The 1,153,433-nt window shown below is 37.4% G+C and overlaps 1 protein-coding gene across 3 annotated transcripts; it reads right to left on the reverse strand.

Moving 5' to 3' along the window:
- Positions 1-63,150: 63,150 nt before the first annotated feature.
- Positions 63,151-734,825, reverse strand: CADM2 (cell adhesion molecule 2). Of its 3 annotated transcripts, XM_055802813.1 has the most exons (11): positions 734,252-734,825; positions 297,003-297,029; positions 250,707-250,856; positions 193,262-193,414; positions 190,646-190,783; positions 184,639-184,809; positions 164,443-164,533; positions 134,368-134,546; positions 115,020-115,139; positions 72,326-72,451; positions 63,151-70,714 (listed from the first exon to the last, which is right to left on the reverse strand). In XM_055802813.1, exons 1-11 carry the CDS (start codon positions 734,310-734,312, stop codon positions 70,596-70,598), a joined length of 1,335 nt encoding a protein of 444 aa, XP_055658788.1. In that variant the 5' UTR covers positions 734,313-734,825; the 3' UTR covers positions 63,151-70,595. The 3 variants fall into 3 exon arrangements, with proteins under 3 accessions (XP_055658788.1, XP_055658789.1, XP_055658790.1); XM_055802814.1 differs by lacking the exon at positions 297,003-297,029; XM_055802815.1 differs by lacking the exon at positions 115,020-115,139.
- Positions 734,826-1,153,433: the final 418,608 nt, after the last annotated feature.

Below are 1,153,433 nucleotides of genomic sequence, written 5' to 3' on the forward strand. Positions count from 1 at the left end.
AGAGGGCCAGATACCAAATTGCTTTAAATCTGCATAGCTCCATTGATTTCAATGGGTACATGTTCAATTTATTCCACATAGGGATTTGTCCCTTTAATTTAAACTGCTTAAGAAGCAATGTTGCAAAGGAATTTGTACTCCTTTTCTTTTTAATGATGTATGCAGGAGATTATTCCTTTTTTTAACCTTAGTTTATTACATATCATGATTCTTTTAACTCCGGTTTTTCATAGTCACATTGATAGTATGCAGGGCTGAGGACGAAAACACTGGTGGACATAAAAGTGTGGCACAGATAGAGGCGTTTTTATGAGTTTATCACCTAAAACATAAGATCTAGTCTAGACAAAAGGTTGGGGAAAAACAGGAAAGCAAAATGTAGCAATGGCATGAAACCAACATTACTATAGCTACACCTTTGGCACCCGCAGTAAAGGTACACTGATTTTTCTTATTTGTGAGGTTACAAAGATCACCTTGTTTACTTAAATGTAATTTTAAAATAATCATCTTGCATATCAAAAATTCTAAATAGTGAAGGTAAACTAAGGCTATTAATTTCTAATTCTGGTAAGAGTGACAGGTTGCAATAAAAATGGGGAGAAAACTTTGCACCTAACTCCTCTGATGCAAGGTGCCAAGGGGAGAAGCAGAGGGAGAGGTGGAAATAGAGCATCCTTAATGTTTGCTTCCCTTGCCTGGAATTTTGTTCAGTTACACTCTCTGATCAACAAATGTTTCCTCTGAATTGAAGACAACTGGTTGATGACTCCCTAACTATCAACCTGTCTGCACATGCTCAACATTTACAGTCCTACCTTGCTGTTCATGTATGTAATCTGCCAGACTTGGCACTCACACACCATGGCTTAGGCTGTAAGATATTATTCATTTTAAGTAGCAGCATAGTCTGGGTCCTTTTTATTTCTGTCCTAATTTTTCTTTTAGTCTTCAAGAGTGACTTTATCAAGGTTTCCTTTCTTTACAACCACAAGAGCTAGAAACTTATTTCAGATAAAGCTGAAATTTTTATACAGTCATGTGCCTGCAAGAGCTGGGATGTTAAGAGAAAAATGAACATGAAATATCATGACACTTGCCATTACTGCAATAAAATCATAGAGTCATTTTGGTTGGAAAAGACCTTTGAGATTATCAAGTCCAACCGTTAACCCAGCACTGCCAAGTCCATTGCTAAACCATGTCCCTAAGCACCACATCCAAGTGTTTTTTTAAACACCTCCAGGGATGGCGACTTCACCACCTTCCTGGACAGCCTGTCTCAATAATTGAGCACCCTTTTCCATGAAGAAATCTTTCCTAATAGCCAATCTAAAACTACTCTGCTGCAACCTGAGGCTGTTTCCTCTTGTTCTGTTGCTTGTTACCTGGGAGAAGAGACCTACCTACCCCTGTCCACAGTAAGAACTTAATAAGACAGTATGAATAAAATACTCTTATTTTCCCCAAAAGTAAGAATCCCCCAAGATTCAGGAAACAGGTTATTGGTCTTCTAAGTTTTACAGGCTAAAACCTTATGATAGAGAGCTTAGTGCTTTGCCCAAAACCATAGAGTCAATTAAAAAAAAAATAAAATACTCGAAACTAAAAGTCTTCAGGTTTATCACCTGCTGACTGGGAGTGAAAAAGCTGTCTCTAGCTCTAAGCGTCTTGCTTTAGACATGGAGTTGATAACCCCCAATGAAATAATATGTTACTTGGTTTAGCAGGCAAGAGTAGGCGCTGAAGATACCAAGCATTGAGAAATGGCAAGTGAGGAAATCCAAGGCTTTGTAGCAGAGACCGAGTTACTGCAATCCTGCACAGTTTTGAGGCACCTTCACTCACCTCTTCTTTCTTGTGTCAACATCACGCAGCAGGCTGCGGTGTGAAGACCTTTCAGTTAGCACCTGCTGATGCCAGTAGTCCTACATGGCACAAGCCAAGGCTGGACGTACCAGTTCTGCTGCAACTGATTATTGTGCCTCAGGCACTGTGCCTAAGTGAAAAAAAACATTCTGCTCCTGGACACTAGATGGGAGAGACAGTACCCACCTCTTCTGACCTGGGAGTTAGCTTGTGCAGAGCCACTTCTGACAGTACAGTATGTCCTTGGTCTCGTATCTCAGAGGACACTAACATTTAACACACAAGCATGTGTACTGCAGCCAGGGTTCGTGGATTTCTGAGCAGAAAGTAAAAACCTATTTTAGGCCGAAGAGCATCACCACAGTTTCCTTATGTACTTAGTACGTACAAAACAGACACAAGTTCTTGTATATTTTGCTGGTCTCAGAACCTTCTCTACATTTTAAAATACTACACAGTGAAGTTTGTTTTGACATTGGTCTCTAGTGAAAAAATTTACTGGTTATGAGTGTCTAAGACCTCTCACCTCCTCCAGATTCTGCAGTATATTTACCATTGCTCCAGAGAGGTAGTGATCGCACTTTATAAATGTGAATCATAATTCATTTAGCAAATTTTAAATAAATAAATAAACCACTGAAACACTTTAAAAAGAATGATATTTGTATTACATATTACTAAGAAATATTCATAAAACTTGTAGGGGACCAAAACAAACATCTCCTTGGAAACAACCACTGAAAAACACAGACACCAACATTAAACAGTTCCAAAGACATTAAAACAACAAGAATATTTAGAAGGACAATTGCTCAAATGATTAAAAAGGAAATGAGATAAATATCATAGAGTGGATATAGACAGAGCATAAGGAGATGAAAAGCAAGTAAGGGAATGAAAACAATAGCACAGAAATAATTCACTGTAATAGCAGAAAAACACGAAGAAGCAGCAGCAGTGAAATCTCCTTTTCCACCCTGATTCTTGTACGTAAACCACCTGACTGTAATGCTAAGATCCCACAATTCAGATCAGGAATTAAATAAATTCCTATCCTTTGACCTTCTAATTTATATGATTCTTATTAAATTCATATGATAATCGGAGTTGTTTAATATCTCATTTCTAATACACAGAACCTGGTAAATAATTTTTAATGTAGCTAATTTGGTTTTTAAAAGAAAAAACAAACAAACAAACAACCCACCCACAAATTAGATGGTTTCTTGAAAATGAGGAAAGCAGAGACCATATACAGGCTTCTCCTCTACCTAAACCAGAGATCTGGCTGTTGCATCCAGACAAGATCCTTAACTTGGAACTCATCGGATTTAAAAGAAATGTGAAAAGGAGCTACTTAAAAATGTGAGCAATAATAATCCTCACTAGCTGTGTGCAAGGACTGTCCTTTTTTATCTAAAAAGCCATTCCTAGTGTCAGTCAGACACATTGACTTCTCACAACAAACTTTGCCTTCACAAAGTCATTTCGCACCCGTTTCACCCACACCAGAGATACCTTCATCACATCAATCTTCACTCACTGCTTTGTCATAAAACCCCTGACTCACCCCTATTCATCTCACTTGTCTGACTCACTGACTAGCAGGGACTGGGAATCTTACTGTGACAAGCATATTTGATGGAAATCAAAGTGCCTTGCCTAACCCAGATGCTTTATACAGGAAAATCTCTATTATGCCAATGTTTTATGTTTTCTTTTTCAGGATGGAAGGAAGGAAGATTTACTTCGGAGACCACCTGATCTGAAACAGAACAGTGCCGTCTTTTTAAACCAATCTGTGCCTCTTCATTTTGGGCTGGATCTACCACTACTGTTTTCCAGAGCTGCTACAGAAGCAATAGTTTGCTCCTTCCAGAGCTCACCTTTTCCCTGTGGACACCTTTGTCAAACCACAGCTACGTTTACACACCACAGCATCCCCTCCATTTAAGCAGATAAACACACCATCTGAGTCACAAGACCACAGTGCCTGCTGGAGGATATATTTTGAGCCCAAATTTGAGACAAAGGAGACAAAGAGCTGTATTTGAGTTTTCATAAGGTGCTAGTCTCACTCAGGTGGACACAGTGTAACACCCAGCCTAACAAGTTCTGGAAGTTCAAGGTTTTTAGAATTTTCCATTCTAAGAAATATTTTATTTTCCTCCCAATCCAGGGAAAAATTAAATGTTGAAATTGCAGATTTTCAAGCTGTTTCACACCACTTCAAGTTGCCATCCAGCTTTCATGCTCCTACTGCCATTCACGATGTTCCTTAGCACACCCACCCATTTCTGTCCCTTCTGCCCCCTCCCCCAAATCCATCCATTCACTTCCCCCACCCACCTTCTCTCTCTTGCCAGCCAGGCTTGGTGGGGGTCGGAGCCACCACGGTCAGCAACTGCGGCTGCCCCTGAGCCTGAGTTAGGGCTCCGAGTCAAAATCAGAGTTAGAAATCTTGGTCCCAGCCTGCTGGGAACGAAGGGAAAGCTGTTCCCCCCCCCAGATGTGGGAAGACAACTAGAACAAAGAAGCCGGAGCACGAGGCAACCTATTAGAGGTACCGGCACCACAGGGAAGCAGATGTCCTATGGGCCGAACCTCAGCTGGTTGTAGCACGAAGAGAAACCAGCACAAAGAAGAGGCAGGAAGGATGAAGTAATTGCTGATCTTTACAAGCCCTATGTAAAATACCATTCATAATGGTGATGACAGTCACTTTCTGCACACAGGCACAAAGGGCTTTTTCTTCCATGGCACTCTGACAGTTTAGGCAGGAAGAGAGGGGTGGCTAGTGGAAGTAAATTGTCAGCGATCTGTCACCGAAGAGCAGATTGCTTTTCCCCTCCTGAATTTTCCCTCCTGAGTTAAGATTAGTCTCTATTGAAACCTGGGGTTCTGTTCATCACCAGCCAGCACCCACAGAGATGAAATTTCTTTATCACATCTCTCTAAATAACTAGTTGAAGCTCAAATCATTCTGACCTTAGGAAGAGGAGGAACGGTTCTTGCCAAATAATAAAGAACAAAGCATGCTGTAAAATAAAGTTCCATAACGAAAAATCATTAAACCTATTTTTCTACATGCAGGCTGCTGTAGTACAAATTAAACCCAATGCAATCACAAGAGAATTAAGGCCAATAAAATTATCGTAAATAAATTACTAGTCTTAAAACTACTTCGATTAGTCTATATTTAGCCATGTGTACAATAACAAAAATTAATCTGAGAAGAAAAGATTCAGTTACACATGAAACACTGGAGAGTATCAGGAGTTTCTGAAAGCAAAGGAAAGTCTCCTTTGTTTTATTTGACTTTGTTTTGATAATCACTTTGCTGTTTACCCAGGTATAATGTCATCTTCTTTCCAGAATACTAAGATCCATGCGGAAAACAGAAATGTCTGCTAATTATTTCCTTCTAAGAGCAAACAAGAGGATGAAATATCTTGTATAATTGAATTTGAAAAATGCCGAGAAAGTTTGTTCTCTTTACAGCCAAAGTTAAAGCAAATTATTTAGGTGAGGGCTGAAAGAGGGAGCGGGGGGAGAGGAACCCAAGTTTCCAGTTAATTTCCAGGTGCACACACATTTTGTCTTTAGTTGTCAAAAGGCAGCCTTTCCACAACAGGCTACAAGAAATAGATGAAAAAAAGCAAAGCCTCTGTCACAGGGGCTCTGCCTTTGTTCTGTATTTGTGCAATGCCCAGAACACTGAAGCTCTGGCTTCTAAGTCAGATATAAATAAACATGGAAGGAAGTAAAAGAATAAAGTGGAAAAATCAAATAGGTGGGTAACTTGAAAGATGAAATAAAACTATTTATGCTGTTTAACCCTTACTTGTCTAGCTCTTTATGCTGCCTTAGAAAAAAGCCATTTTATTACAAGTCAGCAATATTTGCAATAGCCTTCTTTACAGCACTTCAAAGATAACACCAATGGAACATTAAACACATATGTATTTCTATAGCAATCACACTCCATAACGTAATAGCTCAGTTTTTTCCCCATGGAGCATGGCCCACTTTCACACAGCGGAACCCATGAGAGCCCCAAGTTATATAGGTCAGTGTATTGAACTGCGGTAAGTATTGACAAGCAATCTTGGCGTTTGTTCTCGCTGGGTAGCGCGTAGAAGTCTTTGATAACAATTTATAGCCTCCAGAAACTCCACGTCTACTTGATCTCTAGGACAAGAATGAAAGCAGGGTGCCAGCCCACCCGGAGGAGAGGTCTGTGCTGGTCACTGACCAGATGCTGCTCCCCAGCTCATTGACCTCTACAAATACCCTGCCTGACTGGCTGGACTCTGCAGAGGTGAATCAGACCCTTTTACACGGCACAACTGGGATACACTTTTCCTCCAAAAGTTGCTGTTCTTATCCATTTCAATACAGCAACAACCACCAAAAGAATGTTGGCAATTTTCCTGAATTGGAAGACACCGATGTCTACAATAGCATTCTCTTGAAAATGATCCACCATCCATGGAAACAAGAGTTAACGAGTTTGCCTAGCTGGCTTCTTTGCAGAGGTATTTGCATGATACATAACAACATGTGTTAATTAGGTACCACGCTTAGGTATGGATCTGTGCAACCAACCAACCACAATGTATTGTAACAAAGGAGGGAAAAAGATGTTACAAATAAACTAACTAAATTTACATTCACCAGGGCATATTATGAGCTAATACATAAGAGAACAGAGAAGCAAATACTGTCCATCCACAGCAGAGTTTGTCCGACATAGTATGATCAAGGGATAGACATAAAATATATTGTATTTTTTGGATTAGCACTTTTCAATATGAGATAGTAGAAAGAATTAATGGGATAGCCATGGTCATCTGAATGTTTTGCATCACAATATCTTAAGCAAAAGTTTCAGATTTTGCTGTGCTTTAGCTGCTCTGCAAAAAAAAAAGTTAACATGAAAAAATAGACAAGAGAATGAAAGATGGCTGCATTCAGAGAGGTGTAGAGATGTTTTTGTGAAAGTATGACAGGAAAACTTCACCAAGTAATTGTACCAGTATTGCTAAGACAGGACAGAGCTACGGGGTACAAACATTGATATAGTGGTTTTACAATATGATGTCCCCTGACCGAGAAATGCATTCATGACAACATGCAGGAAAGGTGGAATGAAGAGACAGTAATATCCCTGATTTCGCCAGATAACAGGAAATCTACAGAAAGGAAAGGTTAAAATGTCACAATGGCATTTTTTTCTGCAGAGGAACCTGGCAGAGGAACTTTTGCTGTTGGTGCAACTGCTGATGTGATCTGGAAAAACTGACATGAGGTTCCAATGGAGTTATTCCCAAATCATCCATGTGCAAAGAAAGCATCTGTGTTCTGTTTTCACCAGACCAGAGTGCTAGTAAGCTAGGCGCCAAAGAAAGGAAAAGCTGTAGCATCATCATGTTGCACTGAAGACAACAAGGCTATTTCAGAAGACAGCAAGCCTGATATTAGTTCATATTATAATCAAAACAAATCAAGCATGGACAATTTGGATCACCTAACCAGGCTTTATACACACAAGAGGAAAATTTGGTGGTAGCCAGTGGTAATATGATTCTGATGTGCTGTGCTGAATGGCTACATTTGTCATTTAGTATTCAGAGTTCCCAGGCTCAAATTCTGCAATGTCCTGTGATTGCTGATTGTTTCTGTAGAAGTAGTCAACAACTTAGCTAAATAAAAAGATGATAATCCAGGAGCTTTTCAAGCTGCAGCTTGTATTCGATTTCAAGCATTTGGGATGGAAATACCAACCTGCTTGCAGCTGTTGCACTTGTTGAACAACAGAGATGAACGAAGAATTAACACTGTCACTTGTAACTGCACAGCAACAGCAGAAAAGTGAAGATGTCACAGTTCAGCATGCACAGTTACATAAATACAGCCACAAAATCTATTATATATATGCATATATAAAAAGACAGATACAAAATGTAGGTGTCTGCACTGATCCCAGATTAAAGCAAAGAGAATAAGACAATTATTTTGGCCCTATGGCTAAAGGGGAGCATAACAAATGACAATAAAATAATCTATACCAGAAAAAGAAATAGAACTAAGGAAAGAAATGAAGGTAGACACATTAGAGATGAGAGAAGGTGATTAAATCAAAAACCTACACACATATTTTAGCTTAGCAAATTCAATGAATGTCTTTGGGTTTTCTGTATTTACCAAGGCAACGCTGCTGAACATCTGAGATGAAAAGACTTCTAATTTGAGCATGGGAAGTACATTACAGGACTAAACAGTCTGACGGAAACAACAGAGGAAGCCAACAAAAATTCACCAAAATGCACACGGAGTCCTGGTAGGAGCTGCTAAATGGAGCTGGAAGCTTGATCTGATGGCTGCTGCACAAAGGCCTTAATCCACATTTATTGATGCAAGTCTTAAATTCTGAGTGGTGGAGGCTCAGATCATTTGTCTGGCTCTTTTGAAATTCACAGTGCCAGACTGTGGGCCTCTAATCAGTCAGGGAATGGCACTTTTCCCACTGAATCACTAAGCCAACAACCCGTCATCGTGTTGGGGACAGGGAGGGGCCGGTGCTGATGGAAGGCATGTATGTTTGGATTAAGAAGCCCAGCAATTTCCCCTTAAAATAGATGCATTGGCCCAAATGCTCTGGCTAAGTGCAAGTACCATTGCATTCTGCCTACCTCGATTTTCCCCATGGTTTTAATTGAAAGCTATATCGCTTACTGCCCGTCCTAAAATTTTGACTAATTCTGCCCTGCCTTGCCGGACAGCTGCTGTGTTATGGCCCAGAGGTAAGTGATGAAGTGATCCCTCTGTACCCCACAGTAGCTCTTTCACTGGGGTACAGAATGTCTTACTTAATGCTTGTAAAGCACTTGGAGATCCTTAAATGAAAGGCATAACAGCACAAAATACCATTATAATTAGCTATAAGGGCCACTGCAGAGCAATGGAAAATATTCCTTTTCCCTGCCCATCTGGGGTTTTGCACACTGCCTAAGCAGTGCTCCCATCCCCTGCCAGCTCAGAGAGCAAGAGATCAAATCTGTGCCTCTGGCATAATAGTGCAGAGTGCTAATTACAGAACTACCATAAAACATCTGCTGTAATGCATAACTATAATTCCTTGGCATGCACAAATACAGCACCTAGATGCTCAGAGCATAGTACTGTAAGCAAATCCTAGGAACCAGAGTGTAAGCAGCCCTCAGGTGGATCTCATCCCAATGAAAGGAGGCAGAAGAGCATGGAAAGGCACCAGCCCCTTGTGTGCTCCCTTCCTGCAAAGGAATTGCAGCTACAGGCTCTGCGCTCAGAGAAATGCAGGAGCAAAGCCATCAAAGCTGCCATCTATCTGCTCCCAGGGCAAGGTCGACCACCGAAACAGGAAGAATGGCTGTAAGCAACAGCATACAGGTAGGCACCTTCCTTTCACAGGCCAGGGTGGCCCAGAAATAATTGTTCACCAGATGCTGTGAAGCCTCACCCCACCATGGGAGGCTTCAGAGAGGTTATGTCTGAGAATTAGTCATCCCCATGACACCTCTCCAAGGCTTCCCATGGCCAGGCACAGCTTTCTGGTACTTCCTCGCTGTCACTGCAGAGTCGTGTATAAATTGGATGTCTTTGCCCGAAGAAAATGCTGGCATACGCAAACAGGACATTAATAATTTAAATAAAGCTTCTTTTCACAGTCATTTGGAAAGTGCTACTTCTCATTTATGCTTTGAGTCAGCAGCTACTGACTGCAGGAACCAAGAGCACTCATACACCAAATATTATGCTTTACTGTTCTTAGGACTGGAGGAATCGTAGACACTGTCCTTCCAACATGGTGCTCTGTCTTAAAGGGCTTGGGGCAGCCTCTCTAAAAACTCATTCAATATATCAGGCTTATAAACTGGATGATAAACACCATCAGGATGGAGTTTCAAGGAAAGTCATCAAATGTTCCCTCATTCCTAGCTGATGTGCATGGACATCACGGCTAGTGACACGGAAGGTGCCTGCACTCTGCACCAGGGTCACAGGGAGAAATTATCTGCTGGAAACCTTTTGTTAGTGTGAAGGTTCTTTATGCCACAGCCCTGATGTGTCAGAAAAGATGTGCTTCAGTGCCTGCAGGTAATACATATCCTAGCCTATTACATCTCTCATTTCATCAAAGAGGAAACACTTGCAGTAATCTTGGTATAATTTTAAAATATTATCACATTTTCAGCATTAAAGTAAAACTATAATAGGTACCACACCCAGACCTTGCTTTGCAAGAAAGTAAGGGACAAATGAAGCCATTAACTCCACAATAACAATTTATGTGCTAATGTAACTAGCCCTGAAGACAATCAGGCCAACATGTAAAACCAGAAAAGCACCACAGAATGGCTTTGCAGCAGTTCTGTGAGCAAGTCCTATGGAAATGCAAAAGTGCATTGAGCTGTTCTGCTAATATCTTTACAGTAAAACTGGAAATGTAGACATTTCATTTATTCATGCACAATGGTACTAGAGGAAAGGTCTAAGAAAGACTTTTCAGCCTGAAATGGATAAATGGAGATGAAACACTGCTTTTGATGCAAGGCTAATCAGAGAAACCAGTGGCTTTTGTGCTGAGTTGCTTGGATTTGTTTTGTCTGCATAGAAGCACCTTTAGAAATGTCAATATAAAAATAAGAAGCTTTCACTATGCCAAAATTCTATATCAAACAAGACTGGCACATATTATTCTAATCTCTGTGCTGGCTGTATCGTATTCATCTGAAAACTCTAACTACAGAAATTCTACCTAAAAAATGTGAGGAGCATACTAGACATGTGAACAGACCCTTACCTGCATTACACCATCAGTGTGTCTAGAGGGGAGACACTGTGGGGAAGACAGGAAAACTTCAGTAATAAGTTGAAACTATATTTATAACTCAATGAATAAACTAAAAATGAGCTTTCTGTTGTTGCTACAGTATTTATTATTTTCATTCATGTCCCTGATAGCATTTATTAAGTGAAAATAAATTTATGTTCCCTTTCTTTTTGTATGCTGCAAAATAATATTCTTAAATAGGAGACATTCATCAAAAAAGAAATAAATGTGGTTCTTCAACACATTTCTACTGTCCAAATCAGAAGTGTCTAGGAGAAATTAGGAACTATCTTGGTAACACAAGAAAGCTGTAACAGTAATGAAGGGAAGTCAGGAGCAAGCACAGAGAGAAAATAGTAAAATATAAATGCATTTTTCTGCTTTCCTGAGAGAGAATTACTGGTGCTTCCTGAACACTTCTCAGTTTGTTCTGTTGACACAAAGGTCCTTCCCTTTCATCTTTTAATATTAGATTTTGGGAGATTCAATTGACCACAGTGCTCCATTGCCTAGATCAGTCAGCAACCTAGAATGAAAGAAGTCAAGAGAAAAAAATATTTTAAAAGCTGTTGCTTCCATAAAAGACAGAGATAAAGAGATTTATTGCTTCTGTCCTCACCACTGACTCGATTCTATCGAAGACTGGATATGACGGTACATGTGTATACATGAGAAAAGCAAGCAAGAAAAAAGATCTTATCTTAGATAAGCATACGTAGAAAATGTATTTGGAAATTGTCAGTTGGGACTGTATAGATTCACAGGTATCACTGTATATCTTATTATTTTTTAAATTAATCAGTGAAATCCAGTAAGTTTTTCCAAATGAAAGAATATACAGAAGAGAAATAAGCACAGCATGTAAGATGGCTGCGTTAGAACGCAAAAAAAAAAAAAAAAAAAAGAGGAAATCATTATTTAAATCATCTCATAGGATCTCTGCTTGGTAATGTGATGTCAAACCGTTAAGGCCACGGACCATGCTTTGCTTGAGGTCTTTGGTATTCTTCCAGACACAAGGTATTTATCAAAGCCTGCAGAAACTGCATATGTGGCTTGACACTGAACCCTGTGAGCTGCTGAGTATTAAGGGAGATCAGTACATTTCTTAAAGTTACTTTTGTGAGTTTTTTATTTTCTTTACAGAATACAGAGAAAACAACTAAAATAGCATGTGTTCTAAATACAACTTTATCCGGCAAGGGAAAATGGGTAAATGGAGAGTAATTTAGGACAGGAAAAAATGGCAGGATTAACTCTTCTTAGAAAAGGAAGGATTGAGAAGAATAAAATAAAAATAGTGAATCTCATGAATGAAGCTAATGTATTCAGAGAACTGGTAGACCATAGCTTTGTAGGGAAGAGATAAGCCTAAAGATTCTGGGGAGCTAAAAATTCCTTAAAGAAATTATAACAAGGGGGCAACAGCAACCTAACCCAGTGTAAAGGAGGGACAGAAAATTTAATTAGACCCCTGTTGGAAAAATCACAAGTCAGTTGACATTGCCTTCATTTTAGAGGAAGCCACACAAGATTACTAAGGATGGGAATAAAGAGTAGCACCAGTACGCAGGGGCAATATGAAACATAGTTTACTGGTGAAGAATATAAAAAATAACAAATCACCCTAGAAGTACACAAACATGAGGCCAAAAATTAAATAAAAAGTTGACCTCCTCTTCAGAGAGAGAGGATACCCACAAAGTTGAAGTACTGCATGCCACCTTTGTTGTCAGTCTTCACGAGAAAAATGATGCACAACTGATGTCAGCAGCAAAAGGCTAGGGCAAGGAATAAATGACTCAGAGACTTACAATTTGTTTTCAGACTCCATGAGCCTGATAAATTCTCCAAAATGAAGTTTTAAACATCTGAAAGTTCTTTCACACTGATGGCTGGTTGTGAGAACCTCTGGGACATGGGTAAAACTCCAGAAAATGGGAAGAGATCAAATATAGCATGTATTTCTGACACAGAAAAGAGTTGTAGAAATTATACATCAGTCGCCTTGACCTAGTACCTAAAAAGCTATCAGCACAATCAAATAACGTTTAAGAACTAGCAAGGAAACAAGGACATCATTAATTGTGAAAAGTTTTATCAAATCTATCCAGTGTCTATTTATGGTGGGATAATGGATCTTCTGACCTTAACCCTTGTGTGATAGGGAGACCAGCAAACATCATGCACTGACTCTGCTGCTTATGAGGAAGTCATGGGCGGCAATGCAGGGAACTGAAGTCTCGAATAATACCACATATAACTTTTCCTGGGCTGTCTTCTGAGTACCTATTAGGTGTTCACTCTCAAAAATCCAAACATGCATCAGGTTTAGTCCAATGGGTACCATTTTAATTTAATACTTCCATTAGTGGTTTGGGTGATGGAACAGAACTGATCTATTTGTTAAATACAAAGGTGACACCAGCATGTGAGAGGCAGCAAGCACAATACAAGAGACTGTGAGGTAAAATCACCTTAAAATTGTCTTGCATAGTGGAGGACCTCTTTTTTTTTTTTTTTTTTTAATGGCATTCCACATAGCCAGCTAGTTAGGAAAAATAAAAAAATATGGTTGCACAAATATAGACTGAAAAGCAAGCTGGTAAAACCAGACAAATACATGGTATTACAGTGGATCACAGAAAGAACGTCAATCAACAGTGTAATTCTCTGGCAAAAAAAAAAAGGTAGACATTGAGGCAGGATTATAGACAACAGCACAAACTGTACTGCTTCTGTGTTTTTCAGCTTTCGTCCATTTTTTTGTAGTAATGGGTTCAGCTTTGGGTATTGCCCACAAAAAACATGTGCATTGCTTGCAAAGATTCCGGAAGATCTGAGGTCTAAGATACACACCCTACAAGAAAAGGCTGAACAAATTGGGGTTGCTAACTTAAACGGTCTTCAAGTACATTAAAGGCTTTTGCAGAGACAGAGAAAGACTAATTTATCCTCCATGTCCACAAAGGAAAGAACAAGAAATAACGGGCTGAAACTGCAGCCAGGGAAATCCACTTTCCATCACCAGAATTTTTTAAGAACAGGCAAGATGAGCATTTTTCTGGAAATACAAAGTTTGCCTCATCATTTTCTGCAGTGTCTTCCCTCAGGGCATCCTGAAATCCCTTTAAACCCTATAATCTATGATTTGAAGTCAGTTCCCTGCCCATTCAAAATATTTACTAAGCCACTATATTTCCTTTTGCTACCCTGAAAAAATGTGGTGGAAATATTTTTGAGAAGGTTATACTTTTTTATAACTAATCAGTATGATTGCCAGATATGAATAAGACACTAATTGCTACAAGCATGACTTAGGTCTATGGTCTGTTCATGATGAAGCTTTCTATTTCTACTGTGACTTTTTCCATCTGACAAAAAAACCACCCCAAACTTCAAAAAAAAAAAAAAAAGGAAAGAAAAGAAAAGGAATAAAAAAAACCCAAATAAGCAGTATTTTTCAAACATTGACCTTATTGGTGTCTGAACATTTTTTTTGCTCTTTACAAAGGTGAAAATATTGGGCCTTTCAACCTTTTGTAATCAAATATCTATTCTCTGTTGCAGAAAATGGTTTATAATCAACATAATTTATACTTTTTTCTTATTATTTAACTAAATCCTCCTGTGTTCCATCCTGTTGTAGTCACCCCACAGTCCTGAGTATTTCATGTGGTCACAGAAGCATTGTCCAAATGGAAGCATATTTTTTTCCTATCATTTAGGTTGAAGCAATAGCTAACTGTTCACTTTTATTTGTTTATTTATTTTTAGGTTTCTGCATATCAATAACTTAAGACCAATCCACCCTGAGCACACCACTAGTAGCTATCTAGAGATCTGGTAAACAAAACAAAATCAAATTTACAAGGAATGGAGAAAAAAGCCACACGCCATGCCAAATAGTTCGCTATATCACTTGCCACATGTCCTTGTTGGAAATTTTGCATTCATGGCTTCTAAATATTAATACTGTTTTTTATTACTAGCATACTGGTCTGTACCATTTTGTTCCCTTTCCCCTGGAGGTTGTCTCAATACACATTGGTAACATCTAAATGGGGTTTTATCCAAAATATTTCTCATAGAAAGAAGAAAAACTAAGGAGTTCTAAGAAGAACAGAGTTAGCTCTATGTTCAAGAGTGAGTGTCTTTCATACAAGAACAGATACTGTATACACATGCTTTAAATAATTATTGGATTGAAATGTTCTGGACAAACTTCTCACATGCAATTCTTTCTCAGAAGGTGAAGAGAATATATATAATCAGTCATATCAGCACAAAACTTCATCCAGTTCCCTTCTGCCCTAAAATGTTCTGTTATAACAAGATGACCTCTTTACCACAGTTCACCTATGAGTACACACCATTCTTAAAAACATATCATATTTATGTACGTGCAAAACTTTATATAGTTCTGAAAATCTCCAAAACCACTTGAACAGCAAAAAGTTCTGTTTAATCGTAACAAAATATTTTGCTCAACCCAAAAGAAATGTACTATGATGGAACTGTCAGTTATTAAAAAGCTTTGGTTTAAAGCTGGAGCACGTGCTAAAGTACTGAAAGGAAAACTAAATGCACTCTTCAGATTCACAGCTACAAATGTAGTAGATGGCAGATTCGGCAAACCTACCGGTGTCAAGCAGCTCTCAGGCAAGTGTAACAGCTGCCTTGAGCTACATAAGATGACTCCGGGATGGTGCTCATTTGCAAAACTTCTTACCCTGCCCATCACTGAGATACAGGTACTTGGGGAAGAGGTCCTGAAAATGGTGCACTTCCACACTAAGAAGGGTTTCCACTCCTAGTCCTTAGCTGAGCAGCTCTTCAGCTTGCCATTCCAGCCAAGGCTAAAGAACCATCAGGATTCGGAGGTTGCACCTCCTGCCTATCAACTCCCGCAGTGGTACTGCACTGAGGATGTCTCCATGAGAAAGTCAACTTGGCTTTTTTGATGTTACCGAGCCTCATTGCACCTCGTGGCACATGAATGTTGCTGGAATGCAAAGACATGACAAAATCAGCAGGACAGCAAAGATGCTGACAACTGGACTGGGATGAGATAATGTGAAAATTTGTGAAACCAAGTGAGTGAGATGTGGTGGAACAACACTGGCAAATGCTGACAGAAGAATGTATTTGCTGAAAGGATATGCTTACTGAAACAGTGAGTGACAGGATTGCCAAGGAGAATGAGATAGCTGGGTCACTGACCAAACAACAGGAAAGTTTCATGGATATAAGATTATGCATGACTAATGCTGAGACGGGAATGGAATTTGCTCGAGAGGAACAGCGTTAAACTAACAGGAAATTAGGGAAGACAGCAATGGCACACACCTGTTCCAGTTGCAGGCTCAGGAAAATATAAACCAGCAATTTATTACTTGTTTATATAAAAGATGAAGCCAAATAATAACCCAGAGGTACTCAGATTAAAATCAATTTGCAATGAGTTCCTAGTCTCAAGAAGCTGCAGACAAGAAGAAAGAGATGAAGATTAATCTGTCTGCTTTAAGAACGTAAAAGTATTAAACAGAAAAGGGAGATCAAGAAATATCAGACTGCAACTGAAATAGCCTACATCCATCTTTAGTATAAATGACTATTAGCTCCGACAGTGTCAGCATACACTGGCTATGGTGCGCCACCGAGTCTCACTGCCCTGTAAAGAGTCCATCAGTTGGGCTCTTCTGTTGGAGGCTTGATGTGAGGTAGAAGCAGAAGTTCTGGTTTAGCTGCAAAAATTAGGCATATAGATATATATAGAACAAGATATAGAGACAGCAAGTATGTAAAGAACCTATACTTGCTTTGAGACAGAGAAAACATATGAAATGCTTTGAGCCGGGGACCTAGAGGTGGTTTGCTTCATTAACCCTTCAATGACGGAAATGGTGGGTGATAGGAGGAAAAACGTAAGTTGAAACAGCTCAAGGAAAGATGACGAGAAATCAGAATGAAGATGAAATATGACGGAAGGTTTTAGAGGAAGGAAAAATCTTGGGAAGGAGAAGATGCAAATAGGAACTGACAGTGAGGAACTGCTTGGGATCGTAAATGAGCTCAGTGGAAAGCAGTGTGGCACTCGCTGGGCTGGAACCACTGAATTAAGGGATTACGCCCCCAGAACTCAGCATCGCAGCATCCTCCCCCAGCTCTAGATTTATTATATTGTACAGCTCCCTGCCTTTCTTAGCCTGTCCTTGTAAAAGGATTGAAGTCGATGCTGAATGGAAAATTAACCAACCCCTCTCTCGTTGTCTTTTTGTTTCTCATTAAATTAGCGAGAAAATGTAAATGTTATTTTCTCCTTCTCCGCCTCTCTCTTCACCAATTGTTGACATGTCAGGAGCTAACAGAGAGAAGATTTAATTCAGAGCTTTGTGCTCTTTCTTCAGAAGCCAGCAGCCTTCACAGGTGCTGGTGGGAACTATTCAAACGGCATCACTTTTACTTTCCACTAGTGTTGTGATCCACATCCAAAAACCACAAAGGATTTAAAATGAAAGGCAATGGGGTGCTTATGAAAGCATTTCTTTCCAGGGTTTAGTAGTATTCTATGCTAAGTTCATACAAGGGCAAACCTTTCCTAGGATAATTTTGTAAAACTCCAACATGGAATCTCTGGAAACACACAGAAAATTCACAAGGCTACAGATGGAGTTTTTTCCACATTATTGAAGAAAAACCTTGGTGAGCCCGTCTGTTTTTTCAAGGTAGTGGGAAGAAGGCAGGGAGTTTGGCTTACTCAGCCTTCAGTAGGTTTCTTTGTTTCAGATTTTTGTTACTGAGTGTTATTCTAAAAATACTGAGACTGCTCAAATACAGAAAGCAGTAGGATTTTAGTTCCAGATATTGAACAGAAAAGATGCAAGGGCAATGAATTTTGTGGAAGACAAAGACTGTGCTCAGCTTTCCTTCATCTTGTTTCTTTCTGCATTTTATCAGGTCTTTTCTCACAGAAATAAAATGTATGGACTCCACCCGTATGGCTCCTCTGTTTTAGTATATTATTGGGCCAGGAAAAAAATAAATGGCGTGAGACAGGACATTTCATTCAGCTGGCTACCTCCATTTTCACAGAGGTAAGATCATACATTTAGGCATATAATTTCAGAGCATTCTTACATCCATTTATTGTTTTAAGGAATCTAGGATTTATTCCAAGTCATTACACTCAGCCTCAGGACTGAGGTTTGTATGATTCCCTGACTCTTCCTTCTCCTTCCCCCAAAGGATCACACGCTACAAGATGTTTTAAAACAGAGGTAAAAACCTCATCTTGTCCAAAGCAAAATTCAACTCTTACAAAAAAAAAAATGCCAGATTTGATTTATTAGTGTGCAGTCTGAGACAACCACAGGGCACAGATTTCTACAGCAGCCTGGCTTTTAGCAGATAGGGAACTTGGCTCTGCTGTTGTCTCTTTTTTGCCGTGCAGAGTGCTTGAAGTAGTGCCGTACAGGCTATGGCAAATTACGCTTTTTGTTTCACGGCTTTTCAGAATTCAGCAGGAGCTTTGGTTCCCACCAATGCCTGCAAACACAGCAGATCCAGAGCCACTGCGCCCCTGCAGTGGTCCCAGCCCCACCAGGGCAAAGCATGCTGCCTTGTGATGAAGCTCATGGTCCCAAGGGAGATGCCTGACACACTGCCTTTGTGTCCCAACTCATCACTGACTGCAAAACACTTTCCTTGGCAAGACACTACCAAGAAAACCCTGTTTTTTGTTAAAACTCTGAATGTGCATTATCTGGCATAGGGATGTGGTTCTTTGCTCTGTAAGGGTGCTGAAAAATACCACCTGGAAGAGGCTAAATCCTCCTGATCCAGCTTTCCAGCAGGGAGTTTCCCAAGGAAAGGGAGCTGGGAACGTCTAGGTGCTGCTCTGGTCTTGGCACCCTCCATAGGTATGGTTCCTATCCTTGCCTAGAAACCATGTGGTCTATTCCTCTCTTCTATATTTTCCTTAAATTTATAAAATTCCCTCTAGTTCATCCCCAGAGCTCTGGAAGTTCTGCTCCTCTGATGAACCACAGATTGACATTCTGGTACCATGAAAGTCAACAGCAAGACTCTTTGGTGGCTAATTAGAATCAGCATTTAACTTTAACATTCAGTAGAGAGCAACTCTGATTTTCAGGGGTGAGGACAGCAGGGCACACAAAATCCCATGCTACAGATACTTAACATTATCTACTTATTGTACAGTTTGGCAACAAGGAAAACCTAACTCCCAGTTCCTTCTGTTTGCATTCCCTTCAGGTTTATTTAATATTTTGGTGTTTTGGGGGTTTGTGGGGTTTTTTTTTTGTTTGTTTGTTTATTTCCAGACTGCAACACTTTTTAAGCAATCCTAAGAGCTCTTGAAGAGTGATGCTCTTTATCTTTCCACAGAATTAGTATAGCACAGGTTGCCTTCCTGTGCAGCTGGAGGCAGCCACTTACAAGTGAAAGAGTGGCTCATTCTCCTCAGCCAGTCAGTTCTCAGCCAAGAATCTAACAAAGGCAAATAATTCTTGTATTTATTTGAAATGTTATTGCTCACATTACATCACATATTCACATCGCTGTATAGGACCAATTGAAGACAAACCCTACCCTAGGGAAGTTAAAAATGACGCTTTCACAGTTCTCCTCCTCCCCCCCCAAGAACTGCACACTAGTTATTACAGAAAAATACATTAAGAGCTAAATATTACAAGTGGGAGTCAGGTTGGGGAGCAATGCTCTTTCCTCTGCCCACACGTGCTTTTTCCACTTCAGGGCCCAGAACACTTACTGTCGCAATCCGAATCTCTGACCCTGTGTCTTGAAACGGATTGCATTAGGTTTCATGATTCCCCGTGGACAAATAAAGGTGAAGTCTACACCAAGCGACAGATAAATCCAATTAAACTTTTATTGACTACCCAAAAGGAATGACTAAGTGCAATCTTAACTATTTTGTAGCATGAAGCTATACTACACAAGCAAAGTGGAAGTTTCTATGCCATATATTATCAGCGAGTTAGAGCAGGTTAAAGAGAAAAGGAAAAAAAAGAAAGGAAGAGAAGCAGAAATGACAGGAAAAAGAGATAACACTACCCTTGGATTCTGTGGTGGGTGGGTCAGTCCTCTGGTGATGGGTGCACACTTGGCTCCTTGGAGTGGCACCTTTTGTAATCTAGTCCCTGCCTCCTGATTGCACCAGCTACATCCCTCAGGGGACACTTATGCTTATATATTTTTTTATATATATATATTTATATATATATATACACACACACACACACACATACTTATGTAACTCCTGATGTTCTGTGCAGGCACCATTGTGGGGGGTGGCTGCAAAGGGTCTTTTGGGGTCTTTGTGAGCCCCTTCCTCAAATAAACTCTGTGTGGTCACTGGCCATATAGGTGTGTTGTCATGCCGGACCCGTCAGAGCACAGAACTGCGCACACGCCGGCACGCCCTCCACATCCCATGTTAACCAACTTCTTGTCATTGCTCCTTGCAACAATCTTTGGGACATCAATGCATGTTATTTCTTTCAGCCCCTTACACCATCTTCTGCCACTTCCCAGTTCTGCAGGTTTGCAAAAAGTTTAAGGCATACCTCATATGTCACATACTATGTCCATGACACTTACTCCTATCTTGGGCTGGCCGTGAAGAGAAAAAAAGGGATATAGGAGGGAAACAGTGCTCGCGGGATGGACTGAGCCACTCTCGCTTCCCACCTAAGCTACCGAAGGGATGCTATGCTCAAGAGTTGGGAGGGAGGTGCAGAGAGAGCCCTTTGCCAGCAAGTGTCTGGTCCCTCTCTGCTCCCCCTCTCCCTCCACCTCTGAGTACACATACACTCATCACAGGAGCTGGTGCCTGCAGACACCCGCATTACCTCATCATTTAGTGGGAACAGGGGTAGGAAATCTGCAAGGAGCAAAAGGGAAATTCTAAGAAAAAGAAAAGGTGAAGAAGAAATTGAGGGCAGGGGAAGGACAGTAAGTGGAAAGAGCATCAAGACTTTCAAGATAAACCCAGCAGGATGGAGTGTAAGAATAAGGCTCTTTAAGACAAAGGGTGAGATTTGGAAGAAGAAAATGAGACAAGGCGTACCAACAGATCATAAAAATGTTTCAGAGAGTTGAAGGCCTTTCCTCACTCTGCCTTCCGTCCTCTCCCCCCCTCACCCTTTCTTTTTTTGTTGTTTTTGTTTAAGAAGTTATTACAGGAGGAAAGAGACAACATTTGGGAGACTGAGTAGGAACAAACTAAAGTCCATCACATAAAAAAAGGAAAATAACTAGGAAGGGCCAAAACATGTCTTTCTTAAAGATGGTAGTGAAAAATAAACTTGTGGACTGCACCAGTGGTCCAAGGCTCTTTTTACCTACTGACTGTGTATAACACATCCTACTTACTATTTAAAAGCATTCCAGCCAAAATCACTCCACTGATGCAAAGTGGTTTATGTGATAGTAGATGTTATCTGCACTAAGGTCGAACAACACTTTAACAGTAGCTAGCCAGCTGCAGTGATGCAATGGATAGGAATTTACGTGGTTGAAGCAGTGACTTGAAAATGTTGGAAGTACTATGATGGCCATCTTTATGCTTCTTTTCCTACAGGCTAAGCAGTTGCATACAGTTGCAGAAGGGGATTTTCTCTCTAATGGGGGCCGGGGGTGAAGAAAAGAAAGCAATGAACATAAAATCAGTAAGAAAAAAATAATCTGCTCTGCATTTTCAGCTCTTCTTGGTTTTGGATAAAGAGATAATAAAGTACAGTAAATAATTTCTGTATTTAAGAACATCTTTTAGTCAGATTCAGTTCTGTCTCAGGTCGTACAGTTACATAAGGGAAATCATCCTCGAGCTACCTGGCTTATCAGCATTTTTAAGAAGAGAAAAGGCTAGTTGCTGACTGTCCCCTTTGCTTTCCCCCTCCAACTCACTGATGGAAGCAGCTGAGCAAAGAAGAGTTGGAAAGAACTTTGCAATGTACTACAACAGGGTAGCAGGAAATTCTTGTCCCCTCCAAATAAGAAGGATGCGCAGTGATTCAGAGAACTGTCTAGATCACAGTGATTCCTGGACCTTCTTAGTCATACAGTGTTTGGGGTTACACCTAAAATGTAACCCTTGTTTGCTGAACATTTAGATCAATCCCATTGATACTTTCTTGAACCGAGATAGGTAGATATGCTCTTTGAGTTCTTGCATCAGGCTACTATATATAAAGAAACCCTATATATCTCAACAGGCAATGAATTTGAGATCCTTATTGAGATGCTAGAAGCAACTGTAGAGATTATTAGGTGGGCATGTACCTTTGCCTTATGTTGAAAATTTTAAGCAATTTTTTATGCTCATTTGCACAATAAGTGAAAACAAATATGAAATGCGGTAATGAGTCTCGTCTCTCTGCTAAAAGACATATTCACCCTCTTTTCCTTATTTATTCAATTTGTGATTAAGAATTCCGTCTCACATTTGTTTGTTTGTTTGTTGGTTTGTTTTTTTTTTTTCCCCTGGATGAAATTTACTACCAGTTGTATTAACAGAACATTCAGTCTTACCTGTTACCTGGTGGTATTAGGTTTTAAAAATATAATTATGGAGCTTTGGAGAGTAAACTGAGAAATTTCCTTTTAAAAACAAAAAGAAAAGAAAAATCCTGCAAATCAACAATCTACTGCAATTAGAAGTTTTAACTAGAACCAAGGTAATGAGTCTTCACAACTAGTTTGATGACTTTTTCACAATATTTTTAATATGCAGTGCAATAGCTTGCTAACACTGCATGATACTTTTAATATGAAAATGTATATTGAGATGACAGATAAAAGTGTTACATGACGTTTGCCCTTGGATTAAAGGTTCCTTATTTGTTTGCAATGACATGAGAAATGATAATGGCTACTGAAAAACTGATATTGTTTGTCATGTCACAGGTCCATTGAGATTTTCCTCTTTTCTGTGACTTCTAATACAAAGGAGACATAAAATTGCATTAAATCAAACCTTAGAGGCTTAAAATCAAATAGTTGACATAATTCTTGATAAGTCTTTAGGTGTGGGCAGAGCAAAACATAACAAGCAACAGTTTGGATCTTGTATTCAGCTTACAAACAACTTCAAGGTACAGTCCCACATAGAGTATATTAACATTTAACCTTTAAGTAATAAAGGCTTGAAGGCTTATTATTCAAAATCAGCTTGGAGAGCAAACACGGCAGTTGTCATCTTGCAAGGCAAAACTGGAAAAATTGGTACACTTAGGATTCAGGATCTCCCATTCTTAACCAGTAAAAATATATGCTTAAATTTCCATTCACCTTTCCACGCTGGGAGAGAGCACTCCAACCACATTAATGCTGACAGGAAAGATGAAAGGCTCGTAGTGTCTCACCTGGAAGACATATACACTGCAAAAGTACTGGAGTCTGGTGTTTTCTTTTGGGTAGGAATATGACAATTCAAAAGGAAACATTAGACCACTGAATATGAAGCCAAAAGGACTGAATTCATCTAAACAAAAGGGTTTATTGATGTACCTGGAAGACCCTGTGAACATCGTATCCAGTAACGCAGAGAAATGTGAGACCAGAAGTTCTTAACCCAAATTTGGAACATTGCAAACACCGCCTTAATGGCAAGTCATTCTGACTTTCTGTCTTTTTCACTTCTTGTTGCTCACTCTTTCCTTTTCTAAACATCCATGAGACACAGGGCAGACACACAGACATGAAGGTCAGTGTGCTTTGTCTCAGTTCAGGAATTGTCTCCCCTGGTTGCAAGCTTCAGGAGCTGCCCAAAGTGCTACCACGGTCCACACAGACTAATATTTTCCTAATTAATAATCCCAGACCCTCATTTAGACATTGTTTGCTTCATTATACTAGTTTAACTAAGACAACAATTTGCATGCTTTCATTTCATGCCTGCTCCTGAATGCTCCTACAGTGTAGACAGTTAGCAAGAAAGATGTATTCTGCTGTAACACCTTGAGAGAGGATTTTGGGAGAGAGTGAAGAGTGAACCTTGCTCACAGCTGCTTTTGTGGTGTCCCAGGAAGATAAGAATACAAAGTATGAAGAGCTACCAGAAGAACATTCTTCTAACTCATCTGTTGCAAGATGTGTACTAACAGTTACATGCACGCAGTGGAAGAAAAAACAAAACCAAAAAACTCACCTACAAGGTAGCCACAAATCTAAAGGAATTAGGAATTAGCTTTGCAGTTATGGAACAAAACTAAAATGTTTTGCTAACAGAACATTCATTCTCTACCAGATCTTTCCATGCATTTACAGGGGCTGGAAAATTAAAATAATTCACAAGATCCAATCTTTGTCCAGGCAAAACCTTCTTGGTGATATTCTACAGACACACACACACACAAAAAAGGAAGTATGACAGTGGACAACAGTTTGTCATCTTATTAGCATTGAGGCCTGGACCTCATAACATTTTTTTAAAATCTATTGGTGTGCAGCACTCTGTGAGGAAAGACACCATTTCCCTATTGCCATTCCATGCTCAGAATAACAAGCAAAATCTAACCATACAGCCAAGGTAATGATAGCAAGGAGTTGCCCATCAACCTCTAGGAACAGATGTTAGGGTAAAAGCAGAAAAACATTTTTGTTTTTTGCACAGCCATGGCATATAATCTTTAAAAAGAATCTATATGTCACAGTTGGATGGAGTTGGCATGAGACCCCCATCACCGGCATTTTGCTTGAAATCAGTAACACAATGCCCGTGCCGAAAGACCAACCAAGACCAACCAAGTTTCTACTAGCGATTTATAAGGAAAAAAAAAAAAAAACCACCAACAACAAACCACCAAAAAACCCCAACACACACACAAAAACCCCAACACATACACAAAGAAAGAAAGATAGATAAACTGACTATAAAGAAAAAAGGAAACATCAAAATAAAATTATTTGGCTTTTAACACTGTAAAGATCAATAATCAGACTATCATCGCTGAAGTAGGAAAAAACCCCAAACAAACCCTAACCAAAACAAACAAAAAACCCCACCAAACAAAAATCCAGGGGAAAGCATGTAACAGCACCTAACAGGGTTATTTGTATTGTTTCCTGCAAATCTTGTAATGCGGTCAGGCACAGAACTCCACAAACAAAATCCCATATATTTTAGACATACTGGAGATGGTCTGAATTTTGTGTAACACGAGCATACACACAGTAATCTGAAAAGACTCTACACAACTAGAAAAATCGTTAAGTAAAAGCCAATCTGGAAATCAATTATAGCTAAAACAATATGTACTGCAGGAAAAACAGCAACATTGTACCTGGTAACATGGTAACAATTGTACCTGGATGAAAACCCTAGGAACAGGATTTCCTTAACCCATAATTCCACAATAATAAACTTGTCAAAATATGTTTTTCCATATTCTATGTTATATTATACACTATAACGAAAAACCCCAAACACAACTCCAAATATCCAAGACAAGGTGGAAGAAGTCCTCTGTTATTTCAAATTCATTCTTAATTAAACAGACATTTTGGAGGTTCACTGTTTTTGTAATTACAATTGAGGTGGGTACTCCCAGCTTGTGTAAAAACATCTGTGCAATTACGTGTGTTCTTAGTATTCCCAAAGTTACATTCTTGGGGTTTAAAAGGTATGAAATTAAAGTCATACAGCCTGGAAAGATGAAAAAAGCCACAAAACCCCCAAACAAATACAACACAGACACACCACACACACACACACACACCAAATGCTTCATTTTGTTATTGCCTAAGTTGCGTGGGAATTATAGCACAGTTATATTCATTTGCATCTCTTAAAAATAACATTGCACGAGTTACCTCTGATTTCTTAAACAGAATGAAGAAATAAGGGGGGAAATGCCGACAAGAGGATTATGAGCATCTATTTATCAGCCTGACCTGAGATAATATCACTTTCATTTGCTCTCCTTGTTGAGAGTTGTTGGGAAGAGCCCTAGTTTGTGCCCAAGTGTCAATGACCCCTAACAGCTGTTTCAGTAACTGAGAACAGCAAGAGCACATTAACAAAGCAACCCAGTCATCTTCCCTACTGGGGATACTGATGAATGCTGATACAAAACTACTTTAGTCCCACTTCACCTGAGCAGCACAGAACAACAATACTCTACGGACTGATCTCACTCTTCTATTTCCTGAGCTCCTAATATCATTGCTATATTTTTCTGTGTTTTCCAAAAAGCAGGGATCTAACACCAGCTAAAAAAAAAAGCGGGGGGGGGGGGAGGGTGCATCAGTAACAGTGGGGAAAGAAAATTAAAGTATTACTCATCCAGACTCATGAAGGTCAGGAGGACAATTGAGGAGAAAAATCTTACTGATTGCTTGCTTGCTGTGGGGGTTTAAGTTGTGTATGTTTCATACAAGGCACAAAAATTTCCCTGCCTAATCAATAAAGCAGACACAAGTAATGGAACAGAATTCCTTTGCTCAAATATTGCCAATCTTTGTCAGAAAGGATCTCGATAGGCTCGCTTTCAGGTTCAGTTTGCTAGGACCCTTGTGCCACCCCCAGCTATTTGCTGACTTCTTGACAATATTGGGGCTGTTGCACCGACTGCTCCACTGCACCCAAGGGCTGGCTCTGCTGCTGGTATTTACAACAGGATTTGGCCTTCTGTGACAGCAGGATCCTCTTTGAAGGGTGAAGAGCTGCTGGGGACTGGCAGGATACCCCTGCCAAAGTGGGGCAGGCACACCCTGGATGATTGGGAAATCCTGACGGGGTCCAGAGGTGAAAGCATGCAGGGGGAAAGTGGCAGCAGGGAGAGGCTATGAAAGAGAGATCACTCATGTGCAAGGTTGGATTCAGGATGGACAAAGCTTGGCTGGAGCTGAAACAGCTGAGAGTTGAGCAGGGCAACAAAGAGGGAGACTACAGGTACCTTGGTAGCAAAATCGAGATGTAGGAAAATAGGAGCTTGCTGCTGAATGGGGAGTTGGCCTATATAAGAAAAAAATGGAAGAGGGCAGGGCACTTAATGCCTTCTTTGCATCAGTCTTTATTGAGGAGGTCTGCTGTGAGTCTGTGTCAGCAGGGGTAAAGAGGAACTACCAGACAGAGGAGAATCAAATCATGGGATGCTTGAGTAAACCAAGCGTATACCCATCCACAGAATAGGATAAAGCATACCAAAGCATGCTGGCATGATCACCATGAGGCCACTCTCCACCATCTTCAAAAGGCTGTACTGACTTGCATGGTCCCAAATGACTAGAAGGTGGCAAATGTTACCGCTATCTTAAAAAAACCAACCAAACAAAAAAAAAAAACCTAAAAAAAAAATCAGAACAGCAGGACTAGGATCCAGGGAACTATGAGCTACAAATGTACCCTTAAGTCAGTGGGAAATTTTTTTATTTGGCAAGTCCTTATGAAAGACACTTCTACGCATGTGAAGGACAGGAAGGTGATTGGGAACAGTCAGCACAGATTTACAAAATTGCACTTGAGCAGCATGATTACCTACTAGGATGAAACAACTGGCTCTGTGAACCATGAGACAGCAGAGAATGACATTTCAGTTTCTAAAGACTGTGTCACCTGGCAGCTAAGTTACAATGACTGGGACTGAAGGGGTCGTCTACGAGGTGGCTAGACTGGCTGGATTTTTAGGGTCAACAGTTTGAAGCCAGTCATAACTTTTGGGGTTTTTTAATATCTTAGGGTCTGATAGTGGAGCTGATAGTGCTAAATATCATCACCCGTGAGCTGGATGGCGGGGGCTCACCCCTCAAGGCAGTTTGTGGATGGCACCAGGTAACAGCAAAGGGCTGCCACCCTGACACAGCAGATAAAGGACCAGCAGGAAAACTCAGGAGGTTCAAGGAGGACAAAAGGAAACTTCCACACCTGAGACAAGATAACCCCAAGCAACAGTACAGGCTGGGGACCGATAGGCTAGAAAGTGGCTTTGCAGTGGAGGCGACTTACATCATTTACAGCACAGCAAGTGCCTCTTCCATCTACTATCAATAAAGCAGGCCTACTTCATACACCAGCTTCAACTTTTCATTCAATTTCCCAGCCTAAAAATAAGTTGCAGTAATCTGATAAAGTGTCAGAAGGAAAATGAATATCAGAAAGCAAATCTGTCATAATACAGAATAGAAGCAACTAGAGAAATATATTTCCTAGGTTTTCTTCCTCTCAAATTCTGAAGCTGATCATCTGAACCAGTCAGAATGGGGGACAAACACCCCCCCCCCCCCCCCCCCCCCCGCCCAATACCAAACACGCACAACCCAAAAAACAACAATAAAAAAGAAAATAATCTGATGACCCATGGCAACCACAGAGCTAGTGAACAAGAGGTGAACGAAAAATGTTTCAGGTTCAAAATGGTAGACATGCCAGATACTTATTTGAAAATAGGATTTTATCCTACTTTGTTCTGTTGACATCATCACTTTTATAACATCATTTCTCTTAGACAGTATATATCTGTCTTTTAGCTTTCACCTGAGAATGTTTAATCAACTTTAATATTTAAAGAAAAGAGACTGGGCTGACCAGTTTACAGTTCATAAGCTCTACTAGATTTCAGTAGACATTTTATACCCATATTGCACTGAATTTTGCATGCCAGACAGATTGAGTTCATGTTTTGTAAGTTTTCCAAAAAGCAGAACTAGCAACAAAGTGCCCAGCTTCCTGTTCAGTACATTTTTAGTAGATTTGAATTTTCAAATACAGTACATAAACAAAGGTAAAAAACCACAGATGTATTCAGCCAGAATTATTTTCACAAAACAGCAATTTATACATAGTTTCCACTGGAGGGAGGAGGGTAGGCACAGAATAAGAGAAAAGAATTACAGTCTTTCCTTATTTTGGAAAAGAGTACAGTATAAGACTTCTTAGAATTCAGCTCTACAAGATTTGAGGATATCTATGCTTGTCTTCTTGAAATGCATCTTAACAGGAAGAGAGAACAGATAAAGAGACTTGACTTGGAAGTGCTGGGAAACCACGAACAAAACAAGTGGACAAAATGCAAATCATAGGTTCTCTATTCCTGCAATTAAAAATATTAAGTGTTCCCTACAGCAAGTACCTGTGCTTTTCAATTGTTTACAAGCTAGTGATTTGAATCTTGGACACTATCTATGTTTGAATGAGTTTGTCTGCCCAGATGAAGCAGCAGAGCTCCAATAGAGCAAGAGCCAAATGAGTTTAGCACCACCAGGGACTTTGTCTCATGGTTTGACAATCAGGAAAAGATGGGGTTTCTCCTAGTTATCTTTGGAGGCTTGACCGTGCCATCCTTACAAGTACTTTTTCAGACTTGTTTGGTAACGTCACTTGCTCAAGTAGAAGCCACACAGTACAGAAGCCCACTGACATCCGTGGCCATGCACCTTGGGCATCACAGGTGCCAGCAGGGATCTCTTCTGCCTCCCTGACAGTGGCCAGCAGGCCAGGGAGCCAGGTTTTCCCATGGGCTTTGCAGGTGCCAGCAGAGGAGAGTGCAGAGGCAAGGGCTGCCAGCTTCTGTCAGGCGTGACTGACCAGCCATCCCCTTCCCTGCCTCCCCACTCTGTGGGCAGTGGCCATGTGGCATTTCACGCCCCATGGGGCATGGCAGAGGCACACTGTGGCACAGTGGTGCAGCTACAAGAGGAAGAGGTGGGAGAAGAGGGGAAGAGTAAGTTGCTTTTGCCCAGGACAGCCTCTCTACTCACCTGAGCCTGAAGCAATCCCCTGAGAACCTGGCATTCCCATTCCCAGCTCTCCTCTCATGCATGGAGACTGCTCGCTTCCTGCCAGCACCTGGGGACCACCTGGGGACATGCCAGGGTGTTCTGCTTTGAGTCCTGAGTCTCCGCACGCCAACTGCCCGGCCCAGCACAGCAAGGGCAGCCATCCCCCAGGAGCATCAGCCCAGGCGCTGCCTGCTGCAGCTTCAGCTGCTGGGGTTCGAGAGGCAGCCATCTGGCCACAGGCTGATCTTTACTGGAGCATCAGCTGTGGGATTTGGATATTTCCCCTGGGTAAATCCAGCAGGTTTCTTCCCCTTATCATAGGGGGCCTGTAGCTTCTCAGTCAGGTGCTCATATTTAACTTACCAGAGGAAAATTCTGTGGTTTTCCTTTTAGGAACAACTTATATCAAGCTGAAACTTTTAAATGCAACTCCCCACACACATTAGTCATTCTAAAGCAGGCACAGGTCTTAGAAACTTTCAGTATGACTCCTAAAGTCAGAAGTTATATGCAGGTGAAGGCAGGCTTTTCTAGCACAAAGCCATCCATCCAGTTGATGGGCAGCACTACTCTCCTCAGAAGTCCCATTCCTTTCAGTCTACTTATATTTCATTTCATATGTATTGGGCCAAGTCACATTATTTTAAGCTTCAATTACTCATGTCAATTCTTATTCACGTAGTCAAACAATCCTTTTAACAAAAGGAAGGCTTACAGTCCAGGACACACACTGAATATTTAATAATCAGGATCAACCCAAGCAAAAGCATGAAAACAGTTAAGGAAGCACTGCAGTCTCCTCACTATGCGTTCAGAACAGGAGTTAATAGAAAAGCAGCTAGAAATGCTCCCTGAGCACTGCAGTTATGAGCAAGCGCATAAGGCAGCAGAATGCCAATGCCATCAGGCAGCTGCTGCTGCAGAAGCTCCACCTGTGAAACACACCGCTCCGATCACAGGAGGTCAAGCTTTCACTAGGCGGCCGTGTCTTTGGTCAGTGTATCTCCTAGTCCTCTGAGACTCAACTGCCGAGACCCAGGTCTACACTGCCCAGGTCATGTTTACGGTATGGTACGGCATCTTGGCCACTCTTGCCTCAGGCATGTTTAGCTCCGTTTCCTTTCTTGTCTAAGGAATCAGACCGAACGCTCTCTCAGTAATAGGACTTTTGAGAGCTTGCTTTCAAACAACTAATAAAATTCAACACAAGTCTTCCAGATTTGTTTCTTTGGTACAGTATTCCCACTTCAACTCCTGCCAAAGCTTCCCTTCCCAAGGCATGCAAAAGTTTCTTCCAAACTATCTTCCTCCCGTATATTAATACAGCATCACTCCCAGGTCTGTATTTGCAGCAGGCTTTTTTTCCCACTGACCACAAGGTAATTGTATACAGATTTCCAGCCAAGCACTGTTACTAACTTAATTTTTGTTTTCTCCACTTGGGGAGTTCAGATTCACAGAGGTTATGCCATGCCTACCACATTATAATACACGCAGTACACTACAATTATTCTGCTAAAAACTAAGCAATATTAGCATATATAATCAGCAAACCCTCACATTACCATGCAGTAGAATAAGTAAACTGTGTAATCTGAGAATTATTTTTTTTGGTCTGGTTCTTTTACCCCCTAGGTGTTACAATTAATTACACCACTTTTTTTTTTTTGTTTGTTTTGCAAATACTATTATAGTTAATGATGATTAGTGTAGATAATTTTGTTAGGTTCCCATTTTCTAGCTTAGGGGTATCACTTTCATTCTAAACCGTTGATTGTTTCTTATCTAACTTTGAAAATGAGATTAGATACGTTTAAAATTATGTTTCTTATATTGTCTAACTATGTAGATTTATATGGTAATTTAAAATCTGATAAGCCATGAGTGGCATAAGACTGTAATAAAGCAATCACAGCAGTTGACACTTTGGAGAGAATTGAATTGAGTCTTGCTTCAAAAGAGTGTGACAAAAAATATGTACCACTACATGCTGGGGACCAAAGTGCTGGGGGAAACATTTAGGGCCAGAGAATCATTACTTAACTTACATGCAGTGCCCTCATTTTCTCTGCATGACTGGACAGGTGCATCTATTATGTGTTATTTCAGGAGGAAGAATAAAGGAAATTAATGGTCAAATACCAGAAGCTGCCTAGAATAAGATTGACTCGCTTAGGATTTCTGTGATGGGACTTGGATTACAGGCTTCTCCTAATGCAGTTCTCTTTATGTGCTTTTGCACGGGCATGGATGGGAGAATAATAAGGTAGGAGTGAACCCAATCCAGTGGATGCAGTTTCTTCTAGAAGAAATTCAAATTCTCCTCACAGGTGGGGCAAAGTAAAAGAAACACTTTTGCCTTCAGATTTTAAGGCAGCTTCTAAACCAAAATTGGAAATTTAATTACACATAAGAACTCTGCACAGAAATGCCCTTTTCAGCATATACAAAAGGGAACCAAGAAGTGAAATGGGTGTTTTTAGGGAAGGGTGATGCCCCTGTTAGGTGGCACGTGATTTTACAGGATGGGAAGCTGCACACTAATTTTCTTCTTAAAAGAAGTCACCTTAGTATATGTTCTTAGATGTTAACTCAGGGCTGTCATGCTGCAGCAGAAAGGTGGTAGGACAGAGGGGGCTAAAAGTAGTGGCCTGAGGAGAAAAGTCCATTTGAACTATAGCTCTTGCACAATGGAAGCACAATCTTGAAGCCTCCAAAGACTATAGCGGGGGCTGCTTTAAATACACTTGGGCAGTCCGATGATGCCAGGCCATCACCACCCCCAGATCCGCCACCCAGACACCTTCATCTCCCAGTGAAGGGCACAGAACCCTCTCCAGTCTGAGGGCTTCAGAGAAAGCTAGCTCTGATTACAAGCCCTCTTCATGAATTAGCCTATGGCACAGCCAAAGCACATCATTAGGAGGACAGACTGGTGACTGGAGAAGACGACTGCAGTCACAATGTACAGCCTTCCTGGAATACATATTAGGGGGACTTCGAAAATCTGCATTATGATAGCAGAGGGAAAGAAGGGCTGTGCCTTACATAAATTATTCAGGTTTTAGCAAGACAAAAAAGAAACACAGATACATGTCAAGCCAATGCACATTTAAGAGCAGCTGAGTCTCCATCTGAAAAACAGAGCTGTGATCTACTTGTTTTAGTTATGCAATCCATATTTTATGACCGAATTGTGATCAAACACTGTTACAACCATTGTTCTTGCAGATTTTATATCTGAATGGTAGACACTGCTGTATCATCAGACAGCTGAGTCGCAACACAAGACACATCCCTTTCCTAGCTGCGCAGCGTAATTAGCTCTTTGAAATAAAGAGGATACATGCCCTGTGTGAAAGGTGGGGGAGATCTTTTGCTCTAGAACAGGATCATCCTGAGTCAGCAAGTAGAGCTCCCACTGGAACCAAGAATAAGATTTGACTTCTGTTTTAGAAGATAATTTTATGGCATTTCCCACTCTCCTTTTCTCTCCTAAAGTCCCATGTACAAATGGAATAATTCGGAACAGGGCCTGGAAAGTGTTGCTGAACTATGGAGTTCACGTGTTCTCCATTTGCTTTAACAGAAACAAAAATTAATCAAGCATCAAGGGATAAATTAAAAAAATATTTAAAAAAAGATCAACAAAAAGAACTGTCTTTTCTATGTCTAAAAGCATTTAAATGCTTCTGTGCTGCTACCATTAGTTAACTAGAGTTCTGAGGTCTTAATGCCTCTTCTCAAAAGCAAGCACTAACACAATATTTTATCAGAGCAAACACTAACTCTTAACAGCTCAGATCTGCCAGTGAGACTGGTTGGCAAATCATCTTATTCTTGAATTCTCCTGAACACTGTGTCCTCTTAGGCTGGGCTGTTAGCACAACTGTGCTTCTGCTCCCCTAAGCAACCTCCTTGCCTTATTCTGCTTTCTTCCTTTGGCCACCTCTTGCTCTGCCTCCTACATGATCCGTCTCTCTCCAGGCAGCCCTGCTGCTCATTGGGGTGAAACTGCCTCACGCCCTCCCTCCAGAAACCATCCTGGTGACACAAAGCACTGCAGCCAGCCAAGAGCTAGCACCAGGCACACGCCTTCCACTCTAACTTCTTCCCCAAATACAAAGTAAAGAGCAAGCAAGTAAAAACAATATCCTCCCTCATAGTCTCAAATCGGTTGTGAGCAAACAAAAGATAAAAGACTTCTAGCAGAAAACCCAGAATTAGGAAGTAAATGTTACCCAGAAAGGGATAAGCCTCAACTCTTAAATCACTTAATGCCTTCCCTGAAGTCACAGATCTACTGTGGACCAGAGAAGTCAAATCTAGTCTGCTCTGAGGGATGAAGGCAAGGAGGGGCACTACAGGCAGGACTCAACTACCTATCGTGCCCTTTCATCTTTAGCAATCCTTGTTTCTCATCTGTCACATCTCTGCTATGGACTGCAGTGCCTTTAATACCAGAGATTCATGCAGGATATTTTGGTGTCAAACCCACAGTGATGAAGAGCTCTAACCATTTGTGGGAAATCTTTTCCTATCCCCCCCTCCCCGCCATCAAACTCTTAGCAGTATCAGTTAAACAAAGCTGCATAAATCCAACATAAATCAGCTAGTTTGCTGTAATTCAGGCTTGGAACTCTTTAACTTTATTGTGCTTTCATACTGCCCTTAGCCAAGCAGCAAGTAGTATCTGCTAATAAAATGGCTTTTTTTGTGAGGTGCTTGTAGAATATCTCTGCATAACCAAGAGCAAAAACAGTTGCATCCCTTCTTTTGGCAAACAATCAGCTAGGCAAGATACTTAGACTAACCAAGCAACGTATACTAATACCACATGCTCAAGAGTATTCATAATCATGCAAATATCTTTGGCCCATTGACTGAGTTTCCGCAAGTGAACAATTAGTTTCTCCTCTATAAATTTTAATAAGCATAGGGCAAACCATCTATGCTGTAGCTGTTAGCTTTCTCCTCATCTCATTATTACAGAAAAATCCATTTGGCATTTGTCAGCTTTCTCTGTGTATCTTCAGAAGAAAATTGTTCTCAGTATTCAGCAGCTTCCTTTTTTAATACATTGTCATAAACAAAAGCATGTATTCATTGCTCCTCAGATTTCTCCGTAGGACTTGAGAAGAGAAAGTTTTGCTTGGCAGTTGTCATACTTCAGGATATTTTTCATAAGCAAATCACTCACCATTCATCAGCTTTATGTGGATCTCCTAAAAAAAGGAAGTGTTTGCTCCACTTTTCATCGACACACAGATGCAAGCTCATTATAGGTCTAAGGATGAGCAACTCTAGATGCATGAACTCATAACCAATTAGCTTTACAGGGAGATCTTCTTACTTTGAAAAAAAACGATTTGTGTGAGTAGCTGGGGAAAACTTCGCTGTGGTTATTAGTTAGAGTGGGTAATTAAGACTATTAATCTTACCAACTTTTTTCTGCTAATTCACAGCAATTTACTTGGGAATAAATAACTATGATCTTTTGGACAATTCTTCCAGCCTTGAACAAGTTCATTTTCAGAAGAACAGTTAAGCATGGAAAGTACATTCTTTATAGCCAGTACAAACCACAAGTAGCAGAGGGAAACAAGCACCTCAACAGAAGTCAACTGAAGTAATTTAAACTGCACCTGCGGCAGGTCAGAAGGAACTTCTTCAGTGCCCTCACCTGCACACTTGTCCACTCATCTGATCCTAGGACAGACAAAAATGATGGGTAAAGAGGCATGAAGAGGAATTCCCAAACTTTGTTGGGGTGGGAAGGAATCTGATGCATAAATGCACTATACTACACCTTTAGGTCTGTAACTACTGCACTGGTATGAGGTTCCTGGTTACATGACACTGCCTGCCACAGAGCCCTGCTGTCAGTTTTTACAAGAGGCCCACCACTGATTTGCTGTATACATCCAAAGGACTATTGCAACACCAAAAGCAAAATTATTTTTGCTATCCGCATTTAACCAAAACTGTGCATCTGATTTTTGATGTTTTTCATAGAAGCCTTGTACCTCCTTAATGCTTAGCACCTTTCAGAGGCACACAAAGCACTATCTGTCACAGACAGCTGTTTCCTTCATACACCTTCCCAAGGGAGCCCTGAATGGGGATTTTATTAGCTACTCAAAAGGCAATAGGCCAGGTGTGGAAAGAATAAGACAGCAGACACTCACTAATTTAGAGAAACAAACAAACAAAAATTTCTGTGATAATGCAGACCTCTGAATAGAAGTTTATTGCTTCTACTGTACAAGCAGGGGGGGTGGCACAGAGAGACATGTAGCTATGGCTCTGTCATTCACTAAAAAAGGACCAGGAAATGAGTTTAGGCACCGGACCCTGACCACCCAGACTGGCTGTTTCCTGGCTGTTTTGACTCTTTCAACTATACCTTTCCATCACAGTAACCAAGTCCATCTAGAGATACAGCTCACTACAGAGGTGGTATAGTTGAGACTTCACAGGATCTGGATCCTTTTCTCTACACAGTTATTTATTTCTAACCCGAAAGGTTCCTGACAAAGGAAATCCACTCTTCTAGGCTGCCGCTAAATCTTTGATGCGATATGAGATGTTTCAAACTGAGAAAACTGCACAATCTATCTAATAATAAAGCAGTCTTGGGGACCCAGAGGAATCCCGGGTTCAAGGACCACATGAGTACAGAGTTGGTTAATCTGCTCATGCAGTCTGGACATGAACTGGTGGATGTCATACAGCCCTGGGGTGAGGGACTAGTTCCTCTTATTCAGAGCTGTAGATGTGGCATGTATGCTCATATGCCATCAGGGTGTATGGTGATTACTCACCTGTAGATACGCTCAGTGCTTTACGGACACATATTAAGCCTGAACTCCATTTCTAAGGGTTTACACTTTGAAAAGCATTTGAAGTTTGGAAATAGAATCCAAACAGCCCTGAGGCTATTTAATTTTCCTTCCAAGGTGCTGTGAATTTATACTTAGACCCCTTCTTAAAAGACCATTTTTGACCCAATGGCCCATGATGGCTTCTTCAAAGCAAGCTACAGTCTATCAGTCAACTTCTGTTCAGTTCACAGATCATTGATACAATGGAATTTAACAGCTGCTCTGGAGCTATTATAGTCTTTCATGTCAATCTGGTTGTCAAGGGTGTACAACAAATGTCAAAAATCTTCAAGAATAATTTTAATTGATATTTACTGACCATACACAAGAAGTAAGCCTTTATGCCCTAGCTTTTTCTCCAAAGGGTAAAGCCAAAATACCTTACAACCTGGGAATTAGAGCTGCCAGAACAAATTGGTCAACACAGTAAACATCAGATATATTCTTAAGCTGTAGGAGCTTAACAGCACATTTACTCAATAAATCCCTGCTCTTCATTTCACTCCTATAAAATGAAACTAGCTAAACTTCAAGAAGAAGTTAAAAAGGGAATACTTTTTATTAAGACTTCATGTCTGTTTTACTATAGGTCTGTTTTTTGCAGTCAGAACCTAAAACACTATCCTCAAAATGTCATGGATGTATGAAGACTCAAAAACTAAAAAATGTTGGGTTATGTAGAGGAACAATCTTTATAGGCAGAAAAAAATAGTTTCTGAGATCAGATATATCTGTCATTCAAAGCATGAAATATAAATACCTCTCCCAGTAACTACTTTATGGGTGTAAAACCCTTACGAGGCAAATGAAAATAAAGAAGTTGTGCTTGAAGATCTCAAATTGCAGACCTGAAATTCAGCCCTCAAATCACCTAAACTTGCAAACCCCTATATTGCATCAAAATCATACTTTTTAAACTGCCCAAACTATAATTTTGCACATGAATTAAAATATGGACAAAGCAACAAGTCCTTTGGAGAATGCCCCTTGCCGAGCAGCTGAGCAAGCTCCTCAGCTCCAAAGTAAGCAGCCACAGTTCCATACATCCTGACTGCCTCTGCAGACAGAAAACTGTCTCTCCATTCTCTTCCATGGTTTTGCAGGTCCACCTTGCCACTACCCGGGGCAAAGGCAGATCACCCAGGATTCACCTGCTACTGGTGCAGAGAAAACCAAGCACTGCAGGTGCTGGGCAGACTGGAGTGAGGGTGTTTCTGAAAAAGCCGAGGGAGTGATGTAGTCCCAAGAAAGTGTCCCAACTAACAACTGAACATCAGCCTGAAGACACTTCACACAAAGACACATATAAAGAGAGGAAAAATAAAGTCTGCAAACTCCTGCTCAACATCAAGAGGTCAGTGGTGGTTAACGAGCAGAGAAGGGCTGGAACATGAAAACATGAGACAACAGGCATCTTCCTCTTTTGGAATGGGCCATACTCAGTTTTCTCCATGTTGGTAAGAAGCATTAAGGGGAAAAAGCCCAACAAGTAATCTCCATTTTCTCTACTAAAGCAAAAAAAAAAAAAAAAAAAAAAGGAGGGGGGTGGCAGGAGAGGAGGAAGAGGGAGAGATGCATTAGACTAGCCACTAAAACATTCACAAAATAAATGCTTCTGCACCTTCCTTTCAAAAAACAAAACCAAAAAAAATCCTGCTGCTTCCCTAAAAAGTATCCAAATCACTAGGCTTTTGGCCAGGAGTTTGCTGAATCTGCAATACCTGTTGGCAAATACTGTGAGGCAAGGGGCAAAAACCACAACTAAATAGTACTCTGGCCGGTAATGCTCTTAAGGGATGAGTTTACATGCATGTGCATGCATGGGTAAGCCCATTTGTACTCTGTATTGGAGGGAGAGGAAGACAGTGGGTAATCTGTGTGTTTCAATATTTTCTCAAAAGTTCAATATGTTATATAATACATATTAAATAGCAAACAGCTTCTGACCAGGAACCTAGGTCTTTCTACTTCCAGGAAGCACTCTCCCATAGAATGACAGGGCTTTTTGATCCTGTTCCAATGGATTTTGGAGATCTGTGGGAAGGAATTCAAAAGGAAGAGTTGCTACTAAAGCAGCACTCAGGTAAAGGGTAGGCATCCATTTTTATTTCCTCAGACAGAGAATGACAATACATACTAAGTTACTAGATAGTAGGGAGTGATATCATCCACCTCCTCCCCACCTCTTCCAGTTAATGCCTGTTAAAAGTGAGAGCGGTCTCAGTCAAGAGCTGTAAACTCAACACTTTAGGAAGTGGGACTTGGTGGTTTCCATACAAATCATTACACCTGCTCCCTCAGGGGTGTATGTGGCACAGAAGGGCTGGGAGATAAGGGCTGATCACATCTTCCAAGGTTTTTATTTGCTAGTAAAAGGCAGCCCCATGTCCAGCATGCCAATTTTAAGTGGCTTTAAGATGCATAGCTGGCTCTGTGCACGCTACTTGGAAGAAGGCAATCTTGCCCATTCACCTGTCTGGGCACCCACCGCAGGGCTCTACACTATAAATTCAGAGCTGAAGAGAGCAAATTACACTTAATTTTCAGGTATATCAGTTATGTCTTCGATTTAGCCTTCAGTGTGGCAGGTTGACCCTGGCTGGACACCAGGTGCCCATCGAAGCCACTTTATCGCTCCCCCTCCACAGCTGAGGGGGGGAGAGGGAAAATAGCCAAAGGCTGATGGGTGAAGATAAGGCCAGGGAGAGCGCTCGGCAGTTACCATCGCGGGCAGCACAGACCCGACTGGGGTAAAGTTAATTTATTAAGCCAGGATAGGGTAATGAGACAAAAAAGACCAAATCTTAAAACCACCCTTCCTTCTTCCTGGGCTTAATTTAATTCCTGATTCCTCTTCCTCCTCCCCTGGAACGGCGCAGGGGCTGGGGTCAGTCCCTCACAGCTGTCCCTGCCGCCCCTGCCCCCCATGGGGAGGCTCCTCGCCCCCCTGCCCCTGCCCCAGCCCGGGGCCCTGCCAGGGCGCAGCCCCCCAGGCCCAGCCGGCCCCAGGGGGGTCCCCGCGGGGTCCCCAGCCCGGGCTCCTCTCCCCGCGGGGCCACGGGCCCTGCCAGGAGCTGCCCCAGCGCCGCTGCCCGCGGGTCACAGCCCCCTGCGGGCACCCCCTGCCCCGGGGGGGTCCTGCCCGGGCTGCGGGGGGGAGCTGCTCCCCCGGGGGCTCCATGGGCTGGGGGCACAGCCCGCCTGGCCGGGGGCTTCTCCAGGGGCTGCCGGGGGGGCTCTGCTGCGGCGCCTGGAGCCCCCCGGCCTCCTCCTGCCCCGGCCTGGGGGGCTGCGGGGCTGGGGCTCTCGCACGCTCTCAGGCCTCTCTGGCTGCTCTCGCTCTGGGTTTTGGGGTCCCCCACCTTAAACACCCCCCGAGGCGCTGCCCCCGCGGCTGCCGGGCTCGGCCTCGGCCAGCGGCGGGTCCGTCTGAGAGCCCATGGGCACCATCGGACATGGGGGCAGCTGCTGGTGTCTTCTCACAGAAGCCATCCCTGTAGCCTCCTGCTACCAAAACCTTGCCATGCAAATCCAACACATTCAGTTTCTTCATGAAGAAAACAGAAGTATTGGAAATCCAAGTAATTGCTAAGAGAAAGTACCCCTTGCAGAGAAAATTAAGATTAATTAGGTAGCTAGGCCAATTTATTAGGAGGAAACTGCAAGCTCTGTCAGCATTGCCAAGAGGAGAACTTCGTCTCAGAACAATGAGATGAATTTGAAGGAAAAGAAGAGAAAGGGAAATGTTTTCAGATTAGAAAGACCATATCCAGGAAGTCATTATGTACTCTTGACACAAAAAGAGTAACTGATAAATCAGATCTAAAATAAATTCTTAAAGCCAATGTTTTTGTAGTTCCAAGTTCTGAGTGAACTATCACTCACATTCAGGGAAAACCTGAGACAAAGTATCTAAACAGCTGTTTAGTACTAAGAAAGGATGTCAACCCACTTCAAAGTTACTTCAAATAAAATATGAGCTATTAAAAAATTAATTATGTAGGTTTCCATAAAAAGTTTCCAAAGTGTTTGTTCAAGTAGTTAGATTGCTATAGATTATTATAAGATGTTGATTAATGTTCTCCTTCCTAAGGTCAGAAGAATGGGAAGTTCTACACAAACTTTTTTTCTTTGCTATGCTGTTACATCTCTCTATCTAGGAGGCAAGAGAACACGTGTGCTTAAAAGCTTTTGACTGTTCTTCAAGCTTGTTCCTGCATGGAGAGGTTTCACCCATACCTAAACTATCTAGGCTCAAAAATAGAGATTCTTCTGAAACATAGAAATGAATGGAAGTTGACTGATCTTTTCAGTAGCAAACCACAATAAGGAACAACAGCTGAAAACCGAGTTAAAACTGTATTCACATGGCAGTGCACAGGTGGATTGAAGCACTGACTATCACCTAACTATCGGAGTAATCAGTAAGACATGTTAACAGAAATCACTCTAAGCAAGCTACAAAACATCCATTGCTTTCAATTCTATGAAATGTGGGTCTTCTAAAGAAGCCGGGCTCCCACTTTTTGGCGATAAACATTTGTCTCACTGAAAAATTAACCGGATGCTCTTGTCACATGTTTGCATCCCATTTTCCCTTAAAGGGGCGACCAGCTGGGAGGAATCCAGGGCTTGAGTGCCAGCCCTTTGTTCCACATTAGCCACTACACTCGGCAGGCAGGAAACAGCCCGGATTAAGTTATTTGTATTCCTTAGAGGTTTGCTACTGCCTGGGCTCACTCTGCAGTCCTCTAACCCCAATCAGGAACAGCTGAACAACTGAAAATAGTTCTGGCTGTTGTATGCCATTAAGATATAATGATTGCCTTATAAGCACAGAACAGCAGCACACATTTAACTTGAGCAGAAAAGCTTTGGCCTCACTTTTCATTACAGCAGTCTACCTGAAAAAGCCAGGTGGGTTTAGAGAGAGCGAGCTCTGTTGCACAGACAGAAATCCTCAATAGGACACCAAATCCTAAACTCTCATAGTTTCACGTGTCTCTGTTGCTCCTTTTTAACTCGCTCTTTACTTTCAGAGATGACAGAAAACATTTCATTAGGGTTTCATAGCACGAATCAATGCCCAAATGTATAAAACCTGGGCTGAGGGAGGCAAGGCAGCAGCAAGAATAAGTTTCTTCCTGAACAAACAGGAGAGGTCTAGGCATCACGTACTACAAAAATACAGTGAGGCAGGGTCCATGCAGCCACCTAGGACTGACTGCAGCTTGTAAAGCTGCCTTCCCAGAACCTCACCCTTCTCTTATAAGGATTCCCTGTCCAATTTAACCAGGTTGGAAATATTTCTAGCTCACTTCTGATACTTCTGTTTTCTTTATCCTTGTGGGTAACACAGCTGAGGATCATTGTAAACACAAGTAAGTGCAACTGAGGAAGAGACTTTTAAAGTAAAGAATCAAGGGAACTGCTCAGTGCTCTAATATAAGAATGTAATAAAAATATAGTTTTCTCTCTATCTTGTTATTGAATTTACAAGCCCACCCTGAGAGAATGGAAGTTTAATAAGTAAAACAAGTAAATATGGTAATTCAATGAAGTGGATGAGTAAGAATGTGCCACTTTTATGCAGTCCTGTGTTTAACTATTTTGAAAACACAGATCTAAAATTATTTCCAGAATTCATCTACTTTTTCTTTTATTCCTTTCCTCTTTAAACAGAAAATATTGAACAAATATTATTTAAACTCCAAATACATTCAGGGCAATAGCTAATTCTGTAACCAATTAAAGGAAACTCTGGGGCAGAGTAGGTTTTAGAAACCACTAACCATGAAAAATACCTTGTTAGGTTTCCCTGCAACACTTTTCAAAAGAATTTTCACGTATGTCATTAGGCTCATTATTTCTTAAACACTGCAGATATTAGCATCAGTATAATACCACTGCTCATACATCTTCCTTTTTTCTGTCTATTCCTTCTCTAAACTTGCTATACTCTTCAAAGCAAAGTTCTCATACTTAAAAAAATCCTTCTCTCTTGTCAGCAAAGCACTCTCGTTCTCTTCCTTCAAATGCCTCCATATAACCTACATTTCACCAAGATTGACAGTAGTGCTCTAAATACTGTCAGTATCACACCTTATCTTACAATTTTACTCTTATCGTGTGTATCGTATTCCTCCAAAATCAGATTCTAAATTGCTTGGAGCTTAAAGTTGCGCCTCTACTTTTCCTTATCTTGAATCATTCAAAGGACCAAGCACTTCCCACCTCAACTAGTTAATTTGTAGGAGCTATGGGACCACTTTAGGGCAGCTAGCAGAACAGCTGAGGTTACTCTACCCATGAACTAAGAGTCAGCTGAGCACATAATAATCCAGCTCCATGTTTTCCACTCCAATGGGCTACATCACTGGCATAGGACTGGTTACATGGTATTTGGAAAGTAGATCAGGGGTCAGCTTGTTTGTTTTCAGAAAGCTATCTTGTGAATCTGCTTTAATTTACTGCTGTTTTTGTAAGATAACTTTAAAAAAATCCAGTGACTTTTAATTATGAATCTTACATATACGATAATGTCCTTCAAATTATACAATAAACTGAAAAGTAAAAATGATAATTGTAAAGCCCCAACAGCAAAGGATCTAAGCATGGCAAGTGAACTGAGGCTGTGGAAAGTGAGATGCTCTGTGATAAATGGGGGGGGGGGTACATATTAACTTTATAACAGCAGAGTATGGCAAAAACTACACATTCAATGCTAAATATAAAATGGATGTGTTCAGATAAAAAAAGACAAAATTCAATCTTGATGATTAATGCAATAAAAATATTAAGCTTTTTAATAAATAAATACCTTTCTTTGGTGCTAATTAAATGAAGTTAATGGAATGTCTCCCTGTCAAAATATGAAACCCAGCTCACCCCAGGAGTCCTGACTATCTTGAAACATACATCTTTCTCTACTGCTTTTGAAGTATCAGTATATACCAGTAAGCTTTCTAATTGACAATTATTTTAAATATAGAAAGTCTTCATAAACATAAAATGAGCCAATTTAAAACCTTGATGATCTTTGTACTGAAGCGTTGAATGAGATAAAAAGGGTATCTGAAATACGGAAAGCATAGGCTTTTAGAGGAGATACCTCTAAGAAACTATTCAAAACATTTTTCCATAGTTATTTTCTATTTCAGGGACAGAAAAGCCATTTTACACTGGCTTATTGTTTCCACAAGCCAGGGTACCCCAAGGACCTTGGTCTGCTTTTGTAGCAAAATACCCACATTCAGCTGAGGCACAGTAGCACACAAAAGCAGCTTTTAAACACACTGCAGTGCTCTCGCCATTACAACATGGAGACATTCAGGGTTGTTGTAAGTGGCAACAGCCACATGGCTCCAAATATATCCTGGTGGAAGAACCACAGAGCTCTGTGGTGCATGAGTGAAGCTCCTTTTCCTTTGCCCTGCTCTTAACTAGGTGCCTCCCACCTTGGGGATTTGCAGGGAAGGGGGACTGGAGCCCTCACATCAGTGCTGCTGAGAGCTGGTGCCTCCCCCCGGGAGGACCCCAGGCCAGAGAGCTATGAGCATTGCACGACACTGAGGTCGCGTAGGTAAAATGGGACGCATGATCTGGCTTATACTTCTCATAACTTGGAAATCAGAAGAAAGAATTCATTGTTTGGCATCAAAGGAAAAATACACACTGAAGTACAAATGAAAAACTAAAAGGTCATAATTTCTTTCACTTAAAAGACACAACAGAGGCAATTAAAAAATAGAGACATATAATTGGGGCATGCTGTTGGAGAGTAGCTGGAATGCTATGCACAGCAGCAAGGAGTGCTGCCTCAAAGCAACTGGGCAGCACAAAGCACCAGCAGCTCATTGCCAGACAAGCAGAACATACACCCCCCAATTTCCAGCTCTGTGTTCAGCTCATACCCTGCTCACAGGGGAAGAGATTTAAAGCCTCAGCCCTCGAGAGCTGCAAGCTCTGAATCCCAAATCTACCCACAGCCACATTCTAACAAAGATTATCTGCCCTGTTGTGGCTAAGCATGCACCAGTATACCTTGAGTGCAAAAATACTGGGATATCTTGGAAGCTGGCTCAAAAATACAAGCTTGTTATCATTTTCCTACAGAACCCAACAGCTGTAAAGGATGCTTTAAGTAGTGTCTAAAACATGGATCGATATTTGAAGCTCGGTATGCCCTTGGGATTAGCTTGCTTTCCTGCACTCATCTGCCCTTTTTAATTATGTACTCCAAGCAAAGCTTCATTTCTACAACATGGAGGGTTCAGCTCCTTGCTGTATTGGGGAGTTATGAATCTGCAAAGCAATTTTAATAGAAATACTGTAGCATAGCATTGAGGTAAGAAAAAAGCTAATCAAACACTATATCTGAGATTAAAAGTTACTGATCCTAAAAGAGAAAGCGAGTCAAGAAAGTTACAGTTAACATTCTCTTTGATCTGTGTATGACTTCACCATTTAATTTGCTTAAGTTGAAAAAGGTGGACAAGGAAGAGAAGGTTTTATGAGGAATGGTTTCACAGCAATCCAACTTCGTTTGAGACTTCTGATAAAGCATTAACTTATACTATAAATCTGTCTCTTTCAGATACTTCCCTCCTCCCCCCCCCCCGAGTTTAACACAAAGTGAAAAAAGATATTTTATATTCATATAGCCCTTGAAGTGCCTAGATCATCATGTTGTACAGGAGATGAGTCTCACTAGAAGTGAGAACCTTTTAAATAAGATTACTAATTAAAACCTTACAACCGCAAAATTTACATTTAAAATTAGCTCTGTATTTATGACTTTTGAAACAAACAGCTAATGAATGCGAGATGAACTGATACGGAACAACAGTAACATGGACTCGACAAGACATACTGCAAACATTGTGTAATGGATCTGCATAGTACATAATGCTGTCCAGAGGATTTTCAATGACGTACCAAGGAAAAGAACAGACAGTAGCTTCACAAATAGCCTACACGTCAGAAAGATGTGGATATCTGTCTATGAAGGCACTGGGGTGACCCCATTTTATTGCTTGCACCCAAGCCTGTGCCACATAGCTTCAGGACTGGTAGAGGGGTTAGAGAATGAGACCAAGGTCCTTCCAGCTTCTCCAGCACAGCACTCCTACCCACAGACCCTGGCAACAATTACCTGTCTCACTGGTTTGCCGCTCGCCCTGAGCACACAATGAGGTTGTTTTTCTGCCCTAGAGACTGAAAAGTCACCACGGGCAGAGTGCTTGTGCTTTCTTCCGAGCAGTTTCCTTCAATGTGTCTGACTTGTTCCTCAAGGCGGGTGGGATAGATGAGGTGTCATACAGGACCTGGCCACCACGCAGCTGTGGGGCAGTCCACTGACACTGTCCCAGCACCACGTACTAACCACCCCCAGTAGATTGCAGAAGCAATAACTAACTCTGCAGCTGGGGTGCTTTGCTCTGCTTTACCATACATCCTTACAGAGGAAATCACTAACCCGATCTCAACTGTTTCTTTGAATATCATTTCTACAGCCTAATGCCAGCACAAATGTTACTATGAACATTAGGGAGGTATAATTTGATTCCCAAAGCTCCTTGATCCATTTTCCTCCTTCAGCCTTCCAGATAAAGAGTGCATCATGAGGTGTATTGTATGCAGTTTTTTCACAGGAGCCAGTAAAAGCTGATCCCATGGTCACATTAAAGGTCCCAGGGTACCTCTTGTTAGAGGAGAATAAGGGGGGATTTTTGTGCTTTCTTCAACCAAGCACTCTCCTCCCAGGGCAATGTACTAAGTACCTGCCTGCTGTCTTCCATCTAGCAGAGGGAGCGGAATGCTTTTTTGTAATGAGGGCCACTACATACATCTAAGCTATTAATTCAAAGACAAACAGGCAGTTCTTTGATGAAAAGATGTGAGTCTGTAAGGTAGAAATGGGTTAATAAATGTGAAAATGAATCTTCTAAGGATAATGTGCCAGTGTCAAGTAGCAAAACAGCTGAAGCACAGTTATGACATCTCCTCAGGACACACAATATTCTCATAAAATCTGGGCAGGGGAGAGACATTTGATGTCTGGCCCTACCATTTATATTTTTAGAAGGCTACACAACAATACTCTGACACCCCCTGAGGTATCTAATGGTTCAACAGTCCTGTACAGCTAGGTTCTGCCTTCTTTCTAAGGCACACAAATCCATAAACCTTCACTGACCTGTAGTGTCGGTATGTTCCTGCCTGCAGCCCTTTTTTTTCCGCTGTGTTAGAAAGTCTGATGAGGCCGCTTATTGAATTTCTTCCTTTCAACATCAAAGATACTAGCCATGCTTTCCAATTATTTAATAGATTCTGCTACAGTGGAGATCACCGATTCATTTTCACTAGAGATATCCAGTCATTGTAAAGAGCAATTATATATAATAACAGCCTAGCAGTTCTCAAACGTTCTTTTATCAAACACACAGTCCAGTGGTTACAGAGATGGGCAATGATCTGATATTGATAATAAAACTTAATGTCTTTGGTGTTAGTTTTACCAAAATATCAGTGGCTTTGCTCTGCAGACCCCGGCACTCAAAATGCAGCGGAACCATGCGAACTGCCTTTTGCTTTAACTGTTATATTTATTTCACAGTCATTCTTTTTAGGCCTCACAGAAAGGTGCCTCTGATTCGGGGTTTTTTTGCTGCTTGGCAGTGCTGTCTGGAGGAATGACACAGGAGACGGGAGATGCTGACTTCTGAAGCCAGTTCTGTCACCGGGCAGCCACAAGCAAGAGGTTTTGTCTCAGTCTTCCCATCTGTAAAACTTTCCCACTTAACTGAGCACAGGGGCTGAAGATCAATTTGTTAATGGCTGTGCATTAGCGCTGCGCACAGCCCTTTGAACATATAATATGTCCTAAAAATACTAACCCTTTTTGCCCTTATTCACAGATTACTTTCCAGATCTGCAGATTAAAGTATTCTTTTTTCTAAAACTTTGCCTGAAATAAAACCTCAGCGACAGCTACTTACTTTGAGCCCTGTTTCTCAATGGCTCTGAGGTGGCAAGTCCTCTACGTCAGGTAAAAACTTTTCCTAACCCTTCCTTTTACAGCTGTGATAAAACTAGAAGCAAAATTAGAATGGCAAGGTTCACAGGGCTTGCTTGACCTTGAAGTGCAAGTTGTGAAGAGTGAAATGAGAGCACTCACCTTCTCCAGACTGGTTTTGAATCCAACCAGCTGCAGCGATGAAGATAATCAGTCTTGAGCAGGTTTTATATCCCCATCGATAGAAGGCAGCGGTATGTGTGTACACGTTTCCTGCTCTAGAAAGCTATTATGTCCCACAGGTAGTTTTCATGCATTTCAAATAATCCTTATTTTAGTTAGACAACACGGCCCTCTATCTTTTATACCCTGTCCTTTCTCATCAGTGTGGTGGCACTAGATACGTTTCCCTTGGCATATTCTCTTTTTCAGCCTTAAAAATCAGATCCAGGCAGACTACAGCCATTTGTCTGCTGCGCAGGAGAAGAGCATGGTTTTGGCCGAAAAGAAATTGCGACCATCGCAGATCCTGCCCACCACACGCACATAGGCGAATCCTAGGGGCCACACACCACAAGGATGGTGCTTGTGCATGAAAAGTTTACATAGGGCATGTCAGCTGCCTAAAGCGTGTACCGTTCATTCCCTGAATCTGGGAACTGCTGGACATGTCTCCAGGATTTCCCAGACAGAAGCTTTAAGGAGACAAGCCAAATGGAAGGTGCCAAGTACACATATTGCCAGGGAATGAAGAGCAAGAGCCCTCCTGGGAAGAATGGGTGGGTGCATTTATTGTGCCACATTAGTTTAGATCTTGCACTTAGACCAGAACCCCACTCAGCCTGTGTGCCAATTAATCTGGCTTTAGCCTGAAGCAGGATGTAGTGGGTTTACACAACAAAGTTTTAGTAGCAGGGGGACTACAGGGGCAGCTTCTGTGAGAAGATCCCAGCAGCTGCCCCCATGTCTGATGGAGCCAGTGCCAGCTGGATCCAAAACAGACCCACCGCTGGGCAAGGCCAAGCCCTTCAGCAACGGTGATAGCACCTCTGGGATAGCGTATTAAGGGGGTGTGTGTGTGGGTGGGGGGGTGTGTGTGTGGGTGGGTGGGTGTGGGTGGGTGTGGGTGGGTGTGTAACATGCACCATCAGAAGAGAGGTGTGAGACTATGTGAGCACCCCAGCCCCGCAGCCCCCCAGGCCGGGGCAGGAGGAGGCCGGGGGGCTCCAGGCGCCGCAGCAGAGCCCCCCCGGCAGCCCCTGGAGAAGCCCCCGGCCAGGCGGGCTGTGCCCCCAGCCCATGGAGCCCCCGGGGGAGCAGCTCCCCCCCGCAGCCCGGGCAGGACCCCCCCGGGGCAGGGGGTGCCCGCAGGGGGCTGTGACCCGCGGGCAGCGGCGCTGGGGCAGCTCCTGGCAGGGCCCGTGGCCCCGCGGGGAGAGGAGCCCGGGCTGGGGACCCCGCGGGGACCCCCCTGGGGCCGGCTGGGCCTGGGGGGCTGCGCCCTGGCAGGGCCCCGGGCTGGGGCAGGGGCAGGGGGCGAGGAGCCTCCCCATGGGGGGCAGGGGCGGCAGGGACAGCTGTGAGGGACTGACCCCAGCCCCTGCGCCGTTCCAGGGGAGGAGGAAGAGGAATCAGGAATTAAATTAAGCCCAGGAAGAAGGAAGGGTGGTTTTAAGATTTGGTCTTTTTTGTCTCATTACCCTATCCTGGCTTAATAAATTAACTTTACCCCAGTCGGGTCTGTGCTGCCCGCGATGGTAACTGCCCAGCGCTCTCCCTGGCATTATCTTCACCCATCAGCCTTTGGGTATTTTCCCTCCCCCCTGCCCAGCTGCGGAGGGCAGTGACAGAACATCTTTGGTGGGCACCTGGTGTCCAGCCAGGGTCAGCCCACCACACAGGTCCAATCTTTCACGAAGCCAGGTAACCTGGGCACAGTGCGGGGCCTGACTCGCACCATTCTACCTCTAATGTTGGCAAGGCTATGAAGGGGATTCAAGAACATGATATGACTCTACAAACTTTGTAGAAAATTCAGTCCCACAGACAAAAGAAACTATAGGTATGACCCCCAGACACCGGTCCCCATGAGGGGGCACTAAACCGGGCCATGGCCAGGAGTTCAGGGACTCTGCCCCACTTCCAGATGAAACACTCCTAGCTGCCATTTCAGCTCCATCACCCCTGGTTTCGGCAAAGTAACTGGCCTAGTTTACCTATTACTATTGACTGCTTCAGCTCTGCCTTTTAACTGGAATTCATATCCTGCAAAAGCTAGAGCCTGCAGCTAGCAGATACAGCAAATTATTCAGTATTAACCAGCATAATCTGTGTTGGCTTTCATGGTGCCCGTTTCCCACTCCTCCCCAGTCATGCACAAGCTCTCTCTGTGGGCACGGTGGTGGGCACGTGGAGCAGCCACGGCAGCTGCGAAGGCAGCTGGGGCTGGGAAGGAATTTTGCTTGTCCACATGGTCTCTCTACTTCATATTCTAACTCCACAACCATTTATTTTTTTTCCCACGCCAGGCAGCTGTAAGGCTTTGTTAATACACCACCTGAAATCTATTTTCATCTAGCATTCAAAACATGACTGTAAATGGTTTACTGTTGTCATACTTTTAGATTACTTTAGAGGAGCACTGCCTTTCTCCTCTTCATTTTTCCTGGCAATACACACTGCTTCTCTTCCCTGTAAGGTGGAAGATGTATAGACTGCTAGTTGTCAGCGCTTGCAAGTAGCCATTTAAAAGCAGATATTTTTTGTCAGCATTTTTATTTGTGAAGCTTCTATGACAGATTTGGAAATTGAAGCCCTTGATTTATCTTCAGGCTGAAAACTAGACAGAAGCAAGGACACTGTGAGCCTTAGGAATGAAATTACAAACATGTCATTACCTCCTTTAATCTGCTCTTGTTTCTGTGAAATTGTTCCAGACAACCCCAAAAATCCATGCACTTTTACAACAAAAAGAATCCTCTTTTCAAGCTATTTTCTACCCATATTATTTGAGGCCACTCACTGTTCACTAATGTAAAAACAAAGTCTAGTAAATACACTACTAGATATATTTACTACTAGTATATACTAGTAGTATATTTACTACTAGTAAATATACTACTTTTTAACATGTGTAAAGAGCTAAGACAGCAGACCCAGCCAACATACAAAACAGTCATGCCTAAAATCTCCCCCACAGCCACTTTTTTTTTTTTTTGTTAAATCTTATTTAGCTCACAGGAGAAAACAGTTTGATAACAAGTCACGCTAGCACTCAGCTCAGGCCACATTTGGCATAACATAACATCACATCTGGCACAGTGAAACCATGACTGACAGACTCTGATCAAGATTCACATGATGGGAGTAGCAGGGGTTATTGCAAAGCAGAAGTGAGAGGCATCAGAGGAGCTATCGTGAGAAAACAGCAAAAGCCCAACTCCCCTTCACCTGCTCAAGCATTGCTATTAGCTCTTATTTTTACACTGCATTATAATCCTACACAGATTTTAGAAGAATGACTACACGTATTAGTTTGTGTAGTTACCCATGTGACAACATCCATGGATGACTGAAAAGGATCTACTGTGACGACAAAGGCTTGAATGGGGGTGCAAATGGCTGTATAAAGTATAGCTTCTTTCTTGAACCAGTCCCTAAGTTGATGTTGGCACTAGTGGTAACTCCTAAGCAAGCTGTGCCAAGTGGAAAATTGCAGCTGCCTGAGCTGGACATATAAAACTCCCTTCTTGGCAGGCTGGTGTATTTCCCACGTGAGAAGCACCCTGGTCACCCTTAAGCTATTCACACCGGTCAACCAATGCCAAGAAAATGGATGGCCTTGTGCTTTGTACATTTTGCTGAGGTGGAGAACCACTAACAGATCTCATTTTGTCTCAAAAATCAGGCAGAAAACAGTACCAACAGTGCCTTCACACCTTACATCGGTCTAAGTGTGTAAAGAAGCCACATGCTTTGGAGATCTCATTTCACTTCAGAATTGAGGGAAGGTCAGTCCACTTGGGGTAATTCACGCTCACATCTTCCAGCACCTGTGCAGCTACCACACAGCTAAAACAAAAAGCAATGCTGGGGAGGAGGAGGAATGTGTTCTTCCCCTCCTTTGCCAGGTGATCTGACTTTGCAGAAGAATGGGTTAGGTCCCTAGCTGTTAACCTCATGAGTTATTCCCATCATCATTGACCCAGTAAAGTCATAATTTTACTCTTTCAGGAGTGGCCAGTGGTGACTAACAAACCCCGAAGCAAATGTGGGTGTCTCTGCAGCTATATCACTTTACAGAAGAGCACTCGTGCCAGAACTGAGAATGCTGACACTGGGGACCATACAACCCCATTACCCTTCCTGGTAAATCTGCTGTTTGACCTGATTTCTGGAAGAGGTTCAGGTAAAAGGTTGCAGTACTGAGCCCAAATGAATAGCTGATTTATTACACTCTCAGCTAATCTGGCAAAGCTCCAGAGGAGGGTAGAAGTTCAGACGCATCCCCCTTTTGTAAGCATCTCCTGCTGTCTAATACTCTGCATCAATTTTAAATGCATCTTTTCAGTGGGCTAAGGCTGAGGATCCACGTCCTAGGCCCCCAGATCCACCCACATAGATTTGATGCAGAGCTCTGGACTCTGTTCTAACAGGTAGACACCAGAGGTTAGATACCAAAACACATAACTTTCATCTTTAAACCCCTTTACCAGTTTACCTCTGTGTTCAGATTCCTCTCTGTGACATGAAACCACTACCCACCCTTTATCACAGGCCTCTTGTGAAAATAAAAGCAGTAATCGCCAAAAAAATATGGATGCTGTGCTGAATGCAGGTTTTATATACTCACTGCCATGCTGCTCAGCTGCCGTTGTCTGTCTTTAGATGTGCTATCACAGAGAGCTGGAAGTGGGGCAAAAGCCCATTAGTCAAGAAGGCAGAGAATAAAAAGAAACTGGGGGAAAAAAAAAAAAGGGGGGGAAAAAAAAAAGAAGGAAAAAACCCACAAACCCAAACCCTAAAAATCCAGTAATGATGTAAAAGCAAAACAAAGAGGAGAGAGGTCAGGTTTTTCATGTAGAAAGCTGTAGCAAACGGCATTTGAGGAGGAGTGGGCTGCAGGCAGAGGTAAGAAATAAGCAACTGCTACTCCTCCCTTTTCCCTCCTCTCCCATACCTATGAAAGAGTCAGTGGAAAGGCCAACAGCTGAGGCCACTGATAGCCAGGTGCCAGGTAACACCATGGCAAAGGCTTTGCCTTTGCCTCCTGGTCACAGAAATCAATCAGCCAATTGAGCAAGAGATGGGCAAAGCCTGTGTGGAGGGGAGAGAGAACTGGATGCTGCCAGAGAAGAGAAATGGTGCCCAAGCTGTGAATTAACCCCCATTTAAAAATATCATTGTTATCAGTAGGTCAAGCTTCTTTTGGGAATTCAAATCTTTGATGGAATAATCAGAGAAAAAAAATCATTAATCATCAAAGACTAAGACAAACCACATTGTCCTTAGCCAATGGGGCCTCTTAATGATGTTTTCTGTTACTAGATACTTGGGCTGCTTGTTGCCTTCCCTTATAAGATCTGTCTTTACAAAAAATGTATAAATTTCTTTCGTAACTTGACCATATGAATGCAGAATTCTGGTTATAAATTGCTGTTTTCATCTTTCACTTATGGCATAAATACTTTATATTGCACAATATGCATAGTTTTGCATATTAACTATGCAGTGGCACTTTACATTGGGCACGTAATTTACCATATATATGGTATTTCATATTATTTGGGAAGAGGTAAATTTAAAACATGTTGCTACATTATCTCCATTTTGGAGGAGATCTTTTCAGATAAATACATCAGACTAATTTCAGCGCTTAGTGCTGAAATTAAATCTTTATCTGCTTTAGTGAGTGGGTTACGAGTGCAGCAGAAACATTCTCATGTCAGTGAGATGAGAATCAAGTCTGCAGTATGGAAAGATTACTTAATCTGAGATACTTTTTTTTTCCTAGAACTTGTGATTGACAGACTACCTTATTACTCTTCCTTTTTTTCTTAACTTTAAGAATATCTAATGAAATTAATCATAGCCTGGAGGAGACAGTTTGAAACCTGCTAAGAATTACATATGTCAGTGCAAGCTTTACAACTCACTTGGACTAATTTGCTACTGGCAAATATATCACTGTCATACATTTCTGTAAAGTTTGCATTTGCAATCTTTTGAACTAACCATACAAGCTGAAGCACTAATGTCTAAGAGTCTGGTAGAAGTGTTGATGCAAGGTTTCTAACTCAGTGGTAGCTCCAGTAAAATGTACTGTTATACTGCCACGTCTTCTAGTAATACTTATTGTTTAGTCCATATTAGAGACACAGACAAAGTAGGAAAACATAATCTGACTACTTCTAAATACAGCTAGGAAAAGCTAAAGTGAAAAAAATGAACTGGTCTGTACAGGAACTCATAACTGTGTGCAATCAGGTTGTACAGTAGTATCAGGCAATATCTTTATATCATTAATATTAATTAAGTCACACATTAACTTATCTTTCTTGGGTGGACAAAGAAGGTTGCGTTAGCCAGACTATCCAAACCTTTTATAAAAGCAGCAAAAGTTAGAGGAAAGTCTCCAGTAGCTTTTGCCACTTCAATACCTGTCACTACTGTCAGTTCCCTGTAAGTTACTGATTTCTATTTGAAACGGATACCAGGAACAATACCTTAGTCTCAAAACTCCTGCACGAAAGCAAAACCTTAATTACAACCTCCTGTTCTCAAGAGTCAACATATTGACACATCTGACTGTCACACAGCCCATCTATTGCCAAAGATGTTTTGCTTTACATTGCTGAAGACGGCAGTGGGCATTACAGCAGGAGACAAGCTGCCCTGTGGTGGGGACACTTCCAGTGTCAGGATTCAGAGGTACCTGCTTATTCCCAGACTAGGTACTGCAGTTCCCGCTCTGTCAGATATCTGAATTGGGATTATTAGCAAATTCAGTAGATCCTGCTGAATTCAGTTGCTTTCTACATCAGTGGTTGTCACAGACATTTGCTTCCTGATACGATCTAACGCGAGTGCAAATCTAATGGGATTTTTAATAGGTGTTAGGCCAACATATTAGTAAGAGGCAAAGGCTAATTTTTAATATGACAATCTTCAAAGTACTTTTAAAAAGTGCCTTAAGGATTACCTCCATTTCATAGGTGGAAAACATGTAATGGATACCAGACTTGCTCAAAACCCAACAAAACCTAGGTATCCTGACACTGATTTTGTTCCTGTCAGTTAAAGGGCTTTGGGGAAGAAAACACCTCCTAAAATAAGTCTTTCCCCCCACAACACATTGACAACAAAACGTATTTGCACACATAGGCAGAGAGTCAGAGACAGAAGGATTTTTCAGACGCCTAGGGTTTTGAATAAATATATTTAGAGATATCAGTATACATATCTCAAATACATTTTGAGATCAGATCAGATATAGATCTGCCATACTGCTATGGGATTTCTGGTTAACAAGAGGCACGGCACATTAGTAAATCAGGCAATCCTTGGCCTCATTCATCACAGCTCAAGTCCCATCCGAGATGCTGTTTTGCAATATGTGTTTTGCCTGTGCGAATACACTTTCTAATTCATTACAGTAGGAAGCGATAAGAAACCCAGGTACTTCCAGATTGTATTTGTGTTTTAAAAACAAACAAACAAACAAACAAACAAAAAAACACAGCAAAACTTTGCATACCATTTAAACCCTTCTTTCTTACCGGTTTTCTTGGTTTTTTTGAATATCAGATCTTTCCTAAAGAATGTTACCTGGTAAAAGTAAATTTAGAAAAGAATAGGGAACATCAAAAAGCTAAGGGATGACGTCAAGACTTTTTTAATGCTTTTATTAGTATTTTTTACCAGTTCATGGGAAAGTGACAGACCCCTGGTGGGAGAAGATATGCAAAAGGGACCTTTCACACAGGAGTCTTGCAGAGGCACTTTCAGTTTGAAGCCCGGTTCTCCACTAGGGAAATGCTGCTGTGACCCTGTACCAGCCAGATGAAGCTGTTAGATTGGTCCCATCATACAAGATTTAGCTGGTTCTTGGTGCCAGCTCTGCACCAGCAAAAGAGGGAGTTTTTCACAGCAAACTGAGCTTTAGAGTGGCTGTTGGGCCAGCAAGGAGCAAAGGGATCTGTGTTAGTCACACTGTACTGGGCTCTGCGTTCTTTAGAAATCAGTCATTTGCATTTCTTGGAACTTAGCATAGCTACTGAAAGCAGCTGTGCCCAGTGAATTTTACGAGGACATTTAATTCCCAGACCTTTCCCTGCAGGCCCACAATTCACTCACATAACAACTTCTTCTTAGTAATATCTGCTTATGGTTTTCCTCTGTCATATTTGCCAAATGTTCCTGTAGCCTATCACAAAAAAGCCCCTGCTTTCCCATGACTTCCAATAAATATATAGGCTTTCAGATAAAACAAACAAACAGATACGCAGCCCCTCTATTATTTTCAGGTTTGTTTGTTGTTTTTTTTTTCCTGGTCCAGCTGTAATTGTGTATTTTCTAACCTGAAACACAGACAATTCACTACCAGCACATGACTGTGCCAAACACGCACCCTTTCCGATATCCTCCCACTCCCAATTTCTATGCGTTAGCTTAGAAACAAGCTCTATAGCTGTCTCTGCTTCTTGGAAGAGGTCAGTGCATTAATATGCTACTGAGTTTTTCAAGGCTACACGAGGTGTGGGGCAGAGTGAGCAGGAGTGTAACACTTCATCATGCTTTCTTTTTTTTTTTTTTTTTTTTTGGACATCTCTGATGCTGCCTAATAAGAACTTTGACAAAAGAGGTCATTCACGGGGGGAAAAAAAGACAAGGAAAAAGAAAAAGAAAAACCTGAACTAAACCTTTCTTCATTCCTTGCCCCAGGATGACACTACATCCAGCCCTCTGCAAAAGCAATAATTGGGTTCTATGCTTACTTGCATCCAGATGAATCAGGAGTAATTTCACAAAGTCTAGAGAGTGAGGCTGATTTTAAACTGAGATAGGTTTGGTATAATTCAGTCTTATTTCTGTGGTTCTTTGGTTCAGCTTGTTTCATACATATGTGATGTCTGCAAAATCATTGCTGGTTATTAGAAAAAACTAAGTCAGACCATAAATTAGCTCAGTTAGGGCAGCAAGGGCTTTCCTTTATCCTCATATATAATGATCCCAGTTTCTGCAGAACACTTCATTTCCATTTGCAAGAGAACTTCATGATGTGCACAATGAACTCGGTGGCTCATGAAACTCTGACAATGGTCTTCACTCCTTTCTTTTGGTTAATTATAACAAATTTCATTGCCTTGTTATAAAGGGGATTATTTCTGGGAAGGAAATTCCTGCCTGAGGTATATAAGAAGGTGAGAGATTTCCAAGTTTTTTTCCCTTGAGCATATTAATAGTGCACCAAGGTTTAGCCTCTTTCAGTATGAATGTAACAGAGGGGGTTTAGAGTTCCTTTTAGCTATAAAGGAGTGAAAATGCCTCTGCCATTGTCAGAGAGTCACTGTTTGTCTTTCTTTTTGGCAAGCGCCCGAGTAAGTGGGTGGCAGCTGGGACAAAGGCTATGACTGCACTTGCCGTTTTTGTGTGATAGCTGAAGCACAGCGTTGGCCTGAAGCAACTGCTGCTGAGTTCCTTATGTCTCCAGTATGGTTAGGAAGGGGAGTTATGCAGTTGTAAATATTTATATCAAATATGCTCATTCCAATTGAGGCTGGTAGCATACTTTTTACCCCAAAAGAATAAGGAATGCGTTAGACAGTGTCATCATTTCCCATTAGTTATGGGGAGGGCCTCTCTTGTGGCTACAGGAACCTCAAGCAATTGCCTTCTGCTTTGTTGTCTGCTACATATTTTATGCTGAAGGTGTTGCCTGTAGGCAACCTGCTTTCTCCTGGAACTCCTGAGTTCAGTGTGTGTTTTTAGCAGTACCCTTTGATCAGTTCGAAGGCCGCCTGTGAGTGACAGTGGAAGTCCTTTCTGTCGGGAACGTGATGTGATGCCGCCTCAGTCCCAGCTCTGGGGACTTTAAGGCATATCAGCAGCACTGAGTGATGCTGTCAGTCTGCCGTCATCTTCTTTCAGGGGCCTTTTACTGTCTCTGTCTTTGCTTTGAATTTTCTTTCATTCCCTCTGTGAGCCCTCAACAGTTTCTGTCTTCTTATCCAAATCTTTAGCTTTGTCCCACTTCTTTAATTGTGAAACTCACATTCAGATTTTAATTGTGAGACTCGTGGTGCGGGGCAAGGTATTGCAGCATTTCCTCCTGCCAACACTTTTCTTTTTCACTTTTATTGTTTTTCTTGTTCTCCACCCCAACCAGCTTATATAATTCTCTTCCCTCTATTCCCAGTTCCTTACAAGAGCAGTTGTTTGTTATCTTTGTGTATTAAAGGGAAATACCATATTGTCTGGTTTTGCCCTACAGCAAGGCAGGATGACCATGATTCGTTTCCTGAATGAAAACATAGATTCAAAGCCCCAGGGGCACTGAAACAAGCCATGCTATTTCCCTCCCACTCTGAAAGAAATAAAGAATGATGTTGGCGGAGAAAAGTATGTGATTTGGTGGTCAAATAATGCTGTGATCTGGAGCTCCTGCTGACATGCACACTTTGCCAAGCTGCAGCAGAGCCAAAAAGCAGTGACACAACAAACAGCTTCCTTCCCATCCTGGGTGTAGCGGTCTGCAACTTCAGGGACTGACATTGAATCTTTCCTACTTTGGTGACTACAGCCTAATACTCAACCATGTACTGAGTACAGTGGGAAAATTCAAAATGTTTCCCCTACTCCTCTTTTTATATATTAGGACCTTCTTTAGAAAGCCTGAATATGCTTCCTGGTAAAAAAAAAACTTTCAACCAAAGTTGCTGATCAATGAGTAAACCTAGAGCTAGTTTACCTGTTCCACACAGACCATCACTGACAGTTGTGCAGTTATAAAAAAAAAAAAAACAACCAACCACATGAAAAAGAGAAAGCCGTGTCCTGAGAGGCTATGGTAGTTGTAAAACCATCAGCTTGGTGTAGCAGAGCAAGTAGAAGATATCTAGTGGGGTAAGAACGCATAGGAAAATACACAATGTGTGCTTATGTGTGTGTATGTTTCTGTGCATTTGTGCCTGCGTGTTTATGAGTTCATACAACCTGAAAAAAAGAAACCCCTAAATTATAGCCCACCGCTATATTCATACAGAACCAGAAGACCCTGCATTCATGTTTCAGTAACCTGTGACATTAAATGTGAACAGACTTATTACAGTCCCTAAACCACCCATCAGAGGAGAAGCTTATGATGTGTAAATGAGACTCTCTGTAATGACCTAGTAACCATCTTCCCTTCTACTCTGTGAAAATATGTAGCTCTCAAAAAGGTTTTTGTGTGCTGCCCAAGGGTTGCTATACAAGGGGAAGGTACTGAGTTCAGCTTTTCTGGCACGAGGCACCCAAGGAGTAGTTATGGGAAACCATACCTCCATCTTTCAGCTATCCAGTCCCATGAGATTAATCCTCTCCTACCATCAGCTGCAGGTTCCCCATGCAGACAGGAGGCTGGCTGGTCAGGTGCTCTGCAGTCATCTGCTAACTGCATGAAGAGGGCACCACTATGAATTGCATCCAGCAAATAACGTTTAGGGGTCAGTTTGCCTCTGGGTGATGCCAAAAACAAGCTCCAAACTGACACAGCAGCACTGCTACCCTACCAGCAAGGGTACTGCTACCCTTCTCTACTGCGACAGCCATGGCCATTGGTTTTTACCACCTTTAGGCAATAAATGAATTTGAAGGTGGTGGCAACAATTTATTTATGTCACCTCCCAGGCGGGCTGTAGCCGTGCAATATAGCTGACTGTGAAGAACATCCTCACGCGCCCTCAAAGGCGTGCAAAACTTGGATGCATCTTCCTAGTAACAACCAAGCTCAGCCTGCTCTCTGCAGCCTACATTGGCTTCTTACAGTTTTTGGAATTTAGTCCAAGGTTTTGAACTTTATTTTAAAGGCCAGATTTGAGCATAGCTGAAAGGCTTCCTAGAGCTCATAAATGTGGACCATCATCAATAAGTTTATTCCCCCATCACACTGAAGTTTGTACAGGGAGAATTTTCTAAAACTGCAACGTTGAATTCCACAGGAAGAAGGGACCATCACAAACTGCATTCGTTTCTTCTCTGAGTAGAAAGTGCATTTTCAATCTAAACTTTTTACATAAACATAGGGGAAATAAGAAAATAGGTAAATAAATGACAACGCTTCATTGCAGACACACTCTTCCATGGGGAGTGGATGAGAAAATAAATATGGCAGCTCTTAGTCATGTTGCTTACTGCTGTTATGGAAGGTGATCTCATACTGCATTAGTAAGTACAATAAAATGATGTACGTTTAACTGGATCTCATCATGGTATATGCACTTTTGTCTCTGAGGTTAGGATGTTAGGATTAGATGCTCCAGAAAGAATCAAAACGCACTTGGAAAACTTACAGAATTGTACAAAATATTTTCTTTGTCCTGAGACAGTGTTACAGATCTGCTAATAAGTTAGAATTAATTGACTTTATTTGATTTTATAAAATCATTTGGAATAAGAGATATATTTTAATGAAACGTGTAGTTGCACAGCAAAAGCCGCTATGAAATCCTTTGTACAGCTCTGTACCGAGGCCAGAAGAATGGGCTAGAATCATTGTTTAAAACTTAGGTAACAATTTTGGGATTTTACAGATTTCTTTGTATTTGACTAGTCTTCTGTATGTAGAAAGCGTATTGAAATGTCCGAATATAGAATTAATGGGAACTGGGGAGAGTCGACTGGAACAACTTGTAGTTACCTGCCAAGAAACCGTGAACTTTAGTAAAAGGTAATTCCGGCAGGGGGGAGATCGCGACCACCAACTCATATACCACCTACCCAAATCGTACCCCAGACCCATTTCTGAACCTATCTAACCTTTACTGCGCAGAACCGAATATGGGAGGAGAGTATGTTAATGAATTTCAGGAATTATTATGATTATGTGCAAATACTTAATGAATATGCATGGATAAGTTCTATATATGGTGTATGATTTTGAAACTTGGTGGGTGTTGATCGTGAGAGGACTCGCTCACGCACCCGGCCGTCAATAAAGAAGTGTCTGCTTATCTGCATCACATTGGTGTCGATAAGTTCTTCATTCCGAGATTTCGGTGACAACAGGGTTGGCTAATACTCTGATACCAGACTAAAAAAAGCCCTTGCAAAAGGTCTGTTTCCCATTTCAGTTACTTGACTTTCTATCTAATTTCATCTGTCAAAGTCCAAATTCTATTTTTTTTGCTTCTTCTTTTTACTTTCTTTGTATCTTATAAATTTCCAGCTCTCCAGAAGTTAAATAAACTCAAAGCCCTTAAAATGGAAAGCGCTGTCTGTTTGCCAGGTGTTGGCATCAGTGTTCTGGAGAACGTTTCTCGCTGTTCAGTAGCTCTGTGATTCTGCGGACTGGACCAGTTCCTTCTTTCACCCCTTTCAGGTGAAGCTCTAGAAGTGAATACAGACTGAAAAGAAGAGTAACAGGCTCCCTTTTGGTCCTACACCTACAGAAGGACAAACCTGCCTGCCATGCTTCTGGTATGCGCACAGCTTTGCCTCCTCTCTCCACTCCCTCCCCCTTCCATCCAGCCAGCTGGCATAACTCAGAGGATGTACTCCCCCACAATCCACCAAGCAGGGATGGTTACCATCCTTACCAGCTGACATTAGTGCTAATTTCCTGTAAGTTGCCACAGAATAAAGAAGAGGCCTCTTTCTAAAAAACCTTTCCGGCTTGCTTAAAAACACTCTCTGTCTTCTTTTCTTCCTGCATGCAGCTTGCAGAATCAATAAGGCCCTAGCCTCTCAGCCTGGAGCAGCAGAGAAGCTATTGCTACGAACTCAGCAGGAGCAAGAGCTACGGCAAGTAAGCAGCCCAGAGCTAATCAAAAGTGCCCTCCCATGGCTCAGTATGTTGCCAAGTGCTTGAAGCAGAACCAGAAGGCAATGTACTATGACTTTTCCGTCAAGCGAGGAGTCATCTTCATTATCCCCACTTGATTATCTCTGAATATCACTAATTGCACTTACCTTTACCTTACACTTACCAACGGAGCTTGGCCAAGTGTTGCTCTATAACAGTACTTTTGAAAAAGTGTGTGTATCTCCATATAGGTGCCTGATGGCTATTAAAAGGGGTAAGTAGACTCTCTTTCACATCAGTGTATAATGAGAGTCTGGTACAGTGACCGTATTCAACAAAATTATTCTCAGTATTCAATGACATTTCAAGCAGCCTTTACGGTTTAAAAGAAGTCGTGTTTGTTTCCCCTTAGAGTATTCATATTGGGAAAAAGAAAACCAAACAGAAAAAAACAATCAAACCTAACCAAACCAAACCAATTCTATTTAAATACCCAGACAAAAAGGGACTTTTGTCTTTATTGCTGCAGAGGGTGGGGAGAAGGGCAGGTATTTTGTTGGCTGTTGATGAAAGAGATCGCTTACTGGCATTTATAGATTTAGGACTCTTTTCTTTAAAAGGAATCATGTGAGGGACATACCAGGTTAGGGTGATCACTGTAAGAATCTACTATTGGCCATGGAAAGGCACAGAGCAAAGTGTGGTGATCTTTGGGGGAACTTTTGGCTGATGAAGGCAAACAGGACAGTACTCGAAGACTGATACAGCTTAAATGCAGAAAACTATAAATCCAATAGTGAATTGTATAATTTTCTGGACTGTGTTGTTTTTCTTGGGTACACTGTAGATTTCCAGCAGGCTTTGCCCGAAACCATGGGCATAGGACTTTTGAGGCTCACGTAGAAATCTGCATTGTTGCTGTATTTAAAATATATGTTACTGGACATTAAACGCTGCTTAAGGGGACATATTTTGGTTTAGTGAAAAGAAGTAAGATAAGAACAAATCTGCTGAATCTAACAGGGTTGTACATTCATCAAATGTATGCTCGGTTAAGACAATAGGAAAGCTCTGCCATCAGAGATGCGCAACTGCACTGGGATATCCTCTGCATGGAGGTACCAAACCCTATTTGTGTCTCTCTCTGTGATCGGGACTTGTTTCTTTTTCATAAACATGGACCCTTTAAGAACTTCCTCTTCCCTGTGACATTTGCCTCTCTCCCATTGAGACCAGTGGCCGCCTTGCCCTTTATAACATCAATTCAGGCATGGTAAGTGGTGCAGAAAACCTTGCATGAATTCTCTAGCTCCTTCAAGAGGGCTAAGCCACCATGTAAGTCCCAAAGGCTTAAATGCTTTCTCAGCACTCGACCTCTCCATAAGGATGAATTTCTCCTACAGTGAGGACAGCATCCAAAAGTTGTTACTTTGTCAGTCAGAAGAAAATATAAAGCAATACACAGTAAATGGTACATAAACATCAAATAAAATAAAATAATTTATAATTATCAGTAAAATACCAGTGTCTTACAGATTATTTTCTTGGATATCTGTTAAAAATCTCAGAATCAATATTTAGCGAAGTAAATGCTTATAACAATTCCACTAGAAACAGCAAAATCTGTTCAGTGAACAGTCTGTGTATACAGCCACTGGTCTAAATCAACTCCACTGCCAAGCGGGCAAGCACCAGGAAATATATTAAATGAATAGACAATTCAGAAATGTCCAACAGATAACTAAAATTGAAATTTTATTTTTTTCAATAATATTCATCAGACAATTTTCTGACAAGACTTCTCTGAAAGATGAAGTGCAAATGGGAACCCTGTAAGAATGTTTAAAGAATTGTACATGACATTTTTTAAGCGCCACTAAGTACACATTGAATACTTTGTAAGTATATAGGCATAGCAACATGCAAGTGTCATGTACCTAACATTACAATATGCATTTTGTCTGCTTAAAGTTATTAATGAGGAAATCAAATGAAGTAAATGTGTCTCATCTTCAGTGCAATATGTTTAATTCCCATGAATTTTGTTTACAGGTTAGTGGTTGTATTTCTGAACCATTCACATATATCCTTCCCAAGGCCATAAAGTGCCAGTGTACAAGCAGAGTACACTGGAGCTCCTAGGAGAATACACTTACACTGACCATGAATAGATGAAGTTGTTATAGACCCTTCACTAATTACGCCTTATTACTTATTCTAGGAAACTTCCTGCTGAACTGAAGGTTTTTTGTAGTTATAAAATATCTAGGCTAAAAGTAAAGGATGCACAAGGATTGCTTTATAATTCTGTTGGAAAAGAGCTAAATAGCAACTCAAACATGTGCATTAAGGACTTGAGCCTTGTTCTTTTGAAATCAATAGGCGTATTGTACTCAACTTTTATGGAAGCAGGACATATATGAATCCAGTAATCTATGAGTTCACTCTCTTGGCTCACTGTTTAGGCAGAAGCAGATGATTGTAGGTCATATTTGCATATTTCTATGGAAGCTATATAGGGGTATAAGCAAATCTGCTTTCACTGAAAAAGGACATGTGCAACTGCATATTTACTAACATTAATCAATATGCATAGAACGGAGAGAAGGAGGAAGTGATAAAGAATTCAGTCCAGCAATTAAAGATTTTCCTCCTCTTCATAATCAACGTGAACAGTTGATGATCATCACTATTATTTTCTTTAGAAGTTATTACATTAAAACCCCTCCTTCTGAACCTATTATGAAAACCCTTCAATGATTTCATTGTAGAATAAGACTAAGAAAATGAATATGTTTAGAAGAAAATAGCATCAGTGATTTTCAGCACTATGCATAAGGGCAGGGTAAGGCTGTCTGTAGTTTGTGCTGAAATGTGAGATCAGAGCTCACACAAGAAACACTGCTGGCATGTGCTAAAGTGCTAAAGTGCTGACCCCAACAGGCTTGGCTTTGCACCTGAAATCTTAAAAAAAAAAAAAGAAAAAAAAAAAAAAAAAGAAATGAAAATCCTTGAACTTTTCTTTAACAGGAACACAGACTGCTCCTTTTAGAGGACTTTTTTTCTCCCCTACCTCCTTTCCAATTAAGATTGCTGCTTTAGCCCAGCAGAGAATAAATGACTTTAGACACAGAACATGGAGGGCAGATCTCTAGTAAACACAGAAGCCATGAAGAATATATATATATATAGGGTTTTTTGCCATCTACTGAGAGGCTCTGGAAGCCCCTAGTACTGTAGAGTCATCATGTTGGCTCCACATCTTCTTCCATCTGGTTCTGAGTACATTAAACGTTGCTGCAGAAAATTAACATGGCTTGCCAACAAGATGATTCCTAGATGCTGGAAGAATTCCCTTAAGGGCTGCTGGAAGCGCACAAAGCTTGGAGCATCCTGAGGATGTGGAGTGATGCAGAAGTGTGCTGTTAAACCATGTTTGTACCCTTATTTCCTCCTGAGTTAAAACAAGTGCGGAGTGCTGGGTTAGATTCATCGATAGCAAGCAGGAACTGCTAGCTTTTGTTAACTCCAAGTAGACAGCTCCCATTTGCTTTAGAGTTATGAAGTCCACTGTGAAAAACCATGTAGGAAGTCCTACTCTAGATTAAGAGTTTCTACTCTGCTGACATCAAAGGCTGCTCTATCCATTTAATATTCTTTTATTGTTTGCAGTAGTCTTTCCCTGTCCCACATGCATTGACTGTTTTTAATGTAAACATGCTCTGGCAATATTATGTTTAAATAAGTAAGAGACATCAGAATATCTCAACAGTATTGGTATTGCATATTTAATTCAAAAGCTTGCATGTGCTTATAAAAGTTTCTCTCCAAACCTGCATGTCTTACTGGAAAGGTTTGTGTTTCAGTTGGATAGCACATCATTATCTAGTGCTGACTAAATATTGATGTGTTATAGCAGTTTATTTTTAAGCCGTTTGGGATGAATCCCCAGCCAGTGTAAATTGGCCCACATTTAAGGCAATAGAGTGAAGCTGATTTATACCAGCTGAGGCTGTGTCCTTATGCCTTGTTAAAAGCTTAAACTATTCCTAAATTAGTAAAGAACAGGGCAAGAATTATGAACGCAGGCAATTTTTTTTTTCTATATTTAACAGAAAAAACCCCCAGTGACCTCAAGACTAGACCAAAGATTCAGTAATATTTAAAATGTATACAAACATCTCATAGCTAGTATTTAGACTAAGAGGTAGATGTCATATTCTAGGAACAGTACAGTGTGGAATGATGCTAATGGCAGTTGCTAAATACATCCTGTTACACAGGAACAAAGGAGGGTCATAGCAATGGCAACCACAAGAAGGTTTATGCTATTCTTCTTTTGCTATTCTGTGTTATCTATCTTTTGGTGCATTCCTTCTGGAAGGGTGGGATGGAAAAGTGGCGAGAAGTAAAAAGATCAGTAATACAAAACTTCACGTTTACAAAATGTTAGCTTTATCATTAAAAGCATCCTTTGTACTTTGATGGAAGCATTTTGTACTTACAATTTAAGATTACCTGGCATTACTGAGCAAGTAGTGGAAATTCCAGGTGAGGTGATTCAGCAAAATAGGGGTCAGAAGAATGCAGCGCTCTCTCTCTCTCTCTCTTTCTCTGTTGTTCATGCTAAAAATACCGGGGCATATGGCAGCATATTTCAGCATCTTAACATACTAGGCTCCCTTGAGGACAGAAAAAAAGAGGAAACTTGTGCTGTTGAGCCAGAAATAGATTACAGAACAGTGTTGCCAGACATACAGAGTGCTGGCAGCAAAGCCATTAGTGGAGTCAGTGTCTTACTTTGCCTAAAGGTGTTTCAGTGGTATGTAATGGGCCTCAAAGAAATGGAAAGCAAAGCTAGTGAGAATGAGGAGTGGTATAAGCGTTTTTATAAATTAGTTGTCACTGCAAGTAGAGGAATTACACATATTGCATTAGGATATCCACTGCTTGTATATGTACCTTCCAGCTTTTCCTTGTGACTGTTAGGGATCATCCCCCTGCTTGAAATAATCAAAATGCATATTATAATTACACGGTTTTCCAATATCCATACACAGCAAGTACAAGATACTTACATGTAAGTACACTGTATTTACCTATATTTTTGCATAGTTTTTAGTGTGTACTTTGTGCCACTTAATAAAAAGCATTACTCGTTATTTTTGTTGTTGTTTGTTTTTCTCTGTTAGACAGCTTATTCAATTGAAGTTGAAGTAGCTGGATTTTTGGTATGTTCATCACAGATTAACCAGTTCCTAGGAGTGTAGAGATTAGACACTTGGAGGAGTCTGGGTAAGCGGTGTGGGAAGCTGCAGTGTGAACATGAAGTTTTCAATCACCTCCTTAATTAAGAAATGCAATATTAGATTTACGGTGCTAATTTAATAAACTTACCTTTAATTTTAATGGAATTGTAAAGGTAAGAACTCCATTTTCCTTTTGGTAACACTTTACAATAAGTGGCACTAAATTACACTATAACTGCTATGTTACAGGGAATTACATGTAACTACACTGTAACTGTTGAAATAGCTACTGTACATGTGCGTACATGGTAACTTCAGTGCTGTTACAATCATGAATTACATAATTACAGATGATTCTGTCCTTTCTTTTCATTGAAATAGTTATATATATATTATACTGTAATGAAAATACACAAGATGTTAACTTTCATGTCTTTTTTAGAAAAGTTGGTTTTCTTCATGTACTCCTTTACAGAGGGAGTCTCAGTGCAAGACGAACCATCCTTAAATAATGTGGAAACTTTTTAGAGTGTTTTAGCTTAAGTTCTGAGCCTCAAGTTAAACATCAGGTTCCTTACACTGTTTCTTGGTTTGTCAGATGACACTAAAAGAGTGGGATGGTGTACCCCTTGTCTTCTGATGCACCGCTTTCTTGTTCAAATCATGAGAATGTCCTTGAAGCATTAAAAAAAAACCCCAAAACCTACATCAGAAAGTTTAAAAATAATCAGCAATCGACACTGTAAACAGTACACTGGCAGAAACTAGCTACCTGGCCTTGAGAAAACTACTCTGCAAGTGCATGTGGGAGAGGATGTCACAGACATTTTAGTGAGGGCGGTTCCCATTCAGAGCCTCGATTTTACACACCTGCTGGATACCTCACACCATAATAAAAGCGGTATTTCAGAATGGGATCTTGGACAAAGAGAACGGAGGACTGGCTTTTAGCCTACTGAATGTCATTAGTGCTGAGCCATGGCTCTGCCTACAAAAAAAGAGGGATACCTTTTTACACCTAGTGTAGTAATTTAAACCCGTGAAGAGCAGACAGGCCTGCAAAGTGCTACCCAGGTAGAACGCTAGGTGTGGGGTTTTTCACACCTGCTTTGCACAGATGCAAGGGACATCACCAGGTGCAAGGTAACGGAAGATCAACTGCATTAAAAACAAGCACATGTGAGAAGTTTTAATTGAAAACCAATGAAATAACCTGTTTTAAGTGTACAAGTTGTATCTCTTGCAAAGTTTAAGTGCTGTTTCTACGCCACTGGAGAAAATGGTTTGAAATGGTTACCCCAAGGGCAATCCTGCTTTTGAAGGTCCTACCTGACCTTGGTTGGGTAATGGTTCAAGTAACAACCCTACAGTTCAAGCAAGCTGGAGTTCAGAAGAGTGAAAAAGGCATAAACACCCTGTTGGTGGAGAATTCCACTTGAGCAAGTAAGGCCCTCATCCAGGGAAGCACTTACTTTTAAGCATATGAATAGCGCCTTACAGTTCAATGGAAATCCTCTGAAGCCTGAAGCTGAGCATATGCTGAGTTGAACTGGGCCCCAGGTCTTGAAATAAAACCTTGTCATATGCCATACTCTACTGTAGCTAATGTAACTTGCTGTTGTGACAAGAACCCATATTTTTGGTATTAAACTGAATGACTTCCTTTGCCAGCCTTTTTTCACATGTGTATGTTTTGAAAGACATGAATATCTTGTAAACCTATACTAGTTTTCAATGTGTCTAGTAGCACCTACCTGGTTCTCTCAAACTACCATATTATATTAACATATTATTGCATTTTTCCACAGATGGGTATGGAGTGAACTGTAAAAACAAGCATGCAATCACATCAATGCAGACTTATTTCTTTAAAATGTCATACTGTATATGATTTATTATGTTAACACTCAACCACATCATATTATTTATGTCTGTATATTTTGAAAAAAAGTGCTGCTTTGATTGATGTCACCCTTTTTTCTTAGAAATTAACAAGATAAATGTCTCAAGAAAAACAATTAAAATACTCTAATATTGTCCTTAAAAGGATTATACTCTTCTGATAAATAATCTGACACAGCACCTTTATCTTCCATTTTACCATACTACATGATGTCATATTCCAAACTCTCCCTTCCCCACACAAAAATAAAATCCCAGGAGAAAGTCCTTTACAGCAGACCATCATGCTTTTAGGCTTCACAAGTACAGCAACCAGAGAGAAATACTCTTTTGCCAAAGGTGCAGAAGGTAGGAGCAAGAGAAGCTCCAACTAGACTAACTTGCATTCCCCATTGCAGAATTGTTTCCAAGAGCTGTTATGGCAACCTTTTTATTTCATTGGAAGAGGAAATAAGCCGAAGGGCTTACAGTGTTTTGTTGTCATATTTAAGAGCATGTGATTTTTCAGCTGTCAATTACACAAAAATTTTAGAAATAATCCAGAGACTTTCACTGTGGAGCTAAAAGCATGGCAGGAATTCTCTATCATTCACGGTGACATAAGTTTGTACCTCACAAAATGCATAGACAGGAATTTAATATAAAGAATTAGTCCATTTACTGTATACACAAAACATATATCTTTTGTTTTAACACTTCTATTTTTTTCTTTTTTTTTTCTTTTTTCTTTTTTTTGGCAAACCAACATAGAGAAGCAGCTCTGGAACTGCCAAATTAAAATTTGATAATTTTAGCAACTCAATAGTACTTTTTAAGGATAGTAATCAAATGTGGTTGTAATTTAAAACCTGAGGCTGTGCACTGGTTGTTAGCTTAAAACTACCTTTCCATATAACATTGTGCTTCCATTGTATAACAAAGAAAAAATTAACAAGAACTAGAAAAGTTTGCTGCTGAACAGTGCTAGGACATACAGACAAAAAATACTAATACATGTTATCTACTCAGAATACTGATTTGAGTCATATCTAAAGGGATATAATGGACATTAGAAAATGCTTACTTGTGACTGACTTATCTACTGCCAAAAAAGTTAAATATGTATCAAATAATGTTTAATTGAATTTATTATATGCACTATATACAGATACTAAAATGCCTTGCAGTTGTGCCCCATGAACACTTCAAATTTGAGTAGGCAGGTGAGTTCATGTGAAGCAAATAAATTATAAAAACAGAAATTACTCAGAAAGTTCTCTAATCTTTGCGATCCCAAAAAGCAATAAAAGGGCAGGACAAATTTATTTCAAATGAAGCACTATTATCTAACTTTGCAGAATCTGTATAGCTATTCAGCATGTTTTTACCATTGAAACATGGCACTGTTGTCAAGGTACCATTTAAAACATAACAAATCAAAGCAAAACAAAACAAAAAATTCAGTGGACTGAATTCAGTTTTCTTCCACCGAATCCAAGCATACAGGAAACTCTACTAAAAAGGTTTCAAATTGTGTTTCCTAGGGCATATGTTTCAAAACCAAGTTACTTTTTGAATTATAGATAGACATGTATAAAACATTCTTTGTAAACCTCTAATCTTAGACAACATTTTATGTAAGTAAATTAGGTCCTTACCTAATAGTATTTGTTATGAATATTGTTCTATGACACACTAGAAGGGACATGATAAAATAAAACTGAAAAAGAAAGCTGCGTAACATTTAAAAATGTAGAAAACTTGGATTAAGATGATGATTAACATTGTTAAGGCTGTATATTCAAGCACTGTATGTTAAGAGAGCAGTGGATATGAATTTTAGGCAATAAGAAATGTCCTGCTTTAAGCATGATACTGTAATTATAGAATGATGATGTCAACAGCTGATTGTTGGCATAAACTGGCTACTTATAGCAGGTATGCAAGTTAATAAAGATAGCAGAAGATGGCAGAAATGAATTCTGAGAAATGATAGCCAGTTTTCTCCAGCAGTCAGCCTGATAAGTAAAACTCCAAGATTCTAGCTCTGCATCTAAATGAAATACTCTTTTTTCTCCTCTGCATTGACTTGGCTGCCTTCTGCATTGATAATGGCTGTGTCGGCATCAGGTGCATCTTCAGCTCCTTTTGCTTCATTTGTTAAATATGTTCCTATAGGAATCAGTACAACAGAAAAAAAAAAAAAAAAAAAAGGAAAGATTAGGGATTTTTAACTTTACAGTGCATTACAGGAAGTACATTTCTAACAATGCTCCAATTGCTTGCTGAATAGACAAATATTTTTACACAGTTTCAGTATATATCATAAAGGTATGCTCAACTTTCTAATTTGCCTAAAAAATATTTATAGTATTAATACTGATAATGCACATACACAAATTCAAGTATATCCACAATAAATTAAGGAAATCTTCTAATAAAAACCTGCTTTATCTAACTGTAGTAATATGCAATATATTTTGCAATTATAAAATAAGTGATAAAATCTTGGTTATTTCATGGAACAGCTACCCACGGAAAATAAACCAACTCTGAACACTTAGATATTCATAAACAGCTGGGTTTTTTTAAATGGCCACTGATTATTTTGGTATTTCTATTTTTTCTTGATCATATCTATATTTTAATTTTACAGAACTGTATCATAGTCACTTCCAAGAATTAAAAAATTGAGATAGTTTTATTAACTGAACCCACTCACATGATACTATCACAGATATTTTTATGCTAAGGAGAGGAACAAAAAGAATTGTGTGCAACAGTCAATTTTCCCATTGGGAAAAGCATTATTTATGTTGCCAAAAGATGTCTAACTGTTCATTCAGGAAAGTAAAACAAAAAGGACATACTTTCACTGGCTCACAAAAAAAATAAAATTGTTTCCCCCCACACACAGTACAATCAAATAAAAAATATGTTTTTATCAGCTTATGTGTGCTAGCCATATGATTATTGTATCTAAAATGAGATTTAATGAGTTGATACCAACACTAACTTGCTCTTCAGGTTTTTCTGGTGTGTTGGGTTTTTTTGTTTTTTTTTAGCGGTTCAGGTAGGGAATCAATCAAGTTTTAACAATAGGTAGGTCTACAAGCCATTTGGAGGTCAAATCTCAATAAATTATTTTGGATTTAACTAGGTCAAAATAGGCTCATAAAGAAGCTTAGTTAGAAGTCAGTGTCACTCCATCCCTGTTATCTCTAATGGCAGGGGGGACTGAAAATGGAGTAAATTCTTAAGGTGAAATCTCTGAATAAATTAAAGCTTGGCCTAGGAAAGAACCCCTTATTCCAGTGGAATCATTGGTAAAAGAGTCACTCATCTGAAAATTCACCACTGGCTTCTAATATCACCGCTTATATACATACTTAAAGCATCAGCACAATTTATTAAAATGAAAAATCTTGTTCACTTAATATAGATACATATGCTGGTGAATTGATATACTAGCTAAAACTATGAGATTATATAATGAAGTGTCTACAGCTACGTGCCAAAACCAAGGGGCAATCTTACCTCTTAGTCTCTAAATCCCTGACTTTTGAGATGACCTTGGGCACGTGGCTAGACATCCTTTGCCTTAGCCAGTCCACTGGAAAAGTGGGTAAAATTCACAGGGACTTCACTTGCAACTAGACTGGGAACCCAGCTTTCTTGGCCAAACCATTTAGCAGGTGGGGGAAGGTGAAAGGGCACAGCACTCCCAGATGAAATTATGCCTCACTTCCAAAAGTTACTGAACTTCCACTTAATCTGTCCTACCTTTATGTCTTGCCAGGTATCGACCAAGGAGAATTATAGAACATAGTGTTACAAAGACAACTACAGCCACTATTCCTCCTATAAGAGCGTGGTCAGGTCCAGTCTGTCCAGCCAAAGCATTTGGATCTAGAGGGAGAAACAAAAAGCAAAAGTCGTCCTACACAGACAAAAATTGACAGGAAAACTCACAATACCAAGTTTTATACCAATCATCCTGAAAATAGGGCATTTCCCTCTTTAATATTCAGCATGGTTATTCCCACTTTTACTACCAGTATCTTATCAACAACATAGTGCTGCTTGTATTCCCAGATTGTTAAAGCCCTGAGGACAGCAGGGTTATGAAAAATATTACCTTATTCTTCTTTGGCAGAGGTTATTAAATGGGAAAGGTTTCTGGTTTTGTCCTCATCATTTTACAATTGAAAACCTAGCCATAGCTATTTATAGAAAGAAAAACAAGGAACTGAGAATTGGGGATCAGATAGCATCAGCAGAATAGTGTCTGCATAATACATAATTTATAGAATTGATTCTCAGTGGGTAACCCTTATATATTCTCTTCCTCTCGTTCCTGTCCTATTGCACCAGAAATAAAAAGGCAGATAAAGTGCAGCCATGCCAAGTTCCTCTGCACACGGCTGAGTCTGCATGAATTTGGTCAGATAAAGGTATCAGGCAACCTGAAAGAACATCATTCAGTCTCAAGCATCAGTTTGTGAATTCACTATGAATACTCAATTAACACCCAACGTTAGCAGGCTGTAATAGACATAATAATGTATCAGCAGGTTCATTTTACTAACTGCAGAGCGCTAGGAATACTGCTGGATTTGAAGCTTTCTGTGCTGGTCATTTGCCTGTTCTGTTGCCTGGTACTTCACAAAAGTTGCAAAGAGGCAATCATGGGAAATGGCACTGCTTAGGGGTGAGTAATTCTTTGGAGCTTTTGAACAATGAACCAGCAACCTGTGACTGTTGACTCACCTGAAATATGCAAAAGAAGGTAAAAATTCAATCTAAGGATCATGGTAAGATTTCTATTTTAATGAAAAAGCCTCTGCTATGAAGTAATAGTAATTCTCTGAAGATGCTATTAGCATGTACTGTATGTTGCAGTCAGTCTACTCTCACTGCTTCAAGGGCATTTCCCTTGTAGGAGCTGTTTATATTCTACAAATAGTTTGCAAACAACTTCTTTGCTTTGCTAAAGGGAAAGGCAGGAAAAATATTTATACAGAAAAGAGGGCAAGTCTGTAAAGATGATAGAAGGACCTCTGATAATGCCAAGGAGGTGTGATTCCATGATACCATAATTACATTCTGCTGACCAGGATCATCATATAAGAGTAAGATGTATAGATATATCTACACATATACAAGTGTACAAAACTATAATGTTATATAGATGAAATAAAAGAATTGTGTTTTCCCCTCCTTTTGTAAACTGTCAGGCATACAGAAACTACACTTTTAGGTTTGTTGGAGCACAGAGTGGCACGACCACTGTTGCAGTTCTGCTCTTAACAGTCACTGAAGCCATCAGGCATGGCTTTGTCACTTATTGCCGGCTTTCTGAGCTCCCTGTCTTTTTATTCTGGCTGCTAAGACGGAAGCTGGCCACAGCACTTCTGTGAACATGATGGCAAATACTAGGTATGGGCCTCAAAAAAGCTAGAAACACCTTATAAAGTGAGCTGTGCCTGACCCTCCTCCGTCTCCATGAACCTCCTGGCATGATGCTACTGCTGGTGGCACTACGTCGAGCACACAGAATCAGTCCAAGGGGACATTGTCTCTATTTTGGTGATTTGAAATGACCCCAAGGAGTTCTGTGCACCAGCAGCCTCACAGAGAAAAGCCAGATTGCTGAAGTCTTGCCTCCCCAAAAGCAAGAGCTTGGAGCACGCAGCCACCCCTTCCCACACTTGCAGAGGCTCCGTTTTCCAATGGGAGTAGGAAGGAGGTGACTGCTTGCTTGAGAAAATGTAAGGTGACAGCTTGCTGCAGGATTGTCAGCCTGCTTGAGCCATCTAGCAAATTCCTCCCTTTGTAGTGCCTGTAGCAATGTTGCTGTGAACCTCCTGCCTGCAGCAAAAGGCAGCACCCATCTGGGCACTAAGGAGCACCAATGTCCCCAGGAGCTGCATGTGACCTGCAGGAGATGCTCTTCCCCAACACCGGGCCAGGCGCAGCATGACCGTGTTTTCCCACTAAAAGCTAACTCCTCCTGCAGGTATTTTAAGGGATAATATACTTCCTGATGCAGAGTATAATTCAAAGAGGGGTTTGCACAGTGCTTTATTTAGAGGCATTTTTTGAAAAGCTGATTGCAGCGTACAGCCTCAACTCAATACCCAGATTTACAACGTATCTCCTCTATGAGCTTTAATAAACATCATAGATAAAAAGTCCTCATAATACACTGAGATGAGTATGCATCTGTGTTTTCATCCCTAGGTGATTTCCTCCATGTCTACTCACTCCCCCTCTGACATACCTGATGTGACTACATGAAGTGACCTAAAGCCAGCAGAAATAAAAGGTTCCCACCTATTAGTGTGGATTAATGAGATTCTACTGCTGCTATAGGTTGAAAACTTTTACTTTTAAAATTAATTTAGGTATTCATTGGAATGCAAAGGTAGTATTCCATTTCTGATGTAATCTCTTAACCTTGGTATCAAAACCAGATTATGTTCATTAGTATTGCTAGACCAGTTTGTCCAGGAAAAAAACTTGAGCGTGACCTATTACCATTATATTACCAGTGAAGAATTGATTAATTAAAAAGAAAAAAGGAAAGGAAGGAGAGGAAGGAAGAGATGGAAAAGAAGGGAGTAAAGAAAGATCCTCAAAAGTGGACAAACATTTTCTTGAGAAACAAGCATTCTTTCATCTCAGAATGAAAATCTGTACAACATAAACAATATTCTGAACAGGAAGTGCACCTCATAGAAATACTCTCCTCATATAAAAATAATGTTAGCATTAAATATAAATATGCTCTACATTATGCATACAGAGTAATGCACTATACTTTTGCCTTTCATGAAATGACCTAAGCCCCATGAGTGAATTATAGATCTGGGGCTATCTATCATCAAATAAATAATTACTATGTCAAAATGTGCCTGAACAGTATTTGAAAGATAGAAATACAGGGGTTTGGAATTTTGTATTTTAGCTATTTATACAGTGAACTTGTATAATTATCCAAGCGTTCTGGGCATTTGTATTAGAAACTCTCATTAAAGTACCTGAAAGTGCTAAGTGTGCATTTGGGCACTGACCACTCCACAGTTTGCTTTCCAAAAAACAGAACAGTATTCAGATTATTTGTTGAATCCTATTATAAGCTTCATGGGCTTTACCAGGTAAGAACTACCCTGTCACACACATAACTCCAGCAAATGAAATCTTAGGTATGCAACTGTGCAATAAATACTTATAATCCAGCTGTTTCCATTAAAAAAAAATATAGATTACTCTGTTCCTGTTTTAAATGTAGACTGTTTTTTTTACTGCATGAGCACAGCTACAGTAGTCATGGCCTGAAACAGTGAAATGAAAATTTTGTAATCAGACTAGAACTTCTTCAAAGATCAGGGGTTTTCTTCTCTTTATTTCATTCTTTGATGAGACTAAGGAAATCTTATAGCAAGATAATGACACAAAAGCTCATAATTCTCTTTTGTTTGTTTTTGTCCCCAATTTAGGAAGCCTCTTCGAAATACTGATTGCTGATGCCGTGAAGCTGCACCCATTTTGAACTTCTGGGTTTTGCCCATTACTGTTTGTTCAGAAACTTGCAGAATTAACACACTTAAAATGATAAGAAGAAAAAAATGTATCAAACATTAAGAAATGAAACACAACAGATAAATCTTAGATGCGTTTAGTAAATAGGTATGTGGTTTTTATGACCTGCTGACAAAGTTTCAGCGTAGAATATTTTTATATGAATTCACCCGTTAGTTAAGCAGAGAAATTCTGGAACAGTTTTTCATGCTTTTGCATAAAGTATATGTTAATTATTCATCTAATTTCATTTTCTTGTGCATAAGTTTCCTCCTTATTTATGCATAGTTGACTTGACTGAGCAGGCTGCAGGAAAGGGTCAGATAACCCTTCCTTGAGCAAAGGGAACAAACACATTTCTGAATGCTGAAATGGCATATTTTTGGGAATATATGCTCAAGTAGCTCCCTCTGTTGCAGAACATCGCTAACATGTATTTTTGGCTCAGATTATGAAGTTTTAAAAAAATCACTCTGAGTGTGAGAGGTACCCAGGTTTGAGGCATGCAAAATAACAATTTGTTTTGACCATTTCTGATAAAAGAAAAATAGGAAATAAAGTTCTTAATTTGTTGTAGAGCTTAAATAGCATTCACAAAATGAAGATGTATTATGCAGATGTATTATTCATAAAGTACTGTTCCTTAAGGCTGGGAAAAAACCAGGGATGTCCCACTTCTCAGAGAAGTGCACAAAACACCAGCCTACAGTCACTTTTACTGATTTAATGAATAAGGCAAGTAGAACCGCTCCAGTAAGGGAGCCTGGGGCATGGCTCCATGTTGTAATTTATGTGGAAGAAAAACCTCTTCCAGTGACTCATGCTTCTTTCCCCATATTCAGAGACCACAGGTGATAACTGTCCAACTTGCCAATACTTTGTAGATTTGCAAAAGCAATTGTTTGAAGGGCCTGGTTCAAAATCAGATTGGTAAAGCAATGAGCATTTCAGGGTGGGGAAACCCAAAAAGCACAAAAATTAAATAAATTGCTCTGCCATATTTGAAGGGTTGTTGAACTGTTGCAGATGAGGGCAGAGTGAGTATCTCTGGAGAAAATCTAGCAAGGAACGAAAGGAACCACAAATCATGAGGCATCTAAACCTGTACGACTTTTCAGTGCCCCAGCCAGAGGAGACCAAACAACTATGGGAAGCAAGTAGTTCTGGATTTTAAGTCCACCAGTGAATGTAAGTTAAATTAGAAATGTTACCCATTGAAATTTCTCAGCATTTCAAATTAATTTCCTAAGGAGGGATAGCTTGTGTGATCATGATTTCTCACTCTGTCCAAATTACTCACGGATTCATTACCACAAACTTCAAGAGACAGTATATACCTCAAGATTATTGTTTTCCTATAACTGGCCTGAGAGGACAAGTTGCTGCAAGAACTCAGACCTTATTAGATATCAGAAAACCTGTAGGAAGGATTCGTTTAGAAAAACCCTAGCAGAGACATGAGCTTCAGTCAAAATCTGTGCCCAAGAATCAAGTTTTCATTAGAGGTTTCTCGTCATTGCAAGTACTTTGCTGTCCAATATGGCACAGATCCTGCTGGAAGCTTTTCATGTGGTTAGGTGGCATTTATAACATCCGAGCCCTTCCAACCTCACCTTCTTCCCCTTTCCCCCATACTCACTCTTCCTGCTTCTCCTTGTCTCATAACGGGTCAGCGCACACTGCAGTATTTGCACAACTCCGTTAAAAAGGCAGTCAGCCATGAGGCACTATCTCATCGGAAATCAGAAAAGATTTCTCTCTACAGCTTATGGAACGAACTTGGTTTTAAAAATGTATTTAGGCTAATATAATTTGTCAGATTTAACCATAGGGTCCATATCTTTTTTTAACTGTTCCACAAATGTAACATTTGGAAAAAAATTAAAACCTAAAAAAAAAAAAAAAAAAAAAAATATACACCAACCAACCACCAAGCAAAAACCTCAATCATTTGTCTAGCAGCAGTAGGAAAAAAAAGTAAAATAAGAATTACAATATGGATAGGAGGTAGGACTGAAGTGATAGCTGACAAGGTATTTGCTTTAGGAAAAGTGGCAGTAGTGCTGTCTGTGATAAATGCTGGGAAGTAGAATTTATCCATTTTAGCATCTTAATTTGGCCACCCCTGAGTTCAATTTCCCTTGCCTGGCCTGGAGTGCTGAAACAGGTACTTTTAATCTGCCTTTGTAATATACTGCTAACCACTAAAATACACGTATGTAAAACTTGTGAAAGTATTGTTAAGGGGGAAAAGAAAGTTTCTGCACCTTCATTTAAATTGCAAAGAGTAGCTGCCCAAAGGGGCTGGTTGTGACATTCATTGAAAATGTGTTTTATTATTAACCAATTCTGATCTTAAAATATGTGACAAGCTTCTTTTTCCTTCAGTGCCTGAAGCAAAGAAGAACAAAACAGTGTACTAATATACAGCATATATAAACTGCTATTTTAATAGTAGAACATCATCAACCATAGAGAAGACAGGCAGAAAGTTTACTTGTAAACCTTCAAAAGAATTGATAGCCTTTTCTTCCCGTGTTACTGCAGTAGCGCATTTGGCCCATTTTGCCTCTAAGTGTTTTTTTTTCACAGTGCTTACTGAATTATATATACATTCCCATTAAGAAGAGCTGACATCCCAGAAGGATAGAAGTCCCACACTAATGTTTCAGCAGCTGAACCTGCAGCTCCTTTTGAAGAGTTCATGTTGTTCTCGTGAATCTAAGACTTCTTTCAGTGGAGAGAAAAACCCAAATGTCTTTTGATGTGTATTTGTATGTAGGTGGCCCTTGTCAAAGGTAAATAAAAGCATTACCCATACTTATTTATTTTGTAAATGCATTTTTTGCAATGCTAATAAGAGAGCTGTATACCTACAATGTTAAGATGAATAGTATAACTATTTTTCAGGGCCCTTAGAGCCTTGTTCCAGATTTTGTGCCTTGTGTCACTGACACAGGTTTTTTTAATGGTGGTTTTTTTCTTTTCTTTCACCCTACCCCCACCTCCCCGTAATACTGCTTTAAAAGCTCCAGTTTCCTAAGGGAACAGTTCCTCTAATTAGAGCACATAAAAGACTTTCCTTATTGACAACATTATGTTTTTGTCTGTCAATAAAATCATTAATCGCTTCAGACTTTGTCTTAAGAAAAAAAGAACTAAAATCTGCTAATTTTTGGCTTCTTCCTGTTCCCTGTAGAGGATAATTTGTTCAGGGTTTGGAGAAATACTTGCAGCCTGTCCAGCTATAACTTCTGACTGCTGTAGGGATTGAGACAACCGGCACACATGACTGTAGAATTTCCCTTTAAGTTTCTCCCTGAATGAGTTGACCGTGGGCTGCAGCAACTGGCAGGTGATGCCTTCACTCTGATTCCAGCATTTTAGGGTTTGTCTTGTGAAGTTCCAGAATGCTCAGTGCTTTCATTGCAGAAAATAAAAGAAAGCAGATTGAAGTTTGGAAAGTTCAGCCTATTAGATACTCAAAATATTATTAATAATAATAATAAAAAACCAAACAACCCAACATCAAAAAACAAAAACCCATCCCTACCTAGGAAATCCAGAAATCAAGATGCATGACCTCCTACTTTGTGAGAAAAAACACATTTCCTATTTGTCATCTTTCTTCTGACGATTATCCATCCATAAATATAAGAGGATCCCTGCTCCTCTTGGTTTTCTTCATCGAAAAAAGGACAGACCAGCTGGAGTAGGTGTGTGTGTGTGCACACAACTCCTTTTCCTGTCATCAGAAGTTAATTATCTATATAAATAATGAACCATTCTCTAATTAACACAGAGACTGGAGAAGCCAATGTACTCTTCCGCTCTCTTCCTTGTAGTACCTCATAGTTGTGGCTTTTGGTCACTTCCTACAGATTTTGGTTCGCTAGAGGGAATATGAACATGATGTGGAAGGGAGCAGCACGGGCTCAGCACTTTTCTGGGCACGGGCATCTATTGCTGCCTGCCACCACGGGGGCTGGGGCCAGGCACCCAGGTGGTCTCTGGCAGCCTTATCTGTCACATACCACAAGAAAGCAACACATCACCACAAGTACGTATCATGAACTATGGAGAGAGTGCTAGGAGAGTAATGGCTCAAAGCACATAAGAAAGTTATTCTGCTAACCTTAAGGAAGTCCCAATAGCTTAACTCTACTAGAAAGTAGTATAAATGATTCCACTGTGATTTTTTTGCCACTTTGTTTTTATGCTATCTATTACACAAACTCCCTCACAGATTGCTTCTCAGACCTGATCAGTACCACTGCAGAGCTCAAACAATAAATACTGCCTCAAGTGAGCAGTGCAAGAAAGACATGCCTTCAGCTGAGAAATGATACGAAACAAACAGAGGTTCAGTGAAATGGAGAAGAGAGAGCCAAAGCTGTTCCCAGTGGTGGAAGCTAAGGAGGAGAAGGCTTTCTCACCAGTAAAGCAGAGCCACAGACATAAAATGTCAGCTGAGAACATGAATGGTTGTATAAGGATCAGAGAGGCATGAACAGATTCACAGTCACACAAGATACATTGCACTGGGTATGTTCACGAGAGTTTTAAACCCGAGAAGGGCAGCTTTGATTTAATTGAAGAACAGCTCTAATTAAAACTTACTCTGTGATGGAAGAAAACATATTGTTCAAATGAATTCTTTACGCTTGTCATACTAATTTTTTCTTACCAAATCAGATTAGAATAATTGTAAGCCTATTATGACATCAAAACACCCCAGTAAACCAGCCACTTACAGCCAGAATCTGACACCTTATTCACGCTGAATTGCAATTTAATCTGTCGTGGGACTACTCAGTATGAGTAATTGTAACAGAATTTCCACTTTGGCAGTTAATAGCATATTTTATCTGTCAATATATCTCTAGAAGATTAGCTAGGCATACTTGCGGTTAGGGTAACTGATCCAAAAGAGGCTGTTGACTGACCCAGCTCATCTCAGAAACAAAGATGTGAGAGACATTAGCAGAGACAGTCTGTTGTAATGCACAGAGTAATAGAAAAGTAAATTATTAATAGGAAGTTGAGCACTCCTGTTAATATGTAAGGCATCTTTTATAGCTGTTTTAATTTGGGCGTAAAATCTTGTGTAAATTCTTTGGGACAATGGCATTATCCATCAGTGAAGTTTCTGTCCAAGCAATAAAACCCCTTCAATTTGTTTGAATTTTTGCCCATAGTGTAATTGAATGCTATCCATTCTTTTTGCCAACTCTGTACTAATGGAAACAACAATATTTTCCCCATTTAATAATGACATGCTTGATGGAATTCAATATCTTAACCAAATTCTCCTCTGGGAACATTAAGACTTTGTTGTTTTCAGATGCATTAAAGTTAAATACCATCCAGCTATTAGTAAGAGACTGTTTGCTTTTAATGCCATTGATTGGTAATGGATTTGCTAAGAATAAGGTTGGTCTTTGCTTTCCTAAAGGCTTTTTGTATTCACAAAAAAATAAAGCTACACAGGTTTTGGTTTATGGGCCTATTTTTTTTTATCTCAACAGCATGCATTTATTTCCAACAGGACTCATGAACTCTATTGTCAGCACCGCTAGCTGCAATATATCTGGATTCTACCAAGTGGGTCAACTCCGAACCAGTTTGCAACTGACAGATTAATTTCCTACCTTCTCTTGAGACAGCAATGAGAACTGAAAAAATCAGAGGTCCACTGTAATTACTATGTATATTTCAGATTAAATAAATGTGATAAAAGGTTCCATCTGGCTGTTGATCAAACGTGCAGTGGCAGGCTGATTTTCAGTGACATATTATAATATGTCTCTTGTAACAGTCCCTAATGCCATCCTGTAAATTACTTACATTTGGGATTACTTGACTACGGCAGACAGAAATATTACTCACTGTTTAAGTGCTGCCTACTGGGAGTATGGGAGATGCGGTCTAATCTTAAAGTTGTTAAGCAAGGCATTAAGAAATAATGGGGCCATGTTTATTTAACTAAATGCCAATTGTGCTCACGCTATTTGAAGATGGCAAACCCAATTTAATAGTAGTTTGAGCCTGTTTCTGATGCTGGAAAGCTGTAAGAAGTCTAATGTTGGGGAAACAAGTATAAGTAAGCCATATGCTGGCGCAGTTATTGAGAGGAACTTTAAAAATCAGAAAAGTCCTGCAAAATATGTCAATAGTTTGAAACTATACTCTAACTGCTGAAAAATGAAGGCCTCTCTTGGAACAGAAATTCAGAGATTCAGGACCTTTCATTTAAGAAAAATTTAAACAGCTACCCAAAAAAGAAACAATAGAAATTTCAAGGGAAAAATAGAAAATGATGCTGCCATTTCTCCATTTACTTTACAGCTCCCCTTGCAGTGGTGGTTGTGACATGTGGAGAGTCAAAATCTGCTACATTACTGAAGGTCTTTTAAAAACTTACAGTAAGAAAGAAAGGCTGGGGGAAAACGTGCGGGATATGCACAGAGCAACTAATTGTGGTGAGAAGGGCTGTTCTTTCTTATGATTTATAGCTTTTTGATGTTTACAACTCACAGAGCAACAAAAAAATTAATTCAACATTGAAAATACTAGTGCTTATTTTTTTAAAAAAAACATACTGATCTCCTTCCCAAGCCAAACCATGGATATTTCTGGTTTACTGTGCCACATATGTACTTGCTGTCGAGCACTCATTTTGCCAGGACACTGTTTAAAACAAGGTGCTGCCCAGCAAGGAGAACCTTAGCCCTTTAATTATTGCTGTAAAGCTTAGCAGAAATCCCTTGTAGCAACAGGACTCTTCAGATTTTAATAGGACAGCATCTCTGTATCTCAGTGGTTAAAACTGGTTTCCTTCTAGTCATTGGTCTGGAAAAAGTTCTTGGAAGCATTCATGACCCTGGGAAACATCTCATGGCATTTTTTTTTCTGTACAGATCTTCTGCTCATCTCATAATTGATCACTCCAACAAGTAACTTTCCAATATTTTCCCTATTCAATTCTTATTCTGTTTTAACTGCATGAGCTTTTCCATATAATCCCTTCACCCTAAATTGTCTCATTAGCCTACATCACTTGGCATCCACTCCTACTTAACTGAAGTGGTTCATTAAATGACACTTCCTCCTAAAAGGCCTCTAAAAACTTACTCATCTCTTTAGGAAACACAAAACGTGAAAGTAAAAACAACATTCCAAACAAAGCTGGAATTAACACAACTCTTCCAAATGCCACTGCTGAGCAACCTTTCTTATCTTTCTTCCCTTCCTTTCTAATAAGTCTGTTCCCTTTACATTTTAGCCATCTAAGGGACATGATGCTTCTCTCTGAAGTATTTTGTGTGCTTAAACTGATTAAAAATAAAGATGCACTCCAAAAATTCAGTTCTGATGATTATGACATTCCATTCAGTGCAGAGGCTTTTGTTGGTCAGCAAAATTTTGGTTATGACTAACTATGACTAACTCACTAACTGCTCTAATAGTATCATTCCCAAGATGAAGTTAGTGGACACTACATTCAGCTGAAAAGCAGAGATCATTTCTGAAAAGTTGAGCATATGAAGCCAAATGTGGATATTTCAAGCTTTCTGGTGTTAAAGCCCTTAATTCAGTAAAACAAGTAAGTACACAACAAATGGGACTTAAAACAAGACTAAGCGCTTTTGTTGAGTTCAAACTGGAGTGTTAGATCTCAGCTTTAGTTTAGAAGACACTGGCTACCAAAGGAGACAGAGATAAACTAAAGAAGAGGCTAGGATTCCTTTAGCTGTAAGAAGCAGTGTTCTTAGCCTTTCTTGCCCTCTGCAAATCTTTAGCAAGCTGCTCCTCCTCCTGCGGAGGTGAGATTCATGAATTCAGAGCCCACTGTGACAGTTTCTCTCTGACACCAGCATGTCTGGGTCTGGTGCCAGCAGCAGCGGCGAGCCTGCGGCGCTGGGCAGTGCATAATCAAAGAGTCCCCCTCGCTGGTAGCAGCCTCTCTTCAAAGCGCTGCTCTTGTCACTTGGACCAAGGAGGCAGCATGTGGCCTGTTCCTGCGAAATCTAGTTCAGTGCTTAAGGTGGAAGGGTTTTTTTACACTTTGCAGTCCAACATTACCATAAAAACGTATGTTTGCTCTGCCTAGTGATGACTTAGTCTGCTCAATCAACACATAAGGCCTGGATTTGGTGAGGTGTCCCTCCAGAACACCATGCTAGTGAAACCCCTTGAGAGAAAGGTTAGTTTTTTCCAAGGATAATCATGGAAAATCAGGTTTAAATGCTTGCCATGCAACAAATACCTGGGGGTGTGCTTTGGCAAAGTGTTTTCTTTATCTGTGCCTCAGTTCCCCTATAATAAACTGAGGCCCACAAACAATGTATGATCTTGACTCATAGAATGACTTACAAAACAATGAATGACTTTGAGATACCGTGGTAGTAGGAGTAAGGCAGGTACTTTGCCTGTCCCCTTACAACGTTCTATATAACAGTATTGGAAAACGTTTTAAACGGACTCACAAAAGTGAGTTTAATTTTTATTCAGCTTTTGTTGGATGTTTTTTTTGTTCTTTGAATAAAAGGAAACCAAACATATATTATTATGTGTTTGCATAATGAAGAAATTAATAGTTGGATACCTTTATTTCCAAGAGATGAGACTGAACAAGATAGCCTTACACAGCCACATTACTGAAAGCCGTTAACACCAGGTAATTGGTGAAAATAAGAATAACCAGAAATATGGGAATGAGCCAGAAATAGGATGAATCTACTTCGATGAATCTACTTCCAGATTATAGGAACAGAGAAGTATTAGGAATGTTGTTAAATGTTGAACATTGTTAAACAGGTCGACATCAACCCTTGGGTTCATAAAAACCCTTGAATTTAACAGGAAAAGTTGTTCCATTTTAATAATTTAATCATTGGAGATGTATGTCAGCTGACACAGGAAGGCAGCAGAGAATTTATGTTTAAAAAATGAACAGCTATAGTTTCCTGGCTTCAGTTTACTTTTTCATCCCAGTAATGTCTACTTTCTCACAAGTACTAATAATTTATGAATTACAATTAAACTTAGAAAATTACAGTTAGAACTTCTTCATATTTTGTTACACTAACTTCCTAAAATCTCAGGGGAGCATTTAAAGGTTAGTTCCTTTATCTGTATGTTAATCAAATGCAATAACACAGTTTTGAACTGTGAAATTACATGAAGCACACAAACGCGCATTTAGCTGTCAAGGTTTCGGTGAATAGTATTACAAGGTAATCTTACCATTTTTGTGACAACTGAGCAACAAAAGCAATCACAACAATCACAATAGACCCATAAAATGTTTCTGTTTTAATATAATATGTGTACAGGTACAGTGATTTCTCTTAATAACTTTAGTAACTGTTCAAGCACAAGAACATGTTAGATATTTCAAGGGCATTTGTGCTTTTCATTGCTGCCATAGGGTATAAGCAGTTAAATCTTCGTGGTGCTATAAACTAGTATTGTTCCAAAAGTTACCATGGCTTTGCAAATATAAGCCATAATATAATATATTTCACATGTTAAGCATGACGATCCTGGTGAATGATAGACAAAAATAAAATAAACCAGCAAATTCACAGCCTGCATACGTCAGCTAGTTAGTGGCTGCCTGCACCGATAAGACAGTAAGGGTCAACAAGGTGGTTGGGGGCTGGAGCTTATAATGTATGAGGAGATGCTGAGAGAATTACATTTTTTCAGTCTTAAGTAGAGAGAGCTAAGGGAGGAAACATTGCTATTTTCAGCTACTACATGGGAAGGAGAAGAGATGATTGAGCCAGGGTCTTATTAGAGGTGCGCAGAGATGACCGAAAATGGACAGAAGCTGGAAAATTGTAAATTCAGACTACATGTTAATAAATTCTTTTTCACCACAAGTATGGTCAAACACTGGAACAACCTATCCAGAGATACTGTGGGTTGTCCATCCTTGGACAAATGTAAAACTCACCTGAGTGAGGCCCTGAGCAACCTGATGTACAGTGACCCTGCCCTAAGCTGGCCTTGGACCAGATGATCTCCAGAGGTCCCTTACTGCTTATACTATTCTACAATTGTAGGAAATGGGTCACAAGCTGACAAAACAAAAAATGCATGGAAAAAAATAAAGAGGTTTTCCAGATTTCTGCACCTTAAAATGAACAGAATTAATAATTAATTGCAATCCAGTAGATGGATGCTAAGATTCTACAATTGCTTTAAGATGTACTGTTCTTTCTATGTTGTCTTATTGCTGCCATCACTATTATATATATATACTGTTAAAAATTCACCAGGCTCTTCAATTACTTTTCTCTACCTTCTAGTAATGGACACACTTGAATCAAGGAGCAGGAGTTCACATAAAGCCTTAGAAATTATACCACAGAAAGCAGCTGCACATTGGCAGAGGAAAACTCTGTGTGATAAAAAGGGCCTTGTCTCGCTCTAATAATTTATTTTTTCTTGAAATATTTTTTTTCTTTATCTCAAAAACAGGGTCACAGCAGCCATTCTGAAAAAATAATAATTTTGTACTAGATTATTTCAGATAATGTTTTACAAAGCATTATACATAACATGAATGTCAAAGGTCAGCAAATTGTTCCAATGGACTTTCCATCAAATTATGTTTACAATTACTGAGAGGTTAGATTTGCAAAGAAATGAGCTGACATTTCAGCATTCTGTGACAATTGCAGTATTTTCAGTCTGAGGATTTCAGTTTTATGGCCAGCTTGAGAAAACTAGTGTAATTCTGTTTTTCTCAGGTACAGCTAGGTTTATTTATAGCAAGGTCAACTCATTTGAAATCTCTTGTATCTCTTTACTCACTAGAGAAATTGTGCAAGTAAAAATCCGGCTGGTGGTGTTTCTCTGTAATAGCACCAAGTAAGAACCAGAAACCACAGAAATTGCTTCTCTGCCTGTCAGACTTGATATTCAATGCACAAAACATTCGTAGATAAAAATACACTGCAGCTTATCTCCATGTAATAACAGTGAGCACGCATCTTTCTAAGTACACTGTTGGCCCCAAACACGGTAGGGGCCCTGATGGGACTACCACACGGAAGCCCTCATCTAACAGTCTGACAACTAAATATATGGTCCAAATCTTCTCCACAAACCTGGGGAGATAAAATCCTGCTGCAAAAAGTCTGATCTGAAATTACCCTCTGCCCCCAAGTTCTGTGTGAAAACATTCTGGAGTGCCTCAGCCATCTCTCTTTTCCTCCTGCTGTCCCCAGTCCTTTCCTCTTTGGTAATTTGACTTCAAGGAGAGGAAAAATTCTCAGAAAACCTGCTAATGATATAGTAGCCCAACTATATTTAGGAGTGTGCTTCCACACAGTTTTCTGGGTCTCCTGCCTTCCACAGGTCTAGCACTGTTCTTTGTTACTTTTTCATGAAAGATGCTCATACAGCTTCAGCAAAACAGTAATTTAAAATTACTTCCCCAGTGTCACAAACGTCTACACAAATATTGTTATTGCCTTGCTATTGTGTTGTTATTACTTCCTGCTATTGCTTTGGAAATTAAGAAGTTCTCCTTGTCCCAAAAGTAGGTTCCACAAGACCAAGACCTCTTGCATTTTCTTCTATTCAATGTTCCTGTGTACTCAGGATGACAACCAAATGCACATTATAATACATTTAATACATCTTAGGTCAGATTTGAGCAACAAAGTTGTGAAGTGTGTTTACAAAGGGTGGTTTGAGCCATTCAGCAGACAGGGAGACAAATGTGTCCCTGACAAATGCATCCTTGGATAACTAATATGCTGTACGGTGCATGCCTAGAGGCAGCATTGTTTTGGCTGAGTTGATCATCTGTGTGACCTCCTGCCCCATGAAGTTGTTTTAAATTCACAAAGTGGGTGTCTCTAGCCCCGAGTTGCCTGAGGGCCCAATTGCTTTGTTTTACCTCAGGAATGTTAAATACACACTTGAAAAAACTGAATTAAATCCAAATTGCACTGGCCACAGACAATTTTATTCAAAATGCAACATGAAGAGGAGCAGAATCATTATGTTTCACTAGCCCTGTGGAAATTAACAGTGAATATTAGAATAAATACATTTCTGGCATGCATGAATGAGAATGAACCCCCCTGAAAATCCTAAGGTAATCACTACAACAAAACCACACGCCACAGCCATGATAAGCCCCTTTGCACGGTGAGACAGAAACGAAGTCAAGCACCCAGAAGCCGATAGTCATGTTATCGGAGAGGTAAGGTTTTGTGACCTTAATTTAAGAAAACACCACTTTTGAATGGAACTGGATTGGAGTATAGGTAGAGTGAACACCTGAACTATTGTATCCAAAGAACTGCTTGAAATGCCTAAGCCTGCACGGACCTCCTCCCCTACCGATGCCTGCCTAACATCATGCACCGACTGTCAGACTGCCTCTTCTTTGGCCTGGTTCTCTGTTAACTAGGTGTCCCTAGAAAGGCAAATTCCTTCTGGGCAAATAACTCAGAAGATGGATGCAGTGACACATCTCTTGTCTCATCTCCCTTTCATGCACGAGCAAGTGTATGCTGACCAGCAACGGAACGGTTTGGCCTTGGGCGTGATCAAAAGGTTCCCAGCATTCCTAACAAGACATGAACTACCTTCAGCTGCACAGCTCCTCAACATCACCTCTGGATGAACTGGAACACTGTCTTTGAATACAGCATATATGAAGGACATGGTGCCACTAACATGTTCTGTTACTTTCTGTAATGATCAGTTCGATTCCTGACTGTATGTTTAATCAGTTAAATTAATTTCTCTTTCTCTCTCCACCTTGCATCTCTTCAGAGGTGTGTACTGCTGACACAGCAGCTGTGATTTTAAAGCACGTTTACATTCAGTTGATAGGGTACGTGACTCATTAATGTTCATGAATATTCACTTTAAACAATTCCATTTTAACATGGTATGACAGGAATTTTTAGTTCAGTCAATAATTTTCTAAACTGTTAATATTTTTATGGGACCATAGAAGAAAACAGTGTATGTGAAATCTTCTTGGAAAGTTTTCTTCCAAGCACTGCTTTTTTTTACAGAATTTATTTTCTAGTTATTAAAAGAAAATCTGTAGAGGTTAAGAAGCAGAGTTAAATGTATATTACATCGTCTAGCATTGCTTAAATGTGTTCTTTGAAACATCTGGGTTTCAAGCTTTATTTACCTGTCTGGTGATAAACAAATTACTGCAAGATTTTCCTTTCCAGAAGAGATGTTTGTCATTTCACAGAACAGATGCAGAGAAAAAAAGTTGACTCGCCTTTTCCTGAAATATGCTGGAAACAAAACTTGCCCAAACAAAACAAATGCTTTGGTTTTCCATTATGTCCATGGAGAACTACACCAGCCAACACTTTAAAAAAATACTATCTTGCTGAGCTCCCCACCAGAGGCTTAACCATGAACAGTTTAACATCGTATATGCTTCATGCTTGTTTTATTTCAGTATCTAAGGATGTAGCCTTTCTCCCATCTGACTCAATGCACATTTCAGCTTTAAAATATTTTTAACAACTTAAAAATACTACTAAGTGTGGTTGGCTGATGGAGATGTTTCTCAGCCAATAAAGACTACTACACTTATTTGTGTGTAGTATGGTCAAAGTTGTGTTTCTTCTTAATATCAAGAATACAAAAAACATTCTGAAAAACACTGTACAGGTATTTATCTCATGCATATACTCATGTTGTGGCCTGCAATGTATTAACACTCAGAATCACCAAGAAGACTTCTTGAACCAGATTTATAATCTTTAATGGAAGTGCCCCAGCTGGCAACTAAGTACCGTGCAGCTGCTTGCATAGTCTCCCCTGTGCCCTCAGAGTGATGGGGAGGAGAATCCGGAAAAAGATAAAATTTGAGGGTTGAGATGAGGACTATTTAATTGAAATAAAATTTTAAAAAATATTCGTAACAACAAATGTAATGAAAAGGAGGGAGAAAGGGAGCGGAATAAAATCCAAAGGGAAGGAGGGAGAAAAACCTAAGTGATGCACAATACAATTGCTCACCACCTGCTGACCAATGCCCAGCCAGTCCCTGAGCAGTGATTGGCATGCCCTGGCCATCTTCCCCCAGTTTATGTACTGAGCATGACGTCCCATGGTATGGAATATCCCTTTGTCCAGTTTGGGTCACCTGGCCTGGCTGTGTCCCCTCCCAGTTTCTTGTGCCCCTCCAGCCCTCTCCCTGGCAGGGCCTGAGAACCTGAGAAGTCCTTGACTTAGTATAAAGATTACCCAGCAACAACTAAAAATATCCGTATGTTATCAACATTATTCCCACACCAAATCCAAAACGTAGCACTGCATCAGCTACTAAGAAGAAAATTAACTGTATCCCAGTTGAAACCAGGACAAGCATTATCTCAGAGCAGAGATAAGCTCAAGGAAGTATGCGCAGCCAAGTGGGAAAGAACAACCCTTGTGCAGGTACATTGTCAGCTGCCAAGCCCAAGCAGCAGAATTTCAGGAAGCATAATATATATAATTTCAAATTGTATATTTTAAAATAATGATAATAATAATAATAAAAAATCTTTTTTATGGAGTGGTGATTTTTTAGAGACCAGACAAGCTTTATAATCAGGTATTACAGAAATCCTTGTTTAAATTGCTGACATGTGAAGGAAAATATTTTAAAAAATAATAATTGTTTAGTCCAAAGACTCACGTAGAGAAACAAATACTGAGGGGAGCACTAGAGAAAGTCTCTCCTTTTAACTCTCAGTTCTCAGACTCTGACTTTAAATTATTCCACCTCTTCATATGCCAACAGCAATATGGATAGGATTATTTGAGGAGTAAAATACCACACAGTGTAAGAACTTCAGTGTATTGGCCTTTAAAGAAGCAACAATGTGTATGGGATCCATGACACATCGAAAGTACCAGTTGGTTAAAGAGAACAAAATGAGTTTTGTGAAACACTCCAATACAACACTTTGAAATGTCTCATATGTGCCTTTTGAGGAAACATAAAAAATGGTGGCTGTGATTGCTTTTCATAGCTGACAACAGCATTTTGATAACAGATCTTCCTTTTTGAGGTAGAACCTGTGTGAAACAAGCAGCTGTGCATCAAAACCAAAATATTCTTCCAAAGAGCTACAAGAAAGACCTAAGACATAAAAGGACTGATAGTTATAGCAGAACAAACATAATGAGCTCTGAGTGTAATTGATGGTGAGTTGAACTGTTCTTTCAAATCAAAAAATCAAACTTCATTTTCAACATATTTAGGGAGAGTTATTCTAGTGCTAACATTTTAATAGTGGTTTTACACTTAAATCGTACAGGAACCTTTTATTCCCAGAACGCCCTGAAAACTAGATGACTCATTTCAATAGGTTACGCCTCGTGAAACATTTTAAACAAACTTGAAAATCAATTACAACGAAAGAGATGTTGTGCTGGTTGTGGAAATTTTGGAAAAAGCAGAGCCATGCTCTTCTTTACAGCATTATATGCTTATTAACATCACTGATAGAAGAAATGCAATATTTTAAGAGATTTCAAATAAACAGGAGAGACTGGAGTGACGGGAAGGGAGAAAAGAATCTGTCCTGTGAACACAAAGCTCTTTCCTTCTATTTTTCCCATTTCATTCACTTATGTTCATAAATAATGTTGAATCATAGAGATGCAGGCATGCTCTCTGATTTGTGGTACTTCCTACATGACAGAATGCTATGAAATTCAGCAGAAGGAGTTCTAAAACTGTGGATGAAACCAACTAGGACCAGGAAAAAATACTGGCTACATTTGTTCTCTCTGTGTGGTAGGGATGGGGAAAAGAATGGCATATTTGCAGAGGTTCCTTGAAAGAATAATGAATTAAAATGATCATGACCTTCTTTTAGCTATTGCTGTTATTGCTAGTAGCAGGAGTATGAGTACTATTTTATTTACATATACAGTTCTCTCTGTCATTCAGGGAAGTTAGAATAATTGTTATAGACTGGTCTTCTGTTTGCCTCCTCCAAATGCTCTCTTGACACACCATTTTAAAGAAACTATGAGGCATTCTTTGAATAGTAAAAGGAATTAAGATACGTCTTTCCCTGGATTGCACTATTGCCCATTTCTATTCTTACGGCATTGAAAAACAGAAGCATACCAACAGAGAAATGACATGCATGCTTGTATATCCCCGCTTATCTTTGATTTTCTACATGAACACCACCAAAGCAGAAACCGAGATTTAGGAAATGCTCCTGTTTCCTTGGTGTGCACGGGAGTGCTGGGTCCCTTCCCCAGGCTTTGAGAGCTGCTGCCTCCTAGCAGGGAACCAGCTCTGAACCTTGCCCCATTCATCAGTCACAACAGTTAAAACCTCAATGGCACAACTGAGCTCGTGGGTTCTGCTTCATGTTTTGCATGTGTTCCTAAGTATTTAATGCTATCAAAAAGGGGATGCAGAGACATGAAATTATATCCTCTTTGAGGAGAATAAGGATGGGAATGGCTACAGCAGTGAAACTCAGTCCCTATTCAGTCAGCAAGAAACACCAACTAGCAAAACCAGACTTCAAGCCAGAATACTAGCCAATGCTATTCACTGTTGTATGATTAGCAAAAACCAGATGGGCAAACAATAGACATTTTAGGATGTTTTTCCTTTTTTTCTTTTTCTTTCCCAATTAGTTGGTTGCTTTGCTGTCACTAAATTCCTTTTGTTTTCAAAGAATCTCATTTTCTGTCCATTGAAGCAAAACTGAAGAAAAGAATTGAGAAAATGATGGGGCAACAATACAGGTAAAATCCTTGTAAATCCTACTCCAAACTACTTAATATTCTGAATCCCTTCTTCAGGGAGCTGAAAACCCTGTCGGCATAGTCTGAGTTGCACTGATGTCTGAGCAGTAAGAGTTTACTGTAGATCTTGAAGCTTGACTTGTTAAAAAAAAGGAAAGAAAGCGAGAAATTAAGATTCCTCTGTTACACTGGGGTTTCCTACAACACAAGCCTTCCTGATAAACAAATATAAACAAACAGAAATTAGAAGCATTAGAAGTAGTCACAAACTGCTGAAGGTCTCCATTTAATTAGTATTCAAACTACTAGCAAACCATCTAGCTCATTTTGATTCATTATGAAACATTACTGGTGAAACAGAAAAATAACATAATTCCTAATGATTAAGACTGCCATTATGTATATTTGTATAGGCATCAGATTCTTTTCAAGTTGCTGGGACCAAGCCAGGATTCCAGTTTTTGCCTGAAGCAGGCAAGAGACTCTGCTGAAATGAAACTTCAACATTCATATTGCAAACAAAAGTATGCCTTGAGAGTGTATGCTCAGCTCAATTGCCTGAATATACTCACAGAAGCAGAGTCTTCCCTGCATCATCTAGAGGAATTGAAGTGCTGTTACATGTTTGCTATATATTCTTTAACATTCTTCAAGCATCGTACATATTACTCCAGTTATAGGACTGTAGTAAGCTGTGGTATTGCTTTTTTTGTTCTTTAGCAAAATATATAATTAGGACATACTTAATGGATTTGCCATGAGTCAACTCTATACCTTCTTCACCCACCTATCCTAACTCCCCCAAACAATCCAACCCTGAATATTTCCTCACGTATTCAATGTAACATGCACAATATCTCATACATGGAGTTACTAGGTTAGACTCACAGGGCTTGAGCGCTGTTATTCGACAGCCGTCACTGATGTGTAGTAGCAGGAAGCCTGCTCAGGGTATGTAAAACCAGATCATTTGGATGAAAATGTCTACACAGATCGTTAACTTCTACCTGTTGACACCTCTCTAGTTGTTTCCAGTTATTCTTCTCTCCCTCATAAATGGGTGAGTATTGCCAAAGGAGAGGAAAATCCAGATGCTTTAAAATTTTCAGAGCTAAAAGTCACTGTTTCTGATTTATAACTGGATGTGCATCAACCGTGCTTTCACCTGCCTATGTGTCAGAGGGAAGAGGATAGATTGACCAAGTTATGTATCCTCTTAGCAGCTAGAGTTTCACATCCAGCACTTCAGTAAAAGCAGAAATTGAAAAGGGCATGCTAGTTAAGTGGCAAGAACCGCAGCAGCTTCACTGCTGGTCTACAGCAGGGGCACAGCTTGAGACCTAGACAGCAGCATGCCTCTCCTCGCTGTCTGTGGAAAGAACCAGAACACAGCTTCAGTTGGGTGCCAATTTCCAGTGCTTACTCTTTCAAGACAATAAGCTGTAAGAGCTCTGTTGATGCATCTCAGGTGTGAACAGCATCACCTTTGCTGCATGATCTTCCTAGGAGTGCTCATGAACATGAAAACCAGCCTGAATTTTATGCATATCACCAGAAGAAAAAAGGCCAATGAAAAGTTTCTAATTACATAGCTCTTTTCTCAAAGGAAAAAAAAGCCAAAAACCCAAAACTAAACACAAAATCCCATCATATTCAATTATTTTCTTTAACCCACTGTATAAGATCCCTATTTTTATGGCTTCATTCATGGATTTTGTAACTTCTGAATATAGAGACGTGGGGATTTTTGGCGGAAAAGATAATGCATATGCATAAATTATTCACAATGTAATTCATGCTCATATAAATCTACCCTCATTGGTACTACACTGAAATTTAGATTTGTGTAATGGTCACCAACTTACTGAGATTTCATAAGAACTGTACCAAATGTTTTATCTATATTTGCTGTGGTAAATTAACTCTGATATGGATAGCAGCATATTTACATGGTTTGTACATCAGTAAGCTTTTAACAGGATATTATACTGCTAGAAGATTTAGTTTAACTACATTGGATTAAGGTAGAGGTTTATTGCAGTAGTGATTTAGCCATCTTGCAATTTTTGGTATTTTTATCTGTGGTTATTAAATTAACATACTCAAATTTACTTTTCTTACCATTGCAACACAAATAGCCTTGTAGTCTACAGTTATCTTAGCCAATAGTCTAACAGTTATAAAGACCCATTTTGATTTAATTCTATTATGTTTAATAATAATTAAAGCTATGACTTGAGGTTGGTGCGGTTTTATTCATTTAAATGATGAGCAGTATAAGATTTATAATTCTTTTCCTGTGAAAAAAAGATCTCGGAACATAGGAATGGCTGTACTAGATTGGAAAACACCACCATCTAGTCTTAAATTTGTTTACAACCATATGAAAAATGGAATACCTAAAGTTCCTCTTGTTCACTCCCCATTTTCTGACTCCAGAGTCTAGAAACTTTCTGCATCGGTGACTGTATTCACATAATTCACTTTTTTTTGGTGTAATTCCTAATTTAATTCAACTGCTACCACCTCTCTCTCCAGCTATCTCTTTTCCAAGCCGGATAGTGCTAGTCTGTTCAATCTCTCTTAGCTCAGACACCATTTTCAAACACCAACCATCCTTCTCATATATTTTCCTTATTTCTATATCTTTTTGATTCCAGATAACCAGAAATTCATGCAGAATTTCCAATGCAGAGATGTAGTATTAAGCATGTAAGACATACCATAAGGTGCACTATTTAAGGTGCATAAACCATAGTTTTATGCAATGACACACAATTATTTCTGTTTGAGTTTCTACTCCTCTCCTGCTGGTGCTACCATTTTAGCTCCCTTTCTGTATCGTCACAGAATCCTGACTTGTTTTCAAAGAACTCGCTGCAATGATCTGGCATCGCTTCACGGAGTATTATCAGCAGCTCATGCAGACCTCACATTCGCTGTTCAGATGTGTACAGTTGAATCGGTTTTCTAGAACCAATGCATCACTTGCATTCATCACTTCTAATATTTTCATTAGATTGCTTCTGCAACTGTGCATTGTGGTTCCACAAACTGTCTCAGTTACATGTCACATGCCCATAATGGTCACGTCTTTTTGCTTAGCAGCCTTTCCCTGCTCAGAGCAATCCAGCTCTTCCTCCTCCTCTCTCTGCTTGGCAGTCACCCTTTCCCTCCCCAGCAAAAAGCAAGAGCGCTGTGGGGTCAAACGACTGTGTCAATGACACAGTAGGGCCCTATGACTTGTTTCTTGATAGTGAAATAATTAATACCACTTCAGATAACAAATGAAAGACTTTTGTACTATTCACAGTCTTGAAATATCTCAAGTTATTTTACATGTGGCTTGTGAAAATAGCACTACTGGGCAGGAGGGGTAGGGTGGGATTATTCCCTTATTATGTGAAGGAAAAATATGCATAATCACTTGTAGACTATTATAAATACTCCGACACTGAAAAATATAAAACTCTCACAATTTTATCATAAAAGAGATTTCAAAGGGTTTGTGAATTGCAAAGTAATCATGTAGTTTTGCTAAATACTCTCACTATGTAAAAGGTCTGGGAAATGGGAATGGGGACTTTACAGCATATGAGTGTATAGTTTTAATTTATTTTAAATTTCTGTCATAAAAATATAGTTATACTATTGCTGTCTAGCAGCAGTAATATTTAGCATTATCTACTATGGTACTACAGATGTTCAGATATACATTTTGAAAAGAAGTAAAAATGTGAAGTCCTGTTACTTTTTCTTTCTTTGAAGCAGGTTCTGTGGACACTTCAGACAGAAATTGGGTCTTATCTTAATATTCACACCTTATCAAAGTTGTGAAGTGTTACACAAAATAAGCAAATAGAGTAAATGCTTGGTAAGTGCATAACAATATAAATGCTTTAACTTTATCATGAAAATTATTTATCTATAATAACAGACTGAGCAGCAAGAAAAAAGAACAAACCAAGAACTTCTTTTTGTTCTACTTGTCTCAGTATGCAATGAATAAGTGGAGAAAAAAAATCAAATTAATGGAATATTTGGGCATGATTATGTCACAGTGCCTGTTACACAACCTTCCACATAAATTTTCTTAAATAAAGCTCAAAGAATGGGGTTTGGGCCTAATGTTAAAAATGGTCCTAATCTCACAAAGACATGCATTTCACTTAAAAAAAAGATACAGCTTCCCTCTCCATCATTTATCAACAGCCCTGGCTAACTGGGGAGGTCCCAGCAGACCAGAGGTTAGCCAGTGTGACGCCCACCTACAAGAAGGGCAGGAAGGAGGAACTGGGGAACTACAGGCCTGTCAGCCTGACCTCGGTGCCAGGGAAGGTTATGGAGCAGATGATCCTGAGTGCCATCATGCAGCACATGCAGGACAACCAGGGGATCAGGCCCAGCCAGCATGGGGTATGAAAGGCAGGTCCTGCTTGATGAACCTGATCTTCTTCTACAAGATGGTCCACCTAGTGGATAAGGGAAAGGCTGTGGATGTTGTCTACCTGGATCTTAGTAAAGCTTCTGACACTGTTGCTCACAGCATTCTCCTGGAGAACCTGGCTGCCCTTAGCTTGGACAGCTGTGCTCCATGCTGGGTTAAAAGCTGGCTGGGCAGCTGAGCCCAAAGAGTGGTGGAGAATGGAGTTACATCCAGCTGGCGGCCGGTCACAAGTGGTGTCCCCAGGGCTCAGTGCTGGGGCCAGTCAAATATCTTTATTGATGATCTGGACAAGGGGATGGAATGCACCCTCAGTGAGTTTGCAGACAACACCAAGTTTGGCAGTGGAGTGCTGATCTCCTTGATGGCAGGAGGCTCTGCAGAGGGATCTGGACAGGCTGGACCGATGGGCCAAGGCCAATTGGATGAGGTTGAACAAGGCTCAGTGCCGGGTCCTGCACTTGGGTCACAACCACCCCACCAGCGCTGCAGGCTGGGGCAGAGCGGCTGGGAAGCTGCCTGGTGGGAAAGGGCCTGGGGGTGCTGGCTGGCGGCCGGCTGGGCAGGAGCCAGCATGTGCCCAGGTGGCCCAGGCGGCCGACAGCATCCTGGCTGGTATCAGAAACAGTGTGGCCAGCAGGACCAGGGCAGGGACCGTCCCCCTGTGCTGGGCACTGGTGGGGCCGCACCTGGGATCCTGTGTTCAGCTTTGGGCCCCTCACTGCAGGAGGCACGTTGAGGCGCTGGAGCGTGTCCAGAGACGGGCAACGGAGCTGGGGAGGGGTCTGGAGCACAAGGCTGATGAGGAGCGGCTGAGGGAGCTGGGGGTGCTCAGCCTGGAGAGGAGCAGGCTCAGGGGGGACCTTATCGCTCTCTGCAGCTGCCTGACAGGGGCTGTAGGCGGGGGGGGGGGTGTCGGTCTCTTCTCCCAGGTAACAAGTCACAGAACAAGAGGAAACAGCCTCAGGTTATGCCTGGGGAGTTCAGATTGGATATTGGGAAACATTCCTTCAGCGAAAGGGTGGTGAAGCACCGGAACAGGCTGCCCAGGGAAGTGGTGGAATCACCATCCCTGGAGGTGTTTAAAAAACACGTAGATGTGGTGCTTAGGGACATGGTTTAGCAGTTAACTTGGCAGTGCTGGGTTAGTGGTCAGACTTGATGATCTCAAATGTCTTTTCCAACCCAAATGATTCTGTGATACTATGGTTCTACGATTCCCTGGTTCCCATTGGATTGCCCATAACACACAAAGTGTGCAGGTAAGCTTTTCCAGGATTGGGCTGGTATCTACGGCCTGATTAATGACATTTGATAAGATGTCAAGATGTCAAGAAGGTAAAAAAATCACAGATCATAGGAAAGCACTTTGATAAGTGCTGATGTTAACAACATACTGCGTGATTATGTAGTTGCAAACTAATTCAATTAACGTGTATGTTTAATGTTACATAAAACTGATGAAAAATTCTTAAGATTTCAGTCCAGGCCTTGACAAAAAGATGACATTATAAAGTTTAGACTGAGTAACACACTGCTAGATTGCAGGCCCCATTCTTTCTAATACTTTTGCCCTACTATGTATGTAAGTAGTGCTTCCAATGCAGCACAGCTCTGCTGCTGATACATCATTTTAGTTTTGATTGCTGAAAGAGTAGCACTGGGATGCAGTCAGAATTAGTTCACTTTCCTGCAACTGTTAGTGGTCATCATGTATTTTATGGCATTTATTGCCACAATGTTAAAAAAATATTTTTTTCAGTGCTGCATTTCTATGGTTTTATCTGTATTGTTATTTCACTAAGATACAGGCAATGCAAAGACAGTAATTAATGCTACTGAAATAGCAGAGGGTAAAACAGATTTTAAAATATAAGATGTTGATGGAAAGAATAAATTTACTGACAATGGTCAATTAATTAAAACTAAATAAAGAACAGGCTTTTTTGACAGAAAATTTGTCCACTTTCACGATAATCATGTCAAAAAATCCCAACAGACTTAGTGCATTCACTAAGAAATAAAACATCCACATTTTTTTTTGACCAAGATCTGAAGTTAGAAGTTAGGTTTTAGTTGATGTTCATGACTAATAAAGCTGATTTTTGGAACTTTCAGCTGACTAAGACTAACTCTGAGGACATTTGACTGCCATTTTCATTCCTTCCCTTTCCAGAAGACTTCCTTGTAGCATACTGTTAATATTGCAGTATGGCTAAAATAGCTGTACTTTTCCCACATTAGTCTTTTGAACATAGTATAAATGATCATCTTCTAACCTTTACAAAGAGAATTAAAATAGCTCTTTGAAGCATTAAATAGCCATGTATTGAAGGAATCCAGCAACATATGGGGAAACCTACAATGGTAACACTTATAATGTTTGTTTGTCTTCTTTTTTAATTATATTACATTCTTAAATAGCTCAGATGCCTTGATTATAATTTATTGGAAGTAAAGATGACCTGAATTGTCATGTGTGATATTAAATGTAAAACTTAGATCTTTTCAGGAACCTATCTCAAGTAGAGGTTTGTGATTTCTAGTGCAACATCAGGTATCTGCTGTGACCACCATGATATAAATCTTAAGGATGAATAGAGTAGAAATAGAATAGAATAGAATAGAATAGAATAGAATAGAATAGAATAGAATAGAATAGAATAGAATAGAATAGAATAGGAGTAGAACAGACAGAACAGAACGTAATAGTCAAGGTGGAAGGGACCTACAAGGATCATCTAGTCCAACTGCCTGACTGCTTCAGGGCTGCCAAATAGTTAAAGCATTCTATTAAAAGCATTGTTCAAATCCTCTTAAACAGAGACAGAGATGGGCTATCAACCACCTCACTCTTCAGGAAGCTTGTTGCAGTGTTTGATCACCCTTTCAGCAAAGAAATGTTTTCTAACATTCAAAGCTGTTCTGGAGCACCTTTGAACCATTCCCATGAGTCCTATCACTGGATCCCAGGGAGGAGACGTCCCTACCTCCTTGTCCACTTCCCCTCCTCAGGAAGCTGTGTCAGGAAAGCAATTGCTTCAGGAAGCAAGGAGATCATCCTTCAGCCCCCCTTTCTCCAAACCAGACAAACACAGAGTCCTTAGCCACTGATGATGAATTAATTCCAAATCTAAGACACTGACTGAATAGAATGTTTAATATGTTTAATATGCCTATGTTTAAATATAGGCATATCCAAAATACTTCCTCAGGTAAGCTATTTCCTTTTAAAAATCAGGTAATCAATAATAAAAGGGATATAAATAAAAGGCATGTGATAATAACAAAAAGTGTGATAGAGAAATACAAGGCTGAAATGGACAATACAGAACTTGGAGAGGTTACTATGCACAGAAAATTTTAATGAATATGAAGCCACTCATTTTCTTTCATTTCTCCATCTCTGTTTCTCCTATCGCCTTTCTCAACCATTTGTTTGGCCAATGACAGACCCATTCAATTTTAGACACTTGTGATTTAAACATTCATTTAAATTTTACTCCAGGTTCTCCCCTGAAGTTTGTGAAACCATGGAGAATTAGCAGCAGCATTCTGTAGCCATCAAGTCAAGAGAGAGAACAGTTTGAGATATGTCCATTCCTACAAACCCCTAATCAGATGATCCCCAAGGGAATGAAGACAGTGTTGTATATGATCCCTGTTTAAAGCACATGCTAGCTGTTAAGCATGTTTAATTTTCATTTGCATTGAGATAAAAAAAAATTATTCAGGCTTGCATGTGAATACAGAACTAAGCTCAAATGCTGGCATGCATCCACCATAGATTCAGAGAATTCTTCACAAAATGTTTTAATACATTAAGATTTTTAAAGTTGTTCAGACTGACTAGAAACTGGGACAGTATGAACAGGGTTAGTAGACTGTAACGCAAGACATCTCAGATATATTTTCATCAGTAATAAGAATTAAAGAAAAACCAACATACTGAAATTATTTGAGCAGCATTAACATCCAAAGCCCTAGAATCTGATCATTGTGTTGTCTTCAGAACACAGCTTAACAGTTCATCACTTTTTTAATAAAAGACACACTAGAAAATGTATTTTAGACAGACCCATGTATTGTTCTTATTATGATCATTATTTATTCAGTTATTATATACAAGTGCATGCAAGTATTGCCTATAAAAACAGAAGAAAAAGTTTCCTGCCTTTGAACTTTTCTGATGTTCTGAAATTCTCCATCACACCACAAATATACCAAGAGCAAGATGTTTCGCACTGCATAGAACCCATTTTCTTTATTATTGTGCTGAAGGCAACCACAGACTAATGTGAATTTCTCTCATGTGCGAATTAGTCCCCTGAATGTTTATTTGGTTGAGAAGAATTTAAAATTATGTAAAATTCCTACAGTTCACTCATATTTTATAATAAATATAGAGAAGCAAATTCTGCACAGGAAATAGAAACCAAAATCTTTGAATGTCATAGTAGGAATTTGCAGTAACTTCTCCCACAAAAATGATTTGGTAAGAATTAGTGGATACTACTCAAAAGCACCATGAAATAAAAAAGTGGACATTTCAATCACAGAAAAACAATTAGCACACTCCCCAACGGTCATGCTACAATACAGGGACTTATGATAATAATAACAACAAAAAAAGTCCCATAGGGACTGGGATTCTATAAAACCACTCAAATTACTTGGCACAAGGTCTTGTGGTGGAGAAGAGCCAACCTGATTGTAATAAAAGACTGATTTCTTCTTAGCATTACTAACTCCAGAAATACTGGGAACAGATGCTTCTGAGATGAACTGGAGGGACAGGGCTCTGGAATTAAGCATCCTTTAAAAACTTAAATAACCCAGGGCTGCTATTGTTTTTTAAAACACACAGCTTATCTACGGGGGGTGGGTGGGGTGGGGTGGGGAACAAAACCAGACAGACATTCTGACATGGATAGCCATGTACAATAGCAACCCAGCACTCACACTAACAAAACTGCATTGAAGGGGATAAACAAGTTCAGGATTGATGGCAGTAATTGTGCCAGAGCATCATAATGTGTGCCCAAGAATCCAATTCAGACCAGGAACAGAGCGGATTCCTGCACTGGAGACAGTAATTGAGTCAAACTTAAACCGAAACACTAAAAATGTTTGTTAGGTCTGTATTCAAAACTACATTAAAAAAAAAATAAAAAGGGAAAGGCTTTACATATTAACCTTCTATGATATTCCCATTTTCTAATGAATTAATATAGTCATTAAAGCTAGCTTCTGTCAAGTATGTCCAGGCACCTAGTCCAAAGTTAATGCTAAAAATGGATGGGGCACTCTGGATTCCTTAAAATGAAAGTTGTCTCTTCCCTGCAGGGTGCTGAATGTACTTCATGACCTGATGTGTGTACAGTACAGACTTGTTAGCCATGAGAAAAGATGTATATAAAATAAATAAATGGCCTCCTCAAACTGACAATCTTAGGGGTTTGTCAGACTTGGGGATTTTTTCCTTTTTTTTTTTTTTTGACTACCCATAACATACTCCCATAAAGATTTATATTGTGGCCTTTGTTGCCCAGGATCCTTGTCTCTTACCCTTTATGCTGTAAAAGGAAATTGTATATTAACGTAAATTGCTACTACTGATACTTCTTCCCCTTGACTGATGGTTTTCTATTACAGGCTTGCAAGAATTCAGGCTGGAAGGAAACCCAAGCATCTTGACTGAAAAGGATTTGATACATTCTTTTCAAATTCATGCTATCTAAATCACAGCAGGATGACTTGTAATCAAAGTTTTTCAAAAAGAACATAAATTTTGGGAAAAGGAAAAGGCCATTCAGCCCATTGCAAGTCATCTTGGTTAACACAGTTCCTCCAGAATACTATCTCCCTTCTTCTTTAATGACCCCAATGCCTCCAATTCCAAACTTGGCTCAGTAGGCTATTGAAAAATTGTATTTCTCTTTGAGAGAAAAGTACTTCCTTGTGTTGGTTCTGAATTTCATTTTTTCAGTCACTTCCATTTGTGCTTTCCTGTTCATTCTTTTATACTCAGCCAAACAGTGAGTCAAGTGTTACTGAATACGGTTTTCCACCCTGTATTTCTCAGAGTAGATGAGTTTGTAATTCTCTCGCTTTCTCAATTTTTACAACGAAAAAACTGAACTGGGCTGTGATTAGGTACAGCCATTTACGACACTGTACACTTCAAACGAGACTTCTCTTCTGCTTCTTTCCTCTAAGGTGTCTTTAAAGTTAATCTTTTAAAACATTGGTTTTTGGGGTTTTTTTGCCTTTTTTCACTTCAGCTTTGTTGACTCGGCTTTTCTGCACCCAATGTGATGGCCACACCGCAGGAAAATATTAGCCTTTAAAGATTTTTGATTTAAAGAAATAGAACTACAGCAGCGCTTTCTTTGTATTTCTAGTCTTAGCTGCAACATGGAAACACATTTTAACCCCACTGTCAGAAGCAGAGTGACGTCGAGACACGCACCACCACCACAGCAGGCCAGGCACCTTTAGCGTTCCGGCAGGCACACGATGTGTGCACACAAGCCAGCCTCTCCCAGTACCACAGCACCCAGTTTTCTCCATGGCTCAGTCTCTGAAGTCAACACAGAACAGACTCCCCGAATCACTAATGCGGCAAAAAAAGGGGATGGCTAGGCAATTGATTTCAATCCTTCAGAAAATGCTAAAATATTACTTTAAGAATACCCTTTTTTGTATTCACTGCCTGAATAACCTCACATGCAAAAATTAATAGGTCAGATTAAATCATGTCCAAAGTCACTCTTTGTAGATTTTGCTTTTATTTTATTGTTCTGGGGAATGCTGTAGCTTCGAGTTTTACCAAGGTCATCTTTCATCGAAAAAACTTAATATAATTAGTATCAATTCTGTATTTTGTGAGGCTTACACTGGAAGTTATTAACTGTGTTTCAAGTGGAGTGTCAGAGAAACCAAGGGCAGAGAGAGTAATCTTTTCAGCTTCAAAGGCACAGTTGATGACTTTAGTTCACTGGTTAGTGAGAAAGACGTGCATTTTTTATTAAAGGTGTTAGCAATAAATTTGAAACTATAAGCATTTTTTCCTCTCATTTTCTTTCCTTTCCTCACTTGTAGACCTTGTTGGAATCATTTCAGTCTTTTTTTAACACCCCACATGGCACTGGAATAGTTGCTTTAGTTGTCCTTGTGATTAACTGTAACGATACTTAGTTGTATACTTTTGCTTTTAGCAATGAAGCCTTTCATCAGTATCCTGACAGCAAAAAACTTAACAAAAACTGCCTTATGCAGTACTGTGAGAAAAAAAGATCTTGGACTTTGCTGGTACTATCTTTAAATGCCATAAATACCTCCCTAAATAAAATAGAACTACATTAGCCTTGTGATTTGATATAAATACAGCAACAATGAAACATATTTAACAGGAACTATGTGCCTAATATTTCTCCTTGTTATAAGAAATGCATTTCCCTTAAAACTCACCATTGAAGATCTGCTTGACAACATCTTTAAAATAAATAATTCAACCAAAAGTCTTAATAAGATCCTTAAGACCATATATTCAATTATTTCAAATACAGTCCAACAATACATTTGGAAGCATATTTACCATCTTCTTTACAATAAATGTTCACTTTTGAGAAGAAAATATGTACAGAATGAGAAGCCTTTTTACTGGAGAAAGGTTTAACAAGAACCAATGTATAGCTTAACCACAGAGAAATTTAACTGAAAAGCAAGGCTCAAGTCTATAACAAAGTGGATAGTTAATTGTCAAGGAGAAACACCAAAGGAAGTTGTGGATTTTCCATTTCCTTAGTTATTTCCTTCCTAAATTAAGTCTACTTCTGTTCCAGTGAATGCTCTTTAATAAAAAGGTTTCTGTTCTTCACTATAAATCTATGACAGTGGAATCTATCCAAGAATTTAGGCTAACTGACCCAATGGGTCCCTCTGGACTTAGCAGATCACAGATTTTATCTATGAATAACATACTAAACTACATAGACTCCCACTGACAGTTAATGAGCTTATGTATATGTAAGGTATTACATAGAAGAAAGGATATTACAGCCTGTTCTATAGAGGAAATTCTTCACATATGTGCAGGCAACAGACTGCACTAAACAGCGACACACTAAAAATAGTCTGTCTCTCTTTGGACTGGAAAATCCACATTCATCTAAACCTCAAAACTACCTGTCAGCTAGATGGGATAAACTCACGTAAACAATTTGCAAGCCAAACCACTAGTAGAACTGTAAATACTTGATCCCCAAAGTGTCTTGAAATCAGTTGAATTCTGGCTTTCAAAGCAGCAGGTATGAATAGTTAATTTTTTTGAATTATTATTTTGAAAGTCACAAGATTATTAAGCATGACTGGAGTATTCATTTAGTATGAAGACAGTATAAAAATATAGGTTTCATGTCTTGTTCACATCTGCATGTTGAAAACGACTATATATTAATAAAATGTAGGAAACGTTATGCCTGAGGTCAGACGAAAATGGTCAGCATGGTTACAGGCTTCGGCACATACTGACTTTGGTGTTACATGTGACATAGAGGTGGTGATACTGATGACTTCAGTCCTTCCCACGCACTGTTTTGAAAGGCCTGTGCTTCCTTGCTAGTTACGTGTGGAGGCTGGGCAGAAGGAGTACTAAGACCCTACAATCTGTAGCACCTGAGGGGAAATCTCAGGATAAATTCAGAGCAAAGGACTTTCTTTGCAAGCAGTAAGCACGCTTCCAGCAGAAGGGACTCTTAAGCTGGAAAATCTCTTGTACTGCTAGCTTACAATAGAGACTGTTAGACTGCATAATTCATACGCAGTAGAAACCCTACCCCCCCCCCCCCCCCCCAGTGTGATTAGAGCTCAGGTTTAGGAATGTTTGAAATCCTGACGCATTGCTGAAGCCTCTCCGGAGCTCAGCTATATAATGGAATCTTTATCAGACCATCACCCATTTGTGATACTTATCTGTACAGCGTTGCATTTTGGGTTAAGTGATAATCCATCAAGGCTGGAAATCATTGTGTACTTTTTAAGTTGCATACTTCATTACTGCAAGCTGACAGCTGGATGGATTTGTTAGCACTAGAAATATTTGTTCCAGACACAAAAAGCAGGTTCCTAATATATGATATTATGATATTTCCATTCCTTTCATGTATTCAGCATGCCTGTGTTGTAATCTATGTCTCGTTTATGATGTTCATTTACATGGCAAACTGTTCAGAGTATGAAATCTATCTTTATTTGTTCCAGAATGCAACAGCCTCATTTCACGAATAATATGACCAAATAACACACAATAATGACGACAGTCTTCATCTTGCATCACAACAGCTGTTAAGTGGAGAAAATGACAATTTTCTAAACTGCATATTTCTTTCCTTTAGCTTGTAAAAGATAAAAATTGAAAAGCCCAAAAGTGTGTATCATGGCAATCGAGGTAAGTAGCATGATGTGGGTCATGTTGCCAGAATTTTTGTGGCTAGACTGCTTCAGTGCTACGCCTGCTGACTTGACGATTACTCTTGGATTGACATTACAACTATGAAGATCCTTTTAACAGTATTTGAGAACTGGGGATTCCACACAGAAATGTTCAGTTTTCAGTTTTGTCTGCTCACAATATACATATCAGGATATTTCCAATTTTTTAGCATGTAGTGATAAACGGTTTCATATTTAGTTTCACACTGCATGAAAAAGTACTTCCTTTCATAACCACAATCCAATGCTATTTACTACCCTGTTGTCCTATTTCCTCTGAGCCACAGGTAGATACCTTCTGTGGATGCAACAATATCCAAAATTCCTAGCTTTAATTTAAAAAAAAAATAACCATAGACTATTTTCACACTATGTACAACCTCTTGCTTGCAGCTAGCATTTTCTGGCCTATGATCATCACACATGTGAGCATATACTTTTTGTCATGATTCTAATTCTCTGTGAACATAGTTAGAAATCTGTAGGATTCTAGACAGTAAAGTAAGAAATTACTTGAGTCTGGATTTTTGGTGTGTTTGTGGTTGGTTTTTTGGGGGTTTTTTTTGGTTGGTTGGTTGGTTTGTTTTTGTTTGGGTTTTTTTTTTTGTTTGGTTGCTATGGGGAGATACCTTATACCATGAGGTTAAGGCATAAGAGAAACACCTGAGGACTCCTAATTTAAATTTTTTCGTATCTATCAAATCTGTGTACATTATCCACTGCATTAATATTCTCAAAAGCCATTTTCATGATATTATAAGAAGGCTTTTCCTGGTTGTGTATCTATCAGACCTAAAAAACAAAGGGTTTTTTGAGTTAGAACAGATGCTACGGTCTCCTATCGATCTTAATTTTGTGAGCTTTGAGAATTTGCAGCATTAATTGTACCACCAAGCCCGACTAGTGGAATGAAACCCTAATTAAATGTTGCTTAGGGAAAGGAATAAATACTCTGTTTCCCCTCAAACAGACACCACGGACTACTAAGTCTCTTGAAAATACACTTGTAGATCTTCTGTTCAACACATAAGGAGCCAGAGACGGCACAAATGCATGAGGATTGGGCAGGTACACGTTAGAAGAATAATTTCTCAAGAAAAAGCTGGCAAAACAGACTTTAACATCAAAGGGTTTGGGTGTTTTTAATCTGTTTTAATGCTATTGGTTTTCTCTCTTTCCAGAAACTCTAGAAATTAGCAGGAGTGATGCATCTTAAACAGCAAGTGAAACCAAATTAGCTGTATATACTGAAGGAGTCAGAAGAAACACTGAGGAATCTACAAGAAAACAGACAGAACTTATAAAATTCACCTTCCTTGTTCATGTTGGGCAAAAGTATTCTGGATTCCCCTGTGCATGGCGTCGTTCTTGTGCATCCTGAAGGTATCACAGGAGAAGAGAGGAGCACAGAACTGCCTAATACTTTTGGTTTTTAAACTCTGGGTTCTAATTTCCTTATATTTCCATAAACATCATATTTTAATCACACTGCAACAGGTATATTTTGATATAAAAAAATCAACTGTTTGATCCTAAAACAGTAACTTTCAAATCTTGCCATCTTACTGTCTGCTCTCTGGGTACTTTGGCTCTCTGGTTTGAGTTTGTCCTTCTGCTTGCACAGACACCTAGGATTTGGCCCAAGGAGCCACCTGCCTGCCGATGAGCCGAGGCCATACATCAACACAGCTGCGGAGTTTTTCTTCCAATGTCAGAGCCCTTGGGAGCTGAGAGCACAAGGAAAAGAAGGCAGACAATGCTAGACTCCTGCATCGACCCTCTGCACCTGTTAGCTAGTAGAGGACCTTGGGAAACTGGGCACCATTTCTCTTCCTGGTCATCTCTATTTAGCCCATACGAGTGCCAAGGAATGGAAGGCCACTTTCTATTCCTGGCTTCTCAGCTGGCTGCACATGTTGGCTAGGGAAGGTTTCCCAGCTATTGCTCAGCTGTAGCTTGTGGATGTTTCACCTGGGTAACAGATAGCTTTGACCAGACAGCCCTGGAGGTTTCAAGACTAACAAAAAGAAGCTTGTAAAATAGGTTTGGGATTTTGTCATGGTCTAACTTAGGTTTAACATGATTTATTAGCACACCTTCTAAACAGCCAGGAAACAAGCAGAATGAAAAGCAAAGGTAATGAAAGAAGTAATTGTAAAATCAAGACATGGCAGTTCTTGCAAGATGGGTGCTAAAGGCTTACTTGAATGTCAGGTGGGAAAAAAATAATTTAAAGAACTGTTGGTTTGAACCTCAAATTATTTGGTCTCCTGGGAAATCTAGAAGTTGGATAAACCAGTAGGAGATCATTATAAGAGAAGGGAAGATAAGAAAGAAGAAATAAAACCCCAAAAGTTGTAATTTTCTTACATGGATTGAGTAAAACCAGACACAAATTAGATTTTGTGTTACTTTTACAGCTAAGAAGTAGTATATAAAACAACTAGCTTTTAGCATGCTGCCATACAAAATTGATTATAACATTAGACAATGGTCATTTTTTTATTAGCAGGGTTGAATGCAAGTAAGCATACGCAACTATATTTAAAATACATCTACCCTCATCTTCCTTGTCCCCCACATATTCTGCACCTTTTCCTTGCTTTATTGATTCTTTCTCTGTCAATATCTCAAAGTTCCAAGTTATATCAATCAGATTATGTGTAAGAAAAATGAAATAACAAGAACTGGTAATGCTTAACATTTTTTTTTATATGAAAAAACCTGAGGACTGCAAGTACTATCCAAGTTGTTTCTGCATTTAAACTGCCTATAATGAAACAGGTATTCTATTTTTTTCTCCACACACACCCCTGATCAAGATAAAAATGGGAGAAAAAGAAAGTAACATAGTATTTTAGCTAAGATGGTTGAAATTTATGCTATTAAATAGAAATACACTTAAATTACATTGGCAATAGTTGTCAAAATAATCAGATCCTCAAACACTTCCTTAATCCACTGTAAACTGTTCTTCTAAATTTAGCTTCACAGATCTACTTTAAGAAACCTTTCTTTTATACCAGAGCCAAAAACAATAAAAGAAAACTAGATTATAATAAAGCAGGGATTTCATTCATTCATATATAAATGTGTACATTGGCTTTTTGGTCACCGTGACTATTAAATAAACTCTTGAACTTCAAAGTGCAGCTGCCTGGGAGCAGCACCATGTCTCTGCTACATGCAATGACTTTTGGAGATGTTTTTAGGCGTTGCTATATAAAGCTTTGAATATTCTGGCACAGACATTAGACAAGTGAGTCAGCTGAGACTGAATCAACCTGATAGGTGCAATCAAATGGAATGGATCTATCCTTTGAATTTGGGATGTTCTTGCAATGTTATTTTTTTACCTATCTGGGTAATGGTTGTGAGATTTCAATCTTCAATAGTAAGTCAAAGATTCCAAGTTTTATAACCGCTTTGACTTTTTGTCATGACAAGAAAAGGATTTAAATTTAAAAAAATCACAGTGTGTGTGTGTGTGTAATTAACATAATGCCAGCCTGTGGGAGGGTTTTATGTATATTTGTGTGCTCAAGCCTTTCTCCTCTGTGAATCCAGGAACACAGAGCTGTTCTCACTCGAGGTGGATTCTCCTAGACTGTTAATCACACTCCCTTTCCACCTACACAACTATGAAGGATTGGCACAGAACCATCTAAATTAATTTCATGCTAACAAAAATTTTCTCCAAGGGAGGCATCCCTTGTTTCACTACTGGGGGCAAATCGACAATCCTCTTGTGCCTCTTCCCAGTCACAAAAGGGAACACGAGCATGGATCCATGCATAGTTTTCACAAATAACATCACATAAACCTGATAGAAAGGAAACTACTCATACAGAGCATAACTATCCTTTCTGTAGTCCTCTAGAATTGTTTCTTCTCATACATTTTATTCTCATTTTTTTGTACATTACTCATCATGCTTATTAAGCTTTAAGATACCCTTGACAAACATATAATGGGCAATACTCTTCACTGGCATCAAATTGTGTTTAGAATTTTTGAGTTAGTAGGTAATGTACCAGTAAAAGAATAATTAATTCCTAAAGGACTGAGCACAAAAGCAAGCATACATTTGAGAAAGTGAAAAGTTTGACTAAACAATATGTTTACGAATTATCATGCTGTCATCCAACTGGATCAGTAGCTTTTTTTCATGTTGTTTACTAAATGCCACGCAAATTAAGATAGAGATGGGTCCCAGTTCCAGAATTAACTGATGATGGTTTGGAGATATTTTTTTTCCTATTAATTCAGGCTTTTGGTATGGTAATGATGAGGTACGATGATCGTAGTGTAAAATGCCTTAGATTTACAGACTGTCTGGGCTCTCTATATCTTGTGTCACATTCCTGTAAATACATCTCCTGTGACTGGATGTTGAGTAACATATCCTCAAGGTGGACTACATAAAAGTCACGGAGAATAGAGGAATGTCTTGTAAAATGTATCTGATGTGATTCATAAATATCAAGTAATAATTTTAGAATAGAATTAGTGAAATACATCCAGCAAGACTATTATATCAGGTATTTGAAATCTAGTTAAAAAATATTATTAATTAGTATGGACCTCCCAATGATCTGGGACGAACTTCTGTTTATTTAAGGCATGATCAAACAAGATCTGATAAAGACAGAAAGAGAGAAATGTTGCTTTCAACTAAAAAAAAAGTTTTGAAGGTTGAAAATACATGAATAGCTTCTCAACTTTATGTTCTTATATACTCCTTCATGTCAAAAATCTTGTCAGTATAAGAAGCCAAAGTGTCGAAGGAAGATATGTTTATATGGTACTTTTTGCTCAGCCAGAAACAGATACTACTGAAAATCTGATCCTCTCCAAAATGGTTGTTGTACCATTTGTATCTCTGGTGTGTAGGTGCTCTGACAGTCTAGAGAAGGTTCAGTCTAGCATTTCAGGATGGCAGAAATCTGCCTTCACAGCATTCACTGTAAGTTTGTGAACATTATTTGTTTATGGATCCAAGAAACATAGAGGAGGAAGCGACCTAAGGAGAGCATATTGTCCATTTCCCTCTGCCATGGCAATCAAGCATTCTTAAAGAAATTAAGGCTGAAGAAAGTTGTAGAACTTCAATAGCTACATTGTGTCACTGTCTCCCGTACACTTAGAAAGTTTCCCCACTAAATGCCTTTGCTACTAATTTCCCATTGAACTTGGAAAATAACTCTTCATCAGTCATACTGATTTTTCTTTTTTGTGAAAGCAAAAGCAAACAAACTGGTGCGTTCAGCTTCCACGTAGTGCATGTATTTAGACTTCCTGTCTTTGTTCTTTGATCTATCTCTGTGGTCATCTTTCAGGGTGACATCCCTATTAGAAACAGCACTCCAGTTGTCATACATTGCAAGATAAAACACCAATTACTTCAGCCTTGTCTTAATCATTCATGAATAGGATCACTACATTTCTTTATTTCTGTATTTCACCTGATGGATTTCTAAACCATTTTGTTTTGATGAGTTTCTCACACCTTGCTAGTTACAGTTACTTTTGCATCTGGTTGTTTCTGATTTTATGCCTGGTTTCCTGTTCTTCAGCATTGGTATACTCTATGACCTATGCCTACAGTAATCTCGTTTTCACATTTTTGTGATTTTTGATTTCTTAAATAGTTAGATAGGCACTTCCATTAGTCTATTACAAGTGTCCTATTTTCCCTCTTCATGGGATAGACTGCCACTTTCCTTCAAATACCACCTTTTCAAGAAATAGTCTTTCTACACTCCTTTGTCTCTTAGATTTTCTGCCCGAGACCATATCTACCAGTTCCTCAAGGTTGAAATAGTCTTATCTTCTCATCCATTTTGCTGCATTCAATTATTTTTCTGGGAAAAGCAAGTGCTTGTATTTTAGTGATTGTCCTGTTTTCAGCTGTGATAGAGTTAACTTTCTTCTTAGTAGTTAGTACAGTGCTGTGTTTTGTCTCTTATGTAAGAACAATGTTGACTGGACACTGGTGGTTTTAGTTGTTGCTGGGTGATGTTTATACTAAACCAAGGACTTTTTGGTTTCTTGGGACCTGCCAGAGAGAGGGCGGGGGGGGGGGGGGGGGGGGCACGGGGAATTGGGAGGGGACACAGACAGGACAGGTGACCCGAACTGGCCAAAGGGATATTCCATACCATATGATGTCATGCTAGGTATATAAGCTGGGAGAAGAAGAAAGTGGGGGGTGACATCTGACATGGTGTTTGTCTTCCCAAGTAACTGTTAGGCATGCTAGCACCCTGCTTTCCTGGAGATGGCTGGACACCTGCCTGCCCATGGGAAGTGGTGAATGAATCCCTTGTTCTGCTTTGCTTGCATTCACAGCTTTTGCTTTACCTATTAAATTGTTCTTATCTCAACCCTTGAGTTTTACATTCCTTTCCAATTTTCCTCCCCATCTCTCTGGGTGAGGGGAAGTGAGCAAGCGGCTGTGTGGTGGTGCCGGCCGAAGTTAAACCACGACAGTGATTGATCACCTTCACCCAGATTTCCTTCTTTTGCTTTCTCTTAAAGCAGTCTCTATTACTGTAGCATGAAATTACGTGCATTCTCATGCATATTAGAGCTGAAGCTTAGAAGAGGGTTCTGCTTCTCCAGATCTTTCTCTTGATGCCAGGCACACAAACGGTGAAAACAAACACTTCAGAGTAAAGGAAAATGAGGTCCTAAACCACACTTAAAGAGTTAGCACAATGCCTTAATAACATTGGTACACTAAATGTACAATCACAACAGTGATATACTTTAGTCATGACCACACAACAAAAAGAAAATAATTCATTCAGGACAGCAAACACCAACATGGCACACCAAGCACTTTTTCCTTTCAGGATCTGATCCGTCAGAAAGCTGGGAAGCTTCTGCTGCTTGACCCCCAAAAGATTCTTTTATAAATACATGTTCATTCCTGTCATTCTGTCCCTTTTCAGGAAATTCCTCTTGCAAATACTCAGACCTGTGAGCACTGTTTTCATGGTCTATCCTTTTTTTCGGGATGGAAAGGACTACTATAACACTCTTTCCCTTTTTCACTAGAACAACAATATTTTTCTCACACTATAAGTAATATTAAAGCTTAAAAATGTAATCTCAGATGTGATGACAGCTTATTACACAAAGGCCACAATATTAAAATACCAGTGCCCTATGGCAGAAGTCGGGTGATCTGATACTATCACAATCTTTATACAATGGACTTGGTTTTAGGTCAGCTTATTCATGCAAGTTAGGCAGGTTACTACAACTGACTCATTCATAACAATGCTTCCAGGAAGAGAAGACTTCATAGCTCTGTCTTAACTTTCATGGAATAATTATATCTCATCATGTGAATACTTGCAGTGTGGTAAGTGAATATTATTTCCCGTCTCCTTGCACAATGAAAGCCTTCAACAACCACAGAGGAACCTTCTGCTATTTCACTCACTATGAGAGATTACTAACTACTCAGAAGATGATAATCTGCAAAACTTTACACACACATCTTTGCTATTGAACAGTTATCTGATCAGTCACTGAATACAACAGTAAAATTAAGCCTTATACTTTGCCCATAACAAAGCAAAGGATTACGAGAAACGTTTCAAAAGCTGTTAACAGACAAAAACCCAACAGGATGAGGGGCGGGGAGGGGAGAGAGAAAATTCAGCTCATTTACTCTAGTCCTGGTAAGATAAAGACACCCCTAAGACAGGAATACCTTAAAATATAAAAGACTAACAAGGTGATGTAATGCAGTGCCTCTGTTACCAAGCAAGGTTGCATCAACAGTAATTCCAATGCTGAGACGCCTATCTTGTTTTAAACATTAGCACCCAAAATAACCAGTTTTAAAAGGTCATGTTTATTTAAAAATAGCATGCTTGCATTTTACATTAAAGTTAATTTACTAACCTTAAAAAAAATAAATGCAAATGTATACAAATAATTTAAGCAACCTGTCAAAGTTCACATAACACTGCTGGAGCAATGAAAATATCCAAGGTCATACGAAATCTTTCTTAACGTGTACCATCCTGTGGTTTGTTCTATTAAAAATATATATTGAAGTGTTTGAACCCTTGCTTTAGCAATTTCTATCTTTCTTAAAAATCAAACCTGTCATTTCCTATTTAGAATGTGTTTTCCAGGCCATAACAAAGAAGCATACTGTACCTCTGGTGCTGATGGCTGTTGCCGATGTGGTTGTGCTGGTTGTTAAGGCTACAGTGGTTGTGACTGTTGCAGTGGTAAGGGAGGGGATGACAGTAGTGGGAAGCAAAGTGTTGAAAACATCTGGTGAGTGGAAAAAAAAATATAAAATAAAATCATATCATGCAAACAAAGGAGAATCATAATAGTGGTTTAATTTGTAAACACAAGTATGTAAAAAATGACTAAATTAAAACATGATTAACATAAATTATTACTGGTACAACAGAGTACCTTTAAATTCTTGACATTATATCACTCTCAATTTTTATAGTCAATCTTCGAGCATACAGAATTTAAAACACAGTTAAAATGACCAAGTTTCCACAGATCTGGAGAGTGACTGTTTAAGTGACAAGAATCTATTTCTTCACTGAGCCATTTTAAATGTCTCATATACTAGAAACCATATACGGATGAAACATGCTGTGTCAGAGTGGGAGATGAAAAAACAACACCATCATGCTAAAATAAACACACACATGTTAACGAGAAATGGCTGTATGTTAAAACACCCACTTTCAGACAGACTCAATGGAAGGAGAAAGGGGAGAAAATGCTACTAACTATAAGAGCTGCTTTTTCCGGATTGCTTTTCTTCTTCCCACACATTTGTTTAAGACACAGTTGTCTGCTAAGATCCAGAGCAGAATATATTTCAAAATCTTTACCCTAATTAGCAGGCACAGTCATCTTTCAACCTTACTACTTAAAATGTATTATTAATACATATATCAGTATTTCTCTAAAACAGCTTAGAACTAAAAATCAGAATTGTTAATAATATTATGACCTGTGTCACAATGATAATATATATTATTGTATACTAATGTTTACTAGTCAGAAAAAATGCATAGCCCTGATGATAGCATCCTACAAAACCCTTCAGCTTTTGATCAAGTGCAGGTATGTCAGGCTTAGGTGTGCCTCTGCTTCGTTGCAGAGGAACCAACAATGCCTGTTGCAAAATGCTCCAGCACAGAGTAGAACATAACCAGATGCACAGATAGAAAATACTTTGATTATACTGCCAAAAACAATAAAGACCAGTATCTTTTTGCTTATAAGGTGAATGCAGGTTTTAAAGAGCAAAGAAAAAAAAGCCCTCAAGAGAAATAGAGAAAAGCATTTCTGCAAGGACATAAAAAGCATCTGACATTTTTTCAGATTATTTATACTGCAGGTTTGAAAGGAAAGGACTAGTTGCTCAGCAGTTGATGGTGAGTAACCCATTCCATACTGATTTCAGTGAAAATATTTCTGAAGGGTGCTATTCAATGCAATAAAAGACTAAAAATCTGACCCACAATCTGTCTTCCCTTTGCTGTGGAAAGAAATGCAATTGGTCTCGGTACCATCAATTCTGACTGAAATCAATGGAAGCTGAAGTAGCTCACAGTTTTACAGTACTGGGCCCTACAGAATACATTTCAGACAAAGGGTCCTTGAGTTCAGCATTGCATAATTGCTCTCTTAAGACTTCAAATTAGCATGCTTACCTTATTTTCATACTAGATGACAGATTATTTTGTCACTTTAAAGGTCTCCTTGTCAGTTGACATCTATGAGTCACCTACAATTTTCTGTATTCCTCTGGTTTTGATAAACATCATCACTACTCTCCTGGAATCTACACCTGTGGGATTTTCCACTTTTGAAGCCCTCAGAAAATGGCATGAGATCCCTCTTTCACCTGTTGCACACTGCTATTAAATACATTTCTCAGTAAAAATATTCCCAAACCAGAAAAATTATAACAGGCTTTTAAAAAAACCCTACAGTGTAGCCACTCTAATCAGCAGGAAAAATGGTAACAACCTGGAGTGTGAGTACAACAATAATTAAACAGAACTGAGTATAACAAGCATTAGAAATAAATTAACATGTTAAAAAGATACATGTCACATGTACTGATCTATGGAATTGCTTCCCAAAAAGGGAAACTCCTTCCCTGATAAGTATCTGCTAAAAATGAAATCAAACAGAAAAACCCCACCTGCTTCATAAGGAGAGCAAAGCCTTGTTTATTAGAAAAGCTTTACAAATCAGTCTTGTAGGTAAAACCCAATTAGTGTGATTTATGGTTCCATTAATTATCTTTCTTAAATATACCATTTACTTAAGACCATGCAATAGCAAGGTAACTGCAACTGGCAAATACAGTAATAGTTTTATGACAGTGCTTTCTATTCTGCTAACAAACTGCCTGCCTATTTTACCACTTAACAGCTTAAATGAGTCATCGTCGAATTTAGAAGTTCATTGCTTTCCGGTTTCTCTTCATGGAAGTATTTCCGACATGATTTCTTATTTTAAAAGAAAAGCTACCTAGGAAACAGACTAATTAACAGAAACTAGGATATATCAGTGGTTTAATACAGATGTGATAGATTCATCTTTTCTGATTAGATCAAGAATAATGAAAACTTGTGCAGAAATTAGTTTCCTGATCAAAGTCACAAACTCTGATGCCAAACATCAAAGTGGCAGCTTGTCAAAAGCCTCAAAGGAAAACATATGTTCTCAAAATAAACGTAAATACAAGCAATAACATTGTCTTTGTTTCTTTCTTAGCAGAGTAAGGTGAAATTCACCATGCAAATGACTGCAGTTGGTCTGCTTTGCTCACCGCATTACAATTACTTGCTCTCAAAGACTACAGTGCAAGTAGGCAAAGCAGGAATCAGCAGCCTGAAGAACCCTGCACTGCCCAAGCATGAAATCGAAGTCTGTTCTGGGCTATAGAAATGCCTGGTTCATACCTGCTCAGGTTCAAGACTCTGCCCAGCAGAATCACATCTTCAACGACATCAGGGTGCAACAGGAATGTATGTGTAAAGTAACGGCATAGCTCCCACCTCTCCAGACAACACATTTTGGGGCTCTTGGACCATATCCCATCCTTAACCCCTATTTTGGACAGCCCAAATCCAGGCATAGATTAGCATTCTGAAAAACACCCAAACCCCTCATTTGAAAGTTTTAGATGTACGGGACCCCCCAGTCCTACTGAGCCTGATAGAAAGGCTCCTTACCAGTTCTTCCAAGAAGATTTATAGATGCTCGCAAAAACTTTACTTGTCGTTGCCTTGAAAATGTTTTTGTGTAAGAAAATGCAAAATATGCACTTCAGAAAAAAAAGAGAAGTACTGTTCAGTGCCCCTCATTATCCCATCAAGCATTGTGGGCATAGGAGGTAAGCAGGTTTGGTAGTTTCCAAAATCAGACAGACTACAGGTATAAACTGATACTCAGCAGCACAAGCGTCTGTTCAAGGCATATGAATCACTGTGCTTTAAAGAGGGTGTGCTTTTTCATTTGCATGCATGACAGAAAATGGAATTACAATTCGACCTGTTTCTAGTCCTGTAGGTTTTTTTGGTCATCGTTTTCACCGCAGGGCACAGCTATCTCGAGGCACACTTGATGCTACCCACAGCCCCCTCTTGGCTGCTGCTCAGAAACACACTATCAACGGGACCATGTAGATTTGTCCTTCTGAGCTCTCTGTCATGAAGGAACTTAACAGAACAGATCTGCAGACTTCTACCCCAAAAACCTGTGGCGGAGTGAAATTTAATTCCATTTTCTGGCCTTGCAATTTCTGGAGATAGTTGTACCGAACATCCAACTGAAAAAGAGGTTTTGAATATGGCTCTCATGCCACTAAATACCGAGGGATCATTATGACCGAGAGACCTTGTAAAGTGGAACTTTTTAATTCGAGTAACCATACCCAAATCAATGCACCAGATCACTATTTCAATAATACTAAGGTATTAATCCTTAGCCTCCTGTGAAGCAGAAAATAGCTATATTTTGCAGATGGGGAACCAAAGAAATAGAAAAGCCATGCTCAGAGATCTAGAAGTCAAGCAATTGTCACCACTAATTTTGAGACCTCACTCAAAATCATCAAAAATGGATGTTTTCTGACAGACAGATATGCAGTCAAAAATTCAATACTGTATTTAAGTTGGCATTCATTTCATCACCTTGCTACCTCTGAAATACAAACAATTCACAGAGAATTAATTGTTTCCATGAAAGTTGCTGGAAATGGAAAAGGCGTTAGACTTCATGCTAAGAGGAGTTACTGACTCCAGTTCCAACTCTTTTTCACGTATGTTCCCACAGGTTATACATGTAAGACCTGAATTGGTTTTTCAATGAAAGAGATGGGTTCCTAACCCCTCCCTAGTGGCACAGCAGGGGGTTGGGCTGAGCCACAAATGTTCAGCCAAGAACTTTCAGTGAGGACCAGAGGTAATGTCAGAGCTCAGTGGATGCAAAGAAAACTACGGGGAAGGTTCTAGAAAGGTGTTCTTGATGGCCACTACTGTCTGTTAGCAAGCCATTAAGCTACATGAGCACTGTCAAGATGAAGGCAGACAGAAGGTAATTTGATGGCTAATTGCGAGCGGACAGTGGAAAAAGGAGGAGCATGTAATGCTTGGCTTGGTCTGGAGGCTGCTCTGTAGCTGAGGCACAGATGTGGTCTGTTTACGAGTGGCAGAAGAGTGTTGCACAAGATCATCTCAGAACACTGTCAGGCCTTGCCTGATCAAAATTTCCTGTTCACCTCTCCTTCTTTCTTGAATTGACGCCACGTTCTTCTACTAAGGCAGAAGACATTCATCCATTTAAGTGCAGGGAGCTTGGACAATTTACTCTCACTGTCGATTTGGCCCTAAGCATTTTTATTTTCCATTTCCAAAGAAATGAGAAATGGTCCTGTTTGGTTTAGCAGGCTTATATGAAAGATAGACCTGACCTATTGAAAATATTTGACTTGTTTGGTAAAAACACGACGATATTCTGAAATGACTGAGCACAACTCAGACAACAATAGCTGCAGTTGATAAAAATGTAAAGGCTTTTGTTTCAAGCTTGACAAAGGCTGACAGAAAAATTAAAGGACAAAGTGATAATGATGGATGGCCCTTGCTGTATTTTGACTGAGAATGAAAGAAATTTTAAGTGGTAAACTGAACTGAGTGATGACCTACCTGGGAAACAATCTCACTACTCTGTGCAAAATTTAATCAGTCTGTGGTATGTAGTACTAAATAATTTAGCAAGGTTTTAAATTCAAAGGGAGCTGCATTTAGCCTTGCTCTGAGAAAACGTGATTGAACAAAAGGATCATTCAGCTTGAATATCATGTGCCAATAGCTCCTTAGCACTTAGACTGAATGATCACGAAGGCTCACGGACATGAGGTCAAGGGGTTCTTTTTACTAATTGATTCGGATTTATGAAACTCTGAAATGGCAATTATGTGCTTGACATTTTTGCTAGCAAATCAGATGTCATTGAAAAATATCCAAACCCTTTTAACAAAAGCTCCATGTAGATCTAGATCCCTAGTTAAAACCATTAAGAGACGTCTGGTGGATGTGTTCACATTGCATGACATACAGCTAAAATGGCTAGGCAGCTTAGAAAAGCAATTCACATAGACCCATGATTCTAAGACATTTCATGGGCCTGTAGATGATATTAAATGCTGGAAGATGTGAGACTGCTTATTAAAGTTTGATTAAACATAGTTTGGTTGAACAGCCAGGACAGAGGGAAAAAACTCCAAGGGTTAAGAGATGCTAGGATTTTGATCTCATTGCTCTTTTTTCCTAAGTTAGGAAATGGGAAGAACAATAGCTCTCTCTTCCTATAGAAGGTTTCATAGGTTGGTGGATTTCTGTGGGTTTTTTTTCCTATTTCAAAAGCAATAGGTTTCAGTAGCAAATGAAGGAGGACGAAGTATTACAAAAATACAGCAAAAAAGGCAATGTCTCCTGTTTTCAAAGAGCCAATCAAAAAATTGGTATCTACACATCGCTGGTCCAAATTTTATCCTTAAAAAGTTAAGACTATAACATGAAAGGACAAAGGCCATTTCAGTATTAGTACTTACTAGTGGCAGCATGGTGTCACCCCAAATCCCTTAAAAGTATGAGGACCTGGTAGCACACCACAGCACATTTTACAAGACATGCTCTTAACACAATTGTTTATGACAAAATAAAAGAATGTGATGAATACGAAAAAACAAGGTATAGTAACAAATTATTTCTGATTATGCCATCTCATACATTGAAAATTGACAAAAAAAGTTAACTACCCTTAATTGTCCTGAAACAACTTCTCTATTGAATATCTTATTTATTTATTGAGAGCAACAGTAGGACTTACAAAGACTATGAGTGTGTGAAAGGCTGATTTTACACCAGTAAACCCAGGTTTCCACCAGGACAGGTGTGCGAGCTGTCAGAAAACAAGGAGCTGTGGCTTTCAGGCAGGTGACAAGAAGCATCGGGAAGGCAGTGCTGTGGGGTCCTGAGGCAGGCGGCTGGGGAGGGGTATTTAGATAAAACCCACCTCTACCACCTTCCATGGGGACTCTTACGGGCAGAGCATGCTGAGTGGAGGAAGCTTCCACTCTTCCCTTTGAACCTCTCCCGTTGCACAGAACAGAATTTGGGAGTAGTAGGCACTGGGTCTATGTGCTTTATAATGCTCATGAGTACTTGCTAGAATTCAAAAAGTAGCAGGAAGCACACAAAAAAAGGCATTTTTCTTTTTTATTTTTTTTTTTCTTTTTTTTTCTGGCTAGAAAAATATGACCTTTCTCCACAGCACAGATGTTGCCAGAAATATGGCTTTAACACCTCGAGACTAGAGTAGTCTGTTGCACACACATTTTGGTGGAGTTGCACACACAGGGACCACAGGAAACATGAATCAAGCATTTCACAGAAAAACATCTAACATGAGCATTTAAGTATTGCACTAGTGGCTGATAACATTCAAAATGTAGGGTTTGAACTTTGAAGCCCTCAGTGTGTATTTTAGGGATCACGCTGCTCCCCACCCCACCCCACTGAATTTGTGATAAGCAAAAGCACTCTCCAGCTGCAGCTCCCTCGAAACAGAAAGAGAAGTTTGCATTGAAGGCCTTGAGATGCTGTGAGCACGCTCCTATTTCACTGTCCATCAGACTCATTATCTGTCACCAGTCTAGCCGTTTGAAAAGCTCACCATTCTTGCACTCAGTGAAGCAGAAGGATAACAGGTAACATAATGTAGTATCTCACAATACATTTACGTATTGCTGTTCAGTTTTTGGGGGGCAGATTATATGAATTGCAAGATTTCTACAGCAGAAAACAAATAGGTTGTAATGCATTATTTCTTAAATTCTAACTGCGCTAAAACCAAGTGATAAACAGAGAACATAAAAGGATAAATTTGATAAGATAGTAGCTTGACCTGGTGATTAGATACTGCAGATTATCTTAGTACAAGAAAAATCTAAATTTGCAAGTAGGCAAATTCTTTAATATTGTGGAATCTGTTTTAAAGTGCTCGAGGTTTTACTTTATTAATGGTTATTAGCAGATGTACTTTTAAGGACAAATCAAAACAAGTATTCAACAGAAAGATTAATCTTTCATGCTCTGGAGTTATATGAATACAATACATACTTCAGATCACTCCAGAAGTACTCAGTAAGACCCATTTTTTCCTAGAGTTACCATAAGTTTTGCTAGTAGTTAAATACAAGTAATTTCCCATTTAATAGCAGTAATATTAATAAAGCCTATTGTTTTAAGGGAGTCATTCTATCTTCTATAAAAGCCCATCTTTCTAATTAAAGTAGTTACAAATACTGCACTGAGCAAGTCACTGAAGCTTATGCAACTTGCCTGAAAGGAATTAAGTAAAATTTGCAGAGCATGCAGTAGGCTACGGAAAAGAATTTTGCGATTCAACATTTTAAATAAAAGGTAGAGTTTTAGAGCATTGAGACTGCAGCCTCAAATGAAGAAGTTTTACTTATAAAAAGGCATCTATACAAGCCTCGATTTTGTTCACAATTCTACATTCACACACACATATGCAGTAAGGAATGGATGTCTGCCTTGTGGTTTTGTAAGATCATGATTTAGACAGTACAGATCAAGTGTTAGGGAAAAGGAGGTAGCATTATTCCCATTTCATAGCTGGGGAAATGAACACAGAAGAATTAAGTAGAATGTCTTATATTTTACAGACTTCTGAGCCTGACGGGAGTTCAGAACAGCTCTCCCAAGTCCCATTTTAATCTTCTATTTAAAAACCCAAAACAATTAGAAACACGAAAGAAAACAAACCCGCTTAAAATTTTATTTAAAAAAGCAGTTGCCCTTATACCTGCAGTGTCAATTTCACTGCATTCAAGACAAAATGTTACTAGAAAAGGCACCAAACATCTTGTATGTATAAAGCCAGCACAATTTGCCCCAGAAGTGCAGCATTCTATCACTATTAATACGGTGTGCTAGGCCCATTGCCACTGCTTAAAAATCACATTAAGGCTGTGATGTTCATTTTTATTCTTTTTAAGTAAACAGACAAGCCATATTTCCTTGTTTCTCCAAGCCATAAAATAGGAGTATTCAAAATTAAATGAAATAAAGTACCGGCAGCTGGCCCTTGAAAACCTATATGGAAAAGCTAATGTACAATACAAATTCAGATACTAGCAGCCTTGAACAAAGATGACAGCTTTCTCAGAATGACACTTGACTCTTTCTGTGCAAAACATTTTAAGAAGCTCAGCCAGAACTCCACTAGGAAGAAGAAAGAGGCCAAGGAGAATTTTCTAAAATTTCCCTATTAAGGAGACAAGTATTGAAACTAAATGGAGGTAAACAGATTGCTGATGTCTATTTTATTATGGTTGCTACTTTCATTGCTCTGAGAAATTCAGCAAAAACCACTGAAATTGCTTAAACAACTCAAAACTCACTGCAATTATTTTAAGGTTAGTAAAAAGAGATAACAGGGAATGTTATTTATTTTAAATTACTTTATTTCAAAATAAAATCAAAGGGGTCCAAACACTAATCTGAAATGCTTTATCATAGTGGGATAGCTGTATCCCAATGAAAATCATCTTGCACAAGGTAATGGCATCTTTGCAACCTAGAGCATAGTTTATTGCACTTCTTTGCACTGCCTTTGGCTTAATTCAGACATTCTCATCACCATAGTACATCGCCTGAGAAAACAAGGCCCTATCTTTCTAGCTGTTGATCTTTTCTGCTCTGTCTTTTTTTGCTTAAAAGACTTCTATACATGTAGTTGAATTCCCTCCCTGACTTTTTGGCTTTGCATAACATAATGCTATGAATGGTGGGACACGTAATATAGTCAATACTTATTTTTATTAATATTATCCAACTTCCTTTCAGGTAGGCAGACATTTGGTTCCTTTAACTACTAAGCCATTAAATAGGACATTTCACCAATGGAATATCACAGTATTTGTTGCAAAGAATGCTTGGTCATACCTGCTAATTTATTTTAAACAAAATTATATACAAAGCCGTGCAAAAAGATTTCAGTTCCTGCTTGTGAATGATGAAAGCCATCCAGAGCTCTCCTCAATCAAGCAGCAAACTAGCACTTCAACATGTCACCCTCCTTCAACTCCTCCCTGCCTCCTACCAATCAAGGATTAGGAAACCTGCAGGAAATACAAAACACAGAAACCACAGAACGAAAACAAAATCCACTAGTGCAATGACCCACAGAAATATATGAAAAATAAAACACTTCACCAACTCCTACAGTTTTACCCTGCCAAACTTCTTTTTTCTGTCCTTCCTCTGCTCCTTTGGTTTGTTTCATTCTTCACTTGCCATGAGGATTAATATGGGTAGTTTCAGCTGAAAGGTATACCCTCCGTAGGCATGAGGTTACCAAGCAAATGCGATTTTTTAATTCAAGGGCATATCTGGGGAGTAAACACACTGTGTGGATACCAGTGAAGGAAAAGTAAAAAGTAAAGGAAATCTGTGTCAGAGTATAAAGTAGATAAAGGAAAAAAGAAATTACAACGCTAATCCTTCTGTCTTCAGGCCTTCTAACAAAAGTAATCCTGACTGAAAACTGTTTGGACTACTCACAAATGACACATCACCTTACACAATAACATGAACTCCATCAGCTGCAGCAGATATCTGGAGACCTGTTCACAGGCACCTGCTGGGTAAATTTCATCGAAAGGGGTTTGATGCTAGTGAAAGACCCACGGCCTTGTGAAAGAAGTCAGGCTGCTGTGGGAGATCCCCATACGGCACTGGCCGTTCCAGCCGACTTTATCAACTTCTGCAAATCTATATTAACACCTGCTAGCAATGGTTTCTGTGGGTTTTTGTTTTTTTTTTCTCCCTGCAACTTGAGGATGATTTTGAGATATACCCTTACTGTCCTCCTGGCTAGCTTTTGCTGTCTTGTCTCCATTCCATGGGAATCACACAGATTCACAGTAAGGCACAGCAGGACAGAGGAAGATCCATTGCAAAAAAGCCTATGGTATGATTTAGCAATAAAAACAGTGATTTTAATTACAAAGCAAAGAGAATTTTGTTATATTGGGTCAAGAATTCAAGCAGTAAGAGCTAGAAAAAATAGTTTGCAACTGCAGCCTAGGTGGAGGAGGTGCTACAGACACTTTGAGTCCCACAATAAATTCAGACTGAACCTATACTGTGAAGAAAGATGTTATGATGATTTTAGATTTTTTTTTAGGAAAATTTCAAATTTTTGTCAGTTTGGTTTGGTTTTCAGTTGGAAGAATACTGAAAACAAGGGGGGGAACCTTATTTGCTGTACATAAAATACTGTAAGAAATGTTTTATTGAGTATGTTTTCCTTTATACAATATAGAAATGCAGGCTAAGAAAAACTCCAGAAAAAGTTCACACATCATTAATCATTAAAATTACAAATAGTAAAAATAGAATAATCAGAACTAATAATTATTAACATCAAATTATGGATATTAGAAATATTAATGGTTTGAGATGAGCAAATTTCTAAGTGTCTATTCACTAAGTCTCTCTGCTCATCTTCACATGTGATCAGAGACTTAAGATATGAACTTCTCAAAGCCCTCTAAGAGGCATAATTTTTACAGAAGCTTTACCTACCCTCCCCAGACTTGGGATTCTGTTTGTAATCTCCCCAAAGCAATTATATTTATCTTCATTTGCTCAGAACCAATGATTTTTGCCACCTTCTCAAGGTTTGTAGTCTCAGTTTGAACAAAACATGGTACTGATGTATTACCAGGCTAGCATCACCAGTTGACATTTGCAGCAGTATCACTGTATAGTGTACCATTTTCCTTTCTTGAATTGAGTGTAAAACTGAGCAACCTAGTCTCAAAAGAAAGTTATAGAAGCACCATATGAGAAAGACAGAGAGAGGACACCCTTATCTGCATTCCACGTAGCACCTAATGGTGCAGGAGAGATTTCGATTTAGAAAATTACTAAGCCACTAATAATTTCTTTATGGTTGGAGTTTTGTGAATAATAAATGATCTAGATGGAAACAGAAGACCATTAGCAACTGTTAGACTATAACTTTGTCATCAGTCTCAAGTGACATTATTCTGTTAACAGTTATATTTTTTTCAAGAAGATTGCATATGATGTTCATAGACATGGTAATTTAACATTATGAGTGCTCAAACAAAAAAGCTCAATTTAAGTAAAGTTCAAGAATGTTAGAGGTATAAACAACAGCAAAGCTTGAAGCCCAGAAAAATTAGAGAGCAAGCTGTGCTACTACAGCAAATCAGTGATAATAAACTCAACAGCACTATTTTTGAAATACACATCACTTAAGACCAGTTAAAACAGTTTCTTAAGACCAGTTTCTTTTCAAAAAAGCAACAGCAACATATCTAGTATATCTAGTTCAAGAAGTACTTTATTGTAGATGCTATACCCATATACAAGCACCCAAAATTTTAACTTTCTGTAATTATTACATATGGAGGAAAAACTTCGTAATTCAAAACCAACATGCAATCTTTTTCTTTTCAGAGATCGCATAGGGAATCCAAATTAAGAACCATCACTTTAGCCAACTATATATGTACATATAAAATTAAATATTTTCAAGTACTGTGTGTTATAAAATACATTATCCAAAACTACAGATTTTTAGAAGTACAACTTCTATTCAAATAAGAATGAGCTATACATGTTAGAATATGTTGTTATAGGTTGGACCTGGAGAGAGATTTGCTGCATCAACCAGGAGAAAAAAAAAGAAAGTAAACCCAGGACAAATTTAGATTTAATTCAACTGAAATAGTCTGAATTCAATAATGTCAATGAGTACCCCAGTATGGGGAAAAAAAATAAAATCTTCCATATGTTATCTAAGAAAATAAATTTATTTTAATATTTTATTTCATCAAAACCAGCATTTTAATGTAAAAATGCAGAAGTGTCAAACAGATTCCCCAAAAGTGTTACTGTGGTTTGGAATGTTATTTTCTTGACCTTTCCACAATGATTTTGCGCTTATCTGAAAAAAAATTTTGTATGTTATTTTTCTAAAGTCACCTTAAATGAAGAAATATCAGTTCACACAGCTCAAGTATAAACCCCACTATTCAAGTATTTATCAACAAAAAGCAATTTCAAAGTAGCTGCCTTGCGAGTGTTCAGGGATAATAGCTGGACAATTCATCCATAAAATTAAGCCAACAATTCCACCATAAGTTTCTTGACAGACTTCTCATACCTGAAAATGTCAACTAAACATTATTCTTCTTTAGTCCAATAATAAAAGCTATACAATGATTTCTTAATTCATCTGATTGTGCAGCATTCATCTACATTGTGCTCTAAAGTCTGGGCCACCTCTTTTAGCACAACCAAGAGTTCTCTGGAGAAGTTAACTTTAATGTTATGGTAATGATTTAATACCTTAATGTCACCTTAGAACAGCGATGTATATACTAAATCAAAATATTTCAACATAATTTAAAGGGCTATGCTTTGCAGAATAACATGCGCATGAAATTCTCTGTGTATTTGTAATGCTACCTCTAACATAGGGTTATAATGAGTTACTTTCTTAGGTCTGCCATAGTGAAACTTCACTTCTCCAGAACTCAGCTTTTGCAAGAAAACCATCCAGCTGCTGTGGATTTCAAAAGATGTGAAGATGAAAAATGAAAAAGATCTCTTTCTTGATAAGTGACTAGACCTCTGTTTGCTTGGTTTTGTTTGTGTGTGTACGCGTGTGTGCTGTGAATGTGTGTATGCATGCATGCATAGCAGGGAAAGGGAAGAGAGAAAAAGAAAGAAAAAAAAGATGGTTTGGGGGAAGGAAGGCTTTTGAGAAGGAGAAATTATTCAAGCGCATTCTTTTATTTATTTATTTTTCAGCTGAAAGCTCAGGCTCCTCTGTCCGTGAGTTGTCTTTTGTACTTTTTAATGTTAATTTTACTCTTTATAAGATGGCAATAGGAGAGACTTTTCACCTCTGTTTTAAGGACTCAAATCTGAGATATTCTCTTTCTTTTAATTCAAACACGGAAAAAAATCTCAAAACCAAAAAGCATAGGTATTCACATGTATAGAATTTCAAATGAAGTCCTAAGCAGTCTTCTGGGCCTCATATACTTGATATGTCTTGATTGCTGTAATGGTAAGATTATTCGTTTACTAAAAACACCCTCTATTTAGCTATACATGTTCTTATTGTTCCATTACACTATGGGTCTGCTCCATTCTCTTTTCGCAAAGCCCAAGCTTTATTCACTCAAAATGTAGGATTTTCCCATAGGCAAAAAAGTCTTTTCTCTGAAATGTGTCTGTAAATGAGACATTTCAACTCGGGAACTATAAAGGAGAAAACTTCAGAAATTGTCCTGCTACCATAATGTCCAGGGTCTTAACGCCAAAACAGAGGGCAACTAGACTACTGATGAGTGTGCTGTTTCACATGGATGCTGGTTCCTTTCCTTCCCACCTCCCTCCCACCCCTCCAGTGAATACTTTTTATGTGGGTTTTTTTTTTATATACTTTTATGAGGATAAAATGTCAAAAAACAGTGCACAAGATTTATCAGAGGCTTATAATGAAAATATTTGCAAGCCATGAGATCTATTGCCTATCAGGTAAGCTCAGCTTTGAAAGAAAACAGAAAAAAATATCACCTTCTCAGTTTTATTTCAAATTTCTTTTCTACTTAGTTTTTACTTTCATTGAGTGAAAGATGTGCGCAAGTGAGTTACAGAAATAAAGGAAAGAGAGAAGGCGCCTATGAGAACATAACAATAATGCAACACAATAAAAGCGTGATAGTGGGCGAACAAACAGACAAAGATAAAGGAATCTAGAACAGATAGAGATAATGGAGTTTATTTCATTTCAGACATGTTTTGGATACCACAGACTTTCTACTAATTTGAAAAGAAACTTGTATGGAAGTAAAAGTACAGTGCTAGAATTATGGGTGGCCAGAGAAGGTGAATCTCTGTAAATGTATTTGGAGGCTGGAGGTAATAAACTGTCTGTTGCAAATTCGGCATAGTGCTGTTCCAGGTATGGAGAAGACTCTATCACAGAGATTTACTGCTAGACCAAAAAGGAAGAAAAAGGTGAAAAAGAGACCATGAAAGAAGAAGAGTGGATACAGGGGATGGGAACCCAGGAAATAAAGAGTCCAAGATCGTAATTAGTGAGAAATTGAGAGCGAGGTAGAAATACTTCAGAATCTGTTCACGGGAAGCAGCATGAAAATAAAAAAGTTACTTTAACTGCATACTTATAGCACAAACAGCAAAAGAGGTCAAATAAATTGGAAAGTTGGGAAGTGAAGAGATCAAGCAGCAGGCTTAAACAAACAAAAGAGAATACTTTTCCCTCAAAGCACATAATTCAATTCAGAAACTTGTTGCCACAGGTTATTGTGAAAACTAAGATGATAAATGTTTTGAAATGGGACTGGACAAGCAGGTGGAAGATAAATACATAATAGTCCAAATAAAGGTGCAGTGGGACCTTTGGTCTTACTCATTGTAGGAGACCTTCTGCTTGAAAGTACATTTCAAAATATTAACGAGGATGTGACTCGGTCTTTCAATTGCCTTTATTTGCAAAAAGTAGCTTGACGAAGAAAGAAATACAAAATACTTGAAAGGCTGAAGTCAAGGGAATATGCTATGCCACTTTTTATTCTCCAGAGATACTGAATTTCTGACTTAATCACCTTCGACTGTATGTGTAATTGTGACAGTAAGAACTGCCTTGACCATCCACAGCTGCTGATTCATGTTAATTTCTATATTACTTTGACATATAACTGAAAAATGACACATTATAACCATTAATATTTCAATTAATGGAATGTGTGTCTTTAGATCAGGATATTTCACCAAGGTACTGTATTTTAAATAGGTCTGCAAATTATCAAATGCTGCTGTTTCCATTAAGAAGATTTCCCAATGATGTGGACTTCTGTCACCCACTCAGTTTGATGTTGAACTAAGTCTTCGGCACTGACATCCAGAGGTTATGAACTAGTGCTATATACATAACAGCTGTGTCTTCGTTTTGATTATGATGGACCACCTCCTTTCTCCACTCTGGCTAAATCAATGCAGTTATTACCTAAGCTTTACAAGTAGAATCTATGGGTTTGGGTTGAGCATCATGAGTTTGACAGTTAGTTCTGTTTACTGATGATTAACGACTAGTATTTGGACAAAGGTAAACAAAAATTCTTAATAAATTGGACGAGAGTGAAAATTGCCTGGGGCTTATTACCAAAGAAAGAGTGTAATATATCTAGCCAAAATATGCACTTCTAAAGTACTAAGCTTGCCAATTAGAATACAGAAATGACAACAGCTACAGGCATTAAAGCTTGTGCCTTTGTTACTGCATGAGACAGATGTTTGAGCAAAGTACATGTCTTGCCTTTGTACTGCTGCCTATATACTCTGACTTTGTGCCCACCTTCCTGCTTCATGAAGTATTTTCTTGACATTTATTATTAATAATAAAAGTTAAGAAAAATTAAAGTAGCAGCTGTATTGATTCAGCAAAGCAGCATGAGCATATTTAATAGCCCATGCCTTTTACTTGATTCAAATATATTCAATTCCTCTGAAGTGTGATTTCTTTAATTATACTGCAAATCTAAAAGACTTTTTATGTTATCAGATACTAATTATATTAGACAGATTGCCATTCATCTGCCTATAGCAATATTTATTTCCACTGCCATCACTTAACATCAAAACAGTATTCCCTCATCATCATTTACAGTGGAAAAATACTACTTTTCTGTACAATTTTGTGTCTAGGTTTGTCCAGTTACAGGCATGAGACGCTCTTTGCTTGGTTTGTAAAATCAGTATTTATAAATATTTTGCTTAATCTCTAATTATGACAAACTATACCTTCCATTTTTAGGCAAGCTTCTCTGTGCTAAAGCTGCTTAAATCTCCTCTGAGTTAGGAAGATAACCAGAAACAGAGAATTAGTAGGCTGAGTCCTGCTGAGAGGGAGATTTCATAGGGGAAAAAAGGAATAGAAGCCAGATGAAACTTTTACAGACTTAATAAAGAGAAAGACAGATCTGTTGTAGTAATAGTGAAAAAAGGAAAAAACGCAGAGGAAATCACGGTATGGATAAGAAAAGCAAAGCTGTGAATCAGGTTACACGTCCCTGCCTCTGCAGAGGATACCTTCCACTGATGTCCTCTGTGCCTTCCCACACAAGCTTGCCTGGAAAAACCACATCAGCCATTCTCACTCTCTAAACCTAGGCATGTCATTATCATTCTTTCTCTCAATCACTGCAACTCCTCTGGGCTCGAGAGTTACCTAGAAAAACAGTTGTTTAACAGCTGTGGAGCTGGACTTCCAGAGGCCCCATTAAGGCTGTGGCTACTAGCACTCAGGGCACTTACACCTCACTCCTTACACAGCTGGTACGTCACTTTTCCTAGACGTTACTTCCTTGACCTGCAATTTAGAAGAATCTCTTGTGCAGAGATTCTCTCCTCATGCAGATTCCTCCCCTCTCCTCTCCCACATCTTTGCTAACGTACTTCCCCTTATGTTAAATCTGGCAGGTGCTTGTATTAGAGACCTAACATTCAAAGTAAGAAGGCATACTTATATGATAAATCAGCTCTAACAAAGGGGTAGGACAAAAGAATTACATCAATACATTAGGCACAGGGGAAGGCATGAGAAATCAAAGGATGCTCCCAGATATATTTAGGAAGATATAGAAAAAAAAAAATACATCTTCTATTAAATGGAAGAACACATCTCAGAAAATGATAAAAAGTAGGTTTGCTAGCCCCCAGAGAAAGAGAGAGGGTAAGAGAGAGAATATTGTATAATTTGGGGAGGATTTTGTTTCACTAGAGACATTCACGAATGTAATGAGCTAAAGAAGGGGTAAGACTGCTTAAATTGATCTATACAGCTGATTGTGCTACATTTGATAAAATAATTGTGTCAGTGCCTTCTGTACTTAAACTTAACGACTCTGAAAGGCAGTAAGCTGTTAAGCACTAAACGTCATCACATACTCTGTCACAGTACTCTGCTTCAGAAAGCTTGGAAGCACCTGACATTTACTTTCTCTAGTTCTAACACTGGAATTGCAGATACGCAATTAAGAAAACTCTGGTACTCATAACAGAAAAGGTCAGCAATGTGCAAGCTAAACCTGATAACATGCCTAATGTGCTGCCAAACATAACAGAATGCCTTCCTGATAATGAATGATTTTACAGACTGCCAGGAAGTTGTTGCAAGATAATCAGATCAACAGGGGGCATGCCACTATGCGAGAGACACATAGGAGATTGTGAAATATTCTTTGATAGAGGTATATTGCAAAGTCACTACCGATGGAAAAATCTACCATTATAAACAGCTATGTTTTCAGAAATAATCACAGAAATAATTTGGGCAGAAAACACAAACAGAAGTTTCAACATTTGGTAAGCACAGAAGCCATTACCTCATCAAAGGCAGTGCCCTTTGTGCCTGCTGCCAGCAACCAATACAGCACCACCTCCAGGATGTAAAAGACATTTTTTTTTTTTTTTCTTGTAGCAATCGATGTAAGTAGAGGTTAAAGGATTTAGTTTTTCTGTTTGTCTTCAATACAGAGATACTCACGTAGCAGTACAGGATCTGTATTCCTCATGCAAAGACCTCCTCCTTACTTGTGCCACTAATCCTACATAAACTAATAGTGAACTTTAAGAAAGACAAAAAGTAATCTAAGGGGTTCTTTTGATAAATGACATTCCATCCACAGTGCCAATAAACAGCTCATTACTGAAAGCTGAAAGTAGCACTTATTAGAAGTTTTCTGCCAAATACCTAAAGGCAGATTAAACCTTTAGTGAAAAATGGTTTTGAGACCTTACAAACATCAAATAAACATGTTTTTTGTTATGCCTGAATTCATCATAAGCAAATAAAATCTATATAGTTTGCATGTCTATTTACAAACTACAATTTTTATTAGATTGTTTCAGTTTCTTTTGTCATAGTTCCAAGAAGTTACATTTTTTTAAAAATCTAGAGGGAAAAAAAGTACCATCATAAACTATAGTGGTGCTTTCACCTCAACATTCACTTAGGTTAAAATTCAAATTACAGAACTCATAATCTTCCAGGAATTACCACATACATATCTGTGATAAGAGGGCATTATGTTTTGAGATTGCTAGATCCATATTGCAAAGCCATGTTAAAGACAAATGCTAACCTTGCATTATAGTTTCTCCTATATTTCATGATCAGTGTAAAAGCCAGCTATACTTTCCATGTGACGTATATTGTTGCCTAATTAATTAAGGAAAACAAATCAACTGAAATTTAATGTGAACCCTCCTATTTTTTTATTTTATTAGAAGTATCATGAAATTAGGACATGACATAGTTTTGATCATTGACTGTCATAATAGGCCGGATGATTATCAGCTAACCTTTACAAGCTGAAGTTTCTCAGTAGCAGGCTGTAACTTGTGTAAGAAAAGTATCTGATGTCCTATCTTTGGTGGCCTATAAAAACCTAAACAAAAAAACTCAAGCACCCATCTCTCTGGTATTTCCATATTTTTCTTCATATATCCTTTTGCAACCAGCTTTATCTGAACAGTGTGTGCCTGAGGCAAGTATTTATAAAACAGTTCTGACATAGTGAAGAAGATTTTTACACATGCTTACATTGCAAAAATTTTCCAACATAAGTGACTATATTTTGCTTAAACTGTATGAAGAGAGGCATGCCAATAAAAGGAAGTAAACGCACTCCCCACAGCTAGATGATAGCATCAATAAAAGTGCAATTAGAGTTCCAGCTTTTTCATCCTATTTTTTTGGTAATGATCAAAAGCAACTGATTGTGTTGTCTTGAAATGCTACGTATGCATAAAATGCATCAAAAAACTATTGAGAACACACTCACCATGTACTATCAGGACATATTCTGTGCTGTTTCGGCCAATAGGATTTTTTGCTTCACATCGGTATGTGCCATTGTCTGTTTTGTTTAGGAAACTGATGCTTAGGACCCTGCCGTTGACAACCATTCTCTCTGGATCTGGTAGCTCTCCACCGTCCTTTGTCCATAGTACTGGTTCTGGCCTGTTGGATCCAGAGCAATGCATTTAATCAGATACATGAAACACGTATATACAACATAATACATCAGAAACAGTAGCATCAGAAACTTACAAATGGTAACCTGCCATCAAAGAATATTACATGATTGTTTGAGTTACTGAATACAATGAACTGTCACTATTACAAACTCACTGTCCCAGATGGGAACTACTAAAGAAAGTGAAAAAAAAACAAGCAGGGAAAAGAAGAGAAACAGAAAAGGAAGCAGAACAATACTGGAACAGGCCAAGATCTTTCCTAAATTTAAAAAAAAAAAAAAAAAAAAAAGTTCTCGCGAGGTTTCAGAACCCACAGTTCAACAAGATGCTTGGCAAGCTAAGTGAAAACAGCTTTCCATTGGTGTGATGAGCAATATGGTCCTGTGTGGCTGACAGGCATCAGAAATCATGCAAGCAGGCTGAGGTATATGTAAGTGGTTTGTAAATGGATTCTAAAATTATTTAGGCCATTCACATTCACAAGTGCGCTTGCATGCACTGAGTGTTTTTCCTCAACCAGGCATATCAGTCTCAAAGTAGCACATCTTACACACAATCTAAATTTATTTCTGTTGCGGCACTGTGTCACAGCCCATCCCTTTTTCCACCCTTTCTGCATCCTTCCCTCAAATAATTGCTTGTTACACATGTTATCACAAACAATGAAAGATGTAACTTAAAATCCTGGATATCCTACTTTTGTGAAACCTTTCCTCTTGTGCCCCATTAACTCACATCAAACAGGCCAAAGGCAAAGCACTGACAGCGATAACCCCCTAGGCAAGTTAAGGGCACTGCAGGGAAGGGAAGCGACAGCCTTGTTCACAAACACTTTCCCACTGGCAAGTGATACCTCTTTCCTAAAGACTCCAGAAACTCCACACTTCATGAGATTTGGCTAACACACACCAGCATGTATTTTTTACTGGTATGTGGTCTTTACTTACACATAACAAGATCTATTTTCAAGTTTATGTGAGAGCAATCACCAAAAAGACTGGTCCGTGACTGGGAATGAAAAGTTGGCTACCTGAATCCTGACTCTCTCACAAGCAGAGCATCTCAGGCCCTTAGATACCAGTCACTTAAGCAAGATATATACAGCCTGGGGATCCACTGTACATTACTTGTATCTGGTAGCTTTGTGCACCACAGTCCAACTATCAATCCATTTATTTTGGGTACACTACTTAAGTCATTTCGGTCAGAAGCAATTCTGGATTTGCACACTTATTTGGCAGGAGAATGCTACATTATATTTTCCAATTGAAGTCTGCAGTAGTATGGCTAGGTAATGAAACAAAATATAAAATGCTGTTCTAACATCAGTAGATGCCAAATTACTTGCTAGTTTTACTCAAGAAATATTTAATTTCATTAATTTAAGCAGCTTTTAAAGCCTATTAAATATAGTAAGTGTTAAGAGTAAGAATTAAATCTAAATACCTAAGGAGAGACATTTTGTCAAACTGTGGCCTCCTGCAGACAAATAGTCCTAATGACTGCAATGACATGATTTTAAGTTAGGCAAGACATGTAAACAAAGCGATTTTTTCTGAAATGTACTTAATGCCACTTAATTTATATTAATTTTGTAAGTAAAAAATCTGTAACATTTTTTTCTTCAAAGATAGTAGAGATTTATACATATTTTAGTAATATTTGGATGACACCTTGTTAAATTGTTGTTGAAGTTGTTAGCTAGACTGGCTATTCTCCAAAATGATGACTTTTTCAGAAAAAACATATACTGAGGGAATAAAGATTCACATAATTTTAAACCAAGGGTTAAGAACTGTTGGTGTAATGGGCCTTACTTTACCATACCATAAATATATCTTCATACTCTTCCTGAGTGGACTTTAAAGAACTGGTATCTAAAAAACCATGCCAGACAATATACATGCTTCGTTTCTGCTTAATGTGAACAGGGAATCTAGATGTCCGTGCTGTTGCAGAAACATTGCCCTACAGAGTTCACAAGATTAAGGTGTGATTTGCTTTGATATGTTAAGGTGGATTTGTTCAATTTTCTAGGAAACTCCTCATTGTTTTCCATTTATCAGTTTATTGTGAATCTGTAATCCCAGGAGTGGAAACTCTGAAACACTTCTGCTACAATGTGCACCATTATCTTCATAAACGGCATGTTAAAGCAACTTCTGTGCAGTGGTAATTTATGGAACTTACATTTTAAATTGAAATTAGATGGCATATCCTAGGGGAAAACCCATAGGATAACAAGTAAGTATGAAATGGAGCCTTAGATATAAATTATTCAGGGACCTTTGTCACATTGTAATATACTAACTCTAGTCTTATACAGAGTGCTTAGTTGTGGCTGCAAAATGATGCTGCCACAAAATTCATGGCTTAGAGAGAGGCAGATCTACATTCTCTGGGTGTCAGGGAAGCTGCTAATTAACAGTTAACGTTAAGATATCCTGTACTGGCTTAGTGGCAGCAGCAGGGCAATTCCTGGGCAGCTGACCCACAGTCAACACACCACGGTGGCTGGCCATAGCTCTGACTCCATCTCACTGTTCTCAGGGGGGGACGGTGCCTAAAGAAGAAATTCTGTCAGAGCCACCAAATTAAATTTTGCCTGCACTGCTGAGAAGCTTTGAGATGCTCTGGTCTAAACAATTCGTTAGTTAGGCAGAAGTGAGCTAAGAACATGAGACATGCTCATGCGCCCAGGCCCGCATGCTGCTGTGGTCAGTGGCAAGGGAAGTGGCTGTTTAAGGAAAGCAAGTGAGTGTGGCCATTTCCCGCAGTCTGTTCCCCCTGTTCTCTGCCAGCATCCACAATCATTCTAACAGGGATGTTGGAGGGCATCTCTTGTTCTCTTTTGTATCTCCTTAGCATTCCGACATCTTGCTTATGAATGTCTCTAATATCTTTTTGAACCTGCTTATACTGTCTGTCAACCCAGGCTCCTGTAGCAATGAATTCTGGAAGTTCCCTACCCACTGTGCAAAAAGATATTTACTTTTATCTGTCTTACACTGACCTCCTAGCAGTGGCAATGAATATTGCAGGATATGTTAAGTAATGGTTCTGCATATTATAACCTTGTTGTAAGTTACGATAGCCTTGGACTGCATAGGCCTCTCTCCCTCTCTTTGTCTGTTTGATTTTGATACCTTCTGAGATCATTGGCAGGGGAAGAGAAAACTCATGAGAAAAAAGGGCAAAGGACTCATAAATTTAGAGCATATTGGCTATTCCTTGATAATTCCTTTAGTACCTTCATTGTCCAAAGCACAAATGCAGCTGAAGCATTGATGGGGAAGCTTCTTTCTGTGACACAAGGCATAAAGACGTGTGAATTCCCCACTGTTGATCCTATTGAAATGTGTTCATGGTTGCACACCAGACAGTGGTTCTGGCTCTTACCCAACATGTTGAAAGGGTTCTGGATTAACTGGGGCATATTTAGGTTTGATATTCTAAAACACCTGGCAAATATGTACACTCCTTATATTGCACACTTTTCTCCATTGCAAACATCTTTAATATTGCAGAATTTCAGCTTTTCATCACATACTAAGGAGTTGCCATAATGCTATCTATTACTGTGCGGACTGGAACAAACAGGGTGTCCCTGTGTCTTGCATTTGGGCTTACTTCAAGTTGAAGTGTGAAGAAGACACCAGTTTAATGCCCATTTTTCTCAGACAATCCTGAAAACATCTTTTTTTGGAGCACAATCGCTATAAAGTCAAGATTAGCACTGTGGCCACTAATGCAATTGCACATTACTGCCTTCACACATTTCATGGCACAAACAAGCTCACTGACCTGCTCTGTCTTAACAAGAGCATGCAGCCTGCTGGTACCAATGCAGTCACCCAAAGAACAAGTCTGTCCTGCCTTTTTTCCCCATCTTGGATGAGAGGTGCTTTTCTATAGCCGAGGTTTAATCCCTCCCATGCGGATGCAGTTAAGTGGAAATGAGCTGTGCTACCACTGAGACCCTTCATTGGGTTGAGAGAGGTAGCAGAGCTGAAGCACCAAGATGCTGTTTTCTTCCCCAAAACACAGCTCTGCTTCTGGCTTACCTATTCTAATTTGCTCCCAGTGTGACACCTTTTAAAACAAAAACAAACAAATTAAGCATGCTGTACTGAAGAAATTCTTTCAAAGACACAGCTCAACTGTGACAGCCCATGCTGTTTCTTTGGCTAATATGCATTGCTTTAACTGATTTGGTTTTGCACTCAGCTGCCCACAGCAGCACTATCAGGGCTGCGTTAAACTGAAAGAAGACAGAGGTACTAATCACAAGCATACTAAATATCCTTAATTATGACCAATGAGATCTCTTCTAGCCCCCCAAAATACATTTGAACTCTATGCTGTCTCTGATGAACTTCTAAATGGGCTTAGACTTTGGTACAATGTATGCTTAATCCTAGTAGAAAGGCCCAGAAGCTTTCAGTAACTGACTTGCAGAAAGGAACTGTTTTGATATAAATAAAAGATTTCGTTAACTGTCTTCATGTTAGCCACAAAACTTGACATAAAAAGCAACAGAATTTGGTAGCTTTTTTCCCATTCCAACTGAAATGGGACTGCAACGAGGATATAAAAAAACTGTTATCATGTTCTAGGATGATACATGTTTTATGTTACAGGAGTTTTCTTGCAAGGAAGTTAACACGAAATTTGTAAGTAAAGCAAAATTATTTTCTAATCTTGAGGCTAAGAAACCTTTCCTTCCAAAATAAGTCAGAGAGAAAGCTCAGGGCGAACTGGAATGTGTTGGGAAAAAAAAAATAATTCAAAACTACAGCTAGTTTTGATTAGAAAAGAACTCTTAGGCACAGACTTACCTTTTCAACAAGTAACATGGAAGTCAACAGTTAATATTTAAGTTCACATTAATCTTTTTTATATTCTAGGCATTTAAAGTTACACAGTAGTATTTTAAAACAGATGTTAATTTTACATCCCTTTCTCCATCCTGAACCAAAGGACTATGATGTTTCAGTGCTTTCATATAATCCTCTCTTCTAGTGATATCTTTATATCTAAACATTATATTTATCTTAATTTACCCTTAATTTAAAAATGATAGATCTACCGTATCACCTCTTCCTTCTGAACAAAGTGAATTTGAGCAATGCAATCCATTCTCACTTGAAAGTTCTTGGCCCTATTCATTTTTGTTGCCCTTCTCTGATTTTTGTGTACAGAAAGTTCACGTACAAAGTGTTCTTCACTGAGACCGTAGTAAACAACACTCAGATAACTTACTGGCCCATAATATTAACACAGGATAACCTTTTGATTTCCCTAAGATCACACTCAAAACGCTCCCAAAACAGCAATAAAACCAAACCCTACAGTTCTGGCTTTTTTCATACTCAGTCTCACTGAGGATATTATCACCCATCTGGGTATCTAAGCATCCTCTCAAAATTTTGTAGCCAATGTGTGTTGAGGTCTGCAGTGGGTCTGCACACAAGTTAGTTGACTTCAAAGACTCGCAGATCGAGGCGGACTGAAAAAACACTACGTCTGCATGGCTGGGTTTGGCCTTTATTGTATATACAAATTATTTATATATCTTGGACAGTGCAGGTGTTAGACCCTGATAGGTTTTTGTGTCCTTCTTCTTGCTTGCTATTTGCTGTTGCTGTAGGTGCCCGTACGCTGCAGTTCTAAGTTCAGGTTCTTCACATCCTGTTTACATACCTGACAATTTGTGGCTGTCTTAAAGGTACACGACTAAGTCTTTGAAGTCAACTAACTTGTCTGCAGACCTGCTGCAGACTCCAACAAACGTGGATAAATATAAGAAAGATGGAATAAGGATTTGTGGAACACTAACAAGACAAGTAAATTAATTATTCTGAGTATGGCCCACTTGAATAATGTCTTTTACTTCTCCAAACAGGGACACTTGTATTCTCTGAAGTCCATAATAACATAATCTAGCAGCTATGCTCAAATGAGTAATGGAAAAGGTATCACCACATCTATCAGAATATTTTTTGCTGAAATCCTGCTGCAATGTTAAAAGTCATCTAAGGGAATGATTGCTTCATTAATTTGAAACTTATAGTTTCTCTGTATTGAGAATCTGAGTTTTTAGCTCTGACAGTTAATCATCCAGTTGAAAGTTTGAATCCTGAGGGAACCTCTTGTTTATATAAAGTCTCAGTCTGATGAGTCATGTTGGGATGAGCTGGTTTGGGAGCATTTCATTTATCAAAAACATCAATATCCTCAGTCACTAGCCTTTCATAAAAGCATTGGATAGATGGTTTTTATTTTATGAGATAAGAACTTTGTGATTTTGTAGTTCTGCAAAGCTTGAGTAACCTTCACAGAGTGTTTTTCTCCCCAGAAGAATTAGTAAGGAACATCGTAAGTACCTCTTATGAAGTTCTCTTTTTTTTAAGAAGGAAGCTTTGAACATCTGAATTGACTATTATAGTTGTCTCTACTTTTCTCTTTTAAGCATCTCAGCAGACATAATGTAGCCGAAGAATATTTATGATGCTCTATACCATTGTTTTTAAAGAATTAAGAATTAAATTACCAACCTATGTTAAAAAGGACGTGGCAACAAAATAGAGATTTCTACCTTTTATATCACAAAAATCTGACAGGAATTCACAGCTATAAAGACAACAAGAACAAGAACTGTTGAAGGCAGTTGCAGTGAATTATGCCTTTTAAAAAGTTCCTTCAATGATAAAGAGGTGACAGGAATCTCAAATGCTGTTGCAGTATTCATCATTAACAGAAAAAAAGAGAACACCAAAAAAAGGGGGTGTGGGGTGGGGGGGGGGTGGAAGAAAGGAGAAAAGGGAAGAAAACGAACCAAATTAAAACCTCCCAAAACCTCTTCATTCCTTACCTTCTGTCCTGGATACAGATAAAGCCTTTCTTTTGTCCATCACGAATGCACTTGGGTGACAAGGCCTCCCTGCCTGTAGCTTGCTCTGGATAAATGAGGCAGCCCTCTCACCTTCCAATTTGCTCACTGCATTGCAGTTGCTAACCATGTTGATATGATAGACTAAATTTGCAGCCAAAAGTCCTTATCCCTCATCAGTCTGTGACAGCAACTGATTAAAGTGACTCAAGAAGAGTCTTTTCAAAGCAAAGTTATTTATTCTTTTAACGAAAGATATAAAGCATAGATTGCTAAGATGTAAAAAAGTAATTTTTCATATTCATATTTCTCCCTATCTACATGCTAATCTTTCCTTGCAACCAATTTTAAGGTTCCTTTCAGGTCAGTTAATACCTACCTTTCTTTGCCTGTAAGAACCTGACTGTTCTCTTGCTGCCATAATTCTCCTTCCTTCTGTATCTCCCTCTCGTCAGGCTGATAACCCATTTCCTTTTATCCTTTAGTATCTTTAGAGTCTAGGATGCCATTTGATGTAAGGCTTTCAGCCCTTAACACAGCTGTGTAATGCTGCTGGTCTCTGTCTGGATAGCTTTTTCCTAATTCATTACCAACTGATCAATGTTAACTTCTTTGAAACTACTTACTGCTAGTCTTTCCCTTTGCCTTTTGTGTATTTCTTGTTCCCCCCGGAGCCAAAATGTTTCCTTTATGTTAGCAATTTTCAAGAAGTCAGTATCAAACAAATATCCTGAAAAGTGCATAATCCATATCTATCTATCTATGTATCTATCTATGTATATGAAGTTTCTTTCTCAATTCCAGTATTATTCACAATGTTCCTGAAGAAGTATAAAAAACCTGCTGTGAATAATATTTTGGAGATTGGCTTTCTCATAGTCATGAGACAGATCAACAAGAGAACTTATATGAAATGAGAACATAACTTATCAGTGAATTGCATCAGAAATATCCCTTGTATTCTATTATTGTAAGCAGCAGGGAGGCTAGAGATGGACAAAAAGTTTGTCTCAAAAAACCCCTACCAACTTTGTAAGGGAGGTGCTATAAGATGTAGTCCAGAATTTCATTTAAATAAACTCAAAATCCATTGCCACATGAAGGCAGATGTGGGGGAGCCTCCTATGCTTGTTCACAAAGCACCATCCTCCCTAAGGTAAGTTTAATGCAGGAGGAAAAAGAGGGCACCAAACTGGTGTGCTTACTGCTGTGGGTGATCCACTGTCTTCCTGTGACCCACATTATAAGTGAAAAAATAGTGTAAAGAATTATAATTCATTATCAGGAATCACTGTGTATATGTTGGCCAAGCAGTGTTTTGCCAGGGTCAGTTTGGTTGTGCTAGCACTGCCAGTCCTTTAGCTTTGAAGGAAACACAAAATCAGAGAGCTGACAAATGTGCAATATGGCTGACGGGTCATTGTCAGAAAAAGCTTTGTTGTGATATTGAGCATTGCATCAAAACTGAGGTCAGCTCAGCAGATTTTCTCAATAGTGGAATACATAGAAAGCCATCACTGCAGTATGGGATAACAGTTACTTACTTAAGTGATTTCTTGTGCCCCCAATAGCAGAGCATGCAAACAGCCAACTCGGAGTAAGTGCAGCGAGACATGATATCAAACTGTGCACAGTCGGTTGCTAACACCATTTATCACCCCAAGTACCTCTAATTATTCAGAGTCAGGAAAACACTTACCTAAAAATGCATCTTATCAAAAACTGTTCTTGTTATAAAGTTTTCTAAGAAACTATTATAAATCATTAAGGTTACATGTTTTATTTTGCTAGTTTCAGCAGTGCTGCTCCTAATACTATTCATTTTTTTAAGGCTTTTATCTGAATATCTTATCTATTCTACTCTTCTCTATCAGAAGGAATCTCCTTTATTTTTCAAGAATTATTACTCACATTGTAGTGAAATTACCATTGCATGCCATAAAAATAACATGCTAACCTCTTGCAAATTTCATCTGTCTTTAAAGAATGCAGACAAACTGTTTTGCCTTACATTTTTCAGTAAGTTCTGAAGGAGACCTCTCTTAAAAGTTCCTCTATGTGGTCATAATAGACTAGAGAAAAAAAAAGTCCTTCTAAACAAGGCTGGCATCTTGCTCTGGAAGAGAAATATAATCTATTTTGTATTTCTAACTTTATTAATCCTTTCCCCTACACTTGGCTTCCCTTCTTTCCCATTAGAAGCTCCTCGGTATGAGGTTAGTCTTGACTACTACATGAGCCAGAAAGAAGGCAGTTCTTTCACTTAGAGCCCCCTGTTACTACAGCCAGCACCATTAGCAGAGGTACCAGCAAATCCTGACCTACCCTTCCATTGCAACAGACAGCTAAATTTTGTTTTAATAATGGAAGGTTTGCAGAGACACTCAGAAAGTCAGCTTTTCTAACTGATATTAATAACTTCAAATTCATATATCAATTTATTTGCTGAATTCTACCCTATAAATTGAAAAGCTTAGTTTTAGTTTCCTGATTAACGTGAGAAACCCTATTATCTTCAATTTAGATAAGAACTAGAAACCTTTTTGCAAAGTTCATAGCCTCTACAAATCACATGGATCTCCTGTAGAGTGAACAAATTCAGATTTTATGTCTTAAAGAGCTTGATTACTCTTAAATGAAAATTAACTATAAACTCCTGAACTATTGACAAAAGGTCCTAGCTGTGTGCCAGCGTGTAAAGATAGATCAGAACTGACAGGCATCTGCTGCTGCTTAAGGCTTACAGTTCATGCTGACTGTTTAAATTATCCAGCTTGTATTTTTAAAGTAATCTTTCTATTTTTTCTATCTTTTAGCAATAATAATTTCTGCAAAACATTTTTCTTTGAATATGCCATATTGAGAAACTGTTCCTAAAGGTATTGCACCACACAGTATGCTTTATTTCCCAAGTCTAGAACTTCCATGCCACAGCAGCTCAGATTATACATTAAAATGTGAAAATGCATTAAAATCCTAGCCATCCAAATCTGGTATACATTCTGGAGTGGAGCCCTTTCTGATTCATATGAACAAGGACATTATGTCCATTGATCAATGAATTACTCTGTCCACATCTGAATCAAGAATTAACCCAGCACTACCATAATGACTTGAGAGTACTGAAATGAGTAAACAGTGTGACTATATAAAAATTCTTAAGAAAGGAATATAACTTTCACTCAACGTACTTTTTGTTAGTATTTAACAACAGACTACATCCAGAATATTTTCTGCTCTTAAAGTGTAAGACTCAGAATTATATTCAAACCCACTCTGAGGATCAGTATCACTAAGAACAAAAGTCCTTTGGTTTACATGATAGTTGCCTGCTTCAGCTACCATTTTCATAGTCATGCAAAGATGTAATACTTTATATTATTCCAGTGCATAAACCATATTTTCTAATAGCAAGTTCTAAAGAAGGCAAATCTACGAAATATTCTAAATATCCAATCTTTTCTACTTAGTGTAGCTTCAGACATCTGTTTCATGATAAGCTGTAGAAAAATATTTTTAACTCTCATGGAAGTGCAAAATGTATTTCAGTTTTTATAGCTGTTTTAAGAATGGTTAATTGCTTACTGATTGCCAGTCTTATTTTGGTGCAATGAAATCTCTGAATTATTTCAGACTCCAAGTTTGTGCTTTAAAACAAGAAAATAAATCCAAATAATATTCTTCTAAGATAATCTAGCTTTACTATTTAATATATATATACAATACTTCTATTTTTATTCTGTTGATGAACAATACTCTCATGTTCAAGTTTCATCATAAGACCTCAGAAATCCTTTATTTCTTCATCCCAATTTTACTTTTAAACTAATTTATGGTGGTATTGAATATTTCCTCAAGCATACATCTGGTTCAGTTCCAAACCTGACACCATCTCTATGGGAATTCTTTTGAGTTTCATTCAAAACTATTTGCACGGTCTTCTTTTGTGTTTTGGGTTTAGTTTTTGGGTTTTTTTGGTGTTTTGGGTGTTTTTTTTTTGTTGTTGGGGTTTTTTTTGAGATCTGAACTCTTCAGTTGAATTGTGAAATTTCCTACAGTCCTTAAGTGTTTTATTGTTGTTATTATTATTGGTATCCAACCAATTTGCTAATTTCTCTAATGGAACTTATTCATCAGATTAAGTGGTAGAACTTGTGGCTAATTTTCTTCAAGATATTCAAATCTTATTGTCCTCACTAATGGATTTTTTTTCTTCTATTTTCCTCCTTTGCTATTTAAAACTGACTGCTATTTTCCTTGTGCTTACTAGGCCCTGCCAATATTTTGATATAGCCGTACTTGTGGGCTGAGCTCATAAATTCAAAACTGCATTATTTTTAAATAGTTAGACTAATATCATAGAAACACATGCAGTTTACATGAGTTGTGCATACAATGTATATACCATGTATCTAAACAATTTTTAGGAGAAGGCTGCCAGTTTTCATTCTACAGCAGCTTTCATTCACACACTGATGCAACACAACCAGTAGGGTTTTTAGGCCAGTCTTAAAAAGAAAGAAAATGAAGGGAGGGAAAAAAAGGTGTTACAGATCCGTGTCTCTTGCACAGGAGCTGTGCACTCCATCTTGCGTATACATGAATGTTCACAGTGAAAAAAGAAGAGAAGAATCTTGTGCTTATACCCTCCACCTTCTTGATACAAATGAAAATTCAAAACATTTTATGCTTTCTAAGGGGCTGTTGATTTACTTCACTCTTTTTCTTGGGCATCTGCCTCTTCTACTTCCTCTGCCAGAAATTGGGATTGCTGCAGATGTGATAATTTTAATGGGTGTTCATAGCAGAGAACAGTAAGTGCCTTCAGTCTTTATAGGGCTCATTCTCTAACCTCACCTGGTTTTCCATTTTGTTCAAACCTCTCCCACATTTGTCAGATGCTCCATCTACTTTCAAACTTTTGGTGTCTCATCTCACAGATTGGACATTTCTACTTCTATATACTTTCTCAAGTCTTCAGACATTCCTGCACCAGGCAGGCAATTACTCCTATAAATGGCAAAATTTGCTGAACTACTACTTTATTTTTGCCTTCCATCAGTTATAAATGTAGAAAAAAATATGGAGGATGGTGAAAGAGGCTTCCATATTTCACAACTTTCGAGGACAGACCATCATGTAGGAGCAAACAGTGAACTGAATAACACAGGCACACTGATGCATACCATAAACAAAAAATTTAGACTTCTCTTAAAGACACCATTAGAAGGTCAGGGAACAGGCACTGACCTCGTTTTCTTCGAATTTATTATAAAAGTGACCTGGATATTTTCATGCATCTTTTGTACTTCAAATCAAAATACCTAGTATTTTAGAACTTTTTTAGTAGCCAGCTATTTGCAACACTTCTTTTTTATATGTATTTTAAAGTCTGAGGCTCCAAACATCTTAAATTCAGAGAAAACACTATAACCTCTACAGCTTATGAACAGCGTTCAAGAAACGTGCACTTTAAAATCTTCTGTCTATAGAAAACAATGGTATGTATGGCTATACCATTCACTTTGTGTTGCCAGTTTATTTATTAATGTATATTTCTTTTAATTTTTAACCAGGGGAAAAAAAAAAAAAAAGGTCCTCCACAGAAGCGCAACATCTCTTTCAGAAAGATTCCTGAGGCTAAAAAGGAAGAAGGAGAGGTGTACATCAGTACAGCAGCAGGAAAGAAAAAAAAAAAACCATTAAAAAATCTTATCTCATAAATCTGTCTTACTTTCTGGGGAATGGAGGCCTTGCAGAAGTGACTGCCACCACCACCAGCTCACTGACACTAGCTCAAGGACATGGTACCAGGTAATATTTTGCAGGGAATATCCAAGGGTCAGCCCAGACTTGACCACAGATTATATAAAGTGTTTTCCAATTTCTGTAAAGTAGAAAAGATGCTGCTTTTGTATCAGAAATCTTGTATTGAAGGCCTGATACAGACAGATTGCACAACAAGCTGTTCAGGTGGATGCACAATGTATTATCTGCCATCCAGTCATTTAACAGCTCTCACAGGCAATGGATAAGATATCTTTAACAACATATCAATAATTAAGGGTAAGTGACAGCCTTGCTTTTAGGAGATTGTGCAAGAAAGTGAAGGGGGAGAGACCTCCTCCGTAAGGTGCATCTCCCTTACTGCGGCAGGCAGAGGGGGATGGCAGACTCGGTGAAGTTCCTGCTTCATCTAGAGAATGAAAAGTCAGCATAGCCCGAGCTTCATGCTGGTAGCCAGGTAACCTCACACAGGAAAAGCAGTGAAGTCCACTCAGGGCGCCAGTGATATTATTCCAGCCCAGGGAATGGGTAAAAGATTAAGCAGAGCAACAGTGATGCCCTGAGAGCTCCTTTTAAATTCCAGAGCTGGAAGTACTCTGGATCAGTACTGGAGCACATTGGTAATATAAGCCCTTCCCCTGTTCTGCCTGGGATCAGTGCCATATATTGATGTGCAAATTAGAAAGACAAATCCCTTTCCTTTCAGTTTTATAAGCTAAGACCTACACTCACAGATGATATCGGGGGTGGGTGGGGGTGGGGTGGGGAGCAGAAAGGAAAGGAGAAACTATATACAGATAAGAGAATATAAAGTATAATTGTCACACCTTGCTTAAATATTTTATTGCTGTTCCTAGGGGCTTTTTCCTTTCTGTCAGAATACAGCTGAGATGATAAATGGCATCCAAGAATTTCATTCACATGAAAAATCGTTGATTAAACATAGAAATCTTAATGGCCTGGTTTCACTATAATTCTAGTTCTATAGGTTTCTAATTATGTAGTCTGTGTTCAAACAGCTAAATCTTCGAGTTTCTTATGCTGCTGTTTACACCTTGTTGATTCCTTCTTAACCTTTAAGAGCTATTGAGAAATTAGTAGATTATTCTTTTTCATCAGCTGTAAGTAAAGCATGACTATAAGAACAAAGGACGATAGAAACTGCAGTGGATTAAATGGACAATATTTAAAAAAAATGTATTTCAAAGACATGCAAATGTCAGCAGTATTAAGATAATATGGTGCTCAAGTGGATGCATCAGAATGGCTGCTGAAAATTACTGGGATTAGCCAGGAACTATGCTCCTAATGTTAATGAAGTACTGCTGGGGATAGAAAAGCAGCAGCAAAGCATAATGATAGGATGTGCACACCTTAGTTACTATGCATTTCACAGAACAGAGGAAAATAACATCTTCTTAACTGGCATGTCTTCACATCCATTTATAACATGTTTCTTCATACAAGTTTACGAGTGTACTGCATCCCCAGCCAGGGCAACAAGAGCTGGGGAAAATATCGATTTATCAGAAATAACAGAAAAGCAGAAGAGCTTCACCACCACTTATTTTAAATTTTTTACATTTTCATATTACAGGAGTAAAAAATATACAATTTCTGAAACTAGCTTGGCTTACATAGGCTATGCTGAAATGCCACATAAAGATAATGGTGGAGACTGCAAGAAAGAGGGAACAGGAGGGAACTACTGCCACACGGCATTTTCAGTTCCCTTTTATTTTTTTTTCCTTAATCAACACTACATCTGTTGGTGATATCCCCACTGCCAGCTGAGACCCGAAGGGTATATCAAGTTATTAATGAGCAAAGATTATTATAATCTTTTTTTTTTTTTTTTTCCCCCCCTCTCATTTGATGAGTCAGGATTTTAGACTGTTTAGATATTTCAGGCTGAGACACCGATGGATACTCACATGCCTAACTGGTACTGTTTTCAGTAAGAGCTGTGTCCCAACACTCACAAGAAACTCTGTTATCACAACAAGCTGAGAAATCCCATCTATGAAACACCAGCTGCGTTTTTTGAGCTAAGGTCAAATGCTTGCTGGCACAAGAATCAAAGAGGAAAATGAAAAGTAGCTAATTCACTTTGCTTTTTCCATGAAGTAAACAGTCAAAAGTCTCATTCACAGTTACTTGCTTGTCCAAATATTACTTGTTTAAAATTATTCGCTGTCAATGTAAGGCACAGCCAAGGAGAAGCCTCATTAAACTAAAATTCCTTCATGCACTTGAGGTGCAGAGGCAACACCCAGAGAGCTGATGAAAGTACCAGTGCTGCAACTTGAATGACAAGCAAGGACTGTGCAAAGTCTTCAGTACCAGCCCTCATTAACCAAGGTATGCACTTCTTGACTTCCACTGCATGTAAGAACATCATGAAGTTTGGAAGAATAGCCTGTTTTCATCAGATAAGATATCTTTAATAACTAGCCATAACAATGACATTTCTAAGATCTTTAGTTGAATCATGACTCTTCTCAACAGGTAACCAAATGTTTGTTGATATTTATAAGGGTTATAGGAGCACCAAGGAATGGAAATACACCATAAAATCTTTGTACCTCAGTTACATTTTTTCGCCAGTGTCAAAGAAGGCTGATGTGAAGCACAGTGTATCAGATCATAATAAATAAGCTTCATGCTTTCATTTCATAATATAATGAAATCTTAATAACAATATATTGGGAATTTATGATTATTTATATTTCAGAGCTAAGTCCTACACTGGTCTGTGTCAATTTCTTTTACATCTAAAAATAACTTATGAAACAGTAATACAATAAAGGGAAAAAAAGAGACAAACATTATTTACTTATAGGAGTTTGCTTTTCTTCTCCCAAATGTATCATTATCTCCAGACAGAGGGGAGTGCTTTAGTTCACACAAACTTCTCTCACACAGAAAATTATTCATTAATACCTCCATGGTAATAATTTTAGCCCTGTAAAGGAGATATCCTGAAGCTCTCAATGGGATCCAGCTCCATCAGCATCTAGTCCTAGCAAGCCACAAGAGTCTACGTTCAACACTTAACAGCACAGAAACAGCTGTACTGGATCACACTAAACGTTCAGCTAGCCCAGTGCCTTATCTCCACCAGCAGGGATAAGCAGATGTCTAGGGAACAGGCCAAGCACAGATGTTGCCTCCCCAAGCACTCCTGCGACTATCTACAACTATCTCAGGCACTTCTGACAGCAAGAACATTTTTAAAATATTCTGTAGACCTTAAGGATTTTCCTTTCCCTGAATTTACGCAGTTTTCCCTTGAATTACCATGAATTTTTACCATCTGCCATATCCATTGACAACAAATTCCCAAAGTTTACCAGTCATTGTATGAAAAATGACGTCCTTGCTTTGTACCAAAACTGATTCTTAGCAGCTTAATTTACACTTAAACTTTTCTATTTGAAGAGATAATGCACCAACAATCCCTAACAACCATCTCTTTGCCATTTACAGTCCACTTAAAGTTTTAGAAACACCTGTAATATTTCCCCTCTATATCAAATAGGCCACCACAAGGCATATTTTCTGTATGTTTCAAGGAACTCTAAGACATTTCTAAGATAGGATTTTCCCCCTGGATTCCCCCCCAAAAGTTAGTTTTTAATCAGATATCTAATTCTAGTTCTTTTTAAAATTTTAAGTATTTGTGAAGCTCAGACGTCAGTTCTACAGACTTGCATACTCTGGGATCTCTCTGAAGCCCTGATGTTCCAAGTTAGCAAGGTGGTTTTAAGCACTACGTTTCCTGTCACTGTTCTTAATTCATCAATCTCATCCTTGAATTCCCTTTGAATGATGGGGTGAAACCATCTGGCCCTGCTGGCTTGTCACTGCTTGTTTTGCCCGTTTGTCCCACAACCTCCTCCACAGTCCATTTAAGAAAATCTTGCTCGTGAGCACCTCAGAAAAAAAGAGAATCATACTGTAATATACCCAGTTTCTTCCACAGTAAACATAGCTGTAACAAATTCATCTGGCTTCCTCTTATACCTTGATCCTCAGTTGATTCTAGAAATGTACTTGCACACTTCCCAATATATTTCAAGAAAGATTAACCATTACTGTCAATTCCTGTTGCTAGTTGCTCCTCAAAAAAAAGTTGGGTTTTTTTCCCTTTTACTTTTTCTGGTGGTTTGGCTTACTGTGTTTTCATATTTAATCTGCCAAAATCTAAGGATCTTCTCTTTTCTTTGGAAAACAACTTCAGATTTTTCAAGTATGGCTTCACTGTTTTTGCTGTCTTCTGTTTAGCCTCACCAATTTCTCCTTCTCAAGTGTTTCTGCTAGGTTATATGTATTGACCCTGTAGTTCTAAACTTTATTTTTCTAACATAGTCCTCAGGCTGCCTGGAAAGATTTAATTCTCTTAGCTGCCCCTTTTAGCTTCTTCTTAACAAGATTCTTCGGTTTTATGTAGTTCCCCTTTTTGATGTTGATTACCATATAATTGTCTAGACTTCTGTTTTTTGCCTCTAGGTGCAAACTGCAAGTAAATACATTTTAAAGAACAAGTTGAATGCAGACGGTGCTGAGAGCTCCCTCAGACTGTCACTCCCCAGGACAAGCTGACTCCATGTGGAGCATTCTAGAAATTGTATGTGTGAGGTAAGAAGATAGGCTAGGGTTGTTTGAGACCCATGGAAAGTAAAAAAAATAACCCCCAAACCAAAAAATCACAATTAAATAGCAATAATAAGGAGAAACACTGATCTGTCTCCCACGTACCTGCCTGCTACGGCCCTGCCAGGAGCCACGCTCTCGGTGCCTGTCAGCGGGCCCAGCCCTGTGGCGCCTGGATGTCCCGCTCCTGCTGCTGGGACATCACAGCCCACCCCGCCACTGCTTCTTACTCCTTCACACAATCTTTATAATTTCTTCTTAAAAGTGCCCAGTGCAGTATTTCTAAGTAGTAATAAAAGATCGTTGACAGCAACAAAACACGTGCGTGTGTACGGAAACCTGCAATGTCTTTTAAGAAGCAGGTCCACGCCATAACGTTCACTACAGAAACCTCGTGCCCACGCTGCCTGTGCAGCCGCCCTCAGCCAGGACCTTGCTGCCCGTCCCCGCGCTCACCCAGGTGCTGCACAGGGCCCGGGTGCGGAGGGTCTGTCAGGGGCCGGGGGCAGCCCCTGTGGGGAGCGGCCGGGGCTGCCCCGTGCCGGGCACAGCCGGTTCCAGCCGGCTCCAACGGCCCCAGCGCAGGGCACGGCTGGGCCCCGCAGCCGCCATGGCCGTGGGGAAACCTGCGTGAGGGAGGGGAAACGGGTCAGGGACAGCCCGGCCAGCCCGAGGGGTGTGTGTGGGGGTGATCCAGGAGACCGAGCAGGGGTGCCCCTGCAGCCCCGGGAGAAGGGGCCACGCTGGAGCAGTGTGAGGAGGGAGTGTCAGGGAGGAGCTGCTAGGGATGGACCACAGCCCCCATTCCCTGTCCCCAGGAGTGGGAGATAGAGGAGCTGGGAATGAAGGAGGAAAGGTGAGCCAGGGAGGAAGGTGTGGGGTGGGGGGAAGGTGTTTTCCATTGTTGTCTTTGTTTCTCTACCACCCAACTCTGTTTTAACCGGCAAGAAATTACATCAATTTTCCCCAAGCCAAGTCTGTTTTGCCCGTGACAGTAACTGGTGAGCGTCTCCCTGCCCTTATCTCAAACCACGTCCTGTTGCGGAGGGTGCATGTAAGAGCGGCTGGGTGGGCATCTGGCAGCCAGCCATGGGCCACCCAGCACAGATGGACATGTGGCAGCTCCCCTGCAGCATGGAAGAAGATGCACAGGCAACAGTTACAGGGTCCTTTACTAAACAGTAGCCATTGTTTTCTGTGTTCCAATGTATAAACACCGAATACTCTCATCTTGTTTGTATTATTTTGATAATGAATAACCTGTGCTGCTACTCTATTGTAAAAGATTGTTCCTTCAAGCCTCTGCTGTGTAATGCACAGAAGCAGGTATGCATTCAGCTCAGTGCACACATCTGTGATGAAATTTTTTATTCAGGCCCCACCAGCTAAAATCCAGCATACTCACCACTGTCAACCAGTTAGATCGTTCCCTGACTGGGTTATCCATGATTAAGAGCCCTGAGAGGTTGCTCAACCCCTTAGCTTCTTATAGCAGGTTCTTACATGAGGGAGAAGCCTGGGAACCAGCTATGGCAGCTTTTTGGCAGTTCTTATCTCCTTGAAGTTCTGCATCCTACCAGCCTGCCTCTTTTGCTCTCCTGTGCAAGACTATAAATCACAGACTCAGTCTTTCCTCAGGTCTTAACAAGTTTGGGAAACAGTTTGCAGTGGTTTTTTATTTTGCTTAAATACTAAGCCTTGAATGTGGAAATTTCATTTCAACTAGACAAACTTTAGTCTGAGAAATCTCTGAGATTTTCCTTGCAATAGAAAGACAAAGACTATCTAAAATAAACATCTAAATTGTAATTTACACTAATAATACATGGTGTTGATTTTTTTATTCTCTTACCTGTTTCCTGCCATGCCTGTCCGAACCACAATCCCACTTACCTTGTCATCTTCATTTGTTCCAGGGCTATGCCCACACACCAAAGAGCAGTGTTAAGTTTACATTTTCACACCTAAAAAGGTTGGTTGGATATTTTTCCTGCCTTTGTTTTCCAGCCCTTAGCAGGTGACATAATTGGCCGGATTAGTGCCACAAAATTCTTTGTGTGGAGAGATATCCACTTCCTTCCATCCATACGAATATCATATGTTTTGTAAATATGCCACCCGCTTGGCATATTTGTCAAAATATATGTCAGAATAGTACTCTCTCAGAGCAACCAAGAAAATCTGTATCAAGTGATTTCTCCCAGCAATAACTCTAGGGAAAGTAAAGAGCTTCTTCCAGAAAACAATGAAAAAAAGACCAATATGCATGCAACACTGGGAAATTCAGTGTCTCCCATTGCAGCGGAAAACTTCCACCTTTCAAAATACTTCTCCTGCGTTGTCCTGTAGCAAAGAGAACTCCTGCCAATAGGGACTATGAGTCTCAGTTTTGTGAGAAAAGGAAAATTGCCAACACATTTTACAGAAAATTTGTAAGCGAGCACTGGATTTACTGAATAGGTATATACTGCAAATGCAGCATGAGTACTAGTGCAGTATTAGGTAGGAACGTGGCAGGGACAGGCTTCAATGCTCAGTTAAAAAAACCCTTGCAACTCACTTGTGGCTTTGCCTTTCACATATGACAGCCATTCCAAAAGTATGCCAACAGACCTCGCTGTATTGTTATCCTCCCATACTCACCCCATTTATATCCCCTTTTTAAGTTTGCACAGAGTCTGAGAATTTTTAATTTTGGAAGGATGATCAAGCAGGTTACATTTGAGTCTGTAGATTAAACCCTTTCTTCTCATGTTCATTTTCTGCACTTCATTTGCACATTAATCGTATATGAGCCTCAGCTTTGCAATGACTGGTGAACAGGCCAATACCTACACCTCCATAGTGATTCTGTGATTTCAAAAAATCTCTGATCTGAGATCTGCACACCAAGAGCTTGAGATCACAGTAAACGTGCAGAATTATGTATAATAAATCAAGTCACAGAAACCTGTTTTGAGCGCCTTAAAAATGGGAAAAAAATAGGTAATTGTATTTTAAGAAAAATCATATCTAATAGTCCCAGTAATCTAGGGAAGTGTGAAAAGCCATTTTTTAATTGAAAATAATGAACTGAAAAAGTTAAAATAGCTGGTGAAAGGAACCAAGCAAACTATTCTCAATAGGGAAAAAACTACCAATTCCAAAATCAGTGTCCAACTTCATAAAGAGAGGTTATGTCCTCAGAAAAGGAGATGTTTTTTGAATGAAAGGACACCAAATACAAAGAAGAAAATAAATAAAAAAGAAATAATTACAAAGTCCTAATTTGGCTTTAAAGTGCCTTCCTTATGTTGTTTTTTAAATGCACACTTCTTTTCCTTTAGAAGGATGGTGTTTTACCCTGCTAGGTTACAGCATGTACATGTTGTCAGGGTACTATGTTGCTATAAATGTGGGATAAAAATGTGGATATGCAATGAGCTGGTGTTCTCCATGGCACTGCGTGTTCCAGATCACATCTGCTATACAGGGAATAAATGTTGTTTCTGTAATCGTGTAACAGAGCAGATACCATAAGGATGATTTGCACTGAAGGAGTTACACTAGCATGTCTTCTTGTGTTCTACTGCAAATGGTTGATTCAAGACTGCTGTAATTTTACCTGCACGTGTAGCTAATCTCTTACGTATAGAAACAAGCATTTAAGAGACTGGGCATCATATCCTTTCCCAATTATTTTTTTTTCTTATGTTTTAACTTCCAGTTCAGTACTCAATTAGAATTACCCATGCTGTATCTCAGTTTATCTATTACTCTATTCCATGGGCCTTTTTTCATTTTAGAATGTGTTCCCACCTAAAAGCAAGGAAAAGAATTCTTTTGAAAGGCAAACACATGCAAAATGGATTTAATGAGCACTAAAAATGCTGCATTTAGTTGTTTTTCACACTGTACTTTCTGCACCATTTTATGTGTAAACACTGCAGAAAAGGGACACTTAAAGAAGAGGAAAAGCAATTATTGAATTGAGCCTATTAGGCAATGTGATCATTTTACAGAACACTAAAGGGGAAGTTCTTAAGCACCGTGGGAGGCTTTATTGTAAAGTGTAATTTTCAGACAGGCATTAATGCTCCCATCTGTTTCTTTTTGTGTCACACTTTTTATAACACCAATTTCCTTACTCTCTGCAAAATACTGAAGAGAGGCGGAGAGGGGGGAGCATAGAAGGTCCCAGCTGCAAAAAGAAGATACAACCCTCTCAGACAGCTAGGCTGTTTAACACAAACTGAAATTTCATCTATTGAATATACATGCTGTATCTCAGCAAAAATTTTACCTGCTTCTTATGTTATCTACTACATCACACCATGACTCTACTGTGGAGGTGTAATGTCAATGAGATACTGGTGTAGGAAGTTACAAGCTGAATATTTACTTAATCCTTTAAAATAATTGGGGGTTTGGAAAGACAAACTACCTATCTGGAAAGTTTCACTAGGCAGATTTTTTCTACAATTCATATGATATTCTTTGCAAGATTTTAGAACATTTTACTGCAAATGAGCACACATTCAACACAGAATATAACAGATGCCTATTAAATCAAGGCAGGAGATATCATTAGTATGAACTCCTTCAAAATTACAATAATTTAAAAATTGGTCAACTATCCAAAGTAATTATAGCAACAATGGCAAAGTACTGGCAAACGGTGCCAAGTTTGGCTTCAACAGAGATTTGGGCTGGCATCAGTGACTATTAACTAGAATTTTTTTAAAAATTAACTGGGCATAAGAATCGGATACTGAAAAGGCTCTCTGTTATTAAGTTATGTATATTCCGATCTGCCACATTTCTGTCACGTGCTATGTGATCAGTCTGTGTTGCACATGATAAACTTTCTCTTTACCTTCCAGGCTGAAAGAGCTTGAAATGTAGTGTTTCATATTGGCAAAGCTTTCTTTATATATACACTGCTGCCTATGTGGGTGGAGAATCTGGATTCTTAACCTACAAATCTGGTTGATGATAAGACCTTTCTATGTGGTTGACAATAACCATGGGATACAGAGTGATTAACATTAGCTGACATGGATTATATGCCATCAGGTCAAGTGAACAGTAGGTTGGTTTTGAGTTAACAATCACCTACTCAAAAATAATCAGTTCCTCTTGGAGAAATGGAGGTTCACAATTCTCCAGACAGAAAAGAATATTGACAGACCCTAAATGGGATAAAGATAAAGAGATGAAAAACCGTTGTTTAAAAAAAAGGAAGAAACTTTTCAAGGAATTAGAACAAGGCAGGAGAGACAGACAGGACAGAGATACATACTGTATTTGTAGGAGACAGGCTCTATCTAATTGCCGAACAAGCCAAATTCAAAGAAAGACAACTTGGAATAGACAGAGAGCAAGGCAAAAGACAGGAATAGGAGAGCCTGAGCTATCCTGAGACCTGTTCCCCTGTGACAAGGAACACAGGGCTGAGAACTGTGAGGAGGGGTCCTTACCTTTGTACAAGTCTACACACACAGATACAATACTTTGTCCTGTACATATAAGCATTTGTTCAAGAATTTATTTACAGAATCTTGCCCAAAGCTGTGTGACATGTGTCCCTGGAAACTTAACTGTAAACTCAGAGTGCTCAGAAAGCATGAATCTGATAAAAAAGATACTTCATTTACTGACAGGTATCGGAGGTCAATGGGATCAAGGTGAAGGATGCGAGGGAGACTGCCAGTTTGTTAAATGCATAGCACTTACGACAAAATTCAAACCCATCTACCTTTCTGCTAAGAAAAAGGTTGTCCAGATCTAAACATAAAACAGTGGAACTCCAGTATCTAACTTCCTTTCTTTTTTTCTTTTCACCTACTTGATTTCAGTTTTAGGTGGTCCTTTCCAGAGAAACTTGGAAATAGACTCTTACAATACAGGTTTTCTTATGAACAAATATGTATGAAGCTTAAGGGAGAAATACTTTGGTATCACATTCATGTTTTGCTAGAGTAATATTTCATCCTGGATATGGACAAATTCACCCAATTTTCCAAATCATTAATATTTATTGATACTGCCTGAGCATCCAGCTTGGTCTGTGGATTCATTCTGCAAGGTGATTTATAAACACAGAAACATGCATGCTTTTCCAGATTCATTATGATAATTCATACAGGCGGAGTTGATACTAGCATTCCTTTCTAGGCTGCTAGGTATTCATGGCACAATCCAGATAGTATTCTGCAGTGAATAAAATTTATGCAGAAAATGAGATAATTTCTTACAGAACTTCCATGTCACCTGCTAGAAAAGCTGGGAAGTGTATCATGTCAAAGTAGGAAAGAAAGAATTGTACATGGACAAAAAGCTGGCCATTAGACTAATGATTCAGATTCTAAACCTGCCATTATGATGTAGTTTCAAAGCATTATTGGCACACTACTTACATCAAAATGGTAACAGCTGAATGTCAAGTGGGTTTCCACAATTTTCTCTGCTAGTTCTGATTTCACTCTCCAGCACAGATTTGTAGACATGCTAAGAACTCACTGTTGCAATTCAAACCAATGATGAGGTATCTTCTGAGTGTGATGCTATGTCACATCAAATACTCTTGGGAAAATGGGGACTGTGTTCAATATTAGACCTAAAATGTACGTGATCTATTTGTCAATTTTGATCTTAGAATTCTTTTTCTGCTTCAGTTCCCAGCTGTAAATTTGAGGCAATCGAATACCCTAATTGTCCTCAGGTGTGATAAAAATAAACATTTAAATATTTGCCAAGCCCTGAGATACTAGGGGGAAGAAAAATATGAACACCTGTGAAGAAATTATTTTAATTCTGTATTCTGAGGGCATGAGTCAAATAAGACTGAGTCAGACAGATCATTCATAGCTACCATTCATAATTACTATTCCACTGAAGGAGTCAGCAATCCTCTTGAAAAGCTATATCCTTCCCACAATGCCACAGTTTTCAGGGAGCAAAGTATTATGATATTTCTCACCGTATAGTGAAAATCAGGCAATCCAAATGTGTCCCTTTAGCGTTTCTCAAAATACCTTTCTTAGGTTCAGAGGCCTTTCCACTTTGAATTGGTTTGAACTAAGGTAACTGTTCAGAGGAAGGAAGAGATTTTCTACTCTTTTCTTTATAATACATTTTAGCCTTGAGCTTGTGACAAAACGATTCATGGAATAAATGTTTCTATCATTTTCTCACTACCAAACATGTGAAAACTCTTAAGAAATGACACAGGATGTGTAGATAAAGAAGACAGTGTATGCTGTTTACCTTGACTTTAGCAAGCTTTTGGTCACTGTCTCCAGTGGTATTCTTTGTATCTAGTCTGGTGTGTTACGGTTCTTCTGGATGTGTGTACTACTCAACAGGTGAAAAACGGGCTGGACCATTGATTGGGTTGAAGGGACACTGCCTGGTGAGTGGTCACAAGCAGACTTCTTCAAGAGCCTGTCCTGGGTCGTGTCCTGTTTTACTGTTTAATATCAAAGAGCAGGTTGAGGTGGTAGAATTTCTTCTCATTAAGTTGGTTGTTTACACCAAATCTCTACTGTACTGAGTATACCTGGAGGGAAGGCTACTATTCAGGGAGGCCTCCACAGGCTGGGGGAATGGGCCAACAGCTCCCTTATGTGAGGCAGGGGAATTCAGCAAGGATGGATGCAAAATCCAGCATCTAAGCTGAGAAGGACCTGGTGATCCTGCCTGACAGTAGGCTAAACATGAGCCAGTATGAGGGCCGGCTCCGCTGCTTTCAGGTGACTGAACTTTAGCTAACTCTCTTCACTAAGTTTTCTCTTATCACCTGGAGCCCTGTGAGGTCCTTCTCAAATGAAACAGTCACTCGCTGGGGTCGCCGACAGAGTGATGTTGTATATATCTCTGTTATCATTAGTATTTATTTCCATCAGCATTTGCAAAATGTTTGTCTCAACGGAGTCTTCTTTAAATAGATACTAGAAAGGACAGAACTTTCTGTGGTGATACCATACATGTAGTTTACAACAGCTTTATTGTGCAAGCTTTATTATTTGGTGTGCCCTCATTTCTGAAAGGGATCAATCAATTTTTCTGATATTAAAATGTGTATTTGGCTATACTTTATATTACTGGGTACATACAACATTAGTGTTTATTATTAATTGTGCTTTTCTCTACAGCTTTTTCATGACCTTAAGAATAAAGTTATTCTAATGAAGGATGCATACATGAGTGTTCTCCTGAAAAAAACACCCTTCCTATTTATTTCAAACAAGGCCAAATATTCACTTTACATTAGGCAACCAACTATACTATGATTCCCCTGAGCTGTATGGAAATGGAAAGATTTCTCTACAGCACACAGGAGACAGCCAACTCTCCCTGTTTCCTGTGCCCTAATTATTCCATTACATTTTTACATCCTTTCTGCTGAAATGACACTGACTTAAAAAAACCCCACATATTTCATGCATGCTTTGGTAAAAGCGCTGACTAAGAATACTAAAAAATGAATCTTTCTTTCATTATGGGGCAGTTTTTGAGTTCACTTTTGGAGCACTTTTGAGTCATGAGACTGTACTGTTAAGCCAACACAGTGTATAGAAGCTACAACTTGCAATATGAAAACACTGACTTTTAAAATCTTTTGTAAGCACAGATGACTGTAAATTATCATTTTGTTCTTTGCTTTTTATTTTTTACAGCCATCTATTTTAAAATATTCAAAATACTGTCAGGCAATACGACTTCAGAAAAATATAGACTTTGCATGTGATTTCATAAAAAGAATGTCTATGATTTCTGAAGCTCAATTAGATTTCCTTATTTGGAAAATAAACAAAGCCTAGGCAAAACTATATTATGCTAAATAAGAAAGAAATTAAAAAGAGCCACTGACACCTTACAGACATGTTGGGCAAGTTCATTAACCAAAATGTTTTAGCCTGACAACTGTCCAAGGATCTAGCCAAAAATATTGAAAAAGACAAAATAGCTCTAAGGATTGTAAAGACAAGATATTAGGTTCAATTTAGTTTGAAACTATACAACAGTATCTCCAAAAGAGGAATGCTATTGAATAGTGATGTCAGCAACAGGGTGTCCTAAGTTATGCAGAGAAATGGCTAAATACTTCTTAAACTACAATTTAAAAAAAGAAACCTGGACACCAATATTATTAAAATTGCCAGTGTGAACAAGGCAGAGACTGAGTCTTGCATAAGAAAAGACTCTGCCACAAACACACGTAGTAGAATTTTTCCAAATGAAAAGACAGGGTAAGTGTGTTCTAGCTTTAGCCTCATTCTGTTTTCCCTTTTGGGGAAAAAATTACTCTGCAGCAACTATTAAGTATCATGAATGTCACCACAGCCACAACCTGGCTTCATTCTTTCTCCATTTTCATCTCAAATGTCATTTTGAAACTTGTGAAAATTGCTCTGGGATACAAGAGAAATGTACCTATAAGGAAGTGTTCATTTACTGGTATGATTCACGGTTGCCTATAGGAAACTGGAGAGACTGTTGTAACTGTGACATGAAGTTGTCAGTGTATAGAAATTAACCCATGTTGTGTAAATGGCTATGAAGGACCATGGCTGTCTCTGAGCTCTCCATGAAGTCCACAGTTCATCACTTATCTTGTGACACTGACGCATTTGGGCTCTGTGGACCTCTCCGATTTCTCTCCCTCTACAAGCCAGAAGGTAATCATAATGTAGGTTGGGAGCATGACATTACTGTTTCTCATGCTAAGCAACTGCAAACTGCTCCCAGGAGGATGCCTATTTATTACTGGCTCTGCGCCGTGAAAGACTGACCTAATGAAGCAATACAGAGCAGCTGATGTTGGCAGTTCTTGTGGCATGGACAATTAGAGGTGAATTTATTGGCAAAATATTTGTGTCCCAAAGGCTACCACATACAGGTGCCCTGCCTTGATAATTCACTGGTGTGGAGTTTTTATTTGGCTGCCCTTTCAAAACAATATGTAAGGTTTGCATTTGAATCCATCAAGGATGCAACTGAGTTTTGTTTAAAAAAACAAACTGGTAAACACCTCAGTTGAAGCTCCATTTTAATTGATTTAACTAGTGTCTCCTAAGGGTGACATATAATGTATATCTACAATATTATGTGTACCAAACAGATTATATTGTGTATGTCAAGCAAAAACATACCACTATTATTGGGCTTTTTACTGTCTTCAGAAATGACTAAAAAACACAGGGCTCTCAAGCAAAATCTAAGATCTGAGAGGATTAATTGTCTCTTTTTTTAACAGAGTCTAATGCCTTTGGCATGTGATCAAATTGATTGCCCATTTTCAATGAAGAGTATGAAAATGTGGTTATATGATGTAGACAAAGAGCAAGATATATCTCATAGAAACTAAACACAGAATTTCATATAGATGTCTATATTTAGATATCTGTATTTGCTATCACAAATTATAAATGTAGATATCTGACTGAATTAACTGTATAAACTCCATGTAGATAGCAGAGAGAAAGTAACAGAGGTATGATCCAGTCTGGCTTTCTTCTGTAATTGTCTAATGTAGAGCAGACCAGTCATGTCATAACAGTGCCCATATCTCTCCACTCAATGCAAAGGGAAGCCCAAGGGAGAAGCTCAGATCTAAATATCTACTGTGCAGATATTTAAAGGCAGTTGAAATGATTCCCATACACTCAGAAAATGAAAAGCACCATGCCTCCTTGTGTAATACTCAGAGGCAGGTGAAACCATTGGAGGACTAGAACCCCTCTTTGGTATTATACATCCACATACCGATTACATCCGTCAAACCCTCCAGCTGTCTCACAAAACTAAAAAGAACAAAAAGAAGAAATCAACCCATAACCTCCAGATTTTCTTGTTATCTAATGACTCCAAATGTGAAGGACCAAACAGCACCCCCTCCCCAACAAACAGCAGGTAATTAAGAATATAAAACTACATAATGACTGCTTTACTTCTAATCTGTATCCCTACAGTGAATGTTAGATGAATAATGAAAATCAAGCACCTGGGGCTAGAATGCCTGTAGTCTTTATTTGCCAAAGACAGCACTTGGCATGTTGCTGTCACCTGGTAAGTCATGAGGAAAACACTGCAACAGGGAAAATCCTAAATACCACCTAGCCAACAGTGCATTCAGGGCAATCAGGGCTGACCTCTTTCCTAAAATTAAGTACTTGCACATCCTCTGCTGAATTTGAAAATAATGGGGAAACAGACTCTGTACCTCCTGATACCTAGGGGGATGCTCAAAGGCTATTAAGTAAATGGGTAATTGCTTCTTTTTCAAGTATATTATAAAAGCAAGAGATAGCTTGCAACTAATTTTTGTGAGTTACATACAGAGGTATCTATCTCAGAAACCCCTATTACTTCAGCTGTGCATAGGTACACAGAAGCCCAATTGCATTGGGCACATTTAAGACTAATTGGATGGACCCCCAGTGTTCTGGTCTCAAGCAGGGTAAAAGCATGATCTAGATGTGAGTTGCTCAGCCCAGTCAAGATTTGGATGGAGGAGTTGCTTTAAAATGATACAGGCATATAACACACAAAAAAGAAAAGTACTTATGGAGTTTAGATGATGCCAGAGTAAATTCAGAAGGGCTTTTCAAAATAGAAACTTTGGACTTCAGTGCCTGACTTGACCTAAATCTGACTTCAGGTTCCTACATTAAGCAATTCCATGAAGTCACTAAAGGTACACCAGGGAGAAATTCAGTCCTAAGTGACGTGATTTCTGGCATGTAATTTGCACCTTTTCTAGAACGAAAATATTATTGCACTATCATTTTCCAGACTGTTCTAAAGCTGTGTATCAAAACTCCATATAGCATTATATATTAATATTTTGAGCAGAAGGTCAATAGTTAAACAACTTGATTCTTATTAACTTAATATTATGCAATTGGATTTTTTATGTATCTTTATGGGTAAATATATAGCACCTCATATGAGAAGATGCTGTTTTAAAGAGTGAAGTCTATTTAGATAGTAGATTCTGTGCAAGAGTTAATCTCTCCAGATCTGCCTTTAAAAAATATTGCTATCAGAGATGTTAATTTCCCAGTAAAATGATTTATATTCTTAAAGCAGGCTACATATTTTCAAATTCTGGTAGAAACAGGCAGCCAACTTGCACATATCATTAAACTTCAAATTCCCCTGTAAATGACAGCCAAAGCATCCAGAAAGTTCAATATATTTTCCCTGAGGCTAGTTGATGTAGGAAGATTTTCATGAGACATTTTCTCTTCTATCATCAGTTCAATGATGTAAACAGTGACTGATTAAGCCTGCACTCCTTTCAGGTTGATAAACCTGACTGGAAAAAAAAAAAAAAAATCTCACAGCTGGAATCCTTCCTGAAAACTAAAATAGATAACAAAGTAAAAGACCAATCCTCTACAGACACTTAATGAAGACAGGCTTCAAGGGGTTTTCTATACCAGAGATTACTTTACACCCTAGGACGAGACAAAACCAGTAGTTTTCTGCAGCTGAAGACTGCAATCACAGCAGAATAAGGAAAATGCAAAAACATATTACTTGTTAAATCACTTACACAGGTTTTCCTTTGGATTCACAAGTCAAAATTATAGATTGTCCTTCTTCAGGCCATGAATTGGAAGAAATGATTTTAACTAAAGGTGTATCTAGAAAGAAAAAAAAATAGACATCTTGTTGATATACACAAAAAAGATTTATTATCTAAGAGTACATTCTTCTCCATTTACAAAAGACTATACCATAGATTTAATTTACACCTGGAGATGCTTTTATATGGAGCCTTGTGCAATTTTCATTGTCTACAGCATGGCAATAAAAATGACCCATGGAACTAAACCAGTAACTTTTATATCCCAAGGAAACACAGATAGAAAGCATGTGTATACTCAGAGGAAATAACTTTTTTCTTTCTGTATTCAATGCAAATACTCCATATTACTATTCCAAAATCTGATACCTAACAATAAAATAAAAAATATTGAGAATGCATAAGCAGTACTGTGTGCAATTGTTTCTTTATCTATTTATAGGTTGATGTGATGGAATGCTGCTATTAGAGGAATGAATGCAATAATATACATTTGAATAAGAACACTTTTATTGTTGCAGAAGCTTGAAACCCATAATAAGAAAGCTACAATGGGCTTTCAGATAAAATACCTTGTTACAAGCATTTCACAGGTTATTATTTCCAAAATGCAATAATGCTCCCCCTATAAAATAACATTCTCTTTTTTTAAAACAAAATTTACAAAAAGAATGTTTTAAATATCTGCAAAAAGCACTATATAAAAGTCTGCAATCTGCCCTAAAAATGTAAAAGTATTATTACTACATATTGGAATTAACTTTATAGTTTTAATTGCAAAAAAGATATACAATGTAGCTACTGTGAATTCATGCAAAATAAACATTTGCAGTAGATATTTAACTTTTAAAATTTTTTTCCAGCTGGCTTGCAAGGATACATTCTCATAATCAAAGTATTTTACATGAGTAAAATCTCCTCTTACAAGGAAAAAAAAGACCATAAAGAAAGAAACATCTTTTTCCTTAGGAAACATATTTTTCCTTAGGAAAAGGAAGAAAGAGTTCATAGTCACAGTGAGGAAAATTTTCAGACTCAATAGGAAAATACCAATTTTTGTTTCCTCCTCAGTTTCCTAACACAAAACACGCATCTTCACCTATGGCACAAGAAATCCTTTAACCTGCAAATCTAGGGTATCTAAGTTTTGCCTCATCCAATCATTAGCAGTGAGGTAGCAGTGACAACACAGATATCCTATTATCAAGCAAATGTGAAAGTACGTGACAATATGACCCTACACAATCAAATGGAAAAAATTATATACTGTAACAATATAATTTCTTACTGAGACGCTAATAGTCCTGTTGAACGCTAAATGACATATGAAAAACTGAAAAAGTCAGAAGTGTTTTTCTAAGGTTGATTTTTATTTTTTTGGCATATCATAATGTATCAACATGGCACAAGACAAGAAAAGGGGAAGGCTTAGTGCAGGCTTGTCATAATTCCACTGAAAGCATTGTCAGCATCATTTAGCTTTCAGTACAGCTGCGCTAACTGTACACCAGCAGCAAATCTGTTCCACAAGTTCCAATTTCTAAGGACCCTGCAAACTATTATGCAGGTGCCTAATCCTTTGGAGGTCGTGCTGGTGTTTCCTTCATTTTTAGCACATGCTTAAGGCACTGACCTCAAGTGCCTTAATAAATCAGGTCATCGAGTACTTCTGTGATTTCAGTGGTGCTATTGAAGATTAATAAATTACTCTCTTGACTATACATTAAACCAGAGGAAAAAATTAGTGTCAGTTAGGAATACAAGAAGAATTTAACTGAGGGAGGGAGACAACTAATGCAATGAGATCAAGAGGTTTCCAGAGAAATACGAAAAAGAGCTAAACTTTGATGGAGGTAATCATGATAGCCACAGGTTAAGAAAGAAATTAAAGGCTCACGTAGCTAGCACTACTGGTTTATATATTTCAGAAATTATCAGCATTTTATGCATTACTGTAAATGACCCATGTAAAAGAGGGGGCCTTCAGACAATTAAGCTTTGATTTGCATGGATCAATGCAATGCTGTTTCCCTCGGCTTGAAGTGCCCAATCTACTTATTTAATGCCCCAGACAGCTCTCTGTTCTCCGTGCACTTCTAAACAGAGCTTAATAACACAGAATAAGAAAGGTCTTATATTTATGTTTCACTCTTTAATGCACAATAAAGTAGTGTAGGAAAAATACTCCCTTGTGGTTTTCCTTACTAATTGACTTGTACAGTAACTGCTTGTTTCTTTAGAATAGGAAACATAGGGTTTAATTCAATATATAGTTTTTAGGGAAGCTTACAATTGACATTTTTTGTATTTTATTAATAGTCCCTTTTCAAAAACTAGTTGATATTCTATTTTGGGTGCTTCATTCTCAGTGTTATTGTTTCCACTTCATTTTTGTGCTGTACTTGATTCCTCTCTAGAATTACAGTGTACACTTAGAAGGTGAAAACTTTTAAGAGAAACTTGCCCTCCCCTTTAACGTTCACATCAGTATTTAAAATGAGATGAAATCTTTAGAATAATTGCATCAAAACGAACCTAAATATGTTATTTTAAGAAAGATAATAAACCCCTGCTGCCTGATATTTTTCCAGAACACAAAATGCTATTACAAAATACTACCTTCTGCTACGACTGTTCATTTTTGAAGAATTTGACAAGTATATATGTACTCTATCAATACTGTGAGCTTTCACCTGTCACACTCAGAAGTATTACTCATAACAACTGGAACATCACCTGATCTCCAGCAAACACCACCACTGCTAGGAAACAAAGTCTAAAGAAAGAAAAACATATAAAGAACAGTAATACAGTAAGAGGGGTTGATTTATTATCAGATATGCTCATCAGCTTGTTATAAGTAAAGCAGGTATGTCTAAAAAATCTCTACTTTTACAACCAAAACAAACAAAAGGAGTAGGATCCAGGGGTGTATTGTGAGTCAGATCTTCTGTTGGTCCTCCTCTAAAGACAGTAGAAGTATAGCAATTTACATCAGTTAAACTTACGGTACTATAACAATTTGCATCTTTTTAAGGATTTGGCCCAGTAATTTCATGGTAATAAAATACTGTAGAACAGTATTTCAAGCAGAATTCTTATGAATGACAGACTTGTCACTAAAATTTCTTTACAATACCCACAAATATACCCTTATCCTGAGCTCTAAGGACATTATGGAGAAGATACATATTTCAAAAAGAATAGGCATGTGTTAAGTCCAATCAAAACCAAAAAGAAACCCCTCCCACCTACGCAGTGGTTTCTGTGAGTGTAGGTATTAGAGCAAGCCTTCACAGTAAAACACACTGCTTTCAGTACCCAGTGACTTATTTGTTTACATGCATCTCCAACAGTGTGAGAGCTCTTTGGCCCTCTAGTAATGAGGTTCTTAAGAGCTGCAACTGACAGCACCAGCCTGAACTGAGATTCAAACATGTCTTTAGACACATAGCAAGACATCTTCTACACCTCCTATGCCAGGAATCTACTTTTTTTTTTGCTGGAAATAATAGCTTAACAGCACTTACAGACAAAAACTATGGCATGGGGTTTTTTCATATATCCTTTCCTGTTTCAGCAGACCAAAGGAAAAAGCTCCACTGAGTGACTTTATTTCATCCATCTTTCTAGGCTTTTTGTACCTCTCGTTGCACATGACCAGAGAAGCCATTTCAAAGCTTTGGGAAAATGTATCTATTTTTGATCAGGCAATATCATCTTTATTGAGCAACATACGAAAATCAGTGAATACATGTGGAAAATTGATTTCAGTTTACACTGGTAATTAATGTTATCTGATATAAGAAGAAATTCAACACTTCAGCACATGGGCTTTTTTGTTGTACTCTTAGTAATAACTAATGACCATCTTAATACCTGCGGAACTGCTTTACTGATTGATTTAATCTCTTTGAAGCCATTTCAAAATAAATATGGTTCTTAAGTCACCAGACCTTTGCTGTTAATCAGATATTCAATGCTAAAAGGGTTGGGTTTTGTGGGTTTTGGTTTTGCTTTTGTTTTTTTCCAAAATGCACTTGCTGTTTTTATATTGCTTGAAGAAAGAAAGATTTCATTATTTGGTGTATTTTATCACCAAGCCCTTATAAGGTTATATATACATATATATATATATATATAAATAATATGCAGGATTAAATGTCTTCATATAAATTTCTTCACATAAATTACCTATGTAAATTAATCACATGGAAGTTCCTGAAAGATTGCCATATGATGTTATGTTAAACTATATGTGTAAACCCTTGACAACCACAGTGTGAAAGCGGAAAATGAATTCATAAAAGTAAACAAGTTTTCTTAAGATCACAAATCAGGTCACCAAGAGAATCAGAAAATTAATTTCTACTAGCTTCTTCTTAGAGCCAAGATAGTAAAAAAGTAATTTGGCCTCTCTTCCCCATGTAACTTCAGAAGTCCTCAGTCCCCTCAGTCCTTTGCAAGCTGGATTACCAGAGCTTCTGCTGACACCTTTTTGTGGAACTCCCAGCTACTGGCTGAGTAACTAAATGACCCCTATGCATCCTGGGGCATTAACCAGCCAAAAGTGTGTGGGAATAACCAGAATTCAGAAGAAAAAACATTTCATAAGACAAAAGGGTAACATTAAGAGGAAGATATGATAGCATCGTGTTATCTTATCAAATAACCTCTCCCTAATGTACTCATCTTCAGTTAATGCAATTACAATGCTAGAAACAGAAAATAAGACCACCTCTTTCCTTGGGAAGATGTTACGGTAGATGGAGTATATAAATTATGTTGAGACTTTTAAAAATTATTGAAAGTAGTAGACTAGTCAGGAGTAGAAATATTAGTGACCTCATAGCCATTAGAATTCACACAGTGCTGGAAGTGTAATTCAAAGATCACAGAATCACAGAATGATCAGGGTTGGAAGGGACCTCTGGAGATCAGCATCACCTGCTAAAGCTGCTAAAGCAGAGCCAGAGCCTGGCAGAGCAGGCTGCACAGGATCACGTCTAGGCTGGTTTTGAATGTCTCCAGAGGAGACCCCACAGCCTCCCTGGGCAGCCTGTGCCAGGGTCTGTCACCCTCCGGGTAAAGACGTTCTTCCTCATGTTCAGATGGAGCTTCCTGGGCTGCAGTCTGTGCCCGTCGCCCCTTGTCCTGTCACTGGGCACCACTGAAAAGAGCCTGGCCCCAGCCTCCTGACACTCACGCTTGAGATGTTTGTGGACATTGATAAGATCCCCCCTCAGCCTTCTCTTCCCCAGGGTTTTTAAAGGTGTTTGTTGCATGAAGTCTGCAACTTCTACTTCTCAAAGTAAAATGGCATAACAGAAGATGTGGGTTCTAAACAATTTCAGCGACAATCTCCTGTAGTATTATCCATTCATGGTCTTGCTTGCTACACAGTGATTTTGTAAAATGTTTGGATCTTCTCTTTTTACCTGGCTACCATGTCTTTTTCATGATCAAAGCAGTCCAATAATAAATATAAAAGAAATTATTTGATGTTTAAGGAAGAGTCAGTATATAAAGTACTATTAGTCTCAACTTATAGTTTTGGGAAGGTTGATTCACATCATTCTAAGGACATGGGTGACACTGTCAAGAAGAAATCACATTTCTCTTGGCTTCCACTGCTGTCCCTTCATCAGAGAATGCATTTTTTCTGGTCTGTAGGATATTAAAAGACCTGGCACAGAAAAAAATGTCCCATTTGGTGACAGTAACATATAAGGTTCAAGATATATAAAGTGTATAGAGAAAGATTCATCTCTTGAGTTGTTGTAGTTTATGAGTCTTTGGGGTTCAAAAAAAAAAAAAAAGGTAAGGTTCTTTCCTCTCTGCATGGCACACGTCAGTGTGATATATACTGTCTAAACCTCTCTTTCTTAAAACATGAGGGATTCTGTGCTTCTTTTATTTTTCACCATGTCCCATTTAGTCTTCCAAGTTCAAACTAGTACCAAAAAACCTAGTGAAAATGGTAGAAATAAAGGGAGGTACAGCTGTTCAAACATGTTTGTTGTGAACAAAAATGTATACCTCTATACAATATAGTTTTACAACAAACATCATTAAATCCCCCTAATCATACCCTCCCATCTGATTAGTTTCCATGGAACCAAATTGTCAGGTGCCTATTTCAAAATCAGGGCAAACAGATCCTGTCTCTAATCACATTATAAATAATTGAAAACAGCTCATTAACATAATTTGACCCTAGGCCTCCACTGGAATACTTTGATTCTGATGTGTTTTTTCTCTGAAGGTGATTCTCTCTCTGTAGTTCATGTTATGAACATCTCTTCACCCTCAAAAAGAAGCTGAGTTTGTTGTAATGAAGTCTGTGATCCTTGAGGGACTTATTGTTTGAGTGTAAATTATGTTAACAGTAATAGGAAAGACACTAGTACAGGGAGGGACAAATACATCACTTGCTGGGTTTGTCAGAGGAAGCAAGTGCTACATCAGGATGTGCTACAAGTGTCATTCACAGCCCTTCTAAAAACACTGATACTGCCTTCTTATTTAATCTTTTAGAATGGTGACTAGATGGTTTTAATTACCTTTTATGACTAGAAGTTTTTGTCTATACACGATTTAAAAAGCCTTAAAAGTAGTGCTAGTAAAAAAAAAGCTTTGTTTAACAATGCAATTCTGCATTGGATGCCATAACATTAAATATGTCATTGGATCCATTCAGGGAGAGAGCTACGACTGTGTGACAGAGCAACTCTTCACACTGTGATCAGTGAGCTTACCATGAATGCCAGCTTTCACCTTCACAAACCCTAAGCAACACAAAGAACACGTCTTACTAACTACTCACCAGTTCGGAAAACACTCCCTCAAGCTCCAGGCAGCCCACAGAACAAAATCCATAGGCCCTAGCTATGGTATAGCATCCATGTCATGGCTGCCAGCTCATTTGGCAAAGGCACTGGAATGAGGCGTCTCTGCTTCTGTACGGGAAATTCAGTTGGGATTTCTAGGAATAACAGGAGGATTCTCATATACTCAGCAAGCAGGTTGTGCCTTGTTGCAAGATATGAAAATCTGCTGTGGTTGGCTGGTGAGGCTCCCCGCACTCTTCTCTTGACATAACCTGCTGAGTTATTTCTAACTAGAGTCCCAAGAGCAATGGACCATGATACTACTATCCTGCTCAGATGAACTGGTAGGTTTCTCTCACTGAGAGTTATTGTTTCATGCTGTCTGCATAGCCAGTGATTGCCACTACCCAGGAAAACTCACACATTTTCTTTTGTTACCAAAAGGGATAGACCATGTATTAGCCCCCCACCTTCCTACCGTTGCCCACTGACTGTTCCCAGATCACTGTAAATTCTGATATAATCGTTTCACTGTGTGCAGCAGCATCTCCCGCCTGGATCTACAATACTCAGGTTTACTCTGTCACTTCTAATTAATTTATTTACCCTGTTTAGTTTTTTGCACGCTAACCACCGCTACCTTTTGTACCAGAGTCCAAATCACTATGAATGATTCATTAGAACACACTTTTCTTCTTACAGGTTTAGCTAAATTATGAGCTAGCCGCAGCATGTTTTTACTTCATAGTTTTATTTTATGACCGCAAACCTTCTGAATATTGAAAAGCTTCCATAAATTTCTCTGATATTTTATTGTGGCAGTGAACAACAACAGTTCTGGTGCTATCATTTTAAAAAATGTTATAAAAATCTAACAGTCCAATAATAAAAGATTATTGCTACCTGGTAATAAATGACTGCCAGATGATAAGATTTTTAAAGCATTTCCTGAGAGACTAATTCATTTATTCTCTACCTGTTTTTGCCTGTTTTTTGAAAAGGCATGTTTGCAAAATCTATTTATGTCACAGTCTTCTACATTTTTCATCGTGCTTTTCCTCTTTTATTTCCTTGGAAGCTTTCCATCATTTCCAGATGCCAAGATAAAATAAGCAGATAACTCCAAAAATGATGGTGTATCTACTTCCCAGATTAATTAGCACTGGAGTAAGCACAGGACAGTTTAAGGTATCTTTTTTATCCCCCAGAAACCATGAGAAGATCATAATTTTAATATATAGATTACAAAAAAATTATGACAAAGCAATATATGGATTACAAAACCCCTTGAAAATTCTGTATTCCTACACAATTTTATTACTAAAAAGCATACGGGATTAAGCCTAGAACAAAAAGACTTTCAAAGTAAATTCCAAGGACAAACCACTCTAGTATGTTCAAAAATAAACAACAAATTGGATATCCCAAATGAGATCTGAAAGAAGAGAGAGGAGTACTCTAATCAGCTCTGTGAAAGTGCTCACCATTTTTAATAGCTTTTACACTTCCCAGCTGCCTGCATCCTACAGCTGTGAATCAGCATTCCCCAGAACTGGGCTCCCTTTGTAAATGACAAGTAGCACGGCTTCTGCCTGTGCCCTATTGCTTTGACTAAGCACTTGCAAAGCAAGTCTGCATTGGTAAACGCCATCAAATTACCCTGGGACATACAGCCAGTTTGATGCTCTGCTTCAGAATATAACAAATGACTCATTGCTTAAACAGATGAAAGAAAAACTCAGTATTACGTATCTGACAAGCTATTTTATTAGTAGTGTTTGTGGGTGAGACAATCTAGATCAAATGATTGTGTCAGGGCAATGGTATTTCATTTCAATAAATGTGTTCGACGATACTGTAAAATTAAGCTTTATAATATTTTCTAAATACTTAGCTTTGAGAAAAGTGAAAACTTGGTAACATATCCACATGGATATTCCTTTATCTTCTTTTCACACTCCTTCAAAAACTACTTTACAGTCAAGCAAGACCAGAAGCAGCATATGGTCCCTTTGTAATCTGAGATTCTTTGATGACTATTATGTCATCCTTTATCTCTTCTCTTTTAATTTATTTAAAACAATCTTTGTTGGAGAAAAAAGTAATAACAATTTGTACCAGGAGACTGTAAAAACACCCTCCTGGATGCAAAACAAGCCAAATGGCAATGTGGGGGAAAAGAAAGCTCGATGAATGAAATTTTCCACCCTGACACTCATAATTCAAATGCCTGAATCGAAGCACCAACTTTGCAGAAAACCATTTAGGTTACTAATTCTGTGAACACTGATTACCTGGTACTTTGTTAAAAATATTCCTAGCACCTGTTTCAACATCTCACCTGTCAGTCATACCAGGCCGCTCCAACATGATTGTTAAACTGTGAGCGTAGCACTGGATATATTGGTAGACCCTGCCAGATTAAGTGGTAGACGGAGCTGCACTGTCACCACAGCTCTTGATGTGTGCCCCTTCATGGAGATAGTTAGCACCAGTTACAGCTACTGCCCCTTACAGGGTTTTGCAGGATGGGTCACTGGTTTCTTAGTTATCCCTTAAGTCACATACACACATGAAGGATATGATTGAAAATACATTTTCTTTGGCAACTCTGTTCTGTTTCCTTCAGTGAATGCAAGTGATGAACCTTAGGTTTACAACTGTTACCTTGTTTAATTATTTCTGTCATGCCACTTCTTCAGACTAAACAATCTGTTTGATTTAATGTCTATTGCCTTACACCATGCACTCTCCAACTGATCTATCTCATTTTTGCCATGTCACCTAAGAGGAGTAAGGAAGAAAAGCAAGAGAAAAAAAAGCCTTCTGCCTAAATCACGTATGTTATCAAGAAATACCTAACTCTGAGTCAGAACATGACCTTTCACTGTAACTTTGTCTTCCGCATCCTCAGTTTCTTTTGCTTAAGGCCTTCAGTCTTCTGTTGTGTCTGATTTAAATTATCTTGAATATGGGTTGAGAATTGCAGCACATCCAAAACTGCTGAAAGAGTAAATGAAGAGCTCTGGATGCTCAGCATACCCAAATACCCCTTCAAGCCTTTCTCTGACATTTGTATCAGATACTGGACACTATAAAACTTTATATAAAAATAACTGAGCAGTAGTATCAGGGCATGAAAATTTGATTTCTTCCTTATAAATATATACCACACACTCATGAAGGGCAAACTTCTATTCCTTGGGAGGTCCTGCTAACAATCTCTGTATGTGGTTTTCTCCAAACCGTCTCACCTGCTTCCTAGTCATCAGTTCTGGCAATAAGCAGCCTCCCAAACTGTTCTATAGGGAGGGTCTGGAAGAGCTCTGCCCTCCTGTCGTTAGGCTGACTAGCTGAAGGTGACCAGAGCTGTAACTTGGGGGGTGAGCTATACAGATTCTATAATCATCACTCTCCTTCCAAGATGATTCCATTTGAAATAACACCAAGCCTAGGCTAGGCAAAACAGGAAAAGGTATTTTAAGCATATTTTCAAAGACAGCATGGATCTTATTGGATCTTAGTCATGTACCTGAAATTTTCTTGCTCTGGTTGGGGACCTCACCTGGAACTGCTCAGACAATGGACCTTCATTCAGCTACTCAGTCTTTATTGTCCTCTTAGTGCTACCCAATATAAAGTTGTTATAACACATATATTTTAAAAAATTGCTTTCTGTTTTTTCTGTAAATTCAACCTTTCACTACATATCTCTAACACGGATAATCTAACATATTCACATTATATCCATGTAGGCATTCATCTTATCAAATACAATGCAGAGAAGTGATGTTTTAAATCCCTTTGATAGTAGCTGACTGTTATTTACATGTTACTTAGGAGCTTCAAAAATCAGTCAGCCAGTCTGGGGGATACTGCTTTTGGGGTCTCTGTGATAGATTATTATTTCTGGAACCTATCTCCTTATGTAGAGAAAAGTTTATCATTTCAGGAAATCAGCTGCATTGCCTTTTTTACACTTTTATGCTAATTTTCTGGTCTTTTCAGGTAGATGAACTAACTTGTTCTCTTTCTTATGTCCACCTAAGGATATCCTCCAGCGTCTTGGCTCACTCACTGTGGGGGATTCCTATTGATGACAATGGCACGTGGCCAGTTATGAACCGAATCAACTATGTGACCTCAAAATCCTACAGTGAGCTCTGCAAGGTTCTGTGCCCAGCCTCCCCTTTGGAGAGAAAACAGTTGCTAGCCTGCCAGTGCTCATTAATTTGGAAACATCACCACACTGACCAAAGCTAGCATGTCCACATGGCCAAGCGCTCCGTGGTTCAAACATGCATTTGGAACAGGTTCAGGGATGATCTCACTGTGCTCCATTTCCCAGCGTAGCCATGCCCTCTGTCTTTACAGGCCTTTTATCCTTGGGTTGTCTCTTCCCTATGTCTAAAGGCTTACACAGCTGGAATGGAATTATGCATATACATTTACTTGCTGAACATCCTACCTTTAATATTATTAAACATTCCCTCCCAAACTTCTTTTAAAACCTTCCTGAGCCCTCAAACACACAACAAGCAAACGAAACAACCTGCCCACACTGTATTTTAGTTTCAATGCAGAATAGACAAGTCACTCTGTGGATTTTCCTACAAAGGATTTTAGCAAGAAATAAATTATATTAGATTATATTTCAGTTGTAAGCTATATTTGAACAGAAGCCACCAGATGGGAAAGGTCAGGATTGTGCATTAACCCTTTGAACTAGATACCCCCTTTGAAAGCTGAAAGTTTGGCAGTAAATGGTCCTACAAGTTTTTGAATTATTTTGCATTTAAATTATGGATTTCTTATTTTCATCCATCATTAACCTAATTGATCTCATTTAAACATGCAAATTGTGGCACTGAACTTTCATGTTCACAGATATCATTCTTTACTGTTTACAGTAACTATCCTTTGTGTTTCATTTGTTCCAAGCATTCACTAATATGAAAAGCCTAAACTAGATAATTTTACTTACTAACATGATGTTTACATAATTATTGAGCTAAATAATTAAAAAGAAGAGCTTCTTACTTACTTTTCATTCAATGTGAAGAGGTGAACATGTGCTGAAGCTGTATCTTTCAATTTGCATTCTTATTATTACTATTTTTAACTACATCTTACACCAGTAAATATGGAAATATCCCTATTTTAAGGGATACAGAATGGAAAGCTGGTCACTGAAGTATTGAAATAACATTGAGATATATTTATTGTCCACATTAACATTCACACCATGATTGACGAATAAAAAAACCCAAACAGTTCAGGTAAAACACCAGAACAGTATCTCCACATAGGTGAGTCTTGGGTGGAAACCTCAATGTGTATGAAGGGTAAACTTATCTCACAGCATAACTGGAATATCTTGAAACTTTCTCATTTTCAAGGTCACTGCAGTCCAGCAGAACATCTTCATTGGAAGAGAAAACCAGGAACACATTCAGATGACCTCTGAAGTATGGGAGCATCAGTCACAAGAGACGGTGACTCTTTCAGACTCAGGTACCCATTTAAGAAAACATCTAGCTTTTCCTCATGAGCTTTTAAGGGATTCAAACAGCTGGCAGATTTTCACTGAAGTGAAGGAAATTCCTGTTTTCTTAGGCTTACAAAGATTGCCTATGGTCAGAGAGGAAGGTTTTGTGAGAGACCAAGGATTGCCTGCCCATCGCACAGAAAACACAGCCCTCTTGCTTTTTAAGCAGGAACAAAAAGTGGCTTTAATCAGTAAGACAATCTAAATTGTTAGATGAAGGTCGGATAGAGAAACCCACCTGAAAAGCTGAGATCTAAGAACTCGAGGCCAGGCCTTCTGTTCTGTAGGAACAACGTTGCCATAGCCATGCCCAGGTGATCAAGATGCTGGGTGGTATCTTACACTAACCAGCTACTACCCTCCATTAACTCAGGATGGGAAATATACTTCATTGCTAAGGATAAAGGACACATGTCAAAAACATCCCTGCGATAGACCAGTGCTGGAGCAACACCTAGCACGCTGCTGTCTGAAGCAAAGACATTCTTACAGCACCCACAGTCCTGACAAATCAGTCAAAATTAAAAAAAAAAAAAAAAATGTTCTGGGTTTCCTTCTTGTGCCCTACTATTCATACCCAGCTTTAACAGGTATGCTTAGCAGAAGAGATAAGAGTCTGATAATGACTTTGTGACTTCCAAAAGGTTGGGTCTAGGTAGCTGTACAATACCGACAGCAGACTGTTTCCACAAAAAAAAGAACACATAGCCTAGATGTGTCTCATTCCCAGAGCTGAGTCTAAGAACTCAGAAGAATAAAGCATTAAAGCCAACAAAAACATTAAGAGTGCATCAGTTTGGAACAAAACAATTCTGTCTCCTCAAAGGGAAATTTTCTTTGCCATTTGTTATGAAGAGTATGCAGTAGGATGGACCATGCCAGAGAATATGCCACTGCATCTGTGCCATCATGTGACTCTTGAAAGAAGGCTTAAGCCTGAGATACTGGCCACCTTCCACAAGTTCTAGAGGTCTCTGAGGTATCACAGTTCCAAAACACTCGAATTACTCTAAGATAAAATGCTTATAGCAAAAGAGCAATTTGTGCTAATTTGGAAAATAGAACTGCAAAGCCCTGGATGTGCAAATCTCAAGTGAGTTCTTTGTTTTATGGCCTTAGAGAACTATCCCCTTGGAAATCCAAATCTTTTAACTGTATCAGAAGTTACATAAGAGTTGTGTGCTTAGGCTTGCCGACTACAGGTATAGTCAGATCAACATTTTCCCTCATGGCAAAGCCAAAGCAAGTTTTGGTTCTTATGGAAATCCCAGCTATTTTCACTCCTGACTCAACATACAGTCTACCTGTATTAACTTGAGTTGGCTCAGTATTTTGGGGCCCTGTTAAAAAAAAAAAAAAAAATGAAAAATTGGAAGGCTATGACACCTCATTTTCCTAGTTAGTAAAGCATCTCCTGACCCTGGGACGTATCACTTGCCAGACTGTTCATGCAAAGATTGAGGCAGTGTGTAATTATGCCAAATATTCCCAGATTTTACTTTAGCGCGTGTGTTTTAGGGTGTCACACAGCGTAATCAAGAGATGGTCAAAAGCAAATGAGAATGATCAATAATGCTGTTGACTGGTCAGAAATGAAAGATCAGGATCACTGAAGGAGACATCTTTGAACTCTCTATTTTCTTCACTTTGGAAAAACATGTTGTCTGCCTAGACAGCACAAGCTGCTTCTGAAACAGACAAATGTGCCTTTGCTCCTAAAGCATGGGTACCAGTTAAGTCCTGGGGAGTTCTGGGAGACATAACTCATGCAAAAATAAAGAAACAAACAAACAAACAAATAAATAAATTAATCCTGACGCTAAGGGAAAAAGGACAGAACTCATGCCAAAGTGCCAGAGTAAAAGAATTTTTTTTAAGCACAAAGTTGGCGCAAATAAGTAAAGCAAGTAAAAAGAAAGCAGCTCACTAAACCAAAATTAAAATCTTAAGTATTAGTTGAACAGCTTCAAGAAAACAAGTGGTCTGCCTCAGCCACACAGCTGAAAGAAAATGAATGTGTGACACATATTTTACCCACTTACAGTACAGAAGGACCATATGTAGGCAACAGGGAAAACTGTCCCTCCAGCCTCATTTTTTATCATAGCTAAGAGGTGTCCAAGTTTGTGTGCTTTTGCATGGGCATGCATCTGCCTCTTCCGAGCTACAAAAAGACAGCAAGTCTGCGGTTGAGACAGTCATCCTGAACAGCCACCTAACATATTTAAAATGTCACTAATTAATGAGAATTAAACATTAAGATTTAAGGAAGACACAAGGTTTTTTTTTCTGTAAATGCTATTCTCATATGCAACTGTAAGTCTTTTCTTCATAGACTAAGGGTCTAACAGTCAACCATGCACGACCCTTTTCTTGCCTTTATAATGTCTTGCTTCATGTAGTATTATATGAATGTATATTGTAAGAAATATTACATATAATATCTTTTATTTTCACATATTCACACACAAGTATATAGATATTAAGTTTCATATGTTTTCATATTATTTTTGTTCAGAACATGTAACTGTAGAAACTGTGTTCCAACAAAAACTTGAAACCAGCCAAGTAAAAATAATGGGCTAAATTCTCTTGGTGAGCATAAGCTAGTGCACCTCTTTGATAAAATTACTCTGCTTTACACCAGCAGAAATTCTAAACCCATCCCATTGTCAGAGCAACCTCCATTTGTTAATATATCAGAAATCACAGCAGTACGCTGTTGTTAGACACACATGCACACACATACACACCATTTTCTACATGGCTGCACAAGTGCATTGCTGATTTGCTTATCTGCAGTCTGCCGCATTTGAAGCATTTTGTTTACTTAATTCAAAATCAATAAGCTTATTTCCCGGACAATAATTCCGACATTCTCTTGGAATAGCTGCTTAATTTTAAAGTCAAGTTCAGACCTTCATTGCAAAAGAATCTAATAACCCACAAATGAAGAAACAGCCTGTTTGCACAACCACTGTTGGAACAGCCTGTAGAAGCAAGGTAGCTGATGGCTACAGAATGGTCAGACTGACAATCTGCACATCTATGTCTGCCAATATAGAATTTAATAAAAATTGCCTCTCCAGGCACTTCTTTATATAACACATATTTAGCTTATTAGTGCTGTCATTTGGGAGCGTGGTCAGCTTTTGAGCAAAATCTCACTGAATCCATTAACACGGATCACATCACAGCTGCCATTTTAGAATCGCGATGATTAGGCTTGAAGTTCAAATGATTTGATTTCACTTTAAAGCTTCAAAAGCAGCCTCTGGGGCAGCCTTATACAATTAATTTTTACTGAGGTCTGCTGGGTAATTTACTGTAGTCAGAGAATCTTCACTAAGGTAAGGTAATTGCCACTGGGTGATTTTACGGCACTCTGTTCAGTAGGAAGCAATGTGTTGGCTGGCTTCTGCTCAGGTAAGACCTGGAGGAAAGTGAAGATGCTGCTTCTGTGCAACAGCACGTGTCTGAGACATGGAGGAGGAATGAGCAGAATGCACTCACTTCCCAGATGTGGACCACAAGTTCTACTTGCCCTCAAAATGTCTTTTCAGGAGTATGCGTGAGGACTCGCAGTATACATCCTCACAAATACCGTACTGAGAAGCTTTCAAAATTGAAGTACTGCACCTGTGATTCTTTAATACAGGAACAAAGAATGCATTCTTAGTTTAGTCTGAATGCAGAAGTAAACAATGAAATGAAATATCCCTTTGAGATTTGTATTTATCATTTACAAGAAGCACTTCCTAATAATCAGTGGCAGCTAGGCTGACAAGCAAACTTCAGAGCAAAGCCACGGGGGATACAAGTCTATTTTAGGTTTCCTGTTGACAGTAAGGGTCAGGGGAAAAATAAACTCGGCAAGCAGTGTCATGCAACCACAAAACCTCTGCTGGCCAAGCAGAAACTAAATTATGGCTAAACCTTTCAGCACACCAGAAAGACCTGGGCAATTGGGCTGCACTGCAGTACACAGAGCATGACATACAGATGAGCAGGATTAAGCACAAGTGAGACGTAAAATAAATTAGTGATAAATAAAACTCAAAAGGCTGGAGGAGCTAATTATCCCACAGTCTGGAGTGGGGTACAGTATGCTTACCCCAAAAGCATCCCTATTAGTTTAATATTTGAAGCCTGCCAAATTAATCTGGAAAGCCCTGTGAAAACAAGAGCTGATCAAAAAAAAAAAAAAAAAAAGGCAGCAGAAGGACTCAGACATTATTATTGTTACATACACATATACATTTTAAAAGAAAATTTAAACTTTCTTATCTTTAAAGTTTAGTCCTCACCTTCACTTCATGCAATGTAGTACTACCGGAGAAAGCTGATTTGTTTGCTCTGTCACACTAATAAAAGGTAAGATTTGTGTAAGGGGAAGACGGAACATAGTATATTCCATATTGATATCACTGCTGATGGCATTACTGGCTTTCATTTTGTTAAGTTTACTTCCTGTTAAAGAACAAAAGCAGCTGTGTGGACTCATAAGCACCTCTACCTACATCACTCCATGGACTCATTACAAATATCTGTTTCACACAGTCTCATCGTGTAGGACAGAATTAATTTTATTCTGTCTTTCACTACGCATAAATAAAAACTTGTCATGCCAACCATTACGTTGCTTTCCTTTTTCTTTACCTCTCATCCACTGGATGCAAAAACAATCTTGTAATTCCTACTGTTCTGTTGTTTTCCTTTTCCTAGCCTGTTTTTGGGTTTGGGTTTGGTTTTTTTTTTTTGGTTTTGTTTTGATGAAGCCACAAATGTTTTGTTCATTGTCAGGGGCTACTTGCTTAAAAGAAAGATGACTTTTTTACTTTCAAGCATGATTATACAGGACAGAAATGGCTAGACAATGTATTATTGCCTTTTGTTTCCAACCTGTGATGATACACTGATAATTTGTAAGGAGCATCCATGTACCACAGATAAAACTTTTCAGATTATAGGAAGGAGTTTAAAAACCAAGTGCAGTTCTAGTGGGTGATGCCCCTTCATTGTGCATCTGTTCTCTGCCAAACTGATGCTCATCTGTGCTGTTCTGTTTGACCGTTTTAAGGTACTTTATCATTCTCCTATAGCTTCTGCTCATCTGAAATACCCCTGGGACATTCAGAACAAGCACCCTATGGAGCAATGCCATGCTACCTGGTTGTGATTTCGGAGCCTATACAGGACTTCAGATTAACAAATTCTCCTGACTTTTCTCATGGGTTCCCATAATTCATCTATTTTGTTAGCACTATATTTGAAGGGCTGTCAGGTGGCATTGAGGATATATTGGGTCAGCTCACACTGGGTCCTGTGAGCATCCCTCTCATTAATACAAATAGGATGTCTCTTACATGTTTGGAGTCTTATAGATTGATGGGAAAAAAGTTAGCACTTTCCAGTAATACCCACAATGATGGTGCACAGTACCAGGAGAAAAAAATCAGGAGGTCCAGTTCCAGTGCAGTGTACTCCATTCAGTCTTAGCTATTGTTCTAGTAAATCAGCCTTCTCCTCTTTTTTCCTTAAAGGCTTTCTACCGAACCACATCATTAGTTCCCTGAATCTCCCCTTTTTATAAAGTTTCCTTTAGAAACTTCTCCGGTATAAGACCTTTGAGTATGTTGACTGAGTTGAGTATATTGAGTATGTATGTAGGTGGTAAGGAAAAGGACAATAATTGCCAGTTCTTAGTCTTCTTCTCACGAATAAAAAAATACTGCTTTCTCCATGGTTTTAAAAGGTATCTCCACGCTCTCTTCTAAACTTGAGCTTCTTTTGGCACATTTCTCACTTATCTTTCCATATATAATGGCTCTATACTAGTGCTGGAGAGTATTAAACTGATTGGTAGAAAATGAGCAAGCAGGAATGATAGAGAATAATTAATTACTTGTGCACTGTGGCTTTTGGTAAGCTGGCAGTCTGAGGGGGAAGTAACATAAAGGACATTAGTAATTGTAAACACCCAATGAAGTTTGTCCTTGTTAGAGAAATTCAGTGAACGCACAGATGAGAGAAAGGTCATGTTCAAAACGAAGCAACAGGCATAGAGGAAGAGACACCCCACTGCTATTTAGCAAGGTAGTATCTTGCTACCTAGGGTGCAAATCAGAAGGAAACAACAAATGTTAAAGAAGCTTTATATACGAGAGCCACAAAAAAGCTTGTTTGCCTTATGATCTTTCGATGGTGGCACCAAGAAGATTCCTGCCTTTACCTTGAATCACATCACATTTCAGCCACTGTGACTTAGTTTAAACCTTGTATAGCTGTCATGTTTCTGTATCTACTGTTTCATTCAATGTGGTTCATCTCCTGTAGTGCCACCACCTTGAGCAGGGTAGCGGAAGAAGAGCAAGCAATTTGGAAGTGAAAGCATAGGCCAGCTCAGTGGCCGATGGCTGTGGGATTTCAAGTTCAAGGAAATGAAGCTGTTAAGGGTTCATGTCTCTAGTACAGATGCCATTTGAACATATTAGGGGAGGCAGGTGTTTATAGCCATTTGGTAAAGAAAGGCTTTGATGCCCCTCAGTAAAATGATGGGTAGAATGTTTCAGAAAACAGTTATTTTCAGTAGATTATTACTTGTGGATGCTAATCCACATCCTCTTCATTTGCAGACTTTTTTGCAGATGGAATTTTTAGCAATGCTGTCAGCTTCTATGCATGGAGTGCTTTTGCCATTACTGCATTTTGCATGTGCTGAGTCTCAGATGCTCAGATAGAAATATCCCTGTTTAGAAACACATTTTATATGCCAGCAGTCCTTGACATGGTATCTCAGGAGCTAGTTGCAGCAACTGGAAGCTTGTCTGCTTTATGGACAAACTTGTCTGCTTTGTAACAGGTTGATTACCCCTACCCTAGGAACAGATTCATGAAAGGTCTCTCCCCTTCACCTGGTCTGACAATATTTCGCAGATGCCTGGTTTTGTCTGCTGGCAATCAAAAGTGCAGGTGTTCTGCAGAAATCCAAATAGCTGTCCCCTTAAGAATGGTGGGTGTAATGCAAGTGATTATGAAAATGTCATCTGATGGTGAAAAAGTGTTCACCTGAGTGTCCCACAGTTTATAAGTGAAAAAAAAAAACCTGACTCAAAGGACAACATGACTTCAGAGTGTAACGTACAGATACACAGGCAGGTTCATTCAGCTTTGGAATGATGCACTGTGGAAAACATCGTTTCCAGAAATCCTGTTTGAAGAAAATAAACCAGTATATAGAAATACTGGATTATCTAGAATAATATCCTGTATAGACAAGGCCTAAAAATAAATTCTAAAGGGCTTTTTCTCCTGGACTTGTGTTATTAATAGCATTACACAGAGATTCATTAGCAAGATTCAAAGTTACTGAGGCAGGCTACTGTGAACTTTGTTTCTTCATACCCTTGTTTCAGGTTTCTAGATACTTTCAAGGAAAATTGTGAGCTACTATGATTTTGATTTTTAAGAAATCTTTCACATTGCTAGAATGACAAAGATAAAACACAAATGCATTTCCTCTCTACCATTTCTCAAAGCAAATCAGCAACTCAGATTCAGTGTTTTCACTGGTAAAGCTCTCATTAAACTTTTTAGACTTCTGTAAAAAATAAACCCCAAAAAACCAAAACCCATCAACCAACCAAATACAAACCAGAGAAGCTGGCTAATAGAAAAACATTACCCATCCATACCATACCAGAGATTTTTCTAATTTTCCCCTGATAAAAACTCTGAAACAAAACACCACTATAAAAAGAAGCATATATAACGTGTATTACTTACAGTGTATTTCTAGAACCTGCATTGCTATCTGAGGTGTAGAGTTTAGCGACTCATGATCTACTCTGCAACTTACAACTGCACCATCATCATTTCGATCTGCTAGGAAATCCAGTGTGCTGCTGACTGTGAATGTTTTACGATTTGCATCTTCTTCTTTTAAAAATTTAACATCTGAAAGAAAGAAGAAACAAACAATTTTCTCCAATATTTTTAGGAAAATTAGTCCAGCATTAGACAGCTAAATTATCTATCACACTGTTGAAAAGACACCTCTTTCATATCTGTATTGATCTCTTTAAAACAAAAGTAATTAGACTGTAGTTGTTCCTCAATTTGCTCCAATTGTCAGAGCAGGAGACATATATTGAAAAATAAAATTTTAAAATTGGTTACATGACGCTGCACTCAAGTGGAATTTTCTTTCATCATTATCTCTCATATGTTTAGGGCCAAATTTGATATAAACTTTCTCTGTAGTTTAGTAAAAAAAAAGTGTCCTCCTCCCACCCTCACTTCCCTTATGTATATAGTGTCATTAAGTATTACATTTTCCAAGTCCATGCTTATGATCTTTCATAGTAATGCAATATATGGATATTACTGAAGTCATGTGAACTAAGAGTTGTATGCATGTAGTCACATCAATCCTGTGCTTACTTTGTTCATTGATTATTTTTTTGTTTGTCCAGAATTATGGTAATTTATGATTAAACTAAACCAAAGTTTATCAAAGCTATCAATGGTTGTGAACTGTAAATAGAGCACATCATAGTATTCACTGGAATCTACAGACAAGTCCCAAGAAGACTGGAAATAAAATCACTTCAGAGACCTTCCACTCACTGCTTTATATCATGCTAAATTTGCCCTCTGCTTTTGTGCAGATTCAGTCTGCAGATTAATAAGTATTCAACTCATCTCAAGGTTCAAATTCAGAAAGTTCTGTTGTAGGACATATCTGTCAGATCAAAGCTGAAGATCCCAAAGACTGAACATTTATTTTAAAAAGTTTTAATGCATTAACTGCAATGAGGTCTTCTTACACATCATTTAGAACAGTTTTACTTGGTTCCCAACTACTTATAATGCTTATTGATTTTAATTTATTTCAGCAAAATAGTTAGCTCATTATATTGATTTGTTACAATGAAAGCCTTTGAAGACATCTATAAATACATAAACACATATACTAAATTACACTGAGATTGCATATGTCCTCTGTGTCCTAAAAAATGAAGTGAGAAGTTTCAGTTTTAAAAATTATACTAACTCCCATTAGAGAAGATGACCTAAATAAAATTTACATGAAATATAAGTTTCAGAAAGCAAGTCTTAAACGGCTTAAGCTACATCACCTTAAATTTAAAATACCTCTGAATTCAGAAAGGTACTCTTTTTTTGTTGTCTCCAGATAGACCAAGACACTACAAAGACACACATTTTCCCCTAAGAAATAATTATTTCTTGCATACAAGCATTTTCCTGCCTGTTGTTTGCTAGGCTTTAAGAGATTTCCATTTCTGACTATTAATATTTAGGGATCAGTAGGTGAGAGAAATATTGACCACGGCTAAAGTGCAGTTATTATAATCAAACAACCAATGTCTTCACTCATATTTAAAGCAAACACATGAGATTTTTTTCCCAGAGTTAGGTTTCCAAATTTAATAATAAGCACCTATATAGATAGCCTTCTGCTTATAAGAAATGTACACATTCCTTTGTTTACTGATTTCAGTAGGAGGACAGACAGCTCCCGAAAACGTCAACTTTAATTTCAGTGAGAGGTTGTGGATGCTTAATCCCTTAGAAAAACAAAAGCAGTTAATTTCCTAAACGGATGTTTAGAAGTCTTCCTCTAGACATCTATTGTTTGAAAGAGTTCAACTCTTGGAGTTAATTACCTCTGTGAAAAGGATGTGATACTATTCTATAAACTGTTGACATCCCCAGCAGAAATACTTAGCTTGTCCACTTTATCAGCTTTATCTTCTTAAAAGTTTCTTCATAGCAAAGTGAAGGTGTAATGGTAATGTATGCTAACGGAATGTAAGCCCACCTGGTTGTAAGAGCAGTGCAGATCAGGTACTGGGTGTGTTAACAGATGCTAGCGTTCCAAATATTCACCCAGGTGTTTTACAGAGCTTTTAAATATGTCCACTGTTGTCCATTACTTAATTTATTTTCTTGCTACTCCTCTCTCTCCTAAATACCCCCTGATTTTTTTTTTTAAATGATACGTTACAGAGGCACTTTGTCTGGAAATCACTATAATGAAACAGGTTGGGGGATGACTAGATAGCAAGTAGCTTTGTAGAGTAGGAACTGAGGTCTTGAGGACAAGTTGAATATTAGTCAACAGTTTGCCCTTACAGGGTTGTAAGCTAAAAAAGGGCTGCCCTGCGTTAATAATAGCATGGCCAGCAAGTCAAGACAAGTGATTCTTCTCCTCTATTCAGTACTTGCGTGGCTGCATCTAGAGTACCAGGTCCACTTCTGGGCTTTTGGGTACAAGAAAGATATTGATAAACCCGAGTAGGTTCAGCCAAGAGCCATACAGATGGTCAGTGGTGGGAGCATAAAACATACGAGGACAGCTTGAGATAGATGAGTTTGTTCAACCTGAGGAAGACTAAAACCAGATCAAACTGCTGCCTTCAAGTACTTAATGCGTGGTCATAGAGAAGAAAAAGCCAGAGTCCTGTCAGAGGCGTACAGCAAAAGTTGAGGTACAATGAACACCAGTTACACTAAGGAAAATTTCTGATTATGTATCATGAAGTATCTACATATAAAGAAAATTCTCCACAATCAGGGCTTTGAAATGCTTGAAACATCTAGCCCAGACAGACTATGGAATCCCTGTCCATGGAGATTTTTCAAAATTGGATTGGAGAAGACCTTAGCAACCTGACTTAAACTTTGAACCAAGGTTGGGCCAAATGTCAACTATGGGCCCACTTCCATCAGTCTGTCAGATAAATGCACATACAGATATGCTTGTACTAACTAATACAAGTTTATATCTCACAAGTATAGATGTTTGATAGTGAAAATAATAAATAGAAATGATAGAATGCCTAGCATTCATTGTTCATTGTCATCTATTTTTAAAAGCACACACTTTTAATTATATATATTTTTTATATATATATAAACACTGTAAGACCATTCTGCTGTTGCAAGGCAAATATAATTTCTGTTTACATTTTAAATCAAGTTCTGACATGAAATGACCTTCTTATCTAAACAAATTTAATCTTCGGTTTAGAGGTTTATCAAGACAAAATGTTTTGTGCCTCTGAGTTCTTTGTGTATGCTAAAATATACATAAACTAATTCAAAATGACTTAATCTATTGCAACAAAACAAACATATTATCTTATCTACTTTTGAAGCCCAGTTTTGTTAGGGGAAAAAATAAAATACAGTAAAAATATTCCTGAGACCTAAAAACATACTTTTTACATAGTATTGTTGACATAGTAGGTAAAAAAAAATATTGAAAAAATAGGGGTTTTTTTTCAGAAAAATTATGTATTTAGCTTCTCTGGTATTTCTGCTTTTAATAATCTTCTGGAAATGCCACCAGAATGCTAAAGTACAGATCTCTTATTTAATTTGGTGCATCTATGTGAGAGACAGAACACTAAAGCAAAAGGTATGATACCCAGTGCTTCCCATTCAGTCCCTCTCATTACTAACACTTGCTCTATCAAACAGTATTCCTTCACCAGATGATGATTCCTTTTTTGAGTAATAGCAATGGAGCTACAATTTTAGAATGGCTTTTCCCCCTTTGGTGCAACTCTGAACTCAATGCATCATTTATTCTTTCGCACCATGTATAATACACTGTAACACAATTGGATTTACTGGTGCTAGACAGACGAACTCCTAACCTTTAATGTCAGCTGCATTAGCATATAATTTCATATCTATTTTCTCAGATTTATCATTTCACCTTTTACAGTGCACAAAGCTAATGTAACTTCTGCTGATGCCACTGCAAACTGGTTAGGTTATTTTATTTCTAACCTTTCTGAAATGGCAATGTGCTCTTCAGAAGACCTAGAAAACGAAACTGAAATGAATGTGCTCAGTGCCTCCCTCTCATTTCTGTTTGGTTGTTGTTTCTTTTCCCCTTTATCTTTTTCACACATCATCTTTGTTCCTTCCCCATCTCCTTTATTTTAAAAAAATAATCCCTTGAGGAACTGTTGAGAAGAGCAAATTAGTTAAAGGGTCAAATCACCAAATTGCTTGCTGGCTTCAATTACATGTCAGCTGAAAGAAAGGCAAAGTTATTCCACCGGATTTTAAAATATAATTTTAAAAATAACATCTTTTCAGATGTGTTGCCTTGCTGTTAGACCAACTGCATCAGTGGTTCTCTTAAAGTATTGACATTGCTTAGAGTAATTTTCAATATTTACATGTCTTGAATACATATATTCATCCTCTCATCTTTTCTGGATGACAGAATCTGTGCTGTGCTATGTGTGTTAGCTGTGCTGCTAAATTCTTCTTTTTTAATTACATTTGATGAGGCACTGCTTTTCTTCCAGCAATTTCCTCAAATTTTCCAGTGGCTGAAAAGAATGGTTCTGTTTCCTCATTTTCTACCCTTGCTACAAGTGCTCAAACACATTTCAAATGACTACAGCCTAAAATTCCTGTCTCCTTCAACACTACCCTGATTTTCATCAGAAATCTAAAGACACTTCTAGAAGGGACTGGGTTCCTTGAACAGTCAACTGCAATCTCCTTTATTTACCAATTTTATATCAGAGCTCTGGTTATGTACATTGAACTGTGGTAGAGAACAGCAAAGGAAGATTAATGGATTCTGTAATTAACACTGTGATTTTGTTTGAGGCAGTTTATTGAGCTAACAACATCCACAATGTCAGACAAATATGAGACAAAGCAGATAAAAGTTGTGTTTGGGTTTTTTTGAAAAGCTACACAGAAAAGGTGGATTTTGAATGATTTATTGATTTAGTCTTATAGCAGAATGAACAGAGGTGACATGAGTAAATACCACCACCTTATGCTTTTTATTCATCTACTGTATAATGGGCATCTCAGTTGGCTGTGGAAGATGTGACTAAACCTTCCATTATAGAAAGCTTTCTCCACTCATTCACCAAAAAGGATTTTAAACTATCCCAGTATTTATGAGCATATGGACTAGAAAACTAAGTTTTAAGTAAAATACATGCAAAGTGAAACAGAAGACAGAAAAGAACCAAACAGCTTTTATATGCAACTCCTTCCTATCTCACTGCATCCTCAAAGGCAAATCCTTGTTTTGAGCTTCAATTTTAGTCACCTGATGACTTTTCAGTTACAGCAGTGTCCAGCTCCCCCAGGTCCCTGTGAAGTTCTCCTCAGCCACTTTAAAATCTATTTTCTCCCTGCTCCTCACTGCAGACTGTCAGCATCCGTGCCACAGCTGCAGGTTCCCAGTTTCCAAGCTGAGGTTCCCCTCAATTGTTACATCGCGACTCTTCCTCACTGGTGCTGGCTTTGTGGCTCCCCTATGGGAAATACAATCTCCTATCTCCTCCAGACGGTTCTGCCACAAATGGTCACTTTGAGCAGTGTAACATAAAACTGGCTATTGACCAGATCAGACATACATCATATCAGAAAGGCAAAAAGACATGACAAGGTAAAATATCTGGTGTGAGTGGTATGGCTCTGATAACAATAATCCATAAACTGTTTCTCTATGGAGCATCACAGTTGAGTTTATTATGCTGAACAGAGTTCAGATCAATTCAAAACATCAGTTTTTACCATCTGAAGAAAAAGTAAAAAGATGGTTATATGACCACTCCAGTACTGTACAATCAATTCCTTATCTCTGTACTATATCACTGATTCATGTAACGATCAAATATGAGAAACACTACAAACACTATTTATATATAAAATTGAATTCTAAATGATGTGTAGTTTTGACAACTGGATCAAATTACATAAAAGTCCTTTTAAATACCTTTAACTTCTTTGTCGTTCTTGAACCATCTAATATCAGCTGCTGGTTTACTACCAGATGTCTTGCAAGTTAGCTGCATCCTCTCTCCCTCCATAACTGGTGAGGTAAATCCAGTAATTTGTGGCTTCTCCGGAACACCTAACAAGCAAAACAAGCAAAATGTCTCTGATAGTGTCAGCTGCTGCCATGAATATACAACCAACTTAAAGTTCACTTCTTCATACGCTCTAAATTCTGGAAACACAATAATTAGTTCTTTGCCTTGTGAGTGAACCCTGTTTCCTATTGCAAATAAACTGTCAGTCTGAAGTGTAGCTGGTTCTAAAGAATTAAAGAAAACAAATTATCTAATTTTCTAAGGGAAACACTGTATTTTTAAAACTATCTTATCTGCATTTATTCGGCGTGCAGGTCTAGTCTGACTTGCTATTATAGGGTTTAAACCGGTCTTCACAGCAAGCAGGATGACAAAGTGTATTAGAAGTACAGGGGTGAAAATAAAATGTAACTGGCAACAAAAACCTGAACTGATCTAAGTTCAGAGCACATGTTTAGAGCATGAATTATGAAGATTTTAATACCAAATCCAGGGAAGAGGTCAGACTAAAATAAATATAGGAGTTACTTTATCTTCAGAGAACACATAATCAAAAGACCAATAGGTATAATCACAATTCCATTCACTATGGAGAATTCTTCAGCTAAATCCAAGTTATTTTGAGGAGGTCATACGATCATGACATACTATACATGTAATATTAAATTTGGAAATAGTTGTTTTTCAATGAACCATGGAAAATTAAAAAAAAAATAGAGAAGATAATTGGGAAAAATATGATCACTACTTGTATAAATCCATTGGACTACTGAAAACACAAGAATAACTTATTTTAAAGTGATCCTGACAACCATAATTTTAAATTCTCTGCAAATGTCATTGTTGTAACTTGCATCTGCAGCACTTTGATGTGTTCATATTTGTGGCTAGAAAAAGAGACCAGCCACAGTAATTGACCCTGTGCCCTGTATTTCACAATTTGGTTTGTTTACATCTCTTTTCCAAAATGAGAGATTATGTACATGAAACCCAAGCAGCAGTCCCTAGAACATAGTATATTTCTGTAATAAATATACTCCTCTCTTTCAGGACACAAAATGATGTCTACTATAATACCTTGACACTTAAATATTCTAATCCATAAAGAAGCAGTCGATAAAGAGGTTATTAGTACATAAAAAGATAGTTTAATTGATTGAAAGATGTACTACATTTCAATGGGAAATAACCTCTTCTCAGATAGAAAGTGGTCAAAGAGTTTACAATGTTAATTTGAAATTGAAAGTTACAAAAAAAAAATAAAAAAAAAAGACAAAAAAAAGACAGGCATCTTAAAGCTTGCAGCTTGCTTTCTGGGAAGGTTAGTAGCTGATGCTGGGAAAATTTCATGAAATGCTTCCCCAAAATGAAGGTAGAACTAAAAGAACTGTGAAAGATCAAGCTACTTTGGTTAATTAATATTGTCTAGATCTTTTTTTATCTTTGTAACATCTTTCTATGTCTTTCTGCCATTTAAAAGGTTGAACTGGTCTACTCATCTATTGTTTAGATCATGAGATGCCTCCCTACAGTAAAGACCAAAGGTAGGCAGTTGTTATTGCAGAATATTCTGCTTTGAGTGGGTGTTTTTTGTCCTTAATGGCAAACTCGTGAGGATTTTTGTAGAATAGTCTCACAGGGACTAAAAGGGAGACATATTTCATATCCTATGCAGAAAACCAATTCCCTGGCTGGATTAATGTGAATATTACTGGCACAGAGAACATCTTACATTAGTCCTATTAAATTCATCTGTCTGCCTGTCTACGTATAAAAATAAAACAAAACGAAAGAAAGAATCAAGTTCAGGGACAGAAAAAGGAGAAAAGAATAAAAATCAATCTGTAAAATCATATAACCTCTTAGGTACGCAGGTGTGTTTCAATGAACTATAGCAATTTCAGCTGATTGGGCTACTGACATTCATAGAATCATATAAAGCTTCGAGCAGAAACTTTATTTCCTGGGCATCTCTCGAAATCTATTGCTTTTCTATGTGTATCTATAACCTTTGGGGAAAACAGCAGAGCATTTAGAGGATAAAGCATAGAAGCAGCAGCAAACCCAGTGAAGATACGCACTTTATAGAGAAAAAACGAAGCAGAATGAGCCAAGAAAATGCACAGCTAAGGAAAACCAATAAAGCTCTAAAGCCCGTTTTGATTTCATGCTCTCTGATTTTCTCCCCTTTGCCCTATACAATACATTGTTAGGAGATGAACACATGCACCTTCTTCGCACTTCTGGTGCTTGGGATGTAGAGGTTATGTCCATTTTATGGAGCACTCATACGGTGGTATTTGTGTGTGCTCCCTAATTCATTATCCTGCCACAGTGCAAATAGTAAGAGGGATGTTATTTTTCAGCACAGCAGTATGAAACAATAAACTTCAGGGAAACAAGATCAGACATTTACATTTATCTTCTGCCAAGCTTTAGAAAACTTTGTTCTTATCATAATTTTCCAAAGCCTGAGAAGTTTAACACTTGCTTCTTTATGCTCAGCTCTTTATACTTACCGAGAACAGTAAGAAAAGCCTTGGAAGTCTTGACAGGCATAGTAAATAAAGAGCAGGTGTACTGCCCTTCATCCGACAGAGACACATCACTGACACTGATACTCAGTTCATGCCATGAGGCTCGGACCAACTCAATTCTGTTGTCCCTCAGAGCTGAAAAACAAAAAATCGTGTTATAAGGTAGGAAACAGGACGTTAACAAAGCATGGTATATTGTACAAGAGACTCTATGAGTAGCCTAGTAAAATCACACCCTAGAATACAGGGGTATGGACACAGTTGTCTTTATGCATAGTAGTTTGCTTTCTCTGTGGAGTAAAGTACAAGACTCCAGCAAGTTTTTGAATAGCTTACTGCCTTGTATATCAATCTAGAAACTAAGGAACTTTAGTTACCTTTGACCTTCCCCTAAAAATACTAACACTGACTTTGATTTCTGCCCCCTAGCAGCTTTGTACAGCGTCTAAAATAACTCCTTCCTAAATCCATTTTTTCTTTCATGTATTTATCAATGTGGGTGAATATTGAGAATCCCTTTTTTTCTAGTAACAAACCTTTTGCAAGTAAGAAGTCTAGCACTGCATAGCTTGCCTATAGATTTTTCTTACATCCGCTACTACTCATATTGAATGGGAACATCAGATTTCTGGAATGCTGTAAGGGTATTTCTTATCATGAATATGTTGAAAGTTCTACTTCTGCATGCATATACAATACATTTAAAGAGTTCAGGTAATTGAGTATAGTGGCTTTACTTTACTCATCTTCTATCAGAATATCCTTCCTAGCAAGATTTTCTTTGCATGAAACCACTGAGGGAAGAGGAATAGGTAGATGTACTTAAATTCAAAATGTCACTTTAGCTAATGTTTTAAACTTTTAAATATTTTAAAGGTTATATTTAGAGTAACCCACATTTTCTTCTGAAAAACAGTCAAAACATTTCCAAACATTAAATTTCTCTGTATTAAAGCTGTTTCAGGAATCTACATATATTAATCAAGTCTTTCCACAGCACAGAAATACTAGCATCATAAGTAAGTAAATGACATAATTCTCCTAAGCGAACGATAAAAAAACCCCTCTGTAACTCAGAAAGTTTTGCTGTATACCTCTAGATTCAAATCTTTAACATGACAATATTTGAATCGTCAGTAAGTCTATTTTTACAGTAAGCCTCTGAAAGCCAAAACTAAAATATAAAATATTATAATTACTGGGAGAGCTATGCTTTGATTTGTGAGAATAACCAAGGTGTTCAAGTCCCTAATGATGCTCTCACTCGCTGCTTTCTGAAGTCCCTAAAGGCTCATAGATTTGTTTCTCCTCACATTTATATCTGCCAACGATAAAAGCAAAGCTTTACCATGGTTCTTTTGCTACTATATCTACATGTTTCTGCCCCATTGCAAGGCTCTCCAAGTGTTGCCAATGCAGGAAGATTTACACTGAAATAAGTAGCTACAATGAAGATTCAGCAAAAACGTCACTTGAACTTGCTGCCTTATAAAGCTACTGTTCAGGTTTCTTTACAGTGAACTCAAGCTGAATTTGCTGGTTATTTTAGGGTAGGACAGCTAAAGCTTGACTTATTCTCTGCAGGGTCAGACAACTGAAAGGTGACAGCTTAAGCAGTCCTAACACACAAGCATGCCACAAACTGCTCCAAGGCACATCGAAGTGACTGCGATTGTGTGTAATGGACACATTCCAAACATAACCGAGACATCTGCTGGCCACCAACAGCAAGAAATAAATAATTATGTAGTATATAATATAAAATGCACATGATGATGGAAAATAGGTGCAACGTCAATGCAAAGAAGCAAGCAAAACAAAAGCCACCAAATGAAAAGCCATGTATATACCAATATGCCGACAAAACAGCCCAGAAAAACAAGCTCAAGAAAACAAAAAACACATAGAAGCAAGCTTCTACCAACCCAGAATAGCAGGCAAAGCTGATGACTGTGGCTTTACTAGCCAAAAGTCCTCACAACAGTGAAGCTGTTGCTATCTTTGAGGAAGTAGTAGATGGGGACTCAGAATTCATTTCTCAGCTTTTCAATTCTAGTCAGATGCAAACTGAGCAGACATAAGAATGGTAGTTTATTTCACATTACTGACCTTTCAAAAAAAATATTTTCAAAATGACCCAGTGCTTCTAAATGGTTTGATTACTACCACACCCATACATACAATTTAGAGAACAGCATAGGAATTACAAAAAAACCTCAGCAACCCATAATTTGAAAGTGGTGACTTTTGCCTCCTCTTAATCAGAAATTATTTTAAAAGTAATGCAGTATATCATCCTACAGCGTATTTTACTTTCTTATAATTTTCAATTGCTACTGTCTCATGATAAAAATTTATGTAGCAGTTGAAATATTTTCCTATAGATGGGACAATGTGCAGATTTTCATGCACTAAACAGAACTGCAGTTAACTCCACTAGAACACAAATTTTCCATTTAGATCCTACTTGTAGAAAAAAAAACAATTGAAATACAAACCACCTGCATCAGCTACATTCCTATTGCTCCCCTCCCTCATTTCCTCCCCTCCACACCATTTTTAACCTTTGTACAAAATAGAACCCTCAGTTCAATCAGTTTTCTGGAAAACTGGTAAAAACAACCACTGACCAAGGCCTAGGATCAGATGTTCCATGTTTCAGCCTGGAGTGAATTTTTATTGGAAGAACAGAAATAAATAGTAATGAAAATACCAACACTGAGCCTTTGAAAAAAAAAGTGCTGCAAAGAGCACCGACATATACTCCTTTGCAGGAAAGCTGTTTGTCAGAAGCATTTCTATAAGTGCTAAGTCTAAATGCAATTAATTATCTGTGCCATCAATTTCAAACCCGAGTTCCAAATCAATTCAAACTGTAAGATTTCCTGTCTAATGCAGGTTTGAGAGCAAACCAGTGAGAAAACTCTGCTATTGCATAGACAAGGCTAGCGCTTACATGGAATCTTTTTAGAATCTTACTTTCAAAGTTTATTCCTACATCTACGACTCTATCAGTATCTATATCTATTTAGAAATACACCATTTCCTCTTGCGAAATTGATGGCTGTGATGGATGCCAGAACTGGTTTATTTCTGTTTTCTGCGTCAGGTATACTTTGCTAAAAGGGTAAAGTTAGATCAGAACAAAGGTGGCTAACTGTCTAGTTCTGGCTCCCGCACCTTGGGGCAGGGGTCCTTCTGGGAGAGGATGGCTGCTCCTTCCTTGGACAGCAAATGAACAGTTGACAGCATTGGAGAAGCCAGGAGTACTTCTAGCCAGCTGGCAATCTCCAGGCATGGAGACTGAGTGGAGCAGGGGTCTTGCGTGTGGCAGAAGGTAAACCCTTGCCAAGCCTGGTTGCTGGAGCAAAGAAGCCCGTGGAGCCTGAACAGAAGCCAGCTACTGAAAGGTCTCAACTGGCAAGCAAAAGCTTGAAGGAGAAGACATACTCCTCAAGGAGCTAGTGGATGGGAAGGAGATTTATTTACAATACTCTCTATTCAATCTCTTTCATAAGACCTACGTTCTACTTGTTTAAAGAGTGATCTCATCTAGTTTATTATTCTCTATTTAACGGACATGAGCTTCAAAAGCTTTCTGTAAGCTTTTTGACCGCTCTTTCTTTGAAGTGAGAATTGCCCCAAAAACAGGAAATTTCACCACAAGGTTCAAGCCTACTCGAGGCTCTGCTATAATAGTTTAAATAAAGAACCATAAAGTGAAATGCAGAACATTCTCTCTTATTTAAGTAACAGCAAAAAACAAACAGTAGAACATGTATGGGGGCATTCTGCAAGAATCTGGGGGGACATTCTGCAAGAATTTGGAGTTTGGTACACACTAAACAGACTTTCTATATACTGAAATGTCCGTGGGTTGCTCAATACAAACAGTAGTAAATATTTCTGGCTCCCCGCAGAAGCTAACAGGAGACACCAAGCTTCTTTTTAATGTGTCTGATACTAAAATACAGCTTCTATATTGTACTCAGGTGACAGTATTTATTCCTCCACTTTTTAAGAAGGTTGTACTTATCGCTGCATTTGTATTCCATGGGTAGTTTCTGAAAACTATTTATTAGTTGCACTGCGGCAACGACTAGACAGCCCAGGTAGGGCACAGAAAAGAAAGCTTTGTCCTTAAAGACTCAGCCAGCTCCATGCTCAATGGACTTGCATGGTTTCCTAGCCTCACTCCTAACTCTCCCTGCTCTTTCAGAACCTTCTCTGGAAGTTCTTTTTTTTTTCTTTTTTTTTTAATCCCCATTTCACTTTCTTAGAAGCCCAATACACCTTTTTGGCCTCTTCCTGACCTACATTCCCGAATCATTACCTTATCAATAACTTGAAATGCCAGAATTTTTGCATGTTACAGAGATGCCAGAAAACGGCTAAAGAAGCAGAATATATATTTGACTTCTGGGAAATACACCTATGCCAAAAGAGTAATAAAGTATACCACCACTGATGTCTCCTTCCTGGATTCTTACATTGTAAGCGCTTATAAAAAAAATAAAATGCAACAAAAAATATAATTGCATAATAAATTCCAATATGCCCTAAGTACATTATTTCAGTTTTCTGTAATTCCCAGGCACATATGATGTAATTAGTTTGCAAAGTATGAAATAATTATGCATAAAATACTTGTTCCTAAGCAGACACACTTCATTTATTTTACCTGTCATTCTCTTTTTCTGCGGAAAAGATTTCCTTTCAGAATGTTTTCTGAGACAGAAACAAGTAACCTTGATAATTTGCATAGTTTAGGTTATTATGAGTAAATTTTAGTATTAATGCAGTGTTTCAGCTGCATTAATTAGCAATTGTTGAGACTGACAACCACTGCAACAAACTGGTGGTCTGGTTCACAAGCACAAAAACCTGTACTTTACTTTTTGCAAAAAATAACACAACCATCATATGTAGTCATGTAGTGAAATCTTGCAATAGGAATTATATCAAAGAGAGAAAAGAAACTTAAAAACACAGTGTCATGGAAAAAAAATTAAAATCCACGTTTCATCCTGGGCATAAAAGGCAGTTGGATTTGTTAGATGTAGTAGCCAGAGGGCAGCATCTTTAATCTAATTTCTTTAAAAATACTATATCTTAATAGTATTTTGAGTTTTATATTTGAAGAATGAGGAAGAAATAAACAACAAAACCCCCAAATCCTCCAGAGTAATTTGCAGATGTTTTGACAATACTAACTTGACATATGCTGCCACCCTGGGATTCACTCAAGAAAATTTTCTTCCTCATGTTAGAGCTGTTCCCTCTGTCTTGGGAATAATGTAACCAATAGCTGGAACCAGAAGAATTTCTGATGCTCTACAGGTTGTGCTAAAGTCCCAGAAATTTAATACTTAAGAAACTGAAAAAATCCCTCTGATCTTCAGGTTTTAACTTTCTGAATGCAGTACCGTCATCAAATGTGAATTAGTTTTCAATGAATGTATATTGTGTTTCCAGATATACTTGAATATACTTGAGAAGGCCTTTTGCTTTGTCCCTAATTAATTCAATACACCAAGATGCCCACAGGGATGATCTACAGCACTCGCTTATAGTTGTACATCAAAATCTGTCAGGCTACAGACGACCACCACAGCAAGAAAAAAAGAGACAGAAGGGTAGCAAATGGAAAAAAAACCCAAACTACTATTTTCTTCTGTGTTTAGTCTTCTAAGCCTTCATACTTCTTATCAAAACATTTAATTGTCCTTTAAAAAAATCATGTACACATTGGTTTGTTACTGTACTACCAGTTTGCCCATTTCCAACTGATATGCAGTTAGTACACTGATGCCTAACCTATCTAGTAGCTACTTGCATGGTATCTGAACTCCAAATATTTTCAAACTTTTTAATTATTTGTATGTGGAAAGAAAATCCTTTTCCTTCCTCTTTCTTTCTAGTCATGCAATTTGATTATTTTCATACAAGGAGGCATACAAGGCTAGGCAGAAGTGTGGATATTTAGTAATCACGTTTTCTATTCCTGTTTTATGTGTGTGGTGAGGCCACGTCTGCCTCACCCCATTTCCACTCACTGGAAATGTAGTCCATAGCATTGCAGCTGTGAAACTACTACCTTTGCTCTTATAACTACCTGGTCGTGATTCCAACGGAGTCCAAAGGTCAGAAAGATAGATGAACTCCTAATCAGTCTAGAGCCATGATAGATTTCAGTACTGGGACAGAAACATTGAAATTGAATCTACTTGCACAGGTAATGCTAATGTAGACAGAAAAGCTCGTGGAAATACATTAGGAGTTTCTATGCAACCTATTAGATTGGCTGATGCATGTACCGTTGGAGTCCTTTAAAGGTGACATCATTTGTAAGTAAAATTAGCGGAAGTAACAAAACCTGAAGGTCACAATACTGGGGACAGATCTTTGGCTAATTGGGTGTGGAACAGTAATCTGGCCAATTTGCAGATACATAATGATTTTTTTTCCCCCATTAGGAAGGTGATTAGTAACATAGATGAGTTCAAAGAGACATTCCAAACAGCATCTTTCACAGTTTTGTGTCACTCAGATGCTGTGGATACTTCAACTCCACTGAATTTCCCAACCCATTCATGTACTTAATAAATCCAGGTCATCACTGAGGATGATAAGTAACGTGTTTGAAATGGAAGAATGACATAACAATCCTTAGAGATTAGTTTTACTTTAATTCCAGTGCATTTCTACTTCTCTTTGAACCCTTCTAAAGTGCTTGGTAATCAAAAGGAAGAAACAATGGGGGCAACAGGAATATACTTCTTCTGTCTCTAATCATCTGGTCAGCTTCTACTTTATGCTCTGGTTTGCAATATAATAAGCAAAGACTAGACGGCTTTAGCTGAGAAATACTGCTGAAATATTTGATTAGCTTAGAGAACAACATTCAGCAGCAAGCTGCTTTCTCCTTTTTATCTTTTTCAGATTTTTTGCACATTGGATAATGCATATGTCAAGGAGTACAGCAAACTCCCTTCATTAGAAGAGGTTCTGACTGTCTCACTAACAGAGGCATCTTCTCTGTGCTCACCTTGAAAAGGCCAAAGCACTGGGGATCCAGAACCTGTCCCTACACCGTTAGCTATTACTTATCAGAGTGGGCTGTATTTAAAGAACAATCTTAGATGCTTTACGAAGAAGATCCAAACTGCAAGGTAATTTCTTCAGTGAAACAATTCACCGTTTCCTGCAGTCTGGATGGAATGAAAACAGTTTAAGGTGACTTACAATGACTTACAATCTTGAACACATCTGCCAAGTGAGGTTTCACCAACTGTTGCCAACTGACAAAAGAAGGCCAGGACGATTATATGCCCTTCATGAATGGAATAAATATGGTAAAACTTTCCTGCATACCAGATTTTCTGCACTGAGCTATATTTTCTTCCACGATAATTTTCTGTATTGCCTTCAGTTTGTCTCTTTTTCAGAGCATTCAAGAAACATGGCAATATGTAAAAAAAGAACTTGCCTTCTAGAGTGTTTATAATGCCTGCTTCTGGCATTAGAGAGGCACTGCACTTATGTTCTGCTTGCTTTTGAGAATCATAAGGATGACATTTATTCTCTGAAGGATGAGGGCTGCCTCACTTTCACATAAGAAATTTAAGTTTCAAATCTTTCCAAAACATACAGGTTTTGACCTACGAAGATGCTTTATTGTTTTATTGCATTGGGATAACGTTTAACTGTACCTCCAAAACTAAAGCAAGAACCACATTAGTCGGGATGAAATGTCATCTTACAAGGTCTGCTCATCTGGTTCCTTCTGCAATGGGGAATTACAGGATTTCCTATTATACTAATGCAACTGGACATGTGCCACAGCATGGTACCCTAGAAAAATCTTTAAAAATCATACTTCTCAAATGTGCAGCTGCAAAAATTAAAATTGCAAAATGATCTGGCAAGGTTAGAAATGGACAGAATTAAAATAAATGAGATTCAATAGATAAAAGTAATTGGTAATCTTATATACCGAGTTGGAGACTGGTATTTTGAAAGCAGTAATGCAGGACAGAAGCTCTGAGGATTAAAGAGGAAATTCTTTAACTATTATGTTCAAACGCAAAACCACTCTAAAAAGATGAATCCTGTTCTGGGTTGTACTAATCCTGGCAATTATGGTAAAAGGAAAAAATAATGCTACAATATTCCAAAACTGCATACATCATACTGTTTCATATAATGTAAATTACAGGTAGAAAGAGGCTCTCAGTTGGGAAGGTAATTTCTGAAGGTCTACCAATGAAATACTACTGCATAAGTAATACTACAAAAATGCAAATAATACAATAGAGAGCTGTAATAACAGTCCACACCTGCCTAAGAAAATACTAATACAAATTAATTTTTTTCTATAATTTTGAGGGTAATACTGAAAAAACAGTAAGTTTCAGGCTAAATGATAGTTTTTCGTAAGTGAGAAATGTAAGATAAAGACCTTATTGAAGTAGAAGGGATAGATAAATACTAATCCTCTTGCAAACTAAAACAAAGGTACGCAGATTTCTAAGTTTGCTCTTCTGTGAAGACCAGACCAGGTAATTTCTGCTCATGCTACTGATATTGATACTAATAATTGTGTTAACAGTACTTGAATGATTGCTGACCAAGGCAGATTTAAGCTTGTATAGGTATTAAAAAATGTCTAGCCGAACAGCACAGAGCTCTACCAAAACATTGTACGTATTTTAAAGAACATCAGTTACAGTGTACTCACTTTTTTTCTTTAGGAGACTGCTCTTTACAGTCATTGCTGGTGACCTTCATGCACTGGCTTTAGTCACCTTTGGGTGCAAGGAATCCTAAAGGTAGGGAACACGGAACAACTCCACCAAATTTTACACTCAGCACTACTGGAAATTCAGTTTCTCCTCAAATCTGCCCATGTGCAATATGCTTTTCATACATGTCTGCAGCTGACCATGTCTTAAGGAAGCTGTAGAACTGAATTATACCTATATTCCTCTAACCTTGTAGATGGTGACATTACAGCTCTGCTCATTCATTAGCTAAACAATGATCCCATCATACTGAAAATGCTTTTAGTGGCACAAATAAGTAACACTCACAGCAGAGTCATGTTTACGGTACTGCTTCTTATTTCTTGGAAAGTCACAGCCTTCTAATTTCTAAAGAGTGCAGTCCTGTTCAAATGTGTTATCTCAGCAGGGTTTGGAAAGACTTTCTCACTTATTAAAGAACAAAGAGAGATTGCTTTCTAAGTGAGAACAGGTATAATATGTGTCTGTTCTTTCTGCACTTCTTGATCATTCATGTAGATACATGAATTAACATCATTCTTCCTGTAGCAGATGGCTACATTGGCCAGACATGCAGTAGGAATACTCATATGTCCTAACTACATTATGAAGTCAGACTCCCTGAACTCCTGCTGCAGTTAGTGGAGCAAGATAGCTTCCTCCAGAGGCCAATTAAGAACAGGTCACTGCCCTGAAAATATTCAGAACCTGAACAAAACAGCAAAGAAATCATCAACGATTGATAAGTCTATCTGCAATCAATCTACCAATTGATTCCAGTACCAACGTAGAGTCAACCACTAATGTATATGTCAATACTGAAGATATTAGTGGTGCTAGTGATGACTCGCAGATCTCATTATCTAGGGAATTGAAATACGGAACAAAGTATCAGGAGACATCTGAGACGAGTGCAATTCCAGGGAGGATTCTCAGAAAGCTCTTTGGTGGTTTCAACATCTTTTCTGACAGAGCCCTTTAAATTTTTATGATGTCTCCCATATAGCCTAACAGCACACAATCTGCCTCTGAACTACAAGTACATAGATGCTTCCTCTTTTGTGGGATTTGTCTTAGTTTTCCAGATGCAGGTGCGCTGTGAAAGAAACTATTAGTGAGAAATGGTGATCAAAACAGATAATTAAGGGATTGGAGCATCTCTCATACAAGGAGAGGCTGAGAAATTTTGGAATTTTAGCATGAAGAAGCAGCAAATCATGAACTTAATCCAAATTCAAAAGAAAAATTTGGCAGCAGAACTTTCTAGATCTCTAATTTTCTGAGGAACCTGGTCTAACTGGACATAGTTGGAGAATAAGGTTGGACTAGGTGACCTCCAGAGGTCCTTTCCAATGTGAAACATTCTGTGATTTTTTTATTCTAGATGTTTTGGGGGTAAAGAATCTACATGTCTACATTTGTGAAAATACACTTTTTGTGCAGCTATATTCCAAGAAGGTGGTGGCTTCAGAAGTGCAGCCATACAATATTTGGAGTCCAGAGTGGTGGCCAGACATATTCATCAAGCACTACCGAATACTGTTTGGAAAAATAAAACAAATATTTGACATACAATGGCATAAATGGCATACTAAGTACTAACAGCTGCACTGAACAAAAACTCTACCATGAATTAACAGTTACTGACAGTAACAGAAGTGTAGAATCATGCTACCATTGGTAGCATTTGTCCCCAATATCTGACACTTTTGGGGCCATTCACATACACCAGATATATTTGAGTATACTAGAAGAAACCTGTCCACGCTTAACATATATGTATAGACAAAAAACAGCTGACTGCATACTGGCTTTTTCATTCAAATATTTATTGAAGGCATTTTCTTTTTTAAGAGTTGGGGAAAAATATTCCTCTGGTTGGTTGTTTCTGCAGTTGAAATTATAGCAGTAGATACAGGATTGAAGACATTAATTTGAAAAGCAAATACACAGAGTAACTACCATTTACAGCTTCATAGCTAGAGAATGCTACTTACCCTTCACACTTGCAACAGATGATTAATTATATTGGTTCTCATACTGCACTTTTCTTAACTGGTATAGTCTGAAGGTTCACTAAGAAACCACCATAACTAACCTGTCTTCAGTTTGTTACTTTTGACAGATAGATTTGTGTGCCATACAAAAGGTAGCATTGAATATTTAAAAAATGCAAGAAGTTGTTTCAATGTTGACTGATTTTTGTGGCTATTTTTAATAGACGGTAAATCACTTGAGTATTGGAGATACAGTCTAAGAAGAATTTCTGTATTTACTGTGTACTACTGAATCATACATAATGGATCAAGAGTAACTTCCAATTCTGCTTCACAAGCTGTCTGAGACATGGCATAAGCAAAGGTATTTGGCCTTCAGGACAGTGACTGTTACCGTACTCTTTCTTGGGCTTGTCGACAAAGTGCCCGTCAAAGGACATTAATTGCACATTTGGATGATAATATGTTCACAGCATCAGATGTAATAAAGAGTGCTGCAGTAACAATCTGCAACACTGGATACATGAATGTTTTTGATATCTAAGTTATAATAGCCCATTTTTTAATTATACTGTGTCCTTGATTCCTCCTTCTCTCTCTTCTCTTCACTTCAGAGCTGATCATTTAACTCCTTTTTACCTAGCATTCATCTTCTTTTCCCTATTCTCCAGGCACAAAACTTAAGACCTCTATTTTAAAAAGTTTTTAGAAAAATAAACCTGTTGTCTATACACATGAATCTCCTTTCCCATCTTACACAAGTCCTGGTAGACTCAACAGTTCTGGAAAAATTCCAGATATCAAATATACTTCCTCTGGTATACAATGATATTTTAACACTACCACTTTTGACAAAAGCAGCACTTTTTCTTCTGATTTCCGTTTTGCTTGCAAACTGTTTGCCAAGTTTGATGCTTTCCTCAGATCCTCCTCTTGCCCTTCTTTAATCAGTGTTTCCAAATTCTTCAACCAAAACTTACTAAATTAAATTGTATATTTAATTTCTTTCCCCCGTAACAGCCTTTAGTATACTCAATGTATGTTCACCTCCCAACTGACAGTATTTGTCCTGCCTCAGTGATCCCATCTTTCCTGATTTTTCACTCCTCTTACTCTTCATCTTCCTTCCTTCTTTTTCTTTGAAATCTTTCCTGACTGCACATATATGTGGGTGTCAGAAAACCTTGGAATAAGCTGTCTTTGACTTAATTTGTTCCTCCATCTAGTCTCTTCTTATCTCCATCAGTCTTTAATTGATAGAAAAACTTGTTGACATCCCTCCTAGTAACAATGCTCCCATTTTCTGTAGTAAGCAATTTTGTTTGATACATAATTTCTCTATAAGAATGAGGCCACCCAAAAGAAATTAGAAAATAAGAATGGGCTAAACCAACTGCATATGAAATATACATCTGGAATACTCATTAGTAACTCTTTAAATGGGAAGAGTACATAAAAATAATTCATTTATTTGTATTTAAAAATGTAAACCCCGAGGTACACTTTATCTTTTCTGTAACAGAAGTGCAAAAATGTAACAACTGAATTTAAATTACTTTACATTTATCAGCATCCTGAGCCATATAAGGAAGAATGTGGCCAGCAGGTCTAAGGAGATGATCCTTCCCCTCTGCTGAGCACTGGTGAGGCCACATCTGAACTCTTTTGGCCAGTTCTGGGCTCACCCAGTACAACAGAGACAGGGACATATTGGAACGAGTACAACAAAGGACCACAAAAGCGATTAAGGGACTGGAACATCTATCATATAAGGAGAAGCTGAGAGCGCTGGGACCGTTCACCCACGATGAGGTGAGATGAGGAGGCTTAGGATGTCGTCAATGTTGATAAATACCTGATGAGGGGAGTTGAGAAGATGGAGCGAGGCACTTCTCAGTAGTGTGTACTGACAGGCCAAAAGAGAATGGACACAAATTCAAATGCAGGAAATTTAACTTAAGCATAGAAAAAACTATTTTACTCTAAGGGTGGTTAGACACCTGCACAGGCTGCCCAGAGAGATTATAGAGTCTCCATCCCTGGAGATATTCAAAACCTGACTGGACACCATCTTCTGGGACAACCTGCTCTGGCTGACCCAGCAAGAGCAGGGCGGTTGGACCACATGGTCTCCAGGGGTCCCTTCTAACCTCAGCTAGCCTATGATTCTCTTGATTCATACAGGCAAAAGCTGTATCATAATACCTAAAAATAACCAACCCAAAAACAAACAAACAAAAAACCTCCAACATTTTCAAGCATTCCTCTTTTCCTTTTTGGCTTTTAAATTGCTTTCTTATAATGAACAACTGATATCCTGAATAGCACTCTGCTGAACTGTACTGAAGACAACTGCTTGAGGACTATCCATCCATAGAGACAAGTCTTTACCTGGTATTGCTAAAATGCTGACAGATTAATGTGATGCCCTCTGGAAATGAGTGCTGTTCTGAGCAGGGCCTCCCATTAACATGTCTTTTTGCAGCACAACAAATCTAAACCCCTTTGATTGCATCACTGAAAATGTGTCCAGTTAGAACAACAGAAAGGGAGAAGCTGGAGAGACGGAAGCCTGCCAGACTTCGGTGGTGAGTACGCACGGATGAGCGCTCTCATGCTCCAGGATCACGCTCTAGGTGGTTGTGATCTGTTCTCAGCTGCGTTAGCTACTTAGAGGATATCACAAGCTTCAGCTCCCCAAGAAAACTTTTGCATCAACACTGAATTACAGCATCATGGTCAGTAATAACAACAACAGAGTTATTTGGAAGCTCTGGCAGCTTACACCTTCAGGGTTACTGAAAAGCCCAATAAATTACCTCTGTACCTAGGGTTAATTTCCTCATTGAGAATGGATGTTACTGCTAGCTAGGAATTTAAAATGCTTCCTCCTCAGAACAGCAATCCCATGATGTTACCAGGATTCATCTGGAGGCAAAAAAATCTAGTTAATAAAATCCCTAGTAGACAAAAAAATTAATTCTATAATCCGGTCATTAAAGGTGCAGTTATGAAGTGTCTGTAAATGCTGACTTATTGAATATGCTTTGGAACCCTGTAGGCTTGATAGCCAAGAATCGTACTGGATTACTTTATTTCCAAGAGGTCCGTTCTAAGAGCAGGGGGGGAAATAATCAAATCATACAGCACTTAATAACCCTCAATTAAAAATCTGCATTTTTTTAAAAAAACACAATTATTTTGTAGAAAAATGCTCAGAGTTGATACTTTCTCTCAGCTTTCCTAAATTTGAAACTGTCTTTGAAGATTTAATGTTCTCTAGTTGAATCCTGGAAAGTATCACCAAACACTGATAGATTAAAACAGAATAAAAGACCCCCTCCCACCCACACACCTCCCCCCAAAAAAGGGGGAAAAAAAGCCCAGCAATCAAACAGTTGGAGCACAGAAAACGACAATCCTATCAATTTAAGAGGACCGGCAGATTTCACTTTAGAGCCAGGAGAAGAAGGGTAATCAGCACTACATGGATTAATGCTAATGCAAAGGCACTGCGAAGTTCTGTAAGAGAGCACAGGGAAGCTCCTAGTGTAAAATTTAGATCATGAGCTTTACACCAATAATTAGCATAGTCTGTGACCAGGTTGATCTCCAGGGGATGAAGACAAAATGAAATTCTCATATGCAAATTCTTCCCACAGCCATAAAACATTAAGTGGATTAAAGCCAAAAAGAGGCAACCCCCCCCCCCCCCTTTGTCTTCCTCAAGAGAACTTCAGAGGATAAAGTTCCTCGGAGATTGCTTAAATTCAGAAAAAGGGGAAGGGGGGTAAAAGACTGTGGAACTACTGAAGGATCTGGCCTTGGCGTGTCTGTCTAGATCCAAGACAGCTACAGATGAGCCTAGATGAAACATTACTGACTGTGACAGACAAAGCAGGATGGGAATGATGATTGTATTGCTCTGCAATGTGAACTGCGGTAGTCAAAGTAACGTCCTGAATTATTCTATGAATGTAGGCGCTGATCATCCATTTTAAAATTAAAGATATATTGTTCCCTGTGAAAATGAAATCAAAGACTCTGCTCTGATCTCCCCCATTATGGAACAAATCAGATAATGTAAATCAAGTATCATCTCATAAGGTGATCTCTACTGGAATAAATTTGGCAGCTGAGACAGACATGTCAAAAAGCCACTACAACAATACCCAGGAAACTCACTGGCACTCTGCACTGTTATTTGGTCTCTGATATTTCTGTCAAGTTATTGAGGAACAGTGCCTAGCTCTACTTGGGGGTGAACTTACCACATAAAACTATAGCAAACATCAGAAACATGAATTCCTGTGCCTAAGGAAAATCTTTGGGCACCGCTGAAACCCTTCAATCATGCAACAACAGGTACCTAGCTGAGTTGTTGAGCTCAAGTCTCGGATGCGCAAATACCTAACGGCAACCGCCTGAATTCTCCTGGGTCACTTACCTGTGTGGAGGATGGGGGGTAGATCCTGGGTCTGCATCAGGGCAATTCACAAAGAAGGTGCTCCTCCACTTGTTTTACCCATGAACTCACCCGCTAGACATCATCAGAGTAACTTGCTAGATCTCCTCTTGCAGGCAAACTGTGGTTCTCCAAAACCTGCCTATTCATTGTCACCCCCAAACTTCTGGTTAGAATGCCTCCTCAGAAGGGGCAGACCCAGAATTTCCAACTCACTTGCCCATCTGCATGCCATTGCTACTGGACTTTGGGGCATTTGCCATTAAAAGCCTCCTTTGAAACTGTCCTACTTTGTATGAATACGTACTATACACATATAAATACACATTAATTGAAGCAAAGACTTGAACATTATGCCCCCACGTCTCCCACCTGTTAGCTCATCTTTTTTTTTTTTTTTTTTCCCTGCTGTGAATTTTTGCAGTGGAATAGATTCAGTAAGTGAAGATGTGGGCAAAGCCTATTAAGAAAGTACAGTGGCTAGACAGGGCATTCTCTGAGAAGGTTGGGAGATCACGGGTCTTATTTCTGGTTTCTATTAGAGACTGTGGCAATTGAAAACCTTGTCCCTCCCTTATGCATCCCGCTATCAGTGATTGCTGTAACCACCTGGCTACTGGCTATGCCAAGCAGCCTCGTCTGTTTTTCCATTTGTGTCTGTTTCAGTGTGAGGAAGATCTGACCCAGTTTAAATGACATCTTTTAGAGAGAGTAGAGAATCCCAAGAAGCACTAAATACCTTCCTTTAGGCTGAAGTTGCTTGTCCAGGCTTTATTCCCCCTGATTAGGTTTTTCCTAATGTTTTGGTTACAAAACTTCTGCTTCAGCTTGTTGTCTTTGGAGAACCCCACTCTTAATTTGTCTTGATCTCTCGGTACATTTCTCAGAGAGTTTGAATACGTAATTTGAGGCAGATATTTACTATAGGTAGAAGTGCTTTTTGTGGAACCAATCTATTGTTTCCTTAATGAGGAAAAACTGGTTTTCATTAAATGGTCATGTGTGATAAAGTCACTAACAAAAGCCAAGTGTTGACTCTTCAACCTCTCACCACACCTACTTGACTGTTTTCAAAAGCCGAACACCAGGTTAGATTCTCTTTTCTGTCATCATATAACAAATGATATAAGTAAACTTAGGTACTGGGCATGAGTTATCAACATACAGTGCCAAAGTCTATACAGATTCCACAAGAGAGGCATACATAATGAACTTACCTTAACAAAACTTTTTTAAACATCTCAGTTCTTGCTACTTGTAATATTAATACTACTGATATTTGAATGTGTGAGGTATGAAGAGTTCTGTATAGACCAGAACTGACTGAGTGAGGAAGATGTTTATTTTTCTAATTTCTCTTTTGGTGTGCAGGGAAAAAGGGTGACATTTCCATGGTTGAAGTTAAAGACATCTCTCATCTGAAAAATGGATTCTGTTAACATCAACAATATACAATCTATACAGGGTATGTGTATCAACTTAGAGGAAAAAATGAGGAAAACAATCGTTAAGACAAACAGCAGACTAAACTAAACCTGACAGACTTGAGTGATGACATAATACCCTCCTACTCTGTGATGGTGACACAAAAATGCCAAAGGACACAAAGCTGTCAGTCTTGTTGTTTATCTTCTATCTAAGACTAATAAAGGGAGGTTGGTGATTGACAGAACAGACATGGGCACAGTCCTACGCATACAGTTTGCACGCTGTTTGAAAAATGTATTGATGGTTTTAGGGGTAGCTTGTTATTGCTTTTTTCTGCATTACCTTTGTGATCTTTCACAAACTTTTGATAAAACTTTTTAAAAGCTATCATTGCTTTTTTAAATTCATGATTAGTAGTTATAATTCCTAATATTGCAGTACCCTCATAACTCATTAACAGTTATCACCTTCTGAACAAGTGTCCAATTTAGTTGAAAGCAAACCTAAGTTTTGCATAACCCCTTAGGTACTATCATGGTGAATAATGGAATATTATCAAACATATCTATTTTTAGCTATCTCAGAAAACAGCCTAAATGCATCCTGCTACATCAGCTCCCAGCTACTAAAAGTGGAAAATGACACAGGTCTCTGTAGAACACAACACTGAAGCAGCACCATTTAATTTTAGCACATAAATCTTGTAAGGCAGGTAAAACTACAAAGAGAGAGAACAAGGAACAGTTTACATAGTGAAGAGTTGCTGAAAACAAGTGACTTATTTGGTTATTGCCTCAATCATTCTGTAGGAAACAACGGGTAGAAAATACTCTGAAATGAACCAAGTATCTTTCAGAGTCCTGGAGAGTAATTCAATGAAGAAGTCTGTGTTACTGAAAACACAGGAGACAGCATTTTCAAAATCTTCCCCTAAGTAAATGTGTGTGTGTGAGGATGCAATGCCAGTAAAATTCAAATTATTCTGCTTTATTAGTCAAGACTGTCATACAATTGAAGAAGGAACCCTATAGAGCCACACTGTCTTGCAATTCATTCCTTTCACTGGAGGGGTTACACAGGCCTCTGCTAGCAAGGTACATCTTTAAGACTTCCAAGAGATATCTTCTTTTCTAAAAGCAAATATACACAATAATAAGAAGGGCATTTGGATCCTGATTGACGCTTCCCCTCATACAGAAACTAACACTGAGAGGCACAATACTGAGGAGCAATATGTTTCCCACTGAGACTGGCCTGCTCCCCTGCAAAGTGCTGAATGTACTCCTGAGAAACATGCCATCTGCTTCTGCTTTGGATCCCAGTTTGTTGTTTGACCTTGTCTGGAGGCACTTTAGCTCACTGAGCCTATGATTTCTAACCCCACAAAGCAACAGTGACTTTTCCTTCCATCTAACACGCACTGTAAAGTGTTACTAGGAGAAAGGCAAGGTGCAGGAGAAAGGTGGAGATCTCGTTCCAGAGTGGACTGGAAAATATTCCTTTATTGACACAGAAATGCAAATTAGCTGTGTTTTATCAGCTCTGTTAATCTCCCAGTTACTGAGTGCTGGGGCACCAGCAGCAAGGACAGGAAGAGTCTTTGGCTGGAACAGCTGAACTGAACAAGCATACCCCTGTGCTTTTAAGCCCCCTCACGATATGTCCACGTGTTTGCTGCTGCGGCATTTGAGACGGAAGTTTCAGTTCTGATCTCCTCCCTGACACCAAACCAGTGCATCCTCCTCTCCCTTATTTCAGTGATTTCGACTGATGACAAATACATTTTTTAAGTTTCAACAAATAATTTATCTTTAAGGTCGTGCTTTGGCAGTATATTTAACACCAACCAACGTATGTGAAGGATAATTGGAAAACTCCCCTTCCTTTCAGTTAGATATGTTTTAATGAGACGTGTCAGTGTGCACCACAGTGTTACAGGCACATTATTCCAGCTCTTGAAGTTATTTTTTTTTGGCATCACATCTCGGTACCTGAATCCCCCCCCCAGCTCAGAAATGCACACCCTATCATGTCTTACCCTTTCACTAAGGTATAAAACCTGTTTAGCCAGTGGCCTCAGCAGCAGGTAAGTGTTCCTCCACCCCCTTGCCCTGCACTCCATTCACATTTCTGGTAATAACAGAGTATTTTATTGCTTTTTCAGCTGCAGGAATCTGCCAGTGTTTCAGCCATCTTGCCTTCCTTGGGGCAGGATAAGAGGAAAATATATGAATGAAATGCATGAGAGGAATAGAGTGGGATTTTATTTGCAGAAGTGCGCATGAGCTCAACTGCTTCTTCTTGTTGCAGTACCGCTGTTAGCCTTCTTAAAGAGATCTGTGCCTCTTACACGCACATCCCTAGAAATTTTATATAGAAATCATTGCATTTTAATATGAGTATCTGCCCTTATTTTGTCTGCATTTTTTGTTTGGAAATTAGGGACTTGTTGCTATTGTTAATTTTATAATAAAAATAATCTGGACAAATTTCATCTGATATATTTAAAGCAGTAACATGATACATTGACAGTCACTTAAATATACAGCCACAATACCATGTCATTACTCCTCTCTCCATGCCACACTCCATAGTGAAACCCAGCAACAATTAAATGAAAGCATTTAAACAAATTCGTCGTTTCAAGGGCAGCCTAAAAATATTAAAAGATAGCCTGAAAGCACTGTGTTCTTTACACCCTGATGTCAGCCTCCTGTCAAAGTAGCTTTATTCTGATTATAAAAGAATGTGATCTTGACTGAAATAGCAATGAAGGGAAGCACTCAGTCAGAACTGCTCAGATGCAATTCCTGCTCTAACACATCCCTTGTTGTAAACAGATTCTCAGATGACATTGGATCAGTTATGTTTCTCCCTCAAAATCTTAAGTGCTTTGCTAAAGCAACATCCCGAAGAACTTTATGATAGTAAATGGAAATCACACGCAGCTACATGCAACAACCTGAAATAAACAGTGGTACTGGGAAGAGAATAGCTCTTAATGGGACTACAAAGATGGACATTCTGCTGGCAGAGGCCGAGCCAGAGCCCATCAATGACAGTGGTAGTGCCTCTGGGATAATGTATTTAAGGGGAGAAAAAACAGGGCAACAGCAGCAGCCAGAGAGGCCTGAGAGCGTGCGAGAGCCCCAGCCCCGCAGCCCCCCAGGCCGGGGCAGGAGGAGGCCGGGGGGCTCCAGGCGCCGCAGCAGAGCCCCCCCGGCAGCCCCTGGAGAAGCCCCCGGCCAGGCGGGCTGTGCCCCCAGCCCATGGAGCCCCCGGGGGAGCAGCTCCCCCCCCGCAGCCCGGGCAGGACCCCCCCGGGGCAGGGGGTGCCCGCAGGGGGCTGTGACCCGCGGGCAGCGGCGCTGGGGCAGCTCCTGGCAGGGCCCGTGGCCCCGCGGGGAGAGGAGCCCGGGCTGGGGACCCCGCGGGGACCCCCCTGGGGCCGGCTGGGCCTGGGGGGCTGCGCCCTGGCAGGGCCCCGGGCTGGGGCAGGGGCAGGGGGCGAGGAGCCTCCCCATGGGGGGCAGGGGCGGCAGGGACAGCTGTGAGGGACTGACCCCGGCCCCGGCCCGGCCCGGCGCTGCTGGGGGGGCCGGAGGTAGAGACACCGGGAGTGGAGCTGAGCCCGGGAGGGGGGACGGGCGGGGGGGAGGGGGTTTAAGTTTTGGTGTTATTTCTCATTATCATACTCTGATTTGATTGGCAATAAATCAAACTAATTTTCCCAAGTCAGGCCTGTGTTGCCCATGACGGTAACTGCCCAGTGCTCTGCCTGGCCTTATCTTGCCCCAGAGGCCTTTCCTTACATCCCCTCCCCCCTGCCCAGCTGAGGAGGGCAGTGACAGAGCAGCTCTGGTGGGCACCTGCTGTCCAGCCAGCGTCAGCCCACCACACATCCTAGCTTTTAAATAAAAAAGAAAAATATCAACACCAGACTCAAAGTAGAAGAAAAATTCAAAGTAGAAAAATCAAAGTAGAAAAAAAAGAAAAAAGATTTGCACAGTGGTGTTGAACTTTAGCAACCCAGCTGTACCCTGTGGAGCAGCCGTCCTGTGCTCCCAGCCACAGTAGAAACATCTTGTATATGCACAGTCCCAGAGAAGTGTTTACTTCTTAGTCTGGGCATACTTGGCATGTGAAATCCCCTATATGATGAAAGAGTGGTGACTCTGAAGGGACATCACCTGAGCAGCAGTTTACTACTGTAACTTCCTTTGTTATCTGGCCAAAGCATGTACCATGTCACGATCTCCTATGGATATGCATGGAAGTGACACTCACTGCAAATGTGCAATGTCACTGAACATAGTTGAATGCCATTGTATAAGGCTGGACTAAGAAGAAAGCTAGGCTAAGCTGTATCCAGAAAGTAAGTGGGAACAGGATATAATACACAATGAACATGTGCTTCTATGTGCAAATGTACTTCTTGTTAGTCACTGCTCGAATTATGACCTTTTGGATAGTCTCAAAGTAAAGCACCACAAAGTGTGCATTATAATAAGGAACAAAAGGTGATTCTGCAGTGGACGATGTAGTACCACGGTAAGAATATCAGACCTAGCGTGCAGCTAACAGCATAGTGCAGAGGCATCTGAGACCAGACCAGCTGCATGAGCTGGGCTCAGCAGCAGTAAGGTGAGCACAGTGATATGGCTATACCACTCTGGGGAACCATGCTGGTGTTTCTGCACAGTACTTTGGTTGGCTGCATGTCTCAGTCAGTATCTCTGCCTGCTGATTGAGCCATAGATATTTTTCAAGACATCTTGATAGGTTTTTGTTTCCCTAACATAGCAATGCTGAAATTGACTGTGGGAAATTTCCAAGTTTTTCCTGTCTACTGAGTTGAACCTGATTTTACTGGCACATTGATTGCTGAAAAAAACACCCCACAAAACAGAGAATTGTTTTATTCTTGTAATTAATAAGGTGTAACCTTCATGTTAAGGAAACCTTTTATCCTTCAGATACTGCACTATGCCGTTACAAAGTGGATAATAATAATTTGTCCAGCAGGACTAGCAAGAGTGCATCAGAATTCACAGTAACGATTTACAGGGCCATTGATTGCTTAAATATTTGATCAGTCTGTATCATTCATCTATTGCAATATTTATTCTACATTTAAGTAGTTTTCCTATGCTCATTATCTCTGGAAATCATATTGGGAGTTGTAGTCCTTTGAACAAGTTCTTATAGTACAGAATAAAAAATGGGTCTTAAGTCTATAAACAGAAAGATAAACCAGAAATTATTCTCTATTTTTTATTGCAAGGTGATGTTTTTGTTAATCAGACTACCAGAATCAATGCACCATAAAAGATTGTTTGGCACAGACAATATATAACACAGATAAACTTAATTACTTTTCAAAGGGCAAAGAAAACTGTTCTGGGAAATAGCAAACAGGTTTCTTACTGACCTGACCTGAGCAGACAGAGCTGATAGCTGCTATACCATAGCTCAGACACGGTTGTATTTTACAAAACTTCAGCCAGGCATAGGCAAGTTACCTGCTGCAGGAATTCTAGAATTAGTGTTTTCACAGATGTCTTTTTACTCTGTGCTATTAGATCTGGTGGAATATTAGGATCAGTGAGAGCCCTCTATAACTGACACTAGAGATTTACAGTGAAACACTTCTTTAGTCAAGACAGCATCCATCACTATTATTCATACTGAGAGGCATCTTAATTGGCAAGAAGCCCTGCTGCAATCAATTATGAGGCAATTCCTGCCTGTGGTAGCCTTTGGTCCAAGTGCGTCACAGTCTGACTCAAAGGGATGCCTCCACTCCCCTCCTTCTCCTAACAGGAGAAGGTGGTATTTCAGCAAAGACATTCTCAAGGGCTCATAGTGGGTACCTGGTTATATCAGCACCAGGGCAGGTAGTTTTGTGCATGATTTTCTTATCCTAAGGCATAGAGGCTCACAGAGAAGCAGACATGGGCCATGTAACCGGTTTCTTGGAAATGATAGTTATGAGAACCCATGTAGCTCTTCATCTAACTGCCCAGACTGTGTTCTCTTTTGAGCCAAGAGGAAGTGAAAAACATACTGACAAGACTGTATATTTTTTACTGAGATTAGGATAAGGGCACAATATTAATGAATTGTAATCAGATTAACTGATAGACAAAGAGAATTTGCAAGATCTACCTAGTTTGTATCCAAGATGGAGACCTATGTGATGCAGATTTGCAGTGCCACTGAAGAAGACAGCGCATGCTTAGGAGAGAAAACTGATAGTAAACATGACATTATCTTCCAAACTGTAAGGCACGGTAGACAGACAATCTCTCAGATCAGTATATAAATACATAAAAACCTCTCAAGTACTTGCAGGCATACTTGAAACAACTTGTTTTCTTCAAGTTAGTTCACATTAAGTATTATTATCACTGATTTTACAAAAAAAAATATTCTCCAAAACACATCTCAGAGGTATACTAGACTATACTACTTTCATGAAATAGGAAGTTAGTGACATAAAATCCTTCATCAATTATCTTAGTGTAGTCTTGTTCTGTTACAATCCAATTTATGCTGCTCAAAATCTTCGGAGCTACTTTCTCCTTGAATAATGTCTCTGCTTCTTTTACTTCGCTCTTTGTGGCTTACACAGCATTTCAGATTTAATAAATCAAGCCCTAAAAAAATTATGATTATTTCTGTTTCAAGATTTCTTCCCACGTACTCTTCCCCTATCTTCATTCTCCCTTCCTTTCTTACGTCACTGTACTTCACAAACGTACTTTGTTTTTTAGAGTTTTACTAGTCTTTATTTTTTTAATGCTGTCTCTTTATTATATGCTACTGCTTTTATTTCTTTTGTTTTCCCTTTATCCTCTTTCACGTCTCAGTACTGTTATAGTGTGCTGAAGTACACCGTAGGAGACAAGCTACCATGCATCCTAAAGAGGACGTATGAATGTAGAGGGGGAAGGAATCAGCCCGAATCTCGGTTCAGTTCCCTTTTTTCTTTTTCCTTTTTTTTTCTTTATTAACAAGGTAATTACTCAGTTGTGCTGCCAGTATCTAATTATATTGAATATTATTTTGTTAGACTTTTCTCTTTACTAATTACAATGTGTGTAAGGTCTTTTGTACGGTTGTACCCAACACCATGATGGTTGTGGCTTACACACTTTCATAAATAAATTGTAAACTGCCATTTGAACACAATAGAGTGACAGGCATATTAAGAGATAAGATAACACGAACGGGACTAAATAGTAAATTATTCCATATGATTTCTGAGATAATCACATTAAGTATTAAAAAACATTTGAAGAATGCATAACCTGTCATATCTCAGCTCCCCTGTCTCTTTCTCCTCATACTTTCACATGCCATTTTTCTCTTTATTTCCATACTTATATTGAAAATATAAATTAATGGAAATACTCTTTAACAACCAATCAACCAGTCAGAATTTAAAGTGCATGCTTTCAGGTGTTAATCCAATTTCATCTTGCATGCCATAGGAAGGTTATGGAGCAATGGATTCAGAGCCATGCTGCCTGCACGAGACGCAGACATAGTGATGGCACAGTAATGGCCAGTCTCCTGCTCCATGTAAGACAGGGTAACTGGTAGGCCTGCACTAATGATGAATTTCCTCTTTAAGAAGCTTTAGTTATCATTACTTAAAACCCTCCTGTTTCCTAAAACCACTTAATTTTCAGAATTTGCAAAAGTCAACAATTACTTATTTGGCAACTAGAACAGGGGTAAACCATTGTGTGGCAGGTATTTCAACGAAACTTTTCAATGCTCCTGTTTTTCTCCCTCCTGTTTTTCTCCTGCCCTTCCATCCCCCTCCAAACATATTTATGTTCTAAGCTGTCCACTTCATAAACATACAAAATTTGTACACCTGGAACTGACCTCAGGTAGACATGAAAAGAAGGCTGAGTGGCAAATAATTCAGTTATGTCTGGCTGTGATTTCATATTTATATATAAAGTAGCAGGGGTTTTGTTCTGTTTTATTTAATAACACCATCTCAGAGGTACAATTCTACAATACGTATTTAGTCTAGCAAATAAAGAAAAAACCTGATTTATTAATGCATTTACATAACCATTTGTTTTATTTTTTTGAATACTTGTTCTCAATTATTACCTGTTTTTGTAATGGTAATTACTTTGTTAATGCTATGTATCTATAGTTCCGTTACAGTGCAAAATAACTGTGGGAAGTAAACTCCCAGTTCTCTCTTAACATTTTTTCCAGTCTTTTTTAAGTTACTCTCCAAATATTATGAGAATTGACAAGTTTCCCATTTCTGATTATACTTATTCTAGTAATCTAATTAGTTCTTCCTGTTCTGTGATTGTTATGCAATTATATTATGTCACAAAAACTGCACGTTCTGTTAAATTGTTTCTTCATGAAGTTTTAGCATATTAAAAACAAGACAAAAAGCATTCTCTGTAACAAAGCCATAAATAACCCCTGGCATTTATATTTTTTTATTATTATTTATAAAACTCTTATTAAAACTCGAGCCTTTCAATTTAGTGGAACACATTGAGTATATGAAAATAAAATCTTGCATCATAACACACTATCTTTGAAATGTTCTGTGCCAATCATATTAGATTGTTCTCATTGACTCAATCAGGCATAATTTAATCAGAAATAAATTAACTTCCTCTATTAGAGTAAAAATAAACTCTTGATTCATATTCATTCCCTTAAAATATTTGCTTGTATCCGCAATTGTGTAAGGATTAAGGGGCTCAGCAGGCCCTATGGTGAAGTGATGCATTTGCAGCTGATTCCTTGGTCTATGTTCCAAGGTCTGCAACACACGAGACATTACGTGTGATGATGGGTGTCTTGGCTAATGACACTGAGACTGTATGAAATGAGCAGCCGATAATCTCTCTTGCTGTAACTATATCTGTAGCTATATGCCAGTTCTTTGTTTTAGCTAACCATAGCTAAAATGAGGACCATTTTCTTAGATGCACTACACCTGTAGCCTAAGTAAGAATAGTTGTTTTCCTAAAAAAAATAAATACAAGTGAGCTTGACCACAGAATAGCCTCTGCACAGAAACAGCAGATGACCCTTTGTGGGCAACTTTCAAAATTGAATTGAATAAAATACCTGGAAATGATATCCCAAAAATAACCATCTTGAACCAGAAAGGACGTAACCTTCAGTGAAGAGAGAGATTCATTATCAATATCAAAATGTTAAATTTGTGTGGGCAAAGTCTTCAGTCTCTCCAAGCCTGTCTGGTGATGGTGTAAGTTTTTGCCTTTGCCTAGCCTCATCTTATGCCACAGTTTGCCTAAGATCATCAAAGAGAATAATTCAGTATAGCTCTTTTTTTCCTTGTGCCTAAAACTCTTAAAAGTAAGGCATCACCAGACTAACGGTATAATCCATGAGAATAAGGTGGGGTTGAGAATCAATACTTTAGTCATTGTCTGAGACGAAACATGTAGCTACCTCAGGTGATACAGAATATGGACAGAGCAATCTGCATCGGACTCCAGGATGGGCGATTACAAGCATCTATTAGGAATGAGGGACAGCCTCAGACAGGACTGAAGAAAACACTGGAAATGCAGAATACTGAATGAACTGCTGTCCTCTAAAATCCTTTTGTGAAGAAACAGCCTTGATTCATTCTGTGTCAGCAAAAACTGTCAAATGAATGACACACTGGGGCATTGAGCATTCATGCTTCACATTGCCAAATGAAAGAAGATGAAAAGGTCCATCTTGATACATTCCACTCTTTCCCTAATGGTTTATGTAATGATAAGTATTATGTATCAAGCAGATGGGAGAATTGAAAAAGAGATGACATTTGATGCATATGTTAGCATCTCCTCATTCTCTTACATGAAGTGCTCCACAAGGTGGGAAGAGAAAGAATTAATTCTTTTTGTTTTCCCTAAATACCATTTCTGTGTGAGAAATCCCCGTTTATAGAAGTACTCTAAATGAACAGCTTATTTACTGGGGAAGACCATGATGGTTGGGATCAAGAAGGTCACAGTCACTTTCACAGCTTCCCTTTAGCAAGTAATTTGGATGTTTGGTCCTTTTCTCAAAACCTTTTCTCAGCGATGGCCCAAGGCCCAGGTTGCATAACACACCACTGATGCAAAACCTTTGGGAGACTTGCTACTGTTGCCTCCCACGAGCTGTATAACCACACTGTTTTACTGCACTGAGAATTACCAAGTACGGGCATGTGACTTTTCTGTATTTATAAATGCCCTGGCTCCTATTTTTCCTATTAACAGCCTGACAAGGAAAAAAAAAATTAGTATTTGCACTCATCATTTTCTCCTTAGCCTTTATGAAAATGAGAGTAACTACTGCAGATAGGCTTCTAAAATAAATAAAAGGCATGTGCTCTTTTATACTGCTTTGTTTAGCACAGATTAGGAGAGGTTACCAGCTAAACTGTTTCTCAATTACAATTCCAGTTGGCTACCATTTAATGGTTTATTTCTCTGAGGCAATAAGAAGGCAATTTTACACAAATACTTTCTACCTCAGGTGTTCTCTCATACAGAGCCCCATTCTTATTCAACATACCCATCAATCAATATATCTGTATTTCCCTACGGAAGGTTAGTGAGAAGCGAGGGCAGTGATGTTTTACATGCATGGCATTTGGTAAATCCTTAATATCTTGCTTAGTTTAACTACTGCTGCCAAGTGCCTTACACATCCTTCGGAACAGGGCCCAGAAGCATAGCTCCTGTCTTTGTAGCTCCAGGCAGGCAGAACTGAGGCAACCGCTGTGTCCAAGGAGGAGGACCTGGATAATATCACAAGGATTGCCCATGCTCACTGAATGGAGGGGGCTAGCAGACTTCTGTTCTTGAAAATTACAGCCAAAGACATTGTGAAGAAAAAAGTGAAGAAAAAATATAAAAGGATGGGTTTTTACTTATTCTTGTGCAGGATAGAGTTCGCCAAATTTTCTTACTGATGCCAGCTATTCTAAAATTATGCTTCAAATATTTCAGACATACATTTTAGAAGGGGTTTAAAAAGGCACAACTATTGTGCTGATTTAGAATAAATTAGCAGTTGGTTTACTTGGAAAATCCTAATCCAGATTACTGCAACACATACTATGCTGTCTCATACCTCAAGGGAAGTATATATTGCCAAAACTGCACATAACTGTTCAGGGATCTCCTTGGCTGTTCGCTGATCTCCAGGCATGAGATAAGATGTAGTTTTGAGCCACACAGTTCCGACTGATACAGTGTCTCTTCCCACACAAGGCTGGGATAGGCAGAAATGCTTAAAATGGAAACGGCTCAGTGCAGAACAGACAAAAATGAAGGGAAAATGTTTTCCATGCCTGGCTTTTAATTCTGCAGTTGTTCTTGCCTTTGACCAAAACTGCTGACTTCCTGAACGTGCTGCAGCAGCCCTTCTTTGCACAGGACATGGTGCCACCTAAATTGGGCTCTTCATACTGGCAATGCTCATTTACTTGTTACTTTTCACTCTTCTGTTAATCAGCATTGTGGCAACTCTAAAAGTAGAGAAAAGGGTTAAGATATTTGCAGAGCTGTCTTTGAAAAGGAGGTAGAGGAGCACTTTTTTGCACTTTAATGCTGGATGCTTTGAGTGCTTCTTAAGAAGGTAGAACACCTGAATCTGCATATAGTCCAACTGGATTTTTTTTTTCTATAAAACTGTAACTGTACCTAAGTTTTGGATACCCAGATAGAAGAAGCACACTTAATTTCTGTACAAAGGATAAATGAGGGTGCAGACTACTAAAATAAGGGGGGACAAATAGAAAATATTCCTATTTTATCTGTATTTAGAAGGAAACATTTCCATTAATACAATGGCTGCTACTTTTTAAAGTCATAATGAGTCATGCAGTTATTGATGCATAACATAAAAATTTTTAAAGTCCTTATAAAAACTAAAGTTATTGTTCCTGAGTGTTTCCAGGGCCAGTATTTTCAGTTGAGGTACATCAGTGCCATTCATATAATGGAAAGAACGGAGTTTTGGGAAAGCCTATGGAATAGCCTTTAATTTTGATCTCAGTCAGCTGGGAAGCAGATGTTTTGAGAACTACTTAATGGCAGAGGATAAGGTCTAACCCAGCTGTGACAGTATTTCCAGGCACATCATTGCAAACAGTTACTCATGTGGATGATACCTTGTTATCACTGTAAGAGCATGAAAATGGGCACATAAACTTGAAATATTGCAGTTCTAGAAAAACCCTAAGATGATAACTGAGTCACAAGATCCTTCACAGCCCCAGGGCAATAGTCTTATGTCACTGTAGCATAGATTTGCCTGCTTCTAGTGCATATGAATCTTGAAAGTGACAACAGTCACCACATTTATGACAAAATGACTTAATAAAAGTGGAACAAACTATAAACAACATTCAGTAAAGCTACAAATTGAAATTTGACGAGTAAACTTCTCAAATATCCTTTGTGAGTTGTATTACTTTCTTTTATCTACTTTAGTAACAAATCTTAAGAAAATGGATATCAGAAGAAAAGAAAATGGTCCATTTAATTATGGAGCTTTTATTCACTTTAAAATATTAATGCATGTAAAAATATTATTCTGTTTATATGACTTATTGGAAAATTACAACAGTGACTCATTCAGCAGAGAAGAAAAGCCTTATTATCTCAAAGCTGTTGGTACAAAATGTGAATGAGTGTTCTGTAAGGGGAAACATAAGAGGCAAAGATGAAGGTTTTTTTGGAAAAAAAAAAAGAAAAAAAAAAGAAGTAACTAGTTCAGAGGGAAAAGTCCATTAACTTAAGAACATTCTGTCCCTATTTGAGCTGACAATAAAGGGAAATTAAGAATTCAAGAACTGTAATTGAAAATGAGACAGTTTTTTATAAACTAAGTTCTCAGGACCCGGGTATAAACATGTAATCCTATTGAGTTTGGTGGATACAGCTTCTCTTGCAAATACCTGATGAGCTTCTCCAAAGAATTATTTTAAAATTAGAAAATAACCATATTTTTTTGAGGTACCTGCAGGGTCACTTAGGAGTGGTCCTTTTCTATAAATGTCAACTCTTGATTTTGTAAAATGCATTAAAAATAGTGACATTATTTAAGTTACTAAAATGAATACATCATACAATGAATGAATAAATAGTATATATATTATATATATATATAAACACACAAAATATTAAAGATAATATCTAATATTACCTGTATGGTTCACTTAATAACTAGTGTTATCAATCATAGGTACTTCAAAATGGCAAGGAAACATAAAGCAACAAATGTTTTCACATTCAGATAACTGTTTTCCACAGCAGAAGAGGAAAAGATTGAGATAAAATCGTTTCTGAGCTCAGGAAAAGATTGGAACTGAGTCCTTAAGCAACACTCTGAATTCCCAATTCCAATCAAATTCCAAATTTGCAACAGTTCATCATCTATCAGTCTAGGACATGTGAAAGAGCAAACTGTTGTGTGATACCCTTTCATTTTTGTGAATGGTTGATAGAATGAGTACTGGCAGAAAGAACATCAGTAAAGAAAACAAATTCTGAATACTGCTAGTATGCATCAGAGTAGACTGCAAATATGACAATAATCTGGATATTTAAAATGTAGCTCAAGGCATAAACCTACATGAAATTGTCATTATCACGTATTTAAAAGTATTCAAATGTTACTGTCAGTCAATTTAAGAATATTGTAAAATTGAGTTAAAAAGACAGGTAAGCCTCTCCAAACCACTTAGGAAGGAAACTTCCTGTGATTAACACTTCTACAGACAGAAGCCCTTGTTACTTGCAGCTTTTACTTGTGGAGTTTAACAAGGTCACAATCTACTTATAGTAGCAGCTGCTAGGACATTTATCCTGTTAACAGTTTCTGGTTTAATTATCATTGTTATCAGAGGTAGTACTTTTCATTACGGCAGCACATAACATACAATAAGAAAAACCCACATCCAAAAACAAATACTGGAAAGGACCCATAGATCAGAATGATGTAAGTAGGTTTATCAGAAGTTTAATACACTTTTTTTTTTTTTTTTAAATAGTAGTAAATGTTGGGGATTATTTTATGCATACTGCAGTCTAGCACCTCTGACCAGCCCATGTTACTCTTCAAGCCAAAACCAGGACCACAATGCTATTTAAAGACTTGATTCATTTGAAATACCACCGGTAGAAGAGATTCCTCTGGGTCCTGCAGACACTCAGTAGAAGGACCAAATAGTGAAGCTGTTGAAGAAGAGAACTTGTTAAAAAAGCCTGCTCTACATTACATTTTCAGTGAGAACTGGCATCCTTTTCAATGACAGATACTGATAGTATCCACACTAATGTAGCAAACTTAACTAAGCATGAATGCTGCCCCTTCCTGCTTCTGGATGCCTGATGTATCCAAATCTTCTCATTTCCTTTATCTTATCCAAAGTTCTTATAAAATTCAAATCTGAAAAATTTCTTACCAGATGAAAAAAGGGCTTTGTCGATAAAAGAAAGGAATGCACAACACATGTTTGAGTTTACTGAACTGTCATCTGCTATGGACTAACTTCTAGGGATCCCATGAATGAATCCCATAAGCAGCAGCTGAAAACACCAGCTGTTTGTTTCAGCACTGAACCCCAACATCTTGGAAATCATGGTTTAATCAATTCCTGACCATAGACATAGCTACATTAAACCATATTGGACTCATCCGTGAAACACTATGAAGTACAAGCACTTACCCACTTCCTTTATAATCTGCATCCCCGAGCACACAGGTAACAGTTAACATGTACTAGTTTAGAAATATACTGTTGTGGTTTAACCCTGGCCGGCAACCCAGCCCCACGCAGCCGCTCGCTCACTCCCCCTCACCCAGAGGGATGGGAAAGAGAATCGGAAAGGGATGTAAAACTTGAGGGCTGAAATAAGAAATATTTAATAGGTAAAGCAAAAGCCACACACACAAGCAAAGCAAAGCAAGAGATTCATTCCCCACCCCCCATGGGCAGGCAGGTGTCCAGGATGTGTAATAGTTACTCAGGAAGGCAAACACCATAATGCTGAATGCCCCTCCTTCCTTCTTCCCCCAGCTTATATACTCAGCATGACACCCCTTGGTATGGAATATCCCTTTGGCCAGTTGGGGTCACCTGTCCTGGCTGCGTTCCCTCCCAATTCCCCGTGCCCCCCCAGCCCTCTCCCTGGCAGGGCCCGAGAACCTGAGAAGTCCTTGACTCAGTATGAACATCACCCAGCACCAACCAACCCCACCCGTGTGCCATCAGCATTGCTCTCACACCACATCCAAAACACAGCCCTGCTCCAGCTTCTGAGAGGAAAACTAACTATCCCAGCTGAAACCAGGACAAATATCAACAGAACTTTAAAATTTCTTTTTATTTGTTTGGGTTCTTTTTTCCTTTTAACAAGGAGCAGCACTGCAGCACTGCTGTGTGGTGAAAGTTTTAAGAACTACAAGGTGATCACACATTGCAGTCTTGAAAATCTAAACTGCAGGAACTGGCCTGAGGCTGGCAATTGCTCCTACCACAGTTTTGGCTGAATGAGCCATCATTTGACCCTAAAGCACCTGTCCAGCCTAAACATGTCAAAGAACGGTTGACAACAGCTATTTCAGCAGTATTTGCAGAGACAAGAAAACATCAAGAATCAATAGTGAAAGTAATAAAAGAGGCTAAACTTTCCATTGCAAATAAAATCCAAGAAAACTTTTCTGATCCTGTTTGTACAACAAATGTGTGTAAAGCCAAGGCTTCATAAGTGCAGAAGGAAAAATAAACTCTTCACATTATGACTGGCCAAAGTAAAAAAAAAAAAAAAAAAAAAAAAAAAAAAAAAAAAAAGGATGCCACTATAACCCCCACAGCCTTCAGGAAAATAAGCACATTTTTGTCTGTGTAAATACTTTTGCCCCTGTATTTACAGTTTCTTTGAGTATTTATCTGAAGTCACCACCCATCTCAAAAGCATGCTGGAAAAAAACTAGAAAACCAACTACTAAAACCACTTTCAAAAGCCCATTTGAACGTTACTCACTCTGTCCTTGCCTTTTATCATTAGTTAATGATTAATTGTTGGAATTGAGTGCTCAATGAAAGCTTCATACAAAAGCCTTTAGTGTTGGCCAAACAATATGAAAATTTTAGAGTTAAAAATCTAGAATTCATAAAACTAGGGTTTTAAGTTACGGTTTTATATTTCAGGGATCACATTTTAAGTGTTTGTGACAAACTTTATTTTATTTAGTTTTATCTGACCTGTGTTTTAATTGCACTGGATACTGAGGAAACAACAAAAAGTCTCCTCACAATATTTTAAAGAAATGCTTAGATTGCTATATATTTTACTGTATCAACTGTAGTTCTACATTACTTCTCAGACAAGAGAGCAGTTTGATTCCTTCTAAATCTAATTTTTTGCTGGATTCTACAATAGTAATCAATTAACAGGAGTGGAATGAAAAGACATGTCAAACAGGGCTAACTATGTCCAAGCTTATCCACCTACTGCTGCTGCAACTGGAAAAGGAGCCACAGTTGCACGGAGGCTGAAGAGAATGGTCCTCTGACATTGTCACGCTACGCTTCAGGTGCTATATACTTTCTTTCTTTATACTTGTACTCACTGCAATTACTAACTCCTATGACACATATCTATATCTTAATCTGAAGGCAGGCCTGAGCTTGCACTGCAAACCAGATTTATTGAACCGTCAAAACAACCGGCCCCAAGCACAAAGCTTTGGGCGAATCCTGGAGAGGGAAGGAAGCAGCAGTTTGCTGTCACTATGTCCCTTAGCACAGGGAGGCATATGACTGTGAGAGGGCAGGCAGCAGGCTTTGGGTTTGCCTTAGATTTTAGGAACACTCCCACATCATAATGAGTGGGGTACACTAATAAGGATGCCGACTGAGGAGTGGGTGGGTGCACCAGAATCTAGAGATACCCCAGTACTGGCTACCAAATACAGGGAACACACCAGATTTCATCTGCCTCCTGCCATACTGCACTGAGCTGCTTTGACGCAACTTGAAGATCCAGACAAATACTTGTACTCTTGAACCAACCATTCATAAAACCCTAAATATATTTTCCCAAAGTAGAACACTAGATTGAAGAATTTTGTATCAGCATGTACATCTTTCAAGTAATACAAATAAAACTCCCTAGTTCAGTGCCTTTCCACTTTTTACCCTGTTTGTTGGTGGTTTTCTGTTGTTGTTGTATGGTTGGGTTTTTTTGGAAAACACCACAAATAATCTCCCAATACAAAATATACACCTTCAGCATTCAACTACTACTTGATTTGTTTCCAACAAGCAGCAGTTAATCCAATAACGACTTTCCTTGCATATGACCTGCAAATTTCTTATTGCCTTGGGAAAATATTTTCTTACAGTTAAATCTACAGTGCCTTTGGAAAAGGGAACACTGGTCCAATATGTCTATAATTATGACAAATATCTGATATGCAAACAACTGTGACCTTTAACATACATTGCAAACTCACAGGAAGCATTGCAATTAATAACTCTATCAAACTGCTGCATTAAAATTACCACTAATTATTTACTCAGTTTCATTAACAATATAGAATTTGTGCAACACACAGCCAAAACGCCTCTGAGAAAAAGACAGCATGCTGAGTCTGGTCATGGCGCCAATAAGCCCATTTAATACAGAGGAAAAAAGTAGAAAGTAAGTGAAAAGTGCCATGACTGAGCCTGGAAAGCTTACTGATGGAAAGTGACCATATTTCAAAAAGGCTGTGATAGAGGAACTGTTATTAAACAATAGCTGTGTGGCATCAGGACACATTAGGAGCTAGCAACATGAAATTAGAATTCTGAGAAGGAACTTCAAATACTGAGTACATCGAGTTCTTTCTTGTTTGCTTCTTTTTCTTTCTTTTTCTCCTTACTCTGTTATTCATAGATTTATTGTCAATTTTTTCCTACAGCTACTTGTCAGCTAAGTCTGGAAGAACTTACACTGCTATCAAGCACCGTGGAGGTCACTCCCACACATCTGATTACCTCCTTGATTCATAGGAGTGTTGCTACACATACACTGAAAGCTACCATGAACAATACATTCATTTCTAAGACAGATGTCTGTTATAAAGTACTCTTGGACTCTGGAAGCTACGAGAAGCTAAGTAAATTTTTTGGTTATAGTATGATTTCCAGCATAGTGGTTCTACACGTTAAATATTGGGTCTTAGGAAAAGGTAGGTATTGTTCAGAATAAGCCAGCAATTTGAAACATTGGCAATAATTTTATATGTGGTGTTGCTAAGGGAAAGGCTATGATGGAAACTCATAAATTCACAAGGAAAAAACTTACTTGTAAAGTCTCATATGTGGAATAAAGAATGTATCTTTTCTGACTCTAGCTAGAAACTCTGAAAGAACCTTGATAGGGAAACAAACCAATATTATTAAATTTGCTACAGGTTATTCAATATACTACACACTTTCAACCTGAATAAAGCAAAGCAGCCTCAAAGCCCACTGCTAGGAAAATAACAATTACTACTTGCTCCAGTTGTTATACAAATACCTAAAAACACATCTTTAAGTTAGAGTCACTACACACTAACAAAGGGAATGACACCCTGCCCTCCACGGTGTAAGAAGTAAAGAAGAGACAAAAGAATGAAAATTTAGACCCTCCAAGCCACAGGCAGCATATAAAAGCTGAGAAAGTTTGATGGCCGTATTTCCCAAAGGTCTTACTTGCTAAAACAGAAACCACATCTGAAGACTGTCTCCCTAGATGTCCAAAGAGGTCAGGGCTCCCAAATATCCATCCAACCCCTACCCTCATGCTGAAAACACATACAAGCTTGTGAAAAGCCCTGAAGGTTCATTCGCTCTAGACCACAATTTTATGAGGACAGATACAAGAGCACTTGTTACTGGAAACAGACAATATAGTTTTTCTTAAAGAAATGATCAAAGCCCTTACAAGCTTTTACCTGATGGTCAAGGATCTTATCTGAGAGATTAAAAACATACATTTGGAGTCTTTTTAAATTGAAGATGGCATTGAATATTAAGTCATTAGGGTATGATTTTTTTAAAATGCTGATTTCATGTTTGAACAAGGGAAATGCTACAGAAATATGGCTAAGCATTACAATTACCTCCATTACAAGAAAAAATGGGTGAAACATGAACATCTTGCAAGGATCATATTTATTTATGAGAGAGACTGGCTACTCAGAAAACTTAAACTTTGCCTTGGATACTGGTAGGACTTAGCTGCTTTAGCTGAGGTAGCTCAGGACATGAGCAGAAGCAGAAATTTACCCATCTTGTAAGCTTTCCAGTAAAAAAAGGCACGCCCCTATCCAATTCTAGACATCTAAAATTCACTGAATGCTATTTTATGGTCTTGCTTAAATCTTTCTTAAACATTTGATTTGCTTAGGTGTCTCACCAGTACCATGGTGTTTTTGAAAACGATACTCTATTTTATTTACCAAAGGTTACATAAGAAGCTTTTGACTGAAAGAGTCGTGAATCCTAACCCAGTGCCTTAAGCATAAAATTATTTTTCTGTAATTACCACCCCCGGAGCCAGTTTCTACCCCATGATCTTACTGAGAAGTCATTCTGCTACTGAAAGCTAAAGTATTTGAAGGTGAATTAAAACAATCTCTTTTTCTTTCCTGTAGTGTTCTTTTAGATGTTCTTCTGAGTTCCTTTGAAGCCATCTATGTTTCTTTTTCATCCCTCAGTTCTTTTCCCACATATGGCTTCTGCCTCCTTTGTCTCTTTGAAATCTCCACCTTCTTCTACAGAGAGAAGCAGAGCACTGAAATTTCATCTCTTGATGTTATTCAAGGACCTTTCTGACACTCACTCAAAATCTTCGGTCCTACAGAAACCTTCAGTGAAACCATGAAAAAGTGAAGGGAGTAACAAGGAACACAGAGACTTCCAGATGATGCCAGAAGTGAGATTAAAATTACATATTTCCATTAAAACTACATCTTAACAATGGGTTAAACAGAGTTTGGAAAGAACCAAACTTCACCTATGAAGTATTGAGGCAGGAAAGCTAGAAAACGCCAAGGGTCTACTTCTAAGTCTATGCATCTGAACTTAAAGTTACTTTAGGTCCAGACTGTTTGGGTGGGAATCGGTGGTTCTCATGGAGTATCCTATCACTTCCCACAAGACATGGCCTTCCAAAAGCACCTATTATACTTAAAAAATAATGGCATGGGCATACCACTTTTACAAGCCAGCTAAGCAGTTCACTTGCACATTACCCTACTGTTGGGGCTCTTGCTGTATTGAATGATTATACTGAACTCTGAAGCAAGCGGAAAAATACTGAAGAAATAAGACGAGGTTACGGCCAGAACAGTGGGATGAAGAAAAAGGAGCAAATTGCAGATGTTTGCTCAAAACCAAGGCCAACGGGACATGATAAGAGGAGCTGGGAAACCGCAGAAAGGAGCCTACATGCCAGAACAAGCAGAAACAGAAATCTTCCCAGTAAACAATTGTTAACCAATCATATTATTATACGCTTGTAAAATAGCCAACCACATTATTGCACGCTTATAGAATGCCTTATAAAAGTCTACCTGGTTTGTACAATAAACGGATCAGATCTTGAACTCTGAGTATTTGAATCTGACTCCCGCTCGCCCGAAATGCCCGCAGCACCCTACCAAGGAAACAGACTTTTTTGTTCTGAGTTGCTTAGAAGAAATATTTGTTGCATTTAAAGTCTGCAGCAATTCTTTTTATACCAAAATTGAAGAATTCTGCTTCTGATGTACTGTAAAAAATGCACTGGAAATTGCACCATTGCAAAGCCCATTGGTGACCTTTCTATCATGCACCACAATCACTAGTGTACCCTGGTGAGGCAGGAGCACTCTCCCAGTTCTGGAGAGAGACAAGCTCGATGATCAGAGGTTCTATAACCTCTTTTAATCATCAACATCAGAATCGGTGACTCAGAGGTAAATTCAGAGGAAGACACCGTGGGGGTTTCTTTATAAAAGAACGAGCAAAATAGAGTAAGCAAAGCACAAAACTAATTAAACCTGATGCAACAAAAACTAAAGCAGTTTTGATGCAATTTATTAAGGAGAAAAAGCTGTGAAATTAACAGCAATCAAAACCTAATTAAAGTTGATGCAATAGGAGCAGCCAAAGAATGCCTGATAACATTTATTGAACCAAAGAAACATGGCTGTCAAGTTAAAAGAAATCAACCAAACTCTGTTTTTGAATAGTAACACAAAGATAATTATTCTCTGGGTGACACTTACAGAATAAGATTCAAGTCATTACCTCAAAAGACAAAAGGACTGACATGCTGTGTTAAACTGCCTGTGAATAAAAGGGTCTTAATACAGAAACTTTATAAGTAATTCCTAGGTCTTGCATGTAAACAAATATGACTCATCAATCAAAAACAATGCAGTATTATTGTTGTATCAGTTACTTCTATAAACTAATACTTGACATTTAGGAGACCATCTTGCCTAACAGGGTGCTTACAAGCCAGACTTCTGGTGTTTTCATCTTAGCTTTGAAACTCATTGCCTTAGCGCCTTGGGCAAGTAATTAACATCTAGGAGTCCATTTGTTTTAGGATTAGGATGCAAAACTCAATTCCTGATGTCAAGTAACATTTAAATTATGGCCAACTGCCAGAAATTCTTCTCTTATGGAAAGTCTTGGTGCTAAATCTTGAAGTGGGGGTGTCTGTAGTGAGTGTAAGGTGCTTGTATTTCCTGTATGTTGTTGTACATCTTTTATATCATGGTGTCAGACTTAGAAAAATAATTCAGACAAAACCAGATGTTTACAAAGGGTAGAATGAAAATGAACATAAAAGTACTATTTGTCAAACAATTCTAAAATATGTTAAAAGCTTACTGTTTAACTAAAACTCGATCTTGTAACTCCTGTAGGAAGGGTCACAGTCATGGCCCCAGTTAAGCGAATCTCATCCAAATACTCAACTTCCAGCACCTTTATTCTGGAATCATGGTTTAGAAACAATGAGGGGAATTCTTCCCAGTAAATCTTCAACAGTATCATTATCCTACTAAGTCACCATCCACAGGCACTGAACAAATAAGTATATGTTGTAAAACATGATAGCATAGCTAAGTGTAGCACAGATATCCAGCGAACTATCAGATTTGTTTTGTTATTTTAATCTTGCAAAGACAATCTCCTCAGCTGAGAAGTAAAGTTTTCCATAATTCATTTTAATACTTTTAAGTTCCACTTCCTATTCTTTTAAAAAAACCCTACCTGTCTCTGGTGTACAGTACATCAAGAAATGACTGCTGAAGCCCATTAGTCAATTCCAAAGGGCTGCAATCTGGTATTACCGACATGCCTAAGGAAGATTTCCATGTCACATTACTCCAATTTTTCATAAACCTGGCATTGTTTTTAAGCATAAAATAGTGAGTTAATCTGTTTAATGGTGTTGACTTTCTTCTTTACTGCATTCTTACCCCCAAGGAATTTTGAGCAGTGGGAGAGATCCTCATTACTCACAATTTTCAGCTTTTTTTTTTTTTTTTTTAATAAAAAAGCTCACCCTTACATGGTCAAAATTTTACTTGCAGAGACAGTTTATGTCATTAATATGGGTATTTAATGGATCATTTTCTCCTAGTCTGTTCTGAACAAAAGTTTCCTTCATTTTATCTTTTTTACAGTGAGTCAAGATTTTAAACTGCTCCTTACCTTGGGAATAAAAACTGGCATGCAGAGACCGCTTGCTTGTGTTCACTTCAGCTGAGCTCCAGCAAAGAGAGCATCTTTACGTTTGCGTATCACAGGCTTCTGCAGCCTGGTGCAGCACTTCAGTACACCTAGAATCACGGGGCCAAATTAAACTCTTACGTAAGCAAGTTAATGTTACTGAAATGGACAGGGTTGTATCTGCTACACCAGGTCATGATTTGGCCTGTTACCAACAAAATCTGTCTATTAGGCAGTTGTTAGTATGTATTTATCCTTAGGATTGGGTCTGGAGTTCAACCTGTTGTAACGTTATTTCCTGAACACAGAGAAGGTTTTCAAAGTACTCGCTATCCATGGCTTTTTCAGTTAGTTGTTCAGCAAAATGCTACTGAAACCTAAACTCCCAAGAAGTTATACCCATCCTGTTTATACCACAGTACTTCATTTGCTTTGCTCAGTTTACAAAAAATCTCAGCTTCCTTCTCCACCCTTCCCTGCTGGGTAAGAAACGAATGGGACTTACACCCCCCCCCCCCCCCCCCCCCATCTGCATGAGCTCTGCATGAGTTGACTGCCTTGATCTTCTGTCTCAGCTGCCTGGTCGATCTCTGCCTCTTTGAGTGGAGAAGAACAAAATTCTACCTGCCTTCCCCGCAGTAGCAGAATAAATTTAGATCAGTTTTTGTTTTCTGCTCCTAATGCACATGAATTTATACATATTTGATACTCACATTTTGTTTCGAACAGGTTGGAACTGCACAACAGATTCAAATATTAATGAGGGAGCATTTGGAAGGAAAGAATGTGAGTTTATCAATGGTGCAATCATAGATGCTACCATACACTAGAAATACTGGCTAAAAGTTATCTTTCTTCCAACATTTCAGATTAAATACACACACTCACAAAATTCCAGAACAAACCTGAAAAAAACTACACTGACGGTACACACCCTGCAGGAACATGACTTGAAAATACCTGCTCATTTCAAACCACCACAGAAGGGAAAACCTTTGAAGATTCTATGATCATCTTGTTGCCAGTACCACATAAATTACACCAATTCAATTTCTATTACCCTCTATTCTAGGCCTATTAAATCTTTACTAATAGGTCTCCTTCATGTCATGCCCATATAGTGAGATGCAAGGCCCTTTTTATCATAAGTTAAACAGTGGTAATGGGGGGATGGTGGTGTGACATACTGCTCTCAGACAAGGAGAGTAATTTCCACATTTTAAAATAATAAATTAATCCTTAGCACCTCTACTACATCTTGAAGGACAATTCTGATCTACTGTGCCTTGATCAGTTTGACATAAAAAAATATCTGTTTGTTGTTGGTAGTTAGAAGAAGAAATAGGAACTGGCTACAAAACAGGACTGCCTGAGTATCTTTCTTCAAAATTGTTACAAAGCACATAAAATGAATAAGGAAATTTTCTTATCACTGCCATTTGCCCTTTTCCTTTGCTAGTCTCTCCCATGTTTGAAAACATAAACATAGACGCAGGCTATTTGAGTGTCTTAGGAGAAAGGGGAAGATTCTGTCACAATTTGAAACAGGTAATCTATATTAATAGGGGAGTGATTTTTTTTCAGCAAAATGGGTTTATTACTGACTGGTGTGAAAACCATCCTCTTGGGAAGCTGCAATACGCTGATAGATTGTATACAGACCCCTTAACTTACTACATTACAAATTGACAACATCATTGCCAGCACATTTTGTTAAACACAGATGAACTGCACCTCTTAAATTCTTCAGCAGTAAGGCTGACATTTTTTGGACAGTAAATCCTCTCATTTTTGAAAAAGAAATGATAGACGCTTTAGGACACATCGATCTGGAGGATGAGTCTAAGCTCATCCAGGCTTAAAAATCTGGGAAATAGCACAAGCTGACCTGAGTTGCATTAGCTTTTCTGAATTCCTCTATAGGCTCTCAAAAGAAGCGGTTCAAACATAACATGATAGGAAAGCGTTTATGACTGTCGTCGGGAGCCTTGGCATTGTGTGTTGATGTGGCACTGCATCATCTTGTGGTGATGAACTCTGTCTCGAGAAACGGAGACAGAGCAGAAAGAAATATGTTTGGAATTAACTTTTCTTACATCACTTCAACCGGAATACAGTCAGACAGAGAATAATGTGAGTAATGAAGCAAGGACATAGTTTGCAAAACTGGGTAAAATATTTCTTTCTGCTTAGCACACTTTCGCTTATAAATGGGTAAAAGTACGTACCTCAGCGGTAACCTCAATACTCAAACCAAGCTGGATGCTGAAAGTCTAACATTAAAAAAGTGAGCTATTTTACACAAAGCACAACATATTTTATGCTACAGTTTTAATTTCCTCAGGAGTTAAGAGTAGAAGAGTTCAGCGAAAGTGCAGGGCATCCAAACAATGATACATCTTGGTTTCTTACCCTCCTATTTAGAGCACAGTTGTGACCAAGGTCTTCATTTTTAATGAGAAAGGAAATAAAGTGTTAAAGGACTTGTAAACTGTACCTTTCTTTGTCCCTACTGGTGATGCTTTCTTTCTTGAAATAAACAGAAAAAAAAAAACCTTTACGATGCCCCAGTGAAGAAGCAGCAGCCATCTTTTCTGTTTCTGTTTCTACCAGGAATGAACCCCATCAGAAAATGACACAAAAGGAATCGGAAATGACCCAGCTATACTACTGTCAAGCATTTTCACAACACGAAGTAATGCTATTTACCAACATGTTCCTTCGTCATTCTTTCCCGTCACTGCCTACATCCAGGCATTGGCAGGTGGGACCAAGCCCCCAGTGCATCTGTGATGGAGCAGGGGATGGAGCTCACAGCTCTCAAGTCCAGCGGCTTGATCGCCCCTCTGGGAGAACAGGACGTTGCTCTGATAGTAAGGAACCGCTGGCAAGGAAGAATCATTCTGAAAAACAGGTTGTTCTGGTGGCATTTTACTTCTTGGTGCCAAGGTTCATGCCTTGCTCCTATTTCCCAAGGGATTGAAAATTAGAGTTTTAGGTCAAGTCTGACAGATACGAACCTGATTCTTCAAGTGGACCTTTCCACTCTCTGACATAACACACTGTGTGAAGTAAGGTGATAAAACCAAATCCTATATTAAATTTAGTTTTCAATTTGAAGCCAGACACAAAAAAATGAACGATGTTTCATCAGTAAACTGTGCAGATGGGCTGTTGTGTTCTAAACAAAACTAGTAAAAAACGAGCATTGGCAAAAGCATATTAGTTGCTGAAAATTACACTAAATAGTGCTATGTCAATAATTATTACATATACGTCAATAATAGCAATGCCTCATTTTTTACTTTCTATTTTAAAATGAAAATTAATTGTGGTGATAGGATGGAAATGCAGTATTTTCATTTTAGCACAATTTTCCATTTTATATATATATATGAGAAGGTGAACCAAAATAAACATTTAAATTTTTAACAAAGGTTTTTGCTTATGCCAGGCAATTTCTCCTGCTCAGATCAAGTTCAGTACTTGATGCATTTTGAAAAGAAGAATATTAAATTTGTGATATTTCCTTCACAATAGCAAGTCCAGATCTCACTCCAGGTAAGTTCTGAAGCAGAATAGCTTTAAAAAAGAAGTAAGTGTCTTATTAATGCTCAACAGCTTCAGTAAAGAAGCTTGCAGATCCTGAATACACAACTATGCTTGAAAGACAAGCAAAGGCAAGATGTCTCGATGACTAAGGATGCCTGTTACAGATGGTGAGGGTACAGTAGTCTGGTACTTTTTTCCAAATATTTTCTGTTCTTCACTGTGAAGGATGTTCCCTTTTCACAGCCTTTTACAGAGGGTAATTCAGGGTGAAAGATCAGGCATGTGCCATTCACATGAAGCCTTGATATTTAGTTTGTAACGTAAATCATAGTATGACTGCTGAGGAGCAAATTTACCTGCAAAACACATAGGAAGGATCCTTAGCAGCTACAAGGAACTGGAACTCCATGAAGTTTGTCAAATGCTCTACTAAGAACTAGTGAATAGAGACTGACACAGGCATTCTAACGAGAACGCCAAGTCAGGGGGCTGAGCACCATCTAAGAGGAACATTAAGCTGCATGATTTCAAGGCTCCTACTTGCCTCAGCTCTAAAGTGATCCTTCCAGTTGGGTGCAAGAACAACTCCAGTATGAAACTGGACACTGCAACAAACAAAGAAGGAATAAGATCTCCCTTCTGTGTCTCCCCCCAGCCCCACACTAACAGATGCTCATCTGCAGGAAGACAGCCATATGAAAAAATGGACCAGGCAGCATCAAAGTCCTGTGCACTGCGAGAAGGGAAATGAGAAGCAATTTTTTTAACATTAATAAGGGCATACTGAAGCCTTCAACAGTTCTGAAAAAATGCCCATTCACAAGCCTGGCTTATCGGCACAGGGAGAAATTTCCGTATGTGTGAGGCAGTTGCTAAGAAAGCTCTGACTAATGCAGATACAAGTCTGACTTTTTAAGTTGACATTTCTGCTTTTCCAGTGGATCAGAACTGTCAGGAGAGTTGTGCAGGCAGACCAGAGGATTGCAGAGGAGAGTTATTCTGTAGCAGTCTAAGAGTTGTGGCGTAAGTGCTTTGATGGAATTAGCAATGGTGGTTTAAGAAACAGCCTCAGACACTATTCCCAGCACTGGCAATTACCATTCTCATTACAGAATCAGAACAAAGGAACAGAATCAGAAGGAAACCAGCTGCAAATTTTCCTATATGGGCAAAGAGCAAATTCCCCTCTGCTGCTGCTTTCACAATGCCTTTAAGTAACATCTGGCAGCGGGCAGGACAGACAACTGGAGACAGGAGCATTTAAAGTGTTGCTACTAGACTTGCCAAGAGCTCAGCTGTCAGAGTCCTTTAGACTTTCCTCATGCCTCTTCTGGTTTTCTCACAAGATGTGACTATGACAAACACTTATCCTTCAAAAATTGAAAAAGATAAAAAAAAGTCTTCTGGTAAGCACATCAGCAGAACATACTGTGCATCTGTAGAGCACCAAAATAGGGATTAAATTAAATTTTGCTAGGTAGTTGGAGAAAAAGGCCTTTAAAGATAGCACTTGGCATGGGTTAATCGCCTCTTTCATTAAGGAAAGGAATACATACTGAGAACATCTTTCTGCCATCTGATTAAGCAATGAGCCAATACAATTGTAAATCTTCCAGAAATTCCCCATGGTTCAACTCAACAGAGGCAACTCTTTACTTCTCAGACCCTATCTCTCATTTTCAGATAATCATTGCATTAATTGTGTACAAAAACTTTCTATCATGCTGCTAAAAGAAATGGAATGTGACTGTTCTGTGATACTCCTTAGCAATCTTTGACAATTAAGAGATTGAATTATTCATATATATTTCTAATATAATAACAATTTTGAAGTATGCTCACCACTCAATTGCTCAAAAAGTAAGTAAAGCGAAAACTATTTGATTCTACTATAAACAGTTCAACTCTTCATTTACAAATGTTTTAGTGGCTGATACAACTTATTCTGTCTGTAACTGAGATGAAAAGGATTTAAGGGTACTATATCCCCAAAATCATACGCTATGAATTGCTTGGCAAGTCATTAGAATTTTTTTCTTCCTTTGAATAAGGCAGATTTTGAATTGTATCTGCACTTATTTGTATTATTTACAAGTATTGTAAGTACTAGTTCTGTGTAATACTTACCCGCACTACAAGAAGTTTCATGCAAGTCGAGTCGGTTTCGGTATATGCATTTAATATGGTTCAATTCAGACAGTTTTTTTTCTCTCTCTGTGTTAGGCAGCACGACCATAGTATTGAAATAGATATTATGGGATTTGCACTGAGATACTTGATAATTTCATTCAAGATGGGAAAAATACAGATGACATTATTTCTAGGCTGAAAAATTGACTACGAAGTCTGAAGAATATCAGAAGGGAAAATATGACGTGTATGAAATGAAAAGGAATGCACATGTGCTAAGATTGTACGCTGCAATGCACATTTTATCAAACAAGCTTTTGTTCAGTGGCATAAACTGACCCACAACCAGATAATCTGTATGGGAAGAATGATCTAGTAAGATAGAATTGTATTTTTCCTCTAAATATCATTTTAGATAACAAGATACTCTGTTTAAGTTGGTTTTGCTTCCATTAAACATACATTTGAGCAGTCAGTGTACTTGCTTGGTTTTATGCTCTTAGGCTGCTACTGGACAATAAAGCTACAGATAGAAATAAAATAATAATGGCTTGTGACAGGTTACGTTTAAAATGTTTGATCACACTGATCAATGGGCCTTTGCTTCAAAAGCTAAGCTGAGGTTCAAGGAAGGAAAAGATAATAGTTGTTCCAGCAGTTTGTCCATATCTCACCAAACTGGAAGGCATTTGGGATGCAGCCCAAGTATTAATACAGCTGCCACATAAAAAAAAAATGCTTTTTTGTTTCTCAGGCTCCATGATAGAAAAAATACTTCTGTTAGAGCCTATACACTTAACTTAAGTCTTGGTTTTATTTTAAAATTCAGAAGCTTTATTTTACTTCTGAGACTTGTAATAATTTTATATTCTTTCAGCAGCATTCTGAAAACTTCTTAATATTTGACAAAAATAATTATCCATCAATTACTGTAGATTAGCTGTTACAGGTGTGGTTTTTAAATTTATTTATTTTTGACATCTCTTAACACTCCTTGAACTCTGTGTGCTGCTGGTTTGTTGGGTTTTTTCCTCATTTACACAACTGCCCTTTGGTTTTTGTGTTTCCTCAAGCTTCTTTTACCCAGAGTACATACCTCTGAAAGTAATCTCATTCAGGTTGATTCAGTTCTCATTTCTGTTCAATTTAAAGTTATTTTCTTTGGCTCACAGCAGACCATCACACAGACTCTCACTGAGTTATTGAGGATTTTCACCCCCTATCAAGCAGCTCATCAGCAATTACTGATCCTGCACACAGATCCTTAAAGATCCAGGACATGATGATTTGTTACACTTTCTGTGCTGAAACAATCATGAAGGGAAGTTCCTTAAACAAGTTTCTACCAGGAAGGGAGTGGGGAGATTAGCATTTCTAATAATGGTAGATCCTTCACTTCCACTGCAGAAACTGAAAATAGTCATATCTTTATGTCCAGACAATAGGAATGTGTACATTTACTGCCTTTATTTAAATCTTTGGATATCTTAAAATCCTCAGCTTCTCTGACCTTAATACTGTGATTCTCCTATAAACTAATAATCTAGCTTTGGCATTGGCTCATAACATCTGATGTTAGATGTGGTAAAATTTGTCTTTAATTTGTTTCCCACTGCCAATGGAAATTTAAACAAGGTATTCTATTTTTCATCATATAGCGGGATTTATATTCACATGATAAGGTGTGACTGTAATATGCGGGAAGTATTAAAAATTTCAGTTAGATTTGGTACTCATCTTTTACAGATTTGTTTCAGGAGATATATTATACACACTTTTAATAATTTCTTTGGGGTTAGGGTTTTTTTGTGATTTTTTTTTTTTATTAGCAGCTCTCAAGTCTAAACAAAATTAGGATTTTTCATTTCATTCCTTTGTATCACCTACTGCCAGTCAACAAGGGCTTATTTTTTTAGAGTGATTAAAAGAAAAATGGTATTCTGCTTCACTATTGTCTTTAAGAACTCCAGTCTTTCACCGTTAAGTCTTCCTGTGGCATACAGAGTGGCTGAAAACGAGCCTTTAGTATTACAGTCTCCATTTTTAGGTTAAAGGAAAGCAAATCCATGCTGCCAGTGAAAAAAGACCCAAGCTGTCTTCACCCTTGCTAAGTGTGAAAATGGAAGTGTAGGAAAGCATGCTGCAGAGACATTCACACTCAGCGTATGCCCGTTAGCTCTAACTCAGAGGGAATTTATCTCCCCTAGCCAATAAACTCTTAAGCCCTACTAGTACAACATTGCGGGGACTTGCCATCTTGGATCGCAGCTAGGTTTGGGACTTCTCTACCACATTTGACTGAGCTATGTGGAAATGCTCACACAATTTGGCAAGGCATCTTCTTCTCGGAGAAGCTGTGATTTCAGAAGGCAGAGAGCTGAATTCCACAGGTAGAACTATATTATCAAACCGGCTTCTGGGCTGGGTTTGGAATCCAGTTGTCTCAGGTCTAGTTAAAGGAGACTGGGAATTCTGTGTTATGCTGATAGAAGAGGGTTTGCCTGTTCCTCTACGATCTTCCTACATAGTAGTCACTGTCCTTCAGTCATACCCTTTGGAGTTGTTTTCCATCCACTTGGGTAAATGTCTAAAAATATATTCTTGAATCACTCTTCTGGACTACATTTCTCCTTGACCTGCTGTGTTTCTATTCCTCCGGCATCTACTGACTGATAGCTAATCTCCACATTAACCCTTCTAAAAGCAGCTGGAATGGCAGTGACTGTACCACCTGCTGTGAGTCTAGGGCTGCTGTGATTATATTGTATTCAATTTCATTTTCTGTTTCCAAGTCAGCTTTTGATTGATTATTTCCAGTATCACTAGACAGTGTGTTGCAGAACCTTAGATATTTTATGTGTTAAGCTATATCCATGTTTATGATCCATGATAAAAAGGCTTTTCTTTTCAGCTGACCTAATTTTCTTGAAGAAACCTTGTGGAAGCTGGACAGACCTGCCAGCAAAATCTTAGCTAGCTTATGTGCTAGCTCAAATGTCTCTTCATGGCACTGTGCCATACTGATATTCTCATTTTTTCAGGGGTTTCTGGTTTGCCCTTCTAAGAGTTTTGTCATCCAGGTGCATAGTCACGGCTGTACTTGTGATGTGGATTTTTTTCTTATATCTGTACGCAATATATCACATCTTTCTGTCCCGGGAATACCCGAATGTTCTGTGATTGTCTTTACCTTTTCATTATAAATATTTTTCTACTTTTATCCTAAAGCGTTATCTATTTCTTTATGATCTGATATGCCATTTCTAAATATTTGCACTTCGACTTTTTCGAATGCTGCTGTTTTCCTTTTAGAAGCATATTTTTCACCAGCCCTGCAAATATCAGCTATTCTTTGCAAAGTCAGTTCTTTACATTCTCCAAAGTTAAGTTTGCTTGGATTCAACAATCACTTATATAACAAAACATTCAGGTTCTGCTCTGTCTGGTAATTCTCTTACCCCTATGACTACTGTACTGAATACACTGTGATATAACAATCAGCACTCTTGCTTGTCACCTAGTTTCTTCTAAAAAATAACCTTCACTTTCCCTCAGGAACACTGTTCACCATGTTCCTGATTAAAAACGAAATGTCTTTTTCTGCCTACTTTCATGTTCCTTACAATGTACAATGCTGAGCTCTACTGCTCCTGGATCTACTGCTTATCATCGTGAGCGTATTCTCCCACTTGCCCTTCTCTGCACTCAAATTGTTCCTCGCAATCATTTACTCTAAGCGTTGTCTGAAAGAAAACAACAGGTTCAGAATTTAATGTACTAAGTTCATTTTCTTCAGAAACCCCAGGAACTTTTGCTTATTCACACAAACAACTAGCACAGAGAGGCCAGGTATATGAAATTCCTCTTTCCACCTATTTTTTTGATACATGCCTCCACCCTCACCCGGAATTTCTCACTCCTGAGAAGACTCTTTTCCATTTAAAACAAAAATAGCCACCAATCTTGGCAGTGTCATCACAACTGCTGCTTCACTTTATCATACCCCAATGTATCAGCTTCATTTTCTGTTTAGCTGGAGTGCTGGCAAACTTAATTTCTGCACGTACCCACACTTCTGCACACTATAATGTAAACTCCTACACTTTCTAACCATCTCTACAACATGCTCATTTACTCTCTTAATACTGCTATGAAATGAAAAAATAAATGCTGTAAGTGGGAGTACTTCTACTAATTTATTGCAATGAAATAATATTCTAATGCATTGTAATAGGTTTTTAAAAGTAATTTTCATATTCATACAGACAATAACTGTCAAGATATTAACAGACTCCTGTTCTCTTTTATCATGTCATCTTTTGTTAGATGCATGAACACAAGTATTCTGGCTTTCAAAAGCAGCAACCTTATTTTTGAAACCTTAGCTGTTAAGGATCCAGTGAGGTACCCCTTGATCTTGAAAGCTCTAAGACAGCTTCTTTTTTTCCTCTGAGTCCTAAGGAACTACTCTCCAGAATCATTTTTAAGCTCATTTCCTGCCCATGGCTGAGAAGAAAGGTGTACTGGGTCTGGCTGGGATGGAATTAATGTTTTTCATAGCCACCCATGAGGTGCTGTGTTTTGGATTCATGATGCAAACAGCGCAGCTCATGCACCAGCATACTGGGTGCTGATGAGCAGCGCTTGCACAGTGTCAAGCTCTTCTCTGCTTCTCATTGTGCACCCCTAGCAAGTGGGCTGGGGGTGGCCAAGAGGCTGGGAGGAAACACATTTAGGACAGCTGACCCCAGCTGACCAAAGGATATTCCATACCATATGGTGCTGTACTCCACAATAAAACTTGGGAGTTGTTTTCCCCAAGCGGGGATTGCTCAGAGACCGTCTGGGCATCCATCTGCTGGTGGGAGGGCGTGAGTGATTGCTTTTCCATCACTTTTTTTTTTTTTTTTTTTCTTTTTCTTTCTATTTCATTTACTTATTGAACTGTCTTAACCTCGAACCATGAGTTTTCCTTGGCTTTACCCTTCTGATTCTCCCCTCCACCTCACAGCAGGGGAGTGAGTGAGTGTAAGAACCCATTAGTAAGGAACACAATTGCAGCTGAAAGACTTAACCCAGGATACCAATCCCTCTATGTTATACCATGAGCCTCAAGGAAAGGTAAGAGCTGGCCAGACAGCTACTGATAGTCATGTGGCACAACTGTGAAATCAACATATCTGACATAACAAATTAAACTTAACTACAGTTTTGGAAAAATAATTCTGAAAGATCTTCATGGAATGCTTTTCATGGAAAGCTCTCTGTGAAAACCAGATTTCTGCTTCCTACAATTTCTTCATTAAATGCTAGAAACCTCACAAATGTTAAAAGGCATTTACAAGCTTTTGCTATAAACATCAGGGAGGGGGAAAAATAAAAAAATAAATAAATAAAAAAAAGAAAATCCTGTCCCTTTGTATACCTTCCTGCCAGCTCTTCCAACTGTAAAGTCAATTTTTGATATTTTTCTGTGTAGCTTTCTTGCATTTTTACTATTGCTCTTCATGCTACATTATAGGTTTACTACAAGGTATTATGTCAATGAAAGGGTCTATTAAACTCTAAGTAACAGTGATTCTCTAATTTATATGTGTAGCCTAGGATGGCTTTAAGCTTGGTCATCATCTACTGTCTGATACCATCTTCACTCAATTATGTAACAGGAAACAGAGCGTGTGAAGGTGGAGACATAAGTCCATTCATCATTGCTACTTGATTTCTCATTACTTAAATGCTAACACTCTCAGTCCTCCCAACAATGCAGCCTGTCTACCCCCCTGTCTGCATAACTAATCTAAAGCATGTATTTTCTACTTTCCTTTCTATTGCAAAAAAAAGAGAAACATTATTTTCTTTGCTTCTTGACTTTTATACGAACCTACTCCTTCTGTCTGAGGATTGTTTGTATACATGTATACCTACATCTTAAATTCAACCGCTTACTAGACTCATTAAATGGCCTACAGGAAGGAATTTCACCATTTCCCCTCAGTCAGAAATATTCTCAAATTATTTTTGTAGCTCACAAGTGCCTCTGCTTGTTTATGTAGGTTAGAATCTGAGGCTGATTCACCACAGAATGCTGTAAGCTGGGTTGATACTTAAATTCAATATTCAGAGTCTGGCTTCCACAAAAGAAGTCAAAGGGTTAATACAGCTAACTAGGAAGCAGTTGTATGTCTCCAGCATCAGAGACAGGATTTTATTTCCTGAAGATGCCAGCCTTTTGTATGGCAATTCTATCACCATTTAGTTTTGACAGTGTTGCAGTAAAATTAAAGATCTCTGCACTAATGAATCCTCCTAAACTGACATACGTGACACTGTAATTAAAATCCCATACCTTGTGCGCTGGGAATCTCAGTCTCCCTCTACATATCTTTATATGGAGAAAGAAAATGGTTAGGAGTTGTTTTCATGGAGTTAGTTTTCATGGAGGTGGTACAGCTTGATATGCCAAAAGTCATGACGTTTTGATTTGAGACAAAATCAAAATAAATAATAAAAAAAATCCTGTCTCTAAATTTACCCTCAAGTTCTAATGTAATAGGGCCACCCCCGAGAGGGAGCAAACGCAGCACCTTATGGCAGCTGCCTTACCCAAACATGTTTCCACAAGCTCACCTGAGGCACTGTGCCTATCGGGGATGCTCTTGGGAGCTTTGCAAGTGCAGTGCCCTCTCATCACCCCAGCCTAGTGCACCAGTATCTCTGAAAGCTTTCAAGATGATAGGGAGTTACATAAATGCCAAGTAGTCTTACATGTAAAAAATCAAAGGTCATCTAAAGAAATACATTCTGCTGCTGAGGGATGAATAATCCTGAGGTCGGAATACAATTTCTAATTTTTCAGTAAGACATGGAAGTGCTACTAGATGAAAGCATAAGGGACATGTACCCGTCTATGATGAGGATCAGGCATATGTCTCATCAAAATGTGGTGTGTCAGTTTGTGGCAAACTTACCATCATCAAAGTCAACACAGCACTTGTTTTACTATCAACAGACCTGCAATCTTCCCTGTTCAGGTGAAGAGCAGGTATTTTAACACTTGCACTTGCCTGACTGATCCAAACTGTTACGTATTTATAAACCAGGTACCGTTTCTCTCCTTTTTATACTCTGATGGCATATCTTTTTTTATTGATGAGATTAAACACCTTTGACATCAACAGCCATTGTTCAGTTGTACATGTCTCCTTTATAACTCAATATCCCGCCCCACATGTATCTATATTCCCTTCCAAAAGGGAATACGAGGACGGCTGCTACAACAAGCTAAATGAAGGTTCTTTTCAGTCTTTTCTTTATCAACCATCTCTGTGTTTCCATGTTACAGCCTTTTTGTTATACATCTGCATTCATGTTTATGACTCTCTGTGTTTATTGCCCACTTAAAATCCTTAAGAAGTTCCACCAGTGAAGATAAAATAAAATAACCTATATTAATTTAAAAATCATATCTGCCAGTTCTACATTGTTACACATTGTGCTTCTTCCAAAGGCAGCTATACAATTATAGGTACTTGGGTGCATAAAGTGATACGGAGGTTTCTATGGCAATTATTCATTTTAATTGAAAATTGTGTAAGGAAAAACTCGTTTCGTGTGCAGCATACAATTTGCATTTGTTTCCAAAGATTCTGAACTTGCTCAGGGTAAGCTGTGAATTCATATTTTCTAGGAAAACACAATCTCTAAAATTCTGTCTGGGGGGTGGAAAACCAAGGGGGGTCTTCATAAGGTTGTCAAGTGTATTGAAATTTAAGATCATTTATCCATTTATGCAACTAAACTATCTATTTTTGACTGTCAGGTAAAAATTTTGTGCTTTAAATGAAAGAGGAACAGTTAAAAATCAAATTGAAACACAACGTCCTTGAAATTACAAGGTAGAGGAACCAGAAAAAAAGAGGTACCAGAACAGAGACACAGCATGCTGAAGAAGCCAGGTCATCAACGAGACCAAATCCACAAGATCAAACATTTGTATTTTCACATACTTTAGCTACTGTGTGTTAAAATAATAATGAAGGCAAAGTTAGTTCCAGCTTTAATATATTTTGGAGTGTCAAAACAAGAATTGGAAGGAAGCAACTGTTTTACCTTGCTTAGCTAACAAAATAAAGCTATAACCTATTTTCCTATAGGAAAATAGGACTTCTTTCCTCTGCCATTCCCAGAATGAGTTAAACATTTTAGGCCTTAAAAGAAAAAAAACCAAATCAGCTACTTCAAGTGACGAGGACCTGGAAACAACCTCTGAACTGTGGTTTCATATTCACTAAATTTATAGCATTGCCTTTTCTAAAAAAAAAAACCAACACCCAACCCTCTACTCCTTTTCTATCTATATCACTGTAAGACTGTACAGGCTGGGTGCCAAAAATGTCTCAAGTTAAAAATAGTCCTTGTCATCTTCATAAGTATCAAATAAATATTAAAGTGATGGAAGGGTGAGGGAGGAAGTATACTTTACCAGCCACAGTATGTGAGGAGAAACAGAAGAATAATTTTAACAATGCAGCTTTAGCATTAGTGTACTTGGCTCATTGCATTTCCATACTTCTTTAGAATTTCTAAAACAGAAAGAGTATGACTCCTAACTTCGAAGTCAATGACTGCATCACAGGTCAGAAGAAAGCAAAATGACGCGAATGCTTTTCATAGTATGTCATTGTCCTGGTTGCAGCTGGGACAGAGTTAATTTTCTTCTCAGTAGCTGTGTTTTGGCTCTGATGTGAGAACAATGTTGACTGGACACTGATGGTTTTAGTTGCTGCTGGATGATGTTTATACTAAATCAAGGACTTTTCAGTTCCTTGGCCCTGCCAGCCAGAGGGCTGGAGTGGCACGGGGAACCGGCAGGGGATGCAACCAGGACAGGTGACCCCAACTGGCCAAAGACGTATTCCCTACCATATGACATGCTCAGTATATGAACTGGGGGAAGAAGAAGGAGGAAGGGGGGGACATTTGGCATTATGGCGTTTGTCTTCCCGAGTAACCATGACACGTGCTGGAGCCCTGCTCTCCTGGGGATGGCTGGACACCTGCCTGTGGATGGAAAGTGGTGAATGAATCCCTTGTTCTGCTTTGCTTGCTGTGTGGCTTTTGCTTTTCCTATTAAATTGTTCTTATCTCAACCCTTGAGTTTTACATCCCTTTCCGATTCCCCTCCCCATCTCTCTGGGTGAGGGGGAGTGAGCGAGTGGCTGCGTGGGGCTGGGTTGTCAGCCGGGGTTGAACCGTGACAGTCACCCATTTTGGATAAAACGGAGACTAATAACAACCCCCTTGCTGAAAGGCATGGCGCTGGGGAGTAGACGTTCCCTCCATGTGCGAAGCGACTCTTTTTTTTGTGGCACACGGCAAGTTCTGTTTTGGACAGAAAATGTTTTTGCAAGACAGGGGAATGAATTTGCTTGAGAAAGAAGTGTGGACGCGAAAGGGGTCCCACCAAGGACAATCTAGCAGCAGAGGGCTTTCCACTGCACAGACAATTTGCTCTATTTTAGGCACCTGACAGCTGTCATCTCCCTCATCTGCTGCTGCAGTTTGGACCCTGTTTTGATATGTACCTGCCTTCCCTCATTTTACTAGCTGACTCTCATAATTATTAAAATATAGAGCAATCAATAGAACGATTTCCTGATTTTTTTAATGCTTCCAGACATAGAAGAAACATACTGTCATTCCTATATGTGTCGTTCATGTAAGTACATATATAGACGATAACTTAGTGAATGGAAGGTAAAGTTAAAGGCATGCAAATTTGATTTAGCTGTAAATGTGATAACCACAGGTATCCACAGTTACTCAGCTCTGATGGCTATAAAGGCAGCGCTCCTCTTCTAATGTTCCGTTTCCTACACAGAACTTAAGCCTACACGACTGTGTACCCTACACCTGCTCAACAGTTTTCATGAATTTTCAGGGTTTGAGAAACACAGCTATTAAATAGCAATTTTCATGGTGTTGAAGGGAGAAGATCTGAAGGTTGGTTTTGGCTAACATTAAGAGACAGGTTTGAAAAGACTCTGGCTGAGGCACAGCTCTCAATAAATCAAATGTAATGGCTGGATCTAGTAGAAAGCTGCTTTTATAGCCAAATTGCATGCCTGGCTGAGAGAAGTGGGAAAGGGGTACAAAAAAAAAAAAAAAAAAGACAAAAAGTGGAAATGTGGAAGCCTTTACAGTTGTGCTTGCCATCATTTACTGAGAATACCACCAAGATATCAGGGCCATAAATATCTCTCTCCATTTTGGCTCAATAATGCAAGCATCAAAAACATGTAAAGGACATCTTTCTTACTTACAAGAACACACAGATATGCGCACAGAAAAAAATGCCAATGAAGGCTGTAACTTCATTTCCAGAAAAGGCAGAACGTTTTCCCTATTGCACTTGGATGCACTGTTTACTCCCTTCAGTATACTCGAGCCTGGAATTGTCATGCTGAATGCAAAGCTTCGCCAATGTAAGAAAGACTAAATATCTCCGATTGAAAGAATTTTTCTTGACCACACCAAGAAATTTTCCTGTCTAATAGATGCACAGTAACCCCTCTGTAAAATGAATCATCCAGTATTCCTTGAGGTCTTGGGACAAGCTGTAAGTTCAATAAAGAGTGCGGGCCTTTAAATTTACACACTTCATCTCCTCACATTTCCTGCGGGGAATACAAATGGCTTCTAAGTACTTACTATGCTGCATGCCATTCAAATTATGTTGCTTCAATTCATTACATTAAAAAGTAATACAAACTTCAATTATTCGTTGCAAAAGTACAGATTTAGCTAAAGTACACAGAAAATTCAATTCACACCAAAATGGCTACAAAGTTCAAATTAGTCTATTTGCAGTCCTCCCATGTCCTTGTCAGCATCCCTTAAAATGTCACTTATTTTATAAAAGATATAGATTTTTGTGAGTATTGATGTGCTCTATCAACAGACAAGTCCTCTCTGCCTTTAGTTTCGCAGATATTATTTACCTTTCCCAAATCACTAATGACTACAGCTAAAATAAATGGGCCCATATGAGTAAAGGTTACAGGACTAGACTTCCAGCTCAAAAGTTTGTACCTTTATAAATCTCTCCTCTTGAATTCTACATTCAAAAGGTACTTATGACTTCAAAGAAATTGCAAATCAAATGATTACACGCTACAGGAAATTAGATAAAAGAAAAAGGAACCACTTCAACACCATCAAGAGATTCTGTTCAGCTATTATATTAATAGTAAAAAAAACATATTTTGATTGCAGCTTCTGCAGGTATAAAATGATAGGTTTTAGACTCTACTTTTATTGAAGTGCATAGATCCACAAAGCATTTTCAGTCTGACAAGGCATTTTAAAATCTTGTAATCATTCAGCAAAGCATATGGACAGCACTTCTTTAATTTTACGCAGAGGAATAACTGCACTTGTTAAAATATGAGTATTGTAGAGTATGTAGCACCTTTCGGAATAAATTCAAGCAGTAGAATTCAGTCTAAAATACTGTTAAACTTCTGTACCCCTATCAACACCAAAGCTTTTGCATTTTTAAAGCCAAGTGATGATTTTGTTCTTCATAACTTTAGTTTTAATTTCTTTATGGAATCTAATGCAAACTTTATGTTAACGTTATATTATGTAAAATGTAATGCTTTTTCATTTCAGATTAAGATAAATGACTTAGAAAGTATATCCTACTGCAGTGATAATGCCCTTCTTTTTGTAAGGAGTGGACATTTTCCTTTCTTTTTTCCCCACTAATTGAACTAAAATTATAAAATCTGTGCATGGTATAATTGGAAAAAAATTGGGGCACTAAACCCAAGCATTTTTATTAGCTGTTAAGAACACCTACCACAGCAACTGCATATTGCACTAGCAACTTGAAGCAAATAGTGGGATTATATACATACATATATAAAAAATATAAATATATATATGTATACACACACACATAAAAGCAAGTCACAAGGTTTATGCACTACTTCTTCCCTTGCCTGCCTCTTCACCAACCATAAATGCTCTTCTGAGATATGTCTTCCAATTTAGCTTGCAGTAAGAATTTAACATATTATTCTTTTCCTTTAACAAAAAAATAAAATTTCATACGCAAAAAAGTACTCCAGTGACCCTCCTCCAAAATATTATCTAATAATTATAGCTGAAAACATATATTCCCAGCAGATATGTTCACATTAAGATATGAAAGGGAAATGATTTTCAACCTTTCTTTCTTAGAAGAAGTGATGCAGAACCATGAGTTCGGGAGAGGATTTACCTTTCTTGTCATCGAAGTACAGCGTCTGTTGAGCTGGATTTGACCACTGGAGGGAGGTGTTATCATTTTGATCGACCCTGCAGGTCAAATTTGCCGTTCCCCCTTCAACAACCGTGACGTTTTGTGTGAGTGGAAACTGCCCTTGGCTGCCTGGGGAGGGAGGGGAGGGATGGGGAAGGGAAGAGAGTAAGAGAGAAAAAAAAGAAAAAAAACAAAAAAAGCATTTAAGTTGAAGAACTGAATGTATCGCAGCAAGTTCCCACAGATGACAGAGCCTGAATTAAGTGTGATCTCTGGCCAAAGAAAGGTAGTACAATATATTAAAAAAAAGATTTTTTCCCCTTTTCCCCCGCCTCGCCCATAAGTTATAGTAATTGGTTCCAAAGAAATGCCTTGCAGTTTTATCTCCTTACACATACCCATACATCCAGGCTATACCACCGCACAGGGCTCACATGCTACACACCCACACAGATGTCTCAGTACAGATAATATAGTTAAATGGCTGTTGAAAACATCACTGGAAGCGTAACATAAAAAATCCACATTGGATTTTTAAAAAAGAGCAGGCCAGCCTTGACTCCCTGTTTCTTTTTACGCTTTTTTAAAGAGCTCTCAGGCACGCTGTTTTTCTTGCCAGGTTTGGAAAGTTGTTGGAGAGCAAATGTAGTGTGAATCTAATACTCGATGCATCCTCTGCGAAGGGAATATTACCTGATCTCAGATGAAAATGCAAGTGATGATGTAGTAGGTCTCTTTCATATCTGTAATTTTATCCCAGAGCATTATGAATCACATTAAATGCTTGCTGAAAGTCACTGGGAAGATTTCCAAATACATCTACACAATACAGGAGCAGTATCGCCCAGGTTCTTGAATCAGAAGCATTTCCAATGGCACAGACTAAAGCATTTATGTCTTATGAGAACGGCAACCCTCTCATCAAAAAGCATAACACATTCTGATAAATGGTATTGCAGCAGGGGAGCACAGTAAAAACATGGAAGTAATTCTTTAACATGGGTGAGGGAAGAAAAGTTCTTCAATAATGACCAAGATACATCATTATCTGGAAGATACATTAATTTATTCAAGGATACAATGCAAAAGAAAGACAATCCAATACTCTAAATCAAATATATGCTTCTTTCTTCTGCTCCTTTTATACAGGTTCTATTAATAGAAGAAGCAGTCAAGGGCAGGTAGAGCTGCTAGCATAAGAAGTAAAATGCCAAGATTGACACTCAAGTGAGATGTGCCAGAAGTGAAAAATCTCCCTACGGTCCTATGGGAGTGAAGAAGCTCATAGACTTTTCATTAGTACATCAAGAAAATTATATATACAATAGCCAGTAATTATACCAATATGGAATCACAAATCTGGCATAGAACCTTCACAGTAACACCCTGTTTCAGTGGCTCTCTTCAGAGTTGTTCCCTGCTAAGTTAAAACAAGGCATGCCTTCTATACGGAAGCCATGATGATATAGAAGTCTATTACCTAGTACAGGTTTTCAGATGACCAGGGTAAAGCATTAGTAAATAGAAGATTAACAACTGAACTTCTATTTGACCTGCTGATATTTTCAAAAATGCAATTCTAGCCAGGTTTTGATAGCTGTCCATTCTCCTATGTAAAATAATTTTGATGGCCTTAGGCCCGGTATATAAGCATCTACATCACTGAAACTGTTAGCGTTAAGGTAGTCTAATACTCTCCACTGTCTTGGTTAAAAATAAACTAATGAATAAAGGATTTCCATCAAAATGCAAATCTGAATAACTAGTATAATTTTTGTATAAATATCAACTTCCCACAGATGTCTAAAGATCAAAATTTACTATGTACTGATATTTACTATAAAAGAGTATTTACTATCAACAGGATAACAGATATAGTAAATAAAAAAATAAGGAATATTGAAAACACCATGGCTAATTTAAATGCTGCAAACAATAAATGCCAAAATTCTCATGACATCCTCTGTATCTGACACTTCATTAATCAAACCCTGCTTCTTGAAAACCACACGTTGCGAAATACTTGATGAGTGAAAAATCATAAACAAGGGTAGAAAAAAAAAGAAAACAGAAAAGATTTGTCATTTCCTTCCATTTCTCCTCCTTCAATTCTAATGTGTCAAGGAACCTCAAGATATTGCATAAATTGCTTATTGCTTAAATTAGAATTTTAAAAATCCAGAAAAATGCACACAGCCTGTTATTACTTCCACTAAATTACAGGCATCTTAGCAAAGAAATAACCTTCTAAAGTATGAGTTGTGGATAAAAGGCTATGTGGGCTACAATATTTTTTGCATACAAGAAACATAAAACAGAACCTAGTGCCAAAGAGTAGCACAGTGAAATCTGTCATTTATATTAAAGACTAGGAATAGAAGATCATTTAATAAAGAACTGCTGTAATTATTTAGGACCCTATTAACATGATGTGGCAGATCTCCCCAGATTTAACCTCTAATATCTTTTGGATATTATAGTTCTTATCAGGAAGGTGTCAGTGCATATGCAGCCTATCATTTGCTAATGATTGCCAAGTCACAGACTTGTTTGACCAGAAGAGTGGTTAGGAGTTAAACTTTTCTGATCAACCTTTGAATTCTGATCAATCATTAAATGGAAACTGTGGATGCCACGAACTGAAGGAAGTCAGAGGAACTTTCTTTTCTATGGCCTCTCCACTGTGTTCTGATGTTTTGAAAGGAAAAATTAATCTAGCATATAAAAGTGAAACCAAAGCATTCATCCTGTTTCTTAGCAATGCAGTTGCTGTGTGGATCTGGAGAACCTCATAGGAAGCTTGGAGTGGAGAAAGAGGTGGAGAGAAAACAAGCCATTAAATCTGGAAACTAGTCAAAGGGGACAGAATGGAGCCTGTGCAGAACAGAGAAAAACAGACAAAGCAAGATCAAAAGAATGGATACTGCTTACCTCTTAATGAAGACCAAAATTATTAGTAACTGACGGGAAAACTACAACAAAGAAACATTTATGAGATCTACTTTATTGTTTGTACCGGTATCTAACTTGTTACTGAAATAGGAACTTGGGGGCTGGAAGGACCAGAGAAGGTTGTAAAAGCCTCTACCAGATCGATAAACATTAGGAAAACATTAACATTGTGCCATTTAATACAGCATTATAAGTGTCACACAAGTGGTTTTGTGCCGCTAAAGGTCAAAACTGGTTCTTGGGGAGACTGACACTATTTTGTGGGAGATGCCTCACTTCTGTTACATGGGTCGGTAGCACGTGCCCAGGAAGCATGCCAGCAGAGATGCCATCCAAGGCAAGCGCTCAGTGGGATGAAGAACCCAGGCCATTGGTGACACAGACAAGGCGTCCTCAGCCACTTCTAGGTACCACGGTTGAGCTGCAGGGGTAGCATGTTCCTGCTGCAGCATGGTGACCCATGGCTGGAGACCACTGACTGAAATCCCATCATTCCCCAAAGGACTCACTTTGGAAAACCCTTACACCTAGGATAAATTATTACCATTGTAAAAAAACCCATTTGTCCTCCCAACATTGAGTACGCAGATTCTGATCCATGTGAATATTCCCATTAAATCGAGAATACTTGGTGAGGAGCCTTCAAGAATAGGGCAAGCCTAAAGGCCCTGCCAGGTTGAGGCCAGTATGTTAAAAGAAACACAGTTTTCATCATCATTTCAACAACTGGACACTACCATTGTAGTTCTCTAGTATGGATAGTTCTTAATATAGTTATTAAACTCCCATTTCTTACTTCTTCTTTAACTCTGTGACCAGAGATTGAACAAGATGACATCCTCTAACAAAACTATTCTCCCTTGACTGAAGAAGTCTAGTAATGGAAAACAGTGGCATCTTCAGTAACTTACTCCGGAGAGCAACGGTCATCATTGTTTAAACAAGAAAACAGGATTTTAGTCTTAGTCTGAATTTGTCTCAGTGTCCACTGGTCCTTATTATATCTTTTTCCCTCACTGGAAAGCCATCTATTATCAATTTTTTTTTTCTTTTGTAGACACTTAGAGACTGTGTTCATATTGCCCATTAACCTTCTCTTTGATAATCTAAATAACTTGAGCTCCTAAGTCTTTCTGTAGAAATCGTGTTTTTCTAATCCTTTAATTAGCCTGTGGCTCTTCTCTGTGCCCTCTTCAATTTGTCATCTTTCTTCTGAAACGTGGAGTCTAGACCTGGAAACCCCACTGCAGCAGTCACAGAAGGAAAAAAATACAAAGGTGACACCACTTCCCTACCAGCACTTCATGTTCTTGTTTGCATATTCTTGTTTGCACACCTAAATGAGTCCTCTTGGTCACAGGGTCAGATGGGGGCTCAGGTTTGACTGATAGATGTTCCATGATGTCAATGTTTTTTTCTCAGATACTGCTCCAAAATCAACCCCCTGTTCCAGATCTCCTCCTGTAGCTGTTAGGTGTATGTCCGTGTTTCACTGCATTGTAACATACATTCCTCCAAGTGCAGTGATCTTCATTATTTTGTATATCCACAGTCTGTGGCACCTGCAAACACCGCTGACAAAAACTATGTTACCCAGGGTGTTTCTAAAAACCAACTCTGAAAACCATCTAAACAGTACAGTACCAACCACTTTTCCCTATGCAGACAAAATGCACAGAACATGACTGTACAGGGGCGAGTTCTTATTTATCATTACGCTTTCACCCTATTTTTTCCAACAGTTCTAATCTGCTTAATTCTTGTGAGGTTGGTTTTGAATGATGATTATTACCCAAGATGTCATACTATTTCAAGTCAAAGGCTTTGCAGCCATCAGAAAGATTTTGAAGATTCTGGTTACCTTTCTCCCAGACATAACTGTATTTTAAGAAGCCATGAAAATATTGATTTATAATCAATTATGAGTATATTTTTAAAAAAAATTCCAAAGCAATTAATTCTCAATGAAGTTTTGTTTTAAAATAGAGCACGATAAAAGTTTCTGTTAAGACAGAAAATATAGCTACAAACTAATATCCATACTTCCTTTAACGTTGGTGATGGTAATCAGACATAATTCCATGAAACTAAGTGAAATCTTTTGCAAATATTTGAAGAACATTCCTAAGTCTACCACGGACTTCTCACATGACCTCAGGCAATCCATTTAATCTATGCTTTGCTAACCAATTTATGCAAAAGTAATAATGATGCTTATTCAACTTGTAGAAAGATTTGGATTAAAAATTGTATTAAAAGTTGAGCCTTTTTCAGTTTTTATATACGTTTCCACTGTTTCTCACCTGATTTCAGCCCAAACTGCTGCTGATATAGCACAGAGGAAGCTATTTATGGAGAACAGGGGCTCAAAACAGTGATAAAATGCATTTTTTCATTTGAATATATGCATGAAAATTTTTATTTCATTGCATATATTGTTCAAATCACATGTATCTTCTGGTCTAATCATATATGCTGCAAAACAACATCTATACTCATCTTTACCCTACAAATGATTGGACATAATTTCTGTTCTTCCCATCTAAACATAGCTCCCTTCTAATCATGTTAACTTAAAAATATATATAAATGTCTGTATTTGTGGAAAAAAAAATTATATTGCATGTGCAAATTTTGGACACCACCAAGAAGTATAATCAAAACAACAGCAGATTTCCAAGAACTTTAAGACGACTTTCAGATTTTAGGAGTGAATCCAAGTCTACCTAAAATTTTTTAATTTCTCAATTGGACTCACCAATATCAAAATTCTTGCGCTGTTCTTAATTTATCTTGTTTAAACCCCAAATTATGATGGCAGTAACAAAATGCACGCACAGCAATAGCAAACAATACCAGTAAAACTCCTACATGGTCACTACATGTGAGCAGAAAGGAATAAATAACACAGTATATGACTTAATATTGATTATATGTTAAATTTCAACATCCAGTGGAAGCCCTTTAAGTACTTCTTGCACTACTCATCAGTGCACTAAGCTTTTTCCAGGGACATCACCTGGAAACTCTGCACTGTGCTAGCTGAACAAACCGAGATGTATTATCCTCTGACTGGATGGCCCCTCCATTCGCAGAGCAACTCGGCAGCCCTTCTCTTCCTTGAACACAACCAGTCAGGGCACTACATGCCACTCCAGAAACCTTAGCAGGGAGTTATGCAATAGCACTAGTAATTTCATATTTCAGTTTGGAGGTATGGAAAAGATGCCCAAAATCGGTACTTGTACTAAGGGCAGATACTGATACTTGCTTTAGGAGATTCACCAGGAGAACAACTAGCATATGGGGTTACATGATGATGATGGAATAACTGGGCTTGCAATGGCCTTGAAAATATGCACTCATATGCATTCCAGGCTTTTGCTGCCTGTCAGCTTTTCAGAGAATGCAGAAAAACACATGAGGCTGCTCAATGCCAGGAATACGGGAATTATCCCTTTTTAGATGAAGAAACAGAAGGTGGGTGTGTAAGCTGTGGGGGGTGGGTAAGAAGGTAAGATGGGGCAGGGGAGAGGGGGTGAAAGTTGTACCTTTCACATTGAGTTTTAATTTGGATCAGAAAATTCCCCCCCCTCAAATGCTATTTATTAAGTATTAAAGGGCCATTTGATTTTTATAAACATCTAGAAAATGTAACACACGTAAAAAATACGTACTCTTCTGAACACAGCTTTTTAGGTAAGTTCAGTGCAATTTACATCTTACTTTACTATTAACTGGGGTGATTGACAGGTATGACTGAGATCATCAATGTGACTCAGAAGATCACCATTCTACAGCCAGGGCTACCCATCCAGCTTCCTTGATTTCTTCAGAACAGCTGGTTGGCAATGACACGTCTACCCTCCCCCAGCAGGTCAGGTCAATCAGACACATATATATCCACTACAGTATATACAGTTCTGTTCCATGATCAAACCTTGAGGAAAGTCAAACGCTTTTCTGTCTGTCTAGGAGTATACTACTAAAGAAAAAATGGGGGAAAAAACCCAAAAACAAAACCAAAGAACAACTGATGGTCCACATTACAATTCCCTTGTACCTGAAAAAGAAGTATGTTTCATTGGAAAACTCTGCAAGGTTATACAGAGATGAATTACAATAAGCGACGAAGCTATTGCAAAAAGAAGGCAGCAGCTAGGTATCACTGTCACCATGCTGTATCCCAGTCCCTCTGCTCATTTTAGGAAGCTGTGTTAGCAGAATTATTTCAACTGTTTTGACTAGATGGAGCTATAGTTAAGTACATTCAATCAGGTTGGTTTTGCGATGCTTTGTGGAGGACCAATACTGCTTTCCAGTACAATTGACAGGCTTATATCTCATTAGCCACAAGCTGTTTTCAGTCAGGAAAGGCTTTTTTTTTATTATTTTTTTCCCCACCCAGAAATCATGGCTCAACTGCTTTTACAGATTTTAAAACTGATTTTTACCTCAGTATGTGACAAGACTACAGAAAATAATCACCTTCATTTGGTCCAGTTTGGAAACATTCATCTTGTGAGTTCATCTTATGTTTATCTGTTTATGATTGGGTTTGGGGTTTTGTTATACTTTTTGCAATTAAAATGAAAGCTGTTTAATGAGTTCAACACTTCCATTTGATGCTTAGGTTGTATATTCTAATCAATTTACCAGGCTAATTATAAATGATACTTGGTGGCTGTAAGCACTTGAGAAAACATAATCCTCTGCTTCCGTCTCCGCAAAGGTCTGTTTTGGTAGGGAACAGTTATGTTATAAATTAAGTGTTTCCCAGTATCGTTGCAGAAAGCTCTGCCTACTCATGTCAGCATGTATCAGAAGGCTATAAAAATAAATGGGTGTGGAAGGAGAGGAGGGACTAGGCAAGAGATGCCAGCAGTGAGTGCGCGATTTTTTGGCCCAATCAGCTCTACCGTCTCCTGCAAGCCTGGCTGCCCAGCATCCCTAGGAGGTAAATAAAGTTTATCAGCATATGCGAGGGAAAGAATAAAGCCTACAGTTCTATTCATTCTCACACAGAACGCCTATAGCAGAAATTCTTTCTTTTCAATCTTGCATAGATAGGCAAAGCCTTTTCTTTGATACCTTTATAGCATGATGTCAGCCAAAACCAGAGCCCATAAAAAATGCAAAACTATATGAGAGGAAATAAAGAAAATAAGTCTTGAGCAAATAATTTTTCAAAGTGGTCAGATATTTTAATATTGACTTCAATAGAACCAGGCCCTAAAAGAAAAAAAAAAAAAAAACACCACACCAAACAACAGACTAAATATTTGGGTGGGGAGGCAAGCAACTTACTACTTCAAATAGCAGCTTGCATCTGTAGGGAGAATACATCAATTTTTGCCTTTTTTTTTAGCACAGGAACTAAATCATTAGAAACAAAAGCCATTATAATGAAACGTCTATATATACTGAATCATTTTCCTGACTTTCTCTCTTAATTTATATATGAAATAATGCAAACATCTCTCCAAGGGGATGAAATGTTATTAGATTGTCTTTATCTAATTTAAAGAAAAATGATATCTGAACTGCATTTCAGCAAGCATAAACTGAAGTCTGCATTATGGTGCAACTAATTTTTCTTCTAACTTTTCAATAGGAATGAATCCCCTTCTCTATTTTTTCAGCATGAATACCATATAGAAGGGTAGCGTCCTGGAAATTTTGGACAAAACTACAGTTGTTGTTGGCCTGATTATTTCATTTCTAAGAACAGTCTTAGAGAACGTGGTAAAATATTGACTACAGATTAAAGAAGATAGTTTAACTCGATACATAACTACCTGCTTTGCTTTACTCTAAAAGAAAAGATGACAATGTAGCCTGCATACTATATTCATACAACAGTTTTAAAGAAAAAAGAAATTTGCCTGAGCATAATTTAATACACAGAGAGTCTTTAACTGGCTCAGTTGGCTTTTCCTAAACTTGCTATCTTAAATGGCAATAATTTAGTCTCATATCTGGGTCGCATATATCTTTTAGATTTTAACCCCAGAGACAACATCCTGAAATTGTTTGCTCACTGAAGAAACATTGTTTAAAAAAGAAACAAACCCAAGAAAAAATAATTCTGTGCTCTAGTTACTATTACATGCTCCAGTAACAAAACCACTTGCAGAGAAAATTGGAGTTAATAAGAACACTGCAGAAACTTACGCCAGAATGACAGTTTTAGGAGGGAGAGAGAAGAAACAACTCAGAAACCAACTGCTACCCTCAAACTGTGCAATCAAGGTCGTGGGGCTTTTTTAAATGTTTAAGCAATTACTAGCATAATGCAAAGGACAAGAGCATGCCGGTACAGCCACTGATTTCAGACTATAGAATTTATGTTAGACAGCAATAATAGAGAAGTAGGAAGCCTTTGTTGCTTTCTTCACTCCCTGTGTTTCAGGTGTGTGTTTCTATAACAGCAGTGAAGTCAAGATATAATTGTTTCAGACCATATTTCAGTGAAAGAGATTGCAGATATAAATTTGAGAAAATTACATATTGAAGTACAATTATTCCATAAAGATAAACAGGAAAAAGTGTGAGAGAAACAATGGAATAAAAAGTATGTAGAAAAAGTCCTGTTTCCTAGGAACCTTGCATAAATGACTATTTTTTATGCTTTTCAGACTGTCATCATGGTATTATTTGCTTGTGAATGGAGAAGAGCACCCAGTGATTTTATTTATTTATTTATTTATTTAGAAAGGGGGGAAAGGCATTCCCCTCCACCACTCTGAATTCCTGAATGAAGTTAAAAACCCAGAAATAATTGAAGTGAACTTCATCTTACCACAGCTGTGGTAACAGAATGCTGAACTTTCTGCTTATCCTATGAGGAAATTTGGTTTAGAGCTCTGTGTCACTTTCCACTTTAAAATCCTGTGCTCAATTCTTTGTGCCTCAACAAACTTTAAAGTCCTTTTTCTCTAAACGCAGGAAGGTACCCGATTCTAACATGAAGGATAAGGAATTGGACACTTTCATTTCTTTGTGGATCTGGGCCTCCTTGTCACCACGTTTTGTTTCCTAATCTGTACAATGAGAGTACTGGCGTATTCTTACTTCACATCAGTGCTCCAGGAATAAAATTCAGAAAAAAAATTACACAGAAGCCAGATGATAGGGTAATTGAAGAAATATATAAAAAGCTGTGGTGGAGACAAATACACGTATGCACACATGGAATCTATCTCTGGCTACAAAGTTAGAATGTACCATGTACTTTCTTCTCCTCCAAACCGAAGCATTTAATCAAATTAACCAGGTACTTCTTGAAGAAAACACAACAACAACAACAACAAGTACACAACAGTCAGTCTGGAACCTCCATGGGTTTAAGTCAGTATCAGGCACTATCAGCTTCCCATCAGTTATGTACTTGGCCATTTGTGCTACTAAAAATACTTTCTGCTACATTTCTTACTTGCCTGTTGAATCTTCTCCTCTGAGTAACAAATGAAAAAAAGTTCTGGATATGCTCTTTTCAAAGAAAATTAAGATCTGGAAACAGATGACTTATCAGCCTTCTAAGGACTTATCAACAACCACACTACATAAGGTTCTTGGAGGTGTACAAGCAAGCAGTATAGTTCCAGGGCTTTGACTCTGACTTTGCATGAACATGTTCTTCTCTTTAGAGACAGGTTTAGAGACAGGTGACTTAGTGACAGAACTGAAGATAGGGCTCAAAGTTTTCCAGAAAGAATAATATTTAGGGCGTTTAAGGACAAAGTGAAATTCACATTTGGAAATGTGAAGCGTGTCAACATAAGGTAAGAACATAAGTGAACAATAAAGTTTCTAGAGTGAGTAATGAAACTAACGTAGATAAGAAATGAAACTTAGAAAATATATTTCCAATAGAAATATACATGACACTCAACCAGTCTCAACAAAAAAGTGACTTTTGCAGAGAATAGAGGAAAGCTCCTATCTTGCCCCGTGTAGACCTTCCCTCAAAAAACATCATACAGGTAAACCAGCAGCCAGTCAGCCTATACTGCTGGTGTTTGCTATGTCAGGGTTTCAGGTTTTTGTTCAGCGTCAAGAGTGTTTAATACAATCAGTTCTCCAGACTGCTGCCTTAACAGTCTGATTTGGAGACCTCAACAACTGATCACCACACAATCTGGAGGCAGCACTCTGCTTGAACATTACTTTGTGTCTTCTGATTAATTGCTGACCTACAATAAATAATCAGTTAAAAGTATAAAATACTCTGCTTTGGATATTCCTCTCTTTCACTGTGGAAAATCTCCATAGAATAAGAGTCAGACAAAGGGAATAATCAGCACTTTCAAGTAAACAATCTGACTCTACTTAAGCACACACAAATGTAAACAGTTTACCCATATGACTACAAAAGGGTGAGAAGAACTTAACATTGCTGGTCTTTCTAAGATACCTGTAACAGAGCAAGGGTTGTCCCCTCCCAGTATCTCATCAGTAAGCCAGCAATTCTGTAGTATGTGTGTTAAAAATGTTTTGACACCAGTATCATCCTGATGTGCAACAGGAAAATAAGAAAACTATCTGAGCCTCAACACCATGTAAAGACTTACATCTACATTGTTGATTTAAAAGTAAGGCATGCAGCTACACATGTTATAGATTGTCCATTCTTTATATATCTCATCAAAAAACTACCATGCACATGTTTCGCAATGATAAAATATAATTTAAAATACACTGTCAGTGTAATTGGCATACAACGCATTAATATAAATGATCTATTAGTAAGTACTTATAACTGTTCTAAAACGGAATCAATGAAATGCAATCTAAAGCACACAATTTTCACACATTTTCTGTTCTGTCTCTATGTGATAACTCACTGCAAGCCCCAGGTATTTGGCACTGTGATGGCATGACCTAGCCACTTACCCTGCACTTCAACAAGTGCAAAAAAAACCCCAACCAACCACCACCAACAAAAACATAAATCAAAAAAGAACACAAGTGTTTTGATGCACTCCAGCCTGGCACAGCACGGTTCCACTTTGGAGAAACGGTCACAAGGCCTGAATGACTATTTTGTGTGAGAGATTTTCTTTCTAGTTCTCTACACCCAAAATATCCAGAAAATGCTGATAAGCGTCCAAAGGCTTACATGTTTATCTAAATGTAATGCAAACTGCACCTGCTCTTTAAAGTGCACATTATATAAGTTCTTTTTACTTAAACAAACACAAAACCAAGAATTACTTAATATGAAACTAATGTGGGTGTGTAGATATATATTTTAATACTCTTAACAGCAACTCTTTCAGCACCTAGACAGGAAACACTGGGAAAAGTGCCCTGAAGCAACGCCCACAGGTTACAGCAGCCCACTGATCATCTTCCAAGCACGCTCCACCCAGAAAGAGTTTCACAGGAAAATAAGGGGGACAGGGAAGAATATTAAATTATCAGCCACAGTTCTGCAACAATTATAAATGGGGGAATCTAATTTTTCTCAAATAAGAAATTACTAGAAAGATTACATGGACATGTGGCTTAAAGAATTCCCTGAAAGTTGCTAATTAGAGGCTCACACAAGCACTTTTATCTTTCTATTCATTTGAAAGGTTGGTAATCAAGAGAAGCAGATGTCTCTCTCCTCTAGCAACAGGAACAGCTGAAATGCAAACAGTTTAAAAATTATAAAACTGCAGTCATTTTGAGAGACGTTCACAAGAAGATAAAGTTACTCTCCCAATCCTAGGTTAGAGGTATCAGCCTAGAACAAGGGTTCTGAAAAATGCTGCACAGGTACTTAAACTCTTTAGGATTAGTGTGACGATTCAGCCATCTAAGGTAATGCAGGCTTTGGGGTTGCTTTTTTTTGTTTGTTTGTTTGTTTGAAGGGGTTTTGCGGGGTTGGTTTTTTGGAGTTATTTTTTTGATTTTTTTTTTTTTTTTATATAGGAAGGGGAGACTGCTAGGTTGCCGCATTGTTTTTTCTAAGTTGTTCTTCCAGAATGTACTAGTCTGGATCCACTGAGAACTGCAAATATTCATATACAGAGCTTTAATATGGAGCACATCACAAATAACAGCTAATGTACCAAAGCAGTAAACGAGTCTTTTCCACAGACTTCCTAAATCTGATCCACAGGTTTTCAGTGTAATCCTATACGCTTCATTTTTTTTCTGTGAACTGAGAATTTTTGTAAGCTGTTTAGTGTTAACAACTGTCACTAACTGGTCAAACTCTGCACTGGACATTTGCAACCATTGCTGGATTCTGCATGTTAAACTCATGTTTCTTGTGTTTCCTTACAACTTGGTAGTGTCCAGCATTGTCTTAGTGAGCATCTCCCCACGGGTTGCATGTATTACCCCTTCAGTCAAGTCAGAAACTCAACTGATCTCTCAACTGATCTGCTTGCAGAACCTGTGCTGATCTCACAGATACTTCAGTAGCCTAATCATGGCCTTTCCTACAACTCCACCCTAATTAAATCTTGGCTTGAAATAGGCTGCAAATATATGAAAGTATATGACCTTAATATTGGGAGAAGGTATTTTGGAAAATAGTACATTTCTTGCAAAAAACTAATGTTTAAGGAAGACTGAACTTAATAGGAATTCAGAAATGATTGAGAAGATAATTTTGGCTAGAGGAAAAGTAGAGATGGACTGAAAAAATTAGAGATATTAGTTTTCTCTAAGTATTAACAACAAGCCATTTGTATTCAGAAAAAATCAAAGCACCTTGGTTTTCATTTTCCCAAACTAAACATTCTACTGAAAGAGAATCACATAACCAAGAAAAAATACAATTAAATCAGTAAATTGGATTAATTTTTCCCCCTCATTTTGCCACAAACTCTTTCATTTCCTTGCTCCCATCTCTGAAACATTTGAAATCTATTTGAAAGAAAACCACTCTGCCAGGCTTTCCAGCCATTGAGTCATTACAAAAGAAAGTATTATTGCATCTCTCCAGAAACAGAGTTTTCTTTCTTCACCCTTAAAATAAGACAATGGAGTTTGAAGTCCAACATGCAGGTAACCCATCTGGCAAGGACATTCTTTCTGTCTGTTTATGTTCTCTGTTCAATCACTCTTCCCATCTGAGCAGAACACAAGGCTTAATATCCTTCTACTTTTAGCTTTGTCTCATCACCTTCTGAAATCACATCCAAAACAGATGATGAAAGACAGAAGAGACAGCTATGCAAACAAGACAGCTTCAAGTAGTGCTGTTCTTTGAACATCTGTAACCCCAAGGAGGGTTCAGGAATCCCCAGTATGCACCATCACTGAACTGTTTACCCTTATTTACAAGTAACCCTGGCAAAAGCTCGCTTACTACTTTAAACTTCTGTGTCTCAAACAGAGGCTTGATTTTTTCACCATACCAAACAGCTGAACAAAAGTGAAAATGAAAACTGTTTTACGTTTGTCTAAGCAAGTGCCCACACAACAGCTTTTAAATGCATATCTTGTAAATGTTTAAAAATATGTACAGAAACAAGAGGTGTGGGGGGGGGGGGGGAACACAAAGAACAGCAATATAGTCATCAATAAACCCCCACTTTTTTTTCTGTTAATTTTACTTCTTTTTGATTTGGATAGTATATTTTAATTAGAATAGAACAGTATATCTAAACATGGGTCTTACTGCCTCTAGTTTGGAAACAAGTCTGAATGAGTATCACCTGTCATTGCTCCAGTACATCAGATAAATCCTTGCTACCTGTACTTTCTTCACTTTCACTGTTCAGTTTGCTTCAGATGGTATGTAATCCTCAAAGGTGAATGAAGAAAAAGCAAAGGTAGAAAAATCAGAGTTTCATCAGAGACACTACATGTGGTGTTACCTTTATCTGTAATTACCAGTGGTGTTCAGTGAAATACTCTAGCTGTAAATCTCCTGATTAAAAGTATCCTAGTGGTAAAAGGGAATCAGTGTCAAGCAGTTAGATACATGAGTTCTGCCAATGTAACACAATATGGACCAATTAAACAGACTTCCAAATAAAATCACTTTGATAACAAATATATTCACTGTAAAAACTGTTGTGAAGGGGTGTGCGTGTGTGTGTTACAAGGCAGTACTGTCTAAAATTTGGAAAAGCTGTGCCTGCAGATGGTTTTGATCTGAACAGGCACTCCCTTAATGACTTTGTGTTGATCAATACATAGACACATCCCAACCAACTGGGAACATTCCCTGAAGAAAGCAGTTCTGATTCTCACAGACCAAAAGCTTGAATGATTAATAAAAAGGTTTTCCTCTTGTGATCATCTGTATATTCACAAAGTTTTTGTTACTGGTCATTTCACCCACCATGTCAATATTTACCTTCTTTGATGTTTGACTCTTTTTCTAGTACAGAGGAGCTCTCTGAAACACAGCTCTGTTTAAACTGATAAAAGTTTCAATATGAAAGAACAGTTTTAAAATGGACTTAGTTCTTGATATTTTTTTTTTTACTCTCTTTCAGTTTACACAATAAAATACCAGGAATTCAGTCCAGAGCACGATCGCTTTATACAGTTCAAATAGCCCTTTATGAGCATAAGTGGCACCAAACTACAAAGAACAAAATTATGTAGCCCAGCCTACACTTGTAGGTGCCTGAAACCAGGCTTAAACTAAAGAAATGAAAGGCAGTTTACACCAAACAAGTATGTATATTCTCTTCTGTCCTCCACCCTCACTGCTTCAACACTTGCTCTTCTTCTCTGCTGTGTGTCCCGATAAAGAACGGCCAGTTCCCTTCCAACAACCACCTTCACAGGATCTGTATTTCAGAGAGATGGAGGAGGCTTCCTCTGGTACAAGCTAGAAGCCTAGAGTAAAGGGAATATTTTCTCAGGTGACTGCTCTTTGTTAAATTTCATTTGGGAATCTAGGTGCTCCTATTAGCAGGTATTAGAAGACTAGGATGGCATCCTGCTATCCCTTCATGTACCTGTTCCCTAATGAGTCTTGCACTGCCGATCTGTTGTAGTTGTGGCTCTAATTCTGTGCAATTTAGATATCCATTTATATAAAACCACGTAAGACTTTGGTGTACTTTGAAATACAACCACTTACTCTAACCGACTTTCTTTTTCGCTCCCTACGGTCTATGAAATATCTATTGCTATGGCAGTGCTGATCCGCAGCAGATCTCCCCGCTGACTTGGGCCAGCCAGCTGCTCGTGAATCTAGCAGATGTTTCAGCTGTCTAGGCCAATGGAAACCTTATGGAACCTTTTTTCCTTCAGTCTCTCCCACGAGCAAATGTTAGTACAGCAGATATCTGGATGTGTGCCACGTAGCAATAGAGACAGGAAAAAGCTGCTGTGGGTTCGCTAAGCCTGGTGCTTGTCGTGGTTTAACCCCGGCCGGCCACCAAGCCCCACGCAGCCACTGGCTCGCTCCTCCCCGGCAGGATGGGGGAGAGGATCAGAGGAGTACAAGTGAGAAAACCCCTGGGCTGAGATAAAGGCAGTTTAATAGGGAAAGTAAAACTGTGCATGTGAGCAAAGCAAAGCAAAGGATCCATTCCCCACTTGTCCAGCTACCCCCAGGAGAGCAGTGCTCCAGCATGTGTAACGGCTACTTGGGAAGACAAAATGCCACCACTCCAAACATCCCCCCCTTTCTTCTTCTTCTCCCCCTAGCTTTATATGCTGTGCATGATGCCATATGGTATGGAATAGCCCTTTGGTCAGCTGGGGTCAGCTGTCCCCGCTGTGTCCCCTCCCAAACTCTTGTGCACCCCCAGCCCACGCGCTGGTGGCGTTGAGTGAGAAGCAGAAAAGCCCTTGGTGCTGTGTGAACCCTGCTCAGCAGCAACAAAACCATCTCCATATTACCAAGACTGTTCTCAGCACAAATCCAAAACATAGCCCCATACTAATGACTGTGAAGAAAATTAACTCTATCCCAGGCATACACAGTGCTGTATACTAATTGTGGGTTTTTCCAGTCCTCTCTGAAAGGGTTATTTACAAATGCCACACTCTCCATATATAGCCAAACATTAAATCTGTTTTTTTTAAACATATCCCTAGACACTACCCTGTTGTGCTATTGAATCTTAGATTAATACACAGATATTAATTAAAAAGACAGATTCATGTGTTAGACTTCTTTTTCCCTGCCAAGACAAATTTAGAAGCACTTAAATGCAAGCTGCACGTAGCATCATGTCCCTAACAGATTGTACGGACTGTGTCAAGGAAACCGTTAAGGGGATTTAGGTACAAGACAATTTAAATTTTAAAATTTTTATTTATAATAGATTAATTAAAAGGAAATTATATGCCTGGATTCTCCAGCTGCCCTCAAAAATAGCTGTACAGAAAATAATTTTTTTATCACTTGACCTCACTTTCACAGTAGATGGAAGGAACAGTCTCTTCTTCAAAGGCTCCAAGTTTTTATTCTAGCCTGTTTCTTTTTTGATTCTGGCCTTTGGGTCCCTTTCATCTGTGAGAATGTAACATGGGGTGTGTCATTTCCAGTGGTCTAGGAATAAAAAGCTTCAACTCAAATATCATATTTTTCTGAAATTCTTGTCCTTACTGTTCTTAAGGGTAATGAGTTGGAATGACACAAGGAATCAGCAGAAAAACATTTTTCAAATTTCTTCCCTTTATGCACTCATGAAGTGTATGTTTTAGATCGAGGCAGTTGTTCATCCTGTCTCAGGAGCCAGTTAAATTCTGACTCCTCAGAAAGCACAAAAAGGGACAGGACAGGTAGACCCATGTGAAGCCAAGGGCAGAACTAGGAACTCAGCACTGACTGCTGAATTTCTGCAAAAGCAGTAAAATGTTACCATTAGCTTCAACGTCACCTGAAATCTTTGCCTCTTTTTTAACTAAAAAAGCCTACTGTATATCCAACAGGCCAACAGGATAACTCTATTCATCAATTATTAATTGATCATCAATTACTTAATTAATTTGCATATTTCTTAGAAAGTAATTCCAAATCCTGACAACAATGGGGATGTCAATGCAATAATTCAAACGTTCTGTCTTTCTTAAAATCACATTTTGGTATGTCCTCTTACACAAAGAATACCTTACGGATCTAGAATGAGATTCACAGTTTGATTTTTTTGCCTTTGATTGCAGTTAATTTATCAGCTCCATATAAACACTCTCATATTTTTACAGCTAAGCTCTACTTAAAAAATCATTAATTTCAATTAAAAAAAAAGGTCAACCTAAGGAGATACAATGACTGTATAATTGCTTTAGTATAGAAAAGTTTTAGTGAATTTTATAACATGTTGAACACAAGGGCTCTCTGCAATAACATTTTTTTTTTAAATCCACTGAAATGTAAGAAATCAGCAAGTATATTGATATGTGCATTAAAGTAATTTTCTAGATCAGTGAATCCATGTCAGTAATGGTTGACTACATTTCCTACTTGGCTGCAAGAATATTTTAGTTGAAGCCTTTTATTTTATAATTTACTGAATTATTCTAAAGGTTATTTGGTACCTAACAAAATGTTGACTTGAATGAGTTTCTTCTAGAAAAGAGAGAACAACACTTATTCTGCATATGGTTGAGAAAATGTTTGCTTCCATCAAATATTGTAGGATGGCCAAAAAATCTGATATCGCTCACATTAACATTATCTTAATTCTTGTGTTGTACATAATAAATTGATACAAATATTCTTTTTTTAAAATTATTAAATCATAGCATTATTTTCTCATGACCAAAAGGCAGGATAACATACATCTCTTCTAAGCCCACAAGGAAAATGGCTGTGGAGTGACCATATATCAGGAAAAAAAAGTGTAGTGCAGTTGAAAGTTTGCTTGCTGAATGGCAAGCATCTTTGGAATCTTGCTAGCATGGGCGTCAGTAGCTCAGATGACATATCCACACATGGTTGTTACCTGAATCTGTGCCATACTCACATGCCCATACAAAAATGAAACTAAGGTGTATTGCAATGAGAGTGAGGAAGAAAAAAAAATGATTCAGCAAGTGAGGATAAACAGCCCCTCTTTGTGGCTCATGGAGTAAGAAGCAGCAATATTCATGGAAGGAACATATGGGGCAACCACAGGTGTGCTGTTTCCTTAATCACCCTAAAGGATGAAACATTTGAAAAACTAACAAAAATGCTGTTATGCAATTAAAAAATGCAAAGAAAAGAAGAATTTCTCAGTTGCATCTATTACTGTATCGCTGTCGGGTTAGCAGCCTGGCAATCTGTGAGCCCCACAATCACATGCAACATTTATGTGATTCTTCTTGCAGTCTGTTCTGCTGAGTGTTTGCTAATTACATTAGTATTGAGTGTTGATGGGTTTTAGTCACAACAGCGGGCAAACAGAGCAGACATGAATTAAAATGCCTTAAAATATGCTACAAATTCATTTTTGAAAATGTAGGGGCATGCCCACACTCTGGAAGAAGAAAAATCTCCCACTTAGTAAAGAATTTATTACATGGCAGAGGAGAGTATCTGATAAAATAATAAAAGAAAAAAAACAACACCCTGATTTATCAGCTTCATTATAGAGATATTATTAATTTTTTTTAATCTCAACAGTTACAACAACTAGTCTAAACATGCCAATATATTTCCCCATCAGGGAAATACAAATGCCAAAGACCACATTTGCATATGAGGGAAGGGCAGGAGAGGAGAAGAGGAGACACAAGGACTAACATCTGCTGCACAGATTGAGACAACTAGCCACTTTCTGGACAGCACAGTGCATTTCTCAGGTGAAGAAATAAAAGAGCAATACACTGAAATAATCTGTTTCAGGGTGGAGTAATGCAAGTTAAATGAGAGGTTGTGAACTTCTGATTGTTAAAGTAAGTTTTTTAAAATACATTGCATACATTTAGGTCTTCAGAATGAGTATAACAATTTGAGCAACTGACCGCCACACTATGTTCTATATCTGAGTAAAATAAATCAATTTTTTCTATCTGGTCTTTAAAAAACAATCAAACATACAAACAAAAAAAAAAAACCCAAACCCAAACAACAAAACAACCTAAATAGTGGAAAATGCAATATGAAAATATCCAAATCTTGTTGCCTGCTCGCATTCAACCACGTTTTTTCTTTCTGTTTGCACAAAGCACCTCTTTCTGGGCAATCAGAACCCCTGCCTGACAGACTATGTATGAGGGGAAGGTAAAAGAACTGATCTCCCTCAAACAAGTGCATTTGTTTTGAGTATCGAGACTTCTGCATTCTCAGAACTGTGCACTTGTTTATGTACGGTGACAAAGCAAACAAGCAAGCACTTCGAACATATTGTGTTTTATTAACATGGTTGCTGCAAATTTTATACCCACACGTATCTGCGTGTTTGCTGCATTGACCCCTCTGCAGCTGTTACAGAGTGGTTAGCTTTGTTCTGAAGTAGCTAGCTAAGAATAGAAAGATTCAAAAATCATTTCATTTGGGAAGGGAAGCTGATGATGTAGCGGGGATTTTCTGTGATGAACTCATACCAGTTTAAAAAGAGCGCACGAAGTTCTGTGTCTCTGAGCACAGAGCACGTGAAACAACACAAAAAGGTGACTTTGCCCATGATTCAAATCCTTTCTCAGTCAATACTCAGCCTTAAGTAATCTGTTGCACTTAGATTTTTTCTTTCCTTTTTTTTTTTTTTCCCCCCAGTCTGTAGGTCAGTGTTCAGTGCTTTTGCTTCAAAACAGGCTGTGGGAATTAGCTAACTGCTACAGTACCAAGGCAAGGTCTCATATATGCTGTTTCTCCATTTATGATCTACAGCAAGCACAGCTACCTCCACACCATACCCTAATTTGCAGTATAACTGTCAGTTTTACTGATCTTCTTGAGCTTCCTTCAAAGAACCACAAACACAAAATCGTATCAACTAAATGATTCAGGTAAACTAAATTTTATCACCAGAGTGTATCTACCATGTCTGTCATTTGGGCCAGGCAGTTCTAGGGTAGAGATCACTGTCCTTTTCAACATTGTTATATCACTCTTTTTAAACTATCTTCAATTCAATAGTTATGTATCCCCATTTCAAGAAGATACAGCAAAATCCATAACAATATCTTTATAAACTCTTAGTAAAAGGGAGCTATTCTATAGGCTTGTACCTTTTGACATTACAAGTGCTATTTTACTCACTCTTGGATGTTGCTCCTTCTGCTCGGTGCTGAGAACAGTAAGAATGACAGTAAGGAAGACATCTTCTAGCACCACGCATTTTATAAAAAACCAGAGTGAGTTCTCCTGAGCACCATGGAACTACAGTCTGTTACATGCACTTATAAATCTTTCTTATAGCATTTGTTGGACTTTCCATTCTTCAGTTCTCCCAGAATAATATCCACTGATGAAAACAGATTTATCAACCCAGTAATGCCTATATGAGACAAAATTCAGGAGAAATGTAGCCCGTTGTAAAATCATTGACTTCTAAAAAAAACCAGGGGCATTAAAGACCATTTGATCTTCTCCATTAATTTGATCTGTAATTAAATCATGTGTAATTTAGATATTCTTCCATTTACAGGTTATACTTTGTGCCATCAAAAGCAGTTGCCTTGAAGCCTATTGTCAAGTACACTTCTCACGTACGGCAGACTGGGATCAGTAAGTCTACCTTACCCTTTCACTGGCAGAACACTCTAGAAGGTCTCTGCTGCTTTTCTCTACATGCTTATTTCCCTTGCCAAGTCCTGCTCCCTTCGCCCGGTGTATTGCTGTACTGCTTCAGCTGTCAGGCTGGCCAGACCTTGAATTAAATCTATGACATGATTTGGTTTCCACAGTCCCAGACTGGCTGGCGAACAGCTGAATCAGTGCAACCCAGGTTGTGAGAAGTGGGTAGAACTTCTCTGACATCAACTCTTAAGAGGGAAAACTGGTCTCAAATCACATTCCTGTGATTTCCTGTGTGCAAGAAAAACTTATATGCAGATACACACAGCAAATATGTGCTGAATATGCAATAGGATTATAAAAGGTGACTCAAAACATAGCTGGAGAGTTCTCTTACTTAATATTACACTAAACTCACTTACAGAAACAAATTGCAATAGCATTTCACAAAGGAAGCTTACATCTTTAAAAGAGCAAGAATAATTGGTTGGCTTTTACTTAAACATAACTCTGTCCCATGTTTTGAGCAGAACAAAACAAGGTGACTGTTATGGATTCCAAACAAGCTGCTGTTACAGTGTCTGTTCCACTGAAAGAGTCTAATGTTATTTACGCTGCTTCTGGGCAATTATTTTGAAAAAATAAATTCACTGTAGCTAGCGGATCTCATTCCCTATGCATGGAAACTTTCTTTTCTATGAGTATATACAGGTCCTCAGAAGATGACCTCTGTAAAAACAGCTCTTAATGGCTTTGCTTTGGGGCAGCAGGGAAAAAAACCCACCAAAATCCAAAACAAAACCAGACCCTGCTAATGTTTTCAGCAAGAACTGCCTATATACAGCTGTTGTAGACATGCACTGGCCCATAAAGAGAACTTTTTAATTAATCTAATCTTTACAACAGGCAGAACAACTCCATCCAAATATACCATCAAGAAAAATTTGTTTAAAATAAATGAACCTGCTCCAAGAGAGGATGAAAATAAGAAGAGAAAGCAAACAACTGAAATTATGATTTGTGATTTGCATAAATATTTCTATTTTTTATATGCAATGCCATATGGAAAAAAAATATAATCCAGTGATTCCAAGAGCTGGAGCTTCAATACAAGAGAAATAAACCACAACAAACAACATGAGACTTGTCACAGGACAGCAGGACATAACAACTCTCTTCTTCATATACAAATGAAAATGTGAAAGAATCAATCAGTACTCTGATTCTTTTGTTCCAAAAGCCACACCAAATCCAGTAAGCTGCTGCTACGACAGCAGAAAAAGCACAAAAGCTCTATGCTGTTCTATGTTTGAGAACTGGTACAAGGATACAGAAAACTCACTTGCTGTTGACTGCTCTAATTACTGTTGTTACAGACACCGTTGCTTCGGACTTCATATACAGAAGGACAACATCCCAGGGAAGAAAGAAGAAGGAAAAAAAATCAACAAAACGAGCAACCCCTCTCACCCCTCAAAGCAATATCACATTTGTTTGTATACAGGAGTTCTGTTCCAAAAGACTGGAACAAAATGTACAGCAAACCCAGCGCTCGCAGAAAGCCCTCCGGGCCTGTGCAGGGTGGCCACTCGATTCAGGTACAGCCAACGCATGGCTTCTGGGAAACGCTTCGTATGCTGCCTGTGAACAGCCCTGCACACACATACTCTGCACAAACAGCAGGTCTGTTTGGGTCTCTCCCTGCCTCTGAGGTGAGATGTGTGGCCTGGCCTTCAAGAAACGTTGATCTGCATGGACTTAAGTGAAGCTTAAGCAGAGGTTTGTGGGGTTAGGTTATTTTTTTTTTGCTGCCAAAAAAACCCCAACAAACAACAGTAGGAAGAATTGTCCAGTATGAGTAAATGCCAATACACTTATTGCAAAAGGTAGATTAAATCAAATTTTTGCTCTCAAATGACAGAAATCATATTCATCTCATTAAAGGTATCATAACACCTCAAGAGCTGTGGTGAAACAGTTCCAATGAGATGCTAAGAGACTTCCCCTCCCCTCTGTACTACAAACAACACTTGCTAGCTCTAGCAGCCAGGAAAGTTAGCCAGGAAAGTAAACTTTTTATTTGTTCTCGCTCATATGCTTACAGATAACAGCACCAAAAATATTAAAATACCAAATGGAGGTAAAAAGTAAAAGATAATTTTTCTAGCACTCATACAGCTGCCCAGTGTGGCTGTGCTATTACAGATGAGATAGAAAAGCTGTATCTATCCTCTAAGCAAGCACACTCCTAATAAGCCAGAAAAACCTTTGCTTCTGTGTGATCACCCATGGATTAATGACTGCAGAAGACATGTCAAAGAGCTGGCAAAAGAGCTAGTCCTACCTCATTCTTTATGTTGCATTCATGGTGTATATGTAGGTTTCCATTACTATCATTAACAAATCTCCAGGAAACCACATTATGTAACCCCCCCCCCCCCACCCACCCCACCCCCATTTAGAATATTAAAGTGTAAAAGCAGAAACAAAGGAGGGAATAAAATGATTTGATGCCTTGCAGACGACACTACAGAAATTGAATCTAATGCAGCGAGAGTCAAAAGGCTGGTATAGCGCGCAGAAAAAAGGAGTAACTGAATTTGAGTTCAGGCAGAGAGAATATTGAAATCATTGCTTTGGGCAGACTACCTGCAGATGGCTGAAACACTGGGAAGCTGGAGAGAAAAAGATTATGACAAGATGTCTGAACAGCAACGAGCAATTTTTAATTGGTCTTTAATATGCCTAACTTGACATGTATAAAAGAAACCTAGTTTCCAAAGGGCAGATTGTAGTATTTTCTGAAAAACTGAAAACCACTAGCAATTTCCAAAAGTTCTTGCTGAAATAGCTTGGTGTGAACAAGGCTTTTAAAAACAAAGAAAGATAACAGGTTGAATTATAATGATAACTGGAAATAAATAAAGAAAAAGAAACAGTACAGAGAAAATTGGATGAACGGGGAGAAAGGTGAAAGAACAAACTCTGTCAGAAAGTGCCGGTGTGTCAGCACTGAAACATTTCACAGAAATGCATCAATTCTGACGACATTCTGTTTAGAAAAAAATACACTTCACAGTCTTTGAAACACCAGAGAGGAAAACATTGTGAATTGTATTTTAGAAATGCATTTTAGATTGTGGGGTATTTTTTAATACTGCCTCTTATATTTGATAATGTTTAAATGCACATATTGTATAATGAATGCTAAACAAGCTAAAAGAAAACATTTAAGTTTTAGCAGACTGAAATATTTTTAAGCTTATCTTTTTTTTTTTCCCCTTTTTTACCATGAAACCTTACTGAATTTGAAAGATTAAATGTATTTTTGTCTATTATGGATTATTTTAATTTGGAGCTTTCCCACAGAACAAACCCAGGACATTTCAATGAGTCCTAACGTTCATTTATATTTGTACATGGTCTCTAGCTGCATCACAGCGCTAAAAGAAGGATTCACAGAACACAAAGTCTATCTACATTTTCTTCCTACAGGTCACAAGAAATAACAGTAAATTCTTTAAGCAGAGGTACAGAACAGACTATACAAAGGTTTCTAAACCAATTTTCATTCTACTTAAAGTTGGGTGTGGAGGGAATTGGCTAATAAAAAGTCTTACACACAAAATCCATTATAGGAAGGCTCATTTCCCCAAAAGTGGGTCAGAATCAATTTCAACCTTGTTAACAGGATGTGGAAATGGAGGCTGTTGAAACAAGCAATGCAGGAAAGATTTTAAAGTCTTTGTTTTGTACGCAACCTCTAAGTTTAACAAACAAATTTTAAGGGATCAAAGATAGCCTATTATGAAGCATAAAACTACCTCTGCTGAAAACCATAAATTATGTATGGAGTAGGCATATTTACTAGTGCTGCTAGTAATGCAGAACATCTCTGAATGAGCACTGACTGCAGAATGCCTCATGTTCTTTTATGATGAATTATGCAGAAAGTTCCAACACCACAACTATGTTAAGTTGCCAGAGTTCATGTACATGAGGGTTTGTGAGTCGTACAATAAGCAGGAGACAAAAACATCACCTTTTTCCTTTTGCTCAGGTCCAAAGTTTTGTGAAAAGTAATTGCCACTAACACAAAAATGGATATATTGGAATATGTCAGATAAAATGATTGTCTTCTCCACCTCCCTTCCATTTCTTCTTTTTCTTTCTTCCCCTCCACACCTCCCCCCCCCCGCCATCCTCTCTCCCCCCCCTCCCTCTCCCCCCCCCTTGCCTTCCTCAAGTGATGTAACTGCATAAATCTTTGAAGTACTGATTGGAGTGATACAGCAAATTCCATAAACAGAAATAGCACTTGAGAATATAACAGCCAGCAGGTATGTCAGTTGGGGTACCTCCATCATGAAGAGTTAATTTTCAAAAAAAGCATTTGCTTCTTCCAAAACAAGGATGATTTCAGAACAGGTTCATTTATATTCAAGACTCAGAAGAATCTAAAGCACTAGTGAAGTGTGGGGAATGTCTGTATGGCCCGATGAGGAGCACTACGCATCACCTCTTCCCCTCTCTAAGCCAGAAACATCCAGAAGCCATATGATACGCTCCTATTGATATCCCTAGCTTGCCTTAATGCATAGCTATGCCCTAGTTGTACTATTTCTGATTTGAGACCTAAGTCAGTTATTTCTTTCTGGTAGCCTTACCGGATTCCACAAGTTGGTGGGTGTGCAGGGATTTTTAGTAGACAGAATTGAAACCAAAGCAGAAATGCAAGTTTTCCCATCCAAATCTGGAGCACATAAGGAGACAGCAGTCTGCTGTGGAGAAATATGTGAGGGACAAAGAAGCAGTTGTCTGCCTTGTTGCAGGAGACTTGGAGCAAAAGATTAGCCTAAAACTCCCACCCATACAGTCATGGAGAGCTTGCTTGGTTACCTGACACGTGTGTGGCTAGGCCACATGTGACTGTGAGTAGCTTATCGTTTCCTAAAAGAGAATGATAAAAATCTGTAGGCAAGGTATCAGATACAGGTAAAAAAACAGTGAAATACACTTCATATGCAACTCATCTTGACACAGCACGGCAAGAAAATAAAAAGTGCTACCAAACAATGCATTTTTTCCCCAAATCCTTAAAGCAGTTCTGTTTCCAACTTTCAACAACATGAAAGTACTTTTTAGTCCTTGTACTATTTTCAGAATTCAAAGTAATTTTTATTTATTTGGACCTATACATAAGTAAAAACATATAATTTCCTTCCTCTCCCTTTTCACAGTGAACAGTGGCTTAGCACACTGCATTTTTTTCAGACTTCTCATTTAAAGCAGGTGGTTTAATTTTCAGATCTTCAGGGAAAAATATCCATATTGGGCTGAAACTTTATCTGTCTCATTTCAGCACAGAGGATTCATTTTTTTTTTCCTCTTTAAGAAAGTTATAAACCTCATCTTGAAGTCTTTGAAGATGAAATGTATTTTCCCTATGCTCCTAACTTCAGCAATGGCCTAGAGATTTAGCAGGAAACTAGGTCATTAGAGTCCCCGATACTTTCTTTGACATACCTAAATGACATCTTTTCTAGAATCCAAATGTCGTTTTTGCCCTTTATTCTTAGGAAAATAGATGTCAATCCCCACTAGAAAACACTGCAATCATTACCTTCTGATAGAAAATTTAAATCAATGGGAAATAAGTTTGAGGTGCTGCTTCTGTACAGCTGCTCTTTTAGATCACTTTTCTAGGCTTCCTGAGCTGCCCAAGCCTCTCTCAGCTGGGCAGTCTCTTCTTCTGATTAAGAATAAATCTAGAGGTATGCAAGGCAGCACCTGTTCATTTTGGAGGCCAGCACATGGAGTTCGGGATCAGAAGAATTCTGCTTCATTTCACACTGGTTTAGAGAAAAAGCAGACCTAGCATTCTAGCGAACTTTCATGCTACCATCTGACTTCACATTGTAATGCATTCAACAGCAATACAAAGCATAATGAATACATTACCATCCTGTAGATAAGTGAATAGCAATGGGTGAAACACAAAGCTCAACAGCTTTTAGGTTTAAATGGCTTATTCCAATCATAAGTGACACAATTTGAGAAAGCCTTGTCTAGCCTTTCATTGGCATCCTCCTGACACCAGCCCAGATCTCTCGCTCCTCCAGCATAGTGTTCCTCTTCTAAAAAACACCAGCTCTTCCCCACACGTTTTAAGCACGGCTTTAAATTTTACAGACTGAATGGCGTTTTGTGTTTTTCTATTATGCTCCCCCAGGATACACAATTTATGTCTAATAGAAGCTCAGATCACACACTCAAGGGAACAAAGCTGAGAGAAACAGGGAAACAATGTGTTGTAAGATAATTTGCCATGAACAGCCCAGCAAGTACCATTACAGAGACCTCTATAGCTGCAAGGCCTTAATACCTGAATGACAAAAGTGATAGACCAACACTGAAAATGGAGAAAAGAAACCACCCTAGGGGCTGGTGGGAGACCAGGGGATGGCCCACCAGGAAAAAGTCTGAAACTCAAATCAGTATAGAGGCTGTAAGATCTGAGCACTAGAAATATGGTTTTGTTTAATCAATATGTAAAATCTGTGTTAAGCATTTAATTCAAAATCCTCCCCTGCTTATTTCAGGGGTATCTCAAGTTTCTTCCTCCCATCACCCTTGACACAGGCCCTGAGTATATAAAACTGTTGTTGTTTTGTCTTGATTTGTGTAACAAGTTGCAGCCCCCAGCCCTAGAAAACTGAAACGCTGGCACACAGGCTTTGACCAGAATCTACAGAAGGGGCTCAGACAACCTCCTCTCTACTCCCATCAGCACAGGACAGGGTACTTATGAACAAGTGGACAAGACTCACACAGTCGCGTGCACTTGTCTTCTGTACAACTAAGTTCCTGCTAATGAAAAGTCCTTAAATTTGCTTCCCGTTTTAAGTTCTCTCTTAATGTTATCTATTCTATGTCCCAGGACTAAGCTACTAACCTTATAGAAACTGATACCTTCACCTCAACCCAAGAAGCTCAAGAAATGAAGCCAGTAGCTTCCCAAAGAAATATGCTTTGAGATTAGCCCACCAGATGCAAAGATCACACTGGAATTTTCAATTACCCATTTCAAGCACGGTACTGTGAAAGTGTTCAAGTACTCTGCTTTGCTAAAACCAAAACCTTTTTCCAGCTTTGATTGCAGCAAGCCCAGCTCTTATCTCACCTCTCAAGGAGAATGTAAAATAAGATTTAAGAGAAAAGCACTCCAAAGCAGCACGAAGCTCTTTGGTCAAGGAGATGTGGGGCTTCAGTACTCCCTTGGCCAAGCAGTTCAAGGGTTTCAGCTGGCCAGCTTGTGAGCATCCCATTATCACATCTGTGGGGTTTCAAACACTGGAACTTTAATGGGGTGGAAAGACTTCGGGAAATCTGTGTACTTAGAGCTTTTATTTTTTACTCTGAACTTTACACATGGAGCTATCTTCCCAAAATAACAGGTTTATTCTATCAGTGTGTAGGATATCTTTCCATACGTTGTACCTGATTCAAATATATTAATACGGGGCAAGAAGCATTATCAAGATCAATGTAGGGCCTCACTCAGCTTGGTCAACTTGGTTAACTTGGTTTTGTTGTGAATGTCTCCTCCAATAAATCTTATTATTTAAATAATATTATAATAATAATAAAATGTATCCTTATTTAAATCTTTCTGCATTTTACCTTCTACTCTAATTGCAATATAGTGGTGATCAGCTGGAAAAGAGAAATGTATGTGGAGTTTTGACTCTGGCACACCTAAGACCTAGCTACTCATGTGCCCAGTTCCATAGTGAATTCCATATTATTTTGTTATCCAGGATCTTTTAAAATATCTTTAAGTAAAACTGTAAGTATTTGTGAAATAATCTTTCTTCAGACCTAGTGACCGAATAGACATTTACCTTCCCATGCTAAGTTGTAAACAAAAGGTAAAATAGCACTTAGGGCATCTATATAGTTTTTTTTTTTCCCAATACACATCATCTGATACACATTCACCTTTCTCCTTAATAACTTTAATGTTAAATTGATGCCCACACATATTAAACAAAACAAACTAATTACATTAAAGAAACAGTAATAAAAATCCTCTCAGATCAGGTGACAGGCTGAAATCTGAAGGTATTTTTTATTTTTTCCCCCCTCTTTTTATGTTCTTCTCAGATACCCATGCATTCCTGAAATTTTACCTGTGGTCTTTTTCATCGAGAAGCGCAGACTCTTAGTGGAAACATTCTTCAAGATAATCTGGCTGCCTCTACCTTTATAGTTATAGTGATTTATTTTTTTTATCACTTGTATTTTCCTACTTTTTCCCCTTGCCATATTTTCAATTCGAATACAGAAACAAAAGAGAGAAATGAGATTCAAGCACACAGATATGTCAACAGAGAATAAACATTTTTAAATGTTTAAGAATACACAGTTTTGTAAGTATAGGGCAAATTTGACTCTTCTCAAGATAGCAAGGAGACTTAAAAATAATTTTAAAAAAAATACAACAGATTTTACATGTGCCATGGAAAACTGGAAGACTCAGAATCTGTTTTCCTAGGAATAAAAATAAGAAATTAGAAAAGAAACATCAAACTATGGAAATTCTAAGACATTAAAAGAAAATCCGGTACATGGTTAGCTATTATGTTGGACTAGAAGCCTCCAACTGTGACAAAAAGTAGTACAATAAAACTAGGAAAAAAACTGGAGAGATATTGCTGAAAATTCATTTAGCATAAGAGAGAGCACTGAAGAGATGAAAGTGACAAAAAAGCGTAGAGTTTAGAGGCATGTTTTGAGTGCTTAATTCAAGCGCCGACTTCGCAGGAAGAGCACGCTGTGGTACCTTACAGCCAGGCTATAAAGCTGCTGCTAGGTGATGGGGATTGCAATTGTCACTAACAATACCAATTTTGACAAGAAACTGCAATAAGATGTAATTTTATGAGGCATGAGTGTTTGTTGCAACAAATAGATGCCACAGCCTTGGGCTAACAAGGGAAAATGTTTGAGGGTCACTGGAGGGAGGAAAAGACTTTGATGAATTCTGTTAGTGCTGTCTGGTCGAGTACTGAGATACACCCAGCGTACGAGCTGACTTCCTTTAGTGAGCTAAGAATAAAAAAAAAAAAAACCACAAAGCCAAAAAAAAAAATAACCCACCTTAAACTAACTTAGGAATAAACTCTTTGAGAAGCACATCTTCTGAGCGTGAGGCTTCTTTATACCAGATACCGAGCAAGTTCAGATAATTTTGTGTGAATTCTGATGCCAGTTTGAAGGCACTCAAACTACTTTTTGAGCCTCTGTCGTTAATACAACACTGTTACTACCCTAATTATTATGAGGCGTTTGAAACTCCTTCTGTATTGGCCAGTTGGTCTGACTTTATTTAAAAAAAAACCCAATCAATCCCCTCAGGCTTCCCAGCCCCCCTGAGTCTTTTTTTCATGCAGATAAATTTACCAGCATTTTCTGAAGCACTGGAAGCAATGTGCAAGAAAACCTATGACCCAAAGGCACTGACAGATGCACTGGTACAAAAGCTGGCTCGGAATCAAGGAAGGCATTTATTTCTTAGATATGGTATGATAACTAAGATATTTCAGATGTTTACGCTGACTTTACCCCCAGCTTTATGTATACGGGTAAACTCTCTGACTTCAGGAGAACTACAGGCTTAACTTTAAGCACATAAGTAAATGCTTATAGGATCAAGTTTCAAATATACAATCCATACAAGTCTGATGCTTCACTTCTCTACCTAAGAAAGCTGTAAAACCTTCTTCAAATGAAATTTTCTGCACAATGTAGACAACTACAGCGCATTACAGAAAGAATTAGCTTTGCTCTAGCTGAAGAAGTTTGAAGCTGAGAATGGGAATGTATACATATATCTGAAATAAACAATGACACTCCTATTAAATGCAGTCTGTCACGGTTTAAAATTGAACTCTTTTCGTATGGAACTTGGTTTATGTTGCTGTAATGTAAATAATACTTATAACAGAGATAAACAACTTTTCCAATTTATAACACTTTCTACTGAGTAATAACAAAGTATTTGAAAAGTTATTTGATTTCCCTCTTGAAAGTATTAAACAAGATATAGCTCTCCTAAGTTTACCAAATACAGATCTTCCTTGGAACCCACAGCTGTTGCACCCAGAACCTGTTGTCCATCTCTACACCTTGCCTCCTGGGTTGTGTGGCTTCATGTAAAGGCTCAGAGCAAGGACCCTCTTTGGGACGTCACTGCCCGTGCACCACATGGGGCATCCCTGGCTATGCCAGGCATCAGGGCTGTGAGGCAGAAGAAAGTCTATCATGCTGTGCTACAGACAGGACTCGAAAAGCCCTCCCTAGAAGGTATTTGCCCAATGCCACTGTGGGCCACTTCCTTCCCACCGTGTCTCTTAATACTCTGCTCCCTGCTCCAGTTATGTGGCTTTGCCTTTTGTCAGCATTGCGTAAAATGAGAGGAGGCACAAGGGTGCACAGATCACTGCAGTCATGCAGGGTGCTAGGAAGTCACCTATAGCTCAAACCGCTGTTTGGACACCCACTCATTCACAAAACAAATTTCTGTTGAGGAATCTACATAAATCGAGGGATATATAAAAAATAATTTTAAAATAACTAAATTAAAAAAAATCATGGCCGCTACTATTGTTAACACATTAACATGACAAATATATCAAAAGATTTGGAGTTCTTACAGTGAAGACTGGCAAAATATGATTCTTTCTTGGAAAGATTAATCTGTTTAATTCCCATTTCACATGAGAGTTTAAATGCTATTCATGAGGAAAGGAAAGCACAGGCAATTCAAAAATGCATGTGCTTACAGAGAAGCAACTCGTAATGATGACCCATACATTTCTGGTCAACAAAATAGCTTGTAAAATCTGGAAAATTATATCAAAAGCACTCATGTGCTCTTGCTTTTGTTTATTTAGGGACAGTATTCTTGCCTTACTTCAAAAGGATCCAGTGGCAATCCCTATATACTCAACAGGCTGTTTTCTCATTTTTTCTATGCTTACCCTTTGAGCGCTTTTATATTTACATGTTGTTAGTAATCAACATGGTGTTAAGTATAACAATCACGATGAAAGAGAAAGAGGAAAAAAATCCTCCAAACCCAAAATCAAACCAAAAAGATATGCAAAGATTAAGAAATCTAGGTCATAGCTCTTCCTGTTCTTTGTAAAGGAAATACAGGGGAGAAGCAAGGAATATAACAAAGACAACTAACAGCAGTAAATGCCTCAAGGACTAGACAAATTAAAATTAAATTTTGAATGCTTTCACTGGAAACATAACTCTTCCTCAAAGGACAGACCTCCTCAAAACAGTTTTCTATTATTTAGGCTGAACTGCTCAACAGGAAGCATCTCAGACTAAGACATGAAGAGAGAAGATCGGGAGATTTTGTGTAAATCACCAAATGTTGGTTTAGTAGATAGAAGGAGGGCAGTAAGGACACCACAATAAATTTGGATTTATCACTGTAGCAGCCATATGAGAAATATACAGATGAGAAAAACAGCCCTAAATCTGGATTTAAAGAGCATTCACATGCAAGAGGCGTGCTGGTGAAAAGTGGTGTCTCATTCAATTAGTGAACAGATAAGAAACAAGTAAACTATTTACGCGTTAATGCAAGGAAAACAGAAGCAAAATGCAGGAACTGTAGATGAGTGCCTTCTGTTACAGAATGAAGAGAAGATGGAATAGAAACCATGTTTAGAGTACCACAAGAGCATGATTTTTTCTTGAAAGATAAAGAAAGGTGAAGTTAGCCATGTCCTAATAGGAACTGCATGAAAAAAAGAGATGGAGAAAAATTTTTGTTTGGCCTAAACTCATTTTGAAGAAGCTGGCAGATGGGATTTTATTGGGAAATATTCTAGTTCCATAACATAAGATAATGGGGAGGGGAGGGGAGAGAGAAATGAAAAGAAAAGAAAAGAAATAGAGAAGAGAAGGGAGAAGGGAAGTGAGAAGGGAAGGGAGAAAGGAGAAGGGAGAAGGGAGAGGAGAGAAGGGAGAAGGGAGAAGAGGAGAAATATATAATCATTTTAAAGGCCATCACTGATGCACTAATGAACTAGATAGTGTGACTAATAAGCATACAGGTAACAAATTATGGAATAGGATTTACGACATATGTTGCAGGTTGGAAGACTATGGAAGATACACAAAAGACATTTGTGGAATTGTATGCAAAAAGGTGCAAAAAATAGGAAATGTCCAATAAAGTCCTTTAACATATATAGTTTGGCAAAGTACAATACTGCTGGATACGTAGCACAAGAATTACTATACGTACTTTGTGTACAGAAAAAGTAACAAGCCAACTACAAAGCGAATGAAAAATGGCCAGTAGAAAATTACAATAGTAAGAAAGATGCAAAAAACCACCTATCAGGAAATTATTTTTTATGGAGTATAGCTGTAATTTAGACTAGATTAGACATAATTTGTATTTGTAAAATTCCTCTGCTTGCTGGTTTTATCACCACTAAACAGCACTACGCTTGCTAAATATCAGTTGTCTTGACTATAAAAACCTAGCTAATAAAACCACCATCAAGTCATCAGGAAGGGTAAGTGAATTTGTTCCCTGGAAATGACCAGAAAGAGGTGAAAGAAGGGATAAGAAATTCTGTTGTAGTCAACTGAGACCAGGAAATTAATACAAAGTGAACAAACATAGATCAGTCAAGTCTAATCCGACTGCTGGCAAGCAACAGAAATTTAGTAGCTTAATCTTTACTTAAATGTGTTAGAATGAAATCCCGTAAACACAGCATGTAAATTAGGCAGAAGACACCAGCATAGGAAATGTGGGAAACATGAAGAACTTGCTTATGGGAGATGGTGTCTAGGCTGGAGTTGAAAGCAAGGAGAGATCTGAGAGAAGTCACTGGTGCTTGGGCTTTTTTCAAGGAGCCTTCTTCACTCTTTCTTTTTTATATTAATAATAATTTTCTGAACAGACAGCATGAGCAAGTTAATGACCGCATCTTTATAAAGATATCATTCATACAGAAGAGGGCTGGTACGTCTCTCAGAAATTGCTGGACAACCTTTAGGACTGCAGTAATAGAAATAAGAAAAAAAGACTTGTACTAGGAGATTAATAATTGAAGCTTCAACTATATACTAGACTCGTCAGCTGAAAAAAAGTGAGCAGGAAGAAAAAACAGTTTTTAATTTATCACTGGATGACCATGGGTGACCAATATGAAGCAGCTTCAAAGAAAGCAGTCATAAGACAAGCCAGTTGAAGTAGTCCTGGTAGCAGTAGGAAGGCTTGATAGAAAAGACAGGGTGAACCCCAGGTGGAACACTGCAGACCATTTTGCTCACTTCATTCCACAGCAGCCAGTTCACACTGCGGCACGCTGGAGAAGTATAATATAGCCCAGGCCCTCTTTGAAAGAGGAAAGACTGAAAAATATCTGGCTGTTTACCAAAACAAAGACTAAGAGAAGACATGAACTAAAGATATTTTTGACATAAGAAAAAGTAATGTGAATAAGCTGATTCTAGAATTAGAAGAAGACAGCAGACACTTCCAAAGGAAGGGTTCTAGCTGAAGAGGAAAACAAACCAAAACCAAACTAAAAGAAAAAAACCTTCCAAAACCCACCCAGCCAACTGGAACCCCCAGCTTTTCAGAAGAATGACTGTACGGAGGAGGTAGTATGTGATGTCTATAAAGAGAAACTGGACTTGATGATCAAGGATATCTTTTATAGCTGCCAACGTTCCTGAATACCATGCACAATTTGCTTTTAAAAAGCAGCCAAAGGGCTAGAATACTGTACCTCAAAAAGTCAATCGATTTCACGTCCTTTGGAAAACATGTAACATTCTATAGGTAACACTGACAAGTTTACAGCTGAAATCCCTGATGCGACATCTTATTTTAAGGAATTGTCATGAAAAATAATGCTTCGCTTTTCACAGAAGCACTAAAGAATGTAAGATTTATTTTGAAAAAGCTAAAGTTATTAAAATAGTTGACACTAACCTACACAAATGACTGAATATATTTTGAAAGATATTTAGATCAAACCAAGATAGTAGCTGAATAGAGGAGAAGGAACGATAGAAGATTACAAAACAGACTCCTGTCTTAGTGGGACATGCCAGAAGGATTTTAAACAAATAAAATTAAAAAAAATGCAAAGCATGAGGGAAGGACCAGGAGAACATGCTATATTGGTTGGCAGGCAAAGTGGGTACCACAGTATAGCACATCACCTTGCAAACACTGAATCGGCAGGGGCAGAAGCTGTCTGAAAGTAAACAGAAGGGAAATGCAGGCAGAGTACATTTTGAGTGCATTTCCCTGATGCTGGAACTTGCTTCCTAGCTGGTGTCCCAGAAACCAGAAATTTGTAACCTTTCAACAGTGTTACAAAGACCTATTTTTTCTCCTGAGCTTCTGGAGAAAGAAAAAGCCAAAAATCAGAGGAATATTATCATGTCTGCTCTGGAGAAGCATTTATTTTACTAGTCTGCCTCCTGGGGAATACTTATTGTTGGAATCGGATGGGCAGTCCATTATGATACTCATTGCAAAAAATTAAATTCTGTAAGAGAAGGCCAACCATGAGAGGAAAGCCTATTCATCCTATTAATTGCTGTACATAAAATTATCTGAAAAGAATGGAGAATTATTAGCTCATTAGTTTTATACACTTGTAAATTCCTAAAATGTAAATGGACATCAATGCAGGGATTGATAGTTTCCCTTCATTTTTGAGCTGCTACTTGGGAAGCATTAGCTGACACACTTTACACTTCCAGAAAGCAGTGACAAATAAATACAGTAAGTACTATTCCCCAAAACAAATGGAAACAAATAATTCTGAAGGAAACTAAGAAATGAAACAAAGGGATCGCAGATGACAGACACCTTGAATCTACTAAGTATGGCATGAAAAGGAAAAAATTCTACCTTGAGAAACTTATGATTACGTACAATTGTTTCAAATCCAAGGACAATAAATCCTTTAAGTACTTCTCCTGATGCACCACATGCAACATGTATTATGCATGTATACAGAAATAACAATAATTATTAGAAAAAAAACATGAATAGAAAAGCCATCCATCATAAATGAAAAATGGTTGCAGTACATTCAGCAACAGTAAACAAATAAAACCTGAGCCTGTGGGAGATCAGCTGGATGTATTGTATCATGCACAGGTACTGATATAAATCAGGAGTCTATAGTCTTATCTTCGCTTACACATTCTTAACCAGTACAGTCAGGAAAGCTAGAATCTGGCAAACTGACAAGGATTTCTAATAGCAGCTGTAAGACACGTGGGGACCCACAAAGACCAGGTAGAGCCTCTGGTGCTGGCCACTGCAAAGGCCCACAGCATTTTTAGCCATTGCACACGATTCTTCTCCATTGCCCTCTTTCCAGTGTTTCCCTCCTTTCTGAAAGCTTCACTTAATTTTATTTTGAACTCCTTAATTCTCTTGCTAATTTCCCTTTAAAGGATTTTTGTCAAGTTACAGCATTTTAAAGAATTTTCCTCATATTTTATAAACACCAGAATAAACATAGAAGGTTGTCAGGTTGGCATAATGACTTTTTGTTTGTTATTAGCTCCTTGGAGAGCCCATGAACAGAATGCTGACATAACAAATAAAAGAGCCAACATTTTCAGTGGTTTTTTCTTTATTATTAAATCTTTTACCAGGTTCAGAGATATTGTATATAAGTGTTCACCACAAAAAACCCCAAACAAACAAAAATATAACAACAACCACCCCAACAAAACAACAATATTTATTTATTATAATTACAGCTTCAATAAATCAGCTTCTGGACCTGATTTCATAGAATCATGCTCCTAAAAAGGAAAATCTAAGATTTTTCACTTTCCTGGGATACTACTACTGACACAGCTACAGCAATCTGTGAAGAACAGGAACACCCTTATTCATCTGTTTAGCCTCCTGAGAGCCAGCAACAGTTTCCAAAACATAAAAGAAATAGGTTCCTACTGAAATTTGCATTTATTTGCAATGGGACAAAATAGAGCTTTGGTTCTTTCACTTGAGCTAAGAAGCTAAATAAGGGCAATATGATGTTGCAAGCTAGGTATTGTAAGAGATGAAATTCACTTTATCAGCTTAATGGAAAAGGTGTTGGGTATTCTGCAATCAGGTGAGTAGTAAGTCAAGATCTTAACTCAGAACCAACAACCTAAGGTACATAGTAAGTGAACACTGTGTACCTCCCCCCTTCTCTAATGATCCACTAGCTGTGGTGATCAATAGATGCACATGAATAATCCCATCATTGTTTCTAATCAGACCAGATTTTTTTAGGTCGTTGTGTATGAACAGCACAGGGACAAAAATCCCTACATACTCTGCTCAAGTGTCTTCCACTACCTTTGCCTTAAATCCAGTCCATAATGTAATTAAAATGTGAGGAAAACCTTGAAGTTATTAGCCCTTGAAAGAATCACACAGTTATGCACAGCATAATTACAAAGAACTTCTAGTGATCCTCTATAGAACAATGGTAGCACACACGGCAAAGTCTTAACTTCCTTTCTTCTGTCCCTACGCCCAATCCAAGAAACCAAGCAAGTATTAATATAAAGCACAAAACGTTAGCAGCGATAGTGAATCCTCAGCCATTTAAACACCACGCGTTTCACTGACCACTGACGACTAAAGTAAAACAAATTCTCTGAAGATCTGAACTCACACAGAGTTTTAAGAAGCAAATCTTGAGAAATGAGCTACTGTGAAGAATCAGTGTAAATCCTATGTTTTTTTCAAAGGAGCATTTGAGAAAAGAAAAGAAAAAAAAAACCAACCATTTTTTTTTTTTTATTATTTATTTAAAAGCACTCTCTCAATTTCCTTTGGCTATAAAAGCATAATGGAACAAAGCCAAGCCTGAAAGAAAAGCCTATGCTTTTAAAAGTGTCTATAACTATCAATAGAGAAGTAAAAATCGGTGATCATGGGTTTGCTGTAACCCATACACCAACAGCATGTTTTGTCCCATCTTTAGGTATTGCCATCAAAGCCCTTTTCTCTATCAGAATTTTGTCTCAATACAAGTTGAGGAATTTAAGTATTTGGGACAAAATGAAGCTGACAACCTACTTGAGAGCAGCAGCTCCATCCAGCTGGCAGGTATTAGGAAATCATGCCCAGCAATTCCATAACACGTATAAAACAGGTTGAACACATCTTGGATACTCACTATATCCTTTTGATTGTGCCTAAATTAAAAGTCTAGACTCTGAAGCGAAGAGTTTTGTATGGCTGAAATATGAAAATTCACTTCAGTGGGCGAGCACACAGCAATATATGTCTGTCTCATGGGTTCACAATACTTTCATATTCGAAATGCAACCCACTGCCTATGAAAATTCTTTGCAGATAGCCATAAGGGCTCAATGCTCAATACCATGACCAGATTTACAACAGTATATCCATTCAGACAGCAAATAAAGCAACTAAATTTCCAGCAGAGTTCTATTCAAGTATGGCAAGCTCTCCTAATACGCTGCTTTTGACAGTCTGGTCTCAAATACTTAACAACCAAACGAGGGCAGACAAATTGAAAAAAAGCAATCAGAATCTGTATTAACCATTGCAGAGGGAAAAGTCGCCTCTCTGAAAGTTGGGGAATAAGAACTGACAAAACGCTTTAGTCGATGATAACCGGGTCCACTTCTAAAGGGAGCATCCTCCCTAGAGTCCCTCTCCCATAACCATGTTGCACTTCACAAGAATGACAACAAACGTTATTTTACTCCATTCCAAACTCTTCTATACTGGTTATTAAACTATTTAGTCAATACATGACTGACATGTTGGCTCCGTGTAGAAGCCTCTCAAATGAAAAGGGCACGTCAACAGCAATAGCCTGCCCCTACCAATCTCTTCTCACTGGGGCTTTGTACTTTCCTTTGCTATTTCTGTGCTGCTAGAGCTACTTTATGTCATGGTGATCAACAATTTTAATGAGCATGTTACATTACTGAGACTATTAATGGTTGCTTTGTTTACATCTATTCTGGAAAACATACCAAAATAAAATGCATTCAAAGCAGCAGAGAGGACACATCGGCTTGTGTAACTGCTGTTTGCAGTGCTGCTAACATAGTCCCTCAATCTAAGAAAGGAAAAGCCAATTCATGTTTTCTCAGTCTCCTTAGTAGGTAGCACAAGTTAGGACCTTGAATGGCAGAAGGATGCTGGCTGGAACGACAACAGCGAGCATTTGGACTGTCACCGCACATTATGTGGAAATCTCAGCTGTCTCAGTATTGGAAAGATCTTACAGATACCAGGGCCAAGTATCTCCCAAACATCACTGCAAAGGGTAAAGAGCAGTCAACAACTTTGTGAAGAACTATTATCATCATTATAATTACAGCTTTCTCCCTCCAAGGATCAATTAGAGTTTGTAAGGGAAAAAAAAACCAACAGCCCACCAATATAATCTGTGAATCTTCTAAATAGACCCTCAGCACTCAGGGAACTACTTCTCCAAATTGCTTTTGACAACTGGCATATATATTATACTGAAGTAGATATATATTTATTTTTTTTTAAGTCTAATGTAATTGTATGTTTTATGCTATCTCACGGAAAACTGGAACTGAAATAATCTATGATCTTGATCAAACATGGACTTCTGCATTTAGAAGGATTTAAAAAACAAAAACAAACAACCAAACCCAACAAAACTAAATAAAATACCCAACAATTTTTTTACATTTAGAGACTAACCATTACATTGAAAATTCCACATTCTATTCACCAAATTAAAAGAAGAACTGGAGGAACACTGTAACAATTGCCTACCTAAATAAATTTCCCAAATACCTGCTCCTGTGTAAGTGTTAGCAATGTTTCATGTATGCCTTCACAGTCCTTCTGCACTCTTAATATGGGAATTTTCAAACTTATGGTTTTCTTTTTCTGTGCATTGTTGTCACAGACAAGCATCAAATCTTGTTCTTCATCACCACTTCCATCCCCATCAGAAACACCGAATATGAGAAAACTCTGGCCTTGAGTGCCATGAGAAACCACTGAGGAAAACCATGGCAGATGTAGGAATGATATCCAGACCTTTCAAAGTCACAGGTTTAGGCACTGGACATAATTTAATTAGCACAGAAAAGCACTGCATCTCAGAAGTTATGTACTGGAAGCAGTGACTTAACTACAGGGGAGGAAATACCAAACAGACAGTAAAGGAATGGTTATTAAGGCTTCACTAGCTCTGTTATTCCCCTCCAAAAGTACAATGATTTATAAATACCAAAGGTGCTTTTACTGCCTTACAATGACATATGAAAATTAGAGGGAAAAACTATACTTTGAATAAAAATATCAGCAGAATATTTTACAAAGAAGATCACCTTTTTTTTCAATAGCACTAGAAAATATCTGAAAAATTTCAATCAAGCTTCAGATCATGCTATGGTACTACAAGAGCCTTAGCAAGTTTTTTGTAATGACCTTGTATTAAAGGTGGAATCTGACAGGTTTTCATTTCCACATGTCTCAGTGGTGAAAGCTTGTAACCATAAGTAAATGTTCTTTCAAACTACTGTGAGTTATGGAGTTTCCCATGGCTTTGTATTGGATTCACACTTTCAACGTCTGTATACTTCCACGAGTTTGTATTTTTTTCCACAACGTGTGTCATATTTATGTAAATTTTACCATAAGTTATGTATCCCTCAATAAAAAAATAATAATAAAAATAAACAAACACAAAAAAACGCCCAAACAAAACAAAACAGAGCACCTCTGTTACAGTAGAGCTAATGCCTGACTGGTGTTAATAGCTGAAGAGCTCACAACTTTGTGAAGATAATGCAAAGACGACAAATAGCAGTATTTGGTCTCCTTTGTGTACATTTATTTCATCGTGTTCCTAACATGGGCAGCTGCTCTGTTACTTCTTGATTTCAGGAAAATATGGGATAGATAATACCTCAAAGGAGATATCTGCTTGGCTAGTTACATTTACGAAAGAGTCAAAAACATAGGTCTTCCACACAGGGAATACTGAGCAACACAATTTATCCTGGTTTGTCTGATTTTTCAGGCAAAGCAACGCAATGAATCAAACCTATTATTTACCAAGATGACAAACACTTATGTAGGGCAATGAAATAAACTTTATCATATGCTGTAAGAAAATCAAAGAGACAGTTGGGTAGAACATGACCATTGATGAAGATGCAGTGAATTCTTGATAAACAAATTGATTCCTCAGTAAAAGATAACATGAGTCATTGCACAACTATCCAGGCAGTAACAGTATATTTGTACAGCATTCTTCACACAATCCCTCCTGACTTAAACTTCAAATAAGCTGATACCAATTTTGTTGACATAATGAGAACAAACAAAATAAATCAAGTGAATGAAGTCCAGAGTGATCTTTGCCTCTTGGATGAGATGCATTTAGACGGTGTATCAACTGCTATGATGATTTATATTAGAGATCCAGTTGTATGCTTTAAGTAGTGTTGTTAAAGTTTAAATTTAATCTTCTGTTTCTGAAGGAAAATCAGTCTCCTCTTTTAAAAGCAAAGCATAAAAAACATACCTCTGTATTTGTAGAAGACATGACTAAAAGAAAAAAAAGCACTTTTCCATGGAATGCAAAAATAATGATGATTTCTTTAGGACACATGGGATACAAGTCAAGAAAAGAGGCATCTCAAAAATCTCCTGGATATCCAACGGGCTATAGAAAATCAACCTATCAATATCAAACTTGTGAGGCAAGTGAATTAGTGTTAAAGGCATTTACAGTACTTAAAAGTGTAGCATTATCAGAAAAAAGTTTGATGGTAACCCCTATCAATAGGACATCCCCTAGAACCCACAGAACTACAGCTTTTACAACAGTTTTGGAGAGAGAACAAAGCGCTGTGTATGTATAGACTGAGTGGACGGTACAGTAGCACTTTGTTATAAAAAACAGTGGGATCATGATATGAATGTTATTTCTCCCTGAGGAAATTAAAAATAGAATTTCATACACAGCTAAAATGGGGGAAAGAAGCATGGCAAAAATAGCTACCAATCCACCACATTTTTATGGAGATTGGATAGCACAAATCCTGCAATGTTAAGGCAGTTACATCTTCCCCTCTGCAAAGTATCTTCTTGGGACTTGGGACTCTTGGGAATTTCGCCATTTGTGATCTGTGGGCCTCAGGAGTCTTAGGAACAAGAAGGAATGTTGTACTTCCCAACAGGCAGTTAATAAAAGTTTTTTTTCTGGGGAACTTCCTTTCTCCTCCTGAAACAGCTGTTGGCCTTTTAATTTTTTTTTTAATAGGATATTATCATATTCTTCCACACAATTCCCAATACCAAAAAAAAAGACAACCCACAAAAAATCACCACCACCACCACCACCCCCCTCATCCCCAACTATCATAAATTCCAATTTCAATTTTGAAGTCAAGTGCCTAACTTCATGAGGTTAGTGGGGCAGTTCTGGAAATAACTTTTTTAATACCAGCTGACACAGACTGTATCAGAAAAGTGAAAATGTGGACCACAGAACTCCATTTCTCCACTAATTAGATTTGAATGAAGACACTTGGCCTCTCTCTTTCACCTGCTGACTAAGAATTGACACATCATTAGCAGCTATGACAGGACCACTGAGCCTGGAAACTGGTGTTAACTGCTGCCAGAAGGTAATCTGCAACAGTATTGTCACCAAAAACTCACAACAGCCCTTCTTAACCTTCTTAAGAGGTCAGAAGGTCTTCAAACCGGTGCTTTGATAGAGGAAATGCTCATTTATACAGCTCAAGTTGAACAAATCTCATCTGGTGTATTTAGGAACAGTCCTTAAAACATTCATATACCGAAACCACTCTAGTCAGTCTGAGATTTTCAGGTGACATCTTTGGTTTTTGCTTCACCATATTCAGCACTACGAATGACCATTTTTCTGTTTAATTTTTTACCCCTTACTCCTCCAAATCCTTCTGAACTAGATTTCTTGAAAATGTCGCAAGTATTATGTTCAGAACATGACTGTTCTGTGGCAGCATCTGTGGCAACCCAAGGTAGTCCAAAGCAAGAGCCTTCCTTCTATGTAAAATCCAAGTATTTGCTCTTTTAGGACACCACCAAAAATTTTCATGTACTTTCTTCTAGGCAACAGAAAGTATTAAAAAGAAATCAGAAAACTATGGTAAAATAAAGCCACGATAGCGCAAATTTAACCTGGAACTGTGGAATCTCTGACCCTTAGATACTTCAATTCGACTGGAAGGCTCTGGGCAACGAGATCTAAGTGGGTCTTACATGGTGGCTAGGTCCAGATGACCTGCAGACCAAGTGACCTTCCAAACTAAACTGATTCTAAGTGCCACAAAGTAAGGGTCAGCTAGAGAGTTCAACAGTTGCTTTACACCACTTAATATAAACACCCTCCAACAGCCTGAGAAAATGCTTAAGGGAACAGTGCTGAATGCAATGTTTGAGAACAAGGCCTCTGATATTCTGCTTATAGACGACAACGGAGACCAGCAGCAGTTTTCTCACTCTAACAAAGCACAAACAAAATTTCAAGACAGGTGGTCCAGTCCAACAGTGTATCACCCAATAACGTGACCCTCAGACCCCAGGGAAGGCATTAGCATCAACTTCACCTCACTGCAAATGACAGCACAAACACCAAACGTTCAGAAAGGAAACTTGAAGATACATAAATAGGAGCACAGATTTAAAAGTCCTGGATTTCAGGGAGATAAATCCCCAAAAAGAAACTTCTGCAGCAAAGCGTTCTCTTGGTTGTGAGTTGCTGTTTCCAGTGTTGTGTTAGACAACTGCTTGCCAGCTGTTCTTCAAAAGGAGGAACAGATCCTTCTTTACTGCTCGGACAGAGCAATGTGAAAAGCAGTAAGATGTCAGCTACTTTATGTCTTCTACCACAGGGGGTTACAAGATGGGTCCTATGCTTTTGGTAAAAGAGAACCGTTGCAGGACTGAATTCCTTGTAGATATCGGGTACGTCTGTCACAGGGCTGTTCAGCACCAAAGGAAAAGCTGATGACTTCCTGAAGTCACTGTGCAACTCAGCAAGAGAGCTCCAAAGATAATGTATAGCTACAGATTATGAGATTTCCTCTTATCACGGTGCCAAACCCTGTTTACTATATATAGTTTCAGCTGTTTATTCAATATGAATGTGCACTTCTGAATTAAGAGTGTGCTCACAGATGAGTGGGGCCCATGAGTAATTCTGACTCATAATTCCTGTGCCTCCAGGGCAGTTTCTGTGTGAATGGCAATATATGAGTACATCAAGTAATTGCTGAATACTGATGAGATTATGCTTATTTGTGCTTAAAGTTTGTTTCCGTGGATGGTTTTTTGTTTGTTGTTGTTTGGTTTTTTTTTTTAGATTTATTATGAAAGTCTTAAACTCCTGACCACTGTTACACAGCACCACAGAGGAGTATATGGCAGTACAGAAAAGAGTAAAGCAAACTTCATAGCATGCACAGACGAATATGTGAATTCATCATCTACTCCCCTCACTCAGGACATCCAATGCATGCAGTTTCTGAGAAAAAGAATTTACAAAAAGCCATGCAAGGGTTTAAAAAAACAAAACGCCACAACTTGAGCAGTATTTTAGTTATTGAATTAATTATTCTAACACATAAACACCATCAGTTGTCTGTGTTTTCTTTGATCACTATTATTGTTCCACATCTTCAAGCTAGACAATGTATATAATTGAACCTCAGGAACACTGTGAATACTGGAGTTCTTAATGTCCACACTGCATGTACCCAAGCATAAACATTTGCCTTAAAATCCTATGTTTAATTATCAAACGACTTTATCTACCGGAAATGATAGATGAATTTAGTAAAATAAAACTTTTCATGATTTTATATGAAAATATATGTTCACATATATATGCACACATATGTATATATAAACATGTATGCATACATTTATACGTATATGCAAGAAAAAATACACCCTTCAGGTTACATTTGCTACATCACTGCTTCATTGAAATTCAGGAACTGTTTTAAGGCACAACTGACCTTACATGATTAGTTCTGAAAGGTTTACTTCTTTGCCACACTGATTTGTGACAATCACCTTGCTGCTCTGAAGTCATAAATCTCTGCAGACATTATAGGATGCCTCTCTCTATATTGGCATGCTATCAGAAACAGTGATGATCATTTTATACTACTGCAAAAAGATGGGGAACGCTTAGGAGACACTTCTGTTCATTGTTCTCTGTTCAGATATTTATGACTATATCTAGAGATAAAAAAATATAAATTGCATTTACATATTTATGAGCACTTTGATGCAATATCTTCATTTCGATCAAAATGCCATCAATAACCCTACGTTACTATAATGCAAGTCAGAAATCTAACTACAATACATTTGGTTTTATCTTTTTTCCTAAGAACTTCCTAAATTAAAACTAGTAACAAAATAGAGTATGAGTAGCGATGACTGATAAACAATGAAAATAGTCTGCACTTAGGGGCAACTACAAAATGGTAAAAACCTAATCTCTTATACCATGAGACCTAAAAATATCTTTCTTCATTTTGAGAAGCAGAAAAAAACCTTGTGAGAAAATATGTGGGCTGCAGAACCATGCAATGCAAATTGAAGAGTGCAGGCAGAAACTCACCTCTAGCTTTGTTCTTTGTAGCAGCCACTGGCAGCAAGGAAAAGATTGCACAAGAAGAAGAGAACAAAGATAGATTAGACAGAAGATTGAGCAAGTTAAGAATACAGAGAAACTTTATCACTATTGATTCAAAGCTAACAAACACCATTTCTAGGATTATTTGACCTATTTATTTGAGAAACTGCAGTACTAGGAGATAGTCAGATCTATGATTCTGTCAGATGATGTGTGTTGAGAATTTAGAAAATATATCACAAAACACACTCAGAAAGCATGGCGAGAAGTGCAGAAAAATCATGGACCATTACTCACAAGTAAGTGAGAACATATGCACACAGATTTGTGAATTCTGAAACTTACAGCACAATTTGCCTTGCTTCATTCTGAAGTATATTCTGGAGTACCTAAACCTTACGTCATTCCCTTGCTCCTATCTCTTAAACCACCATTCACCTGTGAAGCTCATGCAAACAAACATCAGTTAAGCTGCTGTTACCATTATTAATAACCTATGTTATACGGTTGTTGTTTTCCTTCACTGAAGTCTGTATCTTCGGATTGTTTGTGCATTGTAACGGAGCATGCAAGGCAGAAGGAGCAGACAATACTTTAACAAGCAGTGATCAGTGTTCAGACTCAGAGAAAAAGGGACAGACACTACAGCCTTCTTGCATCTCCCGAAGCAACCGTTTAATGCTGTGAGTTCTAAAGGGATAACACGGTCACAAAAACGATAGCTTAAAATGTTCTGCTATCATCTGCCCTACTGCCAGATCAACAGAATCATTACTTTCTGTTTTCTGAGGCTTATAGATAATGTTGCTGAAATATAATATTAATCAGAACCTGAAGAGAAAATGGAATCACTGTTGTACTGTACACTGTTATATACACTGTTAGCTGTAAATTACACAGAAGATAATACCCACAAGTCTTTAAACTCTCAAGAGCACTCTGAACAGGCATTCATTTAAGATCATTTTCATAAAAAAGGTACCTCAGAAAAAAACCCCGTAATTCTTCTTCTGCTGGCCCTTCTAAGGCAGAGCTACATGAACAATTCAAAGGGAGCTAGAATTGTGACCAAAAGACAGAAGAAAAAAAAAAAAAAAAAGGAGAAAGACCAAAATCCCTTTCTGCTTTCCCTGCTTCTGTTGTTCACACCGAAAGGTTCTATGTCAGTTTTTGTTGGTTTTGTTTTTTTCACCTTACCTAGTCAGATGCCTCACCAATCGATCGCTACTTAGACAAGTAAAAAAAGCATGGCAGTAAAGGCCAAGTTGCCATACATGAAGAAATTGTTGAAATAATAAAACTTCTAACTGTATGAATGCATTAAAAAATGTCAGTTCTCTAGATTTTTCTCCTTGATTTTTTTTGTGTTTTTTTTTTTAAATTATTATTATTATTTTTTATTATTCCTTCACTGATTCCTTCTCTATTTCCAGATGTACTATTCTGCATTGTCATCATTCTCCTGGCAGTGGAAACAAAGCAAAAAAGAAAAGCAGTCCCGTGATGAATGAAATCAGCTGTACTCCATGGAAGAGCTCTGCTTTGGTGGAGGTACAACAAATCATGATGCTTCTGCAGAGCTCTTTAAATATGGGTGTTCAACAACACATATTCACCCACAAAACAGCCAGTAAATCTTACATGCAATAAAAATTGCTCCTGTAGTAAACAAAATTAATGGTGCCATTCTAATTTTGTAATAAGTGAACAGTTTCTCCTTCATGCAAATATAAGTTGATAATGAATGCGTTGAGTTCATCAGCCTGTTCATTTTCTTATGCTTCCCCTTCTTTTTCAGTCCTGAGAATTACATCTACATGAATGCATTGTCACTTTGAGCCAGAATAAACATAAGAAAGGTCTGGAGGAAACACACCCTCCCCCAGTGATTAAAAAGCAACAGGGGACTTTATAATCACATTATTCATTCAGAATAATATATATATGTGTGTGTGTATATGAAAATTAAATATGTACTTTTAATTGTTCAGAATATAAACACACAGATATATGCATATGTGAATTATATAATCTTTGTGTATGGAGATATATATATGTATATATATATATATGTATATATATATAACACACACACATGTATAGTAAAAGAATCCAACCATTCTATGATTAGACAGCTTTATTTTGAAGCATGAGCACTAGGTAGAGAATGATTACCTATCATGTATCAGTAAATAAAGAAAAGATATAAATGAGGTTGTACATTATAATTGGAAGTAGGACAGGTTACTAAGCTTGTTAGTCCAATTATAACTCTCTGCAAATCCACTAATAGAGGACTAGATGACAGTAACCTTCTTAAAAATGTCATGTTTGATACTTGTAAGTTTTTCCATTGACAGCACAGTCCAATTACAAGTCAATTCGTAAAGTTCAAACTGCACAACAGCCAAATTAGCTGAAAATGGTCTTTCAAGATATAATTCTGCCTACAGAAGGGAACTAGCTGGAGCTGTTTCCATCAATGACCCATCTTTTTGATACCTAGCATGAGGGAAAATTCCTTTTCATTGTCATCATTGAGGCCAGTGTTTCTTTTCTCAAAGGTGAAATAATTTTTCTCTTCCCTCTCTAGTCTCCTTGTCACTCTGTTGTAAAGAGAAGACAATTTTCAACCTATATCCAATATGTTTGAGATTTTTTATCCACCTCTTCTTCTTCTTAATAAATGAAAAGTCATAGGAGGAGACAAGTATAGATAAATGTTTCAAATCAGCATCATCAAGACTGAAATTTAGCAGAGGAAGGCTGATCTCTTGGTTAGAGCACCAGATATGGGATAACTTCGCTTTTTATGCCACAGAAGTCAGTTACAAAAGAATTGTGGGTTTCAACAAACAACATTACAAAGGATCTACATTTGCTTTACGTGCTCAGCAAGTCAACTGATTTCTCTGCATTTCACATAACATGTTCTCTTTTTCCCCACCTAGACTTCCTTGCTTGCTGCTTGAAGAGACAAGCTCTTCAAAAAGCTCTTCTCGAAGCAGTATACTTGTAGGATACTAATTTGAAACGTCTGTAACACAATTAGAATGGATTTGGTCTGGCCAGTAATTATTTATGGGTACAATGTAACATGAAAATGAGAATTTACTGTATTTGGCTGGCACTTACTTTACTTGGCTAAATTAACAAGCCAGTTGGGAAACTGGTAAAAAGGAAAGACAATGACTACTGGTATTTCCCCATGTTCAAGGATTTCTTTAAAAACAGAGAACACATTTACAAGGGCATTTTTCTTTCGTTACTCTGCCTTGCCTTTCTTAGGAAATTGATTTTGGATAAGGAGGCATACTACAGAAAAGTGTGAACAGTGACCTTTGCTGGAATTTAAGGAAGATTTCAAAGACCAGAGAGTAAAGACAAAGAGCGAAGAAACACCATATTCTCAAAAGTCAGGCTGAAAAGTATGACAGAGCCACTAGATTTCTAGGTAAGATTGAGAAACAAACAACAACAAAAAATATCAACAACTCTCTTCTAGTAATCCTTAGTTCTATCAAGATTAAAAAACATTTTATTTTTCTGAAGGCTCTTCTGGTCACAGCATATGAAAAAAAAAAAAAAGTTGGCTAGTAAGGAAAGGTCTGGGAGTGAGGGGATCACAGAGCAGCAAAAAGTCACGGTCAGAAATCTCGGGAGAGTCCACCCCGAGGGATCAGGAAAGGGGAGGAAAATTGTGCCAAGTCCTGAATCGTGGCAGTTAATTTTCACAGAACTTACGTTTCTAGGGCATTTTAACACCAGAAAAGCATTTCAGCTGTAGCTGTTTTGCTGAAACAATGTTTTTAAAAAAATCATTGCCTGAATGTAAAAAGCTGGATTCAAATTTCAAAAGCTCTAATACACCCTTTCTCTCAAATATCAATAATACATTGTGCTTTATTTTTCTGTGATATATCTTTCTGACTTCTTGCTTTTTATACGCCAACAATTGTTAAATTACATTCTTTGATAAATGGTGGCTCCAACTTGTTCAATATTTTCTCCACCACTCAGCTGTCTCTATGCTGTTCAATTTTGCGGACATTTTTAGACAGATTTGATATAGCATTTATTTTATTTTTCTCGTATATGTGATTTATTATTCGATTTGGGGTTTTGTCTTTTGTCTTTGGAAAAAAACATGTCCTTCCAATTACTTCAATAGCTCAATAAAGATAAAAAAGGGGGAAAAGTATTTCCCCCAGATGTCCAGCTTACCTAACCTTTTACTTCACAAAATAAGGAGAAAGAAAAAGAATAAAAGTGAAAGGTTTGAGGTCAGTGTTTTGTTCTCATTTCACCTATTACAGGTACTAAGAACACAGCTAGAGGAAAAACCAGCAAAATATCTAAATGTTATAATGACTAAATAGCTCTTTTCAAGAAAAGAAACAAGATGAAAGTCACAATTATGAAGTACATTGCATTGATTTTCTCCTGAATACAGAAACCTACAGTTCCAGGAAATCCAGAGGTCCTCTCATCTTCAGTAATACATTAAGATATCAACAATGCATATGATGGACATATTTATTCATCTGTACTTTTACTCCAGTCTTAAAAACTTTAGCAATCAAGCAATACTAAAAATTATCAGAGAAAAAACATACATTAAAAAAACCCCAAACAAACCTCCCTCCCCAACACTCCCAACATATAATGCAGATTGCCAATTCACAAAAGAAATGGAGTTATTTTTACACTACCTAAATTTGGATTATTTTTTTTTTAATTTGATGATGATGATAACTACAGCTTTTTTTTTTTTTTTTTTTTTTTTTCCCTTTTTTTCCCTTTGGATAAACCGATGTATTATCACTGGTCATTTAGGTCACCTAAATGCCAGCTCTGATTCTCTAACTGGAATTAGTTAGAGAAAGCTCCTCTGTGTGACAGAAGGCTTAGCAGGATCATGTTCTCCACAGTATAATGCAAATTATTAGGCTCTCACACGCAGAGACCCATTCAAAGCAAAGGTCCCAGTATGTACCGTAACACAGCATGCTCTACCACCGCCTTTTCAACAACAGCATTTTCCAAAAGCCACTGAAGAAGAAAGAAACCACCGCCGTCACCTGAAATTCTTGGTGGGACTTTGAGACTCCTGCATTCAGGAAGATATTGCTGCCTAGTCGTGGAGAGGCCAAAAGATGACAGAGAAACATGGGACCCTGGGAGGTTCTTTTAGATTAGGATACCATTAAAAAAACCCTAATTACACCTTCATAGCTAAATTTGTTTACTTCTGATTTTTTGACCTCTCGTTTGATTGCCTTTATTGATATGCCTTTGCATTTTGTAGTGAATATTCTTCTTTGCCCCTAAGTTCTGCACACTCTTCTCATGGAGATTTCTACAGTACTAGTTAGTAGCATTTGCAGATATAATTAGAATGCATATATTCCTAGATAAGTCTTCATCTCTTTATTTGTATAACCACTAAAGGTCTGTGCAGTCATGCATATGGAATTATATGGAGTTAAAACATGCAAACTTCTATTATTTATTATACATTTGCATCATTCTATCTATGACATAAGTTCCTAAAATGACATCAGGTAACTTCCCTCAGAAAGAGACACATTTCACTTACTAACATAATCGTTCAATCTTTGAAAAAACAAGAAGCTTTTTCATTCGTTTAATACATTTTTCCCTCAGGGTTTAGGAGAAAAAATACAAGTGAAGTGGTATGCAAAATAATATGTGATTCTGCAACGACAAAGATTTGATTCATTTCTTTTATTGCAACTATAACATTAATGGGTATAAATATGGTATGTATTTAATATGTGCTGTATACTAGGGATTACGTATATGGTTATTTGTAATAATTTTTCCTTTTGGAACATACAATGAACTGTTGAAGAAACAACTGAAAAGGGGACAAAAATGCAAATACAGAAGGCTTGTGAATAGTCCAGCTACTGCATCCTCTGGGTTTGAAGCAGCATGAGTTATGTTTGGATTTCTTTTAACAGATTGCTTAACATATTGTGAAAACCTTTGGTGACAGGGATTCCAAAAGCTGTCCAGGTAATCTGTTTTAGTGCATAGTTTTCCTCTCAATGGCAAATTGATTTCCTGACATATAACCTAACCATAATATGTAAGAAACTAGCCCAATTACTTAACCCTTCTCATACCTTTCATGAGTATAAATAACAACAGAACACATACCCCTTCAACGTAACCCTTTGCAAATTTGAAGACTTAAGATTTCTCCTGCGTGCCTAAACAATCATGTTCTTCCACTTTCTTAACATATGCTTTTCAACTTCCTTTTTACTGTCTTTCCTTTTTTTTTTTTTGCCCCATGAATTTTTTACAATTCATTTACATTGTTTTAAAATCAGGCAAGATATCCAGCTGAAGTGGCACTAGGGCAAAGTGGAATAAATACTTATGATGCCTTCCACCTAGCTCTTTGGCTGCGCACTGCAAAAGAGCAATTGCCTCTAAGAGAACAGCATCACATTGTGTTCCGCAATGATCCCTTAGTCCTCCTTTCCATATTGTTGTACACCTGCCTATTGACTATTTCACTTTCACATATTTATTTTATAATTTCTAAATATCAGGCTTCACTCCTGTCTTTAGAAGATTCTGCTGCTTTCAAGTTTCTTCCCCATCTTGAAAAATAACCCAGTCGTCTAATTCCATGAATAAATACTAACTTGGCTCTTAATCTATGAAATACAAACCTATTTCAGATATACATACTGTACCACAGTATTTTTACATATTTGATACTCTATTGAATATAACAATTCCTGACAGCAGTAGCAGATGTTCAAATGCAAGATTAACAAAGACGTAAAGGAATTCGACTGTGTTCAGCGTTTTTACATTCAGCCCATAATTAGCAAAAAAAACCAAAAAGCAACTTGTTGCTAAACAAAACCAAACTAATCCATTGTACCTCATGTCCCTCCTACACAAACACTGTAAAACCTGTAAGCAAGACAAACATACTACATAAACTAATATGCTGATTGAAATGACAAACCAGTACTATATACTACTGCATCTAGCAAATATACAAACTGACCATACATCCTGGGCAATAATAGTGGGCTCTTCCGTTACTAAATGATAAACAAAAAATCAAAACAGCAGCTGCTGTATGTTTTTTACTGTGCTCTGTGAGAAAAAAAGTAACATTTACAGAAGTTGTTTTTAAAGCAGACTTTTCTGTATACGCAGAAACTCTAGAAACTCTATTAAATTCTGTTTTACAGAAAATGTAAATGAAAGAAAATGTGGTGAAAGAGCACAGACTTCAGTGTTTTGGTTTTCCCCCAGCAATATCGCTCTACAATTCAATGTCAGGTAATGACAGAATATTTTCTGGTGTTCAGAATCTTTTCTTTCTAACCCAACAGAATACAGATTTGCAAAATAGTAATTACTGAACCCAGATAATGAGAAGCAATTCATATACTGGAATGGAAAAGCTGAAATGACTGTAAGCATCTTTCAAACTTCCTAATATGCTGCTAAAAACATTAAATATTTTAAAACTGTGACTAGATTATCACATGCAATGACTTTTATTATGCCATACTAATCACAAGGTATTGAAGAACATACAGCTTCATTCTATTTTTGAAAAGTAGACTATAAATATAGTAATTTTGTTCTCGATACTCATTATAACTGGCATGATGGAGATCAGCAGAAGCATTTTATAATCTAAACATCACTAGAGTTCAGGATTCCAGCTGTAGCTGATTCAAATTAGCAGCTGGAAACAGATAACAGTATTATTTGTGTATAGCGAAACTAGAAGATGAGTATAGTCATGCCCTAAAGGCTCCTTTTAAAGACATCCAGACAACATGATTTGCCTGTCCCAAAATGCCAACTTTATGCATGTTATACTAGAGCTGGACACATCAAGCAACACAAGTTGCAAGTAAGCAATTTCATAATTTGCTGGGATTCCATAAACATCACACAAATTTAATTTGCAAATAAATAATACAGTTTGCAAACAGGAGTAAATGCAATTTTTATATTTATTTATCAAGGTAATAGAATGTTTTAAAAAGGGTGTATAAAAGCAACTCCAAAGTAGTGGAATGATGAACTCCACGAGTCTGTAAGTGTGGTTCTGTCAGGCAGAGATACAAGTACTCAGTTCTGCCCTCAAGATCTCTTTTAACAGGTATTTCAAAACTTAAACCAAATATTTGAAAATCTTTGACATTCAATCAGCAACTCAGACAACCTATCAAAATTGTTTGTCATGCAAAATGCGCATACACACAATTGCCCAGCTTCCCTGTTTATGTCAGGTCTCCAGAACGAGTCGAAAGGAAAATGTCCTGCTTGGATACACTTAGCAAACTGCTTAGGCACAGCTTGGCTGTCATCACATACCTGACTGGGCACAATCAGCTGTAAGCAGTGAGCTTACATTTCTTCTCACATCTGCAGATCAGTGCATGTAAAACACCTGAAACTGTGCCTCGTCCATGTTGCTAAACCCAAGAGCAACCTGTGACATTCAGGTCTCATGGTAGGTTTTGGGGTTTTGTTTGTTTGTTAATATAGATGCTCTCCTACATTATTACAAACACATTTTCTGAGTCTATGATGCTTATATACATTAATTACCATTCACACTCCACAGATCTGATAACCCACAAAGCTTTATGTGTTCTCCTTTTTGAAAATAAGCCCTATACAACCACGATGAAATCAGAAACATTATAATCAAAACCAAGGACCTAGGTAGGCAGGCAAACAGCTAGAGTTCTCCTTATGTTACTTCTACATTCAACTAATTAATCTACTGCAAACCCTAAGAATGTTTTGAGAAGGCAACTGGCTTTCATCGCACGGTTACTCCTCCTTCCCTTCCCCCCTTCCCTTTTTTTTTTTTTTTTTTTATTTACTAAATATCATAGCCCATGGGATGTCTGCATAAAGTATACACCTGTATAAAAAGTATTACATCACTTCAAAAACAGACCTCCTGTATGAAATGATTTCTGAATAAGGTTAAGGTGCGTATTAAAGGCCACTGGGACAGCAATTGAAGCATGTGGAAACAAGCACATAACTTAAAGGACAGAGAATTAAAACCTTGAACAGAAAAGTAAGATTCCCACACACCACCAAAAAAAATTAATAAATTATCAATTTAGGCTTTTTTGAGATATCAGAAGGCAGACTTGGGTACCTGGCAAGACTGGTGAAACAATACCATAATAAGTGAAGTGCAGAGCTCAATCAACAGGATTTTCATAAATTTACATGGATGTCAGTAAATATGTGCTAAATCTAAACTCTTTTCCAGTTGGAGAATGGGAATTTCAGATAGTGACTTTTCAGTGATGATTTTATTCAGCCATTAAAAATTCTGCACATAATTTTCTTCACCACCACTTAAAATCACTGCAGGTGACACGTCAAGAAATACACTGGAAAGTTTAACCCTTGTCTTGACCTGACACATTATAGCCATTCCTCCTGAGACCTGGAGAGTAAGTTTCAATATTCTAGAACATGGCTCCTTTGGAAGTAGTGAGCCTTACCTTACAGAATAATTTAGAGACATTAAAATACCTTCCAAATTGAGGAACTGTATGCATTACTCCTGAAAATAGCTATTTATATGTGATGATAATTTGATGAAAATTCTATTAATTAAAAATGCATAATATTATACATATTAAAATTTGCCTTAATTTCTGAAGAGTAATGAAACCAATTTGCTCAGCAATTTTTCATTTATCAAAGCAAATTAAAAACTTTAACCTTATCTATACAGTAATCAAAATCTAAAAATGTAATTTATGTCTTTATGAGTAAAGTGGTGAAGGTGTAATAGCAAATCAATCATGGCGGTTTTTTAAGACCCCTAGAGAACAAAATAAAACTTATGCTAAAGTAGTACTAACCACACTCAAACAAGCTGGTTTCAAACACATACTTCATTATTGCTTCTTCAAAACAAGGCAGACAGACACATTGCTTTCCATATGAATTATTCATTGCATCTGCACCCAGTTTGGATGATGTGGAACTGAGGGTGAATATTTCAACATGATCATATTGCTGTTAGTGAAGTAATATCAAAAAAAGAACTCCTGCTTTTTTTTTTTAATGTGATTTACTGCCATTTTTCTACATTTTTCTGACAGTTCAAGAAACATGAGTAAAATGTAAGTAAACAATTAAGACTGCATACTATATCTAAAGTTCAAGTATTTGACCAAGAATTTATCATCTGCTATTCATAATCATATTAAAACATAAGGCTAAGTACTATCTTGTTCTTTACATCTAACTTCACAAAAAAGGACTCTGCTTCAGTGTCAGAAATAGAAAAGACTCACTGCCACTCAATTTTGTCAGCTAATATAAAATTTGATGCTTACTATTGCTGTTAGGGTGAAAGGTTGCCTTGGCAATACTTATTGAGCAAGACATATTTTTGTAGCTTGGATGAGACATTTAAATGACAGATTATTTTTACAGAGGTGCACTGTCCAAAGATAAATTTCATCCTTACTATAGATATTTTTGACCTCACACCACGTTTCATTGCATGTTTGAAATTTTACCTATCTGCATTAAATTCACAATTGACTAGTCATATTAAAAACCATTTCATTTCCTGTATGTAGTTCTAATCTCCCTGTCTGGTTTTAAATGTATACATGTGTTGCATATACAAACGAATGCAGTAAAATTTGTCAGCCATTCTACATCTTCCCCATAGTTACAAGAAACATAGCTGAAAATTCACAAACTCAAACAACTCACAATTCCAGACTTAAGAACTTACATGCACCCCTCACCCCTTTTTGTATAAAGAAATATATGCTGATCATGCTCTATTAGAATGAGACTGCAGAAACGAATATGCAGAACCTACAAGCATATGCCTGAATATTCAGAATTTGAAAACTCATAAGACAGCCATTAGGCTTTTCAGGCAGAAAAAGTAATATTAAATTCAAAATCTTAAAAAACTTAAAGAAATTAAAAAAATAGTTTTGAAGAAGCCATAATTGTTCAAATATGTTCAAATATGATACTCTTAATTGCAACTTGAGTTGCAATTTTGTTTGATCTGAGCATTAAAAACATTGCTATTCCTCCTTTAATTATAATGCCATTCTACTGAAATTGTTTGTAGGCAAGATTCATTTAAGAGTTGATCTACATTTACAGCAGCTGTCGGTAGTCCCGGCTCTCCATATCACTCTCAGGTTACTATATGCAATAATACGTCTAAAATGTTGGTATTAAAAAAGCTGGAAGCAGTGTCTGTAAGGGAATATGTAATCTGGAAGCTTTTTGCAGCAAGAAAAAACAAAGTGATTTTTAACACTGGGGACTAAGCTCATGGGCTGAGAAGCTCTGCTTAGGTGGTCAGCAATTAATGTCAGAAAATTACATTTCTATTTAAACTCCCTTCAGCTTGCATTTCATCTGCATTAGATTCAAAAGGGGTGGCTCACAATTTGCCAGTTCAAGAACATCCACAGGCTGCTGACATGAGCTGTTGACATGGTTGTCACAGCTTTGTTCTGTATCGGAGCCTTTCATTATACACCCTTCTCTCCTGGTCTTTAGTGTACGTGTTGGCATTGGTTCCAAAATAGACCAGATGCATTTCATCAACTGCTCAGTTCTGTCTATGAGTCATCAAAATAAGGACTTATTAGAGAACATCTTCATCAGGGTGTGTGTACGCAGTCACAGTATAGTCAGCATATGCACCTGGCAAGCAGACTCACTAATGACGGCACATGGTCCACTGCAGAGAAAGCACCAAATGAGTGACGCTAGAAAGGACCGAAGTGAGAAAAACAACATCCTGCAAGTTCTTCTGCTTTGGTAGAATGAAAATTAAAAGAGTGAAGCATCACAGCTTGTAGACAGCACAGGATCTTTAAAAACTGAGTCTAGGAGATGTAGCAAGTTAATAAATTGAGATGAATTAAAAAACAATAGAAGACAAAAGAAAAAGATCTTCAGAGTCAAGAAGAAAAACTAAAAACCAGGGAAATAAAAAAGATGAAATGAGAGAAAAGAGGGGGGAAAAAAAGAACAAAACAAAAAAAGCCAAGATTAAGTGGAAAGAAGGGAAGACAATTAAATTCTAAGATCCAGATCACAAAACTCAGAGAAACAAATGTATATGAAACATACTACTACAGAAATCTCAAAATTTTGAAGTCCAGTCATCTGTATTTTCAGCATTTCAAGATTGAGAAAGTATTTCTAAAGCAGTAAGAGATACAGTATACACGAAGAATGACTTAACCTCTACAGTAACTGTAAATTCATACTTAACATAGTAACACAACAAGAAAGTTTTCAACTTACTAAAAATTGCTTGTTTACTATCATTACAATGGTCTCCGCCTGTGCGCGTTCCAACACTGCCACAAAGTTGTTACATTACTCACTTTATATAAACAAACTCCCTTCTTACACGTAAGGAATAAGCAAATAAGGGTGCTTCTTGCACTTCTCAGTTCTCATGTTTCTTTTTCCCTTCACATCAGTGAAAACACTCCCAGAACTTAAAAGAATATGAATGTATAACTATTTATATATAAATTTAAGATATATATTTGTACATCTAAGATAACCATATTCTGTTATAGAAACTTACTAATTATGGTAATTATAAAATATGTAACATCACTATACAATAGATAACATCCATTATTATATTCTATGAAAAAATCTCCTATGAAAGCAATTTATGTGTGAGATATTGGTATGAATGATATACTATATAACTTATAAAAGTGTGTGTGTCCACACACACATTACTGCCTGTAAAGTGTAATGCATTTTGGTACATATGAACGATGAATGAAATCAAATTAGAGTAACATGTACAGTCAATTGAAAAATGAAAGATGAAAACACTTTCGTGGAATCCTTTTGAGAAATTTTAGAATAATATTTTTTTAGGAAATTAAAGGAACCAAGTATAGTCTGAGTGACTTTTTAAAGGAAATGTTGAAATTCTTGGAGTAATCCTCTTAATTACGACTTCTGAAGTAAAATATTATTAGGACTTCTATGATGAAAAATGTGTTACAGTAAAGAAATGCTTTGTGAACCCAGTACATTTCTGAACGGTACAACAACTGCATATTGAGTCTTTATAGTATTTTGATTCATAGTGTGAGTTTGAAAACATCCTGAAGATGTTTCATATGAAGAACATATCCCAGACAAATAACTACCCATGGTATCCCTCATTAATGCAAACCGAAATCCTCCCAGGGAGAAGAGAAGGAAAAAAAAAAAAAAGGAAAAAGACCAAAAGACCAAACACTAAAGAAGCCTGCAAGACAGATGAAGAAGTTACTATTGGGTATTTCTAACTCATTCCTTGACACCTCTGCCAACATGCATCTTCTAGACAACATTATTACACAATTACAACAAACTAAACAAGCACACAAACCCCCTTTACAGCAGAATAGTGTTTATATACAGCGTTTAGCTTGAATCATTGCTGGAAATAGAGGAAATGTTTTGAAATGTCACCTTTTTGTAGTAAAAACATTGTACAATAAAGTATTCTCAGTGAAAGAATGCAAAAAGGAAGGTGATGTTGCTATTTTTGTTTTGCCAGCGCAGCACAGCCAAAAGAGATTTGTAGTTCAGTGACGGAGCAGCAGAGCAAACTCCAGCTGTGAACATGTGCTCTGTGAGATTCAACCAGGACCCTAGCAGCTAACTGGGTAGCTCACCAAATTATACCAACATGTTCTTGCCTTGCCCACCTCTTGGAGCATGCCAAGGCAGATGGCAACAACAGAGGCATCCCCGTTCTTATCCTAGGAAACCAAACAAACATTTCAGGGCCACTCCTGAGGAGTTTGTACATGCACCTCTTTCATATTCAGTACAACTCTTGCAGTTTAGAAGTTTGCACATGCAGTCAGTCACAGCATAAATAGAAATTGGCAACACAACTATGACTACTCCTCCTTAAAAACCTCATAAGCCTTCTCTTCAAAGAGATTTATGAATAATGGGAACTAAATAATTCATGGCACTGCAGATGCCAGTCCAAATAGCCTCTTCCTTTTTAAGGTTTCAGTTTGTAGATGTGTGATCAAAAGCCTTCATCAGTCATGATAGTGGCATTTGTACTCAGTCCAAACAAACCGTATTTGCATCTGAATGTTTTTCATTGAAATGAGAGATATAATATGCAAGCCAAGTTCCAACTAAAAGGCGTTTTACGCTATTTAAATTCAGTCAAATTAAAGGCTGAATGCAACCTAAAAGGTCTACTCTCAGAACAGTAATTTGACACATCATAAATAAGACACATTTTTTGTTAAGAGTACCTCAGCACTTGTCTGAAAATTTTACACAGCATCCTAACAGTGCTGCCTCTTGAGGAATAACACGGAAAATTCCTACATATAAAGTCATGAAGCAAAGAGAAGCTTAATACACTGCCTCCAGTGCAGATTTCACTTGTACGCAGTAACATGACAGCAAGCACGTAAAAGTAGTTGCTCTGCGAAGGCAATGTTAACCCGGAAGAACTTGCTACTACATCTTTGAGCAAATACCTGCACGTCTTGTATATCAAATTATCTCCCTATATAATTAACCCTGTTTATTAGTAAAGTGAAGATCAGTCTTTGCCATGTCCATTGTCCAGCTTTACTACTATAGTTAGAAGTACCACAAGCCGTCCCTCGAAAAATAACAAAGGCAAAAAAACCAGTCCATAAAGGTCTCAATTATTAAATGTGGAAGAAGTCTCAGATATTTCACCTTGGGAAGAAAAAAAGCAGCAGGACAAATTAAAATTCTTGTTTATGCCAAGGGGAAATAAACACTACTCTCATGAATTGGGGTTAACACCAAGATTAAAAAGTCTATTAAGTGCTTAAATTACCTCTTCTTATGAACCTAAGTGTGGATAAAAAAGATAATTCTTTTTAATTATTATGGGGGTTACTGCTGTTAAACTCTTATTGTTTCCCCCTTTTTTTTTTTTTTTTTTTTTAGGAAGTCTTCCTACTGTGTTTAGCAATGACATGAGCTGGTGAAAGAAGGAAGTCAGATATTATGTAAGACCCTATAATGATGCATGTCACAGGTCAGTCTTTTCATCTGAAGTACATCTGGGCTGCTGTTCCTTTGGGTTTGTCTGGTTCTAGTTGTTTGGCTTATTTAAAACAACAATATATCAGCTTGCTTACAGAACCCCCTGATATTGTTATCTAGAATGTATTATATTGAGGTCTTAATTTTAAAGTCCTTAATTTAGTAATTAGTATATGCACCACATATGAGATACACTGTGATGATCCTATTGATGTTTATATTCAATCATATACAACTTATTTAAATATTTAGAGAATGTTTGATTTTAAGGTATCGCTGATTTTGATATGGAAAGAGTTTACATGAATAAAGGGTAATAAAAGGAGGAGGAATGTACGCTAGAAAGCAGGGCTACTCCACAGCACGAAGGTACAGACTTCTCAGGAAAACAATAGGGAATGGCTTGTGGCAGACTAGCACAACACAGCACCAACACTGTGAATGTTAATGAGTAAAGCCAAGGAATAACGCTGGAACATCATATATTGGAAGATGACACTGATGAGGGCAGATGTAGAAAAATGATTATCAACTTCAGACCCCTAGAGCAGCACGAATGAAATGACATCCTTGTGTTCTGGGAAATAAAACAGGCAACTTGGATAGAAATAAAGACAGCCTTTAATTATCTAAAAGTAAATTGGGAGCAGCCCATGATAATTCAGAAGTGGCATTATTATAGAACACAATGCAGAGTTAATTCAGAAATCAGTTTGTTCAAAAACATCAACAGCTGGGTTTAATAATAGGCACAATGAATCAGAAATGAAGAAAAGCTTGAGACAGAAGATTATTGAGCAATTCCAATCATATTATTAGATTTACAACTAAACAATAGCAAAGGACCTGTATGTTAGAATTATTTAAAGGAAAACAATAATTTGGATTGATGAGCTGCAAGAGTGTCAAAAATGAACATTTTTACAGTGCTGTTTTGACTAGTTGTGTTTCAGAGATGTTTGGTTATGCTTTCACCATGGCAAAGGTGACTTTCCCATTCCTTCATTATTTTTTAAATACAATAAATGCTGTCTTGACACCAGACCAAAGTATCATTAAAATGAAAAAAAAAAAAAAGCTTTAATGTTAAAAAAGGTTTTAATTACACCATGCTACATTCTGATACTTGTATTCATATTCAGTAAGGTCTCTTTCTGCAAGCTCTCTCACTGTTTCTATAATTCCCATGGTGTATGATTTTTAAATTCCATTACATCTGGGAAAGCACAGGAAGAACACAATCAGACTATCAGATGATTAAAGCCAGTACCACTGGAAAGCAAAAATAGTGTCTGGTTGCAAGTTTAGTTAGAATGATTGGGTATTTTATTAACAGATTTGTAAAATTGTACTTTGTACAACACATGGTCAAATTTTACATTTAAAAAGTAAATACGCAAAGAAAATACTGTAGTGCCATGTCTTGTTCTGCAGACAACAGAAATGAACACTGTTAAGTTTTTTGGGGTTTTTGGTTTGGTGTTTTAAGGGAGGAAAACAAGGCTGTGCTGTTTGGGCAAATCTCAGTAACCTGAATATGATTAATATTTTGATTGACTTTAGTAGACTATGAATCAAGCAATAATTATACCATTAGATTACTGAAAGAAAATAATAGTGATTGAGGAAAAATAAACGGAAAAAGGGAATAGGCCTAGGATGATCTGTATAATCTGATATCAACCTTGGCTAGATGGAATTGCATTTTGCAGCATCCTCTAATGCAGCAATTACCAGTAGTCACATGTATATATTATTATATATACTTATCAGGCGAGATTAATGATTGTTGCACAATGTAAATCATTGACAAAATAAACTAACCAAAAAAATTTATCAGTGAGAGTATGCACAACGAATATAAACTTTCTTCAAAGACTTGCTAACTCATATAATAAGATCCAGCAATCAGTATGCAACCAATACTGTCATAGCAAACAGCTAGCTCATGAAGTTCATCTAGTAAGAAAGAAAAAAAAAAGAAAAAGAAAAAGTATCGTAAGAACAGAGCAAGGAACTGTAAAATTCTCTGGCTCTTTGTGGGTATTATGCATGGTTCACCTGTTGTTCACATCTATATGTTGAGGATCAATACAACTAAAAGGAAATTTCCAGTAAGGTGATCACTGGCTGTCAATGCCATGATTTTACTCCCTAAACTGCCACATGCAATTTCATACTTTCACCCTAAAATTCAGTGGTGTATTGAGAAGCAGCATGTAACTTTATCAAGAATTACGTTTTTAAAAGCTGCATAGTTCATTCAAGTATAGAAAATTATTTGTTATTCTAGATCTCTGAAAGCAGTAAAGCAACTGCCACTGAGGAGTACGGGGTCATTTATAAATATACAATTATATGCAAGACAGACAGATGAAGGTCTTCTTCAAGCTTAATGTCAGAGCCAGTGCAGAGTCATCAAAAGTCCATGAAAAACTATAGTAACAATAATCCCAGGTAATTTAAAAACATGCAGTTCAGAGTACTGGAGAAAACATTAAGGACATAAAAGTGTAATAGTAATTAAGAGAATTAAATACCAGAAGACAGTCATCTTGACATGCTACATTATTTAACATTAGGCCTTTTTATACAGGAACTATAAAATTTTAGAAAGACATATAGATTTATTTAGACCATAATTACATTTTGAATTAAGTGACCATAAATCTAGAGTGAATGTTCCTGTACTCTCATGCTCATTCCTCAACCACTTGTGGTGCCCAGACCATCACCCCCCTTTTATGCCAGGATCAATACATTTTCAACTGCATGAAGAGTCAGATGAAGGGACTGATGCAGCTGAAACTAATTTCTTTGCATTGCTGTGTTTTGGATTCAGTTGTGGTTTGGACTTAAATTTATCTTTGCGGATCTAATTACAAACTACATTCCTTCACTATATATAACTATAACTGTTTTATATGTCACTGTCATAAAAAGCAATATTGCCCTTCCCTTCCATCTTTAATGTGCAAATATTATATAACATGCATTATAATTAATGTCAGGAACGTCAAACAGCTATCAGATATAATCTACACCTTGCCTCACAAATAAGAAATGAATACTAACGTAAGAAAACCAAATAAAACCACCATACAACTTGAAAATTTTGACATCTGTGAACAGGATATATTTAACAAAGCTAATTTGTAATTAGTTTGCTAAATTTCACTGAAGTTTAAAGTTGTAGCTTCAGAGGAACGTACTTCTGACAGATCATAAATTTACTATCAGTAACAGAGCTACTGAAGACAGAACATAAGATTACTAACACTTCTTATAATGTTATTCTAACATATATTTAAATTTTGACTGAAGTGGTCCAAAAGAAGGTAAGGGATTGTGGGGTATGGGAGGAGGAAGCCCACATTTTATATTAAATCAGCCAATCAATTTATCAGTTGGGAAAAAGTGTAATAAAATAATGAAAGGTATAGTAAAATTTATCCAATTTCTTTTGAACTTTATTCCCTGAATATGAAAAATCTGCTTCTATGAAATTATACTAAACTTTCAACTGCAAAAAGGAGCCACTTTTCTAAGGCAGGGTTTAATTAATTTATGGAGTTACTGCTGTGAAAACTCACTGAGACAAGTATTAAAGCTGCTTTTTAAAAGGGCTGGATAATTTTCTGATAATAAACAACAGTGGCAGGTTTGTAAGCAAAGACAGTGATGTAAGAGTAATTAAATCTATTGCTTCAAGGTATAAGTAGAATCCCTCTGCCCAAAGTACAGCATGAATATTATTAATAACATTTTCTTCATACCATAAAAGTAAACTCCTAGGTGAATTATGTCATCTGTCCCGCCTCCTAACCTGTTTGTCGCTGCCAAGGGCAGCATATGAGACTAGAGAAATCCCTGGGTTGACTTGGTCTGGCAGTCCCTACTTTTCTATGTGAGGTGCTACAATGCTATCAGAAAGGGAAAAGCAGAACTAAACCTCCCTCTTCAAATACCCTTCATCTAGTCAAACTCTAGAAGACTACACCTTCGTTAGTATTATCCACGTAATGCTAAATCATTTGCCATAAATAAAAGTGAGCATGACAAATTACTCAATAAAAGGAAATACAGACTAAACAAATTTTACATTTTCCAACTATCTTCTTGAAATTCCTGTACTGTTGCTTCTTTTTCAATAGTGTAACTGAGAAGAGAGCGGAGAAAGCACATTATGCAAAAAAGGGGTTGGAAAACATGGAAAAGGTACATTGCATACTTATGAAATACTTATTTTTAATTGCTAAAAAGAATTACAATTTTTTAAAATTTATTTGGACACTGGCAATGTAACATATGCACATTACTTCCTGCTTTAATACTTAAATACCTTCTTCTGTGACCAAACACTTCAATAAGCTAAAACATTAGAAAATGTGAATAAAAGCTATTGATCCAGCAAAATTAATAAAAGTGAGGAAAAGCGGAAGGAAGCGCATATATGTGGAAAGCCATAAAAACATGACACAAAATTTGACTGTCTTTGCCTTATCCAGATATTTAGCAGAAAACTTACAGCTTTAAGACAACACCTTTCAGAATACTTCACAGTAAGTCTATTACGAATACTGAGGAAGCCCACAAAAGTTAAGTTTATTAGTGTGCACCTATTAAATGATTGAAAGAGGACTTCGACATTTTATTAAACATATGTGATGTCAAATAGATTTGCAACCTGATCACTTTTTGGCACCTATTGTCATATATATACAACAAGAAATAAAATAGTAAATATAATTAACAACTATTTGGTAGGAGCAGTCCAGCAATGTTGCTTGAAACCAGTAAGGCATGTAAAAATAGTGTCCCACAAACAGAAAACACCTCTACGAAAGGAAATGGTGAGTCAAATAACATTAAGCCAATAAAGCAGGCAAGCTACAGGAACCTGTCATATTTCCTGATGAATGTTTTTTGTACTTTGTAATACAGTAACTGGGAGGACAGTTTGTGAAGAACTGCAGCCAAAAGACGGCTGACCCGCACCTGGAGTCCAGGCGGCCGCACTATTGATCCCTGCAGCACCGCCGCTGGTAAGGCACTCATCATTAAGGAATCAAAGCTGAAAATCCCTCACTGCTGAGGTGTCCCTGGAACTTGTCAGCGAGGCTGCTGAGAATGGGCACGCTGGTTCTGCCACTTCTTTCCTTCCAATTACTGCAAAGAGCGGTCAGGAGAAGCTAAGCCATGCTGCCTGCTGCCCCTGCTCCTTTTCAGAGCAAGGGCACGCGCTTCCTCAACCTCTTACACTCCTCGGCTCTCGCGAACAAGCGACAGCAGCAACACGGACTACAAACAGGTTGCAGAACCCCTATAACAAGAATCTGAGTAAATGCATTTTGAGTTAGATTCAATATTCTCCCATGCCCCCAGGCTTTCAGGAGTTGCCATCTGCCGCAGCATCAGTATAATGTGCCTTTCTGAGTTCCTTCGTCTGCAGTTTCTGTACTCTATGAACAGAAGTTGTATCTATATTCAGAGTTCACAGAGTAAAAATAAAATAACCAGCTTTTTTCCTGTGACAATTTTCATCTCAGTGACATAAACGAGACAGAAGTAGAAAACTAAATTGAGAGCTTTGAGAGCTTTTCTAGTTTCCTACATTTTTCACTCATGAATTAAAACCAGTTATCTGCAAAAAGAAAGAAAAAAAAATAGAAGCTCCACCTCCCTTTTACTGTTAACAGCTTTGTTTTATTAATGGTAGGCTTAGTTAAAATATATTAATAGTCATCCTATCCATTTAGGTTTAAGAGAGATCTTCAGAATTGCTAACAGAGCCATGATTTTAGAAGACAGTTTTCAACAGATACCCAGGTTCAGAACCGTGTTCACTCCATTTACCTTGACAGCAATTCATGAGCTTGGTCAAAGCCTTTTCTGTTATAACAGATGGTCATTTCATTCTAGGAATTATATATATTTTTATGCAAAAAGAAAACACACAGACATTTATTTTTATTGTCTAAATTTACTGTATCTCTAACAACAGCTTTGCAAGTGAACATGTTTTGACCAGGGTTTAGACCAGACGACCTCCAGAGGTCTATCCCAACCTAAACTATTCTATGGCTGATTAAGTTCTTGCTATAATGCAATATAATTCATAGATAGAGGTAAAATATTTTATTAAATCAGTTGGAAGGCACGGAAACAGTAACATACATTTGCCATTAAAAAAAAAAAAAAAAAAAAGACTAAGAAACAAAAGTGGATTAGTAAAGTGGGTGTAGCTCACAGTTTCTCTCTTGCCGTCCCAATGGCTGAGAGGACTGTAAAAAAAATTACCCATGTGCAGTCAGCACAGTATGGTAGCACATCCAGGCTGCTTTGTGGCTCAGCAGAAAACACTGGCATCCATCCATCTTCACCTCAGCTTTACAATCCCTGCTAAAATCTGAGCTTTATTTCTCTCTTGCAATAAATGTGATGGCAGACGTGCCAGCTTCAAGCCTGGCACCCTAGCACACAGGGCTAAGAAGTTGCTCGCTGGCTAAGGGCATTACAGATATCACTGCTGGGAGCTGTAGCCTGGTTTCCTTTAATAAACTGTACATAGACGCTATCATGGAATCCTTTGAAGAGTGAGAAGCTAGTCACCCCAGGCAATCATCACCTCAGAAAAGTCATTATCACAATCTGCTCTTGCAGCAGATGGAGAACTTTAGCCATGAGGGTACTCAAAAACTGGGACATGGTGCCAGAGAAACTGAGGAATCTCAGATTCTTGGAGAAGCTCAACAGTTGTTCAATTAAGGCCCATAGTAACCCCATCTAACCTTAACATTATGATTGCTTTGCTCATGGGGCTGATCATGTGACCTCCAGAGGACTTTTCCAGCCTACAGTTACTCCATCATTAGCTCCATAATGTATCACTAATATTACCCAAAATAATCTCATCTCCGAGTTTGCACTGCTGAACTTCAGCTTTATCTTGGTTATTTTATAAGAAATTATACACTTGGTACATTGAAGAACTAAAAGGACTTTTGATCACAGTAGAAAAAGAATGCTGTATCTCCTCATACAATTACAGTTCCAGTATTTACTAATTGCCCTGATTCTTAAATCGCCTAGAGAAAAAAACGTTAAAGCCATCCCTGATGTATATAAGGAATTAAATGTATTATTCTTGATGGAGTTAAGATTTGAATTGGCATGGAACTTCAAGGGGGTCTGGGTAAAATAGGATTTTTTCCCTCTAGTTGTAAATTAAGGATTTCTATAAGAAACCTTTACTACTGCATTACAAACTGGTTATTAGACAGATGATATAAAGTAGGAGATTGAGTAGATTAGAAAGTGATAAGAACAGCATAAGCTCATAAAGATGTAAATAGGTTCTCTACAGTTAGAATCTTAAAATTACTTAATCATTTTACATGATATTGTAAACTAGTTTATGCTAAGGGTGACTAACAGGTACCAAACAAACACTAAACCATCTGAAACCTAGTAGTTTGGTAATCCTAAACCCCAAGAAACTGTAACTGTGCCCACACCACCAAAGTTTTCCTCAGAGTACCGAAGTGTGGAAGGTGTTAAGAAGCCACTTTGGTAATGGAAGAGTCGGCTAGAAAGGTGGTCAAACTTAGCCAGGCCATTTGACTATGGTCAAACTTGGCCAGGGAAGTTCTGTAGCATACAGACGCCTGAAACAGTTACAGACCATGATATAGTAAATATCAAAGAAAACACCAAAACAGTTTACCTACCACTCCTGCTTTAACAGTAAAAACTCTATCACACTTTCACCACAGATAGTACTCTCTGCTGTTTCAAATGCTGGCTTAATCCAGTCACGCTATTTCAGATACACACCGAGACCAGCCTTCTCATTCCAGAGCAAGAGTAGCTGCAAAAATTCAGAGCACAACATTGCTTAACAGTGTTTTTTAGCCATTTGGAGGATTTTATTATATACATCATCAGATGCTTCTGTAAAATATATGATAGTGAGTACTCAATTATTATATTTTTTGGTGCTGCTGTCAATGCATTTACTAAAATTCATCAATGCACTTGATTTCCATAGTCACTTTCAAGGTGTATGGCATACAACATGTCACAAATTCTTTCCCTTATGCTCCAGTTCTGTCTAAAAATACACCCTCCTGCCACAGTAGCAATTAATGTTCTCTCTCTCTCTAATAAATAACATCCAAGTTCTGTCCTTCAGGGCTGCAAACTGTACATTGCATCATGTCACATGTTATATTACAGCTGCTAAGACTGCGTTTGTCTTTCCATGCAATAGCAACTAAAAAAAAAGTTACCGTTTTAAAGGAATTTATAGCAGTGAGTACTACCAGATCAATATTTTACATTTGAGTTTATTAAATTTCTACTAAAGATCCTATTAATCAAAAACATTTACACACTTATTCTTCCCATTTTTAGTCTGTGAAGACATGCATGGCGTTATACGAGTAAGTCAGAAAATCAAAGAAAAATATCCCTGCAAATGGTTATGGGTGGCAGTTTAACACTGGCATTGATTAAGCACCTCGAATACATTGGAACTTGACAGAAAAGTCTCCTGACCTTAGAAATCAATGCCAGATGAATCTGCTTAGATTTTTCTTCACGTACTGGGGAACTGCACTGTTGGGTGCAAAGAACTGCTCTCAGCCCTGCCATGGGGAGGGAACGCTACCATGTGCATTACAAAGCAGCTGGGTGGCCGGCACTGAGCACACCCATAGGTGCCTGCATGGTTCTGCTTTGTGCTTCTCCTGCTTCTCACGCGGCTCCATGCAGCCCAGCTCTGGCTGCTGTGGAGCAAGGTGCTGGGTTTGAGCCCTTTTAGGTCAGCTGTATGGAAAGATGGGCAAGGGGAGTGTCGTCTAATTATGCTACTCAAACTTAGTCACCTCACCGAGATGTCTGGAAAAAAAAAAAAAAAAAGAAAAAAACCCCAGGTGTCTTAATGAATGGAAAAGCAGAGGGAGCTCAGAGCATTTAGGTGATGCTTCCTCTCCAATTTGCCCTTTAGAGGAACTTGCCTCTCCCTCCATTTATTGTGGATTCTCTTAAAACTGGTGCATATGGGTAGATGACCTGGATATTTCCCTGCACATACTTTTGGTGTTGAATTAAATATATATGTATTTTAAAGGCTCTGAAGGCTCTACCATTTGATAACAATTTATAAGAAAATAGAACTTAGAAAAAAGTCTGTTTAGTATCAGTACTGCTCCCAAAAATCTGATGGCACAAAACATGCATGCACACAGCTTAAGGGGCTAGTTAAAACAGACTGCAACTTTTAAATTATCTCTAGATCAACCCCATGAGCAAAGCAATCACAATTTTAAGGTTAGATGGGATTACTATAAAGCAACAAATGGCTGGACTGTACATTGACATTTGAATGGTCACTTCCATAAGCAGCACAGCAGAGGGCAAGAGTCTAGTGTGGTTACAGACCTTACTGCCTCGAGCATTATACAAACACTGGAAGACACGTTCCTTACCCTGAGAACTGTTAAGCTGGTGGACAAGAGAACCAAGTCAGCGAGAAAGTTGCGTAGGCTCTTAGCACGTGTTACGTGGCTTTACAATAAAGGAGTGGAATACATGCCTGGGCCAATAGCAAAGGCATTTTGGAGAAAAGGAGGAGAGGATAATAGCAGAAGAATGTTACAAAGCAAAGCTGAAGAACAAAGGCAGATGGAAGAAGAACAAAAGGAAGGATAAAACAAGCAGGATAAATTAGGCTGACACTATTCTGGTAAAAGAATTATCATTTTTTAAGAAAAAAAAGACTCAACAGTATTCAGGTTCAATAGTGACAAAACAAAGGAAGAGAAAAAACCCTCCACAAAATCCTTGACTCGGGGGGGGGGCGGAAATATCTAGAAGCTCCCTTAATGCTGTAGCTATCCCTCCGCCTATGGTTATGAAAAATGTGAAACTGACTCAAGAGAGACTTAGTGTGTTGTGGTTTTTGTTGGGTTTTTTGGTTGATTTGGTTTTTTTATTTTTTTATTATTCTGGGGAGGACAAGGCTGAGGAGGGTAGAAAACAGGGGTCAGAATAACATGAAATAAATCTTCACACAGCTTTTACTTAGCTTCATAACACTGACTTCAACTCTGATAAGAGGAAGCGAGGACAGTATCAAAGCATGAAAACACCAATCACCTGTTACAATATGACCTTTTCTATGTGTTATTGCAGTGGTTTGGACATACTGTACAAATTAACTTACAGAACAGGGGTCATGATATTCTTGAAATTTCTGGGAAATTGTGTAAAAATAATGAATACAAGTGTAAGTGATGGTGATTTCCATATTTTCTAAATCAAGTTTTCAGCTGACCAGTGTGCTACAGTTTAAAACAACTATAGGTAGCACGCATTTGGTTAGTTAGGCTGCCACTGCAGAAATATCAAAAGCAACAGACACTACTTCAGGTCTCATACTAATCTGCCATTCCTTTATTGACATTCTAAGGCAGCTTTTCATGCTTTATTTTCTCCCACCCCCCTTCTTCCTGAAAGAGGAATGTTGAGTAGAAACTGAGGAAACTTCAGGAGACAAGTGTACATTCTACCTCTGTATATGTTCTGTCTTATATAAGACATTGTGTCCTGTAGGAGTGATTTAATCAGCTATTATTTTAAAAATAATATTATATTAGCTAGGAAATAATATAATAAAGCTAAGCAATAAACACCGTAAGTAAGTAGCACGCTACCAGGAGAGACTAGCAAGAACAACGTCTGGATTGACTGAGGAAGAGGCAAATGACTGACCACCATCACCTCTCCGGGAGAGGAAAGGAGAGAGGCCAGCACAGACTTCCACTGGACACACAACCACATCACCGCGTCCCAGGTGTGCTCACCAGCAGGAAAAAACAAGTCTGGAAGAAAAGTCTCTTTTTCTGCTTATTTAAAAATATTCTGTTTAAGAAATGTAGAAGTGTTTTGTTTCAATAAATTGCATTATAGATTTAATATTTTTTCTTAATCTGCAACTCATTTTATACCTCCACATAATGATTTAATTTTTAGGTTTTTTTAAGAAACGGTACGTGATTGCGTGTTACAAATAGAACTTTTCAGTTGCTCAAAATTCTAGTTTTGGAGAAAGTGAGAATGGTTTTCACCCCATGAAAGTTGCTTTTTCTACTATGATTTTTATTCTTATTTTAGCAAAAACCCTGTTTTCAGAAAGGGTTTAAACCCAGGGGAGGCGGGAACGTTTTGTCCCAGTTCAGCTAAAACTTACGGGATTTTTCTGAGATAAACCTTCACAGTTGTTTTGCTGTACTAAAAAATGTTTACATCACTGGGAAACTTTATGGAATATCCAAATAATTACTGGAAAACATGCCAACAGAGTATTAGCGAATATTACAGAGTCAAAATTAATAGTGCTGACAAGAGCACTATTTGCTATACTGGCATTGCAACTTAGGCTCAGTGGCACTCATGCAGCCTCCTGTCAGGTTATGAGGCAGAGGGAGCAAGTAGCACCTTCCTGCAAAGGTCTACCAATTGCACCCTTGGATTAGACAAAAGTCGCTAGTTTTAGGATTAGGAGTTGCTAAATATAAGCATGCCTCCTTTTTCTTGGCTGTCCTTTCCTTTACTGCACACCTAGCCCAGACGTTAAGAATATAGCCATGCATGAGTGAACCTTAAGACTTCCAAGTACCACATAATGTAATAGAAAAAAAACCAACTAACCAACCAACGGCACTCGTTCTATAAATACACAGCACCTTATATAGATTTTTAATTTAAACATTTGTTCTAAAAAAAAAAAAGGAAGCTAACAAAGGCCAGGACTATCAAACAGCTCTCCTTCTCCTTCAGCTGCTTTGTAAGGGTTTGTCAGTTTGTTATTATATACTCACTCCTCTTTAGACTCTTACTTGTATTATTTAATTTTTCTGCTAGCCTGTAGATAGCAAATATGTTGTTCAGCTTGTCTGTATATGTCCAACAGATATCCAGAGGGGAAAAAATGGTTAGAACAGGAGGCAAAGGGATATTCCTTTACTCATGCCCCAGAAAAATCTGATTCACAAAAAGCTGAAGCCAGCTATACCTCTTACAGTGGCAGCAAGTTAAAGAATGCTTTCTATTTACAAACATTATCTGTAGCATGGAGGTACAGACATTGCATGATGGAACTCTCATCGTATAGCCTTTAAAATAAGGTGTTGCACTTTGAAAAACATAATTTGATGATACTGATATTTTAATCATCCATACAGAGAAAAAAGAATAGATGCACAGGAAAAAAAACCAAAAAACACCAGTCTGTGAAACTAAAAATAACAACACCAACACCCCCATCTATCCCAATATTTCTCATTTAATTGAAGAGCATCCTCTTCAATGACTGTTTTGCAATGCATAGAAGATGGAGACATTTGAAATCTCTTCTTTATATAGAAGAGCAGATTACCACGCTTATGAAATCCATCGAACCACCCATGACTAGATCTCCAACGTATTCATTAAATATCACTATAACTTCACAGGTAGAAGCTTCTCTCACTTCACCTACAGCACTTAGCTGGCAAAGAATAAATCAAAATCTCACATAAATATGCTTGCAGTGACATTCAGTTTTCTGCTCTTCTATTAGTTTACTTCCCAGATTAATCAGCATTTGTAATGCACATCTGACATGTGAATGAACACAACATATTATAATAACACCGACCATGATTAATACTTCCTCCTGTGTACTTGCTATTAATGCAATTATTTATTAACTATATAGTTCTATGAGAAACATTTTTTCATATATGAACAGCTCCAAATTATTCCAGTATGCAGTGGCAATTATTTAATACCTGCACTTAGACAACTCATTTTTATAAGCTACTACTCAATACAAGGTGCAAAAGAAGACAAGCTGAATTTGTTAACTACACTGCTAATTTGTGAACTATAATAACAAAGATATTAGTTAACAATAAAAGAATATTCAAAGCTGTTTCTAAACTGAGGAAAACGGTACATATTCACACACATTCTCCCTGACAAATATCTACAAAACAGCTGACAAGTATAAGCAACCAGTACAAATTAAGGGCCACTCACAAAGGAACTAACAGGTTATCTACCCAGAAAAAGGAACTTATCATAGGACTAGTAATCTTCAGATGCTGAAGGTTTTGAGTTTCAAGTAAATCTTGCTTCCTTAAAACTGTATCACCTAGAGTACATCTTCACCACCCTTGAGAGAGAAAACAAGTATATATTTATATTCCAATAAATATGGGAAATTTATTATTCTCAGAATGACTACAGACAGCAATATTTATGAAACCAGCTTTTGTGCTGGACAGAATATCAAGGGCTTTTCATGGGGGTAAAAAAAAAAAAGCTTTAATTGAGTAGCTATCATCACAATAAGTACCAAATTCCATCATTTCATTATATATCATTTTCTGAAAGAGCACAGAGTTCCAATTTCAGCAGAAAAATGTAGAAACATGTTATAAAAGAGGCACATTATATAGAAGCAATGTGAAGAAAGAAAGAAAAAACACTGGCGTGCAAGAACCATCAACATTAAAACAGTAGCAGGGTTATTAGCAAAACGTAGTGTCATTCAGAGAGGCTGTAGCCCACTGCCAGGTGGAGGCCAAGAGAAGCAGCTTCCAAAGATAACAGCATGGAAACATTCCAGAAGGGAAGCGGCTGCAGGACTGTCTTCTATGTGACAGACAGATGAGCTCGCACAGCTTTAGCTGTGAGCTGAAGAAACAGTATCTTAAACAGTGCTGACGCCACCTCATCGCATGCATGAAGCCAAGAGAGAAGAGGAGGAGGAGCCAGAGCTACCATACAAAATCTAACTAACACCGAGCAAAACAGTTTGCAGTCTGTGCTGAGAAAGCACTGGCAGAAGGAGCTGAACACCACTGAAGCTAAGCCCAGAAAGAAGACACTGAAAGCAGCCTGTGCTCAAGGTATCGGACTTAACAGCTGACATAGGAGATACAGTCAGCAGCAATTCCCTGAAGAGGAGAACAAAATTTTCTGCTGTGGCATGGGACCCAGTTGTCCCACTGTGCCACAACAATAAAGCAAAGACCAAAGGACTGGCTGAGAACAAAGAATCACAGACAACTTGAGGCTGGTAAGGATCCACCAAAGTTAAAACCACTTTAAGATACTATCTAAAGCTCTCCATTTATGTGTTTGTACACTAGCTAGTAGGGCACAATATACAAAGTACTCGGGGCTGTGTCCTTAACAGAGGAAGTCCTTGAGAAGAGACAGAAAATATTAAAGGCTTATCCTCCTCAGAAAGCAAGCTGATCAAGGAAAAGAAAATTCTTTGCTGAAACTGTCACAACCTATCATGTCATACAGATGATCTGACAAGTCACATTTATATAAAAAGATGTGAACAGTTTAGCCCCTTTGTTAGAGTATTTCAAAGACAAATTTGGAGGTTTTTTGGTTTGGTGTTTTTTTTTTTTCTCCTCTCTTGCTATATTATGGTCAGCCCTACTGATACTGAATTCCAGAGCTGTCTTGCTGCACAGAATGGCTGGAGAGTTGGATCGAAAAGACACATTAGACTTTATGGCTCTCACACTAAGTCTTGCCAGATGTGCTCAGTGGAGAGCATCACAGACAGCAAAATGGGGCGCAAGAGACTATGCACCAAGTTCACATCAATCATTCTCTGCCCAGTTCTTCAGTCTAGCTCATGTCTACTGAAGTCCATGCCCAGCTGCACTGGGCGTTTCCACCAGTAGGGAGTTTGTGGGTGTCCAGTGATGATTCCACCATGCAAAATAGGGGAAACACCTGTTACCCAGATTTAAGCAGCTGTCTGGATTCTTACAGGACATTTTGGCCTTATTTCAATACCTCCTAAGACAGAATAATTTTATAGAAGTTTTTTCCATTCATTTACTCCTTTGTTCCAAACTGATTATCAGTGTTGTAAGTATGAAAAATAGTTGCTCTGCATCACTGAAAATAGGACATGAGAATTTAGACAGAAAATTTTATGGGTCTTGTGAAAGGCTGAATATTAATCAATATAATGATGACATTTATTCAAACAAATGACCATAATGCAAGGCAAATGCATTAGCCACCCTAATGAGTAAGATGAAAGACACCACCAAATGACCAAGTCAATGCTTTGTTCTTAAATATGGTTGCAGGATCGACTGTTCTCAAAGGGAAAGGGAAATGGACAGATTTTCCAGATTCTGACACTATGAACAGCTTTTACACCCAGTGTCTGAAGAATGGATGTGTGTGGTGGGTTGACCCCAACCAGCACCTAAGCCCCCATCCAGTTGCTTGCTCACTCTTCCCCAGCATGATGGGGGAGACAAAAGGAAGGGCCAAATCAGGGAAAAAACGTGAGTTGAGATAGTTTAATAAAAACAAAGAAATAAACCAGACCAAAAAAAGTCCAAATGATTCAAACACAAATGAAAAAAATCCAAACCAGAAACAAACCCAACTGGTGCAAGGGGCAATCACTGACCACCTCCCACCAGCAGACCAATGCCCAGGCACTCTCTGAGCAATGGATACCTTGGAAAAACTTCCACCACCCCCTCCCCATTTTGTTGTTGAGCATGACATATGGTATGGGATATCTCCTTGGTCAGTTAAGGTCAGCTGTTGATGGAGGGGCAGAGTGAGAAACAGAGGCAGCCTTGATGCCGTGCAAGCCCTGATCAGCAGCAGCCCCCACACCGGTGCGTTACCAACATCGTTTTGGTCACAAATCACAAAAGACACAGCGCTGCACAGGCTGCTACGAAGACAACTACCTCCATCCCAACCAGACCCAGCACAAGGTGTTAAAGACCCTATCTATATTCAAAATACAATTATTTTGTCGGCAAAAAAAAGTGAAATTAACTATGAACACCTAAAACTGATAAAATATCAGAGCCTTAGCAGTCAGGCACCAGTGAAACTTCTCAAATAAGAAAATGACAGCACGGAAATTAACAGCTTGGAAGGAGATTTCACTGGGTAAAATTTACTAAGGCAAACAGGCTATTGGAGGAGGGTATCTCTCTCTTGCAGATCAGATAGTTCCACCCCCACCATTCTGAAAGCAGAAATCACTGTGTGTATTTTCTGGAATGTTTACTACAGTAAAATTAGGGGGAACCCCAAACTTATTCTACTGGGAATGAGGTGAAAGGAAACAGTTCACAAATTGAAAATTACAAATCAAATTACTTATTGACTTCGTTCTTACCCATATAATGCAAAGAGACAGAAGATGAGAATATAATAGAGACTTAAGGTAGCCATAGTTAACTACTACACAAGTTAGTGACTACGGTATGAATCCCATACTAGTAAGAAATATGAGGTGGTGATAGCATAATTGCATAATATGTCCCTTCACATTTGAATTTAAAATATTATGTCCATGAAGTCAGAGATTAAAGATACAAGAGTCCAAGATCACTTTGTCAGTTGTCACCACGGGTGCACTTAAGTTAAAAGCCATCTGATCAATGGAAAGAGAGATGGTAACAGCCTGCTCCATGAGGACTGTTGGGCTCAGAATATGAATTATACTGTTTGCTTTGCCACTCGGTGATACCAGAAAACCAGTAAGAAGAGCTTTTTCCAATGGCAGTATCTACACTCTACGTGCAACACACCATAATACAGAAACTTCTCTTCCCCTTAAGGGCAATGACTCCTTCCAGGTATATGAAATCAGTTCTAATCTTAATAAATTCTAATCAATCTCATACTTAGGCTGCCTATTTCTTTATTCAAGATGTCACATAGTTTTGCTTCTGATTGCAGCTTCTTACTCAAGTCTTCCTAGCCTCTTATGCTAAGAGGTTCCACTATTCTCTTCTACCTTTTCTTTGACACTATTTGTGCCTACACCAGTACGCCTGTCCCTTGGCACCATCTAGCTACACAGCCCTTAAAATTTCTCCTGAAACCCAACCTTTTAAGACCTACCAAAGGATTATATAATGCCTCTTTCAGCAGCCTATACCTTTCATCCTTCTGGCCATAAACTTTTGTTGCTATTGATTTTTTTAGTACCAGGTCAGACAAAGACAGACAGACTTTTCTCCACTTGTACTTCTGGTACAGCAACAACAGCAGCAAGCCAGCACTTGTGACAGCCTGCATAGAATTTCACTGTGTATAAAATATATTACAGGTTTATAGTTAATCAAAAGGTGATATTAAATGGCTTCTGGCAAGGGTTCATTACATACAGTATATAATTGATTATTTTTTCTCCTGAAGGAGACTCTAGAATCAAAGCAGATTTTAATAATACTATAAAATCTTTGACAACTATTTGCACAGGATAAGCACAGGATTTAACAGAGATTGTAATATTACAGTATGCTATGAGTTATTTTAATTTTTCCTTAGTAAACTGACTACTGATGTAAGAGCTCAAGTCATTTGATAGTTCATTCTGTAACACATTTCTGAGAACATAATTATCATCATGACCTAAATAAGTTTGAATTCTAACAATTTTTTTCTAAAAATATTTCTACAAGGCAAATATTACAAAAAAAGAAAAAAATATTTTTGAGGGAAAAAAAGAAAAAATATTTTTGAGGGGAAAAAAAAAGAATACTGTTAACCACTGATATTCTCAGAATCCTAGTCAAGGAAATTCAAATTATAATTTGCACTGGCACTGTCATCTATGGTAGATTCCAGGAAACCCCATTACATTTCAAGAAATAAAATCCCTCTCCACCATAGCCCCAACTTGATATGGTTCTTTCTTTTAATACTGCATTAGTTCATGCTCTAACAGACTTTTGCTAATAACTCTAAGAAGTCCTGATACAAAATCATCAGATGGACTTGTTAGAGCATCTACAGAAAAGTTTGCTTTTTCTCTCTGACATCAAAATCAACAAGCATAGATTTTTCTGAGTAAGCCTGACATTCTCGCTCAGACATCCAAAACAAACTTTTCAATAAAAAGTACACTGATTGAAGATACCCTCAGGAAAGAAATATTTATGAGTGACAGGAAGCCGACTGCTGAAAACATATATTGCTCTGTATCTCTCATCTATATACAAACACCTCAGAAGCTAGAGAGAAGCTTGGGTATTAATTTTCTGTTTTTCTCTGAAAACTAACTTCTCATAGCAAGCCTAAAATAACAAGTAGCGTATCTTTTTTCTACTTGCTCTGTGGTAGTTCTGTCAGGCTTCGGCTGAGGGGGACACACTATCACCATTTGCTACTTGCCCAACCAAAGGGCATTTTTTGCATCCCTCGGTGGCCCTGTTGTTCTGATATCCAACAAATGCATCTCAGAAGCATTATGTTTATAATAAAATTCTTTGAAATGCATATTCAGAACTAAACCGAGTAAACATTTTTATTATCTGAAATTTCCGTAGCCAGGCAGAACTCTGACCAACTGAAACAGGAATATTTAGCTGTAATACTTTCAGAGTAAAATACATTTTAATGAACCCTTAGAACATGAATCACAGCTCCTTTCTTTGTTTTCCTCCTCAAAGTTGGAGAAAATAATTTTCGTTGAGCGGATCCATTTTGCCCAGCGATAGAGGAAAATGAAATTTTGGGTAGAGGAATGGGGCAAATATTCAGTCTCTCTCTTCAGTGCAGTGAGACAGCAAATCACTGCAGTTCCAGCAGTGGCTGGGGTCTCCACCCCCTACCAACGGGAACAGCACTGCCATGCTCAGGCTTGGAACCACTGGTGTTCACCAGTGGTCCGTGTGCAGAGATTGCTCTCCCTCTGTTATGTGAATGAAATTGGAAAAGGCATTTAAATTAATGTTCTGAGATATCTTAATCACACTGTGCTTATAAATTAAAAAAATTAGGGTTTTCACTGGTAGAAGAAAAAACTCAGAAATGTCCAGGTCCAGTAAGAAAAAAACCAGACATCATCAGAAAATTATGACTTAATCCAAGACAGCATTAGATTATGTAGTAATTTTCATGCTCATGACTCAAATTTAATTTGTGACTGGAGGAACAAATTACAAAACAAAACAAAACAAAACAAAAAACAACTATAAACCCCGGAAACTTGGTGACCTGACAATACGATGATGATGACCCTAAACTGCTGAAAGAGTTGGAAAGTAAAAGACGATGTTTGAGAAAGGGCAAGGTTCTTATCTTAATAAGGACAGTGCCTCAGAAACAAGTTTTGACTGTTTTATAGCAATATCTGAAAACTCACCAACATTTGCTATTAATGTATGAAGCCAAACAATTACTTTAACACCAGCAAAGCTGCCCCAGCAGCTCTGATGCAAAATTGCCTGCTGTCAAAAATCTCAAGAAAAGAACCGTTAGGCAGCTATCTTAAATGAAAAAGCATTCACAGTTCTAAAAGCAGTTTTGGAAGAACTGGGCTTATATAATGCTAGTAGTATTGGGGTGGTGGGAAATCTTTATCATAATCAAATTTGATAAAACCATCCCTGTTACCTTTTCTGACAAGTGTTTTGGACACATTAATAGAAGTTATTCAATTATGTATATATAAAAATTCAGTCACTGTCACACCTCAGAGTACTTCATGCTGACAGAAAAGAACTACGGACATTTTACATTTATTCATTATTTCAGCTTTGTCATCTAAAATTCTCACTTTTTAATATCTGAGGTATTCTAGGTGACAATGCTGAAACATTCACATTTATGAGGAAAGTCTTAGACCTGAAAAGTTATTTTTCTATAGTCTTTGTCTTTTGAACATAATAGACTTTTTACACATCTATATATACGTGTGTATACATACATACATAGATATATATGTTGCTGTAATGTAAAGGTTAGCAGTTACTAGATCTTAAGAGCTTTCAGAATAGTGAGTGATGAATTCATAGCTGGACCCTCATGGAATATTTTGTAAAAAAAGTTCTAGAAGTCATTATTATTAAGGGGTTTTATCTGAACAAAGTCCATTAAAAAGTTAAGGGGAAAACAACAGATAAAAATTATTTTTTATTTTTAATTTGCTCATTTTAAAATGAAAATATATTATATATTATACAGAATTCTGCATAAATTGACAAAGCTTTGTGAAATTTAATTTTGAAAGGTTATTTAAAACACTTTTACAGGAAAACAAACAAATTTCTTATTAGTCATAGCCATGTTATTTATAGACATCTTTTTATTACATAAGCAAGATTCTTTACAACAGTTAAAAGGGCTGTGTATAAAATATGCTGTTAATAAAAATAATTATGGAAATTTATTGGAGGACTATAACTATAAATTCAGAATAATCCTTTTTGATTCCTGAAAGAAAAACAAAAGAAAAAACCCCAACAACATACACACCCCCCCCCCCCCCCCTTTTCCCCTTATTCTACAGAAAATCTAATTACTTTCTTGACAGGACCATCATTCCTTAGACATTTATCTAGTTCTTACTTTGAAGAATGCAGGAGGCCACTGAAGAGCTTTAATTTCTGCGTCTGGAAAAGGCTAATTTGTATCTGCAGACTTCACCGAAAAAAACTCTTGGGTAACTATTCTGTCTCTCTCCTCTCCAACTTCTGTTTGTCCTTTCAAACTTGTTGAAGAACAAATTCTAGATGTTCTTAATTGCTCTGAATTAACCAACTACTACCCTTTCTGATTTTAATTCCAGATGTGCCTTTTTGCTCCAAGTTTTTGAATTCTAGCTAATCTAAATTCCAGGGTTTTTTTAACCTTATGCCCCCCCTCCTTGTTTACTAATGGCTTCAGTTCTTTCAGTGTTGTGATTTTTCTTTCAGTGACCTTTAAGCAGAGCCCCTTCACTTCACACCAGCTCTCTGCAAGATTCCTCAAGACCACTGTACTTGATGTAGGTCTCATTAACTGCATAAACCCATCCACAATGTCAACATATGATCACATAATATCTCTAAGCTGCTGCCTCACCAACCTACCTCTGTATTCTAGTTCTTTTCTACTATGTCCAAATTAAAATATCATTACCCTCTTCCTCTGGTCTTTTCTTATAGATGTCTTGCATGTAGCTCTAATATGTCTCAACTGAAGCTCTTCATTCTACATCCCCCTCTTCACCCCCCACCCACCCCAGATTTTTTTAATCTCTTTAATGACTACTACCTATAGTAATAACCACCTGCAGCTCAGCTTTCTACACTTGAATTCAATCACTATACTGATTACACCCTCTGCTAAGTACTTTACCTTGTTGGTCCACAGATGCCTTTTGCATTGCATCTCTAAAATATAGCTCTTTTCATCTTTTCATACAGAAAACAAAGAGCGTCTGCATGGCAGCATTCCTAGGTTTGGCCTAGATAAGTGCAGTTTTGCACTGCTCAAATCCATTCCAAAGGTAGCTACCACCAAAGAAAGGTTTATCAGCACAGATAAGCACCCTGCAGTACCCCACTAGCAATGGCTGTTGCAATATACATCCTCTGCATCATCACTGCTGCACAACCTAGAAATGTTTCCACCCTTTTCATTCCGAACTCCAGTACAACTATGTAAAGCCCCACGTGAGCTCATCTGTATCCATCAGTGCTTTTCTAAAGCCGTTTGAATAATTTTCTTTATTGCATAAACATAACCTTTCATTATTTCCACAGCCGTTTTGTCCTATCCCAATTCTCTGCCTCAGTGTTAAGATACCCATTCCTGAAGCTCAACCCAGGCTGCAGGCCTCCAAAGCACATTTACTGGAGATGACAAATTCTACAAATGGGCAAACCTAAAGTGTTAGTCTTCTTGAAACAGCCCCTTCAAATTCACCTTCTTCATGCTGTCAGAATCACAACAAAGGCTGTTACAGCACTGAAACTACAGCCCACTGAGCCAGCCGGGATCGTGACACCATCTTACAGCATTCTGTTTCCATGTTTCATTCTGGTTTTTTGCTTTCTAGTTAGCTTTTCTATTCTTGCAAGACATGGACCTTCTTTTACCTCTGCGTTTATAGATCAAGTAGTACAGCGCAGCCTTATCACTTATTCAGTGAATGAATAAAAAATACTAATGTAAATGAATTTGATTAAAAACCTTACTGAGATGTTGCCTTTTTAAATTCAGTAAAAGATACAGCTAATCTGGAAAACAGCAGAGCATGACTTATATTCCAGGACCACATGTTTCCAAAGAAAAGCTTTATCAAAATCCTAAATACATCTGTACCAGAAAGAGCTGGGGAGGGCAGGAAAGGGCATTATGTGAGGAGGATTTTTTAAATCAACAGTTTTCTGTAGCAATATGTTTCTTAAATATTTTCATTGAAAAGCTGTGTCTAGCTGACAATGTACTCAACCGTTAATATTTATACTCAAATGAGAACTTTTTATCACAAGAAAAATAAAGTTCTTTAAAATATGTTTTATATTCTGCTCTTTTGATTATTACACATTCAGCATCCATAAACTAGTAGTTTATTCATGAAGAGGAATAGTAATAAATTTATCAGTATGCTTATACTTGACTTAAAGCAAAGCAGACAAATTGTGCAAGAACACAAATGTCTCTTAAGGCCTCAGATTCTGAAATCATTGGATTTCATTTTGGATACAATATTGTGTATTTCTGGTAACTTTGCTGCTTCATCAAGTACTGCTCATTAAGAGACAAGCCTATGTCTAATATCAGTGATAAAGACATTATTTAAAATGCAGTAACTTAAAAGAAACAAAAATAATGCAGATTCTTAAAACATTAAAGGACAAATAGTTTCATTAGCCATTGTGAAAATACTCCTTGAAAATACATTAAGCCACAGCTTCCAGTTGGCAATGCTACCCTTTTATACGACTATATATAGAAACATAAAAACATGTCTATCTTTAGCCAAACTACTTCTCAAGTCACAGCCATTTCAAACAGCAAACATACAAAGACCGTGCAGCACGTTTACCCTTTCTGTTTGTCCTAACTCTGCAGCCTAGTGTGTCCTATACCAAATAGGACATGGCTTTGCTTTCAAAAGGTACCCTTACTGATGCTTTTCACTTTTCTGTGGATTTGCTGCTAGAATTTATAACTAGCACTTCAAGCCTTTTTTCCCCCCTCGTCCACACTGGTTTAACTTCTTTATGATGGCAGATAATTGTTTTGGCCTTAGGCAAGGAATGTGCTTTCTGCTTAGGAAGATGGCTGCGCAGCATCTTTATAAAGGAGCCAAATGAGGAAAAATGAGATAGTTGCAGAACATTACATTTCTTTATCTTATCAATTTTTGAAGAAAGACTTTTTTCTTTAGTATGGTAAGAATACTAATAAGAGGTCAAAATATAACGCTAAGCTCTTGGTATTAATGGTGATGAGTCATGATGAACCATAATTCAAAACAAACATTAATGAATACAATAGAAAGACTATGATTGAACTGACAAACTACAGAAAACAAGCATTTTTATTAAAAGAATAAAAGAAAACATAGATTAATCCAAGTACTTGAAAAACTGAGGGAAGTCTCCTCTCCTATAGAATCTATATTGGAATGACTATAATCTGAGATGTTACATCAAGAAAGAAGTTTATAACACATGTAATATGCACCTATACTTAAATGGTACTATTAATTAACAAGGACAACAAACAAGTTGAATCTTAAAGTTCTGTATCTGAACGTGTATCTGAAATGAACAGTATCCGAAATGGTAGGATCAATGATTTTTCAGCAGAAGCAAAGACGTATCGGATCATTTCCCACTTACATGTAACTAAGAGACCAGAAGCAGATGCTTAAAACCTTCTTTCACAAACGAATCTGAAAGGGAATTTTTGGAAGGCTGAGAGGTAGAGGTGGGAGGGCTCTGTACATGTCCCAGAACCGTATACATCTTTACTTTTCTTCCTGCTTCACTTTTAAGTATGATATCAGTAATTATCGGATAAGTAGGATTTTTTTTCCTGTTTAACCCACAATGAGGAAGAGAAAGTGCTGCTCACAAAGCTAACGTAGAAATACAAACTCTCTAAAAGACCTAGAGCACTAGAAAAGAATCAAAGACACTCCTTTTCATCACCTTAAGCAGTTCTATCATCACAGCTATCAATCTTTTTCCTATTTGCTCTAAAAGTCTGCACCTCCCACAGAGAGCAAATATCATTACAGGAATACGTCGGGGAAATCCCTCCGCCGATACCAAATGTTTTCATTCTGTAGTGGAAGCGCCAGAACCTAAACTTTACAATGTTATGTTACAACACATGCAGCCTTTAAATTTCCTCTATTTAGATTATTTTGATGTTCCTTTTTTTTTTGTTCCATCCACTCAATACTTCCAGCCATTAAAGTTATTAAAGAAATAAAATTATCAGTTTGAATTCACTCATAATCACAGAACTACCATAGATTTTCAAATTTATTTCCCAGTTTGTAAAAAAGTACTTATAAATACTGATGCTTAGGAAAATGTTAGTTAAACATTTGTATTATTGTCAAATGTTTTAAAAAGAGATGAGGCTATTCTTAAATCTCCTAAGTGCTAAAAAGCCTGCCTGCCCTTTGGCTAGTATGTTTTCTATGTTTTTTAAAAAGAAGATTTTAAATAAAAAAGACGGAGGCTTGATTTTACAGAGAATAAAACCTAAACCGGTTAATGTTACCACGAGCTCTTCTTCCAGCATCCTTTCTGAACCTTTTCCTGTAGAGGCAAACTCAGAAATAACACGATGGCAGCTGCTGAGGAAGAAAACATGAACTATCCTTTAGAGATTTCTGCTGGCAGCTGACTGCTTTATCTATTTCCCACTAGTGTTAAGAGTACAATTTGGCACCAAAAAACCCCAAAATTCTAAAACGTGGCTTTTCTGACTTCTCATACTTTATATTCAGTTTGGAAAATAGGATTTGTTTCCAAGAGAATTTGGGTTACAAGTTTCAGACCAATATTTAAACAAGTGTCTCTGTCTTAGCTCTTGAGAAAGAGTCAAAGACGCACAGAATTCGTACAGTTCAAAATTCAGGTATCTTCTCAATCACATACATCAGAACTATAATATGCCTAGAGTATTTTAATTAAGAAGAATTTACACAGTTCCCACTAACTCCTGAATGACTACATGGTAGCTCTAGTATTTAATAAAGGTATGCAATGAAATCCAAGTGGCTGACATATAAACCTCCAGAGACAGTACTAACCTGAGGCTGGAAGGCATCTTCTCTTCTGCTGTGGTTGAATGACCTTTTACTTGACCTACAAGCATGAATATCACTAAAGAATAGCAATGAGAAGTGCAAGTAGCCAACTCCCTACTACAGAGGTTCCCTGGACAGTAGCTGGTATAAAAGGTAATATTAAAAACAAAATTTAAGCTTTCCTTTCTGGATATCTGCATTTCCTTTTCCTAAAAATGGACAGATTTATGATCCTCTGCCTTATCACCACCACCCCCCCCCCCCCCGCTTCAGGCTTTCTCTTTTGAAGTTAGGCTTTTCTAAAACTACCGCTCAGAGAAACAAAATATTGACATGGCTGCCTGATTGCCGTGGAATTACTCCACAGAGGAGAATTCTGAATTAACATGCGACATCATTTTAGCTTTAACATTTCGTGGTTCAGTCACTAGACCTTGCAGTTTACTGCGCCTGTGAACTGCATTTGCTTCTGCCAGAAAATAACCTTCTATTTAAGGCACTTGTGGTTGGGGAAAAATTATCCTCAAACAGATTTCATTAATTCAGGCAAGAGAAAGTTAATATCCCATGACACAACTGATTTGTTTGTAGGGGTGTTAAATGCATCATTTCCCTAATAAACTAAGCCACTAGAGGAATGTGTAGAAGTTGGTGTTCCTCGCTTCAACTGATAAAAAAGCAGCAGTGTCTGCCAGGTGAACTCTGAGGAAAAGTACTGTATAGATCACACACTGATAAGCATTCATTTCTAAGAGAAGTAAATGGATTTATATACTTATCTCGATAATAGAAAGAAAACTTTCTGTTTGAACTCTTTTGAGTGCTCTCTCTTTTCTGGGATCCAGAAGCATCCCAAATACATATTCACTGATTTACTGTAATGTAATAGTGCATTTATTGTGCCCTCAAACGAAAAAGCCTATTCTACCAGTGCATTACCTGCATTACAGTTTGAGCATCCAGACACAGAACTCTCAGACCCTGCATTTCCTTGCTTGTATCACTTCAGAAATAACGGCTTTCAATGTGTTGTATGTAGTTCCCACTTATCTATTCAGTACTAAAAAGAAAACAAAAGCAGCTATCTGAATAGCACTGATATATGACACGAAGAAATCAGCTTTGAAAAAGGACAGTCTTCTGGAACGGATATAACTGATGACATTTTCAGAAAAGAATACACATTTATTTGCATACGTGCAACAAGAGACATGCCCTCTCACTTTCACATAGCCCATAATAAAACAGATTAGGGTCTGATTCCACAAAGCCTTCCATTTAAGAAATACATCCCAGCTCTCATGCCACAGATCAACTGACTTCTGAACTATCCTTACTGTTTGAGGGGTCTGAAAGTCTGCAAAGATTTCAAAGGTTCCTGATCTCCTCTTATTTGTATCTTAAATTAGTTGAGAGCTGGCTCTGTTAACCTTCTGGTATGGAAGCCCAAACATACTTGATGGAAACAAAACAAAAAAAGAACAAAAAACCCCAAACCTCCCAGGCTATATACTTCCACGTTGCTTTCCAAAACGACTGTCCTTAGTCCTTTTAATTCAAACAGCACGTTCTCATGATGGGAAGATCACAGTACTTCAGAAAGCTGAATAAATACAAGACGAAAGCTAAATATTTTTGACATGTATAGATATATTTGAAACATATCATTAAGCAAGACAATTGCCTAATAGATCACCATAAATTTTAACCCTGTCACTCAGAAAAATCTCTGCATACATCAGCAGGGGAAATATCATACTGTTTTCATCTGTCTTTTCTAGGGAAATATGGATGCAAAACCAACCTGTTGTCCTACACTTCTGCAGTCTCTTTTGTTCTCTACTGAGTAAAGAAGCAAACAAGACCCCTAGATTTTACCGAACAATAGTTGAAAACAAATCTAGTTGCTTCATCAACTCAAACACATTTTAAACAAGTATGTTTCACTGCAAATGCCTATGAAGAACAAAATTTTGTGCCCTTACATGTTCTTACATCTCCTCTCAGAGGAGTAAAGGATTTTGGTCTCAAAGAAACTGGAGACATCATTTGTAGCGAAGAATTTTGTATATAGGTAACATTGGACTTGGAAACTGTTAGGAAGCAGAGACCAGAATGGGAATATTACTTTGAAGTCAAGGGACATTTATCCATATGATTATTAAATTTCAGACTTCTGCGCCAACGTGCATGATAAAAATCTGTAAACTTTTAGGGAGCTGGACTGGAGTTGCTTACAAGTGCAACAACAGTAAGCCAGATACATAAAACACCAAGTAAAAAAATCAGAAACACCCCCACCCATTGCAGTTTAGCTGGTGCTTCACAGATGCTTCACATTGAATTTTAGCATTACTTGTGAGATGGTCAGGGTCAGCAATTTACTTCAGCCATCACCAGACATACCACTGGTGGCAGCATCAGACGTCCAACTTTAACTGCAAACAAGGAAGGCTTTCCTCAAGTGTGTCAAAATGTTCCTCAGCGTGCCTGTCTCACCCCAGAACTGAGACCCCCACAGTGATGGTATTATGTGCAGATGTGCAGGAATTCTGCAGCTGCTCAGGTGTCAGTTAGCACCCCTCACTGTTCCTGCGCAGAGGGGCATTTTAATATAATTCCGCTCAAATGTTGGGAAGATCTTTGCATCATACTGGTATTTCAGCCAAAATGCATAAGGTATTGTACAGCTGCTTCCACTGCTGAGATTGTTTGGTCAGGGAAGTACCAGAAACCTGGCTGCTCAGTGAGTTGCTTTTGGCCATTTAAAGCACTCCTGTTACAATGCCCTAATCATTCAGTCTCTCCAAAGGCTCTCAGCTTGCAGCAAGGTCCATAAAATAGTGATCAACAAGGAAGAATACAGCTATGCTTTTCATTAGGACCTTAAGCCACACAATGATATGGCAGGAGTGACCTCACCCAGGCCCAGTTTACACCGCTTAGGAGAACTCAAGACTATCAGCACAGAGCTGCCTCATGTCCTGTGGGACAAGGATCTCAATGAACATTCTCTTGTGAATTAAAGAAGACATGACAGGAAAACATTCTGCAGCAATATCCAAAGAGCCAGTTCACTTGATCTGTGGTGCAGCCAGGACAACCATAGATGCAGCATTAATTCCTAATGAACCCCTTTGATGAAGATGATGTCTATGTTCAGGTCAGTTATGGAAAGTTTTTTTATATAAAAAAAAAAAAAACCATAATACAGCGGGGAGAGGTGGAGCAAATGAAAGGAGGACAGCATGTAGGAAAGCTAAATCCAGGCTCATGAGGGGTAAGATATAGGAGGTGTCAGCATAATGGAGAATACGGTCATATGAGTTGCTGTTTCAATCCTCAAACTTGGCAAACCATGAACTTTTTCCAAAATGTAAAAATGTCATTAGATTTAAAAGAACCAGAAATTTTTACTTGTCATACTGCAAAGTAGTTAACTGAACCAAGTGATTTTGGTGTCTCATGATTGCAGGGACTGGACAGACGCTTGCGTCCACATGTTGAAATGCATTTTCTGTTAAAAGTATATATTTATACGTACTTTATAAAGATTAGCTGTGATCTTGCAGCTAGTCTTACTTTAGCTGTATTTGTCCTCCTTTCACCTAGATGACAATCAAAAGAACAAATTTCTCAACAGTACTGCAAACCAACATATATTTTGAAAGGGGTGAATTATTTAGCTTGAGTCATAACATAGTTGCCCATGAACAGTGTTTGACCGAATTGTATGATCCTCTGGGCAGCAATCCAAAATTTAATACTGCTGTGTTAACAAAGCCATAAATATTTTTCTGACGGTGTCAGGTTTAACATTCAGCATTGCTATAATTTCTGCCTTAATCTAGGAACAGTTTAAAGGATTTGTAGTCTCTAAGTATTTCATCTGTTGTAATTACAATTGTTTTAATGTGCTATGTCTTTTTCTGCGATACAGTAGGGTTCTTCTTCTCCAGAAAAAAAAAAAAAAAGAAAAAAGAAAAAAAAAAAAAAAGAAAAAAGAAAACAACCCACCACAAAAAACTCTAATATACTTTAAAGTGCAAATCAAAGCTGCTACATAAATGAAGTAAATATTAATTACAACACCCAACTGCTAAACCAGAAAAGGAAAATCAAAACTTTCAAAAACTTGTTCAGCACCATGATTATTTCAATAACCAGGGTTTATGTGACAGATTACTAAACTTCTACAACCTGTATGCTGTGTAAAAATAATGGCAATTAAACAGGAAGAAACACATCAGAACAATAAGCTTAATTGAAAGTGAGGAGATGGAAAAACCTAATTAACTTTACAAACTAGTTTTGCCTTTGTCAATTATCTTAATTGTACTAGTGAGTACAGGTTACAATCTTCACTAAAATTTGAATCACAAGAACATGTCTGAAATTGGTGAAAGAAAACCAACTTCTGAATACTTAATTATGGCAACACATAGCATGAAGCAGCATCACATACGTTGAAAAATAATGCTTCTGAGGTTAAAACCTTTTATACTTTACATGGGTACTCAACTGGGGTATCTATTGGAAAAGTGAGATATCAGTAATAATGAGTATTTTAATGCAATACTTATAAATAAGAGTTTGGAATTCCCCAAGCATTGGGTTGTTCACCTGAAAGTAATGTATTTCACAAATAATTCCCACTGAAACAACAGAACAGCCATGGGAAAGGTACAAGGGATTTGCCACGGCACTACTGTAGCAGTAGCTGCCTGCCTGAGGGTCAGTCAGAACAAACCAGACCTTTTTGCACATAAAATGTCATGGCTGCAGCTACAGCTACCGCTGCTGGTGGTAACGGTTAATTTGCTGAAGGGGGACTCAGTTTACACTGTGAAGTGTATACTGAAAACATACTATAATCCAAAAACATTGGAGGCTCTGGAAAAGAAACCTGGAATTGCCTATCCACGTAACCTCTGCCCCTGTTTCAGAGGGTTGGCAGATGTAACATAGGGATGGGACATAAGAACTGCAGCCCAATATTGAGGAAAAAGATCTCAAATCACAAAGCAGTAGTTTTTCTCCCAAGTTTAGCTCCTGACAGTACCTACAGGTTTTGTTTCCTAACACTAACCATAGAAGAGAGGCAGGTTTGTGGACAGCCCTATCCTCCAGGCCTGTGACAGATTGCCTCCTTTAAGCCAACAGATAAAAGCAACCAAGCTCTTTCCCCTCTGCCATGTTGCAGGACGTTGACCCTGGCCAGCTGCCAAACACGCACGCTGCCACTTGGTCACTCCCCTCTTCTGCGGGATGGGGAGAAAACATAAGGCAGGCAAGAAGACTCGTGGACTGAGATGACAGTTTAATAGGGAAAGCAAAAGCTGCATGTGCAAGAAAAGCAATATTCACTGCTTCCCACCGGCAGGCAGATGCCTAGGCAGGGCCTCAGTGCACATTAAGGGCTGCTTGGGCAAACAAACACCATGACCCTGAATGTCCTCCTTTCCCTGAGCCGTTACGGCTGAGCACCATATGGTATGGGATATCCCCTTGGTCAGTTAGGGTCAGCTGTCCTCGCTATGTCCCCTCCCAACCTCTTGCCCACCCCCAGCCTACCAGCCTCTGCAGGGCTAGAAAGGAGAAGGCTCTGAGTCTCTGCAAGCATGCTCAGCACCAGCCAAACACCAAGGTTATCCACACAGCTTTAGCCTCAAATGCAAAGCTCAGCACCATACAGGCTTCTGTGAGGAAAGTGAACTCTGTCCCAGCCAGACTTGGTACAAATTTAATGGAAAATGCAGTCACGACTCTCAAAACCCCAAATTATGTACAAAAGTAACCTCAACAATCATTTCTGAAGACTTTTGTGCTACAAACACCCAAGCCAAGCAACTGAGGTACCTGGAGAAAAAATATTTCAATCTCTTAATACCTTTTAGACCTTTATCACAGCCTGAAAACCTGCTGTCTGCAAAAAAAAAAAAAAAAAAAAAGAGATTCTAAAGCCTTTCTGACAATTTCCTCACCTCACCCCAAACAGCTGGCACTAGTAAACCAAAAAGAATTTACAAAATAATTCTATCAACAAGATTGAGTACAAGCACACCATGTGTGTGAACCATCTGAAAAACTGTAAGCAGTTGGAAACACAACCAGATGAAAATATAAAAATCATAACCAAAACAAAACACTCTAAATATCAAACATAATTTAAAAAAATGATTTTTTAGTCACTATTTCCTAATCTTCTCTGTTAAAGGAATATATTTCATTTTTTGACAAATGCATACTTTCATCAAATGTTGCCTGCCCCACTGCAACACTTCTGGGTCTAAATATCAAACTTCACCCTCCTTAAGTGAAAACTCTGTTCTCTCTAACTGAAATCAATCCACACCAACACAGTTACAACAGATAAATTACCTTTACATAGAAAAAAAATGTATAATTTTGTCCTCCTTATTCCTGTAAGAACATCAGCTGAAAATGATAAAGTCTGATTTTCCCCTAAGTATATGAGTTATATCAGCTTGAAGTTCCAGCTATCAGGCACCTGAATGAAGCATCGGACAGGACATCAGAGATCAGCTTAAGCCCTCCCATATCGCAGAACACATCGGCTAATCCCATTCATGGAGCTATCAGGCATCATTGCTTGTTAAGGATTCCTGCCACTGCTGTTCCACTTGAGATCAGCCTCCTTTGATAGCACAAATTAGTTGCAGGTGAGCAGTGAAAATAATTGCGCTTCAGTATGTGGCACTGCTGCACTAGAGGAGACATCCTGTGATGTCATGACAGTTCCTGCAAACTGATGGTAGGACCACGCTTCGGTCCCACGAGAGGAAAGGCTTCCCGATCAGTAGGGGTAGGAAAAGGAGACAGGGATCTAACAGCAGGTGGAACCTACAGAAGGAAAGAAATCGAGGAAGATAAGCACGGTGCAGTTCTTGAGAGCTTAAGAAAAAGTAAATAAAGCTTTTGATAAAAAATATACAACAGTTCATTTAATAGTCTATCCAAGTTTGAAAGCCCAAGAGTAATGTTTAAGGCTACTGACGTCCCCTAGAGAAAGGAAAAATTTTATGGATTAAATACTTTATCTGAAAGAGAAATAGATCAGCTGCCATAGCACAACCTTTCAGCCTCAGGCAGAAATACTCAATATATTAAATTGCTATATAAACAACCCATGTCTGAGAGTAAAGTGCCCTAAAAACTAAAGGGGGAAAAAATTCTCCATTGAAAAGAGCATCCATTTTTTTATGAAGTTTGCGGGAATATACTCTGAAATGTAGACTATGAGAGGGATCCATTTGGCTTTCATATATACAAACGCAATGATGATTCCATTTTCTTTAATTCGTGTTTCATACTTAGCATTTAAGAGCAGAACCGGACTCCCTAAATATCAGTATTTCTGCAATACTTTATACTGTAATTTTACTAGGCTTATATCTCTAGTCTTCTGTTTAATTAAACTGTACTTTTTATTTTTAAGATACTGGCATAGCAGTTCCAAAAAAATGAAGCATGTCACACTCCGTTCTGAATTTGTTTCAAACCTCTTCCTTTTCTAATAAAGCTACCTCCAAAAAGTGCAGCTTTTAAGGTACTTCAATGGGATTACAGCTGGCCTGCTAATTCTGCCATTAAATTAATTCAGAGAAGCTCTCCACTGCAGTTACTTCTGTAACAAATAAGACTCAAGTATAAAAGATGCATTAAAACGTGTCCTGGCCACAATGTAAATGCAGAGAGAACTACAGCCATCTAATCTCAAGGAGAAGACAGACAAGGAAGACTGTAGCAAACTGCATACTGGAAATACATATATATTTATTTTTGGCCCCATGCACATAAAAGTCTAACATTTTGCATTTATTTTATGTAGCTAGAGGGACATCTTATTAGACCACTTTAGATTCCAGCTATATATTTTTTTTTTCCCTCAGGAGCTCAAAGTTCAATAAGATGAAAGAACATAATAAATTACACCTGTTCCACAGAAATAAAAACATTATTTCAGGAATTAAGCAAAGGCAAATGCCATACAGCTGGTAGGTGGCAGACCTGGAAACTGAACTCCAGAACTGCCAAGATCACTCTCCTCTTTCAAATTTGCCTGTGCCTTTACAGCATATGCATGAATTAGATAACTTTATTGCAGAAACACGTATGTAACCTTCACATTTTACCAATTGTGTAATGATACTGCAGCATTTTGTGAAGGAAGAGGAGTACTGGTTCAGGTTGCCTGGGCCACATGTATCACAAACAAGTCTCACAACAGCTACTCACAGCACATTTACTTCAAAGATAAAAAGGGGTGAAGTCTTTGCTTATCCATCATCACTTTCACTGAAGTAACAGTGCCAGGGTATTGAAGTAACTAAGTAGCGCAAGCACGGATTCTCTTCCCTTGCTCCCCTAATACAGAACATTAGGCTATATGTAGAGAAGAGACATTTCCCCTCCCCCATCATTTAAACTGCATAAACTGTAATTTTAGTAAATCAAGCAAAGAGCTAATCAAGTTTTGATTTGCTAATTACTTCTCAATTTGATTAGAGCTGGCAGCTAATCATCTCTGGAAATGTAAAGTCAATCTTTCACTCACATTTGCAAATCAGGACTAGTGTACAGAAACTGGGATATTGTGCATAGGGGTTTTTTTGTTTGTTTTGGTTAGTTTTTTGTTTGTGTTTTTTTTTTTTTTCCATATTTCAGTGCTTTTAACAATAATCCTGATTTTTATTATTGTGGCAGTGCTCTCAATAAAAACTCTGTAGAATTCTATGTGGTCCTGAGAATGAACATCGATAGGAGCTGTGGTATTACTACCATTAAAGCTCAAGGGGTATCTATGCTACATTAAAAAAATACAATGCAATGTAAGAGTATAGTTTATGTAGGAAACAAAAGGTATCTGGAAAGGATGAGCACACCAACACAGAATTTCAACAACCAACATTTTTTGAATATTTTTAGAATAAATTTCTAGAAGTAGCACTACACCACATGCAGAAGATAATAGTAATATAAAAAAAAAAAATTACCTTACATAGAATAAAAAAGTTCAGCACGAATCAAGAAATTAGACTGTGTGGTTTCATTTATTTCTGAAAGCAACAGTGAAATGGGAAAGACAATGGGGTTCTGCTCTATTTTGTTTCTGTGAAGAGTCATTGACATGGAGTATCCTACCTATAGTTTTCCTCATCTGAGTTGATGAAAGTTGCCTCCTTTCTTTCTGGTTTCACAGTTCCAGACCTGCAGATCTGCACCACGATGGAGACCCACTCATGCATCGCCCGAGCTGTGGGGAAACTGAGCAAGGAGGCAGCAGTGTGAGACGACACTCCTCCAGCTCAGATGACCATGGAGGGGACGTGCCAACAGCCATTTACGCCTAATTTACTAAAAAACAGTCTTGTCTACCTCTGTACAGAAGACACTGGGACAAAAAAATAGACTCAGAAAGAACTGAAGTACGGTCCTAAATAAAGTATGGATTAAGTTAAAAAAAATAAAAACTTGAAATGGGTCGATTTTTTTGAGAAAACACATGTCAATAACAAAAATGCACTTGGAGCCTGTTAAAAACATTTTAAAAGGAGTTTTTCCTACAAAACACCTGGCTTTTTTTTTTTTTTTTTTTTTTACCATTAGTTTTCATTTAACATTTTAAAACATCTTGTATTGGTATTATAGACCTTTGAAAGATAAGCTTTTAAGAAAATATTTACTATGAATCAAAAAAATATAATTAAAATATTTCTTCAAGAGTTCATTTAATGAAAAAAATCAAATGGTGAGATTTTGTTCCAAACTTGAATGAATTTTGTACATCCTCCATGAAATAAATTATCTAGCCAGATGTATCTAGCCATCAAAAACAGGCCGTAGTAAAAAAGGCTGTAAAAAGTGTCTCTACTGTCTATAATCCTTTTGTGTATAATAATTTCCTCAAAGTTGCTGATTTAATTGAATTACTATTAACTCTTTTTCCCCAGAAAAGGCTGCCATCTCTCTATTCTGCTTTCTAGCTGAACGTTGGAACAATAGAAGAGGAAGAGGCTTGGCCGAGGAAAGTGAATACTAAAGACACTGTTTGACAGTGTCACCAATTCACTGATGTGGCAGGCTTCAATTTTTGAGTACTAACGTTGCTTTACAGTCTTTCGTTACAAAAATGACCGATTGCTCATAACTGATATTACTGTCAAAGGTTTTACAATTCATAATCGGTATATAAATTTTAGAAAAAAAAATAAAATACAGATTTAAAACTATAGCTTCATCAATATAGTATTTATATAAGTTTGACTAATGATCAAAATGTAAAAGGTTAGGAACTCTCTGTTCTTTTTAACAATTGCCATGAAATCATAGCAAGCACATCTCTACTTGCTGGTTCTTCACCTTCCCCCTGTAAAATACTTATGCATAAGACATATTCTTAATTATCTTTAACTGAATTCGGAACAAGAAACTAATAAAGGTAACTATGAAACCTTCTAAAACATGAAATGCAGACTTTGTGACATTTGATATATCCCATATTATACTCCACAGCAAAACACCAGCTATCTCCCCGCTGAACAGTGCAACCACCCTTTAAGCTCATTTCAAATACAAATGAAATGAATTAGATGATAAATATATTCCCTCTGATATAATGTTCTAGGTGTTGCCCATTAAAAATAAACACCATATTTTTACTTTTTGCACTCCATAACCTGGTAAGAGTTTCCCATCTCCAATACAGAACACAAAAACGAGAAGCTTTCCAAAACATCCTCAAAAACACAAAATAAAAGGACTGCAGAACCAATACCATAACTCCACAGAATTTTTTATTTTCCTGTTATTGCAGGCACAATCTAAACTCGGCTAGTTGTGATTTTGGCAGTTATTTCAAAAACTGGAAAGCACAGTTAGAAAATAACTTAGCTATTTTAATGGAAACCACAGGACAGAGCACTACTAATTTTTGCCAGTAATGGTCTTCACAAAATGTTGTGCCTATAAACTCATTTGTTATGATTCTGTCGATGAAACGTCCTACATTCAACCTAACTCCCAGGTCTCAACCAACTACAAATAAATGCCATTTCTCATTTAATTTATGTTTAAAGCATAACTAAAAACTTAGTGTTTACTGAAGTAAAACTTCAGTATGAAATGGATTATGCAGGGAAAGGCACACGTTCAGAGTTTGCAAAGACTTTGAAACATACAGTTGAGATGATATCTATCTAAACAGCTATTTTTCAAACATCAAGAACTTTTTAAACTAAAGGTTGTTTCTGTAAGGAATTAAAACACTACCACTCTCTTCCTTCAAAAAGCGAAACAACTCGGCAATTCAGTTTGGGTAGTAAGTGATCGAATGCCAAACACTCAGCAAAAATCTTTTGAAGACCAATGGTTCAGATCAGTCCATCTATTTGATCTCTGCAACTTTATTCGTCTTTACAAAAATGAAAGTGTTATGAAATCCAAAGACTTACAAACGCATACACACAAAACCAACCAAACAAAACCCCCAAAACAAACCACAACAAAACTGGTGACAAACCAGCAAACTGGTAATTTATATTGTTTAAGCTTTTTTTCTTGTAGAAAGGCAATACACAACAGGAAGACACTGGTTGTGTTTCTTGGGGAAACTAATTTTCCTAGCAAATTCCATTTATTTTTTGAGGAATACAGTTCTCTCTGTCTGTTCTAGCCATTGCTCTAATAACTGCCTCTGCTAGTTCACGTAACAAATCACTGGAATGATTCATATATGTAATTTAATAAAAAAATCGTAACTTAAATGAACTAAGGAACCAGGATGTTGACAAGTTTACTTTGTGAAGAACAATGAAAGTATGCTAAGGCAAGATACGAACTTCAGACCCTTTATCATGAATCATACATCAGATTTTATAGGAAAATTAGAAGTAATGAAGCCTGTTATCATTCCCTTTCCTTCAAATGAATACTCCATTTGTTAGCAATGAAATTGTAGTGAATAAAAGTTTGCTAGGGATTTAATTTTTATGCATCTGTGGTCATAAAATTCATGGTGGAATGGCTGTTAATCTTCCTATGCATATCTTTTGATACATTTTTGATAGATCTGCTGATGGCAATTTCTGGTGGTTCTGAGGTCATTTTCACTTTTTTTAAAAAAATATTTTTAACCTTCATTGCAATCTGTACTTTTTCATGTTAATCTCCCATTGATAGCTTGCATATTCTTTGAGGCAAAGTGATTTTTTTCAATTTTGCAAATAGATATTCTTGTTTCCCAATGATCGTTTATCAAAGCCACAGCTAGGTGAAAACCAATTTAGCGGTCAGACTTAAACAAAAAAACGGAAGGCTTTTATTTCAAGCCATATATTGGTAATATATAGCCAAGGCAAGTACAGAACATACAAGACACTGATATGAAACCTTTAAATTTAATCCGGAATATTTAATTTTGGCCACACAGAAGAAAAGCCATGGCAAGGAGTTACAAAAATAATTAGGAAGACATAAAGGACTATTTTATCCAACAGCAATCAAATTTATAATGATCAAGGTGTCAGATTACAGTAAGATTTGAATAGAGCTAAAGTAACACTAATACTTTTGCTAGGGATTTTTTAATTATTCTTCTTCTTCTCCCCGCCCGCCCCCCCCCCCCCCCCCCCCCCCAGCAATTTTAACAAGAAGTCACTGGTTCAGTCTAGCAGGAAATTATGAAGAATATTTTAAATACTATTACTTCAACTGAAGCAATTGTCTTCCAACAAGAATTCATCCTGATCTTGTTTACTTGTTATATAGTGTGTCAGAACATGATGCTGTGATACTGAAAGCAAGCTGAGGATCTCCTTAAACAGATCTTCACCTCCTTTACAAATTCATTTGTTCACCACACTTGTTAACATACTAAAGTAATCCAGTTCCTAGTAGCTGTATAAATTGCATGCTCATATTCATGTTAATCTTTCAAGTATCTAGCAAGACGCCTCGTGTCAAAACAATTTGATCATATAATTAACTCCTGATGAAAGATATTACTGGAAAACACCACAAATATTTTAACTTGAGGAAAATACCATGTCTTTATTTTCCATTTAAGAAACACACAAAGGTAAGTATAACCATACTACAGTAAAATAACTCCTAATTAACACGTGACAAGATATTTTGAGTTGAAACCTGCTGTATTTATGCCTCTGTATGCAAAATATGTAAACAGTCACTGACAGAAACATCACTAGAATGAAAAGTTTTCCCTATTCTGTGGTGAGTGACACTGTACTAGAAGTTATTACAGTTTCTGCTTCATTGATTTATATCTACAAGAGTGTAAAAGTTTTCAAAGAAGATAGACAGATCACCCAAGTTCCGCATCCTTGAAAACATGACAGCTAAGGCACACTCCTAAGAGAACAGAGATTCAGAATTTTTAATAGCTTTAGGAAAGTGAAGCCTGAAATTTTGTTTTTGATGGTGCTGTCCATTTAAGAAAACATACCTTTCAATTCTCATCAAAATTCTCCTAGTCATAACTCTGAAAATGTTGTCTACCTTTAAGAAAAGACACAAATACCCAACAATTGTAAGCACAGACTTCTTGTAGAATTAAAAAGTACAGTACCTATGCCTTGGTCGGTTTTACCACGTCTTACCTGTTCCTCTTATGTTTCCATATATGTTGCTTGAATTGTAGAAAATTATAGAAATTACAGAAAACAGGGAACCTAGTTTGGGGTGATCAGTCACTCCAAGAAAGAAAAGTAAGGCTTACTTGAGCAGGAAGTAGTTCTTGGACTGCAGAAAGAGCTATAAGAAACATTGTTTTCCGAACATGGACATGTATACTGATCACCTTAAATACAGGATGCATCACTGAATGGTCTAGGGTCTAATCATGGCTATCTCAGATCCTGTGACTATTTTCCTTCCCAAGCACAGATACACTTTATTTTTCATCAATTCACTTCCACAATGATTAATTCTTTAAAGAAAGGCTGGAATTTGGTTTCCTTTCCTTAAGAGAACCCAGAGAGGAAGTTAGTAGTACCTAATAATATGTTTTTCTCTTCCCCATTCTGATTCAGTAAGGATCCAAGAATAGGTTGAAATGGGATATTAGAAAGCCTGCAGGCAGAAATATAATGAATGGTTGTTTCTTCTACATTATCAACTAAAACAGAAAACAAAACACTAAGTGTTGTTCTAGTCCTTCACTTATGATCAAAATTTTCTTCTCTTAAGCTGATCTTTCTTAAGAAACAGAGGTAGGCAACGATCGTAACAAATCCCAGTAACTGATTTGTTAAAATTGCTCATGCTAAACTAATTGAATCTATTTAGAACATATATTTCAATTGCTGCCTCCACTGAGATGTGCTGGGTATAATTTTGAACATGTCCTAACTGTCCCCCTCCCTTTATCTCCTCCCAGTCTGTCAACCCACAGAAATTAATCTTAGCTGAACAACATATACATGATAGAAACAATACCTTGCTGTTTCTCATGCGCTAGAATTGATGGGAACCAGCTCACAATCAAAAGGAAGCAAGCATGTCAGGACTAAAGGACTTCTGAACTATGGAGTGTTCCTCAGGACCCCTGCCTCCCTCAGAGACCCCCTGGCTGAACCCTGCCCTCTCCCATCCCCCGTCATGTTTTTCCTTCCTCCTAGATATTTGAAGTATTGAAGGAACAGAAACTATAGGGCAGGAGGAAGAGCCTGGAAAAACATCTTGGGTGCAGTAGAGATGGAAATTTTAGACTAGTAGGAAGTATAATAATTGTAGGTCTTGAAGGTGCACTGACAGAAGCAATGTGTACATAGTTGGTTGGTGGCAGTGGGCATAAGCTAGGCTGGTACTTTTTGTGGTCAATTTTTTAGGTACTTTTTGATGCCCTTTCTTCTTTGCTTGCATTCAGGAGGAGTACACAGGTCTGGAAGACTAAGTGTCTTAAAATTATATTAATGTGCATACAATGCATGCAAACTATAAAGCACAGCATTTCTGACAGTATGTTTTGTGGCAAGAGAAAACTACTGGGATAAGTAAATAGGGATTTTTCAAGCATGTTTCAAATCAGCCAAGAGTACAAGAAGTAACGTGGCAAAAGAATAGTGGAGACTTTAGATTCTGAAAAAAGCAAAGATTTATGAGTCAATATGTATGATATTTACATTTACTGATGCAGAAGGATGATGTCTAAACAGTGACTATATAATTTTTTAATAACTGACATGTATATGTCGCATAGAGACAGAATATGTATTGTATGTATTTTTTCAGGTTGCAAACTATTCTTAGTTAGGCATCTATGTCTTTCATTATGGTATCACCAAATAACATGAAGTACATCCCAGTAGGAGGCTGAAAACTAATCTTGCTGATTCAAATCTGTACTTTTCCCAGCTGAAGTGTTCATAGAAAGGCCTTAAAAATGGACAAAAATAAAAAGTAGCTGTGGGAACAAAGATGCAAACTGGAATCTTGCTTGAACATAAGTAAGTTTCTGTCACAATCTATACTGGAAAGCCTACAGAAGACTATACTTTCCATAGAATGCAATTCAATTGCCTTTATAAAACTTACCATAAATACCAGAACCGAAGAGCACAGTGCTGTCAAAAGAACCCCATATTTTTTTTCCCTTATCAGCAACTGAAAAAAACCTGGCACATTCAACTACTGGTTTAAAAAGGGAATGGTTTCCACTGAATGATGCAAATACCACATTTTAAAAATCTGATTTTTTTTTTACTTAGAAGGTGACAGGGCACTGGAACAGGCTGCCCAGGGAACTTGCAGAATCTTTTTCTCTGTATATGTTCAAAAGCCACCTGGACACAATGCTGTACAACCTGCTTTAGCAAAGGTTTGGTCTAGATGATCTCCAGAGGTCCCTCCCCACCTTGTCCATTCTGTGATTCTGTGAACTAGAACAACATAGTTCTTTCATGCACTTTCAGTGCAAACATCAATAAACCACACAGTCATCCTGTATTTTTTTCCCCCTTCTTTAAAAATATTACCATTAACTTTTTTTCCTCACGCGCATACCCCCCCACCCCCTTAATGAAGAAGGAAACATCTTTTAGAGCAGAGTGTGGAGCATCAGGTGAGTGTCTGTCACTCAGACGCCAGCAGTGACTGTCATTCAGGAACAAAGCTAGTGATGGGACCTCAGTAAAACTAGTCTCATTTATCAGGAATGTTTTAAAGGAGAGATAAGATAGTTTCTCAGACCACCATTCAATACTTTTTTTTTTTTTTTTTTTAAACTTTACACTTGTCTTTCTCTAGCTGCTGCAAGTTATGTAATCTAGAACTACCTGGTGGCTTGATAGTCCATTATGAACAATATCATAGCAGCCTAAAGTCACAGCGTCTTTTTTTCTTCCAAATGTCTCAGAAAACAGTACATGTCTCAGGACATTTTGTTCCTCTACATCAACATAGTTTCATGTATAGCACTGGTGTTCATACATTTTCAATAAATTAACAGAAAAAGCTGCTATAACTTTGAGGCTATATAAGAAAATTATACCATTTTAAAATTATGCTCATCCCCAAATAGCCAGGCCATAATGAAAGTGCTATGATATGGCTATGAAAAAAGCATCAGGAAGGCAATTAAAGCTGGATGCACAGCATTTACTAAAAGACAAGAAGCAGAGTAAGCTGCAATGTTAATCAAAGTTAAGTTTCTCTCCCATGTATCTGAAAATTCCAAAGGCAGTCGTAAATCTACAGCTGTTAACAAATAAAGGTTTGATAATGTATCTTTGATTCCTTTAGCAACAAAAAGTGTACTAGAGTTATAAGCTGCAAGGTTTTGGTTTTTTTGTTTTTTGTTTTTTTTTTTTACTATCATCATTCCTTTAGGTAGCACTTCAACAAAAAAGCAGTGAGTCAGTCGCTGAACCACAAAAAACAAATATCAGGTTTGCTACCCATGCTACTTCTACATTATTCCTGAGGTTGTATAAATTGTTAAAATCATGACAGAGAAACGATGTACTGAGAAAACCTGAAATATATTATCACGAGAGGCTGATTTATTTGTGCTGAAAATTTGTCTAGAGCATGAAAAAAAGTTTAAAAACAATACTGGTTGGTTCATTATAACAATAACAGTACTTTTTAAAGTTCTCTTCGCAGTTCTTATCCAACAGAATTGTAAAATTTTGAAAAAATACTGACATGTTTATTGTGTCATATATAGAAGTAGCATCTGTTACTTCACAAGTATGATAAGAAAGAAATCTAGCATGCAGCAATAGTTCAGAAAATGAAACACAATCACCCTTCATGGGTGACATATTTGATGTATTCCACTGAGATTCATTTCCTTTGACGGTAAGCTAGACTGTTTAGTTCAATATTTTGAGTACCAAGTATTGTAGGCAACACCTGGGAAGACCTAGTAAAAGAGCTGCCAAGGAGACAGTAGAACTTTGAGTGCATTACACAAATTAAACACTGTGTTTATAGTAATTTGCGTTGGGTGAGTTGTTACTTTGAATTCATCTGATCTTTTCTACTCTTTCTGACTTTTTCTTCCTAATAGCTGGCATGTTACAGGCATATAATTTCTGAGAGAAAGTTTCTGGAAGAATTTTTTTCATTGAGTTTTTGAATCTTTGTTTTTCTTATAGAAATCCAAGGTCAATATTATCAAAGCAAATATATGGAAATTGAGTCTTGAAAAGACCATCAGTTTTGTCCCCTCCATTCACAGAGAAAGAAAACCAAATATAGTCAGCTTGAAATTTTCATTTTTCATTCAACAAAACTGTATTATAAATTACACATGACAGCTGAACACCCTAAAGAATCTCTCTGGGTGCATGGCAGCTGAGTTACATATTAGCCAAATATGACAGAATTAAGTGTCACTTTATATTACTTTCAATAAAACTGATGAATAGATTAAATTAAAAAAAATGCAAAATCTCTGTGAAGTTTTCATTTAAACTGACCAGAGGAGAAATGGAATACTGAGGATATCAGTCTACTCATTTTTCAATACCGTTGCTTCTAAATACTGCAAAGCATTTGAAAGTGCGTAGAAAATATAAGCTGTAATTTATTTTCCACAAGATGCATGCATGTTAATTCTATAAGAACACACTCTATGGAGTTAAAAATATGTTACCTTGTTACAGTGTCCCCTAAACAACAAATCTGTGTAATGAAAGGAAAGGAAAAATATAGCCTGATGATCACCATGGATCTTGATTTAATCAAAGAGCCTGGGGCCAAGAAAATCCTCAGTGAACAGGTGGACATTTGCAGGGTTACCTGAAGTTCATAAAAAACCATGTAGTGTAACAGAAGGAATGCAGAGGACAGCATAAAGGAAATTTTGGGGAACATTTTAGCAAAACTGTGGTGTGTTGACATTGGCTGGATGCCAGGCACCCACCAAACTGCTCTACTGCTCCCCTCCTCAGCAGAACTGGGGTCGGTGGGAGAAATTAAGGTGGAAAAAAGAACTTGTGGGTCTACATAAAGGCAGTTTAATGAAGTAATAGTATAAGCTGTGCATGCAGAAGTGAAGGAAAACAGATGTTATTCCCTACTTCCAAACAGCAGGTGATGTTCGGCCACTTCCCTGGGAGGAGGGATTCATTAGGTATAGTGGTTGCTCTGGAAGGGAAACATTGTAAATAACAAATGCCCCCCTTCGTTGTCGCTTCTCCTAGCTTTTCTATCTGAGCAGACATCACATGGTATAGAATATCCCATTAGCCACTTTGGGTCAGCTGTCCTGGCTATGTCCCCTCCCGAGATCTAGCCCACCCCCAGCCTACTGTCGAGAGGCGGGGATGCTGGAGAGACAGCCCTGGTGCTGTGCCAGTGGTGCCCAGCAGCGGCCCAAACACTGGTGTGTTACCAGCACCTTTCTAGCCACAAACACAAAAAGCACAGCACTATGAGCGCTGCTACAGGGCTCAGCCAGACCCAATACCGAAACGTAGTCCAAAAAGCTGTGAAATTTGGAGTTAAAAGTACTTAGACTGATGCAGCACTATGTATTTTACAGAATGTCATAATACGTTTTACTAAAATACGAAACAGCATACAGAATGTTCTAATTGCCCTATAGTGAAAGAAAAAGGCATAATTTGTTTTGTACTAATTTTTGTCATTGTATATTTCTTACCTTTCAACAACTTTTCCAGCAGAAATTCTTAGAGATTAACAGGCCCTCCTAAAATATTTGGAAACTTGTGTTAGCAATTATCTAGGGATAACATAAATAAAATGAAAAATCCTAGTAGAATCAGTGAAAGTTCTAAAAGCGATATGCTTCTGAAGTTCTTTGTGCGTTTTTGTGTCCTAGAAACACGTAAGCTGGTGTGAACACAAAATGTTTTAGTGGGAAAAAATGATATAACAGTAACAATAAGACTGCAAAGTGTGAAATACCTGCTTCTTATGGCATATAAGCCATTGGACTTCAGTAACAACTTCTTTCATTTCTATTCCTACAGCATAAAAAGTTCTTGGGAATATAACATTAGAGGGAGAGAAGAAGTCTTTCCAGAAAAGAGAATCTAACTGATGTAGGTAAAAACTGACACGCCAAATTTTACTTGCAACCGAGCTGTTGCCTACAACCAGTGCAAACTGTTAAGGCTAGTATGTTCCATCCATGAAGTACTATACATTTTCTACACTATCCAAGCATTTCCTATCCTGCAATGAGAAAGACTGGACAACATGTCTTACTATATACTGCTTTTAAAAGCTTAAGAGAGTGCTCTGCCCTCTTAAACATAGCTAAAGGGAGTCAGAGGTGAAATACTGCTTTGGGTCTCTCGGAAGGACAGCAGCAAACACTCATTTACCTTGTCCATTGCTTCAGGGGTTACACACATCAGCCTAACACCTGCACCATAGTCACCAGTATCATCAGAACCATTAAAGTGGTTACCTCATCTTTATCCATCACTGGAAAAAAACTGTGTTCCCAGGAGAGTTTTCATACTGAACCAAGAGGTTTTAGATTTAGACAAAGGTACTGAGAAATCCTAAATCACCTCTTAAGTACCTCTCAGATCATGTCTACTCAAATCACAGAGGTTTCAGTAAGAAATGACAGCTAAATAGATGGTGTACAAAGAAATGTCTTCCCAAGATAAGAATCTGTACTCCTTAATGTGGTATCTCCAATGATAGATAAGCAAGAATGTAAACAAATTGTTATATATATATACATATATATATATACACACATATATACACACAAGCCGAAATGTAAACATCAGTAACAGTCTGTAATATGTGAGTGCTAGAAAACCAGTCACAAAATGGGAAGATCGAACAGAGACCCAGAACGAGCTTGAACTAGCTTTGTTACATAGACCTGGTAAGGTGACTAGACAGAAGCTATTTTACACCGTTTAGATATGCAACATAATTTGTGTTGGCAGAATTGAGAGTAAGCTACGAAAAGCAGGCCGTTAGAGATACAGTCACCAAAAGCTCTTTTCAATTTTCTTCAAATAACTTCTAGATAGTATTGGTCTACTTTCCACTTGGCTGGCAACCTAGTCTTAAAAAAAAGCTTAGGAATTTTAGTCAAAGAAGGTTCTTGTATTTTAGAAGAAATAGACAGAGGTGGCAAAAGGTATCAACCAGTCTAGTATTTGGCACAGAAGAAATCACTCCTGAGATCAGCCTTTCTCTTGTGACAGACCTTGCTGCAGACTATAACCTACAATAACTATAGAATCTCATATAGAAGGTATTTATGTTTTTCCCTGTCTAAACGTGAAAAACATTTAATGCATAGTCATTGTGAAATTGCATTAAACTTATTATCAACATGCCTCTTAACATGTAAAGAGCCAGCACATTGCTAGTAAAATTTCAGCCTCTGGTGGAAAACAGACGTGTTCAATTTATTGGCAGGAAAGATTTTATGAAGAGGTACAAAGATAGGAAAGAGTAGAGAAAAAAACTCCTTTTTGACTTTGAGGTCATAAATGGTGTGTAAATTTAAGACTGTGTAACTGTAACTGTACATATGCTTATTTAGTACTCTGAACCCGAAAGTATAAAAGGGAACAACTAATTTTGATTAAAAAAAGACTCTTGATATAAGCTAGACATTGACAATAAATCCAATTATTCTGACAAGCTTTAGTAATTCAAAATTGGACCTAACAGAAATTTGATGAGTGCAGTTTAAGCACCATAGCTGAAAGAATACATAGAGGGCACAGTACCTGTAAACTGTAAGGACAATTTTAAGATATCACACCAAATGATAATGCAATGATTTTCTTTGATGCAATCTAAGTACTAATCATCCATTACAAGCAATGTACTGTTGGGTACAGTATATTTATAATGTTGTGAACAACATAAACACCAAGGTAGATTGTGGGCAATCATATTCAGACTTTGGGTTCTGGATAGGACAATTTTGCTGTACTATCTCTTGACTAGAAATGCACCACTGATTTCGGTGTTGCTCCTGTTGTATTGGAAACTTCAGTGATTAATCTGATATGGAATTGAATCCAAAAGATGTGTAAGCAACAGGCTCATAGTAACAAAGAAGACATGTTTAAGGAAGAAGCTAGAACCAGAAATTCTACTATAACAAATTTTACGCAAAATTGTGACATGTATATAGAAAAATAACACCACCACCACCACCAGCCAAAAATATGTTCAGATATACTAATTTACGGACATAAGTAAAACTAAAGAAACAAGAACCCTGGGATGATTACATACTGCTGTATATGGATGAAACTCTTCTGTTTGTCTGCAATATATATATCAAAAAAAAAAGAAAAAAGAAAAAAGAAAGAAAGAAAGAAAAAGAATGTGTTTTTTTTTTTTTATTAGAGTAAGTATGTATTCATTTTTCAGGAAGTGAGAAAGGGTCCTTCAAAAATAGAAATTACGCAAAGACCAAAAATGCATATGTGGCAAGGTAAAGGGCCCAAAATATATCAAAGTTGCTGTATTAAAAACATAGTTAGCCTGGAAAGCATACGCTCAGGCACAGCTAAGCTGTGGTGCAGAGCACTGTAAAACATGATTTTGGGTATGTTGTCTAGAGGCAGTGGTGCCATGGAGGCAAATGACTTGTACTTCCTTAAATACGGCCATCATTCATAGCCTGAAATACTAGAAGCTGAGATGTTTCTGCAGAAATTATTTGTAATAATAAAATAAATAAATAAAATAAAATAAAAAACCCATAAATGTCAACATTTGTAAAATTTCCCCACAACCGGCTACAAAATAATATTCTTGTCACAAAAAGAGTGCAAAGCTAGGACTTCCATTGTCTGATAAAATCTCCTCTTCCAAAAAGAGAACGAAAGAGCAATTTCAGGCCACTACCACCAAGATCAATTAAATAAGACAACTAAAATAAATAAAATTGGTGAATGTTACTTTACAGTTTCCAGACTAGAAAAAATAGGTACATGTCCATGGTACACACAGAGTACACTTTTTAATCAGGTAGTTGAAGTTTGGAACTAAACATACTGAAAAATAAACTAGCCTTTATTTCCAACAGGAAATTTGAATAGGCTGACACTTGACCCAGTCAAGGCAGAATTACTGAAGTGATTTGGATTTTCAGAGTAGGGGAACAAGGATTAAATCAGCTTTGAACTTTCTTTATTCTTGGCTTGCTGGCTGTCTAATATCAAAAAGCAGCAAAATATGTACAAAACCCTTTAATTCTGATAGCTTTTGACCAACACAGAGAAGACTTCTTTTTATGTAAAGTATGTGTTCTTCAAATAATACCACATAACATTATCAAATATAAAAGTAGACCCATATAGGAAGAAGCTTTCAGAAGTTCACATAGGTCAAAATGCATTACTTACAGCACAACGTTAAAGGGAAACCTGTTTTTTGTGTCTGAATCCAATGCTTGAATTCTAGACTGATCATAGGTTCCCAATATATGAAAGTCTGTGAGAATAGTTGGTCAATACTTTTCCCTGTCCTCCGATAGAGGACATGAAGAGATGGACTCGGTTTTCAGGGAAAGATTCACATTGACTACCAGGAAGGCATGAAAAAGAAATTCCCCCTAGAAAAGAACTAAAGCAATGGAAGAGATGATCTCAACCCGCTGAACAATCTGTTACCGAATGTTCTCCAAACCCACTATACAGGGTCTGTATAAGAGAACTCTGCTAAAAGCATAGCTAAGTAAACACTTAAGCCTCCTTCAACCCTTTACTTTTTTGATTCACAAAGAGTTTCAATGTTTGGAAAAAACCTCAAGTAACACCAACAGACTTACACCTAAATACCAATAATTTTTGTTATAAGAAAAATGAATGCTCATTAGCTTTCTACCTCTCTCTCTCTCTCTGTATATACATCTATCTCAGGAATAAAAGATGCATTAAACTAACTGCGTAAAATGCAGCTGGAGAATACACAAAACAGTCATTGTGCGGGTTTTACATATTTTGCAGCTTCATTTTTTTCCAAACTGATTTATCCACAGTGCATCTACATTAAGATTCCTTTTGTGTTTCTATTGCTCCATAGTGTATTTATTTCTCACCTTGTTGTTTACAGCATATGAGAAAGGCAAGGCAGGTGTTGCACGTAAGGCTGACACTCCGACAGCCATAAGCTGCTCTCTGGTCAGCAGCTGTTTTCATATGTGCACGAGGTAAAGTATTCCGATTAGAAAAGGTTTCCAGAGAGATTCAGAAGTAAATTAAAGAAGCTACCCAGCTGGTGATTTTAACAAATAGGTTAAAAATAATGAGAAAGAATAATCAGACACAGAATCTCATTGGAGGTATTTTCTGATTTTCTTAAGCAAATAAAGTATGCATTTTTAAAGCAAAATAACAGGCTAGTGTCCAGAATGAACTTAAAAAGTAATTTACTGCTTCTGTGATCTAAAACAGAACACATCATAATGCTTTTATTATGGGGTATACAGGGCTGGGGGTAGGGGAACATAACAAAACTCCAAATTTTTCTCAAATGGATGCAGATGAGGTTTCTAGAATACAAAGTATGTTCTACCAATAAATTGATATGAAATAAAAATTGTCAGAAATCTAATTAAAACAAGTCAAATGTGTAAAAATGAAAAGAAATACAAAACGTGCCCAAGCAATTCTTCACCAAATCGAACGGCAAAAAAAACAAACAATCCAAAAAAACCCCGAATAAACAAAACTGACTAGCATTCGCTATTATTTCCTGTGTAATAAAAGCATGACTTAATTTTTCATCTTGAGAATTCCTGTTGCAGTTAAATTGTGCCCTAACACACGGCACCTTATTAAGGAAAATAGTGCTGGGTCTCTAGTGGACAAGTCAAACGTGGGCCAGCAGCGCGTCCTTGCAGCAAAGGACGTTAGGCAATGCTCGGACTGGATTAGTAACAGTGCAGCCTGTTGGTTTATGGAAGCGAGACTGCTTTCCTCTCTTCAGCCTCTGAGGCCACATCTGGATATTGTTTCAGGCTCCCAGTACAGGAAAGATATTGTCACATGCGAGTGGAACCACTGGCGGTCCACAAAGTTGGTCAGGTGGCTGAAGAAGACAACATACAAGGAGATGCTGAGAGGGCTGGGGTGTTTGGGCTGTTCAGTCTGGAAAAGCAACGATCAGAGGACGCAGAGAAGATGGAGCTTGAACTCTGCTCAGGGGTGTGCAGATAGGACAAGAGGCAACGGACAAGTGGAAATGTGGGAAATTCCCTTTATATATTAGGAAAAAAAAGGGGTTAGGGCTTTTTTGTTTGCTTAAACCATGAGGGTGGTTAAATACTGCAACAGGTTACCCAAAGAGGTTGTGGGATCTCTGTCCTTGGAGATGTTAAAGAATCGACAGAACATGACCCTCAGCAACCTGACCTAATTAGACACATTTGGAGGAGGTGCTTGGACTAGATGACCTATGGTGGTTCCTTCCAACTTACATTATGACTCTACTGTGCTGCTAAGGAAATATCCAAACACAATTTTCCAGCATGCTCCAATTCATTGAGGACTTAAATATGTTTTCTTTGGTCAGCAAAACTAATTATCTTCCTACAGATTTGTGTTTCGTACTAAATCTCTTCCCTCCATCATAAAAATTCCCATATCCCTTGCATCAAACACCCACTGGACAAGAGGAACAACACATACCATGGTTAGACAGGAGCTGATTTTCTAGCTGGTATATCTATACTGACCAGAGAGCTAGCTGCTTTAAAACAGAATACAATTATTTTTTTTATTTCCACTCCCCCCACCCCAACCCCACCCTAGACAGTTACTACAATTATCTTGCCACTGCTGCTTTCATGGAATTCTGTCCACTGAATATCTTGAAGACCTCTAACCTTTTGAGAAATGCTCTTGAAGTTATCGGTTCATAAAATCCAAGTGATGGTGAAAAGACAGACAGTGCACGTAGCCTCTTAGGAAACCACGTTCAGAATTGCTGCTCGCTAATACACAAGGCAAGCAGCTTGAACTATCGCTCCACTTACTCCTTGTACTTTCTGACATCTAGTATTGACTTTGATTTAGAAGTGACCATTGTGTTTCCATACAAGAAAGAGTAAGATGTCCAAGGGTAAGATATTTCCTTACTCTTTCTTTTGCTCCTGTCAAAGGCCAGGAATAAATCCTTAGCCAACAAGATTGGTCTGGCAAAACCAAGTTAGATGAAGAAACATGAAGAGAGTATTACCAAATTGCTTTAAAAACAAACACCCATTCAAACCAGATTGTGTTAATTCACCAAGTTTAAGCAAATCATTTTTCCACAGTGCAGGCAGTGATAGTCTCCAGGATTACCGTAGAACTAAACGATTCTAAGTGAGGCAGCCGACTGCAGATCAAAATGTATAGGTATGGAGGAAATTCTGTTTTCTTTAGCATATTCATGCTACTTCATACTTCTGGTTATATTTTTCTATTTTACATGTGTACATGGTACAGTTACATGGCATTCACTGGCTGGTCAGCAGTTTACTTCAGCATTTTGAAACTGCATAAAACCATTTTTATTAGGAATTGATCTCCATCAGGAAAGAGGGATACTTTCTGAGAGAAACATAAAATATCCTTTTTGCTTTTAATGCTTGTCTTACATTCCTACTGCTTCCTCTACCGTTGGTACATTACTCCAAATTACCAATTTGAAGAAGGTAATTTATTAGGCAAATATTTGCATAAGTCCCCCACACTTCACAAGATGCTCATTTAAATTTGAGACTGCCATTTTAGACTGAGAGCTGTTCATTGAACTGGAGATTGAATCTTTCCAGACTTCTCCACTGGTCATAGAAAAGCTTTGCTTTGCTTTCCCCAGAAGAGGCAAAGAGACAGACATCGTTCATCTGGCAGCTGGTTTCCCTGTTGGTAGTATACCGTACAGACAGTTTATCATCAGGAATAATAAAAATATTTAACTTTCATATTATAAATAAAATTGCCACTTCAGGACAAGCACTCTCCGGAATGCTTTTATTTAACAAAAAGCCATAATACGAACGAAGGTAAGCACGGAAGAAAATCAAAACTAATGCAAAAGCACCAAGAGTATGTGCACCAGGAGAATCCATTAGACTTGAGCAACTGAGAATTTCCAAAAAGAAACATGAAAGAAACTGGAGACAATGAACTAGAGAAATCCTTTATTTATTACTATTTATTTATTTATTATGGGATGTGTGTGTGGATGTATGTGTGTGTGAAAACCCAGATTTAATTTTTTTCTCCTTACAAGCTTCCCTTCCCATTTTTTTGGTAAGGAAATTGAGGAGTAATCCAGGTTAAAAATTAATATTGGCTAAATTTCTGATATAGTAGCAATTTGTCAAAAAAGATTACTTGTCCAGTAACAGTTTTCACCTGCAACAGTTTTGTTTGGTTTCGATTAATCAAGTTGTGAACCTAACAATAAACTAACTCTGAACTCTGTATATGGCATTTAGTTACAGACAGCATTACTGTAGCAGAAAAAAAGAGAATTAAATCTTAAAATTCAAAACCATTTTCTGGTTTTAAAATGTATTTGGAATTATATGAATATTTGCTGGCTACTTTTGGGGTTTTTTAATTTAATTAAAAATATAATAATTTTAAAATGCTCTAGAAATGAAATTATTATCGAAAAGCGGGTAACTATTTACTGGAGGATGAAAATGCATCGATGTGTCAAAATTAAATCTTTGAAAACTGCATATTTTTGTTTTGATGTAGACCAGCATACTAATATAGGTTATTGCACCTGTTTTATCCCCCCAGTATGAGCTATTCTAATAACTTGACAGCTTAATTTCCTTTATCTTGTTGAAAAGCAACTGTGTTACGGGTTATTTGCTGAGCTTGTACTTCAGAGCATGCTCAAAATTTGTATACAGGGCCCTTATTTCTCTTGCCAGATTGCTTTTTAGTATCAAATGTACTTTTAATGCTGGTTTTATGTTTTTCAAATGTTGTAAAAGCCTGGAGAATCATCAGGGTCTTCTAATATATTCTTATTAAAATTCTTTGTAATTGTTTTGCTGTTGAAATACATTCTGCAAGTGATCCATCAATAGAGATCTGTCCAAAACAAGAAAATCTTACATTTTTTGTTTAATTTTAATTTGAACAAAACATAACTTGGGTAGTGGCTCTGGCATAGCACAGACTGAACAGAACACTAATTCTGCCGTTGTGGACGTACTGGCTTTTTAGTTTCCTTCTCATTCTGCTGCCCTCTCGAATACTCTGTCAACAAAATTAATAAGTAATTAATGTCAAGGTAGGGTAGCCTGGTGAGAGTGATCCAGAGCAGAGAAGAATCAAATGATACTATCCTTATGAGAGCCTACATCACAAAACACAAATTCATCTACTGGAACAATTGCCTAAATTATGCTTATTTTGAAGTTAATGGAATGGTACAATATACTATTCAGTGCTAAGCTCTTGCAAATGCAGTGAGACTTTACTAAATGTTTGTTTCCAGTTCTAATTGCTTGCAATTTGTTTCTCTTTTCTCTCTCTCTCTCTCTCCTTTTTTGCTTTTTATGGAGACCTATTTGAATTGGTTTTTACATCTTTCATTATATTATCATTATTACATTTGTATGCAGAACTCTACATATTATAAATGCATGTAACATAGACAAGAATACTTACACATTTTTCTATTCAGGCTACAGAAGCGTTTTGTTCAACATATCCAGCCAGTCTCTCCTGCCCTCAAGTGTAAGTAGGCAGACAGAAAAATAACTTAAGGCTTTTCCTGTGTTCATTATATGGAAGAGTCAGGTCACATCTCAACAAATTATTAGAAACTAGTTTTAATAAATAGCAGTTAAATAGAAAAAAAACCCACACAGATTATTTCTTTTTAACTATTACTTAAGAAATGGATCGAACAGTAAATATCTGATCATACAGGTTATTTCTGTTCCTAGTTATTATAATTTTACTAATTTAGAACATAGGTTCTCTAAAAGCAACGTTCACATTAGAACTGTACCACATAAAAAACAGTATCAAGAAACCTTCTAAACAGAAATTGAAATAATTTTTAACTTTGTAATTCAGCTCTTGCTAAGCAATTTGTTGTAATCTTTGTAATCCATGATGTTAAAATACACATTTACATCATTTGAAAACAGCACATACTGTCTCCTTTGCTTCTGCTGTATGCAGGGGGATATCTAAGGTCTGCAGTGATGATCGGACCATATAAATTGTCACATCTGTGCTCCTCTTACTAATGCATTCCCATTACAGAACTCATTTTTAGGATTCTGAAATGAGCCTTAAGAACTTATTGAAAGTAAAAACTCAAAAAGAAAGTAGTCTAGACCCAGTTTTTTTTGCTTATATTTTATCTTGGTACTCTGAAAAAAAAAAAAACAACAAACTTTGCTTAGTTTTTTTTATTTTGGAAAAAGGAAATGCATGCTTAAACAACGCAACCACACTCCCTAATATAACATTATTGAAAGTAATAAATAGCTAGTTTTAAGTTTTAGAAAATAGAAGTGTTCTTGGATACACGATTGAAGAACAAAGGTGGTAGCAAACCTCTGCCTCTCAAGATGCAATGTCTTCCTGTCCCTATGACTGAATATGTGTCATTCTTCTCTACTACTCTCAAGCTTCTACAGCCACAGCTTCCCGCCTTTCTATGTTTTTCATGCTGAAGTTTAAGGAGTAGAGGTAAGAGGCAAGAGGCAAAGATGAGATGAAAAAGGGATTCTGTGAGAGGAGGAGGGAAAGGGAAACATTTTGGGTTGAAATATATTCTTGGCTGTAGCATTCGGAACAAGCTTTTTTACTATTGTTCCTCTGGTTATCTACATACCATTTTTCCTTCTTTTTGGTGTTCTACTCCAATATGGACAAACGGTGTCCCCCCTAGAACTCGACTCTCAAGGGAAGACAGACAAAGAGCATCCAGGCCCACAGTTTAACATAGTAAGATGCATCTCGCAGTAGAGATAACATTGGGAACAACTCTCTGAAGAGAAAGAGTGCATTTGTTTTGTTGGGACTTGCTTGTTTTGGGTTTGGTTGGTTTTGGTTGTTTTTTTTGTTTGTTTGTTCGTTTGGTTTTTGGTTTTTTTTGTTTTGTGGGGTTTTTTTTCCCAACTAAGCATTTAAATTTGAAGTTTCTCAAACTTATATACATACACAATTAATATACACACACGATATATATATACCTATAGCCACCATTTCTAATACTGAAAAGATCAATAACTACTAATGAAGAAAATGGAAGTGATAGCTCTTCAGATCTTCAGAGCAGTGACTTAAAGTTTTCAATAAGAATACAAAGGAGTAATATGATCACATGTTTTAACATTTATTTAAAAGAAGAAAGGAGCAGGCATAACGTTATTTGAAACAGACACTTTTACGTGGTTATACCTCTGTTTAATATAATTTCCATCGGGTAAATTTTCCACATGCTGCACTAGCAGCAGTAACAGCTAGTTGGAAGCAACTCAGCATCAAGCTACTGATAGGTTGCTGCTAACAAGATGCCCAACACATGAAGTTTCTCATGTATGTTGCTAGATTTTCTCGTAATAAAGATATGCTTCTCCTGAAATCTAAAACAAGTATTAGTCAGTATGGAGTCAAAATACTGTATTTTAAAATTATTTTTCCAGAGGCATTATAGATTATGTAAAACTGTGTCTTCCACCACCTCTGCTGCAGTTCTCATTTTCTCCCTCATGAGCTGCCCAATATCTGGCAGCTCATGCCAATCCTCTGCCCTGCAGCTCAGAAAGCTGCTCTAGTTCAAAAACATAGAGAGGGCCCAACACAGTGGCTCTGGGGGAAAAAAAGGAAGGTAAATGGCGGTGCATCAGACACAGTCGTCAGTTTTTTGTATGACTTTTTTTCCCTAACCTCCATTATTCGAATAAAACATCATCATCAATTGGGCATATGAGTCTAAAAGAACATGTAGCAGAGATTTGCTGTGAGACCAGTGGAAAGGGCCAGGAAGTTAATCCAACACAAATACCAGCTCATCAAATAACATGCTGTGGGTTCTTGCTTCCTTTGTTTCACAGAATGTATCAAGTGAAGCAAAAAAAATTAAAATAACTTTTATTTTGCCATTTCAGTTCTCATCTAAAATCTCTCTCCCCCTCTCCAAACTGTTCTTACTTCAGATGCAGCTTTAATTACAGTGCAACCATTGGCACTTCTTCCATAATCACAGTACTGCTGCAGTGGTATAAACAGCCCAAATGTCAGAAGGCTTGAGAAGATTTTGGTCAACACCTGCCAAAGAACATTAGAAGCTGCAGTGGAAATTGTGCAAAACCATATTGCCTATTTGACATCCCATCTAGGTAGCTTCCAATACACTGAGCAAAATGGATTTTAAAAGAAATATATATATATATATATATGAGTTAGTATACAAATTATCTCTTTAATAATACAATACTGACTGCCAGCTTTTGTGATCTGTCTGATAGAATTGATTGATCGAATGCTGAAAAAGATAATGTATACTTTTAAGCATCAGTAAAATAAATCAGGCAATCCTTTTCTCATCAGCAACCTGTTACCTTCAGCTTTTACAACAGGAACACATGCTTCCATGAATCAGAATAGAAACCAACTAATTCAGTATGACACAAGAGTTTTTGTATAAACCAAATTCATTTTCCAAAACACTCAAGATTCACTTCCTCTAATTACTGAGAGTTCTTTTCATACCTTTAGAACTAACATATCAGCTGAAGACATTTATGTCTTACATGTAAGTGAAGGCTTCGGAATATTAGTTACACTGACACCTGAAATGAATGCTGCTTCTAACAAGACACCTGCATTTACATTTCATCTGCTCTCTAAACTTTACTTCATCAGATAGGAGCTGAAACTGACTGTACTTAGGAGATGTGAATTTATTTACCACTCAGGCTTCCTACTGATATGTTCATCTAAATTTAAACTAACTTCAGTATGGATAAGCAGGACTCATTAGTATTTTTAAAACTTCTTTGTCTAGCTTTGCTGTAGAAGACTTCTCAAACCACCCAAAAAAATCACAGTTGAGGCAAACAAATAAAAATTAGAAAAAGAAAAAAAGATTAAAAAAGAAAAGCACAAACTTAGCTAATGCTAAAGGACTTCCACTGAAGAAAAAGATATTATTAACTTTCCTGGATTTACATTTAGGGTTTTAAAAATACTACAGCAAAAGGTGGTTTTTCCTAGTAAACGATCCCCAGCCTCTCTCATTTCTGCCTGTGTATCCTCTTAACGTATTAAAAAGACATGGAAATTTTACATTAATTTGACTTCTGACTTTCACAGTAATGGCATGGAAACAGCAGCAATAGTCACAGCATTGCTCCCTGATAGCAAATATGAAATATTTGCAGATCTTGGAAGTTACTCCTTGTCAACATGTGCAATGGCCACACTAGATAGCTAGCAGCCTTCCCCTTGAAGGCTGAGAGACTGACTATCATGATCTTATCTTGATCGAGAGACTTCCAGATTGAGGGTGAGCCAGATCTCTGGCAGTTTCTGCACACTCTTTAACTGGAATAAACCCCTTTCCCTTGCCAGCAGGCACTGTGCTACACTTCTTGCAGCTGTCTTATCTATTCCAGATTATAAGAAGCCTTTTCATGAGTTAGGCAGGGTAGCAATTTGGAAGCTTTCTCAAAAGCTTGAACTTGTAGACCCTCTAAACACGGCTTAATGTTTATAAATGACACGTCTGAGTAACTCAAAGCCTCTGGAAGAAGCTTTCTGATCTTTTTGTTAGAGAGACAGTTGCTTTTTGGTGTCTGGCTACAGGAAAGTGAGCAATTGACTTCACAATCTGGAATGCCTATGAAAGGGGTTTGTAGCACAGGACAAAAGCCTCAAATATATGATTTTCTTTTAAATATGAACTCCCATTTTTTTTTTGTCACCGTTGCTTAGTTATTACCTTCAATAATACTTTAAAATAGTAGACACAACACTTCATATTAAAGCTGTCACTGAATTCAGCGTTGTACTCTGCGAACCACTGATCTTTGGGCATCTAACTTTGGATTATTTATTTATTTATTTATTTAAAAATTAATTATTTAAAAACAGGTTTTATTTGCACATTATCAACAAGAAAAAAAATAGTAAAGCAGGGCCTGGGTCAAGCCTCATTTCTGTGAGCAAATTATTACAGCTGCTGGTATTTTCCTTTGATAAAAACTAAAATGCCCTTTTCCAAGTTCAAATCAACCTTTTAGTACACAGGTCATTGGAATTGTAGGCTGGTATGAATCAATCAGCATAGTAACATCCATGCAGTGTGGTGCTGAGGTAACAAAGTCTATTTGTCTTGTTTTCGATCGACATCATGTCACTTAGGACTTTCTGGACAGGAGATAAACAAATACCTACCTTTACAGTGCCCATATAAACTCATGAGCCACCGCATCAAATGCCATCAATCTGCCACATGTCCCAGTAAGGAACCTATTCACTAACATTCTGGTCCTCTGGCTTTAAAAAAAATGAATAAAAAACTCAACAAACCTAGAACTCTTCTATTTTGCTTATTATACCATATTTTTAATTAGTATTTTATAATATCTGTGTTAGGAAAAATGCAATGATGAGTGATGATATTAATGAAAACTGAGCTCAGCAAGAAAAAATCATTAGTATTACATAACATATTATAAAGGCTTAGCCTTCATTTGCCAACTTTCAGTCAGCAGTGCGCATTAGAATTTTAGCTGGTAGTTTTGACTAGGTATCGAGAGTACGTAATTTGAAAAAGTCCCAGATAAAATAGTTTGTTCACTGCTAAAGTATTTCTTATATTTTTCAGTATGAGAGAGTATGATTTCCAGGACTCCTGTGCTCCAACCTATGTACATGAAACATTGAGTATCTTCTACCAAACTGTACTATTACTAATATTTCATAGTTTCTAACTGTTAGTGCTAGAGGCTTCGTCTATACCACATCATGCATATTTTGCTCAAATGTCTGTCATTTCTAATGCTGAATCTGCTCTTGCAAATCATCTTCCCCTTTTTCCCACCTTTGTGTGTACTGGGTACTAAATCATCTTTTTAAAAGCAATTTAGGAAATTAATTGTCACTGTTTGGTTATTTGAGAGGTATCTCTTTATTTAAGCCCTTCCTGACAGATGGTGCCTAAGCTGAACTAAACCAGTTCAGTGGCTGACCAGTTATAGTCTACACAGGAATTAAGTAATTAGAAAAACAAACAAAAGACCCTGTGGTGAGCTAGTCACAGCAATGACACAGGCTTCTGTGGTTTGCCCAGGAACAATGAGGAAGAAACAAAGGGAACAGTTTACTTTGATCATGGAAGTTCCCCTGTGTCATTTTGTGCGTTTTCTGTTTGAGTAATGGAACTGGTTCCAGCAGAATTTTGTAAACTTCATCTGTCCTTTCTTGCCTGGACAGACAGGCCTGCAGCTTACGGCCATCAATGGCACTGAAATTCTGTTTATGGCATCCTGTTTTCCATGATGCTTTCTTTACCAAAGCCATTGTTGAAAAAGAGCAAGTCTATAAAACCCAAAATTGGTGTACCATAGTCTCACTTCTTTTCCTTCTCCTTCTGTAAACTATTTGATCTAAATTTAGTATTTGGATTTGACATAGTCACTTTCAATCCAATTATTAGAGAGCAATTACAAAGTGTAGTTTACTGTTTTCTACAAAAGAAGGATAATACTTTAAAGAGGGTTCATTACACAGTGCCTAGGGTTACCTCTGAGGAGAGGACATCGAAGGCAGAAGGTAGACAGAGATTATAGAAAGAATGAGATAGCTGTGGATTGGTCTAAATGGCTACATCAGGGCTGCACTTCTGAAAGATTTACAAAAGATATACTCACCACAACAAAAGGGTCCTGTAATTGTATTCGCCAGCATTTAGCAATTTTAACTCACAATAGGATACTGTCAAAGAAAGTGGTCATATCCAATATATCGCAAGAGATATTAAAAATAAAAATCCCTTGTTTGTGTGTTTGCGTGCATACATGGATGCTTGTTAGGTTTGAGGTATTTTCAATAGAGAAAGGGAGAAAGGCACGTCATAAGCTTATAACATGCCTTCAAAATTCTACTACTTACCAAAGGGCATGACCCATTTCTCTGTATCTATTTTACTTATCTTCAGTACTCCAGGTGTCTTATCAATTGCTTTAGGCTTTCTATATCACCTGGTATACTATTCCTGGTATATTTTTTTGAAAATAAGGTTTAGATGATTTCCTCTTCTTTTTTGTAAGCTAAATCCAGAACTGCCACAGTAGTTGATGAAAATTTTTTGAATAACTAAAAATGTTCATGGAAGTAAATCTACTGACTATTTAAATGAAATGAGAAAATTAATTTTAAAGATGTTTTAAAAATACAAAATTATCTCTAGCAGATTTACTGTACCAACTATCAGAAGCTTTATAAACATGATCTAACTCTGCTTGTAGGTTTGGAGCAAGAACTGAAAGAGGAAAATAGAAGGTTAAGTTCATTAACACAGTAACATTTTTTCTGCTTTTGTTTGGCTTTTCTTGAACTGCTTCTGAATGGAAAGGTTTAAAGGTAATCCTGAGTAATTCTGCTACTTATTTACTTGAAGAACAAGCAAAATATTGCCCGTAATAGTATGACTGTCCTGTTATACATATAACTATCTCCACATAAAATTACTGAGATTATTTCTAGATACTGCATCATTCATTCTTGCCTCAGAATCAGTCTGCGCTGCAGTGTAACAAGCCACCCTAGCCCAGATTCACTTAATTAACTCCAGTGCCAATAGCCATCTCCTTTAAGCAGCACAGACTTCAGCACTGGATGAATTCAGCCCTCTTCTTGCCAGTGCAAGTCAGCCCAGTCTGAACGTTTTCTGCTATAGCTACATGAATATTTGTACTCAAATAGCTTAAGACTACAGGATGACCATACTTTAAATATCTTACGGGCACCCTTTTATTTGGTGCCCATACACATTTCTGACCTCAGCTTTCAATGAAGCTACTTCACAGCATTAAATGACTAATTAACTGCATTAAGATAAACTTCAAATCCCAAAATATTCAAGTTAGGAAATTTCAAAAAGCAACTAAAGCACTCGTATGCTTATTACATGTTTCATGGCTCACCTAACCAAGTTTCAAAATGGACTGAGACTGATGTTTGCAGACTAATGTATTCAGTAAGGCTTATACAATATTTGTATTACTCCATCTGAACAGACAACCTTCCCCTGCTACACTGTGTGTTTTTGTGCTGAAACATTAAGAGCAGTTAGGAAGTATTTCTACTTTTGTATGAATAGTTATTGTACTTATTTAAGAACAATAACCAGTACAATTTTTAAACAGCCTGCAAAATAAATGAATTATAGAAATTGGTGAATTACGAAGTACAAAGCAAAAAGTTAACTGTCAGCTTTAGGATCTCTAAATATACAGTAAGGTAGACTGGGAAATTATTGTCAATATTGAGGCTATATTAGATAGGTAAAGGAATTCAGTTTCATGAGTTCTGAAGCTTTAGCTTGCTAGAGTTTTTAAATATTAAAGTTTCTTTACACTTTAGCATGGTTTAACAGTTTTTTAAATTACTTGAGTAGTATAAAAACCCTGAAAGAACAAAAATAAAGCTACAGTGCTCCCACAAGCCCTTTATGAAACTCAGAGAGGGAGTGCATTGTTTTTAAAACAAGGAATTCTTTGGTCCCAGTCTGACTTCAACCTCAGCTTTCTGTAGCATGCTTCACTCACCATACATGCAGAATGCACTTTAATTTCATCCTTGGGTTGTACACACATATTCTTGGTATTTTTAGTAGCACTTTAAAAGTATAAAATCTATTCCCTATGCCCTCATCAATTTGAAATTACCATTTTAAGGCTGATTAAATAAGGATTAGTGCCAATGTTCCACTTATTAGTCTGTGTCTTCAGCTGGAACTGATGATGTAGTATTTGTCAATAACTAGTTCACAGCCTTAAACTCCACAAAAAGAAACCTCTGCAAGACAGTCCATCTGTCAGAAGATTTTGTAGCTGGTTCTCATGTAGAAGAAAACCATCTATTATAGGATGATACAAGATGAAAGTGGCATGTATCACAGCTGTTTGATTACTACCAGGAAGATGACTTGCATCCCCCTTACAGCCCTGTATCAGAATCCAACATTGATGGATTGAATTTCCCTTGCTTTAGCATGATGATGGATTACCTCAGCAGTATGTGTAAGAAAGGTAAAGTCTGGTCCAAAATTAGCATCAGGACTAAAACATTCTGGACTAAGTTGTGATTTCTGGCAGATCTGAATAGTCAGGAAAACATCTTGAAGACCTTTCAAAAGTCTAAAGGATGAGATTTTGTAGCAGGTTCTCATGAAGAAGAAAACCATCTATTATAGGATGATACAAGCTAAAGTGGCATGTATCACAGCTGTTTGATTACTACCAGGAAGACTACATTCTGGGAATTCTCCAAAGAGATGCAGACCCTGACTACACACCCACCTGGAAGACACGGATCAGGCAGCCGGTTCAGAAGTTGAGTGAGTTTGTCCAGCAGGTCTGAATTCAAACACGCTCTACTGTCCAGAAACCCCATTTCAATCACTTGATAGAAACAGTATGTTCCAACTAACAAAACGTCATAGTATGAACTGAGATCTAAGTTACCCTGTTGGTCTACTAAGTGAAAAACAAAAGTATCAAATCCAAGTTGTTAATTCAGTGTCACAACAGACTAAAAGAGGAACAACCAAGAAAACCTCTGATGATTTAAATCTTGGACTGAAACAACCTGTTTCACCAGAAAACTTGGCAATTATTATTGCTTCACATATAATTACCACTACTACAGTATGTTCCTTAAACTTAAACTCCATTGTGCCTGCAGCATAATTTGAAGCATTTTGAGGTTCCTGGTGCGATGGGCCTACATGAGCTGTAGCAATACAGAAAACTTTGCCTGGACTCTGTTCACATAGCACTTGCACATCACTGAGCACAACTAGTAAATTTAAAAACTTCTCTACATTATATTACATGATACTTCCTGTTGTAATTTTTCATAATATTTTGAAGGACTTATCAAGATAACTACATTATGAGGTAAGGTTCAAAGAGCAGGGAACATAAATTAAAATGATTTTAAATACCCAGATTTTATTGAAATCCCCAGCTGTACTCAGTTAAACAAATTTACCTTTCTGTCTAGAGCAGATGTATGCCTATGTTTTAATAAAAGCCTAAATTGAAAACCTTTATTTGTAATTGCTTTTAAATTTTAAGTTTCAGTTCATACAAAGCCACTGAAATGATAGGGTTGAAAAGTGTCCTATGGACAGTTTAACTTGGTGGGTGCTGGAACAGAGAGGATTGTTTTATATTAGCTGAGTTCCAGCTTCAGGTTATACTTTACTAGCATTAACATCCGAATTATTTAACAGACTTCTCTATATATAGGTGTGTGAATATGGAACTAGAGGAATTTTAGTAACAAATTCATGAACCCTCTGACTGAGGAACAATTTCATATGCAAGAGGCACTTAAGCAATTTTTAAAAGTGCAGAAGTAACATGACTTCAATAGTCATTGGGTCCCAATCTTCACCGAATCCTGAACAACCATGCTAAGGCACTAACACTATGTTGGAAATATATTTTTCACAGCTAGGGCAAGACAGCAGCAGGAGTCTCCTACAGCCAGGAGTCATCTCCATGTCTAAAAGGTAACACATTACTATGATCTGCAGGCCAGGTAACACTATGTATGAAGGAGAAATCCTAAAAGCATTATAATCCTCCTATTAATTGGTTTAATACAGATAAACATATATTGTAGAGATGGCATGGCAAAGGAAAGAAGCGTGCAATCCAGCTCACCTAATTTTAGGTGTCTTGCTCAGACAGCTAAAGACCCCCCTTTATATAGAGTCCATGGAGAAAACCCAGCATTTCTCTTTCATCCATCTGGCTGATTTTAGGCCCCTACTCAATATTGGGATGTTTGTTTCTTTCCATTGAATATGAAGGGATGGATAGTCTAGACAACTATATTAGCTGGCATACACATGACCTACAGGAGGAAGTAAGAAGTAGTACTGACAAGCGACTTGCTTTCATCCATATTACATATGCTTAAATACAACACTACTTAACTAGGCAGCACTTGACTACATACATGGTGTTTTTGATTTAACATCTAACTATATTGGTGGGACAAAAACTAAAATATGGTGGAATTTGGCACATTTAATCTAGAAATCGGTTTTTTTAACAGAAGTGTCATTGGTGAACATTTATAAAAAGGCACAATAATATAAACATTTCCTCCATCTCTTCTGCAACACCACGTAGTCTTACCACACGGTCTGCAAATTGCAGCATTCCTCAAGTTGTAAACCAATTACTGACTTAAGCACAGTATAAGACCTTTTCTGATCCAGATGCCTCTAAAAAAAATGGGTGCTACAACCTGCATGGAATATGAATACTCAGTTCTGAAGAGGGGAAATGCACTTGCTAATTGGTAGGTGTTTACTTAAACTCATATCTTCGTTTGTATCTAATCTCAGATTCAGAAGAGCTACCAAATAAAAAGGGTAGTTGCCTATATCCAGTATGCTGCTAAATGCCTTTTCAGCATTTTTAAAAGTCTGAATAGAAGAGCTAATACTTACAAATCATCTACTATCTTGCATACTCCTGTGATAGGTTATAATAGTCCTGGGCTGCTGAAGTCTCCCAAAATGCATCCAGGTATGAAAACCTGTTCTGAAAAAGCTTTAACATATCTAAGCAGCCTATGTCCCATTAAGTAGAAGGAAGAATAACGTAAGAAGTAAAAAAAAATAATGGACATTTGAACTGTTCCAATACATGATAAAGGAAAAAGGGTAATGAGGACATTACTACTGAGAAGTGACATAAATGAGTCCAAGAAAGTACTTTACCATCTATTAGGGTTTTCAAATCCAAACAGAACTTAAACTCAGTAATCATAACAAGTAGCTTTGTAAATACCAGACCTAATCAAGCCTGCTTTTCTATGCATTATGTTCTAGAACTCCAAATAACCAGACAGTATTTTTTTTTTATGCTCAGATCAGACATTTTGCACTGCTTCTCTTCCTCTGTAACAGTAGAGGTAACAGCTTCACAAATGATAGAAAAGCAAATTTCAACAAGTCAGCTGACTTGCACTTTCACTTTTTTTCCTCTTTGACTTAAGTGTCACAAGTCTTCTGGTAAAACCAACTCAGTCTGGGTACCAGGTCCAACTCTCCAATGCCGGCCTGCCACTGTGCACGTTTTTCAGGATTGTGCTGTGGAGGCATGCTTACTCCAGCTGTTTGGTGGACAGACAGGTGAAGATCAACAGATTTGCGACAGCAGCAAGAATCAGACAAAATTGTCTTTCTAGGTTCTTCTTTCCCTCCCTCTCATTTCCCTTCCTTTGGCTTAGTCAGCCATCTGGGCAAGACACACTAGACCGGCTAGATGGCACAGAGCTCTTCATGGTAGAATACCAGGTAGCTCACACCATGCTCCCTCTCCTGCCCCAGTCAGGAATCAGCTGGTTTAATTTACAGTAAAAGCAAGGTGGTTAAAGAGCAGATGCTTGTGCAAATAACATGAAGCACCTGACAAACCATAACGTTGGGGTTCTTTTTAATGTTTCCTTAGTTACAATTCTGATATGAGACGGAAAGCCAACCCTGACAAATCTGCATGTATTTCATCAAACAGGCAACAAATATCAAATTTCAGGTTTTTTTCAGCACCAGAATAAAACTTAATCAACACATTATTTAGGATAATTTTCCTAGAGAAAATTTGATATTTGAAAGGGCTCATCTTGCAGTGATATTTGTCTTATACATCGTGGAAAACAGTGACTATGCTAACATATGCTTACTGCTGAAATCAAAATGTTCTGGGCATGTTTAATGGGGCAGCCCATATTAATTTTCCAGAAACAATGTCTTAGTTAATTTGGCTACATTCATACCAGTGATAATTCTAACAAAGGAAAAGTTCACAGACACTCTCCCTGAAATTGGAAGAAGCCACAAGTGTTAAGCACTACAACAGGATTTTTCAACATGCATAGCCAGCAAAAGTTAACAGTTATTAAAGGATGGTGAATGTGAACTTAAAGTGTATCTCAATAGACATCTGATATATTAGAGGTTGAAATCTTGATTTCATCCCATAAGGATATTTTTGAAAAAGAAAAACAGAATAATTTGCTTTAAAATACATCTCGCTTACATACATTTGTACTTTAATTTCCAGAAAAGATAAAAACAAACCTTGGAACCTTATCTACACTTTCCTCACTTCTATTTGACCATTTTATTTCCGTATCTTCTTACCCTCAGAAACTAAACCAGATGCTTTCAGAATCCATCAATGCTTCATGCTTCAATAACCTTTCCAGTATTCTTCCATACATTTATTACTTTGTGTAAAAATGTTTCACTCAACTCTATTTTTCTCAACCTTTCCTAATCTGTTTTGATTCCCCCCCCCTTTTCTTTTTTCTTCCTGCAAGAATAGAGTTCATTTAACATTAGCCATCCTCCCCTAAATATATAGTTTGCTAAAATCACTTTAAAATATATTAATCTTTTTCAGTCAAAATAAGCCTCTTAATCTTTCTTCATAAAGTAAATCTTTGAAGCCTGGTAATATTTTTATTTCTTCTCTTTGTCCACTGAAGAGAAATGATCTAAGAATCAGTACTGAAAATTTAGCCCGGGATTCGGTCTGAATATTTCTTCCAAAAGTAAGAATGCTATCTTTTGAATGTGGATAATGCTCAAGAGCATGACACACATACACCCCCACACACCCAGTCACAGTGCTATGTTCTTTATATTGATTTTGCACTGTACCAGGCAGGCAGAGAGAGAAAAAAACATTGCCATTTTCTTCAAAACTGCTATAGCCCATTACCTCTCATTTAACTATGTCATAGGTATGAAAAAATTAATAAAGGATATTCAGTAAAATTGTCCCTGTATCACCCTGCCAAAAAATACTATTTTATTCTTACGGGTACCTTCATTTTCAGCACTCCTTTCAGCTTTATTTCATCTTCAAGGAAGTTTCTGTAACCCAAGTATCTTCTAAAAAAATTAAAGATTACTATTTGAAAAGTCATAATGCAATTCGGTTAATCTAGAAGCAGCTCTAACATGACACATTTCCCCTGAAGCTTTAATTTGATGACATCGAATCAGAAGTTCCAGTTGAGAAACAGTTAACAGCAAAGGAGCTGTGTTTATATGCATGTTAGTACAACAGGTCTTTGATCGTGATCAAGCCCGTGGGCACTACCACTATATAAATATTAAATTGCATCCACAAAATCACATAAACAGGCAGTTGCTAAGCAAAGTATTCAAAAAGAAGAAATGCCAGACTCAAGGCAGCCTGTAAAATCCAGGGTTTTTATATTATGATACAATTCCCAATTAAACAGTAAAATATTACCTTTCACTACCAGGACTCCTGCATATTGCAGTAAATTGATTTCTGCCATATTCCACTGATGTATTTAAGGACTTCACAAACACCAAAAATCTATTTTCAAATTCCCTTTATGGAATTACAGATTATTCTTGAATCTGTGTTACAGTCCTGTTCAAAGTCTTGGTGTCTGGCAGCCAGGTGGAGCAACTGTAGGGAAATTCACTTTAATGCAACACTCTCAAGCTAGACCTAGTCAGTACTGAAAGCCTCCTTCATGAGCCACGGCCGTCACAACTAGAAATCCTCCAAGTCAGTGCTTATAAGACACCTGCATGATTAACTGCTTCTATATGTTGATTATCTCATTTTGCCTTCATTCATTCTCTATCTCATTATTTAATTGCAATGTCATGGATGATTTGGTCTTGTTTTAAATCAAATACCAGAAAACAAAATAATTTCAAGCACAGAGCATTCAAAAAAAAGTCTTACTGCAGAGCTTTCTTGAAGTTATATACTGGATGGTGAAAAAGTACTGTATCAGTCACAACAGATATTAACAGATTCATACAAATTCAAAGCAACTCAGTTTCCAAGGATTTTGAAATGTTTTAAAGTTGTACTCAATTCACCCTTCAAGAGCCACGTATAGACACAATATACCACCCTTTTAACCAAAGTTAAAAGTTGAAAGAAGCATAAACACACACCACTAGTTCCACCACACCATATATTGTAATCAATATCACTTTAGCACTTAACTGTGCTTCAGTCATATTTCCATTTGCAATGTAGCTGTTGCTACATTGACAAAACACCAATACCAAACAAACAGGCAGTACCACCTACTGCTGTACTTCAGTTTGTTTGAGAATTTTTCTTTTTTTTTAGTATTAATTTCTAAAACAGGTTGTAACACGTGAAAGTGGTGTTACATTATGTTAACTAAACTGCTTTTATTTTCACTTTTGCTTTTATCTCACAAAGAAAAATGTACATATATGGGTACATTGCAAGAAATCAATTACTGTTGGGAACTAGCCAACAATTCTAAACTGAATGGAGGTAAATTCCATAAAGGGGATTAGATAAATGGATTTTGGGGTATTGATAGCACTTTCCCATCTGCTAATAGAGTTATGGATTCACACACTTTAAATAAATGAAAATAAATAAACAAAATAGAGTTGCTTTTCAATGCGTAATGAACTTACTGAAAAATACTTCTATCTTCCATTAGCTTAGATCTTCTCCATAATGCCTCCGGTTTTTAAACAGAATCAGAAGAATTTCAGTTGTGCGACTGAAGGTGTTATTGCTCCCAGCTATCTTGCAGAAAACTTGGAGGGACATGACTATATCAACTGAGGAGGCATCAGAAGTGGATGTGAATCTGCTTCCCAAAGCCCCATTCTTAAGGTACATTACTCTGTATTAGGCAGTATGCTCCCCTGCAGCAGTAACCCCCAGGAAACAGGTAGCTGCTAGCAGTGGATGGTGGCATTTCACATCATCACTGCTAAAGCCATCAGAATAGACAAGTTAGGATCTTCAGTCATGGTATCAACAATGACACTGAGCTATGTTAACTTCCTGTCATCAAAGAAAGCAGGGTCAGGACCTAGTGACCCTGTGCTAGACATGGAGAGTCTGGGGTCTATGCTTGGGTCAGACGATAACCTCCAACACAGCTACAGACAGGGAGCCTTACTCCAACACAGCTACAGACAGGGAGCCTTACTTGATATTTGTTTTCTTCTCTGTCCCTCAGTCTTTCTAGTTTAGATGGGTTCAAAAATAGAACAGTTATTGTTGTCAAAAACATTTGATGAAAATGTTTAGTTAAGAAAAATGAACCACGGTTAAATTGGGCAAAACTAGTAGAGTTTATGTGGTGGGGAGTTGCTCAAGGAGGCCAGAAATTGCTTCATGCCAGTCGCAGCCAGCTCCAGCACTGGCAGAAACACGCCAATGTGTCCAGCAGTGCTGGCCACAGCACCCCAGCACTCACATGTGCGAATGACAGTGGCTGCCACGGTGGCAGGAGACACATGGAAAGAGGGTTTAGAGAAAAACAAAACAAAACAAAAACATGAGTAGACATTCTGAAAGAAACTCCAGGAGACACACAGAGGGAAAACAACTTCAGTTAATGGTGATGCTTGGGGATATCTAACAGGTTCCCAGGGTACACAAGAGAACGAGAGACTCCAGAAGAGAGAAAGCGAAGGTAGATACCCAGGGGACCCTGGAGTCCTGTGTTCAGTCTGAGCACATTGTCACAGAAATCCTTATATTGACACATCCAGCTTCTCTCTCAGACCACCACCTCTCCTGCAAGGCACAGAAATCCTTTAACTTGTAAAAGTGAGCATGTGTGATTAAAGTGTTCAGGCATCATTTTCCAGAATTATTAATTGTGGTCTTAAACCACAACAGCAGCATACACCTCAAAATACATGGAAGTTCATCTTTTAGTATTGGTCAGATTATTTCTAGAGACATAGGTTTTCACTGCCATCCTCAACACAAAATGAGGAGATGTAACTGCTCCCATTTGAATTAGTTACTCTGTCTTGAAAAACACCTTTACCTGTATGGTAAATGCAGGGTTTCCATACTGAAAAGGCCTTTGCTCTGACACAATGATCATTCTGATGTCTTATGGGCTTGGGGTTTAATTCAGATACAAACATCTGGCAAGTTTCAGTTTTCTCATGACAGATCCTGCTGGTGCTGTCATGCAGCTAACATGGGTGTATTCCCTCTAGATTTCACGTTGTCTCTGGAGATCAGTGTGCTTGTATGCTTCACTGTTTAATATTATTACCTAGTGAGACTGACTATGTAGACTGAGTTTGTAGAACCAAAATGTGAATGTAATCCCTACCTGAAGCATGAACTCCCTATATACTGTATTCATTCAAAGAAAAAAGTTGTAAATTTTTCCCCCAGAAATTCTTGTATTTGAAGACCTAATTGGAAGAAACAGCATCCTTCCTAAATACTTATGGGTGACACACTAAAGAAGATTGATTTTAAACATTGCTCGGGGTTATCTCCTTTCAAACAGGAGCCAGGCCCAATGCTGTTGTGGCAGTGACTGAGTCCTAGAATCAGAGGAAAGTTTCCCATCACATCGAGGCCTGAAGGGAATAAGGAAACATTTGAGAGTCCCTGAAGAATATCCTTTACAGAAGCTGATCCCTGTATCTTATTTCTCGGAACAAACCTGCCTGAGCCCAGCTTCTGTCCCTGGGATAGGGAAATTGGGAGCAGACTCTTCTCTGTTATCACACATTCTCTGCTTCCTATGGACCACAAGTCTTGCTGTAGCACAAACTGGATACAGAATATAGGAAGTGCCAAAGAAGCCAAAATTCTCCCCTTCCTCAATTCCTGACTATGCAGACTGACACAGAGCGCAGGGGCACTGGTTTGTCTTTATCTACTTACGCTGCCTTTGAGGTATATTCCTTTTTGGGGAGGTGGTGGTGACAACAGAGGGGACAAAACAAAACAAAAAAGCAAAACCAAACAAAAAACTTGGACAAATTAAACAAGTCAAAACCCACAGCATGCATTCCCCACAATGAAGTATGTTGAGTATTTTAAGTTAAGAGGGAGAGAAAGAGGGAAGAGAGAATGGCAAGTCAAGACTGAAAAAGAAAAATGGTAGGAAGAGTATGTAAATACAAACTATTAAAAGTTCAGAAATGCAACGGGAAGGACAAAACTTAGATTTTAGCTGACAGCAGGATTGGTTCCCCAACTCCATTAGGGCTGTGAAAGTAAACCCCCTAGAACATCTGAAATAGGTCCAGCCAACCGCCAAGACAGTTTTCTGGCAGTTGAAAAAGCAGCAGATGGAGAAAGGGCAACATCTTTCAAAACTCAGGATAAGCCTCTAAAGTCAAGAAGAGTTCATAGCTGACTTGGGCAAGGCCAGGCTTACATCCTTTGTTCTGAGCTTCCTCTGCTAACTGCTCACTAAAAACAGAAAAAAGATCACTGCAAATCTTATAGAAGTGGTTTTTATCTAGATAAAGTGAGAAAATACCCTAGCAAGCAAGCTATTTCATTCAGGCATAATTTCCCAGAACATACCTGATGCATAAAATCTTGCTTAGATATTTACCTGTTTACAAGAAGTTGCTCATTATTAGAATGCATAATTTGATTAGAATAAAATTTCGTATATACCTGCCTCTGGGTGGGTCCTATGCAACTATCTCAGTTCAGATGAGCAGCACTTTCTTACAATAAATCTGATCATTCCCAGTTATAATGCTTCAGTTAACATCTTGCATCAGTCTTGAAAGGCACAAATAGATTTGTTGACGGTATAACTAAGCTAGATGTACTCCAAGAACACCTCTAAGGCTCTCCAACCTCTGGCAGGTGCTCCAGCCCACAAGACAAATGCTAACACCAAACCAAACTTTCAAAAAGGCACACAACATGGGCGTTGCATCCTCAGCACCAGCTGTTCCAATCTAGAGCTCTCTTCCTCTAATGACACAGTACCTTCTAATGCAGAGATGGCCTTTGATTTCAAAGCAATAACATGCATATATTTTTAGTGTGGTCCCTCCTACTTGGTGCTAGAGAAAAACTTTCCAATTTCCACCTCCTCATTTAAAACACGTTCCCTGTACAGCAGAGCTATTAATGTACGTGGTACTGGAAAAACAGAGACATCGACTTTGTGATCACCAAAGGAAGACCCATTTCACCAAATTAAACCAGAACATTATCCAGAAGGAACTTGCTCACAAAACTATTTCACCTTTGATTATATTAAAAAGACTGGGTTTAAATTTATATTCGGGCACTTTTCTCATAATACATTCCAGAGAATTTAATTGCTAAATGTGATGTAGGACAAGGTGTTTAAAGGCTGTACCACCAGCATGAAAAACATGAATACAAAACAAGATTATTTAAATCCATTTGGATGCAGGTTTAGGAAATTGTGGAATATCTTACATTCTGACATCCCCTCCAATTGCAGCTAAGTGACTGTTTTTACCTATTTATGCCAGTTACAACTTCAGAAAATTTTCCCCTTTTCCTCCAGAAAGATCCATTCATTACCAGCTGTTTCCCAGTGACAACATTCCTGCTCCTGAACTAATTCCTATTTAAAAAATGTTCCAACTTCTGTTGGTTGTCTGGCATCCAAAACTGACATTCTGTACTTGAGATGAGCATGAATCATTTTGTGCACATCATTATGCTAAAACCATTTTGCTGAAATTTTTAATTTTCTGAACCAGATATACTACTAAGACACATTCCATTAGTAAGTTACTAAGAAAGTCAACCTACCTGACCTGGACAGCAGTGAAAGTGATCAAACATTAATTTCTCAAGCTCACTGAGAAAACAAGGGGAGTGAATAACTGTCAAGAAAAAGCCCCACCACCACACTATAAGACTTAATGCATTGTTTGTATAAAAGAATATGAAAAAGTAAATCTGAATCTCTTGTCCTTATGCTTTGCAGCCAGTATTTGTTACATTCTCATGTATAATTTCATTAGAAAAACTACCAGATTTTTCACTGATGATCTGGATACTTCCATTTGTATTATTTTATAAACAAACCAGTGTCATTCTTCTATTATTTGCTTTGCATGCATATAAACCAGGAATGAAATAAAATTTAGTAAAAAAGTTCTCACAAGAAAGTTCTCCAGAGACCCACTGTCATCTTCTCTCCTGTCTTACCATGTATAAACCTCAAAACAAAGATATGCTTTATAATAGTCTGAGGCCAAAACAAATTTGCAGTTAGATGGACAAATACAGAAGAGATGTGGCAGACTTGACAATCATGCCTTCATTAAAAAAGCACCTGCATTTTGCTCTTTCATATGATACATGAAGAGGTGGTTACTTTCAGCTTATCATCTGACCTTTGTTGCTATAGTGTCAAGCAAAGAAAGCATTTCAGCCAGCAAGGAACCATTTAAAATTCCACTGGTTTCAGACAACACCTTGAAAACGCAGCCAGAAATTACATGCACTGTCTTCCAGTCATGGAGCTTATCTGATCTGTTTGGGAAGCATGCTTAAATAATGAATGACATTTTCATACTTACCATGAAAAAAAGAAAATCTAGATGTTGAGCAGGTTTAGGTAATTCTTGCAGAGAGTCTGTGAGTTTTCCATATACAAGAAAGTATTAACTCTACTCTAAATTGGTTTCTTTTCCTAGATCTGCCTTACTGATGCCAACATATAACCCCTCATCTCTAGAAATATTATCCATCAACTGCTTCAGTTTACAAACAGCCTAAATACTACCCTTTAGGAATGCCTGTAGCAATTGGGCAGAAGGATGCAGCACACTAATAGCCATTTGGTGTGTACATTGTTTGGCCACTGTAAATGTGGAAAACCATTGGAAAAAAACCAAAAACCACAAACAAACTTTACAGGAAATTCTAGCAGTAACAGTATTTCATCTTCCTGTAAGGTCACATTATACATTTGCTAAATCACACATGACTAAGAAAAAATAGCACTCTCCATCCAGATTGCTTAGTAAAGCATGAGTGAGAAAAAAAATATTAAAAAAATCTCTAGATCAACTCACAGCTTTGAAGAGCCTTTTGAATAATGAATACACAGACTAATCAAAATGGAAACAACTCCACAAGATGTCAAAAAATAGTTTATATACAGTCTGCAGTAAAGAGCATCTTGCTAAGCAATTTTTATTTCCCTCGTACTTCATATTCCCATTAGACTGCCAGTTAGACATCCTGGCAGATGAACAGCCATGGGTGTACACAGAATTCTGTTATTTTCCCCAGACACCCCCCCAGCTGAATGTGTTACTTTAGTAAAACACGTTTACTTTTACTAGTATGCAGTGGTATAACTGACAACCAACTGACAAGTAAGCAGCTTGTGAAGACAAAGATGCTTGCTTCAATGAACTGTGTTTCGAGGTATTTTGTGTGTGTCAAACCATGGATCTGGAGACAGAAGAAGGTAGGTACATTGCTGCTGCTTCTTTTTCCAGTAACTTCTGTCCACACAAAATCTGGCAGTATTTGAGTATTGTATTTCAGAAGAGAGTTAATATTTTTTAATGCAGACTATTGCGGCATTTTCTCTTGAATTTGAAGAGCTTTATGACTGTTAAAATAAGCATCTTGACTAAATTCCTTTGAATTCATTTATCCTTTCTCACAGGAAGAGGTTGTAAGAATCACAGGACTTCTAACAAGTCACCCAGAAGGTACACCAAAGGACATGTGTTCAGGCTCTCAAAGGACACTCCTTCCAGTTCCTGAAACACACCCGGCACTACAGAAGCAGGGAAAACACACCACTTGTCCTGTATATAAAGGCATTATTCTTCATATTTTCAGTACCTTAATATCTAGCAGTTACGGCCCTATTATTTCAATGTCTGAAATGCAGATAAAGTGTGAAGGATAGAAGACTTTTGCTAGAAGTGTTCTTTTTATTTTGTAGTTGAAGTTCTGCTGTCAAAGACAGAAATCACCATTTGTGTTTAGTAACGATGGCAACTATATTGTCACAGCTTAAAACACACCCAGAATAGCATGGCATACTCTCAGACTGTTCACTACAGAACTCTTCCCCCGAGATCTTTAATAGTCACCACTCACTTGTGTCATTTTCAGAAGCCTTAGGAAAAAATAATTAAAAAAAAATAAATAATCAGACTTCTCCATCTGCACTATGCACATTTTATAAGTGATTCCAAATTGATTAGAGTGCCCTCAGCCTCTCTCTGTTTACAAGGAGTACCATAATAGTAAACTAAGGATGGAGAAAAGCAGACTTTGAAAAGGAATGATGAAAGGGGATTCAACTTGGAAAATCCTGTGAACCAGTAATGAAGACAGCCACCTGATGGCTAACACAGACAAACTAAAGTCTCTTCTCTCCCAGATTTAGAGGCAGAGTTTGGCATAAAAATTTTCATGCTTCAGGAAAATATGAGTAACAGCACCCTGATGCAAGCCTTTGCATGTTGCCAGAGAGCAAAAATAAGTATTTAGACCAGTGAGTAGGACCCTGCTGGGGAACAGGCACTTGACCTCTAGCTGCACCTACATTGTGTCTCCATTTTGTCAGCTGACACAGAAAAGCTGGAGACGAACCACATTTCATCTTTCCCTCCACTGTCCCTTTCAGGAGTGCTGTTCCTTCCTCTTTTAAGCAAAACGGAACTAGTTTGAGCATAAGATAAGTGTTGGTTGATGGTTTTCAGAAGGGAGATATTTCGGATAAACTAATTATTTCTCCAAGGACATCAAGAAAGGGAAGCAGCAGTAGGTCCTAACCCTTCTTTGTACTAGGGTGTGTCAGGTACTGATCCCAGAACTGCCGTGTGCCAGGACTGCCTGGGGACAGCAAGAGAAGAGAGACACCATTAGCCTTTGCTGCAATGCACAGAAAACTCACTTATGCTGCCTAACATCACTAGTGTTGCAATAACATTTTGGCATCAATGTGAAAAATAATCCACTACAGTAATGCATTCTGAAAATACAGATCTGTATAAAAAATATACAAATGCATATTCAAGTGACATGTTCTGAAGTCACGGTGCCTGAAACTCCAGCCCTTCTTTGACATGTTTCTATGTAATGTTTGATCTGTTAAGATCTGTTTATTTTTTTTTTTCAAAACGAATTTTCAATTATGTTTATAAATATAAGCTGTTTAATGCAAAACCAACCACATGGTACATATTTCGTACAAAACACCGAATGTGTAAAGACATATTACAAAATACTTCCTGCTGCAAATCATGAGTACAGAAGAAAAAAATAAGCCATATCCTGTATTTTGATATTTCAGGTGAAAAAAAAAGGAAAAACAAAGCCCCAAATCATAATACAATCCTAATGTGTGAAACAGAACAGTAACAAGGACAAACATCTGTGCCAAGATTGTAGGTCAGTTCAGAGCAGCATTAAGCTAAGAAATAAATGCAGACATGAGAGTTTAACTAGAGCTCACCCCCAGGTTTTATGTGTTTCATGGCATGGGCAATTTATTTTTAGAGTGTTAATTCTCTAGAGAGAGAAAAAGACCAAACCAGAAGAGACTACCACTTACTCCAGCCATGAAGGACATTAACCTTAAGAGTTCCTGACCAGACTACAGCTTGTGGGGCTAAGTTTCCTTGAAATCTGAAGCTTGTTCTGTTTAAGAACTGATAGCAGAACAGTTCCACATGAAGGAAAGCTGAATAGATTTGTTAGTGCTGCTTGGCTGGTTTGGGTGTTTGTTTGGTCCCCATCCCCGTCCGTCGTCCGTCCCCCCCCCCCCCGCTTTTATATTTAATAACTATATTCCTATAGTGCACATAAAATCATAGCAGGATAAATCTGTTGTCCAAAAAAAACATTTTTTGATAGTTTGGCAGTGCTATAGTTATGCACAAATATAAGCATTCAGGTAGAGTTGGTGGATTTATTATTTCTTCTCCTGGTACCATGATTTCTTTCAGCATAAAAAGGCTGATTTTATTAAAAGAGGACTTCATTGTCATTCACATAACAAGCTACGCAGAATTAACAAACTCTGCTAAATCAAAAATTAAATTAATCAAAAGGGCAAAGGAATATATAGTATACAAGGTCTAATCCTACATCAGCAGCAACTGCACCTCCAGTGTCAGAGAACGCCAATCCAGAAAACAGAAGCTACGTGTTAAACCATTTACTAAAAGTACAGTGATTATTGCAGAGGTATTCAGTACTAATAGTGTCAGACAGCAATTTGTCTTCTTCACCAGTGACATTGTCGGAAATGGAAAGACAGTTTTAATTAATAAAACAGAATCTCTGGGGAGCTTGTGGAACAAATTAAAAAGATGCTTTAAAAAAAAAAAAACAACAAAAAACACCAAAAAAAACCCTCAACACATAAATGTTTCAGCACCTATTTGGCCCTACTTCCTTATGTAGCTGGCTTGGATAATTCTGCTCTTAGAGGTTTCTTTCATGCACGGTGTTTGGTCTTTTACTGGAGCCAGCAGCCATGTGATGCATGTGCCAGCTGTAAGATTCAGAGAACATAAAAACTGGAATCCTTCCTCCCCTGCTCCCCAACATTGTAAGTCTGTTGATCCTTATCGCTGGTCAAAACCAGTGATACTCAATCAAAAGTCACAGGCCAAGCAAGTCTTCTGTGATACTTCTGGATTTTTTGCTACTGTGTCTTTGTTCATGTCTTTGCAGATATGAACTCAAATTATTGTGGATAAGAATTAATCCCTTTTAGAAAGGCATGAATTTTTTGTCTTCTCTGTCACTTGAACAGTGGCAGAGCAGAATACAGCTCAAAATTTCTTTCTTCTATGGGTTATAGAGTTTTAGCTACTAAGTATTCGTCTATTACAGAGGTTGCCTGCTACTCCTGTTGAATCCTATGTTCCCCCACCAAACTGAAGTCAAATTTACAGACCTGTGATCTCCTAAAACCGGTTTAGCATAGCCTTAGGATATTGGAGGATCAAGCCATTAGAATTTATTACCACATCATCACAAGACAACACAAGAAAGCAAATTCAACTTTGTTAAGGCACACATACACAAAACCCATGAGACAGTAATGAGCTGTAACTCAGCCTCACTGTCCCTGAGGCTCATTTTGTACTGTGGGGAAATAGTCGTCCATCTATTTGGAATTCATTGAAAGATTAGGGCCAAAACACTCCACAGCCAAGACAAGGATGTTAATTCTATCCAGCTCTTATATATGACACAGACAGCAATCGTTTCTTTGGCCTTTACAAACAGGTCTGGCTGGAAAATGAAGAAAAATGATCTGGATGAAAAATGAAGAAAATTAGTTTCTGGCAACCATCTTACACTCATGAGATCTAGTTTACTTTGATAAAATTAAATTTTAAAGATCACCTCTTTCCAAAATGATGTTGTTCCTATGAAGGCAACGGACCTAGTGGGATGTCCTTGAAAGGACAAGACATATGGATAGGGGTAAAGATACATCTGTACGCTACATGAGACATTGTAAACATCTTTCAGTTTAATTATATATTTTACTGCAGATACTAAAACCAAAGATACTATGCAGAATATTAAGCCTACTGAATGAGAAGAACAATTCTATTTTAACCAATCATATGTTTTACATACTTTGTTTTGCTTTCTCCAGAAATGCTTGTAAAAACCATATTCCCCAGAAAGCTAACACCCACATATATATACATATAGCAGCTTTATCAGAGACTATATATCCTACCTGCCTAAAATTCTGACTGAACTAATTTTATTGATCTTGTACAATGAAATCTGGTGAGGTGAGACTTTCACTTCTGCCCTTCTACAATGTTTGGGCAGCAGACAAAAACGCAGAAGTAAGGAACAGTGTGCAGTGAATTACAAGAGACTACATTGCTGGTGAGAAAGCTAGATAGAGGTGATCCATCTTCCTCCCTTCCACATAGTCTACAGAAGTTTGCTGACTCCAAGCCCACGAGTACTGCACACATCCTAAACCTTTCAATAACTCAGTATGTAGCTCACAGGAAGGCCTTACTGAGGTTACTCATTAACTTGGTGTGTTCTACCCAGTCCTTTTAAAGAGTTCAGTCTGCCGCGTAAATGTACTTCTAACACAGCAATCTCAACAGGCTCCGCTCCACAAGCTGTGACAACTGCTCATTTCTATTCAAACGCTGCTTTGGCCAGATCGTGCAGCTGTTGGAAAACTCAACATAAAACAGATACCTAGATGTCGGAGCAGCAGTAGAAATTCAGATTTTCACCACTTTGGTTGCACAGTTTAAGTGGTGACCATTACAATTTATTTTCTTATCTCCCCACTGTCCCAATGACCCTTGAGCTTAGAGAAGTCATTTAAGTGGCCCCAGTCCGATAACTACCTGTAACATCTGTAAGGCTTGAAGCTTGGATGTTTTATCTCACCAACTATTAGGACATCATAAGAAAAAGAGATACAAAGATCTCCTGTTTTTCAGAAAAGCAAGCAAGCAGCCAAACCCTCAAATCATTGGCAGCAATAACGTAAGAGTTCATTGTCAGGAGAGCATTCCACGCTAAGAATCTCAGGTGGAGAAAGGTATATCCAATAATGCAAAACCACATCCCTAGCGCTGTGTACAGAAATTTCCTGCCTATTGATTTTACTGTTCCAAGGGCTGAAGGGTGGGAGACATTAAACCATCGGGACATTCACAGTCCTGGCTTTCCCTTATCTGACCTTTCCTCTTCTTTTTTTAATTATCATTATTTTTAATGCTTGGATGGAGTATTAGTAATACTGTACTCTGATGCAAAAGGAAAAACTGTGGGAAAGATTACAAACTTCTCTCCAATGACTTTTTGCATTATGCTCTTGTTGCTTTACAGCCTGGAAAGGTACTGTAAATTAATTTGACGAAATCTCTGTTGCATAATGTGGAGAGAAAAGAAAAAAATATTTTGAAACCAATCAATCAATTAATAAATAAATAAAAGACACTTACCTATGCAGTGCAATTTTGTTTCCCCTTACCCCCCAAGACTGAAATGATACACAGAGTCAGGAGGATATTATAAAGCTACATGAGTATAAGAGAGCTAGTAGTATCAACCAAATAGTCTGTATTTCTTGAATAGTGATCAAATGTATTCATGAGTAAAAGCCTTGCTTCACTGAAGTAAGTAAGATCTTATAAACTAGGTCAAAATCTATCCACATTGACACACAGCAGCAATTTTCTAAGGCTGGATATGTCAATGCCTATCTTGATTTGTAAAACTTCAGGCAACCTTCTATGCATAAAGAGGTATCAAGGTCACTGCATGAACTGCAGAGTTCTCAGGAATCGAGTGACACAAGTAATACATCCCAGCAAAAGAATTTAAAAAGTTAAGCTAATAAATTTCAGTTACGTGAATTTGCCATTTTGACTTGTGCATATGGACAATATGATACGTATATTGTTACCAGAGTATAAAACAATATGTCTTCATTAATGTTGGACCCTTAATGCTTGAGGGGAAGTACATCTGTAATAATCTGTTTATACTTATGTGTTTGTAAGGATGAACATACAAACAGGAAGTGAAAAGGGAAATTGCATCACTGTACTCCTGCTTACAGCCTAACGGGCTTGTCTCATCTCCCAGATTCTTCACTATTATTTTTCAGTACTCTCTGTTTTGCTGTATGCTTTCAATATTCTTCCTCTGCTGTTGCCTCACCTTCCTACAACCTGTCCTTCTTGTACAATAGAACGTCAGGTTATAAGAGTGTTTGTTCAGCTTCCACTTCATGTTACATCTTTGAGTGCTCAATAATTAAAAATGTTTTCTTTCTAGAAAATATGTCAAATAGGTTATAAGCAAAAAACCAGTGTGAACACCCTCCCAAACAATAACGTAGGTGGGATTCATCAGTATAAGCTTCCAGTACAAACATACACGGTAGAAGCAGAGTGTGCCTAATTTGTCCTTACTCACTAATCACCTGGAAAGAGTATAGGGTGGAGCAAGGAGAAAAAACATCAAAATGCTAAAGTCATTTACTGGCTGACATACTTTGATAAGTATATGTCCATTGCATTATTACAGAGAAAGGTCAGGAAGAATAAGAAGTGCGCAAGCTGAAAAAAAAATTCAAATTCCATTACTTCAGGCAGTATATAATAATTATGGACATTTCAATAAAGCAAAGAAAGTGGAAGCTAAAGATTTTTTTCTTTGTGGAGAAAGAAACCCCACACATTCTTCTGTAGAACTGTAATTCCAGTTTAGGCTGCTTATGCATTCATAAACTGAGAATTTTCATACAAAGTGGAATTTTAATTGCTTTAGTATTTCCTGTGTTTAAAGGTATTCCAGTACATTTAAACAGAAATTTCATAAATAAAGAATTATATGCATTAACTGAATTTATTGGATATAATTGAAAGATAATTTGATTGCTATAATTATTATTTTTTTTAACATTTCCATGATAGCCAATTTAGCATTGAATTCTCTCTGAAAGAACTTTCTGATTTAAATAGTGCACATTTTGATAATTTTAAAACAAGTACTCATTAAGGTAATTTATCTGAGATTTTAATAAAATAAAAAGGACTATATCACTTTGATTTATGTTCATAGTGTTAATTGCCAATTGCATTCTGGCCATACCTGTAATGCAAGATTCATATCTATATTCAATAGCAAGCATATCCTGTAAAGCTGCCCACTCATTTCAGGCTTCTGTTCTGCTTCTGTTCCCTGATGTTGCAGCTTGAACAGTAAAAATAAATGAAACACAACACATAAATTAAAAAAAACAACAACAAAGAAACACATAAGAATAGACAAAGGCACTATATGTTGCATTTGTAAACTGATGTGTATTTAATATTGACTTTATTAAAAAATAATGTTCTGACAGTAAACCATGCCGTATCTCCTGCAAAGTCTTTCAAAAAATGAGCAAAATGAAAGTAGAAATACTGTGCATATAGTATCATGGTGATCCTAAACCCTCATGATTCATGTAGGGTAATGCTGGACAAGACCTTATACATAATGATGACATTATGTATATGAAGCTTGATTCTTCGATTCTTCCTCCTGATCTGGTGACCACCACTTTGAAGTCTTAAAAGTTCCTTTTGGTTACAAACAGCATTGAACAGTTTCACAGCCAGCAAACAACCCTTCATTTATGGATGTAGGTGGGAAAGCAGCAAATGACACAGTGGGTAATGTAATCCTAAATTCAGTGCCAGAACTAACAACTTCAGTTTTAAAAAAAACAACACCCACATGCCCACCCCCCAGAAAAACCAAACAAAAAAACCCAACCCACAACAAAAAAACCCACCCCTTAACACATACACATGGAGCATATTCAGAAAGAACTCCTAATGCCATTTAAGCACGTGTGAGCTTTGCTACTTAGAATTGCACAGGTTTACCGTCTTCCACATAATGGTTTTATTTGGTAACTTTCCTTGTCAATCAACAGAGGCTTATTTTATGCTGTGCTTCAGCTAAATTAAGAGTTGGAGAAATGTATTCCACTCTCGTACTACTTAAAACTGTAAGCAAAGCCAGTGGAAAGAAAAATTAATTTCTCCAGGAGTTAGTTGTTCAGCAGCTGAATGGCCTATAGCTGAAATGATAGCTGTCAATTTACATGCCTGTGTTGTTGGACATAGTACCAGTTTCTTTAAAGTGATGAAACTGATTGTAACCAATTTTCAGCTCCTATCACTCATATCTGGAGCTGCACTAGTATGCTCCTGGGCACCGGAGTGTAGCAAATACCTTGAAATAGTCAGAAAGCAAAAATATTTACTGAACTTATATGAAGAATTGGTCAAGCCATTGGTAATATTTCCATGAGACTAGGCCTTCGTTTTTTATTAAAAAAAAAAAAAAAAACAACCAACTTTTAGGAGTTTATTAAAACAAACAATTATTTTTATTAACATTTAACACTATAAAATTGTAGTTGCTGCCTAATAAAAAATAAATGCTAAGATCTGTTTTAATATGTCTGCTAATTCTTCAGCATAGCAAGCAGGTAAAATGTTTGTGAATTTGTTCTGGTTTTGTTTTGTGTTTTTTTCTCTCCCCCACCATGCAAGCCAACTGAGGTCTGATTTACTTAAATACTCTGCTGTCTGTTGTGACTATCAAAATCTTGAAGTGCACTTCCAAAACATATTCAATTTCTGCATGTTCCCCCCCCCCCTTTTTTTTTTTTCTTTATACAGTTAAAGGTTACAGAAGCTGAAAAATACATCAAGAGAAACAAAAATAATTGACTTACTTATTCACTCAATATCTTGCTGAGAAAAATGCCCTAAAAGAATTACCTATCAGATTACTTTTTGTAGGTGCACAGAGTTCTGATCAGGTCTGTATCCGTAGTGTGCTAACAGTTGTACAAACACCGGTTTATACCCTGAATAGACTAAAATCTGTTGTAACAGCAATACACACCAAGTGGTCGTAAACAAGCACAGGGAATGCAGAAGACAGGTAAGTAAGCTAGTAGAAGGAAGGACAAGCAGTAACTACATATGCTTGCATAGATGATACAGTCACATTTCTTATAATCCGTTATGATTAGAGGATACTAATATGCATCACCCACCCCTGCATGGAGGTAGCAGTTATCCTGTGGTTAGTTTTGCTTATGATTGCCACACACATAAGTATGGAAGACAGAGAAAAGGATGTACAGTTGTGATATGTTTGCATGTGAAATTATACCATGGGGAAAAAAAAATATGTCTAGAATGATGGGGGGGGGAAGGGGGGTTACCAAGTCAGAAGAAAATGCTCTAAAAAGTGGTGTTAGCAACTACTGCCTGTCTGATGAGATGTGTAAGTGGGTGAACAGGCCAGAAAACTCTGGAGCCAGAGGCTACAGAAATGAGGCAAAAGGACTCAATAAAAAATATAGATGCCAAGCAGGGATGCAAAGATTGCTCCTGGGAACCAGAAAATGAGGTAGCATGTAAGGCTGAAGCAGGGGCTTGAGCATGAAGGCCAAAATTTTTTCAGGCTGTGGAGAAACCCCTGTTTAAGCAAAACTTTCAGCTGTGCTGGCAAACTGTTGCTCACCAAGACCACACCCTTTTAGACTTGGTTTCCGATCTCCTTGAAGAGTTCTGGGATAGTGTAAGCCAGTGGCTGGCAGGTATCTTGATTCAGAGTAATGCATGTGTCCCCCATATAAGCAATATCATGGCCATTACCCAGAGCTCTTTGCACAACGTGAATTATTTTTTTTAAAAAATCACTTAAAAGTAACTGTGAACTACAAGAAAAAAGGCGTAACAACATACTAACCCCATCATTAAAGATTATGCCTAATGACAAAAATCAACAAAGATATAGTTGGCACCTCCAGCAGTGACTCTGCCCAGTAGCAGTACATCCTGAGGAGCTCTTAGAGCTCTGTCTTTGCAGAAAGGGAGCACACAAAAAAAAGGTACTCCAGCTACCCAAAGCGATTGCTTTTAATGACCTACCCCACTTAGCATGAGAGAACAGACTCTGCAAGCCCTTGTACCTCTGTAATGGGGAACAGAAATACCACATGTTAACATAAGTAATTTCCACTTGGCTCCAACTCCCCGCTCAAACTTAAGAGATTGGTAATCAAGTATATTCAAGCACGTACTACAGGATTAGTACACACTTGATTTTGAAAAGGTGCTTTCCTTTCTTTACAGATACCTTAAACCAGCAATTTTAATTAACATTGCATAATTTCACAAACAAAAGACTGTAAGTGATTTGCCAAGGTTGATATAAACTTTTCAACAGTTAGAGCACTTCAAGATTTATAACCCTTAGCTTGTCACAAACTTTGCATCAAATCCAAACTCCTGAGAGTCACTTCAAAAAACAATACAGCTGTTCCTGCCCTTCTTCTCACTTTTTCCACACAGACACAGGCTTTGGCAGCACTGGCAGCCATGCCTATCTGCACATGCTGTGAATGACAGCTAGAAAGGGAGGAAAAAAGTTTATCGTCTAGAAAATTAGGTGTTTTTGGATGGGTTAGTATTTTCATTTACAAAAGATCATTTGATAGTTTACACATATCATCTGTAGAAGGGTGTTAATTAGACTAACTTTGTGGCTAAGATGAACACACAAGATCCCTGCACACATCTCTAAATATACACCAAAATTCTTAACTTGACATCTATTGCTCCTCCTCTCTTTACTTTTGTTATAAGTAACAATCACAAGTAATATGCAGCACATGCAACTGACAAGTCAACTCCTACAGTGTATAATTTATTCCTATAATAATAATTGTCTAAATCATAATTGCCAGCACTGAAACATACAGTAATGATGCCTTGTTACCTAATCAGTATACTGGAGGAATTTTTTCTGCTCTCCTGGTGACAGTGAAAAACAATGCATTTAAAACACTCTTTATTAATAAAGAGTAGTTCATTCTTTTAATTTTTCTGTGTTTAATACAGTACAAACATCAATACTGTGCACGTATAACAAACACACAAGTAACTCAAAGTACATTGAAAACACAGGTTTGGATAATTATTCTTTAACAAGTTTATTGATTGCAGTAGATAGCTTCAGCTAATTACCAGAAGAAGAAGGCCCATGGCAGAATAGAAGAAAGGATAAAAAAAAAAAAAAAAAAAAAAAAAAAAAAAAGTGCCTTAAAATTCTGCTTTCAGTGTTGCTGCATAAAAGTTTAATAGTATAAATTGCTTCAACCCACATGCATTGGTATGTCTCAGCTTAAGGAAAAAGAAATGCTTCTATCCAAGCCTTACTTTTTGCAGTCATTTCTAAAATGAAATGGAAACTTACTTCATTAATCTTGCAACAGGTGCAAAGATTGAAACCCAGCTACTACAGGTATCAGCCCCTGTGAAAATACTGTAACACTGCAGAAGAAAGATTCTTTCTTGTTCTTTGGGGAATGCTGGCCTACTTCTCAAATGTTTTGTGCAGACATTTCATTTTTTTGCTAAACCAAGGGGTCCACACTGTTTCTATTCAAACAAATAATGGATAATTTTAAGTAGGTTATTCGCAATAATATAGCACTCATTTATACAGCTATGAGTGGGACTAACATTTGGACACAGGCAGGCAAAAAAGGAAGGGAGATCTATACCCACTTTTCTTAATGTTGAAAGTAGAGACAAAATTATATGGTGATCCAGGCCTCTGTGAAGAGGGAGTAAGGACTAAGAAATGAAGAATAAAACTTTGAAGACAGCATAAACATGGACTAAGAAATATAGTGGAGAATCTTAAGGTCTGCATTTTCCTCTTATTGATGGACAGATATCTAGGCCCCCTTGGAACAGATGGCTGCATCTCAATTTTTCATCCCTGTGAACCAGGAGTTGTCAGTCTCTGATACCAACAAGTAGCAAGCAGATAGAGAGGAGAGTACTGAAGTCCAAGAAAGAAGTAGTCTAAGGGCAATCAATAGAGACCTCAGGGCCTTGGGGTGACTGGTAGGGGATTAGGAGCTCAGGCAGTGTTTTTGTTTATCCTACCAGTTGCAGGAAGCGATGGTGCGAGTAATCGGAAGATCGCACAGAACAATACCTGGCTCCAGGCCTGGTGTCACAGGCTGTTTGGGTTTTTTTGATCATGGGACAGTTTACACCGCACCAGGCCTGCTGGCAACAGATGGGGTTCAGCTGTCTCAAAGGGGAAAAAGGATTCTAGGTCAGGAGTTAGCAGGGCTCATTGATAGAGCTTTAAACTAAATTTGAACAGGGAAGAGGAAAAAAAAACCAGGCTTGCTAGAGATGAGCCTGGAGACATCATGCCAGTGCTGGAGGCGAGATGGATAGAACAACTGAAATCCATCTACACCAATGCCCAAAGGATGGGCAACAAAGAGGAGCAGCTGGAAGCCATTGTGCAGCATGAAAACTATGACATAGTCACCATCACGGAAACATGGTGAGATAACTTGCATGACTGGAGTGCTGCAATGGATGGCTACAAACTTTCGAAAAGGGACAGGCAAGGAAGAAGAGCCGGTGGGGTAGCTCTGTATGTTAGGGAATTTTGACTGTCTAAAGCTTAATGCTGGTAACAAGAAGGTCAAAAGCTTATGAGTAAGGATCATGGGGAGGGCCAACAAGGCAGATATCCTGGTGGGAGTCTATAATAGACCACCCAAGCAGGATGAAGAGGCAGATGAAATATTCTACAAGCAACTGGAAGAAGTCTCATGATCGCTAGTCCTCATTGAGGACTTCATTTTACCATGTCTGCTGGAAATAAAACACAGTGGAAACAGTCTAGGAGGTTCCTGGAGTGTGTGGAAGATGGCTTCCTGACACAGCTGGTCAGTGAGCCAGCCAGGAGAGATGGACCTGCTGGACCTGCTGTTTACAAACTGGGAAAGACTGGTGGGTGGTGTGGTGGTCAGAGGATGTCTTGGACATAGTGGCCATGGATAGAGTTTTCAATTCTTGGAGAAGTAAGGAGGGCAGCCAGCAAAAGCGCTATCTTGGACTTACAGAGGGCAGGCTTTGGCCTTTCTAGGAGATTGGTTAACAAACTCCCTTGGGAGATAGTTCTGAAGGGCAAATGAGTCCAGGAAAGGATGGACATAGTTCAAGAAGGAAATTTTAAAAGCTCAGAAACAGGCTATCCCCATGTGCCAAAAGGCAAACAACAGGGAAGGAGACGGGCCTAGCTGAACAGAGAGCTTTGGCTGGAACTAAGGGAAAAAAAGTGAATTTACCACCTTTGGAAGAAGAGACAGGCAACTCTGGAGGACTATAAGGATGTTGTTAGGTTACACAAGGAGAAAACTGGAAAAGTAAAAGCCCAGATAGAACTTAAACTGGCTGTTGTATTAAAAGATAACAAAAAAATGTTTTTACAAATACATTAGAAACAAAAGGAGGGCCAATGAGAATCTGCATGTTTTATTGGATGCAGGGGGGGAACACTGCCACAAAGGACAAGGTAAAGGCTGAAGGTACTTAATGCCTTCTTTGCCTCAGTCTTTCAACAGTCACACCAGTTAACCTCAGGGTACTCAGGCCTCTGAGATGGAAGACAGGGACAAGGAGGAGCAGAATGAAGTCCCCACAGTCCAGGAGGAAACAGTCAGTGACCCGCTGCACCACTTGGATACGCACAAGTCTATGGGGCCAGATGGGACCCACGGAAGGGTACTAAGAGAGCTGGCAGAGGAACTTGCCAAGACACTCTCCATCATTTATCAACAGTTCTGACTAACTGGGGATGTCTCAGAAGACTGGAGGTTAGCCAATGTGACACCCATCTACAAGTAGGGCAGGAGCTACAGGCTTGTCTCAGCACTGGGGAAGATTATGGAGCAGATCACCCAGAGTGCCATCAAGCGGTGCATGCAGGACAACCAGGGGATCAGGACCAGCCAGCATGGGTTTATGAAAGGCAAATCTGTTTGAAAAACCTGATCTTCTATGACAAGGAGACCCATCTAGTGGATGAGGGAAAGGCTGTGGATCATGTCTACCCTGACCTTAGTAAACTCTTTGACACTGTATCTTGAATCGTCCTCCTGGAGAAACTGCCTACTCATAGCTTGTACAGGTATAGTCTATGATGGGTGAAAAGCTGTCTGAATGGCCAAGCCCAAAGAGTGGTAGTAAACAGAGTTACATCCAGCTGGCGGCTGGTCACAAGTGGTGTCCCCAGGGCTCAGTGCTGGGGCCAGTCCTGTTTATCAATGATCCGGACAAGGGAATCAAGTGCACCCTCAGTCAGTTTGCAGATGACACTTAGTTGGAGGGGAGTGTTGATCTTCTTGAGGGCAGGAAAGCTCTGCAGAGGGATCTGGACATGCTGGAACAATGAGCTGAAGCCAAATGTACAGGATTCTACAAAGCTCAGTGCTGGGTCCTGCAGTTGGGTCACAACCACCCCACAGAGCGTTACGGGCTTGGGGCAGAGTAGCTAGAAAGCTGCCTGGCCAAAAAAGACCCGGTTGTGCATGTTGACAGTCAGCTGAATATGAGCCATCAGTGTGCCCAGGTGGCCAAGGCCAATAGCATCCTGGCCTGCATCCAAAACAGTGTGGCCAGCAAGACAAGGGAAGAGAGAGGCCCCCTTCCTCACCACTGGAGGGACCACACCTTGAATAACATGTTCAGTTTGGGGCCCTTCACTAAAAGAAAGCCACTGAGGTGCTGCAGCATGTCATAAGAAGGGTAATTAAGCTGGGGAAAGGTTTAGAGAACAAGGCTTATGAGAAGCAGCGGAGGGAACTGGGGTTGTTTAATCTGGAGAGGAGCAGGCTCAGGGGAGACCTTATTGATCTCTACAACTGCCTGAAGGAGGCTGTACAGAGGTGGGGGTTGGTCTCTTCTCCCAGGTAACAAGCAACAGGACAGAGGGAAAAGGCCTCAAGTTGTACTAGGAGAGGTATAGATTGGACATTAGGGAAAAAATAAAATGTCAAGCATTGGAACAAGCTACTGAGGGAGGGCCGTGGAATCACCATCTCTGGAGGTGTTTAAAAAATGTGTAGGTGTGGTACTTAGGGACATGGTTTAGTGATGGATTTGGCAGCCCTGCATTAATGGTTGGCCTTGACGATCTCAAAGATATTTTCCAACCTAAATGATTCTATGATTTTATGACTGCAAAAATAGCATAGCTTCCAGTGGCTTTTCATGTAGACTGAGGTCTAAGAATTACCCAGAACAAAGGGCATTTCTTTTTTTGTGTTGAGAAAGTCTTGATAGTTTTAATTTCCATTATCTGTTTTATATTTTTTCAATGCATCCAGATTTTGGCCATCCACAATATTCTAGAGCAACAACTTGTATCAGCTTCACATTGAATAATCTGAAAAAGTACTCCCTTTGGTTTTTCCTAATTTACAAATTTGCTAAATTACCTACAAATCTCCATTCAGCACCTATATATCTGTACTGTAAAACTTATTTCTAACACTATTACCTCTTTTTTTAGTACTCATGATTTTAGTAATCCTCTATTTTTGCAGTCCCCTATGTTTAATTCCTTCCTCAGTCATCTTTCATTTCCAGCCTACTTCACAGAAAAGATACTTACCAAGTACTTTTTTCCCATTCTACAGCTTCCTTACCCATATGCACATAATCCATCTAAATCTATAATTTCACTTATCTATCATTAAACCTCCAGAACATTCAGATTAGTTGCAAGAAAACCCTGAAGATGACTACCGGCTCAGCCCTTGGCCCAACATACACAAAGCATCTGTGAAAAGAAGCTAATGAACCTCTCATGAGGGGGAATACACCATTTTATACTGATCATATACAAGTAACTAAGCCTAAGGGCATAGTCCTCCCAGGTGTTTTATATCACGTTGTGCTTCGCCAAGCTGCTGTATTTCCCCTCGCCCGCTGTACTGGAATGCCTCACAGAGAAGTTGCTGATTTGCTTACAGATACTTTCTATTAACTTCAAGAGGCACATGAATTAAAATTGTAATGACCTATTGCCACTGTCTTTCTATTTCCTACCCACGTTGAGTTTTATTGAAATACATGTCCTGAAAAGGATATCACTGGACAACTAAATCTCTAACAGTGAAAGCTGTTATAGGGATTCTGTCTGGGTGTATTTGCCAAGCATGGCAGAGAATTTCCAGAGGGAGGTTTTGGCCTGTTTTGGGGAGCAAGGGGCAAGGCTCTAGGCCAGCTGAGAGTCAGCTTGAGGCAACTGAAACCACTACCTCAAAGCGCTTTCTGAAGGCTACCTTGAATATCGATTATTTCTTTCAGGCTTTCAGAGAGGGATGACCTTTTTAAGGTATCACTACCATGATTTAGCTGGTAATCTGTTAATTTAAAGTAAAGCAAAAGTAAACCTACCCCCAAAATATTTAGAACACAACAGACATATTTCTGTTTTTTCTTCCCATCTAGTGCTTTCAGAATAGGATGGGAACAACCCTAATACAACCCAGAATTCCAAATATAGAAAAACAACTCCAAAAAATTCAAACAGAGAGAAGGAAAAAATATAATCATGCGATTTAACGATGAAATCATATAAACAGTAGTAATGAATGGCAACACTGGCTTCCATTCACTAAGCTGCTGTGCAGCTCTGCAACCCAGTAAAGTTGATGCCACTGCTAGCAACAGATCAAATGCTTTGCACTAACTCTACAAGGCCTCAAGACAGGGACTTGTCAGCTTCTGTCTAGACTTGCTGTAGGCTTGCATAGAGCATTATTTTAGCAGAGTAAGCTGTAACAGCAACTGTCTAATTAACAGGTAACTGCTACCTGACCTAATTTGGCATGGCCTAGTACAATGGTGTGTGGAAACCCTACTGTTACTAGAATTTTGATGTATTTTTATAACTAATGGAAACTATTAGTGAGTTGTTATTCTGCATATAGCAAGCTCTCTATGAATCTAGCGTAAAAATGCTAGATTGCAGGCATGAAATGATAGCAGAAGCCTTCAAATTACAGATGGAAGACCCAGGACTGATGAAAAATGTTTGGTAGTCAATTACTGGTCACTAAAGGATATAATCTTGGGAGCTGGATCATAAGAGAAAAAAGAACAAGCATCCAGCATTTGTAAAACATACCATCTAGGATGTAATGTGGGACTGTAAATGAGTGGAAGAGCAAGGTGTCCAGCACATTACAACAAGATATTAAATCACCCGCAAAGGAACCCTATAGTGAGGGGGAAAGAAAGCATTTACAATATACTTGTCCCAGTAAAGGAGTTAAGATGCTGATGACTCATTTCAACCCACTCTTACATTGATTCCTGCTTGAGCACGACTGAAGATGTTGAGGTCCCAGAAAGAAACTGCAAGGTAAGTATAACATCAGAGCAAGCAGGAATATACTAGGAAGTGTATGTAACAATTATTTAATGTATCATTATTGAGACTTTCTATGTAATATCATTCTTCAACTTTATTTGTATGTAACAGAGCTCAATAATAATAATAATAACTATTTGATGAGACTGCTAAGTTTTCAGTTAGACTAACAATAAACTTGCTTTACACATAAGGTGTGGGGTTTTGGTCCATATAAACTGCAAAGACTGTAATGCTAAATTCTTTACAACAGATTGGTAGAGATAACCTTGATTTATTAGCAACAACTGCTAGCAACTTTAACAGTATCTCCCATCCTTCCAAAAGGATTGTCTATTTCCCTTTCTTCTCTACCTTTTTAATAATTTAAAGTGTCTTACAAGTATATTAAACAAATCAGAACAGTAGGAGTTTTGACCCCCTCTCCCAACCACTAAACGCTTCATTGGTCTGTACAAAGCTTTCTGCTATTAATTTTCTTTGGGCATTAGTCTCTTTGGGATGCATTTGTCTTGAAGCTGAGCCATCAGGTAAAGCAGTTTCATTTTAGCTAGAGCATCTCATATGGAACCAAATATCAGAACACTCAATGCTTCAATCCCAATGAAAAACAATGGAAAAAAAAATATCATTATAGACAAGGGATACATTCAATTGTCAGGATAGCTGTCGGCTACCACACATCTATACTATGACTAAGCTATGCAATATTCTTATTTTAATAGCATTATAGAGATGTTCTGATAAACACTGCATGTATCTAACAATCATTTAACAAATTCAAAACTAGACACAAAAGTATATTTTTATTTTTTAGCCTTGTTTATACACATTTTGCTGCTGTTATTCTGAACTTAGTCACATCTTGAGTAAGTGCAGTGAGAGATTTATGAGAACAATGCAAAATATAACTCGCTTCTGCTCATTGGGTACCCACTGCAGGGATAAACTGAAGCCATCTGTTTGTTCCTATTCCCACCATCATGAGACCACATACATACTTTATTGTTTCCTATGTACAAAAGCACAAAATTATCAGACATACTGCAGCAACAGTTTGTGCTTAGTAGAAGATCAGGCAAGCAGGCACAGAAAATCTCTATTAGAACAGGGCATGTCTGAGACCAGCACTGGAGCAAAATAAGCACTGTTGTGTAGTCTACGCCCTACCTGGCATGTGCAATGAAAAGGCCCCTCATTTTTCATCAGTGTCTTAATCTTCGCAAGTGTAATTACAGCATTCCTCAGAAATGGTAAATACAAATTATACACTGTTCTGCAAGACAAAGATAAGCTGGTTTTTTATGTTTCAACAAAAATGAATGTATGATTGGAATAAAAAGATATTTACCCCAGCTTAAATATTAGCATTATATAACAACTTTTAAAATACCTGCACTGAAATTGAATGTTTGTCAGCTCAGCATCCTCAACAATCATCTTACAAAACAATAGTGGAGACAAAAAAAAATGCTTTCCTCTTTGTTACAATACTCTTGCAAGGCTATGAAAGATCAGCCAGAAATCATTTCTACCATTTGGTTTTCCTTATAGTGTATCCTTTGGACACAGAAAATTATTTAAACTGCACCTGTGTGATATAATTTCCCATCCCACAACCAATATCTTGATAAAGTTTTCACTGTGATTTGGAAGTGTGTATTAAAGACAAATAACCAATAGCAATCTATTTACTAGATCAATTATTTTAATAATTCACCTCATATGTTCTTGGTTAATTACTGACTTCTATACTGCTGTGTAATTGAAACAATAAAGAAAAAAAATAATAAAAACCAGAGCGTCTGAAATTGCTGTGCTAGAAATTGTAAGCCTTTGTACTCCAGACAGAGCAGTCTTTTGCTTTACGGTTGTTTGGTAACAGCATGAGTTCACTATTTCAGACCCAGCTAGCAAGTGAGGAACTTCTGAATTTGAAACTCAGGAGTGTCACGCTTCCTTCCAGGTTTATTTAAATGGAGATTTGCCACAGTTTACAGTTTATAAACTAAATCCCAAGAAGTCCTACCTAATCCTCATTTTTTTCTCCTATAGCTAGCAAAACAAGTTTAAGTCGTGGTAATATGGTTACAATCTACTTGTATATACTGTTTATCACAACAAATAGCATTTATAACAATGCATGGAGCAAGAAAAATATATTTTGCTGTAGTTTTAAATGTTTATTCTTCCTGAAACAGGAAGTAATTTACTCTGCCTTGCAAAACATTTAATCCTTTTTACCATTCAGATCCAACAGGATTTAAGGATGTACAGCATCTCATGGGGCAGGACCTGAGAGCATTCCAGGAAAAACCCTATCTTAACCAGCTTTACAGCCACAGCAGGGCTCCACTTCTGGAATTATTTTATCTGTTATTTTTAGAAATAGTAATTACTCATTTTATCATACTTATTTCTAAAAACTGGCAAAGAAAACTGATAAGTGTATGAAATAGTCTAAGAAACATTAAGAGAGGGATATGATTGCTTCCTCTTAGTTTCTCATAGTGTAACACAGTAGGATTGCTTTGTACAAAGGACATAATTTCTTCACATCCCCTAGTTCAAACTGCCAGAGCTACATATACTTTATTTGGCCTTGATATACTTATTCCTTCTTACTATGCACATTAAAGGCTTTGCAAGTTTTTGGGTTTTTTTTGTTTGGTTGGTTGGGTTTTTTGGATGTAGCTACATTGGCAAGGGAAATGGGACTTTTTAAAATAACACCATCCAATTAAAAAAAAATAAAATCAATCTATCTGTAGGTTTGCTGTATTTGATAGGAACCACCTACTGTGCACCTCCTGTTTAAAACCTTTGGTACAGATGTTAGTTATCTCTGTTGTGTGTAGTTTTACACAATATTATTTTTGAATTTAGTACTTACTTTTGTATTCAGTTTTCTAAACCATAGCATTGAGTACGTTTAATTTGTCTTTATTTTCGTTCTACTAAGAAACAGGTGCTTAGTAGACACAGGCTGTTGCACAAGGAGGGGAAAGGAGGACAGTCAAATTAGTTTTAGCTCCCTTGTTGAACTGAACAACAGAAAAAAAGAACCAAGCTAAAATATGGAGAAAAATCAAAGTAAAAATCCTAGTGTAACCTCAGTAAATCAGCAGGTGCTTAATTGCTTAAAAAAAATTAGAAGGTGACAGGTTTACACTAGACTTTCCCAGCATGGCACAGAAGTTTGAAGAACACCTTGATCAAATCTCGTGTTGGGAAGGCCAGCCTTAAAAGGGAGTGTTACAGTCTGAGCAGATGCAACAGGAATACACAATCCCTACTCTTTCAAAACGTAGTTTGCTGTAGCAGATGCACACTGCTGCATCTCCATCCCAAAAAGATTATCACGTAACAGCCTGACTAGCCTGAGGCCTGGACCTTGCACCGTATCTGCTACTGGGAAGGCAGTTTGAGAGGGGTGTGTGATCGAGGAGAGTAGAAGAGATCGATCTGTCCACAACAGGATTGTGCTCTACTGTTTGTCTTAGAACACTGTACTGTGCTTGGACTAATTTATAAGAGTTAGGAATAAATATCTAGAACTAACACATTTCCAGCCATTCATTCATCAATTCCTAAACAGTTCATATGAAAAGAACTCAAGACACACTGTTCACTGTACTTGAGTTATTGCAGATTTTGAAGTAGAAATCTGCTTCTTTTGAGAAAAATCTGTTTGAGTAAGAAGACTTTTCATTCCACCTTCCTGGTGTACTTGCTCATCACATTAAAATTACTATATTTTATATAGAAAGCCAAAAACAAAGCATAAAAGATATTTACATAATACCTTACATAACAAGCTCCTTTTGAGAAATGAGAATATTAAAATTTAAAAAGTACAGTCACAGCAAGTGGTAGGCGAGCAACAAAGATAAATCAAATCCTATTTCTTGCCATGCTGTGAAAAGACGGCTGGCTTTTAATCATCATGATGTGCCATATGTAAATTCCATCAAAGAAGAAGTTTGGTAAATGTTATATTTCATAACCACAGGGAAGGAAGCTATTTATAAACATCAATTAAATGATATAATATAGTCTAAAACCATTAATAAAAAAAACCCTATTAATCTAGGTAGACATTACTCTCTTATGGAATAATTTTTGAAATATACTTTTCATATGCATATTTAACTAAGGAAATATTATATTTCTTTCTACTCAAGGTCATTCTAACCTGTGTTATAGGTTCTTTGATACAAGTAAGCAAATTGCTCCCCAAACCAATAGTGCACAAAGCACTCATAAACTGAGAATCCCTTTCTCAAAAAAAGCAAAGATTGTTTCAGTCAGCACCTATGTTTTATATGTGGTCAGAAATCTATATATGTTCATATGAAGTTTAAATGCTAATTCATGTTGTGCTTTGTCAGTCTCAGGAAACATTTGGAGATCAAAATGTCTTAAATCAGAGGTAAGTAGTGACGCCTAACACCATAAGAAATCTATTAGCAAGCCTCCGATGAAGTAAAGAAACAATAACAATTACAATACTGTTATAGTAGAATTGAATATCGCTTGCATTAGAAGACAGCAAGCTAATTTGAAAACATTAAAAATCATTATATTTCACAGAATTCTTAGGAAGGCTGCAATCATCTATGTCATAGTAAGTAAAGCTTTGGCATAAAAAAAGTTTATCTGCCCAGACTCAAGCGAGACAAGATCTTTAAGCCCTAAACACAGGACTAACACTTCTTTCACAGAAAAGAAGCTCAGATCAACAGATTTCAAACATTCTGCAGCAAAGTATGAGGTATGGCTAAAGACAGCTGGGAGAAGCCTTCTTGTAGTAATGGAACTGACAGGATGCCCCAGGGAACACAGGAGGATAGCGTACTTTACCTTTATATCTAATGAAGGTATGAAGGAAGGAATGCATTTCAGAAACAAAATTTCTAAAAGCCTACAGCAAAGCATACCCTTACAAAAATCCTAAAACAAACAGCTACCCACCCCACCCTCCAAAAATCCCCAAATGAAATTTCAAAATATTCTGTATTTCATTCATATTTTGGTTCTGCCTATACAGAAAATCAAATCTAGTTTACAGTCTCACCAGAAAATTTAGAGAACTCTGTATTTGTTTTCCATGACACATTTAAAACCAAAGGTTTTATTCTAATGAGTTTTGTGAAGGGAGAAAAAATATCTCCTTATTTTCAGCATACTCATCAATGTCTGTGTGCTTAAACTGAGACCTGTCACATTTGCCTTATGATTAGGAGAAATTTAATGCTTCACCTCTTCTTAATGTTTGGTTTTTTGTTATAACTGGTGTGTAGATTGAATGGCAGGTGACATTTCATAAGATTTAAATAAGGTAAGAAAATAATCAAATTAATATATTCCTTTTCAAAGTATAATGAGTAATTTGCATTTGAGTCTGTAAATATAAAATGAACTCACTTAACAGCACATAATGAACTGCATTTCTTACATTTTTTCTAATATATGTATATATATATATATATACACACAAACCCATAACAGAGACAGCTTTTAAAACCTTGAAGCCCTGGCTAATTTACATAGCAGTTTGGATTGAGGAAGTGATAATGCCTACCCCCTCTATGGATCACAGCATGTAAGGCTCCACACTGCAACATTCCATAGGGGACCGACGGAGTTACTTATATACCAGCTGCAAAAGCAGCCTCTCATCTGTCCTTCTAGAAAATACACTTACAATGTCAAAACAATATTGCAAGGGTAAGCTCCAGGTCTGATTCTGTAAAAGGAGTTAAGCAGATCCTTATTCACACATGGAATGCCACAAAAATCATTGAAAACCTGGTGAAGGGAACGGGATCTTATCCCTTAGACTCTCTGCAGAACTGTAGCCTTACTGAAATGTAAGGCAACCATGACACAGAGCTCCACATAGAAAAGTGAGATGGCAAATTAAAACATCTACCAGGACTGATAAGAACTGACAAAACGCTTTGCAGGCTGCATTAAAAAAAAAACACAGGAAAGTAGTACTTAATATTAAACAGTAGGTAATTCAAGGCTATGGGTTAATTTCTATTTAACAATGTTGCCAGTGTATGCAAAAATACAGTGAAACAAAATAAGCTGATTTGTTTCGTTAATAATTGAAAATATATTCGCCCACTATTGATTTACAGTCAACGGGACTCACCTGCTCTAATTTGTAACTTCTGCCTCTGTCTATAGAAGAAAGGACAGTCTTTTATTTATGAACTGAAGAGATCTAGGACTTATTAAAGATGCAACATAAAGATGGAAAATAGGAATGCTAGCATATGGTATGAATTCACATAAACACAGCAATTTCAGCCAGCTGGAGCTGAGGTATAATGCTAACTGCACAGGTTTGGCTTTGCACAAAAGAATCAAGAATTATTGGTATTTTAGTTCACATAGGTGCACAATTTATAAAAATTCAAAATTTAAGCCACAGAAAGGAAAAGAAAATGAGTAAGGAGCTATCAAGTACTACCGAAAGGCATCAATGTAAATGTAAACAAAACTTGCACGCTTTAGGCAGAGGAATAGTAGGTGTTACGTACAACTGCAGGCTACCTGCAGGAAAACCTGGACTATCACCATTACTTGTAGATCTGACAAAACAAACAAAAAAAAATCGTTATTTTCTGCACTTTATATGGTAGCAATTGCATACACAACTCCTTGTGCATACACTCTATAATAACAGGCTGCTTAAACCCAAGACCTGAGTCTATACTACAGTTCACCCTACTAATCCCCCGTTTGAAACAGTAGCAAAGCTCGCTTCCCTCCTGGTGGCAGAAGGAGTTTTAGCCTGTAGCTCCCATTTCTAAGTATACCAGGGACACCACTGGTTTAGCACTATGAAGACTCACCAAACTCACAGTATGAATATATTCTCCTTAAGGATAAGTATTTGACATCCTGTGTCAAACAAGGCAGAGGACTGGCAAACACCAAGTGACTCCTTACTCCATTCTAAAATTTGCCTGATGATACTGCACCATTACATAGACACACGGGTCAGTGCAGGAAGAAAAGACTTCAAACCCCTTATGTCAGCCTGCCATTCTTTTAGATTTGTTCAAAATTTGCTGAGATATGCTAGGGAATGCATTTGGAAGTGTAATTTGGAAGTGCTTCCCAATGTAACCACTAGTGCAAACAGATCCTCTCTCAAGAATGGTTACAGGAAATGGGACCAAAATCAGTCTCCCACACAGACCTACTTTGTAAGGGTAATTTATGGGTGTATATCTAAGCATAAATATATGTATGCATACACACACATATGTATGAGATCATTCAACAGTTAAAATAATCTTTGAAAATAGTAACTGAGGGTACTAGCGTTGAGGAATTTGCTTATCCATTTGAGCCAGCCTGCCAGTTACTGCTTGAGCTCTTACAGACGGTTTCTGCTTGGAGAGGAAGCTAAGGAAGTCTTCACTGGTACAGAAACCATTCCTATTTACAGAGAACTTATTAAAAAGTATTTCCTGATTACAACAGGAATCTTAGACTTGGTCTTGACAAAGCATGCACCTATTAGGAAATATCAATTTATACAGTTATTTTAACCTGGTTACAGTAATATCAGAGTGTTTCTGAGACACTTTGCAGGCTTCTTTTGCTAGGCCTTTTCTATTTCTTTTGAAAAAATTATATTCCTCTGTTAACATCTCCCTCTACATTTCCATACAACCTCACTATTATCTCCAAGTTGCATTTTCTACAGTGCCTATTATTTCAGCTCTCTCTTCTACAGTGAAGCTCAATTTCATTTCAGGTTTCTTTTCAGCAAGGGATGACTGGCTCTATCTTCAAGGAGGTATGAGGAATGTTTATTCTTTGCCTGTGTCTTTACTACTTCCATGCAGTTCCTACAGAACTCACAACTTTTCATGCTGCTTGCTCTCAGAGAGTTGTCCTTGAAGACTTCAAATTCCTCTCATTTTTAAGGATTGCTATTCCACACACTTGTCTCTGAAAGCCGAAATATTTCCTATTGTTATTTTAATTCCTACAAGAGATATACAGCAACTCAAGTATATCTCTATTAATCGCATGGGAAAAGACATTTGGTGCAAAGAAGTGAGAATAAACAGTAAGGACTGGGAGAAAAATAGTTACATGTCAGCACAGTGGGGATAGAAGCTACAACTCTATTAAACTCTTAATAGAAGTATTTAAATCAAAATACCCTTTTGAGTGAAATTCTGTACTAATTTATGTTGCCTTAGACATCCCTTGCCTCCTTTCTCTCATCCTACCAAGGAACCCTGGGAAACATTTCAACCTCCTGCAGTGTAGTCAGCAATCCATCCCATGACTGATTGACCCGTATCAGCACTGAAGCAGACCCTGTGGGTCAGTAGCGTACAGCAAGGGGAATGATGAGGCACTGAATCTGCGCTTGATAGGCGGACAAGAAAAAAGATAACAGACAGGATAAGGTGGATAATAGGCTCAACTTCTGTCACTTCCTCTTGTGAAGATTCTCAAATCAAAATATTGTTAAGCATTCTTTTCCATTAATTAAATGGGAGCTGAGGGGATATATAACCTGTCAAGGTCTGAAGAGCTCAACCTCCAACACTTTCTTCAACAGAAAAGTCTCACAGAGAAAATGAAGTAAACATTTTTCTTAAACAAAATCACGATTTCTTCCTCACCTCCTTCCTCACAACAACAGACATGCACACAGGGGGTGTTCAGAAGTACTACCTCTCCTGGATACTTAAAAAAGTACTTTAGACCTACAGTGAAAAACAAAGAGCCCTCAAGAAAAAACAGCATTTATTTCCATTAGAGGACTTTTCACTACAGTACTCACTTTGTTTTACTTAAGAGACGCTAAATCTACTATTATCAAGTCACATCATTTTCCCAGAGAAGAAAGTTGCTGCTTAAACTACATGCATCTATGTTTCTTTGATTGTTCACGTTCAGTTTACTTTTATCATTAACATCTGGTGCCAGCCTTAACACAGAAATAAATGCCTTAATGGATGACAGTTGAATGTTATTATAAAAGCAAAGCATTCAGTTGTATGAAAAAGGAGTTTTCGAATTGCCATGCACACTTCAGAGCAGGACAGAGTACCCAGCTTGTTATAAAATGCCACTTTTTCAGGTTACAGGTCAGTATTTGTCAAAGGCCAGGCAGGGTCTGACCAATAAAACACAGATGAGCGAATGTTTCTGCAATTTTCCATGTGTCCATGGGCACTTCATAACTGAAGAAAGAAAGTGGAAGTAACACCAGAAAAGTATAAAACTTTTTTTTTATTATTTTATTTTTATTTGTAAACCACAAGAGTTCTACTGCCAAAGCTAGGGCTTGCAATGCATTACATGCTCTTAATGTGAGTAACTGATTTCTTCAGTATTTCCAGAAATGGAAAGGTGTTTCTAAGGTCACAGATAGAAAGCAACAACAACAAACAAGTCAGGAAACCAGAATGACAAGACAGTTGACCTCTGTTAAAGCCAAACAAAGGTATTTACTAAAAACCCTCACATTATCAGCCACCTGTTGAAGTCTTCACTAATTTGAATAATGAAAAAATTACTCCAGTCAAATGTCTGATCGAAGTAAAGCTTGTTTCTATAAATAATTGTATTCAGGATACATCAGATTTTCTATTATTTTCAAGAGGAACAATTAATTAAGGTAATATATTACTTTCACTCCATTTTTATTTCAGGCTTTATTATTGCGGGGGGGTGGGGGGGGTGGGGAATGCTTTTCTAAAGGCACTTAGCCACCAGGTAATTTATGGCAAATCCCAGTAACTTAGGATCTGTAAGTTAATTTCTTCAGTTTTACGTATCTGCAAACAAGAATGACCTAAATCCTGTACAATTTCTCTGAAATTACAGCCCAGTTTTCATCTTCGTATATGTTTATCTTGTAGGTATCCATTCCTTTAAAAAATCTTGAATTATAGGTAATAATCTGAAGTGAGAAACACTGCAAGATGCAGACAGCTTCCCTGTGAACACTGCAGTTTTACAGATTCATAGCACATAAGCATCTCACTGTTATTGAATAAAATACAGTAAAGGAGCATCAGAAGAATTCTGTGTATAATTCATTTTCAGGTCAATTAAGGAGCTGTATGTCTGCCTACTGATCAGTGACTTGAAGTTCGTAATACATAACTTCATCTTAAATGCAAAGTTCAAAACATCAGCAATACTGAGTGTATAGTAAGACAAGCAATGCATCCATTCTTTATGCAGATCACTGGAAAACAAGTTGCTTCATTAGAATGGCTTGGCCATACCTAGCACTGCCACTCATTCTCTAGCTTCACTAAAGCTGAGCCAATTAACACTAAATGGGATCTGGGCCTTCCACACTGCTTACGCTACGCACGTTAGGCAGAAGCAATAACATTCAAAAAACCTACCAGGATTTTTTCTAGAAATATAAAAGTGTATAAATTGGACACAAAATAGTTTTATGATACTATATTTAATTAAGAGGCCTCACAAAGTTAAAAAAATTGTCATCTAACTAAATTTGCTACTTAAACAATGACTTTTTCCTCTCAAAAGCTTTTTAAATGAAAAGGATTAACATTCTAAGCATCACCTAATGGGACAACACCCAGTTATGTAATGTAAGTGTGTATGACACATATGACACACTTACATACAAAAACATGTGTATGACAGAACAAATTATCATGTCGTCATGTGAATATAGCTATTTAAAAGGAACATTATTATTTCAACAGATTTGAGTACTAAGGCCTCCTACTGTTCCCAAAGGCTCACTCCCTCTTTAAAGACAGCTGTAGATTTGGCAAATCCTCCAGGTTTCGGCAGAGGTTAATTTTCTACACCAAGGAAGCTAAGGAGGAAAAAAAAGAGAAGCAATAGCAAGTCTGGGGTCTCTGAGGAAAGGCAGAGAGTGTCTATGCCATGGGAAGATGAACACTCATGGGAGACTTGAGTTCTCAGAGACAGTAACTAAGAAATCAGTTAGGCACACAGGGAAGTGCTGCTGCAGAGTGGATCCAGTATCGTTTTTAGTTTGCGATGGGAAATTATGTGGTTTTTGATGATAGAAGAGCAAGGTACAGTGTGATGGGTGACTAGTAGGCTGTGTGGGTGATCCCAAGTAGACTCCCCTGCATCCACATGTTTAAACTGACCACCAATGAACAAAATCCAGAGGACAGGAGATGCCACATAAAGAGGATTGGTAATGCTAATGGTTAACAGAACATGTTGTTTTGCAGTGTTCTGCATTTCAAATAAAGTCACATATTATAGTGAAATGTCCTTCCATAATCAGAATGCACTAAAAGACAACCTGTAATTCTTTGCCTTCTTTAAGTTTGGTTATATTTCATTGCTGAATCTTCCTACAGTTAAGTGTGAAAGCCAAAGCTCTTTGCCAAAGAGAATATTACATCTAAATCTATTTAGATGCATATTCTGTCTAAATAGAGCACCTCGGGTACTGTGATGTACCTTCTTTGCACAGACTACTTGGATTCCATATGTGCTTGTGCCAACATGCTTAGAAGTAAGACAATGAAAAGGTGTGGGGCAAATAAAAGACTTTACACGTGGGCACAAATGTGGATCTAATACATCATTCAGGAGAAAACAAACCATTTGCTTTGTGGCTTTTTTTTTTTTTTTTGTTTAATGATCTATGAAATCAGTTTTTTAGAAGTGTTACAAATAACTATCCAGATAAGGTCAGGTAATGATAAAGGAAGGATCTCTGATTACAGGTTTATATACTAACCCTCTTCCAAATTTTTCTGAGTATCACAGAATATGCAATCATGTTTACTGTGAACACCTTTTAGCCTCTGAAAGTTTGCATAAATATAAAAAAGTTTACTTCGTTTCTGCCTGTTATACTAAGTTAAATCACTGAAAAAATCAAATGACAGAGGATATATTTAAGGATGTAATAGGCAAGCATTTCATGGACTCTAGGAAAAACAGTGAGGGCTACAGAAGTAAAAAGAAAACCATCTATTTTTTTAAACCTGTCTGTAAAACAGGAAATAATAATTAAGGTTGTAGACTTAAACCTGCTTTGCAAATAGAAACAAAGAATACTTAATGAAAAAAAGGTGAATAGAGGGTGGGATTATTTTGCCTTTTTTTGCACTATAATGTGTAACATTTGCAATTAGTTCCAATGTGTTTTTTTGCTTTTAAGGAATAGTTGCCAACTTCAAATTCCACCTCCCTGGTATTTCGTGTTATGCTGAGAATGAACTCTTTTTAAAAGGATTCTTTCCAAAGAGACATTAACACCATTTTGAAGAGGAGTTTTCAGCTGTGAGTATTCCTGTGACTGTTCAAGCAGGAGGACGAAGGGGAAGAAGAAGGCAAAAAAATAATATTGCATCCTTTTTACTACTACTATGGTAATAAGGCAGTCAATTAACTCACCTGATTTTCTTCTAAGAGTACAAGGATTACTAGTAGGTTTTCCTGGAGCCTGATATATTTCTGCTCAATAACTAAAATATTTAGGCAACTATTTAACAAAAATAGCAAAAAAAATTCTGGAACTAAAACTCTGGGTATGTAGACTTACATACTTAAGTATAACATTAAAAAAGTTATGTGTTGGGGTTCTCATAACATGTAATTCACTTGTTAGTTTACAGAGGTCTCTTAAAGAGCTTAAATCACTTATTTGTTTGCAACTCATTGTATTCCTCAACTCATCGTCCACATAAACATCAGTAATTATCAAGTGTACTTGGACAATAGTGCTAAAATATTTTTTGTTTTCATAGACACTTTTTTTATTATTTCACATAGCACTGCAAATCCAAAATAATTATGGGAATTTCACTGAACTTGGCATTCTCTAAATTACAATATCAATACTTACTGCTACCAAAAGTAACCCATTAAGGACTTATGAAATAATAGAACACATTCCTTTGAAGGAAATGATCTTAACCATGTACTTACATTTAGGCATGAATTTAAGCCTCATAGTTAAAAATCAAACCCATTCATTAAGTCCTCCTGCACTGCAAGTTTCATAAGAAGGCATGGTAAATATTTGGTGGCAACATGAAGAAGCCCAAGACCATGATGGGTTAGCATTACTGGAATACAGAACAACTCAAAACAAGAAATAACAAAATATCACTTTAACTGAAAAATCTTATTTTAACCTTCAGACACTCAGGAAATATTTTTTTTGGATTCTTACTGAAGTTCTAACATCTGTACTTCTGCGCAGCGCTAGGCATTCGGCATTGACTTAGTAACAGGTCAGAAGGGGACAATAAACATCAGTGCCTACAAAAGCCTTTTTGGTTTCTAATAAATCTGGAAGTGGATAAAACATAACTAGACTTTTTCTTCCGCTATGTGGTGGGTTGATCTTGGCAGGAGACCAGGCGCCCACCAAGCTGCTCTATTGCTCTCCTCCTCAGCAGAACAGGGGTGTGAAAAAATAAGATGGAAAGAAACCCTTGTGGGTCAAGGTGAAGGCAGCTTAATGAAGCAACAGCAAAAGTAATCGACTTGGAAGTGAAGGAAAACAAAAGATGTTGTTCTCAACGTCCCATCAGCAGGTGATGTTCGGCCACTTCCCTGGGAGGAGGGATTCATTAGGTATAGTGGTTGCTCTGGAAGGGAAACAGTGTAAATAACAAATGCCCCCCTTCCTTGTCCCTTCTAGCTTTTCTATCTGAGCAGACATCACATGGTATAGAATATCCCATTAGCCACTTTGGGTCAGCTGTCCTGGCTACGTCCCCTCCCAAGATCTTGCCCACCCCCAGCCTACTGGGGAGGGGAGGTGGGGGGAGTGCTGGAGAGACAGCCCTGGTGCTGTGCGAGCACTGCTCAGCAGTAGCCCAAACACTGGTGTGTTACCAGCACCTTTGTAGCTACCAACACAAAAAGCACAGCACTATGAGCGCTGCTACAGGGCTCAGCCAGGCCCAATACACACTATTGCAAAAGTACTTTGGCAAAAGAACATAAAGCATCCCATTAAAAACCCAACCAACCAACCAAACAAAAACCACAACAAATAACTCTCATTACTATTGTATAGGGAACTTGGATATCATGATTTTTAGAATGGAATAAATATCCATGGGAACAAGTTGTACTACTCAGTTACACAGAGGGAGTCAACATGGTTGAATTTATGGGAACACTATACAGTTAAATGAATGTGTGGTGTTTATGTGATTATGCCTTCTCAAACGATCTTTAACTGCAACAAAATGTGCAGGCAGAGACTTGAACATGGGCTAGCAACCACCATCACATGTACCCACATTACATATTTGGCTTTAACAATTTCATCTGACATCTGAGCCTTCATTACTAGTGTCACCTATGCAGGACAGTATTAACAACCACCTGCTTTTCAACGTAGGAGAGCTGGAACACCCTATAGTATTGTTTTCTACACTGAATTTGGTCAAAACAAGTGTGAAAAACCCCCAAACAATAACGTATCTTTTATGACTGGGTGACACCAATGGAATTATTGAACAGTCATTATCAAGAGGAACAGAGAGAACAATGATGAAAAGTTGAACGACTCAGATGAGGAAAAGTTAGTTGACTGTTCCACCAGAACTTGCTTCTTGGTTTGAAACACAATGATCTGGAAAGATTATATTTCCATTTGTTTTTTAATGCATTAAAAGCAGCTTAATTTTTAAGGTTTCTTGTTAAATAATCAAGTAAAACATTAATTTGTGTTTGATTGATACAGAAGCAGTTTTGATTTAGCTTTCTAGCTTTATTTTTCTAAAACTGTATGATTTGCAAAGTATGTTTTCTCTTTAATAATTTTCACAACAGTAGAGTAATTTTGCTAGATTTCTACTGAATGATTTGATCACTTTAGAAAAAAGCTTTGCTTCAGCTTGCTATTAATTTGTGTGTACATGCACTAAGATTTTATAGTCTGCCATTATAAACTAAAATACGAGATAATAATGTGTCCCCTGTCAAGGACATGGCACTGCTTTTGGAGAAATTTGAAGGAGTATTTTGAGTTACATTCCAGCAATCTCAGCAGTAGGTAAATCATTTCACATTGCTGCCCATCACAACATATAAAGCCACAGCATAAGTACTATACAACATATGAATTCTGTGAAAAAAAATAAAATTTCCCTTTTATATTCTAATGATATTATTTACATCAGAACTGCAGAAGATCCTGTGCTGCATAAGGCAAGGAGTAAATATTTATAAAAAATGACATAATAATTACTATGTATATTTTTGAAGGATATAAATTTTGGGTTTTTTCTCATTTTAAATGACTTTATAGAAAATTTGTAACTTTGCTTTTCTCTTACTATTTGTTCAACTACTGTAGGAAAGTTAAATTTGGAGTTTGATTTAAGAAATATGCACATAAACTATTACACAAGAATGTTAAATTTTGAAAAATAAAGAGCAAAATTATTGTTTGGAAAAAACCCCACCATTTATCACATAATGGAACAAAATTCCACAAACCTTATTTGATTGCACATGCATATTTAAGCCATGTGCATGCTTTAACAACTTAGTTTGAGATCAGTGCTTCTCTGCAACTTCCTCTTCATTCATGGCATTAGACGGTTTATAGGTTTACAGCAGAGGTGGGGAGGAGGAGGGATGGCTGGCCATGAAGGGGGATGGACGACGAAACAGTATGCTTTTAACCTGATAAATCTACTTATAGTCCTACATTTCATTTAATCCCTGCCCTGGCAAGAAAGCTCATATACTGCAGGCATTTAATTTTACTGGTGAAGTCAAGTCTTCTGTTCAATTACTTTTTCCTAGGCTAGGGATGCAGAGGGATTATCCATTATCCCTACCCATTTTTATCACAAAGAGACCATACCTCCATTCACAATAGGTACAGAGACAAAAATCCAGTTTGCCCTCTTGTAACCTCACATGTAAAAAGGCTGCATATACCATTGTAGTGTACGTGAAAACTATTTGAAAACCCAAAAACCTCTGCATTTAATTTAATAATTTACAACTCACACTTGTTACAATTTAAAAATGTCTGGAAATTGCCTTCGAAATTATGGCTAATGGATTATAATAACCATTATCAGGAATTATCAATAGTAATTCTGGTTAAGCAATATATAGCTTTATTAACACTATACTGCAATAACATGCTTATGCTTAGCTATTTCTGGAAACTGCTATGCAAGCTCTAATAATTTTAGCAGACCCAAAGAAACATATCTCTTAAGTACTTTGGTAACATCTTCCAATATAGATGTGCTGGTTTTGGCTTGGATAGAGTTAATTTTCTTCACAGTAGCTAGTAAGGGGCTACATTTTGGATTTGTTCTGGAAACAGCATTGATAATACAGGGGCGTTTTCATTACTGCTGAGCAGTACTTACAGAGTCAAGGCCTTTTCTGCTTCTCACCCCACCCCACCAGTGAGTAGCCTGGGGGTGCACAAGAAGCTGGGACGGAACAGAGTCAGGGCAGCTGACCCCAATTGACCGAAGGGATGTTCCACACCCCATGAAATGATGCTCAGCAATAAAACTAGGGGAAAGATTGGTGGGGGAGTCACTGGTTGGGAACTGGCTGGGGATCACTTGGTTGGTGGTGAACAACTGTTTGCATTTGCATCACTTGTCTCTTTTGGGTTTTATTTCTTGATTTTTGTCATTTTTGTTTTTAATTTTTTTTTTTTTTTACAATTATTAAAAAAAAAATTATCTCAAGTCATGAGTTTTCTCACTTTTACCCTTCCAAATCTCTACCCCCATCCTCCTGTGGGAGGATTGAGCGAGTGGCTCTATGGGCCTTTAGTTGCTGGCTAGAGTTAAACAATGGCAATAGGAATGGCCTTTTTTTAATGTTTTTTTAAATGACCATTATTTAATCAAAAAAGCTATACCTTACTACTTTCAATGCATAGGTACTTGATAGAGAAGCAGAGTTAATATGTGTCAAAGAAAAACCCACGTGAAGCCTGGTCTGAGCTCTCCACAGTCAAAAAAATTATAGATTTTTCTACATCTCCACAGAACACTAAGACAGATAAAATTCTCCAAAGGGGTATTGCAAACATAGTGACTTGAGACTTCTGGGTGAAGACAGAGACAGGAAAAGGAACTATTATATTGACTTAGGTAACTTCCTATGTTCTCCTTGGGTAAAACAAACATACAGAGTTATTAAAGCCAAACATTCTTTCAGTTATTTAAAAAAATAAACAGAAAAGTAACTTTAGACTGCACACTGGTTAAATAGCTGGGAATATGCAAGCAAGTATCTACAGCTACCCAAACTTTTTTGTCCGTGTTTGTATGAAAAATTTTAACAGCATTCAGCATATGCTGTCATTATGAGATTCTCTTGATTGCTGTAGCTTTGTAAAAGAAACCGTGATTTGCACACAAGTAATAGCAAGCCACTCCTTGAAAGAAGGAAATGGTACTTAAAAGAGGACTGCTTAATATGAAGAAATATGGAATGCCTGCTGTGTAAACATATTTAAGAGCATTGCATTGTACAATATTCTGGTTTGAATATTCTTGTTAGAAAAGGAGTATTTTTTACTAAAATATCCTTTGCCTACAGGAATACTTGATGGTATCACCATTATTTTTAATACTATCATGCACTTACATAAAGCAAGAAACAATGATTGTCTTTAAACGATCTCTATCTAGACCACTTGCCAGCATGCTATGCATGCAAAAATGTTACAGATTTCATTGCTGGACATTTTTCTCATTAAAACTCTTCATATGGTGTGACAGGTAAAAACACACTGACAAACTTTGGTTGTTTTGTCTAGTTCTGTTAAGATGCGTGTCCATGCAGTTTTATTAGTTCTGTTTCTTTAATTCACCTGGCACAGAAAAGGATTGGCTACTGGAGGCAGGGAGAGATGGAAGGGAGAGAAGGGAAGGGGGGCGGGGGGGGGAATAAAAAAGGAAAAAGAAAAACCACAAATTACCCTACAGTCAGAATAATTCTGTATGCCAATTTGTGGAATAAATTTAGAAACTGTTCCAACTGCCATACTTATTAAACTTAATGGAGTTCTGCACAATTTTCAGGTATCAATTATACCAGAGATACACAATCCATGGTTTCAAAACCTGCACTGCAACTTTACTATTATTCATCTGCTACAGGTAAGATGCTCCAAGATTAAAACATATAGCATATTACATTTAAAGTAAGAGCATCTGCTGGAAGTACATCGCAGAACAACAGATGTTGCTTTATCAAATAACTATCAATCTTATGCTGATCTAATGGCACTGACAAGGCATTCAAAATGCAGCTGGACAATGAAAGACACACCCATTCCAACAGTATTCATTAAAGAACCCTGGGTGATTTCTACTTTAAGTAAATAATCTTGAAATCTCTGGACACCTCACCATACCCTACCTTAAAAAAAAACAACATTTAGATTCATCACAGCATTCTGTCTAGCAGTAAAGGATTTATGCTGTTTACTAGACTTTGTGTATCTGTAGGATTTTATATTTTCCAGTATCCAACAGATACTGGGAACAAAAAAAAAATCTCAGTTGCTGAACTGAGAATACAACATTATCAAGGATAAACCAGCACTACCATTTTTTTTTTAATGTTGTATTTCAAAGATAAGATAAATCAATGAAAGAAAGACTTCTATAAATGTTCTGATTGTTTTCAAGATACTAAACACTATTCACGCTTGAAAACTACCATATCAAGGACTACATTATTAGTGAGGGGAAAAATTGTATCAATTTTAATTAATTTTTCCAGAAAATCTTAAAAAACTGTAGGTGACAGACATTCTAGTAATGCATCTTGCCTGAAACTACTGCTGACTGCTTAGCCACAAGGAACCCATTGTCATTTACTTCAATAACCAGACTGATAAATGATGTTCAATTGTCTATTCACAATACAAGACTTAGAGGAGTCATATCCATAAACCTTGACCAACAGCAAGGATGTAAAAGCAAAGCATTTTTTTAAGTTGTTCATACTCAATATTAATTTATAATAAAAGAAAAAAAGCAAGCTGGATAGAGATCTGTTTTATCTCTGAAAAAAAGCTGAGAAACACAAGATTCTTGAAATTTCTTAAGTGCTTTTGGTTTTGAGACTTAGTAGATTATAAATTGTGGCAATATAAATATTTTGAATGCTTGAGCACACTAGTCTACACAGCATTGCAAGCTGTGCCAATCCCACTCTTTAGGAAACTCTTGGCTTACATATACTATCCACAAGGAGAAGTGAGTATGGTGTAGCCCTCTGGCATACTGGTATTTCAGAATCTTTCTACCTTCATCTTTACTATTGTGAACTACCCATGGAACTCAATACTTTTTTATTATTTGCATCAAAATATATTTTCCCCTTTTTTCTTTGTTTCTTAAATCACTTCACAAAGTGACCATATTGTCTTTGTTTTACTTTGCAAACATATTGACATAAAAATACATCCAGTATGGAAACAACTAATTATATAGTTTTCACAGAAGAAAAGTAGAACATAACTTAATGACACTGTAGAATAGAACATAACTTCTTCTATTAGATTTTCAAATTTACAAAGGATGACTACCTGTCCTTTGGAAATAAAATCTGTTAATGAATCAGACAATTATTTTTTAAAAATGATAGAGAATCTTATGTATATATACATGCATACATAATTATATTCCTATTATAGGCTTCAGATATCTGAATTCTGTTACCTTGATGTAGTCTGAGTATAATGAGAAACCTGATATTCTCTTACCTAGAATACAAAAAAAAAAAAAAATAAAATTAATTCATAGTATTGCTGAAATCATGCATTTTGCAAATTCAAGAAGAACGAATGACACAAAACTAACAAGTTAGGTAGACTAGTTGTAGAATGGTCTTTAGCATCATTAGCACACAAAAGATTTGACAGCATCTTCTACCACAGCCTTGTCATTTCCTCTCCTTGAATGACTATAAAACGAATCTTTTCAGTCAAGTATGGTCAAAAGCCAAATTTTGCAACAAAAATCCCAGAGTCACGTCCATGCATGTATAGGTATGATGCAAGTGTATGAATGCACATGCATGTTCAATTTTTCTTGGAAACCATAAACTCAATGGCAAGTTTAGTACTCCTCACTCTACACAGCTGTGTGGTGGTTGTTTGGGGTTTTTGTTTTGTTTTGGGGTGGGGTGTGGTTTTTTGGGGTTTTTTTGGTTTTTTTGTTTGTTTGTTCTGTTTGTTTATTTTTTCTTTTTTTTGTCTAATGATACTACACAAATGCTTTGCTTTGGTGTCATTTTCTCATCCACTTTTTTCCCAATAGTCTGCCAACAATGACAAATGTACCATGAGATTTTGTCAGCAGTATAAAGCGTCTTGAGGCTCAAAGAATTTCTGTTTAGTATATCATCTTCTCTTTATAAAGTGTATAAGCTAGGAAATACTGATGTTTGCAAGCAATCAGCTCTTTAAACGGTACACATTCTCTTAAGCAAAGTAACTTTAATGATACCAGCAACAGAGCAATTACAAGTTACTTAACTGCCTGAGCTATGGAATATATGGATTTGGGACAATTCAAACTTTGCTCCTACAAGCTGTTCAAAACTTGTGTGGATTACTGGGGTGTAAACCAAGATAACAGAATTGTTCACTTTTCACCAGAGTTCACCTTATGAGAAAAATAAAACAAATTAATCCTTTAGTTCAGAGCTGTAGGCATAAGCCACCAGTGCTCACTGTGCTAGAATCTAAATCTTAGGGTGAGAAGGGAGGACTGGAAAATATCAACAGATTATAAAGTGCCATCATATTTATGATTTTGCAACAGCTTGTATAAAATCCTACCAAGGGTTTAACTTCTCATGAGTAAAACAGCAAGAATTAGTACATAAACAACCAGCTCAGTATGCCTTCAAGGCACAAATGCTTATAGATAATTTGAAGTACACCACTGCAATCTCGCTTCCTTCAGATCTGTTTTGGTTGGTTAGGGAAGCTACCTCTACAGTTTTCTTTCAATTCACATTGTCATTACCCCTCCATTTAAATTAACTTCACTGATGCTATGAAATCCTGTCTACCTATGACTGCCCTGCTGCTGGTAATTTTCATTTATGTTCACCTCTTTCCTTCACCATGATGTAGCATCTCTATCTACTTAAAGGTAATGTTTATGTTAACTAACATAACTTACAGTATGTTTTAACAAGCTATAACTTATTGCAGGAGGTACCTAATGCTGACCAACCACTTAGTCTGAAGACTTTTAATACTTTCCTGTCCAACAGCATATGACAGAAGTGACCTTACCTACGCTGAGAAATTATTACTACCTCTTACTCCAACATGCACTGTCATGGTTTAAGACCACGTTGAAAGTGTGGGGACTAAATAGACTCAGACATGAAAACATTTTAATCACAAATACATGTGCGGTTTTATAAATTATATGACCTCCATGCCCTACTGAAGACACAGCAGAGTCTGGGCAAAAGGTAGGTGGGTCAGCATAAAGGCTCTGGCTATGCTTGCTTTGTGCAGTCCAGGAGTAGGACTGCCAGGTCGCCTGGAAGCCTCCTTCCATTTCTCTTGGTTTGAAAATTTAGGGTTCTCCCTCATGTACACCAGGAGTATCTCATATAACCCTGAAATCTCTCCCTCATGCGTCTCCAAGAGCATCTTCCAGAGTGTCTACTTGGTATGACTCACTAGGAGCCTCTCCACACGTCTCCTGCCACTAGTGGCTGCCATGTTTTCCTCAGCATGTCTGAGCAGGTGCACTACAGACTCCACGACTGGTTGAAGTTCTGCCAGGTGATGGAGTGTGCACTCCAGTTTCACAGCCAGCTGGGACTGGCACAGGGCAGTTCACCCTCTCCCCCTGCATGGCCACCAAATTCAAGTTCCCTGTCACGCACTCTATCATTTAAATCCAGTACATTGCACTCCTTGCCTCTATGAAATATGTATTTTAAGAACTCTTTGAAAGTATATGCTTAAAAATATCTACTTTCAACATCATCACAATATTAATATACATTCATTAAATTCTGCCTTTGTCCCTGAGGCCAAATAACAGCAAATAATGATGTTCAATGTGTATATATGCTCAGACTACATGGGTTAACATCATAACAGGCTGAACATTTAGCTATTGCAAACTCCCCCCCTTGCTCCTGACCACCAGATTAGGTATCATTGCTGACACGAGCAGCACATGTTGGCAATTCCCTCACCTGACAAACTAACACAGGTTTTTGTTGCTGCCCAGATGGATTTCTCCCATTTCCATCTGTATTCTTCTACATCACCCTGGCTTTCCCCACACATCATCTTCCACAATCCATTACTGTTTGTTTGTTTTTTTTCCCGTTTGCGCTGCAGCACCATCCATCTAACCCGGCTGCGGCCACCACCACACCAACCTTCCAAATGACCCTGTTCCCGTTTGCCATCAGCACGCCCTTCTCAGATCGTACCCTCACGGCATGGGGGGTGTGTGTGTAGGCAGGGGTGGGCTGGCACATGTCTACGTGTGTAAGATGCCTCAGCAGGCCTTAGCACCCTTACCTCCCTCACTCATGGCCCCTCAAAGGGATCCACCTGCCTTCCTCCTCCTGTTCTTCTTCCGTAACTGTGTAGGGCTCCTCACCCCTGGAGAGGGAACACCCTGGGAGAAGGGAGGTCCGAGGTTCCCAGAGCCTTGACACTGAGTTGGGAGGAATTTTGTTGGTTCCCAGGTAGCACTTCTCTTCCTCCAGTTTCTGCACTCTTTCCGCCAGAACCCTGCTCTGAAGGGCACAACTCCACATTCAGACCTTCCATCCGGGCTCCAAGGAGTACTTTCGCATACCCTTTATTTCTGAGTCGACCACTTTGCTGTGTCTCCTTCACCACCCCCTCCCCAACATCTGTGCTTTGGGGCTCACCCTCACATTTGGGGCCAAACGGGCCCTGGCCTCGGCGACTGGCTCAGACTCACACTAGGAACCACCAAGGCCTGGGGCAACAGCCTTCCTGCGCGCACCCCCACCGCAGCTCCGAGCCGGGGGCCTAGCGCCCGCCCGCCATCACAGGGCAGAGCAGCGGGGTGGCTTGGCCTCCCCCCGCCCTGTTACCCTGAGGCCCTGCCACGCACACTGGCCTGGGAAAGGGCTCCTCAATCAATTAGCCCATGTTCCAACTTGATATGAAGCGATGAGGAGATTTTCTTTAGAAAAGCACCAATCCAACAAAAAGAGGCGAGGGTCCACTGCTCTCATTATTGGATCTGAACATTGGATTTCAAAGCAAAGGATTCAGTGAGGCAGTAGTGGCGGTTTCAGATCGGGGGAGGCTGGCCAAGAGCACCCAGTCGACCAGGCACCCCAGCGCTTCAGTGGTCCTTGCCCAGAATTGCCAATGTACCCAGCAAGTGCACGCTGGAGACAGTTTCTTCCAGTGACAGCAGCTGTGTTTTCTCCTTATTTAACCGTGTTATCTCCTTATTTCTTTCTCCCCACAAAAGCTGCAGTTTCTTCATGCTCTGTTTAGGTGGCCATGCACTGACCCAAAACTGCTTGGTGACATTTCCCACTCTAAACTTCAATCACTTATAAAACATTTTCTTTTTTAACTGGAACGTTTAGACAGACCTGAGTTAGTTTCTGGTAATAGCAATGCTTGAAATGGCACAACTGAGAGAGTGGGAACTCTCAGTGGGGAAAGTAAACTAGCTTTGCTGGCAGAGGAAACCAACCTTTCCTTAACCTGCTTCTGTTTATCCATTAAGGTGATCTAATAGATTTTCTCCATGAACAGCTGTGGGACAGGGGACAGGAAAGCTAACTTTTCTTCTCTCCTGCTATTGAAACCGGTAAAATAGAGCTTTCCTTAAAACCACCTTTCCTGCTCCCTCTGTCGAGCTCATAATTTGTTCGTAAACAGTAAAGGACTATAAGTATTAGGTCCCAGCATAAGTAGACACTAGGCTAGGAAAACTATTTTTGTAGATTTTCCTTCCTAATTGTTACTAGGAGGTCAGGGATGAGTTGATGGGCTGGGGCTGGGGTGGGATGGAGAAAAAAGGAAACTTTCCGAATGGTAAATGGTTTCTAGTGTTTGTTTCTATGTTTTTATTGTATAGGAAAGCTGTTTGGCCTCACCTATATAACATCCAATAAGAGTTTTATTACACTGGAATAATTATAGAACATTCTGACAAGAATATAAACCACTAGGGTTTTTTTTTAAGAAACAAAGCATTTAGATTTTAAAATGTCATCTTATTTAGAGGTTGCTAAATACTTTGAATAAGGATGTAAAAGTGCCACAATGTGAAAATAAGATAAAAAAATCAAACTTTTATTTTTTCTTCTTCTTTCATGACTGAAATAAATTTAGCAAAATTACAATGAATGTGTGAAATGGTCATTGCTGGAATACACAGATGTAATTTTCTGTCATCATACTTGGGCACACTGCACTACTAAAATACTCTTTAGGTTCATTATGTCAAATCCGCTAATGTTCATAATGATCAAGAAGCAAAGGTTTCTTAGCTCCTTCCAGACAAACTTTCCTACATGTGCAAAAATCCTGGCATTGTAGATCTTTTCAAACCACTTAACTTTATTATTGGTTAATCTACAGGATACAACAAAAATGGCTGTTTGTATCCTATGAATTCCTTATAGAATATAATTACCAGAAATGACCATGTTCCACCAAGTTTCTCAGCACACCAGCACCCTTGCAACAGCATCAAAACCTCCACGGCAATTTTAACACTAGGCTGTCTGAATCACAGCTGCCCCTGCCAGAGTCTCTGGATGCTGCTATCAGAGACCTCACCTTGCAGGGAACATCAAAGGGAACTTCCATGCTGGACTCCCATTGGGGCAAGTCACCCAAAAGTCCTGCTATTATATGTGCTGCCACAGTCCTACAGATCTCCCCTATTGGGTGCTCATACCATCTGTCTAAGACATAAAATACAAGAGCTCCAGAGAATTACTTTTTGTTGCATCCTTCTACCCTTCCTATCAAACTGCAGAATCAAAAATGTATTTGCCTTAGGATTTATGTGCATTATTCTCTTTTTATTAATGACTATCACAACTGCAGCCATCAGTACTGTCTCTTTCATGTTACGTGAGAGAAATTTTAAATTCGTGTTTGCAACAGAGAAAGAGATTCTAAGAGTGTTTATGGGGATATATTACTTAGATCTGAAATAACAAAACACCTGCAGTTTTTAGTAGCCAGGACACATTTTATAGAAAGGGGGGGAAAAAGAAAAGAAAAGGGGGAAAAAAAAGCATAAGATAGAGTATTATATCCTGTGTTTTCAGCTGGGAAACTGAGCAGCAGATGTTGGTGAGCAACAAGCAATTTAGATGTAATAATTACTAAGGAAAGTGCTTTAGTGTGGGGACAGCAAAATGGCACTGACATGCTCTGATTTGACACAGTCAAAGGGAGCAAAGAAAACAAGACGGAGGAAAAAATCTGTGTAACAGACTGAAGAAACAGGAAAAAGCATGAGGAAAGGACACCACTGCAGATTTCTATGAAGGTTTAGAGTTTATTTCAATATGATTTAAAGAGATCAGAGCTTTACAACTGAGATGTAAAATAGAAGTTAATGTTTTATGATCTACCATCCAGGAATAAACTGAGTTCAATAAATATCCAACCAGTTAGCAATCAACCACAGTGCTTATGGCATAGCTTAGTATAAATTAGCAGTCTTGAATAAACAGATACATTGTTCTTACAACCCAGTTGGGAAAATCTGTTATAAAATACTCCACAGTAATGAAAGAAAGCATCATTTTCAGTTGTGATCACTACTGATGAGTCAAACTACTATAAACCACAAGCTACTAAATTACCTTCCATTCAGACAGACACCTTATTTAAGATCTTAAAATTGATGGGTTTGTAGACTGAATGTTAGCAACGTCCTTCTTAATTTCTTACTACAGATTAATCCCTTGACCTCAAACCCCAAAGTCAAAAGAATAAATATTTACATCTTCACCACAGTTGTGCATAGAAACCTGACTTGCTCACAGTTCTCAGGCAAAACAGGCCTGCTTGAATCATATGAATCCTACTTGAGCTTGACTTTGGGTTGACTTTGAAGTTTATGAGCTGAAAAGCAGCTAAATTAAGCAGAACAAAACAAGCAAATGACAGCTAAAGAAGCATTAGACCCAAGTCTATCCATTCAATTAATTTGCAGTGTTACCCACTCTTCTGTTTAACTGCTTTGTTAAAATTTAGACAGAAATAGCATATGACTGAATCTATGCTGTGCACAATAGTAAGTTAAATATCTGAAATAAAGACAAAATAGATAAATCTGTGAAAGATGACACAGTAAAAACAAACAAAAAAATACCCACACAAACTCTTACTGTTTTAGTTTACCTTTCAATGTAAGCATTTGCTTTATACTGGCAATCTAGAATTTTCTGATTTCATAAGGAAAGAAACTAAACTAAGAGTTACAAAGAACCAGTAAAATATTCAAGAACTGTAGTAACAAGTGAATGTATAAATTAAAGAAGCCTTCAAGGATAACAAGGCAGGTGAGACTCATAGGATACTGCCAATTCTTTTGTCTAGTTATAATATCCGTTAGAATTCATCACCTCAAATAACACGTGAGTCAAATTAAGATATGAAATCAGTCCCAAACAGGATAAAGTGCTGTGCCTGTCAGGTCCAGCTGCTTCATCCTCGATTATTTCAAACAACCCCCACTTGCTTTCTCAACCTTTCAATCCCATTTTTCACTTTAAACATTGATTGAGATGTACAGTGATTGAAAAAGAACATTAATCAAAGAGTAGTATAGACACTACAGAACCCTTTTATTTTCAGACACAATTAGTTAATTAACATGAATATGTAAGTTATCAGTAGAGATTATACCTAATTTAACTGCATCTAACAGGAGAATGTGAGAACCCATTTCTCACTTTACAAAACAAGCTATAGTAAAAGCAAAAAAACAGTAAGATGAAATGTGTTCGGTAAATGTAAAGAAAATTATCATTAAGTGTTTAGGATTATGTTTATATAGAAGAGTTCAGAAGAATCCCAATCAGTCTAGAGTCCCGTAAAGCAAATATACTTTGTGGGGTTCCCCCACCCCACCCCACCCCCCTGGCCCCAAATGATTGAGCACAATGTCTATATAGAGTAATTGTAAATTTACATAGGGCAGTAGTAACTTACTGTCTACTTCTGGAGGGTGAATCTCCTCCATGTATCTGCCTTGCATCTCCCTATGGTGAGGACAAAACCGAACAAAAAAACAGCTCTTTTTTGTGCATCTGCTTTAGTAAACAGGTTCTACTTAAGTCCCCACAGAGTTCTTTATTGTTGTGTACAAAACCTTCCAGTAATCAAGCTAACTTAGTAAAAACTATCGCTTATAACTGTAAAAATATAGCTGAAGTATGTTGCTGCCTCTAGAACAACTTAGCAGACCTGGCTGCCTGTTAAGTTGATGTGACTATGTACACTGCACTTTGAACACAAAAACTAATGAGCTTGAGCTAAAGAACTTCCTACAAACCTAGCCAGGTGCTAATTTTTTCATAGGCATTCTATTTGTTCCAGGTCTGGACAGATTATAGGGACAATAAACTCTGTCTTTTGATCCAAATAGAATCCCACTCCTGTTACCTAAGTCATAGAAACACTAGAACAAATCAAAGAAAACAATGCGGAAAATTGTGTTGCATCAGCAACGTTAATCCCAAAATAGCTGACTACACATCACGTTAACTGTATTTATTTTAATTTGATCAAGGCGATTGAAGTATGCTGAGCACTTCATGAATGTAGCATTACAAAGAACATGCAATAACAAACTCCTATTTTCCACAATTTAAATTTAAGCACTGACAAAAATAATTCTTCTTTAGAAAATGATTTTTTGACAGGTTTTGAAAGCTGGGATGCAGATGTACTTATCTGTCCTCTAAAGCCAAGATAAACAACAGTACAAGCTTTTTTGCATGCATGGTTGATTTTCAAATCATGCCTTGAAAGGAACTAATAATTATATACAACTAGAAACATAGAAGAATGTCTTTAATTCACACTACTGACTGGAAAACCATTGCAAATGACTAAATCAGAAGAATAGTAAAAATATATATAAAAAACCCCAAACCCTAACACCTTTGATATATGCACCACAAAATGATTGTTTCTACTTATAGTTTGACTTCAGCTTAATTTCTCTTACTTAGAACAATACAGCATTAGTGTACTAATCAACTGTATCAACTAATCAATGCCAGTCTTGTAAGAAGTAGTACTAGAAATCATACCTAGATCTACTTTGCTTATTATTTAAACCAAACCAAACCAGCCTAAAAACCAAAACAATAAAACAAACAAAGCTGAGAATACTTTAAAACCATGTCAAGTTTTGTTTTGTTTTTTAAAATGTGGTATCAAACCAAAACATCCAATTTGTCCAAAACCACTGAGATTTTTCTCCATCCCAATCTCAAGGATTTTGTGTCCTGACAAACAGGGTTGTAGCCCTGTTTCTCAAAGCCAGAATGGTCAGAGGTAGACTCTTAACGGCAATTTGGGGTAAAAATGGAATTTATATGTTTACAGATATCACGAAGCAAAAGCCTATTTGTTAACTCTTAAGTTCTGGAGTGGGATTTCCATTATTTTCATGCTTAATTTGTAAGGTGGGCAGATCAGATAATTACAGGTTAGGATAGCTCAGATATACTGGCTAAATAATCATATATTAGGTCCTATGCCATTAATCAATTTTGAAATAATATAAGAATTGAATAGTGATAATTATTGTGTCTCACTTCTAGCATTATACAAAACTGATACCAGTTGCATTGATAAACGGTAGCTAAAAAGTCTGAATTTTATTCTACATTGCACATTATAAGTTTATTATTAATTGTAAACATGAAGGGGGAGAAGTAGGATAAAAAGAGGAAATAGGTGTGTACTAGATATAGGCCTTAAGTGAGATGCTATATCAAGGAAAAACAAACAAACAAAACCCAAAAAACAACCCAGATAGAGAAGCTGTAGTGTGCTGACCATAGGTGGCTGCCAGCCACCCACCCAGCTGCTCTTTCTCCCCTTCCTCAACAGGACACGGAAAGAAAAACACAAGTAAGCTAAATTTTTGTTTCCACGGGCAAAACAGGCTTGAATCTAGGAAAATCAATTTAACTTTTTCCAGTTAAAACGGAACTGGGTGGTAGATAAATAAAAGCAAAACCAACCGACAACTGGAACACATCCACTTCTTCATCCCCAACTCCTGCCTCTGCTGCACCTGAGCATGGAGCAAGGGTGCGGAACCCTGACTGGGTACCTCCACGGCAGCTGCTCCCTGCCGCTCCTCCCTGCTCACCCTGCCCCCCGTCTCTCCCGGGGCTGCAGGGGCACCCCTGCTCGGTCTCCTGGGTCACCCCCACCCCCTCCCCTCGGGCTGGCCGGGCTGTCCCTGACCCGTTTCCCCTCCCTCACGCAGGTTTCCCCACGGCCATGGCGGCTGCGGGGCCCAGCCGTGCCCTGCGCTGGGGCCGTTGGAGCCGGCTGGAACCGGCTGTGCCCGGCACGGGGCAGCCCCGGCCGCTCCCCACAGGGGCTGTCCCCGGCCCCTGACAGACCCTCCGCACCCGGGCCCCGTACACAGCCACAAACTGGCGTTGTAACCAGAACTGTCGAGACTGCAAAAATTCATTCTGAAAGCTGGACAACAAAGTCAGTTGTAATTTGTCCACGGGCAAATGTGGCCCATCTCAATTTCTCTGTCAGCCTCTGTGCTGAAGGTAGGTACTCAACAGTCAGTGCTGTGACTGCTCCTGTAGTATGGGAAAAAGCTAGATCTTATTATTTATAAAGCATTTTGCTTTCAATTGACTTCTTCATTTTAACTGAGTTGATTATAAAAGTACTCGTATGTGAAATTTCTATCAATAATATTAAACAGATAAAGGAAAAAGTCATACTACGGGGGACATGAGAAGTGTTTTCTTATTGACATACACAATAATTGATTAGGTTTCTCAGCTTCTGTTGCTAGAAATTCTGATGTATTCCACTTAGGATTACTAGTTAGCTTTCATTTCCTTTAAACTTTTGCCTCTGGATAAGCTCGACTATTCCCAAGAAGAAACACTGATCAAGTACATTTGTCATGCGAACAACTATAATAAGGTAATTCATCATAGTCTGTCAGAGTCTTATTCCAGGAAGGCTGCTGCATTTTTATCCTTACTTAAAAATCTGCTGTCACTCCTGCTGAAAATTTTGGTAGACACTTTGGACATGTTTAAAAGGCCTTCCAAACTGATAGTGGCACATAATTAAGTTATCAGCTATCAAAGCCTTTTTTCACTCTCTGCAATGTTTATGACACCATGAACCTTTCTGGCTGATTTAATGTGACCTGTTCAGAATGCATGATTCCTTCTTCCTTCCCTTTTCCTTTCTTAATGGTAGCCAGTGACCAATGTAATTCACTACCACAAATAAAGCTCCTCAGAAGAGTCTAATTGAGCAATTTGGTTTTCTTTCAAGGTCTGAACTCTACCACAACCCACAAACCATTCTTCAGCACCACAGAGGCAAGATAGTTACTGGAAGGCAAAGCAAGCTAGATTTTAGGTTTTCAAACATCAGAAGAATAAACTAACAATGCTGGCTCAGAGCTGTGTGTGGGTGAAGGTGGGAGTCATTACTCAGGCTATCAGTAATGCTTGATTTTTTTTTTGTATATTCTCCAGTCAAAGCTGAACACTTCTTTTTTGTGCAAGCCTGCAACTTCACCACATGTTGGGTGCAAAATTTCATGTACCTTTCCTCTATTTCCTCTTACAATACTCTGTGGATATAAATATTCTCTTAAAAACCAAAAAATGCTTTTTGTTCAGAAATAAATAGGGCATGCAGTTTTAGCACTGGTGAACAATCTCACAAATGGAAATGCACTGATGGAAAAAATACTGCGACACAAGCAGGTTGTATTTCCATCTTCTAGAATAGCATTAACAACAGCAAGGAGAAAATGAACTCAGTCTTGCAGATCTGTTGCCTCACGTACCAACACAAACGAAGCATAGTTTTAATCCTTGCACCTTGTCCATCAGCACCTTTTCTCTGTGGATTTTCAATATAGCAATTCAAGCCTAATGACAAAGTGATCTTAAAAAGCTAGAATCAATTTCCACTTCAGTCACAGCTGTCAAAAATGCATGGAGAGAAGTTAGATCTGATAAGCAAAATTAAAAGTAACATCAGTTAAATCTACCAATAGAAACATACAGTAGATTGCTAGCAATACGATGCAGTCTGTGTGTAACTGGTTTACTTACAGCATTTCATTTATGAAAGACAAAGCACAATGCCACAAGATTTATTCTGAAGCAAGGCTTCATCAAGTGTGAAAGATGGGGATTCAGCATCAGAAGATAAATGAGCACTGTTCCTAATACTGTGTGAAAAGGGAAGGAGCCCTGATAGCTCTAGGTGAAGGAAGGACCATCCTTTATGCTCACTTGACTTCTATTAATCGGTCTGGTGTAGGTCTTAGATGAAAATGACATATATTACAACTAAGAAGTCTAGCCATGCAAGAAGCCAAGTTAGTAATATTTCAGTGTGCAAAATACCCCGCCTTCCCAGCATTTTTTGTATTTGTATCATATGGAAGAGATAAAAATAATAAATAGATAAATAAATAAATAAATAAATAAATAAATAAGACAGAAACTCACTCAAAGACTCTCATGTGTTTGGAATTTACAGCTTTATAACCATGTCACTTTGAATTACAGTTTCTAAAGATTGGTCAATGAGAATATTTGAGGAACAGGTGATTAAGGGGTTAAAGTAAACATTATTTTTATGTATTTAAGAAGTATTATGCTTACTCCTTGTTCCTAGGGGTTTTTGTTATTTTGTTTTGTTGTGGGGTTTTTTGTTTTTGTTATTTACAGAAATCACACAGGCCATCATTTCTAGTTGTGGCTAAAAAGTTACAGAAATAAGATTTACATTAAGATCCTGAAGCAATTACTCATTGAAGAATGCAGCTCTCACTACTGATACTAATTTGAAATCAATATAATTAAACCAGCCAGCACTTAAACAGTTTGAGGGACAGACTTTTTACCTCAGAGTATCAGCAAAACTTACCTTTTTTTGCCCATGTACTTTACTTTGCTCAGTTTCCTTTCCATGAATAAATGCTAAAAAGTGAGAAGAACTAATAAGCCTATTGGTTAGAATTTACCTGGCTGAGGAGAACCCAGCTGAGACAGAGCTGCGCCATCAGCTAGTATGACTAGGTACTCTCCACAATTATCTTCACCACCCCTCTTCCTTTGCTCACACAGCAAGCATGGAAAAGACAGCTGCTTATGCCTGACGTATACGTTGTATAGATTACTTAAGAACAGTACTGTGACTGTCTGACTGTCCAACTCTCATGCTGTTTTCCTTCTCCACTGCCTACCTTCTCCCACCAAAAGCTCCACATTGCTTGCCCATTCTGTGGAACCAGGCTTGAAGCAAACAGATCTGTCCGACAAGTTCTAAAAGCCTTGGCTGTAAATTGCAGACCATCTGGTTTCAGCTCTTCCCCGTCCCATGACCAAATGCAGTGGCATACGTATACAGAGGTATAAATGAAAGCAGCCCCAGACTTGAGTAGTAATGGCTTAGCCCAGTATATCCATCCAAAAATGGAAAGCCTCTCATTTTCAATTCAAAGTTTTTTTGTTTGGTTAGTTTTTATTAATCTTGTTGCGCTTACCAGTCACAACTAGCCTAGATTACAGGCAGTGCTAGGAAACCGCATCAGTAATTTTGGGCAAAAATTTCAAAAGACTCAAAGAAGAGCTGCGTTTTCATATTCCACTTGAAGACAGTATCTTATTCTAATTTCTTCATATTCTGAAAATAAAATCTAGTGTCTGCTATGCTGTAAATATTTAGTTTTAGGAAAAATCTTATTACTCACATGAAATTACTGTTATACAAATTTGCCAAGACTCTAACGAAGGAAAAACTACTGGAGTACATGTAATGAGTAAGGATTGCAAAGATTCCTAATTTATGTTTTCAACTAACATTAATTTTTGGTAGTAAAGCCCATATCAATGTTACAGCACAGCCAAGCATAGTGCTTACTGCCAAGGGACCATGACAACAAATTTCAGGACACTGGATTTTAAACTGGAGGCACTTCTATCTCAAAACAATCATTCTATCCAGGGAGTTATAAAGACAGCCTAAACAATATGAGGCTATAAAATGTTTGACCTCTTTCCCACAAACCGATAAATCAGGGTGCCAAAGCAGCACAACACTATCAAACTGGTGAAACTACGAGACTGATGAGAAGGACCCCGAATACGACTGGGAAGCATTTCATTTCATATTTCCAGGGGGAATTCTCAATACCAGATAGACTGAATCCCCACTCAACATTTCTCTGTGTGTGGCCATCATTAGTTTTAATTATTTCTGACATTTTGTCTATCATACTAGATCCTTGGAGAAAAGTAATGAGTCTCCTCATGTGAAAGGTGAAAAGAACGAAGATCATATTAAGATGCCAGAAATAATTAAAACACATGATATTACTAACTATAAATGCCATAAAGGATCCCATTAAACCACTCGCAACTACCAGTGTGACTACTGAAATCTCTTCATTAGCTTTAAAAGCCAAGTAGCAGCATCTTAATTCTGGAATTTCAATTTCATTAGTCGATTGTGTATGCTTGGTCCAGATTTAACGTCAACTATTGTCAACTGTCTGATAACAATGAGTATGTCAGTAACAGACAATTAATGAGGGCTACTTACCTGAGGAGCTGACCCAGTCATTTCCTAACTGTTTCTTTTTGAGTGGTTGGGAAAGTAGTTTGTTAAAGTTATCTTTAACCTTTTCCTGAAGGTCACGTTTGTACTGTAATAAAACTTAGTCAGCTTTTTGGAAAGAATATACCAATCAGTTCAAATCAAAGGCCTTGGAAAGTACAAATTACATGTTCTCTCTTCCCAGCTTACTGGGAGGAACACTATGTGGTACTCTCCAGGAAAATTAAGCAAAGGAGTCTAATACTCTGTATTTTCTTATCTTAATAGAATTTTACAACACCAATGAATGCTTCAGAAATACTACTAAGGAGAAAAGCTAATTGCCAGAAGATTATAAATTATATTTCCATATTCAGCAAAATAAGTAGAAAATAATTTATTATTATATTCAAAACTATAAAGCAATGGGTAGAGGCAGAAGACTACAACAATAATTTAAAATACTTGTACTCTGAAGAAATAAATTGTTTTATGAAATATTAACATATCAATACATTTCATAAAAAACCACTGATACATTGAAATAGTCTATTTTCTCCCTATTTAAACACATAGTGCATTTACTAAACAATGTTGTGGATATACCCACCCACCTATATATATGAAACTGTATAAAATAAAGCAAATATCTACTCAAATTTCTACTGTATGAGCTAAATTCTCTACCTTCCATTGGCAATGTTCATAGAACACCTCTTTTCTAATGAATTAATAAAGGTGCATAAGCACACACCTCAATGTAACCCTTTGAGCAGTTCTACTGACTTCAGCAAATCAAATTGATTGCATCAGCCTTAACTGATGAGTCTGACTACTTCAGTCTTGTCCCAGACATGATAAAAGATGGACAAGAAATAAAATATTATAGCAAATATCACAGTATTTCTAGACAACAGAAACCTCAGAACCCATAGAGGCCTGAGCTCGTTCTCCATGCTCTTTTACCATCTTTTACCATTCATAAGTTTCTTATACAATACTCCTGTGGATCTTTGTGTCAGAAGAATATATCAAAGACATTAAATTGTTAAATTTCTCATGGGGCCACCAGTTATACCAGACATTATACAGTGGTGATTATATTGCCCATTTGTTATTGCCAGACTTTGTGTTAAAATCAAGTATTATTTGACATACGGTTTCATGAGTGTTTGTTAAAATGAATTAAAGTAACAGACACTAGAATACAGGCAGTAACACAATGGTGACTTCATGTGCTAATTGTGACTGTAGTTCTTTGACTGGTACCTAGCACTGCAGTATACACATTTTAAAGATCAATTATATTTCAGCTGTCAGACATCAAAGGCTACTTGTTATCAAATTTAGATGAGCAATTCAAGTGATATAAACAAACATGAAACAGTACTCCAAGATATTTTAAATCTTCTTATCTATTTTAACTTGTCAGCAGACACTTGACCAAAATGTTTAGAAGTAAAATAATCACTTAGCCAATAATGGAAGCAGCATGTAGCAATCTGTAGAGTCCATAACTATGGAAATAAAAAAATAATAATAAAAAAATACTTATTTGGAGAAATTATTCTGAAAATTCCCAGGTAGAGGGCCAGGAAATCAGTGCATAGTAATTTTACTGTCAAACAGGAAATCCACTAAAGGTTCAGGTCTGTATAAATATTTTTGACCATGGGAAAACCCAGACCATATATGTTTTTGTCAGCCAACCTCAGCAGAAGAAACAATCTCAGTAATATGTGCCCATAAGCACATATATCTGAAATTTATACTAAAAGTCATCTGTTTTCTTCCAGTAGTCTTCAGAAGCAACTAAAAAGCCACATGTAAAAAATATAAAAATAAACTGAAAGCAGGAAGGAAACAACCCATTGAATTTATCTTGTATTTTACTATCATGTCTCTTAATTCTTACAGTGCTCATCAGATATCGTTACAGTAGTCAGATTTGTTACAGTAGTCAGATTTGTTACAGTCAGTCATATGCCATGATTTTACTAAATTTCCCATTCCAGACGTTTAGTGAAACTAAATACAAATCCTTATGGACTTCACACAGACATGAACCCACCTTCTGGTTTAGCAAGCACAGTTCTTTGTTGCACTAGTATCATATTTACACAGCTCTTAAATCTAACCGTGAAGGAAGAAGGAACAGCCATTTCAAGACTAACAGGTATTGCTGTTGTTGAATAAGATATTGGTGGCATGGGATATTTATTACAACTTCTCTTATCACATACATGTGCAAAACAATTACTATTCTTATCATCTGCAGTTAATGAAATTAACATTTACCACCATAAAAGCTAGCATGTAACTTTGAACTGGCTTTAAATAATTCCTTAAAAAAAGTACTTTTTTTTTTTTTTTACTGTTTCCAACACTTGAGAACTCCATTTACCTATTAAGCTGCCCTTGCTGTGACTTCTAAAACATTCAAAAAAATAAATAATCTTCTTTCTTTCATATATCAGTATATACGTATGAAGACAAAAGCATTAGGTCTTTCCATCTTTGAAGTTACCATTAAGATGGGCAATCTTCAGAAGAAAGCAAGAATAAAAAGAAGAGCATGCAGTAATTATTACAAAGTATATCACTTTAAGACATGTAATGGTAGTTAACCACAACAGAAAGAAACCCTGCAACATAGTTTATTAAGTATGAATGAACATGCTAAGTGATTCCATAAGAAAAAAATATTAAATATCTCCTTTCTCTAGACTTTCTTCTTATAGAACATTCAGAAGTATTCTTATTGAACTGTATTTCAAGATCAGAGGGATCTTTATTCTCCTAATTGCAAACTGAGATAAAGATATTACCAGAAATTACACGCTCCTCTGTAAAGATACCGTACTCCAGAAGTTATTTTATCCAATGGTAAAAAGTTACTTTATGTTCTGTGCTCCCAACATGGGAGAGTAATGAATAGAAGAGTAACAGTGGTTCCTGAAAACAAACACTCTTATTAAAGACCTAGTTATACTGAAAATGGATTAGTGGTCAGTGGGAAAGGTGTGTCATTACTGACTCTTCGTACCAACTGTCAAGACGTAATCTAGCCGTTTTGAAGAAATAACATATAGTTGCTGCTGCAGTTATTGGAAAAGGGACTGACACTGTGTTCTGATGCTTCAATTATCCTTCTATATGCACCAAATACCACAAGGGTCTCACTTTGCTTACTAAACTGAGCATTGCTGTCCTTTCATAGCACAGAAATAAGATCACCATCTGTTTCTTTGCAAATACCTTATCGGAAGACATTGTCGTAAAAGCAAAATAAGTTCTGAGAATAAAACAGGAAAAATGTAATTAGAAGTTGTCACAATAAAAATAAATAGAAGATGAAGATGGATGATGGTGGGTGGTATGGCAGACTGTCTGGAAACATATGGCTTGATCTAAGACCCACTGAAGTTAGGAGAGGTTTCTGGTTTCCTGAAGAGCCTTCAGTTACAGACATGGACCTAAGTCACTAAGTCTGCAGAAACTGTAATCTTGTTACCAGTGCTTATGGTTTGGGTTTTTTTGGTTTTTCCTTATGGGTATGGAACTTCATTATTTAAATATTGTGACATTTCCAAATACATTGTATGTTACCATAAACTCCAATTTATAGCAAAACAAACAGCTTCAAGCTGTGCTGGATGTGGCAAATGGAAGCTGAAGGTGTCTGAGGAGTAAATGGACGCCAGCTTGTTAGCTGAGGTAAGGGGCTGAGGCAATCAACATTGAGAACTTGCATAATGAGGAGCTGGATTTCAGGGAAGGCTGAGAGGTGCAGAAGGCGGATGAGAAAAAGGGGCAGAAGCAAAGTTAATTTGTGTTTTTGACAGGGTCCAGACATATCGAGGTAACACAGGAGCTTATGATAAGAATCTGGGTTTGTGGAGGCACTGAAGGAGGATAACTAGAGCTGTTGAGTAATTAGGCAGTAGCCAGACACCTTAGAAAGATGTGGAGCTTGTTCGGACAGCAGATAATAAGGACTCATGGACAACCACCAGTACCAGATCGCCACACCGTAGGGCAAGAACATTTTCAGAGCTCTTTTAAGAAGAGAGAAAAAACAGAATGCTAACATTAGACTAATTATTATACTAACAACTATTTGTAGTGTGATTGCTGAAATGCTGGGGTAATGTTCTCCAATTATCTCTTCAAAAGGTGTTGCTGCTTCTGCTTCTTATTGCCCCCATACCACCACTTTGTATCAGTATGAGCACTCACGTGGCTGCACACATAATACCAGAGAACTTAGTCAGCTGAAAAGCAACATTTACATTCAGTTCACAATCTTGTCATGTAAATACTCACTGCAACTCAAGGGAAGTCCTTATGCAGGGCTATAGGTGCCTGAGGCAGCAACCACTTTCCATGGGGCAAGCATATAGTAAACAAGTGGGTGTGTAATAACTTAAAGAAGAGCCAACACAATCTGAAGGCATCAAGCCTCCTCTGCTATCCAATAAATCTAGCACAGACTATACCTTCCTCAGGATTGAAAGACAAGTGACCACAGATATTCACTAATTGCCATTTCGACTCAATATTATTTGCAACACAGGCTTGTAAAAAATTGTCTACTAACTAGAAAGTTACCATTATGAGATTCCTTCTCATGGTTGTAGTTTAAGGATCTATCTACAATGACCTCTACAGAAAGCTCTCTGCTTTTTTTTTTTGTATCTGCCTGGGTGTAATTCGTGGACCAAAAGTAAATGATAACTCCCATGGAGAAGAAGCAGCAGGTTTAGTAGCGCAAACTACATTTCCCCCTTAAATACTGTTCTTTTAAATACACTGCCATCATAAATATTTGGTGAAAACTTGTGTGATCTTACATGTCAGGCAACCTTCAGTATAAAAGGTGTGAGCAATTATCAGATACATGAGCCTGTTTTACTACTGCACCATTAACATTTTATCTTCTACACAGTTCTAGTCATAAGACCTTTGAAGATGTCATTATGAACTGTAGGAAAACCCAAAGCAAAACAACCTCTTTCTTTGGCTCTTGCCCAGCTAAGTCACTGCAACCCAGAAGCTTGAAGTCCAAGCTTATCAGTTTTTCACCACAGCTGAGATACGTTTTTTCCCCTTGCTTCACTTTTCAGTTGTGAACGCTACCATATGTGCAGTGTACAAACTGTATCAATAATAGGAGACAAAATAACGCCGGCACCATCATTTAGAATTCCACTCTTCTGTTCCTGTGTATTTTCAATGAAATAATTCATTGCTGGTAACATAGTACAGGCACTCCAAAGCAGCCTTAAGCAAAAGGGAGAAAACCTTCAGTTTGCTTACAAAATAAATTAGGCCTTACTTCATATATTTGTATTCTCCTTGACTTCACCTAAAAATATACTTCAGGTCTAAGCTGATGATCTCTTTAAGAGAAATGTATGTTATCTTTACCATGCGACCATTAACCACTCAGTCAACAGTGACCGGAACCCTCTTGAACTTTAGCTGTACACTGTGTCAACTGTAACAAGTTCACATAATGAAAGTGCCCTCTTGTTCTAAAAGAGCATATAGTGCTCAAAAGTCATATATAAATTTAGACACTTCACTGTCCTTGCCACTTGTCACTGTCACTGAAAAGCATCACTGCATTTGGCAACAATACTCCAGTGAATTACATCATCGTGTTCACATTTATAATTGACAAAAAAGTGAGGTAGGGCAATACAAAATACAGAGGCTAAAGCTAAATTCCTAAATCCTTATGCTGTCAACTTCTTATCAACAGGCTGACCACCTGCAGTTCTAGTTTGTTAAAATGAAACCTGATTGGCACCTCATATTCTCCTCCCCAGCCCCAACCTGAACAAATTACCAGGTCTCTAGTTACAATGCCTAATTTCAGCTACTTAAATTTTCAAGTGCTGACCAAAGCACTTTTAACATTATGAAGAGGCAGTGTGCATTATTAAATTAGTATCATGACACAGTCCTTCTCAGAATGAAGGATGTAGGAGAATTAGTGGCTACGTAATTAGAGCATGAAAGGAAGATCAAGAGAGAGGTCCCAGAATAGCAAGTTTATACAGTGCTGCAGGAAATTATTCATCCTGCTCTGGAAACAGTCTGGCCGCATTAACATGCCACTGTGCTATGCCAATAAACCTTTTGAGGCTAGACTGCCCTGAGTGTAACTGGATAATAAGTGACTCTGTTTGGGTTGGGAATCAACAAGCCTTATATCTTGCATTTCTGAACACTCTGTTCCAGAGCTGAAACAAGCAGCTTAATTCTGCTTCTGCCTGACATTAGTTCTAGTAAAGCTTTTCTGTGATCAAATCTGGTTGCATTGCTATGCCTATATCCCTGACAGGATCCATTTATTGCTAAGCTTCCTCAGTGTGAAAAGAGATCAGATGCAGTCTCTGACTTCAGGTTTTCTAGAAAAGCATACAGGAAAAAATTACCTTGGGAAAGGATTCCACGAAGATTAGTTTTTACTTTCTCACTGTATCAGAGTAAAAAAAACCCAAACAAACCAATAGTTTTTCTGGACTCTGTGTATTTGCTTACAAACCCCAGATACCTGAGCACCAAAAACCAGAGCTGCACGTTTGTAGTTTACGTTTTCTGAGCCCCAATTAAAGCAAAAGAGAGCAATTTTCACAAATTGTTATCTCTATTGCATTTAACATAGCCCTAATATGCAGATGCGGTCAAATCACATCACATTTATAAATGTGTCCTTGGTAACGCTCATTACTCTTGATTGCAGTGTAATATTTGGTTGAAATTGCTAGGCATGCTCACTCTCTTCCTGTTGTAAGATGCTGGGTTCTCTTCTAAGACAGGAGGCTCTCTTATCACCTGTAGCTGCGTCCAGCATTCTACCCTCCCCAAACTGTCAGTGTCCAGCCACTGTCAAGTAATCTGGCAATCAGTTTTGTCAAAATGCCCTTTGGCAAAATGCTAGATGATCCTTCAGCTGGTCACCAGCCTGTTTGGCAAAGCTGTTGTCTTGCTTGGCCAGCTTCTTTACTGTAGCCACTATATGCCCAGGTAGACCTATTCAGATGCAATGAATTTTTTTAATCTTTTCACTGGCCCTAACCAGTTATTGCCTATCATAAACAATGCCCAAGAAAATGGAGAATACCACTGGTAAAATGTTAACCCTTGGGGATCAGGTAAGAAGCAACAAACATATATGCATGCACATACAAAATACATAGGTAAACCAAGTTGTGGTATTTCATAGAAGTAATGCAAAAAATCTCTTTGTTTATGGGCTTTGGTTATACATAAGGATAAATATGACAAAAATCTGATACTGTTACTATGTTAAAAGAAACCCAGAAGGCTTTTTACGCCTTGGAATAAAGGAAGACATAAAACTTCTACATAAACTCTTGGGATACTATAAAAAAAGAGAGTTTTCAATTTCTGACCCTGAACACTCTCAGTAAGTATGCCCCAGTTGTGCAGCCTATAAATTTTCAAGGTTATTTAGAAAGTGGAGAACAAAAGAAGTGCTTCTCATAAGAAAACCTCCTTCGAAGCAACAACGAAGGAAGTCTTTCTTTTGGAATTCCTCCACACATTATTACCCATACAACTTTAAAAGTTAAATAGGCTAAGGCATTATATGTATCATATTTTAAAAATACATTTGTAATTCAGATTGATTAAAATCCAGTGTGCAATATTTTGGGATATAGCCATAACTTCTCCTGCAGTTTTGAAAGATGTTGCTAGATATGAGCTATGGAACCAATTAGAGCACCAGTTCAGACTGAGGAAAAATGACCGTACATAAATAAAGTACTTCTATCACGTAAAAGAAAAAGTAGGCATACCCATAAAGGCAAACTAGAACATCAACACAAAAATGAAACTGGATTTTCCAGGAAAAACGACAGCTAAATGAAATACCTGCTAACATATTGTGCAGAGGATTTTATGCTGAGCATTTCAATTATCCAACATAGGCACACCAGTAAGTAGTTTACAGATGATACACACTGCACAAAATACAACTGAGCAATCTAGTACTAGTATAAAATTGAAAATAAATATCTCTCTCAATTGCTTTCCCCCACTTTAGGGACACAATGACTCAATCCATTCAAATAATTTACCTATACAGACTCACTGCTTCTATGCAACCTTTCTGAATGAAAAAGGGAAAGTAGAAAAAAGGGGCAACAAGACTGAATCCAAATGGTTTTGTTGTTCCTCAAAAAACGACAATATGGTGCTACAGTGAACACAAGAAACAAAAATCATAAATGGTCATCCAACACTATTCAGACTGATTTTTGTATGAATATCTGTTCTTAGTTCAGTTACCAGTTAGATCACTTCCCTCAGAGTTATGAAATGTTATGCTGCACCTTTTACTTTCATCAGTGGTAGCACTCCAGCATGCTACAAAGAAAGAAGAAGCATTGATGTTCTAATCTCTCCTTTTTATTTTATTTTTTTTTTCCATTTCTAATCCTTCCTAGCTTCTTTTGAGGTACAACTTCCTTCCAGCTCACACAGAAGGCTAATGACATCAATAGATTGCTCAGGAGGGCACTTGTAATGAAATCTCTGCATAAGAATTCCAGTGCTTTTGAAATAATTCAGTATTTTTCAGGAGACAAAACCAGACTAGCTTTATCTTTCTCCTCCAATGCAACTGGGGGGACGGGACGGGACGGACACGACAACAACCAAAACACAACAACAACAAAGAAAAAACCAACACACACACACACACACCCCCGACAAACCACACACACACCCCTTTTTCTTGTGGCTTTCTGAAACATTACAAAGCAAAATCTCTTGCTTGTCTTTGTGTTGATCAATGAGAATGAAAAAGACTTGTACAAAGGTGGAAACAAGTCAAAATGCCCTTTCTGACTTGTTAATGAAATCCTTCTGATGTACAAAAGGCATTTATTCACCACCTTAATAGTCAGGCTGCAAGTAGATTTTATCTGGTTAGAGACTCATTTATTTGAATGAGAAACTAATCTCTTTTGTGGAATTCACAGAAAGGACTTGAATTTAAAAAATAAATAAAAGGAATTGTTTACCTGCACATAGTTCATAATGGCTTTGGAAATGCTACCTATGGATATTGACTACTGATTCATGAAGCATTAGCCTGGTACTTAAAAGAGTTCACACTATTAAAATATAATGAATCTATGCTCTAGACAAGCACATAAAAAAAAAACGGAGACAAAGTTAAAATTAGATCCCAAATGCACTCAGAAAATATTAACAAAACGTTATAGAAAATATTTTTAAAGGGCAGGTTTGACAGTGTATGGAAAAAGCTCCTGCATGAAGCTTTGCAAATTGCATTTAAAGGGACTGACCTGACATAAGGTTGGCAATGGATGCAACTGGAGCTTTAATTGAATAAGCTCGGACATCTGTCTCAACTGTCAATCCTGCTAACAATAAGATTGATAGATGCAAGCTAATTGCCAATTAGAGGGAGTTCTTTGAGATATAGGCTGTGAGTTTAGAAGCTGGATGAACTCACAGGGAGGAGGATGAAGTGAGTGTGCAGAAGAGAGTGCAAGATTTCTGCCTGCTTCCATACAGAGACCATGAGATCTTCTTAGACTGAATTCACAGAGTAAAGCATCACCAGCACAGTAATGAAGGTGTGAGAGAAAAACTGGATCTGTGTGACCAACTCTCTTTAAAAGAGTTTCAAGCAAATACCCAGTATGGTTTTACTTACACAGTCACTAACACCCCTTTCCTTTGGGAACACCAAGTATTTCAGCATTACGTATACGACTCTATTAGATGTCTGCCTTTCTTCCTCCCCAAATACAAAGATACTATCTAGTCCTCCTATCTTTTCCACATCCTTTTAACAGACTATTTATAATAAAAATCATTAGGATTCCTTTCGCTTCTAATATGTTTAAACTCTTTCTGGACTTGCCTTGCTGGCTGCTAGTCAACGATTGTCTTCTTTTCCCCTACCAGTTTTCTATCATTCCTAGTTTTGGATACAAAGCCTTTACAAACCATGTCCAGTTTCTTCCTAGTTTGGCAACTGATTTGTCATTTTCAAAGGCCCAGAATACTAAAAAACTGCTCTCCCTCTCCCCTATCCCTTCTCCAGATTGTGGAATTGCATCTTGGTAAACACAGAATGTGTGTTTTATACATTACAGTTATCAATACTTATTTTCTGTTTTAGCACTGCATCCCCAAGCCCTTTAGGATTCACATGTAATGGCACCATGGTATACCATAAAGACTCATCTATAATTATTTGTGGGACACAAGAGCAGGACAGTGAATTTATTTTTCTCTCTTCTCTCCAGCACTAAAAATTTGTTCTTCTCAAGGCGCATGCTGGCTTCTTTAAATACCACTTTTGTAAGTACATCTGCACAAGTAAGTACTTTGATTTGGATTCATGTGCTTGCAGAGCAAAACTGATAAAAAATGTCGTGGCTATTAGGGGCAAACATTTATTTCAGTACTTACTTACCTGTGTATTCTAGCCCTCATGCTGATGGGAAAATGCTTGTGGAGGCAATAGTTGAGGTTGTAACAACAGTTGCCAGGTTTCAGAAATAATAACTGGCAGCACAAAATGCCCAGTGTGCCACATACAGAACTCAGTGTTCTTTTTCCCAACAAACCATAAATGGTTTCTGGCGTGATGTAGTAGCCTGTTAGTAGACACTAACAGGTATGCCACACTATACTTCCCCTATTAAGCTTTCAAATAATCTATTTCTAAATCGCCTGTTACTTGGAAACATATAGTCACATAAACCACACCTAGAATAAAAAGACAGGCTTTTCTGATGGCTAATGAGGATAATATTCCACTTTGAATATTGGAGTTATGCCTTTTCCAGTACCAAATATGCCTGGGCATTTCTATGTGGCCTAGTTTCACTGCTTCTGGTAGTTCACGCAAAAAAAAATATTCTAATTCATTATGCAGTGCTTAAAGGGAAAACATCACTACGCAGGGATGGTGGTAGTGATGGTGGTGGAGCAGGCAGAGAGAAAGAACTTAGGCTTGTAGTGTTATATCTCAGTGGACAGAGAAGTTTTCACCTACCTAAAAGTCCAAGGAAGTGACCTCCAGACACTTATGTCTGCACAAAATAAATGTAATTTCTGGCACACAAATATTTTGCAGTGAAAGCTGACTGTTACTATTTTGCTGGGAATGGAAATGGCAGAGATACCTGAAGTCTCAAGGGTTAAATAATTTCTATAACAATAATGACCAAGACATTAAATGTACATGAATATTTAATTTCAGCTGTACTTTGTTCCAGTTTAATTGTCAAAACCACTTTGCTAAGAATATGGAAATAAATTATCTATACTACTCATTTATGCAACATCTTCGCCTCCAGATTTAGGACAAGGAGTTAAATCCACAAGGAAGCTAATTTAGTGTCTTGTTCTGCCAGTTCATTTTACAATGCTGAAAGAAATAGGACTAAGTATAGTTGTGGCATCATCCATTCTCCTTCCACACCCTGTTTTTACCCTAATTTTCACAGCTTTCTCATTGTCTATTGAAAATAATTCCTCCACAGTCAGTTGGCTTTCTCAACAATGCTTTTCAGTTGATCCACAAAAATCTCTGCTGTCCGACTTCAGGCTTTCAAAATATGCTTGCATTCAAAGTGCAGAAATAACTCTGGTTATTTTTCTGAAGGGTTAAAATCTGATGTGTGGAGTGTAATTCGCTTTAAACATAAAATTCTTTTAATGGCACTATTGAAAGTGCCCCTAAGTGTTCTCCAGAAGCTGTTAAGCCATTCAATGCATCCTGCAGTGTTAGAAACTCCTCGTACTCTGGCCCAATGACTGACTGCTCCATGTGGATCTTTTATCTAGACGAGCTATACAGCTATGTAAAACAGCAGTGAATGGCACATCACATTTGAAAAATATAAAATACAGTTTATTTTTATTCAGCTTTATTTTTCTGAAGAAATTTTTCTGGTGGGTTTACTTTGTCAGGACATGTAGAGTTGAAAGATATATAATGATATTACTGAAATAACTGGAAGATTAAAACCAACTTAAAAAAGCTGGACAGGTAACAACTATTGGAAACAGAACTGAAAAAAGCAAACTCAAAGCTGTGTACTACAGCCATCAGTAAAGAAAAGAGCAGAGATTTAAGTGACAGGTGAGGTGTACGTACCCACAGAGCCAAGTAAAATGCATGCCTAATAGTTGTGACTTTAGGCAAAAAGTCTTAATTCTCAAGTTACAAATCCATTTTCCAATGTTACATGCTAGAGGCCATACAGCCAAAGAGTGTTTTCACATACATTCTTGTAACTTGGCAGTATAGCTGACTGCTATAATTAAATACCTTTTTATAGTATAAATGAAACTATTCGTATGTCACTGGGAGAATTTAAACTTTGCCAAAACCTAATTATTTAAGATACATTAATTATTTTAGAGTTTCAGATGCAATGTTCTAAAAGGTTCTTACGTTTTAAAACAAAATACTGCTGCAGATGAGAACAACAACATAGCTGAATCTTTTGCCTGAAAGATTTATTGTATACAAAGCGATGATATTGTTTATGAAGGATTGAATTTTAACAAGGTGAATCAGTCACAAAAAATGGTTTTTAATAGCTGGTTTAGAATGGCGATCAACTTTGGACTAGTGACATCAAGGTACAGCGTGTAACTTAAAAGGAAGATTAAAAGTTCAGCCTCTTGCACCCTTACCCCACCACACATACCTCGTAAAGCAAAGGACATGTAGGGGAGATGCTCCCAGTTTCCTCCACTGGCATCACATTTACTTGTATTGGGTGGGGGTTGTGGAAGGAAAAGAGAGAGGGAAAAAAATTGACTGAAAAATTGGATGTTTGTTCTTTCCCCCCATGTTTGTTTTATCTAACAGGTAGTAAATGAGAGTTAAAAAGTTGTCAGAGTTAGGTACTTTTAAATGGAAGTGACATGCTGATGGCCAAACTAAAATCAAGATCACTCTGTCATATCCTTTAAAGGACTATTATAGGTGAACCCCTTTTGCATTTTAGCTAGAGCTTAAGGACTTGGAAGTTAAACCAAATTTTCCACTTATTATGTAGATCTGTGCCTCTGTTGCTCAGGGAGAAGGGAAACGGGTCCTAGGGTCTGGATCCTGGTTGTCAATACTGTTATTCAACAACACCTAAATGCAAAATAAACATACACGTTCATTGAAGCAGGGCTGGGAATCAGGACTCCTGTCCTTCCAAAGGAGCCTAATTTGCAGCAGGTCACAAAAGCAAATGCTCGCTGTTCTCCCTCTCACCCTATAAAACTTGCTGCAGACTGGTCAGGATTCAGTAGCAAAGAGCATAAAAGCCCGACCCCAGCCTTGCTTAGCTACCGAGCCTGCAGGTTCAGGTTAGGCCACACACTTGAATCTACACCCTGCTTGCAAATGCTCTTGTTCTATAATACGAAACGTAAAAATGTCCAAACATCCTCTGAAATGAGAGGTGGGATTCAAAAGCAATGAGGCTGAGGGGAAACAGAACTGCAGTCTCCCATTGAGCAGTACACATAAGAAAAAGCCTGTCCTTTTGTAGCAGTGTCTCAATATGACATTTTCCTCTTTCATATCCTTGTCCCCCTGCCCCTGAGGAACTCTCTTACCCTCTACTTTGTTATCCCCATACTGGGCTTACATCACCAACTGCTCAACAGCTGACTGCAGCAGCAACAGCATGAAACCCAAGCTAGCCCTCTAGAAAACCCGAGCCTGGGAGCTCTGTGGCTGCCCGCAAGCAAGTAAAACTGTCCCACACAGAAAAGGTTACTAACTCTTTTCCTGACTTGCAAGACAAGTCTACTCCTCCTGCTCCAGTGCTGTAGCAAGATATCTGAACCAAACAGGAGCCTTTGACCATGAACCGTAAGTCTTCAAGTTGACACTTGTGCCAGGAAGGAAGGAAAACACCAGCACCTTCTTCATCTTCCCTTTTTCCTATTCACCTCGCTTCTTTCTCATGTCCTTCTCTTCAACACACAGAAATTTCAGTGTTATCCACTGACTTGGAGGTGTATTTTATTGCTCAGCATGTTGCTTGCCTTGCATTTGACTCTATTGTTCAACCTCCCTGTTTAACTTTATGTGGCAAAGTACAGACACATTTAATCCCATAATTCTGTAATCTTAGATATGCACTTTAGCCTTGAAATCTGCTATATTCTGATTTAAGATACACCAACGCAGAATATGAGTATGTAAAAACTGAGACCAGTGTTGAAAATAATCTCATACCAGCCTGGTATCCTTCTCATCACCTGGTCCAGTGATTTCCCTTGTACATTATTCACAATCCTAAAGAAGAAATGCATTGTGCAGCAAGAACAGTAAAGTAAAAAGTGAGATCTGTGGCTACATAAAGAGGAAAAGCTGTTTCTATAAGACTAAGATGATTCACATTGTAAACCTGTCCTAATAACACATACTGTATTCTTGAAAACACAGAAACAATAGATATGAGTCATTCCTGTGCACACACAATATTTACAACTCCTTGTACAGTTCTAAATTTTAAAACACAATGTAAGTTTTTTCCAGGAATGAACAAGTAATGCTGACATCATGTGATATGTTCTCTGCAATAAAGAGAACTCTCTACCACTGTCATAAGAAAGAAGCTACAATATAAATTGCCTAAGTTCCTATTATTTTTAAACTATACCCCCTTGCAGTTCATAGCATTATATCACAAGAAAGCAGAAAGGAAAAATTTAAAAACAAAACAAAACAAATAAACCAGCCAAAGTCTCCCCAATCTAACTGACAAGGTAAAGTTTGCATGCAAAAGGAAAGGTTGTATTCGTTCATCCAACCATAAAGGCTCTTCCGACCTCTGCTGTTATCTAGACACTAAGAAATCTCCAAATGGTTTCCTCCAATAACAGCAGACAACTCATAGCAGTAAAAAATTCCTACTAAAAAAAAAAAAAAAAAAAGGCATAGACACTAAATAACTTATGCAGCCAAACTGATGGAAGAAGACAACCTCTAATCATGAACACTGATCCTGTGTATGCTGTGAATGATGATTCTCCAGCATACCACTAAGGTCTCCTGAAATAAATCTACAGTTCAATGCTCACAATTTCCAAATTTTTTTATAAATGTTTCTGACGAGGAGAAAAAAAATAAAGTAAGTTTGATCCAAGTGATGCTGGACATCTCTTTCATTAAATAAAAAAGTATGCTAGAACTATGGGGGATAAATGTTACTGCCACTAAAAGCACACAGGCACAAAGGACTCTTATTCTTCAATATTTTTTGTTACAACTGTATGTTCAACTCAAAACTTTATACAAAGATTAAGGGGTTTTTGTCTTTTTTCACAGAAACCCCCACCTTGCTTGAAAAGAAGATATTTCTCACAATAGTGACTATGAACATGCAGGTATACAAACATGAAGAAAAAAAAATAGGAGGTGTTTTGAAAAATGGTGGCTTCCTCTTTCTCTTCACACACATTTATAGCAAGAACACCACTCTGCTCCTCAGCAGATGATCTCCACCACCTTCTGCCTCCACACAGTAAGGTTAGGAAGCCTTTCCTTCTCGTGTGGCTCCCAAGCACATTCCCTATAGTAGGAAGGATGAAGGTAATGAGCCCTTTATTGACCACTGGGCTGTCCTCAGCCAGTTTCTGTAACCCCAGACCTCCTTGTTCTGTTTATAGTTTGGTCTGTAGGTACTATACGTAATAATGTAGCATGTAACGAAAGCCTTGATTTTTACTTTTCCTTGCACAGTTTCCAGCTAGAATTAACACCATTTCAGTACCACCACTACACATAACTTCTCTCCAAAAATCATAAGCATGAAGCTCAGGGAAAAAGACTTTTTTTTTTTTTTTTTTTTTTTTTTAATAACTAATGTTATAATCTAATCTGCTTCACTGTTTATGCATATACTTTCACATGCAACAATGATTGAGGCTGGGAAACAAAAAAGGTAATGCTACTGATTGCCAAGAACTGAAGTAATATGTTTCCAAAAGCAAAAAACCAAACCAGCAACAGTGGGATACAGCACATTACAAAGAGTAATGCTATGAAGAACAAAATCTAGCTTGACTGTATTTAAATGTAAGTAGCCAAATTCTCAGTAGTACATTTGGATTGAATGTCAAATAATTTCTCTGGAAATCAAAAATCTTCATCAACATGAAGCTGTTGAAGTTGTCTTTAATTTCAGTAGGCAATCTCAGTATAATTTCTTCTTGCCAGGTGACAAGAAGGAACTGCTAGCTACTCACTCGCAGACTAATTTTTATCAAGCACAGTATCCTTACAGTAAAGGCTAACAATTTTCTACATCAGCTGAGCAGAGGTTAGTTTTCATGCCCTTCTGAGTCCTACACACATTTCCTTCCCATGGTAGGTGGAGGAATTTCCAAACCTGAAAGTTATTTTGAGCAGCTTCCAGAGCCTCTCTTTGTGACACCTTCTTAAATGTGATTTCCTAATCACTATGCAGAAGATTTCACTGCCTAATTAAAGGACTGGTGCAGTGATGAAGATAAAGAATACAGAGCAGGGCTGCAAGCTAATCTACAAGCAAAACACAGGAGCTACTTGTCAAGAGTAAGGGCATATTTTATCGACAGCTGTGTCCAATAAGAATGAGTTATGCAGTGGAGGTTTAATATTAATGCATGTCAGTCGTTCCCATTACTTACTCGTTATACATACCTGGGGCATTTCCAATTCTCTCACTCTCCCTTCTTATTGTAATGTAATTAACATATTAACCCCTCTGAAAAGTCTTGTTTTTACATCATCGCAGACTTTTACAGACAGAGCTCAACAGAGCCACAGGTCACAGGAGTTACGTTTTTGGCCTGGGGTGGGTATGTAAGTCTTGGTGATGAGTGAATCTGCAGGCCAGATCACCGTTTGCACCTTTAAAATTTCATTTCCTATTATATGTCTGTTCCTATATATGTATATATGCTGAAGTATATATGTCTATTTATACCACTATTCCCCAAAAGGATATAAACAATCCGTTACAAGTCAATAATATTCTACACCAAAGACATTACTTAGTGTTTTGTAAAACTATTTTTCAAGAACGTGAGGTTACCGATTTTAACATTACCGTTATGCTTCTTTGTAGAAACATGGTTCAGCTCCCTTGAGAGCTGAACAGCCCCGGTTCAGGTCAGCCATTTCTCCTGTGGGATCCCACCCACTCAAAGCAGCACTGCCACCTCAGAACGACCGTTTATGTGCCACCCACATCACATCTGACATGGGAGCTCATAGCTGTCTTGTGAGGAAAGAGGCAATAACCATAGAAAATTAATCTTACGGCTGAAGCCAGCAGAGTTGATCCTACCTATACACTGTTATACAAAAATGTTAAACCAAATTCCTCTTCGTGGCTACTAATTTGTTGATCCTTATTTGGGGGCAATTAATTTTAGACATCTTGGACATAATCTGCAGACACAGAGCGTTCACAACAGTAACACGGACAAGGGCGATGCTGTTATCAGTGCATAAACCTCTCCACAACCATGCCCTAGGCATGGCAAACCAAAGGCCCAACCGATGCCTTTTAATTTTTGGGCTTACATTATCGTGCCTTAGTTTGCCGTATACAACTCAGGAATAATAGTAACATGGTTTGCAGTCACAGAGGTGCTTTAAAGCTGAATTTGTCAGTGGTTTAGAAATCATTAGTGCTTAGATAGATAAATGGGCATACATCTTACAATAACATTTTCTTGCAACAGGAAAGCTCAGGTCTACTTCTGCACAGTCTTCAAAGTGTTCATGCTCTCTCGCTCTTTCTGACACTTTCAAGTTTTCCAGTGGGAACAAAGCAGGCTGTCAGAACCCCAGCGCACCCCACCTCCTGGGGATTTGGCTAGCTGGGCGCCGGGCCAGCTCAGAGCATAGCTGGTAATCTGAAGATGGCTACTGTGAAAAATGTCAGAAGAAACCTCAGCCAGGGCTGCACACCCTTCCCTTGGGAGCTGCTTTTATGCTGAGCCTCTCACCCTGGATCCCTGTGTCACAGGGATCACACCTGGATCCCAGCTGCGCTGTTGCTGTGCCACAGCCCTGCTGGTGCCTGGCCAGCCCGGCCTTGGCCCTCCTGGTCCATACAGCCACAGCAGATGATCAGGACCCTTGGCTGAATGTGGCCTACCATCACCAGACCTGCCTGGCTTGCCTCGCTGCCTGCCGCAGGACGGGGCTGTGCTCGCTGAAGGCACTGCCCTGCCTGCTGTGCTGCCCCCAGCCCTGGTTCCTCCCAATCCTGGCACCACAGGGCCTGCCTGCAAGCCTCACCCAGACACTACTCACAGCCCACAACACCATGGCCACCAACAGCTCTGTTGCTGTCCCCCTCCCCATACCTAACCCACCCCAGGCTCCAAGTGACCCCGAGCCCAGTCCAGGTTTGGCAGTGGTCTCTGCTGGCAGCTGGCAGGAGGTGTTGGCAAGATCCCCACCTCAACATCACCTGGTTGGTAGTTACAAGATTATCCCCAAAACACTGTCCTTGTGGATATGAAAGCTCACCTGAAAAAAAGGTGAGAAGTAAACCCAGGTGTCCCATAGTTTCAGTATCTAACCAGGAGCCAACAGGTAAGAGGTACGTAAGAGGACATGGTTTTACCATCCCAACAGGAAAGAAGCAAGAATTGCCCTCCTTCCCTGGAAAAATAAAGACTTTACAAGTAGTCACCTTGGATGTGTTTTCTGACAATGACCCAGGAGTGGGAGAAGGCACCTGGGTTCAGACCTGACGTGTACAAGCTTCCCTCGTATGTACAAGCATCCATGGTAAAGCAGTGCAGTGCTGCACTGCTTCCCAACTGCCGTGCTGGCACCAAAGCTCTATCGGACTATGGCAGCGTCATTTAGAATCCTGCTGAAACACCTTGACTGCAAGAATTCACATGGTCTAAGCACAGTCCAGGATCTCTTGCTCCCTACAGGAGCCTGTAACAGCAATACCCGGAGGTGTCTGTGCACTGATAAGGGAATTTAACTCAGGGCTGTGCAATCTAAGCCGAGGGCAAGACACCTACAAATTAGGCATTACAATGCTAAAGAGCCAAGTATGTCTGTCCCTTTGCGGATCTAGTTGTAAGATATAACAGATGAAATACCTGGTAAAAGCACATGAGGAAATCAATAATTCTGCCTGCGTTCATTGGGAGGACTGGCCTGTGTGCTGTAAATATTACATGTAGTCACACACCGATGGGAATGGTGAAGTTGGAAGGAAATAGGGAATAGCAGCTCATTCAATACTCCACAGAAGTTAAAGGTTGTGGGGTAATACTAGTCTGTGAGCAGGTAATTAAAGACTATATTAGCGCACCTGCCTGAAAGGGACAATCAGTGTTGCATAGACAATCTTCATCCCAGCGTTTCCTAGGCTGCGAGTTCTTGCCTTGCAACCTTGAAGTAGCCTTGGCATATGTTAATTTTCATTCCTTTTAATGTCATATTATATAAACAATCCCTGTATTAAGATTGACTTCAGATATTTGTATTAAAAAAAAAGCGAAATATCCTCTTTGTTTGATTTGAAGGATACATTGTATCACCTTCCCCACTCAAAGGACACACTCTAATTAAAGACTGAATTTTTTTCAGGATTTTAACTAAATCTGTCACTTAGCTTATGAATTAAAAATAATTAAAGATAGGGTCTCATAAGAATTGTACTTCTGCGCCTGCTCACTTCTGGCTGATTCTTTTCACTAACAAATTGCTAGTTTTCCATTGTTTGTGAGCTCTGCATAATTTGGATTTTCCTTGAAATAATTAAGGCACATGGGAAAATGATGTTGTATGTAAAAATAATTTTTCCCGAGTCAGAATTTTGTCTTTCTTGGAAAGAACAGTTATTCCACTCCTTTCCACAGATGAGGAAGGCAAATGCTTGTCTACAGGCAATTTTGTCAGGGACTAGGTCCCTACCAGAAAATGACGTCCTCTGCATTTATACTAACTAGTACCTCTAAAGATATAGAAAGCCTTTTGGAAAGACAGCTGCTGTTTATTAATACTTTGTATGGTGCATATGCTACTCATGAGCAGGAATGGCTGAAGTTCCCACTTCCCAGAACCAGCCTGCTCTGGAAGACAGCTGCCACTTCATGAAGAAGTTCCATTGCAGAGCTCAGTTATTCAAAGTTTTTCATGTCGCACACACACACAAAAAGCAAGTTCTGAGTTTTACTCTGTACTTTAAATAACAAACTAGATTAATGCAATATCTGCCTTAGATACTTTCTTACCTTGTGACTAAAATCAATTGTTTCTGAATGTTTTGAGATAAATTTTAGCACATTTAACCCAGACAACCTGCTGTCCCACACACCTGCTATCAACAGGATAGCAGATTACCTTATTTCACCAGAGTGGACATTCTGATACACGTCACAAGCCTCAGCTCCTCTTGGCTGGTATTCTTTCCCTTCCAAACCTCAACCATCCCAAGTTTTTTATGGTTGAATCACTCATTAAATACTAGCATAAATTTAAAGAAATGATGGTAGGACAAGTAAAAAATATGTACGTTATCTATAGTCTCATCCCCACCCCAAGGAAAAAAAAAACCAAAACAAAACAAAAAACAACTAACACAACTAAAACAAACACACACACCTAAAAAAACCCAAAGAAACCAGAAAGAAAGGTTTAATAATGAAGAATTTAAAAAGCTAGAAAACGTATTTTTTTAGAAACCAGTTTATTAACAATATTGCACTTTTGCACTAATAGAGACAAAATGCATATATCTTCACAGGGAATTTCAAATTTGCTTAGAAAAAAAAGGGGGGGAGCATACTGGCCCCACATTAATCACAACACTCAACCTGTGCATACAAAGTAAATTTTCTTTATTTATCTGTGTGTCTATGGCTGAAATTCAGCTGTGTGCTGTTGTGCAAAACAAAAAGAGTTAATGTCAGGAAAACATGTAGAAGTACAACATAAATGCAATCTCCACTTTTCAGATATATTAATCTCAGAATTGCTTACTTTTAAAAAATATTTAAAGATTCATAACCACTTGTCGCTCCTTGTTTCCCCAGCTGACAGCAAAAATTAAATACCAATCATAATTCTTGCTCAATTTTAAAGATTAATGTGTCTGTCGTTGTGCAAAGTATGCCATTAGAAAAATGTGGAATTCTGAGTGTTTGAAAAAAATATAACACTATTCAAAAATGGAAATTATTCTTTGTCAAGTACTGCCTTAGTTTAGAAATGCAGTTGATAAAAAAGTCATCCTGTCTATATCTCCTTTCTTAACTCTCTCATAAGATGAGCTAATGGTATTTTATGGCAACTTGACTAAATTTTCCCTTTCCGCTGTTAAAACAAGGAAATGCAGTGGGGTTTAAAAAACCAAAAAAAAAACCCCAACACACAAAAACCCAAACAAAAAAAAACCAAAACCAAAACAAAAAAACCCACACACACACAAAAAAAACCCCATAAAAAAAACCAAAACAACCCAAACCCCAACAACTATTGCTTTCCTAAATCTTTATGGCCATTAGTTGATTTATTTTTAAAAAAACTAAATTTAGAAAGATTTTGCAGAATTTGTGCATATGCTTATGTATCTCCCTCCTTTTCTTAATATAATTACTTCCGACATCCTTAAAATTGCCATGCCAAAACAAGAACAAAACTTCCCGAGGCAAATGTATGATAGCTCAAAGCTCACTCTTCCTCCCGTCCCTCGACTGTCTGTCTTTATGAAATCTGAAGAAACATGATTACCTTGGAAACTTCTAGCCTTCTGTCAAATTTGATTGAAAACAGCCAATACCTTCAGATGTTTTCAGAGGGAGTCATACAAAGTCATAAACACTGAATGATCGTACAACAACTCTTTAAAATACAAAACCAAAACAAAGACTAAAAATACCAAAACAACCAAGCAAACAAAACCAGTGTTACCTTAACAAATAAAGTGGAAACTCTCTTTTCTCTGAGCTCTGTTTCAGAAGTATGAATTTAAAAAATTCTCCGTACTCCCTCAGACAGGTTCATTTCAATTCAGTTTTAATGAGCACTATGAAAAGACTATGAACAAGATTCATTTTCATAAACCAGTATGAACTTTCAACTTTTCTTCATGATGTTCTATTACTTTTTACATAAGTAATGCTATTTTAGTATATGCTTAAAAAAAAACCCAAAAAACAAACAAACAAAAAAAAACCAAACAAAAAACACAATTCTGGTTGCTTTTAAAACCAGATTACATTTAAGTAATTTTCAAATAACTTTTTTTTTTGTAAATTCATAGTTCCTTATTTCCAAATCTAAAAAAAAATTAAAAATGGATTAACTCTTGCCAAGACTAACCTTTGTTCAAATCATAGTGTTCATAAATCACAGGAACATTCCAAAATCGGCAAAGATAAATCTCGTCTTTGAAATTACTGAAAGCCTTCATTAAGCCTTAATATATGCTGTCAGTTTTAAACTAAATAATAGATGAGATTTTAACATAATCAGAAGAAAGCTGCTGGTACCTGCCTCTCTTACTGTCACAGTTAAATTGACATGGTAATTTAAAAAAAATAGCACCTTCTCTAAGTCAGTTAAAGACTGACAAGCACCCACCATTTAGAATTTTCTTCTTCACGCCGAAGTATGAACTCACTGGTACAAATGAGCAAATATCTCTTTGGCTGGTCCACTGTGGGATTAAAACTTGGGTGGCTGGTTTAAATAACGAAGTGCATCTAAAAAGGTAACACAAACACCTTTCTCTTGGAAAAAAAAAACATTATTTTGTTAAGGTAATAATTTGCTAGTATGTTATTATTTGTTATTTTGCTATTCATGGCTGCAGGGGAAAATCTATCAATTTTTATGAAATGTGCATGTGAGGATTAGACTATATACTGTGCTTAAAACCTACACTTAATATTCCACATACTATGAGGATGAGGACTGCATAATGCAGACAACTAAACAGCCAGAAACTCAGGTGATCCTCTGTATCATCTGGTATCTGAAAGGCCGGACGTAGTTTATAAGGGAAACAAAATCCTGCTAATCTGTAGCCACTGCAGTCTCAGCATACCTGCTGGTTTCAGGTGTGCTTCTCTCCTCCCCACACCCACATGCGATGAAGAATAAATCTGCTGCAGCTTCTTGACTGACGGACTGCTGTACATCACCATATGGACCCAGCCTCCCCAGAGTCCTCCGCACCGGACTGCCTGAGCATCGCCACCCACAGCACATCGTACGGGAACCCCTCACAGCCACACCGCCTAGTGCACATCTCCACAGAGATTTCACCACCTCCACAAGTGAGCTCAGCAGCTGATATCACCATGTGCCTCTGGTCTTTCCTTCTTTCCTCTCTGACACCTATTTCAAATACTGCTGGCATTGACTGAATAAAAATTCAGTGGCTGGCAGCTTCTGCATCTGTTGGCCCAAAGTCCTCCTAAACTTCTCTTATGCAACAGCTAAGAGCTTTTATCTAAAGTAGCATTGAAAAAGGCTGCCTGCATGCAAACTTAATGATGGTGAAATGAAATCAAGCTGTAAATAGTGGCAGAGAAGGTATGCCACCAATAAAAAGTTTCATTTAGAAAGTGTTGGATTTCTCTTCTGGAAGGTCACCAGGTGATGGTTTCAAAGTCTGTTTTAAGATAGTCATGTTTTGTGTCTATCAGCTGTCACTATGACAGACACATTTCACTATTTTAGCTGCAAAAGGGATTAAAATGGGATGTAATAATTTCAAGTACTTCAGAAATAGCTCACAGCTCTAGTCCCTGGATCACTTGATAAGACTAGAGAAAATATTTGAACACTCAAGGAAGGCAACAGCACTACGGATAATAAACCAGCATGACTAATAGCCCTTTTCAGCCTCTGAGATTTATTTTCTGGTTTTGTAAAACAAACCAAGAAATTTACAACTGAAAATATCTGCAAAGATTCCCACCCTTCTGGGTTGAGTCAAGCCTCCCTGGTCTATGTCTTTGGAACCTGACCAGCCCTTGAAGCCTGGAAATTCTTCCAGGTCATGCAAATGCACCAGATATCTAGACATGAAGCTATATAAAAATACTTTAAATAAAAACAAACTATACAGTGTACCTATAAAATGAAATTTATTAGTCCATTCGCCTGAGAATTTATGGGTGATGACAAACCATAGCACAGACCCATTTTTTTACCTTCCAAGGAAAATAAACAGTACTGACTAACTGAACAGGGAAAAGAGAGTTGTTATTCAAGCAGTGGGAATAAGGTGTGGATATTCTCTTATACCCAACTGCTCCATGAGCTTAAGAAGCTAAACTTACCATTAATAACAAAGATTCCTCCATGATTAGAGGGCCATGTCATTCCCTTATAGTGGGGGGGGGGGGGGGGCGGAAATAGAGTTACTAGACACTCAACTCTTCATTGACTTCATTGATTGGATAGATGGAAGCGAGTGCACTGGTGTGCATGTGTACGTCTGTGTGTTTGTATTTGTATGTATGCGTGCGCACGCACGTGTGTAACTACAGAATCCTCACATACTTTATTTGTAATATTTTTTTTTCTTAATTCCATATGTAAAGGTGAAATTGAGGCTGTTTTGCTTCTGTATGGCCTTCTTATACTGAAGACTTGATTATTGTTGTTGCTTCATGTCACATCTATCCGTGTGGCACGTACTACATATATCCAGCATGAATGTTTCATGAATATTGGGGAAGCAATTGCAACGTGAGATACAATGCATATTTCAGATGACACATGACTGATGTGTTTGGAGATCTGGGTTTATTATGTACTTGCAACATTCATCTACTACCAGAAAGCTGGTCTTTCCCCCTATTGCACTGACTACAGTCAAAGAAGGAAAACAAATGTGCATTTTGAATGTATCTGATCTTTTACTGAAACAATGAATTAATGTACTGTCATGTTTGTTTTCTACTGTCTTTCCCAATGACAGAGCACAGAGATAAAAACAACATCAAAACTCTTCTGTATTTTCTTCAAAATGTAAAAGTTTCCTTGTAAAAAATGTCTCATGCACGGCATCATTAATAGGTTTGGATTATTAAAATCTGGCTTAATGACACATTAGTTAAGTAGGACTTTACCATCAAAATCACTCTATTCTTTTATTTGATATCTGTAATTCTCTAAAGACTATCTCTCCTCTTCTATTATGTTACTTACTATCTCCACAGGATTAATAAGTCCAAATTTATAAGCAGTGACCTACATGTTAGACATCAGTTAAGACAAGAACCTGGGTATTTGTTGCCATCTCAATTCTACTGTAGGAATGGCCAATTCTGGAAGGGTAGTTTCCTTTGATTTCTCTCTTTCTTCATACCAAAACAAAAGATGTAGCAATGACATCTCCCAGCCATACACTCACAAACATGATTTTGAAGAGGCTTCATTTGATCCAATTGGGGGGAAAAAACCCAACCAAAAACCAACCAACTTTCTGGAAGCTCAAGAAATTTCACAGTTAAGAGTTTTCCTTCATTTTATTAAATGGGTTGTATAAAAACAAACAAACAAACAAACAAAAAACCCCAACCAAACTAACACAACATCTTTGTTGTAACAAACCAATACACCTCATTATTTCCTACAAATATTGCATATAACTAGAGGACTAATAATTCTTTGTCTTGCACAAACCAAGGCAGCCCTGCTGATGATTTCTTAGGTTGTTTAGAACACTTGAAAAGATAAAAATGTAGATCGGAACAGGCAGCCTGAACACTAACAGCACCGACCCACAAAGATTTCAAATATCTTTTTAAAAAAAAAGCTTCTCTTCTTTAGCTTATGAAAAATATGCCCCACTTGAGGCAAGTCCTGTAAACACTGCCACCTGGGTCTCCAGGGTAGGGTGAAGGTTGGGGGATCTGCACCGCGCACTGCTTGAGCTACGCGCCTTGCAGCTCCTCACCCACTTATACCAGTGAGAGCACGATGTCCCACTGCGTCCAGCCTGTATCTGGAGCCTACCAATCCTCACACTGGAATGCACATGGAATTGTATGGGAAGTTTGAACTGTCTCTGAGTCAATTTAACAAGCACACAAAGAAAACCGCCATCTCAAAATAGCTGTTGCTTTCAGGTAACAATTCCAGCAGGTAATGCAGCTGTTCTACAGTCCCTCCAAGGTTTCCCATTGCTCAGAGAAAATGTTACCACCTGGAGAGATGCTGACTGGTAAAACAATCTCTGGACCTTGATAACTTACGAAATGTTAAATGGAGAAATGCCAGCAGTAACTCAAAACCAAACACACTGCTCAGTCAATTGGCCAAATTGTGAAACTCCCTCATTACAGTTTCTCAATCCCACATTTCCCATTCTGTGTCACAATTGTGGGCATTTCAGCTTCTGTACCTCCATTTTCACTCCTTATTTAAAGGGTACACTTTGTAGGGCAGAAAACACTACTTTCCTCTTTCCTCCTTTCTTCCTTTTATAGATGTTGCAGTGAGAAAACCAAAAAGCATACAGTTTGCTTATAGTTCATTGTATTTATGTATTGTATTTTCAGTGTAGTAACCCTCTGAAATGAAACAATTCTGTCACAAGCAGGAATATTTCATGACCAGAGAAGTTCACACAAGCGCACACTATAAGTGCATCTCAGTTCATGTTATGCACAGATGTTGCTGAAAAAGCAAACCCACATACAGCATTCAGAGAAGTTTCTCAATCCTTCAAAAGTAGACCTAGCAAATGAATAGCATACATTGGTAAACAAAACCTGATTTCAGAAAAATTACATGATATTACTATTTGGCAGCAATTTTAGAAAAAACGGAAAGTAGGTGTTTCTTGGAACTGGTAAGCACTCCCCAACAAAACAGCTAATTGTAATTTTAAATGAGGCCACAGGTCTTAGTTAACTAAACACCTTCCTATGTGGCAGCTGCTTGTTGACTGGCTTTGGTGGACTGTTCATCACATCAAGGAGCCCATCACAATTATCGCCTTTGTTGGCGGTCTTGGCATAAGCCAACAACTGAACCGCCATCTATCCTGCCTCTGATGTGTAGCATGTTGATGACATTTGTTCATGCTGTACTTACTAGTTCAGTGGTTCAATAGTTGATTCTAATTCCCATGCTTTACTCTCCTGCAAACCTACATTCCCTTGAAAAGATATATTCTTATCTAATCTTGTCTGGCTCAATTAATCACTGCGGCTTTCGACAGCATCCCAGTCCTTGAAACTGAAAACAAGAGGTCAGCATCCACAAATTTTACTTCTTACCTCAGAAGTCAGATGTTTTTAGAAAAGACAGTGTGGAACGGCCAGCACAGCTAAATAAGAGATGTGAAGATAGTCTTCAAGAATAGACAACAATGAATCATCCGTAAGCAAAAGTGTCCTGACCACATAGACTGCATAGTGTTTTCGTAGAGATGCCGTAACACACAATGCAAACACTCACAGATAAGGGAGGGAGGAGACGAAATTAAAAAAGCTGAAACCTTCCCCTTCCCATTGTCTTAGTTCAAGAATGGAACAGAAAGAATACTGTGGGTCAGCGTAGGCGTACCAATCTGTGTAAGAGCTGGCTGATCCCTCTTCCCTGTTACTGTCAACATCACTTTAAGAACTTAAATTTTGCTTCCCTAAGTGTCAGCATTTAATCCATTACCTATACACAGTAAATACTGCATAATCATACATGTTATGTATACATACGCACATATATACTATAGAGTAGCATGTGAAGAATTGTGTTATTCCATGGTCCTGACCAACAGCCATTCATTTCAACTGAAATTCATCCTTACCTTTCACATCATCCTCCACTGAAATTGCCTACAGCAATATAATTTATGCGTAAATATAAGAATGCTAGGCCACTGTGTTCTGTTTTATAGGTGTTTCCCAGCCATCACTTTAAGGCATTTCTAATGTTCCCATCATCAGAACATCTCCAATAGTCTATGACTCTTTGAATGAAATTATGAAACATAAGAAAATACATCCTTCTGTGGTAGTTCTCAAAGTTCTCTTTCAGAAACTAGGAAGGGTTCTCAGAATATTAAAAAAAAATAAAGGAAGTAGGAATCACATGTACTTATATACATGAATTAAAGACTAGTGCTATTGATCTCGAGCCTTCACACAAATGGTAAAAATGTGGATTCCCTCTCAGCTCTCCTGCTTCTCAAACAAGGATAACAGCATTTAGACACTCAGAAACAATGTGGTGAAACAACCCTTGTCACATGTGAATGCTTGAAATATGTAAAGTGTAATGTAAGTGGCTAGTATTACTCTAGTGAGAGTCTTGATTTTCCATACAGACAGCTCTGGGGTATACTTTTGCGGTAATGGTACCACTTTAATTTACTATGATGGTTTTGGCTGTTGCTTTGTGAGTTATTTTATGTTGTTTCAAGATGCTGCATGATTAGAATACTTCAATGTATTTATAATCTTTAGATTTTTCTACATGTTAATTTGGTTAGTTACCACTCTTGGATTATTGATCATCCAAGATGGTCACAAATCAAGTGCCCTCAAAAAAACCAGCACTGCAAGAAAAAAGCAAAGACACAAACTAGGAAAGAATGAGACTATTGCCATTTCCTGATCTCAAATGTCCAACCACCAGCAACAAAAGGAAGTAAGACAGAAAAAAATAAAATCAGCCACGTTCAAATACAAATAAATTGTTTAAAATATCGTCTTGGGGAAAAAAACCCAACAAAACCTAACTGAATTAGTAAAAAAAAAAATAATTAATGAAATGGAAAATTACTAGAAGGATGAATTTATGTATTCAATGTGTGGGATCACAATTTAGTGGCAGTAGTTCTCTGACAAATAACAAAGCTCACCACTTATAAAGGGCAAAGAAGTATTTTTCAGGAGACAGAGAGCATGACTTGGATTCCCTGCTTGACCGCAATTAGGCTTTTCTTTATGTTCACTCGTTCCTCCCTCTAATCTTCCTGGGGTGCTGCCACAATCAGCCTTTTTCCCCTCTCCTCTTTTTCCTTCCATTCTCCAGGCAATTACTGCCTCTTTTTGCCTTTATCTTAGGCTTCTTTTAATACATCTCTTTTATCATACTCCCAGATTAAAAGGTGAACTGGTATTCTTGCTTACTGGGTGAAATTTTGTTGTACCCTTCCTGCCTGCCACTAGTTGAGAGCATTTTAAAAAGACCTTAACTATCTTGACTGGCTCTTTGGCACTACTGTAATCAGAAAGAGATGAAGGACTTAGCAGATTTACCACTTCTATTTGCGAGTGGGGAACTCTCCTCACTAATTTATGTCCCTGCTGGACCCAGTCATGAATTTTCCACCAGACAGTTTCCCCACCGGACCGTGCAGGGCTGGCTGTCACAACTGGGCCGAGGCACATCAGTTGTCAAAATAAAATACAGTGCTGGGTCATTCCCGACAGCTTTCCTCTCTGGTCCTTTGCCATTATGTCTATCCAGCCTCTGAGGAATTTCATCTCCCAGACTCCCACAAATCCACCAGCTCAGCTGACAGCAATAGTGGAAGTCATCAGCTCCCAAGCTCTGAGCCTGGTACAGCAGCTGGCAGAGGTGAGCATCCCAGGTCCCCAGCAGCCTCACTGGGGCAACCAGAGCCGGGAAACACTTAATTTTTACAAAAGGATTTCCTCTCCTCGGTCATGCTTTCCCCTAACTTCCCAGATTCTAAACCAATGGATTAGTGTGTGGGGGCGTTTCTTCTTTTTCTTTAAGATAGAACCTTTAAATAAAACCAAGCTGAGTGACTCTTTGGTAGTACATCCATGACAAAAAACAGAAAAGCCCAGATGGAGTAGAAGAAAACTTTCTACAATGTGAAACTTTGTACGACACCTATTTACAGCTAGAAAGGAAGTAATATCTCCTTCCCTAATCCTCCCTGCCCTACTTGATCAATAGTCAAGTCTTAGGTGCCTGAAGTCCCTTTAGTTCCTCACATATTTTAGCAAATCTGCATGGCTGTCGCATCATTACTGGAGGTTAAAATAGCAGGGTGAGCAATACAGATAACAAAATAAATCTTGTTTGAGAAATCTCTGTATTCCTTTTGTCATGCAGAATCAACTTTATCAGTCATTAATTTTGTAACCTAAGCTACTTACTACACCTGTGGGCTTTCAAATAGAACCAGAGGAGTTAGGTGTGACCTTTAAATAGCTGGGAAAAAGCTACTTGAGAGACATTTTCACTGTTGTATGATTGAGCTGCAGAGAACTTTGTGGTAGAGCTCTATGCATATAGTAAAATGGGACCTCCTAGAAGGGCATTCACTGTCAAAGCCCCTTCACTCTGAAATTGGATCCCCCTTCAGCTTCCCAGCCCGGATTTACTGAATCTCTTGTAATGATATTGGGCTGCCTTCTCTACTAGAAAACTGAAGGAGTCCTTTGAACATTAAAATAGGTGATGATATTTTGAGCAGTTTAACAAACTATTGCTTTGTGGTTTGTACAGGCAGTTGAATCCATTTTAATGATTTTACGTAAAAACAACATTAAGCACAGTAACATTTAATGTTATTCTTTCAGACTCCATAAGCAGAAACTATTTATACTGAATTAGATTACAATCGTTGAAGGTGAAGAAAGCATTTCTTTGATTGGGAACATGGTGCAATTGAGAAACAAGCCTGAAGCTACATGTTTGAAAGGAACTGAAACAAGTCCTGTTCCAAGTTTGGATTCTGGGTCTAAGATGAGATGAAGTGAGTCATTAGGGAAACAGCAGCAAAAGTTCTTGAGATGACATAATCTACCAGGTGATGTGCGAACTAGCGAACTACTTTCTAAATGCCAAGACGTGTATTACTATCTGTCCCATAGGTCCCTAAAATCTGTATGTTAGGGAAAAAAAAAAAACCCAAAACTGTTTAAGTAGCCAATTGCTTGCTGCTCATTACTTGTGAGTAAATTCTGAATCTCCCCAGCACTGAGACACAGACAGGAGCTAAATGTGTAAGCAGAAAGCAGTAACTCAAGCCAGGTGAACCCAGAAATGCTTATCCTTCTAGCCAAGCTACTGGGAGCTAAGCTACAACTGTCCCTCTAAAAAGTTAGTGTTGTGTTCTTTCTCCCCACTTCTGGAAACAACCAGCACTTAATCTGTCAATCACTCTGACATCTCTCATCTTGGGATTGGACAGCATTTGATTTCTATAGGTTAGTTGCAAATTAACTACTTGGAAACACAAAACATAAATTGGGTTAAGGAGGGTCCTCAAATATTTGTCATTTTAAGCTTTACTACTCAAGCAATGATTTTAAGGACATGGTTTAGTGGTGGACTTCACAGTTTTAGATTTATGGTTGGACATCATGATCTTAAAGGTATTTTCTAACCTAAACAGTTCTATTATTTTATTCTAAATTATTTTAGGTGCAGGTTTCAATTTGACAGCTGAAAAATTTCCTCTCTGGAAAGCTGAACAACGATACCTTCTAAAAGGCCATGATAAGTGGATACAATGATGTTACTGCTCGCTATTTCACCACAATATCCAAACGATATTTTGTCGCCTTACAGAAGAATAAATTGAATAATAACCAAAATATTAAGCAAAACAACAAAATTATAACTCTAAAACTTTTGCATTCTTAAATCTGCTTCTTGCTTAAGAAAATTACACCTCTCAGATTCTACTCTAAAATTAAAAATACCATTAAAATAATCCACATAACTCTCCATGTTCTGCAAGTACCAGTAACTTCATTCTGTTAGCTAGCTACTTTAGCAATTCTCTGCCTGCTCTAAGAGATCGATAAAAAAATTTAACTGAGAGGCTCATGACTTCAGTTGAATTTAAAATTATTTGTCTTCCCCAAAATGATCAAATAAAATGCACATAGAAACTTATATGTCTTAAATTACTAGAAGTATTTCAAAGATCTTTTGACACTTCAATATCCAATACAAGTTTACTGTCAGAAAGGTCTACCATGAAATCTAATAAACCCTTATGGATTATTCTGCAAAAGATAAAGAAATGGGAAAATCATGGTAATTTCCCTACATATGGAAAAATCAGAAGGTCTTTCTTTCATAGTGTTTTCATTATAGAAGTACATTTAAAAAGAGAAATTATAGTATTCCTTCCATTCCTTTTGTTTTGCATTGTCTGGATGACAAGTAAAGTGTGGTTAAAAAAAAATGCATTGCCTTTTTTATTCACTGTCACTAAAACTTCACCTAAACCAGCAATGATAATGCTTGCATCGCTTACAGCTGGATATTTTGTTGAAATGCAGTTACTGCTTGGCTGAAATTCAATTGTTTCTTATTTTACTGATATATTACTATTACCAAAAAAAAACCCCCTTACAAATTATTCAGTCAGTCATAACACACTTTACTACACCGTTCTTTAGTGTTTCCTCAGTAGCTCCAATTCTGTTTCATAGAGAGCCAGACAGATAAAATTTGTAAGGAACAGTTAGGTCTTGAACCAAAACAAACTCTGAAGTCAGCTGTAAGAAGGTGACTACTAAATACTGTTTCATCTGCAAAGTCCAAAGACTTGAATTAAAAATTTTGACAGGATCAAACTGAGTTTTAAAAGTTCCATTTTTATTTTTTTTCATCCTGACCTGCCTTTCCAAAGTAAAGGCTAAGCCCATCCTAATATGTTCCAGTTGATATGAAATTAAACAAGAAAAATGAAAGTAAAGGCAGTGAGGGTCCAGATTCACAAAACTGGAGAAAGATGATTTACAGTATCTCCAGGGCTGAAGAAATTAAAGTTAGAGAAAGTTCTTGAACTTGCAGGTAAAATATCATATGCAAATACCACCTCCTGCTATTTTTTTTCTTTTTACCCCCTAAAGAAGAAATATTATTTTCACACATCTTAACATGCATCACACATCTCTCTCTCACTCTCAGAATGAGAAACCTCTGGGTTTACTACTTGCACTGCACCATATTCCTCATTCCAAAAGTGCACACTGTGGGAATGACTCAGTGAGGAAGTTGTGTGGTTGCCCGTTTATAAAGGTCAAAGTTTGTGAAATCATGTGTTATTATATGATCTATGTTTATTGACAAACCATCTCTAGTTTCCCCTGATATAAGGACAAATAAAAGACAACCACAGTTCCCAGATATTCAAGCTAGTTGTAGCTTGTTTTATCAATAGTTTCCGCAATCTTTGGGTCCCTCTACATAAAACTTGCTTGTAAACATCCCTGAAGGTACATCTACGCTGAACATAAAAGATGTCTAGAAATCACACTGAGGACTGAATCATCCCTCATCATCCACACTGCTTCTTACTTTTATCCCAGAGTCTCTTGAGTGAACAAACTAGCTCTTCCCAAAGTAAAACCCCTCTCCATTTTCAGAGACTCTTTACTCCCAGGTCTGCTCTGCAGACCCAGCGTCGGTGACGTTACACACAGCTGCCCCCCATCACCCAATACAGCCCCTCAACACTATCCTGGCATCTTGTGCTTCCTCAGGCACACCCCAGCCACAGGACAGAGCGACACATACTTCCACATTCATACTACAAAATAAGTTGGTTGGTGAAAACAAGCCCGACATTTTATGCAGTTTGAACTTAAACCAAGAAAAAAACAGTTATATCTATGGACTCTGACACCATAAAGGCTGGGGAACCAGAGCAAAGTGACTTTTGATGTGGGCATGGCCAGCATGGTGCTGTACAGGGAACTCATATGAATCATTTTAAACACAGCTCTGATTGTACCATTAACCACAGGGCCTGGGGTTGCTCCTTGTCTTTTTTATGCTGCAGTCCAGACCTTCACTGGAGGGTTACCAAGAGCATAAACTATTTGAAGCTAAACCACTCTGTAAATAGTGGCTTACTCCCAAGTTTCAGGTCAAAAACTCCCAAGTTTCAGGTCAGGTTCTGACACGTCTGTTGACTCTTCATCGGCTGAGGGTTTTCCATGGACTATCCTTGCCTGGTGGGATCAGGCAACTGTATTATCCACTCAAATGACTTGACTCTAGTGGATTATTTTTTTTTTTCCCTAGTCCTCTTACCTAGTGCCCTTCCCATGTGCAAACTGAGGCAAAAGAGGGCTAGGTCACACAGTGGAAATGCAGCCAAGGAAGGTGAAAAGATTTCAGGTTTAATGAAACCAACGTTGTATATTATTTGTCATCATGGAAGGCACCACACAGCATGTGCACATGCATACCCATAAGAACACCACATTAGTATGAAGCTGGGTCTAGCTATTTTTGAAGATAAATGGTTTGAAAAAGGCACTGACTTTTGCACCAATCAGTCACCCTTCCAGCACCGGCTAAAGCAATATGAAATGTTTTCCTGTGTCTAGTTTCAGATGGTCATAAAGTCACAGATTCATCTATGTTGGAAAAGCCCTTTAAGATCATCGAGTCCAACCGTTAACCCAGGACTGCCAAGTCCACCACTAAACCATGTCCATAAGCACTGTATCTACACATCTTCTAAATGTCATCTTGTCTTCCATGGAGAGGTAAGTGCTATTTCTGGAAGTGCTTACTCATATTTACTTATTTTTCATTTTAAAATTTAATATACCCCCAGCTAGCAATCTACCAACTGCTCTAATGAATTTTAGTTAAGTAGAAGTGTAACTTTTTTTTCTTTTTTTTTTTTTTTCTTTTTTTTTTTTTTTCCCCTCAGCTAGTATGATTATATGCATTTTGGAATACAGTTGAAAAAAAAATCTTTTTCAGGATCTGTTTAGGTTGGAGAACAGAAGACTGTGAGGGGATCTTAGAAATGTTTACAAGTACATAAATATATACAAGTACCTTAAGGGCGAGTGTCAGGAGGCTGGGGCCAGGCTCTTTTCAGTGGTGCCCAGCGACAGGCCGAGGGGCAACGGGCACAGACTGCAGCCCAGGAAGCTCCATCGGAACATGAGGAAGAACATCTTTACCCTGAGGGTGACAAAGACCTGGCACAGGCTGCCCAGGGAGGCTGTGGGGTCTCCTCTGGAGACATTCAGAACCCACCTGGATGCAACTGTGCAATGTCCTTTTGGTGAACCTGCTTTAGCAGAGGTTGGACTAGGTGATCTCCAGAGATCCCTTCCCACCCTTACCACTCTGTGATTCTGTGATCTATTCTTTATATCATCACTTTTATATGATACCAACCATTTGTGACTGATTATTAGTCCTCACATTGGGTAACTAAAGCTAATATTGGAAATTCATGGAAAATGCCCATAAATTCATTAATGACATGTTATCTTAGCATTATCTTTCAGTAGAGACATGAGGGAAGGATAAACTTCAATAGATTTAATTTTAAACAGTTCTTAAGTTTGCTCTAATTGTTTAATGACAAAGAGATTTTAGAAGTAAAATGTGTGGAAATAAAGATGTCCTTAAAGATGGAAAACTCACAGAATTTCGAAGAAGAGTTCAGAGGTTGTCAATGTTGATAGCATTTAATGGAGCAGATACAAAGCAAAAGACAAAATCAATACCTAGGTGTTTTTACTTCATTACTTTGTAGTTGTCAAAGCTTTGAAGTTGTTAAATAATAACTTATAGACTAAGAATAGATGTCTATTTTGACATTTCCCTTATGCCATGTCAAGAATCTAGCTAATCACATTAAAAAAAAAAAAAACCCAAACAAAAAAAAAACCAAGCCACACCAAAAAACTACAAAATCCCCATACGATATGGAAAAGAAACTCAACCTCAGAACCACCCGATGTGAAATTTACCCTGCCTAAGCTGTCATATTGTCTTTATACAATGCCAAGGGGGAAAAAAACCAACAACAACAACAAAAACAAAACAAAACCAGACCCAAACCAAAACACACACCACAAACCAACCCACAAACTTATACTTTGTAAACCTCTTTGGAGAAAAAGCTTTCTCCCCACATAACTAGCTTTGAAACAGACACTTCAGCATATATGTACAGAACAAAAGAGAATTACTTTGAAGGCTTAAACGGCTCTAACAATAGATAGAAGATCATTCTTATAAATTCTCTTTTGAAGTGCTTCTCGGCAGCACGTCTCACCCTATCCTGTGTTTGTAAACTAGCTCTTTAGACAGTTTATAATGTAGTCATCTTTTAAAATCTCATACAAACCCACAGTTCCTCCATGGGAACCTAGAGCATTCAAAACTACGGTAGAGAGACACTGTCCCCTCCCAGGCTAAGCCTACTCCCTTTGCACTGAACTTGGTACAAGCTGTGTCCCCAGCTCCTGCAGGACTGGCAGTGGCACAGGTAAAAGGCTAACCAGTTTTATTGCATGAGGAAGCTACTGCCTCCTGACCCGGGGGCTCCGTGCTGTGGAGCGGGGTAAGTCAACCCAAAGGTATCACAACTGCTGGGAGAATTGTGTAACGTGGGAAGTGAGGGCATAATAAATCAGTACGTAAAATAACTCCTTTGCTACCTCCAGGTGAGCAGCTCTACGGCTCTGATTCATGATGCTTGCCTGATTAAGTTGCAGCAGCTGAAGAGGCTACTGCCTGCACCACCCCTCCCCAGTTTGGCAGTTAAAATAAACAGTTAGTTTGCAGGACATAATTTCTTCAATAGCTGTAGCTAAATCCTGCAGAAACTGTGAATCAGCCGTCTCAGGCACCACAACTTGTCATCTCACATATTAAAATAAACTAAAATGTCCTTTGCTTTAAGTTAATAACAGCGTGGCTCTGGTGTAGCAATGCCACCGGTTCATTGCCCCCACTCCCCAGACAGAAGCTTTCAGCAGAGGGACAGGAAGGATGGACACCTTTTCAGGATCCTTTTCAGCTGCCAATCAGGAGCAGGCACAGCTCATGACTCAGAGCTCTTACTCTGACCCAGAGGTACCTTGTCTAGTTTGGGTTAATCTACTTTGTAAATGTAGCATAGGTGTCTCACTTTAAATTCACACCCTAATTTACTCTGTATTCATCCTATTATGCAGAGATATATGAGAAAATCACATTAATTTTATATCACATTTTTTAAAAAATAGTATTTCAGTCTTGAAAATACTGTTCCTTTTAGAATTTTTATTAAATTATCATTTTATATAGGCATTCCACACAACTATCAGATAAAAGAATTACTATGATCAATAAGGTTCAACTCTGAACCATCCTGCAGAGCGAAACGAGGTTAAAACCAGCCCGCTTATTCCCTTGAAAAGGGAAGCAGGGATGGGAAAGCAAAGCAGCAAAACCTTCTTTCTGGCTTTCTATGTGCATTTAATACCGCTGCTAAAAATTTGTCACTGACAGCCATGTTATTCCTTCACATATTTCTGGAACGCTGAGAGGGACAGATTAGGCAGATTTATTTCATTTCAAGGTCACTTCTTCATTGTTCTGAACCTAAAGCAAAAGCTCAGGCTTCCAGAGTAGTGCTGTATTCTGATTATTTAGATATGTAAGGAATTGATTTTAATTTAGACAAAACAGGCAGATTTTAGGAAGATTACAACCTTATCGGGAAACCAGTCTTGATACTGGACCTGATAAGTGTAACCTGTGGTTTGTGCTCTCAGTATCAGATCTCCATGACTAGTTAGGCTAGGATGGGACTTCTTTACAGGCACTCTGCAAAGCGTTTGTCAGAAGTGGCCACACCATTTTTTTCATACTCATGCTTATGCTTTCCACAGCTTGTCTGAGCTGGAATTTCCTAAAACCCTATTACAGGGTTCTGACAGAGGTATTTAAAGCAGAATTGGCATAATTGAAATTCAATGTGAGACTGATTTTGTATTTTGGATGCCTGAATTTCATTAGGACAAGTCATTTTTCCATAACAACACGTAACTAAAAAAACCCCACTTCTAGACATTGCTGCACTGAATGTTGATTTTTTGCGTTGGTTTTTTTTTTTTTTTTCTGCTTTTAAAGTTTCAGTTTCCTTTTAGGAATTTTGTAGAAATAAAAACTGGCGACTCCAGAGAATATTTTGTCCTAAAGTAACATGTATGGATGAGATGACTTGCTGAGCAATAACTTGTTAACAACTTTCGGGTTTTAAACAAAAGTAGGAGGGGGCTTAGTTTGCATGCTGCTTGCTTTAAGAAGGTACTGTATAATCAAAACAAGATCTCCCACAGGAGAGATTCTTTAACAGCAAAGGAAGGAAAGAAGCATTACCTCAGACATCTGATATAGAGGTTATGACAAGAGGAAGAACAAAGGAACAATTCAATTCTGCTTATTCTTGATGTAGCTGTAGAAAGTGATACAAGGAATAGCAGGCAGATTAGAAACCACTGCTGCTGAAGCATCTACTTAAGCAAAAGGACAGACGTAGCTGGTATAGGAGATGACAGTTAGTTGCAAGGGATATCCTCATCCTATGCCACCCATTGTTAGATGAAGCTTAGATGAAATATCCGTTTCTCTGCTGGTACAGACAGGTCTCTATTCTGTTGCACAGTAAACAAATCTAATTTTTTCAGCTATGAAAGCTTTGATCATTGAAGCACTTTTGCAATTTCATGACTGTAGCTTCCAGAAAACACCCCAATACAAATGATAACATTTGCAATGATCTCCTGCTTCAGAGACAAGAACAGCCAATTCAGGGTCACGAATGGATAATTAAATTTCCATACTTTCTTATTTCATGCTTTATCATTAGGACCTTGTTGCCAGTTTCTGGTGCCAGTCAACAGAGAATATCAAGAGTATGTGATGATTCACTTGACCATTTAACTAACCCAGCTCCACTGTTGCCAATTAGAGTGCTGCATAAAGCTAGTTCTCAAGGGACTTACATGTTCAGGGAGTAAAGGAATATAATTACACCAAAACCGTTACACACGGGACTTGAAAAGTTCCACATTTTGGAAGTGCATGGAAAGAAGTGCCAGCAGAGCTGCTAATTTCTTATGGAAAGGAATCAACCTTGTGAGTACCTTGTTAGGCTGTCAAGCAAAAGTAAGGGAAGGATTTAAAGTCCTGAGGTGATCTATAAAATGCTTGTTCATTACAGTTATTAACTCAAATAAAATACAATTGAAACATTGTAAGCTATCTGATCTCCTGCTTTCATCATTGGCTAGTAGCCAGTTAATTACGGGGAATTAATTATGTATTAAATTATTGTTGCTGAATCCATTGGTAATTTGTATTTAGTGCAAATTTCCAAGTTTTGTAGAAGCAGAGGAGCTAGACTTCATCTTACACCATTTGGAATGTAACTGTGTAACATAGTGTATCTACATTACATGGAAAAACAGCAACTAAAGCAACTCTGGCGTAATTTCAGTGACAAACTTCAATCAGTGACAAAACTATGTTTTAACTTACCTGTTCTAGCCTAGCCTTTTATAATGCCACAAATAAAATTATTCATATGACTATTTAGAAAGAGGAATCTCTAATGATAGGTAATTTGCCATTGCAGACAAAATAACCCGAATAGGCCAGAGGCTGAACATTTTTTCAAGTAGCTGTGCCTGAGGACACTGAGCTGGAAACATTCTCCCACAACTCTCCCCCAAAAAAAGTTTTTATATATCACTTCAAAATGGAAAATATTTATAAATATGAGAGTTACTGGAAAGCTCAGTGGACACTGAAGGAGAAGGTAAGTTAGGTTTCAAGAGAATCGGCTAAACAAGGCATAAAAAGGGTTCTGTCTGCTCAGATGGCCAAGACTACAGATCTTTTCCAGGCACTTAACTCTTGTTTTGAAATGTAAGCAAACTGAACCAAAATACAATTATGTGACATAACTCAGTTCTACAAACAAGCACAGTAATTTGATTCTGGAATATTTAAACATTTCATTTGTGACTACAAATACCTAAAGAAATTGTGTCATGTGAATATTTTTAGAACTTCCAGTGACAGCACCCAACTTTTCAACTGCTCTTTTTGAACCTGCTTTTGATACAGTACAGATTTTGTCATCACTGGTATTTGTTTCTTCCTCTTCTAACATTCTGAACTACGATTCCCTACTAGCCGCAGTGCAACCCTAGTTCTGCTCCTGTCTTGCAGTTCCTCTTGTGCCACATTGTTGAGCAACCCTTCCACTTTCCCCCTGCCTGCCTCTCACCAGGCTGCTGGGCCTGCCCCTGGTCCCCTTCCTTCTCCAGCCGTAACCTCCCCTCAGCTGCGATGGAGTTGGCTGCTACCTTCAGACAAACCGTTCCCAAATGTACCTAACCAGCTCCACACAATCTGATACCTCCAGCTGTCAAGCAGAAAATGTGTATTCAGTGATGGCTTAAAGTGTAACATTATTCTGCCTCTGAAGTAAAATAGAGAATACTAACAGTCTTTCTATTTTATTTTAATGTCGTGTCTGTGTTCAAAAGCCTCATTAAGCTGTGTTGCACTTTTCCTTTGAGCAGGATGCCTGTGCAATGCTTTTTCCTAAGGGTGCAACAAAAATACACATGAATCACCTTTATTTGTGAGATTATCTGCAGGAAGTTCTTTGTACACTCTAAGTTTAGATAATAATTCATATTTCATTTTGTCAGATCTGTATTCCACCTGACAAATAGACTAACGCAAAAGTGCATTGTCTGTCTACATCATTTCATGGTCTTTTTTGTCATGCCTGTATAGCATTACAGACCCATGATCCATTTAGGACAAAAATGTTGGTGATGTATGAAGTGAAGACATCTCTAAATATTAAGAGAGTGCTCAATATGATGACAAGATTGAAGAGTGAAACAGAAGATAAGGTGAGTAGCTGACGACTCTAAGGAGACAGAGCTTGCTTTACTCGGTGCAGGTATACAGCCACTGTAGGATCAAAATAAAGCTACTTGGAAGAGAGAAGAATACGTCATGGGGAAAATAAACCAACACTTTAAATGATGCTTTTTTACCATGCCAGTACTATAAATATTATTACTATTATTAAGTGGGTGAATCCGATGTTCAGCATATTTGAGGAAATTTAAAGGAAGAGACTTAAACTCATTTGTCTTCAGTTTAAAACTAACTGCCCTTTTGTCACTTCTGCGTTAACTAGTCTCCTGCCCCCTCAAATATGGAACCAAAAGCTCATTTTACATTCTTACTACTGTGTTAATTATCTGTTGAAGTCTGTCTTTATGACCAGCAGGTGACAAAGTGCAATCACACTCATCCACAAGTATTAAGTGTCTTCCTTTCATTCTCAGTACACTAGATAAAACAACTTTCCGACAGTGGATGTTTACTTTAATTTTAAGGTAATTTTAATCTTTTATGATTCAGCTTTTTTATAGCCCCAGGTATCTTTTTAAAAGAAACCCTCCACCTCTAGCCACAGACTAATACTCTGCGAACTTTTCTGAAACTACAATTTCTGCACCAAAGCAATACAGTATGTTTATTTTCTGATTCATTGAAATAATTTTTACAAAAGAAAAAAATTAAACAGTAGCACCAGCGTGTCAAACTGTGATCATTTTTGACTCATAAAACCTACACCAAATTTCCCAAATTATCTAAAATAACATTATACATTATCCTATCTGCAACAGATATAATTTTAAAGCTTTTTTCCAAAATATACCAGGTTTCCTTTTGAAATAGAACCTTATTTCATTAATTAGGCTTCTCTGAAAGTCTGTATATTTTTGAAATTACTCATGGCTCTGTCTCTATGAGCTATCAAGTCAAAGTATGTTAAAGACTAGGGAGAATTTCCTTACTATCTCTAATGACAAAAAACTTTTATATGATGAAAAGAACAACAAAATGAGATATTTTATTGGCTAAGAAATTCTGTCATGTCCCTGTTTAGACCTCAGTCTGATTTAGAAGATGTGAAAGTCAAGCAGATTATGCTGGAGAAGACACAGACTAAAAATTAAATGATGGATTCAATATTCAGTTCTGTGTATTCCAATTACAGTATTTTCAAATGAAAAATGTGAATTCAAAGTTCAGGTTTATCACTGAGACTCTATGCGTTCATTACAAACCCAATTTCTCTACCCCTGCATCTTTGCCGCTGTATTATAAAATTTAAAGCTTTGATGATACAACCAATACATATTAAGAAGACACTACTGTAACACTTTTATTTCTTTTTATTAATAACAAATATTGGTGGAGAATACAGGCAGTATGAATGAAACTAAACTCACATGTATTAAAACTGGAAAACAAGAATGCCTGACTACAGGAAGAAAGTATTTTTTGTAGGAAATATACAGCTGAAAAAATACTTCATTTTAGTAATTTAATCTGCGCCTCTGCTTCATGAATGAAAACTAGTGTCATGTAGCTAGATCACTAAAGAAAGCATGTAAAACTGCTAGTATCTTGACATCTTTCAATGAAGTAATGGGGAAATAATTTATTTCCATAACGGGGAAATGTGTTTGTTGAAACTGTGTAAATTTTAATGGACTAGGATTTTTATGTGACAGTTCTAAATGATACTATTTGATACACCTAGTCACCAGAACAGCATGGCCTGAATATCATAATACCTATAAATTGCATTTGTATTACTTAAAGGTGTACTAAAATAGAGGTGACAAAAAGTGACTCTCAACCTGCCACTTACCAATTGAATCTCGTATTAAAATAAATAGCAATAAATACAAAGAGATAAGCTGCTTCTGTCTTCTCAAGTATAAAAGGCAAAACACGGAGTGTCCTTTCAAGCATTACTAGATTTCCCTGATGGGTCAGAGATTCATGTACCTCCTAAGCATGCAAGGGACTATGCAAACCCACCACACCGTCCTGTGGAGTCATCCTTAGAGCTGAGATGCACAGCAGATTCTAAATACCCAGCCTACTGTAAAACATAAACATAAAGAGAGAATGAGAGGGAATTATCAAGACAGAAAAAATATTAAAAATAAAAATAATGAGAACTAGAAAATGAGAGAAAGAAAGAGAGAAAGATGGACAAAGGAGGAAAATCAGGATGGAAGGAAAAAAGAACAAGGAAGAGGAAAGAGAAAGAGAACAAACAAGGGAAAGAAAGGAGAGAAAGAAAGATAAAAGAAAGTAAGAAAAGAAAGGAAGAAGGAGACAAAGAAAGAAAGAAAAGCAGGAAAGAAAAATGAAGGGATAAAAGAAAGAAAAAGATTGGGAGAGAAAAAGACAATAGTGAGAATTGAAAAATAGCATATGTATCCACAAGAATTTAATGACTACATTAGAGCTAATGAAAGCTTGCCAAGATTGGCACAAAACTAATAATATTATCTTCTTCCCAATAGTGGTAGCCACTACAAGTTAAAGGTGACAAGAACTGGAAGCCTTCCCAGAATTTAATTTTCTCAGGAAAGCACTGAGTAGATATTTCTATTAAATTCCAAAACATTGTATAAGAAAAATATAATCCCAAGTTTAAATTGCACGTCTGCATAGAATGTGCAAGGTGATTTTTTATTTTTTTTATTTTTTTATTGTTGTTAATACTGCAATACAGAAAAATAATAACAGCTTAAGCATCTGAGAAGAGACAGGTAAATCTAGCAAATCTGAGTCCAGCATTCTCTGTTTAACCTTCTAATACTTTTCCTATTTAGAGGTAAATTGTTTAAGCATGCACAGTGAGGGTAACATCTGACCAAAGGATGCAGATTCTTAATAGAAATGTGCCAAATGGCTTTTTAATAAATAAAATAGAAATCTCCTTATTATGTGATGCTACAAGAAAATAAATTACATTTTAAGTCATAACAAATCTTATCGTTTAATTGCAAGACATAATACTCTAGGACTCTGCTGAATTTATTTTACCAATTGGTTCAAATTTTAACGGGTTTAAACCACTGAAATGGTTAATGTTAACTAATTATAATTCCTCTATCTATTTATCTTTATATATTTGTCCCTGTAAGGTGCTTGTGAACTCTCAGTCAGTAACACCAAATGTGAATACACAGTATAAATACCAAGTAAAGCAAGTCACGCTTCCATTGGTAGCAATTAGGTCTGCTACGAGGCGGGTCAGTGCACCTTATCTGTGAGGTGACATGGGTGGCTTGCAGTGCTCTATTTATATGGAATCAATTATAAGTTATACGTTGTGATACAACAGAACTTAGAAGATTAAGTTCCTTAGTAATTTCCAAGTTCAAGACTATTTCTCAAAGAACAACCAAATGCCTGTGTTTGTATCAGAGGATAGGTGGGAGGAGGAATTTTTCTATGTTAAGACATAGATAGATAGCTACTAACCAATGTAAGATACTCAAGCAACCCCCCAAAAATAAGAATTTTATCATACATTAAAACTAAAAAAAGCCACAATGAAAAACCCAAAAGCCCAAAACTACTGCCCTAACAAGATTCTATGAAAAAAACATAAATGAAAACTCAATGTGCAGCCTTACAGTAGAAGTTAGTGGTTTCTGTTTTCCAAAACATATCTACTGTCTTTAACACACAAATTTACTTCCTCTTATCTCCAACAAAAATGGACTCTTTTTCAGTTAAATATATTTTCATTCACTCTCAAGAATTTTTAATTCATTGTACAATCCTAATACATAAAATAGTTGTATAAATAACCGTCTTAAATACAGTATAAAAGAGATACAAAGCCTGATGAAGTTGTGAGATTTTTTTTGGCCAACCACGATAATTATATTAGAATTTAGTATTTAGAGGTGTTATCTTTAGAAAAAAACACAAAGAAATTGCAAAGTAAGAAATTATTAATAAATACCTTAAGTCATTAGTTTTGAATTTTGCTAGTCCTCCTATCTAAGCATATCAAAACATTTCATAAATAATAATGAATTGACTCTAAACCCATCCTGTGAGCTAATTCTGTGTAATGACTACATAAACAAGTACTTTTGCTTTAATTTAGACCTTAAGGACTAGACCCTCAACAATATTTTTGAAGGATAAAATTACGTCACTTAAGAAGAGTAGTAGGTAGGGAGAGTAGACAGTGAAACAGAATTATCATGTGACAAAACAAATGAAAAAAAAATAGGGAAAAAAACCCCAAACATATGGAAATTTATTATATGTTCAATATCACGCCTATCTGCACTTATGTTCCATAAAAGATATCTATAAAGGAAAATTTGCTTTGTTTCTATAATCACACAACAGTTTACCAAGTTAAAGGCAAATAAACTTCTACTACTGAATTGAGAGAAATACTTTGGATTTTCCTGATTTCAAAAGTGTCTAAGTTTAAGCCATTAGATTAAAAGCAAGAGAGTATTTAAATATCTGCAGTTAATACAATGTATTAAAATATTTTCAACACAGGAAATACTAAATAAATGGCTTTTGGAAGCAAAAGGTAATATGATGATCACTAAATATTTTGGTTAAATAGATGTTGAGTGGTATGTATTAGTTGTCCAGAAAGAAAAGCCAAATACATCTGGAGGACATGGGGAATTAACCTTTTCAGCATCAATACAGAAAAAAATCTTTGTGATTTTCCTACATATTATAACTACTGTAGCAGAATCATGCTGTGTACTGCAAGTTGGTCTGAATTTTTAATTGCAACATATTGATAAATAGGCGAGCCAATAAAACAGTTCGTAGTTTTTCATTTTTAAAGACCAATCTGTGCCAAAAAGCACTAAAAGAGAAGCTGGCAAATTTTGTAAAGAATGCATTAATCGTTTAACAGTGTTATATACACCACACAGACTGTAAAACGGTTTCAATGACCAAGTTTTGATAAAACTACCTATTCAATTCAAATACTGGTAAATTATACAGGAAAGCTAACAAGGAAAAAAATCAGTAATTAATAGAAGTAAGTCTTGAAAGTACATCAATGTTTTTAGAGTAATACATTTTCTATATCAAAATAATCCACAGTAAATGGACAGGCTACTTCATCAAAACAAGTATACAAATGTAAATGGATAACTTGATTTTGTTTTTTTGACATGGTAAGGAAATGCCTCCCTTAAATCTTGTTTAAAAATTTGATTTCAGGCCTCATAAATGGAAATGTTGGTTTGCAAATCCACTAGGGAAGCAGATGTTTTGAGGACTGTTCTGAACAAAACATTAACAATATGGTTTACTCTAAAAAAACAACAAATGTACAATATTAATTATATACTCTTTTCCCGATATAACACACACCCCTGCATTAAGGGGAATACTGCATGTTTCTAGTTGCCATGGTTACAGAAAAGATGCTATTTGATAGCACAAATGGTTCTTTATAGTTTTATGTTCTAGAAAGTCTAAGAATTATAGGATTTCTCTTTAAACATGTACCTTTTCTGGACTTTTTGCCTTACTTTTATGCTTTATTTTTGCAAAGTATGTGTTCATGAAGAGGGCTGTGTAAATAAAATCATTAGCACAGGTACAGAGAGCACTCATTTAAAACAGTAAAAATCAGGTGTTTCAATATTTAAACTTAGAAGAGTTGATATGGAAATTATGTCTCCACCTCAGCATATACCAAAGCTAATGCTAAAACAAGGAAGAGAAAAAAAATATTCTTCCTCGCTCCATGACCCAAAGAATATAAATATAGCAAATAAATGGAAAATACTAATTTCTATATTACTGTCTTCCTAAAAAATAGATAAATCCAATTTTTTGTAATTTTAAAAGGTAAAATTAGCATAGAAATACAACCTTTAATATAAAGATATCGAAAGTTCCCATTGAAATTATTTCAATACTTAATAATCTTGCCGTTAACAATACAAAACCAGAAAAGATTGGAAAAGCTAGCGTAAATCACTTGGTGTTACACCAAAAATAGGCAAGAAAAAAAAGTGGCATTTACTGAAAAACTAAATAATGAAACCTCCTACAATATTTTATAAATTACCACCATTAAAGAAGATCCGGGACACTGGAAACATAGAATCTCTGCTACCAAGTACTATCAGGTATATATTCTGAGGACAGAAAAGAAACAGTATAGCAATGAGAATGCCAATGTTTCTGTTTTGCTGTATACCAACACTGACTTCCCAAAATACTTTTCAGAGCAGTGAGTTGTTGGATAACATAGAGCTAGAAAAAAATATATTTCCTCATTCCTTGCATACTAAATCCATTCCTTAAAACCCACAAGGGCTAGCACAAGGCTTATTGCATATATGAAATATCCCCAAATATGCTTTGCAAAGTATCTCCCTACCTTAATAAAAAGAAAGAACTTAGAGGATCAAATAACATCCTTTGAGTGTGTGGCACTTGGTTTATCATCGGGGATGGGGGAGAGGAGGAAATCACTTAAGAGTGAAATGATAAATCACTCTTAAGCAATATAAGTTGTTTTCAATGCTGACTTCTGCTGGGCAGAGAAAAGTTTTCAATTTAATTCTTTCTAATCGCTTGCCTTAGTTAATACTGTTTCCTGACCCTTTACCATCAAAAATTGGAAAAAACAAGGCATCTTGCTGCCAGTGAGTAAAACACACTGTGCACAGCAGAATACCAATTCAGCCTGCAAAGCTGGTTCCATTCCCATTTGTTGTCTTTTTCTTTTTCTGGTAAAGTACATCATTAATGAAGACTACAGAAAAGCACAGTAAATTGTTTTTCCTGTTAACCTCTTCAGCTGACTACTATGCACAGTAAGACAGACTGCAGCACTACTGGAATGCTGGAACCCAAATTACCCCACTTCCTTCAGGTCTGTTCACTTTAACAAAAAAATGTTGGGTTTTTTTATCAATACAGGTCATAATTCTGTCTAAATAATTGACAATGTAATCTACCTCATTACAGTTTACTGGGAGCCCATATAGGATTACAATTCAAAGGAAATGTACTCATTGAAGGCTTCCCACAGCTGTAACCTCTGATTAGTACTGTAACAATCTGAAGCCTAGGGTTAGGCTACAAAATTTGATTAATTTGCTTTGTTGAAGACACAATTTAAAATTCACTTTATTCAATCACTTATATTCACTTTTCCCTAATGGTTAAAACTACTGTTCATTAATTACCCAGGTAAAACTTACACATATTGCCTTAGCCTTGAAGGAGCTAATATAGCCTTCCCTTTGTTTAAAATATAGGATTGTGTTTAATTTTAAATTTACCTAATAAATCCATTTTCAAAATTCCTTAACTAGCAGCATAAATTTGAATTGCCTTCAAAAAATGGAAGTTCATTTAGTGTTATCATTCCTTGATACTTTTTTAAACAATCAAGAGCACTCCCAGGAGTATTTATCGGTTTTGAGTGGTTTTGGTGGTTTTTTTTTCCCTTAGATTGAAAAGTCGTTCTGGTTGATTTCTTCTTGAGCTGAATTCTTTCATGCTCCTCCATCAAGCGGTGGCTGTTAGTGGAGGACGCCAAAGCCTGAGCTGGGAACTGACCTGCATCAAATATATCAGCTACTCCAAGACCTGTCAAGCCATCAATGAGCCCTCCCTTGTCATACCTGACAGAGCCACAGAACAAGGTTTCCTTCCGATCATTGTCACAGCCTTTCTGCAGGCTGAAGAGAGGAGATGGACTCAGCTGGCCTCCGCTGGTCTGAGATAGCCTCTTTTTGAAAACTTCATTTCTTTAGCTACGGGAGGATTTTCTTATGACAACCCCAGGGGTTGGGGGGGCGTGCATATATGTGAAGGTAAAGACAAAGGGTGGTGGTGTGAATGGGAGACACCAACTCTAAAAGTCAGATCATAGAACTATTACCAGGCTAACAATCTACCACCCTGTTCCAGGGAAAAAAAGCCCGTAATCCACAGGTGCTTTAGGAGACATTTCTTTCCACTCTTTGCCAGACAGGTAGAATAGATGGAACAGAAGCCTCTGCCTCTCTGCCCTCCACGCCAGTGAAACACAATATACTCTGTAAACTACAGTAAAGCTCAGGAAGATCTCCTTGAGTGTAATTCCTATAAAATCGTCTCTATGGGGTTCTCCAAATAATCATTTCAACCACAGTTGTAACTCCATACTATGGGGACCTGACGTACTGATGCAAACTGAAGCCAGAGGGAATTTGTTCAGTCCAGGGCTACACATCCTTGGCACTGGTGTTCCAAAAGCCAAAGTGATAGGGGGAGTACCAGTATGTATGCTGTTGATGATAAGGATATATTCCTTCAAAATAACATAAGAATCAAGAGTAAAGGAACAGTTTATGAAAATAAGATACAAGGCTATGAAATGGCCCTGTTTATTAATCTAAAATCTACTAAGATCTGAAGACAGGCACCAGGCAGAACACTCTGCGCAAGTTTATTATTTCTCAAGAAAGCAGCATAACTAGGTTTTGTTAATATTACAGCATTAAAATTGAAGGTATTTTAAAGAAACATGAAGAACTTTTTTCTGTACTCTGTAGAATGCATATTTCATATAATTTTTACAAAAGGACAGGGGACAAATTTTCCTAAGCCTTTACATACGTAAACAATATTGCATAGTCTTGCTAATTGTCCATTTAGACTAAGTTGACTGAAGATGCCAAGCAGGGATAGAATATTAATTTTTAAAATATAAATCATCAAGGGATGAATATTCTCTGGCATTCCCTTGGGGTGTATATTCTTTGTTGGTTGTCTGTCACAGTAGCTTCCTGGGATTGGTGCTCAGAAAACCCACCGCTCTTCTATACTGCTCCAGACTTGCATATGAGCTTTCTAAATGCATATTGAAGGTGTCAGAGCCAATAATTTATTCTCGCCATTTTCCCATTCTGCATGATGAATCTATTATGTTTTCCACTCAAATATTTTCCATTTCAATAAGCAGAACTGGCCATTTATCAAAGTACTTATTCTAAAGCAATTTGGAAAAAATATTCCAGTACATAAAATAAAATAAAATCAACGCAAAGTAAAACAAAATACTTGCAAGAGAAACTTGCCCATTGAAATTCCTGCACCTGGTTATACCTTCAGAGGGAAACATTTTCCCAGAATCTCCCTGCTCAGGCAGGAAGGAGAGAAATACAGAACAACATTAATGGCTACACATAAGGCGATGTGAAAAAACTTTCTGCAGAAACATTACACTTGAAGTTTAAATAGAAAACAAAAATGCTTATTAGATGAATGGTAAATGGTGCAAAGCAGTAATTAAAGAATAAAAATTATAGCTTTCTATTATTTTTTTTCCTGTTCACTGTTATAATTATTCTCTATAGTTAGCTGGTTAATTAACTTCCTTTTTATTTGACTGCACATGATGAATGAAGAATCAACGACACTGTCAGAGGATATCAGGGCAAAGATAGTACCCAAAATAATGCACATACACATTGTCTCTCACATGGAGACATACATTTGCACCTAGACACAGGAATGCATGCATTTCTTTACACCCAAGGGAGCAGAAGGAATCATTTAATATTACTTGGCTTATTTTTAAACAAATTACAAAACTCATAATGCACATACTGTAGTATTGTTTCAAACTAGACTTAAGCCTTATTTCTCTCTTCCGAAAATAATAAAATACTAAGGAAGGACACACTAATTTCTTATTTAACGTGAAAACTTAAAATCACTAAAAGAAGAAATATCATCCTTCCAGTGAATGCCACTTCATCAATATTTTAATATAATATAAAGGAAAAAGTTGAAGGCTATTTTAATTTTACATGAGAAACAAAATGACAGTTGTAAGAAGAAAGAGAACGATGCCTCAGAAGAAAACATTTTAGGGAAATAAAAGCCCAAACTTTCATATGAATTATGCTTTCGGGAACTGAAAAAACAGATTTAGAGTAGTAATATACTACCAGTAATGGGGAGGTAATACATTACAAAGCTTTGAGGAAATAATAGCTGGATTGTAGTAGAACCCCTCGCATAGGAGACAGATATAATCGATATTTTAAATATGACTGCCTTCAAAACATTTGTCCAAACCCAATTACAGGTCATCAAAGCACTCTAATTCATGTACACCCTCTTGCAATAGGCTGATTTTCATATGTTAAAAAACTACTCTGACAGTCAGCTATCTACTTTTTGTTTATTGCTCTTGCTCAACTACAGCTAATTCAGATGATGTGTCACTTCTCATGTTAATACATACTTTTCACATGTCATAACTGCCAGGTACATTTATAATGCCATCTAGGAAACTGAAAATATTAGGTAATAGGAAAATACTATTTGGCTTATGTTTGACTTGAAAAACAATATTTTTCATGGTGTCAGTTAACGAGTGAACAACATCATTTAGTCAATATGAAAATTGACTGTGAAACTCAAACTTGTAAAGTGGATTATGACTGTTTAAAAAGCTGTATCTTCCTGGAGATATTCTTGAACTACTGTCTGACAGTGAAAGAGCACATCTTAGGACTGATCCCACTATCTGTGAATGACTAAGTCATCCCCGCTACAGGCAGCAATATTATCTGCTCATTCAATTTTTGGCATACTACTTGGTATGCCTTTCTGTCCTGATAGTACTGTTCTCCATTGTGTCTTCCTTTATCCAAATTGCTCAGTCTATAACACTTTTTATTGAGAAACGCAGACATCTAAACCTTCTTTAAATTAACTCTGTGACTACACAGAAGCGGATGTTAGAATGACATGTTAAAAGCAGTACTCATGATATAAACACACAAACCATTTAATATTCTGAGACTTAAACTGTAGAGAATTAAATAAAGGCTCTCCCTCATTAGATGACTTACATCATTAAAAAGTTTAAAATGAAAATAATAAAGAAGGAGAAGGATGAAAAAAGAGAGCCAGGCCACTGTTGTTGAGCTATCCTGAGAGTGGTTCTGTTGCCCAAACATATTTTTCCATACTCAGAGATGTCCCGTGCCCAAAGACAGGCGTCCTGTGCTGTGTGAGATACTCAGGGGTATCCTACCTGTTACACAACTGCTAATCCAGACAGCCTCAGGCTTCCCACACGTCTTGTGTCATGTCTGCTAACCCTATGCAGATCTCTTGGCTACATTAAGGCATCTTACATAGCATTAGATATCTCACTAAACAACTCAATGAAGTTTAAATAAATGATGCTAAAAGAAAGTCCTGCAACACACCCAACACACCTTTCTGGGGGACTATATAAACATTTCCCATCTACTCCTCTTTAAAATCACATTGCTTTCTATTTAAACATACTGCCTATACTTTTCTTCTTGAACTGTAAAGGTGAGTTTCTTCTTTGATTTTGACCCACAATAATATCCTTAATTGCCAATATGTTTTGCAGTGTGTGAAAACTTTTCCTAATTCAAATTAGGAATAATCTGTTGTCAAAGCATGCTTTTGGCTTGACCGAATTCTTTTTATATGCTATTTCTTACTTCCTAAATTGGTTGTCGGATGAGGATTTTTCTTTTTTCAAACAGTTGCCTTACAACAGACAACACTGGCTAGAAAATATTCATCTCAGGTTAAATTAATTCTAGTATGACATGCACAGATTCTTTAAAACAAACAAACAAACAAACAAACCACAACAACAACAACAAAAAAAAACCCCAAACAAATAAAAAACCCCACAAACCCACCCAGAAGTGAAATGAAGCCTTGTTTGCCATACATAAACAGAGAACCAAAGGACGCTGCAAATCTAATAAATTTGTCAAAGTGCCAGATCTTATCCCAATCAGGAGAGGAGTAAAAGGGAATTGCTTGCCTCTTCAGTGAGGATTTATTTCTTACTTGACTTGGTCGAAATACAGACAGGGAAGAGAACAAGATCCTGAACTGATATACATGCTTACAGCTCTACCAAAGTCAAAAGAATAAACAGACTTCAAGGCACCTGAGGATTAGCCCTCAAGAGATCAAAACTTAAAAGAGATTTTTACCCCTCAAAACCACCCAAAACTTACTACCTTTAAAATCCACTCTACTGAAGTTCCTACTCACAAGACAGATGGTGTGAATGTAGTATTACATTAAGCACTGGTTTCAAAGAAGGACTTTTTTCTTGCAGCAAGCTGTTCTGTCCCCCAGTACTGAAACAGTTACACTGAGACAAACCAATTAATCAGAAAACTCCTTTTGCTTTGGGGGTGATACCTCTCCATTCATTACTCTGCCTCATAGAACTTTACAGCTGGTTTAGAAGACATGCAAATTCTCCAATAAGACTGTACTGTAAATATATTTTTAATCTTTGTGCAAGGCTACACAGACTACATTACCAAATAAATTGTTGCTTGTATTGGGATAAAATAACTTACACCACATAAAATAATCTTTTCACAGGGAAATTTGCAAGAAGTCTGAGGATTAACAGCTGTATCATAAATTCCCAATGAAGACAGAAGTTCTACTTCTATGGCACATAAATCTGTTCATATTCACTACATTATTTCCAATGGGATATATCCATGAGTCTTGAAATGACTCTTAACCATTTTTAGTGTGGATGTTGTATAAGATTATAATAGAGTAAATTCTGAAACTATGTACAGGGGGGTTCAGTGTGTTTTATTTGTTGTTGTTTGGTTGGGTTTGGCTTTTTTTTTTGTTTTTTGTTACTTTTTTACTATTTCAGATATTTATTTTTATTATTATTGATATTTTCTTCTACTGTAGCTTCCTCTTGCCTGCTGTAATTCTTACATTTTCAGGGAAGCATACTCGCAGCTAATGATCTAAACTGAGACCAGGCTGACCAGTTCAGTGGTAGTGTAGGCAGAGGCAGGGTTTGGTGAAAAAAGCCAAAGACAAACTAATAAGCACAGCAGGAGAATGATTTCCTTAAGCCCGTATTTATTTATTTTTTTCACTTTTCCACATGATCTTGAGTTGCTGAGAGTCTAGTTGATTCCTGACCCAAATGCAGAGATCAATAATTTAAGTGATTAGATTGCTCCAGGGGAATGATTGGTTTCTTTCCCTACTGAAAGAACACCCAGGTTAGCAGATTGCTGGTCCACAGAGGACATAGCAATTCAGTTGTGGGGGCTGGAGAGGGAAAGCGTGTAGCCTATATGTACCTTTAAGATATTTTATTTGGACCTTCTCATTTCTGCCGTGCCTCAAAAAAAAATCCAACAAACGGGTGCAGATTAAAATCAGGTGGTTTAACTCCTGATAATTTGCTGTTTTCCTGTTGAACATGGTTTGGGTTTAGTTTCTTGGTTTGTTCCAGTGGGGTTTTTGTTCTTTTTCCTCTTCTCATTTTCTTTTTATGGACTTCAAGTTCTTCCATTTTTAAAATAACCTGTGTGTCTTTACTACATTATTTCCTAAAAATTGGATATGCTTTAGATGCACTCATATTTTGAGACCTGTGAAGCACAAGTACTGGCAAATGAAAAATTAAATTGTATAAGTTAAAGTTAACTATTCATATTTTGTTTGTTTAGAGAGGCTGGGAGTGGTAAATTGAACACATTGACTAGACAGCTGGTTTACCTAGAGCAGGTTGCAAAGAATCACGTTCAGATGGGTTTTGAGGAGGAGACCCCACAGCTCCCTGGGCAGCCTGTGCCAGGGTCTGGACCCTCAGGGTAAAGGCATCTTTCCTCATGTTCAGATGGAGCTTCCTGGGCTGCAGTCTGTGCCCGTTGCCCCTTGCCCTGTCGCTGGGCACCACTGAAAAGAGCCTGGCCCCAGCCTCCTGACACTCGCCCCCGAGATGTTTGTGGCCATTGGTAAGATCCCCCTCAGCCTTCTCTGCCCCGGGCTGAACAGCCCCAGCTCCCCCAGCCTTTCCTCATAAGGGAGACGGGCCAGTCCCCTCATCACCTCGGTAGCCCCCGCTGGCCCCTCTCCAGCAGCTCCCCGTCTCTCTCGACCTGGGGAGCCCAGAACCAGACACCGCACTCAACCCCCAGCCCGTGCTGGTGCCTGGGGCTGCTCCTCCCCAGGGGCAGGACCCTGCGCTGGCCTGGGCTGAACTCCATGAGGTTCCTCTCCGCCCGACGCCCCGGCCTGCCCAGGTCTCCCTGAATGGCAGCGCAGCCTCCGGGGTATCAGCCGCTCCTCCCAGCCTGTCCCACCAGCAAAGGTGCTGAGGGTGCCCTCTGCCCCTCCACCCAGGTCGCTGGTGAGTAAGTGGAACAGGACTGGAGCCAGCACTGGCCCTGGGGAACCCCGCGAGCTACAGGCCTCCAGCTGGGCTCTGCGCCGCCGGTCACAGCCCCCTCAGCTCTGCCGTTCAGCCCGTTCTCAGCCCACCTCACTGTCCCCTCAGCCCACCCGCACTGCCTGGGCTGGCCTCAGAAATAAGAGTGATTTACATTTAGCACATTATTCTTTAGCAGCCTCACGTACCCTTGAAGAATTGATAAAATAAATTTTAGATATTTTTTCCCTCGAAATGAAAACTGAAACAAAGCTGAACATTTATGATCTATAAAAACACTCCTCTGAAATTCTAGTATCTGCAGATTAGAGAAATAGGTAAGTAGACAAATAGACAAAAAATCTCTGCAAGTCTTAAAGTTGCTTCACAAAAATTCTTAGCTTATCCACATTTAATGCAACAAGAACATAGTTCACATCCTGTTTACATGAAAGTGTAAACAAAAATGGCTCATAATACATAAATATATGCACATCTCTTGATTTACAAAGAAAACACTATGGGAGAGGAAAATAATTTCAGGATAGTTCCTTGACTTCTGTTTCAGGCTTTGCATTAGAAAGTGGGAAAGTAAGACTTTCTTGACACCTTTAGCTTTTTTTTTTTTTTTTGTATTTTTATTTTGTTTCAGAGACTGACATATAATACAGAAAACAGGAAAGGGGTACATATTGATTTTGAGGGCAAAAGACTGCTTTAATTTCATTGCAAGTACCCTATGTGAAAATACAGCATTAATAATAAATGCTTTCTAAAGGCTATAAGATGTTATCGACACAATGAAACTGTGAAGATGAATCCTAACTCTACAGCAGGGCAAAAGAAAAAAAAAGAACAAAACCAAACCCCAAGCTTCTACAGAGACACGAAGCTAAGAAGGAGCAAACATTTGGAAGAGGGGAGACAAAGTAATGTTAGCATTTGATATTAAAATAAGCATCTGAATGCATAGATTTTTTTTTGTAACAGCATAAAGGCCAGATGATGTCAAAGCAGAAGAACTTACAAGGTTAAAAAAACCAGTGTCCAAAGAAGTTGGTATTATTCAGAAATTAAAACAAACTACTACTTGTTCCTTCTTAAAGACCCCAATTAAAATGAGCTAATAATTCCATCAGCTACAGTTTTCACATTGGTAAGAAAATAAAATCGCATTTTCTTCCTCAGAAATATTGCTCATTTTTTTTAATTCAAATTTCTGTAACGTTCTCTCTTATTCACAGAGATGAAACTATAGTAAGAAAAGCGTTGGGGAAAAAAAAATGGCTCTGGATTTCTTAAGATGTACAACAAATTACTAATCACTTCAGAGGAAGTGTGTTTTTCCAGTGGTTCCTCTTAAAGCCAATAAATAATATGTAAAGCAGTACTGAGAAACAGGACAAGGATGCAGATTAAGGAGAGTATGAATAAACTTACTAAATCGCTATGAAGTATCGAGCTAGTCTAGTGAGAAAAAGGGTAGTGTACTAAACATGCAGTGCCACTTAAACAGGTAGTCCTTACCTTAAAATACGTTGTCTTTATCATAAGTTGTAACAAGGCTGAAATTATGCCTCCTAACACATTTTATTACAAAATGCATTTTTCAGCATGGATACATTTTCTAGGGTGAACTCTTCTTTGGCTTAGACAAACATCCACTCAAATCTGATTTACAACTCCCTGTACTGTTGGTGAAACACAGTTTCTTCACAAAGATCGCATCTCGAGGGAATGAGATTGATAGTTTCACAAAATATATAGTGACAAAAAGATTACAGTTTTTGATCTGAGCACAGTATAGGCATAGACGTCGGGGGGTATTACTTCAAAGACTGTGTACATTTTGAAATGAATTGGGTCCTCACAATGACATCTGGTGAGATACCAGGCTTAAAGCGTACAGTCATAATTTGTTCTGACGTTGTTTCATTGCCATAGTCTGGTTCTTCATTTCATGTATTTAATAAAGAGCTGATAGTCATTTTATATCAGAGTTCAGCACTTCACTGAGAAAAATATGCTTTGGTGACCAAATAAGCAAAACATATGGAGGACAATCTTGCACAGCACAAACACAAAGACGAATCCAAAGCCATGGTGTTTCTCCATTTTTTTTCTCCTCAAACCTAATATAAAAAGTAATAGGGATCAAATAATGATTTTTTGTACCTGAAAAGGCCACCAGTTAATTTTATAGAGAGGAAATATATAACAATGAGTTTCACGTTTTCAGGATTAGCTCAGAAATCTGCAACTTTATTTCTGTGCCAAACCCTACCTCTCTTTTGACAGAACTGTCAAGGGAAGAGATGTAGTATGCTTCTTTTGGAGAGTTCAGCTGGAAATCAAGCAAATCAAACCAATCTACACTTAGTTCCTTTTTTTTTTTTTTTTTTTTTTTTAAAAATGTAGAAAGTCCTTTTTTCCCCCCTGGTTTTCATCCTTAATGGCTAAAGAAGTAATTCTTTCTCTTCAATTATTCCTCATCAGTCCTGGGCCAACATTTAATAATTCATTTATACTTCAGAGACATGCTGAGACTGCTAATTAGTTAAGAGATGGATTTTATGCATAATAACCTGATGTGTGTCTATGCCAGACAGATGTGTACAGAGTTATAATACTCACACCCTTAAAACTGTCATCTGCTCTAGCAGCTTCTGTTTAAATAGAATTAAATTTAAAAAGTGCAGAAGAAAATGAATAAAGCCTTTTCTTTTTCACAAGCTTTCCACTAAATTTGCTTCGGATTGCTTAGAAAGCCATTGATAGCAAATGGACATATTTAAAAGCATTTAAAAATTTTCAAAAGAAGGATTCATTCCAAATATATTATAAATGACATTTCTACTTAACACAGAACTAAAATGCAGTTATGTCAGATATACTCAAAATAGTTAATTTGAAATTCTTTATTCAGGAAAAAAAATGATGATGGCACTTTTTGAAGTTATTTCAAATAATAGATGATAATAGGTTATGATTTTCCTTTGGACTGGTGCAGTTTCCCTCCTGTAATTATTATACTCCTGAGTGGGCATCATCACACTGCATTGAAGAGTTAAATCACTTTCAGAGTGCACTTTTCAAATGTTCATAGCCTGCTTCATTCCATAACCAAATTCTATGGGGACTGAATGCTTCAAACACATTTTGTTCTCATGCATGCCTGTTTAGAAAGAAGAACCTCCTTCTAGCTTTCAATTAATTTTGTACTCCGATTTTCTTGTATTTTGTGTTTTAACATTAAGCCTTCTTCTGTCAAATATCCACACACCGTTTCAAGAGAAACATGCATTTTCATGTATAGCAGCTGTCTTAACTGCCAGAAAGATTAATCAGAACCAGTGCGATTGTCTCACCTTTTAAAAATATTTTAGTTTTTCTGTAAGTATGTATATCATGATTATAATGCTTTTTGAATGAACACAGTTTTTCAAACAGTCTTTTCTCTTATCTTTGTTTTCTGCACTGATAGGCATAATCAATAATTCATCAATTTGTGAATACGTAAGTATGCCTCTGGTATTCTTTTCAATGTTTTATTTTTCTGACATAATTAAATGGGATTCCTATCACACTAACTAGCATATCTGAATGCTTTCCTGCTCTCAGTTTCAAAGCACCACCTGTGTAATGTAAGGGTCTCTTTGAATGAGCTGTTAGGAGTATAATTCCAAGAAAGACCAAATGAGATTACCAAATATAAGCAGAATATTAAAGCTATTTCCTTAACACTGGCATATCAGAAGAATTTTTGTCAGCTAAGTGGAAGTTCTGAACAGAAGCATGACAAATATTTTGCAGAAATAATCAAATCCCACAAACGAAGCATTACTTCAACTTCTTCTTGGTTTAGCACAGCATGAAGAACAACCAGCTCAAAACGTCCTCAGCTAAACTACTGTGGAAAGCAAAGACAGCAAAACCCATAAAGAGTGCAATTATTGCACAGAATTACACTTCTACCCTTGAAGAAAACAAAACCAAGTCCATACATTAATTATTTCCAAAAGGCCGAGGCATGGCGTGTGCCAAGGCCAGCAGTGTGGCAGGAGTGCTGCCAGCCTAACACACAGCGAACCTGATGGCAGCTCAGCCGCCCAGCTGCCTTCCAGTGTGACAGCGACCACAAGGAGATCAATTTACAGGATTAGAAGCTTGCCATGACACAGCTGCCAGTGTGTACTCAAGACCACCATGTAGGGTGCAAGGACCCTTGCACAGCAGAGGAGAAAGCTGAACATGAGGCATCCCAAATGGCAAATGGAGTCACAACTGCTGTCCCAGGGGAGGGTGGCACACTTCACACCGCCAGCGGCACTCAGAAGATTAATAATCCTGTCTTGCTCTGAAAATCCTCTCTTGTAACAGAACAAGCCTTCAACCCCATCAGCTAGACAGTCAAAGAAAATTGTGGTGGCAATCGTGCTAATTATCATGTTCTCTTTTTATATAAAGGAAGACATTTTCTCTGATCTCCTAAACGGGGGATATGCTACTGTCACGTGGAGTCATAGTGAGAGCAACAGGACTCCAGACAGGGAGAATTGTACACCTTCACGTGATCTTGTAGGACCTAGCTTTACACACTCACACAAACCTTGATGTTAAACTTTATTTAAACTTCCCTATGTTAAGAAATGTCACAGTGAAGGAGAATCTAAACACACAATTCAAATAAAATTTAACTGAATGTTTATATTAGTCTTATTTGAATGTGTGTTAATTCACATTGTTGCAGACAGTTGGGGACGCTGAAGTGTGTACTTATGGTTTAATAAGATTTTTCTCTTTCACATTTAGAAATACTTTGGAACAGGTTTTACCTCATTAATTTTTACCTCCAAGGGCCCCCTCACAAATGAAGGAAGTTCAAGCGTTTTGGTCTCATGTCTTCTGGAAAAGGTAAAGGTATAGAATAGTATTGTATGCAGTCAGTACTGCCAACAAAACCTTCCTGTAAACCCAGTCCCTGCAGACTAATGGAGACGTCTGGGTTTCATAGCATCCTGCCTAACAGTTCCACTATAATCAGAGAAGGATGCTGGTAACTTCTGGCCTCAGAGACTGATGAAGAGACACAGTGATGAAGCAAGAGGGGAAGCAACCACAGTATGATTCAAAACTGTAAATTAATTCTGATGTCCAGGGGTCTCAGTAGTTTTTGCATTAATCTTGCAAAGAAGTTCTGGGTGAGTTAGAAAGCATTCTGCAGTGGTTTTACAAATTTCTGACCACAAAACTGCATGGTCTTTCTGAAGTTCTGCAGGCCACACGAACTAGAGCTCAGGAGAAAATGAAGGATGGATAGCAATGCTTGATTCAATTCCTCTAAGAATTCTGCAGGGTTGTTTTGTTTTGGGGTTGGTTTTTTTTGTTTTTCTTTTTAAAGAGACTATAGGCATAGAAAAAAGAAATCATGAAACACAGTCTACCCCTTTTGCAGGTTCAGTGCTGTTATGATCCACTTCTGGATGCATACCTAGCAATAACTGTTATTATTTTTAGAGGGCCTAGAAGTGCACTCGACAATCACGGCTTACACAATGAGACATGCTCTGAAAAATCTAATGTACTCTGCTAAGCTGTTGTCATGAAACAGAACTTCCCATTACTTCTTTCGACATTTGTTCCAACAGCAAATCTTGATGCTACAAGTTTTCTTCTTTGCCCCAGCACTAGATTATTGCTATTTGTTCTACCTGTTGAATTGCAGCTCTTAATGGATTCCTTTGAAATCACACAGTCAGTCAGAGGCAGCCCCTATCGCAAAAGAATTCCAAATATTTTAGCCCAGAATTTCAACTCTATCAAAGTTGACACACCTCTTCATAAAATCTAGACTTACATAAACCTTTATTTCTTGGTTTTAATCCTAAAGTTGTTACTTTGTAAACTGTTAACTTAGAAACAAGAGGATGAATACACATGTAATTAATGTAGAACAGAATGATTGCATCATTATAGAAAAAAAAACCCACAAATGAGATATTGAAAAATGGTACACATTTCTAAAATTGAATCCATGCATTAACAGGTAATTTACAAGACACTGCAATTGTATAAACATGACAACCTCTTTCTGACCTACAAAAAATCATACAACACAAGTAACCTAAAATAGCTGGTTCAACCAAGTAAGTTACTGAAATATTCTGTATTTTCTACACTTAAAGAGGATGTGATGGATTTTGTTTTGCTGAAAGCATCAACAAGAAAAAAAATGCAGTTAACATTCATGACATTAATTTCTGATATGCACTGTGAGGTGGCACTAGAACTGGAATTCAGTTGCCTAAACTGCAGGCATCTACTATCCTTTGATAAACCTATACCAGCCTGTGACAGGCCTCTCTTGCTTATGACAAAGGACTGTAGGAAGCTCTCACCCTTCCAGAGAAGCAGCTACAGTCCTGGGGCTACTGTATTTAGAACTGCAGTAGACATGCGTTTAACCAACAAATAGCACCCTAAGAAACAGAACTAAGTTATAATAACTGTATACATATACTAAGTATAGCTCAATGTCATTACAGTCTCCTTCTCAAAATGGCATTTATAAATGATGTCTAGACACTTCCCACCTGTTTAAAAGAGAAAAAAACCCCACACACCAAAAAAACCCACCAAACACAACCTGTATTCCTCTTACTATTGTTGGTTTTTTTGACCATGCTATATAACGTCAGGAAGCTATGTTTCTAAACATTTATTTTACCTTTATACTTCTACAAGAAATTTTAAAAGCATCCTCAGTGATACTAAGAACAGGATTTTAGGAAGCTATATTATATAGTAACATAATGGATATGGATATTGTATGTAATATCATTATGAATACTGAAACATAACTATTTTATAAATGTAGTCTCTGAGATAACTATGTGACTATAATGAGGCATAAAAACTTTTGGAGTAAATATGTTCTTTTGCTAGAGCTCATGGGGGTCTCACCATATGTCTATAATTCTTAAAATTAATACAATCTGCTCAGGAAGACACTGCCACCTCTTTCCAGAAAAGAACTGACAAGCACAATTTGAGAGAAAACACTATTTTCCTAAGATACATTACATTGAAAACTGTTTTCCGAGATTGAAAGCATAAGGATCAGAAAAGCTCAAAATACACAAACCCTTGTGAAGCAATTACAGAATCATTTGGGATGGAAAAGACCTTTGAGATCATCAGGTCTGACCATTAACCCAGCACTGCCAAGCCCACCACTAAACCATGTCCCTAAGCACCACATCTACGTGTTTTTTAGACACCTCCAGGGATGGTGATTCCACCACTTCCCTGGGCAGCCTGTGCAGGTGCTTCGCTGCCCTTTCACTGAAGGAATGTTTCCCAATATCCAGTCTAAACCTCCCCGGCATAACCTGAGGCTGTTTCCTCTTGTTCTGTGACTTGTTACCTGGGAGAAGAGACCGACCCCCCCCCCGCCTACAGCCCCTGTCAGGCAGCTGCAGAGAGCGATAAGTTCCCCCCTGAGCCTGCTCCTCTCCAGGCTGAGCACCCCCAGCTCCCTCAGCCGCTCCTCATCAGCCTTGTGCTCCAGACCCCTCCCCAGCTCCGTTGCCCGTCTCTGGACACGCTCCAGCGCCTCAACGTGCCTCCTGCAGTGAGGGGCCCAAAGCTGAACACAGGATCCCAGGTGCGGCCTCACCAGTGCCCAGCACAGGGGGACGGTCCCTGCCCTGGTCCTGCTGGCCACACTGTTTCTGATACCAGCCAGGATGCTGTCGGCCGCCTGGGCCACCTGGGCACATGCTGGCTCCTGCCCAGCCGGCCGCCAGCCAGCACCCCCAGGCCCTTTCCCACCAGGCAGCTTCCCAGCCGCTCTGCCCCAGCCTGCAGCGCTGGTGGGGTGGTTGTGACCCAAGTGCGGGACCCGGCACTGAGCCTTGTTCAACCTCATACAACAACTTTCCAGAAAAAGAGAATTACCTTTCCCAGGGCATGTGTGTGGGTTTTGAGAAAGGAAAGAAGCTGACCTAGAAGAACATTAAAGAGAACATGTAAAAAGATAGGACTTCATGAGATGAGAGATGCATTACTTTTAGCTGTGTTACATACCGAAGTACCCCTGTAGCCCTGGATTTTATCCCTAGAGGCTTATGTAGAAGAAGGTAGTTAAACAAGGTGTTGGAGTTTATACAGAGTGGTTTTGGTTTCCTTCTTTTTGGAGGGTTTATTTCTTAAGATATGTTTTCTCAAAAACATGTATTCTTCCTACTACATGGTACTATATTTCAAGGATTTTTTTTTTTTTTTTCAGTTAATGTATTCCTGCAGAGAGAACCACATGAGTCCTCAATCAAAATTAGATCCACTGATCATTTTCTGAATAGTACATAAGGACATATAGTCCAGGCACAGTTGGACAGGTAAAGGCAAACTGGGATTTTATTGTGAGAAATGGGTGGTTGGCACAGGTCTGAATTAGGAGGATTGCAGCATCTGGGGAAATAAAGGTTATGGACCAAAGGCAACCAAGTTACTATTGCTTCAGAAACTACCACCCATCATTGGAGTTCTCTAACTGACAGGCTACAAGATCTCATCTTGCCCCAGATATTTTTTTTTTCATTCCACAGAAACTAAACTACAATCACTCTAGTGGACATTCAGTAATTTGCAAAATTGTGGAAATTCTCATTTGCTGAAGTAGCACTTCTCCCAGGAACAATGAGAGATGATAGCACTCTTAAATACAAGTACGATTTTGATTTAAATAACAGTTGTCAGCTTGGAGTTAATACCGTATTTTGCTGACATCATCTTTGTCTAAAAACAATGAATAATATTATTAAACTAGATATTGTTTTTACAAAAATAATCAAACATTCTTCCTTTACACTTATCTTCATATGGTAAAGGCCCTTTCATTTCAAAGCTTGGTATGCTTAACAGGATTTTCTTTTAATTTTTATTTTTTAAAGCATTTTTAATGCTGAATATGGCAGAGTACATCATCTTTATTACTGAGCAAGCAAGCAAGCAAGCAATTCATTATTGCTCACAATGCAAAACTAGAATCATTATATGAAATCATTAAATAATGGAGAGTGGGAGCTAGTCCTTTTACTACACAATGCGTAGCCAAGCTCTGCAAGTCACTGCCATTGACAGCTCTGGATGATAAAACAACATACACAGATTTCATGAGAGAACGAACTTAAATTCACAGAACAAAAATCACTCCAAGACTATGGAGCAGAAAAAATATTTCCTCTAGCTCAGAAAGATCCTAAACTGCAGCACCTTAGGAATCTGAGAACACACACAGATGTGAATCTCGCTGTTTCTTCCCCTGGATCTTTTCTCTTTTCCTAAGTATCTTTTACATTTGGCTAGAAGTTTTACCAAAGCAAGTATATTTAGGATCCTGGCACATTTAGGAGTTTGGAGGGAATGTTTAGGAGCCTTTTTTGTTGGTAATATATCTTTGCATGGACTTATTTTCACTTAGGAGCATTTGACGTTTCTTCTCTTGAATAGAACAGTCTGAAATGTAAATCTCTGACAGTTATACTGAAAATCAGAATACTTAATTCTCTTTTGCTTTTAAATATTTTGGTTAGCTGCCAGACAAGCATTCCAGAAAATACACAGCAATAGGTACTACAGGTGCATAAATATTATTCATGGTCAGATAAACTGAATTTAGTTGACAAAAACCACACAGTGAAATGAAATACAATACAGACAACTAATTGATCACCATGAAAACCAGGATAGTGTTTAGGCTTTACATGAATGAACTGATCTTGGAGAATTATAGCTGTTGGTTTTAACCAATATAAATCACAATATTTATTAGCAGAGGGAAAAAAAAATTCAGGTCTGCCCTTGTTTCAGCCTCCTTGCACCCCACAGTAAAAACCCACATTATGATGAGAGATGTATTCTGCTTCAAATATTAAATCACAACCAAATAAGTGTTGACAAGCAATAAAATATGGGCAAAGCCAATAAAAATTGGCACAAACAATGGGAAGAAAAAAATCTGTGTCTAATGTGATCATGATAAACTCTTCCCCTACCATTTAGTTAATAAACAACACTTACATTAATGTATTTTATATTTTTAGATCGCTTTTTTCTTTTGATCTTTCTTCATCTCATTTTGTTCTGTTTACCATTTTATTTCCACCAAGATTCCTCATATGTACTGAGATCTTTGACCTGTTTACTGTCTTCAAAATAATTGTTTCTGCCACATAGTACTATGTCCAGTGTATGCCAAAGTTTTCTCCTGTGGCAGTGACCAGTGTCCAAGAACTCTAATGCGCCACTAAAGCTGTAACAATTTATAATAACATATATTGAAAGACATTTCTGAGTGGGTTTAGATCTTCCTTGACTCATCAGAAAACATGTAGAACACCTTCCAAGATGTCATCTTATTAAGCAGATGGAAATCTGTGTCAATACATTTGGATGTACTAAGTTATCTATAGTCTTACAAAATGATGGAAGAGCGTACTACAATAATATCTTTGCACAGAAACACATAAGTGGCTAACAAAAATCCTACTGCTAAGAAAACCAAAACAAAACTCACATGTCCTCCAGAATTTATCCTGCATTCTCGTGTCATCATATTAAACAGATGGAAATCTGTGTCAATACATTTGGATGTTCTAAGTTATCTATAGAGTCTTAAAAAATGATGGAAGAGCACAGTACAATAATATCTTTGTACAGAAACACACAACTGGCTAACAAAAACCTCACTGCTAAGAAAACCAAAACAAAACTCACATGTCCTCCAGAATTTACCCTGCATTCTTCGCTTTGTTAAATAGAAAACTGCCCAATATGAAATTTTTTCAAAGATGCCTAAGTTTTTGGTTTTGTTTTCACAGGCATTTAGTTGAGAAATTCAATCTGGAAGCGAGACCAATTTTTTTGCTCCTGAGGACAGTCAGGTAGTGAAGCATGTTGCCCAGAGAGATTTTCAGGTCTTGACTGGAGACAATCCTGAGCAACCCAGTCTGACTCAGCAGCTGACCCTGCTGGAGCAGGAAGTTGAAATGGAGATTTCTTGAGGTGCCCTCCAACCAATATTTCCTATAATTCTACAGTAAATTCATTACTGGTATAAAACATCAAAATAAGGTGTTGGTAAAGGCTTCTGAAGAACCGTGTGTTACTAAAGATTTGTAGCACTTTCCAAATACAAATTGAAGAGCCAGCATTGATTATTTCATTATAGCCACTCCCCAAACATTGTCATGCTTAAAAAATAGTTTTACTACAAAGTCTTCATCTTACACCCTGTTCTGCAGCCTCTAATCCTCAAGTGGTTCACTCGGTTCTGAAAAGTTTCTGCTTCTTAACCTGACAAAGGCAAATGCATGATATAACTAAATGAAATATGAGCATAGCCTGAGTTACTTGATTTAATTATTGCTACCAAAAAGCCTTCTTTGAATTGTAACACTTAGAAAATTAAAAAGTATTTAATTTTGAAGCAAATTTTTCATAAACCAAAAACACCATTGCAATCGATCACTGTTACTACTATCTGTGATTCAAACACATGGCAGGAACAAAACTCACAGAGCCAGTGTATTCTTTAATCAGAATCAGAATGTTGTTGACTGGTAGTTTTATACAACTACTTTTTAATGAAAAATTTGGACAATGATAGGTTCAAAAAGAGACTGAGGGGAAAATAATATTATTAAAATCCCCACTGAATAACTCTTTCTAATTGGCATTCTGCTCATCCTCTGTGCAAAGGAGAACGTTTAAAATATTTTACAGAAAAGTAAAGTTCAGCACTCTTCCAAGAGTATCCTGGGGAGAATAGTCAGAAAAATGTGAGACACTGTTTCAACACTGAAGAACGCTTCCTCTTAAAAGAGAATACATCTTACCATAAATGGCAACAATTTGATAATTATTTTGTTCGTGCACATATACAATGTATTTTTAATTGAGACATTTTCCACTTCCATTTCTGTTTACAAATTGTGAAAAAATTATTAGCTTCTGAAAACTGATGAGTCTTTTCTTTCTTCCTCCTCAATTCCATAAAAAGTGCTTGAGTCAGCTCCACGAAAACATTAGCAAAAAAACCCCAACATGATAAAATTGACTAAAAAATGTTTCTTAAGACTCCAGTCCTAAAAATGGTTTGTATAAACATCTCCCTGCCTCTCTATTGACTACCATCTTTTGGCTTTTTATGTGGGAAACAATTTATATCAATACTAGCTTATTGGGACAGAATAGCTTTCCTATTTATTCCACAGCAGGTCAGTAACCTGGTTAAACCAATGAAGAAAGTGAGTGCAAGCTCTTCTACGTTAGATGGTGGCAGGGTTTCATGAAGACTCCCTTAATAAAGCAAAGGAAGAGCAGGCTGTAATTTGTAACTTCTCACACAGCACAAAATGCACTAAAAGCACCATATATCTTGATTCAAAAGAAAGACAGTAAGGTCTCTGGCAGGGCCTTAGACCTAGTTGAAAAAGGAAAAGAAATGACAGGTGTGCTCACAAAACAGACAGAAATGAATATAAAAGGAAAGATGACATGCATCCTACAATTTACTGTCAAAGCCTTTACCAGATCAAGAAAAGAGATCATTCCAAACAAAGCCACATTATCTACATCTTTGTTTCTTGATGAAGAAAGAGAGAAGACTGTTATGTAAGTAAAATTTAAGTATCACCTAAGAACATTTCTCTTCTGAGAGTTCCAGGGTTTTCTTATATGTATCATAGAGAAGTTTCTCTCTGAACCATTATTTATAATGCCAATTGTATCAAAAGTAGCTACATATATGTACAATCAAGAAGCTGCTGGATCAACTCCCTTCAATCTCCTTTCTCAGTTAAAATTTGGTTGTATTTGGGGTTTTTTTAAGATGGTCTCTACAAGTAAGTCATAAGCAAATACAGCCTGCTAAAAATTAATCAACACAAAGTAATTTTTGACCACACTTTTATCCGTGAAGTTCACCGCTACTTGCACTGAGCATGCACTAACAATCAAATGTTACTGATGGTAATGGATACTGAAAATTCATCTCAGTTTTTTCCTTGTATGCTTCAGTTCCAGGCACAACTAATGCTGACCTTAATGAAATCCTCTTAAGATTAAGTTAGAACTTACCTAGACTAATTGTTTTCTAAGAATCTCCCAGCTACTACATAAAGTCTATTAAGTTAGATTAGAGCAGAGGTAACTTATTTAAAAAAAGCTTATATAAATACAGAGCTTAAATCCATATTATAACACGGGAATATAAAAGTTTTATGAGTTCTAAATTATAACCATATTACTAACTTTTTCTACAAAGCCTCCATTCATAAGTGAGCAAAGTTTGTAAGTCTTTTGTGTTTCATCAGTAGCAATTTATGTGGTATTTTATACTGCAGCAGTGAAAGAAAGACAGATTCTTGTGGATGTGAAATGAAACTCAGATTACAGAAGCGTTCTATTAAATAATTACCCTTATTAAGCCAGTTCACTGACAGTGACGGAATCAAGTGTTTCCAAGATACAAAAGAGAAAAGCTTTTTGAGACTTGAGAGTAATGGCCATTTTGATCTACCTGTGCTCTGGATGGTAGACTACCTGAAATATTTGATGCCTAAATGTAGTGTGAAAAATGGGTTCAAACCTTTTCTCTTCTGCTTAATGAAAAACAATTGTGAGAAATTCTAATAAAACCGTACTAATTTTTCTCGCTGATAGGTATTTCATCTGTTCTTAGTATTGTCCTGAAAACCAGGTTTCTCCTCCCACTGGAGCACCCCAAGGTTACCATTCTTGCAAAAGACAGCCTAGGACTTCTGTGAGGTCTGTGATTTATTTCCAAAAGGACTGAAAGATCTGTTTATACCCAAATGATTTTATTTTTGGAAAACATAAAATAGCCATTACATTCTGGGTGAATATGATAATCTCATCCTGTTTGCAATGCTTAATAGAGAAAATGGACACATGACTTAGCCATTCAGGGAAATCTTTTTTCAAGGAATTGGTAAACAGAGATATTACTTATGCAGAAAATTTATTAGTTTTTTTTATCCTCAGTCACTTAAACCATTTTCTTAACTTGCAAACTCCAATCATTTATTTCCCAGTTATTAATGCTTAGTAAAAAGACCCAACATTCTTTTAATTTTTAGTCGTTAGGAATCCTCAGTCCTCTTTATACCAACAAAACCCAAGAAATCATAATACCGTCCTTTTCATGCAAACTGAAAAAAGTGGCTCGGATGATCAAAGGCCTTCTATCACTTGGAAAGAAATTACTTCTGCTGTAGGTACTAGGTCCATGTCAGTAAATGTCTGCAAACAGGGGTACTCAGCAAAGTGTAACTGCAGCTTTCCCAGACTTCACATTCACCTACTGTCTAGAGGAAGATTCAGTGTAAAAATCTGAACTGTAGAGCAGCCTAGAACTAACTTGATGTAGTCATACTAGGTTTATTGGATAGCATAAAATAATACTGGAAAGGGATTAAAGTAAATGCAGAATATATCTTGGAAAAAATATTACTGGTAAAATCTCAGAAATGAAATGAAACAAAATGAAAATCAAATTGGAAATTTCTACAGGCAAAACTTACTGTTTACTTATTGTAAATAGCTCATAGTAAAACTTTATATTAGTAACATTTGTATATAATATATTTGCCTTGTATATAAAACAAGACAATTTTTTATTAATGACAAGATAAAATAGGCTTTTCTTTGATATTCTGCTCCTCCTGTATCAAAGGTAGATCACAGCAAAGGTTACTGCAAATTCTTTAAGACATACATTGCAATTTAGTCTCTCAGTTCAGATGAGCTTGGTATTACTCCTCTCCTAACAGAATGGCCATCTGATGATAACCACCTAGGTAGCATTCCAAACCTTGAAGATAACGCTTGTATTCTTTCTGATTGCATTTGTAGTGATAGATTGCAGACTATTACTGTAAGGGTACTCTTTATGTTTTATTTATATTTTATCAGTCTTTACACACTGTATCAACATATTTAAGACAACAAGTGTAATTGTCTTCTTGCTATCACAATCATGTATACCCGAACCTCTTCCTCAAAGAGAAAAAAATCCAGACAATGTCTTGGTGATGTATTTCAAAGGAGAAGCTTCCAGCTCACCTGTGACTGCAAGAGCAGCGCAGGATATGGCATTCTTGGAAGAAATGAGCCTCTGCAAATATATTATTGCCTCTTCTTAAAGCTAGTTTTACAAATACTGTAAATCTTGGAAGAAGGTGTAGATTCAAAGATGTCTGACAGCAAAAGGAAGAAAGCAGAGAACAGTGGTTTGTTTTTGTTTTTCTTCCACAAAAAAAACCATAAGACTTATATTGTCTAAGTAGAGATTAGATTATGCTTTAACAGATGTCAAGCAGAAAGTCTAACATTGCTTCTGCAGCTGGTATTTGATGTAAGAAAACACATCAGTAATGGAAAATAACTCTGCCTTATTTCTACTGTATAAAAATCATCACAAACCAGACTTAAAATGTTAACTCTCAACCCTTTAAAACTGAAGCAGCGCTCTTGCATTCGTGAGAACAAGTAAATATAAAAAACATCTTTAATAATATATAATGAAAGCAAGTGTATTTGTGTGTGTGGTTTATCCTAATACTCTATTCTGCAATAAGAAAATGTAACACTCAGTCTTTAAAGTTTACTTTTCAACGAAATTCAGATGAAAAAATATGAGAGATCACTCAATGGAACAAATCTAACTAGAAAGGCACACAACTTTAAAACAAGTTAAGAAAAAGTCCTAAAGTTTTCCATTTTAAGAAACAAATTAAAGTTGTATTTTTTTTTTCCCCCAACACCTATTAGAAATATTGTCATAATGAAAACAGGCAAGAAACATTACAATTAATCTTCATGGTTACATAGGTGCCACTTCATATACCACAAAATCCTCCACACTCATGCATCTCTTCTACTCCTTTCCCCTAACCCTCAAAGCAGCTACAGCCAGCTAGACACCAAAGTGTTACAGACAACTATGCATTATTAATGTGGTTAAATAATACATCTGTAATCGGCTTAAAATAATTAGGAAAAAGAACACAGAACAATTTCTGGAATATTATAATTACCAACCTATAAATACTTGTAAATCACCAATACTTTAAAAAGAGTTTCACCTAAAAAAATGGGATAACTATCATCAGAAAAAGGTGTTTTGTACAGAGGGGCACTGTATTCTCTGAGCTGATAGGAAAGGCCCATATCCTTTGTACCCACATTGCTGTTAAAATTCTGATGCCATTGACCCATTTCCTCTGCATACCATTACGTTCAGAAAGGTTTTGTACCCCTGACCCTTAGCTTTTGATAAGGAGCTCAGCTCATAACATTTCCTATGGCTAGTTTCAGATTTATCACCTTTTTTCTTTTGACACTACTTTAATGAAAATATCCAATAAAATCTCTTGCTTTTCCCAGCATATAATTAAGGCTCACAGGAAAGCTAGCAGTCTGAGCCTTCTTTGGACAGTAGTCATGAAAGACTACTACTTTTGGTTTTTTCTCTCAAAATAAATATGTTTTTAACAGTTAAAGGATTTGTAAGAGGTCTAAATTATCATATATACAAAGGTAAAATTATTTTTGTGATTGAGTGTTATTTTTTCATTACAAATTTTCCTTAAAAAATGAAATTGTATGAAACGCAGACAGTAACCTTACTTTACATTGAAATGGAGTTTCATTAGTAAAATAGAAAACAAACTAATTTCCAACTATTTCCATAAGTAGAATTGTACAATGCACGTTTGGCATGACACCAGTGTTTACCATCTGTTTTCCAGATACACACCTTTGCACAGTTTCATATTGGACAAACTGAATGTTGAAACATTCTGTACAGACACTGAAATGGAGGAGATGCAAGGTACACAAACACATACGTATAGAAAGAGCTCTGAACATGAAGCTCCATAAGGCACATAATTTTACAAGAAATTTTGAGCATTTTCAAAAGTACGGTCCATTGCAACAAGTTGCTAAAATTCTTTTATTCTGACTTGAAGATGTTAGATGTAGAGTTCAAGATTCTAAACTCAAAACTTCCTAAAGAAACCTTAAAATTAATTAAATTGCAGCTAAAATAAAATATCAAGTGGAAAACCAGTTATAACAGTACTAATCTATACTTCAGTTGCCCAAATTCTGAAAATGTTAGCTTAATCAGAAGGAAAGTAAGTGGTGATAACTACTTTTTCCACGCATATCCATTGATAGCCTGCCCAGTCCTACAGTACCATCGTTTTAATTATCCTCAATCAACAAGATTAGTTTACCTGTGCACCTGTCTATGTGAAATGAATATAAATATTAAAATATCACCTATGCATTTAAATCACAAAGCTCATCAACTTCTGTTGGCAAGGTGAAAGATAAAAGCCACAGAAGGTCCTTCCCAGTCTCTGTCACTAATGATAAACGGCATTAACTGCTTCTGCAGACACTAATGCTGCTATCTTGGGAACACAGGCAGCCACCATGAGAACTTTACAGCTTCACTAATCATACTCTTGTTTGTCACAGAACACCAAATAAAATCTCAACAAGAAAAGGCAATAAATATTAACAGCTATGAACAAAGGAAGGTCACATTAATATGTAGATCTTTAAATACAAGATGCTTTCTTCATTAACTAAATAACTTGTTCATTATTATAGAGTGTCAAGGGGGCGTAAGGGAGAAAATACATTTAAAAAAAAACAACACACCCTGACTGAGAGTTTTAACGTATTATCTACTCAACATTTAATATTTACAGAATAGGGATTTTTGATTGAACTAAAAGTAGAACATGGTTTTAAAATGTTAATATCACCTATTTTATAACCCATGTATGTTGTTCAGATTTTGCTTTACCCAGAAACTGATGGATGAAGTTTGGGTTTGTTCTGCATTTTCCTCCTCTCCCCCATTTCCCTACACCTCGCTCAAAAAAAAAAAAAAAAATAAATTAGATTATTTTTTTTAATTAGAAAGAGTGTTGTGGGCATATCTGGATATGTTCCTGTTTCTTTTTGATCACAGAGCCACAGTGATGTTTTCCATTGTTCTCACCTCAATAACTAGGTAAATTTAGCCTTATCATATACTGCCTAATACGTAAAAAAAAAAAAAAAAAAAAAAAAAAAAAAGAAAAAAAGGCATTGGGTAGACTTCAGCTGCTACCAGTGCCCCAGTGTCTACGATAACATATGCTTCGGTCTTGCAGTTCATCTACATCAGTAATATTTTTATTATAGGAATGCTTGGTGAAGCACTTGCATGCCCAAAGCACTCTCCCTTGTATAATGCTATACTTAACACAAATACATTGTTTACACCCATTTAGTCTAAAGGCTTTACACCTGCATTTCTTCCCCTGAGTTGCCCTAAGCCCCTGCCTATACCTTGGCAAGCTGTTCCCATCTTCCCTTCACTCTACAGCAACCACAAGTCACTCTCTGTACCAAACCCTGGGCTACAACTCCTTGTGATGTCAAGGGCTCTCTTGGGAAGTCAGAAAAATAACACCAGATTCATGTGACCATAAGCTCCACCATTATTACTGCAGAAAAGTTGCCCATGCTATTCCAGCTGCAGTTGTGAAGCGTACCTGCAAGGCCGTGTATGTAAAGCCTTTGGGGAGTGTAGGAAGAAAGCCCATAAAAAGCAACCAGAGAACATCACATCGCAGTCCTCCTTACGCAGGAACCTTCCCCTCCCTTCTGCTGTGGTACCAACCTTAGCCAAAACACCCCGTCACAACAGCCACAGCATCACTCAGCAGCACCACATTTATGCGATCTTTCTTGTACACAAGCACTGAAGATAAAATGAGATTATCAGAAGGTAGTGGCCTGTGAAGGGCACAACAGTTCTTCTGTCACGGCTCAACAACACCCTTAGATATATAACCCCAGATTCAAGTGCACGTAAGAAACTTAAACATTAACTGTATTCAAGACGTGGTTAAGATCAGAAATGGTATTTTTACTCATCACTGCAATAACGTACTAAAAAGCCAGAGTTCTTAAGACGCAAATACATTTAGGGATATAGTCAAATTGATATTCAGTTGGGTGATTCTTTCATAAGTATTACTTCACTCAGAATAAATTAAAACAATGCTATTTTTATATATTGAACTGTAAACAAGTGATCTTCTTATACGTAAAGACTTAATTTGTTTTAAAAGAATACTTAAACTTTTGAATTACTTGTTACAGACTTATTATTGGCAAGTAGGGAACACAAGCCAATCTTGTTAGTGGTAGAAATTGTTCACATGTATAAAAGTAATCACTGAAAATCAAGCATGCCCAGTCCCACCACCGCTACAGATTGCTAGTGATACGCAAAATTTCAGGGATACGCACCTGAAAAGTTAAACAGTATTTTATGTGTGAATTAGAAATAACATTATAAACTTGCAACAGAAAGTCTTCAGAAGTGTTAAGAGAAGAAGTAGCTCAAATTTATTATTATAAGACCAGGCTCATCTACAAAATAAGCTAAAAACATGTTCAGTGCATGACTTTCACATTTATTTTACCTATCCCGGGTCTAAATTCTTTCAGGCTTGAGGTCGTACTATAAGCTTTAAAACACAAACAAATGAAATATCTACTTTTGTGTAAATTATTTTAATTAACTCAAGATTTGTTTTAATAAACTTAGCTATAGTATAATGGAATGGGATGCAGGAATGAATAACATTCATTCAGTGGGCTTATTTAGATCTATCCTCAAGATTTCCACACTTCTTATATAAAAACTAGGAGAATATTAATATATCAGTTTAATCCACACCAAAAAGTTAGTTTGACCTTATTTTAATAAAAATACAGTGTAAATATTTTGTTCTGCAGTAACCAAAAGACATCAGGAGTATCCACAAAAGTCAGAGCCATTTCTTCCAAGTAAATATGTATGAACAACTAGATGCAATTTATAAAGTCAAGTATCATTAGTAAATAGAAGGTGCTTAAGGATAAGCATGTGATCAGGACAAAAAAGTATTACGCTTTCTCAGCAGTTTCTGGCATCCTGCAGAAAAGTGTCATTCAAGGATTTCCTGTGCTGGAGTTCATATCTTTCGATCTAGTTGCCTTGAATGATTTTTTTATTTTTATTTTTATTCTCTAACCCCAGTTGTTGCTTTTTTTAGCTTATGTAAAATTTTTGGCATCTACAATGTCCTGTGGCAAGTTGTTCCCCAGTACAGTGGTGTGTTGGCTTAAAGTTAGATTTCTTCTGGAGAGTTAAACTCTCAGTTCCTCTTCTATAGCCCACGCTCAGGGGAGAACCCACTGGAAAGCTGTGGGATATTCTTTAGGAGGAACATAAATTAGATATGCCAGTATCTCATGGCCATTCCCTCTTTCTTTTTTACTGGTTATAGAGCCTAAAGGGCTTATTCTTTCTGTAATACATTTATAATTTCTAAACTTGTACTCTCTAGACTGCAGGCATACTTCACAAACATATCACATACAGCATTCCCCCACCCAGTGATGGGTATTAATGGTGAAAGGTTCAAAAAAAGATAAAGCCATTCACACAGATACCCAGTTCTTTCCTGATATATTTTTAAAGCCAAATTTAAATAGAACATCCAGATCCAAAAAAGATATTTCAGACAAGACACTTTCAAACAAGACTGTTGTTTGACTTTCAAGCAAAAGACTTTTAGAACTCTTTCATCAAAAGATAAACAAACATGAGAGCTTATCAAACAGGTACAGGAGATATAACAGAAAAAGGAGGGGAAAAAACATACTTTTGACAAAACGGGAGATAAAAGTAGATAATACGAAGAAAACAGGGAACCAGATTAAAGTCACTGTCTTGAGAACTCGTTTCAATTCAGATCCATTCAGTAGAGACCTACTTCACACCAACATCATTCAGGCTTTAAGAGGAAATCACAAAAAGCTGTCATACCAAAACATGGTCATGTAATATTTGAATCCCCTAGCCTATTATTCTGTTCGGACCTAAGGCTTTCTGGGAAGCAACAGTGAAGCAATTTACTTTCACTAGTCCGACTATGAATGAAGGAAGAGTAGATCTCTGTTGTAGGAAAAAGGAGCAGAGGAAAGGACTGTGCACATGAAAGCCTCCTAAAATCAAAACTATGCCTGTTTTAAGCAAATAAAGATAGTTTTAAAATATAGGCTTAGAAAGAACTTGTCTCCCCAGGAAGGCAGCTATTAGAAGTCATAATAATGGGTGAGAATGAAAGGGGCAACTGGATGAACGGCATGCACCCCTGAGAATGGGAGGTGGATCGTTAGCAATGGCTTGTTTATGCAGGAGATCCAGGGCTCTTTCCTTGGTCAGTGAAGAGAAACCGGTTCCTCTAGGGTGTGAGCTAGAGAAATCAAGCACTTTCTCCAATTGTTCCTATAGGAAAACTCATTTCTCTTCCTTGAGGAATCTTAGAAGTTAGCAAAAATCAAAAACTCAAGGAAAGAAATTTGGAAAACTGAAGCCCAGAAATGCTATCTCTTCATGAGAAAATAAGAGTGTGACATCATTCTGTGGCATTAAAAGACAGGGTTGTTAGACAGTAATCCAAATGGATTATCCTAAGAGAGAAATACTTGAAAACCTTTTACCTATGCAATACAGTGAGGCCAAAAATTGCTCCTACATTCAACCTACATTGTTTTTTGCTCTAAAAGTCTAGAATGCTCACAGTGCAAACTCTTATCTGTATGGTCATAATGTATAAGTGGTTTCAGGTGAGCTCCTGCAAGAAGTTGTGTTAAGTACCATAAATAATATTATGGCTTCATATGAAAGGCTTGTCAGAGTTTTTGAAGAGTGATGGATCCGACTATGTCACTGATACGGATCCCCTGGGCATTATGATAGATATGGGCACTTATTTCACCACCCTTCCAAGGGACCATACCCTTCTTAATCATCTCAGGATGCAAGTACTCATTTATAGCCATTTCAAAGCTGTGTTTGTGACGCAGTGTGTGGAAATGGCCAGTGTGACAAAGACCAGTCACTTTTAACAATTACAATATCTGTTTTTATCAACCTTGCAGAGAAATATATCAGCTGGTGTACTACTGATTGGGAAGACCACGTTAGGAGTAAGACAACAACAGATTCATAAAACTAGATAGTATCTTTCAGGACTGAGTTTTGGGTAATTTTTCTTCTGATCCCCTCCCAGGGAGATCACGTGTACTCTTCCTCAAAACGTATTTACTCTGTTCTAACCAAAAATTACTTCATAGAACATATAAGCAATCACCTATTTGAGAGCAGAAGCTATGACTATCTTTGAAATTATGTCACACCCTAGTGTTTCAGTTGCCAGTGACCTGGTTCAGCAACTACCTGACACAGGTACTATGATGACGTCAAGAACTATCAGAGGGATGCTGCCAGAACGTAATACAGCTAGGTGATGGAAGAAGGTGTCACAGCAGGAGGAAGAACAAACACAGACGTAGTCAGAGGCAATTTTTCTGTGTCTGGTCAACAGGTACACTATCAATATGCCAAAAGCAAAGAAAATTTCCTGTGGGAATAAAGCAAGAATCTTCAAAAGCTCCCTCCAAGGTACCTTTGAAATCTGCAGCCAACAGACAACAGCAAAGACTTGGGAGGAAGTATATTAGGAATTTAACCTTGCAAAGTTTTCCTTATGTGTTTAATTTCAGATATAGTTCCAGTGGAGTAAACCATCTTATTCTTGTACTCTAAATTATTCATATGCATACACATGTGCAGGTTAAAGATCAGAACCTGAATCTGTAATTTCTGTTACAATGGGCCATAATTTTATCTGTTTTCAATTCAGCCTATTTCAGTTACTCCTAGATAAGTGAAGCAGTAACTTAGGAAATCACTAGTCTAGAGGATAAGAACTGTACTTGCATGTATTGCAATATAATAGAAAACAGTACTGTTCTGTTCTAGAACAGCACCGTCAATCCCTTGACACAAGCAGCTGAAACGGAGCAGTTTCTTTTCAAGAAAAGACTTTTGAAAATTATTGTACGAGGCTGCTTGAAAATTATTGTGCGAAGTTGCTTAAAAACTATATTGAAAAGTGACTCTTGATACAATAATCCACTCATACAGAGCAGTATGAATACTGAAGCAGTAAAAGCAGGATTTGGTTATGAAGCTGAGAGTGGTTTCCCTTTTCAGCTTTTAGTACTTAGCATTTTGTAGTGTCATTTCTATAACACACAAGTCCAATTTTCTCACATGCTAAAACTGACAATTATCTAGAAGGATAATACAATATAGGCCCCTTTTCATAAACAAGATGTGACTAATTCTATATTATTTCAGGCAGAATCCATGTATTAAGTAGATAATAACAGAGAATTTTGGTGCATTTTAAATTCATGTATTTAAAATACATGCATTAGACATCTCAGCCGCACTTCAATTTTCCTTCCTTAATATTTACAACAGCATACAAATACAGGGCCATTTCTTCCAAGTGAAAGGATCACTTGGAGGTCCCAGATATTTTTCCCCTCCAGTACTATCATAACTGATAAATTACAACAAATTGCAAGCCTAACAAAACAACACTTTAAACTGTATTGTCATATTTATTATAAAATGCCTGGTTCATTGCATTTTGGCATTTTATACAACTGGTTCTGACAATGATTAACATGGTTTGGGCTTCTGCTGTTTCACCCAAGAGAAATAAAACACCAAAATCTCTGCAGGTGTGTAATGGGCCAGGGATTCACAATCTGTTCTGCAAAGTCAGACTTCAAAGACTTCAAAAACAAAAATCCTGAAGTTGGCATTGCCTCTGTAATCATTTAAACCTTTTTGCATATTTCAAGGAATTCTAGTTTCAATGTTTTAATCAACACTGTTATTCAACATTTTTTCTGTAACAATTCAACCAATTGCATGACAAAATCTCCATTAGCTTTGAGTTTTACAAACCTAATAATATAACAAGGAGTAGGTCTGAGACTAAGTAACAGAATCACCTCAATTATTAAGTACTTATTTGAACTTGAGAGGGGTTTTCACTTATCTGATGCATATGGGTGGTTAGAATTATACAGTAATTACAAAACAGCAATCAGACAGTTGCACCTGCAGTAAAGGAGCCTCAGGACAACATCCCTAATTGCTTCTCTGATTACCTGTCTGAAACTAATGCAGAACTTACCAAAGAAGAGTTACAGTTCAGGCTAAAATTTCAACTCCATTATTACTGAAAAAAATAATCAAAGATAAACCCCAAAATTATAAATATTTCTAAAAATGTTAATGGAAAACCTCTATCTTGTGTGTCATGGAAATGTTTAATTAAAACATACTTTGTTTCTCTTTTAAAGTGCATTTTCCGATATTCAATATACTTGCTTTTATAAACACTAAGATTTTTTTTGCTCCCTATCCAAGCAATATTTCTTTTGACATTTGGCATTTAGTTTGGAACATTGACTCAGTTGTTCCTCAAAAGCATAGTGTCTTAACTATGAGACTAAATATTTTTCTCTTAAAATAAAACTCTAGTACTCTAGATAGCAAATAAAAAGAATTCCTTTTCAGTTTCCCCTTAGTTAGAAACTATAAACCTTTTATCAATGTTCACTTATAAACCTGATAGTCACAGCTTAAAAATATTAATCAGAACAAAAGGAGTAATTCTAATACAGCACAAAAAAATGGACACTGTTTATACCACTTAGCTGAAGACTCAGTAAATATCATTGATGTAAACCAAAAATGAAATCATCCTCTTGATCATAACAACATTATCACAAAGTCAATATCATAATCGCAAAGATGATCAAAGGACCGGGAAGCCTGCCATATGAGGAAAGGCTGAGAGAAATGGGGTTGTTCAGCCTTCAGAAAAGAAGGCTTAAGGGAGACCGTAAGAGCGAAGGGTGGCTGCAAAGACGACCGAGACTTCCCACGTGGGAAAAGGGCAATGGGTACAAGTTACTCCTGGGGAGATTCCAATTGGACACAAGAGGTCAATTTTTCACAATGAGAACAATCAGCCATTGGAATAGTCTCCCAGGGAAGTGATGGATTCCCCAACACTGGACTCTAAGATTCAGCTGGTCAGGGTGCTGGGACATGCTTTTGCCAAGAAACGTTAGACTAGATGATCCCTGAGGTCCCTTCCAACATGGTATGCTATGATTCTGTGAGTAGTAGAAGGAATAAGCCAAACAAATCTACCATAATAAGGTTGTAAGAGTTAAGTAGCATACACCGTTAAGCATTGCTCTTACAAGATGATGGTTAACTTGCAAAAAGGTCTATTAGATGTCTATTTAATTCCATAGCTGTTCTTATCTAAAAGGAGTTAGGTTTGAGCCACGCAGAATAGCATCGTTTTGTGCACTATCCAGGATCCTGACTTGGCTGACTGCAACGGATTGCTGCTGTGTTAATGCCTCTACTTCTACCTTTCCTCCACATCAGCTTTTGTATAACACCTTTGAACTCGGGGAGCTGAAACAAGCAGATTGTCAGACATGAACAGAAGCCAGAGTTCCTCAGTTTTGAGTCTTATAAATTACCTAGTTCAGCATGATCCGCGCCAGTTGTAATGGCTGAGGGGTATTTTTGATTTGTTTGGGGGGTTGATTTTGCTGTTGTTGTGCATAACCACCAAATGGGAGAAAAACAATAAACTGCATTGATGAAAACCTTATGCCTACGATCAGCTTTTTCCTCTCCATTTGTACTTTATGACATAACTCTACAACTGTATGAGTATTAGAAAAATGTTATAATCCTTTCAGTAACATGACATGACTGAACTCGGACTCATTGGCTCTGTGTCAAGAATGAAATGTACCTTAAAGAAAGTGTTCTTATGTCTTTTAAAGATTTTTATTTTTTTTTCCCACATTAACTGGTAAAGGTATCAATAGCGTTAAGACTCAGGTACAATTAAAAGAAGTGTCTTCTGTTGATTAAAACAAAAAACAAAAGCAACACACTTTATTCTTTATTAACAACTCAATAATTTAAACTTTTGTTTTCATTTTGGAACTTTCATGGTCTCCATGAGTTACTGTCAGCCTGAGGGAAATTAAGAGATAGAAAAGTAAGAAAAGTAATTGTATTTGTTACTCTTGGAAACCCACAAACTTCACATAAAACTGTTGCAATTACACTCCACACAAGGACTTCATTAATACCAACCAAATAATGCAGGTAACATACAATACTGCACATGGCTGAAACGAAAGAGCCTATATAAAGAGACTACTATATCTAAAAAGCACAGTAAAATCATGGTATAACAGGAAAAAAAAAAAGGTAAAAGTCATATTCTACAGAAAAAAAGGACATTTAAGAAGGGAAATCCACCTAGTAGGAGGATATAGGGAGAATTTTTCAGTCTTTTGCAAAGAAAAAGATTGCATACAAATGCCTTGACTGAAAAATTAAGAAACTCGATATGGAAACTTTAAAGTCCTGATACAAACTCCATCCATCCATCAAACAACAGCTGGGAAGATAATATGCATATGACTTTTGAAAAGTAGATTCTTCTGATCACTAACAATTCATAACACTCATAGGAATGTTCTAGCAGTCATTAGTCACCATTATTCTTCATTCTAAGGAGATATCACTTCAATGAACAATACATAGCCTTGACTGCATTGTTTGGCCTCCACTGTGCCTGAATTTGAAAGCCTAGAGGCACAACACACAAAACCAGAATGTGAAAAGCTAATGTGTGACATCAAAGAAGAGCAAACTAATGATTTAACTTAAACTACTGAGTAGATTCCCAGGTGATGTCTGCTTTCAGTATGTCCTGTATCTAAATATAATCAACCTGGAGAAGTAATTAATAGTTGGACAAAATACTTCAAAAGTGAATTATTCAAATCTGGACAGCTGAAAAATATGACCAGAATTCATTAGAATACTCAAGTATTCGAGACTTACATATCTGAGAATGCAAAACATAACAAAAAAGATGCTAATTTCCCCCCTGTTCAATAACACAAAAATATTATTAGCATCATTATCAGGTAAGCATGTTTGGTAAAATATTAATTTCCTTTTCTATTACACAGGAAAATATGAGACACGTAGGAGCTCAATTAGGTAAATATATATTGGCCGTTCATGGAAGTTTTGGTCTTGGTGGTTTGATTTGTTTTGTGGGGTTTTTTTTTCTTTTTTTAACCAGCAGACATCCAGACAAAGATGATAATGTTGGAAGTTTTCTTCCACTACTCATATTCAACAATTACAAACTGAAAGGCAACCTTTATAGTTTGGTTGTGTGTGTGTTTTTCCAGAGTTGTACTCTCCTGCTTCTAGCTCTGTAATGTTATCAGTTTTTCTCTGACTTGTAATAAGCATAGCATAGACTAAGGACATTAAATTTGCAAATCAATTAAAATGTTGTAATAAAGTATTACCATGTCTCCTTGATATGAATGTTCAGTGATATTATTCCTATGATTATTAATTCCTTTGGCATACACCCAGAAGTATTTATACTGTATATAAATTAATAAATTATGCAGCTAGCACTTAGTTGAAGTCACTCTTCCCAATTTCTGTTAATTAATAATGTGGCTGTCATGTTAAACCAAAGGATTTGTGCAAAAACCTGAATCCTTCAGGCAAAAAAAATGTTAAACTATTAGCTATCAAACTTTAAAAATGCTAATCAATACTGTTAGCCTAAAGCCAGTTTTGGCCTTACCTGGCATCAGTTTTCTCAAATAATTATTGCATTTTATCTCGAAGAATTTTTCTGTATAGCTTTGTTTTCAGAGAAAATGAGAAGCTGGAGAGAACAAAGAATTCTCTTAGCTGATTGTCTGGTATATATTAAATAATATATGTATGATGTTGGGTAATGCAGAATTAATACTGCAGATCCAAATGACTGTAAACTATCCAAAGGCTATAAACACTCTTCACTGATAATGAGTTATGTCCTTGAGAGTTTCATTTTGATGGATATCTATGGGATTTTCCATTGATAAAGCCTACTGAGAAAAGACAAGATTTGAATGTGCAGCTTCAGTAAACATTTTGATGCTTAACTAATTTAAACACTGTTCATGTTAAGTTTGGGAACGCAAAATAAATGTAGCTTTCCACTATGATATCTATTGTACTTTATTTTGACATGCGAGTGGCAAAATTCCATTTGCTACAAGTAACACAATTAATTCACAGCAAATAGAAATGTTAATCTTCAGTAGGAATATCAAACACAGTTGGCTAAATTATATCAACACTTGGACATTAGTAGGTATCCCCGTTTCCCTCCTATGCAAAGCTGATTCAAGACTTCTAAGATACACTTAAAAAAAAAAAAAGATACAAAAAACCTCCAAACATTCCCCCATCAAAATGAAAAACAACCAAACAACCACAACTGAAAACGAAAACAACCAAAAAATTACCTTGGGGGAGGCAGGGTGTGTAGGTGTAGTTTGAAACAATGGTTCAAGTACTAAGTTGGATTTTATGAGGATAGTTGGTTAAAAAATGATTATTTTTTTTTTCATTTCAGTAACTGTTTCCTCTGTATACCCTGTTGATTCTACGAAATGGCCATCCCTGTCTAAACCAAAGAGATTTCATTTTAGAAATAGCCTTTACATCAAAAATGTACATAGAAAACAAGATTTCAGATGAGTTCTCTTACAGACAGTATTACTGACATAGTTAGCTATATCATTGTCCTTCTGTTAAGAGTTCTCTCTTACCGCAGTTCATATGGTACTGGCTTTAGTACCCCACACAAAAATGCTTTCACAAAATCTGCAAACCACACAGGTACAGATGATGATGTTGACTACTAATGTATCAATCCCAGCAGAAGGCATACTACTTTTCCTTGGTATTTTGTTCCTCTGCTAGTTCTGAATTTTTAAATATCTAAACTGCAAGACAGATACTTGAAACTCTGAAGCAGGTACCCAGTTAATTATTCTGATTACATAAGGACGTAGAAAGTTGTTACCTCAAACAAGAGAATGTACAATGTGAAGCTGTTCCATATGGGAGCCCGAGCAAATGACTATTTCCCTAATAACTGTAATGCCCGATACGCTCTGCCCAGACACTTCCTGAGCGTAGGAGAGAAACCGAGGGGTTAGCTGAATTGTGAATGTTCAGACAAAAAACAGCAGTGGTGGCTTTCACACATCCACATTTAGATTCTGTCCGTGACACCGTGTCAGCACAGCAGGTTTAATGAGAGTACGCAGCAAACTCCGAAGAGCTATCCTATATATCTCATCAGGAGGAGCTGACCTGAAGCCACTCTAGCCCTAACAAAACAATCTTCAATGTGACTCAACAAGCATTCAGGATTTTCTCAGTGATGTTGCTTAGCAAGTCAACAACAGACATTCTAATGTAGCTTGACCTGTAGGGTATGAAAGAGGAAAGGAATAAAGAAACAGAAAAGAAAATGGGTAGTAAAGAAGACAGAGGAAAAAATTCATCCAACGTGTTTCAGGAGTTCACCATTCGCAATTGCTTTGTGTTTATTTTTGTGATAAGCACACTTAAGGGATGGGAAAAACGGAGCTTAAACATGTTATTTCTAATCTATCTAAAACCATAAGAAAATGCATGAACTATTTCTTTGATGAACAAAACAGTGCCAATACTTTAATATTTGCAAAAGCCACGACTGTTCATCGTGATTCACCCTTTAGAAGATTAGAGGGAACCCATAAGATGGAAATATTATTTTGAAATTCTTCCCAGTACTTCTACCATGGTCTCATAGATGGGAAATGTTGGGATGGAACCTGATTAGGATTTATATTTCTTCTTCAAACTTTATCTTCGTGGAGTTTAGAGAGACTTCTCTATAGCCCTTACCTTGTACATGTTTTTCTAACACCTTTTATTTTTTCTGTCTCAGCAAAATCCTTGTGAACAGTATGCACTGGTCACTGACAGAATGAGCATCCATACAACACACAGTGGGTGTTCTAAAGAAAAAAAATTCAGCCTCTGAATGATTCCATGAAGTTCTGTCTACTGATGTTCAAAGATGTATTTCAGCATCACAGACTTCTTTTATTTATACATGTTTTTATATAGATATATGTTCATAATTCTTCCAGAAAAATGTTGAGTACTTAAAATGTGTATTTATGCTCCAGTCCAGTTATGCTTCTTCTGTGTGTCAGCTGAAGTCTCATCTTTTTTCTCACACAACTTTTATACAGTCCTTATGCTTACAAAATAAAATATGAATAAATAGTAACACCTAAGAAGCAATGACATACCAAACTTGGGAAGTAGATTAAATGACATTGAGAATGTGTAAAAATCCTTCACTTCATCTAAGATCTATATATTCATATTTGATTATATTCATCTAAGAATGTAGCCATGAACACACATCCTGATGATTCTTTCCTGCAAGTTTATTACTTTTGTAGGATACACTATTGATGTCACAGTTTAATTGTTCTGATATCACAGTTCACAGCTGTGAAAGATTAAAGGAATGAATTATATCTTTGTCACCATTGTTTTTCCTACAGTGCAACAGTTTTGTGCATGGTTTTATCACATATATATTGCTAATATCAGAAAAAATTCAGTGAAGAACTACACAGGATTATGAATAAATTAAAGAGCCTCAACAATCTTCAAGAACAGTACAGGGAGGAATCCAGTCATAACTATGTTTGTCTCCTGAGACCAAGATAGTTCTGATGAGAATTACAAGCAAATCTGATGTTGTTCTTAATGAAGTGTTACTCTTTGCTTTGCTTAATATTTTTGATCAAGTAAAAAAAAAAAAAAAAAAAAAAAGGATGGGGGCGGGGTGAGAATGGTAGATCTTTTTTAAAGTTAAATTTCCTTTTGAAACATTCTTAAATTTATGTTTTGGAAAACAACTGTTCAAAATACAAAATTAAGACTTTCATTTAGGATTAAATGACATTTTTTACTAAAGCAATTTCTTTCTATTTCTTTCACTTTTTTAAATTCTTATTTTTATTGTTTACTAAAACATCAACCTCATCTCTGGCCATTTCTTTTTTTTCCCATCACTGCTATAAAGTACTGAATGGGAAAGAGGCTCTTCATTTCAGATCCAAGTTTGTCAGAAATCAACAAAAATCTAAAATCTAGGGGGAAGAAAAGAAACTGAAAGAGGTTGACACCTTGATAGTGAATTAAGGGTAGATAAAATACAAACTGCAGGATATGGTAACAGTAACCAAGGGGTTTGATTGTTTGTTTCTTTCTTTTTTTCTTTTCTTTAACATTGTCTAATAGATTCTAGTGTAGTGACTTTATGCAAAATGCTCATGTACCGATTAGTAGAAAATACGTTGTAACACTGTCATAATTTTATTCATAGATTTGTGTCAGTAAGGCATCTGATTTCACATCTATACATACATATATGCATGTTTCAAAGCTAATCTTCTATAGATGCTCACTCACCCCCACTTTCCTTGAAGTCAAAGGCAAACCTTGGAATTTAATCAGTATTTCTAATGAATATAATATTTAGTTACTGCCATAAATAACACTGTGGAGACTGGTATCTGAGGAATACCTCTAACAATTATCTAGACTGAAATACGTAGAAATAAATCTAAGAATCTCCTTCCTTTTCTTGCACAAGAGACAAAGGGAAACCTGGTATTAAAACAAAAAACAAGACTTATAACGAGTGAATGTAGGTTAAGATGGTGAGGGACCTTTGAATAATGGAGCAACAGTTTTGGAACTCCACACACCCACACACCACAATCATGCCTACCCAAATGTTTGGCCTTGAACCAAGTAACAACATACGGATTTATACAGAAAGTGCAGCGATCGCTATTTTTAAACATAAATAAACTCTTCATTGTGGGATCCAGTAGCACTGAGTTTAGTTAATAAAGATACGATTTTGGTTTACATCTAACTTGAAGCACGAGCAAATCTCTGTAGAGAAATGCAGTTAACCCTGCTCATTCAGATGGGCATAAGTAGCTTGCTGTGCAAGGATAGTGACCTCTATGAATGCATGTGTGAACTTCCAGAAAAAAAACACTTTTTGGGCAGATGGACAAGACTAACTTTATCATTGACTTTTACACCACTCTGCCAATTATAGATAAACAAATGGTGGGGGCGGGGGTAGAGATAAGCTCATAAACAAAAACTCAAGACCGAAGTGTGGGTATTGCTACTAAATCAAGTAAAAATAGACTACTTCACTTAATTTTAAGGCATTGTTAATGAAAAGAAAGAGCATTTGGAAATGCCCTCAGCAGACACAGTATACTGGCATTCTTGCTATCTGCACAGACAACAATTTACTCGCATGCGTTGAATTTACATCCTGATGATTTTTCAGGTATTTCAACTTTTCAGAATACCGCTACTCAACTTTTTGCCAAAGAAACTTGAAAAGAACAGGTCCACTCAATTCACATTTTTGTTGACTTCTGTTTAGGCCATTTTGGGGCTATAACATATTTCGTTAAGTATTAGTACATAGGAGTAGAGTAGCATAAAAGCATATAGTATATTTTTACTAGAATACTCTTAGTTATCTACTCTTATTTCTCAATCTCTGACCCAAAATCAAAATTACCACATATAAATGTGCTCAGTTCTCTGCAGATGAATTAATTTTCACCTAGGTCAAACAATTTTAGATATTACAAGAGCAAATTAAAATTTTATTTCTGGATTTTTCCTCTAAACTTTTGATTACAAGGACAAAAAGATTCAAATTGCTCAGCCTCAAATTCATTGTATGACACTAGTTTGTCTGAACTTTTTCAGTGATACTTGACATTTATCATATTAGCTAAGACCATTTGAGAAGGATTTAATAGAAAATTGTAAAATCTCTTGAATACCTATGAAGGACAGGGGACGTTTTGAAATTCTAAACGGATATAAAACCGTAACGGTCAATGCTGTAATTACTGACCTTTCTGAGAGCCTTAAAAAGAAGAATATTTAATATGTTGACATATAATCGTCTTTCCTTCTGTATTTACTACCTAAATAAGTACAGAAACAGTTCTCATGAGTCTAGATTGCCTTTGTCCAGAGGAAAAAATGTGGGGTTTATTATTATGTACAGTTTTAGTTATGGCTTTATATATGGTAGGTCAGACCAAGAATAATCTGTTACCTTTCTTCTCTTTTATAAAAGCAAACAAACACCCAAGGACTGAATGAAATAAAGCTGCTCTTTGGAGTCAAAAGTTTCTTACTCCTGCCTTCGATTCCACTATGGCTGCATTACTCATTCAATCTATTCCTTTTTTACTCTGTGCATAACCCACACCCTTACAGTTTAAGAAAACTCCTCGTATTCACGACCCCTCACACATACAGACATGGGGAGCAAAGCCCGTGAGAGCTGCTCAGGAGTGCAAATCAAGCATTTCATGCCCAAAGCTATTACACAGAAATGACTGTCTGGGGTTGCATCATCAGCATTACTGCTGTAGCATGAAGGAGAAAAACAAACCAAATATTAATGGGAGAGATGGAAGGACAGCAGTGAACACATAAAGACTTGTTAAATCATTGTTTCAGATTTTCCACTGCCTCCCTGTTTATGGGAGCTATGCAAATAAACCAAAGTATTGACATGCAGGTGTTTCATCTTGTATGTACTATCAATTTACCTATGAGATTTCAGAGGGGTTTCATACATGAGTGAGTCATGTAATTAAACTATTTGTTGCAATTAAATAGCATGAATATTGAAGGGTCTAGTCCTCTCTTTTTAACTTAACAATAGAAATTTTAATCTATTTTAAAGGTAAAGATTTTGACCACCTTGCCCAACAGATTGCAAAAAATAACACAGGTTTTCATTTTTAAAAAGTACAAGTCTCAACAAGCTACAGTAAGATATAACTGACATACAAAGCATAAAACTTTTCTTCTTTTAGTTTACATGTCAATGATTTCTTAAAAATATATTTAACAGATTTATAGCTTTAATACCTATATTAGACATGGAAGAGCTTCATAGTGGTACTGCCATCCCTTTTTATTTCAGATTTGACTAATATGTATTCCACAAAATCCACCAAAGAAAATGCACAGATCTTACGGAGAAACAAATTCAAAGCAGTGGTTTCAGCGAACACTTAGGATGTTCCTCCTTTTTTTTTCCCCCCTCACATTAAGTTTGAAATTTTTGACACTATACTGTATTACAGGGTATTAGACTAAAGCAATGATTGGGTAGATTAGATTTTTACTGAAATATAGAATGAAAGAACTGTGGAAAATACGTGAAAAATTGAAATTACAGGCCTATATTAGCAGGTTCTTCTCAGAGGGTATTTCCATCTTTGTTATACAGCGAAGCATAATAATTTAGACCCTGCAGCTTACATTGGTGTAAACTGAAAGCCATCTCCAATGCACCTTGATAAAGAAGACATCCCCTAGAAAGCAACTCTAATTAAGCAAACAACCACAAAACATAGATACGTGCCCCTGCACCCCTCCAACTCCGCCCCAAGACTTTTGATACTGCTTCTGTTTCTTATCCTCCTTTCTCCTTCCCTGTCTTCTCCAGCAGCAGCCCCATGGTTCCCGAGCAGAGCTGAGCCCCCTTCCCTGCCCAGGTGGGACTTGGGCAGCTCAAAAGGATTGGGGGAGGGGGGGAGGTGCGGCAGGCGGGGAAAAGGTGGCAACATGCTCCCTGCAACCCACCCACCCTTGGTGCAGCCACAGAGCCTCCCCTGCAGGGGCATTTGGGCACATTCCTCCCCTTCATGCATTTGAAAAATTTCCCCCTCACAATCCCAATGTTTTAAGTTACCATGTTGCCTTCCTGCTCAGGAGGGCTTTTCAAATGGCCAATTCTCTGCAGGAACTATAGCAACTGAATTTTGTTGCATTTCGTATTTATCAAGCTAACTTGAAGAAAACATGTTAAAAAAAATCAGATCTATAATATACTGCACAATAAATTAGGATGACACAGATACCATTTTCCGACTGCAAAGACAGAGCAGTCACAGTAGAAGTGTTGCAAAATACAGAATTGTTTTGGTATATATCAGTGCCCTTTTAGCATCGTGTGTGATTTTAATATGGGAAAATGAATCAGTACTTGACGGATGGATACTGCTTTCAGAAAGCTGATAAGATGGCAATGATACAGCCACTGAACCATGTCTCTACCATCTCATGATAATTTTCATTATAAAAGCAGGCTTGCTTTAACTTCATGAGGGGCATAACTGTTATTCTTTCTGGCAGAGTAAAAAGGAACTCTCATATTTTTTAAGCTCCACTTTATAATCAGCACACTTTAATTCATTATATTTATTCTTTTAGATTTCTGGTATTACACAGGGAACCTACTTCCACTCCAGAACGACCTCTTGTTAGTTCTACAAGGTGGCTACCAAAACTGCGCGTTGCCCTTCATCTCAGATTGCAAAGGAGAATCGGTCAGCAAGGCAGCGGCCAGTCCTCTGGTCAGCAGAGTCAGAGTGAAGATGCTGCCATGTTGGGCAGCAGATTGCAGATGGAAATTACGAACTACAAGGTAGTGCATATATATTATCAAGCAGGGTAATTTTTGATTAATCTGCAATTTATGAAAACCTTCATGCTCCCAGGAGTATTCCCAGAAAGCCTTTGCTGGCTAGTAACTGGGGAGGTAAAATAACGCCTCCCTTGGTGCACTGTGCCTATGTCCTCACAATGCACACACTATAGGATGAAGAAAAGAAGCCCATGGGGTACCAATAAATACCTAACCCAAAATATTCACATAGCACTGGGCTAAAAGCTAAGTGACAAATTTGAAAAAAACTTCAGAGTAAGGACCTTCAGCAAAAGTTACATTGCACTGAAGGTGAACAGACAGGCAGCGCTATTATTAGGCATTTTGCAAGAAAACTCCCCCTACAAAGGTAGCACCTACTATTTGATTTTATCTAGTCTGCTTTCCTCGACACAATATTTAGTTCTAACCTTTGCTTGAGCTATTTATAAGGTATTCATAAAATTGGTGTTGTCATTTTAAAAGACATAGAAAAGAAATGGGAATGATTCTTAAATAGTATTTTTCTTATTTATTTTAATTAATTTCAAATGCAGTGAAATGTAAGATTTTGCTTCACAGAGTGCTTAGAGAGGAAAAATACCCTCCAACACAAGGAAGAATCACCATTATGCCAGATTAGATCAGTTGTCCACCAAATTACCCATGACAGTAACTAAAGCCTCACACAATATACCCTTTTCTGTTTCTAATCCATAAAAATGACCTTTATATCTCTACCATCACCTCAAGCCTGACCTTCATTATAAATGCATCTTCTTCTCCCTTTCCTCCCATATTTGCGAAATTTTTATTCTCCTGCTCTGCACTTTCATCCATAACTGCCCTGCTGACTCATTCTTGCATTCCTCTATCCCTTGACTGAAGCGCTTAGCATTTTCAGTATCTTTCCCTGGGATCAGATTATAGCATGTACAGAATACTGCTACTCCTTTCCTTACAACAACAGATTGAGCCCTAAACTATTCTCACTCGGATTCTCTTCACTAGTCTCATACTCATCACTTATTTCTCTTTTCATATATTTCCACCGTTGTCAATACACAAATGTCTCCCTCTGGATATATGCCATCTGGAACAGCCTTTTTGCATTGCTTTGCCTCATCAGCTCCAGCTTCTATTAAAATCTCCTTAAAACTAGAATTTTAAAATATATTTATATTTAATATGAACATTACACTGTAATTAAAGCAATAAACTTCTTTTGCTTCCTGTCCAAAAATTATGCACCGTTAATTTCCAAACCATGGCCAACTTCAAAGTGTTATGTGTTATGCCTAACATTTCTGAGTTAGTAAAATCGACCAACAATAAAACCTAAGGACAGAATTCAATTTGTAAATATTAAGTCTTACACGGTCTGTGCACACATATATACTTGTGTATATATAAACGTGAGAGTCAAAGAGAACAGCGTTCTCCCATCTCTTAGGGGGAACAGAAACAACCAACCAAACCAGCTTCATCCCTCTCAAATGTTTCATTTGTCAAAAACCTGCGAAGAATGCCGTACTAATAAATGCTGATAGCCTGTTTTTGCAGCAGGCAATCTATTGGTTCCAAGCGAGCGACTGGAACAATGTTTTATCTCTGAACGGGAGACAGCAGACGTCACTTGGACTACAGGAGCCAGCGTCGATGTTACAAACATCTTGACAAAGATTTACAGAACAGAGTCTAGTCAAAGTAACACTGAAAAATTTGGAAGATCCAAGGGGTTACATAAAAAGGACAGATTATGACATATTTTAAACATTATTAATGAACTGCATCCTTTAGGAAACTGGGTTTACTATGTATCTTTTAGCTTTAATGTGAACTGAATTTATACTTTGCAGAGTGAATTATTTAGATAACAATGTAGGTTAGGATAATTTCCCCCTCACCTGCATACTTCTCAGCGTATTTTCTATTGAATTGCAGTCTAAGTTTCATCTGTTTTTCCTAAATACTAAATGTATTCCTACTTAGCCATGTGCAAAGCACTCTGCTCTCATACATATCTAAATAAGTACATTGAAAGCAGTGTGCAGATATTTGCCTGCTTTGCTGGAGCAGAAAAAGAGAGTATGCTTTTTTCACAAACATTTTTGTCATTGTTGTGTAGCATCCTCAGTAATATCTGATAGATATTTTATCTTTACACAGTGTTCTGCTATTTCAGCTGTTGCAGATTTCTGAGGAGGAAGAGGTTTGAAGAGTAATGACTATCAGAAATGTAATTAATAATTTTAGTCATGTTATACATTAACGAAAATTACATTTTAATACATGCAATATTTTCTTCATAAATTAATGACATGGAAAATGTCTAATGAGATTTGTCTGACTAAGATTCTAATAAAAAAAAAAAACAAAACCAAAAAAAAAAACAACAAACTAAACAAAACACTGATGATGCACTGAAGTTATACCCAAATTCACTTTAGTATGTAAAATGTAATAAATAAATAAATAAAAGAATAAGAAGAAAAAAAAAGAGGTAGCCTGCTATATTAAAACGTTCAGAAGATGTAAATACCGACAGCTGATGGATAGCAGTTATTGAGAACCCTCTCTGATTATCTTTTAATATAGTCAGCAAAACGGGGAGAGGGAATGGGCTAGGTTGGCTCAGCATCATAGGATAGTGCCCATCACACTCGATTATCCATGTGAAAGATTATTCTGTAGCAAGGCTTCATTTTCATCTTCTCCATAATTAACATCAGTCCAGGCTTGCAAACCACATGAAAAGCCCTTGAAATGTTGTGAGGAAAACTGAACATAGTAGCCTCACAAATTTCACTAATGGGTATGCACAACTTCATTTCTCAGTTATTCTATGTGTGGTAACTTGCAGTTATCAGGCGTTTCTATAGCTCAACCAATTAAAGCAGTTTTTCTAGGTTGTATCAGGACAGAAAATTGAGAAAAATTACAAAAAGAAGCCATACGCCACAGATTGCTTCAGTATGGCATGCTGTTGGATCCACTGTGTATTTATGCAACCCAACTGCCCACAGTGAACAGTAGTTTGGCTGGAAAAGATAAGTTTGTTTATAGATTGATCTACACACAAAGCACATCTCACCCTCACTGAAAGTCACATATACTTCTTGCACTGTATCACATCATTAGACACAAAAACATGTCAGAGATAGATCACTCTACAAAAGTTTTCTTTTCAAAAATCACCCATAAATATCAAAGGTGAAACATTGATATAGCCTACCGGATTTCTGTGTTATGGAAAACCCAGACATTTTGTATAGCATGCAGATAATGCAGTACTATACGGTCCACAGAGTTCAGAGTAATGTTCCTGAAACAGGTTTATGACAAAAACTGTCTACTTAACAAAGTGGAATTTTGTATTTGTTTTTGTTTGTGTGTTCCTAATCAGGCATATGCAACAACATCTACATCTGACACTGCAGTTTAGCCTGGTGTCATAACATCCCATGTGCAAACAAACTTACCTCTAAGAAAACAACGTTGAGAGAAGCAGCTGGTAGTCAGTTAAATTCTAACATTATTGTTAGGCTGTTAAAGATTAGCAAGCCCCAGTAATTTCGGTGAATATCCCCTGAATCATGCCCATGTTTACCATTCATATCACTGTCAGTGCAAGCAGAAAAAGGACGACAGGATAATTTGAGCTCAGCTTCATGGTATAGATTGCACAGATGACTGTCTTTACTAAAGCAAAATCCAACATATGTATGTGATACAGCCCTTTGAAGCCAAAAGATTCTACTAGATCTACACTATAAATACCAGAAGTTTCTGCTAGTGTTTCTCCTCACCATATTGTCCCCAAAGCTCTAACCACTGATAAAGAAAAAAAGCCTCCAGTCTGGCCTAAGAGATTTCCTTGTCCCGATTTCATAATTATGCATTTCTTTTTCCTGTATGTTGTGTTCAGACATGGTATGAAACAGCATATGGGAACAGTCAGACAAGAGTGCCTGGTGGTGTCTATTTTTTTAATTTACTAACATACACAAGCAATTGCAAACAAAAATAAGTTACTTTCAAACCATTAGGGCCTAGATGTACTTATTTACTTTCACCTGGTATTTTTCATTGCTTTTTAAAACTCTATTTTTTAATATTCAGTCTATTTATTTCACAATATGAATGTACACAAGTTTTTGGTTGGTTTTTTTTTTTTTTTCATTTATACTTACAGTAATGAACACCAAATAAACACAAATATCATCTCCAGAACTAAAGCACATAACGGGCTCATATCTTTTTTCTAAGGGATTGATAATGTTTCTTGACATTCTTATTCCAAAGGGATCCAATCCCTATACAGCCAGCAAATTTTATCTAAATAGAAAAAAAATAGTTGTGTCAGAGGACAGGAAGAGCAATTTCACAGTTCCATACTTTTAGTGATTTTTCTGATGAGTATGTCTTTTTTATTTGGAAATAGTAAACTTTTTTCTCTATGCCTTTGTTTTTAAAATATAAAATCATTCTCATGTATTTGGTTGTGGAAATTTAGAATTTGAAACTGATGTGTGTGGTATGAAAACCTCAATTTCTACAGTGCACTTCAAAAGTCATACCTGCACTTTTTCCCTGTGAACAGCAGTGGCTGGAAAAAAATAAACTTCTTTGGCAGAGATTTTAAGCAAGTCACTGCCTGCTTTGAACTCTACCAGTAGCCTCTGTCTTGATGGAATTGCCTTCACTAAACTCTTGTTTAGTGTTGTGCTACATGGTAAGTAATTAATTGGAAATAGGCAACTACTACTTCTTGATTACTCTGCTGTCCTTCCTCTGGACTGCAGGAGATGGAGAGCAACACAGCCAGGACCAAACGGCATTCCCCAGATGGACATGGGCAGTCAAGCCTACAACCAAAGCTCCCAGTGTTGTCTTCAGCCTGCCTTGCTCTATGTCCACAATTTCTAACCTTGTGTACGTGGGAAAACAGCCCATATTTCTGTGATTTGAGTCACTCTAAGATAGATATAGATATATAAATATATATTTTAAAAAAACTGGTCAATTGTGTCAGTTTCACAAGAACTGGGTTACCCTTGAGAGCCCATGGAAAGGAACATTGAAATTATTTACCTCTTCTGGAGCGACTAGGGCTCATCCTCAGTACAAAAGGGAATTGCATCTAGCCAGGGTTAAGCATGAACTTTGATTCTACGTTACTTTCTCAGCTCAGCTACTAACAACTTAAATGAACTTACAAGTTTTTCTTCCGTCCTCCCCCTCCTAAACCAAACAAAATTCAAAAGTGCAAGTGACTTTAGTGGAGAAAGGCAGAAATGATGCAGCTCAATTCACCAGCCTTAACCCACATCACTTGAAATCTGATGAATACTGTGTGGTAGTTCAACAGGGAACATCTCTTATAATTGCTTGCTCATGAGCTTCCCATCAGCCAATAACTATCTGTCTTAATTGACAGTGCCTACTCCTCAAATAGCTAAACCTTCCTGTTTTGATAAATTAATTCCATTGATGAACCCTTTGTTAATGTCTTTGAGTAAATCCACAAATTACACATTAGTAGGATATGAAGACAAACAGAACTACACCCCAAAATAAAAATCCTAACTCTGCAAAGCACACAAAAGCTCGTTACTGTATATCTTTATTTAGAAGGTACGGATTTTGATAACATTAATTACCTTTTTCTTCAAGCTTTAATTCAGGGATAGTTTTTATTAAATTAGATTACGTTCCCTTGGGGTCTTTATGGCAAATATGCAGCTACAGAAACAAGAGATTCTAAATGGAGGTGATAGAGGCAATGAATACTTGTAATGAAGTCTGTATCAAAAAGGAAAATACTCAGCCTTCCATCCAAATTATAAACAGAAAAAAATGCACAACTCGCAAGTCTGTCTGCTCTGAACAGTACCCGTCTTTGGCCACCCGCAAGAGTACAGGAATTGTCAGGAACTCCACAACTAAGTTTCAGTACCAAGACAACAATTTTTAAAGGGTTTCATTTAGAGTCTATTTTTTTACTGTCTCTGGAGCATCCCTCTAATCCCATTGCCTTTTCAGGAATAGGAGCTTTCAAGCGCTTCTTCCCTTCTCAGGAGAGAATTCCAGCAACAAACTGCTGAGCCACCATAAGAAAAGCTGTTCAGAAACCCTAATCTAGAAAAAAAGAGGTAAGCCCTGGCTACAGCTAAGATTTTATAAAATACAGATTTAGAGACCAGTCTATTTCAAGATCTCCATGTGTTTAAAACCAAGTATTATTAAAACTAACAGAAGTTACCCACAGATTAATGATTGGCAAGGTTTTCTTACAGTTATGTCCAAGTCTCAGGCAGTAAAATTAATGCTACTAAATTTATTGCAAATATTTATAGCATGTGAGCTTTAAAGCTTGTTAATGTACCTTTGGTTTTTTGTTTGAACTGCTCTTAATAATAAGGTATTACAAACCAACTTTAGGCATATTTTTGGTGAGGATCTTTAAAGTACTGCCTTTACAGTAAGATTTTCAGTAGGTCTATGAAAAGTCCGTGAGAAAGACCCCCTCTGACCGATGCCTTATGATAAAATATTTTATGTGTTATCTCGTGTGTGAATTACATTTAACGTTTAAAATCAGAAAAAAGGTTGCCTTCTTGACCTTAATTGTTGCACAGTTTTAGCTATTAAATCATTCTGATATTTTCATTATGGAACTGTCTAATATTATCCCACCTAGCTATCCATGCAATGTGGTATTGTCTATAGTCTTTGTGCCTTGGGGAAGGATTTTTCATTTCGTATTGTTTGTTCAGACTTTAATGAGATTCTTAAAAGACCAATCCCTTGGATTGTAATAGAACCCCAATAACGGTAAGTGACTGGAAGAAAGTGTTTTGACAGGGCTAGTTTTGCAGAAAAAGAAATTTTTGTTAACAAAAGTAGACTAGATCATAAAAAGTAGAAGAAAAGAAGAGAATGAAGCAGCAACAGGCAGTCACACATTGTATTAAATGTATAACATGAGAAGATATTAAAAAAACAATCTGAAAAAAATTCACCAAAAATACTAGTTGGATAGCAGTTGTATTTTAAAATATAACTGCTTTTTCCTCCTTCCTTTTGAAAGGGCGCTTTTCAAAAACATGGATAATAACGGCTAGAAGTAACTGAATCCACAAGCAAAAGGAAGGGAAATGGCTTGAAAATCTGCTAACTAGAATTGTACTGAAGTCTACAATAATAAAATGTAATAAAAAAAAAAAAAAGAGAGAGAACCTAAATTCTTGACTTTCTTTTTTTCCATCTTCTCTAAAATAGATTATCTCTCCAATAAGAATCCCGTGGCTATGTCTGGAAACAGAAAATACTTTGTATAGAATAAAACTGCATATCAACAAAGTAAATTAATGGCTTGGTTCCCCTCAATATACTTTTTAGCCAGTATTTTTAGGAAAGCTTTTGAAAATTAAGTATCTTTTGAGGCAATACACATATAAAGCGTACCATAACAATTAGGTGAAAGTTCAGAGTAATTTACAGCATATATCTAATTCCATTAACTTTTATGCATTCTGTATCATAAAATATTTAATTAAAAAAATAATAATCCAAACCTGAAAAAGCAGGTCTCCCATGGATTCAGGAAGACTTGGTAAGAAGACAGAAACCACCAATATAATACTAAACTGCTGTGAACAGCTCCATGTTCAATCACTCAAGGAACCCCCAAACAAACAAAAAGCTTAAAGATAAGCAAATTACTTTCAAATGTAATGTTCCCTATGGCAAGAGGAAAACCATATCTGGAAGAGAAGTGAAAGAGAGGGTACAAACAGTTGTTTGTACTTAGTAACTAATAAGTCCCAGCTGATTTTCATAGTTTAAACTTAAATTCATTTCATACTTTAAACAGGAAGCCTTTTTAAAAAAAAAAAAAGTTATAAGCATTTTTTCTTCTCCAACATGACTTGGTTTTACTAATATATTTTATTATTATGCCTTATGACAGGAAGAGATCAAATTATTTAAGGAATAGAAGACATCTGGTTTCCCCATCTCTTCATTATTGAAGAAAGCAATGTAACATTCTTCTTTGCTCTTCTCTCTACTGACATTCTCCTTCCAGTGAGACAGTTGGCCGGTTTACCAAAATGGCAAGCCAGAATAGTAATTTAACTCAGATCAGCTAAATTTTTAAAATACAGATTTACTGAATCAATTAAATTACTAAAATTTAACAGAAAGATCTGTGAATACTTTACTTCTTCCCCACTACAGATTTAGCAAATTCCACATAAATACACTTCCCTCCCCGCCCCCCCCCTCCCCCCAACCCAGTTTGGAGCAGACAGCTATGACAATATCTAGCTCACGCAGCAATTTTAAACCGCCTCCGACATGACTAAGCAATGTGCAGCCCACACAACTACAGAGAGGCCTGGAGAAATTATGAACTAATTGGTTAACTAGCCTGTTAATCAGTGCATGCTTGCTCCCAGCTCAACCTTCGCTGCCCTTTCAGTCAACCAGCAAGCTGCCAACAGGGAGAAAGGCACGAAAGAGTCAGAGATCGTTTAGCTTCACAGCCATGCTTTAAAAACATGATCAGCTCTGAAATACCCGCATAGAGTTTTATCTGGGTTGTAGATTAGAGTGCACCACAGATGTTGAGATATTAGACCTGGCAGTTTGCGGAGGCATCCTTGCTCCAGCAGGATGTTTTAGCAGAGCCACGCAACGATTGCCAAGCCAGGTCAGCGGTGCAGCTGCTTATGGCAATGCTTCGGGAGACTCCAGGGAGCTCCAGGTTCCTATTAGCCTCCGCTTAATCCCAAGCAAAACCTGGCCCTTCAAGGCGATGCACCTGAGCTAATAAGCTCCTTCTGGATCCAAAACACTGAGGAACAGGGGGCTGAGCCAAGGGGAGCCAGCCTGGGTCCCGTTGACATGGACCTGAGCCAGCACTAATAAGCTGGGCCCATATGATGGCTTTCATGCTGGGCTGTGCTGCACATCCCAACGGTATGGGTATTTTCAAGGTTTTTTCCATTATCCTCTGTTTTCTTGCTGACTGCCTGGCATGCCACTACATTAGCCTGGCCCTAAAACAGCAATTTGTGGAGGGGAAAAAATGGAAAGGTCTCCTCAACATATAATTTGGCTGCTCCTGGCATTAGAAAATAAGAATTTGGATAATAAAAATGGGTATTTTTTTTGCTGTGATTGAATCTTTTCGAATTTTAAGTTGTTTCTGTCTGTAGCACGTGTTTTAATACCATTTTGAAAATAAAATGTGTAATACTCCAATGCTTGAAAACTATGAATAACATTTTCATTACATGTTGTGCTTAAAGTAATGCCTATGATAAGCAAATTTATATGAAATATGCTCTGGTGAATTATAATGGTGCTCCAGGTAAAAATCTGTGAGGAAAGGCAGATTTTTATAAAAAATTAATGACAATCCTCCTATTTCTCCATGATCAAACACAATTAAAAACCTGCCATAACTTTTGGTTTGTTTTTTCTTGGGGAGGAAAGTGGTTTTCCTTCATTCGTACAAACCTTGAAGGTAATTACATAAGATAAGTCAACTCATCTTTTAAATCTTCTAAGCATCTATCCCACCAATAAACTTTGTTGGTTTGTGGTAAAGTCGGTCTAATTAATGCCTGGAAACCCAAGTATTTTTAGAATACATTTCAGAACCAATATGTAACTTTTGTAAGAAATCTGTAACTGAGTCCAAATTTACACTTTTTCCCAACATGGAACTAAAGTGCTGCATGCTTCACTGCTCAACACTCATGTTTTCATCATGGGTGGTGCTTCGGTGACGAACGGTTGGTTATATTTCAAGAGGAGTCATGCAATCTACAGACCAGCTAATCCCCTGCGGGGAAGAGGAGCATATGGACTCTAATGCAACATCCATACTGATGGAAGACCTTTTGAAACTTAGGAACACAAATCATCTAAAAATACAACAGAATGGAACTTCTAAGGGTTAACCCCCTCCCCTCCCTTGTATTTCCTTTCTATTCAATGTTGCATTAAAATTAATAAGATATGCAAAGAGAACAAATTGGTAATATCAGCCTATATGCTGCTGAAGAAAATATGGCTATTTATGTGCAGCAGATGAAATTTTGCTATTAAGGGTAAACAACACAGTTCTACAGAAGACAAGGTAAATAGATGAGGAATGACAGAGCAAACATTGCAGCCTCCAGCCCTCCATTAGCCTTCCATTTCCCCTGGAATTATTATTTTGGAGATTTCAAGTGTTGTCATATACATACCAGGTATATAGCTTTCTTCTGGTCTGTATTACATGACTCTTTCATATTTCAGGTTTTTTTCCTGAAAATTAACTTTTTGTGAATATTCAAACTGTTATAAACTTGCTAGTCTCAATCCTTCAATCCACTATTTGCAAGGAAAAGTTGAAATCAAGCAATACACTTGTAAGCACTGCCTACTTGTCCTGGGAAGAAAAAAATCTGACTTTTCAGATTGTTGGATTATATATATCAACACCACTCAACATCAGTAGTTCATCTTTTATACAATTTATGCTGCACAGGTGGAATTGTCTGACATGCCTGCAAAGCAGGAATCACAGGCATGTTTCTTATGCCAAAGTTATGTCAACGATACAATTATAAGCACCTCCATTCCGTCTTGAACAGGCAATTTCCATCCACAGGACAAAGCTCACCCTAAAAGACAAGAAGCACCCCTAGGCGTTTGTATACAAACTCTCCTTTCTGCCACGTAATATTTTTGAGTAAAGTAAAAATTCAGAAAATCTTGAAACCACAGGAGACAACTACATGGACAGCATCACAGAATACACAGTACAATTGATACAAAAGGGATGTTATATCCCCTCGCTTGATAAACTCTGTGCTTGGAGTTTCTTTAGCCTGCACAGTCAAAATAATTTCAATTTCTAAAGTATCCTGTAACTCTTTTCTGCCACCTTTCCAATTTCTTATGGTTTTTTTGGGGTTGTGTGTTCCTTTTTGTTTTGTTTTAAGACCAGATACTAAAAATAGATATATTATGATAATGACTGTTTTAGCAAAGTTAAGTAAAAAATCACTATTCCCTTCCTAATTTCCATCTACCGCCACTGAGCTTGTACATCATATAATTACAGCTGTGTCAGAGGATCACGTTGGGTAATCCAGCAGTAACCTACCAATCTGCATCATCAGATGAAACTCTACTGAACTCTAACGTGATAAGTAGCCCAGAAAGAAAGGGAAAGACTACTCGGATATCTGAGAAGTTTTTTTTCCCTTTACTGTTATCTATACCCTTTATCGACCAGCAAAGGCAAAATGAGAGATGTGGCCTTTTGTTCTTTGTGTACTGTATAATTGCTATATTAATTGCTACATTTAAATGCCAAGACCGGGTCTTCCGGGTCTGTTCTTCTACCCTATCTCTTTAAGTTGCTTAACATTAGACTTGCACAAAAATGGCAATCATGCCTACATCGCCTCTCCTAACTCAGCTATTGCAAAAGGTTTACTCAGCTGAAGCCAAATTGCAAAGCGACATATGGCACCTCAGGGTTTGCCTAGACGTGTGACGTACCTGCTTACCTCATGTTCCTCCAGGACAGTAATAAAGGGTCAGACCTCAAATCTGAGCACCTGCAGACCACCGCAGCTTGTTAGGGATGGCTTCCCAGTGCTTGGGTCTCAGTTTTTCATCCTCGGGAGGTACATATATAGATTGTTTTGTTCAGATTCACTTCCTCCTTAGAGGCTGACCAAATTTCACATTATCCTGGGGTTTAAGCAACAGGAAAAACCTTCTAGGGAAATTACTGGTGACAAACCACATGGGCCACATGACCTATCAGTGATTTGATTTTCAGTACATCTTAATAAAATTGCAAGATTACTTTGCCTAGATAGACTAATCCTAAGACTTTAATCTTTGTGACCACCACAAATAACCTCAGTGTGTCAAGGTTTCCAACTTCCACAGCCTTTTCTTACAGTTTTAATTTTTCTTGGAGTTTACCCAGTTTTTTAGACACCTTTATCATCTGTGAATATATGTAATTCAGGCTAGTCAAGAAATACATTCATTAGGTCAGTTGCTTTCAAATACCCATTTCTGCCACAAATAAATGCATGATAAAAGGTCTTGACTCATAGTTCACAAAATATTGCCTATGTGAAAGGCTCAGTCAGGCTTTCTTTTTGATGTTATACCTGTCTCTGACTATGGCAGAACCCCACTGAACTACGGGAAACAACCTACTGGTATGAAAGCCAGTGAATATACACTTGGTTTTGAAGAAAAGAAAAAGATGAAAAAAAAAAAATGTACCTTCACTTTCAGATTCACTAAAAGTGTGTATATATACAAAACATGAAAAAACTTTACATGACATATAAAACAATATTATGGTATAATTAGGAGACAAAACACCTGACTGAGGCTGCCTTTCAATTATGGCATATTATATGTGGGAGACTACTGACAATGTAATTCCCTGCAGGGAGGGATTTGTAAGAAATTCCCATTACAGCCCATTGTGTACTCTTGTTCACACAGAGAAGGATTTCATAGAGTCGACATAAAACTACACTTACCTTTGGTTGCCCCCAGGGTAAGTGCTAATTCAACATAAGCGACAGTTTATTTGTTTGTTTAGTTTGTCAGAAAGGTACGGGCATATTACGCTGTGAAATATAGAAGGAATTATGCTTCACTATTACACACAGCTGAAAGTCACAGCTATTTTAAGTAAAAACAAACAGAAAACACAAGCACAGAAGAAATAATGTGCAATAGAATGTGGAATTTTGTTAATGGTATTTTCTCATTTGCAATCCTTATCATGCCCATAGATTAAGATTTGTTCAAATGATCTCAGGGTTGAAGAGTAGCTGGCAAACATTTCCACCAGTTAGTGCAGAGACATCCTTTATGGAAGTGAAGTTTTCAAGGTTGCAATGGGGATTTCAAAGTCTCCAGGTGAGGCAGAGACACTAATCTTGTTACTTAAGAAAGTACACTATTCCTTCCTGCAGGGAGCCATATACATTAATGCAGTGCCCAAGGCTGTCACCGAATGAGGGTCCTCCACAACACCCACCCAAGGTTCCTTATGCTTCTGTAACTTGTTGTGAAGCTCACAGCAACACACTGTGGGTCTGACATTCTCCACAGTGGCTTCAAGCCCATCTCATAGGCAATACTAGAAGACCTTCAATGCTCGCAGGCAACCTAGATAGACAGTCATTAACATCCCCCCACTTGGGGACATTAGATGAAAACATATATGAGCAACTGCCCCATCCCAGCTGGGCACGATGTTCCTTTGCATTCTAGCTGTCAACGATGCCTAAAGAGACTAAGGACAAGAGCAAGTCAGCAGCAGAACAAACAGTGCAAGGCCTCCTGACAGGAGCAGCCTGCAGAAACCCTCAGAGCTTGCAATGAAGACGTAAATAGCAGTTTTAGTGCAGACTGTGAGAGGGAAGCTGCAGAACCAGCTCAGCAGACACTGTACACCTAGGCACAGACTTCTGTTCCGAGAGATGTTATTAATATGATAATTCACAGTACACAAAAGGATTTTTGATACATCAAACAAGGATAAGTGCACAACACTGAAATCATAAGTTAAATTCACTATCGCCTGGTGATGTATTTTCCTCTTGCCAGTCAAAGGACATTTGAATATGACCCAAATACAAAAAGCCCACAAAAATATCTCAGTATTTTCAGTTTGCATTAGTTCAATGCCTGGAAACCAGGCTACTCTGGCAATTTGACTGTTGACATTCAGGTGACAGAGGTGAGGGTAATACAAGAATCTGCAGAATATAGTGACAGAACTGGCACATAAAATAGGTTTAGCAAGAGGGAAATTGACCGATCAAGGGAACAGAGACACTTCCACAAGTCAATCAGCTAATAAAGTAGTTAGAGCTCAGAGTAAGTTTATGCTCCATCCATGTTGGAAATTAGCACACTGACCTTCTAACTGGGATCATCAATGCAAAAGTACAGTGTCACCAAGGTCAGCAACTACACACATGCACATCAGCTACACTATCATTCTTGTTTCCCAGCATAGGAAAAATTAAACTATACAGTACTGTAAGAGAGCTGTAGAACTGCAGGAGTTTAAAATTACAAAGATGTCAGTTGTGTCTAAAATCTAAAAGGATCAAACAATTATTGAATTCTGAATGTACAATAATAAAGTGGTGGTTTAAGTTTTTCCATATATATTTTAAAGAGGTTTGATATTAAAAATAATGAATAATTAACATAAATTGCAGCGTCAATAACTTTTCTGCATCTCGCATTTACCATAATAATTTCTGATGAGACCCAGCAGTGAAAAGTAATAAATATAATCTCATTTTATTTTGCCGATCAACGGCAATCAGGTAATGTGCTATTATATGACATACAATCAATGTAACAGGAAATTTATATAGAGATGTTTACTGCTACTTACTGGGTACTTCTATTGATATTTTAAATGTATAATGAGAATAATGACTCATTTAACTTTCATTGTAAAAGCAGAAAGCTTCAGTGCTTGGGTTTAGACTTCCAGATGCAAAAGCTATAACTTTGTTCTGACAGAACTTCTAGGAAGAACAATTTCCCCACCCACTTTACAGCGCCTTGGAATTGCTCCAAAATACTACCCTTTAAAAAGTGTTTAAATTAAAAAAGCATAAAGAGAGATTTCAACAGTGTTAAGCAAAGGAATAAAATGTCAAGCACTGAATGAAAACCTATTCTTATACTGTCCATTCTGGAAGGATTTGAATAATATGTGTTTTTACATTACTTTTCATACCATGGACCTTATTCAGAAAGATATTTATGCATGTTTTTAATCTCATTAAAGGCTTACTCACTGATGAGCTCATTGTATTTCAAGATGTGCTTTGTTTCTCCTGCCATGATTCCTTTAGAGTTGTACTTTAGAGATAAAATATAAAAATTACAGCATAAGTAGTCTAATAGGATGCTCCATCTATGACATTGACAGTATAAGGTGTTTCAGAAGACATAAGAAAGCCTCAAGAGGAAATTTCCTCCTAACTCCAGGCAGTTAGCAGATGTCATTCTTTCTCTTCAAAACAAAGCCAAATTATCTAATTTTTTCACTCTCTCTAATGTGTTCTTGGCTGTTTCGTTTTCCCTTCAAAACCATCCTTTCTGAATATTTCCATAAGCCTGATCAAGTTTAAATTCCATTAGTTCGAACGGCTGCCTGTAAAATGAAAAAAACCCACACACCCACAAACCCCAAAAGAATCCATAAGATCAGGATTTAATGACAGTAGAAGAGGAAAAAAAGAATCCACAATGTGTGTTCCTTCTGGGATGGAGAGGTCTTGGCCTCGCCATAGAACATAAATAGTTATCATAAATAAAAGAGGGGAAACACTGCAGAAATTCTGTAATTTACTGGATAGGCAGTACAGAAGTAGCAATTAGTAGACGGTAGCCACCTTAGTACTACTGAAAAGAAAAATCACATAAACAAATCTAGAACAAAGCTTAAAAAATGTATTCTCATTCATTCATCATATTTTAAGACATTTTTAAAAAACTGTTGCTTACAGAAATTCAGTATCTTCTGCACTCTTTCTCTCCTTAAATATAGGTGATTGAAATGCAAACTTTTTTTTTTTTTTACCAGTGGACCACAGGTAAACAATAAAATGTTTTAAGGACTATCACAAATTCTTTATCAACCTTGGTATTAAACGCTCCAAATTTTACTGTTGAATATCATTCACTGGATGTACTGAGAAGCTCTCAGCAAAAATGTCCATGGCCAACAAACCATGGAATCATATTCCTTGTCTAATTTACTACCGCATACGTTTATATCTTTTATACTGGCTCTGAATTTGGCTCCCCATACCAAGTCCAGTCTCGCTAGATTTTTGGGAGACATTTAGGAATGCTCTTACCTATAGAATTACCAGTGCTATATACAAAAGGAGGTATGAGTTAAGGGGCCTCAGGAAGAACTATCAATCACATAGAAATTAGATAAGCCCTAGTGACAGGAAACACATGGTGTAAAAGAGCCACAGTGAAATCAGCCAGGGCACATAAAACATCTGCCTGTGGAAGTCTGATCTCTCCCAAGCCTTGCCTAGGAGCCTGCTCAAAGAATTTGAGCAAAGACAAGCAAGAGAAGTTATTCGTTTTCATTTGACCTACTTCATCTTCTAATTAGCATTTGGTAATTGGATGGAAAATGTCCAATTTCTTGCCCAGTAGATGCTCTTCAGGTATGATGACTGCTTTAGGTTAACACCTGGGAATATGGCAATCTGTACTAAAGTGATTTAGGAATACAACTCTCATTGTAATTAAGTGGACTCCAAGTACCTTGCAGCTAGGGATTTTTGATAATCCTAAATGTTACACCATATTGCAAACAACGACACGAAAAAGCTACCACTCTAACTCCAAAGGAACAGCCAGTGAACAAAGGACCGAAATCTTGCTCTACCTTTCTGCTTTTCAGCAGTAGTAGGTTACCGAACCTGTAACATTCAGTAAAAGCTTTATAGAGGGGAAAAGAAAATACACAAAGAGAAAATAAATATACTCAAAATAAATTCTAAGTTAAGTATTCTTAAGAATAAGTTTTAATTTTGGGTAAAATAGGCAATAGCAGGAACATTCTGAAAAAAATACAAAGCAAGGATAGGAAAAATCTGCATAACCAATACCACAAAACACTGGCAAATAGTCAAGCTACACTTCTGCTTTTCTGTAAGGAACAACGTTGAAGCAACAACAATTTGCCAAAGTGTTAAATGAACTCAAACTGTCTGCTTTGCAGATCTCAATCTGAATGAGTATCCTGAGGCATGCTATCATGTCTGAAAAAGCTGTAGTTGAATAAAGTCTCATCTGACCCCTGAGAATCAGTTTAGCTGAGAAATAACAATACAAAGTATGTGCAGAAATCTATTTCGACACATTTTTCTGAAGGTAGAAGATACACTGTGTTGATCTCTTTTTCACCAAAAATGTCCCAATTCTTTGTCAGGATGAACATACTAAGACACCACAAGAACCTTTTCCCAGCAGCGCATCAGTCTCAACAAGAAACCAGTGACTAACAGCAGTGTGGAGGCTACCTCCCATTAATTCATGGATGCTACCATGAATTGAGGTAGGCAGCATTAACTGCTAAACATTTAATTATATTTTTACACTGAGAAAAAGTAGGAATGCTGTAAAGTCAAATAACGAGTGGACTATAATTTTGATAGCACCAGTCATGAAGTTTAAATTTCAGAGAAGCCTGATTTGACACTGGAAGGCTAACTACACCCTTCCACTTTCATAAAAGAATGTAAAGAAAGGTTTTTCTGGAGATAGAGAATCCTTTTCTACTGAATCTTACCCACTGCAAAGTTCTTACTGAGTCTGAGGATTTGAGGTCAATCCTCTAGTTTCCGAAAGTTAATCGAGTGATTAAAATTTGACTAGAAATCTCAAGGATAAAAGTTCTTCCAACTGAGCTTAACCTCAGCATGTGTGATGGAATTAAAATTTACTAAATCCTCACTTCCCTGAAAGTCTTGTGTTTGAAAGAAAACTGATGAGGCGTTGTTACCATCTGAACCTTACACCGTATATAATTAACATGACGACAGGTTAATCACATTCAATTGCTTCTCCAGTTTTCAGTGGCTGTTGTAAGATATTTGAGAAAATAAAATTTAATTTGGAACCTGCTCCTGCAAGGGCAAATGTAAATACTTAGCTCAGTTCCATTTTGCTCTATAAAGATTAATACATTTGTATTGATCTGCCCACGTACATCCACATGAAACCAAGGCCACTAATTACATCCTAAATGTGCCTGCAAATTTGAGTTTCAGTTACAGGTTCTGCCACAAATGTGAGATGCACTTTAAAACCCTTGCCTGAAAGATAGTGAATGAGCACAAAAACCACTACTGAGTTCCATTTCACATCAACCAATCAACATTTCTGAAAAATTAAATTTAAAAGAAAAAAAAATATTTTTAAGCTTCAGTAAATTCTTCCACAAAATCTTTCTTACATATCCCTCAGACATTTTTTTCTGTGCATTTTTCTCAAAGAAAAATTCTAGTACACTCGTAGCGCTCTTATTTCTGACTCAGTTATAATCACGCTATATGCAAAGAGAGTTTTAATGTTAGGTCTTCACATTGTGACCCATGATCATAGAACCATTTAGGTTGGAAAAGACCTTTAAAATCATGAAGTCCAACCATTAACCTAGGACTTCCAAGTCCACCACTAGCGGTGTATGGTTGAAAGCAGAGAGTGGGGAGAAGTGTTTCTGTCCGCAGCTCAGACCAAAAGTCAGGCTGATTAAAATGAGTCATGTCACATGCATAGTTAAAATTTTCACATAGGAGCAGGTTTTAGAAAACTTTTCAGATAACACAGATATTGAAAAATTCCAATAACCCTTTTGAGTTTGGGGGTGGGGTGGGAATGGGAACCCAAAACAAATACTCCAAAAATGCTTAAATGTCCCTTGTTCACAAATAAACATCTTGTAGACCTTGTTGAAGACACAATTCACTTGCAACTATAACAGCCATGTATGCCTGAGCCTGCACAAGCTGGAAGAAAAGTACTGAGCAAAACCAAACAAGGCTTTCTTTTTTTTTTTTTTTTTTTTTTTTTCCCCCCTCTTTTTATCTCCAAACGCAAAGTGCTAGACCTTCTCTTTGAAGGTTTGCAGTTAGCTTTAGAAGTTAGATGAGCTGTTACTGTGCAATGCTCATACTTGCTGTGTCCTTAATTGACGTAGCTGCTGAAGCTCCTGTGAGCAGCAGACGATGTCTGTATGCCTCGCTGCCAGCTCCAGTTCAGCTCACACGTGAGCCCGGTCAGAACCGTCAGGCCACAATGCAATGCCATCTTCAAGTGCATCTGAGAGGTTAGCCAAGTCTTGCTGCCAGCAAGGCTGCTTAGCTCAGGTTGTACACCGGTAATTTAGTCTAAAGCTATAATGCCTCCAACTCCAAAGCCGTTTTGCAGTGTGCAAGATTACTGTATTAAGATGCCCCACTGTTCAATCCCTGAGCCTCTTCGCATATTGCCTGGCTGTGGCATCTGCCTATTAATATTTGACAGGAAAGGAGTCCAAAAGCCAATCTGTTTTAGGCCTCCAAGACCAGTGGTGACATTATTTCTGACAATACACAAGAACTTCTGTTCCACACGTTCTTTAGAATCACTTGTAAAAGAGAACACAATATATGCAAAACATGGTGCAGTTTTACTTAGTAGCACAAAGAAATACACACACACCCCAAAAAAACCCCAATAAAACAAAAAAAAAGAAAAAAAAAAAAAAAAGAAAAAAAAAGAAAAAATAAAACGAAGAACCCCGCACCCCTGAAAGAAGCAAAAAAGTTACTTTTGCATGGCTTTACTCACTCTTCTGGATAGTTTTCCTAGGAATCGATACATCTCCAGCTTCTAGCAGAGCTTCTACTTTTTCTTAGGATCCTTCAGTCTTAGCCTCAGAGCTTCCACTCCCTGCTTTTCTCTTCCTGACACTTTCCTACAGTTCCCTATGACTGTCAGGAGGCTTTCCTGCATTCCTGTGCCCTCCTTCTTGGTCCTTGCACCTTCATTCTTTGCTCCAATAAACAGGAGAGATGATGTGTGGAAGATCAGACTGGACACGGAAAGGTGTACCTGCACACATGTTCCCCTGAACAGCAGAATGCTTTGAGCAACGTCTGTTCCCCCTCTTTCCTACCCCCACAATTAATCATTCTTCCCCTCTTAGTTATGTTGCAAAAAATATTATGGAGGGTACAGAATTAACCAGATGAGGAAAAGGATCTGAGCTGGAATTTATACTGAAAAAAAACCGTCAGAAGGAGAGAACTTAACTGCTAAATGCAAGAGCTGCTTAATTGGATCATGGTGCAGAGGGGAAGACCTAGTTAACTGCTGTTTCCAAGTACTTTTGATAACATGCCAAAAAGTCACTGTAACTAGAAAATACAGGCTGCAAATGGTTACCAGAGCACTATGTCTACATGTTACTTTATTCATGCATGTCTTCTAATGGATCATTATTTTTGCCAAATGATTCATTAATGGTCTTAGAACAAAGATGTATGTGTGATTAGTTTGTGGTAACGAGACGTTACTTAGGCTATCAGAAAACCACATCTTGAAGAACAACAGGTGGTTTAAATGCAGGTCCCCTGAAAGTACAAACACCAGATGACGGCAAAGGCTATTGAAAATCTTTGACAACTCTCTTAATGCTTCCCTGCCCCGACCCTAGGAAAAAACTATCTGTGGAACGCATAAAGAGCTGAATATGGTTATTCGTAGCTTCCAACAGACCTTGCTCTATACTGTAAAAGTGAAACTTTAGCCGCAGTACATGTAAGCTGTGAACAATGAATGTATACTAAATACGTGTGTAGGATATTTGTTTAAAATTGCTATAAAATTACAGATATCAGTAACACATGTAATATACATACATATAAAATAAAAATACATTCAAATTGCTAAAAGCATGGACAAACTTTTTGATTTAGAGTTAACATCTCAAGATAATTAAAATAGAAATAAAAGGGAATTGCCCATTTAAAATCATATCCTAATTTGAAAAAAAAATAATGGCAGATAAATTATTTGTTTGAATATCTGTATAAACTATTTGTTTGAAGAGTTATCAGTAATTACCCTTCCTGATTTCCTGTTTCAAATCCTGTTTTATCATATATTTCTTCCTGGCGTTTCTTGCCGAGTTGCTTCTGGCAATCATTATCTTACAGCTATCTCCTCAAAGTACTGCTCAGCTACTGAGGAATGTAAATGTTTTAATATTTAAGTGCTGAAGAAAGAGATCCGGCTTACTACCATCCTCAAAATAATGAGTAAAGCCAGTTTTCGGTTTTTCAGAAAAAACTGTGGAATTTTGGTCTCCTAGTCTTCTGCATCATGCTGTTCTGTCACTGTATTATGTGGACTCCAAAGAAGAGCAGTAGTAGTACAGGTAAGGTAAGTGCAGACATGGGCAGAAAGGTCAGTCAACCCTGTTATTGTCACCATTTTGGCAACCACTCATTTATTTTTTTTCACTATACATGGAAAAACTACCAAAGTTTAATGAATGTAATACAATTTGAAATACAATAGCATTTCTGCAATACCAGTTTCAGAAAACACAGTAAGTTGTGTTTGCACCTGTCCTGGTTTCAGCTGGGATAGTTAGTTTTTTTCTCAGTAGCCGGTGCAGGGCTGTGTTTTGGGTGTGGTGTGAGAGCAATGCTGATGGCACACGGATGGGGTTGGTTGGTGCTGGGTGATGTTCATACTGAGTCAAGGACTTCTCAGGTTCTCAGGCCCTGCCAGCCAGAGGGCTGGGGGGGGCGGGGAATTGGGAGGGGACAGAGCCGGGACAGCTTGACCCCAACTGGCCGAAGGGGTATTCCATACCATGGGGTGTCATGCTGAGTATATAAGCCGGGGGAACAAGAAGGAAGCGGGGCCATTTGGCATTATGGCATTTGCCTTCCCAAGTAACCATTACTCGTGCTGCAGCCCTGCTCTCCTGGGGGTGGCTGGACACCTGCCTGCCCATGGGAAGTGGGGAATGAGTCCTTTGCTTTGCTTTGCTCGCATGTGCAGCTTTCGCCTTCCCTATCAAAATTGCCTTTATCTCAGCCCAGCGGTTTTCTCACTTGTACTCTTCCGATCCTCTCCCCCATCCCACTGCGGGGGGAGTGAGCCAGCGGCTGCGTGGGGCTTGGTTGCTGGCCTGGGCTATAACCAGACAGCACCTAAAAATAGTAAGCTAATTTTTATTATTTTGTGGCATTATTGACAACCGCACAGGAAAATGAATCAATACCTCAGCTATCTTCTTTTCCTTTAAGTGATGAAGCCCCATATCAAGTGTTTTGTATGATATAAAACAGGATTATTAGATTAAAAAAGCAATTCCTCTGTGCAGATTAAACTTCTAACATCTTTGCATTATAAAAAAAACTCTATAAACTGGTATTTGTTACAATATTATGGATAATGTTTTCACAGAAGGCTGAAAGTTAAGCCAAGTAAAAGCTTTAGTCTAAATATGAAATGGCTTCAATGAAATACCATTGATAATGCAACATAAGAAAATATTGCAAGTCTTTATATGTATATTACTGAAAATTTTTGGTAATGTCCAATAATTTATCTAAAGAGTGCACAGAATAAAATTAGGACATAAAAAAAGTTGTAGACACCTATCCGCAGTTTTGAGGCAGAACACCTGTAGCAGTTTCTATTTATTAGCTTTAAAAGTTTGCACTAAAAATTAAATAAAGAACTTAATGAATGAACACATCTAGAACACCAGTAAAAAATGGCACACCACACCTAAAATGCATTAAGTAAAACACTCATGAAACACAACACTGTAAGGCTACATCAGACAACCAGGGCAGCAAAGAGCAGATCAGAACATTTCCAGCCAGCAGGCCACTGCACAGCTACCTGAGCGCCACACAAACAGGGGAACGTTGATCTTGAGTGATTTCAGTGGCATTCCCTTTTGTCTAAGCAATATATAAGCAATAATACCAAAAAAAAGGACACTTAGATTTTGCTATTATGTAGTCCAAGCTCATGAGGACTGTAAAAAATGTCAGTGCTGGTGACGGGCAGAAAACATCCCATAGAGTTCTGCAGGGTATAAGAATGATACAGAGCATGAATTTCTAAACCACAGCACATGCACCACTACTGATCTATAAGCTTTTTAAAATGGTTCACTGGCTGGCACAAATGCTGTGGTTGCCTGCGGTCATATGCGGAGGTAGAGAAGGGGGTGCAGGGGGAGCTGCAAGGCTCTTCCTCTGTTCTTGTTACTGTTGTGGAATGACTTACATCACAAAGTTTAAAAATTTTAGCATTTATGACCGAAATTTTGATGCACAAAACATAGCTGATATATTGGAAAATGAGAAAACTGAAACATAAAGACCATGGGGGGGGTAGGGCGGGGGGAAGAAGAAAAAAGATAGCAGATGACCATAAAAGAAGCCAAGAATGCAAAAATAACACGTTCAAAGAAGAGACTATGAATGGTTCCCCAACACCCAATAAAGGCTGAGCACAGCAATATTGTCAGAATTATTCCAAGAATGTGAACAAATATTGTTAAATTGTTTATATACTTTTTGGTCATCATGTCAAGACTCATCTCTGTTTCGTGCTAGTTATTTACTGGAGTCGTGAGCCATAGGAAATAAAAGAGAGAAGAACATAAAAGACAGATAATGTTGCATAAAGAATGAACTTTCTTTTGTTATGTCTTTAGGTTACAAGAGAAACATAAGTAGAACTTCATATATATATATATATTTTTTAAGGAAGGTCAGCAAAATACAAAGGTAAATTATATTATTCTGATAACTACAGATTGAATGTTAATAGAAAGTAGAAAGATTTTTTTCTGTTTTTTCTAAAAACTTAAGTACTTTTAAAGTTCAACCTTTTATTTAAAGCTGTAACAATGCATATATGACATGATACAAGATGAATTACTCTTAATTCATGATATGAGATTTCTTTCAATACAGGAAATTATGCCCATCCTTGAAGGTTGCAAAGTTTAACTAGTTTATATTTTATTTAGTACTTATGATCCTGACAGCAGGCTGCCTTAAGCCTCATTTCCACTTAATTCAGAAAAACATCATTCCTTATTCATATACTGTCTGATCAAAGGGTTACATTTAGCACAACACACATTTTAAAAAAAGCACATTTTGAGTAGATTTCTTACAGCTAAATGAGAAACTGAGCCCAGCTCCTGGAAAATGTATTAGTTCAGGTCATACTGTTTTTGCAATTTGTGCACAAAGTTGCCTTGCCAAATTCATAATATTAAAAATAGAAAAGAGAAAAGGTATGGTATGATATGGATGCATAATAGTATAAATGCAGGCATAAAGATCATTGAATAGAAAAAAATGAGATGAGTCTTCTTACTTTTCTTGAGTGATTCATGTTTTCATTATTTACATTATTTGCATGCTGATTTGGGCATAAAGGATTCCAGGCATTCACAAAATTGCGTCAGTGTTGATAGATCTTTGGGCCCAGCAGTCACAAGAACGTGCAGACTGAAATGCCAATTACTTTGCTGTGAGTATTATGGGCAGATTGTTTGTATTTAGACAAGTCCGCATATACCATGAGTCAAAACCTGTCAAGGTACATAACAAAGTTCTACTTTAACTACCAGTGCAGAATAAGGTCAAGTCAATCACATTCTATTTCTGGGATGTTTTAAATATCTGATACACCTCATACAGCCACTGACAAAGCAAATAAGTTGTCTGTACAGTTACATAAATAAGTATCCCTTAAATTAAAACATTTTCTTGACATCTGGTATGACAATCTACCTGGCCTTTGTTACGCTCTCAAGAGTTTTGCCATCAAGGTGCCCCAGCTCCCAGCAGTACCACGGTGTATATAAGGCAGAATAAAATTTAAACGTTTCACAGTTAAAAAACAAATTCTGGATGGGCTTTTATTCATTTTGCTGTGCTGAAAATAAGATGATGCACTTTGTTCTACTCAAAGACACAACTGTACGGAAGCAAATAGGATATTTTAAGGGCCTGTGAACTGACAAAGTTTCTGGTCCAAAATGAATGTCATGGAGTTCAAGACAAGCACCATCCCAGCTTATGGTGTTCTGGTGCCAGCTTTATTTTATTTGTATTACAAGTTTGTTATGTTTGATAAACTGAGTGTGACCAGAAATGCTTCATTTGTTTTACTTCAGCTGCTTCAGAGGAGACAGGCAAAATAATGTTTAATAAGGTACTGAATGAGTTTTGTTTGCTTAATTTCTTAGTTCTGTTAAACACCTGTTTGGATAAAAACACCAGAAAATGGCAAAATTTTTTGTTTCGATTTCACATAAAAGTAACATGAATATAAATTGACAAACAATTCTTGTACCCATCTACATCTTGGATTTCATTGATGATAATCCCAATCATTTTCTCCCTTTTAGAATGTTTCCCGCTTTTCTGCTTAATAAACAAATGTATCTACCAACAGTCTGCTGTCCACTGGAGAACAAACATAATTTTCTTATTTATAAGCATAAAATCTTACGTAAAGTTGTACTTTCCTGCTAGAGATTTTTACTCTAGGAATTACTCTTATTTAATCACTGCTAAAGAGATCCTAGCACAACTTCAGCACCTTAACTTCCACTATCTTTCAAGTGAGAAGTTGGAAGGAGAAGCAGCTTGGAGATAAATTATCATTTGGTTCTTAGGGCTGGTCTTACTGCCCTTTCAAAACAGATTTGTTTCCAGATCCCCGATAGTAAGGGCTAGAACAACTTGTCCTCTTCTTTAGTCTAAAGAATGAATCCTTATATCCAGATCCATATCATCCCTGAAGTAGTTTGCATGTTCATGGATTCTTTGACTGGTTCTGACTATCTCCTCTTTTTCCAATGTTCTATATATGTTACCATACCAATTCTGTTAGTTCAGAATGTTCATTTCACTCCTCCCCATCATTAACCATTCCTTTCTTTCACATTGTTCTAAAAGATATGTAAGACAACAAAAAATCCTAATATCAAAAAAGCTGGATGTTTTCCTCTGTGAAACAAAACATTCTTTAAACCCCAGTATGAGGTTTTATTATAGAGAAAAACAGGCTTTCTGAGCAACTGTGAGGGCACTGGTCTTCAATTTTTGAAATAACATTTATCTACAGAAGTAACAAATCAGCATTTCTGGCATTGCTTCTGTGCAGACCAAAGGTGTTCGGTGAGTTGGTTTTTTTTAGACTTCAGTCCTGGTACTAATCACGACCCTGGATCGTTAACTACTGCTTCAGCTTCCCTGGCCCGCAGCAGACGCGGCTCAGCAGCGCAGCAGAGCCAAGGAGCCTGGCTGGGCCGGGGTCAGTGCCCGAGTGTCCAGCAGGACTTACTGCAACCACTGGGAGCATCAAGCAACTCCTGCAAGATCCTCTCACTTCTTACCTTCCTCCATTATATGCCATACATCTTCTTGGATACATGCTTTCTCTAGTGGCATAAACTGGCGTTTGTGCTCCCATAAGTATTTTCTCTAGTCTTGAATCAAGTTGTTAGATTTACTTTTCCTTCCTACGTTTCCTTATCCTGTTGTTTTCACACGCTAATTGAAAACAGAATTAACTTTCTGGTTTACTTTCTCAGTAAGGCAAATGGAATTCATCACCTCCACCGCAAATTAATACGATACAGCTAGAAAAAAAATATTTAGATATATGCCTGGAAAACCTGTAACACACTTCATGTCACTAGTCTGTATATGAATAATTCAGATTCAATTACTCAGTAACAGAGTCACAATAAAAATTGGAAAAAAAATAATCAGTTCTCACTGTGAGGGAAGACAGACCCCTGTATTCAGCACCAAAATACAGCGTAGTAGGTAGATAAAGGAATAGAAGGTTTTAAGGATGTTGTGGTTTAACCCTGGCTGGCAACAAACCACCACACAACCAGATTCTAAGTAGAAAATTGACCCTATCCCAGCTGAAACCAGGACGAGGACAACAGGAGGACAGGCCAAAGACGTTGTTTTCTTTCATGGTTATGGGTTCCGGGCATTAAAGCTGAAGAAATTTTAATCAGTAGTTAAATGCACTGAATTTACCTACAGAGTAGCAATTCAATTTAACCCACACCGACAGGAAAAACAGACGACATATCTCCTAAAATAACTGTGACTATTTCTGCATCATAACTCAACAGTCCTGGCTAGCTGGGGAGGTTAGCCAGTGTGATGCCCACCTACAAGAAGGGCAGGAACTGGGGAACTACAGGCCTGTCAGCGTGACCTCGGTGCCAGGGAAGGTTATGGAGCAGATGATCCTAAGCGCCATCAAGCAGCACATGCAGGACGACCAGGGGATCAGGCCCAGCCAGCATGGGGTTATGAAGGGCAGGTCCTGCTTGATGAACCTGATCTCCTTCTACAACAAGATGGCCCACCTAGTGGATAAGGGAAAGGCTGTGGATGCTGTCTGCCTGGACCTTAGTAAAGCTTTTGACACAGTGTCCCACAGTATTTCCCTGGAGAAACTGGATGCTCATGGCTTGGACAGCTGTGCTCTATGCTGGGTAAAAATCTGGCTGGGTGGCCAAGCCCAAAGAGTGGTGGTGAATGGAGTCACATCCAGCTGGCGGCCGGTCACAAGTGGTGTCCCCAGGGCTCGGTGCTGGGGCCAGTTCTGTATATCAATGATCTGGACAAGGAGGGGATCAAGTGCACCCTCAGTCAGTCTGCAGATGACACCAAGCTGGGGGGGGAGTGCTGATCTCCTTGATGGCAGGAGGCTCTGCAGGGGGATCTGGACAGGCTGGACCGATGGGCCAAGGCCAATTGGATGAGGTTGAACAAGGCTCAGTGCCGGGTCCCGCACTTGGGTCACAACCACCCCAGCAGCGCTGCAGGCTGGGGCAGAGCGGCTGGGAAGCTGCCTGGTGGGAAAGGGCCTGGGGGTGCTGGCTGGCGGCCGGCTGGGCAGGAGCCAGCATGTGCCCAGGTGGCCCAGGCGGCCGACAGCATCCTGGCTGGTATCAGAAACAGTGTGGCCAGCAGGACCAGGGCAGGGACCGTCCCCTGTGCTGGGCACTGGTGAGGCCGCACCTGGGATCCTGTGTTCAGCTTTGGGCCCCTCACTGCAGGAGGCACGTTGAGGCGCTGGAGCGTGTCCAGAGACGGGCAACGGAGCTGGGGAGGGGTCTGGAGCACAAGGCTGATGAGGAGCGGCTGAGGGAGCTGGGGGTGCTCAGCCTGGAGAGGAGCAGGCTCAGGGGGGACCTTATCGCTCTCTGCAGCTGCCTGACAGGGGCTGTAGGCGGGGGGGGGGGTCGGTCTCTTCTCCCAGGTAACAAGTGACATGACAAGAGGAAACAGCCTCAGGTTATGCTGGGGAGGTTTAGACTGGATATTGGGAAACATTCCTTCAGCGAAAGGGCGTCGAAGCACCGGAACAGGCTGCCCAGGGAAGTGGTGGAATCACCATCCCTGGAGGTGTCTAAAAAACACGTAGATGTGGTGCTTAGGGACATGGTTTAGTGATGGGCTTGGCAGTGCTGGGTTAAGGGTTGGACTTGATGACCTCAAATATCTTTTTCAACCAAAACGATTCTATGAAAGCAAACAACAGTCAATTTCACAACTGACTGTATCTTTGCTAAGAGCAGGTAATACAAAAGGTGCACCAGATCCTTGGGAGAAGTTGAAGAGAGACCACAGCAGGGCAGGAGACCTCAAACAGACATCACTTTCATTAGAACTGCTAAAAAAAAAACCCACCACACAAAACAGCTTGGATCCAATCACCTACATTTCCCTCTTCACCAAGGCAGGTGTTTGTGTTTCTCCTTGAAGGGGGAAAGCTGATACACCAGTGACTAGCAAATAGGCAGTCAGTTTGGAGCAGAGTTGCTACATCCAGTAATTACTTTATGAATGGGCTCAAAGTCTTATGATTTTATTTGAAATTTGATTTGTGCAAGCTTAAACCATTTAAACATGAGATACTAAGGTGGAAAAAAGGTTCAGAACCTCTTTGAAGTCCAAAAAGAAACAGGTTAGTGCCTAATTTAATTTCTTAAGAGACAGATAAGACTTAGCAGAAGTACAGGAAAAAGGTAAGACAGTAACACATTTACATCTAAGTAATGATAAGCCTACCTGCTATCAAATGGCAGGTAGGGTAACTGTTACCACACAATGCTGAGAACTTAAACAAGCAAACCTGCATTTACCCCAAGGCAGTCATTAATCTGTTCGGAAAAACTTGCACTTTTATATTTTTTTTTTAACATATTGGGGTTATGTTATGAATCAGTAGGTAAATGCACTCAATTTACCTACAGAGTAGCGATTTGCTTTAACCCATACCCACAGCACATACCGGCTGACCTCCCCAGCTAGCCAGGGCTGTTATGATGCAGAAATAGTCACAGAAAACACAACAAATATATATAAACTTTGCTTAATTCTGATAAAGGTTTGATTCTAACCACTTTGCCATAGGAAAGGAGAAGGTCATTCTAACCCCAACAGCAGTAAAATTTTAGGTAACAAGTTGAAATTCCTAATGGGACAGAAAAGAGTGCTGACACACAACTGGTTCCCCATTCCTCCTTTCCCCCCTGCCTCCCCCCCCCCCCCAAAAAAAAAAACAAACCACAAACAAAAAAAAAACCCCAAAAACCAAAAAAAAAACCCCAAAAACCCCACAAACAACAAACATCTGCCCCTGACAGCAAGAAACAGTGTTTGCATGCTTGGCTGAAGTCCATCTAAATTCTCCTGATACAGTTTGACAAGGGAAATGTACAGATAACATTTCCATTGACGATTAAACTCCACAAGACAACATTTAAAAGTAGATTTATTTTTTAACTATGGATTATAATTCTGCATATTCCACTTCTCCAGTAGTGAGTTCTTCAGTGAAAACTTAGTATCCATGTGTTAGGAAATTTCCTTTCACATTTGAAATCACTTCTTTCCAAACTTTATTAACTTTGAGACTAGTGCAAAAGCTTTGAATAAAACGTTTAGTAATTGGATCTGAAAAAACATTTGTTAAATAGTGAAATCTCTATCAAAATGAAAGGAGAATTTCACTTTTAGGAAAGGAATACATGACACAAGTATTCTGTATGAAAATCCTAAAACATGATTAAAATTATTGAAATTATAGTAATTTTTTTAAAGCTAGAAGCATGCAGTCATGGGTGGCATGGAGCCTTACAGGGGTTTTGCTTTGAACATGTTAGTGAACTGCTTCTGAAAACGTAAAAGCAACTGTTCGAAGAAAACTAGGTTCATTGTAAATTGGTGATTGATTCTATAAAAGCTGCTGGACTAAACAGAAAACATTTGCAAATGAAAAAAAAATAATTCTTGAATAAATACTTTAAAAAATTGAAAAGTCTGTGTGGCAACAAAACCAAATGCAAATAAAAGCAATGCTTGCACCATTGCCAAAATTATTCAAAATTATTCAGACTTTGCTTTCTAAGAGGTGATTTTGGTAGTGGTGATAAATTCAGCTGAAATGGGATGTATGCAAACTGGAATTAAATGAACTGGATTACCTGCAAATTGGAATACATCTTATTTGTTATATCCTTGCATGCAAAAGCAAAGATAACGTTTTAAAAGGCACAGACAACATTACAATTTATTACTGCAGCACAATCATGACCTGCTGTATAAAGCAATTACGCAGCTGCAAAAAATGCCTGCATAATTATCCTTTCTAGTTTAGGTTCCTTCGTAACTGCACTCCAGAATCTTAGCTTCACCAATCCCAAATTCTCAAGTCCATATATGCCAGAGACAATAACCTTCAAAGGGTTTGGTCAGGTTTACAGTAATACCTGTGGAGGGCTGCAGACAGGCTGACATAGCTACTCAGAGGTGTGAACTGATCCTATTTGTCAAAACAGGTGCTAATGAAAAGCAAACTTTGAACAATTTAAAAGTCAGTGTTAATTGTGTCACTGCTGAACTTTACTGGAGAAAAAAGGCACCAGTGAATATTCTTATTAAATGCAGCATCAAGGAGTGACATAGTGGATGGAGAGGGTAATATGATACTTCTCTCAAAGGCTGCTGGAGGTGAGCTGCTGGAATGAGCTATGAATAATTTCTGATGTAGGATTTAGAGTATTATCTGTCTTATTCCAAGGCATTTGCGAGAGGAACAGACTTAAATTTTAAGGAACTGCCTCTTAGCTGGGGCATGATAGGACCAAAGGAATCAATGAAACAAAATCCTGGAGAAAAAAAATGGTCTCCTCTTAATTCTTATTTACTGTACACTGCTTATAAAATTGTGTCTGTCCTGACGTGCGAGGGTCAGAGCCCAGCCATCATCCAAACAAGGTGCACACGCAGCATCAACAGGCTGGGCTTGCCCTGGTTCTCCACCAAGTTAAATCCTGTTGCTTTTCATTGTTTCAAGCCTAGGAGTATTTAACGCATCTTGCTCCCCTTTTGCTTTTCTCCTACTGTTTGCTCACCTCTGGGAGCAGCCACCTTTGACACAGCACAGCTCTCTCCTCCTGCACCCTGAGGAAAGGTGGGCCATGCCCACTTCCCCTTAGCCCCCATGGGGCAGCATCTAGGAGGTGGCAACCACAAACTACAGGCTGGAGACTATCGAAGAAAAATTCCAGCCCATCCCACATAAATCCAAGTGCCCAAGCAGCCTTGGATAGCACGAGCTTAATTCATAGTACCCAGATTCTTTCTAAAATGTAGCCTTCAGCTTTTCTCAGTGTGTTAATTGTTACTTCGAACTACTGCTGCTATACTTCAAGTTCCTAACTATTCCATAATAACATTCACCACCAGGTGTTCTCAACATTCAGAATATCCCACTCGTTTATATAAGGCACTGTTTTCTTCCTTCTAATACAGTGAGCACAAAATTACATAATTTCACAAAGTTTGGTTTAGATATTTTAAAAAGATTACATTTTTACATTTGAGAAAGCAATTTGTGCAGGAACTTCATCCTATAAACAATGTTCCTCGCTGAGATGACTCAGTGCCTTTCAAATAATGCTGATTATAGCCAATTAAACCATACATTATGAAGTGGTTTTATGCTACAAAGTTCTCTCAACCGTAAGAAATGACTAGGAAATGCTATCGAACAACAAAACCTATAAAGACATTTCAGAAGTAACAACATACCTTGCATACAATGGTAAGTCATAGAGGTTCCCTAAAAACAAAACCATTCTAGCACCTGCGTAACTGCACTACAAGTCTTTACATTACAGCAACAATTACATCAGTGTTATACTATTACCAATTTCAGCTAAAACTGTTTTTTAAAATATTTTTTCTGTTCTCTTTTTGAGAGTTAATTTTGTATCATATTAAAAGGGAAAAAACCACGACAACAACAACCACCAAAAAAAACTTCCACATATATAAAACTCAAAAAATGCAACCCACAAGTACAATGTCCCTGTCCCTTTGCAGGTCAAAGAGAAAACTGATTGTGTATTTTCTAGCAATAAGCTAGGTAATCCATATTCCTTTCTAGAGATGCTAGCCTTGTACTTCCTGTATTTCATTTTATCTGGCATGTTACCTGCAATGTCATCCTGGTTTTACCACCAGTTCTCCACACAATTAACCACTGATGTTTGTCTTACTTCTTTGTGAATCAAATGCAAAAACAGACGGGTTTATTAACATATCTCGTGCAACTCTGTACAGCATCACTGCCAGAATTTTACTGATGAGCATCTGAGCAATGTATCATATTAGTTTTAGCCTTTACATGTCAAAGTGAAACCTTTAAAGAAACTCTTCAGAAGATCTATCTTACTGCTGCAATTTGAAACTGAGGAGAATGTGCTCATCAACCAAGTTCAATAAATAGCTGATAGAACAAAGAGCAACTATAATGAATCAAAGAAATATCTACATTAATTGATCCTGCCAAGTGCCTTTTCATTAATAACAGGCCATACTTCTACAGTACATCAATAAGTATATGCAGTACACAGCCTTCAAGAAAGAGCAATCACTGCTCCTAACAAGCAGGTCACTCTAATGATTGTTTGTTTGCTTAAACATTTTGATAAACCACCCCACCACTGAAACAGGAATAATGTAACTTTATTTCACCAGCTTTCTCTTACCTACTTTATCTAACATTAGGCTGCACTGAGACCTCAGTCAGGAACAGTCTGTGGTGCGCTCTGGTGTGTGCTCCATGGTCATGGCCATCCACGAGGCTGGCTGACTCTCATGAAAACCACGACATGCAAAAGCGTGAGAAGAAAGGGGAAGACTGAAGTGTGCCTAGGTCGCAGCCCGACTTGGAAGTCAGAGCACATGCTTAAATGCAGTCAGGCGAGTGCTCCTGGATGCCAGTGGCGCCTAGTCCTAGCTGCCTGGAGTTGAGTGGTGTGAATGTATTTGCTGCTTTTCTCACTGAGCTTTTGAAAGGATTAGATAGTTAATATTTTAAAACCTTTAAAAGATTAAAAAGTTGCAAAAAACTTGCAAAGTGACCTTGCCTTGCAAGTTCTAGTTGTTTACAAACCTCACTTAACGAACTCAATTTGTTTATATTTACAGGTGTGACAAAGATATACCTCAGTCTTCAGAAATATAGATGCATATTATATTTGTCCCCTCAAATATTGTAAAACTATAAACTCCACTACACACATACAGAATACTTCAACAGAACTTCATTTTCTGATCAAAATCTAATTTAATGCCTAGCTTTTTATTTGTTTATGCCAGGACTATAGTGGAATAAATATGTCCAATAAACTGCGTAGCCCCACAGTTTGAAGTAAAAATGGAAAAGAAATATATGCAGATCTGCATTTATTTAATCACAAATAAAACCCAGTGTATTTTACTGCAGTCTGGAACTGTATAATGTTACCTTAATCATCAACAGAAGACAAAAATCTATTTAACAAATGTTTCGAAAAAGCACTCAAAATGTAGATTTGAATGTGCTGAGTAAAGCTGGAGCAAACCGCTAAGCAAATAAAACAACTGAACCTTTGTTATTGATAGAGAGCACTCAGACAGACCCAGGTTTCAGTAGCATACTAAACAGATTACTGGAACCGCAACCAACAAAACTCACAACTGGTGTGCATTTCATTTCCAGAATTTTATAGAAGATGCAAACTTCTATTATTTTTCAAAAAGGTGTAGCTCTTAAATGAGTTACCACAAAGGCTTTTCCCCCAGCATTTTCTTGTCTGGTTTCTGTTAGCTATTTCACAGAAATGTATGTATAATAAAAAGTCCTTACAATTAAATCCCAACACCCCAAAAACCTCAATTGATGCTACCTATATATATCCCACCAGAGGTGACGGACAGACTTTCAGCTCCTTCTCATTTAAGCAACAGTCCTACAATAGGAGGTGCTGTCTTTTGAGGATGCATTTCATACATAACATTGCTACATAAACTGCTTAAAGATAAAATAATGATTACTGTTCAGCCAGATCACTTTTCCACTATAATTCACCTTTAGTTTCACAAGCAATTGCTGCACTAAATGTAGCCCGGGCTATCACTGCTGCTTCAAAATCAATGCAAATGCTTTTCCAACAATGTAAGCTGCTTGACTATGTCCAGAACAAGTACTGTGGGCCAGCTGGAATCAGGTATGTCAGAATAAACGGCTGGTGAAGAAGATCTTCTGTACACATTTCACACATTTCCACAACAAATCTTGCCTCAAACTGACAAAGTTGGAAAAACCACAATAAGCACTACTGGAGAAATGATGCTTTATTTTACAGATTCTTGTTGTTGCAACTCTAAACTTCAACTGGTTAGAAAGATTCTTTTGAAGAGAAAGGAGAAAAGAAAAAAGTACTTTCTAAAATATTTAGGTGATAGATTCATATTATAAAGAGGTTGATTTAATCTAGTGAATAAAAAAGGTTTACAAATCCAGAAGGAGGAGGATCCAGAATCCTTGAAAAAGTAAGTGGTACTTCTGTGGAGTTCTGTGAATTTTCTGTTAAACAGACTTTCTGGAAAAAAACTGCTAACAAAACTAAGAGAATAGTGAGAAGCACCACTTCCACCAAGCAAATCATGTGGTCAATGTGTGTATTAGCAATTATCACAAAATACATCCAGAGAACAGAATATTCATTTTGCCACCCTGTCAGCAACAGACAGACAAAAGATGATATTTTTGTATATTTACAAAAAGAATAAAAGAGCACAACTTTAATGACTCAGGTTTGTTGTAAGGCAGAACTGCCTTTAGACCTCTAGAAAAAGAAAACACTAATTATTATTTTTTTATATATAGATATATATTAAGTTAGGATGGAAAAACCCCTACAGCCAGATGTAAAATTCATGGTTTGCACGTAGTTTTACACTCTTAACTGTAATAATCTGTTCTTCTTAAAAAGGAAGACACTGCATTTGAAGCTAATAAACCTTTTCATTTTTTTACTTCTCATACAAACAGCTGGCAATAACATATTCCAGCAGAAAAGAGAGTAGAATTTTACTTAACTCAAAATTAAGGTTCCAAATGGAAGAAATTAGTAGTTAAACTATGAATGCAGTTACAATAATTTATGTTTTTATATAATACTTAAGCTTCCAAAACACTAGATTATTTTTTCCTAGTCTAAATGCAAATTTTAGACAGATGCAGCAAACAGGGAGAAAGATACATCTTTACACTAACACAGTTCAGGTAGGGGCAGATATTGTTTAAAATATTTTTTTTAAATTTAATTATATTTTTTATATTTTTGTTCACCGCATATTGAGATTTCCAAAAGCAGTATATTAGATTTTGAAGTGATCAGAATAAAGTTTTAAGACAGCCAATCTATTTTTTTTTTTAAGAATTTAGTAGTAGGCATATCACATAATCGTGACAGCATTTATTATTTTGATGTAGAAACTGCTTATATTTCACTTACAGAAATACCAAATTTTTGAGATCTGAAGATGTTTATTTGCTGCTGTACGTGTACTAAAATGGTTTCACTCCCAGAAGTACACACTGCTACTGTATTTTCTATTATTTATTTGTGATTTGAATAATGTTTTTAAGATTCGGTCGGATATTAGCCATTGATACTTCAGGAATAATAATTCAGCATTAGCTTAAATGGTTGTATTTAATAGCTGCACCACTGAAGCGATGCTGCCTTTAGAACACCATGTTAGATCCAAAGAAATTAGAAAGAAGGAAGAAAACCCATAAAAAACTGATTTGTCATTTTATGGCTGTTCCCCACTGCAGCATTTACCAGGTGCCTGCTCTAATAAACTTTTACACTTCCAACTTAGCTGCAGAGAGCCTAACCCCTAGAGGCTTGCAGGCTGTGGGCTGCTTCCTTTTGCTGTCATCCCTCTTAGCTTATGCACATTCATTTTTTTGTTGATTATCGCTCCTACTTACAGCTTTTTTTCTACGTAACTGCTTCCAAATTTCTTTAAGTATGTTATCCATCTTGCAAAATCTCCTCACGAGATCTAATTGGACTGCTTTTCCTTGAAGCTGAAGCTCACTGTGGTATTTCTGCCAGTGTTTCTTATCTCTCTGTAAACCTTGTATCTGGGTTTTTGGGTGTGGGTTTTTTGTTTTGGGTTTTTTTTTTTTTTTTTTTTTGGGGGGGGGGGGTGTTTTTTTTTTTTTAAACTTTCAAGTATTCCATGCTAATTTTATTAGCATGTTGTTAACACTCTCTCCCAGATCATTAATAAAGATGTTAAAAATTACTGGTTCTAGCAGTGATCCCTGTGGTACCCTCAAGACACCCTTTGTTTGTAGTATTTCAGCCAGCTTTTAATCCACATGACAGTGCCCTTATCCAAGCCAATTTGAATTAATTTTGCAAGTAAGGCTTAGCAAGGCAACAGCCAACATTTTGCAAAAATACAGTTCTACTACACTGATTCCTCCCCCACTCCCCAAAATGTTGAAGGGTTTTTTTTAATCAATTAAAATAGTAAACTTTATTTGCTGAATTCATTGACAACTGTATCCTATGTATTCGTTGTATCATAAACTGTAGATATTGTATAAAAAAAAATTATACTACATCTGTTTTCTACTCTGTATTTTAGATTTCCTTCATAGTTTGTTGCTTTTCGAAATAGGCAACGTTGTAGTAGAGGCTGCCTTTTTATGTATTGATCTGATGACTAACAAGTGGTAAGAAATATAGCCTTGTGCTCTACAGAAGTAAAATTAAGTTTATCTATAACTGGATCCGTGGGTAGGATTTCAGTATGTGTTCTAAGTTGTAGGATACTATAGTTTTATGAAAATGTGGTTAAGACCAAATCTATTTCCAACATAATAAGATCCAACCTTTGCCACAAAAAGCCTGAAGGCACACATCAAATATCTTATCAATTGTTGAGTAAATAGTAAATAAGGAATAAATATATGCATCTTCCTGTGTGACCTGTAGGCATACTTAAAGGCATTTTTAAGTTATTAAATTTCTTGCTTTCTATCAATAGGTTTTTTACAGGATTTTATATTCCTTATATGCTAATTATAAATGCTTTTCCTCAATTTTCCTCGTCAAAGAGTCCTACTTAAAATTGATTTCAGTATCCCAGGCAACTGATGTCTCTTATTTGATAACAGGCCTAGGATTTTGTGCGTGTCTTAACCCATAGCTGTAAAAACGAGTCTAAAGCTTTTTAGCTTACTTCACCTTATTGTCATGTTTACAAAATACTCCCCTTGATCTAAAAAATAGGGATGATAACAGTGTCATAATTCATAAACTTCAATAATAAGAATAAAAATTTTAATATTCTCATGTGCACTATACTAAATTTCTTCCAAAATAAATCCCTAAACTTTGATGTCCTTCTACTATCACATGATGCGAAATCACTCTAAATTTTGATGAATGCAAATAGATGTCATTCAATAGTTGCAAACTCTTGTTTTAATTCCACAAAGGGTTCTAAGAACACATAGAAGAATCAGATCTAAAAATTCCATTTCACAATGATGGGCTATATAGTTTTAATAACATTCACCTTCATGAAGTGAAGGACAAATGCTATCTTGATAACCGTAAGTATTCTAATGGAATGACAGACATCAAATGCGTCTCCTCCTTTTTATTAAAAGCAGCATGTCTTCCTCCTCCAGGATGAACTAGCCAGTGGGTTTTTCATTGCTGCATAGCACTGTGACAGTTAGAGAGACAGGAGCAGACCTGATACTGAAACGTGTAGTTCTCTGTTATTGGAGCCAACACATGTTATGGAGAAATAACTAAACCCTTCTTTATGAAGTGCTTCCTGTTAGCCATCAGCACACTCAGTAGCCCACTATGAAGAAATTATACTTTGTCTTGGGAAGTTTGTTGTGGAGGCTGGACGTTTCAAGCTTAACCCTTCCTTACTTTTTTAAGGTGCCTTTCCTAGGTACTTTTTTTGAAGAGGCACGAGCATTCTTAAAAAGGGATGAGACTCATTACAAATACCCTTTTTGTTCATCTCTACTAAAGTTCTTCTTAACTACTACCTGCTTAAGGCTCCTGTTCTTGGAAGTTTTCTGTTACCAAAAAAAAAAAAAAAAAAGGCGGGGGGCAGGGAGGGAGGGAGGGAAATGCTTTTATAACTTCTGCTTATCTGTAAGCTTCTGCTGGACAAAGAGCACCACTGTACTGCTGGTGAACATCTGGCCTGCAGATCACTTCCCGTATTTCTGGGTAAAGCCAATGAAAAGAAACAGTTTAAATTATGGCAACCGTTCAAAGGCATATGCAACTGCAATTTTTTTTTATTCTTGTAATTAGCAATTTTACTTAGTGCTTTCATACATCAGTTATATCCATTCACATTGGTATATACACTTTCCATTATGTACCCCTATCTAGAATATCTTTATTTCCGTGTTCTATAGCAATCTGATTTTATTCTTTCCTTCCTGCTCCCTCTACTCCCTCTTCCTGCTCCCATGCTTTCGGATAGCCTATTCCAAGCCTACATTGCAGGATAGTGCCAAGCCCTATTCAGTCCTCATGATCTGGGGCAAATACAGGCAGTTTAAATGGACAGATAAAATCAGGAAGGAATAGATGAAATCATCAGCAGCAAACTAGTGGCGAGATGCCAAGGGAATAGCAAACTCCTGGTTTTGCTCTTTACAGATCTGCTGAGCCTGATGGCTGTGCTACACCTGAAAAAAGGAACTTGTGTGGGCTGAGAGGCGAGAAGAACAGGATATTCTGGATCTTGGAGCTGCTGCTTCTCCATGACTACAGCCACAGGCATCTTTCCCACCCACTGAAATGGAGGAAACAAGTAGCTGCCCCTTTTTTTCTTTTCCAGCATTTAATTCTGATGAATCAAACTCATATGCAGACATATCCTTCCCTCTAAAGAAATCAAGTAGTTCATAAAGTCCTTGATTTCACAAGTTCCTTCCACTCTTTCTCAGGTTATTCTGTATCGAAAGTATATTCTTGTACACTCTTAAAAGCAAATTTTACATGATAGAATGTGTTATCTGTTGTTCACACTCAATAAGTGTTTTTACATAGGTCTTATATTCAAATTTCAGGGATTTTTGTCGAGCAATTTATGTAGGTACAAGCTCCTTAAAGTGTCCTTTGGGGACATCTGTCTTCCCAATTTCATCATTTCAAGTGAATATAACACTAGTGTCCCCAGGTAAAAGTCATGATGCAATTCTATCAGACAGTTGCTGTACTTTGCCCAGTGTGGGTGTGAGAGCTAATTTTGTCCTTAGATTCAGAGGCTTCATTAACAGTCTTAACACATTCACTGCAGCTTTCTAAATCCTTTCAGGCTTTAACACTTAAGCTACTGTGGAAAAAAAAAGTTGATGTACAGAAAATGCTATTTTTCTAACCCAAATAAAAGAGATCTTTTAGACAATGCTAAAAGCCACATTACAGCAACACCATTCTAGTGAAATGAAATTAATGAGAAATTAATTACAGTTAATAAAGGCTGTAAAACACTGGTTTGGATAATTTATCCTGATACAAAATAAGTGAAACTCTGAATTGAGATTCATAAAGGAAGAGTGGAATCTGGTGTCAATTACATGCAGGCATATGAACATCAACATAACACATCACTTTGCTGTTATGAGTAATTATTCAGATAATATCTTCATGTGACAATATAGTGATCATTATATTCAGCAATTAAAATATGTGAAAAATATTTTTTCTTCTATCAAAGATGGGCATTTTTTCCAGCTTTAATACATTTCACACAGTGGGGCAAATGTTAGCTATTTAAAGAATAAAAAAAATAAAAAGGTCTAACCCCCTCAACAATATTTTCCCAATATATGTCACTTACAGGATGAGAGAAAAAGATGTTATTTCTTCATGTGGGTCATACAAAGCTTCCATACATGAGAATATTTTCATCAATTGATACATGTTGCACAGGAAATCATATCTATTCATTATATTTTTTTCTTAAAAGCTGTCTGTGGCAACAAATTATAATACAGATAACAAAACTCCTACATGCTGCTGTTTGGAAGCTATGGGAATTAAAATTCTGCATCTGAAATGTAGCTGGCTTCTATTTAATTTAAATTACTATGAAAAGTTATAGCTATCCTTACAACTTCTGTAAAAAAAGAGAAGCTTAACCGTTACCATGATAGTACTTGCTGATTAATTTCTATTTCTTCTTATACTCACTAAGCCTAACTCAAAGTCTGCATTTTTTTTGTTTGGTTGGTTGGTTGTTTTTTTTTTTTTTGTTTTGACTTTTTGATTGAAGTAATGTAAGAAATCTTAAATTATGGATGAAATTTATTCCAGGTAGACTTGCTCCACAACATAACTTCCAACATTTGCAAATTCCTTTGCATAAACCCTTCCTTTCAGCAGCAGTAAGGGATGGCTGGAATAAGAATAACTGATGGACATTTTGCTTTCTCCAAACAAGCATTAATCTGGAGGGGTATCCCCAACAGTGACTTCTGTTGTTTTCAGACTGATTCAGGAGGCCTTTTATAGAACAAAGGGACACAAACTGGCTGAAGAACTCAGGCCATTAACAGGACTACATTACACATGAAAAACTATTAAATTATTCCTTTTCATATTTGCATTACATATTAAAATTTTTCTACAGGGTCCCACGTTACTCCTTGGGTACAACAGGATCCAAAAGCAATTTAACATAAAAGCTAATTTGTTTCAGAACCTAAATGCCCTTGCCTACAGTGAGTCATGTCCACTCATATGCTTGATTTGCCAATACACTGAGAAAGGACAAAATTGTCCCCTTGTGCAAACTACAAATATCCTGAGCAGAAGCAAATATTTAGAAGATAACATGAAGCAACAAAAACAAGGCACAAAGGCTGGTAAATTCAGAGTCTTTTTTGTTAAAAAAGCAGAAATGTGCAGAAAGGAAGTAACAGATTCAATTTTCATGATCTTAAGAACTAAACCTGTCTTGAGTGAAACCTGCACAGAAGAAACAAAAATGCTTGATTTTCCTGCTAGTCTTAAGGATTTCGGATTCAGTAAATTTTCATTATCTATAATCCTCTAAGATGTAGGAAGATCTACATTGACCTCTGCCCTGCAAATCTGGAAAAATACCTCCCTACTCCCTGAAAATCAGGTACCTGGAAGGACTACCTGTTATATGTGACCTGACAGTTCTGGGGATGTACCTGTAGTTCATGTGCACAGTATTTATTTCAGTGATGGCATATTTCAACTCAGGAAACAGGATCTCATTTTCTCTAAATCAGGTAAAATTGTCTAAATGTTGGTTTTGCCTGTGTCTCAGATTATGTTTTGTCTTATTTTCTTCTCCTCCTCACTAGATGGAGAGAAAGGTTAAAGCATGACTGAATTTGCTTTGGATGAAGGTTATTAGTTCCATATAACATGAACTTCGAGAAACTAATCTTTGCTTAAATAGATTACTATTTTTAAATGTATACAATATAAAATTGCTTGAATGGATCTTACACATTTTTTCTCCTCTTCACTGAAATTAAATATTGCCAAAATGACAGTAATTTGGGGGATAAACTTTAAAAGTATTAAAAACAAATAAACCATGCATTGTGTTTTGGTTTTCAATATTTGTTAGTTTGTCAGTCTCTTAAAATACAGTATCAATTACAGAGTAAACATTTTATAAAAAGAATCTTCCCTTTCTGGGATGGATTTCTGTCCTCTAGGCTAGGGTAAACATGACTGTGAATGTAAAAATGCTTTTTTGACTATTTTCTGATGTGTATGTATGGAAAAGAAGAATTTACAAAAAGTTGATAGTTCTCATACTAACATAACAGAGAATCTGAACAACAAATACACTACCACTGCTGCAGAAGCTAAGAAATGTAATCCTCTGCTTTATATTAATGATGGGGGGGGGGGTTGAGTTTTGAGAAACAATTTCTAATGCTGCTTCTCGTGACATTCTAAAAACATTTTAAACCTTTCCCCATCTCAGCCAGTACCTGAAAACAGGAAGGTTAAGTTATCGGTAAGAAGAGAAGAAACTATGACTAGTCTGTTTCTAAAGGGTGTTCTTGCTCTAAAACACTTTGGGGCAAAAGGATCATCTCAAGGCTATGAGCTATACTGCGTTTAGGTAGCCTCTTCTTTTACCAAGGGCTTAGTAAAACATGACAAGTGAATGGCCAAGTGACAGGTTTGCAATGACAGCTTCTGATTCTCCACAGCGTAGTGAAGGATGGTGGCCTACCAGTAGGTGCAGTGCAGTGGTGGGTAAACTAATCTGGTTTACTTCAGCTTGCAGAGAAAGACTAGGGAAAAGTAAATTCACAATACAGGCTTAAGCCCTGTTCCGCAATAGCAACAGAATTCAGTTACTGAAAAGACATTGATTTGTAGCCCCATTGTGTTTGAAATCAGAACACTGTCTAAATAAGTGGATGCAGAGGTATTTTTCTCCATCAAGAGCAGCTTTAGTCAGACATAGAGGATGGAGTCAGAGTACAGGAATGCAGAAGACCACAGATGCTGATATAAACTTGATTAACAGCCTTTGTGACCTCTGTCATTCAGAAATTACAAGTCTAACTCAGCCATACTGTTGGAACCTTAAAATGTAGAAATGTGAAAACAACTGCAGGGCTCACAGTGATTTACCAAAAAACAGCATGACGAGGAAAAGACACTGATATAGCCCCACTTCAAACTGAAACAGATGTGAAGAAACCCATGAAAGGCAAAAGCGAAGATGAGGTAGATGCAGAAAAAGAACTTTTGGGGAGTATCAACCTTCTGGGGGAGAATCACAGGACTAAGTAGCATGGAGAGTTAACTGTTGCTTAAGGAACATAGCCGTATGTATTTTAAACACACTTACAAAGCCAAAGACAAAACGAAGGACTGTTTAAAAGAGGAAGAAATTAAAAAAAAATATCAGAATATAATCTTCTAAAAAAACCTTTTCAGTGAGGTGGTCCTAGTGTGAGACTGGTTCACATTTCCCATCTCAATTTTAGTAATATTGCCTCTGTTTGCCAGTGAGTTTGAGTGAAAAGGCTGCTGCCTCTTAAAATTTACAGAGTAAACGCACATTTAATTCCACAAAACTTACACTGACTTGGCATCAGTAAAGGTGGGTTCACACAGTCACCTGGATGGCTTGGCATGGACTTCGCCCACCTGCCAGCTGGTATGAGACTTCCCAGTCTTCTTGATGTGGACATTCTTTATAAGCAGCTTCAATCAAGTTGGACAACATTCCAACCTTCCCCTTCCTCTTCTGGCAGAAGATAAAGCACATTTACCAGCTCTTCTCAGAAGTGTTGATTCTTTGCCAAAGCTTTAGCAATATTGAGAGCAAAAGCAATATTGCTTTCTATTAGAGTGCAAAAAGCCTTCTTCACTTTAAAGCTTTTCTAGCACAAGGGCAATGAGAAACGGTTGCATTCTCATCGAACTCTCCAGATAAAAAGTGCAAAACACTCTGAAATGAAAATATTACAGGAGAAAAATCCACTTCATTGGATCACTGCATATGAAGACAGATGTTTCATTGAGTCATCTTTCAGAAGACTTATTTAACTCCCTCTTTGTTTGCAGTAACTAGTGTCAAGCACTTCCGTGAACAGTAATAATAATAATAATAAAAAATCATCAGTCAACATGTATGGTAACTAAACAGAACAATCTGTAAAGATTTATCTTCTTGAGATGTTGGTATGTCAAAACAAGACGACTGTAGGAAATGTCTTACAAAGAAATCATGATATTGATGATAAATCAAATTAAAATGACAAATTTAAAAGAATGAAGGTTCAACCAATACGGTTAGGATTTTTAAAGAGATATATCTATACTGCCTGTAAAGAAAAATTCACAGGAAAACTAGCATCTAGGAGTAAGATTTTCCAAAAGCAAGTAAAGGTTTCAAAAGAAAACTGAAATAGAGTGCCAGAATCTGGTTTTTAAAAAAGAAGAGAGAAATTCAACATCAGTAAGTGATCTAATACTGAAAAACAGATCAGAAATGTTAGCATTAAATGAGGAAGCGTGGCCTAACCAGTAGAGCATCACACAGCTAGCATTGGGATCAGCTTTGCAGGCAGTAGCTCAGATAGGAAGCTGAATTCCTAAATCTCCACATCCTTCCTTTATGGGTGAGAGAATCCATCACTGGCTATAGGGTCAGTTGACCGAAAACCACTCTTGTGTTCACTAGATACAGACCTGACAGAACTGCACCTCACTGTATCAAAGTGGTAAATAGAGTAGGACTCCCTACCATTAAGCTAAAGAGTCATCCTGATACTAGTCCTGAGGCAACACAGCAGACTATCCCTACGCTTGACTTCAAATCTGAGTCCTTGTCCCAAACTAATAAAGACCAAAATCAAACTATGTCAAAGTAATTTTAGTGCAACTGTGCTAATAGTTATTTAGAGGGGGATGAACAGCTAAAACCTCAGAATTGAGCCCAACAAGAGAATGAAAATAAATAAACCTCAAATAATATTAAGAGGGTTTACTATAATTAGCTACCTGAAAATTCAGTTTTCTATTGTAATTAACATCAGAAATAAGAGGCAATTCAATTTGATTAGTACAGCTCTATAACTACACAAGAATGATAGCATGTAAAAAGTAAATTGAAGAAAAAGAAACAAAAAGTCAATTTATCCTTCAAATACCCAACAGCTCCTGTCAGTGTAATTATTGCTAAACTCGTCGTATTCATTGCAAACTCAAGTTATCATCTGACATCCGAGCACCATTTTACGTAATTTCTTTAACCATTGTGACTATCAGCACATGACAATGACCCTTTCACATTCCCAGACTGATGTAGTCTTCAAATTGCTATTCACTCCCAAGATGTGTATCAAAAATAACTTTAATAAAAACCCACAAAACCAAAACAACATAAAAAAAAAAACCAAACCCAAAAATCTTTCCATCTTTCCATGTTCATATACCTTTGATTTCTCTGTAGCTACCATTTGCAGAGCAAAATAGTCAGATAAAATGAAATCTTGCTTATGGCAGTGACCGGACGAGCTAATGATGACTTAAAAGCCAGCCATAAAAATGTCATAGCTGGTAGCAGAGTATACAGTGGTTATCTGGAAATGATGTCTACTAGTGAACAGTTCTTGTTGTGAGGGATAAAAACTCTTGCCATATTCTCTCAGGCATGAAGACAGCCTGGTATTCAGACCCAGCCTACATTGGTCCTTAATCACACAGGAGTCTTTTCACCATTCTGAGCTTCAGTTTCTGGTATTTGTAACGTCGTTTAATCCCCGTGCAGCACAGAATTTGAGTTGTTAAAATAAGTAACTAAATGTAAAACCTGTAGAAATTGTTTAATGTAAGTAGACATACCACAGTATTGCAGGGAGCAGTAGTTATAAAAGATACTAGTAGAAATCCAACAAGTTAGTCATGTTCCAGAACCAAGTACTCAGAACCTACATTATTAATCCCAGTCCCCGATATTTCACTAATGAAAATCTTGTACTTATACGATTAAGCATTTCAAACTACAGCAAACAAGCTAGAAAACTAGGAGGAACGAGGGCTGATACAGTGAGAACGGACAGTAACACAAACAGAAAAATGAATGGTCTCAGACCCTGGTCACTGTCACTGCTGTAACCCTGAGGCTATGTGTGAGCACTCATTCCCCGCTGCTAACTGGCTGTGCATTACAAACATTAATTACTTTCAGAAATCACCTCATAGAAGAAAGAGGTCTTAACACTGAGACCCACTTTTTGCCACTTAAAACCAGGATTTTTTGTCAAATCTCTCATAACAGAAATTCAAGTTGCATGCTGGTAAGGATTTTTTAAAAGATAGTTCTAGTAGTGCCTACAAAAAGAGCCAACTTCTTAAATAGTATTTACAAAAAAGCCTGAATAATCTATATCAGAGAAAGAGCAAAGGGGTGTTAGGTTTACACCTTAGGTTCACAGTCTAATAATTTTCCTGGTATCTTGGCTTGATCTGATTATATTTTATTTTATTTTTTTTGCACAATAAGAAAAAGCTTTTCAAAGTGTTACACATGACAATAAAAATATGCAACTATTCAGCCATTCCCAAGGAGACTTTCTAACTACAGGTTTTAGGTGAGCACAACGATCAAGCTACTATTTGGTGCATCATATTAAAGGAACTTCCATTCACCTCCTGCATATCTTCCCCCCTCCTCTGCATCCACCGAGATGCCAATTAAATCAGAAAGGGTGACTTCTTGGCCTGTGGCAGCCTATCCACAACACCTAATGTTGAATGCATGAAGGAACGTCAGAAAGCTGATGCATTGTCTTTATGACAGCTACAATGCTGTATGACTTTTGAACACCACAGATCCTTCTGCAGATTACACTCATGAGAAGCTATTTTCAGATCTTTAAAGGTGAAAATACATGCTCTAAAACACACATTCAGAACTCAACTTGAAAGTCTGTCTATGAAAATGAGTAATCGCTAGATACATCACACCAACACAGGAGTACTAAGTGCATAAACAAGGACCCTAACAAACATAATGTGTGAATACTCAACTTCAAAACTGCTGAAGCAGCTACTGCACAAAGTATGGAATAAAAGTACCATCTATCAGTATAACTTTACTGCAGTAATGTCCCTGATGCTAATGTGTTTTCACATTAATCAGGAGCCCACTAAAGACACATTTGTTGCAGTAGAAGTATTACATTGAAGGGTATTCTTTTCAATCTCATCTAATTTGGAAGCGTAAGTATATGGAAATGTAGAGGAATCATATGTTCAAAAGAGAAACAAATGAATCTGAGCACCTCATTGCTGTTTTTTTTATTTGACATATGCCTTTTCACACAAGGTTTTTCCTAGTTGTAGCTTTCTCTATCTCCATATCCTAATGACACAACTAAAATCAATCATAAGGCTCTCTGCTGCCATAAACAGAGACATGAATATGCCACAGCTTGAATTGCTGTTATAATACGCTTAGAGTAAATTATCTACTCAGGGATGACAGAAATCCTGCCAATTATACAAAATGATTTTGACCTCTTAGTTGTCATCAGACTATTATTAGAATCATTGACACCCTGGATTTCAGTATCTGAGATTCAGGAAGTTTAAGCATGCCTTCTGCACCTAGAATAGCTTGGTATACAAGTCTTCATAAATCCAAGTTGGTTCAAAAAATAAAGACCATACCGCAAACTGTGTGAACTTGGTATAGGATACTTAACTTCCAACCATTAGCATTTTTACCATCTATAGTGTACCACTAAACTGTTAGCACTGTCAGGATCGGCTATGCTGCTAGGTAGCATTTCCCTCTCAAAATACGGCTTTTTCAATTTCTGAACATCCTCTTTGTGTTACTATTAAACCATTTTGCAATAGCAATATTTCTGAACAAAGCACTCTTATCACAGTGTAACCGACATTGGTGAGGGTTAGATGACCTTGGTGGTGCTGCAACATTTGTAATTCTCCAGCACAATCAATTCTCTCATGATAATGTCTTTTGTCAGAGAATATTGTAATGCAATGAGGACTTGGTTTTTTTTCCTGTGAAAGAAAAGATCTGCTTTGACTGGTATACAGAAACATTCATACGTGGGTCACTGACTGACAAGGGAATTGCAAATTAGTCAGAAATAAAAAATAATAGTAGACATTTATATAACACTACCTCAAACGTAATGACCTCCAGCCTCATTATAATAAGTATTATTTGTCAGAAAGATATTCCAGTGACCGTATCCTCCAACAGTTTTTATTTTTAAATGGTTCATGAAGACAATAGTAAATTTCAAATGTATGTATAAGCTAAGAGGTAGCCTAGCATATTACAGCAACTATACTAACCACTATCTGTAAATAAAAGTAAAGATAATGAGGGGGAAAAAAAAGACATAAATTAACAGCATAAAATAAATTGAAAGTTTTGACCAGAAAACTCTTTTTTTTCCAAGTTTCACACATCATTAGGAAGAAGTGCTCCATGCACAAAATATGTATTACCTCATGTTTTCAAGCTTATCCTCAGTCACACACAGTCACAGCAATGGAACAACAAGCAAGCAGGGGAATCAAAAATCACAGCAATGAAAAAAACACCAACACCACACACACCCCACCCCAAATTTGGGATGTCTTGACAAATACATCTAGAGAACAGATGTCAAAATACTATACATTCAAAGAAGGCTGCAGCTACTGGTGTGCAAACATTTTATGCATTAAACTGTTATTCCATAGAATTTGGAAAAAATCCAGAAGTTAAAGTAATCAAGCTCTTACAAGGACCAGGTGAAGCACTCCTGCAAGTGTAAGCTATTTGCTTTGCTTTTACTGACAGGAGTGCCTACAAGCTTAAACTCCTCAGATTTTTGGCAACCATGGAGAAGTTTAGAATCGTGGACTACGTTGGAAGCGACCTTCATAAGTCACCTGGCCCAAACCTGTGCTCATGGCAGGGGTGACTGTGTCATATTGGGAAGTTAGAGGGCTGCATTTTGAAATACACCGAAGTGCAGTGTTCATCCCTACAAATGGCCATTTCAGCCACCAGAGTAGCAAGCAATGACATTAACAATGGAAATTCAAAGAAGAAATATTTCAACATAACCTAACATTTGACAAAGTTTAATCTAAAAATCTTCAAAGCAATAACATCTCTCACAAGGAGGGCATGAAACCTATCAACACTTAAGACATCCACATAGACACATCATAATAAACTTCACTGAAAAACGGTGATAAAAATGACTGATGACTATACTGTGTAAACTAGAATTTGAGGAAAAAACAGCTTCATTTATTTATACAACTTCAGCTTTAATGGTGCACTTTTTTAAAAAGCTATTTAAATTTTGTATTTATTTTCACAGAAATTATATTAACCCACTAATTATCTGAACAATAATCAATACACCTATTAAGTACATGGGTTCAAATTTTGTCTGCATCAAAACACAATAAAGTTAGCCATAAAAATTCATCAATATCAGGATGAAGACTTAAGATATTTTAACATCTTATTTCTGATCCTATTTCAAGGAGTAAATGCTAGATTTCTTTAAGAATAAGGTGATCCCAGGTAAAGTCAATCACCCTATTTTATGTGTGAAAGCTTTAAATCACAGATATTCAGACAGACAATTTGAAGTTTAGTATCTTGCTAATACTAACATCTGAAATAGAAGATTTTGTTTTCCAAAAACAAAAGCAAAATAAAAACAAAACAGATAAGTACAACCCCAATATTTGCTCTGAAATCTGATCGTCCAGAAAACACTATGTGACTAATAATTAAATATTGATTTGACTAATATGAATTAACTTCAATTTAACAAGAAAGACAAAACATTTTTAAGACTGTTGAGTGTTTGCTATAGTTAGAAGACTAACATTTGACAATAATGACTAATGAGCAATGTATTTGCAGGATATTTTATATTTAACTGGCACTGCTTTTGGACAGTTAGTTCCTAAACCTTTAACATATATCACTGAAAATGATCTAGGGCCTTACACATAACGTGCTACAGTCAACAGCATAAATGCACAAATTATATAAGGAATAGTTCTAGGGTCATCTTCTATTTTCTGAAGACATATTTTAGTTGAGGTTAAAAAAAAATACTCTCTTCTATAACCTGTCAGCTATTTAGGCACTAGAAAACAGAAAGTGTATGCATGTATATATACTCAGACACATGTCTATGCACATGCAGAAAATAACTTTGTAAACAGTGCAAAGAGCAAATGACTCAAAATAATTTTGAAGTTGCTTTATTCTTTCCTTCTTTCTTCAAACACTGTATGAATAAACCTAATAAAGCCCTGTAGCTTAGATTTATTGGCTTGCTGTAAATAAATTTGAAATCTTTCACACTGTAATAAAAAAAGATGAGGGATTGTCATAAAGTCCTCATGTGAGATTTCATTCTAAGTAAAAGTCAAACACATGGGTTTATTAAATTAAACGGAAAACCTTGGAGAAGGCGGCAATGCATTCCAGAAGTCCGGCTTTTCTCCTAAGGATGCTGCCGAATGGTACAGACATACTACGTCTCCTGAAGCCCTGTATAACAGCATAAACTCAGATGAGAAAAGACAGGTATTGCCTGTCATCTCTCCAACCCTATACTATTGAGATCTTTGTAACCAAACTATCTGTGTAAAAGAAAAAATAGGTAGCAGCCAATTCCTAAAGCATAGCACGGGTAAAATAGCTAGCAACTAAACCTCAACTAGACTTCAAAATACTGCTGGGCTGTTCTAGATCTGTTCTTTCACCCCAACAGAAAGGGAACAACGGATACTTCCCTCCGGACTCCCTCCAGAGACCATGAAACAAGGGTGACTGGAACTGGAGGCTACACTACTTCAATCAACCCAGCAGAATGTGTTTATTTACAACTATAACTTTGAATGCTTAATTTCTACCATAATATGAGAGACAGATTCAACAAGTAATGCTTCTAGTTCCTTGATTGTATGTTATGTTTGGAACTAAAATCATACAATTTAAACTTGTTAGTCTTAATCTTAGATCCTACTTATTCCACAAAAAATCTTCCCCCCCCCCCCCCCCCCCATAAATAAAGGGGGGCAGGGGGGGAGAACATCCTGCTATTGTCACAGTGGAGACAGAGACCTGATGACATTCAAAATTTACTTGACTAAGTCAATAAGACTAAATCAATTTTCCCTCATTATAATATGAAAATCAAGAAGAATTTAACTCAGTGATTGACTTTGTCATACATTTAGAGAAGCTGGAATCCACTCTGTTTGAAGACTTGTAACTCAGAGAAGTAACAACTTTTATCTTGAACTCTCAAAATATACCAAATTTCAATATTTTCTAAAGTTAGTTTCTTGACTGTAAGTATTGCAAAAGCCTCTTCCTTGTTCTGCCACAAGCATTTACTTGTGTAGTGTCACAAACGTGTGTTGTGTAGTTAACAGGCTCCTGCTCCTCTTTCGTCCCCACTCTCTGCTCTGATCAAGGCCTAGATTCTTATTTTTTGTTCCTTGGTTTCTTGACATTTCTTTTAAAGCACCTGATTGCCAGGCTCCCAAACCTGACAAAACACTTATTTCTGTACAATTTATAACAAAATAACGCTCTTAACTAGGAAGGATGCCACTCATATCTTCTTAAATACAGAGTTCAGTACACCACCAAAAACTTGCACTAGACATTATCAGAGTATTCTGCATCCATGTCAGGAGTTTTCACACGTATGCAAGCACCCTATTGCTAGAGCAACTCACTCACCCCTGTGTTTACATTTTGGATTATTTTACTCTCCTAGCACAAGGACAAAACACACAAAAATTAAGTTACTTTTAAAAATAAAAACCGATATGGTTTGATGCTTTTATAACAAATTACTGGCCCTCCGTCATTTACCCTAAGACCACAAACTAGCTGTGTCAGGAGAAATATTTCACCCTATTTCTTCTGAATTCTCTAACACCACATTCATAACTGAACAATTATTCCAGTTTCTGAAACTTGTATTTTCCATGCATACTTTTAGATTCATCATATACTATCATCTTAGAGAAGATGAACATCTGTAATATCTTGTATTCCTGGCACCTTTTACTCAAAAAGCACTACCAAGAGTAAGACTCACCCACCATCTCATCCCAAACCAGTGGTATAGTGAACACTGCAAATATAAATACAACGTGTAGTACCTAAACTATGCAGTTTTAAATCACCACGTAGGATTTTACCTGTATGACTTAGTGGCAGTCACATACTTAAAAACACAGTACGGTCTGACAAAAAATGGTAAGCAAGTTTATATAACAGATCAATAAACAACAAGCGTACATTTAAATACTATGGACTCTCCAGCTCAGTCAGCAAGGGAGCAAAAGTGACACTGATCGAAGAATTCTCAAGTGACCCATTAATGATATAATAAAAAGCAGCATCAAATTCAAATAGAGAAAAACCATACAATTCATTCAAGGAATGTAAAAATAAAAATGCCTTTGTTGTGCAAGTAGCAAAATGGGTTTCACTTGGGTGTCCTCCAACCCATGCAAAAAAAAAAAAAAACCCCAAAACCAAAAAACCCCAAAAAAACCCAAACTGCATCAAAATCAGCTGGTCAGACATATGAAAAAGATTAAGAAAATCTGGTAAAGACTTAAAAATGAACACCTAATACAGAAATACTCACAATTAAAAAAATAACAAAACCCCCACCTTAAGTATCAGAGTAAAGAGCTTACACCACAGTAAAACAAACAAACAAACAAAAAGACAGCAAACATCTAGGCAAAGACAGATGCCCTCTTTTAATACACAAAGGTAATGATTAATGCAGCACACATTTAGACAAATTATATTGAATATTACTTTTATTGATGCATAATTTGTTTATAATATGCCACTTCATAATCAGAAGAGTGCTGCTGCTTTAGTGACTGAAATTTCTACAAATACAATTCTACTAGAAATGGGCTGCAAAAAGTTTGGTTTACCTTTAAACATACTTTTTATATCATTAATATACAGCTAATGCACCTCACCACTATGTCAGTCATGCATCAGCCTTGCTGTGAACCTATGCGAAAACCTGTTTTATTTTAATCCAGATATGAATGAGCTTGGTCATTTGCACTGTAGAAATCAAAAGACGATCCCACTTTCTTCTTTAACAGCCCCTATAGAGGAATAACACGCCTTAAGCTCCTGTGTTGGGTGAGCTATTCAGGCTTATAAAAAACTTCTGAATATATTTATAGTAAAACAATTTAACCCAATTCTAATTATTACCTTCTCAAAAAGCTAATATTGAATGAATCTTGTATTCCACCATCCAAATCAGGCAATCCACTTTTGAGTCTCTCCCTAGCTTCCCAAACTTCATCGTTATCCTTGAAATGGAGTTTTTCATTGTCACATATGTTCTGCACATGGACTGTACTAGACTTGCTACTTGATCAACTTTCTTTCCATGCTTACGAATTTCTAAGATGTTTCATTTTCTTTACCTATTTTGCCTTAAAAGAACTGCTCTATGTTTCTAGAAATATCTCTGTCCCCCTTCATCAATTAATTTCTCCTTTCGCACTCGCCCCCTCGGGTCAATCTCAGATCTCTTAGAAAAGTATTTCCTCTTGCCATTAGTACCTCTATCATGCACCTCTTATTTTGCCTATAAGCTGTTTGTGATGGGATGAAACAAATTCTGCCATCACTTCAGTATCTTTCAAAACCACAGCATTAATACACTTATAAAAGAAATTTAATGGTTCTGTGTAAATGTGCTTTAATTAAATTGTCACTCTGCACTGAAGTGCAGGATGAAATATAACATTTACATGAATCACTTAGGTTAGAAGCATCAATAATTTAACAACATTGATAAACTGTAACTATATATACTTTTTCAGTGAATACTATAATGCAGAAAAGTATCTGAATGCATTATGGTTTTATCCTAAATAGTACAAGGAATCAACAAATACCTTCCTTGACCTAGCATGAATTTTAAGTAAACATGCAAACTGTGCTGAAATTGCTTTATTGGTTAAATTGCGGTATAGCACAAAAATATCAGGTTCCTACCCCATGGGATTATAAATGACTAAGTCTCATATTATGGGAGTATTTCCTGACAAATGCACACTAATAAGAAATCCTGTTTCTGTGTACCAGTAAAAAGGGGGGGGGGGGGGGGGGGGGGGAAGGGAAAAGAAGGAACATACAGAAGGGAAAGGTCTGGGAAAAGGAAGAAACAGGATTAAAAAAAATGTTACTGGTTCCAAAAAAATACAAGGTTACACTAAGATTTAACTTCTCCAGGTCCCTTGGATAAATACCAAACTCTGTTCAGAGTTAAATGTTTGTTTCAAAAAACTTAATTTTTAGCACTACGTATTGATCCTTTTATTACATATACATAACTATGTTGCTAAACATCAACGTTAAATACTTTAAACTTTTGTAATGAGAAAAATACACCAAATATATCTAATGATAGCAGAAAGACATTAATCCATTTCTTAAACATGGAATGGTTAAAGACATTTGCTGAGTTCGCAGTAACTTCAGAGAATGAAAATTGTGGAAAAAACTACAAAGATAGCCATTGTGATAGCTATAACTCATATTTACAGTGGTGGGGTTTGGGTTTTTTTCTTTTCTAGAAGTATGCTCTGATTTCTAAGAGCTGGCACAAGTTTGGATTTTGAGTACTTACAGCTAGGTAATTTAACATTTGCGGTCCTCAGAGTACTCTAAAGCAAAACACAAGTGCATTATGAATTAATATATCTATTTTGTTGATGCTATTAAAATATTTACATTAATTTTGTTAGGCAAAATTATGGAAGCAAGGAACAGGCACACAATTGCATGGTTAGAATGTCACCGTCTTGTATGAACAGGGAGGGATATCACCATTAAGATCAAACCTAATCCAAAAGTGTCGAAAAAGAGGACTGTTCTCAGCTGAAATTATCCCAGCCTTTATTTCCCAAGAAGCTAGAGAGTATAGACCGCCCATGGAGTCATTCACTCGTACTCTTTGGTTTACACTGGAAGAGAGAAAATTCCTTACTCCTCTTTCCACTGTCTTTCTCTCCAAAGAAGGACAGAAGGATTTGATAGCTGAACACTACATCGGACACCTGATGAGTCTCTTCCAGCTGTCCTTGCCAGAACTCCAAGATAGCTATATTTAAATACCAGTTCGAAGCTGGCAGACTTCTGCTATTACTTCTTTAACTATCACTGAGCAAGATAACAGAGATTAGGGGGAAAAAAAAAATAAACTATTCTTTAATTGAAGTAGAACAAATAAATCTTCTTTCACAAGTAAAACTCAAAGCGAGAACCCCTCTACACAAAAAATAAACAAAACCCCCAAAATCATTTTATACCCACAAAATAAAGAGATTCATGGTGGATCCTAGAAATTGTTTTGATAGTTGACTCCTAGGTAAACAAAAAAGGAAACGACCGCACCACTACATACAGCATAAGGCGCAATTAAGGATTTATTGGCTTTTAATTGTTATTAATCATGCCACTTTCTTGGTCATAAATCACCAGCTACACACAATATGCTGTGCTTAATAGGTTTACACAAAACCATGTGAATTTACACATATATGCATGTATCTGTACACGCTTATTCATGAAAATAACTATTTTCCCCTTACTATTCTTAATTAAAACTGAAAGAAAAACCACTATTAAAAGGTAATTTCCAATTTTATTTTAAAAATGTGGAAGCTATTCTTATAATTGCATAATTAGATGAAGAAATTAATATTTTCAGAACTAGATGGTTATTTTACCCCCACCCCTTCACTGTTTGTTTGCTGGGTTTTTTTAATGGAAAGACAGTCCTGATAATTATGAAACTGAGATTCATGGAATCACAGAATAGTCAGGGTGGGAAAGGACCTCTGGAGATCACCTAGTCCAACCCCTGCCAAAGCAGGGGCACCTAGAGCAGGTTGCACAGGATCGCATCCTGATGAGTTTTGAATGTCTCCAGAGAAGGAGACCCCACAGCCTCTCTGTGCAGCCTGTGCCAGGATTTGCCACCCTCAGGGTAAAAAAGTTTGTCCTCATGTTCAGATGGAGATCCAAGTGTTGCACTTTGTGCCCATTGCCCCTTGCCCTGTTCCTGGGCACCATTGAAAAGAGCCTGGCCCATCCTCTTTACACCCAGAAACACTCGCTTGGCATTCCTGGACCAAAACCCTAACTTGATCCTCAGGGCAGCTACAGCTTGGGAAACTGCTGAAGTTTCCTCAGACAACTCCAAAATGCCTCGGCAGTGTCCCAGAATGCTGCATTCTCCTTGACCTCTTGCACAGACTGCTGAAACCAGTGCCAATTACTGACAGTTTTGTTGGTTTATTCTGCAGCGTAGACACCTGTAGACCATGAAATGCAGCAAGATTGCAATTGCCTTCACACAGGTCATCATGTAGCCATCAGCTGGTAACAACTGTCACTCATTACCCACTGAAAATTTTACCAGAATGACAGCACAGACATGAAAGTCACTGTTTTCCCTCCTTGTGAATCTCAAGTATCTATTCCTTCTTCAGAAGGCTGTTACCCAAACCCATTTTAAAAGACCATAAAATACACACCTATACCATATTAAACAAATAAAAACACAAAGCAATTTCTCTATGACAATGAATGTTCACAACCCATTCGTTCCACTATAGCAAATGAAAAGATTATGTACATGTGCTGGGCAGGAAAAAATGGGTGGGAAGAGAAGGGAGAGTGTGATTTTTGTAGTGTTCTGGCAGCTTCATCAGTTTGGATGCAGGTGGAGGAATGACAGGCAAAAGCTCTAAGCCAGATGTCCCTCACAACTACATCCTGCTATCAGAATGTTTCTAGTTATTTTTAAAGGGCTGTATCTCAGCTATCTCTGCTGATACAAGGTCCAGAAAGGCCTAAGTAGAGCAGATTTTTAAGGTGATCAGTCTTTACGCAAACAGATACAAAAAGAACAGTTAAAGTCCTATGAAGAAAGTATTCTGCTAGTCTAATGTCCAAATAACAAGTATATGAACGATGCTGACAAGACATTCCCCCAAAAAGAGAAGTTCAACGCACACCAAGACATGGTGGCAAGAAGCACTTGTGATCTCCAAGTCACAAGTAGCACAACACTTGGCAGCACAATCCACAGAACAGAGCTGAACTTCAGTAATTTCCTCTTAACATCTCATCATTTATCAGGAAATTATTATCCCTGCTGTTTCCTACTAGCTAACTGGCAGCTGTCTGCAAACACTGAACTCACACAATCAGGGTTTGTTTTTTTTTTGATCTAGTGCCCCAGGAAAATCTGACAGGTAAGGACAGAGTCAGAGCAATTCAGCCTGCTGAAAGCGTTGCTTCCCATGCCGTGTCCCTGGCTTCCTCGGCAAGAGTGAAACATCAGGGCCAAGGATCAGATGTTCCAATAAAGGTAACAGTAGTCTAATAAAACTCTAATATATATAATAAAAAAATCTAATGAATTAAGATAGTCTAGTAGAAGAAGATAGTCCAATAATAATTAAAAAAAAAGATCTCATACTTAAAAAAAATCATAATAAGCCAAGCAATCACAAAATAAAAAACAGATGAGATTGTTAGTGGAATTCACCTGCTAAGACAACAAATGTATTTTTCACCCAATCCCAGCTTTACAAACATATAAAAATTCAAAAATCGCAAAGAATGAAACAATTGTCAGAGAGATCTTCCCTCAAACCAAGGAAGACATGTTTTCACAGCGAGGAGCAGTGTTGGTATCAAGTATTAACCCCCTTTACAATAAATTTTAACAATAAATTCTGTAATTTCTAATAGCCCTTTGCTGACCTCTAAAAAACCCCTGACCACCACCTCAGCCAAAAATGAACTAGTACTCCCCTCCTCTGGGCAAAACCAAGCCAACTGGGCAATTTGTTAAGCCTGTCTTCCCCTTTCTGTAAGTTGTTTTGTTTTTTTCTTCTTACCTATGCAAAGGATATTTCATGTAGTTTCCCAGTTCAGGTTTACTTTAAGACTGTGATACTTGTCCTGCTCACTACAAGTAACAGATACGTTGTATTCAGAGTCTACCAGAACACATTATAGCTGCCAACAAAACTTATTAAAATGATGAAAAAGCTATTACTACTACAAGAACAAGGTTAGTCTTACTTCTCCCCACTCTCCACCCTGTCGGGTAATTAGGTAATTTACAAGGAATCAAGGGAAAACTCTTTTGGAAAGGAGGTTCAATATTTGTTATGAATAGCTGCTCACATTTAAATACTTGAAAGTCACGATTTTTTATGGATTTTGCATAACCTTTGTCATTTTACTTCTTCACAATATGAAATCATTTCTTTATGCGGATGCCTTATCTGAACAATGTTACAGGGCTGCAATTTTGTGATTGCTCTTGAAAATAAGACAAACTTGTTATTTAACAAATCTAACCATTTAACAATATCACAAAAATGGATTAATGTACTGTTTTCATTTCACTTGTGTTCATTTATTTAATAAGAGCTTTTAATTTTAATATTCTCCAGGTTAATCTAGTGTTTAAAATTAACAAAATAAAATAGGGAGTAAGAATAGAGAATAAAAAGCTCTTTCTCCTAATGTTAGCAACTAAAGTAATTCTTGAATGGCTATTTAAAATGATGAGTTACCTCAGCTGTTGTTTGCACACTGAGAAATTCCAGTAAGTAGATTCTTTTATTTCAAGTTAATCGGAATCTGGCCTAATATATGAGCTACCATTAATATATGGCCACTTGTTTAACATTCATATCACATCTTCAATAAGTATTTTGTCTCATAGCCATAATTCATTACAATGCTAAAAAGGCTTCTGCTTCTCAGGGCTTGTTTTACACTTTCAGTAATTTCTTCTGAAGTAGATGTTAGATATGGTAAATAATTAGATTTAAACCTACTAATTTCTTTAATTCCACACACATTCACAAACATATACATAGATATGCTGGCATACAACAAAATGCTAATTAATTTAACTATGTATTAATTTTATATATATATATACACACACATAATGGTTATATCTATGCAATGATTTTAGAGATTGAAAAATTTAAACAAGCATGTAAGGATATACACAAATGCTATTCAAACAAATGAAACGTAATAGTAAGTTTGTACTTGGTGTGAATTGCAACCAGTCAGGTTAGGCACTGTGGTACAAAGCACTGTATTACCTTGCACTAAATTCCAGTATAGCTCCTGAGAACATACCAGTTGTGCATTCAGTATCTTTTTAACTATCACTCTAATAACTCTATTTCTTTGAAACCCTAAAGATACAGAAAGAAACGACTTTAAAAGAAAAAAAAAAAATCTGGCTCTATTTAGATATAAATAACAAACTTCAATTGTTGTCTCCAGTTCTGAGCCAATGAAAAGAACATTGGGAAACAGTTTTTTTACCATAATAAAGTACAACTCGCTTAGTAAAAATGACAGATTTAAATAGAAATTTTCTTCCTTCTTCCATTTGCATTTACAGGCTATATTATAAATACTGGTTGTTTGCTTTAGCCTGAATCTTATCAGAAACACAATTTTCAATTAAAATTAAGAGAGGGGACCCTAGAAGTCAAAACATGAAAACAAATGCTGCAAAGCTGAAGAACAAATATTAACAGTTATACAGAAAAGACCAGCATACAAATGAGACAAAGAGCCCAAATCTTTCTGATTTAAAGCCAGGATTAAAACCAACTGTACCTAAAATTAGGCAAATGGATACTCACTATTTCATCTTCAGATGAGCAGCAATAGTTTGAATAATGCTGTCAAATCAGATTGACCCAAATAATGTATGTCTTTCCATTAAGTAGTTGGCTAAAGCAGAGAAGACAGTCATGAAACTTCCTCTAACCGTAAACTTCTCCAGCGTACTCCAATGTCAGATTGAATCAAACAGCATATAAGTAGATCTACCAGAGTACATACTAACAAACTGAATTATGGAAAATTTTGATATCTTCTATATATTTTTTTAAAACTTTTTGACTATAAGAACAATGAGAGAAAAGGAAAAGAAAGATATTTTTTTAAAAAAAGGCTAAAATGGTTCCACTACAAGAAACTGTCAAGAATAAATTAGGAAATGTGATTTACTTCATGCATATTTCACTCTCACAGTAATATGACAGATGAAAATTTACCACGTGTGGATTTTTTTTTCTTTTATGGTTTACAACCTTCTCAGTTTAAATCCAGTTTATGGTGTAAAACTACCTGCAACCTTGTCTCCTTTCTTCTGCCCTCCCCAGAGTAAGAAAAAAAATGTAAAAATAAAAAAAATTAAAAAATAAAGGAAATTAAGCAGAGTTTTATGGGGGTTTTCTGTTGTTGCAGGTTTTGAGGTTTTGTTTTTCAGAATACTGAGATAGCTTTCTCTTTTATTTACACATCAACTCACATGTTCATTCTTCTACAGCAAAAATGTTCAAAACTGATGAATATCTGAAAACTGCAACTCAGAAATTCTAATTCTTTCTCAGCTACAGCAATCACCACTGCTTTTATTATAATGAACATTCCTGACCCCAGGCTAATAAAACCACTGTCAATTAATAGAAACTTAATATTTTGGAATTAATGGAAGCAGATGGAAAAATGCTCAACATCTGCATTATCAGTTTTACTTCAGTTTTTGGTGCAGGAACAGCAAATTCTGGTATATGCAACAGCACGAGCTCTTTCGATTGCTTTCTTAGACGTCATCTGCTTTCAATTGCTATGACAAGTGTCTGTGGTCCTACATTCTTGGACAAAGTCTTGCAAAATCCAATCTTCTGGACAGCTCTAAATTATAAATAATTAATACCACAGCATCATGAAAATTAAACATAAAATTCTCAGCAGGTAACCATAATGACACTACTTTAAAATTACAGTACGTTAAAACTTCAGAAGGTTGCATGATAAAATTCCTAAATGATTAATTTTATATACTAATCATTGCAGCGATGATTGCAGAGGCAAGGTACTAACAGGTACAGAATACGTAAATCTCTTCTGATTGATATAGCCAGGTGTGAAGAAAATTTAAGTGAATCCTGATTTATCCCAAAGAAAGAACAGTATGAACTACCACAACTGAAACGTAACCTCATTTTACTGCCTTTGTTTCCTTGCGGTAAGGTCAAACAAGAAATGTGGAGCCATATGGTTTTTTACAGGACCATTCATTCCACTGCAAAATACACATTTTACTTTTTATCAGAGCTACTGCCTGCAGTTTAGTCCTTTTTATATCACCACTGTAGTTATCAACTACAGATAATTTCCATGTTAAATATTTTTGTAATTTCTCTGCACCAAAGGATAAGCTTCATCCAACTGCATTTTCCAAAGCGGATCTCCGTATCTGTTAAACTTTCTCTTTAGTATGTGTAAATTCTTATCTAACCCTAAAGCACGAAGGAAATCAATGCTGAAAAATGACTACAAATGGTTTCTTTATTCCACTCCTCACTGAATAGAAAGTTTCTATTATCTCCCTCAACATCTTCACTCTATCAATTTGACAGGGGCACGCAGTTCTACACTCCACTGCCTTCACTCTAGAACCGTATACAGCTTTTCTTTTTCTAATATAAAAGAAAAACGATAAATGATCAAGTCTAGTGAAAATGTCCTGTCTTCCTCATGTCATCTTCCTTTTCCTTTAATTGTTCTATACTTTATTAGAGTAAATATCCAGTGTCAGTCAAAACAATTATGCATAAAATACAAAAGCTTATTTAGGCAAGCAGAAAAAGAAATCATAATACCACAATAAATACTAATCTAGTTCAGTCAGTATGTACAGTACCTGTGACAAAATTTACACTACAACATCCTAGTGGTTTTTTTGACTGGATCATTGTACCTGCAAAATATTTGTCTTACAGAGAAGCATCACTTAAGATGCACTACTCAAAGGTAACTGGAACAAAATGGCAAACAAAAATGTTCATTCAACTAAATGTGATTCAATGCAGCTTCAGACAGTAAGACAACACACTGCTAATTGTAAAAGCAAAGCATACAAAACATCCAGGCCAGCACTCAATCTGACAACAGTATCAATAAAAAAAAAAAAAAAAAGGTGAATTCCCTGCCTTCACCCAGGCGGTTCTGGCAGACCTGTCCCTCCCCTGCAGTATGCGGTTTGGTCCTTCCTAAGACGATCTCCAATTTACCTAAAAGGGATCCTGTTTCTGCAGGGACCTGATACCACCAATGATGGTCTTTTTTCAGTCTTGTTTTCTTCTTACTGTCCCATTGCATCTCTGGCTTTCAGGCTTTAATGGAGACAAAGTTCACTGCAGAGTGATGACAAGCTGTGGTACTGTCCAGTTACATGTCCTGTCAATCTTTTTAAACCCACCACCTTTTATATGTTTGCTCATTATGAGTTCCTTGAGCACTTAAGTTTCCCAAATCAAAGTTTGCACAACCTAAAAAATAATGCTTCTTTGCATTTTTTTTTATTCATAATTGCTTATAAACTTGATTTGTACATCTTGATATTAAGAAATCTGGTTCTGGGGGAGCATAGGATGTGGCTCTAACCTCCCTTCAGCTCTCACTGGGCAGCAGAAAACGAAGGATGAAGCTGAGGGCTTCTCCAAACACTATGCTGACAAGTACACCTGGGAATATTTCCGACCACTCACCTCTCCACCACCACATCCCCTGCTCCTGTTCACCTCCTCTCCTTTCCCCTTTCCCACCTCAGGAGTTGCCAGTCCTATAAACACACAACAGCTTTAGTGTGACATGGCACCGTGGTAAAGACACTGCAACAACAGCCAGAGGCCAGCAGTGATGTGACACCGCGGTGTCCACCTCCAGCCCCTCGCTCCCCACCTCATTTTTGCAAATGAGAAGCTGCAGCAGTAATTTTTCCACAGTCCAACCTGGAGTAAAGGAACAAGGCCTAAGAGACTAGATGCTGCCAGACAGTAGCAATTTAGGCCCAGGATTAGCACTGCAGTTATCTCAACACTGCAATGACAATCAAAATTATTAGGTGATAATAAAACATACTTTCAGAATTACAGTACTACTGTGTTATTGCGACGTTGCCCAGAGCTTTCCTAAATGGTCAGTAAAACAGACCTCTTAGTATTAAATTATCCCACTTAAATGTGAAATAAATTTCTATCAACTTCTGCTATTTCATTATAAAAGCTAAATAAATGTAGCACAAGTCTCTTTCCCTTGCTCTGTGTTCTATCAAGCCCATTCTACAACTACTAGTTTTCAGACAGACGATACCATTTAGAAACTCAAATTTTCTACTAATCTGCAGATATTTTCTACAGAAATCGAACTGAAAGCTTGCCTGGTCATGTTGATAAACTAAGAGAACTTAGGCTTTCGGTATCATAAATCGGTTTTTTAATGAATAGAAGATTATTTTGGAAGTTTGATTATATAAATTTAAATAGTTAATGTGCTAATCAGCCAACAGATTCTGCAGAACAACCACTTTCTCTTGTAGCTTCAGTTTGCCACTTTGTTTAACCCGAACTCAGCCTCCATAACGAGAAGTGAGAGCACAAAGAATCTCCAAAAATCACTATCCTGCGGCCCTATTTTATCTATGCTGCACACTCACTTTATCTACTTACTAGTACTGCCTAATACTCTAGGTATTCAACTCATATTAGTTACTTAAAGCACTCACAGAATAACTGCACTGGAAAACTCTGAAGAGATGCAAGAATAAACACAAGAAAATGAGACACATACTCAGTGTCAGGTATGTAGAATAAGGTATTTCTCGTAATTTTATAAAAACCAGATGAAGTTTAAGTTCATTTTTGCTATCTTCTCAGTTTTAAATAAAAGCGTTCAGTACTTCTATGTATGTCTTATATTTGTCACATCAAACAGGACTTGCTTGGTAGAGTTACTTTATGAAAAACTAACAAGATCTAAATTTATTTTAATTAACTATATATAAACAGCTTCAAAATAAAGGTTGGACTCAAAGTAATTTTTTTTAGTAATAAAAGAGGTTTTACAATAAACATTTGTTTCTCCATTAGAATTCATTTAACAGGGACAGTACTCCTAGGGGTGGCTTTGTTTAATTAATCTGTTTTGTTTTCATCTTTGCCCTTTTTTTTTGAAACACCGTCATCAAACACAGGTTATGATGAAAAGTTGTTTCAGTGCCCCAGTGTGCAGAACACATTCTCTTATTGAGCTCCCTGCCCTTTCCTACCTGTCCTTCCTCCCTCCCATCTTCAAATAAGTACAGCTTGATCTTTTCCTTGATCTTTCTGTAAAAAGCAATCTATAATATTGACCTCTAAGAAGCCGCAAGCAATTAGATTTCCCAAGGAGCTTGCAGAATGAAGCCAATATTAGATGATTCAGGAATTTCAAGTGTTCCAGGGACCATTCCACGTAAAACTTCTTCACATGGTACAGGTGCAGAAATGCATCAGCTAAGCAGGAGTCAGTCAGTGGTGCCAATCTCCAAGATACCTTCCCCTGCAACTCAGACCACTGCTCTCTGCGTTGCAACCTGTCAACCCATCCTGAAGGAACTCTTCATTCCTGCACTATCCCTCAGCCAAAATTACTACTGCTTATAAAAGCTTTGCATGTCTCTAATACCAGCCATCTCCTACAGACATACGGTGATTAAACTCTTCCATATTGATGAAAACACGGACTGCTAAAAAAGACCACCCACAGAGGTCTGAAAAGAAACAGAGAGAGCAGATAAAAAGTCCAGCATATTATCTGTGTAGAAAGATCACTTTCATTAATCAATAAAACCATTAATTATTCCTTAGAAAGAATGCTCTCAGCCACTTCATTAAGTTTACTTATACTTTTACAACCTCTTTGTTATGAAAAATTATTTACAATATAGTATGCCTTAGGAGCTTAAAACTACCATTCAGTAGCCATCAGAGATAAATACTTCTTGAAAAGTTTTTCACTAGAAAATTCATTTCCCTGCATACCCAGGTTTGCTATTCTTTAATAAATTACTCCAGAAGAATAATATTCATTTGGTTTGCTCTCCTATCTTGGGAGGGCAAAAATTAGTCTTGGGGTCTGACCGGTTTTCAGATGAATCCTTTTGTTGTGTCTCTGACATTTTATGAGGCACTTTTTCCAAATGATTTCACCTCCCAAATACTATAACAAAGCCTATTCAGGAAACAGAGTCAGCACACATAAGGCTGTCCTAATATCCCCTTTCTTTTGATAGACTGAACCATGAGCCACTGAGGTATAATGACCTTGATACTAAAGGACTCCCCAGGCATCTAGAATCTATAAATCAGAGGGATCTCCTGTCTTCGAAGTTAACTTTCTTTCAGACGATTAAGGAAAAAGTGGCAAAAAAATATTTTCAGCCATCAGCACACAAGTCCTCTTCATGGGCACTCCAAATAATGCAACATCTTTTAGAATGTAATAGCACCGATTCATTCACAACTAAATGTATTCTGAAGTTACTAAGAGATCTCTATGATGTATTCCTATATAAAGTTTTAATTACAGGCGGAGTTGTCAAACTGAGTGCTTGTTTGTGTCTACATGTTAAAGGAAGAGGTCTGCAAGCAACTGCAGCAGTCATTGTTTGCTAAGCAAGCTCCCTGGGTGTAGTGCGTGGACATGATTTACAGAAGGAAGCCAGTTTGTAATTTTATTTTCAGCTTTTTAAGAAACTGAGAAGTCCATTCATGCAGTGCTCAGCAATTCTTTAATGCAATGGAGTGGAAGTACAACTGCTGAATTTTGCAATGTTTACATTACAAAAAAAAAAAAATCAGATTTTTTTAATTATTTTTCAATATTTTCAATACAGCATTTGTGAAATAATCCAAGTTGCCTCTTTCTCCTTTATATATAAATAAATAAAAATACCCAACAGAACCCCAAATAAACAAACAAAAATAACCCACCCACCAAACAATAGAAGAGTTCTTTTGGTAGCTGCTAGTGTAAGTTTAGAACACCAAATTAGAAGTGAAAACGACAAGACGAAAAAAGCATTCCCCAAAAAATACGCTTAATATAAATCATTGTATGTTCCTACCATGTAGAAGTGTTCGAAAGGCATAAAACCACACCTGCAGGTCTTTCATCAGTGATGGAAAGGCTAAATGTGACAATTACATGTATTAAGAATATCAGTGTCCTTCACATTTCCAAATCTAGTGGAATTGCTAAGTAAAAAGGTACCAGAAAGTTATCTGTGATTTTCCAGCGAGAGTTGGTAGTTATTCTATTCAGAACAGAATACAGGAGCATGAAAATGTATAGGAAAAATGTATAAAAAAATTAAGAACAAATGATACTTGATTATACAAAGAATATTCAATGTCTTGCATCTAGTCAACTTTTATTATAAAAATATGCCAATAGAAAAATTACAAACGGCTGAAAAGTCTCTTGACACTACCAATTGGTCTATGTTGGTTTAGGGAATTTTTACTGAATGTCTAATCCAAAGCAGATTACTCCAGCATAAGAGAATAACCTGCTTTAAGAGTTCACTGTGGCATGGAAAGCATCAGCCTTCTTTGATTATTTTTTTTATTATTATTATCTTAATTAAAAAAAAAAAAGTAAGGCAAGAAAAAGGTATCATTTCTCTCTGGGATGTCACATGAAATGAATGCATAGCAAGATCTTGTCTCGTCAAAGCTGGTAGAGAACATCACTTAAAGCCAGATATTTAGCACAGCTACTGTTAGCCTGCCCGCACTATTCAGTTTGGTATTACACAACATTCCCAACAATAATCAGAAACAGTAATGACAGACTGAATTATTCTATAGAAATAATTGAGTTTAAGAAGATAAAATAGTGATGGTACCTAAAACCAGCATACCAGCAGAAATTTGTGATCCAGGTGGGCAAAAAGTGTGCCCTAAATAGTGAATCAAGGGATGAAACAGTAGGCTGTTTTGCACACTGAATTTGGAATTTTATACTGGATGTAAACACAACAAAACTACTCAACACTGGCAAAGATAAAAAAAAGAACTAAAATTAGGAAGAAATACAACCCTTCTTGCCAATTAGGCCACCTTCTGGGATTTGAAGAACAATTGTTTTTTCTTTGGAACTTCTGTCCTAGTCCAGATCAAAGAAACCACAGAGAGGGATGCAGAGGTTTTCAAAGCACTTGAAGCTTCTATCAATTTCTGCTGCTTTCTGAAAATGATCCGAGTTTGACACCAGCATTTTTGCTTTCTCTTGTATTATTATCCTTGATTTATCTCTTTTCTTCTAACACCCCCCCCATCTTTTCATTCCTTGACTACCTTGCTGAACAAGATTTTGATTTAGCTCGTCAAGACTTTCTGTTGCAACACTGTCGTGAGTCAATGAGCAAAAAAGCCTGGTAAAATCAACGACTACAGGCAGAGAGATGAATTCTGGCACAGCTAGCTGGAATGATTGAAAACTTATGGTACCAGATGCTCATTACTGACTCCGGTCATTTCAGCACAAAGTTATTTGGATTTGCTAGGAGCCATACTGTGATTTGAAGAACAACATTCAGACAACCTATTAATTCAGCTGCAAAGGTGGTAATCACTAGTAAGGTAGCAACTATTTTAAACAAACATTTACTGCTAGAGAAATAATTACTTTGTACCTTAAAACGGTTTGATCTTGGCAAGTGTATGCCTTGGCTTTTAGTGTGTAGGAAAATCCATGTGCTAAACTTTTGCTACTCTAGAACATCACCTGCAAACAGGTCAATGCATAAGTAACAGGTATATCTAAATTTATTTTTCTACTTCTCATGAATTTGCCTTATAGAAACAAAATTATTCCTCAGGAGCAGTAGTAATAAGAGGGTTTAAGTTACTTTGTCTAGGGTTTTTTTTCCACACAAAACACCTTCAAGCAAGACTTTTCTTGTAATTTAGAACAATCATAACCAGAAAATTATCACCTCTACATCTAAAAGTAAAGGAGAAACTTTTCAAATTACATTGTACTTGACTTGTCGAGTGTCCTAATATTGTTGTTGCATCTTAATTTTTAAATTAAAAAGAGTATAGTGACTGTTGCCATTGGACCAAGAGAGTTAAGATCACTTTTAACGTGATTATTTAGCATTAATATGGTTAGCACTGTAGCACTACTTAATCCATTAAATAAGTGCAATATTATACAGCTTTATTCTGTACTGTGAATTACTTCTGCCCTCAAAGACTGAGAGAATAGCTTACTATAGGATCAAAGTGTCAATTACTTTTTCCTACTGTCCAGTGAAGCTACAAAGCAGTCAAGAAAATAAATCTAACATGTATAGAAAGGGAGAAAGGAAAATTAAGATTTGAAGTGAGAACAATGAGGAATGAGTTGTAGAAAAAGAGTTGTTACAAAGCCTACAAGATGATGAAGTGGAAAGAAGCAAACCAGAAAGCTAGAAAAGAACATGTCAGTATTTGTAGACAGAAAAGACAGCAAAAGCAGAAAATATGTTCAGTCAAATATAATTATCTCATTACAGGTTCCTATTGATAGATTATGCATCCTGGGTTAAGAAACTACAGCATGTGATAAGAAAGTATAATTGCATTATATAAATTTATAATACTGCATCAAGTGCAATCATATCCTTTTAAGGACAAAAAAAACCCAACATGCCTAACAAAGAGCAGTGAGATAGTCTATAACTAGCATAATTTATCTTACAAGGAAGGGTAACACTAATTCACTTTGAAATGTACCCCCTCCAATCAAGCAGAGTTGTAAGTACACAAAGTATAATCATACAAAGCGAACTAGATCTAGAGCCACTCACTTTGCTTTTTGCACCTGTCTTCCATAAAAACCTCAGAAGTTCCTGATGCTGGATCCAGTTCAGTAAATGCACCTGACTATGTCAGAGCTTTTATTCAGCCAGACTGAGTTCAAAACAATTTGCCTGGATATATTCATAATCAGAGGGCAAAGGTTTTATTAATAAACCATACACAATATTATCAAAAATGGCACTGGTTTTCATTCTGTTTAACAGATCATATTACAGAGACCACACTCATGTCTAAAACCTGTTATTACTCCCCTGAAATAGCAGTAAGTGAAACTATCCCACTCACCCAGTTTGTTTAGTAGGGGAAAAAACCCACACACACAACAGTCAGTGAAACCACCTGACAAAAAAAAAAACCCAAACTAAAATCCAAACTAAAAACCCACCACACAACAACACAAAACCATAGCAAACCTGTATCAGAGAAAAACTCTGAACCTTAATCAGGTTTCTTACACATAAATAAGTGTAGGCCTCCCATTTCTTAATATGAAATAATTTCTTAATATTGGATAGTGATTTTCACTGTTTCTCCTTTCCTGGAAGCTATATAGACCTAAACAGCAACTTACATTAACACAAATATGTCATTGATTTGACAATAAATTAAAGATCATCTCATTAACTATGGTTTTACAGACATGCTCATGAGACAGACTTTAACTAGGTAATCAGGATAAAACACTAACTATCTAACTGTCTGTTAGAAGAGATGATGTAGAAGTCAGGGACTTGTATGATACTGACCCAACAAAATTAAGTTGCTTATGGTCTTTGACTCTTAGCTAAAGGCTGCAAGCCTGCAAAAATAAATCCAATGTAGGTAACTACAACTGTTTTGGAAAAGTCAAACATTTTTTAGTATAAAAATATTTTAAAGAACTGTTCTAATATTAATAAGCTAAGTGATACACAATACTGAACGTACTATACTTATAGTATAGTAGGATAGGAAGATGAATCTCCATATAAAATTTTATTAGTTGTCGAAACATAGGAGTGGAATCAATCATGAATTTTCCAGAAAAATCCACAAAACTCAGAAAAAAAAAAAGCACCACTTATCAAAGTGTAGTAATTTTTACTGATGTTAACATTATTTTGGAAAACTTAACAGTTTGGGAAATATTTCTTCAATCCAAGCAGGATTTGGCCAATCTCTGGCCAAAAGCACTGAGAAACACTACACCACAGACATTAACAGCACATCACTTACGATCCTCATCTTGCATTTAGAACCCCCATGTTTTGGCTCCTCTTCTCTTTGACACAGAAGCAGCACTTGAATCTCAGGTCCCCATAGACACACAAGTTGCCCGCTACTACTGGCTGATTCATGGAAAGCCTCTGCTTCCCATTGAAGCAACTGGCACTCCCTAAAACAGCGTTTGTCTCAATGTTTCCACACACAGTACAAATAAGGAAGCTACTAAATTATTTATCTGATCCATCTTTCAGATGTGGCCTCACACATTTTCAACTATTGATACTAAAAAAATAAAAATAAAAAAAGAGACTGACACAGAAATTCCTATACAGAAATAGCCAGAGTAAGTCCCTCATTCATTACAGAAGACAGTAATTTTGTGCTTCCTTCCTTAAAAAAAACCCAACCAAACAAAAATATCCTCCACCAATTAAACAACTCATTTAAAGTAAGGCATGGCAGGCAGTTGAGAAGGAAGAAATTGAGCTTCCCTAGATGAAAGCTATAACATAGCAGACCAGAAAGAGCCTGGAGTGAAGAACGTGGGGAGAAGCAATAGCTCACTCACAAAAGTCACCATCATTGAATGGGCACCTAACTACCGCAGTCCTGTAAATCAGGCAATTTTGTTTTGTACTTATCGCCACTGAAAAATTGTACAAGCATCACAGAAAAGAGCATCCAGGTAGCCAGAGACACCATCCAAACAGGCAACTTCATAAATTAGTAGGTTTTATTCTCTCATGATTCCTGCATAGTACAAGCTGGACTAGAGTTTATCTGCAAAAATTACAACTGACTTCAATTCAAGATACTCTGTGGCAGCTCCATTGCCCAACTGCCTCTCCTGAGCTAACCTAGGTACAAGGTTATATTTTGAAAGATGACTGTCTTCTGAAGTCAAAGACCCAAAGATTTTTTACTTATTTTATTCCTTTAACATCAAATCAAGAGTCTTTTATCAACACACTGGTTTACCTCCCACTGAATACCATCTCTATGAGCTTAATGTCCCCTCCCTGCCTTCTCCTTATTACCACCTTACTCCTGCACAGCACTAATTTGCAAGCTGAATGAAGGATAATATATTTTATTTATATTGGAAGTCACGTAGCATATTTTCTGTGCTATAAGTAAAAACAAAAACATAACAAGATGTTCAATTAAATTGCAGATCATAGACAAAGTACATCGTGCCCCTAGCAACAGCTTCCATTCACTGCACAGAAATATGCTGTAGACATGAAAAATCTTTGTGAAGTTTCCCTTAGTAATTACTCTGCTTAACGCAGGCTGTCATTACAGGGTAGCTTTGATATGGAAAAATATTTAGTATTGCATACCTATGCGCAAAGCTGCTAGCAATAAACATGAACTCTTTCAACAGAGCTATCCATAAACCACACACCATATATTTCCCTCTTTAAACTTGAACTCCGAATGCTCTTTGCCCCTGCCCGGCCAAGTTGGCCAACATGCTGCAGCTCATCCCATGCCACTGGCCAGAATCAAACTTCCAGGGTAGTGGAGGCCAAAGAGCTCCAGTGCAAGCCAGTTTGCATTCCCAGCCCCCCAGGTTTGAGAAGCTGCCTCCCTCCCCGTTTCACATGGCACAGCTCGCCACTTGGCTTAAGCTTCTCCCTTCACCCCTCCCCTGCACTTCGACCCTCTGCCCTGCCCAGCCCCGGTGCCCGCTCCTGTTCACAGCCCGTCCACTGATGCTCGTCCAGCCTTGCTCTCTCCCGTTCCTAATGCTGCCGTTACAGACCTCCCAGCTTTCCAGGCTTTTCCAGGCTGACAGCTGATGGCATGTGCATTTCTATTCGCCATTATCTCCACTTCAGAGCTGCAGCTTGACTAAATGATTCTACCTAATATTTTGTTCCCACTGATCTGCCTTAGCTGTTCTGCTCTCTGTTTTCCATTCCCCCCAGGGCTGCCCTCAAGTCACCTACTTAATAGCAGATAAAATGCACAGGAAACCCCACACATAACTATTTTCATATACACATGCATAGGTAGTATGCCTTATTTAAACGCAGTCTCTGTGCCACTTAACTTGCCACTGTAAAGGTTCACTTGTTACCTTTCAGTGGAACGCTACAAAACCATGTGAAATTTGAGGTGTGTTAACCCACACTGTGAATTACCATTCATACAAGAATTTATCTAGCATATACAGAAAATTTCTACCATGTACAGAAAATTTATAAAAAAAAAACCACCAATAATTCAAAGAAGAAACCCACACTTGATACACAAACTAGCCATTGATAGAAACAACATTTGTGATTTTAAATATATTACACAGACTTCCTTTTGAGTATGTAGGTATTACCAAAAAAACATTTAAAGAAAACTACACAAGAAACACGTTTTGTTTAGGGATACTAAAGATATTGCCATAACTGCTGCCAAGAACTGTCCCCTACAAAGTGTATAAATAGACAAGCTTCAAATTGATCTTAGTTTCACAAGATTTGCAGATATTATTGAATAAATAATTTGATTTGTAATTGCTGAGATCTCAAAAATGCTCCACAAGTAGTACTTCCATATACAAGAAACTTAAACCTATCAAGTCTGAAGTGTTAGACTTCCTGTTTTATTGCTTCACTTTGAAGTACATTGCAGGCATTCTAAAGGATTTATTTGCCCTAGGAATAAAAGGGTAAAAACAGCCTTTTTTTTCTTTTTTCTTTTATCTTTTTAAATGATAAATGCATGTTTGTCGGGAGGGGGGTGTGTGGGGAACCCAACACAGACACACACACACACACACAAAAAAAAAACCAAACCAAAAAACAAACCACCACACAGACCCAAAAAAAGTTCCAAGAGGCAAAGAATAAATAATGTATTATCAAATCACTAGACTGTTTATTTCTTTAGGTTTTTCTGCCTGCAACTAGAATAAATGAAGGCAAAGTCATAGCGCTCCAAAGCCTACTAAATTTAAATTTCATCTCAAACTGGGGCAAATAATGAAGTATTCATTACCTACAGATAAGGGAAAACCCTTTACCAAGCTATATTTTAAACACACCTTTTTCATTAGACATGATCCTGACTGCTCGAATTCTTGAGGCACTTCAGAAATTATGTAGTTTGGCTGCACCTTGATTTTATAGCTGCAAGAGAGACAGCATGAATGCAATGCCTTTGGATGCTGATAACAAGTACAGTGCCTGCTTTTGTGTCAGCCAAATCTGAAACCTGTTCCTTAAAAGATTTGGGAAGATGCTCCAGTTATTCTTTAGATCCAGGCAGTTTATGGTTCAATTAACACCAAGAGACAATCTCAAAGGGCTGGGGCAGGAGGAAGAAGAGGAACAGTAGGATGGAAGGATGGACGTGCTCTGATTTCTTCTTAAAACTGATTAGATCTTCAGTTCTTTAACAATAAACTAATTAAGAGTTCATATCAAGTTTTATGTGAACCAAAAAAATACCAGCATGGCTACAAAAATGGAAATTACAATTATATATTTTTTTAAACAGTGCTATAAAAAGTCTCCAATATTTACAAAAACAAGTGTTTTCCATAACTGCTGTAATTAGTAACACAAACCCACTCAAAGAAAGATATGAAGAATCATGTTAGCAGGTAAACAAAGCTGATATAATTAATCAAGATGTCATTCCTGTAGAAAGTTTTTAAGGTACTATAATTTTAAACTATAGCTCATCTTACGTACTGAATTCTGTATTTAGCAAACACAATGCATTCCACAAGATATTTAGTAGAGCTACTTAATTGGGTAGCCATGAAAATGACATCGGTATTTTGAAACTTAATTGTTCCCAATACTGTTTTTCTTAACATATCTACGTTCAAATGTCACTTCCTTTTGCTCTACTTTTGAGTTTTATACAATGCAATTCAGATTATTTCTATAGAACATGCAAGAAGAGTAAAATCTATTCTACGTTTAAGAGATATAAACCACTAATATGTTGGGACTCTTCATATACTGCCAGAGACTTCTCCAGCAGCTAATTAATGCTGCCATAAAAATGCCACATGTTTTGAAATACTGGTTTTATGTTAGAAAGTACTGATAGAGGAAGGAACTGGTTTTGTAGTCCATATTATCTTTCTTTTTCCTGGAATACCTTTTCCACATCTAAATTTCTAGACAGAATCCAACCTAGTATTTAAATATATGACCTCAATATTTCATCTTGTGAACCTGCTTTTAAGCTTATTTATATATAAAGCTATATGCAGCTGTGAATAGTTCACAACAACAGAACTGATACAGAGAACAAACAATAAAGTTCAGTTAACTTCTTTTGTTAGATTTACATGTCCAGGTAGTTGGAAATGAATATGAAATACCTCTGAAGCCTAGAAACTACATTCACATTTTAATTACTTGGTTCAATCAGTAGTCTATACATTGTAGCTATTACTGCAAAGTAATAGGGCTTTGACAAACAATGGTAGAGCACCAAAATAAGGAAGCCGTAACAAAATGACTGCGAGGCATCCTCAGCCTCATTCAGTACATTTTTAATATAAATGTTCTGCCTTGAGGCTATGAATGCATGATTATTAAATCTTCCTTACTCATGTACTCTTCTTTGCACATGATGCGCATCATATTCAGCATTATTTATATGAATCTTTTTTAAGTTTTCAATGTTTAAAAAAAACACCTCAAAACTCTAAATTCCTAGAAGTATGCTATTTTCACATTGTATGAATATTACTGTACAAGTGTTATTGAATAAACCCATGCTTCTTACTTTTACCATATAAAGCACAAAAGCATTACTGGTAGAGCATATACCAGGCTTCCAAAAGAATCTAAGGAAACAATGTCTAAAGCGTATTTTAAACCCTTCCTTCCAAAAATACATAAACCAACCGGACATTTGACAAACAAAGCATCCATGTTCACACCACACTGTTACTTTCACAAGGAAGAATCACCAAGCTGACACTGCAGGGGTTAAACACTAATCTCACAAACTAAGTACTTTAACTTATACTTAAACATAGGAAAAATGGAAATGACAACTAAGGAGCAGGAAGTATTCTACTACAAACAGATTTTCCTAACAACTTCTGCAAAACCAACATATCCTCAAAAGCATAATATTTATTAACAAAACAAAATTTGAAATACGTTTACTCATAGATGTAGTAGCCACAAGAACAAAACTTTTCTAAATCTGTGAATTAATTTCCTAATTTGTACAACTGTGACTTTTAGTCTACTTTCATGTACTTGTTCCTTTAGAAAAAAAACATTTTCACATCTACCAACTTCTCACAAGTTTACAACTCTGCCCTAAATATATAATTTCAATTACAATGGGACTGAACAGTCAGAAAATTCTCTGAAATTAACACCTACCATCCAAGTTTCTCCATATAAAATACCTTTTCAAATCTGTTACAGGTTTTTACGTAGTCTTAATATAGTAGCCAATTATGACACCGATTAAATCACCACAGCAGAAGTTATTATCAATTATTCATTTTTGTTTATGCTCTCATTTAAAATAAAACCAAACTAAATAATATGCAATATTTTTCTTACTTACCCACAGCATACTATACAAAAGCATTAAGCATACTTGACAACCAGGAATTCTCTTAACCTTCAGTTACTCACCTAGGAAAAAGAAGAAAATTCATAAGAACTCTTTCAAGGGGAAGAGGATGACAGTATTAAATTGCAATGTATGCAATAAGCTTCTATATTTATGAATTTTTTTAAAGAGAATTTTTTATCTTCAAATCCAAGTTAAAGGAAGGAGCTGAAAATATTTGTATAGCAAGACGAATCACAAAACAGCAGTTAAATGGAAGTTGCATTTGTGTAAAACCCAACCAGTTCATTCATCTGTAGCACTGATACAATACTGTTCTGCTACCACAAGAGGAGTCTCAAAATCTTCTAAAACCAAAATGGATGAAGATTGTGTGTTCAGAATACACTGCCTAAAGCAACATTTTAACAGAACATAGTTACAAAACTAATTAACTTTTGTGACTACCAAAATCACTTCCAAGGTTTCCTGTGAAGCCTGGTGGGAGATCCAAAGTTTTGCCTGATAAAACTAGACAACTTTTCTGAACTGATGTATTTATGTATTTTTACCTTCTCTCTTTAACAGAAAAGTGAACATACTATGCTTTAGGTGGTGCCAAATAAGTAGCAACAGTGGTATGTTCTTCTAGAGGTTTAATGACTCCAGCATTTATTATTGAGCACTGTGAAAGGAAAGCAATGATGGATATCAGAATAAAAAATTTATTCATCACTGCATATGCGTAAGCCATATTTGTTAAAAAAAAAACAAAACAAAGTCTCAGATCTCAATTGCTTAAAATAAATAGGAAAAAAACCCAAGCAATAAAAGCAAAAGAAGCAGCATCTTATTTACCAAGGAAGTGAGTATTTTCCTGTATTACATTCAACAAAAACTGCATTAGCTTCAGGGAAGTCTATGCCTTTCCAGATTTGGTAGATTTTGCCAATGAATTAAAATACAAAGGATTTCATGAAATAGAACTTGCTAGAAGCCGAGCATAAATGGAAAAAAAACTACTTGCTAGTCTTCCAAATGAGTGAAGAAAGCTTCCAAGCAACATGGGGTTTCCATCGTAGCTTCAAAAAAGGTGAAAGTGTCCATGTAAATAATGGGTTTGACATGTGATTTACTTCATCTTTTAATGTTGCTATAGAAAGTACTTTGAATTTCCCAGGTTCCTGAACGCTGCTAATAGCCATTATCATCTGTCAAGCTTTCTATGTATCTTTCATTACCCAGTCAATATGTACAGTCAAAACCATAAGCAATCTAAAATACAGTTCTTCAGAAATACAAGTAACAAAACCCCAAAGCATCCCAGCTATCGTCTCAAGGGTGATACTACTGATGCACTGCTACATCTGAGTGCATGGAAGGCCACTGATGCATCTCGCAAAGCTCACTTCAGTACCCTGAGGGCTAAATCCAGACTGCTTAACTAACAGGGAGGTGCAAAGCCATCCAGATACCTAGGCACTTTGCATAATCCACAAGAACTGCAGTCACTTTAGTGGTGTGCCCAGAACTATTAAAAGCGCTTCTGTTAAACCCCTGCCATTCTCTATTGTACAAATATAAAAACTCAAATTCTCTTACAGAGGTCCTTCAGCAAATACATTAAAACATTACAAAGTCTAGGAGGTTAGACCAGCTTATTGTGGATAATCTAATATTTTTTTTGTATCATAATACCTCTTAAATGTAATTTTATGCTCTTATATGTATCCAAGGTTTAGATGACGCAGTTTTTTGGGGTTTTTTTGCTAGAGTGAAATTGCTTATTTGAACAGGCTTTACACTTTTCGAAGAGAGTACATGACAGTGTTTTAACAACCTGAATAGTACATAACATTTTTTTCAAAAAAGAATGTCAAGTATTTCTGCAGGATAATAGCCAATCTTTACTCTTATGAGGCTCAAGCTGGTATGTCCCATGTCCTAGGACTTAAGCACATGACTGCAAGTCTAGACTGAGATCAAGTCCTCCCTGTCTCACCATTTAAGAAAAGACTGCAGAAGAAACGTACAGCTGAAGGTCTGAAAGTCAAGTAAAAACAAAAAACCAACCAAACAAACAAAACCCCCCCACAAAAACCACAAACAAACAAACCAACCAACCCAAAAACTTATGGAAAGACAGACCTGAACATCTCACTTTAACAGGAAATCCATATGATGAAACCACATGCATACTGAGAAAGGATTAATTCATGCCAGTGGCTGGAGGCTGTGGAACTTTCCCCATGTATCTGACTACCAACTCTGCATGAATACGCCACCTATTTAATTTTTATAACTTGTTTAATACTATGTGTAAGAAGTCTGTTGATTGTGGTCGGTACCAGAATAATTGTGATCTCCGCCAGTTTCTAGTCCAAAGCTGTAATACTTTGAAAGTAAGCTAGCAAGGATAAGACTTATCTAACTTTAGAAAAGGTAAAACTCGTAACAGCAGTATACTCTCTACTGAGACAAAGCTCCTTCTAAAGCAAACAATTGAAAATCAATACCTACAGCATTTAAAATATTTATTTACCATTATTGTGTAGTTTAATGAAAAACATCAAATTTCTACTATGAAACCAAACCATGAAGTGTATCTCTCTACATCCAGTTTCCGTAAGGGCAAATGACAAATGCAGACACCAGCAAAGGGAAAGCTTGTGATGTTCTAATATATACTATATTGCTTTTGTTGCTGCAATATTATTAAAGAGAGCTACTTTTTGTTACTGTTTTAAATAAGAATCAGTCTTAAAAACAGCTACTATACATAAGTATAATTTAGAGACCCACAAACCTGCAACTTCTTTCAGGAAGTACTTCAAATTAAAGCAGCATTGCAGTGAAAAATCTACCCAACTGCATGTTCCAACGTTATGCTTTTGTGATTTCCCAGTGTCAGACTGCTAATGTGACAGCAAATTGTAGTCATTAGTCAAAAATAGTGAGTAGAATGGTTTACATACTTAAAGTGACCTTGAGACTGTCTTGAAAATTATTGATAGCCCAAACAATTGCTGTTTCAGGACTGTTCCTGACTAAATGAAACCTTACTTCAATTGAAAAACTGAACTAAAGGGCATAAGCAAATTTTTAATTCTTCATCAGGTTGCTACTTTCAAACGTATATGGGACTATATAGGAAATGTGAACATAACTAAGTGTAGCCAGTTAAAAACATACCTAATACTTAAAGACTATCAATCAAATTTCTGTGCTGCTGGCATACTGGCACAATAATTGCATTGGTATAGTACTGCATAGCCACAAATTAGCATTCCTGAGAAATAAGGAATTGTCCGCACCATTATTAATTGGAGTGCTCTATAAAAGCCTTGTAATTCCAAAGGCCCTGATCAGTTAACCCAGTACTGTGGGACTTTCATTTCTGATCAGGGCCTTTGGAATTACAAGGCTTTTATACAGTAATCCAATTAATAAAAACGGAAGCCCCACAGCATTGGGTAAACTTCAGTCATAGTAACCTAAGTTTTTATGTTGGTTGCGTGCCTTCATGTGATTTTTTTTTTTTTTTTTCCTTTTTGGCAGGGGGCAAAAAACACCAATATTACTTTTTCCCTTCTTTGGCAAACTTAAAAATAGACAAATTTGCCAACAATAAAGTCTTTTTTTTGATAACACAAAAATGTGTTCATGACTTCTCTGAAAACTATCCAAAGAGCAGCAACAGTTACCACTAAAGCAAAGACTACTATTATGCATAAAGTTGTTCCATTTAAAAGCAGCAAACATACTGCTCTACCTTAATGCAGTACTACTAACATACGGGAAAGGCAAAAACGCTGAAAATGTACTCTATGTGTTCTAATGTTTCCTCTTTTCCTGCCCCTGTTTCTTTTTACCTCAATCTGTTTTCCAGCTTTCCCATTCCCCCTCATATTCTCATCTCACTGTACACACCCCCTAGGTCCTGTTTCAGATACTCACCACCCTACTTTTTGAGTTATCCTCAGAGATTTCACACTGCTCTGGTATTTCCAGACTCCTCCTCTTGCTAACAATGAATTTTTGATTGCTTTGTACTTTTTTGGCTAACTAGCACTTGTCTGTGCACGTCTCATGTAAATTAAGTAAATGCTACGATTAGATTGTCTAATTTCACTAAAGGAAGATGTATGCACACTAAATGGCATGCTCCACTTGGGAATACATACCTAGGAAGTAAATAGCTTCATTCACAATTACAGTGGCATTCAACTGGATTTCTACAGTTAATCTTATTATTGCCGTCATGACAAATCCCACTTTCAAAGATACGCAATTAGCCTTCAAATGAAAGGACACATGAAGTAGCTTAAGCCAAATGACTATTTTCTTCAAAGAAAGTGAAAACTTGTTTTACAAAGGTCTCTTAGTAATTACTGAGCATTTCAAAGGAATAGAGGAGAGGTGTACACTTAAATCTAACACCTTTGATTTTTACACGACTACTTTTAACTAAAAGGAAATACATACACAGTATTAAAGACTAACATCTCAGGTTTTAATAGGGAAAAAAAAAAAATCACAATCTTAAAGGTTGGGATTTTCAGATTTTGTTGCTTCTAACCACCTTCTAGCTACAGTCTTACAATAATGCTCAATATCCAGGCTGGATAGGAGAAGGAATCTTATTATCAGTAAAACTACAGTAGAAAAGTGTAAGCTATGCAGCAAAACCAATACATAAACACGTCAATGCAAGGCATGTAGCTCTCCCTCTCTGCTGTAACTTAGGTCAAAACTAGACAGGTTTTTTGGTTTGTTTTTTTAAAGGTACCAATCTGTAAGCCTGAACACATAAAGCAAAGTGGCAGTTAAAGTAGTCATGAAAGCACTGGGGAACTTTTTGTAAACATCTGTTCAGCACAAAAGACAGAAAAATTACCTACTCAACAGATGAGGCAATCTATGTGGAAGTTTAGAGAGAAAATATTGTGTTCTATGAGGGCTTCAGTTGTAGAAAAACTAGAAATAAGGTTGGGGTGTACACCCAAAGCCAGAATTCAGCTGTCTATATATGAAAAGTCACATGACAATTGCATATTAATAGCAGAGGTTAATTCCTGAAAACTTTCCAGTCAATTAAATATTAAAGAAATCATTTAACTACTTGAAGCGAGTTCTTCATAGGACTGCAAAGAAATTGTTAAGAGGTTTATTTCTTTTCTACTTTGTACCAGCTCTTCAAACTTCCAGTGCAATTAACCTTAATGAGAACTTTAACGATTTAAATAGAAACGAACTTAATTTTGGTTATCCCAGATAACATATATCCTTCACAAAACACTGAAGAACTGTGATGATATTCTTCACACAACTTCCCACATCCCAATGCTCTTCTGAAATGAATGGCATCTCTTAGCATCTCATCTTGGGTCAGGCATAAAGTAACTTCATTTCATTTGCTTGTAATGCTATTTTTTACATTAACAAGTAGCAAGCATGCATGTTTTCTCATCAACTATTCAGTATTTTCTGTCAAACCTTAAACATTGGATATTTTTTTCCTGAGTAAACAACAGGTATTTGCCATTATAAATGTATTAACTCTTTCACTCATGGAAGAAACCTAGTAAAACACCAGTAAAGATATGTAAGGGAAGAACTGTCATATCTGATCTGATACACAAAATTCATGAAATATAGCATCAGTTGAGATGATGGACCACTACTATGAAAACAGGAAACCACGTCAAGCAGGCCTGAGGTATGTATGTGTAAGATCAGGTACCAAAAGCCAGAGACTGTTGTGGGTCATGACAAGCTACCTTCACTCTGGTGACTATCTTAGAAAACAAGAAGCTAGTCACTCAGTAATGACATAGCAATAAATGTAAACTCATTATTCAGGTAAACACATTTTCTGGACAATTCAATTGTTTTTTACAAGGTGATAGGACAAATCAACACAACTATAGAAATTCTGTAACTTTAAAACAACTGAAATTTGGAAGTTTCGTATTTGAGCTACATGTAACTCACTTTCTAAACATAAAAAACCTCCCTCCAGCAATTACATAAAAGCAATCAGAATAATTTAGAAATATATTTTTGTGAATAGTTAGACCCTTATATTTTGCATAATCTTCTTCAGAGATACAAGGCCATTTTTATGCTTTTTCAAACACAATGTGCTTCTTTCATCTATGCACAATATGAATATGAGTACATTAGAAAGTAATTGCAATTATCAAAAGATCAGATGTATGATAAAATTAAAGTATTGGATCAAAGCTTTCACATTTTTGTAAAATACATTTGGAAACATACTGTACGATTTAAGAGTATAAAACAGCTCACGTATATTCAGACACAGCCAGATGAACACGCACATAACACTACACAGGCGCTCTTCAAAATATACTAGATCTGATACTTGGGAGATTGTATTGGTATTCTAAGATCTTCATAGTCCTGAACAAACTTTCTCAGTCTAGTGACAATCATGGTAACATGAGCATCACATCAAAATGCATAGAGATTTGTGGGTTTCTGCTTTTTCAAAGTTGACAGCATTTAAATTCACAAAGATTAAAAAGGAACCCAGGTTTTCTCCCAAAGTTTAGTGTTTACCATATGAAATTCCAGATCAAGAAATGAAAATAAAACTCCCTACAATTTATGGATGTCAGTTCCTTAAGTATCATCTTAATGGGTCTGTTTTTTGACACATCTATAACTACAACAACATACCTCTTTAGCAGATCATGTGCTAACTGGAGGCCTGACACATGACAACTAAATAAGCTTATCTGAGCCGAGCCTTGCCTAGCCATTAACAAAACCCACAACCAATAAATACCTTGCAAATGGTATACCAGACCTTTATACTTACTGTCAGTCAAAACTGAGACTACTATCTTAAAATAATGAGATCCTGACATACCACATCATACTGTGATAATGAATTGATCTCTCTTCACTTAAAAGCTATTTTTTTGAAGTTTGTAAGTATTTATAAGGATTCCTTATTTATTTATAGCATAAGCCTAACACGTTATCTCTATCTTCTCAGTGCCAAAAGCCTAAAAGAAAGACATACTTCAATAAAAAATTCAGAAGAGGACTCTTTTACTATCATCTTCTGGAACAAGAGATAGAAAACATTTAGTAGTATGATAATCTTCCAGATACTAATAATCACAGATTGGTCTGGGTCAGAAGGGACCTCTGGAGATCATCTCATCCAACCCCCAGCCAAAGCAGGGGCACCTAGAACAGGCTGCACAGCATCGTATCCAGGCGGGTTTTGAATTTCTCCGTCTCCAGAAAAGGAGACCCCACAGCCTCCCTGGGCAGCCTGTGCCAGGGCTCCATCACCCTCAAAGAATTTTTTCCTTTTATACAGGTGGAACTTCCTGTGCTGGGGTTGGTGCCCCTTTCCCCATGTCCTGTCGCTGGGCACCACTGAAAAGAGCCCGGCCCCAGCCTCCTGGCACTCGCCCCTGAGATGTTTGTGGCCATTGGTAAGATCCCCCTCAGCCTTCTCTGCCCCAGGCTGAACAGCCCCAGCTCCCCCAGCCTTTCCTCATAAGGGAGACGGGCCAGTCCCCTCATCACCTCGGTAGCCCCCGCTGGCCCCTCTCCAGCAGCTCCCTGTCTCTCTCGACCTGGGGAGCCCAGAGCTGGACCCAGCGCTCCACATGCGGCCCCACCAGTGCAGAGCAGAGGGGGAGGATCACCTCCCTCGACCTGCTGGCCACAATCCTCCTCATGCCCCCCCAGGGTCCCATTGGCCTTCCTGGCCACGTGGGCACACTGCTGGCCCATGGGCAACTTGCTGCCCACCAGCACTCCCGGGTCCTTCCCCACAGAGCTGCCCCCCAGCAGGTCAGCCCCAGCCTGTGCTGGTGCCTGGGGCTGCTCCTCCCCAGGGGCAGGACCCTGCGCTGGCCTGGGCTGAACTCCATGAGGTTCCTCTCCGCCCGACGCCCCGGCCTGCCCAGGTCTCCCTGAATGGCAGCGCAGCCTCCGGGGTATCAGCCGCTCCTCCCAGCCTGTCCCACCAGCAAAGGTGCTGAGGGTGCCCTCTGCCCCTCCACCCAGGTCGCTGGTGAGTAAGTGGAACAGGACTGGAGCCAGCACTGGCCCTGGGGAACCCCGCGAGCTACAGGCCTCCAGCTGGGCTCTGCGCCGCCGGTCACAGCCCCCTCAGCTCTGCCGTTCAGCCCGTTCTCAGCCCACCTCACTGTCCCCTCAGCCCACCCGCACTGCCTGGGCTGGCCTCTGGGGATGTCATGGGAGACGCTGTGAAGGGCCTTGCTGAGGCCAAGGCAGACAGCACCCACCGCTCGCCCCTCATCTACCCAGCCAGTCGCTCCATCACACAAGGCTATCGGGTTGGTCAGGCAGGGTTTTCCCCTTGGTGAACCCATGCTTACCGCTCCTGATCACCTTCCTTTCTTCCACGTGCTTTGAGATGACCTCCAGGATGAGCTGTTCCATCACCTTTCCAGGGACGGACGTGAGGCTGACTGGCCTGCAGTTTCCTGGGTAGTCCTCCTCACCATTTTGAGGACAGGAGGAAAGCCACTGACTCTCCTGTCCTCCCTGACCTTTCAAAGATGATGAAAGGTGGCTTGGCAATAACATCTGTCAGCTCCCTCAGCACTTGGGGGTGCATCCTATCAGGGTCCAAGGGTTTGTGGCTGTCAGTTTTGCCTAAACGATCTCTAACCGGATCCTCCTCAACGAGGGGAAAGTCTTCCTTTCTCCAGGCTTCCTCTCTTGCCTCCAGAGTCTGGGATTCCTGAGGGCTGGCCTTGGCAGTAAAGACTGAAGCAGAGAAGGCACTCAGTAACTGGATCCTCTTTATTTTTCATCACCAGGGCACCCACCTCATTCAGCAGCGCTCCCACATTTTCCCTAATCATCCTTTTCCTACTGACGTACTTGAAGAAGCCCTTCTTGTTGTCCTTAATGCCCCTCAGCTTCTTGTTTGCTGGACTTATGTTGACCCCAGTAAAAACTGGCACACCTTGTAGACCATTCTATGCTGGGCCTCCATTACTGCATATCATTAGGAGCAGAATCAGTTACAGTCACCACTGCTGCTCCAACACCAGTCTTTCCTGGCTCCAGGACAGCATGGACACTGGACCTGCAGAGCAGCATAACTTCATTTACCATAAGACTTCTGAGGCTTCTCCTGACTTAGCTGTTGAACAGTGACCAACTTATCCTACTTATACAGGCCAACAAGGGAAAAACAAAGGGGGGTTTACATATTTAACGGGTTCTATACATATTTAGTGTTGACACATTCCTGTAAAAAAAAAAAAAAATACAGGTTTCTATTTTTACCTATTGATATGCACAGTACTTCAAGCTACAGTGAGATGAGTGAGATCGATGAGATGCAATGAAGGGAAACAAAATAATTTAAAAAATATGGTTTACAAGCCAAAAGGGGCATTTCTTCATTCAGCTTTAGAACTAAACCACAAGAAAAATATCCACAGCATATGCAATAGTTGCCTAATTCATCCATATATTAATTTCAAAAAGGCAGCCTTTTAAAATCTTTCCTATTGCTTCTGTATTACACAATTTTAGAATATATCTTAAATTACATTGGGAAAAAATGAAAAGTGGAATTTGCTTCTCAACATACTAAACAGCTTTCCTTTCATGCAATGATATCCACTGATGCCTAGGAATGTTATTTTTAAGTAACACATGACATGCTTGTTGTTACAACTGCTCCTAACACCTGCTGAAATTTGCAGCTGAGGCCGTCTAACAATTTAAAATTAACTGAATCACTGCTTATTTTTAATTTCAAGTAATATAATCACCTATATTTAGTATTACAGATATTTAGACAAGCTGCCTGTCTCTGTTCCCAAACCCCTCTTTCTGTCATCTCAAACTTGACATTTTTCAATTCAAAATATGCAAATTTTTTACCTTGAATTACTTGTCATTAAAACTGTCAAAAACAATAATTATTTATGTATACCTGTTTATTATTAATCTTTCAAAGTCTTCACAGACATCACGCTGTTACTGTTTGCTCCTGTCATTCTGCTGGCAACCCTGGTTTTCACTGCTGTTGGTTTGATGTCTTTTTACATACATCAGAACCATTTCCCTTGCTGACCACACATGCTAGCTGGTTTTCTAGTTATGAAATGTTTGAAAAACAAGGTCCACACCTATTAAAACATTTTAATGCAAGGCCACAATAATTATGAAAAACAAGTTATATTAATGTTCTGTATAGATAGGTAGCTTTGACAGAGGAAAGTTTTGATTTTTTTTTCCCCCAGTAATAGGGAACTTGTCCATAACTCAAATTTTGAGGTCCCCACTCTCAAATGGTTTCACATCTGAACATTTCAGCTATATAGAAAGTCTAGAAATATATAACTAAACTGGTCCACCTGAGAATCAAATAAGATTAAAAATAATAAAAACCGCAAGAAAACCAATCTAAAACCACCACTGACAACAATAAAAAAACCACAAACCCAACCAAAACAAAAAAACAAACCCCAAACCCTCTTGCCTTTCTATTTGGTTAATTCTTTACTGTCTGTACATTTGGCAAGCCACCTAGTAAAAAAAAGGCAGCTTTGTCTCCATGCCTTTCACTTCACCTTCCACTCCTTGTTATCCAAATAAAAGCACTGCTGTACCTTTCTGTTGTCCAACTTACTGACCTATCCAATGAACCCTCTGTATCTTCTTTCCCTTCTACACCACCCCTCCACGCTCCTGTTAAAATTTGGTTCCCAATCACAAGCCAGAATTTATATATATATGTTATTTAAATGTTGCTCAACTGAAGATCTTAATGGGTGAAATGTAAATTTAAGTCAAACTGAATCCTCAGTAAGAACCACCACAGGTTGTACATTATGGTTGTCAGCAATGACTCTTGTATCTCCTGCAAGTTTTTTAAAAAAAAATTTTTATAATGTATAAATTGCACTAGTGCAGACATATGCAAACTCATCAGGAACAGCAGACAGATCTGCAAATAAAATCTCTCTTGATTCAAAAGACATGAATACTCCATTAAAAAGCATCAGCTGAAATACAAAACTCCATTAAAAAACACAAGCATAAAGTAAGAATGTCCAGAAAAACAAACTAAAGCTACCACAGGAAGAGAAATGAAAAATCTACTCACAAAAGTGATTCTGTGTCACACTTGCTCCCCTTCACTGCCTATTGCAGGTGAAACTTCACCACTGAAACCCAGGAAATTTGGATTATTTTTATTTTACTTCCTTTTCATCCTTTCCATGCAGATTTAAGTGGCATCTAAAATTTAGTATTTTCTTCTGTAACTTTCATTGTTTCAACCTTGTTTGACAGTACCACCATAATTACCTGTACTATGTCTTCTAGTTCCTGTAAGAACTATCCCTTTTCCTTCTTCCATGGCAGTTGCTGCCAGTATTTGGACCAAACAAACCTCTATTTTATTCACTTGTTTCTTCTCATGACAATCTGCTTCTCACAAAACTCAACCCAACCGACATGGTTTGTTTTATTTAATTTCTGCCACAGCACTTCCCCTTCAAAAATGGAACAATTTCCTTCAATTGCATCCATATGGCACAGTGTCTTTTCCAGATTTTTAATAAACTCTTAAGAGCCATTATTGTAGAGAAACCAGTTGATTAATAACAGCACAGTTTCAAGAGTCACGTGAGATCTTTTGCACACAGATTGCATTACCAAAGACTTGGCAGCCTCAGATGAAAGCCAATGAAAAGTATGAACCTGCTACTCTTGTTTCCTGCTTCTTTCCCAGATGCCTTTATCCATGGCTTGTTTATTCTTCTGATAACCTCCTTTGGGCACGAGAAGGTGTTGCAGGGTTGGGGCTGGTAGATTTTAGGCTAGAGACTTTTAGGTCAATTCAATGTTTTTCTGTTCTGCCCCCCTTTTCAGCAGCACACACACACACAGGGTAAGGGCGGGGGAAGGAGTCAAAGCTTTATCCTCATGACAAGTCTGACAAACGCTGTTCAAAAACCAGACCGCAAGATCCATGTGTCCAGATGGAAAGTCTTCTGTACTAAATCTGATCAGAGAAGGCTTATAAAAGCTTATATATTACAGATAAAATGTGACTTGACATAACCTTCAAGTTGCTGCCATGCCAAGGCAATCAAATAAGGGCTGAAGTCAGTTTTGCAGACTCAGTTTTGGAAGAGAAAAAACTCACTGTGAAAGGTATCAAAAAAGAACAAAACAGTAAGCAGATTTTCTAAACCTAAGATCCTGGGGCATTTCCACATCAAACTGATTTAGTGGATCGCTAAAATATCCATGTGGAAAGGCTACTTGGCAGGACGGCTGCCTCACTAAATAGCAAAATACAGTCCACAAAATACAAAATGAGTTTTCAACAATTACTCTGGACAGAGTGCTCAGGCTTGAAGTACATTCAGTCAGTAGCTGAACTCACAACAGCCAAGCTACATGACCCTACAAGCATAAGAATAGCACAGCTGATCTCATATTCTTACGCTGCTGTTGGGTATTCAGATCTTTAAATTATGTGCCCATTAACTAACATACTCCCCAGTGAACTACTACTTCATTACATTTCCCAGTGAAGTAAATGTTTATTAGCTTTCTCTTCTATTTTAATGTTATTGCATAAGGTATGATGATTTGATAAATAGTCTTAAAAATTTCAGGCACATTGGGATTTCATTACAGTTAAAAATCTGTCCAAGATATTTCAAGAGGTCTATAAAGGCAGATGAAGTCTATTCAAGCAGTTTTGACGGTATTCTTGTTTAGAGGGGTTTTTTTGGTTGGATTTTTGGGGTGTTTTTTTTTATTACGGAACCTACAAAGGGACTAGAATTTGACCAGAACCATAGAAAGTGCCTAGACATTCTTTACTGAATTACCCCAAAACATCAAAACTCAGAGAAGTCAGGTTTTATTAGAATATCAACTAGGACGGTCAAGTTTTTACACAGAGAATATGCCACCAACTGCAGTATCAGTTTTAGTTGATTCAGAGACTTCCTGGGCTGTAACAAAACCTACCCCAGGGCCTTCCGGTCTCTGAGAAGCTTTTTCTTCCCACCCTTCAAAGGTCCGGCTACTTTTTTACTCTGTTTGCACTGACAGTCTGCAAGTGTCTGCAAGCACACTGCACACCAGATCCTTTCTGCTACTCTTCCCTCTTTCCCCTCTGGCTACCCACCCCGCATTTAGGAAGCGCCTCTTCATCTCCATGTTTGCTTGCTCTTCACAGGAAGGAAGCAACTCTTCCAGGCATTTTTACCTATTTTCTCCACTCTTAAAACAATATAAATTGCAATGTGAGAACAAATAAATGAAACTCATTCTCTGCCTTATAGGGCCAGTTCAGACTGGAAACTTGGTCCAATCTGAAACATGAACAGGACCTCCACGAACAATTATCACAAGACTTTCCTAGGTGGGGAAAAGAACAGAAATGTGAATCTAGGCCTTTGGGGTGAGTTTCTTAAAAAAAAAAAAAAAGAAAAAAAAAAAAGAAATGTTGAACACATTGGAACAGGCATCTCATTCCCCCAGTCACTATCAGTGGAAAGCTTCTAGAAGTCCTGGGTTTTATGAATACCTAGCCAACAAGGACAATATTGTGTATTCATAAAAGGAGGTTTCCCTTTTTTGTTCTATTTTAGTCTAAGTAAGGGCTAGAGACAAGGATATGTAAAGCACATGCCTGAAAGATCACACTAAGGACCTAACAAAGCACAAACCTGGAGTCATCACAAAAAGCACTCCGGACCCAAAAGGAACAAGCTGATGTGCAGCTGGCCAGCACATAACCCCTGTGGTGCTCTGACAAGAAACAAGTAAACACAGAGAAAGTCTAGACCTTTACAGCTCCTGTAATTTTGAAGTCCAAGTGAATAGCTCAAGCATATATATTCTATTAGTTTTTATATGTATTGCCTTACATGTGTGTTCTTCATTTAAATTATTATACTTTGATGTGACTGATCATCCAAAAATCAACATCTTTATCAAGGCAGAAGAATAACTTCAGCATCAGCAGCTAAATCAGGCCATCAGAACAACCATATCAGAAATTGGCCCAGGGTCCCACCTACGCATGAGAGAACAACATGATTCCATAAAGCAAGACCTCAACAATTAAGATCCACAAAGCATGACTTTCATAAACCAGAGCCAGTGGTGAAGTGCATTTCATCTCTGTGGCAGTTACAGGACAATGTTAGGAATACAATTAGGGTAACAATTTAAAAACAATCACTATCCAATTAGATTATTCAAATACCAATTGCAAGCCATTAATTACACCAAAGTCACATGCTGAGGAACAATCTAAGACATACAAAGAGATATCATATATAGATCTGCATCTTTCAATACAGTCTCCACACAAAAGTATACTACATACAAAGTATACTTTATTTTAGTACTATTTTTTCTATTAGCACACGTGATGACATCCACAATTCCCCTGTTTATGATCGCCTATGATATGAGGACCACTTTTGCATCTTCAGATGTCAGGATGTTTCTTTTTGTATTAAAGAAAACCAGGTTAGCTAATTTTGAATTTGAGGCTTATAATGGTTACCTGTATTTCCCCAAAAATTATTTAGTGTTGCCCTCCTGAAAAAACTATCTTAAGAACTAAGAATCTGTCATTTCAAAAAACAGAGTCATCTTTAAAATTATTTTAAGACTGACAAGATATGTATGTATATATATAAAAAAATACGTACAAAAATAATATAAAATCAAAAAAGACAAGCTTCTACTCTTAAAAGTCTATGCAGATTCCAAGGATACAGAGAATTTTTGTTGTTGTGTAATTGGAAAAGAAAGTAACCTTCTCAACACAGGAGAGATATCACTAAACCAGGGTGGAATCATGCTAGTGGAACAGCATGAAGTACTGCTGGAGTGAAAGTAATACTTGGTCTGTGCTAAATTCATTGAAAATTCCAACAAATTTGAAAATCTGAATTGAAAATTCCCTGACACAGTACACACACACAAGATGTAAAGAATCAAGTGAAGTGTTCGGAGTTTCCAGAAAAGTAGCATTGGTGCCAACTTGCCATAATTCCAAACAACTCAACTATGAAGTACAGCAATAATTTAACCACTACCTTTCCCATTCTCATTTCCTTCCATTACTTGAAAAGAGAAGTCTTAGAAGCAGTTGACACAGGGGAAGGGTCAGCTTTAGCCTGAATTGATCTGAATCACTGAATACCAACAAATTAATTGAAGTGGACCTACAGGAATTCATTGCCTTTAATGGTCAAGCTATTTTAGGTTAAGTACAAAAACACAGATATAAAAAGTAATTTCCCCCCCCCCCGTTTTTAATTTTTTTTCTCCTTCATAGCTCTCTAAGCACTTAAAATATCCTGTAACTTCTAAAGCTAATATTCAAGCACCTTGTTTTCCTTCTATGACTGATGAAATCTGTGCATTAAGTATTTTGCACAGAGAATAGCTACCTACATTAAAATACATACACATTCTGTTTCTTTTTATTCAATAGTAGTAGAGAAAAAAAAACCCAAAAGAAACCAAATTAAAGATATTCAGAAATTTACTTTCCTATTGATCTGGCGAATTCTATATTTCTACTTCTATCTTCCTATATATGTTTTCCTATTTTTCTTTAAATTGGACTTACGGTGGAACAGGTTTGTTCTACTCCTTCACAGAAGGGGTTTTGTGTGTTTAGATTCACACTTCTAAAAGCTCTGTACTGAGATGTTGCTACTATTTACAGAAAGGTAAAATTGCAGAGATAAGATGGCCTTAACAAGTTTCCTCTACAGTTTCAAATTTAAAGTAATTTTCCTCATCCAAAAAGGTAAGCAGAGCTTTTATTTTCTTCAAAATATTCCAGATTTAGATCTCTAGTTTTGTCTACAGCTCCATATATTACTGAAATTACTTTTATTTACCATGTTAAAGACAGTGTGTAGGAATTATGACAGACCTCAGCTAATGTTGCACGCATTGTCTGTGGAACTGTGCTTTTTTACAGAAAATACTAACCACACTTAAAAGTTAAACTCTATGAATATCATTATCACAAAGACTTTAGCTATTTTGTATGCAGTCATTTAATATATTTCCGCTTTAGTAACTACAACACGTAAGAACAAGCTTCAGTAAACACATTTGTTTGCTTTCAAATTAGAAGTTTAACTACATTAACATACTGATTTGACAAAGATAATTCAAAGGATTATCGTGCCTAAAACTAAATTCATACTCGTTTAGAGTCCTGAAACATAAAAAAAAGTGAAGAATCTGTGAAGAATCATTTCATTTACAATGTATTATTGTTTTACACAGAAAGGAAGAAACATGCTACTGATGTATTGTAAACTTTAGATTCTTATGGGATACTTAATCCAAAAGTATATGCTGGCGTTACTAACAGCATAAAAGTAAAGATATAATAAGAAATTTTAACAAGCAAATTAACATCTGAAAGATTCCAATTTATATCTGACAATAGATTTCACTTCAAATCATGACATGCCATAAACCACTTTCTTTACGACAGTTAAGGAAAAAGCTTAACTGGACTTCTGTAACTTTTCCATTGTTTTTCTCCTAATTTAGATAAATAGTGCTATCTTAAGGACGATATTTTTAATAATTCTGTAATGAGTATGAAAAAAGATCAAGAAAAAAGAGAATATGAATAAAATTCATATTAGTAAACAACCTCCTGAAATACTTTCAAATAATGGTTTTCCCTTGTATGGAGGATTGGGTGTGGGGTTTTTTGTTGTTGTTTTGCTGTGTTTTTTCTTGGTTGGTTGGTTTGGTTGTGTTGTTTTGGTGTTTTTTAAGAACTTAAAAATTACCTTATTTCAACTTTCTTATTGCTACTTCTTCTCTATTTAAACTGCTGAAAAAGAATCCCACTTTCTTTTTATAATAAACTACTGGGGGGGGGGGGGGGAAGTTGTTCGTGCTTTTTTGATTTACTAATAAAATAATTTAGATCCCTGTCAGGAGTGACAAATGCAATTTACACGGATCTTATCTAAAGAGACTGAAGAGATTTATCAACATATACAGCAGTAATTGGCATAGACATCACTTCATAAACAAATGCAAACTATACTTCTCCCAACAAATAAAAAGGTTTTTACTGTAGCTTATGCAGTTTGAATTCAAATACTCTTAAAACTTCTTATTAAGAGAAGAATTCTTCAAAGAAAATATAAACTAGTCAGATTTGTATTTGTTGACATTTCAAAACACAACACTGATATACTGCAAAATAATTCAAATCCGTAAAAGGATTCTGTAGGATTTTCTCACATTTTTACCAACTATTCAAATTTATATTCTTCTGTCTGATAAACTAATGAGAAATCTGTGTCAGTCCAAAGAACTGAAGCTGAAAACTTCTAGTAAATTATTCATTTATACCAAGATCCATCATTAAAATATAAATTCCAAGGTTATTTCTCCCAATATCATTGTAAATGGTGATGACTGACTTTGTAGTCAACACTCTTCCATTACATTAAAATCTAAACCATAAATTTTGAATTCAGTTTTATGGGAATGTTTCCTTGCTTACTTTTCTTTCCAGTTTATTTTAAAAGCAGTAGTGCTGATAGATTTTTGGAAGCACTTGACTTGTGATGTGTAATTTGATGGCTGGACTGAAATGGTTAGAGACGCAAAATCCATTAATAGGATGGGTCAAATCATATTATGCCATTTGGTACTGAAGGTCAACAATAGCTCTACTACTACAAAATCATATAGTATGTAAAGGAGAATTCTTCCCATGTGCAGATTTTTTCAGTATCTGTTGTTAATACAGAATTATTTGTTCACTGTCACTGAAACACGATGCACTGGAAGTGATAATAGATTGTTTCCACTAACTAATCTTTTATCATATAACTTATCTTTTAATTGTAGTTTTACTTGAATTACTGTATAGATCTATAAAAGTTCTGCACTTGGATTCTTTTTGTCCCACCACTACGGCTTTCAAAGAGATCCACAAGACCTTGTAAGCGAAGGAAAATTCCTCCCCAATTTCTTTTTTTGGAAGATTTTGTAAACTCTTAACGTCTCTATAGAATACTAATTATACCCTCTGATTCTCCAAATTCCCAAAGTGTTATTTTAGTATATTCTTTATTACGTGTACCTGATATGCTAGAAGATTAACAGTGAACTCCAAGGAATCAAACAGGAAGCACACAGATATACACCACTACAAAGATGGCAGTCTAGCCGCACTGGGTTACAACGGCTGCTTTTGGACTAACTGTAGTAGTTCAATTAATATAATGGTAACATTACTAATAAAGCAAACCCATATATGTTTTGTCCCATATTTGCCTTAAGTGATAATTTTCCTTTTCCTTTGTAAAAGTTAAAGGCTAACCAGCTTCTGAGATGGGAAAAAGTATTTTAACAAAGGAATTATAAAAGATATTTTAAAAACTGTATCACAGTTCCTACCGGTAATGTTTACAGTAATAATGTTAAATAAATGTCAAAAGTTCCACAGTGTTTACTTTTAAAAATACGCTATTTTGTCTCCTTCCATGAAATAAAAAGAAATTCAATATAAAAATTCTCCTACATTATGGAAAACGTTTTTATTACATGATACTAACTACATTCCACAATTCTGGTAAAGTTTTGACTTAAATGAAGATTATAGTTTGGCTCCCAGAATCCCAACAACAGTGAAGCCATGAGTAAAAGTAAATGAGAATAACAGAAACTTCCCTAAAACAATAGCTCTGCAAATACTGGAAACATGGTTCTAGTGGATGTAGATACTTTCTTATCTGAGACAATAATTTGTTAGAAAAAGAATGACAGCGTACCACTAGTGAGACACAAGTCTACGGGGCTGGATGGGATCCACCCAAGGGTACCAAGGGAGCTGGCAGAAGTAGTCACTATGACACTCTCCATCATTTATCAGCAGCCCTGGCTAAATGGGAGGTCCCAGCAGACTGGAGGTCAGCCAGCGTGACGCCCATCTACAAGGAACACCAGAAGGAGGATAAGGGGAACTACAGGCCTGTCAGCCTGACCTCGGTGCCAGGGAAGGTTATGGAGCAGATGATCCCGAGTACCATCACACAGCATGCGCAAGACAACCAGGGGATCAAGACCAGCCAGCATGGGGTTGTGAAAGGCAAATCCTGCTTGACAAACATGATCTCTTTCTACAACAAGATGACCCACCCAGGAGATGAGGAAAAGGCTGTGGATGTCATCTACCTGGACCTTATTAAAGCCTTTGACACAGTCTAACACAGAATTCTCCTGGAGAAACTCATGGCTTTGATGGGCATACTCTACACTGGTTAAAAAAAATGTTTGGGTGGCCAGGCCCAAAGAACGGTGGTGAATGGACTTAAATCCAGTTGGTCTCTTCTCCCAGATAACAAGCAACAGGACAAGAGGAAACAGCCTCAAGTTGTGCCCGGTGAGGTTTAGACTGGATATTGGGAAAAATTTCTTCACTGAAAGGGTGGTCAAGTATTCAAACAGGCTGCCCAGGGAAGTGGCTGAATCAGCATCCCTGGAGATATGTAAAATACATGCAGATGTGTCACATAGACACATGGTTTAGTGGTGGAATTGGCCATGCTACATTAACAGTTGGACTCTATGCTCTTAAAAGCTCTTTTCAAACCTGACTGATTCTATGATTACTTGTCTGGGTAAGGATGATTACTTGTCTGAGAGGAAGACTACAGAAGAGTGTCTTGTGAGCGTCAAAATATAGTCCAAGTTAGAGATTACTAAAGAATGGAAAGAAACATTATTCTTCCTCTTCCCCACACTCCCAAATGTCTCAGTTATGCATCTTTCTTATTAAACCCTGCACCGTTCCCCAAAGTCTCCTCCTACACGAGTGTCTATCCCTTGAAGCATCTTCCTCACCTACTTCCCTTAGATCCTCAGATCTTCTAAACCTCTCTTCATACATCTCTCCAAATTGCCAAGCAACCCTCACACTCATATCACTGATGAATTCTATGAAACTCCACCCCTCTCTCTAAACAAAAAAAGACGCAGCACCCAGAACACCTAAACTGAAGGTCACTTCACCTCTTCAGTTGGTCTAGCAATAAAGTGAGACTTATTTTGAGACAGCATCCACAGCTGACCTGGGACACCATGTACAAAGACAGTTGATCTTCAGAGATGAGAACAGAAATACCCATGAGGAAAAGAGGTCAACTCCCTAGGTAAGAAATGCAGAACTTGGTAGCTCAGAAGTCTCCACTACCAAATGTATTTGCTGAGGGAGGTGAGTTATATGAGGAACTGTTTCCACAACTACCCTGCCATGTTCTGCATTATGAACAGTGATGGCAAAGACTGCGAGAAGCCAAAAAAAGCCCGCTAAACCCTGCCTCCAGCATTCCTTTTTTATTCCATTCTTTAAATTAATTTTTCATAATGCATTAAATGTGTAGTTTTACCAAACCTGTTTATTCAGGTCCACTTGATTAACAAAGAGATACTGAGCTGTGCAGAATAGATAATTTTCAAAGTTTGGTTTCTGGGTTTTGTGGTTTGGTTTCTTTTGTGGATTTGGGGGTAGTGGTGTGGTTGTTCAGGTTTTATTCGTTTGTTTTAAGAAGGTGGTATAATCTGAATTATCTTAATTATCCAGGGCAAACTAAGGAATATGATATTTAATTATTAGGTTGTTTACTAGCAATTTAAATATACTGTTCCATTGGCATTTGTATATACCCATTAATCTCGGACATAAAACCAAGTTAATTATGATTTCAAAATACACTAATTGAAAATTTCGCATTAATTTACTGTTTAGCATTTTGGGGTTTTATTTTATTGAGAATTATAAAGAACTATATGTATACACATATATAATGAAAACTACCTCAAGTTTACAGCTTTTTTGTGAACAATTTGGAATGTTCAACAGATAGATATTTTTGGAGTAGTGCTTCTTTTGAAAGCACACAGTGACATGATATTGACTGAATACTACAATTATGAACAAAATCCTATATACTGAACAAACGTTTTACAGTTTCCTATGTGAGTGACACTGCTATTTATGTACAATGGTCATTTTAATGAGTGATTCTGTCTTGGAAAATAAAAATGCGTTCATGGTTCAATAAATGAATCTGTTGATTAACCAGACCTGACAGATTTAAACCTCTAATGTTTTAATCCGCTGTCACTATCACTGATGCAATTTCTAAGCTAAATATTTAAATTTGAAAAAATAATTTTTGTTTACATCACCTGGATTATGGATTGATTACCTTTTGCAAATTGCATCACATAAAAGATTTACATAACACATTTAAAACCACGTATTCCAACTACTACTTTATATAATTCAACTGAATTTTATATTTTTATACAGAGGCACATTATACATTCTAATTATCAGCTAAAAAAAGACTAATCTATAAAAAGACTAATCTATCTTCAGAAATGCATAAACATTAAAAATACCTACACAGTCTTGTCAGTGATATGTGAGAATTTGCATGCATACCGAAACCACGTGCACATAAAATCCTTCATGCTGATAAATCTTTTTAAAAAAAATTCCCTACTTTCCAATTTTCAACTTAAAAGTCAGGAAAGAACAAGAAAATATTTGTCTGTAGTCTACCACATCGCATCTGCTATTAGTAGCAAGTATCCAAGCAATAGCATTTTTTATATTTTGGAAATACTAACTAAAGCTAAGCATTATAAATATAGATTTATTGTCCTATTAAAATATAGGCACTATCATAAGGACCGCAGATGAAACCTTCAGCCCAGTGAAACTGGGGAGAGCATTTACCACTTGAAAAAGACCTTGAAAATCAGTTAAATATTCAAATCCTTTAGTTTATTTCTTTCTCCATTCTAAAAAAAAGCTTAGCTATAAGGTTTATTTTACTCTTGTGAATTCTAATAAATTGCACAAGTTTCTTTCTATGATAAAGCAAGCTCATTTTTAAGTTTGTGTAGTAAAAAAGGGATGATATTTATTTATAGAGAGAAAATAGGATTTGGTACAGCTGCAAAATTCAAAAAGCCATACTGTTTCTAATTTCTTACATTATAGCATCCCAAGCTAACACCACATATGCTACCAACATTAAAATAAGCACCCCACCTACTTCTTTTTATTACTGTACTTCTAGCTAAAAAGCCTCAGAACGTTCCAGTATTTCATTAACCTCTCTCCTCATGTAACAGGGCAAATGTTATTTTGAGTTTCATATTCATATTTTAGGCTTCATAAAGATATTCAGATTAGGAAAATAAACAACAGCATAAAGAACATATAGACTGGCAGTCTTGCTCAGATTAAATTAATAATGCTGTTTACATTAATGTCCATCAAATATTTTTTTTAACGCAGAAGTATTAAAAAAAGACATAAAGCTACCTGTATTTCAACTGGTGTTGATTAGAGTACTAACAGACTGATTTTTTTAATTGACAAAATCTGTATATTGATAGAAATCTTACTTTTGAATGAAGATCCTGAACTTTAAGATAAGGATCTCTGTTCTTCTGACTTTGCAATTATAATGTAGCTACATTTCACATCCTAGCAGACTTCTGGTCTGCTATCATGTCACATTTTCTAGGAGCTTGCATTTTTTTTTTTCCAAAAAGGAGAGAGATTATTTATTCTAAGACAATGTTCCATTACATTTGAACATAATTATCTAGATCTGAACTAGAGCTTGTCTATCTAAAACCCAAATAACTTACACACATTAACAATTCTATTTAAATGTCAAATATTCTGATATTTTCCAATTGCCTCAGTATTTATAGCAAAATTCACACCAGATCTGGATCTAAAAAAACCCAACACAAACCAACCCAAAGTTTTCCTGTCTGACAGCAACCATTTATTCTGTCAGCTTTCAAAAACAAATGAGTCATGTTACCAAATATAAAACTCTGAGTGTTTCTTTTCAAACACACTGAGGTACCTTTCAGTTATCTTTACGTTACATCCTAAAATGAGCATGGAATAAGAAAATATTACTGAATTAATAAAGTAATAAAAATTGACTGTTCCTATACAAATGATTTCAAAAAACGTAAGAAAATACTAGAAAGTGAAACATCTGTTTCCTGATTTACAGATTTTTTTTGTTAATTCTTAACTATCCAGCAGATGCTCCACTTATTGACTTTTTTTTCATTCAAGATAAGCACAATATTTCCTCAATAGAAAAAAGGGTCTACGGGGGGGGGGGGGGGAGGGGGGCGATGGCACTACGTACTCTTAAGTGCTGCTCTATCTCAGAAAACGCTTCATATTATTAATTTACCTTTTGACTACAAAATAAGTAATAAGAAAGTAATCTACAATTTATTAATTACTAGCTAGTAATGGAAATGGGGTGTGGCTTGGTTTTTTTTATTATTTACAAGGATGCTCTAACCACTAATTTCCTGAATTTAGGAAGCACAAACTTTCATCGGATTTTTCTCCTTTCCTCTTTCCAACATGACACCCCTTCCCAAAGCAGCTCAAAGTTATCTTTTCTTGACTTCTTCATGCTTTTTAACATTTGTATTTGTTCTCAGTCAAAAAGCATATCAAGAAGGATTTTTGAGTTCCTTGAAAAGAAGCCATTCACTCAGCTATGAAACCATAAGAGTTCTGTTCAAGTAGGATAAGAACAGAGAAAGTTTTAGTACAAATTGAACAGCTATGCTACTACAGTCTTGGGAGAAGCCCGAAGACCCAACTTTTGACTTGGGAATTTAACAAGTTTTCCTTGGCTTCCTTGATTCTCCTACATATGAAATACAAGCACCACAGTTCTACAAAGACTGCAAATATATAATAATGGACAGATTTTTCTCTTGAATCGCTTCCAATCTATACTAAGTGGTCAAAGTATGGGTGAAGTAGGAATTTAGAGAAACAGTTATTCTTCTTAAATAGCTCATTTTCCTCTACAACACATGGCCAACTGAAAACCAATTTCCATGTTCTCAATCATGCCTCCACTGATGGCCAAAAACAAATAAACTGAATTTTTTTATGGCAGGGGGCTCTGTATTATCCCCACTTGCAATAACCTGCCATTTAAGCACTTTGAGTTACACATATGTAATTGGTATGAAAGGTCACTCAGATGTGTCTGCTAATTTTGTGTAATATCTTTCTGAGCTCCTGCTTTGGCAGCTGTAATATCGTGAATCCATGTAGTTCACAGTAATTATTTGATCTGTGAATTCAATTTCTTTTAATTTTAAGCTAGTTCCCTGAGACTTTCATATTATTATAACCAAGTTACTGTTTTGTGAAAAATACCTCTTTGCTCCTGTCTTCCATGTTCTCCACAGTTGCATAGTACCGTGGCACACCCTTCTCAGTTGTCTCTCTGTCACATCATAGCACACTACAGTATATTTAATTTCACCTCAAATGGAAACCTTTCCAAAATTATCGTCTTCATTTTCCTGCCATGCAACTTCCTTCTTTGTGACTTACAACTTTTCAAGATAGCGTGGCTTCCCAATTTCAACCTACATACTGATCTTTACTCTCTTGCTCTTGATTCCATTTAGTTTCTTAAAGTCAATAATCATGACTAAACACAAGGTTGACTTTTTCAGACAACTACCTATAACATCACCAGGAGGATTGTTTTTGTTCCCTCCCCCAGTACTACCAGTGGCTGAATTAGAGATCCTCATTACTACACGGGTGGACTACCAAGCTTATGTTTGACATCAATATTAATTTTTAAACTTGAATCTCAGGAAATCCTTAAGTAGAGGCCACATTCAGTTAACTGGACAGCACAGTTCATAGGTACAATGGTCAGCCTCTCACCATCTAAAAATCATACTTACATGAGACCTATTTGGTAGTTATTCTGAGTTACTGTATAATAAAGCAATTCCTAGAAAACCCCTGTCCAACATCGCAGGGTGTAGTGGGCTGGCCCTGGCTGGACACCAGGTGCCCACCAGAGCTGCTCTGTGACTCCCCTCCTCAGCTGGGCAGGGGGAGAAAAACGTGAAGACAGACTCATGGGTCAAGGGTGAAGAGAGATCACTCAGCACTTACAGCCATGGGCAACACAGACTCGACTGGGGAAAAGCAGTTTAATTCATTAACAATCAAATCGGAGTAGGGTAGGCTTTGTTTCTCATTACATCTTAAAAACGCCTTCCCCCCTCCCGGGCTCAGCTCCACTCCCGGTGTCTCTACCTCCGGCCCCCCCAGCAGCGCCGGGCCGGGCCGGGGCCGGGGTCAGTCCCTCACAGCTGTCCCTGCCGCCCCTGCCCCCCATGGGGAGGCTCCTCGCCCCCTGCCCCTGCCCCAGCCCGGGGCCCTGCCAGGGCGCAGCCCCCCAGGCCCAGCCGGCCCCAGGGGGGTCCCCGCGGGGTCCCCAGCCCGGGCTCCTCTCCCCGCGGGGCCACGGGCCCTGCCAGGAGCTGCCCCAGCGCCGCTGCCCGCGGGTCACAGCCCCCTGCGGGCACCCCCTGCCCCGGGGGGGTCCTGCCCGGGCTGCGGGGGGGAGCTGCTCCCCCGGGGGCTCCATGGGCTGGGGGCACAGCCCGCCTGGCCGGGGGCTTCTCCAGGGGCTGCCGGGGGGGCTCTGCTGCGGCGCCTGGAGCCCCCCGGCCTCCTCCTGCCCCGGCCTGGGGGGCTGCGGGGCTGGGGCGTTCATGTACTCCCACTCCTCTCTCTCGCTGCTGTTGCTGCTAGCAGCAACTTTTCCCACCTTCTTAAATTCATTATATCCCGAGGGTGCGACATCATCACTGATGGGCTCAGCCATGGCCAGCAGCGTGGGCTCTCTTGCAGTCAGCTGGCATTGGCTCTAGCAGACATGGGAGAAGCTTCTAGCAGCTTTTCACAGAAGCCACCCACTACTGAAACCTCACCACACAAACCCAATATACAGGGCAGGGGAGGGAAGAAGTATCACACTTAGTTACTAGCAGTCTCTGTTGGACCTTTATAAAGCATGGCCTGAAGCTAAAGCAGCATGAAGATTGAACCACTTTCCCAAATGCGCAGGGTGAATTTGAATTATATTTATTTGTACGCATCATCTTCATATTTATTAAAGCTCTGCTTACATGCAATTGCACTGTACATTTTTAGCAGTTGAATTAGCAACTGGGTGCTCTAAAAATAGGCTTAAAGGGCTGCACGACTCAAAAAATAATGTATAAGGCAGGCGTACATTGTTTCTGCATTAGTAATAAAATTTTAAGATTCACCGAAGTGTGATAATCTTGTATGTTTCATAGTAATTTAAATTCAATGCTAAACTAAAATATAAAATACCAATGTTTCCATTTTTGTAAATTCTCAGTGTCATGTCCATTTTTTTCATGATCCAGCCTTAAGGCTTTACTGTATACCCAAGGTCTCAACACTAGCAGTACTTACTTTATCTTGGAATGAAAGAGTTTTTTCCCCCTAGGCCTCAAAACTGTGACATTTGGAAAGAAACTCTCCGGTTAAAAAGATCAGAGCAGTTCTGCCTGTAATTGACCGCTTCCCTTGAAGATTACAATTCAAACACGCTTTGAAAAGAGATGCCCCTGAATTTGACACAGTAAGAGATACAGAAAAATCCCTTTCCAGGACCACAGAGTCCCGTTCATGGATCCCTGGCATGTACAGGTTACGTCCCACCCACACTGCCTAAATTCCACCCTGCTCAGTAACACAGTCAAAAACACATTGATTTTCTATTTGAGTTAACTGTCAGGGGACTATTTAACGGAGGAATGGACATAAGGAATCTTAGTTCTCTGTGTAGCCCTATGTTGTATGAAACCATCCCTGAAACCCAGGCTTAAATAAATTACTTTGTATTTTCAAGTTGCCTTCACAACTAATGATCCCTCTGGGAAATCTAAAGAAAGAGAATTAAAAGTACTTTTGAATGCCTCTTATGAAACCAATTCCTAGGAAATTAAAAGTCTCAAAACAAGAAAAATTTAATCTGAAACACATAAAGAAAACATTAATTATGAAGCAGCAAGGAAAATCATTCAAAATCAAAGATGATAAAAAACCACAGAAAGTCAATGTTCACATTAGTGTTGTAATGATACTGTTACAGAATTATTAAAAAAAAAAAAAAAACAAAAAAAACCAAAACAAAAAACCCCACAGAAAATTAGTCCCCAAAAGTTGTTTCAAAGTGAACAAAGTGTTACACTAACATACAATAAATTTTGACAGTACCTGACACGGAGCAGCCAAAAGACCACATTTGACTTAAATAACAAACCCATGTCACACAAGAAAAGCTGAAGATTAAATAAATATTATGGCTCCGTTTCTGTAATGACATCCATGCCAGCAGATGCCCACTACAATTCTACTGATGTCAATTCTGCTACCCAATGGCTCATGACTGATAGAACGACAGAGACCAAATTTGGCATCCTCAATCCCTATCGCTCCTGTTACCTGAGCACAGAAGAAGATTATTCTAATACGATTTTAACTAGGTATGGCCATAACTATTTCAATACCTAGTGACACATTTCATTTGCAATACTAAGAGATTAATACGCCTCCTACGTGTCTGAAGTTCAGGCTTGGACACATTTTTAAGTGGAGCTTAAACGTTATCTGAATTAACAACCCAGTACAATTTCAGTATTGTAACTGCTGTCCTGGAAATATGGGATGTATCATGAAATTATTTTATTAGCTATGTAACTTCCTCTGATTTTGGAATATACACAGATTCAATATTGCACATTTTCTTCTGAGACAGTTGAGCTTTCATAGAAGCACAGTAATGAGGATTTCTCTATCTTACAAAAAGAACCTTTTCTCTTTATCACTTACACTTAGAAATCATGGGATATGGAAAAGCCATTAACTCAAAATGTGGAGAACATGAATACATCACAACTCCGTCCAGAGTTCAAATACATTGTTCACACCCAAGTTAAAAAAAAAACAAAACAACAAAACACCTGCACACCAAAACCCCACTACACATCACAATTTCAATTTCTTGAAATTTTGGGGAAAACAAGCATTACATTTTATATATATTTTATTAAAAGTACAGCAAAGTATAAGTTAAGAAAGCTACAACACTAAAAATTATTATTAAAGAGACTGACTTAAAAAAAACACTATGTACAACAGTTTATTGTTATGTTCCCATTATATTTGATGTACTGCACGCAGCAACAAGTACAAGTGCACTTAACTACTGTTCCTGTCTGGTGTGGATCTGGCTGTGTTCCTATTGTATATGTGAAAGTTTTTAAAAGATACTGAAAGGAAATATAGTCAAATAAGATGTACTGTATTCTATGAACAAACCAGATACACAGGTTCTCAAACAAAGCCTATTTTGTGTCAGGAATCCTTTTATAAGTACAATTCTGTTAATAAATTCACACCATATTATCTGCAAATGGTTCAATTAAGTCATTGTCTTGAACACCACACACAGACAGACAGAATTGCACAGGTGCATTTTAGCTTACATAAGGTACCAAATGGAAACAGCAATCATTAAAAAACCTACTGCTAATCCATCCCAGCAAGAATTCTGTCTTTTTCTGCAACTCCTCTGTTCCACTTTGATGGAAGGACTAACAACAGGTCAAAACTAATCCTCCAAAATTAGTACTAATTTTGCAGTCCTCTACAATCTGACAGTCAAGGAAACACAAAAAGGGGCTACTGTCCTTTATAATAACTATAAAAAGTGTGACTTCAGTAAAAACAGACTAGCCAAATAGTGTTTGAACAAAGTGTCATTGTACTGTAAGGAGACTCTAGTTTGGGGTTATGAAGAGCAGTCCTCCGCACTGGTTACTTTACTACACTAGTACTGCAGCTGTAACACAAGGTCATAAGGTCCCAAAATTTTTCAAGGATCTTTCCAGAAAGCCCCACATTATAAGGAGGAGGGAGGAAGTAATATCACCTCCCAACACAGGAACTTCAACAATGCCTACTACAAAATCCATAAGACCTGGTGTCACCCAACCCTATTATACAGGGTAGATAGGAGAGGGGGTTTAGAAGATCTCCTACCCAATGTGCAGCTGGTTTGGCTTGTTTTTAAAGGCCTCTGTCCCAAATGTTAGGATTTTTCTTTAAAACCCTGAGAAGGTTTAATATTCAAAATGAAAGAACATGTAGCCTCATTCTGAAAATCCTCCTGCATGTTATTATAGTCACACGAACTAGGGCCCATCGTCAACATTTTCCTAAGGATTCATAATTATTTAAGTAATGCTCTACTGGATCAGGCTTTACCTAACCCAGTACTGTCAGCAGAGTGGGACACTGAAGTTCACGTGCTTTCCCAAGATCTCTTTCCAGAGGTTGTTTCTCTGATCTTCAGCTGCTCAATTAAGGATACTAGATGATGTACTAGAAGGTACGTCCCTGCTTAATCCTTTTTGTATCCTTTTATATCCATTACTCACAAATTCATCTAATCCTTTTTTGAACATGCTGGCACCATCTCCCACAAACATCCTGTGGCAGCAACTTACAGAAGCTCACTACCCAGTGTAAAGAAATATTTTTCTTTCATACGTTTTATACAGTTCTGCTCGTTCCATCAGATGTCCCTAGCATTGGCATTGTTTGCCAATCAGTTCTGCAATTGCCTGACCACTTACATGAATTTGTAAGCTTCAATCATATCCCCTCACTCTCTCCTCTTCAGACTGAAATTCTGAGAGTTCCTCTGATCTCTCTTCATGGCCAGCTGCTCCACACCCCTAATAATATTGCAGTCTTCTCTCTCCGTCTTCTCCAATTTCTTGAAATTAAAATGACAGAACTGCACACTGTGCTCAAGATGATGTTGCAGTAATTTAATACAACCATAAAACAATGCCCTGTATATTCTTTAAAAACACGCCATCACCACTTTCAAAAATTTAACTTGACTACTGTTGTCACTGATTGTCATTGATAATTGGGGACAAGAGAATCAGAGTTCATATGAACCATATGATAGAAGATAAGGTTACTTTAGCCATATATATTTATTGCTGCCAAGTCTTAGTAGGTTGTATTGTTTGGGAGGAGGCAGAGTTATTTTAAAAAATTCATTAAAAAATCTAAAATAGAAATGGAACATAACTTCTCTACAGCATGTAAACTTGAGAAAATCCTATCACTCCAAATTATTTCAGTTCTACCCATGAGGCTCAAACCAAGATGTCACATGTTTTGTTAAAATTACAGAACATCTCCTGCACACTAAAATACTAAGAAATAACTTTTTTAGAATTTGTCATTTTCTGACATACAAAGATGATGCAGGTTTGTATTCACTGACATCTTTTTTCCATTTACTACAAGATCTGAAAAGATAAATCTCATGCTTTATGAAGTACGCAGTGTTTGAAGTAGTATATACAACTACTTTATAAATGAAGACTTACAGTAAAGTTCTAAAGGAAATGGCTTTCTTCATTTATTTTAAGCCCTAAAAAGATAATTAAATAGCTTGTATTGAGATGCAGTCAACATTACCAAGCCACAACATGTAATAAAGCAGATAAGTCATTACACTGGTTGTGATTCAACACAATCTCTACTTATCAGACAAGCACCTACAGTAACATAACGGTTGGTTGGCTTAGTGTTTAGTCTTACTTTGTGGGTTTTTTTCCCCAATCACAACGTTGTACACAAATTGTTAAAGGCTCACAGAAATTCAGTCACATTGAAGATAATTCAGCTAAGACAATGAAACTGCAAGCAAAAAAAGCCTGATTGACCAACAAAAAACCAACCAAACAAAAAAAAAAAAAAAAAAAACCCAAAAAAACCACAACAAAACTATCTAGAACTACTTCATCAAGGCTTTCGCTTACCTTGAAGAGGAAAAACATAATGAGGTAAGATTAGGGTATTTATTAATATGAAAAACAAATCATGAAAGTATAACAAGAAATAATTGTTCTCAATAGTGATATTGGATGTATCTATGCAAAAGTTTCTCTACAAGTTTCTTCCTGGAATGGTAGGTGGATGGTAGATAGTTTGTACAATTAAGTATTGTAATCCCATTTAAATAGTTGGAATTACTCACTGCTGTACACTGCAGAAATTATAATTTTTTTTTCACATTCTTATAGCTACCATAAAAAAAAAGTTTCATTTCTGTGTTTGTCACAGTTGTAAAAGTACTCCTGGGCACCTATTTCACTGTATTCTTTAATTCTCCACAGACCTACATGGTCCATCACTACATCACTAGATTTTTCTTACATTTAGGCATCACAGTTCAAATACTGTATTTTGTCATCAACATCACTGGCAGGAAAGGGGGGGGGGGGGGGGGATGGTGATAAAAATAGAATATTCCTTACTTGCTTAAATGTGCCACTGAGCTATTTGGACTAATTCTTGAACACGTAGGGTGGTTGTGTTTTTTAAACACCACAACTGCATATAAATGTTTGGGTTCGTTCAGAAGAATTTGGAACACAGAGGGAATGTCAACATAACAGCTCATAGAATATTTTTCATGTGCAGGTTCTATATACATTTTAAGTATTACGCTCTTTCAGGTGATAAAAGACAGCAATCACCCTTTGACAGATGAAAAGCCGATAAAGATCAAGTGCCTTGCTCCAAGTGAAAGACAGAAAATTACTCTCATTCACAACATATGAAATCAGAGTGGTCTTACTAGATTAAAGCAAGTAATTTTAATGTATCTGGGCTAGCTATTAACTTCATTTATTTTAATTGTTGCCACTGAATTCACATACAAAATAGAACTGTACTGACTATAAAAGAGACTCAGTGAAAACTTTTACACAAACAGTTATTAAAGTAAAAATCCAAGATGAGTACTTGACCTTTCACTTCCAAGAATTTGGTAGTGTTTTCAAAAAGAGATACTAAAACAGTAGTTTATCCATACATAACTTCTAGTGACTTTCAATACAGAATGGGTACCCACTAGCATCTGTGGTAATGTGGCCCATGTTTATCAAAACTAGAAACTCCTGATTGTCACAGTTACAATATTAGAGCAAAACAGATTCATTCACCAGTACAAAAATGCAATTATAAGGCTCTTCATAATTTATTATTTTTTTTTTTTTACAAGTACCGTAAGTTCACCATGATTGATGAGAAAACTTTGTTTCCAGACCACATTTTGAAGAAATCACAGAAAACAGGTTAGACCTAAACACTTGCCTGCAAAATTCATCAATACCCGAGATTTTTATTCTCTTGAAGCCTGAAGTTTAACGTATAACCTTAGTATATGTATAATCTCAGTAGACTAATTAGATTGCAATCAGTAAGTCCTTGTATCAGTATAATTATTGGATTGTGATGGAGAAGACCTGGTATTGTATGGAACAGATTTATGATCCAATTTGAAAGGAACATCTAGAATTAAAAAAAAAAAAAAAAAAAAACCAACAAACAACTGATTAAATCTCATTGAAACCTAGCAGGTTTTGCCAAGAAAGCATTGCAAAAGGACTAAGATGACCAGGTCATGAAGTATTTAGAAAACAACATCTCTGCGGTCACAAAAGCAGCCCTCCAACTCAACTAAGAAGAAACTACACATGTGCAAATGAAGGAGGGACTAACGTAAATGAATTCTGCGAAATAATCAAACATGTATGGGATTTCAGAGAAATGTAATGCATATGTATGATTATATAATATATAAGGGACATGTACTCAAGGACAAGGTAAGCACATTAAAAGGAGATAACCCCCGCGCTCCCAGCACTGTAATAAAGAATGCCTGCTTTCTAAACCTCAAAACAAGACTTAGAAGTTTCATTTGATGATCTTTCGGTAACACTCTCCCAACATTAAAAATAAAAACCAAGGAATGCCACTCCACATCACTGCTGGCAATCAGTACACTTAAGCACAACTGAGAACACATCCTTGAACACTGCTATGAAGTTCACAGTTCTTCAATGAATTTGTAACTCATTTATATTAATATAAACATGTAGTTGAACTCTGAGCAAATTGAATAGCCTGGTTTCTTTTAAGCTCTCTGCTACCTGCATGCTCTCTGCACCTCTCTTCCTGCCACAAATTCATAACTAGAACTACCTGAATAGTCCCAAAGCCTTTATAACCTGTCCACTTTCACAGAGATTTTACATCTTCTACAGAGCTATTCCACATATGACCCATGTGTAAAGCAGAAAAGATCAGGCTGAACAATCAAGCTGAATGAATTCAGCCTTCTCTGAATACACATCCTGTATTTCCACACAAAAAAGCCAAAAGTAGCTTCTCATATGAACTCTTCCACCATAACACACCTTCATTTCCCCTAACTTCCACATCCTTCTCCTCTCTGTTCTACTGCATGTAATCATACCCTGAGCTGCAGCAAAAGATGCCTGCCACAGTTAATTCAAAAATATATATGTGCTGATAGTTGAATCATGTATGTGATTAGTCAGCAGGCCAAATGCAACAGATAACTGTAACTTCTGTGGTGACACTAATGGGACTTCTTCCTTTCCTTCAAATTGATGGCAATTTGCAAGCTGGTCAAAAAATTGAGCAAAGTCAGGAGAGTGACTGACTCAAATGGCTGAATCGTATAAACGTCACTTCCAGAATCATTGGCAGATGAGACTAAGGGGAAAAAAATACGACACAAGTAAAACAAGTCTTAAAAGATTTATTGAAAGTTACAAAATATTTCACCTGGAAAACTACAGTCTGAGATTTACACCTTAAGGAAGCCTGAACATTACAAAAAAAAAAAAAACAACCACAAAACAACACACTAAAAATGTCTGTCTCATGGACAGCCAAAGTGTTATTCATCCATTTAAGCACTACTGCCTGTTTATTCAATCAATCTTTATGAGCTGCAACCCAACCATAGATACAAAAGATTCTCGGAATCATATATAGAATTATTACATTATGCTGTAATGCAGAAGTATGCAAGTACATACAAGTAAAATAAAACAAACCAACCAACCAAAAAAAAAAAAATACACCAAACCCTAAACCCCACAACAGCAACTAAGCCAAGTCCAAAAATCCTACCTCCTCCATGTTTTGAGAAAACCTAATTCATAGCTACTTCTTATTAAAGCAGATGCTATTAGAACTCGTTTTAAAAAAATGATTAATTAAAAGCCTGTCATCTTATAAAAAGTTCCATTTCTAAAAGCCAGGACTCTATGCCCAGCAAAAACTCACAGATATAATTCAACACTAGATCAGCTTCTCATATGTAGTGTACAGCATTATGACCAACGGGTAGTTGAATTGATTTTCAATTCCAAGTGAAAAATCAAGTTAACCTCAACCTCCCACAGACAAGTACATTCTAGTAGAGTATGAAAAAATATCTAAAAGTTTCTGTGGCTAACACAAAACCAAGTTGCTAATGTTAAAAAAAAAAAACAACACAAAAACCCCAACAACAAAACCCCACACCACTTAAGTCCACTCTTCCCTCCAAAGAGCCTCCAAAAATCACCTTTTCCAGGATGAGAGACAGAGTTCTTTCCTACCCCATGAGGATTTGGCTACAATATATTTGCCACCTTCAGACCGTAGCATTGTGATCTAGAGAAAGTGGAAACAGTGTGGTCACTTCTGACTTCTCGCAGCACAACGGCCTCCCTCCTTGATGAGTTACCTCAACAGAACAGCAACATGCTGGACTGACTGTCACAGAGTCATGTCATCATTATCATCGTCATCAAGGCCACAAAACAGGTCATACTCCAACTACAATTTGATTTCCCTTCTTGATCTTTCACTAGGACTCAGCAAGCATAAAAATTAGAAGGATGAAAGCCAAAACACACAAGATATTGAGCAGCACATGACACACTAACGTGATCATGGTAATAAAGTGTGCCTGCAGACCAAACACTATAAATGAAACATGATAAATGAAAAATAGTTACTTAAAAAATACAATGACAAAATTGTCCTTTTGATACAACTTATCCAAGGGAGTAAAAGATTTATAGTACATATTTTTTTCCTCATATATCCACTCATCTCTTAGGAAGACCAGCACAGACAGTGAATGGAAACTTCATTTACAGGTCCAATTTACTTAAGCAGCATGAAGATCACACTGGAAAACGGTAGGTATTTCTATGCAAAAGTAGATACACAGAATAAGTGCTCATCAATTTTATAATGGCTAGACAGAGTATGAAAATGCTTTGAAGGCCAGGCTATTCAAAATATTAATGTTCAGAAAATCCAAAAGTATTACTGGGCTTTCCAATACATTATTACTATTCCTGTTATTTACCTAAGGGTTTTACTTCTCTTGAGAAAATAAAAAAGTCAGACTGTGGCTGATCCACTTAACATTTCCCATGCTGGAAGGTTAAACCTCTGCTCATAGTCAATATTTCCACATTGGGGGGGGTGGGGGGGTGGGGTGTGGAAATCAGCTAGGAAGACAACTCGGATTTATCAGTAAAATATCTCTGCAGAACTAGCTGAGTGTTTCAGAAAATGAATTTCTAAACCTAGAAGAATAAAGTCGTTGAAAAGATAGAGATTCATATGCCCTATTTTTCAGTGAAGCTACAACCAAGAAGCCTAACTTTAAAAGATAAAATAACTGCTATTAAAAAGCTTCTTAATTTTCCTGATACAATCTAAGTAAACTCAGGAATAGACACTGTCTCTTCTTTTAAAAATTAAACAACTGATTGAAAATGTTCCTTATTATTTGATAGCAATCCAGCGTTAAGAGACTGTCCATGAATGAACGAGAGCTATACAAATGAATACTGCACTGAGTGTAAGTATTTAAAAGTAATGTTCAGGGAAGCATTTAGTAACTACTGACTGAACAACACCTGCTCTGGTTCAGAGAGAGAAAACTGGTAAATTACTGAGAAAACATAGTAAAGCACAACTTTTTTTATTTTATTTATATACATACACACGTATGTATAGAAGACATATAGATATCTTAAAATATGTGTTCTTTTCCTGAAACAAGCACCATCTCGAGTAAAATCAGAGACAGTTTGTTGAAAAAGAACATCCACATTGTAATGTTGTCTAGCATCCTTCTTCTTAACATAGAAAATACTTCCCAGTACAAGACAGTATTTTTGACCTGAAATAGATATCTTTGAGATCAGTAGAAATACTGCACTGCTGTATTCTTGGTAAGAGTTTGGGGCTTTTTTTTTTTTTTTTTTAATTGGGCCAATGTATAAATTTGTTAATTACTTAAAATGAGTGGAAGTGAACGAAGAACTTAGATTGAACTTCAAAGAATATAAATACATTAGGATTAATTACCTAAATACTTCCCCCACACCACACAAAATCAGATAGTACAAAGCCTAGAAATCCAGTCACAAGCTGAGAAACATACCAACCTACATTTAACACACACACATATTCCCCCAAACAAACAAACAAACCTCCCAAACAAAACAAAACCAACCAAGCCAGAAAGCCACCAAAACCCTAATATGATTCAATTCCATATCAAATACTTTATGTTATTTTATGGCATGTTTGAATTTTGCCATATTTTACTGTGTTTTGATGCTTATTTAGGAGATTTAACTACTTCATAAGTTTATAGTAATTACCCAGAACAACTTACACGTTCTCTCAAATTAGGGGGGGAAAAAGCCTCTATCTTAACCTATTTTCTCCTCTTTAGGTAAGACTAAGAGGCATATTGCTATACCAGTACTTCTTTATCAACATTCTCTGAAGGTATTATTTGTTGGGGGTTTTTTACCCAAGAATACATAGAAAAGATACACTGAGACCAGTACTTGTGGGCACTTCCATCTTCATGCTTTTCTATTTGATTCCTGTTACATTGGCTATCTGACATCACCACACACATTACTGATTACATATGAGTAGACGCCTTCTCCTTAAATTACAAGTTGCAATGACAGTCAACTTATAACCTAAAACTCAAGCACAAATATTAATGAAACCTCACAGGAACAGACAGATAAACACAGCATTCAATTCAGAGCGTTACCCGATGGTTTATTTCACTTCAATGTAGTCTATTCATAATCTTGTTAAACAGTATCAACAGAAATGTCTATAAGAAAACAAGATCTATTCGAAAACTGTACTTAAAATTTTTTACCTTCTATGAAAAAATCTGAAACAGTTTTATTCACTGCTGACTAAGCATATCCTCTAGTACAAACAATTTTAGTTTGAAATAAGAGGCAGGACTTTTCTTGGTCTGGCCTGGATTTTGTAAGAGTCTACAGCAAGTATGCAAAAATTGCTTCTCCTATTTGCATATACACCTATTTCATTAGGTGTATAATCAGCGCAGTATAGTTTTTGTGCATTCCTCTGGGATTATACAAATTTGGAAAATCTGTTTTACTGCTTTTGTTGACAGTACAACTCTATGCAAAAGCAAGTACACAAACATAGAACTGATTGTTACTGTGTAATTTCTCCAGTTGGCTTTGCAGGAGATCTCCTTATATTAATCCCTTAAAAGCTGCTTAGAAAAAATAAACACCCCTCACCTCAAGTTGTTTTAGACAAATAAAAATACGAAGAATAACTCTGTGGACTTCTACACGAGCAGCCTGATTGTCAATAATTGATTCTTTTAGTGTTATAAGAACATTCTGGTTAAACATTGTAAGTCCGGTCCTTAAAAATGTGGAGCCGATTTCTACTGTGAGGCACACAAGAACCACTCACCTTTTGAAATCAGTACTGTGCTGCTCTGCAGCAACACAGAAATGCAGCAGAAACAGGATGCCATCTCAGCCTATCACTTTTACCACAACCTTCTAGCTAACCTTGTCAAATAATAGTTTCATCTTCCGCATTTTCATCTTCATGTGATATAGCCTGCAGGACTAAAAAATATTTTACAAAATGCATAAAATTTTTCATCAAGAATATTTTTATCAAAATTCTGTTTGTTCAGAAAAGTTTTAAAACATTTTCTATCTTGCTAAGTTTCAAAATGCTTCAACTAGGATTTTTCCATCTTGCTACAACTTTACTTTTCTATTCAATTTTTGCTATGTTTCAATCCATAACATTAGATTTTTCAAATCAAATAGGAACGACCCAACATGATTTAGGCAACAAGCCTTCAATAGCATCCTCATATTTTAATTTCAGATGTATTTCTATGGTAAGCGAAGCTTTTGTCCTAAATTGGAATGAAAATTAAATAACAAGATTTCCTATGGAATAGTAATAGTTTTCCAATTTGTTGTGCCAGAAAGAAACCAGGAAAAACAGTGAGTTCCTTTCACACCTTCCTAAATCTGCCTCACATTCATTCACTCCCGTCATCTGCGTGCCATTTTTTACTACATTCTCTAGGTTCTTTGAACCTCCCAGGAGCATCCAGATTTTAAAATCTGTTTTTTTGATCTGTGGCAACCTTTTTACATCTCTGTGGTTAAATACTCCATTATTATTTTTTGTTTTCTCTTTATTGATCGGGTACACAAGGAAAGAACTTTGCCATTGTACAAAGTTACATGAACTGAGTTTGGCTATAGCTGAAAGATTTCATGCTAAAGAATCCAAGAGAGTGAAATATCATCTGTTCCTTTATCTAAAAAACCCCAAACCATCACATGATACAATATAGATCACATTAAAGCTACGGCATGGAATTGGCACTGATGCTTACCAAATACATTTTAGTTACAGGTATAATTAGCAGAGAGAAACAAGTAATTGCCCTGCTTGTCCTCCAGAATACAAGATTAATTTACATTAAAAGGGTGCTAAACTCGCATACACACCACATGAACAACAAGCTACTTAGACGATAGATACTGAGGATTTTTCTCAGTTCCAGGATGAAATTGTTGTCCAGTTGTTACAGCTACATACAATAGCAGCTCTATTCAAAGTATGTGAAGGAGTAAATGTGGGCTCTAGGGAGTACAGTTAAATTCCTTAGCATGAAAACAGTAGCAGTGTTGACGTGCAGGGTAGCTGCTGAAGGTTAACAGAGCGCCACACCATCAATGTGCAGTACAGCCATAATTTACAGAAAAACCCTGCATGGTAAAGTTGAATCTTGGCTTTTTTCCCAGTTCCACCTGAAACGACCTTGTGCAAATCATCAGACAACCTAGGTGAATGATACATCCCAAGGCAGGAATCCCTGGTTTATAATAGGGATTGTTAACAGCAGTCTGTGGAAGATCCGGGACTACTAGGCATAACCTTTAGATACAAAGTTCACTGAATTTTCCAAAAGGCTAAATTGGACACTAGGAAGGGGGTTGGGTGTTCCCAAAAGCACGTGAATATGAGAATGTTTTTATGTCTTTGTGATAATTATTTTGAGAATGCTTATATGACTCTCGAGTCCAGACCTGTAGTACATGCTGAAGACAGCAACACTAGAACCACAGTAGACGTCAGTTCAGAAGGTGACCTAGCCAAAGCATTCACATGTAAGACTTAATCTTATATATAATCAGCAGTGTGCTTGTCTTCAATCACACTTACAATCCTTAATTCACTTTATGTACACTTATATTTAGCATAAGGCATGGCTGTAATTAGAAGTCCAGAAAGGACCATCAGATCTCTCAACTCCTGCGGACGACCACAGGGCATCGTTTCATATAAAGAGTGTTTATCAAGGCCAAAATGACAGAATGAACAGAAAATTACAGCACTTGGCAAATCACACCTCCATCACAGCCAGATCATGAGCAGAGCAAGGTACCATCACATACCTACCCCCTCTGTCTGAGAACCCAGTGACCACACAGCAGCCCGTATCTTCCCCCGTCCTCATTCTGTTTCCTTTCTTTTCTCCCACCCTTACTCCCAGGTTAAATTCACTTTTAACTGGCCAACAGCATTGCTTTTGCTGGTGCTGCATAACCTCCTACCCACCATTTTCATTTTCTTCCTGTGCAATGAACAGAGAACTTGACACTTAACACAGCTTGAATTCACCCTGGGACTCCAGGCAAAACCATTGCCTTCCCAAGCCCAAACCATTCACAGACCAGCGCAAGCTGCTCGTGAAACACGAGCGTGCTATGTGTTTGTAAGCTATTACTGAGTTTCACTCCCTCCTACCTCAGGATTCCTCTCATGTAAAAGTAGAAGCCTTGTGCATTGCAGCTGTGTTGCCAACTGCCATCAGAGCCACTGGTGGCCAGAAGGGCACGAGAGGACAGGTCACTCCAGCCCGCACACAGGCTCAGACATCTTGTACAACACTCCCGCTCAGGAAGCAGAAATAAAAGTCCACCTGTCACCCTAGTTCCTACAATCACAGTCTTGCCCCTATGTGCAGCTGCTTACAGACCCCACTTCACTGTCCCATCCCCCTTTTGAGGACATACGAGTTTAGTAACTTACCACCTGACATTCAGACACGGAGCTTCGCTGAGGCTAAAGACTGTCATACTAACTCGATGTATGGTCTCCGGACCTCCTGCTTCCCGCTGCAGAGCCAGCCAGCAGCAAGGCAGGCGGTGGGCTGGTGAACACGTGGGGTCCAGCCTCACTCTACCCCTGCATCTCAGCACCCTGACCCTGCTCCAGGGCTGCGCTCTAAAGCCCTGGCTCTGTAAGTTACTGCATCTTGCAGGCTTGAGCTTTAAAAAACAAGCCTACTGCTGACACTTTACCAGAGAGAAAGCTGATTTACCTTCTTTCCACCTGAACATATCAGCTGTTCTTAATCCAACCAAAACAAGAGCCCAACAACACTACCTGCTATCAGCTCCATCTCAGCATATATTGTCTCTTTCCATCCTTTCTTTCCCTCTTTAAGGCACTGACAGCACGTAAATGCACAAGTGTGTTTCATTTTCTGCATGGAGCATTTCTCCCCTATTTCTTAGCTCATCTCTAGGAATAAATAGGTATTTATACACATTAAACAAAGAAAAGCATATTGTAGCTAAAAGAGAAGCTTGTTGTTAGTACATACTTAGTTTGACACCAAGTCACTTAATCTCTCTCATCACATAATCCTGACCTGGAAAATATGAGTAACAGTGGGGAATGTTTTGACTACTGTTTATAAACAATTTGAGACTCTCAGGCTTGAAGAAAAATGAAACATGGCATTATTAATAAAAGAAAGAAATGTTGAAAGATGAGCATCATACTCAAAATTAAAACAGATCTGATATGAGAGAATAATAATGCTTGACTAATCTTGATTTTTCTGGACTGCAAGAAACACATTAAAAAAGGGCAAAGAGTAAGAGAAACAGCTGCGACACAACATTCCTTGTACACATACTTGTGTTTTTAGTCAATAATATATTGGGGGGGGGGGGGGGGGCACGTGGCAGCAATCTATTTGAGAACACTGCTTTTCAGACAGAAAAATTAAGTAATAAAGATTACAAGAAATTAAGGGAATTTACCTTGTCTTAGTGTTTGTTGCCCCAAATCCAAAACCCCTTTATCACTCCAAACTCTTCCAAAGGACGACTGTAAAAAAGCCGGTTTTGAAAAGGTTGGCTCAGGTTGTCAAACCGGATCTACCTACTGGCTGGAGCTCAAGGCAAGCTTAACTCTGGTTTATTATGAACGGAACACTTCATGCTGGCTCAATGAAATATTGCATAGGTAGGTAGGTAAATTACATTCACATTTGTACAACAGACACATCTTTACAAATATTACATTTTCTCTTTAAAACCATTTGATAATCTTTCAACAATGGAAGGGGCAACCTGTTTTTTCCCTAGAACTCTATTCCACTTGTAAGACACCATGGGATGAGATGGGAAAAAAAAAAAAAAAAAAAATGAAATCAAGAGGCATATTTCCTTCCAGTCTATGAATATTTTACAACTCAGCTAAGAAACAACCTCTTCTTCTTTTATTATAAATTTAAACCCAGGGTTCATTAATCTGATGTCATGAATTCGGTATATAAGTTCCATAAAATGCATGTTGAATGAGGGAACTATGCTGCTCATGTTTTCCAGTCCATTAGAACTAGCTTATCTTTTCAACTTCCTATTCGGAGAAAGGAAAACCTTCAAACCATTTATTAGGTCATTATCAAAACATTGCACAGCACAGGAAAGGTACAGGGATATGATCTCACAGTAAATGCACAGCACCAAGACTTGACACCAGCTCTGCTAAAGAACTGCTACGATCTCAGGCTTCCCTCATGTATTTTTACTTTAGCATCTAACCCCATAAAAAGAAAAGGAACAACTTGCTAATATAACTACCTTGCACATGAACCAATTAATGCTCACCAGTTCTTCCCATGAACATAAAATAACAGAATTTAAGTAAGTAAATTTAAAATGTATTACCGTGTTTGCATATATTCTGATTTCTTCACATGTTTATTCATACATTTGCTACAGTGCTTCTGGGGTCTTTTACAGCTTTTCCAAATCTGAGTACTAAAAGTCTAGAGTCCTCTTCAAGTATGAAATTGTCATAAACTGATAATACTTAAAAATTAAAAGCAATATACTAGTACCTTTTTATTTTAACAAAGCAATAGTTTTAAGTAATTAGTAATTTTAATCAGTATCTATAATACTCAAGTTAAAGAATTCACTAAATTACTCCATTATTCAAACAGACAAAAAATCAGAGAAAGTTATACTAAGTTCCTAAAACTAACAAATGTCAAGGCTACTAGTTTTTAAAAAATGAAAGGCTGGGACAGGGTTGGAGGAGGGACAGTCTAAGGAAATTACTTAAAAACTGTCTGGCCTACTTTTCATCAAGATACAAGACACAAAGTGGTGTTATTTCTTCTTGTTCATTGTCATTTCTAGTAGCTTTCTCACAGTGGCCGCAACAGACAATCTAGAGCTAACAGACTGCATACACAGGGTTGGAAAAATGCAACTGTAATATTTACTACATTTTATAGCAAAAAAAAAAAGAATAAAACTACAAAAGCACCACTGAAAAAAACCCAATGCTAAATTATTCTAAATGATTAATCTAAAATATTTCCTTAAGACTTGCCTTCCTTTAGAACAGATTTCATATTTCTTACTGCAGAGCTGTTGTTTTGCTACTCACTGAATCGAAGTTCCACACACAACATTTATGTGCCCTTTCAATTCCTAAAGTGCTTTGCATCAACTGTAGAAAGAAAAGTTACATTTGCAGATCTGGCTTGAAAACAAAACACCACCACCACAAAAATACTGGGGGGTGTGGGGTGAAATCAGGACATCTATTAGTTTTCTACCCGTTTTCATGAAACAGGAAAAAAAATAGGTTTATTTGATTTTTTCAGTGTTCTAGTATCCAAATTTATGCAGTAAAAACCTCCAAATCTCATTAGCATAGAAAATTTCATGATGCAAATGACCAATTCTGTATTCACACTAAGTACCAGGTATATCTTAGTAGCTGCTATTATATATTTCATAGACGAATAATATTAAAATTTTTCTTCACCAGTCACTGAACTGAGGTAGGAATATTATTATATATTTTCACATTTGTGGGCATTTTACAATGTTAAGCACTCTCTGAATGAAGCAATATACACCCGTTTATTCATATTGACATTATGGTCAACTATTACCAACAGAAGTAGCAGATGATGTCTTCTTCCCATCAGTTTTTATTACACATTCTCATGGGATTATAAAATCCAATATTCACAAAAGTTTCTAAGCTGAAGACAAGGAATTTCCATTTTCCAGACATAATCTCCATTTAAAGTTGTTCTTCACTACAGTTTTGCGCACCTCAATGTCAGCTACCTAAGAGGGTTCTTTTTCAGACATAATTAGATGACCAGAAAACATATTCTGCCGGTTTCATACTGCATACATTGCAAGTAAATGAAAATCCTCTCTCCACCACCCCTGTGTTGTCATCATTTTTTTAAGTATCAACTTTAGACACTCCCTACATCTCACAGCAAACACAAACGTATCTTTACAACTTTCCTTGACTATCACATCCTTCCATAAGCAATACAGCATCACAACACCCTTTTATCCTGCTTTCAGAGTACGTAACAATGTGATGCTTCTCAGATATATATTAATATGTTTAAGTAGTGTGTTATAATAAACTTCTTAGAATATGTTCACAATGAAAAGTGGTTTTATTTATACTTTGTTTTCCCTATATCTATTGAAGCAAATAACAGATTAAAAAGAGAATATAGCATACACAAAAACACTGGAACATGTAACTAACCATGCAAAAGCATGCACTGCTCAGGTTCATTCCACTTGTATGTATCAGAAAGACCACCTGCTGGGGAAATAATTACCCTTGCACTAAATTTCTCCTCATGAACTACAGCTCATTACAGAAACCAGAACAAGTTTCTAAACATACCTTCAAAAAAAAAAAAAAAAACCAAACAAAAAACACCCACACACACAAATCCCCAAACCAAAGCAAAAGCAGAAACAAGGAAATCCAAACTAAAACCCAAACTAAATCAACCTCCCCCACCTTTTTCTTTTGCTTTTCCTGCACCTCCTGTCCAAACAAAGCCCTTTTCATAACCATACCTTGGATTTTAGTACAATGTGGAACATGTTTTGTAGAAGATTTTGAGCTATCTAGAACAAGAAATTCCTAGGCTGTGATCTTACTGGCAATTCTAGCTTGATACATCATGAGCAACGGTCCAACTAACAACTGAAAACCTGAAATGTTTCTGCTAGTACTGAAACCCAGTGCATATGGCTAAGCAGGAAAACAGAGTTGAGATATTCAGCTTGGCTGTAGAAATTACTTCCCCATAACATTTATCTTTTATCTACACTGTCTGGAGACTACCTTACCAAGAAAGTATCATTAATAGTTACCACATCCAGGGGCAAAGGATTACAGAAGGATTCAAATTCTCTCTATGAAAAAAATGGTCATAGTTGCAGGAATCTGAAATTTTTAGATTACCTTAGACCAAGAAGAAATTTAAAGATTTCGCCTGGGCATAAAATTAATATATTCAAATGTAATGCCATTGAACAAAGCTTTAAGATTATTTTTCTGGGTTTTGGTTGTAACAATTAGTTTCCAAAATCCACAAAAATAAATTAACACTAATTAAAAACAGCTTGATAGATGATCCTAGAGACAGCCTAAGTTCTTCTTTGTCTAGTTAGAATTACTTATCTGTAACTAAATAACACCAGCCTGAGGTCTGTATGGCGTCACCTAGAAAGTCTATTGTTTTTCTACAGAAGACTCTGTTCTGCAAAACACAGAGAACATTTGTGGGAGGTTGATAACCAGGGAAGCTGCATACACTTGACTCATTTAATACTTCAGATGAGGCATAGCAGTAGATACAAGTGATTTAACAGAGCTTCAGGAAAGCAGCTTTACCCTAGGAAGATGGTAGTGAGGCAGTGCATCATTTTGTTGACCATTTCTAGCCCACCAGCTTTTAAGATACTTCTCCAAGACAAAAAGCAGACAGGCATTTAATTTTTATGCTTGGCTTGCTCCCAGTGCTCTAGGGAAATCTCATCGTAAACTCTATTGAGCTTTGTATTCACTTTTTTTTTCCTCTCAAAGCACTTCATTTTACTTTCATTTTTAAAAACATTTCTTTCAGAAGAGCTGTCTGCTGAAACAGCACCTGTTTTGAAGCACAACAGCAGCTGACAACCCTACCAAAATATGGCCTGCATGGTTGGTACTTGCTTTGCCTTTCGCCACAACAAGCCTTGCAACTTTCTTAAAAGCCAGGCCACACCATGTTGTTTCCAATGGCATTAATGGACACAAAAATTCTGAGTAAGAGGTAAGATTATAAGAGTTATTCTGGAGCTAAAACCAGTAATTTAGGAAGGAGGCTGTGCATCAGACAAACACCCTTAATTTGAACAAGTTTTCCCTACAATATTTGAACTCCTTCATGTAAAACCAACCAGAAATTCAGGACAGACTACAGAAGCTACAGCAAGCATTTGGAGTAAGGAAATGAGATACCTGGGCTCAAAGCCTCCATTCCAAATACCCTGTAACACACATAACATAAAAATACATGAGTAGTACTTGCAAAAGTACCAAAATGCCTAAGTCACTTCTGAACTTGAAATATTCTTTCTTAAGGGCATATTCGCAGACACGTGTTGCATCTGGTTATCACGCAAACCCCACCCAGGTTTCACAAGACAATCCTGGTCTGGAAATCACCTGACAGAAAGACCATGCCCTAGCTAATCACCTGCCTTTCCAGAACAGTAAATACAGCCCAATGTCATGCTGACCTGACGTGCACAGCTTTTCACTGGACTTATGCTCCATGTGCACAGTTGTAGTCTACAAGCAGTGATCTAGATTCATCCATGTTAATCTAAAAACAAGTCTGCATGAAACCCAACTAAACGGTTTGAAAAATAAACCTAGAATGGGAGTTACACAAAGGCAGCACTACCCAGCAGTTTAATGTTCTAACAGTCTCTTTTAAAGCATGATCAAAAGACAGGTCAAAAGAAAAAAATACAGTAGCTGACTTCGCAAAAATGTCACAACTTTGCAGATGAACATGCTTTGTTGGCTAATAATACACACTGTAACACTTCAGGGAGAATTGCTACCTATGCAAAATCCTTGAAACTCAAGATTAGCCCAGGAGAAACCCAAACAATGCCAACAACAGCACGTGCACGAATCCGAAGGTCACATCGCATTGTTGACTAGGAAAAAGATGTATGCGAAAAGGGAGTCGGCAGAAAACAAGGAGTGCTGAATCTGTGTGTGCCAGAGACCTCTCAAGGAAATGAAACAGAAGAAATCAAATAAAAGAAATGCAGCTACAGCACGCGAGTCACCATGTTCCAGGGACCCTGCCAAAAAACATTAATATCTCACTGAAAACTCCAAATTCTAACTAATCATATTAACATAGTCATTAGATGCTGTCAATGGATAATTAAATGTATTTGCAGTTTTTGCAGCCTTTAGCACAAAGAATGGGCATTCATCCAGGTAACCAAATGATCACAGGGGAATGCATCAGCTTTTTCATAGAAATATCTTTCAGTGAAATTGTTTAATGTACCAACTACAGCAGTGCTTCTTTTTTGCCACTTATGTACTTTGCCACAAGTACTTGAATCTTTTGCTATCTTCTACAACAATAAAAAGTTGTTTGCAGACATAACTTTTTTTAAAAAAGAAACCATCTAAAGGGGGGGACACACACCCCACAAACCAGTGAATGCATTATTTCCCATGTTCACAGAATGATAGGGCAGTCCTTTAAACAAGTTTATCACACAAAGCATAGTTGTCACAATTATTTCCTACAAATTCTTTATTTATAACCATGGTATTTCAACTATGAAGAGTATTAAAATGTTGTTGCTCCTTCTCTTTCTAATATACCACACGTTGCCTTTTCCTGCAAGAATACTAGAACTCTTTTTGATGTGCACTACAGAACATGGTCTCGTACGATGCTGTCGTCATGACGCAACTAAAATTTGATTAGCAAAATAATAGACCTTTCACTTAGATACACCAAGCTCAGCACAATTAGCAAGTTCTTCAAATCAACAACTTTAAAAACAGAATTTAAAAATGCATAGCTGGTTTAACAGGTATTGGACCCCATGAAAGGGTTCACAAAGAAGGAGGAGCAAGGCTATTAGCTTTCAGTCAAACCCACTCAAGTAATGAATCTCGAGAGGAAATCACCAAGATGTGTACGGGCACTACTGCCAATACAGAACAATCAGGCAGATTAAAGCTCTCATGAGGACAAGAATCTGCAAGAACACCACAAACGTACCTGAAGGGGCCAGGGAGCAACCTACTGCATCTTGGTATATTAGCTATACAATTTAAAAGCTAGCCCTGAAAGTACACACAGACTGTGTAACACAGTTACTTCAGGCATCACAAACATCCCAATCCAGAAGTTTGGGAGAAAGGCGAGATATCACCCCCTCAAGGTACACTATAATAAAGTGGTAAAATATCCCTATTTCACGTGCCCTCTTACTTCACATATTAATGTAAAAGCTCTGGTGGGACTTCAGCTGTATTTTAACATGTATCTTTCTGTTCTTTAAAAATCTTTTGTTGCTGACTAACAGTAGCTGCTTTTACTGCGGCAATCAGAAGATAATCTTACTACAATGTTACGACTAGCATTTTGGCATAATCTAGAGCTCAATGGCTTGCGTAATTGCTCTAAGTTCTCAGAGAATTATACGTTTGAGGTACAGTGTATCAGTGTTTCTGTTTCACTGATCTGACCAAACAAAATTAGTCTGAAGCAATTAAGACCGTATAATAAACTTAAAACATTTTACATAGAGAGAAAGTCATCTACACACCAAGCCCTATGGAAATGTTTATATAGCTAATGGTACCTACAGCAGAAAGAGAAATGATAGGGAACTTGCAATGCAGAAGTTTTACCAAACTTGAGAGAAATGCTCTGATGCTCTGAAACAAGCCCTACCAGCATCCTTGCTCAAAAACTTTTCCTTTTTTGTCTTTGGCTGCAGAATGCCCCAGCTCATATTTTTATTCTGTCACATAAAAAGGGTAATACTCATTTCAACATGTGACAAGAAACAGTAAGCACTGGCAGGTTGTATACTGTTTTCAGTAACTTCACAATAGCAAGGGAATTATAAAAATAGACATTCTTTGACTATACCACGCTATTTTTCATCCTCAGAATAGTATCTTTAACGTAATATTCCTTTATCCCCAACAATGGGGGAAAATGAAACTCCTGAGAAAGAAACAAGACTGCAAGAAATCTAAGAAAGTGCAATTATGTCTATCTCAATCAAAAGGGACTACCTGAACAACACCCACCCCTAATATCTAAATCAGCTTTATTCAAACAGAAGACATTATTAAAAGAGTAGTTCACTTGCAGTTTGTAGTGGAACTTAATGTGCACACTATATAAATACATATAATCAAAATTACTATCAAGTTCTATACTTCTGTCCTAAAGTAAATTTTGCCTGTAGTACTCTTGGACTTGTTTGCTTTCTGTTTTCAACTAAAACCACAGAAAACAAAATTTGTAATTCTTACTTCCTATCAGCTATAGCCTACCATTTGCTGTTTCATTTTTAAGTATTTTATATGGGTTTTTGTTACCCAGAAAACCTGTAATTAAGGATTTTTAGATTTCAGGAAAAAGACAGCTTGAAGAAAAAGTGACCATAAGCAGTATTAACACTCTGTAAGCAGTTCTAAGTGAAAAACAGTTAGTTAGGGACATTACATTTGCCACTTTTAGCCAACACAATAACATACCACAATTTAATAAATATACTGTAGATCAAGTGACAGAGGAAAATAACCAAGCCTGAGGCTTTTTTAGGCATTTCAGCAAGTTTTGCACAGTCCCTTCTGTTTTTATAAGTAATCCATAATTCATGGCTCAAAGTCTTCATTCTCAAGCTATTAGACCCTAACAGTGTTAATTAAAGAAAACCAGAGTATTTCAGTTGGAAGGGACCTCACCTAGTCCAACTGCCTGACCATTTCGGGATGACCAAACATTAGAACATGTTAAGGACATTGTCCAAATGCCTCGAACCCTGACAGGCTTGGGGCATTGACCACCTCTGTAGGAAGCCTGTTCCAGCGTTTGGCCAACTGACTTCCAATTAAAGCAGTCAGATTCATACTGCAAGCCTGGAATACTTTAGCTTCTTTCCCTATAGAGAAAATGGTTAACTTGTTATTTATCTAGTTATCCATTTCTCTAATTATGTCTACAGATAGAAGGATAAAATTTAAAGATAATAATAAGAAGTAGTAGGAAAATAATCACACATGTATGTAGGATCCTTTATCCAGTTCTCAAAAAAATTGAAATAAAGGACTCAGGATGAGTTTAGCAATTAAATGAACTAAACCACAAAACCATATACATATGTACAATATACGTACCAGATGGACATTTATATCCTTTTTCTTCTTGAAAACTTGAAGTAATTTCCATTAGCTTTACTTCCACGGCATCACAGGTTATTTTGAAACTATTCTATTTTTATTGGAAGGCACTGCACTTGGGCCCCATTTCCACTGACCTTGTTTTGCTGAGTCAGACATTGAAATTCATGTGCTACCAACAAGGAGCCCTCTGAACTTCATAATTTGAGGTCAGAATGATCAGCTCAGTCTAGAACAGTGCAAATAAAGTTTCTGTTCGGTAATATGGAGAGGTGAGATGCAGAGCTTAAAGCTCTAAATAGTAAAGTTAAACAGCACAGGAAACTGAGAAACTAAGTTAGATTTCCTGCTGGCTATTTCAGACCAGGTGAAACCAAAGATAAGTATACAGTGTGGAAGCAACTGGAAATCCTAATATTTTTTGGGCTGCACATCCTTGTTCTTGGTACTGACTCTCTTTCCACAGCCAAGGGACACGATGCTGTGTTTGCTCCAACATCAAAAGAGGACCTTGGACCCTCCTTCCTCCTGCTGTCCTAGACCAGAGCAGCATGACAGCAGCCCTGTTCTCTCAGAACATGTGCATAGGGCATGGCCTGCAGAAAAACCCCAGGGCGAGAACTGGCTGAGGCACTGTACCAGAGCACTGCAACCTCAAGTTTACATATGGATACCAAGAACTTCTAATGTAATCTATTTTGTATTATTTTGGACCAACTTCATTCTACCTTAGGAAATGGACTTTAACCGGTACAAACACTGCTACGCACTCATCCTTCAGAGCAACCCAAGTTTAAAAGAATAAAATAAATATTTAGGAAACGGTAACAACACAGTAGTTTTACATATGTGAAACCATAACTGAAGGTTGTAAAATAGGCTTTTTTAAAATGACAACTTTTTTATTAAAAAAAATATATTTAAAATAAAGATCCTTCATGCTACAACAGATTTTAGATACGTCTATTTTGTTACTTTTTTCAATGCTATGAATCTCAATCAGTCTTTTGTTTTCCTTTTACAGTTACCTTACGTTGGATAAAAATGTGTGCACACCCCATGTCAATTCCATTCAAAGCTCTGTATTTGAAACTGGCATCTGAAGGTTTACAAAAAACTCACCCTAGCACTTCTATTACTAGATATTAGAAAATATATGTTCATACAATATAAAATATGAAAAATACACACAGTTCATATATCCATATATGTTCAGTTTCTGCATCAGTTCTCTGGTAGCTGAACTTCAACTGATGCTTTTTTCCACACAGTTAGGGCATTCTTCTAATCGCTTGCCTTCTAATATATTCTCTGGCATCTAATGAGATGCACAATTAGGGCATTTGCTCCATCTAGATTGTCTGATTTGTACCAAGGTGTGAACTCACGCTGAAGCCATTCATTCAGCAGGGACACTGACTAAGCATCCCCTATATCCCTGAGACTTCTATCCCCTTATCCAATTTAGTTCTACTTGAAAAAACATTTCTTAGCATCTAGTTTATCAACAGGAAAACAGTGACAACTTACAAGGGGGTGTGTGGGGGGGTGGGTTTGGAAAAAGTCAGCCCTTTGACACCTGTTGATGGATAAAGGGAACAACTCATAAAGGACAAGGCTAAGTAACCTTACAAAAACAAACCTTATGAAATCAAAGGATGTACTTAATTGAGTTTTAACTACCTGGCATATGATAGTCTTAATACAGAAAAATTCAGTATTATATTTGAAATATCCACTTTCCACAAAATGATGTATAATGTATATAGTATGTAATGGTATTTGGTTTTAGAGTCAGAACTGAAGTCTTTCAGCTGCCCATGACATTGACTACATTTTTTTCCAAGTTTTTTCAGCCTTGCTTCACCCACATAGTTTGATGGCTTAAAGATACTAGTACTGAAAATAAGAGACTACTACTTAATGCCACCCTGTGGTGACTTCCTCTGGAACACCTGCTACTACATGGCTGCTGTCGCTTACATGTAGATATGCCAAAAAGACATTACAGCATAGCAAGTTTTACCTAACACAGTTGAAAATTAATGATTTCTCTTTCAAAATTGCTCCATTTTTTTTTTTCTTCACCTATATTGGCTCACTTCACTTGCGGGAAAAGAAATACTCAAACATTCCAATTTCACTGCCAGAAAGATGTGTTTTTCTTGGTAGATACCAGTTCATCTTTTCTGGTAACTTGATCTACCCTCAAATATTTTCTTACATGTCACTTTCCTCATACTTTTGCAATCAATTAAAACAAACAAAAAAACCCACAAAAAACCCAACAAACAAAACCCAAACCAAAACATAATGATATTACTTTAAAACCTATTCCTTAACATTTAAACCTGCTATTCTATTTCTCATGTCCCCTTCAATACCTGCAATTGAAACTTCCACAGAATCCTTTGTTTTGCTTAAAATGCCCTCAAATGCTTGTTACACAGCTGGACCTTCTTTACCTAATACTCCTCATATTTTGGAGGCCCCTTAAACATCTACTAATAATGTTACTTCTTCCTAGACAACATAGTTTTTATACTATTACTTCTTATTTCTTCATGCTCTCCAACCGTCTTTCAGCTATGAAGCGCCTTCATCAGCCTTGCCATTAGATAACACAAGCTTTCACAATCCTTAACTGCAAAATCTAAGATTCCTACTTGGCAAGGGCCCTTTCTTTCCTTTATAAAACTTTTTATTTTTTTCCACACCTGAAATCACTTCTTTAGTATGTTGTTAGATTTTCAGTCTAGTTCTTTGTCCCTATTGTACCAGAATTCCTCTCATTTTATCTACTCATAATTTTAAAAACCTGTCTTTAGCATTAGATTCCTCCTGCCTTCCTGTAGACAAAGGACTTAAAAAAAAAAAAAAAAAAAAATAATTCACCTGTCAAGGCTTACATAGCTATAAAATCTGAGGGCTTTACAGTTTCTGCAGGTGCTTTAGTGTCTTTGACTTTGAACAGAAATGATTTGTCAATGATACTCAAGCAGACTAATTTTGCAACTGAGCTTAGTATTTAGTTTCCTTTGTAAAGGAAAACTAACATTAATTCCCAAATATCATGAATAAATTTCAATAACCAGAAATCCTACGTTAAGGTGTTTTATTCAGTGAACTGCTGAAGAACAGAAACAGTAAAAAAACAAAAGAGAATACTACCCCAAAACCCTAGTTTCTTCATTATAAGCTAAACTATGAATCACGTAAGCATTAGATAAGGGACTATTAAATAACAAATTTTTCAATTATTGATACTATGGTTGTAAAAAAAACAGAGATCAGATTCAAGTGGATGTTAAAGGTCTACGTACTAAGTTCTAAATAGAAACTGACCCCCTATCAGATATTTTCAGTAATTTATGGAAATACTCAAAGAATTTTAAGAGGGAAAGATGTTAAATGCTCCACCAGAGTACCAAGAGATGGCAAGAATTTGACCATAATTCGAATAAAAATGCAGAAAAGCACATACGAAACATTACATTGGATAGATGTTAGATGAGTGGGGAAAAAGGAAATTTCACACAAGTCACACTTTCATGTTTGCAGTGACTCAGATGCATACCACAGCATGAAGAAAAACCCCAATCAAACAAAAAAATAGCCAAACAGAAACGTCAGAGTAATCCTCCACATTTCATTACTCCTGACACAATATTAATTGATTGCGTTTTTCTTCAGGTTTATTGCTCTTAAGTGTCAAAGCAACTTTTGAATATTGCTAAAAGTTTCAAATAAGGAGCACCATGTTTTGCCACTGATTTTTTAGATGCATATACACTAATTTTGAACTTTATATGATGGTGTACAGGTAGATGAGAAGCTTACTGCTAGCATAAATGTAAAGTTATAGATGGAAAGTAAGAGGCATAAAAGCTCATACACCACTTTGAAATGAAGATGACCAAGACAGGGTTGTATACATATTTTTATAAGTCACACAGGGACTTAACTATCCTAGTAGAAGACTTTGCATTTTGTGTTGCTTTACAGGCACATCATTACAGAATTCTACAATAGCGTGGGTTATCGGGTATTTTCAATATATGGGGATACTGTTACTATGTCAGGTGGACTAGGCCATGTCCACCATATCTTACCAAAGCAAAACCTAGTCAAATAGCTGACAGTGTGCAGAAATCGGTGAAATATTAGGACTGGTTTGAATGAAACAAGTCACTATCTCCGTTTATACATTGACCAAAGGCTGCTGGTTTTATGTCTGTATAAAAAAAAAAGCAGCAAGTCTTGAGCGGCACAAGTTAGGTACAATATTACAATGTGATTTTCATACAGGAAATCTTTTAAGAGGCTGTCTGAACAGCAGCCAAAGAAAGCTCTCACCCTAACCTGAGATGCCAGTACATAATGTCCTGTATCATGAAAACAAAACACATGGTTTCCCTTCAGATTACTACTTATATACTCTCACTACCTTGGTCAAGTCAACACGTGGACACATTTCATACAGTGACGACAGTGTTTTGCTCAAAAGGAGCTTTAATCTACATAACCAACAAGTTCAAGGATGTTTTCATTCAGACCCAGAAACTTAAAATGAAGATACCACTCGACAGCCAAGGATTATGTGCAGTTGTACTCAATCTTACTTTCTGCATTCATGGCTGAGTTACTGTTGTTTGTCTACTACAGTCAGATTCTTCCAGGACTATGGAGAACTAGATCAAGTATTCATTCAGCAACTGACTAAATCAACTACACCAGCTTCAGAAGAATACAATCTGAATCCTGTAAAAGGAGTAGTGGCAAAAGGATGCTCCATACTGTTGAAAAGGTCTTTATACTTGTAAGCCAGCTACAGAACTGGGAAACCATCAAAGTAGCAAGGGTCTAACATCCTTTCTTCTTTTTTTGCAATGCTTCTTTTATATAAAGGATAATGAAGTATTAATTCATCATGATAAATAAATTGAAAAGCAACCTGATCTAACTGAAGACATCCCTGCTCATTGCAGGGGGATTAGACTGCTGATGTCTAAAGGTCCTTTCCAAACCAAAGCATTCTGTAATTCTAAGATAAAATAATGAGTATCAAAACAAAAAAGGAGAAAAATTCTACTGTGTCTATGATCAACTAGCTACTGAATAACATCATTTAAAATTGAGTGTAGAATAAAGGTTATGGCTGGAAACAATGACACTCTTGAGGTTACAGTTAGAGAAGAAAATTGTAGAACTAGGAGAAAAACTAAAAGGAAATATACTTTCACATATCTGATATTTTAAATTCTATTTAAATCACAAAGTCTTACATTAAAACAAAACACACACCTACACAAAGAGACCTAGAAGAGCTAACATCTTAAAACCAAGCATCCCTCCCACAAAGAAATAACACTAAAATAATGGGAAACAGCGTAATTGAAGAGGGCCAATGAAGAAAGACCAATGTTTTTAATAGGGCTTAAAGGAGAAAAAAAAAAAACAAAAACCAACAACCAACCACGCACCAAAAAACCAAGACCACTTGGCTTTAAATTTCTGCTCTTTTATATTCGCCATAATTACTGAAATTACTAAATGATGACTAAGGTAGTGCTTCATCATTGCAACAAAAACAGTCGCAGGAAGAGTTATCTAAATGTCACAGTCAAAATAATTTCAAGTGTAAAAATTAATCAGCAAGCCATTGCAAGTATCCATTCATCAGCAAGAAAGAATTTAACCACAGTAAACCTGGCATTCCATATTTATTTAGAGACTGAGTTTTCCCAATTTGAAACCCTTAGTCCATTTGATTTTCTCCTTCATAAGAAAGATTTTGTTTTTAGAAGTGATCTGTAACACATTGTTTTCACGATACCTTAATGAAAGTTACTCAATTATTAGTAGCAACTAACCTCTTATTTCTAATTTACTGATTTTTTTCTCCAAAAATATCATTAACAGCTAATGGTGTTAATAAAAACCAGTATGATAAAAAAATGCAGATTGATATAACAGGCTTTGTATCCATGTGACACGCTGCTATAGGTTATTTTTCTTGTAACAGAAAAATGAGCTGGAAAAATTACTTATCACAAAACAGTGCACTTCAAAACACATTCACATCTGCACACATTACAGTTGTATGAAAACCCTACTGCTTAAGACCCAAGAATTTGTCTTACACTGAACTCTTCTTTTCCCTTCACTTTAATACTGCCCAAGAATTTAAGCTAGAATGTTCTATTAAAGTTAGTAAGAAATATATATATATATACACACACACAGGATCTTGGAAAAGTTCTGGGAGAAAAATGAAAGTAGGAAAAAAAATGAAATTGAGTTGACAAACTCTAGTAACAGATAGCATAAACTAAAATACTCATTTAACTCAAAAGAATGAGGAGTGATCTGGCAACACTAAGCAAGGACTAAAGGTAGCCAGAAGCAGTGAAGTGGGCAGGGTAAGTATGAGATGCACCATAGACCTAGAAATGCCATTTAGCCCCCAAAATTAAGTCCAATTAAGGGCAGCTGAGAACCTCTTTGAGGGCTGTAGCAGCTCCAGAGATTATGATGCAGATGAAAAGTGGAAAGGGAAGTCTACACTGAATACTAGCTGCCACTAGACAGATCCTCTTTAAGGATCTGGTGTAATCTCAGTGTTTGACTTCACTGATTTGTGTATGAAATAATAACAGATTATTATAAAAGGAGAAAGGAATCATTCTTGGTGCTGCAAGGGGCTGAAAAATGACCCATATTTACTTGATAGAATTTTCAGAGGATTCATCAGTTTCTTATTAAAACCGTGGGTCTTAAAGATGTAGAAAACAGCCTCTAACTAGCAAGAATCCTCCCATCACTACAAACAGCAAATAAAGAAAGAGGTTACTAGTATTTGACCCTCAGATAACAAGCTTTAACGGAATCACAACACACCAGAAAAAACAAATATATATATATACATACACAAAATAATTGCTAACAACCATAGGAGAAACAAAACTCAAGAAAAACTGAACTACAAATACATCTATACCGGAGAATCATTCTGCCTCACAAGGGTAACTAAGGTCTGATGACACATGACCAAAAAGGGTCCAGTTGATATGTACAGCCATTCTGCCACAGGCCTTCAGTCCCTTAAAGTTTACTTCTCCAAAAAACTGTTTACCCTCCTCCCCTCATCTTGGTAAACTCGACAGCTTCTCAGTGACTTTTCGTCAACAATTCGTAGAATCACTTAGGTTGGGAAAGACCTTTTAACCTAGCACTAGCAAGTCCACCACTAAACTGTGCCCCTAATTATCATTTTCAGTTCCTACACATACTGTCTATGAAAGCAAAGATCCCCTAAAAGCATCTTGGGAAGTAATAAGCCGTACATTTAAATACCAGAATTAACACGAGCCATGTTTTGCACTTCCCCTTTACCTGCTCTCTTAGACAGAAGTGAGATGACTGCAAAATACCTTAGTTTCAAGCACTGTTTAGATGTTATACATACTTGTAAGCGCCAAAAGATAATCAGGTATTTTATTTCTCCCAATAATTTTGAAGAACAAAAGGTATTTTGATGGCTTACATCTTCACATGTCCCTGTTTAGTCTCCTGGTATCTCTCTAAATTGAATTAAAAAGTTATGAATAGCTCCAAATTCTATCGTTCTGCCTTAAGTCTCTTTGGATTAAGTTCATCAGATCTAACAGCCTTTAGCAAACTTGGCAGTTGAAGGCTTAGATACTGCTTACTCTTAGTACTGGGTTGATATTTTTGAACGCTTGTCAACTATCCTTTACTAAAAAGCTTCTATCTCTCCTCGATTTTATAGATTAGGCTGGTTGACCGCATCACTCAATTACTCTATTAAAATGTTTACTCAAAGCTGCCTCCAACTATAGACAACAGATGAACTGATGTTCTTCCCCTCTTAGGCTCATGATTAAACACAAAGCTAGCACTAAAATTTCAAAATAGATCAGACATATTTATCAAAGGATCACCAGGTTGCTGTGGCATGCATCTGCAGGTACTTCAGCTTTAAGGATATGAAAAACTTTTCCATTTTAGAGCAAGTAATAGATCAATATGCATGTGAGAAAAAATATCCACAAACCAAAAAACAACATGCAGTTAAAAATGTTCGTATAATCAGAATCTAAATTCAGTTTGCCTTTTATAGTTTTGTACAGCAACTGTATAAATGCCAGATTTGCATGCAACTACTACTGTTGCTGTATAAAAAGCAGCGAGTCACTTATGTTTTGAATATACGTATTTTCAAATTTATCTGCATACACAATGATAGTTTTATTTGTCAAATTTTAGAAGAATAACCATACATCTAATATCTCCATGACGCTTCCTTTGTTGTTGACATTCTACTGTCTCCACACATATACCACACAAAGAAATTACTAAAAAAAACATGATCTACTTTCTGGTACAGAAGACAACTTAAAATGGTGAGGATCATCTTTGATACAGACACTCTTTTTTGGCAACAGTAATACTGGATGATTTTTCCCCCCCCAAGTAATATTATCCAGACTATGCTCATTTGCCAGAAAACTATAAAGTGTTAACAAGTTCTCCATTGAAATAAAAATTAACTTTGTCAACTCTGTTATTGGTAAAATATTATTCCAGTTTAATAGATCTTTGTTAACATGGTAAGAGGTAGGTAGAACTGTATTAGAGTAATATAGCAGGATCTCTTTCAAGGGTTTTTTGTTTAACAGCTATTCTTGAGCTAGAAAGGAAAAATAGCTGAGTATATATCCATTTTCAATGAAAGCAAAGTTATCTGATAATAAATGACCCATTAGTTTGCTCATAATTCTGTCAGAGTTATTACAGTCTTTAGGTTCTGAATGACTGTAATTTACTATAATTGGTTTGCAGGACAAGAGATAAATTTGACTTGCTCAATTGCAGATTCACTAAAATAATTTTGAACATTAAAATGATTTTAGAACATAACAGTCATGACAAAAATCTAACAAAAACAAAGAGTGTTAATAGATGAAATGTTACAGTTTGATTTTTAAAAGCAGATTGATTACTGGAAATTACCAGTCTGCCTCAAAGTTTAGTCCTAATGTTGTATAGATTTTGTCTTGTACATAAATCTTACCATAACCAATCTCCACACTGATGTTCGAAAGGAAAAGGTGGCTGAGAAAAGGTATACATCAGCGTTCTGAACATGCTGCATGGATATGAGGCCCTGCTGAACATTTAACCTTCTTCTGAAATACTTAAACACTAAAATACTAATACAAGAAATTGAGAAATTTCAAGTCTGCATAGAAACTTCTGAAAGCTATTTCTGTCTTGTTCGGCTACAACATTTATCCAAGTTTCTTACAGTTCAGAATTCTTTCAAACATTGAAATTGGAACAGAGTTATTTTTATTGTTTGTTTGTCCTAATGCAAAATATGCAACTGAAAGCAATAAATCTGTGCCACAGTCATTGGTAAAGAAGTGTTCCAGAAATCTTTGCCTTAAATTTAATCCTGCCACTTGAAAAAAAAAAAAAAAAAAAAAAACACAAACTAGTAACTACACTGATCTTTTAAAGTGCAAAATGTGATAACATCTTTGATGTCTTGACCTCCCTTCTGTTTGCTTGCTACTCAAAAAGATAAAGCAGCATAGTCTCAATGTTTATCTTTCTTTCAGAATCACAAAGCACTTCAGCTCCAATTTTTGTGCTCTAATTGCTCATAAGATAGCACAAATCAAACTGCTATCATGCATTTAAGTACAGTAGCCTTTCGTTCAGGTGGAATACCGACAGTTCTGGATGTGACTGGTTATTTTATGTTTTCTTCTGTGTAGCACTCTCAATGTATCCTGTTTTAGAAAAGAAGGCAAATTTACAAAGTGGCAAGCTCCATCTTGCACAGGCGGTACAGCAAAAAGGTTTCAGGTCAAAAATAGTGGCATTTCTACGGATAGTTAGTCTGTTATCGTGATCAAGTCAAAACCTAAAGATCAAGTCTTATCACTGCATTAGGATTTGGTTTACAGTGGACAAAGTTTAGATTTGAATCCACAATATCATCTTCAATGGGATGTCTGGAAGGAAAAGGAAAGGCAAATTTATTTTTGTCATGGTTAATTTCAGCTGAAGCTAAAAGGTCTTTGTAAGACTTAAATTTCTTTTTCCCCTATTCAAACATCTAAAGCTGAACCAGCCAAAGATGCATCTTAAACAAGAGTTTGTTCTTCCAGAAGCTGAGTGCTTTCAAAATAACAAGAACAAGGTACCAAATTATTTCTGCAGAATTAACCAAATAGACCATGACCCTTTAGCTTGGAAAAGACATGACGGGTTGAGGGAGGCCATCACATCATTTTAAGTTTAACAAAGAACAAATAATAAACTTGCTTTCTCCCCATAAAGAGCTAGGGTGCATAAAATCAATACATCTTCAAATAAGAAGTCCTTTGACAGCTATAAAATGCAAAGCATTCTTTCTCTGGGAGAGCTCTACAGAAAAATTAAAATAAAAATCAGAGCCTAAATCCATGTCACTGAAGAAAGCGACACACATCCCCTTCTACCTCCCCAGGAACTGCATCAGAGACTGCTGCGTTAACAAGGATGCAGGTGTTCAAAAAATTCAGATGGAAATGCTTGTGCGGGCACAGGGCTGCTGATGCCCAGTGCCACCAACTTCACAGGCACCACAGGTAATCCGCATGTATGCGATGTTGTTAATTCCATCCAGAGCTTCCAGTTACCTGCATCCAGAGCTTCCAGTTACCTGAACCTAACTGGGCTAACTGTACCAAAAAAAAAAAAAAAAAAAAAGGGTAAATCACAAGAAATCCTTGAGAAGTTATTCCTATACAGCCAAATTTTTCATCAAAGGCACAGAAAGTCTGAGGACAGCCACATTTGCTGTGCATGTATTTGACAGAGCATGTAAATAAACTATTGTGGGGGCCGGGGGGATGGGGAAACCCTAAGCAAAACAAAAGCTTCTTCTCTACAATCCACTCAATTTAGCTAAACACCCATTACTCCATTTTCCCCAAACTTTTAATGAAGATCAGGTTCACACTAACTCTGTTAAAATTTGTTCATCATTACATAGCAGTATTAACACTTTGAAATAATGCAAGTGATTCAAAAGGTAATTTGAAAGGACAGAATTCATAAATGATAAAAAAAAAAATCTTAAAAAAGGTGAAAGGTTAGCTTTGATTTTCACCCTTCAAAATATCAGGTTAAGCGCTCTCTAGCTAATTGGAAGAAAACTGAATAGGAACTGGTTAACAACTCAGCTAAAAGGTCACCCTCAAGAATTCTAAAACCCTTACTAATTGAGCAATTACAGTTAGTGTAAAGATTTTAAAATTACATTCCTTTTTATTGCTTTTGTTATTAATCTGCTACTGCCCACCTGATAATAAAATCTTTTAGAAAAATTAAGATTTTTTTGGAAGGGAAATTCTAGGAAAACATGAGTGCAGTAAAGAGGAAAGAATTGAAGACAGTGATTGAAAACATGAGGCTGATTATTCTGATCATGTTCCAGCTCTGTTAAAAAGAGCTGAGAATATGATATAATGAAAATAATTTAAATGACAATTTGCAAGCAAAAAATCCCCAGTTTCTTTCTCCTGGGAGGGAGGAGGGGGGATTCCATTTACCTTTCCTGTTAATTATGTCAAAAGGGAAAAAGAATACAGTATCATCAAAAGGATGCACAATACTCTGCTAGCGTTCTTTTTAAAATAAAATCATATAACCGAGTCTGATTACCCATAGTCAAAATATCACTTTTTAAGCTCATATTTACAGAAAGAGCTCTTTAAAAGCTCACATTTACATTTGTTACATGTGACAGTGAAAAGAGGACACTATCATACTGGAAAAAACTTTAAAGTTCATACCATAAAAAATATGCACTAGTATTTTTGAATTCTCATCCTTACATATGTGTTCTAATGTGTCATTTATTGAAAAATAGCTGGATCTTTCTCCCAATTGGGCACTTATGTGTTTTTCCACCTCATTCATCAGTGTAGCAACACAGCAATCTGGAAACATTGATTTGTTTTTATAAAAAAAATCCATTAGGTAAAGGTATATGTTGTTATATCTTTCTTTAAAGATGAGGAATATAAAACATCACAGTTAATATTAAATATCCTCATCTGCTTTCCGTGGCCCATTAAGATTTCTATAACCTCATAACCACCAAGTATTCCCCCACACATACACTCCAGATAACTTATTTTCCTGTTCATAGCAAACCGCTCTGGATTATTCACCTTCCCCAAATTATGAATTCTCAGCATATTTGCTGTTAAACTTGAGTGAAAAAGTGCTAGCATTTCTAACCATGTTTGGTGATTAAAAAACTTGCTAGACAAAATGTTTTTGTGAAAGTCAGTTTAAAGAAACCTAACAACCTGGTTAGTGACATGATACCTTTCCACACACTGATTTTAAAAAATAAACACATATATAAAAAGGAAAAAAAACAAACACAACCAATGACTGGTTTAAATACAATGCCACTTCACAAGCATGAGGTTTACTGTCCAACTCTTATTTTTCATTCCTTCTCACACTGGGTATCAGTCAAGTCACAGCTAGACTCAATGCAGGCAATATCAGATATGGACGATGAGGAAGGAGATTCCACCCTCATTTACTGTGGGCGTTATTTTATGTCAGGGAAACAAATGCCCTGTTGCTGGAAAGCCCCAGCATGACTGGATCCATGTTAAGGAACCTGGGCTCCAAATCTTCAGTGTTTTGGCTTCAGAGTTAGAGCCAAGGGATGGCGCTAGCTAGCTTTTTGGGTTCCTAAATGCAAAATTTGCCAGAAAAGCACAACTACTATAAAATGCCAAAAGGATTTTAAGGTATCTACTTTAATTACATAAATACAACTGCTTATATAATGCAAATGCTGAGCAGTTTACACCTAAACCTGCTAATACTGACAAGACTAATCATTCTAGCATATGCCTTTGTTTCATGCCATTCTCTGGTACTCATTTATTTCATCACATGAAATATTACACAGCCACGAAAAAGCCTCTATTATTAAATGAATTATCTAATGAAAAGGGCCTTAACCAGATGGTGATAAAAGTCTAAGATTTGGTTTCCATTTCCTTCCACTGGCTTTATATACAAAAGAAGCTCAAGAAGAGGGAAACAGACCAGCCTTAAACGATGTTGGATACAGTACTCCTCTGGGATTCCCTCTAAATTGATGGGAGGAGAAAGAAAAAAAGTAGCAATACAATTCTGGTTTTGAAATCCCTTAAGCCTTCTTCCTTTTTGAAATAGGATATTTATTCTTCAGTGTCACACAAGTTTAAGACTGTGATCCGTGGCACAACACAGCAATGTCTGTAGCTATGAGTTCTAAGAATTTTTCTTCCCTCATATTTCCAGCAAACTAACTTCAGCCATCTTTCCTCCTCATTGTGCTGGTGTCTGAAAATCTACTCCAAGACATACAACAAAAGCGAGTAGGTATTGTAGTAGTTTTTACAAACAATGCTTTGGAGACATATACAAAAAGCTGGATTAAAGAACTTCAAAGTTAGAAGTTTCAAAGTTAGAAGTCATGAGAACAGTAATCCTTGGTCCTCTAGAATGCCTTACATTGGAAGGCCATCATTGCTCTTCTCCTTCATTTATCTGTCGCAGTCACTACGTGACTTTCAATTTCTGCACCAAGTCACAGCAGAAACCCTAGAGACAACAGCTTCATTAACTGTACAACTCTCATTCTCCAAATACCATCCACCCTATGCATTAAATTGAGTAAGAATCCAGCAAAAGACAGTGTGTGAACATGTAATTAAAGACAATTATAATACATACTCACAGGGAGAATGGGGGGCAAATTAAAATTGAAGAAGTAGCATGGATTCTGGCATTCCTAACTGATATAAGATTATAACCTACAACAGCTGTGTGAACCAGCAAGAGAGAAATGGAGCACACATTTTCTGTTAGTGGATTTCATGGCTACTTGCCAACATCTAATGAAGTCTGAGACTCGGGAATTCTGGATTGCCTTCCAGATTCTTCAAGCAGTTCAAGACCTCTTTTGCACCTGCCTCTCCTAATAAAGCTTATCACTCCCAATTAATCTTCTTGGTTTAATTCCTAGTGGTGGTTTGTTCCTTTCTATATTATATTCCCTATTTCCCACTTCAGCTGAGAATAGCAGCCCCATTCTTCACCCATATCCAGCCAACTTGTCCTGCTAAGCTACCCTAGTATCACCTAACTCAAATTCAAATATTAAAGCATGTGTTACACAGCCCCACTTCAGTCCAATTGCTTCCTCTGTTGAACATACAGCTCAAATATAGCTGGATTTCTTTACAGCCAACCAATATGGCATCTTGCATGAATCCTAATACTGTTTAAACATTCAGATCAAGTAAAGAGCCAGACCTAAAACCAAGAGGGTGCAGGAAAATAAAACACAATCTCCTCTCACGTTTATCTTTCACCATTTGTATCACACCTTACAAAACCAAAAAACAGGAGAGAAAGCCTTTTTTTTTTTTTTTTTTTTAAATGTACCTGAAAGCACAATCTAAAAAAACGCCAGAATCTCAGTCCTGAGACTACGGTAAGTGTCCTTATTGACACACATGATTATAGGACTTCCACTACATTTAGCAGCAGCTGCTCCTTTCTGCATAAGATACTTCATTTACCTGTGTTAGTAAAGTTCATAAAACACAGACCAAGTTCCTACTATGATGCCTACTAAATGGGGGGAGAGGATCATACCTGAACAATGAATGCAGAGAAAGGAACAGCATGTCAGCCAGATGTTTCAGTGAAACTTCACAGAAGCTGAAGGAAAATGTAATGACTTGAAACGAGTCAAGACTTTTTTTCTAGGAGAAACTGGCAAAGGCTAGTACTTATCTGCAATTGATAGTAGTACCCTGAAGCAGCTTGCTTATGTTAATGGAGAGCTGCTCATACATCTGAAGAACAGTAAGGAAGAAAGTTTAGAAGTGCTAACAGGCAGCAGAAGTTGGCTTAGTGTAAAGGAGCAAGAGAAACTTTGACACTGAACAGGACAGCAAAAGGCTGGACAAGTTTATAGGTAGCAGTAAACCTAAATACACAAAACAGACCTAGAAAAGGGGGACAAACAAATTAACATGCTTTAACTGATGATATTAAGTGACTTTAAATAGTAAGTACAATGAGCAACTGAAGAATTGCAGATACTCTTAATGAGACTTTGTGACTTGCAATAAAACAGTATATGCAATTCAGTACAAGTCACGTGACACACATGGCAAAAATCCTAACCTCATTCTTACATTTATGAAGGCTAAGTTGACTATCAGAATTCAGGAGTGAGCTCTGTTATAACACTAGATAAGGCTATAAAAATCAAGCTGTTACTCGGGGTGGAGGGGTTGGGGGGTGGGTTGTCCAAACCTAATGGAAATCTAGTATTAATCAGGGAAACAACAGAACAAAACAGAGGACATCAGACCACACCATAAATTCACTTTGTCTGCACCTTGAATACTCTGTTAGGTTCTGGTTGCCTCACCTAAAAGGATACAGGGGGAAAAACAGATGGGGGGGGGAAGGGGAATTCAAAGTGCAACAGCAATGACAAACTCATGCATCAGCCTACTCATGCATTTCAAAGCCATGACTACAAAGTCTACATAGTCATTCAGTGGTACAGAAAGAGCAGTTAAGTACCACTGTATGCTCTGATATGTGAGCTAGTAGTTATCAAAATGAATTAGTAGAAGACAGATTTAAACCAAAAGGAAGTGGTTTGCTTGCACTAGGCAATAAACCTCCTATACTCCTTGCCAAAAGCTAAGTGAAAGCTAAAAACGACACTGGAGACTGGACATGTTCATACAATAACAATCCAATGAGGGTAAGTAATTATGTAAAACGTCACATCTGGCTCCAGAAGTTCATGAAATGAAGATATACAGAGATATCAGGGGTAGCACCGTAAATACTTGTGCTACTCTGTTTACTGCTTGGAGACAGGAGAATGGTATACGGTCCTCTAGCATGACTCAGTCCAGTCATGTGTTCTTACAAACGTGGCCTACAAAGTCTTCTATAGCTTTGTTGTTACGAATCCAAAGCTGGATCAAAAGTTGCATTATCAGCATCAATTCGTCTAAACTGAAATGTTGACTGAATTGTAACTTCAAACCCTAACTCCCCTAGAGTAGCTGGAAAACAAGCAAACAACAAAAAAAAACAAAAAAAAAACCCCAACCCCCAACAATTTTCAACTTTTCTATTTAGCCAGTGTTTACAAATTATCAAGCATTAGCATTTTTGTGCACCAAACGGCTGCTTTGTTAAAGTCCTTGTTGACAAACAGAAAACTTCTCCTAATCAGAAAAAAAAAAAAAAAAAAAAAAAGGATCTTTCAGTTCAAAAAGTTTTGTCTGACATACCCAAAAGGCAAAATATATTTCTATTTGAACAATAAGAAAATGTGGTTTGGCAGTTTGCTTGCTTTCTCTTTTAGAACCTTTCTTTTTGAAAGGAGTACAGGACTACTCCAAAACACGTTGTTTGTTGAAAGGAAAACCCAATAAGCCCCAATTTCATTAAGTTTTCTACTTTTTTATACCCATCTGTATGGCCTGTGTGAAGTTATCACAGACAGAACCAAGGACATTAAGCACACACAGGCAAGTGGAACCTTATGTCATATTATTTAATGTCAACTGACAACGTGCAAAAGTTCAGTTTCCTTACACAGTGAAGTGTAGGTCCAAAGACTTGTCATTCTGACTACTTCAGAAACACTGTGTAGGTTCTCTGGAAAAAATGGAAGGTGTAAGATCTGTATAACAAGATAAGATCTCTTAAGTCAAAATTTCATTTAACAATTCCTACTTTCCCATCTTGTAAATAAAGGCACCTTAGCTTAGAATCAGGAGAAAAAAAGTAACACCAAATTTATTGCTTTGATGAATGCTGCACTATACAATCTACTTTTGACACATTCAAATGTCTTTATCATTATACTTACATACAGAAGACACTAAATACTTCCCTGTCAAGCAGTAATTCCTAAGTGGAAAATTCTTCTTCAGTCTGTTGAAGTTATCTTTAAGAACATAATTCACAGAAAGATCTGTATTGGTAGATAGAAAATGTGGCAAATTAAAAAAATAAAAATCAAAGCTTCCTCCAGCCTCTGTGTTAACTATTCACTTTTCCTATATGCATACCTCCATCCTAATTGATTGAAATTTGCTGCAAACATAGACATTAGCAATATCATTGGATTCTTCTTCTCTGGGTCTGACAAAGTTCTGGAATGAGCTGCTGAAGGAGGACTGCAGGATGAACTGCATCTCTGCCCTCCACTTCCAGTCGTGTTGCCAGGTTACACAAAAATATAGGAAAAAAGAAGCTATCCTCTGTTAAAGGTTCCCACTATTACTCAGTATAACAGAAGAAGAAACTTACAGACACCTCAAAAACAAGTGGGAGAGCAGGCAATAATCAATTCTGTCAGTATTCACTGTAGTCGCATGACATACTACTGATCTAATTTTTACTGCTGCACAGATGTACAGATTACACAGAGGATGTTATCTGTCCACTGATGAGTAAACAAAGTTTCTCTGTATTTCTCAACTATCCTGAGTATTTCCAGTTGCTTTCTAACTATACTGCTACAGTGTAATAACTAACAAAACCTCTGAGTCCCTGAGCTTGAAGAAGTACAGCCAGTACCTAGAGCTGAAATACTGTTTGTTAGCTATCCTTCAGAATTCAGTACCCACACTGACTGCTGCTGTCAAATCCTAAGATTCAGAGCGGTTATAACACCAGCTGAACTGCTCTGCTTTGGTAGACACCTTTCATTATACATTCTTTCACAGGTGTAGATCTCAGCAAGTACTTCCTGTCCCACTGCTTCATGAAAATAACCTCTCATTCAGCCTAATACTGTCGTTAACAATATTCTTTTTGCAGGGAAGTTCATACCAAAGTCTTATTTCGAAAGCTTTTTATAGCTCTAAACTCCTGGCACTTCCTCTACTGTTCCACATCATTTCAGTTTGCATCACTGATCTTTTTGCATGTAAGAATTTGTTTCCAACAGCTGAAGTAGCAGCTTGGGCATTTGTACATTTTTCTCCTGAAAGAGCCAACAATTCACCACATCTTGAACTCTATGTTCTTCCCAAACTCACACTCATGCTCCTATCTTGCTTGATCCTTTCACACCATTTTATTCTTCTTTCAAAATATTTTTGATAGATTACATAAATTTGTAACTTTCCTACTTTTCTTACTTATGCCCCTCCCCCTTCCTAATACTTATATTTAGTGCAGCACTAGTATTGAAACTGTATTTGTTCTTATTTTTAAACCATTGACCAAAAATATATTACTGTATTCTACATAAACGCTACATAATCACGATTAGTTGTATTCATGACAAATGTTCATACTATAAAATGCAGGTATGAGTCAAAGTCAAACTGTCCAGATACTGTTGCCTTAAAAAAAAACCTTAACAGAACCCCCAGCAAAGACCAAATGGGAATCAAACAAGTGTTCCTCTTCCTTTGTATTAGTGTAACAACATACACAAGAACTAGCAAGATGTATTATTTTTGAAAAGTTCCTTTATGTCTTCAAAAGCTAGAGGGAAATTCCGGTCCACCTGGGTCACCACTGACAGCAAGCACACGACTATACGCCTTTGAAAAGTCTGCCACAGTATTGGTACATCATTCTCCTATATTTGGAGGCACAGCAACATTCAGATCCACATTTAAGTTACTTAAGTCTTTCTTGAGATGTCTGTGCAGTATTCAGGAGACTGCACTAAATCCATCTTTAAATCATGTATCAATCAGTTTTCTGGCATGTATATTAATATTGTTACCTGTCAGGACAGAGAACTGTTTAAAGTTTTGGAACAGATGTCATAATTGGGAAAGCCTGTTTGAAGCTCTAATTTTTCTGTTGAAGACTTGACTTTATTCTTTTCTCTTACAAAATATGCTTTGCTAGAATAAAAGTATAATCTACTGTAAAATAAGCTATCTGAAAGTATACGTATCTTGAAATTGTATAGCAAATACAGTTGCAAGCATCTCAGTAACCCAGCTATTTCTGAATAATGCTGTACAACAGCTGTACACAGCTAAAACAACTCAAGAAGTCAATGACGCACAAAGAGGGCAGACATCCCTTTGCAGAGTCATAATGAAACCCACAACGTGACAACCTATTACAAAAAGCAGAGTCACTTGGTTAGTTGGAATAAAATTGTAAGGTCTATATAAAACCCCTCCTTCAGTCCCTGTGTCCTTGAAGGCAGATTCCCAATTCCAGCACGTCAGTTTGGGCAGTTCTCATCTGAGTCGCAGCTCCTGAAACCCTCTGGTGCAGCCGGCCCCTCAAGCTCAGAAGCAGCTCCCTCTTCGGGAGCTCTGCCTCCCCTCATCATCTGTGGCAAGCATAACACTGCACCATCAGTAACTTCCACAGCCATCAGCAGATTCATTACATGAAATCTGATTATTTTTTGCGTAACTGTCACAAGTTTAGGGCACAAACCCCAAAATATTTTAAATCTGTGTACCAAAACTTGTTTAAGAAAGAAACACGAGTACACATTCTTTGCTACAGGTTTCAAATATATGTTCTTTGGGTGGTTTAAACAGAACAAGAAATTCTTTGTCCTTTCTTACATCAAGATGTCTGTACGATTTACAGAACAGTACTTCTCCATCATACCACAATTTGGGGGAAGTTTAAGAGTTTATCAGAGGAATATCACTTTTACACAAGTGTACACGTATCAGTTTTGGTGAGCATAAACTTCTTTGTGGTAACATTTGCTGATGTGTTTCCCAAGCGAGCTAAACTGAAACACTGAGGTTTAAATCTCTTAAAATCATCCAAACTCAAAGATGGGCTCCTGTGAAGTAACACCTGCTTTAATAAAAATAATAAAATCACACAAGAAAATTAAGCTGAATTAGGTTTTGTGAGTGAAGAGTGTCTGAACCTCACTAGCTACCTAGTTTGTGTCTGAGCTTTTTACCTGCATCATTCTCCTACATCAAATATGGGTTTCCGCTGCACTCAGCTTCAGCTCTCAAATCGCTGCTATACGCAATAGCACAAGCTATCCTTTGTTACATTCATAAATTTACAATAGACCCTAAAATCACTCAGTCCCCTCTGCCTCACCCCACAAACACAGCATACAAACACAAAAAAATCTCAAGATAAATGTCATTAAGAGAGCTGCAAGCTGAAGATGGCCATTCATTTACCACATGAAAACCAAATTCAGTGTTGCTTTTCTGATACGTGTAAGCTACTGGTTACATCGATACAGGTAAAGACTTAAAAGTTATTTTTACTGAGGCTTTTCCTGTATTAATTAGGTAGCTTGGAGTATTCCACTGTAAAAAAAAAAAAACTAACATGACTAAAAATAAATTCTTGGCCCTGTATACTACGGTGGGCTCCCTTTTGCCCGTAACAAGAGGGAGTGAGCCAGAAGCAGGAAAATAAACCCTTTTCAATCTCAACATGATGCAGGTACGTTCAAAACCTTCATTTAGGATTCAACTTTCAGGGGAAAACAGTGCATATACATGCCAGCTACACAAAGGTGATAGTTAAGGATATCTGCTGTTCATTGCAAAGCTTGAAACAGGACACTCATGGAAAGGCTCTCACCCCAGCCTTCCTGCCGAAGACTGGAGTTAGAAATTTAGTTATGTAGCAAAAGTAAATTCCAGCCTACAAAGACAGGTGTACCTTATCATAATGTCAGTTCTTGATATGAAGTTTAGACAGAGATAACATTTTATAGATTTATAAACTATATCAGATTGTCAATCCTGTGTTCTCTAAACTAGAAAGTTGCAATCGTATAATAATTGCCTTTTTTTACCTTGAGCCTTAAGTCTATTTCAGGGTTGAAATAATTATTTTTTAAAAATATCCATTTGACTAAGTACTAGGACAATAACTGAAGAAAGCAAATTGGATTATCAGATACAATATGGCATCTAAGTTAGACCTGCATTCTTGCAACACAACCACATTTTTTAACTACTTTACATAAAAGCAGTATCAAAGAGTAAAAAAAAGAAAAAAGGAAAACCCACCACCTCAAGTCAATTACAAAAGAAACTGTCATCTCATTGTTCATACTCTCTTGTAATGGTGTCTTTTAGACCTTTTTTTAAAAATACCCCAAAATTAAAAGCTCCTTCTGCTTAAAAACATTGTAGCCACTAAAAGGCACAAGAAATTAGGTTGTCTTAACACTTGAATTTTATCACGTTTCAGATTGAACCATAAAAGACATTCACTGGTAAATTTAACATTCTCTTTCTTCAGAAGGCAAAATATTGTTCAAAAACTGTAAAATGATAAATGGGGCTAACCACGTTAAGCCAAATGTGTTTAACAACCCTTTGTATACATGACGTAGTAACATCTTAATGTGTATTTGATAGGAAATAAGTCAATATTCTGCACCATCTCAGTGTTCCACTTACTGCTCATTCCAACAAAACTTCAGCAAGAACCTCTCTCTGGTAAGTAAAAAAAAAAAAAAAAAAAGATCTAATGTTAAATAGATCTACACACTATTTACTATTTATACTTTTGGAATCCTTTAAATACTGTTAGCAAAACTGCAGATCAGCACTGAACACACAGCTCTTAGAGGGTTAACACTTCATAGCTCTAATAAGAATCACTAAAGTCATCAAGAGAAAAGAAAATCATGTTACTTCATTTTTCTTTAAAACAAATTTCTTAAGGAGCTACCTAGGGACCATAAACAGCATCATGAGTTGTGAAAGCCTGTAACCTGAATACATTCTTACTGCAGCTGATGCTCCACACTATTTAACATAAAACATGAGACACATTTGGGAGTACTTCCAAACAGCATGGTTACTTCTCAAACAGAAGCCTACCTGCTTTCATGAAGTTCAAAATTAACAAAGTTCCATCAGTTCAGTAACGATTCCAGATAACCCAGCAGAGTCTCAGCCCCAGATTTATTTATCAATCTATTCAATCTCAGATTTAGAAAAACCTGAGAAAGTCCAACAAGTACATCTCCTCAGTAATGCAAGCTAGTAGAAATAAATTCACTCCACACTTCAGTATGAAGGTCTGTCAGACTTAACCATCAAGGCAAATGTCTCCATTATTACCCAGAACCAAGCCCAAAATACACAAAACACCCTTCAAAGCTCCTATGCAAATGTGGTAATAAACCATGGCAAACTTTTGCCACAAAACTACTTTTCTAGATCAAAATTTAATCAGAGTCAAGAGCAATGCTGCTAAGATTCCTGTTTATAGAAGTAGACAGACTCATAATGACTATCAGTCCCATATTAGCTTCCACTATAAATACATTTTTGAAGACCATTTCTTCAGGAACGATAATCTGTATCTTGCTGCACATTTATGCAAGGAACACCCCAAAACCTGAAAAATCCTCTAAAGTCTGCATTGCTCTCCGAGAGGAAGGCTTACAGAAGTGTGACAAATACATTCCTATTAACTACAGTCCTTATACTTAAACAAAAGATCAAACATGCCTTTTAAGACAATTCAGTAATATTCTAGAAAAAAGTTATTTGAAAAAATTAAAAAAAATTCTATTTGTCTAAAGAACTCCTCTGACATGGACAGAGTTACACATTTACACAAGCACAAGGTTTGTTCCATTACCCAGAAAAATTGTTGCTGGCACAAAGGAAACCAAGTTTAGTATCAGTGAAATCAATGAATGAAGTGTAAGACACATGCATCTGGCTTTGCTCAAGGCTGGAAATAAGAATACATGGAAACCTTTTAGAAGTGCAGTTTACCAAAAGTCTGAACATTTTTGGTTTGCTTTGTTGTTGTTGTTTCCCCCGCCACCAGTAGTTACTCATAAGTTAACCTGTATTTTCTGTATCACTTAGTCATTTTTACAAAAGCTGATAAAAGTTGTATGCACGGTTAAAATATTTTCTGTACATTCCTTTTCCCCTAAGGTATTAACAATTCTGAGAACACAGTTCACATTAAATTGTAAAATATTAACTTGTATTACTTCCAGTTAAGTAGCTTTTAGACTCAGCCAAAAATAAATGCTTCTTTCACAACTCCCTGTGAAAGTTATACAACTACTAGTTTACATTAACTGCATCAGCATAGTTGTGTAAGTTACCGGACAAAAATAGCAATGTGTCAAGTATCTGGAAATATATTAGCTCCATTATATCAAATGCTCTAGCCAAATTCATTTTCAAACACCCTGAAAATTACAACAAAAAGTAATACATTTAACATTCCCTAATGACTCAGTAAGCCTTAGAAAGTCAGCGTGCATGTCATCTCTCCAGAACTATTCACAAACAAGAGAGACCTTTCACACTAAGGAGCTTGTTTCAAATCCCAGCACTGACAATCTGCCAGAATTGAAAACAGCAGGACAAATAATAATTGGGTATCTGTTTGCATATTAATGACCAATATTCTATCTGCAAAAATGAAACCATGTTATTTCAATCCCAATGGTAGATAAAGATATACTATGTTTAAAGTCTGACAATTTTAGCAGCTGCAGAACAGCGCAAACACTGCAGACACTATGGAGCATGCCAAAAGAGCGTTCTGACTGGCACTGCTGAAGATTATTTCGGAACCTCATAAAACATTCCTAGATAATGACATATATTTTCTTTCTGCAAATTCAAACTGCTGGTTCTCACCAATACACAGCTTTACCAGTGCCAAGTTACAGAACTCCTATGCGTGATCACAGGAAACCTCTGCTTTCACCGTTCTAGTCAGAAGGAGTAAATAAAGAAAAGCAAACAGACACACAAACACACACACACATGTGTTCACCTTCCACAAACTAGGCCTTTAAGATTTGCATTTCCTCAGAGGGTGTCCCACATTTGCATAACATGCCAACATTTCAATAAAAAGAGTATTCTATGGAGCACAGACTATAGTTTTCTCTTAAGAGCCAGAAACTTAATCAGTAAGCACTAAAAACAAATAAGCATTGATTTTAAAAGAATCTAAACTTCATCTGTAAACAGGTATTCTTTCGTTAAAACTAGATGTACTAACACTATCAGATGTAGGCACATAGCACGGACTGTTACAGACTGTGGGGAGAGATGCCCCGTCTACAGCAAGTTTCACTCATGTTCCCAGAGATGAAAGAGGTATGTCTCCCAAGGAATCTCCTAATTAATACCAGACTAAAACCCAAAGTATATTAACCATCAGCAAAGCCTGCCCACACAGTACCTGCCGGCTCTTTGACCACAAGTAAACACGGCAAGAAAAAAATACAATGAAGTTACAGGCCTTCACATGGTATCCAAAGCACCTAATCCCCTTAGTTTCTCTTCTATGGCACTGAGACTGTGAACGCTTTACTTAAAACTACTAAATGGTATTTTTCCTTATTGTTTCTTTTTGCTACATGAATTGTTTCAGAGGAACCAGTGAATGGATATAACTAACAGCGTTTTCTCAGGATTTGTTTGAAACATTGGCAAATTCCTCTTTCATGGCTTTTTCTTCCCCCCCCCCCGCCCGACTAATAACCAAGAGAGCAAATAAACAAAATTGTTTCCTTTCTGACTAAAGAAACTACCTTTCTCATTAGGTTGCAACAGGTGCTCTTTCCAACCTGGAGTAACATTAAGTTTGAAAAAGGCATTTCACCTTTTCTCTATTATCTGTTGCTTCTACCATAAATGTATCTTGTTCTCCAACTATTTTAGCTTTGCTGACGTAAGGAAGTTCATTGCCACCTCTAACCCCCCATTTTTTGTAATGCAAAATGGGTAAAGAATGCACAATATGTTCTACAGTGTTATTAGGCACACCAGAAAAGCCTGCATTTCACTGGACATGGTAAAAATTAATCTGTCAATAAGGGAAGTTGTTGAGGATACAGAAACTAAAGCCTAGTTACTTCAGAACTCCTATCTATGCATAGCCAAAACATGCATCAAATTGTTTAGGCACAACCAATATACTATGCATAACTGACAGAATAATATTAATGAAAGTTAAAAAGTGCAAGTGCTGTAGGATCAATCTTTAAAAGAACATTACTTAGGTTAAGATCTACTGCATTCAGTTGTATTTTTCACATATTAACATAAGTAACAACTATGAAATAAGTATTTGAACGTATTTTCAGTGAAATAAAAGGATCTGACTATGATAAACTGGAATCGAATTATCTTCCTGTCCCTTGCAGCTTTCCCTTCCCTCACTACAAGGTAAGCTATCAGAAACCATGGTCACTAAAAATAGCAAAAACATATCAGGACTGATGCAGATGAGTAATAAAGTCCATTGATTCCTTTCACATGCTTATTAGCATTCCAAACAGAGCATAGGAATCCTCAGCATGAGCTGTTCTGTTTTTAAAATCCTTTAAAAGAAAGCAGTCAACATTTCAAGTCCTTCCAAATGCTCAGTTTAAAACCAAGTACGTCAAATATCTTAACAAATCTTTCAGCTCTGTATGAAAGTTCTTCTCAATGGTACATACAGTAAGCAGAACAAAGACAACAGTTAGGGGTGCAAAGGTTTTTTTGTTTGTTTCCTTCAAAGCAGTAATTATTTTCTGGTTTTGTTTTGTTTTTTTTTTTTTTTCTTCTCTGCAAATCAAGCCTAAGATCTAAAAACTAAAGATTCAAAAGACTCATAATTTTCAATCAGGCCTTCTTACAAACATCTGCTTAGAAAAAAAAAGGTTTCATTTATTTGACACCATTGAAGTTTTCAAAAGAAAATAGCAACATTTGCTTTGCAAGGTCAGTGGACTAAAGAGTTTGCTAACACCATTCTGAGTTTTGGAGAGCCAAAAAAAGAAATTTAGAAAACTGGCATAACTATGTGATCAGGGTCAGATTAAGACTCTTTGACCACTGAAATAAAATGCCTCATTCAACATAGTAAGGCAGGACATCAGTGTAGTTCCTTAAAACTAGGACATCTGAAAAGAATGCGTATTTTCAGTTCCATTATATCTGGGGAAAAACAAAGCAAATTCACCTTACAGCAAAAATGTATTTACAATCTATAGGAGCTTTGACTATTCTTTAAAAGCTATTTCTTTTCCAAAAGGCAAACTGATATAAGACAGAAATGGGTATTAATTGTGATATTTACATGATGATGCAGGTGATGCTCTTTAAGTGGATTTAGACAACTAACTCATTTCATGTTGGCCATTGGACAGATGGTCACAACTTTCAATCACATCCAGCCTCATGGCAGTTCAAACTCGTGACCAAGGAGTAAAAGGCTTTGTATACCATTAATAATCTCCATACCATCTGTTCTCTGTAAATATACTCTAGGAAAATTCCCAACATATTTTTTATGATAATTTTTATTTCAAATCTTCCCAGAAGCTTACTATTTACCCCATCAAGTTCTCCTCATTTGCCAAACATTGGTTTTCCTAATTTGCATTACTTCAGAACCCACACAAGTCATTTCTATATAACAATCTTTACCTGGCATAGCATCCTAGAACTAAATTGCCTTTTGCATGCCTTAGTTAAGAAGTATGTACTGCTCAAGAGTTTCTTCAGAATTTTATTTTTTTTTTTAACAAAAAGGCGCAGCAAAATATATATCTTACATTAGTGATGGAAGAAATATTTTGTCTTCACTTACCATAGTAATGGAATTCAAAAGATAAATATTTTTAATTAGAAAATTTTGCTGACCTCACAGGTAGGCTACACTTGAACGCACAAATTCCGAAAATGCTTTAGCAGTAAAGTAATAGAAATTAAACAACTGTGCTGAGCATTCTCAATAGCACACATGGATTTCAACTTCCCAGTCATGATGCGCTGAGCTTGGCCAGCCACCAGCCACCACCCAGCTGCTCGCTCACTCCTCCTCACCAGTGAAAATCAAATGGAAAAGCTTGTGGGTCAAGATAAAGACAGGGAGATCCCTTACCAACACAGGCAAAATAGATTTTACCTGAGGAAATTTAATTTATTGCCAATTAAAATGGAATTGCATAGTGAGAAACAAAGACCTTCCCCCCACCACCGCACACCTTCCCTACTTTTTTCCTGGCTCCTTCCTCCCTGAGTGGCGTAGCCAGCGGTTGATGGTCAGTGTTCACCTCTTCTCTGCTGCTCCTTCCTCCTCACACTTTTCCCCTGCTCCAGTGTGGGCCCTTCCCAAGGGCTGCAGTCCTTTGGGGTAAATCTGTTCCAGCGTGGGCTCTCCAGGGACTGCAGGGTGGGTATTTGCTCTGGCACAGTCCTCTCCACACGCTGCCGGGGAACACCTGCTCTCACCACTGCAGGACAACCCCTGCTTGCCACCTTGATGACCTCCTCCATCCCCTCGGGCTGGCCGGGCTGGCCCTGACCCGTTTCCCCTCCCTCACGCAGGTTTCCCCACGGCCATGGCGGCTGCGGGGCCCAGCCGTGCCCTGCGCTGGGGCCATTGGAGCCGGCTGGAACCGGCTGTGCCCGGCACGGGGCAGCCCCGGCCGCTCCCCACAGCGGCTGCCCCCGGCCCCTGACAGACCCTCCGCACCCACGCCCCGGACAGCAGTTAAAATTCACATGTCTGATGTCACCAGACTTCATTCTTTTTCCCCTTTGTCTATCAACAAGAATAAGGTTATACTGGAAGCACAATGCTAGTTGTTTCTTTTTCCTTCTTTTTATTTCTCCCCAAACCTCCACGGTAGTTACCAATCAGTAGCTTGTTGCACGATGAGGAAAAAAAAATTTTGTGGCGATGCCACCGCTAAATCTGAAGCGGACAGATGAAGCGTGAGGTGCAAAACACCGTCCTACTGACAGGCCAGCGTGGCAGTGCCCCGGAGAGGCACGGCCCCAGCTCCCCAGCTGACTCTAGGGCATAAGCAGGCAAAGCGATTGCGGGGTGGCTCTGACATGCACAGGCTTGTTTGAACTAAATAGTCCAGTCACTGAGGTTTTAACTCCACGTAGCCTTTTTCCTTCTCCTGCTGGCAGTGATCTCAAGTCCCAATTAAACAGGCTGTCAGATCCATGGGCCATACTCCATGGATGCTGGCAGCAAAAGCTGAGGTAGAGCTTTTAGGAACATGCACTCAAGTACCACTCCTAGGTCTGGACAAGCATTCAAATCAGGCCGGATTCTCATTCCATGGTTGCCTTTTGCTCTTTTTGTTTCCTGTCATTCCTTGGGAAGTTAATTATCAACATGCCAGAATTGCTGAGAAACAACAAGCCACTTCAAGAACTGGCAGGGGAGAAAAAATAAAAACCAAAAAAAACCACAACCCAAAAAAAACAACCAAAAAAAACCCCCAACTCCAAAACACCACAAAAATCCTCAAAACGATGCATCCAATACATAAAGGGTGAAAGTCTCGGCACCAGGAAATAACTGAGAGAAAGGACAAAGATTTCCTTGGGTTTTTATCAAAGAAAACAAATTACCTCTACTATGTCCAAAAGGAACTGTCCAGTAACAATCAACAGCATATGTAAAATGTATCTCTGAGGACTGAAATATACTTTCTTTGCCTCATGCCATCTGACCGAAAAGGCAAGGAAGCTACAGAGCAAGACCTTAAAACCACAGTGAATACCCTTGCTCCACAACGAACCTTGCCAATTCTATGTCAGAGTAAAACCCCTGCCATCCTTTGCCTTACCAACTTCTCAGACACCACTTTCATTCAGAGAGCCTGCACAGAACAATGAAGCCAATGCAATCTTGCTTGTATGGGAGAGTGCAGAAAAAAGGCATTGTCTAAAAAAGCAGAAATGGTAAAGCAGTATGAAGTAAAAGAACAACCCACCCCCAAACAGCACACCACATCACACACTGAATTTATTTAGTTCACCATAAAGAGAACTAGCTAAAAGAGTTTTCATTGAGTTTCAGAGTAAAACAACATGAAATATATCTGTATCACACAACGTCTTGCATATAAGGTCTCAGTTTTGCTTTTCAGAAAAGCTAATATATGAGATAGATAAGCCTCAACAATTTGTATGTAAAATCCAGACTTACTAATTTGTCACCATTTTTACTGCTTTTTTAGAATGGGCAATACAGCTTCTTGCAAAAACCTGTATTTAAATCACTTCCCATAATGTTTTAGGAACACCAGATGCCTTCCAACATGCTGAAAAATACAGAAAAAGACATGGTCATAATACAGAGCAGGGGCTAAAGTGCTGCTGCACAGCCAGATGACCCATTATTACAGCTGTCTCACTAGGCAGAAGGAATGGACAAGAGAACCAACACTGCATCCACTTCCATATTGTCACCTGACCTTCCAAGCAGCAGCTATGGAAACAGTGAGCCTACTTGTGACCTTCCTTTATGTTACAGCTACAAGTATTCACACCTAGAGTTCCAACATAATGATTCCATTTTCTCCTAAGTAGCACGCACAGCATAGTCTCGCTGTAGATACACCTCTGGTTCAGAGTCTGTAACAACCTTCTACACAAAAATGGCTTTGGGTTTCTTTTTTCTGCATTCCCACCCACCCCAATTTCATTTTGTTTTTAAAGACTTTTCCCGCATTGTTATAGTCGCAGCAGATCTTTCTTGTTCTCGCCCTCATGGAACTCTCCTACACAGAGCCACAGAAGTTACGAACAGGCTAAGAAAAACAATACATCTTATTTCACTAAGTTTATTCAGACCTAGCAGCTCTACCAACACAATCCATTCCAGCAGTTTTATCAACCTACCATCGTTTGGAAAACAGCTGGCCACAACTGAGCAAATGGCCACCTGTACTAGGCTTGCATGGCAAGGTTTGGGTAGCAGAGCTTACAGGGGTGGCTTCTGGAAGAAACTGCTAGCAGCTGCCCCCCAATCCAACAGAGCCAAATCCAGCTGGCTCCAAGACAGACCCACTAGTGGCCATGGCTGAGCCCAGAGATGGTGTAGCCCCTCACCCCAAAAAACCAGCGAGAGCAGCCAGAGAGGCCTGAGAGCGTGCGAGAGCCCCAGCCCCGCAGCCCCCCAGGCCGGGGCAGGAGGAGGCCGGGGGGCTCCAGGCGCCGCAGCAGAGCCCCCCCGGCAGCCCCTGGAGAAGCCCCCGGCCAGGCGGGCTGTGCCCCCAGCCCATGGAGCCCCCGGGGGAGCAGCTCCCCCCCGCAGCCCGGGCAGGACCCCCCCGGGGCAGGGGGTGCCCGCAGGGGGCTGTGACCCGCGGGCAGCGGCGCTGGGGCAGCTCCTGGCAGGGCCCGTGGCCCCGCGGGGAGAGGAGCCCGGGCTGGGGACCCCGCGGGGACCCCCCTGGGGCCGGCTGGGCCTGGGGGGCTGCGCCCTGGCAGGGCCCCGGGCTGGGGCAGGGGCAGGGGGCGAGGAGCCTCCCCATGGGGGGCAGGGGCGGCAGGGACAGCTGTGAGGGACTGACCCCGGCCCCGGCCCGGCCCGGCGCTGCTGGGGGGGCCGGAGGTAGAGACACCGGGAGTGGAGCTGAGCCCGGGAGGGGGGAAGGCGTTTTTAAGATGTAATGAGAAACAAAGCCTACCCTACTCCGATTTGATTGTTAATGAATTAAACTGCTTTTCCCCAGTCGAGTCTGTATTGCCCATGGCTGTAAGTGCTGAGTGATCTCTCTTCACCCTTGACCCATGAGTCTGTCTTCACGTTTTTCTCCCCCTGCCCAGCTGAGGAGGGGAGTCACAGAGCAGCTCTGGTGGGCACCTGGTGTCCAGCCAGGGCCAGCCCACTACACCCTGCGATGTTGGACAGGGGTTTTCTAGGAATTGCTTTATTATACAGTAACTCAGAATAACTACCAAATAGGTCTCATGTAAGTATGATTTTTAGATGGTGAGAGGGGACTGACCCCAGCCCCAGCACTGCTTGGGAAGGGGAGGTAGAGGAAATCAGGAGTGAAGTTGAGTCTGGGAAGAAGGGAGGGGTGCAGGGAAAGTATTTTAAAATTCAGTTTTTATTTCTCAGTATCCCTCTCTGATTTGATTGGCAATAAATTGAACTCATTTCCCCAAGTCAAGTCTGTAATCCCCATGTGGACAACTGCTGAGTGATCTCCCTGTCCTTATCTCCACCCACAAGCCTCTATTTTTTTTCTCCTCCCTCCAGATGAGGTGGGAAGCCATAGGGCAGCTTTGATGGGCACCTGGTACCCAGCAGGGCCAACCCACCACACACGATGTTAGCATATGTGGTACATATTAGGTACATACCTAAAATTTGGAGAACAGAGTTTCACAAGCATGTCCACAAAGTAGGCAACACAGAACAACTTAACCAAAACTCTTATCTCCTGTTTAGTGCTTCCAAAACTGCTCAGTGGGGAGGGTTTTTTTTGGGGGGGTGAGGGAAGCCACAGGTCAAACAATACAGCACAAGGGCTACAGTTTATAATCATCTTCTTATATTCCTTCAGGACACCAACTACAAGTCCATTTGAAAGCAACCACCAGAAATCTCAGTTCCCATCTTCAAAAAGAATTTTCTGTCTCCAAATGTTTTGCAAACCACAAGTCCTATTTAAATTTCCAATCGAGATTGCAGCTGTGCTTAGTATTTTGCACACAAGTACAAATCTTCACATTAACTGCACTGGGGAAGGTTCCAGTTAGGAATACAAATGGTCAAAAAGCCAGAAACATGGGGAGCACTAGTCTAGATCAACATTAAAGACGGATAGCTAGGAGCACAAGAACACCTCTGTGCCATACAAACAGTTGGCAGAACAAACAATACTGTAAGCCGGATTGTCAACAGTTTACTACAACCAGATTAGCGGCAAAACATAATACTCTCTGCCTGGGACAATATTACTTCCAGGACGATGGGTACATATGCGCATGGAAAAGTATCTTCACCAGCAAATCTTTAAGGGCAAATAAGACTCAAGGCTAAACAGGGAAATAAAAAGGTAGGGAGGCTGATGGCTTCAAGCACAGATAGCTAGAAAAAAAAAAAAATACAATGGTAGGAGACTATCTGATAGACTTCTTAAAGTTGTAACACTTTCAGCAAAAGAAGAAGCAATAAACACAAATTCAATATTAAGGATGCCTGAACATAAACCTCATTTTCAATGCTGCCTGTATTAGCTGTCCTAGGCTTCTAAGCTATACATTTATTACAATTTCAAGTTAACTCTACTAGCAAGCTGCACTTTTGTTTTCCAAGTGGCTCTGAGAACATGAACCAGCAGCTACTGCTGTTCTCTTCAGTCTGATATGTAAGCTTACGTTTTCCAAGGACTCCATGATAGAAGTATCATATTAACAAAAAAAAAAAAAGAGAGATAAAAGAAATCCCTGCAAAACAACAAACCCATAAAAAAACCCCACACCTACAAAAGCAACAAAATCACCCCCATCCCCTAAATTTACATATATTATCTATCTATTAGTATAATCTGAAAATGTTCAGACGTTCCAATTCCTTCCATTACTCAGTAAGATACAATACAAAATCCTAGCTGCTATCCTGTTTTAACACTGCTTTCAAGTAACTGAACAATTTTTTGGTTTGTATAAAGACTGCAAATTCCAGCTCCCCACTCCTGCTCTCAGTCCAAAACCAGCAAGTACTAACAACACTCCTGGACTGAAGAGTAAAAGGCAAAGTTTCTCTCGGGACAGCAATTTACAAGTGCAGAAGGAACACAGAGATTGAGTTAAGGAGGTAACACCCCATTATCAATGCACAGTGCAGCGTACGCAGCCCTGCTTCAGGGGAGATCATCACATCCTTGCATCTCCCTTGGCTCATTCTTCAGGCTAGGACTGCACCTGCTGCTGTGGTGTCATCATTGATGCATACTGACAAATCAGATGCCAAAAAAAGTAAATGCTCTGAAGAGATTTATAATCTGAACAAACTGATAGACCTGGACAGGAAATAACACCCTGATGTTCTATGGAAAAGATGCAAATTAACTACTAGTTACTAACATCTAGTCTTGGATGGCGCCTTAGTCTTAAGTCCCGTGGTCTTAAGGACTGGAATTACATAGCCTAACCCAAGTCACTGAATTTAAAATATGATTACTGACTAACATATAATGGGTTTGTGACATCAGGGAGACCAAACTAGGTGATGAAGTGATTCCAGTCTGAATCTCTGTGCAGCTACACAGCTGGTTACCTAAATGGCATGATGGCTAAGGGAACATGGAACAGGCCAGTTCCACAGAGCAGTAGGCAAAACAGCTTGTAGCACGTCAAATGCCATGGTAGCAATACTCACTGGAATAAAAGGAAACTAAAGGTTTTCAGCAATTAAGCTTTTGTGATTCTCATTTGGTAAATGATAAAGCACATTGTAGTGGAAAACTAACTAATTGTGACTTCCTCCTGCTGCTTATTTGCCAGATCTTCTCCTGGAAACATCCCTTGCTCCTCCCTCTCTATCCACTAACTGTGGGAAGAGACAGAAGCAGCCTTTCCTCTTATACAGGTCGGATGGGCAATGTCTACACGCAGAGTCTGCCAAGATTCTCCTTATCTAGATAATTACTACCACCAAGTGACTAAGGCTGTTGGCTTCTTTGGTGGGGTATTTTTTGTTAGAGACAAGGCTGCATAAAATCTGTTCAGTCACAGGGTGAGGGTGTAGAAAACAGAAGAGATGGTCATAATGTCCACTCAAAATCCATGGTTCTTTCAAGCATAGTTACCATGCTTGAAAGCAAGTTTTTCAAACAGAATTACAAGTAACATTTAAGTCTGATAATCTTTTTAATATTACATTAACATGTAATCTCAGGTTTTATTTTCTATACTCTACTTCCCAAGTCTTAACAACTGAAATGATACCTGTATTTCCATTTAAATTGGTCTATGCTTAATTCTGACCCGTCTGAGAAAGATTTTCCCAGACTTAGACAGTAGAAGTTGAAATACTGTCAGCAAGACCAAAGGCAAATAAACTACATTTAGAAGCACCTAAGTTTTCATTTTACATGACACAATGAATTTTAAGGCTTTAAAACATGATAAGATTTTTTTTTTAGAATAGCTACCTTAGCACTGTTTCTTATTCTAAAAAGGGTACCCTTATTAATACTAAGGAACAACACACAAAATCTACCCTGTATTAGCAACAAAAATTATTTTACAACTCAAGGGACGCTATGAACTAAGCCATTATAAACTACACATAACATCGACTCCCAATTCTCTTCAGACTGTATAAAACTCATGATACCTACTGGACAGAAACCAGACACATCCCATTTCTCATCTTTATCTATGGCCTGGAAGAGGTTAGGAAGTGCATTCTCATCCGGTCTCATGGCAACACCAAGCTGAGGTGGTACCACTGGTGGGCTCAAGGACATGGCTGCCATTCAGAGAGACCTATAGATGCTAGAGGAACCGGTCAACAGGGACCTCAGGGAGTTCAGTAAGGGCAATTACCAAATCCTGCCCCTGGAACAGACTAACCCCCAGCATCCGTACAGGCTGGGGAGCAGCTCTACTGGAAAAGCCCTGGAGCTGTGGGAAAAGCTGAGCCAGCAGCCTGCCTTGGCAGCACAGATGGCCAGGAGTATCCTTGTCTGGATCAAGGTGGTAGATCAAGGGAAGCCACTACCCCCTTCAGCAGTTATTTAAAAAAAACACAGAAAACTGTGTTTTGGTATAGGGGGACCAAAAACTACAAGATGTCAAGCAACTGGAGCAATTTCAAAAGAGCATTTGACCAGTGAGGGAAGGCTGACAGACCAGGATTTGCTCTGCCTTGGGAACAGACAGCTTGGTGGGCAGGGTGGGGAGACCCAGCAGCCTCCCAATGCCTACAAGAGGTCATCAAGGAGATGGAGCCAGGGTCCTCAGTAACGGTGGCAGGACAAGAGACAAGGGGTATAAGATGAAACAACAGCTGTTCAGACTGGTGATAAGAAGAATCTTCCTCTCCGTGAGGGCAAGCTGGTAGCGGTGCAGTCTGCACAGCCTTTCTGTTCAATCTCAGCCCTTGGAAGACGCTGCTAGATGAATTCCTGAGCAACCTGGTCTGACCTTTCAGCTGATCCTGCTTTGAGAGCAGTAGGATGGATTGGAAACCTCCCAAGGTCTTTGCCAACTGGAATTATCCTATCTCTACCCTGTGCTGGATTTTTAGAAATGGCAGGTATAAAAATCTTTTTCTCAACTGAACATCATCTATCCATTAACTTGCAGTTCAGTGTCATGCAATACCTGTCAAGCAAGACATTTTAAGTATGAGTAAATAATTTCCTATGTAGGTCTACTAAATAAATTGAAATAACTAACTGAAGGAGGTGACATTATCCGAGTTAGTCTCAATGAAGTGATAAAAATTACAGTATTTCTTCAAAATGGATCATGAACAAGATTTACTTGTCATCCTTTTATATTTTCTAAATTTTGATTATTTGATTTTTTTTAATCTAAGTATCTGCAAATAAATACAGCCAGCCCAACTTAAACTTCAGATTTCCCAAACCTTAAAAATCAATTAAAGTATTTTTTGTAATTAAATAGATTACAGTAGAAACATCTGCTTCAACTGGATGTTTTCCAAAATATTTACAATTCAAATTTGGCTGCATTGTTTAACAAAAAAAAAAAAAAAGGCTGAAATAAAATAGAAAAAAACACCAAACCAGTAATCAGAGGAGAACATGACCAAGTCTCTACTTACACCTGAACAAATAAAAAAACAATTTAATTCTAAGAAGTATTTGCTGTTGAAATAGCATCTTCAGCTGATGTCTGAAGTTCAAAACCTGTCAGCTGTCCTTTCCAGAGAAAAATTAAATATTTCTTCAAAATCTCCAAGAGCAGAAAGAAATAAAGGTGAAATGTTAGTCATTATTCCTGCTTCAAAAGTACTGAGATGGCAGATAACCCTCTTGCAGATAGATTCCTCTATCCCCAATACTTTGTAATGTCACACCAACTTAAACATTGGAAGGAACTAAAGGAAGCAACCTCATCTCTCTGTATTCCCTTTTTTTTTTTTCTGCTGCTGTGCCACCTACACTCTTAATACTGGTATCTGGACTGTGAGAAGGATCCAAACACAAAATAACCGAGCAGAATTATTAGTTTTGATCTACAAGTTCCTAAACCACATGTCACCACATACACACTTTTTCTGGTCTCATTGTCAGAGCAGTAACCAAAAATTGTTTAGAAAAAAATTCATGCACTTCAATTAAAAAAATGAGTGTGTTTTTTTGAGTAAGTAAAAAAAAAGGCAGCTTTATAGTTAATAGTTTGCAAGATTTCATGTTATATTTGAAGTCAATATATATTTGGATGGCATTTGGCTTTCCAGTGAATATAAGAAAACAAGAAACAAACAAGTTTTTACACATTCAAAACTTAAAGCATATGTACAAAGTAGTCAGTTTTCTCACCCAACATTTGATGCTAAAATATTTCAGTCATCATGCTTATACAATCTAACAGATCTAAACCAAGTATTTTGAAATCGAAGACAATACTGAAAGAAGTGGCAATGACAGGTTTAAAGACCTCCAGAGAAATATTCAAGCCTAAGGGAAAAACTGTACAGGTAACCATGCAGTTAAACTCAACACAGAGACAAAATCTTCAAAGACAGTAACTTATACCACAACACTACACTGACAGCCAAGAAACAACAGCTAACATATATGAAATTATTTCATATAAGATGACTATTTTTTTTTTTTATCAAAGCAAAGGCTGCCAGATTCTAAACTTAAGTATAAAAATCCCCTGAACACCGTACAAAATTCAAATACTCATCCAAATGAGGCGCTGGAACAACAAGAGACATATACAAGTCATAACTACATGGTTACAGCATTAGTACATTTGAAGGTTGGAGAAAACCTTGATCTGTAGGTCTCACTACAGAGGTGAAGCTGTATTACTTCATGCCTCCATGTGTATTCTGATTTGTACAAGGTTTTACTACACAAGTACTGAAATACCCACCCATTAAAGAGGGAATTTTAGTAAGAGAAACACAGGAAAGTCATAAATGAATACATACATATGCAACTATATAAACAACATATATAGCTTCACTGAGCACTGACTGTACATAGGTTTTACTCATTAGCTGTAATAATGTCTAGTGTTGCTTTAAACCTAAAAAGTCTGTAAAGCAAAAAGTATTTAGCAATAAAATACGGTATTTTCACAATCCCTATCTCAATTATTAAAAAAAAAAAAATAGATTGCCTCGAGAGAGGATTTCTCTGCAGCTATGAGGAGGAAGAGGGTAGGTTATAGTAAAAAGGAGTTTTTAATACAATAAAAAGAGGGGGGTTGTGTCTTAGTGCATAATGTAAGAAGCCATTCTTTCATTTTCTACTGTAGCTTTCTAAATCTCCCATTGGCCTTTTCTCAGAACCTCAAAGTTTGGTCTAGTGAACGACTGGTAGCAACAGTAGTTTAACTTCAGTTCCTGCTGGCAACAGAATCCTGAATAATTGGTACAGATTAACTTCGAGCAGCAGAGACAGCAGCAATGCAAAGAGGAGCTCTGACAACTATCTGTAGAAGCAAAACACGCCTGCTGCTCTGAGTAACCCAGCCTAAAGCTGCACAGAGACACAGCTAGAAAGGGATTGGAACTTGGCATTCAAAAGCAGAACTAGTTTTGTGATAGACTTTTTTTTTTTTTTTCATGTAGAATCAGGCCTTCCTTAGCGTTGCTCTAAGTTTTAATGCTATTGCATATCTGCTTTAAAACTTTTTTCAGAATATATGCTTATATCAGTTTATGATTTATTAATTTCCTCTATTTCAGGCAAAACTGTGTCTCTTTCAGAAATTCTGTCATTTAAGTGAACTTTATTTTTATAGTTAATTTTTACGGCACTTTTGTGACACACTTCCAAAATTTGTCATTTTCAAAAAGATCAACGAGTTAAACTCAAAACTCAAGTTCTGATGGCATCTACCTTAAAAAAATGGTACTGCTCTGGGGTTGTACTAACCTAGATTGATTTACTACCTTTAAGAACAACATAAGGAGCTTGCTCAGTTTAAGAAAAAAGATTAAGTTATTTTTAGCTGACAATCCCACAAACTTAAACCTGGATATTCAGTTAGTAGTAGTACATATTCACGGTAAAAAGTTCTTACAGAGAAATTACTTTCCTGCTGCTGCCTGTGAAACCTCACTCTACAGTGAGCTTCTTCAAGCACAACTTCATAGGTAACAGACATAAAATAGACACAGCTTTTAGTCTGCAGAGAAAGCAGTATCACAGAAGCATCCAGGAAAGAATCCTGATAGCAAGATGGAGTAGCAGATTCTTCCTGAAATGAAATAGACCTAGATAGGCCTTTAATTCTACATTAATTCAATTACCAATATGATTGTGCACCTAAGCTGCTTAAAGCAGCACACTTGCATGTTTTAAGCAGCAACTGTTTTTGCACCTCTACACTCTCCCTAGGGTTTTCCAAGCACACACCAAACAAAGTTATTTTTACTAACTGTGCACTGTCAACTTTTACAACAAATTTAGAAGAGTCAAGCCTATAATTTTCTAGGTAAACGTGAGCAAACTATGCTCTGACAGTGTGAGCTCTGCCCCTGAAGACAGGGGCAATGTTGAATCCAAAGCTGTAATTCTTGATCAAAGACACAATGCATCAGCTTAAACACACATTGCTTACAGCTGACTAAGAACACAGAACACCTGTCTCATGTCTGCCCATAATATATCATGTAATTATAATATACAACACAGTTATGTACCGAACTAAATAATTCAATTTGTATAGGGTTGCTTAAGAAAAATTACTAAACAGAAACTATCCATAAAAATACTAGTGCTGAGTTTTAAGCTACTGAAACCCTTGCCATTGTCTTTATAAAGAGAAAAACAGTCCTTACACTGCACTGCCAGAATGGGCCTAGGTAAGGCTGGAGGTGTTGTGTGGGCTGTACCACTGCCTCTGCTCACCTGGTCTCAGCCACTGACATTGTTGAACCTGTTACTCTCACTGCTCTGCTAACAAGACTCCATAAATCAACCACACATTCCTGCTTCTGCCTTTCCCACATCAGGTGGGCATGTCTCACCTACATCTAGAGCCTTTTCTGTAACTACTAATCTCTTCAGAGGTATGACGCAAAGCGTAAAAAAGCTAAACCAAAAAGAAAAAAAAACCCATCAATTTAAATCTAGACTGTAATTGTCTTCACCAAATTATCAAAGAGCCTTTTTGTTTATGTAACAACCAGAAGCTGCAAAGTTAAGACAATGAAAGAAAAACAAGAGACCACAATTAATAAACTCATTGAAAGCACTCCTTTTATACATTTTCAGTTAATTTCTGAAAAGAATAAGCTAATTTGTATAAATGCCGAAACTAACGTAAGATCCGCGTACAAGTCTTCCATAGTGAGAATTAAAAGCATACTAAGCTTCAGTATCTGCATTTACAGATGAGAAACTGAGGAAGGGAGACTAATCAGATCACAGGACACAAAACACTACGCTGCTAATGCTTATTTGCAGTACATACCACATCATTATCTTAAAAAAAAAAAACCCAAACAAACAAGGGGGGGACACCAAACAACACCTGCTATTCATTGTATCTTCCTTGACAACTAGAAGAAACAATCCTTAACACTGGCTCAGTTACTTTAAATCTTAACCCTTAAATCTATAAAATAGGCTAACCTTGTTGTCAGGGGGCAGCAGGAGGAGCGCTACACTGCACGCAGGGAGCCACAGACAAACCCAGCACAAGCGGTGCCTCCTCAGCAGAGAGCAGGCCTGGAAGGTCCATGCAGGTCAAGCAGAACCACAAGGTGACAGTAACAAGTTCCACCAACAGGTCCCAGTGAGAAGAAGACAAAGAAACAAAGCCAAGTTCAGTCCGGGAAATCCCACTGATAATTCAGGACCAGCCAGGAGCAAGGCTGAAGGCAGTCGCACCCAGAGCAGGAGCAGGTGCCAGACCTGAGCTTAAATAGAGCTCCAGGGCTCATGGTCAGAGGGTTTGGGCTGAGGTCCCAGGTGATGCTGGGCAAGGCACTTAAGGCCTATTAGTACCCTCAGGGCCTTGACACTCAGCACACTCAACACAAATTAGAAGTGGGTTTTCATAAAAGTTGCTGCAATAGGTACTCTTCTGTCCCATGGGGTTTAACTCATTTTGGACTAAAGTGCCATTTAAATACCTGAATAAGCTTTAAGCAGCTGAACCACAAAGCTTAGCACTGAAAAAATGTTTTACATAGAGCTTTCATAGTCTTGCATTAACAGTATTCCTGGGGGTTTTTTTATGGCTGCTGTTCTCATTTTCAAGGAGCACTGCACAAAAACAAGGATAATTGTTCAAAAAAAGCTGAAAGGAAGCTCAAAAGAGTTCATCTTTGCAGACAGTATAGAGACAAAAAAAACCCTGAACAATATGAAACATCCAAAACAAATAAATATAATTTACCAAAGATGATTAGGAAACGCACAAAAAAAATGTTTGGCAGCAGGGTAAACTACAATAGCAGAAACAAGCTGTTCTCCAAAACAGCACATATGAGAAGAAAGAAGCACAGTAAAACTTGGAGGGTTAAAGGTTAGAACTCAGCAAGCTAGACTAAAGAACATTTGTGGAATAACTTATAAAAATTAATAGTAAATCCTTTTCCAAGCACGATGGGAGCAGGAAACATGCCAGAAAGTATACAGCACCTTCTGAGGATGATTTATTAAGAGCATGTCCAAAAGAGAAGTCACTGGCTGTGGAAAGACCTGCTACGTCACCAGGGCCTCGGAGGGCTGGGCTCCAGTCTTCCCAGAGAAGGCTGGGAAACCAACACCAAGTGAACGTAACAAGCAGGACCAGATGGTTTCCACCCAAAAGCTCTAAATGAACACAAGGATAAAACAGCTGAAAAACTAAACTATAGTATGACATTAAAGGACAAAATATGCCTACATCCTATTTGAAACGTTTTTTAGAATATTCCGTGGAAACTTACAGCTCTGTATACTTGTTGCATTTATTAAACAAATTAGTAGAAACTGTAACTAAGGTTAGCAGGCTTCGGGATTAAACTTTTGACATTTTGCTTCAGAACACAGATGGGTTTTGTGAAGAGGACTGATACCTCACAAAGCTACTGGAGTCTTGTTAAGATGTCAGAAAGCCATGGACCAGGTCTACTTTGAAATGCAAAAGCTCTTCAACAATGACCCTTCTGAAGATGCTTAAGGAAACAAAGCTGCCACAAGGCGTAACGTCCAGCATGAGCAAAGAACTATGGCATGGGGCAGCAGCACATGGTCACAGTTCACAGCAGAGAGACGTCACAGATGGAACTCTGCAAGGGTGGGTACTGTTCAATTAAGTGCTCCAAGTATCAACTAAATGGTTCATTATTAATTTATCTCAAAGAGGAGATGAATGGGAAAGTAACAGAGTTTGTTGATAGTACTTAGCTATTGGAGAAAGACAAGGTGACTGAGTAAGACCAAACACCTAATTAAAAAGGAAACATCAACTGTAACGTAGAAATTATCTCAATACTAGTTTATTGGAGACTGGGATAATATTCCAGGGAAGTTTCACCACAGATCTTCACTTTGCTCTTCCTTTGGCATCTTTTTTTGACTACTGTTGTGGGCACAACCAGTCTTACATTCTGTGGAAAAAACACCTACAGATTATGACTAGGAATTCACATCAGCTGGAGCAGCATTATTTCCCAAGTGACTAATGATTCAGCTCAGCTAGAAACATGAATGCCATTTTAGCAAAAGATATATTTAAAAAAAAAATAAAAAAAAAAAGGGACTCACATTGGGTGAGGTGGGCACCTAATTGCATTGAGACTGTGCTTTTGCAACACATACAGAACTTTACATTACTCGCACCATTTGGCTATTTATCCAATTCATTTAGACTCAGTTTAAACTGTATATACTAGAAGAGAGGTCACACTAAAATAATAGGAGACAGCTGTTATAGCTAGTATATTTACAAAACTGTTTCTGCTATATGATTTTGTGACAGGTTCTACGCTGTGAAGATGACTGCTTCAGTATTATTTGAATTGCCTGCAATAACAACCACGTTCTGATCTCTGCATAGTCGGCACATCATGAACTTTCCCTGTTAAAGCAGGCGGTTTTCCTCCATTGGTCACTCAGATTAGGTGATTGCAGCACACATTTCACTGTGTTATACCTTAAGCCTGTTGGAACGGCCTAAAGCTACTGTATTAGCAACTATAAGAATCTTATTTAGCAAAGAACGTATGAATGTTCTGATCAGCACCAGGAATTGATACTGGATCCTCAAGGCTGCCTTGACCATATTTCTCAGTATTAAAAAAAAAAGACAAACCTTTAAGGCAGTTGGGATCTGCTCCTCTAACACAATATATATTCCTTGCCTTGCAGAATTTCACAGCCGGCATATTAAACTTGCATTTAAAATTACCTTCCTACCTAAGAAGTGGAAACAACAGTTATTTAATAAATTTATTTTTTTTTTAATGGTTCCATTGTTAAGGGAACTGCAGGTCCATATGTCTGCCTCTCACATTGGGCAAAATAGCAGGGACCATAACAGGGAGTAGTTAGTAAAATGTGTGGATAAATACAATTTATATTGGGAGAGTCAACATGGCTTTTTTTGAAGAGATACCTGGAAACATATAGCAGTTCTGTGAGAAACAACAAGTACATGGTTAGTGATGTTCCATCTAAGGAATTTACAAAGATTTCCAAAAGGCTTTCAAACAAAGCCAGAATAATTCACTATGGTTTCTGTGTTTGTTTTATTTTAGAAGGAAATCAGGCAACCACCTGAGATAACAAGAAAGGCATAATCCATAGATTGTAAATCCTTCCAATTCATTTCCAAACATGTAAAAAAGGTCAATCAGGAGCAGTCAACATGGATTTACAAAAAGCAAATCGTGCTCGACCAACCTAATTTCCCCCTGTGACAAAATGACTGTCTATGCAGATAAGGAAAGCATGGGGAATGCAATACACATTGACTTCTGGAAAGCTTTTGATCATCTCACACAGCATTCAGATTTGAAAGCAGAGGAAGCCTTCCAGTTGACAAGTAAAAAGAAAACCTCCTGAATTAAGTGACTCACAAGAGATTCCTCTTGCATTATGAATAAAGCACAGAGACATGGAAAGTATTCCGTACTGTTCGAACAATGCATTTATTACATTAGATATAATATACAAGCATTGTGAACTTTAAATATATACTATAAAGCAGCACAGCCGCTCAGTGGCAAAAAGCATACACATGGCAGAAAGAAAAGCAAATAAATAGATATTAACTTGGGCATTATAAGGCAGCTCCAGAACAGCAATCTAGTTCAGGAATTAGATGAACAGTCATTATTATCTCTCTCTCTCTCCTGTGTAAAATCCTTCTTTTCACTTATTAGCTGGATCTGCTTAGGAAAGCTACATGAAATGGAGGCAGTTCAGTGAACCCCAGTTTGGTGGGGGTTTTAATTTGTTTGAAGTGTTTCCCAGTTCTCTGGAGCTAGGCAAGAAAATGGCTAGTTGGTTCCATCTGACAATTTATGTGAACCAACGAAGCACCAGTAAGAATTGTCCCTAGCAAGCCAACTACATCAAATAGTAAGCGAACGGATTACCATCTTTAAAAAAGGTTTAAAACAAAGGCTTATTTATTGAAATGAAGTGTTTTGATAGATCTGAAATATGTTTTCTTTTGAGAATTGGTCTTGTGCAATTTTTATTTTACTCTGGAATGGAAAAAAATAAAATCAACACTTTTCCATAGGACAAAAAAAAATAATAAAAAAAAAAATAATCAGAGAATCATAGAATGGTTTGGGCTGGAAGGGACCTTAAAGATCAGGACCTGCCATGAGCAGGGACACCTTCCACTAGACCAGGTTGCTCAAAGCTCCATCCAGCTTGACCTTGAACACTTCAGGGATGGGGTGTCCATGACTTCTCTGGGCAACCTGTGCCAGTGCCTCACCACCCTCGCAGTGCAGACCTTCTTCCTAATGTCTAATGTGAATCTACTTTCTTTTAGTTTAGAGCCATTACCCTCGCCCTGTCACCACCTGCTCTTGTAAAAGATCCCTCTCCAGCTTTATTTACACCCCCCTTAGGTACTGGAAGGCTGCTATAAGATCTCCTCAGAGCTTTCTATCCCCCAGGCTGAACAACCCCAACTCTCTCCGCCTGTCTTCACAGGAGAGGTGCTCCAGCCCTCTGATCATCTTTGTGGCCCTCCTCTGGACTCACTGCAACAGGTCCATGTCTTTCTTATGTTGGGGGCTCCAAAGCTGAACACAGTACTCCAGGTGGTTTGGCTAGGTCTCTAATCAGATTACCCAGCAATCTTCCATCTCCCACTTCACCACTGCCAAAAGGAAGTTAGCCAGGAATATACCAGTGTTCCCAGAGAAGAAGTAACCTGCACCACTTGCCCAGCAGTCCCTCTGGAGCTCCATTTCAAGGACTTTCATTGATCCCAACTGTTTAAACAAACTGGTGTAATGGTGTCTGATAGCCAATTCCCCCATGTCATCCTTCTCATAGTTGTTGTACTTTGGGTTTGTGTAAGTTAATTGTTTGCACACAATATTGGCCTTTTCTAGTATTAAGCACAGTTCCTACTTTCATAGCTAAATAGAGTTATTCTAGGCTGTGCCAAGAAGCTACAGTATGCTATTCAGTAAAATTAGAACAAACAAGAAAATTTGTCATCACATAAAATGCAGCACTAATTCATTTTTCATGACTGGAAAAATGTAATTATAGAGCATTTCTAATATAAAAGACTTTGCTGCATAAACTGAACACACATTTTGCAAGTTCCAACTAATTAAAAGAATACTTTAAAAAGTGAATGGTTTTAGAATATTGTGTGAATTAAGGATGTGAGAAAAGTGACAGAATATTCATTCATACTTATTTTTAATCTACTGAGATACAAAGGTATTTTTAATGTGGTTTCCAAATATATCAAGATCAAATGGAATTACATAAGTGACAACACAAATATAATACTAAAGCCATTTCAGTAAATTACTGAAAGTCACCAGTATGAGTACCTAACAAGGCTAGAGTTAAGATTCAGTTAATTTATCTTAATTGAAACATAAATATTTAATGTCAAGTAAATACTCTTTACTGAAAACGTAAGAAACAATAATGAAAACATCTTTGGAATCAGCCCTCCGAATTTAGTTCATTGACTGCTTCTTTTATCTAAATGCCTTGGCTAGAGAGGTTTGATTTTATTTTTTTTTTGTAATCAGCCATCTAGAAGACTCAATATGGTAAGAAGAACCCAAAGATGGGAATTTCTTCCTCTCAAGTAAAGTTCATATGAACTCTTCTTTCTCCATCACTTAAGCAATTTCAGTTCAACATCTTTCCACTGTGCCCACAACCAGGGTGGACAGGTAACCTGTAAAGAAGGCAGGTATGGAACCAGAAAGAATTTCACAGAAAAAAGTCTCACTTGAAACTTTTGTTATTTTTAGGCTGCTAGTACCTATTAAAAAATACCTCTACAAGCAAATTTATCAAAACTATTATATTCAAAAGGAGTTACTCATGCAGCAACATAAGCCTGGAACATTCACTTTGGTGGTCAGAAGGACAGGACTGTACTCTTAGGGCAGACTATATAGAGAATTAATTTGTTTTTCAGAACACATCCCAGCTGTGAACTGGATTTTCAAATGCCATTAGAACTGCCAATATTATCATTCCTAATTTCTCTTGTTGTTTCTCTTATTGTACTAGTATTACATGAGGCTTGCATTGAACTGAGCCAAATCTTTATTCTAGCAGCGATGAGTAATCATACCACTTTACTTGGCAGGTATTAGCTTTTCCAAAAAAACCAAAACAAAACAAAAAACCAAAAAAAAAACACCAAAAAAAAACCCAACCTAAATCTGGAGACCACATAATTTTGAGAAATCTATGAAGACAGGCCAAAAAAACCTTCAGAAATTATGAAGAACTTCTTAATGTCAAACAAAAGAAAATGTTAAAATTTGCAGAAGCCATCTTTAATAGTCAGATAAGCTATGTTACTTCAGAGCAATGATACTCAGCATTTACACTGCAGTTATCTAAGAGTGGAGTCCAAGTCCACACTGAGGCTTCCGTTTGCATACAATATTCACAGAAAAGAATAATTTAAGAGCAGAGAATGCAATTTGAAGATTCATGCAAGTTGGACAACTGAAAACTTAACTTCCTTCTTGGAGTTTTAAGCATCTAACTTATAGAACCTAACACTGTTCAGACAAACAGGTCTGAAATTTGCCATCACTGGAAACAGAACCGTAAAATGAGGAACTTTCTCGTTTTTCAGAAAACACAAGGAAAGCAGAAGGGAACAGGGTGTTTCTGATCCACCACCATTTAAGTAAGATGCACAGAATCCTAAAAGCACAGCGGTTTGAGTAATGAAAAAATGGTAAAGTACAGACTCACTACCCAGACAGAAGTTTTAATCCACTCTGTCTCACCAAAAGAATATTAAGCTTTTTTAGCAAGTGAATTTTGTTTTACTTCACATTCTTCCTATCAGAATTGTAATACTGCATAGCAAGCACTTTATAACTTACGGACTAGAGGGAATTCATAAAGCAGTATTCTCCAAGCCCTCTGGTTAGAGGGCTTATCTAATACGGGTGACATCTATTATCAACCAGTCCCTGAAGGCAGGTGGGAGTCTGCTCACTGATTTGGCATGAAAGAGATGCTGAGATATTCAAGTGGTGGTCCTTTTCTATGTATGATGAGAGATCTCCCAGAAGTTTATGATTTTCTTCATATCTAGACTGCTAGACAAATAAAGATCACCCTTCAGATACCATACCTCCTACACCTGTGTCATCTGGGGAATCTGGGCATTAGTTTCCTGACCAGAAAGAGAAGACAGCAGGCTAAACCAAAAGTATACTCAATTTCCTGATGGTTTTTGTCTGTCAAGAAAGATATTTAGCCAACCCAGTCAAGAAATTCTGTATCATCATGTAGTGAGACATCAAAAGATGTTGGCTATAATCCCCCTCTTTACATGAACTTTTTGGAAAAATAGCAGTAAATAGGGTTTACAATAGGGACTTGGCATTCATACACTTTACAAAGAAAAAGACCAATTATGACAGTGCACTATTGGTCTCCAAGGGCAAAATGCAACTCTAACACAGAAAATATAGCAGAAAATGCACATTCCTTTTTTGCCTTATGAAGATCCCCAACGTTACACTTTTAGAACTCAGTTGCTCTCTGTGAAACTAGATAATCCACTACTGCAATCCAGTTTTTTTCTCCCTCATGCTGACTCAGCAATAAACCCAAAATATTGGAGGAGGGGAAAAGAACAAAATCTAGGGATACTTAAAGGCCACATTATTTTACAATCTACCAAGCTAAAGTACAACGGAACTGTCCAGCTGGGTTTTTCTCCAACTACCACCGTTATCTGATCAGAGGCTTCTCACTTCATTCAGCTTCTAAAATACAGATTATTAGAAAAAGTGAAAAGCCATTAACATTACTAAATAAGATGCCTTAACACTCAATGAAACAAAACTTTGGATTTGTTTTTGGGGTTTTTTTGTTTGTTTGTTTGTTTTTTAAAATGGAGATTAGGAATACAAACCATATGGTTACACAAAACTCCACTTCTTACATGTCTCCAAGAACAAGAAATATCTTTGTGATCCATGACAGAACATACACTTTTTGTAGCTACAGCATATGTTAGTTTCTTCCAGACAGTGATTTTAAAAATTTAATATAGATTATATTCCACTTCAGAAAGACAGATTAGTATCTCATTTTATACAGCTGTAATATGCTTCATTTTCAATATTGATTCTTAAATAGAACTAGTTATTTTCTAATGGAATTCTGGAAAATGCTAAATACCACCAAAATGTCTCAGAGATGATTAACCTTTCACAAAATCAGAAACTTCAGGGCACACAGGGAGGTTATCTTCCCCTGTCTGCAACTTAAGGACAGACTGCCATCATGTCAGCAATTCTGCAATGACTTGGGTGAATGGGCAGGGAACAGCCTTCCTGTGCCCAGATTTCCATTTCTCCTCTCTGGAACAGAGACTCTGAATGCACTTTGGAGCCCAGGCTCCAAGGAGAAAATCTGAGCGTGCCTCTGCCCGAGAGCACATGAAAGCTCTGAGCTGGAGCCTGGTCTACGAAGGCTTCCAGCTCCTGGCTGAAGAACTGGCAACTTTCTAGAGTGCACATAACTATCAGCAAACTGCCTTAAAAAATCTACACGCTCTTGAGGGTATCACCTTTGTCATACCTGCCGCACAACTGCTGTTCATCAAAATACTGACCGCTATCACCAATGTGGAACAGGCAACAGCATGAAGTTCCTTCAGTAGCTACCCTGAAACTAGCACCCAAGGCCTCTGATGAGAAACACATTTTAATATCAATAATTCTTTTCACAGAAGAAAAATCCCGAGATCTTTGCCTTTTCTCCCCACCTCACAAGCTGAAGACAGGAAACTTGTTCACCCCTTCTCTGATGCACTCTCTGTACTAATTGTTAGACACCTTTTTGGACCAGGACACAGAAGCCTTTCTGGCCTGGGTGGAAACACGGACAGCATGTTATCCATAAAACCTGCCTGCATCCTAAATGACTCTCTGCCATGCTCTATCCAAAAGAGATTAATGAGACAGATTTCCTCTCTGTCTGCTGCTCTGTGTGTTTGTGTTCCATGCTGAAACCATGCAGAGCTTTAGGGCAGAATTAATAAAAATTGATTAAAATGAACTAGATCTCTATTTTTCTTCATTTCTGCCTGGAAAATATGTTGATATATTACATTACATTTCATTAGTAAAATGAACAATTTAGAACGTATTAAATATCCTGATTGCTATTATTTTCTTTCCGAATTCTTGTATTCTTAATCTAAGATGCAAATCAACACCCCCCAGCCCCCACCCCCCCGAGTTCTAAAAACAACTACACATTTTCTTAATACTCTTAGTACAGGGAAAAAACACCCAACAGGATAAGGGACTGGTAAGGAGTCTTCCATTGGGAAGACTCAAAAGATTTAACTTTCTTATTAAATGGCGTAAGCATTCAATCCATCAACTGAAGATGAAGCAATGAGTAAACACTACATAAAGATAAAAATCCAGAATGTTGGGAAAGTGGGGAGCAAGGCAAGGAAAACTATAGACATAGTCTAAGTTTGCAGAGCACAGAACTGCAGAGTTCAAGCTGAAGCGATGGCTTATCCTTTCCGCAGATTTGTGAGATCAGATTTAAATCTGCTTTACTGTTTTCCCCAAGGACTCCCAACACCCAGCAGCAGCCAGAAGGTGCAGCTGGTATTCTCTGTACATCTCCTGACCATAGGGATTCTCCAGAACTCCAGTCTTCTCAGGCCTTCTGACTTTGCAGCCTCTAAGACAGCTACACCACAGGAACAGGTATTTGCAACCATTCTTTTTCTAACAAGGTACTTTTTTCCCCAAAGTAATTTTAGATTTTATTTAGCAAAGATTATCAAGTGTCACACACATTCTCCCTATTTCCAGAAACACCTTTGTCAAGTTTGTCTTTTACAAACACATTCCTTATAGACCAAGATTGAAATTCAACAAATCAAGCTATAGTCTTAAAGCTGATCCGTGTTATCAAGCACTTCAGTAACCAAGTATTACGCATGGGCTTGACTAATTTTATTTACTGTGATGTTTAGGTTTGTACTGTCAAAAAAAAACCATTTTGAATTATTCTCAGTAAAACAATACATATATACTATACTTCTTATTTTCAATAAACATCAGCACTAGTTTCATATTTAACATACCCATATTACTTTACATGGAAAAACATCTGTCCTTTAATTCCCCAGCACACTTTCAAATAATTCCAGCTGTACGGCACTCCAATATCCTATTTTCTCCAAGCTTGATGTTAATCTCAAATCCAGGATGATGTTTGTTTGCTGTTTCAGGGCCCCCAGATGTAAACAAACTCCTTCCACAAAGGTATTCTTTTTCTATTTTACTTTAACAGTAGACACATCCAAATATTATAAGCATTCAAAATCTAAAACTAAAATAAATAAAAAAACACAACCCAAAAATCCCACCAACAAAATTTAGCCCAACAACAGACCTATTCAGATATCCAATATACAAAACCTATTTGCTACAACATCAGACATATGCAGAAATAATAGCGTTATTTCCATTTACTTTCCAAAATGAACAGCTTTGGAGATGAAAACACACACTTGTCAGGATGATCTCCCCAGTGTGAATGCCAATTTTTGTGGAACATAACTCTGTATGCACTAAAGATTATAAAACAGTTTTTCAGGGTCAAGAAATATTTCAGGGCAAAAAGCTTCATTTACCTCATCTGAATAAACAATGTAGAACAGAAATCCATTAACACAGCAAGAAGATCCACATTACATCTGTTTTTAGCAGACTTTACTAATCTAGACTCCATTTCTGTAACGATATTTTCCATTTTATTGAAGAAATTAGACAACACCATGTTTAGATTTGTATTGCAACAGACAAGGTAAAAAAAAAAAAGTTGGTCAAACTGCAGAAGTAATACCGATGAAGTAAGAAAAACTACCAAGGAATTAAGTTGCTAGGATACTGAGTACTAATGTGAAATCAGATACAGCAATTAAAGTAAAACTATACTTTCAGGATGTAAGAACAAAACCATTTATTAGTCGGAGCTAAGTAATTAAATGGAATATTGAAAACAGAAGTAAATGAAAGAAAGCAGTTCAAAATACTACAGAGTCAATTTGGTATCACAAGCTTGAAAGGTCAATTGATCCACCATTACTAAGACACTATCAATCTGGCAGCAGCAAGTACAGATTAGAGCCTACATTTTCACTTATACCATCAAAACAGTGTTCTGTTTTGGGAAGCTGTAGTTTAAAAATTTTCTCAATGTTATTAAGAAGCTAGTAGTAGCACAGAATACTAAAAGCCAAGTGCCTAAAATACAAAAAAAATCCCACAAACAACAAAACCTGCTTGGCATCTACCTGCAAAATTACTGCAGGACTCCTTCAGTAGAGCTGCATGACGGTAATAATAAAATATTCCACCAGAAGACTTCTGTAATAGAATTAAATTTAGCCCCTGCTTCTTCATAGTTTTAAACCCCTTTTATTTTCTAAGCTAAACTCAGCTTAGATCTCTGAAACAATACTCAAATCTCCCTCCATCTTACTAGCATATATGAGTTCTCCAACTCCCCTGCTTTAACAGTAACACACTAACATTCATTCAGCAATTAATCTGGATACAGCTGTACGAGGTATAGAATGACTATGAGAACTCTGAGCACATTACCAAAGTATCAATACATGTACTACTATTTTACATAATACTTTTTATTTCCAGTCTTAATGAATCATTCTCAAAGTACACCTTAAGGCACGATTTCTGTTTTGTCTGGAAATAAAATGACTATTTTCAAAACGAGGAAGTCCTCAAAAGCAAAGTTTCTTTGTTTCACATTAGTTTTCCACTTTTTCTCCGCTTGGATCTTGGTCTATACACTGGAAGTGAGAGATCTAACTGTTTGGGAAGTGGATTACAGAAACTGGTTTGTATATAAAAACTCAAGTAAGCCTCTGCACAGTGTCCCTTCTAGTCAGCTTTTATCTGCTTGAACAGCTCTGTGGAAAGAAATTCCTCAAAAGGGTGAAACTAAGTTACAAAAAACAAACAATATCAATGAAAGCAAGGGAAATATTGAAATACAGAATTTGCTTCAACGTCTAGATGAAACAAGCACAACAGCTTATAACAATGATTTTTCTAGACTAGTAGCATCAAGTTTGCCTCTGTACAAGTAAGCCAATAATTCTTGCCACATTTTCATTGAATCAAGATTTACAAATTCAGCCATGAAAATAAGAAATCAGTGCATCACCTCATATGCAACAAGAAATCCTTGATACATTTTTTGAGGCACCTGTGATTTCCTTAGGTTACAGAAACGTTGATTTCTGCATCCCAGGCATCCTAGGTATGCATGTTCAACATTTTTATTAGCTTAGCTGAACTTACTTATCTGTATTTTCTGTCGTATTCTACCAACTGATAGCAAGTTTAAGCACATTTTAAGGGTGGGGAGACTCAGAAAATCTTGAAAGCTTCAACTGAAAACCCTAAATGCAAAAGCTGCATGTCCAAAAAGATCTTCTACAACCACAGCGGACCAATAACAAAGTTAGCATGTTCATTGTCAATATACTGAATATATAGGTAATACGTTGAAGAACTATTATAAGCAGTAACTTCAGAATAAACTTCCTACCTTGACTCTTTAATTTTTTTGAAAAACTTACTGACATACAGACACACCTTCTCACTCCACTTTCACTATCATTTGTACATTAACATCAAAAATGAAATTCCAGCTAAGAAATCTGGTTTCTCTCTTGCCTTACTTCATAAACACTGCACTTCAACATGACTGCATAAATTCAAAGTATATTCTGATACTCAAAACCTTCTATAGAATAAGTTCAATAACAAAAAATTACCTTTCCTTCTGTTAAAATGATCCTTTATGAAATCTATGGTCCATTGAAACAGTAAACTACCCACGCATAATAAAAGCTTATGAACTTGAGAAAAAAATAAAGGGCTTACTTTAAAGTAAGATGTGATGATAGAAATCACTTTCTATCAAAACTCATGATACATTAAAGCACTTAAAACACCTACATTATCACACCCCTCTTCAACCAAGTACGTGAAACTGTTAAGCCTTCCAAGGAAACCAAAAACCTTCAGGACCTCAGCCACTGCATATAAAACTCAGTCATTGGTCTGCATTTTCTACAGTTGTTTCACTTATGCAAAACCAAAACACATTCCTCAATTTACACAAACATACACCATACACAAAACCATTAAGCCCATTGCCCTACAGACTAGAAAGTTAAAATATTCTGCTTGGAAAACTCAAGACATTTTCATAATGACAACCACAGATGAAAAGAGAAGACAAGGAAGGCATCTGTCACGGTGAGGGGCAGCATACAGGTTACAGAGTGGGCAAATCCTGACTACTGTTTGACTACAAACATCTAGAGTTAAACTTTATTATCAAGTGCCAGCCCACAAAGACTAGAAAAAGGTATTCATACAACTCAAACTCTGGTGGTAGTTTATTCAAAACTGTTATGGTACACATGCTGATTCTAAGATTTTTCAGATACGTACAGTTTATCTTTTTACTTAGCTACAGATTTCATGACAGATACACAATACTTCCATAAAACAGACACAACCAGAAAACCAAGATCAATTCTTTTTTGGAAAAGCAACATATAAATAATTGTATGTATATAAAAATATAATTTTTTTCTTTCACAAATCCCATTTTAAGGATTTTTTTCTGAAAAGAGAAGGCCAGCCTGAAAGTATAGAAAAGTTGTTACATTACTATTTTAAATGTAAACCAAGAAGCTACATCACTATCAGCAAACTAGGTAAACCTGATAATATACTTATTTTTAATCTAACTATTCACATGTTTAAAATCTTCCTTTCATCCAGACCTCCCATGTTCTAAGCACAGATTGAGAACTGACAGAAACAACTGGGACCTTAAAGCTCCAATTTTTATGCTACTGAATTTGGGGAACTAAACCATTTTGTTACATACCACTGCCCAAAATTTAACCAGCACAGCACTCCCAAAGGCATGCCTTGCCAATAGTAGGGGCAAGCGATGGCTGCAGTCCGCACGCTTTACCTGCCCCTCTGTTGCAACCTCCCTTGAGGGACTGATGAAATCCAGTGGTCCTGGATAGCCAGGGGTAAGTGAAACACAGGGACCTCAGCAGCCTGGGGAGCTGGCCCTAGCCAGAGCGGGTAAGGCTGAGGATTCTGCAGACACATGACACATGCCACCTATTTTAATCCAGAAAAAAAAAAAAAAAGCCCCAAGTAAGTCCTCAAAAGAAAAGGTGGAGTTTTTTGTTTTGGTTTGGTTTTGTGTGTTTGAGAACCTTTTGTGAAATACAGTTTCAGGTAAACATGAGCGTCTGAGTAGGAACCTGGCTTTACAAGGGGATGCCCGCAGAAGGATCAGACAACAGCCAGATGTTTTAAGCGTTCACTGGAAACATCCCACTGTTCTGTGCAAATACTAAGGCAACTCAGAAAGTACCTTCTGTGTGCACACATCTAGAAAAACAAAGAGAAACATACAGATGAGAGTGTGTTGTGTCAGAATATTTTTCAATTTTACACCGTCCTTGAAACTGTATGCTAACTGCCCCTTTACAGTAAAACTATTAACATGATTCCCATGGGTTGAAAATCATAACATGAAAAGAATAAATAAAAACCCTATGACCAACACTAAGTCATCCAGATGCTCCGAAGTAGTAGTCGCATTGGAAAAAATGTCCTGACTTCAAATGTTAACATGTTTTACTGCATCAGTGAACTGACACCTATGAATAGAGTCTAAATAAAGTGGTCTACTTAGCACCAGAACAGACTAAGCATTTTAATTAATTAGCTTTGAAGCTCCTAAAAGCCACAGGCAATCTTACTGTCCCCCACCACATTACACAGCAAGCATATGCTGTATACAGTTGGGGGCCGGGGGGAATAATTTTTCTACTTCTAAACAGAGAAAGCTGACAAAACATACCAAATGCAAGTACAGGCAGGGGCAAACAAGTCACCAAAACAGCTCAGTCTTACATTGCAATTTTAAGTACTACAACAGAGTGGTTATAACACACCTGGAATTCCTACTCTCTTAACTTATAACATGTTCCCTATGCATGATAATTTTATTAGTAGAGATCAGTAACAGCTCTGTGTTTCTATCACTTTTGTCTGTACCTTTTCATATGTAACCACAATATTCTCCCTGTATGATTGCATTTACCTTTAAGAATATGCAGCACCTTCTTGCATAAAACCACTCTGCTGTGGCACTTTTAATGTGCAAAGAAATATTGTTCTCAAAAAGCAACCTGAGAGTTTTCAAGCCAAGTAAACAGTCTTCATCAAATTCAATGCTAACAGTAAAATTGGACTAATTCGTAAATTCTCCAGGCCCTGAAGTACCATCCAGTAGCAGGCTAGCACGTGGCCTTGACAGCAGACAAAGCAGAAGGAGCATTGACACCTGTGGTGTCAAAACACCTTCTGCAAGACCCAGCACGAGGAAGAACAGGTGTTCTGGGGTTTGGAGTTCCAGTGAGCTGTAGCTAAATTTAAGCACAATAATCCATGCAATTCATTACATCAGTGAGCAACAGCAAAAATTGTTCAACTTTATAAAAGTTATGGACCTGCTGAATCCTAATGCCCTGAAACTGAGTAAAATATTTCCATTTATTTCTATACAGGATCTTTAAGATAGTAATTAACTGCACGTATGCATGCAAGTGGCTGACTCAGAGATTTTGACAACAGAACTTGCAAGTTACTTTTCACTGTTTAAGGTCCAGTACTCTGAAAGAACAAGCTCTCAGTAGAATCTGTTACCCTTTCTTCTTCTCAATCACAACTCACTAATTCCCTGCTCCCCAATATCCACTGTATTACAAACTACAACACTGTACACATCTACTCTTTGCACCCAACCTCCTCCCTACCCAATAACACTCTGCTTGGAACTACCACTGAACCTGACAGGCAGCTCTTAGAGCCTAAGAGAACCTGCTAGCTTGTTGATGTTCACAGATGGGCCATAAATGTTGAGCTTGCTAAAAAAAGATATAAAACTGGCAATATAAGCCAGGAGGAAGATGCATTTGCAAAAGGATCCAGTAAACTGCCTGCTATACCCTCCCAAATACCCCACTGTGGATGAGGGAAAAAACAGCCATTTTGGATGATCTGGCCAACGGGGGCAAAAAAGGTTTGCTTTGACATGTAGAAAAGTATGCCCATGTCTCCTACTGTTATATTTTTCACTTAAAAAGGAAGAGGGAGCAGGAAGAGTTAGCCTTTGGTTTTGGGGTGGGCTTTTTAAAAAACTTCTAGATTTGACAGATAACTTCAGGTCAACTCTAAGGATGGATAACAAAATTGAGTATCCTTAGTTCATGCAAAAGCCAGACATGAAGCCAAAAAAGAGAGCTAAACAGAAGGTTTTCCTGATCTTTACTGGATGACTACTACAAAATCAGTGTTTACCACACTGTTTAGAACTACTTAAGGTCTCAGAATATTTATACTTATATATATATATAAAACAATATTCATATTGTTTTCTTAAATGTTAAAGCCTTTCAAAATAATATCTGTATTTGATAAGTGTTGGTTCTTTTTTTAGTCACACATATTTGGCTCATTGTCTTAACCAGTTAAAGTATTTGTAACAATTACCAAAATTTAAGCATCATACTATCAAAGCTGAGTGCTAATACACCAAACCAGTCTAAATTCAACTATACTTCTAGTATGCTGCTTTTTTTTTTTTTTTAGTATGTGTGGTACAGTCAAAGCAACACAAATTGAAATAAGGAAGTATAGACAAACATACTAAACTCTTTCAGCATTTATAATTACAAAATATTTTAGAAGTTAATGTGTATGTAGAACTAATTTGATGACATTATTAAACCTGCAAATGTTGGCAGCTGTAGAATTGTTTTATGTAGCGTAAGAGACAACATAAGATGTCTTCAAATTGGAGCAAGATAATCTCAGTGTCCCAGAACACCATTCAAGTGCAAAGGCATACACAGGTCAATAGCACTCCAGCTGTGTCCTGAACTCCAAGCTCATGGATTAAACTTCCAGCAGTGCCAGGGTCATCTCATTATGTTGCTACATCACTAGAAGGGACAAAGAATACATCATTTTATTGTATGTGTTCTTGCTTGAACCATTTTAATGTCGATGATTATAACAGTATAAAATACACAAACAAAATAGGATAAGTAGTTTTAAGCACGTTGTCTGATTGGCTTGTTCCACCTTCTCTGGCGAGGCCCATAGCTACCGCTTTACGCTCCTCATCCCTATTTCACAGACCCTCGTCTCTTCACCACACACTGCTGCAGCCTCTCTTCCCTCCTGCTCTGCTCCAGTCTCACTGCCATATCCTCTCCCTCACAGCTTCTGTTCCCCTCTCCCGCAGGCACCACAGTGTTTCCTCACCAGCCTGTCTTCCCTATGGATCTCCTGCAAACCTTCACCACTCCCCAGAGGTTGTTGTGCCACCTCCTCCCTACCTCCTGCTGCGGCTCTATCCCTATGGGCAACTGGAGAACCAAAGATACTCAGAGATGTCAGGAGCCGCTCCCCATTTCCCAGAGCTGCCAGGCACACAAAGGATGCCACAATAAAAGCCCTCACTGAGGCACGCAGCCAAATGCAGAAGCTGAGCAACACTGCACGCTCTACCTATCACCCCTACTGGAAGACACAGCAGCTGAAGATGCTGACTAACGCTGCCATCCAAGCGACGTGTAATTTTCAGAGTATTTAGAGCATATCTAACAGCATTAAGTTGCAGAAAAAAATGCATCCTGGCAAAGTCAGAAATGATGAAAGATTTGGTCATTTTCCCAAGCAAAAATCTTTAGAAACAGTGTAGGAGGGTAGTGATCTTTCTGGCAACTGACACTGCTAAAATAAACAATGATTCAGTTTTTTAATTTGTCATACCCAGTCTAATAATTTAAATAAGCTAAATAACTTTTACATATGCGACTGGATTAAGTAAGATTTTAACAGATGTCCTTTGTGGTAAACACAGCAAGAAACCACAATTTTGAACTTTATTTTAGTTATTACCTTCCAGTCTGCTCCAACAATAAAGTGAACTAATCTTTTAAAAATGGGCTGGTGGAAACGGATCAGTTACCTGATCCTATTGTTTTTATTTCCTTCAGTAACTATGATGGAAAGAAATCTTCTCTAACCATTGTCTTACCACTTACTGAAAGAACATAATTTTAAATTGACTCGTAGATAAATGTGAATCTGCCTGAATACCATATAATGAGCAGATTTCATAAAGCAGCCATCCTGGTGACTGACTTGCCTTAAGCACTCTGTAGTTTCTGATGAATCTGTTCAAAAGATTTGCTCTAATCCAGTCTGCAAAGGGAGCACTTTGGAAGTTTGACTAAGCAAAGGAGAAACTGAAGATTGTTCCTGAACACCTTCTAGATTAAGTGTTTAATAACATGCTCATAAAATATTCTAGGAGAGTTTACACATACACACATACAGAGTATTAGCACATGTAATGCCCATGTACTTACACAATATATCTAAACTGTAGAAAGAATGTGAGTACTTGGAATGATTTAAGTCCACTACCTACTTTCTAAAAGTTATTCTTAAAGTACATTAAACTTTACAGTTCCAAACTTTTTAGGGGGAAAAGCATAAGTAAAAAACCCTTCAGCCTCAGTCACATTACATGAAACTGCCATGAGTAAAAAGATGCTGAGACATATTTTTCTTCTTACTAAGAAAAAAATAAAGATCAAGCATAATTGAATACACCTGACATTCCTAATTTTTAAAAAATTATACATATACACATGCACAATAATGCAATTTCTGTCATGAGAAGCTTTTATGAATTTAGAACATTTGTTTAGAAAACCAACTATAGATGGTCAATAATCTCTTTCAAAGCTATACGCACTAATAGTCAGTGAAGTCTTGATAAATGAATATAATATTAATATACTTTTTCCCAAGTGGAAAACTTTAGTTTAGTAAAATTATTAACATTTGATTAAGCAATAATTTCTTTATACTACTGTGAAGTAACTTTACATGCTATTCCAAAGTCATAAAAAATCCCTGCAAGTCTGAAAACCCCGTACTTAAAAATATTAGTCAAAGACAGTAATACATGTTTATAAGCAGCTGAATAGTAAAAATAAAATGCCATTTGTTTTTTCTTTTTAGTGATTTTAATATAGAAGAATTTTGGAAGTCCTGTAGGACATCATCCTTTTTAAGTACAATCTACTGACACCTTGGCGGTTTTGGTCTGTGGGCAGACACTAAGAAATTAATCCATTTCCAGAGTTTTCATTTCCACATATCCATTCAAGAACATAGAGTACCAGTATCGGGAATAAAGGACTGTGATTGAGATGGGATTTGTGATCTCTTGCCACAAAGTATCAACTAGTCATTACATTATTGTACCTACTGTTCTGTTAAGTAACTAAATCACAGAGTGCAGAATATAACCTCGGACTGAACAACTTGAAAGCATTTCAGATTAAACCAGAGGAAAACAAAATCAAGCCTGAAATAAAGCATTTTCACTTCAGAAGGACAAAATTAAGAATTAAAGCATCTGCACCAAGCCTACTGAAATGTGGAGATACTTATATTCAGCACTTTCACGTAAATCTGTCTGGAAGGAACACCTTGAAATGAAAAAAACCCAAAACCTATTGGAGAAGCTTCTGTCTTTACTGAATAAATAGCTACATGAAGAGACTACTCTGATCAATTTTCACCCAATCCTGCTGAAAACAAGGACACCCACCTACCAAAAAAAACCCAACACACCACAAAAAAACCCAAAAAAACTTATAAAACCCAAACAAGGTAAGACTAAATTCATGAAAAAGAACTATCAACAAGTAAAGTCTTGCAAAGAATATATAAAGAAGATTGAAGGAGAAATATTTCCATCTGTATAGTATTCTTTTTCTATGCAATGTGAATGGAATTTTGATTAGAAAGTAAAGCAGATTTCCATTTCAAAGCTGTAGAATATTTTGATAATTGCCATACTGAATACATTTTAAAAACTTTTTTTTTCCTAAAAATACAAGGTAGGAACCAAATATTCTGATTGTCCCGAGACAGCAAATATTGCATATATCATATGGAAAATAAATTCTACCAGCTTCTGCTTATTTTTGGAGAGGCTCAGATTTATCTTTGGACAAATTTCATGTAACATTTTCATAAGCAACACTTACTACATAGGTAAGAATGTGCTAATTAAATTTACTGTTGATAAACTTAACTATTCAGTATAGGGAGAAAGCACAGCTTCACATCTAGAAAGAAAATCACCACTTTCAGCACTGGAGCAGTCTGAAATTAAAAACTGTAGCTGTTCATTCCTTTTGCATGCTATAACTAGTTTCCTGTTTTAAACTGACAGCTTAAAACTTGGAAGCAAAGCAAAAAAAAATTAAAAATCACAAGTGTGACCTCTAAACGCGACAGTGCCTGTAAATGACAAATGTAGTAATCCAGCAGCAGCGGACATTAAAAATAAGGAAGGATTAGTAACAAAAAAATCCTAATATTATCTATAAATTAATTCTTAGTTCATAAAAGGGACTATATTATGTGGCAGCTTAGAATAGCAGATTAGTGCTGATATATATTCTGAAAACTATTAGTATAGGCTCTGTTCATAAAGGGATATTCTACCTCTGGACTGAGGCTAGTCAAGCACACAGCATTTGGAATAGAAGTACGAGATACTTGTCACTATGTAAGAATTGACCTGAGGAAGTCACTCAAGTTGTTCTTCTGAAATCGGATGCAAGAAAAACCAATGACAGAAACAAGTAAATCATAATTATTAAAGAAATCACACACAGGGAAAAAAAAAAAGTGAGGAAATAAGATAGCATAAACTTTAACAATTTGAAAGAAAAAATAATCAATTGGTAACCATATATTGATATTTAATGTTTTGCTCTAAAGAATATTTTGTTCTTTTATTACAGAAGGTATATGGAGCAGAAGCTGGTGCAAAACATGTAATTTCTTAATTCTAATGAAGAACTCTGTTATTTCTTAATTCTAATCAAGAAGTTTATGACTAAACTGTGTATTGAGGCTGAACTAGCTACACATAGATGGGAAAGAAACACAAAGATCCCTGCTGGAATCACTTATGCTAGTTTCCTATACCTTACAGCAGGCAGTCCCCTCTTCACGCCTCAGATCACAAGGTTCATTTACCTCCCTTCTGCCATATTACTGTACGTTACTTCTCTTCCTCTCCTTTCCACCCACCACTTCAGAATTCTTTGCATTTTCTTATTTCTTAACTCACTGTAACATCTTACCATCTGTATACAGCTACCCAGGAATGGGAACAAGCGGAGCATCAAGCAATGCTCATCTCTTTTACACCTTTGTCTATGATCGGGCCAAGAAACAAGAAGTGCAAAGAAGATATTTACATTTGCAGTACCCAATGCATATGCTATGCGTCCAATATTTCTTTTCTACTGTACTTCACTTGGGATTTTTCCAAGCTCAAACTTTATTTCCCTAGTCAATAAAATTGTGCCTGCCTCGACCTACATCATTTCCTGAAGGTTTTGAATTTTATGATACTAATTGCACTGGCATAAGCAAAGATGCCACTCCACCAAACTACGAAACACTTACCACTCCTTTTTTTCCCCTGCCTCCTATTTTTTGGATAACTGCCCTCCTCAAATTTTCAGTTATATGCCACTGTTTGAAGTGATCAGCAGAGGGACAGACCTGCTTATTAAGTTTAGTCGTATTTTCTTGTTTGTCTGCCTGCTACCTCAGTATTTCTCCCACATCTCTCCTCAGCTGACAGAGCAGTACCATCAGAAACATCGACATGTTTTGCGTAGTTGAACATTGTTAGGAAGGTGAAAAAATTTGCAGTGAATGATCTTCTGCCATATTCTAAAGTTCCTAAAGTTCGAATCTGTGCAAGCACAGCCAGCAGCTTAGTTTCACATTAAGTGCTACCTCTCCAAATTTACCATTTCCTGGCTAAAAAGGCACACTGAAGACTTTGGTAAGCGGATCAACAGATCAAAAAACAAGCAAAGAAACCACCTCTCAAAGAGCCCACACACAACCCACAACCATTCCTTACACCTTACCTAACGCTACCCAGGAAGGCGGGGATATTTTTGCAGCTACGTTGACTAGTGCTGTCACAGGATGGGCTTTGGCTAGGTGGCCTCTGAGAAACTGCACCACACACACACAAAGCCGTTCTTCCAAAAAGCAAAAGCCATCAAGCATTATCTTGCCACAAAGCAAAAAGTCTCATGAGACAAGGCACTGTTCAAGCCAACTGAAGCAACATGATAAGGTGCAGGAAGTATTAATGTTCAACCTCAAAATTAGAGTAGCTGAACCAAAGTTACAGGAGTACAACTTTACCATTAACAGTTTTGTGATAGGGCATTGCTGGACCTCAGATGACAGACACACTTATAACTAGGACTGCATACGAAAACTCCATTGCCAAATTTTCAACATATATGAAAACAGAAAATACGAACAAAAGAAGTTCTTCTCCCATAGGAAGATCTTCCAAGTGCTTCTAAGATATCATTATGAATTTAAGCCAGCTTCCATTTCAGTTGCTCTTCCACACACACACGTGGACTTTAAGTAACTGATCCAGCACATGCAGCTGCTTATTTTTGAAGTAAAGAAAATGCAGCTATGAAAACTTCCTGCTTTCCTTTTTAAGCATTTTTAGCAAAACACTATGAAAGAAAGTCCAAACTTAAAGCATCTTCTTTACAGACTTACTGTTCATGGTGAACAGTGGTTAAAGAAAGAAGAATAATGTGAGGTTTTTGTTTAGAAGAGACTAAGCAAAACTTGTTTTATGACATTGCTTCTCATTGCAACGAACTCTTTAGAACTTTTTCCATGCATAAATTAAGAACATTTGAGCACAATTACATATATATTACAGATAACATGACAACGTCAGAGGAAAATGACTTCAAGCTTCTGAAAAAAGGAAATGTGAAACAAGTTCAGGAGACATTTGTTATCAGCATTCCTCCCATGAATCCAGCCTCCAAGAATTCTGTCAAGCTGTATCAAACCGGTTTTCCACTCCTTTTTTGCATTGCTTGCTTCTAGATTTTTCAGTTAACTATCAGTAATGAAGCACATTTCTTAACGGGTGCTTAAATGGGTATCTGTCATTTCTTAGAGAATCCTAGCTCTTTCCGAATTCTTTGAATCCTGTTTAAGAAGAATCTGATCTAGCAGGTTTCAGGGTCAAATCATGGTGAGCCAATGTCAGAACAGGGCATTCTTATTTTCATTTATAGGAGGAAAAAATGCCCTTCTCTCATAGGAATGAGAGAAGCGGTGTTCAAATGGGATACTTATGTCAAGCTCAACTAATAACTGTTGCTAACTGCTGAGACCAGTACTGTCTAGGACAAAGAAAATGATCCAGGTTTGGATTTAACTTGAAGCCTCTTCCTCAGGACTACACTGACTTCTTCTAGCCTTGCCAATCTTATCCTTTTCTCCAGATGCTTACTCCATGCCTATGAGCACACTCAGGTCTGTAGATTAGCAAGATTAGTCTTTAAAATATCAGTATTTAGCAAGGCACAATCAGAAGATCTGGTTTGGCAGTTCTCCTCGTTTGAGTCTAAGGAAGCTGATAAGAATGGCATGTCTGCCACTGCAAATTTAGTGGATGTACTTCAAATACATAATAAAATTCATACCATCATATTTTATTAGATGTATTACCTTTTCACCTTGCTAGCAAGTAGCCTAATCTTTTACTGGAGAACTACTGCTTAACAAAGAAATGTCAGAGAAAGAAAGAAAACAATTATTAAACCAGACTCAGTGCAACACTAGAAGTATTCCAAGTGACCTCCTAGTGCTGTAAATTTTAGGTTGTTTGTGTGAGAAGAGGAGGTTGCATTAACAGTTATGTTTGTTTCCATTTCAAACTACTTTCTTTAGGGTTAATAATCTCAAATGCCTGCAAAACAAGTGAAATGTTTGTTTTATTAAACACTTGTTTCCATTTGTTCAGCTTACCTTGGCGTCTAAGAAATTCACAGCTTTAACATAACATATAAACTCCTGCAGCTACAAACAACAAATAATTTAACAGAAATTGACTAAAATGGTTGCATTTAAAGAATGGCAAGCAGACATCCACCTATTTCACGGAAATTAATTATGCCTCTTCAGTGAAAAGCATCTGTTTCACACAAGTCGGACAAAGGCTGGAACGTAGTACAGCCTTTCACATCCAGCATTAGCCAGATGACCTACAATGACCTGGAACAACACCCTGACTGACTCTCTTCAACTAGCTGGTAACAGGTCTTCCATAATTCAGCTGTATTGACATCAACACTTCAAAACAAATAGTACATCTTTTTGAAGTGACTTCTTTACAGAGCACAAAAATAAACAGTTTCAGAAGTTTCCACTTTTCACTTCCAGACTGTAAGAGTCGGTCTAAAGAGAACAATATTGTCTCAACATTGCCAACAGAGACCTGGAGATGGAATGTGGTCCTCATGGACGCCAAGACACAGAGACCCTGGGAAAGAGAACTGCACGGTATGAGGAGTACTATGCCGCTCCCTGCAACCTGGGACTGAATAAGGCCGCATAACAGCTGTCCAGAAGATGGATCACAACTGTGGTCATAACAACGAACCGGAAAACAATACAAGAACACGCCTCCTGATCTGAAGCTACCCGCCACTGCAGCAAGATAACCTGGCTCGAGAGGGCGGAGACTGGCAGAAGTCCATGGACCAGAGGAGGAGCATGGTGTGTTGCTTGGCATAAAAAGATGCCTTCTTAGCAACTGAACTTTGGAGATCTTCCCCACCAAGGATCATGACGATAGGAAGGACCGGCGGGACGCTGCCTGGACCTGGGACGATAGGGACGCCTTGGACCCGTGGTGGTAGCTATAATCCTCTTTCTTTTTACTTTACCTTTTATTCACTTTCTGTCTTTCTACCTATTGCACGCCACTTTATGGGCAAACAATAAAATTGTGCTGTTTGATTGAAGCATAACCCCTTGGCGTGGTCGCCTTGATTTTTGTGCTTCGAGATCATAGTTAACCAGCCACCATGAGTCTACTGAGTGGACCGTGACACAGACCACTTCACATACTGCACTTAAGTTCTTTTTAGCTTTGCCCACTCTTTCTCATCAGAGGAGCACTCCTGCATGGACAATTAATCTACCAACTTTGAAAGCAGTGCAAATGAAATGATTAAACGATATGATGTTTGTTAAAACATGCATATTCAATAAATGCAGACTACACACCATATACTTTTACTTCGATAACAGAAAATCAACCCAACTCATTTCACATAGATTTCTACTGACCACAGTGGGTACTGTACTTTTGTAAATTCACCTGCATCTCACTCAAAACTCTTAATTTCAACATGTATTTTTTAGCATTCTGTTACATTACTTTATATTATGACTAATATCATATATAGAAACCAAGACTAATTTCTAGATCAGCATTAGTACAGTGACAGTATGATTTGAAATGAAAAAAATTCACTGAGAAGAAAGGGACACATACTAACAAAAAGTTAAATTTGTTTGCAACCATCAAGAGTAAAAAAAAAAAGCGTATTGAAGATGAGCTACGTGAGGCTGATTAACTTTGCCATAGCCCCACAATGTTTCTAGTTCCCAGACTTCTTTGGAGATCTCTACTTTCAGCCTCATAACATAGATATGCTATAAGCTGATGAACTTGTAACTGCTCAGATATACTTAATGTAAAATAAGACAGGTTCAACACAAGAGTTGGTGCAGAATAAAAAAAACCTCTGCTTTACTTCATACTTCGTCTCATGGTATTTTTTGATGAGTCACCATTTAGGCAACATTTTAGATGGCTAAAAGCTTTATATTGTGTAACTTCAGTGAACGTATTTCAGTACTTCCACAGTCTCAGATTATTTGGGGGGCGGGGGGGAAGAAGTTTTGATTTGCCAGCGTCCTCAGAAAATGTAACAGCATGCACAGGTGCAAAGTGCAAAATAGTAGTACTTATTTAACATAAAGATTCTGGGATGCAGGTGCTGACAAACGAGCATAAATAAAATGGTCCTGTTACACGCATGAGGTTTCTATACAGCAATTATTCAAGATACACAATTTATGCACTTGGCAAGCTGATAAAAATACCAACACTGTCGCATGACTGACTTTTTACATACTGTGACTGCATCTTTGACTTTTCAGAAACAGGTATACAGCATGCACATACCTACAATTCAAACTGAAATTGCAAAAAATTACAGACAACATACAAGTAATTGTTACACTAACAAAATCCTGGTTTTACCTGAGCATTGATAACAATGCTTGTGTGTCTCACAACAAAAATGAACAACTGCAAATAATAGCTCCACCACAGATGAAGAGATACAATCATCTTTTATTAAGTTTAGATAACTATTTTCATGGCAGAAGAGTTGGACTTCAGAATTTTATTAAGTGTTGCCAGTGAAGTTTTATACACACAAAAAATTCAGAAAAGGATGGGGAGGGTGGGGGGAGGCACTGGTAAAATATTATTTACCTGTCTGTCTGATCATTTATTTTCAGTTTTGCCATAGACAGAGATACACAAACACAAATCTGGGTCTATCCTATAACTTCCATTTAAATCCCCTATGTTTGCAATGTTATGCACAGATAGAGGTTTTCAAGAGGAATTAATCATGCCAAACACTATGAAACAAGTCTACAAAAAAATATTTTTATCATGAGCCTGTATAGCCTTAGAGCTCAAATGTAATTAGAGTCAATGACCCACCATTTAAAAAGTTAAACCTAAAGGTTCCAAGATCCCATTATCAAGGAAAAAAAAAGGGAAAGTACTCTGTTTGCTCTAAATATGAAATATTTCTTTTAAATTACATATTTGGAAGAAAGATTTCAGGGTTTTTTTCCCTTTAACAGCAAGTTTAAGTTCTCTATATACATCTGACTTAGTTTTAATCTGAACTCTGAAGCATGAGTTGTCTGAAGAATCAAACCAAAGTCATACTCTATACTGAAGTTATACTAAATAGGTTTTTTTTAACATTATTTGACAGTAAACAGTTACTGTAACTGTGGCAACCGAAGAACTAAGTCTCATAGTTTAACCCAGCAGGTTGCTAAACGCCATACAACCGCTCGCTTACTCCCCCACCATCCCAGTGGGATGTAGAAGTAGTACAATTTGTGGGTTGAGATAAAGACAATTTAGTAGGACAGAAAGGGAAGGGAAAATAATAATAAATAGAATATACAAAACAAGTGATGTACAATGCAATTGCTCACTACCCACCGACCAATGTCCAGCCAGTTCCTGAGCAGCAGTCCCCAGCCAGCTTTCCCCCTCATTTATTGTCCTATGGTATGGAATATCCCTTTGGCCAGCTTGGGTCAGCTGTCTGGGCTCTGTCTCCTCCAGCTCCTTGTGCCGGTGGGGTGGTGCAAGAAGCAAAAAAGGTCTTTATTTGGTGTAAACACTACTTTGCAACAACTAAAACATCAGTGTGTTATCAACATTAAATCTAAATCCAAAACACTGCACTGTATCAGCTACTAGGAAGAAAATTAACTCCACCCCAGCTGAAATCAGGATACTATAAAAACAAAGTGAAACTCTGCAAAAATCAAAATTAAGTATCTAAGAACTTGAAGTGTGGTGCACCCATAGCAAAAGCACAGATACTGCTTCAAAAACCAAGGTAATTCTCCTTTTCACAACCTGTATCCCTTCCATAAGTGCAATGGAAGTTAAGCTGTTCTTGGTTGTTCTTTTCACTAAATCAGACAACGTTTAGTGTTTTCTCCATTATCCCTACCCAAATCCAAACAAGCCAAAAAAACGCCACCAAAACAAAAAAAAAAACAACGCACCAATAAAAAAAGCCACATAAAACTTTACTTTTTTTTATGTCTGAGAAGAAAACCCTGGGTTGAACTTTCATGTAAGAGTGGCTTTCATATGTTTGGCCTGAGACAGATGATAATTTCATATTGATTCAGACTACTTGATCTTCAACTCATTTAATATACTGAAAATAAAATCTTATGATAAACCTAGACAATGCAGGAAAAAGAGATAAAATAAAAGATTAAAAGGAACTAAAAGCTGAAGCGGAATACAGAGCATAAGGGACCTTGGAAATCAAAGAACGTTTAAGAAAAATATTCTCACAAATAAAAAAGCAAAATATTTTAAAGATTCTTTGCATTGTGTTCTCTTTTTGAATTAGAAAAGTAACCTTATATATGGTGTTATCTTGCACTTCATGTATAAATTATTCATTGCAATGTAAGCCAAGGGAAAAAAACCTACAGTACTAACCTGAGTAATTTCAAATAGAAAAGTTACCTAAAACTCAGTACCTAGTTCAGATCTCTCCCCTTACTGGTAATCTGGTAACACCCAGGAGACAAGGGGGGGAAAAAAGTCCAAACAACAAACCATAACCTAAACAACCTAAAACAGAGTTATTTTAATGTACTCAGAAGACAAATAAAAGAGTTTTACTGATGCTTTCAGAATCTTTGAGTTTCCCAGAATCTACACAGAACAGATGATAAAAATTCAGATTTATTTCTTATTTCCTATGTTTAGAAATAAAAATAAACCTCTCTTCCTCAGATCCTAGTACCAACTAACATCCATTATCTAAAAATTATTTTGGAAACGTTTTAGAAATCGTAAGACTCAGCGCAACTGGCTTAAATTACATTCTAAAATAGCAACCGTAACTTAGGAAAAACTCTCAGTAAAACACCCGTAGCTCTGACTAACACCTCACTCCTTCACATGTTTCATACTTAGGTGTTTAGAAAGGAGTGGACCAGTGCAGCAAGACTTCGAAGTGGTCTTCCATTTACTGATAGGCAGCCCAGACCCATCTAGAATACATTGAACTGTTGGTTTTATTTCTTTTCATTTTTTTCTGATTCAAAGCAAATAACTACTTTAAATCAAAATCTCTCTTTCCAGTCAAATGATTCTTTAGGAAGACTCTTGCACAGAGGACCTGTTTCAGTGGTCTAGCACTTTCCTGAAAAAGAAGAAAATACTGAAAAAATGTAGTACTTCAAATATTCACGAATATGTGCTAATCCACAAGCCAAACTTTCAATTTCTAATATGCTTTCAAAAAATCTTCTGCTTGTAACCAATTAGTTAGCAACACAATCTCTTCATGCACCCCTTTTAAAAGAAGTAAATAGTCCGCTAACCCGTGCAAATTGAACCGCTGTCCCTGATACATAATTCTGGAACAAGCAAATGCTAAGCACTGAATTAACTATGGCAGCGAGGTTTTATTACTAGTTTTAATGGTGCACACCAAAACGTTTGTACAAAGTCTATTAACACACACTATTCAAATGTGGCTTCTGCTTTAGTACAAATAATACTTGATTGTCTGGAATGAAAAGAGATTCTTAAAGTTATTTCTTTTTGAATTACAGTTGTTTTGGGTTTCCTTGCAGTTTCCAAAAATAAACCAAAACAACTTTTGGTACTTTTTAAACACTGGAATAACAATAACTACAGCTGTGACACTGAAATCTTACAAAAATCAACATAACCCTGCTTTTAACCCTGGTGGATATTAATTTGCAATCTTACAAGTATTATTTGTGTATTTTACAAAACCTCTAACCTTAAAAAGTACACGACAAACTTTCTGCTTCAGTTTCCTCTCTACATTGCAGCACTTTAGAAAGAACAGGGGAGAGAAACATCAAGGAAAAGTGTTTTCTCACTCTGCCATTTCTGATTATTAACAGCTACAGCTTCTTCTTTGAATAAGCAATTACCTACTTAGAGCAAACACATTCGTAAGTTTGCCTTAGCTAGAGCACATTTTCATCACTTTTTCAGGACAGAAGTACATTTTGCCCTTATTTCTTTATCTCCCATCTGTTTTTTCGACATTCCTGTTTAAGCAGTGATCAATGAGAGGTATTCTCTACCAAAGTGCTACATACAGAAGTTGGATTCTAATTAGACATTATTCTGCTGCAACATTGAACTCTGATATGACAAATCTATCTAGATCCCAGGCAGTTCATTATAGTCCAGCTTCACTATTTTCTATTACAGCATTAATGGCATTGAGACAAGACAGTAATTAAACTTTGTTGTTTTTTTTTTAATGGAAGAAAATTTGATAAATCTGTTTCCTTGTTTAATTAATTGTGGTTTACATACTGCTACTACACAGTTACAACAGATTTCTTCAAGTTACGACGGATTATCTCTGTGCTGTTAGCAAATTGGTTTCAAAATGTTTAAGAAACTAACAATGGAAAAGGAATTAAAGGTTCATGCATCTAATCATGCTAAACTGATCTGACCAAATAATCCTGAATACACAGCCAAGAAAAAGAGTCAAAAAAATTATTAGGATTCACTCTGAAGTCATTCAAACTGAGAATAAAAGGAAGTATAACACCATGCTGGATAAAACTAAACCATTTGTTGGATGCAAAAGCTATTCTACATAAAAATATAAAGTGTTGTATTGTGCACTTATTAGCTCTCAGACTTGCATTCTCAATGAGATCAGAAACAGTAACTTCTTCAAACATTTAAGAGAGTTAAATTCATTCTTGAAAAGTAGTACCCTGGTGTTCTCAGTCCATACTTAAGAATTCAGCAAAGCTACAAAGATGAAAGAACAGCACCACCTAGTTCTCTATTTAAAAGTTTCCAAATATTATCATCCATTGATTTATTTTTGTAATCTATATTCACATATGTATGTGTATTCTGCAATGAAATCTGCCACATTTCCATAGGAAATAATACTAACAAGTTTGTCAGGTATTACAAGCATCTGATGTAGATACTTTACAAGTGTATTCAGGGTGGCAGGGGGAAGCTTGCATATGCAAGAATGCTAGAGATCTGCAACAATACAAACCCTGTTCTGAAGCACCACAAACACTGAATGGATTGCTCATCTGTCCCTATTATTTGTGGGACCATTTCTCCAATTTAACCAAAATACTGGTTTTGTATCGATTTCCCTGTACAGCAGTCTGACACTTTATAGTACATGTGTTCTAGATGCAAAAATACATTCATGGTACAAACATCACAAAAGCCTCAGCATGTTTGAAAATCTAATTATAGGTGATGCAAGTTGTTTCATATTTACTTTTCTACTCTGCAAATAGCAGAAACCTTTCAGAAATGGGGCAGATGTTTTAGCTGTTAGTCTGACTGGAAGTTTTCATGTTGATTTCCCTGCTAGAGAACACAATGTGTCTTTGAACAATCCAGAAGTTTACCACGACACAACAGCAGCAGCTAAGCAGCTACCTACTCCTACTGTGCCGACACCTTAACCAAGTTTTACTAGCACAGCTGTCTGTGCTTCACTTTGATAACCACATAGCTACACATGCAGAAGTCAGTCCACTTTTGTAGACGTACTAAATTTTTTCAAGATCATCATCCACTTTGATAACCACATAGCTACACATGCAGAATAGTCAGTCCACTTTTGTAGACGTACTAAATTTTTTCAAGATCATCATCCACAAAGGCCACTTAGGTGTTGGCGTGGCATAGCTCACTTGTTGCAAAGCTGACACAATAATATAAATAGATTATATAGAATCAAAATTTGAGACCTTTATCCTCACAGTCTTAAGGGTGGCGATCCCTTCATGCATTCACAGTAGGGCTATTGCTGTTTCCCCACATTAAGTCTTGAAGCAGCAAGCACAAGAAACAAACTTGTTTTCCTCCCAAGCATCCTAGGCAGACAAGGCCTGTGGGGAGACAAAGCCACATTTATCTGTGACCAGCTAGTCATCTATGTTGACATTTCTTTCTGAAGATATCTCCTTCCTGGAAGAAGTTTAAATGACAAGAGTTTTTAATGACCAATTAAAAGACATAAGCCTATGATATTAACAGATCATTAAACTGAATGTTTTGGGGTTTTTTCACTTGAAATGATAAAGACTACTGGATTCTGGTTTCCTGTTGAGACTCACAGCATATTTTAGTTTAGAACAGGCATAATCTAATGAACATTAAATGCATCTGCACTTTAGATGTCACAGTAAAAGAAGAATGTTCATGTTGAACATGTTCAAATGCCTTCTATTCAGATTTCCTGATACTCCATTTTGCATCAGATTAGAAAAAAAAAATCTTGGTTTTGTAGAACGTAAGTATCACCTGCTTTGCTAACCGACAAAAGCAAATCTATACAAAGTCTGATACATTTCATTTCCTCAAAATCCAAAGATGGTTTGGGAAATTCCACAATCGTTACTTTAAATGGCACATACCATCTAGTGATCCTTATTCAAAATATGTAAAAGCTTAGTCACTTAAAACAATCTTATCTGCTAAGCTATTTTGACATTACATTAATCTCGCATGTTAAACGTATGTGACTATCCCATAAATAAAGTCTGTAAGCCATTGAGGTTTTTATCTACCATAAATAAAAACAAATGGCCCATATATTTTTATTGATTATGTGCCTTCCAACAACCTCCTAAATTCACCATTCAGAACACAGCAAAGCAATAATGATTTATATCAGTTTGCAAAACAAAGATGACTTAGGAAGCAGAAAACATTTTATTTTTAGTCTGAACCAATTCTACAACTCAAACTTATTCTGTGGGGAAAATACTGAAATTAGGTGAGCTCTGGACCATTCTTCAAGAAGTGAATGAGACTCAGTCTAAGAATGGCAGTACATTGCATTTCACATACCAAAAAGCAGCATTAGCCACCAGTTTGTAACCCAATGTTTGTAACTTAAATTTAGTGAGGAGAGAGATGCCAAGTACTTGACAAAAAAATTCCAAATAATCCAAGGAGTATGTTCTGAAGAAGCTGGGCAAATAGTCAAGGTGCTAGCCCATACTTAACTTATACACTATTCAGGTCCACATACACATCATACTGATCATAAGCAGCAGTCAAAATACAGCCTGCCACCGTAACGTGCTAGATTCAGGACTCCAGCCTTTAGAGAAAACACAGCCTATAAAGCTGATTCACTGCTAAGTTGGTTTTACACCAAAAGATGAGACACACTCTCTTTTAGTATGTAACAGCCTAGTTAATTGTCAGATGATATCCAGGTGTTGCTAATTTTGCTACAATTGGTTTTAATTTAAAATTGAAGGGATTCCCTTTTTACTGTACAAATACCATTCTTCATTAACCAAAATTATCATTGAACAAGATGGTTATATAGCTTCCTCCTCCGTATTAGTCCCAATCTCACCTATTTTTCACAGTATTACAATGCCACACTATACAAGCCTGGAGACATCAGTAAAGTTTTTAGAAAGCTGCAAGTGCAAGGGAAAAGCTAAAAAAATGGTAAAGTTAAGAGGAAACTGCAGTGTCATGCTTACTCTAACGAACAAGATATTTCATGTTACTGAAACTCATGAAAAATTGCAGTATTAGTTTAACATTTCCTCCAAAGATACAGAAAAGACTTTCTCTTATTTTCACTACTATTATTCTAGATGTTAACAAAAGAATTCATGTCAAAGAAATACTACAGTAAATTCCACTATGTTAAACCATTTTATGACCTGTCACAGATTTCAGATACTGTTAATTATTGATTAGTAATCAGTTTACTAAGTAGTATATCTTGTCAATGCATTTATTTACCTATTTGCAAACAGCTGCAGTTTGACATTTTTGTATATTTGATGAGATTAAAAAAAAAAATAAAATTCAGTTGATGGCCTGGAGTGTCAACAAGTGTTTTCAGATCTCAAAGTTTTACTTTCTCTTTATAAGCTGTACAAATCACTGTTCTTCAATTTACATCCACCAATTTTGTCACAATGATGCACCAACTAGCAAATCAAGATTTAAACTTCATGTATAAAAAAACCCACAAACATATTAACACTCAAGGAAGAAGAAAAAAAGCCTCTGAAAGGGATAAATATAAAATGAGCTTGACACTGGAACATATTTTGTACAATCTTTTAATTAAAAGAAAATTGATTGTTTCTGCTTCAACTAGTATGGCTTTTCCCCTCGTTAGGGACCAACCAGAACAGCCTTCCTGCCTTATAGCATAGCAGGAATAAAAGCAGGTCAAGTTACACTGTTAATCCAGCAGATGTAGGTCAGTTTGGGATAAATATCAGAACAAATGGAAAATACCGAAGTGCCTACTACAAGTGCCACTGTGAAGTAACTTGGCCTTATTCTCTTCAGAGCTGTCAGTCAGTCGCAGTTGTGGAGTTTCCACTGCTGAACTTTAAAAAGCCAGAGTTTTAAGGCTTAGATGGGTCAGTACAGCTGGCCTATTCTGCCCAAAGAAGTGGTAATAATGCAATGCATTATATATTGACAATATCTGGATACGCGTAACTGTATTCCCCTGCGTGGTCACAAATTATTTTTGTATTTAACAGCATACTCTGATTACTTAAGCTAAGATTTGGCAATTCAATTGCTAGGATTAGATTCATTGTTTGATATATACCACAGTATGAAAGAAGGTTATAATATAACCAAAATATTTTAACCTCTAACGTAAGGAAACAGTCTCCCTTGCACCATCCTTCCTATCCAACAAAGCAAAAGACAGGTAGTCAACAAACCGATTACAGAAAGATGATGACAGAGAGAATATTAAAGCTATGCAGACAACCGCTATACTGCATATACAACGACATGCACTGTTTTACAAATAACCTAAACCTTGCCCAATTTCATTCACAGAACAAATAATAAGCTGGAGAGTTCAATAACATATCTCTATGTGAACAAAGCTTACACAGAGAAACCTTCAGCTCTGAAGGAGCTTTAGGGATTCAAACTGACAAACAGACTATACACTAATTATTTTTCTGAAACCGAAGAGCAGCTGCCTATAGACAGTTAATAATCTTTAACAGCTATGTAAAGAAAAACAGAAGAATCCTAAATTGAGCATTATAAAATAGAAAAAAGTTACATTTATGAATTTAATATTAATTTATATTAAAATGTATTTGCTGCTTTTTAAAATGTGAAAGCTATAAAAACATTCATACTCTCCAAAAGCCATATGAATAACCTAGAAAACAGTAAACACAACTCAGCTCATGGTTAGGAATGAATGGTCTTTCTCTCCAAAATCCCAAACTTGTCAGACAGCAAAACCACTCCTGAATAAGGCTTACACAGATCCCAGTATCTCCATTTTGCAGATAAAAGGATGGGAAGGGTTGCAAGTATGATTTCATTTTTCACATTTACAAATGTTACGGAAAGGAGACAGAACGATAGGCAGACAGACATTGTTAAAGGAAGAAACAGTGAGTCTTCCAGGCCATCTACAACAAAATTACCTACCCACATTTTTCAGTAAATCCTTTTTGCCAAGTTCCCGATGTTAGAAAGTCCTACACACAAAACATCAGTATTAAGAGAGCACACTGGAAGATGCAATAAACAGCCTCCAGTGTTAGCACTCTGTCTTGTCACTGGAATAAATGTTCTCTGCTTCTTCCTCTCCCCCCTTAAAATGCTATTATAATAGTGCCCTATGTACTGCCATTTAAAGCACACATCCTGAACTTATTTGTGCATTAACATAAGAGAAAATGTAAAAAAATTGGATTTTTTCTTTAATCTACATTTATAAAATGAAGGGAAAAGTTCATGAAATAGGTCCACAGAAAAAACAAAATTAAAAAAAACCCAACAAACCACAAGCAAAACTCACAACATTGAAAACCATTGCAAAGACACCCACATTCATTTTTTAAATTACTCTATTTTCAAAATATTTTCACCATGTAGAAAGGTAAGTTGTTCAAGGGCAGATTTCTGAGAGAAATCATGATTTTACAATTTACTCCTTGCCACTGGTATTTGTTATTTGCCTTTCTTCCTTTCAAACACGCCTCAAAAACTCCTCGGGAAGAAGGGATATGTTCATTAAGAACATCCTTAATATTGATGCAATCCCAGGAGACACATCTAAGCTATGTCTAATAGTTTTACCATTCTACATGTTTTGGAATGTGCATTTTAAAAAGCAGGGCAGTGGCATTCTTTCCAGTGAAAACCTTCCATTGTTTTGAGAGTGCCTAGCAGAATTAGTCTGCCATTAGGTTCATGTTTTAAAATAGAACTGAAGTATTCCTTCTTTCTCTTGGAGAAGGCATTAAGAGGACAATGACAGCATCTTCTATTTTTACTTCTAAAATGTTAGACGAAGAGGGAATAATAGTTCTAACACAAGTCAACCACACTCTGGTTATATTGCTGTTCTCTTGGCAACATCCAAATGTCATTGTCCTTACCAAACATACAGTTGTTATCTGTTACTTATCACCATTTGTGATGCAGAATCATAGAATGGTTTGGGTTGGAAGAGACCCTAAAGATCATCTAGTTCCAGCCCCGCTGCCACAGGCAGGGCCATCAGGCTGCTCAAAGTTCCATCCAATCTGGCATAAGTTAAAAAAGAAAAACCCACTCAAAATCCAATCTTTACACAGAACAATATTAAAAGACTAATTTTTTGGTGGGAACAATAAGGGTAATCACATTCAACACATTCTGTCAATAGTACGATCAGGCCAGAGTGATGGGAAAGCTCATTGGGTTTCTTTGTAGAATCCTTGGTTCCCACCAACAAAAAACTATAGCTTAAAAACATTTAAAGTACATTAAAATGAAATTGCAACCCGCAATTAAGTAAATTTAAAAGCAGGGGGAAATCTGCTGTTTTACTCCTCTAAAATAAACAAATAACTAACAATAGACAAGAAAAATCTATTTGTTTCAATGGAGGTGCTTCCCTTGCTCAACATTTCTGTCGAGTTACTTCTTCAGTGAGAAACTTCAAAACTGTTTACTGTTGACGATAGAAGCTTCATAAATATTTTGAGTAAGAGTGATAAACGTTATGAAGGTGAGTGGTGAGTGTTTCCTATTGATGTATCCTCAGGGAAGTTGTGTAACATTGTCAAAGGGAATCTGGATTGTTTCTTTACTTCACGTTCTGAAACTGAACATGAACTGCTGTGACTATCAATAAATTAAGAAATCAAGGAAAAAAAAAATCAGAAAATATGAACTATCCTGAGAACTAAACACCTTGTAAGTCTACCAAGCCTTGGTTAGATGACAGAAGTTGTATGAAGACAGCCACTATCAAGTAAATGATGTATTTTATGTTTCAACCTACATATAAAACATTCCAAATAAAGATTATATCAAAATTATTATCTTCTGTTCTGTCATTGTCTATACCCTCACAGAACTTAAGAGAATTACATGGTCTTGACCTGCTATACACCATACCAGTGTAACAACACTTGGCTGTCCAGACAATCCCTACACATATAGCATTGGGTTGCCAAGATTTCGCTAACATAAATTGTACTGAAAATTCAAAACAGAATCTAGATACACAAGATATTGAGTAATGCATGACAATCTTGTCTTAAATGAGCTTAGATGATCTGAGCAATAGCCATTTGCATATTTTTTTTTAATTCTGTTTATAATAGAGCTGGGTTTATAAAAAAAAAGTCTCACCTGTAAGCAATTATCTGTCTTCACTGATTTGTTGCATCAGTGATCACAGTTTCAGACAAATTAAAGTGTCCCTACGTTATTTTCATTAGACAGGTTGCAAGCATTTGAAGTGTCTGAAGAAACCATGTTGAGAAGATTTGCCTGGTGTTGGCAGAGAACTGAAAGTAGATCATTTGCTACCACATACAGCACTATCCAGTGCCTTCTCAGAAGCAGAGCACAGTAAGGCATTAGATGCCATTTGCATTATCACACAGCAGGGGGCTACAGCAGCTACAATTCCAGGATAATCTTAACCCTTATCTATATACTATGAATCCAACAAAACTATTTTTAATATTACAGTTTTTCACTGGATAACTCTTAACAATAAAGAACTTTTCAGGTTGCATAAAAACAGCTCAGATGATGTACTTGAGTTATTCTAAATATAAACTGCCCTCCCACCGTTAAATTTTGTCTAAGGGAGACTAAATTCCTGAATTGGAAAAAAACCGAAGTGAACCAAAAACGTGAGGCTGACTGTAAACATACGTAACAGTTTAACCCCTTTGGACATTGTTTAAGTACTCCAGAATCATTACAGTGCACAAGCCAGAGATCCTACTATTTTCACAGCAAACGCTGGAGAAGGCAGAGAAGACTAATATCATACCCGAACTCGGCTGACAAACCGCTTCTCAGCTCAACATGTTATTACTCCCTCTTCCACCTCCATCGCTCCCCTTTCACAGCAAGCAGTTGACACTGGGCTCTTTTACTTCTTGTCTGCCTCTCTTCTGAAGGGGCTGCTTGCTGTTAATGTTATTCCACACGCAAGCTGAGAAGCATTATTCTATGTCCTCTTCCTTCAGCTGATGCTTCATCAATACTCAGGACGGATTCCTTAAGCGAGACTTCACAGATCATGCCAGAAAGGCACACTTCCATACAGGACACACGTCAACTTGACTCTGTCACCTTGTCTTTAAACTTAACTAACTTCAGTTTCACTAACAGGAACCATCCGTAGTTACAATCCAGAAGTTCTTTGACTCCTCAGAACAAAGATCTTATTTATGTACACAGCTGACGAAAAACCCACATATCCCATTGCCCACAAACTGAAAATCAGAGAAACCTAACAAATCCATTGAGCCACTTCACAGCACAGATAGAGGAAGCAAAGCAAGCCAACAGGAAAAACTACTTTCAAATGCAGGTATATAGCTGCCAACAAGAAATGTGTCTAATATGGTAACTGCGTCTGCCAGTTGTGCCAAAATAAATGACAGAAACTGAGAAAACAACATTTATGAAGTAGCACTGTAAGGTGGACCAAATGAATTTGATATTCTGTCAGATACAGTCACTAATTCAGCACAGTCTTCCCCTAGAAAATATTTACTCTTCTTCTTCTCCATCCGCCCTTACCTTAGGAGAAAAAGGCAGTGGAAAATATTTCCTCTCACTCCTGTCTGAGGGTTACAGGTTCTTTATGTCCCACTCCTTGGTTATATTTTTTTAATCAAATAGTGCCCAGCAAAGGTGCCTCCTGAAACAGCACGCTCCTGAAGTGTGGCATACAGAGTACCTAAGCATTTTTGATTGTAGTTTTAATCAGGAGGTGAAGAAATAATTGTGTGAAAAACTGAGAAGAGGGAGATGTTTTATACACCTGGAGGGCAAGCTGGATAACATGTTAAGCATCGCTTCTCCCCATCCACAAGGACAGGCCCAATCTGGTTATTTTCACACAGTTACAGTCAGATTTGTATTACACCCCTTTTCTTGCAACATGGTTGGTTTTTGTTTGTTGGTTTTGGGTGTTTTTTTTACCTGACGCAGTTGACAAGAGTTACATTTTGCCTGGCACGCTCCCTCAACTGCCGTGAAAGACATCCCTGTTTTTAATCACTGGTTTACTCTCCAAACTGCGATGCACTGAATGCAGCTGATTGCATCTCAGCAAAGATCCAATCCTCCTCCTCTAGCAGCAGCCCCGATTTTACTGGTGACAGAGTCAGTCCAGAAGATTCCCCCCACCACTACCCCCCACCCCCGCTCCTTTGCAGGGCAATGAATTGACAATTCACAGGGCAATGTAAAAGGCAGCGAGGAGCCAACCCCCAGGTGCAGCCCGCCACACATGCCCCAATAAATAATCCTGTATAGCACCAACACAGCAGCCCCTTGTGCGGTGACGTACAGGGCAACTCATAAACATTGGTAAAGAATACAAATAACCTGCCCGATTAAACTGTTCCCGGCAGTTGCCAGGCGCGCTCCCCCCGCCCCCGCCGCTCCCGCCTCAGGACCGGTGAGTTCCCGGGGAGGTAGAGCGGGGGCACCCGGGGGTGTCGGGCCGATGGCGGGGGACACACACACACACACGGGACGAGGCTCGTGTGTTTCGGAAACCCGAGCGGCTGCCTCCGCTCCCGCTGCGGGCTGCCGGCCGCGGCTCCCTCCGGAGATCGCCCGACACATGACGCAGCCGAGGGAAACGCGAAATGTATTAAAGTTGATGCGAAATGGCACGACGGAGGCGAGAGAAGGGGGGAAAAAACGGCGGGGAGGGGGGGGTGGGGTGTGAGAAATAGATCTTACAAGGTCACTTAGTTTAATCGTCTCTTCGCTTCTCCCCCCCGCACGGCCATACCCCGCACACCGAGCGCCGGGAGAGGCGCCCCGCCGCCCCCCTCAGCCGCCCCGAGGAGAGGCCGCTCCCCCCCGCCCGCCTTCCCCGACCCTCGCGCCCGACCGTTACCTCCCCCGCGCCCCGCCCCGCCCGGGCCCCACAGGGCGGGAAGGGGGGGGCGGGAAGGGGGGGGCTGCGCCGCCATCCCGCCGCCGCTGAGGGGGCAAACTCTCGGCGGCAGCGCAGCGCCGCGGGCTCGGCTCGCCGTCCCCCCCGCAGCGAGAGCTCGGGGGGAAGCGCTCCGGCGGGCAGACGCGCCGGTCGCCGGCAGCCCAGCAGCGTGCCGCGGGCTTCCCGCCGCGGCGGCCGCTACGGTACGGACTTGGACGGATAAACGTTAATTAGGGGGAGCGGCGGCGGCGGTGCGGCGGGCGAGAGGGCGGCGGTGGGGAGGAGGGAGAGAGGAATACATCCAGTCTGGGAACTAGCTGCAGGATGAGCCGCCTGGAGCAGGATGGTGAAGGGATCCGCTCCTGAGCCCCCGGCTCATCCGATTACCCTACGTATATATTTTATACCTCACATACAGACACGCATTCGCGGCGGCGGCGAGGCACGGACCCCCCCGCCGGGGAGGCACGGCTGGAGCCCGCACGTTTTCCCCGGGATGTTGTTGCAGCGCTCACGCTGCTGCTGCGGCGGCACCCGCACTTTCCGGGGCACGTTTGCGGCGGGCGAGCGGGGAGGTGACGGGGAGTTGAAAGGGTGGCTGCAGGGGCTGGCGAGCGACTGGCGGCGGCGGGGACGGGAGGGTGGCGAGGGCCGGGGGTGGGGGGAGAAGCGCGGAGGGCGGACGAGGGCGGGAAGAGGCTGACGGGGGAAGGGCAGCAAGGGTTAACAGCCGTGCGGTGCTTTAGCGCTGGATAGCGCTACCCGAGCGGGAGGCTGGGGGCGCCCGGGGAGGAGAGGGCGGCGGGGAGGAGGGAGCCGGCAGAGAGGCGAGGGAGGGAGCGGGTCAGGAGCGGGCGGCGGGGATGGGGGGCGGAGGGGGCTGGGATGCCCCCGGCCGCGGCGGTGCTCCCCCCCCCCGGCGTCCCTGCCTCCCTCCCCGCGCGTGGGGCAGGGGTGGGGAGGAGGCGGTACCTTGTACGAGGATCCCGCAGAGGCTGTAGAAGCGCAGGAGTGCGCCGGGCTTCAGCCGCATCCTGGGGGCTCCCCTCGGGCTGGGTGGGCGCCAGGCACGCAGATCCGCAGCCTCCCGCCGCTCCGCTCTCCGGGCGCTTCCTTCCCCCCGCAGGAGCCGCCGCCGCCGCCGCCGCCTCCGCCGCAGTGTCTCCCTCGCTGTATCCAGTGGGGTGAGGAGGAGGAGGAGGAGGACCAGGGTCGCGGGGGTGGATTGAGGAGGGAGGAGGAGGAGGACGACGAGGAGGGGGGAGCGGCTCACTCCGCTGGCTCCGGCGCTGCTGGGCAGGTTCAGGTTCCCCCCGCGGAGCGGTGCCGGGTGCCCCCGCTGGCTCTCCTCGCCCCTGCCGGCGTGTCCGTCCGTTCGCCCGCCCACTCGCCTCTCCGGTCCCGTCCCGTCCCGTCCCGCTGGCAAGGGGGAAGGGGGGGGGGGAGGGAGCGGGGGGCTGCGCTGGCGCCGCGGCGCGCGGGGAGGCTGCTCCGCTCCCAGCCGCTTGCCGGCTCGAGACACAAGGGCAATCTCCGCTTGCGAGGCTCCCCCAGCCTCGCCCCGCCCACGCCGCCCGCCCCGCCCCTTTCTGCCGGGATCCACGCCCCTCGCCCCGCCCCTGCCGCCACACCCCGGCCCTCCCTGTGCCGCGTGGGCACGCCCCTGCCACCGCCTTGGCCACACCCCCACCGGCTCGGCACCGCCTATCGGCTCCCGCACCGCCCCCTCAGGTGGGTGTGTGACTGGCACCAGCGGCTGTCCAATAGAAACTCCCCAGGTGCGGCCGGACCGCCAATGATGCGGCGGCAGAGGAGGCGCGAGACGCCAGGTTACAAAACAAACGGGCGTTTCTCCGAGTCTTCCGCCGCGAGCGAGGTGCCAGACCCTACCTCCCGCGCCGCTGAGTGGCAGCCGGCTTGGGCCAATCGCGAGGAGACTCGGCTCCGCGGCGCCGCTCCAGCCAATGGGCGGTGAGCGACTTGGGAGGGGCGGGGGCGGGCGGCGGGGCGCTGTCCAGAGCCGGTTCTGAATTGGCGGCCGGCGGCGAGGCGCGGGGCCGGGCGGCCGCGGCAGCGGGCACCTGAGGAGAGGCGGCGGCGCTCCGGGGCAGAGGGGCGCCAGCTGGCGGGGCGGGGGGCGGCCCTCCCGGCTGCCGCACCGGCGGCACGGGGCGGCGGGGAGCCCGGCCGCCGGTAGGCCGGTCGCGCCCCGCCCCGGGGGAGCAGCGGCAAGGTGTCCCTCGCCTCAGCGCCCCGGGCGCCGGCGCGGCCGTTGACGCCTGACAGCGCTGCGCGGGCGGGGCGGGAGAGCCCCGGCGGTGGTCGGCGCGGCGCTGGGCGGCCTCTCTGCGCAGCCATGCGCGGAGCCGCGCCGATCAGCCGCCTCCCGCGGCCGGCCGGGCGGCGGGGCGGGACGGAGGGCGCGCGGGCTGGCGGGACCGGCTTTAGCCGCCGCCCGGTGCCTCCCGTCCCGGCGGCACAGGCAGGAGCGGGGCCCGGAGCCCGCGGGCGGGCGGGGCCGCGCGGTGAGGCGAGGCGCACCGAACCGACGGCGCGGCCGCGGAACGGGGACGGCAGCGCGAATCCAGCGTCCCCGCCGCTGCCTCGGAGGCGCCAGTGACGTGCAGGGGCGGAGGGGGGGCCGGGGCCGGCGCCCGGGGTGCAGTCCGCCCCCGGCCCGGCCCTGCGCTGCGCCGCGGGGAGGAGCGGGGGGGAAGCGCCTGCCAGCTGCGGGCAGAGACCGGGGCTGCGGGAAGGGCCCAGCCGCTTTGCTTCGGTCCTCGCCACGGAGGCGTAAAGCCCCTTCTCCCCTGCTTGTCCTCCCGTCTCCCTGAGAGCTGCAGATGTGGGTCTCCGGTATCCTCACAATTCAACATGTAGAGATGCCTTCGCCACAGCAGCAGTAAGACCAGCTCCTGTTGTGAGGAACCCAGATAATGGCAATAAAGAACTTTCTGGGTTTTTTGCAGTATTGCCTGGACTCTGATAGGCTTGAGAAAGTTTGGAGGTTTTTAATTTGAAGGTTTTCTTTGGGAGTGTAAGTAACTCTTGGCTAGCAGTCCTAAATTGCTTGTGGCCTAACAGATAAGACATTGAATGTAAGAAAACCAAGATGGCAGGCTACTTCTTCGTGTTTCCATACTTGGTGTTTAGCACAGTATCGTCCACCTTTTGCCAAAACCTCTTAATGACAGCAGTGTACCATATGTTTAATTTGCTGAATCTGCCTATAAAAATCTATGGAGGGAATTGTGTTGCCTTATGTCAGAGAGCAGGATTCCTCTGCACCCAAATGCTTATAATCAGGTGTTCTTTCACTTCTGGTTCCAACCTTTTTCTATTAAGGTTTCCCCTCCAACACAATGCAGTGTATTTTGCACAGTACCTCTCTGAATTTCCACCTTGATGTCCCATTCTTTAACACCAAAGAGCTTTACTGAGTTAAACGACGAAATAGCCTTACCTATATGAGAGGGAAGCTCTTCAAAAGCTCATTTCTTTGAAGAGTGTGTTGTGTCAGATCATTAAGGCAGCGCTAACAGTTGTCAACTTCACCTTAAAGAGCTTGCACTAGAGTGGGAGCTGGGAAGTTATGTATTCTGTAGTCATATCTTCCACTTTGTTCATTAGCAAGTGATGATTATGTCTAGCAACAATTGAGACTGCATCAGGATTTATATTGAGTTCACCCTGTCTCCAAAAGATGTCCACAGTACAGAATCAAATTGCAGAAATACATTTTAAAGTTTTGTCATGTGTATGATTTCGAATCAGATGAACACCACGTACATCTCCATGCCTTTAGTAGGTTACTTGAACATGATCACGGATGTTGCAGTGGAGTGTCACCTAGGACAGAAAAGCATTTGAAGTCTGTCTCTAGTGGATGAGTACACAATTGCTTTACTTTTTTTTTTTTTTTCTTAATTGCTACTGAAAAAATACACAGTAGCCAAAGTTTTTACAATTGTTCTTAGGGTTAAGTGCACATAAAGCAGCAATGAATGGGGATTGATTCTCAAAATATTTTAGAGAGTACAAAAAAGAACTCGTCATCATTTTTAGGGCAGCATTAAGAATGTCAACAAATATAAATCAAATTATTTTTGATTGGGGAATGGAATAAAAAAATCTGATAAAATAAGTAATTTAAACCCTTCACTATAGCAGGACTATAATCCATCCTGAAGTGCTTTTGCATTAACTATGATAACTGGCAGTTCTGTACTTTTTTCAAAACATGCTTTTGATGGTAGTCTTGTTCCAGGAAGCATTACAGGAAAGCTACAAGTGCCTTCCCAGCTTAGCGACTGGAAACTGTGAAAAGAGGTCCCCTGGCAGGTGTAGGAATGAAGCACCCATCTGTACATCATGGGAGTTCCATGTCTTTGCCATGTTAGTACATTTGGAAGAGCTAGTCTGCATGTTTAGAACTAACACCAGCTGACATTTTCTTCCCAGAAACCCATAACGTGGACATTTCATCACACCTCATGTCAGAAGCATAACCAGAAATGCTGGTTCTTACCATTCTCTTCTGGCTCAATCAGTTCTGAAAGGAGCTAGCAACGTGTTGATAGGAAACTGGTTCACAGTGGTGGTGGTGGCGAGGGGGGTGGGGGTAGGGGGTGGCTAGCACTATTCCTCTTCCTTACACAGCAGAAGCCTTTACTGAACATTTGAATATTAAACCTGGGTTTCAAACCCCACCAACAAACCACTGCAATGGAGAGGAGTTCTTTATGCATAAAGAGATCTTTATGCTGTGTATGCTGACGTGACTTTTCTGTCTGTTTTTCAAAACAAGAAAAGAATCATCCCAAGCAGAAGGCCCTGGTTTATTTGACCAACTATGTATCTGAAAAATGTATGATTAAAATCATTAGAACTGCCAGATGTGATGTCATACTTCTTCTGATTAATTCAGCTATGTTAATTTGACAGCTTATGTAAATGTTGTATCACGTCTTATGACATCCAGCAGCAGCTTGCATCTAAACCTAACATAAATGGGACAGGACTTTGTAATTGGTCTGTGGAGCTGGAGCTCATGCACAGAATGGCCAGAAGCCTCATTACTTCCAGTCAAAAAGGGCAACAGGGACTCCTCGGGAAATACACTTCAGAACAGAGTAAAAAGTAATACCCTAAAACATCAACAGGAGATAATGCTGAAAACCAGATGCAGGCGGTAAACATTTTATCAGAACCAGAAGTAAGTTCTTCTGCATTATCCTGATATCCATCAAAGTGATACTTGCAAATACTCCTAATGCTAAACAAAACAAAATAATTTAATCTCCAAGCATGATTCAGAAAGATTCCACTAGTTTTCCCTCTGGCTGAATTGGTAAATAGCAAGTTGTCTGGCTTCCCCTACACTTTCAGCATAGGTCTCATATTGCATTCTCTTATCTCACAATTTTTTTCTTGTTTGTGTTCACTCAAAAACTGCCAAACCTTTCCTCTAGCAGAGCAGCCAGCTTTCTTAGTAGTTGCCTCTCAGTTATTTCCTACTTGTTCTTTTCTAGACGGCATAGATTTCACAGGTGTTGGTGAATAGTCAATGAAACTGCGTGCAGCCCCAATAGACAGATCACTAACCACTTCATCTCCTGGTTCCACTACATGCTCTATTAATTTGCTTGCGTACCTTTTTCCTCCAGATCAACAAGACTTTGAGCATCTCCCTGAAAAGCTCCTCTAGAAGGAGCTGTCTGTGTCGTATAGGGTCAGTCTACCTCTGGAGTTTGCCTTGAAGGACAAGCAAAATCTGAAGGGATAAATCATGACCGTAGTGTTGCTTCTCGATAGCATCAGTGGTCAGTCATTAGGGAGGGAATATGATACCTGAGGAAGGCTTATTTATTTGACAAAACATTGTGGTTCTGTTGAATCCAGCAAACAGTGAGAGATGTAGAGAGAATTTAAGGAGGGAGAACCTTCCAGTATTACAAGCTGTGAAACATAGCTCTAGAAACACTTGTTCTGTGTTATGTTCTATGATATATATTTTTAAGTAAATTTTGTATAATCTAGAGGGTAGTGAAGAAGTAGTCAAAATATGATTGCAGAGTTCCAACAACAACAAGAAAGACCCACGGGAAATAAGGTATGGAGAAGGCAAGCTGGCAGTGACAGAAGTTAGAGACAGATTCTATCTCGAGCTGCAATACTGCTAAACACGATCACATTTAAAATAGTAATTTGGAAAGTGGGACTTATTTACATAGCTCAATACAACCCCCCCCCTGCAGCTGCCACCTAGCCTTGAAGAAAAATCTGGTTGGGTAACAGCCATCACTGCAGTAGCATGCCCTTAATTCTTATATTTGCCCCCTCCTACCTGAAAGTGGCAGCACGGCTCCCCTAGGGTAGCGGGTCCCTCTCCAGAAGGCAACATGCACCATCACAGAAAGTGCAGTTAACCGGCCCAGCGCACCATTATGGGCCTATGTGGAAACCAGAGGATCAGATGTACCTTGACTGAAGTCTGTGTGTTGGCTTTTTACATTACCCCTTTACCATACTTCATCGGCTGGAACAGGAGAGTTGAGGTTTTGTTTGGTTTGGGTGAGAAATTCTGTGTGGTGGAGGTGAGTTGCTGATGGTTTAAATTATAGGGGTTCAGTTGAAGCCGATTCCTAAAAAAGAAATAAATATTGGGTAACGTTTACTGACTAGATGCCAGCAAAAATGCATTGGTTTGAACAAATACTGTAACTACTAATTTAGTTAAATCTATCCAACTGTGACAATATATTGGCATGAATAAAAATATATAGACATGAAACACATTGCATTTTTTTTGTTTGAAAAAAATTGGCTTCAGTAAAGAGCAATTGAAGTTTGAAAATATGCTCCCAAGAAGAAATGTGTTCATTTCCATAAAACATATTGGTGTGTAAATATACAGTATGTATCAGTTCCAGCGCAATATTATGAATTCAGTGAAATTTTGTTCTGTGTTAGTAAGATGAACCAAGTAAAAGGAACTGCATGTGGCAATTACTACATATAAAATATGTGTGGGATGAAGTCCCATTTATAAAGCAATTATAAATGTGAGATATTTCGCTGGCTTTTGGAAGAGAAAAATGTCTATAAAAAACCACTGTCAATGCAATGCCAATGCAAAGGGAACCAAGGTCAAACCAAACCGGTATCTCTCTTACTGAAAACTACCTAATGTATGTACACTTCGAGTTCGTGAGAATAGTTGCAGAAGAGAATTACCAATGATGAGTGGAAGCAGAATTATTTTATTCGTTACCAGACCTCTCAACCATATAATTTGTGGAATGAGGACACAGAAAAAATAGTGCTCATAATGTGATTCTCTATAGATTCTAGTTAGGTTCTCCTCTTCCTAAGTGTTTGATAATTAGCAAAAGTGTGTGCTTTCCTACATCTTCTAACCATCGACTAAGAAGCAACTACCTGAGGACATTTTAAAGTTATTTACCACAAACCACAAAATTATAGAGTTATATAACTTTACCATCTCTTGCATCTTTATTTACTTACAATTTATGTACATGTAATGTACATTACGGTTTGTTATATACATATTACTGCATAGAATTAATTAGAGACTAATTGTGTTTAAAATATGCTTGGACAAATATGTCTACGTATAGTTTAGGATGCATCCTAGCTAACATATTTGATATATATATATTTGTCCAATTCTCTAGTATTTTTTATTTCTTGTGCTTTGTAATTTTTAATTGCTTAGTGTTTTATTACTTATTCACCAATTATATGATGTGTTAAAAAAACTCTCTCTTGCACCCAGATGAGGTAACACAGAAATGCTCAAAAACTCACGTTTTGAACTGAGTTTTTTGAAGAAGTTGTTCATTCTGTAGAACATAATGTCAACCATTTTACTTTCTTAAGAGCATCTTTACTGACACCAGTACATTTACAATTATTTTCTCACATGGTCTAGTAATTTAAAAGGAGGCTCTAAACATTTATGTTCAACATTCGGGTTTTTTCAGACTAAGGTTTTCACATTAGCACATCCTTAATTGAAAATGTTTTCAAATGCAAGTCAAATTATTTTAGCTGATCCAAAGCAAGACTCAACGATTTGAGCAAATGCATTGTTTTGCCCATACTTAAGACGCCAGAGATACTTGTTCTAGCACATCCATGCTTTACAAAAAGGTTTTAAGACTTGATAGGGCCTTTCTGCCAAGAGTATTTCTTTTGCTGTCTGTGAATATCAGCCCAATGCATAGGCCCCAGGGAAATAAAAAAAATGCATGACTGACTTAATGGATCATGGCATTTAATATTTCTATACATTCTGTCTCTACTCAACATTCTCCTAAGGAGTTAGATGATCTAGTGATGAAATACAGCTGTCCAGCCAGACTCAGTTACTATTGCCCATTCTGGCAATGAGAATGAGAGTGCAATTTGGTCACATGGTGTAATGTTAGATACCATGATTAAGAGCAGAAAAAGTAGACTCTGCTTAGCTTGTGTCTAAACAGGTCTGATGCCACAATTGTCCTTACTGAAGATGTAATTGATTGTGTCATGGCATGCACACCAAAATTCTCTTTAACAAGAAAACGTGGAATACAATAAATTGTGTACTCCAGTTTTTGCCCTGACATTTAGTCAGGATGCTGAGAGCATTAATGAGCCTTAATGGTCCTGACCAGCCTCACCTGGGGTCTCCACCCACACCCATGGGCCCAGAAGCTCTATTTAAATTGAGCTGTGGTAGAAGAGTGTAGCTCTTGGTTAGTGAGGTATGTGTTTGTGTAGTTATGGAATGCTTTGAATCTGATTTGAATCAATGGCTTGGTCTTAGTATGCCTAATCTTATGGATTTACCTAGCGATCACTGACCCTGACCTGCAGGTTGACTTTATGGTGTAATCTTTGACCTGTCTCATTACTTTGATAATGCCTTATGATCTGGAGTCTTGGTTTGGTTTTGTTATGGCATCTGGGTCTGCCCTTGCTTGAGTGCTATTGGATTGGGCTGTGGTTGGTGAGGCTTCTGTCCTGATGGGCTGGGCATCCCTGTGTTCCTGACTCCCTTTTTCTTAGGGAGCAGCCCCGTTCTTGTTTAGAGCCTAGCAGATGTGGTCTGAGAGAACACAGTACCTAAGAAGGGGGGGAAACAGATTCAGGTCCTTGGTTTCAGAGATTTGTGTTGTCTTTTAATCTACTGACACTAGGCAGACTCAAAATTATGTTACCTGGCCTAAAATAAAAGGAGGGAAAATATATTCAAACAACTGTTTTTGGGAAACTCATTCTAGAAGAAACACAGGTGTGATGGAAAGTCGGGGTAACAATCTGACTAATGCTTAATGGACATAAATGTCCGGGGTAGCACTGCGGTTGAAATCTGGGGGAAGAAAAGTTGTTGGTGTGGAAAAGCAAAGCAATGGAAATGTGTTGTGACCCCAGGAGGAAAGGAGTGTCTGATCATCCAGGCAAGGAGTTCAGGAGCAGGAAAAGATCATCTGGGAAATTAGAAGTTTAAGACTAAGCTGAAAATGAAGTAGAGCTTCAAAGAGGAGCCGAGATTCCTTGAGCACAGAAACTGGACCAAGGAGCCACAAGGTGGGGAGCATGAGACAAGACTAGAAAAGAGGTAACAAAGGGAATCTGTGTGGTGATGACGAAGAAAAGAAAGTCTGGTAATAAAAAATGACAAGAGCAGGAAAAAAGTCATAAAGCGTGGAAAAAGAAAGTCAAGGCTTAAGTAGTACAACTGTTGCAGCATGAGCTGAAAAACTGGAGGAATGGAAAGAAAGATAAAAGTAGCTACTGGTGGGTGGGCCAGGACTATTACAGTAACAAAACATCAGGTTTTAAGACAAAAATAAGAAATGCCTGTACCCAAATTGTTTTACAGGAACTGAGACTCAATGTATCTCAATTTCATAATGCATCTTCTTTTAGCAAATGTCTGAGATTCATGATAAAGTATGTATGAGGTTACTCTCTCCTCTAGGGAATAGTAATTTGTTATACTGCTCCTTAACTGATGAGCTCAAATGAAAATGTGTAAGGTGGATTTAAAGACTGTAAGCCTTCTGGTGGGTATCTGTATGGGTGTTGATGTGATGACATTCTTTTTCCTTCATTCCCTTTCATAAATCTTGGGGAAATACATGCATGTGCTGTATGTAAGGATCTTACAGTTACGAGGTGTTCATAATGAAGGAAAGGAACTTGTTGGTTATACAATCTTTATGTAACTTTTCTCTTTTTATATGGTGAACTACAGCTATGTGATAGCCCGCCCTTCTGTCGTTTTCCACACCTTGTCCACCTGTTGTCTTGTTCCACCCCTCCTCCACATAACAGACTCTTGGTCTCATTCAGCCCAAGGAGTATCTCTAGGGATGATTCATGGGTTTTAGGAAGAAGGACGACTTTAACAGACAGAATCTCTGATTCATTAGCTAAAAAAAAAAAAAAAAGGAAAATACATAATCAATATGGCAGAGGTCTGAAAGAAGAGGAAAAGACAGTCTTAGAGTAACTGAGTGATGCCTTTGAGAATTGGATTATGTTTCACTATGCCATAGACTTGCTCTGTGATGTCAGGTAAGTCACTTATACCGAATATTTTTATAGTGGTAATAAATTGATACTGATGCTCATTTTCTCAGTTTCCAACTTCATACCAAAGAGTCATATCTGCAGAAATATGAAGTACTGCAGACATCCTAGAACCAGGGTGAACTGGACTAGGAACATGCAGAGCTGTGTAATAAAAATTGGCTTCTTGGAATTGGTGGTTACCTTTGATGTTAATTATAATTAAATACTTAATTATATTTGCAGAATGAGGACAAATTAATGTTGCATAGACAATTCTGAATGCTGGCATTTCTTAACTCTTTGATTTTTCAATTTTAGTGATGTTAATATAGCTTCTTATATCTATTTGGTAATTTATTAGAATTTAGTTATTTGCTTTTATTTCTCTTTATATTAGCTTATTAGCTTTGATTTAGATGCTCTCTTGAAATATTTGCCTTGCTTTTTAACATCTATTGTATCTCAGAAGTGTAATCATCACAAACAAAGTCAGTGAAAGTTTCAGGACGTTTTTCTCCTGAGGAGTGTGAATCTCTTGTGTTAAGCCAATAAATCACAAATGAACACAGGCGTTATGATTACTAAGGTAAAGAATTACTTACATTGCTACTTGTTACTGGCCCAAAATATGGAAGAAAAATAGTGGAAGTATATTTGGAAAGAAACAAGACTGAAGGAATTATGCAAAATACAATAAGTCTCTGTTGAACTGTGCTTGTTTCAGACTAGGTGAGAGGTGTTTGTTACTGTACTTGTGACACTGTTTTGCAAGTAAAACTTCTAATTACTTTTAAGCAGAATATTGTGATCATATTGCAATATATGTGTATCACAGAAATCTATGAAATACAAATGTTCATAAGTTTGCTAAATTTATCTTTATGAAGTCTACCAGGGATCAAATTCTGGTTCTAGACCTGCAGTATAACAAGCCCTGTTAATATGTTATTTAATGAAAAGGCCTAGAAGTGAACATAGCGTATTTTTTAATGCTTCTCTTCTACATAACGATGCAGTAGCGTTTCATGATATCACTTGTCATTGTCATACATGAAAATCAAGTCAGACAGTTTGCTGCTAAGTGGAAAATATAATTAAGAATAAAAGAAAATATATGTTGCAGTATATGTTGCAGTATCTGTAGCCATTTGGAAGTGCATTATTTGTTTTTTCTGCTGAAAAATTATAATGCAGGAGATTTAATGAGTTAGCATCCATAATTCAAGTTCTTATTACAGTGAGATACAAGAGTTATAAAGGGAAATATTTGTGACAGAGTACAAGAAACTATAAAAACGATTTCAAGATGCTTGTACCTGTTAAAGCAAATCTAAGTTCTCTGATAATCACAAAATTGGCTTGTGGCAAGTACATTTGGTTGCCATCAATACTTCAGTTGTTAGATAATGGTACTAGCAGCACTTTAAAATAGTGACATAAAAAGCAAGATTTTTGCTTCTTATGAGTCTAAGTTATTTTCTGAGTTTTTTATTAATATCAGGACTGTGTTGTAGCCTATTGTCAGTAATTTTTTAAGCGACAGACGATAAGAGTAAAATGAGTTAGTGAAAATCAGCCCTTGCTAGAGGCTGTATATGGAAATAGTGTTAAATAGGGACACATACAAAATGTGATTGTTAAAACTGTTTTTCTGGGTTTCAGTTGTCTGCAATGTTTCATTTACAACAGAGATTCTTCTCTTCCTGAATTGAATGCATTAAGCTATGTCTCATTTTTTAAGATCAGAATGATTTTTGTAGTACCAAACTATGGAAAATCACTAAATACAACTATACTGCATATGTACCCTTAGTTTTTCCTGTGAAAGTATAAAGACTGCAATTAACAAATTTTATCTGAGCAGCAGGCTATCCACTGGAGACTGGTTTCTTGCCTACAGCAGAACTCAATTTGATTTCCTTCTGTATTTATAGCTTTTGCATTTTACAGAGGGTGAAACAGGTTAATTAAATAATTACAATATATCACTTTAACAGTATACAATAACTATTCATTATATAAGAGGTAGGTTGAAGAGGAAAAATAAGAAACATTATTTATGTTCAGGTCATGCATTCTGTGTTGGCATCTGCTACATGAGGAAAATGAAAGGTAAGAATGGATACTTTTCTAATATTCATACTCCAAAGTATGTTTTGATATATGAACATGCTACAGCATATCAAAAATAATTATCATTATAGCATTCTGAAATACATGCCTATCTTTCCTTAAAAAAGAGATCTTGATTTTTATTTCAGATATTTAAAGAAGATTAAACTTTTGGAGTAGGGATTCTTTGTTTTTCCTAATTGTTTCCCATACAACATTTCCGAAAGCAATGACCGATTGTAAATGTGCACCAAGCTTACTAAGTGATACAGCAGAATCTGGGAAGATGCAATTCATTCTTTTTGTGCGTCCTATATACAAATGTACTCTGAGGTTGTTGGCTGCGGGCATATATAAGACAATTTGAAGTTTGCAGTGGCTGGAGTACGTGGTGTTACTGTCTGTTATTCATATAAAAGATTATGTACTTTCCTTATGTCTGGTCCAGGTGTAGTTGAGTGTACTCCAGTATTTCTAATGCTGTGGAATCAACTTCAAAAGTGATTTTCCTTTAGGAATAACCCTAATTTGTAATTGTGATGTCATTTGTGTGTGTACATTTGCAGAAGGAAGTGGATGGGGTATTACTCATGGAAAGTATTGGTACAAAGACAGAATTCCAGAGGGATTTTGTTACCAAAAATTTTCACGCAACTAGTTTGGATGCCAAGTGAATCATGCAGATGACTATTGCTGAGCATTTCAGACTTTTTGGTGTACAGTAGTTGTAGTTGGCAATTTGAACAGTGGACCCTTCCTCCACACCCAACAAGAGGTCAGTGAGTACAGCCGTTGTCTTCAATGTCCTTTACAGCTGACTATCGTAGTATAGTAGTAGATCAAGACCAAAATCTCAGTTGTTTTATGACGACCCTGAAGTCACTGTAAGTGAAGGCACTAGGACAGTCTGGAACAACTGCTGAGCAACTATATTTTACTGTAGGTGCTAGCTCTAGTTTTCTTTCCAAACTTAAGCATGTTCCTGAATTTTCTGGCCTTCACTGCAGTGTATTTCCCAAAGTATAACATTTGATCTCAAGTTTTTAGGGAGGTTATCACATCCAGCAGTTTTACGTAGTTTAAGTACGCCATTTGTAAAAGAACAGCACCAAAGCTAGAAAGGCAAATGACTTTCCAGGCTTTTTAACTTGATGTTATGAGAGCTATGCTCCCTGCAATGTTTTGGTCTGGGTTTCTTCAAGGTTTTTAGGGAAATGTTTGCTATGTGGGGTTTTGCAGTTTATGCTGTTTAAGGAAAGTCTTTGACCTCTTTAACCTGTGGCTGCTGGACTGCACCACTCCTTTGAGAGGTTAGACGGTCTAATTTGATAAAAATATGCAAGATCCTTAGGACAATCATGTTGAATGGGTCCCTTATCAGAATACTGTCAAAACATTGCAAGTTTCAGTGAGTGTTTGACTAGTATTGTGCAACAATTGATTTACATCTAGCTAACACATTTCTCTGTACTATATAAACTAACATATAAAGTCAGCCTAGTTGAAATTCTGGTTGTTATCATTAGTCATTCACTGTCGATTACAGTCATGAGTAAGGCTGAAGATTTACAATTTTTGTTGCGTCATATGACATAGAAATCGGGTGTCTGATACTTTGAATTTTGCTAGTAAGTGTTTTGTTTGTCATGGTAGGCTGTATGTTTCACTTCCAAATATGACCATGAAATAGCTAATTCTCGGTATTCATTTTGTAGTGGTTTCATAGTCTCACAGTCTGTCTGTATGGATTGTTAGTATGGTGTAGCAAAGTTGGAATGTGTATTCTGTGCTTACAATCATTCACCACAAGGATGTTATAATTTTAAAACTAATTCTTTGAGATAAATTACCTGATTATATTACCTGAGGCCCATGCAAGTTCATGCTAGCTCATGGATGATGAAAAATGAGCATTAAAATAAAATTATTCCTTGAGTTTCTTGAAATTCAGATTTATTGATGTTTTGTGTCTTTAACAGTTTTTAGCATGTCATATGAGAGTGAGGTAATTCTTCCACAGGTTTTAAAGAAACAGAAAATATTGGCTTGGTTGATGACCCTCAGAACACCATTAATGTTGGGGTTTCCACCCTTTGAGTCATTGTAAATTTTTATTACCAAGCTGATGGTATCAACTGCATATTCATACTTTCAAGAGAAGATGAGGATGATGTCATACTCCTTTTCATTAAGACATGTCTTGCTGGCAGTACTTCTGTACTGTAAGGGAAACGAATAGCTAATTAAATGAACTACCTGCATAAATACTAAGAAAGTGCAGGATGTTTTCAAGTTTCAGAACATACGGTTTACATTAAAAATCTACATAGATTTGCAATGTAAAAAACACTTTCATAGAATGATGCTCGGCTGGACTTTAACAAATCATACCGATAATATGATATATCAACTTAGCTAACTAAGTTCATGAATTTAAGAGCCTTTTGATCAAAACCATTGATACCATTCCTGTGCTTAAAACTACGCAGGCACTTAGCTACTTAATCTAAATCCTGACTGTATGGAAACTTTAAGGTATGTTTACATTGGTGTGCTTGATTTTTGATCCTGTGTGCTGTTAGTGAGCCTCCAGATTGTCCACACTTACTATGCTTTGCATAGCATCATGGAGCGCTCTTGGAAGTGTACAAGCTGGATTTTTTTCTACATGAAACTAAATCTTAATGCAAGCTTAAGCATGCAGTTTAAACGCTTCACCAGCTCATGGGTGTTTAATATACAAAACCAGATTACAGTTAGACTAAGGAACCCCTCCCCACCCATATGCTTATATTTTCAGAATTAACAGTTTTGTTCTGTGGAGCTATTCTTACTGTGTCTTGTTATTTGCCAACATATAAGTATCCTTACCTACAGGGGTTCCTTCAAATGAATTCAATTGTATCAGTTTCATGATTGAAGCCTAATGGGGTTTTGGTGCTTTGTAGAAGTACAGGAAGCAACAACAACAAAAAAAGCATTAGATTTGCAAAGATTTTTGTGGACCTAGAATGAAATTTTCCTCCTTCACTGACAACTGAACTTTTCCTTCAGAAGGTTACTTATACTAAATGAAATTTCTTTCAAAAACTTGTGGTTTTTTATAGTTTTGGAATAGTTACAGAATTTTTCACAGATGATCAGACTTTGTAATTAGTTAAATTCCCCCTTATTTTCAGCACAGGAAAATCAAGAACTATCAAATCCTCAATTTTCCACATAGCAGTTTAAACTCATTTCAGTCTCAGTAGGAAAACAAGCATTTTGCTACTTCTCCCAGTGAAAGTAGCCCAAGCTTTTCACCTTTTCTCACTGTGCTGCTTGGGTCATTACTACCTGGAAAGACCTCCACTGTTGCCATGACGAAGCTGGGACTTGGGACCCTGTTTGGAGAAAACTATCACTTGACTGGAAGCAGAGCATCTTGGAAAGTAGATCGAAGTTCTGCAAACTGGCCAGGAGTGTTATGGCTAGTAAGAAGGAACACTAGTAACAACATAAGATAATTGTAGTAAATAAAATTTAAAGGAAACAAATAATAGACATATGAACAGAATAGCTTAACGGGGGGGGGAGGGATTTGAGGCCACAATAATAATTTTTATAATAAGTCTTAAATGTTTATAAGAAAAGCACATGTTCTTTGATGCTGTCTTTCTCCTTAGCATCTTCCTGAAGACAATGGTATGACTTTGGTTGAATGTCGTGGGATGGAAGTTTTGATATTATGGCACTGAGCAGTTTAAACAAAATATTTTTCTTTAGTTTACCTTTGAATAAAGAAAAGCACTTCTTCAGTTATAGTGGGAATTTTGTGTTCCTTTGGTTTGGAATATCATTTATTTCCTGAAAACAGTATCAGATATCAGAGCAGTACTGGATGTCGCTCAGGTGGTGATTCTCTCTCTCATTTTATGCGTGCCTAGTCTCTCTCATTGCTGCAGAAATTATGGCAATCCTCACATCAGAGTTTAATACTGCCACTCCACTGACCTAGGATATTGGCAAGGACTTCTTCGGGTACATGGTCTCTTCCTGTTTCTAAATTCAGTTCTCTTTCTCGTATATATACTCAAGCTATCCCCACCCACTTAACTTGTAGCAGACCAGGTAACAAGACCAGAAGTTATTTGTGCTGTCGTCACATTTCAGGAAGAAGCTTCTATGATAATCCTAACAAGGAAAGATAAATGTATGTGTATAAGAAGCAAAATTATTAGAAGGTAATGGGGATATTGGTAATGACACAGTTCCACTTATAGCCAGGCTTTATTCAAAATACAATTCTTACCTGCCTAAAACCTCATTCACAAAAATAGACAGGCTCAGTAGTCCAGCTTATATAAGGATACGTATGATACAGCTTTTTTCCCCCAAATCTGGTGGGTCTTTTCTGTCAAATCCAAACAAGCTTAATTAAATTAACGGTATAAAAAAAAAAATCTACTTGGGTTGTAATTTTTATGTTAAGATAGTGATGCTTTTTACTGCAGAAAGTACAGATTTTTCTTGAAGAAAATCTAGCCTTTAAATGTATATACAGATATCTGTTTCTACTTCTCATATTTCTAAAAGCATAACTTTTGATATAAAAATGCTAACTTAGTGGTATGAAGTAAATTCTGTCTTGAATATATTGATGTGAGTCTACCATGTAACTTCTTCCGATACCATTTAAGATTGATAAACTTTCTTTTATATAAAAGTAATAACTTTTATTAGGAGATATTATAAATTGTGAATTTAGTATCAAATAATATTAATGAACATTTAGTGAATAGGAAACTATAAGTAGTCCACAACTGAGCAATTGAGTTGTCCTGTACTTCACTGGTGTTACTCTCAGTTTATGTAAGTGTATGCATGAGAAGAATTAGCCTAGAGTACACAACATTTTTTTGTGAAGAATATAATTGATACAGAAAAAATATTTATTTTCAATTGTTCAGTATTTGCTTTCTTAGGTATAAGGCATCTATTACCATTCATTATTTCAACATTGGACTGATCAATTCAGTCATTTGACTATTGTATTGATGGACTAGATATTTCTCTACATTGTTTTGAGAAGCACTTCCCTTTCGAAGTGATGTCTGTGTGACCTTTTGTTACGAAAGAGTGTTGTTAAAACATGTCCTGAATATGGCAGTTGTATAATACAACTGACATTTAGTATCTGTGCCACTTGAGAAAGGCTTAGCAATATATAGTCAGTGATGCACAGATGCATCATCTACCTTCCACATGACTTCATTGAAGTTCATGCTTAAACAATCAGAAATTTCTCTGAAATTGCTAAGCTTTCTTCTTTTGGTATGAATTTGTACATGATCAAGCTGTCATTTGGATTTACCAACTTCTCTCCCATCTGGTGATAGTTTTGAGTTTTTAATTACTCTTTCCTATGATACTGCTCTTTTATATTTGTTGAGAATTTCTCTGCTTTCTATTTGAGGAGCTCAGCATGCGGAGAGGATGTGTTGTGTTCAAATTCTGATACTGCAAACGCTGCATAGGCAGACCTCTAGTAGTCTAAAAATTCCCTTTCAGGAAACTAATCTCTATAGCATTCAATGATAAAAGTTGCTGTTGATTTTGATATAGAACCTATTATCCAAAAATTAAAATAATAAACTGTTTCAAATTATGCACTTAGAGGTATGCGGTGTTTGCAGCTTCAGGAGTCCTAGGAGTATGAAGTGGGCTTCTCACAATAAGCATTGCCTAAAAATCAGAGCCAGTGTCAAGCTGTGGCACATGTCAGAAAGAGGAATATCAAAAGAAAAAAACATCTGTGTTGCTACTACACTAGCTGATACTTGAAATTCAAGAAAGTTTTCGGGAATGCAGCTTAGCAACCTAAAATGTAAACTAACAGGAAAGGCCCATTTTATATTTCCTGACCAAAAAGGATGTGAAATCACAATCCACAGCTGGTTTTGCCAATCTGAAATTAACGGGAATTGTAGTCTGCCAGTAGTGATAGGTACAGCAGGAAGAATAATCATTAGCAGTCACAGAACTAATTGCTGTTAGGAAAGACTCAAAACTTCAAGTTATAATTGATATATGCACATGAAGGAAAAAAAAAAAGAGAGAAAAGGTAAAATGGTACTTAATGTCAGTTAACGTACCAGACCTCTGCATGAAGATTACATAGTCAAGGATATTGTTGTGTAGCAATGTAAATAGCTTCGTATATGTAGGGGAATTTTATGGAAGATCAGAAAATTCATGGAAATCCAGTATTCCCATGCCATTTAGGTCCCTCAAGATAACTAGCTCAACTAATTTCACTGTTTCTCTCCTTGCTTTTTAATTTTTTGTTGTTTTTTTTCCTAAGACAGACATAAATTCTCTTACCTATTAGAATGGAAAAAAACTTTTGATTCTCTGCATTCCAGTGGTTTCTTTCACAAGTTCTTAGTTCTAGTGAAAGGGACAAGTGTTATACAAGGTATCTGGATACAGTTTTGCTATAATAATACTGCAGAGGGTTTTCTTCTATGTGATGCATCCATTTATGCAGTCCATAATTAAGTATGTTTTTACTTATTGAATGCTATTCTGAAAGGTTTAAAACTTTATACACTGCTTCCTGAGAACTTCTGCTTGTTCAGGGTTGTAGAACAGTATTCCTGTGGAGAGTGTATAATAGCTTGTCTCTTTCTTCCCCCCCTCCCTCTTTCTTCTTTTTGGCCCTGGGCTTGTTGTCTTACACTTCTCTACACTAAATTGCATAAGTCATTACTGCTAGTTTTTCCAGCACTTTCTGAATGATACTGTCTTTTTTCATGTTGATTGACCTTTCTTCAGTCTGTGTATTGGCATCATCACGTTCTAGCAACTTACCTCTCATATCAATTGAACAAAATAGGCTGTAAGGCTCTTGTGACACTCCTTTAGTAACCTCTTTCCAACTCCAACTGTTTTCCCAATATATATTAATTTAGCTGCTGTGTATCATTAACTATAAGATCTCTTGAAGCTAACAAAGTCAAAAGGCATGTTTTATATTGAAGAAAAGTATGCTCAAACTGCTGAAATCTTTCACTTTTTCTTTGCATGTCCATATGTACTATAGCCAGTGTCTCTCATCCACAGATAAGTTTCTTTTTCAGTATAGCTGCTTGTTTATATTCCATGCTTATTAATCTTACAATTAAACTTAACATCATGACAGTAAAACTAGAATCATAATAGTTCTCTTCCTAATGATTTAAAGCCTTGGAGAAATGCCGAGGATGCTTTACTGATGTCTTTGTGAAAGTCTCTTGTCCTGGTGTTCTTTTCATATCTCCTCAGCATGGTGCAAGAAGTCCTGGATAGTACAGCTTTCAAAGTTACTAAATGAGTAAAAGATGTAGCATATGTTCAAACGTACATGTTTTAATGGTCCCATTAACTCCTGTGGCCTTTACATGAATTGGTCCACTGAAGTGGAGATATGCCCCTTTGCTGTTCCATGTGAGTGGATGCTCTGGTCCGTGTGGGATAATATGATGGATTAGGAGCCATGCAAGTTTATTTTTTAGCTGGAACTTGCTGAAATACCTGCTTTATTATTCAGCCTCTGAATATCAGAAAACAATATATGAGACTATAATATTTGCTGTTCAGTGTACAGAAACAATAGGTTTACAACTTCTGTCTACTTGTATTAAAACTTGCTATCTCTTCACAGAAAAGGAAAATGCTACAGGCCTGTGCTAGCTGTAGACTGTTTTATATATTGATGTGTTAAGCTCTTTACAGCCAATAACCCGATACGTAGGCTGTCCTATTTCAATGGAGGCTTTAGCTGGCTCCTGTGTGCCATCAGTGTTTGGACTGCTAGTACAGGGAATCTGACATAAATATTTACGGTAAGATCATAGTCTTAACTCCTTCAAACCAAGTTCTGTCATGCAGTGGATAGAAAAATTGGATACAATATTAAATTCTGGTTTAATGAATTCTTTTCCTACTTCCCCAACTAGTCATATGGAATAGTCAAGAGAAATGGAGGGAGGAATTTTAACATTTAGAACCATATCAAATCACAAAAATAAGATTGCTTCATCATTCAATCACTTTGCTTAAATTTGGGAATATAAATTGAAATGGGAAGATTAGGTGCTTCAACTTTTTGCAGACTAAATTTTGCACATGCATTACAGCAGCTCTTTAATTTCATACTACTTGTACTTTCATATGGGTTGTCTTAAACAGTATTTTTCATTCTGTAGGAAAAAAAAACCCAGCAGAAAAAGCTGATGAAAAGTAGGTATATAGGTTTATGTAGTATATTTTGTTTTCCACAGAAGTAAAGATGATTTGTAGTGCTGAATACCAAATTAGAACAATTTGTAAGGAATCTTTCTCATTTTCATTACATGACAGGAGATCACTTAAAGTGGGAAAACAAATAATTCCAGTGTACGGATGTCCAGGGAGCAAGAAAACAAAGCCAGTCTAGGATTTGTTTTTTTCAAGACTGCACAGTCTATACCAGTTTACATCTGAAGACCATTCAGAAACTTGGTTTATAACAGAATATGGTTACATACATTCTGCATTTACTGGTACGGAATTCCATTTCCCATTTTACTGTAGTGTTTTGTATGAGACTCTTCTGTAACTGTCAGGAATCTCTTCTAGCGCTGATTCTCCTTCTGATTAATTTTGCATCACCAAGGGCTTTGTCACATCATGATTCACCCATCCAGTCCTCTGTAAGCAAATCCAAATTGTGTTTTGTTTCAGTTGGTTCTGGAGTATCCCACTTTCCAATGCTTCTTTGTTTCTAATACAATATTATTTTTTCCTGGGTAGGTATTTTTTTCTGCCCTCCGCTTTTGTTTGTCTGATTTTTCATAGTATATTTGTATGTATTTCATATTGTAAACAGTATTTTTTATTAAAAAAAAAAATCCTAGGGCTATCTTTGATGCTATGCTTAATATTATGAAAGGTCTTCTGAGATATTGCAGGTTATATCAGTTAAATGACATACTCGTTTATCTCATGACACTTATTGATTTTACTACAGGCTACCCAGGGAAGTGGTTATAGCGCTAAGCCTGCCAGAGTTCAAGGAGCATCTGGACGATACTTCTAGTCGTATGTTTTGTTTTAGGTAGTTCTGCGAGGAGCAGGGACTTGAACTGGATGATCCTTATGGGTCCCTTCCAACTTGAGATGTTCTATTTTTCTCTGTTTCATTTGACAAAAGTTTCATATGTCAGGCAGCAAGAAGGTTTAATTTGGACCTCAGCAACACTATTCGGAAACTGAATATTTCAATTACCAGTATTTTGAAGGGGGACCTGTATGATCAAGATCAACATTTTTTTTAAATGGGGAACTTCATATCAAGGTTTAATAAACTATTGTGGTTCTATACCTTGTTGTCTCTAGAAAAGCTTTCCCAGCGTGTTTCGGTAATGTAAGAAAAGAATTATCTGTGACTTATTTTCTTTGCTTCTCTAATAGTAGTTTTAAGTACATAATATGCATTATGTAACCTCATATGATTACTACTGGAAAAACAAAATATACTCTGTGTTTTGAAAGTATAAGATGATATGACCTTAAAGAATGCTTTTATTTACATTAAGATATTGCAAATCACCTTGTGTTGAGAATAAATTCTTGCTAGAATGTCTTTCCACTCTTACTTATTTTTCTCTTCAGCTGTTTTGCATATTTATTAGCTTCTTATCAGAGATGCTTTGAATATAATTTTAAAATACAAAATAAATATTTTCCTGCTTTTTCTATCATGATAGATGTAAAGGAGCACATTTTCTGCATGGTGTACAGGGATTTAGGCATGCAATTTCCATTAATAATGAACCATGCAGAAAATTTACCCCTGAGAGGTACATGTATAGGCATCACAAACATTAATCATTCAAGTTGTCCAGCATTCCTGAACTACTTTCTTATCCAAAAGTTGTAAGATATGTAAGATTCGAATTACCAATTGAAACAGTTGGAATTCATCTGGTTAGTCTTACATAAAGATTTGTCTAACATAAAGAAATGTCATTGCACAAAGTCAGGAATGGCTATCTTCTCTGCCATGGAAATTAGTGGACGGAGGGACCCTACCACACCCCTTACACATGCAGCTTGTTCAGTACTAGTGTTTACTTTTAAAATTTCATACATATGCTTTTCAAGCAAGTATTAAGCCTATCATTTCTGCTGTCAGAAAACAGGTCTGGTGTTTTATCAGAGAGCCTATAAAACTTGGATCTGTCGCTTATTCTAGCAAATTCCTGAGAGAAGTAGTTTATGTATATAATATGTCACCAATTTCTATAACTAGGTATGAGTACAAAGGTGCTTGTTTCCTGTCCTTAGCTAACAAGCAATCCCTCTGCAGTTAGGCAACAATCCTGTAAATATTCATATATACACTTAACACTGTAAGAAGTGTTACTAACTTCAATAGGATGCACAGCAATAAAGTTGGGATTCCACGTTAAAACTTGAAGGATTAGGGACTTTGGGTTTTAGTAGACTGGCAAGTTCTGTGTGAAAATCTGGTGGCCTTGCTGGAAAAAGCTATTTTCTTTTGGTGACTCACATTTGTAGGTGTCCCTTTACTGGGCTCAAATAGAAAGAAAATATAACCAGCTTTTTTTTAAGTGAAAGTGTCTCAAAACAGTTTGAAGGCCTCATTCAAAAAAGAAATACGTATAATTTTTTTAAAATGTCTGGAAACTGTTTGAAGCAAAGCTCGTACCTACAGTTTCTGAAGAAGTAGCTAGGGCAACCTGAAATTAGTTTATGAAGCCATGTTCTTATTCCATATTAGTCTTGTTGACTTTCCATAGGTAAGAGGAAGAAGAATACAAATATCCTTTTCTTTGAAACTGTATTAAAAAGTGGGCTTTCATTGCATTTTATGTGGCCTTGAAGTAAACTTCAGTTTGGCAGTCATGAAAATGAAGACTTGAAAAAGCTCGCCATTAGTGTAAATAGATCTTCTTTAATTATAATAAGTGTGGGGTTTTATACTTTACAACCTGCCCTGGTGATGTAAATTTGATAACTTAGGAACTTTGGATTCTGTATTATACCTCATAGTTCGATTAGTTGGTATCTTGACAGAGAATGAGATTTCAGGTTCTCTGGAATGTTTCCCACAACTGGTAGAATTCAAGCAGAAACATGGGTATTTAAGAGTGGAATTTTTTTGCATCTATAACTTATTTGGTAAAAAAAAACACCTTCAAACTTTCATAGGTGAGAGGGTGCAACAATTTCCATGTGTCCTTCACTTTTAGGGGTATCCCTCAATTTAAAGCTACCACTTCTCTGCGCATCTTTTGTTCTCTAGCTTTTAGACTTTTATTTCAGAATAGAAAGAAGAAAAAATTATAAACACTATGCTGATTTTGAGTGCACCCCCTTCCTCTTACAACGTTGTTGCTTTCCCTCCAACTTGGGTTGGTTTTGTTGGCCTAGCTGGACTGGGTTAGCAGAGAGGCACACAGTTGCTTGAAGAAGGTAACATCAGGCTTTCTGGGGAAGAACTCCCTCATGAAAAAAATCTTGATGAGTGGAATTGGTATCAAACAATTCAGAGTTGACCTTAACCAGTACTTCTTTTCTGGCTAATCACTTCCTTCATATCAGAAGAACAAGCATATATATAGAATGAGTAATGCCATGTAAGTTCTGAAATTCTGAGCTGGCCATCACTGCAGAGTCAAAGAATAACAGTGACCTCCTGGTAGCATCATTCTCAATTGCTCTGAGACATTTTTAGGAAAGATGACAAAATAGTATTGTTTCTCTGATAGCAAACTAGTGTGAATCCTATTTCAGTGAGTTACAGAATACTACACATGCTCCAGTGAGTCTCAGTGAACAGAAGGGAGAACTAAAAAAGACAGACGAATAACATTTAGCAGTTTAACTGCCTATAATCTTACCACAGTTTTAACAGATGGCTTTCATAGTGTTATTGTGCATTGCTGAAAAGCTGGCATATAACCTCAGCACAGTTAAATTCCGGTATTGCATTAAATACATGGTGTATTCACTATGTGGGAGCGTGTATATAAACATATTACCTGCCTGGAAGATGCATCATATGAAAAGTTAGCATTGGCAATACTTCTGATAACATCATAACTGTCTCGATCTTAAATACTAGTGTATCTTGTTAAGACACTAGCAAGGTTCCTGCCATCCGTTCATACGACTGTTTTTGATTTCTTAACCATGCACCAGCCTTCATGCCCTGTGCCATTATATACCAAGAGATTTGTTTCAGAGAAAAATATCAAAAATTCTTGAAGAAACCCATCTTCCTACTAGTCATAATGCAGCTTGTATTTGTGCCTCCTGTAAAATGTGTAGTTCAAAATATAAATGCTTAAATAAGGGCCTATTGTCAACAGCATGTGTTTTGTGGTGTCTCAGTGGAGGAGAGTCCTGTACAACAGTTAGGGACTAGCAGGGGCAGTTATGGATGTGTTAGTGTAATCACAGAGGTTACAGGTTTTTAAAGCTTCCTAATAACTTGTGCTATGGTTTCAAAAAAGGGAACTAGAGCCAGTGGGTAAAGGCTGATCAAAAGGCAATAGCTACCTACCTGTCCTGTAAGCAGAAAGGAAGAGTATCCCTTCTGGAATACCGTATCTAGGACTGAGCAAATGAGACTGAGGAATGTTGCGGAGGACATTGACAACAGAAAACCCTATGTGATGGATATGGAGTTCAGAAAGACACACTGTATTCTTGTTACATTTTTTTTTTTAGTTAGTAATAAATATGCATTTTTCTACTTTTTAATTATATGTATATGTGTTTGACTCAGACAACGTAATTAGCTACACAGTTCTCCATGTATTTGTGTATGGATAAACTTAGGAAATGCATAGGGGACTTCCAGCCCCTCTCTGGTGGATATAAAAGCGGGAATCAAACTTCCAAAACCATGGCAGAAGAATCAAGAATAAGCCTGAAGGATTCCCTTTAATAAATTGTAGTGGAAATGTCCCCTAGACTTTTGAGGTCCAGGTTCTTCTTTCTTCCAGCTCTACAGCAAGCCAGTTCTGGCAACCCCTCCTACAAAGCTGGCAGCCGTGTTAAGAGGCACAGTCACAGAATGTTACCTCTTCTGTAAACAGTTTTCTGTCAAACCAAAGCCACCCTTACATTATGCAGAGAAATCACAACTCTGCTTTCTTTTAAGGGTGTAACTGAGGTTGTCTTGGGAAGACAATAATGGTTTTCCATTGTTTCCTTTAAAACTGAAACTAGATTTCCAGCATTATATTGCGATTCAAAAATTGGAGACTGAACTGAAGAGATAAAAAATGTCATGGTCAGGGAAAGCTGGCAGAAAAATTAAAGTCAAAGAGGGATTATGTGGGAGTTCAAACACTGCAGAAACACCAAGAGAAAAACTGAAGGAGATCATGAGTACTGTTGCTGCTCACATTGCCTTCCATTCATCTGTTTTCCTTTCATATTTTCTTTTCAGAATTTCCCGCTTAGTTTCTGAAGCGCAGAAAACTGTGACCACTTTCCTAAATCCCATCTTAATGTTAATCCAGTGAATTTAGTTGGAAGTAGCACCCAATGAGCTGAAAAACAAATACAGCCCCAAAGCCAGTGCTAATGCCAGTGGGGCTGTATATGCAGAGAATTAATTGCATGAAGCTCAGCAAAAGATCAAGACTAAAATCATTAGGTTGGCTTGAAGAATCTGGAAACTGATTCTGCAGTGACCCTATTTGTATGAAGCCTACCTACCCTGTGAAATTACATATAGGCAGGTGTGGTGGGCTGACGCTGGCTGGACAGCAGGTGCCCACCAGAGCTGCTCTGTCACTGCCCTCCTCAGCTGGGCGGGGGGGAGGGGATGTAAGGAAAGGCCTCTGGGGCAAGATAAGGGCAGGCAGAGCACTGGGCAGTTACTGTCATGGGCAACACAGGCCTGACTTGGGAAAATTAGTTTAATTTATTGCCAATCAAATCAGAGTAGGGTAATGACAAATAAACCCAAAACTTAAACCCCCTCCCCCCGCCCGTCCCCCCTCCCCGGCTCAGCTCCACTCCCGGTGTCTCTACCTCCGGCCCCCCCAGCAGCGCCGGGCCGGGCCGGGGCTGGGGTCAGTCCCTCACAGCTGTCCCTGCCGCCCCTGCCCCCCATGGGGAGGCTCCTCGCCCCCTGCCCCTGCCCCAGCCCGGGGCCCTGCCAGGGCGCAGCCCCCCAGGCCCAGCCGGCCCCAGGGGGGTCCCCGCGGGGTCCCCAGCCCGGGCTCCTCTCCCCGCGGGGCCACGGGCCCTGCCAGGAGCTGCCCCAGCGCCGCTGCCCGCGGGTCACAGCCCCCTGCGGGCACCCCCTGCCCCGGGGGGGTCCTGCCCGGGCTGCGGGGGGGAGCTGCTCCCCCGGGGGCTCCATGGGCTGGGGGCACAGCCCGCCTGGCCGGGGGCTTCTCCAGGGGCTGCCGGGGGGGCTCTGCTGCGGCGCCTGGAGCCCCCCGGCCTCCTCCTGCCCCGGCCTGGGGGGCTGCGGGGCTGGGGCTCTCGCACGCTCTCAGGCCTCTCTGGCTGCTCTCGCTCTGGGTTTTGGGGTCCCCCCCCCTTAAACCCCCCCCGAGGCGCTGCCCCCGCGGCTGCCGGGCTCGGCCTCGGCCAGCGGCGGGTCCGTCCCAGAGCCGCTGCCACGGGCCCTGTGGGACATGGGGGCAGCTGCTGGCAGCTTCTCACAGGGGCCGCCCCTGCAGCCCCGCACCAACACCTTGCCACCCAAACCCAGTACAGCAGGGAGTAAAGTTACCTGAAAACTAGACAATTTTCAGTTTTCTGGGCTACTTGAATTAAAAATATCATCTTTGTGAGAGAATTTGTAAGATCAGTGAAATCACCACAAAAGAAAGACCAGAAGATCCAACATCATTGGGGTTTTATGTGTTAAAATTCTTAAAATGTAAAGCTCACAACAGGTGAAAGCCTAAATCTAAAATAGTAAGGATTTTATATTTTTATTAGTTTTAAATTTTTATGTAGCTAGAAATGCCACTAAATAAAAAAAACCTTTAACTCACTGCATTGTATTTTGATCATGCAAAGGTGCTGTCTCTGTCAGAAAGGCTGGCAAGGATTCATAGGAGGAAAGAATTTAGGAATAAAGAGGAATAACATATTCATCTATAGTTAAAAATCATGTTTGATTTTTTTTTTTGATAATTCAATTATCTCAAACATGAATTCTCACCTTTTGCCAGCTCAATATGTGGAAAAAAAAAAAAAAAAGAAGCATAGCTCCAAATAGAGGATAATGAAAAGAAAGCATTCATTGTTCCAAACTGACTAGAAAACAGCAAAAATAAATCAGATAAGTCAAGCATTGTGGTAACTGTTTTACAGTATTGTGCTTCTTTACACCTGTTATTAATAGAATGACAATTCCTATTTATGGTGGGATAGCCAGGTAATTTGAATTAAAAATGAAGGATGCTTTTGCTAAAGGTCTTTGGTATATATGGCTGAGAAGTGGTTACTAATATAAGGAATAACTTATTTCTGGACTCAGAAAGCTAGTTGCTCATTCTCTGTTTTTCCTTCCTTCCACCCTTCCACCTTTCCTTCCTTCCACCCTTCCTTCCTTCCACCCTTCCTTCTTTCCACCCTTCCTTCCTTCCTTCCTTCCACGTTTTTCCTTTCATTTAGAGTTATTAAAAACTAGTAAATGAATCTTAACATCCACCCAGGTCTTTAGCTGCCATGGTAGCCGAAATCCCAAAACACACCGACATCCTGATCGTAGCAGAAGTGTCACAGTGGGGGACCTTTGCTCAAAGGTTTGAAATTGCTAACATACATTTTGGTGAACAAATATACCTGTGGTGACATTTGTAAGTAGAATCTATTCAACATGAAAAATATCCAACTAAGTTAATAGTATGGCTGACAGAACTTGAATAGTAGTTTTAAGCCTATGTATCTTTGATTTCATTAGGTTTAAATTTTGAAGGATTTGCCATTCTGCAACATATTATTTGAAGTTATAATTTTAGGTATGTCGTGGTTTAACCCCGGCTGGCAACCCAGCCCCACGCAGCCGCTTGCTCACTCTTCCTCACCCAGAGAGATGGGGAGGGGAATCGGAAAGGGATGTAAAACTCAAGGGTTGAGATAAGAACAATTTAATAGGTAAAGCAAAAGCCGCACACACAAACAAAGGAAAACAAGGGACTCATTCCCCACTTCCCATGGGCAGGCAGGTGTCCAGCCACCCCCAGGAGAGCAGGGATCCAGCACGTGTCATGGTTACTCGGGAAGACAAACGCCATAATGTTGGATGTTCCCCCCTTCCTCCTTCTTGTCCCAGCTTATATACTCAGCATGACACCCCATGGTATGGAATATCCCTCTGGCCAGTTTGGGTCACCTGTCCTGGCTGTGTCCCCTCCCAGTTCCCCGTCCCCCCCAGCCCTGTCCCTGGCAGGGCCCGAGAACCTGAGAAGTCCTTGACTCAGTATGAACATCACCCAGCACCAACCAACCCCATCCGTGTGCCATCAGCATTGCTCTCACACCACACCCAAAACACAGCCCTGCTCCGGCTACTGAGAACATTAACTCTGTCCCAGCTGAAACCAGGACAAGGTATGAGATTAAATGTTTATTTTTCTGTTGCATGTGTACCAGTTGTGCTTGCTCTAGGCACGCTATACAGTCTATTGGTAAGAGTCGTATGCATTCATAGAGTATTAACTTTGACTTTCAACACAATATACAGATAAAATAATCCTTCGCTCAGCTGCATGATCATCATATTCCAGAGAACCTGCTATATAGGCAAGAATAAAATACTAAGTATGATTTGTACTAGACCTACTATTAATCCATTTATTTTCTTTCACAGTCTTGAAAAATAGCCATGCCTCTGCAAACACTTGTCTTTCTTTTAACATTTTGTTTCTTTTGTATTTAGACTGTGTGTTGACTCTGCTGTTCACTCTGGATAACAGCTGTTCTTGCTGGATTGGTTGTTTTGGTGTCATCCGTCTCTGTGCAAGAATTTGTTTGCTATCTGTTTTCCTCTGGAGGCAGGGTTTTACTCATGATACTCCAAGAAGTTGTTTTTTTTTTTTGTGGATACTTCCTCCTATCTGGAATTTTCATACAAGTGTGATTGTTCTGTCTCTACTAGTTCTACATGTGAAAAGGAAATAATGGAGAAGGTTAAATTGTCTTGATAAGTTTCTCTTTCATTGCAATTCATCACAAAGTACTAAGGCATGCCAACAACAAAGATTAGCAGTATCAAGACTTTATGACCAGGTATGGATTTGTATCCTTAGAATAAATTCAAACTTTGAGTGACTGACTGTAATACTGAAATTAAGAAGCACTCAAAGATGAGTAGATATAATCTGTACACAGACTATTGCACAGTTTAACAAAAGTGCAGATTAAGATTTGACTGACAATTAAATCGGCTTTACTCTCTGTTCCAGCAGACAAGTGATAACTTAAACTTTCAAAAACTGAAACAGAAACTGGACGTGTGAGCTACTGATTTAAGAAGTCATAATTACTGTATTAGGATACAAAAGGTTATAAGAGGTGGATAAAGTTACAAACTTTATTCAGAAATACATGGGCTATTCAGAAAGAAATACCATAAACTGAAAAGGAGATTTACTCACTCATTAGTGATTTGATCATAAAAAAACCCTGAAAAGACCCCAAATATGTATTTTTAACTGAACTATAATCTCCATTTCAATATATAGCAAAAAAGTAAGAAACTAATCAGTAGCAGAGACAAATTCCCAAATATATTAAAAGAAATTACTTAAAATATTAATAGTTAAATGGAAAGAAAATATAACAATCCCTGAATTACTTCTGGGACTTACCACAGTAATATAGGACTCTAGATTGCTTCAAGAGATTATCTTATTCTTGTGTCTGATTATGTCTATTCAGTGACAAAAAAACAAGTGTATCAATCCTTGCCCTGTGTGGGGATTTTTCCAAGTTATGAACCTCTTCCGGTATTTCAAAATTTATTGTTAGAATATATTCCTCCTGATGTCCAATGTATGTCTTTTCTCTAAATGAAAATGATTTCTTGTTGATCTTCCCCAGTTTCCTGGAAAATGATAGATTATGAACATGAGTATGGTGCCATTCCAGTATTGGAAGGCAAGTCCTCCTCGAAATACTTTTTTCTGGACTGAACAACCACTATTTTTTCCTTCTTTATTCATAACCATGTATTTTTAAGCCAATCCTCAGTGACAGATCTGCTCAGTAGTGAAAGCATATGCTAATCTCTATAGCCTCTGAAATTATTTAAATCTATTGCATAACAGCTAATATTTCTTTTTGTAGTTACTAATACTGTGATATATGTTGGAAATTATTGTTTAATTGAATGGGATTTTACAAGCTAGAAAATCTTCTTTAAGGCTGACATATTCATCTATTTTCTTAAATCTGGGAAGAATAGAGGTTAGATTTAAAATATAGTAGAGATGAAAACTCTGAAAAGTAATTATATAACATCTGAATTCCAATTTTGTAATTTTCTGGACTTTTACAATATTTTAAGCTTCTAGAAATTAGAAAACAGAATTGTAATAGTCTTTTAAGCAGGAGGATCCTATTAAAAGTAACTAATTCTGGGATTTCTTTTATTTACCCCAAAGTACACCAGGTATTTTGAAGTCAATCACATAGCAGTGCGTAGGTGAAAGTATTAATTCTGCATTCGGTGCTTACTTTTTGTACAACATGCAGGATAACAGTAACAATAAGTAAGGAGGGCGTGCATGGAGAGAGAATAAGGTTTACCAAAACACAGGATACAAAACCTGCTTAAGTTCCAGGCATTTTCATTAATTGAATATTGATGCTATGGCAAATGTCAAGTCTTACAGTACAAATTCATGTCACTAGACATTTTTTGTCTCTCCCAAAGTGTTTGACAAACTGTGGGTATACTGGAAAATCTATTGGTTATTTTTCCTTTGATCTTGCTTCATGTCTTCTACCTTTTTCCTAAAATGTTTTTGAAGTGTGTGGTTCCCACTTGCTTTTTTGTGAGTGCAGATTCAGCTGTATATTGCAAATCAACATTTTTTAGGCGGTGCTATGAATTTTTTGTTATATTGCTGACTTGTGAATTTATACTTTGGAATTTTGTCAGTTATGACATCCGCACTGTGTAGTCCTTCCAGTACTTTGTGTGCTTTTTCTTTTGAAAAAAAAAAAAAAAAAAGAAAATCCCTTTCTTCTGCAGATGAGGTTCAAAGGGCATTTACAAGAATCAGCAACTGCCAAATGACACGCTGCAGGTTGGCAGGCCGCTTCTCTAATCTGGCTTCATTTGCCAATGCATCACTTGTTCACCTTACACAGTGAATATAGTAACTTGAATGTCATATCACCCAGCCTTCAGAGGCGGCTGTAGTATTCCTACAATTAGTACATTATTAAGACATTTGGACATATAAAAATTCACTTTCTTTCCTGTGTTTTTCTTTGCTTTAGCTGTCACTGAGATGCTTGATTTGGACCCATTCAGCTTTCTGCTTTTCTGATTTGTACTTTGCATAGCAAATGTTTCTTCTTTGGTCCTTTTGGTCAGCAGGAGGTGGTGGAATGTAAGCTGGCTGCTGTTTATTCCACAGTGATCCCTAAGGTGCTCCGTGCCTTCATCACATTTGCAAATTTGTTTGGTATAGCACCCTAATAATTCTGTGCTTTCCTCAGAATAATTAAAATTGTGGTCAACTTCCATACCTTTTCGATACTCAGTGTTTTCCCTGCAGTGGCGGTGTTTGTGTTATGCATTTCTCCCCTGCATCCTGTGGCTGCTGTGCGTGCACAGCCGGCCTCGCCTGACCCCAGCCTACTGTGTCAGAGTTCTTGCCAAGCTCCATCTGTATAGCCTCAAAGGAAAGCTGCTGAATTGTGCACCTGTGCCTATTTTGAATATCTGAAGCTGTTTTCCTGCTCTGGCATATATGGCATAAACCAAATCCTTTCCCCGCCCCCTGCCCCTTTCTGGTTTGTTAGTTGTTTGGGGTTTTTTAATAATATAAATAATTCTGGAAATTGATCACTTTGTGCCTTTTTTGAGAAATGAGTCATACTCACCATACTGTACTGTATCATCAAATATACTGTTGAGAGCTATTTTGGTGATACGTTGGGTGATTTGTCCCGACAGAGCTGGTCAGTGAGCCAGCCAGGGGAGATGTCCTGCTGGGCCTGCTGTTTACAAACAGGGAAGGACTTGTGGGTTTGTGGTGGGCCAGTTGGCCCACCTACAAGAAGGGCAGGAAGAAGTATCTGGAAAACTACAGGCCTGTCAGCCTGACCTCGGTGCCAGGGAAGGTTATGGAGCAGATGATCCTGAGTGCCATCATGCAGCACATGCAGGACGACCAGGGGATCAGGCCCAGCCAGCATGGGGTTATGAAGGGCAGGTCCTGCTTGATGAACCTGATCTCCTTCTACAACAAGATGGCCCACCTAGTGGATAAGGGAAAGGCTGTGGATGCTGTCTGCCTGGACCTTAGTAAAGCTTCTGACACAGTGTCCCACAGTATTTCCCTGGAGAAACTGGATGCTCATGGCTTGGACAGCTGTGCTCTATGCTGGGTAAAAATCTGGCTGGGTGGCCAAGCCCAAAGAGTGGTGGTGAATGGAGTCACATCCAGCTGGCGGCCGGTCACAAGTGGTGTCCCCAGGGCTCGGTGCTGGGGCCAGTTCTGTATATCAATGATCTGGACAAGGAGGGGATCAAGTGCACCCTCAGTCAGTCTGCAGATGACACCAAGCTGGGGGGGAGTGCTGATCTCCTTGATGGCAGGAGGCTCTGCAGGGGGATCTGGACAGGCTGGACCGATGGGCCAAGGCCGATTGGATGAGGTTGAACAAGGCTCAGTGCCGGGTCCCGCACTTGGGTCACAACCACCCCACCAGCGCTGCAGGCTGGGGCAGAGCGGCTGGGAAGCTGCCTGGTGGGAAAGGGCCTGGGGGTGCTGGCTGGCGGCCGGCTGGGCAGGAGCCAGCATGTGCCCAGGTGGCCAAGGTGGCCGACAGCATCCTGGCTGGTATCAGAAACAGTGTGGCCAGCAGGACCAGGGCAGGGACCGTCCCCCTGTGCTGGGCACTGGTGAGGCCGCACCTGGGATCCTGTGTTCAGCTTTGGGCCCCTCACTGCAGGAGGCACGTTGAGGCGCTGGAGCGTGTCCAGAGACGGGCAACGGAGCTGGGGAGGGGTCTGGAGCACAAGGCTGATGAGGAGCGGCTGAGGGAGCTGGGGGTGCTCAGCCTGGAGAGGAGCAGGCTCAGGGGGGACCTTATCGCTCTCTACAGCTGCCTGACAGGGGCTGTAGGTGGGGGGGGGGTCGGTCTCTTCTCCCAGGTAACAAGTCACAGAACAAGAGGAAACAGCCTCAGGTTATGCCGGGGAGGTTTAAGTTGGATGTTGGAGAAATTTCTTCACTGAAAAGGTGGTCAAGCATTGGAAGAGGCTGCACAGGGAGGTGGTGAAATCTCTGTCCCTGCAAGTGTCTAAAAAATGCATAGATGCGGTGCTTAGGGACATGGTTTAGTGGTGGACTTGGCAGTGCTGGGTTAAGGGCTGGACTTGATAATCTCAAAGGCTTTTTCCATCCTAAATGATTCTATGATTCTGTGTACTTTGAGGTTCAGATTTTACCTGTGCTAAGATTTGGTTGATTTAAGCGTCACCCCTCTCCTGCTCTTACCCACCTGCTGGTATAATTTTGTGCAATCTCAGCCCTGCCTGTCTTTCTGTCAGTGCCTCTGACATGTCCTTTCTACTCCACAGGTCTCCATAAGGATGTCAGTCTTCATAGTTTCCTGTGTATTGGGACTGAATTATATTTCTTGCCAAATAGTGTCTCCCTATGTTCTGTTGTTTCTGGAATGTTTGCTTGTATACTTTCTTATTTTCAGGTAGGAACTTGTTTTCTTTCAAATCTATAGAGATCCATTGATTAATCACTTGTTAATTATCTTTGATTAATCAATGATAATTAAGCAGGTCATAACATGCCTTTAAATATTAATCATTTGCATACATGAATATTTAGTCTTTTATTAATATCTAGAGTAGAGTAATTATCTGTGGTCTTTACTGTTAACTCATATAACTTGAACACTGTTTTTCTCTTAAACATTAATAATTTGAAATAATTTACTGTATCTTTTTAATTCATTGTGTCAATTTCTTTTTGAGCCGCAGCACTGATACTTCTACAGTGAAACTGTTTTCCTTTGTTTTCTTTTCTATTTTTCTTTTTTTTTCTTCCCTGTGCTGCTTAACAGCCTGGGACTGACTTTGCTACCCACAGCTCAACCCCAGCTGTCCAGTTTTCCAAGGCACTCCCCTTTTCCCCTTTTCAACTTTTAGGGAAAGCATGCTGAGAGAGAGATGTCTGGCTTTAGACACAATATAGTGTTAACATTTAGGCTATGAACTTTCACACAAGATACGCCTTCCTTCTGTTTGCTGCCTTAGGGAGCACTTTTGCTATTGAGAATGTGTTGATTTTAATTCGCTCTTTCTTTACTAATTTATGTTCATACTTCGCATTAATAACAGTCCATACAGCACTATTTCTTTCTCTCTTCACTCCTATAGTTTTCTTTTCAGACCTTTTACCTACAGTGTATGCGTTGTTTTTTTCTTTTGAATCTTTTGACCTTCATATTATAATACTGGGCCTCGGTGTTTCAGAATCACTTCTTATATTTAAAATGGTAGCCTGGATACTATTGTACACCTTCTTGGAACTGCTGAAGCACACAGCTAGGTCTAGTGAGGATACACTGACATTTCTGCTTTAGGGAAAACATTTATTCTTCCAACACTTTGTCAAAATCTCTAGCTATCATGCTATAGATAGAACAATTTAATTTCTTCCTATGGCTTTTTTGTTTCTTGCTGCTCCTTGAAGCTTGTTCCCCTGTTGATGGAACTTCTGCAGCACCTTTTTTCTTTAACAGGTAACTTTCTTCTTTGCCCTTTCTGCTGGTATCAGAACCGGTTCCAAGATCCTCGCTTTGATCCTTTCCTTACTGAGACTCTAGGAGAAGTCAGTGCACAGGATTTGCAATGAATCCCTTCATATTTTTATTTTTGTCTGCTATGCTTGTGTGATTTATGTACAATGCTGTTCTCTTCCTACTCCTGCTGTCATCATCTGCCTTAATAACATGGTTATGACAATGGATGCTATTATTAGTCTCATATGCTTGCATAGTATGGAACTATCATCTCTGTAGAGGAAAGGGAACTGAATGAGTCAAACATATGGGTTACAGAGGAAAAGGTCTATGAGTCGCAATATTTTATTCTTCTGTCTTTAACTTCTTAGCACCCATGTACACAGTGTAAACTCTTACAGAATTTCTGTACTGCTCTACCTATTGATTTCTGTGATACGAAACTATTCCTTGAATTTGCATTATTATTGCATAAAAGATTCTTTCTGTTAAAAATCACACTCTAAATCTTAATCCATGTCAGTTACTGTTACCTAAGATAATGGCCCTAAATAATGAATCAGTTCTGCTGCGGCTGGCTTCTTATGTGGTTTCTAATTTTGACTGCTAAATTCCTTTAGAGTGAATTTCCTCGGATAAAGAACACATTTTAATTCTGACACTATATCAATATAATATATATATATTTCAAAAGTCATATATATATATAATTTATATTGGGGGGTGTATGTGTGTGTGTGTAGGAAAGTTCTCTTCCTGGGACTCAAAATTAGGAACGTAGCATTTTATTACCATTAGCATAATTCCTGTCATAGTAGCTTTTCTCTTATGCCTGTTTGATTCTGCTTTAGTAAGATCCTATATCAAAATAAAGTAAGTGACAATGTCCATTAAGAAATATATTACCAGGAGTTTCTTTACCACTTTTTGGAGTTCTCTCTGATCTGATGCTAATGAAAATTTGTCCCGGTTGTCAATGTTAAGCCAGATACCTGAAAAGGCAATGAAACAAAAGTGAAAAAACTCAAACATTTTGCATGGCATTTGAGAAAAGAGAACATCTAGTAGATTAAATAGAGAATCAGAGATTTGCTTTTAAGACATTTCCAAGAGTCAGCATATTTAGATTGGAAAGAACACACAATCAATTTTATTTAGTTTGAAGATGTAATGGTTTGCTGCAAGTTTGGAAGACAGCGATAGGTGTGATACTGGTTCCCAAATGAGGAAACACACTTCATCTGTGAAGCACACTGGCATAACTGTGCGAGGTGATAGCCAGCAAACTGGGATACGGGAGCAGGACAAGCAGCTGGGAGGACACATGGTCATGACAGCAATCCAGAAAGAATGGAGGAGCTGAAGCTGGGGGCGTGGGGGTGGTGAAAACCACCGCAGTGAAAGCAAACAGTGGAAAAAAAGGTGGAGAACTACTGCTGGAAGAGAACAGCTCTGCTTCTTTGGGGAATATGCTCGAGGCAGAGAAAAGAACTATGGTGTAACATGTTACATAGTCCACATTTCTTGCGTTCTAGTAATGGGAGTAGCCATTCTTCCAGTAGATTTGTGCATATATTTTTTTTCTTTTCCATTTTTTATTCATTCCCTTGATTAGACTGATTATTTATGTAATACAAAGGCAATTATGATGCATTCAGTTAGAACTGATTTACAGATGATCTAAAATGACTACTCATAAGGCCTTATATTATTATTATTAGGAATATTTTTAATAATGAGCAAATTTCTCTATGTCTTAAGTCCAGCCTCCTCTCTGTTTCTGTGGTTTGTGTAATCTTGTGTTCAGTGGTTTTATTATCTTCTGGTACTCCTTTCATCTTTTACATACACTTGTTAAACTTTGTCTTAATGGGGGATACAAACTTTTTGATTCTTTATATGTACACTGTCAAAAGGATTTCTAAGAATAGCATAATATTTAAAATATGAACTTCCACTGCAGGGTTTGCCTGGTAACAACATCGACAGGTCTGCTTCAATTAAGAACCCTAATTTTCTTAGGGGTAGAACTGTAGGATTGTAGGGTGATTAAGCTTGGAAAGGGCCTCAGGAGGTCTCAAGTTCAATCCCCTGCTAAGAGGGCAGTTAGCTACAAGGTCAGACCAGGTTCCCCAGTGCTTTATCCAGTCATGTCTCAGAGCTCCAAGGATGGAGACTGCACAGCCCCTCCGAGCAACCTGCCCCACTGCCTGACTGGCCTCACGGGGTAAAAGCTTTTCCTTACATCCAGTCCAAACCTCTCGTATTTCATTTTATGTCTGTTGCTTTTTGTGCTTTCACTGTGCACCACAGAAGGGCCTGGATCCATCTTCTTGGTAGCTACTCCTAGGCGCTGGCAGGCTGCTGGTAGGCCAGCCTGAGTCTGTCTCCAGACAAGGTGAGGTAGCAAACCAGTTCCAGGATCCATCTAGCAGCAGGAGGTAGGAGTTGGAAGGGTTATCCAGGAGACAAACTTTCTAGAATGTGGAAGTTCAGCCAGAAAATGGGACCAGAGGCAAAGGTGGAGGCAAAGATACATATGATGTAGCTCAGGCAAAGACTAAATGTCTAGATTTGAGCTGAAATGCAGCTTCCTGGGGCAGTGGGCAAAGGAGTGTGGTGGATAGAGACCCCAGGTGAAGCTGGTCAAGGCTGTTAAGGTTTATTAGTGCAACGGAGGCTCACAAATGTTCCCACATTTTCCTTGTTCAACATTCTACTATGAAAGTAGCAGCAGAAGATCTTGTAGCGCTTAATGTTCCTTGATAACTCTCAGCTGAGCTTTGGATTTCCTAACACCATCATTGGTAGTCTGTCCCTGTTTCTACGTATAACATAGTGACTTTTTTCATTGCAGCTCTGCCTTGATTTTTGTGCTTAGCTAAGATGGGTCTTCAGATATCCCTACTTGTTTTCTTAAGTGTTGGGATGGGCCATTCTTGTATTTGGAGGATGTTGTCTTTAAAGACCCACTAGTTTTTACGAGCTCCTCTGTCCTTCAGAGCTGTCTTCCATAGGATGCCACCTACTAGTTTTCTGAATAAGGTGGTAACAGCTGCAACTGTGTGGTTTCCTTGTTCTGCACTTTGTTTTCTACGTGCTTTCGTATTTGTTTGGTTTTTTTTGTATTTGTTTGTTGTTTATAATTTTGTGTGTGTGTGTGTGCGTGTCTTAATTCTGAGTAAAAATGCATTAATTTTTTACCACAAAAGAAGAAATAAGGCTGAATTGATGGGTGGGAAGCACCATTAGTTAAGTACTTTCATCAGCAAACCACAGCTGTCTACGGTGCCTACGTCTTACCAGCTTATTTTTAAGCCTTCTGAATTTGTTAATATGAAGTCCCATGTGTTACATATTTGTCTTATTTCCCTCTCAGTGCTTTCACACTGCAGTGAAAGCAAGTCCCTACTTTTCTCCAGGAACAACACACACTCCTCCATCCCACTTGTCTATGTATACTTTCTGGCATCAGAAATCTGCAGCTTAGAACCCACTTTTGTAATAATAAAACGATGTAACAGGACTAGAGAGTAAATATCATTTTCAGTCCAACGTCATTACCTTTTCCTGAAATCAACTTTGCCAATGTAACTAATGACTTGGCAAAATAAGGGAATTCCATGAGCCTGCACTTCATTATTATGTATTGAACAGATGTAAAAAGTTCATGGTGACTTAGTTTGCTATGGTTTATTTCTAAGTAGGTAGTTTTTTCTAAAACTGTGTAGCTGAACCTGAGAAACAACAGATTGTTCCTGGCCCTGCTGAATACCCACAGGAATGAAGAAGGCGAAAAGGGATCTGTTGCCACCTGTGTGCATGACACCACTTCAGGCAGTTCTTTATTTTTGTTCCCCTTTGATGTTACAGTTGGTTTGACACATAGGGAAGAGCTTGCTAAAATACCAGGGTGTGATAGTGTAAGCACACCATCTAAAGAGCACTGGGAACTCCTACAGAAATCAGGAAGGCTCAGTGTGTTTTCCCACAAGAAAATATCATTCCATACCCCCTCCAGTGCAGGCCAATGTCACAATCTGGCCCTTCTACTTTTAATTCTGAAGAAGTTACTTTCTGTCTCTCCTGAGATTTATGCCTTGCATACGTGTGCTCTGTGCACTGCTGGACTCAGATTTAGACTCTGTGGGTGATCTTCTGCCACCACAGGCCATTGTACATTTTGTAAAACACAGTGGAACTGATAAAAGGGAAAAAGGGCATCCAGGTGAATTGCCAGAAGCAGCCCTCAGGTTTCATGAGCCTCCTGAAAATAGGATAGGGATAAGAATATGCTTTCATCCCCTGATGCTAGTGTATCATAGTGTGACTACCTGAGACTCCTAAGGTTCTACATTTTCAACATCAGTATCCTTTGCTTAAAGTTAGCTCTTAATTAGGCGAATATTGGGAAAGTCTATTAAATAAGAAACGCCATCCTTGCCAAAATCCACAACTACATCCTTCCTTACCTAAACAGTGAACTGTTTGAACACAAATGGCTTTCATGTGGTATAAAAGACTCTGTAGTAGGGGAACATCTAAATACTTAGATAAATTTGTGTATATATAAAAATGTTTATTCACTATGTCGCTAAATAGATTTTTCAAGGCAAGAAAACTAGATAAAGTTCTATCCTAGATAGAATGCACAATGGAGAAAAGTTTGTTTCAAACTTAGCTCTGTAATTACACTGGCAAAAAAGCAAACTACTATTCAAAAACCAGACATTACAATAAATACAACAGGGAGAAAGTGCTATGTCATCTGGAGAATATTTTGAATGTTGATTCCTCAGGAAGATTTTTACGTGATACTTGTAAAATACTGTCAGATATAAAATTTTCTTAAAACTTTGCTTATCTTATTGAAAGATTATTTATCTGTTGTCCATTTACTCTTAAGTAATACTTTACTGGGATGGCTTCAATTCCATTTCTGCAAGTTGTTATGTAGATGGGAAATACCTGCTCAGGTAAGAAGTGCTTTCTGATTTAAATGGAAATAGCTTGCTTGAGTAAATGACTGCATGGTTAGACCAATTGTTCCTCCATTTTCTTAGACTTTTATTCTGTCTGCGAATCATCAAATGTGCGTCTGTTCACTTCTAGATTACTATAGAAAGAAAAAAAGTTTCATTTTCAAACCTGCTGACACAGATTTTGTCGGATAGGCCATTACCTGGTTCAGTGGGATTTCCAAATTTAAGAAAATTCAGTATCAAGACAAGTGCTGAGGATTGAGGTCTTTACTGAAAGAAAAAGAAAAACTTGTAACTCTAATAAAAGCTTAATTGGTGTGTGAATGGCTTGCTTTACTTAACCTGTGCACCTTGAATTTAAAATACTTTCTGGTTTCCTTCCTGTCCCCTTCTTAGTTTTTCTGGATTGTCTTAGGTGGTCAGACCTTGCTAGGGCTGCGTAAGTAGTGATGACAGCAGAAAACGCTTCAAAGATAACCCTGAAACACTTAAGAATATGTTGTTGATGTGAGCAGGAATAAAGGTGGCCTGCTTAGAAGGGGAACATTACTGGGAAAAAGAAAACACCTGCTGAAAAGTACTGTCAGAGGTAGGTGCACCAGCTTGGAAGTTGAAGCCCAGGAACTAGCCCTGTGAACCAGAAACATCCTTGAAAAGTGCAGCTGGCATCTTTGAAGTGCAGCTAGGGGACCTAGAAGCCAGAGACACCCTGATATACGTCCAACAGGTGCAAAAACAAGGAATGGAAACAGCAACTTATCTGAGAAGCTGGAAAAATAGAATTGCTCTGACAGAACAGAAAACATCATCACCTGTTGGCTGTTATGGGTGAAAAATCAAAATTCACAGCATCTATTGGCTGTTTAAATTAGTATGTCCTACACCCTCTTATCTTATAACAAGGATTTAATTTTTATTCCAAACTCTCTCCTGGGAACATCCCATGCTGCATGTACTTCTCCTTTTTCCTAAACAGGCTGAATCCTTTGCAGGCCCTCTCTATGACGGCTTGGACTCGGGTCTCCAAGGATGCCTGGCTGAATCCAAGCTCTGTGACGTGGATCACCTCTGAAGAGAGGCTTTGTCTGCTATCTTACCAGTCCTCCTTTGGACCCCCTTTTGGGATCAGTTCATTTTATTGTCCCGCCTCTGGGACATTTGGGTTCCCCTCTGAGATCACTTTGTCCTCCCCTTTGGGATGGTTTGGTCCCTTCTGAAATCTAATTCACTTGATATCAATTTATCCTATATAGGTAATATTTATCTTGTATCTGTTATAGATATTTCTATATATCTTTATATGAATCTCCATATAAGTAACCTGTTATATCTGCTGTTACGTTGTTGATAAGTTGCTTCCCTAATGACAAGTTTATAGCAAACTGTAATGGTATACGCTTGATTACTGATATTATTGATCTTATACCTTGACATTATATTATTGGTGATAGTAATTTGTGTGTGTGTGAGAGAGAGAGATTATGTTTGCTTTACTAGTGGTGATTTTGTGTTATACTTGCTACCGGTGATTTGTGTGGTATTTGAGATAATCTGTAACAAAGTAGAGAAATGTAGAGGATAAAGTTTATGCACCCTTGTGTGTTATGGAAAATAATCAACTCACGGTGGTGATCTCTTCGACAGTTCTGTATACTGTTATGCATGATTGCTTGTTTATATGAATTTCATATGCAGATTGGACCTCATGATTTTTTTAAAACCAGACATATTGATCTATTTTAATGAATAACTTTTGTGAAAAATTCTTAAAAACCCAATTCCTTTATTTTCTCCATTAACAAGGTATTTCTTTTTGGTGCTTTTTAAATTATCTTAAAGAAAGTACAGTGGGGTTATTAACAGCATTGTGTACATTAAAGATAGGAAGGGCATTTCTAGATATAATTTTGTAGTGCTGGGAATGAAAGCCAGCAGTGAAGCATCTAAGCAACACTGAGAGTTTTCAGAACTTGTGTTGCAAGGCTCTTGGGCAATTACATTTCCTTTTCCATTACACTTGAACTCTGTCACTTTTCACCGTAATATTTTCACATTAATGATTTCTTTGACTTATGAGAGGAAACCAGCACTAACTGTAAACCATATTTTGTGACTGTAATTTTCCTTTCTTTGAATTGTTCTAATCTCCACTTTGCTGTGAAGAACAATGAAATTGCCTGCAAGTCTCCATCAATATCCACGTTAATATTAATACTTATTTTTCAGCCTGGAACTGTAAGACTCACTGTGACTGTGACTTGCTTACTCCACTTAACTCTGATCTGCTCCACTTTGTCTTTTATATCTTTTTCTGGCTGCTGTGGACACACCTTCAGCTATGACCTTCTGTAATACTTTTCAATATTTTATTTTAGACAAATAACTGGGGAGCTACAAGCAATGACAACTATGACTCTTTGATTTGATGTAGAGAGTGTACATTACTAGATACTTCAAGACCATTTTCAAATAAGGATGAAATTTAGTACAAAGATATGTCTTTCCAGCCTAGGTATGCTATGTGGTAAACTAAAGCCTCTTACAAAGCAGGTTTTCTGGAAAAGTGATGTAAGACTTCGACAGGGCCAAACAGCTCAGTGTCTACTCCTCAGTTCTCTTATGTGTCTTAGAAAATTCTCCTCTTTATTAAGGCCTTTGTGGGGAAAAAAGGCTAGAAATTCAATCAGAAAGGTTCTCAAGAGGTATGTTTTTAGAAGGTCCTTTAAAAAATAATTCCTGCTGGGTAGGAGAAAAATAGTTAATGTTCCAAGAGCTCTTATCCTGCTGTCATTTAGTGCCTTGAGAGTGTTATTATACTTCCACATGCTCTTTATCCCTGTATCTTCACTGATTTGGATTTACAAGGCTGAAATGGAAAGCATTTACAAACGTAATCTCATGTCAGCTGAAAAGTCTGAAGAGAAGATTTGATCATACCACAATGAGACAGTCTAGCAAATAAAAGGGAGAATGACTAAGCAAAAAGCCTCTTCCATTGTCATTCTTTTATTTTGAAATATTTTTACCTATTAACATTAATGAGCTATGTGAAAAGCAACACTTCAGATGTCACGTCATACCTAAGAAATCAGATTTTAATTTATAACATAGAAAAATCAGAAATTTTAACTGATTCTTGCTGATTTTTTTAAAAAAAATCAGGGCCGAAGTTGAGCTTCTGCAGATAAACTTGGTTTATTGTCATTGACTATGGTAATAAAAATTCGCTATGAACTATGGTAATAATAATACAAATGGACAGTTACTTACAATTCTCTATATATTTGATTTTTTTTTTTCCTGAAAGTAGATGCTATATTTTGTGAACATAGGTATTTCTCTCTACAAGACCCGAGCTGACTGTTCTGTTGAAAGACACTGGACTAACAGCTGTGGAAAGCATAATTCTCCATTTAATTAGTATACAGAACTCAAGTAATGACATTTTTGGTTTTTTGTACACTGTTCTCACCAGTGAGTCTCAGCTGTGCTCTGGAGTAACCATCTATATCTGAAGAATTATGGTTCATCTATGTATAACCATGAAGTTTTAATCAACTTGCACTCCACTAGTGAAGCCAAAGTAATAAAAGCCTCTAAAGATAAACTGTTTTGCAGTCTTCTGCTTTATCAATGAAAAGACAAGTTGGTCACAGGTTTTGAATTTTATAAATTATTTTAGAGAGACAAAGACTTAATATGGGCCACAAAACAAGTGTTAGAAGATTGTCCTGGCTAAAGTTGTTGTCGTTTAATTTTTGTTTAGTTTATTTTAAATGTAATTATAGCAAAAATCATCAGGATCTATCATTAAGAAAAATATCTTCTGAGAAAGAAAGATGGGTTGACCACCAAAGACTATTCCTTATGATTCAGATGGTTTGGATGCATGTGATACACTGTGTAGTTATTGATGTACATTTATTTCTCAAAAGCATAAGTTCTGATGTATTTTGTTACCATTTTGTTAACCAAATTCTTTCTCATTTTAAATGTAATATGCATAGTAGTCTTTCCACTTCCATGGATATGGATTCTATCTTTATTTAATCCACAAAGCTTTTACAAATAAATCTTAACTTCTAAATTAAGAAAGGGGTGGTTTAACATTCCTTGTTTGTATGCAGGCAGAAATACCTTACCTGTGATTTTTTTATAATGTTGTTTATAAGCTCTGGAGATACTAATGCTAATTTCATCTTTGTTATTCTCCTGGATAATCTGTTAGGTGGCTTTGTGCATTTCTGTCATACAATGTTCAGAGGGTTGTTTTCCTTAGTGAAGCCCGTTGTTTAGTCTTGCTATCACTAAAGCTTGTTATCATTTATCCTGCTCATTCAGCTGCAAGGTTCAATCCTTGTCCATCTAGTTTCCTTAATGCCCCATGTCTTTACTTGCCTGAAACATTTACAACATAACTTCCTATTTTTATTTAGTAGCATAATCTGGTTTTAGCTTAGAAAGATAATAGCTGATCATGTGTGTATGAACATTTATGGCTTACTTTGTGTTATGGTATAGTGTTTAGTATTTAGGGGACTGAAAAATAGAGGAAGTACAAGAGTAAAGCAAAAAGGGAAAAGAGTGGAACAGAATATAACAGGACAAAAATTACAGCTATTTCAAGCCAAGATTTCTAATAAATTTCCTTTTCTAGGAAGTGAAATAGTCAGGAGTCTTAGGTTTTGATTTGGCTTGGTCATTTGCACAAAGGGATATGGAAGAATAAGAAACTTCTTTACCTGACTGTGCATGGACTACCTCAACACAGCCTCGTCATGCAGGTGTAAGTTCACGTCATACAGTCATTCTTTCTCCCATCTATAAGAGGATAGACAAGCCAACTTTCTTTACTCACTGCATTATATTGATCAGAACAGCTGAGTTGACAAGGAAGGGAGAGGTCAAGAAGCATTGGGGTATTCGATGTGTGAATTGGAAGCAATCTTCTCATACAGGTATAAAATGATAGCTTGTGGTTAGTCTTTCCAGAGTCGTCTGAGTCCTCTGGGCCATGAGTTGCTGACAGCCGATTCCAGAAATAATATTCTATTCCACACTTTCTCAGGATAAGGGGTTAGTTCATGCTACCAGTTATTCAAGTAGGCAAAATAGATATTGCATCCATGAAATGATCCCTATGTCTAAGAAAGAAATGTAACTGAGCAAAGAGGCAGTTATGTCACCACTACGCCTGTTCAATAACACTGGTCTATAAAAACTGTTTCTGGAAAGTACTGCATAGCAGAAATAGGAAAGGTTCAATTAGGTGCTCAACTTACAATATCAATTTTCCAAAACCAGAAAGCTGATCTGAGTTTGCAGTCATGCACATAACTGCATCTGTGCATACAAATCTGGTATTTGTATATGAAATCATTCCATATGTGCATACCTTTTTGGAAGGCACGAGTCAGTCTCCAATTTCTTGAATGTATTCCTTAAAACCATTTCCCAATATACAGCTTCCTCAGAAAGAATGACAATTTCTAATATTTTTTCAAGCTAAGCATTTGCTTAACAACCTTTGCTAAAACGGATTTTAAAAATTGTGTGGTGAGTCTGTCACTGTGACTACATTCTGACTTAACTCTGAAATAAGACTAGAACGTACTGGGTTGAGAAAATGAGCTTTGTAAGCTGGCAACACAGAAAGGAAAATAATTTATACTGGCATTTCTAAGATGGAAATTATAGTTTTTTCACTGTGTTTATCACAAATATGTATTTAACAGTAGGCCTTGATTCATAACAGTCTTTCAGATATCTTTGCTGTCAGGTTGTTTCATAATGGCCAGATTACTTTCTGACATATTACACCCTTAATTTCAATGGCAGTCACTGCTGACTGTGTGTCCTTTTCTTTCCATAAAAGTATGTCTGTAAAGCACTGAGTGTTATGCTTGATGAAAGAGGCAGGAGCTTTGCTATGCTATCATCATGATTACTGAGATGACCAGAAATGGCTACAACTAGGGATTAAAAAGTTGTCCTAGTTTAGTCCTTGGAGTTCTTAGGTTGAATTTAACATAAGACCTGAAGTAGCTGTTAGATAGGAACTCTTCGTTGTTAGCATCATTAAGAGATTGGGCTATGGCTTTTGAGCTCACCATTGTCCTGTGTAGAGACTTTTGGGCCCCTTTGTCTCTGTCATGCTTCCTATCTGAAAAACCCAGTGCTGAAAACCAGAGGAAGATGGTATTGCTATTTGTATCTTTTATCTTATGGTACAGCTTTTTTGTCCGTTAGTAGTTCATGTTATTTTTATGTAATACTATATTGATGAAAAATAAATAAATGACAGGATTTTGGAAAAGTAGCTATATGAATTCCAATTGTTGTACCTTCTACCTATTCAGAATTCCTCTTTTACTTATATCCAAGCTGTTCTAGTTAAAAAAGAAAAATCAGTAAGATCTAATACTCTGAACTTCTTTGTTGCCTTTTATATGCTAACATACACATATCATAGTGGCCCTTTTATTGTTCATTTGGTAAAGGACATATATGAGAATTGCTGTATAAATGTGACTTGTCATTTAACTGTTGAACTAAGATGTCATCAATTAATACAGAAGTTGCATGATATGAAAGAAGCAAAATAGAGTACCAGGCAGGACATGATACATGGGATGTGGATGTGTCCTTTACATGACAAGAGAGATTTACTTTCAGTAAACATGTTAAGAAAACACATTTCTGGTAAAACTTACTGTTTTGTGCTATTGTCAACCTTTCTAGTTCCCCAAACATGATAAATGTTTGGGTTTTCTCCACACAACGCTCTACTGGCTATGCTCCTGTTAGTGCAGCTTAGGGTGCTGTAGGCCTTTTGCTGCCAGGGCATGCTGCTGGCTCATGTTGAGCTTGCTGCCTACCGAGACCCTAAAGTCTTTTTTTTTTTATCCTTTATGACCTTTGTATGTGCTGTGATTTGGAGTAAATTCTGTCCAGAAGAGTTAAAGGAGCATAAGGCTGCACTGTGAAAAGGAATCAGTAGAAAAGTAACACTGAGCTCAGTATTCCTGTACATCCCATGAGCTTCCTTCCTGATATTGATTTTTCTGTAGTCATTTCATTATCTGACAGAGAAGACAAAAGAAAGCTTTTATTATCCTAGAGAATTATGATTTTCCTACCTGTTAGGCTGAATGAAGAGTTGGGCCACATTCACGTAATTTCTGTGAGTTTTGCACGTGTTAGGAAATCTTTTGTGCTGTCTCCTGGGATAAGAATGGGAGAGATCACTTAAGAGCAAAATGCCTAAAATAATCTGTATTGGCAGAAAGAAGGGGAGTTATAAGCAGAAGAGAAAGCCTGGCCACTCTATACTCTATTCTTATGGCTGTTTGTAGCTACAAAGAGTATCTAATAAATTAGCAGTGCTCTGCGATAAAGGTCTTTAAAAAAACCAAACCAAAAAAGCATCCCCCAAAATAACCAAAACAGTATGTGCCCCACATACCTATAAAATAAAACAAGTAAGCAATTCTTAATGCTAACACCAATTAATTTGTTGGAAAACACATAGTTCTTTGTGTAATTTGCCTTTTTTTCCCTTTATTTTTCCTATGACTTTCATGTTGTTATGTAATAAATGCCCAAGTCTGGTTTAGAAATCAGTTGCTTCCTTTCCTCAAATCTCTCAGAAGCTTGACAGCACATATCTATTCCACATCACAGTACTGGAAAAAAAAAAATGACAACCAACATCCTTCCCACAAGAGACAAATTGTAAATAGAATTGGAGCTTACTCTGAAACTGCTTGGAAGAGCAAAACTGGCAGTGAAGTGAGCATGAATTTGCACTGCTTTGACCTTGAGGCAGCACTCCTGAGAGGCATAAAGAGTGAAATGTAGATGGCCAGAAAAAAAGTCAGTATAAGAGCTGATGTGGTATTGAAGAAATTATGACATTATATTTTTCTATGAGACATTTCAAACCCTTTCTTTAATAAGACATGAAGAAACATTGTGTAGAAATACCACTGTAAGGTTTCAATTGAATAATGCCAGTTTTTTAAAAAATAATTTCATTTTATATTTAATTTCTAATTTATTTTGCTGTTTCTCTATTCTTAATATTTTGATACAAATTACGTGTTGCCCCCATTAAGTATTTGATTGTTTTCTTAAAAAAACACTTTATGATTTCCATATAAAGAACCAAAATTTGTATTAAGTGGCTTGTCATCATCCAGACAGGTAATTCAACATGAAAGAAGCAATGCTACATACGCCTTCTTGTTTTTCACCGTTTCAGAACATTAAGATGCACAGAGCAACTCAAGATACATGCTCATGCAAAATTACTTCTGTTAAAATGACCACTACTGTCCTCAGTGAATCAAAATTCATAATTCTTCTCTGTGGGTGCTCACTTGTTTACTCTTCCCTTAAAGAGAAAGCTAGCTGCTGATGAACTACATAGTGGATAGAAAGACTGAAATACCATTTTTTTTCTGAAAGTGTGTACTTGACATAGAAGGATATGCATGAAGGACCAAAAGGGAAGATCTATATCTGTCCATCCATCCATCCATATGCTACTCCCCCTTCTGTCCTTTTCCTGATATGCTCTAAGATTCCAATCTTCGTTTTTAAGTTTGGTACTTCTGTCTGAAGGATATAATAAGATTTTTTTAACACATCCTGTAAATTAGACGGCAGTTTCTCAGTTGTAGTCCATGAAAACTATTATTGCAGATTGATTGTTAACTTTTTGCTAGCAGGCAGTTTTATCTCACAGTAGGATCTTCTCCACCCTTTGCAGACTTGAGGTTAAAAATAAACTGTAGTTTGCACAGTTGTTCTTATATTTTCTATTAGCATGTGACTGATATTTGGACAGAAAACACATTTCACTCCCCCTCTCATTGTTTTCAAAAATTTCATTTTTGGTACCGAATGTTTCTGAAGAGTAAATATTAATAGTTTGTTTCTTCTTCTACAGTATTCACGTCTTTCAGCACATTTTTATCAGCTCTTTTGGAGATACCAAGAAAACAATGTTGCATGCCTGCCCACTGCTCTTTACTTTGCTATACTCATTTATTTGAAAATAAAAGTTAACCTACTTGTGCTGACAGGTTTTGCTGGTCATTTGTTTAACAGAGCCTTGGGCTGTTCAACCACTTACTATTCTAGCTGAAGGCAGCTTGTGGCATTTTCATCTGACAGGCAATAATCACCATCACCTTATCCTGTGCTACTTGATATCCAGGCCCAAAGTGTTGAATTTTTTTGTTAATATGGAAACCACCCAATGTTTTTAGGTTATAAGAAAGGTAAATACAAATAAAACAGTAGTCCAACTACCACACTAAATTTTTTTTACAAATATTTCAAAATAGCATTCACATTTCTGTGAAATAGGTATGAAATAGAAAAATATTCCTGGAAGGTGTTTCAAGTAAAATCTCCAGACCCATGCTGTCTAGAGAGGATTCTGACAGATAGAAGCACAAAACCTGAAATGATTAGGCCTTAGTCCCACACTGATAGTGAAGGCAACTGAATTTCAGAAGTTGGCAAGAATGTATTAAATACAGCTAAGAAAGAAATACATACTAAATCTTATGGGTTTATGCCTTTCTTTATGTTATATTGAACTCTGTGTGAAGAGGTGATGTTTGCTTTGAAGAATATTTCTCTGAGACACCTTAATTTGCTACAGGCTTCCAGAGGAAAGGTATAGTGAACAAAAAGGATAACTTTACTTACAGAGATCTACTGAATGCTGCAACGAGGCTGCTTACAGTACTGGAAAGGCACATTTGTATCTTTATATTTGAGTACCTTTTCACTTCATTATAATCTGTTGTGTAGACATATGTCTTTTTCAGATGTTTGGGACCATATGTTCCTTATTTCAGGAGAATGTAGGCAGTCAAGTGTGATACAGAAAATTGCAACACTCGTGTAATCATGGCACATTCAATGTGTATTGTTCTCTCTACACGCATCAGGTCTGTGAAACAGCACGGAACATACTGTGTCTTCAGCTATTCTTGAATAGTTTGGAATAAATTTGTGACTTGGAAAGTCCTTTCTGGACAGTTAGCATTTATACCATTGGTAGGTAAACTATTTTCTTGGATATTTTATTGTTATTTTCACAGATTACGCTGTTGACAAATCCAGCACTAAGGAAAGGTACAATCAAGGAGGTATCAATAAAAGCTTGCTCCAGCAATCAGCATAGTCAAGCAGCAGTTGGCAAGTGTTAAGCAGCAGTGAATTTTGCTCTGAAACAACACCCGTCTCTTAATACGTCGCTATAATTATGCCTGCTATTGCAGGTATTTATTTAACTGGTGTTAAGAACAGTGTCTATAACTGAAATTGGACTCTTAGTACTGAAACTGAAACAAAGAAACTTATAAACACAATAAACATAAAGACAGGAAGACCATCCTGTACCCATGTTGGGATTGGGTTGGATAGTAAGCTATATTTACTCAGCTGAGTAGACAATATTTTGCATCATACAGTGAGAGCATGAAACTAACACAATTTTACTGGAGATCCTGCAAGGCTGCATTTGATCTTAAATCCTGTAGGTACATAATATTAGCATAGCAACAAACTGTCATGTAGCCTAAGCCCGAATAACAAAAGCTATGATGTTCTTACTGTGTGTACTAACGCCATTTGTTTATAACAGAGCTACAGCAACACATTTTAGAGTTCGATCACAGTCTCTTGTTTACCCCCCTTAAATACTGGTTTTATCCCATATTTGGTACAGTTCTGGTCAGTACAGAATGGTGAAAGTTGTTTCTGGTGAGAAGACTGGCATATTGCAGATGTACAAAGAGTAGTGAACTGTGAGAACAGCCAAGAGTGCCTAATTGCCATTATCACTGATTTACCAACAGTGTTTTTGCTAATATTATGTCCCTAAATTAATTTGTCTGAAAGTAGCCCTCCTTTATACAGCTCTATGAAATCACACTGGAGCATTTGCTTTTCTCCAGAGATGCTTCTGCGTTTGAATTAATACAATTAAAGAAATTCATGTTTCCTAATTCCCTTTTGGACCCAAAGTCTTTGGAAAGTTTCAACCCCAAAGCTTCAAAATCCTAACTTCATATGGAGCTTATACTAACATAGCTCTTTTAAATTCTTCTGGAAATCTTTGACTTGATGAATATTTTCCATGTAGCTGTTTTTCACTTGGTGCCTTCGGGATCCAAATTTAAAATAAAAAAAAATATTTTTTTTCTCACAACAAAGAAAATGATACACTAAAAGTCCAATGATGCTTCATATTTAATTGTGATGTATTAAGGGAGAAACAATTTTGAACTCTCTCTCTGGAAAATAGGAAAAAAAAAAGAGGTCTATACTTGCTTTTTCCCATGGAAAATTTGAGTTTTGATAAAAATAAGTTTTTTCTATGAGAATTTAATTTTGAGAAAATGACAGCAGTTTCCCCAATATCATAACTTTTTACCAGGATCCTGCTACTAACATGAATTAATAGTCATCTTTGTCTTCTCTTTAAAATTGTTATTTATTTGAATTCTAAGCACATGCCATAAGAGAAAAAACACAACTAGCTATCATGAAAATGCTCATATTTGTGTAGAGGCAAAACATAAGTCATCACCCAGGTAAAAATGTTGCATTTTTAATCTTAAGCATAGAAACTGTGCTCTTATCCAGTCTGGAGATTGCAGTAGTGGTCAGGGTTGTTGGAGCTGAACATTGTGTTTGCATGACTAACTTAATGCTGCCTGTTCTCGTAGTATAATGTTGAAACTAATTACGGGAGTAATACCATTTGTACGTAATCTGATCTTTCATAATCATCAAAGTAAATGTCCAGCTATTGCTAATTCTGAGAGCCACCTATCTACAGCTTTTTAATTTTTTTTTCCCCCAGGGGTCTGTTTTCTACTACATGCATCTAGATGTTTTAGATATTTTCAACACAGTCAGGCTTTCAGGATGCCCAGAAACAGTGTGGTAAGACATGGCTGTCATCTACAAGCATTTACTGAGCATCCCAGTTCCTTTTGCCATGAATGGCTAGAGCAACACCCGTAATAAAATATAGTGGCTTCTGTCCTTAGGCTCAGTTTTGATGACAAAACTTGGATCTTAGATAAACTTTCTGCCAGAAACATCCTCTGTGGAATTTTCAAAGTGTGTTTCTTATTGAAGAATTATGTTTTGAGATATAATTGAAGATGCAGGAATCATTTTCTTCCTGTTGGGAAGGATGCACAGTGCTCTTTCATTGTTTCCTAGACCTTTCTCATATACCATCTTCTGTTAGTTTCATTTTCAGGAGTATTTCTGTCATCCTCTGTGATGGTTGCTTTACATCAGGAAGAATCTGTCTTCACATTTTATTTTCTAATTAAAATTAATATACCAAATTCAGACCTGCTGTGAGTAAGTATTGTGTGCTAATTTCACTGGACACATTAGGTCTGGTGATGCACCAGAGTTGTTTTGATTTGACAGAAGGTTAACACAAAACAATTCAAAACTGTTTGTATTGCTGCTGGTGGTAAATATGCTGTGTCAAACGTAGAAATCCTCTCCTCTGTTTAGTGAGAAATTAAGGGTTAAAGAAGCCTGAATTATTATTATATGTATAATTTTTATTACAGAACATATGCATCTCATATCTAACAGCTAGCTTCTTAGTTGGATACTTTTTGTAAAAGCAGCTGAAAATAATTCTTAGTGTAACTGATAAAGGCAACTGATCAGGCAACTTAAGCACTTCATTCTTCCTCTCTAGTGGCCAAAATCCACCCGAAGTAGTAATCCCTTCTTTATAAGAAGAGATATCAAATCCCTTTCAACTGTTCTCTGTTGAGAAAAAGCTGCAGGCAGCTTCCTGCATCCCATAGATGATACAAGATCTCAAATTCTAGTTTCTGAAGGCTTTTGGAGGCAATGCATTACTTGGATTATTCTGGTTTGGATTCTTTTCTCCTCTGTCTCATTCCTTTTCCTGGACAAATTGTCCCCCAATGATTTGTGCATATTTTCTATCATCTAATTAGAACAGATCTCCTCAAACATTTTCTCTCTTCCTTCTGTAAAATGTCAGTACCGTGTATGGAACATGGGTTCAGCATAGAAGCTCTGGATTCTCAAATGGCATATATTTCTGCTGCTCAAAGGCTCTCACACATAGCATACCCTGAAAATACTTTATAAGCAACTTAGAATAACAAAGCTTTTGTGTCCTTCTGCTCTCATTAATTTTTAACAAAAGTGGAGGAAAACTTAACTGCTCTTTAATGTCAGGCAGGCAAACAGCACTGACACTGTGCAGCCCAGGAAAATGCAACATGGCTCTTCAAGAGACCTGTATTTTGACTAGTAACTCCAGTGCTCAGAAATCAGAGCAGAGATTCTGGGCACAAATATTTAATATTAAACTTAGGTTTATGGCCAAGTCCTTTATACACCTGTGATAAAGAGGAGAAAGATGACACATCACAAACATGCATAGATGTGATGCATACAAAGCAGATGATAGTGAAACTTTGGAGTAAAATCATCTGTGCTTGCTATGATACTAGAAAATAAAAGCTAACTAATGAACATCTGAAGAATTAAGGTATATATTTGTGTGTGTGTTTGTGTGTGTTAAAATATAGCACTCTGAATCACTGCATCAGTTCCTAAGATTATGTGGCAGTTAAGATTTTCTAACCTTGAAAGAAAATACATGTGTGTAGATAAAAGTAAAATCAATAAACCCATAAGTCAGAATAAAAAAATGTTATCTTTTTTTCCCCACAGTTCCTTTTTACCTGCCTTAAAAGTCCAATAATATTAAAAAAAAAAAAAAAAGGTATGTTACTGTTTTCTAAGTAGTTCCCAAATATAAAAATCCTTTTTTCCTACCAATGAGTCATTACAGCTGCAGCAACTAAAATGGCTCAGGGAATTTAAGTTTTCCTGACTTTTGCCATACATACAAGAAATTTGATTCTTATGCTGACTTTTTTGTAATTATTCTGATAATGTAACAGCTCACGGAGTTACCTTCATGCATTTCAAGAGTCTTTTCATTTTTCAGAAAAAGGTAAAGAAAGCTAGGTTCGATAATTCAGCCTTGTGGTGGATACCTGCTAGGCGCTGAATGCTTTCTGGAAAATTAGAGAAATGAGCAGGGATACTGTGCTGAAACTAGACAAGAACTTATAGCTGGCGGGGAGTCAGTCTTAATTTATGAAAAAGAAAAAAAAGAAAAAAAAATTCCCACATTTTAAATGAGATTAACTGTTATACTAGGGCACTTACAAAATCAGAATGTTCCTAATAAGCTGAGTTCTGGTCATCAGTGATCTCTGGCAGGGACCTCAATCTTCAGTTCCTTTTTTACTGATAATGGCTAAAGAACACCCTTTTGTAGCTGATTTCATCTGTCTGTTCAATCTTCTTCTTCTCCTTTGAAGTCAGAATTATCTAATTTCTCAGTTAAATCAAATGTCAGTTTCTGTTTTTATAATAAAAGAATTGTATAAGACACATTGGACATTCAGTACTTCAGTAGAGTGTTTATCTTTTAGTTTCATTGATTTTGTAGACAGTTTTCTCTTCCCTTCAATGTCCCGTTTTCCTTTGAGAAGCCTATTGTGTGGTGGTGGTGGTTTCTTTGACAATGCCAAAACAGTCTCTCAGCAAGCTTTAAGATGTTCACTTTATTATAACAGGGAACTGTCTCTCTGTCATGCACGTGATTTTGGACTGTTTTGTCTTCGGGGGATAATGCTGCTTGGGGAATGGGGGTCAGATCAAATGTATCACATCAAACCTGCAGGCTCCAGAGAGAGTGCCTTGGCTTTGTCTGGCTTTCAGATGAAATGGCCTGTTAATTGAATGCAAAACTGGAATGCCAAAAAAAATTGCTTATTCAAGGAGCTATACGTTATGAAGCTGAATTTCTGCACTGAAGATGCAGTATCAACAGAAATCTCACTACATAAACCCCCAAACTGCACTTCACCGTGCCGTATATTACACAATGAATACTCTCTCATTCTTTGGAACTGTCATTGTTTAGGTGCTTATGTAGGGTATTCTGTGATTCAGGAATCACTGGATGGATCATTAGCTTCACAAAAGCCTTATTCATGCCACCCGAAGTATAGGAGTTCTTAATCCATAAACAAAACTACAATCCTTGGTTTCACAGTATCCTGTACTAACAACTGAGCGTACCCGGGTAAAGTTGTGCTAATGAGAAATAGAATGTTCAGTATTACTGAATTGGGTTGAAAAGGCTATTTCACTCACCCTAAGAAAACTGAACTTCTCCCTCATTTCAGGTATAAACTAGTACAGTATGCCAAGAACTTTGCTCAGGCTCATGACTCAGAGTAGGGTGCTCAGGGGTATCTTTGGGATCTAGACGAGTTTGGACAGACTGCCCCAAGGATCCTCCCAGCTTTGAAGAATGTGGTGGGTTGGCCCTGGCTGGACACCAAGTGCCCACCAAAGCAGCTCTATGACTCCCCTCTTAAACCAAGCAGGGAGAGAAAATACAACAAAAGGTTCGTGGGTCCAGCTAAGGACAGGGAGGTCGCTCAGCAGTTACTGTCATGGGCAAGATAGACTCCACTTGGGGGAATTAGTTTAATTTATTGCCAATCAAATCAGAGTAGGATATTGAGAAGTAAAATAAAACCTTATAAAATCCCCTCACCCCTCCCCCCTCCCCGGCTCAGCTCCACTCCCGGTGTCTCTACCTCCTGCCCCCCCAGCAGCGCCGGGCCGGGCCGGGGCTGGGGTCAGTCCCTCACAGCTGTCCCTGCCGCCCCTGCCCCCCATGGGGAGGCTCCTCGCCCCCTGCCCCTGCCCCAGCCCGGGGCCCTGCCAGGGCGCAGCCCCCCAGGCCCAGCCGGCCCCAGGGGGGTCCCCGCGGGGTCCCCAGCCCGGGCTCCTCTCCCCGCGGGGCCACGGGCCCTGCCAGGAGCTGCCCCAGCGCCGCTGCCCGCGGGTCACAGCCCCCTGCGGGCACCCCCTGCCCCGGGGGGGTCCTGCCCGGGCTGCGGGGGGGAGCTGCTCCCCCGGGGGCTCCATGGGCTGGGGGCACAGCCCGCCTGGCCGGGGGCTTCTACAGGGGCTGCCGGGGGGTCTCTGCTGCGGCGCCTGGAGCCCCCCGGCCTCCTCCTGCCCCGGCCTGGGGGGCTGCGGGGCTGGGGCTCTCGCACGCTCTCAGGCCTCTCTGGCTGCTCTCGCTCTGGGTTTTGGGGTCCCCCCCCCTTAAACCCCCCCCGAGGCGCTGCCCCCGCGGCTGCCGGGCTCGGCCTCGGCCAGCGGCGGGTCCGTCCCAGAGCCGCTGCCACGGGCCCTGTGGGACATGGGGGCAGCTGCTGGCAGCTTCTCACAGGGGCCGCCCCTGCAGCCCCGCACCAGCACCTTGCCACCCAACCAAATACAAGGAAAATTTTAAAGAAGAAATTTGAAGATGTTTATGTCTTTTAAATGAAGTAACATAAAGACAGTAAATGAAAAAACATACTGACATGCAAACATGGCACAGAAGTATATTAATATAGCACAATATAGACTTACATTGAAACTGATCAGAAAAAAAATGAACTCCAGTACTGAAGTGTTTTTAGTTTTTAAATCAGAAGAAACAATAGGAAATCACCAACCTGATGCTGGATAAAAATAACTTCTAGATGTTAAAGCTTCAGGCTGGAGGTTACGTTTTGGTTCAGTCCAACTGCAAATGTTGTTGTACAAGTGTCATGAAGGATCTATCAGTCCCTTGACATTTATCTTACATCTCGATTTTAAGTTAGTGACATTACTAAAGACTTTTGTATTGAAATCCAACAAGTTAGTGATACTGAATAATCTGAGAGTGGGTCTACAGTTGAATATTAGCATGCTATCAAGGTAGATGGACAGAACTCAGGTATCTCAGAACCTTTAAGTAAATCTCACAACCCAGAAGCACCCGATGTAAGCAGGTATCAGGTGAGCGATGTATTGTTACTTAAGGAGTAATATACCTAATGATACATTCAGCAGCACAAAATGTGCTGATAATCTTCTAGGTAACTACATTTATTTCAAATAATTTAAATGAGATAGAGAAAAATAACTTTTGAAAGTGTTAATCTTAATTTATACTGTTAGTTATATTTCAGCAGATCAACCAGTAAACTGCACAGGTTTACTTTAGAGATCAAATACAATTTAATTTTTACTTCGGTTCATTCGATTTTTGGGGTTTGTGTCTACACATAAGACCACATAGCAGGCCAAAGAGATACTGAACCTTTATTTTGTAAGGGATTTTGCGTGCTATGGTGTGGAGGGAGAGCAGTATCAATTTTAACTTAGTTTTTAGGAAGATTAGGAAAAAGCACAAGTGAATAGTCAGAGGGCTGGAGCACCTCTTCTATGAGGACAGGCTGAAAAAGTTGGGGTTGAGGTTGTTCAGCCTGGAGAAGAAGAGGCTCAGGGGAGACCTTACTGCAGCCTTTTGATATTAAAAGGGGCATCATAAGAACAATGGAGGGAGATATTTCACCAGGGTCTGTAGTGAAAGGACAGGGGGCAACAGTTTTAAACTGGAAAAGAGTAGCTTTAGACTGGACATAAGGAAGAAAATTGTTGATGATGAGGGTGGTGAGGCAATGAACATGTTGTCCAGAGAGGCTGTGGATGTCCCATCACTGGGTGTGTTCAAGGTCACGTTGGGCAGGGGTTTGGGAAACCTGATCTAGTGGAAAGTGTCCCTGCCCATGGCATGGGAGATGGACTAGACGGTCTTTAAAGGTCCCTTCCAACCTAAACATTCTATGGTTCTATGATAAATGCTGCCTGTATAACCTCACATACTAGATACTACGTTGAGAGATGACTGATACATAGAGACAATTTCTGTCTCTTTCTTAATGTCTAAAAATATGCTTCGTGAAAGATGCAAGTGGTGAAAGTGATGTGATATCTTTTTAAAAGATGTAACCCGCCCCTAATTTATAGCTTCAATTAAAAGCCTTTCAGAGAAGACATCTTGATCTAAAATACTTTTAAAATTAATAATGAAATATACTGAGGTATCATCTTCATTGACAAGCAAAACAGTACTTTGCCATAAAAACCCTACAACTTGTTCATGACACTTCTAGGACAACGGCTCCTGCTCCTAAATTTTCCATACTCTGAGAACCCTTGTATATTTTCAGACTGAGAGAGTGTAAGAAAATGGCCTTGCAAAAAGTACAGGATACATCTCGAGAGGATGGTGCTGCTTTGGGTGCATGTCCTTAGAACTGTGGCCTGTAGCATAACATACAAATATCAATTACATTGTTACTTTAACAAGGGATAATCATGCAGAGGTCTTTTTATACGGAAAGTCTCTCTGCTTGCAATCAGCTTGGAGAAAGATACTTTTCCCAGAAAAACTTATCTAACACCTGTTGAACAAAACTGAAAAATTACTATTGATCCAAATGAGAATAAGATCTGACCCATACTGGGAAAAATGGCATGTATATTTATATAATAGTTAATGCAGGAAAGCAATTAGTTCCTTGCTTGATAATCTGGTATAAATGTAGCAATTAATCACCAACAATTAGTGAGGTAATTTTTTTCTAGAATTCTATACTATCTTACGTTTTATAGAGACTTCTTAGTTTGTCTAAATGTATCATACATATCGTTCTTTTTTTTTTCTTGGAATGAAATAATTCTACACAGTGTTATTTCTCCTTTATGTACTTTAAGGATTTACAGAACCACAGTATTACAAGCCTCATTAAAAAAAAAATAATTATACGGTACTTGGAATAAAGGGATAATGCACTATATACATAAAGACACCATCTTAACCAAATATAAGGCAAAGGTGACCAAAGGAAGTTACTGTTACCACATGTAATGCCTGAGTAGTAATGAACAGTCCAAAGCCAGCTGTATCTCTGTACTTCCCTGATAAAAATGAGCTTCAAATGCAATAAACATTACGGTACTGATCAAAAATTAACTTGCTGAAGAAGCATGCAATTATTGTAGAAGTAATCGCTTTTAAAGAACACAGTCTTCCTGTGTCTAGCTTTCCAATAAGAAAAAAAAATAATTACTACAAGCAGTACTAAACTGTAAAAAATATTGTAAGATATAAATCATCATTGAATGCATATGAACTTTTATTTTGCAAGGTGCTTCCTAAATTTGAACATAATTTATGCAGTATGCTAGCCCTGGGGAAAAAAAAAAAAAGAGAAAGTGTGTATAACAGAAGCTGGATGTCTTCAAATCTGAGAGGTTTCTTGTTCTGGTAGACTTCAGTGGACATATGGGAATAGGGCCTCCTGTCTCCTGTATGCGCTGAACAGATAGAGAACAGATTGTGCTGATAGTAGCGATATCTGCTTCGTAATCTCACATATGAGCTGTGACCAGTCAATCACCAGCACCATTTCCAACAACCAACCAAGAAAAAGGTGGTCTGGGAAGGCCCATATTACTGCATTATCATCGCCTGCTTGAGTGACTTTTAAATCACTGCAGTGATTCCAGCTGACTGCCACACAGGTCACTCGATTTGTTCAAAACTCATCACAACAGCTGTATAGCAGCTACAGTTTTACAGGAGTAAGTAAAGAATAACAATAAGCAGGGAAAATTACAAGGAACTGCGTGCTCAAAACCATACCATGTTTTGTCTAAAGCTGAAACTGTTTCCTGACACCAGTAATGAGGAAAATGGCGAGTTTTATGTGATTATTTATGCAAATACTAACTTTTGTCTAGGGGACAAGAAAACTGATTTGATGTCAATGATGACACAAGTAACTTCAGCTGAAAGAGAAGCAGAGTGCTTTGCAGGAATGAAGTCCTTGGCTGGACTCTATTACCAGTAAGCTGACTTACAGGAAGCTTTGACATACAGTATAATCAGATTAACCCAGAAGAAAGATTAGTCATGAAATGCTAATGCTGAGAAATTGCAGATATGTGCTGGTGAAAGCCTGGTATGCTTGCTCTTTGCTGATCTTCTTGCTCAATATGGTACATGACAATGAAGATCAAGAACAGAGACAAAACCACACAAATCACAGATTGTGGAAGTATAAAAAGGTATTGTACCTTTCAGCATCTCCTGGTTGTCAACACATCCATCTTCTGAGGTGTGTGAGATCTTGAGATATCTATTTTCACCTTAAGTAAGCTGCCAAGTGTATGCGAAATGAACAGTGCAGTCATGTCCATCTGGATGGCAAGGCACCCAGCTGAGAAGGCATCTCTTTAAAAGAAACAAACAAACAGGAACTATGGCAAGTGATTATCCCATCTTTTTTTGCAAGTTTTCAACTAGTTGTGCACTGGAATTAAATCTGCTTAGTGTTTTAGGTAGGTGCTGTGTATACTGATGAAAGTGAACTTGTTGCAAATACCTAGAAAGTTCTTGTTTTAAGTGGTAGGTTGCATTCATTGCTTATGATACAGACAAAGCAGGAGCTCTGCTGTGGTGTCTTTCAGCAAACCAGTACCAGAGGTGATGTCTGTACCAGTAGGTAACATGACAGTTTGCTACTCCTGAGGCAGCTTGCATCCCTATAGCTCTTTTCCCTCCTAAATAGGGTTGTCTTATCTATACTGCCTATCAAGACCCTCAATACACACCTAAAGCTTAGCTGCCTATGCTTAAATTCAGTGCCAGAATGCAGCTGTAGGACCTTGGTTCAGTGCTGTGTGAAAGAACTGTGCTCCCCCTTCCCTTGGGGGCTGTGTTGAAGTTCAGGCTCTCAGCCTTGGTATCTGCCTGAGCCCTGCCTGCGCCCGGCCATGCACCCAGGAGAGCCAGCCCTGACCTCTGCCTCTGCCCCACTGGTCCCATTTGACCTGGGACCTTCCTCATGACCACTGAGCTGTTGGTTGACCCTGGGTGCAGGCACCAGACCTGCTCTGCTCCGCTCCTCTCCCTCGGGTGTTACTGGATTGCACCCCTGCTGCTCACATTGCCCCCTGTTCTGTGATGTCTTGCTGTCATGCTAGCCTCCTGGCTCGCCTACCTCTGTGGGGCAGCTGGTATGGCACATACAGTGGAATTATAGCCCTTATTCACACATTCAAAACCCATGGCTTTCTTAATTTTACATTGCAAGTTACACAAAATATTTAACTAGAATTTATTTGCCATAATATCTCATAAAAATAATGCCAACAGGTAATTTTCTTAGCAATATGCAATTAAAATAAATATCAGATTTCAGTATAGATTTTTTGGTTTTCCTGTTTGAAAATAATCTGAAAAATGTCCTCTTTTTATTCTGCATATGGAAATTAGGTTGAATACAAGCTTGAACTTTATCCTTCCTAACTATGTAAAATATAACTCACAATTTGTTCACAGAGTGTCTTCTAGCTGACATCAATGCTGTTGTTTCAAGATATAGAAATCAAAGATAGGGAGGCTTTATATATACTTTTAAAACTTTTCTATTTTCAACTAATAGTTTATGTTACAAGGAGATAAACAGTTCCTTCCAAGGTCTGTGTGGTATCTAGAAGAGTTCAGTTACACCCCAGGTTTTCTAACATTTTTAAAATTTATCGTCAGACATGTTTCAACTGAAGACCTGGAAGGGTTTCTTTATTGCTTTAGACTATTTAAGATTTTAGCAACTAATTGGAAGAAACTGTCATTATTCATAACATTTGTGGATGTCACAAGGGTTAGATAACCAGCATGCAGTAAAAAGAGCAAGTGTTTTATTGTTAGTAAAATGGCTGCAAATAAACAATATGCTTTTTAGTATGACCAAGTGTAAAACTACATCTTTAAGAATAAAAAATGCAGCCATACTTTGAGGATGGAAATTCTGCAAAAGATTTGGATAAATAATTGGTTGAACTCAATTTCCCAGTGCAACGCTTTTATTTAGATGCATTCTGAGAGACCAAGTTGCATTAACGCCATTTTGAATATTTTTATATATTTTTGGCAATGAAGTAATTGCTTCAGGAATACTGTGTTAATTTCTCATTGATTCCAGTTAAAAAATATAATAAATCAGTAGCCTGGAGAAATTTCAAAGAAGAACTAAAACAATGATTAAAGAAATGGAATATATATCTTACAAAGAAAGAACCAAGGAATGTAATTTATATATTTAATGAAACAGAAGTTAAATGGCAATTTTATGAAACTATTTATTAATTGAAGGTGCAGAACATTTTAGATTCGTAGGACACTGGCAGAATGTGTCCCACGGGAACTGAGATGTCTGCTTTATGTATAATATATCAATATATAATATAATGTGCCTTCTTTGTTCTTTTCTAGGCTTTAAGAAAAGCTGTTGGCATAAGTACATACGATTATACAAGCAAATTAAAAAGTGCCAGAGAACCTTCTTGACTGCTGGAATCTCAGCTGACTCTGCTATTTGTAACATACCCTTACCATGTTTTTTTACAAATTTTTCAGAAATTGAATACAATATGGGAATTCTTGCTGCTATCATTTTTGGTTGTGCAAAGCGAGTACTTCTGTTCCCCTAATATGCATCTGATACTGTTAGGATGCCGCTGTTAATATTGGTAAATATAGTCATACCATCATTTTGTCTAAATAATCAAATAAGATGAACACTGCATTCCTAACTTGTCTATGATGCACACTGATCATCATCACAATTAACATCATATCTCAGGTCTGGATTAATTAAACATGCACTTACCCTTAGGAACACTGACTCCTTTTGACTCTAGCATATTTTGCATGATACAATGACAGAATTGCAGCTGCCAGGAAAATGCCATAAGAAAAATTATGTTAATGTTTGGTACAGTCTACTAAATTATTACAACCTTTTTATACAATGTAACTTTTGACTTATAAAAGCAATGGTTTAAAGGTATTAAACTGAGAGCAACAGTGTTTAGATAGGAACTTCTGTTTATCTAGACTTAATGAAATGTGCTGGGATACTCTTCCCTTGATTTGTGGTCACTTAAGACAAGAGTGGTAAGGTAACAATTGTTTGACTGTATAAGACCAAAATCTTCAGCTACAATGCTTAAACAGACCAAGTTTAAATTGCAATATTGAACTTGCGTAAAAGTTGTGGAATCTGGTAAAAGCACAGAAGCACACTGATGCTAACTGCTCCTGAGCTGCTCTCTGCATGCCGGGCAGACCAAGCTGACACCATGCTGGGTTGCTAGGAAAAAAATGAGAGTCTTGAAGAACAATTGTAAGAGGCTATTGCAGAAGTAGCAAGATTTCTCTAGAATTAGATTGAGTTGATATACTTATTTATTCTATTTGAACAGAAAAAAGCGATGGTATCTGGTCATTACTTTGCCAAACTTGATATATCTGGGCTTTCATCTCTTATGGGATTATTACGATGGCTAATATTAATATATAATAAATTATGTATAGTTACACCACACAAGTGGGTATGCTAATCAAAATGCATGTTGGTATTTCACCAACACTTTTAAGTATCATGCTTTTGAAATTGTGAGATTTGAAATAAAATGTTTCAACTCTTGTTGAAACATCAAAATTTGCTGTTTTCCCAGGAGTTCCTGTTTGGTTTTAATAAACATTTAAGAGCAACTTCTATTTCTAATAGAAAGCTTTACACAAAAAAACGCTTAATTACTTATTTTAAATACTTGGATTAGTTTTCCCATTTATAGCTCAGTACTCATTCTGGCATCCTTTGATATTGTTACTGTGCACTTTTGACCAATGATATGCCATCCAATCTGTTTAAAATGTTGAAGCAAGGGGCAAACACAAAGTGCCAATATTGCCAAAATGTATCATAACATACTTGTTCACAGCATTATTGTTAATAGTGCAAAGAGATTAATTTTTCTCTCAACAAAAGTAATAAAGTAGGTTAAAAAAAAAGGTAATGGGGTCTTCCTCAGGGGATAACTCATGCCTGTGATGATGCAGAAGGAAGCTCTCTTCTTTCATCATACTCTGGGGGAGCAAGCCGATTTTCTAAGGCTGTACTCTTGTACTCTTGCACGATGAAGCGGTATGTACACTCAGAGGATCTGTCCTATTGTTAGGGTGGTAAAATACCAAGATGAACTCAAGACTGGCACTCTAGAACTCTCTGTGCAAAGTGCCCCAGGAAGGACAGACCAGGAGGAGGTGGCTGCCATTAGGAGAACACAGGGCGCGCAGTGGCCCGGCCCTCCCTCCCTGGCCAGCCCTGTGCTGCGACCCAGGCTGGGCCGGACCAGGGCTGGAGACTGGCGTCAGGCACTGCCTGGCCATCCCCAGGCACCGATGGGTTAAATGTCAACAAATACCAAATTCAAAGTTAATTTTTGTTTCGTTCACACAAAAATTCTTACTGTTCTGGCAAATAAATGATGCCCAATACTGCGGTAGTTACTGCTGTGGCATCTGGGTTTTTGTTGGGAAGATACCTATTTAGGAAGATACGTCCTTGAGACTTTTATGTGCCTTGCATTTAACTTATGTCTCTTGAGATCAAATGGCAGAGGGAGGGCCTGTACCCTGCCACAGCAGCACCTCCGCACCCGCCACCCATGCTTGTGCTGGGGGGGCTGGGCCAGGGCCAAGATTCCCACCCCACCAGTGGCAAAAAATGCTCTTTCTGCTTTTCCAGATTGCTCCCAGAGGATCTGGCAGGGGAGGAGGTGCCTGGGCTTGAATCACTGAAATCTTTGAGCAGTGAAGCTGAGTGAAGGCCTTAGGCCCAGACCGCCACGTCCTTCATCCTCTTTGGAAACTGGTGTGTGCATAAGCATAAGGGCGACTAAGGTACTGCAAGCGACCTGCCAAGGAACCGAAGGAAAGTACAAGGTGCCTATTACACAAGCTCTGAAATAAACTCATGGATTTATGTTTTCCTTGCTTTGTTCCTATCATTTCATCCATCAGCATGCGAATTACATCAATTCAGGCTCCTGAGGCCTCATTCTCATTTATAAGAAGGGCACTTGACATCACTTTGGTAATATAAAGAGGCATTAAACCAGGAGTAATTTATGTTTACATTATTTTTATGGCTCTGTTGCTATTAGAATGGTGTAAAGTGGCATTAAGAGAAACCACTATCAGGCTCTTTAGGGTCTTCCAGACTCCCAGAGATTACAATTCAGAGCCTAAATGACAGAGGGACCACATCTAAGGCATCTGTGGCATAAAGGTACATATTAGGAAGACCAGGAAAAAGTACTAGTTTAAATTTACTAAACTCACTCATAAACACCTGGGACATAAAATCTGCTGGAGTAATGTCATTAAATTATCTGGAAGCTGTTAACCTCTTTTACAAGTCCAATACGGGAAAAAAAAAAACATTGCTTACACCAGAAGGCTGTTCATCAGCCTACATGAAGTAAATAAAGTTGGGATAGACACATTTCCTACTGGAAGTATATCTATTTCATTGTAACACCACAGAAAACCCAGAAAACTTGTCAAGGATTTGCAATAGACACAAAAATTAACAAATTTGAGGACTGAACACTCTTCCAGCTGATCTGGGATATACAGATGGAATAACATTGGAAATGCCTGTCCTCTTATGTATATCTTCTGAAAGTTTGTATAATTCCAGTATATTCATGAATGCCATATATGTTTAAATAAATAACAAATTCATAACAGTAGCCTAACTGTTCACTTTTGTTTTCTTACAAGCAATATCTCAGTATTAAGAATTAATTTTCACATCTCAACCACTACTAAAATCTGTGAACTCTTCAGTTATTTCTGTATTGGCGGAAATTTTTTTCAGAAAATAAAGAACAACAATTCTTATGAACATCAACCACTTTTACGTCTAACTTGCAGTGTTCTGTGACATGAAAAAGCATTACTAAAACAGAATTAAGAAAAAGCAAGAGAAAATCAACTTGGTCCTGCAGCTCATTCATATCCTCTCATTCAGAATCTCTGCTATTTTTTTTCTTGCAGCATGTTTACATTTATTAAGGCCAAATTTTTCATTGCTTGCAGATACTCCTTCTCTAATCTGTTTAGGTCACTTTGCAATTTACTGTGTCTTCATGTGTGTTTTCTCTCCCTACAGGTTCAATGTCACCCATGTGATTAAGAAAGAAAGAAATGTCAGGGGTGGGCTGTGTGTGGGGGGAGGTAAACCAAGCAGGATGCACAGAAGATCTCAGTGTTCAGAGTCTGGTTGTATAAAAATCACCAAACCAACACACACAAAACACCCTTCTGAAAACCTAAAAATATCTGGATTTTGATATAGCAACATGAACAGTCACTGAGCACTAATAAATCTCTCTTTCATCAAAAGGCATCCTCATCTTCTGACTATATTGGTCCATGGATCATACCTATAATTCATGGACAATAATTAAAATATATAAAAAAACCCCCACCAGTCTGTATGCAATAATTAAAACTTAACACAGTCCAAGACAGGCAGACTTTCTATAGGGGAAAATGTTGAAACCAAATCATAAAATTATCAGTTGCTCATTCACATTTCATAGACATCAGAAACACACCTACGCACCTACGAAACAGCAACTGAACAAGTTATGACATTTTTTGAATGTTTCTAATGACGTATGTACAGTTTTCAGTCATGTAGAGGTTTATAAAATCCTGCATTCAAATAACTTTTACTAACCTTTTCTATAATAAATCAAGACTGCTGGGAGAATATGAAAAGCACAAGCCAGCCTCTGCTGGTCTAGCACTGTGAAAACCTTGACTCCTCACGGCTGCCTTCCAGGCAAGATAGCCTGAGTGGTTTCTGTGTGTTTAGGTGTTTTACAACATGGATTAAATTCTGCAGCCTGATGAGTTCTGTCTGTGGGACTATTGTTAGTGGCTCACCTGTAGGAGCCTAAGAGAACTATTCTTTCTTCAGAAAGAAGATACTGATGCTGCGGTCCAAAATGCAATTAGGATTTGGACTTTCTTAGGTTCTTTAATGCTGGTGAAAGGAACAAACTCCCTTGAGACTTGGGCAGTGGGTAATCCTCCAGTCCTTGAACCTCTAGCCGCCAGGATTATGAGCAATAAGTAGGCACACAGAGCATGCTGCTATACTTCAAGGGGAAACAACTTCATGATGAATTCTTTCATTTTAAACTATTTTAAGAACTGTTGTCCAGTTCCTGTAAAAGTTTCTCACTTTTCTACTCATCAGAAACTCTTGATGTGAGGAAACAGTTACAGCAAAACCTATTCCAGCTCAGCTGAACAATTAATAAACTTGCTGTACTTTGTTTTGTTTTGTTTTGGGTTTTTTTATTTGTTTTATTTTGTTTTCAGTCACTGTTCTCCAATGGATTCTTGGACTACTCCACTATTCTCAGATGTAAAATTTAGGACAATAAAGAACTGGAAGTAAAATTTGTGCTTGTGCCTCTTGGGAGCAAGTAGCCAGAGACTGTTGTGTCCATCAAATCTCTACTCACATCATAGACAGTTCACTGATCTTAAAGTAACAGAAATTGCATTAACTTCGTTGATATCAGTGTTTCTTCCAGCTTCACAGTCCAAGGCCAACAGCAAGTGATCACTTAAGCATCTCTCCTACATAGTGGTTCTTACAGTATGTAATTGCAACTTCAGCACAAAGATCTTTCATTTGAGACTGCAGAAGCTGGTAAATTCATAACACAATGCCTGTTATTATTGGTTCAGGCTGATAAATGTATGTTTATTTTGATCCAGTTTCAGGCCTGATACTTGCATCAAATTCAAAATGTTCAGATTCACCACTGCAAATAAAGCTTCTGAAATTAAGTCCTACTGAAGTAAAAGGGCCTAACACATACCAGTTTGGAAAAAATCAGTAACATAAATGTGAGAAAGATACACATTTTTTTAAGAGCTATAATTTAGAATAACGTGGAACTTGTATGTTTTAGGTAGATATGAAAGTATTTTCTGGCAAAGGATGGAAGTACTTGCTTCATGTTTTCCTAAATACTTTTAGGAAACCACTTTTTTAGCAAAACATAACTATACTTTTACCTGGAATTTCATAATTATCATATAAATCTACCTATCTACAACTGAATGCATATTATTGAATAAGCTTAGAAAAAATGGTAAGAAAGTAAACTTGCATGCTTAGCAGTTGTGATGGTGTATTTTACATATATTGTTCAGCTGCTTGTCGTAACAGCTATCAGTATTGGGCAACTAGGAGCTAGACTGGCCTAGTGTATTTTTTTCCAAAGTAGCATTTTCTCTTACAATTTTTATTAAAGGAATAAAATTTCACATACACTTGTACCAAAATAATAGTTCACTTACCCAAAGAAGCTGATATTCTCCTTTTTCCTTCCTTATACTGGATCCAGCATGCTTGGCCCAGCCCCTTCCCTCAGCTGATTTGACTTACTAAATGAGTAGAAAACCACTTTCCCCTCCCCCCACCCTCTCATGCTTGCTTTATGCCATTTATAGTGACTTGAATGGGCCAATGGAACAATCTGGCAAACTTCAGGTCAGTGTAAGGTAAACCATGAGAAGGTGCGTGTCTAGAAACAAAGAAAGGATCTCAACTTTTCTGCAGTTTAGAGACATGGTGTTTTGTTGCGTTGGAAGAAATGTACCAAGGCTCTGACACCAGGCATTAGTACAGGTGTCAGAAAAGCAGATTGTGAGCTTAGCTGTTAATCTGAATAACTAAGGAGAAAACAGTAGAGGCTGAATTGAAACTTTTTTCCTTTTAAATTAAAAATTTGGGGGTTGTTTGAACTGATTTTTATATCTAACTAAGAATGAAATACTTTATTATATTTTGGTATTATTTAATATACTTCAATCTATTTTTAAAGTTCAAGGTCAAATATAAACCAAATTTTCAAAGTGAAAGTGGAAAGCTACTACGCAAAAGGTAAAAGGAAATATTCCAAAATTACTGAAATTACTGAAATGTTACACACACCCCTCCCCCCCCCCCCACCCCTTTTCTTTTTCTGCAAAAAATCTGAACACAGAATTGCAAATAGTTTGGCTCCATGATGCTTTTTGTTTTCTATGGATTCATTTATTGATGTAAATATATGTGCCCACCTTGTGTCATTATAGGTACAATTGTACTATGCACCAGGTAGCTGCATTTATTTCTGTGACACCTTTTGTAAATGTGTAGGTTTGTTTGTCTTAAAGCCATTTGGTTTTTTTCTTCACTTGCAGAACAGAAGACATCAGCTCTGTATTTAAGAAAAAAAGAACCTTAAGCCATCCCAATCATCTTGCCAGTATCAGATTGTTGTGAGATAGTTTCTTTGAAGCATGGTTCTTTGGCTTTGCAGTAGGAACCCAAAATTTGGCAGCATAATAGTCACTGTGTTGAAGAGACTTTTGCTATCTCTAAGAAAATTCGTCTTGATTTGGCTAGGGCATAAACCTCTGAAAATCATCATTTATATATGCTCAGTAGAGCATAGTCAGGGGCCTGATAAAATCTTTTTGAGTGCTATATCACCAGTGAAGCTGCGCCAGTACCAAAGGCTTTGGTACACGCTGGATTCAGAGAAAAAGCTGCCAATCTCTGCTAGGCTTCCTATGCAGTCTGTGCACAGCTAAATATTCAGAAAGGGCATACATTCCTCCAGCCGTTACCCAAATATCCTCTTGGTTAAGAAAATGGTCTGTGCTAGTCTCATACTCACAATTCAGAAATTAGGTAGATACAGCCTCCTGCCACCCTATTTTACTGATAACTAAAGTGAAAACTTGATGAAGTTATCCATGACAAAGCCAGGAAAAGAAGATTTCTGGTATGGCAGGACACCTCCAAATAATTCTACTGCCTTTCAGCGTAAAAATGCTAAATCTCTGTCCTTGTCTGTGTTGAATATAACTCCTGAATGTGACTCGCTTACCTATAGTGTTACGTATTTGCAATGCAGGGCAAATGAAGGCTGCATCACCATATTTAATTCTATTATTTGTTAGACCATCTGTCTTAGACTCTTGTGTTCTGTTATTTAAATAATTTGTAAAATAGCCTTTTTTTATCTGCAATTTTTGTGAAGGTGGTCAGGTAACACATGTCCATTTCTAATAATAATGCAAATTACTGCCCGGCAGTGTTAATCATCTAGAATACATTCCATTCAGAGAGGAATATCAATTTTATATGCTTCTCTGTTAAGGGTAACAGAGTTGGGTAGACCTATATTTCATTGGCTTTTTCCTGAAAATATAACAATGGTATTAAAACAAACAAACAAAACCAGACCAAAATACACATTAGGCCTAAACTTTCTAGCACTTTCATTTCCTATAAACAGCCCATTTTCCCCCCCAACTAAACAGTTCTGTTTAAAATAACATCTAGTTCTCTAGACACATTTCAGTCATTCTGAAGTTTCTTAGTCAGAGACTTTCCAAGTTTATGAGTGGTGGCATTTAAGACAAACTTTTTATTCTGGATAATCAGCCTTTTTGCAGGAATTCAAACACCTGGCTCTCTTCTCTCTCCAGGCTATGATTTGCCCTTCTGTCCTGTGCAAATTTATTCTCCTTGTAACATTTGAATTAGTTTCAATGTCTTATTTGTGGGGATGGATCCTCGTGTGGTGAAAAGAAACCTCATTTGATGGACTGCTGGGAGCAACTTCAGTTTTCATCAGAATGAAAAAGTTCTTTTTCCATTCTCTTGCTTATCTCATATTCATGGAGAAACTGAGAATATGTTTTGTATACTGGCTGCTTATCTGAAGCCAAATCAATGTCTTGAAACTTTGACTAATTCATTTACAGTGTGATCCTCATTTAAAGCCTACTAATCTATTGGAGCATTGATGATGACAGTGGTGTTGCAGATAGATACTGTGGGTCTGAGCAAGTCAGCTTGTCATTGTCTGGGACTGATTTGAAAGGGGCTACCACGTATCTGCTTGTGAGGAGGAAAGGCTCAGTCAGAAGGGGAAAAGACAGGGGCACTTTGAAAGGCAGGAGGAGGTTCTGCTGGCAATACTTAAGGTGAATAATATAATGTACTCTAAAGACTGAATGTCAAAAAGCAAAGTTACCCTTCATTCACGCTCAATTTAAAATATTCCTGTTAAATAATTGTTTTAATCAAAGGCATGTCAAGAACCACGTTCTTTCTCTGACAGTGACTGCAAAAGAAAGCCTCCAGGAAGAAGGCCAAGAATAGGTGAATGTTCTTCATTGTAGTTTATATGGATGCTTACTCCTGGGATTTGTGGATTCATTACTGTATCTAGAATACAGCAATATTCCCCATGTTTCCTATTCTCGTAATTTGATAGTACATCTGGGACTTCACCATTATTTCCAAGACGTGCCTTTTCAACATTTATTTGTTTGCATTAAAATTTATTTTGCAAGGAAATGCTCCTGAACTGCTCTTGAGGATTCTGCATTTTCAAACTTCGTATGATAGTGTTAGAAACTATATGTAGCTTAGGACAGAGGCTTGTTTTTTCTCTTACTTCTCCTACATCTACCCCCCCAATCCCTCCCAAAAGCAACAGTCAAAATGTCAATAAATTCCTTCTAAGGTTTATTTATATAATAAACTGATTCATAGCTTTTATGTGACTATGAACTACTTTCAAATTAGCATGGCAACACCACTAAATGAAAGCAATCAAATTCTGTTATCTCTTGCTGAAATCTTACATGTCCTTCTTAAAGACATTTAGAATTGCTGGTAGGAAAATAGATAAATACCTTGAAAAAAGAAAAAAAAAAGTTCTTGCTTTCTGTACAGGCATTCTTGTACCTGCTATATTAAAAAAAAATGTCTACAAGGCTTACAATGAGCATACAGTAAATAACTGGTTCTTTTTTCTCTTTTCTTTATTGGAGCCTATTGTTTGACTCAAAGTCCACTTAAGGCAGAAAATACCATTATCACACTGTGCAACAAGACACCTTAGTGCTATAATTGAGATTAGCTTTCAATCACTACAATTTGTGAATCAGTAATTTTAAGAGGCTTCACCAGTTTTTCCATGAGGAAGCAATCTACCCCCTGCTCACAAAGCAATGTTTTCTTTGGGAACATGGAAGACAGTGCAGCAGTTCTTTAAGAAGATTTAACCATTGAGACAGAGCACATCAGGCCAAATATATTTATGAATTAATTTACACCTGAGATTAATTTGATCATAATTTTTGAGGCTCCATAAATAATGCCTTTCTCTGGACTTCAGAATGCAAGATAAAATATGTATCTAAATAGACTTTATACTTAGATAAAAGAACATTTTAAATAATGTGATACTTCTTGGTAGTATAGAATCAGGGAATCAGGTGTAAATTGCTACGTATCCTATTAGCCTAGTCCAATTTAAACAAGGTAATAGTGCAACCTATATATTTCAGGACTGACTTCAAAGCAGGTAAAGCCACAGCAGAATTTGAAGACACAGATTTAAAATGGGGAGTTAAAAAAGCCAGATGTATAATCAATTTATCTACCTAAAATATTTAGGCAGAGTTTAATTTCAGCCCTAGAACTGATTCAGTCTATTCCGTGATGAGCTAGATAGTTAAATCTGCTCCTGAAAAGAGATGTTTGCCTCCTTGTGTCCTGCAAGAGGTCTCAACTAATGGACATACTCAGAATATAAATACCACATGTGTGCAAAAGATTAGTCTCGCTGGAAGATGTAGTGTCCAAACTCACGTTTTTCCCTCCCAGGCAGTGGTCTAATTATCAATTTATATATTGTTCTCTGTGTGCATAGGAAAGAGGAAGAGGATGCTTTCCATTCTCACCTGCTAAGTTGGTTTGGTTAGCAGAAAGCCGGGAAAAATTTGCTAGATCAGAAGATACAGAATAAAAAGTTATAATGACATTTTGTCGTGTTAAGTGCTGAAGGGTGAAGATCTGGACTAAAATTAATTCTGTTATTTTACAGTCTCTTCCATATCTTGAACGTTTGTCAGTATAAAATGGGCAGGGAATGCTACCACATCTTCCTCCCATGTAATGCTGTACGAAGAAGTAAATCCTTAATTTTTATAGAAATTTCTTATAAACCCATATTGCAGCAATTGAATTATAGACCTGAAGTGGAGGTCGGCTTCTCCTTGCAGCCTGGAATTAGATGCCTGAATCTCAGATGGGGTTGGTGAGGAGAAGAGATGGTAGCATAAAACCTCATTTTTATTTTCCCTTTTGTTTATTCTAGAACATACTATGTTAACATTCAAGTTATTGCTATTCTCATTCTGAATCATTTAACCCTTTCCATCTATTGTGTAAAAGATTTTGATGCCTGATGGGAAGCAATGTGTTCATTTGCCTTCCAGGCCCATGTAAACACTGACACTGCAGTGCTCAGGGTTTAACCTTTGGGTATGTGTACGGAGAGCAGTGCAATGCTGTGCAGGCATGCTGGCAGGGCTCCTGCCAGCTGAAAGGCCATATTGGTACTCCAGATTTAATTTGTCAGAAGTCTGGTAGCCCTAGAAACCCTGCAAGCCACTGATGGAGGCACCATTCCCTGCACTGGAAGGGAGTTTTCAGAACTAACATTGCACAATCTCCAAAACCTTGAGTGTATTTTTAGCTGTCCACAGAAATGAAGCTTTCTGCTTCTATTTCAGTGTAGGAAAACAGAACAAAAATAATTTGAAGGGAAACCTTTTTTTTTTTTTAAATTTATGTCTCAAATCAATTAAAACCTTTTCCTAATAACTGCTTAGATTTGAAGAACTTAAAAATTCCAAATAAATGAGCTCACATAATTTTAACTTAAAGAATCACCTGTGGAATAATCTGAATCACTAGCTTCTTAAACTACTTTTGAAAAACTAGAAAAATTCTTAAGTACTGTTACAGCACTTAAAGAGAATGTAGGAAGCCAAGAAAGATTAGCCTGACACATAAAATAATGGAAAGGTAATTTATGGGGTCTGTAAACAAAATAAGTAGTGGCTAGATTGTAATGTTAGCCAGAATGGTTTGATATGTTTTCCACCAAGATTAAAAGTCTGACTGATAAAAGCAAATCTGTTGATCTAGTATATTTGATTTTCTCCAGACATTCGATTTGATACTGCGTGACATTAAGGTTCAGAAGTTTACATATGTATATAAGGAACTGATTAGACAGATTAAAGACTTGACATATCTTGAGAGGTAGCTATTGAGAAGGATTGGATGATATCCAGTACGGTTCATAGAGCTCGGAGCTTGTTTGCTGTGTTATATTTCTATCAGTGATCCAGATGATGCTCTACAACCCTGCTGGTGAAGCTTAGAGATAATAAAGATCCCTGCGATAAGATATAGCACAAAGCCAAGGAAATCTGAACCACTTGGATAGAGGATCAGTTCCAAGAAAAAGGTCTTTAATTTAGCCAAATGCAAGGTAATGCATCTGGAAAAGGTATTCTGTCTTGGGAACTCCCTTAATTCACTGATGGATATATGAGTAAATCTGGATAATCACCTCAATATGAGCTCCCAAGTCTTACTAGTACACAGTTGAGCACCTGAATGACGTTGCTGTTGAGGACAACTCACAATTGCTTGATACCTAGAGAGTGAAAAGGTATGTTTTTCTAAGAGCTATTACATAATTCACCTTTTGGAAGAAATTGTGTTTCCCATACAGTTATCGATTTTGAGCCTTATTTCCACTTTGGGGTGGGGGGATAGTGTTCTCAAAATAATTTACCTGAACTGAGGGTTTGCCTGGAGCCTAGTCACAAATTTAGATTTTCTTGTGTTTACTTGTGTTTGAAAAAACTTGTGTTTAACTGGATAAGACTCATCAAAGCACCAGTCAAATTAGTATCATTATAACAAAATAAAAAAATCATGTCACTCTTTCTGATCAAAATAAGGTGTGGACCACACCATTATCTAAGAGTAAGAGCTAACATTTTAAGCAGGATGGATGGTACCTTATACTGTAATTACTGTGTTTGAGGAGAGAAAATTTGGGATGGTGCAAGAAGATGAAGTAATGGAGAATGAGTTGTAATAAGGACTTTGGTTTGGGGTTTGTTGTTGTTTTGTTTCTTTTCCTAATAAACATGGAATTTGTTTTTTTTGAGGGAGGATCTCAGACTCCAGTCCGATTCACACTTTTAGGATTATTATCACATGTGGTCTCTGTGTCTAAAACCATGGAAAGAAAAATAATAAATTGAAGGCCGTATGTTACAAGCTTTGGCAATGTTCAAAGATATTGCCAGGACTTCAGTTTTACATATACTTTTTCTTGTGCATACACTTTTACACATTCAATTTTTAAGTTTCAGAATTTGACAAAATTTGTACTGATCTCCAAGGAAATGGCAAAATTCATCCCTCTGACTCCCGTTGTCAAATCTTTGTTCCATTGCATGTTATTTGAGGATTTCTTGAATTTGAGGTGCTTTGGGAGGGGCCAGGGAGGAGAAGGATGAGGAGAGTTTTTATTTTGTAAAGTTATGACCAATCATAGATTCCAGCAGGTTTAAAGTTCTGCACCCTTCTACCTATAAGTGGCAAATGTGAGGTAATTTTAATATAAAGTTTGGTTATAATTATTTTCTCAGAATGTGTAAATAAAGGACAATTAGTGAAACTTGATCTCTTGCAGTCTTCAAATGGTTACAGTTACATCAATGTGATTGTATTAAACAGACTATCATAATAGACACAATACAGGCATAGATTCTATGATATTTTAACAAGGAATTTATGACAGAAACAAATTTTTTGCATTATCAAGTCTAAGTCCCTAGATAATATGTGCAGCCATAATATGCAAATTATTTCAGACTTGTTACTTAAAACCCCCACAATTAAATTCCTGTATTTGCAGGAAAAAACCACACACATCACAAATAAACAAATATCCCTTTATTGTAACATTTGTTTAGCAGTGATCCATGTTTTATCTGCATAGCTACAAAATGTTTACACTGGGGCTTCCAGTTCATAAATCCTTAGTTTTATGCAAGCTTAATGACAGCCAGTCTTGCCAAACTTTGCATTTATTATCCATTTTGAAAAATTGGTCATGACAAATGCTAGTTTGTTCTGAGACACCAAGTTTCCCTTCCTTCATTGTCTATTCTCCTGATTGTAGAAATGGTAGACTTCAATATCGAATAAAGCTTTAATAATTCAATGTTGATTAATTAAGGGTGTTTTTTGACACCCCATGCTCTTACTGAGAGAGACCTTGTGCCTGAGAGGTCCTATGATTTCAAGGTGTTACTCCCAGAAAAAAAATGCTAATCAATAAGATAAAGGGTATCAGACCTAAATAATTAACGGTGTTAAGTAGGAAAAATAGCTGTATGATGCCCTTGGTATTTTTCTCTCTTTAAACAATGGTAAAGACACAGGAGAACATGCAAGGCATGCAAATCTTGAGTGTTTTTTTAAACATTTTAAATTTTTAAAAATTCCCTTCTGTAGCTTTTCAGGTCATCTCCTGAAGTTTAGTGTACTTAACTTATTTAAGAGGTTGTTTTCTTCTTATTTGTACCCTTCTTTCTACTCATTCTTTTTGGTACAGCTCATGTTTTATGCAGAGTTTCTTTCATATACTTAAACAGGCCTTCTGGTACGTGTAGGAGATTTCACATTAGGACTTTACATCTCTGTTTAACAAAGCAGAAGCACCTGTACTTGTACATATTTGGCTGGTGTCAACAAGCTCCATGGTTAGTTGGAAATTAGGGATTAATTTGGCCAGTGTTTAAGAGTGTCATTACATAAAAGTAATTTCTGTATTTGTGATCCTCCAGATTTTGTGCCCGTGTAATTATATTTCTTGGTTGTTTTTTGGTGTTGTTTTTTTTTTTTAACTTCCTTCTTTACCTGCCTTTACTCTTTGATCTGGCTCACTTTTTTCATCATAATGCTCTTCAAACATTCCTCTGTAATGTGTCTGTACGCTTAACTACAATCAATCTTCCATTAGTCATTCATCAGGCTGAGTATCCCTGATGCTATAGGCTGACAAACAAATCCCCTTTTCCTCTGAATATACAACACTTGAAGGAAACAAAACAGTAATGGTGAGAACACTAATTCCTACTGATTTAAAAGACCTCTAATTCCCATTAATTTGTTTGGGACAAATGATTACTTCATCACATAGCTTACAAGGACTGATCTATCAGGTAGTGTTGACTGGAGTAGTTGGGTACCTAACTAGATGGTTTACAGAAATTACTCTTTAACAAGATTATTGTTACGAAACAAATTTAGATTAGGATTTGTGTATGTGTGATCAGTGTCTTACGTGTCTGTTTTGGAAGCTTAGCATGGTCTAGACAGATCAACTTGCTAAGATATCCCCCTTGACTGAAAGAAAAGATGTCTTCTTATTACTTTCAGTATGGAGTGGATTTAGTGTAATTTACCCACTTTTAGCAACAATAATTTGTAGGTGCCGTACCTCAAAAACCAACTGAAATGTAGACTAAATCCTGTCCCATCTACCTGTCTTACTGCTCATATTTAGAGTGGGAAGAGGAGGGAGGAGAAACATGGCATTTCTGTGGGAAAATAAATATAGTTGGAAAAAGGTCCCGTTGAATAAAGAAAACGAGGAAAGAAAAGCAGCTGTTCCAACACTGGTGAGTGTTTACATTCTGAAAAGAAAAGCCCTGACAGACAAGGCAGAGTAAGATTTTAGCTGATTGCCTTTAATATGTATCCTTGATGCGGACAATGAGCTGATCACATGATTCTATGATTTATTATGCAAATGCTCTTGCAATGAAAAGAAGATGGGAAACATGGGGAAGTACTAAGGTAGGACTTCTCCAAAAACAGACCTTACTTGTTTAAACAATATTTCTGCTCCTGCACTGTGCAGAGCACAACGGTTAGATATCACAGGGTATCTATAAGTACTTAATGTTGATAGGGATAATATTCAAATGGCAATATATATCAAATTATTGAGGAGCTACTTTAATGAAGGATGAGCAATCTGAGAAAGACAGTGGTAACTACATTCACATATAATGCTATAATAGGTTACTGCAGAAATTCTCATATGCTGTCTCTCAGCTCTATTACAATGCTCATTAGAGCTGTTGTACTGTGTATTTCACTTTTTAATAGGTCTTCCCTTTGGTTGTGAGAAAACATAATTATATGACTCCAAAGCAGGATCTTCCTTGCCATGTCACCCTCCTCTCTGCTGTAATTACATCCCCTTGCTAGCCCTTGATGGCAGATTGTTTAGGCAGGAGCTAGCCTGGCAGAGGTGGCAGCTTGGTCTTTTCATAGGCTGTTCATCAAAAAGGGAAGAAGAACCATTGATCTTTTCATATCAGATTCCTTAGATGAGTTCTCTTTTAGCAAAGTTGGTAAATTCATGCCCACTTGTGTGGACCTTTGCCAAAACAGGCTTACACTGTTATAAAATTGGCAAATTCCCCCTTCCTTAAACACACTTGACATTCTTCAAACTGTTATACCACAAACCGGTGGTGAGAGAGAATGCAGTTCTGCTGAGATACCAAATATGCACATACAGAAATGTATAAGGAATCTGAATTTCAAATGGAGAAAGTGAAAGTAGAATTTCTGATACTGGAAGGAAATAATATTGTCTTAATTAATTTACTATCAGTTGTGTCCTGATGTTCTAGTCATTCTGATCCTCTCTTCTGTCCTATAACTCTGTTAACAGTTTTTGCAGACATTATCTATGCAATTGATGTCTATAACTTTATTAAAACATTCTGCAAAACCAGGCATGCTGGTAAGTATTTTCTTGATTTCACTCCAAAACATTGGACCATCCTAAGTTCAGAAGGTAGTGCAGAATGACTTTTGGGTAGAAAACATATATTCAAAATACAATTTTTCTGTAGAGAAATTTAAACAGAATCTTGGGTTCAAAATCTTTGCTTTGATAGCATGTTGACAGAATTTCTTGCTTCTCCTTGTAGAAATTGTCATGTGGAACTTTAAGTTATTCAGAAAACTATATTCCAGAGCATAAGGCAGACTAGATTTCCCTCACCCACCTTTAAAATAAAGATGAGATTAATCTCAATGTGGTGCTCAGGTCTTTCTTTTACTCTTTTCAGAGGCAGAGCTATGTCAGATGATCTAGCTCTTACTCTAAAGGCCTGGCTTGTTTTGTGTGTGACACACTACTTGTTGATTTCTCAAGAGTCAAGATATTTTGGAACCTGCAGTTCCTGACTAATCAGTAGACTCAAAGCAAGACTGCCTGGAAGAGGAAGCACATTGACATAATAAAGTATGAAGGAAAGCTTGGGAAAATGCCAAATAATTCAGAAGGAAAAGTAAGACAGTGGCTGCACTGAAGTAATTCCTGCTTTCTGAGATGGAAGGGCAAAAACATATGTATCTTTAAGTGCCTTCCCAGCTCAGCAATGATACCAGGAAAGAACAGTGGGGTATCTCTAAAAATTGAAAGTCGAGGCTTTCCTTTCACCGAAGTGTGAGGCTGGGATCCATAAACAAACAAAAAACATCTCAGGAAGGGGTATCTTCTTGTTTTGGTTGGTGGGCTAATCTAAGCAATTAGAAAGGGGAATTTAAACATATGCAGTACTGAGAGTGGAAAGAAAAGCACTGATCAGCAAGAAACTAAAGTAACATATATATTTAATTTTGGATAGCCAAACCCCTCACAATCTCTTAAGGCATCTGATTATGATGATAATACGAGAGCACAAGCTTATATTTTTAAATTGTATTGCATCTGTTCTTACTGGACGCAGAAGAATAAGACTCCCTTTGGAGCCATCTCTGCAGTGCTGTGGTTTCATTGTTTTTATGGTTCAACACTTGCATCATTATAGGAACATCATACTAATAATCAAATGGGGTATTTTTACTTCTTCTCCTCCCTCGTGACCAAGGACCCATATACACACGCCTATGTTAAGGTGCTAAAGAACGGTTTTCGATGTTTATCATACCCTTATTTCACTGACTCAGACAAGTGTGTATATTTTTCATCTGTCAGTTTGCTACCATAAGTCAGGGCTATAGTGACATCGGGATGTTAAAAAATCATTTGGCTTTCACATTCTACAATTTAAAGCTGTAGATGAATAAAGTAAATCATGTATACCTCCTTTAAAATACTCATAATAATCTGTTCTTAAAATCAAAACCAAACCCATACTGTACCAGAGGTGCATGGGCTTCTAATATTTTGCCTGCATCAGCAAATTTAGACATATATTTTGTAACTTGTATCCTCTAAAAGTATCCTTTCACACTTTGCAGCATGCATTTATCTGTCTGTCTGAAACAGGGAAAGAAAGAAAAAAATGCATGTGATGCTTTAAGTTCGGTAATTAGTTGACCTTGTATCCTAACTTGTGTTACTGAATCTTTTTACTACTTTTTATGTTTCAAGACTGTGCAACAAACTTAATTTTTCATTGCCTACTTTTGCCTAGTTAATGATAGAATTTTCTTTTTCTCATTATAAGTACTTTGTTTTTATTATTTACTTCTTTACAAATAGCTTCTTCTGTTGTTTGGGTGTACTGCATTGTTTCCCCATTATTTTCAGAAGTCTCTGTGACTTCTAAATTTGGAGGAACCTATTCCATGGCTCTGAAAAAGCATCTGTTATATATAATTTGTTTACTGGATACGCCAGGTGGGATATCTACCAGATTCTAGAAGATAATCCAGCAGAATAGCATTTCTGTATTCAGGGATTTTGGCCCATTAATATCGCTATGGTTTCCAAGATGTGGTAGAAATTTTCAAAACCTGAGGTGTGTGCATAGTCTATTATCTGCATGGTAACCATGACATGAGTTTGTTCACAATAGAAATCACAAATAATTAAATAAGCTATGCAGTTCTTAAATTGACAATTAAATAGCTGAGTGAGTGTAAATGAATCAGGTATTCAGTTTTTGTTTCTGGACTCTCTTCATCTTTCTGTGGGTTGCATTCACACATTGCATGAATCTGAGGCTTCTGGAAACAGGGGAGTTGGACTGTAAGAAGGAAGAAGTTGGAAGAGTAGCATAAGAGGGAGATCTTTGTCTTGTGAGTCATCTTCCCTAACACTGAAAAGCATCGGAGTCGAGAGTGATACAATATTACAATTTGGTGAATTACATGAAATCTGTGACAACTGCTGGACAGGCGAATTGGCAACACTGTGCCATATGAACTCTGTTAATAATTTAATGGCTGGATTTTCTGCAAAAAATTTTTATAAAGCTTACTCCATTCCACTGGGAGATCATTAAATTGGGTATTTTGCATTGATGAAGGCTAAAATAGAGCTCTAAAGAATTTGTCCTCTGGCAGAGTAGAAATGGACAGGATCTAACCCCATCAAATTAACGAGGACTGAAAGTCAAGGCTATTTATGACCAGGAGGTGTCAGACTAGTAGATAAAAGTCTCCACTTCCAAAGCACTACTGCATTATTTCTATTTAGTGTCACAAAGATACCAGATTTTAGCTTGGATCCTAGAGAAAAAAGGACCCTGAGCTGTTCTTGTGTCCTTTGACAACGCATTATGAAGTTCACGGTGCAGTTGCATGTCATATAACTCCTCTGTAGCTGAAAGGGGGGTTTACATTTTAAGTTTGTTGAGCTTCACTAACGCCAAAGTACACTTTAAAATATGCTATAACTTGGCAGAAATCCAGTGAGCTGGAATTTAAAAGGGCTTTTAGTAACACGTGACAAGGTGGTAATGAAAGATGAGTTGTTAAATCAGAGTCATCAGGGCTCCTATCTTCCTTAGAAGTTTAGCTTCTCCTGTATCCCCCCTCCAATTTTATGAGCTCTTCTTTTAGTGATCTCCAGTTCCTCAGAGATGTTAGAAGTCACTATAGTGCAGTTTTTGTGTGATTATATAAAACTGCTCACACCAGAGTCCTTATTCTTTTCATTCACCAGGACACTAGAACGTAAACAGTTCCCTGACAGGCGAACCAATCTTCTCCATTTCTTTAAACTGTAATCATTCCTTCCTGCCTTCCTTATTTATCCTCACACTCCTTCTGTTCCGTAGTGCTTCTGTCTTTCCCATGTTTCAGCTTCTTTTTAAAATGTCTTGTTACAAAGCATATGCAGTCAGTGGTTTATGGTCTAATATGAAGTAGTAGCTTATTGAATATTTCCATGCTAGACTTCAGCCCCCACGCCTTGATCTGTCCTCACCCCATCTCTTACTTGCAAGAAGTGACATTTTTGTTGAACCTTAATCTTTGACAACAAATAGTTCCTCTTTATGTAGCTTGCATTTCAATTAATAATATTGTTACACCGTTACTTTAGGTTGTGACCAATGAATTTCAAACAAAAAACTCCAAGTAGTCTGTATAATATAAAATAACAAATTAGCTAGATTTTCTAAGGATGAAATTGCAAATCCATGAAAATGCTGGTGTTGATGAAGGTGAAGCTTTGGGAATACGATATGTGTAGACAAAGTTTGTACATTTTATCCTGTTTGTGAAGCATACCACTACTGCATATGTGGGAAAATGCACCCCCAGGTAGGGATATTCAGTGCATAATTTATTTCTGTTTTTTTAAAGTACTCCTGTTTTACTTTTTTTTTTCACATGGGCCTTCATGCTACTTCTCAGTTACAGTATGAATACTAATTACATTTATATTTCACTGACAAGAATTAAAGGTAAAAATGTGTAAACCTTTACAAATATTTTGAGATATACATATAGAAAACCTGTTGCATGTTATATGAAAAGGTAACTAAGGTGAAAGGAGAAACACTGATTCCATTATACTGGCCTAGAAATATAACAAAAATTGAAGATGCTTTTTGTTGTTTGATTGTTTGTTTTTTTAAGAGGTTGCCACTGAATTCTAGAGATATGTGGTATCTGAATATCAAATATGTCTACTTAGCTACTTCTAGATGAAGAGATGAAGGGTTAATTGAAATATTCTGGTCACCATTAGGTATTTCCTCAACTTTTGCACTGTTAAGATGTTAAAAAGAAATTAAATCCTGTATTCTAATATTTCAAGACACATATTTTCAATAAATATCAATACAAAAATCTGCATATTGTTGGTTAAGTGGGGTTCGATTCATTCTTTCCTTTTACTGATTTGTGAAAAGCCTAGGCACTGTGAAAGTAGATACTGAATTTCTGGAAATAAGGAACAGGGCGTCAGTCTGTAGCAGTCCTTCGCCAGGTGGTAGAGCAGCTTGTTGCAGCAGTTAAAAGTCAGAGCCATATGGCTCTGATCCACTGCAACTGCTACAATGGAAAGAAAAGTTTAAAAAACAGAAAAAAAGATGAATGAATGAGTGAAGAAGTAGTCAGTTACTTTGATGAATGTGACAAGGTCTGCTCTGAAAAACGAAATAGTCTCAATCTGTAGAGTTTGATAAGCATCTACTTTGAAAAGAATAAACAAACAGTGTCTTTCAGCTCCAGAAAGACATTTAGGCAGATGGACCCTTATGCCTCTGTGACTTCTCAACAAAATTGATGGATATATAAGCATAGAGGTTCACATAGCCTGATATTCCAGTCTATCATAGGGAATAACCCAGTATGGAAGGGGCCCGGTGTGGAGGCTATGGTCAGTTTCTGTCCTTGGCAGAAGCAATGATGAATAGGAGAACTGAACCAGCTAATCAACTTGTACATGCTGGCTGGATTCAATGGAAGTCAAAAGAATTATACTGATTACACCAAATTAAGCTGTAGTCCAAATTCTGTGTTGGTGTTTGAATTTCATAGATGGATACAGTTTTAGTACCTTCCCTCTTCCCACCAATCCCAAAGCATTTACAGTTAATAATTTAATAGAGTATCTCTGTGCCATCTTGCACCTTTGTAACAGTTTTCTGAAAGTCTTGACAAATACCTTAAAAGTATTCTTCTTGGATTTATACTATGAAAGATATAGTCTCCTTGAAAAAGATGGAAAGGAAGACTAAAACATTATATAAAGAAAACAACAAAATTTGACAAAAATGCTGCCTGACAAGATGGTAAATTTGCCCCTGTTTTGAGATGAACATAACTAGACCCCCTTGATCCTCAAGGAAGACTGAGACACTTTAAAATCTGTAACCCAGGTGCTATTAGAATAAAGCAGTAGGATGCTTATCCTTTCGATCTCAAACTGTGTAGTTCGGCGTAAAATGGGCTCATCTACACTTCCATTCCTACCCACTGTGTCTGCTTGCAGGTTCTGGCCTTAGTCCTTCAGAATTTCTACTTTCTTCATTGTAGCAAATGAATCTGGCAAATGTAGCAAATATGCCCAGCCTTCCTGAGTGTTCTTGCAGGTCCCTTCTGCGTCCCTGCTGCTGCTGTTGGGCTCCTTGCTACAGCCTCCGCATCGGGTGCTGTGTTTCTCCTCTGACTCTTGAGTCCTGCACACAGTAACCTCCAAAAATTTTGCTCAGAGCAAGCTCAATTGTTTGCCAAGGATCCCCTAAAGGGTTTCACCCCATCAGTTACTTCTTCAAAAGACGTAACAGATAAATAAGAACACACTGAGAAGACCAATATAGTCCATTTCCACAGCAGCTACTCTTCTACAGAGCAGAGTTATATCTGCTAAACCTCTGCTGTATCTCTTCTCAGAAAAGTTTATTTCTGATTATGTAAGAATTTTACCCTGGAAAGACCTGTGTGCTTAACTTTAGATATTGAACAGTGTTATTTTCTCCAAACCCTAGTTTCAAAAAACCTCAGTCTCACCTAAACTTGCATTTTCAAATGAAGTTGAGTATATATATTAAGGTTGAGTGCTGGTAAGATTAAAAATAATAATAATAATAAAAAAGCAAACAAACACAGATTATTATTTTGTAAGTCATGTTAAATTTCTATGTTTTTAAAATTATGAGTTACCCAACCTAATATCACATTATATATATTGGATAGAAAACAGGAACAGAAAGTGTTATATCTGTGCTTTGTGCTAGGATTGCATTTTATGAGCGCAGCTTTAAGTTGGTACCTTCTTATGTTCAGAACTGAGATGCAGTAGTTACAAAGAATTTTAGAAACTTTTAGGGAGAGAGTAAATTTTTTCAGCCTGTGTGACTTATGCCCCTCCTTGCCCAACTAGTTACATAAAGACAATGAAGCACGACTCAGAAATTTTAGATTCCTTAAAAAATCCCAATGTAAAACTACACTTTTCTCCCACTAATTATATTAATCAGATTTTAATACTTAATAAAAAATATTGTATTATTTATGTTAAATAATAGTACTGATATTCAGAGCGAAGAGGTAATAAGTATCCATGTAGTTCTAAGTCTTTTGCACTTGTCTTATTCCTGCATTACTAATCCACAAAGATAAGAGAGAGGGAGGGTCAGAAGGTTTGAGAAAATTTACTTTTTATGACAGTTGAGCACCTTTGTTAGAAAAGTTTGATATGATTGCATGCAACAAATGTTGCAATGTAGCAATGTTCACACTTGCGATTGTCTTAACTATCGTCCAGTGAGGATCCCTCTACGTAGGTCTGATTCAGTTTTGCTTTGCCCAGCCTGGTTTTTCTTGTGGTTCTACTATGAATTCCACTTTCAGATTAGGATAGTATTAGGATACGCTTTCTGTGATAGATGATACTTTAAATTGGTGACTTGGAAGCTGAATCCAGCTGAAACTGGGTTTCCATTAATGTCACCCTAGAGAACTTTGTGAACCAAAACTATTTTGTTCTAACAGTGCTTACCCTACCCTCATGTACTTTCTTACCTCTTTTTGACAACAAAACCAAAATATGCATAAATTTGAAAAAAACACAAGAAGGTAGCCTGTTTCTGAAGACTTAGGAGTGAGATTTGAGTCATACATGTATTCATTTTTCTTTTAGAACTGAATGTGCAAGTTATGTACACCAAATCTGGGTGCCATGAAAGACCTTAGAAAGGAATTTGGTGTCCCCCTCAGGTTTCCCCAGTCTATTAGAGAAGGACTTGGGTATTTGAAAAATGAGACTGAATTAGTGTCTGAATTCTAGACCGTAACTTTTTTGGTTTTTTTCCCCCCTTTTCATTTACCTCCTGCCATGTCTTCTATTACAAAGGTGATACACCAAAGAAATGTGATGGTTTGTGCCAGACTGATTAATTCTCATAAGTGAGTGCAGAATGCTTTAAAATATTAGTTTGAGAAAGCATTCAGATTGTTTGCTTTTCCAAACTGACTTTCACTTATGCAGTGAAATACGCTTATGCATGTTAGATTAATAAAAGACTAAGATACCTCTCAAATAATGAAAAGAAGTGACACAAGAGAGAAAATGTACCTATTTGAGATATTGAAAGTACGCTTATTAGTTTGGATCTGTAGTTGCAGCTAAGGAGCTAGACAATTCATGCACAATACTTCATGGTTACAAGTCTTTTTACTACCAGTAGAGCAGTCATAGGCAACATAGCATGTTTGCTGGTATCCTGATGTCTTTCTCTGGCAATGATCAGACATGAGGCTATGGAATATCAATCTTTTTAAAAATAACTTCCTAACCTTGAAGATAAAAAGCATACTCCATTTTCTTCATTTTTATGACTTTGTCCATGGCTCATTTAACCCTGCAGTACTCTTTCCAATGCTTTTGGGGAGGGCTGGAATAAGATAGTCCTGGTTATAGATATTGTTGCCTGGTGAACATAATTTGGTTACCTTTAGGCTAACGTTCTAGGTAGTTATCCTAAACTGATGTACTTATAAATATATTTGATGACTATGCAGCACTGACCGTTTGTAATATTGCAAAAATATTAAAAGGGAAGAGTTTATGGCTATGTTTGAAGCAGCTGACAAATCTTTTAAGTGAAAATATACAGCACTGCTGTCTTACAAATTAAAAGGAAGAGGGATTTTATGTGTTATAGAAATACATTTTGCAAAGACCTAGCAACATCATCATGCATTCAAAGTTCCTAGCTAACAAAAGTATTGGATTATATTGGATTTTATTATAGTCCCACAGTCATACCAAATTGACAATTCTACGTCCAAGAAATCCAGCAACTCTTGAAGAATTCTCCCTCTTCATAGAAAAAAACTCAGTAAGAAGAAGGGTATAAAATGAAATATTTAACATATAGAAAAGATCACAATTCCCATATGTGCTATTCCTCCTCTGTCATGACCCACAAGTGACATTTTAAAGTTTTAATCCAGATCTTTGAATATGACTAAATAAAAAAAATAATCCAGAGTTACACAAATTGTGATTTTTTTACAACATCATCATCTTGGTAATATTGCCAAATCAATGTTGTGTTAATTTGACAATTGTAGCTCTTAAATTTGTTTTATGCTTTGGTTCGAAGCTTGTAATGCACTAAGTAGGCTAAGATCCCAGTAATTTTAATTAGAGAAAATACAAATTGCATCTCTCCTATCCAAGTGTAAAAAAGCTGATTCAACAGGTTCCTAACTGTTGTTTTAGTATTTCCATAATGTGACTGCAAGAAAAAAGTGCTTTTTTCTTTATCACAAAAATACCTCAATCAGATTTGTCAATAATGCATCATGTAGCTATTGGGCCAACATGAGTAAATTTTGATTATTAGGTACAAAGGTGTTTGAAAGGAAAAGTGATAATATGCTGATGATATAGTCACTATATTGACACTTTTGGAAATCTGAGACAGAGGAGTAGTTTTGTTCAAATAAGAGCTTAATTAAAATATAAAGGCTTGCTCTTTTGAGAAATGAGACACTGGAAAGCGCTTAGTGAAACAGGTTCTTTATGGTGTAAAAGTTGGGGAAAATCTATGCTTCTGGTCTTTCTAATGCTTATCTAGGAACATGGATCAACAAATATGCACTGAATACTCCAGGTACTATCAGCTGTTAAAATTAAGCAAGGTGCCCAAAGAGAGAAAATAATTGCTTTTTTAATTTTTTTTTTTCCCCCAAATGTTACTTGCTGCCAATTTTAGGCTTGCATGTCCAGCATTAACATATAATAATGCTAATGGTACACATATTTCTAATTAACTGTACCAAAAACTTTCCCGGTTTTGTCTTCTGTTCTTATAGGAGCTGAGCATCTGATTCTCCATACAAAGATTAAATGACAATGTATACTTTGAAAGAGCTTTAATGTACTGTACCATAGTAACATCTATCTTGATATTATGGTTATTATGCAACTCTTAATCCTTTCAGTGCAGTGCAACCATTCAATAGCAAAAAGCAAGGGAAGCAGGATGTGTTATCCTGCTGCTATTGTTAGAGAAATAACATTAACTGATAAACAGATGAGGATTTTTGGGATAACTAAATTATGCCTAGTATTTTAATATGCAACGCAGGATAAACAGATGTAATGTGAAGGGCACCACAATGACATTAATGTGCTATCCAAAATATAATTTGAGAGTAATTTCATCCATGTAATGTTTTGTTTAAAATGTTTTATGGAATATAAGAGAAGGAATATTTACTTCTTTCTAAGATTTATATAAACCTTTTCTCTTTTTCCTGAGGTCAGCTGCCTGACTAAATAAATGTACTTTTATAAAGCAAGGTGGCAGCAAGAATCTTCTGACAGAAAAAAATGGTCTAGTATGCTCATTTTTCATGAGTACAGCAAAAAGATGAGATGCTAGCCATGACCACATTCTGCCTCAGTTCCTTCTTTCTACATATTGTACCCACCTTTACCCAATAGTACTTATGGTCTGATTTTGTATTAAAATTCTCAAATTCTGTGAAACTCATCAGTGTTTTGTAATGAAGCATTTTAGCTCAGGTGCTGAAGAAAACCTCATGGTTAATATAGCTTTCAATAACTCTTTCATCATGCATAAGATTTAAATCGTATGTGCTTGGGGATGTATTTATAGAAGGTAGATTGGATCATCTTTTATGTCCATCTAATGTTGTTCGGTGCATATTCACTTTCTAAATAAAGTAATTTTTATCTCTGCTGGTCTTGTTGGAAAGAGAAGTCTCTGATGGAGTCATTTACTTTAGTAAGAACATAGATTTTCTTTTAACTGTGGTTGCCAGCCTATAGGAATTACTTTCCTTGATATATATGCCTTTTTAAAAAATAGCATAGAAGCAAAAAGCATCTAGGAAACATCTTGAGAATAAGACTTCTCTACCTGTGACTGCTAGAGGGGAACTAAGCAATCTTCAAAGTTTTTAAAATAAGAATCAATAGAAAACCTGTCAGCCACTGGCAACTTATTTACAGGAAAAAATGGATGTCTTTCAAAATTTCTTTAGTCTTTATACAGGTGACTTCTTGCTTTAATCTCTTTTAGGACGCTAAAACTTTTTCAATAATTTTTAGCTTTTGTTAATAAATATCTTCCGTGAAGGTACAAGTTTTTACACACATCAAGGATTTTCTGAAAATCCAATTTTCTGATGATATTTTAAATGATTCAAATTCTTTCCTGTGTTTTTGGCTTTTTCATGTGAAGCTAATAGTGTATTATCCACTTTGTCTGTTCTGTAACTGACCTGTTTGCACTATTTCACTCTTACCTAAGACTAATGCATCTGGGATCCCATCTTGAGAACTAGAGGACTAATAGCTCTCAGATAATTTTGAAAATCTACTTTTAAATTCTAAGGCATTGTCTAGACTGGGATTATTGTTTTAAATGTGTTTGTTGGCTACTTCTGATGCGTTCTTTCATATCAGATAAGGGAGGTGTGTGTGTTTGCTAACATTCTGCATTTTTTTTTAAGAGTTGTGGATTTGATCCTCCTTTTGTTTGTGTGCAACTATTTGTATGAAAAGCAATATATGCCATTTCTATTCATTCATATGTATCACCTATTTCCCACAAGTAAGTAAGGTAGCTGCAAGGGGATGCATAATTAAATCCCTTGTGTGTATGTATGTGTGTGTATGCGCAGAATATAATTAATTGATCTCTGCAAACAAGACCAATAGAATATCTATTTTGATGGAAATTTATCACTTCAATCTTGTTGTAACAGAAAGTAAACCATGATTAGAAGAGGGAAAGTTTTTAGAATGTTTGGAAATAGTATATAAGTAGAAATCACAATATTACATAAGTAGAAATTATAATATTGCCAGAATCATTTTGATGCAGCACAATATGGAATTAACTAAGAATCCTACTATTAGTAATACTGAAAATGTGTATTTCAAGGATAAAAAAATGATTTTGATATTATGATAGGAATATGCCATATGTTCAAAATTCTGACTGGGGACTTGAATTCCATAAAGTATTATCCAACTCCAGTTCAACTTGAGAAAGGAAGAAAGGAAGACAGAAAGAGAATTGATAAATTTCTGGACATGAGTCTGTGCATCTTAACACATACTTACAAAATTAGATACCATTTTAAAAGCATTTTATGTTATGCTTTTAAAAATAAACCTAAAAAAATGTTTGAACTATCTGTTTATTTGGAATACATATATTTACCATTATGATAGAAGATATGAACACTAAAATATGTGACGCTAGCAACTGAGACGTATCTGTGAGGAGGGAAGTTGGATGGGAAGAGAAGTGAGAAGGGCTACTGAAAAGTAAAATGCCTCTTCTGTACCTCCTATACATGGCAGAGACGACTGGGAGCTGTGTTACACAACAACTTCTTGTCTGGGAATGGCTGGTGGGCATGCAGGGAGCTGGCTGTTACACCTTCGTACCTATTGCATTCTCATATTTTTCATAACTACTGTTATTGACACTCCTAGGCTATTAATATCCTTAGTGGATAATGTTTGCAATCTGACAATGCTGATTTGACAGAACAGAGCTATATGCTGTCCTGGTTATACTGCCCCAAAATGCACAGTCCAAGGCAGTGAGCCATCCAGTGCATGCCAGTCCTGCCAGCTTTGTGCCACTAGAGGAAATATCAAACTAGTAGTACAAAAGGTCTGGCATGAGGCAGGGAATTTCTCCCTAGGGGACTTCAGAGTCCATTCATTATTACCTGTAATTTTAACAAAAAAACTTTTCTACAGATCTTGTAGAACTGACTGAATACACTATTTTGTTTATCCTGCCTAAGGAATATACCTACTACTGATGTGCAAAGGTGGAAAGCAGACTAATATCACCAAAAAAAAATTAATTTGAAAGTGAATTTGAAATTTGAAAATAGAAAAGCTTTCACTGCACTTGCTTTTGTTTATTTGTTTTGTAGTCAAAGAGAAGTTGCCAGGGAACACACTCTGCCAGGACCCTATATGAATCCACTCTGACTTCTTTGGGGAGCAAACACAAAACCTTCTTCTAAAAGGCCTTGCTACTGCAAGAACTGTCACCCGTGTCAACCTGCAAATGTCAAGCCACCTTCCTCCCCTTTCTCCACCGAGTAAATTAACTAAATTAAAAAAAAGTCTCAATCAAAAGCTTGCTTGAAGTAGAGCTCTTATGTTTAAATCTGGAAAAGCTAGATTGTGAAATCCAGTGTGTTTCAGCTGTTCCTTTTACATGAAAGGTGGTTGGCTACTGCTGGGGTAGCGGCACTGGGAATTTTTGTTTGATATTGATGTTTTTATGTGCTATTCTTTTCTAGTGACTAAATTTGTATGTGCAGAAACTATTAGAATATGAATTCTGAAATTACCCACAGCAGTTACTTGCAAAAAGCAAATTTTCAAAAGTCTCATATAGGCATCAGATATCTGTGCTTTCTGCTGATATAATCATAATTAATTTGTGTAAGTGCTGGATGATAACATAATGAAGACATTGACATTGGGGACAGTACTCCAGTGGCCAAATTACTTTCAGAATTTTGTCTTGTATAAATTGCTTGAGTTCTAGTCCTTGGAGGTAGGATGTTCTTAAAGAAAAAGCACGTATTTTTGCATGTGTCTAGCAATACTAACTCCACTACAGTGTCAGAATTGCTTTTCAGTGCTCTATAAACAGGCAGAAGTGACAAAGGAAGAAGTAAAGTTAGGTCATCCAGGAAATGGGCTAATTCAATATTGCTTTTTATCAGTTTATTTTGACAGAGATCCTTTAAAAAGTATTTGAACACCTCTCTGCTGGGTATCTGTCAGAAAAGAAAGGAAGTTATTATAAAACAAATCCCTCAAGCTGAGATTAATCCTTCCTGCGTTTTTGATACAGCTGTAATCCTATAATTCTGCACAAACTGGTATTATGATAGTAATAATGCAAAATACTCAAAATATACCACATTTGATTTCTTGGAATTTGATAAAGAATGATGTTTTCAGATGAGTGATTCTATCATATGGAACATCTAAGTGTGTGGCAAGATTAATGCATGAAGCAATGACAAGTACTACCCAACTGACATTGGCTTCCCCATCACAGAATGTACTCATCATTTTTAGCATGTACCCAAGGCCAAAGACAATGAGTAGACTGCACTCCATGCAGTGTCTGGTGGTCTTCAGTGGGTATCGAGCCAAATGGTTTCAGTAGCTATAGTTACATTCCTGTTGTGCAGGTCATAGTACGTGAGACTTGGGTGCTCCAAGATTCAATTTGAGAGCTGCTTCATTGAGGTTTATTTAGTAATAAATATTCTCTTCTTTGAATGAGTTTACTGTCTCTTCCAGAAGATCTTGGAGTGGCAAACTAACCCAAATTATTTTAATCAAGAAATCTCCCTACCCTGCCTATGGAACTCTTTAATAAGGAACAGAAAGCTGAGAATTGGAGGTAAGATTTGTGTACCAGATGAGACGAATCTGATGGGATTCAGAAAGATTTCATCAGCAAACTCTTCAAGCATGTCTCTGCTGCAGTGATAGCTGCTTATAGAATAAAAATCAATGAAGTTTTGAGTGTTGCTAACATGGAGCTTTATGCCATCACAGCTAATTCTCTGAGTACCTGGGGTTATCTGAGGAGTTTTGGAGCAGACTAGGAATAGCTAGTGCTCTGCAGATATACCCTGAAATTGGAAGCTGTGACTGGCCACCTGTGTGACACACTAGGTTCATACCATTTCCTCTACTCTCTTTCCCTGCTCTTCCTATCCTCTCACAGCCAGGTACCTATTGGAAAGAAATCTGGGATGCAAGCACAGATCATCCAGACCAACGTGGCAAGATGGTAACACTCAGCCCACATCTCACCAAATCTGTACTTTAGGAGTAGTTGATAGACTGTATGGAAGATGCTATGGCTTTAATCAAGCCTGTGTTTAGCTTTGATGGAATGCTAAGAAAGCATATCTCTTGGTCAGGATTGGCATTTCCTGCTTGAATATTTCGTGTACCTAAAACTGGCATAAAGCAGAAAAAACCCTGAAGAAAAAGGGCAAGCATTGTAGCAATGACCATAAACAGGTGTTTGCTTTCTTGCTTTGTTTGTTTAAACACATTGTATCTCCTCACTGATGCCACAATTAATTTTCATTTCTTTCTTTAAATATGCCTTTCATTTTCATATATATTTATTTTTTTCATTTAATATTCAAACTCTCTTAGTATCTGCATAGTCTGAAATGCCTGTCTTTGTGCAAGTATGTAGCTGAAAACCGGAGTGTTGCCGCATTTTTATATCTAATTGAAAATAAATACATAAAGCTGCCAGTTGTGCTATGTCTTTTGCCTGATGAAAGGTCATTCGTAATCTTTTTTTATAGTTAATGGAATGCACCACTGTGATTATACTGAAATCTGAATGCCTTCAGAAAGTTTGAAAACAATTGTATGTGAGATAACAGAAAAATAATTTCCTTTGGAGAATGACCTTTCAAAAGTGACTAGTCCACATCTTTTCAGTGATGCCAACATGTCAGCTTCACATTGTGTACAAACCTCCCCGTCTTTGCCATATGCAAATATCCTCACTAAAATGTTAAAATAACACTACATATTGTAATATTTATTTTTTCACAAATGTTCATCAGATAATAGCTTTTAAGGGTCTTTGAATATAGAACACTGTATGCGCTGTCAGCTTAGCCAGTTGATTTTGTTTACAAAATGTCAGCATTTCCTTTTTTTCCTGAAAAGGACAGAAGATAGTGTCTTCTGAAAAAGGGAACCTCAGGCCAACTCTCAACTTACAATTCACAGTACCATCAATAGCAAAAGCTAATTCTTACATACTTGTGAAAAGAAAAAAGGTAGAAGAATGTCAAGATAAATGAGATAATCTTATACTAAATCTATTAGCATTTTCTAATAAAAGATTGTGGTGTATTTATCAGTGCAATTTCTTCAGAAATCCTCAAATTCAATTATGAACAAATTATAAATCAGAATAAAACTGAGGATACGCAACCTTAAGGCCTTTCCTTTAGACGAATGATTTATGATCACTAAAGCTTACAGTTAGCAAGCATAAAATACAAAAGAGAAGTACTTAAGAAAGTATTCATAAATCCTCTTAAAGACTAATCAGCACAGAGTCCTCCTTCCCATTTTATACTTTTTACCATATACTAAATAAATGTTATTTTCAGAACACATCCTGTCTCTCAGAAATTTTTGTATATGACAAAATGATAATAGGAAAAAATGGCATAGATTCCCATTCAGAAAAGCATTTCTGTGCCTATTCAGCAAAACAGTTAAAACCACACGCTGCTGCTGGACCTTTTACATGGGATTTATGTCATTGGAATGTATGAATGACCAAGCTGACGGTAGAGGAATTGCATGGCTAGGTCCAATAAACCTATGCAATGTTCTGGTTATCTTTACATCTTTCTAGCTTTTATTTGCAGTTTTACTCTAGAGAGTACTTTTTGTCCATCATAGACTCATGGATAGAAATCTCTGTGTTTAGTGATTGTGTGCCTATAAAATGTCATCTAGATAGAGGTAACACGGTCGCAAAGGAAGAAAAATGCATATTGAGCGATTGAAACACAAACATTGACAAGCTCTATGTACTAAAATTACTTCATGAATTAAAAAACACATAAATACACACACTGCATGAAAATCACACTGTCCTGTAAATAAAGCTTTGTATTTTGCCTGTTGCAATATACCAGGCATTAGGTGATCATGGTATTGCATAGCACTGACCTAGACTGAACATGCCTTCTGGAACCATATTGTTTTGTCGTTCCACACACAACTTTTTTTATGCAGAGAAACCAGTTTATATTAGTCAAATATTAATCAATTTCTATGTGCCAGGTGATCTGTAAGACTGTTTTTGGTTTTAATTATAACATATAATTATCTAGAACCTTTTAAACTGATGTATTGTGACAATCTAGAAACAGTCTTTCATCTCAGCAGCATCTCTTTGGTATCTGAAATCCTTTCTAAGGTTTTGAAATAGAAGCTAAAGTATTCTGTATTGCACTTCACATCCTTATTATGTTACTTTATAATAATATTATGATATGAAAATCATAAAATCATAGAATGGTTTGGGTTGGAAGGGACCTTAAAGATCATCTAGTTCCAACCGCCTGCCATGGGCAAACACACCTTCCACTAAACCAGGTTGCTCAAAGCTACATGCATCCTGGCCTTGAACACTGCCAGGGATGGGGTATCCACAACCTCTCTGGGTAACCTGTGCCAGTGTCTCACCACCCTTACAGTAAAGAATTTCTTCCTAATATCTAATCTAAATCTACCCTCTTTTAGTTTAAAACCATTACCCAGCTGAAGAATCCAGCTGCATGCTTTCTTTTTTGAGAAGATTATCTATTTATTTGGGTTCTTTTTGTATACTAACTCTTTTTGTCAACTGTTCCTTCTAGCAGCAGTTCTTCTTTGTTAGTAACACGGAAGTATGAGTCACATTTTAGGAACTCCTGCATTATTTTAATGCATTTAATTATATTGTATGTGTGTCTACCCATTCATATTTTATTTCAATAACTTTCAAGCTCTTTATCCAAGCCCAAAAGAATAGTTGTCATAATATTTGACTTCCTGTGATTCTAGCCTCAACATCTCCAGGGACAAAAATACATCCTAATAATATATTATAATTGGTCCCTTTGCACAATTAATAAGTCAAGTCTTATCAATCAGTGACTCTGTTTGTGTAACAAGTGCTGCAGATACTACGCAGAGAAAAACCTTTACTGTGAGAGAAACTAAAGACAAGTAAGAAGAATGGCTAATGACTTGAGATTTTTCCTCATGACTTTTGAGGAAAGATCCCATTCACAGAACTGTATTTGACTACAGGGAACTGATCAGGTGAGCTATCAGCTGCTGTACAAAAAGCAAACAATTATTAGGGCTGATAAGGAGTAAAACAGTAGGTTTGGAAGCCTATGCTGCCCAGCCGTTTTGCATGGTAAGTAGTCAGTGAAAGTAGCAGTCATTAATATATTGGGAAACCTCTCGCTACCGCAGATCCAGGGTGACTGTTTCCAAACTAAAAGCACAGCAGTGGCTCCAGTGTTTCTTAAAATACATTGTGAGGAAGGTCACTGCAATGGCATGTAATACACAGTGATCTTGAGGTACGTGAGATGGTCCGGGCTTACATTAAATAGCAGGCATGTGAAGGAGAGGTGGGTGGCTTTATTATTCCCCTTGCCACCCGCAATGCAGCACTAGAAGAGCTGAGGGAGGTTTGGAATGATTGTATAAAGTATTTGAGCAGAATCTTCCACGATGATTGAAGAAATGGTAGCAATGCAACTGCCTCTTTTATTTCTGCTCTTGAGGTTTCATCTGAAGATGATGCATTTTTGAAACCAGTCACTTCTGAAGGTTTTCCAGCTCTGAACAGATTTTGTGTTATGCCAGTCAGCAGTCAGGCTGGAACTGGATTTCTAAGGGTTAAATAGTTGAGGATAGCTTTTGGGGTGGTGGGAGGAACACAAGAGCAGCAAAAAGCATTATGCCAAAACCAAAAAATCACATATCCAATTTTTCTGTTTTGTTTTCTGTCCTTTGTAGCACCGAGGACATTAAGCAGGACAGACACTTAAGAGTTCTTACCCTGCTGTTTTGTTCTGGAATTCATGACCTTTCTTTGGAGCATCCTAGTAATTATCACAGCAACTGCTTGTTCATATGTCAGATCAGTAAATGAACAAAACATCATTTTCAGTAGACTTAACTTAGTGAAAGAAGCAGATCTTCTAAATGGTGGTACATAAAATTAAGTTTTAAAAAAGGGTTAACGAATCCTTCACTTAGAAGAACATACTGATTTGTATGTCTTTTAAATTACTGATCTCCTGTTGGGTTATGGAAGAAAGACAAGTATGACAATATCAAATAAAATGTGATTTCTGAACAGATATCACACTTTGATCTAGATTTGCAGTATCATTATTTTGAACGTTTGGGGTTTTTTTTGGTATCTGAGATGCTTGTGTAACACCACAGCACAGAAACAATCTTGGAATTAATAAATTACATGGTGTTTCCTTCCTGATGAGATAGCATGAACATTATCATGTAAGTATAGAGAACAAGTTAGACAAACAACATGCAAAAATATTAATTTGTTTTAAGTGATGTAGAAACATGCAGAACTTGAATGTCATGACTCCCAGTCCAATACAATAGAAATTTAACATCTGAATATTTATTACTCAGTTCTCAAGATTTCGAGGAACTTGGCTAAATATCTGGAACAACTTGTTTCAAACTTAGATTACTGACATAACAAAGCAACTGCATATCAACAATATATTCTCACCTTGTTTTTAAGAGACAAACAAAGTAGAGGCGATTTTAATCCCATAATATACACTATATCATTAAGCAGGACTGATCATCCAATTAATAAGGATACAGATTTTTCCAGTGCATTAGAGAGTTAATTTGATCCCACAAATAGATAAGCTACATACTTACAAGAGCTAATAATGCGTTTCCTAAAATATTTATGGAGTTAAATTATTCCATAAATTGTACTGTAGTTCACTGAGAGTGTTTCATTTTAATATTAATATGGACAAACTACGCCAGAGATGCTAAAAATGTGGAACTTCAAACACATTTCTTGATCATTTTGATTTATATAAGTGCTTTTTGGTTTAGGGCATGTTCAGTGAAAGATAAAAGGAAAAACTTCTTGATACATCTTAAGGTGATAGGTGAACAAAGTGAAGACCTATATAGAAATAGGTCACACACTGTCACTTGCATGTAATAAATATTTTAATTTAGGTTGCTGCAAAATGCTGTTTGTAGTAACTTTGCAGAGAAGTAGTTCAGTGTAAAATAGCTTCAGAACAGGAAAACTGAAGTGATATATTTTCTGGCACAGTTTTCCTTCAAAGAAGTGTTTATCACTTTAAATAAAAATGAATTCATTTCTTACAAATCATATAGTGGATGTGAAATGATTCCTCTAATATGTGATCATCCCACACACACTTTAGTTTGTCATTCTTCTCTTTCTTTTTGCAGGTGTTGTTAAAAAAATTCAAAAGCCTCCACTTGCCAAGATGCATGTGTACTTCGCTATTTACAGCTTTAAACAGGAAAATAAGCCTTCTTAGAATTCTGAAAATGTTGAATTTGTTTTTCCCAGCTGGAGAGTGGGGTTTGCTTCTTTTTTACAAATATGTCTATGTCAGAATGTTCTTCAGCTTTATGTCAGGAAACTGTGCTGCATCTTGTGGAGTTCAATGGAAGGAAAGAGGACTGACTTTGCCTTTGGCAACTGCTGCATCCACCTGATGACTGAAATAGACGTGGCGATTTTCAGATATGATTATTCCTGCGGAGTGAAAAGGTTGATTAAGCAATGGATCTTGAGATTCCTCCATGCTTTTTTCTTGTGTATCCCCAACAGTTGCACATGAAAGGTAACCTTCCCTCTGCAGTATTTTTGCACTATACTCCTGGGGTTGCTATTTAGATTCATATGAGTTCAAGACCATCATGCATAGAGAAAATGATAATTTGTTCTATAATTTGAGTATTTGGACTGTTGTTTTCCTTTTTAGAATGTCATGTGTGTCTCCCAATAAAAATGAGATTCAGAAAACCAGGATATGTTAAAGAAGCCGACTGTTTTTCAAAGTGTCCACCTTTATGCCTATAGCTTTCCTATCAGTATGCAAATATCTTAATAAGGAGTCATGATGAAAGCCAAAAAAATACATAGTTACAATTACTTTTCCCATCATCAGTTACTGGCCTTCTTTATCCCACTGTATGCCCACACATATTTACATTACTTTATTTTGCATTTTTTAAAAGATTACTTTGCATCAGCTTGGGTCTATGAGATAGACTTTGCTCTTGAGAGATGCATGATCTGATATAATCTAAAAAGGTACACCCTTATCTGTGCTGATATGAGATAAATAAATTCATATGGGAAGTTGTGAATTAATCTCTTCAGTTAATGCCATTTTGGTATAATCTTCTCCCTTTGCTTGTTGCAGCTTTTCTATACTATAAAATCATTTTAAAATTCTGAAGCTAAACTGTGAAATACGTCATGTATCTTTTAATGACTTTCAAAATAATGACGTATGGACTTAGTGGGCTCACCTTCCCTGTACCAATAGAATTTTAATAACACTGTGACTTCACTAATAACATTCAATAATATTTTATAAAATTGTTCTTCTTTTTACTTAACAAAAATCTAGATAATCTTAAAAACAATGTTGGCAATTTAACAAAAAGATATCTAGACATAATTACATACATGCATACATACAGATAGTATGTATCCTTTCTTCTTTTTTTTTTCATTCTTTCTACTAGAACATTTTTTCCTTTAATTTCTCCTGTGATTCCATCTGCACTGGGTCTCTGTATATAACTGTAAGAACTGAAACAACAGAAGTTGTACATTGTGATATTGCAAGAATTCAGTTGGACCTACTGTTTGTGGACCTAAGACAAAGTTTAATGTCTGCAGAATGGGGGAGGCTCTTGCCATTGGAGAGCTACAGATGGAACAGGCAGCACGCTTTCTGCCATGCTCATAACAATTAACTTTTCATACTTCTGAGATCATAAGCATGTCATGATCTGTCAGCAGTGCCATATTACTTCTATCCAACAGCAGTCTTCAGGTGTTCTTGAAATTTTGACAAAGAAACCTGACATCTGATGGTCTCTCTACACTATAATCAACTAACAAAAAGATATAGTCATCAGAATGAACATTAATTTATTTGAACCTCTCTCAAGCTTGTTAAATCCTAAGCACTAAGTTGTCAAATTGTTTAACACCTGATCTCTCTCCAGGTGGAATTATGTGAGACCCTGAGTCAGTCCCACAGCTGCCAAATGGGCAAGTTTCCTCCTACATGGCTGCAGAGGCAGCTCCTCCTCCATCTTTCACATGGTGTGGTTCTCCCCCTTTTTAGGCTCTACTCAGGATCATCACTGGAAAGATTGATTGCACTAACCCAGCAGAAAACCATCTGAAATTGTCGCATGGAGAGACCTGATGTATGTTACAGCTAAAGCAAGGTAAACAGAGACAGCATGTAGTAAGGAACAGTGACAAAGTGTTAGATTGGCTCAAGCTGTCTTGTGTAATTTTGTTTTTGAAAGTGAATTGACACAGCTTTTCTAGCTTGGGTATGAAAAGTAGTGTTAGTTCTGGTTGGTTTTTTGTTTGTTTGAGTTTGAGTTTGTTTTTCTTTTTAAACTGTCTGTTAGTGCTAGTATTTCTTATCCATTCAGAAAGCATACTTTGGGTTTGAAACCATTCAGGGATCATGGAATTTGGTTGAAAAGAACTATGAAACTGTTAATGAGTTTTTTTACTGTGATTTTACAACTTCTGTGATCAAGTAACCTAAGTTGGCCAAAGCTTTGAGAAAAAATATGTTTAGCTCTGTTTCCATTCCACTATAAAATGAGTTATCCAAGATTAAAGAGTTGCTAAATATTTTTAACAGAAAATTAAGTAGACCATTTAACCTTTTTGAACAGGGAACACCTATCCATTAGTGAACACAAAACTGGAGTAATAAGGGATTATGTACAACTTTCCCCTGCCCAATGTATTCTTGTTTTCAGGAAATTGATGATTTCCAAACTCCAGCAAAATGTTTCCAGTTTCCTTTGATTCCTAAGAAGTTCTTCATGTCCTATTCAAGGCCCTGTTCATGCAAGCATCCTGATCTGATCCTGCTCTACAATTTGGTCGCTGAAATCTTCTCACCCTGAGTATCTCTCTCCAGATTGTCCTACTGTCAACTTAAAAATGTATAGTAATACATGAGGAGTAGCTGTGAGCAAAGTTTAACTGCAAATACAATATCCATCACATGCACATTGAAATAGCTTGAGCTGTATGCATAACTGTCAATTGTTCTGATGGTCGTCACTATGTGCACTTAAAACCTGTATGTATAAAAACTAATTTCCATGTCTGTTTTTCTGAAACAGGACAATTTATTTTTTTTTGGGGGGGTGGGGGAGGGGTTTGGGGGAAATAACTTCAAAATAAAGGGAAAAAAAATATTTTCCATAGGTAAGATTATTTTTTTTTCTACTTCCTTGTTTCCCTCTTTTATCCTAACATAACTATACTGTATTTTAAATAGCTTTGAAACTTCCTGTGGATAATTCTTTATGCCCTTTTTGACGGAATAAATAAAAATTTAACTGGAAAAATCATGCCATGTTTTACTAATGAATATAGCAAACACTTTCATGAAAAGGAACATACAGGTCTAGATTTATACTAAATATTGACCTAGCTGAATTTGTAATATAAGCCCATGTACGTTCATGAAGCAGCTAGGTCCAGAGACACACATGGGTATTACAGGAAGTACCTGTTTACCTCAGAACCAAAAGTTGCTGTACAACAATTAAAAAACCCCTGAACTAAATCAATATTATAATAAAAAATGGCAATTAAAAAAAACCTGCAGTAAAATAAAATAGTAATTATAAAGTATTGACAGAAAAGGTGAGTACATACTTTTTTTTAAAAAAATGACAAAGGGAGATATTTATTTTATCAGCAGGAGAAAAAACTACTGACAAATAGAGCAAAAAAGAAATGGTCTATGTTCCTCCTCATTTTATCTGTGATAACAACAGTTACGTGGTCTTCTAGAAGAAAAGATCTCTAAGGTATTATTGCTAAGATGTTAGGGCTTGGTTATCTTATTTTATCTGTGATCATTGACTTTAATCAAGTTAGTTTCAGGAAAGAGTCCATAATTTCTGTGCTTCCTGCTGGTCTGCTGAACCTTTATCATCTTTTCTTATGTTAAAAATCAGCTGGAATCCCTTTCTGTGTCCATACTGCTTGATGCTGGGCAGGATTTTGAGAAAATAGGATAATGTTATTCACAGAGAATCTTTGAACTATTTTTTTGTAGGGAACAGACTATTGATTTTGTCAGCATCCATCATACTATGTGCAAAGACTCAGCATGGAACAACTCATTCTTCAAGAAACACAAGACATGATTGCCGTGAATCAATCTTATTAGCCCAAAAAGCACTATAGTACTTTCCTCAACAGATTTGATATAGAATTCACCGTAACTGATTTCTAACAATATAAATATATGTTGCCACCTTTTTATTTTTCCTATTCCAGACAAAAACCTCTTTTAACATATTGAGCTTTGCAACCAAATACCTACATAAAAGGTTAATTGGAAAAAAAAACCAAACCCAACAAACCAAAATGTCTGTGCTCAGTTTCAAAACTCAAACTTACTGGAGCTTATAGAACATGGTTTTTAAATACTATATTAGCATTGAAAGACCACCTGTACGGAGTTACCTTAAACTAGGACATCACATCTGCCCACAATTTCTTCCTATGTATTAAATTTAAAACGTATTTAAAGCTAAATGTTTAAGATTTAAAATATGAGTTTGTGGATACTAGTTATTTTTTTTGTTTGATGTGCTATAATGAATTGTTGCATTAAATTGATGGAAACAAGTGTTGCAGTATAATGGCTACTAGTCTTGCTTGTCATATAAAGCTATTATATATTAAAGTTACAGATCAAATTCTTCTTTTAGCTGAATTGTTGTAAGACCAGCATAGCTCGTTATTTACTCAGTCATAAGCAATGTCTTTCAGCAAATACACGCATTCCTTCTTTGGATAAGTTCCTAAATCTGATAGTCAAATTCAACCCTAATGCAAGCTGAATGTCCTCTAGATTACACCACAATGAATCCAATCATTTCAGCCCATTTTTGAAGATTGTCCTTGGGAACTCTTTCATAACGTACTGGCTATAGTAACTACGTTTGTTGACATGTCTGTTAAATTGTACAGGCTAGATATGCCTTACTCCACTGTGATTCTGGAGGAAATTTATAGAAGACAATGGAGATACATGAGTTTAAATAGTTGTACAAAGAGAAACACATCCTGTGAGTTAGACAAGGATGAACCCACCTCATTTAAATTGCAGCTTAAGCCTGTGCCATTCCCTGAAGTTTCTGGAGGTGGAAGAATGGTGCAGTAACTCACTATCATCCTGTCAAGTACATCTGTATGGCTTTTATTAGGTCTGCAATTTAGGTTCAGTATAAAAAGGGCCACTATCCTGATTTATCAGTTTTATGACAGTGGTGTTCTTTCTGTGCTGAAGAAAACGGAAAAATAGTTTCCTTGGAGTCCAGCTTGCTGAACGAGGCAGATATGTATCTATTGGGATTTCAGTGTCAATTCTTTCCGGACATTAGACCTTACCACATCCTATGGAATAAATCTGAAATCTTTGCAAGATTCTAATTTTTAATTTGCACAATCTCATTTAGGTGCAGTTTCAGGCTAGTGACATGATAGAAGATGAATGTAATAACCCATTCCATAATTTCATTAGGCTTGAAAAAGCTCAGAGAGAAGGAAAGACTTTATTTGGAATATATAATCCTAAATGCATAACAGCATTTGTACATGAGCAGGAGGCCAATTCAGTGACTCCATAGGGCATCCTTCTTGAAGAGTGTCAGTCCTGCCTGGGAGGGTACTAGTGTGTGAATGGGAGAGATGGAAGAAGGCAGGGGAAATGTAATAGCATGCTGAACAGTGGAATATCTGACTTATTTGCCTTGACAGAAGGGTAGGAAAATATACTGCAGTAACATCTACTGCTTTGGAGACTCAACAATGATCAGAGTTTGATCTTCTGTGCCTGGGTGTACATTAGTGGGCTTCTATGAAAGACTGGGGACCCAGGGCTGTCAGGGCAATGCAGTGCTCCTTGACCCACAGCCCCAGCAAGGTGAGTGGGGCTGGGCCAGGGATGGTGATGGATTTTGCCACATCCCGGACGTTCCCAGGCACTTCTGAAGGCCTTGAGCCCGACCAGGAAAGTAGCCCCTGGGCTGGGACAGTGTCAGGTCAGTAAACAGCCAGACACAAGCCAGGGTTCGGTTAGCATGACCACAGTGACAAGGCAGAGCCAAGGCCAAGCCAGTCTGTAGGTCAGGAGCAGAGTCGGGATCAATGGGGAAGTAGTGGGGCACAGCAACCCTGCAACACAGCTGCTGCGTATCGCTGCCAATCTTGAGAGTCTCAGCTTAAAAGCAGCCCCCAGGGAAGGGCCGTGGACTTCCTTGCAGTTCAGTAGCTTCTCTTTCTTGGATGCAACTATGCTTTCCCTTCACCCTCCCCCAACTGGTTTTGAGTTGAGGTAACCAGAATGTGAGGAAAGGGGAGGCTACAGTAAAGGTCTTTAGACTGTGTATCTAGATACTATATCTGTGTACGATAAGATGGAAAAGATAACAGGCAAATGGTTGGAGTGAGTTTCCCTACTGTTTTGAGCAACAGCAGCTAGAGTTGTAGAGTCTTTTGTGGTTAAATGTTTGAAGGAATAACTCAGACTGCTACTGGAGATTCTCTCTGCTATGGACTCTTCATCTGGGAGAAAGATAAATCTGTGATAACAGAACTAAAAACTCATAAAACGTGTATTCCTATTAACAGAAAAAAAAATGCTTGTGTTTTTTTGTGGGGTTTTTGTTTGGATTTTTTATTGTATTTTATTTTAAAAATCTTTGAATTCTGAGGAGTATAGGCTTAGGTTTAGAGTTTTCGTATTTTTCCCTTGTTAGAAGTAATGCATCTGTTTGAAGGAGTCAACTTCTTCATTTTACTCACCATAATTTTTAAGGTATGATAACTTACTGTTTTTCCCTTTTTTCTTCCCCTTTATTGTGTGATACTGGAAATGGGGTTGGTATTTCTACTGGCAGTTCCTTCAGAACTGGCTGCAAGCTTCAACTCTGAGCTTGCCAAAGTGACCGTGGTAGCTGTAACAATAGATTTCTGCCTTGCAAATGAAACTGATTTCACAGCATTAAATCTATGAATACCTGTTGGGGGTCCTTTCTTTGGTACTAGTTGAGGGGTACAAAATATTCTTTCCCCTGCAGCATTTCAGAGTTCTTGAGCTCTAACTGATACTATTGCCTTAGTCTGAATCTCTTCCAAATGTGAAATTGACAATGTGGATTGTTAATTTACAGCACTTCAGCTGTGCCTAGTGATGATGGCTTCTGCCTAAATTGCTCTCCCCTACTAGTTTAATATTATTCTATGAGAGCCAGCCAGAGTTTTATGCCATATTCTGATGACCTTACTTGAGTAGTTTGGTGTCTTAAATATTTACCAAGCAACTACCTTAAGCCTTATTCTTCCATCTTACAGTTAATGAAAAGAACAAATGCCCTGAAGTTATGAACTTAGCATTGCAGAAGTATTTTGGCATTGGATCCCAGTGGAGCCTTTGGGTTGTGTATTAGAAAATCTAACAGTGCGTTTTACTTCAGTTGTTCTACGTGTATTTTTTCTCCTTTTTTTTTTTTTTTTGTCACCAAGTTCAGCCAGTTCCAATGAATCTACCATCCTACATAGAAAAAAAGCTCAGTTTGTTACTGATGACCTCTTTTTAAAAGCTGAGTACACAGACTTTAACACAATATGATAGTAATCATTTGCATATGATGATTGTACCAGTAGAAGTGGAATTGTGCTGTCCTTTTCTGCTCAAGGCACTAACAAAGCAGGCTCTGGGAAGTGGTACTAAACCCAAGTGCTGTACTTTTTAAAGCATCAGTTTTGTGTGACAGCATCTACTCTTACTTGTAGCAGCCTGGAAAAGTCTTTGTGATCCACAGCTTCTCTATTCCTTATCCTGTGAAAGGGCATAATAGGTGTGCAAAGTCTATTTATTCACTTGCACAGGTATTAATAACAGAACATTCTTTTTTTGTGAACACGGTTTACTTGCTCTTACTATTAAATAAAAATTTCAGATACTCTTTAAAAAAAAAAACAACAAAACCAACCAAAAACACCAAACAAGCTGAAGGTGAATAGTTAAGTCTCTGGGACTGTTACTGTTTGACAAATGATGGAGACAACCAGGTAATTTATTAAGGCTTTTGTATTTGTTATCAAATGCTAAAGCCTAGACTTTAATCTGTGGTGAAGTACAAGGATGGTAGGTTCTTGAAGACCCCCAGCTGTACATTGATAGCAAGGTAAAATAAGAACTAGCAGGTGAGCATGTCCCCCTTTCCTGTGGAGGAAGAGCTACTGCACTTTGTCACATGAGCCAAAAACCCCAAAATAGCAAAAAAAATCTGTAGCAAGAAAAAAATATCCCTGTTACCTTCTGGTGTAGTTAAGCAGTCTGTGGTATTTCTAGCTTTGTGTGCTTCCCTGTCGTGGTGATCAAATGAGCTGTCATAGTGGAGCAAGTCTGAGAACACTATAATAAAAGAAATGTCCTTGGTTAGCAATGTCTATGTTCTGTTCACAACTGTTGAAGATTTGTGCTTTAATCCAGCTCAAAAGCTCCCAGCCTATCCTCACAGCTTAATTTCTGCTTGATCTTTTGGTTAAGTCATAATCCTATGTGTGGTGTTGCAGTTATGAAAATTATGTCACAAATCCAGCGTAATGTTTTTGTTGTAGGACAAAGCAGTAAAAGGAAAGGAGCAGAGAGAGGGCCAAATATGGTTGATAGTAGAAATCTTTAAATGAAAAGCTATTTTGTCATTTTCTTTGAATTTATAAAAACTTCAGTATGCAGTGTGTGCACCCCAGGACTGAGACTCTAAAAAAAGCTTTAGTCTGCTATGGTCTATATTTTCTTTCCCCCTTGCTTTTTTTCTTTTTTCTCAGTATCAATCACATTTCCTTTTCTTTGGGAAGAGATTGTATTTGAGAGTAACAACTTCATAATTACAACAGTCGCTCTGGAAAAAAAAAATATAGATGATAGTATTTTGGCTGGAGGACTGAACTGGCACTTGGAAACTCCGGATCAATGGATGATAACTTTCCAACCTTGTCTATTAATATATGAGATTATTTTGGAGTGGGAGCTGTATCTCCACATATTCATTTACAACATATAATAAAATAGCTGTCCATTGTCAGACATTGACAGTAAGTGCTACTGTAATACTACCTATAATAACTACGACACTGCTAATAAGAAGCAGGACTGAACAGTTCTGTGTGCTCAGATCTGCATAGTTAGTGAGAAAAGTAATAGTCTTCTATGATTAAAATGTTTCTTTTATTTACTACTTTCTTTATGGACACTTGTAAGATGTTTATAATCAGGTTGTCTTTTTAATATCTAAGTCCTATATACCTTATAAATGTCAACACAGCCTCAGAGAAGGACAGGGATTAATTTAAAAGGCCCAATTCTGCAGCTTTTTAGCACAAAGAATGTAGATATTAAATTAATTACATGGAAGTACTTTAAATCAAAGCAGAGTCTGGCCCACAGAGGTTCTGCACTAAGTTGCTCGTTAACAATATAGCAGACTGTCATCAGATGACAGTAGAATGACCACTAGCAGGTCTTTTAGCTATTCAGCTTTTAATTAAAAAAGAATAACCCAACTTTTAGTATTTAAACTTCCAAGGAATGATTCTTATTACCTGATGACTTAGATGCAGTACGGAACTGAGAGGATGAAATTTTTCCATAAAGAACGACCTCTCTTTTCCTTTGGCAATTGGGATAATCTCTAGCTGTAGTAAAGTGATTTCCAAATGGAGTGTGTCAATGTACTGTTTTGATGTAATGTAGGAAATATCTCTTATGATATACAGTTTTGACTTCAACTGCATATTATCATAATTTGAGACAGGCACATGTAGGTCTGTTGTAACTAAATGAAAATCTGAAGTCTCCCAGTAAGGAAATTTTGCTTCTAACATTTAAATATTTCTCCTTCAAAATGCTGCCCTCCAGATCTTGTATATTTAGGGATTTATATGGTGGCAGAAGCAATTTATTTTTTTATTTTTAATAAATGGCCCTTAAGGCACTTTGGACAGTTATAGTAGAATTAGCAGTTAGGTCACATTTAAAGTGCTCCCTCTGAGCAGCAATAACACAACCTTGTTATTTCATTATGAAATGGTATCTGAGCTTCATGTATGTCTTGTTAGGCTGCAGCACAAAAAATATAATACTATCAAGGGGTTGATCTTTGCTAATGTACTGTGACCCCTGTTATTTTCAAATTGGCTCTGATGTACTCCCTTAATGCAGCCATAGTAAAATAGTCCAAATAACTTTTTTTTTTTTTTTTGTAAGGAAAACAAAGTTCTTTGATACATACAGATACTTGTGTGACAAATTCTGCAGTGCAAGTGTGTGGGTACTTGTGTGTATATATTTTGTTGGATGATCTCAGAGACCCATCAGAGTTCATTCAGTATTATATGTGTGGAACGTTTCATTCTTTTCAAAGTCTTAAGTATAAGGTGGCCTACATTGCCCTTCATGCATTAATAACAGATCTCATTTGATCATATTATGTAATCGGTCAAAATAGCTATTTTTTCCTCTTTCTGGGCCTAAGGTGTTTGTAAACAAAAGTAGGCTTTCATCACTTTAGCCTATGCACAAGGGGTATGAACAAGATCAGGTGGTTCAAATTTTATTTTTCCCACTGTTCTCTGAAAAATGCATGATTTAAACCACTGGGTCTGGAGCATTGTGTGTCAATATTTTTTCTCACATATTTCCTTCTGTCTAGTGTATATCATGTAGTTTCAAGTGTTTTGAAAATGTTCGGGGCATAGAGCGTCCTGTCTGGGTGTCTACCTGCTCTGTACTGTTTGCACTGAATGCTAAATTTTGTTCAAGGAAATCTGGAGAGGAAGAAGACCAAAGGAGTTTCCTTTTCATGTGGAGCATGAGAATGGTTTGCCTCCTAGAATATTCTTTTCTGTTGTTTCCAGAGACCCAGACACTATAGGTTATTGCTTTCTTGATCATACAATGGTTTGGATTGTAAGGGACTTTTGAAGTTCTAGTACAACCCCCCCGTCATGGGCAGGGACATCTTTTACTGGATCATGTTTCCCAAAGCCCCATCCAACGTGACCTTGAACACACCCAATGATGGGGCATCCACAGCTTCTCTGGGCTACCTGTTCAATGTCTCACCACACTTACAGTGAAAAAATTCTTCCCTATATTCAATCTAAACCTACTTTCTTTCTGTTTAGAACTGTTGCTCCTTGATTCCATGGCACAATTTAAAAAGGAAAAAATAAGAGGAGGAGCAGGATAATAAACTTTAAACCTGTATAGAAATCTCTCACTGGAGGTCACCTGAGGTAAAAGCTTTGCATATTGAAAATATAGGCTGAAATGGAAAGGGAACTTGCAAAAACATTTAAAAAATACTCTTCCAATGTCACTATTGTTCATAGGAAGCTCAGATTAAAGGAAAATTGTTCACTGTTTCCTTATCAAGTGATGCTGGAAGAAAACAACTGGCTAAATTATACATTATTGTAAAGAAATACTCATGAAAGTTCCAACACCACTAGCCTGTAGCAGTTGAGGCTGCCACAATATAATGAAGTTCAGCATCCTGGGGGATAAACTGTGTGTTTGTGTATAAAAACAACCTAGCAATATGACACTGGATGCTCAAAAAGAAAAATGAGTAAATATATCTAAAGTGAGTAAATACATCTAACCTTAACTGATTATATCTGACCTAATGCACCTAACCTCCAGCAGATCCTTAATAAATAGGCTTCAAAGTAAAAAGTGTAAAACTGGAAATTCTTAGATTTGGGAAGGTTAAGCCTATCTTCTGTGAGAGAAGGTATATAGATTTGATCAAAAGTGGAGAAAATAAAAAACATAACTGCAGTTAAATGGCAAGTTTCAAAAGATAATGTCCTTCAGGAACATTGTATAAAGAATGTTGTTTTGGGCAGAAATTGTAGTTCCATTATGAGAAAACTTGAGTAGGAAGTAGTCAGATGTATAAAATAAACTTTGGCATGCTATGGCATACTGGATGAAGAAAAAGTCAAGAAAATTGAGATGGAATAGAAGAAAGTAAATGAAACTAAGGTTAACAACTACAAAAGACTTAGCTGGTGTGTTGAAATTGGTATAACCAACTGACTAGGACAAGTAAGATAAGACAACAGCATGAAAAATGGGAGATTACGTATATAAAAAAGGGGGAGTAGCTTGACAGAATTGTTAACTAAGGTATACATTATTGATGCAAACATCTTGTAAATACCGAGAGAGGAAAATGAGGCAAAGGGAAAAGAATGCTGGAGGCAAGTATAGCATACAGGAAGGACTTGAAAGGCGAAAAAGGAATATGAGGGCTGCTTTGACCATGTGAGTGTCTGACTCCTGCAGCCAGGGGGACTTGGGGTGTTTTTCCAGTATTGGCCATGGAACATGCGGAGGAAGTAAAGCAAACACTCTGTCTTCTGAACACATCTATCTCATCCTGAAAAATGTTAACTTCAAGTAAACTTTGTCATTCAATTTTTCAAACAAGAATAATGGAAGAGGTTGGATGTGGCAGGTGCAGATATTGTATCAGACTGACTAACTAATGTCCATACTTTTCTTTTACATCTGCAAACCAGTCACAAATTAATGATTTGAGAATAGCCGTTTGTGATTGGAGCATCAAGAACTAGGCATACTCTAATGCTCTTCATATTTTGAATGCCAACATGATCTTCTGCTTAAGTTCTGAACTCCCTTTAGTCAAATACATCCAGTATGTTACAGTTAAGGAAACAGATGCAAACTGTCTCCTGACTTCTATACTGCAAAGAAAGGTGACAATTGGTTTGTGTATATAGCCTAGTAAATATAGCTATTGCCAAGAGAAACAGGCTTAAGCATGTCAAAGGCTGACCAAAAAGAACTGGCCACCATGCACCCCTGTCTCCTCCTGGCAAAGTGCTCTGGTAGTTACTGTCTTTTCCCAACAGCCCCCCTGGTCTCCCCAGTATTCTTGAGAAAGACCGAAGCTATCAAAACTGTTGACGTTAGTTAGAAGCTACAGGCACGTGACAAGGGCAAGTCTAAGACCAGAGAAGAGTAGATACTAGGAAGTTTTCATTCAGCAATTTTGCCTATCATCAATGATACTCGTGTGTATTAATAAGACTGTGAAGACTAATAAACCCTTAAAGCATTAACAGGACCACCAATAAATTCATTGCTCTCTATATGCACTGTGTTCCCTTTTAACAAGAAGCAAATTTTGAAAAAAACAGGAAAGGCCTCTTACCCTTTCCTAGTCAATGTTATTCTCAACCCTTGATGAGGATATGGAAATTATCATCAATACTTTGTGTCTCACTCTACTGTATGGATATAATAGTTAAAGCTATATTGTTTATTGTTGGACAGACATATATTAATGCATACCAATATGATATCCATAGCAATAGAACATGACTTTAATTTAGGGATAGTCAAGGGTTCCCATTGAGTAGTGCCTATGATTTTGGTTCATCTTAAAACTAAAATTTGTGAAGGGGATTAGGCTTGCATGCTTCATCTCACAAGCACAAAAATATTATGTGATCTTGATCTCAACTACATACAGCTGAATTTTTGTTTGTATGTATACACATGTACTTGCAAACATAAATGAATGAATAAGCAGCACTTTCTGAAGAAGAAGAGATAAAGGTGCCTTTCTTTAAAGCAAAGCAAATGTAGTTTCTCTTTGTGGTTTAGATATAGATATACTCTTTAAAAAACTGTAGGTATAATCATGTGCTTGTCTTAAAAAAATTATTTGATTTTTCTAACAGTTTCAGAGCTAATTCTTTACATGAGATTATTCAGGGAAGATTGTCAAAGAGTAAGGACTGAATTAATGGTAATGATTAAAAATTAGGAATGAAAAACAGAAGCCAGACAACGTGAGTGTAAATCAAACCTCTCATTTTTCCAAAGGCTAACAGTTGTTATGATATTTTCTGTGTCCTATTTTCTACAGATAATTATATGGCATGTAAAAAAGGAAGAAAAGACCTCGGAGAAGCAAAATTTATAGTTGACACTAAATTATTGAGGCTAGTCAAGTATAATGAAGCCTGAAAACATTCTGAAGTAAATAAGGTCAGATGAACAGGCAGTAGGACAGGTAATGTAATTCGTTCCTAACAGATGTAAGGAAATGCTAAGTGGAAGGAGTGATTGGAGTTGTTCATACCTGTGGCATTAAAAAGTAATTGTACCCACTGAGGAAATAAATCCTACTGGCATTTAAGTTTAAACAACTGAATGAAAATAGAACTACAAAACCTAATTCCTTTCTTATCACGTATCTTTAGTCTGAAACATGTGGTATCAGCCACAGAGAGATACAGACGTGACCAGAAAATTGAGCCAGGGCACAGCAGGGCCGGGGCAGCCCAGTGAGGCTGGGGGTCCTGCCCTGTGCCCCCAGCCAGCCTTGGCCCACAGCCACGAGTGAGCCAGGCCAGGGACAGTGGCTGGTGTTGGACGCAGCTCGGCCACCCCCAGGTGCTGCTGCTGGCCCTGGGCCCAGCTGGGAAGGTAACCCCTGGGACAGGTCAGGGCTAGGCCAGGCTTGTCAGGGCCCAGGGCTGGACAGGGGGCAACAACCAGGGATGAAAGAAGCCCTGGCTTCTCACAATCTTTTCCACAAGACTCTCCCCGCAGCCCTTGCTGTGTGGTTTGCCCACTTGGCCTGCCAGGCCCTGAGCTGAGGCTGAGCCAACCCTCATTGCATCCCAGCTTGGGGCAGCAGGGAGGCCCTGGCCCAGAGTCTGGCAGCGCAGGGGTTCCAGGTGCCTTTACAGCCACGGGAGTTGGAGTAACAGAAAGAGGGGAAAATCTTTCTTGTTGATTTTGTTAGTCACCTTAGCTTGATTAAAGTACTTCTCTCTGCAATAGAAACACTGCCCTTCATCCTACATTTAGTTGTAAGCAGCTTTGGAGCTAAAATGAAACAATTTGAGTTGGACTCAAGTATTTTCAAATGTTGTGTTGACACTGCTCTGAAATGTCATGAGGAGGTTTTGTTCAGAGAAGTTCAGGAGTACACACCACCTTCATGCTCAAACCCCAGGTCCTCAAATGCCTAATTTAAATAAAACTTTTGCCTTTGATTGTTAAGGACCAAACCTTCATTTTTAAAAGGGGGTGAAAAGTTGGCAGTCTCTGCTTTAAATAAGAGATACTTTCCTACAACCCAATTATGTACATCTCTAATATATTCCTATTGCAATGATAACTTTTATTAATTTACAAAATCTTGATACAGATCTTCAACTATTTTGAATTAGCATATAAAAATTGAGGCAATTGCATTGGTGCTGATTTCCTGGGTATCTAGCTGGGATTTGGCTTCTTAACCATTGAGATCATAGCTGTTTTTCAAGCTCAATTAACTTAGTTAAAGTTCAGGGTTTCAGTGTTTAAGAGTTAGTGAAATTGTCCTGCTATGGATTCAGCCTACAGCTTTGACAGAAAATGTTTATTCTTATAACATTGCATGGAAAACGTGCAAATTAATGGCATCAAAGCCATAAAGAAATTCAATAAGAAAATAAAACCTTGAGTGCGTCACTTCAGGTTGGAATTTGTGGTCCAAAATAGACAAAGATGATACAAAATCAGATAACTAAGTCTGATGGTGATGTGTATTTATTTGTGATGCATCAAACAGATTTCAGTTTCTGGACAGATGATTCATGCCAGTGACTTGAAACTATCCCCTCCATTCTCATGGATATGCGCAAGTTGCTCTCTTCCTCAGTCCTTGCTGCTACAGCTATTTTTCTTTCATACAAATACAGCCACATTGATTCACTCATGGACTAGAATGTGCTCCATTTTAAAATGGCCAGGGTTTCAGTTGTGTTGCTGCATCTTCAGTATCAAACCTGGAAACATGGAGAACTGTGCAAGCTATTTTGCATTTTCTAAAGATGAAAAAAATAAGGTAGCCATATAGTATTGGATAATAAATGTTTACTATCTTGGGCCAGACAACTAATTCCGTATTCAACAGAGCTAATATTTATTTATCTGAATGATATTTTCCTAATAAGAATAAGATTTAGACATGTTAATCTTTTAGAGGAAAGCACGGAAGCCTCAAAGACATTTTATGTTGAGGAATGACAGACTGTTATAAAGCCATTTTTTACCTTCTTGATCTCATGCTAGCAGGTAATTTAAATGAGGCGGATTTTTTTTTTTTTTTTGAGACCTGTTAATCTCTCCAAACAATGCTTTAAAATTTATTTCAGGAGAGTAGATTCTTTTTTTTTGTTTAATTCAACTTTCTGTTACAAGTTTTTTAAATATGGATTTTATGATCAATCCACGGTAAAAAATGTACAAATACAAAAGTGACCGAGAACTTAAAAATTACAGTGTGTTGGGTTTTTTCTTGTCCTACTCTACTTCTATAGGTATTTCATATTATGCAATAATCACAGCACATAATACACATGGATTTGTATTACACAGTAGAAGTAAATATACTTTTACTCTAGACATTGCATATGCCACTCTTCATCTAGAAATTTGTAGTATCATTGGATTTTATCAGTCCAGCTGCATTTTAGACCTTGAACAAAGTGGAAAATAGGACTAGTCCAATGATTACTTTGATTATTTCTAAACTTTTTTTACCTATATATATTTTCTTCATCTCGCCAGGTCAGGATAGAAATGTTAAATCAAGACAATAAGCTTTTTTTCCAACAGTTTGTGAAATTTTCCAGTAATTTAAAGCATATACAAAATCTTCATTTTATACAGCTCAATGAATTTCAGAGATTAAGTGGAATGTCTTTGTCTTTACAGATCTAATCACTGTACGTTACTTTTATAGTTGATGAGGAGAAGTATGTTCATTTAATATCTGATCTGTGTTAAACATCTAATTTAAAATACGATGAGCTGTGCCTTAGATGCCACTGGCTTAAGTGATCAGGTTCCAATGACTATAAAGGAAACCTAGAAAGACTAAATCAAATTCAGATGCCCATGCTAAATCAAATGATTCCACCTTTAGTGACAAAGTTTGTATCTCACTTGACTGCCTTACTGGGCAGAAACATATATTCTGTGTTAGTTGCATTTTCTATTGATAGTAATAGAAGTACAGTAATGTAAATAGTGACCAAAATGGCTCTTATGCTTTATGTTGCAGAAAAATACCCTGAAATAATGCATTAACTCAACCCTCTTCCACCTCAGGTGAGCTGGCAGATATTTTCTAATCTCAGTTTTGCTAAGATTACACTATAAATTACAAATAATAGGAAAATTACAACTGTTAGTAACTGTAGTCTATAGCAAATATCATAAAAATATGACCAAACTACAGAAAGTGAACATCATCTATTCTAAATTAAAATCTACAGAAGTTGCAACTCTAAACAGCATGTTTTTAATCTGACTTGTTAAAGCAGTGAATTGTATGTGAGCTGGTTACATCATGAGTGTGGTGCGAGCGTGAATCCCTGAGATGGTGATGCCCATATCATAGACCAGGGGTCCTCAAACTTTTTAAACAGGGGGCCGGCACACGGATGAAGTGGCAGGGAGTCATCTGCGGCTGCTTTGTTTCCCCCCCCAACACCCGGTGGGGTGGGGGGGGTGGGGGTGGGGGGGGTGCGGGGGGGGGGGTTGTCTGTAAATACCAGGGGCCGGATTGAGGACCCTGAGGGGCCATATCCGGTCCGCGGGCCGTAGTTTGAGGACCCCTGTCATAGACACATAAATTTAGATTAAATCCACACCAAGTTTCACAAATTCTGGCAATTGTGAAACAATTTATTGTGTTCAAAGCTACTTATTTAGTGTATTCAAACTAAGAATCTGATTTATTGCACCTTCTTGCAGTAAAATTTGAGACATCAGAATTCATTGCATAACAGAATGAAAAAGGCAGCAGGAGGGGTGGAAAAAAATACCTGACTCTTGCAGCTCATATTGCACCAAAACTGGAGACAACTGGATGTTATTTTACATTTTTCTTTACCTGGTGGTCCACTGCATTGGACAAACTGCTTAGTCACAAATGGTTTAATAAAACATTTAAGCTGAAATGTGCTGGTATTCATTTGGATCCAATGAGATTAATGATGTGCTTAAAATTAAGTGCTTGGGTAGGGTGCTGCTATTAAAGTTGTCTTACTCTGCAAAGAGCAAAACAACTAAAAATAAGCATTCTTGCACATGCATGAAGGAAAAAGGAAAAAACAAAGCAGTATCGTTTGTGCACTGTGTTCAGACAATAAAGAATGAATATATATACATTTATTCTTTGGCTTGAGGTCCCAAACTTTGCTTGGGTGTTTTATCAAGCTTTGTTAGATCAAAATTCACATTCAGAGATCATGTGGATAGTTGTCTCAATACATACTGTCTAATCAAGTATATGGAAGAAATGTCGGGGTCAACCTCTGTTAAGACCAAACTCTGAACCTCCTCCTGTTCATATCACTGAGCACATATTAGCGGAAGTCATTCCCTTGATTTTTTTGGCACCATTTATACATTTTTCACTAGTGTCCAAGAGTTTGTCATTTGGTCTCAAGTTTTGAGTAACACATCTGTCCATGTAATATAACTCCGTATGTATCCTGTCTATCAACATATAATCTTGATATACTTTATCAATTTTTCTTTAAGATTTTTTTCCCTAGTAGTTTCTTCTTACCCACAGAAAACATTCAATAGTGAGTGTAAATGCACATTAAATATGTGTAAGTGTTTCTATTTCTTTTGTGTGTTGGTTTTGGGTTTTTTTTGTAATCAAGTAAATTCAGTTATCTTAGCCCACTTACCATTTTAACAGTTTATCATCTAGCCTGAAGACAATTATTAAGTCAAAGATAAACATTTAAAGCTATTTTTTTATGTTAAGTTTTTCTTGCTGTATTTCTAGCTGACGACTGAAGCCAGATAAATGAGAGTAGCTGCCATTTGAATGATTTTGAGAAATTTGTAATGATTAATTTATTCAGGTTTGTTGTCAAAGTTTTCCAGCCAGAAGTGAGTATATATTTTAAGTAGGGTTAAAATGTGTTGCTATAATAGTGTTATAGTGACTGAGGACAGCAATTTGCAAAGAACAATAAATGCCAAAGATAGAAATCAAGTGCTTTGGCTATCAACAAAACAAAACACTAACCTAGAAAAGAGTTCATTTAGCACCATTCCAGCTGGCTAGAATTTTTCACAGGAGTGCATATTTTACAATCAGTATTACAAACATATGTATTTTTCTCTAACAAAGTTATGTCTCAGATTATTCCTAGACAATTTGCAGATCTAAATCTTGATCCTACGTATTTCTAGCATCAAGAATAATATTAGTAATAATGTAGTATATAAATATTTATATATATATATTTGGATAACAATCCAAATTGATAATGAATTGTTGAACGGAACCTGATCCTCTAGTGTTTTGTGCAATCATTCTGCAAAGTAGCAAATTTGTTAATATGCTAATTTTCTATCTTCATATTGGATACTCTGCCTTAAAGTGAAACCCAAATTTTTGTACAATAGGGATTCTGTATCAATGCTTCTAAAATAAAATGAAAAAGTTATTGAAGCGATCACAGCATTTTATGAACCACGATGTAACTCAATTATGGTAGCAAGTGAATATGAACATCTTTTTGTGTGGGGAAAGCACAGGTATATTAAAATTTTTAGGCACTGGATTTTAGAGATATTTAAGGGTTTTTTATCAATTATTATTTCAATTGATATTAAGATAAAAATATCTAAAAGTTATAGTAATTCACCCAAAGAAAGTCAGTATTCAATGAGAAATTACTTTCTCACTATTTTTAAAGAATGTTTTATATTTGAGTATATCTTTTTAATAAATAAATTGTATGAAGTTTGATTTTTTGTATAAATATATTGAAATGTTCATTAAATTCTTTGTTTTGACAGCTCCCCTCAGCAGTTGTGATCATTATTCCATGACATGTGACACTGTTGTATGTTGTCTGTAATTTAATAATTTGCATTTTTTTGTCCTTGTAGCAGTAACCTTTTCAGTATTCAATGGCAGAAATGACTCCCGGGAACTTTCTGATTAACATGCAAGAACAAAGTGTCGAGGAAAGCATGTGCTAAGAGCATTGCATTCTGTGATTCGCAGTTTAAAAATGTGTACTAACTTGAACATATCTGTGCATCACATAGGGAACTGCCATAACTCTGTAGGGAAGAAATGGAAGCTTAATGTCAAGTGAAAAAGTATGTTAAAACTTTCAATAAGAAAATTTAAAAACAATGATGAAAGAAGGAATATGCTCTGAATAAATCAGTCAAAATAGATTAATTTTTAATAGTACCACTTTCTTTATATCAACTGGGCATATATAGTGGAACAGGGCTGCAGAAAGGAGTGTCTTTATACCCTCAAATGGATTAATTTAATGGAAAGAATTCTGGTTTTAGATCCTTTCTGTTTTTGAGACATTTTGTTCTTTGTGCCAATTTCCCTCATTCTAATCAGCCAAATTCAGGCATCTGTCCTTCAGCACCTCCATGCAGGAATTGCTCTGAACTGCATTGTCTGTTTATATTGAGTTCAGCCACGTTTTGTTTTTTGTTCTCTGTTTTCATAGTATCATTCTCTCTACTTCTTTCTCTTTTGATACTAAACCCAGTTTAAGGCAACCTCTGTCAGTGTCATCCAATTACACAAAACCAGGAAAATTCAGTTATTTTCTAGTCTAGACAATGAAGCTAGAATTCTGCTCTCTTTATATTCTTGTGACATTACCCTTTGCCATGACGATTCTTATTAATCAACAATGAAATTATGGACAGTGCAAGGGAGTCAGAAAACTGTTTCCTGATTTTTGATAATAGGAGTGAAATTTTGATTCCCTCCCCTACACCACCACCACCACCACCTACCCCCAAGTAATCTGGCCGTCAAAAAGTCCAGCCGGATTTTAGGACAGAAGTAATGTTTTTATGCCTTTTGTGTGAATGGGATAATGAAGGGACAGCATTGGAAAATATGGAAAAAAGGTCACAGATGTCATGAGGAAGAGAAGAAAAGTAGCTGAGAGTTTTTAGGCTGCCACAAATTAGCAACGTGTTGCAGACACTCACTCTAGTAGTGCAGAAGTTAGAGCATTTAAGCACAACTTCCCCTCTCCCTGGGAAAATAAGCATATTTGTAATACAGCATTCTTTCCCCCTGGGCTGACTCCAAACACCTGTGTGTATTAACAAACAGCTTTGGCAACACTTTTGATAGGAATGAGCTGGTTGCGTATGCTGAATTAAAACAGCCAATAGAGACTGCAACTTGTGAAGAAATTTTCAAAAGGCTGTAGAGAGGGATTATAAATTGCTTCTGATGTCACTTTCATTTAACCATCTTGAGGTCTGAATTTCATTATGAAAAGTGTCAAGTGCCATTGGCCTTTAGTGTCAAAACCATTTTAACCTTCAAAACTAAAAGCTTGGTCATGGTATATAGTTTATTTGATCCAGTTATTCTTAAAGAAAAGGAAAATATAATTTTATTACTAGTGTTTATTTTTTTCAGCAAATGTTTGCTGCATAAACATGTGCACTTACTCCCAGAATACATTTTGATGTAAATAATTATTTATAAGTGAGCTCACAAATCAGTGACATATAAAAGTCATAGTAGATTTGTATCAAGATATTAGTAGAGGTAAGTTAGTTACAAACTACATGTTCTGGATGACACACCCATATCTTTCAATGAACTAGAAACCAGTGATTTCTTTTTATTCCCCCACTATTTACTGTTTTCAGTTCTAACTTGTACGAGAGAGGGTCCTGCAGTCCAGCAACTGCCTACCATGAGTCTACACTGGTCAGATTTTGCTGAGAATGAAAGTGTCCTAGGAACCCCTTATTTTAAACTGTGAATTGGTGGGACAAGTCATTTCAGCTTTCCAGTCTGTACTTTCCTATTTATTATAAAAAATGGAAAGGTAAATGAGACTTCTCAAAGAATGTGTTTATGAAGGTGGCAGTAGAAGTCCATAGTAATATGTAATATTCCAGTTTTAGTATCTTGTTTCTCTTTTATTATTTGTTTCTAACAACTAATCAGCACGAAGAGGGTTCTGGAATGAACTTCTAATGGAAAGTTAGGTGGAGGGCAAGTCTAATTATTTTGAATATGAAATTTAATTTGTGAGCAAATTACATGGTGGTAAACATAAACTGAGGTCCTATGTTTTGGGGGTAATAAGACGAATGACTCTACATAAGAAAATAAATGCATAAAAGGAAAGTCTGTTTTATATAGTTTACATTTTTCTCTATATATAACATTTTCATATATATGCTTATAAGGATGGGATATTTTATTTATTCAGTCAGTAATATAATCTAGGAATATGTTCACTGCATCAAGTCTCTAAGGCGAAACATTTTTACAACTTTGCATCTTCATTTTTCTCTGAATTTTAAGGTTTATGTTCTTCCACTTTTGAAAATGTTTGGCAAATGCCAGGTCATTAAACTGAAGTTAACGTTTGTTGATGTCACATCTGCAAAAAGAGTCAGTGTCCTTCCAATCCAGGAAGAAACTGTTGTGTACTTAGCATTGTAGTTGTGTTCTAAAAATTGACTTATATCCTTTGAATTCAAAAGAAGCACTTAATAAGAGAGTGTAAGTAGTACATCTGCAAGCAAGATTTTCGATGTAGGTAAAAAATAAGAGTATGTTGCTGTTTTGTAATCCACGGGCCATAGAGTACTATATGTTATGTAGTTATATGTTATTTTGCTTAAAATATTTTAGCATAGTCTACATGGAAAGTTACTTTGGGATTAAATATTTGACTTTAAAAGATGAATTAAACATAAAGTAGAATGTTTGAGCTTTCTTAGGCAGTTACTCAGAAGAACCTTTCATCTGGCTGTATATGTTAGTGAAAACATATTTCAATGTGATTTAATTATTTGGAAAAGTCTCCCGATGCCAGCTGTGATTCTGGCTGAATGATGAAGCTTAGCATCACTGAAGCATTTAAATTTCTTCCTTTCATCTTCATTCCCTAAAACAGGAAGATGTCCAGTGCATGTCTCTGCTAGATGGGTTGACACTAGAAACTGAGCTTTAGTAAGTGAGGAAGCTCTGTTGGGCAATGGTTTAAATTCATACCCTCACTGAACAGAAATATAAACACATTTCCTTCCCTCTTGATTAACATTATCATTCCAATATAGAATTATTGTGCATTTAGTGTATCCACCTTAGACTGTCATTCTAGTGTAAATGAGTGTCTCCTCTGATGTCCGTGTCCTTGTATAGAGGATCACTGTAGAAAAAAAATTCAGTATGAGTACATTAGATGTCATATGATATTTTCAGTTTTCCTGGACCTGTTCAGAATTGTATCTCCTTTTCTTGTTTGTAATCTGCAAATGAGAAAATATCTAAAACTTCTCAAGTTTTAGTCAAAAAAATCTGTGCTTCAGTGTTTTGTGTGGACTGCTGCGTTGCTGTAAATTTTGTATTTTTTTCACAAAAGAAATCAGGGAGAAAGAAAAGCTCTTAAAAAAGAGTCTTCATATTCTAGTTTACATGGAATAATTTTCCTGCTTCAAGTTGGGATTGCTGACCAGTTCTAAGTAACATGAGAAAAGGTAGCTGGATGCAGTCTCTTCGTAATTAGCATTACTTGTCAAATAGACTTTCTTTGGAAGTGGTATTTTTTTTAAATGAGCAGTTTTAACTTCATTTTTGAGATAGCTAAGTGGAATTTGTTAGTGAGATATTGCAATAAGGAAAGGAAGAGGTTTAGTTTTTTAGTCCTTTTCAAGTGATAAAAGTCAGAGATCTGAATATGTCCTTCTACAGCATTTGGCAATATTCTGAAAATAAGTTTGCTGATGTCTACATTAAGTGTTCTTTCTGAATGTCTGCCTTTAAAAGTGTTTCTGTGAACTCTGGACACTTTAACCTTTATAATGCTCCTTCTTTCCTAAGTATTTTTACAATAGATAGCTATCTACTACTCTGGTGGTGTGTTGCTCTAAATTCAGAATTTTATTTTAATTTAAAAGCCCTAGAAAGCAGGCTGTCATTTTGTTCACTATCACACTGTCTACTTACATGCCCAGCTGGGCAAATAATGTATTTTATGCCACTTCTGCAATGACTGACCCCTCTTTGGATGAGTAGTTTTATAGAAATGATCTGTTTGATGAGCCTGAAAATATAATAGGCAAAATCAGAATATGTTTTCAGAACCCATGGAATACAGAACAATCTCTTGGATCCCACCATAAAGATCATGCGAGATCAGATGTGTATAATCTTTTACAGAAACATAGATTCTGACCCACCTACTCTTCAAGTAAACCTCTTGAAACTGTTGGGATGCAGTGCCAAAAATAGAAGTGTTTGTAGCAGCTGTTGAATTGAGCGAGTTTGAGTGCCTGTTGGGAAAAGCATGCAACAGTTACAGGGACAAAAATCAGAACAGCTGAGACGAATAACTAGAACAGTCTAAGAGTCCTGGGGTGTATGAAGAGGCAAAATTGCTGGATACATTACAAAGGACAGTTTATGAGACACCAGTGAATAAAAATCTATCCTGCTAAAACTATTGGGACCAATTGCAGAGCAAAGTGCTGTTTAACATGCACCAGCTGCTACTGCTTCCCCTATCACGTGGCACGCGGCATTGTGGGACCATCAAATTTCCTCTCCGTGATGTATTCTTGTCAATATTTCCATTCTGATGAACTGTGTTGGGTTTTATCTCTTCACAACCTTTCTGAGACCCCTCCTTTGAGTTCTCTGTTTATGTCTTTTGCTCTAGCCCCTTCTTCCAGGAGTTAATTTTACAGTCATTATTCACTTTATCAGCTGCACTGGGTGATTTAGGGTGTATAATTAGTGTTAAGCGGTGAGCTAGGTCTTCAAAAAAGCCTAAGCATATTTATTTTGCAATACATTTTAATCAATTGGTTGCATTTTAGAGCTCTTACATGTAGAAAAATTTGTGCAGTGGATTCAGCATTAGAAAACCAGATGGCAAAGAAGAAAATTGAAATATAACAGATGGACAATGAATGATACACAAATTAAATAAGGTTTGAAGGATCTCAGGGTCTAAATGTAATTTTAAAGATGGGGATACCTTTTAAGTTCATCTTATACTTTTCATACCTTATTATCTCATTTATTTATTGTTATTTCGTCTTTGATCTTTCAAATAAGATTTTCTTGGCTTGTAGTTTGGAATCTTTTTAAAAATTTTATTTTTAACCGAAACAGCATCACAAAATATAGATCTCTTGTTATGATGCAGTTTCATGAAGGACAGTCTAGAAGTTTATGTTCTTGTGCATAAGGATTTTCTGTTGTCTGTTTAAGTAGCAATATCAGGCATTATTCTGTTTTGACATTTATCAGTGAATACAATTCATTAGGAAGAAGTTCCTCTCACAGAAATTTGTTCATTTTAACTTTTGTGCCTGTAATTTCTGTGGAGAAAAATAAACTACTACCCAACTCTTCCTACACAGCTTACGCTTATAGTACATTGACCTGAATAATGCATTGTATAGCAGATGATAGAGTTGTCATGAAGCTTTGTTTACATTAGATTCGAAACTATTCAACTGGAAAATCAGTTTAAAGAAAGAGTGAAGCTGATTTCTTTACATGGTTTGGTTGGCTTTTCCCTTTCTAGCAACAAGGTCCATATCACAACAAACATATTACCTTCTATTTCTGGAGAGGGAAATGGATTAGCCACCAAATGAAAATGGACAGCTTTGAATTCTTAAAAAAAACAAACCAAAACAACATAGAAACCCAACAATAGATCCCAGCTTGAATCTAAACTTTGAGACTGTTCACCAAAAAACTGAATTATAGAGAGATATATTCTGGAATGCATTTAAAATAAGAAAAAATATAAATTAAGAATAGACACACACACACCCCCCCATGTCTATGCTCACACTGGTGCTAATATTCAAACTGTCCAGAAGTGGTGGCAAGAACATTTCCCTCCTAAATCAGTATTTCTATGGCCTGTTCTTAAAAGTGACCAAAACTTCATTTTTTTGAGAAGTTTCTTAGAACGCTTTTAATTTCAGAATTTTCTCCTGCCTCTCCTGTCTTTGTGGCACCTCAGTAAAATTTTCTTAAAGGAATAATTATCCTTAAACAAGAGCTGGAGGAGCACTGCAAAATGATTATTCAGTACATTGAAGGAGCATGCAGCAAAGCATGATTTTATCATGAGTTTAAGGCACAAACACATTTATGATAGAATTAGGACTTGGGGAATGCTAAAATAAAACCCCAAGATGTGATTACTATGTGGCTAAGGATATCAATAACAAGTAAACAGGAAATGCACTATAAATAATAACTTTCTTCAAGCAGAAAATGCTGATAAGAAAGACTTTGTAGTGTAACTTCACTGTGAAATGGTTGAGAAAGCTTATTGAATCAAGTAGGAACATAGACTCTTCTTGATTTATGGTAGAGACAGCCTTTACATTCTGGGATTGGTATACAGCAATACATTTCAAATATGTCAAAAACTGGTGGAAGCACTAGAAAATTTCTTTCCAGGTGGCCTGAATTAACTCACCAAAAGAACCTCAAATCAAAAGCAACTCCAAGGACATCAGCTGTTACTTTATGGTCATAGCTTTTAGCATCCTCCCAAGGTAGCAAGTTGTATATGTAGATACAGCCTTAGTTGGTAGTTATGGTCCATAGTAGCTAATAAATATCCCTATATTTATATAAAGCCAAGAGTTCCAATGATTCTTATAATAAGGAGTTCCAAATTCTTCATGAACAGCAGTTTTTACACTTTCAAACATAACTAGGTCACCAAACTATTAAAGTGGCAAGCTTTGAAAACTCTTTTTTTTTTTTTTTTTTCCAAAGTATGGCAAGATTAAATCACCAAAGCTTTGGATTTGAAAGTCGTTCAAAGACATGACGACATTAGTGTCTGTGAACCTTATGAGACCATGAACAGCTATTACTTCATCATGAACATCAAGTAAGTAGCTAGCTTCGATTATTTTTGTTACTGAATTATTTAGTTCAGTGTTTAGAGTGTGGATTGGTTTTATTGTCCAACTGGATTACAGACTGCCTTTTCTAGATTAGTGTAGGCAGCTGGAATAATTAATTTGAAGCACTGGTGGTTTAATTTCATATAAAAAGATCCAGTTTCTCTCAAGATTCCAGAAGAATAAGTGCATGATGTATTTTTTCTTTATCCATACTTACTATGGGATATTTGTTAGAGTTCCAGTTCATGATATCAGTACCTAAAAAGGCAAAATAAATATTTCTAGAAGAGTTAGAATCAGAAAGGAAATTAGACTACACAATCATGCAAAAGTAAAATATGGGCTTAATGAAATGTGTTTAACTAGACACCAAGTTTTCCTACCTTTACCTAAAGAATTTTATTATAAGTAGTCTTGCTTGCATCTGTGGGGGCACATAAACACAGGTGGGTAAAAATCAAATTCTAAGAAAATACTCATGCTCTAGGATGGCTTAAAGTTTATAATAAGGAAAGGTATCAATAAATCTGTTAAATACTGCATGTGGTTTATCAAGCTCAAAGGTAAATGTCAAGCATTGATATCAATAGTTAAAGTAAAGATGAAAGTGACTTGCTTGTCTCTATGGTTCTTTCCAGATGTGGGGTAGTGCAGTTCTTCAGAGATGCTGTTTCAGTCTTCTCTTTTCTTTTGAGTGAAAGGAGAACTGACAAAACAGGAGCATCTGCAGCAGGAACAGTAAGAGGTTTCTGTTTTTCACAGTTTTCCACCTGGGAGGAAAAGCAGCTGCAGAACTCAATGAGAAAAGACTTTGGAATAGGGGTTGCTGCTTGCCCTGGCTAGCAAGTAGCTGATATGGGGGCTGTAGGAGGAAGAGTTCAGAGCATCGAAAAGCACACTGACTTTCCCCATCTTCTCTCATCATGACCTGTGAAATGCTATCCCATCAAAACCTCAGTCAAGATAAAGAGGCTTACATTTTCGCTTTACAGAACTTGTCTAGGGGGATGTGAAATATTGCTACAACCAATTTATGACAGTCTTATAAGTTTTTAAGAAGTATGCCAATATTCTACACAAAATAGTATCTATGTTGTCTTGTCAGAAAGTACTTCAAATAATGAGGACAGTTGCAGATGTGTGGTTTTTGGGAACTTCTCTTTAGAATTCCTAATTGTCAACTTGTTAATATATATTTTTAATGTATTATCAAATTTCAGCCTGTTTATAATTTGTCATTATGTTATAACCCATCCCACTGATGTTTATATATATATATATGATTTGCAAAATTAATAGGTAGCTATTGCAGTCTTAGAGTTAAAATAATTGTTTGCAAAATCAGATACGTTGTTTAGATAGGTACATCACATGGAAATCTTAAATAATCTTTATTGTTGTAAGGCCAAAAAAATAACTTTACATTTCAACAATGTCTATCACAGTGATGAATATGCATAAGTATAGACAAGGCTAATTTTCCTGGAAAGGTGATACCATAATCACAACCCAAAGAGAAACTAGAAGTAGCAGGTTAGGTATATTTGTAACTGAATGGTCTGGACAAGTTTTGGTATTTAATTTTGAACTAATCCATTATATACTTCACTCTGTGCGTAGACATTCATACCTGAATCCAAGTCTTGAGAAAAGACAATTCCTTCTATTTTGTCTTATTTTATTGAAACAGAACAGAAATACATTTTTGCAGAATGTAAGATTAAATTACAGAACTCTTCACCCTAGAATGTCATGTATGTCAAAGTGCACTCTAAAATTGATGAAATTAAGTAATGGAATAAAATGCATTTCAAAAATTCAAACACATGGTGAAGACACTCTTTTAGCTCAGAAAAATCTCTGTGCCTCAGGTAGTTGGGGTGAGAGGCTGCCAATAAAGGAAATATCACTCTATTATGTTTTTATTCCCCATTCAAATGCTCTTTGTTAGTCAAATCATCATTATTAGTAATTTTCAGATACAGTATCCTAGACTAAATGGACCTTTAATCTGATCAACTTCAGCCACAGAAGTCCTTTCTTGGTAGCTCTGTCTAGATGCCTCAACTCAGAATATGGAAAAGATTTACTTATTATCACCACATTAGCACAAGATACTCCACCTTCCTGGATATTTTGTTAAAGAAAGTCTACAGATGCTAAATGACATTTTCTATTTTCAGTTATAAAATAGCAGTTAGATTTGCTCTGGGCGGTAAAAGGGTTTCCTACTGCTTTTCGTCTCCTGACACATTCAGCTGAAAGCTCATATTTGAAACACATCCCCGGTATGCTTTGTGTCATTATTAGCAAAGCTAAGACCATCAATGACTTTGTATGATGATGGTAATATGCTTCTATGTACTTTACCAGCTTACTCCAACAATGAATTTAAATCTGTATATTTCAGTCCCAAATACCATGCCATTCTTTGACCTCTAAGTAAGTTTTCATAATGTTATATTGGTCTTTAGACAGGAGCAAAAACTCAAGACCTTATCAAATAGGAGCAAATCCTACTTTAAGACCTTGGAACACTGACATTTTAATGATCATAGTGCCTATGGGGAATGAGATCATGTGTGAAGCCTGCTAGTAAGGATTAGCCCTAGCTAGTAAGGAGTAGCTTCCTAGTAAGCCTACTAGTCAGGCTAGTAAGCCTGACTACTTACCTGTTTAAAAGAATAATTAAAAAATCTTGACATATTTGTTTTACCTTAATTTTAAATAATAGTTGAACTGTAATCCTTCATACAATCTGAGGTTTGGGGATGCTTCGCATATAATAAAAGCCAGTAAAGCACATTTTTAAAATGGTAATTTGGAGAACTTCCTAGATAAAACTGCTATTCTTATTTATTCAGCTGCGGGGAGGCAATGACAGGTAGAATTTAAAAATTGCTCCATTTAGGTACAGTGGGTACGTTAACATTTTCTGTGCTATATCTGTGGTAGATCCTCCCACAATAAATATGTATATTGTGCATATATATGTATATTGCAGCTCATTAACTAGCCCAGAGACAAATACAGACTTGTGGAAAGAAGAGGTGCTTTTGTGCCATTTTAGGAAAAAGAAGGTATGTTTTCTGAAATACTGTCATTTATGATTTCTAGGAGATGGTATATATGAGCTATAAAGTCAAGATCTGCTAGCTAATTGTAAAAGCTTGGTTATTTGATGACACTGTCAAATACTATTAAAGTCATAGAGAAGACAGACATTAAAGATGGAGAAAAACTGATATTAAAGGGTACTCAGGCCATGGGGGTTTGTACAAGAGGTATTTCCCTTGCTGTAGTGATAGATATGAAACAGCTTGTATTCACACTGCTCTAGATAAACAATCCTGTGACAGGCTGGCCTCACCTCTGCTGCTTAATGCTAGCTGGCTCAGCACCTACTCCACAAACTTTTGCAGCCACCTAGGGAAATTCCTGTGCAGGATGACATGCACACCATGATGGATATTCTTTTCTTCCTCTCACTATGTATTATCAGGATCTATAACAGAAGTCTGTACCCTTCCCAGCCTGTTTTGTTTAGACTCCTGTGTTTGCATGTTACTCGCTGCTGCTTCTTGTTCTTGTCTGCTGTTGCTCAAGTGGACAGGGTACAATCTTGACCACATAACTGGGTGTGCTGCTTCCTGCTTGGCTCTGGAGACCTTACAAAATGGGATAAAAATCTTGCTTGCAGGGTGCTGGAACATTTTGACAATAGCCCCTAGGGGAAATGAGATTGTGTGTGCACCTTTTAAATGCAGAGAATTGCATTTAAGGCTCTGTGCTGGGATCAGCATCACAAGCAAGATTGTGCATATCCTTCTCTTAAATGCCAATATCATCTGAAAAAAGGGTCACCACTGAACCTCTGAGACTTGTCAGCCACAGTTTTTACTGCTACCATGAAGCCATTCCTCCACAGGTCTGATCACAATAGGGGTCTGAAAGGCTCCACCAGACTGTTGGCCTGTGAGCAGTCTTCATCAGCAATTTCTCAAGATGCCTTTCAAAGCTTTTGAGAGCTGTGTCATCAATGGGATCCGTATTCCCATGTGGCATCCCCTATAAATAGATTAAATACCCTAGTTACAAGGTCTCTCGTATCTAGCAAGAGGTCAAACTTCCATGGAGGAGTCATGGATGGAAACACAGGCTGCCCTGGCTCCATGTTTGATGCTTGGGTTCTTCAAAATCTTATTTTTTACCATCCTGGCAAATTAAATTCTTTTCCTATGACTGTGTATCAACCATTCACAAACTCTCTGGGGAACAAAAAAAACAAACCAACAAAACCAACCCACTAAACAACACAGAATGGGATAGCCACAGAGGTGTAGCTGAACATTGATTAGATGCTTCTGAGGCTGATGGGACAGAGGAGAGGTGTCAGAAAGTGATACCTTGGTAAGCCCATAGTGGATGTACCAGCAGGGGGGAAAATAGAGAGAGAATGAAGGACATGTGAGGCAGATGACAGGGTTGTGATTGCTTCTTTACCAGAACAGTGTTCTGTAATATCAGTAAGCACTGCCTCTGACAGCTGCAGTCCTTTCAAAATTCAGTGAAAGTGAGTATGTGCTTTTTTTTTTTTTTTTTTTCCATCTGAGGAGCAGAGTGCCACTGTGAAAATAGTTCTTGTTCTCTGACACATGCAGAGGAGATGCCTGGCAGCTTATGTTTGTGCATTGTTTCTCGATGTTTCTTCTTGATGGTCATAAATGTGTGTGGCTGTGATTTATCAGTCTCACTTTCTGTTCTTGGCCAGCAAAAACCCGAGTTGTGTTTTTGTCATGCAGACCTGTTCTCTGGATGAAGAGTCAGGTGAGCTGGTGATGGGAGGCTGCCAGGTACAGAAGCTGTCATTCCCCTGCGTAGCCTGTGCCCTCCTTGTTTTAGCCTGCTCCCTATCATACTTTGCCCCCAACTACAATCAGTATCCCCTGCACCTTTCCTCCTTCCTCTCTGTCCCCAGCCAGATGGAAGGAAAACTGAGCATTTGCCATGACTGCTTTCTTGTGATGGTCCCAGAGGTCCTGCTCTGGTCATGTATGCCAAGCTGCACTAGACCTCTAGCTGGCAATCATCATTAACAAGCTAATCTTCAGGGAGGTTTGACGTTTGAGTTGACATGGCTGGCAGTGTGTTCCTATCCTGCAGCATCAGCTGGTCCAGCCACTTCTTGTAAAACAGAGGCCTGAACCTGCCAAAGGTAAGGCTCTTGGGGCCTCTGCTTTTCCCACACAAATGGACTCCAGTGTCCAGGTCACTTCTGACTTCATTGATTCCCTCTGTGATGGTAAGACATCTTTGGCTCCCTTTTTCAGTGAATCAGATGACCTGAAATAATGACTGCTGGTTGCAGGAGGCTTGTGGTTTTATAGCACAGTACAGACAGCAAGGTGTGCTGCCCAGGGGGTGGTATGGGTGCCCATGATTGCACTAAATTGCAGTACTGCTTTTGGAGGATTGTCTCAACATGTAGGATTAATTTCCAGTAATGGTCCTATTCACACTGTTTGCATTTGGCCTTGAATGAGGTAACCTTGGTCTTGGTAAGGTTTCATCTCAGGAGTTAAAGGCTCTCTCCAAATAACAGCCCAGGAGCAAATTAGCATGCATGCAGTGTGGAATATCAGAGAGGTGGGACCAAAGACTAAAGTGAGACATTGGCCAAATTGACGATGTAGACATGGCTATAATTTAGAGACTTTAAAAAATAAATTGATATTATGTATCTTCTAGCAACAGCACTCATTGTTGCAATCTTGTGCCTTCTCACACAGTGCATCTCACATAACAATAATAGAGATAATTATGATAATTATAATAAAAATTAATAATACTTGCCCTTTTTTCCAGTGGATTGTAAAGTGCTATTCAACATTGACTAATTAAGTCTAACAATATGCTGCGAGGTGGGTAGCAGGTGTTTGTTCATCTCTCTGGATCATGTCACCCACCATAGTAATACAGCTGCATCTACTTAAGTCTCATTGACTTCTAAATTATCATCATGGTTTCCAGTAGATAATTTTCTGGCATTCTCCGCATAATGTGTCAAAAAGTGGAAGCCCTTTCTTACATGACTTCTGTTTTGAGCACACCCTCACATGGAGAGGATTCATGGCTAGACCTGTCGTGGCTACATCCAGCGTGTCAGGAATGGAAGGCTGTGAAGCCATGTCAACCCATCATGCTTGCTATGTAAAAAGGTGCAGAGAATTTTGGAAGGGAGGCATGAAAAGTCCCTGGGCTATCCAAGAAAGCCACCTTTTAGATGACTCATCTGCATAATGTTTAGTCATATGATCAATTATTTCCAGACTGACTCCCTAGAAAAAAAATGTAATCCAAGTTCTGATGACACTCATTAACACTGAAAAAAGCATAAGGAGTCACAGGAAAAAGTTTTTGTTTTTTTATCTCTTTCCCTTCTTCCCTTCTTTTCAACTGCCCCCTTAAACATATACGTGCACACATGGTGCATTTATTTTACTTTCAGATGTTAACTGAGAGATTATTCATAATGAGCAAACTAATCTGGGATGCAACCTGTTCCTCCTAATAATCATGGCATAATCTGGACTCTTTGCAGCAAAATAAAGGGTTTTGAGAAGGATATGAAATGACAGATGCTTGATTAAATTTTAAAGGGTAAAGTAGAGGATGTAGGGTAAATTTTCTGAACAGTGTACAGAAGACTCAACACAAATCCCATTATTAGTTTACAAGATACGTGGGTGTTAAGTAATAACAGGAATCCTACACAGACATTTCTAATATACTGCTGTACAAATTTATACCCGTGCATTCAATGAGTTTAGACACTGAAAAAGAGATGCAGTCTTTCAGGCCTTATACATTATCAAAATCAATGTTATTTTTCATTTCCTTAAGTAGCACAGCATAATTTTTAAGAATGCCACCACACAAGGCCTGGTTCTAAATCTGGCCCTCAGGAAATTAATGATGACAGATAATACATCATGAACTTTGAATATGGACAGCATATCAGGCCCATATTACCCCAGATAAGCCAAGTATCTTTGCCCAGGAGAGCACTTGTGCATCTTTCAAGTCAGAAAGCACTGAAATCATGTAGTATGCAAATGGACGCTGCCCTGGACAGGGTGAATTTGAGCATGTGTGTCAGATGTCTTCTGAATTCAGTGTCTATACAGTCATATGAGAGATTTTTCTTCCTTGTAAACCTGCAAGTTGTAGGATGTAGGAAGAACAAAGCAGAAATCCTCCCGTGTAGCTGATCAAAAGAACAAGGGCGCTACTATAAGATCCAGGTAACTTTGGATCACCATGTTTCCAGAGATTACAGAAGACCAGACAGATAGCTGGCATCTAAAATAGATAAAAATTATTGTATGGTAACAAACATAAAGATGTAAGGGAATATGAAGTAATTGAGAAGTTAAAACCAAATGTTTCTGGCTAGTATTAACAAAATTGTAAGGATTAGAGTTTAATAAATGTGATGTAGATGAACTCCACAGCTTTATAACAAAGTTTAAAAATCTTTACAGGCTGTATATCTTGTATATCTCTGTATAACAGGGTACCAATGAATCTAGACCTTGATAATTATTTAAAAATACAGTTTGCAAGTACCTTTACTGGATTCTAAACACATTATAAATTATTTAGCCTACTTAAAGCAAAATTAAGCTTAAAATAGGATATAATTCTAAAGCTGTATATATTTTGTTGCTATATGTATTATACTGTTAAAGCACAGTGCCTAGTAGAATGACATAGTAAAGTTGAAATTCAGCCTGGTTTAGTAGCCTTCTAATTTTTATTGGAAGATAAAAGTGACGAGTGCTTTTCTGCTGATTGCAAAATAAACTGATGTATCTACAATTTCATAACTGTAATATTGTCTATTACTTTTTAGGATGTCCACAGTAAATAGCTTCTGAAAACTGTCTCCTTTCCTTCAGTGTGGACCTAGTGGGGTAGTCTGATAGTCCAGTCCTAGGAACTGTAAGCACAGAGAACTAGTATTTTAATTTGAAAAAAAAAGTAGCGTGACTTTTGTCGTGGGCATTAGGTGAGTTTCTGACTTCAGCCTAAATTAGTCTTGCTGACATTCACTTTGACTTTTGGCAGAACAGAAAGGTTAAGAGAGAAGGGACATGATGATGGATTTTGCTAGTCCTTGAATTAGAAGAGTTCAATTAAAACTCATGTTTATAATTCAACTACAAAAAATCCTGCTTATTTGTTTATACACATTGAAATAAAAAAAAAAAATGTAGTAGCTTAGGACCTTTCTGATTTCTGACGTATCTGATTTGAGGTTCTTTACCTTTTAGAGGTTCTTTGCCTCCTTTAGCTTGTTGGTTGTGGAGCACTGGGAGGCATTTCCAAACATACTGTGTTTTTAAGTAAATATGACGTGTCTAAGACTTTTCTTCGTTTATAACACTCTTGTATAATAAATGGCCTAGGCACTTATATGTTAAAGCATCCTCAATCTGAACAACTCTTAAAGCATTTGCTTAATGTTCTGCATAGAAGTGGGATTCAAGCATACGCTTATGTGCTTTCAGAATTCAGGCACGGTACCTAGCCTGGTATCTGAAAGAATAAAACTCCATGTGTCATTAACCTTCTTATCCTGCTCCCATAAAAAAGAGGATCTAACTGATCAATTTAAATTGTGGTGACTGGCAAAAGATATAGGATTAGAAATTAAGCCAATGGCAAGTTTAATGCTAGAAACTCATTGTAAATCATACAGGGTTATATCAGAGTTATGATATGTGTTGTCAGAGAAGATTGTAACAGTCAAACTTTCAATAGAGGACAGAAGTATACATTTTAGTTAGCTGTTATATCCCCTTTATTAAAAGAAGTCATATGAGCAATCTCCGATTCTTTAAAAAGTGTTAGAATGCAGAAAGAGAAATATTGATTTAGAAAGCAAAAGAAGTTTTCACGAGAACATCAGTTATTTTAGTCTGTGAAAAATATATAGCTTGCCTGAAACAACCACACAGAGCTGGATCAGACCTGTTTGAGCAAATTACTATAGAATATGATTTTAGATCTAATACAGAGCTAGGGAGATAGTAGTTTCAGTTTTAATTTCTTTTTTGTGTGTGTTAGTTTGTGGAACCACCTTGTCCAGATCAAATAAAGATGTATTTCAACTAGGAAAGATATATTTCAACTAGGAAATGTATACATTTTTTATTTTAAGCGGAACAATGCAGGACATAATATAAAAAATGTCCAAAATGTGACACAATTTTACCAGGATTCATAAAGTGGTAAATTGTCTTTTACTAAATATATTGAAAGCAATTAAGTAAATACCTTTATAGTCCAATTAAAACATCTGTCCGTGAGAATATTTTTTCTTCTTACTTTCCTTTTTGAACTAATTTCAGGAGGAATTTAATTATTTTTTTAAATTTTATTTCCTAATTTCTTTTTAGAAATAATATAGACAATGTATACAGTGTACTAACTTACATGGCATTTTAAATGTTTGTTTATTTTATCCCTTATTCTGTTTCTTTGTTCTGCTATCTATATATTTATGAAATCATACTTTTCTCTGTCTTTGCCTAATGTAAAAGCCCTCTTCATCTCCGTCACACTTTCTACTTTTCCTCAAATCTTTTCCCTTTTTCCAGTGTATTTTGGTGGTCTTATTAGTTGCCACTGATAACAATCATGGCTATCATATGGGGGGGGGGGGGCGGGCTTTAATTATTTTGCAGCATTCACAACTGAAGCAGGCTTCTCAAAGGAGATACGTAAAATAAATGCCCAGTGTTACTTAAGCAAAGAATAAATGTAAGGGCAATAGTTACTAAACTGTTTGTAAAGTAGCACATAAGCATGTAATGTAACGATGCAAACAGGCATGCATCTAATCCTTTTGTGTCTTATCTGTGAAAGTCCAGGAAGCTCAGAGTATCTTAACCTATTGCTTTCACCACCTTTTATACTCCTTGAGTGTACAAACCTTGCCCATAGCTGCTCTCTAGTTTCAGACTCGGCATAATCCTGATGTTTTAAATTGTCTCGCTTCTTTCAGTGACTTGGTGTACTCATTTTAATTTTGGAAACCTCTATTTGCTAAAGGAAATCTGACTACAAAATAAAATAATTTTAAAAAATCTCAAAAAAAAACCCACATGAAAAATTCAAGTACTACCTCCAAGTTCTTTGTCTTCAAGGCTGCTGTTTCTTTGGAAACTGGACTTTTTCTTATCTTCCTCTGATGGGGAAAGCCATTAGCCAAAGAAAGAATTTTAATAAGATATAACTGGGTAACACTACTTTCTTGGTGTCAATGACAGTATTCCTTGATACAGCATTGTTTGGTTCTTTTGTTCTTTCTGGTTTGAATTCATAAAAATGAAGGCTATATAGATGTATTAGATGATTTAATGTGACATTCTGCAATGATAAAGCCATCTGGTTTTATCTAATTACCCCAATATTAGGTTAAATAACTTCTACACAGCAAGATCAGGTTTTCTAGGACTTTTTGACTTGATTGGAAATAATCAATGACAGAGAAAATCTATAATTTTGCATAGTGCCTTATTCTGATACATAACTAATTCAACATCAATTGTATGTGCCTAAATCCTTATTTAAGTGCGCCTAAGCTTGTATCCAGCCACAGCTTCTTGGCATGACTCTCGATGAGTAAAAAGCTCATTATTTATCATTTTTCTTCAGCAAGTATTTATGACCAATCACCAGTCACTCAATGTTTTCTTTTACATAAACCTATGAGACTGAGCTTTCAAACATATGTAAGGCATCTTTTTCACTTGTCATTTGTGTAGCACACATTCCATGTTTTCAATGTGTATGTTGAAATCTGGGCAGGTGTAACGGCATAATCTTTCATTGTCACCTTCACCACCATTATTTCTGAAGATAAAAGTGCCACATTAGCTTTACTCACGATTCAACTTATTATGCATTAAAAGGTTGTGTTAGATATTTTTTTCCTGCCAACCATTCTTTAGTTGTAATTTTTTAAGTTGTAAAATTCTGTTGAACTACTTATCCCTTTGAAAATATAATCCATTTTCAAAATATGTGGTTTACGGCATATAGCATCCTGCACTGTAAATATGGTCTGGTGTTTTGGGTTTTTTTTCTTAAGGTCTAGAAAAAAAATAGATTTTCTTGGCAGAGTTCATCATACAAAGCAATTCACAGTCAAAAATAATTGCTGCTAGGTAAAATGTATCTGCCATAAAATGCTATAATCTATATGTTTTAGAAATTTATAATGTTCTTTCACACATTTCTTCTATGGATATTCTGGAAAATAATTTCTCCTAACAGTTATTATAAGAAGATACCTGAAGATTAACAACTTCTTTATTCCAGTTCTTTCTGAAGTTTAATTTTATTATCAGATATGTTTGTATCTTTAGACAATGTTACGATGTGGAAATGCATTTTGCATTTCAGTGGTTATATTAAAATTTGATCTAAGCACTACCACTGCTTACATTCACTTAATATAGTGAATGGCAGAGTGACTGCATGTGGGAAAAAAACTATAGCAATACACCCAAGAAGAATCAGGGCATCTGGTCTGGAATCAACCACAGATGGGTATGTATGAACCTTGAGTGTTTTTTGTGCATTGCTGGAGGAGAAAAAAGTGTGTCATATCCAGACTTGTATTTCAGCCTTGTTATGACAGATAACAGCTCAACTACTCGAGAGGCAAATCTCTTTTGAGAAACATTCTTTATTCTGTGCTACATGGAACATAAAACTCAACAAACTTTGTACCAGTGTTTGAAAATACACTGAAAGTAACATCATGTTGCTTGGGGACTTTCAGAAAACAAGGGCTAAATGTGTCTTTAAAGCAAATTTGCTAGATGCTAGAGATCTGTCTTGCAGATCTAAATGAGCGCATGGAATTGGTGGTTATGGTTGGTCAAATAGGCACATTACAGCAAGAGCTGCTCCTTTTTTGTAAAGTGGTGGCAGAAGGCAGCCATTACAGAATTTTCTAATAGTCCTCACATATCAGTATCAAACATCTCCTATAGCCTGGACTTTGTGCTCAGATGCAGCAATTTTCTGTCTTTCTGTATGTCTAATTAGAGATACCAGTTCACATGTGCAATTCCTGGCATTTCCATACTTTTTGTTTCTAAGTGCATAGGTCCCTCTCCATCACCATATCTGTCATTTTTATGATGGTAACTACATCCTACAGCACAGCATATTTGTATGGAACTGGCAAACAAGACTTATACTGAAGAAGAGACCCTGAAGTCACTGCTGTATTGAATTATGACTTTTTGTTACATACCAATCCATTTGTAATCTATTTTTGATGCAAAATTACAATCAGAGTTGAGATGATGATATATACAAGTTTTCTAGTTCATAGCTTCCACATTATATTTACTTTGCAATTCCAGGTAACCAAAATTTTGGTATTTTTCTTTTCTTTTCTTTCTTTTGAAATATACATATGTATAAAAAAATATATATTTTTTATATATAATGTGTCATTCAGCCACATTGCCTGGACAATATTTTGTTTGGAATGCAATGTAACACTTAGATAAAGACTTCTGATATAAATTAGAAAAAAAATCTTTAACATATTCTGCACTATTTCCTTTCAGTTTTTTGTTGTAATGCATATTAGTGCTATCTTAGTTTAGAAAGATATCCAAATATAGAAAATAAAATAAAGAAGAACCTAACAAAGCATATTTTAAAAAAAATTGGAAAAATATATTAGAAAGTCATAAGCTCAACAGTGTCTCCTAACTGCATTCTGATATCACCAAAGAAAGATGACCCTAAAGTTCTTTGGATGTAAATGGGGGACTCAACCATTTACATCATCCGCACAAGTGGGAGCTGCAGCAGTCAGTGCTCAGCCCAGTGAATGAAGAAAAAATTCCATTTCAGAGGAAACTGAATAATCATTTAATCAGAAAAAGTCAACAGAAAAAAGAGCTTATAACTTTTCTAAGCCTTTAGTAGTTTTAACAAAAACATTTAGCTATTCCTTCCTGTCATTTAATTCCTCTTTTTTTTTTTTCTTTTTGGATCATTTTTATTTAATTTCTCTGATATGGAATAGAACTGTAGGAGGAATTATGAGGCAAAAGAGTCTGCAATCAAATACAACAAATGAGGTCACAATGTTAATGAAATATTTAGTGCAATAGTTCTTAATATCCCTGAGAAAGCAATGTACGTCCCTTTTTCTTCCAAGGTAACATATCAAAGGAATGGACATGTCTAGTCCAATGCCTTCAGTCTAAACAATCCTTACACAGCTGTCATCCATAATAATTGCAGCGAGGCAGTACTGAAGCAACAGTCAATATCAAGAGTCAGATAATAGCAGAAAAAGTTGGGACTCAAATATGACAGTATGTTGCAGTAAATACTTAAGAACTGCTTGCATTTTTTAAAAAGAGCTTTATTTTTAAAAAGCTTTTCATGTGAGTGAAAAAATAATTTAACTTGGGCACATTTGAATGAGTTTGACGTTTTGTAAAGATGAGCTACAGACATGAATGCAAGATATGTTCTGTTCACATATATTTATGACTGAATTTAAATCTCCACTTCCTTGCATCCTGTATAGGTGCTTATTCCGTTTCGTACTGAATATAACAGTACAAGTATGATTAACTTTGGTAACATTTAACACCTGTTTTGCATAAAATAAAAGGTTTTCCAGATGGAAGTGATAGAAAATCAATCTGAAAGGCAAAATGATTCATTATTGGAATTAATTTATGGTGCTGTTTTATGTCATAGCTAAGCTGGTGGCTAACAGCTGTCAAGAGGAGTGATCCTGCTCCTCACTCCTCACCTCTGGCCGTGCAATTGCACCCCTCCCTGTGCTCCGAAAGCATCAGGCTTCAGAGCCTGCTGTCAAGATAGCGAACCAGGAGAAAATAATTCATGGGTGGTTTTTTTCAAAATATCTCGCTGTAAATTTTTGGATGACACATTTTCTTACAGTGGCATCTGTCTGCTAAATTGGCTAGCAAACTGTGTCCTTGGGCTGGATCAGTAATTGTCTTTCTGACCATATCAAAGTGAATAAGGTGTCTTTGGAACAGATGAAGCAGCTAAACAAAATTATAAAAGCAAGCAAAATGTTTACTTTTATGTAAACATAAATGCAGACTGTGAAGTTCTTATTCAATACTATACTAATAAGTCCTTCTTTGTGCCCAGATGTGTATTTTACCACTACTGCAGGCCACGGAGCTCACACAGCTGTCTTGCCCATGCAAAAAAGCCATCCTTCCAAGGAGACTTTTCTAAACTTTGTATCAGAATAAAAGACTTCACTCAGATCTAAAGAAAATGGCTATATAATGGATATTTCCAATTAATTGCCATGCTTGGTGGTTGGGTAACTTCAATATGTTTATTCCAAAGTGAGGCACAGAATTACTTACTGGTAAAAGAAAATTGGTTGAAATTGATCAAGAACGTTTTTATAGGAATGAATCAGTATCCCTATCTAAAAGTGAGAAACTACCCCCAACATACTACAATAGCATTGTTATATAAACAGAAAAGTTAAGTGGTATGTTCAAAAGTACTAATAATAATTCTTATGGATGGAAAACTCTGGCAAAATTCTTCACAAAAGGCTCTTATGGAAAAGGTTTCTTTTCCTTCAAAGGCCATTTTAAATGTTCTGTATTGTAAATATGTTACTTAGATATCAATAGGCATTAAATTATGTAGGTGTGAGACTGGGCCTGTACTTTTTACATGAGAGGCCATGTATGTTCAAGAGCTAAGAAGCTACTTTAATATGCAAATTGAGGTGGTAAAAAAATGTGTTGTGGTGTTTTTTTTTAATATGGCACAAGGATGATGGAAGGTGACCCAATATTTATAACTCAATGTCATTCAATATATTATACAAGATCTAGAATGTAATGAATAGAAAATATGATGAATTTTACATAAGTGAAACTGGAAGAAATTTTGAATAGTGTTAGAAGAATCACTGATAAACATAACTGAAACATTAACTGAAAAAACAGTCAATTTGTTTTTGATAAATGCATGAAAATACCCAACAGCACGAATAATTTGGTCTACTTGTACAAGTTTTTGTATTACAAAAGTAGCTTAGGGCCACTGAGGGTAAAAAAAAAAAACCACCCAAGAAATAGATAAGGGAATTATTGCATTCAGTTCAGTAAAAAGCTCTCCTTGATGTATGGTGATGATATAACATAAATCAAAATAAATATACAAGAACATCTGAATGCTTTAAAAAGTAGCATAGAAAATAACAATTAATATGATAATTCTATCATGCACTTGTGGCATGTAGACACAATGTTGTATTCATTTCCAGTTTCTCTACTTCAAAAATAAAGAAGGTTTAGGGATAGATTCCTAGATATCTGGTTACTCTTCTTTGTAAGCCAAAGGTGAAAAACTACGTCAAAGGGATGATGAAGACAAGAATTTGCATAAAAAATGAGTGACTGCAAAAAGATGACTTTTTTTCTAGATTCTATTATTGTTTCAACATGAAATTAAAACCAAGCAGTTCCACATTTGTTTCGTTAAAGGTATTGCTGATTTGTCCATTATGTACTATATTTTCTAGTAGCATTTTTGCTCCAGAATGTTTCCTAAAATGGTTTACTTCCCTGTGTGCTTTTTACCAACAGTTCTTCTATTAGTTGCTGGTTTTATTTTTTAATCTTTACTGTAAAACTAAGCTGATTTTATGTATTTACCTTAGGTTTTATTTTTTATTTACCTTAGTTGTATTTACTCTTAGCTACTTTCAGTACAATTTTGCTTTGCTTTTGAACGTCAAGTCTTTAGACAGTGCTTTGTGAAAATGTTTTACCATTTTCTGCTCACTTGTGATTTTTATTTGCTTGTTTTTAAATAATTGTTGTCAGTTGTGGTTTTAAGATCACACGAATACTTCAAGCAATGCTAAACTTCATTTTAATGTTAAAAGACTCAAATACGGTTTTGAAACTCATTTTTATTTTCATACGTGGTGAATTTCTCATGTTTGTGTTGAGTTAAAGATACAGTAGGATCAGATTTTAAGGTATTGATTGCCATCAGCAGTTGTCAAAGGTTTTTACTTGTCACACTATAGTTATAACAAATGGCTGTGCTCTGCTCTCTTTCATTTTCTTCATAATTCAGGCAAAATATTTGGGATATGGCATTTCAAGTATGGAGACCTTTTAAAAAATGTGAAAAACTAATTCCGATACATGCTTTTAAAAATCTCACCTACTATGCCAGATACATGTAAGTATTAAGGGAGGTTTTCCACAAGCAAAATTCTTTATCTGAAAATTGTAATTTAATTTTTTGGTTTTTTTATCAGTGATCTCGTTATTTTCTATAGAGTGGCAAAATAGACACATAGGCATTGGGAAATGGGTTGTACATATCTGAAGACAGAACGGAAATGGAAAACAGGGAACTCTTCCCAGCTGAGCAGTGGGCATGAGCCACCTTCTTGGAACACCCCACAAAATATTAAGCACTTTGGGTAGCTATTCTATGAACTTCATTTTCTTTGAAGGAAGGACTAATTATGATCTTGTATCAACTAACAGCAAAATGCCAAATTCTTGTCTTTCTAAATCCATGGGTATTTTGTCATTACTTTTTTTTTTAATTTCAAAGAAAGAAAAATCAAGGTTTGCAATAATCAGGTTGAGCTGGTATATAGTGCACTGGAGCAATTCTGATAAGAAACCAGTGATACTGCTGTGACAAGTAAATATAAGCAGCTGTGGTTATTACCAGAGCATTGCATCTGGGTTAGGTCTTGGCTTGGTTGTTTTGGAGCATCTCTTCTGATATTTGGCTCACACAGGATTTTTTTTTTTTTTTAATTTATGTTAAGAGCATTTTTTCTTATGTTTACCTTTTTTTTGGCCAGATTTTTTTTTTTTTTTCTGTAGTTTGCTTCTGTAGGTAACTGTACAAGAATCCCATTTGGTTGGTCAGGGTAAATAAGTAAGTTCATGACTTCTAGCTATTGTCCTCTCATTTTTTACGTTAATGTCATGTTTATTGCTTTTTCTTTTAAGATCAGATGTAGATATAACTTCTGAAGATGGGATTCTTAGGTGGAGAATCTTAAAGAGAGTTGAACACTAATTTTCTGACATCCCTTACATATTTTGTAGGGGAGTTCTTTAGGTGACTTTGCAGAACAAGAAATATCAGTACATTTTGCTGGGAAAATTCTGATATTTCCTACCTCAGTTTTTTTGTAATATATATTTTAGAATATAGCACATACATTCCGAGCTCTGTAGAAAATTTAAGATAAAGGAAACTTAGAAGTTGGAACAGATAGGAGAAAAAGGTTAACACAAATATCTTGGACAAGATCCATGTGATGGGATGGCCCAGACCCAATGCAATCCACATTTACATAGTTAATTTTAGCAATATGTGAATCAGCAAACCTTGCTCTTTCATACTAATGAACGTGCTAAGAACTTCATTCTTTTCAGGGGACCAAGTCCTAGACCATTGTTCAACATTATCTATAGTGGAACATAATTAATAAAGTAAGTTAAAATAATATTCCAGCTATGCACTTGACTGAGATATTGAATGTAAACTGTAGTCAGAAATACTAATTCAATTAATCACCATGAAACACAACTTGTCCAGCAGAAGAGATTTTATGTATCCTCATCAGCAAAAGGTTAACAAAGTGAGAAGCTTTTATTAAAAAAAAACAAACAAAAAAACCCCAAAAAACATTCCTGTGCAAAACTGCCTCCTGTAGGATCCCCCGGTGTGAGCTGTTGCAATAGAACTCAATGTAATCCATTTTCTCAGGATGTAGATTTGACTCCTGTTATCTAGAAAGATCTCATAAAACTCTTCCTTATATGCTACCTACAGCAGCTGCTAACATGCTGGCCTTTTCCATTAGTGATACTACCTCCTGCAAGTTATGTGAAATGCACTGAACTTGTCTGAAAGATTCCTCTTCGAAATCTGAACAAAATATTGGAGTATTCGTGTGTTGTCCTGCTGCAGAAAAAAAATAAGAACACTGAAAAGTGTGAATAGATACATTGTCAAATCCACTACAGGCAGGTTTATTGTGGTTTTTTGTTTTTTTTGTTTTTGTTTTTTTTTTTTAAAAAAAGGATTTGCTCTGATATTACTAACGTGCATGGTCCTAAAGGATCAGGAAATAGGGCAAACCTTAACGATTGCGGCCTTTAGTCACACAGAAGATGACTCATGGTATATTATTCACATGAGATTAATATTCCCTGTCTTAGGGAGCAATCTAATTGAAGACAAGCAAAATAGCTGTAATGACTTTCAATAAAAGAAGAAGAAAATGGGACAAATAGGTAACACAAGGAATATGGTTTCTTCACCTAACTGCATGTTTCTTTATCAATATGGATATATCATCTTTAAAGGCAATAATACATTGAGTCAAATATTTCCTTTGTAAGTAAATTAAATTTAAAGAATATTATTCTCTAAAATCAATGTAACTTATCTTCTTATGTCTTAGACAATTTAGTGCAAATTATTCATGGTCAAAAGGGCTTTTTTTAATGGTTAGAGAATCCTCTTCAGTTTATAATGAATAACCTAGAAAATGTATAGGTGGGCTAGTGAGCAATCCTATCAAGTCTGCTGTAACCAAATAAAGTATTTAGACCAGTTAATTAAACAAAGTCATTAAAGGTGTACACTTGCAACAAGCAATTATTGAATAGAAAATAGCTTTAAAATGTAATTAAGTTCAACTATTTATCTGTTTACTGAGATTAATTTATGTCTCCTTGCCAGCATAATGTAACTTAAAGGTTTGTACTTTGACACTGTATTTTAAGAAACAATTACTGTCTTAAATTTCTAATTATATGAGAATTTCAATTTTCCATTATAGTTATTATAAGAATAAATTAAATCCCATTTCTTTAGCTATGCTTTAATCATTTTTGTTTCAGAAGTGGATGCCGTAGATCAGATTATTTTGTTCCTGTTGGAAAGTGAAATCTGAAACTTGATTTTTCAGTATAAACAAAGTAAGTGCTGGATGTATAAGATACTAATGCTGAACATCAGAGGCATTTTAATTTTGAAAATACTGACCTCATGTAATGAATTATGCAAGTTATGTGCTTTTCTGCAGTATTTGTAATTCGCTGTTGTTTAACTTTGGTATGATTCTTAAAATTATTTGAAAGATTTGTGAAAGATGTGGGCGTTACTGCCATTGAGACCTTGAGGTTCTGTTATTGTGTATGGTGTTAGGGTTATTAGGTGGGAAGGATATTGGTTTTGCATAAAATGGCACTGTTTTATTCAGAAAAACCACCAATGCTCCTCTCCTCACCAAACTCAACAAGGCAGAACAAGAAAAAATAAATAAATGAAAATATAAACACTTGTTTAATACATACTTCCTGAGGGTTGCTAAGAAATTGAATCATATTAGTTATGAAACGAGCAAACTATAAACAAAACGAAACCAAAAAAAAAGGAAATGGGAAATGCAACAAGGCAAGTGAAAGTGTGGGGTATGATCAAGAGAATTTGTCAGCTGGGATGGAAGTACTTAGAAACCCTTTTTGTGCCACCTCAGTAGCACTGATAATGTGAATTGTTCTAATATCCAAACCAACTTTGCTTATTTGTAATATGTTGTAAACAATCAGTGCTCCAATAATAAATACCTGAGATTACCCCATCCCTCTTGCTCATTCACAACTTTGCAGCGAAGACTAGCGCAGAGCGATGTGCAGTGAAGCACCGCGGTGCCTTGCCCCTTAGATGTAAGCCTGCAGTGGCTGGAAGGCTGCAGACGTGCTGTGAGCTGTCCTCACAGATGTCCCGATTTGTCAGTGTTGCAGAGGATTTTTTGTGTTATTTTTTGGTTTTGGGTTTTTTTCACTCTATAATATTAGGGTCAAGTATGAGCAGCTGTAATGCTTTCATGGGCTTAGTACTGCCGTGATACGGTATTACAAGCACACTTAGCTCATGAATAGGCAAACCCACTAGTATTCCTTTTCCTATTGGGGATGGAACTGTAGAAATATCTTTAGTACTTCCAGTTTCATTTGTTACCTTGTAAAGCATGTTTACTGCGGCAACTCCTACATTTTTGTTGGAGTTCAAGAAAAGTTTTATGAATTAAAGAGATTACCTGTTCTAAAAATAATCTTGAACATAATTGATAAAACAAGTTATAAACTGTACTTCATTATTCAGGAAGCACTTTTTCTTCTTAATAATTTTTAGAGCATTATCTTCTGTCATTATCTGTCATTTTTTGGTATGATTCTTAAAATTATTTGAAAGATTTGGGAAAGATGTGGGCGTTACTGCCATTGAGACCTTGAGGTTCTGTTATTGTGTATGGTGTTAGGGTTATTAGGTGGGAAGGATATTGGTTTTGCATAAAATGGCACTGTTTTATTCAGAAAAACCAGATTTTTACAGATCGCATTGTAAAGCATTATCTTCTTTTAGAGCATTACCATACCAAAAAAAAATTCTTGAACATAATTGATAAAACAAGTTATAAACTGTACTTCATTATTCAGGAAGCACTTTTTCTTCTTAATAATTTTTAGAGCATTATCTTCTGTTCTTTTTCCTTTGGTACAGAACTACCTACACATTTCTAAATACCTAATTAACTTCATAATTAAGATAAATACTTTAAACTCAAATGGCTTCTTTAAACTCATAACCAGCTGTAAATGCGGCCAGTGTCCTACATATTTGAATATTAAATATTTTACTGTTTTCATAGCACTGATATTAAGATGTTATTACATACGAAATATTTCTAAGTGTACCATTTGAGAGGTTTATGCTGCCGTTGAACATTTAAGTATTTGTAATTTTTTCACCATTAAGAGAGAATCTGAATTTGTAATAATTAAAGTATCTTCAAAAGAGAAAGAAATCCCTTAATGTTAAATAAATGGATGCTCTACAGTGCCTTTAAAATAGATATTCTCTGTAATACAATGATTCATATGGTTCTAATATATTTTTTAAAAAACTTTAAATAAAGAGAAAAAAACCCTGTCTTTACAATAGTGTTCATGGCTTTTGGTAACATATTCTCCAAATATTATTTCTTTTCCTAAAATATCCATAGTGAGACCTGCTTAATTTTTCACAAGTAAGCTTACTTGGAATAGAACTACTAAATATAATTGAAAAAAATTGGGGTTTTTTATAGTTTTGCAAAAGATAATCTCAGTGGTCTCCTCCCCTTTTGAGAAAAGGTTTTTAGGATTACATGCTATTCTTTAAAACATTTACCATTTTCATTTAAAGATTGCTTGTGTCAAATATTCATTAAAAAGTAACGTGATCAGTACTTATAAGTGTATTTCAAGACATGGCATCCAAAATGTTACGTGATGTTATGGCATGATAGAGGCTAGAAAGTGCTAGGAAGTGTCTTTTCTTTCCTTGGTAAACAAATTTACATCAAAGTAAATGCAGTTTAACGCCCAAAGGGATTTTATTTCCCTTTAAAATTATAGAAACCTCCCAGACTGAAAGTAAGTATGTCCCAAAGGTTACTGTAAGCAGCTTAATCATTCAAGTTAATGAAATAACCCCCCCAAAAGATAAGGTGTTTTTTCCTCGGTAGCCATCTTGGGTATAAAGTTGGTTACAGTCACTTCTTAACACATGCTAAAAACACAAACAAATTTGTAATGAACTGATGTTAAAATACTGATTAAGGCTTATTCATGATAGTTATTAAAAATAATTTCTGGATAAACCTTGGACTATATAGTAAGATAAATTAATGTTTTAGATAATAATAATAATTGGTATATTGATCATAAATCTAAAGATATCAAGATTACATTTAATATTAAATGTTTTACCTGCTGGGTCATGTGTATTTAATGTGAACTGGTAATACATTTGCTATACTAGATCATGCTGCTGAAGAGGTTATAATCCTTATATTTTTGCTATCCAGTATATTTACATAATTTTATCACCCCAAGAATTTAATTTCTGTTTAATCAGGTATAATTTAAAAGCTGTGCTGTGTAGTTTCTCCAGTTAAGACTGCAATTTACCATTCTGGTTACCACATCAGCATGGCCTACATAGAAATGGTGGCATAACAGGCATAAAATCTTTGAAGCCAAGATGAAAGGGGGTGTGACAGTACATGACCACTCTTTCTCCATTTGGAGACACGCCAATTCACTGGACAGAGGAGCAAATTTCATGTGAGAGAGAGCACGTTGTAACCAGCTGCGGTGTGCATTTCTGTTTTACCCAAACGTAATAAGCATAACATTTGGCTATTTTTTTTATTAAAAACCAACTCTTTATGTCCCAGGATACTTAAAATAAAAATACAGTAGGCATTTAACAAAGCGATTTTGAAAATAATGCACAAAAATTCCAGTTTGGATCATAGAGTAAATGTAAATGGCTCTGAATTGAAACAATGCATATGGATGGCAAGGTCACTTCCAGGATCTGGAAAGGAGAAGTGGCTGAGTTCATAATGTGCCAACCTAAAGCCAATTCCATTTTCTGTACTTTTCTGCTTTATACAGATCTATTTTGTATGAGATCTGGAGTTGGCAGGAAATCATATTCCAATGAAAATGCATTTCAGTTAAGATTTTTCTAAGAGGTAGATTAATCTGAGGCTGCTAGACTATTTATTTTAGCATTGTAAGGCAAAACTTGATGCACAAAAATGGGGAAAATAAGTACTTTGCTAATGTATGTATTTTGTAGCCATCTCTTCCTACAGTTGTTAAAGCAGTTTCAATTACTGTATTAAAATACCTTGTTAACTAGCATTTTTATAATGATTCATTTAAGTAGTATAAGATTTTCTTAATGGCTAAGGTCTATCTGCTGAGCAGACACACAGAACTCAGATCATCAATAATTTCTTGAGTCTCGAAAAAATGTATAGAAGACAAAAAAAATAGAAAAGATATCTGTCTTTACATATATAAAAAAGACAGAAGATATATCTATTATATACAATGTATAATATAGTATATAATATATAGTATGTAATTAATGTATATTATATATACCTATAATAAAGTATAATAATACACCTATATAATGGTTGTGTATTTCACAGAAAGTCCTCAAAGAAGGATCTAGACAGTAAATCTACTATAAAATTGTTTTGAAGACACAGATGGTGATGCATGATTTTATTGTTGCATTTATTGATTTTATTGTGGTACAGTACAAATCTGCCAGCAATAAAATAGAATATGATGATACCAAAATGTATGAAGAGATATTTCACTTCATGCATAATGAAGGAAGTTGTTGAACCGATATGTTAGAAATGCATGATTTACAGAAAAATAATGACTTGTTATTTCTTACTTATTTGGCCTGTGTGGCTAAAGTTTAAGAAAAAAAAACAACCAAGCATTTAAAGTATCATCATTCAGATAAGCTTTAGTGGTAGGCATTCCTATTCTTGTGTGAAATACTATTTGTGGATGAATAGAGAACCTCAGGATTTGGTTTCCTATATTTTAAATATTCCAACTCAAATGATAAACCAGAAATTTACAGTCACTGAGACACTTAAAACTATGAGTACATTGCATGTTTTTAATACCCGTTCCTCGAAGATCTCATCTAGCTAGGACACAATACCTGCCCCCGCCCACAATTTTGCCTGTTCTCTTGCATCGCATCTTTTACCTTAGCTTATGCAGTAACATTTCATACAAATGTTTCTGACATTTTGTGCTGAAACATAAGAAAATTGATTAAGGTTTTCTAGCAATGCTACATTGTTTGGCAGCAGTGATGCCGAAACGGCACAGAGTAACTGCTCAGAGATGAATTTTATCTTTAAGCAGCAAAGGTATTTATTTTGTGCAACGTTGGGGAGCTAGCCGATTCCCGCCGGACAGACTATCTCCAAAGTTTTCAGTGAAAAGTTAGGTATTTTATACATTTTTTGTGAGAGGTTACAACATCTTTACATACATATTCATTTGATTTTGACACCCAATCATTCAGTTCACAACAGGTGGGATCTAGGTGGAGAAGACCTTTCAATTTTCTTTGTTCAACGATTTCCTGACTTGATGGTCTCTTTATCTCCTTCAGCTGCCCACCTTATCTTTTCTAATTATTCAGAGTACATTCCTTTAAACATCATCAGTGGAACCTTTTCTAATTATTCAGAGTACATTCCTTTCTCAACAGAAACAGAGCATCACCCAGAGCATTGTACCAAACTCATCCTGACTAATCTTTTTTTTTTTAGACCTTGTTCTGTTTCAGCAGTTCTGTTTTGTTTTGCTGACTGAGAAATGTGAATTCCCCATATTTTGTATGAGCAAACTCGGGGAAGGATTCATGCTTATGATCTGGTTGCTGCTAAATCACCAGCCCTCCTCTCCAGCTGATCAGTGAAGAAGTAGAATACGATACAGCTAGGGAATGATTTCTATTTGTCTTCTTCAATGGGATATCTATGGAAATGATCAGGCCAGGAGAAGATGCCTTTATTTTACTGTTTAGAAAACTCTGTGATGAATTGGTCAAGGGTCAAGGGGATAGTTTTTTACCTTTTTTTTTTATTTCATCCTTGAGTCTGGAATGATATTTCTAAAGTTAGTGTGTGCTAATGATGAATTCTTGGTGTAACTAGTGTCCACAATAAAAACAGAGTTTTGCCTATGAAATGCTCTCTCCTCCAGCACCAGTTTTTAGTCTAATAATCAAACCTCAATTTCTACCTTTTGATGTGATTTCTTAACCTCTGAGAAATGGATGAGTATCTGACGTGGAAGTCAGTTTTTACTAGATTTTGAATAATGGGTCATATATGATTTATTTAAAGAAGGTGTGCTCATGTTTATTTGAGGAGACCCTTATTGATAACTTGAGGATGTACTAAATCCTTAAATGGGTGACATAGGGAGTGTGTTAATCGTCCAGGCACGAGATACATTAATATCATTAACTTGAAGATGCACTAAGTCCTTGAATGGGAATGTGCTAATTGTCCAGGTGCAAGATATGTTAATGAGTTCCCGGAAAGTTAATGAATAGACATGAGTGACTTGTATAAAGAGGGGGCTGAAAGGTTCCCTCGGTGTGCATGACTTTGGTGGAGCGATCCCCCATGCACCCAGCGCTGCCGAATAAAGATAACCTCCGCTTGCTTGAATATTGCTGATTCTTCAACTCAATTTATATTTAAAAAGAGAAGGTAAAAATAAAGTAATGAGTCCAGAGGAAGAACTTTTTGTTGCAATTTCCCAAAACACGCAAGCAGTCTGTCCTTTCTATTTATGGGCCAGGTATATGTTGGGTGAAGAAAAGACTGCAAATAATTTTCTGTGTGTTGTATCATTTAAACACAGACTACTGAAATCCCTGGTATTTCAAAAAGATTTTTCCTTCAGGAAATGTTATTGCATGATGACAGCCATGGTACAAAGGTCACACTGCACAGCTATGTTACCATGAAACAGGAAGCAAAGGGGAATAAATTTAGACAAAAAAAGTTTAAGTCTCCTTTATACCCTTCTCCATTCCTCCCTCGCTTCCCAGAGGGTGCAGCCACGCATTCCTGTGCACTCCCAGAGAAGACTGCGGTCCCCTGACTTGCTTCTGCCACCCTCAACATCTTCCATGTTGCCCCAGAGGAGTCAGCACAGAGCAGTGCTTTAAATGCACATCCCTTACACAGCTACACAGTTCTTTTTGTCTTCCAAGAAAGCTGTCATTTAGCTTCTGTCACACAGTGATTAGTTGTGTTAAATCCGTATTCTTAGTTTCTGCATTTAACTTATCAAGGCACTTTTGTGCATTTGGATTGATACACTCAGAAGTGGAAGTTAAGCGTGTTGGGCTTTAACCTGCAAGTCAGCGCAAGCTCCTACTCTTTCCTTTTTGCATGAGATGTAAAGATAGTATCTCAGAAATATCTGAGCCTAGGGAATCAAATGCCCAGCTGAGACAGACTGTCGTCTCACACTCAAGCATCACAAGAATCAACAACAGTGCATTTCCTGCATGCGATTCCCCAGAGGGATCGAATCCTGTAGTTGTACTCAGAGCATGTAAAACATACCACGACAAGGGCACAGCTCTCACAAAACAGCATGGCAGCTGTCATGTTGGTTGAGAAACATGGCTAGAAGAGTATGCGATACCTGTTTCCAGCTCTTTCCCTTCATCCCTAATACCAGTGGGATGCCTGGATGTTTTTCATTCTTTTCCTGTACATTTGCCCACTTCAATCTCTTACCATAGACTGTGCTAATCAGGTTACTGACAAGCCTTGCATCTGGGAATATGCTTTCACTACCCTTCCTTGAAACCGCTTCACTTTCCTGAAAATAATTTAAAGATTCAGAGATAATCCAACAGAGAAGAGGCAAGAAAGAGTGGCTAAGGAGCGCTGGGAAGGGAGTGGGGAGATAAGGGCTGTTCTTGGAGCAGGGACTGATTTTTGGGGCAGGCTGTGAGAGCAACTGCTGGCTTAAGCATTTTGGGTGAGGAAAGCTGGAAACCATTATCCTGCTGGAGCTCTGCTCTACACTGCTAAGCAATACAGAGACAAAAAAGCATGTTTTTTTTAGTTCCTGTGCAATTGTAAAATTGAAAGCATAAAGATCATTGGACATAATGCCTTTTTGTATACAGGCAGGAGTTCGTCAGTGAGCTTGATAACTGATATAACATCTGCAAATTGCAATTATATGTATTAATCCTCCTGAGTCTTGTTATAAAACTGATGCCTAAGTCTAAGTCCTAAATGTGTGGATAAACATGCAACACCAAAGATTTTGCTACCAAATGGGTTTTTAAATACTGTACAGAAGGGTGCCAATAAAAGACATTGTAGTACGACACAATATTTATATTTCATTTCACATTGCACACATTACCTTACATTTCTAGGGATTTCCCTAACATATGAAACACATAATTTGCTACTATGCATCAAATATACTGAAGAATGAGTATTATGAATTTTATGTAAGCAAAAAGCACACAAATGACCAGTTTCAAAAGTCACATCTGCTTACAACCACACTTTTTTCTCAGTGGCCTTGGAAGTACTCTACATAGAGAGTTGCTGAATTTTTTTTCCAAAGTTTTGTGTTCTTTTTATAGGAAAATGCCATTTAATGAATGCTAAGCTTCTTTTGTGGAAAAATATCGGTACTGATGAAATGGGAGTTGTGAGCATTTCTCACTTTCAAGATGGTGTTTCTGCTTAGAATGGAAGAAAAGCAGAGACATTGTAGAACTGAACAAGTGTTTGGGATAGTGACTTAGTCCTTGAAAGTTCAGATGGATATTATATAGCCCAGGCTAAGAGGTTTTCCAGAACACAATTACCCAGATTCTTTTTCTATGGCCTTTACAACTTTGTGAATAAATAAGGATTGATCTGGACTAATTTTGAAGCATGACTAGCATGCACTGTTGTAAGATTTTGCAGGAAACAAAAGACAAATTCTGCATTCTGATTCAAAACTGGAACTGATTCCCAATTTCATACGTTTCAGGTGGATACCACAGCATACATAAAGTTGCTGAGAACATTTGTTTTCCTCTCTTCTACTAGACCATTTTGGGTTGGAACCTTTAAGCCAAAGATATTTTTTTATTTATTTTGTAGCTTCAACACTAGTATTTTTATGAAGGTTAGGCATTGACTTTACTCCTAGTGAGTCAGGGAATGTAATGAAGAAAGGTCTTCCCCCACACCAATAAACATTTTATACTTCTTGGCAATTGTAGAGTGGGCAATAGACATCTCCATCCCCTCAAAATTCAAGAAAAAGTGTTATAAGTTTCAAAAATTTGTGTTACAGAAGTTTTGAGTAAGTTAACAGAATGGGAGGGGAGAACTATCGCTCTCCTGTCTCTCTGCATCTATTTTTTTTCTCTCTTTATATACACATATTTATTTAAGATACATTGTTTTCTGATGTTATGATTCTAGTGATACTTGCTATACTTCAATTAGGAAATGACAACGAGCGAATTAACTTTTTTAGCTCAGCATATGTGGGTACGTACAAACTCATGCATAAACATAAACCAAACTACCCTTGTGGAAAAAAGGCTAATACCTTTTTTTGGAGCATAAGTGAAAAATAGCACCCAATGGAAACTGCAGACTGCATGATCCTAATTGCTGAGAGAACGACTTATTTGTCCATGCCACCCAAGAAGGCAAAAAGCTGAGGAGTGGGTAGATATGCGAGTAACAAAAGATAACTTTACACTACACCAGTTCTGAGAGCTTAACGCGCTTGTATTAAAGCATCAGGGTGTGGAGGCATATGCAGTGACAGGCAGAGAGCTGTGTCTGTTATGCAAGTGGAATGAAGCCAAGCACAGAAGCTAGGGAGAGGTGGTTTTTTTGCCATTGACTTCAAACTCTCAGTTTACATGCATTCTTATAAAAGCGAATTTTCAGTTCAACTAACAGCCACTGCTTACACAGTAACAGAAGTATACGCTAAACCAATGTAAATGATCTTAGTATTTAGTATTCGTCTTCTATCTGACCTTGTAAAGGGCACTCTTGTCCTGCTTACCTTCATCTTGACTTCTGCAGCAAGGATCACTTTCCTGCCTTGTCATTTTGATTGGATTAGTTGTTAGAACCTTCATACCTCTGTACTGGCTTCCCCTTTTTAACATGTCAAATACTGTGTTTTGATTCTACTTCCAAGACTTTTTAAGACTCTTTCTTCTCTTCCTATAACTTGTTTTCCAGTTCTGAGAAATCACTTTTGGCCCCCAACTGGTAAATTATACTAATTGTCATTGCTTCCATGTTAACCCTCCAAATAAACACTTTCCTAGGATTTCTCATGTTGCCCCTCGAATGCATCAGGCTGTCTTCATAAATATCAGGACTCCACAAAAAGTCTCATTTTCCATGTTGCCTACAAAAAGCTCAATATTTGCTTGCTAAGACCATTGTGAGTACCCATTTAAATTTGTGATTCACTCAATTTCATTTTATTGATGAGAGGATTTACTGGAGACCTGGGTTGTGGTTGGCTTTGGCTTCAATTAGACATCACCTGCCTTCTCTGGCCTTTTTCACTACAGCCTTGACACACTGTTGTGTTTCTATGACTGTTTAGATTGTGTGAGAAGACCGCCTGCTCATTTTTGTTGATTCAATCAAAAATCAAACATCAGGTTGTTATACCCATCTTTGCAACATGCAAAAGTTGGTTTTTGCCAGTAGAAATTAAAAGTATTCACTACTTCAAGGTCAAATGTTACAAGAGAAATGTCAGACATTTGAAATGGTTTGAAAGAGCCACAATACATTGTTTCTGAAAGAAAAGAGCGCAAAGGAGAGAATAAGTCTTCCTGACTACTCAATGGAAGGAGAAGTAGGCCAAGTGGAATTAGGTGCAGTAGCAACATAGTTAAAATGACAAAAATCTTAAACAGTATATTGGTGATAAATAGATCAAAACCCAGGATAAAAACAGCAGCTGTTCTGAGAATGATGAGTTGGAATCTAAATGATATATGGAGGAGAAAGTAGTAGTACCCCCAACTGTAATGCCTACAGCAGAAGCTATTTCTAATTTCTTTACCTCTGCACCCCATTAGCACCAGCACCAGGAATTTACCATCATCCAATGAAGAAATTATTTCACTTATAGTCTTTTATGTTTGGGATTCCATTGGCAACTAACAAATCATCTCAAAGAGTCCATAATATAAAGAGTTTCTTCCTGTGTGGTTAAAAAGAGTCATCTTAGGTTATGTGAAAGTCTTTCAGTCATAAGACTGGTTGAGTTCATCGTGCTATTCTACAAGTACACTACAGGCAGACGAAGAAATCAAAAGTAAAAGGAGAATGAACTCTATATAGCAGGTGTATTAGGAGCATTATTAAAGAAAGAAAAAAAAAAGAGGTAGAAGAAAGGAAGTAATAAGTTTTTACTTCATTTTTTTTCTTTATTTTACTTTATTATTTTCCAGTTTCTTGTGGTGTGCATAACTACAGACCCATTTCAGCCTGCGGGGGGTGGTGGGGTGGTGGGGGGGAGGGGAAGGAGGTGAAAGCCAAACAACTATCTAGGCAATTTTATTTTTCGCCTGGTCCCACAATGAAATGCAAAGGGACATTGAATAACTTGGCTGTTAAGAGAACTGCATGAATTTAGACAGAAAACATGACACTTAGAATATGTTTACAGTAAGGGAAGCCATTCAGTGAGATAGTCAATGGCAAATGAAAAAAAGAGAAGTCACTTAAATTTCTCCTTCTTCAAAGCTCCTTCCTTTACAGGCTTATGTCTCAAATCCCCTTCTAGAAGGCAATACTGAAATTCCTGCATTTACACATACAGCTAGATTTGTTCCTTTGAGAGGAGGAAAAAATAGTTCATTCACTACTTAAGAGAAAGCAGTAGCCAAGTGATAAAGTATTTGGTAACTCAGTAGAGGACATCCTTCCTGTCTTTTAAATCTTTCACTTAAAACCAAACACCATAGGATTCAAAGGGTTGAACAAAGAGCACAAAAGAAGAAAGGCCCTTCATGTTGTTCAAAAGAATATTGTTTGAATGGAAAAGATCAGTTCCAGTGGCTTTATCAAGAACTGATTAGTCTGTTCACTCAGTACCTCTAAAATACATCCCAAATAGAAGTCTAAAGAGACACCTATAAGAGGCTAGACATTGACTTGATTGTTTAGTTTGGTCAAGGCTTTACAAAACTGTAGATCTCTGAGGAACTAAAAAAACAAGTTGAGGTGCCTAGCTGAATGTGCTTGTCTCAAAGCATAGGTAAAAACTATACAGAAATTTTCTTGACTTCAGTTTTTAACTGGGGTATCTAAATTCTGCCAGAAATTCTTACTTTCCGTGTATAGGTAGTGAATTTTGCATTCTGAGAGGTGGAGATTCATTGTGTTCAAAATGTTTTCATCAACCAAAGTAAAAATTCTAATCTCTTTTAAAACTAAAGCTTTTTTATTACTATATGGCTTTAGTTGGTAGTGTTTATTTACTTCTTAAGAATGATATTAAAAAAGTAACTAAAGTCCACTACATGTGAAATCACCCTATAATAAGTTCATCCTCCTTCAGCTTGATTTGGTAAATAACACACTGAAAACCTCTTCTGTGCTAAGACACGTATTTCCATTGAATATTAAAAATCCTAATCCCCTTATTAAATTTATGATATATTTTAGCAATCCCAGCTTAGACTAACTGTTTAGGGATCCTAAAGATGACAATTTTCTGTCTGTTTTTCATACCAGGGATAAAAATCTCATTTGAGTAACTCAACAAAGGTAAATTCATAGTAACTGCTTTAAACTTTTTAATATTTTAAAGTTTATTCATTATATTTATACTTGTACCCAGGAAAAGAGGAAAATAATGCAACTATAAGCTTGTTTTTTTTTTTTAAATAAATATATGATTGGCCTTTTAAGAAAAATCACATTACCCTATAAACATTACCTTGTGTAATATTAAACCAAAAAAGCTACAAAAATTCTATGTGAAAACTTCCTGAGTCTTAAGACATCATGAGAGACTATCCACCTGGTTTTTTCCACGAACCCATAGATTTTATAGATTATATAGGTGAGTTATGCATGTATCATATACATATGAAAAACATTTAAGTATATATCAGATATACTTTATATATAATGCATACAAAATATTTACATATATGCAAATATGTACTTTAACTTCATAAACAACTCTATTCTCAGATGTATAAAATGAAAAAGAGAACTCATGATAGTCTTCTGTAACTATAAGAAGAGGAAGAAAAAAAAAAGGCAGTGAGTTAAGGAGGAAGCTGAGACATGACATTTTTTATCTTAGGAGCAGGAAGTTCCCTTTGTCCTGAGGTTAATTTTTCACACCTGTGTGCAATTCATTCAGGTTAATCCAAAGCATGTGATGCTTCAATTTGTAACAAACTCAGAGATGATAACTTGCAGCTGTTCTTTTAGATATGCAGTAACATAAAAGTAGAGGCCTTTGAAACATGAACTTGAATGTTTCTTGATTTTAAACTAGTAGGTGTTCAGAATTGTGGTATAATCATTAATTATATGACTATGCTTTGCTAGTACATGAATATGATGAAATAGATGGTCTTTTCCTTCTAATCAAAGGTAGAATTGTTCTATCTGTAGTACTTAAATAAGTTTTTTTCAGTGATTATTTCTGTGATTGTTTTAAGGTTTATGGAGAGAATTAGAAATAAGATTCTGCTTCCCCCACCCCCTCCCTTTTTCCAGTTCAAGTAATGAATGACACTTTCATTTTTTTCTAAATTTTTAATTTCCTCAAACCGATCTGTTTATTTCTGTTACTAAATATTCTCACTTCTCAAAGTTTTTATTACTTAAGAGCTTTTCAGTCTGACTGTCAGAAAACAGCTCACAGGGTTTTTTTTTACTTTTTTTTTTGATGTTTAGTGGTTTTCTATCCATAATGAACAAATGTGTTAAAACTCTCGTCAACTTTTCTGACAGATGTGAAAAATCTAATTCTTGGCGTGGATGTATTTTTTCCCCACTGAGGGGTTTTAATTTGCTCATTTATTCTCCTTCCCTAAGGGAGTAAACTGATATGAGGGAGAGGAGAAGAAAAGCTAGCACATTAAGAAATTTGTAAATACATACTATGTTTCACTTGAATGTTAAAAGAAAAAATGCTAATAGACTAATTCTGACATAGCCAATGTAAGTTAGGTGTTTATAAACTCTTTAATATTGGTATGGAGCAAAAATAGAGAAAAAGACCAAATATTTAACGTTGCTAAAAAGGAACAGGTTTAGCTGGTCTCAGTACAGACCCTGTGCTGAGAAATGTTGAATCTTGTAGAAGTCTTTACAACTATGCAAATTAAAAAGCAGTACTACAAAATTTCTGGCAATATTTTAAACTCACCTTAGAAGAATGTGTAACAGAGTGTCTAAAATCGCTGAGTTTCTGAGAAAGGGATTTTTTTCACAGTTTTTCAGGCTTAGGAAAAAAACAGTTGTCCGGAAAGACTTCTGAGAAGTCAGCAAGAGGATTTCAATGGACAGGACAAATCCATTTAATGAAGTGTTTGCTAGAATTCTTATAAAATATTGCAGGCCAAAATTAAGTTTTCCTACATGGCCAAAACTTGCTTTTCTGGTTCGTTTTAACTTTGGATACGTTTTTTTGGTGGTAACCTTCTTTTTCCAGGATGTCATTCATTCTGCAAAATCCTCCGTTCAGTTAGTGAGCTGGCTGGGCAGCCTTGACTAACCTTTACCTTTTGTTTTGTTCTCATGATTTAGCTTGTGGTTCCTATGCAGCAGACATTATGCAAACACTGTTTTAGTTAAAATGGTCTATGTTTAGAAACAAAGCAAAGAAACTAAGAAGAAATTGAACTCTCTCCCAGCTGAAACCAGGATACAAAGCTTTTTAACTTGGGCAATAACAACTGTTTTGTTACTTGGTGTTTGGTTGTGTTTTGCCGTAATCAGAAAGGACCAGCTTTGGAGAGACATAAAACTTCTTGCAGGATTTCAAAGCAAAGAATGGTTTTTCCTTTTCTGTGGTGGGCCTGACTAAAGTTAAGATGTTTCTTTCCTGCCTTCTGAGTGTCATTTGCACATCATAAAGAACAAGAAAAAGGGCACCTCCATGCTTTCATTGTGAAGTTGTAGAGGAATGAAGGCAGTGGGTTGATTGGCATGGACTATGTGCAGCTGTAGCTTGTTTCTGCTAAGTAGTTAAATAACACTGATCTTGGGATAGGTGTTGGATGTAGGAGGAGCTGTGTGGTCTGGGCTCTGGAGGAAGGAAAAGCAGCAGGGACAGCAGAATCTGACTAATGGTAAAAGCTTTGTTGCAGCTTACTAGTTTGTTTGTACTGCAACAATTGGTGTCCTCTGTGAGGCTGACTGAGTTGGACTCCTAATCCAACAACTGGCACCCAATGTAGCTGAGACAAGCGGGAGAACCTACGACCTATAACAGACACTGTGAGAGGTGAGCTGTTGACAACTAATCAATATGGATGTATTGCAATATTTGTTGTCCATCTTAACTCAAACTGCAAAGTTACGTGTTTTGGCTTGTTAGAGCTGTAAGGGGGGAAAAAAGTCGTGATGCTATTTGTTGCTACTTGTCCCTTTTCTTCTCTATAGTCTTTTATTGGCTCCAGCTGTCTTCAGACTGTTCTTAGAAAGTTCATATTGATAACCTAAAAAACCTCTGTGAATGCTAAAAGCAAACTATTAGAAGTAGTACAGAGCAATGATGGCAGATTTGTTGGGGAGTTGCACCTAATGACTGCTATACACATTTTGGGAGTTTGACTTTAGACCAGCTCTAGTCAAGATTGTGAACTAAATTGGTTAGCATTTGGAGCATATTCGCTGTGTTCCTGAAGCATGCCTTCAGAGTTGTTTTTGTCTGAGAGGAATCCAGTTTGTTCACTCTTAGACCTCTCTACAGAGTGACACAAGGCAGAATATGTGGGTCATTGGGAGATATACTTCAGAAATGCTCTCTTCTTCTGGTAACATGTTTAAGTGGATGAACTCAATGCAAACCACAACCTTCCTTTCTGTTGCTTCAAGCTACAGAGTATCTCTACAGTATGGAAGCATTTTAAATTCCCATGGAATTTATGGGGAAAATGAGCAGACAGTGAATTACTTAACACAAGTGAAATAACTTGGTTACTTCCCTGAGAAACTGCTAAACGTTTCTAACTGCTTTTTCAAAAAAATCCATGCTCTGAAGGTGATGCTAGCTGAAGCAATGTCAGACCACGTGGCTGAGTTTGGTGGAATTAATGACATAGGAACTGGTGTTATACTGGAATGTTGAGCTGTCTTACAGACATTTGTCAGTATCTTTGCTGGTTAAAATACAGGGGGAAGGTGATATTAAAACTGGTATTCCTAAGGAGAAGCTTGAAAAAAATATTACATTAATGAACCAAATGGAATTTTGAGTTTACATATCAGCTCTCACAGCACATTCTGTATAACTCCATATTGTGACCTTTGATGTATTTACCTGATGCATGTAGATGGACCTTCAGTGGTGCTTGTACTGTAGTCACAGCTATAAATGTCAATATTCATAAGAAGGTAAATGCCATGACATGAATATTTTGGCCTTTGCTACCTCAGCAGTATCTTCGGTGAACTTGACTTCAAGTTCGTATTCATGGCATATATGCCTCCATGTTGCTTGTCTACTTAGTGGAAAATACCAGTGTTTTGGTGACAGGTGGTCTTTTACCAGTGTGCTTATGCGGAGTCCATACAATGCTGCCCATACTGAGTTTTCTTCAGGTATGATTAAGAGCAAAACATTAAGTAACAAGACCTATCAGAAACCATAAGCTTTACTGTTCATACTTCAAAATAAAGTACCTTTACTTCTAGGCAATGTCAGTGTACAATTTTTTCAACAGCACAAAGGACATTGTACATGTCCAGGGATGGCAATATTAGGAGAAAAAACTGAGCAGGTTTTGAACATATACAAATTCTTCAGGCCACCTGGACTGAGGTACAATAACAGGTTGGGGGGAGTGCTGCCACAATTGAGACTTTATTGTTCTGTAGATAACATGGATCTCATCCAGCAGACCAAGATCCTCCACATCTTACTACATGTATAAAACATTTAGGGAAAAGGTTCTAAAAAAAAAAAAAAATAAAAAAAATCTTGTGACTTACAATGATGTACCTCCTGGCAGTGTGAATTTCTTATACTGCAGTACAATAGAAAATGGGCTGGCCAGCTCTCAAGCGTGTGAGGCATTTAGCACTTCCACTGAAATACCCAGAGCTTGCATCTGTATGGGAGCAAGATCTCAAAAGTAAAAGTATTTGCTAATTAAGCCTGCATCCATTTTGAGACATTGATTAGTACAATTAATCTGCCTCTGCTTGGAGGCTATGGGGAATTGTTGTTTTGATGGTGAAAGGTCTAACAATAGAAAAATAAGTGCCACAGGCCTTGCATAATACATATCGGTGGGAAGTGAAATGTTTTAATAAACAGCAAAGTGTATTGTCTTTGAAATATATAAATCTATTCATTATTTATATGAATAAATAAATGCAAGTATACTTACTTATTTGCATTTCTGGAGTATCTTCCATGTGGGGATTTTGGTGTTTCACTATAGTTTAACAATAAAACATGAATGTGAGAAACAACGTATTATTTATGTGTATATCTGAGCAATGCCTAGAGATATCTTGCTATAAATCAAGACCTGCTACTACTCCTTCAAAAGAAGAAAATCAGTTCAGCTCTGTCAGCTGTAACACCATTTGCCTAAGTTATGGCAAAATTTGATGTAACTGCACACGTGCAGCAGTGAGTTTATATGTAGAGCACCTATCGGGGAAGAAAGCAGGGGAATTCTTGTGTCAGAAAAATGTTTTCTTTCTCTTCCTCTCCAAAAACACGATTGACCACAAACCATTTATTCTAATAAATAAAATGGGCCTTGATGTAAGGAACCTAACCCAAAGATTGCTTATGTCTGTGACATTTTACGTTATTCAAAATAGTTGAAGGACATCTTACTCATCAATACTATAGCGCAGGTTTTCCCTTCAAGCTATTGTTTTCAGTAAGCCCTGTCAATATGACACTAGAACCCTCTTTGAGCAAAGTGTTGTAATCCCTTCAGCTTGATTTCTTTCAGCAGGGTTTCCAAAGTTGGTGGGGTTTTTTGTACATTTAGGCAAAAATTAAATGCAGATCTACTCTTCAGAAGCATGACAAAGAAATGCAAATGTATTATGTTCTTATTAGTGTTGTCAGGAAAGGGTGACAGACACATGAAGGCCATCTCTGACACTCAAGTTTTGTGTTCGAGGTTATGGTTTCTGTAGTGTAACTCTGAAGCTAAACAATGGAGCAGACTGCATTCCGAACAGCATTCAGATTTTACGCTCCATTTATCAAAATATTTTTGCTTGTACAAAATTCACCTTTTGTATGAATTACTTTGTAAATCTAGTTCACTGTATCTCTTAGGCAACATATGGTTCTTTACTATAGAAAGTACTTGCCTTACAATTAGAGTTTTTAGAAGCTATTGTCATTGTTCCCTTTTTGCAAGAAGAAAAACATAAATCTTTTTTAATGTTACTGTGCATCCTGGCTATGTCCACAATATTACAGAACAGCAAGGATGTTTTGCTATGTACACACACATTCCCATTTCAAGTGTCATATGAAATGGTTGATTCCTTTAATCTGGTCAGAGACTCAACAGCATGACACGCTCATAGCTGTAGGCCTTAGTAGTTGGACTGTCCTGCTTAATGTAATGTAGAGTTTTTGATTTGCAACTCTTAGTCTCTGATTTACACTCATAACCCTGTAGAGACCTTGAAGAATGCCAATTTTGAAAAAACAGGGGTTGGCACAGATGCCTCATGATTTCTTCTTTGACTCTTAATGAAACTGGAGCTGAAAGGGTGGATGTCTTCCCTGAGGTGCAGTAGTGCCGCTGTCTTAATCACTCACGTGTACCTGGAGTCAACAGTGAACTAGTGCAAATGGAAGAGGTGAGAGGTTTTGAGTAAAGAGTGAATTCTGGAAGTAATTAGATGTTTAAAAATAAAAGGTGCATATTGCAAGACACAAAACTTACCAGACTTCTTTGCTCTTGTCTACATCGGCTTAAGACTCAAACCAAGGAAGTGCTAGCACTTGCAGTAAATACATGACTGTAGGCCACATCCTTTATTATTTTTTTAATATACAATTTAAATAAAGTGTAAGCGTTATGTTTCATTTGTTAGCATAAGTTTGTTTGGTGTATTAACACTGTGGACTAACTGAGGAATTAGTGACCTATGGCCCACTTTCCCTTAAAATTGGAGCAATGTAGTTTTTATATGTCACCTATTGCAACTGTCATATGGAAGTCTAATAGACTGGTTTACAGAGGGTTTTAAACATGACAAATCTAATGACTTCAAGGAAGCTAAGAATTTTCACAACCTAAGAATCTTCACAGGCAGAAGCAAATATTGAGCTGTTAGCTAATTCTTAAATCAGTCCAGTGGATGTGGAGAGGCATGTGATGGGTTCTGTATAGTATCAATGGATTTCTGGAACTGATTTATGGCCTTTAAATATTAGGGCTTCATTGGCTTTTGCTTTTCTTTCTTTCTTTTACTCTCTCTTTTCTTCTCCCTTTTATTTTGTCAACTATTTAATGTATCGGCATCATTCGCAAATATAGTGTGAAGAATGAAAGAGGAGTCCCCCCTGAACTTTTTTCAAGTGAAAGTTAGGTTTTTGATTTTCAGAAATAAACTTTGAGGAAAAAAAAAATATCTGCCAAAGTGTTTGGAAAATGATTGAACTTCTCTAAAAGTCTGAAAAAGATTTCACTTCAGACAGCGACACACATTCAACATAGAAGAGGCTATATTGCTAAAACCGCCTAGTGTCCTTTATTCTTATTTCCTTTTTAAATGCATCTACATATTAATTCTGAAATAAATGATGTTTCCAAAGAGTGAAAAAATGTGAAGTTTATTTTTTTATTACTTATTTATTTTAAAAATAATTTTCATTAATTTTCCTTAAAGGAAAAAAAAGACTGGGAGGGGGATATTTATTTATTTTATCACCCAAGCCATGTTTTGTTGTCCTTCAGGGATAAAATTTTCAGAAATCAGATTTCAAAGAATCAGTTTAAGATAAGAAGATATTCAAGACAGTTATTCCGGTAGTAATATCAAATGATTTTATAAATGTCGTGATTTCAGTTTCACAGTTCCTATATTTATTGAAATCTTGGAACATTTATCACAGATTAAATGTTAAAAGCAGGTTTTGAAATGTTATAAACCCTAGAGGATCTTAGTAAATCTAACATAATATTTTCATTAATGCTTTCATTTTCTGTATTACACTAACGTCAACTTTTAGGAACTAGTTTGAGAGGATAATAGTCATATGCATAGCAAAGCTTACATGGAATGGGTGAGGAGTAAGAGACAGAGAACAACATTTTCTCTGCTTAAAAATGCAAGGCACAAGACATGGCTGATACGCAGTACAGTAATAAAGATGAAATAAAGATAGTAGCCGCTGGGCTGTAAGTTCTCTATAACTATGTTCACTGTTGTTTTGTTAAAGTATTTGTGAATCAAAGGAAACATACTTTAATTTGGGTTCGCTAACAAGTGGTGAAAGAATTCTCTCGGATAAGTTTTTCCCATTGGTATTTAACAGCTGAGAAATTAATTTTTTGTTGTTGTCTATAAGAAGATTACGTGTTCAATTTCTTGAATTTACGGAAGATATTGGCTAAAATGTTTCTGGTTGATTCATCCTAATCTATAGAATTTAACTGAAAAATATGAACTTTGGGTAAGGAAGTCTCTGGTTTAGAGCTAGAATAATTGCTAGTACCTGACAACATTAAACATGAAAACCAGTTGTAATTGTTAATGAAAGCATCATGTGGCATAAATCATTATATGTATTTCACAAAATCATGTTACAGACATTAATAGTTATAATTTTTTTTGTGTAAAAGAAAGATTTAGACTACTCTGCCTTCAAAATCTGTTTATGATAATAGTGATTACTTTTTTTTCCTCTTTTCAATAAGTAGTAGAGTCTGAAATGTGTGGAAAATTTAAGACAAAAGAACAAATACTGGCATCATGAACTAAATTATTTTCTAGCTAAAGCTTCCACCCAGGGATTTAACAATCTGAAGTTATGTATTTTAGCTTAGCACATATAATGGATTTATCCCAACTTTTGTGAATGCAGGGAAAGTCCCTGATTGCAGATGGCCCATTATAAAAACTAATACTCATTAAAATGTTGTAGAAGTTTGTTTGAACCATCTCTCAAGAAAGTTCTGGGTTGCCAGATGTAGATATGGTCCTAAACAAGTTATGAAGCTTTTTCGCAGGTCTGTGTCAGACTCATTCAACACAGTCTTGAACAGATCAGTGGTCAAATAATATTGAGCCTGGGTTTGTTTCTGAGTTCATGATTTAGTTGTGTGTTTTAGATTTGATATACACCATAGATGTCTCCTTAATTTTTTCTATTCTGTTAGTACACCTAACAATTTCTATTCAGTTTCTTCTGAGACAGAAGTATTTACAAATTGGAGGGGAGAAAGAAAATCACCACTATTTATGCATGTTGCTCATGCCCCCAGTTTCCAGATTTGGAGATGATAAGCATTAGTAAGAATATCACATATGTTTTGTACATGAAATTCAATCTGTCATGTCCCAGTCCTAATTTTCATAAACCTTCATATTTTACTGAGCTCTGTAAGTCCTTTACTTATTGAAAACTAAGTTAATAGTGAATGTACTCTTTTCTCATTAGTACTCTTTTCCCAGGTCTAAACTTTGACCTGGCATGTTTAATAGAGGCTGGTTGAGGGTTGGTGGTTTCCTGACAGTAGCTGATACTTGTTCTTCTCATTATTACTTGTGACATGCATTTGAGTACCCTGTCCCCTGGTAGATGGGCTGTATCAGTTTATAGGTTGTACCTGTTTTACCTGGCTATTTAAAAGAACGTTGTCATCAGCTTAACCTTTATGAGAAATATATTTTATTATTGCAGATCTGACTCATTCAAAGGGAAACAAAATAGTAAGAATCAATACCGGCACTATTAAAAAGTAATGAAGTTATCATTCCCAAACAGTTATCAGACAGCTTGTGCAAGACAGCATATTCTACGAATAGAGAATTCTATTGTCAATTTAATTTGCCAACAGTCTTCTGTGCCATTTGTTGGATACTGTTGGCTTTTTTAAGAGTGCTTGCTATATCATACTCTAGACCTGGCTGCAAACTTTGACTTTTGGAAGCCAAATGTGTAGTTGTGGGTTTTCTTCTGAAGTGATTTATTCCAAGTAATTAGTATGGTCTTTTTTCACATGACTGAGGTTGCAGTATGTTTATTATACCTTTTCTTTTCCTTCCCTTGTTCAGTTACCTTGCACATACATTCTTTTCAGATATCAGATAAAGGTCAAATTGTGTAACATTGCACAAAGGCTCAAGTGCAATCATGGATTAGAAACATACTGTAATGTCATTATTTAAATATTGGTTAGCTATACATTATACACAGAGGTGAAGTTGGCAGTTCTGTTCGTGTTGTATAGGCCAAATGATCCCTTTTGTTTCCTTATAGCTGAATTTAACAATTCTCTCATTTCTCTGATTTTTATAGACATCATTATAAACCTAGAAATATCAAACATGTCAGAGGGTTTTTTAAGTGTCGACATCATTTAAGAACTCAAATTCCATTCTGGACTTGCTGGAACATGTGCCAGCAAACACATACTATGCAGCAATTAGAAATGTGGAAGAGTTTTCTTGGTTTCTGAAGGGATTTAATAAATACCTGCCTACCAATTTTGCTGAATCAAGACCATTTGTTTTAGGTTCTTTTTATTATCTCTGAACTATAGGCCTCACCTGTTGTACTTACCCTCTCTTCACCTCAATGAATAATTTAAGTTCAAATATTTATCTTTAATTCAGGACTTTGTATTGGAGGGAAAAATATGCAACACAGAAGATTTAAAATGTTAGTATGAAAATATTCTCAGGAAATGAGAGGAGAAAAGATCATGCTATTTCTTATCACAACTTCTCTTCCTCATCCAGGACTTGCATATTCTCTTTATAGCTTCTTCCTGCAATTTGTTTACTCATTGTGAATAAAACCTCTTTAGATTCCTTTCAACAAAATAAGTACGTTCTGTTCACTTCTGTCTTTTCTATCGCCCCGTTCTGCACTATTCCGCTTTGTTCTTACCCCCTTCCTTCCTTCCTTCCTTCCTTCTCCCCTCAACATAGCATTCGTTGACCCCTATAATCCAAAGCCCCCCTGTCTGTTCTGCTGCCATTTTTTCTTCCTGACCAGTGGGATTTTCTCAGGAGGACTCGGCACCACAAAATTAGTCGATGTTATCTCAGGATATTGAAAGAAATTTTCTAGACAACAATAAAAGTTTCCCTTGTTTTGTATGAGAAAGTTATAAATACTTTCCAGGCACCTGAACACGGGATCTCTGTTTTTGTAAAAGTTTCTGAATTACCAGTTTCTGTAGTAAAAATTCTCACTTAGGTAAATACTGTATGTTTTGCAGGTAGTTGACAGCCTCAAGGTAACAATGGAAGTGAACAATTCCTGTTAAATGTGTATTTGGCAAACTTTTGCCTTCAGGCCTTTATTCCCCGCTTTTATATCCTACCAACACAAAACCTTTTGTCTCTCATAGAGCAAGCCCAGCTGCCCGTTTTTCATTATTACAGAAATCCTCAGCCCTCTGAAGGCAGTGATTTTGCTTCATTCTCTGTTCATGACTATGACCTTCTCTAAGACTTTTTAATCTATTTCACTCCCTCACCACAGATATGGATGAAAATCTAGTCTGTTTCTATTAGCAGGATGAATGGAATTGTTCTTCAGTTGTACCCAAGCACTTCTATATTAGATCAAATTGCTTCATGGTTAACCAGAACGTCTTTCAATTTTTTCCCCTCCTTCTATCACAAGGATTGCTGATAGCTCAAATACTGACAGAAGTTCTACTGAAGATGCTAATTTTTTTTCTAAAGTTATTGCTTGTTGATACCTAGGTTAATGATTAATACATTGATTTTTTTTTTTTTCTTAGCTGAAATTGTGGCATTTGATTTTAAAAATGACAGCATGGATTTAGATGGGAATTAATTGTAAGAGCTGTCTTCCAGAAGCTGAACTAAAAAAAAAGTTTTCCTGTTTTGTGCTTCTTGTGTGCTACTTTTTCTAAAAAAGGATACCTTTAGAAGACTTCCTAATGGAAATGCAATGCCAATATTAAGTCTATATTACAAAGATTCTTTCATTCATAATTTTCAGGTTTTGTAATTTACAAGAGGTGGAGAATTAACAGGACTGGGAATGTGAAGTCAGGCAACTTTGTCAGCTTCCGTGGTATAGCCAGAACACTGTAAAAGTGAATGCTACATATAGGAAGCTTGTTTTTTAAGTAGTGTTTTAGTCATATGACTTCCAAGGTCAGAGTATGGCTGTCATAGCAGATTTTAAGAAGGCAAGTTTGCTAATTTGGGGTGCATGACAAGAGCTAACGAAGAACTTCAGTACTCTACTATTTCAAGAGATTTCATGCAGAGAGCCGAACAAAAAATAATCTAACAGTGTGGCTACTATACTTTGCCATTCCACTCAATGGAAATAAGAGGGAGAAGAGCAGCATTAAATTGATTCCAGCTTTGAGGTATGGAATTAATAGAGAGTTCATACCTAGTCCTATGTAGTCAACTCTCTGCAGCAGCTAAAATGAGTATGTCAGAACAGGCTAGCAGCTGCCGTGGATGGATCATGATCCTTGTTGGACCTGTTCTTATAAGCATGTTTTAAGGGCAGTGCATCTAAGCCCTAGACTTCTGTATTCATATAAATTGAAAAAATAGATGTTCTTATGTATATACAGTGCTGTTTTCGCTGTGTTAATTTAATACTGTCTCTGTTGTTTTTTTCCTTTATAGAGATTCCCTTAGGTTTCACTTTGCTAGAACTTTCACAGTTTATATATATGATTATACAGTCCAGGAGCTTGTGCCATTTCCTACAGGCTTGTAATTCTAGAGTATTGGCAGCACTTAGCCCTTCCTTCTCCATAGCAAGTATTCAAAATAGAAATATTCTGAAGTTTTCTGAAGTTTCATACTGATAGAATAATAATCTTTTAATAATCTTTAAATATAATGAGGGTTCTCTTAGTGGAATTTGTCTGATAGTTTTGTGGAGAAAGACCGTATCTTTTGAACTTCATTGTTTTATATTTTTTTTATTTCTATAATGAAAATTATATTTTCAGCTATGAGGAATTCTGAATATAACAACTGGTTGCAAGGACTCTTGCCCATGTTATTTTTACTAGTTGACAGATGCACTCCAACTTTCTGTTCCTAATGATTGAACAAGCCTCCCCCAACCTTAATACAAATGCTCAAGTGAGTCATCAATCGTTTGAACCATGTGCTTTGCTCCTGTGAAGTTTTCATTGCTTTATAAACTTTACCTATCTTCGGCATTTACTTCCTGTTTTAGACACTCATTTCCATGATTCTCTCTGAAGGGTTCTGCATCTACTTGAGGCAGAGAATTAAGCTTTTGCATGGCAGGAAATATAAAAGTAATCCAATTTGCCAGCAATTAACCTGGATTAATCTGTTATTATTTTCCCAGATATGAAAGTTCTTGTGTTCTGGTGTTGTGCTTTCTACAGGGAACAGTATCATTCAATGTGTTCCCCCAGAGCCAGCAACAGTGACTTCCCTCTTCATGCTGCCCTGTAACTGTAAAGCCATAATGTATTGGATAATGAATGGGAAGCTTATTTTTAGTAACGTGCATCTTTATATCAAATTTATCCAAGTTGCATAGTAAGTGATTAGTCATATTATCAGGCTTTCTTCTCTTTATGTAATGGATTGATTTCTTTATTTCCAAGAAAATAAGCGTTCTGAATTCCAGGAGTCTCTTGAACTGCCAATTCTCCTTTTGCTGGAGCAGCATGACAGTATTTCAGCATACAGTTCATTAAAAACAGGTTCAGTCATGAAAAACATATGTAGTCATACTGTTACAGAATTTTCAGCCTGAAGTACAGGAAAAACAAGGGTATTTCTATACCTAGTGCCTATTCAGGATTGCTTGAAATGAAGGAATGTGGAGAATCAGAGTGTTTTCTGCACCAGCCACTTCTTTTTTTTTTTTTGGAAATGAGCTCAAATCTCAAAATAAGGAGAAAAGCAATGCTTAAAATTAAAACAAAACCAAACCCAAACCAAAACAAAACCAACAACAAAAAAAAGCCCCTAACTGAACAACCAACAAGTCAAAATCTGCTTGAAAGCAGAAAGTATTCTGATGATTTTGACAGTAAAAAGTGGACACTTTTTGAGATGTACAGTTTTATAAATTCTTGTCAAATTCATAGTTGTGGAAGACATGTCTGTTGCTATTTAGCTTTCTTCTAAGTGTTTCCTTGCTTCTACCACAAAATATGAATTTGTAAACAAATTATAAATCCAGTTAGAGAAGGAAGCAATGACATGACTACAAATTCTTTCATAAATAAATAGCTAGATAGGTAGACAAAGACAGAGATTAACAGAAAGATTTTATTGGCTTTTTTAGAAGTAACTCGGTAGATATAAATTCGTATCTTTTTCATTTTTAAGTAAGAAAACCTGAGAAACAGTTGCATATATAAAATTACATTTGCTGCAGCATGGGGTAATAAAATATGCATCTATTTATATTTTATATGGAAAAAATACACAGGTTTAGCATGTAGACAGCCTAAGATTTCTGATGCCTTCCTGTTTTCGTTCTACTTCTTGTGACTGGGTGATGCAAATCATATGGCAAAGAGCTGCGCTGCTATCACTTAGCATAACAGCGTTACTGGATTTTTCAAATTAATTTTGTGGGGCTCTGCAGAATGTTGTAGGTATCCACTGAATTCAAGTCATGGATATGTGACTGGTATTTGGGAAAGAGATTTGTCTTTCAAGATGAAGGAAATGGAATCCTCAAAATTAACAGTATTTTTGTTATCAACCTTGTAGGATTTGCCTTTCATGGAACGTGTGAAGTACCCCTTAGGATAATCACATAGAAATTTAAAAAAAAAAAGTGTACTTGCAGTAAAATCATAGTATCATGATCTTTTTCATAGTATGCCTTTTGGGGAAGGACAGAAAAGGGAAGAAAGGGCAATTGGCCCACAGAGGAAAAAAGATCACTATTACAAAAAAAGCTGTCATATTTCTTGTTTTTGCTTGCTTTTTTTTTTTAATCTTAATGTACTAAAGTGCAGTAATAATGTTATTGAACAAAACCAAGGACACATTATCATCCACCTTTTACTTTCTATTTAACTGACTGCATATTCAAAGGGAAATAATAAGATCTGTTTACAAGTCACCTAGAAGATTTGCTCAAAGAAGTGCTAATCCTTCCTGTCTATTCCAGGTCAAGTAAATTTGCCCTACAGTTTTGTTAATGGGCAGCTTTAAAAACAAACAGAAAAACAAACAACTGCCCCCCATCCCCCCCAAAACCCTGTTGATAGTCAATAAACCACACAGAAAAATACCAATTTTGGTGTTGCATGATATGCAGTATATCCTGTATCAGAAGCCTTAGTTAGAATTAAAAGAAATTTATTAGCTAAAGAACACTAGATTTGCCTAGTTTGGAGAAAAGGAGGTTGAGGGGTGACCTCAGTGCCCTCTACAGCTTCCTGAGGAGGGGAAGTGGGGAGTGAGGTGCTGATCCCTTCTCCCCGGGATCCAGTGACAGGATGCATGGGGAAGATTCAAGGTTCCACCAGGGGAGGTTCAGACTGACATTAAGAAACATTTCTTTACCGAGAGGGTAACTGAACCCTGGAATAGGCTTCCTGGAGAGGTGAAGAGTGCCCTAAGCCTGTCTGTGATGATTTGGGCAATGCCCTTTATATTTACAAACGTGCTTTAACTTTTGGTCATTCCTGAACTGGTCAGGTAGTGGGACTAGATGGTCGTTGTTGGTCCCTTCCACCTAAATTAGTCTGCTCTGTTCTAGACTACTCTGTGTCACCAGTATTTGCCCCCTTTTATTTGATTATTTTGCATTTATATGCTTTTTAGTTCTGCATGTTGTTAAATTCACTCAAACCACATTTTTGCACATTCGCATCGTCCCCTCCCCACTTCATGGTATAGTTAAAGGATATTTTAGTTTACAAAGGGGGTTCACTATATTATGTTTGTATATACTGACCATGGCAGTAACAGGTGGTTAAACCATTTTTTTTCACACCAGTTACTACCTGTACAAGTTGCCTTTGATAAATTTTCATCATAAGAAAGTTGTTCTTAACTTCTGTGTGGAAAACTTCATAATACTGTGACAAATGAAGACTAAAGCAAATCAGTTTCCCAGAAGTACTGCTATGTGTGATTCCTTTAACCTATAACAATGAGCTGCTAAGAAATTAAAACCCTGAAGCTACAACTTTGACCTATAATCCAATGAGATACTGAGAAATTAAAAATTTGCAGCTACAACTGTGACCTATAATCCAATGACTTTACCACATAATATTTTTTTCTGATATGACAATTACACCAGTGAATCTGTTCCACTGAGAAGCTGAGTATTTCGAAACAAAGCAAAACTGCATCAAAAGCTTCTGTTATTCTATATTTGTTGTATAAGAGCGATTTTCTGGTCACACTAAAATGTTGTCCCTGATGACATGGGTGAAGAAACGGTTGACTGCGAACAAATAATAAATCTTAGTTAAAAGGGTTGCAATTGTAATAAAAAAAGCTACAGAGGCTCTGCCAGTCTAATGCTAATGCTTACTGGAAGAAAAGTGGTTTATTGATTGGAAATTTGTTGTAGGATTATTATTGTAGGTTCACTTTTACTGCTTTCTTTGAACAGTTTTGTGCACCCATGTTCATTTCATCCTATAGCTCTCTCCAAGTAATTTAGAAAAAAAAGTTTGAAAAAATGGAAGGTGTTGTATTTCTGTACTCATTCTGGCGTCCAGAAAGTGCTATAAATACTATATAAAAAGTAATATGTGGAAACTAAAACTAAACTGGAATGCAGGGATAGTCTCAAGAAACGGGTAGATATCATTCTTCAAATTTCTGTGTAACAGCAGTCTATGATTGTACTTCCAGATACTTCAAAAGAGTGCATGAGAAGTAACAATATTCTGGCTAACATGCAACTCTTGGCTCCTTAATGAAAACAGAAAATGAAAATTGAAGATATGCATAAAACCAAGGATGCAGCAGCACAGTCCATACTTACAGTAAGAATCATTGACCTCACTGGCTTATCTGAAAGGTTCAGAAGCAGTTTTTCCAGAGAGTATGATGACGTAAAAAAATCAAGCTTACATTAATTAAAACTTGAGGAATGTTCCTAAAATTCATGAGGAAAAATGCAAATAAGAAACCTGAGGAAGTACAGCCTATGTAAGAAGTAAAATGGCTACATCTGAGTTCATTTATTAATCAAGGGAGAGAAGTAATTCTCCAAATCTGAAGGGTGGGAAGAACTGCGCAAACACACTCTTTCTGTTGAAAACCAGTAGTCTGGCTAAAAGCTTAAATTACATGTCTTATTTTGATGGTTAAACTTAGGGGAGATGAACATCATTGATTATTAGCTGTATTTTTGGTGTGTATCCGAAATTTGAAGCTATTCTAGGATGGGGTTTTATGGAAACTACCTTTGTGAGGATGTCTTTATTTTATCCTAGTGAGGAATAAGATTTTTCATTAAACGCTGAAAATATTTGAAGAATAAATAAAATATTTTCAGCCCAATTAAATATAAATTTTAATATTAGAACTGTACACAAATGCTTTGAGTATATATCATGTATATCTGTAGAGAGTATATGCCATGTATATGTAAAATTATATATATTTTATCAGTTCTTATTTTATTTTGCCATAACAGATTGCAAGTGACAGTAATTTTCTGTTCATTCTCCTCATTTGGTCTGATTTCATTGTTCCCCATTTGGACTAATTCATTAGACTAATTGCATTTTGAGTTGGTGAGTCTCATACACTCACTACTTGTTCACAGCAACGTAGCTAGTTGTCCTTACTGTAAGTGGCCCTTCTGGAAACCAGCATTTGAACAATTGCTGATAGTACTGAGAAAATAAATCTTGTAAAATGAAACTGAATGTGTTCTTATTGATTTTGTTACAGATGCCACTTATCCGTGTGATAGTCAAACTCCGCTTTGTTATGATCATGATCTGTTCAAAGTAATTCACACATCAGTACTTTAAAAGTGCAATTGTAATATAGCAGTACCTGAGGCACCACAGCTCCATACCTAGCAGTGAAACTGCTGCTGATCGTGCAAACTCTGGTTCGTGTCTAATAAAGTCCAGTTTTGTTTTACTTTAACACTCAAAGCGGAACCTTACTTCAATAATACAATAACCAATCATGCTTCCTCTCTGTGCATAACAATGAAAGGTTTCATTGACAAATAACCTAGCTATTCAGAAATTTATAACTATATTGTAGTAGATAGTCAGTAATCCTTTATCTTATAAAATAAATACAATTGTATAAATAGGAATGTGTGTGTACAAATATATGTACAATAATGCATGAAAGTGTATATGAGAATGTGATAGTCTCTAGCTGGATTTTTTGTTTTGTTTGGACTATTACATATATAAACAAAAGGTGGATACTTTTTTAAAAAAATCCTATTTAAAGGACTTCACACATTCATCTTCTCCGTGGAAGCAAACTAAATGTGACTAAATCTCTCAACAGCTTTGAAAATCTGAATCATGACTGATAAATTGTGTAACAGCTGATTCCTGAATCAGCAAAAATATTAAAGAAACTAAACTGCAGAGGGTCAATATATTTTAGTGGAGGTAAACACTACTACTTTATGAATCAAATCACCTAACTGAAAAATTCTAATGTATTTTACTTTTATGAAATTACATAAGTCTTGCAGGTTTAAATTATGAGGGCTAAACAAACAAACTTAATTTGAAAATGCAATCTGGCATTACAGCATTGCTTAACGGGGCTTTGACATACCTATGGGTTTACATTTTCACCCTGTGATTCTTTCTGAACTTCAGCAAGACAACTTTAGAAGTATTGACCATAAACCAGATTTGTTTGGCAGTACAAATAGTGCAAGCCTTCATAGGTTGATCTGCAGCTAGGTTCCTTCTGTGATAACTTCCTATCGTTGAATTATTGTAACTCTGCAAATAAACTAGCACCTTACTTTGTAATAAAACATGCCTATTTGTGGTTACTTAACAGACAATGAACTGTTGTTTAATTAATTTCAGTTTTATTCCTTTCTTTTTACCTTAGTGTTGTCTCATCCCATCTGTCTCCTGTAGTAAATTGAACCAGTGAAAATGGTGAAACAGAAAGGGAAGTAATGGAAGGACTGTGAATATGCAACTAAAATTTGGGTTCCAAGTTTTATTTCAACTATTTCTAAAGCCATAACCAACAAAAGAAATAAAGCTTATATATGCTTTCAATAAAGTACCTTTACTGTGTGGATGAAAAATAATGTACTGCCAAAATACATTTAGATTGTAACTCAGATATAGGGACTAAACATTACACTAACAAAACAATATAAAACAACCAATATTTTTATGTAGTGGTACATAGAAATAGTAAATAATATTAATGTGTTAATGAAGGAAGATAATGGCTGTTTATTGTGCTTAGAAGGAAAAATAAGTCTCGTTGCTTTATATAATTCGGGTTTTAACAATCTTTCATCTTCTTGATCATAGAACCAGGGTATGCTGAACCGTGTTATATATAATTAATTCAGTAAAGAAATCTATACGTAAATTTATTTTGATAGTGATGCCTAAATACAGGGATACAAGGCACATGAATAACTTTTCTCATTAAGTTTTACTTATTACTGGAAGACTTGTCTCCAAGATCTACCCCTTAGTAACTACTAAAGATACCATTCTCTCATAAGAGACTTACATGCCTTTGCTTAGAAGCTTATTAATCTTGAGTTCCAGTTTGTATAGCTTTCCATCTGCCTTATCTGGAGGGAGATGTACCTCTAGTTACTTAAACGCGTATTTGTTTCTGACGAATCTTTAGACCTGTAAACAAACAAACACAAAACTGAAGTAACAAGAAAACCCCAAACTGAAAATTGCATTTTAAGCTTCTTGCAATAGAGCATATTCTCTTTCAAATAATGTTTAATTTGAACCATGTTCGTGGTTCAGTAAGATATAGTACAGTTTCCAAATAACAAATCTTCCATGGTAAAGAAAACAGTACTTTATTAGGAAAAGGTAAAATACTCTAAAAAGCAAACTTCTAAACTAGTACTCCTGGTGATATCTGGTTGTTTCTCCTCCCAAGCTATGCATGATGTTCAGCAAATTCTTCCTATGCCATCCCACATTTTCATCGCCTCTAGAACGGGAATTTTATTTCCCTCAGTGTTTTGAAATCAATGAGTGAAAAATGGTGCAGATTAATTAGATGTTTCAGAATAGGTTTAAGAAATCCGAAGCTAAACTTTTTTAAAGAATAGGTTATCTGCTATTTGATGTTTCCTCACAATCCTATTTTCCATACTTGTAATTTGCTTCTCTGCAAGGAGTTATTCCACTGTGATACAGCCTAGCAGAGATGTGGAAAAAAACCAACACATTTGTATAAGTATTTAATACTTTAATAATGATATTTAGTAAAAATAGTTGTTTCATTGTTTAATAATTTAACAACAATTAATAATAAAGTGATAATTATTTTAATAGTTATACTCTACATTTTAGAAATACAGGAGCACTTAATGCCATTGTTGTATAGATTGAACTTCTAGTTTCTTTTCTCAGTTACATTCTAAAGTTGTATAACAGTTATTAAAAAAACAGATGGAGCTCTTTCTTAAATATAAACCCCTTTAAAAGTAGTTGTTCTTCTTCCTGGTTGCATAGGTCAAAGGTGCTGATCAATCAAAGGTCGTTGAAAAGGCAGCCTTTATTTATCAGGTTGTTAATTGTGCTGTTTTATTCTACTGGTTTTAAACATAAGGACTCTCTGCAGAAAGTCTGACTTAGGCCAAAGTGGTAAACTTAGTTCATTGGCTAAAATTTTGCATAGAAGAAACAATTTTCCTGTTTTCCCAGATAGTCATGGACGTGATCTGTTCCAGTTCTTCAATGTTCTTAAAGAGATTCTATGAGGGGGTGACTAGTCTTAGTTTTCATTCTACTTGCATGAACATTGCTTACAGAAATGGAGTAAATCATGACTTGAAATGGTGTGGTGGAGAATGTGTTGAAGCCAGAATACGTTTTAACCCTTGAATGAGAGTTAGTAATGCTTAGTGGTGATTCAGCAAGGGTATTGATATCAAATTTAGCTTGCTAAACTCCTAGTTTTAGAGCAGGCCGTGTAAGAAGAATCTTATTACCTTTTGAAATATGAAGCAGCTATATCTTTTTATTGTGGTGTAATGCTTTTAATGAGATTAAATAATTTGATTTTGTGTATACGTCCTTATGAGAAATGAATCTAAGTTTGTGTTCAATATATCTGATTTACACAAATGTCTGCTAAGTTCTGCAAGACTCTAAGTTAGGTACATGCTTTTTGTTTCCTGTAGTACTTCAATTTTTGCTAGTCAGGCTCTGTTGATATAAAATTTGGGATGTTAAAGGATAATTAAATTTTGCAAAAATTGATACTAAATATAAGCCTGTGTTTGGGATTCAGAAGGTAATGATCAAGGTCAAAGGATGTTTTCATGGCCAAAAAACTTGATATATTTATTTTTCACTGACTTCTCCAGTTTTTGTAACCCTGTACTTGGATTTGTATTAGTTTTTACCTTTGTGCTGTTTCCAAGGAGGTTAGAAATGTTTTGTTTTCTTAACATTTATAAACACAAATTATTGGAGTGATTAGTTGGTGTCTTTGGGATATTCTTGCTACAGAAAGATTAAGCAACCCAGATGTGCTCCACATCTTTGTCTATTTGATCTGTGCCTGCTTCCCCCATAACCCGGTATTTTTTTCCAGGCAATCTCTTTTTCTTGGAGATCTGGTACATAGCCAAAAAAGGGACGAAGAGTATTTAGATGTAGAATGGGACCTATTTGCCCCCAGTGCTGTGAAACAAGCTCTGCTGCAAGCATGCAGCACAAGCTGTACTACCTCAACATACTATTGTCTGTTTCTTTCCACCTGCTGTAAATAGCTTCATCACTTTCCTTCAGTCAGATTAGAAAGGTGTACTATTTAAAATCAAAACAGAAACAATGTCCACCAGCACTTTTATGTGTATAATATTCTCCATTTTTTTATAGCTGCTTCCATCTTAAAATTTTAGTGTGTCATAAACACTAGTTAAGTCTGGCAATATTGTTAAGTCATTATTAATATTATTATTTTTTTTCAAGGATAAGTGACACAAAATGACTGTCCCTAGAAATCTAGACAGCTATCAGGGACAAAGTTAAGAATTCTTACTCAGAAAATCCTGATGTGAGTGCAAGAAGAACTTGTGTTCTTCATAGACTAACTAGACATTACACGTGAATTATTTTGTGGGCAATCTCTCAATGACAGGAGAAGTCTGTCTCAATAACTGCCTTCCAGTCAAGCCTAAGCTAATGAACTAAGTTTCAAAATTTAACAGATTTTTTTTTTTTAATTTCTGCTTATTAATTATGTTACTGTTTAAAAACAAACAAACAATACCCTCCCAACCCCAAAACAATTTTACTATGGTAAATAAATATCACCTCTTTAGTGTACTATGTGAGCATATACTGCTGGTACTGGCATTAGATCAATTCAGAGTGTAGGTCAGATAAACAAAGAAAACGAATTAATGTTATTGAAAATATCTCACTTTGAGATTTATACATCTGAAGAATATTTCCATTCCTGAGTGCTACAGATGATTCTGGATTAATTATGTTTCATTAAGTCTTTTACTCCCTGTGCAGTCTTCAAATTTATCTGGTTTGAGAGTCACATAGTAGTAACCTGAGAGGAAGAATAAATCTGTAAGGAGAAATATGTTCAAAGAGGTTTGGAACTTACAGGAAAAAAGATATACTAATGAAAATGGCAGTTCCCAGGTGTAGATATCTTATTACAGAGTAACGTCTACCTGAAGACAAATGTATTTTCCATGTGATGGAACATCATAAATTGAACAAAAATTAAATGAGAAATCAAATTATGTCCATTCATTTAAATGAATCTTGGAAACTTTCTTTAGGATATTAGTGTCCAAGAATAATAAAGATCTTATGTTATATACATAGTAGAGATGTGACAGTGTAAAATTCCTATTGACTTCTGTGATGTGTAATCATGTTATAATTTTATTCAAACATTTTAGGATATATGCTGGAATAAGATTGCCAAAGCAGTCTATATATGACAGGAGGAGGTGGCCAGTTTGGCTTTGTGATGGACTGCTCAATCATTTGAGGGTACTGGAAATGGACATGTTGGCAAGTAAACTTTACAAGTACTTCTAGAGCCAGTTAAGTCTTTCAGGAAGAGAGTAAGAGTAGCTTATTATATATATTTAGAGAGAGACAGAGGTATGTATAGAAAGCTGATCATGGGGTTGTATACAATCCCAACCCTTATAAAACCATAGTAGCTACATCCACAAATGAATTAAAAAAAATAAATAAATGAGGATTCTAATGTATCTAAACAATGGAATTCGGTTTTGAAATTGCTTTTGAAGAAGAAAGAACATGGACTATTAAGAAATAAAGGAAAACTCACAAGAACTGTTGGTGAAACATTAATAAAGGAATCGTTGCAAAACCTGATTATATCTTAAATGAATCAATGGTCCCAAGTAAATGTGTACGTGTGCATTTATGAACATAAAGAGTATTGTCTAGAATTTATATTCATAGGGTGCTCTAAGAATGCACAACTAACAGAAAGCTTCACAATGATCATCTAGAAAAATCTTATTCTGCCTCAGAGATAACAAGTAAACTCTGCTAAGTAGCTAATATGGGATTAAAACAGGTAAACAAAACTCATTTCAAAAAAATTAAATGTCAGATAAGTTTAACTGCTATTTTAATTTTTAAAAATATAATTTGTAGGTTAATGCCATGAAATTTCTAGTGCATAGTAGTTATGTGCTTTGCAAATCTACATTTGAAAACACAACCCCTTTTGGTTGCATACTTGTATAATTAAAAAATGTAAACCAAATTCCAATATTGAGTATTGCTCAGTCTTACTGGATACAACTGTGATTGATGTTATTTATCTCAGACTTCATGTGAACAGGTGTGTGTATACACACACACAGACACAGAGGAAGAAATGAGAAATGCATTATGTGTGTGCTAACAAATTAAAACTAAAAAGAGTAGGAAATACGTGGTGACTGAGGATAAATGCTAAAACTTAGAAACCTTTTATCAATGTTTTTCCTCAACAAATGTCAACAGATATCTTCTAAATACCTCCACTGATAAAATCCTAAGCTTGCAGAACATGTTTTTGAGAATTATGAAAGATATTGGGGGTGGAGTGGGGGTGGGTTGTATTTGTCAGCATCTAAACCAGCCACTGAATACTTCAATGAAGAGTAAAGTACACAGAACAGTAAAACTGAATGCATGAAAGGATTTTAAAAGAAATTGTGAAAACGCGTGGGACAAAGACGACAAAAGTGCCTTATCCATTTCATCCACATGTAGGAACACGTCTTTATTAATTACATTGAGTACATGAAGGAAATATTTTGCTTATATTTTGCTGACTTCAGTTGGAAAGTTGACCTTTTGTGGGATCTGAAGCTCTAGAAGAAAACGTTATGAAACTTTTTGAAGAAGGAAAACTCTTTTGCTTTAGCTTAGTATCACCTTTCCCTGACTCTTGTTTGTTCTGAGCAAGTCACATCCTGGGGCAAAGCAGATCATGACTGAGCTGCAACTACTCCATCATTCTTTAATTCCCAACAGTTAAAATCCTCTGCAACCCTTAGGCAATTTTTTAACAAATTAATCCCTTGTTGGCCTCATGGTTTAATGGCTTGGGTTTTTGTAACAATATTCTCTATGCCAATGCTTCACAGTAGCCAGATTGTTTACTAAAAAGGTTAAAAACCAAGACAGAGAAAATTAATCCAAACCTCTAGTCTTTGTAATTACAAATATTTTCCTAAATATTAATGCTAAATGTTGACAGAGATTCAAAAAGAAACTGGGCAAATCGGGGGGAGAAAAATGAAATTTGCCAAGTACAAAGGGACCACCTCAGCATTAAGAACCCTAGTTCTTTAAATAATCCAAATGTATAAACTCTATGGTAGACTTAGATTTTTCAGGCAGTTTAAATCACCCTTTAAAAAAAAAAAAAAAAACAAACAACAAAAACCCAAAAAACAAAACCACCCCAAAACCCTGTAATTTGGCATGAAGACAAAGACATCTCCCATGTTAATATCTCTAAATGTGTTTGAATTGTCTGAGCTGATAATACCAGATAATACTGATGTGAGAAAAAAATGAGAATATACTAACATGTTAAGATGTTGAAAATCCTAGCAAGTTTTAGGAAAAAGTTCAGAGGTGGGTAAAGAGTTACTGCCTTTGTACAAGTCAACCCTGTTTTGGGGGCTGAAGACAGAGTGAATCATTCAAGACATTCTGAAAATTCACTGTGATGAATTTTCAAATCCAGTGTTGGATATTTGTATTTTCCAAGATGACTTCACAAAAGTGTGCTACTAGGACCACATTTAGTAAAGAATATCTGAGAGTTGGAGACTCTAAAGTTTGTATGACTCCAAGCAAGATTTTATTGGTTCCAAAAGTCAGCTGAGCAATCTGAAAAAGGAAATAAAATCTCTAAAAAGACATTTTGTACATAGGACTCTGCAAAGTGGCATTTACATATTGACTCAAATAATCCATTGTTTTTTATATCATCTGTTCCAGAGTGAACACCTGCAAATGACACTGTGTGGTTCTTGTTTTGCCCTCATAGTGAAGAGAAGCAGTTTTATGTTGCAAAGCATGTTGTACAACAATATCAAAATCAATAATGTTCTACAAGTATATCTAGGTGCTTTTCTTTATAAGTTTTTGATCTAGAGTTCCCATCTATATTTCATTGTACCCTACACTCAGCCACTAGACCATCAAATCACAGCTGAGGAGTGTCGAACATTGTTGAACCCCTGGAAAAAAAAAATATGAGTAGCTCAGTACAAGGTTGCTCAGCACAGGTGTTAGTTTAATTATGATATATTAGGAAAACTCTTTGTTCAATGGCCGTCAAGCTGCCTCGAGAGTAAATTCCAGAACAAGCAGAATGTTTAACAGAGATGGATATATGTGAGCAAGATTGCAGCAATCACTTTTTACAGGGAATATGGACATCTTACTTTCACAGGTCAAGGCACCACTCACTTGAAAGCGGTTCTTGCATGCAAAGTAATAGACACTATGGCATTTTTCTCCACCTCCTTCATTAGCAGGCGAGTCAGAAAAGAGCACTCAAGACAGACTTAGTATTTGAACAACTGCTATAAAAAGAACAGCAGAAAATGCTACAGTTGCTCCTGCAACAAAGAATGTCTTTGAAACTGTGTGTTCAGGTTCCATTACGTCTCTGCTAAGGACAGGGAAACAGGAGCCTGAAAAACACTTGAGTTAAATGATCCTGGGAACAGCAGAATGCTGGCCATTTATTTATATTAAAATGCAGTTGAATTGTGATTTTTATGGATTTCTGCGTATGTAGCCAGAGGCTGGCCCAAAGAGAACATTAACAGTCCTCTCCTCAATAAATACAAATGATGGAGTGTAGAATGAACATGCCAGTATAATTTCCACCCAATGTCATTCCTCCTTAGAAGTCGCTATAACTAGATGAAACAGTCTCCACATTATTTAGAAGACATTTTAAATCATTTAATCATAAACAAATGTCAGAGTATTTTTGTAATCAAAACTAGAGCCTGCAACCTGTGTACCTTAAGCATCTTTAAGGACATTACAGAAAATCTCAAATCATAGCATGTTTCCAAAGTAAGGGTGCCATGTATTTTTAGCCCCATTTCACAGATAAGAAGCAGAAGTACAACAACAAGAAATAAACTGCTCAAGACCATAAAAACTCTTTGGCTGAAACTTTAATCTAGGCAATCTTTCTGCTTCTGACACAGGAGAAAGGATGGAGTGGCACCTCTCTAGGTATTAATGCTTCCTTTCCGCGACCTGCATCTGAGCTAGAGGCTGTAATTGAGCATTGTAAGAGCAGCGTGTCAGGGCCTCTTGTCCATTGTGCAGGCTAGTCTGACTTCATGCCCATTTCAGGTCCAAAGCAATGTATGGTAACGAACTCTACACCATGAACTCCACAAGATATTCTTTGTCCTGAAAAAGTAGGTAGTTTTATTTTAATGCTTCTGTCTACTAACTTTAAGTTTCTTAATTCTGTCATGAAAAGCCATAAACATTCTTTATTCTCCTTTCATGATTTTAAATACCTGAGACTTCTCTTTGCCAAGCCAATACTCTTCAGTATTGAAAGTAATCCATACATTTGTTTTTCTTTACCCCTGCCTTTTTAGCAGTCTTGTTTTTCAGTTGAGGAGGCTGGAATGAATTGATAATTCAGGATGTGATTGTGCTATGACTGCATGCGATGCCAAGATGATTTTTTTTTCACTGTCTGTTCTTTTTCTTAACTGTTTTTTTCTTATCATTCTACCTAGCCCTTGACTGTCACTGAGTATTGGACTAGGATTACGGACAATGATAATTACATGTGTCTTCTGAATGATCACAGCTTGTTTAGTGACCATCACTGCATATTTCTAATGATGAGCTTTTTTCCCCCATGTACATTACCTGACATTTATCACCAGTAATGTTCGTTTGCTCCTTGTCCCGTAGTTGATTGGTACGCTAAAATCCGCTGCAACTCTTCACAGTCAGTTTTCATCACTATTATTTTGAAGAATTTTGTATTGTCAGGACACTTAGTCACCTCATTATTCACTTCCTTTTCTAGATCGTTTATGTTGAACAGTAGATATCCCAGCAGAGCTCCCTGAGGGACTCCAGTGTTAAACCTTACTTTTGTTGAAGCCAATCACTTAATCCTACTATCTAGACTATTTATTAAATCATGAGATAGACCTCCCTTCTTGTCCCAGAGTCCAGATTTTATCCTAGCCATTTTGATTTAAATTTTTTTACAGCCTCCGTAGCTAAGCAATTTACTACCTAATAACATAATTCTAGGTCTATATATTATAATATTATATGCAAAAATAAAATGCAAACCCCCCACATGCTCCCAAACCACAGCTGTCAATACTAGAAGCACATTTAAAACACAAACATTTTAAGGTCTAGCGTTTTAAATTATGTGGCAAAAGGTTAAAAAATGAGTGAACTACATTACCTACACTGTGATGAGTCTTGGTACTCTGCTGCTATGCTCTACTTGGCTCTACTGCTTGGCTATTTCTGGTTTACAAATGGAACATTTTTCTGCAAATTAGTGATGCAATAAAGTAAACCAGGAAGTTGCAAGGCTGCTGTGTTAATGATAGTTCGTTCTGTTGAAATAAGCTCATTTTTGAAAACCCAATTTACTGTTCTAAAAGCTAGGTTTTAATAAGATAATTGACACAATGCTGTAATACCATTTAATCCCACTTGAGAGAGAAAACTTCATATTAAAAAATTTTTTGACTGACAACATTGCCATTTATTTTTCTAGCAGGAGTCAGGTGAGAACAGTAAAGTAAGAAAAGCTCTTTGTGCTCCATCCATATCAGCTTCCATCATACTTAAAATAAAGGATGGAAATAACCACAAAAAAATTGTTTATGTTCTTTCAGATTTTTGGGTTTGAATACCTGTTGTGGAGCTTCAACACACTGATAAGATCTGAAAAGTTTTCTGGGGCTGGCTCTTTGTGGACTAGAGAGAGAAAAAACCCAAAAGCTTAGACATCCCAGGTGTCATTAATTCAATCACCAAAATTAGATGGCTGTTACGTAAATTATGCAAATATGTGACTCAACCTCTTTGTTTGTATTTGAGAAATGAAATATTTAATGATGTTGACATTTTTAATTATCATCAGGCCTCTAAGTTGACTCCTAAGTGGGATCAATGTTATTACAGGATCTCTGCAGACTCTGGTGGACGTCTCTGCATCGTGTCAGACTTTATTGCAGCTGTATGCATTAGCTGTGTTTGAAAAGCTGAGACAATGGGTAATTAGGAAAGGGCTTTGAAAATGTACCAAACTGATAAATCAATAGATGCTGTGAAACTGGTCTTTTCTTTGACAGTGATCAGAATCTGGCCATATTATGATGAATGCTTTCCCCATATCTTTTCCCATATCCCAATATTACCTATGATGTAGGATTCAAACAAGCATCACCAAACTACACTACTGTGTTGGAACTGTTATAACAACAGAAATATGATCATGACTGTGAATTTTTAAATGTAAATATATTTTTCTATCTCACATCACTATACCATATAGTTTCTTAGATTTACTTAGCAGACAGAAAATAAGAGTCAAAAGATTGGCCATTCTTAAGATAAGATTTAATTTCAGCTCTGTCATTGACATGCCTCACAGAAATGTCCCGAAAGTTAAACCTCAGCTTTTCAATCAGCAGAAGAGGGATAATTGTGCTTAACTAATTTACAAAGCCAGTGATATTATTGTTGTTGTTTGTCCTATTTTGTAAGTAGATGTAATCATCTGTGTTATACAGAACTTTCTAAGAGGAATCTACCTATCCAGAGATTTTAAAATACTGAGGATTAATTAATTAATGTTTGCATAGTTCTTTGAAGCTATGGAGCACTATATAAATGCTAAATATTATCTACTTTTAACCATTAACTATGACTTTCAGTTGGTACTGCATATCACAGTGCATATTATCGTTACAGCCCAAGCCCTTCTGTAAAACTCATAAAATTACTAATTTCCCTGTTAATATTCTTTCTGTCCTCCTCTCTAACCTTCATACTCTTTGCATTGCCTACCACAGAGCTCCCAGGTACCTACTCACACAGCCATTTCAGCCATTTTAGTCTAAGGTTACTTTTACTGCATAGAAACTCTCCTGCTTACTTCAAAGTAACAAAAAAACATTGATTAAGCAAGCTGTTGATTTATTAAAAAATATATATATATATATATACACATCTCCTCACACTCTCTACTTGAAACAAAGCTCCTCTGATCCCTTTCCTTCAGCATAAGGGCATATGACTCCATGTGATGACTGGTAACATCAGAATCTTGCTATCTGAGTGTGGCAGAGACACAGTCTGCTGGCATTTAAAGCTAGGGGGGGTGCATGGTGTCATCAGTGAAATGAGGTCAAGGGTTGGGGTCTACCACCAAGGATGTCCTCATCTGGATTTTTTCTACATATGCAGCTAGATTCTGTCAGTGAAAGTGCTGTGTCAACTTGAGTTACATGCAGAAGATACAGAGCCCCACCAGAGAACTACCAAAACTTAATTCACATAGTTGGCACCTTTAAGCACCATGATTCCTACATGCTGACCGGTGGTGGAGGGACACAGCACCTGGCAGTGAGCTCCTGTGGAGAACACAGAGTTGTAATTCCTCTGGGACAGTGCCATGCTCTTGCATATTTTTGGGAGATCTGACAGGGTGGCATAGAACTGGGAAGGCCAATATTTTGATTTTTATATGTACCTTTTGGCTAGGTACTGTCTCTGTTCTTCAATTCCTCATAAACAAAAAAAAGAAATAAGTACCTTTTGCATGTATACTTTTGTATATACATATGTATATAATTTTTTAGCTTCTTTATTCAAACTACATTTTTGCAGGAAATCGTACCGCAAAATAAGGCAACTGGAACCTTTAGATTCTACTATATTAGTAGTGATAATAGATTTCACAAATTCTCCATGAAACTGAAAAATTGGGAACTATTTTGTAATTCCCAGTTGTCCTGAGCATACAGAATTAACAAAAAGAGCATTTATAGTCCATTAATAAGGTAAACAACGAAAGCATGATATTTTTATCCTTTTTTTAAGAATCCAGTAGTTTACAGTGCTTGGGTCACTATCCTCCAGATTATGGGGCTGTATCTAAACTGGCCACCTCTGTTTCTGAGCCTTCAGGTCCAGCTCCACACCCTAGCTATACACCCTGACTCCTTCTTGAAGTGAGATCTGGGAACACACCAGCCCTTTCCTCTCCCTCTCCCTGTTCCTTCCCTAGAAGAAAATTTGGGCACAAAGTCTGTACAGGGCTTGAAGACGTAGTTCCAAGAGTAACAGTCTTGGTGATTAAGAGTGAGGGGCATGTGGTGACACACACCTATCACTAAAGTTTGGCCTTCAGTGATGTTATTTGCTTAAAACCAAGAAATAGGAATGATTGTCAACTGTATGTCAGTGACACAAGAGGCCAAGTCATGCCTTAGTAGCCTTAGCACAAGGGATATCTGGAAATAATCCTGTCACACAACCCAGAAGAGGCAGGCTGGGGCTGAAAAACTGTTTGCAACATTTGCAATGAAAGTAGAATGAAACCCCTGCTTTTTTTCCAAAAGAAGGATGGTGCAACCAGGTGTAGTTCCATTTGCTGCAGCCTGAGCAATTGCACTTTATCAGCGGTTACAAAGCAATTCACAGAATCTCTGCTGCTAATTGTGACATGAATTTTCCATTCAGCTTTTTTCAAAGGGGCATGAAATTGTCCTCTAGCAATGCTGCTGGTATATACCTAAGAAACTAAGGCAAATACTCTTTTTCTACTAATATTTCTCTCTCCTGGGATCATCTTCTGACATATTGCAGACCCAGATTTCTTAGTTCATTATTTTCTTCCTCGGGCTGAGAAAAAAATGTCAAGTTAAAGATTTACTTTATATAAGCCTAAGATACCAGTTCCTAGTGTCCTGGCTATACAGTATGTTTCTATCACATCCTTTCAGAAATATACTAAGGTGTAGTTTAATCTGGTGAAACAGGTAATTTGACCATGGATGATACAGTATGAAGTGTATCCTGAAAATTTTGATTGCTCCCCATTTTATTTACCTTGGTGGGGCAGATTAGAGGCTTTATAGATGGCAATCATTCTTCACATTAGCTGTCCAGCGAGGAAGGAATGAAATCTGGTCTAGAAACTTGAAGGCCTCCTTATCTGCTGCTGTAACTCAACTTTCTTCTCTCACTACAAAGTTAAGGGAACTCAACTGAAATTCTACAAAGCCAGGCAGAAAAGGAAGGACCTTCATGGGTCCTGCAATAATTCTCAGGGCAATTGTTATCACATATGCAATGTGATAACACTTTCAGCATTAGGATTTAGTTTAACAGCAGAAAACTCTTGAATGACACCTGTTTAAGTAACTACATTGGGGTAGTGGTGGTCAGCGATGGTGCCTGATAAGCACTGATTCAGGCTGAAAAAAATGGATCCATATTCTAAAATATATTGCCCTTAATTAAATGCAGGAAATATTTCTTTTTATATTAGAGTTTCATTATTTACTAAATTCAGATGACGAATACAGAAAAGAATATTAATGAAAAAATCCCTAGAAAAATATATTAATGTCCTTTTATTTGTTACTTTCTGGTAAACTGGAGGGAGAGAAAGTGACAAATCAGTAATCAACATGTAGATGTCTGTGTTTCTTCACTGATACTCATCCTCATACATTAATAAGTCGATAAATTATTTAGCTGCTGTTTCTTGAAATTAATGAGAGCATTTTATACAATTGGGGTTTTCATCCTGTGTTTTTTGTGGGTATTTTTTTCCCTACATATCCTTATTTTTATACCTTACTTAAAATAATCTACACTCACAATTGCAAAATCTGAAGCCACTTTATACAAATCTAACTACTGATTCTAGTAAAGCCTAATGGGAATGTCAATGATATCAATACAATAAAAAACCTGATCCATACATTTCTTCTCTATTACAACCCCTTTAACCCTTTTTAATCTGTAGTTGCAAACTAACACCTTATCTACCTGTCTTGTTTTCTTAATCTCAGTGTTTGTGAATGCTTATACTGGCAGATTCCAGTTTTAAACTGCGATTTTAACATAACTTTTATGTTGTTTTTTGGAATTTTTTCTTTAATTTCTTTTTTGAAGCTGAATTGCACTGTTAAAAATATTGTTATGTTCAGAAAGAACAGTACTGAGTTGATATAGCTGCATTCTTGTAACATTCATAGCTTATAAAATACTGGCCCTGTGATTACTAACTCCTTCAATAATCACATTCAAGTCCAAAGCACTGGAAGGAAACATGAATCATATATCTGACTACAGCATTTCAGTGAGTCAGTGAAAGCCTGACTGGCTTATGTCCCAAAGCTCATGGATTCAATAGATGTCTTTCATTTAAATTAGTTTCAGGTCAAATCTACTGTAGCTGCAAAAAACCTGAAAAATCAACAACATTCTTAACTAGACTGAGTAACTCCTTAAGATGATGAAGTATTATATATTCTGTAACTGAATCTGTAAGAAATGCCTGGGTTTTGTTGCCTGTTTAAACAAATTCAAAGGTAACTTGAAAGAAATCAAGTGGGCAGAAAGCTGTCTGAAACTACCTGAATATGTTAACAGCAAAACTGAAGACATCAGTGTTACTTTTATCACTGAAGTAGAAACAATAGATTTTAGGAAGAGATTTTTAATACTATATCTATACCTTCAGGAACATAAACCTTATTGAAAGACTTTTCTGCTTGGTCACAGATGTTTTTATGAAAGATTCACATGTATTTTATTAATAAATTTCATTTTACTGCATTAAAGAATAGTGCAGGGTTGGGGGGTGCGGGGAAGAAATCTTTCCAAAGGCATCCGTTCCCTAACTCTACTTCCCAATTCATCTACAGGCCTTAACTGTCTTGGACACCCTTTTTTCCTTTCTCCTTATTCTACAGTAATGCTTCTGTCCTTGACTGCATTTCTGTCTTGGGATCTGTACTTTTTTCTGTGGTCTAAATGCCTACTTTGTTCGTATTACTTGCTCTTCTAGAATTTTTCTGGGTCAGCAAACCTAGAAGAAATGATAAAACTTTGTCTTTGGGGAAAGCTGAGTTCTTAGAGCTGACCCTACAATGTCAGAATATCAGAGTCAGAGACAGACCGAAGGAGTAAAGAAGATATTGTGGAACTGACTTGCTTTGATGGTATAATATAAAAAAGAAAATAGACATTGAACCAAGCACAAATATATTGTCAAAAAGCTTTGAAAAATTCAAAACTTGGTTCCCTGGAACATTACTTAAGTAATCTTTCATAATTCTTTATAGCTGTCTAAAACTTTTCAGTGATTCTAGTTTTGCTGCTTATCTTTAAGAATGAGGTACTCTGGCATTATTTCTCTGGGCAGCATACCATTGTCCCGTAGGAAGTCAGGTGGACTTTAAGATTGTTAATATTCTTACCGTTTAAATTTCTGAGTCTATAAAACAATATTGAATAAAATCTGGGGAGAAAGGGACTTTAGAATCAAGTTTTTGAGTGTGTTAGAAAGAAGGTGTCAAAGACAGCTGATTAGCTAAAAGAGCAATGCCTCATCGTTTTTTTGCAACAATTGCCATGAAAAGCATGTCTCTGCAAGGCAGGAAAGCTGTGATAAATGCAGTCAGGATAAAAGTGAATACTGAAGAATAATCTTCCAGGAAGAGAAACCTGTTTTCCTAACAGAGTTTCCATCCTCACCCAATTCCATTGAGAAGCAGCAGGCCCATCGTTCTCTTCTCAGGCAGCCAGCAACGAGGCTCCAGTTCAGTTTGCAAAGGCAGAAATGAAAGCGAACAATGGTCAGATCATTAAAGAAACGAACTCGGCAGCACAGAAGTGAGACAATGAGGCCAGCTCTTTTGTGGGAGTGGATTCCAGCTTACGAAGACTGAATAACAACCTCAGATCTCAACACGACTGATGGAAACCAGGGTTAGAACAATCTCGCTGCAAAAGCAAAGCACTTAGTAGCAAAAGTGAAGGATCAAGAGAAAAGGTGTTCAGATCAAATGTATGCTGGAGCAAAGGCAGCCAGAACTGAGATGATTTCCCTATCAGTGATGCCTGACTGACTAAGAAAAGAAGCATCTTCAAGCCCTGCCGAGAGAGAAAAGGAGCTCATAAAGTCCCGCAGCCAGAACTGCCAGCTGGATCAGATGTATTACTAACTAAATTGTTGAGTTAGAGTAGGGAATAACAGAATGAGGAATTACATAAACATTGTAATTGCTAACGAGGAAAAAAGCACAGCTCAGTGTTTAAACTCATGGCATGAGAAGTGGGAAAACTTCTCAAGTTTGACTCCATCCTTTTCCACAAATTTCTTTTATACCCTACTTTAATCCTCCTTGCTTTCTGGGAAATAGAGACAGTTAATAACTTGCTGCATGTGAGTAAATATGTTCTTTATGTATTAGAAACTGCTCAGAAAGTAGGATAGTGATAAAAGTGATAAGCTATATTGCACGAGGCTTTTGGTACTACGGCATAAGGAACATCCATATCCAAACTGTAAAAGTGCACATCATGGTTTTTTCCTTAAAAAGGTGTGTGTTTCTTGACCTCAGAATTTAAAATTCTCCCTCCAGTAGATATAGTGTCATGCAAAGAAATCAATACCCTATATGGGTATAAAAAAAGCTCAAAACTTTATCCTGACTCATCTTTCTATATTTTTTTTCTCTTAAAGCTGTGAAAGGTAGCTATACTTGAGGCTGTGTGCTTTTTACATCTGTGAATATTTTTTCAATTCAAGGAGAGTGACTCTGCTTTTTAAGCTACCATAGGGAAAATAATTTCCCTCCACAAGACAGGTCCTATGGTGAGAAACACCAGGCTCTGAAAATTTTATTTTTTGGTTCTGCAGAAAGCAATCCGAATTCATATGGTTTAGTCTGTCTACTTTTAGCTCCTGAGGATTGATGTTTATTAAAAAAAAAAGTTATTTTTTCATGCTGCAATTATTTTGTGGTGCAGGATAGATAACTTAGTTATTGCCATTGCTCATAATATGGAGCAAAGTTCTTGATGCTTATTTTGATCACTTTTACTAACTGTGGGTTTTTTTTCTAAAAAATCTAATACAAGTGGTCATTTCATGCCAGGGATGCTTAATGAAAACTCCCCACTGAAATCAATGAAGAACAATGACTAAAAATCAATGTTAACATATGATCCAAGTTGTTTTATGCTAGCCTATTCTATGACAATCTTTTGGGATACAATAGAATAAAACAATTCTGGGTATCAGCTTCACAGAAACATTGTATTTATGGTTTATCAGTGACAGAGTTTCATGTAGATTACTAGATTAAAGGGAAAAGAAAAATCTAAGGAAATATCTAAAACTAGATCTATAGAATTAAAAACATTCTGATGGATGTAAGAGTGTACCACCTGTTCCTGATGCTTCAAAACAGCCACATTAAAACATTACAAGCATTAAACTGTGAAAGATTGAGCCCCACTATATTGTTTTGTTTTGTTATTGCTTAAGAGCATACACAAAGGAGACAGCCATGTAACTCAACCATATATGTGAACCCTCACATTTTGGGTTTGAATCTTGAGCAGCACAAACAGATGCAGCAAAATTTTGTGTACTTGTGGCTAATAAGGTTTTTGCATACCAGCGGTACCTGGGATTTTGTCATTGATAGAACTGTGTATAGAAGTTGCACTTGCAATTGTGTAAACATCTGTACCTAAAGAAGGTGAGAGGCCGAGGATGAAATGCTTGCTTTGTTTATCTGCGTCTCACTTAGGCTAAAAGTAGATTGAGGTGTCCAATATTAGTGCCTTTGCACATGTCAGCCTATGAACGATAAGATAAGCAGTTACTCTATTCTTAATCTTAGGAGAATATTTCCTTTTACCTTTTCATTCTTTTTGAGTGATAACTGTATAAAATGACTTCTTCTTTTGAGCTTATTTACTGTCATAATACAGTATTTTGGAAAATGAAGTCACACATTATAAAAAAAAGATTTTTATTACTTACTTGCTTTGTGTTTGCAAAAAGATGAAGATGCAGATATTTGCGCATTTCAAGACACAGTTATTGAAACTGATTGAAGGACATTTGTAAGTTCAGGAGGATTTATTAAAAAATGGATGCTGAAGTTCCCTCTGATTCAAGTTGCCTTCTATTTAGCTGGCACACAGATGTGCTTTAATTAACCTGTTTGAAAATGGTAGAGAAATAGAGAAAGACCCAGTGCAAATTTGATAACTAATGTCTTTATTATCCACTCCTGCAGGACAGTCTGTGAGGGAAAGTAAAACACTGGGCATTTTGTAATATTCACCTTGCAAAGCTTTGGTCCCCAAGTCTTATGTATTCAAAACTCTGTCAAACAGAATGATGCAAGTCTCTAGTTTGCATAGGATGTATAACCATAGTTTTTGGCAGAGCTTGGGGAACTTTCAGAAAAACATGGTTTAATTGGAAAATACTATTTCATTGAACCTGCAATCTTTTACTCCAGATTTCTACAGCAGAACAAACATCCAGTGCTCTTAACAATGAATCTGACAAGGACATCAGTTTTACTGAAAACTGTAGGGGTTGGGAAGGTTTGTAAAAAATCATCAATATTTTTTTTTTCTGTGAATGGAAAATGCTGCATTTCATCTAAGTCTGGATATTGGCAGAAGGATCATCTATCACCTGCCTTTCCCTTTTACTTTCTTTCCTAGCTAGCATGGGTTCACATTTGTAACTACTGTGTTCCCCACATAGTAGGGGAAAGCTAGAAGCTAGAAATTACTTAATTGAAAAAAACCATCATCAACAAATAAACTGGAGTGATCTATAATTAATGGATGGGGTGGAGGAAAAGACATATTCTGTTGTCTCCCTTTCTTTCTGATATGCATGTGTCACATGCATATCAGTTTTTTTGGTATCATAAAAGCAAAGTAATGGGCTCAATGCATGTACTGAATCAGACTCCAATTATCAGAAAAGTTTTTTCTATAGAGTGAGTAAAGAAATAAATTTTTGGCAAAATTTTGTTCAAGGACTGTCACTGAAGAAAACCTTACGTGAAGTTTATTCCCTGATACCTAATGACACAGACAATAGGAAGGTTTTATAAAGCTTAATGTGAAAGGTGTGCAAATTTGCTTTCTTTATGGATGGATCTGTCCAGATAATGAATTCAAATCTAGAATCAAATTATATGAGGGTCATATTCTGAGTTGAAAGTACTAGGGAATAATGAGAGGGTGAAGGTAAGGCAAGGAAAAAAGAAAAAAAAGAGGGAATAGAAAGAGTTCAAACATACACCTATTATGCCATAAGACACTACCTTATATTAATCAGTTTTAGAGCATGGAAATATGTAATTCCTGAATCTATGAAACCTTCATCCTTTTAAACACTGAAAAATATTCTCAGAGAATTAATTCCTGGAAAAATAAATATAGATTTTTTTTTTAAAGCTTAGAAAATAGTTTCATAAGAAAGAAACTAAAATAAATTGTGATTCATTCAACACCCAACCCCACCTTTTCAAATATTTGTCAAGTTTGTAGGCTTAAAAAGCCAGCAACCTAAAGAAATGAAATGAATAATACCTAGAAATCTGCAATCAAAAAATAAGTGTCTTTAAATCTTGCAAAAGTTACATGATAAAAGGCAACAATTTATCACGAGCAGAGACTGGGGTGAAATAATTGTTCAGAATGAGAGTGCCCCTGCATATGAGTAAAACAAAGCCTGCATGACTCCTTAACTCGCAATTAAAAAAAATAAATAATTAAAAAGCAGCAACTGCTTCTGTAGGACCACAAAGGAGCAGGAACTTGACAGCAGAGACCTACACCCAAAAATTTAATCGTACTTTGTATATTCTGTACCAACACCTCCTTGGACACCTCAGCCGTCATTACACTCAGACTCCAGGAAGAAGTTCCCAGGAACTCTAGAAAGATCTTGAGGAAAAATACAGAGGTGTTCTGAGTGTAAAAGCTGGGTGTTTAAAAAAATTCAAAGAGAGCAGTTTCTTAATGGTTTGTAGATTTTGCAGGGGAAAAAATGTATCTGAGGCCTTCAGAGTTCGTTTGAATAATTGTCATCTGAAATCCCTAACCCCGATAAAAACTATCGTCTACTAATATGTTGTAGGAAGAGTTTACGGAATTGTAGTTTCATATATTTCTAAATGAAACAGTACATTTCCTTAAGCCTTTCAGGCAACTCCATCTTTGTGAATGTTAGTGATGGTTTTGTTCACTCAATTGTCTTATAGCTGACCTACTAATGTATTTAAGGATGGATTAAACACCTGTGTGAGGCGTTGTACTGGTTTTGGCTGGGATAGAGTTAATTTTCTTCATAGTCGCTGGTATGGTGCTGTGTTTTGGATTTGTGCTGAAAACAGCGTTGATAACACAGGGATGTTTCAGCCGTTGTTGAGTGGGGCCTGCACAGGGTCCTGCTTCTCACCCCACCTCACCAGCGAGGGAGCTGGGGGTGCACAAGAGGTTGGGAGGGGACACAGCCGGGACAGCTGACCCCAACTCACCAAAGGGATATTACATTCCATATGGCATCATGCTCAACCTATAAAGTTGGGGGAAGAAAAAGGAAATGGGGGGATGTTTAGAGCGATGGTGTTTGTCTTCCCGAGTAATCATTATGCGTGCTGGATCCCTGCTCTCCTGGGGGTGGCTGGACACCTGCCTGCCCATGGGAAGTGGGGAATGAGTCCTTTGCTTTGCTTTGCTCGCATGTGCAGCTTTCGCCTTCCCTATCAAAATTGCCTTTATCTCAGCCCAGTGGTTTTCTCACTTGTACTCTTCTGATCCTCTCCCCCATCCCACTGTGGGGGGAGTGAGCCAGCGGCTGCGTGGGGCTTGGTCGCTGGCCGAGGTTAAACCACAACAGTCCTTTTTGGTGCCCAGTATAACACTCGAAGGGTTTGAAATACTGACAGATTTGATTGGAATGTGCTAAACCGAATTTATAGCTGTAACTGCTGTTTAGCTATGAAGGGGCAGCCTTCTGTGCTTGCCATGGGGCTTGCTTGCCTGACTGTGTATTAGAGTTTAGTGCTCATTCGTGGCTGCTTCTTGCCTTTGCTGCTTGCTGTACGGCTGCCCTGCTGAACTGACTCTGCTGTGCCCAGGAACATTGTGATAACGGTGATGGCGATGTGCCTGGGCTGGCAGATGGCAAGGGCTTTGCTGCTTTCTGTGCTGCTGTACTGGGCAGGCTGGAGCTCCAGTGTGAACTCCAGATGTGTATCCTTGAACGGGAAATACATGGAGTTCTGCTGAGTTAGTGAGCTACAGAAAGTACACGAGATGCCAGCAGGATCCATTGTAGACTGAATTCATTAATTAATTGAGACAAATCTACGTTCATACAAGCAGATTCTCATGTTGCCCTGAGAACAGTGAACTGTTGGAAAGATTTAAAGGTCCTTTTTCTGTGATGGTGGCCCATTGAGACAAATAACAGACTGTGAGAGAATAAAAGTATTTTCTCTCAATTTATGCTCATTTAGATTAAGTTGAAATATATAGGAAGAATAAAATAATTTACTGTGTATTCTCCAGAGATCAATTAACTGGAAATCTTGAAAACTTTTTTTAAAAAAAATTCACAACAAAGATGTTCTGCCACACCATTTTCTTTTCTCATGAATCCTCTGCACCAAAGATTTAACATGTATCTCCATAAAACCTGTATTAATTTAATGATCTTTCTCATCACATAGAATGCTACTGCATCCTACTTTGTTGTAACTAAGGCTGTTGGCAAGGCTTCAGGCTACAAAATGAATTTAGAAAAGACTCAGGAATGCTCCCTACCCCTTACTGTGTGTAACTATATTTATACGGCCATATATATATTTATGGGTTTTCACATTTATATATTTATATATACACACATACACACAAGTGACCTCTTTCCCCAGCTCATGCGTACCTCTCACAGTGCACATTTCATAGCCGGATTTCTGTGAAGGGAATAAGAATCATTACTGATTTAAAATACCTTTGTTTTGACCTATAAATCTCAGCTAGTTCTACACAGAGAAAAGACTCCTGTTTACCCGGAAATACTATTCTTATTATAAGGAGAATCCTTCTGTACAAAATGAACTTGTGAGGAAATTTTACACTTTTCTAACAATTTGTCCCTGTTGACAATAACAACTTTTACAAATTAAGTATGTAGCTTCCTTTCAGTTCGTGTAGTCTTTTTCTTTTTCCTTTTTTTTTTTTTTTTAAGATAGAAAAAAATTGGCAAAAAAGTGCCTCCATCCTAGAGAGAAAGGTAATCCAAAGTGCTCCCACTGGAAAATATGGTTTCATTCTTATTGATTCTCAGGCCTGGAGGGCAACATCAAAACATTCACATTTAAAGTAAACGGGGCAAAAAAAAATTACCTACACTGTCAAGAGGATATTGGCTGTTAATCCACACTAAATGATAACTAAAACCACCAATACACCATAGATGAACCAGAAACATTTATTCAACTTGGTCAATGTTCTTCTAGAATGCATTAAACTGTTTGAAATTTATTATAGCTAAAAAAATTCAAAACTTTATATATTGGTGATGCTTCCATTTTGAGAAGAATAATTCAAAATATATCAAGCTTTGCAGACAAAAATTGCAACACTTAAAATTAGAAAATAAATTAGGAGATTCATCATGTACAACAACATCCTATTATTTTTCTGTTCTTAAGCTGACACTTTTTTTAAGTCCAATGTAATAAATATTCATAGTTTACAGTTCATTAAAATAATATTAACAATTGTAATATTACAATTTGCCAATTGCTCTCTTTCTTTTATTGCATATTTCTATTAGGAATAAAGTTTCAAGAATGGAAAATATTTTACAAATCATTCCAGGAAAAAAATTCTTCTTAGCAAACTTCTTTATTTCCAATTGTGATGTACAGCAAAGAAGCTAATAGAAAGCAATTGTTGGCAAAGGCAACGTCTAGGTAAATGGAGTTCAATGCTGTAATAATTTGTGAAAGTCACTCGCTGATTTGTTCTCAAGAAAGAAAAAAAAATGCATCTCATGGCAACTGGATAATAGACTTTTGAAATGGCTTGTCACGTTTTTTCTTTAATTTATTTATGTAATTACAGGAACCTAAGACATACAAACATACTATTATAAGGATAAAAGGGCCTCACAAAGTCTCTCATCCAACCTTAATCTTCGAAGTCACCTTAGGGTGCTCAGGGCTTGATCTGGTCAGACCTTGAAAGCTCCAGAGGTTTCTGCAAAATGTCTCAGGTTAATGTGCTCCAATGCTTTATTGTCCTCATGGGAAAAAAAAGAATAAATTCTCCTTATAACCAGTTGGATATAAATCTTTTAAGATCTTAAATACATTTCAGAGTTCCAGAACTCATTGCTGTTCACAAAAGCATTGGGCATGCAATATACCTATACACCGGCACACTTTTTTGGGTAGAAACATTTTTTATTGATTGTAATGATACCTGTGTATCCCAAATTTTATGCTTCATGTCTTCATTTTGAAGAAAAAAAAAGAAATGGCTATAAAAGTGCATTTTTATTATTCAATAGCAACAGGAACTGAAGTACGGAATGAAATAGGTAATTTCAGAGGACACCTTTTCTTGGAGTATGGCTTAAGACCACATATTATCAAATGTATAAAGAGCTTTTTTTTTTTTTTTTAAGTATTCTGAGTAGTGGATTGGAGCAATTAAAAGGTCCTCCAGTGCTGAAACTCCTAAACAAGGAAGGCAGCCTGGGCAAGTTCAGTGTTTCTTTCAAAGCATTGGCTGTTAATAAGAAAACCATTGAGAAGGCAGCTTTGTTTTTGACATGGCCTGGCTTTGATGGATTTGAATTTCTCATTAATTTGATTAATTTTTCAGAGAAGCCAGCCAGACATGATTACTTATGAAGCAGTAGTAAAGAGTACCGGAAGTGTTAAAAGTTATACTAGACTCCACAGAAGGATGAAATATATGAGCAATTTCTCATTAATTGCAAAAGTTGCACGTGGAAAGTGAAAAACTTGCAATCCTTCTCAGGAAGCAAAGACAGGATTTAGTGGTTTTTTTGTGGGTAGGGGGAGGCTAATAGCAGCTCTTCTGGGCTGTTTCATACAAACAGTGCATATGACTTTGTCCAAGACCAAACGCCTTGGGAAGACTGTGAGAACAAGACACCCCCATAGTATTAAACCTGAGAATTTTTTCTCAGCCTCCAAAACTTGTTGACTTTGGGACTTTCTCAGCCATGTTTTGTTTTAAGTACCCTGGTTGGATTTTTCTTCTTTTCATGTGTTCCAGCATCCTTTGATGGCTTTGTCAGCCCTCAGCATTCCAAACAACACATGCCAAGGGATATCATCTTCATCTATCACGTGAAAACCTACCACGTAGTTTGACTTTTGTAGGTCCATGCAAGGATATTATGGTGGTTACAAAATTGTTCTCCAAAGGTTGCCTTTTGAATCATATCCTGAGCTTGAGAACATCTCATTCCAAAAGCCAGATAGGATTGTTGTACTTGAAGCAGACAACACTGCGTTTATTTTTTGCTACATTTTGATGCTGCTTTTTCTTTTTTGGGTGTAGAATATATATTTATCTTGCTCAAAGGTGCCATATAACTGAATACTATGTTGTCATGTTTTTGGCTTTAAAGGCCAATTTGCACTACCATCATATTAGAAACTGGCCAGAAGACTTTCAATAGAAGTTGAATGTGATTTATTTCTATCTGTATCTGATCTTAAAAATTACAAATATAAATCCTCTACTTGGAATATATTGTCGTAAAGAGGAACTGAGATTATACTGACAATGTATTTTCTGTTCAAAAGTATAAATCAAATCAGCTACTCAGCACTAGGAATTTCAGAAACTGACACAATCTCATCATCAAGGAAATACAGTTTATGGTAGGTTCTCTGACACACGGAAACATTTTGGCTCAATGTCATTATCTAAATACAGGCATCTCCTACTGTACTAGATCCCCTATGATATCTAAGAAATCCTTGAGAGGCTTACAAATATCCACACTGCACCTATCTGGACCCTTCAGGAGAGGAAGCCTGAGGCTAGATGGTATACCGTAAAGCAGCCCAATGATGCTAAACCCCTATGTTTAAACAAGAAAGGATCTTCAGAAACCACTAGGAGATCACACTAAACCACATTTTTCAATAGCAGTCTTTTAAGCAATTACTCTGGGACTTTCTGTCCTGGGAGGCTGTGGAGGCAGACAGTATCATAAAGTTCAAAAAGTGATTAGAAAATTAAAGGATAATATACCCATAAATAGATACTGTAGGAAATACAAAGGATTGTACCCTTTAACTTCCACATAATTTGGTCATGCTTCACACTCACTTGCTTTTTCCTTTGTTAGGGAGTGAGTATTGGATTAGGTGGGACTGCTGATCTGACCAAGTAAGGAATTTCTTCTGTTGTTCTTTGTGTACCTGATGCTTACTTTATAGTGTGGGAGAGGACGAAAGAATTATTTGAGTAACCAGAAGATTATTTGAACATTATTTTACCTTTCTTAACTTTGATCCAGAACTTACTTAAGAAGTAGATTTCCCCCTTTTTTTCCCCATGCCAAAACTCTTTTAGTCTGAGGACTCTCTGGGCTCTTCCGTATAATCTTCCTTTTTAAAGCAGATTACCTGCTATTTTTTACCAAAAAGAATTCCATTCTGTTAATACAGCTTCTCCCTGTACAGTTAACTCACATATGATGTGGACAAATTTTTGGCATTTAACTGAAAAATCCCTTTGATAAAACCATATTCATTCAGTGATGGTCAGTGATTAAGTTAACCAAATGCCTCCAATTAAATTTCCCCTTAATTTGTCATGAACTTCTATAAATAAAGAGCTATGCACTTAGGCAGAAGAAAGATTTCCCATTTTCACTCAATACGAATGAGAAAAATGCTTAAAATATATGACCAAATTGATGTTAACTTTAGCATACTTATGCAAGTTTGTGATGGTCAAGCCATAGTCCTTAAAAAAAAAAAAAAAAGAATTTCTGAGAATCACTAGTCAGTGGCATAATTGACTTTTGGTGGCTTCAAAAGGCCATGAACATAGGTAATAGATTTTGGCAGTTCCAAAGGCATTTATCATGATCAACGTGCATTATTAAATAAGGCTCCTTCAAAATGAATATAAATTAAGACTGTAATTCCATCTCAGCCTTCTGGTGACATGAGGAAACCACTTGAGTTTCACTCTCATGGTTTATGATGTCCCTAGAAGCCTTTGATGGAATTATAGCCTTATTAAGTACAGTTGGGGTACATTATTCCTTAAATTATTGCAACTACAAGTCATTATTCCCTCTAGAAATTAGAACTTGCTGTACTTTCATCAACCATGTAATCTTGAAGAAAGTTAGGGGGAATTTCATCGTGGGAGGGTATCTGCTTTTTAATTTCTGTCACTACTATACTTGCACAGCTTGGTAGAGTTGTTAACATCTAATATTAACAGCCCTCACACTTTTTTGTTTTGTTTTAAGGAACACTATTTACAACAATACAATTGAGTCATCTCTGGTGTTTATATAGCATTTTATAGGAGATTTCAAATCAATATTTTAACATTTTTTTACAGAAGATTGTTCAACCTCCAATGAAATAAAACAGAAATTAAAAAGACATATGAAGATCTCGATATAGATAGGCCTTCAGGGAAGCATGATATAAATACTAATAATGTTTCAGTAAAGACATCTGCAATCATGTCTTGGTAAGAAAAAAGTGATACGTAATCTTTAATTCCTCAGAATTGTGCGAGCCTTCACCTGAGGTTCAAGAGAGCAAGACAAGGACTTTTGGTTTCCAGTCTGTAGCATGGGTAACAGCGGTGGTTCTAGCAAGAGTGAGGTATGTACTGTATCAGCCAGGGTGACTATTTTGGAGATTTTTCACAGTATTACTTGCAGACCATGACCTGGAAGAGCAGTGCTCCTATGGGAGCTGGGGATGCTGGAGAAGCTCCAACTGGTCTAGGACCCTTGCTGCCTCAGGAGGATGGACTGATCTCTCAGCCAGTACTGTCCATACCATATCCTATTTAGTTTATAATATCAAAATCAATTTTGATATTTCTATCAATAGCAGGAGTAGTGTGTGTAGTGCAAGTTAAGTATTTTTATTATGGGCAGGTCTGATGGTAGAAGATACATACAAGTTCTATAGCATTTGCTAGTTAAAAGGAATGGAGGTGTCTGGACAAAATGTACAGTATTGGTAAAGCACACTTCTAAGATGAGAACTTTTCTTCTCTAATGATAGTTTTAATCACCACAGTCTTACCAGTTTAGTTAGCTTTGTGTATTAGCTTCTTTCAACAGTTTTCACACTGCCTAGGCTTTGAAATAGTGGTAACTACTATTCAGTGCCACATATTGAAAAAAAAATCTGTTACAGGAAACCACTCACCGTAGCACATGTATCATTAAGCCTAAAGGAGTTGAAGGCTTTTTTTTTTTTTTTTTTTTCCCTCCCCTTCTTTTTTTTCTTTTATATGCTATTTTCAGGAGCATACTGGGTAGAAAGATTTCTGCAACCTGTTCTCCCAGAACTTTTCATATTGTAAAAAATACCTGATTATACCTAAGAAACAGTAAAACCTGTCACCACATTGGATAATTCCTATAAAATTTTGTGGGCTTCTGGCAAAGTTGGAGTTCCGTTTTTGAAGAAACCTTAGTGAAAGAAGAATCCTTGGTTTCCCAGAGAAGTTATGCAAGGCATTTATTTGAATCTCCAACACTGGGTTAGAAAATGTGGTCTTGTATTAAGAAACACATAGAACAACATATTTAAATTTTAAGATGTTGTATTATTCCCATTTTTGGAGGAGCTGTGTTTTTATGAGTGTAGCAATCCTGTTACATGCCTATAAATACTTTTGTCTTGAAAAGATACATGCAGATCTTTTAGTAATCGCTGTTACTGTTTCCAATGATTTTAATAATATATTTCGTATTTTAAAAAATGAAGGATGGGTACAAGTCTTTGAAGGATTACTGCGAAAATGACAATATTTATCAAAGATGAGATCTGAAAAATATAGCATGTTGTTTTAGCTTAGCTAAATTATTATTTTAAATTCATGTGCTTACAGATAGTAGTCCCTTTATGTAAGTTTGTTTTCTTGGAGTCTGTTTTTTTTTTATTGAGATAAGTTTTACTTCTTGCAATCAGAGGAAAATTCTAAAATGGTATAAAAAAGAGAAAAAATATTTAAAGATTATCAAAAATAATGAACTCTTCCTATAGTGAAATATAGTTTGTTTTGTAAACATTTTAAATAACTGTCATTGGGGGTTGTGAATTTCTGAGGACCAATATTATTTTTTTATTATTTACATTGAAGGCTTGCTTTTAAATAAATAATGGCATAAAATGTTATGAAGTAATGCACAAAAATGGCTTGCTTTTTAAAACCCATGAATAGTTTGCAGATGTTTACAGATGGCTGGCTCAGTAAAAGTGATGTGTCGTGGCTAGTATTAGAATCATACTGAAGACAGATAAGTGCAACACAGAAATTAACACATTGCTATGCTGATGTAAGATTTTGTCTTCCATTAAGATAAGACAAATGTGATGAACAGGATTTTTCTAATATGTACAACTCAAAAATATTTTACATCTGAACCATCAAGAAGTACTGGGATAATGCCAAAACTGTAGCTAATGTGTAAAACCCCGAGAAAGTAATGATCCATATTAAATTCCATGTGCCAGTTATAAATATCAGCAATGACAGAGAAAGTAGACATGTTTTATTGGTCGCATTTTTTTTATCTAATTATGCACTGCTTAGTATTATGAATGCACATAAATTAGCCTTTCAAGACTTATACATTTTAGATTTAAAGCCCACTACAAAAACACACTGAGAGTCATAGGGAAAGATGATAGATAATAGGAAGTATATAAAAGGAAATTTTTTATTTGCAGTAATATTTTTTTATTTTTCAAATGAAATTAATATGTTAAAAATTTAAACATATAGATACTATCAGATGTTCAGTATTCATCTTAAATAACAATACACAAGTCAATTCTATTTGGACAGGCAGAAAACATTCTGAAAGTGATACTCACAGTAGTGACATGTTGATAGTTGCCATGGATGACATTTCCAGGACAGTTATTAGGATTGTATGTTTTTCACAGCTCTACTTGTCTGTTTAAGTGTTGCCCTACCCTGAAATTCTATTAAACTAACTGCTAGAGTTGGGTAAAGATTTATTTGTGTCTTTAAAAAAAAAAATTAGTTGTGACTTCACTTTTCCAAGCTAAGAAAAACCAGTGAAATTAAAAAATAAAATAATTGTGATAAGCTAGCAAAAGAGAGGGACTTTTTTTGGAGCAGCTAAGGTTGCCGTGACATGGATATTACCAGAAATGACAAGGACCTAAGTCCTAAACCATTTTTTTTCTAATAGCAGAAGAACTGAAACTTTGTCTTCTCATCTCATATATGTGACCAAGCTACAATGCTAGTTGCTTTTCAATCTCTTTCTCTTACTCCTCCCTGGTACTTTGAGAACATTTCATTAAAAAAGCCTTCATTAATGAAGACTTCTGCATATGCCTGACTAAGCATGGAAGTTTTTTGTAAGATCCAGTCTCAGAGAGGTATTTACTTTGATTGCTGGGGAGCTGTAGTAAGACACCAATTTACTTTTATTGTAATATGGTAGAATTTATGAGATTATTGCTAAGTAACTTCTTTAGGGAGGATTTAAAGGATGGATGGATGGGTTCCAGTAACAGCAATCCCACAGGGCTGCCTTGCCAACTTTCCCTGTTATCTAAGTGTTCAGCTTTCACTAAAACCTAACTCACCTTTTAATTCTGAAAGAAAGGAAATAAAGAAACCTCTATCACACAGCAATCTTCTTCCAGGCAATGACCTGAAAGCAGTGATGATGACATTCTTCCTGCCCAGGTTCTTGCAGTCTCTTTAGTTCCTTTTGTGCAATAAACAGATTTGTTAGTTTTTAAGTATTGAAAATTGCATGTTTTGGCAATGCAAAGGAAGATGTGATTTGGTTTTATGTTCCTAGAGTCTTCTAGGGTTCTGGAAGAGCTGCAGCTTTCCAGCAGTACTTATTGTAGGATTCATACTTTTGCAGGGAGAAATTATGACTGGTCAGTTTCCAAGTGCCCCTTTCATCATTAACAGTTCATCACAACCCAGTATTCTTCAGCCGAACTCATTTCATAAAGTAAACACACGGAAAAAAACCCACCTCTGATTCAACACTGTGGTTTGCTTGCTTATCTGAGTAATGATTTACAAAATTTATCCCATTGCCTTGTGCTAAGGTATAAATATGAAAATATGGTATGTATACATTGCAGTACTGATGTGCAGGTTATGAGTTTAACATCTTGCATATTAAAAAAGTAAATTTGAAACATTTGGTGAATCTCAGGCATAGTGATAGAATTATGCATTTTATTTCTTTTCTAATTTAGCATATGGTACTGTTACGACCACTGTTAGTAGTTTTCACTTTGTTTGCTAAATTAAAATGAACTAAAGAAAATCAAGAATTGCAAACTTAAAGTTGAAATTACTTTTTGACCAATGAAAAAAATGTATTTCACAATACTGAGATTTTAAAAGCTTCTCAGGTAGTCTGTTTTCTCCTCTGGCTATGTGGTGGGTCTCCAGCTGAAGAGGAGCTCTACAGAACCCTGCCTCATGTCCGGTGCAACCAGGAAGGTACACAGCTGGACATCAGCCATTCTGTTTGAAACAAGTACTGAGAGAGGCTGATTTTTCTGAAAATTTGGTTCAAATATTTCCAGTCTGAGTACCTTTGGATATTTTAAAAAATGTCTGCTAATGGTTAGTTTAGGCTACTATATCCTCAATGTACATATAGCTCCAGTGGGGCCTGCTGTATTTTATACATGTAATGTGCATGTATGTGAGCAAATACAGAAGAATCCCTTCACTGGTTAGGATTTTTCTTTAGCTGCCAAAGCTGAGCCACCTCTCTAGCCCAAGAAAGTTTCCATTGAACAGGTTGTCACAATACTAAAGAGAACTGTAGTGTAGAAATGAAGAATATTTGAAGAAAATGACAATTTTTTTAGAGTTTTAAGGATCCTTCAAGGTTATAAATTAATATGAATATTGATATTATATGACATTAAAATTTTCATCTCATTGTTTAACGTATGCATTTCTATTTAGCTTTTTTCTTCATGAGAGACATCATTGAAATAAGGATCCCAAAAACCCATATCAACATTGATGCAACTACTTGAAGATACACATGAACTGTATGTACATTCGTGCAGCTCATAGACACTTCTGGATTTGTGAACCAAAGTGTAATTATGAGCATATACAGCATGCAGATTCATTTTATATGTGTGTTCTAGCTTGTGAGTATACAACTCTTGATCAGATTCACAGCAAAAATGAAGGTAAAAATCAGGCATAGAAGTTTGGAGGTTTGAAGGGAAGCAAGAAGAAAGAGTTAAACAGTGGCTATCTACAAAATTCCTGACAAATTGTGCTTTTAAATTAGATAATTACCATGTGATTCTGAAAAGAAAGAATAAAAGTGATAAGTCCAAGTTAGCAGGGAAAATGCAAAAGTTCTGATTGCTACGATTTCTTAAAAGGTAAGAAAACCTGTGTTAAAAACCCCTGTACTAATGAATTAATGTGAGGGACTGAACAGGTAAAATTTAATATGGTTGGACATTACAATAGATGTGATTTGTTTCAAATCTACAGATCTTGGAAAATTTGCATGGAAGCTAAATTACTGTGATAGACTGGTCCCTCTATTAATAATCTCTCTACAGTGTCTTTTTGGCTTAACAGAACGCTAAAAGAGCTGTTTTACATGTGGCATCATTTTGATAGCTGAAATAATTAGGTTTGCAGAGTGGAGGCTTTGTTTGTTTGTTGGCTTTTTGATGTGACCTAGTTCCCACAGGTGTTTAGAATCTGTCATCTAATTGTCTGCTGACTAAGCTTTGTTAACTTTAGTGCAATTACTTCAATGAAAATGTAGCCCCTAAGATATATAATCCAGAAAGCACATCTCTGCAGTACTGTGGAAGGGCATTAAAGGGCCTCCACGTGCACTAGGCCTGGAAAGATGATTATTTTTTAAATGCAGTGATAATACATGCACTTCTTTATTTATTTATGTGTGATCATGGGGTAAAATAGTGGGGAACTATTCAAAAAAATTTAGAACAAATGGTAATGGGTTAGAAAGCTATGTTTTCCTTTGGCTTGTTTATCCCTACAGTTGCAATTTTCATGTGCTAAATTAATGCTGAGCTGCTTCTTCCCTTATTAAGCTGAAATTTCTGCCTTAGAAAGGGGAAAAAATCAATCTAGGCATTCCACTTAGTGTATTTTAGAAAAGGTTTGAGATATGGGGTGATTTTGTAAGATTAAAATATTTAAAAGAGTGAATTTTACTTAATGAGAATAATAGCTCCAAAAAACTACAGATATTGTATGACATAGCATCATGTTACATATCTCATATTTTGAATATTTAAAGTTCTATTTTATGGATTCTATCAGCAGGGGATCTAATGTTCAGAAATATGTTTTAATGCAGTTGCTGTTGTGCTTCTCTAATGGGGAGATTATAAAATTATAATTAGTGTAATACTGCCTCTATTACATAAAAATGACAAAACTGCCATTTACTTCAATGGGAATAATATTAAGTATGCTGTTGTAATTAACCTTCTCCATCCATTTTCCAAACGTACTGCTCTCAAATAACCACAAAACACTTTACAGTTGGTAGCAGAACTTAGGGACAGATTAAACAAAATAAGAGAAGTAGATGTAGTTGGTATCAGTTTACAGAGCAACTCTAACATAGGATCTTCAGGAAGGGAAGTTAGAAAATATGCTAAAATGAACTGAACATGAAGGTGTGCTGTTTTTCACAGAATTTACAGGAATTGTGTTGATAGATTGTTCACAAAGATTCTTTGTCTTGCTAGAGTCAAAAAAAGATTTTTATCAAAAATGTAATGGATGGGGAGTGACATTACTGAATAATAATAATAATAAAGAATATAAAGAAGTGTGACACTATTATTGATCATTATGACAGTGTTACTGACCATGCTGCTAAAGTTAACATGTTATTCAGAAACCTGTATTCTGAAAAGGGTAAAAGCAAAGTTAAAACTTGCTTTCGCTGTATCTGTTTAGGGAAAAATATTTTGTAAACATAACAAAAGGTTAGGCATTTTAACTTCAGTCTTACCTCCAGTTATTAATCTAGGAGGTTAATTTTCTTGCAATTCACAAAATGAACTGCCTCCTGTGGAAAACAGATTAAATAGAAGATATACTTAGTGACTGTAAATACTCTGATTTGGTCTGCATCTCACTCACAGGAACACATTTTCTCTGATGTGCCTGCTTTTTCTTTATTTGGATCTCTCTTTGATCCGTACCTTTAAATGTCCAAAGTCCTGTAGGTTCAACAGGATATTGGAAGTACAGTATCCTTCTGGGATAGAATAGCTAAAGTCATATTAAGGAAAAGTGTATATGTAAATCTGTGTACATTTTCTCTTTTGACAAAGCCCAATTTAAACGAACAGTAAACTGCAGAGTGGCCAAAGCAGTGACCTCTTAAACTTAGTCACCGGAGAAACTATGAGGTCAAGTCGCACACTGACAAGAAAATCTAGCACGACTTTCACCTGAGGATGAAAGCCTTCATCTGCAAGGGGAGACAGTCTTAACACCAATGAATATTTATGTGTTTTGTACAACTCTTGCTAAATATACAACTGGGGCATTCATTAATACAGGAACTAGAACCCCACTTTCCCTCACCCTAGGTAAGTGTTTGAATCATTAGACTCCAAGGTCATATCCAATCCTCAGTATAGGCAATGAGTATTTCACTATGCCATGCGAAGTGTAACGACTTCAGTGAGAGGGGAAAAGGGGTCTGGACTACTTTGAAACTAAAATCCTCTACATTAACATTCTTTTCATTTTTTCCATTGTTCACCCCTCCCCCCCCAAAAAAAAATAAAATTAAAAAAAAGGCCTTATTTGTTCATGTTCATAATTTGATTATTGTAAAAAGTATGTGTTTAAAATACATGCAACTTTTATATTTTGTTTAGCTATCATTCATTATTATTTAAATATAAAAATATATCTACCATATATATCAACCATTTATACTACATAAAGTTTGACTATATTTTTATATACATGCGTGTGTACAGTATATAGCCTTGGCAACATGGCTATATCATATGAATATGAATTCATTAAAAATAAATTAATTCCCTCAGCAGCTGCATTCTTTCTGAACAAACACTGCAGGTACAAATAGACCTGATTATGCAGCCAGTGTAATTACACATTGATTGAATCAACATTCTTCTTGCCTTTATTGAGAATCTTATATTCACAAAAATTAGCTGTGGCTTTCTGCAGATCACCACTATTTGGCATTAATCTTGGCTGAGTTATTCCTCTGAAATATTTTATTTCTGTATTTCAAGATGTGAACTTCAAGTTACTTCATGTGCTGTATTCCAGATTCTGGGGGACTTGATGAGTATTTCAGTTTTAGTATGTTTACAATAAATGTTAAGCATGCAATATATTCCTTCTACTTTAGTAACCATAGATTAAATTATGGAAATATAAACTAGATTTCTCTCATAACTTTTTCTTTTTCTTTTGCAAACGGTTTATGAATCCTTATTTGTTCCTGCTTCTTTTGACAATCAAATGTCCAAATAGCTTTGAAACACTGTAATGATATTTATGAAAAAATTACCACCAAAAGTGTATTTTAAAAAATATATAAGCCTGACTCCATTCATGTATGTTTGTATCAATTCCTATATTTAGAGATTAATTTAAAGTAGAATAAAATCAGTGAACAGTGTTTTCAGTTTCCAATCTGCACTCATAAAACTTCATGTTAGTGTTGCTTCAGAGTCACAGCTTGATAAAAGTTACATAGGGATGGAAACATTTTGGATAGAATAGCAATTTTAGAAACTTCTAACCATGGTTCCTTTTTTAGTTTGCAAGCAGTCTAGATAACTTAAAATGCAAAATGTATGTGCAGCTTCTCTTTTGCTTCTATCTGAAATACAGTGAAAAATTTTTGTTTCAGTATTCCTAACCTAGCAAATACCAGGGAGTGACAGCAATTTTGTGTCTTTCATTAAATTAATCTCCCTTCTGTTTTATAAGCCAAAGGTTTGCTTTTCAGATCTGGCACCTAACATCATTCATTCCAAAACTGATGAGTGTTGTCCAATTACCTATTCTTCCACTTGAATAGTATTTGAGTTCTGCTTAAGGACTCTTATGCATTGTTTGAGTGAGCCTGATCAAGGTCTACAATATTTCTCAAGGACAGTAACAAGGTACTGTGCTTGTGAGACTGCTCTACAGGTGCAAAGAAAGAGAATTATGAACCATATTTTATCCAAGTGCTGTGGACAGCTGAACTTAAGGATCTAATTCTCCTTATACCTATTTTAAACTGGTGGACTCACTTGTCACATAGCTTATTGTACATCAAACCAGAATCAGGACCTTTGTGTTTGAAAGAGCAAACTCTTCTGAGATTTACAGATGAAATCAAATCCCAGCCCCTGCCATAGAAAGGGGAGGTAAAGAAGAACCTGGTATGTTCTTCATGACACCACATGTTGCTCACATTTCACAGAATCACAACATGGTCAGGGTTGGAAGGGACCTCTGGAGAGCATCTCGTCCAACTCTCTGCCAAAGCAGGGGCACGCAGAGCAAGTTGCACAGAGTCGCATCCCGATGAGTTTTGAATGTCTCCAGAGAAGGAGACCCCACAGCCTCCCTGGGCAGCCTGTGCCAGGGTCTGTCACCCTCAGGGTAAAGGCATCTTTCCTCATGTTCAGATGGAGCTTCCTGGGCTGCAGTCTGTGCCCGTTGCCCCTCGGCCTGTTCCTGGGCACCACTGAAAAGAGCCTGGCCCCAGCCTCCTGACACTCGCCCCCGAGATGTTTGTGGCCATTGGTAAGATCCCCCTCAGCCTTCTCTGCCCCAGGCTGAACAGCCCCAGCTCCCCCAGCCTTTCCTCATAAGGGAGACGGGCCAGTCCCCTCATCACCTCGGTAGCCCCCGCTGGCCCCTCTCCAGCAGCTCCCCGTCTCTCTCGACCTGGGGAGCCCAGAACCAGACACCGCACTCAACCCCCAGCCCGTGCTGGTGCCTGGGGCTGCTCCTCCCCAGGGGCAGGACCCTGCGCTGGCCTGGGCTGAACTCCATGAGGTTCCTCTCCGCCCATCTCTCTAGCCTGTCCAGGTCTTGCTGAATTGTCAATTTTTTTTTTTGTTTTGTTTGTTTTCTCTTCCATTTGTCTTATGTAAACTACCCTAACAGCCTCGATTTTAATTCTTACCTCTCTGCCCTGAAAGCTGCAGGGTTAAGCTTTGTACCAGAAGCCAACCCTGTCCACTGTCTCAGAAAAGCTTATTAACACAGTTAATAACAAGGCTTATTAATGGTTATTAATATGTAATGAAACGTTTCAGATACCATTTCTTGTGGAAGCTGGACATGACTTCACTTTGCTCTTGGCTCTAAAATCGTGGTGCTAAAGCTGTTTGGTTTTCCTCTGGTCTTTTGACACTATACATGATGTCTAACAGCGTATGTGCTGTCAGTCAGTCTTAAACAGAAATTTTCAGCTTTCTTCCACAGTGGGATCAGTGATATTTCACTGCATGAAGGGAGCTGACATGACAACACACCTTCTATAATTTCTCACAATATATACTTTTTTTTGCTGCTATATATATTGACCTTCTAATTACACAGACATGAGACTACTGGCAGCATAACCCACTCACTACTGTTGTTTCTCATTGTCCTTTTAAAATTTCATATATTTGTATGTATAATCATCAATTTGTTTGATAGTTGGCTGTACATTTATTCCTTACAAAAACATATATGATTAGAATGTATGTTAAGATTAATTAATAATTAGTAATATTAATTTCACTTATTTGGAGAATAGTCTGTGCTCATGTATTACATAATTCCTGCCCTAATTTAAAACATATTTTCGGGTGATATGAAATGGTTTAGGTTCAAATTCTCAAACATAGACTTACAGCTCCTATGTGGATACACGAACCATCATTATTTGAAGAGTTAGGCAGTTACACTGGATTTTTTTAATCTACAAAAAGTGGACCCCATGCATGTATGGGTTTCAAGGGGGTCCATGCAGGTGGTGTTTCTATGTGAAGACTGTGTTCAGACTTCTCAGTGGCTTAGGCTAAACTGGCTTTGTTAATCCAGTGACCAAGGTGAAATACTTGGACAATGATGGAGAAATAATTTCGCTATGTAGACAAGAGAGCTTTTCCATACAGCATTTTTCAAGGTAGTTTCCAAAAATACCTGCTATGCACCTGGTCCCATTGTCGTCCCACTGCTCTTTGCCAAACTGACCTACAGCCCAGTGATACTGAGCCCAAGGTTACATTCCCTCTGTCATCCCTGAGTTGCTGGAGAGTGCTAGGGAGCTATCCTGTGCCCACTGCTGAGCCGGGCACTTGGTACTAGTCAGCATCAGACCCAGGGTGTCTTACAATTGCAATTTTTGCCACCCTTCCCAGTCTGGGGGAGTTTCAGCAGCTGCCCGCACGGCTTATGCTGAAAACTGGTGCTGGTGTTGATATAATCAGTTTTCAGAAGCCTTCAGCCAAGCAAAAGGGCAACCTTAAAGGCTAGGTGCAGGGAAGCAAGTGCAGTGCTCTTTGCACCAAGCTCTCTGCTGCAATTTTTTAATCTGTGAGTGTCCCACAAAGTTTAACAGAGGAAAAATGTGTCCTTTGTAACATATAATTGGATGATTAAAAAGGAAAACTTCAGAAAGGTGCTTTCTCACTTTGAAATTGTACTGGGTTTCAGAGTCTTTATTTTGCTCCTTGTTAAAATCTAGACTCTTACCAGAAGTCTTTCTGAGGAGGAGAATGAGAGAAGACCAGTCTGGGGAGAGCTATTTGGCAAAGCCACATTATAAATTTTTTCTGCTGTAGTCATTTGCATTATTTCTTCTCCTGTTTGTTGGTTTCTTTTAAACACCCACCCAAGATTCAGGTAAAAATAGCCTGCAAAATATAAATTAGTTTTATTGATGTGGTGAAAAAAATGACTAGTCACCTTGTTCTGTACTATATTTCTATATTTTATACTATATGATTATTAATCATTGTCCATACATGTGGCTTTCTGAGTAGTCATCATGTATTTGTTACTCCTATTAGTGCACTTTCAGGTGTTCACTTCTGTAGTTGAACGTTCATCCTGCTTGTCCAATTTAGGTATGCAGGTTTGTGCCTCTCTGGTTCTGATTCTTAGTCATGAGACTGACAGGAATCACCCAAATAAATTATTTTAAACAACATATTTCTATAATTCTGGAAATTGCATTTAGATTCTCCTGACTGCCCAGTGGTTTGTCATTTATACCCTGCCGTTTATCAAATATTTCAGAGTTCTGTTTTGTCAAGGTGTCTTTACGACATAACAGAGAATTTAAAGAGATGGAATTTGAAGCAACATTTGAATTTACAGTGTAACATTGTACTGGTCTTTGGCTGAGGTAGAGTTAAGTTTCTTCACAGCAGCTGGTATGGTGCTATGTTTTGGGTCTGTGATGAAAACAGCATTGATAACACAGGGATGTTTCAGCTGTTGCTGAGCAGGGCTCACACAGCGCCAAGGCAAGTGGGCTGGGGTGCACAAGAGGTTGGGAGGGGACACAGTCACAACATCTGACCCCAACTGACCAAAGGGATGTCCCACACCATGTGGCATTGTGCTCAGCGATAAAAGCTGGGGGAAGAAGGAAGAAGGGGGGGTACATTCAGAGCTATGGCATTTGTGTCTCCAAGTCACAATTATGCATGGTGGATCCCTGCTCTCCTGGGGATGACTGAACACCTGCCTGCCCATGGGAAGCAGTGAATGAATTCCTTGTTTTGCTTTGCTTGTGCAGGCAGCTTTTGCTCTACCTATCAGTCTTCTCACTTTTACCCTTCCACTTCTCTCCTCCACCCAACTGCGGGGAGGGTGAGCAAGCAGCTGTGTGGGGCTGAGCTGCCTACTGGGGTTAAACCATGATAACCATAAAGATGCTCCAGAACTTTAATTGGATAATCCTGCTGCCTATTTTTTTTGCTTGCTTGAGGAATTTAATTGTCATTTGCTGTCTTTGAAACCACTCATATTTTTGCCAAGCTTTGCTAGAGCCAGCAAAGTTTCTGGATGTTATTGTTTCCAACGAAGCTGACGCGTTTAAAGGAAATGCACAAATATGTGCTGGAGAATCTGTCATACGTGAGATAGGAGCTACGTTCTCTTCTCTGGTGTGTAAACATCCCTTATTAAATATTACACTTCATCAGGATTTATTTTGTTTGCTTGAGTTTTAGGGGGAGTAGGGGATGGAAACGTCTTTCCTGCATTTTTTCAGCCATCATTTTTTCTTAAAAAGCTTTATCCTTGTTAGAACTAAAGCTTCCTTATTCCTCCACAGCTCTGTAGAGGTTTCTTAACAGAAGAGACAGTCCTGTTTTCAGTCTGTTATAGTTTCTGTACTATCTGCTATTGATTTTTCCTCTTATTTTAAACTTTTTTATTATTTTTAAATGCAAACCTCAGCTTCAGGGGAGAAATTCAGTCAAACTTTTTGATGGTAGATAATTCCAAACATACCATAAGGAATTTTTGCTGAATTTTTCCTTAACATCTTTTTTAAATTCTCCATTTCTTCTACAATGTTATTACTGTATTATTTCACTACTTGTTTTGCTTCCTTTCAGGAATACCTATTTGGTTAGTCATGATTTCTTTGTATTCATATATTATCCTTAGAAAGGACCTGATTCAGGACTTTTTATAAATGAGTACCAAATTCAAACTAAACTGCTAAACTACATGATTGTACAAAGTAGATATTTACGAATCAAGGCTGCAGTTTTATAATTTCTGGTTTAGAAGCTGTTTTTGGTCATTCCTACTTTTACAGTCTTCTATCCAGCTGTGACTATGGATATAAAATTTTGTTGCCTTTACTTTCCTCATACCTTGTTCATACTTCCTTTTTAAAATCAAAAGCATTTCTAAAGGATTTGCTGGGATGCCTTAAAAAATAATAATAAATACATAAAATATATTAGCACAGTACCTACCTACCTAGCATTATGATGATTCTGTAGTCCGGGATGGAACAATGCTGAATATTTGTCTTTGTTCATTTACTTTCAGCTGTGAATATTTGCACAATAAGATTACCCTGTATCTAACATACTCTGATCTTACCTGATCTTGCTATATCCTGAATTTTCTTTCTTTTTTTTTTTTTTTTCTCCTGTATTTAAAGATGAAGGCTTTGAGGCATATATGATCTACCCATTTCTGGTTTTCTTCAATAGCATAATTACAGACCTATGATTCATCTAGTTCTGGCACATTAATGGATCGAACTATCACATTAAAAATAGTATATATTGTTGGGCTATGTTCACTATAGGTATCCTCCCACTAGAAATAATCTCCCTGATTTTTGATAGGTAATTATAACACAGTTCACTTCAAAGTATTCAATTTTTTTTGTTAACTGTAGAAAAAAAATCATATTGCTTCCAATAAATATACAGTATATTCATAAATAGTAGTATCTCAGATAATCCATAATATAGGCATACATCATGTGAATGAAACAGCTGAAATAAATCAGGTAACACTGATGGTAAGCTTTGAATTGCCTGGTTGTTTAGTTTCAACAGATTTCTTTATAGATGCAATATAATTTTTTTCTGAATTTACAAGTTAGCCTTAAAAACCTCCTCCTTCAGCTAAAAATACTTTATCATTTGAGACAAAACTGGTGACAAGCTTTTTGCAGTGGTAGAGCTTCAGGACTACTTCCATTACAGACTTCAGAGAGGCAGTCCTACATAATTGTCCCAGAACAAACTCAGCAGAGGCAATTAATCCACTGCTGATGTCAGTAGTCAGGGTCTTTTAAAATGGATCCCAGAGTTCTAGAGGGATAAATCTCAATATTTAATACCCCTTCATTCTACAGTAATAAATTTCCTGTAACAAAAAATGGAGGATGACCAAATTAGTCTGTGGATCAAATTCAGAACAGCAAACTCATGCAAATCTTACATGAAACATATACCTACAAGCTTTCAGGATTGGGACACTACAATTTCATTTGGTAGATAGGTGTGAATAGCTTTTTTCTGTTACAAGCTTTTTGCCCTCCAAGTCTGTGAATGATTTTGAAAAATGTCTACTTTCTCAAGTAATAAGGGTTCAGGGATTGTCTAGTTGAATGGGCATGAATCCAAAAGTAAAAAAAGATTTGTATTCTGAATTCTTCCTATAAGCTCCCCAGTGAAAGTGATACTATTTACAAGTGTAAATGACTATCCATTGACATAAACCCCAGAGCTTTACTATGACTTATTTGTAACTTGAAAAGAATAAACCCTTTCAGATAGAGTTGTGCTTCTTGTACAAATCCTTGTTACTACAGAGATTATACATTGGTTGCACATAGGTTTACAATATAAATTAATTGCACAGATCAGAATATTTTCTAAAAAAGAAAGAGATAAGGAAATCGATCTTATAGATCTTAAATGCTAAATAAATTTGTTTAATATTATATTCAGAGTCTTACCATTTGGTTTAAGATTCTGGCTATTTATTGGCCAATAGCCATTTCTAAAGAACCGAGTTAAAAAAAAAAAAAAAATCATAAAGTGCAAAATGGCTTTGAGACCATGAAACGCTAATGACAGGGTAATCAAGATTCAAGGAGACAGTAAATGCTAAAATTTTATTTCTTTCATTTCTGCAGATGCTTTACAAGACCTCTCCATCCAGCATTTCTGCTGCCACTTGTTGAATACCTCACGGCTATTTCAAATTTTAACAGAAGAATTAATATTTTAAATTGTTACAGTTCTATTTCTTAAATTAGAGTGGGAAAACTCCCACCACTAACAATATTGGTCCCTCTTTCATCTTCTCCCTTTTTTATTGGGCAGGGAATGTGACCAGGTCAGAAACACTACATAAGGCACTGAGATATGGGCTTTAAGAGTTAGAACAGGAGACCTATTGCTGCCCTTTGTCTAATTTAAATAGAGCTCACTGGCTTTTTTCTTTAGCGGTTCTTTTCCTGCAGGTCTGTTGTATGATTGTTACGATCTCTTTATTATCCATTTCTGCTGATGTTACGACTCTGGCATGTTCTGGCGTCAGGAGGGATTTATGGTGGGTTTTTTTTTTTCCCCAAACTGGGAGAAGACCTTTTGACAACATTAAGGAATTGGAGTTTGTTTAAAGGGTAGAGAACTGAGAAAAACCTTAGAGAAATGCTTGCTTTGTCACAAATTATAGCTCATGTGTTGTGAGATAAAGACCAAAGAGATAAAGATAACCATGGGGTTTTGTCGGGAAATATTATTACCTGAACGAGAAAGGGAGAGCCAATGATTCTGCAGGTAAAGATTTCAAAATGAGCAAAAACCTCGGGGTGGTGTGGGGGTGTGGCTGGATAAGGAACTACACGGTGGATTATTTATTATCTGGGGAGATAACTAACCATCATATCATCCGTAAATGCATATATGAGGGTTTGAGAGCATATAGGGTAGATGTGTATATTACCCTCCCTCACTCTTCAGCTGTCATTATGAGCTGCCATTACATTCATTTAGTTGTGTTTCACATTAATGAGTGCACAAAGATGAGTGAGATAAATAACCAAACTGAGGCTACAGTCTTGCAGGTAAACAACAAGATACTTGCATCTTTGCTTTAAAAATAACCAAAAAAAGGATTTATTTTCTTACTTACAGTGGATCAGATCTCATGTATTAACCGCGAGTAGTGAAGTGCTACAATCAAAAAGCCTAATCTGACCTGGTTAATAGGAGGAGGATGAGGATGATGATGATTATTATTGTTATGCTTCTTCATAAATTGCCTTTTCCCCATTCTTGCATCTTTCAATCTTTTCTGTTTGCTATATCTGCAGTACTAGTGGATCCATTTCTTACTTCTCTGTCACAGCATTCTACTTTATTCTTTAAATTCCTTATTGTTTTAGAGTGCACCTGAAATTTGATCACACCAAGACTGATAGAATATACTAGCGTACTGGAAATGGTCCATATTTGTTTCTATCCCTAAATAAATGTATAGTAGTGATTCTGTTTTATTTCTTTTTTAACTCAGTTAAGATTTCCTCTGTTAACACAGGTGAAGAAACTCTTACTTAACAGGTGGGAAACTGGCCCAATTTTGACACTGATAAGTAAATGGCTGAGCCACTGCTACATACTGTCAGGCATGCTGTAATAAGAGACAACCTCAAAGGCAACGTGTCAGAGCATTGTTTTGTTGGGTTTAGATACTAAGAGGAAATTAAAAACTAGTAGGAAAAAGCAGCCTGCTGGCAGTCTACTAGTATGCCTTTTGCTGCCTTTTTACCAGTTTGTCTTGCTAGCAGAGTGCCTTTGTTTCAGCCGTGCAAATGCTGAGCCATTTTCAGCCTTGCTTTCCAGCTCCCAGAGCTGCCTGCAAAGCAGCTGGGAAGGCAAGGAAAAGGAGAAACACTTCTACCACTAGTAACTCCTCTCTCAGCTTGCCTACAGAAGTATTTTGTGCATCTCTGGAGCTGGACTATGAAAAGGTAAGAGTGAGTGATCTGCAGTCACACATTTTTGCAAAATGTTAGCTATAAACATTTGTAAAGACCAAATTTTACATTTTGTCTGAAATTATTGGATTTTTAGTGTGTCCTTCCATTGCTCCAGACGCCGAGCAGATTTATTATTAGAGGTTAAAAGAGCTTGCAAGCAGATAGGATTTGCAATATGCCATTTGAACTGATTCCTCAGCCATTCAGTATTGAGAGGCTGAAGCGCTGATGCTGCTACTTGTTTTCTGAGCTGTAACTTATGCTTTCTACCCTGTGTCTCTTAGAGCTTTTGTACCACCTCCTGTGGTACATGAACACAATAGTTTCAGCTGAAACAAAATTACTATGAAAATGAAAAAAGAAACACCAGAGTTGAAACAAAATGGGACAAAAACATGCATTCCATGGTAGGTTGCCTGTATTTGAACTTGTGTAATGTACTTAGAGAGATTCATAGAAGCTCATAACTTTCCTTGGTACTCTAAATTATGCATCCTAGCCTTAGAAATATTCAGATACTGAGCAATGAGAACCACCAGCTACCTTGAATGGACTGTAAATAAATATCTAAATGATTCTTCAAATCCAGATGACATAAACATATTCTCACCTCTTAACAAGAGAAGGCTGAGACACCTGCTTGTATAACATCTACATGTGTTTAAGAATTTCATTTGTATTTGCTGGTCTCTCAGACTGCCAGTTAAAAACAACCCAGCAGACAAGAAGAGCACAGCAAAATAGGAGCATTCAGGCTGTGTGGTGTAGAATAATGAAAGCAATTTAGATACATCTGGGATAATGTTACATTAACTGCATTAGTGAAGCATTTTCTCCCATAGCATAATCTGCCAATGGTCTTCTGAAACTGACAGAATAAAACTTCTTGTCAATTTTATTTTTACATATCCATATTTTCTCTAACAATGGATTTTCTTCTTTGTGAATTTATGCGTTGCATCACAACCTGCACTCTTACTGCTTCATTATGAAAATTCACATGCATTTCATCTGTGCTCTTTCATCATGCATATTCAGAGAGCTCTTCTATACATGCCTCTACAACCTGCTTTGAGACATAGAATTAGTGTTCCTCTGGTGAGAGAAAACATGGGCTTTGCAGATGTAAAAGTATGAGGATATCTGACTATTGGAAGGAGAAAAAACAGATACCGGGTTATACTTTTGCCTTCCTTGTTCACAGGTAGGCTGGAAAGCCAGGAACAACATATGCTATGTCCCTTGTGTTAAAGCTTCAGCTATACCCTAAGGCAATGACTGGAAACAGCTGACACACATCTGCTCAGAAGCATGGAGTCAAGATCTCTGATCTCTGTGCAATCCAGACGTGAGACAAAGAACTGTCTGCAGCAAAGAGGAACAAAGGAGGACTGAGAGAAGAGTCAAGCTGGGAACAGGCTGAGGAGTGTTACCTCTTCACAAGCTCTGAAGATCTGCCCACAAGGTCCTTAAATACTTTGGATTCTTCAGCAGAAGTCAGTCAAGGCCAGCCCCTGACATTCCACCACACGCTTCATCTAGTGGCTCTGGAGAATCCTTTTAGATGAGTGCAAAAATAGCAGGCTGGTGAATTCTGGAAAGCTGAGGCTCTCCTGCCCCGTTCAATGATGTTTCATTGTAAAGGCAGTACTGGCAATTCCAGTTCATCAGATAGGTACTGCTTACATATCGTTCCAGTCTTTCTCATACCTTTTCTTGACCTTTAGGACATGTATCCCTATTGCTCTAAATAAATTTTAAAAAAGCCATGGAACTGGCATAGATCTGCAGAAATATTAGTCAAAATTGGGATGTCATGCAAGGTAGTTCTTCCAATAACATGTTTGTAACACAACCAGTGTGAGGCATACCCTGAAAAAGAGCATAAAATGCTATGCATCAAGAAAATGCCATTGGGAAAGATCTGCAGCTGTGAGCAGTAATTGGTAAAGTGCTATCATCAAACCCCACATGGTCACATATGCAGAGGGAGACTCACAGCACATCAAGTGTAAAATGAAAGCTGTGATACAGGCAGACATGAAGCCAAAGGAATATTGGTCAATATGCTGAAGCTGCTGGCTGAAGATAGATCTGTTCAGCAGTCTCCAAAATGTTGGCAACTTTGAAAATAAAAGAAAAAAAACTGGAAAAGAAAATCAGTTGTTCTAGTTAGTGGGAAAAGCTGATGTAGAGAAATATTCCACAGAAATGAGGTGCAGATGCTGGAAAGATGGATCATTATCAATGAGTAATACCACAGTGTCAGTGCTCTCACAAGCGTGAAAATGATATACATCATCACTAATCCCTATGGATTTATTATGTCACATGGTCAGTATACATTCCTCCATCTCCATCAGGCAAAGGTTGTGGACACTAACCAATAAAACTGATGTCCTTCAGTCACAGTGAATGGATGAATGAGGAACACAGATTAGTAACATCACAGAGTATAATGGCGGATTAGTAGGCTAAGACACATGAAATATGTGCTGGTATAAAATATTAAACTAATTATGAAATGTGGTTCTGCACAGCCAACACCAGATGCTTTGATTCTGGCTACTAATCTGTTTGAAACACAAGGCTATGTCACATATAAGTGTAGTCCTGCACATTGGCAAAATGCCCAGGGACAGCAAACCTGCTGAAGAATGGTGAGAATGAAAATTTTTCACTCTTATTTCTAGCTTTAAATAGTAGTCACAGATATTTCCCTCCCTCTTAATTGATTCTACATGTCAAATAAAACTAAGGCTGTAGCCTTAAAAGAAAAGCGCTACTAAGGTTTGGGGAAGAAGGATAAAAATCACAGGTACCAACTGGTCCTCTGCCATTTCAGGTATGATTCTGCCTCCCATCAGAGAGACGGAGGTAGATTTGGAAGGTGTGCGGAGATCCCCAAGTGTCTAGAGATAGGGCCCATTTTTCCTTTGTAGTTCCTTTGCTGAGTCAAGGAATGAAGATTAACTGAACGTCTTGAAAATCTCTAGTTCAGTGACACTGGGTATAGTTTTCTAGTCTTTATATTCTCTTGGACAGGGACCAGCTACTTGGGAATTTTTGTATTTAGGCATAAATCAGCACAATGTGACTTTTGGAAACCTCTTACTACACAGAAAGAATAAGAGAATCCAGTGACTTGAGAGTGGAAATACTTCAGTCCATCATGGCTACTCCTTGATGATGTATCACACTGCATATTCAACGTTGCCTAGTCAAAACCAGTTAGATTTGCATGGGTTTGTAGGGAAAAGACAGAATGTAATTTCTAATGTCACCTAAATGAATTAGGTGCTCAGCTGTAATGATAAGCTGTGAAGACTCCTTAAGTGATTTAATTTTTTTCACCTCTTGTTCCGAGAACAAGAACTCTGCAGGAAAAGATTCACCACTGCTAAAAAATAAAGCAATAGTTTTAACTTCATAGACTCAGGCGAAAGCAACAGTGAGCACAATACTGCATCATATTCCACAAAGGCTCAAGCTTTCCTATCTAGCTTCTAAGATAATTAAAAAATATTACACTGATATTTGAACACATCATCCTTCTTTCTTCCCTGTCCAATTTCCTCTGGGATACTTGTCCCATTTTCAAATCTTAGTTTTCTTGCTTCCTGCAGTATATACATAGAGAATTAAGACAGAAGCCTGCATTTTTGTCTGTGGTATTGTATCAGATGAACTGGCACGTTTTAGTGCATTAAGTGTTATAAAATGCCCTGGGTTCACATTTTGCAGGTGACCAGAACAGGGATTAGACAGCCTGTTTTGATGATTTACTTGAAAAGCAGCTGCACTTTGTGTTCGGGTGGATGTCAACCTTTCTGTCTTACCTTGATACTTCTTTACGCTTGCATGGCAGGCAACCAAAGGAACAAAAAGAATTGGAGAGAGCTGACCTATATCTCTGAAAAGTAACTGAACCTAAAACCAAAAACCTTCTGATTGTGGCTTAGAGCATTTATTCCACTAGCTCCCTGCAATCCAATTCAAAAAAAAAGTAAAATTGAGCACTCTACAGTTTGTTTAAACTAAGCTCATTGTCTGATTAGAAGCTCTGACTAAGCGATTGTAGGAATACAGGTGTATTTAAATAAGAAAGCTGTTTCTCTGGTTGATTAATCAAGGGAAAGTTTCATGGTTCATCTACTCTGCACTTGTTTTCCTATGATTTGCAAAAAGAGATCACAGAAGGATTTCTTTCCTATAAAGAACATGCCTATTAGCCTACACTTGCAATTTTATTTTATTTTTATTTAACTACAGTTCATCACCATTTACTCTGCAGCATGCACCATGTCAACAGTTTTAATTCAGACCTCACATTTACTATGTCATACTGATAAGATCTGTTTCACTGACTTTTTGAGAAGTGCAGCTGTGTGCTATCTTTTCTACATAATTTTTCGGTGCTTTGGTTTGATTATAAGGTTCTAGGGATGTTACAGTTTTCAGAGTGAAATATTTGATACAGACTGCCCAGTCTGTATCTTCCTTCATTTTATTCTCTTTACCCTCATGATTTTGATGATTCTGGCCAATTTGGGGCACAGGTATTTGTTTTCTTAAGTCCTGTTGATAACTGTGTGATAACTTGAACCATGTCTCCTGATATTCCCCAGAGTACAGGTAAAGCTTCCCTGCATTTGCTTCTTTTCCATAGACTTTTTTTTTTTTTTTTTTTCCCTGTGAATGCTGTTTCTTAGTGCCAATATACAATGTGTCATCTCTTTAAAGCTACTTTATTTTACATAGCTTGTCTGGTGATATGAATTGTTTAATTGCTAGTCTTTTCAGGTCTAGTGTGCATCTTCTACTGGAAACACTGGAGAAGGGGAGGGAATGCAGCATATGTGAGAAGAGCAAGAAATCTTTGTGTGTGTATCTGAGGTGGAAATGGCAAGGCTGCAAGCCAGCTGATTGTTTTGGAGGGCCAGACTCTTGACTCCTTGTCCCTAGGTATGATGATCCAGACAGAAGTCAATGATTAAATCCAGCTTTTTCCTTAGGATCCCATTCCAGCCGGTGCTCAGGGTAGAACTGTTCTGTGGGTTAATCAGAGCAAGCAGGCGATTACTCATCCTGGGACCTATTAAGCATCATCGCTGGGGATTTTCGGATGAGGCAAAAGATTGCAGGAAAATAAAGGAAGGTCTTGCTATGAATGCTGTAGGATCTTGCCTTGGGAAACAAGTTTATTCCTATGTATGACATTAAACATTATTTTATGCTATTAAATCACTTCAGCCCAACTTTTCTCACTTGCTTACAAGGTTCCTCATTTCTCTGGTGTCTTATGTGCAGAAGTGTTTATGAATCAGAGCTAAAATTGTAGTCAATAAAGCTATATTATAAACACAAAAAGTGCTATCTAATGCTGAGAATGCTGAAAAATCAGTTTCTAGCCACCTCTTAAACTTGACATGCAAAATCAATTGATACTTTTGACCTTAAACTCCCTGTGATCCAGTAACCCCTCTTTAAAATGTATATAATACCAAATAAAACCCCATCATTTTAGAGGGGTGAAAGGTTGGGAAAATAAATTGGTATTTGGGAAGTCATCACATAGTAGAAATGTGTGAAGTACGTTTCTGGGTTTAGAACGGTGTTTGATGACTGTGCTGCTAATAATACCTGGAACTACATATAGAAAATAAAGTGATATAAGAATATTAGTAAATTATTTTCATCCAAGCTGTGCATTGAATGAGGAGGTAGGGGACTTGTTAGCTTTTAATGCTTGTGATCATACTGTTAAAGAGAGTATCATAAGCATGAGGACTAGATTCAGATTGCACAAACGTGATTTTCAAATAAATTAATACTGGGGGCTGATAAGGCTTTCAACATTTTACGGGTACGTTTTCATATGCATTTATGCCTGTGCATTTGTATTGACAGGCCTAGTTACAAATCATACTCATCTATTAGCAAATAACTGTTTAAGACTGAGACGTTGCTACATGGTTCAGGGATACCTTGAGAATATCAAGCTTTGACTTTTAATATATTTGGGAAGGCTTTCTTTCTATTCATTTTGGTTTATTCATAGCTGGAAGTGGAGTTTCATCAGCCATTGACATGTAATTTGCATCTATTGTGTAAAATTGTTGTCAAATGACCTCTTTAATACGGCAAACCACATATAAGAGAGGGTATTTAAATGAGATCTAAATGTTTAAATAGCTTAAATCTTAGGATTAATAACATTCAAAATGTTGACTGTGCTACTTGAGTCTTATAACCTTTCTCAAATGGATCCTTGGTTAATTATCTCTAAAACCAGCCTTTTAAAACATTATGCTGTGTCTAGAGATTGATATTTAATTTTTTTTCTATTAATCATATTTAGTTTTAAGATTTGGAAAGGTAGTCCTCTAAGGTTCAGCTGACATTTAAACAATTATGTTGAGACTTAGCATTGATATAGTTTGCTTGCTTAACCCTTCTTGTCAGCAGTTTTGTATTTTATGCAGACCTTGCTGGTGTGTCACTGGCATTTATAGTAGAGTGCATTTATTTTAATAGAGCAATTCTTGTCCTTGTAGTTATAGCAGTTATGATTATTATCCTAAAACAAAGCAGTCTGAAGCTGCATTCGATCTATAGGATTCACGCAGACATGCATATCCCTTGTGAAAACTGATGCTGATGTGTATTAGACTGCAGGTTTTTTATTATGAAACCATTATATGTGCTTCCCAATTTAAAAAAAGGAAATAGAAAAAAAAAAGAAAAAAAAAAGAACAAAAAACCTGTAAGTCAAAAACTTATTTTTCAGTGGATAAAGCTTGGCAGCATAGGCTTAGGACTGACTACAAGAGCTGGATAAGTTACTCCATGATTCTAGCTGTTGAAGGCTACAGGAAGAAATCTTCATGATATGGATTAAGGAAGCTGGGGGTATTTAAGCTAGAGTAATGCTTCTGTCATGCTGTTACTTATTGCTTCTTCCAGGATTGAGGACTTTTTAATCCTGGCTCCCTCCTAACTCACTGTTTCTTAAAGTTGGGGTTTTTTTTTTGGGGGGGTGGGGTGGAGGAGGATGATGCCAGTTAAGCTCACTGTAGATATGGGACCTGGATATTGGTCTCTTTAATCAAGCTAGTATTTGACTGTAAGACAGGAGTGCTGTGTTGTCAATGTGTCACTGCCATTTAAACAGCAATGCATGTCCCTTCTCCATTTCTGTGCAGTAGTAGAAATCTTTGATGGCTGCATCATACACTGGAACTAATCTAGCATAAAATAGAAAAAGTAAAATGAAAGTTGCCAATACATTGGTAATGGACAGAGGGAGAAGGAAATGTTTGGTGGAAATGCTGATTTCAATTCACCAACTTGTACTCATTTTTTTTAAGAGATCAGAAGAACTGGACTGAAAAAAATGCTCATTTACATATAAACCTGTTCTAAAATTAATTAACATTTTAATACCTCTGAAGTTTGGAAAATAATATTCAGTAGATAACATATAGAACACATTTGTTATATTTTCAAAAGTACTCACTTTTCCAAGCATTGTCCCCTAAATTTTTTAACGACAGCACCTGAGGTCATTTATGAACGATTCATGTAACCATTCCAAGCTAATAAACAACCTCATGTGGTATGAATTACCACATCCTCCCTTTTTGTGAGAAAGCAAGAAAGTATCTTTCAATATCCATGTCACAATCCTGTGTATCACATTTGAGATCAATATCTACTTTATACAGGAGAATCTCAAGAACAGGGTATGAGAATTACCATCTAGTTTGCGTTCTGCCCTAAGAAGCTGTTTCTTGAATGTTCCTCATGTCTAATACGTGACTTATAAACATTTCTGGAGGTACCAGCTCTAGGCAGTGTCCTTGCTTTGGGAGGAGGGCAGCGCAGCCTTTTTAGCAGATCATGTGTCTTTTTCAGTGGTCGAAAAGGCCAAATGCAATAGCATCCTCCTTCTGGAGGACCTGACTTTCTGTGACTGCATAGATAGCTGTAATGTCCAGTAGGCCATTGTAGGAAAACCTACAATGTATAAAACAGAAGGCCTAGTATAGGTTTGGGATGTTTATATAGGCACATATATGCCTATATGTGCACAGGCACAGGTCAGGATTCTTGCTGCCACCGCTGTGCGTAGGAAGCCCAAGCTGGGCTGAGCCGTATGTGCTCCGATCAGTGGCGGCACCCCTTGTCCCCAGCCTCTCCTGCTTCCCAGCAGTCTTGTCTTGTCCATCCCAAACAGAAGAGCATCCTCTATACTGCCATTTCTTTTCCCTCCCAACACCCAGAACAGCAGCCGGACTGAACTGTGCCTGTCCTCCCCCCTGGTCCCCTTCACCAGGATGGCAGTGCTGGCGAGGGAAGATACAGGGGGAGGGTGGGTTTCATGAAGGGAGGCTGGTCCATGGGTGGGAGCTGCTGCTTGCATGGAGGGTACGCGAACATACACGTGTGCACAGGCTGCAACCTCCCACAAGGACAGGAGGAGGCATCCTGAAATCTATTCCTGCAGGCACCACTCCCAGGCTGCCCCTTTTTTGGGTAATCTTTAGAATAAGAAAATCATCTTGTCATAAATGACTGATGCTTCTGTGACTTGAAATCTGACGTTTGGTGGAGTTCACGTTTCTGAGAGCATGTCAGGTTGTATTGAGGGGCACCAGAGAAGAACCTGACCTTTTGTTTATGTTGCTCACACAATTCAATAGTTGGTATATACTGTGCTGTATATATACTGTTGATATATAGCTTTGAAAACAGTAAATTCCAAAATTTATGTGACAGCTAGGCAAACAAGAAAGTCTGTAGGGAGTTGAAATATAGAAAGGGTGCCAGGATTACTCATCCTCCTCCCACTCTGTGTTGGTTGTACTTTCCTTTAACAGTAGAAGCCAATGGTAAATTTTAATGATTTTTTCCTTCCAAATTTCTATTTTCAGATTTATAGGTAGAAGACACTAGCAAATATTTTTAAGTTTTATGCTCACAGAAAGTTCCAAATTAACAGCCTTGAGAATAAAATCTGTAGCTCAGGCAAGGCACATCAAAGGCAGGATCTGTATAAGCTTCAGGCTTCTGTGATGTGTGCTTCAGATCTGGTAGTATTTCCCTTGCATGACCTTTCTGCTGAGACTACCAGTAAAAGTATCAATTAATGTTAACAGTTCTATGATGCAGGCTCTTGTACATTGAGGACTATGCTAAAACCATTTATTCACCTTATCTGATGTTTAGAACAGTCAAATGGACTGGTTTTGATTGTTTTTTCTGGTTACTGATCCCTTCAATCACTCAGTCCTTCAGCATTCAAAATTAACTTTTTCCTATGGACTTAGAGGCAATTCTGGTGACACATTAGTACATTTATTATCCACAATATTCAAGCAAAATAGTGTACAGTATTGATAGATAGTCATGTTTGTGAGATCCTGTACTTCCAAGTTATCAAACTACATTGTTTGAATCTCCCTTTCTGTATTGTTCTCAAGCACGAGGTAAGCACTTTGTTCGTGTGTGTTAAAATGCAGGGAGGGTTGGCTGCAGCTACTCAAACAATTCCATCTGTGCTTGTTTTTAGTCAGTGATTGTTATTTTAATGGACATTTGGGGAAAAACTCTTCTATTTTCACCTGAATTGAAAGAATATTTAGTGAGAAAAAAAATCTATAAGAAACTGAATTTTTAAAACAAAAATTTTACTTGGAATCCTTTTATGAGCTTTCAGATGACCATTACTGAGGATGGTTGCTGCTTTTACTCTCACTTTCTACATCCTGCTGTGCTATACAAACCAAATTTCCAGGTAGTGACCCACCTGCCCAGTCAGCAATAGAAATTCCTGGTGGGAGATGCTGTACAATCACATGGGGAAAAGCCATTACCGCTAGCAAGGACTTGTATTCAAAGATAAAACAAGCCTGCAAGTGTGACAAACTATATGAGGGAAAGCACGGATAGCCATAGTAAAAACATAGTGTTACAAGCTCAGTTTGATAGCTTTGAATCATTTAAATGTATAGGGTTTGCTTGTGTGTCTGACCTTGTTGTGATTAATTCTCAGGTCTAGTACTACAAATAATATTCCCCTCTGCTCCACAGGAGGCTTCTTCAGCTTCAGTTTTGGAGGGCACGTGCTAACCAATGCATAATTTCTAAAGGGGTGTTTCTAGATCCAGTGACTTAGACATACTTCTGGCATTGAGGTCCATCTGCTATTCAGACAGCATAGGAAAAGCGGCAGGAAGCCAGATGTCATGTATTAAAGACCTTGTCTCACTTTGGATGACAACTCTAGAATGCAGTGTTTGGCACATTTCTTGCATCAGTAAAAGGATAATAGAAGAACAATGTGATCTTCCGATAGCTCATTGCATCTTGACTTTAGACAGGACAAACAGTTGCTGAGCAGGTCAAGGTGTTAACAGCCTTGCATTTTTTTTTTTTTTTGTCAAGTGGTTTATTTCCAAATGCTAAGGGAAACAGTGAAAGCTACCAATTACACTTATTGTTTAACAAGTACTTGAATCAGTTTCGGAGTCTTTGGAAATGATGTATACCTGTATAAGTGCATAATTTAAATAAAGATTAAACTTTTATAGAAGTAAAACTTATTTCTTTGAATTTATACTTTCCTCTATAATTTAGGTTCTGGATGCCATATAATTTGTAATAATGAGTCCTTATAAATGTAATACATGGAGGAAGCAGGCCTACATTCATAAAGTATACTACTGATTTCACCTTTTGTCATGGTTTAAGCCCGGCCAGCAGCCAAGCCCCACGCAGCTGCTGGCTCACTCCCCCCACAGTGGGATGGGGGAGAGGATCGGAAGAGTACAAGTGAGAAAACCCTTCAGTTCAGATAAAGGCAATTTAATAGGTAAAGCAAAAGCCACAGAGGTGAGCAAAGCAAAGGATTCATTCCCCGCTTCCCATGGGCAGGCAGGTGTCCAACCACCCCCAGGAGAGCAGGGCTCTGCCAAACACCATAACACCGAATGTCCCTCCCTTCCTTTTTTTTTCCCCCAGCTTATATACTCAGCATGACATCCCATGGTATGGAATATCCCTTTGGCCAGTTTGGGTCACCTGTCCTGGCTGTATCCCCTCCCAACCTCTTGTGCCCCCCCAGCCCTCTGGCTGGCAGGGCCTGAGAACCTGAGAAGTCCTTGACTCAGTATGAACATCACCCAGCACCAACCAACCCCACCCGTGTGCCATCAGCATTGCTCTCACACCACACCCAAAACACAGCCCTGCTCCGGCTACTGAGAAGAAAATGAACCCTTATCCCAGCTGCATCCAGGACACCTTTCTTCACAGTACCCTAGTTCTTTGCACAACATGCAGTCTAAGCTAAACTTATGACATTCCCAGCTAAACGTATGACCACCCCCAAAGAAAAACAATCCTCCCTTACCTCAGACCAACAGCCCACAATAACAGATGTCTCTCTAGTAAAATTGTACTCACTCACTTTTGCCATAGACAGAAACAATGGCTCTACTTTGTTTACAGGTGGGTTTCTCCTGGAGGCAAACTCAGTTACTTCATTAGAAAGTAAGAATGAAAACCTGTTTTCTACATTTCGTGATCCTAAATGCATGCAGTACACCTTCTATGCTTTCTTTCCTATCTGTAACGATTTTCCAAAGGCAGTGGGAAAAATTAGAGAATGGACTGCAGTTTCCTTACCCAAGTCACAGCCTGTTGGATATTTCACAGCTAGAAGCTTGGCACTGCTGCGATATATTGCAAACAGATGGATTTTATTTTTTTTAAACTACCTTAGTACTTCATTTTCATTCCTAAACACATTTTGTTTAATCGTTATGGGGCAGGTTCATTATTCATTTACTCAGATTGCTAGAGCAATAAAATAGGGCAACTATCCAAAACTTTAGGTAGTAATCTAGTATTTCTGAAATACTGTAAATCTAAGAAAATACTCTTTAGTTATGGTAGACAAAACTGTTAGGGTCTTAAAGGCAACTACTCCACTTTTATCTCAAGCTATTTATGCTATTTCAATTACTGTCCAAAAGATATGTTAAACTACAATTACTCTATGAACAGTAAAAAATTAAAAGCCAACAGTTCTATGTGATAAATTTATATAGTGCTTTTTCAAACAATGCATTCTAGCTGTCCAAGCATTTTAGTTGAGACCTGAGGCTTTATTACAAGACCTTCACTTTCATGATTAAACTTCCATGAAAGCTTACACCCTTCTATAACTAAATTCTACTTAAAATTAAACATTACAAGGGCTGTCCATAAACATTTACTAATTATTAACTTTTATATTCCAAACATAGTATTTTTAACCAGTAATTTCATGCTGCTGTCTTCCTTTTTTTTTTTTTTTAATGCTTCATAATTTAACCATATTATGATAGTTTGATCTTGGCTTGCTGCCAGATGCCTACCCAACCACTCACTCGCTGCCCCTCTCAACAAGACAGGAGTGAAAATGGGATGGAAAAGGTTGTGGCTTATGTTAAAGACAGGGAGGTTATTTACCAATTATCATCATTGATAACACAGACTTGACTTGGGAAAAATAAAAGTCATTTATTGTCAATTAATATAGACTTGATAGGTGAGAAACAAAGACAAAAAAACATAAAACACTTCCTACCCACCCCCACCCCAGGTTCAACATCCCTCCTGCCTTCCCAACTCCTCTACCTCCTTCCTTGCAGCGGGATGCATGCAGAATAGGGGCTGTAGTCAGTCCATGACAGCTGCTCTCTGTTGCTCCTTTCTCCTCACACCTTTTCCTTGCTCCAGTGTGGGTTCTTCCCATGGGCTGCAGTCCTTCAAGATAAACATGGTCCAGCATGGGAATTCCATGGGCCACAATTCCTTCAAGGTGCATCCAACATGCTCCAGTGTGGGGTCCTTGACAGGCTGCAGCATGGATACCTGCTCCAGTGTCTGGAGCACCTTCTTCCCTTCTTTCTCTCACCTTGGCTCTTGAAGGGTTGTTTCTCTCTCTTTTTTTTTTTTTTTTTTTTTTTTTTTTCTCACTCCTCACACACCAGACAGTGTTCTGCCCTTTCTTAAGAATGTTTTGCCAGAGGTGCTGCCAGCTTGTCTGATGTGCTCAGCTGTGCCTGGAGGCAGGTCTGATTTGGAGGTGGCTGCGTTCAGCATGGGGCAGCCCCTGGCCTCTTCTCACAGAGACCCCCCTGCAGCCCTCCTGCCAACAAACCCTTGACACTGACACCCAATGCATACACACTCGAGTCAAAGTAAAGACCTTTACAGTGGTGTTTTTTACAAATATTGCGTGTCATGAGATTGATTTTTTTCTACTTTCCTGTCCATAGGTTGGCAGTTTTCAAACTCTGAGAACTCTATGTCAGTCTGACTCACTGTACCTGTCCTTTCGTAACTGCACTTATACTCCCATCACAGATATAAAGTTTTTTTAAATAACTGACCTCCCTTCACCATTCTGTCAATATGTCGCATAGTTATTCTGTTTATTTCAGGAATGAGGGAAGGAGTGGAGAAGAGAGGTTCAAGCAGCTGTAGCATCTCACAGCCATTGATACCTTCCCCTGCCCTTCTGTTGGGTTAAAATGGCACTGGCGGTCCTCATCTCAGCTGGATATCATCAAAAGCATAGTTAAGTGAATTTGGCAGCTATTCTTTGCACAAATTCAGAGGGGTTGTTAGTTTTACATGGGGTGGTAGCTCCTGTGGTGGGTAAATTTGTAGTGACACTAATGTGCATGGGAAAATGGTAGGTGTGCTTAGCAAACGGAAGATGGGAAAAGGCATGCTTGTGTTAAACAAGGTGAGTGGAAAGTGGTAGGCTGCCTTTCTACATGTCCAAGGGACCCTAAATCTGAAGCCAGCTTCTGTTGCTTCAGCGACTGGAGCACCCTGGAAACCGCCCATAACTAAAATTTTGCTTCTCACCCCCCCAAACAGCAACAGCTCTGAGATATCGTGTGAGATCCATTCTTAACTAGTATTTAACATAATTTTAATCTCTTTGTTTTTTTAAATTACTGCTGACATTTACTCAGTTTTTTGTTGAGTGTAGGTTTCCATTCCTCATACTTTCTTAAACTGACAGTAGATTGATATGAGATTCTGACCATTTTTCCCTACTTAAACAGCTTCTTTCACCCTTTCCCTTCTTTTAGAATTGTGAAGATTTTATTTGGATTTCATGCTTTTGGGAAAGGATGAAATAAGAAATAAATGGCAAAAAATCTCTCTGTATAATTACCCAACCTTATTATAATTGCAAAATACAAAATAAGTGCAAGTTATTTAAAACCCTTGCTAGCTAGGAGAATATAAAATGTGAACTTCAAATCTGAAATTGAATTAAAAAAATGTGTAATATCTAGTAAAATGTTGTTCTGTGTATTTTATGTGATTTGGATTTCCCTGTCTCTCTCGACCTGGGGAGCCCAGAACCAGACACCGCACTCAACCCCCAGCCCGTGCTGGTGCCTGGGGCTGCTCCTCCCCAGGGGCAGGACCCTGCGCTGGCCTGGGCTGAACTCCATGAGGTTCCTCTCCGCCCGACGCCCCGGCCTGCCCAGGTCTCCCTGAATGGCAGCGCAGCCTCTGGGGTATCAGCCGCTCCTCCCAGCCTGTCCCACCAGCAAAGGTGCTGAGGGTGCCCTCTGCCCCTCCACCCAGGTCGCTGGTGAGTAAGTGGAACAGGACTGGAGCCAGCTGGCCCTGGGGCACACCTCTAGCTACAGGCCTCCAGCTGGGCTCTACCATCTATTACATCCCTCTGAGCTCTGCCATTCAGCCTTTTCTTGTCACAGCACTCTCCAGACTATCAAGCTGTAACAAGGTCTTTCCCCACCTCATATCAGCATACTCATTATACAATCCCTCTGCTGCTTTCACCCCAGGCATGTGCTCTCTCTCCTCTTGCTTCTCCCACCCTCTGCTTCTTCCTCGGCTTCCCTCTCTTTATTTGTTGCCCAAACACTTAACAGAACCAGCCACAGCTGCACCTTAGCTACATCCGACAACCTGCCACCCCTGAAGCCAACCCACAGTTGTATATTATCAATGTTAATTAACCCAGCTTCATTCCACTACATTTTCTCAACTCACCTCACTGTCCATTCATCTCATCCACACTCCCTGAGATTACCTATGAGGATGTTATGGGTGACAATGCCAAAAGCCTTGCTGAGAACAAGGTAGACCTCAGGACAACATCCACTGCTCTGCCCTTGTCTACCCAGCAAGCCAATCCATGTTGACTACTGATCACCTTGTTTACCTCCACAGGCTTTGAGATGACCTGCAGGGTGAGCGGTTCATCACTTTTCCAGGGATGGATATGAGGCTGACTGGCCTCTAGTTTCCTGGCTCCTCTTTCTTGCCCTTTTTGAAGACTGGAGCAACAATCTTATAGTACATGTGATTTCCCCACTACGGTTATGTTACCTCTGTCTGCCTTGCTTGCTACTTCCCACAGTAATAATATCATATAGCATTGGCATTAAAATAAAATTCCTTATAAAAAAGATAAATACTGAAGTTCATCATGCCTGAACTGTGTTGAAATCAGTGGAAATACCAAGGGATAAATTTAGCTTGAGTAATATGTAGAAGAAACACTAATTATCAGGAAACCAAGAAAAAACATGTCTTTATCACTGATTTTTTTCTTTCTGTGTTTTACAAATGAACAGAGTCCCTTTCGAAATCAGTATTAAAAAATACCAGATTTATATCTATTATGGATGAGTCAACAATAGAAATGAACTGGCAAGGAATTATGCTTCAATGCTGTTTTGCCATAGTTTTTTAACTTAACTCAAAAACACTTGCACTCAGAATGGTTATTCTTCTTTTTAACATGATTGAATTAATAAAATGCGGTGGAATGCTTACAGTGAGCTAGTCATATTTGGGTGATCACATGTAACTCATTTGCATTCTGTAGTGACATGGTTATGCCACTTCAGTGCTAAACTTAGGTTTAATTTTGTGTGGGGATTATGGGGGGGGGGGGGGGACCCCCCAAACACTCTGCATTTATTCTTTGAACATTTCCATTACTATTAACAGTAATTCATCATGTAATATCTTTAGATATTACTGAGAATGTGTATTTGACAAGTCTTGTGTTTAACTACAACCATGCTATAAAACCTACAATGCATCTACGAGTTCAGCTACTGTTTACTTTCTAGTTGAACCATTCAAAATATGTACTTTCATATTTCTCTTTCTCTAAAATTCTGCTGGTTGACTTATCAGTCAACACACACGCTTTACCTTCAAAATGGACAAGTTTGCATTACTTTGTTTTTTCAGACTGTGGTATAATGTTACTTGAATCAATCCTCTAATAAGGAACATTTTCACCTTTGGATAAAGCTAGGAGATCATATTTCTTTGTTTCACACTAGGTGTGCTTCAAACCATTTTGTTCATTTACATTTTCCCAAAAGATATTTTATATGTAAACTGATGATTTGCTGAAAATAAAACATTACTAATAAAGATATACATTTTGCCAGATTTTGTTTTCAGAATTTTTTTTTAACATCATTAAGGCCAAAACATTTCATTTAACCGTTTTCAGAATGGAAGACCTTCTTTTTTTTCTTCAAGAACAACTTGTTAATTATTTTGATTCTACAATAATTTTAAAATGCTCTAGTAACTTTTGAGAAGTCTGAAACACAGTGAAAATTTACCGTTTTTTTGTTTTCTGAAAAGTATAATGTCAGAATTAAGCACTGTATTCATCTCATTCTTGTTTTCTAATAGCCTGTTTTTCATTTTGTTTTTGTTCTGAACAGGGAGTAAACATCCCAAAGCCCAACATTTGTCAAACAGATAATTGGATTCCTAGGTAGTGTGTGTCTCTTGGTAAAATTCACTTTTATGAAGATAACTGACTTACAATAACTCCTAATTGGAAGCTTCTGCCTGCAAAGGTGTAGATGGTATCTATGAAGGGCAAGAATGCTGATCTTTGTGGAAGCATTTGTGCTTACCACTTCATGACTCAACATGACAAAGCAAAAGTCTGAGCTGGTGGGAGTAAGCTGGTATTGAAGAGCAAGAAAAATAATGTCCCAACCACCCTGAGTCATTTTCTAACAAAAATCCCCCCCTTCCCAAAACATTTCAGTGAAGAATGTCCCTTGTCCTGCTCTATGTTTTACATAGAGCTGACCCTTGTTTGCTAAATTATGTGGAAAAATTAGTGGCATGTTTGAGATGAAAATAATTAAGATGTCCATTCCTGCCATCACGGAGGCCTTAAAGCGAGATTTCCAATTTATTATAATTATATCACACCTTTTCTGCACACTCCTCATATTGTCATCTTCTTTTATTCCAATGTTACACAAGCATCTACACTTTCAGTTCATTTTTTTGAAGGATCCACCTTCTTCTCCATCTTCAGTTTCAACTTAAGTTACGAGGACTTAGCATCTGGCAGGATTAAGGTGGGCTAAATTTGCAGCTTTTTATGCAGATAACAAATACTGATATCCAGTGGGGTGAATCTGTGTGGTCCTTTCACTGGGATCAAGCCCTGTGGGATTTTTTTAATTCTGAGGTGAGATACTGAATAAGAGAGATTAAATCTGGAAGATTTTCGTTGCTAGGGTATTTTAAGTATAAAAGTTCCTTTTCCTTTTTCAGTAGGAAAAGTGCATAATAGCTAATTAGGCCCTTAGGGATCAATTTTCAAAACAGTGTGCAGGAGGTGTGAGCACAAACCTTATTTGTTAATGGGTTTTGTGAACATACCTCCTGTGATTTTTCAAAATTTAGAACAACAAAACAGCAACCTTAGTGGAGAAGCACATTTAAATATATAGAATATGATAGCTTTTTCTTCAGGGCATTAAATAAACAACATACATTAAGACCACAGAGTGTTTCTGTAGTCATTATGTTTTACTTCCTCTAACCTGTAAATATAATGAAATAGTAAAATATTCTCTGCTGCCCTGTAAAAGGAGTCAATCTCACATATCCTACCCACCTCCTCTTTGCTTAAAGGAGAAAAGCAACAGATTTTAGTGATGAAAAAATTATTAAAAAATAAAATAAAAATTATTAAATATGTAATTGTAAAGATTGTGCAAGGTATTTAGAATGAAATAACAGTGAGTATATAGAAAAATTCTACAATATTTCATCTGTTTCTCCATTTATACTCTTGGGAGAAGATTCCATACCATTGCACAGGAAAATGCAATAAATGCATGTTATTTTTCGATAATGTTAAAAAGAATTAAAATAGTGATCCTTGAAATATGGCAATATTAGAGTATGCTGATGGAAGTGATTATTATCATTTGCCGTAATGCTGAAGTTCACGACTACATGAAAAGATACAGGGGTAGGTGGATGCAATTGGAGATGGCAAAGCTGATTCAGGGGACATATAGTTGTACATTAAATGCATGGCTTATTTGTTTGGGTGTGCTGCGGGTCTGTTTGGTGCTCTGTCCTGAGAAGTGGAGGCGTCTCATTTCTGGCTGAGTCAGAATATGGGCAGATGAGCTCAGGTTTGTTGGCACCCTCATATTTCAGTATGCTTTGTAAGTTGAAATGAAGATCTGGATCAATGTGAGTAGACACTGCTAACACATCCAGGAGTAATCACATCAAATCCTTCCTGTGGAAAATAAAGGTTGTATATGCTGTGTATATCTGTATTAACTACACACTATATATGTCTATATACTTCATCCTTGATCTGAAAAGTGTGCAAATTGATAAGGTAAAAAGAAGGAAGGTAAAAAATTACATTTAAAATACTTAAGTATGTATTTTGTTCGAAAGACAGTCCATGAACTAAAGTTCTTAAAATTTAAATGTGAAAGAAAAGGGATGTGGGATTGTGTTTCTATTTTACCCTCAAAAAACAAACAATAAATGTAAATTGAGCTTGGATTTCAGTAGATCAGTGAAGGTTTGCCATTGATTTCAGTGAAATTGTGATTTTGCCCCAAATGACTTTCCCGTGGATGCAACACAAAATTGTAACTAAGAAAATAAATCTGTCTGCTGAACACCAAGCTGCTGTCTTACCAGTAAAAGTTCTTTAGTCAGTTTTAAAGAGCTATTTGCTGATTATACAACAAATTAAAGAGATCAGCTGCTTCTGTGTTCTTCCAACTCCAAACATATCACTGTGAAGTTCACAAATAATGAATATTATTTGTGGAATAATCACACAATTCAAACCCACAATTATTAATAAAAGCTTTTGATTCCAAATACGTGCAGCTTCTAGAAATGACAACAGTTTCTGTCCTGAGCAGAAAAAGATTTGTTGTCTTAAGTATTTCATTGCTCAAGTGGCATCTATTTTCTAGAAAACATCAGATTTCCCAGAGAGTAGAAAAGGTATTTAAAAATACGTGAGCATAGATAATCACTATAAATTGGTGATTTTATTTCTTAATGTTACTGGACAGTAGCCTAAAGTGGCAAGTTTCACTATACTAGAATACAGATTTGACCAAAGTGTGCAATTTTTTCCTTCAGTGGGCTTTTAATGGAATAGTACAATAGTCTCAGAATATTTATATTGTGGTACGTGACTGGAAAGTTGAGAATGTGTATTTGTTGCAGTTATCTTGTTTTATGACTGAATATTGAAATTCTGGCTTTCAGAATGTCAATTTTAAATGGCCTGTTAGATATATTTACATTTGATATAACAGATTAAGAAAGTGTTAACAGAAAGGATCATTAACACTAACTAAAAATTATGTGATTGAGTGCTTCATTTATTATCTTCTGCTTTCAAATACAAATTTGTACCTCACAAATCCCCTATATTTCCAACAAAGATTATCTAGGATGTCAATTATGATATTGACACCATAAAATCATGAAATAAGCTTGTACTCCAGTTTAAGGGAGATTCTATTATAAGGAATGATTACTGGAGCTCTAAAATTGCTTGGTATCTGAATAAATACACTTTTTTTAGCTATATGTTTCTGTACTTTGGTAACTTTTATATATAGTCTTATAATCAATGTTTTGTTAGTTCTTTTCTACTTTGACTCCTTGACTGCAGGCACTGAAAGAAAATCCCCTCTCTTAGGTATCATATACACAGACCATAATTGTTCAACGATGTAAGATTTTGGAAGCAGCCTATGTGGATTAGCTATTCAATAATACATCTTCCATGAGGACATTGCTATTTCAAGATGGGAGTAATATTTTTCCTACTATAACTACCAGTTTTGTAACTGTATTAAGTTTAACTACTAGCAGCTGCTCTATTAAAAAATAAGTGTTCTTACAGGGTCATTTTTGCAGAAAAGGTATTGGAATTTAGTATTTTTCCATATCGTTTTTTGGTAGAGTTGCACCATAAAACAAACACTGAAAGAAGAAAAATATTTCTTCCCTCCCTATCTGTGCTGTTAGTCAGGGATTCACATCAAAGCTTCCACTCTTTTCATAGAATTCAGCATAGTTTACAAATGTATGCTTAAATTTAATAGAAACAAAAAGATTTCAATGTTTGGAGCAATTTGCAGATAGATAACTGATATGGGCTTAGTTTCCCTGTATGCAAAATTAAGATGATTATTTCTGCTGTGTGTAAACCATTCTATATGCATGTTGTTTGTGCTTCCTCTTACCAACGGTTTACATGCCCAACAGCATGACTGACAGCCCTTCATATTCCTGATTACTAACAGTAATCCTATTGCATAGAATAATGATTTTTTTCATTTAATTTATCCAAAATTAAATGAAAAAAGTCTAAACTTTTTCATGCCTTGTTCCTTTCTCACCTCTTTGTAAGCCATTTTCAGCATCCTTTCACAGAATTATAGAATCATAGAATCATTAACGTGGAAAAGCCCTTTTAAGATCATCAAGTGGCAAAATCAGTTGCCAAAAGAGGATTCTTTTCCCACTGGCTTACTAGTCACTGCAGAAATAGCAAAATAGAAGGCCAGCAATAATGTTATTTTCTATATACAGAAAAATTTCCCCTTTTTCCTGTGTAAGATGGAAATGTTTGAACAAATATTGGTGATTCTCCAACAATGTATTGAATAATAATTATCTGCTTTTAACCTGGAAATAGAATCGTAGAATCGTTTAGGTTGGAAAAGACCTTTAAGATCATCAAGTCCAACCGTTAACCCAGGATTGCCAAGTCCACCACTAAGCCATGTCCCTAAGTGCCCTATCTACATGCCTTTTAAATACCTCCAGGGATGGTGATTCTGCCACTTCCCTGGACAGCCTGTTCCAATACTTGAGAACCTTTTCAGTGAAGAATTTTTTTCTTAATATCCAATCTAAACCTCCTCTGGTGTAGCTTGAAGCCATTTCCTCTTGTCCGATTCCTTGTTACTTGTGAGAAGAGACCAACACTCACCTGCCTACAGCCTCCAGTCAGGCAGCTGCAGAGTGACGAGGTCCCCCCCGAGCCTCCTTTCCTCCAGGCTGAACACCCCCAGTTCCCTCAGCCGCTCCTCATCAGCCTTGTGCTCCAGACCCCTCCCCAGCTCCGTTGCCCGTCTCTGGACACGCTCCAGCGCCTCAACGTGCCTCCTGCAGTGAGGGGCCCAAAGCTGAACACAGGATCCCAGGTGCGGCCTCACCAGTGCCCAGCACAGGGGGACGGTCCCTGCCCTGGTCCTGCTGGCCACACTGTTTCTGATACCAGCCAGGATGCTGTCGGCCGCCTGGGCCACCTGGGCACATGCTGGCTCCTGCCCAGCCGGCCGCCAGCCAGCACCCCCAGGCCCTTTCCCACCAGGCAGCTTCCCAGCCGCTCTGCCCCAGCCTGCAGCGCTGGTGGGGTGGTTGTGACCCAAGTGCGGGACCTGGTACTAAGCCTTGTTGAACCTCATCCAGTTGGTTTCACCCCCTTGATCCAGCCTTTCCAGATCCCTCTGCAGAGCCTCCTGCCCTCAAGACATTCAACAGTCCCACCCAACTTGGTGTCATCTGCAGACTGAGGCTGCACTCAATCCCCATGTCCAGATCATCAATAAAGATATTAAACAGTACTGGCCCCAGCACTGAGCTCTGGGGAAACCACTTGTAACCAGCTGCCAGCTGGATGTAATTCCATTCACCACCACCCTTTGGGCTCAGCCATCCAGCCATTTTTTGACCCAGTGAGGAGTGTGCCCATCTAAACCATGAGCAGCCAGTTTCTCCAGGAGAATGCTGTGGCAAATGGTGTCAAAGGCTTTACTAAAGTCTAGGTAGACAACATCCACAGGCTTTCCATCATCCACTAAGTGGGTCACCTTGTTGGTCTTATTCTAGATATAAAATCTGAGACAATCTCTGTATTTTCCTGTCTGTACCTGACCGCCCCGTATAAATTATTTCCAGGAGCATTATCATTTTCCTTCTGGACTATTATAAACATCATTCTTCCCTTTCTCCCTTGAGTCATTATTACTTTACTTCTAACTTTCTGAAAATCAGCTGCCAAATCAACTACCTTACTAACTGATGAAGTCCTTCCACAAATAAGCTTATTTCCCTGCTAGTGTTCCCTTGTGTCCATAGTAGTACTCTAACACTCATCTCTGATCAGTTTGCTTTCTGTCTTGCTTCCACCTCTTCCCATTTTCCCACAAATTTTGAAGTTTTTCTACCCGACCCTGTAGGCCAGAAGAGCCTTTTAGCAAGGCTTATCCTTTCCTACCACCTTTGCCACCTGCCAGAGTTGAGTTCGGTTTTGTGCTGTGCTTGTTAAGAACTAAATGATCAGCGTTATGTAGTATAACCAGGCTTTTAAAGACGTGCTAGCCTCGAAGAATTTCTCACGTGACCTGTATTTCCTAAAGGGTTCATAATTTCTAAAGTGACAATCAAGCTTCCTGCACCTCTCTGAAGCACTCTTTACCATGATTCTTGAAGTTCCTACTTTGTCCTACAAACGTAAGTGCATTAGGAAATGATGATAAGTGCACTCAGATACTTGCCTAAAGGTACCAATGTGTAAATGCTGTGACTGTATATGACAAGAACAGCTGCAGTGACATGCTTACTGGGCTGTTGTTACCACTGAAATCTCAATATCTTTCAAAGGAATAAGTATAATAAAATAAGCATTAGGACATAACAAATGATAGTTGGGATCATGAATTCTGACAGGCTGAACAGCTGAAAGTCAGATTCAAATTTATCCTCCTAAATCAGGCTGGCTTATTATAGGAACTCTGTAAGTTTGGCCTAATGTTTATTTATTACTAATGTTTGGGATAAATGAGATCCAGAAGCATTAATTTGTGCTGTATTGTAGTGACTGTAGCACCTTGGTGCTGAAGTGTATTGATTATTTTGCCCTTCTAGGAAGACATCTTTGATCAATTAATCACCCAGCTAAGATATTACTCCATAAATTACAATCATATTTGAATGAAACCCAGTAATTATCATAGATGAAAACTGCTTTTTTTGTCTAGTGGCCTCAGATATCCAATTTATAGAAATAGTACTAATGCATTACTCCCATTATAGAGTTCTATGGTACGTACAAACAGAAATAAAGTCAAGAAAATATGAATAAAAAGAAGTGAAAATTAGATGAAAAATTTTCCTTTGTCAGCTCCTCAGATTTATTGGACAACTGATTACGGATCCTGAATCTCAATATTCTTTCTCCAATTAGACTTACCAACAATAGAATTATCTGGTTGATAAACTGGAGACTGTGTTTGGAAATAAGGCTTGGTGTTTTATATCTTTTGAAGTAAAGATAATTTGTGGACTTGAATGCAAAAGTAGCTGGATGTTTCAAAATTGTTTTAATTGTCCTTATGCAACTAGTTGTTTTTTTTTTTTTTTTTCTCTCAGTATGTCTGTTATAGAATGTACCTTTCAAAGATACAGATATGCTATGCATCCAGTGAAGTATGGTGAAAATCATTGAAATACTGTAAGGATTTGGAAGTACATTTCACTATTAGGGAATGGTATATACAGAGGAAAGGAAGACTGGCAGAGAGATGAAGGAAATGACTATCTGAACTTTCAGGGAACTAAACTTCTAAAAATAACCCCCTCTTAAATTTTCTTTTAAACCGACCACAAAGAAGAAAACACACCTGTTACATGTGTCACATCACTAGCTGTCTAAAGGTACAGTTTGCACAGAAGTTATGTCAAATATGAGGTGGATCACCTGAGTGAATGCCCTTATAAAGTTTATACTCTGTCTCTTAAGAAATTATGAGGATGTTTTAAATTACAAAAGGTAATGCTTGCATTTCTTTGTTAACATTTTTCTTTTTCTAAAAGAGATCTCTGCAAAATCCTGCGTGTGTCATTATGTACATGGTAAGCTAGTTTTTACCTGATGTTTTTAACAGTGTTTAAAAGCTTACAATCCTGAATATTTTTTATGAATAAGTAATGAGTTCAAGCTGAAATTTGGGCCCTTAGAGTTTATTTTGGTATTGGTTCCACTCTTTCATATGTCAGCTTCTGTCAGCATATCCCAAGGCACAGAGCTCTGGTAGAATCAACGTTACAAGAAAAGACTTGAAGAAAGTTGTCTTCACAAAAGATGCCCTCTCCTTCTCCAGTTATTTGATATAGAGCTGGAAAGTCTACTCCTCAGACTATTTTTGCCTCCTGGAAGAAGTATCAAGGGAAATACAGATAAAGTACAAAGATGCTTTTCAGAGGAGTGAGTTCCCTCTTCAGACATGTAATCTTTAAGTAAAGGTGAAAGTGATGTAGGATTGCCTGACTTGGGCCAAGTGTGCATGAATCAAAACTCAGGCCATTTTTTTTCATGTTTAAAGCAAGTTTTGGTGTACAAGGGTCTTCTTCAAGTTAATCTCCAAGAAGGCAAATTGCTCTTGATCCAGTAAAGCAGATGCCATTTTGTTGCCAGAGGGATGGGAAATTTAGAGGTACTTTAAATTTTAGATTGCTCTGGGCCATGTAGAAGTTTGAGCTGTAAAATAGTGAAATGACAAAAATGGCACAAAGTCTTGACATCTTCACCTGGAAGGTTGCAGAAAATGGAGTTGGACTGAATTACTGGAAGCTTATCCTCTCAGTGCATTTTACAGCAAAATTAATATGCAGCCAGAAACCTATGCTTCCTGACAAAACCGTGAACTTTTATAATACAATGAATCTAACCATTTCCAAGGAAGCTTTCAAGCAGGATATAACTACTATGTAAGAAAAAACATTCTAAAGGCTAGCACATCTTACAACATTTTACAGGCATACATTTAAGTATGCATATAAGTACATGTATTCAAAGATAAAAAATGTGTAGCAACCCAAGCTGTAAGCTAGTGAAAAGGATTTTAGGAAGTCTGTGTCTCAATTTAAGCTCTTGGGATAGAAGCAAGAGTATGCAATGTGTGCCTGAGGGTGCTCTCACCCCACAGGCAGATCACCAAGCACTACAGGTACAGAGTGGGCAATTCATGAGGTGGTTCACAACTGGCCACTGATCCCAAATGATAAGAAAGGGAGACAAAAAGTTACAGAGCTTTACTCTTGTTTAATCCAATATGATTTTTATTTGAAGGAATTAATTTAGAATGTAGGAAAGACAAAGAGAAATTAATTAGCTGGGCTTGGATTTAGTTTTGGAAAAGTCATTTAAAACAAACATTTGGACTACTACAGCATAAAATGAGTATGAGATCAGACTCAGAACTTGTAAACACCCTCCTTTGTAGAAATTACTCCTTGGATTAATACAGGTAGCTGAAAATTTCTTTGCTTTGTTGTAGGGAAAAGTAAAGTACAATTATTAGAATATTGTAGTTGCTGCTTTACAGGGGTGATTAATCTGTAACTAAAGACTTGGAGAATACAGTTAGATTAGTCTCTCTTTTCTCACATTTGAATCAGGAAGATATTGTCAAACGCCTTCAGACTGCGTAGGGGATAAAAGGCGATGATGGTTTGAAGCTATGTCATGCTAAGTAAACACCCACATGATGGTATGTATGAGAAATAACCTACACAGAGTTCTGGAAATCTTGAGAAGATTCTAGCATCTCCTGCAGCTCTTTATATGACAAGATCAAAACCAGGAAACCCGTCACATTTTTTACCTACGCAGCAGTGACCACAGTACAGTGAAGAGCTACCTGAGCTACCTTTGAACCGTGTACACTGGGTAGAGGTAACAGTTTAGGCCAGAACAGCATGAAGTCTAACATGAAGTTTAACATACTTTACCATGATTTTTTAGGCAGAGGTACATATTGCTGCTCAATGAACAACAGTAGTATTTCACATAATTATATCAAAGCTAGTTCAGATGTCTCTCATTACACCAGACATAATCAAGTGATATATATTTAAAAAAAAAAAAAAACAAAAAAACCCCATTGAAACTGCCAGAAATAAGGATATTTCCATCAACCCTAAGGGAAGTTCTGAAAGAAGCAGATTGACTTCCAGACACATGATGAAAAACTGTTGATTTTAGTAGGGTTGCTGTAGAAACTGCTATCTTAAAGCAGATCAGAATCCAGCCCTTTTTTTCAGACATACATTCAACAGAAAAACAGATGTGAAAAACTCACAGCAGTGATTGAAGGTGGGATGTTTGTTACTGAGAAAACAGGACATCTGGGAAAGCTACAAACCCGGAAACTGTTTTTATAATGCCCATACTTGAAAAAAATTCCTAAAAACTTAATATCTTGAAATATTTTTACTAGGGTTCACTATGTAAGGAAAATCCTCTATAGAAGAATTCCATATGATTTTGCATATCATTTCCTTTCCAATCTGTCTACTGATGCATTCATCATGGATTTAAGTGTTGAGATTTTTGTGCAACCTAGATAACTCTGTGAAAAACTGTTTTCAGAGATACATAGCATAATGCATGTGGAGGAAAGAGTATGGGAAAAGGCATGAGCCACCAAGATTCAGAAACCAAATTTATGCTTAAGTAGTTATAAAAACTTGGTTTGAAAAACTATAGTAAAAAGAAAAAGTAATGTCACGTACTGGATTTGCATTCGATATGTAACTTATAATGCCAGATCATCCTTCAGTTTCCCCATAAAAGAAAAATGTAGATTTGATTAAGTATATGCATGGTATCACATTAATATAAGAGTAAGTTAAGTGGTTCTGGATCAGGAAATGAGATTATAATGAACTCAATGTGATTTCATTGAGGTAAAAGAAATTTAAACCTGGTAACAATTCAGAAGAAGAATAGGTACTATGTTAGCATTCTGTTTCCCTAGAGGTGAAAGAGCCTTGACAGGGCTGTTTCTCTCATTAAAAAGCTGACATGGCTTTGTCCTGTAGGATTTGCTGGCTTCACTAGAAAATTTGCAGTCATCTGACACATGTGTTCTTCTATTCCTAATAGATGAACAAGTCTAATTTAGTATACACATATACAATTATATCTCTCCATGGCTCTGTTGGAGTGAAAGTTTGCTAAACTGTTTTTGAAACAAGACTGTTGGGCATAGGACCTTTTAATTCAGGTTACCTATTACTAAAGCAAAATGTCAAGATACTCCATCAGTTTGGAAAAGGGAGCAGCTACAGGATAATCACACACATTGGGCTAGATCTGAATACACTATAATTGTACGAAGTCCCTTTATTATTGAACAGCTTCTAAATTATTTGATGAAGCTGTTGCAAACTGAATTTTATCTGGACTTCACAGTTAAAAATATTTCTAATTATTTAATTCAATTTTACTCCTTTATACAATAAAGTAAGACCTATATTGACCCTAAAAGCTGAAGTATTAAAATATTGAATGCATTTACACATAGACCTGTGGACAGCTGCTACTGTATCTAAAATTAATTAATTTGGAGTGGCGATCATAAGATGTATGTTATAGTTTAAAAATAATTATCAGTACATTTTATTTTAATTCATATCTATGCACAAAATTCTTTCAACCTTAAAATGTATGTTAAAAGTCAATATTAGTGTAATAAAAAAATCCAGTAATTTTATCACAAATTTATATTTCTGTGCTCCCATAGATGACCTTTCCATGGCTTAAAGGAAATTCTTGGGAGGATGCTATTTGGAATACACAACATGAAAAATGCTTTCTAGATGATCATCTACCCTAAACAGATGAACAGCCAAACAAGGGGGGAGGGGGAAAATTCAAGCATTTTGACAGAAAATTTAAGAAACCTTTGAAGGCAATATATAATTAGAAGGGTATGACCTTCTGCAAACTGTGAATACTTTCCAAGTGTGCAACTTTTATGTAGTCTTACATAGTCAGCTTTAGTTAGAATTTTCCAGTATTATTAATCATCTATCAGATCGCCAAGGGCATGATGGAAAAGGTGGTTTTGGCAGGTGAGTTATGGGCTTGCAGCTTTTCCAGTGGCTGTTCTTTGCACCCTTTTCTGTGTCCCCAGACTGCCTGCCCTTGCTGTCTCTGCAGTATGGGATTCCCAAAGAAATGCACAAAGCTGGCAACAGGGGAAACGGATACAGGCATTTGCTAGACACTGTCACATCTGATTCTATTTCCACTAGCTATATTCAAATATAGATACAGCACAGGGTGAATTTTGTTTCCAGAGCTGTGGACTGAAAGACTGAACTGAACAGAGACTGAAATTTTAATTCCATAAATACACAGTACAAGGAACATTGCATACAAACACCGCAAATTTGCAGTTCATATGATTATATAACCAAGTCTTCGAGAGTGAGCTATAATCTTCCTAAACATTAATGTTTATACCTGGGGTTTAAGGTACCATAAAATTTGGAGGTGGCAAACAATTCCAGAAACTGTAGGGAAGCCAAACATGTATTTTCTTAAAGTTGTTTAAGGATTGTTATTTTATTTTTGCTTTCTCCTCTCCATTTATCTGCCTCTGCTCTTCCTTGTTGACATTATCTATCACTTCTGTGGAAAACTGACTTCCAAGCACTAACATCTGACTTTCTCATCTCCTCCTCTTATCTGTCTGCTATTTTCATAATTTCCCCCCATTTCTTCTTTAATTACAAAGTAATTTTACTGCCTGGTTCTACTTGTCCTGGTAATGATTATGACAATGTGTTCTTTTGAGCATCATTCATGAATAGTACAAGTGTTTTTCTCTACTGAATGGCTAAATATTCAATCCAGTTCTTGGAAAGAATTGGTTATTTTTCTCATTGGTATCAGTGTTTACTGGGTGAAGCTTGAGACCAGTTAAGTCACTGGACTCCCAGAAGACATAAGAAAGATGTAGTAACCTTCAGGGACAAAAGGACATGCAAGGGAAGGGGTTTTCTTCTTTAAATTTCTACATTCCTTTCAGTGCTTCCCTAAATGCAGCAGAAATCTGAATCAGGTCTGGTGTTGCCTTTCAGTGATTACCTCACAAGTTCACATTGCCTTTTATAATATGAAACTTCCCCTGTTAGGAGAGATGAACTCCATCCTTTAGGGAAGGTAGAGGATAAATATATCATCCATAAATATAAATTTCAGGTCACACTTAGACCTAGCCCATAACAGAACCATTAATTTTCATATTTTGTCTAGAATTAGTTGCTTGAGTCATTTTGTTTGTTGTTTTTGGGTTGTTGGTTCATTGGATGATTTTTACATGTGTATGTGTTTGTTTTTCAGTCCAAGAGGTCCTGATATATAAATTTCCTAACAAGTTTTATTCAAAAATTCCGAAGTCATTTACTAATCAACACCTAAATATTGTGTGATCATCCTTCTAAAATTACGTAAGATGTGAGGCCTATTTTATTGTAGGTTGAGAAAACAGCTTTCCTGTTTAAGATTAAATATTTTCAGAAATATTTTTCCTCCCAGGATGTTCCAGTTTCAGTAGTGTAATTCCATTTTTCAGCATCTGTATTTTCTCACTTTATTCTAGTGTGGAGGCAGAGTTTTTAAACTAGATGTTAGGATGTCCATTCGTTAGCACAGGCTTTCATAATCACAAGTAACCCCTTTTCAAACCACCACAACCCCTTCTGGGTAGAACTAATCAAACTTCTATTCCATGGGAAGCACCCACATATTAAAAATGTTTGTTCTGTCCATCATAGAAGAAGACAATTTGTGATGTCTGTCAGAAAGAAAATTCTGATGAACTTAATAAAATTTCAGTCTTTCTATCTTACATACTGCCATGAAATAGGATATCCAAGTTCTCCAAATCTCTCTGAAACACCCATGATTTTGAGGTTTCCCAAAATCAGAAGAGTCCCCTATTACTGAGTAGGGAAACTAGAAATGTTGAAGCCAGATGTTCCAGAAATTACCAATACTCAGGTGTTTCACCATTTTGGATATGTGTTCCAAACTTTTTTACCAAAAATAAAAAAATTCTAACAAAAGACATTTTAACATTGTAATTAATACCAAATATAATATTTGCAAGACCACTGTATTTTGGAAGTTAATTTTTAATCCTTTGACATTGCTGAGCATGTTGTCTACTAAGGGCAGCAAAAAAGAAAACTACATGGACCAATTTTATCCAGGCAAATCTTTCCTGTCAAGAGAAACTTAAGTCTAAATACATTCATATACTTCAAATTGTAATTTGAAAAGTGTTCATTAATGAATTCAGTATTTTCATGGCACCAACTAGATACTTGTTACTTTATTATTAGAATTTTAGGCCTTATGTAAGTATTTCAAAAGAAGTGAAGATTTTGTGCAGTAGCAGACAGGCCAAACTGGTACTTATATCCATGGCTGTTTCCATTCTGATATCAAGCTGAAAGCTTCAAACAGGTCTACATAAGAGAATCAACCAAAGCAAGTTAGAACACAATAATTTAGGAGTTAATCTCACAGGTGTTTTTTTTTTTTATTATTTTAGGTAAAACTTACCAGTTTTATCTTTTTCCAAACTAGAGCTCAGAGGCCTCTAATAGAAGAATCATGTTCTCCTCATTAGCATTCATTAAGCATCAGTTATTAAAAAAACTTAGCTTGCTAATAATACCTAGCAATTGACTGTATGGGTATAAACTCTTGACTTTATGAAGTTTCAGTGTAGCAGACTCAGATACTGTGATCAATGTATTCTTTCATCATCCTTACAGACATTTCTAAAGGAATAGTATTAATTCACAGTAGCCTTGTAACTCATTTTCCTCAGTAAGAAATGACAGAGCTAGATCTTGAAAGATGCTTAAGTCCCTAATGGTTTCATTAGATACTGAAAGAGCTCGCAATACGGAATATATATACCCTATCTTCAAACTATGGGTTCATATCTTCCAGTATTCTGAATGTAATCCATAAAGTAAAAAATACTGGATCACAAAGTGAATTTTCAGGAGATTCCTAGACATGGAACAAAATAAATTATCATGGAGTTTCTACTAGATATGTGACCTTGTAAATGGTGAAGGACAAATAACATGATGAACAGTATCCTCTGTCCCCAGTTGGTGCTGCTGCAATATTTATTCTCCTATACTGGCACAGCCCAAGGGCTAGAGAATTCCTGTCTTTTTCTTGTAGCATAGCTGTCATGGAGAGAACAGTCAATCCAGTTTCAGACTGTGCCTGATGGTCTTGATGCTGCTACACCTTTTGTGTGCCTGTTCTGGTCTCTAAGATTCTGCCGCATAAAGTTTCATGATAGGCCTGAGCCCTTGCATAAGGAAAGAGATTTTCTAGAGAACTGCCCGTGTATAAAGCTGTCCCTCTATATAGAACTGCAAGCCCCATGTCTTTACTGCCTGAAGGGTACTGTCACCTGATTCAGCTCCCAAAAACAGCAATGTCCTTCTTGTGACTTTAGCAGGAGTTAAGAAAAATACCTACAGATGATGGCGATGTATGTATTCTATAATAACAGCATCAGCTAGTCTTAGTTGTCTTCCTTTGTATATAAACTCTCTGTGTCCTTTGCAGCAGTGAAATGGGCAATGCGATGCACCCAGGAGCCTGGCTTTGGGAGCACAGCAAAAAAGGTATCAGGAACCGTTTGTTAGAGTACTTGCCATTAATAGGGTTCTTTGGCTGTGAAGTGGCAATTTCAATAATTTAAAAATTTGCACATAAATATACTTGTCTGTTAGATGTAACATTTGAAATGTGGAAAAGAAATACCATTTCTAAAAATGCAGAATAGTAGGGGGGGGGGGGGGGAGGGGGAAAGAAGACAGATCTATTTCCAGAAATGTTTTCAGCATAATGAGTCTATTGGAATCTTTCAACCATAACAAGGTATCCATTTAATAATCATATCTGGTTATACCAACTTCTTGTATAATAGTGACTATGATTTTCAAACTATTAAGATGATGCATTTTATAGGTTTTTAGCTGACTGATTTTAAATGAAGTATATTCATGTTAAGGAGTTTTTGAATATCTGTCACTAAGGAAGTCTTAAAAATAGATTGCCAGGTAAATGGAAGCAGCAGTAAAACATCTCACCAAGGAGAAATTTCTGTTTTCAGTGAGTGGCCACTTTAGAAGTATCTTGAGGAGGTGCTAGTTCTGAGAGTGATAGATTCTATTTGGAGCCAGCTTCCAAGTGCTCTGGTCATACAGAGATGATGACCGTGTACGAAGACTTCTAGGCAGCCTGTAACTGAGACAGATACAATACTGTCTCATTCACTTTGTTCAGTGAATAGCTACACATCTGTTTACACATATAAATGTTCTCATATATAATTTTATATAGAAGGTATATACACTTGTGATATATATATATACACGTGTGCCTTTGTGTATGTCATGGTTTAACCCTGGCTGACAACCCAGCCCCACGCAGCCACTTGCTCACTCACCCTTCACCCAGAGGGATGGGGAGGAGGACTGGAAAGGGATGTAAAACTCAAGGGTTGAGATAAGAACAATTTAATAGGTAAAGCAAAAGCCGCGCATGCAAGCAAAGCAAAACAAGGAATTTGTTCACTACTTTCTATCGGCGGGCAGGTGTCCAGCCATCCCCAGGAGAGCAGGGCTGCAGCACGTGTAACGGTTACATGGGAAGACAAATGCCATAATGCCAAATGTCCCCCCCTTCCTCCTTCTTCCGCCAGTCTATATACTCAGTATGATGTCCCATGGTATGGAATACCTCTTTGGCCAGTTGGGGTCAAGCTGTCCTGGCTGTGTCCCCTCCCAGTTCCCCATCTACCCCTCAGCCCTCTCCCTGGCAGGGCCCGAGAACCTGAGAAGTCCTTGACTCAGTATGAACATCGCCCAGCACCAACCAACCCCATCCGTGTGCCATCAGCATTGCTCTCACACCACACCCAAAACACAGCCCTGCTCCAGCTTCTGAGAAGAACATTAAACCTATCCCAGCTGAAACCAGGACAATATATAAACAAGGTGTGGGTGTAGGTGGGTGTATATAGAGGGAGAGACCCCATATGTGTACATGTGTTTTCTATACATTTTAAGCACTATTGCTTTAAAATGACACTTACTAGATCATGCATGTATAGTTAAATATATATGAACATAATAAACTCCCTTCCATATTGGTCATAATTTTTAATAGAAAAAAATATTATCTTTCTATATAATATATTGCTGAAAGACATTTTTTTACATTAAAAACTAAAACTGAAATTAAAAAAAATAATTCTAAGTTTAAATTCTGCATATGTGTATGATTTTTTTTAGGTCATGAAGGAGCAGGCCTACAGAAATACTTTTTTATGAAATTAGGAGGGTTTTTTTCTAAAGAATGGAAATAGTTTAAATTAGAAACAGTCTTTCAGTAGTAGTGAGTTGTTTGATTGTTATTCTGTGCTTCTTATTGTAGAACTTCTGCAGTAAAAGGTTAATTAGTTGGGAAATGAAATACAGAAAACTATCATGAATGAGATGGTATTAAGCATTCCTCTTTACCGCCTGTCTCCCTGTCTTTTTCTAGAATATAGACTCAAAAAGGGTAAAGGTGCCTGTGTAATTGGACATTCCTTTAGCAAACTGCACTATCTTGATTCATACGCACCGTGGGAAGTAAATGGATTTCGTTTCCCTATAGAACGTTACAAACTTTGGTGGGTCTTTATTTTTCACAAGAACAGTACAATTGCTTTCTAGCTAAACTTTTTCTAAAGTTGTTTGCTAGGGGTGTGTGGATGTAAATCATAAACTTTCTGGCTGCTACTCAGTAGGTTTTACCAAGAGAGTACCTTCTCACACCACAAATTCCATCACAGGAACTGACCGGAGGGAAGGAGGTAATATGTGTCAGCACATCGAGCTCAATGCTGTATCAATGCCATTGCCACCCTAGAAAGTATAGTATTTAGTCCTTCTCTCTATGTGTTCTGTAAAAAGTTTAATCACCTCAGCCCATTGCCATATGCCACTAACCTGGGACAAATCTTTATTAAATGTAACGAAAAGGATGAAATTATGAAAGAACTTGTAGCCACAAAGCACTTGCATAACAGTAACAAAAGTTAGGTTAAAGTTGACAGAGCTAATACTTGGTCAAACTTATTTCAACAGCTATGTCTTTGTACTTTCAGATGTACAGAAACATAAATACATGAAACAGAGAAAATTGTGCACAGACAAGCTCACACAGACGCACCATGTAGTTTTCAGTCTTAAAATGTCTTGCCTTAACCTTCACTTTTATACAACTCTTTTCAGTTCTTTCTAAATTTCTATAGTTTTTGCCATCTGTCATCAGGATTTCCTAGCTGTTTAAAAGTTTAAACAAGCAAATTTTAGGTAAATATTAGGCAACATGACAATTTAAAATCCTCATACTTGTGTATTCTCCATATTCTGAAATCCTTCATTCCAAGTATTATTTTCATCCAGCAGAGGAGCAGAAATAGGACTATATTTAATCACAATTCAGTTTGAATTTTGAATAATAAATGTTCATAATTAAAGATTCTAAACAATTTACAGAACTAGTAATAATTAGAAGAATTACTTTGTGAATTTCTTTAACAAAAAATAATATTGGCAAATTATAACTTGCTCCTGAAAAGTTTAAGAATAGAATTTGGAATAAAGTTTTCTACAATTATGTTCAATGCCTCAAACCCTTTGGTTTCTTCAGAGTTTATATGGCAGCTAAATTTTGATTGTAGCAAGATAATTTTTAGTTCAACACCTTTTTATTCTGTACTTTCATATATATTCAAAGTTAGGGGTAGATGGGCAGAAGTACTAAGACATGTCTTATCATCTCTTTCTGATGTGTTTGAACAAAGCAAAATTTCAGTTTAACAGCAGCCTTGGAAAAGGGGCTTTTTACTTTGCTTACTTGCTTTTCATATATGTAAGCAGAAATGTATACTGCAATGAAAGGTTCAATCCACTGGCATGCATGTATTTTGTGAGGGTGTGCCTTGGACTAGTCAAGGCAAATGATGCTCCTGTTACTTTAGGATACATCCTTAATAAATACTAACCAGCAATTCTAAAAATACCATGTTAAAACTCACACCACGAAGGAAATATAACCCCTAATTTGACATTATTTCTTTTTATTTTTCAATAAAGACCTTTCAATCTGGCATATAATGAACTTGCAAAATTAGCCCAAACTCTCTACTGTGTAATTTTGATGTGTATATGTACAGAAAAGAAGGAAATGTTCTTGAGCTTGTTATCAAGTGAGACAAGGTTAATTAGTGACTAGAATAGCTTTAGCATTTATTTCACTCCATTATGTTTTACCACCTGTTCTTTTTACTTCCAATATAAGATTTTCCAGTTTTAAGATAAGAAAGGAGAAACTGTTGTTTTTCACATATTAAGTCACTAATGAATGTATATTTAATATACAGGATGAGGGTTTTTTTTAGGTTTATTGCCTAACTAGACTTACATTTTCAGAACTGCACAATGATTGAGTTTTTAAAGGTTCAGTACCCAAAATTACAATTGGATTTTGAAGAGCTTTATCCTGAGTAGCTTTCAGTATAGAAAGAATTTTCAAAGGTCTCAAAATGTAGTGTCTCAGTACTTTGAAAATAAAATCATTTATTTGATATTTAAATGAGATATGTACAGTACTGGGTGTTCATTTGTTTGAAGATTTAGTGTATGGAAACACTGTTTTCCATACAAAGGAAAAAACAGAATTTTTAATTAAGATCCAGCTGAAAGTTAAATTTTGAACATATTTATACCTCCTCGGGTCAACACAAGACTATCTGAGTTTCATGCTTGTCATATTGCTTTGTAGTCTAGAATAATGTAATGCCACTTTAATATTTTTTTACCTGTGTGGTTGTAGGCAACTGAGTTCCACTTGCCACAGGAGATGACAGCACAAATTCAGGTTCTGTCTTTGGCTTCTGTTACTATTGTGTATTCAAGAAATGGTCTATTTATAGATAGTAAGGACTATTTATCATCTAGTTTTAAAGGCTAAACTATAGTACAAATACAAGCTACACTCCACATTTCAGTTAAAAGGAGGAATTAAAAAAGCTAATAAAGTGAGTTAATATTTCAATATTACTTCCTGTGTTTTCTACTGGATATTTATCTGCAATACTTTGTTACTTCATGTTCTTAAAAAAAATATGCAAACCATATTTTTTTCCCAAAAAATAAAAAACAGTACAGCTCAAATTCCTTGCTGATGAACAATATTTAAAAAGTATTAAGATAGAAACAGATCAGATGTTACCTTACTACAATAAAATCTTGTAAAAGAGATATAAGCTTGTGAAAATGTAGTATGTGCTTGCCTTGTGCTTTTTTTTCCTCTCTGTTCTGAAGAGCAAGGATTTCATTCTGCCTTTGAATGAAAGTTTCTTTCTTTCGGTGCAGACACTGAACCCCGTGGTTAGGTCTATATTATAATCCCGAGTCTCTGTTTGACAGCAGACACTCCTCCTGTCGAAACTGAACAGAAGCCCGGAGTTAGATAGGGAGGGTAGGTGAGCTCAGCAGCAAAGCAGATCAGAAATTTGGTGGACAAAGCTTGGATTCTGCCTAAAACACACCTGCTGTCAACCCCATGCAACCTGGCTGCTGCTGCAACGGTCCTGCAACGTCAAAACTGAGCAGGCTGTCACCTGCAGACTTGCGGCCAAGCTCTGAAGTCATGTACGGCGGACTCCTAGGGGGCTGCGCACACAGCTTGAAATCCAGCTTTCTGTAACACAGCAACATAGTGCTCCATGGAGTGATACTTTCCCCAGGAACTCCTGAGACATGTCCCATGCCAGCCAAGGCAGGTGCAAAACAAGCTTTAGCCCTCGCTGGCTTTTGGTGTGCCAGGCGCTGCATATGCAGGTGGCTAGGGAAATTCAGCAGCCAGCCAAGTTTGGGGTCGAGCAGGGATGGTGGGTGTTGTGGGTGCCCATGGCTGCATGTGGCCTCTGCTACTCCCTGGCAGCCCAGTTAACATTAATGTTTGTACTTGTAGTTATCAAATCAATATATAGAATCAGCCTTGGCTGTTTAGTGATTTGCATTATATCTTTAATAATGTCCTTTGACTAAAGGAAGATCTGCCGGTCCAAACTTTTGCAAGTCACCTGCTGTTAATCAATAAAATCCAGCCTTTCAGGAAAGTTTACAATGTTTTATTTTTTGTGATTCACGGTATTAGATAAGCACTGACATCCTTCCTAATGGTGTGGGGACGGGCTGCTGTTTTCAGCAGCGCTGTTATATATACATTCCGCTCCTCCAAGGCGTTTGGCTAATGAACACATTTAAACGAGGGAACACTATTGTTCAATTAAATGACTTGTAACAGTTACAAGGTGGTTCCTTACCATCTCCTTTACTACTGTCTTAAAAAATCAATGAGATTTTAAGACTTCGACTCCCATTCTACTTGATTTGGTTTAAAGGAAGAAATAAAGCTCTGAATTTCATATGAGGAATGTATGAGCTAAGTAAATGTAAAAACCATTGCTGTTGCTTTGAAGGTCTTTTTCTTTGCCAAAATGAAAACCCATGTATATAATATAAGAAAACATCCGGTTTTCTATATATGGTAGTTTGGGGTCCTAAATGCAGAATTTATTTAAAATAAAAATCACCCTCTGTACTGTAATTTGATTGTATTTCTGTATTTCAAAATGTAAAGCAAGTAACTGTATAATATTAAGTGTCTACATCTATGAATACACTTTCCTAGTCTAGCTAGTGCTAAATGTTGCAATATGTAATTTTTTTATAGAATCATACAATAATTTAGTTTGGAAGGGATCTCAAGGTCATGTAGTCCAGCTTGCATTATGGAAGTCCAACTTCTCATTTTTCTCAGAAGAACTCTTAGATTAAAGCTTGAGTTTATTGTTGTTAGTTGCAGCAATTCAACAGTTGTCTTCCATCCATGGTAGAACAGGCTTTTTACTCAAAATAATAATAAAAAAAGGAGTGCTTTGTCTTAATTTGAAATGTGTCCTATTCTATGGTCTGTTAAAGAAAAAAAAAATCTAAACCAAAATGTATATGTGGAAGCCTCATTCAGATATCTTCAAATAAAAGGGACTTACTCCGGACTGCTGATGTGGTTAATGAACTTAAATTGGGTTTTGCAGCTAAGCTTTTCTGTTCTTACCAGTCTGGTTTCCTTTTTCTAGTACACTTTTGATAAATATTACATGTACTGTTTAAGAATTATTTAAGTGGCTTTGCTTGTAAAGGAAATGAATAAATAAAAAATAAACTGCAATATTCCATCTTCCATAGGATGTCGTTTTTAAGCTGGGAGGAGCAACGGTTATATCTACACCTTCCTCACAGCCTCATCCACTAAGGGCCACTACCAGAACATACTTCAAAATTTAATCCAAAGCAGAAAAGCACACTTAACTTCAATAATAAAAAAAATCCACATATTAAATCACTACAGAAAGTCCTAGGATGCAATGGTTATTTCACTCATTCCCTCTCTGTTGACAATCATGAAGTGTAACCAGTATGGAGATGCCTACCTGAAACTACAAAGCTGAGACAGTAGGTACGAAGGTCATGTTAATACATTGTGCAGTGATCATTATGCCTGACATTTAGAGCAGTGCGGTTACTTTTCATCAATGAAAGGAGAGATCAGTTGCAGCCCTGGCACTGTCAGCTCATCTCGTTGCTATGGATGACAACCGCAAATTACTAATACTTTTTTTTTCCCATTTTATCTCCTACACAATTCTGTCTTCCAACTATTCTGTTCTTCTTCAATCAAGCAAAAGATAAACTCAAAGATCTTTCTGCAGCTTGGGGTCTCATATGAGGCATCACAAGGAGAAGAAATGCTCCAAGAACATACACGCTCATGGTTTGGATGCTGCAGTATATGTGACAATAAGTAGCAGCCTTTTGAAGCCATTCATACAGTCAAAGTTTCATGTAATAACATTAGCTATTCCAATAATTGTTTTAAACAGCCAGCCCAGGCTTCAATACTGGGCCAGGAATGTATATGACAAATGGTGAATTCATTTATTTAAAAAGCAATGTCAATAATAGGAAAATGCTTAAAAGAACTTCAGGTAAGTTTTGGAAAATTTATCTCATACTGAAAGACTTCAGTAGTTCTTGTTTAGTTCAGAGAAGGTTAAGGGAAGAGTTGATGATGGATAATAAACATCCATCATGGAATAGAATATTGACCACTGGAGGCTAAAAACTGACAAGATAGAGTAACACCCCCCCCCCCCCCAAAAAAAAAAACAAAAAAAAAAACCAACAAAACCCAAACCCAAGACCCATAAGTGAACACAGAAGTTTGACAACAATAAAATTGTGGATCATATTCAGCTGTGCAAAATGAAGGTTATATTCCACTGAAGCAGATTACCAAGGGAGTAATTTATCTGTTGTTTTACAATTACAATTGTGTTTGTTTTGAAAAGATATATGCTAGTTCACCTGCAAGTTATTGAACTTTGTATCTCCCAGTTACAAGGAGAGAAGAACAATTCTTTCCCTGCAAGAACTGTGGAAAAAAAAAAAATATATTTGTGGCCTGCTTTATAAGGAATGATCACTCCTGGTTTTCAAATCGTTGTGGTGCCAAACATCTAAAAGTAACAGAGTAAATATTAAAAGATTTTAGAAAATGCAGAGATCACATCCATTTTTTCTGGACAACCTTTCATTTTTCATATGGCAATGTCAGAAAAAATATCTGTTCAAAAGCATTATAACCTATATAACAATACCATGAGAATAAAATGCATCCATCAGCTCAGGACATCTTTGTTACTAGGTAATTTCTTTATACATGCCATTATTTAGTTTGCTTCCTAAACAAATGCATATATAGTATAATGAAATATTTGAATGCTACCCACAGCTTTTAGATGAAGTTTCAGTTCTTACATTTTATATTTATTCTGTATTTCATTATTATAGGGTACTTGTTTCATTATATTGAATTATCTCAGTGCTGTAATGAAAACCATTAATTTTTTAAAATCAGCATGAGTATAAACAAAAAGGAAAGGAAAAAATCATGTCATGCCACTCAAACTTGATTGCTTTTTTGATAGACTTACAAAATTAGTGGATGAAGGATATGCAGTAGATATATTTGCATTTTAGTAAAGTATGATCGTGCCTTTGAAAAACTTAAAAAAGGATCCACATTCATTTGAATATGATTGCTATTACATGTAGGAAAAAACCTTGATGAAAGACAATAAATAAAGTGAACTTTAATGTGGGGTGAAGTGTAGATTGATACTCAAAACAGATGCAATAAAATTAATTTTATTCAATACATTCTGCCTTGATCTGCAAGATGCAGTAAATAGCACAGATGAATCTGCATATCATAGTCAGCTGGAAAGCAAATTTTAATCAAGATGGTCTGGATCAATAGGGTAGTCTGCCTTTTATCAATTTTAAGAATGGGTCATCACATTACTGTAAGACCCAAAACAGAATCCAAGAAACATACTGTAGCTGAACTGTGGTCTCCAAAGGAATAACAGAGAAACTAAGCAAATTACCTAATACTTGTTCAGTTTAATCAAGAATTTTCTATTGAATGCCCAAATGATTCCATCTTTTATGGCTTGAAATAAGTAAGTCTAATATGTATTTTCCTCCTCTTTTTATGAGTCTTTAATGGTGTATTAACAGAAGTAACAGAAAAAAAAAAAAAAAAAAGCTTGTGACTGTTTAGTTTTGTCTGAGCTGTGTGGAGTCTTTTGGTAGGGGAACTGAAAGAACTCTGACTTCTACAGGAGGACAAGTTTGCACTCTGTGAAGTCCTTAAGGATAAAATCTGCTTTACCTATTTTGATTACTGAGAAAGAAGATGGTCTCTGGTTCTATATTCTCACTTCAAGTAAGACATGTAGAGTTAATAGCTCTAGCACAGAGAGAGGGAAAGAGGGAGGTTTATGTTTCTTCACCACTTTCCCTAACAGCAAGGCTGGAAAATGGCAGTGATGGAAAATGGCAGTACCCACAGCTGTTTGCTGTGGAACACAGGTGAAGGTGTGCTTTGCCCCAGTGGGGTGACTTCAGGGACAGCTTAATCCCCATGGAGAGTAATGGCAGAAGCTGTAAGAAGTCAGACTATAAAGCATCTTTTTTACTTCAATATTTGGTGAAGCTGGCACTTATGTTAAACTATCTTTTATTTTGTATTCATTCAATCTTCTTTGGAGTATCATAACTACAGTGACTGTGTGGCTCAATAAATACAATTTTGCTGTTAGTAGTAAAAGGCTGTAGGCTTTGTACTGAATGGCTAAAAGAACATTTTTAAATATCTCCAAGTGGATGAAAGATTGAAGAAACTACTACTATGGACATCATATACCTACCAGTAAGGACCTCAGGATGCTGCTGATAAACTGTTTCAAGTCCCTCTCTCAGTCTCATCGAGGAAGACTGAAGCTTAGGACCCAATGGCATGTGGGAAAAGTGAGTCTAGCACCGGAAAAAAGGGGTAAATATGGCAGTTTTACTCATCCTACCAATGAGAATTTTTCTGTATTAATTATTTGGACAATTAGACTGCTAAGACATTTATTGAAATAAGAGTAAATTACTATTTCCATGTATACAGTGTCTTCCCTTTTGCCCAGAAAAAAGATTTTGAGTGGAAGTCTTGTTGCAGGATATGACAGTTATAAAAAGGAGTTCATGTATACATAGAAATGGGCATGTAATATGTTTTACTTAACATCAGACACATATGGTATCACTGATTAAAGACTGCTTAAAGCATTGCACAATTGAATATTAGTTAGGTACATTTATATATTGAGAAACCCCAAAACTTAACAGAGAGAGAACATTTTTATTCTTTTCCCATGCTTTCAGAAGTACTTTTCCTTGTCAGCTTTAGCCTGGATGCTGCTATAATTTTGAAAGCATTACCTCTGTTTCTTGGAAAGCTTTCATCACAAAAAAACCCCAAACAATCTAGCAATAAGAAATTGTTGGTTTTGTTTTTTGGTTTTTTTGGGTTTTTTTCCCAATTGCAGGGGATTTATATTTTGAATCCTTGGAACTGTGAAGTATTACATGTGATAATCTGTTAAGAAATACAAAGATACTGAATATAGATAATACAGATATGTATGTACAGTTTGATAGTGGGATCTTACACCATCCTTTTAATATTTTAGTAAAAATAATTAATACAAACTATATTATATTATCTTACTCATAATGAGTAACCCATTGAAGATTATAGGGCTTCTCACAAAGTAAGATACTTCTCTGATTAAAAATGATTGATAAACACATCTGACACTTTGATTTTCCTTCTGCTATGTTTAAGAGATATATTCAGTTTCAATACTGTCTTTAGGTCAGGTTTTCTATTCTGATTCCCACTGACTGTCTTATTCTATGAGTTATTCACCGAGTACAGTATTCCTCCATATGAATACAGGATCTAGCCTTCCTAACTCCTTCTTTAAACAGAATTGCTTGAGAAAAGGCAGTGCTTGTGGTTTTACAAGGCTGAAGCATGTACAGAAATTAATTACTCAGTATAGATCATTTGGTTTGAAATGTTATTTCCCAGACTATAGTTTTCCCTCTTACTTGCATATTACCTATATGCTCCAAGTGCTTCAAGGCATTCAGTTTGCTTCTATGGTGCTTACCAGATGGTTTTCTCAAACTAAGAATTATCAGCCTAGACTCACTAATGGCTATCAAGCAGGAGGCTCACTCAGCTATCTCAAGTTAAGTGGAAGTAATTAATTTTGGCATCTTGTAGTGACTTGCATTTTTCATCCAAAGATATTTTAAAATTTACATTTTTTTCCTTCTGCTTCACCCTAATGCTTATTACTGCTTATATTGAAACATGAAGCTAGTAATATGAGAATTTCTCTAGAAATTTGCATTGTTACAGAAAAAGTCACAAGATACTGAACTTTATAGAACAATAAAAAAGATCACCAATGTGTGTTCCTTGCATTTCCACCTTATTTTTTAAACATAAGGCTATTGAAACAAGCTTCCTCATATTTTTGTGCCTGCAAGTTTTGCTTGAACAGGAAAAGAGAAACACATGCAATCTTCCCATCCTCCAGCACTTTATGTGAGCTATAGAATCAATCTGACTGCAGTGGCCAGGTGAGGCAGCAGCTACTACTCCTCTACTCCATGAGACCTACTGGTTCTGGATATCTCAGAGTCACCACACATATAATGCACAGTGAATGCAAGCATATTTGTGCCTGCAAAATGTAAGACAGAACTGCACCAGCCTTATTAAGCATAACCTTGACAGAGCTTTCACTCAGTTAATATTATGTCGAGATTAAAAAGAGGATTGGGGTTGGGGGGAAGACCTGCCATAAAGAGAGAGGAAATAATTGCAGCACTGTTCACTAAGGAATAATAGATCATCTTTTCACACTACTAATTTGCCTTGCTGCCTCTACTAACAGCCTGTGAATCCTACCTAATTGTACCCCTTCATTGCTTTGCCAGAGCACATTGTCATGCCTGCTTCTTTGGCTGTCTTGCTCTCTTCTCAGCGTACTCACTGACAAATGATGAAACGCTGAAGTATGAAGAAATGAAAGATGCATTATATGAAGTCTTCAGATCACTCAAATTAGTCAGTTGGCTGTAGAAACATTTCCTTTTGCATGTTGTTCCATTACTGAGGAGCAAAAGAGTTTGTATAAACCGGGCCAAACAGTATTGATACACAATGGCTAAGATTTTTGTCTCCACTAGTTTTTTACAAAAGGAAACATTGTCTTTTCCTCTTATTTCATTCTGTTACTTCCAAACCTCTTTCTAAGGTAAGAAAAATGAATTATAGCAATAACATTTTTCCTTTTTTTTTTTTTTTTTTTTCCTATACATAATTCCCATTTCAGATTTAAATTTACCAAGGAGTACTTCTATTGTTTGGACGCTCAGATATGAACTTTGGGGACAGTTCTCTCTTTCTGAAAGTTCTGAAGGTTCAGCCTTTTATATTCTTTTGTACATTAACTTCTCATCTGAAGCCTGGATATCTGGGAATGAGCAAAACATGGGGGTAGCATATGTTTTGGTATTTTCAGCAGAACATTGATAGGAATATTTCCCCTCATCTTTGTGATACTATGAAAAAAAATTTAAATATTCATAGAATAGGGAATGATAAGGTAGACAAAACAGGAAAGCTATTTTCTTTCCTTCCACCTCTGCCTTTTGTGAACTTTGTGCATATACTATGTATAATGTTTTTAGTATTAGTATCTGATCTATTCATAATACTGTCAGCATGTTCAATGATCAACTTGTTTGTTTGTTGTCTTCCAATACAGTCTGTAAGGCAGTCTTTCAACATATTATCAGATCCAAATTATAGGAGATAACAAATATTCATGCATGATTTTTTCAGATCTGTATTTTGTGATATATTTTTACTATAGAAAAGGGCTAGGTATCTGATTCAAGGTTATCTCACATTTATATAATTTGATCCACATACTAGGAATGCCATAAATATTCTCTGCATAAATTATTCTGGTCTCTGACATAAGAATTTGCATATCATTCAGGAAGTCTAGGAAATGGCTTATTTTCCATTGGTACATACAAGAACACTTACGTTGATTTTTCTGTTCAAAGGTTTTTCAGGTTCTTCTGTTGTGGCTTGCCTATCATTTATTTGTCATCAATACAATGTTTTAGCAATTGATTTCCGATTTGTCAGCTGAGGCTGCATTGTACTTTGGAGACAGACACAAAGTCAGCACAAAGGAAGTACTTTTATACCAAAATGAACCTGGACAAAAACCAATGCAATAAAAATACAGCTGCAAGATTATTTTATATTTTTTCACACTACTAGGGAAATATCTAATCTGATGACATTCAACTATTTTATTAAAAACCTGAAAGCTGAACCTGAAAATGATCTGTATGCAAGGACTGTAGAAGGGAAGCTGTCTAAAATATTTTTCTTTTACATACTCTCTGTACCTCAGACACAGCCAGTTCTAGCCAGCTCCAGTGGAATTGCTGCAGGGCACAGCTGAGCCCCCAGCCATGATGGTGGTGTCTCAGGGAAAGCCTGTGTAAGGAAGTCTGTTGGGGAGAAGACAGGGGAGAAGTGTGAGAAACAGCCCTCCAAGACCTTAGGTGAGAGAAGGAGGAGGCACTGCAGATGTCTGAGCAGAGATTCCCCTGCAGCCCTGGAGGACCCCATGCCAGAGCAGTTATTTCCTGCAGCCACGGGAGAGAACCTGGTGGTAGACCTGACATCCAACCCATGGAGGCCGGCACAGCAGAGCAGGTGGATATGCCCTGGAGGAAGCTGCAGCCAGGGAGGAACAGGCTTCTGGCAGGATTGAAACCCACACAGGAGCAGGTTTCCTAGCAGTACCTGTGGCCCATGGCAGAACCATGCTGGAGCTGTTCTTGAAGAACTGCAGACTGTGGGAATGACCTACATTGGATCAGTTCATGAATAACTGTATCCTTTGGGAGGGACCCCATGCTGGAGCATAGGAATAGCTATGTAGAAGTTTTTGGTTTGTGTTTTGTTTTGTTTTGTTTTTTCTCTTTCAATTGTGAGAATAAGAGCATGGTCCTTTTACTAAATAGTTCTAACAAGACAGCCAGAAAAGTAACTGAAATTATATTGACAATAAGGTGTCCTGGTTTCAGCTGGGATAATTTTATTCTTAGTAACTGGTGCAGTGCTGTGTTTTGGATGTGGTGTGAGAACAGTATTGATAGGACACTGATTTTTTTAGTTGTTGTTGGGTAATGTTTATACTAAATCAAAGAATTTTCAGTTTCCTGGGCCTTGCCAGCAAGATGCTGGAGGGACATGGGGAATTGGGAGGGGACACAGCCAGGACAGGTGACCCAAACTGGCCAAAGGGATATTCCATACTATGGGGTGTCATGCTGAGTATATAAGCCAAGGGAAGAAGAAGGAAGGGGTGAACATCCGACATTTTGGCGTTTGTCTTCCTGAGTAACCATTATGCATGCTGCAGCCCTGCTCTCCTGGGGATGTCTGGACACCTGCCTGCCCATGGGAAGTGGTGAACAAATTCCTTGTTTTGCTTTGCTTGCATGCGTGGCTTTTGCTTTACCTATTAAATTGTTCTTATCTCAACCCTGAGTTTTACATCCCTTTCCGATTCTCTTCCCCATCCCTCTGAGTGAGGGGGAGTTAGCCAGTGACTGCGTGGTGCTCGGTTGTCAGCCGGGGTTAAACCATGACATAAGATCATCTTTAATGCTTTTTTCCCTTTACCCTTATGAGAGGAGCTGCTCAAGAACTGGCTTTCACATTTTAATTTGGTGGTCTCTAAGTATGTTTGTGTGGTTACAAGAGCAAGCCTTCTAATGTACAAGTTCTTAAGTTTGCAAGTATTTTATTAAGTTGAGGAAGTAGAAATAATTTACACAGAAATTATAGATTTTATAAGACATACTAGTTATTTTTAAAAGTAACTGTAGGTTATGCTCAAAGTAATACTTCTATAAACACCTATGTTTTTCAATTTTTATTGAAAGAACTGTCAATAATGACTCAGTATTTTTATATTTCATTTATTACACAGTACAACACTGTGATTAAACTTAAAATGAAGGAGATGGTTTTTGATTGATTTACAGTAAATTTAATCTTTGATTAACATTCCAGAAGGAGGAAAAACAAATGAACATGCTATAAAACATGCTAATGATGATCATAATGATAATTGAGAATATTATTAGAATAGATAATACCGCAATGAAGGCATCAGGACTTTATGTAGATATTCCCCCTGTAGGTTTTATAACAGGAGAGAAGAACCTTTACTGATTTTTGAAAAAAAAGCATTTAAAAAGGATTTTAAAACCTTTCTGACATAAAACAAAACAAAAAAGGAAAATATTCTTTTGCAATTTTTTAATTTATGTTTATTATGATGCTGTTTTGTTCCTTGCCTCTTTCTGTGTATAAGCTTTCATTTTCCTGGCTACTGGACTTCACATTTACTAGTAATAAATCTCATCCATTGGCTGAAAACCTCACAGCTCAAACCTCTTTTTTTTTTCCATTTAACTTTAGGCTTTTTATTTTATTTGCTACTGTCTGTAAATTGTGGTCACAGCTGAATAATTGCTCTAAAGTTACCAGCAACAGATGTTGAGCTGGTGTTCCAAGTACAGGAAAAGAGAAACTGTATGGGGATTTCAGTTTAATTGGTCATGAAAGCACCTAAAAACTTCTACAAGTCATTACTGAGGTATGACTCCTCAAAAACCTCACTATGTACAGACCAATGATTTCCTTAAAAAAACAAAGAAATGCTCTCTGTGCCTCCAGTGATCTGCAAATGAAAGCTTGAGAACTACATCTTAAATGAAATGGAGATGATGTAGATAAACCTTTCTTTTCTAGATCATTGATAGGAATGTGAGAATATAAAATGGTGACTAATGGCTCATTATGAGATGAATATCATACATAATGAAGTAATTCCAATTCGGATTGTGCATCTGGGCCCAATCACAATTTGGTCAGAAGATCTGTTCTGAATTGGGAAAGAAAAAAAGGACATAAGAGAGATAGGTACTTAACAGCAGGATTTTTAAGAGTATTTAGCTTCTGTCCATCATGACAACTAGTAAGAGTGAGCCATCTAGCAGACCATGAAAAAAACTTAGCTCACAACTTCCACTGAATTTCACAGAGCCACCGCTCCTGTCTCCAAAAGGCCGAAACATAGTCTTACCTTTTGTCTTAGATTATCTTCTGCATGCCAAAGTCTCTTAGGTATCAGCTGTTCTTTATCAGCACGCACCCTATCTGCTCTGAAAGTTGAAATGTAACAAAAAGAACCCAACACTATTCTTGGGCACTTATGTTTTATTAAATAGCCAGGTTTATGTGTCCTACTAAGTTTTCATATGCAAAGACTTTTCTTCTTACTAAGTCCTCTCTTCCCATAGCACCGCTGATTGCAGCCATAGTTTCTTCTGCTCATTTAACTGAGTGTTTCTCAGCTCTTTAAAGAGCAGATGCTTCCCCATTAGGCCATGCAGTCTTAGTAGAGAAGTAACTCATTGGCTTCTGGTAGAACTGTATTTATCAACTACGGTGTGAATTACAGCTCAGGAAGGATGAAATGCTTTTACAGGCAGCCTGACCGAGAAAAGTCTTTGATTCCAGCTCTCTGGCACTGGTTAATGGGGAAGTGCTACAATGCAAAAGCTGTAGGTTGAATTTCATCTTTTTCTGCTTGGTGTTCTTGCTGGGGTTAAAGCAAACTGACTTCTGCTACTAAAGGCTTGCTGAACTAATTCTTGATGTGTTTGTAAGCTTTTTAACAGAAACGTAATCCAAACCAACAACCTCGTTGCTCTCAAAACACAGTTTTGAAAGGATTGTTGTTGTGTGTTCTATCTGCAGGCTTCTTATTTGAAACATCCAGGAGATGGGATAACTGGCCTCAAGTTTGGAGTGTGAATTCAGGCCTATGGCTCCATCATGTAGGTGCCTGCGTTAAGCACAAGACCATAAGCTCACTTGTGGAAAAAGAGGGCAATTACTCCTTTTATCTGTCTTCTAGCTTTCTCTTATCCTCTTCCAATGCCTTAAAAAGAGCCTTAAGGTTTGGATCTGCAGGCAGGCAAGCATGGGATACATAATTTGAAAAGAGGAGAGTAATGAGTTCTAGCCTCTCAATTTTGGGACTACTTGTAATTTTGGCCACTGACTGAGTCAGGTTTTAGGATGATTCAGGTGTTCACAGCTGTTTGTAAGGCTGAGGCAATGACTTCAGTCCTGTTAGCTGTTTAATACTTACCAGCTCCTCCTAACTGAATAGCACCTTTTGTCCTTGTGTTTTGTGTCCATCTCTGTGTGCACCTGTACATTTTAGATGTGATATAAAGTGACAACTGGTATCAAATGATATTGAAAGGCCTTTATTGAACTTAATTATTCTTCAGTGACTGGCATGAATCAATCCACATAAAATTCATCTGTCAGTTTCTGATGTGCCAGCTTTAGTATGAAGGAGATTCCTCCATTTTACCAGTAACTTTGTTTCTACTTAAATTATTGATGGACTTTGTTCAAATGAAAATTATTATAAGCATTTATTGGTTAATATAGTGAGAATAAGGATCAGAAAACTCAGTGGTTTTGCTCTATTCTTCAGTGTAGTAAGTACCCTGAATTCCCACTAAAATTAGTCAATTGCCTGAAAATGCACTTACCACCATGGCAGATCAAGTTCCTTGCCAGTATGAAGTTCAATGTATAGTGATGTATTAAATACCTCATAATTTTTTTGAGTGAGTTTTTTGTTGGTTTGGGGGTTTTTTTGTACTGGTTACACAAAACTATGAAATCATCTTATCTGTAAGTATCATGTGAATCTGGAAAACATCAAGTTATGAGCTTTACAGAAAATAAAAATAAAAACAGGTTAACATACACTATCCTAATGATAGAGGAAGTATTTTTCAGACGTGTTTGATTTGCAGTGTTCCTCATTAATTCAATGAAAAATCTTCCAAAACATTAAGGAAAATAGTATAGATATCAACCATTGATAATATCGTGCTTTTTACTTAAAATTCTTTCACATTCCTAGCTGTAAACCAGTGTTTTTCAAGCTGAGGATGTTTATGGAAAACAGATTCTTATTTTCCCTCTTAGTTTAATATGGCATGTGTTTTTTCCATCTGGAATGGTGAAATTTGTTAGAACCTTCCCTCACTTTTATCAGCCCACTCCCTTTTTGTGGTGGAGGATTTAAACCATGGGTTCTCAAAAGTGATGGGAGGCAGGAGCAAGAACAAAATTAAATGCAATTGGTTTAGGTCAATTTGCTTTATTTTTCTGACTTTGGAATAGTGAAAAAATGATACAGTCTGATCATTTATGGAGCAGTCACTTCCTATCACTTCCGAAATGTCAGTTACTTTGCAGGACTTACGATGTATGTTGCATATAAAGTGTATGGAGTGGGCTCAAAACCCCTTCGAAGACTTCAAGGAGTGGTCAGGAAAGATAAGCAGCTTAAATGGTCTGTGAGTGAAGGCTCAAGCTCAGCTGCGAGTATGGGCCTAACAACTTCCTTCTCATTAGCTTAATAAATAAACAGCCAGTAGCAGCATATCTGTTTGTCCGACCCATACAAGTGCATAGTCATCCTCACAATAAAAGTGTTTCTCCTGTTTTTCACTTTGTGCCTCTTGCCCTAGGTACCACTGGAAAGAGCCCATCTCCATCTTCTTTACACGCTTCCTTCAGGTATGCATATACATCTATAATACTTTCCTCTGAGGCTTATATCTCTTCTACTGAAGAGGCCAGAAATGGACACAGTACTCCACGTGTGGCCTCACTGGTGCCAAGTATAAGGGAAGGGTCATGTCCCTTCATCTGCTGGTAACACTGCTAATGCAGCCCAGGATACTACTGGATGCCTTTGCTGCAATGATGCATTGTTGGCCCATGTTCAACTTCTTGTCCATCAGGACTCCCAAGCCCTTTTCTGCCAAATTGCTTTCCAGTTAGGCAGCCCCAAGCATGTACTGGTGTGTGGGATTGTTCCACCCCAGGTGCAGGCCTTTTGCCTTCCCTTGGTGCAGCTCATGAGCCTCTTGTCAGCCCACTTCTGCAGCCTGCCAAGGTCCCTTTGAACGGCAGCACAACTCTCTGGTGTATCAGCCACTCCCTGGTTTGGTTTCATTAGCAAACTTGCTGAGGGCGTACGCAGATCAGTAATGAAGATGTTGAATAGGATTGGTTCCAATATTGAACCCTGGGGTAAAATTTACTGGCCACCAACTAGACTTCGTTCCACTGATCACCACACTCTGGGTGTGGTTGTTCAGAAAGATATGAGAGCCTTGTCACTGATGTCAACATAAACAAAGCAACGTTCTAAAATTGTGACTTAGTCTCTGAGGAAAGATAGTGACATCATGAAATGACAGAGAGCTGGAAGAGATGGTGAGCTCCACAGGGGGCTGAGAAAGGAAAATGTGTAATGGACAACACAGCTTAACTTGATACCGGCTGTTTTTAAGCTCTGGTTACTGTTCATAACACCCTGACCTTGCTATTAACATGAGTCCTCGCTCTATTTTAATAAAATTCTTAGCAAAAGTCTTTAATCTGCCCAATCCCATGGGTAATAAAACCAGATAGAATGTTTAGTTCTTCTTAAGATTAAATATTAAAAACAATTTATATAAATGAAGACTGTTTTATGAGGCTTCTCCTTTTTTCTTTCTTTTCTTTTTTCTTTAAGATAAATTGGCTTAGATTGATGACTTAGTTCAGCAAAGATACCAATCCCGTGATGTAACCTAAAAAGATACATTAATATGGTGACATTTAAGAATATAGTAGATATTGATCTAATTCTGAACATCCAGAACCACTTTGCAGTAGGACTTAATAAATTCTCAGTTCAAATGCATTGCTTGTTCTCTACCTATCCTTAATGTTAGCTATCTCGGCAGTATTTTAAAAAACAGATAAATCCACTTTTTTATTTGCTGTATTATGTCCGAAATTTGAGTATGTGGCAGGGGGGAAAGGTATTGTGTGCCAGGAAAACAAAGTCCTATAAAGAGAAAAAACAACAAAAAACCCCCAAACCAAAATAAAAAGCAAACAAACAAAAAAACCAACCAAAAATACCCTCAACAAAACAAAAACCAAAAATAAGGCTGGTAATGTGAAGGACACCATTCCTTTTCAAAAGATATAAACTTCCTTTCACGTTAGTTTCTAAATTTATTCAGTGAAGTGTGATTTTGGGTCATCTTTAAAGCAATTTGTGGGTAATGTGTTTCAGTTCCTTCCTGTCTTCATATTTTATCTCATTCAATAGGAACTGCTTTTGCATTTATACTTTATCCATTCTTATCATATGGCCAGCCCATCACTGCTTGGGCTCTATAAGTAAGGGTTTGGCAGTCAGTGTGCTAAAACTTCCATTTCTATTCAGACTATTAAACCAATTCATTTGGAGTCATCTTCTAAAATTACTACTCATTTTTGTCTGCTTCCCTCCATTCTCACGGAAAGGCTATTCCACTGCTGATGGTTAAGACTCATCTTCTAAATACCAGTTAAACTTGTGGGACTTTTTCACAAGTAATATGCTTTCAGATTTTTTTTTTCCTTTGTCTATCCTTTCCTTTTGTCTTCCATGGGTTGGTGGTGTTGGGTGTTGAGTTTTATTTTTTTTTTTAAATCCTCCTACAACTTCTGCTCTAAAGAGCAATATCCTCTCTTGTGTTTCCTGTTGCTAAGCTACACGACTCGTGCTCATTTAAGAATCATTTGTATGGTATAAAATAGTATCATGTAGAAGTGCCTGAGGTAGATTGCTGTGAGGTAGTTTGGGGTCTGGAAGCACTGTTGCCACAACAGTGTAATGTTCTACCCAAGCTAAATTTCTCCACAGAGAAATGATTTCTTTTAGCTAATATAACTACCTTTATAAGTCTTCACAGTTCACATATGTTCTTAAGATATCTTTGGTGGTCTATATCTATAGATACGCTGCATATCGTTTGAATAGACCTTCTTGTAACTTGTTCCAGTTTTGTAAGTTTTGTCTTGAATTCTTAACTTGCAATTAACAACATTCAATAAAACTGGAAGTTTCTTCCTACCGCATGTCCCTGCTAGAGGTTAAAGTTCCAGACAGGTATTCTTTGAACCAAAGGTTGAAGAATCTAAGCCTTTTATGTGTTTGGCTTCCTTGACATGTGCAAATTCTTTGTTGTGAGTTTCCTTTTCAGAATTAGCTCTTTTTATGAAAACATTAGTAAAAATTCCTCAAAGTGTTTTTCACTTTGAATTCAGGAGTTCGGAGTATAGGGAGATGGATTAATCACTTTTGGGTCTTTTCAACAATGCACTAAACAATTCAAAACTATAGACAGATTTTAAAAAAAATTACATTCTCCAACCTTATTAGCTACTATCTAAGCTTTTTCCAGCAATGCATTAGGCCACACAAGCAAAAACCTGGCACTTGCATAATTCTACCATTTTTTTCACAGCTAAAAAGCATGTAAAGTTTTTGTCAGAAATATTTAGATTATATATTATTTTTAATATATTCATCCTTATTTAGGTACTTAATTACCAAGTGAGTAGATTAAGTTTGCATTTGAAGCACAGTGGGATTTGTGATGTTCTGGTTTCTTCAGGAAGGTTTATCTTGGTTTTTCCCTTTTGCTCCTGAGAAAATTGTTTCCTAGTCCTGGTATCCTGGTTCCAAGCAAAGGAGAGCTGTGAAGATAAAGACAGATTTTGAACTAATTATAGATATTTTGTGCAGAATAACTATAAGAAGATATTACAAGGAGTAAATATGTCTTTAAAAGACATTGTGTGAACCTTAGTTGTATTTTGTTTGTGATCCAGTGTGGCACAATGTTATCTCTGTACATGACAAAATGACTTTTATTTGTATGACTATGAACAACTCAACAATACTAACACAATCTTATCCAGCTGAGCACATGGAACATACATTACGAACATAAAGATGAGATTAATTAAATTGCCTTATAAATGAGGATTAGTGGTCTGAAACGGGCCTGGGATGATTTGAAGCAAATCACTTTGGATGATAACCACACAATAAGGCCACACTTATAACTGGACAATTCTGTCCATAAATTTAAGCTTTTAAATCCTGCCCTACTGCAGAACTCTCAAAGGGTTTTCTACTAATAGTGCTGACTTGCCAACAAACTTCTTCCATCAGCATGGCATGGCCTAAGTCAATTGCTAGTTTCTTATCTGGATGACAGTGAAAACCTGTCATGCATCCAGGCAGGAAGCTTTCTGGGGTCTGAGAAGGTGAGATAGCAAAGAATCCTAACAGAAATCCTGTAAAACAAACAGAAAAAATCTTAAAGAGGTCACATCTCACTTTCAGTCCCCAGGCAGAATCAGGCCTTCCTATGTTTTTCCTAATGCATATTTGTCTAGCTTGTTCTAAATATAATGATGGAAATTCTGCTGCCTCTTCAGGCAATGTCTTTCAGTACTCAGCCATCTGTAGTGCTATGTGCTTCACCTGAAAGTCCCTAGTCGCTATTAAACCCGCTACTGCTCACCTTATCTTCACTGGAAATGAAGAAGTGTTTATTCTCTCCTACTTAATACTTTAATGTGTAAAAGATAGAAAAGCTCTTCTCACATCTTCCTTTAGTCTTTGTTAGACCAAATAATATAATTTGCTTTCAACCTTGATCATGCTTGTTACTCTTAAAATTCCCTCCCCTCACAATCCCTACTGTTCCGTATTTTTTCTTGAATCATGTTGCCCAAAAATAGAACAGTGCTTGCTTTGAAGCTTTACCAGCACCCAATGCCTCTGAGGAATTTCCTTGTACATCTTGCAGCCTACTACTGTAGTTTATATTTTCTAGTATAGCAATTGAAAAGAGGAGAGAGACTTGATCACCTTGAACATACAAGTAGTAAATGTTCCTATTTATTTTCTTGGACATCATTCAGACAATATAAAAGGGAAGATTTTATTTCTAATTAACTTATCACATCATTTTTTAGAAAATAGATTACTTCATCTTATTAATTTTTTACATAGACTACAATATTTTTTGGAAAATTGTGATCAATGGAAAGTACCTGTCTCATTTATGGTGCCTCCAATGTATTGTTTGATCCATCTTGAGAAAAAATACGTTTTAAAAGATTGAACATTTAGGTTCACATATAACAATATAGGTAACATAGATGCCTTATTACAATTTATAGTAATTCAGTGTGGCTTGGCTGTCTTCACCAAATGAAAAGTTATACTGTGCATTATTACCACCAAATAGCTAATTATGTTCCCCAGAGCCTGCAGTATCACAGGCTCAAATCCGGGGCACTTCACAAATTGACATCTTGACTATGTGCCTCCTGTGCTTTCTTCTTGCATGTTGGATTGATCTTTCAAGGTGGTCATTCAAAAGATGAAGGGAGAGAAAAAAAATAGGGCAGAGGGGAGCAAAAACTCTCCATAGTAATCCATTTGCATAAGATACAAACTGCTTTGTGTTGGAAACAGATATTCTGTTTCATAGGCAGTATCTCAAAGGATAAAGCTAACATTTCTCTCCTCTTCCATTTTCCTCTCCTTTTCCCTCCTCACCCCTTCCAGTGGAATGACAGAAATAATGACTTGATGTTTGGCTTTTGCGAGTCATGGCCTTGGTAACAGAAGTGCCATAATTATCTCATTGCTACTATCACAACATTGCAAATATTAAATGGGAAAAACAATGTTTCAGTGGCTTTGAGGTTTTGACACTTAACTGAGAAAAGCCAGGGAGTTCATTGTTAATGTTTCCTCTCTTTAATTTCTTCAGTATTTTTAGTACACTTCTGCTGTGTAAGCAACAAATTGTGATTATCAGAATAAGCTTCTGGAATTCCATCTCTGTATTGCTGATTTCAGTCGATTGTCAACCGTCCTACAGGATTCACCTATCAGAAAGAACCCTCCGATTAGCTTTCACTGCATGTAACCTGTGTAATCAGACTTCTAAGAACTAGAATAAGCCTTCACAGCTGCTCATGTAACAACATAAGGTGTGTACATACCCTTGCTTCAGCAGCAATTGAAGGAAAGATAAGAGTATTGTTGAGCCCCTATTATTTACCTCTTGGAAAGGTGCATGTCCATAGCTCTATTAATATAAGTGAATTAAAAAAAAATGACAAGTGAAGAAAAGAGAACTTTGCAGTTTTATCTGAATTTATTCCATCGACATTTGGAGAAAAGATGGTATGTGTGATCACCTTAGAAGAACTTGATAGTACTGCTATCTTGGGGTTGGCTGTTGTTCTGCACTTAGGTAAGTGACCGTGTTTCTGGCCTACTCTGAAAAAAGCACCTAATCTGTGCTGTTTAATCACTCTGCCCCCACCCCAATTTCAGTGACCTCTTTGTGGTTGTTAGACAGTACATGTTTCCTTTAAATGTGGTGAATTCCATTCAGAATGATTCACCCTAATGCCTACAGCCAGGTGTGCTGAAGACATCTGTGATAGCCCAAGAAGTATATTAGGAGCCACTTTTGACACATGAGGCACTCAGGGTATAATCCTCTGCTTGCTCGACTGTTCTCAGGCTGAAGCACGGGGTCTACTCCTTAGTATCCTTTTGTACAGAAAAGCTTGAAATTGGATGCATCTTACAGTCTAAATAACTAAATTAAATGAAAAAATGCTAAGTAATATCCTTAGGCAAGGAGAAAGAGCTGAGGAAGAGCTACTTCTGTTCTACTGTGAGTACTTGTATTTAATCAAAGGTTAATTCTGAAGGATTATGTCGCCTTTGTGTGTTTATTTAGAATAAGATTAGGACAAACATTTAGTTTATTATTAAAATGTTCTACACAGAATTTTCCAAAACACACTTCATACTTGACCTACTAAATATTTGTAAATGAAGTGCTTCTTCTGACTGAGGCAAAATTGCTAAAATTAACTACAGCATGAGGTTCCAAAATGCATTTATCGGTCTACTAAAATGTTTTTTTCTGTGGTATTTTGATGTTTGCAGTTAGTCTTAGTCCTAAAATACCTTTTCTATTCAAGACTAACCAGATGATTCATATTTTTACAGTTCACCATAGTGGAAAGTTTTTTACAGATGTTCCATCTTCCCTTTGTATTGCACATTTTTTATTTAAATTTGGCTATTGCTTCTGGTCTTTAAAATCTAACAGACACCTACCCAGACATGTCCTTTAATACCAGTCTTTACAGCATGCAAAAGAGTGTGACATTGACTGAAGAATCTAGCTGAGAAAATCACAGTGACAAACTTTCATGTAACCTAGCTATTTTTGCAGGACATCTTTCAAAACATTAGATTCATTAAAAGGAGATGTATACTTGCCAATAATTTCTACAAACACCCCACCCCCCATATTTACTAATGCTTTTATATAATCTAAAGCATTCACAGGTCTTGGAAGAAAAACATTTTTTATTCCTTTTTGGAGAGTGGCTCTGGTTTCTGTACCAGAGTTTTTATTTTTTGTTTTTTTCCTAGCATTTTCTTAGATGCAGTTTATTAGAATTGCTATCACTATGTGGCCTTATACACAGCTACTAAATATCATTAGTATGTGGTCAGGGGAAGTGGAGGGAAACACCAAACCAAACGTATCAAACACTCAATTAAAATTTAACGACAGAGTTGTGGTTTAAGAAAAAAATGTGACTCAGGCTACCTGGCTCAAAGCAGAGGACAGGTAAGAACACTAAAGGAAGCTATAACAACTTCTTTATTTCAAATATATGAAACTTCTGTTTAGGTCTAACCTGTGGAGGATTGTTCATAAAACAGCTGAGAATAAATCTGTTAAGCTTGTTGTAGAATCATGAAGTAGTATATTTTGAAGATTAATCTGTAAAAACTTAGACTGATTAATTAAACAACTTCTATTAGTTCTTTCAGCATAATTCTGCAGAATAACAGAAATAAAAAAAATAAATATAAAAGAGAGGACAAGTGCATAAACTCTTTCAGACTACTGAGTCTGGGAATGCCTAATTTGAAGTAGGTTTTCTATCTATTTTGAAACAGAGAGGGGTAACATACCTGTTTAATGTGATTTTGCATGGCTGTTTCTATTTCTTGAAAAGAAATAAAAGTGGCATCTAGAAAACTGAATAATATTTATTTAATTGAAAAAAAAAATAAAATCCATACTACTCTACTAAAGCATATCGGAACTGGCTAGAACACTGTGGGAGTTGATGAATTCCATGTTTGCCCTCCTTTGCATTTAGTGTGGTAGTATCAGCTAGTGGAGGATAATTGCATCTTTGTCTGAGATGATAACCACACGGGTGAAGCTGAAGCATGGGGCTCTAGCAGCTGCTGGGGTTGGATCTCCTTTCTGACGGTTGCATAAGAACTTCCTGAATTGAATGTGTGCATGTGGGTGTATAACAGGTAATAGAAATTGGAACTGTTAGTACGGTGAGGTGTTTGAGAGTGGGCCTGTAGAAATCACAAACACCTCAATGGCTAAAATGCCCTAGTTAAATTTCCTCTCCCTACTGATCCCTCCTCCCCCATTCACCACCAGCTGCTTCTTCTAAGTAGGTGGCTATAATTGTCCGTGTGGGAAGTTCAGTTTTGTTGGCGTTGGTTATAGAATACTTTTTCTGTAACTGTGGACTTGCTTAGAGTTTGTGAGTTATATCATGAAGTTTGGAGGGGGAGCAGCAGAAGAATCATGGGAGATGCCAGAGGAGGAAGGGGTCTTGTTCCTCTTTTGTCTTCACAGGTTATTAGTGCAAGAGAAATCTTGGTCTAACCTGCATTTTAAGTTCAGCTTCTCTAAAACTGGAGTCTTGTTTCTGGTTTTACTATATTTAGTCTGATATTTTTGGTTGGTTGGTGTTTTTGTGTTTTGCTTTTTTTTTTTTTTTTTTCCTTTTGGAAACCAATATGCTTAAGTCCATTTGCAGCTTACTCCCACTTCATTCCCTACAGACCACAAATATAGTATATGGAAATCATCCTTCCTGAAGGTTTCTGTTGCCTTATTAACTCATGAAGATTATAATCTTTCTATTTCAAAGGGTCCTCCATTGCCAGAACTACTGCCAGAATACTACTGATTTACAAAGTCTTGTAAGACCTTCTGTAAATGCATTTTATAAAACTCATTTCTAGTTTGATATTCATTTTATACTAACTTTAGATATGGTCCTATGAACGTACAGGATAGATGTAATCAGATTTTGCAAGGAAGAAAGATCATTTGTATAAAGCACTTGTGGTTCTTCTGAGGCTTACACAGTTGTAATTCCTAGTTACCTGTATTTAAGTTGATAAAAATTATCCTTTGTTTTGTCATAGGATGCTCTCGTGTCCAGGAATTTGACCGGAATAAAGACTCTACCTCTAAAACCTAATCCTATAGAATTATGTGCGTGCTTAGTCAGTAGTAAGAGTCCAGTAAGAATGGATCACATGAAAATTTTATTAACCTAAAGTTCTCTGGAATTAAATGAGAATAATTTCTTGCACTACCCTCATAGTTACTTTGCAGAGTTCCTAGCTTAATTTTAGTGTTCTAAAATAAGTATTAACAACTCATCTGATTAAAAATAATTCTTATTTATTCTTCCCTATTTTTATCTCCTGTGATGAATCTCGGTACTTTACCTCCTTTCCAAGAGAAAATGTGGAGTATTTTAGGGCTGGGGTTATTTTAGCTCTATTGCCATAAAGCAGATACTTTTCTACAAGATGACAACATTCTATCCTGCATTCCCTTATATCTCATTCAGACTTACTGCAGGTAATAAAGGGCAAATTAGGGGATATTTAAACCTAGACAGGCATGAACTCAATAACATATATTTAGAAAGTAAAAATTTTATGATGTTGGATGCTAAAAACAACTTCTAAAATTAGGCCAAATATGTATAAGTAACGTCATAATGCATTGCCAATTTTCACAATGATACCTTTTGAGTGATTCTACAAGCAAATTTGCTATTTAGAACTACTTTTCTTTTTCCATTCCCAAACTAGATGTTTGTGTGTGTGTGTTTGTGCATGCAGCTTCCTAAAATAGTGAATCCATGTAACTGAACTGTAAAATCATAAGAAACTTGACTGAAACTGTGGACTCTTGTGTGCCACCTAGAAAAAATGTACAATTTTCATTCAACTTTGGCAGCCTGCTCACTTCATGTCACTGGGCACTGTCAGCCTCTCCCTCCCTGTTGATGTCACCTTTCCATCCAGCCTTTGTAACCACACAGGGCATCTGTAAGTCTCTCCTACAGCACTCCCCATGTGACATGCTCAATCTACTAGAGAGCCACCCACTTCTGTGGAACTTTCATAATCATGTAGATTAAGTCTGTGTGGCCTGTGGAAGAAAACCATCTCTCTCAAATTAATTCCTCTTCTTCCTCCTTACCCTGGGGCTGGACCAGTCATGCTTAATTTGCTTTTTAACATGCAGGAATCAACTTCTTGCAAGATACAACTTCTTGTTGCTTTTTTAGACCTAACGTCTCCTTCGTGTAAATATGATTTATACTGCTTGCCTTCCAAAAGGAGAAAGACTTTTCTCCTTGTCATCTACATGTCAGTGGCATGTTTTACTTTAAAATATCTCACAGTGGACTTAAGAGCGTTGTCCTTTATGGTGAGCAGCCTCCACGCCGCTACCACACATGTACATGGCCTAAGTACAGACAGTTTGTTACTGAATCTTTGGTGAAACCAGATGCAACAATAATTAAGCACTTTTGGGGATGACTAACCCTAGTGGCTTTTTCCTAAGCATACTAGGAAAGAGTAAAACAAGGTTTTTAGTTATTCATAATGGGAGTAGAGGTGCTTCACTAAAGGCAACTTCTGTCTTTTTCTGAAAAATCAGGATAGGCAGAAAAGCAGTGCTACTGATAATTCTCCTTCTGGTGGGGACAATAAGTGTTTTATGAATGATTTTGCTGGCCTCAGGGATCCAGGCACACTGCCCTTTCTAGGTCAGCCCAAGGTGGCTCCTTCCCTTATAGAAGCTGTGGTGGGGAGAGCTGGCAGCTGAGGCCTCCCTCCCTGCCTGGGGCTGCCCTTCAGCCCCTGCCTGCCCCCAGGCCTTGCTGGGCTGGGGCTGAGCCCACCCTAGCCCAGGGACTGCCATCCTGGCTAGGCTGGGGCCTGCAGGGGCCACTGGGGGTGGCTGGGCTAGAGACGAGCTGTGTCACTGGCCCCGCAGGGGCTGCAGGATGTAGCTGCTCGGGGAGGGAGGTCACCGCGCTACCTGCACCTCTACGGAGTGCCCATGCCCTGCCCTGGAGTGTGGTTTCCTGATCCCGGTTTGAAAAGAGTTTGAACGGCAAGATTCAGAAAGGCAAGAATGTCAGGTTTTACATACTGTTTATCACTTAATAATAATGCTTAAATCACTGCAACAGAACGGGAAGTTACACACCCAGATAAAAAGAATTGTGAAAGTTTTGGCATAGGCTTGGTATGGAGCTCTTGATGGCTGTTTTGCAAAAGAGGAGGGAAGTGACCTGCATCCCAGCTGGCAGATTGCCGGCGGTAACAGCACTCCTTTGAGCTGGGATAGCCACCAAAATGCAAGCTTCGCACCCCTGCCCCGAATTGGGCTCACCACGGGCTCCCTGGCAACGCTGGGCATGGCGGGGGCGAGGGTGATTTTTCCTTTTGCTCAGCGGTTGTATCTTCTGTCCCTAAAATGGTGGCACACATCTGTTGTGCAGCAGGTAGAGCACTTAAGAGGGGAGCTGGCATGCATGGGCTCATGCCTCTTCAAGTTCACTTTCATAAAATGGAGCCACTGAAAGCTGGTAGAGCCAGGAGCTGCAACGGGCTGTAGGCCGCAAGTGAGGCATTTACCAGCTCATCCACAGTTAATCAAACTCTCATTTTCTGAAGTAAAAGGTCAATTTTAGGTGAATTGGATACCTCTGCGTGTGCTTGTAGGAAAATATGGCATGTCTGCAATAAATTGAGGCTAGTGGTTAAAAGTGCATAACTTTTGGCCTTGGTGTTTGACTCCATAGCTACTTTTTTGCTGCATTTATTGGTTTAGGGAAACTTGTCATTGAGTCATGTTTTCTACCTTTTACTCAGCATTGGCTTATTTATGTCCTTTAAACACTTTGTTGCAGAAGACTTCTGCAGAAGTCATAAACAAATGGAGCATGGCAAAAAAAAAAAAAAAAAAAAAGCCTCTGCAGAGATATAACATATCGCTGTCTGTTCTTTTCAGTTTCTTTGCAGTGGTGCAAAATAAAACCCACAACTGAAGTGTGTTTTTGTAAACTGAAGATGATTAGCCTTCATTTTTAAAAAAATAAACAACAATAAAGGTCCTTGGTAGGAGATCAAGAAAATGAGCAGAGAAGCAAGTATTATCTGATCAAAGAACATGGGACAATTCTGATTCCTTTCAAGCAAAGGGACATGACAAAGATGTAGGCAGAACCCACAGAACTAAATCAGGGCTCAGATCACTCACCCTTCTAATATTAAAAAATTGTAGGTACTCATCTGAAGAGTTTAGATTGGACCTAAACCACTAAAAATACTCCACTCTGACTAACAAGCAGAGACCCTTGACATTTAGATTAATTTGAAAATTACAGCTCAGGGTTTATCTTGTGTATCTTAAAACATTAGCAAACCAAATTTTTCCAGACCTAGTAAAGAAATTTGGAAACCAGGGAAAGCATTTTTATATTTTATTAACTGTGCATCTGACAGTGAAACTAAACCATCCTTTAAGAACAAAATTAAATATAAACCAGCAGTCACTTTCTGACACTTAGAAAAATCAGATTTACTGTCTTTACTGCTAATATTAGCAAAATGTCCTTTAATATGTTATTATTCAGAGAATACATTTCACCTTTTATATTAGATACAGTATAAAATCATCCCTTCATCCACTGCTCCTTTTAATCTTTTCTTGTCTATCTTACCTACAAAAGCATCTTTACTAATAGTGCTATAGAAGTTTAGCCAGCAGGATTTCTTAGATCTTTTAATAACCCTCTGAATTTAAGCTTTCCTACATTCTTTTTATGATCTACCAAGTCTAAAAACTTTAAGGTTGGTCTAACTTTACTAAAAGCTTTCCTTTTTTTTTTTTTTTTTTTTTTCTTTGACCACCATGTAAGAATGAATATTTCATAAGGGAAAAGGTGCTGCTTTCCTACCTTATTAAGCTGTGCCCAGAATCTATATTTGTTACTAGCAATAGTGTCAAAGTGAGCTACTGTTGCTGACTAGCAGGCTTGTTCCTTTCTGTTCTCAGAAGTTTGCTGGAAAACAAAATGGAAATCCTTCTTTTAATTGTCAAAATCTAACATTTGCTCCAACATGATATTACTTTAGAAGTAGACCTAGAAGTCAAAAAAGGAACAATCAACAACAAATACTAGAAGGAAACAAATATGTTTTCAAATAAGAAGTATATCTTAATTTCAGAAACTATACATAAATATGATAATCAAATATAAAATTAGTCTTGAAGTTGAAACAACTGGAAACAAACTGTACACCTTAGATCTTAATGATAGCCTTTTAATGACTCTTCTAATTGTGTGGGTGCATGAGCAGTAACAGCCTAGGCTGAGAAAAAATAATCTTTTAATAGGATTTGTTGTTATTTTATTAATAAATAAGAATATTGATCTACTTCACCACATGTTACCTGCCTCAGTCCTTTCCCCATAGAATAACCCATGCTGCTTTGCCCGTGGCATCGGTGTCTCTGAGGCATTTTGGGCTGGGCTGTTCTGCGGTTTTCAGATGTCAAGAGGCTAGCAGGTCTGGAAGGAAAGTTTACATGCTGATTTTACTACCGATCATCCCTCCCATGTAAGCAGGTAAAGGACTCGTATCCTTCTTTCAATGCTGATGATGTCAGCATCTGCACCAGTACCCTGGGTGTGCTGCTAGGCAGATGGCTCTACCATGCTCTGGTACAGCTCCCCTCTTTATTTTTCAGGGCCCTGCCACCCAGCAACTCTGCTTCTTTCTTGTCATGACCCTGTATTTACTTTCTCGCAGCTCCTTGCCTGTGCTAGGCTCAGGAGGTACTGCTAGGGCTGCACTTCCTCTGTCACGTTCACAGACAGCTCCACAAGTCCACAAGTTTGCTGGGTCCTTTGCTATAATAGCTTCAGAAAGACTCTGGAAGAGAAAAAAACATGTACTGTTATAATGTAATGTCACAGTTCATGTCCTAGGGTTACATCTGACCTTTAGTTTGTTCTAAAGGTCACATGTTTTCACACGGAGCTGTGATTGCCCTTGCTGGTCCTTTTGCTGTGGCTCACAGTTGGCCTTTTGCATATGGTAGGGGACTACCGTGGGGAAGCATGTGTTTAGGGTACCAGTAGTATCACACAGTAAGGTCAAATTTATCTGTCTACAGTCATACTAAAAAAGCTGGAGTTGTAAGAGAGAAGACTGCAGATGAACTTGGTATAGTATTTATCAAGTTGTTCTCTTATCTCAACTGAATCTTGGAGTCTGGAAAGAAGTGGCCATTGAGAATCTATGGCAGAAACAGTGGGATAATAATCCTTTTTACAGATTGTATTTTAATGTAAATCATGGTGTACGAAATAGTACTGTAGGTCTTAATAAACATACATCAGAAACCTTGATTTTCAGACTCCATACTGCCATACTGAGTACATTACTCTGTTCATTCTTTACTTGTTATTGAGAAACAGGTTTTGGTCTCCTCTTTGAGTGCTTGGAGTTATCCAAACAGAGGAGCTGGTTTCTTGAAGCTGATAGATATAAAACCTTGACTATTTCTGATAATATTAACTCATTTTTCAAATGTTATTACTTTTAAGAATGTAAGAGGCTGATTTTTACTTTTAACTTTTTACTTTTATCTACCTGTAGAGCTAAATTTTCACCAAACTGCTATAAATCCATAGGAATACATGCATATTTTTATACATTCTATTATCTCACTAAAAAGATACTTTTTCCTTTGAATACTGGAATCACTAGAACTGTTTCAAATATGCCAGAAAAAGAGATGATTTTTACTGGTATGTCTGTGGTGAAATACCTATGGATAATGGCTTCTAAAAATTGTCTCAATGCATGCAAAGATGTTGTGCAGGCTTTTTGATGGCTTTTAAAAATCAAAAGTTAAAAAAAAAGTTATGTGTCATATATGCTGTGTTTGCCATATATAACATAACAAGAATAAGAAAAGAGGTTAGATTTGGGTTTAAACTAACAGGACTTAAGTATTGCCACTATTAGCAACTACAGGACAAACTAGCAAAGCACCAAATAGTCTTTTCCTTTCAGCTGTAAAATATTTATACTGTGGCTGCACTCAAAAAAAGCTGCTGTGCACACATCCCTCCCTCCCCTCCACCCTTCATTCAGCTCACTTTGTTAGCACAAGGAGATGGTACATGGAGATTTAACTGGGGGTGGAGGGTGGGGGGGTGGAGAAAAGAGGGGTTCTATTGTTGTATTTGAATGACAACAGCTAAAGCTACTTTTCTTACAAAAATGAAAGCCACTTAGAGGCCTGGGAAAAAAAGGATGGGAAATGACAAAGTTTATTTGGGTTTTACTGTGCCTGTGCATGAGTACACAGCCTGAGATGGGGTGGGCAGAGGGGTTTGGTGGCACAAGTTGACCCTGGGCAAGGGGAGAAAAGGTGTTTTCTTCAGTGTTTAGTTGCTTATGATATCTTTTTTTCTCCAATATCCATGATTAGAAGCTCTGTTAACTGGGGGCAAATTAAATATAAAATCTAAACATTATATTTTTATAAATGTATTTATTATTAAAATATTTACATTATAAATAATGTTAAACTAATGCCTTTCTCACCTAGCGCAAATATGAAAAAGACCTGTTTTCCTTATTCAAACTTACGACTATTTGGGGTTGAATTTCTAGATCTTTAGTTTGTTTAGGAACTTGAGGAGAAATAAGTTATTTGAGTACATGCTGGGATAACTGGGAATGTTTTTTGCTATATGGCATTAGTGACTAAGCTGCCTACATTATTTGACTTCTGGAATACTTATAGCAATAGTTCAAAGGAGCAAATTAGACCAAAGAAATTATTATGATTAGGTGTAGAGCTCTTTGCCCCCCAAAACTGACCCAAAAATGGCTTTTTGATGTGGGCTTCGAAGCTTCTAAGCCAGCACAAACCTCTGCTGGAAAATTCCTGCCAGAAAAAATGTTACTTTAAAAACAGATCTTATAAACTAAGGTATTTGCTTTAGAAATCAAGACAATAATTCAAAATGCTTTGCCTTGTAGTAGCAAGCTCAAAGGCTATTATAACATCAAAAAATTAGTGATGGTTTCTGAGAAGTAGTTTTTAGTATGGTGGGTGATCCTAACAATTCACGGTGGAAAGCAGCAGCATTATGTCCTCCAGAAAATCTATCACATGGTTCTGAGCAGAACTGTAAAATACCTGAAATTACTGCAAGGTTTTTTTGTTCCCTTCCTCACCTGACAGTGCTCTTACAGTTAGCATATTTTAAAGGGTATTGCCAAAATGCATTTTATTTACTATATTCCAATGAAATATTTATATGAACTCAGGGGCCAAGTAAACCATTAGAGAGAACTTAAATGTTCACTTGGGTGAAGAGAGACATAAGACAATCTTTATGGTACCCTGAGTACAATCTGCAACACCAACAAAGTCAATATGCATAGTGCAGTCATCATGACGTTCTATCTGCATCTTTTTTTTTATTTTTGATGGTAGGTATTTTATGGATAATTTAGATATTGCAGTTACAGTATGGAAGACAAGCCTTGACATTAATTTACTTTGGATTATTACAAGATCTTATGGAAAAGCTCATTAGACTTTCTGGTCATCTACACTAACAGGAAAAAATTGGCAGCAAATATAGCTCCCTACATAACTATGATCTGACAGAAGTTATGCTCTCAAGCACCCCTACCCCAACTTTCTTCATAATAAGGTATTGGCTAGGAATTTTAAAAGAAGGTGTGATAATAATTTTGGGAAGTGTGATGGTGTATTGTGGGGTTTTTTTGGAGTATGTGGCCTAGACTGTCTGTATCTTTCTTTTGCTGAACACAATTGGAGCTCTAACACTGGACATTGTGATTCCTGTATGTAATACTTGTCTTTTTATAAAAAGATTTACACTGCTGCTTTAAGTAAATGTTTAGGATCAGTGAGGTCCTGCCTTCATTTTTATCTGAGAAATAAGTATGCTCCACATACTTTTGCAGTTAAATAAAATGGTTCTTTCAGGAAAGGAACTGCTGAAAATATAAGCTTCCTTCTTACAAGTAACCCCAACTAAGGGAATTAGTAAGATTTCATGGAGGAACAGCAGAAGGAAAGTTTTTTGCCTCCACTTTCTAGGAATTGAGAGAAATTTTTGAAGTGGGAAATGTTTTATATGATTATTAGTGTGTGTGTTTAAGGCCTGTCACAGTACAGGGGATAGTAGGGAATGAGGAGAGAATAAGCAGACATATGAAATTAAAATTAGAGGTTAGTAATTTCTGTGTTTCTTTTGATTTAAGGCCAAACTATGTAATTAATGGCCTAAGCAACTAAGACATGTGGTAGCAGTATGAAAGAAGTGACATTTGGTAGCTGGTGACAATTCCTCTATTCCCAGTTTAATATTCCTATTTAGAATAAGGCTTATGAACCTGCACTGTGGTTTTATTTTTTTGCTGTTATGTGAGTGTGATTCCAAAATAGACATTGTTTTTGTTTTCCTTTGAATTTGTAGCATTTCAGAGGCATAAGCTGCTCAGAGAGCATCCCCAAAAGACCTACCTGCTCACATTTACCTCCAGTTCAGAATTTAGATACAACTGTTTCAGCTCCAAGAAAAGTGATAGTATAACCCTCTATCAAAGCAGATATTTACTTAACAGAAATTTTAAAAGATTGAGCAACCAGTGCCACAATTAAAACATTCAGCTATTTCCCTGTTTGTTTCTTGCCCTGGTCCCTATGTAAGTAGGAATTGTAGATCCTACAGGTTGCTTCTGACTGCTGTTAAAAGAACCCAAAGATCTTAGTTTGCCTTTTTCCTTATAATGCTTATCACATAATTAGACAGATGTGATAATCTTCTTTGACTGATTGCTGATCTTTATTTATTTAAATTTATTGAGTATAGTATTAAGCACAAGATATAGAAACCTAACCTCTGAACTTAGCAATACAGATGCATGCCACTGTTATTCTGTTGTTTATTCCACATAGCAGTAGAGAAAACCAGCTTTTATACTGCTTTCCCGCTTTATAAATATGTAATTTTTCTGAAAAGTGTTTTGGTGTTAGTTCTAACTGCTGAGATGAATGATCCTGACTTTTTGATGCAAGTTTCAGCTACACTGTGAATGGTAGTATTCTGACAAACAGGTCAATTGCAGGTGTCAGCAGGTTTGACACAGTTGCTCCCAATGTCCTGTCCCTACAAGAGAAGAAAACAGAAGAATGCCCTTGCTGCTTTGACTTCATCCAGCAGCTCAGTGGTGTTACTGAGGCTGCTCACCTGACTCCCCAGACGAGTTAATTGTCTAAACAATTTTGCACTCATAATAATGAAGTAGGAACATTTTCATTTTCTTAATATAATTATAGGAGAGAACCACTTTAGTCTGGCATATGATTTTGATGTGCTTTTGTTTTTTTTTTTTTAAAATAAATTAATGGGACTGAGTGCTACTGGTAATACAGCTGATGTGGTTTAAAGCCAAGTGCCTGTTTCTTTGCTGACATTTTGAGAAAGTTATAGTGCGCACTCATGCCACTACCCACACACAGATAAATTGAAAATGTTTTGCCAGCAATTGCAGCATATTTTTGAATTTGAGGAGGCCCTTGCACAAGGTGTGTTTGACAGCTCTCCTCTTGCCAACCAAACTGTAAGTCTTTCACAGCTATTTTGAAGGAGAAAATCTTTAATGTTTGAAGAATCAAGGAAATGGATTGCTCCAAAGCCATTGGATTAACTGCTTTTACCGCACCACCTCACCTCACCCCCAGACATTTATTGATTTGTTGGTATTTGTTTACTGTTGCAATTCTGATATGGCAAAAGGTAGACCTATTATCTCCCTCTATATTTGAGTTCTTTGTACTGAACTGTTCCTTTGTGCTGATAAAAAACATCCGTGGTACAATTTCTGCATTTTTATCCTTTTTAACACTAACAAGTGAAGTAGATCTCTGCTTACAAGACAGCAGGTAGTGGTGATGTGTGGTGGTTGGGTTTTGTGGGTTTTTTTTTGTTTTTTTTTTCCTCACTGTTGAAATGGAGGCATGGTGCTTTGTTATATATTGATGGGTCTATTATGGTAGAATGCACTTCTCTGGGGATGTGGAGTTGGCAGAGCAGGCAAAGGATTTTGTGATTTGAGAGGAGGATAATGTGGTTAGCTTTTATGAGTAGTTTTTAATACCTTGCAGGAGAAAAGAAAGGTCCATATTTTAGTGCTTACCTTTTGCATCTATTATAAAAGATGCAAACCACTTTGCAGCAGGAACTGAATCGGGTGTTATCCAGCACATTGCATAGTGACATCCTGGTCCATAGATCAAGCTTTCAATGGTTACTACAATTTAAATAATATGGATGATGTGGGTGTTGTGAAAATAACCTTGTATTGGACAAGGCTGACTTGTTCATGTATGATGGGTTCTAACATCATTTCAGCTTTTTCCCTGCTTCCCATTAGCTGGGATACTAGTCTCCCCTCATCTACTTCAGTAACTCTTAGATAGTAAGAAACAAAGGCTCCTCAGAATTTGAAAGGTGATTGAACTAAATCAAAGCCTCATAAAAGGCAGGACTAGCCTCTGTGGCTAAAATATTTCTTTATGCATTTGGCAAGAAGTCTTTTGAGAGTTCTGTGTTCTGGCCTGATTAAATGTACTGGTTTGTGTGCTTTCCCTCCCACCAATTTTCTTTTAAACAACATACCATTTTTGCATGAAGTACAGATAGATGCTCAAATGAGCTCTTAAACCATGAAAAAAGGACTTTTATTTGTCCTTGTATTCTGTTTAGATTTCAGTAATATGTCACTTAGTATCTTAAAGCATTCCTGATGCTAGTGGAAACTAATTTTTCCATTCCTTCTAGATGAATATTCTCACTTATCCAGTGTTCATCTTTGGGTTACAGCATTCTTATTATCTGGTGACTCATCCTTCTCCCTCCATCTTCCCATTTCAGGATAGTAGCTAATGCTCATTAATCCGAAAAAAAGGAGCCTGATTTTTCAATGCAATACTCAGTTCTCTGAAGTAATACCAAAGAACAAAAATAAGGCTATTTGCAACAGCCAAAAATAAAACAAGGAGCAACAAATTGCAGTCTGTGTATTGCATCCATACAAAACTTCTCTGTAATGTAGCAATATAGTATCTGAATGTAATAGTATTTGAATTGCTGCCAATAAGAAATAAAGGAAAACATTTATCTTATTCTATCTAGTAAAGTTTAGTCTGTGTTACAATACTGTAATTTATTGGGTGCCTTTTCAATGTTAAAGTATTTTCAGTTAGGAAATATACTTGGTTTTAAACTCAGAAAGCTGCTGGACAGAAAGAGCCAAATAGTAACACTTTCAATACTTATTTCTATACACAATCAGTAAGATATCTGTATTTTAGATGTGTTGAAATAATTGTAACATTTGCATCTCATAGTGATGTCTGTACAAAGTTCTTATTAGTCACTTTCAGACATAATTTTTGTTGCCATTTTGATTAAGTAGTTAATGAACTTTCCTGTGAGATTTTTGTTGATGTAGACATGAGAAAGAGGAGTGAAGGTTTTTGCCTGTTATTATTCATATTGGATCAGCCAATAAATGCAGTTAAACAAGGGAGAAAAAGAATGCCTTTTGTCTATGGGGGCTGATAAAGTAACAAGTAGGCAATGAAGAGGCTACATTTATTTGGTTCTGCAGCTCTTCCAATCAGGATTGTATTCCAATATGCATATATTGCATTCCTTTAAGACCTATATTATCGTATTCAAGTGAAAAACGTTATCAAAATTCCCAGACCTTTATCCTAATATGCAACCTTCAGAAAAATCTGTTTTTCATGTCTGCTGCTGCTCAGCTAAATGTGATGGGTTTTTATTATGTAGACCACTGTCTAGTTGGTGTAGTACTCACCCCCATAAAAATACAGTATGAATGTCAGTACCTAACTGTATTTTCAAGGGTGCATCTATCTTTAACATCAATAACCACGAAAGCTAATTCTTTTTAGGTTGTGTGAATTTGCATAGTTAGGTTTTGAAGTGCACATCAATATAAAACCCCCAAAAAACACCTAGGAAAAAGCTGAACACTAAAACACTTAACCTGCACAGATATCTTTTTTTTTTTTTGACAGTGTAAATGTTATTTATGTAGCATACGTTACACTTTAAACCTCTGAAGAGTCACAGTTATTTTTTTTTTTCCTACTTACTACCTGCTGAATACCAAAGCATTACTATAGGGATCAATTGCAAGGAATGGGCATGCTCTGGTTTCTGGTACATCTTGGAATTCCTGTGATGAACACAGTGGGATGTCTATTTTCAGAATTAGCTGGACTTAGAAGATCTAGCTTTCACATTTGAATCCAGTTGTGCTGTTGTCAACTTTCACGTGAGCATACCCAACTGGACTCTTCAATACCAGTTCCTAGCTATAGCAGTGTGGCTAAGTCTTAGGAATAAAAAAAAAAAGAAAAAAAAAAAGGTAAGAACTGCCTCAATCCTCAATTATACAATTCTGTGTTCAGTTTGGGTATAAACATATAGGAAACACATCTATGCAGGTAAAACTGATTACAGGCATAAGAACATCATTCAGGTGCCTTTAATAGGGGATGTTAATAAGGAAAAAGGAATGTTGACTTTAAGAATAATCTGCTTTGGAGATAAATTAATGATATGGTGCAACAGCACTTAGATGAAATAATTTTTTTTAATCCATTTTTGTTGTGTCATATTTGGTGGTTCTCTGGCTTCAAAATGTGTGCTTGTAACCTAATTGATAAGTTGGGAGGGATAAATGAACAAGCAGCAAAACAGATGGATTGGGGAAGCTGGAAAGGCCTGAGTATGACCTTTTTTTCACCTTCTCTAGCAGAAAAGTTGAAGGAATTGGTATAATGAAGTTGTAGGTTTTGTACCTGATCTTCACTTCTAGGACTTCAAGCTTTTAGCTGCTTTGTTTTGATCTAATCCTTCCTGAACAGTTTTTCTACTCTTCAGTCAACAGACAACTGAAAACAAAACTATGTCAAATGAGAAGATCTAGGTACATCAGGCAAGCATCCTTAAAACATTTCAGAGCTGCTTTCTTGGGCCTGCTTTTAGGAAGTTTCATTTAGCTAAACTCTGGAGCATCTGACAGATGCTACACATTCTCATCACACACACATTCTGTGAAGGTTGACTACTATCATGGGCACATACGTGGGAGGAGAGATGCAGAGACATATGCATCGTATTTAGATCCCTACATGTGCAAATCTAATTATAATCAGAGAGGCATAGTACATTTGAAACTATTTTTTCCCCTTTGAGATTGCATTCCCCTCAGATACATCTGTTGGAAGGAAATGTCTGTGGGCAGTGAAATATTTCAGAATAGAGAGCAAGAGAATAAGGCAATGAGCAAAGCATCTCACTTTATGATGCTATGGCAATTTCCTAAATGTAGTTCTACTACATGGTGCCTTTGCAGACTGTTTCTCAAGACATGACTAAACAGAACTGAATATGGACAATATATTTTGCATTTAAAATTCTGAGACTGAGGGAAAATATTTTAATATCTCAAAAATAAAAATTGTTCAGGTGTAACTTAGCCCTACAAAATTTGGAAAGAAGGAAGTGGAGGAGGATTAGTAGACAATGTCTGTTTCACAAATAACAATGATGAGCAAAGGATGCTTATCTTACTGACAGGAACAACATGCTATGCCATTTTTTGCTTTATCATTGTGATCCCCTTATTGTGTGTTTTGGTTTTTTTCTTTTTCTTTTGCTTTTTTATTTTTTTCCTGGTTTCCTCTATGCAGTCACTTTTCTATTTTATTCATACTCATTTCTGTCCTATTTATTGCCAATTTTAAAATCTGTTCCTTTTCTTTTCTTGCTTGTTCCCCTCCTGCCATTAGTCTGCCTGAATTGTCTCAATTTACGTTTCTACTTTAAACTTTTTTCCTGATTTCTTGATATGATGGCTTGCTCTAGAGTTCACGATGACATTAATATTTTGTCTGCATTTAACACTAGCTACGAAACTGCTACTTTGACTCCTTAATCTATTAAATAGTGATTAAAAACAAAAAAACAACAACAAAACACAACCAACCCCTACTGTTTAGCCTCTTACTTGATATTAGGTATGCATATTCACATTAAAGTTCGGTGTTTTCATATTTGCATTCCTGATATTTGTAGGAATTCTACCATTTTACCCAAGTTTCTTATACAGAGTCTATTCTGTAAATAGCTATATCTTTTAATCAGTCTCTCTCAGAATCTTTCAGAGTTGTTCATCTTAGAGGTTCACATGACTTTATCCCCTGTAGGACTAACCTCATCTCTTTGCCACAGTTTAAATGCAGCAATGCCTTTACAAAGTTGCTATGTTTGCATTTCTAGAGCACCTGAAGTCATTAAAAAGTCTGTCTTCTTTCCCAATTCATCTCCACCCCCACCCCCCCCACCCCCATTTTGAAAGGAAAGGACATAGGAGAAATGACCTTGTAATGTAACAACTGGCTAGTCCTGAACTAGCACTCTGTACTTTGCCTGGTTTTGCTCTATGCTTTGCAGTACTTACTCTGAATCTTGCATACAAAAAAGTAGCAGCTGTCTTCTGCTCTGCTTTGCTCACAGCGGACGGGCTCCCTTGATAACCTTCAGTACATCACGTACTATTGAACTTGTTCAGACCCACTGTTCTTCAGAAAACTACATACAAAATCTGTAGTGTGTCTGCACTGGTTAGACAATAGCATCTGGGTATAGGCAAATCTTTCAGCAAAGCTGTGTATTCCTGTCCCTGTAGGAAAGTTCCAGACTCATGAAAGCTTAATACATTCAGATTTATATTGCAGAATAGTGTAAAATAGAATTGGAATTTGATCAGATATATTCTGAATGTAATAAGATAACATTTTGCTTAAAACTTATCCATTGAAGCTGTTAACGTGATTAATCAAGTAATTGAACAGTTAAAGATGAAGGGAACACATTTGTTTTGTGCTGCCTATTATCATCACACTGGAAAAAGTGTTGCTCTTCACCTTTCCCCAGAAGAGGATTCTTTCATTTTGCTCTGTGGTCGGTAGACTGAATTTGTTTTCATGAAGCAAGGGACAAAAGATTGTAAGCCTGGTTAAATAGAGAAAAAAGCCTTCCATCAATATTTATTCCTTTCTGTTTGTTCGGTACTAGTAGTAACACTTTCAGATGTAGTATGAAAGGGAAGTGTGGCATCTCTTATTACCGACTGTTTGCTGAAGGAGACAATAAGAGAAGTGGATTTCAAAGACTGTGTTCAGCATACCTTATTCAATATTTTACGAAATGCAGAAGAAAGTCAAACAGCTCTTCGGAAATACATTACAGACATTGTGCCCTCCCCAAAAGCTAAACTTCGATCTGAATAACCCAGCTGGAACAAATAACAAGTGTACTCATCTGTAAAATGAAAAAAAAACACACATTACCCATTGCTTACCAAGTTTTCTTTGCTATATCATTGAATATCTAGTGGCCAACTGTTAGTTTAACTTAAAAAGAGATGGTTGGCATGCTGGGCTGTTACCTCGGCCACTTGCAAATTACTAAAACTTTCAATCTAGCTGGCTAATAAGGTCTGACCCATGTCATAGCATGGACAGGGAATAAGAAAAAGCTGTAATCTTTTTTTCCATAGGAAAGCTGTAATCTTTTGTGTGTAAACCTGTTTAGCTGTTATAATTCCTTAGATAAATTGAACATTAATGATCACTGTGACAAAGCAGATGGACTTGAAATTTTGTGTCTGTGTGTTTTAGGTTTGGTGGTGTTTTGGTTTTTTTTGGTTTGTAGTTGGTGGTTTCTTTTTTTTTTTTTTTTTTTTTTTTAAGTCCTGTGTCATGCAATATTGAACCTTCATTATTCAGACCAGGGCAAAATTTTGGTCTTCATCTCTGCTAGTATCTAATAGTACAGTCTAGTAGCATTGCATAAAGAAGGATGACTAAAAAATGAGAAGGGGAACTTGAAACTTTTCCAACCACAGCTTTAAAGATGACTATACCTGCAGAGATGGAAAAGTCTTATCAGTTTTATCACGAGATGAAGCGTAAGGCTGATATGTTTGTTTTCAACGTGTTAGAATAATCTAACATTAAGTAAGTTTCTGAGGTTCCACTTGCAATCCTCTGTAATTCCTTTAGCACTTTGGGTAGCGTCTGTTGCTGGTTTGAACTTAATGTCTTTTATTACTTAAACGAGGTATCTCTGTTGGAGAACACACCAGGCACCTTGAGTTTCCTTTTCACTGCACAGAGCTGGTTTGTGAAAAGAGCAAAACACACAGACTTTTTTTTGGTGTGTCATCCCAAGCTGGACTGCCTGGTCACACCCTTATGCTACTGCAAAACTTCGCCTGTTTTTCACTGGTAACGTATCTTACTAACTACTGTGATTCTCCGAGTTTCTTGGTTTATTTTTTTCTGTAGGTTTTGATGCATGTGCCTGGATTTAGGCTGCTGTCCACTCCCCCACTCCACTGTAGTGCTGTGAAAGCTTGTGAAATGCTTGCCTGCAATAGGTAATTATTAAAGGCAGAATAATGATGGGTCTGGAAGAGATAATATTTTATGCTTCCCTGCTGTGGGTACCATCTGAAGATCATTCATGATACTGTATGCAATGAAATTTGGGAATCAGACTCTTAAACACTTTCTTCCCCCTCTTCCATACATGATTTCATAGGGTATCTGTCTGGGGACTCTGTTGCAATAATATAAATTAATTTTAAGCTCAAGTTGAAACACATTTCATGTATTGAGTCAGGATCTAGATGTATGTATTTTTAATAGATGCCTTATAATTCACTTTTGGATCTTCCATTTCTAATTTCATGATCTTGTGCTGTGTTAAACAATTGTAAGTATAACGTTTGTTCCTCAGAGGACTTTTAAATTGTACTTAGAGTGCCCTAAAATCAATTTTCATTTCAAAGTCCTGGTTTTGAAATGTTATACTATAAGCTAGAACACAATATAAGTATTCCCTGAATGAGGCTCGTAGTCTGTTGAAAAGGAACTGTTCCTCTGTGGGATTGACAGCTATTAATTATAATGTTAAAGTTTTTAATTTTAAGGCTAATATTAAATTTAGTATTAGCCTAAATTTGTAAAGATGTCCATTGCTTTTACCTCTGTGTGTGTGGAGGAGGAAGTGGAGGAAGAGAGGGAACTGCGCTAGTATAAACAGGAATTGTAAGTCAGTTTAAAATGCTAATCTTGATCTGCTCTTTTTAGAGTTATTGATTACTTTTGCTTTCTTGCTATGGCAGACACAGTAACTTCTTTTCCTTTTGCATAGCTTCTCCTATATATTATCTTCCTTCTTTGTGGTGGTGGAAGTGACCATAAGCTAATAACTTTCAGGCTGCAAGATTGCTGTTGCCTGAGAATCTGAAATTGTTCCATTGCTTCACTGTGTAATAAGTCTCAAGTTGCAAAACACGTGTTTATCCCAGTTAGAAGCTGGTAGCACAACTGTCAGAATGACAGAGAATGTTATAAGCAAATTTGTTAAAGTACATATCTGTATAGTAACTTAAAATATTCATATATAATATACATACAATAACTGTCTTTTTAAATAAAAATTTATTATGATCAGCTGAAATTGGTTTATTATATTTCATATTTTTATGCATAAAATGAATAGCTCAGCACTGTTCAAGTCTTACTCAGATCTTCATGAACTTAGAATTCTTATTGGTCCCTACTCTAAATTAGGGACACTACTGGCAAACTGAATTGGAGCTGATCTGTATTTAGGCACCTCTTGAATAAAGTCCCTCATCAATATATGTATTGCTGCCTTAAAGCTACCCCTGTGATGCTTCCATCTCAGCTGATCTGTTGCATGGGTTTAATTTTTTTTCCTTCTCATGAATCCTGTATCCATGGATCCCAAAGAAGGAATGATTTAATTGTTAGTCACAGGAAAAAAAAGTAAATGTCTCCTTTTCATTGCACAGTTAGGATCTTGGTGTGCAACTGTCTGGGCTTCTTGGCCGTTGAGTAAAGGTGGAGTATTTTATAAGCTAGGCAAACGCCTAGAAGACATAAATAAGCAAGTCAAGAGAAAATTTGACAAGACAAAGGTGATTAAATAGGAATTTGACTACTATATCTAACAGTGGAATGGCAGGGTTTTTTAAAGTAATTTTCTCTTGAGTTCTGAATGTGCATACATTACAAAAGGATATACTTTTGCCCACAAGACATTACATGTTTGTTTTATCTGTAGAATAAAAGTTTGGAGATCTGCTAAACAAGCTAATTCATACTTCTGCCATGTGCTGGATTAAATAGTAATTCTTGAGGATTATTTGTATGGATTTCTTCCTTATTTTATAAGAAAGAAATTAACATGGAGTTATATTCTAGGATCAGAAATTATATAACTTAATGCTAAATGGTTATAACTTAAGCTATAAGGGAATTTAGTTTAAATGCCAATCAGATCCACAAGAAATCTTGATTGTTGCCATTGGGTGCATGTTAGAAGCAGGAAAACAAAGACTCCAGAAAGATCACTTCATTCCTACACCCAAGTTACTCTTTTTACACACATGCTTCTATAATATCATAGAATGTATGCCTGTATCTGAAAAGCTGACAAATGGCTCTCTTCCAAAACTTCCTGCCAATATAAATTAATGCTTACCATAAGACATACTTGGATGGAACAAAAGCATTGTCCTGTGAGAGATCCTTGAGGAACAGCTGAGTAGTTCTGAATTTAGTACATCAAATCTAAGGGTATATATTAATTAATTATAAAGCACTTCATTATTGTGTCTTGCCAGACCTAGTATTTTGTATGTCCACATCGACAGCATCTTATTTGTTAAGGAGAGAATATTTGCCTCACAGGAAATGGTATCTAGAGAAAGATTAATTACTCTGCTAGTCAATTAAAATAATGACACTTAATGCTTTATAGTATATTTTATTTGTACAGCTAAATAGGTATTATTGCTCCTATTTTATCCCCTACGGTTTTCAAATTTCATGAAAGACATAATAGCATTGTTTATTTAATTGATTCTGTTGTGTTGGTTTTTTTTTTTAATTTTTTCTTTTCTTTGACTAGGAAAAGATTAGGGTTCCTCAGTTAAAGTATGGGTTCTACAGTGCCTAGCTGGATTTCGCACCATCTGTTAAGTGGCTAGATCTTAAGTTTTAGCTCCTTGATGCCCAAACTTATTCTTCACTTAGATTATCTATAAATGAAATAAACATCCTAAGCAGAGAACTGTCTATGAGTAGAAAGCAGCTGTCAGAACCTGATACTAATTAATTTCTACTCTTCTGGTTATGGCATAGTCTGCCAGGGAAAATATGTTCTGTAAAAGTAGGGAGCAGTTCTTGTGGTGATGTCAGCTGAGGGAATTAAAAAACATTCCTTTCATAAGAGGAGGTGCAGAAACTGCTAATGAAACAAAAAGAAGATTCTGTAGGTTGTTGGGATGAAAAGCGGGGAAGGATAACCGCAGTCTGTAGTCAGGTACTCATGGCAATGGAAAGGCTCTAGAACTCATGGCTTATTCTAAGTAGATGTGTCAGACTACATATGACGATGGACTTCTTGCACATGTGAGACACTATTGTCTCCCTAAAATGAGTACTATGACATCAGTGTGAAATTGGTTCAAGAAAACTTTTGACTCCCATTTGGACTCTGATATAATCTCAACATTATTTTTTTCTAGGAGTATCAGGATATTTGTTGTATTAATAGTTTCTAAATAACACTTTAAACTAGTGATGATGGGGAAGGGAGAGAGTTACCTGCAGCTCTGTGAGAGCCTGATGGACAGAGCTGACAAGCAAAGTGCCTGGACTGATGTGACAGAAAGGAATCACAAATTCAAGAAAACAGGGCTTAAGCAGGGTCATCTCTGGCATTTGCATATAAGCAAGGAAGTGTCTACCAAGCACCATTATGGAGAAATCCCCCAAACCCTTTCTGGGAAATCAGTGTGTTGGGCTGCCTCTCTGAAATGCATGCACACTATTGCATGCAGCATGGGAAATAAAGAGGGCAAGTTAAAAATCTGTGTGCCGCTGCAGGGCCACAATTCTGTTGTGATCATGGAGACTGTGGATGGGGTACAAAGCCTTCAGGAAAGGCAGGCTGTGAAGATAAGGAAGGGGAGCTTTCCTTTATGTGAGTCAACAGCTGGAATGCACGGTGCTCTGTCTGGGGATGGATGAAGAGCCCACTGGGACCTTATGGGCAAGGATCAAAGAGGAGACAGATAAGGGTGACATTGTAATATCTGCTGCCTGACCAGGAAGACCGGATGAGGCCCTGAGACAGTTAGAAGCAGCCTTGTGTTCACAGGCCCTGTATTCACAAAGCTGTTGATCAGATGGCGAACACTTAGTCCTTTCAGAAAAAGGAATCACTAGATTGATAGAGTGTATTTTTAAGGCTCAGGCAATTGAGTTTCTGGATGCTTTGAGGTATTACAATTAATCTATAAAGGAGACTGTCTGTTAATTGCTGACCATGCAAAATACACTGTCGTGAAGAAAACCATGGCTACAAGCAAATTTTGTAAGGCAAAAGAGTATAGTTGAAATTAAAGTTTCATATAGTTGCAATTCTAAGTTCTTCAGCTTAGTTTGTTCAATTCAAAACAGCAGTTTGAAAATGTTGACTTAAGAGCACTCTGCAAATATTAATTGAATTTGGAACACTCCCAGTGTTAAACTTTCTTATACCACAGAATTCTTGACCTAACTGAGTCTTAGTTAGATCTGGTAAAATATCTTTTAAATGGACATATCCTTGGTTTCATTCGTACTAATGATAAACAGTTCTGAAAGGAGAGCTGTATTTTATTTACCTGCTTGTATTTGTGGAGATCTGAGTTTATGGCAGAGGTATCTACAGGAAGGAAACAAAAAAAAAAAAATCCGTGCTGCACAGGTTTTGTTTTAGTTCTCATGTCTATAAATTTCTTTTGCTGATGGTCTATTACATTGGTAACTTATTTAGGGTTGCTGTCTCTCAAGAACACCAGGAAACATAAGATACTCCAAAAGGGTAATTTTTCAGTCAGCCTTTGTATTTCTTAGTGATTAACTTCCAGTAGTAATAATATTGTGTAGTTAGATCTGCTGGTGGTCTCTGCTAACATAATGATGAAGAAGTTAATAATAAAGAACTCAAAGCTTTTCTTTTAAGATTAAAAAAAACATATAGTGAACCTCATCATCCGGTGAATGGGGTGCTGTTGTCAGTACTAGCAGGCCACAGGCTTTATGGTGAGTTAAGAGCATGGGTGTCAGGTCTTGGCCTCTCTGCAGTTTGGGTTTTTTTAATCTGTTGATTTGTGGCAGCACTTATCTAATGACCAGGTAACTGTTATCAATTTTCTTTTAAATTTTTCTTAGCTATGTACAATTTTGTGGTGTAACATCTCTTGTGGGATAGAGATTGTATTCCTAGAAAATACTACCAACAAGCAGTTATATAGTGTAGAATGAGCTATCTGTGATGATATAATAAAAATGCAGCATGTGGGAGTAAAGGTATGGGATGAAAGTAAAGATTCCTGAGCTACAAACAGTTCACTAATAATTACTATTCATCATTAAAAAAATGCTACCTGTAGATCTGTATTAAGACTGAGTTCGGGGGTAATAAACAAAGAACATGTTATGAACATATGTGAAACACACCATGCATAGGAAATACAGATATAGCTCAAAAAAAAAAAAAAAAAAAAAAAGATATCAACCATGTTAGAAAATGTGTAAACCCAAAGTGGACCTTCAGATGAGGAGAAAAGGGTAGGGTTACAGCAAGCTCATGGCAACACAAATTTTTCCCTGGGTCTACTATTATTTTGATGGTGGATATTCCTTCCTCACTCCATGGAGTATGGTTTGTTGTTTGGTTGGTTATTTTTTGTTTTGTTTTGGGGTTTAGGGTTTTGATTTTTTTACATCTGGTAGCAGACTCTACACCTTTCTCACCTGTGCAAGTTTATATTCCCAATGGAAATGTTATAAGTATCAGTAATTTTCAGAAATTATGACATCATGTTCTTCTCACGCATCAGAGTCATCCAGTTATGGAACAGAACTGATACTTAATGGATCAATCAGATGTGTAAACCTAAACACTACCAGAAAATTGGAGAGTTGAAATCTATCCATATTCAGAAGGCCAATGTGTAATTTTTCTTCCATTTCAAGTTCAACTTGTGTGATTTTAAGGCATTCTATCACACAGAATGCTTATTTTCTGGAAAGAGGGGAAGCCAGTGTGAGATAGTTCCATATTACTATTTTCTTCATAGCATTCTTCCTCTAGAATTGAGTCAGTACCACAATGTGTCAATAAAAATACTCAACAAAAAGAGCTAACTATATCTGAAGATGAGTAGAAAGGAATTATATTTGGCCAGTGATCTTTATGAATCAACAAGAAGTTGAAAACTGTTTTGTTCTGCCCCTGTCTGTGAAACCTTGGGCCCCTGTCAGAAGTGTGTGTTCGTACAAAACTCTGATTTGAACATCTGGTGCTCTGTTGGCATAATTTCTCTCTGATATGCACATAGTTTGTCTGCTGTATTAGTACTGAAAACAAATGTCAGGAAGTAGAATACTTGACATGGAATGGACTTGTCCATTTGGAAAAGTTCATTAGTCTTTGTCAGTGCCTCCTGTCTGAATCAGTGCTGCAACACCTGCCTGTTTTCTGGATGCTGGGACTAAGTTTTAGAACACAAAACAGGCAAGTATGTATTAAGAACAGAATGATGTGGGCCTTTTTGTTTTAAGCATGCCTTCTAAAAACATATATATGCAAAACCCCAAATTATTAAAGTGATACGAGATAATCAATATAGAAATAGTAAAGGAACAAGAAAGCAATATTGGGAATAATATATAAATGCATGATCAAACAAGTTTTGTTAAAATAAATCCATCACAAAAAGAGAATTCTTTTCCCCCTGGCATACTAGTCACTGCAGAAATAGCAAAATAGAAGGCCAGCAATAATGTTATTTTCTATATACAGAAAAATTTCCCCTTTTTCCTGCGTAAGATGGAAAGGTTTGAATAAATATTGGTGATTCTCCAACAATGTATTGAATAATATTTATCTGCTTTTAACCTGGAAATAGAATTGTAGAATCGTTTAGGTTGGAAAAGACCTTTAAGATCATCAAGTCCAACCGTTAACCCAGGATTGCCAAGTCCACCGCTAAGCCATGTCCCTAAGTGCCCTATCTACATGCCTTTTAAATTCCTCCAGGGGTGGTGATTCTACCACTTCCCTGGGCAGCCTGTTCCAACACTTGAGAACCTTTTCAGTGAAGAATTTTTTTCTTAATATCCAATCTAAACCTCCTCTGGTGTAGCTTGAAGCCCTTTCCTCCTGTCCTGTTCCTTGTTACTTGTGAGAAGAGACTGACGCCACCACCCCTACCCACCCCCCACCTACAGCCTCCAGTCAGGCAGTTGCAGAGAGCAATAAGGTTGCCCCGAGCCTCATTCCTCCAGGCTAAACAAGTCCAGTTCCCTCAGCTGCTCCTCCTAGATTTGTGCTCTTGACAGTTTATCACTTCATTGCCCGTCTCTGGACAAGCTCCAGCACCTCAGTGCCTTTCTTGTAGTGAGGGGCCCAAAACTGAACACAGTATTTGAGTGCCAAGTGCAGGGGAATGATCACTTCCCATGTCCTGTTGGCCACACTGTTTTGGGTACAAGTCAGGATGCTGTTGGCCCTTTTGGTCCCCTGGGCACACTGCTGGCTCACATTCAGTTGGCTGTTGACCAAAACTCCCAGATCATTTTTTTCCTAGGCAGCTTTCCAGCTGCTCTTCCCCAGGCCTGTAGTGTTGCAAGGGGTTGCTCTGACCCAAGTGCAGGACCTGGCACCTCTCCTTGTTGAACCTTATGCAATTGTCCTTGGCTCCTCTATCCAACCTGTCCAGATCCCTCTGCAGAACCTTCCTGCCCTCAAGCAGATCAACACATCCTGCCCCACCCCCACCCCCCGGCCCGTTTGGTGTCATCTGTGAACTTACTGGGGGTACACTCAATCCCCTTGTCCAGATCATTGATAAAGACATTAAACAGAACTGGTAGCTTTTGAAAGCAGATAACTTCCTGCTTGATGTACCTTCCCAGTAGGATTGGACGTGATAGACTACCCAACCCTTCACATGGCTGACAGACTTGAGACTTACTGGGCACATCAGAGTTAAGCAAAAGATATGATAACAGTGGCTCTCCAGAGGTCACCATTACTCAATAAAAAGATGGAATGGAACTTGTCCCTGTGTGATTCCATTATCAGTCTTGTCTGATCTTTCTAGCTGATTTGGTCAGACCAATGCACTGGTGAATTGCCATGTGAGCATGGCTGTGCTGTTGGTAATGTGATGGGAGGCCAGCATGGGACACCATTCAAATCATTAAATTGCATGTGTCTCCTGAGCATGCAGGTTGGCATATACAGACCACCTCATTAGAACTGTGAAATGCTTTTAACAAATATGGAATTTTTTATAGGTAATACTATCATGTGAATAGAAGGTATGTGTTTAGTCAATGACTTTACTTTTACAAACAAATTTTATATTAAAAATAATAAGGTGCTGGGTTTTTAGGTGTCAGTGACAAGATGATGTGCTATGTGTTGGCATATAGTACATGACAGGTAACAGGTGAAAGTATTTCCACTATGAAGGGCTCCAGAAAGGGTTGATGCATACAGAAGCACTTGTAGTTCTCTTGAAATCAAGATTTACTAGTGAAAACTGATTTGAGAATGCCACTAAGTACTGCACCTCTTCCCTGTTGCTCATTAGTAGGTCTACTGCCTCACTGAGCAGTGGGCCAATGCATCCCTTAGTCTTCCTTCTGCTAGCAGTGTACGTACAGTAACTCTTCTTCCTGCACTTCATCTCCCTTGCTAGTTTGAACTCCAGCTAAGTATTGGTGACTCTATTTCTACCTATGCAGGCAGTGTCTTTGTATTTGTCCCAAGTAGCTGTTCTTGTTTTCAGCTCCTATGTGCTTCCCTTTTATGCCTGAACTCAGTCAGGGTCTCTCCTTGTTTATCTGTGCTGGCCTTCTGCTGTGCTTTCTTGAATTTCTGCTAAGTGAGATGAACTGTTCTGCTCTGACAAGGCTGACCTTGAACATAAACCTGCTCTCCTGTGTCCCTTTGCCCTCCCAGGCAGTTTCCCATGGGATTCTGTCAAGCAGTTCCCTGCAGAGGTGTGCTGGGTTTGGCTGGGATACAGTTAATCATAGTTGCTAATACGGTGTTATGTTTTGGAGTTGTGCTGAAAACAGTGTTGATAACACAGGGATATTTTAGTTGTTGCTGAGCAGGGCTCACACAGCGCCAAGGACTTTTTGTGCTTCTCACCCCATCCCACCGGTCAGTGGTCTGGGGGTGGACATGAGTTTGGGAGGGGACAAAGCTGGGACAGCTGACCCCAGCTCACCAAAGGGATGAGGTCGTGCTCAGCATGCAAAGTTATGGGAAGAGGAAGAGGGTACATTCAGAGTTTGGCATTTGTCTTCCAAGTAACCATTACGCATGCTGGATCCCTGCTCTCCTGGGGATGGCTGGACACCTGCCTGCCCATGGGAAGTGGTGAATAAATTCCTTGTTTTGCTTTGCTCGCATGTGCACCTTTTGTTTTGCCTATTAAACTGTCTTTATCTCAACTCATGAGTTTTCTCACTTTTACCCTTCTGATTCCCTCTGCCATCTCACTGAAGGCCAGTGAGCAAGCAGCTGTATGGTGCTTAGTTTCTGGCTAGTGTTAAAAAAGAGGTTAAAATCTGCTCTTTGAACTCCAGGACTGTAATAGTGTTGTTGATTCTACTCATTCCTGTCAGTAACTTTAACTCCTCAGTCTCATGGTCACTCTGGTTAAGGCTGCCTTTGCCATTGTGCATCTGTTTCTCTTTGAGTGACCAGTATGACATAGAATCTCCTCTAGTAATTTCATTGATCACGTGCACCAAGAAATTGCCTTCTGTTTGTTTCAGAAATCTAGACTGCTTCTGCCCAGTTGTATTTACTGTCCAGAAGATATCAGGGTGGTTATTGTTACTCATGAAAGACAGCTCCTGTGATTGCAAAGCTTTCTCCAGCTGCCTAGAGAAGGCTTCATCTGCTTCCTCTTCTCGATTAAGATGTCTGTAGCAGACATCTGTGACAGCATCACTTGGGTTGGCCTATCATCAAATTTCAAAGCTTTCAAACTCTTCATAAGCTTTCAAACTCATCATAAGCTTTCAAACTGTTCATCACCCACCTTACAGCAAAGCTCCATGCATTCAATTCTCCCATTTACCTGAAGCACAACTCCTTCTCTATATCTGCATGCTTTTTGCTAAAGAGCCTGTATCCCTCCCTTGCAGCTCTCCAATCCCACAGTGTCTCTGAAATCCCATTGAGGTTATAGAAGTTTGTGCATAGCTGCAGATTTAATTCTTCCTGTTTGTTCTCTGTGATATGTACACTGGCATATAGGCATTTGATATGGGCTTGAAGTTATGCTGTTTTTACAGGGTGAGAGTCCTGCCGTTCACACATTTGCTCCACCACTTACTCCCTCATTTACATCTCTTCAGATTGTGGTAACCCTGTCCTAACATTTCTAGTTTAAAAAACTTTTCACTAGAGTTTTGGTAAAAAATTTCATGTACCACTTTGGCAAATAATCCCATCCTCACTTAATAGCCCTTGCTCCAGAGGTCCTGTGGTCATAGAAGTCAAATCCTTGCCTACGCCACCATCAGCCAGGTATTAATCAACTGGGTGACTGCTCTTTTGTTCAAGCCTCCCCACTCACCAACAAGGTTGAGCAGTGTACCACCTGGGCCGCCATCTTTCACTGTTGCCACCACGTTGTCCTGTTTTTGACTCTAGTGCAGATGGGCATGCCTTGTCTACTTGATTCAATTCTGGGGTGAGAACTGAAGATGGGAATGAATTTATAATATCACAGTGTATTTCTATGGAAAAGGCTTGATATTTGTACTCATAGGCATGGTGGTGGTTTTTTTTTCTTTCTTTTTTGCCCTGCCTCAAGATTGATTCTCTTTTGTGAACTGTATGGCACAAGTTCATGTATATGTGTGTCTCAGACTATTCTTAGATAAGTACTTGGGGATGAGGGGGAGAAGTAGCAGGTAATCTTGGAGTCTTTCATTACAGAAGCCCTAGAGGATCCTTGTAACATAAAACTACTTGGTTTTGTAACATAAAACATACAGTAAATGAAATGTTCCTTCAGGTAAAAGTGTGACCATTTGGGAAACTTGCCTCACACTCTCAATTAGCCAGTTGCTCTACTGAAGAGGAAGGAATTGGAGGGGGAGCTGGTGTGATTAACATGTTAGCTTAAAGTCTTGAACAGTAAAATTCTCATTTTCTGAGTCTTGTCTTTTCTTGTCTAACTTGACAAGTCTCTATGAGATTGTCTGTACAACTTTTTAAATAGTAGTAATCTTCCTTAGTTCTGAATATTTGCTTCAGCTGCAGAATGTACAAATAAGCTCTGCCTTAATGTGCTTGAACAGACTTTTTTAGCTTAATGTTCCCTTCAGGGATTCAGATCCCCAACTTTCAATCTTTTCTTCTTCCTACTTCTGTCTCTGAAGACATCAGCATCTCTTTAAGTATCTCTACTTCCTCCTCAGGCAGTTTGTCATGAGGTATTTCTCCTGGTCTGTGAATTCCCTTTAAGCTGACTTTCTCTTTCTTTGCCTCTCCTAGAGTTCTTTTTTTTTCATTTTACTTTATGCTCGGTTCCACGTCAGCTCCCTTGCTACAGCCTTGACACTTCCATGCTGCTGCTGTTAGAAAAAACAAAATGAACTTTTTTCACTGTTCCTAGCAATTGTCTTCTCTTTTAGCAATTGGGAAACTGAGTTTGTATAAAGGAAGAAATTTTTTGGAGGCTGGGATTCTGATATTGCAGGTATTATTTTCCCCTCTGTAATTAAAGCATGGTAGTAGTCTCATTGGTTTGGAGAGTATCACTGGCCTACCAATGCTGGGCATTTGTACAGTGCTTGCAGGATCAGGACCTTAAAATTTTCCATGAAAGAGCTTGTCAGGCTTTTTCTAATTATTGTAATATAATCAGGGAAAAAATAGATACAGAAGAAATTGCATAAATTGAAGGCTTTTTCCTAGGAAATTACTAGGTTCAGTCAGGTTGTGCTGGTTTAAGTGTCATTTTACATGTCCGTTGGGTTTTAGAGACACATTCTTCTGGTTGGAAAGGATTTCTCTGCCTATACATTAGCAACCTGAAATAAAGGCACTTTGTCCACTATTCTATGTGCTCATTTGTTTCAGTTAAAAAGAGTATAAAACTACCTTCTTGATCTGACAGTTACTGGTATAAAAAACTAGACGAGGTAAAAAGTGTTTTCTTGGTTTTTGTTTTTTGTTTTCTTTTTTAAGGACACCTACTTTTCTTCATTCTCTGAGATCACAATTTTCTATCATGCTCTAGAATCTTTGTTCTACTGCCATTGTCTTACACTAGCACCAGAAAATATTGCCAACAGTCTGTTTTTTCTATTTTTAGAATGGTACTTTTCAAGGACTATTTCAGTGCCTCAATGCTGTTCCTCTATATCACTAAACATGACAAAATGACATAGTAATGTTGAAATTAGTAATTTATATTTACCTTGTCTTATTTACACTTGTTTGTCATGCAGGTTAGGCTCCTCTGCCTGGAAATGAAGTCAATAAACATTGTTATCCAAAACAGTTGTTGAGTAAGTATTTTGGGACAATTTTTCAGCATTGAATACCAAGCTGACAGATTTCAGGGAATGCTGAAGTGTGGAAAACTGTTGGTGTTCTTTACTTAACAGAGGATTGTTTGCTTTTATTCCTAAGACACCTGGTTGCTGAATTTTCTATCCAGTGTTATAAAATACTGAGTTCATTTTCAATAGATGAAAGTGATTTTTCCTTTCTTTCAAGAAAAATCTTGTCTTGGAAGGAGCTGGATATCATAACACTGCTTTAATGTTAAATTAAAGGTACTGGTTTTCTTCCAGTGGTGGTAGTAAGAGTGCTATGCTGCTTATTTTGCTTATCAGTTTTTTTCATGATATGTGATGGGAAATACTTTTTACCACCTGTTGGTTTTCTGCTTGGTCAGGCATTCTCTATCTGCTTAGTTTGCTAAACTCTTAGCTCTGTCTACTTTTTCTTGTACATCAGCATTTAGTTTCTCACAGTAGTGTTTTTGCCTATGCAGAATACTGCCTTTTTAAAAGAGAAACTGAATCACAATTTTGGAAATAAACATGCAGTATCTGTAATTTCACCTTTGGGCCAAGACATATACAAGGAAATGTAAAACTGTGAGGGGAATGGAAATGGGAATAGAGTGTTAAATAAAACTCATGCATGGAATTCTTGGCTGAATGAGAGGAGACTCTTCATGTAAAGGGTTGGAATAAAAGTGCAGAGAATGCTGTGCTACAGGATGCTAAAATTATAAATGAGCCAAATATGAGAAACAAATGGGAAAATTTTGTGATGAGAAAATCCATCAAAGGCCCTAAATACAGAGATGCCACCTTCATTTGAGGAAGTGTCTCTGTTGCAAGCCTAGGGAATACTTAAGGAAATTATTTCCTCAAAACTGTTTTGTTTACTTCTCCAGCTAATACCTATATTTTGTCACAAGAGGCAGCATACTGGGTTAGATGGATTTTTGATGTGACCCCTATTGGCTGTTCTTGTGTAGGTTTATATCTACAGATATTTACCCAGCTAAAAATTGTGGCCCCCAGGCCCCTCTCCCTGCATTTTAGCAAACCTCAGCCTAAAATAGCTAGTATCCCCAGGCTTCTATTGCCAGCGAAAGGAAAGGCTTCAGCTCTAGTGAAGCTTGATGTTAGTTCTGGAGTGGGAAGGCAGCTGAAACTGTTCCTGTCTTTTCACTGACAGCAGGGGAAGAATAGAGGGTTTAGTTTCCTTATGCTAATGCACTCTGTGAATATCCACTCTGGTACTTCCCCAAACTGCTTACAATTTAATTTGAAGCAATGCGTAACAATTGACTGTAACAAACAAATAGGAGGAATGATGAGAAATGAAAGAACAGAGGCAACTGTAGTAAAATCATTACATGGTTCTAAGCAACTTCCATCAAAGGACTTCCGAGCAGAATGAAGTATTAAAAATAAGCAGTACGAAATACAACATTCCAGCATATTTGAAAGCACTGTGGGAATACTAACTCTCTCATGCAGATGTTGACTTTATGAAAGACGGTTATTTCTGTGCTGAACCTCATAAACCAAAATGTTTTAAAATATTTGTCTGGTTTAGTCTTGTTATATTGCAAGGTCAATGTGTTGGTACTAGGGTCTAAAATGTTAACAAAACACCCATCTGGCTGTGAATGCTCTTTTTTACTACAACAATACTCAACTCTATTGTGTGTGCTGCTATCTGTTCTGAGGTTCTCAAAGAACAAAAAAAAAAATCCCAAGCAAACAGAATAAACAAATTCTCTTGCACATTACCAGAATGAATGACTTTGAGAACATTAAAAAAAATAAACCACTAGATTTATAGGGCAGAGTTGCCCTCCTATGTATCATTTATCTGTGTGTGTGCATATGTTGGGGATACCCTGTCTTCTTAATATGGAAATGTGAACATTCTTTCCTTATAGCTTCAATGTGAATGTAATGACTTCCAAATCTTCAAATTACACTTAATTTTAGACTTTTGCTCACCACTTTACTCAAAGGAACTACATGAAATTGTCTTTTTAGTTGTTTGAATGCTGTGTAGCCTGGGAGTGGTTCTGTGGTTCTTCACTGTCCATTTGGGTTGAAGTTATATAGAGGAACTCCAGGAAACAGAAGCCCAAACTGTTCCTTGTCCCTTATTATGGAGGGGGAAAAAAAAAATAAAAAATAATAATAAAAAAAAAAATGATAGCAAGCCTTAATACCCAGTCATAGACAAACAAAATATTTTGTATGCAGATCTGTATGTATACAGTTACATATGTAGATGAATATGCAAGAAATCTGTAGCTGGCTTCACAGAAGATCTCAGGAACAAGGGGAAACAGCTGAGGCTTTATTGCTGCAGTTCAGCTTTGCTGAGCATTGCCAATATGGGATGTTAAAAGAAGAGCTAATAAGAGTATAGCTGTTGGCATAAGAAGCTCACATTCATCAGCACTTTCAATTAGAACTAGGTATCACACTAACAAAAGCTATAGTAAATGTGAGGATCAAAGAAGTGACTTGATTTACAATTACCTCTGTGCCACTGATGCATTTATCAAATGATCCAGATACAGTAAGAAGTAAAAATACTAACGTGAAAGGAGCAGTCAGATCAGATCTACCTACCAAGTGAAGTGTACAAATATTAAATGAGAGAGGAAAAAAATTAATAAGGGGGAAGAATGGAAGAGTTATGGAAGATGAAACCAAATACTCTAATTTAGAGTCAGTGTTAAGAATCACAATGCAGGAGATGGTGGGAAGAATGTTATAGTTAGGAGACATTAGGTTTTCACTTCTAGAAACTAATCTAAGTAGGTCTCTGTTCTTAAGCAGCAGTCTAAGTGGAAAAAGAATCTGGTAGTACTATCAAGAGATATTGGAACAGCAGGCATGCGATTCCAACACCTAATTCTATGAAGATCAGAGAAAGTTCTACAAGGAATAACTTACAGTGTTTGTGGCCATTTTGTTCAGAATACGAAAGATCTTTAAGACATCTCTATTGAAAATGTCATTAAAGCGTAAGGCATGCAACAGAAAAGTCTGAATGTCAGTGAAGTAAATAATGAGAAAGATTTTTCTGGTAGAGGCATGAAGGTTGCCATCTGTAAGTCCCGTTGCTTCTTGTTTCTTTCCTTCTGGAAGAGGGTGAGGGAAAAAAAAAAAAGAATCCAATAGAATAGAAGATACTAGGTTATTTCAAAAGGTGTTATGTGAACATTATATTGTTGATATTTGCTGGGGAAAAATATTCACTTCTGTGGATCTTTCTGTGCCATCTGTGTGAGTCTCATTTGTAGGAGGCAAGGAGGTTTGTCATTAAGGAGACACTGATCTGTAACTCCGATGCTAGAGTAGGCTTTTTGGCAACTCCCCTTTGCTATAGAATGTGTGTTGTTATCTACATTTATTACCTTGTTTGGATGACACTTTCAACTGGCTTCCCTTCAGCATGTCTTTAGTGCCAAAACATTTCCAAAAGAGACTTTCAGGTTGTGACAGGTTTGCCTGGCTTTCTTGGCCATGTATATGAGATATGACAGTTTCCAACATAGATTAAAATGAATGGAGTAACTACATGCTGTTTGGAGATGTTTACAGCAAGTTGGACTGGCTGCTAGAGAGGAAATGTGAATTTGGAGTGTATGAGAGAAACTTTCTAGGATGCATAATTAGCAAGTGGCATTCAGCTGAACTTGAACAAGTCTTAAGGCATGCCTTCTGGTACGGAAAAAAAAATAACATTAACAAATGATGTGGGGTAAACCTTATTAAATTTAGTACTCTAAAAGTTTTTGAGACTGAAAGCTATTCAAATAGCTAAACTTTGGTATGTAGAACTAGTCTAGATACTCTGTGGTAATTGGCTCGGTACCAAGCTGCTTGCCTCAAAAGGGAGCAGGTGTGCTGTAGCTCCTCTGTCATCTGCAACAGCCCTACGTGGGAGTCCTGGATACAGAACACATCTAGAATAGCATTAGTCACAACCTGTAACAACAAAACTTAATAGCGAACACAGAACCAGTATTACAACACAACTTAATAATAAACTTCCAAATTCCTAGCACATCTATGCCTTTTTTTAGTGTGACATTTAATAAGTAATTTGGCAATATTTTTTGACACAGCTTTTTGTATGCTTTTTATGGAAGTTGCTAGAAATGAAGAGGACAGATCTGCAGGTCTGTTGTATCCATGTCAAGCACTTTCATGGAAGCTGTGCAACCGTAGTTTTAAAGGGAGGGGGCTCTTTATTCACAGCGCAGTTGTAATACTTTCACTGTGAAGAACTTGGAACAAAGTTTTTAGTTTTAGCCTATAAATACAGCCTTAGTAAAGTTAATTTTTCAAAGATTTTTTCCTAGTCTGGTGTGATTTCTCCTTTAAACAAGCACAAGTTCTAACTGGAGACCTCTTTTAAGCAGTCAGCAAAATGAAGAATCTTCATGTGTTATGTTGAGTTTTGATTACCTTGTCTTGGCAACATTTCAGCACCTGCCAGTTAAGTTCATCAAATCAGAGTTCAGACATTAATAAGACTTACCAGAAAAGTCTTCAAGACTGCTGCAAAAGGCTCAGTTACATGTCTTGGTTTCCAACAGAGCAGTCGCTATACCAATAGGACTGATATCTTCACATGGGTCAGTGGCATGATACTGAAAATGTGTGCTTTATCCTTAGGATACGAAGAGAGAAGTGTTCTTGTAAACCTGTGTGCATATAAGTAGATAAATACATGGCACAAAGACTAGGATCTGTTTGGGACCCATTTTCCAAATTCAGTAAGGAACTGCAGAGAATGTGGGAAGGAGAGATGGAAGGAAAGTAATTGATATCGTCAAAGCTACTTGGCAGGTGTTGGTAGTAGGTAAGAACAAACCTTTTTTTGAGCCTCTCTTTTTGAAAGGGCGAATACATTACTGCTACTGATTGTTATATCAACTTGTTTCAATTTATGTAGGTCAGCATAAGTGATCTGGGCACTGAGGGAAGTTTCAGCATGGGAATTTTCTGATATCGTTATGGTAGAACCCTTGGTTTACTTCTGAAGTGTTTCTGGTTTTCACCTTAGACTTTGGTTTTCAGAGGCATGCATAATCCCCAGGGAGCCGTGGCTCGGGAAAGCACTGCAAATACCAGTCTGTGGCACCCTGGATGTAGTAGCGTCATGAATGATTTTCAGTGGAACGTCTGATTGGGTGAGTCAAAAGAGAGCGAAGGATATTGTTTTATCAGAGGAATAGGGCTCAACCGCTATGTTTCCTTCTGTGGTAAAGAAAGAATTAAGACTGCAGTGGTACTTTATTGGGACCAGAACCTTGATAGTACACTTTTCATTCAAGATGCTTCCATGTGAAAGCTATACAGAAATGAGAAAAAGTGGGGAAGAGTAATCAAGCATTCCTTCTCTCTAAGAAAATACAGTTTGCATTATATTGTTTAGGAGTGTAAAATCTTCAATTACTGTAGATATTTGGTTTTAGACTATTGCATTTGTGTGTATAAACAGGTTCATAGTTAATCAATTATCAGGTGAAGGAAATATGTGATAGTAATAGCAGTCTTGCTACTTGCCAGCCTTATTTGGCAACACAACATAAAGTGCAGGTAGAAGCTGGCCTCTTCTACTGAAGATCTGTGCTGTTATCTGTCCTACCTGGATTAGGATGTCTGTTCAGAAGGGTCAGTATCTGCTTTTAAAAAGTTAAAAAGTAGCATAAACACTTTGCTCATATATTTTTTGGTGCTCTGCTTCAGCCTGTAAAGTTGTCTTCATTTCAATATATTTTTCTGGGTGCAGGGGGTCTGCCATCAACTCAAGATCAGGAAAATGACATAAAAATGGTTATGTACCTCTTTCTATAATGCCAGAGCAATTCCTACATGTTTATTCAAGCCAAAATACTTGTATTGGAATCTCAGTTTTACATGTTATTTGTGTTCCTATGATTTTGTAATAAAGCATGAAAATCTAGGATGTCTAGACTTCAAATTCCCGTAAATCAAAGGAAAATAACTCAAGGATTATTTTATGAATTGTCACTATATAGCTGTGTTTTCTCTAGATCATCATTACTGCATTTTAAATACTTGAAATCGGCTATATGTTAAAGTTATTATTAAAATGTGAGTGTCTAGGATCAGACCTAACAATCCACATAGCAGGGGATACAAAAGCTCATATGCTTCCCCATATGTTTTTAATTTTTTTAATCCCAAGTTTTTATGAGTTTGCTATTTCAGATTTTATTTATGGAAAATAAAAAATGGAAAAGAAGCCCATATTGTAATGAAAAGACACTATGTGAGCAGATTAAAAACCGTAGTTGTGGAAGCAAAAAAAACCCCAAAACTCCTGAAAGTGAATTCCCAACCCTCTCCCCAAAACCCTACAGTACTGTGTAGGACAGGCATTACTGTTATTTTACAGTGTGTGGACAGATTTCATATGTCTTCCTTCTTTTCACCCCTCACCATTCCAACATTCTGAAATATCAATTTAGGAGATATATATATATATTATTTTTTTTTAAGAGAAGGACATCCATAAATCTGTTTAAGAAGTTTGATATAAAATGCTTATCTTGGAAACAGCTTAGTAAGTATTACTTCCATCAGAATGTCAGTACACAAACTTTTGTATTTTTCTAAGATTTTGCATCTGCCAGGTTATTTGTGATTGTCCAGCATTCATGGAGGATTTTGATGAAACTGTTAAATATGGTTTCTCTTGTCTGTGAAAGGAAAGAATCAGGGCGTGGAGTTTAACTGGCCAGTTTATTGGAGCTTATGCACTTTAGTCACTTAGGTACTCTTGGAATCTTTTAGCATCTGAATTAGAAAATTTTATCAACTTTCATATGAAAATTATAAGAAAAGGTAACAAACTCACCTTTCTTTTCATGTGAGAACATTTGCAATTTTCTTTATAAATTGAGGAAGGAATTTATGTTCTCAAAATACCCTTTAAGTATATCCTTATTTAAGGCAACTTTAATATTTTGTGATGCCACAGGTACTTTGCTGCTTCTGTTTCATCAATGTATGACTAGGCTCTCTCCTCCCTTTCCGTTCTCTCCCTTCAAGAATTTTTATTCTGTTTATTTGAAGCAGGTTATTTATTTTTTTTTCAGAATTGTCAGCAGTGATAGGATTCATGTTGTCTGCAGTTAGGTGCCATGTTGTTTCCTGTCTGAAAGGCTCACTACAAGAATAATTATTTCACAGTAATATTTGATAACTCCATAGAAGTGAGTTTATAACAATACTTCTGATGAATATTAACATTTGTCTTAGTTCCTGAGATGCAATGAAATATGGTGAGGTACATTATCTTCTGGGCTTTTGTACACTATATAAGATACTACAGGGAAGGAGGAAGAGAGACTAAGGAAGCAATCAGTAAAATCAGTCTGAGACTGAAAGGGAAAAGGATGTGGCTGAGAGTGGCAGAGGTCAAAATGTAGGGATAGAAAAGCAGGGAGCCAAGCTGAAGATGTTCTTTAAATTTCTTGTGTTCCTTTTTCTCTCTACCTCATCCTTTCTATGCTGTTTTTAGCAACTTCACACTGCCTTTCAAGTTTGAATATTTGTTTGAATTTTGGAAAATTTTCTAGTAAATTTTTTCAAAATCCCTTTATTTTTCTGTTTGATAATCTGAAAGTCACAGGCTTCATTTGATTTGCCATTCCAGAGACAATGTTTTCTATTAATTATAGAGGTGATATTATGCTTCTTGTCATGGTTCTGGTTGAATAAAAGAGTGTACTATATCATAAATACCAAGCCATCAGAATAGATAAATTTATAAGTATAAGAACAGAGTTCCAGTCAGCTTCCCCCGGAGGATACCTGGGAAAGAGACCAAGGACTGACCCCCATCTAATTCCTACCATTTATTCTTAACGAAGAAATTCAGCATCAGTTCCTTTTCTTTTTAATGAGATCCAAAACCCCCCAACTTTTCCAAAGATGTGCATTTGTTATAGGCCTAGATAACTTTAGAAGAGACGTAAATATTCATTACAATATCATATAAGGAATAGTCTCACAGCAATAGTTGAACAAATATTCATTGGTCAACCAAGGGTATGTTGTAAGTGGCATAGTTAGAAGCATATTGTGTGATAATATCTTTATGTTAAATTACTGAGTAAAGTAATCCAAGTACTCCTGGGGAAAGGAAAAAAAAAAAAAAAAAAAAAGGAAAAAAATCCACTATTGTTTCTTTTTGTTGGCCTGGAATATTTTTCTGGTTTGTTCCACTCTTTGAAATATACTACCATATACCTGTTTTGTTTATTTTCCTCAGAAAAATTATTTACAGAGATGAAGTACTAATTTATAGTCGCTTTTTTTTTAGTTCTTTGATCTCTAGAAGTGATCTGTAGTATTTCAATATTTCAGAATTCTGCTGTTTACCCGATTGAATTTTTTCCCCTCTTTAATTGCTAGAATGTTATTCTAATTTCAGAATAATCATCAATACAATAATTTTTGACATGTTTAAGAGTTAAAAATATATAGATATTTGGCCTCAAAGTATCTACAGGAATTAAGTGTTAGTATCTCATTCTTGCAAATACAGGTTATAATAGAACTGAGAAATAATGTAATGCTCATTATTTTGAGTTTGAAGAGCCAGCTGCAAAGAGAAGAGGAGGGAGTACTTTGAAGAGTAAGAGCAGGATCTCTTATAGGAGCTTTCTTGCATGCTACTATTTGTCGCTGCAGAAATGAGGTAAGAAGACAGCTGTTTATGCAAATAAAATGTCTCACAAATCCACATGAGAAGGTGTGCACAGCACTTATAAGAAAGAAATGTTCCCTCATGCCCATACTGCGTCTGTTTCCTGAATAAATCCCACACCAGCCTAAACTCCTGTCTGCCAACTTGTGTTAATGAATATGGAACTTGCCAAAGAGCCAAAGCATAATGAAAAAAAAAAGCATAAACATTGCTTTTAGTTTGGAATGGATGCATGACTAATCCAAATTAGATATACAGCACTGCCCATTTCAAAGGGCAGGCTCTCTGGCTGGCTTTGCTTGTTTGTTTGCTCTAAAGAGAAAAACAGAAATACAATGAAAACTTGGTTGAAAGCAATGGAAAGGAGAACAGAAAAGGATAGAATTGGATTATTAAAATTGGAAGAAAAACATACTAAGGAAGTGCAGTAATATATGTTGGTTTGATGTCCAGTTGAAATATTTCATTTTCTTAGAAAGCAATGTATTTCTTCTGACAGAGGAACAAGTGTAGCATATAGCATCGGGAATTTGGTGAGGTTTGTTTTTTCAAGAACTGATCATCTTGTCTAACCGTTTAATTTGTGAGAGATACTATGTAGCTATTTTTGTCTACTTAATTTCAAGTACATCTAAATGCAAATAATTAAAAAAACAAGTAGTTTCTTCTAACAGGCTTCTGTATAGACAGAAACAGAAAAAGAAAGAAATTTCTGTGAGACATGGGGCCAAAATGATTGGAGAGCTTACGATGGCAGAGTATATGAAAATGTTGAAGTAGATGTTGCCGCTGTTGCACTGGTCGTTATGTCTATGAAGTTCCCTAGTTTATATAAACCAAAGGGAGACCAATTTGTCTGACTTAGATCTTCTGGACCTTTGTAAGGCTTTTTTATTACTACGTTTCAAAATGCTGGCTTCCAGACGTGAAAGAAAGAGAAGTGGACTATCATTCGTCTGATTTGATTGAGTGAATCCTGATTTTCATTTGCACATGGAAGTCACAGAGCTAAATATTAGCTTTTGGCTGCTGAGTATCTGTCAATAGCATTACTGGTCACTTCATAGTGCTTGGGCAATGTCTTGTTCTCTATCTTAGAAAACAGCTGAGGAAAGTGATGATGTGTTAACATTTCTTATCAACTTGAGGGTAAACTGAACAGTATGGCAAATGAGACTGCAATCTAGAAACAAAAAGCTTATACTTAAAATTTCATCATTACTTGGTATTATTGAATACATGGAGTTGGCTGGTAGAAACTTTTGCGAACTTTTGTAGCTGAATTTCTTAGTATGAACCTAGGAAAAGATATGTCTGTGCATTGCCACTTTCTAGAAATTGTTTCTAGCTCTTCCCTGTTTCCTAATGGTGGCTTAAAAAATAAACAACAAAAATCCAGCTTGACAGAGAAGTACGCATATGTGGAAGAAAATAGCATTGAGCTCTGAGTACAATACTTTCTTTGGACACTCAAATATGTGTTATTTCATTGCTTAGGAAAGTGAAGTAATCCCTCCTAGAAATTCTATTACGTGGAACTGTATTGCTACTGATGCAAGTCAACAGCAATTTTGTAACTGTGGAAACCCATCATTTATTTCTGTCACCTAGAGAATGTTCCAACTGACTGATAATAGTAGTAGTCAGTCCTTTGTGTGGACTAGCCACTATAATAAGAGTGAAAGATAAACCTGTGAAACCTATGGACAAAATGTTTGCAACAGAAGATAAAACTCCAGAATTTGGGTTTCATTACAACTTGTTCTGGGAATATGCTCTAGTGACTTAAGCTCTACCTCTCCCATAGAAATGATGACTGTTTCTAAAAGTCATAGTCATGATTCTTCCTTTCTTACCACAGTAGAATGAGGGTAAAAGCACACGTAAAGAATAACAGAGATGGCTTTCTTGTTTTAAGTTCCAATGCTGGTGTTACAGAAACTAACAGCATCAGTCTCCTTTAATTTAAAAAATAGTCCTACTAAGATCCTACAGATCTGGGATAGAGCAGATACTAATCTGACAGGATGTACAGTGACTTGTTTTTTCTGCTATGCTCAGAAAAAGAAACTGTTTTAGCATGTGAGAAACTGAAATTTTTTCCAGGTCTTTGTCTCGTCAAACGTCTCGTCTATGACAAACAACTGCGTGCTGCACTTCAAAGATTACCCAATGTTAATATTACAGAAAATTATGGCAAAGATTTCACAGGCTTATCACAACTAGAAAACTGATTCAAAATCTAGAACTTTAATGTTACTATGATTTTTGGAAGGCAGTCCAGATTTTTATCTGTAAAAATAAGGGCTAAATAAATACATCCAATTTATGAGAGGAGAAAAAAAAAATAGAAACTACAGCCTTAATTTCTATTGAAAATTTACCAGTAACAGGAGACAATCATGAAATAAAATCTGATCAATCCCCTCTGAGACCTGGCAAGCTTTTACTCAAATTTTGCTGTTAAAGATAGCACTTTTAGCAGTCTCTCCAGTCACCTGCTCCTAGAGTTTCTGTTAAATATGGGTTTATGCAGACTTTCCTTGTACAGAATATGTAAGAGAGTGACTAAGAAGGAGGTATTTGGCAGCACTTGCTACCTGGATGAAAGAAAGATTTGTAAGATTACAATTGTCGTTAATTTCTGCCTCAGAAGAATACCCAATAGAAAATAAATAAATAAATAAAAGTTCCTTGCTATACCCATAAGGTTGCAAAAAAGCAACAGCAGTTGTCAGCTGAAGATAGCCAAAGATCAGTATTGCCAAGGTTTTGAGTATCTTCCTTTTGCCACTTTGGGATCAAGACCTGCTGTTCCTTTAATCAGCTGTTTGGGACACTGATAATCGACTATTTCTTCTCTTTAAGGAAAACAAAGTTTATGAACCCTGTATAGAAAATGACAAAGTGCTTGTGAACTAGTGAAAAGGCCCCCTAATGAGACTTCATGGACATAAGCATTAGCAAAATATTCAGAAGCCAACATAATCTCGTAGCAGTGGTTTACCTTGGTATATAAACTCCAGCAAAAAAAATCCTGACCTAGAGCTTATGAATACCTCACGGTGTGCCTTATTAGATGGTGACTTGTACAGCTTGAACAGTGGTCTTTGCAGAACTAGCAGCCTCACCTGCCTGAGCATGCTAAGGAAACAGTTGCAAGTTTCTTTCTTACATTTTGGGCAGCCTGACAGCTAGATGACATTGATCTCCTGGACGTCAGGAGCAGGAGAGGAAAGAGGATGATTCTCTTACCTCCATGATCCTGAGACTGCTCACTAAAGGCAGATCCCCCAGTAGGAGATTACAGTGCTTCACAGCCAGCAGAGCCCTTCCTTCACAGCATCTGAAGGAGTTCCTACAGTCCTGCTTGTGCCCCTGAGTGTTCCAGAGCTGCCCATTTAACTGAGGGATGGGCTTTCTTCAGTTGCTAAAAGCTCCAAGGTTATTAATCTATAGACTTGATTAGAAGGGCAGAGAGAGGAGTGTTTTGTTAGGTTTTCTTCAGGTAGGAATAGCTTTCTGGCAATATTAACTAACAGAAAGGCTGCTTTTTAACTTTTTTCTTTAATTCCAACTGGTAGAAGTGCATATCTTTCAGTTTCATCAGTAAAGCTTTTGAGGACTTGTGTACACTATTCTCAGATTGATGGATTAGTGGTGAGGTTCAAACAAGCCTTAATATTAATGATTCCCTGTGCTAGAACTGCTGCTGCTACCCATGGAAGCCCTATGGAATTTTCTCTTTAGTTTTGCTATGAAGCTTTCTGCCTTCTATTGAGACGAAACAAGACATAAAAGGTATGGTGACCCCTGATATTTTAAGGCCTGCCCTATACTTGTGACTGACTAAATCCTTAGATGTGGAATGTGACTCATTGAATAAACCCCTACAACGGAAGAAGGCTCAGTAGAGAGGGGCAGAGGTGATGTGTCCATGAAACTCAGGGAATAAGACAAAGAAGCTATCTTAACAGAAAGGGGACCAGAGGGTGGCTTTTGTTTTAGATAAACAGTTCTCAACATTTGAATGGATCATTTGTTGATGCAAATGTCTCCCTGAGTCAGCCAGACCAGCATGGGGGCTGTAAATATGTGGCTCAGTCCAACACCGCGTATGAAAATTGAACTAGTAAAATAACTTGGAATAGAGCAACAGGTTTGAGCTGGCTTTACCCATGTGTGCCTTCCCAGAGACTGGGGATAGTCAATGTTACACCTTTCATGCATGGAATACCTGAAAGAAACTGGTGAGGGAGTATTAAACTCTGGCAGTACCAGAGGTGGATAGTTGCTGGAGGCTGAAATGTCTCAGTAGACCAGGACCCTGCATTGACAGAGGGACTATCAACTGATTCCATCTGCAGAATTATAGATCATACAGTTGGCCTCATGTTGTATGCTGTTATTTGGGATTGTAAAGAGCCTCAGCAACTTCTCAGAGTTATGGTGGGAGTTTTTCTGGCTTGTAAGTGACTGTAAATACCTGAATTGCCATCTGAGTACATGATTCTGCATAGTGGCAGTACTACAGCATGTTGTGGTGGAGGAAGGCAGCATTCTGGTCACCCACTGAGATCTTCCTTTAACTTAAGCATTGCAAAGAGTATATAGCAATATATAGAGGCCATTTATCTGGGCTACAGAAAAGTTAAACCTGGTTGGAGGGACCCAATTTGTGCTGCTGTCTGGCAAAGTACGTGCCCTCTCCGCAAAGATTCACTATAAGTGGCTTCTTGGCCTGGCTGGCCTTCTATATATAATCATCATTGTGACACCTCTATTGAGATGTCTCTCAATTTTCTATTAACAAACCATCACCAACCTGTTAAAAAGAAGAAAATAAAGAGAAGAGCCAGGGGACTAAGGATGGAAATTTTTCTGGGTGGTTTTTTTTTGGTTTTTTGGTTTGGTTTTTTTTTTTTTTTTCATTTTGAAAGCAGGACCTTTTTAAATAAATGGTTCTTTTTAGCTTCAACCTATTCAAATTGCTCAATTCAGACAGGGATGCCAACAATACTGAGTGTGTTGTTCCCTAAGATGTGTATAGAGTTGGGGGCAGTAAGCTTGTTCTTTCATATAGTATTCCTGAGGAACAGAATATATTCAACCATTAATGAAGAGAATTTAGCAGTTAAATGCCTAGGTATCAGTTACTAGGTCCTTCCCTGCCATTGGAACACTTATTTGTAGTCACCTGGATGTTGCATGTAAATGTATTCAGTAGTGAATCCATCTCCAAATAAGGATGTTCAAACATTTGTTGGATACTGTATTCTCAGGTTATTTTGTTAACTATTCAGAACTAACACGTAACACACCAGAGCTGGTCTATTGATTCCTATTCCGATACTTTTCTTTTTTTTCTTGATTAGCTTGCAACACTGTCTAGGAGTGGTACGCATTCTTCTACATAGTGATTTATTCATTGTATTATTTTTTTTTTTGCAGACTTTTATAAGGACATTCATGTAATAGACTGAACTAGACAGTTGTTGCTTTGACTATTTAGAACATACGACTTTCTATAACAGTTGTGGCAGATATTTCATTCACCTCTCTCTCCCTTATTAAATTTGTTTGAAAGTAATGGAAGGATTTGTCCTTGAAATATTGGACAGTGATGTATCTTGTACCTCAGAAGAAGTATTTTAATAGGGATAAGCTTTTTAGCACCAAATCATTACTTAAACCCTTTTAAACCCTTTGCTATCTAATGGAACTGAAATCGATATACCAGGCCATAGATAGTGAAATTAAGTGCAAACTTGATTTGAGTATCATATTGGTTTCCAGAATAACACTTTAGAGCTATTTAGCCAATAAATTACTTTTAGTTAAAAGTTTTCCATTGACATTTTCATAATGTGCTTTCCACATATTTCCATTGCATTTATATATTACCTTCACTCAGTTAAAGAAAATTCACATTTTGCAAATATATAACAAGATTAGACTGAAATGCTGGCTGCATAAAATAAAGACCTCAAACAAGGTCTCTTCCTTAGCTCTACTAAGGGCAACAATTAAACCAGCATATAATATGCACATTGTAAGAATGAAACATGTCATAAGATCTAGTGCAATGACTCATATATATAGTTCATTTGCATATCGTAATTGCAAGACAAGCATGGTATTAAGAATTTAGTTCTAAGCTTTTATGATAAGTCTTCTTATAGTTGACCTAATCCTTTTACTTGTTACATCTTTGCACAATATAATTGTGAAGAGATTTTTCAGTACTCTTAGATAGGTACAAAGTTATTTGTTCTGTCTTTAGCAGTGGTACTCTTGCATTATTAAAAAGCAACATAATTATTTTAAGCATAACCATAAACCACAATGAACAAATCATCATCACATTCCACAATTTGATCCTGCTCAGTGAAATATTTTTTTTTTTTTCCTTATCATCATTTAAAGTAACTGTAAATGGGTACCATGTGAAGGAACTCCAATAAAGCTGTTCTGTTCAAAATTTAGGAAGATGCAGTTGAGACAGACAAAGCATTGTGTGTGCAGAGAGGTATCAGAACAAAGCTAATGGATGAAGATACCTAGCAAGATGAGACTCAGGAGGGATAATAACTTAGTGTATGCATGGACAAAGAAGAATACAAAAGTCATGTGCATCTAATATCTGTAGCTGCTCTCCACAAAGCTTAGAGTGTACCCTCAAGGTAATGCTAAAATTGAATAGGCTAAATGGGTAACAAGTTGTGGCTTGCCAGGACTGAGGGTAGCAACTTACACTCTATGAATCTGGCCATTTTAATTGTAAGTGAAAAGACTTCATTCTCAGCTTCATTTGGTAAAAGATTGAAAATGAGATATTAATCAGCTTCTGAAAAAAAAAATCTTATTTCATAGTTTAGGGGCAATTTCCCTCCTCTGTGCTAGATGTGAGCACAAAACACTTCAGTAAAACAGCAAGAGATTTGACTTGTTGTATACCAACTGACAACAAGGTGATATGATTAGTGACAAATACTCCTCCAAAGTTTTAACACCAAACTGCCAAACTGATTTTATAAAATGATATTTTGAAACCAAAGAAGAAGTATGGAGCTTCATTCAACCTCTGCTTCCCCCTCCCTATTTTCCAATTAAAACCAATTTCAGATAATGTAGTTGGTAGAGCAAAAATTATACCTAATAGAAGCTCACTGTGAAGACTTAAAGCTATAGTAGCTTTGAAACATGAGCAAATTGTACATCACAGAAACTACCCCAAGCTGGCAGGCAGCTTCTCGTGGAAAGCCGTATGCCCTCTGATACTCATCACTCCATCTGTACCCCTGCTAAAGTAAGGGTCCTTATTCAATTACTCTTTATATTAAATAGAGGGTTACTTAGAAGTTGTAACCAGGGTTACATGGTAGTTTACAAACTTGTAAAACTATGATGGGCAAGGTACTGCCAAGTTACCTGAATTTTTTGACATGTCTCAAGGGTATCTGTTCTGGAGGTTAGTCTTCCTGTCTAACGAACACACAGAGCTGCTCCTGCAGAGCTGCTCCTGCCTTATCTGAAATGTCTACACATATTTTGAATGACTGTCATATCATGTGGTTTTCTTTGCAGCCTACTTGTAAAACAAGGAAAATACTTCTTTCTATTTTATATAAGAAAAGTTGAGTAAGTAATTTGCCTGAGAACGCTTTTTGTCATTATATTGCCTAGCATAGGAATTGATGATACTGTCTGGAGCTGGTTTATTATAATAATAATAAAATAGCATACTGTTTCTGAAAACATTTTTCTGTAAGTCAACTACTTGCTTCTTTTTTGTGTCTTATAAACAAGAAATACTTTAATAGTATGCATGTTCTAACTCTGGGAAGATCAAAACAATGTTTTTTATCATCTAAAGGAGAATTCAAACTCAAATGAAAGTATTTCAATTCACAAACCTTCAGAATTTGATGTTTTGACTGTTATCTGATGTGCAGATTTGGAGTGGAAACTTTTTGTTAAATTTCTGCCAGGTAGTGAACAATGCACTTAGTCTAACTTAAGTCTGAATAAATTAATTGGAGATTTAATTTTAAGAAACAATCTTCAGCTATATATTGTGTCTACATTAAAAGTCATCCAAGCATCAGAAGTCGAGTATAGTAGTCTTTTGGGCTTGTTTTGATTTTTCCAGAAAAATACAAAACAGTCTTAAACTTTAGTGTAGTATCTTAGCAACACCATCACCATATATTGAAAGTGATTTTTCTTTTTTCCAAATTTGAATATTGTTACATCTGTGATGTAAGAAAATTGCAAATGAGTTTACTTGTTTTTACTAGGTTGTTTTTGACATCAGTATTATTATATCATTAATAGATTAGGTGAAAGTTACATTCTTAGAACATGAATCTTTTTTTTTCTTTAATAACTGAATAAAAAAATAATTCTGCACTTCCTGAAAGAAGTAATGGAAAGTTTGACAATTAATGTTTGTTATCAGTGTTTTTCACAGGTGGAGACAAAATGAAATAAAACACTTTTTTAAAAATTAATTTTTTTGCTGTTACTCATAAAATAGATTTTATTAAGGGCAAAAAAAATTATGTAGATCTAGAAAATTATATTCAAACAATTGTATAAATTTGCACATTTCTAGAAGGTAGGCTCTACATCTGCTGAACTTCTGTTTTTTCTTTTTCAGACATACCAAAAAACATCCCAGGAGGAAGAGTTAGGTTCTGTACATAGAATTATTAGTACTAGAAGCCAAAATCTTCACAATAAGGATGAAACATTATTTGTTTAAAAATAATAAAGAAAAAAATGTTTAGCAATTACTTAGTATAGCCTTCTTCCACTCATGTTTGTGTTTTCCGTGTTTGGACATTTTAAATGTATTGTTTTTATTTGAATTTTATGTAACCTAGCTGATAACATAAATGTTAGCTGATATATTTCATATGGCTTGAGCTTGCGCTAGTATTTCCTAAATGCTTGTTCCAAGACACAGTTTAGTGCCTTGGCTGTTGTTTTTATTGTAAATAACTTCAGTCAATTATCCACAGATAAACTCAAGTTAATATAGGAACAAGCATTTAGGCTCATGAATAACCTTGTTCTTCAACTACGTACATGTTTAATATTTCAGAATGTAGTTAGATCATTCGTTACAAGCAATCCAAGCCAGGCATTGAAATCAGCTTGTGCTAAGTACCGTATGTTAGGGAACTGATTGTAGAGGATATTGTCTCTAGCAGCATGCTGTGTGCATTTCTCCCAGTGTTTACTTTGCACCCAAGTAGTAACAGCAACATCTCCGTGTATGCTCGAGCTGCCCTTTCTCTGCTCCACTGCAACTGAGAAGGGACTAGACTGACTTCTAAATTCTGAGAGATAATAAAGTTATGTCTGCATTACAGTTATGCTTTATAAGGACATTTAGACCTCCTTTCACTTACCCACCTAACTTGCCTGGATACTGATAAAAGTATAACCGTGGCACCACAGTGTGAGGTGTGCCCGCTGAAGCCTGCCTGGGAAGCTGCCTAAGTAGCAGTGGGATTAAGCTCTCCTGAGCTCACTGCTGCATGGCTTCTCTCATCTTTCCAGACATATCTCTTCATATGAAGGAAATATCCGTTGGTGCTGGCAGAAATGGGAACTTTCACCTCTAATGTTTATTTTCTAGTTGTTGATTGCATTTCTATCGCTCTTACAGAGCTGGAAAGCTGCTTTTCACTTCTCCTTGCTAGCAGAATATCACATGTGATGTTTCTCAGCATAACAGTGATGCTGATGATTCATTTCTTCAGTTTTATTTCTGTTAAATTACAGACTTAATTTGCTCAGTCTAGTTGAATTATGCCATGGCTTCTACCTGCCTCCCTGCCCCAGAGCATAAGTCTGGTCAGCAGCATCGTCATAGCTGAACGTATTTATGTCCATCTAAAAATACTTGGAAATCTTGTGTAACTTTGTGATTATGTGCACACACATACATGGCTGTCATTTAAGTCCTGTGGGTAAATGAAAGGGAAATGGAGAACTCTAAAAAGTAGTTGTTTTATCTTATAGTTGGTAAATGATCACTTAATTATAATAGTCTGCGCCTTGGGAAAAACATCATGAGTTAAACCAGAATATTTTGGGAGCTGATTTTTTTTTTTTTGCTTGAGTGGGTGATGTTCAGGAAACTTTATCACCTCAGACAAATCATTTGATGTAGAAGTCAGTTAATGACAGTTCATGCTGAGCAAAATTTAGCTAAGTATCAGAACCCTAGCTGACTGAAAGTGAATTGTTAGATCATCCATGCTCTCTGTGCATGGTGATCCTGGCAGACAAGAGTAGGCTTACTAAACAAACGTTGCCAACAGAAGCAAATCAGAATAGCATCAGTAGCACTTTAGAAATTATGGCAGCATGTGCAATACAGTTGTTAAAAGTGTAGGACAGAATATACTAATAATCTTTGGTTTGATGCCACTGTAAAAGTATATAGGAAAGCTGGGCATAGAAAAGTTACTGAACAGGTAGTTTAATCCAAAAGAGACCAGTAGGTTCGAATATCCTGAAGGTTCAAAAAGGAGAGAAGAAATCCTGGCAAATGCTGAAATTAGCAGGGAGGATATTATTTATTTTTTTTTTTTTCTGGAAGTGCTATGTTCAGCTTATGCTGTTCATTTTAAGGGATTTCTAAATGTAACAAAATGTTAATGTTTGGTAATAATCAATCAAATGTGAATAAACCTGAGACAGGTAATAGCAGCAAGGCAGACATCAAGCTGAATAGAAAATTATTTTTCTCTTAAGAAAGGTGAATCTGTAGAATATTTATAAAGTTTCATTTATATTTTAGCCTCCTATATGCTTGTATGGATTTGGTGTGTCTTGGGATCAAGATGACACATTTGAATTACAAGCTAATGCAATTTCTTAAATGTTTGGAAACTTTGCTCATTTAATTATAAGGATCCTTCGGTTTTCTTTAGCATTTTCACATTGTGTACAAGCCATTGTAATATCCCCTCACTTTCTTTAGGCACAATTGGCTGAATTAGTACGGCATTACATAAACTATGCTCATATACAACATCTTTTCTTATTATTTTTACATGTTATTTGACACAACCATAACTTTTTTTTTTTTTTTTTCTGGTTATATATTTGCAGTGTTAATCTTTCATTAAATTATCAGAATTATAATTTCTTCAACTACAAAACAATATAGAGACAAAGAAGTTGAGAAAACATCTGCATTTTCTATACAAGCCAATTACACTTAATGGTGAAAAGTTAGATTTTCGCTAGCCTAGATTTAGACCTATTGTATACAGATTGAAGCTATCATTGATTTGAATGCCTTTTCATCTTGATAACTTGCAGTAAATTCTGATACAGTTACTAAAGTGTATTTCCCCAGAAGGATGATCTGCGTGAGTAATAACTTCTCATTTTTCCTGGACATGCTGTATACTTAAATGCATGATTTATAAATAGCCTATATAATGAGCTACATTTATTAATGTCTAAGTAATCCCAGAAAAATTGCTATATTACGTAAAATTCAAAATATAACATCAATGATTACACTGAGCTGCTGATTCTTTTTCTCCCGAGAAAGAACATATCGTTCTTTCAAATATAACTCTTCTGCCAGTTAATGCTAGCAATATCAGTTCTTTTTCAAAGATAAAACTGTGACTTGAGCCTCTTCCAGAGCTGTGCTCTCTTTTCTCAATCTGTAGAACAGGTTTTTACTCTTTTCTGTCTTTTTGTGTGTGTTTTTTTTAAAATTTATTTATTTATTTTTGTTTTTTTCCTACGAAACTAAACAAAACCCTTTTTAATCACTTTAGTAGAAGGCTTTTCTCCCTCCAGAAATACTCCATACCCTTTCCACTTACAGAATTGGAATTATTCTTGTTCTTATTCTTCTTCTTGTTGTTGTTATTATTAATTATTTATTATGGGCAAAGAATAAAGTGTCTGGAATTACCATGCAAGTACTGTGTACACAAGTACATTTGGGGGTGTGTGTATAGATACAGAAGTGCACAATTTGCAAACAAACTTATGGGTCAAATGACACTCAGTAGCCATGGAATAGCAAATGGGGAAGTGGATGTTGTCCTATGTCTTAATGCAGACAAGTGCCTTTCCATGTTGCTCTGATCTAGAGGCACCTGATCCAGTGATCTCTGTTTTCTCTTTTGCTGCTGCTAGGCTGGTGGAGAGGGGAGTCTGAAGCTTTTGTGATGCAGCCCTTGCAGCAGCCTCTCTTGTGAGGATGTTCATGCAGCCAAATTTAATACTGTTACGCTGCTCTCTCAGGTGTTTGTGGCTTCTGGTTCATTGTACTGTGGTTCACAAGATTGGTGTCAGTGGGTAGTATTGTCATGAATTTTGATCCGTAAGAGTAGGTGAAGATGGCTTTCTAGAGGTCTCTTGGGATTAAAGTAAGAGCTATTTAAACATTTTCTGATAATACATATTTCGGAAAGTGTTGAATTTGTTGAAATTAAAACTTGTAGAAAAGACTGTTGATTTTTCTTTTTCAAATAACACTTTTACTTTATCTGAAAGGAATTTCCTGATTTTCATTTCAAAGGTTTGGTGTATTAAAATAACATAAAAATGTGAATTGAAATGAAACTTTTCCCCTTATTAAATCTATAACATTTTATTGATCAAAGCAATATTTCTGAGAATATTGATTTAGTATTATACTGAAATTCAGTGATTGACTGGGATTGAGAATCTCTGTATATTTTTAGTAGAATTATCCATGAAAAAGAAAATGCTAGTTCTCAGCCAGCTCTCATTAAAGCATAAACCAACTCCAATAAATGTGAACAGGCTGACTTAAAACCCTTCCTCCATTTTGTATATGTACTTTGCTCAGACTTCTATCCCTAAAACCTCTTTATTGTGTGTGTACTTGTTCCTTTCCCTAGGAAAGTAGGACTGTGCTCATCAAGAAAGGCTGAACAGCTTGTCTATAAGGGGGCAGGGGTGTTAGTGTGCTGTACATCTGGGAATTTACAACACACTAGTGATTCCACAGTAATTGCCGTGTGGACATTCTTATTACTTAATATAGTTTTCACTGACTATAGCTTTCCATTGCCTACTGCTATGCTGTAAATTCAAAGTGTACAATGTCCTTCAGTATCCTTCCCAGGCAGAGAAGCCCTCAAAATAATTTACTGTAAAACAGAAGTCACCAGAAAGTAAGAGGTTGTTGCCCTGTAGTGAGAGGTCAAAAAAATAAACATCTTGGGGGATTTAAGCTATTGAATGTAACTCACTGGAGCTATATTATGGACATTACTCGATGAATATAGGTTTGTAGGAAATCATCACTTTGCTAACTATATTTAGCTCCAGGAATCTTCAGTGAGATTATTCATTCAATGGCTAAAAGTTCTTTTCCTGTATCTAATCAAGGATCATTATCATCATTTGGCAATATGCAAATAACCATGCAGTTGCCCAAATATTTGGGGACAAATCCTTTGAGTGCTATGTGTGTACATGTATATGGGCCTGTGCGTACATATACTATGGGATATTGTCCTTGTCAAAAGAAACAGTATTTTCAAGGAGTTGCTATTCATCAAAATATTTTTGGTCACCAGAGCTAGGACTGCCCTCAAGTCAGTTAGCTAAAGGCTCATATTCTTTAAGAAAATGTGTATGGGCACCTGTCAATTAAAATTGTCATTGAGAAGAAAGCTTTGGGGCTGGTCAATTACATTTATCTCCATCACTACAACAAATGGGCATAGTATTAAGTTGTTTTGTTTTGTTTTGGTTTTAGTAGTTATAATTCTTAGGATGCAGCTTTTAATCATTGAAGGTGGGAGTTGGTTTTTTACAATATTAATTTTTGTGTGCATATATTTCAAATAGTTAACTGATGTCCAATACCAAACAGATTTTGGACTCTATACATCTGAAAAAGGAGGGTTTTTTTTTCATTATGCTATCAAACTGCTTTCATATAACATCAGGAATGCTTCTGTTTCGAGCATTACTGTTTCCCTTTAAGGATGTCTCAGTAAACAGACCTTTTCTAGTTTTACTTTCAGAATTTCTCACTGTAAGGAAATACTAAGGCACACACTCATGATAGTAAGAGCATTTGTTGGCTTTGCCTATCATACACCTCTCTCTGACTTCGATCTCAAACAACCGCTTAAGAGGCCTCCTATGCAAGCATATGAACATAAAATAAATAAGATGAATGCTTCAAACAAATAGCTTACCTTTATTTTTGATTCAACCATCCATTATAAATGTGCATTATGCTGCAGCTCCTGTTGAGATGAGCGCTGCAGGAGTCATAAGCAGAGCAGGCCTGACTGCCGTCCTGATTAGGTCACCAACTGAGAAGCAGTGATTTAAACAAAATTGGCTGGGCAATGGCTGCTGATGCGCTATTGTTTTGGTTTTTTTTTTTTTTTTTTGAGCCATGGAAGCATCATAAAGTGGTCAAGGTATGAGTCTGGAAACCAAGTATTTTTGGTTCTGTTCTTGCTGTAGAAATGCCTTGTTTTTAACCTGAATCAAGTAACTTTTCCTTATCTGGAAAACTGAGATAAAATGCTTATTCCTTACAACTATAAGGTTCTTCCTGCATTCCAACAAGCCAAGGAATGTTCTATTGATAGTTAATTGAATGCCAGGATCTGCAATTAATTTTTTTTTTTTTAATTGGGCTGTTCATATACCATGAATGGAAACTGTAAAATGGCTTTATTTGGAAAAAGATGATTGCATGATATTTCAAAAAGAAAAAGAAAACATGTTTGCTTGAGATGTGTGCTTGATAACCAGCTGAATGGGAGAGCTCAGAGCGCTGTGACCAAGACTGCAGAGCCCAGCTGGAGGCCTGTAGCTCGCCTGGGCAGGCCGGGGCGTCGGGCGGAGAGGAACCTCATGGAGTTCAGCCCAGGCCAGCGCAGGGTCCTGCCCCTGGGGAGGAGCAGCCCCAGGCACCAGCACGGGCTGGGGGTTGAGTGCTGTGTCTGGTTCTGGGCTCCCCAGGTCGAGAGAGACAGGGAGCTGCTGGAGAGGGGCCAGCAGGGCTACCGAGGTGATGAGGGGACTGGCCCATCTCCCTTAGGAGGAGGGAGGCTGGGGGAGCTGGGGCTGTTCAGCCTGGGGAAGACTGAGAGGGGATCTTATCAATGTTCACAAATATCTTAAGGGTGAGTGCCAGGAGGCTGGGGCCAGGCTCTTTTCAGTGGTGCCCAGTGACAGGACACAGGGCAACGAGCACAGACTGCAACACAGGGAGCTCCATCTGAACATGAAAAACAACACTGAGGTGATGGAGCCCTGGCACAGGCTGCCCAGGGAGGCTGTGGATTCTCCTTCTCTGGAGATATTGTGGACAACCTCCTTGCTGTTGCATGTCAGAGAACTATGAAAATCTAGCAGTGTAAAAGTAGGGAAGAAAAGGGATTTCTTGGGGAAATGGATCAGTAAGTTAAGCTTACAGATGTTGTAAAGTGTGTGGGATTCCTAGCTTTTTGTTAGTTAATTACTGGGATTGATTATAATGGAGACTAAGAAAATTACAAGATGCTGCTCGAATGTTATGCCTCCAGGACACCACTACTCTTTGCATGCTTCATTTACTGTGGTTAACCCAATAAAGGCTGATTTCTGCCATTATTTATCTATGGAGAAAGGTATGTTAATAAAAACAATGCATGTTGATTTTAACTTTTAGGAATTTAGTAAGCAGATGAACAGATTTCCGATACTGTTGCCTTATACCTCTACCTTGATGCATCTTACATCCCTGCACCCCTGTCAGTGAAACAGGAGCAGAATCTGAGGGAAGACCCGATTTAATGGTTAGGTGAGAGGTGAATGATGGCTGTGACTCAAGACCCTGATGGAAAGGACTATTATTAGTGACAGTGGGAAATGAACTTTCTTTCTGTGAAACAACTGGCTGTCCTGGCATCTGTTTGGGAAAAGAAATTAAAAAAAAAAATAATACTTTCTCCTGGCACATTGTAAAATAAAAGCTGAAAATACTTATTCAGAGCTGTGCTTTGTGCACAGATCTCCTCAGCTGTCCATAATTCATTCCAGAGTTTGGAGGAGTTTTTAAGGAAAGAGACTGAATAACTTGAGTGGGTCTACATAACAAAATCTGTAGATACTGTGTGTGGCAATGGTCTGAAGGAAACTCAAGCATCAAGGGTAGTCTACTACCTCTATGCAGAATGTGATCTCTCCTCACAGTAGATGTGTGGTAAACATAACTTCTTGCTAAGTTATGCAATAGATTTTCAGAGGTATTACATAGGAAGGTGTCTTCTGCAGAGATCTATACACATGCTTCTCCCCTTTCTTTTGCAAAGGATTCTGTAGACAAAACATTATAGGTCTGATTTTTCTTTTAGCAGTTTTTGTTTCATCTCAGGCAGTGGAAGGGAAAACAAAATCTCATAGTATGAGTGGGTTGCCTTCTGCTCTTAAATGGACATGTTGACTTGCCTTAGTTTTAAATAATTTAGTGTTATTTATTCTGGTGTTTTGGTTTCCTCTGTTTTCTAGGAAGGCAAAATGCTACTTAAAGCACAAAGTTTGTTAACTTTTTATTTAATACAGTGAATAATCTTTCTGGCATTTTCCAGATGATTGTGCTGCATATGCTTGTCTGCTCTTACTTATGCACATATGAATATTTTTTGCCATTACATCTGTTTGAAAAAAACTGAACTCATGCTCAAGGGGGAAAAGTGGTGAAAAAAGCATGGAAATATATGTAGTAACATATTACAATTAATAAATAAGAAAACATCCTGTGATTTTCACATGTAAACATGCAGTAATTAACAGGGAAACTGGAGGTTACTTGACAAGTTTTAACAAACATTTTATCCGTTTAATTTCTTTATCTGAAGGAGTATATTCATTCTCTTAAAGATGCAGTGTCTAGATCGTATGGTTAATCTTTAACAAGATGGTTGTAAAATTATTGGCAGTGTGCTTTTGAAACTCTGTTATTTAAGAATTTTTTTTTTTAATCAGATGCTTATTTAAAAGAATTTCTCTCTGTCATCATCCAGGGCCTGATAATAAGCTTTTTGTATTTGCTTTATATTGTATTGGTTCTTCAAAACTGCCAATTTCCCTCTGAACTTTATGAATGTTAAAATATACAAACATAGTTATTTTTTTTTTACAGTTAAAACTATGTTGGAAGGCAAGAATAAGATTGATGTTATTTACTTTCTTTCCTGAGGTGCAATATACTTTTTGTTAAACGTGGTATAACCAGAAATACTTTTCAGAAAAGGCATGTGTGCTCTCAGCGTTTAGAAAACACGATTTGAGCAACATTTGCCTTGAAGAGCTATGTTCTATATGTATGTCTGCATGTATATACTATATTTGAGCTCCTAGATTTTTAGTCACAACCTAAGCAAATTCTCAATTATATCAGAAAAAGCTGCATAAAAAAGGTAAAAAAAAAAAAATAAAAAATCCTTTATTCAGATTCTAAGCTTGAAAAATTAAGTTTCTACCAACAGCTTCTAAGTTACATTCTGAGTTGGTTCAGAACTCTATTTACCCATCTAGTCATTTTTATATAAATCATATTTTAATAATTACTTTTTGTAGAACCACTAAGCACTGACTATATCTTAATTGATTATTTTGTTAGTTTGAAGTAATAAAAAAAATATACCTAAAGTGCAAAAATCTCTTAGGAACTCCAGGTGAATATATTTTAGCTTAAGGGACTGATGACTATTTCCACCTCAAAGCTGAAACATCCCCTGCTTCCAGCCTCCAGGCTGAAACATTAGGTGTTATGTCTTTTGTTCCTTCTGTAAGGATTTTCTGTATTATTGGTAAAAAAGATTGGCTGCAACTGCTTTGCCTTAAATGTTTAGCAAATATTTAATATGCCTTAGACTTTGTATGTACCCTTTGAACACACGACTTCTCCATCAGCATACTTCCAGCTCAGGAGTTAAATTTAGGAGGAACCTAAGAGTCATTATGTTGAGTAGGTTTCATCCCAACTAAGACATTTTACAATTAGAGAATGAACTGGTTGCTGATGTTAGCTAGGATCTCAGGTGCCGTGCAACACATCTTTGTCACAAGACTTAGAAGAATCCTGCTAAAAAGGGGAGGGAAATAATAAAATACCTTTTCATTAGTTGTTTGTTTAAACCTTCTGACTCCTGTAGTAACGTGTTGTAGCATCTTCCTTGCTTTAATAAATATCTCTTCAAGATCTGAAATAGAATATGTGTTTTGGGGCTGGGGTGACGTTAGCATAGGCAGAGTAAGTGAAGAGGGTTGGAAAGAGATTTTTGCAAGCCTGCTAGATTAGATAATATAATCCTATTACTGGGGGGGGGGGGGGGGGAGAAAAAAAAAAAAAAGACATTTTTCCCAAACAGCAGGTGCACAAAATAAACTAACCAGGAGCAGGAATAGTTTTTGCAGTCATATATCATTTTAACCAGTGATTCACTTCTCTAAATCTCCAAGCATAAACCTTTCCAAGTAAGTATGTCTGTATACAAATACATGCACAAAATACATAAATTATGGTTAAAATTACAGCAAAATTTTGTTATTCTGAACCCCATGGCATAACAAACATATTCTGAAATTCAGCCTCCTTCCAAAGTATAGTATTTCATTAAAGCAAAAATCCTCTAAAAGCAAACAAATCCTGTCATTTTGTGAGCAATCTCTGGGCAGTGTAGATTATTTTAATAGGTGCATCATTTTAAACTTAGCCTTCACCATCTGTTCTGCCCTCTTCTCAAATGGAAAAAGAACATAATTCACAACTATATCATAAAATGTAAGATGAAAGTGATTTAAATGGGTTTATGTTCCTTATTCAATAAAGTTTACATCTGTTATGTTTTTTTCTTATAAATTGTGGGAGGACCGAAGGATTGGTGTACCTGGAATGGTTTTTTTTAGTTGTCTTAAAGCAAAAAAAAAATTCTGAGTCAGGTTTGTTGGGTAAGTTCAGGTCTTTGGTAAAATAGAGTTGTTATAAATGGAGGGGGGGCAAAAAGTTAGTAAAACAAAACAAAACAAAACAACCCTGCCACAGAATTGGCTAGAGAATTCAAGTTCTATGAATACAGCTGAAGAGATTAGGAAGATAACTGTGTCCTGTGAGAACCATATTCTGCTTGCTAGCATTTCCGCAGCTCTCGGTGTCTGTCTGTTTGCTCTGGTAGAGACTATCTACTGCACTTGTTGGGGGGGGAATAGTAATTCTTGTTTAACATCAGCTCTGCCTTGTTTTTGTGTGGGTGTTGTTGTGGTTTGTGTTGGGGTTTTTTCCTCCCAGAGGCTTTTTTAAATTTTATTTTATGTCAGCTAGCCTCCGAAGGGAACTAGGTCTGCAATATATGCAATGTAGACATCTGCATACCAAGAATTAAAATCTGATCATCTGCTTTTCTTATCAAAAGCCACTATGATGCTGCTAAAGCTAGGGCAGGCCAGATGCGGGCGTTTGACAGTTGGTGAAAAGGATCAGTGTGATCGCTTAGTCCCTTCGATTACCCAGAACTTGTTGAAGGTGCTGTCTTCATCCTTTTACTGGAGATTATGCTACAGGGCCTTAAGAGATCATGAATAAAGATGTAAATTAAGCATTCCTCATTCAGGGAAAACTCTAAGGACTGTGCCCAAAGTCGCATCAACATGTTCAATAATGAAGTTTGACAGTTCATGTCTAAGCTTTCAGGGTAAATGTGTGCTGGGAATGTAAATATGAAAAGGTAAAGAAATTAGCTTTTGAAGGGAAAAAAACCCTACGCATTGGTTAGGGAACCAGACTCTGTAAACATCCACACAGCCACTGTGTGTGTGTGTGAGCTCAGTGAATCAAAAATTATTTCTCAAATGAGCTGAATTTATCATTTGTGAAAGCACTGCAGAACTGAGTCCTAAGAACAGTTGTTTTGTCAAAGCTTCAAAAATATGAAAAGATTAAATTGAAGTCCAGCACAGTTTGATTGTTAGTTTAGTCTGAAAAGAAAAAAAGACATGTGAAAATAACAGATACAACCTGTATAATTCCAAATACCTATAATTTAATACATACTTGAATTTTGGACAGAAGTATGAATACCAGATATATACATTTTAAAAATACTCTACTTCCAAAACAACTACACCAGTATGTTGTTTTAGGTGTGATTTTTTTATATTATCCTTTTAAGAAACCATATTTGTGCATTTAGCTTGCAGAATAGACATACTGTTCTTTCACATACTGTGCTTTGGTCAATGTATTTCAGATATTTTAAAAATTCACACCTTTTAAAAAGTATGTACTTGCATGAGATGAGCACCTTAAGAGTTGCTTGATTCTCCCAGATAAGTCTTTTAAATAATCTTCTCAGTATGCATTTGCTCAGTAGTCTGGCTGTTATGCACATAAAAATTCTAGACAGTGTGTGAACTGTTGCATATAAAGATACATTTGTTAAGCTGTATCCCTGGACAAAAGATTAAAAAAATGAAAGTTGTGTTCCTTTGCAAAAGTGGGTTCCTCTTCTGCTTTGAGTTGCAGAAAGCTGTGCATGGAAAGGAAAACAGCCTGGAGATGAGGCTGGCAGTAGTATGCTGATTACTCCTCTATAGAGGATAAACTCAAAAGATAAGTTTCTAATAGATAAAAATGATCTTGCTTCTGGCAGCCTGAATTTGGCTCAAAGCTTGGTTTAAGTTTGCCCCTATCTAATTAAGCGCCTTAGTAGAGCCACCACACAGAGGCAATGTCTAAAAACTCAATTACAATTAATACTGACTAGAGAGTTTTGTGTGGAGGGAGTTAAAAGTGCCGCAATAACACAGCAGAGTTTCTTAAAGAAACACCTTGAAGAGGGAAGTCATAGACTCATACTGGAGAATTTTTAAGTGTTTCTTTGTAAAAGCTTATAATACTTATTTATGAATGACTCTTGACTTATTAAACATATTGATGTAGGTCCTTAAATGTGTTTTTCTCTCAGTTTTGTGAAATGCACTTCTAGTAAAATCACAGGATTGTTTCATCTGGCTTGATAAGGCCATGCATGAGACAAGGATAGTGCATGCATTTACTTCATGGAAGTGGTATATCTGTATTTGAATTGATTTATTTTCTAGATTTTTGTATGTGTGTGCGTTCTGATTTATTTTTCTTCCTTGATCTAAAACTACATAAATTAGTAATCCAAAACTGAGCATCAACAGAATCTCCAGTGACATGCATTAACAGAAACTTGTCACAAATCTGACTTCACAGTCAAAGTGGTGGAAATAGCACAGATGGATTTACAGGATACCAATAAAAGCCTTTTATATAAGAACATCCCCAGAGACAAGTCTTTTAAATACTCTCAGAGGTGCATAAATCACTGACAAATCTGCCTGGCAAGCTTGTTTAGGAATTTGATTTATTAACTGAGTCAATGTAACAGTGTATAGACTTGTTCATTCTAATTTGTTAGAGATGTTCTCTGCACATGTTTAAAATGCCACTAAATATGTGCGTGTGCCCCTAAATGATAACTAAGGATATTACCAGCTTACACATTCTTCCCATTCCCTCATGCTTTATGTAGTACGCTAGAAATGGCAGTGGTGTGCTATAGCATCTTCCCTGAGCATTTTCTTTTGAATATAATTTTTAAAGAACATCTCAAGGATTGTGACAGTCTCAGAAACGTATACTTATTTCCAAATAAGAAGAGTTTATTCTGTAATGGTTAAATCATCGATGTTTCATTCTTCCTCTGAAATTTCTCTGTGCTTTCTGATTATATGGAACAAACAGGTTAGTATTACTGTTTCTATATGGACGCATATGGTCCTCTCTATCACATAACTTTTTTTCCCCTTCATAATTTAGCTCAATTTAATGAAAAGTGCTTCTCTGCAGCCAGACTGGCACAAAAAAACCCAAACTTGTTACCCCTTTTCTGAAAAAGATACACCCTTCCTTTTAATGTGCTATTAGCAGTCCTGTCCACCAACAAAGCACTCCTGTCTGTGTGAGATTTTATTAACCAAGAGGGAGGGAAAAGCACTCTCAGTTATGACAGACTGTAACTGCAGCTGTTGGATGTTACTGAACAAGGGAAAAGGTGAAAAAACCTCTAAGCTCCAGAAGTGGTGGGTTCAAACAGAGGTTGGGTGTCAGCAGGCTCCATCAGCTGTGCTTTCTTGCAGACTTTATAACAGCTTCATGATTGTAGGTATTAGGATGAATGCACATCTCCAACATATTAACCTTCCTATTATCCATGTATGCAGTTACCATAATTAGGAGGGCAGGTGGAAGCGGCACATGTCTATTAGCACATATTTACACTTACAGGCTTGAAGCTTGTGTATGTAAACTAAGGATGCAAATATGAATCCCTGCTCTCAAAATATCAGAGCTTCTAAACATAGTCTGGTATAGTCTTTACTCAGAGTGCTCTTTCAAAATATGAAATAATGTGCTGGGCTGTTTTCTTATGCTATTAAAATGCATAGATCTTAATCTTTTAAAATTATATTCTATACATTAGTACTCTGGTTATATACAGTCATTAGCATCTTTGTCACTGGAGAACTGTTAGTCTGCTACGCTGACACGTTACCTACACAAATACGTCTTGATGACACACAGAATTCAGTAAAATTCATTATAAAGACAAAAAACTCAAACAAAAAACATTAGAAGGATAAAAACCACTGCAGCATGTTTTATGGGTTGGGGGGAAGAGATTTGCACAATCACTTAGATGGTTTCATATTGTGGTCCTTGTGTTATTGTTTTCAGTGATGCAACTAAAGTTGCCCTTCATGATCACATTAGAATATGGACTGTAGTGGATTTTCTGTTTCACAGCCTGATATTTACTCTTTCTCATTTACTCTTAAGCGTAGGAGTTGCTAGTGCAGAACTTGGATAATAACTTGTAGCGTTTTGTGGCTTCATATGAACTGAGTGGCAATCTGTAAGAAAGAGAGGAAATTAATACCAGATTTGCATCTAATAAATGTTCTCTAAATTAATCACACACATTAATTAATAGATGGTAAAGTGTATCTTTTTCTTTACTGAATGAGCAAAATGTCTTACACTATCATGCACTCAGGGTAATAAGGAAGAAAGTTATGTTAACAGAAGGCTTTTTCCTCTGCCGTGAATTTGGGAAATCCTCTCCCTACTTTGCCACCCACTCTCAAAAATTGCTGTGACTGTGGCTGGCAGAAAGAAAAGCAAACATTGCCGAGCCAGCTATTCGCAGCTGTATATGTGTCTCAGCTGTGCCGATCCATCTGCAGTAGTTGCCATCTGCCGATTGCTTTAGTTGGGGAGCATCTGGAAGGTGAGCCATTTTAAAGAGAATCTGCTGCACAACAAAGAAACAATTTCCTCCTTTCCTCTTTTTTCTTTTAATCTTCCTTCCTTCTCTTTCCTTTCCTGTGACTTGTGTATGCAGTGGGAAAGGTGCCACTTAGTAAGTGCCCTTTGACACCCAGATAATTTATAGTTTTAGTCAACACCTGCATGCCAATAATGAACTGAGAAACATTGTATTCCCTCCAGTATCCCATGGAAAAAGGAGACTAATCAGAGTATCTGTGATTAGGACAACACAATGAGATGCTCCTATCCCCCACCATTTTAATCTATGAGTAGATTTCTTGCAGGAATGCTGTGTTATATGAGCTTTACAGGACAAGATAGGTCCATTTGTTTCCATTTCTTTACATTTCTGAAGAATCATTAGATAATGAATCATCTTTAATTTGGTTTCTAGGGATTTAGTTTTAATGATCTGGGTCTTCTGTTTTATTTTCAGTTACAAAATATAATTACAGACAAAAAATAGACAAACATGCTTTAGACTTCTCTTACAGTTGTGTGTATAATAATACCGCTGTACTTACTATGAATAAACAAGAATGCTCACTGTGAAAAAAAGAGAGTGCTTCATGCATAAAAGATAAACTAAAGAAGCAGAGCTGGAAATTCAAGAACTCTTTGCAAAGAATGATATTCCAGCCACCTTTCCTTGCTTATGTTTATTGTTTGTATTCATGTTTTATGAAGAAAGGTTGAAGTTCCGTTTTTCTCTGGTGGTTTTTTTTGTTTGTTTGTTTGTTTTTGTGGGTTTTTTTCATTATTTGATGAAATGAGCAGAAATTGTAACTGGGACTCCTGTTTTGAGGTGGATTTTACCTTCCGTAGACTGTTTGGCCTTTTATTTAGTACCAAGAATGTCTGGTAACAAAATTGTCTCTGCCCACTGAGATTCTGGCTTTCCCCTCCCGTTTCTTTTGTGTGTTTGTTGTGTTGTGGGGGTATTTTTGTGTTTGTTTTTCGCCAGAATAACCACCTTTAAAATTACCCCTCTGCAAAAATAAAGAAATAAACAATCCACTACCCCACCCCACCTCCAAATGCTAATCTCTGCGTGGAATCAAAGTTATGATTTAACAGTGACACAGCCAAAAAAGATGTTCAGATTTGTGTAAGCAACAGGAAACAAATACACTAAAATGGCTGTTTACTTCTTTGCATCCAAATCTTAGTTATGCTATGTTTGAGGCAATACCAGACTGTCACTTTCATAAGGCATCTACATCAGCAGCTATAAGCAGAAGAAAGGATTTTGTCAGAATAAAAGAAAAATATTGGGAACTTCTATCAACTTTATTTTCTGGCTCTGTGGGCTTCCCTCAGTTGGATTCCACAAAACTATTTTCTTTTTTTAAAAAAACCTGCTGTAAAATTCTTCCTGCTTGTGCGTTAGCTTTTTATTTACTGTTGCTTCTGAGCAGGAGGTTGTCATTCCTACTTCTTCTTTTTTTTTTTTCCAGTCCCCAAGTCATGTGCTTTGAACGTGAACTTCTTTTTTCTATTCCCTTTGTGTTGGTACAATAGGCATTTATTTCTGGCAACTGGTTTTGTAGGACTCTGGTCCTTGGCTGTGAATCTTGGAGTCTTACCAATTGTTCCTGTTCTGGGCCTGGTAGCTTTAGCTCATTAATCTAATGTTCTATAACTTCCTGCTGTTAATCCTAGTTGTTAGGCCCCGGGTTCATTAAGCTTGCTCCTGACTCCTATGTATGACATGGAGTGCAAAGTAATCTGTAATGATGAGACACACGTGAAACACAGCCTTGCTCCCCGAGCAGGCCTCATGGCTTCAGCAGGATCACTCCTACTTGGGCTAATCAGTAAGGGTAAACCTGTCCTATGCAAATGCTAAGATTTGTTAGTGTGCATGGAATAAGCTCTCCAAACTTTCTTTTTTTTTTTATTCTCACTCTTGCTGAGTAAAAGCAGTAAGCCAGTATCTGTGTGTCAGTATCTGAGGGGCTGCCAGCATGAGGCCTGGACCATGGTTAAGTGGAAAAGAGCGGGTCAAGTTGCAGACAGCCTTCTTTTCTCTATCTAAGATCAAGGCATTTTTGTTGTCCTTGTGATTTGAATGCAAAGTGGCTCATGGCTAAGGACTCTGAGACTTGCAGCTGAAAAAGGGCAAGAATTCCAAGTCTTTTTCCATCCTTTAAAGGATAAACTTGCAGTCATCCTTCTGCAACATACAAGTGCTCCAGGCTGCAATTCAGGGTATCACTTACTATTTAACTCCCTAAGGCTGTCTAAATCCTGTCTATCTGAACTCATAAGCTTAACCATCAGCAGCATTTCAAAAAAGAAATTGAGCTAAGGTGTTCTAAAGTAGTCTTTCATTTTAGTCATAGCCCCCAGTGTTCATGGGAGTCCTTCATGGGTGTCAGCAATGCTGGCTTTTGGACAAGGAGACCAGAAACCCTAACCTTTTGGATCGGGGGACAGTAAGGGTGCTTGGCTGGGTAATGCTCCTTTTCAAGGATCATCCAGACCTCCAACAGCTACACAAAGCTAGGAAGCAGCAAGAAGCAGCGAGTTTTCTGTACATGCCTTTTATATTTCACCCTGAATTTGTCTGTTTGTCTTGCTTTTTATAAGCTGTCATTTCCTGATAAAAGCCAGTAAGTATTTTCAGTTGCTGGAATAGTCCCCTGCTAAATTTTGAGATTGGTAATTATATTTAAATAATTTTGCTACTTATTTGTATATCTTCAATTGTGTAATCCACTACTCTAAACAGGGAAAGCTACTAACTGGTGATTCTGCAAAGGCTGAAGGTTATAACAACTCATCGTGTCATCTTTATTACAGAGATCATTTGCTGATGTAACTGATAGCAGTGATTATGCAGCCAGGCAGTGGCCTTGAACTGAGAAAGAAGGCAGCAGCCTATCTAGGTGTGACAGGACCTGTGGTCATTCTCAGTGATGATTTCTGAGCTATGTCAGTCTGGTTTTTTACTATACAGTGAGAGCCAAAACTGGTCAGAGTACTCTCACCAAGTCTTTAATTGTGCAAAGATTAGTAGCAAGGTTACTTTCTAAGTCTTGCTGCAATAAGGATTTTTTTTTTTTATGTATGTGTCGGGGGGCCCAAGAAGTATGGGTTAAAGGTACAGTACAGATTGAGCTTGGATACTATGGGAAAAAGAAATATGTCGTTGGAAGTCTACAACAGGTTTCCTGGCAAATTGTATTGTAATTGTCATAGGATTCTTTTATGAGAGGTTTACATATAAACAGGTCACATAGGACAAAGGTGTAGCTGAAACTGCCTTACAAGAGGAGAAGGGGCTGAATGATCTTTCTGTGCCCCTTCTAGTCCTGTAAATCATTTCAAGAAAATATTTAGTAAATGAAATCACCCAGAATCACTCTTATCTCTCCTCTGTGTTTGTGCCATTTTAAAGGTGGGCTGCATCTTAAGTTTTCAGCTGTATAATGAATCATCTCTACATCTTTGCACATTGCTATTAGAGAACACCTTGCAGGAAGAGGGTTGAATTGTGCAGTCAGCCCCATTTGTTTGTAGGAAAAAAACCCCTGCCCATAAGTGAAATTTTAATGGTCCTGTCTGAAAAGACATGGTGAATAATGAATACACTGAGTTTTGTCCAGTTTTACCCAGAATGGCTACAAAATGCTCGAGGCAAGTGTGTGCTGCAAGCTCAAATCATTAAGGACAGTGAATTTGCTGGAATAAAAATAATGATAATAATAAAGCAATAACCCAGTATACAGAATCACATTCTGAGCAGTGTATTGGAAAATAGGGAGTTCTTAACTGCAATTCATAGTGACTTGCATCTTTTTGTATGTCATTCTTGACATGAATCCTTGGAATGATTATAGAGGATAATATGATGTGTACATTGACATGAATAGGTATAACACTTCATCTCAGTGACACCTCAAGCCTACAAAATTCAGAAAGATTACTGTACTAGAAGCAGCGAAAGCAATCTTTAAAACAGCAAATACAATGTTTTAGTTTGCAGAATTCCTTGAGTCTTGTAAGCATAAATGAAATATTGGTGGTTTTGAGAAGTGAGCTGTGGATATTTGAAGATCTTCATCTCTGTCTATGAGTTACTGTGCAAGACAGCTTCTTCCTGAAGTTCAAAATTAAAATGAAATAAAAATTAAGGAAATGCAAAACTGATTACTTTTTATGATACAGAGATTCAATAATTTTCATTGAAAAGCAATCTATAAATTATTGCCAGATTTGCATTCATATTGATCCATGTTTACATACACCAGGAAGAAATAGAACAGGGTAAATTAATATACAGGTCTATACCATATCATCAAGAAGGTTTAACCATTTTCTATTTGTGTTTAATCATTTGCTATTGTGTTTATTATGCACAATACATTTCCTACCTCTGTTAAGCATTTCTTTACCGAGAAGGTGGTAAGACAGGCTTCCTAGAGAGGTAGACAGTGTCACAAGCCTGTCAGTGTTTAAGAGGCATTTGGGCAGTACCCTTTAATAACATACTGTACCTTTTGGTCAGCCCTGAGGTGGTCAAGCAGTTGGACTAGATGATCGTTGTAGGTCCCTTCCCACTGAAAAAATCTATTCTAATCTATCGGAGAATGAATGAATGAGCATATCTTTTAAAATGAAAGCATCCTTAGGTGGCATTCAGCTGAAAAAGTACATCCAGCTTGCTTTAACAAGGCAAGTTACTCTGTTGCTCCAAATAGGACAAAATTTTAAGCTCAGATTTGTGCAACTGTATGGGAAGTTCTGCTTGGAAATTATAAACTAATCTCACTAGGTAAAGAGTGAGCTGAGAAAGCACATCTTATTAAAACAAACCAAAAAAAGGTTATTTCTAAGTTCCCTGCTCATTTACATGGAGGAGACCTGACATACACGTCTTACGGGAGCCTGAGGAGGCTGTTTCTCACCTCCCCAGCTATTTTTCAAAAGCGATTAGACTATCACATATTTCCTAATAAACTATGTATATTTTTCTTTTCTGCTGTTGATTTGGCGCTTTCATATATCTGTTGAGAAGAGAACCGGTTCAATATAAAACCGTATTTATTTACTGTGGCCATTTATCTTTCCCCTTCAGTGTCTTTGCAAGACCAGAGGCAGGAACAGTAAGTGTCCTGTTCTCTCAGACAGCCCTCGCCTGCCTGACCACTCCAGCCTACTCATCTGCACCATGTGTGTTCAGCATGATCCTGAGCTCAGAGATGATCTTCTGTGACATCTGTAACAAAGATGATCAGAATTAAAAATATATATATATATAAAAAAAATGGACCTCTCCCCTCTTTTCTTCTTTTTCTCAGATAAGATTTGCTCATAGGGTTGCTTAGAAGCAGAGGGGTCATTCCAGTTGCAGCAGTTCTTAAACTGAGATAATTAATGGTTCATGACTCTGTTTGGTTTTGCTTAGGGAAAAAAAAATAAAAATAGGAAGGCTCTTAACTGGCCAGGCTAAACAATGAGGTGTAAAGTGAAAATCCTGTGCTCTACAGTAGAGGGAGGGTGGTGTATTGCACTGATTGCCCATTCACCTGACAGCTGAAATGCACCGACTGGCATAAAACCTCTATGACATTTCTACCAGGCATCTTGTGTGATTACAAGATCTTACTTTTCTTCTACACTTAATAACAAATGAAGAAAAAAACCCTGCTTCAACATCTCTGTATGCCCCGCCACATGAACCTGCAGAATCATGATGTGGGTTGGGATGGCATAGGGAGGAGAAGTGGAAGCGACATCCTTTGTACAGAAGAAACCTGTGTGGAGGATCAGTGTAGGAGACACAGAGACCATAATAAGGAATGAAAAAGGTAAATTTTCTTAATTTAGTTTCTACTCATAATATTGGCGTTATTTTCTCTCTAGTCTAATATGAATCAAAATATAAATGCTAAGCATGAAGTCATACAATCTGAGCTTGGATAATTTTTTATATATTAAAAAAATAGGTTTGTCATTAATTGGTTTTGAAGAATAGAAGAAAAAAACAAACTACACCCCCCCCCAAAAAAAAAAAAAAACAACCCAAAACCAAAACAACCAACAAGAAAAAAACCCCACACCAAACCCAAAACCCAAACCCTCACTGGTAAATTCTTGAATGAGAATTTGGCTTTTATTTTAACTTGGATCAATATTTTATACTCATTGCTTTCATTTGGGTTTCTGCCATAGGATGTGTTTCAGAAGCTGGGCCCAAAATGATATATACACACAACTATATTGAAAGGTTTATATAAGCAATCATTGAAACATTGTTCTTAATCATCAGATTATCTTTTATTCCATTTTAGTTCACTGATTCGAACTCTGGACTGCAGTTCTTTTTAAAATTGAAGCTGTATAACTTAGAAATATTTCAGTTTGGTGAATTCTGTATTAAAACTCTTCTAAATTTCCAGAGTATGATTCATAAAAGGTAAGCTAATAACCATAAAGAAAACAATATACTGGAAGTAGTTGTAGTGGTTTATGCAGGAATTATTATAGGTAGGGAGTTGTCAAAACTTCTCTTTTGTTTTTTTCAGTTGACAAAAATTATTAGGCTCTGAGTGACTTTTAATTCCCATTTTATAACTTTTAAACTGTATTAGCTGGGCTTTTAAGATAAAGGGTTGCAATTTTCTTTGTATCATTCTTATTGCAGTCTTTTTTACTCAAAGACTGTGTGAAAATAATTAACTCCTACAGTGTGCTATCTTTCTTATTATATTGCATTTTTTGAAACCACAAGCATTTCTGTATTTGTACGTATGTAGTGAGATAGCTTTAGGAGAACCATCAAATTCATCAAGATTTCAAGTTGCTTCAGATTTGCATGTTTTTGGACCATGATGACTCCAGGTAAAGCTACTGTACTGACGAAGTTGCCCTTGAGTCTGTTGTGGCCAGAGTGGTTTTGTTCTAAAATTTTCAGTATGTGGCTGTGTATACTACCTACCATTCAAATTTTCTGCTTTTTAAAACTGTTCCTGGTATTTGCATAGTGCTAAAAGCCGTTGCACAACTGCTACGATCCACATGTGTTATGGTACATTATAGGAATGCATTTTTATTAGTTTTCATTGATTTTAGATTCTGATCCTGCAGTCTTTCAATAAAGATGTATAATGAAAAGGTAAAGAAATCCATGAAACAGTATATGGCAGAGAAGCAGATATCACAAAAGATTTGGTGATAGGAGAACAGCTATGTGGAGAAGAAACCAGAACTGTGTGTTGCTGAAACCTGTTTCAGGATGTAACATGCATGATGAAAAATCAGGAAACTATTTGCAGTTGAATATATATTAGAATGTTGATAAATTATAGTGTCATTATTATTTTTAAAATCAAGATGATTTCATGCATTATGTTTGAGGAAGAGCTATGCATTTTCCTCAGCAAAAAAAGGAATGATATCTTTTTGTCAAAGCACTGGGACTAACTAAAAAATATAAGGTTATGGACAGGAAAAAGAAAATTAAAGTTTTTCTGCTCTGGGGATTAATTTATAATGGTGTCATTGCAAACAGTAGTATGACCAGATCCTGCAAAACGTGTAGGTCTAAAACAAGTTAATATCTTGCTGGGAGACATCATCCATGCAAAGTTATGAAACATAACATTGCTGACTGACTAAGCTATATGCTCTTAGCAGAGGCTAATATCTATGTTCAATTATTTTTATTAAAGATAACATAGTAATTTCTGCAGAAGTATGGATGCTAGGGCAATTTTTTCTTTGCTTTCTGCTTGGAGTACTGGCAATCTGTCTAAATAAATTAGCTCTACCTTTTTTGTGGTGGAACCTTCTTCTCGTCAGTTCCTAAGCTGTTTTGCCAGTGTCTTTACAGTGTAAATACTATTGCTGTATTTAATCACAGATGTGCCTATCTCAGTACCTGAGTCATTCTTTCATTCTACAGTAAAGCAGAGCACTCAGAGTTGCTACATATTAATGTGAAGCATTAGGTTGAATTACATGTGAAGGCTTCAATACAATACAGCTCAATGGTCTCCTTTTGCCCTAGAGGCAACAGTAGGAAAACACAGTACATAATAAGAATTTTAACTACAGTTCTGCTTTCTATTATCTAACCCCTCATGGCATGATGCTGAGAAAGACATACCTCTGGGAATCATACACCACGACTGATTAGTAGGTAAGATATAGGTGATGATAAATATAAGTTCTTCCAATCAAATCCAGTACTCTTCTCATCCTTCATATATTCTCCTTTTTTTCCCCTACAAGATTGTTTTTATTTGTTTCTGTCTTGCACTATATGCTCTGATGTTTGCTTTTGAATATTGTACAAAGTATCCTCAGGGAAGTTGCAAGTCTAAAGCTTTAAATTAATTATTATCAATTACCTCACTAAAAGAAAAGTATTTTTACTCCAATTTATGACTGGCATGACTGTTGGCTTCAACAGATTGACGCATGGATTAAATTTGCCTTGAATCTTCTGATTTAAGTAGCTTTTCAAAGCAGAATAACATTGGCAAAAGAGTACAGTTCAAATCTATATATACTGTATAGGGGATTAGAGAGGTAAACAAGTTTTTTTAAAGTTACACTGTAATACTAGAAAACATATTATTTTTTTTTTTCTAGTATTATCTCTGACCTGTATGCCTTCAGCCAAGAATTCAGTGGTATACATGATGGCAGTTTGTATCTTTTCTTCTTAAGCTTGAAACCTAAAAGTGTAAAAAAATAAGTAAAATGTAAGCATTGTTTAAAAACCCTAAGATATTTCAGTATTTTTTCTACTAACTTTATTTTTATTACACTGACAGGAAAACTGTGAATTTCTTAACTTGCAGAAGGGAAGATATTTTTATGTGTTTGAAAGTATGTATCAATGTATACATTTCACTTAATGCAGCACAAGCAGTGAAAGTAAAGCCAAATACAAAAAAGCCCCACCCAACAACAAAACCTCTAAAGAGGAAATGTCTTGGGGTAGAAGTTTTTAGTTTTGGATAGAAGTGCTGCGGCCATTTAAAACTCACTTTGTAAGTTCAATATATCTTTAAATCTTTTCTAAGAAAGGTGAAAAGTGAGTAATGAAAGTATCAAGTAGTCAGTTTTTCCTTTTGAGTTTCACTTCACAGATTCTTTGGTTTCTTTTGAGTTATCACTTGAACCTAAAAAAAGAAACTTTATAACAATTCTTCTGGAGTTATGAATTCTAAGCCTCGGGTACTAAATTTTTTCTGTAAGGACACCTATATATTGTACTATTATCTCATCATAATTTGGCAGCTCTTTGTAGCAAAGAAATATGTAGAGATTTTGATGCATCAGTACTGCAAGGGAAAAGAACAGAGAATGGCAAAGGATCATGGTGAGAAAACTTCTAGATGTTTTTAAAAAGGTGAAACATGGACTTTTAAAATATTTCTTTCCCTGTACAAGATACCGTTCCAAAAAGACCATGATATCTAGCATATGTTTGTGTTGGTTGTTCCTTCCATGCACACACATACATCTTTCAAGAAAGGTAGTGACACCTTTTTCATGGTGTTTGCACAGTAAGCTGTGTTGCTGAGCAAGACGCTCATCTTCAAATATCTAAGAGTAGGTACTGTTCATAGCCAGTACCTCCGTGTTAGAATGCTACCAATTCACATAATCACCACTTTGAAAATAATATATATAAAAAGAGTAAAATAAGAGTGTGTTGATTTGTGCCCATTTAATTTGCACATTGTATCTCTCAGCTAGCACCCCTTAGCCAAGATGTAGATTTTAAATGCAAAGCAGAAAGAGGAGCAACAAAGGTGATGCAGACTGAAAAGGGAAAGAAAGAATCCCCTCTCTCTAGCTCTGTATTTGTGAGCACACGTGTGTGCAGACACATGCACACACAGACAGAGGTATAATGACCTGTGCTTATCAGAAGTACAACCCCAACAAGTTACATCCTGAATTATCCTGATGTTCAGTGATACTAACTCCCACTTGGAGGAGTCATATTCTGGCTCAAACTTTAAGCCTATTATGGCTGAGGATTATTTTGACTACTGTCAATGCATATGGACAATACTATCTCGGTAAAACAACTGTGAGGAAATCCACAAAAGATCTGGCAGAGCTGGCTCCTGGAGAAATACAAAATAACACTTTTTTTTTTTTTTTTCCCCTCATCTGATTTGTCTATGTCATTTGCCAAAAAGTACTTGTTGGATTTCAGCTCGTCAATAAATTACAGTCTTTTTTTTTTTTTTTTTTTTGAAAGGGCAGATGAATCTAGTAAAAATTATTTACAAAGAACCTAAACATAATTTACTAGAGTCTTAAAGGAAGCCATTCTTGTATGGGCTAAGTTCTCTTCAGATAAATCAAGAAATATGTGACTAGAATGTGTAAAGAACAGCTCATGAAATTAATTTTGGTGACTGTTAAGGTGGTGGCTTTGAAGTACTAATGTGGAGGGGCATCACTAATAAACCTGAGATAGCTCTGAGGTTTAAAGTGGGATTAGTTGTTAATTATGTTTTTATATGCAGTTATTTAACTTTTATGATATAAGACAAACAGCAGCAGGATTTTTCCTCAAAAACCCAAAGCAGCGGTTATCAGTATTTTCCACTTCAGTGGCAAAGGCAAGTATGTTCACTAAGTAAGTGTACATGTGGAATATGGTGCTTTTGTAAATTAATTGTTAGGGCTGGTAACTAAGTCAGATGTATGCCCAAAAGGAGTTGTTTAGTAAAACAAGGGTATAAGTACATATTTAGGATAAAAGAAGAAATGGATCATCCTGAAGGTTTTTTGTTTAGCTGTTCAGGAACTTACTCTGATGGAAAATAATGCTTGACCTAGGATAGCGATAGAGCTGAAATTACAGGGCAAGGAAGTGTAGACATGCTGTCTTCACGTATGTCAAGGGGATGAAAGCAGAACAAATATTTTAAACTTTAGCATTTAAGTGTGAAGATGATGGAAATTATTATGAAGTAGTAATGGAGAGGTTTGATGAATATTTTATCTTCAAATGAAGCACAATTTATGAGAGTACTTTTCCACTAGAAGAGCTAAAAGCTTGGGAAACAAAGAAAGGCTGATTTGGCAGGAATTATTGCAAATCTGAGAATGATAAACAGGAGCACATCAAGGACAACTGAGTCACTGGTTTCTTATGTGCAAAAGCTTCCTAACATGTAATAATACAGGTAGCTAATATAGCTAGCTATTAATAGTTTTTAAGTTAATCAAAGGAAAAGAAATCACTGAGTAGATGGTAAGAATACAGAAGACAAGGTAATCACAAATAAATACAGTATTTTTAAATCCTTGTCTTTGACAAAGGAATGCAGCATAATCAACAGCAAGGTCATCAAGTGTGGTGAGGAAAATGTACGTGGGGAGAGCCAAATGCAACATATGCTTTATAGTAGCATATTTTGCAGTCATTAGCAATATGAGAGTGAATGAAATTGGGAAAAACGACAGTGTAGTTCAAAAGACTTCTGTGGATCAATTGTTACTGTTCATGTAACTTCAACTAGCCTGTGGAACTGAATCAGATTTTACATGCTAATGAGCATAATGAGGCCTAATTTTTAGTTGATACAGGAAATGAATGTAGGTTTTGGGTTTTTTTTTTGTATGGATGGTGGTGTTTTCTAACCAAAGAGGCTCTCTAAATGCATGTGACTTCACACAGTCCAAATCTACCAGTTTCTATTTTTATGCATTCCACCATTTGTGTACCCTAATGGGATGGCTTCTCCCTTTTCAGGTTAGAGTGCTTAAAGGCAGTCATCCTCAATCTGTAGCATAGCCTCATTACAGAGAGAGGTGTCCAAAGGATTAGCATACAAATCGGGTGAAGGGGCTAAATGTTAATCAGAATATGATGAAACTGAACTGGCAATGTGTGGCGTTGGCTTAATGAGGAGAAATGTTGGGATGAAAGAGTACGGATAGTCTCCTGGGACAGGGAATAAGGACCAGAAATAAGCCTCTTTCAAAAGTGAACAGTGGTGCTTGGAGCCCCTCAGTCAAGGGGAGGAAACTGTATGACCAGGGGCAGAACAGAGTCATCGGTGATACTGCCTGCAATGCTGGCAGCTGGACTGAGGTTGGTGGAATTGTCATGTTTGCAGGCTGGGTTGGCATTGTGAGCTGATCCAAACTGAGCAGGAACAACCTGTCAACCGTCAGCTGAAGGATAAATATACAGCAAAAGAGGGTTTCAGTCTGCTTGACATGGACAAAAAGAAAAAAGAGGTATAAATGTTGTCTGAAATTTGACAAATGGGGAGATACTATGTTTTCTTGGTTGAGGATAAATGCAGGATGTATGCAGCATGCCATGTGGGAGATACAGTTCCATAAACCACTATTTATTTTAGAATATTCTTATTCACCTCTCTGTCCCAGCCTGCACATTTCCCCCGGATCACTTATAACTAAACTGGGTGATTGGTGTCAGTCCTGGCATTGTCTTCTAAACTGGAACTGTAAAAGCAAACTCTGGTGAACACCGACAAGTTCTGTGAAGGAATTTGCATCCCCAAACCAGTCCAGAGGCAGTGCACAAAAGGCCTTGCCTGATGGAATTACTTTAGTTTTTCTCAAATCCTTTTCCAAGGGTAACAATTTTTCTGATGGATTCTAATCTCCATCAGAAATCATGCCTTTCACCTTTACCCCTCCTGTTTTCCTAGCTAGCTCAGGTTATTACATTTTATTTAACTCTGCCCTCTGAGCTGGCACTGTCCATTTGGAACGTTTCATTGCTACCCTTGGCATAATAAATAGAAAAGAGGCAGAATCAAGACTGTGCTATTGTATTGCATTATCATCTAGAGATTTGAATTCCAGCATTTTTATGCATGCTTTGCAGCTGCTGTTATTTGTGCTTGGTGTCAACCTACTGAATGGTGGGAAGATTAGTTGAGCAAGTTGGCAGAGACAATAAGCAGCATTGGTGAGACCGATAACAGAGACGCTCATCTGCTTGCCTGTTCTTTCGTCTTCACTTGTGCTAAACTTCAAGCCACTGCACAAATTGTGCCCATTTCCCCCTCTTTTGATCTGGCCTTCTTTTCTCTTCATTTGGCACTGTCTTTTCCACAGGAAGCAGATTATTGTGGCACATAAAAAGACAGAGGCAGTAGTAGCTTCAGCAGATGTTGCCGAGCATGCTCAAACGGCAAAAGCATTCCCTGTAACAAGAAAATAGCCAAGCTGATACCTAGGACTTTGTCAGTGCTGGCGTGGTCAGGCATGATCTGGGAGTGCCTGACTACACCAACAAATTTATAACTTGGCATTTCTCTCAAATGGGACTTGTGGTGTTCTCAGGGAATAGTGCTTCTGTCATACCTTGGTTGATGTTCAATTAAGATTAAATGAAAATTTTATGATACAGGCCTTCCAGTTGCAGAAGGTTTAGAAAGGGGGGGGGGAATGTTGTAGGGGAAATCACAGCTTTCATTGAGTGTTGCTTTGTGTATCAGATGAAATGTAGAGTAGCTCTTAAATGTGTGGTTGCGAGCACCCAAACAAAATAGTTGGCAGATTAATGAGTCTTGTGCTGCAAGGCATTCTTCCAAGGGAAGAAGGTACTTTGCTATTTTATCTCTTAGCCACAGGTGTATATTTGGTGTTAATAGTGCTCTTGAGATCATCAAGAGGAAAATGCCAGAGGCACAGCAGGATTTGGAATGGCTAGACATTTATTATCCTTGTGTACCGTCGCTGTGAGAGAAACATGTTAAATTGTCTAGCGTATAGTGAGGGTGGGGAATAGGATCTAAAGCTTGCTGAGAACTGCCTGCTGTGACAGAAACAACTCGATTTCTTTACAAAGGAACAGGCGTACGTCCAACTTCAGAAGTACAGTTAATAAAGAACTGGTGAAAAGACTGCTACTCTGGGAATGATTCAGTGCCTATCATATTAAACTTCTTAAAAATACTATAGCTTTTGAACAAAGTCTCAGAAAGTGAAAAGGCCTGTTCCTGGAACCAATACAAAAGCAAGCTTCCAACAGAGAGAAACAACTCATCTTTGAAAGCATCAGACATTACCTCATGACTTTCTGAAATGATAGCTGCTTATAGGTGTTGGAGCTAGAAGATGGGGATTATGGGATGCCCTACTGGCACATCATGGATAGCAGCTGAAGCCATCTGTAGACTGTCTTGGGATCAGTTTACTCAATCAGAGGAGTGTCTTTTGACAGTACTGGAATATAGGGTGAAAATCAGATACGTGAATTACTATTAAAGTCTTCTAGTCACTACAAACCCTGGATCAACAGTAAAGGCTTTGAGACACGCAGGCGTTAAGGCGAGGAAAGAATTAATCACTATTGCTGTATGGCACAGTAATGAGGCATGTGCTTTTCAACTTCTTTTTGTTCAGAGAGCATCTGAACACCCCGGGAGTGCGAACTGATACGAATTTCAGTGACACAGATCAAATCCTGATCTTAACTCTGATTTTTATGTAGAAAATGAGATCAATGTGGGCAATGTTGCTCGTAGTTGAGGAGGTGGAGTCTAATAAAAGAGCTTTGCATGACTTGAAATTAATATCATGGCACATCCAAAAGGACTGACAGATATGTGGTTTTGACATACTCACCCAGAAGGAGGAGGATTGAGATCTCATTCTTCTCTAATTACTGTTGTTATTTTGATATATTTGTTAGAGCTCATAGAAGAAACTGAGGCTTCCTATCTTCCCAGTCAAGCGTCTTTCCCAGTAGGCTGCATGGCCAATTGTTGCTTTTCCTTCTCTTTCATTTAATAAGCTTCCATTTATTCCATTTAAAGAGGAATAGCTAAACTTGACTAGGAGTGTCTTCCCCCCCCCCCCCCCCCCCCCATCCCCATAAGACAAGGAACAAACAAAAAACCCATGTAACTTGATGATTAGGACATACTAATGAGAAGCGAGACTTGAGTATGCATGCTGTAAGGGAAGAATGATTTCACCACTGGTTTTTTTGTGGAAAGACACGAGCATCACTGTTGCCACCCCCTCCAGGGGTGTTTTGCAGGGAGCAGACTGTGCCAGCTACCCTCTCAGTGGGTCCAGCAGAGCAGCTCAGAGGCTCACCAAGGATAATTAAAACCATGTCTCAGGAGCCCGGTTCAGCATCGATTTGCTCAGCAACATCAAAACCTAGCTGCTTCTAGTTGAGTCAGCAAGGAGAGCTCTCAGTGTCTTAGCAAGAGATCTTCCTGGTAAAATTCTGCTTGTGGCTAGCGAATGAAGATTAGAGCACAGGTATTTCAGACTTAGGCATGTAAATGATCTTGTGGAGCTCTCTGTAACCTGTCCTAGTTCTGAGTGTTTGCTCAGTTATCATACAGAATCCAGTAAAGCCCGAGGACTCAACATGTGTGAAATAGAAGGGAAGAAATATTTAGCTATAGTTGACAACAGTTCGAGGTACTTAAAACATAGCTTTGCTACATTTCAGCAGTCTGAAGGACCAACATCATAAAAAATCTTGTGTGCAGAAAAGAACTTAGGACAAACTTATCAAACAACAACTTGCTCATCCACACTTTGTCACAACAGAATATGATTTTTCTATGGCTAAAATATTTTTTTCTCTATTACTTATGTTTTGTTCTACGCACAGGTCTGCACTCAAATAATAGGATCCACTTCTAATTGTATTAAACTATTTAGTCATAAATATACTCTAGAATAAGTGTTAGACAATTGGCATATAGTGTAGATTCCAGAAATTGAAACAAATCCCATCTATTTTCAAGTGTATTTCTTTATAAATAAATTTATATAAACACATAAGGCAAAAATAAATGGATACATATATATAAAATATATATCTATATAAAATAATTAATAACCATCTCATATACAAAAAAAAAAAAAGCAACAAGATAGAAAATATGCTGCAGAAATTCTTGCAACATTTTCAGAAACCAAAAAGCTTTTGAAGGTCACCAAGCTTCATATAATAGAGCGTACCGTGTATACCAGGTTCTGTCTCTTTGTTCTGTTAACGCCATTCAGACAAACATAAGAAATCACAAATGCTGCTAGCAGGACAGTAAAAAAGACCAATATCTATTTTCTCATTTAAAAGCACTAAAAGTTATTCTGTATGACTTGCTAAATATTAAAAGCTACTTTATATAAAACTGTTATATAATCTGCAGAGCTGAACAAGAACTTTTTTTTTTGAGCTATCCAAGCAAAATAAAATAAAAACCTAAAAAGGTTCTTTTTTAGATGTGCTGCCACCCCCCTGCTGCTCTGAGAGATGACAGAAAGTGGATAACAGAGGTTGTCCCTGTAGCAGAAGCAGAAGTACTAGAGGCACTGAAGTCTTCACTTTCCCATAAAGCTACAGGTGAAAGTAGTTTTCCCCTATCACATTTTACAAATTTGTTAAGGCTTGATTTAATCCAATTCTTTAAAAAAAATAGAGAACGTGAAATGATTATTTTTATTTTTTTTTTAAGTTTCCTCAGACACTGTATTGAACGATTCTTTAAAAGAAAAAGATCTTTCTGACAGTATTGGCTAGAGTCAGAATGTATATGGACTGAATTTATTTATTGATTACAAACTGAACATACTAAAAACATTGCTTTCCACAGCAGGACTGCTGTCATGAAGTGTATTTTCAAAGACTAAATTTATGGTAGAAAATGTCTTGTAGGGTAGGTTTAATTGGCAGGTATTTTGTTCGGCAGGACTCTATGCCCACACCGATACACTATTTTATTTTTGTGAGCAGTGCCATAAACATACTTTCAGTAATGAAGGTCAAAGTGTGTGCATCAGACAGAAGGCAGTAGATAGTGTAGAGTGGACCTGTTCAGTTAAAGTCATAAAAGCTTTCATTTACAAGTTATGAACAAAATCCAAGCAACTCATGTGCTTGTAGTAACTTGGTTGCCTCAGAAATATTCCTCAGTTTATGAAACACATCTGCTCTGGGTACCCTCCTTCCACTCCCTCCATAATGTCATGAGTCTTCCTTGAGAAGTAAGGCTGGAGGCATATGCAGTGTTGTGTGGTGCTGAGCATTAAACAATCCTTTTTCGGTATTCTAAAGAAACTAACAGATATCTAAGGGGTTTTGCCTGAAGTGATGTAGGCTTTTATTTAGGTGGTCAAAATCATCTTTCTGTCTCGTGAACTTGGGTTCACAATTTTTGTCTCCTGAACTGCAACCGCAGCCTTATTCTAAAGTAGCCTATGTTAGGTGGCTACACTCATTTGTCAGATCCCTTCATCCTGGAAAAATAAACATCAGGGATCAAAAAACACATTATCTGTCAAGAGTTTTACATGTAGCAGCGAACAGCATTTATGTTGAGTCTGGGAATACAACATATGTAGGCATTCTGACTAGTTTAAAAATGCAGATTAAGATGCTAGTTATTTGTGTTAATGTAAATCCTGCAACAAGGTGTAAATTTCTTTGGCCTTTGTCAAAGAAGCTAACAAAACAGTATTGTACACTTTATTCATCTGCTGGGAGCGACTTTTAACTGAGGAAAAAACCACTAAAAATATTTTTTTTTGGCCTATACTAAAAAAGTTTCTCTCCATCATTTAGATGATGTCCAATGCTCTTGTCTCAAAATAAAATGGGAGAGAGCGAACTATGTCATACAGTGGTGGTGTGAGAGGAGAAGACATGACATAGCAGATGTTGTACATCAATTCCTTTTATACATGTGCAGTACCTGTTCTACTACTGTAAAACTTTTTTCTCTCTTTTTTTTTTTTTTTTTTTTTTTTACTTCCTCTCCTCATACAACTGTATAAGCTTTCAAAACCAGTGTAATTAGAGTGATTCTCTCATGGAATGTAAGGTAATATGTCTTCAAGATAAAAGTTTAAACAAGTGTAATAGGTGAATGCATATGCCTCATAGTCAGAACATAGGGAAGAAATAATTTTGGATGGCTTTTGAAATGTTATATTGCCTGTGAAATTCTTATTTCTTTCGACAGTGATGTTCTCCGTAGGTACCTTATACAAAAGCTATATCCACTACAGTGATCCAAACTGCAGGCCAATTTTGTAGTAATCTATATAGATTGCACATAACAGACACAGTTTTGAAAAGTAAGTTTCTCAGCCTTCCTGTGGAAGTTCACTGAAAACTTTAAATTGCATTGATTTCCTATGAAACTTTGATTTCTAGTTGTTCAGTTGCTTTACAAGAGAAATCTATTTCTCCCCTATAGACACACTATTTGTGTTGAGTGTCATCTTGATCTAAATTAGAATACTCTCAATAAACTGGATAAACACAAATGCCTGGAATTCCATTGAGTAAACACCTGAAATGATAACAGTATGACCTATGTTGTTCAGATGTCCTGCTGTGGTTTGGCTGCGCTTGTCTGCTCAACCACCTCTTCCAAACTGCAGTGCAATCTCACTTATATAGTGAGTATCTGAAATTAAGGACAAGAGTAGGGAGTTTTGTGCATAGTGGTAATTTTTGTTTTTTGCTTGAAAATATCACTGAAAATATTTCAAAATATCCTAGTTGTGATCTTTTCCTTTCTTTTTTTTTATGTTGGCTTCTGCTGAAATACCTGATATACACAGAAAGACAATTCCTATCATTTGTGAGGTGTAGTTAGTCTTAATTTGAAATTTTCTTATAAATAAATTTGGTAGGCTATGTCTGTGCTGTAGCAATAGGGCTGACCAATGCATGAATTCTGTTTTTTCTGTCTTGTGCAACCTCTACCTCAAAATATTTCCTGTGATTCTGTCGGTTGCTCATAGTTGTACAGTTTTTGGACAGAATATAAAAAGATGACGTAACAGGTGCAGTACAGAGCAAAATATTCTGAAAAAGTCAATCTTTTTTTTTTTTTTTCTCTGCACTGGTATATTTGTTTGGAATTGATCATGTTGATTCTTTGTTCTTGAATTATTACTCAGGATATTCCTTGGTTAAAGTTCTTGCTCCTACTCCACAAAACAAAACAAAACAAAACATAAACAAAAAAAACCCACAAAAATTAAAAAGGTCTGACCTATTGAACACAAATAATTTGCAGTTCAGTGTTGTGACAATGGAAGATAGGCTAGTATTTTTAGTATTGGCAAAAACATGGGCTCAAATATGCAAAAATTTACCCCAAAAGCTAATATAGTAAAAGGAAAACAAAGATAGATATGCACCTGACTTAGGAGTTTCAGCAATGCAAGATCCTCATGTAGTGTTCTTTTTAAGTGAAAAGTGTGCCTTTTGTGCCTCTAGAATATGATGGGACAGCAGTGGAAACTATTATTTTTGTGACTTGGATAATTATATGTAAGTTCTACCAAAAAGGTTATACATAGCTTAAAGTACTAAAGACTTAATGAAACTGTCATCACTGTAGTGATAAATATCTTCATTCCAGAATGTCTTCTTGGACAGTACTGTAAGCATAACAGAATAAATATTTGACCATAATTCTGTAATGCTACCATAGTTTTTTTGTTGTTTTTTTTTTTTTTTTTAATTATAGGCCTTCAAGTAGGCTATATATACAAATTAGGGATTTGTGGTAGAAGTAGTTGGAACTAGTTTGAGTTAGTAATAATGGCAGCATTGAATGCTACAGTTCAAAGCAGTGTTAATTTTGTCCAGTCACCCAGTTGAATAGGTTGCAATTCCCTTGAAAATCTCCAAGTCACATTCAGCTATTATGTAAACGTTGGCTTAAGCTGATCATAAAAATGGGCACATTTCAAAATACAGCTTACATTCATTTAACATTCAGTAGGTCTGCTAAATGGATATAGCAACAGAGGCAGATAACAGAAAGAGTAATGTAAATCAGGCACTTCCTTGCTTAATGTATACTTCTGCCATTCCTAACAGCCTGACAGAATATCAAATCAGTGGAAGTTGCCATATACTCAATTTAAAGTGTCTACTGTATGCCGAATCAGTGTAATTTAGTGCACACTTGTTACACTACTTTGATTTTCCCTTAAATATGTTACATATTTAGCATGCAAAGAATAAGAACTAATTTCAGTAATGTATGTTGATTAGGCTCTTGTTAGGCATAAATAAGGGTTATCTTGTGCTATACAGTACATTATGTTGTAAATTTAATAGGCACATAGCTTTCTCTGTCTTCTTCTATTTCCACCCACAGACATTTAGACAAAGAGCAGAAGATGAAACATAATATAAATCTGTTAGCTGTAAGTGAAGTCTGATACAAGAAACAGAAATGTACTTATTGATTACTTGCATTGTTTTGACACTGTAATAACAGAAGAAAACAAGGGTACAGAGATTTAGAAACTAGACTTAACACTGCCTCTTCAGTGCAAATATATGAGGTTTTCACTAACATATACATAATATATGTGAAGATATATAGCTGATAGCTTAAATGGATAAAGAATGTATCTTGATTTATCAAAGTTTTGTTCCTGGAAAGAAGGAAAGAATATTTCGATTTGGTATATTAGGCTTATTGCTATGAGTACAACCAGAAAGTAAGGGGGGGGGGGGGGGGGGAAGAAGTATTAGAAGGTAGATGAGCAATGAATTGGTATTTGAGAGTGGGACTTTTCTGATGTTAATACAGTTTTCAAAGTGAGTGTGATCATATGTTAAAAAGAAAGGATGAGAACACTAAAAGGGTAGAAGGAAAAGAAATTTAATCATCTAAAAAAACACCCAGGAAGGTGTTCAAGGAAGATAAAAAGTTGGAGAAATAAATTTTCCACTTTCAAATGGACCAGATAAAATAAGAGGGTAAGAACAGAGGAGTAAAAGAAGGAGCCCAGGAATTAATGTCTGCATAGGTACTTGTGCAAATAAAAAAGCTGCTCAAGTACAGAGTACGGAGAAATTGGAAGGCATCTGGAGAAGGAACAGAGACTAGAAAAATGTTTTTTTTCTGAGATCAGTGAAAAATGGATGTTTCAAAGAAATAGACTGAACACAGTCATACCTCAAATTGAAGAAGATCAAATCAGAACTTTTAATTGAAGGAACAATTATTAACAACTTACCACTGTTGCTACTGAAGAGTTAAAATGTGGCTGGTTTGCTCAATAAACATATCTATCTATGCTGTTTAAGATTATCTTTGTGTTTTGAAGACACTGTAAACATGTCTGGAAATGACACACTCCCACAGTTTCTATACAGCAGAACATGATGAAACCAGCCACCAAAAAATATTACATTTTCCACTTGTGTTCATATCAGCTAACAGAATAATATCCATGTGATTTAGAACTAGGCATTTCAAAAGTCTTTAAAGGACTTGAAAATCAAGTTAGAAACTATGGTTCTTCCTAAAGTTCTCTAATAAATACATCATTTTTTATGTGATCTACAAAGGAGAGTGAAAAATGTAATGGTATAGAATGCTATGTTCCTTTATTTTTCATTGTTCTTCATGCATATTTTATACTTTGTTTAGAAGCAGTATATCAGTTAAGAAATAGTAATTCTTGTGTAAAATACAAATAGTCAGCTAAGAGATCACTGAGGCGTGATTATTTTTTCTTCAGCAAACTGTAGATTTCTAACCCAGTTCTGTCACTTGAGTGCTAGCATTTAAGACAGGGTCTATAGTACCAGTATTATTTATTTTCATGTTTAGGTTATTCTTATTTTAGTAGCACTTTCAAGAAATTTTAAATTGGCCATTTTATAAATCTCTCAATAGCCATGACTGCCATGCAATTATTGAAATAGTAATTTTTTTGGTGAGACTGGGTTAAAGTAAGGTAGCACTTTCAGTGCTTCCACTAAAAGCAAATAAGCAGCTGAATAGAAAGTAAGATGATCTAATACCGATTTTTAAGATGGTTGATTATTTTTTTCCCAAATAAACTACAAAATGATGAATGATAATTTGAGTATGTTCTACTGATGGCTCTGACAGGTGGAAAAGGTTTGATTCCAGCAGACCTGCGCCATAGTGATTTTATACTGCTTGCACTTAATTGCAAAGGTATTAGATGTAAGTACATGGTCATTTGTGACACCTAACGCAAATTGTCACGTTAAAATCATTAACAACACTTCTGAAGTGCAAACAGTTTTTGTTGTGCTTCAGGTACCTGGCTGCTCTGACAGTAGTAATAAAGCTGACATCTCTAAACCTCTCTGAAGTTAGGAAAAAATCCATCAAGTTTAGTAAACAGTAAACAGCTTGATCATGGCTGAAAGGGAATTATAAAGCTAAAATTTAAAGAATCTTGATGAAGAAAACAAACATTTCAGAATCAAATTGAACTTGAGCATTCCACTGAACACATCACCCATGAACCAAGCAGTGGCATCCTGAGGAAGGGTAGTCAAAACCTTATAGACTTATGTATATTTAGTGCTACACATGCAGTGTCAATGTAAAGCAAGAAATAGCCGATAACTTTGAATAAATGCCTGGTGAGGACTGGACTGAAAAAAAAAAAGCCAACAAACCCAAACCAAAAGCTTTCTGCATCTTGGTTTCAGCTAGAACTGAGAGAAATATTCTTAGCAAATCTCCAAACCACTCAAACCCTAGTTCATCACACTCAATTCACTGCAATAGAGCTGAACTGGGAATAATTTATTTGAAGTAACAACAAACATCTCTTTCTATTTCTCTGCTATAAAGGAGCACAAGTTTCTAAAATACATGCTGGCATATGCGATTATGAAACCTCTAAGGATGTATTAATGATAAACACCTAATACAGAGTCTAACTACAGGACTGTATGCAGTATCGTTAAGAAGGAAATAAGGAGTAATGAATTCCTGTACTCTGGATTACTTCATAAATATAGATATGAATCACTATTTGAGTAGAGATAACATTAGGGGAGATTTTTCCAAGATACTGAGGTGTGCTAAGAATGCAGATTCCATTGATTTTTCTCTCCTTTCTCCTGGCCATTTATAATACCTTCCATTATTATAACAAAAAGCAGCTGTTCTCAAGTGCAAAATAGGTCTGAAGGATATTTTTATCAGTTAAAAAATGCCCAATAAGTCAGTACAGTAAACATTGGTTGTGTTTGCACACAAGGATTCTGGGCTGAGGAAGTGTCATTAAATGGCATGCATAATTGAGAGGCATAACTGAACCATAAAATCAGACACACAGAGAGTGAGGAAGGAGGTGCTTGTTAGGCAGACAATGAAGCAAATTGACTTGGTTCCAATTACTTGGGTTAATTTTGCATTACAGATGCAGCTTAAACAATGTATTTGCAAAGAGAAACCAGGAAGATGACTGTGACAGTGCTTGACATCTTGGAAAGCAAAGTGATATTTTTGTATAGTTTAGTATAAAACAGGTATTAAAACATTCAGCTTTAGTAGTGGTTCACAGGAATACATACATGATGAGTAACAAACGGGTAAATGGTTCATCTGTACAAGGAGTTTGTTTAGCTTATACCTGAGACTGTATTTTCCTAAAGTGAATGATTTCTGTTTCCAGTATTACCCTTTCCATAAAGCTTTACATGTGTATTAATAACGCCTAGCACTGGAAAATCATGTGGCTTTTCAAACTCTGATGTTTTGCAAGAGTTTTGCTCTGATGGTTTTATGTTTTGCACATTAGGCAAAGTGGGACCTAACACTAACCTCTGAGGAAAATACCAAATACACTGCAACTCTGATAAAAGAATGAAAACTGGCAGCCATGTGCATATAGTTGTGCTTAGTAGCTAGTTAGGCAGCCTGGAGACAGAATTTGCTTTGTTTCTTAGACAGAACTTTAAATGATATTAATGACACTACCAAGTAGGAAATGCATTTTCTTGAGCAAGATCTCTACAAGCCATCTAAACCTTAATCTAAACCTTAAGCTCACACAGACATAATAGTGTAAACTTGCAGTATTTCTGTGCTTTAAGTATGTGCAATTAATACCAAGTCCAAATGCGATTCTCATTTTTCTTTAAGTAAGAATTCTTTTAGTTACAAAGCTGCATTCAGGTATGAGGCAGCTGTGAGGGACAACCCAACACCTTATTAAAAAAAAAAAAAAAAAAAAAAAAAAAAAGCATAATTTTTTGACCAAACTGCACTTTCTCATCAGTGATTTGCAGCTAATTCTCCCTTATGGACTTAGAGATTTCATATTTTAACTGGTATTTCTACCTCTGTACCTAAACTGAATATTAAAAAGACTATTTCTTTTTAAAGTTGTTTTCTCAGCAGAAGGACTGAGTTTTATCAGAAGTTATTAAGACTTAGCTTCCTAAATAACAAAGTTTGTGATAGCTAAAAAATACAGACATGAAACTAGATCTTGCATGGCCATTTCAGCATATGATGCTGACGTTTTTTCCAAAATCAGAGAGGTAGTACTCAGTGGCCTTTTATAACTGGTGACAACTTTGTGATCTTTTTGCTTATCTAAAGAAACAGCATGCCCTGTACAGAAAAAAAACTCCGAAGCTTAAGTCAAGAATTAGTGAAAGGAAAACTTTCTTGTACATGCAAGGTGTTGCCCTTCTGAATCCAGTTTCAGCACATGTAGGCACCTTGCTGGTAGAGTGGTGAATTCTCAATGCATTTAAGGTAAGGGAATAAGTTCAGCTCATATAGGTGACAGTAATGTCAGTTTGAAATAAAAACTGTGGCTACAGTGAAATCACTGCCTTATTTTTTTAACTTTACTGCAGCAGGATTCCCCTCCAATGCTGAAGATTCCTAGTAACAGAAAGTAGCACATAGTCTGAATTTCTGCCATCAAGCTTTTAATAACAAATGAATCTATTTTATTTACCATGTTTAGGCACCAGCATTCAATAGGTTACATTTCATATGTTAATTTTTAATAGATTGCTAAAACCAGACTTGAAAGTTTCTTATGTACTTACTTACTTATTCAGTGTATCTGATACTGATGTTTGATGTGTTCTTTGTAGGGTGTTTTAGAGTAACTTCTGTTTTTATGCCTAATGCCAGTTCAGCGTTAGTTTGAACTGAACCACATAGACATGAAAATCTGATATTTATTCTGTCTTTCCATTACTTTACATTTTATTTTCACAATTATTTTTAACACAAGTTGTCCCTTGACAAGTAATAGAATAGTATAAGCTGTGTTATTGTTTTCTTAAACAGTCTTTTTATTGAACCAACGGCCATATTAATTTGATCCTTTAATTTTTATTCCTGAAAAAAAAATATTGTTGGAATATACAGCTCCAGTTTGTTACAATATATATATTTCCTTTGAGCATTTTGGGGTTTTCATCTGAAAATTGCATTTTGGATGTGAACAATATTAAAGTACTCTGAGGCACAGAATTTAGTCTACAAACTACCTTGAAAATATTTTGTTGTGTTCCAGTCATTTCAACGAATGTGATTCCCTTAATTAGTTTTATTAAACTAGTTGTGTGTCCGAAGTTGTCTGAAAGCCTAGGAAGGGGACTTTTATCTATTTAATAGTTTTAATAAACTGTCTTCTGGATTCTGTCATACACTGAGTATACCTTCTGCTACTGAAATTGATTCTCACCATCACAACATATTAAAGATTGTCAGTTCTTTGACTTGTTTTGAAAGTTAACAATAGCATGATTATTATTTTTTTTTGTCCTACAATCTCTACAGTTAGAGAAACCTTGAACATAGTGCATAAAAATGTGTTGCAAGACAAAACTGCACTGTAGTGTGATGGTTTATCTTGGTAAGGCAATTAGTGCCTGTGGAACAATTCGCTTTGGCCTACAGCTTATGCTACCTTGACATATGAAGTTGCCTAAAATAACTTCAAATTTCACATGGTGAAGATAATGTGAAAAATTTGCATGCTTGTCAGTGAAAGTATAGCTTTAAATTTTATTTCAGAAAAGCTGAACATTTATGTCAGTTGTGAAATGAACACTTGATTTACTACTCACTGGCAGTAGGCATTTAGGAGTGTACAGCCTGTATTAACGTTGATAAACCAATTTAAGTACATAAAGGAGAACAGTTCTTCATGAGCCTTAAAAAATAAGTGAGTTTTCCTCAAGAAAATGAATTAGGGTTTATTTAAAATTTAACACCCCCCTTATTTTATTTTTCTTCCTTGGGGAAAAAAGAGCCTTATTGTGGTGGAGAAAAGATTGGAAATGGAACATTGTCTACTCAAGTGATGGATAAAAAAATGCCTGATGCATTTTTCTGCAACTAGCCAATGCCTTGGATAATCCTTATTCTTTTAGAAGTATCACGACTGGAAAGTAAAACCTAAGAAAACTTTCACCTTCAGATGAAAATAACAGGCAAATGTAGTGAGGAGAGGGTGGAGGAATTATGATACTTAGAAGAAACAGGATAGGGATTGTAAGAAATAAGAGGTTGCAAAGGAAGAGTCACCTCTAAGATGAATACCCCTTTGTACTGTCTGCAAACATGTAACCTATGCTTCCAAACTGGAGGGGTTGGTGTCCTTGCTAACCTATAGATAAAGCACTCAAAAAAGTGGTAATAATTATTTTAGACTTTTTTGTTTTAAACCTATACATTTGGAGGTCTGACTGACAGGATCTGTTCAGTTGTCAAGGCGAATAATAATGAAGGTAGTTGACAGACCTCAAAAGCGATGATGATATCCTACATATTTGTACCGGCCAACTATAGCATGCATGGGTGGCTTAGCTAGAAGAGGAAGTAAGTGTATGGTGCAGGGTCATGACTAATTTATTTTTTCATCCCAGTAAAAGTGATCTATGTCAAATTTAAATAATATATATATTGAATCCAGAAACTTTGATTCCACCCAGAACTTTTTGTGAAAACCAAAGAGGTAACTGTGATACCAAGAACTGCAAAGTTCAGCAACAAATCACATGAACCTACTGCCTTTAACTGACAAAAGAATGCCTTCTAGCCATCTTCTATTGACTGTTGCTGTTTTTTAAACCCACAGTTACCAACTGATTTTTTTTTTTTCTGACTTTCCAGGAATTCTGTTCTCACTGGCCTTTTTGTAGGTTGTCACATCTGCCACTGAAGCTGCTGCTCATGCAAACTGTCAATGCATCTGTGTAGTAGGTATGAAAAAGCATGTAGATCCAAGTGGTAGATACTCATTTGTTCTAATACAGGGCTTTGATGATCTATCACAAATGTACCTTGAAGCTATTATAGATGTGCATGGTGATTCTGATGCACTTGGGATGTGTGCGTTAATTTGGCATATGATAACTCAGATAGGACCAGAGCTTGTCAGAGTTACTGGATATAAGCAAAGAGAGGTTTCCTGAATAATGGATCTGTACAAGAGAGGGGCTATCCCAGTAAAATCAATATTGCCATTAATATTAATGTAATAAATGCACCTGCAACTGAGTGAAGCATGTAAAAAACGGCTTTAGGTATAAGTTGAATTTAGTGCTTTAATTCGGGCAATGCACTGTTAAGAAAAATATCTGTAGTTTTCATAATGCCTTATATGACCATGTACAATGTTTTTCTGCTTCTGAACACTTGAACTCTTTGTTATAATAGCCACTGAAGTTTTGAATGCTTTCTCAGTTGAGGAATTGGAAATGTATTTTTAATGGCAGACAAAGCTTAACGTCATGATAATTCTGGTAGCAGTGTTAAAACAAGATCTTCTGACAGGGGAAGAGTGAGAAAAAGGATTTGAGGAGAAGTGGCCTTAGGGAATATATGTATAACCTTTTTACAGCAGCAACCCGAATGAGATCAATGTGTTGTGCTGTATTTATATTACTTCCAGTACAACATTGCTATTCTGGTAAAAGGTGGTAGGGAAAACCAGAATGAAGAGGTTTTTAGTGATTATTCTGTATCCTGAGTAGGCAGGGTCATATGTTGTATCCAAATGCAATTTGTGTGCATTAGAAATATATAATTATTTTTCTGCCCTGAAATCAAGTAGTACCAATAACAGGATTGCATTTATTAAGCTGCAGTTAATGTGATTTGGAAGTGGTTAATGTAACAATATGGCATCATATGTATTCTACTTAATTTGAAATATATGTAAGAAAAAAGGATGAGACTGTTTACTGATTAAAACTGAAACTATCCCCTTTACATCCAGAATGAGGAGACCAAGCCTGCAACAGAAGCAATAATTCAGTCACCTATTGTGCAATTTACTGCTGTAAATTATCATGAACATGAAGAAACCTAAAACACAGAAATCTTGACAATTTTTGAAATCTAGAGCAGGTACTAAAGAACCTCTTACAAAAAATGTTTAGCTTATATGAGTACCTAAAAGAAGACATATGCATGTGCACTTCCCTTCAAGTCTTGCAGCATGAATAGCATTTTGTTTCTTCAGTTCTCTTCAGTTACTACTATGTCTACGTAGTAGGCATATTTGGCCTTGTCTAGTTTGGAGAAAAGGAGGCTGAGGAGTGACCTCATCACCCTCTACAGCTTCCTGAGGAAAGGAATTGGAAAGGGATGTGTTGATCTCTTCTCTCTGGGATCCAGTGACAGGGCACATGGGAATGGTTCAAAGCTGCACCAGCGGAAGTTCAGACTGGACATCAGGAAGCATTTCTTTACAAAGAGGGGAATCAAACACTGGAGCGGGCTTCCTGGAGAGGTGGCTGATGTCCCAAGCCTTTCCCTGTTTAAAAGTCATTTGGACAATACATTTAATAACATGCTTTAATGTTTGGTCACCCTGAAGCAGTCAGGCAGCTGGACTACATGATCATCACAGGTCTCTTCCAACTAGAAATATTCTATTCTATTCTACTCTACTCTACTCTACTTTACTCCTAACCTAATACTGTTCTGTTATGTTCTGTTCAACTTTGTTCTTTTCTGTTCTGTTCTATTCTATTGACTCTACTCTACTCCCACTCTACTCCCACTCTACTCCTGTTCTATTCTATTCTATTCTATTCTATTCTATTCTATTCTATTCTATTCTATTCTATTCTATTCTATTCTATTCTATTCTATTCTATTCTATTCTATTCTATTCTATTCTATTCTATTCTGTTCCGTTCCGTTCCGTTCCGTTCCATTCTATATACATTGCCAAGTAGTATACATTAATCAGAAAGGATCTTTAAAAACAGTTGGTCAGTTCTGATGGAGACCCAACATCAATAGCAGCAACCTTTATTTATTTGCTTCGTTGCTTTTTTTTTTTTTTTTTTTCAGTTTTGTGTGAGCCCTAATAAGGTTTCAAGGACCGAACAAAGTATACTAGGGATGCTTCCAGAGTATATCTTCCAGCTCTTTTTCATCTAGAAGGTTTCTAAATCATGTGCTTTGAAACTATTTCACAGATAAAACCAAAGTATAGAAAATGGAGATGATCATGCCATTTTCTTCAAAAGCACCCTTCAACCAAGCTGAAGAAACCAAAGGTAAACCCTGTATGATTTGGCCTCTTTTTAGAACACAGTGGGCTGGTTTTCACTGTCTTTTTCCCCTTATGAATAGATTTGAGATCTTTGAGGGAAAGAAAATTAATATAGAAATTACCCCACCCCCTACTCCCCCTCAAAATATTGACAAAACACTTATTTGTTTCTTTGAGACAGGAAAATAGAATAAATGGTTTTAATATATGCCCATTTTTGGTTCCACTCACCTTGATATTCATAAAGATAATGAGGACAAGGTAAAGCGACAATGAGTGCACTTTTCAGTAGGTATGCAGTTTTCCCTACATTTACCTGTTTTTGAATTTTTCTCCTCTTTTGCTTTCTTCTTTCAGGTGCTCTTATAGGAAAGTAGTAAAATTTTATTATAATATGTTTTTCTTAAGATATATGTGATTTTGTATGCATATGAGCCCCTAAACCTTCTCTTTAAATCCCCCTCTTTTGTTGCAAACCTACCTTATCTAGTTGAAGTCAATAATGTTTCTTAGGGAGGTGTACATGCTGAAATATTACCTTTACATGCTAATTAACTGAATATGATAATGAGGGCATGATGACAAAGTCAAAGCAGAAGCTGAAAACAAGTAATCAGAGTTTTTTTGTTTTTTTGGTTTTTTTTTTTTTTAACAAGGAAACTAAACAAGGGGGAGAGGGAGAGGGAGAGGGAGAGGGAGAGGGAGAGGGAGAGGGAGAGGGAGAGGGAGAGGGAGAGGGAGAGGGAGAGGGAGAGGGAGAGGGAGAGGGAGAGGGAGAGGGAGGGGGGCACTTTTTCTGCAAACGTAGTTTGCTCCATGTGAGTTGAGTTTTAAAGTGTAAGTCCCATAGCACAAATCCTAGGAGATAAGGCTCTGTCTGTTTCTAGTTTTCTGTAATAAAACGGGTACACTTGGTTATAGAAAGATTACTTGTGATGGAGGGGTATCCAAGATCTCACAGTTCTAGGACAAACTTGTGAAATGTAGGTCTTGATTCTGTCAGCTATAAACTGAGATCCTACCTTGGGAAGATTTAGAAAGCATGTACCACCTAACCTGGAATACTGAGAAGCAGGTCTGCGAGATCTTATATTTATGAACAAAATGAACTTGTTGGAGATGTGGAAGTTGGGGGCAGCCCTTGTTACAGTGACCATGAGACAGTGGAGTTCAGCATCTTTATAGGAGAGAACAGATCAAAAAGTGGTATCACAGCCCTCAGCTTCGAGAGAGCAGACTGGCCTGTTCAATACTGTTTAACCTTTTCATTAATGACCTGGATGATTCAGACAAATTATACCCTCTCTCATGAGGAGGGACTGAGAGGCCTTGGGACTGTTCAGCCCAGAGCACAGAAGGCTCAGGGGGGGTTTGTCAATGTGTATAAATACCTGATAGGAGGCAGTAAAGACAACAGCCTGAAGAATTAGGTGGCACCTAGTGAATGGACAAGAGGCAACACACACAAACTGAAATACAGGAAATTCTATTCAAATATAAGAAAAAAACTTTTTAGTGTAAGGATAGAATACTGGAATAGGTTACCCAGGTACCTTATGGAGTCTTCATCCTTGACATTCAAAACCTGACTGGACACATCCTAAGCAAACTCCTCTGGCTGACCCTGCTCTGAGCAGGGTGTCGATATTGGCAGTTTCCAGATATGCCTTCCAGCGTTGACTGTTCTGATTGTTCTTGACCACTGTGTGGTGTGGAGCTGAACATGCAGAAGGATCTCAGCACTGCCAGTGACATCTTCCTTAATCACCTCTGTTTTCTTTCTCCTAAACCTAGGAATTTGGATTGTTGTTGAACATCTATCCAAGGACAGTCTAGTTAGCAGTCATAACCTAGCTCAGAGAAGGAAGTACTCTTGAAATGCTCACAAGATATATGCAAAACTTGCAAGAGCTGTAGAGTTCCTCACATAGCGGTGTAACTGATGCCTTTTTATTAAAATAGTTCCCTGCATATTTTGTGTCACTGAGACAGTACCCCTCTTTTGAACTAATTTATGTCTTGGGACCGGTGGAACTAGAAATTCTTCCCAGACAGGGAAGTTCTACAAACAGAAAAGTGCAAAGATAAATTTTATTTCTCCTCCTAACTTCCACAGTCCCTTTACATCTTAGGTTGTGTTAGCCCTATTCTCCTAGCTGCTTATCAGTACATTTAGAATGATAAAGTACATGTCCTGATTCCTGACTCAATTTTCAGCTCCACTCACTGTTGTGCATTACTTTTCCTTAATTCTGTTTTACTTCTAACATCTGGTTCAGAATTATTTGCTTTAAACTGCTATCTCATAGTTATTGGAACACTTTGGAATGAAAGGTGCCACCATCACATACATACAAAAAACACTCTTATGCCTGTAGACTGCACATACTACCTGGAACAAGCACACAGAACAGCCATTGCCTTGCTCTCATTTATTTCTACCCTTCAATTTTTCAGTAAAAATATAAACTGTACTTTTCTGGGTTTTAGACAGCCTCAATTGTATGGTTTCATAAACAAAAGACTTGGTGTTTAAGCTTTAAACCTAACAAAGCCCTTAAGCAGGCTACATATCTGTCATTTTATTCCCTCTTCATATAGGCTATGTAGAAAAATAAGCTCTTACTTTAGACTACCCTCACACTGTTCTTTGGTAAATGTGAGCTTTATAGACATCTCTTTCTGTATGTATTTATAAACACTATTTATACATCAAGCTACATACTGTGAGGGAAACGGATGTTTGTCTCACCCCTATGGAATTTGTATGGGATGGAAGGAGTAACATTATTAGGAAGTCAGACTTTCCTTAGCAAATAACCTCAACAGCATTTTGCAGTTACCAGTGACCCTTAAAAAGTGATATTTTTGAAATGAGAAAATTAACACATAGCAATAGTGCAACATGACTCAGGCAACTTGTATGTCAAAATCTACCATCAGCAGAAAGATTTGAGAGAACTGGAGATGATAGAAGAAAAAAAAAAAGACTTGCCTTATTTTTTTCCCCTAGTGATTCTATGTAGATAAGCAATTAAAATATGAAAGGACTTGTTATACTGCCTTACTTTTAAAATTCAGGATTTTTTTAAACACTCATGAACACTCTAATTTCATTGAAGATAGCCAAATTACAGTAAGTAAAGGACACTCTTGCCTTGTGTTATAAACATTAATTTGGTTGATAAAGCATGAGAGTATGTGTAGTCAGAAATAGAGAATGTGTAAAGTTTTACAGATAGGAATTAATTTTCAGCAAAAAAATATTTGCCAGGGTTTCTTTCTTGAACCATTTTAGTGAAGAATTTTTTGTTATTCCTGTGTTTTAAAGAATTTCTCTAAAGCATCCGCAAGCTGTTCTATTTCTTTTTTTTTTTTTTTTTTTTTTTTTTTTTTTGGTGATCAGTAGAGTGAAATTAACAATATACACCCATAAATCATGAATAGTGACTTATATTCCATAATATTTCATCTGAAAACCAATCTGTCTAGCATACATTAGACCTAAGTTTAAGGTGTGAAATCTCTGGACTCCTAGAATGGGCAATGAAAGGTTTTTGCAGAATGGACAAAACCAGAAATGAGAAAGTATGTGTATGTGTGAATGACTGGTGGATGAACTAGATTAATGTCTTCAGGAATGAATGTGGAAAGCAGATTAGTAAGCGAGAGAGAAAGAATGAGGACAACAGTTGAGAGGTATGGTGCTGAGGAATGGAGTAGATAATGAGAAGACACAAGGCACATACAATAAGCATTGCGGTCTGGAAACCACTGTTTTGCCTGGAGTTTGATACTTCCCTTTGAAGCCGGTGTAGAATACTTTAGATCCTGATAACTGTAAATATCATCACAACTAATGTTGTCATTAAAATAATACAGTATCCTCCTATAGAACTTTACTGATAATGCTTAGCTCTGAGAAGGTCTCTGGGTTTAGAATTATGGTATTAAGCATTTGCAAGCACCTATCTGGTAAGCAAGCTTAAATAAATAAATATATACACCCCTCCAAGCTTAGGAAGACTCTAATTAAAATTTATTCAGAGGTTTCTTTACAGTTGAGAAAGACCTTAAAATGTTCTCTCAGGGCTAGATCCATTCCCTTTCTTCATGTCTGAGGAGCATTAGTATCTTAAAAAAAAAAAGAAACGAGACACAACCACCCCACAAAACCAATGCTGTTCATAACTCTGATACTCAGAGGGAGCATTCATGTTTCACTGGGAGCAGAATCTCATGTGAAATGTAATCATTTTTTCCCAAATTTTTCTTCCTCTCTGGCTTCTCTGTACTACTAGAAATCTTCCTCTTGCCATAGAAGAAATTGACTTCTCCCTAGTCTTTTTCTTCTTGCCATCTTCTTGCCAAATAGCTGGCAGTCATTTGGTGGGACACATGCTGAGTCTGGGCTCCTCTCAGTTCACTCTAGGAGACAACTGTCAGCCTGTCTTTAGCTCAAAACAGTTTTCAATATCATTGGTCCATTATATAAAGCAATTGAGGCGAGCTGGCCATGGCCAACTTGCCAGACACCCACCTAGAGCTGCTATCACTCAATAGGATGGGGAGAGAATATAAGGTGAAAAAGCTCAAGGGTCAAGACAGAGATGGGGACGTCACTTATGAATTGCCATCACAGGTGAAACAGGCTCGACTTGGGGAAAGTTGATTTAAATTATTGCCCATTAAAATATAGTTGGTAAGAAACAAAGACAACAGCTGAAACACCTTTCCACCACCCCACCCCTCCTTCCCAGGCTCAGCTCATTCTCATCTCCTCTATCTTCCTCCCTGCTTAGCAATGCAGGGGAGTGGGGAACGGGGGCTGCAGTCAGTCTGTAACGGCTCCTCTCTGTTCCTCCTTCCTACTCACACCTCATCCCTGCTCCCGTACAGGCTCTCTGCAGGCTGCACCTTCCTTCAGGGCACATCCAACTGCTCCACAGTGGTCCTCCATGGGCTGCAGGGGGACAACCTGCATAACCATGGTCCCTTCTCGAGTTGCAGGGGCACCCCTGCTCGGTCTCCTGGGTCACCCCCACCCCCTCCCCTCGGGCTGGCCGGGCTGTCCCTGACCCGTTTCCCCTCCCTCACGCAGGTTTCCCCACGGCCATGGCGGCTGCGGGGCCCAGCCGTGCCCTGCGCTGGGGCCGTTGGAGCCGGCTGGAACCGGCTGTGCCCGGCACGGGGCAGCCCCGGCCGCTCCCCACAGGGGCTGCCCCCGGCCCCTGACAGACCCTCCGCACCCGGGCCCTGTGCAGCAATGTAAAAGGCTTTAAAGTGAGTCGTGTTTGTGGGCCAAAGCAAAAATGGAGGTCTGTGTGAGGTTCAGAGTAACACACATATTTTGGCTTCAAGAAAAAGGATTTCAGCAAGACTACTATAATTCTTAAATGTGCTTGGTTTTATGAAGTAGCGGTAGTGTATGAATTGCTTTAAAAAGGTTACCAGGACTTTGTAGAGGTAAAGAGTAAAACTCATTTTTTCCTCAACAAAAGTCAGGGAATGAATTGTCTGCTTTGCAAACGTGAAGCATGTTTGGAATGAATAGACGTGGAAATAAACAGGAACTTCAAACTTCCAGAAAACAAAAAGCAGCACAGTCCAAACCACTTGGTTGCTGAATGGTTCTGAATGAGCAGCACAGCCTCGTGTCTTTCAGCAAAGGGTCTATTTAACCTGCCTAAAAATATACATGATGTCATTCCTGCTGCAACAACCTGCACAAGGCACTGAAGTCCATTGATTCAAGGAAACCTTTATTTTCTGAGGGCAAAAGAAAGCAAATCTAGGGGAACAAAAGTGATAGCTATACTTCTTTGAATAAAAGAAGAAAAAATATTAATATCTCTCAGTCTCTTTAGCCTGCAAGGAAGCAGGGCTGCTGTATACCTGCTCACCTAAAAAGCACATTTATATAAGTTTATGTTTATGTTACAACTCCCTGAATTCTGATTGTCTGAAGGAGGAATAGTGAAAGACGTTATGAGTAGTATTGAGACTTGGTGCCTACTTCTTGTAAGTCACATTGCAGAAATCACTGTGTATTAATTAATAATGGGCTTTCATGAGCATGCAGGGATTTGTTGATAACCACATATCGATTACACATCCCTCCTCCTTTTTTTTCCTTTGAGTAGCAGCTGCCTCCAGGACTGTCTGTATCTGAACTCTCCATCTAATATCATTGTCTCTGTTTCTGAACCCTGATCTCATTCTACCACTCTACCCAAGTCCAAAGTTTAAATATGATGAAATTTTGAAAAGAATTATAGTTCTTTGAAAGGGGAAGTATGACTAAACCTTTATCTTATCTAATCTTGTTATGCATGCATCACTGGTACCTGAGATGCTTTCTCAGGAGGCTTTAGGGAAGACAGATACAGCCAGATACTTAGGACAAGGGGATTGACCGAGGTGTTCACAGGAGCAATCCCAGCCTGAGATGGCCTGTTTTATGAATGTAGGTACATAGCAGCTTCTGAAGTTAACAACAAGTAAAATTCAGTGTAGCACAGATAGCCCATAAGTTCTTTACTTCCACATTCAAAGTCCAGCTGTAAGTGGGGCACAGTCATGAGTCTGTAAAAAGCTGACTATGGTTTGAAATGCTTTGAACTCTGAATTTCAAGACACTTGAAACTCTGAGACTGCAAGTGTATGGCTGAAACTCTGGCACCATATTTTATCATGTTTTGTATTTCACGGGCCCTATTTTTTTCCTGTGTTCTTATAAGCAGTCCTCTTAAAAAAAGAGGATTTTTTTCATTTGATTGAAATTATTTATTTATAAATAAAAAGGAAGCAAATAATTTGTAAGCCTTGTCAAAAGGTATAAGTGCATGTTTTATTTAGATTTATTTTTTTTTTCAGAGTAAGCTAAGCTTCAACAACAGTTATATGGGACATGTATTTTAAGAACAAAATGAATTGTAAGGTAAAATTGAATAATCTTGCACCCTAGTTTGGTTGTCAGTTCAAGTCTGATTGTCAAAAGTTGCTGTCCATAAAACTTCTTTCAAAAACGGCATAATAAAATAGTTTTTTGGGGGGGTTGTCTCTCGTACTACTGAGATTTATAGCCAAATGTAAAAAATCCAACAAAGCAAAGCATATGGAGCCTGGGTAAGTCTGTCTGTTTTGGCGTGTAATGCTGTCTCTGGATTGTGGTATCTTCCTTCTTTATCGTTCAAGGTGTGTTCTCGTTTTCCTAGACAAAATCTTAGAGTCTCTGTTTTGTTTCACAATTCCATCTTTTCTTAATGAGCTCTACTAAGTTAATTAATTTTGACTGTTCTCATGATGATTAATTTAGCTTTTTCTAGGCTTTCTAAGCTGCATCTTACTTTTCAACATCCTATAATTTTGTTCTTGAGATGTGTGGCTTAAGAATGATATAACCCTGTGCTAGTATATAGGAAAGGAGGAAAGCACTTCATTCACAGACTAACGTTTTATCTACCTGATAAAAATAAGGGGATAACAGTGTAGGAGAAAGACTTCTCTGGGAAGGCACATCCACTTGCTCACCTATGTAATCAGTAAGGAACTACACAGATCAGCACTGGCTCCAGGGGCATCTTCCTGAAATTTTAAACTTTATAGCATATATGAAAGATACTTACCCTGTTGCATACATACAGTAGAATAGATACTATGCATGCAGTTGTTGCGAAGCAATAGCAAGGTTGCGAAAACCTGTAGAGGAATGAAGCTGGGATAATTAACATTGATAACATACAGCTGTGGGCTGGCTTTCAGGGGCAGTGGGTTGGCTGATGTAGACAAGGTGCAGCTGTGGCTGGTTCTGTTAAGGGGTTGGGCAGCCAAGGAAGAGACAGGAGGAAGAAGCAGAGAGAATGAGCATGTGTGCCTGTCCTGGATGAGGAGAGACTAGGAAAAGGCAGCAGAAGGACTGGTGTGAAGAGTATGCTGGTATGTGATGGTAAAAGACCTTATTGCAGCTGGCTAGTTTGGAGAGTGCTGCAACAAAACCCAACATGTGGCAGGATTAGCCTGGGATGAGAGATGATGGCTTTATGTGCAACAGCTTCTCTCTTGCTCCTCTATTGCACGTGCCAGGCACAGCTGACATCCAGAGCAGAAGAGCTGCATTTGGCAGGTGCCAAGGAATGTGTACCCCTCTCCCATCAGAGCCTTGCACTGTTGCACCGCCTGTGTTAACGGACACATTGCAGGTGTGTTGTCTGTCATATGCCTTGCTGAAGGGAACAATTCTATAGCCCTGAGTGGCTCAGCAACTGGACAACCCTGTTGCTTTCTATTGTATCCATCTTTTCTGCAACATATGTTGTAGAGTTGGGGAGGGGGTGGAAAAACCCAAACAAACAAAAAAACCTGATGTCAAGTAATTCAAATAAATTATCAAAGTCATATTTTTCAGACTATAGGAGGTATGTTTTCTGGCACTCAATCAGTTTACTCATAGAAATCTTGGAATTTTCAGCATTGTTAATGGAGCTAGTTAAAGCTATTATACTAATTTCTGTTGGTGATCTAACTCCTTTTCTTCATGTAAAAATGGTATTTCTACAGTATTGGTGGATGTGGGGTGTGAAAATACAAGTAAAACTATACTTCCCTGAAGTGACACAAGCTAAAATAAGACAAAAGCTTGACCAAAGCTGTCTTTCCAGCATAGCTCTGAACACAGACAATATGTTGTTTAGAATGATCCTGCTACCCCTAATACAAGGCAGCGACTTTTCATAGGCAAGTTACTTCACAAATTATAAAGGTGCCTAAAATGACAAATCTCATGGCTGTTTTGGTGCACACGCCTCCACCTACTGCTGCAGAAGAACAGGAATCCAGGATCTGTACTGCAGCTGTCTTGTATATATTTGGGCATTTAAAATGGCACCCGATGCTTGTGCTTAAGTACCTGAATCACTAACTTAGTATAAGATTCATTGTTGTGTAGTTCCAAATGAATAACACAGGAGTTTGTTTACAATGTGCTGACCTCACCTCTCTTTTCAGCTGGAGAATCTTTTCTTATTTTATTACTATCTTTACAAACTGTTATATAATCATCATAAAAGAAGGAGAAGAAGGTGTATTTCCTCCTTTCTGTTTTCACTTTTATTGGAAAAAAAAGGTAAATTAAATGTTATCTGATGGAAAGAAAAGAGACAGTTGGACAATGCTATACCTTAAACAGACCTGACTCCCTGTTAAATTTCCTTGGCAGATGTTTAGTGACTCTCTTTCGTTGGGTTTATGTATCTGATGCTGAACATCTACATATAAATGGATCTCCAACAGAATTAAATCGCAAGTTATTGTTGATAGCAGCATGGCATAGTAGATTTTGGTAGATGATCAAAATTAAGAAGGCTAAGCTAAACAGCAAGGCTGAAAGCTAAATGAATTTTTATAAGATCTTTCCCAGTGACTCCTGCCCTTTCTAACATTTTTTTTGTCTTTTTTAATGAACCTATTGTTCACCTCCCTGTGTTTTCCCCTTTGCTTCCTCCATACGTATGCACTTTCTTTCGGTTTCTATCCTGAAACATTGTGAGACGCTGTGACTATTTGTCTCTGTTGGGATACTCCAGTGACAATTAGGGGATGATGAACTCTGTTTCCTATGACTGTTATTACCTAATTGTGTTTCTTAGAAATACTACATTGTTAAAACCTAACTATATCTTTTAGATAGTCTTTTATAGTATTTCTGTCTGAGGTATTATAGTGGAAGTATTGGTTGCCAAAGAAAATGCGCTAGACTGTTTGAATAATATTACTTGCTTTGCTTATAAACAGCACACCCAGCTTTAGAACTAGGTGACTGCTTCAACACGTGAGATCTTTTGAAAAATGACAATTTTTTTTCACCTCATATCATTGTCTCTCCTGGATGTAGCATTTCTTTAAACACATGCTGCAGAATGTTTATCAAAGGATTTGAAAATCTTGATAAATTTATATTTTGACCTTAATATTTAGATTCTTTTAGTCTTACAATGATTAAGTGCACTAAGCTTCCACAGGCTGAGTTCTAGACACAGGATTTGTGAAGAATGAGGATTGAGTTCCTCACAGGTCCTGTATTCAGAATCCTTAGTGTGCCATAATGTTTTAAATATACTATTTTTTATTAAAAAAAAAGAGAAAACCTTAAATCTGATATGGCAGGATTTCTCTCTTCAAAGAAGAAAAGAAGATGGTGATGGTCTGGTGATTCAACAAATCCACATGCAACTAAACACGCACTCCACTGGAGATCTGTAGAAGCACAGATGCAAGAAGGGTACTTTCATGACATATATGGACTCACATTCAGGAAAAATGAAATCTTAGTAACCATACTAGAACCCTGTCATCATAGTATTCAATATGTTCTTGAATATTCTTTAATATCTGTAAATGTACATTATATGTATGTGTGTGTTTATTTTTTTTATCAGTCATGGAGAAAGTATATTATTAGTTGGACTTCTATGGAATAACTAATACCTTTTGTTAATTCTGAATCTTCTTTACTGTAATTTCTTATTAGTTTAATCTTTAGTACTCAGGTTTCTTTGGCTTACTTACAAGTACCTTGCCCCAAAGTGCAGTGAGTTCAACATGGGCCTTCAGCTGGGCTTCAGCTTCAAACCAGCCTCCTTAGCTCATCCTGACAAATATTGGCTAATAATGCAACAGTGACCATACAATTTGGTTTTGTCATCAAACAAGGGAACTGTTTGAGGAAAAGCAATTAAAATACCACTGCCCACAAACTGCTTGTAAATGGCAGTGCTGTGGAATATCTCTACCTCTATTAAGTGTCAACTTTTAAATGATCACTAATATGGACAGATCACCACTAGATGTTTACTGACCCATACAAAGCTGGGCTGCAGCTTTGTTTTCTTGCCGAAGACCAGACTAGACTTATAATGACCTGCAGGGACCTAAATTAGGCTTTCATAGGCTGAAAGAAAGAACAAAATATCTGTGGATTGAGTTACTGATTTTTAGGAAGTGTTATTGGGATGTGTAATCAGTGCAGTTTTATTGATCCCTTTGTCTGCCCTGTTCTCCTGATTGACCCTATTTTATAGTGCTGTAGCACCATGATAATTCATACACAGGCAATGGGGATAGTTTTCAATTAAAACTCCTTTCTTGAACACCAAGGGGAAAAGTGTTTTAAGACGTTTGTGCAGAAGAGATTCATGAGAGGGGGGGGAGTAGAAAATGGCTCAGAATTTCTAGGTTAGGCAGTCTTTTTGCAGAATCCAATTAGTGGTTGTTAGTAGTGGTAGTATTTACGACTGATACGGGGCCTTCATTTTGGGATATGTGTTCTATAAATACCAAAAGCAGAACATATCCTACAGTATAGAGAAGATAGAAAAAGTGTGGGAGACAAAACAAAGGTAGACAGAGGTAAGGTCACCCAACAGAAAATCAGCATATAAAATGTAAAGTAAGAGTTTAAGTCAGGTCTTCCATCTCCCAGTTCCCTGTATCATAGCTGCTGAAATCCCTGTTTTAACTCTGGTGGAGTTTATCAGTATTCAGAAGAAAAATAATTTTTAGTGGGAAGGTAGCCCCTTAATAACAGATGAGGAGATAAGATCAGCTGTTTTTTACAAAATTGCTGAATTACTAAATCTGTTTTAAACTCGATCATCTAATTAGATACGTGAATAAAAAGTTTTGAGCAAAGTATAAATAACACAATTGAGAGAACCTCTGTTGGCAAAATGAAATAAACCAAAAAATCTTTACTTACTATATATGGATTTATGACTTTATGCACAAATAGGCAGCAGTAATATAGGTAATGTATTTAATGAAATAGTAGGAAGTAATTGTTAAGGGTAAAAGAAATTGATATCAGACTTTCAGAAGACTTCCCCTCCCCAAGACAGATATGCTGACAAACTAAAGAAATTCTCATTTACCGCTTCCTATGTTTAATCTCTGTGGGAATGGAGAGATGATAATCCTGCAAGGCTAAAAAATATCTTAGGTAATACAGTATGTCAGCAGTTACTAAAAAAAAAAAAAAAAAAAAAAAAAGAAATATAGTCTAAATCTACATAGAAAAACCTAATTAAGAACACCCTTAAAACTGTTCACAGGAAAACTTACTAATACCTTCCCCCTTCCTTGCTCTTAGGCCAGTGTTGCTTGGGGAGTTCCTTCTCTCAGCTTCCTCGCCCCATCCTGCTCCCTGCCCACGGCACCCAGGCACCCCAGTGGCCCCTGCACAGGGCCACCATGCTGTGCTGGCAGTGCTCAAACCCAGGGCTCCAGACTCCCGGTTTCTGTTGGATGATTAAATCCAGAGTGGCTCTTACAAACCAACATGGAAGTGGGTCTCGGTTCCTGGAAAGCAGGTTACTGATGGTGGCTGCCAATGGTGTTTTGTCTGTAATGCTTTGTCTCTGAGGATCAGAAGCGTGGAAGACGCACCTTATTGTCCCCTTACAAAATCCGTAATATCAAGACAAACCCAGAGGTTTTAACTGTTGTGTTTGATGAAATGGGTTTTGGCATAGCATGCCACTTCAGCATTTATTATTTATGTGATTTTTATCTTGTCAGGCTTAATCTGCAGTACGGTTAATCTTTAATGTATTTAATGCTGCCTGCAAGGTGTTGGGAATGATATGTAAAAAGAAGAAAATTCTGTTGCTGTTATTACTTCCTGTAAGAGTGATGTATCCATAGGGTAACATCTAACTATTCTAATGAAGACTTTACAGTTTAAGGAGGATGGTAAAATCAGGAGTAAGACTAACTGGTTCTAATGTTGCCCTGCTGTCCTGGATGTGTGGTCAGACCAGACTCTGGATGAATCAAAATCTCCAAACCTCATTTCTTTACCTCCTCCATCAGACCAAACTATATCTGATCTTACAGAGAAGAGGCACAGTTCTAGTCCTTTGCAGTTCTTGTGCAGGGATTTCTCCACACTGTTGCTCTGTAAATGATCTCAGAGGAGGAAGAGAGAGACAGGTCTGTCCGCACCTTTTCCACTTGTCTGCTGACAGCTTTGGGAAGGGGAGGCTACTTTTGAAATGCTTCATCTGTCTGCATGCATTAGGGTGGTTGTGAAAGCATAGATTCTAAACATGTGCCAGAGTAAAAAAAAAAAAAAAAAAGATATCGCTGTTGTTTTTAAAAAGCTGACCGTGATTCTGTGCCTGGTGGTTATATACGTAGAATTTACCCAGGTTAAATAGTGCTGCCCTCTGTATTTGGCCATAAAGCAATCAGCTGTTTTCTTTTATTTTTATTTGAAGCATAACAGGTTTTGCAAATTAGCATAAAGCAAAAAAGCTGACTTGAAAACATGGATGAGATTGTTATCTCCAGTTTGTGCTCCTGGCAGTTTTTTCTCCTGTGCAAGAGAAGGGCTGGGTATGTTCTCTAAAACCCTTAATTTGCATCTGTTTTAGAATGTATTCTGGCACTAATGTTTTACTTGCAGGCAAGAGTTAAAACTAACTATTGGAATTCATTACATAAATGTATTTAGAAGAAAGGAGAGAGTTTTATTTCTCCACTTGGAAAAAATCAATTGTTGTGCTAAGTAACAATTGTTAACCTAACATCTGTAGATAGCTATGTAGGATTTATTTTTTAGAAATCCCATTTTTACATGACCATTAACTGCGATGACTACAATGGAGGTTTTTCCAGAAGCAGTTGATTTCACTAAGGTCAGACTTCAATGTATTTGTCTGAGCTGCATAATTTTAACCATTAAAATAACAATGCCAGCCTTCACTAAGCCTCTACTCAAATAACCAGCAAGTTTACTTGAATAATTTTGTTTGCTTTTTTTTTTAGCAACTGAATACCTGATACTGAAATCCAGACTACTGAATGCCCTGAGGCTGTGCAGATCACTCCTTGTCTAGAAATGGGATCATAGTCTCACAATTCAGATTGATTTTTTTTCAATGTTATGTTTTGCATTATACTTTAAGTTCCAGGAAGAATGATTGGTTTTAACTGCTTCACAATACTTGCATTTCCATTGTGAGACAACTGTGTGAGGAAAAAACCCCCACAAACCCCAACAACAATAACAAAAAACCCCCAGAAAAATATGTTTCATATATGAAATTGGTTTTTATTTAATAAGAAATAATAAAAATCTCTGAGTTCTTATCAATTCATAAACAGGTTTTCTTTATTTAGGAAGTAATAGACGATACATAAAAAAGGGGGAAGATAGCTACCTGACTGATGCTTTTTCTTTCTTGAGGGCTGAGGGATACAGGTTTTAATGTCCATAAGAACTCAAGTATAACTTACATAGTTTGTGTACCACCTTTGTTCTGCATTTGTCATAAAGATAAATACCTTTATATGCTATACTTAGAGCAAGGGAGAAGGAAAGAGGAATGATTGAAGATGATTATGAACAGAAAACTATCATTTAGAGAGTCATCATTCTAAAGCTTAGCCCTCAAGTGCCGTGCTGAAAATCACAACATATAAAAATTGTTGGAATGACTTGGTTATTCCTGTGACCCAACATCCATATATCTGTAATATTTGTTCTTTTTTTTTCTCTTTCCTAAATCTGCTGCTTATTAGATGGACTGTTGTACTGCTACTACATATGCTGAAAAAACAATCCCTGCCAAAACCATCTCCCAGAGATACTCAGAGTATTTCCATAAAAAATACTACACTTTGCTGTATGAACTTATTACCTGAGAAATCTTATACTGGATAAGTCTGAAAGACCACCTAACTCACTGTCCTGCCTCCAAGAATGTTCCCATGCAAATGCCAAAGCAAAAGTAAGAACTAGACTGTCAGATATGTGACTTCTTCCAGTATTCTGTCCAAATTTACTTATTTCTAATGTCAGGAAAGTGTTTCTAAGCCAGATATGCTTCAGTGTATTTAAAAATTCTCAGTGGCTTTTCCTTCTAAGAGTTTCTTCTGCCCTTGAACCCATACAAACTTTAGTGGCCACAATATTGATTATATTATTATTATTATTATTATTATTGGGGGTGGCGGTGGGGTGGTGGTGCTGGAGGTGGGGAAGTTTTTGCCCAAACCCTTACTTAGAATTTACTTACTGATCTTTGAATTTTAACCAGGTTTCTACCAGTTTTATTTTGATTCTTAGCTTTTCCTCTTTCAACTATTAGCTTGTCATTGGAGGCACAGCAAACTTAATCCTTAGGCAGCTTGTGCTGTAGACCAGCTCTTACAGGTGTTTTGCAGCAGCCTAATTTGAGACCTTTATAATTTATTTCTGGATGGTGAAGGGGCATATTGTGCAAAAATCAACTGGTGCTTGGAGTTACGCAGTACTTTTGCTTAAACAATTGGTGGCTTATATACAGAATAACGGACATCAGAAATTTTGGAGCTATAGAAATCAGTAGGGAAATGTTCACCTCATTAGAGCCAGGGTTCCTTAAAGGATTATGGTGAAAGTGAAAGGGATCTTCCTTCACCATTTTATGAAAGCAAGTGCAAGAACAATCTGAACACAATTTTTTCTAACTGTTTTTGCAGTTAGAAGGTAGGAAATACTACTTCTGCCTTACTCTTTCATGGCCATATTAACATAATGTAGGTGAATCAGCTAAACTGATTTATCTAATGAAGTGCTAGACAATAGATCTAGGAACTCTGATCTGTTTGCCTAATGAAGTGTCAATATGTCTCAAATGGTGCCTCAAGTGATATAAAGAAATTGTCAGATTAAGTCAAAGAATTCTCCAATGATTTACACTGTTGCTTAAAACTCTTAATCATTTAACCATAGGAGTCCTTCAAATCTCTCATCATTTTTTACAGCTACTTATCCTGATTCATATACTAATGTCTAATTTCATAATTAGAGGAAGAAGATTGCAGTGCTTTGACAGGCAAGACCAAAAATTGATTCTGTCCATAAAAGAAGTCACAAAGGTAACAAAGACAATTTGTGAAGGAGGGAATAAGACATAAATAAGGCAATTGGTTGCAAGACTGGGAATTTACAATTAGTCATCATTTACTATAAAAAACGAAAATGAATGCAGAATCATAGCAAATGCAGGCAAATGTAGAGGAAAATCCAAATCAGTTTCAAAAAGCTTCATAAAAACTCCTTTCTACAGCAGTTTTAATAGGTTCCCATATTAAACAATCTTCCTCAAACGAATGATCTTATTATATAATCTACCTTAAAGATGAAATACTAGGAATTCCTTACTCATTACTTCAGAGCAATATTAAACTGAAGAACAAGACATCATGAAAGACTACCAGAAGAATTCTTGTTAAAGAACCAGGAATGTAAAGAAAGAGAGGCAGGTGATGAAATACCTTTAAAACCTCACAGAGTTTTGTAAGGGATCTGAAAAATCAGAGAAACAACTCATTAAACTGAGAACATGTGACTGTTAATTTTACAAAAGCCCACAAACTCTTAAAGGCAAACTTTTATAATTGCAGAAGCAACCAGAACTATACATGTCTCATTTTCTTGTATGACCAAAAATAATCTTCATGGTACTGACAGCCCAGATAGAGACCACAGCTAAATTGCACCTGAATTATGTGACTATTAGAAAGCAAAATTTGGATAGCAACACTATCATTTTTTTCTGTGAGATTAACTTCAAAATAACTTCAAATATCACAATGTAATAAAACTTAAATTACAGTGAATTACAATATAGATAGTATATTAAATTAATTTTAATATGTTAAAATTGTAATCGGAAATAATAGGACTTTCAATAGAGGAGTAAATATAGTTGCTGAACCAAAAGGAAATTAACATTGATTGCAAGTTGAATAAACTGCAGATTTGGAAGGTTCTGATTTATTGAGGTGGGAACTGCTTCTTAATCCATTAACATAAAGATTTAATTAATGTGACATGATTTTTGACAGCTAGTGCAAAGAGTTAGAAACCATTAAAAAAATGATAATGAAAATCAATATGAAAATTGCAAGAGAAGTAATCTTAAATTAAGAGACTGGACACTAATAAACCCAGTCATGATAACAATCAAGAAACAACAAAAGTTGCTAACAGGCATCACAATTGTTGCTATTTCAAACATGAAAACCTGTTGCCTCTCACATTCAAATGATCGAATCTTTGCCTCTTGGGGAAAGTAACATGTCCAGGAAGTATGTTTGCTTCTTTTTTGTCTCAAAGTTGTATTTATGTTTCTGTGCTTCCTAGTGGGCCGTCCCTCATATTCCTGAATACTTGCCTTTGGAGGAGTAGCCAAAAACCTATAAGATTATTCATTCCATGTTTAATCCTCTTTCTGTACTCTGCCCAGTTTATACCATGAGCCAGAGAGTATTTAATAAACTTAATACATCTGTGCAGAATATGATGTTGTCTTAAAAGGAACCCAAAGGTTTTGTGAAATTGACCATACATGAATGATGTGTTGGGATCACTTTGTGTTGAACTACTACACTAGTACAGATTAATATTCTGTGAATTAGACAAGGATGGGAAAAATGGCTTATCAGCTAAGAGCTCCCAAAGATAGTTTAATTCCCGATTTGAGAAATCATTCCCTTTAAGGCTCAGTGAAAGGTGAATACTTCCTGTGCTGGTGGAAGAGTGCGAGGATAAAATCCATTCATGATTTTGTAGCTCTCAAACTGTTTGTGAGGATCCTGTGAGCATCTAGATAAATTGGAAGAGATAGATCGATTTTTATCTGTTTACACTGTGTAGACAGAAAAAAACCCTTCTTACTCTCTCTGCCTTCCCATTAACTTAAAAATAACAGAGGTTTTGTAAACTGCACGCTCACTTGCTTTGAGTGGAGAACTTTGAGTTACAACCCTCCCACCACCTGGTGAATTTTGGATGTTTATTTTATCACATGTAATTACTATAAAGGATAAATAAATGATTTAAGTTCCATAATCTAACCCTTTCTACCGTAAGTAACATCTTTTAATTCACTCAATATTCAAAAAACAGATGTAAGAAATGATGTTGAAAATGGGTGAGTCTGTATGTAAATGAGATGTGAGTGACCTCCTTCTTACTCACAATGCCTGTGTCCCAAGCACATTGGCAGTGTAGCAGTGCAGTCTCTTTTCCTTCACCGCTAGAGAGGGAGAGTAGTCCTTTCTGGGGAGGGGGGCTTCTTTTGTAAGACTTCAGAAATTGAAGCAGTGTGTCATGTTGTCCACTGGATTCCCCAAATACCTAAACCAGACATATCTGAAAACTTCATTGTCAGATAAAAAGAAATCTTGTCTTGAAGTGTGACCGCTCTTCATGGGAACTCTAAACTTCTAGGACTTGTCATTTTGCAGTGTTCATTGTCAGCATCATTGCTTTTCAACAGACAATTTGGGACAGCAAAACAGAAAACCAAGGCTCTGTAAGAGTTGGCAAATCACTGTATTGTGCATAGATCCTTTTTTCATGTATAGCATTATCAGCACTATAGAATAAAGCTGCTAAGTATAGACAGGTCATTGCAAATGGTAAGGTCTTTCAAGTACATTTTATCAGACGCTGTCTATCTCAGGGTACAAAGAGCATATGCTAGGATTACTGAAGATACCTCCTTTCACCCAAACAGCCAACAAAAAAAATCCCGAACAAAACCCAAAACCAATCCCCACCCCCAATAAAATGACCAAGTGAATAAAAGATATTCCTAACTTCCAGCCAGACAAAAGCCTTGATGTATTCTTCCTCCTTTGTTCAGTTTTTATTTATGTAGATGGTTACCACAAATCCAATATTTAAGTTACCTAAGCTTAGGTATCTCCTGCTTTCCCTGTCTTTACCGTTGTAGCTGAAAGCAATTTATACAGAAACAAGTAGTTTTGGAACTCACCTAAATAGTATAAAAAAAATCTTCTGAGATACAGTTTATGTTTACTTCCAAGTTTCATCCTTACTTTGCTTCCTGCATTGTAAGGGCTGTGATTGCACTCCTTTAGTGTAATAAAATCAGTGGTGAAATGGAGGTGTAGTGGATTATGACACAATAAACAACTTTAAACTGGTAGAATATACTTTCGTAATTAAATTAATGAATTAATCCTTCATTATAAGATTCTTAAACTATCCTATTGAGCCTCAAGGGAAAAAGCACAGTCTATTATTATGTTCCGATATGAAGGTTCAAGATGTTAACAATTCACTATTGAGGCTCTTTAAGAGCGATATTAATGTATATAACTTACAAGTTATAATTAACTTCTGCCTCACAGTCAGTCAGAGACAAGAAGATGGATGAAGGATTCTGAGGTGGCTGTAAAAATGTTAGAATAGCTTGACCTGACTTTTGTAGAAGTGGAGCTCTGACTCCTAGGATGAGACCTGTGTTATAGCATTGCAACTGCACGAGGTCTTCCCTTACCAATTGCTTTTACAATGGGCCCGAATGGGTTATGTGGGATATTTCAGGTCAAATTCATGCCTTTTCCCCAGAGTATTGCTGAGGTGGAGACACGATGTCTGAAGGCAATTGCTCAGCTACAGCAGCCAAATGCCACTGACATATGAAAATGTTGATTTATGTCACACAAAGGCAGCATGGAAAGCAAGCAGCTGGGTCAAGCATGCTTTTCCATTGTTTTTCTTTGACTTTATTTCTGGGTTAAATCACAAGAAATGATACAGAGACAGCCTGAAGAGTGGAACTGAATGTCTGTGGGAAGACTGTCAATTTTAAAGCAGACTCAGGTGTAGATGTAACGGCCATATCAGAAAAGACTTCCACTCCTCTCACAGCTGAACCAGCTGTTGCTACTCCAGATAATCCTAGAGGCAACATAAACACAAACAACAAAAGCTGTAGATTTAATACTTGTGCTTAGGAGGCTTTAGACTGATATTTTCCTTATCAGGACACCTAGTACTTTCCTGATGAAAGGAATGAAAGAAAAATTAAAAGATGGTCCATGGGACACTCTTATCCATTTGGTATACAATGTCATATTTTATAATCTTGAAACTATAAATTTGACAAAATTTCCTTTCTCACACTTTATAAATAGTTTCCAGTGTAACACAGGGTTGGACCAACTACATTCAGCATCATGTACGACCAGGCCCTGACATGTCAGGAAACTTGAAAAGTGTAACAGAGACATTTTATGTTGGAAGTACGCATCATCTGCTGTCACATTGAGAAGAAGAATGTAAAAACCCAAACATGTGTGAATCTCAAAAAAATTAACTGAGAGAGAAGAAAAAAAATAATTATATGGTTCTAACTGTGGAAAGCTTTTCTTGGTCTTGTTTCATAACGAAGTTACAAATATATGTATTTTCCTACATGTTCCTCCTTAGTCAGTTTTAACCTAATGGCCAAATTTAGCCATGTATAGGACAGGGGAGATGGTCTCCTCCTATTTATGTTCAGAATAGGTCTAAGGACTGAAATGACATCTTGACTCTGGAAAGCTGAAGATTTATGTGTATTGGCAGCTGTCCAGAGCATCAGTATCCTCTAGAAAGCTGCAAGATGTGCTGTTGGTGGTAGGGTACAGTTTCAAGAAACGGTGATTTTTCATTCCCCTCATCTGATAACAAAAAGACTGGCTTCCTGTAAAGTTTGCTCTCCTTTTCCGATTTCCCTTGGTCAATTCTGCTCCTTTATTACAGTTCATATTGTCCAACAATATACCCAGCTTTCTAGTTGCAGCCTCAAGAAAGCTCATAAAGTGGGTCAAGGCAGGATTCTAGTCTCTGAGGGATGTTATCAGATGCTGAAAAGCTGAGAACCATTAAAGAAATGCCCAGACCATAATAAATGACTGCACCACCAAATACTATATAGAAAATAAGTAGGATTAGTGTTTATTTGTATATCTGTGACCTTAACGGTGTATTATTTTGGTTGCATGTAGTTGTATTGTAATGCCTCTACAGTCTCATTGAGAAAGGAAGATACTATGCACAGTTAGAAAAGGAAGGAGCAGTGACTATCTGGATATATGGGAAATCTTGTAGGTAAATCGGTAGATTTGAATTACACATTATTAAGAGATCTTGAACTTGTGATGCCTATCACCAAGGTGCTCTTCATCAGATCCCTTTGAAATGTCACTGTTGTTAGACTAGCCTGGTTGAATCCCCTTTCAGAATATATCTTACAGTCTGTAGCAAGTATGTAATTATACTGCCAAATATATAGAGAAACTGTAGAAAAAAAATTAGCCCTAATTTCTTCACTGATCATTTTTTTCCATTCATATAAAAACAAAACAAAGGGGGGAAAAAGTGACACTCAAAAGCAACCTAATTTTGAAAAGTATAAGTGGGATTCCTGTCACACATGTTGAAAGCCTCCACAGAAGAAATTAATTTTATCTTTAGAAAAAGATCTAAGATAAACAGGATAAAATCACTGTTTGGAGGTACTTCTCTGTCTTCATTGATTACCACAGGAGCCTATATAACTCTGTTAGAGTAAGTGTCTTTTCAACAGCAAAAGTTAAACGAGATTAATCTCACACTAAGTAGTTCTTTAATAGCCAAAAACTGAGGGAGGACACTGCTGACAAATGAGAGTAGAAAAATAGGTGTAAAGCATGAATAATCACAAAACCACATGCTAAGAATATGTGTTGTCTACACATACATCAGACAAAGCCTATGGTCTGGGTATTTAAATCCATGCTGTATTTCAGAATTTGTTGTTGCTTTCTTGTAGCAGATGCACTAAAATACCTATTGAATACACTAATTTAATTGACAAATACTTTACATATACCCATTTCATGGCTCATATGCCTGTAAAAATATTAATTAAGGTTATTTGAATTGCAGTTTGTTACATAGTAATTTTCATTTCCCAAGACTATATAGAAGTTTTATAATAATGGGTTGTTAAACAGGGAGGGATGAAAGCAAAGGTAAAGAATAGTATGTTAGATGATGGAAATCTATATTAAAAAAGGCTTTCCACCTCATTATATAGCTGGGACTTCCTGTATCTCATATTGGTTTAATGATATTATGACTAGTATTAGAAAATGCATACGTTTATCTATGCAGTGCTTCATAATAAAGCTGGTAAATCATGAATGATAAGACATAAGATATGAAATTGGGGAGCCCTTTTAAAGTGAAATAATTTTAGTTTCTGTAGTTCTCGTTACTTGTGAGACAATTTTTTTTAATTCAAAGAATTACTGTAGAGGGATGTACTCCAGGCCTTTGTAAGTCCTCAAAGAGTCTTTGTAAGAGGCATTGGATATAGCCTGGGACAGATACTGCAAATTTGGAGTAATGGGTCTGGTGGAAAGCTAAGAAATTAGAACTAAGAGGCAAAAGTAGTTTATGTATATTTCTACAGAAAGATGTAAAAAAGAATTCCTTAATACTTGAAGCAGAAGTAAGGATATCCAAGCTACCTTACAAACAAATCAGTATCCTTGTCACCCTCTAGTAAGGCTGAAGCATGGCCATTGAGATATTGACTTCCTCCACCTGTCCCAGGGGATTAATTGATTACTAAAGAGATATTACAATGACTTTTTGTTAGGCTGTGCTTGCTACTGATGAAACCTGTCAGGGAAAGTTCTGAAAGTTAAGCATAGGTAAAATTCTCAGCTTTTACCTATAATTACTAATGCATTCATTTATCAAAACCAGTATTTTAAAGTTGATATAAGTTTCTTTCATTTTTTGTAAAATGCAGCTGTCTACATGTAAAAGAGCTAAAGCTTTGAAGCTTCAATAGGTGCTTTGCATTTAGCTTATGTGTTAAGGTAGGTTTTTTGCTGCATGGAGTACACAAAGGTATATGTTTTAACTTTACTGTCAAGCATTTTCTTAGCATTCCCAGAGGACAGAATAATCATCTGTTTAATAGCTCTAACATTGCATAACATAAGTGTATTTCCAAGCCTTCAGACAATGTTGATTATTTCTTCCATTTCATATATGGAATATTAATCACTCTACATCTTCCTACTGGTCCTTCAAGTATCAACAATGGGGTGCATAGTCTGCATAATGTATATGCTACTCTTCATTAAAACAACATATGTTGGATAAAACTGAGGGTACCGTAATCTGATATGACTTCCTTTCTGTAGTTATCTTACAGGTATTATTAAGACCTTGGGAGGGAAGAATAAAGTAGGAAGTAGGGTCTAACTTTATTATAGATGTCAATCACATCACTAGAAGATAATTCTATATTATTTTTCCGGAATGACAATGAACACAATCACCTTAAAAGGCTCCCTTTGATGCAGTATTTAAAATGGTAAGTAAAGGATGTGTTAAGAATAAAATAGAACCACAGGTGGTGTTTTGGTTTCTCTGTCCCACACTTCAAATAGTGAGAATAAATTAATAGATAAATGAAAAAGTCCACCCGAACTTTGAAAAAACTGTATGAATTGATAAAATATTTAGCTTCCTGGATAGACTCTGAATTAAAACACTTCAATCAAATATCCCCAAACATCAAGGTTTTTCAGTTAAATGTTATCAAATGTTGAATATGTGTCGTGAGTTTTCCTCTAAATAGTGGTAATACAAAGACAGGTTGAGAAGCGTTCAAAATCCTAGCGTAAATTAATAGATGTAATGAACTCTTTCCACTGTTTATTGAGGACATTTGTGCATTCTCAGGTTCAGCATTCACTTTATTGTTAATATTTACATAACATAAATATTGTTAATATTTACATAGAAAGCATGTGTGGGTGGGTTCCCCTACGCTTGCCAAGGCAGGTGTAACCTGTGCAGCCAGAGCCTTGCAGCTGTGGGGAAGGTCTTAGCAACAGCAGGGTTCTGCTTGTTTGACAAAGCTGCTCTGTGTGCTTCTCCATGAAAGGCTGAAACTAATTTTACAAGTCAGACAAATGACAAGCAGGAGAGCACACTGTCCTCCCCACTGTGCCAGTGTGGCATTGATTCACAAGGAGAACAGATGACTTAGCCGGGACTGGAAAGAAAATACGTGGCAAAGTTGATCACTGGCATGAGCGCGGTGCAATACATCAACCGCAAAAGCATCAGTGCTGTATGTTTTGTGGCCTTCGTCTTTAACTGGAAACTATCTCCCTCTCTTTTGTTAAGGCTGAAAGATTAGGATTCTTGTCTTCTGCAGAAATTAGTGTCAGCTGGGCTCAGGGCAGTGGCTGGCAGTGCCTTCTGCCTGAACTGTCAGTGTATTCACTGGAGATCTAGCTAATCACCTTCTTGAAGAAAAACATAGTGATCAAACCCCTGTATAACTGAAGTCCTGATTCAGAGTTTCTTGTTTGGTAACTAAAGAGCTGACACTATGTCACTAGCCTGACTAAGCGAGGACTCATTAAAGTGATTATTGTCATGTAATGATTAGGGTCAATTACATTTGCAGGCACTGTGAGCTGTCTAGCTGCAACTTGGATACAGAAAAATAATGTATCAAAGAAAGCCTCGGTTAATGAAAAAGTAGAGTTCAAAATAGTGTATAGAGGAGTAAAAAGAGCATTTATGCAAAAGGGAATAAATTAAAAAAGTACAGATTGGAGAAAGATAGGATGATGGATGAAAATAAATATTTGAATTGCTTCTAAGAAAATGTTACGGTATGGTAACATCTATATCAATTCTAACAACACGATTTATCTTTTAAGAGTTCCATTTGTATTTATTTCCATCTACTTGTTTGTTCTTTTCTAATATGAAATGTTACATGTTTTTTCTCATCTGTTACCTGTAACAAAGCATTTGCCGTGGTGTCACAAGATAATACTAACTTTGCATGACAATGCATCTCTCTCGCTCTTATCCATGTTTTCTGGGTATTTATTCCCCCTTAATATTTTTGACAGGTGGCTTGAGGTCAAAATGACAAAACTGCATGACTCAAATGAAGTCCTGTTCTTTTGTTTGAACCATGTACAGGATTGAGAGATGTTTTTATAACTCTTGAAATCATTTTGCTCTCTTAGAGGTGAATCCTGATTAAGCTTTTCACATTTGAAAAACAGTCCCATCAAATTAGTGAAATGACTAAAGGATTTGAATAAACAGCCACCTTTTCACCTGTCCCATAAGGAAAACTTTCAAATATAGGATAACGTAAGTGTGTGTTACGTTCTCTATTAAGCATTTCTGTAGAGGTGTCAAACTGGCAGGGAAGGCAGAAGCCAAAGCTTTGAACATAAAGAAATAGGAAAAATGTTGAAACAAAATGTTCCTGACTATTATAACACATGCTATTACCAGAGGAAAAAGTCAAAACCATTTTCTTAGTTTTGTGAAGAAGTAGGAAGTGATGACAGGCTGAGGAGTCATTGCAGCCCAACAGGCCAGCTACAACAGCAGTATCGGGCAGACAGTACATCTACACCAAATGTTGAACTCAGGTTCATTTTCCAGGTTCCTTACAGTTCACACTATTCATCTCCTACATCTAGATTAAGCTAGCTATTTCTAGGTTTTTGAAGTCCACCGTAGCTGCTGCTGGATGGAAAAAATCCAAATGTAATGTGGATGGGTTGAAAGAGCAGGTGCTATTGTTTCCGTAAACCCATTAGATATTAGTATCATGTGTATGAATGCTTCCTATTGAGTTCAAAGTCAAGCAGGGCCTTCTACAATTATTCAAGTAACTTGACATTATTCCAAAGTATTTCAAATTAGTGTTTGAAAGCACTGGTTGGTGTTCTGGTTGCATGTTCCACTATTTTAATAGGGAGATTAATTTGCTACTCTGTTACTTGGAGCAGAGGAACTGAGAGTTGCATTGTGCTGGTGATGATAAAATATTGGTGACTTCTGACTTCAGGCAAAATTGGTTTTAGATGCTGGGTTTTGTTAAAAGTCTATTCTTTGCTTTATCTAGGGCAATGCATGCTTTTTCACTTCCTTTAGAGCTTTCAGAATATGAGTATCATTAATAAATTAGCAGGAGCTGACAGAAAAGTGTAAATAATGAATTTTGATGTAACCCATAGGGTAAAATCCTGAAACTATTGAAATCAATGACAGAAGTCTAATATTAATCTCCAATGGAAATAGTTTCATAGAAATATTTCATTATCTTAACTAAACATTAAACTAACATTGACTTAAACCTTCCCTCAATGAATTGAGTTGGAATTAATATGAGTGGTAACAGGAATAAACACATATTGAGAAAAAAGATTCCTTCAGTGGGGAATTATTGATGTGGTTTAATGCATTTTATAGGTTATGCTTACATAACAAGTTATTAGTAGAAATAAGAGTGGTGGAATTGCTACCAAAGTTATTAGGGTGTTGTTTGTTTTATTACTCTTAAGTAGTTTGGTTGATTCCAGAATAACCAAAGTTAATGGGGCTGCTAGTGTAAGTAGAGTGAGCATGATTTAGTCCTTTACACATACATATTTATGTATTGTTATTTTGTGGAGCACTAGTTCAAACCATGATTATTCTATTAAGCCCTTGCATTCATTCAAATTTTTCACATGCTGCTTCTATTTACAAAATGTTATCCAGGCCTTGCAAGACCTAATGAATTTTTAATTGTGAGCCAATGATACAGGTTTCTGCAAACACTCTGAAGTCATCCATCATTAAATACATTTTATAAAACAAATCCCTTTTGCTTGCCTGAATCTCACCTCCCTCTGTCATCTTGTTACTTGACTTCATTGAAATATAAAGTTACTCAGCTTTTGAATGCCCTCTGCATTATCAAAGTTTTGAGAGTTAGTTTGTACTCATTTACATATGCTAAAATACATATAAAAAACACAATCAAAATTCATTTGATTGTTAACCCATTATTTGTCTGGAAAAACCTTAGTACATACAAATGATACTACTTTGGGCTCATTTGTTTTGATACCATTTACTCGGAAGATGCACATAGATGTTCTATGAATAAGAAATGACTTGTTTCTTTGCATTGCCTAGTTTTTGATGATAACCCAACCACTGATACTGACCTCACCATCCTAGTAAAAAATATTTGAGTTTTTCATCTATCTGAAACATTGAAATTATTTTGAATATAGTGGTAGAGAAATTGCACCTGCAGTTTTCTCTATTCATGACCTTCTTCTGCTATCACTTGTATAGGGTATATTTGTATATCATTTTATACCTTAGATGCTGACAGTCAATGTAAACACCAGAAGATCCTCCTTGTACTTTGAAAGAATAATTGAACTATCCAAATTTGGACTGGAACACCAGCGTGTGCATTCATGGTTGGGATTATAAAGGTAATTTATGAGAAATGAGATACTACTTCTGAAATTTTGGCCAAATGTAACTGCGATCTCTTGGGTAGATTTTTGATCTGAATAACTCAGGAAACCTGGCATTTTCAAGGGACTTAAGAACAATGAAATCAACAACACATCTCCATATACAGTGCTAGGATCCCTAGAACAATCAAGAAATTATTATTCTATAAATGAAGAAGAATTGTATGTTTAAAGTTGATAACAGTAGAAATTATGACAAACCATGATTCACAACACTGAATTTAGTACTCTACTACATCTGAAATAGAGTTTTGAATCGTTTTTCATATTCAATACAAAATCTTATTTATGCAATATTATGCAATTCTAAACATGTGTTAGTAATTTGCATCAAAAGGTATAATTTTTCCAGAAGTGGGGATGCTGCTGCTCTTTGTCCTCAGAACCCTTTGGTTGTAGTTTATATTTTGAGGTTCATATGTAGCTACTTCTAAATGGCAATTTTACAGTGATAAAAACTGGGTAAATTAAATAAAATAAAAAGAAGTTAAATCTTTTTGGCCATGATACACAATGTAGTGAAAAGTGATGCTGTCACTATCTAAGATGTAAGGTAGCTTTAACAGCAGAAAATTATAGCCTTTCCATAAATTCAGTTGGTTTTGAAATTTATCTCTAGAACCCCTGCTCAAATGCCTGTTACATTCCTTAAGCCTTTTTCAAATAGGCAAGTTTGAGAATATGATTTAACTATGTTAATCAGCTTTTCCAAATGAAAATGTAAGTCTGTGAGTTCTTGGCATTGACAGAAAACAAATCATAGTAATTTTGTTCTTTCAAGATTATCAGAATCCTTAAGAACTAAAGAAGTGATAGAATTAGAAACAGTATTTTTTAGAACAACTGCTTAATGTTGAAGAGGTAAATTGGTATATACCAACCATTATTTAATGAAGCCTATAATTCATAGTTTCTCAGAACAATAAAGTAAAGATAAAGGAATGAAGTTAGTTATTTCAGTTACATATTTATGTGAGTCATGATATTAATGTTTCTAGTACATTGGAATGATGGTACAAAACCCTCTTTACAAACTAAACTGCATGACCTAATACTCGTAGTATTGACTATCATTTCATAGGCCAAGGATCCTGTACAACACTTCAGCATTTTGCTTTCCTTATTTTTTATTAATGTGTGAAATAAATAAATTTGATATTTTGGGGGCTAAGCTCTATCATAACATGATGTAGTATAGAAACACTTGGGCAAATGCTTTTTTGTAACCTAAAGGCTCCTTTCAGGTATATCTGATGCCTGGATGCAGCAAGCAGATGCAATCCTATGGCAAAATAGTGGGGACATAAAATAAAAAAAATCCTGCTTTAGAATACATTTGAGAAAACAGTAAGATTGTTCAGCAGAGGACCACAATGCCTGCAGGGACCTTTCCTCTGAGTATCCAGCCAGAAGGATGACTGTACCCCAAGGCTTTTCCTTTGTCTTTTTTTGCCAGTCTTACCAGGGAGAAATCTCACAGATGTTCTCAGCTGGACAGTACCATTGACGGAAAAGGAGGGGACAACATGGAATTAGACATAAAAAAAAAATTAAAAAGCCCCCCAAAACAAAAAAAAAAACCCAACAAATTTGTTTATAGATGCAATGGAATAATTTGAGATATGAATTATAACTGCTGATTTAGACATCTCCCTTCTTCACTTAGACTAACTGGAATGTCTTCCTCAATTCAATATAAAACTGAAATTCAATTGATTTTGTTTTTTAAGCTCCAAAGGTTTGAGAGTTTTATCTCCTTTTTGCTGGCAGATGTTATATCCTTTGCACTCTGAAAATCTTGCCATATATCATGAGACAGGTTCAGCTAGGTTAAATATTTTCCTTTCTTCTGTGTTCATGAGGCCATACCTCTGAAACAGACATTTTAATGGTCTATCCATGACCAATTTTTTAATGTTGGCTGAATCCATGTTTTATTTTTCTACATGCTTTTAAACTTGAGTACTGAATTACAGAAGATGAGGGGCAGGGATTTCAAAATGGAAATTTCTAGCCCTTATCTATGTTGCCATGAGGTACAAAGGTGGCACGGGTGTTTTTGCTGAAGGCAGTAAGCCCACCTTTAGACATGCAGAGGAAAACTGCATTGTGTTGAGCAACCTTTGCTGGTCTAGCTGTTAACTTTGGGCTAGAATTAAACTGCTGTTAAGAGTAATGTTGTGGAGGAGATTGTGGAAGCCCACATAATTCAACAAGAAAAAATAAATGCAGTAGTGTTCTTCCTCTTGTTCTTTCACTCGTTTGTCCTCCTATTTCCCAGACCTTTCCCCAGTGATTTAGGAGCTATGCTTTTTGAGGATGATTTTAACTGAGTGTCTGAGCCTTTGAAGACATCAGCCCTCAAGTAAGAAGATAATTCTTTGTTTTCACAAAATTGATAACCTACAAAACCCAACCACCCAATTAAATCCCTAAATGCCTTAAAATTCTTGGTGAGGAAAGGGAATTGCCCATGGAGTAGTAATACTGGTTTCATCCCTTGTTTCTCACTAGAGATTACTTTTTTTTTCTGCATGTGCCAATAGATACTTTGGTGGAAATCCATAAAAGTGGGGTTTTTACAGCCAGATCCTGTTGGAAATACCCATTGTGACCTAGAAATTTCACTACAGAAACGGCCAGTGGGCTCCTATTTCATCTAGATAAATCTACAAGATGCATAGATGCAAAACCAGGGTTAATTTATAAAAACTATTGACCATAATTTTCCTCCTGAGCAAATACATTGGATTGGACAGTACCCTGGCAAGCGTACAATAGGGAGTAATACAGTATTACATTGAGAAGATCCTCTATTACATTTTACAACTCTTAAAGCTAGTTTTTATAGATACAAAGGTATAGCTGGGAGTAGAAAAGGTTGAAATCTCTTGTCCTTTGAAATGTCTCTTTGGTATTTTTGATGACCTTCAGTGTTTTAAATATTATTTTTTTTTTAAGAATATAAATAGATGATATTTTTCAAATGTCTGAAGTGCAGGCAGACAAATTAAAAAGGTTGTTTTTTTCAGAAAACTTTCTTCTACTTTTTCATTTAGGAAGCCTTTTAGAAAGGGCAGAGTAATGCAAATTCAAGATACAAATACCAAAGAACAATTGGAATGATCTTCCACAAAATAAGAAGGGAAATATACTCAGTTCCACACTTTTGGTTTTTTTGGGGTTTTTTTTTAGTTTTTGTGTTGTTTTTTTTTTAAACTTAGTGAGGAGATTATTTGTGTTTCACTGAACAGGAAAATCTATTTTTTGAGAAAAAGCTAGATTTTAATATATTAGGTAGAAATTTGTCTGACTGTGTAAAATGGGAGAAACAATGACTAAAAACTATAAATGACACTTTTTTTGCCCTGGACAGGTTTTACTACTAGATTACTACAAAATTCAATGTTTAAATTAGAGCTTTTAAAATATTTATATAAATGATTTAGTTGAAGGTTCTGAAATGAAGAAAGAAAAAAAAAAAAGGTCTGAAAAAAAGCAGCTGATTGCATAATGACTTCCCCAGCAAGTATCTCAACCAATAGCATGCAATACAGTTTGCTGTAGATAACTACAGAAGAAAGATTTTAATGTTAAAGTTGGTGAGGCCACCAGTATTTTCTCAGGAATCTTCAAACCTTGTCCCATAGTGTTGACCATGTGTATAACTAGTGACAAAAAATCTTCACCAGCAGGTAAATGCTCTGGTATGAAGGGACTCTCTCAAGGGCTAAATCCTGTTAACAGGTACACGTGTCAGTGATTCTTTCAATAGGACTACTTTAGTAATTTATCAACATGGATAAATGTCTATTTGTGGAAAGTTCATGGAAAAATTATAACATGAAAAAAAATGTAATGCACAAGAAGAGTAGCAGGAATAACTTCTGGTAGGATCCACTGTGAAACCAAGGAGTAGAACCATTTTATTGCAGAAAAATCTGTTGCACATTCTAATACCAAGAAAAGTGAAAATATAGCAGGTACATGGAAATTTAACGGGTGGAAACTATAATATGCCAAGTGATATTTTTCTTGTTTTCAGAACTCTCACACTCCTGGTAACTGATATTAATGTTAGATGCCTGCATGCAGAAAAAAAAAAACTGTCTTCAGAAGGAATTATCTAAAAATTTATGTAGCATTTCTGTCCTTTTTGATAACACTTGCATGTTACATTTCTAAAATAAATAGTATTTGTGACAGAATCTGAATTTTTCAATGTACTAGTAATATGTAGCAATGACACAATGAAAGTAATGGTTTGATGTTCCCATGTTATTAAACTTCAATTTAGTTCTTCAAAGTTATAAAATAGTAAAATTCTCCAGATATTTAAAAGCTTCAACACTTGAAAAAGACCTTATTCCTTAACAGCATTGGTGTATTAGATTCTTTAATCTAATTCAATGGAATGTGGAGAAATTGGAGTAATTAATTTTCTTGCATTTTAAATTACTCACATAATTTGTTATTTTTAATATTTTCTGGATTCAGCAATTAAATTTTGTAGCACAGCAATATTGGTAAAATTCTTAACCTAGACTAAATGAATGCTTTATACTCTGTATCATTTAGTAAAACTCTGTAAAACATCAGTACCTTTCTCTTTTGATAATCTTAAATATTTGCGTATTTTACTCTAGCTTGTATTTATATAGTTTAGTGAACACCCACTTTTCTCAACAGTTTTATAGCTTTTTGCATTGGACTCTGCCATGCAGTTCCCCTTGAGCTTTGATTTGTGACATGTAGAGAGAACTATAGAGATACTGTTTAGGGATAGATTCCCAGGTGCACCTTTCCCTTTGATATTGCTCGAAGTACATAGAGCTAGTCCTATGAAATGCTGTGTGTTTTAATTTTAGTAGGAATTCACAGTGCGTTGCAAAGTGCTAGAGACTGAACGGTACTTCCTAGGACTATGGACAGACTAGTCCAGAGATCCTGTGACTTATATGTATGAGTAAAGTATATCAAAAGTAAAAAGAAAAATACGTAGCTTTACAGATAACACCAGGTTTTCCCCAGTTGCCTAAGTTGTCAGAGCTCCTTTTATCCAACTATATTGTCTCTGCTTACCTCAGTATGTCAGGAGAGATAAACTATGCTTTTCCTTGTTTATAACAGTGATTACATTTTCCCAGTATTCCCTTAAAATGTTTAAAGTGGGCTACACCTTTCCAATAAAATGTGGATGCTTAAGTTTATTTTGTATTGAATTAAACCAAAGTAAACACCTTTAAAAATCCAGCAATAACTTAAAAGATTAAAAGATTGTTTTTTAGTGACCATTGGAAGGCCACAAGGACCTTCATGAATCTGCTTAGCTTTCTGAGGGAAAATTGCCTTGTCATTTTCCTATATGTGTTTCATCTAAAAGGTGCATACTGTGCACCAGGAGTAGAGAATAGCTGTATTTCTTAGTTAATTTTAAAACCCTGAGATGGTTTTTGTTTTTGTGGTTGTTTATTTACTTTCCGAATACCTGAAAAACTTTCTGTAGTCACTCTGGATACAAGGTTGCATATAATCATGGCATTGAAAATGAGTTTTGATTATATACTCAAAGTATTGTCATGTTACAGGGATGGAGATTGCTCAATATTTGTTATAGTATAAGAAAGGTTCAACCTCAGCAGTGAACTGATGAACAGGATAATTCAAGGAAGAATTGACATTGCTTGAGGCCAAAATGCTGAGATATTCTTCAATAGAATTATAAGAACATAAAAGAATTTTGGAAAGTGAATAAAGGTCATTTGGTCCATCAAGACATATTCTTTTTAGTAGTCTGTTTCCCCAAGGATGATATCTAATTGTTTTTTGAATGACACTGGTGCTTTTTGCCTCAACAACTTTGCCTGCAGGCTATTCTAACTATTTATTATTCTCTACTTGAAAAGGTGCTTTCTGAAATATGTGCTGAATTTATTTTTTAATTTCCAGTTACTTTCTCTTGTCCTATAATCTATGTTGGAATGGAAATAATAATTTGAGTTGACATTATCTTGACAGTTAAGACTTTATATGATTCAAAAAAAGACAGTTCTACCCTGTCCTTAAAATTAGATGCCCAGATTTATAATCTAAGTAACCATGACTGTATATCAAATGGTAGCAGGGGTCTCCTTTAGAAGATTTCACATCAAAATCAATCTTACTTCTCTTAATGTGCTTTGATGATGTTGCTGATGCTCTGTCCCCCATTGACCAAAAACTTGGCTGATATAGAACATCTGATGGCACTTGGTGTCTTTTTGAACATCAGCTTGAACCGAAAACAAAAGCATGATGTACTTTAAACTTTTTGCAATAGGCAGAAAAGTGAGTGGCAATAGCTAGGGACACATCAGTAGAAGTTCACTAACTCTTCCTTTGTACTTTTTTACAAAACATTTCAGTCTTCAGTTCTGGCTGATTTAAAAAATAAATCAGACTGTCTACACTGCCTAACTTTTAACAGTATCAGACCAGGATTACTTCCCTTAAAGGAGGGGTGCCTAACCTTCCTGAGTCTTTAATGTTTTTGCCCAGGACTGGCCAGGCAGCCCAAGTAGCTGGTTAGGCAAGTCAGTCACAACCCTATTCATGTTTTTATCTGTGTCAGATTCTAGAGAACAGCTAAGACAATGTTTAGTTGTGTGTGCCAGAAACTAAGCAGCAACATAGTCTCCATCCACTTTTCTTGTTTGCCTGGAGAAATCAAAGGTTCTTCCTCTCTCACCATTCCTCATCCAGCTGCCCTAGTTCCCTCCATACCTATCCTTTAGCAACAGAAGTCTTACCTAGCCTCCCATCCCTCAACACACAACCCACCCCCCCCCAGTTTTCCTCATGCTTCTGAAAAGCTGCTTGAAGCTTCATATTGAAAACAGCCACAGGACACACATCGTCTTAGCTGGCTGACCTTTAGCAGACCCTGCTAGCACTCGTTCCAGCAGCCGGGGTTTCAGATTGCTTGACAGTCCACATGTTATCAATAATACCACAAACATGAGAACCATGCCTTAATAGCTTCTGAGCTGCATTGGTTTATGAAAGAAAAATTGACCAACACCAGTTAAACACTTAGATATTAATGATGTACAGGTTAGTGCAAAGCTTTATGGAAATGCTTAAGGTGCCTCCACTCTGTCTCTGAGCCAGGATTTGCTTCCGTAGACACTGATGTTCCATGGAAGATTTGTAAATCAATTCCTACTACACATGGACAGAATTATGCAAAAGGGGCAAACAGGCGTCAAAATAACAATAAAACATGTATCTGTTTAGACTTTTAAAATACCAGGCTTTAGGGAGGACTTTGACATTTCCAGAAATAATTCTTTAGAAGAGAATGAGCATTATATCCCCTCATTTTCTGCCAGAAAAATAGCACTTGAAGTCTCCATATTTTTTTTAAACAAACAAACAAAAACCAACCAAAAAAAAGTCATGACCAATTTCCAGTCCTGAAGGAGCTCTTCCCTGACTATGAATGTTTGTATTAACTGGTTTTTCAATGTGCTTTCAAGATAAGAGAATTTCAAGCTGTCTCTGAATAACCATGGAAGCAGTTTCAGACATAAGCAGGCTCTACTGAGACTCTCCTATCCCTCATTTAACAGTAAGAACTTAATCATGATAATTATTCCAAATCATTCTTACATGAAAGAATCAGAAATCCATGAATAAGGCAGATTTTGTGCTAACTTCAGTACCTAAATCATCCATTTAATCTAGAATTCTCTGCAGTACCGCAAAGCATTTTTTTAATATACTAGGCACAAAATATTTGCTTTAACAGTTTGAATTTTGCATACCATTGCCTATTTCTGATCATGGAAATATGGTCTTACTTAATTTCCTAGCAATTAATATGATTGTGGCTTATAGTTCATTAGTAGATATACGGTCTCACAGGAACAGTTAAGTTATGTTGCCTGATGTACAGTTACCATTTAACAATGTCAACTCTGCTTTATATAGATAGAATTGTGAGCAACCAGATCTCCTTATGTGTGTTTTGGTCTTAGGTGGACACAATACTGGCCACAACACTGGAGCTGCAAGAGACAAAAACATGTTTAGTCTCTTGTTCATTGCTGATAACGTGATTAGCCATTAAGCTTCTAATAGTTTGGATTTCCCCATTAACAGTTTGCAATATGGAACTTTGGTAATAATTTCTGAGAATACTCCTGGTAGAAAGGGTCAGTTTTCAACCATCATCCTCTAGAAGCTCTCAAATATTTCTCCACTGAGTCAGCTCTGTCAGGGAGAGCAATTTCAGGTGCACTAGTGAAGATCGGGCTGGGATGCTGCTGGTCAGAACTGGTCTGTACAGTAAACTATTTTAAATTATAATGGCATTGACTATTTAATTTACACTGGCATCATAGTAGGCTTATGCTTGATGGGAAGATACATTCTAGTATAAACTTAAGGGGTACAATGGGGAACCCTAAACATTGTCGTGAGGTTAACAGAGAAGTTGAGTTGCCCTATATGATCTTACTGCAGCCGTGCTAAGACCTAAATAGCCACAAGGACAAGGTAACCTACAGGTATCTTGCCAGAGCTTTCTCAGTGAAACCACTATCATTAGGTGTAACACTTAAAAGTGGTGTAAAAAAAAAAAAAAAAAAAAAAAAAAAAAGGTTAAAAAAAAGAGAAAAAAGGTTGAAGAATATGGAATATTCAATTTCTATTTTTTTTTTTTAATTGGAAAATAGAGTGAAATAAAAAGATCCACGATTTTTCTCCAGTTTTCTCCTACCATCTAATGAAAATAGCTTTTTAGGAATTTCATTAATGTTGCAAGAAAGGGGAAAAAAAAAAAAAAAGAGTTATGATAAATATGGAATGGATTAAACTCTGTGGGGAACTCCCACAGAGATAAAATACTCAATGTGACTTATAAAATACTCAATGTGACTTCTAACCTTGTTTTCTTTTAATAGACCTCAGCTTAACAAAGACTGTTTCATAAAAAAAAAAATAAAAATCTATATAGTTGATTTTATTTAAGCTCCAAATCAGTATCACAGCATAGGAGACACTTGGTTTTAGCTCATATATGTCTATTTAAAGGATCTGTATATCTTACCTAGGAGATGGTAACTGAATTTGAGTAAATCAATGTTTCACATATATCTAGAAGCCACATTTTAACTGAATATGCATCCTGTTTGGCCATATTAACAAGGCTTGCTTTCACAGGTGTAAAACGGGGTCAGTTATGCTAATCAAACCAGAAATTACTCCCCTGTGAAGACCAAAACATTGCTAGAAGCAAGGAAATTGATAAGATTTAGCCAGAAACTGAATACAGAATGTTTGTTGCATCCTGAAATTATATGTTTACCTTACCTGTTCTTCTTGAAGTCTAAATATTTAGAGTTCCTTAATTCACTTAGATGTCATTCCTTATTTTCTTAAATTTAACTTTTTTTTTTGTGTCCTAAACTTAAAAAAGAGATGCTATTTCAAAATAAGATTATTTTTAATTTATTCAAGAGTGTTATTTGTGATTTTACTATTTTTAATCGCTGCTTTGTTTTATGAAGTACATTCATGCTCAATGCATCACAAGGGTTTGTAACAAGTTACCTAACTTAACATTATTGTTTAATTTTGTATTCTTTTACCTTCAGGTAAATTGGAACAACAAGTACAGATTTCTGTTTGCCTAAAATAATTTTCTCTGCTGGATGGAGCAGATTATTACAAGGTAATTTAAAATATATATAGAAAGTGGGGAAAAGTTGTTTACAGTAAATGTATTTGTTAACCCAGTGATAATTGCCTACAGTGTTTTGAAGATATAAACATAAATACGCCATATGAATTTATGTATGAATTTAATTTAAGAATATCTTAGACTTGTCCTAATAACCAGCAATACATTTTCTGAAGCAAATTGTTATCTGGGAGTAAATTGCATGTTGGCTTCATACTTCTTCCCGCAGTCACTAGTATATCTCTAGCTGCTCGCTCTTTCTGCTTTTTCCTTTTTGAGCAAACACATTTAACAGCTGTGGAAACAAACAGGGCATACTTGGCAAAAGTAGGGACCAGATGCCAAACTCCGCAATGCTTGTTCTAGCAGCAGCATGTGGGTCTGTTGCTAACTCCTTGGTGTCACCTCTGCTGGCTCCTTTTCCAGTTTTGCTACTGGCAGGCAACAGAGGTGCATCTGGAGATGTTGTCAAGGTCATGCAGCTGTGGGGCTGTCTTGGCTCCTGTGCCCATATTTCTTTTTTATATGTAAATGTTATTTTTGCATGCAATAACATTAATTACTTGAACATAACTAATATTTCTTTCCATTTTCATGGAGATGAGGGAGAAAATAACTTTGTTTTCTGTAGATGTTTTCTGTGATTAATTACTATCTTCAGTTTGGGGGAGATTTGGTTCCTCTTTAATGAGGCACAAAAATATCAGTTGACACCTGGCTGGCACTGCTGATGCACTCTGAGAATCTGAAGTGTTTCGGTTAGACTGTGGCTGGCCGTGATATGGGACCGCATCAGTGTGTGGGGAAAGGAGAAGATGGGTGGGGTAAGGATTCTGTGGGTTTGTTCACCACTGGTTTTGCTTGAAATTACAAGTCACACTAGAAACATATTAAAAGCAACTAAATCCAAATGCTATTAAAAGCCTGTAAAATAAATCTAACATCCCAGGGAGAGTGAGAGAGGAAAAGAGGAAGCTGAAGGGAGAATATGTTATCCCAGCTGAAGGATGCTGGGGAATGTATCCATGGCAAAGGCTGGACTCTAAACTCGGATCCTCATTTATAATCACATATAAATGGAAATTTAGACCTTTATGGCTTCAGTATCCTGCTATAATTTGCTACTGTTATGTGAATAATACTAGGTCTTAACTTGGATGTTAATAATCCTTGTCTTCCCAGTGTTTATATTCTGACTGGAGTTTTCTTCTTGTTCCAGAAGTTTCTTTTTTTTTAATTTGGGTTCAAAGTCCACGGAGTATTACTCTTTTATTTTCATATTATCTTTTTACAGTTAATCTGTGCTGTCCTGTAGGTATTTAACTTCCTGCCCACACCATCAACGATCAGTGGCAGTCTAGACTTCACCAAGACTTCAGGCTCCCAAACTGTCGTATCTACTACTGACACATAAACAGACACAAAATTATCTTTCTGTCCTGAGTTGGAGTGGTGTTGGTCAGTTCTGCCTGTGGGCAGGTAGGTCTGGTGAAGCCTGAAAACATAGTTTCCCTTCTGGTTTAGGATAAATAGGGAGTAAACCATGGGAAAAGACTGAATGTACAGGGTGTGTGCTTCATGTGCGTGGGGAGATGAGTTTATGTGGTGGGCTTTAAGAAAGGCAGTTAAAAGATCAAGCAGAAAAAAAGTGTAGTGCTGGTTTTGAGGACATTGAATATATAGTGGAAAAACGGGTATCTGGCAACTTGGAGGCTGCAGTTGCAGAGGAAGTTATGGATCCATAGCTTTTACTTACCCTTCACACAGCAATCAGTCACCAGAAATTGGTGTGATTGCTGGTCCATACCTATGAGAAAGATTTATCAGCAGCCGAAAGGTTTTGCATATTGTTTTCACCATGTCAATTTCCAATGTTGTAATATTGCTTTTATTTTTTGGTAAGAATGTGATTATTTTTTCCAGATGAAATTGAGTTGTCAATTTTATTAAAAAGCAGCACTTCTTTAAATCAGAAATGAAAATACTGCTGCTTCACAGTTAACTTTGATGTATGTTGATGTTCTAACTTTCCCTTATAAAGCGTCCAGAGTTAACATTGTTCTTTTCGGTAGATATCTGTAGTCATTTCAATGACTTATTATGCCTAACATTTTTTCTTACAGCCAGATAGTATAATACGAATTTACTTAGGCAGCACAATTTTGTAATGCATTGTTGAAGGTTTTAGACCATTCTGCATATTTGTCCTATAGAGGGAAGGCACATGACTCTCATATAGTGTTTATGGTATGCATCAGCAAGCTACTAAAAAGCATAGAAGTGAGATGCTGTATGACTTAATATGTCCATTTGACATCATTTTAGTAGTATTAAAGGAACTGTTGATTTACAGTGCATTTGGAACCAGGTTAGATTTTTAATTATTTTTCCACACTGGGGTAACGAATAGGGGGACCAAGTCATTTGGGAGATAGCAACTTATTCAGGACTTGGTGATTAAAAAACAAACAAGAAACCACCTTACAATTTTTCTAAACTCTGAAGCTTTGATGGATAATCATAACTATTCAAAGTATATTAATTTATAATTTTTCCTTAATATTATTTCATTTATAAAGGCTTACCCTTTCTAAGGCCTTGCTTTAGAACAGAAAAGAAGTTTGCCTATAATTAAATGGGAAAAATCCACTATTTAAAAGAATAGAGAATATAGCTGGTAGACATCTCAAGAGATCCTGTCATCCAATCCATGCTCCCAACTGTAATTAGCTACACTCAGATCATTTAAAATAACAGAAACTGGTGCATTCAACACGTCTTCCTCATGGCCTTGCGTCATTCAAACAAATAAACTTTGTTTCTATTTGTGCAACTAATATGTTAAAATTCTTGTAAGAGGATGCAAAGAGGTTGAAAAATTTATCTGTGCCTGCTACTTGCTTACCAACTGAAGAGACATAGTTGTCCATAGGCCACTTTTTAGCATGTGTTCTTGACATTTTTGTATCAAGTTTAATTATATTTAGGCATGGGGACTTATTGCACATATAAAGAAATAGATAGTGTCTGCCCCAAAATTTTACAATGAAAACAGACATGGCATATGTAATGTAGGGGGAAGGATGTACTGCACACATTGCACGGTACAGTAAATATAGTGCAGCAATTCAGAAAAAAGAAACTGGGAAGTTAAGGAAATAGGAAGTGAAGAGGGTAGAATGAAAATAAGAAATAGACAGAAAGGGAAGTGAGAGGGTTAAGTGAGTCCAAGATGGAGATGCTGTGTGGGCAATAGAATTTAAAACAAGATTGAAGCCAGTTAGCAAAGGACTGTATCAAATCAAAATGGTTTTAGAAAACATTCTTCTAAAACTAATCAGCGGACATGGTACTAAATAGCATGCTGTATAACTTAGATGAAGGTGCAAATCATCCACAATTTGCTCTATAACAAATAGTAACTTGTATTGTGGAAATATTCCAAAATAGAGAGAAATGCATCTTAAAACCATTCTTCAAAGTAATGTTGTTTCACAGTACTTCTAAATGCATCCTGCTTACCCATATTAGGAATACCTCTGTTGTGTTGATGCAGTGTGTATTATGATTTCAGATATATATATTTTTAAAAGAAAAATTTAAAAACTATGGTAAAATTACATTTTCAGAAAAACAATATCAAATTACTAGAAAATGGGTAGTTTTCAACCTGATGAGAACTGTCATGAGCTGTCATGGTGAACTGTCTATACGTATGATATGAATTAATTAAAAATGTCTATACTCAACAGTGGTTTCTGTTGAGGTAAATAGAAAATAATTTACTCATCAATGAAAGTTATAAAGCAATCATAAACCAGTACACAGATATATAATTTTACACCTTGGTTTTATTTGCATGCTCTGGAACATTCTTTAAAAAGGCGTTCATATTCATTTCAGTGAATAATACTGCTTGGTTTCATAAATAAGGTAATCTTTATGAAATTTATTTTAATAGTTTTGTTCATAAGACACGGAATAGAGAATTATTTCTGTTTGACTACCAATTCCCTACCATGTGAATTGTTATCTGAGTGGGCTGAAGAATCAGCATGCACAATTGGGACTTTACAGTACTGTGACACATACACTGGAAAAAGTGATTGCAGTTCTGAAGATATTATTAGTCGTAAAGGGATACAGATTTTAATCTGGCTCTGAAAATATCTTTTCATTCTTTGAGAGTTTAAGGCTTGGGTTCAGCTTTTTTATAATTGTTAATGTAACAGTCAACTTCAGGATATGTATATCAAATTTTTTTTTTTTTCATAATTCAAAAAGGTGCACAATTAATGTATGATAAACACATAAGGTACAGAATCTACAAGCATTTTAGGAATTCTGTTTCAAATATGAAATGTGCTGAAACTGCAGTCCAGTGGTGTCCTCTGAGCATAAATGGATTATTTGTATACAAACTTATTAATGCTTGTATAGCTACTGAATTGTGTATCTGCAAAAAGTTTGAAGATAGGGATGAAAATAAGGAGATATTGTAAAATTCTTAGCATTTGTTGTTATCATAATAATAAGCCTGCAAACCAAGGCAAATAGTCATGTAGCAATTTGCAGATAGAAATTATTGAAATTACTGAATGGTTAAGAATTGTACACTAAGGAATGCAAACAGGATGAGCAGATGGGTTGGATGTGAAACCAGTCATATTTAAGAACTGAGAGCAATTTAAAAAAAAAAATAAATCCCAGAAACTGTCTAATAACAATACAGAAATGAAGAGCAAAACTCATTACAAAATGACAGGGCTGACAACTTCCATGCCTATGAATGGAAGGAAGCAAAAGTGTGTAATGTAATCTTCTTAAGCAATTTTTTTCAGTAGGTCAGTGCAATAAAGTTTCTGGTTTTGGAATCAAGATTCATACTTGAGTGGAACGGAAAGCAGTTGGTCAAAGCCTTTAATTTTATGTGGTTGTTATATGTTTGGTACCTTCTCTAGAAAAATTGTCAGCAGATGAGGATATAAGATATTACTTAAATTACTGTGCTTATTTGGTTAACGTGGGACTGCATTGGGAGAAAGATGGATATTGTGGAATGGCTATACAGTCATTCTTGTGTAGTCTTTAAATAGATTACTATAGCACCCTATATCCCAGTCATAGACCTCCTATGGTGTGTCATAGGAGCTTTGCATTATGCTACTCCAAGTTAACAATTTGGGACCAGTGCATCATACTCCAGTGACAGTTCTTCCAGCTAGTCATGTCCTTTTGTCACGTATTTTGTCTCTTTGAGTAAGAATGTGCCAGGTTATGCCTCCCCTTTCTGTCTGCTAGCCTTTCTTCCATATGATTGCCATAGGAGCACAATATAATGCAATCAAATATGCATATGCATGCAAATACTGTTTTCAAACTTCAGAGCAGATTTTTTTTTTCATGATGATGTGAAGGTCATCTGTATAAAAAGAGTGGTAAAAGTTTTTTTCATTTACATCACTTATTATTTTGACAATAACATTTTCTTTTTTTTTTTTTTTTTTACAGAAACCTTACTTGTGATCTCACGGTTATCACCTGCAGTAAACATATTAAAAAATAGTGATAATGATGACTGGTTTCTACGTATTTTGTCTTTTGGTTGGATACCCTTCTGCCTGGAAAAGTGAGAATTCCAACCTGGGTGGGGTTTTTTGTGTGTGCAAAAGCATTCTTAAAGTTTCACTTGGATCTTGGTTCTTTATACAAAGTCAGAAAAAAAGTATATTCTGCAGTCTTTTGTTTATCAGGAGGCCCTAATAAAGTATTTTTCTTTCACTATTTTAGTGAAAACAGCACATCTGGGAGATCTGTCCTGCTGTCTCAAATTTGGTTTCATTTAGCTGACAAGTTAAAAGTGAGGGATCAAAGGACAGACCCTTAAATATCCTAGGGGTGAGATAAACATACACAGACATCTTCATCAAACAAATCTTGTTTTCTTAGGAAATCAAACTAAAAAAAAAAATTGTTCATTTGGTGGTGTACAATACTGTTCACCTCTGTAGAGATTTTTAAAATATCATTTCATGCAATGTGAAGTAAATCACACCCCACGGTCCTTCAGTTTCACAAAGCGAGGGCAATTAACCACTGAAGAAATTGGTGTGATGTCTGATTACCATCACTGGTGAGCTACTGGAGTGGGTATCTTGGACTGGGGGAGGGACAACTAAGTGGTACACTTAATTCAAAGAGACTCACCTTCCAGAAAATCATGCAACCTCTGTGATCTAAGAAATACTTTCATGATCACAGTAGTCTGTACTGGCCATTATAGTGAACAGCTGGCTGTAACCCATGTTGATTACCTTCTGGAGCCATCCTTTTTCTTTTAAGGGTATGATCTGACATAGCTGATATGCTAAATGCAAGTTCTCTTTCTAAGTCCTTCACTGAAGGTATGCTCTGCCACCTGTGAGAGTGATGGAGTAGAAAATGGCAGGTGAAATTTTAGTCATTGCAATAGTATCCAGTGTAAGAATATTAAATTGATACATCCTGAATATGTTCAACAGGATAATTTTTCATTTTCTGTTTCCCATATTGATTTTATACTCACCATGGTGAGGCAAATGAGTGGAAAAATACATGATACACTACACATGACCCTTCAGTAATGGGGTCCATAATCCCATGTCTATCTTTTGCTTTACATTTATTAAAATTGTTTAGATTAATTGCTAACTGGAATTTCAGATGAATGCAACAACTGCTGCTCCTAGAAAACAACACAAGGAAAACAGAAGCTCTGTTGTAATGACCTGGAATTTTGATAACTTTGGGACACTGTGAACAGCTACTGAAAGTGCTTGATAGAAATGCAGAGATTTCTGAGAGACTCCGCAAAGTGAGAGATTGTGAGGACAGTATCACCTTGTGCTCAGATGGGGTAGAGGGAAAGAACAGTCAGTGAATGTAGAGGAATGGAGCTGGGTTAATTAGCATTGATAACATACAGCTGTGGGCTGGCTTCAGGGGCGGTGGGTTGGCTGATGTAGACAAGTTGCAGCTGTGGCTGGTTCTGTTCAGGGGTTGGGCAACTAATGAAGAAAGAGCAGCCAAGAGAGATCAGGAAGAAGTAGAGAGAAAGCACACCCTGGGTGAGCAGAGACAAGGAGAAGGCAGCAGAGGGACTGGCATGAAGAGTATGTTGGTATGTGATGGTAAAAGACCTTGCTGCAGTCAGCTAATTTGGGGAGTGCTGTAACAAGTGAAGATTACCATTAGAGATCAAGACTATATGATTTATATGACTTTTATATTAGTTTTAAAGATGATCAGTGCAAATGTTTCAAACTAATGTGTAAAGTAAGTTTATAGGGTAAGCAGTAATGAGTTAGTAGTGTACTGAGAGAAGTAGACATAAACTGAAACATTTAGGAAGGGTTGGTTGATTTCCAACAAATAGAAGGAAAACAACTGTCAGGTCTTATATAAAATTACGATCACAATAGTAGACATGCTACTTTTGGATCCATTTAAAATATTGTCCAAGATTTCTGTGGAAAGTGGAGAATTTAGTCATTTGCGAATTAAAGTCATATAAAATATTTCTGTACACCGATTTATACCTGTTCTGGAGGATGCAAAATCAGACACTGATACAAACATTTACAGAGATGGAAGGCCACTAGTGCACTGAAAAATTTTTCAATTATGAATTTGGGCTGAGATTCTTGTTGTTAATATATTTACATATTATTAGATACACATACTTATCTAATACATAGAAAACTGCTAAAACTAGTGAGATGTTTTTAGTTTTGTTGTTTTTAATGAGGTGTTTGATGGTTTGCAAAACCATTGAACTTGAGCTGGTCTTTTTTTTTTCCTTAGTATGTTACTTCTACAGCACCTTGAAGTTGAAGACTGTACACAGGTTTTTTCCTATGCAGAATGAAAGGCAAATGAGAATAAGGGAAATAAGAGGTGTGCTGAACTTAATGTAGCAAGCTTGTTTAAAACTGAAAGAAAAAACCAAAAAAACCCTGAAACCCACAAAAAACTACCCTCCAATTTTTCTAAGGGCCTTTGCCCTTTTTCTGTTTCAACAGAGGTGAAAGCACCAAAAGGTTGGAAATACAGTTTTTATTGTTGAAAAAGATGCACTGTTTTCAGCTTTTGCATCTTCTAATGACTTCTTTTTTCTTTCAAATTGTTTTAGAGTATGTGTTTGCTTTTCAGCCTTTCAAATTGCAAACCCCAGCAACCTGGAGGTTGCATTGCTGGAGCTATTGAGGATGTGGATAACGGTCCCTGACTCTTCTGCATTCCCTTTTGGAGGAATAATTCAATAAACAGAGCTTTCAGGTGGATCTACCTACCTTTCCTCCTTACTGTGTTAATCTCCAGAACAGTGTGAGGGATTTGAATCTGTAACACTTTTACTGTGACATGGTAATGTTTTACACAGAGAAAATTCTGATACAGACTGTTTGGAAGCCATTTTATCTGTGTCTGCCCACTGTGTCCCTGTAGAAAGGAGGCATTTTAGTCTCAGACCAGAATTTTTAGTACCTCAGAGCTATGGCTGACGTATGGTATCCCTCTCCAGGCCCTTAGGAGAAGGTTTTCTCCTTCCTTCAGCAATGAGGTCTGGCTCACAGGTATAATCTCAGCTCCTCTCCTAGACCCCTACCCTCTGCCACTAGGTCCCTGCTTTGCAAACTTCATTAGCCCCCCCCAGAAGCTTTTCCCAGCCCTGCATGATCAGTTGCTCCCAGGTAAGATGAGAAAATCCTTCTTCCTCCGAGGGCTTTCACCTTCTTGCAAGAATTTACCTCCTTGCTTTCAGCCTCTCGTTTTTTTTCTGAGCAACAAAGCAGCGTAGTACGTGGAAAGCAAGCAAAACCTGGGGCTCACTCGTGGTGTGAACAAAGAGCCAGCAGCCCCTTGGCTTGGGAGGATGACAGCGGTGCCTGGCCTCACTGCTGGCGAATACAGGTGAAGGACTGCTCCTTCCTGTGTGAAGCCATGTAACGTTCAGGCACTAGCCAGATCTGAGCTAAAAAGTGTTCCTTTAAATGTCAAGCTGCACAATAAGGAAAATAGGGAAGGCTTGTAGTGCTTGAAATAACTAAAACACTGACAGGTGATTGCGATAAGAAATCGCTTTTGATTTAAGTCTGAAACAATAACATTCAAGTTTAGTTTATATGTATATAAGGGGAAAAAAAAAAAGTAGAGTTCTTGACAACTGATTGGCATAAAATAGCTTGTTCTTTCCTTTCTCAAACTTTATTAAAAATGCCTTTTACTTGAAAAAGAACAGGGCACAATGAAGGTTTTGCAAACTGTTGCCATCTCAAAAACAACAACAAAAAAATCACATGACTTTGTATCTTGTTTACTTTTTTTTTTTAGATCATACCACTGAATTAAGACAATTTCCTTCTAAAGATAGCATTGCAGTGTCTTAGGAACTGTGGACTGGAAATTAACTGCACAGATGAAGAAGCCATGATCCAGTCTGTACTCCCTGCCTAGCAAATCACTGGCAGCCCAAAATTAGTTTAAAGGTAAGATCAGAACAGTACTAGTATGAAATACCTTGCCTATGGTGTGAGGTTTTTTAGGTACGTGTACTAAGAATCACTTGAAGTTAATATCAGAGAAGGAGGGAAATACTGCAAATATTTATTACAGAAATGTCAAGTTTGACTATGTTCCATGTTCAAAAACAACTTACAAGTAATATTCATGCAATGTATCTTAATTATAGATATTGGGAACAGCAGTTAATTTTTATCCATCTTGATGTTCTCTAACTCAGTTCTGTTCTCCTCCCAGTTTCTTCTTACAACTACTCATTACAGTTTACAGTTTTTGGAATGGATTGATGAAAGTGCAGTCCTTTTGTTTTTATGGATTACTTAGTATCTCTGTACTGTCTGTTTATAAAATGATATTGAAATGGTTTACAACGTCAGAAATGTCACTAAATCATAGTAAGTAAACAATGTGTATGAAATTAGAGAAAAATATTAGGAATTTTAAATAGCTGTCTTTACAGAGAAGAATGGGGGGAAAACGGTTGTGACATGATTTTCTACTGCAATGGTAAAGAACTGACATTGAATATGCAAATATTGTGTTATGAACACTTTCTTTTTTAGACTCTAGTCTGGAACACCTGGTCTTAAGTCTTTAGCAAAACTGGAGTTAAACATATGCCAAGGAATCGGGAAACACGACTACACCTAGATCACAAACACTTCCAGGTAAAATATTGACTGTACCTTTAGAATCCTTGGAAATGAAATGTTGCCATCTATTAAGAGTTTTTTGCATTCCTTTAAAAGGCTGTAGTCCTTCAAAGGACTTGTATCCTTGGACACTTTTCACTTCCTTTTCATTTGCTATATGCTGTTCTGAACACCTCAAAGTACCTTATGAATAATGAATTAAGCTTTACAAAAAATTCTATCTTGTATAGACAGTATTGCAACCAATTTGCAGGGGAGTAAAGTGGAATATAAAGTGAGTGAACACTGTAGCTACTTTTTAAAAAGGAGAAAAGAAAAAGGAAAAACTAGGAAAAGTACCATGACCACATGACAAATAATATTCTTTAGATATCTTTTAGCAATCAAATAAGTAGCAATAATTCCCTCTCCCCCCAAAAAAACCCTTTACAATAACATTTGCTATGTACACATTCCATTCCAATCCATATCTTGATCTGTAAATTAATATCTGAAACCTAATTTAAATTCTTAAATGGTGTGCTTGTCTGTCATGTTCATGTTTCTTGTTAGTTACTAAAACCTTTGTGTTAATGGCTTGATCAGCGTGAATCAGGTATGTGTTTGGCTGTGAACAAATATTTCCTTTATTATTTTTGTGTTTCTAATCTTACTTTTCTGAAGAGTGAGGTGAAATAGCAGCATATGATGTGGATGAAAACAGTTCATGTGATTGGTTTTGAGAAAATTAAATCTCGGAACTTTTCTTTCAAGAGTTTTATGGACTGGAGGTTAACTTCTGTTTCCATGTCAAAGTGTTTTAAAATAACTTGACTATTTCTGTCCATTTTTTTTTTTTTCTTGATACTATTAGACTTCACTGATTGCTGTTTAATTAGGAAAATATTTGAAATGCTTATGGATACTTCTGTGATTTTATTGAGTTTATAATAATTATTCATAGATGATGACAAATTTCTGTTGTTCTCATTTTTGAGTAGCACTCTTTAGTGAGTTTTTTGGATTTATATTGGAGGGCCTTATCTAAAACAGTTGGATTTTTTTCACTGAAGTTACTGCAAGAGTCTTTGAAAAAGGAGTCTTGAAACAAACCAGTAGGATGAACTCTGCCCATTCAATAATTAATACATTAGGTCCTGGATTGTTCTGAAATTGAAGATTGCAATAATTCAGGCACCATCATCGTTACTTTGCTCTGAGACTTTTATATTGCAAAATAATGCTAAACAGCACTCAAAATGTTTTATTTGCATTCCAGTCAAACTCACTGTTGTTTATGCTGGATGTTAACTTCTGCTTCTAATGTAGAAGTAAGAACAAGATGACACTTACCTTCCTTGCACTGCATGGCTTCTGGGCAAAGAGTCAAGGTATGAAGCTAGATGCATATGCTGGGCCATTCCATGGATTACCTAACAGTGTTTCTAAGCCCTGCTTTTCCTCCTATGCATGCACATTTATAACATGATTTTCTGTTTTGTGTCCCATTTGGGGTTCAGCCTTGTGTTTGTCACCTTAGTCAGCAAGGAAAGAGCTAAATCCTCAGAGTGGTTAGCTAGAAGTGAGTTGTGTGTGTCAAAGCAGCAGCCACCAAATCCTTTCCCCTATTTTACTGGGTCACACTTATGAAAGGCAAACAAATAAATAGATCAGTCCCCAGTTAGTGTAGAAGTGCTTTGGGCTCTGATGTGTCACAGTGAGTAGAGTTTATGCCATTAAGTTAAAAAGTGCAGGCCTGGACCCTAAGAATTTCTTAAAATATTCTAGGTTGGTTTTGTTTTTTTTTTTTAAATCCCTGTGGGGTTATTGTAGCCATCTTCTTAATCATGATGTGCAAGCCATGGAGAAATAAAGTTTATTAGTGGTACCTTCAAAAAACTTAAAACAGTAAAATCCTGTTTTCATGTTAAATATTATATTACCGTTAAAAGCTATTAATCTGAAAAGATAAAATTGGGCTTTTTTTCTATTAGAAAGCTCTTGATATTCCTTTTCTATCCTCCATTACTACCCTGACAGGTCAAAAGATATCAGTCTTAGACTTGTGACAGGAACTGATTGCATGTTGTCATTTCTGGGCTTCAGGCCAGAGTAAATTTTGAAGTAGAAGGAAAAGTAAGGTTTTTTTCAAGCAGTCTGGACACTATCGTTCTTCTTTCGTTTGTTCTGTAATTTTATTAATTCTTGGCTGTTTGAGTTATTCACATGCCTGTTATTGGTGGAGGAAACTCTGGAAGACTTAAGGGAAGGTAGGAAAGTATATGTAATAAAATTCTGTTTATCCCTTGTCAGTGATTTATAAAACATTGAAACTGGAAACGGTACATGAATTAATATCTGTATGCACTGAACTGATTTATATATATACATATACACACACACACACATATATATATATATAAATTTCTGTTTTGTTGTTCAGTTTCATTTATGTCCTGGATTGTCTGACCTATACATCCAAGATTTTGAAGGACCATTGGTATTTCCTCTCTGACTTACCTAAAGAGAGGGGATACTAGTATTTTCTTTTTCTACCACTTGTATTACTCAAATGCACTCTATCTTCAATTTTTAATTAGCTCTTTTATTAAGTGGTGATATTTTTTGCCAAATTTGACTTCATCAAATGATTTGAATGGTTAATTGAAAAAATCAAAGAATTAATTTTTCTTTGCGTGGGTGTGTTTATGTGTGCCTTTGTTATGTTTTATTAAGTAGTTGGGGGACATCCAGGGCAGTTTATCATTCTCTTCCTCCAGCTGTGCATAATTTTTGAAATATAACAAGGTGAAATTATGTTTCATTTCTGTCTAGATTATTTTTATCAAGATATCTGACTTTCAACCCTAATATATTATAACTGGGAGAAAACCCCAAAAGTTTGCACACATATTTACAGAGAATTCAGGGCAGGGGAAGGGGGGGCTGTGCCAACTAAAAGAACAGTAGATATTTGAAAGCTGGAATTCCACATCAGTATAGTACCCATTGCTCTTGTTTTGGAGGAAGCTACTATTGACTAAACAATTAGCCTTATTAAAAAATCTCATCTATATCATAAACTGAGTACATTTTCCTGTAAAATATTTACTGTTCACTCTGAATATTCTATCTCTAGAGTCTATTTTTGTTTAGATAACTACAATCTATTGCATATTTTCTGTCTTTTTCATGTAAGAGATTAATGAGTTATTGGACCAAGTGCAATGTAGTAAAGGCTGTTGACTTTGCACTTTGGGTCAAGCCCATAACAAATGGTCTACTAAATTTTTGCAAATATGCCTAGAAAACTTTTGTAATATTTTGATAAATACATGTCTGTTTTCACCACCTTACGTTGCCTATTTTTTCCCCTCTAAGATATAAAATAATGCTTCCATGGGGCAGATTCCCTTTGTTATAGTTGTGTGTATATTTAAATTATTTTTATGACTGTGCTTCTAAAAAATGCTCTACAATTGCTTTGTTGTAATTTTTCCCTTGAAAGATGCTTAATATTTTATGATAATGTATATTTTTATAATAAGTTTTTGATTGATGCAGAAACAAGATATTCCATATGGGGTCAAGGGATATTAGGCACAGAAGGACACCTAAAATTAAGCAAATTTGAACTGGTTTTGACCTAGAAAAAAATACATGCTAAGCAAGTTCTGATTTTTGATATTGTAATAATCCAAAATCTAAAATTACTTTTTCTGCTTCCCATAAGTCAAAACATTCATAACTTTTTCTTAACTTCAATTGTCAATTTAATTATCCTGACTAAAGCTGTGGGGAAGCTGTAATGTGAAATGATTAAAAGGAATTGGTTGCTACTCTCTGTTCATTATATATTTCCTTCTCAAAACCTCTGGATTGTTTGTCTTGAACACATTTCTGCTATGCTTTTATTAGATATTTCAACATGAAAAAAATATTTTCTGGTCACTTATTAAACACACATACTAAATATGCAATAGCTTGCATCATGGCAGGGAAGAGTGGTGTGAGGATCCTCCCCTGTGGCTGCATTTAAATGTGAGTTATTCTCATTTCACACATGAGAGTAAGGAAGCTAATAGTCCTTTTTCCCTGCTGAGACCAGTGTCTATGATGTTGGAATGTGGATGGCCTCGGCTGGTA

This window comes from Falco peregrinus, chromosome 4 (genome assembly GCF_023634155.1).
Source record: "Falco peregrinus isolate bFalPer1 chromosome 4, bFalPer1.pri, whole genome shotgun sequence".
Lineage (NCBI taxonomy): Eukaryota > Metazoa > Chordata > Aves > Falconiformes > Falconidae > Falco > Falco peregrinus.

Coding starts and splice junctions, on each gene's coding strand:
- CADM2 (XM_055802813.1), bottom strand. CDS start 734,312: ATGCGGCTGAAGCCCGGCGCACTCCTGCGCTTCTACAGCCTCTGCGGG. Junction 193,415..250,706: donor GTACTTCGATGACAAGAAAG/GTAAATCCTCTC, acceptor TTTGTTTTTCAG/CTCTGAGGGACAACAGAATT. Junction 134,547..164,442: donor GAATCCAAAGGAAAACCTGT/GTAAGTGATTTA, acceptor TGGATCCAACAG/GCCAGAACCAGTACTATGGA.